The 1,123,160-nt window shown below is 47.1% G+C and overlaps 5 protein-coding genes across 7 annotated transcripts; 1 reads left to right on the top strand and 4 right to left on the bottom strand.

Annotated features, from left to right (window-relative positions):
- Positions 1 to 475,048: 475,048 nt before the first annotated feature.
- On the bottom strand, positions 475,049 to 510,232 carry C10H1orf94 (chromosome 10 C1orf94 homolog). The gene is made up of 7 exons (XM_027936978.2): positions 509,904 to 510,232; positions 492,474 to 493,156; positions 489,077 to 489,325; positions 487,861 to 488,036; positions 483,557 to 483,634; positions 479,923 to 480,131; positions 475,049 to 475,124 (listed from the first exon to the last, which is right to left on the bottom strand). The coding sequence occupies exons 1-7, from the start codon at positions 510,230 to 510,232 to the stop codon at positions 475,049 to 475,051; spliced, it is 1,800 nt and encodes a 599-aa protein (XP_027792779.2).
- Positions 510,233 to 527,428: 17,196 nt separating this feature from the next.
- Positions 527,429 to 1,067,330, top strand: Csmd2 (CUB and Sushi multiple domains 2). The gene is made up of 70 exons (XM_027937327.2): positions 527,429 to 527,615; positions 587,500 to 587,716; positions 632,204 to 632,316; positions 709,512 to 709,706; positions 721,813 to 722,020; positions 789,777 to 789,889; positions 803,186 to 803,263; positions 808,716 to 808,803; positions 809,505 to 809,629; positions 818,802 to 818,923; positions 835,038 to 835,141; positions 835,890 to 836,002; positions 851,964 to 852,146; positions 877,499 to 877,825; positions 881,704 to 881,898; positions 892,270 to 892,408; positions 893,320 to 893,507; positions 894,472 to 894,660; positions 894,846 to 894,962; positions 901,094 to 901,309; positions 902,745 to 902,933; positions 908,274 to 908,443; positions 918,110 to 918,266; positions 919,466 to 919,657; positions 924,082 to 924,208; positions 942,114 to 942,316; positions 947,633 to 947,824; positions 951,821 to 951,959; positions 955,254 to 955,441; positions 963,168 to 963,362; positions 964,542 to 964,658; positions 966,802 to 966,915; positions 973,723 to 973,818; positions 975,024 to 975,227; positions 975,649 to 975,773; positions 976,631 to 976,727; positions 977,800 to 977,904; positions 982,093 to 982,211; positions 982,733 to 982,802; positions 983,486 to 983,602; positions 986,846 to 987,055; positions 992,909 to 993,097; positions 995,882 to 996,059; positions 997,356 to 997,501; positions 1,007,769 to 1,007,849; positions 1,008,339 to 1,008,452; positions 1,015,328 to 1,015,516; positions 1,017,252 to 1,017,398; positions 1,020,514 to 1,020,702; positions 1,023,359 to 1,023,544; positions 1,024,351 to 1,024,545; positions 1,026,632 to 1,026,805; positions 1,028,329 to 1,028,502; positions 1,034,999 to 1,035,172; positions 1,036,537 to 1,036,725; positions 1,045,004 to 1,045,177; positions 1,046,161 to 1,046,343; positions 1,049,267 to 1,049,443; positions 1,050,654 to 1,050,833; positions 1,051,236 to 1,051,409; positions 1,054,467 to 1,054,640; positions 1,054,966 to 1,055,039; positions 1,057,796 to 1,057,907; positions 1,058,450 to 1,058,629; positions 1,061,502 to 1,061,564; positions 1,062,499 to 1,062,660; positions 1,064,075 to 1,064,187; positions 1,065,395 to 1,065,482; positions 1,066,792 to 1,066,930; positions 1,067,171 to 1,067,330. The coding sequence occupies exons 1-70, from the start codon at positions 527,429 to 527,431 to the stop codon at positions 1,067,328 to 1,067,330; spliced, it is 10,821 nt and encodes a 3,606-aa protein (XP_027793128.2).
- Hmgb4 (high mobility group box 4) lies at positions 766,209 to 766,787 on the bottom strand. Its single transcript, XM_027937018.2, has one exon. The coding sequence runs from the start codon at positions 766,785 to 766,787 to the stop codon at positions 766,209 to 766,211; it is 579 nt and encodes a 192-aa protein (XP_027792819.2).
- An 18,853-nt stretch (positions 1,067,331 to 1,086,183) lies between the features above and the next one.
- On the bottom strand, positions 1,086,184 to 1,112,429 carry Zscan20 (zinc finger and SCAN domain containing 20). 3 transcript variants are annotated; one of them, XM_071617641.1, is made up of 8 exons: positions 1,112,285 to 1,112,429; positions 1,098,126 to 1,098,644; positions 1,093,542 to 1,093,728; positions 1,093,022 to 1,093,098; positions 1,092,647 to 1,092,728; positions 1,090,634 to 1,091,320; positions 1,089,077 to 1,089,505; positions 1,086,184 to 1,088,363 (listed from the first exon to the last, which is right to left on the bottom strand). In XM_071617641.1, the coding sequence occupies exons 2-8, from the start codon at positions 1,098,534 to 1,098,536 to the stop codon at positions 1,087,090 to 1,087,092; spliced, it is 3,147 nt and encodes a 1,048-aa protein (XP_071473742.1). In that variant the 5' UTR covers positions 1,098,537 to 1,098,644; positions 1,112,285 to 1,112,429; the 3' UTR covers positions 1,086,184 to 1,087,089. The 3 variants fall into 3 exon arrangements, with proteins under 3 accessions (XP_071473742.1, XP_027793362.1, XP_027793363.1); XM_027937561.2 differs by lacking the exon at positions 1,112,285 to 1,112,429 and adding an exon at positions 1,105,869 to 1,105,900; XM_027937562.2 differs by lacking the exon at positions 1,112,285 to 1,112,429 and adding an exon at positions 1,105,869 to 1,105,900 and having other exon boundaries at positions 1,089,077 to 1,089,502.
- LOC114094491 (toll-like receptor 12) lies at positions 1,108,058 to 1,112,271 on the bottom strand. The gene has a single exon (XM_071617642.1). The coding sequence runs from the start codon at positions 1,112,157 to 1,112,159 to the stop codon at positions 1,109,427 to 1,109,429; it is 2,733 nt and encodes a 910-aa protein (XP_071473743.1). The 5' UTR covers positions 1,112,160 to 1,112,271; the 3' UTR covers positions 1,108,058 to 1,109,426.
- Positions 1,112,430 to 1,123,160: the final 10,731 nt, after the last annotated feature.

The following is a 1,123,160-nucleotide window of genomic DNA, read 5'->3' as shown; positions in this document are numbered from 1 at the left end:
CCCAAGGGGCTCCTTATGGCTCATCTCACTTTGCTTATTTCCGTGTTTTCTCCTCTGTCTTCCTTGCTAGAATGTCAGATTCTTGGGGACTGGGGACAGTGTGTGTCTCACTGGTGGCACTCTTCCTAGGACATGAAGTCTCTCAGTGCATATTGGTCGAGTGAATGAATGAATGGGCCCTCTGTTTCATCAAGAGGAAGCTGAAGCCCAGGGAGGCTCAGGTTCTTCCCTGAGGTCTGTGGCTGAGCGATAGGGCCAGACCTTGGCTCCCAGTTGATGTCACTCCCAGGCTGGCTTTCTTCCCCCAAGACATCGTGCTGTCTCTGGCCAGTGGCAGCCTTGGGCTCAGAGAGGCGTGCATGATAGGGAAGGCCACGGGGTTTTCTGCTATCCTCAGGTATCCGAGGGATGGCAATGTAGGCTAGCAGAGCCTGGAGTACCCCCCGTCTGGGCTTACATTCCAGGTGGGCCAATTACTAACTAGCTTTGTGCCTCTGGCTGGGCCTCATTGTTCTCATCTGTAATTTGGGGATGACAGGAGTGCGTATTTCATAAGGTTTTTGTGAGGATATAAGGAGCTGATACACACGGACTGTTTAAAATGGTGGCCTGCATGTGGGCACCACATTCAATATAAATTATAGAGGAAGCGGGTGTGACAAACTGCTTTGATCCTTCCCACTTGCGCCTGTGACACATCAGAGGCCAGAGTCTGCAGCCCTTTGAGTGCCTGGTATAAATTATTCATCCCGGCATCTGAGGAATCAAACTCTTGGCAGCTCCACTGTTTGGAAGCTCTAGGAGCTTAGCAGATATGAAAAAGCCTAATTCAGTGCCTGGCCCTTAGTAGGTGTTCAGTGAAATGAGAGCCACTCCTGGGACAGCCAGACTGAATATGGAATTGACTATTGAAACTCTCCACGTGGGGGTGCCATAAGCTCCTCCAATGCAGCAATAAAAATAGCTATGGAGTGGTATTATGTGCCAGGCACTAAATTATTTATAGATCAATATCGTTCTGCCTTTAGCTATAAGCTCCACGGAGGTAGAGTCGTTTGTTGTCTTTTTCAAGCATATAGTTGGCATTCAATGTACATTTGTTGAATGAATTAATGACCTTATTTAATCTTCCCCACTAACTTTATAAGATAAATATTATTATCCTCATTTTATGAAAACTAAAGGTGAGAAAGGACAAGTTTCTTGCTCAAGGTCACGAGTTAGCAACAGCAGAGTCGATGCCAAGGCCCCTGTTTTTAACAACTTCTTTCCTTTGGTTCCCAAACTCTGCTAGTCTAGAATGGGCCCACCATCTTCTCTTCCCCCTCTCCCTTTCATTACTGTTCCCCCCAAATTGAAAAACTGAGCAACGGAAACCAGACCTTGGGCCTTCTCTTGGCTCCCATGTCAATCAACGGTCTCATCGCAATAACCTGCCCCTTCACTTCCCTCTCTCCACACAGTGTCAAGAGCTGTATTTTAAAAGCTGCTATCAGATTATGTCCCTTCCTTGCTCCAGTGGCTTCCCATTACCTCGGAGTAATACCTAAACCCATTAGCATGGCCTACAGGCCCTGCGTGATCCGGAGGCTGCCCTCCTCCCTGGCCCCATCTTCGCTGTCTCCTCTTCGCTCATTTCTCTTAGGCAGCCTCACTTCTCTCCTCAAGCCCATCAATGTCATTTCCACTTCAGGGCTTTTGCAACTGCAATGCCTCTGGGTATATATGATGGAAGAAAGATGACCACTGATTATTTGTCCCTCTCCCCACACAGAGAGAGTGTCTACTCATCCACTCCCTTCAATCTGAGCTTTGATTGTACTATGGACCAATCAAATGTGGTAGAAATGATACCGTGGATTGCCAGTTCTGCCTCCTTCCTGTTGGAACTCAGTTACCATACTCTGAGGAAGCTCAAGCAGCCTCATGGAGGTCCATGTGGAGGTGAGTTGACCTTCCTAATTGACAGCCCCAGATGAGTTTCCAGCTGGCATTGAGACCAACTAGTGGACCATGTGAGTGGGTACCATCCTACCCTAGTTTAGCTATCCCAGCTGATGCTGCATGATGCACAGGTGAAGGGTTCTCACTGAACTCTGCCCGAACTGTAACCTTGGGAGCAAATAATGGCTGTTGTAAGCTGTTGAATTTTGGGGTGGCTTGTTACGCAGCAACGTTTCAACCATACAGTCCAAGATACACTTCTCTCCAATCTTTGCCTGGCTAACTCTTCATTTCTTGGCTACCTCCTCAGGAAGATTTTTTCCCCCATCTAATCACAGGGGCTCCCTTCCTACTGCTATAGCTTTCCCCCATGTCACCTCTCTTATTCTTTTCATGTGCTTTTAGCTATTTGAAATTGTCCCATCTGTTTAACTCATTTATTTACCGTCTCCTTCCACCAGAATGAGAGCTCCGGGGAGCGGGCTTTGCTGTTTCTCTGGGCCCTGAGCAGTACCTGTGCTCAGTAGGCCTCCAGGAAGTATCTGCTGTTGAATCGATCACCCTCATTGCCTATTATGGACCCTTCATTAGTTTCTCATTGGTGTTGCAACCAATTACCACAAATGTGGTTCAATGAAATAACAAATGTGTTGTCTTACCGTTCTGTATGACAGGCGTCTGAAATGAGTCAGCAGGCTGTGTTCCTTCCTGAGGCTCCAGGAAAGAATCTGTTTCCTTACCTTTTCTAGCTTCTAGAATTTTCCCACATTCCTTGGATTGTGGTCCAGCATCACTTGGGCCTCTATTTCTGTACTCTACTCTGGGCATTCTGCCTTCCTCTTATCAGGATGGTTATGATGACATTGGAGCCCCCAGGTGATCCAGGATAACCTTTGCATCTCGAGATCCTTCACTTAATCACATCTGCAGATCTCTTTTGCATTAGAAGTAAACATTCATAAATTCTGGGATTAAACTGTGGATATCTTTGTTGGGGGGTCTGTTACTCTACCTGTTGTAGACTGTAGTCCATCTGTCTGTCTGTCTGTCTGTCTGTCTTTTCTCTTTTTCCTTCCACCCCACACGCTTGCATCCTTGGCTCCCAGGTCTCAAAACCTCCTGGGTCTGCCTCACTGGACCATGGGTTCTCTTCCCTCCTGGCTCTTCACCCTGAAATCGGGGAGGGATGGGGGACTCTAAGAATTAAAAAAAAAAATCATATTCTGATGTTCTGGCACACTGCATTGTCGTTAAGTGCTGAAAGGCGGGCAGTTTTTGTTAGCTGATCAGTGTTATTTCAGTATTTAAAACGACTCTGAATCAGGGATGTCTGCAGTCCACCCAGGAGTTACACGCTGCATTAAGATTTCCAATTGAACAAAGGTGCACTCAATTGGAAAGAGTTCTGAGCGCCTCCTGGTCCTGAGCGAGACCCTCCGAGGCCTGTCGTGCGGTTTTAATTCCCACACCCTGAATCATAATGAGGACCAGTGGCTGAGCGTTTCCCCCATTTGGGTCACTTTATATTTCCTTGAGAGTCCTTTTGTGTCTTTGATGGAATCTGCTTCAAATTGGAAGGGGGGAGTGGGTGGAAATGGGGAGGACTTTAAAGAAAATAGGAAGAAGTTTTGGTAGGTGGACTTAGAAGAGGGGAGGGAGGTTTGGGGGAGATTCCCAGACCCAGTTCTCAGCCCTTCTCCAATTTCTTCACCAATTTATTACACAAACGAACATGTGCCAGGTACCGTCCTGAGCACTCCATAACTACAAGCACATTTACGCCTCAGAACAACCCATTGAAGTAGGTGCTGTCATTATCCCTGCTTCACACACGTGAGCACAGAGAGGATAAGCAACTCATTCAAGGTCACACAGCTAGTGAGAAGCAGAGCTGGGATTGGACCCAGATCCCATGAATTTTCCACTGCGCAATGCTGCATTTTCCTTGATGGCTAGATTCCCTCTGCTCCCTGCTCCTCTTTCCTCCACAGCCAGTTGCCTCCTTTTGGGGTCTGCTCCTTCCTTTCTGATAATATATTTGGGTCAGGACCTTCTTCCCTCTCATCCTACCTGCAGGTACTCTAGCCAGAATGAAGTGGCACCCCCTTTCTCCACAGAAAAGACTGACCTGGGTTTCTCCAGTAATCTTCACCATGGCTGACTTTAGGACTGTCAGCAAAACAGTCTCTGCAAAGGAGTTCAATGTTCAATGTAGATAAACTTCCTATTTTCGTGTCGCCCTGTTTTACTTGGCCACTGGCTGGGAAGACACCAGCTCTCCAGGTGATGAACACCCCCTTACTGGTTTTTCATAAACATGTATCCAGTATAGTAGTTTGTAGAAATGTGCAAACAAGGCCTCTGGCCTTGAGATGGGCTTCACAGAGATGTCTACATTTATAAGATAAGTTACAAATGGGCTCCATGGTAACAGCTGGCAGGGGGAGGAAGAAAGGGGAGAAGAAGCTCTCCCCTTCTCAGGTGTTGTCCTTGAAGGGTTAACTTGCCCAAAACAGTGAAAGAAAAAGCTGCTTTTATGTGAACTTCTGCAGACTGTGAACTTCTGAGCCCCTCCCCTTACATGCTGGGTATAAAACTCTGAAACTACCTGAATTCGGGGTTCAGGGGATTGATTGATTATAGCAAAAGCTGTGCCCTCTGAACCTGGCTGCAGCCAAATAAAACTGTTTCCTGCTATCTTTGGTGCCTTGCCTCGTCTGTCCCTGCTACAAGAAGAATGGAGGAAGCTCACCATACATGCTGGCCATGTGCGGGTTCTGTGCTGATCATAGCTTGCTTTTAACAAAATATTAGCATTTTAATATCAACGAAATTAATTACCAAAATGCAACCATTAATTATTTTACTTAAGAACTGCAGTCACTGGATCAGAAACAGAGCCCAGCTAGTGATTAGGCTATGTGGACAGTGACCCGGGGCTCCCATCTATGAGGACTTTCAGACACCTTTGGAATAAATTTAGAACAAACCGAGGTTTCCATACACGACTGTGTATAGCATGTAGAATGTCAATGAGTCTCACTTCTGCTAGGGACGTGACATCCTCAGAGGGAACACTGCACAACATCTTGGACATATATTATTTTACATATTATATTTTACTCTGAAAAGCAGGTCTGTGAGGTATTCATTGTCACGCACATTTTACAGATGAGGAAATTGAGACCTGAGGACACTGGGCAGTCTCTTCAAAGTCACATCTAGTAGGAGGCGGAACGGGTGTGAGGACCTGAGATTACCTGTGTCCAGGATTTGCACTCTCAATGGAGCTGCTTTGTTGCCTCCAAAGAGATGGATGGAGCTGGGTGCAGTGATGCAAAGCTGTAATCCCAGGGGCTTGGGAGGCTGAGGCAGGAGGATGGCAAGTTTGAGGACAGCCTCAGCAACTAAGCAGGACCCAGTCTCAAAATAAAAAAAAATAAATAAAAGAGGGGGCTGGGGAATGTGGCTTAGTGGTTAAACACCCCTGAGTTCAATCCCCAGCACTGAGAGAGAGAGGGGTGGGGGGTGGAGAACTGGATGGAGGTCTGGGGACACAATGAGGATAAGGCTCCTGATATTTCTTCCATTCCCCTTTCCATCTCCTGGTGGAAGTGGGGTAAAACGCTCTGCAGTAAACTGAGGTCTGTGGCCAATAAGGGCCAATAAAGGCCTGTCTGTCACAGAGGCACAAGCATCATGATGGGAGAAAGAGGAAGGCAGAGATGACAAGGAGCCTTCAAGAAAGAGGTGGCATTTGAATGGGTCCTTAACATGCCGCATCTTCTCTCCTGATGGGCCTGCACACATGTGAGTTCATTCAGTAACTATTTCCTGAGCCCCTGCTGAGCCAGACACCATGCAGGGCACAGAGTACACAGAGCGAGTAGAAGAGACATTGTCTTGTCCTCCCCAGGCGACCATCCCAGAGAACCTTCTGGATGATGGAAATGTCCATGCTGATGAGTAGCCACTGTCCACCTGCAGCTCTTGAGCACTTGGGGTATGGTTAATGCAACCATCAGCTGAATTCCTAATTTTATTTAATTCAAATAGTTGCATGTGGCTAGTGGCCACTCTGGGACACTGCAGGTTTAGAGGGAGATAAGGAACATCGAGAAATGCTTCTGGTGATACGTGCGACCCAGGAAACAGGGGGCCGTGGAGGAGAGGAATGGGGAGTGTCCTCTTTAGGTTGGATGATCAGGGAAGACCTCTCCAAGGAGGTGACATTTCAACAGAGACCTGGAGGATGAGTGTGGCCATAGCAAGGGTCAGGGGAAGGGCACCAGGCAGGGGTGACAGTGAATGGTGGAGAGGCCCTGGTGTGGGGGAGGGATGAGTGTGCCTGAGGCGGTGAGAGGGTCCATGTCCTGAGAGAGCTTGGAGTGAGGGGAGAGAGAGGAACAGGGTCTGAGTGTGGAGACTCGTGGGCTTGGTTGGATAAGGAGTCTACATGTAAAGTGCAGTGGAAGACATGGAGGGTTCTTTAGCGCTGGCTAAACGTGGAGCACAGATTCTAGGTGACACAGTGGAAGTGGGGCATGAGGGGCAGTGAGAGCAACGTCCAGGTGGCAGATTATGGCATGCAGGAGGACGATGGCATGGAGAGGGGAGAAGTAACTAGTGTGGAGATGCAATGCACTTTGAAGGCCGTCATGGCGGGCTTTACAGACAGACTGGATGTGGGGGGGCAAGAGAGACGGTGGAGTCAAGGTGCATGACCTGAGCCAGTGGGCAATGGTGCACTGGTTCCAGAGAAGAGAACGTTAAAGGAAAACCAGTACAGGCTGTTGGATGGGCAACCAGATGGTTGCTCAAGTCGGGGGGTGGGAGCGGGGGATGCTGGATGTTTATTTGATGATGTTGTATCTCTGGGCCGTCTGTGAGCACACTCCGGGTGGGCCAGTGTGCACTGAATCTCTGCTTTGGGTAAAGTAAACTGCACACATCTGGCTTGGGAGTACGGTGTTTGCATATGAATGTCCATATTTTACATGAGTGTATGTGAATGTGTATGCACATCCACGTCGCTGTGGTTGGAATCAGCGTGTGTGAGTGTGTGCATCTGCGTGGGGTGAGGGTGTCTGTCTCTGATCAAGGGTGAGCCTAGGGCTGAGTTTATTTCTGTGCCATGTGTCTACAAGTGGAGATAATTGTGTGTGCATGTATGCGTGTGCAGGGGGAAAGCGTGTGTATATTTATAGGGTAACGTGTGTGAATCTGTGTGCATGTGTAGGTTTAGTAAGTGCACAGTTTTCTGCACAGAGTGGGACTGCATGTGGGTGCACATGTCATGTGGGTGCACATGTCATGTGTGTGCAAGGTCTGTGTTTGCACGTCTATTGGGGCATGTGTGCACGGACAGATCTCTGTGTGTCCATAGGTGGGAGGAGATCATGTGTGTTTGTGCATAGGTGTGGAGGGAGGGAGTTCCAGAGATGGGCATGTATGGGTGTGTGTGCCCATCTGTGTGCAGTGAACATGCCTGCCTGTGCCCTTTGGGGCTCCTGTGCCTGCAAGTCACAGAGGCAGCAGCTCGCAGAGCGTGTTATGACATGTTTATAGGTCTCTCAACCTTAATGCATTTTAAATTTCCAACCCAGGGCGATCCCAGTGGATTGCGCAGCCATTTGTTTCTTGCTCTGATTTAAAAAGAAAGTTTCCAGAGTGAGGTCCCTTCTGCCTCCAGCCTGGCAGTGCCACCTGGTCCTTCAGGATGCAGCTGGGAGGAGGACCCGGATGCGGGTCCCAGAGCAATGTGGGTGGGGGCACTGAGAGGGAGGTGGGAGGGGTCTTGGAGTGTGGAGGAGGAGGCTGCAGTCATAATGGGAACCAAGAGGTGAGGAGAGGTCTCTGGGGCAGGCCACAGACATGGAGGCCCAGGCTCCTTTGCATACCTTCTCGGTCTCCCGAGGATTTGCGCTTGGTCTCTGCTTCTCACAATACACACACATCCTGGGAAACCTGACCCTGGGTGCCCAAGGCAACTCCAGGTACCATGAATGTCTTTCTAAGCTTCTGAGCACCCCTGGGGGTTCCTCACTGAGCCTCTGGCCACCTCGGTGTCCACCACTTCCCTCCTGACCCACTTCAAGTTGCTGCCATGGTGTCTCCTCTCCCTGCTGAAGCCTGAAGTGTCCGCTGTGCTCTGAGACAGGAGGAGCAACAACCCTCGCTGGACAGCGTGTGTAGACTCAGCGGCTTGCATGGACCCCTAGAGGTGGGAGACAGACAAGGCTCCTCGAACTTTAGCTTGTGTATTTGGAGCCCCTTGTACCAGGTCTCAAGCATGAGGCTGCTGGGGTTGCGCTGGGACACCTGGGGATCTCCTCTACCTGATCTTGGACCGTGCTTGGACCTCCGTTCTCCCTTCCTAGGGACCATCTCCCAGGGCCTCCTTTCATTCTCTCTATAGACATGCTGGAGTCCAGGGACACACATGCACTGGGCTCGGCTGGGACCTCTGCGTCCATCCGTGCTGCCTCCCTGGGGCTTTCGTGCTCTGGCCCTTGGAGTTTTGACCAGGCTAGAAACAGCTATTGACCATAATAGCTGTTTCTAGCCTGGGTGCGGCCTGGGCCAGGAGCTGAGGTTTGGGTCTACATGCTCTGGGGGTTGGGGTGGGTCTCTTTTTTGACTCTTGGGAGCTGTAGGCTTGAAGGACCCCATGCTCAGCTAAATCAGCAATCTGGGTCTCCTTCTCATCCCATTTCATCATGGGGCTTCCAAGATCAGACCTTGTCACTGCCCTCAGACTCATCCCAAGGGGATCTCCACTATCCACCCAGCAAGCGAAAGGGCTGGAAAATCCCCAGTGAGGATCTGTGGGTGCTCCTTCTGGAAGCTCCAGCCACCTTAAGGCCAACTTGGTGACTTATTTTTCTCTTTTAAGAGAAGAGCTTCATCATTTTGGTAAAAATACTGTGTCTAATCATGGTGGAGTGGCAGGATGGCTTAACGGCAGTTGGGCTCCAGAGCCAACTGCCTGGGTTTGGCTTCTGTCATTGCTCTTTGCTGGCTGTGTGACCGTGGGGAGCCGTCTGTCTTAGTAGTCCCACCTACAATGGTGGTAATGAGAGTATCCACTTCACATGGTCTTCATGAGAATAGGGAATCAATGCATGTAGGGGATTTGCAACTACCCTCAGCAGTGTAGCCAGGGTGTAGGCATCATCATCATTATTGTTGTTAAACACTTTCAAACAATACAGAAATAAGCAAAATTCATACCAACATCTACCACGTAGGGAACCTTCTTTCAGATATCTCTTTTTGGGCGGGAAGTACACATTGTTTTATATAAATGTGATTTATAGTATGCATTGTTCAGATACTTTTTTTTTTTTACTTAACCATATGTGTTGGAAATTTTCCACCATCAGTCTATATAGATCTACTTCCTTCTTTGAAAATTAGTATTAATGAGCTACATTTATTGGCCTAATCTATCACTATCTTGTGGGCATAAAGACAGTTTTCAATTTTTCACTATGATAAACAACATTATGGGCATATGTTGTGCATATATTGTCTTGCATTTGGAATATCTCCTTGGGCTAAATTCGAGAAGTGGGAATGCTGGGGCCAAAGAGTCTGCACATTTTACACTTTGATACACATAGCCAAGCTGCCCTTTGGAAAGGTTGTACCAATTTACACTCTCTGTCCTCTATCAATGACGTCTTCATGTGAACCTTTTTCATTTTGCTTCTGGGTCTCTCCTCTGTGCCCTGAGATGAGGCCACCTGAATGCAGAAGGAAGCTGGGTGAACACATATTTTCTTTATCAATCCATGAGATCATGAGCTGCCAGGGAAAGTGTTGCCACCGAGGGCACTTCCTGAGTGTGGCCTCAGAGGTACATGGTGCAGCTGCAGGGGATTTTTTTCTGAAGCCGGAAGGGCGAACCATGAAGCATGAGGAAGCCTGTTGAAAAGTGACTTTGATGAATGTTAAGCATTGTTCTCTCCAGGCTGCAGATTGAAGCAGCCAGGTTGATTTTACTGGATTTTGTGTGCAAGTAGAAGCTACGAGTGACAGATTGCCCTTTTCAAAGATGGCGGCAACATCCCCTTCAGAGATGGTCCCATCTCCATGCATGTGTGCAATGCGATCTCTCTGGGCCCTGTCAGGAGGTGGAGTCTGATCCCCTTCCTCTTGAATTGGGGATAGCTTCTTGGACCAATAGACTCTGATGGCAGTGATGCCCTTCCCTAATTCTTGATCACACCTTAGACAGCAAAACAAAATTGTGTGTAATTTGTTGCACCACCAGAATAACTGGAATATTTAGCTACTGCTTACTGGGGAAGGCAGTCCAGTGGCTGCAGCCGTTGTCATACTTAGGGTACCTGAGAATCCACTGGTGCTCTCCTTAATGATGCAGATTCCCAGGCCCCACCTCCAGAAGATCTGTTTCCTACTATAGGGCTGGGGAATCTGCATCTTAAAATGAAAACTTCAGGAAATTCTGACCATAGTTGCTATTGAATCCGAACGTTTGGTGAGTCATTTAAGAGAAGTCAGAAAGACCTAGATTTGAATTTTCATCCAGCGACTACCCATTCTCTGCCTTTGATTCCTTATCTGTGAAGTGCAGGCAACCACAGTTCCTACTTCATGGTGGCACTGAGGGGGTTAAGTGAGATAATGCCTGTAGTGCTTGGCAAAATCCTGACAAAGAGTATGGAAGAGGGCTAAGGTTGTGGCTCAGTGGTAGAATGCTCGCCTAGCATGTGCGAGGCCCTGGGTTCGATCCTCAGCACCACATAAAAATAAATAAAGATATTGAGTCCAACTACAACTAAAAAATAAATATTAAAAAAAAAAAAGAGTATGGAAGAATCGGTGACTTCCATCCTAGCTAGCATCATGGAGCTATGTTGTGTTTCCCTATCTTTAACCAGGAACAGGGTCCATAGTTTTAATCAGATTCTCCAAGGGTCCTTTACCTTGAGATGTTCGAGCATGCTCGAGAGAACATGTTTGCTGTTCCATCCGATTCCAGGCCCAGGGTCCCTTTTCCTCTTAGCAGGAGCCTCCTGACCACACCCAAATGGGTCACCCTCATTCCATAGCATGGACGGAAGACCCGAAGGCCTCCCAGGTTCACTCTCGGGGACTCAGTGAAAGCGTGAGATGGTTAGCATAGTGTGGACGGTGATCTGGAGGAGGAAGAGCTGGAGTTCACAGGGGCCATGACCCGATGTCAAGAAAGAGAAGCAGTCTGGGATCTCTCGCGAACTATTTAGAATGCCAGGCTAGGGAGTTAGGAGCCAATGAGCATCTCCGAGCAGGAAAGTGGCAGGTCCCCACTGTGCTTCAGCAAGGTGCCTCTGTGCTGGTGCTCAGGGGAGAACCTGGCTTGGCGGTCAAGGCCAGGGGAGAGCTCTGGATGCTGGCTCTTGCTCCCTGGGAGTTCTTGAGGAGCTGGTCACAGCTCACTGCTTCCTGCACGGTTGGGGGAAGAGCAAAGGGGTCCATTCTTTAGGCTGGGCTGCTAAGGCCTGGCTGGTGGTGTAGCAGAGAGAAAATCAAACTCTTGGTGTGTCCTTGCATGTGTCCTCTTGTCCTTGACCAAGAGGCACTCCTCTCTTGGTCTCAGTTTTCTCCTTAGCATTGTGTGAGGTCAGAAGATGGCTTGGCCTCCTCTGCTGTCATAGCACAGGGGTGACAAGAAAGTGTTAATTTGGGGGCCCTGTTTGTGCTGGGTGCGGCCTGTCTTCTCACACCCAGGTGGACGGCAATCTTGTGTTCGTACGGCATCCCCGCTCAGGTTAACATGGTCATGGTTTTGCCATATCTGAACACCAACTTGATTACTAACTTCATTCCGTTAACATTTCTTAAAAATTAATTAATTTTGATATTAGGCTGATGACTTACACGATTGTGGATCCCGACCGTGATGAACCAGACAGGCCGGGAAGTCTGGTTTTTATTCTTATTCCCTTCTTCTTGTTTTGCTTTTCCTCCAAAAGGTAATGGGTTTTATTTACGTTTGTTTTTTCTTCCCGTTGTTTCTTTTGAAAGTTACATAATACACTGTTATCTTTCTAAACTGTCTTTAGATCAATAAAGGTGCCAAAACATGATTTACTTTTTCTTACTCAATTTTCCTCGTGAAAATAATCTCTTCATTGTGGTATAAAGTATTTGCTGGGAAGTGCACACATCTTCAGTGCGCAGCTCTGTGAATTGAAAATTTGGAAACTCTTAGGAGTGAATGGGTCCATCTAATCATCTCTCAGACTAAGCACGAGAACACTGTCAGGTTTCCCCAAGTGCCCCTCGGGCTCACCTGCTTATTAGATGTTTGAGCATCTTGTTTTGTGAAGTGCCTTTTTAAGTCTTTGGCTCATTTTTCAATTCCATTGTCTGTCTTTTGACAATTGGTTTGTATGGCCTCTTTATATATTTTGGTTGTGAGTCTATTGCTGATTATAAAACTTGTCACCATCTATTCTGCGGTTAATTTACTCTCTCAGTGGTCTCCTTTGATACACAGAGATTCTTAATTTTAAAGTAGTGTAGTTAATCAGTCTTTCCCTATGTGATGAGTGAGTTTTTATTTCATTGAAGAAATCTTTGCACCTCAAATTCTTGAAGAGATTCCCCTCTGCTTATTGTTAGGAGCTTTGTTGTTTTATCTTTTAACACACTTAGGATATTTGGAATTTGTTTTTTTTTTTTTTGGTACCAGAGACTGAACTCAGGGGCACTCGACCACTGAGTCACATCCCCAACCCTGACAAATTTGCTGGAGGAGTAGGTTTTGAAAGAAAGGGAGTCCCTCCCAGTGTGATCCTAGAAACCACATCAGAGAGCAGACAGCAATAGCGATGAGTGTCCTTTTCTTGCTTAGTGCCTCAATTTTGCTGAGGCTGGCTTGGAACTTGCGATCCTCCTGCCTCAGCCTCCTGGGCCTCTGGGATTGCAGGTGTGCGCCACCGTGCCTGGAATTGATTTTTATACATGGTGAGGTAGGGGGGTCTAAATCAGATTATTTCCCCATATGAGTATTGCTCAGGCCTAGCACTGTTTATTGAAAAGACAATGTTTCCCAATGTACTTTGGTGTTTCTCTCTCTTTTTTTTTTTTTTTAAATGAAGTATCAATTGAATCGTGAGTTTAATGTGCTAATTTATTTTTGTACAATATATTAAAACAGATTTGTGCTTGTGAAAATAAAAAAAAAAATACTTAATCTGCATTACATCACCTAAAATCATCTTACAGACCACATTTGAGGAAATCCTTGGCGAGATGCAGAGGTCACAGCAGTGGATAGGGGAAGATTTTCTGTAGGTATAAATGAAAAAAAAAATCCTTAGGAATTTATTATGTAAGAAGTTAATTTTTGTTTTGAGAAACAACAGAGAATGCAGATAAATATAAAAAGCCACTTCTAACCCTCTTACCCAGAGGTAAATACTATCACCAGGGTGGTATATTTCTTTCCAGCTGTTTTTTCTCATATACAAAAACATGCATTATTTTTAAAGGGGTTAATAAAATACATTTCTTTGCTGCATCCTTGATTTTTACTTAATATTTTCTTAACCACTCTTCATGTCAATAAGTCACATTTTTACATAATAATTCTAATGGATGCCTAAGCATGGTGTGCTGACCAGCCTGCCCATCCTCCACCCTCCTAAATACAAATTCTTAACCCTGTCTGCAAGCCCCTGCCTTCCACAACACCCCTCTTTTTAATGTTACCCACCACCAAGCTTCAGAAATAAAACCAAATGCCTGTGGTTCCCTTTCCTAGTTCCATTTCCTTTTCTGTCCCCTGACTCACCATTATTCTAGAGTTAGTGCTTCTAACTAATTTAATTTGCCATGCATGGTGTACACTTCTTTGATATTCAAGTGGACCCGTTAACAACACGCAGTATTGCTTTGTAGGCTTTAAAACTTAACATATATAAATGATATGCTGCTGTACACATCTTTTTGTAGATTGCTTTCTTCACTCAAAATTATGCTTCTAAGTTTTATCTGTTTTGCTATAGGTAACTTCCACTTCTTCATTTTTAACCACAGTATAGCATTCCATTATATTCACAGTGGACTTACCCATTTCCTAGTCAGAGGCAAAGAAAGGAAGGATGCTCTTTTTCTTGTGTAAATTTTAAGTGAATTCTTTAGCATTCATGCCCAGGATAAGAACTGCAGCACAAGCAATTTAATTTTGCTAGAGTTATTCCCTGTCAAATTATTCTCTAAAATTACTATAAATTTGCAGTCCTGTCAACAATGCATAAAAGTACCTATCTGAACCAACCTTGGTATGGTTACCTTTATATATATATACTCTCATGGGTGTGAAATGGCATGTACATTAACCAGAACTCAGTTAGGAAACCAGACATGACACAAGGTATTTTGGACAGGCAGAATTTAGTGCAGGGAATTGGGTGTGTAGGTTTCTGATAGAACCAGAAAGGAAGGCGAGGTAACTCAGGGATAGTAACTATAGAAAGCCAGTCCTGTCCTTAGGGCTAGAGGAACAAAAGCAAAGGTAAATGGGCATTGGGACAGAGGAGTGCAGAGCCTGGTTCCTGTAGAGCTGGGGACCTTGGAAGGGGGCCAGCCAGCTGCTGTTAGTTTTTGGGGGAGTGCGAGTAGGATGAGGCTGCGAGGGGTGCAGAAGGAAATTGGAGGCTGGAGCCAACTGCTGCGCCTGGGATGATGTTGGCAGGAAAGGAAGAAATAGGAACTGAACCCCTTCTCTGCTCGCCTTCCAGTCTTCCTCAAGTGCCTCCTACGGTTGGAACCTCACAGGAAACCAGCTGGTCCCAAGTCTGGGAAGCGTCATGTGTGGAGTCCTGGCCCCAGCAACGGCAGAACGGGGAAGGGTGGATTCCAGCTGGGAGACATGGGGAAATAACCTGGATAGCCACATATATAGTCTAGGTTCTTTTTTTATGGGTAGCTATTTTAAATGGTGCTCTACCAACATCCTTGCACACACATTTTCTTTAGAATAAGTTTCTGGAAGCAGAATTATAGAGTCAGAGAAAATGTGTATATTTAAGGCTTTTGGTCCAGGCTGAGAAATTTGCTGGAGGAGTAATTTTTGAAAGAAAGGGAGTCCCTCCCAGTGTGATCCTGGAAACCACATCAGAGAGCAGACAGCAATAGGGAAGGAAGGGTGTCCTTTTGCACTGAAGTGCACTTACCTGGGGACGACTTCCTGCACATGGAATGAGGAACAGAAGTTGTAATTCTGACCATCCTGTGTCCGATGACCTTAAGCTTCTGCATCATTTATATGAAGGATATTAGCCTCTGAATTCTATATAAGAGATTTATGTATCTATTGCCTGTTGACCACAGAAAAGCCACGGTGAGTTATAAAGGGTCCCCACACAAGTAGAGCAGGTGAAGATACAACTCTACAGTATCATGCATGTAATCTACCTCCCAGTGATGGACTCTTACTCAGTATTAAGTTAACCACGCATGCATCGGCTACCTTGGGCGTACAAGGACCAAGAGTGTGCATGGGTCTGGGGGGAAGGTAAGGAAGGATGAGGGTCTAAGTTTAGGAGGGTGGAGGAAGTGGGGCCCAGTTGGGGCACACTGGGAACTCTGGAGGTTGGGTGGTACTGTATGTGTGGGAAGGAGGAAGTGTGGAGAGGAAGGCCTGGGTACCCATAGACACTGTTGCAGAAAAATCTCACGTACATCACAGTACAGGTAAGAACTCCTCTACCTGATCCAGATTCTTTGGCCTGTGTCTCGGCTCAGCTCGGTTGAGAGCATGTATCCTTAATCAAATGATTGCAATCACCGAGACTCCCCACCAGCAGGTAATCAAGAGGCCAGAGCCCCTGTCCAGTGTGCCAGGTGTGATCTCCAAGGGAGCTGCCTCTGCCACGCTTGCCTGGTAGCAGTGCCTTGTGGGAGGACATGGGCCTTGGGAGGGGGGGTGTGGTAGGAAATGAAGGGTTGAAGTCTGGGCCATGACCAAGGTTCCTACAGATTTCTCCAGTTTTGACACCTTCTGAAATACACATCCAGTCATTGAGAGAAATGACTCCAAGACTGTCCCCTGCCCCGAATTGCCTCCTGGATATCCCATAGCTGCCTTAGCCATCTTCCTGTACCAGGCTGTACTTCCCACGGGAGCAGGAGCCCTGTGGGTTTGACATTGAGTATTTCTCAATCTGGGTGAAGAAACAGAGTTCAAAACACAACATTTCCACTTGCAAGCGTTTCCATCTCTGGACACCACATCCCACAGCCTCCACCCCGCTGGGTGCCTCAAATCCACTCCTCCTCTTCACCACTACAGACCCCCCCAGTTTATGCCACTTTCCTCTCCTGGTGCCACCCCACTATTTCCTGTCTAAGACTCCCTACTGCCTTTGGTGTCAAATGCAGACTCCTCAGTTTGGCCTTCTTGAACTTCAGAACTGGCTTCCCCTGCCCTTCTGTCTGATCTTCTGTATCCTGATTCTCCTCTTCTCCTGTTCCTGCCAAGCTGGTCTCTTTCTTATTTCTCAAACCCATGCCTGGTTACCTGTCCTCACATCTGGGATAGCTCCCTGTGTGTAATCTCCAGTCTTCTTGGCCAATCTTGTGTTTGATCATATCTCTTTTCACTGCACTGAGAATTAGAGCAAAGCTACTCCCAAGACCCACTGTGTTGGTTGCTGAGATGAAACTCTGGCTTTGGTACATTCAGTGATGGTCAAGGTCATGCACTTGGCATAAATAACACGACCACTCCTTGGGTGTCCTCCATGTTCCAGGCCCTCTACTATGTACGCATCTTACAGGTTCCTTTTCCAATCCTCCTAATCAACATGTGAGGTATCATTCTGACGAGGGCAGTTGCAGTGTTGCTTTAAGTCAAAAGTCTGGCCAACTTCAAAATTCTGAGGGCTTCAGGATTTAGGGTGATTCCTGGCCAGGATCCAGGATGAGTCTACACTTGCGGGGTTCGGCCAGTCTCTCATTAGAGAATTTTGAAGTTGACCAGAGTTTTAACTTAGATCAACACTGAATCTGCTTAACCTACAGCCATGAACCATATTAAAAGACAACAGAAGAGTGAAGGAGACAGGAGATACTTCCTTCAGGGTAAAGGGGAGACATGAGGCAGATGGGGGAAGGATTTGGAGCCCTCAGATTTGGCTAGTTCTCAACTTACCTTGTGGGAAGTCTTTAGACAGGAGAGTCATCTCTTTTTTTATGTAGAGATAATTTCTCCTTCTCACCACCCGCTTCACTATTTCAGATATATTCCTAATAAAGAGCTGGATGGCCAGAGCCACCTCTGGGGGTCTTCATGGAGCTGGGTGGCCAAATCTGTATCAGTTTGGGAGGAGGCAGCATGGAATGGAGAAAGGGAATGGTTATGCTAGACTAGAAAAGGCACAATATAAAGGAAACCAACATGTATTGAGCTCCTACTGTGTACAAGGCACCACACCAGATGTTTCTGTGTAAGCCAACAATTTGATCTCCCCAACAGATTAGAAGATATGTTTCCTATTTCACAGATGAGAAAACTATTGTTCATAGAAGCTAATGCACACGTTCGTGGTCAGGACCCAACCCAAAGTCTCCAAGACCCTTGCTGCCTTCTGGGTCCTGGTAAGATGGACTCAATCCAGGTTTGGATGTCCTACATTTGAAGGGCCTATGGGATGGCTGGAGGGAATGCTCAAGTGCCAGGGTTCCGGTTTAGGATTGCTACACCGTAGGGTGTGGGGAGAGAAGGGTACACAATAGAGACTGCTCTCCTCTTCTTAAGTATTCAGATTTCCCAAGTTTTAGCTGGACACAGCTATCTGGAATAAAGACTGTTTCTCAACTTCCTGTGAGGCTAGGGGTGTCCATGTTGTGGTTTCTGAGGAGTGAGGGGTGGTGTGTTCTGCACACCTTTGCCATTCTCTGCTCCTTTCTCCTTCCTATAAACTGGAATAAGGATGTGAAGCTCAAGCAGCCATTTTGCACCATGAGGCAGTAGTACTCTGTCCCTGATCATGGTGGAACAAACTAACCTGCATCTCCAGAGTCCATACTTACAAGAGACACGGACTCCTTCCTGCCTTATCTAAGTAACTGGTATTTTCTTTCTTTTTCTGTATACCCGAACTTAATGAACACAAAGGTCAAGGGCATATTCTTTATCCAAGGCTGTAGTTTTCTGACTACAGTTCTGACCCATCATATTGGACTCTGGGTGTGACCTTGGGTTAAACCCAATTTAGCCACCTCTCCTTGGTTCTATTAGCAGTTGTGATCCCTGACTCTTTGATTCAAGCAGCCTTCCCTGGAGAGGCGCCCTTAGAGAGGACAGTCAGACCATCCAGGGGTTCAGGTGAGAGGCACAAGGACATGGTCGGATTTGGAATGGGCTAAGAGGGGTTGAGGGTCTCAGGAGGTTTAAGAAGACTGGTAGCAAAAGAAAGCTGAGAGGCTGCAGGCTTGACCACACGGTGAGCTAATACTCATAACCACGCCCAGGTCCTTGAGTAAGGACAGGGCAGACACACCGGACCAGCCCTTCTCGGCATCTCCACCTCGTTTCACAGAGATCCTGGTATTTCTACTTTATAGATCTAGAAACTGAGACAGAGATGAGATAATAGGCTCAAGGTCACAGAGCTGGTGAGGGACGGAGGCTGAACTTGAATCAGATCTGTCTGATCCTGTGCTGAGGCCATCCTGGAAAACCCAGCTCAAGCCCAGAGGATCTGGGGACTGCTCCTACTGGGGAAAAAGGAGAAATTTAGGTACAAACCTTTGAGGGACTGTGTGAGGGTGAAAATGGACTTCAAGTTTGACCTTGGTCAGAGAGATGGGGGGAGGCAGTTGGGGCCTCCCAGGGCATCTCCATCTCTTCAGGAGGGGAGACAGGGGTGGTAGGGACTGACTGATGCTTAGAAGGTGGTGGTTTATCTTCAGACAGAGTTGGCCTGTCTGTGGCACAGTTTTGAGGCCATGGGACCTTGTGATAGAAACCCAATTCCAGGCTCTGATAGTGCTAAACCAAGCAGAGCTGGTTATTAAATGTCCAAGGACGCAGCTTCTGATAGAGACGTGGGTGAGCTGCCCATCCCCAGGACAGCTTGCTAACAGGATCCTGTTGTGGCTGCAAATGAATTTCCCATGATCCCTGGCTCTTTGATTCCATCAGCCTTCCCTGGAGAGGAGCCCTTAGGGAGGACAGCCAGGTTACCAAATTTTCTGTGCAGGTGAGAGCTGGCTGACCACTGCCCGGTCTGCCTTTCAAATCTCCCCAAATTATTAAGTTAACTACTAGATGCTCAGAATATCTCAAGTTCAAAGGCTAGCAGGCTGGAACCAGGCATCTGAGGGACCTGTAGAAATCTTAGCAGAGGAATATTGAGATGTGGCAGGCTGGGCTTATCAGGAGACTGGATAGGGATCAGAAGGAACGAATACGTTTTTATTCTGTGAGCCACAGGGCTCAGGAGTCATTCCTCTCATGTCAGTCCTATTGATGGATCTAACTTTTGTGCAAGTTTCTTGGCTCTGAGGCTTGCCTGGGAGGGAGAGGAGTGCAGAGTTTTGGCCTGTGCTCCTTGGAGCCTTGAGTCAGTGGGGGCGGGTGACTGGGGGAGTGCATGGGGGCTGTAAAACCAGCAGGGCATGCTGCTCCCCACTCCTGCTTCCTCAGGGAGAGAAGCTCTCGTCTTAATTGTTACATAAATTGGGGCGTCCATCTATTTTAATCCATTTGTGCTACAATAGCAAAATAACACAGACTGGGAAATTTGTCAACAACAGAAAAAAAAAATATTGCTCACAGTTCTGGAGGCTGGGGAGTCCAGATCAAGGCTCAGGCAGGTTCCGTGTCTGGTGAGGGCTGGTTCTCTCTGCTTCCAAGATGGCACCTTGGTGTCCTCTAGCAGGTACAAGCACTGTGTTCGGACAAGGCAGAAGGGCATCAGGGCCAAAGAGGCAAAGAGCTCTCTCCCACCTCTTTTTATAAGGTTGTGAATCTTATTAATTACCTCTTCACTGTCCCACCCTCTTGTACTATCACACTGGTGATTAAATTTTAGCCCATGAATTTTGGGAGATGTTCAGGGCATATGTTATGTTTCAATGGGGAACAGAGTGAAAGAAAGAAAGAAAAGAAAAAAAAAAGAAGAAATCCTCCATGAGGTGGCAGGAGTTTGGCATAAGTAAAATGGGAATCTGGATCCCAGCTTTGACTCTGACTAGCTGTGCTTCCAAGGCACAGTCGTAAACTCTCACTTAGCCTCTTGGGACTTGTTGTCTGCGGCGCGGGATGATAAAGCCTTCTCAGTGGGATGCTTCAGAAGACAGAGCAAGGTAACAAAGTTTCTAGAGCAGGGTTTGGCATGAAGGTGTGTGTGTTGGAGGAGTCATTCATTTTCAGAGAGAGTAACTGCAACCCAGATCTTGAGAGCCCCTCGCGTGACAAGCACCACAGCATGTTCTCGCTCATCCCTCCCAACAACCCCTCGACAGGGCATGCTGCTGCTGCCCTGTCCCCTTTCCACTTTTCAGAGGAGGAAACAGGGTTCAGAGAGGTTAAGTGACTTGCCCAGGGCCTTGCAGCCAATTCATGGCAGAACTGGAAATCCAGCAGGCAGAAAGGCTCATGGGTCAGGGACTTAGTGTTTCTCATTCATTTCCTAGAAGTATTTATTGAGCTCCTAAGTATGGACCCAGTACATTCTAGAAGAGGGACTTGGAGGCTGTTGGAAATGTATCTGAGCATGATGTCCCATGTCTTCCCCAGTCTTTGCAGATCTTCTTCTGCTATCCTGCTTCACACACAGGACCTGGGGTCACCAGGTGGTCCTCTGGCTTCACCAGCCCTTGACCCTGCTCCTCCTCCTCCTGGGATCGCCCTGGTTTCCGCTCTTCACCTGGAAAGCTCCGATTCATTCATCAAGGCCTGACATCACCTTCTCAGGGAAGTCTTCCTTGCTTGCTTAACTTGTATATTTGCATTTTTAAATTTCTATTATATTTTTGAGTTTCTAAGTATTTGTATAACTTTTCAAAGTTCACACAGCTAGTCAATTCCTGAGTATTTGGACTCAGGTAGGAATTGAATTTGGACTTCCTGATAACAAAGCCAATGCACTTAACCACTGTATCATGTGACCACAAAGTCTGTGGCTCCTTTTTTGGGCTCCCATATCACTCCTGCTCTGCCACGGACCTCATCATACCTGATTGTAATGATTCATTTGTTGGTGCGATTTCTAGAAGTCAGTGTATGGATGAATCAACAGGTTAGATGCTCATGGGATAATAATCATGTTAATTAATATGCCTGTCACTGGGCTATCCTTTCTATATTTATTATTCATTATTGATGATGCAACTGAGATGTGATTGTGATTAATATTCCCATTTTGCATTTGGGTCAACTGAGGCTCAGAGACTTGAAGCAACTTGTCTAGTCCCGCAGCTTGACGAGGCAGTACTGGGACTCAAACCCAGCTCTGTCTGGCTCCAGAACCCCCTCTTTGAACTGCGATATCACAGAGCCTCACTGGAACACTCAAGATCCTTTGGTGGCGCTGGACCACAGAGACAAGTGTCATGGAGCTCCCGCCCTCAAGTAGCTCCCAGTCACGTGTAGAGACAGACATCCCAACACGAATAGATACTCATAACTTACAACGTAGCCAGGAGGAAGGGGTGAATAATCCATCAGAGAGTGGGGAAGGATTTCATTGTAGAGGCGATACATGAACAGGGTTTTGAAGGTTAAATAAGAGTCTTCCAGGAGACAAGGAGGTGGAAGGAGACCAGACATATGTAGTAGCTGAGAGAGAGAGAGAGAGAGGGAGAGGGAGAGAGAGAGACAGATACTGGGTGGCAGAGAAACTGAGTATTTGGAAATGTCACCCTGTCCATCCTCCTCCCAGCAGTCTCTCTGCTAGATAGGCGCACAATCGCAGCTGCAGACAGCTGGCCGCGACGCCCTGCTGGAGTTGCGCTTCTTCTCTCACACCTGTCTGTTAGAAAGGAGCAGGAGGGCTGTGAGACTCTGTAGGATTCTTCTCAGTGCTGGGCAGGAGGGGAAACGTGGGGGCGGTGGCCCTGGGCCCTGGAATCCAACACCTGCTCCCCATCCCCAAGGTGCACAGCCCGGCTCCCAGCTTCCCTGGCTCAGGAGGACTGGCCTGGCTCTCCAGTGCCCCCAGCTCGCCTGACTAAGACCCCTAGGGCTGCCGTGCGGGCAGGGCCCTGAGGGAAGCTTCTGCAGGTGAAAAGTGAGTCTTCTGGGTGTCTTCCTGGACACTGAGGGAATAATAGAGTCCAGGGTCTGATTGGCTCAGGGAGGAGTGCCCGGCTTATCTCAGTCCCTAGAGGCTGCTCACCTGACTCAGCCTGGCTCTGGGTGGGGAGCCATAGGGGATGGGGCGGGGAGGCTGGTATCACTTGTGCTTCTCTGTACACAGGCTCTGAGAGCTCGGGGCCCTGAGCACCTCACCCATGAGTCCAGAACCTTTTCTCACTGTGTATCTAGCCAAATGGCAGGTTCCTCATTTGACGGATTCTGTGCTGGGCTAAGGCCCTGACCTACAGGTTCTCCTTTGGGAGGGAGGCCTCTTCCCAATGGCTCTTCCTAGTCCAGGTTCCCTACTGCAGTCGGGGTACCTGCTTCACTGATGAAGGCCCCTCTCCCACTCCACTAAGAGGCTCCATGTTCTGACCCATCATATTGGACTCTGGGTGTGACCTTGGGTTAAACCCAATTTAGCCACCTCTCCTTGGTTCTATTAGCAGTTTGGAATCCAGACTGTGCCCTGCTTAGCCACCTGTGACGCAGGGTCCATCTCCCATCCCAGCCTCTTTCTTAGTCTCAGATATGTGTGTCTAAGTACAGGTGCTGGTCAGGGATCAAGCTGCAACAGCTGGCTGGACTTGTGTTGGGCGCACGCATGTTCATTAATGCTGTCTCACGCTGCTGTGCACCGTGTGCCCAGTCTGACTTGGGTGTGTATTTGTGAACATGCCTAGGTCTACCGTGAACATGCCTGTGTGCCTTGAGGGGGATCAGCTTGCATGTCTTCAAGAAAACAGGTGTGTGTTTATTTATCCATACACATGAACAAATTTCTCCAATGTGCACGCATGTATGTGTCCATATCTGTGTGTGTGTGTGTGTGTGTGAGAGAGAGAGAGACGGGCCTCCTACCCATTCTGAAAGGAAAAGAGGTGGGTGGAGCGTCCCTTCCTGTAGACCACGGGGGGACTGGGCTAGCTGAAGGAGTGGAGGTGAGGGACTCCGGAGCCTTCTGGAATTTCCCTGCCAGCACTCTAGGGCTTTCCCATCTGTTCCTACTCCTGTGGTCTCAGCTCTGAGTACTTCAGGACTACAAGCCTTTGGTCCAGAATCCAACCCTTCACTTGGAAGGTGTGTATCTGAAAAAGGGACCAAAGTCCCCCTACATTCACCATGGACAATGATGCCCGCCATTCTGGAGACACCCACTGTGGCCTGTGGGCGTCTTTCTCCATCACTGACATCTGGGCTGTTCCCCTTCGTAGAGCGGAGGGGCCCACAGAAGGGGCCCCTGACCTGACATTGTTGTTCCTGAGGCTTGGGTTTGCCTGATGCCTTCAGCCTTGGCTGAGGACCTGGGTCTGGTTGGAGGCACTTCGGGGACCCTGGGCTGTGTCCAGAGCTTCCCCTTCCCAACCAGCCTCTGGATGGGCAGGGGGAACACTTGCAGGGAAATTACCAATTTAAATAGGAAATGCAAGCAATTTGGATGGAACCCCAGGACGGCAGTTTGAGAGCTCATTCTCTGCCCCGTGGGGGTTTGATTACAACCAACTTGGCTGATAACATGCAGAGAGGGCCAGGGAAACGGTTTCCAAGGAAACTCGGATCTCTCTAAACCCCTTCTGGCTCAGGTGGGAGCCAGGGCTGGCTGGAAAACCAGAGGTTGTACTGGGTTCCAGTGGCCCCTCTGTCCTTCATGAGACCCACCCCCCCGCCCCCCGAACTCTGCTTGCTGCTGCTCCTACCCCTGTGCCTCCAGACTTGGCCACACTTCCATGGCTGCCATCTTTCTTTCTTCAGTCTTATTATTTATCTCAGCCTGAACAGACTTAAATACTTGGGAAAGTTAAACAAAAGTTGTTGTTGTTGTTTCTATTTTTCACTATTCATATAGTAACTACTCCATTCCAGAAAAGTGATAGGATTTATAACTATGATTTCCATTTTCACAGCAACCCTGTGGTAGAGAGGACACTAGGTGCTCATCAAATCCTCTTTTTCTCCTGGAACTACATTTCCCAGCATCCTATGCTATTGGGTTGCATCACATGAAGGTTCTGGCCAATGGAATGTGGGCAGGAGTAATAGATGCATGTCTCGCATGTCTGGCTTCTAAAGAATATCATGTGCAATCTTTTTTACACACCCACACTCACTCTTCCCTTGTGGGATGCTGAAATAGAAAATCTAATGATGGACTCAGCCACTGGACTGAATTTCTGTATAATCATAGGTAATAGTCCCCTGGCCTCTGCTCAGCTTCATTGGACTGAAATATTAAGTTTGTTTAGTCACTGAGATTTAGGGGGAGGTGTTTATTAGGAAGTTGCCTCGCCTAAAGCAGAGGTATTTGTATCATTGTTTTTGATACAATGACTCAGAGACACTAAAAAAAACCCTGCCAAGCTCACAGAGCACATGGGTGACAAATCTGGTTTTGAGCTCAGGTTACGTCTTTTCCACTCCACCAGGCTAACTAGATGGCTGCTCCTGTACAGATGTTGCGTTGGCCTTTGTCTGTCTCTTGAGGAGTCACAGAAGGAAAGACCTGGAGCAGAACTAAAAGATAGGGAAGCAGGGTGCTGCTGGGGGCAGGCGTGTGGAGTGGCGCTTCACAGCAGGGAAGGGAGGTGGAGCTTCAAGGAAGGGGTGGCCAACTGTGTCTAAGGAGACCTGGGCAGGCAGAGGAGGAAGAGGCTGGGAAGAGACCGTTAAATGTAATGACTTCAGTGACAGTTAGTCAGCTGAGTGATGGGGCAGAGGCCAGACTGCAGAGGTTTGGGGAACAAGTCAGGGATGGTGCTGGGGAAGGGAGGGAGAGCCTTATGTGGAAGCTAGTCTGAGAGAAAGCATCTTGAGCAGGGAGCCAGTGGTTGGGGGAAGATTAAAAATGAGAAGGGGAATCACGATCTGCACAATGCAGCCCCTGCATGGGAGGCTCTCGTTCTCTGCTTGGTTCTGATGGGCATTCGTGAAGTCAGGCTGACGGAGTGGCCAAGAAAGAGGGGGAGTTGGACTGAGTCAATGGGCCGTGCCACGTTCACCAGGCTGCAAGGTCGTCTCCTGTGTGGACAGAGTGGTCTCAGATGACAGGCTGTGATCGAAGAGCTTGGAATTCTTCGGGGCCTTCTAATGTTATCCATTTGACTGGGGTAAGGAAATTAATTCAGAGAGGCTTAGATGGTTCACCAGGGAGCAGAGGGGATTGTCACCTGTGGAACACTTCCCATGGCTTCCTAGAAACCAGCAGCTGGGCTCTCAAAGTGTCCTTTAGCCAAAGCCCCTTGAGTTTTAGGAAAGTACATGAGTACTTGGCTTGGGACCACAGTTCCCAGGCTCCTTGCAGCTGGGTGTGACCATGTCTTCATTCTTATCAAAAGGAAGCTTGGGACTTCAGATCGCATCCGTACATGGAAGCTGTCCTCACTGAGTGTTATGGTTTGGATGTGAGATGTCCCTCAAAAGGTCACGTGTGAGATAATGCAAGAAGGTCTGGAGGAGAAATGATTGGGTTATAGCCTTAGACCAATCAGTGAATTGATCCCTGATGGGATTAACTGAGTGGTAACTGGAGGCAGGTGGGGTGTGGCTGGAGGAAGTGGTTCATGGGGGTGTGGCGTATATATTTTGTATCTGTAGAGTGGAGTCTCTCTCTCTGCTTTCTTTTTTTCTTTTTAAATATTTATTTTTTTTTTAGGTGTAGATGGACACAACACAATGCCTTTATTTTTATGTGGTGCTGAGACTTGAACCCTGGTCCCACTCGCACTCTACCGCTGAGCCGCAATCCCAGCCCCCGCCCCCCTTGCTTTCTGATCACCATGTGAGCTGCTTCCCTCTGCCACTCTCTTCCACCATGATATTCTGCCTCACCTTGTGCCCCGATGAATGGAGCCTGCTGCCTATGGACTGAGACCTCTGAAACTGTGAGCCCTGAGATAAACCTTTCCTCCTCTACAGTTGTGTGGTGGGTCCTTTAGTCACAGTAGTGTAAAAGCTGACTAAAACACTGAGCATCGTCTCTTTCCCCTGACCAAGGGCTAGGATCTGGTCATGCTGGTGACAAGCAGCTGTGAATGTACAGAGACCCTATGGCATGGTCAGGCCATTGGATAGCAGGATCCTTGAGACCTTGTAGAAAAGAGCCACCCCTGCCCCAGGCCATCTCTCCTTCTGGCCTGTTGTGTGGGAAGGAAAATGATGTCTTTTATTTAAGCCATTGTGCTTAAGGATCTTGTTAAAGCAGCTTGGCCTGTACCTTAATTACTGTTTCCCGTCCATGCCAAGGTCTCTTTCCACAGTGCTCTTGGCCCCTCAGCAGCCGCACCAATCCCTCCTCTCTCATTTCTTCCCTTCTTTTTCTCTCCCCACCTCCATGGCTGCAATCTTTTAGTCTCCATCCCATACCTGGACTCCTATGTCACATTTTTTTTTGTAGTGAGAGGTGCTTAACCACTGAGCAACACCCCCAGTCCTTTTTATTTTGAGACAGGGGTCTTTCTAACTTTCTGAGAGTCTCCCTATATTGCTGAGGCTGGCCTTGAACTTGTGACTCTCCTGCCTCAGCCTCCCATGTTGCTGGGATTACAGGTGTGTGCCAGCATACTCAGCCCCTCTGTCACTTCTCTGCCTTTGTCAGAGCAATTTAGCCTCCTGCCCTCCCAGTATCAGTGCTTCCTGGGGGTCATTCCTCGATGCCCCTCTTCCTTTGTGTTTACTCTGTGTTCTTTGCTCAGTTGGCCTTGTACCCCCTCAGGTTCAATTCCATCTGATGACATCAGCCCCACCTCTCCAGCTTGACCTCTACCCTGAACTTCAGATTTAACAGCCATGTGTCTGATGGGCACTTCTCTTTTAGGTCCCATAGGTCACCCTGGGGTTGCTGCATTGTGTAACTCCAAGGGGCTCCATTCACTGTCACCTCAATTCAACATATCTGTGTCAGGCCATCTGGGCTGCATGTAGCAAAACGCCAACTCTTAATAAGGAAATTGGGGCGGGGGTGTAGCTCAGTGGTAGAGCACTTGTCTAGCATGCGGGAGACCCTAGCTTTAATTCCCAGCACTGCAAGAGTGACAGTAAGGAAATTTTTTGGCTTCCATGGAGGGAAAGGCTGACTTTTTGGGTGGCTTCACCCAGCGCTTCAGTGGAAGTCATCAAGGGCCACGTCTCCCTCTCTCCGTCATACTCTTCTTCCAGAATTGCCTTATCCTGAGCCTTCTGAATTGGAGGATTGCTGTGGTAGCCAACAGGACGCCTGCTTCTTTGTTCTCATTAGGAGAGGCTCCTCTCCCACAATTGTTGGAGCCGGGCAGTTTTCTTTGTTCCCAGTGAGTCCACTTATGGTCTCTATACCAATAGAGTCACCGGAGAAATGGCAGGTGGCAAGGGGCGTTGTCATGGAATGGGTTGCCATGATGGGTATGGTACATGGATCAGGGCCCACCCTGGATCTGGAGTGAATTCCTCAGATTGCATTTCTGTGACAGATGGCCGAGGGGATGAATGGATGTTGGGCAATCAATTACTATGTCAGCTCCAATCTTAAAATCTAAACTCATCCTGTCTACTTGTTTCACTCAACCCACACTTTCCCTTGTATTTAATTAATTTATTTTTATTTTTGTGGTACTGGGAATCAAACCAGGGATGCTGTACCACCAAGGTACATCCCCATCCCTTTTTATTTTGAGACAGAGTTTTGCTAAATTGCTGAGGCTGGTTTTGAATTTGCGATCTCCCTGCCTCAGCCTCCCAAGATGCGTGCCACCACGCCCGGCTTCCCCTTGTATGTCTATTTCAGCTCGTGATCCCACCGTTAACTCAGCTACTTAAACCAAAAACCAGCGTCATCCTCGACTTGCTCTCCGTTGCTCCCACTCAGTGATGACTCCATCACCAAGAACCAGCAATTTCATCTTGTGGGTCCCCCTCTCATATCTGACATCTCCTCTCTAATGGCTTTTAAATTGGTTTCCTTTCCCCAGTCCCAACACCCTCCAATTTACCCTCCCTGCTGCTTCCAGAATGAGCTTTCTAAAATGCAAATCTGATCTTCTCTGTCACTCCCTTTGCTTAAACTACTCATTGGCTTCATAACATTTATAGGATAAAAATCCAACCTCTTCCTAGGTGGTTGGGAGCTAAGTAGGATTTAAAATGCTTTATCTTGGGAACAAAGGGACCACAGCTAATGCTGACACACTGTGGTCTGAACAGAATGCTGGGTGGTGTGCATGTGTGTGGGGAGGGCCCCATGAGAGGCTGTGAGCCGGGGTGCAGGGAGGAGCCAGTACCAGGCAGCCTGAAGTTTGACAGGGCTTTTTAGATTTATACTGGCATAATGGATTGTTCTTTTCTTTCTTTTTACTTTTTTTTTTTTTTAAGTGTAGTTTGGTGCTTAAGAGGTTTAGTTCAGAAGTTGGATGGCCTGGCTTGGGTTTGAATTTTGACATTGCTCTTGCACCCTGGGCAGGTTGTCAAACTCCCCAGCCTCAAGATCTTCCTCTGCAAATAAGGACAATAATGGTACCACCTTGAAGATTTCTTTGAGAGTTTGATGAGATGAGGCTCAAAAATAACAAGCACATGGTAAACATGGGCTGTTGAGTTTGCTTAATCGAAAGCTAATATAAATTACCAATATCCAAAACAGATTGAAGTGTTTTGCTAGTACAAGCTCATCCTATGAGATGATGAATTCAGTCATCTTTCCTCTCAAATGCAAACCCAACTTTTCCTACCGATTGTCCTTAATGTGTTAAAATTTGGGACGGAATATCTTTAAGTGTGATTTTTTTAATATTAGATTTTAAATTGTAAAAAAATTAAATTGTAAAAATAAATGAAATTGAAACTGAGCATCCAGGGAACTCTTGGAACTCTTCCAAGGAAGGCTGGGTGCAGTGAAACACAATTTTAAAAACCACAGATCTCACCTTGCAGTATGATAGGGCAGCCCTTGACCATATTGAGCTATTGAGCAAGTGAATTTGGCCAGTCTACACTGAGATGTGTATAAGGACCTTAAAGACCTAAGCCTTTTGGGGATAAAAATTACAATAAAATAATGTGTTTCTTAAAAGTTTTCAAAAATCAATTACTTAATTTATTTTTTGGGTACCAGGGATTGAACTCAGGGGTACTCAACCACTGGACCACATCCCCAGCCCTGTTTTATATTTTATTTAGAGACAGGGTCTCCCTGAGTTGCTTAGTGTCTCACTGTTGCTGAGGCTGGTTTTGAACATGTAGTCCTCCTGTCTCAGCCTCCCCAGCTGCTGGGATTATAGGCATGCCCCATTGTGCCTGGCTTGCTTTATTTATTTATTTATTTATATTTTTGAGACAGGGTCTTGCTACATTGCCCAGGTTGGTCTTGACCTTCTGCCTCAGTCTTCCAAGTAGCTGGGACTACAGGCATGCACCACCACACTCAGCTTGAACAAGTTTTCATATTGATTGTTGAAATAATATTTGGGATATATTTGAGATACATTGGGTTAAATGAATCTATTTTTATATCCACCTGTTTCTTTTTACCTTTTTGATGTGGTTACTACAGAATTGTATGTGGCTTTGCACTGCATTTCTACGGAGTAGGGCTGGTGCAGACCCCTGTAGCCTCGCCTCCTTCTCTACCTTGTGTTCCACTATCCCCTGTTCTGCTTTGCCTGTTCACGTGTTCAAAGGTCTCCTGCGTTCACTTTTTGCTCCGCACATCTTGTGAGTGACCTTTGGCCTGAGGGCTACGATCTGCTTAGGAGTTCTGTAAGTTCTCAATTAGAACTTCCTTGGCCCATTCTGCAACCCACCATGGGTGGAGCTGAGGCCCAGGAGCACAGTCTGATGTCCCTGGAGACGTCATTAGGGCTAGTCCCTGTGTGTAGAACTCAGCAAATCCTACGGCTGAGCGGGGGCGGCTGGGTGCAGGGCCAAGTACTCTCTGGGTGTCCCTGGGGGATGCTTCACCCTAAATGCCTCTTAGATTTCTGCATTGTGGTACTTATCAGTATGATGGTGGGGATGCAGGCTTTGGAGTTTGAGAGGTTCTGATCACAACTGCACAGCTCTACTAGCTGTGAGACATTGGGCTCGTTTCTAGATTCCTCTGTGCCTCTTGTCTTCTTTTCTGTGAAATGGAGGCAATCACACCTTCTGGGAATTACTGATAGACTGACATGGGATTATTCATATGAGCTGCCCATCTAGAGCCAGGCACATGGGAGACGCTCAGTGGATCTTGCCCCACTTCCCAACCCTCTCTCCACACTTGGTGAGGAGTAGGCATTGGTAGAGGAGGAGAGAGCGAGGACCAAAAGGGCTCAGGACAGAAAGGCTGAGGACAACAAAGGAAAACTTCCTGACTGCCCATTTTTGCCCAGGGCCAGCCCTGAAGGAGGAGACGGGGCTGGGGCTGCTGGGAGCTCGGGGTTAATGAAGAATGGGAGCCCACTCCGAGGCTGTCACCATTGATTTTTCGTTCCAAGCAGCTTGCAAGCTGCCCCCGGAATCAATGTCAGAAGGTGAAAACAAATTTCTAAAATTAGCCTGGAATATACTGCAAGAAAAACCTTCTGCACAACAAATAGTAATAAAGCAAATACCCAGGGAAGGTGTCGCTATGGGGAGTGCAGGGGACAGTCAGACCACCCTGAAGCCCGCTGCCTCAGTGTGGAACTCTCCCACCCTGGGAAATACACTCCATCACCACAGGGACACACACACAGTCCATTCCGGCACCCGAAGTCCTGACTTCAGCCATTAAACTAAGCAGGAGGGAATGGCCAAGCGCTCTGAGATGACTTTGGGACAGTTGGGAGGGGAGGGAAGGGCACCCTTGTACCCTGCTGGTGGCGCTGGAAAACAGTTCATCTGGTCAGAGGGCTCGTATTTTGTGGGCAGGCAATGCTGGGAAATTGTTTGGATTTTTGGCCAGGCTACGCTGCTGGGCAGAATCAGATGTGACCATTCCTGCCAGGTTAGGAATCCCAGACGTGACAGTTTCTGCTCACTTTTCATGATGATGTATCTGAGGCAAACCTTAGTGAACAGGCTGTCAGAAGCCCAAATGTCTGAGTACCTTATTTTACAGCTCCCCCTGGCCCCACCACGGAAAAACTCTAAGAGGGGACATAAACAATGAATTTCAGGGGGACCATTTTGTGGCAGGAGGTATCCTCTGGGGACCTAGCTCCCAGACTGAGAGGCTTCTAGAAGGGGAGTATGAGTGGGGAGGATATTTATCCTAACTTTTGTGACTTAGAGATAATACAAATGGATGCAAGAACACGCCTGTGGGTCCCCCCTCCTAAGTGGTCTCTGGAAAGTTTTGGAACAACTAAGTGTCTGAGTTGGAAGGTTCTTGGCCCATTGTCTGCTCACAGTGGGACTGAACATCATTACCATCCACAGCAGCTGGAAAAACTTGGGTTTAAGGCTCTAAATCTGCCAGAGTAGATAGTCACCAACTGGGGGAGGTTTTGAACAAATTCCTTTTGCAAAGTAGACTCTGAGGAAATAACCAAGAGGAAAACAAATATTTGCAGACCCGAGTATGTAGCTGCTTGCTTCGTAAATGTAAAATACTGCAAACAAACCAATGTGCAACTTCTGGGGCTCTGTTAAGTGGCACAGTGGTGTCATGGGGTGCTATGTGGGGCCACATGGTATAGCCACTAGGGTGAGATGATATGGGCTGAGAGGCACACAGTGATCTGGGGCTTCAGCTGGGATCATTGAGGGCAGGATCGTCAGAAGAAATGAGCCATGATGAACACACTTCACGGACATTGATTATAAAAGTCACCAAGATCAGAAACTCAGTTCCAGAAGGGCCCTTGGTGGTAATCTTGTCTAACTCTTCATTTCACTAATTATTAATTCAACACAGTTTTTTTTGAGCACCTATTATAATCCAGGTATGTGCCAAAGACCTGGGGAAATAATGTTGAGAAAACCCAAAGTCCTGACCCTCCCAGCCTTCCAGGTGTAGGGCACAAACACTGTCTACATTGCTTCTTATAATCAGTGACCATCTGACATCTGCCGGAGGCCATTGCTTTCTGGGGCCAATGTCCCTCCATAGCAGGGAGTCACCAACTGGGAGCTGACTTGTCTTGTTCCTTCAACAACAGAGTTAGCCCTGTCCTCTGGTTCACAATGGACAGATCTCCTCCTCCAGATTAAGTCTGGGTGTTCCACAAGATTTGGGAAGAGAATTTTAAAGTGCCAGTCCCCATGCTCAGCCATAGTCACAGCTGGTGGGTGTGCCACCAGGGAGCTGCCACCCTGGATCCCAGGTGGGCTTTGCTTCCCAGTGGAGATTTGCCTGAGGTCTGGCAAACCCTTTGGTTGACTTGCACCTAAAGAGTTGCAGATATTTTATTTTGTTCAGTTCTTGATGAGAAGGAGCTGTAACCAAGTCTCCTCGAGGCTGGGCCGAGTTGGGGTGGGGAGGATTGTACCAGTTTTTTATATCACTCTCTGCTAAACGTTCCTAATCTTCTTCCCCCATCTCAATATCATGTGCTTTGGTCTTCCCAAGCCTGAGAGTCATCTATTAGAGATGGTTTTAATTCCAGAGTCCAAGGGCTGTAATTCAGTCCAGATGGCCCCAACATTGAGTTCCAATGGTGCCTTCCCAGTTTCTCCCAAGAAGACTAGGGACTGTTGATCAGTTAGAACGACCGGTGTCTAGCTGAATGCAGAGGACTCCCAATGTGGGTCTGCTGGGGATGCTTCACACTCTGCTAAACTTACAATATTTGCAGGGAAGCCATCTCTTTCTAGTCTCCTTTACCTGGGTCTTATGCTTCCAGCAAATCCTGGTGCTGTGTGGTCTTGGGCAGGTCTCTTGGTCTCTCTGTACCTCCTCTAACAGGGAGAAAGCACTGGTATCTTGAGGAGCCATGAGATTTCGGCATTACTGAGTGAGATAATGATTTCAAGAACTGTATGCTTCCAGGCATGCTGTAAGCCCTCAGAGTGTTTGCTGACACCATCCATCACTACGTCGTCAAGCAAAGCACCTGCAACTAGACTCAAGACCCTAGTCTTGGTTGTGCCAAAGCACAGTGAAATTTCTTTCACCGACTTAGAAACTAAGATTCTATATGATTGAGAGTCTCATTAACTTTCTCAAAGCTTCAAGAACTTTATACACTGAGACAGCCCCCAGTCCCCAGATCACCCCTAGTGCCACCCAGAAACTGTCAAGTTTACATTTTGCATTGTATCTTTCCATACCTTTTTTTTTAAAAAGTAGAAATCGACTCACACTGTACATATTGCTTCATAAGCTATTGATTTTTCTTTAATATGCTTTTCTCAGATCATTAAATATATTCTTGGGCTGTTGCTATTTTTAATGAACTTATTATTTTCAGCTGTCCGGGTGAACTCCAGCTACTGGATGTCTAGATTGCTCCCAGTGTTATGCTATTATAAACAATGCTGTGATGAACATCCTCAATTATTATCATTATCTTTTTCTTAAGTGTTATAACCATGCTGATCATGTGGACTCAAAGCTCTGAGTTTTATTAAAACCTGCCACTGCGAAGTCTCATTACCGTCCCGCCCACCTCAATCCCGTCCTTGAACAGTAAGTGTTTCGAAGCCAAGTTCAGGACCTGACATTTATCTCTGTTTTATTTTATCTTATTAGATTCAGCCCATCAGTCCAGCCTGTCTAGAGCCATCTGGATTCTGTCACCGTTTTTGCAATCTGCCTAGGCCTTTTTTTTTTTTTTCTTTTAAAATCAACTACAAATTTGGTAAACAGGCCCTTTATGTTTTCAACTAAGTCATTAATAAAAATGTCGTGCAGGTCAAAATTAAGGCCAGAACTGTGTGGCAGGTCCCCAGAGGACTTCCTCCAGGTTTGATGGACACCCTCTGCGTTTGACAAGTTACAAATTCTCCTACGTGAACCAGCATTTGGCTCACATCTTCCTATAAGTTTATTGCAAAGTTCATAAAACAAAGTCGGACCAGATGGTTTCAACGCCCAGGCTCAGCCGAGGGGAACCATCCTCAGAAGCCGAGGCGCAGGTTTGGATGAAGCATGGGCTCCCGTTGTTTCTGTTTTAACTGGGGCACTTGGCCACCTGCTCTGCTCACTGCTATCTCAGTGACCCAGGCTGAGGGCTCCCTGGGGTCACTGTCCCCCCATCAGTCAGTGACAGTCCAGGGGAAACGGCTGACAATGCCAGCTGAGCCCAAGCGGGAGTGACGTCTGATGCTGAAGGAACTCAGCTGGGAGCCGCACCCCAGGCCTCACCCCACGTGTAGCTCGGAGTGACAGGCACCAGGATATGGGAACCACGCATCCAGGGTCTCACCACATGGGGGCAACCTGGAGCGCTAGGGTGGCTAGGACCCAGGCTCTGGTTTGAGTACTTAGCTGTGTCACTCCACAAGGTCCCTTTCCTTCTCTTAATCTCAGTCTCCTCATCTGTTAAATGGGGATAAATACTATTGACCTTTTAGGGACTTGAATTTCATGAGATAAGGTAGAGAGGGTGTATATAGGGGACAAGTTGCCAGCAAATGTGTTTTATCTGGCATTATAGCATTAAAAAAAATTAAGCCAGTTTTCAAAAGTCAAGAGGTTTCCCTTAATATTTTGGATCTGGATTTCTCTCGAAGAATTGGAAGATTTGGCAATGTTAGGCCTTCTTTTCCAGCTTTTTGCACATGGCAGCAATATAGGGGACCATTAAGGACTGTCCCCCTTAGACAGGCATCCATTCCAATGGCTGTGGTCTGCCACTCACACAGCACGCGTCTGGGCTCAGCAGCGTGACCTGCTTACCTGACAGGCCTGGGCACTGGAGCTCATCACCCAGGCGCAGGCGTTAGATTGCTCAGCCCTGTGTGACCCCTCAGGGCCTCAAGTTCAAGTTCCTCTCCTATGAGACTAGCATGATAATGGGTGATTGCAAAAGCCATGTTTGCTGTGGCTCTAGGTTGGTGTTCAATGGGCTTGTGCTGCCTAATGGCCACCCACAGTGACCTCAGCTGGGAGACTGAGCTGGAGACTGAGTTGGAGACCGGTGGGAGCTATGGGAATTCCAAAGTGCGAGGGGGCAACAAGCACAGCCCCTGTCTCAGTGGTCACCGCTCAATTCCAAGAGGCCCCTGGGGAACCATGGGGGCAGAGAGGACATTGGCACGGGGCACTCATTACAGATAAGAAATGTGTGTGGTAGAGAAGAGGTCATCTGTCACAGAGATATGCTTCCCTGCAATACTGTATCCCTCGGCCTCCCCTGTCTCCTCTACTCCAGGGGTCCTCATGGGCTAAGCCATCAGCCATTGCTTTCCCTCTTCTCCATCCTTCTCCCCCGAGTACTGGGGCCCTTGTCTGTGGATTTCCCTGTGGATCTCAGGAGCAAGGCCTCAGGTGGCATGCAGCTTGGAAACTGACCTTGGTACCCTTCTGTCAAAACCCTGCTGGAGTTACACAGCAGCCCAGCTGGGCACTTTCTGGGTGGTGGTGGGTGGAGTTACTCACCATGTCCGCAGGTGCAGTGATTGGAGAGCGCTGGCCTGGGGAAGGAGCTGGCTTCTGCCTGGGCGGTTTGGTCCAGAGCACTGGCCTGTTGTACACATTTGTAACGAACTTGGCTGGGTGTTATCAGCAGATTTCAAATCTGCCTCTCCTCTCTGTGTTCCACTCACTGCTAGAGATCTCTCTTTTGGGGTTGGAGGGTGGTGTTAATGAGCCCATGGACCCAGCTTTTGGAGTTACAGGACTCTGAGAGCCTTGACCATGTTTGTGGGCACATCGCTGCACTACCTAATTTATCCTCTTCAGAGTGTGAAGACCGTCAGACCTGAGCTCCCTATCTTGATATTTCTCTGCAAGTCTACCCCTTACCTTTTTCTTCCCTTTTGCTTCAGAGCACAGTTGTTCAGGTCCGTGTTCAATAAGCACCTACTGTATGTCGGCAGTGTGGTCGGCACTCAGTGGATGAGATCTTCCCTCCCTCCAAAGTTTATCCTCCCCTGCTGCTCCTGCCCAAGCACCTGAGCATCCTTTGCACCAGAACAGGATTGGGAATCTAGAGCCCATGGGCCGAATCTGGTCTGCCACCTGTCTTTGTAAATAAAGTTTTGTTGGGACACAGTCACGCTTGTTTGTTTATGCCTCGTCCATCACAGGTTTTACACTGGGATGGAGGTTTAGTGTCTGTGATAGGGACTGCAAAACTGAAAATATTTACCCTCTGGCCTTTACAGAGAAAGGCTGGGGATCCCTGCTGTAGACCCCCCACTGTCCTGCCTCCCCGTTCTCCAAGATCTCAGGCTGAGAATTGTCGCTGTCCATTTCCATGGGCTCCGTTCTCTTTGGTCCACCTGAGAGGCCGAGGGGGTCTGTCTCCCCAGGCACTGATGGCCGTCCTGCTGGGGCCTGGGAGGGTACCGCACAGTCTTGCAAGGGACTTGCCTGCAGGGTGTTCCTTATTGCCACTCTTGAGTCCCCTCTGGCTGTGCTCAGTGATGATGTGGGGAGCAGGCTGGGGGCTTCTGACAGCTGTGGGGCGATGCTGTCACTTGCTAGATGATGATGGTGGGTTGGTCTCTCACCTGGTCCATTCTCTCAGCTTTCTCATCTCTGCAGGGCGTGTGCTACCTGCTTCTGGATCATGGTGACAGTGAAGCTGCCCAGCACCTGCTTCTTGTCTGAACAGAGACAGAGGCTTTGTAGAATATAGACGCAGAGAGAAAGGAGCCCCTGGAAATGGAGAGGGGCCATTCACCTGGGAGCTAGGGCCTCCTTCCCACCCCTTCCTCAGGACCTGGGGTGGGTACTCATTCCTCTAAGAACTACAGAAGGACAAGAGGCACACGGTGCTGACCAGAATGACTCAGGAGCTCAGAGGAGAGACCCATTTCTGGACCCCAGATTCCTGCACCCCAGCCCTGAGCCTTTTTCCCTGCTGGGGGCTGGGATGCGTGTCCCTCGCTGATGGTGGGCTGCAGAAGACAGCGGCCACAGAGCTGAGGCACTTCCAGAGGCGCAGGTGCCGGGGCCAGGCAGAGGAGGCCAGGCCGGTTGCTATGGAGAGAGAAATGTTATGCGGTTAACTTGTTTGACTGGCGGCCTTGAGAAATACCCATGTCCCCTCGGGGCCTGGGAGCCATCCATCATTCGGAAAGGCTCCTTTCATGATGAGGGTTATCTATTTGGCTAATAAAACCACGATCACAATCCCTTACATGCGACAGCCCTTCCCTTTCCGCACGTTTTATGGAGCCCTCTTCAGTTTATAAGGCGCCCGAGGCTTGGTTCTATGCAGCTCCGCCTCTGCCTGGTGACAGGCCTTTGGTCACACACTGTGTGCCGGGCACAGAGGGGCAGGAGAAGGAGGGCTCTGCGTGGGCGTGCGGGGACAGTGGAGGTGGCCTTGGGCAGGGCTGCCCCACCTGAGACGGGAGGGGAGGAGGCAGAGGATGGAGCTACAGGGGTGGTGCAAAGGACACTGACAGCGACTGTGCATCTGCGGGGACCCAGGCACGGGGCCAGGCATCTGGCGCCCATGGATTCATTCATCACAGCAGAATTCTTTCGGTAGCGAGCGACAGAACCACAATGCTCACCAGCTGGGACAAAAAGATGATTATTGTCTCAGGTGCCTGGATTACAGGAAGGGCTGTGTTGACAGAGCATTCAGGGTCACTTTTTCACTCTGGGTGGGGGGACAGGCTGTCAGCCGCTCCCAGCCTCACCCTTTTGCCTTGGGGGATGGGGACATTTTCTTCTTTTCTCGGCTGTGGTTTTAAGGATCCCAGGGAAGGACCCTGATGGGTTCAGACCTGTGCCTGTCCCCTGAATCACTCTGTCCCTGTGGCCTAAGGCAAGGATCAGGACAGCAGGTGGCTGGTGGCTCCCACCTAACCTGAGCTAGAATGGGGATGTGGGGATGGAGTTGTCAGTTTCTAGGTCCAACATGATGTTATTTTTTTTTTTTTATTTTCAACAGAGATGGTTACTTACATTTTTGATTCACTGAGATGAAATCTTGCCCATTTGTAGGGGATGTGGTGGTCACTTTGGTAGCACAGAGATGGCTCTGGATAGCCATTTCAGTCTTAGTGTTTTTTATTCATTTCACAAGATCTAATGAATTCCAGCCACAGGCTGGGGATTGCTCCACCCCAAGACAGCCTGGGATCTCCCTGCTACCTGGAAACTTACTTTTCGAGGGAGATGGGGAATAAACAAGTAGAGTGATATAATTTCATGGGGCATTCCCTGATAAGTGAAACACAGAGAAACAACGTCAAGAGATCAGGAAGCGTGGGTGCTGGTTTTAATGGGTGTCATCAGGGGACAGAAACGCTGGCCCTCCTCCCAGCTGAGGAGGCAGCTCAAGTGGAGAACTGTCTGACTGACTTGACTCATGCCAAGATCTGGCAGAGGGAAAAGAACGTGCAAAGGCCCTGAGGTGGTGAACGAGCTTGGTGTGTTCTGGGAATAGCCAAAAGGCACTGTGGTGGGTGCAGCATGAGTCAGGGAGGGCAGGGTGTCAGACAGGGTTAGAGTAGACAGGGCCATGGTAAGGAGTTTGGATGTTGTTCTAAGTGTGATCAGATGCCATCTTGAAGGGATGACCTTCTTCTCAGAGATAAATTGAGCTGCAGTGAGTTGAAGTTGACTTTCCTAGGAAGGAAGGAAGGAAGGTCAGTCTTCTATGGTGAAACCATCACTTTGGAGTCACCTTGTTTTCTTTCTCCCATATAATGCACCTCCTTCTAGTAAGCTTTGGAGAAAGGGGGGCGGTAAGAAAAGAAAATGGGCAGCAGCTTGTGACCCTTCCTCCTGCAAAGTGGACAGATGACCTTCTGGGAGTAACGGGGAGGGAGGGTCCATAGGCCCAGCCGGGGTCAGAGACGCTGGCCCAGATGCAGAGCCAACAGGTCATGCACAAGCCCAGGAGTGGCCAGGAGGAGGGCAGAGCTGCTGAACCCCCTGAAGGAAGGTGGAGACCCTGGGTTCATAGTGGAGGGGTCAACACTGCGTCAGGTTTTCTGCAGCAGTACTTGGCAGATCCCTGGCCTGGGATGGGAGAGAGAGGAAGGAAGAACCCGCGAATGACGGTGGGCATTGGGCCTCCAGGTTCGGGGGGAGGGGGACGGGGTGAAACGCCGTCTGTGCCTACGCAGCCATGTGCTTTGGTTTTCCCCGGGCTGGTCCAATAGGAGGCTATTTTCCATTTTCCACAAAGGTAGTTTAATTCGTTGGGATTCACTCTTTTATACTCTGACAGGCTCTTACTTACAGATAGCATCCCTGTAATGGGCTGAGTTACAACTCAGGTTGGGTAGGTTGAGGCTTCTCTCCAAAACTCCCATGTTGAAGTCTGAAACCCAGTGCTCACCGCGTGGCTGCAGGGCTGACTTTGTAAAGATGGGTTTACGTTAAAGTGGGGCCAGCTCTGTGGGCCTCAGTCTAATCTGACTGGTGTCCTCGTAAGAAGAGGAAATTTGGACACAGACACACCCAGGTTGCTCACACCCAGAAGTTGGTGAATTTATCGCACTGGTTGTAGGTAGGAATTTTTAGGATTCCTTCCTTAAGTTGGCTTTTCCTGCTGGGTGTGGAGCAGAGGGGCGTTCCTGGGTGGTAGAAGTGACGCTCCATTGGGCACAGAGGAAAGAAACATGGTGGACACCCCGATGCAGGGAGGGTAGCTGGACCAGGAAAGTGAAGAGCAGGATTTCAGGAAAATCTAGGAGGAGATGCTGCGTGGCTGGGAAAGACTTGACATTGGTTATTTTTGCAGGAGAAGCGGGAACGGGGTGGGAGGGGAGTGTTAGCTCATTTGCCGCCTGCTACGTGCCAGGCGCTTTCCCATTTAATCCTTATAACAGCCCTGGGACCAAGGATTGTTGCAGCTTGAGAAAGGTTGATGAGGGTTGGACATCTTTAAGAGGAGGCTGAGTGGTTGGCTGCTAAGAGGGCTCTGAGCTTGGCATGAAGTTGGTGAATTTATCGTAGAATAAATATGGCCAGCTCTGCTCCTTGGGCTCCCTTGTCTCTGCTCCAGGCTAGGCATGCTTTCTGTGTTCACATCAGCTTTTGCCAACTGATTTAGTTAATTAGGTTTCTGCTTACTCCATTACCATCACCCCAACCCCCAGCCCAGCCCGCCTCCCTCCCTGTGACTATACCCAGGCCACCATGACTGGCGTTTGGGGTCTTCCCAAACTCTTTGGTCACATTTTCAGTTTTTTTTCTCTTGGTTTGTGCCAACAGATGGCATATCTCCTCATTCTGCATGGATTTTGTCCACCTAACTCTCAGAGGGCAGTCTTCCAGCTTAACGGTCACTCCCACCTATGGCTGACAGGTATTGTTTTCATTGCTTTGCAGATGAGGGGCTAAAGCTCAGAGAGGTTAAGTCACTGGCCCAGTAGAGCGAGGATTTTGGAGCCAGGTCTTCTGGCTCCCAAGGCTGGGGGTGGAGGGGTAGATAAAGGGCAGGAAGGTCAGCATTGCACAACCTCGGGGAATGGGAAGTTCTGGGCAGAGAATGTGTTGTGTTCTTCTTTTTAGGGTCCCCAAGACTTGGTCCACAATTGCAGTCAGTTCATCCCAAAGCTACTGGGTCCTTTGAGTCATGTGCATGCTTGGCCAGAGCTGGACCACCGCTCTCAGAGCAAGGACAACTATGGTGGCCATTGTGGGAACTGGGTAGTGCTGCTGAATGTGTTTGGGTAGGTTGAGGCTGGAGGGTGGGAAGGGTTGAATTCCAGCCCACTTTCCACTCACCAACCTTTGCAACCTGGTTTGGAGCTGGCATAGCTGAAGGAAGGAGCAGCTTCTCCCTTCCAGAAGAGGGTGCCATTTTGTAATTCTACCACTGGGGTGGGGAGTCTCTTCCTAATTCCCTTGAGCCTCCCTGTGTGCTGGAGGCTCTCACTGGTCCTTGTTCCTTTGCATATTCTGCTCACATTCTGAGGTGTAAGCACACATTCAGGTACTCCACCATGTCCTCGGCAGGGGTCATCAGAAGCCACCTGGATACTCCCATTGACCCAGGAGTGGGTGGCAATCCAGCCCAGAAGTCATCTCGGTGGATTGCAGACCCCTCCGGTGCCCCCAGGTTTCTGGAAAGCCCTCTAGGCAGCCAGCACAAGGTCAAATACTTCTGCACAGAGAATCCCTGCAGGGGGATTTGCTCCGGGAAGGGAATTACATTTCAATTTGATTTAATTCAATGAGAATGACACCAAATTGATCAGCTGGTAAAATGCCATTTGATGGGCAGATCTGCTCTTTCCAAGTCAATAGGAACCTCCAGAAAAATCAGTCTTGCTTTTTCAGACAGAACTGAAAGTTTTACCCATTTCCTTTGCCTTTTAAAAAGGGCTCAAATTCCCTGAAGGTGGAGGGCCTTTTCCTCATAGATTTAGGGACCTGAGCAAAGTAATTAACCAACAGGTACCCAGGGGACACTGTGCAACTTCTGTATCAGGTAGAGTGTGTGTGTGTGTGTGTGGGGGGGGGTATCACATCAGTCATCTTGTTCCAGACTTTCCTGTGATCTTGACAGACTTCTCAGTTTCTCTGGGTCTCAGTTCTACCATCTATAAGATGGGCATTTAGCCTCCCTCGGTCTTGCACTGGGCCATGTCCTTTGGAGCAGTGGCACGAACAATAACCACAGTCCCCAACAACCACTGCCACGGTCCCAGCAAATCATCACTAGCATTATTTTTTCTTTTTTTGGTGCTGGCAAGTGTTAGGCAAGTACTCTGCCTCTGAGCCATATCCCCAATAGTGTCATTCTTGAGCAGTTACTCTGTGCTGGGCACGACTGAAAACTTCATATGTTTTTATGGTTTGAGTATGAGGTGTCACCAAAACGTCCTGCATCCTGCGTTAATGCAGGAATATCCAGAGTGAAATGGTTAGGCTATGAGAGTTGTAACCCAGTCAGCCCTTTCTAATTCGATATGGACTGACTGGGTGGTAACTGTAGGTAGATAGGGCTTGGCTGCAGGAGGCGGGTCACTGGGATCACACCTGGAAGGGTTCATCTTCCCTTCGCCTTCTCCCTCCTTACTTCCTGGCCACCATGAGCTGAGCAGTGGTCCTCCATGGTGCCCTCCCGCCATGACGGTCTGCTTCACCTCAGGCCCACAGCCATGGAGTCAGCCAGCCAGGAACTGAACCTGTGAAACTACAAGCTGAGATAAACTGTCCCTCCTCGAAATTATTCTTGTCAGGTATTTTGGTCATACGGATGCAAAGCTGACTAACACATACACAATATATCACATGCTATTTGTAATCATTCCATCAGGTAGAGACAGTCAGTTCTGCTATTGCACTTATTTTGAAAATGTGCATTTGTTTCGTCATGATCCATGTATTAGGGAATCATCGGAGCATCATGTTAATTTTGCAATTGCTTCCGCCTGGTATCCTGGGCGAGGAACACTAGACGGGCATAGAAAACTGTACCCAGTTGAACTGGGCTGAGTGGAAATACCCAGAAAGCACAGGTGCACACACCTCAGAATCTACGGGCTTCCTTCCTTCAACATGTGTTTTAGGAGACGCTGACCTGGTGCCGTAACTTTCCTTCTGATTTCAGATCCTCCTCCTCCCCTCTCTTGACAGTGACTCACAAGCTGCTCACTTCTGCAAGCAAACAAAAGGTCCTTTGCATAGTAACCCTTTATGCTTATTGTACATTTATATGTAATTTTTACATTTTAATCATTTAATGTGTGTAAAACCATGCTGCCATTTTTTAAAATCAGGTTCCTCTTTAAAGAAATGTTCCCGAAGAGATTTTTGAGTAGTTCCCAATCCACTGTTTCCATAAGCCCTGTGGTTTTTGTACAGCATGGCGATTTATTTTATCTTATTTTAAAATTTCCCCCAATTTTGATAAAATATGCCGAACCTAAAATGGACCATTTTAACCATTTTTAAGAAGACAGCTTGGTGGGACAAAGTCCATTCACATTGTTGTACTACTGACCTCGCTGTCCATCTGCAGAATTCTCTTCATCTTTCTAAACCGAGTACCCTTTAAACGACAGCTCTCATTTCCTCTCCCCACTGCTCTTGGCAACCTCCATTCAACTTTCTGTCTCTCTGTGTTTGGTTCTGCTGTGTACCTCACGTCCTCAAGTTTTATCCACATTGCCTCGGGTGTCAGAATGTCCTTTTTTTAAACGCTGAATAATATTCGATTGTCGGTAGAGAACCAAAATTTTGTTTCTCCCTATCCTGATGAATTTGGGGACTGCCTAAGTGGAATGACAGCGGAACTGTACTTTTTCGATTTTGCACACAAGGAAGCTAAGGTGCCGAGTGGTTAGGTGACTCCCTCAATTGCCAGCTAATAAGTGGGACATTCAGGATTTGAACCCAGGTCTCGCTGATTCTGCAACTTGTGCCTCAAATGCTGTGCAACTCTGCTTTCTTCTTTTCATGTTATTGTCACCAATCCAAATGATGTTGACTCGGAGTCAGTTTGGTTATTAATTTCCTGTTGTTAACAGAAGCTATAGTGTCTGAAATCTCTGCTGCACCATCTGGAATTTTTAATAAAAACTTGAGGAATTTCCAGGGGTTCCTGCACATTGCATATGTGTAATAGCAAGGGGAAAACTGATGTTTAAAAACAGAAATGCCTGCAGCCACTTTTAAACTCCAGGTGGGGATGAGGGGCTACCCAACAGAAGGAAGACAGCTCTTTTGTTTGAGAAAATGCTATCAGCAGCCTTTTTTTTTTTTTTTTGATTATTCAAGGGCAGGCTCGCTCTCTGCCCCCACCTCGAATAATCTGGAAGGAGGAGGAGGCTCCAAATTAAATGGCTCTACAGAACAAACTAGCGGGAATTTAAGAACTGTCCACCGCAGCTCTAAAGGGAGGGAGTCTTGGGCGCCTGCAAGATGCAGGAAAAAGAGGAGATTAAAGCGAGCTGCGGTAGGGAAATTAAGTGCCCCAGAACAGGGCACCAGGCTGGGGTCCCCAGAAGAGTGATAGCCAGATGGCCCTATGAGAAATTTCCTGTGTTGGAGTAGACGAGGGATGGTGAGATGAGGACTATTCCAGTATCAGTGTGCTCCGATGTGTGCTGTTTCGTAAGCTTTGCTCTCAGCAAGGTCAGCAGCTCAGAGCAGGCTCAGATGTGCTGCCTTGGTGCCCAGAGCTGGAGGCCCTGGGTTCCCAGGAAGGAGCAGGGGTAGGGAAGGAGGATGCTTGGGATGGGAAGTGCCAGGTGAGAGGGCTGGAGAGCTGGGAGGGGACTGGCAGAGTGGAGGTTAAGGAATACTAGGGAAGTCTCTTCTCAGGTAGCAGGGATGGAGGCTGAGGTTACTTTTGTGGATAGAAGAAGAAAGAGTGGTCCAGAACATACCGTGGGTTACCTTCTGGGAAGCTGGCTTCCTGCTCCACGTCTGGCTCTGCCTGGGCTGTTCTGCCAGGGCGGGTGCTTCGTACAGATAAGCACAGCCGTTTCCACTTGTGGTTCTATTGTGCCCATATCCAGGCTCCGTGGCACAGCTAGGCGCCCTTCTCAAAGTCCTCCTGTTAGATGTGACGCGTCAGTGATGATCGTTTCCCACAGGTGGCAGTAATGCGGGGCGAGGAAGGGACTACTGTGTCTCATTTGCCAGGAGTCAGCCTTCAGGCTCGGGGCAGGCGTGTTCAGCTGCTCCACGAGCCCTGTCCTGATGCGTGTCACCCTGAGGCAACCCTACGGGTAAGTGAGGCTCAGAAAGGCTGAGAGGCTGATGACCTCCTCGAGTCACAGCTGGGAAGTGGCAGCAGCAGAACATGAGCCTGGATTCATCGGTGTGTGGCTTCTGCCTCTGTCCTGAGACAGATTGGAAGGTCTTAGATCGTCCTGTCCCCTCTGCCCCACTCGGAGCTCAGGCTCCTCAGGAGGGTTCCTTGAAGCACACTGCTGGGCCCTGCCCCGAGAGTTTGGGGGAGGGGATGGCTGAGAATTTGCATTTCTAGCACCTCTGAAGATCACACTTGAGAAGCACTGTGTTTGGTGAGGTTACCATTGTCCCCAAATCCCATGGTGTGCCCTGCCCTACCTCCACAGCCAAGGGACCCAAGCTGGTCGGACTTCAGCATGCCACCCTCTCAGACTGGGCTTGCTTGCTGTCCCTGTCATCCTGGTCAGCTGCCTATCTGGGCCTGGCTTGGTCTGGTGCCCGGGACTCTCCCTTTCTCCTCCTGGGGACATGCCTACCTCCTATGGCCAGGGCTGCTGGTTAATTCTAAGCCCTGAGGCTCTGGAGGGTGGTGAGGTAGGACCTTGGAACCTTGGTGGAGGACAGGTGCATGTGGCAGGGGGCTGAGCTGTCTGAGGGACTGAACTGGCCTCGGCTGTACCCCCTCTCTGCCTACCTTACATAGCCAGCTTTTACCTGGGAGACAGGTTGAAATTCCAAACAGAAAGAGAAATATCTTAATGTATCAAGTGTCTTTTGACAGTGGCTTAAAGGCCCCAGAGACAGACTGTCAAAAGCAGTCCCTGGATATCTGGACGAATACGCCTCCACTGCTGGCGCCTGTCTCTCACCTCCACGGCTGGAAGTGGGGGTGAGTGTGTGTGTGTGCAGAGGGGAGAGGCGTCCTCCCTACAGGAGGAAGCTCAGACACTGGTGTAGAGCTCCTGCCTTGTGGGGGGATCTGTGGGTAAGTGGGGGTAGGCACACAGGGCACTGGGATTGGAGAGGCTCTCACAATCATCCCATGGGGAAGCGCTGTCTTTATCCTCCAGAATCTGGAATCCGGGGCAGAGTGGTTGAGGTACTTGCTTGAAGTTATGCAGCTGGTGAGTGGCACTGGTGAGATTTGAACAGACACTTCACCAACGAAGGTGCAGGGGTGGCAAATAAGCTCAGCACTGTTAGTCACCAGGGGTATGCATATTAAAGCCGTGAGCTACCACCATAGTACTGGTCCCACTAGAATGGCCAGGGTCAGGGTCCAGTGTTAAAAAACTGACTGTATCCAGTGTTGGCAAGGATGCCGAGGAGCTGGAATTCCCACACACAGTGGGTAGGATGCAAAACGGTACAGCCACTTTGGAAAACAGATTGGCATTTTCTCAAAAAGTTCAACATATACCTATCCTAGGACGGGCCATTCCATGCCCAAATGTTTACCCAAGGAAAAAAGGAAGTGTAGATCAGTGCAAAGGCTGGTACATGCATATTCCTAGCAGCTTTATCATGGACTCAAAATGGAAACAACTTATATGCCCATCAATGGGTGAACTCATAAATCATGGCAAATACACTAGTACTGAACAATAAAAAGGAATGAACTATTGATACGTGCAACCACATGGGTGTGTCTCAAAATAATGATGCCGAGTGCAAGAAGCCAGGTATGGAATGGGCACCGCAGGATTCCATTTATACAAAAACCTTAGAAAATATAAGCCAAACTACAATGACTGGAAGCTCATCAGTATAGCCCAGAGATGGAGGGGTGGGAAATGGGCAGGGCCAGAGGAAGGGATTGCAAAGGGCACAGAAAAGAGAGTACACTTTGGGGGACAGAGATTTTAATTACTTTGATGGAGGTGACGGTTTTGGGGGTGAATGGCTTGGTCCTAACTTGTCAAATGTTAAACTTTTAAGTATGCATGGTTTATTGTATGTCAATTAGGCCTCAATAAAATAACCATTAATGATGATGATGATGATGATGATGATGATGATGATGATGATAAAGAACCCAGGCAGCAGTCTGTCTGTGAGCTGGGGCTCTTACCTCCACCGTGGTATTTTGAAGCTGACTTTCAGAGCAGGCTGGCGATGCGTCTGTGCTTGGTGGATGATAACGGCACCCTATTCTGTAAATTTAAGTAATTTAACCCTCTTTTTCAATAATCTTCAGCAATTCTTGTCCGCTTATAGCCATTATATGATGTGAAATGAAGAAGGTAAGTGACAGGCTTGAGGTCACATGGGTGGGACAAGGGAGAAGGATGGACCTCCATCCTTCACCACTTCCTCAGCAAGAGGACAAGGGAACAGCAAGCCCAGACAGCTTCCGCGGGCTTTGGTCAGGGTCCAAGAGCCGGCCAGCTAGGACTGTAGATCCCTTGTCCTCCAAACAGATTAAGCCAGATCTCTAAGGGTCCCGCCAGCTCTGGTGTGTAATGAGTTTGTGAAATTAAACGGCTCCATCCCCTAAAGGCCAGCTGCCTGGGTGGATTCCTTTGCCTGTGTTTTAGAGATAATGGGTCTGCGCTTTGCCTTTCTGGTGGCCTTGAATACTTAATGCTTTGGATCTTTATTTCCTTGTCTGCAAAATGGCAACAGCTAGAACTAATTTGTGCTTTGGAAAATGATGGACCCTAAGAAGTTTGACTATCTTTGTATTCCCTGGCTCCCTGTCTGCCTCAGATGGAACCTGTTTAAAAAATTGTGATAAAATATACATAACAGAAAATGTAGTATTTTAGTTCCTTAGAAGTGTGGCATTAGGGACATTTGCAATGTTATATGCCGTCACCACTATCCATTTCTAGAACTTATTTTTATTATTCCAAACAGAAATTCTATTGTACTCATTAAATACGTACTCCTTCTCCCTCACTCTGGCTCCCAGTCTCTGACAACCCCTATTTTATTTATGTTCCTATGAATCCGCCTGTTCAAGGTATCACAGGTAAGTGAATCATGCAACGCTCAAATGGATTGGTAATCCCACTTTAACTCCCACTGTTTTCTGGTTTGTGTGTTAGTTAGCTTTTCATTGCTGTGACAAAATACCTGAGAAAATCAACTTAGAAGAGGAGGAAAGATTTATTTTGGCTCATGGTTTTGGTTCATGCTCAGTTGGTTTTGTTGCTTTGGGCCCAAGGCGAGACGAAACATCATGGAGGAAAGGTATGGCGGATGAAGGCTGCTCAGTTCATGCAGTTCACAGTAGCCAGGGAGGAAATAGTGAGGGGCGGGGGAGAGAGAGAGATGTACTGGAATGAAATATACCCTTCAAAGGCATACCCCCGTGGTCTACTTTCTCCATCTGGACCCCGCCTCCTAAAAGCTCATTCAGCTATAAACTCATCAATGGATCAACCCCTTGGTTAACACTACTGCATTGGGGACTAAGCCTTCCACACACGAACCTTTCGGGGGGGACATCCAGACCCAAACCATAACCGTTTACTTGGTTTTGGTGTTGGGGGTGGGAAGAGATGGGGCTTGATAGATCATAGGGCCCACTGTTGCAGAGCAAAAAGTGGGGTGGTGGGGAGCCCTCTGCTGGAGACAGCCTCGGGGGGCTCTTAGGCTAGACTCTGCGTCTGATTTAATATGACTGGTGTTGTTATAAAAGGGGGGAATCTGGATACAGGAAGAGAACACCATGTGGAGATAAAGCTTCTGTAGGCCAAGGATGGATAGCAGACCTCAGTAGTTAGGGAAGAGATTCTCCCTCACCCTCAGAAGGAACTATAGGCACAGTCTTGTCTTCACTCTCTGAAGGTTTGCTCCAGGGAGCTGACAATACCCAGACTACAGGGAAGAGAGGACACACAGTGTATTAACACGCACGGGGAAAACCACAGCACAGGAGCTGTATGCAAAGCTGGAGCCTCTCTGAAGGGCCAGATGGTTGAGGCTTCAATAACTTCCAATTTCAGGGAGGAAGGGGGTTTGGATGGTGGTGGCATTGGGGATCCTGGAGGGTGGTGATGACAGGCTATGGGGCTCGAGGGGAGCAAAGCACAGAGCACAGTTTGTCTTATCAGATAGATAAAGTTTCTCAGGGATTTTTTCAGAGCTGCCCTGAGTATAGATGAAAGCTCTGTCCAGGCAGATGTCCTGAGGCGGGAGAAGGTTAATTTCCGGTCTCAGGTGTTTGTGATTTCCTTGTTAATGAGATTTCAGAGCATCTGCATTGCCTCTGGGATGGGAGCCTCAGAGGAAGCCCTGCCCTGCACTTGGAAGAGAATGAGGATCTGAGACAGGGCAGAGGGTGCGGAGGTGGGAGAGAAGCCTCGAGGTGGCTCCTTCTGTTCAAAGTCACCACCATAGTGTGGGGCCTGGGTATTGATTTTCGATCCCCAACAGAACCAACCCTGCCAGTACCTTGGTCTTGGACTTCCAGCCTCCAGAACTTTGAGACGATACGGTTCTGCTGTTGGAACTGGCCAGTTCGTGGGACTCTGTTACCGTAGCTCCATAGACCCATGACCTTGACCTTGACCTTGACGCCACTTTCATGTGGAGACAGGTCTACATCCCTCTTCTTGCAATTGGGCGTTTTGTGACTGTTTCAGCAGGTAGAGGAGTGCAGGATGGACATGGTGACTTTTGAGGCCAGGTCATAAAAGGAGATGAGGCTTCCTCCTGGCTTGTCAGGATACTTGTTCTTGATGCCTCCACGCACGCACCTGACTTCCTGGGTGCCTGCGGGTGTCAGTATGTGGGAGGCAACTGAACTGCTGTGGATGGGAGAGGCGGGGTGTAGGAGCTGAGAAGCAGCCTGGGATGGCAGGAAGTTGGGAGACCCTGAAAGGCAACCAGGGGTCGGCTCTCACTCTTTGGAATCCCTCTTGAGTCCGCTCAAAAATTAATTAGACACAATGGCGCTCCTGATGAGGATTGAAGAAAGGCAACTGCAGTTAGATGACTGGCTCTCTTTCTCAAGGAAATCAGTAACTGTGGACAGTCCAGACTCTGAAGAAGGGTCAGGGGATGGGAGGGTCCTTCTTGCAGGGCTGCAGAGTGATTGGCCACATCACAGAGGCCAAGTTAATTCCCCAGACATCTCCTCTGCTCCTCCACATCCTCCTCCTGCTCCCTGCACCTCCTATGACCCTTCACTCAGGCTCGACACCTTTTTTAATTTTTAAAAAATTTTTTGGTACTGGGGTTTGAACCCAGAGGCGTTTTACCACTGCACTACATTCTCAGCTCTTTTTATTTTTTTTATTTTGAGACAAAGTCTCCCCAATTTTCTGAGGGTCCCTCTAAGTTGCTGAGTTTGGCCTTGAATTTGAGATCTTCCTGTCTCAGCCTCCCCAGTTGCTGGGATTATGGCCTGTGCCATTTTGCTTGGCCCAAAGGCTTTTGATTGAATCCCTTCTCTGTGCCAAGCACTTTACCTACATTATCTCATTCAATTCTGCCAATGATTCTGCTGAAGGATTTTTATTGTCTTTTTACTCTATCATTCACATCTCAGTAGGGATGGATTAACCAAATTAATCCTGTAAGAAAATCTCAGTAGCACCATGAATATTTTAGGCAAAAGAGCAAGCTTTAAGCACTGTGGAGGCAGGGCCACCCCTTTAAGGAAGTAGTCTTAGCAGGTTGTAAAATGTTGAAATCTGCTGAGCTCTGGAATGGAAATTTCTTTCAATGTAGATTAGGCCTTGATTCAGGGGATGGAGAGAGACTGGTACCTGTGGTTCCCTTGGCAACCGCTCTCTGATTGGAAGAAGCCAGGGTGCAGAGAAGGGAGCATCTGGGAGGCCTGTATGACTCACCGGATGTGGACAGGACAGTTACAAGGCAGTCACCCAGTGACGCTGTGGAGGGACAGGGTCTTTCCTTTCTTTTAATTAACCTGCCAATGTCTTGGGAGGGACCCATGAGGCCAGAGAGAGCAGAGGCCTGAATGGCTGGCTTTGGAGAGGCCCCTTGGTTACAAAAGTCTTGTTTCGCCCAAGCTCAGAAGGCTTGCAAGCCCTCTCCTGCAGCGTAAAGAGAGGAGGACTCAGACAAAGGGCTCCCCAGGAGTTTCCAGGCAGCTGCGCAGGTTTCAGGGCAGAATCCCGAGCAGAGGAACATCCCTGGTTCTCCTATGAATGCCTTTTGGTGTCAGGAGGACTAAAGGGAGACAGAGAGGGTGGCAGAAGCATCAGTTGCCTCAGAGTCCAGCCTTTGGTCAGGAGCCGTTGGAGGGCCTAAGGATGGCGTCAACTGCAATTCTGGGCCGTCCGGTCTGCATCAAGTGCACAGGGATCAGAGCCGAGCTTACACAATGCTTGCTTGGGGTCAGGTGCCCTTCTAAGGGTTCTGGGGGCGGCAGGGGGTGGCGGTGCTTGCTTCCTTTAGTCCTCACAGCAGTCATAGGGTGAGTTCTTTTGCTGTCCCCTTTTACAGATGAAGACACTGAGGCACAGAGGAAGCAGGCCATGGGACGCAGCTGGCAAATGCCAGAGGGCCTGGACCCAGGCGTGTTGGCTGCTGTGGACTAGCGGGAGATACCAAGGGGCACTAGTTAGAGAAGGAGACAGGAGGCAAGAGAGAGGAGACCCTGGGCAGAACAAGGCCAGAGAGCCTCCTCAGCCACGTCTCCACCTGATGATAGACACGCTTTACCCTGGCGGATCTCCAGCATGCAAAGGTCCGTCCTTGTGGTGGCCCTGGATGGTCCCAACACTAGACACAGGTGTGTTTCCAGCACCGCCACGATGGAAACATCCCTTATCTGTAAGATAAAGCGCAGACTCCCTGATGCGTCCTCCCCGGCCTCCCTATCAGACCTGCCCCCTGTGAGTCCCACGGGGGTCTCTGCAGGTGATGTCCCCTGCCCCTACAGTGATGAGCTGTCTGTAAAGAGAAGCTCGCTCGGCCCCTCCCGGGAGCCAGGCGGTCATGGCAGAGATCACCCACACCAGCAAGCAACATGCAGTAACTGTCAACCTCAAGGTCGATGGAAACACAGGGCAACAAGTGTAGGGTTCTAGAGGAGGAGCCCACGTGTGTTCACTATACAGCAGGGCCCGTGGGCCACCAAGAGTGCAGGAGGCCAAACAACTCAGCTGCCCCGTAAATTTGGTACAAAACAGATATGCCAGTGGGGAGGGGGAGTGGGATGCACAGACGGCTCAAATCCTGCCAAAACCAACCCTGGGGGAGTGGTTCCAGGAACAGCCACAAATATTCCAATCTCGCAGGCTCTGCCACTCTGTCTGACCTGGAAAACAGAGCTCTCCAAGCCTCAATTTCCTTATCCCTGAAGAAGAAATGACAATAGTGTCCCCTCACCATGTTGGCATGAGAATTAAATGATATAACAGGCATGAGGCTCCGAGCCGAATCCTAAGACTCGCCCTTCACCCTCAGTGGGAAAGATGAACTAACCACCAACCGTTCATAGCAACTTTCCTCGTTTTCTCAGAATAATTTTTGAGTGTTATAGCAACAAGGAGTAGAGCTGAGGTTGTCTTGCCCTTTGTGGCTTCAAACCCTTGGGCTATGTTTAGAGACACCTGAACTCTTTCTCTGTACTTAGAGACCCTTAAAATCTTCTCAGACTGAGGATTCCCCAGATGTGGTCCTTGGCTGCACAGGACCTCTTTGTGGGCTGCAAAAGGGTCCAAAAATCCAACTTCTTTTCTTTCCCCCCTAACCAGATAAATGTTTTGTAAGGGTTGCTTACAGAGTGAGTTATTAAAGGTCACCAAAAGTCATTGTTATTTTAAAAAATTTACTTATAATAAAACCTCCAAAGCACAGTAAGTGATTGAGTAACTTAATTCATTTTCTGTTAATGTTACATGAGGTTGGCTTTTTTTTTTTTTTGGTGGTGCTGGGGATTGAACTTAGGGCCTGTGTATGCGAGGCAAGCACTCTACCAACTGAGCTCTATCCCTAGCCTGAGACTGGGAAATTCATAAAGGACAAAGGTCAAAGGTTTGAGTCATGGTTCTAGAGGCTAGGAAAATTAGGAAAACCCGATTGTCCATTAAATTGTGAATGGATAAGTAAACAGCGGTAAATTCACACAATGAAATGATACTGAGCAATGAAAAGGAATGGACTACTGATACAACAACCTGGATGAATCCAGAAAAGAATTTGCTAAATAAAAAAGGCAAGCAAAACAGTATTTTTTCTAGAATTTCACAAATTTTTTACATTTCTAGAAAATGCAAACATTTGTGGTGAAAGAGCAATGGTTGCCCGGGAACTGGGGCAGGGAAGAAGAAGGGGGATATTCCTAAGAAAACGTTGGGGGTAACAGTTATGTTTGCTATCTTGGTTTTATTTCATGAGTGGTCAAAACTTATCAAATTGCACATTTTGTATTATGTTTATTATGTGTCAGTGAGACCTTGCTCAAATCACTGAAAAATTCCACAGCAAGAAAATAATCTCATAAAAGAACTGACAAAGGTTTGAGCAGAGAGCTCACTGAAGGACCTATACAAATGGCATATAAACACAAGAAAGGAGCTCAACATTAGCCATTAGAGAAACATAAATTAAACATAAATTAAAACAAAAATGTCTATATGGTTATTAGAATGGCTAAAATAAAATAATGAGGGGAAAACTCTCACATAGACAAAAAGCCTCTGGCTACTGCAAATGCTGGTGCAGGAAGCTGGGTGAACTTGAACTTCAGGTTTGGCTGGTGGAGATGAACATGGTGCAGCCCCTCTGGAAAAGAGTTTGATCAATTTTCATAAAATTATTCCTATACTTACCCTCTGATCCAATCATCTCACTCTTGGGTATTCAGAGAAATTACAACTTATTTAACACAAAACTCTGGGCACAAATAGCAGATCCATTCATTCATTATTGCTCAAAGAATGGAAACCACCCAGAAGTCCTTAAAAGTGTGCATGGATAAACCCGCTTCAGGACAAATCTACAACAAAATACTACACAGCAATGAAAAATGAATAAGCTGTAGGTTCACAGAATAGAATCTCAAAGCTCTATGTTGTGCGAAAGTGCTAAGAGTCAGCCAAGTATATGATGCATGGCATTTTTGGTTGAAAGGTGACGCCAGCTAGCCATTGAGATGATATGATTATGTTAAGATTTGCATTCATATGGATATTGGGCTCCTGCTGTTCACTTGGGCCTGCTACGGGACTCCTGGAGAGTTCCCATTGGTTGGGGAAGTACAGTAGGAGGGAATTCCGGGGGAGGAACTTCCTCTGGGGGTGCCGGGAGAAGGCCGCGTGGGTGGATCAGCGATCTTCCCGGGGCCTACAGAACATTGGCGGCAGTTTCAAAAAATAAAGTTTGTTCCTGCTTGAGTGGCTCGTGATTTTGTGCCTAGCCAGACTGCGGCATTTGGTGGCCCGTACGGGGAACGCCTGAAGCTTGGAGGTGGGTAAAATTGCTCGCCCCTGAGGGAAGGCGACAAAATGGGTGACCATTTCAAAAAACAATGTGTTCTTGTTTTGATTTATTTTGTTTTTGTTTCAAGCTGCCTATCCCTAGAATTTTCTCAGGCAAACTGGGAAAAATGGTTGGCTCAAGGTTTGAAGTTGTTCGGCCCTGAGAAAGAGAAAATTGATACAACTATTCTTTGTTCCATTTTTGTTTCATTCTGTTTCGGTTTTGTTTTATGCTATCTTATTGGGTTGCGTTACCTTTATAGTAGATTAGAAACTAGTAAAAAACAAACCAAAAAACTGTTAAGTAAATTGTTAGAGGTCCAGACTATGGTAGAAAACATGTTAGGTCAAGCAAAAGAGAAGGTCTCTCGAGCTAGTCAGACAGAGGAAAATTTGAAGAAAGAAAGCTTAGAGGAAAAACAACCATCAGGTGGGGAATTACAACAGGAGGCTGCTACTAACTCCGTTCTATCACCAGAGGGCGTAATTCAACCAACAGCTCCATCTACAGCTGAGCGGCCCTCAACTCCCGTAGTTGATGGACGGAATCCTGAGGCAGGACCCCAAAGATTAGCATGCCCTGTACTTGAGCAGGCAGGAGGGCAATGAATTCACTGTGCTTTAGATTTCAAAACAGTGAAGCAATTAAAGGAGGCTGTAACAACCTACAGGCCGCAAGCACACTTCACTGTGAGCATGGTCGAATCCATTACCAACTTAGACATGACGCCAGCAGATTGGGCTAACATGTGTCGATCTGTGCTAAATGGAGGACAATATTTGTTATGGAAGGTTGCCAATGAGGAATTTTGCATGGAGACAGCTAGGCGAAATGCAGCAGCCGGTTACCCTCAACGAAATCTAGATATGTTATTAGGAAAAGGACCTTATGAGGGTCAACGGCAACAAATTGAATATGATCCTGGCGTATGCGCACAAATTGCTGTAGATGCGGTTAGGGCATGGAAAACTTTACAGGGACATGGAGATTTACAAGGACAATTATCTAAGGTAATACAAGGAACTAATGAACCTTACGCTGAATTTGTAGATAGGCTTATTCAAACAGCTTCCAGAATTTTGGGGGATACAAAACAGGCAATGCCATTTATAAAACAACTGGCTTATGACCAAGCAAATCGTTGCTGCAGAGAGGTCATTAGACCATGGAGACATGAAGATTTAAACTCATATATTAAATTATGTAGAGACATTAATGAACAAGGGCAAGTCTTAGCAGCAGTACAACAGGCTTTAGATGCCAGGCCAAAAACATGCTATAATTGTGATCAGACAGGACATTTTAAAAGGAGTTGCCCCATAGGAGGAGGATTTAACAAAGCTAGGTATCAAAGGAATAGAATACTGGGTATTTGCCCACGATGCCGTAGAGGGAAACATTGAGCTAATGAATGCCGTTCTCAAACCACCATAGAGGGTATTCCATTATCAAAAAACAGACAAGGACCAAGTGTTTACCCACGATATCGTGGAGAAAGGCATCAGGCTCCATTGCCAAAAAACAGACTGGAGGGCCCAATGCTCCGGGGCCCAAAACCACAAATATATGGGGCAATGGAGGAACCCAGCAGCACCATCAAGGTAGTGCCCAGGACGCATTATCCATTAAATCCCTCATCAGACAAACTAGAGGGAGTGCAGGGTTGGACATCTGCGCCTCTGCCAGAGCAGTACTAACTCCAGAGATGGGAGTTCAAATCATTCCCACGGGAGTAAAAGGACCTCTTCCCCAAGGAACAGTAGGCTTATTATTGGGACGCAGTTCTTCAACACTAAAAGGACTTATGATAAGTCCTGGGGTAATTGATCCTGATTATGAGGGTGAAATAAAAATTATAGCTAGTTCTCCAAGAGGTATATCAGTAATTTCACCAGGAGATAGAATAGCACAGTTATTAATAATACCCAGCCTGCATGATAAATTTTCCAGTCGTACTGTAGAAAGAGGTTCCAAGGGATTAGGCTCCACAGGTGTAGATTGGGCTATGCTGTCTTTAAATTTAGATTCTCGCCCCATGCTAAAACTAAATATTCAAGGACATGACTTTAATGGGCTACTGGACACAGGTGCTGACCTTAGCATCATATCTCGTCAAGAATGGCCAAAACATTGGCCATTACAACAAGCCACTCAAACGCTTCGAGGCCTAGGAGTGGCAACTAATCCCCATAGAAGTGCAATGGTATTAGATTGGAAGGATCCTGAAGGATGTGAAGGAACTATACAGCCCTATGTATTGGATCATCTTCCTATAAATTTATGGGGACGAGATGTCCTAGATCAATTAGGTTTGACATTAACAAATAACATCAATCCTAATGCACCCACTACTAGGGCTAGACAAGGCTTTAGGAAAGAAAAAAGATTAAGAGAACAAGAACAAGGTATGACAGCACCAATTCAAATAGATCAAGAAATAAATAGACATGGATTGGGTTTTCAGAAAGGGCCACTGAGACAATCAAAATTACTTGGAAATCAGAAAGACCAGTGTGGGTTCCTCAGTGGCCCCTGACTAAAGAAAAGATACAAGTAGCCCATGACCTGGTCAAACAACAATTAGCGGAGGGATATATACAACCTTCCGTATCTCCCCATAATATTCCCATTTTTGTCATTAAAAAGAAATCTGGTAAATGGAGATTATTGCAAGATTTAAGAGCTATTAATAATGAGATGGTTATTATGGGACCTGCTCAATCAGGGATTCCCCAATTGTCTGCTTTACCAAAAACCTGGTATGTTTTAGCTATAGATATTAAAGATTGCTTTTTTTCAATTCCAATTCATCCCGAGGATAGTCCACATTTTGCATTTACTATCCCTGTACTAAATCATGAAGGTCCTGATCAGAGATATGAATGGAAAGTACGCCCTCAAGGGATGGCTAACAGTCCAACTATGTGTCAAATTTATGTTAACAAAGCAATCCAGCCACTTAGAAATCAAAATCCTGAACTACAAATATTTCACTATATGGATGATGTGTTATTGGCACATAAAGATAAAAACACATTGCTAGAATGTTATGCCACACTTTCAAATTTATTAAAAAATTATAATCTATAGATAGCAATAGATAAAGTACAATTAAATCTTCCAATTAATTATTTAGGAGTTCTATTATCCTCAACCATGGTCCGTCCACCAAAAATTCAAATACGAGTAGATCAACTCAAATCACTTAATGACTTTCAAAAGTTATTGGGAGACATAAATTGGATAAGGCCTTATCTAGGCATACCAACAGGAGAGTTGGGACCTTTATTTGATATCCTAAAAGGTCCATCAGATCCAAATTCACCCCGCATGTTGACGCCTGAAGCAAGAAAGGCATTAAAAATCATTGAAACATATATGGAAAATATGCATTTGGATAGAATTGATAAATGTTTGCCTTTATTATTTATTGTACTGCCAACAAAAAATATTCCTACAGGAGTATTTTGGCAAGAAGGTCCATTATTGTGGATACATTTATCTTATTCTCCTAACACTATTCTTACTAGGTATCCTGAGGCTGTAGGACAATTAATACTCAAAGGAATAAAAGCAGCAAAGGGAGTGTTTGGGATTTCTCCCAATAAAATTATTACTCCATATACTATGGATCAAACTGATGAGTTAGCTAATGAGTTAAATACTTGGGCAATAATCATGTGTAAATCTAATATTTCATTTGATAATCACTTACCATCTAATCCTTTGTTGTCTTTTTGGTCTAAGCATCCTGTAGTTTTTCCAAAGATGACAAGAAAAACCCCTATCATGAATGCTCCAAATATATTCACTGATGGGTCAAATAATGGTACAGCAGCAGTAGTTACCCCTGATCAAACTTTTACATTTTTAGTACCCAAACAATCAGCTCAAAAGGTAGAGCTTAATGCAGTATTACAAGCTTTTATGATGTTTAAAGATTCTGTATTTAATTTATTTTCTGATAGCAGTATGTAGTTAATGCTATAGTATCCCTTGAAGATGCTGGTAGGATTTCCCCTTCCTCTACTGTTTTCTCTTTGCTTTCCACTATACAAAGTCTAATCTGGGACAGAAAAGATCCATTCTTTATAGGACATATCAGGGCACATACAGGATTGCCTGGAGCCCTTAGTTTGGGCAATGAATTAGCAGATAAATCTACACATGACATACATATTTTCTCCACAATAGAAGAAGCTATAAATTTTCATAAAAGGTTCCATGTCAATGCTAATACTTTACAAAAGCGTTTTAAAATAACTAAAGAACAAGCCCGACATATAATAAAACAATGTCAAAATTGTGTGACATTTTTACCACCAGTTAATCTTGGAGTCAATCCTAGAGGACTGATACCTAACCATATTTGGCAGATGGACTTCACACACTTGCCAGAATTTGGAAAATTAAAATATTTGCATGTTACAGTTGATACTTCTTCCAGATTTTTGATGGGCTTCCTTCATGCCGGAGAAAAAACTAAAGATGTTATAGCTCATTGCTTACAGAATTTTGCCACTGTGTGCGTTCCAAAACAGTTAAAAAACAGATAATGGTCCTGGTTATGCCTCTACCTCTTTTAAACAATTTTGCTCATCATTTGGCATTACTCACATAACAGGAATTCCATACAATCCACAAGGACAAGGCATAGTTGAAAGAGCTCATCAAACTATTAAAATGTACTTATTAAAACAAAAGGAGGGAATTGGAAAGGGGTATATATCCCCCAAAGATAAACTTAAAATAATCCTTTTTACTCTAAACTTTTAAAATTTGGATTCATCAGGGCTTAGTGCTGCGGAAAGACATTTGTATCCAAAAAATGTACATAAGCCTAAGGTACTTTGGAAGGATATTCTAACAGGACAATGGAAAGGTCCTGACCCAGTGATAGTCTGGAGTCGGGGCTCTGTTTGTGTTTTTCCACAGGGAGAACAGCAGCTGATTTGGATTCCAGAGAGATTAACCAAAACAATTTCTACAGACCAAAAGGAAGATGATTTGACTCAAATCCATAACAGCTGATATCCAGAACTCCAGCTTGGCTATTCTTACATCTGCGACAGTGATTAACCAGGATGCTTTTTTCAATATCTATTTTATTATTGCTTTTTCCCACATCATAAAGTTCTATTTTATTTTTGAGCTCATACAGACCTAGGTTAATGTTTTTCTGATCAGTTTTATTTTTTGACTGTGGAGTTTTTAAACATTGCAATGGAGATTTCACCTAGGTAAAGCTACAAGGCCTTTACTATTGTCTTATGTGTTGTATGTTACGTGTGCACACTTCTGTTTTGTGTTGTATGTCTGTATGTGCGTATGTCCATATATCATATATGAGGAGCGCTCATGATTATGGATCCGAATTTTTTTTTTATTATTCACGTGATTTTAATAGTTTAATTTATTTGGGTAAACAGCTGTTGAGGATTATTTTAATATATGAACAAATAGGAGGTTAACAGATCTGTTTGTTTACTTTCACCTTTCCTTTTCATTATATTTAATAATTCTGTTCAGGATAATGTAAAGTGTTCTAAAAATTGTTTTCTTATTACCTGTTGAAATGTTACATATTTTTTTTTTAGCATCATTGTCAGAATTCCTATTTTCATCCCAGTGCTGGTGAAGACAAAGATGAAACCAAACTACAACTTCTTCCAGAGTTATCACAACAGACTGTATAAACTGATACATCAATGATTAATAACTCAACAAGTAATGCTCAATCAATGAGTCGATTTATTTTGGGAGGATATGGACATATTGATAGATTCCTCTGCTTTGAACTGCTTACAGAACTTGCCTGGACTATGTATCACTTATACGCACTGTGATCTATCTGTTGATGCAGCGAATTATGGTAGTGCTAGCGTATCTTTGATGATGTGTCACCAGTGATGCAATTTTTCCTAGGAGCCGTCAATTGACTTGGTGTCGTGGCATTTCTGTATCCTCCTCCCTTCTACTAGTGATGGTCTAATTTTGGGGGCCAACAGAGGTGAGACAAAGAACCTCACCCCCCCCACTGGTGCATAGGCCTATCCACAAGTATGGCTATATGCTGGACCGGTAGTCAGTGACGGGTATGATCCAATTGCAGTGGTATCAACCTAAGACAGGAGGCTGACGCCTAGAGGTCAGTTTTCCGATGACGGGTAAGAACCATATGTTGAATTGGACAAACGTAACAGGCATGGTCCCTAGCCACATTGCTTGTTGCTTAATTAAACAGAAGGTGGGGAGAAGATGCTAAGAGCCACAGCCAAGTATATGATGCATGGCATTTTTGGTTAAAAGGTGAGGCCAGCTAGCCATTGAGATGATATGATTATGTTAAGATTTGCATTCATATGGATATTGGGCTCCTGCTGTTCACCTTGGCCTGCTATGGGACTCCTGGAGAGTTCCCATTGGTTGGGGAAGTACAGTAGGAGGGAGTTCTGGGGGAGGAACTTCCTCTGGGGGTGCAGGGAGAAGGCTGCGTGGGTGGATCAGCGATCTTCCCAGGACATACAGAACATTGGCGGCAGTTTCAAAAAATAAAGTTTGTTTCTCCTTGAGTGGCTCGTGATTTTGTGCCTAGCCAGACTGCGGCACGAAAGAAGCCATTTTCAAATGTTATGTACTGTCTGATTCTGTTTATACGAAGTATTAGTCTGTTTTGTGTTGCTGTACCAGAATGCCACAGACTGGGTAATTTATAAAGAAGAGAAATTCCAGTTTTGAGGCTGAGAAGTCCAATATCAAGGTGCCAACATCCGGGGAGGGCCTCCTGGTTGTTATCCCAGGGTGGAAGGTGAGAGGGAACTCCAGGTGGAACTCCACCCCTTTATGATTGGCACTGATCCCTTCATGAAGGCTACACCTCTTGACCTAAGCACCTCCCACGAGGCCCCACCTCCCAGCCCTGTGGCGTTGAGATTAAGTTTCCACTACTTAGTTCTTTGAGCGACCCAATCAAACAGTAGCAGGTGCCCTCCTGGGAGATGACAGAGAGTGGCTCAGTGACGGTCAGTGGGGCGGGGGAGAGTGAGCCCAAGGGGCTGGAGTGGAGTGTGGGTGTCCCCCGGGGGAGTCGCACAGTTCTGCACCCAGGTGGTGGCGGTGGTCACACGTCTCTGTACACACGTTACAGCGCACAGAACTGCCCACGAAAAGAGGTCGATCATTCTGTATTTAAATTTAAAAAACATTGAAGGGAGGATGGAAAGCAGCGCCCAGCATGACACTTACCATTTAGCGCTTGGGAGGCGAGAACAGAGGCTGCGACAATGAGCCCGGGCAGGGTCCCAACCCCCTCGGCTGCTGACTTGGCGGGCTGGACGATTCTGGCTGTCGGGGTCGCCTTGCTCCGAGTGGGGTGTTCACCGCAGCCCCCTGTCGCTCACTGTCACCCTCTCCCCGGGTCCGGAGCCGACGGTGTCTGCAGATGCTCCTGCAGGTCTCAGCGCCTGCGGTGGCCTCTGCTGAGAGCCTCCCACTAAGGAAACAGCCCAATTAGCCTTTTAAAAATGAAGACCTAAAAGTGATCCAAGAAAGGCAGAAGGAAAGCAATAGTGAAAAATTACAAAGGAGAGCAAACGTGTGTGGGGAGAAATCAAACACACCTCAGGAAGGCCCGGCTCCAAGTCGTTTCTTCAAGAAAACTAATAAAATTGAAAACTCTCCGGTGACATTGATCAAGGAAAAAAAAAATACAGAAGATAAACAGGGCGAGGAATGAAAAAAGGAGTGTGTTCACAGATGCCCCGACTCAGAAGACAAGAGAGGGTTACAGACAGCCTGACGGGACACGGCTCTGGAAAATAGATGAAATGGGAAGATTTCTAGAAAATGCAAACTATAAAGTTGATTCAAATAAGTGGAATTGAAGACAACCAAATAGATAGGATTATTAGATTTAAGATGCACACTAGGAGAAATACCAGATCCTTCTAAATCATGTTACTTGTGAGTTCTACAAATATTCAAAATACTGGTGTTTCAAGTTTACACAAACTAGTCTATAAAACAGAAAAGGAGGAGACATGACCCAACCTATTTTATAAGGCTAGCTAAATCTTTAAATTTTTTTTTTTTATTTGCTCTAATTGGTTATAAATGACAGTAGGATGCATTTTGACACGTTATACATAAATGGAGTATAACTCATTTTTCTGGGTGTACATGATGTAGAATCACACCAGTCATATGCACAAAGGCAATAATGTCTGAGTCATTCTGCTATCCTTCCTCTCCCCATATACCCTCCCCTCCCTTCACTCCCTTCTGTCTAATCCAAAGTAACTATTTTTCCCTAGTCACCCCACTTTGTTGTGAATTAGCATCCGCATGTCAGAGAAGACATTCGGCCTTTAGTTTTTTTGGGTTGACATATTCGGCTTAGCATAGTATTCTCCAGCTCCATCCATTTACTAGCAAATGCCATAATTTCATTCTTCTTTAAGTCTGAGTAATATTCCATTGCGTATATGTACCACATTTTCTTTATCCATTCATCTGTTGAAGGACACCTAGGTTGGTTCCATAGTTTAGCTATTGTGAGTTAAGCTGCTATAAACATTGATGTGACTGGGTCCCTGTAGTATGCCAATTTTAAGTCCTTTGGGTACATGCTGAGGAGTGGGATAGCTGGGTCAAATGGTGGTTCCATTCCAAGTTTTCTGAGGAATCTTCTTGCTGCTTTCCATAGTGGTTGCACCAATGTGCAGTCCCATCAGCAGTGGGTGAGTGGGACTCATACATTTATTGTGGCTTGTATTCTTGATAATTGCTATTCTGACTGGAGTGAGATGAAATCTTAGAGTAGTTTTGATTCGCATTTCTCTAACAAGGCTGGTATAATCTTGATGCTAAATCCTGACAAGAACAGTAATGAGAAAGGAAAACGGTAGAGACAAATCTCACTCAAGAATATAGACACATAATTCTAAGGCAAATATTGGTAAACACAGTCCTGCAAGACAGAAAAATGATAATACGGCCATGAGCCAATTTACCCAAGGTATATAAGATTGGGTAAACATTAAAACATGGAAAAAATCAATGTGATTCCTTACATTAACAAGACAAGGAAGGAAAGTAATAGGATCTTTTCAATAGATACAAAAAATTTAATAAAATTCAATATCCACCTATAATGTTTCTAAAAAGTTTTTGCAAACCAGGGACAAAATAAAATGTCCCCATCTGATAAAGACCTCTTAACAAAAACCCTATGCCAAACGTGGCATTTAAAGGTGAGGCGTCAAAAGCACCCTCTTGAAGATGAGAAACCAAATGTGTGCTATCACCGCATCTCTTCAGGGTACCGAGGGTCCCAGCCAATGGCACGCAGCAAATATCACATACAATAAAAAAGAAGAAATAAAGATTGGGAAGAAAATCTCTACTTTCATTATTTTGAGAGGATCGCGTATAAACACAGAAATCTCCAAAGAATATGCAGATACATTATTAGAATTAATAAAAGGTCTCTGAATGTAAAACTGGAGCAAAAAAAATTAATTGCATTTTTCTACATCAACAATGAATAGTTAAAATTGTTCTTAACCAAGTACAATGCCTCCAAGTCACACAAAATATTCAGGCATAAATCTCAAACACATGTGCAGGAACTGAAGGGAGAAAATGTAAAACTACTGAAAACCACTAAAAATGGTGAAGTCATAACACACCAACTTCATGGAGGGGGAAGTAATGATGTGAAAACTGTTCTCCCCAATTGATTTATAGATTCAATGCACTTCCCATTGAAATCCAGCAGGTTTCTTTTGTAGGGATCTGAACAAACTGACTTAAATATGTAAGTATTAAGTCAGCTGGGGTGGAGCTCAGTGGTAGAGCCCTTGCCTAGCATGCGAGAGACCCTGGGTGTAATCCCGGCCCCCCAACTCTCTCTCTAGATGTATTCATATATATGAATATATATTCATTAATTGATATGCATATGTATATATATGCATATATATATACATATGCGTGTGTGTGTGCGTGCGTGTGTGCGTGTGTGTGCGTATGTGTGTGGCCAAGAATAGCCAAAATTTGCCCAAGAAGTAAGGTGGAGAGTCAGTCTTCTTGAATATCATTACAGCAGTTAAGACACAGTGGCCCACTGCCTTAGGCAGAGACCCTTGGAAGATAAGAGAAATCTCAAAACAAATTCCACACATGGGTGAAAATTTGATTTATCATCGTTGGTCTTGCAGTTTGGTGAGACTTAAAAAAGTGTGCTGTGTAAATCGATGACTCATTTATTTAAAAAGTTGGACCCATACCTCACACTATATATAAAAATAAATATTAAGTAGTTAGAGATTTAAATGTCAGAGTTAATATTTCAAAACCTGGTGAAGATGGTGAGGATACAGGCTCTAACATTTACATACACCAATCTTCAGCTGCTTCAGCATATTACTTTATTTTTTTTTAAAGAGAGAGAGAGAGAATTTTAATATTAATTTTTTAGTTATTGGCGGACACAACATCTTTGTTTGTATGTGGTGCTGAGGATCGAACCCCGGCCGCACGCATGCCAGGTGAGCGTGCTACCACTTGAGCCACATCCCCAGCCCCAGCATATTACTTTATTTAGGCCTGAGAACAACTGTGTGATCTAGGTACTGATATCATTGCCATTTGGTGACTGAGTAAATTGAGATATAAAGAAGTTAAACAAGTTGTCTAGGATTTGAATCTAGGCAGTTTGGTGGGGGCGACTATGTTCTTAAATACTGTGACGACACGGGAGGTATTTACGACTTCAGGACAGGGAAGGAGTTCTTCAAGTCTAAGAATTGCAATCATTCAGAAAAGTCTGAAAAGTTTGACTGCATTCAAATGTTTGTTCATCAAAAGACATCCCAACAGATGTCAAAGGACAAGCCCACAAACTGGAAGAAGAGATTTGGAACACACATAAGTAGAAAAAGATTCATGTTGAGAATATGTAAAATGAGTAAGCAAGCAAGTAAACAACAAACAAACAACAGGACTCCCTCAAATCAATGAGAAAATGGAGAATACCCCCCCACCCCCGAATGGACTAAGAATTTATATAGATACTTAATCAAAAAGCAAACCTGAATATCCATGCTTAATTTTGCATACAAAATAAATGCAAATATTTGTAATCTGGGAAAATCAAATAAAACAAGACAGCATTATAACACCAATGTCTATCAACAGTGGAATGTACCCTGGAGTACTATATAACAATAAAAAATGAAAAAAATTAGTCTATTTTAAGTGAAGTTGAGAACAACAATGTTGAATGAAAAAGCAAGCCATGAGATGGATTACAGAGAAAATATTTTCAAACCAATATCTGACAAAGGACTAGTATCTAAATTATATAAAAAACTCCCCAAACTCAGTAGTAAACAAACAATAACAACAACAAAACCCAAATGATTCAATTAGAACATGGACAAAAGACATGAACAAATATTTCACTGAAGAGGCTGCTCAGAAGACAGGTAAGCAACAAACTAATATTTGACATCAAAGTAATACAAATTAAAATCATGATTCTGTATCTCTCTATATTTTTTAGACTTGTTAAAATTAAAAGTAGTGAGAACACCAAATGTTGCCATGGATGTGAAAAAACTGGATCACTCATAAATTGCTGGTGAAATGTACAATAGTAGAGTTAGTATAGAAAATGATTTGTCAGTTCTGTTAAAATGACATGTGACCAGAAATTGTACTCTCAGGCATTTATCCCAGGGATATAAAGCTTATGCCTACACAAAATCCTGGGAGGCTTTATTTGAAGGAATCAAATGTTCATAGCAGCTTTGTTAGTAATAGTGAAAAAATCTGGAAAAGGCCCAGATAACCTTCAACAGGTGATTGGTGAAACAAACTGTGGTATATCCATACAATAGAATAGCACTCAGCTATAAAAAGGAACATGCTATAGACACACACAACATGGATGAATCTTCAGGAAACTTATTATGAGTGAAAAAAAGGCTAGATACTCTACGATTCCATTTCCATCATATTTTGAAGTGACAAAAGTAAACGGAAATGGAGAACAGATTAGTGACTGTTGGAGGGTACTGAAGGGGTGGGGTGGGAGGGAGATATGGATGGTTATATAGGGCAACGTGGAGGGTCCTCAGGATGAATGGGCTTGGCCAGTATCTTGATGGGTGATAAATACACAAACCTACACATGCGATAAGGTGATAGAACTAAACACACACACCAGTACAAGTAAACTGGGGCGATCAGAATCGACTGTGAATAATATCATGTCGATATCCTAATGGTGATATTGCACTAAGCTTTGAAACATGTCCCTGCTGGAGGAAGCTGCATGCAAGGTCCACAGAATCTCTCTGAATTTTTTCTTACGACTGCGTGTGAATCTACAATGATATCAATAAAAAATTCAATTAACACCCACAAATCCTTCCCCCATAATTAAAAAAAAATAAATTGATTCTAGCTTTGACCTGCTGGCAAATATAGGCCGTGGAAGCATACTGGAACTTGGTGGTTCTAATCTGAAAGATCAAAGACATATGAAACAGTATGGGAATCAGGATATAAGGTCAGAAAGATAGAAAGCGTAGTTGTTTATAATCCCAGCAACTTGGGAGTCTGAGGCAGGAGAATCACAAGTTTGAGACCAGCCTGGGTAATTTAGGGAGACCCTGTCTCAAAAACAAAACAAAACATACAACAACAACAACAACAACAACAACAAAACGGGCTTGTGGTGTAGCTCAGTGGTAAAGTACCCCTGGGTTCAATCTCTAGTACCCCCCACTCCCCAAAATTCACCAAACAAGAACAAAACAAAACAAAAAGACGTAAAGGTAATAAGCAGAATTCAGTTTAGGAATTAGGGATTCTATGGGGAGATAGGATGGGATGGAGGAGGAGCATCTGGGGGTTTCAAATTTAATGGTTATATTTAATTTTTGAAACTGGATGATGAGATACTGTTATTTTTGGTATAGTAGCCATATTTATAAATACTTTTGTATAGACTCTAAAATGTATTTAGCAAAACATTTTATAAAGACTTTGGTGCCTATTGGTGTGTATGTTGTCAGTATGTTTGTGTCTGGCAATGTAGTTCTCCTTCTGGACACTGGCAAGTTCTTTCCTGCCACAGGATCTTTGTGCTTGCTATAACCTCTGTTGAGAACTCTTCCTCTGGTTCTTCATAGACTTGGTCCCACCTCATCCCAGACAAATGAAGTGAAGAGACTTTCAGATAAACACTTAAACATCTAGAAGTGATTCTATATGTATATTCATTTATCTCACTCTTGTGGCTAGAATGTGAACTTCCTGACATCAGAGACTACTTCTGGTTCATTCACCCTAGCATCTAGACCAGGGTTGATAGAACAAATAGGTCTTTGTGCACATTGATTAATTAATTAATTATTTTTTTAAAATACATGCCAATTAAAAGCGTCGGCTTCCAAAGATTTTGTTTGGGATACTGATGTGCCCTTCAGTGATACTATGGTAAACCAGGGGTTAAATTGCTTTTAAAATCTCTGAAGACATCTGATGGAAGAGGCCAGGTATATAGAATATCAAGGAGCCTGTCTTTGAAGGACACAGGTAACAACACAGAACAAGTTTCAAAGAGCTAAACAAATTCAAGCTAAAGAGAGAATAAGTTTAAATTGGGTCATTTTCCCTAGAGATTATTGCAATTTTACAGGTAATGCTGCTCCCAAAAATGTTAGCTTTACCCTTCGTCACCCTGGATGTGACAGTGTGGGGCCCATCATTAATCAGGATAAGGCATTACAGATCTGGGTGCTATTACTCCAGGTTTGTTTGTCAAATGGATTTCTTTGCAGGAAGCGCTGACCTGTGACCATGTGATGTTTGGATTGCGCTCCAGAGCAGGGGCCGACTGGGCAAAGCCTTTGCGGTTCATAAGCTATTTTATTTCTGCAATTGAATTTTGAATTTTGAAGTCCAATAAGTTTGATTTCTTTACCAGCATATATATTTTTTTTCTTACCTGCAGAATAGTTTGAATTTAAATTTCAGGGAAGTAAGTTTGTGTGTAATTTGCGTTTTTAAAATTAATTTGGATTGAAAACATCTCATTATTCTGAAATGTTTGGTGATAGCAATTAATAGCAATTGTGAAGCTAGAGCTGCTTGCTCATAAATGGGGCCATTATTGGATTTCCTCGTGTCTGTGTCTTGATTGACAGATAGTAGAGATACACCTGTAGCATAGTATTATTATTATTTCTCCTCCTCCTCCTCCTCCTCTTCCTCCTCCTTCTTGTAGTGATTTTGGGTACAATCATCATGGAATATAAAACTGGGAGATACAGAAGTAGAGAATTTAGCTCATGTGTTTCAGTGTAATCGATTTGAATACCTCCAGCCAGAATGTGTGCTTATGGGGAATTAAAGGATCAGCAATTTACAAATGTTGCCATTATAATCGGATCTGAAAGAGAAATGAGTAGGACCTGCTGAGTGATACTGTGATGGGGAATGTATCTTTGACAGAAACCCCGAAGCCTAGCATTTTCTGTAACATTAAAAGGAGTGGGTGTGCTCGGCTGGGTGGAAAGCCACCCGTTCCAGGATCAAAATTATAAAAAGAATCATGACTACTGCTACTTCCTGAGCATTAGTCGGGTGCCAAGCACTTTGCTAAGAATTTGTCTGTATCCCTTCATTTAAGAAGCCCAATGTGGCAGGTAGCACTGGGCTGTTGGCTGTCCACCTGGCATCACGGGCACCTGTTGCTAGGTATCCTTTGCACTGGGGAAGAGGAGCTGGGGAACTACATTTCCCAGAATGCCCTTCTCCATGTGGTTCCTGTCAAGAGAGGTGCTCTAGGGAGAGTTGGAGAGTGGAGAAGGCAGGGAGGCCATTATTCTTGGAAAGCAGTCTTAGGAAAGTAAGTAGGTAGATGAGATGTTGAAGGACCTTCCACCTGAGTGTCAGGAGAATCACCTGCCTCATTGCCGCAGCCTGGGAAGGTCAGTGGAGATTCCCAGGGTAAGGCTTTGGGAAATCCCTGCTGTTACAACGTAACTGAGGTGCTTGGTGGTAGCTTCCCCAATTGTGGCTTTCCCAGCCCTCCTGGGTGTTAGGTGGAGTCTCCTAGCACCTCTGTGTGGGCTCTTTTTCCTTTCACTACGTATAGCAGCATTATTCTTCTTTCTGTTTTTTTTTTGCAGAAGAGCAAGCTGGGGTTTAGAGGGTGTGTTGCCCAAGCACACACAGAAGACAGCCAGGTGGGATTTATTCCCAGGTTGGCCTGTTGCACTTCTTAATTGCAAGCTCCGACCGCTCGGAGCCTCGTGCTTGCTCCACCGCAGCGCACCCTGAGCGTGCCTCTTAGAGGCAGGGTCTGCCATTTGCTGGTCACTTAAACTGCCGGGTCACCAGCCAACTCTGGTTGCTCTTTCCTTGCTAGAGACCCAGACAACCTCTGGGTTTAACTTGTAGATGAAAATCAAGAAATATATTTTCATGGGAGGTTTTTGTGTTCATGATTTTAGGGACAGCTACAATTATTCCTCAGAGGTGCACATTTGAAGGTTACAGGCGGAGATGTTAGTGTTGCTTTCATCAGAGGAGAGAGAGTGGGAGGTAACCTGAGAAAGCTGGTAATTCATAAATCTTTCCATGGCCACAATCAGCATGGATTGGTCTTGTAATTTGAAAAATACCCTGTAAACAGCCTGAATATAAAATCAAAAGATATGTCTGCCTAGATACAATGTCATGTGGCATGATGTATGGAGGGGTGACAGCAAGATGACAACAGACATCTATAATGTCACACGGTGTTTTAAGTGATGGCACAGGACTTGTGTATGTAGAAGTGGGAGAGCAGTGGCTCTCACATCTTTGTTTGGCTGGAGAATCTACTTAAATGACACACAGGACACCAGTATATAATAGTGATATGAGGAAAGCTAATCTGGATGAAATTACAAACATCCCCGGGGCCTCAGGGCCCCACAGCTGAGATTCTGGTTCCAATACCATCCATTTCCAGCATCCCTTGGGAGACCACCACAGAACCTTAGGCCCCTGAAAACCACCGTTTGACATCTTTTGCCATGTGGGATGGAATGTAGTAGCAAACCCTGGAAGAAGCCTGTCATTTTAGGCAGAGATTGAAAATTGGTGAGGGCGCACTCCTACTAATGAAATGTGCAGGCTGATGTAGAAATTAAATAGCCATTTAATAATCGACAGCAAGGAATGGGCTCTCACACTGATGGGTTACTTGCGTTCTCTCATTCCTGCCTTTGTGTCTGTCGGGTGGGCTGTGGGGATGAGTCCGAGGTGTCTGTCCTCACTAATGAGGAAGAGTCAGGCTTCTCTATGGGGGAGAACAGGCTTGAACACTAGCCGGATCAGTGGTTGTCTTCGGAACCTCATGGAACACAGAAGAGAAGGTGTGGGTGAGGCCTGTTTCTCTAACAGAGCCAGCCCCTCGGGATGGGACAAGGGGTGTGTGTTTCAGCTTGACATGTCCTAACACCCTGAGTCATCTCAGATTGGCAGGCTGACAGGTGTCAGTTAGACAGGGTTGGAACAGAGTGTGGCTTGAGGGCTGTCTGAGCCAGAGGGAAGTGACCTAGATTCAGCCTCCACAGAGAATTGTGAGGTCCCCTCATCCCACTGGTAGCTCCCCAGGACATCACAGCACGAGCACCTGTGGCTAGTCCTGGGCTCCACTATCAAAATGAGTGAAGGAAGCCATTGGTTCCCTATGCGTCCCCAGCAATGCCCTGTACAGGACTTACTTAATACAGGGGATGGTGCTCTCTGCATGCGGCCCAAGTGGCTTTGTTATCATATCTCAGTCATTTTCTGCTGCTATGAAAAATAACAGACTATAAATTTATTTTGTCACAGTTCCGAAGGCTGGAAAACTCAAGGTGGAGACGTGGCAGGTCTGGCTGTCTGATGGGCTGTGGTCTGATTCAAGATGGCGCCTGAGCGTCGTGCCCCCTGGAGGGAAGGAGCACTGTGCCCTCATCTGGCAGGCAGAAGGCAAGAGGAACAAACTTAAGCCCTGTCATGGGGCACCTGATCTCATTCACCAGAGTCAACACTCACAATTTAGTCCCCTCTTGAAGCCCTGCCTCTTAATACTGTCACATTGGACAATAAGTTTTGGCTTCTGAAATTTGAAGGGGACCTGTTAAAATCAGAGCACCTTCTCTCCACCTGAACGTGAAGCTGGTGGCTCCATCTAAAGCTGGACTTGGAGACTGGAGGCCTGGTGTCAGTTCTCAGGATCTCTGGACATTGTGCTGGTGACTCAATGGAGCAGAAATCTCTTGAGGTTTAAAACCTTTGTCAAGGGACTCATATGCTATCCCAGAGCTCAGCTATGCCCTGGGAAATGCAGCGAGGAAGAGGGGGTGGGCTCTCTGAGCTCCTCATCTGACTTGTGAAGATGGGCCTGAATCTGAGAAGCATGGTGCAGTGGGTAGCTCAGTCTTGGACCAGCCCTCGTGTAGGTTATCTACTGTCAGGTCTGTGCTCAGCATCTGCTCAGAGGGAGCATCTCCAACAGGCCCCAACACTCACTCTCTCCTTTCTCCTCCTCCTTCTTTCTCTTCTTCATTGATTCTTCAGAGAGACAGAACCAATTAAGTATATAAAACAAGGAATTGGCTCAGATTATGAAGACCGAGAAATCCCAAGACCCGTAGTCAATAAGCTGCAGAGCTGATGGTGTCATTGCAGTCTGAGTCTGAAGTCAGGGGAAGATACTGGTGTCCCAGCTGGAAGACAGGCAGAGAGAATGGATTCTCCTTTGCTTTTGTTCTAACCTGATTCTTTAATGGATTGGATGAGGTTATCTGCTTTACTCAGTCTACTGATTCAAATGCTAATCTCACCCAGAAACACTTCACAGACACACCCAGAATAACATTTAACCAAATATCTGGGCACCCTGCAGCCCAGTCAATTTGACATACAAAATTAACCATCCGCAATCATCCTCATCCTCATCCTCATCCTTGCCAAAGATCTCTTAAGTACCAGATCAAGGGTTGGCCTTGGTGAGAATTTGTTTTAATTGCAGTTGCCACAGGAAGACTTCAAGCAAGAGGATGACGTAAGCAGGTTCACAGTGAAGAAAGACCCCTCTGGCAGCTGTAGAGGTGGGGAGGCCTGTGAAGAGGTGATTGCAGCAGGATAGATAAGAGATAATGGGCTTAGGCTAGGGGCTCTGGAGGTAAATTGGATAAATCATGTGGAGGAGATTTGAGGAGCAGATTTGCAAGGGTGGTCAGTAGTAAAATCAAGTGTTACCTGCTGAATGTTATCTTGGATTTCCATACAAGATGCCCTAGTGAAGACTGGAACTGGCAGTTGGATATATGAGTCTGAAGCTCAGAGAAGAGATTTGCCTGGGGACAGACATATTGGAGACACCAGCATACGAATAGTACTCAGGACCATGGGATGATATGAGATGTTGTAGTCAGCTCTCAGTAGGTTGTGCTGCAGTAACAAACAATCCCCCAATACTCACAAATCCCAGTGGTATATAAGCAATATGTGTTTACGTTCCTCTCACTTTACTTATTATATGCAGGGCGAAGCCGAGTCCCTGCTCTGTATGTCTTTTTTATTTTGACAGCCAAATAGAGGGACCTGCCTCTCTGACTAGGCCATGTGGTTGTAAGGCACAGGAAAAAGCAAAGACAGAACATGTGCTATTCCTGGAAGGTCTTGTTCAGATGTGGCCCATGTCACTTGTGTGCACACTCCATTCACTGAAACCTAATGTCCTCGGACCGAGCCTGATGTCAATGGAGTGGGGGACTACAACTCCTCCAGCAGGGTATGGTGGGGGGACTCAGGTCACATGGAACAGTCCAGGAGGGCAGCAAAGAGCTGGCCTCATGGGAACAAAGGACTGAACACCATGCACATGCTCCTTCCTCACAGGCTTGTCTGCATCCCCCAACGCCAACAGTCACTGGGTGTGCCCTCCCCCTATGGGCCCACCATGCTCTCAGGTAAGTGGCCCTTCTGGTGACAGGCGTCCCTGATACGTGGTGTAGGAACGTTCTCCAGGCCTTTGGAAGCTGAGCCTGTGTTTCTCCCACACAGCACGTCTCCCTGCGTGAATGGCACGTGCTGGCCTGGCTGTCCCCTCCCTGCAGGCTCCAGATCCCTTGGAAGGGGGTCTCAGGCTGCTTCTGGCCATCCTCTCCTGGGCCTTGTTGAGGTCCTCTCCTGGGCCTTGAGGTCCTCTCCTGCCCGGGTCTGGAGCATCCTCACTCCATCTCCAGGCCTCGCCTCCCACCAGAGCTTCTAGTTTAGGGGAAAGGACGGGAGGGAAGAGCAGCCGCCCTTGATGGAGGACCTAAGGGAGATCATCTGTCCCCAATTCCCAAAGAGTAAGCAGGCAGAGATGGTCTGTCACCAGAACAACAGAGAGGTGACAGTGATGGGCGTCGATGTGACTGAGGGTCTGTGCCTGTCAGCAAGGGGGTGGTGGGGGGGTTTCCAAGGGAGGGAAGCACGGTGTCGGGGAGAAGCAGCTGCAGAGAGGAGGGAGTCAAGGTGGGCAGACACCGCTGCACACGGGAAGCCCGGACGTGGCGGTGCTGACGAGGGGCAGAGAGGAGATGAAAGCACAGAGAAAGGGGGTGTCCCGAGAGCAGGAGCAGGCGGCCAGCCAGAGAAGATGGGAACGGGGGAGTGCTCCTCCTGAGGGCTTTTACTTAGGAAGCTGGGACAGGTCCTAGGAAGGACAGTCCCCAATGGGTGTCAGTTGGGGGTATTGAGAGCTCAGTCCATCCCTGTGGCTCTAAGCCAATGTCAGAGGGAGGTGCCGTCAGCACACACTGGCTAAGAAGGGCTGGTGGTAGATGTCCACTAGCAATTCAGTTAGACAGTCAGCAAACACAGACCGGTCACCCTTAGGGGCCAGGCATGGTGCTGGGTGTGGGGACTGGAAGAGATGGATGAGGCATCCTGCTCCTGACGGGGTGGGCGACACCTTGCCATGAGTGAACACTGCCATTTAAGGTCTGCTGAGCCCAGGGCGTCTGCATGGACCACTTGCCCCATTTTACAGAGGAAGAATCTGGGCCTCAGAAAGAGTAAGTGACCAGAGTCAGACGGAGCTGGAGTCTGCACACTTGGCCGTCGGGTTTCCGAAGGGGTTGCTGTAGCCGGCCATACTTCCTCGTGTCTCCGCACCGCAGCAGAGGACTGGGGGCTGACGGTGCATGGGTGCTGCTGTCTGATGAGGTGTCAGAAAGGAACGAGAAGGACTGGAAGAGAGAGCAGCTGGGCAAGGGCAGCTGAAGTCCTGGGATCCACCATTTCTGGTTCTTTCTATTGGAGGATGGTATTGAAACCAGGGTGTGGGTGCTCAGGGTGCCAGTCACTATGGGGATTTCTGTGCTTGTAGGCGCTCACGGCAGGCAGGGCCGGGAGACAGATGTTATGTTTTTGTGTGTAATACACATGCGTGCGTACCTGTACACATACGTGCGGGCACACACTCTTCTCCAGTGAAATCTGAGCCTGCCTCTCTTCCTCACAAACAATGGCTCACCCCGTACCACCCATGCCCTGGGCTTCCCGCAGCCGTCCCTTTTCCATGGCCAACATTTTGGAAGCCCTGACAGGTGCCCACTCAGTGACCACAGGTGCTGGAGCTGTAACTGCTGTCTATCCTGCTGGGACAGAGACTGTCAGGGATGCGGTCTCAACCGCCGGAAATGGCTGTGATCGAGGACAGCAGCAGGGGACCTTGTCTGCCTTGGGATCTGCAGGAAGACAAAGCGAGGTCCCTCAAGTACCCAGAAGCCTGATGCTGTACTTGGACTTAGGGGAGGAGGTCTGAGCAGGGCTGGCCGTGGCTGGGGCTGCTCAGGAGGCCCACCAGCACCCCAGCCGTCTGGGCAGCCGATGGTGGGGTGATTGGAGAAAGCATTCGAGCGCTCTGGGGCTCAGGGCTCCGTGCAGCAGGCTCCCCTCCACCTCCTCGTCCTCCCCCAGCTCCTGCTGCAGCTCGATGGTGGGGGGGGTGGGGCAGCGGTGGGGGGCACGGGGCCAGCACCATCACCTCCCAGGAGCTCTGCAGCCCTGATAGCAGCAGAGAGACCGTGCGTCTGGCAGAGGGAAGCCACCAGAAGGCAGAGGAGGAGATGCCTGAGGTCAGGAGCCAGGGACTGGGAGGCCCACAGTATTGCCAAGTTCTTCTTGAGGACCACACCTGCCTCACCTCTGTGTCCTCGCTTCAGCATCGGCCCCGAGGGAGCACGACAGGTACTCGAGGAGGGACTGAGTGTCCCCAAGCACCCAAGGAGGCAGGAAGCAGGGAAACTCAGGACGGGCCACCTTTCCACAGCTCCGGCTCCGAGCCCAGTCTAACGGTGACGTTAGGAAAAGCCCTGGACCCCCATTCAGCATCTGGGCACTGGACAGGGTTGGTCCAGATACCCGTGTTCGTCCGTCTCAGGAATAACTGGTAACGAGGTCCCAGTTTGGGGAGAGGACAGCCAGTCGGGGTCATCGCTGGGTGCCCCTGGGGATAGGCTTGATCCCACTGGGTCCCTTCGGGTGGGGCAGGGTAGACACTGGAGTCTGGGGCTGCCGGCTGTCCTAACGTGCACCCCGGGGGGTGCAGGGATCCTGGGGTCCTGTGCATTAGCAGTTTCACTTCCCGCAGCCTCTTAAAGCACTTTCGGAGTCTCCTCCCTATAGAACCATCTGTGTCTGGCCTTCGTCTTGGAGAGGGTAAATATGATGGCACGGCTTTCTTTCTAAGGGCCGTGGAGCTCCACACCTCATCGAGTCCTTTTCGGAGGTCACCTTTGCGTCTCTGAAACCTCGTCCTCCAGTGGCCTCCCCGCCAGCTGGCTGTCCCTGCAGGTGGAGTTTGATGTCTGCCCTCCACATTGTTGTCCCCACCTTCCTGTGTTGACAACATAAACCCAGACACCAGAAAGCTGTTGTGCGTCGATCCTGCCGGGGCCTCCTGCCTCCACGGACCGTGTCGGGCTCACCAGCCCCGGGCGCCCTATTGGGACCCGAAGAGCCGGAGCTCGGGCACTTGGCCCAGGCTCTGCCCTGACGAGGTTTCGTTTTTTTCTTTTTTTTTTTTGGTAAAACCTACAGTTTCCTATTTGTCCTCTCTTGGCCTGGCATCGAAGAGCCAGGATAATCCAAGGCTGGATGAGTTTTCTGGTTCTGCCTCCTGTTAATCCCTGCTCTCCGCCATCCTCCGTTTCGATCTGTGTGCCTGATCGCATTGAAGGTCTTGTCGTTTATTTGTTGATTTTTAAAAGTCTGATCTCTCTGTTGATTGGTTGAGGTACACCCTGGCTCTTTGGCTCACCTGTTCCCACTTCCCAAGTGTGGAAATCTTCCTCCTCCTGCGAATGTCACCTCTCCCAGGGAGTCTGCCCTGTGCTACTCCTTCTGGGCGACCTGGCTCACAGCTGTCCTCTCTTTGTGGGACTGATGGCTGACCTCGGGGACTAGGTGTGGGCTCACCTGTCTCCAGGTCCTGAGTACCTTCTCCTTGTGGACAGGGACTGTGTTTATCTGAATCTCGTATGATAAGCCAATGCACACTGTGGGGAATGATCCAAAACGATTGCATTGAATCAAACAAAATCATCTCCCATGGATTTTTTCCCTCTCAGTTTGCTCTGTTTGTTCTTGCCCACAACTCACCTGCTAATTCATAGTGTGGTCCAGACACCAGCCACTGCAGCAACAGGGAGTGTGTTAGAAATGCAAAAGCCCAGGCCCCACCCCAGGCTACTGAATCAGAAACTGCATTTTAACAGGAAGTCTGATTGATTCCTATGGGCATTGCTCTAGCCTATTTGCTGAGGGCTGGGATAGTGGGGGAAACAGGATGGCCGTGTACAGCTGTGCAGGTTCTACACTGCACAAATGTACCTGGCGGAGGGGCTGAGCGGGGGCCAAAAGCCAACCTGAAGGCCAAGAGGTTTATGTGAGCTGTTAGTCCAGAGAGGATGCCTTCTAAAGACCTGAAAAAATATGCACACTTTGTGTTCACGACCTTCTGGCCTTCTTTCATTTCTTCAGGTACGTCGTGTTTCTTTGCTCCCTGGGCCCTGGAGCAGGTTCTCTCTCTGCCCTCTGTCTTCCCTCCATCTTCCTCTCGCTGCCTCCCTCGGCCCCCGTCCATCACCACCTCCCCTTTAATCCTGCCAGTTTCAGCTTAAATGTCACTTCCCCCGGAAACTTCCCCTCCTTCTCCAGATGACATCAGCTCCCTGGGTGTTTGACTCCACAGCTCCTTGTACCCCTTCATGGCATTTAGCTCCGTTTATCATTAAATAACTAATTGCATAATTAGCTCTTCTGGGCCCGGCTCGGCCCTCTCTTTGATGTAGGTGCCTGGAGATCTGCAGCCCCGGCTCCTGGCTCACTCGTTTGCTCACAGGTGCTAAAAAAAAAAACAACAACCAAAAAAACCATTTGTGGGCTGAATGAAAGAGACCGCAAAGACACCAGCCAAGGATCACAGGGCCAGCCCGGCCTCTGCTCCCCTGTCGGAGGAGTTTCCCACTCCCTGGGCGTGGGCCCAGGCCACAAGGGTACGGTGACCCGCACTGTGGTCCTTTTCATCTTTCTTTTGACACAGGCCTCACTATGTTGCCCAGGTTGGCTTTGAACCTCTGATCCTCCTGCCTCAGCCTCTTGAGTTGCTGGGATTACAGGCGCGTGCCACTGCTCCCGGCACCCTGCAGTCTTCCTGATGTCCCTGGAAGCTACAAAGAGATTGGCCAAAATCTGCTCCTGAAATAGACCTAAAGCGCTTCCCCTCCGCTTCCTGCGGCGAGGTCTGTGCTTCTGTGCTTTGTTTCACCAGCTACGCGGCCAATATTGACCTTCCCGTTTCCTCGCCTTGCGATGGGTGTGTAGGGAGGGATCGCAGTGCAGAGAAGAGCCCCCAGTTGGACATTCGACTTGACTCCAGCCACAAGGTCACTTTGGAGACGTTCTTTCTTTTTATTTTCCATCTATAAACAGGCAAGTTGGGCTAGATCAAGGACAGCGACCGGGCAGCACGCACCCTCTCCTTCCTGCTCTGGGATCCATGACAGACATTATTAATTGATCGTTTCTTTCCTGCTGAAGCCAGGCAGAGCCTCGGAATTCCTCCTAAGGCAGTGCTGCAGGCAGCCAGTGCCCGTTGATGGGAGTTGGCACTTGGGTTCAACTCCACCTGCCATCTGAGGACCAGATGTTCCCTGAGGCCTGCTGCTCAGGCGTGTCAAGATTCTGTCTCTTCTGCGGTTCTCGCAGCCTTTCTGAGGGAAGCCTGGTCTGTGTTCCCTGCTCTCAGAAGCCTCCGGCCTTGCAGCCTCCATCTCGACCACGGGAAATACTCTCTGCTAAGCATTTTTGACATTCTGTTCCTCTCCCTTGGGTGGAGAGAGCCACCTCCCCTCCACACATATGCAGGCCAGTCCCCGAGGTCCCCAAACGGATCAGGATTTCAATTCAATTCACTGGAGCCAGCCTTGAGCCCTAAGCCTCACTTTAATATTTAAAGAAAACAACTGGAACCCAATTCTTCCTTCACAGCCTTCCCCCTGGGTTTCTGCAAATCTCTGGCCCGGGCTGGTTCTCAGACTTACCTTTCAATTCCGACTTTGGCCTCCCTTGGACTCCTCAGCCACCCCCTTGGCTCTGCTCCCGTGTCCCTCTGCATATGGTCTCTTCCCTCCACTGAGCGGCTTTCAGAGACTGTTCTAGAAGGTTTGGCACAATGGGTGAGGGCGGGGCAGGGTGTGTGCTTGTGTGTGCTTGTGTGTGCGTGTGAGTGACAGCACAGGACGAGAAGCACTCTCACCCTGCCCGCCCCCCCTGCTCCTCCAGGTTCCTCAGCCTGCACTGCCCAGAGCTACCCGCTGCCCTTCCCTCCTGTGCCCTCAGCCCCCTCACGGGCCCACCATCCCCTACTTGCCTTCTACACACCACCGCTCCCCCAAGATCTGCCCAGAGTTTGCAGAGATGTTTTCCCCACCTCGTGTGCGGTCCTGTCTCTCTCTCTTCTCGGACACCCAGGAAGAGTCATGTTTCATTCCAAAAAGGGACCCCAGCTTGCTCTCCTAACTAAGAACACATCTTCTCCGGTGGGAGTTTTCCACGGCTTCAGGAGGTGGAAGCAGCTCCAGGCTGATCCCCTGTTGACTGGCGACCAGTGTGGCTTCCTGGTAGCACAGAGGACTGAGAGGTGTCCTTGCCCTCCAGGTGCTCGGGTGGCTGATGGTGGAGACAGAGGTGAGCAGAGCTGGAGGGGACAGCAAGTGAGACAAGTGGGAGGACACGGGGTGGGGGGCAGGGGCAGGAGGTGCAGGCCAGGGTGAGGGGGACAGGGTGAGGAGGACAGGCCTCGAGGGGCTGGCAAAGGGTGGAGGGGGTCCAAGTCCACTTCCCCTCCAGGTGGAGAGCAAGTAAGGAAGGACTCGAAGCTGTAACGGCGGGCAGGGAGCAGGGCTCGGGGACAGTCCATGGAACTCCTGCAGGGTTGGAATCTGTGGAGTGAGAAGGTTGCTTCTGGAACACTCCTGGGCGGTCACTGGTGTAGGAGCCAGACTGGGACAGAGGGGGGGGGGGGTTGACGGGAAGCCCAGAGAATTATATTCGGCTGGTGAAGGATTAAGGATCTGATCAATGGCAGGGGTGGTGCCCACAGAAGCAAGACTGGATCCGAGGGCTGTTTGCGGGGGGGGGGGGGGGGGGTGTGCAGGTTGATAGGGCCCCTGGAGCTTGGTGGGGCGGTGAGGGCCTGAGTGATTGACAGGATTAATGCATTCATCAAACATTTATTGAGAAGCATCTGTCTAGGTTTGCTCAGGAGTCCTGGATCCTTCCACCAGGGGCAGAATTCTCCCACAGTCTCTGATTTTATTCCACTAACACCTTGAAGACTTCTTATACCTGCCCCATGGTGGGCGACCTGGGGAGCAGGTGAGCGCCCCTGGTCTCTGGTTCCCAGCTGCCTATGACTCAACAGCCCTATCACCTTCTCATTCAGTGGCACTGGGACCTCCAGTGTGCTGGGTGCTGAATTCAGTGAAAGAAAAACCAGTTTTCTCTTTCATGGTAGCTGAGGGAGAGGTCTTCAGATCCCGGGTGGGGCCTCCATGAGAGCTGGCTCATGGGAGGCATCCCATGAAAAGTCCCAACTCAATAAAACCAGTTAGAAGACAGTTCCCAGGAGAGCTGAGAATCTCCGTCCCCTTGCTGGGCTGCTTCTCTCCGGATTGCTGTAGGAGGAGCTCATGAAAAGGGACTGACACCTGCCTTGGGATTTCAGACTCAGGGGTCTGGGACACAGAGTTGGCTCTGGGTCTGCACATCTCAACACACGCAGGCTTTGCACTGAGGACTTGGCTTCTCCCTCCTGGGAAGGATCCCTAGCTTCTTCCAGACCCCCACCATCCCCACAGCCAGCCAAGAGGGTGGCATCTGGAGTTAGGGGAGAATCTGTGCTCTAGGCTCCCCAGTTGGGACAAGATTCTTAACCACTCTGAACATTTTAATTAAGATTCTTTTGTTTGCAAGTATCAGGGACGAACCCAGCTTAAACAAAAAGAGAAACTCCCCACCCCCATCCACCCCAGGGATACAGATGCATCTCAGGAGGGCAATCAGCCCTCGCAAAGGGATCTAAAGGATCAGGAAGCCACCCAGAGCCAAATGGTCGCCCTGTCTGCTGTCTCTGGAAGCGGAGGCCTTTCATCTTTGCGTTCCTCTGATTGTGTCACCCCCTCCCTCCCAGGGTCCTCTGCTTCTTCGGCATAAGGCCCTCAGGTGGCTGTCCCAGTTTCCAACTTCCCTGGCCGTGGGCACCACTCCTTGCGCTCAGCCCTGGGAGGCTGACCGGGTCAGCTCTAGCCATGTGACCACCGCCCTCCAGTGAGCTACCTGCCATGTCCTCCCTGGAGGGCATCCAGTGGAAAGGTCTATTATCCTGAGCCCCAGGCCTCCCTCTTACCTCCCGACTGTCCCCATGAAAGTGAAAGGCGTTGACAGATGTGGAAGTTCCTTGTGAACTCCATCGCACTTAGTACAAATGCTCCCTCCCCTCCTGTTTCCCCGGGGACTGGAGACACTTGCTGTCACTCTCCCTGACTCCGGTGCTGAGGGAGGTGCCCGGCAGCTGGAGGGTCCAGAGGGCTGGGCCTTTAACTCCCAGCGTGGAGTCTAATGGGCGGCTTTTGACCAGGAGCCGGAGGAGCTCCATCTGGGGGTGGCTGCGCTGCTTGTGGGCATCCTTGGGTCAGTGTGGCCCTGTCCTGGCTCTGAAGCTCTAGAAGTGGGCGTCAGGGAGGAAGAACAGGATGCTGGAGCTCCCTGGTGATGTGGGCTCAGAAGCTGTAAAAATGCCTGGATTTGAGGAATGGAGAAGAGGAGACGAAGCTCAGGGCAGGAGAGGTGACTTCTGAATGGTCCGGGTGCCGCAAAGCAGAGCTTGCTGGAAGCTTCATCAAAGAGATTAAGTTCCTCTCCCTAAATCACACAGCCCCGGGGGAGAGGAGATTCGAATGCATCCCATTCAACACCCAGGCCACCTGTCTCCCCGGCTCCTCCCTCTCACCCTGACTCTGGATGCTTTTCCAGGGGGAGGTGCATGCGAAACTCGGGTCCCTGTCTACCATGTTTGCTTTCACTACCCTGGGGAGAGGGGCCGGCTTCCTGTCTGACTGGTGAGTTCAGGAAAGACTGTGGGGCTGACCGGGACTGCACCTCCTCTCCTGGGGTTGCAGTGACTGGGGAGACCCTGAGGGCCTGCCACCCTGAGTGTCTCAACTGGGTCCCCTCCCATGCAGAAGTCAGCCCTGTTTGGTGTAGCCGGCTCCTAACACCCGGGATTCGCTCTCTAGCCATCGTCTCCCAAGCTTAGCTACAGCCGCCAACTCAGCCTCTGTCAGTAGCAGATCTCCAGCTACTTGTTGTATTTTTTTAAAAAAATTATTTGTTTAATTTTGGTTCTGAGGATTGAACTCAGGGGCACTCAACTACTGAGCCACATCCCCAGCCCTTTTTTGCACTCTATTTAGAGACAGGGTCTCACTGAGTTGCTTAGTGCCTTGCTAAGTTGCTGAGGCTGGCTTTGAACTCGTGATCCTCCTGCCTCAGCCTCCCATATTTGTTTTACTTAAAAAAAAAAAAAAACTCTTCGGGGCTGAGCCAAGTGGAGGGTTGCTACTTACTGCAAACCCTGGAGACCCCAGCTGTAGTGCGATGGTTACTACAGCATAAACAGTAATAATAACCATAGCAATGGAAACAGTTCCCATTTACGGAGGTTTCATTTTGGGCTGGTATCCTTACAAAGTCGGTCTTGAGACTGTTGTCCCCTTGCAAACATCTCCGGAGGGAGGTGCTGTTTTATCTGCACCTTACAACAGAGGAAACAGGCGCCTGGAGTCCCTTCCATATTAAGCAACCTGCCCAAGTCACACAGCTGCTCTGAAGCCCTTGCTTTTACAGCGCTGGGAAAGGTCCCCGGAGGTGGAGTCCTGAGGGAAGGCTTCCTGCAGGAGCAGGGAGCAGAGCACCAGCAAGGAGCTGCGAGTCCAGCCGTTCTGTTCCGCTCCGTGCGAGCTCTGCAACTCTTGGGTGCCTCTCCCTTGAATTTAGATATCATATCATTTGTTTAACTTGCTGAATAAAGTAATTAGTACCTGGGAGCCTGCCTGCCTGGCAGGATATATTGGTGCAGCTAACAAAGTTTATGCCTCCCGGCCGTGCAGTGGAATCTGATTTAATTTGTCCCAAGGTTAGGGAAGAGGATGGGAGACGCTGGCATCTCTTCCATCTCTGTCCTGGGATAATTCACTGAGAAGGAGGGGAGGCGTCACGGGGCCGTTCTGGCTCTAACGGGGCTCTAGAAGCTTCCCCCTGGAGTCTGACTTGCCTTGTGGGTGCCGCTGAGCGGCGACCAACCTCGCTTGCTGGGAGGTGCTGCCTTTCAGAATCACGAGGACCCAGCTGGGGAAGGGACCCTCGCAAGCCCGTCCTCCTGCAATGCCTGCTGCCATGGCTTTCGTGCCATCCCGAGCTCCTTGGGGTGGGGACTTTATTTTGTTCTCCATTTCTGTGTCTCTGACCCAGGCGTGTGTGGAACTTTGCCTCCCACCTCGTTTGGGTGGTGGTAAATTTCAGCTCGAGACGGGGAGCACAGTCTACCCTCTCCTCCAGCCACAGCCTCGGCTTCGGCCAGCCGACACCCTCCCCGCCCCCTGTGCCGTGCCAGGCCCACCTTGGCCCCCGCTGTTCTGCAGGACGATGCCGTCTCTCTCTGGGCTACTCTGAATTCTCCCACCCTAGTTCTAACCTTCCTTCCTCTGTCCCTTTCTTCCCTGGGCATGGTATTGGACACAGTGTTTTCCAGAGGTCAAGGGCACGGGCTCTGGAGCCAGATGGCCTGGGTTCAGACTCCACTTGTGTTGCTTATCTGCTGTGTGATCTTGGGCAAGTTACTTAACCTCTCTTTGGTCTGGTTGGCTCATTGCTCCAAGGGTCTTGGGAGGACAAATGTGTTCATCCACAGGTAAAATATGAGGCATGTGTGATCTGAGGGTTGAGCCACCCTGCTGCTGATCTCGCCCTCCTTCCCCAGGCTTTTGGGGCCTTTTCTGCTTTGGGGCGCTGCTGGGGATGCGCACTCCATCCTGCACCCACTGGTTACTGGCTACACATTCGGCTTTCCCTGGGGCTGAGTGAAGCGGGAGCTGGGAGGTCAGGGGGTCAGGAGGTCAGGGGGTCAGGAGGTCAGGAGGCCCGTGTCCTCCATCATCTGCTCTAGCAGATGCTGGCCCTCGCAGACAGACAGGCCTCTTCACTGCTCAAGGGTCCCATTAACCCCAGGGGCCCTGCCAGAGCAGGGGTGGAGGACAAAGGAGTGTTTGGAAGTCCTAGCTTGGTGACAAAGTGCCTTGCCTCTGCACTCGCTGTCCCGGGCACATGTGTGGAGGCTGGTGACTGACTCAGGATGCTAGCTCTCTCTGGGGTCTCTGCAGAACTGCCGGGGGAGGAGGGCTAAGGGCTGCCTCCAGGACAGAGCGAGGACCCAGGGGAGGGGGAGACCCGTTTTGGTTCAGTAATGGGGCGGCTGTTCTATACCTAGAGCTGCCCAAAGTGTTAGGGGCTTGGTCAGGTGACGAGCGCTCTGTCATGTGGATAAAACTCTTAAGAGCTTCCCACGTGCTAAGCCCTGATTTCAGCCTTTTATTATCTCGCTTAATCTTCAGCGTAACTTTTTAAAGGTAGGTAAAAATGATCATTTCCCTTTTATATAAATAAAGAGGTTAGAGCCCAGAGGGCTCAGGTGACGTGCCCAGGTCAGGCAGGCCAGCCTTCCATCCCGGCTGGTTCACTTACTATAAATCGCTGGGTGAGTTGCATTCGATTCCGTTAAGTTCCTGCACCTGAAAATCCATGTGCTCCAAGTGCCCCGTAGACAGGAGTGTGTTGCTCCACCGGGGGCTTCTGTCAGGTGAACGCATCAGACTGCAGGCTTCTCTCTGGTCAGCTCTCCGTGGTGCTGGGTTGTCAGGCACCAGTCCCTTCTCCTACCTGTCATCCAAAGACCTGGCTGTGCCAAGGAACCTTTCCTCAGAGAGTCCTTTTTTTTTGCACCAGGATTGAACCTAGGGCTCTCAACCACCGAGCCCCATCCCCAGCCCCTTTTTAAAAATTTGAGCCAGGGTCTCCCTGAGGGGCTTAGGGCCTTGCTAAGTTGCTGAGGCTGGCTTTGAACTCACAATCCTCCTGCCTCAGTCTTCCGAGCCCCTGGGATGACAGGCGTGTGTCACTGTGCCCGGCTTCTCAAAGAGAGTTCTGCCCGATGTGAGAAGGAGTCTTGAAAAAGATCCCATGGTCAAAGTGGTTTGGGAAGCAATGGGTTAAACAAGGCCAAACGGGTTATATATTGCAGGACTTAGGAGCTTTAAGATGCTAATATCATGGCGTGTCTCCTAGAGAAGGTTACAGTAGGCAGCATTCCCCAAATATATTTAATCACAAACGTCTCTCCAGCCTTGTCCGTATCATTTTCTGGGACCGTGCGCTGACTCTCTGGTCAATAACTTCTGGGAAAGCTCGTGCCTCTCTGGCTATGGGTAGAGGGTTGGGAGAAAATTCCAGATAGGCTGTCATGATGGCCAGCACCCACGTGGGTGGGTGGAATCCTGGAGCCCCTGGGAGTCCAGCCCTCCCCTCTGTGCTGCGGCAGGTAACAAGCAGGTGCTTGATGTGAATGCACGGACACCTGGCTATTCATGCTGGTGGCAACTCCAGCAGTAGAAGTGACAGCAGGGACTGAGCCCAAGACATTCTGGAGCACACGGTTGTTATGTGTCTATGCCACCCCAGCGGGACCTGTGAGCATTCCTTCCCCGCCCTGAACACAGCGTCTCCCAGGACGGGTCCTGGATCTCCTTCCCAGGCTATGAGAATGTCAAAACCATCCATCCCTCTCCTCCTTGTCGTTTCTGGGTCACCAAGATTCTTCCTGACCGCGGTGTTTTTCTTGCTGACCAAGATGTTTGTTTATTCTACTGATTTAATGCAACCCATGTCTACCAAGAAAACACGATAGATATTCCCAGGCACGTGTAGTCGCACGCGGAAGCCCTCGCGAGGCCGCTTCCTCCCTTATTATCTAACCTCATTATTTCTCCCCTCCACCCAGCAATGCATTTTCCTCCTAATCACTGGTCCATTTGGGAAGCTCGTCTGGAAGGCACCTTGGGAACAGAGGGTGAGGGGTTTTGCAGGGCGGAGAGTGGAGGGCGAGGGCTCCCCGTCTTTAGCTCTGGGGGTGCCCAGGGACTGGGGTGGGAAGGGTCAGCTCTCTGCCAGGAAGCGTCCAGCCAACTGGTCCTGACCCTGTGGCCTCCAGACCCTTTTGAAAAAAGAAAAATGAGTCAGCATCTGCTCCTGCGAAGTTTGCTCGCCTCCTAATCGGTGCCAGGGCCCCAGACACCAGGGCTGTAATTACTTATGCTGTCGAGAGAAGGGAGTTCTTCCAGTGATTTATCACGGAGGCGCTGGGAAATGACAATTGCTCATCTCTTAAAACAATGAGCCTGCCACATGCTGACCACGCAGGCGTGGGCACGTGGGGCCGCGACAGTCCCTCTCTACAGGACTTCCTTGGCAAAGTTAATTAAAGATCAGTCCCCCAGGGCTGTCCCCTCCAGGGACAGGCACCCACAGTCAGGCCAATGCCTCTCACCAGGGCCCTTTGAAAGGTTTTAAAAAACATTGATCAAACCTTTCCTGTAGCGGGCACCAGGCTAAGTGTTTTGTGTATATTATTGCATGACACGAGGCAGGTCTTACCTCTCAGATGTGCTCAGAGAGGATCTCAGCGAGGCAGGGGCTCCCACAGCTGGACCACCCCAAGGGCCTAGAGAGACGGTTGCCATGGTAACCAGACAGTCACACCCATGCCCCTGCGCCTGGAATCACCATGGGAGTCGAAGTCCTGGCTTACGATCCAGGGGCCAAAGTGAGCTTTGGGACTTTGGGTGGCCTTGTGTTTCATCCCCACATCATAGATCATGGCTGGCTTCTTACCTCGGTACGGCAGCTGGTATCTTCCTCTCCCATGTCCCCTGGCTAATCTCTGGTAGAAGCAATGCCTTCTACACTGCCACCCTCCCCTCCAGAACACCGTTCACCTCGCCCGTTCCTCAGTGATGAATAGCACTCCTGCTGGGGTTTGAGAGCTACCCTTCAAATCCCATCTCCACTTGTTAGCTGTGTGACCTGAGCAAATTGGCTAACCTCTCTGTGTTTTGCCTTGTAAAATGTGGGAACCGAAAGTGTTCATTTCAGGGTCCTCATATAAAGGAGTCGATGTGTATAAAGTGCTTCAACAACTTGGTGATTTGTTGGTAGTCACTCTTATCAGTTTATATACTGAGCACCCACTATGTGCCTATGCTGGGACAGATACTGGGGCGACAGTGTCCCCTTCACAAACACAGCATCACTTAAAATCCTGATGAAGACTACACAGAAGAAATATAGAAGCTAGGAGCACACATAATGGTCATGTGACCTTGTAAGGACAAACAGGAAGAAGATCAGTTTAAGATAAAATCTGAACAATGAACCAGGGGGTCACCAGACAAGTGACAAGAGAGTGTTCCAAGTTTACAAACACAAACCAAAGCATGTACAAATGTCCTGAGGTGGGAAGAAGCATGACGGTTTTGCAGAACTGAAAGGGAGACCAGTGTAGACAGGGCATAATGTGGGGTGAATGACCTTAGAGGGAAGGGCTTATTTCCCATTCCTGGCATTTCCTGTCCTCTCTCTGTCCCTTGTCCCAGAGAAGACAAATGATTATTCTGTCTAGTGAGTTTGGGAAAGGGGTTGAAGCTCAGCTACAGCCTTAGTCTCCCTCAGGGATCTCTTGGCAGTTAAGGTTTGGCCCCTCTGGGGTGAAGACTGTAGTCCTATGTCCCCTGGGGCTGGCTGTGTAGGCTGCTCAATGCTGTGGAGTTAGGAAGCCCAGTGTCGACACATAAGCCACTGTCCCTTACAGGACATACCTGACCATGCAGCTGGGGTTTTGATCTTAATCTTCTGGACTCCACAGAGTTTACATTCAGGCAGGTAAGAAAAGGGAGTCACTTATGGGGCCCCATGGGAAGGGCCAGATCTTGCAAGGTCTTCCCAGCCACGTGCTAGTCCTCCATGTTTCCAGGGGCCAGATTCGGGTGTTTTTTAGTTTGGAGGGTGATCCAGCTCACGTTGTTAATTTTAATACCATCTCTGTTTTTCTTTCATGGTCAGAGGGCTGGGGGCTGGGGAAGGGTGTCCAGGAATCACTTTAATATTGGAGGATGGTGACTTGCTTCCACTTTTCTTGGCCTGACGGTCAGCCAGTGTTAATGGAACACACCAGCGATTTAAAGTAGTGCTGACTCTTCTCCACGGTAGGAAACTTGGTGTTCTCTAGCTTTGCTCGGAGCCCACCCAGCCTCCGTGGGTGGATCCTGGCCCAGAGTTTGAGAGCAAATTGCAGGAGCCATTAATCCCTTCGCAGCTCACGATCACAGGGACAGGCCTCCACCCTGTGTCATCCTCAAGGGGACACTGCCGAGTCAGGGATGCTCATGTCCTCTTGCAGATGGGGTGACTGACGCAGAGGTGGTATCTGTCCCTGGGCCACACAGCGAAGAGCGGGAGTCCAGAGGCCACATCACCGCGTGCTGGAAGGAAGCCTCGTGATTTTGTTAGGATTTGCTCATTAAGACCATGAAAGAAAAGTGGGGTGACTTGGGGAGTCAGAGGAAGAATGGCAGCTCGGGGAGCCTCAGACTGGGGCCCTGGGGAACACTCACTTTTAGGACCCTTTCTTGCTTGCTTCCTGGATCCCTGGGGCGGACAGTCCTTTTTCACTTGTTGGGGAACAGGATTTGCCTCCTGCCTGTTCTGAAACAACCCCTTGCCTCCCAGTTTAGAGGCCCTTCCTCCAGGAAGTCTTCCTAGACTCCCAGGTCAGGAGTCGGCTCTTCTCCATGGCACGGATCTTGGTTTCTTTCTTTCTTTGTCCCAGTATTGGGGATCCTCACACTCTACCACGGAGCCACATCTCCAGCCCTTCTCATTTGATTTTGAGACAGGGTCTCACTAAGTTGCTGAGGCTGGTCTTGAACTCACAGTCCTCCTGCCTCAGCCTCCCAAGTAGCTGGGATTGAAAGCATCTGTCCCTGTGCCTGCCTTCATTTTTTAATTCTATATACCTGTGTGTGATTTGATTAATCTGTGATTCCTCCAAGAGACTCTAAACCCTGTGAGGTCACAGCCTGACATGCTCTGTCCCTCACAAATGCTTGTTGGATGAGTTTTCTTTTCTTTTCTTTCTTTCTTTCTTTTTTTAAATAAATAAACTCAGCAAGTGAAGAGGGGGACAAGAGTTCTAGGCACAGGAAATAATATTTACAAAAGCCCAGAGGAGAGAGGGCAGGAATGTCAGGAATGTGGCCAGACTGAACTGCAAGGTGAGGGATGGGTCATTACACCCAGCTAAGGATTTCAGACTTTCTCCCAGGCTGGCATTTTGAGCAGGACTGTTGTTGGTCCAAGTGGTTCATAGGGATGGGTAAGGCCCAGTTCCCACAGGTATCTTGACCTCCCACGCATCCCGACAAGGTCCTTCCACCTCAGCTTCTCATCCTGCCCGAGTTCCAGGGCTCAGTGGCTTCCCCCAGTGCCGCCCTCAACTGGGGGGATGTATTCTGTTATAGAGAGAAGTTCACCTGGTCCACCTGGGTCAGCTGTAGGAGCTCAAGTATCGAAGGTGGTCTTTCGTGCGGAGAAGGGCACTGTCCTGTGGGAAACCAGCCATCCCTGTCTGCAAGGCCATGCGGAGGTCTGGAAAGAGGGTATGGGCTGGGTGGTACAATGTGGGACACGGGCAACAGGGGGCCCTCTTGAGTCTTGAGAAAGATGGTCTTGGGTCAAGAAAGGAAGTGGGCTTTGCTTACCTTGGTCCGGAGTGCACGTAACAGACTCATGTACCTACAGGCACGGTCCAGGAGGCTGGGGTGGATGGATCAATGGATTCACAATGATTTGTCCAATAGATTGTGATCCAGAGCCTAGCTGTGAGAGTCACAGGTCTCAGACTTGCTGCCATTTGTACGGGGCAACCGTGGACAAACACCTCCTCCTAGGATGAGGCCATGCTTAGTTGAGCCTCTGACAGGTTCAAGTGGTTGATCACTTTTAACAGCTTACCTTTGGGGTAAACATATTATTCCCATTTTACAGACGCGGAAGCTGAGCTTGGGAGATTTAGTAGCTCACTCAGGGTCACGAGGAAACGAGGTGGCGCTGCATTTTACATCCAGTGCGAGTGCACTCTCCCAGGGGGCATCTTGGCAGTGGGGCACCGGGAAAGGATTCTAAGTAGAAAGGTGACACCGACAGACTCCTGCAGGGGGGTGGACTGCACGGGAGCTACCAGACAGAAGGTGTTCTAATGCAGGTCGGGGCGAGGCCGGAGCTAGGCAGAGGCCATGGGCTGGAGAGACTGGGTCAGGCATGAGCACAGGGTCCAGGGCCAGTCTCCCGATTGTGGGGTCTGGGTGCACAGAGTGGTGGGAGACTCTGAGGGTGTCCATGGCTGGCAGCACATGGAGCCATTGGCAGGGACAAAGAAGAGTGGCAAGTGAGCAGGGCTAGGGGACAGAGGAGAGCTCTGTGGCCTGGAGGTGGCCCTGTCCTGGAGCCACGGAAGGGCCTCTGGGTGCCCACAGCAAAGCCTGAGAGGACCCAGGTCTTTTTTGGTTGGAATCCTGTGTTTCCTAAGGGCTGCCCAGACGGGGCTCACATTTTCCTGTTTAGTTTTTAGGAATCATTTGAAATGGGGTGTGTGTGTGTGTGTGTGTGTGAGAGAGAGAGAGAGGGGGGGGAGAGGGGAAGGGAGGGAGAGAGAGAGAGTGCGTAGTGTGTATGTGTATTTCTCAGCTTTTAACCTTGCCAACTTGGGCAACCTCTTAAATACTAATGACTTTGTGGGCTCTGACAATTGTACTTTCTTAAAGCAGCCCCCGTGGGCCCCTCCCATCCACGAAAGACCAAGAGCGCGACTGTCTGTGCAGATGGCCTCTGGACAGCGCAGCAGATTCCCGGGATAATGAGCCGGGGAGGGTGAGGCTCCAGGCAGAGCCAAGGTGACTTGGAGCTGCAGACACCCAGGTAGAGCCCTGGCGCTCACCAGTAGAAGATGCTGCAGCTGCCTCCTGTCCCCTCAGGCCTAATGAGAAGAGACAGGCCCACCTCGGCGCCTGCTGGGGGAGGTGTAGGGAGCTCCTTGGGGTCCAGCCAGGCCCTTCTCTGCACAGGCTGACGGCCCCATTAGTTCCTCAGTGCTGGAAGAGAAATTGGCTTCCTTTTAAGTGGACAGAGCTCTCTGTTGGGGTCATAAGCTCCCCATCCCCCAAGACCAACTCTGGTTTCCCTCCAAGACAGCTCAGGTGTATGTGTGAGGGTTTTAAGAGGTGTGCAAATTCAGGGTCTGTCCCCCCAGGGTGGAGGTTTGGGTACTAGATACAGGTGAGAGGTCATAAGAGCCACTCAACCCTCTCCCCGTGCCCCGCCCCCACGCCAGCACCTGATTACAGTGTGGTGCAGATTAGTGGTTAATGTCTCTCAATAATAGGCTGACCTTGGCTCAAATCCCAGCTCGGCTTCCTCCTAACTGTGCCAGGGCAGGCAAGGTATTCAGCTGCTACACACTTTGTGGAAAATGGGGATAAGGCCAGAATGGACTTTCCAGAACGGTACCAATGGCTTGATGAGATCGTCCTGGTTTGCTAGAGCTGATAGATCGAAGAACCAGCGATGGGTGGTTTACATAACAGGAACGGATGATGGCACCCTTCGGAGGAGGCTTAAAGTCGGAGACCATAGTAGGTGTTTCAGTGTTATCGCGGCCATAACCAAAAGCCCTGACAAGAACAATTTCAGAGGAGGAAAAGTACTTGGTGCTCATGGTTTCAGAAGTCCGACTCCAAAGACACTTGGCTCCATAGCTCTGGGCCTGGGGTAGGTGGACCACCATGGCCGAAGGGCACGGCAGAGGGAAGCAGCTCAGGATGTGGCAAAAAGAGAGAGAGGTCTGTTCACCACGGACAAATAGATAACCTAAAGCCCACCCCCTCGGCCACCTCCTCCAGCCACACCCTACCTGCCTGCAGTAGTTACCACCTGTTAGTGGATGAATGCACCAATTAGATCAAGGCTCTCCTAACCCAGTCATTTAACCTCTAAGTTTTGTTGCATTGTCTCACAAATGAGTTTTTTGGGGATACCTCATATCTAAACCCTAAGAACAGGGTTTTTCCTTCTGAGGGCTGGGAGGGAAGGATCAGCTCCAGGTCTCTCTCCTTGGCTTGTAGATGGTCATCTTCACATCACGTGGCACATTCTCCCTGTATGCATGACTGTCTTCAAACTTCCCCTTTATTATAGGGACACTGTCACATTGGATTAGGGCCCATCCTAAAGACCTGATTTATCCTTGATCATCTCTGTAAAGACCCTGTCTCTAGGTAGGGTCACATTCTGAAGTACTAGGGGTCAGGATCCAACATGTGAAGTTTTGAGGGTGGAGGTGCACAATTTAAGCTACAACAGAAATACTGCATGCAGCACACTCAGTGTGGGCACAGGGTAAGCACGTTGTGAACCACCATCACTGCTGTTGACGTGATCTCTCAGCCCTCGTCTCCAGCCCCCATTTCCACCCCAGTATCCACCTGTTCCCTAGTTGCTTTCTGCTCTGTTCCTCCCACCTTGAACTTTATTTTCTATCCTCCCTGGCCTGTGGATTCCATCACCACCCTCAAGATGGGAAAGGGTTGCTGGGAATGGTGTGACAAAGGCGGAGATCATTGGGCTTGGGAATTGCATGTCCAGGCCGCTGCTCTGAGGCTAGTCCTGGCTGATTATCTGCAGCTTGACTCCTGCCCCTTTGGTGGAATGCTCTGGGACTTGCTTACCCTATCTTCTAGTGAAAGACAGAGGTGGTAGCTCAGAATTTAGAACTTGAGGTCCATTACTCTTAGCTTAAGGATGGGAAAACTGCAGCCTGTGGGTGCCATCCGGCCTGCTGCCTCGTGGTTGTTTTTGTGGGACAGTTATGTCCATCCATTTACATACTGTCCAAAGTGGCTTTCATCCTACATCTGCAGCATTGGGTGGGTGCAACAGAGATCAACCACGTGACCTGCAAAACTGAAAGTATCTGGCCCCTTACAGAAAAAGATTGCTGACTCCTGTCCTAATGTGGCAGGGGCTCTCCCTGAACGAAGAAAAGGCTATGTGCCACAGTTTATGTGCGTGCCAACTCTGCGATAAATCTGTTCTGACTCTGTCATAATTCAGTTATGCGTGATGCTGTTGCAACTTTGTTCCAACTGCGTAGCATAAGAATACCCAAACAAAATGTGTATTACCTTATATGGGAGCCGGAGAGCTTACAAGAGGTATATAAGGAGATGCCTCCCTGCGTTTGGGGCTTGGCCTTTGGATAATAAACTGCTGTGCATGTTGGCACAAAATAAACACCACTTCCTGTTGCCCCGGTGCCCACCTCTCTCTGCTTGCAAATCCCACAAAACTAGCTCTATGATCTTGGGTAAATATCTTAACCTCTCTGTGCACCCTGCAAACCCCATTTATTCATTAGAGATGGCGTTGGCAAATTTCTCATGAGGGTTTTGTGATGATTAAATGAGCCAATAATATAGTGCCACATTGGCTTTTCGTTTTTCTTTTTCTTGTTTTGGTATGGGGGATTAAACCCAGGGGTGCTTGATAACTCAGCCATGTCCCCAGTCCTTTGAAAATTTTGAGACAGGGATTCATCAGGTTGCTAAGGGTCTCACTAAATTGCTGAGGCTGACCTCAAACTTGTAACCCTCCTGTCTCAGCCTTCCGAGAGGCTGGGATTACAGGCGTGTGCCACCTTACCTGGCTACATCAGCGATTAACATTATTACACAAGTCACGGCCAAGCTCCATGGACTCAGAGCCACATGCTCTCACCTGGGGTGTAATCAGGACCAAAGACCCTTGCAACTTGGCCTCTTTAAACCTATACCCTCATCCTGCCCAAGAAGACCTCCCCAGGCCACTTCTGGCTTGCATGGATAGCTGTGCAGAGCCTCTCTGGCTTTCCTTCCAGCTGCCCCAGCCCCAGCTGTCACCCTCGCCCCAGCCTATACCATCTCATTCAGTGACTATTAATTGAGAACCCATTAGGTGTGCAGAGACTTGAGCTGAGCATCCACGGGGCTAGAGATAAAAACAACACAGTCCCTGCCCTTATCGCACGAGCTCCTTCCATCCCTTACATAACTGGGTGCCTGGTAAAGACTTGGACCTTATCATTTTTGAAGCTGAAAAACTTGAAAAAATTGTGTGCAGTGCCTATCTCCAGGGTGGAGGCTGGAATTTACCTTGAGGGCAGAATGTCCCTTTGTTCTTGGCAGAACCTCTCGAGTGGGCCCTTGTAGTTATGTAAATGAGAAGCAAGTGCTGGCCCAGGTTCTCGGAGAGGACCTGCATTCGATTGCTTCAGACTGAGTGTCAGATGTGCTGCTTAGTAATGTAAATCAGGAGGTATTTCAGCGGAACCCTGACTCTGCAAATTATGTTTCCTTTAGAGAAATGTTTCCTTTCTAATTCTGGATCGAGACTGCCCAGTGCCTGTAAATTGCTGCATTTGTACGAGGTTGCAGAAATTCTGGGAGCAGTTGTCCCTGGCTGTACTTTTGGAGACCCAGGTTTCAGAAAGGATACCACCATGGGATTCCTGCAGTTATTGCTCCGTTGGAAGATCCCATCCTTGAGGGTCGGTGGGGGTCAGTTTCACTGCGTGGGGAGGTCGGGTTTGAGGATCTGGGAGGCAGGTCTGGACTCCAGGCAGGGCAGGCTGGCTGGCAACCAGTTAGGGAAGCTGTCTGATAAGACGGTCTGGGGTTGGGCTCAGGCCGGGGAGTTCCGAGAGTGGCAGCTCTAAACTCTGCTTTATGTCACACTTTTCCTTTCATGAGTCCCAAGCCTTCTGTGAATCTTGCTCCAGTCACAGTGGTTCTCAGCAGCCATGAACGGGGGTGAGGGACTGGTGAAGAGAGAGAGAGCGGTAACCCAAGTTTTAAAAGGAGCAGCCAATTCTGAGGGAGGACACCGGAGGTGGACATCAGTGGTGCATCAGGAGAGGACAGCTGGGGTCAGCAGCTTGGTGACCTCGCTGAGACCTTTGAGGGGGGAGGGGGCCCATTCTGGAGCACTCAAGGCTGTCTTTGGAAACTCTTGGAAGTAGCTGGAGGGCAGTTGAAGGGCAAACCTCCAGCCCTTAGGGGAGGTTCTCCTGGATTAGGCAAAACCAGCCTCCTGTCATCCTGCATTTCTCTGCCTGTTAAACAAAACTGCACAGTCATGTCCCTAGTTCCTTTGGTCCTGGAATAATTCACTGTCACCTTTCCCCCATTGATATTTGGGATCTATGTAAATTTAACGTCTGTCTGGCCTGTTGATGTTGGACATGACAGAGAACACTGAAACAAGACCACTCGAGAGACTTTCTCCAACAGCCCAGACAGTTCCTATGAAGAGGTGCTGAAAGTCACAGGTGCCAAGAGCCCACACGAGGGATATGGGAAGGGACTTCCCAGAACAAGCATCCCTAAAACAGGGCAATGGGCAGGATGGCCTGAGGTCCTCTAGGAATTTGTTATCATGGGGATGATAGGAGGTTGTCACCATGGTAGAATCTGGTGTTTCTTGTTCTTACCCAAGTATATGCTGAATGTCCACTTTTGAGCTTGGCAGGTGATATGTGTCTTCAGCATCCCATGGCGGGTCACTCAGTAAATCTCTCCCTATGCTTGATGCCCCACTGTGTCCACCAGAGCTGGTCCCAGGAATGTCCTCCATGGGGGACAGGGGCGCTGCTCTTGGGCTGGAGTTAGCTGCGTGCACAGAGGCAGCAAATAAAGGCAAATTCTCTCTGAGGACCGATAAGAACTGATCACAGAGAAGAGAGCAAGAGACGCTCTGGAGGAAAACCCACAGTGCACGAGCCAACCACTTCACGCACTTTCAGAGCCCTCAAAGGCGCCATCGCCTTGGTGGGGGGGCTGCGTGGACGGAGCAGCATTTCATTTGGGTAATTCAGGTCAACATCGGGGGGCCAGATGCCTGTTGGTACGTAAGGTGTGCCCGCTCACACCTACAGGTGACTTGCCCAGGTGGGCTCTGCCTGTGACTCTGAGTAGCTCTATTCAAGAAGACCCCGAACCTTAAAGGAGAACAGCATGTATAGGCTGCGAGTCACGGGGTTGGAGAGAGCAGAGGCAGACATTGTTTCCAGGATGGATGACGGTGAGCCCTGTCCCTCCCTGAGGAAGTGCCCACGATTCCAAGGAGAAGGGAACCGGGCAGAGTCAACGGAAGATTTATGGGTCTCCTTCGCCCACGGGCTGCTGCTCCTTACTCTGGAAATCACATGCAGAGAGGGTGTCCAGCTTTTCCTTAGAATAGGAATTGAGTTTTCCATGGAAGCACGTTTAATAAGTTTCACTCAGGAAGTCTCTGTTACCAATAAAGACTTAACAAAGTTAATTAGACTAAACAGCAATTATCGTGTCTCCTCATTGTTCAATTATCTGCTGAACTGGTGTTTCCTGATTAATTTTCTGATTAAAATGTATTAAACCAAAAAGACCAGCAAACAGGCCCTGACAGGTTCCTGCAGAAGGAGGGAAGCCGTGCTGCCCAGGTGGGGCAGTGGGCGCCAAGGCTGTGGAGGCCGGTTCCCACCTGCCCAGGTGGGGGCCCAGGGCAGGTGAGGGGGGAGCTGGCGAAGGGAGGAGAGGCAGCCTGTGCACCCACATCGCCAGAGACACTGATTCGCATCACAGCTCAGGGCTCTCCTTCCCCAGATCGGGACTTTCTCCCAGAGGGGAATAGTATTTTGGTCCATGGCAGCTGGAGGTGCGTGGCAGAGACCTGGGATTTGCTCTCAGTTCCCTGGAGGCCCCTGTGTCATCACCACTCCCGTTATGGCATCCTGGTCATTTCCTTACAAATGCCCTAAACTCCCTTCCTAGTAAAGCCCAATCCCGTGGAACGCATCCCTGGGTCTTCCCCGACTCTGCACCAAGCTTGGTGCGCTGCAGACCATCTCACTTTGAATTCATGACCACAGACCTCAGATGGACATTTGACACTGCCCAGCAGTGCCAGGACATTTCTTCCCTGCGCTCCTTCCCCACTCGGAGGCAGCAGTCTCTCAGCTCAAACCCCCTCCCTCGCCGTCAGCCGATGACCTTGCCTTATTCTTCATTGAGCTGGAGAAGCAGTCAGACAAGGAATCCCGTGTCTTCCCATCACAAATACAAACCTCCTATGACAATGGAGGACGCGCACCCCTCCTCTTAACAGAGGCAGCGACCCCTCCGCTGGGTCCCGGATCCCATACTCTCTCACCTTCGCAAGGACTTTGTTCTCCTACCTGCAACACAGGCCCTCTCTTCTCTGCTCGCTGGTTCCCATTAGCATACGAAATGCCACGGTCCCACTCATCTGAAAAAAAGACAAGGAATGGCTTCCTTGGAGGAGCGCTTATCTGCTCTAGTTATTCTTTTCAATGTCAACTGCATTTCACATTCAGAAAACTGTAAAGCAAAAGTTCCTTCCCTTGACCCCTGCTCCCCGCCCTGGTGTCGCCCGTCTTTCACACACTCCTAGGATGTGTCTGGGCTCACCGTCTTCACTTCCATCTCTCCTGTGCTCATCTCCACATTCTTGAACTTGGCCTCTGTCTTCGCGATACCACTGCAACTGCTCTAGTCTCAGTCAACAGCAGCCCACCGGTTGCCTGGCCCAGAGTTTCTCTTTTCTCATCCCACCTAACCCCTCCCAGTTTCTCCTTCAAGTGCCTCAATCTGTCACGCCAGTCGGATTTTTTCTCTCCCTTGCCTGCTGCGACTCCTCAGTCCACGTCTACACCCTGCAGGTCCTGGGCCCCTTTGGCTCCCCTTTCTGTTCTCTTTTTAGGTGATCCTATTGGGTCCGTGGCTTTCAATTCCTTCTATAAGTGGAACGACTCACAGACAAATCTCCAGCCTCGACCTCTCCCTTAGCTCTGAGGTGGGTGTCTGACTCAGAACTCAGCCCTCCCACTTGGGTATTTGGTAGACATTTCCAACTAAACCCACTCAAGAGTGAATGGTGTCCCTCCACACCTAACTCACATCCACTCCCCTGCAAGTTTTTAATGCCACCATAGTTTGATTGCTCAGGCTAAAAATGTGCCCTCTTTCTTGAATCCTCTTTTCCTCTCACACCCATATCTAATCAGCAACTATGGATAGTTATCTCCAAACCTTACATGGATTCAGGCCACCTCTCTCCATCTCCACTGCTACCATCTCATGCCAAGTCCCATCAGTTCTTTCCTGGATCAGTGCCTTCTAACACTGGCTTCCCTGTTATTCCTCTAGAGCTCTTTCTCCATAGAGGGGTGTATCAGCTATCTACTGCTGTGTAACAAAGCTCCACAAACTTAATTGGTATAAAACAATGACTTTTTGATTTGCTCAGAGTTCTGTGGGTCTAGTTTGGTCCAGTTCAGCTTGGTGACTTATTTTCTAGGCCACTTAATTAGCTGTATCAGTTGACAGATCAGTTGGGACTGATTGGTCCAGGGACCCTTAGCTGGGACAGCTTGTCTCTTCTGCATTCTGTCACCCTCCAGTTAGCTAGCTTGGGTTTCTTTACATGGCAGGGGACATATGCCAGCTTTTAGTTTATGAAGGGTGATGACATGGAGAAGTCACTGCCACTGAAACCAGTCGAATGTTATACTTCCCCTAGAGACGAGCAGCCTGGTGCGCCAACAGGGCTCCAGGGAGAAGCACCGGGGTTGGCCAGGAGGTAACAAGAAGCCAGGGAAGGGACAGAGCACAGCTTTACTTGGGTTTCTGCAGAAGAGCAAGGCAGGGCAGGTGGGGGCCCACAGTGTAGGACTGGCAGGTTGGAATGATTCTGGTGGGCTTTGGGGCATTGGAGTTGTTCCTAGTTAGTACCTGGTCCTAGGCTGATTTAGGGTGGGGGGATTTTGTCAGTGGTGTGTGAGTTAGATAAAAGAGGTCCTTGGGGATATGAATTTAGGATCGTTTGGTTTGTGATGACCGTCTTTAGGGATTAGGCAGCCCTGGGAGGGCTGGTCTCTCCCCAGCTTGCCAGGTCTCCTGACGATGCCCAAACTTCATAAAATAGAGAAAGTTTTAAAAAAGTAGTAATGCACAGAGAAGCAAGAGGGGAAGAGTGGGGTGTGGGCTGAGGGCCAGCTTTGGAACTCCCGAAATCACCTCGCTGTCTTCTGCTGGTCAGAGTAATCTCATAAGTCCAAATTGGACCCCAGGGCATGGAGAAGCAGATTCTTCCTCTTGATGAGGGCCTGGCAATTTGGCCAAGGTTGTGATACAGGGACTGGAGAGAGTGGTAGCCATATTTTTTCAGGCTGCTACCAGAATCCAGAGGGTTGTTTTAGAAGCTGGAATCAGAGGATATCCGTCCTATGTAGAACCCATGGCGGTTTCCTTTCTACTTCTCCAGAGATAAACCCTGTGGCCCACACATTCTCCACGGTCTGGCCCCAGCCCACCTCTGGTATCCCTCTGCCCCACCCCTTGTTCACTGCTTCCAGCTTTTCCTCCATGCTCCTAGCTGATCCCAGCCCCAGGACCTTCCCCTTGTCTCCAGTGCTCTTCCCCAGGACTTGGTATTCTGGGCTCCTTCATCCATCATTTAGGTTCCAGCTCAAAGAGTAAAAAACCTGGAAATCCTTTCCTTATTCTACTAACTAAGGTAATTTCCCCCTAGCTCTGCTACTGAAGTTCTTCTCTAATGTGTTTTGCTGTTGCTTTTGCTGATCTAATAGCTCATGCTTACCTACAGCTCACTGTGGCCTGGGCTCTGTTCTAAGCCTGGTTTTCATTCTGGCTGCCCCAGACCCAACGCTCACCCTTTTGCCCCAGTTTGTGCAACTTCATTCAATGGCTGTTTATTGAGAAACTATTATGTGTACAGAGGCTTGAGCCGGGCATTAGCAGGACTAGAGATGAATGTGACATCATCCCTGCCCGCAAAGGCATGGTCCTCCTTCCTTATGTAACTGGGTGCCTTTCTCTTGAGCTAAAACCTTAATGATGGTTGAAGGAGCCCCAAATCCAAGTTCTAGGGAAGAGTGCTTCACATCCATTCATGCATCGAGTTCTCGCAGTGAGACTGTGAGGCAGGTACAATGACGTCCCCATTTTACAGTTGGGGAAACAGAGGTGAGGAAAAATTGAGCGGTTTGCCCAGGCTCACCCGCCTTGCTTGCGGTTCTGTCACGTTTCTTTGTGTGTGCTATTTACCTGACCACCCCCACCATGATGTAAGTTCAACAGGGGCAGAGACGCGGCATTTCCTGTTCAGTATTAGAGTCTCCGTGTCTAGAATGATGCCGTCCATAGCTGAGTTTCCATCAGTATCTGTTGCATAAATGAATATAAATTCCAGGCTAATTTGTTGTCAAATCCCCTTGGCCACACTTCCTAAGCAGCTCTTCCTTTCAGCCAATACTGTCCTCTCCAGACACATTCTCGCTCCTTCCAACCCATGGCAGGGTGAACGTACTGAATTAAAAAGGCCACTTCTTCTGCTCAGAAGCCCCAACAGCTCCCAATGACCATGATGACAGACACAAACTCGTTGGACTGACCAGTGACCTTCCTCCTCAGACTCCCTCTGCCTCGTCACCAGATCCCCCGGCTTGCGGTTCTTCCCACTTCCATGCCCTTGCCTGGCATTGCTTTCCCATCCCCCTCCCATGCACACCTCTATTTCACCTTCGAAGCCCAGTTTAAACCACCCCTGTGGATCCTCATTGGACACTGAAGGCTTAGATCTTAAAATGTGACCCCAAGTCTCATGGGTCATCAACTTGCTCCCCAGCTGATGGCCCTACTGGAGGTGGTGGAAACTCTAGGAGGTGGGGGGTAGTTGGAGGAAGTAGGTTATCAAGAATGGGCCTTTGAAAGGTATATTTTGTCCCCCAGTCTCTCCCTCGACCTCCCCCCTCGTGCCCCCCCTTCCCCTCCCTCTCTCTTTCCCAGCCGCCATGAGGTGAGCAGCTCCGTCTCCCCACACCCTTCTGCCATGAGGCTGTGCCTCACCTCAGGCCTAAAGCAATAGAGCCAGCCAACCTGGACCGAATACCTCGGAGACCACAAGCCAAAATAAATCTCTCCTTGTTTTTCTCGAGTATTTTGTCACAGGGCTGGAAAGCTGACTAACACAATGGCCATGCAGTCTGGAACTCCCTTCTCTATGCCACAGACACTCATTTCTTTATTCATGCACCATTTACCCATGCAGCAAACACTCACTCACCCAACCTTCAGAAGCTCAGTCTGTGGGTCAGAGAGGTGCAGGAGTTGTGTGCACGTGTGTGTGCCCATGTGTGTGCACGTGTGTGCGTTTCATCTATTCATCTGCATATCTGTTTCCTCTTTTACCTTGAAAGCCTCCTTTGGTTTTATAACCCTAACCCCCTCACTTAATAAATGTTTGCTGAATAAATGAAGATAATTATGGAACAAACAATCACAGACTACTGAGGGAGAATCAGAAACCGACTTAGCCCTTATCCCGTGTCTGGTTAGTTATCCTAGTTGTCTGGTTGGTACCTGGCCCTAGGTTGATTTAGGGAGGGGGAATTCTGTCCATGGTGTGTATGAGTTAGATAAAAGAGGTCATGGGGATATGAATTTAGGATTGTTTGGTTTGTGATGACTGTCTTCGTGGGAGAGGCAAGACTGACTTATTTCCTGCCTTCCTCATTTGGATGGTGAGTGTGCGCTTCTTGAGGGCAAGCATCATCTCTTATTCCTACTTTTCTCTGGCCAGTACATAATGTAGCACTTGGCAACATATTTTCTCAAGAAAAACTTTTCTAGTTTTTTATTGTGATGGAATACATACAGCAGAAAATTTACCATCTTCACCATTTTAACAGTACATTTCTATGATAGTAAGTAATTCATATTATTGGGCGGCCATCACCGCTATCCATCTCTTCCATCTTTTTCACTTTGCCAAGTAAGAAATATTGTAGGGATGGATGATTGAATATCCTTTCCCCTTGCTCTCCATTCCTGCATGCTGACCCCGTTCCCAGTTTTCAAGGCAGTTTGACAATCTAGTTTACTCACCGCCTCTCTGGCCAAAAATGACGTTTAGACATATTACACACATCAGTACAACATGACCTCGGAATCTACCGGGAGCAACTAGGTTCAGACAGGAACCATGTGGCACTTTGCTTCCCAGCTCCTCATATACTCAGATGCTCCCCTACCCGCAGACCTGCAGGAGTTTATCAACTCTGCTACCGAGTTGGAATTCGAAATTGGTTGCTGACATCTGAGCCCAAGGGCCCTAACTGGAACCTGCAGCTGGCTGGGTACATGCTCACCTCCTGTCCCTACTCTCCTCCTCTCTTGGGTCAACTGTATAGGTGCTCCTCTCCCCTGCCGGATTACATGCCCCTTTGAGGCCACATAGCATACCTTCAGTATGTTTAGATTCCCTGCTGTGTCCGCCATATTGCAGGCAGGCATCGATAGAGGGTTGATAAATAAATAAATAAATGACCCACACCCAAAGATCTATCCTAATTAACTTCTCCAAAGTAATTCCCTTGGGATGGATTCAATATATGGGGTTTATCTCATCTTGTAAAAGATTTACCCTTTATTTATACCACATGATGGTCATGTGGGCTTCTATGCTCTTGATCTTCTGCATAAACTGCCTCTCTCCATCTAAATCCATAATGGCCAATTTCACTCCATACTCCAGAGCCCTCCTTACCTCCCACATTGGTTCCTGGGCACACGGGTTAGGTATCTTTGATTCCTGGATGTAATACCGTGGTGTGCCTGAGATATGAGAGTGTGATGATCCTAGGCTGGAATCCCAGGACAACCCAAGGGCATTCTGTGTGCAGGAGCCCAATATTGTGCACCAGTCAGTTGGCCTTGACCTGTTGGGGGGCACTTTTGCCTTAGCAATGTTGGCATCGGTGGCCTAAAATGTTTTGGTGCTTTATCTTCTTCCACTTTAAGTCTTCAACCTCAACCTTGAACCATTTCAGTGTGAGGACAGATTGGCCCAGAGGTTTTTTTTTTTTTTTTTTTGGTGGGGGGGTGTACCAGGGATTGAACCCAGAGGCACTTGACCCCTGAGCCACATCCCCAGCCCTATTTTGTTTGGCAATCTAGTTTACTTTGTTTTTTATTTAGACAATCTAGTTTATTTTGGGTTTTATTTAGAGACAGGGTCTCCCTGAGTTGCTTAGTGCTTTGCTTTTGCTGAGGCTGGCTTTGAATTTGCTCTCCTCCTGCCTCAGCTTCCTGAGCTGCTGGGATTATAGGCTACTAAATGGCCACAGTGTTGGCTTGGACCCTTGGAAGCCCATTCAGTGGGACTGTGGTCCACGATGCTGGTCCTAGACAGAGCAGCCCCCTTGCTTCAGGAGACGGGGAGCAAGGTGGACGGAAGGCACCGGTTCCCTGATCTCCCCAGCACTGAGCGTTCCCTTCCCCACTGTCTTCAGATTCGAGGACCAATGCAGTTCTGAGGAAATGGAAATATAAAATCCTGTTGTGGGACTTCAAGGACTTCGTCTGGTCTTGATGAGGATTCCTCTGCTTAATCCTGAAGCCAAGGCCTAACTTTGTAACCCTGATGTCTGGAGCTTATTTTATGTGTCTCCCCTCCTTTTTTATGCTCTGACCTGGTGCCCTAGTCCTTCTAACACGAGGGCTTTCCGTTCAGACTATCCTTGTGACCCCAGGGTCCTGGAACCTGAAGCGTCCTTGCTTCCTGCTGGATTCTTGGCATTTGCAGGTTCCACTCACCTGCAGAAGCTCTCAGTGCCCCTTAACCCTTCCTGTGACTGGGCTTCCTTGGACAGTTGTTCCTTTATTGACCACTTGCTAGCCTGTCTCTAGATCCAGGGCGCCCAAGCTGTGGACTGGCCTATCTCAATGAGCTTCGGCTACACTCAGCTGCCAGCTCTTCCCTCACTCCAACAGTGTGCTGGGCCTCCAGGTCCCTCTGAAACCCCCGCTCCTGAGTTTCAAGCTTCTCTCCCAATCGATCTTGCAGGAACACTAACTAGGTTTAGACACCACTACTCTGCTCCTGATCATTGCTATCCTGTTTAGTGTCACCCGGATAACAGCTCAAAATAATGAAAAGCATAGTTTTTTTCAGCATTATCGATTTACTATCAGTCATTAGTCTCCAAGGAGAAAATATTTTAAGAGTGGACTCAGATTCAACCATAATAGGAGAGGATAGTAATGGCCCCATGTTAAATGGAATAAAATATGAATGCGTACTGTTATTTCACATTTACATCGAAATAACCTATTGGCTTTTAGGTGACCTGGATATATTGGCTCCTGCTATAGCATTTTTGGAGACAAGCAAGTTTTCTTTTTTTATTTTTGTTGTTGAAGGCTGGCTTGACAAGTAAAGAAGGTTTAAAAAGTAATTATTGCATTTGTACACTCATCCATTCATGCATGCAGACATGGACTTTAGGCATTTTTTTCATTCTACCAAACACCCTGTGGGTGCCCAGCACATCCCAGATAGTAGGTTAGGTGCTGAAGACTCCAAGGTAAATAAACAGGGGTTCCAGCCTCAAGGAGCAACTGTTCTAGAAGAAGAGACAGATTATGACAATGCTCAAACCAGCCTCTGTGATAGCCCCCCACGGTCCCCACCTCCCTGTATTCACACCCAATGGGATCGCTCCCTGTTGTATGCAGGCTGGTCCCAGGGAGTCACTTCAAACACAGAGAATACAGCCAAGGCCATAGGACTCTGTCTCCTGACTTGGACTGTCCTCTCTCCCTCGCTCCCTTGGTTGGAAGGAAGCTGGGCTGCCATATTGTGAACTCTTCCATGGAGAGACCATGTGGCAATGAACTGCTATCTCTGCCCAGTAGCCAGTGTGGACCTGCGGCCTGCCAATAGCCACATGAATGAGTGTGGGAGTGGATCTTCTGAGGCCCACCAACAGCTTCGCCAGTAAAACCGGGTCCTGTGCTCGTTCACAGTGATGTGTGGGACTCTAAGCAGATGCCCTGAGCTCAGCCCACCTGGATTCCTGATGCTCTGGAATTCTGAGATCTTAAATGTTTGTTGTTTTAAGCCAACAAGTTTTGGGGTACCTTATTATGCAGCATCAGACAGCAAAGACAAGATGCTTTCTACCGTAGGAGTAGAGGCGGCAGTGAGAGAAGTCGGGCAAGGTTCCCTAAGGAGGGGGTGGTCCTGGCTAGAGAAGAGGGCTACAGATGATTGATGGGACTCCACCTCCCCTGCCCTTCTCTGTTATCTCCACTGCACGATCTCCCGGCTCATCCCCCACAGTCCTTCACACCTGGCGTGGACTCTGAGCCTGTTCCTCCATGCCACGTGCTGTTGGTAAGGTTCTAAAAGAGATGCTGGCGGTCGCCCTTCCCTCCCCACACCTCTCTTCCCACCATAGTGGACTGGCTCTGTCCTGGCTATCTCCGCTGGATCAATGGACCCCAGTCTAACTGCCTTGTCCCCCAAAGGGGACCTCAGATGTTCCATCTTTCATTTGCAAAGTCTCAGCTCAGTGCATCTCCCTGTGCCCTCTTCAATTAAAAATGACACAAAAGTAAAGGAGACACAGAGCTCTTTGAAAAAGCTTCCAGATCCAAACTTTTTAATGAAGACAGAATATAAAGAGCCTGTCTTATCTCTCCGATGCGACTCCCATGTGCTGTAATCAAGGAGAATTAATTAAAAGCAATCAAGTGGCGAGTTGGCATGGGGGCCTGCGGCACCAATCTTTCATCTTAGCCACATGAATGCTGTCCCCAGGGGGTGGGGCTGCCGGCAGGAGAGGGGTGGGCCTGGTGCTAGGAGGGAAACCAGCTCACCCAATAAGCCTGAGATGGCATGGCACGACCCTGTCTGCAGGAGGGAGTTCAGCCCCCTCAGAGCCTCTTTGCCGCGTTGTCGTGGTAAAGGGTCTTGCCTGGAGTTTTCTAACCTCACAGCCTATGGATAGTTTGGGCTGGATGCTTCTTTGATGTGGGGGCTGTCCCAAGTGTTATGGGATATTTAGCTTCATCCTTGGTCTGTACCCAGTAGCAGCACCCTCCAACAACCCCCAATGGCTCCGGCGTGTCTGACGGGTCCAGTCTAGAGTTCCCTCAGTAAACACGCATTATATCACTGGGGCTAGGTTGCCTTTCAGTCACCATGGCCCCTGGGACACTGGAGTGCGTAATGATGACAAAGACTTTCTGGCTTATGGTATCTTGGCAACTGGCACGATGCTGGTGGGACCAAAGAGCCAGTAGGCAATGTGACATCTCCAGTCCAGAGGGGAATGATCTGCCCCAGGAGTTCCATAGGGTTCAGGATCCATCTCTCCTGCCAAGTGATGCTGTTTAGCTATGGTCCAACATGGCACAGGCCCTCCTAATGTCAGCCACCTCCTCATTCTGTGACCTTTCCCAGTACAGAGCAGTGAACCGTGGAAGTGGATGGTCAGAGGGTTTGCACCCCCAATTTGGTCATGTTTTTTTTTTTTTTCTCACGGGTCCCCTTCTGTCTCTTTGCTCACAAATACCTTATGTGATCTTTGGAACCTGTCATACCCGAAGGATATGAGACTTGCTAGACTTTTTCATACCAAGGGTAGGACCTAGACAGCTCTGTCCTGGTCCACCATGAAGGCGGGGGGAGTGGAAAGCAGGCCGAGGGACCCAGGGAGTGCTGGCTTCCACCCAGGAGCCCCGTTGAGTAGATGAAGAATGACAGAGAGTCGAGACATGGCTTAATGCAGGACGGCAGGGCTGAAGCATGGCTGGGTCCTGGAGAACAAAGGAGGAGTCTCATCCAGGCTTGTTTGGTGCTGTTTAAGTGGAGGGTCCATTTCAGTTCCCTCTCTTTATGATCACCGATCTTTTTAGGCCTCCCCATCAGAGGATACCTGCAGGATGGGGGGGGGGGCTTGAAACCTTCCTGGATGTGGACAGAAGGAATAGGTGGCCATGAGAGGATCCGCTGTTTTCAGAATTCCCATGATGTGCTGGGCAAGAGGCTCATGTTTCATTTGCCCTGATGGCCCTGGGGGACAACAACCAGGGAATGACAGGGCCAGGATTCAAACCCAGTCTGCAGACTCCAAGGCGTAGGGTCTCTCCCCTCTCCAAGCTCCTTCCCTTAGGTTTTTAGGATAGGCTGAAGGATGTGGGATCTCAGAGCATTTAGAGCAGGGCGAATGATGAGCAGGCTGTGATGTGGGCTCCGGTTCAAGAGGAAGCAGAGGCAGGTTGCTCGGGCCTCAGGATCTGGTCCACTTCTGGTGCCTTCCATGTTTCCTTGGGGGTTGGGGATTGTCAGGGTTTTAGTGAAAAATTAGGGTGCATTTTAGAGAACAATTTGGTTGGTGCTTTTGCCCTCTCTGTCCCCTCTGTGGAGCACTGCCTAACCTCATCAGAGCTTGTATTTCCAGGAAGATCTTCTGTTGGAGAGTTAACCCAACTCACCCTTCTCTGATCAGGTTCCCAAAAGACACACTCATGTCCTAAGCCCACAACCCGTGAATCTGGCCTTATTTGGGGGGGAAAAAAAAAAAGGAGCTTTGTAGATGTGATTAAGTTAAAAATCTCAAGATGAGATCATCTTGGACTGTCAGGGTGGGCCTTAAGTCCAATGATCAGTGACTTTATTAAAGACAAAAGAAGGGAAGACACAGGGATAGGAGAGGCGGAGGCCATGTGGACGTGGAGGTGGACAACAGAGTGATACGGTCACACACCGAGGCCTGTTGGGACAAGGGAGTTTCCTCCTTAGGACCTTTGTTGGGTGCGGGACCCTGCTGACACCTTGATTTCAGACTTCTGGCTTCTAGAACTGGGCACCAATAAAATTCTGTTGCTTTCAGCCCCTAGTTTGTGGTCATTGGCTACAGCAGCCCCAGACAATAAGTACAGAAGGATGGGACAGAAGGTGGAGCGTGGAGCTATGGGAATTTGCTCCTGCCCCATTCGCCCCATTGATAGGAGGCCTGGTACACCCGGGACCTCCTCCCCCAGATGCAGTGAGGGGGCATCAAGGGTGCTCTGGGAGTCATGTGGGGGCCACTCGCCGTGCTGACGCACAGAGGGTTAGGGTTATATGGGGCTACAGAGGTAGCCTGGGCCTTTATCCCAAATCCCTGTATGCTCCATTTAGGATTTTGAATTCACCTCCAGGGCCTCCAGAATCCCTGGAGAAGAACTCAATGAAACAATGAGTGGTGTCTCCGAGCAATTCAGGTTGAGAGCCAGACAGGAGTTGGACTCTGAGGACAGGATTCCCAGGCCCTTCCATATAGCACTGCCCTTCACCTCTGAGTCCAAGTGGTCTCCTTACTGAGTGGGCCCTCCTTGGTCAAGGTGCTCACTTGGGGGAAGGGTTAGTACCCCAGGGAGCCAATGCAAGGGAATCAGGCTCACAGTGGTAGACCTGTTGACTGTTGGAACTCTTCAGGCATTTGAATTTTCATTTGTCCCCAAGGTCTCTCTGCTAGTGGCCTATTTCCATGAAAGTCATCACAGAAATTGTTTTTTTCAATCAGGTCAATTAAATTAAGCTTCCCCCTCAGTATCCTGGAGAGACGGGAGGTCGGTGACTCTAAACCCAGCGCTGGCTAATGACTTTGGGATCCCTGGACCCTCCATGCGGCAGCACGGCAATTAACCAATGTTGGTGACTTTCGTTCTGCTTGTGTTGACAAATGGAAACAGAAGCAGCTTTTGGGTCCGGGGCAGAAGCCAGAACTGAGTCAATACTTCAGTTTGCATTGAGAATAAAAACAGAACCACTGGGCCGAACGGGGCTGCCTACTCCTCTCCCTTCCTCAGATACGGTGCTGTGTTCTTCTGCCAGGGCTCCTTTATTCCCCCGGAAATCTTCCAAGTTGTTACTTGTCATTTGTCACCTGGGTCACCCTGAAGCCTCCCAACTGGTCTCCTGTCTTTCTGACCCTTTTCACCCACCCAGAACGTTACCCATGGAGAGCTCCATCTCAGGCGCCAGGTAACCGTGACTCCATCCCACTTCTGAAGGCCCATGCAGCCATCTCTAAAATCTTGCTTTCTAGTTGTCTCCTTCAATCTTTTCCCTTGTCTTCTGCTCTCTGCTTCTCCATACTTGCTAGAGCTGACACCCTGCTGGTCCAGGACCAGCCTATTGCCATTTTTGTCTTTGTTGGATGTCTCTGCTTGGGACATCTTCCTGTTTCATCTCTGCCCACGCCTTTAGAGACTTTGTAATATATTCATTAAGCATGTAGCCCTGGAATCTGACTCTTTGGGTTCATATTCTGCCTCTGTCAGTTACACGAAATAAAATATATAAAACTCTTAGCTTGGAGCCTGACATAGATAAATGTTTAATAATGTACGCAGTGACAGCATTATTACCACCGTGCCTCACTTCCTTTGACTCCTGGTATTCACTTTTTTCGCAGAGTCTTTCCTGAGTACAGCAGCCTGGCCCTCCCCGACCCTCTGCACCCATAGGCAATACAATTTCCCCTGGTGGGTCCCATCAGGACAGGGGTCCTTTCAGTATCTGATCCCATGGATGAACCTGGGATGACAAGTTCTCTCTGTCTCTCTTTGGTCTACTATTCAATATGTTTTATTAATTTTTCTGCTGAACTGCCCTGAATCAAATATTTCTCTTAACATCAGTCACGTAGCATCCATCCACCCACCCATCCATCCATCCATCCACTCAATTATTCAGCAATATTTGGAGCCCCTGCTATGCCCTGGGCTAAGTGTTAATAATATGGTGGACAAGACAGACTTGGTCCCAACTTCATGAAGTCATTTTCTAGTAGGGAGAAAGACACTTAGATGGAGACAGAGATGGGGGCGGAGAGGAGTGCATGCCTGCATTTGAATATGTGGGTGTGTGCATGGGTGTCCATGAGATGAGGCTGGAGAAGCCATCAGGGGCCAGGATATGCAGGGACTCATAAACCACATTAAGGAGTTTAAACTTGCACATCACAGGCATGGGATAAATGTTTGTTAAGAAAGTGAGTGGGAATGTCTCATTGGGGAATGGCAGGATCAGATAGATTTATAATTGCAAATCATCCTGGCTGGGTGTAAAGAATGGAAGGAGGCTGGTTTGTTAGTCTTTGTAGCAGAAGCGGACTTGGTTCTTTCCCCATGCAGCCCAGTTCCTGGCTGGGCTTGAACTCCAGCCGCCCTTCTTGGTTCTTTTCGGGTTCCCTCCTCGGGGGTTGGATGGTCTTTTATTCTCAGCTGTTGACTGAGGCTTTGTTCAAAGTGGACAAGTGACCTGGAACAAGTATTCTGTCCCTCTAGGGACAGTCTGTGCCTATAGGGCACACCTGTCCATGTGATCTGGACTTGTGTACTGATATCCTTGACTACTGGTTTGGGCCAAGGTTAAGATCGCAACACATCTTGGGACAATCCAGTTTGGACCTTTGGCTATCACTTCTCGGGTAGCAGTGAACTTAGTCACTCAATCATTTGTCCCAAACATTTACTAAGTATCTACTATGTTCCCAGTGGTCCACTAGGTCCTGGGGACCCAGTGTTAGTGTGGCCATCATAGGTCAGTGCTGTGGCAATTATGAGGGATGCACCTTTAATACAGGTAATTTGTGGTAACTGTGATGAAAAAGAATGAGATTCTGTGGGGGTAGCACAGGGAGCACGCACTGGGTGGGATGGTGGGCCAGGTGTCTTTATTTGACTCCTCCAGGTCTCCTTTCCCTTCTTTACCGGATCTCTTCCCTGATGGTCTGAACTAGTTAGAACCCATAGATGGGTCCTCTTGTCATCTGGCTCCCATAGTGTTCATCCAAAGAGAGTCCCCTGCAGGAGATTGCAGGGCGAGACGTGATGAGGCTGGGGTTTTTATTCTAGCTCTCTCCATACAGGTCACCTTGGATGGCTGCATTCATTGTCTTGCTTAATCCCTCCTGCCTTGGGGTGGCCCTGTCCCTCGTGGTCTCCCTGCCTCTTGCTGCCTGCCTGTTTGAATCCTCCTTTTATCCAGCCTCCTTGAATTATCCAAATGTGAAAGTGCCATTGTTTCCCGCCAGGACCCCATGAATACAGATGGCAATGGGAAGCCTTTCTGAGGAAGTGACATTTAAGCGAGACTTGTGGGATGAGAGGGAGCCAGCCATGTGAAGAACGGGGGAGGAGAGACACTCCAGGCAGGAGGAAGTGGCGCTTGAAAACTCCGGGTGGAGAAGAGCTCGTTGTCATAGTCAAGGAACAGCGAGAAGGGCAGTGGGCAGGAGGGATGGCAGGAGAAGAGAGCGGGGAGTGAGTTGGGCAGCGTGGCTGGAGCTCTGCAGGCTGGGTAAGGAATCTGGGTCTCATTCCCCAGGTAGCCGCCCAGCAGGGGAGGTCAATGGCCTGCCTTCCTGGTCACCTGTCTCCTCAGGGTGGCCCCTACCAGAGATAACAGTACTGACAATTAATGCTTACTGAGCATGTACCATGTCTCAGGTCCTGTCGTCAGTATTTTGCATGCATCAATTCATCGAATCCTTCAACAACTCCATGAGAAAGACATTGTCATTCATCTTTTATAGATAAAAGAAACTGAGGTCTAGAGAGATGCAGTAACTTACCCAGATTCCACAGCTTATAGCTGGAAAAGCTGGGATTTGAAAGTAGGGTGTCTTCAGCCAGGGCCTTACCCGATGTCACTTACCATCACTGCACTGAACACAGGATTGCTAAGTCCTCAGCCCCCATGATTCCCTTATCTTATACGTGCAGTATTTTCCTATATCTGTCAATCATTTCTAGTGGTTTTTTTAATGCCTATCAATTATTTAATAAGTTATGCATATGTATTCGGGCTTCTCAAATGTCTCTTTGACTCCTTGAAGACCTGGATGGAGGCATAAATTCTCCACTACCCATAGAATCTTGTAAAGTGGCGAGTACCGAGAAACAGTGTTCACGGGTGGTTTTTGGATGCTTGATTTAAATTAGACAGTGAGTGTAAAATAATGGTGTCTGGAAGATAGAAGGTGTTTAACAGATGGAACCTGTCACTGGTGCTTCTTAGGGAGGAAGAAGGAAGCAAGGAAGTTAGTGGCAGTTGGCAACCCTAGATCAACATGAGACCCCTGCATGGCCTCTAGGAGCACCCCTTGGTGCCCACAGCCAGGGTCCGGTCGTATTCTAGAGGGCTATCGACAAGGAAGGGGAGAGCAATAGACGTCACCTTAACATCTTCATCTCCTTTCAATAACCCAACACTTATCTGCGACTTTTAGGATCTTATTTTTATTTTTTCATCTGCATCCCTCCTTGGCATGAAGTTCTACAAGCGTGTTCTCTGCCGAGTGAAGGAACACTTCCTTTTATTGATCCTGAGTTTACCTCCTACCAATGTCAAATTCACAGCCTCTCTCCTTCCCATTCCTTTCTCTTCCTCTGGAACAAGCACCCAGGAATGGGTGAGCAGCTCCCCATGTTCCACCCCCGTCCTGCTTCTCTGTTTTCCTCATCCCGAGAGACCTGTTGGTTTTCTCTGTTCTCATTTGGCTCCAAGCCTTTCCTTTAATCTCTTCTTGGCACAGTGTATGAAGTAGAATGACCTTCCAAGAAAAGCTTTCCTAAAAATGAGGGCAACCCTGACAAGAAAGAAACCAAATACAAATTGTCAGGTGTCCAAGCTCAAGCCCCTCCACAGAAGCAGAGCAGCTCCTCCCAGATCTCTGGTTTCTAGGCCCCGAGAACACCACGTTCCTTTTCCAAGTGGCTGGCTTGCTCGCCACCTGATTTCCTGCCTGCCTTTTGGCCAGGTGGCTGTTAGGGATCTTGCTGTTTCCTTGCCTAGCAAAGACTCGTCTGTGATCCTGTCTTCTCAGTGTGACATTTTGGCAGATGGGGTATTTTATGTTGACTATTTTGTGTGTGTGAGTGTGTATGCTGGGGACTGAACCGAGGGCCTTGAACATGCTAAGCACGTTCTACCACTGAGTTATCCCCCAGCCCCTGATACTACTATGTCAATGTGGACTATATCAAAATGTAAGAAAAAATTTTTTAAATAACCAAGTCATGTGTATTTTAGACTTTAAGTTTCTTTCCTCCTGTGTTTCACTCTTTCTTGGGACTGGGCTATATTCCTGAGTCTTGCCCTACTCCAACTCTCTGCCCCTTGGGCCTACTGTCCAGTCCTGAAAAATCAGCCAGAGTATGGGCTGAGGCAGGAGGATGAGCCCTCCTCTGTAGGTAGGGTAGGCAATGAAATCAACCCTGTAGACTGAGGGTGTTCATTCCACATATTCCTTGGTTAAAAGAACAACAGAAAGGCTAACTCTAATTTTTTGTTTGGTTACCTGATGATATAACTGGTATGGAAATGCTGATGCCCAAGGACCCACATCCACATTTCACTTATGGTGGAATCAGTGGTTTCCAATCCTGGCTGCACATTGGAATCGTGGGAGAAACTTTACAAAGATTTGAAAAACAAACAAAACAAAACAACTAAACCCTGCCTGCCTCCCTTCTGCCTTCTGCCCCCCACCTGCTCCCAATCCAGGTAAATCAGAACTATCTCGTAAAAGCTCCCCCGGTGATTCCAAAGCACAGCTAAGGAAAAGAGCCAAACATACAAACCTCTCAACATCCAGCAGGCTTTCCCTCAGTCCGTCTTTTCCAGACTGTGCACAGCTCCAGTGACAGTCCACGTGGGCAGAGGGGGGCCGTGTCAAGAAGCCACGCCGAAGACTGGTCCAGGAGACTATTGATTTGGGGACGCTAATCAATAAGCTCTGATGTCACAGGTTTTTGTTTTTAATTACTTTATTGTATTTTTAATATTGAGCTCCATTTTCCAGTCCCAAGAGCAGGCCTGGTGGACGCTGGGGTTACTGGGCTCGCTCTAGCTCAGTTATTAATTGATCTATCGCTTCACTCACCCACTAATTCACTCCTTCACTCCCCCACTTGTTCATTCGTTCACTTCTTCATCCTTCACTTCCCCTCCATTTGTTTATTCACCATCTGCCACCCGTCAATTCATTCACTGATTCATTCATTTATTTATTCAGTGGCTCACGAGTTCCTCCATCTATCGTCCATCCATTCACTTACTCATTCTCCCAACTACTCTGTCACTTGCTCATTCATTCATTCTTTTAATTTATCCACTTTCCAGATGTTTTCTAGAGATGAAGGTTCTTAAGCCTGCCTGTGGGGAAGTACAGACAGACGCACCTAACTGCAGGGTTGGGTTTGAAACTGAACCTGTTCACTACGTGGGGCCAGGAATCCTGGCACCTTGTTCTCCTTTGGGATCAGATGTGGTGACCTTTGGTGGTAAAGATCTCACCACCCTTGTGGGAAAGCATTGCAGTCTCAGGACCTCCCAGGACTGGACCAGACTGATGCCTGTGGACAGGGGAGATGGATCTTTGGTGCTAGCTTGTAGGGACAAATGGGAGGAGATGGGGAGTGAGTGACATTTAATGTTCCTGTTTAGGCCAAATCAGCTGCTTAGTTATTCCTTCTTACGATAGAACTTTCTTCTAAATAGTAATAAATAAAATATAATAAGAAGGAATAAAATAGGCTAAAAATGACACAAGGAAAAGAAGATAGAGAAAGGGTAAGAGCAACCTGCTGCAGTCAACACAGGATATAAGAGGACATAAATAGGAGTCCCCAAGAGACCAACAAGACCTCGTGGGTGAGTTAAGCATGACAAACTGGGGACAAGGTAGGCTGTCTTCTGGACAGGCAGATGCAGACTGGAGTTCCCTTTGGTGTTCTGTGGCTAGGCAGTCTGACTGAGCGTTTTGGAGAGCAAGGTCCTAATCAATGCCTGTGTTTCAGAGAGAAATTCATTCATTTATTCAACGAATACTTCCAGGGTGTGTGGGCTACTGCCTTCTTGCTGCCTATTGTGCAGTGGGGAAGATAGATACTTGGACAAGTTGTCCCCCCGCCCCCCCCCCCCCCCCCCCCCCCCCCGGGGATGATGAGTGCTACGAGGGAGGGATTGCAGGGACTGTTGAGGATGTCAAATGGGATCAACTAGGTCCATGGAGTCAAAGAAGGTTTCCAGGAAAAGTGGAGGTGTAAGTGGTGACTTGAAGTGTGTAAGACAGTAAGAAAGGCGAACGTGAAGGCAGAGAGTGGGAGAGATGAGATGAAAGCCATCCTTTGTGGCTGGTGTGTAAAGTGCAAGGGGACAGTGGCAAGGACCAGTAGTGTCATTTATTCATCAACACACTGTCCCCAAGTGCCTGCTCTCTGCATACTCCATAGCTGGGTGCTGGGAATGTAAAGTCCCTATGAGCACAGTTTCTACCTTCAAGAGTGTCTGGTATTCAGGCAGCTCAAATGGAACAGACGGCAAAGCAAAGGTTGAGAGGAAGTCATTGGTGTGGCATCCCTGTCCCTGCCGAGGCACTGAATTTGATGCTTGTGTTGGTGGGAACCACAACCTGCTCTATTTCTGAGATGCATTTGGCCTAGGTGGAAATACCTGGAAACTGGGCTTTCCCAGTATTTCCTGGTGGGTAGTAACTGGATCATTCCACAGTGACGTGATATTGTCATAGGAGGGATCCTGTAGGGAGCAGCAGAGGGCAGGGGAGGGTGGACATGTCGAGTTGTCCAGATCTGGGCAGTAGGGCCTAGGAGGGCAGGACTTACCAGGAAGACCTGGGAAGATCAAGGACTTATGGGGTGTTGGGATGTGTACAAAGTTGGGGCACCACCAGAGAAATCCAGGTAGTCTGTTTCCCTCAAGGCCTAACAGGGGAACATTTTCCTTGGTGAACTCATCCATGTCCACGGTTCAGTCTACTCTGTATAGAGAAACACAGTTTGATCTGTGCTCCAGAGTTGCTCCAACTGAGGAATGAATGACTATGAACTTCCTAAGAGTCTGATGAACAGCATCACACCTCATTGACAAGGATCACCACGTGGGTGAATGACTGCCTGTGTCTTTTGACCATAACTTTCATTGTTTGTGGCCACCAAATAAGAAGTTAAATTACAATTTAGCAGGGTTTCTGTGCATCAGCCAGGGTTTAGTTCTGAAGACAAACTCTGGATATTTTAAGAAGAAAAAGATTCATTTCATATGAGGAACTGGGTGCTTCCAAAATCACTGGAGGGGTTGGAGCAGAAATACCATGCTGGGCCTGCCAGTATGATTCACAGTGGAAGGAATCCATTAGGGGAGAAGTTACCTTTGACGTAATCTGGATGGTGGGAGATCAGAGGGATGACCCTGAAGTCATGAAGGTCAAAGGTATGCAGTTTATGTCTGTGATCCAAGGTTTGGGAATCCACATCTGCCATCACAATCACCTGAACCCTGAAACACAGAGTGACAGACAGAAGCCTTCGGGGTGTCTCTACCCTCTGCTTGTCAGCAGGAAGACAACCTCTGCCTCTTCCTCATTTGCAAAATAGCCCCCGAGGGCTTCTGATCATTGAAACCTATTTCTTAGCCAGAACTTGATCACTCAGTATGCAAGGGAGTCTAGGAAATATAGGGTTCTAAAAAAAAATCTTTGCAGCCTTTCCAATACAGGAATTCCCAGCAGAAGGAGGTGGGAGTAAATGCCAAAAGCCAACTGATCATTTCTGCCACACCTGGTACAGGTGGGATTAGAACAAGAGGATTTAATTACACAATTTGAAAACTGTAACGTGTGAAGCTGTGATATCCTACAGAGATATCTCTACATTTGTCACTGACATGCCATTGGAAATGGAAGAGGTCAAGACTGTGGCCCATGGTGACCTGGACCTTCAGGGTTGGGATGGACATACCCATTGTTTCTCTAAGTGACTACTTTTCTTGTTCTGTGCCTGTGGCTGGCCAGTTCTCATTTTGATTCAGTTTCTTTAGCTATAACACTCCTGTCAAATCTTTTATGTGACTTTGCTGATCTCAGAAAATATCTGTAGGTTTGTTTGTACCGTGAGGTGGAGGAAGCACGCCTTAGGAGATGTGATCATAAGGCAACTTTATTTTTGTCTCCCGTGGTCCCAATTTAAGTTCATTTGCAGGGGCAAGTTCTTCTTCTGCTTCTCCATGAAAACCCAGCAGGCTTCTGACATCTGTGGTTGTTACGTGGCCACAAAGAGTCCTATGGATGCTCTAAGTTTCAACTAGGTTTCTCATTGAGTCATTCAAATAAGCAGCTCCACAATCTTGTCTTAAAGGGGAGACTTCTCCCCTTCTTCACGTGGGCTCACTGCACGCTGGACTCTCTTGGGAAGGGAGATGTATGGATGGAGTTTTCTCCTTGTCCTTACCTTGTGCTTCTAACCCTCTCCCTTGGTGCAAGCTAGGTTTCTGTTGCCTCCAGGACGGAAGGGAGGAGACGTCTTCATGTGACTGTTACCAAGGTGGTGACAGCTTCAACACTCTGGTTTTGGCAGGTGTTTGAAGTGAACTCTCGTCTCTCCTGGGTGCTTCTGTGGGACTTCAGAGGTGCTGCCTCATGGCTGGGCATCTCTCATCTGCAGTTCCTGGTCTAGACCACCTGCATCTGTACGTGGGTGGGTTCCTTCCTCTAGGAAACCGGCGATGCCTCTGCATTTTCTCAGATGGGGGCTTGCACACTACCCTCCTTGACAGGACCTGAAATATCCTCTACTCTGTCTGTCTCTTGCACTGATTTATAACAGGTCCACAGGGAGCTCATCATTCTTTAGCTCTGGCAAACTCTTTCTTCCCAATCTGTAGCCCTGAGCTCTGCTCCACAGGCTGCAGCAGCCAGGCTCTTGACATTTGGGTTTCTCAAGTAAAACTACAGGGTTCCTGCATTAAGAGCTCCAAGAGGTCTCTCAAAGCCATAGTCTCTTGATTTGGGGTGAGGCCATAGTATCTGTGCACTGATCCGATGAGGCTTCATTATGCTGAGTTAACAAAAAGGCCCCGATTAAAGTGACTCGATATCACACAAATTCATTTCTGGCTCTCAGTCCCCTGTGGATCCAGACAGCCCTTAAGGGTGATTGTCCTCCAGGTGATTGTCCCAGGCTGCTTTGATATAGGGGACCTCCATATAAAAAATGCTCCCACAGAAAGTTCTGGAGGTAGAACAATGCAAATGTGCAGAAGGCTGCTGAATGGTACAATTATAAATGGTTAAATGGTAAATTTTATGTTTTTGTATCTTGCCACATTAGAATGTTGCAGGAGAAAAAAAAAGTAGGTGTTTTTAGTGAGCCTAATCTTTGCTCCATATAAGAATTTTTACCTTAAATAGTTGCTGGATGTTCACTCAGATGTTGACCGTATTTCCTCTTTCCTGTACTCGACACACATGTTGACGTGCTGAATAATTATAATACAATTGAATAATGAAAGAATACTTCTATAGTTTCCACAGCAAGTGGGAGGGGGCTGGAGAATTGAGGACTACCAAGAAATGCTTCTGTCTCTGAGTGGCACATTTTGTTGGCCAAAGAAAAATCACATGTTCACCCCTGATTTTAAAGGGGGTAGCTGGGGCACAGGCTCTCTGGTGCCCAGAGGTAGAGAAAAAAAAAATCAACCGCTGTGAAGAACATTAGGGCTTCCCCCAGCCTCCCATTCCTCCTCCTGGGTGGGGTTGGGATCCACAGCGCAGCTCACTCCAAGAAATTCTCTGCCAAAATATTTCCAATTCCAACTCTTGACCTGCATGTGCACTTGATGTGAAACTGATTCTGACAACCTCCTTTGCAAATTCTGCATATGGTCTAGCACTGCCTTTGAAATATGAGCGCGATTGTCTTTGGGCGCCCTGGCTGACTCTTCCATTTGAACATTCTGCTATATATTTGTTCACGTCCTGTCTCTCCCCTCTGAATGAAGGCCCTGGAGGTCAGGGGCGGCATCTGTCTTGTTTCTGGGACTGTCCATGGGGCGGCATGCCTAGCATGGCATTGGACATGCTGTAGATTATCCAGACCTCGTGTAGACAGGAAGGAGAAAGGAAGGAAGGAGGGAAAGAGTGAGGGAGAGAGGGAGGAAGGGAGGGAAGAAAAGAAGGAGTATGGAGGGAAGAAAGGAAAGATGAAGGGAGGGAGAGAGGAAAAAGTAGAAAAAGCCAGAGGAGTCAAATGAGGAAGCAGAGTGGGAAGAAAAGGGTCACTGGAGGAGATGCAGCCAGAGGACAGAATCCTAGCACCAGAGCTGGATATAAGACAAACACCCTAAATAGCAGGGGCCAAATCAGCTTGGTAACAGGAATGAGATTATGATAGAACAGCCAGGATTTGGTGGCTGGAGAAGGGGTGGTGTGCCCCTCACTCTCCCTCCACAGGCATGGGGAAGGGAGGGAAATAGCCTTTGTGGATTTCTACTTAACCTAGGCTTTGTCCCAGTTACTGACACCGTATTATCTCACTGATCCCTCACTGGGAAACCATCTCAGAGAGGTGAGGTAACTTGCTCAAGATCACATAGCTAATTGTGTACTTGGAACCCAGATCCAAGTGTCTCTAGGGCTGGGTTGTCTTCATTATCGGAAGGTCCCTCTTAGTCCGTATCAGCGGACAAATGATCCCACCAGCCCTTGATCTCTCTCTATTGAGGAAATCAATTCCAGGTGGCCACTTCACTAAGTGGATAGATGGTCACTTTTCCATTTCCCAGTTTCTGAAGTGTTGCCTCCCCTACAGGGTCTCTGGGCTCCCTACGTTGGTAGCTTGGAGTGGTTTCTGCAGTATAGATCTATTTTAAAGAAAGGCTTATGCGTTTGTGTGTTAGTGTACAAGTGTGTGTGTGCAGACTCGCTTATGCGTACTGTCTGGGAACCTCCCTGAGGTGTGCGGGTATGGGTTGACGTGTGGGGCATGTGTGTTGCTGGAGGTGAGGTATGGAGGTGCATATTATGTTCTTTACCCCTCACAGTGGCCTTGGCCTAACAGTGGCCTGAAGGGCTGGTTAATGTGCCAAGTGAACGGTGCTACCAAGGACCCACCTTAAGTGTAAGAGAACATCACTGAATTTTTGATAGTGGCTTTGTTGAGTGCCCCAGGATAACATCACGGTTCACACAAGGTGCTTTACCTGGTGTTTTACCTGGTGTCAAGCCCCGACCTGCCCCTCAGGCTGAGGCTGGGCTTTAGTAAGACTTGATGAACTGAGTTCTGCAGAGAGACAAGCATCTGTGAAACCTCCCTGGGTACACAGGAACTGTGGTGGCAGAGAACATCTGAATCTGCTGTCTGCGTGGGATTCGGGTTGCATCGACATGACACAGGCAACCAGCCGACTCGGAGGAGAACAGCAGAGATCTGGCATTTCTGGTGCCTGCAGTAGCACGGTTCCTTTCTTTTTGAGGTAGTGTTCCCTCCAGGGTGCTCATGGGGACATCTCCCTCCTTCTGCCCCGAGGTTGAGTGTGAAGGATGTCTTTCGTCTGTCCTCCCACCCAATGAGATCTACTCTCTGCCCTTTTCCACCTTTCCCTGTGTCCCAGGAGGCTGTTCAGCCATTGGCAGAGGAGAAGGTTTGCAGTTTTTTTTTGGTCCAAATTCCCCAAGCTGGCTTGCTTCTCTGGGATCCAGGATTTAAAGTGCCAGCCTGAGTATCTGGGAGTCTGTTAATGGTCTACTACAGAGGCAGGCAAATTACCACCCATGGTCACCTCCAGCCCACAATGAGTTTTTTTTTTTATGACTCTGGAGGTAACAATAGTTTTTAAATTTTCAAACAGTTAAAAAAAAGGAATGATATTTTTATCATGTGAAAATGATAGGAAATTCACACTTCATTGTTTGTAGGTAAAGTTTTACTGGAGCACAGCTAGCCCTATGTGGTCATGTGTTGTCTGTAGTTGCTTTCACAGCACAAAATCTGGGCTGAGTAGACATGACAGAGTGTGATGGTCTGGCCTTTTCTAGACATTTGCCAATCTTATATCGAACTTTGAGATTTGAATCACCTGGAAGACTTTTGAAGCCACAGATTGCTGCATCTCACCCCCAGAGGTCTTGATTCGGCAGGTCAGGGGTGGCCTGAGAATGTGCATTTCTAACAAGATCTAAGGTTTTGCTGCTGCTGGTCTGAGGGTCACAGTTGGAGAACCACTAACTAGTACGCTAGAGGGCTTCACTGGGAATTAGAAGCTGAGAGAGTCCCCTGACCACATGGAAACCTTGTGCAGCTAAATCAACCTGATGATGATAGCATCTTTATACTGGTCAAGGTGATGATTGATCCTGGCTGCCAATGGAAAATTGATTATTGCCACAAAATGGAGCAAGAAGAATTCTTTTTGGAACCGCATCGCTACCATGACATCTCTTAGTACTACTCCCTTGTGCAATATCCTGATCAATGGGAAACTGTGGCATCCAGATAAAGACATGAGCAGCAGGACTGGGATCTCACAGGAAGAAAGAGTTGGGTCGTCCCCACCTAGTCATAAATCCCATCCAGTCAAGGTGTTCTTAGAGGCCAAGGAGAATGTGGACTGATGCCAACTTTGGCTTTGAATTTAGCTCTAGAAGTTTGGGCAGTGGCAGCAAAGCTTCATGTCAATTTTACCTCTACCACTTGACGTGAATAGGGCTGGTGGTGACTACAAGTTTAGATTTCCAGAGAGAGTTTGACTGGATTGACACCATCCTGCAATGAAACAGAAACCAATGGACTTGGTGTTTCCCCTGTGTCGAAGACATAAATGTTTTATGCAGAAGAATGGATGCGAAGAGGTAGGAATGGTGGCTTGTGTTAGCTTCTTTTCATAGGCTTCTCAGATCCTTTGGCACCTTCTTTACTCAGCTCTGTGACTCCAGAGACTGACCTTTATCAATTATGTCCGTGAGTACATTGCTCTTTGAGTTCTGGTTGGTTAATGGGGAGCATTAGAGGAGATTAGAGAGGGGGAAGAAAATGAGATCAGGTATTCATTTTCCTTGATCCCTTGCAACTGGACCACCCAGGGCTGACCCACTGAGTTCCTGTCTAGAAGGTCATAGCGCCTTCCGATGGCTTTTCTGCAGAACTCTTTTCTGGGTTCTAGTATCCACTCTGTCCCTAGCCTCTTCAGGCTGATAATGGCGTGTTTCTGTGATAAGCCCCAGAAAGCCAAACTATTCTGTGGTTGTCCTCTCCTCTCCTCTGCTTATAAACAGCCTCTTTATTAAACTCTTCTCGGAGCACCCAGTTCCTGCCAGGACCTTCACTGTGACACTGGGCTTGAGCATCAGTTGTATGACCTGGGATCTTCAACCTGGAGCAAATGATGCAGAAAAAGGACTGAGGTTGGGAATTTGACTGTAGAGGCCATGGTGAGGCCTTATGGCCACAGCAGTGGTGGCGGGTGTCAGGGTGTCCTGCTGCACTGGCCACAGCATCCTGGCCAGGGCATGTGCTCTGTTTTGGCCCTTGTGGGAGCCTGTGGTTCTTGCTTCTTTTCCAATCTCAATGGTCCAGCCTCCTAATAATTCTGTGGGCCTCTAATATCATTCCAATATAAATTACTTCAAAAAATCAATATAACCAGACCTGCAACTGTGAGCCCTGGCTGGCTCATTCAGCCATGTTTGATGCCTAGTCCAACGCCTTATTGTCTAGTTGAATGGGAAGTGGGCGTGGTTCTTCCAAGGAGATCAGTTATCCCTTTTATTCTTTGCCCTTAGTATTTCCCCTTCTTTTTATTGGTGATGTGGATTAATGCTGGAGCACAGCCACCATTTTGTAAAGAAGAGTTGATTATAAGGAAAAGGCCAAAAATATCATAGAAGCATTGGACTAGTTGCCCTTGAGTCCCTTGGCTATTATAGATAGGAATGGCCACTTTCAGAGGATTTCTTATTACCCTGCTTGGCTTAGGTCATTGTCTCTCAGATTATTATTAGCAGAACTAATTTCTTTAGTAATTATTATTTATTTTCATCTTTAAGACAACTCTACCTAAGAGTGAATTACCTGAATTCAACAGGTGGGGAAACAGAGGCTCAGAATAGAGAAGTGACTAGTCCAAATACACACAGCAAGTGCTGGGGGTGGCGTGGCAGGCACACGGAGAACAATTCCTCATTCATTTTTTTTTTTTTTTGGTCCATCCTTTCAACAAAAATTTCCTGAGTTCTTATCTTGTGCCAGGTGTAGATGATGCAACATTTGAGACACACAGATGGGTAGAACAGGGTCCCTGACATTGGAGCCCACTTAGTGGTTTAAGAAAGAGACAATGGGAAATTGGACAGGGAAGGGGAAGAGGGCTGGACAGATTTAAGAGAAATCTAGAAGGAAAACTCAGTAGGAGTTGGTGACAGATTGATATAGGAGGGTCAAAGAAGAGAAAGGCATCCAGAAAGACTTCTAGGTTTCTGGCTTGAATACTTTGGGAGAAACACATGGTGGTCACTGGTGGGATACTGACTGTTAGAGGAAACACAGGGGTGACGGAGGTGGGTGGATGGTGCCTGGGATAGTGCAGAGGTGAAATATGGTCCAGAAGTCCATTCAACCCCTACAGGGGGGTCAAGCCACTGGAGCCATGGGGCACAGAAAACAGGAGAGCTGTGTTCTCACCTTGGGCCCTCACTGAGGGCCTTGGCAGGGCGCCCTTCCTCTCCCCAGACACTTCCTGGGCTCCGATTCAGCATTTAGTCAATCTTCTCATTAGGAGGAGCGGCTCCGTGGGCCTGCAGGATCACTCAATACAGCAAGCGAGCCAACCCCAGGGGTTCCTTGGGTAACGAGTACTTAAGCCTGCCATTAGCCACCATTAGGGCAGCTCTCACTGCTTAATGATCACCAGCTCCGGGGCCTGGTGGGCTGGACAGACGGAGGGAAGAAGGGAGGAGCTTCTGCCCACAGAGGCTTTTCCAGGGCTCTTCTCCGGAGACTTCAGAATTGAGGCTGCTCTGTCCCCAGGCACAGGATTAGTTCCAGTTCACTAACCTGTCTGGGTTAGAATGGGTAGAAATCTACATTTGATGAGTCTATGAAAGGAAGGAAGGAAGTGCTGGGAACAGCTAAGTTTCCTGCTTCTTTTAAATGGGTGGTATCTGCGGGTATTTGTGGTGTGTGTGTGTGTGTGTGTGTTTAAGGGACTCTGTTCTCTGCACCAAGGGGTGTGGGATTCAGGGTTAGATATCCCAGTTTGTATAATCTAAGTTTCTTCAGGATCCACTGGCTCATGGATATCAGTGAGATTATGAGGAAAAGAAATGACTCACATTTTATTGCCTGTGTCCTCGCTTAGAACTCTGTGAAAGATCTACCTGTGGTGTCTCAAGAACCCCCCAGATGGCTCTGGCCCTTTTGGACAAGGATGCTATTTCCTTGCCTACCATTATGTCCTCTAGGGGGTGCTGCTGCTCCACTGGGCACGGTAAACCCCGCCGCCCCCCCCACCATGGCTGCTCTGCAGGTGCCAGGAACTTCTGGCCACTGCTACAGCTCTGCTGGCCATCCCAGCCTCTCTCTCTGCATTCTTGGGTTTCCTGTTGAGCTCTGGTGTTGTTCAGCAGTGTCCATCAGGCCCCACCATTGCCCCAGTGTTGTGTCACTGGACTCTGTTAACTGCTGCCACCTCTCAAGGGACCACCAAAGCCAGAAACAAAGATGATTCGTGGTGGAGGCAGAGGAAGGAGAAAGTCTCACTGTCCCTGAATGCACTATTTTGGAGGGATCCCAAAGTTCTATAGAGTTTGATGAAACAGGCCTTTCAGTCTTTATTTAGGTGTCTTATTGTTCAGCAAATATTCATTTTCTTCCTCCAAACCTCTAGGAGAGAAGAGCATTAATATTAATTCCAAGCATTAATATTGGGTGTGGGCTTGTGCCTTGCTTTGGTTAATGGGACGTTAGCAGATGCAAAGCAAGGGAAGCTAGGCATGTGCTTGGGCAGTTGGACTTGCCTCCTTGGGCTTTGCCACTACCAGGAGAAGAACATACCCCTCTGGATAGATCACTGACCCAGAAAAATGAGACATGGGGAAGGGGACTAGACACTGCAGACCCATGGCTTGAGGCAGAGCCTCCCTGGTGACCAACAGATGCCCAAGTGAGGAATACATGCTTTCTGCTATGTGCCATTGAGTTTGGGGAGGGTTTGTTATGCATCATTATTGAAGTGACACCTGACTGAGACAAGCTCACTCACCTACAAGATCTACAGGTGCATCTTTGGGATAGCTATGGATAAGTTAGAGTCATAGCCTCCATGTAGTAATGAGAAGTTTTCTTTCATTGACTTACTGGGTCAGGTATTTCCAGTCGGATCCCTTCTTTACTTAGGACGTTCTCTCAAAAGGCTCTCAGGTCTCATGCAAATGACTTTCACCGGGGCCTTCTATCCAGCCCTGGAGTGGACTGTAGCTTTACATTCCTTGATTGCAAACATTACATTTATTAATTTTCATAAATGCTCCAGAGCAGGGGTTGGTAAACTCTTTCTGTCAAGGGCCAGATCATAAATACAGTTGACCATCTGTTTCTGTGGGCACTGCATCCATCCATGGTTCAATCAACCCCAAATTAAAAATATTCAAACATTTGTATCTGTATTGAACATGCACACACTTTTTTTCTTGTTATCATTCCCTAAAAGATATGGCATAGGCCAGGCATGGTGGCACACAATTGTAATCCCAGTGATTCAGGAGGCTAAGGCAGGAGGATCATGAGTTCAAAGTCACATCAACAACTAAGGAGGCCCTAAGCAATTAGAAAGACCTTGTCTTTTAATAAAATATATAAAAGGGCTGGGGATGTGGCTCAGTGGTTAAGTGTCCCTGGGTTCGATCCCTTATACAGAAAAAAAAAGATATGGCATAGCAACGGTTTACATATAATTCACATTGTATTAGATATTATAAGTAACCCAGAAAAGATTTAAAGTATACAGGAAAGTGTTTGGGCTATGTATGTATATGATATCATTTTATAAAAGGGATTTGGCAACTTTGGATTTGGGGATTCATGAGAGGGCATCCTTGAACCAGTCTCCTGTGGATAGAGATGAATGACTATCCTTTATTCTTTGAAGTCCAGGTGGTTTCTGTCACAACTATACAAATATGCCACTGTACGTCAAAGGCTGACACGTGTGTACCTAAATGAATAGACATGACTGTGTCCCAATAAAGCTTTATTGACAAGGTCCGTCCTTGCTCCCAGAGCAAAATCACTTCAACTTCTTCCTGCCACCAACAGATGGCGTCGGCGGTTGTACTTGGTTGTCACTTGATTTGTTAGAGCATGGTTGTGGTGTTTATGCTTAGACTGAAGGTGTTTTACAAACGTTGTTATCATCATGACCGATAAGTGGAGAAGCAGCGCGTGAGTGTGTTGAAAATGCTAGTCGGAGGAGACATATGGTTACGATGGAAACCAAAGTGGAATAATAATTTCAAAAATTGAAAGTGGTGAGAAAACGGATATTGCAAGTGAAAATGGGATAAATTTTTAGACAGTGGCATGATTGTAAGGGACTGAGAGTAAATCAGGCAACATGCAAAATAATGCTGCGCCCATGCCATCGACTATCATCAGCAAAACAGGATGGGACGAAATTGGCAAAAATCAAAAAAGCAGAATGACTCTTGTGTCTGTGGCTGAAGAGGAGCAGTATGAATGGAGGCTCATCAGCCTAATTCAGGTCTGGGGAAGGATAAAGTCTGAGAATGTGGAGGCCAGGGAGGAAGTGCTATTGCTTGAGCCATGGACCATTCCAGAGACTCAGGGCCCCTCAAGTCTCCGCAAGGCCCAAGTGATGTCCGTAGCACAGCCACTCAGGACTTCCATCACAGAGGGCTTGAAAAGGAGGCAGTTGCCCATCTTAATAGATTTTCAAAGTAGAAGGACTTGTGCTATTTTAAAGAAAGAGCACATATCAGCACATTATCAGATCATGTGAAGCACCAACTCTTTTGTTTGGTGGAAATGGACCTGGGGATTACAAGCTTAACCCTTACTGGGTTCTTTGGACTTGCAAAGTACAAATGTACTTACAGACAGGCATTTGGAACTGAACTTACTGTACACACATGCACCCTTGTCCCCCCCACCAAAAAAAGAGGGTGAGTAAGATGAAGGGTAAAATCTGTTGCTTTGTAGCTCATGGTCCTTAGGTCGAGTGGGGACTGGAGAGGTCTGGGCTCGGCTCTCTCTCCTCACACAGGGACAGGAAAGAGGATTAAGGAGATGCCCTGCAGATGAAATACAGTGATACAGGGAATGAACATAGGTTTTGGGGTCAGGCAGCCTTGGTTGGTGTCTGAAGGTGCCTCTTACTAATCTATGATCCTGGATGCTCCATGAGAATCCTCCAGATCTCTCAAAGGAAACAGAGAAGAAATGCATCCGTAGGACCAGGCAGGGGATACCTCCACCTTGGAGAAGACAGGAGCAGTCTGGGAGGAGCCTTAGGAGTTGACTAGAGGGGAAAAGCAGGGGTATGGCAGCCTGTTGGATTCTAGGCTGATGGTAGTTAAGGGATGAGGGGAAAGGGGAAATGTCCATCAAAGGGGACCAAGTTCCAGTTAGACAGGAAGAGTAAGTTCTGTGGCGTGTTGTACAGCATAGTGACTGTAGTTAATAATAATGTATATTTCAAAATGGCAAAGAGAGTGGGTTTTAAGTGTTCTTTCCATAAACAGTGATAAATCATGTGATGCAGTGTTTACATTAACTAACTTGATTTGATCATTCCACAAACATAAGTGCATGAAAGCTTCATATTGTACCCCATAAACATATAAGATTATTATTTATCAATTAGAAAAGTAAAATGGAAAACATAAGTTAATAAAAGGACTAATCTAAAGAAATGCAGGTGGGAAAGGAGCCGGAGGAAGGGCTGGGCAGTTGCCCCCAGAGGAGCAGGAGGTGGGCCAGCACTGGGAAGTAAGTGTGGTGTGACTTGGGGCTGGAGCTGTTTACTTCTATTATCCCAGGCTCAACCAGCTGTATTAGTTAAGACTCTCCTGGTTGCAAGTAATAGAAGCCAATTTGAAGTAGCTTAAGGAAAAATATATTTGATTTATTGAAAATATATTTGGTTGTCTTACAGAATTCAAAGAAGCAGTTGGGCCACCCTCCCTCAGTCGGGACTTAGCCGTAGAAGTTCATGGACTTCCATTCTTGAAGGGCAAAATTTCTCCGACTTCAGTTAGCTTCAGAATCCAGGGAGAGAGAACTGTTTCTGTGGGTAATGCATCCATCCGTGGTTCAACCAACCCCAAATTAAAAACCTCCAGCGTGAAGGTGCATTCATTCCTAACACGTTTCCAGGGGATGTTGCTGCTGCTGCTTCTGGTTGGCTTAAGAGCACTACTCTTAGCATGACTCAGCTCTTAACTACCAGCCCTGTCCCCCAGTTCAAATGGACGGGGCCACCTTGTTTAGATGTGTTCCATGAGGTATAGTCACATCATCCACACATGGCTACCTGCAGGTCACTTGGCAGGCTTTGGTGATTCTACTCCTCTCAACTGCTAAATCAGGGAATCTGAGCCTCAAGTTCTGGAGTTCATTCTGTAGCATTTTTCTTTGAGCTGCCACTCAAGTGGGACATTGTCTTCCTAGGTCTTTGCTCCCTAGTCCCTGAAAACAAGTAAGTGGAGTATGTGCATTTTAAGGATTTTACTGCAGTTTCTTACCAAGAATCTTGCAGGAGATAATAAAACTAACCAACTTGTGAGAAGTTACATACGTTCTGGAATCTTCTAAATACCTTCTGGTGGTAGGGTGTATTTGATGATTGCTGGTTCTCTTCTGAGTTGGTAGCTGGGTACCTGGCAGTGGGGTGGTCTTCTTGCTTTCCTCTGCCGGGAAGGCTCTCTCCTTGACAGTAAAGTTGCCTTTGCTAGAAAGACAGGGAGCCAGGAAGCCTCTCTTCTCAGCAGTTCATTACCTTTCTAGGGATGGCCTAGGATGATTCCTGCTGGGTGTCTCCCCAGGAAATAAAATCCTGGGGAAGAAAGCTGTAGGTAGCTGGATCCCTGCTTCTTCTGCTTACTCATAGCATCTTTATTTATTTCTTGGAGCTAACAAGCTTTCTTAAAAAATAAAATTCCCTTCCTTGGACTAAACCCTTGTTGTGTTTAGAGCAGGAAGAACGAGGGAGATGTTGCCTGCCACTGGGAAGGAATCAGGCACAGGGAGACAGAGAGAAAGCAGACTTCTGCTGCCACGTGACACAGTGTTTTCTGCTAGAATAATGGATCCTCAGAGTGGCAAGGTCACAGAAAGCTTCTGTAGGAGGAGGCTAAGCAGACAGGCTATCAGAGAGCGTAGGACCATGGACGCAAAGACCTTTAAAGATTCTTGACTCTCCTCTACCATTTCTTCATCGGGTGGTTACCCAGCTATGGTTTGAACCTTCCCAGTGATAGGGAGCTCACTACCTGTGAAGTCAGCCTACTCTTTCTTTGAGTGGTTCAGACACTTAGAGAGTTGTTCCATTAAGTGGCTTGCAATCTCTCCCCTTCCAGGCTAACAACCATAATGACTTCACCTGGTCTATTTATGTTTGGTTCATTGCAAACCCTGAAAAGTGTGAGCATCAGGGGCCAAATCAAAACCACCCCAGTTCAGAAGAGGAATTAGACCGTTCCTGAGACTCTTCACATATAAAACAACACAAGGATAAATGTGAGTGGTACTCAAACTCATAGGCAGTCTGATAAGGCTCCTTAAGGAGGAGAAATAGGACAGATGGAGAGGTGCCAGTCTCTTCTCTCCCGTCCTGAGCTGTTCAACTCTCTCCCCAACTTGTCTAAGCCCTCCCAATAAAACTGAAGTGCCACAACTAGCTAGGCTGAGCCTCCTTGGAAGGCAGGAAGGCACCTATGGTTCTTAAACATGTGCCTTGAGGCTTCTGCCCAGGATTGGCTCAGCAAAATCCCTTTCCAAGCATAGAGAATTTTCTCCCTGCGAGCAGTTCTGTGAATGATTTTCTCCATATCATTGCATATCTAACACCGTCTCCACGTCTCTAAGGTACTGGGCTAGATCGGATTAACCTATTCCCTTTTTCATTTACTCTACTTTTTCCCACTTGGACACTGATATACAGGGATTCTGGTGTTAGTTTTGGCTTCGAAGTCTGTTCTCTAGGGAACCCAGGCATGCCCTATTTAAAAAAAAAATCATTTTGTTCCCAGAGTATGACCTGAGTGCTAGAAAATAACAGGTGCTTAGCATATTCTTGTGACTATGATCCAGTTTTGGCATTGAGGGGGTCCAACTGACAGTTTGAGATCCATTCTGGAGGCTCCGGAGAGAAAGAAAGCAGAAGGTACTTTCTGGAAGGGAAAGGAGGAAAAGTGAAGCCTAAAGCCCTAAATAAGGCAATTTTCAGAAGGAATTGGTCACCAGGAGATCTGCTTCCAGCCTTCAGTGTTCCCAGTGATTGATTTATGAAGTCCCCGCTTGCTCCCTTCTTCTCAGCCTGGAGAGGCCATCCCAGAACCTGCTCACCTGAGACCGCCACTGCTCCACGGCATGAACAAAGAGGCTGTTTGGGCCTCGGCCGCCAGCCAGGGATGCCTTCCAGGTGTTGTCATGGCAATGCTGGAGTCAGGAGTTGCTCACCACAACTCTGCTTTGACTATAAAAAAGTAAATTCCTTCTTCCTTTTTCCTGAAGTGTCAGGTGCAGCGCTGCCTGCTGCGGGGCGAGGGTGGGGGAGCATCCCTGTTGGTGCAGGTGGCTGTGCATGAGTCGTTTCTGAGCCAGGCTTCCTGGGCTCCCTGGGAGCCAAGTGCTGAGAAAGCATCATCCATCAAGATCAGGGATCCGGGGATCACACAACTCGCCAATCATATTCTGGCCCAAACTGGGGGCAATTCAAATGATCCTTGCCTGCAGTCAAGGGTGCCTTTGCTACGAGGGTGACTTAGGAACCTACAGGGTCGGGTTGTCCATTCCAAGCCAGTCAGGGTTGGCTTGGGAGTTCACTGGAAGCCTTTTGTTAACAACAACGATGACATCAACGACAGTTGCTCACACTTGTAAAGTGCTTACCATGTACCAGGCACGGCTCCAGAGAGCCTGGTAAGGAGTTTGGAATTACGACAGTTTCCATATAAAATGCCCAGCACAACACCTGGCAGAGAGAAATGCTCCATAAACAGAGCAGCTATTATCACGGTCAGACCCCTTGAACTGTGATGTCACCTCTTGCTTCCTCTAGTTGGTCTGCTTGCCTGCTGAAGCCACCCTGGGATGGCTGGAGGTTACCTTGCCCCCTTTGATTAGTCATGTGATTGTCAATCTGTAGGGTCAGGTTGAATGTTGAATTTCCTTATTCCTACTTTGCCAGAGCTGTGCCCTGGCCTCAAACGCCTCTCTTATGGTCTGTGGTGGTTCTGAATCATTCGTTAGGGGTCAACGTCTGTAGACCTTCTAGGCTGGACCCCTGTTCTAAAGGCCAGTTTTGCAAAGATCCAAATCCAAGAAATCCCCAGGTTGTATTTGTGTCCTGCCGTCAGGCCCAGCATAATGGCCTTGACAGTTGAAGTAAGCAATTGGCCAATTTCCTTCAGGAACGTTTGAAATAAAAAGCAGTTTATCTGAATGGAGGAAATTGTGAGAGCCCCAAATGGAATTGCTTAAATTTATTGCTGAAGAGTTTTTACATATTGAGCCAAAGGCATATCTTTTTGCAGTTGGTCTTGGGTTTTTGCAAGTGCCGCACTGCACCAGGGATGGAGAGGCCTGGGCTGGCTCCAGAGTTGGCCTGCAGGCGCGTTCGTCCCATTGCCAGATGACTGAGAGCGGCCCTAAGCCTGCTCCATCCTGGGGGAGAGAGCTGAATCCAGAATGGAAACACTTCCAGACTCTTCTACTGGAAAGCGAAGAGTGCTAGAGGTACCTGCATCTCTAATCAGGATGCTGACCGGGGCTTGGTCCATTGTCATGGCCCTCAGCTTTTGGAGGGACCAAAGACCACAGTGAATGTGATTTTCCTTTTAGTCACTGAATGATAAGAACAGGGGGTGGCTGGGGAAGAGCCCTTTTAGCAGTTTTTCCTGCTTGAGACAGATACATTTTGATCTCAAGTTTTAGAAAACACTGGGGGCTTCCATGCATGTCAGCATTAGAATAATATGTACATTATTTGCAGAACAGTAGGAGAAGGTAGTGGGCAGAGCTTGATCAGGCCATTGTCAGATCAGAGATCTGGTCTGACTTGGCGCTTGTTTACTGAGTGACCAGGGGCAAATGACTTTTTTCCCTAAGCTTCCCTACCTGTAAGATGAGGTGGCTGGGCAAAGCCATCTGAGATCCCAACATGCTGTGATGCACCTTCTTAGAGATCATACCCCCAGATCTTTCTCTTTTTGCTCTTTCTAATTATGGCTCAAACATTTTCTTCACATGCAGAAGACCCCTCATTGCAATATTGACTCAGTGCGTTTGGTTGGACTGAAATAAGTCATCCTGGAGTAGTGGAAAAGTGTGGACCCAGGAGCCAGCCAGACCTGGGCTCAAGTCCTGGTTCTGCCCTTCACTCACTGGGTAGGTTGCCTATCCTTTCTGACCCTCCATGTTTTTATGTGACCCTAGGAATTATGCTGGGAGGATGAAACAAGACGGTGTCATAAATCATTAGGGAATGGGTAGGGCAAACATACGGCTCACCAACCAAGAATTCCCTTCCTCTTTCTACATACAGACCCACATAAGCCACATCACCTGTGGCACTGCTAGAGAGGGAGGACCCACCTTGACTTCATGTATGGATCTGTGCCTCTAAAGGGGAAGTGTTATCTTTTGTATTAGCCTCCTGAAAGCAGCTGAAATGAAAGGTTCTTGGCCAAATGGTAGATGTTCTTGGAAGCCTCTGATAGATGGCTTGGTTTGGGGACTGGGTGAGACCTCTGGGATTATCCCTAAGTACAATAGATTATACTAAACTGCCCTCTAAAGAGAAGAGGTCCTATGAACTGCAGAGCTCTTGTCTTGGCATGTGAATCTCAGAACAGAGCTGAGTTACTCTGAACTATGGGGAGAGGAACATTAGTGGGGCTAGCAGAGAAAAAAGAACCAGGTGGTGATGCAAGGGAGAGGAGACTTTGGGGAGAAGATGGACACATTTAAGGGGATTTTAAAAAAGCAGTTGGTCTGCTCATATTATACACATGCACGGAGATGCGCTCTTAGGCTAGATATTACATTAAGACACATGTGCCCTCCCATACAGGTACAGCATTATCCAGATGCAAGTAAGTGAATCTCTGTGGAGAGAGAGAGAGAGCGAGAGAGAGAGAGAGAGAGAGTGAGAGAGAGAGAGAGAGAGAGAGAGAGAACGAACAAGCACGTGCTCATAAAACACATGCTCTCCGGCACTGGAGAAGCTGTGCTCTAAGCCATATGGACACTAGTCTGTATTAACCCTGGCTGGGGTCAGAACTGCTTTATTTGCAGAAGTGAGGCCCCAAATCCTGTGCTGGCTTACCAGACCGAGCAGGATGGTGGAATATATAAAGTGACATTTTGCACTTGTTTGCTTTTGATGGCCCAAACGAGACTGTATTTTTCTGCTTGTGAATGCGATGTACTCAATCGTGACTAGGTGCCAGTTCTGCTAGGCACTGAGAATATAATGAGGAGCAAAACAGGGGTAGATTTGACCCTTCTGCCCCAGACAGTTTACGTTCCTGTCGTGTGGATGGACATGACACGTGCCAGGGTAACCCCCGTGATGTGTGTTGTGAAGGGGGACGTTTGGGATGCTCTGGGAGTGGAGGATCAAGGGAGTCCCATGCCTGAAGATCTGAGAGAAACTCAAGGGTGTTTGGAGTATAAACAAGGACGGGGAGTGTTTCAGTCAACTTTTTCCGCTGCTGTGACTGAAAGGCCTGGCAGGAACAATTTTAAGGAGGAAAAGTTTATTTGGGGCTCAAGGTTTCAGATGTCGTAGGCCATAGACAGTAGAACATCATGACAGAGTGTGTGGCGGAAGAAAGAGCTGGGAACATGGCACCAGGGAGCAGAGACAGACTAAACTCAGCCCCACAAATGTATACCCCAAAGGTACATCGCCGGGGACCCACCTCCTCCAGCCACACCCAGTTAGCACCCAGTTAATCCCTATCCATGGATTAACACACTGGTCAGGTGAAGGCTCTCCTAACCTAATCATTTCACCTCATGAGTTTTCAACACATGAGTTTTGGGGGCACACCTCACATCTAAACTATCTCACCTGGAGAGTGACAAGTGAGGCTGGAAATGAACCCAGGTTAGATCACAAGGAACTTGTAAAATATGTTGAGGGATCTTAACTTGACCCTGAGGGCCACAAGGAGCTACTGAACAGTTTTTGGCAGCGGGGTGGTATACTTAGTTGTGCTTTCTAGAAGGATCATTTGGGTGTCCCTGCATGTGGAGCCCTGCCTGAGAACTGGAGCCCTTTAGGAGCCCCTGTGATGAACAAGAGCAGAGCCAGCCGAGATCACAGGCCTGGGCTAGGCAAGCCACCCTGAATGTCTGGACTCTCCTTCCCCAGCCGACTGTGCCCAGGCAGAAGCTGCATGGTGATAACAGACATTTTAGGATATTCAAATTTTAATCAGCATTTGCTAAGTGCCTGAAGTTTGCCAGGCTGGATTATGTCATTTTGTGCTCACAACAGACTTATGAAACATGAGAAACGAGTCTCATTTGAGAGAGGAGTGGGAAGAGGAAGGACTGACATTGGGCAGTCCCACCTATATTCCAGGTATGGCACCAGAGCCTGGCCTCACTAAATCCCATCTGAACATCTGTGAGATCAGGACTGCTTTCTTCATTTGAAGGCAAGAAGTTAACTTAGAAGGTAAAGCAGTTTATCCGAGAAATTCAAGTAAGTGGTGCAACTGGAGATTTTTCCCCCCAGTTCTTGGGCTGTGTGCAGGTCAAGTTCATGTTCTAGGTCATTCCCTGAGATCTTAAAAGAAAATCTTCTCTCCACTAGGAAAGCCTTCTCAGGTCCTATGAGTTGTTTGGGGAAGACACAATGGAGCTGAGATAAGGGACAGGACATGCTCATGTGGCAGCCAGGGAGGGTGACCTGTCTCCAGCTCCCTGTGTTGGCACAGCCACCCACTTCCTCCTGTAGCCCACCAGAGATGGCGATGGAACCCAGCGCTGCAGGAGGCAGGAATCAGGTGTGCAACGTTCAAGGTTCTCATCTCAGCCATCATCTGCATTAGGCATCTCGGGGTCAGTTGATTGTAGGAAAACGAGCAGAAATGGCACGAGGCAGCGTGGTGTAGTGAAAAGAAACAAGTTTTGGAGTCAGAACATTCTGGGTCTAATGGTAAGCTCTGCTGTTGAGGGTCCATGGACCTTTTGTACTATACCAAGTCACCTGCAGGCAACCTTCCTGTCTGGGTGACCCTGGCTAAGACTCTTTCTGCCTCCATTTGCTAATTTGTAAAATGGAGATAATAATAGAATTTACCTGACAAATTGCTGTGTGGTTTAATGAAATAACGCAATGCATTAGCCCAGTACTGGCATGTTCTAAATTCCCAATAAATGGTGTCTATTACTGGTAACCCTTCACTTCTGAGCCACATCTGTAAGATGAGGATAATTATACCCCATGCATAGAATTTGGGTGGTGGTGGTAATTAGAGGACAAAATATGTATAGTATATCCAGCCTAGTGAGGAGCAACAGCCCAGCAGATAAGGGGCAACTGACCCTTGTGTCTACTCCAGTTTCCTTTCCCCTGGATCTGTATAGGAGAAATCACCAGATGTTTTCACCAACTGCCACTATTTGCTGAATATCTTTAAGACTGGTCCTTTGCTTTGTCAATCCTTGAGGGAGTTGCTCAGATGGTGTTTGCTACTACACACTTCCTGTCTGCCTGCGTGCTGGGCTGCCAGGAGAGCCACGAAATAATAAAATTATTCTTCTCCCCAGATAGCAATTCCCCTACATTTCTTCACTTTATCAATTACACACGTCTTTTGAGCGGAATTTTCCCTGACCTGATCACAAAGGGTAATGAGGGGTGAGGCCTGCGCTGGCTGTAATTGCAACTTGCAGGGCCTTGCTCCAAGCAGATTTTCACGTCACTTTGGCAGTGCAGAAGTTCTCAGAGTCCCACTAGGACTGATGAGCTGGGGGATGAGGGAGAGTCCCTTGGCCTTGGCGTTCACACTCCACCCTGGCTCCAAAGTCGGCAACAAGGGCACAAGCTCTGAAGGCAGCGTGGAGGCTGTCAAGTCGAGGGCCTTGTGTTATGGTTGGGTGGAGATCAGTTACCTCCAAAAATTGACCTTGACCTTCACCTCTCCCTTTATTTTCCATCTCATTTTCTGGTTTCTTTCCACAGAAGAAAAAAAAAAAAGAAAAGGTGACCCTTCGTGAGTCACCCATTCTCTTCATCTGCATCTTCTCCCCTTTCCTTCTCTCCTGGGCTCACTCTGGTCAGGCTCCTGTCTCTGTCTCTCCATGAAATGACTTGTCAAGGTCGCCAGTGAGCTGTGTGTTGCGACATCCAATGGCTAATCTGGGAAACCCTGGTTCCAGCAATCCCCTCGAAGGACTTCTCAGTCACGTTGGCCACTGCCCATCCCACGCTCCATCTTGAAACGCTTCCTTTACTTGGCTTCGGGGTCATCCATCTCTTGTTTCTCTTCCTATTTCATTGGCTTCTCCTTTTACGTTTCTTCTAGATTCTTCTCATCCTCCTGACTCAAGGATCTCTTCTCATTTCTATTTACAGTCAACCCCTAAATGATCTCATCCCAGAGTATAGCTTTAAATAGCGTCTGGATGCTGATGACTCCAACATGATGACTCTAGCCCAACATGATGCCGTGAGCCGAGACCTACATGTTGGCCTCTCTCATTGACCTCTCCATGTGGTTGTCTAAAGAGCATCTCATTTTTAACACATCCCACAACAAACCCCTTGATTTTTTTTTTTTTCCTTTTGTACTCTTTCTGTTCTCACGGCTGGGGCTGGGGCTCAAAGGCAGCGCACTTGCCTGGCATGTGTGAGGCACTGGGCTCAATTCTGAGCACCACAGATAAATAAATAAAATGAAGGTCTATCAACAAATAAAAACAATATTTTTTAAAAAAGTACACTTTCTTTTGTTTCCTTTATTGCAGCTAGTGGCTGCTTTATTTTTCTTCTTAGCCAGGCCAAATATCCTGTTGTTGTCCTGGATTCTTTGTGGTCTCTCACGCCCCATATTCATTGAATCGAAACTTGCTGCTCTTTTCAAAACATGTGCCCAATTTTAAAATTCTATCTCCAAATCCGCCTCCTAGTTTAAGTCACTCTTGGTGCTTGCCAAAAAAACCAAATCAAACCAAACCAACCAACCAACCAAACAAACAAACAAACAAAACAAAACAAAACAAAACAAAAACCCTATGAAAGCCTGCAACTGGTCTCCTGCCTCTGTTTCTGCCATTTCTTCCACTTTCTATTTATCAAATGGCAGCCAGAACAATCTTTCAAAAACAAAAAAAATTAGATGATGTTATTCCTCTGTTCAATGTCTCCAGTGGCTCTTAGTCTCAGAACAAAATACAAAGCCCTTCTCATCATCCCCAAGCCTGACATTGACCCCTTGACCTCCCTCACCTCTGCCTGTACGTCTCCCCTCACTCGTTGTTGCTGAAGCATCCTTGACTCCTGCTTACCCCAAATGCCAGGCGCACTCCTATTTGTACCTGCTGCTCTTTCTACCTGGAACATTCCACCTCCAGATGTCTGCATGGATCATTTCCTCACATCTTTCACGTCTCTGCTCCAATGCTAACTGATCCACGAAGTTCCCTTGACCTCCCCATACAATGTTACCCTCTGCCCTCATTAGCAATTCTTAAAAATCAGTCTGGTTGTAGTTTACAGTCTTGTACATTTTTTTTGTGATTCTATCTTGTGCTTCATTAAACATCTGACATGCTGTTATTTTCTATTCTGTGCCTCTCAATTTCAGCATCAAAAGTCCTCGGGGGACAGAGTTAAAGCTGTTGTTTATTGATGCTGCTCTTTTTCATGGTGCTTTGCTTCCTTGTGTGTTTGGTGATCTTTGAATGTGAGTTTATACATGGCCTAGCTTAACCTGTGCACCATCCAAGGCAATAAATTAAGAATACTGTTCTCCAAAGAGGCTTATGTTTATTTCTACCTGACTCGAGAGGGCATGAAGAATCAGAAATCTTTCTGGCCCCATATGGTTTAGGAGACTCCCCCCTCCCCCATTTTTTCATGTGTGAAAAAATGCAAGAAAGTTAAGAGGTGAAATGATCAGGTTATGAGAGTTTAACCTAATCAGTGCATTAATCTACTTGAATGGATAAAGTAGGTGGTAACTGTAAGCAGGTGGGGTGTGGCTGTAGGAGTGGGGTATATATTTTGTCCCTGCAGAGCAGAGTCAGTCTCCCCCCACCTCCCGCCCGACTCTCTCCTTCTTGGTGGCCATGTCCTGAGCTGCTTTCCTCCTCCATGCCCTTATACCATAATGTCCTTGGGCCCAGAGCAAAGGAATTGGCCATCTATGGACTGAGACCTCTGAGGTCATGAGCCCCAAATAAACTTTTACCTCCTTGAAATTGTTCTTATCAGGTCTTTTGGACACAGCAACCAAAGAGCTGAGCTGACTAAAATAGCCCTTTTAGGATTCCTGGCTGAACTGGCAGTCCCCGCTCAGGCGACCTGGGCTCTGGTTGAATGCTCAGTGCCTGGATTGCAACCTGTCAATTCACTTGTGTTTGTAGTTGCTGGCCTTTCTCTTCCAGCCTCTTGGAGATTTGTCCCATCTTCTGAGAGTCCAGTAATGCAAAAAACATGTTTTGTGCAGCATATTGTTGTTTTTTGAGTCAAAGACTATCTTGACCTTAATTCTAGAAGAGGAGTCAACTTTTTACTCTCTCTAAATCCTCACTTAACTGGCTTTAGATTTCTTTATAGCCCTCAATCACCATCTGACATCTGACGTAAGTTTTGTTTGTTTATTTTATGTGTCCCATGCTGGGATGCAAAGTCCTAAGAGCGCAAGGTTTTTTTTTTTTTTGTAGATCTGTTCATAGCTCTATCCTTGCTGACTACAGCATCATGCATATAGTAGACCTTTAATAAATGTTGTTCAATGAAAGAACAAGGACTCCTTATAGTTGGCTTAAGCAAAGCTGGTTATTTTAAGAATGCGCATGGAGGCATGGGAACTCTCAAGATGATCCAAGAACAGAAGCACCTGGCTGGCCTCCACAAAGATGGGAAGGAGTGGTAGCTTGTGGATCTAAGGTGGTTCTGGATTCTTCTAGCAGAATCTAACGTTCTGCCATGGATGTGTATCTGCTACCTGTAGCCAATGTCTGCTTCCTCTCTTATAGTATTTCAAGGTACTTGGCCTTGGTTTGCCATTGTCTCAACTCAAGGTATCCTTTCAAATTCTTAGTTACTAATTGAAAAACTCTTTTTTCTTGGGTCATATTTTCAAGAAAGAGTATTACATTGATTCAGCTTTTTTTTTTCTTCTTTTTAATCAGGTCGAGCAGGGTCTGGCCAGTCCATGAATTTTATGAAAGCACATGATGAGATAGGAACTCTCAAGTCCATCTAAGAACAGGGGGATGGTGGAGTGGATTCCATGCCTCTGGATCTGTGGTGGTCTAGGTGTTTCGTCAGGTGTCCACACTCTGTGTCAATCAAATATGGTCAGTCAAGAGGATGGTCAGGTGAGTAAAACATGGGAGCTGGGCCACAGGGCTTGGAGTGAAGCAGTCTCTTGTCGGAGGAGACATGGAGGGGACACATAAGGAGATTATCGACCTCAGAACATTCCATGAGAGTGAAACTGAAGCATCCACTCTGGATGGAATAAATCAACACTCTGAGAAGGCAGAGACCTACATGGAGTGGTGACAAAACACCCGAGTCCAGTCAAGGGAACGAGCAGGAGCCTCTGGAAGTTGTGATCATGCCAGGAAAGTTGTCTCCTGACCAATTATCCTGAACTGTCTTTGAAAATAGTAGAGAAACGAGCAGAGAAGAGCTAGGAACAGTCAGAGAGCAGGGAATGGTGGCATCTCTTCTGCTCTTGCCCAGGGGAGAAAGGCCAGCGCAGGCATGCTGTGAGGATGAGCCAGCTGCTCCAGACAGATGCTACTTCAATAATTGCCCACAGGCATGGGCTGTGGGGTGCCAAGGGCTCTGGAGGAGAACAGGGACCCCCGAGGGCTGCGACAGTGGAGCTGATCAAACTTCAAGTCAGAAAAGCCTGCGTGGAGGAAATGACCTCTGGATGGACATCTAAAAGCAGTTTGGGGTTCTAGGAGCAAAAGGTAGGGAAAGTGTTCCAGACCCTTCCAAGTGCCCTGAGCATCCTTGCTATACTTCACACGCCTGCCAGCCCTTTGCTTTGCGTCTGTTTTGATGCTAGTTCTGTGCTGTTTTTGTTACTGTAGCTCTGCAGTATAATTTGAAATCGAGAATTGCGATGCCCCCTGCATTGCTCTTTTTGCTCAGAATTGCTTTGGCTATTCTGGGTCTTTTATTCTTCTATAGAATTTTAGGACCGACTTTTCTTGGTGGTTGTTGCTGTTGTTCGGTGAAGAACGTCATTGGTATTTTCATGAAGATGGCATTGAACCTGTAGATCACTTTTGGTAATATGGCCATTTTAACAATTTTAATTCTGCCCAGCCATGAACATGGGGGGGCCCTTCCAACTTTTAGTTTTTTTTTTTTCCTTTGATACTGAGGATTAAACCCAGGGACACTTTACCACTGAACCCAGCCTTTTAATTTTTTTTATTTTGAGACAGGATCTCGCTAAATTCCTGAGGCTAGCCTCCAATTTAGGCTCCTCCTGCCTCAGCCCCCCTTAATTTGCTGGGATTACAGGTGGGTACTACCTGGAATATCTTTTCTTTCTTTTTTCAGCCTTCAACAATTTTTGTTGTAGAGATCTTTCACCTCTTTGGTTGGATTTATTTCTAGATATTTTATTTTTTGAGGCTATTGTGAATAGAATTGTTTTCCTGATTTCTTTCTCAGTGGATTCATTACTGACATATAGAAAAGTTATTAATTTTCGTAAGTTGATTTTGTACCTTGCTATTGTGCTGAATGTGGTTGTCAGCTCTTGCAGTCTTCAGGTGGAGATTTTGGGATCTTGTGAGTATAGGAGTATATCATCTGCAAATAGTGATATGACATCTTCATTCCTACATGTATCCCTTTTATTTCCTTCTCTTGCCTAATTGCTCTGGCTAAAATTTAAAGGACATATTGAATAATAATGGTGAGAATGGGAAGCCTTGTCTTATTCTTGATTTTAGAGGAAATGCTTTCAGTTTTTCCCCATTCAGTGTGATGTTGCTTTTGGCCTTGTCATTTATGGTGTTTATGATGTTGACAAAAGTTCCTTTTATCACATGTCATTGTTTGAATCATAAATGGAGCTGAATTTTTGTCAAAGACTTTTCCTGCATCTGTTGAAATGATCAAATGATTTTTGTCCAGGGTCAGGATCTCTGAAGGCAACATTCACATGAAACTCTGGGATGAGAAGGGACCACTGTGGACTGCACCCTTCCACTGTATTTGAGGATATTGAGGTGTCAGAAAGGCAGAGGATTTGTTGAGCCCACATGGATGGTGAGGAAGGGCAGAGAGGAGGATCCCGAGCCCGGGTCAGAACCTCCAGGGAGAGGAAGGTGTGCCATTGAGGTCAGCTGCCACAGCCTGAGTGGGGAGCAGAGGGGCTGAGCCCTCAGGGAGCTGTTCTCCGAGATAGTAACCGAGGCAAAGGGGCGGAGGGCATCCGTGCTGCCAGCTCCCATCCTGGAGCCCATGGGCTTAAGGGATGGGGGACCTGGGGCAGAGCAGGTGCCAGTTACCCCAGGAAGTCAGGGGGGAGCTGGAGAGGGAGAGGATATCAGAGCCTGCTGCTGAGGAGTGGGAGCAGGGCATGTGGGAGGGGGTCTGTCTAGTCCAGTGGGAAGTTATGGGCAGGGGCAGTGGTGCATTTTGACATTTGGAGCGTATCACCTTTTAAACAGTCTCCCTCTTCCATCTAACAAAGCTATTTTCAGTACGACTCACTTAGGAAATGAAACCAATAATAGTAACTTGAAATCCAACTCAGTAAAATGTTTATTTTATTGATATACACACACTCTCACACACACATACATATATATGTATAATCATGTCAGTAAAATAAGTGAAAATAAATCAAATTCTGTAAAGCAAATGTTTTTAAAATAAGGGATTAATTATGCTAATTATAACTATATTGATGTATATTTTGAAAAAGGGCAAAACATATCTATTTACTGGTCTGTCGCAGTAACACATGATAACATCATTTCTGGGTTTGTAAATTTCCTTCTTTCATTTTAAACAAGCACTGTTTTAAAAAGAAGAATTGCTTTTAATGTAAAATTACTTTTAATGTAAAAGGTATTCTTCAAATCCAGTAAAATAGTTCATGTGCAAGCTAAAATTTGGGCTTCCGAACAAAAGACAGTACCTCACTGTTGCATTCTATTTCACTGTTTTGAAAATGTATACACACATAACAATTTCGCATGGCCCATGAGTGACAGAATTACAGTCACTCAAGTTCAGCTTCTTTGTTTTACTGACACAGTGCTACCTTTGTTTATTTGGAAGCATCTCTTTAAACACAGGAATATGCAGTCTCATGAGAATTGGAGACAGAAACTGCTTCCGTAATGAGCTTGAACCATCTTGAGGGTCAGAACACTCTGGGAATTGACAAGTCCCCACCTGTGTGGGGCCACCTGTGGAAACTATGGGCTCTGTATTGACTTGCATGAGGAAAGCGAGGTTCATTAATTGATAAGCACTCAAAAGGGCTGATTTGAAAAAAATATATACATAGTGTATATATATATATGCATATATAAATACATATGTATGCATTATATATATATATATATATATATACACACTCAGCAGTATATGCATTATTTATATATATATATATACACACACACACACTCAGCAGTACAGTATGACAGCAGTCGTTAGCATTTTTGCAGCAGAAGGCTTTAGGGGGGACAGCATTCACCGCTGACCATTGTGGAACTGTCAGTACCTGGTGATGATAAAGTGATTGCCTTTCAGCTGGTTTTCGTACTCTGCTGAGAATCTCTACAGACAGCACATCCCATGCAGGTATTGCTGCCCCTGGGCGCCCCCACCCTGCACCCACTGCAGGGGAGTGAGGCCACAACATCACCTGCAAGGGCAGGTGATGGGGTCCACCTGGATTGTGGGGGCAGCAGAGGAAGTTGGGGATGTGAGGTCTTCTCCAGGAGGCTTTGCTGGGAGCCTTGCGGGGTGTCTGTCCCAGTCCTGTGTCTTCTGTAGCCTCCATAGGCAGATTTGGGGGTGCGATGGCAGAGAGGGAGACTTTAGGAGGCCTCCTGCTAGCTGAAACCCAGAAATCCTGTCTCTGTCTTGTCCCTGTCCTCTGCCCGCTGCAGTTCCTTCTCTGGCCATTTTGTCTGTCCTTCCCTCTGTTTGTCCTTTAGCTTTTACTGGGAAAGAATAAGACTCCAGCTCCAGGGGAGAGAGCGGTGGGAGCCATAGGCTTGGGGAGTCCTGGCCCGGGGTGCTGAGGGAAGTTACCTTTCTTATATGGATGAGGAAACCAAGGTGCAGACAGGTGGCCCAACAGGGTGACTGTAGAGTCCATCTGTCCAGTTGCATTCTTCTCACTCCCTCCATTGGGTACCTGGTGTTCCTCAAAACACCCAGAATGCCTCTGCCCTGGGGCCTTTGCCCCTGCTACTCTCTCTACCTGGGATGCTCTTTCTGTACGGAAGGGAATGACTTGCGCTCTCATCCTTCAAGTCTCTGCTCACATATCCTTCTTAGGAAGTCTCCCCTGAGCATCTTATTTTTCTTCAATTCCCTATTTAATTCCCCTTCCCTGCTGTACTTTTCTGCACGACGCCTATCACCTAGCACATAAAGAATCAATTATCTATTCTTTATTGTCTGTCTTTCTCACCAGCCTGTGAGCTCCCCCAGAGCAGGGTTTTCTGTCTTACTGAAGACTGTATTCCCAGTTCCTCAAGAGTTTGGCACTTCACAAGAACCCAGTAAATATTTGTTGAATGACTGTCCACAGCCTGGCCAGAGTGGGCGCTACTGTTGCACAGGCCGGCGTTGACTGAGTGACTGAAGTTCCCCAGACTGAGCAGAATGTGTGATACCGCCGAGGTGGTGCTCCCTGTGTCCCTGACTGCCATGCCCTTCCTTTGATGGCCAGGAGAATCCCTGCCTACCCGTGGAGGCTTGGCCCATGCCTTGCTCTCCTCCCTTATTCCGAAGTGGATTTGCTCTCTCCCTCCACCCCACCAAACACCTGCAGGTCTTGAAAGATCAGGAGCTTCGGAGTCAACCAGGATTCACATCCTCGTTTCACCTCTTTCTGGACATTGATAAGTTGCTAATCTTCTCTTGGCCTCAGTTTCTTCATCTATAAAATGGGGGTAATAGTATAGAACAATGGAATTAACAGAATAAAATTTACCATACTTTGGAGAGAGCAGTTCTGAGCATCCGTAGCCTTCTGTGACATGGGCTTGCCACCACAGTCTCCATCGGTGGGCCAAGCTGGAGGAGGTATGTTCTTGGCAGATGAGGCTCCAGTCCAGGTTCCTGAGGGTGATGGAGGTTGTACCTGTTTACTGCAAGTCAAGACGTAGATGTGGCAGTGTTAGATGAGCCCTTGCTTGTGGGAGGAGGACCCTGCCTTGGCCACTGCCCTGTGAGACCCCATGCCTGTGGAGGCGTAGGCAGGGTGTGATCAGGACGGTCCACTCCTGACCTTGTTCATACCACTTTCATGTTTTGCCACGTGTCCTGTGGAACCTGCAGAGAAGATCTGTCCTTTACCTCTGACACCCCAGCCTGACCCTTTAGCATGCTAGGCCTTTGCTGGGACACAGAGGACTCTTCGGATGGGCAGAAGCTCTCGGAGCTGGCCACAGGGGTCTTCAGCCTTCAAAGAGATCTGTTTTACTGCTTGTGGGAGATTTGACTTGCCAACTTTGAGCCATCCTCCCAATTCTGAGAACCTACAGTTCCAAGAAGATGATCCCCTACAGCCAGCCAAAATTTCTTTCTCCAACCTGGTTTGGTTGCCCTTTCCATTCGAAAATCTGAAGGCCGACGCTCAGGTCTTGTGTACCCCTAGGCAACTTCCTTCTCCTCTAGTGCCCCTCTGAGCCTGGTCAGCTATGGGCAGCCAATTTCTTAGAGCATCGAGAAATCAAAGACAGTTGAGCAAACGAGAGAAGTGAACACTGTTGTGTTCAGGCAATTAGCAAAATACTCAGCCTTCTTTTAAACTGAGCATCTTTTCTTTAATGATCTTGTGCCTGTGAAGCCATAGATGCACTGGCTTTGAGATTGTTTTCTTTGATCCATTCATTATGATATATCGAGTGCCTACTCTGCCAGGTACTAGGCTGGGTACTGCTTGTGCAAGATCAGACTCAGAACCTGTACCCTTGGTGCATGCTGGCTAAGGGGAACGGACCTTACCAGTAGGAATTCTAGTCCTTGCAAAAAACGGCAGTCAGCTGCCCTTGTAGAGAGGAATGAGGACAGGCCAGTGTTTCCATCAGAGATCGATGTACACAAAAAATCAGAAGCCCACTTAATCTAGCTCAACCATAGGGGTTTGTTATAAGAACTCATGGACTTAATGCTTGGCATGCACAGCAAGGTCCAGTGAGTCCTAGAAGGTTATCAGGTAGCTACTCTGCCCTTTAGACTCTCTCCGGGTTCCAAGGTCTTTCTTCATGTAATTGCCTCAAAACCATGATTTCGAGCCATGAAGTCAATGGGCCTTTCCAGTTTGGCTCCCCGTATTGTCAGGGTCCAGCAGTACACAGATGGCTCATTCAAAAGGGGTGGTCCAAGAGCATCCAAGGAAGTTAGGACAGAGTTCAGGGAAGCCAACAAGGGATGCTTAAGCAATATGGAAACCCCTTTCCTACAGACCTGGAGGGGTGAAGGAAAGGAATGGCCAGGCTACAGGGATAGGAGAATCATGGCCCCAGGTAGAGGGACTCAGCCACAGCCAGCAGGAGCTGGGACAATGAATTCCCCCATTTCTCTCTCCTTCCACCCTTGGGTGTTCTGTTAGTCTCTAGTGATGGCCAAAGCCAACTATAATCCGGAAGAATCGAGGAGACCAGTGATGAGCCCACAGACAGAAACCAGCCTCCCAGGGCTCAGAATAGGCAGAGAAGGACGGAGGGGAGAAGAGCAGGGGCACATGGAGAATATCCATGGCTGCCTATGTGGTCCCTAATCTCACTTTCAAATGCCCTAGAGAGAAAATTCAGCTGGGTTAGCTCAGACTGAGGCAACAGTAGGAGCTACTGAGAGAGGGGCGTCTGCCGCAGTCTGGCTGGGCACACAATCACGAGCCACCACACAGCTTGTAGATTCAAACAGCAACTCTTTATTCCCGAACTCACACCAGCCGTCTACAATCACGTTCTGGGTAAATCCACGTTCTCTGCCCAAATCCACATCCACTGGGCTTCTATCTCCCAAAAAATACTGTCTGAATCCCGTGAGAACTCAAGGGGAACTCAGGCAGCAGGATACGCCCTATTCCCAGCAGGAATAACCTTAAACCTGGAAACACCCTAAACCCGGATAGTCCTAAACTGGGAACGCCCTAAACCTGGATCATCCTAAACCGGGAACACCCTAAACCTGGATCCGCCCTGGTCCTTGAGCAAGGTCACCTACATGCAATGTCACTGCAAAATGTCCTATTTCCACGAGTCCTTCCACTAAGCAACATGGGGTACGCTGGCAAGGAAATTGTCATACCTACTTGGCTAATGGCTCCCAGCAGGCGTCATTCTCATTTCAAGATGAGTGATCCAAGGTTGACCTGTGCCCAGGGATTCCAACAGGTACCACATTCAGGTGTCTCTTTAAAAACCATCATGGGAGTTTAAAGATCAGAAATCTAGGTTAACGTGCCTGTGTGTCTTCCACAGTAAATTCCAGCCCTGAATAACACTGTTCCTGACCTTCTGCAGGGCCTCTGGGACCTATCTGGTCCAGCATCCAGGACTCCTCTGATGGTCCCCTCCACCTGCATTCTGGGCTTGTCTAAGAGTTGTGGGGTCATCACACCTTACGAGGGTCACGGGCTTTGGCAGTCACTTGCTGTCTGTGTACATCTGGGTTATACTTTTGACTTTGCTGTGCCTGGTATCAGCACTGACATCTTGAAGGAACCCACCTCATCCCATTGCAGGTCAAAGCTGCATCTAGAAACCTTTGGGTTTCAGAAGTGTGTTCACACCATCTGAGACACGTGTCAGCGCTCCCTTTCCGAGAACTTTCCAAGGAAAAGGTTCCTTGTGGGAGTATCTGGAACTCCTCCCATCTTTGGTGAAATGTAAGCATCTCCTGGGTGTAATATTAGCTTGTTTGGTGAAGTGAGATCGGAGTAGTAACTTGAGTTGTGTGCAGAGACCAGGGCAGCCTGCTTTGAAGGGAGCAGGGAACAGTGGGAAGCTTCTCAGCTGGGGGCCACCAGCTGTGTGCTGTGGGGTCCAGGAATTCAGTCAGCTGTATGGACTAGGTCACCATCTGTGTGGGCTGGGGTGCCAGCCAGTTGTGTGGACCTGCATGCCATTGTGTGCTTTGGGGTGCCTGCCAGGTGGTGTGGGGTTGGGGGCCAGGTGTGTGGATTGAACTATCTGCCAGAGGTGCCTACTGGGTCTATCTGTGTGGGATGGAATGCCAACCAACTGTATGGACCTGAGGAGTGCCAGCTGTGAGAAGGGGGTGATAGGGTGAGACCCGAGCACGTTTCAGCTGATCACTTTCCACATGTGCTTCTGTTTATGGCATTAGCAATTTTCAGTAAATCAAGGTCACTGAATCAAATCGACTTTACCCAGTGACTTTTATTGCAGAATTCAAGATCTGTTTCTCTAATAGGAAAAAAAGAATATGCCCTTAAGAATAATAACCCATCATTAGAGCACCCAGATCTTCCAGAATCAGATTTTCAAGAGAAAGAATGACTTTTTATGTTAAGAGGTTTATTTGTTTGACCAAAATTTGTTGAATGCCAATGATGTGGCAAATATTATATGAATAATCTCACTTGAAACAGGTGACCAGGGGTCAAGAGAAAATGCTGGAGTTATTTTTGTATTTGTCTCCTTCTACTAGTGAGGATTCTGTGGCTGAGGCCAAAAGGGATAGAGAAGGGTTGACTTTGTTCTTTTCTTCTCATGGGGATACAGCCTTCCCCAGGAATCTAGAGGGGCACAGCCAGCAGAGATGACTCCATTCAGGTCCATGAAGGACCTCAACAGTGGTGGCAATCACAGACCTGAGCTGGGGACACTCAGGTGCTGGGGTTACGGAGGGGAAAGGGATGTGTTCACAGCCCAGGAGACCTGACAGTTCTGCAAAGGGAGGTGATTCCTGACTCACCCAGTTGACCAGCTTGTTGGATTCCACTCTTGTTCTCTATCATCCTTTCCTCTTTTCAGCTATATCTCAGAAAGACTCTGTGCTAACTGGGGGAACTGCTTTTGGGTTATTTTGGAAAGAAAAAAAAAAACCTAAATAAAAAAAACACAAAATAAACTAATGATACCTCTTAAAGACATTGGAAAGATATACACAAATGTATATGCATGCACATGTGCGCGCGCGCACACACACACGGTAGTCCCTCTTTTCTAAAGGGATTATATTCTAAGATATCCCACAGAAGTCCAAAACCGCGGGTAGTATACACTATGCATATACCATGTTTTCCTATACATAATAGCTCCTCCGGCAATTTATAAGTCAGGCACAGTAAGAGATTAACAATAACAACTAATAATAAAATAGAACAATTCACTGTAATGAAAGTTATGTGAATGTGCTCATTCTCTTCCTCTCTCTCAAAACATCTTATTGTACAGTACTGTATTTTTGGACCACGGTTGACTATGGGTAACTAAAACCACAAAGTAAAGATTGGGGAGGGGAAGTGTGAATAGTCCATCCTTGTTATTCAAGGAATTTATGTTCTACACAGGCTAACAACAATGAGTTAGTGAATAATGAACCGTTGTTCCTAGGGGAAATACAGGGTTAGGTTCCTGTGAGCCTATGGTCACATGTTTCTGTCACCTGATCAGTACGTAACCTCGTATAAAGTGTTTCTTTTTAGAGACACTGTATTTAATGTATTTGGTTGACTAATATTGATGTCACAGTACTGTAATTCACACCTGAGTGAAGCTTACTGAATGCAGGTATTTTCTCTGTGGGGGCACATCATGGTTTAGGTGCACCAGATGGTATTTTAGTACATGCTTGGGGGTCACTTTAAATAGTGAAATCATCAACAAAAACCCACAAAAATGCCACCCCCCCAAAAAAAAAACAACAACCCAGAGTGGACTATAAAGAGGACACCTGTTTACAGTATGAGTACTGAAACACGAAGCAGAGGTCATCTGTGGGAAAACCTGTGCATTGGCCCCTGGAGTTCTTTTCTCCTCCACTTGTGGCCACAGATGACTGTGAAGGCCCCGTGAATGTCGACTTTGGAGTTACACATACATTTTAGCAAGTGGTGAATCATGAGGACCCACTGTGTATTTATTTGTAAGTAGACCCATGTGTATGTGCACACCTACACACCTAGGCCAGGAGCTCAACCTGGAAACCATTAGAAGCAATCGGGCACTTCAGAGAAGGGCCCTGTGCGGAGGGGTTCCTCTGAGACTGTCTCCACGCTGGGGTTCTTTACGCATCTCTAAGTGACTCAGGGTGGGGGAGGCAAAGAGTGCACCCTGCAGCCTCTAAATCTGCAGCTTGGGGGTGAGTTATTCAGTTGTTTGGGATGGACTCTGGGAAGACTTAACAACCTAACAGGCAACAGGAACTCTAAGTAGGGTCTAGTGTGAATGGAGCATTCCTAGAAGGGAATAAGTATAAAGGTTCTAGGCCTTGGGATGGATGGCCCTGGGGATGGCAAGTCAGAGCTGACTCTTCAACAACCCTGGCACAGTGTGCTGTGAGCTGGGGGGCAACATCCTGTCACCCACTGAGACCCTCGTGTTGGACACCTCAGAGGCACCCTCACTGCCCTTTCCCTTAATCTTGGTGACTCTGCTACTTTTCTATCTCTTTAACCTGGCCCCTGGTCATTCTCTGGACCATCTTGAACCCAAAGTGACCAGAAATGCTACCTGGCTATGGCCCAAGAGTGAGAAGCACTTTTCTTATGTTTTCAGGGTTACACATCAGGTCCTAGGGCAGGGCTGGGCAGAAGGGTGGAGGGAAGATAATCTTTGGTTGATATTTTTTCCTGTCGTTATCCGGGTGTAACAATCAATGGTCCGTCACTGTCTCGTCTATTTCTCGCCTGGTAAGAAAGCATGTTGCTGCTGCTGCTGCTAAAACTGATAATGATACCCAACATTTTAAAAATATATATATTTTTTAGTTGTAGATGGACACAATATCTTTATTTATTTATTTCTATGTGGTGCTGAGGATCGAGCCCAGTGCTTCACACATGCCAGGTAGACACTCTTCCACTGAGTACAGCCCCAACCCCAATACCTGACATTTTAAAGTGCCCATGCAGGTCAGGCATTGGGCCACGAGTTTCACTTTTTATTTTATTTTTAGTTTTCGGCGGACACAACATCTTTGTTTGTATGTGGTGCTGAGGATCGAACCCGGGCCGCACTCATGCCAGGTGAGCGCGCTACCGCTTGGGCCACATCCCCAGCCCGAGTTTCACTTTGAAATGAAAATTTTATCAGGATAACACCTATGCCTCGTTTCCCCCCAAACATTTTAATTTTGAATTAAAAAAAATGACAGAAAAGTCGAAACAGAAATACATATCTATGGACTCCCTTTTCTTGATTCACCAGTTAGCATTTTACCACATTTGCTTTATTTTCTCATCTGCGGCTGTATCTATCTACTGATGAATGATTTAAAAGCATATTACGGACATTGTGTTACTTCACCCCTAAATACTTCATCGTGTATCCACTCAAAGGCATTCCCTCACGTAACTACAGCATCATTACCATAACTGAGAAATTTAACATTAAATCGGTGCCATCATCTAAAAGAGTCCATATTTAAATTTCATGCACTTAATTTAAAAGAATAAATATTTATATAAGGCTTTGAGGGGAAGGCAGCATTCTTCTCTTTTCCTGATTTCTTTTCCCCCAAGGCAACCATTTCCCACTCTTTTAGCTGTTTCTTCCAGTTATTAACTCTATATTTCTAAATATCATGCTTCTTCTATAGTTTTTAAAACAATTCTTATCATTTATTAACTTAATTCTGTGTAAGAAGACCGTGTAGCTGCCTTCTCCCCCACAAACACATCCTCCCCCATCCTCCCAATAGGATGATATCATTTTTTGGTAATCATCAGTATTCAGTATTTACAGTATTATGATTATGTTATTTTCAGGTTGACTTACATAGCGCATCATGATTTTATTTCCTTTATTGTATAATGGTGTCCTGTTATAATTACCATGATTTTGTCACTTTACTTGGTTTTCTAGGTAGCTATCACTAATTCATCTCTGAGCTCTCTGGCAGAATTATAATTTTTTTTAAATATGTTGGCATGTATTGAATTATGTACTGGGTTAATTCATTTCTTGGCTCTCCTGCTCTAACCTGGTCTGCCACTAATCTGTCACCCCGGACCTTCACCATCAATTTGGGAATTCCCTCTGACTGCTACTGAATTCAATCCCTTGTTTCCTGGATCTTGAGCATCCTCTTTGATGATTTACTCTCTCACTGTGGTGGGGAACATCCTTCAGTAGCTTTTGGAGTAAGGATTTACAGAAAGCAATGACTTTGAGGTCCTGTCTGTGTGAGATGCTATCCATTATATCTTCACACTTGATTAACGGTTTGGCTGAATATAAAATCACAGAGTGGAAATCACTCCCCACACCTGCCACCTCAGGATTTTGACAGTGTTTTTCTATTTCTACTTTTCCATGTTGAGGTTGAGAAGTCTAGTGCCCTTCTATTTCCTGCTTTTGGAATATGCGTGAGTGGAGACCCTTTCCACCTGTTGTTCTGCTAACTGGTGACATTTTCAATCTAGAAACTCAAGTGTGGATTTATTGCTTAAATAATTTTCCCCTCTCGATTTCTCTTTTTTGGGAACTTCTGCCGTCAAAAAATTGCCTCTTCTTGCTAGTATTATAATTTCACTATATTTTCTGTCATTTCCCATATCTTTGAAGTTGGGTGCTTTTCTTTGGAAATTCTGTTATTTTTTTTTAACAGCCATTCTTTTGAATTGTTATTTCTGTTACATTGATTTCAATGTTCAAGAGTTTTCTTTCATATTTCTTCTTTAATAATTATGCTTGTTTAAGCATACAATATGTCATATGCCTGTGAGGATGTTAGTTACAGGATTGTTTTCTTGCTTCTATTTCTTCGGACTTTTCTTTTTCTGTTTGCTTACTTTAGTCTTTCTTTTCATGATAGAGTGGTTCCTCAAACATGTCTGGTGGCTCTTGAGTGCCCTTTTATCTTAAAAGGGAGGCACTGAAATGTTCAATGCAAGCTCTGTGTGTACAGGTTTATGGAGTGCTGAGTTCCTCTAGGATTATGGGCCAAGACCAAGCTGCTCAAGTGGGAAATCATATTAGTCAGATTTTTGTTGCTATGCCCAAAACACCTGTCATAAGCAACTTAGAGGAAGGCTTTATTTTGATTCCTGGTTTCGGAGGTTTCAGTCCATGCTTGCCTCCGAGGTGGAGACATGGCTAAGGGCATGCATGGAAAAGGAAAGCCTCGTAGCTCATAGCAGCTGGGAAGCAGAGAGGGGGAGACCAGAAGCAAGAAGTATCCTCTAGAGCACTCCCCCAGTGACCCACTTCCTTCAACTAGGTCCCACCTCCATAGCTTCCACTGCCTCCCCGTAGTTCAATCATCCATCAATGGTTTAATCCACTTATGAGGTCAGAGCCCACATGATCCAATCACTTCCCAAAGCCCCAACTCTGAATATTTCTTCATTGGGGACCAAGCCTTTAATACATGAATCTTCGAGAGCACTTCATATCCAAACCATACCAGAACCCACAAATGCTAGTATGTTGAAGTCTCCTCTTGCACTGGTGATTACCATCCTGTCCAGGCCTCTGGCTAGTTATACTCTGTTCTCCCGACTCTTTACCCTACCCAAGTATACAGGCTGCCCTCCAGCCATACCGCTACTCCTGGATGACTCCCAGAAATGAGCAGGTACAGGCATCTGTGTGGGTGTTGGCCCAGAATACCTTTTCTCACTCCCTTGCTTACCTAATAGGGTTCTGCTGCAACCCCATCTTTTGTCTCCACACTCATTCCCTGGCTCCCATCTGAGGGCAGAGGTAGCCTTTCCCTGTGGTCTACCCTCAGATCTCCTGGAGGCTCTCCATGGGTATCCCACTCCGCAATCTCACGATTTTCTGCTTGTTTGTGACCCCACTAACCCCAGTGCATTTTTCTTGCTCTATTATCTGGTCCTGGTCTGGAAGTTCCTTTAGCACTGGTGACACTTCAGCATCTTGGGGTAATAAGGAGATATGAGAGACACTCTATCTTAGTCTATTTTCTATTGCTTTAACAAAATACCTGAGACTGGGTAATTTATAAAGAACATAAGTCTTTTTGGATTATGGTTCTGGAATCTGGGAAATCCAAGGACATGGTGCCCACTCCTGCTCAGCATGTGCTAAGGGCCTACATGCTGCATTGTAACACAGTGGAGGACAATACATGGAGAAGCAGAGCAGGTATGCTCAGGTCTCTCTTCTTATAAAGCCACCAGTCTAATCATGGGAACTCCACCTTGACGACCTTATCTAATTCCAATGATTTCCCAAAGTCCTGATTCCCAAATACATCAATATATACATATATATATGTATATATATGGGGATTAAGTTTCAACAAGAGTTCTGGACGAGACATTCAAACCATGTACTGTAGTTCCCAGAAATCAAGGATGTTTTATGGATGTGCTACCATCATGGGCCTCTAAACCGAGTTCGCATGGCTACAACTTCTCCCACTCGACACATTTCTAGACTCACCTCAGGATGGCAGGCAGACACACCCATGCCATCAATTCTCTACCCCACCCTAAAACTAGGATGATCTTAGTATCTGAAGAAACAGGAGGAAGGTGCCCTGCAGGGTCTTTGGACCTCTCTGAAGACATCTGTCTGTGGAGGTGCCAGTTGATCTGCATGGAAGGCCTGATGGATTTGAATTTTCCCAGTCTTTACACTGACACCTGACTCTGTACACACCATCCACAGATCAGGAAAATGTCAACATCACATGGATACACAGTAACAAGGGCAGGGGTGGCCAATGCATTTCATCTCCAGTGCGACTCCACCGGAGAGCTGGTGGTTGCCCCGAGTGCTTGTTAAGGATCTGGAGGCCTCAACCAGGTTCAGTATGAAAGAGTCCTGTGATCAATTAGTGATATCTGCCATGGGCAGTTATTCACAGCCCAGAACCAGGGGAAAGATGAAAGTAGAATATTCTAAGACAGTGTTTCCCAAACTTGGCTGATGATAAGAATTACCTGGAGGTACTTGTTAAAAATAGATTTCGGAGTCTTCACCAGGAGATGTAGATTGAAGCTGTCTGGAGTCTGTTCTTAGCAAACACCCCTGGGACTGCTGTCAGGCAGGTCTGGAAACACGTTCTAAAGGAGGGCTTGTTTCCAGGACTCCCTACTTAACAGAGGAGGAAATGCAGGAAGATGGAGCAACGGGACCTCAGTGCTGGGGAAAGAAAGAGGGGAATGGTTAACCCAGGCAGACAGCATGCCAGGCCCTCTCATGGATCCTTAAGTCCTAAACAAAGTTCCTTGGACTTATTTGGTGCTGATGACTGAAGAATAAGCAAATTGCCATGTTTGGAAATGCACATCTTACTCCCCTGTCTAACTTCTGTGTGGTATGTCTATACCCAGATCCTCTTACTTCTGTCACCTCTAGTTTGACATGATCTAGAGATGCCCCAGAGGGATGGTAGTTACAACCATATGAAGAATTTGCAAAAAAACTGTGATTGCCACACAGGAAAGCCAGAGGCTAGGAAGGGATGGGATCTCCTCTGTGTGACAAAAAACGTCTTCAGGGGACCTCTCAAGTCTGTGACATGAGGAACTCCCTGAACATTGAACTGTTTAGACCAATTTTAATAAGTTCTGTCTCACTAGTGGAGGACCAATTCCTGAAATCCAGTCCCTTACCCTAATAAAACAAGAGGTACGGACATAACTAAGGTAGACCAGCAGCCCCTTCTCCACCATTCGCTGTCAGCAGTGTGTGCTCATGCTTAGATCAGGAGAAGCTGGGTTTTGGATTCATATTTGATGAAAAAATCTATGCTTATATCAAGTAACCAAAACAGATAGCTAACATTTATTGAGCACTCACTCTACACCCCAGACTATTTTAAGTGTTAATTTACTTATCCTTTCTAGACCCCTTGAGGAAGGCACAATTGTTTTTCCTATTTCATAGCTATGAAACTGAGGCATGGGAATTATAGGTAATATGCTCAAGATCACATACCTAATATGCACCTACATTAGTCATTTATTGCTGCATGAGAAATTACCCCCACATTTATCTCTGCCTTTGTGGGCCAGACATCTAGATGTTACTGAACTGAGTCCTCTGACTCAAGGATTCTTAGGTGGTTGTAATTGAGGTATCGGCTGGTATTGCAGTTATCTCAAGGCTCAACTGGAGGAGGACCCACCTGGGCTCACTCATGTGGGTGTTGGCAGGATTCAGTTCTTTGATGGTGGTTGGACTCTCAGTTTCTTGCTCTGTGGGCTGCTCAGACACAGTGATTGACTTCCATTGGTGTGAGCAAGGGAAATAGCAAAAAAGGGTGGGCAAGATGGCTGCTAGGATCTTTCCGCAACTCAGTCTTGGAAGTGGCTCCGTCATGGTCGCCATCTTTTTCTTCCTCAGAATCAAGTCCTCAGGTCCAACCCACACTCAAGGGGAATGAATACCAGATGGCTGGAATCACTGGTGACTGTTTTTAGAAGCTTCCTACTATAGTGGCAAAGATCTAACACTAAGCCATCTCACAAGATGCAAGAGAATGACAAATGTAGAATTCAGGAAAATGTCAATTCCCTCTGAGGTGAGGAAGGAGACGGGATATGAGAGGACCACACAGGTGGTGCAACAATACTGGATGGGTATTCACAATAAGTGGGTATTCACTTTATTATCATGCTGTCTAGTTCCCATGTAGGCTACATGCATTCTTTCACCTGCAGCACATGTTGTATGCTAATATTAAAGTAATTTACCTGTTTCAGTATGGAAAGTGATGAGCAAACACAAACTCCAAAGAATCAAGAATTGTGTGTTTGATTTGATGTATGCAATAGGGAGAGTGTGTTTTAAAAATTAGACTTTAGTGTTTAGAGCAGTTTTAGGTTTACAGAAGTCATGGAAAGTACCAGGGTTCAGGCATATCCTTGTGCTATCCACTTTCTCCGGTTATCCACATCGTGTATTAGCGTGACACATGTGTTACAATTGATGAGTCAGGGTTTACACATTTTTATTAACTAAAGCCCATGGTTTACATTAAGGTTCAGTCTTTGTTATACATTGAATCTTGATAAGTGTACAATGGCATATATCCACCATTACAGTATCATGTGCAAGAGTTTCATTGTTCTAGAAACCACTGTCCTCTACCTACTCATCCCTCCCTTTATCTAAACCCTTAGCAACCACTGATCTTTTTATTGGCTTCCTAGTTTTGCCTTTTCCAGAATATTATGTGGTTGGAATTATACATTAAGGGAACTTTCAGATGGGGTCTTTTCACTTAGCAGTATGTATTTAAGGTCCCGTCATATCTTTTTATAGCTTGATGGCTCATTTCTTTTAGCACTGAATAACATTCTGTTGCATGTACCATGATTCATTTATCTATTTACTTCTTAAAAGACATCTTGGTGGTCTCCAAGTTTTTTTTTATGAACAAAGATGCTATAATTAGTCGTGTGGCAGTTTTTTATGTGGACATACATTTTCAACTTATTTGGATAAATACCAAGAAGTGTGATTGCGGGATCATGTGGTGAGAGTGTGTTTTGTTTTGCAAGAACCTGGCGAACTGTCTTCCAAAGTGGCTGCACCATTTTGCATTTCCACCAGCAATGAGTGAAGAATGAATGAAGCAATGAATGAATGTACATCCTTTCCAACATTTGGTGGTGCCAGTGTTTTGGACATTTGCCATTCTAAGAGGGGTATGGTGGCATCTCCTAACAACATACAATGTTGAGCATCTTTTCTTGTGCTCATTTGCTATTTGTACCCATTCTTTAGTGAGATACTGTTCCAATTGTCTATTTTTTATTTGGATAGTTTATTTCCTTATTGTTGAGTTTCAAATGTCTTTTGTATATTTTGGATACATATCCTGTTTTTTATCATTCATGTGCTTTGGAAATATTCCAATCAGTGGCTTATCTGTCCAGTTTCTTAACTGTGTCTTTTGCAGACCAAAAGTTTTCAATTTTAAAGAACTCCAATTATCTCTCTTTTTTCTTTTATGGATCACATTTTTGGTGTTGTATCTAAAAGCTTATCACCAAAACCATGGCTTCCTGGATTTTTCTCCTGAGTTAGGTGTTCTTTAGGTTTGCACTTACATTTAGGTTTGTGGTCTGTTTTGAGTTAATTTTTGTGAGACATGTAAGATCTGTGTCTAAATTCTTTTTTTTTTTTTTTGCGTGTGGATGTCTAGTTGTTCCAGAATCATTTATTGAAAAGAATGTTCTTTCTCTATTGAATTGCTTTTGCTTATTTTTCAAAGATCAGTTGACCTGAATTTATGCAGATCTATTTCTGGGCTCCCTATTCTGTTCTATTGATCTGTCTCATTCACCAATACCACACTGTCTTGATAATTGTACCATTATGGTAAACACTGAAGATGCATAGTGTCAGTTCTCTGACTTTGTTCTTCTCAGTAGTGTGTTGGCTATCTTGGGTTCTCTGTATAAAATTTAGAATTCTGTCAATAACTACAAAATAATGAGATTTTGACTGGGACTACATTGAATCTATAGATCATGTTGAGAAAACTGACATATTAACAATATTGTCTGCTATCTATAAGCCATAATTTTTAGTGACGTTATTGAAATATAATTCATATGCCATACAGTTAATTCATTTAAAGTCTAGAATTCAAAGTGAGTTTTTTTTGTTTGTTTTTTGTATATGGACAGGTTTTATGCAACCACCACTACCACTATCTAATTTTACAACATTTTTTTTTTCTTCCTCTGAATACAGTTCATACTCAGTAGTGTCACTTAGATCTTCCTGTCCCTCACTTCAGCCCAGGTAACCACTAATATACTTTCTGTCTTTATAGATTTTCCTATTCTGTACATTTCTGGATACTTCTTATAAATGGTTATTATATAAATAAAATATATAGTCTCTGTGTTTGCCTTCTTTCACTTAGCAGAATGTTTTAAAGATTCCTGTATTATAGCATGTATTGACACATTATTCCTTCTGATGGTGGAATGATATTGCATTTTATAGATGTACTACACATTATTTATCCATTCCTCCATTGATGGATGTTTGGGTTGGTTCCACTGTTGGTTGTGATGAACAATGTGGCTATGAAACTTTGGGTACTTGTGTTCATATGGATGTACGTGCTTATTTGTGTTCAATACATGCTGCAGAGTGGAATTGCTGAGTCAAGTGGTAACTTTATGTTTAGAATTTTGAGAAATTGCCAAATTGTTTTCTAAAAGAGGCTGCACCTTTTTGCAAACTCACCAGCAAAGTATGAAGGTTCTAATTTCTCCACATCCTTGCCAACGTTTGTTATTGCTTGTTACTTATTTATTTATTTTTTTAATTATACCCATCCTGATGATTGGAATTTCATTGTGGTTTGTATCTGCATTTCCCTAATGACTAATAATGTTGAACACCTTTTTATGTGCTTATTGGACATTTGCATATCTTCCTTGGAGAAATATCTATTCAGATCATTTGCCAACTCTAAAATTGGGTTATTTGTATTTTTATTATTGAGTTGTAAGAGTTTAAAAATATATTCTGGATACAAGTCCTTTATTAGATATATGATTTGCAAATATTTTTTTCACTCTGAGTTGTTTTTCCCCTTTCTTGATGATCATTTGCAGCACAAACATTTTTAATATTGATGTATTCCAACTTACCTATTTTTTTCCTTTATCACTTGTGTGTTTTTGGCATATCTAAGAAACCATGACCTAAATCAAGGTCACAAAGACTTCTATATTTTCGTTTAAGAGTTTCCTAGTTTTACCATTTACTGAAAATTTAGCATTTATAAATCTACAGTTAGGTTAACTCAAACCAATTTTGAGTTAAGTTTTGTCTATAATCGAGTTAGGAGTCAAACTTATTCATCTACATGTGGAAATCCAGTTGTCCTGACTCTGTTGAAAAATTGTCCTTTCTCCATTGAATTATCTTGCTATTCTTGTTAAAAATTAATTGATCATAAATGTGAAGGTTGATTTCTATACTCACAATTCAATTCCATTGGTTTAGATGTCTATCTTTCTTCCAATACCATGTTGTCCTAATTACAGAGCAATTTCTTTTCAAGTTTAGAAATCTAGAAATGTGATCCTCTCAAGTTGGCTCTTTTTTCAAGATCATTTAGCTATTTGGGGTTTCTTGAGTTTCCATATAAATTTGAAGATCTGTTTTTCCATTTCTGAAAAAAAAGGAAGTTGGACTTTTGACAGGGACTGTGTAAATCAGTAGGTCAGTTTGGGAGCATTGCCATCTTAACCACATCTTCCAATCCAAGAACATGAGACATCTTTCAATTTATTTAGATATTGTTCAATTTCTTTAAACATTTTTGTAGTTGTACAAATCTTTTACTTCTTTTGTTAAATTTATTTCTAAGTATTTTGTTCTTTTTGATATTGTAATGGAATTATAATATCAATTGTAATTATATTATTTATATTATAAATGGAATTATAACTTCATTTCTAGAATGTTTATTGCCAGTATATAGGAACAAAATTTGCTTTGACAAGTTGAGCTTGTATCCTATATCCTTGTTGAACCTTTAAAAGTTAATTTAATAGATTTTTTGGAGTGGATTCCTCATAATTTTCTATATGCATGTCATCTAACATAGAGATGGTTTGACCTCCTCCTTTCCAAAGTGTCTGTCACCACCCAATTTTCTTGCCTAAACATATCTGGCTACAATCTTAGGATTGCAATGTTAAATAAAAGTGGCAAAAGTGGAATCTTGTCTTTTCACTGATCTTAGGGGAAAAACACTCTGTGAGTTTTTCCTTAGGAGCCTTCATCAGATTGAGGAAGTTTTCTTCTTTTCCTAACTAGCTGAGTGTATTTATTTATTTTTAAGTTTAAAATATTTGTTCTTTTTTTTAGTATGCATGACAGTAGGATGTATTTTGACATATTGTACATACATAGAATATAACTTATTCTAATAAGGATCCTATTCTTGCAGTTGCACATGATGTGGAATTTCAAGAATTGTATATTCATATATGAACATAGGAAAGTTTGTCCGATTTATTCTACTGTCTTTCCCGTTCTCATCCCCAGTTCCTTCCCTTCATTCCCTTTTGCCTAATCCACTGAACTTCTATTCTTCTCTCCCCTCCTTAGTGTGCTAGTTGAGTATTTTTATTATGAAAGGTTATTGTATCGTCAAAAGATTTTCTATATTTTGAGGTGCTCCTATTATTTGTTCTTTATTAATCTGGTATATTACTTAAATTGATTATCAAATATTAAACCAATATTATTTGCACACATGGGGTACTTCCTATTTGGTAATGGTGTATAATCCCTTTTATATGTTGCTGTACTTAGTTTTCTGGTGTTAAAAATTTGTTCAGGAATATTCATAAGGGATATTGGTCTGTATATTTTTCTTTGGATGTCTTTGTTTTATTTTGCTATCAGGTAATACTGGCCTCATAGAATGAGTTCTAGGTGTTCCTCCTGCTTTGTTTTAAGGAAGACTTCGTGAAGGATTGATATTCTTCTTTGGTAGAATTCATCAGTGAAGCCAAATGAACCTAGGCTTTTCATTGTGGGATGTTTTAAAAGTGCTAATTCAACATCTTCACCTGCTATAGGTATATTCAGAATGTCCATTTCTTTATGGGCTAGTTTGGTAATTTATGTCTGCCTAGAAATTTGGCTATTTCATTTAATGTATCTACTTTGTTGGCATGTAGTTGCTTATAGCATCCTTTTATAATTCTTATTTCTGTAATGTGAGCAATGAAATCTTCCCTTTCTGTCCCAATTTTAGTAATTCTTTTTCTTAATCACTTTAGCTAATATTTTGTCAATTTTATGGGCATTCTCAAGAACAAAATTTTATTTTATCTTATTTTGCAGTGCTGGGGATCAAACTTAGGGCCATGTGCAAATGGTCTACCCCTGAGTTATACCTCCAGCCCCTAAAAACCAACTTTTGAGTTTGGTTTTTTTCTCTTGTGTTTTTCTAATTTGTATTTCATTTATCTGCTCTAGATTTTTTTATTTTCTTCTTTCTCCCTGTTTTGTTTTAGCTTTAGTTTTCTTTTATTTATATATTTATATATATTTTTAGCTTTAGTTTTCTTTTATTTATATTTATATCTTATATATATATATATATTCTAATTAGTCATACATGGCAGTAGAATGCATTTTGATACATCATACATAAATGGAGTATAACTTCTCATTCATCTGGTTGTACATGATGTAGAATCACACAGGTCATGTAATCATGTGTGCACATAGGGAATAATGTCCAGTTCATTCTACTATCATTCCTACTCTCATGTCCCCTCTCCTCCCTTCACTCCCCTCTGTCTAGTCCAAATCTTTCTTATTATTTTTAATGTAGGTCTTTAGGGCTATAAATTTTCCTCTGAGTGCTAACTTAGCTGCATTCAGCACTTTTGCTATGCTGTATATTTGTTTTCATTCATGTCAAAGTATTTTCTATAGGATGTTTTCTTTGTCCATTGGTTATTTAGCAATGTGTTGTTTAATTTCCACACATTTGTGAAGTTCCTCAATTTCCTTCTGTTTTTGGTTTCTAATTTAATTTCATTGTAGTCAGAGAACATACTTTATTTTATATAATTCCAACACTTTAAGATTTATTGGGGCTTATTTTGTGGCCTAGAATAAGGTCTATCCTAAAGAAAATTACATGTGTACATGGCAGAACATATTCTGCTGCCAGTACATGGTTTGTTCTATGAGTGTCTTTTAGGTCTAGTTGGTTTATTGCATTGTTCAAGTCTTCAATTTTCTTGTTGGTTTTTTTGCTTAACTATCTATCAGTATTGTATGTCAATTGTTCTACTCATTATTGAATCTCCAATTATTGTTGATAAACTATCTATTTTCCTTTTCAATTCTACTAGTTTTTTTTTGCTCCATGTACTTTAGGCCTGTTATTAGATGAATATGCATATATATATTTTTGGTACTGGGGATTAAATTCAGGGGCACTTGACCACTGAGCCACATCCCCAGTCTTATTTTGTATTTTATTTAGAGACAGGATCTCACTGAGTTGCTTAGAACTTTGCTTTTGCTGAGTCAGGCTTTGAACTTGTGATTCTCCTTCCTCACCTCCCAAGCTGCTTGGATTACAGGTGTGTGCCACCGTGCTGGCTGCATATATGTTTACAGTTGTAATATTTTTAGACACATGGACTCTTGTACCATTATAAAATGTTCTTTGTTATCTCTAGAAGCATAGAATCTCTCCCCTACAAATGAGCTGGGGCTAGGGTAATTGGGTCCCCATTATTCTTGGCCCTCAAATCTAGTATGGAAATTCTACCCTAGGAGTGGAGGCTGAATGGAGGAGGTTGATCCTCCCTACAGAATCAACCCCAAAAGAACTTCTGAAACACAGGGCTGGGGAGGGAAACAAGAAAGGTCAAGAGTCTGTCTCTTCCCCAGACAGGGAGCTAGGCAGGGAGGGAGGCTCTTCTTGGCCTCACTAGCTTAGGGTAGTGTTTCCAAAACATGGAACTGGGAGTGGTGGTTGAAGTTCAAATGTCACAGGCTTCTGTTGTTCTAATGACACTTAGTAGTTTTTTTCTTGAGTGACTATTACTCCCTTGGTCTTATACCCTTAGGATAATTTCCAGAGAGCTTAAATAATTATAAAAAATAATTTCCACCCCATTCTTGCTTTGTTGGAGACAGTCTGCCACATTCCTCCCTCTGCCTTTTGGGCAGCCCTGTGCCTCCAGGACAAATGGCTAAAGAGATAAATATGACTAAGTAGAGCCAGTTCATGTTGAGCACCACCTAGAAATTCCTGACTGTTGAGATTGCCATGACAAGAAATAAGGAAAAACAAGACATAATCCCTGGCAGCACCAAATTATAAAGAAATAGAGCTGGTTGCTGAGTGGCCACATATTTGCCTTCTACTTCTCTGAGAGATCAATCTCATTACTCAGCAACTCAAAATTATAGCAGCAATAAAAGCGCAATTGCATTTGTGTGAAGGCCTAACCCAGCCCAGTGCTCCGGATTCCTTATACGCTCTGTGGGCAAAAGCCAAGTCAGGAGGCTGGTTAGTAAGGGACGGTAGATATAAAAAAAAAATTTCTAATTATGTAGTCAAGAGAGAAAGTGGAACCTGGTGGAAATGAAGAAATGCCATTCCCACCCTGGGTGACTCCTGTCAGAAGAGGAGCTGAGGGAGGCTGAGGTGTCAGATCCAGAGGCTGGACGTGTTTACTGGGCAAGGGTGTTAACTTGGTGTTGTAATGATCAGAAGTCCAAGGACACCCCACAGCCAGGCAAGGATGGGCCAGGAAAGGATGGCAGTGGGGTGGGTAGTTAGTCTTGGCAGATGGTTAGCTGCAGCAGATAGATCCAGCTGACCCCACCCTGCATAGCCCTGGGGGAACGGAAACCGAGGCACAAGACAGATCTAGTGTTTATGGGATACAAAGTCAAAATGAGACCAAACATCCTGGCTGATGAGGATGAATCAGGAAAGCAGGCTGCATATTTCTTAAATTCTCCTGAGTGCCAGATGATCGGGTCCTGAGTCTGTAGCTGTAGGCATTTGAGATCCTTGTGGGGCAGAGAATTGCAAAGAACACGCAGCTGTCCTTACTGTAGCACAGTAATAAGAAGCAGTGATAATAATAATCAGGCAATCATAATAATTATCAGGCAATAATAACCAGAGTAATAATAATAGTAGTAACAGCAGCAACAAACATTTCTATAGCACTTATAAGATGCAAGGCTGTCTTTGTGTGTGTGTGTGGGGGGGTGGAGGGTTCTGGGGATTGAATCCAGGGGCACTTTACCACTCAGCTATGTCCCCAGCCCTTTTTATTTTATTTTATTTTTTAGTTTGATACAAGGTCTCACTATGTTCTTCTAGGGGTCTTGCTAAGGCTGAGGCTGGCCTCAGACTAGTGATCCACCTGCCTCAGCCTCCGAGTTGCTGTGATTATAGGCATGAGCTACCACACCTGGTTGTCTTCTGAACAGGCATTTTATTTCCTTACAACCCCATGAAGTAAATACCCCCATTTTAGAGATAAGAAAGATAACAGGCTGAGAACATTTAAGTGACTGGGTCTACATTACACAGCCTGCATATGCTGGAGTCAGGGCTCAAGCCCAGTCTGTCTGGCTCCACGTCTTAGCCACTGCACGCTATCATGTCAAATGATCTCTGAACTTACTTCCTCATCCTTAAATGGGAAGAACAATAGACCCCTCATTAGATTATAGGGAAGAATAAACGTCTGTGGGCATGCATGTAAGCCAGAAATTATGGCCCCTGTGCTCCTTCTTGGTGATTGCTCCGACCCCCCGGGCTGCCCTCACACACAGCCCCTTCTGTCTGCTTTAATAATTGAAAACGAGCTGTAGATGGAAGGCTTCACCACGGCAGTAATGTTTTATCGCATAAGCCATCTAAGGCCCACAGATATTCATTGCATCGTTCTCTATACCTCTCTGTATAACGCATATATTTCATAATAAGCTAAAAGTTTAAATGAGTGTGGGCCAGGTCGCGGTGAGAAGCAGGACATCAGCTCATGGAGGCCTCCACTGGCTTAAGGTATGCTCTCTTCACTGATATGGCTGTTGGATAAGCCTAGCTTTCTAGATGTGGTCTGGAAACATCTGGAAAGAAAGCTAATGTTTCAGGCAGGGAAATATATACCTTGAGAAAAGGAGGCAAAGCAGGGGAAGAGAGAAATGTAGGAGAAAACTAGCTGGAGAGCCGTGTACTAGGGAAGGCCAAGCCAGGAGGGTGGGGAGGGTGTGTGCTAACCTGGTGAGAGGCAGAAGGCAGAGAAAGGCCACTGGGTAGAGCCACGAAAAGTCCCTGGTCATCTCCTGGAGAGTGGCCTTGGAATTTGTCAGTAACTCTGTCTCTTTCTCCAGAAGCACAAAGTGGGCAACATTCTGTTGACTTAGTAAGGAGTGGATAGGGAGGGGAAATGGGAACCCAGGATAAAAGAGGAACTAAAACATGATAAGAGCCTAGCTTGATTTAGCCTCCTGGAATTCCAGGCAACAAGTGCCAAGTGGAAGTTATGAAGCTCAGCTCATTAGAAAGGAGGCCACAGGCTGTTTCTTCAAAAGAAGCATTTTTCTCCTCTGCTTAAGATAGCTTTTGATACTTTGGGATGCTTGCAGATAGAAAAGATTAAATCGCTGTTAGAAAGAGAACTGATAAAAGTTGGGGAGGGGGAAACCAAAATTTCATAGTGAATATTTTGTAAAAGAGTTTTGTTAAGCATGCATCTTGCAAAATGGAAACAACGGTTATTAAAATGAGTTTATTTTATTTTACACTTTAACATGTGTTATGGTTTCCATGTGAGGTGTCCCTCAAAAGCTCCCATGTGAGACAGTGCAAGAAGGTTCTGAGGAGAAATGATTGGGTGGTCAGGGTCTTAATCAGTGGATTAATGCCTGATGGGTATTCACTGAGGTGCAACCGAAGTGGTGGGGTGTGGTTGGAGGAGGTGGGAATTGGGGCGTGGCTTTGGGTATATATTTACATCTGGCCAGTGGAGACTCTCTCTGCTTCCCTCTGCCACACTCTCCTGCCGTGATGTTCAGCCTCACCTCGAGCCCCGAGGAATGGAGCCGGCCTCCTATGGACCAAGGCCTCTTGAAACTGTGAGCCCTTGAATAAACTTGCTCTGATCAGATCTTTTAGTCACAGCAGTTGAAAAAGGTAACCAAACCACCACTGAAGTCCCACATGCGACTCTTTGTCCTCTTTGAGGGGCTGAACCGAGGGGCTGACTTTTTGGATGGAATTTTTCCAACAAAAGTCCATGGTAGAATGAAAGAACATTTTCAAATTCATGTTTGACTTGGGCAGCATAATCACATGCAGGGTTATTAAAAAAAAAAACAGAAGAAAGAAAGAAAAGCAGGGTTTTGCAAAAAAAAAAAAAATCTTTTGAGTGCTTCACCAATTTTCTCAGAAGCGTCTCCTCTTCCTTTGATATTCCAGCCGTTCTCTTTCGCAGTCTCTTGGTTTTCTTTGTCCTGGCTGTTTTCTTCTCTGGGCGGTGTTGACGGCTCCAACTCTCCAAACACGTACTTGTTGAAGCCTTTGCTCACGACGCCAGCAGTTACTCTCATGGACTTTATGAAATCCTGCCCTCCTTTTTTGTGAGATTTGCAATTATACTTTGCAATCAGTTTGCATTGTATTCCCAGTGTATTGATCATCTGTCAGCCCGTGAGATGGAGCGGCAGTGACGTGGATGGGACAGAATCAGCCCCGCTGTGACAGGGAGGGGAATGTTACCGACGGAGGACTAATGTGATGAGTGGAGACCTTTCTTTTTCTTCCCTAGGTAACCTAATATTTGTGGAGGGTCAGATAATGGATGCTAAAATAAGAGAAAGCCCTGTATTAAACTCTAAGTGTTTCTCACGTGGCCCTTTATAGAGAGGACCCCAAAGGTAAAGACACTGTCAAAAAAATCCGCATAACAGCAGGTGTGTGGTCCAATTGGTGGCACATTTCACGTGGCTATTTCTTGTAATCACTGCTTATAAAAGTTGGAGGGGAACATTCAGACCCAGCTCGGTGAAGGTCATTCTGTGCAGGGGCTGACCTTGATACGGCCCAGCATGTAGTTTGTCTGTATTAGTTATCTATTGCCGCATAACAAATGACTCCCAACTTATCAGCTTAAAACAACAACATTTATTATCACCTAGTTTCTATAGGTTAGAACTCCAAGAGCAGCTGAGCTGGGGATCAACCAGGGCTGCAGTCATCTGAAGATTGCCCAGGCCTGGAGGGTTTGTTTCCAAGCTCACTCATGTGGTCATTGGCAGGAAGCTTGGATTTTAAGTGAGCCCTGCTATAGGGTTTCCCATGACGTCACTTCCTCCAAATCTACTCATCCAAGAGCAAGGAAAGGACCAAACAGAAGCCACGGTGTTTTTTATAACACGATGTTGGAAGTGATATGCTATCATTTCTGCTTCTAACAGTCATCCTGGCACAGTGTGGGAGGTGACTCCACAAGGACGTGAGTGGCAGGAGGTGGTGATCATCTTGGGGTGGCATTCTTGGAAATTGGCTACCGTGTAGCCTGTGGGTTGATTGGCTATAAGGGAGAAGCAGTTCTCATATAGCAACAATTTGAAAAGGGCAAGGAATTTTGAGAGAAGAAACAGAAGGGAATAGATGGAAAGAACTTATGGATTAAGGGGTGTGGAATCATCTCAGGGCTGCCCCATACAGTTGTGCTGGCTGTACACTGCACTATTTTAGGAGTGGAGGCAACCCAGCCTCTTCTTTACAGAAGTTTGCCAAAAAGGGAGCTTTACTATAGTCACTTCTTCACGTGCAGAAGTAACCCAGATATCTCTGGAAGCTGGGTGTGTGGAGCCCATTCTCTGGGTAGCTCAGGTGGCCACTCAGTGAGTTGGTGTAACTGATATCTGTGAACCCTTGCTCTTCTGTGATGTTCTTTTCTTCTGCCAAAGGAACTGGTGCAGGTGGGTGCTGTGGGGGCTGTCACGGGAGAGGAGGCTTCACTTGGGTCTGTCAGCATGACTCAGCAGCAATGGCAGCAAAGCAGAGCAGCTTTCTTCTCTTCAGCATCTACAGTTCCACTTACGCCTCCGTCCCAAAGAAGGGTGGATGGGGACACGGCCACTGGGGAATGAAGCCCCAGAGTTTCATGGATGGAGAGTCAGAAGATATCGACTTCTGTTTCTGGATTCATTGATGACTTCCTGTTACTCTGTGTTATGGGGTGAATGGTGTGTCCCCCCACAAAGCTATACATTGAAGCCCCATCTCCCAGTACCCCAGAATGTGACTGTGTTTGAGAATAGCGCTTACATAGGCGGGGGAATTAAGTTAAGAAGAGGTTATTAAAGTGGACTCCAATTCTCTGTGCTTGGGGTCCTTATAAGAAGAGATTAGGGGACTGGGTGCAGTGAGGCACACCTGTGATCCCAGCAGCTCGAGAGGCCGGGGCAGGAGGATCATGAGTTCAAAACCAGCTTTAGCAACAGAGCAAGGCCCTAAGCAACTCAGTAAGACTCTGTCTCTAAATGAAATACTAAATAGGACTGGGGATGTGCCTCAGTGGTCAAGTGCCCCTGTGGTTGAGTTTAATCCCTGGTACCAACAATAACAACAACAACAAAAAAAAAAAAAAAAAAAAGAAAGAAAGAGGAAGAAGAGAAGATTAGAAAATACTGGGGAATGATATTGGCCACATTATATTGTTCTATTATGTGCTTGCATGAATATATGAATATGTAACAGCAAATCCCTCATTACATATTACTATAATGCACCAGTAAAAAAAAATATGGAAAAAAGAAGGGGTGTAGGACAAACACACATACAGAGGGAAGAGCTTGTGCAGACCCAGAGAGAAGACATCCATCCACAAGGCAAGGAGAGGACTCAGAAGAACCCAACCTTGCCACTTTGCCCTCAGACTTCTGGCTTTCAGAATTGTGGGGAAAAAAAATGAATTCCTATTATTTAGGCCAACCAGCCCGAGGTCCTTTCTTGTGGCAGCTTTAGCAAACTCGCGTATTCTGGACCAGTCTTTATCCTTTGTGTGCTCTGGCCTTGCCATGCTTAGAATGATGGGAATCCTGTCTGCAGGGCTTACACGTGACGATCAAGCTGCCAATGTGGTCCTTTTGTAAAACTAAGAAAAGATGCCCTTCTTTTATGCAGATGCAGCCTTGCACCGGGTGGATCGGCCTGGGGAGGGAGGCACGGGCAAGATTCCTGTGTCCCTTTACCCCTAGACTGCATGTACTTGTGCTGGGCGCAACCTGCAGGTTTTTATGTGGTGACTCTGTCCATGAAGGAAGCTCTGGATTCCCTGAAATGGGAGAGATGCCAGCTCTGGCTGGGAAGGCTGTCCCTGCTGCTTTCCTCAAGGGACGAGAAGATAGAGATGGCATCTCTTTCTCCTCATTGCCCTTTCTTAGAGCAAACTCAGTGGAAAACTTCTGCAAATGATGCATTAAACTTTTAAATTTACAACGTACTTTGCAAGTCTACTGTACCTTAATAACATAACACACCAAAAGGTTGGAGAGAGCTCCTTTTAAACATTTTATGAATTCATGGCTCTGTACTCACCATCTCATTCTCATTCTCCACCATAGATACTTACAAACTCAGACATTTACATATTCATATATATAGAAATACCACCCCGCTCAATATATAAATACATTTTAATATCACTTTGAGGAAATTTGTAGACCTGGCTACCTTGTCTCAGATTAATGAATATTTGGTTGGATGAAACTGGCTCTTCCTTGGCAAATTTTCTCCACCTAAGCCAAAAGCTCAGGCAATGCCATAATTCTCTTCCCATTTCTTGGTCCCCCAAGTTTGCTCAGGAGAGCTGGAGAAGCGAGGGAGTGGATCTAGAATACTGAACCTGGGCTTGGCGTGGTCATGGGTGGTGGGCCAAGGGCTAAGGCCCATCTGTGTCCTTCTCCCCCTTGCCCTTGGTAGCGGAGGGTGATCTGATGGCTTAGAGCTGCCAGACCTGAAGCTCTGTTTCTCTGAGCTTTTCCCAGAACCTCTGGAGGCTAATCTCCATGTGGCAGAAGAACAGCAATCCCCAGGAACAGCCACTGGACGGAGCCCATGTGTGACTACTCCAGCCTGTGGGCCACGTTCAGGTGTGTGTTCAGGGGCTCTCCAAGGGGACACTGTGGTGGCCCCTCACCGTGGAAGATAATAGTTACCCTCCTCCTGCATCACTTCTCTTCTCCCCTACCTGTGTTGCTGGTACTTCCAAATAAATTATCAGCCCTTACATCCTGTCTCAGGCTCTGCTTCTTGGAGGAATGTAAGTGACACCCCACTCCACATTATAAAAGACTCTGCTCCAAGCTTGGTATAGAGTCAGCTAATTGCTGTGGCCCAATGAGCTTGGCCAGAGTGGTCCCTGCTGTGAATTTGCTGCTAAAGGGCACATTTAAGGTTCATATCCTGAAGCACATCCAGTGGGTTTTATAAAAACACTATGGGGTGGAGGTTGTTATCCTGTTTATAAATTCTTAAGTAAAGAGGGGAGTCAGGTTTAGGAGGTGGAAGGATGGAGAGGGAATTCACAGCTCTGGTATAGGTATTCCATTCTAGAGGCTTCCCATGCTTTAAAAATGTTTAATCTTGAGCTGACCAAAAAGTTGCAAAAGATGAAGCATTGCTTATATTCCTCACCCCACTTTCTTCTTCTAGAATCACAATATGATAGATACAGAAATGAAGACAGAGGGCTGGGGTTGTAGCTCAGTGGTAGAGTGCTTGCCTTGCACGTGGCGGGAACTGAGTTCGATCCTGAACTGAGTTTGAGCCTCAGCACCACATAAAGATAAACAAGTCAAATAAAGGTACTGTGTCCATTTACAACTAAAAATATTTTTTTTTTTAAAAAATGAAGACAGAGTCACCCCTGCCTCTCTTAGGTGCCACATATTCTTGTTCCTGTCAATGATGGGGAGTTCATTTGATGCTGGTCCACAAGATTATAATGGGATCAGAACAGGAGCATGTGGCTGCCGAAGAGGCGAGAGAAAAGGAAACTGCAGGGGGAGAAAAAGAACACCTGAGAAAATTCACAGTGAGGGATTTAGCAGAAGCTTTTGCAGACCTTAACAAGTTCCTTAAAATGTTTGAAAATATGGGCCCTGACACTGAAAGGTTTCTGTGGCTAGAGAGGGATGTTCATGATGTATGATCTGCTAACAACCAAATCTATGATGGAAAAGAAGCCAGGTAAACCACCCTGGACATATTTCCAAAGAGTGACACCTGCCAAGAAGAGTTTTAGGCACGACCTTCAGGAGGGATTCTAGAAGGAGGCATCTTTATCATAGGGGGTGATATTTCCACGCCTGTTGTTCCTCCCATAAGATGTAAAGATAGAAGACAGTGATACTGATGACCCTGATTAGGCCCAGGCTAATTTGTGTGTTTGTGTCTTCGTTTTCAACAAAATAGTAAAAAATCTAAGAAAATAGAGAAACGTTTCCAGAATGAGGATCTAAAGAAAGTGGTTTCGTACAGCCATACGACTGTTCTTCAAATAGTCAAAGAGTTTAAAAAGTTCATAAAGTAAAAAGTTTTGGTGAATTATTATTGAAGAAAAATGTTGTATGAAGAAAAAAAAAACACTTATTATTGAAAACAGAAAAATTTTGATTTCATGTAGCTGAAGTGTGCAGTGTTTTTAAAGTCGACAGTAGTGTCCAGTAATTTGCTAGACCTTCACGTTCATTTCCCACTCACCGGTTCACCCAGAACCACTGCCAGTCCTGCAAGTTCCCTTCACGGGACATGTATGTACTCACGCGCACGTTGCTATGCACACACACATTTCCTAGCTCTGTCTGATGAGCGGGCCTAGGAGTGACACCTCAGGGCCAGTGAACACACCAGCAATCCAGACTTTGGGCTCTAAACACCATTCTCCATGAAAAGGAACCAGGGTTCCTGAGAGAAATAGTTGATTCTAGGGCTGAAGAATGGAAAATAACAAGATGTGCTCGGAACATCTGGAGGGTGGGAAGAAGGAGCCAGCCTGGTGGAACGCCACAGTCAACACAACTTGAGCATCCAAAACCAAGCTGGCATTGGGTCTTAAATTGGAAGACTGAATGTAGACATTTAAAATAAAAACCACCCTATGAGATAGGCATTATGCTCAGAAATTTACAAATTCTTGAGGCCATGCAGGAGTGAAGATTCGAATCCTGGTCTAAATATACAGAAGGCCACTGCAGGCCACACCTCTGCCATTGTGTCCAGACAGATCCCTCCATACTGGAAAGCCCTGGCTTCTGCAGAGCCCAGCAGCACAGAAGCCTTCCCCACAGCATGGGTGGGTTCTATTTTCTTTCTTCTCCTTCCATCTTCCCAGTGAACTTTGAGTCTTCTGTGGGCTGTGATCAGAGTGTGGGGTGTTCAGAGCGTCATGGCTAACTCCCTCCCTGTGAGCAGCTCTTCCATTCCGGCCTCTGGCTCAGATGGAGTCTCAGGTCCTGTCGGGGGTCCCAGGGAAGGGAGGGAGTTAGGCTGAGAGGCAGGGGGGCAGCAGAGGGTGGAAACCTGACCTCCCTTCTTAAGCACCCCGCGGTGCTCAGATGCCTTCCTTGATAGTAGGGCTCCCGGATTCCTCCTCGTCCGCCCACATTTCTTGGGGGTTGGTGGAGAGAGTGGAAGATTCCCACACTGCTTTAAGAGTGACCTGGGTGATGAATGGCCCCAAACAGTAAGGAAGGGAAGGAGTGGCATTCCTCTCCTTCCAACTCTCCCTGGGCCCTAGATAAATTGCATCTGTCGCAGCTGGGCCGTGGAGCTTTAGCTGTGATGTGGTTGGGTGGCCGTCTGCCAGCCTGCCCCTGCCTCCCAGCACGGGGACTGATCCTGCTGGCTAATTTTCAGAAAAAGAAAGAAGGGAGCAGGGGTCCACTGCTCTTCACGGTTAAAGCCTGTCTCTCCAGGCTCTTGGCCCCTTCACCGCCACCATGGTATGCCTTTCTCATTGATGAGGAGCCCACCTCTGTGTGGAGGAGGGTCTGTCCTTCGCTGTATCCACAGCTGATGCGCAGATGCAGACTTGGCCAGAGGCAGAGGGATGGATCAGATGAGCTGTCAGAGACGGGATCCTTCCTGTGCAGGTTTGGATTACACGATGGGTTTTGAGTATTGGCTCTAAATTATCAAGATTTATCATGCTCCACTATTTTAGAACTGAAAAGGGACATGAAGGGTCAACCCTGATTTTTCCCACTGTATCCAGCAGCATTCCCTATCTTGGCAGTGGGACCTGGTTAACATGTCCTGCTGTGTCTGTGTCTCTTCCCAGGCCCTTTGCCTTAAGGCCGTCCCCTCCTCCCTGCCTGAATGGAGGCAAGGCATCCTGTTTGTCCCCAGCCTCCACGCTCATTCTCTCTGATCTATCTTCTGCAAGCAGCTAGGGCAAGGTACACGTCTCCCCCAGGATCTTCCCTCGGCCCTTCATCATGAAGATGGAATCCGCCTCTGAATCCGCCTCTGACGGGTCTTCCATGACTGCCCTGCCCCAGCCTGGCTGACTTCTCACGCTTTGTCTTTCTCTGATCATTCTGAAGCAAACTCTAATCTTCTTCTTATTCTGATATTTTTTTTTTCTTTTTTTCAGGACTGGGATCAAATCTAGGACCTAGATTTGAATGCTCACGAACACTTCACTGAAGAGCTATATCCCCAGCCCTTTTTCTTTTGAGACAGGGTCTCCCTAAATTGCCCAGTCTGCCCTCCTACTTGTGATCCTCCTGCCTCAGCCTCCCGAGTAACTGGGTTACAGGTGTACACCACCACCTCCTGTTAAACTCTAATGTGGGCGGATAATGAACCTTCTGATGAGTCTTTAGTAAGACTTGCTTTCTCTTGCCATCAGTAAGGTGCTTGAACAAGCTCCTAGTGATCACTAGAGCCTCAGCTGCAGTCACCTCCTCTAGGAAGCCCTCCCCAGGCTAGATTAAATGAGGCCCTCCTCTGGCATCCCACGGAAGCCTCCTGACATTATCATCTGGTGAGCTCATTAGACTCCCCACGACTGAGGCTCACAGGACCTGCCACACACGACCCTTGCAGGTGAGTGGGCTCATCAGATCCTCACCCCCTCCTCTGTTGAGCATCTTCATTTTCAGATGCACAAAGCAGGGAAAGGACTCTCCCAAGGCTTCAGAGCTTGTCTGTGTCAAAGTCGAGCTTAAACTTAGCCCAGGCTCCTGACGGCTTAGCTGTACCACGTGTGGTCAGTGAGTAGCAGACACTGTTGCTTTCTCGTGGCTTTGAGCAGGAGGGCTGAGCTCCCGGGGCTTCCAGAAGAATTTCCAGAATTGCACCTGGTTTGGGAGGACCCGAGGGTTGGCCAATGACACCCTGAGGCTGGCTTCCTGTTTTTGTGAATGAAGGTTTAGTGGGACTCAGCCGTGCCCAGTTATGTACATGCTGTCTGTGGCTGCTGTGGCCCCACCATGGCAAAGCTGAGTAGCTGTGACAGAGATCTTAGGGCCCCCCAAAAATCTAAAGTACCTGCCACCTGGCCACTGAAGAAAAGCTTCACAGAGCCCCAGCAGACCAGCCCACGTGGCCGGGAAGTGGATAAGCTGAGGTGGGGACAGAAGACCTTTCAGGTTCCCAATTCCACAAATTCTAAATTTGGTTCCAATTTCCAAGGTCTCTCCCCTACAGCTGAGACAGGCCACATGCAGAGGGGACATAAAGACTAACGGAGGTGGGGGGTGGCGAGGGCCAGGGCCGGGCTCAGTCGGCTGCTGGGCTTGCTCTTCCCTAAGTTCCTCCCTGCTCCGAGTCTGCGCCTCAGCCGAGCTGGCCGTCTATGGCGTCCACACCAGAACCTCCAGCCCCTTCCTCAGCCCTTTTGGGGCTTCGGTTCCTCACAGAACAGCTGGCCATCCTCCTGGTGCCCAGGGCCAGCTCGCTCCCTCCAGGCGGGTGCCAAGAATTAAAGTCCACGTCTCCTCCAGACGGCTTCCTCTCTCTCGGGGCCCCATCACCCCAGATTGGTTTCAGTGCCACAGATGGAGTTGGTTATGAAAGTGCATCAGTAAGTGGAATTGGGGAAAGATTAAACACCCAGCGTGGAGAAGAGCTGGGGTGTGTGTGTGTGTGTGTGTGTGTGTGTAGTAGTGTGGGAGGTGGGAGTTGGGATTTCAGAGGGGACAGAGGGCAAAGGCTCAGGGAGGGGAGGGTGGTATGGGGCTGTCAGCAGCAAAAAAAAAAAAAAAAAGGTGATTTAAAATCAATTTCCCAGCCAAGAAGAATCACTCTTGCCAGGGTGAAATACAACGTGAAATGGCACAGAAAGGCGAGCTCGGCCCTGCCCTGGTGCGCCTCGGGCTTTACTGCTTATGAAGCAAATAAATAACTTTCTCCATGAGCAGCGAGGCTGGCACCATCATCATAGCAGGCGCCGATGCCAGGTGTCACTAGCTCTGGTCACTGGACTGGGGGCTTCAGACTCGAGAGGGCCGAGGCCCTTGAGGGCTGCCCTCGCTCTGCACACCAGGGGCTTTAGCATCCCACCATCTCGGGCACACTCGCCACGAGCCCACCCTTTGGCCCTCAGTTCTGATATGAGCAGTCTTTTGGTGGCCAGTGACAGAAACCCAGTTCAACTTGGTTTAGGTTACAAGGGGCTCTACTGACTGAAGTTGCCAAATTTCAGCCCAGGCACGGGCTCACACACTTCAGCTCTCCTGGGGTAGGCTCCTCGGTCTCTCTGGATGTCACATCAGTTCTCCCAGGTGGGTTTTCTCTATCTCCTAAATCCCAGGTTTCATCCACAGAGGGGACAACGCTTTGTTTCCTTGCTTTTAATCTGAGGAATCTCAGGGAAGGGCTTGGGTAGGCATGATGGCATGGTGTCATGCCTCTTTGGGGACCTAGATCCCACTGAAAATAAGTGCCTGGGGTTGGAGGAGCAAAATGAGCCCAAAGAAGTGGACATTCAGTTCCCAGAGAAAGGAAGGATCTGGACACAACCCACTGTCCTGGGGTCCTGCCCACCCAGCCTCCCAGCGGCAAAGCATGTCCCTCCCACCTTCCTGCACCTTAGGGTGTCTCCTCTGCTCCTCGCAATCCGACCTGCAGTGCCACCCTGACACTGCGAATCCTCCAAGGCTCAGACGCTGCCCACAGGCCATGGTCTCCTCCCCTTCAGTGGGTCTCCTGCAGGGGCTGAGGGGCTGTGAGGCTCTTGGCTGCCTGCAGCTTTGGCATAGTCTCCATCTTTCCTGTGTCATGGAAATGTGCTCTCCTGGCTCCGAAGCCACCTCCCTGCCCGCCCTCAGTCCACTCCTGGCCCTTCCTCTGCAACCTATTCTGCCGTAACAGGGCAGAGAGCTTCGGATCCCAGAGCTCCATTGGTAGGTGGCTAGTAAAGGGGGTGTTCCACCATGGCCTGAAATTGTGTAAGTCCCCCCTGATTCCACCTCTAGTTTAGGCCCTAGCTACCATTGCTCTCCAAATATTTATACCCCAGACCAACAGGTTGCTATCTCTCCCCTGGAGATGGCCTACACAGCCCACCTGTGGTCACTCTCTCCAAGCCCAGGTGTTTTCAAAGGAGCCCTGACAGTCTCAGGGATTCACAGGGCCATGAGGAGGGGCCGAGTGGGGAGGATGCAGGCAGTGGAGGAAAAGGAGCAGGAGAGGGCAGCTGCTTGAGTTTCTGCTTCATCTTTCGGGGGGTGGGGGGGCGTGCTGAGGGGTGGGGTCTCAGAGCGATCCTGGGAATTCCAGGGCCTTCCTTGGAGGAGACCACCTTGGGCCTCAGGATTAGGGCTGTGACTAGCTGATGGGGCTGTTCCTTGTAGGAGAGACCTGCCCCTTCTGCTGTCCTGGGCCAGCAGACACCGTGGCCATGATTCAGGAGACTCTGGAGGAGGTGTTAGTCCTGGGTAGGAGGTTTGGTGTCCTAGTACTTACAGGTCCTTCCAAATCCTAAATCACTGTGACTGTCTATCTGCTTAGGCTGAGATTGCGCAAGAGGCCTGGGTCCTCTCATGTCTGGAGGGCTCTGGGTAGACCAATGAGCCCCCTCTTTCTTGTATCTTCTGGACTCTTCTCTGTGTCCTGGAGAGACACCTTTGTCCCACTCCTCCTCTACCCAAACTCCAGGGTCTGACTTCTGTATTTAGTTGTCCAAATAGCACTTATTCAGTTCCGTTCCGTTCCTTCTGTAGGCCAGGCTCTGTGGGTGCTAGGGACTTGGGAAGAGAGGGAGAAAGAAAATAGCAAGTACTGTCACGGAAGAGTTCCCGGAGAGGAGGACCTCAACTCAGGACAGGTGGGGTCCTTGGCGTATGTGGATGGAAAAGGATTTCAGCACATGCTGATCAGAGACACAGAGATTTATTTAAGTTACAGCTACACATTCAATGGGGGAATTCAGGTTATCTCAAGAGTGGGACATCTTTTGGGATAAAGCAAGTAACACACATTCCAGGGAGAATGTAGGCCATCTCCAGGGGAGAGAGATAGCAACCCGTTGGTCTGGGGTGTAAATATTTGGAGAGTGATGGTAGCTAGGGCCTAAACTAGAGGTGGAATCAGGGGGGACTTACACAATTTCAGCCAGTTTTCTCTATGCTTGAGCATTGCCTTTGAATCACGTATTGCCCTTTGCAGGCAAGAACAGGACCGAGGCCATGGGCTAAGGTGTGGGCTGGTTGCTTACCGTTGCTTGTGTGGCATTTCAAAGGTTGATGGGCATTACCTGAATCCCAGCAGTTCATAGGGCACTTCTCTTTTGAGACTCAGTATGTTCTTTCTTTGTCCATATCCACCAAATTCCTGTCTCAGTACAAGGACAAACAACAAGAAAACACCACCGCCACCAATGACAATAACAAGGACACTCATGGAGTGCTTCTCATGTGCTGGGAACATGGAGGGAAACCAGCCACACAAGGTCGCTCCCCTCACAGAGCAAATGTTCTAGCAAAAGAGGTACACACTACAGCAAAGGTGCTGTCCTTGTGAGAAGAGACGGGGATTGGGGGTGCAGAGGAAGGCTCATTTAGAAAGGGTGTTCAGGGAAGTCCCAAAAGAGAAAGGGTATCTATGGAGACCTCCGAGATGAGGGGAACCATGCCAAGAGATGAAAGAAAAACATTCTAGGTGAGGAGAGAGCATAAGCAAAGGCCCTGGGGCATGGGCTTGTTTGCAGAACAGAGAGGAGACCAGGGTGGCAGAAGCTAGTGAGTAGGATGAAGGTGAGGTCAGAGATGTTGGGAGGGGCAGAGGTGGGAAGGCCAGGCACAGAAACTGGGATCTGAGTAAGGAGGTGATGTTCTTGGTCATGCATTTTTAGAAAGCCTCGTTGGCCTCAAGGGGAGTGGGTTGGTGGAAGGGGCGGGAGGTGAGGGTGGAGGCAGCACACCTGCACCAGGTAAAACACTCTGGAACAATGTAGGCAGGAAGAGGCTGGGGGAGGATTAAAGGTGGGGGAGGCGGGTCTTGGCTCCTTATGCCACGGCCTAAAACACTGGCTATGAGCAATCTGGGGCCTATGTGGTGGGTGGAGAGACCCAGATGCCCAGACACATTACCTATGGGGACAATTCCAAGGCCGTCCCAGGACCTCTGGCGCATTTCCTGTGGGGTGGAGTCGAGGCCTTCCCAGGTTCACAGCCCTGATATGGGCCCTGCCCTCCTCTGCACCAATCTTCCCTCATCCTCAGGAGGTCTTAGCAGTTAGCACACCCAAGAGTGTCCCTCCCATGTCCTAGGCTCCGTCCAACACATTTCTGAACACCAACTATGAATCAGGTATACAAGATGCAGGGAGAAAAATAAGATTTCCCTTGACTTAAAAAACTCACCATCTGGGGACAGAGAAAAAGAATCACAAGACATCCTCAAGGGCACAGGTGGACAGCAGCACCTTGATGGGAGAGAGGGGCAGGGGATGGCCTGGGGCCCAGGGGTCTTGGCTTATATCCTCTTCCTGGGGATCTTCAAGAGCTGCTCCCTGGGAGCTGACCCTGACTTCCCAGGTGCCTCAGCTCTCCCGGCCCCCACCTGCTCCTCTGACCCTCCGTGACAGTGACTGTCCACGTGTGTGCCTCCCGCTGGTCTCCAGCTCTTCCAGGGCAGGACCCTCGTCTCATTCACCTTGGCATTGCCGGGGTCTGGACTGTGGCCTGCCAAGGGTGGAGTCTGGATGGTGCCTCCTCTCTCCTCGATGCCCTGCATGGCAGAAGGAGGCCCCATTTGGCTATTGAAGAAAAGGTCATTTGATGGTTGCCGAGCTGCACCCCTGCCAGGAAGAGGTCTCTGCCCCTTCAGGGTGGCAGCTGCTCTTCTCGCCTCTGGCTGCCAGAAAAGCACAGTCTGTTTTAAGAAGGGCCCAGGTTTCCCATTGAGGCCAATACATAGGAAATTAGTTGACAATGTCTGTTACACACAGAAAACACTCCAAGACATAATATCCAGAGAGTGTGAGGGGTTTGACTTATTTTTATTGTGCTTTGGTACCAAAGGAGGTACCCAAGTCCGTGTGTATTGGGGGCTGGGGGTGGCTCAAACCACTTCAATGTCATCCTAAGTCTTTCCAATTTGTTGCCTTTCCCACCCACCTATGGGCTCCCTCCTGAGCTTGGAAGAAGTCCTTCTAGGGGGCAGTTGTGCCCAGCAACTGGATAGGTGCAGAGGGGATGCAGGAGGCAGCACCCAGAGAATTTCCAGCACCTTCTTTCCACATTTAAAATGCCAGTTTATGAGCTTTGTCTCTTTAGCCTGCAGTTTCCTTGCTGCGGAGCTTACATTTTTATTTGCAGGAATAAAAGCCGGTGGCAGTTGATGGGGCCCTCTGGAGTTGGAGGCAATAACCATTGTGGGCAACGCCGCCTGGAAAATAATAATAATAAGAATAAGCAGCAAAGAGGGGAGAAGCTTTTCGAAGGTGGCTGATGAATGGCTACAGATTCCATTGCACCTCCACCCCCCGCCCCTGCAAACACACCTGGCCTTCCTGCAGCCCTGCATAAATCCCACTGAATGTGGAACAGAGAGAGGCCAGACGGGAAGGAAGCTGAGGTTCATCTGAGGGGTCCTGCAACTGGCACAGGACAGCAGCTTTCTGGGAAGAGCAGGTGATGTTACATCTGGAAGGGGGGGGGAGGGAAGGGAGATGAGGCTGTATGAGGCTCCGTTTCCTCACCCGTATAAGGTTATGAGCATATCCGCCTCAGGTCATCAGGCAGCTCAGATGAGGCAGATCAGGGAGCACAGAGCCGGGCACCTAGGCTTATAGATCCTTGGCAAATAATAGATGCACATCTGTCTTCCCTTCTCAAGGCTGAAGGTGGGACCAGGAAAGCTTTTTCAAGAGAGGGAGGAGGAGCCCCAAACCAGAAGGATTTGGCTTCAGTCTGGTCCCTTGCACATGCCCACTGTTAGGCGGATACCCTCAAAGGCTGCTGAGATGCCTCCCAGCCACAGTCCTTCTCCTCCACCTTTGGCCACCCTGCCCTCCTGTATGGTGCTCCTGTGTGCCTCCCTTCTGCTGTCCCTTCCAGTCTGTCCTCTTGTCTGAGTTCTGCATTGTTGACCTTACTGTGCACAGGGTCTTGTTCATGATCATGAAGACCATAGTGACCACTTCTTGGTACAAAGGTGACCACCATCTCTTTCTTTCAGGGGAGGGGAACACTAACATTTTGGGTTCACACCATGTGCCAGATGCTGTGTGAATCATGGGATAGTACTAGATTTTTTTTTCCTGATCTATAAAACTAGCACTGAGCTCTTCATCCTACATAGGAGCATCTTTGGACTCTGAGGTTTGTGTGACTTGCCCCAATCCCTGCTGTGAGGGAGGGGACGAGAGGGCTGGGACCCAGGCCCATCAGACTCCAGCACCCAGGTCCTCTTGATGGCACCAGGAACCTCCAAGAGGGATAATTAGACCTGAACTCTAGGAGGCATTTAGTTAGTAGACTGAACAGAACTTGCTTGTCCCAAGAAGATCTTGGATACCCTTCCCTCTGAGGGCCCAGGCTCAGAGCCTCTTGGAGGGAAGGCACTGGAAGGAGAATTTGGTTGACCCTGTCCTACTATATTATGACCAATGGCCAGTTGTCCTCTCCTTGAACATTTGCAGAGACAGGGATTCCTCTCAGCAGGCAGCACGTTGCAATACAGTGATTCTCAAAGATTGGTACCCAGAACAGCAGCTTCTACATCATGGGGAATGTTATTAAAAATACAAAGTCTTGGGCTGCACCCCAGAATCAGCATCAGATACTCAAGTGCAAAAGCTTTCCTAGTGCAATTTCTAACATTTACTGAGCACTGTGGTTGCCAAAATGAAGTCCCTCCACCCAAAGATACCCATGTCCTGTGAATAGGCTACTTTATATGGCAAAAGTGATTTTTTAAGTGTGATTAAGGACCTTGATTTAGGGAGGTCATGCAGGTGAGTCTGATTTAACCATGCAGGTCCTTGTTAAAGGAAAGTAGGATCCAAGAGAGGAGCAGAGATGTGAGTGCAGAAAGACTGGAGTCATGTGGCCACAAAGCAAGAGATGCAGGCATCCTTCGGAAGCTGGATGAGGCAAGAAGTGCATCTTGGAGCTTCTAGAAGGAACCAGCCCCACTAACACCTTGATCTTAGCCTTGTAAGATTTTGTCCTTCTTCCCTCCAGAACTATGAGAGAATCAATTTCCATTGTTAAAAGCCACGAAATCTGTGGCATTTGTTACCACAACAGTAGGGAAAAAAAATCCAAGCACTTGCTGCATGCTCAACTCTGTTCTTGGTGCCTGTTTTAGGCTTTTCAGCACTGTGACCAAAAGACCTGACAAGAACGATTTTAGAGAAGAAGAGATGTACCCCTGCTCACAGTTTCAGAGGTGTCAGTCCATGGCCAGCCTACTCCATCGCTCTGAGGTTTGAAAACAGCTCAGGACAGGGTAATCAGGAAACTGAAAGAGAAAACTTCAACCACCAGGGACAAAAATATAACCCCCTAATGGCATAGCCCCAGTGACCTACCTCCTCCAGCCACAGCCGACCTGCCTACGGTTACGACCCAGTGACTCCATATCAGTGGATCAAGCCACTGATTAGGTCATAACCCTCCATAATCCAATGACTTCACCTCTGGATGTTCTTACATTGTCTCCCATATGAGTTTTTTTGGGGACACCTCATATCTAAACCATAACAATATCTGCAGGAAGGGTAGAATGAGCCATCCCTTATTATTACTAACCCATCAATCCATAACGGCCCTGTCATGTGAACATCACTATCACACTCTTTTTACAGATGAGAAAACTAAGGCCCAGGGAGGTGCAGACACTTGCCCAGGGTCATAGGTCACCAAGGGGCAGAGCATGAACTAATTAGAGCATGAATTAGATGCCTGGCTCGGAGCTTGTCTCCTGTGGCTGATTCACTCTGCCTCCTGCTAGGCTCACCTCTGCATGCTTCACCTGCCTGCACCTCCTCTATTCTCTGCAGAGCACCAATGTTTCATTGCAGCTATTTGATACTAGCAGCAAACCTCTGCCTGATGCTGGAGCAAAACAGACCAATCCCAAACCCTGACCTCCTTTAAGCAGCCCCAGGTCCTTTCTAACCTCTCCCTCTCCAGCTTGGAAAAGCCTTTGCATTGACGACGTTCCCAGATGCTGGGCATGGCTCCCAGTGGTTCCAGCTGTGCCCTTCTTGCATGTGGTGGAATGAACCCCAACTCGGCTGGCATTGGGGCTGGGTAGACCAGAGACCAGCCTCGGGAGAGCTGCCGGAAGCTATTCCCAACCCAAATGCCCTTCCTGGCCAGGTGCCAGGGCTCTCTCCAAGGTGCCCATCCATCCTGCAGCGAGAACTCCGTTCTGGCTCCTGTTTGCAATGTATACACGTGTGTGGGTTGAATTTCATTCATGCCAGAATCTGACACATAGGCAGAATTTTTGTAGCAAGCATATGGCTGGGAACCCTCAGAGAGCGTGCTCAGTGGGGATCCATTTTGAACCAAGATTTCTAGTGAAAACATAAGTCAGCAAAGAAATGAAAGCTGGGATATGCACAGGCAAGGCCTTCGCCTGCACATGCAGGACTTCCAGTGTGTGTGTGTGCATGCGTGTGTGTGAAGAGTGTGCAATGCATGTTTGACCCTGTGTGTTGGAACAGGTCTGAGTGTGTAGCTGTGTTTGTGTGTTATATGACTACTCATGCATTGTGTATTGTGAGGTATGTAAGTTTTGAGGGTGACCGTGGACCTGTGAGTGGTGTATGGTTTCAAGGTTGAGTGTGTGCATGTGTGAGTGTGGGCTAAACTTGCTTTCTTGAGTGCAGGTGAGTGTGTCTGATATGTGAGTAGTGAAGTGGAGTAAAGGTGTGTGCATGGGGACATGGGAGCACCTTTGTGAAGGAGAGAGGGTTTATGCGACATGTGCATCCCAGGTGAGTTCACTGCGTGTGCCGTCGATGTGAGTGAGCGTGTGGGCGTGCACGCACTTCTCCATCTCGGTGCATGCTCCTGGCTAGCCAGACTCCAGGTTGCCTCTCCCCCCGGGCTGGCAGAGCCTGCTGCTGTTTCATGACCGAGCCTCCCAGGCACAATTTAGATGATGCCCAAACAACCAAAAGATCCTGACCGATGGGCCTCAAGTTCCTTATATCCAGCCCCACAGCTGTCCAGCTGATTTAGACCTGCACTTGGCCATGGTGCGGTCAGCAGCCCTCCCCCAGGGCCCTGTAGCCTGGAAGGCCTGTGTGCACACTAGATCCACAGAGGCCACTGTATCTCAGCCGCTGCCTCCCAGAAAATGAGAAAACAGGGTTGTCACAAATTCCCTTGGATTTGGATTTGGTCACCAGAGGTGGAGATTTGGGGACTGGCCCCTCCATTACTTCTGTCTTGCTCTGCAACTTTTTTTTTTTGCAACATAGTAAATCATTTTAGTGTTACAAACAGACTGGGCACAGCAAACACAGGTTTTCCAAGTAAGGGTTTTTCTTTGTTGTGTAGATCTGATGGAGAGTTTGAAATTGAAACTGAGGATGCATTTGAAGGATTCCATTTAGAGAGTACGGACCAGAGAAATGGTGGAATGGGCTAAGCGGTCTAAGCCCGTGGGAATAGCCGGGCAGTGACTGCTCCTTGGGCTGTGGCTGCTGTTTATAGAGTACTCTTGCACTTGGTGGCACATTTTGTTCTTATAGTCCTGGGGAGCTGTAATGTTCATATTTTAGGTGACACATCTGAGACTCTGAGAGGTTAAGTGGCTTGTCCAAAATCACACAGCTGTACGAGGTGGGATCAGAGTTTGGGGGTGGAAGAAAAGACTGTTTCAAACATGTGATGTCGGAGTAAGTGACTCAGCCTCGGGACATGTCCTGTCATCATGCTTTTCCTCCATGACATGTCTACACACAAACCCTGGTCTTTCCTACCATATTTCGTTTTTTGGTACCGTATCCTTAGCTGTGATAATTTTGACTCCAATCAAGGGTAGACAAATCAAGGTGGCCAAGCCAGGAGCTCAGGGTGGAATGGCGGCTGCAGGACTGCCCTGTGCCACATTTTGTGAGGGCCATGGAGGGGACGCTAGACCTGCTCAGGAGGCTAGCCTCCAGCACCTGTCACCTTCTCACTGGGTGTCAGTAGGGAAGTCATTTGTTCATCTTCTCAGTCCTGACAGGGCCATCTGTTAACATTGGCCACCCTTCTTACCCCCCATATCTCCTGGGGGACTCCCTCTCCCCATATGGTGCACTGGGTGTGGCTTTACCCATGATTTTCCACACAGAAGGTTCTACTCAGGTGTGGCCTATATGGTGGCACTGTGCTCACCTGGCCTGAGTGACTGGCTCAGGAGTAGGCATGTGACTCAGGCAGAGCCCAGAGAGGGCAGGAGACATTGGTGGGAGCTGTCAGAAGTGGAGTCCACACTTTCCCACTGGACACAAGAGAACAGGAGACTGGATCTGCCGAGCAGGAGCAGGCTGCCTCCACCCGGAGTCTGGGGACAGAGACAAAGCCTGGTGAGCGAGAGCAGGCAGCAGGCAGAGCTCGAGAACGGGGACCTTGTCTGAGCCTTTGAAACCAGTTACGCTGAAGCTTGCTTACTGATTAGTGTGCAGACCCCAGAGCCACATCAAAGAAGCTGATGGGCACTGTGGAAACCACACATTTCCTTTAGCAAGGGCCCTGGGGCAACAGCACGGCTCTGCCTTTCTTGGTTCTCGGCTTCTATCTCTAGGTCCAAGGTGGCTTCTCAAGTGCTTGTCTGCTCCCTAGAGAGAGGGGAAAAAGGGGCGGGGAAGTGATTTTTTTTCCCCAAAATTGTTTATTGAGTTATATTTTTCATCCAATAATTAACAACTTTGAAGTGTACAGTCTTACAATTTTTGACAAATGTATACTGTCATATAACCATTACTACATTCAAAGTAGAGATCATTTCAACCTTATGTCAGTCCCCTACCATGACCCCAGCCCCAAGTGACACCAGCCTGTTTCCTGTCACTGTGGTTTTGTGTCTCCCAGAATTTTACATAAATGGAATCTTATGTATTCTTCTCATTTGGCTTCGTCTTAGCATAATGTTTTTGAGGCTCAGCCATGTGATTGCATGAATCAGTTTTACTTTGCTTTATTAAACTGGCCAGAATCTCTAGTACGATGTGGAATAGAAATTGTGAGAATGGCCACCCTTGCCCTGACTCTGAGAGGAAAAGCATTTGATCTTCAATATTAAGTATGATCTTAGTGTTTGGTTTTTCATAGTTGCTCTTTATCAGGTTGAGGAAGTTCTTTCTAATTCTCTAGTTTGCTGAACATGTCTAAATCAGGAAAGGAATGCTTTTCTGCACCATGGAGATGATCATATAATGCTTCTGATTTATTCTGTTGATACAGTGCATTGTATTGATTGACACTTATACCAATCTTGCATACTTGGGATAAAATTTACTTGGTCATGGTATCTTACCCTTTTATATATTGTTGATTAGATTACTAGTGTAATCTAATCAACAATATAGGGTTGTTGTAGGGTTTTTGCATTTATGAATGAGAGATATCTTGTAGTTTTATTTTCTTGTACTATCTTTGTTAGATTTTGATATTAGGGTTATGTTGACCTTATAGGATGAGTTAGAAAGTATTTCTCCCTTTTGTATTTGTATAGAATTGATTTGATTTCTTCATTAAATGTTTTTAGTATGATTCATCAGGGAAGCCATCTGGGCCTAGAATTCTCTTCATAGTGAGGATTTTAACTACAAATTCAAATTTCTTAATAGTTACAGGGACTTTTCAAGATGTATTTTCTTCCTTTCCGTTTTTCCCTGGGGATTGGGGAGTGGAGGCTACTGGGGATTGAACCTAAGAGTGTTTATCCCACTGAGCCACATTCCCAGCCCTTTTATTTAGAGACAAGGTCTTGCTTAGGGCCTCAATAAGTTGCTGAGACTGGCTTTGAACTTGTGATCCTTATGCTTTTGTCTCCCCAGATGCTGGGATTATAGGTGTGTACTACTGTGCCCATGTTTTCTTTTGGGTGGACTTTGATAGTTGGTGTCTCCCCGCCCCATAGCTTTACTGAGGTAAAATTGAAGTACAATAAAATGCATGTATTTGAAGCATGCAATTTGATTAGTTTTGACATGTATGTAACCAATACAATCAATATAGAAAGCATTTCCATTACTTTTTAAAATGTGAAATCATGCAGACTGTGTTTCCTGTATAATTTTATTACATTGGAAATCAATCAACTTAAGATATATAGAACTCCACCCCCACATGTCAACTATTTCAAAACGAAATGGTGCACTTATAAATATCTCAGAGGTCAAGGAAGAAAGCACAAGAAAAGTAAATTAAAAATGCTTTGAATTAAGTGATGATAAAAGCTTAAAATATCAGGATCTCTGGATGAAAGAGTACTCAGATGAACATTTATAACTTAAAGTCCTTGTATCAGGAAGAAGCTAGAATAATGATCCAATTGTTTTCAAATTAGGTAGTAGGAAGGAAAAAATAAGAGTAGGAGCAGAAATATATGAAATAGAGAAGAAATAATACAGCTAAAATTTGATTAAAAACAAGCAAGTCTAATCAGGAAAAAAGCAAGAACACAAAAATTAATATCAATGGAAAAGGAGCTATCAAAATAATCCTACAGATTCTAAAATATATTAATGTAATATTACAATTGTATGCCAACATATGTGATAGCTTACATAATGTGGTCTATATTAGAAAAGGATCTGTGTGCTGCTGAGAAGAAACTGTATTCAGTTATTGATGGATGAAATATTCTCTAGTCTGTTAAGTCTAAATTATCAATTGTATTTGATTCTTGAAATTGAGAAGGGTTTGTTTGATGTGCATAAATGCTCCATTGTTTGGGGGTTGTTGGTGTCTTCTAAGGGATTTTTCCAGTTCATCTAAGCTGTTGATCTATTGGTGTAAAGTTGTTCACAATATTCTCTTATGATGATTTTAACATCTCCAGTATTTGTAGTTATGTCTTTTCCCTCTTGATGTTGGTCATTTATGTGTTCACTACTTTTTTCTTGATCATTATAGTCAGAATTTATCAAATGTATTGATCTTTTAAACAAATAAATTTTGTTTTCATTGATTTTTTTTCTCTATTTCTGTTTTTTTTTTCCTTGTGGTGCTGGGGACTGAACCCAGGGCTTCTCACATGCTAGGCAAGCACTTTACCACCAAAGTACATCCCTGGCCCTTTTAAAATTTTATTTTGAAACAGGGTTGCACGAAGGTGTCAGGTCTGGCCTCAAACTTGTGACCCTCCTGCCTCAGCCTATAAAATATCATCGGAAATCACAGGGGTGCATCTTGCTTCTGTTTTCTTTTCAGTTGGTTTTGGCTCTGTTCATTTCCTAGTATGTGAAGATATAGGCTTAGATTGTTGATTTTAGACTTTTCTTCTTTTCTAATATGAGTTTCTTAATATAATTTTCCTATATATTACTTTATCTGGATTTCACAAATTTTGCTCTATTACATTTTCATTTTAATTAAATTAAAGAAAAAGACTTTTTTTTTTATACCAGGGATCGAACCAAGGAAATTAATCACTGAGCCACATCCCTAGCCCTTTTAATTTTTTATTTAGAGACAGGGCCTCACTGAATTGCTAGGAGATCATTAAGTTGCTGAGGCTGGCTTTGAACTTGTGATCTTCCTGCCACAGCCTCCTAAGCCATTGGGACTACAGGCATGCACTCTCATGCTGGGCTGTTAAAGATAATTTCTAATATCATTTGTGATTTCCTCTTTGACCCACACGTTATTTAAATGTGTTGTTTCATTTCCAAATAATTGAGGTTTTGCAAACATCTTTCTATTATCAATTTCTAGTTTCTAGTGTGATAAAAGATTTCAATGCTTTCAATTCATTATTGAGTTTTGAGTCCTGAATGTGGTCTATTTTTAGGAATATTATTTTTTTACTTGAAAGGAATGTGCATGCAGGTATAGAATGGAGTGGTCAATAAATATTAGTTAAGTCAAATTTTTGAAAGTGAGATTTGCCTGGCGCAGTGGCACACGCCTGTAGTCCCAGCAGCTTGGGAGGCTGAGACAGGAGGATTATGAGTCCAAACCCAGTCTCAGCAAAAGCAAGGTGTTAAGCAACTCAGTGAGACCCTGTCTCAAAATGGGGCTGCAAAAGTGGCTCTGAGTTAAATCCGGTGTCAAAAAAATAAATAAATAAAAAGAAGAAAAATAGAAAGTGAGATTCAAGTCTTATTGCTTTCTGGGGGAAGTTGTTCCTTTAATTACTAAGATTAATATGTTGAAATGAGTAACTATAACCATGGATTTGTCTGTTTCTCCTTTTAGTTGTATCAGGTTTTGCTTCATGTGTTTTGAAGCACTACCAATGGGTGCCTGCACATCCAATATTGTTATATTGTCCTAATGAATTAGCCCTTTTATCACTACAGTTGCCCCATTTTGGAATGTGACTTGCTTTGACGAGGCCCAGGAATGCTTGGTGGGATGGCCACAAGGTGGGAAACAGGTGGGCTGAAGGGGGAAGGGCAGGATGGAATATCCAAGGACACATTAATAACAACCTCATAGTTCCCAGTAGGGAGGGGAATTCCTGAGACAGGTTACTTGGCAACAGGTAGGAGCAGGGGCAGGTTCTTGATGAGGATGGAGGAAGGGCTCTGAAGGAATTAACATTTCAATCCCTCAGGGGACAGTCTCCAACTTGCGGGGCTCACTCAAAAACTGGCCTGACTCCACCTGACCTGACTTGATTTACCTATCTATACTGCCTGCCTGCCTAATTCTGGCTTCATTCCTTTCTCTAATTTTAGGAACTCCTTACTGCTGTAAGGAAACGGGACAACAACCGTTCTGGCTTCTTCGAGCTGGAAGCGGGAGGTGTGGGGCAAGCAGTTTTGAAGTTCCCTTTTAGAAGTCAGTACGGATTGATGTCTGGTTGGGGAAGAACAGGTTGTAAAGTCATCTGGGGATTAATTGGGGTCTGCATTATCCTATATGTCCTGTAGGCAATGGCTTATTATCTTAAATTAACCCAGGTTGTGTGTTCTTGAAGCAGTACCTCAAACAACTTTGGTTTGGAGAACACCAGCTTGATAATATACTCTTTTAAAGCTTCTACCTTAAAGATTTGTATACCTTGGTGTAGATCTCAGTGGAAACTCCAAATATGATACCACTGGTTATTGGTGACGAGTTCTGCATCCTGCCAGGATACCAGCTATGGCCCCCTTCTGCCTCCCAGGAGAAGTCTATGTTACCCCTTTTTGAATAAACTCTCCTTTATATGCTTGCCTCAGTGTTCTTTGAAATTATCTTTATCTGATAAATCTATCCATCCACGCTTTCTTTTGATTAAAGTTTTGAGGATCTTTTCCCCCTACCTTTTGATTTCAAACCTAACTGATCTTTACAATAAAACAGAGTGTTTACAATTAAATTGAGTGTTGCTTTTTTAGTTAAGCTGACAATCACTGCCTTTTTGTTGGCTTGTTTAAGCCATTTAAATTTAATATGATTGTCAATATGGTTGGATTTAAATATGACATTTGTTGTTTGTGTATGCCCCATCTGTTTTGTTCATCTGTATTCTTCTCCTGAAAAAAAAATTTAAGATTCCATTTTATTTCCAATATATGCATGTGTAATATTTTTGCTTTATGAATTGCTCAAGAGTGGATATATTTACCTACCTCAGGCTACTTTGAAGTGATGTTTACTAATTCACATGCAATGCAAGAACTCTTGGCCTTTGTGTTACATTTGTCATATATTTAATTTCTATGTGTGCTATTAACCAGAAATTACTTGTTTTTGGATAATTACCCTTTAAGGGTGATTTTAAAAAATAAGAAAAAAAGTCTTTTAAATTTATCTCTATAATTACCATTTTGGGGGCTCTTCATTCCTTTGTAGGTTTCCAGACTTAATTCAGTTATTTTTCTTCTGCATAGAGGGGTTTCTTTAATAGTTCCTGTACTGCTCACATGCATGGATTTTTAGTCTATTGTATGTATTTAGTCTGCCTTCATTTTTAAAAAGCTATTTTTGCTGGGTATACCCAAATATTATGCTTGGTATGTTAAAGATGCTGATCCTTTCTGTACTGCTTTTATAACTTTCTGTAAATATAGAATTATTCTAAAATTAGAAGCTTATTTAAAAATAAACAGATCAAAGCTACATGCATCAATAGGGATGAAAAATCACAAGTATAATGAAAGAAATCAAAGAGAAAAAGATGGATTAAGAGTTATTGTTCACTTAATTTTGGAAATGAATTTGCCCATACTGTTAGAAATCCAGGTCTCCTGGAGAAATAGTCTTAGAGGGTGTGACTGGTGATTCTGAGGTACTAGTGATATTCTGATTTTGGCTTGGGTGGTGGCCACACCACACTAGTGTATTCACTTTGTGTTTATTATTGAGGAATATACTTATTCATTCACCTCTGTGTGTGTGTGTGTGTGTGTGTGTGTAGATATTTAATATACTAATGAGGGAGTGTAGCTCAGTGGTAGGGTGCTTGCCTAGTGTGTTGAGGCACTGAGTTCAATCCCCAGAACCATGTACACACAAAAGTTGTAATACCTCAGTAAAATATTTTTTAAAAATTAAAAAAAGATGTTGTTTCATTATCTTATGGTTTGCATTTCTTCTGTTGAGAATTCTGTTGTCACTCTTTGTTCTGGTGCATATAATGTCTCCCCCCCCCCCTTATGACCAATTTTAAGAGTTTTCTCTATCTCACTGGTTTAATACTGTAGAAGAAAAAAAATCAGCAAACTTGAAGATGTACCAGTAAAACCTGTATTTTAAAAGAAGTGCAAAAAAGATAAAAAGACTTAAAAAAAAGAACAGAGCTTAGTGAACTGTGAGAAAATAAAGCCCAGTTTTAAAAGATATTTTACATAAAAAGACTCTTTTGCTGATATCTGGATCTACCTGGGGATGGCTTCCTCCCTGTTTTAAAAAATTTCCGCATACAGAATCTAGCTGCCTATGTCATCAATTTCTGTTCTGTCTCCCGAATTCAGCAAGACCTCAGAGCTCAATTTGACCTCCCCTCCCCACACTCTACCATGGAAACTGTCTCTGGGCAGTACGCAGGGGCCACCATTGTGTGATACTTGTTTAGTTTCCTTCTTTGGGTAACAGCAGTCCCGTGGTCTCTATTTTGTCCAATGTCTTGTAAAAGTTGGTGTTTGTATTTTGTTTGCTTTTTTAATAGTTTATGGTAAGAGGGAAATTTATGTATCAGTTAAACCTTCATGGTCAGAAGCAGAAGTCCTCTAGGGGATAATCTTTTAAGGCCAAGATTCAGAAGTTGCTCACTAACATTGGGTTGTCAGAATTTAGTAATATAGCAATATCGGGTTATAAGGAGGAAACCTGAATAATGAAATCTAGCTATGTGCCCATGTGCCCAGATACGCTGCATTACTGGAGGAAGAGGGGAAATATATGGTTATGTTTTTTTTTTTCAGTTATTTGCATCAATTTGGGGGTTGAGTTTCTGACCTTGGTACTCTAGAATCCTGGCTAATAGATTCTCTCAGTGGACAGAAGGAAGCATAAGTTCAACAACAAGGATACATTTAATTTTGTACTTAATCTCTTTGGAGCTTAGTTTTCCTATTTGCAAAATTAGAATATTCATATCTACTTTGTTCTTAAGTTTAATGAGTTTATGAATGACAAAGTCTTTTTAAGCTGTATAATACTACACACTACGTATTACATTCATCAATCTTAGTTTCTAACGCCCAAGTTCAGGTTTTCATCCATTATATACTCTTAAAACACTTGATAATTTTTCCCGTAGTTTATCTCAATTGCAATAGTCATTTGGTTTCTAGGTTTTATTGCCCCAAAGAACAGAAGAAGCACAGGATGCTCAGAGAGTTGCTATTTCTCTGGTTCACAGCACACTGCATAGTGACTGGCATTTATTGAGCTCCCAAGGAAGTATTGAAGTGAACCCATGGCAATATAAGATGCCATACCATGGTCTGACCTCTAGGGGGAACTCAAGTCTCCTCTACAGTTCCTGCGCCTCATCCAAATAAATGCTGGAGAGAAGGTAGAGTTATCTGCTGGAACAGGGTGCTGGAGTGGCGGGGACCAAATGGACAGCTTTCCACAACAATGGATAAAGATTTAAAGTGGTGCATCTACATGGCACACTTTCTGGGGCTGTGACGTCTCTTTGATGTTCCTTTGGACAGGTGCACAAAGTCAGCCCTGGAGCTGCCTCCTGCTTGAAAGGTGTGTCCATTCTGGGAACGACCCTTGGGCTCTATGTGCTGATCACTCACAAAACTCTCGTTGTAGCCTTGTCCTTTCCATGGAACTTCAGACCCTTAGATCTGGTTGCTCATATCACGTGTGTGTGTGTGTGTGTGTGTGTGTGTGTGTGTGTTGCTGGGGATTAAACCCAGGCCCATGTGAGTACTTAGAGTGTGCTGTACCACCGAGCTACACCAATTGCTCACATATCCAAGTGGATGTCTAATGAAGGCATTTTGAACTACAAGTGGCCCAGATAAAACTTGTTTTGTCCCTCAAACCCCCTCTTCTCCATCTCAGCAAATGGCAACATCTCCTGCTTGTTCGTGTCCTGCGTCTAGGTTTTAGTCTAACTCCTTTCTTCTGCCAGCCAAGACCAACAAATAAGTTCTCAGACCCCACTAGTCACGTGTTTCTCTCCATCTGCACGATCTCCCCATGGTTCAAGCCTCTTTGGCTTCGTGCTTTCATTAGCACCTCACAGTTGCACATAATGGTGAGGTTCATTTTGACATAATCATACATGCACGGAATAGAATTGCCTCCATTTCAGTCTCCAGTGTTTCCTCTTTCCCTCCCCTCCTCCCTACCTCTGTTTCCCTTCTTCTACTCTATTGTTTCCATTTATTTATTTTAAATTGGTGCTTTATGGATATACATAAAAAAGCCATTCATTGTGATCTATTCACCTATGTGCACAGCATAATTTTGTCAATTTCATTCTGTGGTTCCTGCCTTTTCCCATCCCTCCTCCCTCCTCCTCAGCCCCTTCACTCTATTCTACTGATGTCTCCTCGGTCTTCACGATATCTGCCCCTTCCTTTGCTCTACTTTCCTCATTTGACAGAAAACATCTGACACTGGAATTTCGGAGTCTGGCATATTTCACTTTTCATGATGTTCTTTACCAGCAAATTCCGTAATTTCATTCTTCTTTATGGCTGAGTGAAACTCCATTGTGTAAATATACCACATTTTCTTTGTTCATCTGTTGATGGCTGTCAGGGTTGGTTTCATAACCTGGCTATTGGGAATTGTACTGCTATAAACATTGATGTACCTGTATCACTGTAGTATGTGATTTTAGTTCTTTTGGATAAATAGCTGGGTCATATACTGGTTCTATTCCCCGTCTTTTAAGGAATATCAATACTGCTATCCAAAGTGGTTGTACTAATTTGCAGTCTACCAATAAGGAATGAGTGTGGCTCCCCAACCCCATTCTCACCAGCTGTTATTATTAATTGTATTCTTGACATTGTCATTCTAACTGGAGTGATAGGAAATCTCAATGTAGTTTTGATTTGAAGTTCCTTGATTGGTAGGGACATTGAACTTTTTCATATATTTCTTGGCCACTTTCTTTTCTTCTTTGAGAAATGTCTGTTTAATTATTTTCCTTGGATTATTTGGAGTTTTGTCCTAAGGTGTTTTTGAGTTCTTTATATATTCTGGATGTTAATTTCCCTGTTGAAGGAATATTTGGTGAAGATTCTCTCCCACTCTATAGGTCTTCTTTTTATACTCTTAATCATTTTATTTGCTCTGCAGAAGTTTTTTTTTAATGCTATTCCAATTATTGATTATTGGTTTTATTTCTTGGGCATTGGGGGTCTTGTTAGAGAGGTTGATGTCTGCACTAATATGTTGGAATGTTGACCCTATGTTTTCTTCTAGCAATTGCAAAGTTGCAAAGTTTCTGGTCTAATTCCAGATATTTGGTCCACTTTGATTTGATTTTTGTGCAGGGTGAGAGATAGGAATCTAATTTCATTCTTCTACATATGAGTGTCCAGTTCTCCCAGCACTATATGTTAAAAGGCTGTCTTTTCTCTAGCATATATTGTTGGCAACTTGGGTGAGTGTAAGTTGACTGTAAGTATGTGGATTTGTCTCTGGTGTCTTCTATTACATTCCATTGATCCTCACGTCTGTTTTGGTGCCAATACTCAGGTGTTTTTATTACTATAGATCTGTAGTATAATTTAAGATCAGGTATTGTTATGCCTCCAGTGTTGCTCGGGATTGCTTTGGCTATTCTGAGTCTTTTATTCTTCCAGATTTCTAGTTTTGTGAAGAATGTCATTTGTATTTTGATGGGGATTGCATTGAATCTGTATAATACTTTTGATAGTATGACCATTTTGACAATATTAATTCTGCCTATACAAAAACATGAGAGGTCTTTCTATCTTCTAAGGTCTTCTTCAATTTCTTTCTTCCATGTTGAATAGTGTTCTTTGTAGAGATCTTTAACCTCCTTGGGTTATATTTATTCCCAAGTATTATATTATATTGTATTCGAGGTTATCGTGAATGAAATAGTTTTCCTGATTTCTTTCTCAGCAGATTCATTATTGGAGTACAGGAAAGCTGTATTCCATGAATGTTGATCTTTTATTCTGCTACTTTGCTGAATTTGTTTCTCAGTTCTAGAAATCTTCTGATAGTTTTTTTTTGGGGGGGGTCTTTTAGATATAGGATCATGTTAACAAACAGGGATAATCTGGCTTTTTCTTTTCCTATTTATATCCCTTTAATTTCCTGCTCTTGTCTGGTAGCTCTGGCTGGAGTTTCAAAGACTATACTGAATAAGAGTGATGAGGGTGGACATCCTTGCCTTGTTTCTGATTTTAGAAGAAATGCTTTCAGTTTTTTTTTTCTCCATTGAGTATGACGTTGGCTTTGGGTTTTTCAGATATAACGTTTATAAAGTTGAAGCAAATTCCTTCTATCCCTAGTTTCTCCAGTGTTGTAAGATGAATGGGTGCTTGATTTTGTCAGGGCTTTTTCTGCATCTATTGAGATGATCATGTGATTCTTGTCCTTACTTCTATTTCTGTAGTGAGTTACATTTATTCATTTCCATATGTTGAGCCAACCTTGCATCTCTGGGATGAAACCCACTTGATCATGTTGCACTATCTTCCTAATAGGTTTTGAAAGCTGTTTGCTAATACCTTATTAAAGATTTTGGCATCTATGTTCATTAGGGATGTAGGTTTGTAGTGTTCTTTCTTTGATGTGCCTGTGTATGGTTTTGGCCTCAGGGTTATACATTATAGAATGTACTTGGGAGTGTTCCCTTCCTTTCCGTTACATGGAATAATTTGAGGAAGATGGGTGTTAGTTCTTCTTTCAAGGTCTGGTAGAACTCAGCTAAGAATCCATCTGGTTCTGGGCTTGTCTTTGTTGGAAGGGTTTTAATTGCTGCTTCCATCTCATTGTCAAGCCTCTTTCATTTCTTGCTTGGATACTGAAATGATCTCAGAACTGGTGTACTTGGAAAATCAGAATTGCATATTTTTTAAATTGACAAAATTATATATATTTATGCACATAGTATGATGTTTTGATATACATACACATTGTAGAGTGTCAAGCTAATTAACATATCCATCATCTTGCATCCTTATCATTTTTTTTTGTGATGAGAGCTTTAAAATCTACAATTTACTCTTAGAAATTTGCTTTCTGCGGTATTGGAGATTGAACTCAGGAGGGCTCTACCACTGAGCTACATTCCAATTATTTTTATTTATTTATTTCTTTAAGATAGGGTCTCACTAAATTGCCCAGGCTGGCCTTGAACTTGGATCCTCCCTCCTCAGTAGCTGGGATTCCAGATGTGCACCACTACGCCCGACTACTCTTAGTAATTTTCAAGTGTATAATGTATAATGATTCCCTCTAGTCACAGTAGATTTCCAGAACACATTCTTCCCCATCTCACATGTTGTACCTTCTGACCAGCATCTCCCCATTCCCTGACCTGCCTTAGTATTTGATAACCACCATTCTATTCTCTGCTTCTATGAGTTAGGTCGTTTCAGAGTGCACATATAAGTGAGATGGTGCTGTGCCAGCCTTATTTCACTAAGCATAATATCCTCCTGGTTCATCAGCATCGTGCAATGGAACACTCCTCAGCCTTAATACCTAAGGAGAACTTGTTGTCTGTGACAACGTGGATGACCCAGGATTACACTTGCAAAGGTCAACCCGGATCACATCAATCCCTCTTTTAAAAATTCTTCTACATCTTTTCACGCTACGAGAGCAACGTTTGACATTTTATCCTGGTTTCCAAAACTTCATGTGATTGTAGCCTGTTTACCTCCCCGACGGCAGCTCATGCCCCTCTTTTTACCCCCTTTCCACTGTGATCTCACTGAAAAGGTCTGATTTCTGTTCCTCGTGCTTGCCAGGCTGGTTGCCACTCTGTGGCATTTGCAAGAGCGGCTCCTTCTGCCTGGAGCGATTTCTCCCCAATCTCACCATAAACAGGCTTATCTTCCTTTCTTAGTCTAAATGTCAACAACTTAAGATCCACCAAATATAGATTAGCCATTTAGTGCCTGTCACATCATACAATTTCACTTCTCTGCATAGCATCTTTTACTATCTGATATTAATCTGGCTTTTTTTTTTTTGTCTTTTTCCTCCTTCCCACTAGATTTTAAGTTTGAGAGCAGGGACATTATCTCTCTTGTTCACTGTATAAACTTCAGCACTTAGAATCAATTCTGGAATACAGTAAGTACCTACTGAATGCATTAATGAATCAGATCACTCTTTTGTTTTAGTATAAGTGTGCATCTCTGCCCCTACTTAGGCAAAAGAGCATTTCATTGGAACCTTGGCTTGGCCAAACTCATCAATAGATCATAGGGAGGTTCAGAATCCTTAATAAAGATCATGATTTTGATAATCTCTGTGTAAGTCAGCATTCTGTTACTATAACAAAAGACTTGAAATAATCAACTAATAAAGAGAAAAGGTTTATTTTGGCTCGCAGCTTTGGAAGTTCCAGCTCCTGGTTGGATGGCCCCTTTGATTTGGGCAGGAGCATGTGGCAAAGCCAAACCACTCACCTAATGTCCAGGAAGCAAAAGAAAGAGAAAAGAAGAAACCAGGGCCCCAGACTTCTCCAATGACTTGAAACCTTCCATGAGGTCCCACTTCTTCAAGGTCTAACTGCCTCCCAAGAGTAGCCCTTGGGAATCTAGCCTTTACCATGTGGGCCTTTGGGGACATTTAAGATACAAAAACCATAGAGGCCTGTGATCTTTTTTTTCCTCCCTTGCCAATTTAGAGCAAGTATTGGGTAGAAGATTTGGGGTTCAGAAAAAAAGTGCAGAAGCTCATTTCAGTTGCACACCTGGCCGAGCAGCAAGGCTTAAAGACCCTGGTTCCTTTTTATCCCACCCAATCCCTATCTACCTCCACGACTGCCTTCACCCAGGCTAGAATCCACTACCCAACAAGGCTGGCAGCATCGTGGGAGACATTCTCAAGCCTTGCAGTTTCCGCAGCTGTAGCTGGGCCGTGGCTGGATTAGGCTAGATACCAGAGGGAAGAGGGCCGACATGGGCAGGGCGATGGGAAAGTAGAGCATCCGTGGGAGAGTGAGGAGACTTCCAAGTCAAATTTTCAAAGTTTTGGGTGGTGGGATTTAGGATTTAGTTACTATTGGGTCAGACACAATACCTCTTTCTTTGAACACCTTTTAAAAAGCGACAATTTTATTATTTAAGGCATCATAGAGTTTGATGGACACAGAGGACCCAGGATCCCATTTCATTCTCTCTCTCCCTGGACAGGAATGTCCTCTGCCATGGAACGGAAAGGTGGCCATTTGGATTCTAAGACACTGAATGGTAGAGGACTCACTTTTATATCAAGAAACTTGTTTACATTTTAGAAGATGATCGATTAGAATGTTTTCCTTACATTGGACAGAATTTCCCTGGATTAGCTCTCTAAGAGTCCTTGTTTTCCTCTCTGGACCTCAGAGAGGGAGCCTAAAACTCACCCATCCTAACACCTGATGGGACCACAGTTTAAGATGGGTCTTAAGGAGGTGACCATGGCTAAGTGAGGTCCTAAGGGTGGCATCTTAATCTGACGGGATTGCTAGAGTTTTCTAAGAAGAGAAAGAGGCATGTGTACTAAGGAAAGGCCACCCAAGGACACAGAAAGCATGTGGTCACTGAAAGACATGGAGAGAGGAAAAACCTCTGGAAAAACCAAACCCTCCAGCACCTGGATTTAGATTCTAGCCTCCAGAAATGTGAGAATAGATTTCTGCTGCTTAAGCCTGCAGACCATGTTATTTTGTTATGGCAGCCTGAGTGGACTAATACTTCGTCTTTGTACACCACAGGTAACAGTGAAAGTACTTTGTAAACTTCTATTATGCAAGTGAAATGGCGCTGCTCTCTTCAGCTGCTTTGCATGACAGCTGAGATGCCCATGAGTTGAAGGGAAACCCACAGGGAAATATGGTGGGTGCTGCCCAGAGTAGTAGGATTACTTTCCTTCCTTGTTCTATAGATACTGTTCTCAGAATCATTACAACAAAGACTGATGTTTTGACAAATATTGACTGAGTTTTACTTCTGTGTTAGTCAGCTTTCCATTATGTAGTAAAATACCTGAGATAATCAACTTAAAAAGAAGAAAGGTCTATTTTGTTTATGATTTTGGTGGTTCCATCTCATGATTGGTTGGCCCAGTTGCTCGTGGACCTGTGAAGAAGCAGCACACTACAGAAGGAGTGCACAATACAGCAAGCTTCTCACCTCATGGTGGCTGGGAAGAAGAGAGAGAGAAAGAGTGCCAGAGTCTAGTATCCCACAGTCCCCTTTGAGGGCACGCCTCCATTGAACTGGAATTTCCCTCTAGGTCCCCTCTCTGATGGTTTCTAACACCTCCCTATAGCACCAAGCTGAATACCAGGCCTTTAACACGTGAGCCTTTGAGGGACATTCTAGATATAACTAGAGCAACTTCCCAAATGGTTTAACCCACTCTCCACAGGTTTTGCTACTAGCCCATCGGCTTTGTGCATTAAGTGCCTGACTTAACGTTGGTCTCGTTAGATTTCAGCATGCTACGTTTGCCTCATTTAAAAGAAACATCTAAATACATTCACTGCCTGGCCCCAAGTGAAGAAATCATTCCCTTTCTTCAGACATTTCATAAAGATGTTGAGTGGGAAGGGGTCAAGAATAGAACCCGATGTTATGAGCAATAATGACGACTTACATCTGTACAGAACTTTACAAATTACAGAGCTTTCTGCTAGTTTAGGGATCCTGGCAAAATAGGAAATGAGTTTCATCTTTCATGATCCCCCTTTTTTTCCCCCCAAATTGCTCAGTGTGATGAAAAGACACCGGGAATCAGGAGCACTCACCTTGGCTTTGAAGCCACATTACCTCTCTCAGCTTTGATGTCCCCCGAAGAGTGAAGGAAAAGACTTGATGCTCTCCGCGGTCACCTCTCGTCAATGTTGTCTGTCATGGATACCATATGGCATAAAATGATTCTGCCTATTACAGATCTACCGTCATAGAAAGACCTGCTTGGAGACCTCCTTTGCAGGCACAATCTGTGTTTGGTAAATCAACACAGAGTCCCAGGACCCTTACTGTAGCTCCAAAGTATTCAGGAAACTTTTCACTCATCCATAGTTTGAAGAATCGACATTTTTAGTTGTTGCTAAATTAATTGCCCCTCTCCATCTACAGTGATCACCCGCTCAGCCATTCTCCATGATACCTCTCGGAAACGAGTGGCTTAGTGACTGTATTTGCACATCTTCCGAGGACTGTGGGGTGCGATTCCTCCAGCAAAATCCTTTTGGCTCTGTCAGAGCCGCCAGGTGCTCTTTTGCTCCCTCTTCTCCCATTGTGAGTTCTCCTCTCGGCCGTTTTTCATCTGCACATTTGATATTCATGTCTGCCATATCTTTATTCAAGGTGCCAATAAAAATGCATTATGTATTACTTGATTTGCTCAGAAAATGATCATGTTTTGTATATTTAGGGATGTAAGAGCTTGTAAAGAAGCAAAAGATTTCGTGGGGGGAAATGTGTTATTTCTTGACAAACAAAAAAATCTTCAGGAAAATAATATTTTGGTTTCATTCCTCGTTGTCAACCCCTCCCTATTCCAGATCTTCATATCTCACCCTAGAGCACCTTGTGCCTGGGGGGAAGGCCGAGGGGCTAAAGTTTTCTGGGTGGGGTACAGCCTGGCCAAAGTACCCTGTGAAAACAGGCGAGGCATTCAGGTTGAGCACAGTGGGCAATAGTGACCACTTACAGTTTGTAAGCAGAGATGTAATGTAATGGTGCCTTGTTTACTATTTGTCTTTAGATGGCTCTGTTCAGACCAGGGGACTGCTTTACTGGGTTTCCAGAGTCAAAGCAAATGTATACTTTGGTACTTTCTGTGTCTTTACTGGCCATCAGAAGATTTAAAAGCATTTTTTTTCCCCAAACGTGTGTGTGTGTATGTGTGAGATTCATTTAAACATATATTAATGGAACCCACCTAGAGTTTTTGGGTCAAGAGGTATAAGGTAGGGCCTAGGAATTTGCATAGTTAACCAAGTTTCCAAGTGGTACTGGCCCAAGGACCACACTTAGAGAATCACTGCTCTAGGGAAGCCCATGTGTCTTCCTAACCTTTCTTTTAAAAAAGGTTCAAGAAGCATCGGGTGACTCAAGAAGGCCACTGAGAACAGTCACATCTTCTTGGTTATGGTCGGACCAAGGCACTTTGTATGTCTCCTTGGTACATACGAAGGCATTTTCTCCAGGGAGACATGGCTTCAAAGAATGGATTTTTAGAGATGTCTTAGTGCATTTTGTGTTGCTATGACAAAATACTAGAGACTAGGTAATTTATAAAGAACAATTCATGATTCTGGAGGCTGGGAAATAGTGCCAGTGTCTGGAAAAGGCCTTCTTGCTGCATTGTAACATGATGAAGGGCGTGGCATGGTGAGAGGAGAAGAGCATGCAATTCGGGTCACTCTTCCTTTTCCATAAGACCACTAATCCTGTCGTGGGGGCCCCACCCTCATGACTTCATCTAACCTTAACTATCTCTCGAAGACCCTACCTCAAAATACCATCCACTTATGAATTTGATGATTAAGTTTCAAAATGCATAAACTTTTTGGGAAAACATTTAAACCATAGTGGAAACCAGTGGAATTTGGCTTTATGACTCATCTAGCAATAGAAATTCTCTTTCTCATTGGAATGGGCTGCTTCATAGCCCATCAATGGTTATTGACTATATCATCTCAGGATGTTGAGATTGACCCAGGAAGATTTTAGATCAAGTACCAAGAAGAATCTACTGATAAGAAAAAGAGCAAAATTCACAAAAGGGATTCACGAGAAGTTATGACATTTCTTGTTGGGGCAATAATCAGAAATAAGTTGGATTTTTCTCAACATCAATGAAATTTGGGGTTTGAAATCAAAGAGAACATGGTTGGAATACTTTTTTATGCCTCGTTTTAAGGTAATCTTCTTTACATGAGTCACCTAACCTCTCCGAGTTGTTTTTTTTTTTTTTTTGTACTACATACATAAAATAGGGATTATCAGGGCTTCTGTAAAGTTTAAGCAAGATAAAGCGTGTAAAAGGCTCAGCATTTTGTCTGGTTCAAAGTAGATGTTCAACTAATGTCAATAATCTCCTTTTTAATGTCTTCTCCCTTTTACAAAGGCCATTTTACCATTGAACATTATGATTATTTTGAAATATATCAGGAAGGAAGACAAAGAACCAGACTTGGAAGGGGAGAGTCATTTTCAGAGTCAGTACCATTGCTGCCAATTTGGAGATTAAACTTTCTCGGTGGCTTGAGAACATCAGTGTGGTAAGGGATTTAGGTACAGACCGCGGAGAGAAATTGAATCTGCAGGGGGCCTGCTCGCTCAGCTCTGGGTGGCTCTGGAAACCTGCTTCCTGCTGACAGAGGGAGCCAGCAATAAACCCAGTGGGCGTCAGCACCTTGGACAGGGAACCGGAGAGTCAGGTTTTTGTCAGCTGGGCTCTTGCTAGGCCTGGGTAATGATCCATGGCAGTCTCGTTAATGGCCTCAGGGCTTCCCATATTTCTGTAATTATTCAATCATTTGGAAGTTTTGAGTTTCTAATTATCAGGCATGAATTAAAATACACTCTGTAATTCAGTTCCCTCCAGGCCTTGAACTAGTGGTGGGTTATCCTCTTAGTGGATGGCGGTGGGCAGCAGCTGCAGCCCTTTCTCCTCATTTCTCTAGGTACTGACCTGTTGGACTCCCTTCTTGCCATCAGATATTTAAAGCAGTGCTCAGTGACAAAAGGCAGGTGCCCCTCTTTCTAAGTTCATCCCCTTAGTACAGGGCAAGACTCTCAGCCCTAGGTGCCTATGAAAATCACCCAAGAGCTCTTCAAATACCTACGCAAGGCCCTACCCCACTAAGTGTGATTAATTGGTCTTGAGAGAGGCATGAGCATCAGTATTTCCTAAATGCTCCCTAGTTAATTCTAATGTGCATCAGGGTTGAGAACCACTGGACTAGAGATGGATCTTTTTATCTCCTAATGTCCCCTTGGAGTTGATTTCAACTGCTAACTGATGATTCTGTTAATATATGGACTGAACCCAATTTCTAGCTTATTGATTTCTAGCATTGCAAGCTCATCTCCCCCAAATTTAGAGTGGGGATGTATTTATCTTTAAAAATCTGGGCTATGGGGCTGGGGATGTGGCTCAAGCGGTAGCACGCCTGCCTGGCATGCGTGCGGCCCAGGTTCGATCCTCAGCACCACATACAAAGATGTTGTGTCTGCCAAAAAAAACTAAAATAAATAAATAAATATTTAAAAAAAAATCTGGGCTATCGATCTTAAAAAAAATTGTGAAAAGAATGAAAGAAAATTGCATGTGAAAATAATTATCATTAATATACACTTGGAGCAACCTAGAGAAACATAGGACCTGAATTCTGGTGCAGCCCTTCAGGAGTGTCATTTAGTGAAATTGAACGTGGACATGTCCTGTGACCTGGCAATCTTACTCTTGCATATATTCCTCAGGAAACTTGGGGGCACAGGTTCATCTTGGAACACAGACGAAGATGCTCATAGTAGCATTGTTGGTGATGGCAGGGTGTTCTAGGCAAGCAAGGCACTTCTCACTGAGACATGGATAGATGACCGGTAGAGGATGCTTTTATGGAATACAGAGTAGACGTTCGAACAGGAAAATGGGTATACACCCAGCAACACGACTAGAACTGTAAAATACAATGATGAATGGAAAAAGGAAGCCGTGTGTCATCTGCCGCACACGGTCACTGATGTACATGTAAAACAAATTCATTCCCATGCATTTATATCCAAAGGCATTTACCAAACACAATCTAGTAAGAGCCTGTGGGAAATGGGACTGAGAAGTGGGGATGAAGAGAAAAACAATGAAACAAAATCTAGCCAGAGCTGAACTTCAAACAGGCTGATGCTCATGGTATGTACAGTAGGTGCTGTGAACCAGGAAGTAGGATTAACTTAGTCTCCTGCGCCTTCTGAGGGGAGAGAGCGGGAGCGAGTGCGTGCACATGCCATGACTGGTTTAGAAGCAGGATCCAGAGAACCTAGGAGAAAAATAAATCTTGGGAACCAGAAAAGGGAACCAGAAACCTGTCCTGTGTTGGAAAGAAAAATCTAGCTTCATTTGCTCCCTAGAATGGATTGGAAGAAGAAATGAACAAACCTTGCCAGTTGGAAATAAGGGCGCTTACAAAAACCCTAAGACAGAGGGGAGCAATTGGAGCTGGAGCTAAGGAATTGCACTTCTAGACTGGAAAGGAGTCTCAGGTTGGAGACTCAGGGATGTGGCTGCTGCCCCAGGGGGAGCTGGGCTCTGTTTCCCATGACACCCTGGGCATACCTGTGTTTCAGACCAAAGAAGTTTCCAGGATCAGAATGATGTCACCCCGCTGATAGACGGACCCATGACTAAGGTGTTCTTGCTGAGTTCTCCAGATACTGACCTAATTGTTTAATCATCCAACAGAGATCCAGGCTACAAGCCTCTACCGCATGCCAGGCAGCACTGTACAGAGAAGAGTGAGGCTCGTCGCTGGCTTCAGATGCAGATGTTGAAGCCTCCTTCACTTGGTCCTGAACCCTGGGCTGGGGCTCTGTGGGGAACCATCTACCTGTACAACAGAAATCCCTGTGATGCATTCATACCGAGCCAGAGAAACACAGGTCTTAGCAGGAAGCCTTTTCATCTGTGCGCCTAATAAAGAATAATGAATATGTTAATGGATACATTAAGGAATTGTGTTTAGAGCTTGTTTTCTATTATGAGTCTAAGAAGAGCAATACAGATGCCAGTCATCTTACAGGTGACGACAGTGATGAGTCAGAGCAGATGTGTGTAACAGCTACGTCAGGTCCTGTCGTAGGTAGGTTGGATTTTTCACGTGTGAGAACTTAGGGTCTACGAAATCAAATTTAGACCCCCTGAAAGTAGGGCAGGGTGGCTTGTGCTTGAGGGAACCACCCTCGCTGACCCCCTGAAAGTCACTCTGCAGTGGCTTTGAGAGCAATTATCTTGGTAGAGCAGCTCTTACTTTGCATTTAAGATTGTCCTCCTGAAAAGGTCAGGTGTAAATCAAATTTAATAAATCAGATTCTACACTTCATACCTTGGGGAGGCTCACTCTTCAAAGGAAACTGCGAGTGAGTCCCTTTTTAATAGAAGTAATCAGCTCTTCATTTATCTGATTTGTAAGGTAAGATTCTTATATATCAGGTTTTCTAAAAGTGAGTGGCGGGGTCTTTCTTCTGTCAGAGGCAGGAAACGCAACACAGAATGGTGGACGTGAAACAGGTGCAACGGAACAACACAAAATATCAAAGTAGAGGTGCGTGCAATGAAAAGTGAGGGGTACACTGGTTTCAGTCATGGCTGGTTTGGGGCCTCTCACAATAGCATAGGTTTTTGGTTTTTTCCCTCTCTCTGATCTGCTTTCTCCTGGCTTTAATCTTAGGGGCTACCTGAGTGAAGCTGCCGCAGCATCTTATGTTGCCAGGTTCAAGGCCAACAGGGAAGATCACTTGCCTCTCTTCCTAGTGGCCTCAGAATGGGCTCTGATTGAGCCATCTTCCCATCACTGAATAAGTAGAAAGCCACAGACTGATCATAGGGACCCCTGTGCAAACCTCGTGGACTAAGATGGAGAAGAAAATCAGGCAGTTATGACAAGAAATGGGGAAGAGAGCCAGGGGAGGGGACATAGTCTTTCCCTCTTCCTCACCCTCATGCCCCATCCTTCACCATGCTCCTCTCTCCTGGACGTAGCTCGTGAGAAACTGTCTGCTCAGGGCTGGCGTCAGAATCCCCAGGGTGCTCCTTAAAACTCAGATGTTAGGGACCCACTCCAGGTGGAGTGAATTCCATTATCTTATGGTAGAATCTCAGAATCTGTGAGTTTAGGTCATTTCCCAGGTGACTAAAAAAAAAAAAAAAGTGCATTGACATTTAAGGGCCACTTCCCAAAGCCATTCCTTCCTTTCCATTTCCCACGGTAACTGCCTTAGTTGAGGACACACCATTTCTCACCTGGGCTCTTCCAAATGCCTCTTGACTTACATGTTCTCTTCCCTCTTCATGTTCTCCCCGCCACCCATAGCCCTCTCCCGAACCACAAGGGTCTCTGAACCCCTAACTCTCACTCCAGCTTCTCTCTCCAGCCTCCTGTCTGTGAGATCTCCTTATGGCCTGGACCACAGCCACTCTGGATGTCCCCGTCATCCATGCTCCAAACATCCCAGGTCCTTTCCCCAACTCTGCTCCATGGGACCTTCCCTCTGTCTCAGGTGCATTCCTTTCCTCCACCTGGCAAGCTCTGTCTGACTCTGGTATTAAATAAAGCCCAGCTCACCTGCCACCACCCCTGTGTAGCCTCCTTGTCCCTTCCCTCCAAGAGGAACTCGTTATGGGCCATCATACCCCCTCTTATTCTCCTATGAACCTGTTCATCTTTTTTCTGTCTTTCCCTCTGGCTCAATAGTGTATGTTAAGTATTAAAAAGCAAGTTTGGGGGCTGCGCATGGTGGCACACGTCTATAATCTCAGTGGCTCTGGAGACTGAGGCAGGAGGATCTTGTTCAAAACCAGCTTCAGTAAAAGTGAGGTGCTACGCAACTCAGTGAGACCCTGCCTCTAAATACAAATATAAAATGCAAAATAGGGCTGGGGATGTGGCTCAGTGATTGAGTGCCCCTGAGTTCAATCCCCAGTACCAAAAAAAAAAAAAAAAAAAAAAAAAGCATGTTTTTGGAGAGCAACAAACTGAAGTTTCATCCAGCTTGAGATATTTACAAGATGTACAAGATGTGTAACCTTGGGCACATCATTTCACTTTCCTGAAAATTAGTTTCCTCATTTGTAAGTGGGAAAATTCCTACCTGCTTCAGAGGTTTGTGGATGGGTTCAACCAAGATAACGAACAGATGTCTCTTAGCAACATAATTAGTGCCCAATGAATGCTAAATAAAAATAATAACCTTACGTCAAGGAAGGAATCAACCTTTGCTAGAATACCTAAATTCACATTTATAGAACACCAAGTAAGTTTTTGCTTAAAATCACATTACTCAAATAATCCTGTCCTGTTGCATGGGTTAAGTCTGGAAAGGTGCAGATGGACCCTGGGCTGAGACCATTTTCCATGTCCCCCACACTTTCATGCTTCTCTTTATCTTCTTCTGAGCCTTTGAGCAGCTTTGAGCCCATCCCTCCGAAATAATCGTCTTCGGTACCTGGAATGCTGACACAGGAGTAACGCAGCTTCCCACGGTTCAATTTCCCTGGACCATGGGAATATTTCAGGTCCGTGAGAAAGAGGGAGGCTAAGGATGCTCCGTGGTGGACAACCGTTCACAAGTGCTAGTGTCGAGCTTGCATAAACCAAGGCCATTAAATCTGCCCGAAGTGACAAGATTGGTCCCGGAATCCGAATGAACCTGGTAAGTGCAGGAGAGATAAACATTTCATTTAAGTGAGCAGCAGGATGAATTTCAAGAAATTCAGCCCCTCTTCGGGTGACGGCTTCCTGCTTGGTTTGTAATCTGCCTGAAATTGTCACTCCCCTTTATGATCATGCATCATGCACTTGGTATGCAAGAGGTTTTGCAAAAGAGATCACAAACACAAGTTGGGAAAGGCGCAGACAGGTGGAGAAAAAAATGCCGTCAACTTCTCAGCAATCTGCAATGCCACCACAATTAGCAGCCATGGGGAATAGTTGGGAGCCAGTTTGATGTATGAGAAGAACCCAGCGCAGCAGCTGGTTTTCTTCCATTTGTTGTGGGGTTTAGTGGGGAATGAAGATGCGTGACTGGGTATGGGTGTCCCACATGCATGTGTGGATGTGAGAGGATTTGAGAAAATCATGTCTACGTCTCTGTGGACTGCTCACAATTTGGAGACTAGATCATAGCACTAACCTGATTCTGCTTGTCTACTGACATATTAGATACGGCTCGGAATGCAGCAGCCCTTGATCCAGGAGCAGGGAATATGAAGCTTAACAAGACAATACAGGACAAAATCTTTGCCTTCTGGGAGCTCACAAGAATAGACAAGAAAACAAACAAGATGTGAGATTAAGGTTCCTGGAAGCCAGAGATCATGTCTCGTGTCTTTGCACCTCCAGGTTGTTCCATGGCCTCCGAGGGCCTGAAGTGCTCTTTGTTTTAGCAGCCTGTCTTATTTTACATCCAATACATTATAACACCACTGCCACATTGCTATAATTTATATGTAACCCTGTAAGTGTGGTGCTGAAAGGTAACTGATAGGTGGACATAAGGTTATACTTTATAGACTTTAAAGAAGATGGTTTTTTTTTTTTTTTTGGTTTAATGTTCCAGTCTTTGTACTTTGGAGATGATATTAATTATTTTCAGGTCTCAAATATTTTCATAAACCCTTGAAAAGCTCATGAATCTCAGGAGCTGCTTTGATGTGGTCTAATAGATTACTTGGGCCTGGAAACTTCACACAGTGCCTGGCATGCAGTATGTTCCTCTTTCAAATATTTGATCAATGAACAAATTAATTAAGGACATCTGATAATGAATAAATGTCATTCGTTCTGAAGTCGAGTTTCAGGCAAGGAACTTCCCTTATGGCTCTGCATCCTCTTCTGGATCCCAGTCCTGACTTTTGGACAGCCAAGGCCATTGGTTGCTAGGGGATTATTGGGACTTGAATAAAAATCACCTGAACTAAAAAAGCTGTGTCCTAATGGGTTTTTAGCAAAAAAGATATGCAATAATCCAACAGACGCAGAGTGAAGTTAGGTAGGGGAAAGTAAGCCAGCCCCCCCCCAAAAAATAAAAGAAAAAAGGAAGGGGGCCTGGGTGTGATGCCACAATCCTGTAATCCCAATGGCTTGGGAGGCTGAGGCAGGAGGATCATGAGTTCAAAGCCAGCCTCAGCAACTTAATGAGGCGCTAAGCAACTCAGTGAGATCCTGTCTCTAAATAAAATACAAAAAAGAGCTGGGGATGTGGCTCAGTGGTTAAGTGCTCCTGAGTCCAATCCTGATTAAAAAAAAAAAGAAAAAAGTGGAGGGGGCGATAACATGACCTAGAGTCAGAAAACCTGAGGCACAGAGACCCTGATTAAGAGAGTCTGCTTTGCAGTTAGTCTGCTTGAGTTTGCTTCCTGGCTCTAGTACTACTGATTGTGTAACCTTGGGCAAATGACTTCACTTCTCTCAAGTATGTATGTATGTATTTATTATTTCAATCTAAAAAAGAATAATTATAGGACCTATTTCGTTGGGTCATAGTGAGAATTAAACGAATCTTGAAAAATGCTTATTACAGTACCTGCCCCAAGGTAAGCATTCCAAAATTTTAGCTATTATTTGTCAGGAATTAGCTGCAGCATTCCAGACAAGTCTCTCATCTACTCAAGAGGCTGTGGTTTCCTCCTTTAGTATCTTTCCTAATAAACCAAAGCCAAGCTGTAAAGAGGACGAAGTCTCTCGAACTGGTACAGAGTTAGTGGTGTCCTAAGCCAGCTTCCACGGCTCACACCTATCATTGAATTTCCAGGAATTCTGAGAGCCAGTTATTAAAGATAGCCATTTAAGTAAATTAGATCATATAAATTTAAAATTAATCATACTTACCAAGATGAAGGTAATAAATACCCAAAACTCATCAATTTCTAGTTGTTTTAGAGATTTTTACGAGTGTCTACATTCTTAAAATTATTTATTTGTCTCTGTGGTATGTGGATCTGGGGGATCTGTCTGGGCGAAACCCTATCTAGTGGTGTGCCACGGTGTTTCTCCTCCCAACTTCACATGTGGCACAGTGACACTGGCACCTTACATTATAACAGGAGTATTTACAGAACAGAAATCGGCAGATATGACAAATATGGGCCTTTTCCTCCTGAAAGACTAATTGTTAAATGTTTTATCAGTATATAGCTGTACAGTTCTTAAAATAGTCCCCTGAGTTTTTGTCTTGCATACACGGATTTGGGCTGGCTTCTGGAACCATCCAAAAGGGGTGGACAAGACAGAACTGTCCACTGAGCCCCAGGAAAGATCCCAACATTCACCCAGCTGCTAACTGATGCTCTCTTCTTGCATAAACCCACCCTCGACATTCCCAGGGAGCTTGTCATGCACCTTGAGTTGTAACTGTCCACATGTTTGTTTGTTGTATCATCTCAAGATCATGTTGGAAAAATGAGATTGGTCCAGTTGGACTTGTTCTTAATGTGAATTTTGAGAAACAGAGGTTCTGCATTTCATCGACTCTGGGTGTGAGGAGACATTGCCTTCACTGCACGTGTAATCCAGCATCTCTGGAGCATCCCTTCTGTGCCAGCCTGGAACTCTGCTAAGCACTCAGTGAAGGTATGGAAATGAACCTTGACCTCAGGAGTTAGCCATCTACCTGAGGAGACACTCATAAATCAACAACTAGAGAAAACCATAATGTCTCTGGAGAGAAGGCAGGGCAGGGCACGGTGGGATCCCAGAACAAGGAATAAATTACCTCAACAGTATGTAGAAGGAATGGCTGCGGGGAGATGGCAGGAGGGAGACACAGGAAGATTTCAGGGCAGGCGGAGTGCATCAGTGAAAGCCCTTAATTGAAAACAACATAAACCAGTCCTGGATAAGCGGAAAAGAGACTCAACAGGACACCTTAGAAAGCCTGGAGAATCTCTACGAGGGCCTTGAGACTATGTGTGCCAGGACAACACCCAAAATTACACTGCAGAGCTAGTTCCGTGACACTGTCATGGACATCTAACTTGACATGGGCGAGGGACATCTACCATTAGACTCCCCGTGGCTGACGTCTTTGACAGCCGGATGCAGTTGCCTCCACGAGATTCCACACAGTGCCTGATTCTATAATCCACAGGCTTCTTGTTCAACGCCAAGTGGGAATATGTCCGACTGGTGAAGCCTGGGTCACGTTCCTGTGTCTTAGTTGCAAGGAAGCCTGGGAAAAATCTGACTTCAGGTTTTGAGAAGATGAGTAACTCTTCACACCTAGAAAGGTGGTGAAAGATTTAGTCAGCCCAAAGAACATATGTCCATTATAGTGGGAGTCTTTGGCTGAGTTTCACAGGAAGTTTAGGAGTGTGTCGGATTGACAAGATCTTGATAGGACATGGTAAATGTATGGGACAACGTATTTAAAGGCTTGGTGACCTGAGGAAACTGGAACAGTTATGTAATTTCAAATATTTCAGTCTGGATAGGGTAACAGGTGTGTGTGTGTGTGTGTGTGTGTGTGTGTGTGTATACACCAGAGGTGATGACCAGATACGAATCTAAAGAAACAAAGTGCAGCTCAGAATGAAGGGTCTTGAATTCAGGACCTCAGGACTTCGGAAGACTTTAAAATGAGGAAATAATGGTCTTAGTTTTCAGTTCACTCAGTGTTTATAAAGGATAGACAGAAGTGAAAACACCTAGATGAAAGATTTTTTAAATTAAGAAAATAAAAAAAATTGGCTTTTATATTTACCGATATATTTTACTCTTCATTTTGAATTTTTATCTGGCATAATTTCTTTTCTGCTTGAATTTCCTTCAACATTTCTTACAACATAGTTTGTCGGTGGTGAATTTTTCTCAACTTCTATTTATGTGACATGCCTTTACTTCACCTTTAGTTTGGAAGGAACTTGTCTTTAGATATAGTTTTAATTTGACATTCTTTTCTTGTTAACACTTAGAAGATATCATTCCATTCTCTTCTGGCTCTCATTGTTTCTGATGAAAAGTTAGCAAAAAAGTTGTTTTTTCTTTCTCTCCTTAATTTCCTGTTTTCTTATTTTAAATTTTTTTTTAAAAAAATTCACTATGACGTTCTTAGATGTAGTTTTTATTATATTTATCCTGTTTGAGATTGGTTGAGCTTAATGGCTATCTGGGTAGATTTTTAAAAATCAAAATTGAAAAAAATTAGCCATATATCTTTTCATATTAAAAAATATTTTCTCTCTCTCCTCTCCTTCTGGGACTACACTTACATGTATGTTAGGTCATTTTAAATTATCCTACATATAACTGTTGTTCTGTTCATCCCTTTTCTCTATGTGTTTTAGTTTGGGTAATTTCTACTGACTTGATTTTAAATTTGCTATTATTTTATCTTCTGTTATGCTCAATCTACTATTAAGCCTATAAAATTAACTTTTCAATTTTTTTCAAATAAATAAAATTTCAGATTTATGATTTTCATTTTGTGCCTTAAAATTTTTTTAGAATTGTTTTTTTTCTTGATGTTCTACATCTCTTTCTGCATTCTATTCATTTCTTTCTGGTGAAGTTCCTAACATGTTTGTAATAGTTATTTTAAAGTCCTTGATTACCAATTCTAATGATTGGTCTTCTGTTAATCTATTTCTACTGGTTGTTTTTCTCTTGATTATGAATCACATTTGTCCGCTTTTTCATGTCTTGTAATATTTTTATTGAACACCAGATATTGCCTATAAAAAGAGTGGATATTGAAGTCCAAATTCTGGTTTTGCATTTATTTAATTTTTCAGAGAGCATGAATCATTTTCTCTTTCAGGTGAAATTCAGATTTTATGAAGACCTGTATTAAGCTGGGGTTGGGACACAGTTATAATTAGATTACTTTCCCTTCTGGTTTCAAAGAAGACCAAGGATATATCTTTTCCCCTTTCCTCTGAATCCATGACTTTCTAAGGGACTGATCTTTCTCTTTAAGGATCCGATCTGAGAGAAAGCTGGGCTTTCAAATAGATTTGATCACTTTTGAATGAAACTCCAGCAGGGTCTTAAAGTTCAAGAACCACAGGACTGCACAAACTTTTCTATTTTATAGCTGTATTTCCTCTGCTGGCCACTCAGCAAAATTCCAGAATGGGGCTGCATGATTTATCTATGTGTTTGGGGCTCTTCCAGATCCCAATGTTTCTTGCCTTATCACACCATCACTTGAAGCTTTTCTGGTTTCTCCTATTTTCTGAACATGCTCTCTGTCAATGGCAGACCTCATTTCTCCACCCACTTTCATGACAAATATGAAGACATGGTCCTTGTCTTCACATATGGAAACCACCATTATGTTCTACTCACCTATTACTCTCTAGAATAAAGTTTATCAAGACTTCCTTTCATATACTGCTCTTTAATAGTTTCATAAGTTCGTTTTTTCCTTGGTACCCTTAGAGTTACACACTAAGTAGAAAGGAAAATAACCTTTCCCTTTCCCCATTCTAAAGTGTTATCTTCCATTGTTCATGCACTCTGCCTTGAAATGACAGGAAGGTCTATGACCTTGGATACCCTGACAACCCTCCCCCTCCACCTCTCTGTCACCCAGGAAAGCCCCACTCCCCACTTCTTGAAGAGGCTGTTCTCTTGGTGGCAGAGCCTGTGAACTGGGCTCCGGAGGATGGTCAACTTCTGGGTGACTCAGAGCATCCCCTGTGTACAATTTTAGCCACTTCCCCTTGACACCCGCAGACACATTCACAGACATTTGTAATTCCCTCTTTTGTGATTGAGTTAGTTGTTAAATGCCCTGTGGGGGTTTTCTATTTAAAGGAAGCTTGTAGTTAATCCTTTTATTATATAAATGATGAGAATACCAAGCCTCCCCCAACTCCTTCCCACCCATCTCTGCTCCAGATGTGTATAACAGGAAGACCTTGGACACCAGTCAGGAGGACCTGAAGTCAAACTGTCTTCCAACCACTTGGTACATGTGTGACCTGACCTTGGTTTGCCTCAATTTCATCATTTATTCAGATTGTTCTTATTTCTTTCAGTGTTTTTTTTCCCCATCCCATATGCTCTGGTTAAATTCTACTCCTCCTTCTGCTCTCAACAGAAGTGTCACCTTCATAGAGAAGGTCCCTCTGGCCCCTTGACCAGGGCAAATAGGTCTCCTTTACATCCCCAGAATCCTAGTACCTTTTCTTTGTAGCACCTGACACAGTAATAACTTTATTCACGTGAATAAATTCATTTGGTTTAGCTGCTTCTTTTAGTCCAGAATATGAGCTCTTCCTTACATGACAGGGGTCATGGGCATGATCCCAGTGCCCAGTCCTTGAAATAGATTAGGTGTTTATCAACCTGACTAACAAAGTTTACTTCTGTGGGGTTGTTGTGAGGGCTAAATGAGCTCATGTGAGGACGTTTGCGTTTGGGCTTCCCCCCGAAATAAGAATTCAGGCACAAGGAGTTTATTTGATTGTTGATCCAAGTCGGAGGTGAAGGAATGGAAGAGTGTGCAACAGAGGAAGTAAAAGCGATAATGGGTGAGTTTGTGGGTGAGTTCCACTGTGGGTAATTTAGCTCCTACTGGAGGTTCTCTGAGAAACTGTGTAGAACGTACTTTGGAATTTTTCAGTTCAGAGGTGATGTCACTGGGCTATTTATTGACCCCACACCTGTGTCCCACTGAAGCTTTCTCCTGGAGCATTACCTATAAGGCACTCACCCTCTGGCCTCTAGAGAGCATCCTCGGGCAGAAAGACATAGGAAGCCAGAAGCTTGTGTAAGGGAACTGAATGGAGTGGATCTCCAGGATGCATGGGCACCTTACCTGACCACTGTGAAGGGAGAGCTCTTGTGAGAGCTGACACACACAAAAGCTGTGTCCATGAATGCCACCGTCCTCCAGGTTGTACTCAGCCACGTTCCTCCCGATGTATAGTTTACGGAGCTTATGCCAGGGCCTCAGAGCATGCCTGCTTTTCCCACTGACCATAGAAATCAGGAGCTGTGGACAGGCTTGCCCTAGGTCCAGGCCCTATTCTACCCTGGGGAGCTCACTTCTCAGAATGACCTTGGGGACGGTTGGGGAGCATAAGCAGGCTGGCCTTGTGTGAGTTATCTGGAGAGAGGTGGGGTATTGACTCAGCCCTCTGTGGGGATGATTACAGCAGGCAGCCAAGGCGAGATCTGCTGTCCACCCAGAGCTCTGGGCCAGGTCCTGTACCGAGTAGGTACATAATAAATATCTCTTGAACAAACACTCAATCCCCCCTACTAAGGCCCACCAGAAGCAGGCACCTCATGGCAAAAACAAAAACAATTTAAAAAAAAACCAATGTTTTAAAATATTAGTAGCAACAGGAGTGACATGTGGCGATAAAAACACCTATTTCATTGAGAGATGAGGTAGGACGGCTCTAATTCCCAGAATATCAAATTAAGATTTCAGTGAGATTTTCAATGAGATGAGGATTTCTAGGCATCCATGCTGCCAAATTTTAGCTCTGATTTGAAACACCTACATTGCAAATAACGCTGGCGGGGCGCAGGCTTTTTAGAATGCCGAGAGTTGATCCAGCCTCCTTCTCAAGAAGGAGTGGATGAGAGAAGAGAGGAGAGGGGGGATTTTCCCCCTAGCTTTGCCAACACCAACGATGGAAGGGAGTTTCCGCCTCTTGCTCCTTTCCCTCCGGTGTCTCTGCTTCCCTGCCCATGTCACAGCCTCTTTATTTACCTGTCACTCTTTTCCTGCCCCCCCCCATTCCCTCTCTCCCTCCGCCCACCTCTCTCTCCTCATCCTCTGGCACTGCTTTTCTCTCCTCCTGTCTTTTGGCATCTCTTTCTGTATTTTGTGCCTCTCTCCTCTTCTCCTTTCCCTCATTTCCCAGGTTTTCTTTTCTCTCCAAAAATCCCTCTCTCTCTCTCTCTCTCTCTCTCTCTCTCTCTCTCTCTCTCTCTCTCACACACACACACACACACACACACAATTTCTTAAAGCAAACACAAACTCCTTTTATATTTACCCAAAGGGAGGTGAGCTGTCTTCAACCTGCTTCCCTTTAAAAGAACGAAGCCAGGGAAGGCATCTAAATCCCCCGCTTCCTCTGTCTGGGGTCAGTAGAAATAGGTTTGCAGCTGTTTCTTGGCCCTGAGACTGGTGAATTCACTTTTAGTTGTGCTCCTTCTGTTTCAGACTTTGGACAAACACCAAGAAGCCCCACTGGTGGCAGGGCCGGTGGCAGGGCCGGTGGCAGGGCCAGCCCTGCCTGTCCAATACATTGTCACGTGTGAATGAGATTCCCCAAAGGTTCAAGATGTCTTCCTTCTCCTCTAAGAGAATCATAGCACAAATCACAACAGTTAGACATGGCACTCCATGAGTATGTATGCTTTTTATGTCTTTATGTGTCAGTTAAATAATACATTTGATTTCAATTAAAAAAAAAAGAAGTGTGGTTTGGGGGCAAAAATGGCCAAATTAAATGAGCTGTTTCCAATTAGCTGTCCTACCACCACCACCTGTCATTCTGCATTTAATTCCAAGTTCCAACACCTACCAGCAAGTGGCAGGCAAATTCACCTACCTCTGAATGCCTGGGATTTCCATCTGTAAGATGAAGGTGATACCTACACAGAAGGATTCTTTCTAGAATTCCACGTGGTCCTGGGTATAAAGCTTTCAGCGCAACACTTGGAACTGAAGCGTAAATGTAATGAGGAACATTCTTTTCCGTCTATTGCACGCAAGTGGCGTGAAATGAATTGACATTGGGCAATGGGTTTTGAAAAAGTACCAGGTACTCCATCAAGTTTATTCTTATTATTCAGAAAATACCTCTAATAGCTAACAGTTATTAAGGCACTTACAATGATATATTTTAAAAACCATTTGAGGTGATTATCTATTTTTCAGATGCAGAAATGGAATCTCAGAGAAGCCAATCCACGACCACGTGGTATGGTTTGAATCTGGAATGTCCTCCGAAGTCTCATGGATCCAGAGGTGGGGTTTGGGGGAAGTGATTGGATCTTGAGAAGGCTGACCTCCTCAGTGGAGTAACCCATTGATGGTTGAATGGACTACAGAGAGCTGGGACCTGGATGGAGGAAGTAGGTCCCTGGGGATGTGTACTGGGCGGTGTTATCTTTGCTCTGACCCCTTCCTCTCTCTCTGTTTCCCAGCTCTGGTGGGCTGAGCAGCTTTTCTCCGCCATGATGTTTCTACCTTGGAGAGAGAGGACCATGGACTAAAATCTCTGAAACTGTGAGCCAAAATAAATCTTTCTTCTTTTAAGTTGTTTTTAATTAGGTACAGGGACAAAATATTAATGAACACACCAAATCACACATAGAAAATAACAGCATTTATTTATTACCACGTGCAGACACCATGCTGGGGCTCTCACATGCATTCTTCCTTAATTCCACAGTGGCGCTAGATGGCCACTATCTCCTTTGTGTGTGTGAGAAAACTGAGGTCTGGAAGTTAAGCAGTTTACCCAACATCACGTGACCAGAGGCAGAATCTGTCAGACGTCAAACTTGTTCTGGAAACTTCCTACTGTCCCACCTAACAGGGACTGAGTGGCATGGCTGGCTGGAATGCAAGTCTCTGGGGCTGGATTCTGTGTGTTTTTTACCTTGTCAGAAGGAGCCGGCAGGGGCTGTATGTGGGTGGTCCATGGTGTCTGAGGCTGTGGGCACCCTGGCCTCTGGTGCATGAAGTCAGAGACACAGACTTTCTTTTTTGCCTTTCCTTCTCCTACCCAGTTCCTCTCTTGCTTTTCTCCCTCTCCACGTGCCTCCTCTTACTCCTCCCTCAGGTCTTTCCTCCTCCCGCTTCCGTTAACCTCCTGTGACTTCCTCTCTCCCCCTCCCCCCATTCCTCTGACTTTTTCTCTCTTTCCCATTTTATTCTCCCCCCTCCGGTCCCCTGTTTCCCCCATGCCCCTTTCTCTTCCTCCAGGGCCTCTCCCATTTCCCCAAGCCCTCCCCATCCCGCCCCCATTCCCTCCTGAGCAGCGCTGCCTGCTGTTGCCATGGAAACACCTCCACTGCGTTGGAGCCTTTCCCTGGGTCTCAGCTGGCCGAAGACCAATAGGAGAAGCCTAATGAAGTGGCCCCAGAGCTTCAGTCCTCTCCTCTGCCTCACAGAGACCTCAGGAAACCTCACATGCTCCAAAGGCCTGAACCACCTGTCCCTGGAAGTGCTAAGGACAGAAGCTGAGGGGTTATCCAGCATTCAAGAGCAGGCTTGGGCATGGGATTGGGCACAGTCACCTTCGCTGGCACCACCAATGTCCCCTGCAAAAGACTCTACTGCACTTTTGTGTACAATATAGCCTAAAAAGAATCCTCCAGCACTCAGCTGCTCACAGAGGTCTCCACGAAGCTGGTTTGTGCCAGTCCCGTCCTAGCCAAGTGCCAGGTACTGATCATCTCCTCTGTATGCTGGTGAGAGGGGTCCTGGTCAGAATTCAGGATCTATGCTTGGATCCCACTCTTGCTGGGTGACTGGGAGTACTACACCTGTCATGTGAAGAGGTCCTAGCCACTGTGGGAACCAAATCCATAGGACTGTGTTGGTGTTGGTGGCTTCTTCTGCCTCTCTGCCTGTTCATGAATACACTCTTCTCCAGGGAAAAACCCTTTCAACTTGGGCTTGTTCTCTGCATCTGCTGGAGCCACCCACGAGGGAAGGGAAACTCAAAATACTTTGGGCACTACCTCCTTCCTCTTGCCCCAGAGGTCTGTGACTTCCTTATTCTTGAGAACATATGCAAATCACTAATTATGTACCCTAATGCTCCAGGCGGGTATACAGCCCACCTTTTACAACCAAATGCATTGTTATTTTGCAAAGCAGCAAGCTTGGATTATCCTCCCCCTAGGTCTGCTCTTCACAGAGGAGGCTACCTGGTCTGTTCCCTGCCCCTGGGACCATGTCTGCATTAGCCAGCGTTTCCTGTGGCAACAACCTCCACCTGCTCCTGCCAAATCTCAATGCCCTACAGCAGCAAGCATTTATTTCCTGCTTGAATTGTGAGAGGGTGGCTGGTCAGCAGTAGTTGTCCTTGGTTCTTCTGGGCTCTGCTAGGTTTGGCTCAGCTCCACTGATCTGCTGTTATTCCAGGACCCCAGCTGAAGGAGAAGCTCTCATCTGCAGCATGCTGTTCTCATGGCAGGGACAGAAAGAAGCTCAGGAGAGAAAGAGCTAAACTAGCACATTGAAAGGTTCTGCTCAGATGTGTAAGTCCTGTCTTACTGCACAAGAGCAAAGCAAGTCACGTGCTTGAGTCTGACGTCCAAGGGCAGGAAGTAGGGCTGCTCACAGGAAGGGGGAAGAGACAATTATGAGCAAAGAATAGAAACTACTACTATGTCCAAACCATCCGAGACAGGAGTGAGCTTTTTGCTAGGACTGTTCTCATCTTACTCTTTAATTCTTACCTGAAATCACAAAAGGATGGGCAAGTTTGGAGTCAGCTAGACCTGGGCTGCAATCTTACTATCCATGTGACTGTGGGCCAGGGAGTTGACTCCTATGAACCTCAGTTCCTGCCTCTGTAAAATGGAAACAGTAATAAGTTTTTTCACATGGTTGATACGGGGATCAAATAGGTGAATATGGTGTTAGGCACATAATAGGCACTCAGCAACCCATAGTTACTTGCATTGTTAATACATAAAAGTGAACACATTATTTTTCATAAAAATAAATAATACACATAATCCAACCAGCTACTGTTTTTTTCTACTTACACAACTGGGTCATATCACTCAGCCAGGCTATGGGAGGGGACAATGTGAATAGCAATCACCACCAGTTAAATGGCACTTACTGTGCACGCGGTACTATTGAGGACTTGATGTATTTTAACTCATTTCATTTTTACATGTCTACAAATGGAATCATTTCTTCATTTTCTCCTGTTATGAATTTGCATCCATAGATTCAACCAGCTGCAGATCAAAAGTATCTGGAGAAAAATTGCAACTGAACGGAACATGAACAGACTTTCCCCTGTCACTCCCTAAAAAGTACAGTGTAACAGCTATTTAAACAGCATTTACAAGGGTTAGGTTTCATAAGTAGTCTAGAAATGATTTCAAGTATACAGGAGGATGTGAATAGGTCATATGCAAATGTTGCACCATTTGATATAAGGGACTTGGGACTTCAGTATCTGGCTTCACAGGGTACGGAGAGACTACTATAATGCCAGTGTTAGCAATACTACTATTAGTTTCATTTTGCAGGGGATGGGACAGTTCAGAGAGACACAGAAGGAGGTCAGATGACTTATTCGTGGTCATAGAGCTTCCTAGTAGCAGAGCGAGGACTTGAACCCAGGCCGTTTAGCAGGAGGCCTGTGCTCTTAAGCACTGTGCTATGCTGCCCGTTTGCCCAGGCAGACAGTGGGTCTACTGTGCTACTGTGGCCATGACATCTGCAGAAAGGGGAGAGCTGACATGTAAGCCTCGCTTGTTGGGCTGAAAGGAAGCTGAGAGTGGTCTGAGTTCGATATCTATTTGAACATAAAGTAGACACTGGAAGCAAGAGACTCTGTGCCTCCTAGAATCTGTGAGGCATGGATCCCAGCTGGGAGGCACGGTAGGTTTCCTGGAGTCAGGGGAGGCTCTCTCTTTTCTCCCATTCAGCCTGGGCCTTTCTCTGAAGCTGCAGCCACTGCCCTGTGGAAGGCCCTATGGCTACTCTATCCACCTCGCGCACGAGGCAGGAGGGCACAAGCTTCTCTGGGAAGCTTTCTCAAGGAAGGCAAGAACACTGTCACCCCAGCAGACTTCTGGTGGCTTCAACGTCTGCAGAAAGGGGAGAGCTGATGTCACTACAGGTGACACCACCACCATCAGGGGAGGTTGCCCATCGCCTTCTCCTGTTAGGCCACGAGCTGACCTCCAGCTCGCAGCCTGGCCACTGAGGAGGGGACGGCAGCTCACGCCCGCCTGGCTCTGGGCCCTCACATTAGGCTAGTCGGCTGCTGTTGTCTGGAAGTGGAGTGTGGCCCCCAAGGTTCTTGCATTGAACCTGATTCCCCACTGTGAGGTATCAAGAAGGGAGAAACTGAATCTGACTGTGGTGTTTAGAGCCGGGGTCTCTGGGAGGAAATTAGGACTAGATAAGGTCATCAGGAGGAAAGATTTATTTTGGCTCATGATTTCAGATGTCTCAGTCCATGGTCGGCAGACTCCATTGCTGTGGGCCTGAAGTAAAGCAGAATATCATGACAGAAGGGCATGGCAAAGCTGCTGGGTTCATGGAAGCCAGGAAGGAGGGAGAGATGGGAGGCTGGGGAGGGGGTGGGGAGGGAAAGGGGAAGAAGGAAGGGAAGGCACACCCTAGTGACCTACTTCCTCCAAAGAGGCCCCACCTCCCAGTAGCCCATTCGGCTATCAGTGGACTATCCATGGACAGCTATCAATCCACCCACTGAATGGATTAATCCTCTGATGTGGTTAGAGCCCTTTTGATCCAATCATTGCCTAAAAGCGCCACTTCACTGGGGACCATGTTTTCAACACACGAGCTATTGAAATGTCACAGATCCAAACCATCACAGGGACCAAACCCTGCCCCACTCCAGGTCAGGCAGGATCCCTGGATTTTGCCAAAGCCTTCCTTAGTCATTGATAAGCCAAAGCCCAGGGTCTGAACCTGACACCCATCATGTAGGTATAGCACGACTGTGCCCGTCATTACTCCCTCCTTTGGACTGGAAAGGGCCTAAGTTGGAAGAAATTATCTAGATATTTTCTGGCAGAAGGCATCTCCTGGCTCAGCAGACTCAGTCAGGAGTACAGTGTATCCCCAGGTCTGCTCTGCAACCTGCCCTTCATTGAGCCAATGAGGGCTTAGCCTGGAAGTTGTCAGGGTCCCTAATCAGGCAAGTCTTCAAATCATTAGTGCCAGGACTTCAGGCATGCCCAGTGTGTAGGGGTTATTTAGCCCCTGGGTGTCCAAGAAGGTACCAGGCTGCAGCCTCAAAGCCTGAACCTTGAGGGTAACTGTCTCTTGTCTAGTTCCTTGTTTATGATTTTGCCCGGCTGCTTTTATCTAGCTCTGTAAGCCAGACCAGCTGCGCAAGCTCCTTTGTCTCTGTCTCACTACCTTTTATCTCGTGTGTAAGATACACCATCTCCCTGACCCGTACATTGCTCCTGCTAGCCCTCACACTTGCTTAGATGGCCCTCTCAGATCTGAGACTTCAATGCCCATCAGATGCCAGAAAATGTGGCCCTAAGAAAACCCACCAATCCCCATGGGTACGATAGTAAATGAACCAGGACACACCTGACTACCTCTCATGGATTTCACGGTTTGGGCTTCTAGTCTCCTCCTTCAGGGAGCTGAATCCTCATCTAAGATAACTTCTTCAGGAAAACTCTCTGCAAGCCCTTCTTTGCCCAACAGAGGCTCCTGGAATCCTCACAAGCACTGCCAAGACATGTAGTTATATCATCTCCTTCGATGGGGCCTTTCTTGGACTATTAAATTGTCAAATTTAACAAGACTGAGACATCGAGTTTTACCCATCAGATTGGCAAAAACGAACATGATTGACAGTACCTAGAAAGGCTGTAGGGAAACAGACACTCTCCGACGACATCTGTGGGAGTGTACATTAGCACACATTTTTACTTTTTTGGCGTGCAACTTGAAAATATATATCAAAACTTTGACCTCAATGATTTTCCCTCTAGGAATTTATGAGAGAGTTAATTGGACATATTTTCAAAAAAAGCATATATGTAGGAGAATGATCCTTTCGATGATATTTCTGATAGCAGAAAAAGCTACGAGGTTTGTTAAATAATTTATGTTCCAGCCATTCAAAGAAACACAGCGCAGCTCTTCAAGAGCCTGTTATGGGGAAAATGCATCATATGGAAAGATGTCCATCCCATATTGCCGAGGAAAGAACAGTGGGTCTAGGATAATCCCAGGAAGTAAGTGTGTGTGTGTGTGTGTGTGTGTGTGTGTGTGTGTACTTCAGGGAGATCATAGTCTAGCAGTGATGGCGAACACAATAAAAAAGACCAATCAAGAAACCCCGTGGTGTATAAGACTTTGGAGAAATCCAGACAGGAGTGGATCAGGAAGGTCTTTCCAGACGGAGTGACAACTAAGTTAGGCACTGGTGAATGAGTGGAGGTGCTGAGAGGGAAGATGCAGAGGTCCAAGGGAAGGTGTCTGGTACATGCTTGGCTTTCTGGACCTCTGATTGTGGCCATGACCTAGGCTCAGTGAGCTTCCTGCTCTAGCCACTGAGACTCCTGGCCACATACCATAGAGGATGCAGAAAGCATCATTGAAATGAGTCACCAAAATGAGCTACTTGGCAGAAGGAAGATTTGGCCGGGAACATTAGACTTTGGCTCTGTACCCATTGCGTGGAGCAGAGAGAGTCTCCGCCTTCTCTAAGGGACTTTCCATGTCCTCCTTCCTGTGCCTGCCCTGCTGTGCCCTACAGCCAAATGACACTTGGTCACACGATCCATTCCATAGTTAAACTTGCACTTTATTAAAATGGCTCTGAATAACTCTGGGGGGAAAATTGTATCCATCTCCATTCATCTTCAATGGCTTTTACACCTCACTCGACATAACTGTCTCCTTTGATTAAGTCTCCATTAGGACTCTGTTCCATATTCAGCAGCTCTATAAGCCAATTAACCCACCATTCCATAGGTTAGGACAAAGAGCAGTGCTTCTTCAGAGAGAGAGAGAGAGAGAGAGAGAGAGAGAGAGAGAGAGAGAGAAAACGGGTGGGAGGAAGAGAAATAGGAAGGAGAAGCTTCTCTCCCCTGCTCAGGCCACGGTTAATCAGTGTTTGCCATCATGCTCTCGTTTCCCCACACTTAACCTAAAGGCAACGGGAAGGACACCACAAGCAGTAAACGATGTCAGCCTGGCAAAGTCTGAGCCTGGCCTGTTACACCAGACTCCACAGATGAGATGCAATTTCTTGAGTCTATGTGTTTGGGAGTGATCACGTTCCTCCCCACTCCTTCCTCTCCTGGATCATTCACGAGTCCCCAAGGGCACTCACCCCTAGGCTCAGCCCCTCCATACCCTGCCCAGGCCTGCATGTTAGAAGCCTATTTCTGCTGGATGAATCTAGTCTCATGGCCCCAGGTCTGGGGCCCAGTGGGTCTGGAGGCAGGAACCTGGTTGTCCATGAGTGAGCAAGGCAAGTTAAGAATGTGTCCCCCAAATTTCATGTGTTAAACACTTCATACAGCAGTGTTGAGAGGTGGTACCTTTAAGACCAGGTCCCGGGGGCTCTGCCCTCATGAATGGATTAATGCTGTTATCTTGGGAGTGGGTTGGTTACCATGGAAATAGGTTCCTGATGAAAGGATGCATTTGGTTCTCTTCCCTCTTTCTCACCGGCCTTCCACCATGAGATGATGTAGCAAGAAGTCCCTCATCAGATGTGGGATCCTTGACCTTGGACTTGCCGACTTCCAGAACTGTAAGAAATAAGTCTCTGTTCTTTCTCAGTGAGAGAGATTCTGTTAGAGCAGCACAAAACAGACTAGACAGCCCCTCATCCTCGCCTATTTAGCAGATTAGAGGGCCAGCTTCTGCTGGAGTCTTGGGCAGCATCCGAACACTCTTGAAGGTCTGGAGCGCCTCCATGCCTCTGATCCTCAGAGTGGTTGTCAGGAACCCTTCCCCAGCCCTGAGCCTGCTAGTTCCTCTCACTGGGGGATGTACCCGAGTCTTCACTCCTGACAATAGGATGGGGTTCTTCCCTGGAGAGACAGCATCTGTCCACCTTTTGATGTTGCCTGGAGTTGGAGAATCCCACTGATTCTCAATGCCCCATAGGAGTCAGGAACACCACTTATTTGAGACCCCAAATATCTCAAAACCTGGATCCAAGGGCTAAGCCAAATGAGGTGACCTTGAACAAGGATTCTTGTCAGGACTTGTGCTAAGGTCAAATGTTCTTGATCAGGATGGGTGGCTCAGGGTCAAGGCAGGATAGGAGGTCAACCCAGGCTCAGGATGAGAGGACAAGCTGATTTGGACCCAAGTCCTTCTGGGTGCTCAGCCTGTCTGGGTTTGCCAGTCCTGATTCCCTGCCTTCACACCAGGGATAACAGAAATAGAAAATGTCCAGCAAATTGTCCAAAGTTCTCTGTCCTCTATCAAATGGCCTTGGGAAGATGGTTTCAACTATCTTCATATAGATGCAAGAGGACTGAAAGGGCTCATGGCAGCATCTGGATGCATCCCTGTAAGCCTCTCTAAAGTGGCTGGCTAGAGATGGTCTGGCATGGGCACCTGGGATCCTTCAGCCTAGTCCTCTGACCACTCAGTAGAAGAATGACTTTACGACATTTGCTGGTGAATGGACTGTGGAGAGAGGTGACAGTGACTGGGAGACCAGTGACTGAGATTGGGGTCCCTGGGAAAATTTCTGTGCAAAGGTACAGGATGCCCCATTGCTATGGTAATGCCCTCCGTGGGGAGGCTCTGTGCTAGAGTCTTGTCAGCCTCAACCTTGCTCTCAGGCCCACAGCTTCTGGGAATGAAGGAATTCTCTTGCTAAAACAACTACAATGTTTCACCAGCTCTGCTGCTCCTGAACCTGCCCTCATAATAGTAATTTTAAATAATGGACTTTCTAATTCTAGATAGGGAAGAGGGGTGGGAAGGAAAGGGAGGAGGCAGGGGATTAGCAAGGATGGTGGAATGTGATGGACACCAATATCCAAAGTACATGTATGAAGACACGAGTTGGGTGTCAACCTACTTTATATACAAACAGAGATATGAAAAATTGTGGTATATATGTGTGATAAGAATTGTAATGCAAAAAAAAGTTCATGTATAAAGACATAAATTGGTGTGAACATACTTTATTATATACAAAGACATGAAAAATTGTGCTTTATATGTGTAATAAGAATTGTAATGCATTCCACTGTCATGTATCTAAAAAAATAAAATCAATTTAAAAAATGGACTTTCCTAAGAGCTATACAATGCTCCGAACATTGCACATTGCAACTGTAGAATGTAACTGAGGAATAAGCTGCATAATGTTGCTAACTCTGTAACTTTCATGAATACAAAGAATAATGCTTGCATAGTCTTTAATCTGATTAATGAGACATATATAATAAAGATTGCTGGCATAATTCTTTAGACCTGCTTCTCTCTCAGAGAACAGCACTCCACCCAATCCCAGCTGTTTTATCTTCACAATCTGTGTATGTGAGTCTTATTTCTTCTAATCTCCCATCTCCCCTCGCAGGAACCTGCTAGTTTGGCTGTGCTGGTCGCAGCAGTGGATGCATCTGGAGACTATCATGTTAAGTGAAATAAGACAATCCCCCAAAACCAAAGTTTGACTGTTTTCTCTGATATGTGGAAGCTAATCCACAATAAGAAGGGAGGGTTAAAAAAATACTAGGAGTTCAGTGGAGTAGACAAAGGGTAATGTAGGGAAGGAAGCAAGGATGGGGAAAGGAGAGCCAGTGGAATGAATCTGACATAACTTTTCTATGTACACATATGAATACACCACAGTGAAGCTCAGCATGTGTACATCCACAAAAAATTAATTTGAAAAAATAACTGGGTAAATGGTAGAAAGATCAGTAGAGGGAAGGGGCAGGAGAATGGGGGAGGTAAGGTGAAAGAGAGGTACTGAGGACTGATTTAAAACCTGATATATTATTCCATGCTTTATGATTATGTCAAAATGGATTCTACTCTCATGCATAAATAAAAAGAACCCATAAAATAAAAAAACATGAAAAAACTCTGAAGACTTCAGGATATCTACCAAAAAACTATAAGAAGTTGTAAAATGATATTTTTTTACCAATCACTTAATGTGTATTAACTCATTTTTTAATAAAATGATAAAAGAGAGACCAGCAACCATTCCCAGTACAGCAGGGGTGTGTCTTTCTCCTGGGGTGAACCAGCCTTGGCCTCCCTTTATTGCCTACTGAGGCAGGCTCTGTGCTTGGCTGCTCACCTCTCCTTCTCTGCCTCAGGCTCCCCTCTCTGGACCAAGGCTCTTCAGACACCAAACTGTCTTCAGGTGGAAGCTCTTGCATGACCCTCTCTTTGGGTCCTGGGGATTTTTGTCCCTTCACTGAATGACACAGAGGAACACATTTAATCTCAGTGTTTGCTCTTTCCCACTTTCAGATCTCATGGATCCTGGATATCACATGCTGGACCTTCATGGCCCAAGCTGAACTCCTCCTGGGACCCATTCTGTCTACTGCAGCTGCCATAAAACCAATGAGCTCAGAGGCAGCATTAATACAAGTGCGGCTTCTGAAATGAAGGTGAATCTCTCCCTGTCAAACCTTTATGTCCTGCAGGTGGAGGATATGGGGTTTTGGAGGCCACCAGGGAACGAGCAAGGTAGACAAGCTGGACCACATACTATGGTGGGTATGGGAGATGGGGACAGGATTGCACATCTTCTGCTGCACACTCAATTTGATCCTCAGTGTCGGGGCCGAGGATCTAAGTTAGTGGCAGAGTGCTTGCCTACCACGTGTGAGGTCCTGGATTTGAGTCCCAGCACTGGGGAAAGAGATGAAGATTCTCAATATCTCAGCCATAAAATGGGACAAACAATATCTGCTTCACAGGATGATTGCTTCAGCCAGCTTTTGCTGCTGTGACCAAAAGATCTGACAACAACAATCTTAAGGATGAAAGGCTTATTTGGGGGCTCATGGTTTTAGAAGTCTCAGTCCATAGCTGGCCGATTCCATGGCTTAGGGTCCAATGTGTGGCAGAACATCATGGCAGAAGAGTGTGCAGAGGAAAGTGGTTCCGGACATGGTACCAGGAAGGAAAGAGGGGGTGATGAACTCCCCTCACCACTGACAAAATATAAATACCAAGGGCACACCCCGCTTGACCCAGCTTCTCAGACTACACCCTGCTTGCCTACAGTTACCACCCAATTAATCCATTCAAGTGGGGAAAATGCACTGATTAGGTTAAAACTCTTATAATGCAATCATTCATCTCTAAACTTTCTTGCTTTGGGGACATCTAATACCTAAAACATAATAATAATAGGGAGCATTTAAGGAGACCTTGTATGTTATAAGATAAAGGATAACCATTATAGGGAGGATAGAAAAAAATACTCAAAATCATTTTTGTTAGAAATATTTTGGAGCATGGGAATGATCCACTTAGAAAAGTCTAGGGGGAACATGATGGGGATTTTTCAAACCCTGGGTCTGTGCTCAGAGAAGGGTCTAAAATCAGCCCAGTATATTGGATATTTGGAAAGAATTATTTCTCTACCAGCCTCCCCCTATGCATACAATTATTTTCAGTAAAGAACATAAAAGTAACAATAATCCTACAAAGGAAAAGTAGAGAAAAAATTCCTTTATTAACATTAATACACATAATCATATTAAAATATGTAATTACTTTAACATAACTCAACAAATATTATAAAAAGGAAAACAGTGATATTCTCATATTTTTATTATAGTGGTGTAGCTTTTGGGCAAAGGGAAAACATATCCATGGAATGTGACAGTAGTAAATAATAACAGTGCAGTTTTATTTTCCTGATTAATTCTTCAGTTTAAAAAAATGAGCAATTTAAAAGCAAGTATGAGTTTCAAGATATCTTTCAAATTCAATGCAGATGATCTAAAAATTGCACTCACAAAAAAAAAAAAAAAAAAAAAAAAAAAGAAAGAAAGAAAAGAAAAGAAAAGAAAAACCCCAAACAAAAAAAGCCCTATTTCACTTTGTGGTGTTCACTGTTCTAAATTTTAAAAACTTCAAATGCTCACAAAGACTGTCAGAATTGAAGTAACTCATTTTCTGCCCTTACCAATTACAGTGCTTATTTTGACTTTACCATTTTAACTCAGGGATGTGTAGCACCATAGCAATTGAAGACATGAACTGTGCTCAGAGCAAGCTGGATCGGGTCCAAACCTTAAGAATTTACTCTTCAAATGAACACATAGAGCTGAGTTTGCATGTGTTGGAGACCAACTGTAGAACTGGGACTTCTCCAAATTAGTACCAGTGTAGAGCACGATGTCATTAAAGGATGAGTAATAAAAAATGTGCTAAATGAAAGCTTATTCCAAATTCATTATTATTATGAAAATTCAACAGTAACTGTAACAATTATTTAGAATTTGACCAACAAAAGCTTTTGTTAAAGAGGAATATTTTACCACTAACCTTCTTCAGAATTGCTGGCAAACGGTGATAATAAAAAGCAGAACAACTTTTAGTGGGGTTTATTATTGTTTTTGCATTCTCTGTAGACAATGTTCCCTCCTATTGCCCTCACCCGGGGCTGTCTGCTCCTCCTCACCCCATGATCTGCTCTGATTGGCACGGTGGCCCCAGGTGAAGAGCTCAGCCTGGGTGGGGCATAAGGAAGAGCGTTCTGACTGTCAGATCTCCAGGACGGATGGCCAGCCTTGGGAGGTGATAAATCTGTCAGCAAAGGTGCTCAAGCAAAGATGACCTTTTAGGTCTTTCCCACCTGGGAACTTAGTGACTCCATGAATCAGGAATGACAGAGCCTCCTTCAGTCATTGGGAGAGACTTGGGGCCTTAGCTGTGTCTGAGGCTTGTGTACCAGTGATGTCCTGCATAACTAGAACCCCAAACTCGAATGCCAGCTCCACTCCCATCCTCTACCCCAAACCTCTACTTTTGCCAGTGACTGGCAGTGTTGTCCATGGTCAGTGACCAGAAAAATTACTGACTGCTGGTCACAGCAAACGAGGACAGGCTGGAGCCTCCTGCAGGGTGTCATCAGGAAGACGGTTAAGTGGCATTTCCTGGATGGTACCTCTTCCCTCATCTAAGTCCTTCCCTCCATCCAGTGCTCCTCCTATCAGCTCCTGGAGAGTTGGTGTGCTCCTCACTGTTTAGACCTCAGGGGGATAAAGCAATTTTGGAAAATGAGTATTGCCCCCAGATTCTAATAGTTCTTCAATCCCGATGTGGAAGGCTCCCATTATCTCTCTAGTACATGGTACCTTATTAATGGATTATACCTTCACCAGTAAAGGTCATGTTTTCATGCTTTTAATGATTCTAACCTGGATTTTCTTTTCAGAGATATTATTTTCAAGGTTCCCACTGGAAACATCAGTGCAAAAAGAATGGAGACATCCAAACGCATGGCCGCTTTCTGGGAAATACACCCATCCGGGTAGGTGCTCAGCAAGCATTTGAAGACATCCGTTCTGGGTCACAGGTGGTTTTAGGCACCAAAAATTCAGACGTGGAATAAACCCAGACACTGAAGGTCCCCAAGCCTGCAAATGAACGGAAGGCATCAGAGAGCGCTGATAGATACACTGTGGAGAGATGTTCCAGAGCGCAGTGGATCTGCTAAGTCGGCTTTATTCACTTAAGCAAATAAAATGGATTTTGGATAGATTCAGTAGAAGACGTGAGGATTTCTTTTGGAAGTCAGAGAAGATCTTGATCACCAAGCTTATGGGGCAGAATTGGCTCTGGGCGTTCAAGAACTCTCTGGAAAGCAGCGATTTATAGATTCTTTTTCAATGATACCCTCCTCCCTAACCCCAGAAGCCACCTCCCCATCCAGTTCCTATGTCACTCTTTTCAAATTTCAAATCCCAAGAGAAGGAAACTGATCGATCCAGCTTGACTCACATATTCTTGGAGCAGTCTGCAGAGAAAGGGCCATCATCCTGGGTCAGGCAACCCATCCTCCAGCAGGGTCAGAAGTTCTGCCAGTAGCAGCAAACCTTGACCTTGAAAGATTGGTCTGGGCAAAAGGAACATCTGCAAATTTCTGGAAGAATCAAAGAGTGTGGCATAATGTGCAGAACTTTGCAAAGCTCTTTGTAAGTTGGAGCAACCATAGCACAGCACTGGAGTGTAGACTCTGAAGCCAAACTCCCTGGGTTTGAATCCTGTCCCCACCACTTTCTAATCTTCAAAAGTTGGGTTAGTTGCTCAATCCCTTGGACTTTAGTTCCTCGCCTGTGAGAAGAGAATCATAATAGCATTTATTCCATAAAATGTATATGGAGATTGAATGGGACTGATGCATAAAAAGGATGTGGATCAGTTCTGGTACATAGTAAGTGTTCAATAAATATTAGTTGTTATTGTCATGGATGAAACATTGAGGGACAACGGGACGGGGAAGACTCCATCCCTGTCGGGCCAGTCATCTCCAAGGCACCAGATATCTGTTGGAGGGTGGGAAGAAAATAACAAGGCCTTTATTTGATTTTAGTTCTTATTTTGAAAATGACAAAGAAATTAAACTTTGCTAGTATTTAATAAATGAAGGGACACCATTACCCTCAATTATCTACTCATTAGACACCGAGTGTCTCTTAGGGTGCATAAGGCCTGCCAAGGACAGAGTGGGAGTCTCCACCTGCCCCCACACAGAGGGCTGCAAAGATAGCTCCTGTGCTTTCAGTCTAAGGAGCCACATAGCAGTCGCAGGGGCTGGCAGAGCAGAATATTGTAAGCCGGAGATTCTTTGGATGTTTGTAATGAGAAGAGCAGTGATCTTGCACTGCCCAGAGGGTCTCTGGCTAGCTTGTTGAACTTAACAATGAGACGTATAATTTTCTTTTACAAAAAGACGAGTTTTCCAAATTTGCTGACCTTTCCCGTCATGACAGGTAGCTGTTGCTATTATATGCTTTCAAAAAAAGTAAATATCTGTAACCTGCCCTTTTGAGGTAAAGGTGACATTTTTAACAATGAGTGAGAAAGGGACTGCTTTGGGAAGAGGCTTACATGAGAGAAAGAGCATTTAAAAATGGGCGTTTGAAGTGTTTCCACCATTATGTGATCTTATTGCCTAAAATACTGTCAGTGTGTCACTTGTAAAAACTGTCATATCTGTATTCTATGAAGACTTGGAAACGGAATTTTCTAAGGTGTTAAAAAATCTTCTAAATAAAGAATTCTAGAGCGTTCTGAACACATTTGTTCAAAATATAAAAATGCCACACCTTCTGATTTGTTTGCAAAAAAAAAAAAAAGATTGACATGTGGAATATGGAAATCTACTAGGCAAATGTCCACAATGTCTTTTGTATAATTGGTAGTTACTGAAAAATGAGCCTAATGTGTAGAAAGTGCAGCCAATAATGTATATCTTCTGTGTTTACTCTCCATGTCTCTGGAATGCCTCACAGCCTGTCAAATCTAGAAAAACCATGGACAAAATAAACACCCTTTCAACCTGATTTCAAATTATTCTATAAAAAAGATAGCCTATGTTTTTTTTTTTTTTTTTTAGCCCTCCAGTTCTAGGGATTGAACCCAGGGATGCTCTACTATGGAGCTATATCCAGTAATTTTATTTTTTATTTTGAGATAGGGCCTCATTAAGTTGCCAAGCCTGGCCTCAACTTGTTACCCTCCTGCCTCAACCTCCTGAGTCACTGGCAATATAGGAATATGCTATTGTTCCTGCCTCAACCTATGATTTTTAAAAGCAATGAAGTATTTACAATGAATAATTACATTGATCTCATTCTTTTAGCTAATGACTGGACATTTTTATTTATAAAGTCTATTTACAATTTTCAACTTTGTCTATTCTTCTTTAAAATTTTCTACGTGTTGTGCAAAATGTTCCCAGTACGCCAGCCCTTTACACACTGACACATTAATAGTACGGAGAACTTAGAAGTAAACAAACAGGTTTATATGAGATGTGTTCTCAATAAGGTCTTACTGCTGGGGTGTTTTTCATGACCTTAGGTAATTTCTGTAGGGGTCAGGGATGTTCTGAAGGAGTGATGGCACATTTGTGTATTAAAGAGGTGAGATTTGACAGCAGCCTGGGAAGCCCCCGGAACCAGGGAGCCCAATGAGAAGGTGGCTTCGATGACATTTGTAGGGCCATAGAAAGAAAGTCTGTATTAAGACTCAGAAAGCAGGGAGGAGAAGGGACAGATTTGGAGCAGCTCTCCCCATCTGTCGTGCCTTTCTCAGTTCCTTTCATCCTCCAGGAAACTTTCCCTGCTTCCCTGGGCTGCCGGGAGCCTCTCCTCTGTGCTCCCATAGACCTGGGCCTGTCCCAGCAAATCTCCTATATCCCTGTTCTGCAGCTGTCTCTTTTCTAGGTGCCTTGGGAGGCAGAGAGTTAGCGCCTATTATTTCTGACTCAACAGTAGGTGCTGTAGTAGTAATTCTTAAAAAAAATATTTTAAAAAGTTTTACAATTAATGCATATTTTAAATGGATATATAGTAGTTGCACATGTTTGTGGGTACAGTGTGGCGTTTCAGTCACATATACAATGGGTAATGATCAAATCAGGGTCATGGGCATATCTATGGTCTCAGGCATATATCATTTCTTTGTGTTGGGAGCAATTAAAATCCTCTCTATTAGCTATTTCCAAATGTCCAATTAATTGTTGTCAACCACAGCTGTCCTCCTGCGCCGTCGATCAGTACTTCTGAATGGGCAAAGCAGAAGGTGACAAGTCTGATTGAATGTTGAGGAAGGGAAGAGACGCTGGGAATTTATGAGATCAAATCCTTCAAAACAGAGATATTACAGCAGGTCCACGGACACTTTCTCTTTGCCTTCAAGATGTTCTCAAAATTTTCTTAATTAGCTTTCCAGCAGGGTTGTGCATTAACTGAGTGCCACCTAGGACCAGTGGTGCCACAGCAGAGAAGCATTGTACTTATTAGGCTGCGTCAATCACCTTGAATGGGAACGTGCAGAGCTGTGTGTGTGGAGCTGGTGTGTGTGTGTGTGTGTGTGTGTGTGTGTGTGTGTACATATGCTTGCAGTGGAGAGGTGAAGGCAGATTCAGAGGTCTTCAAATGTGCACTTGTCATGTGTTTGAAAGTTCAATCAGAAAGATGCTCATTATGCGAGCCCCATCTCCTAGTAATTGGGATCATCCAATTAAAGAAGCCGTTTGGCCAGAGCGCTTATTTGTGATTGTTGCTACAGCAGTGGCTTTAAGAAGCCAAAGAACACTTTTAGTTTGCCTCCCTCCTAAATCAATAGTAGTAGTTGGCAACAGAATCTGGATGAGGTGTCTGGACAGAAGGTGGCTGAAATCTTTGAAGTCCATTTCCTGGAAGGGTCTTTGGAAAGTCACAAGCTCCATCTCTCTTGCTTCCAGTCATGCTGATTCTCAAGAAGGGCCATGGAGCCCTGTTATGCACCGGATACAGCGCTGGGTTCTCTGGTGGGGAGATCAAGGAACAAGGTGCAGCCCGATGGGCCATGTAAGTCCTGGACTGACAATCAGGAGGGCTGCCTTGAGTGGAAACTTACCCTCCAGTGGTTCTGGCCCAACCACTCCTACGTCATGGGACCTTCGGTACATCATGCACCAATCTGGGCTGCAGGCTTCTCATCTGTAAAATGAGGGTGCTGGGTGGTGCTGGTGCTTCCCGCCCCTTCTTCCCGATGGCAGGTGTGATACAAGTTCTCAACACTTTCATAATAACAAAAAGCTGCCAATTGCTGAGCACTTCCTTTGCTCAGGGCATGTGCCTTGTCTCACTCCATGGTCACAGCAACCTTGTGGTGTGCGTTCTGTTATCAGCTCATTGTACAGATGAGAAGCCCGAGTCCAAGGTCAGAAAGCAGGTGAGCAACACAAGTGAACCCAATGATTCGAACCCAAGCCTGTCAGACCTTGGAGGCTCAGACCCTTTGGCACTGTGGTAGACTGCTGTGTCGGGATTTTGGAAGGTTACCCATGAAATAGCTGGGTAGTATTTTCCAATCTTTAAAATCCACTCCCCCTTTTTTTGTTAGATGTGCAAATCTCACACTGCCCTGCAGAGATTCTGTTATGGGCCCCTGAAGTGGAGTGCTGACTTGCTCTCAGAGTCACCATGTCTCTGAAGTCTATTTTAAATCTAATAATTGAACGAGAGTGTTTGCACAAGGCACACAGCTATTGGCACATAGTAGGTCCTCAATCTCTGTCAGTTTTATTGGCCATTATTGGGTGCTTTTCTGGCATCTATTTCTCCTTTCCTTCTTCTTAAGAAAACCCCCAATCTGACATTTTATCCATGCAGCCTGGCTTTAACCCATGCTCAGCTCAGGAGTGAGTCTTGATTGGCTGAAACTAACACGATCTCTCTCACATCTGCATATCACATTCTTCCAGCCATGGCTATTGGTTCATGGAGGGCCATGTGACCAAAATTGGCCCAATCAGAGAAAATCTCAGGATTTTGTTCAGAATCTCCTATTGGCAATGACAGTGACTGTTATGTCTTACTAGGGATATAATAAAATCTCCAGAGGAAAGATCTGGAAAACATTGGTGGCACCATTTTTATCCCAAAGGAAGGCAACCAACCCACGAGGAAATTGTGTGTATCTTACAAATCAAATGGGAGGGAGTGACTTGGGGGAAGGGAACCTTTCTTTTGTCCCTCTGTCCTCTGGCCTCCTTACAGCTGAGCCCTCTGGACCCTCACCTAGGTGTGTGAACCTCACCTGTCATGAAGATCCCAGACCAGAGTGAGCTGAAAGCAGGGGCTGAGGGGGTGGAGGGGGAGACATGATGGCTCTTGCCACTCTTAGGTCAACCTCCACTGTGACTCAGAGACACACAGCTGACTCAGAGCTTTTGACATGTCACCAGAGTCACAGATCATTTCCTCTGGACCCAAAGAGCTCCTCCCATAGTTAACACCCCCTACCCAATATCACCCCAATTTACAACTGAACTTCAGCTTTGAGTCCCCCAAAATAAGTTTCCAGGGGCTGTCACAGTTCTCCAGACCCTAGAGGACTGAGGCCTGCTTTTGCCTAAGGCCTTGACTCTAAACAGTGCTAGGTGCTGGCTGCACATGCCCTGCTGTCCCTGTGGATGGTAGATGCCTGCCCGTATCAGCAAGCCCTGCTGCTGTTCCTGGGACATCCCTGAGGCTCAACTGGGTATCACTAGGCCCTAAGTTACTGTCCCCCAACCCCATCTCTGAACCTCTGCTTTCTAGCAATTCTGTACCCCGACACCTGCAGCTCTAGACACCCCCCTCCCTACCAGCCTTATGGTAGAAAGACGAATATGCTTCCCTGTTGGGGGTGCTGCTGGTGACAGGTATAACCTGGGACAGGGTGGATTTGGAATTGGAATCTCTGGGCAAGAACTAAGGGGCTGGTGCAGGAATGGTTTGGAAAGGGAGTGATGGATGCTGGTTTGGGGAGCTGGGTGGGCAGTGTGGGAGCCAGTCTAAACTGGCAGCAATTTTTCCTGTTTCCTGGCTTTAAGATGACAATCTTGAAACATGGCCCGGCACAGTCGCTGGTCAGCTTGAGTGCTTTATTTTTATTTCCTATTCCCCATCAACAATTGTACCGCTTTTATTAGCAATCAAGACCCTGACAGGAGTGCTGACGCAAGAGACCCGGTGGTGGGCTCTCCGACAGCAAGGGGGCCAAGGAGGGTGGGGGGGGACAGGAGGGGGAGGGGAGGAGGGGGAGGGGGAGGGGAGGAGGGGGAGGGGAAGGGAGGAGGGGAGGAGGAGGGGAGGGAAGGGGGAGGAGGAAGGGAGGAGGGGAAGGGGGAGGGGGAGGAGGAAGGGAGGAGGGGAGGGGGGAGGGGGGAGGGGGAGGAGGGGGAGGGGGAGGAGGGGGAAGGGGAGGGGAGGGGGAGGGGGAGGGGAGGAGGGGGAGGGGAGGAGGCAGGACCCTGAGGAATGCTATTCTAAGAGGTTGAAGGGAGCAGAGGTCCATGGAGCTCCAGGTTGGGGGGACAACAGTGGCCTTGGTGAGTGGGGCGAGGCTGGAGGGGCGGTCTTAGCATCCAAGGCCCACTACCCACCCCCACCCCTTCCCAGGAGTCTCAGGCCAGCATGGCCTCAATGGGGACACAGTTTCCCCCAGAAGTCTGCAGCAGGATAATGTTCCTAGAATGATTCTGTTTTCTTTTTCCCTAGGAAGAATGAAGGAAAATTACCCATTTTGGTTAGAGAAAACAAAATCTGATAATATATTTGAAATGGAAAAGGTCAATGGCAAAGAGTACTTTCTCCCTCCCCATTACAAGCCTGGGGCTTAGCTGGTGGCCTAAATCCTCAGTGGGTTCATCAACATTTGGTGGGGGAGGCATAAAAAGATCCTAACTTTGTTACAGCCTGAAAACCAAGCTCTTGAGGGGTCTGAGCAGAAATTCAAATTTCTACTTTGTAGTGGAGCATTTAAAAGAATGGGCTGGGGTTGGATCCAGCTCAATCTGAATCCTGGCTCTGCCTGCTTGCTGGCTGGGGGACCTTACACACATGTCTTAACTGCTCTGATCCTGAGCTTCTCAATTAGGAAAATGGGGACTAGAGTGAGATCAAGGAGGCAGAGGATCCTATGCATCCATGCTTTAAAGACAAGCAGAGTTCAGATCCCCCTTCTGATCCCTCACTTAGTGGTGGTATGGCCTTGGGCAAGCCACTAAATCAATTATTAAGTCTCAGTTTCCTCATCAGTTAAATGGGACTGATCATAGTACCTCCCTCCTTGGGTTCTTGTGAGGGCTCAATCCCTGTGAGGCACCCTACAACAGGGGCTGGCTCACAGTAGGCCTGTTGCAGGTGGCCTGGTTACTAACCTGAGACCTTAGAGCAGGATGGACAGTAGCCACAACATCATTAACTCAGATACTATTCTCTTATCAAGAAGAAAGTGGCCAGTGGCCCTCATCATAATGCTCTAGTGGCCAGTGGCCCTCATTATAATGCTCTAGTGGCTAATACGTTTACTGTGCCCTGCCCTGGACCTTACACTACTGATAGAGATACAGATTCTTCGGCTTCATTCCATCCCTTCCAGACTTTTTGAATCAGAATCTGCTTTTTGGCCAGATTCCCAGGAAATTGTGTGGACATCAAACCTTGAGGAGCACTGAGCTGGAGTCCCGTAGGAGGAAGGAGGGACTAGGCAGTGTCTAGCGCCATGTCTAAACTGGCACACTCCTGGGAACTCCCCTGGCACCTGCCAAGCACCAGCTGTCTCACTCTGTCGACATCACCCTTCTTCCTGCCATCTCCCCTACTAGCCTTGAGGGCAGACCCTGTCTCAGTCACTGTGGAGAGATTAGCATGTGATGGTCAAGTTCACCAGCTCTAGAGACAGACTGCCAGCCCCCTATCCTGGCTCTGCGCTTCCTGGCTGCATTGATCGTGCCACGCTTCATTTTCTTCATGCATAATTGGAAAATAATAGTATCTGTCTCATGGGGTTGTTGGGAAGATTAAAGAATTAAATAAGTGCCAGGCACGAGGGAAGCACTCAATATGTGAACCCTTCTACCGCTGTTGCTTTCATTGTAGTCATCGTTGTCATTGTGTCCCTAGGACGCAGCAGCTCCATGCCAGGCACCCAAGTAAACGCTTCATAAACGTCGATTCCATGAATGAATGACCACAGCTGGGTGCACATTCATGTTTTCCACACTCTTGACATTGACAAAGCTCTTTCAGGTATCGAACAGTCAACTCTGCTTCTGTTGTGCGCCTCGAATTCTCTGGGGAGGTGGAAGGATGGGAGGCAGGCTCTTCATTTTCCTGGGAAAAATAACCTGTGGAATGTGGAGGATCATGGTGGCCTCTGTCTTCAGGACCAGGTGGAGGGAAGAACAGAACTTTAAAAAGTATGGTGATTGTGGTTTGGGGAGACAGACCTTTAGAGCCAAGCAAACGGTGCTCATTTATATTGAAGGAGAAAGCATGGGGCAAAGTTCAGACCCAGCTGGAAACTGTCCCCTAGTTCTTGAACAAGACAGTGTGCTTTCAAAATTTTGTCCCTTTTTTTTTGTCACCCAGGATCAATGGCTGGAGGAGGGACCTGAGGATCTCCTTATTAAGTCCTTGGCTTCTGGATGTACCTCCATTTCTCAAAGTGATTGGAATGCAGATTTCAGACTCATTGTCCTCCCAGGCAGTTCAACCCTCAGGGACACAGTGTTTAGATGGCAGAAGACATCAGCTTGTGTTTCCAGATGCAAACGCGGACTGCAGGGGGTGCGGAAAGTGTGTCACCGTGGGTCAGTGGAACCACGGGTGTTCATGTCCCTGTCCTCCTCTAGACTGTGAGTGCTTGGGGGGTCAGTATCCTGTCTTATCTGTGATTGTGTCCCCAGCGTCCTAGATGGGGCCTGACACATAACTGGTGTCAGTAAATGTTGATGTGAATTGAATTCAGCCCTGAGAAGAGGGAACACTTCTTAGAAACCACGTTGGTCTAAATTAAAGGACAGGGACTAGAAGACAGGAATCCCAGGCTAGCGACAGTAGTAGCCATTTCCTGAGAGCCTCCATGAGCCAATCTCTGACATCCACCCACAACGTGTATCACCTCTTGTCCCTATTCTACAGAGGAGGAAATCAAGGCCCAGAAACCTGAACAAATGCACATTTTCCCCCCTATGTCTCACAAATTCTTTGATAACAAGAGCAGTAATTAAAATCATGGAAACCTGACTTGAGTGACAGAATCCGTGCATTTGAATGCCTACATGTTTCACAGGTGGAACTAGCAGGGGGGTTGCAGAGTGCCAATGAGCGGGGGAGCCATGGACAGGTGGACAGTAGCTCACTGTGAGAACATTCCAGCAATGAAAGTAGGTCCCCATAGAATCAAGGGATGTTTTAATGAATAACTTTTAACTGGAAAAAAAAAAGTGTTCCAGGGAACTTTAGATGTATCCTAGCCCTGGAGAGGGGGAGGTAGAGAGGAAGGTGGGAAATTCCGATTTTAAATAGTTTGAGAAGTTGCATCAAATTCCAAGGAATCCTAGGAGAGGAATACTTGTTTCACTTTCTTGAATCCAGTGTTTTTTCCAAGTGACATCTTTTGAACATTCCAAGAAACGAATGCTCCTCTAAAAAATGTGGGGAAACTTCTCCGGAACGTGACCTGGAAGATGCCCTCGGTGTCGCCTCCCGCCCTGTGGTCGGGAGAGTACGCTGTGCAGCTCAATGACACAAAAGTCCCACTTAGCCCATTTATAATGATTTCCTAAATTGGGCAAATAACCTCATCCAAATGGCCGAGGCGATAAGCTCGCAGGAGGAGAATGTGCTGGAGGAGGCGCATGTCCTGCCGCACGCGGTGCCGCTGCACCTCCCAGTGAGGCAGAGCTGATAGCAATGTTTTCCTTGGGTGTTTGAATTTTCCATCCTACAATTATGTCTTAAGCCATAGATAAAATTCACATCCACGTTTCACTCAAGATAAACCTAACATCATAATAATACAAAAAGATTAATTCATGGGAGGAAAATAGAGAAAAAATGGTCTCGGCTTAAAAAGATGTCAACACTCAAGACTGCTTGTAGAAGGGGCTTGCTTCTGTGCCACACCCTGTCCTCGATGGTGACTAGGCACAGGGGGGTCTTCAGCACACATATGTTCGTGCACGAGACGTGGCATGCTTCCACGATACACCCACAATGTGACCAACAGAGGTCCGCTTTTGAAGACCCTAAACTCTAAGTGGAACCCACTGTTTGGGACTTACTGAAGTGCTTTCTCTCTGAAGTCTTCTTTGACCACACAAACGTTGCTAATTTTTTCCTTTTATGATCATGTTAGAGAGCATATTAATTAGCTATCATACAATCATGCTATGTAACAAATTCCCCCAAACAAAAACTCAGTCGTAACTAACAGAAAAACATTTATTTATTTTTTCTTTTCTTTATTTTTTAAAATTTTTATTTATTTATTTATTTTTGCAGTGTGGGGGATCAAACCCAGGGCTTTGCATCTGCCAGCCAAGCACTTTACCACTGAGACACAACCCCAGCCTTGCTTTTTTGCTGACACATCTACAGGTCAAGTGGGGGATGTCTGATGTAGACTGCAATTTATTGTAGGCTCTGTTGAGGTCTCCTTCTTCTGGTACCAGGGTTCGGTTTATGTCTCTCATTCTTCTGGTGCCCATAGGCTACTGTGGGCATGTTCTTTGGGATAAGATGCCACTCAAGATCTGGACTTTGACTTATACGCTATTCATTCTATCCATGTTCTCTTGGTCAAAGCAAGTTTCATGACCAAGCCCAAGGTCTGCAGGGTGGAGAATGCATTTCCCCCCAAGGAAGCTGATGGGGGGAAGTCAATATCTGATGAATAGTATGTGTCATACCACACGGGCTTCATGGTCATGCCCCTGGTTTAGGCAGTTGATGAGGTACCTCTGTACTCTCAGGAACTGTGTCCTGAGTTTGTTGGAGGTGGTAACATTGGAGCTGAGCCTTGAAGAATGTTTTCCTCTTTGTGGCCCTATGTTCACCACAGAAATTCTGAGGAAGGGATGTAATAAAATATCAGGTGCACAGGCAGCCTGGTTGGCATGCTCATGTGTCCCAGCTCTGCTGTGTGCAAGCAAGGTGCCCATGGCAAGCCTTTTATTGACTCTCAGTGTTGGGGTTTGGAAGAATCATAACAAATCGCACTCTTCAAGTTTCTGAGCCAATGATACACTGCAGTTTGATGGGGAGGAGAATCTTGGCTTTATAACTGGTAAAGCTCAATTTGACAACAGATTGGACCTAAAGCTGAAGTGGTTTCCTCGATACCTTCCTTCTCATATGGACCCTGAAGTCCACCTGAGGGTAGTGCTGGGACTTGATCGTGCACTGCTAGCCTGATGCATGGAAACCTGTGGCCAGGAGAGAGGTCACACCTGGAGAGGAGCTTTTTCACATTAGAGAAGCGCAGACCAATGGATGTCAACCTCCTGCCACCTCAGCAATCACCCCAGTCTCTCCTCCACCCACAGGGAGGAGAGAATAAAGGGTGGAAGGAAAGATGGACATATCTCCCCTCTTCTCATTTCATCTGAAAGGGAAACTGGGCTGCATGGGCAGAGGAGGTGAGAAGAAAGGAGGAAGTGGCTCCAATACCCATAAAATTGGACTGAAACTACGTAAAAGGACCCTCCCTGTGCCACTGGTTATTAGCTGGGCCATCAGGTCATTTCCAGCACAACCCACAGTAGCCCTCTCTGGCTGTCAAGCCCAGATAGACAGGGAACATCCTAACCCTGCTCCCCATCAGGCCAAGTGCTCATGCCACTCTTTGCCTGTTTCCAACTGAATGAAGCCACTTGGGTGTGGGGGGTTTAGCTGCCGCCTTCCAAGATGGAGCCCAAGGGGAGGGGATTCCTGAACTCATTGTGCAAAGTCAGACGCTCTCATCTCAGAAACCCGTTTGTCCTGTAGCCATTCAGAAGGTAGAAATGCAGTGTGGTGAGGGGTTAGAGAAGACACAGGGAGCGACAAGGCTGGGAATGACTTCTGAGAGCTTGTGAAAAGCTGCATACTTGCCTGTGAGCTACCCTTGTTCCTCAAGGACTGGACACTGAGTGAGGCAGAGCTGACCAGGGTTTCTGGGGAAAGGGGCTTGTATTTGCTGAGGTCACAGGGCTACTGCTTACAAAGTCGCAGCTGATCATCCCAACAGCCCATCTGTCTAAGCCCATAGGGTTTAATGGCTGTTCAGAGCACATGGAAGCCAGCTTCCAGGCTCCTTACAGACCAGCTCTATGTCCTGGGGTAAGTCCCTGGGCCTCAGTTCCCTCTGTTGAATGGTGACAAAGGAGGATACTCAGAACCTGCCACATAGCGTTGCTGTGGGGGTAAAGTGATTAACTGATGTGGTGAGCAGCCCATGATGTGGCTTCCAGTGGCCCCTGCCTTGAGGAGTCCCCTCCCTTTGAGCATCGGCCAGGACTAGTGACTTGCTTTTAGTGAAGAGAATATGGCCACATGGATAGGGTGTCACTCCTGGGATTAGGTTACAATCTGTGACTTCAGAGAAGGATAACCTTCTCTTGCTCCCTCACCTGTTCTGATCAGAGCCACCTGCATGTTTGGGCTGCCCGATGGTGAAGCCCACCTGGGAGGGAACAAAGGGTGCTAGTTTTGCCTATGTTCCTGACCCACAGAAATGGATAATAAATGCTTGTGGTTTTAGACCAAATTTAAGGGTAATTTTTTAGACAGCAGTAGGCAACTAATGCAAAACACGTGCAATTTTAGAGCAGTTCCTAATGCCTCGTAAGTCCTCAAGGCATTGACTGTATTTATTATAAATACAGGCATGTGTGTTGCTTAATGACTGAGAAATGCAATGTTGGATGATTTTGTCATGATGCAAACTTCTTGCATTGACACAAACCTAGAGGGTAGAGTCTATCAGCCACCTAGGCATAGTCTATTATAACTGGCATAGTCTATTATTGCTAGGCTATGACTGAGTTCAGCATTACTGTACTGAATACTATAGGAAATTGTGCCACAATGGTAAGTATTTATGTATTTATACATATCTAAACAGCTCTGTTTGCCAGCATCACCATAAACACATGAGTAATACATTATACTATGACGTTATGATGGCTCCAAGGTTATAGAAAAAAAATTTAACTCCCTTATAATCTTATGAGACCACTTTTCTACCTGTGGTCCATTGTTGACCAAAATTTTATGTGGTTCCTGACTATATTTCCATTTCATAAATGAGAAAAGTGAGGCTCAGAGAGAGGTGACACAATCAAGTGACACAATCGAGTTACACAATCAATATTTAGCAGAGTAGGGTCTTTTCCCTTGTTCTGTCTGATTCCATGCCCTGTGCTCTCAAAGTATTGCTACTCAGCTCCTGGGATGCATGGGGGGTTGCTAAGGAAGGGAAGGCAGGTTTCCAAGGGAAGCCATGGAGAAGAGAATTACCCCCTGCGGCTACAAAGGGCAGGGTCCTTGACCCGAGACAGCCACAGACATCCACCCCCAAGGCTCTGCATGGGGAGGAAGACTGGCTCTTGCCCCCAGACTTAGCGAGGGGTCTGGTCTTTCCAGTACATGTGAGAGCCAACACACATCTGATCTCTCCATGGCATATGTAAGATGCTGGCAACTGAGGGGTGGAGCCCTGGTCTCTTGGCTTCTCTCGTTTTGTTCAGGAGCTCATGAACCAGGACCGTGAGATAAGCCTTACCCAGAGAAGTTCTATCTGTCCCAAGATGATTTTCATTGCTGTCTTGACATGGCACTGACAGTAGTGATGAGAGAGGGTGGTTATTACCACTCAGGACAGTATGACCCTGGAGCACAGTGACTGCTGGGAACATCAGCAAGATCCCTCGGGCGGTCTGAGCAACAAACACAGAAGCCTGCAAATAGGCAGGTGGCACAGCTGCTGAGGTAGGAGGGACTGGGCAGCAGGATGGGTATAGATTCAAGCTTCATCACTGTAAAGGTTTGCATATGAGGTGTCCCCCAAAGCAACTGTGTTAAGGCAGGGATGCTCAGAGGTGAAAATGCTTGGACTGTGAGAGCTACAACCTCATCAGCCCACGTCAGTTGGAGTGGAATAACTGGGTGGGAATTGTAGGCAGGGGCCGTGTGGCTGGAGGGTGGGTCATTGGTGCGTCACTGGGTGCATACCCTAGAAGGGTTCATCCTCCCTGCAGCCTCTTCTCCTTGCTCTCTCTCTGCCATGAGTACTGGAGAAAGCTCCTTCACCATTCCCTTCTGCCATGATGCTCTGCCTCACCTTGGGCCAGAGCAAGCGAGTCAGCCCACCATGGACTAAACCTCTGAAATGATGAACTAAAATAAACTTCTCCTCCTCTAAGTTCTTGTCAGGTATTTTGCTCACAGCAATGAAAAGCTAACATACACACAAACACACACAAAATCAAACACACAAGCAGAGGTACACAAGCCCCTGTATTAATACAAAGGGACTCCCAATCACGCAGCCACACCCATAGGAAAACACCCTTTCAGGAATTTAGGGAGGGGCTGGGGATGTAGCTCTTGCCTACTGTGCACAAGGTCCTGGATTCATCCCCAGGCACTGCAAAAAAAGATATTCAGCATAAAGACAACAATGCTTAGATAAATACCCAGACATTAGAAAAGAACGTGAGCACCTCACGACTCATGTTTCCAGGGATGGTGAGATTTTTCCCACTGGATAGTGGGGGAAGTAGGGGCCAAACTCCTTGCTTTTGCCCACCCCATTGCCTATTTATCCCCAGAGAAGTGACTTTTTGGTTCAATGTTGAGTCTGGGAGAGAAAATGAGCTTACTTGACATCTCCGGGGCTTCTTTTTCTTCTGCCCTAGCTGCCTGCAGAGTGGGATCAACATTCTCGTCAATTCTCTGGTTCAGGGTAATCTCCCGGGGTTGGCTTTGTCCCTCTGGCTTTTGCCTGGGGTGGCTGGTGCCAAATGGATACATCTGTCTAATTCATCGGTGAAACATTTGCAAACCCATTTGGCTACAGATCTAAAGCCACATTCTGTACTTGACTTTGTTCAAGTACAGAGTTGACTTTCTGATCTCCACATTTGTCTCTAGGGCTTATTTTCTGAGTTGGTTTCAAATTCAGAATTCCCCAGTCCCAACATCAGACGTTTCCACCGATAGAAAGATACAGAAGCATGGACATATGTTCACAGACACGCGTGTTGGGACATACACAAGATGGTGCATTTACTGTCCTCAGTGGAGGAGAAACTGCCAGAAGAGCAGTTCTCAACCCTAGTTGGGTGTTCGAATTACCTGGAAGATTTGCAAACATATCCTAATGCCTGGATCCCAGACACGTGGAATCAGAATCTACTGGGCAGTGGTAATTCTGAGAGCCCCCAGGTGGTTCTAACAGGCAGCTTCCCTGTGCCCAACACTCAAAGATTCACATATACTTTTGCCTCCTTAGGGAGCCTAGCAGTCCCCACGACCTGATCAGTCTTCTACAGACCTCTTTTTGCCATTGCTTGCTCCCAGGTATGGCTCCAATTTGTCTTCCACAGTAGTCCTGGGGATTCTGGTAGTAGCTGACTGCTGTTTACCTAGCAGGCAGTTGTAATTGCCAGTGTCTGCTGCTATTCTAACTCTTCTAACTTTTCTGATACACTCGAGGGCTTTTTGCCTCTCTTCAAACACAAATCTCCTCGTCCTGCCTTGGGCTCCCCAACATACACGATGCTAAGGACAACTTGGTCCTGTGTGTCTTTTGCCTGCATCCAGTCCTGCCTCCTGCTGACCTCTGGCCAGCCAGCCCCGAGCCGTGCAGGGGCAGGGATGCTGAGCAGAGAAGCAGCTAGCAAACAGCGCTCTCCTTGCAGCCAAAGGCGCTTTCCTTGTAATGGATGGCAGCCAAACATCTCTGCCAGCAGCAGAGAAGGAAAGGCCAGGCTGATGACTGCAAAATGGGTGAGGCTCTCTGGCGTTGGACCTGAAGCTGCCCAGATCCTTCTCTGTGTACATTGGGGGAATCTATTGGCATTCTGAGCAGGAATCAAGACTTCATCTAGCTCTTGCTCTGGGCTCGGAATTGTCAACTTGTGTGTATGAGAATCACAGATCGCTAGGCCTCACTTCCAGAATCTCCGATTCTGAAGGACTGGGGTGGGGTTGATAGCTTTCATTTCTAGCAAGTTCCCAGGTAATGCTAATGCTGCTGGTCCAGGGACCTCACTTTGAGAACCACTGCTCTAGGCTGCTGCTTCTCCATTCTTGAGGCTGCTTGGGATGCGTGTGTGTGTGTGTGTGTGTGTGTGTGTGTTTTCCTCTTGTCATTTGAGGATCCAGAGTGCAATGCAGGAAGGAGGCATTTAGGTAAACTCAACAACAACATTGTGCTCATGTTTCCTTTAATTTACTCCCTTTATTTACTTCCTTTTATTTACTCCTTTATTTACTATGAACCAGGTCTCATGCTGAGTACTTTGCATGCATCATCTCATGGAATACTCCCAATTGTTCCATAAGGAAGTTACATCTATTTTCCCATTTTACAGATAGGAAAACTGTGGCAAGGTTACCAACACTAGGTAACATAACACAGAATTAATAAGCAGTTCATCTGGGACTGGAACCTGAGCCAACCATGGTCTTTAAATATTCATTTATATATAACAAATATATTTAACCAAATTATATTAAGCATTATCCATATTACTGGCACCAAGTTCTCATGATATAGCACTGAATGAGGCAGACCAGATGGCTACTCTCACAGAGCTTAAATTCAACAGGGGAAAGAGACAATAACTAGTATATTTAAAAAATGCACATGAATTTTGATCAACTGCTCCCTTGTGGTCCACAAGGAGGGAGACTTGACTCCTGGCATAGCCAGGGTTTTGAGAGGACCTCTGGAGGTTGGACGGGGTGTCGGTGTGTTCTTCCACTTGCCACAATTCTCATGGGTGAGGCGATGGGCCGGGGGCCCAAGATTTTTGGAGGCAGAGCAGAGCTCAGGGTGAGGGCAGCCTTAGGGTTAGCAGTTAGTCACTCCCACCCCCGTTAAACTCCACCCCCTCAGCCTCACTGGGTTCTGCCAGACCAAGGGACGCTCTGTGTTTGGGTAAGTGGCAGCCCTGGTCTTGGCAGTATGGCTCCTATGGCTCTGTCTGGGGTAAGATCATCTGAACTCGTTGCGTAAATGGATATGGCTTATTGAGCCACTTCACCGAACCCATTCACAGGGTGAGCAGGTGAAGGGGCTTGCCAGGTAGCTTATTTTAGAAAGCAGCCAAAGCCTGATATTTATACAACTCATATTGACTATCCATGCACCCGGCAGCCTACGTGGTCTCCTATTGGTTGCGCGCACCCTCAGCCCCTCCAGTTCTCCCGCTCTCTCCATCTCTTATCAATACATGTCCCCGAGCTCACTGAACATTGTCAATTTAACTCAGTGTCAGGAGTCTGCTGCTCAGGGGCTCCTTGAGAGCATTGAATAGATCTTGAGAATCTTAATTTCTGCAGCACCCTGCAGAGTGCCTGACACTTGGATTTCAGTCAATGTTGGATGGATGAATGGGCGAGCGAACGAATGATATATTCCCTGGTCCCTTGCCGTCCTGCTGCCCCGGGCTGAGGGCTGCTCAGCCTCAGATGCTAACAGCCTCCAACACACAGGCTCAGCCTCATGACTCAGCCAGACTGCCTGGGAGGGGCCGCCACGGGCTCTGCTGCTCTCAGTGTGGAATCTGGAGGGGGAAGGAGTGGCTGGGTGTCACTCCCCTCATTATTCCAGTTAAGCCCTCTCCCTGTGACTGTCTGCCTCTGTTCCCAATTGCCCACCTGTCCTCTGCATGGACTGCAGATTGGCTTGAACCCCTGCCTGCTTTTCTAGAACTCCACCGGCCTGCCAGGACCTCTCCAGCCCCCTATCTCAGGGGCTGAACCCTGTCCCCTGTAATTCCAGCTGCTGGCTGGCTGGACCATCTGGAACCACAGCGGAGATCACTTCCCTTGATGTACACATTGGATCTGTAATATTTTGGCCTCTCTAGACTAAGGCTGCTATTTTGAGATCCCAGCATGGGGACTGGGTCACCCTTTACCTGCCAGGTTAGAGAACCCTAATGGGCTCAAGCTCTCCCCTTTTCTCAGTGGCCCACTAACACTTCAGCCTCTCTGGTATGAGCCTACACAGGCTCCATCTTCACTCCCTGTTCTCATCTGCAGTGTCTCCATTAATCTCCCCCAGGGTCTAGGAGGGTCTGATAAGCGGCTCACTCTGGGTCAGGCTCTTCCCACTCCCCTGACCTATCAGTCCAACACTGTTGGCCACCCCTTCCATCTCTACCTCTCCTTCCCACTGCAGGTTCCAACCAGACCCCTGTGGCCTTGCCGGTGCAATAAGCCATTTCAAACAAAAATCCAATCTTCCCCGCGTCTAATGTATTCTTACCAATCTGCTCACAGGTGCCTTTGGCAATCCCACTGAGAAAACTTACTTTAAATATTTTAAGAAGCAGTTAATGTGTTAGTTAACTGCCCAGCGTCTGGTGTCAGACTGTTAGGGTTCAAATCCTAGCTCTGCCACTTTCTAGACGTCTATCCTAAGGCAACTGCGCATCTCTGGGGATTGACTACCCCCTCTGTAAAATTGGGATAATAATGGTGCCTTCTCTTAGGGCTTTTGTGAGAGCAAAATGATTCAATTTATGTAAAATGCTATAAAGAAGATCTAGTGGAAAAAATCACTTGATAAATGATAGATATTATAGTATGCTTATTGATTGTGACCAAAGTGCTAGTTATTTATCCATCCATTGAAGACATGGTGATTAAGAACCTACTATGTGTCAGACCTTATGAAGCGGTAGAAGATGAACAAGATATGCTCTGGAGCTCCCGGCATGAAGTGGGATCAGATGTGCACCTCTCCCAGGCATGAGTGCAGTGTGTGTAAGTGCATGAGGGGCGCAGCAGGGGGTGAGGTGCGGTAGGGGAGGGGGAGTCCACCTGGAGGCTGCACACAGGGATGTTGCCTGCGGTGAAGGGGGAGGCATTGGTTAGACTGTGTCCTCAAGGAAATCCTGAAGGCAGAGACTGCCCTGGTCTTGGAGATCAGGCTGGAAAGAAAAGAGCCTCTCAACTGTGGACGCGGGAAGCACCATCCTCCAGGGCGCTGGACTCACAACTCCAATATGTCATGGTGCCACAAGAGCAGGGCATCTTGACTGGCAGGATCCAGTAGGTTTACCTCACCAAGATGTTGGTGCCACAAGTAGGATTATGTAGACAGGGGCCTCTGCACATGATGTGTCCCCTGGAGTGGGCATCTGGTGTGCCATCCCAGGACAGGGACCCTTCCCTCGCCAAGGTTTCCTTCCAAGGGGTACAGGCACATGTCTCCGTGCTTTGCAACCCTGCCCTCACCTGCCTACACAAAACGAACCGAACTTCATTTTGTCTGCTCTTCATCTTTGTTGAAGCTTCAGGCACTCGAGGTTTTCTTCCCCCTTCAGAACGTAGTGGAAAAATTATGACGACTGATTGCCTCTCCACTTTGCTTGTGGTTAAAGGCAGATTGCTTCTCAGAGGTTACCTTTCTCTGGCCATTTTCTCTGCCTTCTTGAGTCAGGCTACTTCTGTCACCCCCATGCCACCCCACCTTTAATGAGCCAGTTCATCTTCAGTGAGAGAGAGGCTGGGAGGGTTAACTGTCTTGGGGTTGAGTCTAGCCACCCAGCGAGCAATTGCAGCTGCCCACGGTGAGTTGCTCTATCTGCTTATATAGAAGGTACAGGATGTTCGACTCCCCAAATAAACTCAGTGGACGGAAGCAAAGTCTCCACAACAGCTCACAAACACTTGAGGACTTCATTATCTTGAGATGTCTCTAAGAGATACCAGACATCTGATAGGGAACAGTAAAAAGCCCACAGTGGCTCCACCACTTTTGGCAAACCGAGCCTGCAGCTGAGGGTAGACGATCTTTTCTAGAAGCTCCCTAGTGGAGCGTGAGAGAGGATAGGGTGGTAATAAAAAGATTGAAAGAAAGCTTTTGTTGTGTTGGGGGAGTTGGAGCCTGTTGGAGATTGAGGAGCAGGATCCAGAGGGAGGGAGATGTTGACGATCGTTGAGTATGTAATGCAGCAGCCAGGACTCAGGGGCTGGCGTGACCTAGATGGAAGGGAAAGCAGGCCGCCATTTTAATAAGTCCTGTTTATGGTGAGCGCTCTATGCCTCAGATGCCATGCCCAGGACTTCAAACGGGTTGTGTCCTCTGAGGCCTCAGGTGAGCTTTCTCATGGCTTGGTGTTCTGGACAAAACCCCTGAAGGTCAAGAAGGTTAAGTGGCTCCCTCTAGGTCCCAGAGCTAAAGCATGACACAGCGAGGACTCCAGAGCTCATGTTCCCAACTGATTTATATTTGCCTGTATGCTGTGATTCTCACATCAGAAGAGTAATCGCTGCTCACATTATTCCACGCATACCCGGAGTTGACACTGTTTTCCATGTGCTTACTCATTTATTCCTTAGCAGCTGGGTGAGGTGCAAGAGACCAATGCCATCCTTGTTTTGCACACGATGCGGCTTACCTGAGTTCACTCAGCTAGTAAAGAAGTAGAATATGCTCTGGATCCTCACGGAAAATTCTAGATCCCTGCACTTAACCCAGTCTTCAATGCTTTTTTTTTTTTTTTTCAAAAAAGAGAGCATGGGGTAAAGATGGGAGTCCAGTGGGGAGTTTTCATCCTGCGGCTTTGGTGTTTCCATGAAGATGGAGTCACCTGTTTGGAGTCATGGATGGAGAATCTGATGGAGATGGGTGTGGTGCAGGGAAGAGTGAGTGGGAGGAATCAGTGTGGACAAGACTTTGGGACAGTAGAAGAGAGATAGAAAACCTACCCTATGAAGTATAAGCAAGGCTAAGGGATAAAGCAGAGGGTGGGCAGTGAGCCAGGCCTGGTGGGAGTTGACCTAAGTGTCTCAGCCTAAAGCTTCCTTCAAAGTCCTCAGAAATCTGGACAGAGTTGATGCTCCTGATCCTGAGTATAGTACCCAGGAGTGAAGTCCTGCAGTCCCAAGTCTCAGACAGAGAGTGGTGAGCACCCTGGGGACCCCACATTAGCCTTGAGAGCATCTAACAGACAAAAAGCGTTTTGCTCTGAGAAGACACTCTATGACATTTTAAGAGGCTGCTAATTCACAAAAGACCTGCAAGAGTGTGTCATTGGGGGTAATGTGGGTGATGCCACAGAGGCTCTTTGTCTTAGCATAGTTGATAACAGGCTGTCACCTGTCACAGGGAGCCACTTGAGCATAGGCTTCCTGATGAGAAGAGTCCTAGGCATTTTGAGACTTTGAATGTTTCAGGGCGCTGAGTCTGAAGTATTCTTGGCTTAAAAACCCCCGTGGGAAAGAGCTGACCCTTCAGAAGAGGCCCTGATAGGAAAAGTCCAGGATTGGTCTGACGATTGTCACCCCTCTTCCCTGGTCTTGCCCTGACACTTTCTGTCTTTGTTCTTTTTCTAGAGGTGACTGCTAGCTCCTGGCCTTGGCTGGTGCATCTTTTAGTCTCTATCTCTGGTAACTCATCTCATTGGCCTTGGTGGTTCCATGACTCCATTTTTCTGGAATCATGAATTATACCTAGTTCAGAATTAACCACTTCTTGGCTGGGACCTGACCATCCATGCTGGGACCTGACTGCCCTTGCTATGACTCAGCATAGTGCAAGCTCTGCCCTTGCACTAATCCCTGAACATGGAACACTCATGTCATTGGTGTCCATTGTTCAAAGGAGCCCATAAGCTCTGGGGGCTCCAAGAAGGTGTTGGGTAAAGTTTGATCCAATAAGTCTGTGGATGTGCTCTGTGGACAGATGTGGACAGTTCTGAGGGCAGTCCCCTGGGGTTAGAGCCCTGGGGGGTTTTGCTCAGCTCTTGTCAGCTAGAAGAAAAGCAGAGCCAAGCCACATCCTTGAAAGGACTCTCAGATGTGATGGCAGAGAGCGCCCTGGGCAGGGAGGCATCCAGAAAGCTCAGAGTATTCATTAGAGCATCATCTTGCTCTGCTAAGTTGGTAGTTAAAAATTCACCTGGAGGGGCTTTTATTGCACCCCATGGAGAATTTCTACCTCCTGCTAGGAGTGCATATTCTGAAGGAAGAATTTTATAGATGGCATAAATGGCTAATCATTCTGAGTTTTAGTTACTCAAGCCTTATATAATTATGCTCCTTGGACTTATAGAAACTCAACTCTTTGTTGACTGTGTGGCAATCATGGGGATAATGCTTGGGCAGAATTAAGGTTCAACAGGAGTAATAATAAAAATAGTAGTGAGAATAGTAACAGTAATTTATAAAGTGTCTAAGCATGAGGCACTCTGCTTAGCCCCTGAAACAGGCTGGATAATGGGCCCCCAAAATTTTCCAGGTCCTAATCCTTGGAACCTGAGAATGTTACCTTGAATAGAAAAAGGAACTCTGCAGTTGTGAAAATTTGTGTAAATTGAGGATCTTGAAATGGGGAGATTGTTCTGGATTGTCTGGTTGGGCCCAAAGTATAATCATAAGCATCCTTACAGAGGGAAGACAGAGGGAGATTTGGCAAGAGGAGAAGGAAGTGTGACAATAGAGGCAGAGATTAGTTATGTGGCCATAAGCCAAGGAATGTTGGCAGCCACCAGAAGCTGGAAGAGAAAAGAATTCAGTTCTACCTTGGGGCCTTCTGAAGGAATCAGCTCCTGGCACCTCAATTTTAGCCCTGGATGACTCATTTCAGATGATGAGAGAATGAATTTTGGTTGTTTTAAGCTGCTAAGTTTGGGGTAATTAGTGATAGAACAATTGGAAATGAATGCTTCACCTTATGTATTAATCAGCTTTTCTTCACCGTGACAAAATGCTTGAGAAGAATAACTTAAAAGGATGAAAGGTTTGTTTTGGCTCACCATTTCAGAGGTTTGAGTCCAGGTAAATTGGCTCTGTGGTCTCTGGGTCAATGTCATGGTACACTATCATGGCAGAAGGCATGGCTGAACAAAGCTGCTCACCTCATGGGGGCCAGGAAGGAGAGAGGGCCAGGGGAGGAAGGGACTTAAAGATATTACCTTTAAGCGAAGGTTCTAATTTATTGATGAGATTCAAGTCCTTATGATCAATCAGCCCAGAGGCTGAACACTGCTGCCTTGGGGACCAAGCCTTCAATACATGAGCTTATGGGGGAGATTTCAGATCCAAACCATAACAACTTCTACTCCTTAGCTTATTTCATCCTTCTTCATCCTATGAACTAGAAGTTATGCTTCTTATTTGCAGATGAGGAAACCGTGGCTCAGAGGGGCCAAATGGCTTGCTCAAGATCACAGAACTAGCAAGCATCAGAGTAATAAATCATACAAGGGTTTGACACTGGAGCTCATGTTCCCCACCACAGGGCTATATGCCTGGCAGACACAGCTCAATAATGGCCCTGGCAAAGGTGGTCAGGAAATCAGGCAGCCTTTGCAAGGCTGGGCTAGGAAGTCATAGAGTCAAAAGCAAGACCACTTTACAGAGGCCCAGTTACAAGTGTCTTTTTTTTTTTTTTTTTTTTTTTAGTTACAAGTGTCTTAACTAAGAAGTTGCAGGGGGAGGAGAAGGGGGTGGGTGTTAGGTTCTAGTGTAGACATGGTGGGAGCTCAGCTATAAGGGAGCAGAGGTAGTTGAGGTGCCAGGAAGGGTGAGCCTGGGAGTAGGGGGTCCTGATCCAAAAATTGCCAACCCTAAAAAGGGTTATGAGCATCCAAATCTCAGTGGGTAGCTCTGTGGTGACTGAGCCAGTATTGGGGGTATTATTCCCAGGGAGAGCCCACCCTGGGTGGAGTGTAGGGTGTGTGTGACCTCAAGTGAGAAGAGCATAGTGCTTCTCATCCAAAGTGGTTGCTGCTCAGATCCTGCCTGAGGAGCAGGCAGGAGGTAGGACTCCAGGTTTGAGACCCTGGTGAGGGGTGGAGCTGGAAAGGGTCAGGTGGTGTGTTAGGGCCTGGCTCTAATCCCAAGGAAACTGAGATGCGAGGCCAGTTCACCAAGGTGGACCCAAATGCCTGGGCTGACCCATCTGAAGGATCTGGAAAGCTGTGAGTCACAGGGCAGGCAGATGCCCAGGGCTTGTCCCAGGCCAAATGGCCATTATTGGGCTAAGTTCAGCAAAAGGCTCAACCTGAAAGCGAGGGGCTGGGGTCAAGTTTCTTTGTAGGTTCTCAGCTGTGTTCAGTACCAGCTCCAAGAAAGATGCTGCAAATGATTGGTTCAGGAGAAAGGGTGGTCCAGAGCACAGGTTCTCAAAATAGGTACGGTCCCGGATTAGCAACGTTAGCGTCACTGGGGAATTTGCCACAAAATGCACATTCTCAGAATCAGAAACTCAAGGGGGCGGTCAAGGCCCATTAGCCCTCTAAGTGAACCTGTTCCCTGCTGAAGTCTAAGAACTACTGGCCCCGCTGTCAACTGGGATCACTGAGATGCTCTGGAAGGACTGGAGCCAGAGCCGAATCCTTAGCATTTCCTTCCCCTCACCTGTACCACACAAGTGGCAGGTTGTCCAAAGATGTTCACAGGTGTGTCCAAAGCAATCCTCTACATCAAAGAGGCATTTTCCCTCATTTCAAAGATAAAAAATTCCTATCAGCAGATGAGCATCTCCTTTCACTGGGGTTTTTGAATTATACAGGCCTGTGGGAGGAGTTTGGGGAATCAGATATTAACTAGACCTTGAAATATATATTTTTTTCCAAGTGGATGCATAGACTTTATTTAAATAGAGAGCATTTCTGGCTAAATTTGGTGGCTCATTTGTAGGAAAACCAGCACAAAACTGACTTCTGGGAGTCGCGATGATTTAAGCCATGTTAATATTAGCTGCTGGTTGAATCACAGGGAGAAAATCGACAGATTTGTTCTCTTGGGGACAGGGAGGAGAGGGAGCTCCCAGCCAAGTCAAGAATCCGCAAGTGCTGTGTCTGGGTGATTAATGGCTCCAGACCTCTGCGTACTCTTTAGCCGTCCAGCCAGTGGCCTCAGGGAACCCCGGCAGCAGCGTTGGGCTTGTTTATGTGAAGCAGCTCCTGAGGGCTGGGTACAGGATGTCGGGGCATCAGGGAGGAGGCCCAGGGAAAAGAAACCATCTCCATCTTCCCTTCCCAGTGGAGCTGCCAGCCCGCAGCCTCATGTGCCATGAAAAAATGATGACTTGACTTCATTAAAGCCTTGTCATCTTTCCCCCACTGACAGCCTGGAAAGAGCACTCTCGCCCGAGCAGAATGGAATTCCAGAGGCCACTGGGGGCACAGAAATCACAGACTGAAAAGCAAAATCCTTCTCTGGGTGTTAAGAAAATGCTGGTTATGAAAACGAAGAGAGGTGGGGGAAATTTCGTCCCAGGGCCATGGGCGTGCGCAGCAGCTGAGATGATGTGGGTATGTCCCGCTCAGGGGAATGACCTGCCATCACTCCTCTCCTCTGCCTCTGGGCAAGGTGGCATCCCAGCTTTCCAAAACCCAACCTGGCCATGTCTGTTTTGATCTGGTTTTCCTCCAGCCCACGTGGAGGATATTCAAGTCATTAATATCTACTGAGCTTCTAGAAAGCTATATGATGGCCACAGCCTGTGTGTGACCTCCTGGAGGCCCTCCTTGAATGTGGAATTGTTTCCGGTCATTGCAAAGTCATTTGTTGTTCAAGGTGACCCAGAGATGGGACCACACCAGGAGTCCAAGCCTGACTCCTGTGGTCTTTGGGTCAGTGATATTCAGAAACTCAGAAAGGACTGAGAGCTTTGGCCTTGGACAGAGCCCCAGAGAGATCCAATGCCTTGCCAATGGCCACACAGCTCACTAGAGAACCCAGATCTTTGACTCATGGCTTGGTGATCTCGTTCATTCAGTCATTCAACAGCAACAAAAAATCTATTTTTAAAAATTCAAACTTCTAAAAAGTGTTTTAAAAACAATGCAGATGGTAAAACAAGTCAAATACTAAAAGGCTTATAATGAAAAAGCAGTCTTTGAACTGATCATTTTAAACTCTTTTAGTTGTTTCTTCTGGTATTACTTTAATCCTTTATCTTACATTGATGCTCATCTAACACTTGTATTCCTTGACTTGTGGGAGGGAAGAACTTAGCTCTCTCATGGCAGGTCTCCCCACCCCACACCCAATCCCAGCATCCCAATTTAATCCTAACCCCTTGCCTTTCCCTAGATAAATTCTAAGATTTACTATAATCCCATTTCCCTTCTTGAATAGTTTTTGTTTTCCCTTAGAATTAATAACTTCCTAGCAATTTCATTTATACATATATATATTTAATTTTCAAAATCAGTTACATGTATCATCTACCTGGTTTTTAATAAAAATCCCACCATGTGATGTATTTTATCATCACACTCTTTTTGATTTCCATCTTAAAAAAATTCTTTTGCCTTATTTCCAGCTGTACTGGCTGATCTGAAGGCATGTTGCATGATTACCCTCCAGAGCCATCCAGAGCACCCCTTCCTGATCCTTTGTCTTATTCTTGGGCTACTCCCTAAGTTTGCTGGAGCGTATCTTCCAGTAGTTTTTTTTTTTTTTTTTAAAGAAAGACACATGAAAAACATCTTTTATTCTGAGCCTTTGATGTCGGAAAATGTTTTTATTTTATCCTCACTTAATTTCTAATTTGGCTTAAGATAGAATTCAAGGCTGAAAATAACATTTTATTTCAACACGTGAAAGCCTTGCTTTATTGTCTTTGTTCTGTACTTGGGAGGTGAAATGCCATTCTGGTTAGTATTTTGCATACAGTATGTTTTTCTTTCTTCTTGAAAAATTTTAGGATCTATTCTTATCCCTGGTGTTCTGAAAACTTATATGAGTCCTGAAGTCTAGTTTCAGGAAAAAAAACTTTTGAATCAGTTCTTTGACAGTGTCGTCTTCTCCTTTTTCCTCTGTTCTCTCTTTTGGTGTGTCCTATTAGTCAGATTCTGGAAATCTGGTGTAGTTATCTAAATTTTGAATTTTCTTCTTTTTCTTCTGCTTTCGAATACATTTCATCTTTATCCTCAAAAACTCTCATTAAATGATTGCATTCCCCCTCCTGTTCCTAATTTCTTGTAGTTCTTTCTTGCTTCTTTGTAGTGTCTTCTTTTTGAACCCCATTTCCTTTAATGAACTCTATTTTTCTTCTCTTATGGCTCTGAGTGAACTATTTGGATAATACTTTTTAAGACTTTTTTTTTTTTTCCGAGTTCTGCTTTATCTGCATGTTCGTCTGTTCTTCCTGTTTTGATATTGGTGTTTTCATTTTGTTTGGTTTATCCTTTCTCTTTTATGTTTGATTCTTCTCTCAAGTGTCTAGTGATTTTTCATTGTTCATTCATGAAATAGGTTCTGAATATATGATGGGAGCCTCCACTCGTGGGGTTGGGGCAGGAAGGATTATTTTCTGATGGGTGTCTATTTAAATCAGTCGTGGTTATGCACTTGTAAGGAGAAATATGATTAATCCATTAAAGTGACAAAGTCCAAAGCTGCTGATATGGAACGATGCACACTATTTATTGTGGAGGCAGCGGCGGGGGAGTGGATCTCCAAACGGCAGGTAGAGCTCATTCCTACTTTTGTCAGATGCCTGTTTGTAAACAGCACGCCTCCGACTTCAGCAACCTGCGAGAACACATTCCCAACCAACCAGCACCTCGGAGTACGACGTTCCCAGCCTTGGTGATACATCTGGGTACTACTTGACCCCAGGAACACAGCCTCCCTCAAAGGGTCCCCTGTCATTTCTGTCTGGTCACATTGTGTCACTCTGTAGGAGGCCAGCCTTCCACCTGGACCTCTGAGGTCAGGCCCCAGTAGCCATGGGACCTGGGAGAGGAAGGCAGGTATATTCCTAATTGTCCCTTCCAAGGCTCACCTGCCCACGCCTTGCTGGCTTTCTAGGGATCTTTCTTTTCTGACAGTGGCTGGTGGTACAGATGCTCATTTTTCCTTCACTGATGTGGCCAGGGCCTGCCTAATAGCCTCCAAGCGGACGATGTGTCCAGTACAATGGCTCCATATCAGTGCATTCCTCCGGCGCTGGCAGAGGGAGTCATTTGCTTAACGTTTTGTGACAAAAAGCCCATTCGAAGAGTTTTCCCAAAATAAACTGTCGACTCCAGAGGTCAATGCCGGTCTCTATCCCTTTCAAGACAAAAACTGCTTCTATCAAAGGTTTAAACATCCAGGTTGAAAATCCACCGTGGATCCAGAATTCCAGTTAGACATTTATTTATGCATGTACGTTTAGATATGGAAAGTTTGTGCAAATGTGTTAAGAAGAGAGGTCATTTCAGAGTCGTGAGATGGAGAGTGATTTTTTCTTAATTTTCCTTCTGCCTATCTGCTTTTTAAAACATGCACTATTTGTAAAAAAAAAAAAAAAATTGAAGTTAAAAAAAAAAGAAGATGCTGAAGCACATTGTTCAAATTTCTTCCACTAGATTCTTAATAAAGATGCTAAGTGCAGTGGGAATGAGGACTGCTCTCATTGGCCACGTGCCCCGAGAGAATCCATCACCCTTTCCATTTCCCTAGCAGTTGCCTTGGCGGCTGATTTCAGTCCCTTATCATGTCCCAGCAAACGTAAATGCATTTTCAAAGACTTGCATCAGCAAACATTTATTCTCAAGTCGGTAGGAAGAGGGCTACCAAGATGGAGGTGCTACTCTCCGACAGCGCCCCAGGCCTGCCTCGCTACTGGTGGCCACTGAGCCCGAAGGCGAGGACCAACCCCAGAGAAGCCCAGCTCCAGGCAGGCTCCGGGCTGGGTACCACAAGGAGGCAGAGCAGAGGTGGCTGGTTTCCTGGGAACAGCGAGTCACGTGTGATTCGAGGGAGTCCGGAGGCAGAGCTCAGGCCTGTGAAAGGGCTTGCAGGACCTGGGGCATCCGACACAGAGCCCAGGTGGCCTCCGTCTAATTGATAGCTGGGGGCTTTAGTGATGAGAACAAGGACGAGGCTGAAGGTGATTGGATGCTCATGCTGGGCCCCCATCTCCAAGGCTCTTTGCAATGACTCTGGAAGGTGCGGCCTGCCTCTGTCACCATGTGCCTCAGGACCTTTGAACCCTCAGGTCTCACCCCTGCAAGGGTAACTGAGGGCAGCTTCCCGGCCAGAGAGTCTCAGCCTGCCAACTTCTGCTCCCCTTGGCTCTGTGTGAGGGGGCAGAGCCTGGATCTTGGAATCCACATGGGGTACGTGTGCCGGTGACTTCACCTTGGGCTCATCAAACAGTCCAACCTGGCCTCAGGCCACTGCTGATCTCTTTCCCATCCTGCTTGTCTGAGCTCCATTTGAGGCTCAAGCGAAGGAGTTTTGTGGATCCTTGTTAATTCTCCTTGTACTAGGTCCAGTCCATCTCTTGTTCCATGGCTTTTGGATCCCATGAAAGAGGGACTACGGTGGACAGATAGGAACAGATGAGCTATCCAGCAGTAGGGATTGTCTTAGTTCACTTGCTTCCTGTACCTGCATGCTGCCGGCTGGGTAAAATGCATAAAGAATAGAAGTTGATTTAGCTCCTGGTTCCAGAACCTGGGATTTCAAAGAGCTCGGTGCTGACATCTGGTGAGGCCTCATGTTGCAGCCTAGCATGGTGGAGGACATCACTTGGCGAGACAGAAAAAGCGTGCTAGCTCAGGCCTCTCTTTTCTCTTCTTATAAAGCCACTAATGCCACCCTGGGGACCCCATCTTCATGACCTTATCAATTCCAATTACCTCCTGTGCTAGTCAGTTTTATGTTGCTATGATACAATGCCTGAGAAAATCAACTTGAAGGAGTTAAGATTTATTTTGACTCATGGTTTCAGAGGTTTCATCAGTCCATCCATGGTCACCTTGATCCCCTGTTTCTGGGCCCATGGTAAGATAGTAGATTGTGACTGAAGGGTATGGAGGCGGGGAGCACCCCGCTTTATGATGGCCAGAGGAAGGAACCAGGGTCCCAGGATAGTTGACATACTCTCAGTGACCTACTTCCTACAGCTAGGTCTCACCCCCTAAAGTTTTCATCTCCTCCCAATAGCACCACCAGCTGGGGACCAAGTTTTCAACCCAAGAGCCTTTGGGGGGTCTATTTCAGGTCCAAACTATAATACTTCTCAAGACCTCACCTCAAAATACCATTAACACATAAACTTGGGGGTTAAATTTACAACGATGAGCTTCTGGGGCACATATTCAAACCATCACAGTGATCCTAGGAGCCAGATGGGGGCTGTGTCCTTGGAGCAAGACCCCAGCACAACCTGGGGAGGGGGAGTCAATTCCTAGGTAGAGCTCGGTATGCCACCAGTTGGGCCAGGGGGCCAGGGTGCAGGGAAATCAGGAGCCTCGGTGGGGGCATTAACACAGGCAGGACTGGAAGGCAGAGTCTGGTCCTGCAGACAGCTCGGTAGGGTGGTAATTATGGGAAGAGAATTATCTAGGAATGAGGCCCATCCAAGGGCTTGAAGTCTATCCGACTTAGGAGTCTCTGAGGATTCTTGTGCCTGAGGATTAAGGCATTAAGAGTGATTCCAATCTCTACTTCGTGGGTGGGAATAGGGCTTCCAACTCTGTGGATCAGGCAGAACATGGCCTTACATCGTGTGCCTTGCGCTGTTCTGAGGGCTGCATTCACATTAACTCATGCAATCAAACACCAAGCGCGTGCAAGAGGGAATGTCGGAATTTTCATTGAACAAATGAAGAAACAGGTGCAGAGACGCCAGACAAAATGATTTCAAAGTGACTACAGACAAACAGACCTATCATGTTCCTTAGAGTACCTCCCAATTTCTGCCCTCTCTCTCTGCCAGACCAGGGACTCATGATGCTGGAATGGAACCGCCTTGGGGGGTGCTCCAAACCTCCCCCTCTGCACCCGCCACTCTCTTGCCTGCCAAACATTTCTTCCTGCAATCACCTAGTCCCTCTGCCTGGTGACAATCTCCACTGGGAGCAGGCGTGGCCAGAGGGTAGGACTGCTGGGAGTTAAACCCCAGGAAACAGCCCTCAACCGGCCACTGGAAAGGATTAGCAGGTAAATAGCCAGCTTCTTGCCCTCAGGTGTGACAGCTCTGAGCATGTGCTACACAGTCTCCCAGAGGCTCCCTGCGGAGCTGAGTCCCAATTGCCTAAATCAGAATCCTGCGCTGGTCTCCTCCCCTTTCCTGTGTTCCTGTATAAAGTACTCCTGCTCAAATCCTTGTCTCAGGGTCTGGTTCCCAAGGTACGTAGCCCCACCGCCTGGCTTTATGGGGCCGGTCCATCAGGACTTCTTGGGCCCACCCACCACAGCGGGCCCCTTTCTTTCCAGGAGCACTTCTGGGGGTGTGGAAGGATGGAGGAGGCACAGTTTCTAGGGACCTGTCAGCTCAGTTCCTGAGTTGAAAGGAACAAGGGGACATTACACTGTCAGGGAGAGCTGCTGCCTTAGTCATTAAAGGCGGAGGCGGAAGTGTCCCCTTCCTCTGCCCCTTCGAGGAATTCCAGTTCTCATCCGACTGAGGTGGTCCAGGAAAGATGTGTAAAGATGAGGGCGCAAGAGGTCTGCTCTGCAGTTGAGCACTTGGGAAAAGGTCTGCTGTCTGCCTAATTTGACTGGGCGCTCCAAGTGACAAAACCCAAAGGAAATGGAGTCAGTTGTCCTCTTCTGATTTTTAGCTGGAGCCATGCAATAATAAAGGAGGAATCGGACTTGGAATCGGGTTTGCTTAATTTCTCGGAGCCTCTGTTTTCTCATCTTGAACATGGGAATAACGGCCCCCTCGGGAGCACGGAGAGATGTGGCTGCAGGGAGGCGTCTGGTGTGCAGAATGGGCACTTGGTGGGTTTGAGATGGTTAAACCAGGTTTTTGGCTTATTTTGGAAGTTGACATGGGAGTTCAGGGTCAGTGGGGATGGGATGGGTTTGAGGAAGGCTATGAAATCAAGGCCAGAGTTCTTCGAAAGCTCTGTGAGTCACACTTTGGAGTCACTCACAAACCTCTAACGCTTCAAGGTGTTCAGGGAAATCATTGCTTGTAAGGCCAAACCAAGTGCGTGCGTGCGTGTGCGTGCATGCGTGTGTGTGTATACACATGTGCAGGCACCTGACCCTGAGCCTCCACCCATGGGTTATCTGGTTCCCTAGACTCCCTTGTTCCTCCTGCCCACCACAGGGTCCCTGGTGGCCCACACAGTCTCCTCAATGCTGTGGACTTTTCTTCCGTGAAGTCTTTGGGTTTAAGGGACACTGGACCCTTTCTGACCTTTGTGTGGTGCTATGGTTTGGATCCTAAGTGTTCCTATACGTTAAAGGCTCGGTGTCCAGCTTGGTGCTCTAGCAAGTAGGTTAAATGGAAATACTGACTTTCCCTATCTCATGAGCTTTAAAGGTGGCCCTCATGGGAGTCTTTAGGTCATTAGAGATATGCCCTCAAAGGGAACTAGATTACTTCTGTCTCTTTCTCTCTATTTGCTTCCTGTCCATGAGGTGAGTGGCTTGGCTCCATCCCCCCACTTCCTGCCTCATCACAGGCTACCAAACAATGGGACCAACCAACCATGAGCCCAAACCACCAAAGCTTCTAGTAACGGAGAGCTGACTAACAGACGTGGTCATCTGGCTCCTCTGCTCCTGGCTTGCTGGGGGAAAGTACATCTTGCTCTCAGTGGTGGGGGAAGGCTCTCACAGCTCTCAGTTTCTTGGGGTGCCCCTTATGTTCCAACCTTTCTGGTGAACTTGAACTTGTAGGACCAGATTGGCCCTTTTCTTCCTTACAGTTGGAGAAATCCATCTAGAGTTGGGTCTGAGGGCAGTCTGTATAAGACTCCATCTGACCCAAAGTGTCCTATGATGCTCTCTTCCTAGTGGAACCAGGGAGCTAAATATTCAATGAGTTCCTGTTTGCCTCCATTCAGATATGCAGATGGTCTGTAACTTACAATGGTTGACTTACGACTTTTTGATTTTATGAAGTTGCAAGAGTGATACCCCTTCAGTGGGAACTAGACTTTGATTCTTGATCTTTCCCCCAGACTGGCAATATGCAGGATGAGGCTCTCTTGTGAAGTGAGCAGTGGCAGCTGTCACAGCTCCCAGTCAACTATGAGATGTTCTATGGCATACGGGTGGCTAAGCTAGGATGAGCGATAGGTTAGGTGAATTCAACGCCTTTCCATCTTAGAATGTTTTCAATTCAGGATGAGTTTACCTAGATGTAACCCCATTGTAAGTTAAGGAACACGTGTATATGTATTTCTAGGTCTGCTCAATATCTACTCCTTGAACTCTTGCATGGATCAAAGCCCCAGTGAAAGAAGGTCCTCTGTCCTGAGATTCCCGGTGCTGAACCTAGGAGGCTGACCTCATAGATCACAAGGACTTTTGCCTTACAGATTCCAGCTGGGTTTGGCCAATGAGGGACACCAGTGGGAGATCCCGGGAAGAAGATGGGGGCAGGCAGACTATTCTCCAGTCTTTCTCCTGGTGGGATCGCCATCAGCTGGCTGATACCCTTGACAGAAAACCACCCTTCTTTCTGACTCCACATTCCTGGATCTGTCCCTTCCTCTCTTTCCTATAGGCTTAGGGTCCTCCAGCATCCTTTGAGGTTACCCCATACCCCACCCGCCCCTTTATACGTAGTGCTTTGTAAATTCTCCTCACCCACACTGAATACGCCACCTGAGTTCTGCTGAGACTTTGACTGGTACACAGAGCCTTGTCATTTTGATTGATGGAGAATCTTCGTTAAGAGACTCAACTTTCAGTCCCAGTGAAGACAATATTTCTTCCAGAATATTCTGGGCAAAGAGGTCATGACTTCTGTGCCCCAACACCTCTAATAACCTGAAAAGTAGAGCCTGGCTACTTGGTTAATGAGTTAATGAGATCACATCTTTGTCATGACCATTCTGGCCCTTTGAAAAATGGCATTGATTATTATATTTTCCTTATATGGACTTTGTTCTTTATAGACATCAGTTTTTAGAAAAAGGAATATCTTGAGCCCTAGAACCGGAGAATAAGGATGTACTTTTTGGCATTTTTCTAACACTTAACAAAATGAATGGCTCTCTGTTAGAATTTTCAATCGATTTTATTTACTTTCTTGTACATCTGTATGAAAAGCCCTTTTTGAAGACTTATTTTTTTATTTTTCTTTTCTTTATTTTTTTTTTTTCTAACCAGAATTGCTACGAGTTATCCCAAGGGCCTGGAATCTGGCCGGAGGATGCGTGTGAAATTGCTATAATTCTTTTTAAATCTTAACTTTTCTTTTAAAAAATCAATAAGCCTATTGTGATACCTTTACTAGAGATTAGATTAGCGTTTCTTTAATAAATATTAGCTTTTACTTCAGAACACCTCAGAATGGTATTTTGATGTTTTGAAGGATGAGAACTTCAATGGCCTTCCTTCTGAAGCTCCTGCAATGTGCTGTTGAGTTTCTTGCTTTGCTGGCCGATAAAGATTTAAAGTAAGTGCTCAATAAATATTTGTAGAGTGTGTGTGGGGGGGCGGCTGGGGTTGTGGCTCAGTGGTAGAGCACTCACCTAGCATGTGTAAGACCCTGGGTTCAATCCTCAGCACCACATAAAAATAAATAAATAAAGGTAATGTGTCCAACTACAACTAAAAAATAAATATTAAAAAAAATTGTAGAGTGAATAAATGCAGCTATGCTGGTCACCTTCTGTTCTGCTCTCCGTGGTGAATAGGCACCTTCTACAACTGTATGGAATGTCCCCAGGGCCCAAGACAGCAGGCTCCAGCCAAGACTGTGGGATTTTTGTACTTACTGTTGAGAACAACCGCTCACAATCAGCAGAGGGGGGTCCCCTCTGTCCTTTCCCTCTCCTTCCCTTCACGTGAAACTGCAGGACCCCCATTTAGTGGTTTGCTGACAGATGGGTCCCAGGCACCTTCTGCAGAATTGGATCTGGCCGGGGCGTGGTCTCTTCCAACAGCGGTATCCTTCCCTGACATACTTCCCGCTGCTCTGGGTTGGCTGATCCTGACTCGACTCCAGGATGTGCCACTCAGGGTGTGGCCTCGGAGGGCCTCTTCCTGCCACCCTCCTTGAACCACACCCTGGGCAGCCTCCGTCAGGGAGAAGGAAGAAGACTCAGCTTCCCCATCTGAGTACAGGGGGTAATGTCCCCATCTCCCAGGTTGCATCTTGAGGAGGGAAGACTACTGAATTGCTTAGCACACGGCCCACGGTGACTATTTATTGAGTATTTTCAATTATTATTATTGTCACTTGTTTTGAATACAGATCCTCAAGGTGACACACTTATATCAAGAAAAAAATCGCCACATAACATCATAAAATAAGATTCTACATTGTCATTTTTCTGCATTAAAAAAAAATTGAAAGCCCAAACATTTGGAGGAATATGTTAATCTGTTTGTGGGTGGTTTGTTCTCAGAAAGGACTGTCCCTTATTCTGATAGTATGTCGTGGGAGCCTGTTGTGCCTTGGGCACTAGGGACATCCCCATGGCTGTGGAATATGCCTGCTCACTATGGGAGCAGAATGGAAGACAACCAGCACTCATTCACCCCCAACAAACATTTACTGAGCACCTATTATGTGCCAGACACTGTCCTAGGGCTACATCAGTGAACATACAAAACTCTCTGCTCCCGTGAAGCTCACGATGTGGTGGCCCTCTCTGCCTGCAAGGTTTATAGTTTGATCCTCCAATAGCCCTGGGGATGTAAGTGTGAAGCCTTCACACTCAACATGAGGAACCCGAGACAGACAAGTTGTCACCAGTAACAGCTCTGGTTTAGTGTCCTGGTCCACCGTCCAAACTGCGTTCCTCCCATGGAGCCAGGCCCCTCCCAGTGTCCATGTTGGGGAAGCAGTGGGACATGGGACACTGCTCCCTGGTGAGTGTGGACAGGTTGGCCTTCCAAGCTGACAAAGCTCTGGGGTGATTTTCTCTCCCATGCCCTGGCATCAGCAGAAGCCCTAGGCCCTGATCAGCAGCTTCTATTCCCCTAAACTAGTCTTGGGTAGCAAGAAAACAGTGGAAAAGTCCCAGGTGTCCTCACAGCTCTGACCCTGACAGCTGAGTGACCTCAGGCCATTCCTTCTCCTCCTCCTCTTCCCTGTGGGCGTAATGCCCTTGCAGGGCTTTTGCATCTCGTCATAAACCAGCATATGTGAAAGCAACAGAGCTCATGGCCTGGCCAATATAGTTGCTCAATAAATGTTAGTTGATTTTGAATCTGAAAAATTGAGGCACAGGCGGTGAGCCCAACTCCCGAGACTGCAGACTTCATTTGGCTCATTGATTTGCCTTTAAGCTATTGATTTTATATGCCAGGGCACACATCAGGATGGCGCAGGGAGCCTGATTTATCCAGCCTGTTTTCTCTGATGTGGATGTGATCTGTGATTGAAATAAAGAACATTTCCACAGGGGGTGTCCGGAAGCTCTGTGTACGGATGGCTGAGCGCACACACGGCTTAGCGCACACACCTGTGGATGGTGTCGCCGTGCCAACCACAGAGCACTTGGGTGCCAGGCAGCCCCTCCCCCCTCTATTCTCGGGCCAGCAGGAGTCTTGGGGGAAAGCACAGGAGTTGCTTTAGAAAGCCAGAGAGGTCAAGCTCCTCCTCTTCTGTCTCTGCTGCCTCTGCCATCTTACCATGACAGCCTGATTCCCTCAATGGACAGAGGACTTGGTACCCTCAAAGACCAAGGCGCAGGGCGGTCAGGAGAAGCCTCCACTCCCGCCAACTTCTTAGATGTTAGGACGGATGGCAATGCTAGGGCCGGGGACCCTGCCAAGGCAGCGCTTCACTGTCTTGATGCAGGAGCAAGTGGTCCTACTGCTGGGTCACCCTCGAGGGGCCCGCGGGATGGTTTCTTTGAAGCAAGGTCTGCCCCCTCTTTCCCACAGAGAAAAAAATAGACATAGCCATGCAGTGCCCCCCGCAGACCTGAGGAGGAGAGTTGGGAGGCTGGGAGCAGGCACAAGGGCTGTGTTCCCGGAAAAGGGGGCCAAGGCTGGAGACAAGTGTCCCAAATGAGCCATCAAGGAAGCACACTGGAGGAGAGTGTCAGGGGCAGAGTGTCAGAGGGTCAGAGGAGAGTGTCAGGGGCTGAGGTAAAGAAGAGGGGGTAGGAGACTGGGGTGGGGGTCTGCACAGCCTCAGCTCCTGCCTACCTTGGGCACAAGGCCAGGCAAAGGTCTAGCCACTGACCTGAACGCGGGTCAGGGTGGGCATGGTGGCAGTATGGTTTGAGGTGGAGGCCCAGCCGTCTCCTGGTGGAGATGAAGATTCATCCTGGAGATGTGGCTGCTCAGAGGAACCCAATCGGGGGCGACGGCAGGAGGCAAAGACCTGACCCATGAACAGGAACAGAAGGCTGAGGGTGTTGGCGAGGACCTGGGTGACTCAGGAAGCTCCAGGGCCCGTTCTCTGGTCCCACCCAGCATTCGGTTTGTTCCAGCTCCTGGGCAGATCCCCCGCCTCTCATCTCAGGCTGTCCATGTGTGAACCCAAGTGATTGATGTCTCACGCGGGCTGGCGGCCAGGCAGTGCGCTCTGACAGTCTCTGACACCCACAAGGCTGGTGGGTTTGGGCAAGTTCAAGTTCAGCCGCTGGCAGACTTATTTGTCTTCTGATTGTAGCTGTGACAAGTTAAAAATTCCCTCCTTTGGTCCCTGGAGGACCCAGCAGGAGGCCCCCCTCCTCACTTAGCCTGAGAAGTGAAGCAATTACCCGGATTATTCAGGCAAATGTGGCACAATGGAACCACCCAGATGGAGACAGGGAAGGCAACACCTTCTTTTCAAAACTGCTCCCTTCTCTATTTCAGAACCTATTGTGTCAAAGTGACTTTGGACTCAGCTGGGGTCCCCTTGTGTTCCCCCAGAATTCACACAGCCCCAGCCCTCCCGCCCGGCCCCCAGGGTGATGGCAGCATTGAGTTAAAATTGAACAGATTAGTAAATAGATTTCCATCTTTGTGCTACACGATAAACAGCATGGGAAGAACGCAGGGAAGGATTACTGGATAAAACCCTCATCAATCCAATCAGACGGGGAGGAGTCTCTCCTGCTATGACAGAACACAGCAGTGTCAGCAAACACCCAGGAGAGAGGGGCAGCTGAGCAGCCAGAGTCACCCCCTGCAGGTCCCCAGGGTCCTGTCAGTGCCTGCCTGTCCATTTACTGACCCTTGGTGAAGCCTAATGACCTGTCCCCAGCAGACTCTGAGTCCATGCTGGCCAGCCAGGTCCTGGGGGAGTCCCACCGGCTGTGGGACCTAGACTCCGAGGCTGTCTTCTTGGCCTGGTGTGCAGTACGTGTGCCAGGCCCGGGGTGTTGCCCCTTTCGGGAGCCTTGTGTGCCTGGCCGGTCCACCTGGCCTCCGCCTTTGGTCTTGGTATCATCATCTGCATGTCACAATGTGTCCAGAAGGGTGCTCGGTGCAAAGTCATTTTCTTTTTTTTGCATGATGAGGGGGATGCAGGATTAGGGGACTCCTCTCTGCTCATGTCAAGCCCCCGCACAGGTAGTCAGGGCTTCAAAATCCATTCTAAATCCTCAGAATCCCGCGCTGATGGCCTTGCTAACTGGGAATCCGGCTGCTTGCGGGGTTCTACCCAGGCAGGGGTGGGGTGGGATGGGAGTAGGCTGATGCGGGCAGGAGTCTAGAGAAGGTGGTGGGCAGTGGGGGCTCACAGCACGCTCTGCCTGCCTGTCGTAAGAGCATGACCCCGTGGATCAGAACCAGGGATTGCATCCCTCACAGAAATTCCTGCATCCCGAGTTTGCCAGCGCTTCCCCGTGTCACATCCTCACGACACAAAGGAGTCATCCTAGACGCCTTCCTGCTTTTTAACTTGACAGACTGCGTTGGTTGGATTTATTTCCAGCCATCCTCTTGTCTGCTAATTCAAGAGGTGTCCATTTCCTAGTACCAAAACACAGATCCCTGTACTAGTGTGATCAAATTCAACTCAATATGACAATCACCGGCTCAGGGCCGGTGTTTCGTCTCTCTACCCCATGGGATCTCCTAGGAAATGGATCTGAAAGCATGTTGTGTCTTCCAGGTTGGAAGCTCAGCCTACACACGGGGCCTGACTCCTGGGAAGCCTCCCCTGCCCCACTGACTTGACCAGCAGAATATACACACAGGCAGGCCGCCAGCTAGCACAGCTCGGGAGGGTGTGTGCAGGACAGGTTGGTGGCTTTCTGCCAGAACTTGCCTCACCTGGAACCCCTCTCCTTGTGTTTTTGGACTTTCAATTTCCATTCCAGCTTCTGGTCTCCAGCCCCCTGCCCTCACGCCTGTTTTGGGGCCTGCACTTGGGTGGCTCCTCCTATCAACAGCCCCTCTTTGTGTCTCAAAATTCAGCTTTTCTTTGTTATCAGCTTCATACACTCCCCTGTCTTTTTGATGTTCTCTGGAGTCTCAGGCAAGAAACTGTGTCTCCCTCTTGCTCTCACTACAAGGTAAAAACAGCTCAGATGTTTCCCAACAGAACAGCCAATAGCCCTTGGGATGGTCTCCGTTCCGGCTCTTCTGGGCCACCACAGTGGTGGAATAGCTGAGGTTTAGATGTTGACCACGCCTGACTTTGTCGGGCGACATCTCCTTATGACCTTGGCTACTAGGCACAGTATCCTGCCTGCTATGGGCCCTTGACCCACCGTTTCCTGTTAACTCTGGGGAGTAATGGAGGAGGAAGGGTGGATCTTTGGTTTTCCTTACCAGATGCTAAGGGCATCTACTGTCTTTGTCTCCAGAAGTCTTTTTCTTCTTCTTCCAATGATCTTAAGATACCACACTGCCTTCCATTTCAATGATCCACAATAATTGAAATGAACTGAGTGACTTAAAGCAACCATTTAATAATAATCTTTTATGATTCTGTGGATTCACTGGGCTCAGCAGGTGGTTCTTCTACTCCTTCTGCATCCACTGGGCTGGAGGTACCTGGGATGTGGCTAAGCTGGAGTGTACATGGTGTTCAATCATATGCACAGCACCTGGTCCTGGCTGGTGGCTGGTAACCCAGCTGTGGCTCTTAACCCAGCCTTCTCAGTTCTTATCTATGCAGCCTCCTATGTGCTCAGGCTTCTCGGAGCATGGTGACTGGGCTCTAGGAGGAAGCATTCCAAGTGCTTGAAGCAGAAATTGCAGACTTCTTAAGCCCAGCTTTGGCCACAGAAGCACTCCACATTTGCTGCATTCTACTAACCAAAGTCAGTCACAAACCAGCCCAGGTTCAAGAAGGGGAGGAACATATCCATCCTTCAAAGCAAAGCATACCAAAGAATTCCTGGCCCTTTTTATTCTACTGCCTCAGTCTGTTTTGTGGTACTGTCACAGAATACCTGAGACTGGGTAATTTATAAAGAACAAAGATTTATTTCTTATAGTTCTGGAGTCTGGGAAATGCAAGGTCAAGGCACCTGCTATTGGTGAAAGACTTCATCCTGGGTCATCCTGAGGTGGGAGCAGAGGACAAAGGAGAACACGAGAGAGAGAAAAGGGAAGGGGGCCAAACTCATCCTTTCCTCAGGAGCCCACTGCCACAGTGCTAACCACTTCTGCGGTACTAGCACTGGTCTGCTCAGGAGTGCAGGGACTCCAGACCTAACCCCCTTCTAAAGGTCCACTGCTCAACACTGTTTCATTGGGGAGTAAGTTTCCAACATGTGGAGTTCAAGGGGCCCATTGAAACCACAGCATCCAGCACTGCTCACTTTGGAAAACTGTTGGGTGGGGGCTGCTGGTCCGAACTCTAGTACCCTGGTCATAGAGATGGGCAGTTGGCCCAGAGCTGGACAGTCACATTTTCTGTCCTTTTTTCTATTTCCATAAGTCTCCCACTGACTCTTTGCTCCAAGAAATGGCACCATGACCCAAGTGCAGCCCCGCAGAGTCCCTCCTTAGGATTTGATACGTTGTGACAGGAGGCACAGGCCCCCCTCTTTACTGGAGTTGGGTAGTGCAGGACAGTCCTGTCGGCCACGATCACAGAAGCTCATCTGCCAGGAGACAGTGATGCACATGTCCAGAAAGAAACAGGGAGGGAGGCAGGCAGGGAAGGAGAGAGGTTGGGAGGATGGGAGGAGGACAAAAATAGTGGCTGGAGTAAGGTCACTGGTTGAGGTGTGGAGTCCTCGATTTCCAGTTAGATCAGTTAACAAAACCTCTACTTTGCTAAAGTTAGTTTAAATTAGTGTCTGTCATCTGGGATCAGAAACGTCCTGGCCACGGGGAAGCCATTCATTAGGGTCTGGCTTCCCATCTAGAAAACAGCAATGGCAGTAGCACCTCTGGTAGTCCAGGTCCAGGGCCGGGCCTTGCGTACTTTTCTTCATGTCGTCCTCACAGGGACCTTAGAGGGTAGGTACTATTGTGCCCATTTTACAGATGAGGAGACTGAAGCTCAGAGAGGCTCAGACCCGGTTCACAATGAAGACAACCTGTAAGTGGTGTAGCCCTGCTCCAGCTGTTTTGAACCACAAACCTACACTCCATCCATGACTCTCGTTCTCCAGGCAGAGAATGAGAGTCTCCAGACAAGGCCTGGCTAGAGACAGGATTAGCATGCTCTTTGGGGACAAAAGTGCTAAAGGCACTAGGCCCTTGTGAGAGAAGGGAATCCCTTGATCCCTCAAAATTCTCCTTGTTTGGAGCACCTTCTAGAATCCAGCTCTTGGGCTGTGGGTAAGCAGCATCAGGCCACAGGCAACCCTAACATTTTGGCAATTGCTGCATTTCAAATGGAGCTTCTGTTCTAACTAGAGAGGAAGAGGGAAGGGAATGGGCAGAGAGCGCAGGCCCCGGGCTCCAGCTCCGGGGCCAGTCAAGGTTCTGTCCAGGCTTCCAGGTTCCCTGCTGGGTTCCCCTCTCCTGTTTGCAGGCCACTCACGATGTCAGCGAGGTGGGCGTCTAATGAGGGAGTAAGCGTGGCCGAGCGGACGAGGGCAGCCTTGTGATCAGACCGTTTGCCAAATACAAAAACAACTCCTCCACCCCCATCCTGAGCGTTTATCTCAATACCCATTAGCCACAGGGGTCAGTTCAAGGCCAAGACGCCCCAGCTGGCGAGTGTCTGCCTAGGAGACGTGTGCATTTCACTAATATTTACTGAGCACCTACGATGTACCAGACTTGACTAATAGTAAACCTTTGGTGCCACTTTGGATATCACAGCTGATATAAAATCTCCTCTCTCCACTGCCTGCTCTTTGGCCCTAGGCAAGAATTATGCAGAATTCAATTTGCTTCCTGATGGAAATGGACTTGAGGCCCTAGTGAAATAAATAGTAAGCACACACCTGACGAATCCAACGCTTCTTCTTCTGTCCCTTCTGGCTTTGCTCCGGGCCTGGCTTGGGAAGCACAGGTTGTCAATGACACCTGCCTGTCCTGAGACCCTGAGATTTGATGATTTGATGGCATCCCTGAAACTCCTCTGGTTTTGCCAGCTTCCCTTCCAGGCCTGGCTTTGGACATCATCTCTCACTTCGGATTCTCTCAATGTCTTTCATAATAACCTCCTGGGCTCCCTCCCCGGGAACCCGGAAAAGCTCTGACTTTAAAATCTAGTTCACATGAGGCTCATCAGCAGTAAAGGACCAGTTATCTTCTCCCCATCTGGGCAATGGGAGGGGGGACTGACCATCTCTTAAGGGCTGGCCAGGGAGGGCCAGGGACTTTGGCAACCTGGGAAAGGCTCTTTCAGACCTACTCTGCCCTCGTGTTTGGGTGGCTGTGGATGTCCACGCCTACTGTGCAGTCCCCGCCATGACCAGGTCCGGTGTTCTCTGGCTCACCTATGAGTGCCAGCAGATAAACCCTTCAGCTGTTAGGCTACCCGTCCTTCTGCCTGATGATGTCTGACTGGATCCCCTTCCCCCAAAGAACAGGTCTCTTGCGCCTTCTCTGTTGCCTCTCTTACCTGAAGAGATTGGGATTCTGGGCCTCTTGAGGGACCTGGGACATGCTTGGCTGGACTCTGGTCAAGGCCCTTCCTGTACCTAGCTGTATGCACTTAGCAGAGCGAAGTAGTCTCCGGAATTTCTGCCGGGCTGCCACAGACTGGGTGGCTTAAACAACAGAAATTTATATCCTCATAGTTCTGAAGGCTTGAAGTCAAGATCAAGGCCAAGGTTGCTTACTGGTGGAGTCTCTTTTCCTGGCTTGCAGATGAGGCCTTCTACCTGTGTCTTCACAAGACTATTTCTTTGTGTGCACATGAGGAAAGAGAGAAAGAGTGAGAACTCTGGTGTCTCTTCTTCTTATAAGGACCCCCGTCCTATCAGATAACACTCTACATTATAACATTGTTTAACCTTAATGACCCCCTCAAAGGCCCTATGTCCAAATATAATCACATTGGGGGTTACGGATTCAACATAGGAATTTGGAAGAGACATAATTTAGTCCATAACAATCTCCTAGCCTAGGATGAACCCAATGCTATCCCGAACTCTGGAAGCTACCCACCCTTCCCATCCCATCCCCTTTGGACTAGAATCCTTAGAAACCAAGACTTAACCTGAGCTTTTCCCCATGAGATCCCAGCCATCCTAAAAGACACAGTCCTGACTCAGAAGGTTTCCCTGAGCCATGAGCAGTTATGCAGATCCACTTACTCCACCAGTCTTACTCCACCACCCTCCAGCACAGCCCGCCTTCTCGAAGCCAAGGTTGATCTCAGTGCCACCAGAAAAGTGGATCAGACCTTGGGAGACTCCTCTGCTTGCCTCCCCTCCCCTGGCACTTCTGCTTGGAAGCCCCTGCCTCCTGGGGTTGGGTAGGGAGAGCCGGGAGGTGAGGACCTGCAGAGAAGGGCAGGAGGGCTTGGGACCAGGGGAGAGAACATGCCAAATGCGACTATGGTGAGCAGCAAGCATGTGGGTGGATGCTCCAGGGGACCAGGAAGGTCAAGTGGAGGTTCAGAGCAGCTTGTCTACAGCAAAGATATTTTCCCCTGCAGGTCTAGAGAGATCTGCCGGGGTCAGAGGTGAGAGCTCTCTCAAATCAGCAGCAAGCTAGGGCTCAGGGTCTCCTGGAGCAAGGTGGGACCCTGTGCTGACAGCTCCTTTGCTCCAAGCTCTAAGCAGGGCCTCACTTTCTGTTCTCTTTCCAACCCCAGTCAGATCCTGAAACTGCCTGCTTCCACCGTTATCCTCTTGACTTAAACTTTCCAAGGATATCCGAGGGAGGCCTCCTTACAGGCCCTGTAGGGGGAGCTTTCTGCCTGCTTCAGGGTCATGTGATAGGCCAGGGTCTCTGAGATGCCCCAGCAGGGGGCCTGGACCTCCAGCCTGCAGGTCCTGCAGAATCTCCTGGAGACCTGTCAGCTGCCTCCCACTCTGCCCGTGTTTACACTGGCCAGCCCTGTCCAACTCCTGCCAGGACATTCATTATTCATCCACTCAACAGAGAGATTCTGATTATGAGCTGGGTTACCACAATGAGCAAGTCAAAGCAGCTCCTTGCTCACATGCAAATAACTGACTGATTCAGAGCAAATAAACCAACAACAAAAATACGAAGGGTCCACACTCAGATGAGGAAAGTCAAGGGTGCCGTGGCAGCACCTGGTTGGGGCCTGCCCCGGTTTCTTAGATCTGCTGTAACAAATCACCATGATTTTGTGATTTTAAAATCAAAGAAATCTATTCTCTCAGAGTCTGTTAGGCTTGGTTCTGGAGTGTCTCCCACAAACTCATGTGTCGAAGGCTTGGTCCCCAGTGCAGCGAAGTTCAGAGTTGGGGCCTTGGGGAAGTGATTGGATCACAGTCTCTGACTTCATCAGTGGATTAATCCATCGACGGTTAACTCAGTGGCACCACTGGGAGTGGGTGGAAACTGCAGGAGGTGGAGCCGAACCGGAGGCAATGGGCTACTGAGGGTGTGCCTTTGAAAGACTCGTTTTGTCACCAGTTCCTGGCTCTCTCTCTGCTTCCTGGCGCCATGAGGTGAGCAGCTTTGCTCTACCACACCCTTCCGCCATGATGTTCTATCATCTCAGGCCCAAAGCAGTGGTGTTAGCCAACTATGGAATAAAATCTCCAAACTGTGAGCAAAAGAAATCTTTCCTCTTTTAAGTTGATTTCCCCAGAAACTTAGTCACAGTGATAATACTGACCCGACAGCACAAGAGCCCGAGAGGCCAGGAATCTGAACCCCAGCTGCTGGCCAGGCATGCTCCCTGAAGAGGCCTGAGCGGAGGAGCTGTCCTCGTGTCTGCCAGGCTGCTGGTGGCTGCTAGTGAGCCTGGCCATTCTTGGCTTGCAGATGTCTCTCTACCACTGTCACATGATGTTCTCCCTGTGCGTTTGTGTCCAGAGTTTTGGCTTCTATGGACATGAGTCCTTGGAGGAGGGCCCATCCTAATCCAGTGCGACCTCAACCTGATGACATCTGCAAAGACCATATTTCCAAATCGGGTCAGATTCACACATTGGGTCTTGAGAAATTGAGCACATCATTTAGGGGAACATAATTCAACTCACAATTGGGCTGTTCACATGGACTTGGATCAGCAGTTTCCTGGAAGAAGGGAAATTAACCTTTGAAAGTAAATAGGAGTCAGCCAGGTCAAGAATGAACAGGGGAAAATATGTGTGAAGTCCAGGGCAGGGGAGATCTTGGAGCGATTGTGGGGATAAAGGACATACGGTCTTGCTGGGGTGTTCATTGGAGATAGGAATGATACGTGATGGAACCAGGCTAGATGGTGTGGAGCCCGAGTTACACATTAAGAGGTTTGGGTTCTATCTTCAGAGCAACAGGAAGCCACTGAAAAGTTTTGTGTAAGAGAATGATGTATAGGATATTTTTGTCATAGAAACATCAGCAAATGTAGCTGAGCTTCTACATCATTTTAGTGCCAACCTGTCAGGGTCTCAGTTATCCTCAATGTCTGCTCACTCTGGTGGCTACATTAATGGGAGAGAGCATCCCAAGGAAGGGGGGCAGGTGAGGAAGGCTTTGTTGTGGTCCCAGATAAAGAAGATCTTGGCTTAAACTATGGTCAGGGCATAGGAAATGGAGAGAAAGAGAAAGGATTAGGAGAGGAGATATTGGGGTAGGAGAGGAGATACCACAGGGCGGAAAGGAGGGGCTTGTGGGGAGCATTAGGTGGAGGGAGCTCTGGATCTGCCACAGAATCTTTTTCTGGTCTTTTGAGCTCAGGACATTCCCCTAAGTCTTCTTCACCCCTCCCTCCACCTCCTTCAGTGCTGTGATTTCTGTGTTCCTTTCCCCAGTCCCAACCTCCAGCTGGACTTACCTGTCCACCTCTGGACGGTGGCTTCTAGGCCTGCCCAGCTGCCGGGAAGCTCCTCCCAAGCCTCCCAACCTGATCATAGGCAGGAAGTCTCTGTCCCACAAGAGACTTCGGCAGCTGCCTCTCCCTACAGAAAGCAGCTGACCAAGAGAGATGGAAATGAAGTTGCATTTTTGAGTCTGAGAACGATAGAGGTTTTAGAATACCGGGTGGAAAAAAAAAAAAAAAAACAAGGATAATAAGAGTTGCTATTTATGAAGCCGTACACTATGCTAAGAGCTTTTGCACGCATCATCTCATTTGATTTCCACGATCCCCTGAGTATTACTATCTCTCTCACACAGATGAATAATGGAGGTATAGAGAGTTAAGTGACCTGTCCACAGTCGCACAACTTGCTCAAGGTCATACAATGAGCATGTGGCAGAGTCAGAGTGGAAACCTGGGTCTCTTGGATGTTCAAAGCCTGAGCTGATGATCTCTCCATTTCTCGTCTCCCAGCACCTGGAGATTGATGGCTCCACCCAGGAACTTGGTTGCACCCTGTCCCCCGCTTACCGCATTGGCCAGAGGTAGGAAGCCAAGGTCCCCAAATCAAGCCCACAGCAAGGCTTACTGAAGATTAAAAAAAAAACAAAAAACTCAGATACAAAAATTATGCTAAGCATACTCCTCACATCATAGCTCATTATCATAAAAAGTCTGTCCAAGGCCTTTCGTTGTTTTATGAGCTTTTTCTACTTTGTCTGCAGTCCTCGCTCCTACTCCCTCTCCTCCCCTAGGTACACCCTCCAGTGTTCATGATATATGGCCTTACATACTCATGGATCCTTGTTAAAATCTAATGTTGTTTGTGGTGTGTATGTGTTTTTAATTTACACTAATGGTATTGTGCTATAAATCTTGTTCTGCTTCTTACTTTTTTTTTCACCTCTCTGCACTATGTTTTAAGACCTATTTCTGTTGTTTTTACACAGCCAGTTCATAACTTCAGAGGCATCCGCCATCTTCTCCCTGTCCATTCCCCCAGGCCTCTGCTAATGAGAGATGGTGCCTGGATGATCATTCTGGTCTGCGTCCCTTATAAATCTGTTTAGAAATGGCTCTGGACCTAGACACAAGAGAGGATTGCTGGATCATAGACAGACTTAATTTTTACTAAATATTTCCATAGAACTTTCCAGAGTGCCTCTACCAATTTATTTTGTCACCAGCAAGGATTTCTCTCTCTCTCTCTCTCTCTCTCTCTCTCTCTCTCTCTCTCTCTCTCTCTCTCTCTCCCACTTGGTTTCAGCGACCTCTCTAATTGTGTAATTACCTAGAAATTTGTTGATACAGAAAGGATGGGGTATGAGACCACTGGGCTGAGCCAGTCACCTACCTCAGGATAATAGCTTCTCCTCTGCTGTTGGCATCCAAAGCTGTGCACACATCTGCCCTGCCCTGTGGCATCTGTGAATCTCCCTCTTTCTCTGTCTTGACTTCTCTAGCCCTGTTTAATCAGCACTAGCCATCAGCACTGAGTACCATTAGCATTAGTGGTGATGTTTGCTGTTCTGTGTTTGGAGGTGTCCCCATCCTATCAGTATTTCTCCCACCCCCTATACAAGGTTGGCTGCAAAGGTAGCTGGGCTTCTACCTCATTTCTTATGCCAACCTTTCATGGTCTTAGTTATCCTAGTCCCCTCTGTGTCAGTTATTTATTCCTCCCTGTCCCCATACATGCCATTCTCCCAGGTAGAAATCCCACATGCTTTTCTCCCTAGGACAGATGATTATTTGCAAGAGGAACAGAGTGACCTGCTGAGAACTTGTTGTCTTTACACTATAGCAGAAAGGCATATCTTCAGATTTCCTTGGGGGGATACTCATCAGGAAGAAACGGAACTCTCTCAAGTTCTGCCTTGTGCCTGGGAATGGTAAGAAATCCTCTGGGTTTCTAAAGTTGAGCCTCTTCCTGGTTGATCAAACTCCAACGTGAAACAGAAAGGTGGAATAAGTTCTCTGGGTTTCAGAATTTGAAAAAGGAACTGATCTAGGGCTGACTGTAGATTCCGGAAAACCAAATCAGGAATCATGGATGTTGTTCGATCCATGGACAATCATGTGTAAGTAGAAGAGAAAGAAAAGATGTGGGTTTTAGAAAGAGATTACAATGACACAGAGGAGCAGAGCAAGGCAGAGATGAAAGACCACATGGAACCGGAGAGCAGAAACATGAGTGAGAGTCACTGCTGGACAGCGGCACCAGTTTACTATTGTCACAAAGTGCTGTATAAGAGACAAGCATGACCTCTCAGTGTCCTATGACAAGTATTGTATAGATGTGCATCTTTCCATTAGCTGAGATTGGCTGATACAGGCTGGACTTGGCTAGTCGGTTCTGCTGGTCTCAGCCAGGCTTACTCATGTATCTGTGACTAGCTAGGGAACGGCTGATCTAGGTTGGGCTCTCCTGGTGGTGGATCAGCCCCATGTCTCTTATTTACCTCCTGGAGTTAGTGGGCTATCCCAGGCATGTTGTTCTCCTGGAAATGGCAAGGTGCAAGACCAGCCCATGCACACAATACTTTCCAAAGATTTGGAGTTTGAAATGACTCCAAACAAATATAGTTTGCTACATGAATGATATATTTTTTGCTCTGATAAAAACTTGGAGCATATACTCCTGGCCCCTTAAGAACAAACATGGCAGTGAACTTCCCTTTTCCTTGGGAATGTTACATCACACTTTATTAGACCCCCATATGTGAGTTACTGACCTCAACTGCTCGCCTTCAAAATACACATGAATCTGAGTTTGACAGACACTTTAAGAGCTTAGGTGTGACAGGTTGCCCTCTGTCAGCCACTTCTCTGAAGGCTGACAGCTCAAGTAGCAACAGGGTCGCATGTCGTTAAGTCTTAGAGCTGCTCTCTGCAGGCTCACCCACCAGTGCCCTCCAGTGTCAAAGGACCTGGCAAATTGTTGTGAATCTCCATTGTACTGGACTCCTCCTCTCCCAAGAACCACAGGTAAAAGGTAAACCCCAAGCTTTAATTACATTATTTCCCATTGAGGCACAGGTTATGATTTAGACGTGAGGTATCTCCAAAAGCTTATGCAAGAATGCAAGAATTTTCAAAGGCAAGATGATTAAGTTATGAGAGTTGTAACCTAATCAGTGGGTTAATCCACTGTTATGGATTAACTGGGTGGTAACTTACGCAGGAAGGGTGGGGCTGGAGGAGGCAAGCCACTGAGGGTGTGCCTTTAGGGTTTATATTTTGTCCCTCTCTCTCTCCTTCCTGGTGGCCATGTTCTTCTGCCACAGCCTTCCATCATGATCTTCTCCATCACCTCATGTCTAGAGCCATGGAGTTCATCATCTATGGACTGAGATCTCTGAAACTATGAGCCCCCCAAAAAACTTTACCTCCTCAAAGTTATTCTTGTCAGGTCTTTGGGTCACTGCATATTTCCATCCTGCCAGAGTAACTAGACTTCCATAATTTTGCAACTCACTCACCAGGTGGTGAACATACCTGGTCTATACAGTGTGCTCCCTGTGACTTTAGTCCACATGATTCTCCTCCCATCCCTGCCCTGCCATCTGTCAGCATTATAGAAGTGAATTGATTTGTGAAATCTTCCTCTGATTATCTCCTTATTGTCATTTGGTCTCATGATGCTTGTTGTGAGTTCATTGGCCAATGAGTCACAGAGCAGAAGGTATGGACATAGTGGAGGGGTGAGGATTTGGGGCAATTACTATGCTTACCTTTAAAACTTTCCATTCCTCTGAGGCCTGGTTCTATTCCTTTATCTTATCTCATTTGAGTGGTTTTTCCTTTTACTTTACCAATGGATTCCCAATCAAGGAAACAAAAAAATATAATTCTTCTTCCTGTGAATTCCCTTGAGGCTTCAGGATACAGATGAGTTGACCAGCTTGACTTCTACTTTGCATCATTTCTCATGGCAGGGAGCACAGGGCTGGTCAGGGGATACTGGGGGAGACAAGGAGAGACTGATGAATGCAACCAGCCTGGGAGAAATGACCAGTGTCCCTGGAAACTTACCCAAATCACATATCCAGGGAGGCTGTGGAATCTACTCCTTCCGGTCAGAGTTTCTCAGTGGGGTTGTCTGTGGAGGCTGGGTGGGTAGGCACAGCCTCAGGGTTCCAGGTGTGGTTTCCAGTCTCATGTGAAGTGTCAGAGAGTCTACACGGGTCAGTATGGAGGACAACAGAAGGATACGGGTCTCTGGGGAAAGGAAGGACTGACGTATCATAGTCAGGACCCAGTGGGTCCAGTTTCAGGCCTAAGCCCAACAGAGTGCCAGGGTGAGGCCAGGATGAGGCCAGACCCCAGGCTGTGACAGAGGGTGCAAGAGGGTTTCTAGCTCTGTGGGCCCACAAGTGCCCAGAGCTCTGCCTCCCCAGGTGCAAGAAATGGGGTCGCTTAAGACTCCAGATACAGGTTGATGCCTGATGTTTTTATAGACCTGGTTTCCACTGACCAAGGACCACGGGGAGAAGCATGTGTGTGTGTGTGTGTGTGTGTGTGTGTGTGCTTTCATTATGGTGCTTCAATGAGGCTGGGACAGGTTTCAGTACTACAGAAACAAGCATCCAGAAGCCTGGGTTTTCAGGCGAGAGTTTCTTGCCCTCTTCTCTTTCTCCAACTTCTTGGAGGATGGGAAGAATCTGGGCAGTCCCCCATGACTTCTAACACTGCTGTGGAGTTATTTAGTGGTCACCAAGGCCCTATCCCTCACCTACAACAACTGCTCAGCAACCGGATCCTTAGGAGTTTTATGGGTAGTCAGGATGTGTGAACCAGAACAAGTTTGACTCCTTGACCCCCATTGAACTGGCAATAGGAGAAGTGAAATCAATTCTGGTAACCTAAGCAGCGGGAGAAAGCAGGAAAGAGGAACGGGAAGCTGTCAAGGCCACTTTCTTTCCTGCACAACAAGGAAGAGGAGAGAAAACGAGCAAATCACAACACAATGATTGTGTATTGATGCCCACAAAGAGGCGGACCCTGGGATGAATAATTGGATGCAAAGCTGCATGAGATGTGGTCCCAGAATTGGTGCCAGAACGGTTGAAGCTGGGGCACATGTGTAGACATATACATACAACATGTATGTGGAAGAAGAGCCAGAGTGCTGTTTGAGCCTAGAGAAGCCAAGACTGACCAACTTGGTCAGGGAGTGCATGAGCTAGGTTATGCTGCAGTAACAAACAACCCCAGATCCTAAGGGTTGAAAGCTTTCCTTCCCCTATAGGGGTTGTCAGAGGATGCTGCTCCACATTACTATTCTAACTCTGGGACCTAGGTTAAAAGAGTAGCTGCCATCTGGACTTAACTGGTTTCCATGCCAGAAGGAAAGACGAATGTGAAGAGTCCCACATGGGCAAGCAGATGCTCAGGCCCAGAACTGCTACACATTACTCCTGCCCATGACTCATTGGCCAGAACTAGTCACATGATCTCAAACACAACAGCCCTGGAAATGTAATCCTATTGTGTGACTAGTCTGTGGTTGAAATGGTGAATGGCACTCGGGAATGTCACAGGACCCTGGAGGTTCTTCCTAAAGGATGGACTTGGGATGGGGTGTGGGAAGAGGCAGGCCATGAGGCAGAATGGGAGGGAAAGACCTATGAGGTGCAGAGGTTCATGGAGACATAAAAATGTATGGTATGTTCCAGGAACCCTGAGGGCATTGGTGAAGCTGGAGTCCAGGGTGCTGGATAGTAGAGGGTGTAGCGCCTTGGTGTGGAACTTCTTGTGAGCCCTGCTTGGGGATTTGGAGTCCATATTTCAGCAATGTGCGGGCAGCAGGCAGCTTTGAGTGGCAGCACTAGGGATGCTTAAAAGGGAAATACCCGGGAGGATTTGGGGAGAGCTATATTGGGCACTTGGCTTCCCAGGCAGAGGCCTGCAGTCTGCTGGCCTCAGCCTTCATTGTCTTTGTTTCTCTGGATAATGCTTTTTATAACTCTGTGATACCCAACGCTTGCTTTTATTTTAAACATTTTTAAAACCTGCTGTTATGACCTGGGTGCAGTTTGGGATTCTTAGGGTGAATGCAATTATGCTTTTTATTGGCTTTGGAGACAAAACATATGAGTGATATCATCGATGCTGAGAGCCTGGGAGCTCCGGAGTGTGTCTGAGTTTGCTCTCAGGCCCCTGGAGAGGGCTGTACCTCCCAGGTCACCACAGGACTGAGGGAGGGCAATATTATGTTGGGAGGAGGCTTCTGAGAACAAATGTCTCTGAAGAGACCGCACTGCATGGGCGCATTTTCAAGTTCCCATCTGCCATCTCTCTGGATGATTCCCTCATCAATAACAAGCGAGGAGATGGAGCAGGGAGGGCACCTTGCATGGAGTTGCAGTGTGGACAGGCCTTAGCCTGAAACTCCTTTTGCCAAATGTTGGAGCCATGCTGGAGGCCGGGCCCTGCGACTGTGTTCACAGATGGCGCACCCTAAGGGTGAGCCCTTGGCAGCCCTCTCCTGCTCGCATATCCAGGAGAGGGCCTCAGTGCTCCTTCCCTGGAGGGGTGAGGACTGGAGAAAGTGCTCTTGGTGTCCCCTTTCCGACGTCCCTGCACGCGCTCCCTCTAGGACCTGTATCCTTTCAGTCAGTGAGCTTGACACTCTCTGCCCATGTTCCTGAGGAGCAGGAGGACACAGCCACCCTGGTCTCTCTTTCATTCCACCCTCTCTCACATAGACACCTCCTGCTTCAAAGAGCCCGTCTCCTCTCCGTCCTCTAGGCCATCAGGATGCCCTCTTCCATTCTGGGACCAGAGGGAGCAGTCCCATTTGTTACCAGTGGTGGGCCTGATTCTGGTTCATGGAACAAGGAATCAGACATTCCATCCGGGCCTCAGGTCATGTTGGTTGCCTTCTCCAATGTGCTACGACTAGAAACCCCAAATAAAGCTTCTCGTTGACTCCCCATTGGCCCCTTAGAGAATTCAGAGAGAGGAAGTGAGTGGTCAGCACTTTTAACCACCAGGAAGCAGCATTAACAAGTTCTCTGAGGCCTGCAAGCCACAGGGGCTCTGTCCTCTCTATTGCCCTTGTGATTCCTGCCTGTGACCATGATAAGGAAGTCCTGGCACTGGAGACAACAAACGTCAGATTTGTGTTTAGAAGATTGCCAGCTCAAGTCAGAGGGCGTGTCCCTGAGCATTCAATGACAAAAACAGAGCCAGGGGAGAAGAATTTGAAAAGATTCATTGCAAGGAACTGGCCCACATAAGTGTGGGGTCTGGCTAGGCAAGTCCAAAGCCCACAGGCAGACCATCCGGAAGGCCAGGCTGGAAGTCTAAAGTGTGGGGCGAAGCCGCGGCCCACAGGTCGACACTGGGTTTCCCGCAGGAAGCCCCAGCTCTGTTCTTAAGGCTTTTCCAACGGTCCAATCAGTCCTAACCAGATTATCCCAGATAATCTCCCTTACCTGAGTCCACTGATTATGGACTGGGATGGCATTGGCAGAACACCCTCACAGCAAACTCCAGAGAGTGGCACTGACTCAGTGACTGGGGATTGTGACTTAGACGAGCTGACGCACAAATGACCATCCCAGGGGGCTTTGTCGTCTCTCCATACACCAGAGATGACAAGGCTCACCCGAGAGGCTCTCGACTCTGCTTTGTTCGTGGCCATGGTAGCTAGCAAGCTCCAACTGCCTGGGCGTTGGTCTTCTCTCCAGAAATAAGAAGGAGCCTGGCTGAGGGAGTGAGGCTTGCTCACTGCAGGCCTTCCCAGAGGGCCAAAGAAGTTCATGGCCTCCAGGCAGTGCCCTCTTTACCTCGGGGATAGCATAGGGATACTATGCCCACTTCAGAGGGTCAAACGAGCTGACACTGACCTGTCAGCTGCACCTGGACAGATGAATCAGGGTTTCTGTCTGATTGAGACTATAGAACAACACAGTTAGCACCAGCCTCCAGGTCTAAATGTCTTCACTGATGAGACGTTCCTCACTTAGTACCAGTCGCCAGAGTTTTGTTAATATGTTAGATTCTAGCAACATAATCACAAAAATCAACTTTTAAATGCATGAACCATTATTCTAGAAAGTTATGCGAAGCTATTTCAAGAAGTGTGGTAGAAATGACATTTATGTGACTCGTTTCCTACATAATCTCAGAAAACACCCACTTATCTTCTCACATCTAACTGAAATGTTCCCTCCTTGGTGAAGGCTCTCCTAATGTCCCCAGGCTTGGTATGTGCTTCATCCTAGGATGACCACTGATGACAGATGTCCAAACACAGACTCAGCCACTCGCTGCCTGCCAGCCACACACCACCCATCTCCAGCTACCGTCCCCCAACTCACCCAGCGTCCACATTCCTGCCTGATAGTGTATTTGGAGCCTTGTTCCCTTTGGTGAGTAGGATGGAAAGGGTCTGGAAACCTGTTCCTTTTCTACCTGCCGTCTGTTGTCTTAAGGTCTCGAGGCCTGGGGTATCCTGGAGAACAGTGAGCTTCGTTTCTTCCTGCCCTACGGGTGGTCCACCATGTTTTGGGCACTGTGCCAAATGTCCTATATGAATTCCTTCAGTTATTCTTTAATACAATGATAATGGTAACTCGCATTTACCTACTTACTCTCTTCTACACTACAGTCACCTCTCTAAGAACTTGGCATATAATAACTTATGTCAATCTCATAATTCTACGAGTGGGTACTACTATTGTCCTCATTGTACTGATGGCAAAAGTGAGCTTAAAAGACTTGCCAAAAGTCTTACGGGTTGGTAAGTGACAGAGTTACTTGGCAAATCCAGATTCATCTAACTCTATGGCCAATGTCTTTACCCATTACCCTCTACTGCCTCAAAACACAGCCTAGAAGCCTCTGTTTCAATTTCACTCTGCCATTCCCCGCTCCAGTCCCCCCCCCACGCACACACACACGCACACACCTACAGGTCCCTAAGCTATCACTGTTCATTTGAACCTGGGTAATCCAGACGCTGGGCCCAAGTCCTCTCAGCCATCCCAGTGGATTCCTCAGCTGTTCTCCTGTCTCAGCCACTCCCCCTCCCGAGGTCCTCCAAGGAGACATGGACTCTAATGAGTCTCACAGCCACGTGCACAGGGTCCTGTGACACTTGGTCCAGAGTTCTCTCCCTGCTTCATTCCCACTGCCCTGTCTGGTTGTGTCTCCATCTCTTCCTCTTGGACTGACATTGTCTCTTACCCACCTTCCTCTCCTCAGATCCTGACTCAAGGGAATGAGTGAAAGATGGGCAGATCTGCAGCCTTCCTGAGAAACCCCCTTCTGAGGAACGGGGAAGAAACGGGGCCACTGGGCAAAATGAAGGGCATCTGTGGGGCTGGCCAAGCTGTTGCGACTGCGGGCTGACAGAGGCTTGGAGAGCCGCAGCCTGAATTTCCACCAGAGCTGGGGACTCATGGATTTGAAGGGACTCAAATGAGGGCGGGGTTCTGCCCAAGTCTGAGGAGCTATGCAGTGACACTGGCAGGGCCACCCCCTGCGTCAATCCAAGGATCACAATCTGGATTTCTCCGCTATTTGCATTTATTGAAATTCACTGTTATTTTCAGGCAAAGAATCACAGAGATACAAGTAATAGCACTTTCAAAGCTTGGAGGAAGAAAATGAGAGAAGGAGAATAAAAGGAAGGAAGAGTGGGTAAGAAGAAAGGGAGCGAGGGAGAAACAAAATCAACAAGGGAGAGGGAGAGAGAATATTTCTAAAGGGACCTCAAGAGCATCCATGGCTGGGATGTTCAAATAAGCCATTGCAGCTTGGCAGATTCTAACTGCATCGCCACCATCTGGCTCCAGAGTCTCAATCTGCCCCCTGTGAAATGGGCCCTAACCAACTTAGCCCTTCCTCTAAACTCTGCCCTGAAGAAGGACTTAGGTACGATCTCAAAAATGGGATAAGTCCCTTGCCAAGAACATCACGGATCTTGTCAAGTTTTGCCAGACTTGAGAACTTGGCTCTGAGCTGGAGAAAGAGTTATTTTCACAGATATTCTGGATCAGAGGGGGTGTGGAAGGCAGGGAAGCCACACATGGCTCTTGGTTTGAGAAGCAACTGGAGCAGGAGTCACAGGGACCTCACCTCTCAGGGTCTGCCTGCAAGGGTCTCTCACTCAGCAGGAGCAAGACTTGAAAGAAAGTAGGGTTTGAATAACAGTGAGCACACTCCTGGGTCTCAGAACTTATTGAGGACACCAAAGAACTTTGGTTTGCATTTCAAAAATCTACAGCCATTTATCATATTGGAAACGTGAACCAAAAACCTTTTCACGAGCACACACCCCCTGAGAGTCCTCAAGAGGGGACATCTTCAGGCAGGGCTGCACACTGGGGAGAGAAAGAGTGGAGAAGTCAAAACACATCTTAGTGCAGGTAGGAAGAGAGTGGAGACCACTCAGGTACCCAGGTGCTCTCTGGACCACACTTTGAGAACCTCTAGGTCAAAGGCAGAGTGTGCTGGTGATGGGACTCCTGCTGTAGTTCCTTAAGCCCCGACAAGACAGGGTCTTCAGGCAGTTGCGCTGAGGTCGGATTACTTGAGCTATGTGCACCAGTGGATAAAGCAAAGTATGAATGGGTCACCCCGCCAGAGGAGCCAAACCAGGGCGACCTAGGAAGAATTTTAGAAGAATTTTCAGAAGACACCAAGAGGGTCCTGAATCCATGTAAGCCATAAAATGTGAGGGTTTGAACTCAATTTGTCTGAATCTGCTAGAAGCAGAAAGACCCTATATATTATCTAGGTTCCATCTTATTGTTGTGAAGTCCCAAAGGCTTTGATCACTATGGCATCAGCTGCATTCCCGCCATGAGGTCAGTGTCCACTCCCAGCTCCACCTGCCCGTCCCCTTTCCCAATGCTGGAGGAAATAAGAAAGGGCTGCATCAAACGAAATGTCAAATGTTTTTCAACCCGAGGAATAGCTGTAATTTGCAAGGAGACAGAATGCAATTAGCATACACTTGTCAGAATGGGAGATGGCTCTGGGAGACCCATATTGCCTCGGTTTTATTAAGACTGGGCTGATTCCTGCAATTCAGTTTGCTTTCTGCCCTGTTAATGGCCAAACCAGAACAATAAACAGGAAGTCAGTGGAGAGTGCTTGTGAGCAGTATGACATGGCCCTCGAGGGTCTTCGTGGAGGAGAGAGAAGCACTCGGGGCCCGCATGTGATAATTCGCTTGGAACGAGGGGAAATGATGGCCTGGCCCATGATCCTTCACCCCACTGACCTGGCAGCACCTTTTGTAACCTTTGCTTCCTGGGTCACAGTACTTTGAGCAGCAGGCAAGAAAATTGGGGCAGATGGTAAATCATAACAGCGTTAACCTAGTATCTAGATGAGGCCCTGGGGGGAGAGGGGAAGTTATAGTTTCCTAGGCAGATTCCAGAATGGCCTTCCAATTGTTTCTGTCGGGACACTGTTTTTTGCTATGTGGCATTTGTCAGCAATCGCTGCTGCCTGCTGTGTCTCTGCCCCTGTCCCTACCTGACCTTGGAGTTGCCTCTGTAGTTCTCCCATGAACCCCATTACTTCTCTGATTGCTGCTGCAAGAGGGCATCAGCCCTTGATGCACCCTATACTCCCTGCATACATGTAGGAGATGGCATTTCCCAGGCCCCTTGTGTGTCCATGGCCCTGCTAGGTCCCCTTCCATTGGGATCCATTTAGGGACATGAAGCCTGCTCCTTCCATGAGCATGACCTGAAGATATGACCAAAGCATAGTTTTCTTTTTCTGCTCTCATTCTCTCTTTAAAATTTATTCAGTGAAGACCATTTTCCCCTTGCCTGAGGATGAAATCTCTGTCTCAGGCAGGTCCCATAATTTTCTCCTGGCTTTTAGGTAATAAAAAGATCTCTGAACACTAAACCACAAATATGGTCTCAATTCAGTAATTAAAATGTTCTCATCCGATAACAGTAATTCTGAACTTGTTTTAATGCCTGCTAATGGGGTCCTTCACCACAGAGACGAGGCAGGACCGCTGTCTCGTTTCCGACTACAGTATTCCTCCTTCTTTCCCAGCTGCACTGGGGATTTTGGAGGTTTCCGACCCTTTCAGAGCTCGGCCGGCAGGGACGGGGTCTCTGGGAAGCTGATGTGGGTCTGCAGGCTGAGACTTCCTCTCTGGCCACATCCATCCTGCTCAGACCTCCTGGCTTCTAGTCCAGAAGCCTCCTCTGCCACACAGCCTCATCAACACCCGGATACCCTTTGCCCAGGTCTAGATGGTCCCTTGGCAAAATGAAGACGGCTGCAGGATGTGAGTTCTCCTGGCCAGGGAGAGAGGCCCGCCATCTTGTCTTGCTGAGGCAGCAACTTCCCATCCCAAGCCACACTGTCCTGCAGTTTTGCCTTCTCAGCCTGACAACCACAACCTCTCCTGTGAAATCCCGTGTGTGTGTGTGTGTGTGTGTGTGTGTGTGATCAGATTAAAGGACTCCACAACATACAGGGGCCCCACCCTGGCTCTCTGAAGGTCCCTTAAGGGTCCCCCTATATATAGTCTGAGGTGAAGGAGATCATGTTGCCCACCAGACACTCACCCTGTTGGGATTTCCAACTCCAGTCCCTGTTTAATTCTCTCTTGCAGATTTTGATTTGGGGCAGAGGTTCCTGCTGAGAGGCCAAGGAATTGTGAATCTGTTCTCAGCTTCTCCCTCTGCTGTGCAGTACCCTTTATGTTGGCACTTCCTTTTCCAACACAGTCATGGCATGCATGGGGTGCTCCTTCTGGGGATGGTGCCCCTGTCAGTGGAGGAAGCCACCTTGCTTTCCTCCTGAGCCACGTGGCTTGATAGGTCCTAGCTCCAGCAGAGGGTCTAGATGGACTTGGATCAATCAGTGTATTCTGTCTCTCTAACCACAGAAACTGGCTTCGTCATAGGCACTAAGCTGTCCGAGAAAGAAGGGCTACAAAGACTTGCTGGGGATTCACACAGGCTGATACAGCCTCTCTGTTCTGTGGGAGTGACCAAAAGAGACCACCTCTTCTCCTGGTCAGCAGGATGAGAGGCTATGAGGCCTGGAATTGTGAGGGCCATTTCATGACCATGTGAGGAACATGTGGAGCTGAGGGGGAACTACACATGGACCCCGAGGATGCACCAAAGCCACAGAAAGCTTATTTCTTGGTTGTGAGAAACCAGGTCTTGGTGACGTCTCTGCCCAGTTTTCCTGGGCAGATGCCTCCAGCAGGGGTGTTCTGAGCACCCTCCCTACGGGACAGTTGGCAATGTCTGCAGGTATTTTGGGTTGACAGTAACTGGGGTGTGGATGGTGGGGATGCCATCAACATCTAGAGGGCAGAGGCCAGGGATGCTGCTAAACACCCTGCAGGGCATGGGCTACCCCCCAACACAGAATTATCTGGGCCCAGTGTCAGTGGTGCTGAGGTGTGGAACTGTGTCTGACACCAGAACCATGTCTGGACATTTCAACTGTATGACCCAGTGTGTTCCCTGCCTGCATCTCTCCCTCCTTCCTTCCTTCCCTCCCTCCCTTTCTAATTCAGTTTGAGTTGGATTGTGTGTGTGTGTGTGTGTGTGTGTGTGTGTGTCCACGCACGCATGTGTGATTGAAAGACTCTCAGCTGACTGTTCCTGAGGCAGTGGCAGCTCAGGCCTGCAGACTGCCTCCCAGGAATGACCCTGCTTGACACAGTCACTCCTTCTGGCTCTTTGTAGGTACGTCTTAGGAATTGTGTGCCCCCTCCCTGAGTACCCATCAGAAATTCCATCTCCTTCAGTCTTGGATGTATTTGGATACACTTGTGCTTAAACCTTTCAAGGTCGTTATTTAAAATTTTTTCTGAGAATTGTTTCAGACTTACAAAAAGGAGTGATAGAATGGGCACCTTCCAGCTTAATAAACATGTCCCTTCCCCAATACCACTTTCCCTACTCCCCGAGAGAAGCCAGCGTCCTAAACTTGGTAGTTCCCTTCTTGTGCATGTTTTGTATCATATCACATCACATCTTTGTGATTTCTAAGCATTATGTGATATTTCTTTGAATAATATATAATTATATAAATGATATCATTCTGCTTGTATTCTCTTGCGTCTTGTTTTCTTTGTTATATCTCTCAGAACCCTCCAGACGGCTTTAGATAGCTCCTTTGGGTTTATGTGGTTCCATTGCATGAATTTCTATATCAATTCTCATGCTGAAGCACAGTCCAAGACTTTCTCAAGTAAAAAGGATGCTGTTCTGGAGATTCATGAGCCTGGGTCCTGAAGCTTCCAGGGCCTTCACTAGAGGGGGAATTGTGGAGACGGAGGGGGTGTGCACTGTCAGCTCTGCTAGCCATTGACAGATTGGACTCCAAGGTCCCTTGGATTTTACTTATGTTGTACATGTTGTGTAGATGTGTTCTTGGTCTTTGTTTATCTTAATCACTGTGGAGATTTACAGGGTCTACTCACAGACTCTGTGAATAAGAGTGTTGGGAAAGAAAACAATGTACTCTCCCAAAGTGTCCACTTCTAATTCTGAAACCTCTGAGTATGTTACTTTACAGGGCAAAAGGAAGTTTTTAAATGTGATGAAATGAAGGGTGGTGAGGTGGGAATTAACCTGGAGAATTTACATCAGATGTAAACACGAGGCTTCTTAAAAGAGGGAGGCAGGGAGGTCAGAGCCAGAGAAGGCTGGGTGACAATACAAGCCTGGATTGGAGTGAAGTAAAGAACAGTCCAAGGAGAACTAGAAGTTGGGAAAGGCAAGGAAATAAGTCCTCCTCTGGAGCTTCCAGAAGGAACCCAGCCCTGCTGGCCCATTTTAGACTCTGATCTCCAGAATTACAAATTAATACATTTATGTCATTTTAAGCCACTAAATATGTGGTCATACAACAGCAGTAGGAAACTAATACAGTAACCAATGCCAACTCAGGAAAATATGAAGACTGCAAAGCTTGTCTCCGGTGGCCCTATAGGCCCATTGCAGTGCCTGACCTCGAGTGAGCTGTCCGTTTATTCAGGCTGTTAAAACAAAGTACCACAAACTGCGAGGATTACCAGCAACAGACACTTATTTCTCACAGTTCTGGAGTCTGGGAATTCCAAGATCAAGGTGCCAGCAGATTTGATGTCTGGTGATGATTTGCTTTCTCAGCTTTCCGAGGCTTTGTGTATAAAGCCACTAGTCCTGTTAACCCATCATTTATGAAAGCATTTGTTATTCCTTCGTTAATCCACCTCTCTGATCTAATCACATCCCAAAGACCCCCTCCCACCTTCTGTTATCAGTGCTAAACCCTGGGCCTTATAAATCCTAACCAGGGAAACTTCCTAATACAGGTTTCAATGTGAGAAAATCTAAAAGATTCATTAGGACCTCTAGCGAAAGAAAGACACTTTTATCATGAGTCAAATACTGCCCAGGGGCCTTCCCGTGGTCATTTCACTTGAGCTTCATTTCACCATGACAGAGGGAGGTAGTGATAATAATAATCTCAACTATAATGAGTACTTACTATTAAAAGCTTATTATTGGTTCCAGGCTCCATTCAAAGGATAGGTTTAACCCTTTATTGAGGAAGGCTAAGTGACTTATCCAAGTCCCCAAAGCTGGCATGACATGGAGAAAGGATATGTAACTCAGATCCCTGCTTCTGCTTCTTTCAAGACAATGTCCTGAGAAAAAGGCTTTAAAGAGATTCTAACCATTCTTGTCCTTCTATAGCAGCAACCATAGTCCTTGTTCTCTTGTCAGTCCCATCCGTCCACCATGAATCCCATCTCCTCCAACCCGTGTTGTGTGTTTATCTGTTGAAAGAAGAATGTATGGCTGCTGGTACTAAGCAGGTTGATAGGACAGTCCCAGACCAATACCCTAGCGACTATAGAGGATGAGAAACCCTCCACAAGTGGTAATCCCCTTGCTAATACCCACCTTCCATCTGCTGATGATAACCTTCTGGTTTACCACCTCTCCCATCACAGGTATCTATCAGACAGCATCTTTAAGGAAACTGATGAGTTGCTATCAGCATGTTCCTGAGGGAGTGTGTGTGTGTGTGTGTGTGTGTATGCGTGCGTGCGTGTGCGTGCACACACTCAAGCACACTTGTGAGAGGTGGGCTGCTGTCTGAATTCCTTTGTGATAGCTGGATTAGACCAAAGATCTCAAGTGTGGCGATCACTGTGGATTTTGATCCACGGATGAAGCTTTGAGACAGGAGAGGGGCTGTGTATAAATGAGAAGATTCTAGAGGTCATTTTCCTGGCAAAGGCAGTTTTATGGACCAGAAAAATATCCAATCTCTGCTTAGAAAGTTGCTTAAAAGACAACTCGGCTTGCCTAGTTCCAGGTAGGTGTGATCATGTGAATAAGTACCAAAGTAATTCAATGTGGTAACTTCAGGGTCATTTCCAAACAAAGACAAACCACCTTTCCTGGATGTGGCTCTGTTTTTCCCTTCCAAAAATCTGGGACTGACTTCATGGAGTGAGGCTACTCACCACCCTAGACCATCTGGATTATTGTACAACTGGGAAATAAACTACTTTATGTAAGCCACTTCATCTTGGGGTGCTTTGAAATAGCAATGGAGTAGTTTTACTTTAATTGACATAACTTTACACAGTTCCAAGAGGCAATTACTGAGGCTTCACACCTGCAATAGGGATTAAAATTATTTGGGGGCATATACTTTGGTTTTTTGACCACAAGGGTTACAAATTGAAACATTCCCCCAACTCATTTCTACTTCATTTTTTACTATACAGTGGAACTGCATTCTTAATTAGGTTACTTTCTGTAGCTGGGTTATAAGGTGAGAATGATTAATATTTAAAATAGACTTTAATACTCTGGATAAATTCAATGTGGCCAGAGTTTGCTTCCAGCATTGAAAGGTGGCTGTTTTCTTGGTTTTGCTCTTAATAAGGGTTGACATTTAAGAACCTTATTCTGTGAAAAACTATTTTACATACACTTATTCTGCCCCCAGCCCAACTTTCCGTGTCTTGGATAGAATTGGGTTTAACCTAAGATTAATGCGTATGAAGCAATTGAGCATAAACACCAGTGGCCAATGGCCTGACTGCTGGGAAGGAAGTGGACACTGAATGCTGGAGGCCAGAGAGCTCCCAATCCATCTGGTTTGCTTTAGGTGTGGTCCTGCCTTGGGTTAGGGAGCTGGATGCAGCAACTTAATGAGATGGCTTTGAGCAAAGGCAGGCAGCCCCCAGAGTGGCAGAGGAAGCAGTTCCTGGCAGGGTAATCATTCTGTCCCTTTCCCGTTCTCTCAAACATCTACCAAGTATATCACAATTTACACCCCAATCTCCTTACTCGGACTTAATGCTTTAATTGATGTTTCCACACACAAGTCCTCACAATATTTTCCATTGCTTGTTGCTTATATATAATTTTTACAAGCTCCACTTATTTATGAAATATTCATTGTGAGCATTTGGTAAAGAAAAAAAAGAATATCACCCATAGTCCCATCACCCTTCCTTGACAACTATTTTCATTTTAGTACAATCCCATTTAGCCTTTGTTCAAATGGAGATATTTTTCCTTATTTGTAATTATGTCAAACATGCTAGTTGATATGTGGCCTTTTTATTTAAAGTTTTATAATTGAAATCTTTCCATGTAACTACATATTTGTAATTATAATTTTAAGACTTGCATAAAAGTCTATTGAATTTATGTAATATATTTTACTCCACAGCTGCTACAGCCTGTAATGGAGAGAATAATATCCGCTCCTTAGAGTTGTTGAGCTGATTATATGGATCTATGGTACTTAGCCCAATGTCTGACCTCGCACAAGATTGGCGGATGGCGAGGGTTTTGTACCTAGACTCCCAGATCTAGCATTTGAGCATCATCTCTACCTAAGTATATTTGGGGAATAATTTACCTTCTCTGTGCCAATTTCCTCAGCTTTTAAAAGGGAATGGTAGGAACTCCTAACTCAAATGTTTGCTGTGAGAATCAAATAAGTACATGTGTTACCTGTCATGCTTATTTTTATTCCTCTCCAAGACACCTGGCCTTTGTCAAAGTTTGAGAATCAGTCCTTTCAAATCACTAATTTTGTGTCTTATTGCTTCATCTAAAGCTCTCACAATTACAAAAATTATTAAAAGTTTATCTGGCATGATTGCTCTGTTGCTTGTTTTACAGTAGATAAGTTCTTAGAGTTATCATGAAGCATATAGTAGAATTTTTCTACACAGTGGGTATCCTTTTGGATACAAAAGTGAATATTTCTTTTTCTTTATTTAAAATTCTTAGCATAATAAACAGATTTTAGGTTGTATCTAATGCTTTGTGTCACTAATTGGAGCAGTTGTGTTATTAATATTTTTTGCTTACTATTAAAGTGATGTGCTTTCGTTCTTAACTAGATTTACTTAGATTTCTGTAACTTATAATTTATAGTAAATTTCCTTAGATATTTGTTCTTGTTATTCTTCTTCTGGTTCAGCCTGTAGCCTCTATACATACATAAATGGTAGATGTATTAGGGCCCCACAGAGTGACAGAACCAAAGGGCATAGATAAATAGATAGACAGATACATAGACAACCAGCTAGATAGATAGATAGGTGGAGGGACTAGGGGATTTAGGAAAAAGAATTTACTCATATAATTATAGACACCAAGAAGTCCCACAATCTGCCAGTCTATGAGCTAGAAGCCCAGGAAAGCCTGCAGTATAGTTTCAGTCAGAGCTAGAAGGCCTGGCAACAATGATAAAAGGTGAGACAATGATGAAAGTCCCTATCTTAATGCCCCAAAGCAAGAGACAGTGGATACCCAGATCAAGCAGATTTGAGGCTCTGTATTATTATGCCGACCTCACAGACTAATATGAACACCTTGAAATTCTTTTCTTCACTTTGGAACAGTTTGTAGCACAAAGGGATCATTTGTATTAGAAATAATTAGCACATCTTTATAGGCATTGTAAATAATCTTCAACTTAAGTGTAAAACTCTTTATTTTTTCTTGTATCCTTTCCTATACCTTTTTGATCTATTCAGGCCCTCAGTGGATTGGATAATGCACACCATGTTAGGGAAGGTGAATTTTCCTTACTCTGTCTACTGATTCAAATGCTAATCTCATACAGAACATTCTTACAGACACACCTAGGAATAATGTTTCACTAGTTATCTGGGCAACCCTTATCCCAGTCAAATTGATGCATAAAATTAAACAGCATAATAGGAAAGTTTAGGTAAGATTCACCTGGGCGTGGGGGGTCATATGAACATCCCAATCTGTGAATGAGCAAGCACTAAATGGTAAAGACCACTTCTAGTAATTTCTAATCAAGACTAGCAATGAGTATTAGTTAAAATAGTTTAATTCGTTTGGTGCATATTTAGTGCTTACTTACTTAATGTTTGAAAATTAATGAACTTGGGGGGATTTTTTTATATGTGGTTCTGTGACTATTACCAAAATACTTTAGATAGGACTGCTCATTTCTTAGGAAATCTATTCAGCCACAGGCCACACTGCAAGGCTCTCTCATTAATTTTTCCCAGGATTTATGAACTGTTCTGTCTGGTAGGAATTTTGCTATTTGTGTTTACAAGCAACATGGGCACAAACGATCAAAACAGGCAATCTGAACTGTGAAGGTCTTTTAGAACTGTACAAGTTACAAGAAGTCTGGCTGATATGAATAGATTATTTTGCCAGAATAAATCCTATATGCTTTTGGTATATTATTCTTTCAACTTGCTGATTTTACTTACTGATATTGTATTTTAATACTTTCCATCTGTATTGAAATGTGATGTTGGCATAGACTTTGCTTTGTTGGGGTATCTTTATCAGATTTGAGGCTCTGTATTATTACGCTGACCTCACAGACTAATATGAACACCTTGAAATTCTTTTCTTCACTTTGGAACAGTTTGTAGCACAAAGGGATCATTTGTATTAGGAATAATTAGCACATCTTTATAGGCATTGTAAATAATCTTCAACTTAAGTGTAAAACTCTTTATTTTTTCTTGTATCAAGTTTGGATTGCTATGTTTCAAAGACACTTTACTTTATTGAGGTTTCAAATTATCTGACAATTGGACATAATTGTTTTACATTGGTTATTATATCAGTTTTAAAATTTTAATTGTGTTCATTTGAATTTACTTTTGATTAACTTTGCTTATGTAGGTTTCTTCTATAATTTGGAACCTGAATGTCCTTGAAAGGTCCACATTTTATCCCAGTGTAGTGTTATTGGGAAGTGGGGGAATCTTTGAGAGTTGGGGCATTTAGGATGTCCTTTGGTCAATGAGAGTATACCCTTGAAGGGAAATGTGTGATCAAGCTCATTCTTCTTTCTCTCTTTTGCTTCCTTGCCATAAGGTTGAGTGATTTTGCTCTGCTACACACTCCTATCATAATGTGGTGCCTTGCCACAGACCCAAAATAATAGAACGAATTGACTGTAACCTCTAAAACTGTGAGCAACATAAACCTTTTCTGTTTGTAAGTTGATTATCTCATGTATTTTGTTACAGTGACAGAAAACAGAATAACACAGTTTCTTTATTTTGTCACTTGTTTACTTTTTTCTTTCTTAATTCCTTTGTGTTTCTATTGCCATTATTCTTGCCAGTAATATCCTTTGCCCCTGTGACTTGACCCTTTTTCCTTAGTCATGGATGTTTGGCTGATCTTCCAGAAGGAAGGACTAACCATTATATCCTTACTAGAAATGTAATTAAACAACTCAAAATCTATAATTGCTAATGGTGGGGAGACAAGCTACAAGTCAGAATGTGTGTGGACCAATCTCATTGTCACCAGCAAAAGCCCATGAAAGTTAAAATAGGGGAAAGAAGGATATCAACCTGAGCTTAGGAAAGAATAAAAGAAAGCCAAGAATGTGCAGACAGAAGCAGAGACCAGGGACCATGCAACCCCAGCTGTCCCTGTCCTTTCATTTCCTCTGAGGTCTGGCTATACTTGTACACAGTATTTCCATGAAGATCTCCCTCTATTTTTATATAACTCCTATTTTATCCTCAAGCTAGAATTTCTATTTCATGCAACCAAATAAGTCTTTAAGATATTTTCTCACATTTTAAACCTTAATGCTTATCTGACTTAATTGATTTTTTAAGAGGCTGAATTGATGCAAATTTATTATTTCTTCAACGAATCACTCAGAAGGATTCAGATCCCCTGATTCTTGGATAATCTTTGTTTTGCCCATTTTCTGCTATTCTTAGAAGTCATCACCAGGACATAGCTTATTTTTAATGGTTGTCTTAATTTTTTTCCCAAGAAGGTAAGGTACCAGATTCTTATTTTGAATTACAAGTCCAAATTAGGTAAAAATCAAATCTATATCTCTGTGCGTGTGTATCTACACATACAGAGAAAAAAAAAAGAGTTTAGAAGAAAATAGACCAACATGTTATGAGTGGTTATTCATAGGTTTTATTTTCTTTTTTGTGTTTCTATTTTCTGCAAACAATGAAAGTGCATTATTTGATAATCAGATAAATGCAATTATATTATTCTAAAAAAATGAACAATTAATTTCCTTTTAGTCTGATTTTGCTATAAAACAGAAGTTTTTATATTTAATAACTTTGTTTTTGTTGATTTCCACATTTGTTCTTATTTGACCAAAATGTAATTTTGCCGAGGATTTTCTTCATCAACAAGCTTTAAGGCTGTTTTGTCTCTTTAAACTTATGTTACCAATAGAGCATGATTTGCCTGGCTGCCAGACTTGGGGTGAATTTAAGTCACAATACTCGTTACTGCCTGCTATGCAGCTGGTCTTTTGGCTGGTTCTGACCTGTCCTTTCCTGGCCCAGGTAGAACATAAGTGGTTGGCCCAGGTGAATTTGCTCCAACTTGTGTGGGACCTTCAGTTTGCTTAGTATTATGCTAGGGTCTGAGGATAAATTCAGAAGGGAACAAGACAGACAAAACATGGAGTTGATATCCTAATAGGGAGATAAGCAAATGACCCAGAGTGTAAATAGAGAAATAAGAACCAATCCCTTCTGCCAAAAAAAAAAAAAAAAAAGTTTAACCAGGATATGAGAGAGATTGGGGTTTTGGGGGAAGGATTCTTTGTAGTCACCATATTTACAATGAGCTTTGAAATCAGAGGAGAAGTAACTCCAGATAGTCGGGGCATCGGTGGGAAGAGCTTGAGTATGTGAGGAAAGACCAAGGCGGCCCGTGTGGCAGAAGCTGAGTGGGCAGAGGAAGGACATTGGGAGGCGAGTCCAGAGAGGTGGGCAGGGGATGATTCCTGAAGGCTCAGACCAGGAAGGGGTGTGGGATTTGGGGTGTGGGGTGGGGGAGTGGATAGGAAGTCACTGAAGTATTTTAAGAAGAGAAGAAATGTGATTTGTTTTATGTATTAAAAAGATAACTGGAGACGTCTGTTCTGGGCAGATGGAGGAGATGTACTTTTTCCTATTCTTTCTGCTGCACACAACTAAAAACCCTGGATGCTATATATATATAGCATATATAAGAAGACTCTGAAAGGTAAAGAGAAGACGCCAGGCTTGCTGGGAGCCTCCGGACCTGAGGAGCAACAGATGGTGAGTTTCCTATTGTTTTTGTACATTTTCAACTTTCTACCTCATCTATTCTAGACTTAAAGTAGGAATCCAGCAACTCAGAAATGGGTACTAAACCCAAAAAAACTCTAATAAATGTTTATGCTCTCTATCCTCCAAATGACCAGGAAAGGAACAGGTTCTCAAGACAGGAAATGTCTAGACAATAACCGGTGTGTAGCCCAAGGCTCCATCCCACCCAGAAAAGGTTACGTGGGAGGCCTCAACCTCCACTCTGTCCAGATGAAATGGGGCCCCAGCCCCTCCTGCAAAGCGTTGGAGAAGGCCCAGGACGGAGCTGGGACTTTCATCTTGCCAGGCAGAGGCAAGCTCCTGTCTTCTGTGGTGTCCGTGAAAACCGCGTGGAAACCTGGACACACACCTCCATCTGGTAATAACCAGACACTTTTCTCCTTCCTCTCTGAAGTGGTGTCAGAGAAGACCTCGGGGAGACATGAAACTTCCACCTTTGTCCAGAAGGAGTCTGCTACCTTCCCTGTGGTGACAGCTGGAGCAGTGACAAGGCACTCATACCCCTCCTAACTGGGAAGGTGCTAGTGAAGGTCTAGTGAAGAATCAAAATGCTCAACCTTCCTGTCAGCCATGAGGGACACACCTCCTCAGGTGTCCATAGAGGCTGGCCTAGGAACCTGGACTTTTATCCCCACCTCGTAATGAAGAGGTGATCCAATCTGCTTCTTCTGGTGCTAATGAAGAAGAAGACAGAAGCAGCCAGCTTAAAGAGAAGGCTTAAATAAGCTCCATGAAAGAATGCCCCAAATATCTAGGTTTCAATGGAAAATTACTTGTCATACCAAGAACAGGAAAGCTCAGACTGAATGAAAAAAGACAACCAGTAGATGAGAAGACAGAGTGGGTAGGACAATCTGACCAAACCTTGAAAAAGTCATTTTAAAAAACACATTCAGTGAGCAATTATAAACAGCAATAACAGCAACAACAGCAATGAAAAAACTCCTGATGTGCTCAACAGAAGACTGGAAGGGATAAAAGGGAGAATCAGTGAACTGGAAGGTAGAAAAATAGAAATTACTCTCTCTGAATAAGTAGATTAAAAACAAGCAAGCAGAGTCTTGTGGACTTTGCAGGACTATATAGCATGTATTAGAGTCCTGGAAGATAGGAGAAAGAGAGCAGGAGCGAAAAAGTAAAAAAAAAAAAAAAGAAATAATGGCGGAAACTCCCCAAATTTGACAAAAGACATAAACATACAAATTCAAGACTCTCAGCAAATCCTATACAAGATAAACTTAAAGAAATACACACCAGGGCTGGGGATGTGGCTCAAGCGGTAGCGTGCTCGCCTGGCATGCGTGAGGTCCAGGTTTGATCCTCAGCACCACATACAAACAAAGATATTGTGTACGCTGAAAAACTAAAAAATAAATATTAAAAAAAATTTCTCTCTCTCTCTCTCTCTCTCTCTCTCTCTCTCTCTCTCTTAAAAAAAAAAGAAATACATACCAAGGCATCACCATCAAAGTTCTGAAAAATAAGAAATAATCCTGAAAACAGTGAGAGAGACAGGACACCTTATCTATGGGGGAAGAACAATCGAAATGATAGTGGATTTTTCAGTATAAACTAGGGAGGCCAGAAGGAATTGGCATGGAATTTTTCAAGTGTTGAAAGGAAAGAACAGTCAACCTTGAATACCCAGTGAAATAATTCTTTAGGGATGAATGAGAAACCAAGAAATAGTCAGACAAATGAAAAAATGTAAGAATTAGTCACCAGCAGACATTCCCTAAAAGAACTGTTAAAGGGGATTCTCTAAACAGAAATGAAAATATAAGAGGGAAATGTGGAACATCCAGGAGAAAGAAAGTATGAGGTAGATAAAACTAAGTCAATATCAAGGACTCAATTTCTTCTTTGAAGTTTGCAAAACTGTGTTTGACAGTTGAAGCAAAAAAAATGATAACCATCTATTGTGGGTATTCAATATGTAGAGAGGGAATATTTAAGACAAATTTATATCATAAATGATATAGGGTAAAGGGCTATAAAGAGAGGTAAAGCTTCTATACTTCACTTGAACTGGTAAAATGATGACCTCAATGCATTAGATATTAGAGTATGAGAGCAATATATAATCATACCTAGAAAACAACTAAAAAAGCTAAACAAGTAGACATATCCAACAACATCAATAAAATAGAATTCTAAAATAATGTTCAAATAATCAATAAAAAGGCAGAAAAAAGATAATAAAAAACAAATAAGAAAAAGTGCAAAACAAAATATAAAAGGCAGACTTAAGCCATAACATATAGTTATATTAAATGTAAATGGTCTAAATATGCCAATTAAAGACAGAGATTTTGAGAGTGAATTAAGAAGTATAACCCTAACCATGGACTATCTATAAGAAACTCCCTTTGAATATAGCAATATGAGCAGGATAAAATTTTTAAAAAGTAAAACTATGTATCATCTGAACAATCATCAGAGCAAAAGAGAAGTAGACTGAGAGAACCAAAATCATCATAGATGAAGCTGGACATTTCATAATAATAAAAGAGTCAATCTGTTGTGTATATATAGCACATTTTCTTTTTCCATTCATCTGTTGAAGGGCACCTAGGTTGGTTCCATAGCTTTGCTATCGTGAATTGAATATCTAAAAAGAACAAATAAGAAAGAAAAGAGTCAATCCACCAAGAAGATATAACAAATCTGAAATACATCTGCACAAAATAAGAGAACTAAAAAAAGTGTGAGTCAGGGTGGCACATGCCTATAATCCTATAAACTCAGAGTCTCAGGAGGCTGAGGCAGAAGGATCAAGAGTTCAAAGCCAGCCTCAGCAATGGTGAGGCACTAAGCAATTCAGTGAGACCCTGTCTCTAAAAAAATTCCAAATAGGGCTGAGGATGTGGCTCACTGGTTTAATGCCCCTGAGTTCAATCCCCAGTACTCCTCTTCCCAAAATGTATGATACAAATGATTTTGGATTTGTATGCTTTTGTATTATAAGTAATCCATCTATCTTTACTACTGAATAGTTTTCCATTATTTAAACATTCCAAGATTGATTTGTCTATTCAGTTATTGAAGGGTATTTATGTTGTTTCCAGCTTGGGACCACTATGAATAAAGTTGTTATGAACACACACACACACACACACAAGTATGTGATGCAAACGCTAATATTATTGAAAGGAGAAACAAGAAAATTGTTGGACCTTCAACATTCATCTGTCAATAATCGATAGAGCAATTAGATAGAAAAATAAAAAAATATATAATAAGTCAATAATACTATCAAATAATGGGATCTAATTGACTTTTATTATTCTAACTTGTTATGTATGAGAGTAAAATGCATTATAATTCATAGTACATGTATAGAGCACAATTTTTCATATCTTTGGTTGTCCATGAAGTAGTCACAACATTCATGTCTTCATACATGTACTTAGGGTAATGATGTCAATCTCATTCCATTGTCTTTCCTACTCCCATGCCCCCTCCCTTCCCCTCCCTACCCTTTTCCCTATCTAGAGTTCCTCTAATCCACCCAATCTCCCCCAAAACTCCATTATGAATCAGCATCTTTATATCACAGAAAACATTCGACATTTTGTTTTTTTGGGATTAGCTAACTTCACTTAGCATTATATTCTCCAATTCCATCCATTTACCTGCAAATGCCATGATTTTATTCTATTTTAATGCTGAATGTATTCCATTGTGTATATATACCACATTTTTGTTATTCATTCATCAATTGAAGAGCATCTAGGTTGGTTCTACAGTTTACTATTGTGAATTGTGCTGCTATAAACACTGATGTGACTGTGTCACTGTAGTATGCTGGTTTTAAGTCTTTGGGGTATAAACTGCAGAGTGGGATAGCTGGGTCAAAAGGTGGTTCCATTTCCAGTTTTCCAAGGAATCTCTATACTGCTTTCCATAGTGTCTGCACCAATTTTCAGTCCCATCAGCAATGTATGAGCGTGCCTTTTTCCCCACATCCTCGCCAACACTTATTGTTGTTTGTATTCTTAATACCTGGCATTCTGACTGGAGTGAGGTAAAATCTTAGAGTAGTTTTGATTTGCATTTCTCTAATTGCTAGAGATGTTGAACATATTTTCATACATTTGTTGATTGATTGTATATCATCTTCTGAGAAGTGTCCAGTTTCTTGGCCCACTTATTGATTGGGTTATTATGTTTTTTTTGGGGGGGTGTTAAAATTTTTGAGTTTTTTTAATATCCTAGGGATTAGTGCTCTATCAATGTGCATATGGTAAAAATTTGCTCCCATTCTGTAGGCTCTCTCATTGCCTCATTTTTTGTTTCTTTTGCTGAGAAGAAGCTTTTCAGTTTGAATCTATCCCATTTATTTTTTCTTGATTTTAATTCTTACACTATAGGAGTCTTATTAAGGAAGTTGGGGCCTAATTCTACATGATGGAGATTAGGGCCTGTTTTTACTTCTATTAGGTGTAGTGTCTCTGGTTTAATTCCTAGGACCTTCATCCACTTTGAGTTGAGTTTTGTGCATGATGAGAGATAGGGGTTTAATTTCATTTTGTTGCATATGGATTTCCAGTTTTTGCAGCACCATTTGTAAGAGGCTATCTTTTCTCCAATATATGTTTTTGGTGTCTAATATAAGATAACTGTAGTTATGTGGGTTTGTCTCTGTGTCCTCTATTCTATACCATTGGTCTACAGGTTTATTTTGGTGCCAAAGCAGGCCATTTTTGTACTATTGCTCTGTAGTATAGTTTAAGGTCTGGTATAGTGATGCCACCTGCTTCACTCTTCTTGCTAAGGCTTTCTTTAGTTATTCTAGGACTCTTATTTTTCCAGATGAACTTCATGACTTGTTTTTCTATTTCTTTGAGGAATGTTATTGGGATTTTGATTGGAATTGCATTAAATTTATATAGTGCTTTTGGTAGTATGGTCATTTTGACAATATTAATTCTGCCTATCCAAGAACAAGATAGATCTTTCCACCTTCAAAGGTCTTCTTTAATTTCTTTCTTTAGCATTCTGTAGTTTTCATTGTAGAGGTCATTCACCTCTTTTGTTGATTCCCAAGTTTTTTTTTTTTTTTTTTTTGAGGTTATTATAAATGGGGTAGTTTTCTTCGTTTCCTTTTCAGAGGATTTGTCATTGCTATATAGCAATGCCTTTGATTTATGGGTGTTGATTTTATATACTGTTTCTTTGTGAATTCATTTATTAGTTCTAGTAGTTTACTGGTGGAGTTTTTTGGGTCTTCCATGTATAGAATTATATCATTGGCAAATAGTGCTTATTTGAGTTCTTCTTTTCCTATTTGTATCTCTTTAATTTCTTTTATCTGTCTAATTGCTTTGGCCAGTATTTCAAGAACTATGTGAAATAGAAGTGGTGAAAGAGGGCATCCCTGTCTTGTTCCAATTTTTAGAGGGAATGCTTTTGATCTTTCTCCATTTAGAATGATGTTGGCCTGGGGTTTAGCATAGATAGTTTTTACAATGTTGAGATATGTTTCTGTTATCCCTAGTTTTCTAGTGTTTTGAACATGAAGGGGTCCTGTATTTTGTTGAATGCTTTTTCTGCATTTATTGAGATGATCATATGATTCTTATCTTTAAGTCTATTGATGTGATTCATTACATTTATTGATTTCTGTATGTTGAACCAACCTTACATCCCTGAGATTGTGGTGTACTATTTTTTGATATGTTTTTGTATTTGATTTACCAAAATTTTTCTAGAATTTTTGCGTCTATGATCATTAGAGATATTGGTCTGAAGTTTTCTGTCTTTGATGTGTCTTTCCCTGGTTTTGGAATCAGGGTGACACTGGCCTCATAGAATGAGTTTGGACATGCTCCCTTTTTTTCTATTTCATGAAATAATTTGAGGAGTATTGGTATTAGTTCTTCTTTAAAGGTCTTGTAGAAATCAACTGTGTATCCATCTAGTCCTTGGCTTTCCTTGGTTGATAGGCTTATGATGGCATCTTCTATTTAATCGCTTAAAATTGATCTGTTTAAATTGTGTATATCATCCTGGTTCAATTTGAGCAAGTCATATGACTCTAGAAATTTTTTGATGCCTTCAATATTTTCTATTTTATTGGAGTATAAGTTTTCAAAATATTTCTAATTACCTCCTGAATTTCTGTAGTGTCTGTTGTGATATTTCCTTTTACATCATGTATATTAGTAACTTGAGTTTTCTCTCTCCTTCTCTTCATTAGCATGGCTAAGGGTTTGTCAGTTTTATTTATTTATTTTCAATGAACCAACTTTTTGTTTTGTCAATTTTTTCAATTGTTTCTTGTTTCAATTTCATTGATTTCTGCTCTGATTTTAATTATTTCCTGTCTTCTACAAATTTTGGTGTTGGTTTGTTCTTCTTTTCCCAGGGCTTTGAGATGTAATGTTAGGTCATTTATTTGTTGACTTTTTCTTCTTTTAAGGAATAAACTCCATGCAATGAACTTTCCTCTTGGTACTGCCTTCATAGTGTCCCAGAGATTTGGATATGTTGTATCAGGGCTCTCATTTACCTCTAAGAAGTTTTAAATCTCTTCCTAAATGTCTTTTGTAACCCGTTGTTCATTCAGTAGCATATTATTTAGTCTCCAGGTGTTGGAGTAGCTTTTATTTTTTATTTTATCATTGTTTTCTAGTTTCATTCCATTATGATCTGATAGAATGCAGGGTAGTTTCTCTACTTTTTTGTATTTGTGAAGAGTTGCTTTGTGACATAATATATGGTGTATTTTACAGAAGGATCCATGTGCTACTGAGAAGAATGTGTATTCCCTCGTTGAAGGATGAAATATTCTAAATATGTCAGTTAGGTCTAAATTATTGATTGTATTATTGAGTTCTGTAGTTTCTTTGTTCAGTTTTTGTTTGGAAGATCTATCCAGTGGTGAAAGAGGTGTGTTAAAGTCATCCAGAATTATTGTGTTGTGGTCTATTTGACTCTTGAATTTGAGAAGAGTTTGTTTGATGAACGTAGATGCTCCATTGTTTGGGGCATACATATTTATAATTGTTATTTCTTGTTGGCATATGGTTCCCTTGATCAGTATGTAGTGTCTCTCTTTATCCCTTTTGATTAACTTTAGCATGAAGTCTACTTTATTTGATATGAGGATGGAAACCCCTGCTTGCTTCTGCAGTCCATGTGAGTGGTATGATTTTTCCCAACCTTTCACCTTCAGTCTGCGGATTTCTTTTCCTATGAGATGAGTCTCTTGGAGGCAGCATATCATAGGGTATTTTTTTTTTATCCAATCTGCTACTCCATGTATTTTGATTGGTGAGTTTAGGCCATTAACAATTGGGGTTATTATTGAGACATGATTTGTATTCCCAGCCACCAGCCATTTTGGTTTATTTTTGGTATTTAACTTGGTTTCTCCTTTGATTAGTTTTTCCCTTAGTGTAATATCTCCCTCTGCTGATTTTCATCATTGTTTTTCATTTCCTCTTCATGGAATATTTTGCTGAGGATGTTCTGTAGTGCAGCCTTTCTAGTTGTAAATTCTTTTAACTTTTGTTTATCATGTAAGGTTTTATTTCATCATCAAATCTAAAGTTTAATTTTGCTGGATATAAGATTCTTGGTTGGAATCCATTTTCTGTCAGAGCTTGATATATATTGTTCCATGATCTCCTGACTTTGAGGATCTGGGTTGAAAAATATGCTTAGATACAAATTGGTCTCCCCCTATATGTGATCTCTTTCCTCTCTCTTATGGCCTTTAAGATTTTTATCCTTATTCTGTATGTTAGGAATTTTCATTATAATGTGCCTTGGTGTAGATCTGTTGTAATTTTGTACATTTGGTGTCCTTTAAACCTCTTGTATTTGATTTTCCAATTCATTCTTGATGCTTGGGAAATTTTATATTATCTCATTGAAGAGATTGTGCATTCCTTTGGTTTGAAACTCTGTGCCTTCCTCTATCCCAATAACTCTTAAATTTGGTCTTTTGATGCTATCCCATAATTCTTTGATGTTCTATTTATGGTTTCTTACTATCTTCACTGTGTGGTCAACTGTATTTTCCAGATTGTATACTTTGTCTTCATTATCTGACGTTCTGTCTTCCAAGTGATCTAGTCTGTTGGTGATGCTTCTATTGAGTTTTTCATTTGTTTTATTGTTTCCTTCATTTCAAGGATTTCTGATTGGTTTTTTTTTCAGAGTCTCTATTTCTTTCTTGAAGTAATCTTTTGGTACTTGGTATTTTATCTCTTATCTCTTTGTTGGAGTGATCAATTTTTGCCTGTATTTGCTCATTTAGGTCATTCTTTAATTCACAGATCATTTTAATTATGAACCGTCTGAACTCCTTCTGACATTTCATCAACTTAACTGTCCATGGGTTCTGTTATTGTGGTATCCTGGCTTGTTTGGAGCACTTTCCTCCCTTGTTTTTTCATATTGTCTATGTGTCTTCCTTTCTTTCAGTGTGGATATGAAATATTATAGTTTCTACCCTATAATCTTGTGGTATCTGTGCAGATTATCTGCACCTCACCTTGATGTTGTGCTTCCAGACCCTGCTGGTGTCCCTCAATGTATGCTACTACAACTAAAGTTGGTGGTGGCAATAGTGGAGGTAAATTGAGACAGCAGTGGACATTCCTCAAGATGGATGCAATGTCTTTCAAAGATGGGGATGAAAGGGTGGGCTTTACACTGTCTTTGAGATGCCTGCTCTGAGATGCATCTGCTTCTAGGCCTTGTCTGTTTTTGAAAGGTAGAGGCTTCTACATGGGGGAGGCTATGGTGATGTCTGCAGTGTCCCAAGATGGAAGTGGGTTAGGCCGGGGCTCCCAGGAGTATGTGGGGGTGGCAGACTGGGACTTACCCTGGGCATGGATTCCACACAGGTAGGCAGAGGTGGTCCTGTGGCTGAGCCTGAGCTCTGGTGGGTATCTGCCCATGGTGGGATGGACCTGGGCTTACCCCGAGCATGGGGTTCCGTGCAGATTGGTGTAGGTGGATCAGGACCGGGCCTGGGCTCTGGTGGGGGTCTATTGTCAGAATCTAATTGACTTTTAATAGAACACTCCCTCTGACAACAGCAGATTACACATCAAATGTCCACAAACAATGTCAAGATATACTATAACTAGGTGATAAAATAAATGTTATCAAATTTAAAAGAATTGAAATCATACAGAATATGTTCTCAACCATAAGGACTCAACTATAAATCTTTAACAGAAAGATAGGAAAATCTCCAAACATTAGAAACTTGACAATAATCTTCTAATAATCCTAGGTCCAAGAGGAAGACTCAAGAAAATTTAAAAAAATAAATAAATTTGTGAGTCACAGACAAAGCAGTGGCTATAGGGGAATATATAGTATTAAATACACACATTAGGAAAGAGTAAAAGTTCTAAATAAATAATCTGAGCTCTTTTCTCAACAATATAGAAAAAATATCAAATGAACCTAAAGCAAGCAGAAGGAAGAAAATAATAAACAGCAGAAATCAATGAAGCTGAAAAGAGAAAAAGAATACAGGAAATCAATAGAAGAAATAATTCAATGAGTTCATACTTTTGTACCTTTGAGCTGCCCTGAGTGGGATCTGGCTAATTCCAGAGGTAACCTCAAGGCGTCTTTCCTATTGTCCCCAGGTAAAGTACTTGGCTTCTCTGTAATGGTACTAATCTCTTTGGAAACCACACCTACCTTGGCTGCAACTTTGCAAATGCTTCTTTTTCTAGTCAAATTGCAAATTTTGCAAATCTTTCTGCTTTGCTCTTTACTCTCACAGTAATTCTGGCTAAAAACAGCCAGCAATACCCAAGCCACCACCTTAATGCTGTGCTGCCTTAAAATTTCCTCCAGATTAATTATTCCACCACCTTTAAACTCAGCCTCCCACAAAGTCTCAGGGTATAGGAAAACCGTAGACAAGTTCTTTGCCAGAATGTAACAGGAATGGCCTCGTATTCCAATTCCTGATAAAATCCTTATTTCTACCTAAAACCTCATGAGGCTGGTCTTTGCTTTGCATGTTCCTGTCATCATTCTGGTCTTCTGAGCTCACACTAGAACCATCCAAGAAGCTCCACTAAAACATTTTAGGGCTTCTCTAGCTTGCATCTCAGACCTTTCCAAACTCTTCCCACAAACCAGTTCAAAATTCTGAACCATAAGATCAGGTAGAGTCACTGTGACAATCCTACTCCTGGGGTCAGTCTTCTGTGTTATCCATCAGCTTTCCATCACTGTGGCAAAACCTGAGGCAAAAAACCTTAGAGGGGACATTCACTTTGACTCAGGTGCCAAAGCTTTCAGTCCATGGTCAGCTGGCTCCATTGTTTCTGGACCTGGGGTGAGGCAGTGCGTCATGGGTGAAGGGTTTGGTGTAGCAAAGCTGCTCACTTCATGGTGGCCAGAAAGGAGAGGGAGAGGGAGAGGGAGAGGGAGAGGGAGAGGGAGAGGGAGAGGGAGAGGGAGAGGGAGAGGGAGAGGGAGAGAGAGAGAGAGAGAGAGAGAGAGAGAGAGAGAGAGAGAGAAGGGGAGGGTAGGGGAGGGACCAGGGACATTCAGATCCAAACTATAACAGGAATTTTTACTGCTCTTTCTTTTTTTTACTTAATTGGGTTTTTTTTCCACTACAGTATTTTTTATTTTATTTTATTTTATTTTTTTAATTTTTTATTGTGGGTTGTTCAAAACATTACAAATTTCTTGACATATCATATTCCACACTTTGATTCAAGTGGGTTATGAACTCCCACCTTCACCCCATACACAGATTGCAGAATCACATCAGTTACACATCCATTGATTTACAAATTGCCATACTAGTGTCTGTTGTGCTCCTCTGCCTTTCCCGTCCTCCCCCCTCCCCCCTCCCCACCTCTCCCCTCCCCTCCCCTCCTCTCTCTCTACCTCCTCCACTGTATAACCCTGAGGGTCTCCTTCCATTACCATGCAATTTCCCTTCTCTCTCCCTTTCCCTCCCACCTCTCATCCCTGTTAAATGTTAATCTTCTTCTCCTGCTCTTCATCCCTACTCTGTTCTTAGTTACTCTCCTTATATCAAAGAAGACATTTGGCATTTGTTTTTTAGGGATTGGCTAGCTTCACTTAGCATAATCTGCTCTAATGCCATCCATTTCCCTGTAAATTCTATGATTTTGTCATTTTTTAATGCAGAGTAATACTCCATTGTGTATAAATGCCACATTTTTTTTAATCCATTCGTCTATTGAAGGGCATCTAGGTTGGTTCCACAGTCTTGCTATTGTGAACTGTGCTGCTATGAACATCAATGTAGCAGTGTCCCTGTAGCATGCCCTTTTTAGGTCTTTAGGGAATAGACCAAGAAGGGGAATAGCTGGGTCAAATGGTGGCTCCATACCCAACTTTCCAAGAAATCTCCATACTGCTTTCCAAATTGGCTGCACCAATCTGTATTTTTTTTAAATACACAACAGCGGAATGAATTACAATTCTTATTACACATATAGAGCACAATTTTTCATATCTTTGTATATAAAGTATGTTCACGCCGATTCATGTCTTTATACATGTACTTTTTTGCATTAAAATTCTTATTACACATATAGAGCACAATTTTCCATATCTCTGTTTGTGTATAAAGTAGGTTGACACACAATTCGTGTCTTCATACATGTACTTTGGATGATGATGTCCATCAAATTCCACCATCCTTGCTAATCCCTTGTCTCCTCCCTTTCTGTCCCACCCCTCTTCCCTATCTAGAATTCATCTATTCCTCCCATGCTCCCCCTCCCTACCCCACTATGAGTCACCTCCTTATATCAGAGAAAACATTCAGCATTTGTTTTTTGGGGATTGGCTAATTTAATGCTAAGTGAATTTACTGCTCTTTCTTCAGGTTCATTGAGTGTTTCCAGTTGTGTCCAGAAGTGTAGGGGACTTGACTTCATGACTTTTGATCTTATGATGAGTGTTATGGAAAGCTAAGGAGACCTTGGACAGACAAGATACCTAACCTTACAAACATGTTGAGAATCTCACCCTTACTGCTGTGGGAGGAGCAGAGCAGAAGCAATCCCAGTCCTCCATGGCAGAGGGGATGGCGTCCCTGTGGATGGTGGGTCACGGTGAAATGTGGAATGATTTGGAAAGCTGAATCAGTTGCACAAAATCAAAAGAAGAAAAAAAATTTAAATTCTCTATTATTTTCATTCAGAATGAGAACTCTTTAGTCAGCTTGTTCACTGTTGTGACCAAAAGAAATGACAAGAACAATTTTTAGATGAACAAAAGTGTATTTGGAGCTCATGGCTTCAGAGGTCTCAGTCCAGAGACATCTGACTCCAAAGCCCTATGCCCAAAGTGTGGCAGCAGAATATCATGGTGGACAAGTGTGGTGGAGGAAAAAGCTCAGGACGTGGCCAACAGGAGGGGGGGAGGGAGAGAGAGATAGAGATAGAGATAGAGAGAGAGAGAGAGAGAGAGAGAGAGAGAGAGCTCCATTCACAACAAACAAAATATAAACCCCAAAGGCACATCCCCAGGGACCCAACCTCTTCAGCCACACCAGACCGGCCTACAGTTACCACCCAATTAATCCCTATCAGTGCACTGACGAGGTTAAAACTCTCCTAACCCAATCATCTCGCTTCTTAATTTTCTTTCATTGTCTCACTCATGAGCTTTGGGGGTGACACCTCATATGTAAACCATAACAAGTTGTGTATCATTCTTGATTTCTAATACTTATAGTCATGTGTTGCCTAATGATGGGGACGCATTCTGAGACGTGTAGTGTTAGGTACTTGCTGGTTGTGCCAACAGCATAGAGCGTGTCTACATAAATTAAGACGGCTACAATGTCACTAGGAAACCTAATCTTAGGAGATCACTGCATGGCACATGCAGTCTGTTATGCGGCACATGACTGCAAAAATATTTTCTTTGCTAATCTGTTTTATTATTTATTACAAACATCTTCCATGTAAATAAATTTTATTCTAAGGTATAACTTCAAATACAAAAATAAATGCGTAGTTCATAAATATATAATATTTGATCACGGGATGTACCCAACTTTACTTAACCTCTACTGTTGGACATTTACATGATTTTCCATTTTTCCCTGACTTCGAAACACCTACTGCAATGTTTATTCTACTAACCAAATTTGCACATTTTTTTACTTATTTCTTTAGGATACTTTCCCAGATGCACATAAAGCATTTGCATGTTCTTAAGGATTTTAATATGCATTTATTAATCACCCTTCAAATTATGCTCCTACTGGCAGTTTATAAGTACCCTGCCTGCAGTACCCCTATTAAATTTTATCTACTAACCACAGAGCATTATCATTGTGTTTGATCTTTGCCAGGTTGATAGGCAAACAATGTTATCTCATTGTTTTAATTTGCTCTTCTTTGATTATAAGCGAGGTTGAACATTTCCTTGAAAACATCGATTGACTCTTCCCTGCTCATTACTCAGGCCACAGTTCACCTGCACTGGCATGAAGAATATGCCTTTGTGGGGGCGGGGGCGTTTCTCTTGCAAGTGACAAACAACCCAACTCAGGTAACTGAAAAGCCTGTGAGTCGAAAAGCCATATTCAGGTCTAATTAGAGGCCAAGGACTTGGTTTCTCACTGCGGCCCTCAGTTCTCTTTTCCGTTGTATTGGGGTTTAAGGTTAAGGCTTTTTATGATACTCTATGCTGACAGCCATTCCAAAAGTTCTCATCCTCAGTGTCAAGTCCGGCTGGCCAAAGTGCCTGCCCCTGTCCCAGAAGTTGTGACAAAAGCCACAGGGCACCCCATTGGTTCCAAGGACTAAGCAGCCGGCTCTGAGCCCAGCACAATGGCCTGGGGAGGGTGGGGGCTGTCCTTGGTTTTGGCCCTGGGTTACATATTCTGGCTCTGAGACTGGGAGTAGAATCAGCCTCATCTGAAACAGAGGGACTAAGAGAAAGGGGTGTAGGGAAGCCACAACTGATCACTGAGATGCCATTGTCACTGTGGAGCCAAAGTGTGAAGAGGAAGTCGATAGCTTGGCTTTCCACTCTACCCTCTCAGGACCTCAGGATCCATCAGAGACTTTTTTGCTAATATATGGCGCTTGGCTGGCGTGGTCAGGGTGGCTGACTAGCCTCCTCTTCCCTGGCATGCCGTGGTCACCCACCATGGGTAAGAAATGGTGCCGCAGAGAAAGGGGGGTGGTATCCAGATGTTTGAGTCACAGACTCACCCTGTTGGCAAGTTCCGGATCTCTGAAAAACACAGGAACAAGCAATCCCAATTCAAAGTGGAAATGAAGTGAGACCAAATGCAGGTAAAATGACCTGGGGAGGTGAGACCATCTGGAGTGGAGGGAGGTTCTGCAGGAGCAGCACCTGGGCTGAGCCCTCGGCTGACTCTGCATGGGTGTTCCATAGGTATCGAGGGTGAGGGTCAACTGGAGCCCACAGCCTTCCACGTGGAGTTTCCAAACCCTTTCTCACAGAGCTCTGCGCAAACGACGACTTGTAAATTATAGGCAATTAATTGCATCATCTGTATTCCCTGCAGATCCAAGCCAGATCTGGTCTCAGCCTCTTTAACACAAACAGCACAGCCACCCTCTTTCCCTGTGGCAGATGCTACTTCTTTCAATTATTGAAGCTCATCTGGCCTGGATGCTGGGCCTGCCACCTATCAGGCACTCTGTGCAGGCCCGGGACTCAGGTCGCCAGGAGCAATGGGAGGGACTGTCAGGCAGCGCCCAGTCGGCCTCAGCTGTGCTTGGTCTGATTCCAACTGGGAAAGACTTGTTAGTAAACAACCTTCTTAATAGTTACCATTTTTAATTTCTCCTGAAATATTGGCAGGGGAAGTCCCCGCAGAAGAAAAACGAGCCTTGAGAGATTCTTCACTGACACGAGGTGCAGTCATGCTCACAGCCAAGCCGGGTTGCCTGATCCAGGGCTGCTCTATTCATTCCTGCCCCCAAATTCCCATCAATAACTCTCTAACAATAACAAATTGCTACATGACACCCTCGCCACGGTGTTGGGACTAAGCACCTGATGAGATGTTTGCAATAAATTCGAATCCTCGCCTTTCCTTTCCTGCTCATATTTCATAGAGTCTGCTAATATTTATGGAGTATCCACCTTGTTCCAGGCACATAGTAAACCAGATGGGGAAAGTCCCTTCTCTTGTCATGTTGACATTCTATACAGGGCAGGGACTTAAACAGAGAAAAATAAGCTTAGCCTTTCAGATGGTGGGAAGTAGAATAAAGGGAACAAGATCCAGTCATGGGAGAAGAAATGATTGGGTGCGGCTCTTTCCTACCCACTGATTGTGTTAGTTCATTTTCCATTGCTATCACAAAATACCCAAGGCTGGGTACTTTATAAAGAAGAGGATTCCTCTGGGCATATGGTTTTGACTTTTTGGAGAAGTTGAAGAGCATGGTGCCAGCATCTTCTTAACTTTGGGTGAGGGCCGTGTATTGCTCCGTGCGTGGCAGAGAAGTGGGAGAGAAGCAGGCATGTGTGAAAGGAGAGCTAGAAAGTGGGCCATGGAGGCCAACCCACTTTATAACCACCCGCTGTCACAGTCGCTAATCCATGCCTCCACACCCAGAACAATTCAGTCTCATTAGAAAGACATAACTCCACTCATGAAGGTGGAGTCCTCCTGGTCCTAACTGTCTTAAAGTGCCCACCAGCTCAAGCCACGTGAGTTTGAGTGGGTTTAGGACCTTGAGGATGACCTGTGGGTGGGGCTGACATTTGAATCATCATTTCAATGACCCATGGGAATCAGCTAGGTGAAGGTCCCAGGGAAGAACATTCCAGAAAGAAGACACAAACCAGGAATGCGGGAGGTGAAGAGAGGCCTGTGGGGTTGAAGGACTGTGATCTGGGGAGGGCGTTGGTGTCTGAGCACATGGTGTCTCCCAAATTCGCTTCCCTTCATTCAGATTTCTCTTCCTCCTCCTGGTCCCTGTCCCTGTCCCCTCCCTTGCCCCAGGCTATAGGATTCCTCTCTGCAAACTACCAGATCTTTGATCTGTGGTCTGTACCTTCCAAACTAATAGACTTTGGGGAGTCCAAGATTTTTTTTTTTTTTTTTTGAAGTTTGGCTCTTGGCAAAGTGCCAGCGCTATTTCCATCTTGTGTGGAAAATATAGAATTACCGTGAATTATATTGAAAAATTAGATTCATTCACTGCTGTGATAATTTATCTCCCAATCTGTCTCAGAGAGTTAGCAGCTGGTGAGAAAATAAAATGTAATTTAGGCAAAAAAAAAAAAAATCACTTTTAATCTATGTCTGGCAGGGAGAGAGAGGCTATTAAGTGAATTTACTCTTCGCCAATCAGGTAGTTTTCTTAAGCACACCCTCAAATGAAATGTTGTGGTGGAGGCTAATGGGGAGCTTGTTGTCCTTGGCTGGGCCCCGACAGCCGTGGGTGAGAAGTCAGGCCCCACTTACCAGCCAAAGCTCCCTGACCGGCGGCTCCTCCCAGGGCCTCTGCCCTGAAGGCCCTGGCGCTGAGAGGAGGCGCTTGATGGCCGGGCTTTTCCAGAGCAATTTGTGCCTTGAGAAAGGAGAAGAAACAGCCCCCAATTTTAAGCCTCATTGATTTAAGGTATTTGAAATATTCTTCTCCCATTGGTAATGATGGCCATTTTTCTTCTTCAGAGTGCCTGATTCTGTGCCCTGGAATTGTCCTGACATCACTGGATGAGTCAGAGCACTGAGCTAATTCTGCTCTGCCCAGAGACAGGTCCAGAGCTCCCTGTGCCGATGAGTCAGCGCCTCCGCTGTAGCAGGCCTGGTGGAGGCCGCAGAGGGAACAGTGGGCTCTAGGTGTTGACCTGCGTCCCTCCCCGACAGCACCCAGTCCCCTGCCCCCTGAGCGCAGGAGCACAGTGTCCACACGTCCAGATGGTTTGCTCTTGACCGTGCCTTGGTTTTCCCAGCATAGAGGGTCATAAGCCATGCAGAATGGAAAACAGCATATTTCTGCACCCCCCCCCCCACCTACAGCCTTGCCCCCACAGAATACATTCCTCCGGAGCTGGACTTCTTGCTGCGTGGTAACCTGGTGGATGGTATCACAGGGTAAGAGAACATGAGAGAGAGGAAGAGAGGGGAACGCCCAACTAGAACACACTCTGGCCATAACCAACCCCCTCCCATGGTAATTGCTTTAGTCCACTCCTGAGAGCATAAAGGCACCTCTTAAAGACCCCAGATTTTAATACTGTTACATTGGCAATTAGATTTCAGCATGAATTTTGGAGGAGACATTCAACACATGGCATGGAGATTCTGCCTTTTGCTCCTTGTATAACCTGGGGGAAAATTTTTTCCCCCTTCTTGATTGGAGCTGCCTCATCTAAAAAGTGAGAAGTCTAGACAAGTTGGCCAAGGCCCTTCCAGCTCAGAGTTTATTTTGCTGTGAATTTGTAATTCTAGCTACTTAGATGCATGTCCAGCTCCACTCTATGCACAATGCATAGAGCAGAGATATTGAATCTAAGCTCGAGCTTCCTTGCAGTCTTTGCTCAAAGGACTATGTCTTAAGTGACTTTGGGGAATGGATGGTGGATTTTAGTGTGGGGAGGTTGCAGAGCAGAGGGGAACATCCAGTTATCATCAGTGACTCCCATTCCTGGGGCCTCTGATTTGATGCCACATTCAGGTTTCCTCACCCTGAACTGAGGAGCCTCCTGTAGCAGGTGACTGAGATCCTGGGTGTGGAGGGCCCTCTTCAAAGTCACCCAGACTACGAGGTACCATTCTGAGCAGAACTGTGCCTCACCTACTTCCTCAAAGATTGCATTGGCTTCTTGAACATGACCTCCAAGACCAGGGAAAAAAGAAAAGGTTTGATTTAAATTCAGTTTGAACTTCCAGGAAAACCAGAGTTCTCATTAGAGATTCTACCTGCCCCGCCTGCACCTCTCCACACTGGGTCAAGTTAAAATTACCAATAGAATATAAAACAGGGACCATCGATGGGTGAAATGTAAGGAGATTTTTGAAAGATGGAGGCAGACTGGTCCAGGGGGAAAGAGGGCTGATCACATGCTCAAGCATGGACCAAACCGATCCACTCATTCAACAGATCTTTCCTGAGTGCTTTGCATTGCTCTAGGAATTGGGGACACAGAAGAGAGAACAGGAAAAACAAGATCCCTGCTTTTGGGGATATATAAACCAGGTTGGAGAGACAGAAGATTAACGGACATATATGAAAAATATTCTCTGGTGAAAAACACCGGGCGATGTGATGGAGTTGAGTGGACAGTTAGGTTACCCCCTGGGTGGTTAGGAAAGCCTCTCAGGGGAGATGAGCTTTGAGAAAATACCTGAATGACAGCAAGGAGCTGCCTCATGAGAAAGACAAGGGGGAGAATATTCCAGAGAGGCTGAGATGAGAGCAGCCTGGCAGAACATGGGGAGTGGAGTTGGGGGCTTTTGAAGTTAGAGAAAGATCCAGGTGGAATGCTACTGTAATCACTCTTGCTATCATGTCTTAGAGGGAAAGCAGAGATGAGGGTGTACTGAGGGTACATGGGAGGTGTGTTTGGGTGGGGAAGCATTCCAGGGCTGGGAGTCATAGTGACACTGGTGTCAGATCAAGTTACAGGAAGCAAGCTCCACTGTTCCATTGCTGTGAGATACAGCACCAGAAACACCAGGTCACCTCTCTTGGGCAAAGGGTCTAGAAACATCTGCCTCCTCTAAACTGCTGAGTCTCTGGATCATCCAGTACATTCACAGTAAATCTGATTTTTCTTCTTCCTTTTGCCTGAATCCAGGGGCCACTTTGACCATCCATCTCAGCCGGAATTGATACCAACTCTCAGTTCTGGGTAAACCAAACTTCTCCCTGGGAGGATGAAGGGATAGAAAATAGTCAGACATTGGGGAAAGAAACAAGTTACTCATGGGACACGTCGGATAACTTGTCTTCCTAAACAGTAAAATTACTGAAAGAAGCAAGACGTAATTTTAGAGAATTTTTAACTGTCCTTTCAACAAGATTCCAAATGTCATCGCATCTCTGAATTTGAAGCGGAAGCTCACCCATGAAGACATGAAAGGAGAACAAATTAGGACAATCTAGAGGAGGAGATGACTCAGAGAGATGGTGGGAGCCTGGGCTGCGTGTTGGCACCACACGTGTGGGCACTGTGGTCCCGAAAAAAGTCCTAGAGCCCATCAATATCCTAAAAATAGGGGGTTTAAAATAGTATCTTCTGCAGAGAGTGTTGCAAAGCGTAAATAAGGCAACAGCGTGCGAACAGAGCCTAGCGCAGTGTCGGGCACGCAACGAACGCGGTATTCTTGGGCAGATGGACAGGACACAACCGCTGAATTTAGAGATTACCTCGAAGGGCACGGACAGCAGAAACCGAGAGCAACCTGGAAGGCAAATTGGGAAAATTCTCCCTCGTTTCAAAAGAAAAGACGCAAGAGAGGAAAATGACCGAGATTTCAAAAGCAGAGAGGGGCGCGTCACGGGGGCAGGAAATTCCAGAGAGATCTTGGAAGTCAAAAAGGCGAAGACAGCTCACATGACATTGAATTCATCATCACTATTATTATTTTTTTTAAATTGGAAAATATATTCTGCTCTTTACGCCCGTGGAAAGGACTCCCGGAGCAAAAAAACAAAAAAAAACAGACTTCCAACAGTCCAGGGAAACATTCGAATTCCAGCGACCAGGAAAAAGAGATCTGACAAATGTACAATTAAATTGCAAAGGGAGAAATCAGACCAGTTGGACTTCTGTCTTCGGAAGCCAACCTGGATAAGCAGGTGCCATATGACAGGGAAAGAGCGGTTGGGGATTCTGATTGTCATTCGTGGTCCGCGTTCCTGCGAGGGCAGCGGGAAGGTGTTCTGATCCGTGTAAGGGCTCCGAGTACACTCCCCTCGGGGCCCTGATGGAAAAACCGCCCAAGAAATGGATTCTATGTAGAATTCAAGCCTGCAGAGGCATAAGTTAAAGAACTGTAGAACAAATGCTGGAGATGGAGTCGAAGCTAAATGATTACCTTGAATGGAGTTTAATCATATGCAAATATTTTCTTTTAAGAATGCCTTAAAATGATTTTAATATTAACCCAGATTTAATATCCTATATTTCTTTTTTTTTAAATTGACAAATGGGAGTAATAAGGAGGGAAGCAAAAGTTTACTAGATTTTTTTCCCTTCCTAAGTAAGTACTGATAAAGGTTTCTCTTCTCACAGGAAGCAGAGAAAATGATGTCTTTTTTAAAATTTAAAACCACTTTCCAGGACAAACACAGGATATAAACTTCATATTCTTCAGGCAAAAAGGACAGAGAAAACTATTTCCATAGAAGAACAAAACCGATAAATAAAATAATGTAAGCATAAAAGCAAAATCTAAATATATAAAAATAAAACCACCTATCCTCTATTGTGACAATAAATGTATCTCTGGTTACAATTAAAAGACTCCTATTAAATGATGAATTGAAATCCATCGAAGTTCATATCACAGAAAAGTTAAAACCCTGCTCTAGGTCATAAAAGAAGGTGAATAAAGTGAATTAATGTCTAAAAAATCTCATGTTCCTTGATAGGAAGTCTTCACATTTTAGAGATTCAATTTGTTTGTAATTAATTCAAAAATAAAATACAATTCTAATAAACATTCAAATAGAATTTTTTAAAACTTGGCAAAATGATTCTTAAGTTATTCTGGAAGAATAAACATGGGGAAAATCAAAGTAAAAATTGAAGCAATAGAATAACAGAAGCACTTATATTTGATAGTAAGAATACTTTGCAGTGAATTAATTAAGAGAGTAGGGTAAGGGTAAAAAAAAAAAAGGTATTATTGAACTCTACTAGAAATCCTGAGAATAAATAAGGTATTGGGTAAAGAATAGATGGCATTGGGTAAAGAATAGATTATTAAGTTATTTGATAGTTTTTGGAAATTATTGAAATTGGATACCTACATCATAGTCTACATCTAAATGAAACAGAATGAATTGAAATGTTAAATGTAAAATATAAACACACAGAACAACTAAAGACAAAGGTAGAGCAAGAATAAAGATTTGCTTGATCTCTATGTAAAGGAAGGAGGAAAAACTTTTTTTTCTTATTTATTTATTTATTGGTACTTGGAATTGAACCCGGGGTGCTCTACCACCGAGCTACATTCCCAGTTGTTTTTATTTTTTTATTTTGAGACAGGATCTCACTAAGATCGTCCTCGTGCCTCAGCCTTCCAAGTCACTGGGATTATAGGCATGTGCTATAACCCAGCTGGAGAAAGAATTTCTTAGCTTAAAAAAAAAAAAAAAGCAAAAAAGAAGACAGAACAATATTAGAAAATAAAGGGCTCGACAACAATATTCAATATTAGAAAATAATAATTTCTCTGTCACCAAGTTCATAAACCATGGGGCTGGGGTTGTGGCTCAGTGGTAGAGCGCTTGCCTCATGTGTGAGGCCCTGGGTTCGATTCTCAGCACTGCATATAAATAAATAAAATAAAGGCCCATTGACACATAGAAAATATTTTTTTAAAAGTTCATAAATCAAACTTAAAAGAGAAAAAGCAGAACAGGAGAGTGATACACACACACACACACACACACACACACACTCAAGCTTAATGTCCTGGCCATATAGAAATTAATACCAATTGGAGGGAAAAAAATAAGCACTTAATAGAAAAAAACTGGGCAAAACACACAGTGGAATGAGTTACAAATAAAGAAACACAAGCAGCCAATCAACGTATGAAAAATGTACAGCCTCATTAATAGACAAACATATTCAAATTCAAACAACTTGACTGCAAATTGAAAAATATTAAAGACTGCACACTGCTGCTGAGGGCTGGAGAGGGCCCAAGAAATAGGCACCCCTCCACTGGAATCCTTCAAAATGTTCACAACCCTGGATAGAAATGTCCCATTCCTAGGAATTTCTCCTAAGGAAACAGGCAGGGATTCCCAGTAAGATTTAGCTATGAGGATGATCTTTATGGCATTTTTTAAGCAGGTCAAAATCGATGATAATAAGCAAATCTAATATTTATTTATTGAGCACATAAAATAGCCAGGCACTCTGCCAAGCCTTTCACATGCATTATCTCATTTGATCCTCAAACAGCCATGTGAGGTACATCCCATTATTATCTGTATTTTACAGATGAGGAGATAGAGGATTAAAACAACTCAAATGCCTAGCAAAGGGGATGGTTACACATAACCGTGGAACAAAAATAATGAGAATGTTTTAAAGCCATGAAAACCATATTTCTTAGAGAGTATGGAGCGACATCCCTAATTGTTCACAGTACACTTGTAAGTGTGTGTGTGAGCGGAGTATTAAACATGGGGCCACAAGTCTTTGGAGAAAGTAAAATATAATGTCTCTTCCTAGGAAAGCTCAGATGATGAAAGAAAGGAGGAGAGAGAAGAAAGGATGCTGTTAGCACCGATTCCTTCTTTCTAGGTGATAGAAAGATGGTGAGCTCCGTTTTCATTTTATCGCCCTTTGTCTTCACATTCTCTTCGATGAGCTATGTGCTTGCAGAATAAAGCAGAATTTAAAATAGGATTTTATTGAAAGGGGGAAAGGAACTGATGCCAATTTCAAAGGTCTTCTTTTTAATAGAGAAACAGGATTGTTCTCTGATTGACAGCCAAGCCCTAATGGTTGATCCTAGGTTGCTGGGGTCACTCAAGTTGTCAGAGCTACCTGATCCTCCCAGAAGAAGAGGACCAATTTATTTACCTTAGAATAATTCCACCCTTTGGTCCAGAGAGACTCCAACTTAAAACACATTCTTTGAATCACTAATCCTCCCTCTGGCGGAGGGTTTTGCTATGAGGCTGAAGCTCTTCCACGATCCTCGCTAAATATACATGTCCTGAGGCTCAGGTTTTCTCTGTTGACACTTCAGCTCCATTTTGGACCAAGGCAAAATGACCAATCCCATTGCAGGGTCTCCTGAATTTCCACGACTGATTGTTTTCACTAACAGGGAAAAGAGTCCTTCACCTTTCTGATCAATTCACAGCAGGAGGGTGGTTTGGGCTGTCGAGAGAAGGACTAATTACAGAAGGAGATGTCAGGGAGACTGTCTAGTCTGATGGGTTTGGGGGACGTAGCCGTAGGCTGATCACACGGGGATCTGCCACGGTTGCTCCTAAGGCTCAGGCCCACGGGCAGGAGGTAGTTTCAGAAATCTCGTGGGTGGGTTTCAGGCTGGGGAATTAAGCCGTCACCATCTTTAAACGAGGCAAGAGCACAGAGAAGTGTGCTACCCATGGTGCAGTTGGGCACATTTGCTCTTGAACCTTCCTCTCCTTCATTTCTTCATTCAAAGTATACCTGTTGATCAGGCAGAATGTGCCAGATCCTGGGGATATGGGGTTGGGCAAAGAAGATGAGATCCCTGCTTAGGTGGAGATTTAATAAAGATGTGAACATATAAAAAAATAAGATAATTTCAGAGGGAGGTAGTTGTTCAGAAGAGAACGTGGTCATGAGATGGAAGTGCCTGGGGATTAGTGTTCTAGGGTGGCCAGGGAAGGCCACACTGGGTGGCAGTGGAGTGGAATATGGATGAAGTGGAGAAGTTGGCCACTCTATGTGGTGCACTGATGCCTTCCTTAGCCTGCCATGCCTGTCCGTCAAGCCCGCCTCCTCCAGGAAGTCTTCTCTGAAGTTCTCAGCATCTGCTGGTGCCTCCAGCCCAGAGCCGCGCCCACACTGTGCCCCACCAGGCAACTCTCCCAATGATGTGTGTGTGCGTGTGCGTGCGCATGTGCAATGCGCATGCATGTCCTACCCTTCCCCCACAGGCTCATGGATAGGCGAGGGATATATCCTGTGGTCAGTCTATAGTTGAGGGGTCCGAGTTCTTCCTGCGCCTTGTCCCAGACCCCCATATTCAGTTGCTCCCTGGATGGATTTCCCTGAATCTCCAACAGACACCTTGTACTCTGTACATCTCAAACTGAATCCATTCCCCTTTCCCCTCCCAGGCCTGCTCCTTTTCCTACACTCTCTGTTTCCACAACATCTCAGCCTTTGTTTCTTTAAGGATCTATCTGCCAGGATCTCCAAGTGTGGTTGGGAAGATTGTGCACTGCACAAAGACCAAGGGGGAAACTGAAACCTAAATCATATTCCTGGTAATCACGTCTTTTGGTGTACAGCTGGGTTTCCCCAAAGGAAGGGGTGTCTTTGCTTTACTTGCCCAAAGATAGCATCTACTTGCCTGGCCTTACACCATATCCTTCTTTTTACACAGAGCAGGTACATTTTCCTAATTTGCATAAAGATGTGCTGTGGCCATGCTGTGGCCCAGATCTCTGCTTACAATGTGATCTTCCCAGCACATCTTTGTGTTCTGAGATGTCCAGTGTGCTCTCCAATTAGCTATTCCTTCTTCATCCTTCAAGGTCACCCCAAAATCTTCCTTCTTCCAGGAAGCGTCCCTGTTACCCAAACTCTCAATCTCACCTCTTCTGAAGTCACAGCACAGTCTCTGTCTCTGCTCACCTTTCTTACCTTAAGGGATGCTTTCCCTAGTGAATTTTGCCATCCCAAACTGGGACGTGTGTTGGACCTCCATGCCTGGCACTGAGCGATGCTTAGATCACAGAAGTCTCAAATACATCACCTGTCTCCAGGCCTGAACTTCTTGTGGTCTTGTATTTCTCCATGTGGTTTCTGTGGGCTGTCTGCGTCTGCATCCCCAGCATGTTCTGGGCCCACCCTGCACATCCTGCACCAGGGTCTCTAGGGGCTGGGTCGCTGGATCTGCAGTATTAAGAAGTTCACAAGTGTTTCTCACTGAAGTGTGGGGACCACAGTCTTATTCATGCTAAACCTCAGGAGGGGCCAGAAAATGCATTGTGATGGTTTAGATGTGAGGTGTCCCCCAAAAGCTCACCTGTGAGACAACACAAGAAGGTTCAGAGGAGAAGCGATTGGGTTGCAGAGTCTTAATCCAATCAGTGGTTTAATCCCCTGACTGAGATTAACTGAAGTAGTAGGGTGTGGCTGGAGAAGGTGGGAATTGGGGTGTGGCTTCAGGTATATATTTGTATCTGGCAAATGGACTCTCTCTCTGCTTTCTGATCACCATCAAGTGAGCTGCTTCCTTCCTTCACACTCTCCCACCATCATGCTGAACTTCACCTCCAGCCTCAAGAAATGAAGTCAGCCTTCTATGGACTAAGACCTCTGAAACTGTGAGCCCTCAAGTAAACTTTTTTCTCTCTACAGTTGTGCTGGCTGGGTCCTTTAGTTTCAGCAGTGAAAAGACTGACTAAAACAGCATCCCTTGGGGGTGACTGGGGTGGCTAGTTCCTGCCCCTTGAAACGTCTGGTACAGCCCTGCAGTCCTCAGAAGGAATGAAGCGTTAGGAGGGCTGACCCAGAGCTGTTACTGAGCTATGTCTCTAAGTGAATAAAAGCAAAGTCCAGAAACCAAAACAGTAGAATGCAATAACTTGGTGACAAATGATAAATAGATAGATGGATAGATAGATAGATAGATACATGGATGCATGAATGGATGGATGAACAGATAGAGAGAGAGATAGATGATGTGCACACATGGTTTCAGCGGCAGAGACTATCTCCTGAAAGAGACTTAAAAACTAGCAAAAGATTTTCCCCTAGGGAAAAGAACTTATGGGTTAGAGTAGTGGAGAAAGAGTTTTCCCCGTATGTCCATTGGAATACTAGAACTTTTAAAACTATGCACAAGTATCATCTTTAAAGAAAAACAGGAATTGTGATATGCAAGATTTCTCCCAAATAGTTATAATTAACCTTTATATAGTTTTGACTACACACCAGGTATTCCTCTCTGTGGCTTTATCTGTTTTAACAATCCTAAGGAATAGATACTACAATCATTTCTATCTTACAGGTCTTATAGGTAGAGAAACTGCAGGCGAGCCAAGCGAAGCAGTTTGCCAAGATCACTCTGGTAATGAGCAGGCATTCAAATACAGGCAGTCTCACTTCAGAGACCTGGTTCTTGACCACTAGGTTGCACTGCCCTTTGAGCCACTAATCTTGGCTTAGTCCTTAAGAGGAGTCCGTCTGTCCTTTGGTCCCAGCAGGATCCATAGAATTCCTGACCCAAGTTTCATCTCCTTTCTCCTAATTGGTGGATCAGTCATAATTCCAGGTACATAGCTCAACCCAAGTGTAGGATATGCAAAAATGAATGAACGAATCAATCAATTGACCACAGAAAGTCACACATCTCTGGCAGCTGAGATTTGCTAGGTGAGGGTGGCAGTGGGGTGTTGTCATTGTTTGGATTTTTAACGTCCCTTGAAAAGCTCATGTTTTGCAAGTATGGTCCCCAATGCAGCAAGGTTCAGAGGTGCGGTGTTTAGGCAATGATGAGAGCTGTGGACTAATCAGTGGATTGATCCATTTGAAGCATTAATTATTTGAATGGACTCATGAGTGGTAACTGCATGCAGGTTGCACATGCCGGGAGGAAGTAGGTCACTGGGGTGTGACCTTGGGGATTATACATTGTCCAGGATCCTTGTGCATGCACTCTCTCTCTCTCTCTCTCTCTCTCTCTCTCTCTCTCTCTCTCTCTCTCTCTCTCCTCCTGTCTCTCTCTCCCGCTCTGCTTGCTGGTTGCCATGAGCTAAGCAGCTTTCCTCCCCTCGCCCTTCCACCATGACACATTCTGCCTTATCTCAGGCCCAGAGCGATGGACTTGGCCAACCATGGACTGAACCTCTGAAACCGTGAGCCCCAAATAAACTTTTCCTCCTCTAAGTTGTTCTTGTCAGGCATTTTGGTCACAGTGATGCAAAGCTGATGAACACAGGGGGACTTTACGTGAAATGATGAGATTGGAGGGAACCCAGAAAACAAAGTGGAAAGAAGGCCAGGGTGAGGGGGTACAGAGCTGGGCAGGAGGTGACCAGAGCTGAGGCTGGAGGGCAGCAGGGCTCAGGCCATTCAGGCCTTCACAGAGGATTTTGAAATGCGTATTATGAGCCAAGGAAGCCACGGAGGGATCCAGGCTGGACAGTGACCTTCTTTGCAAGGCCAGCAGGGGTATGAGTTGTCACCAACAGGATCCGGCCTTGCTTGACGCTACATCCAATTAGTTCTGAGGCAGGGTGAGGCCAGTGAATGGGAAGGGCAAAAGTCTCTATCCTTGTCATGCAAATGAGGAGCCTGGGAAGTGGCCCAGGTCTCTCTTCCCACAAGGAAGACCCTTGCAGAGGGTCCTGGAGTAGAACCTGCTGAAATCCCCCTACTGCCAACTTACGCAGTGGCTGCCCACCTCTGGCCCGTCGCTCCTCCCTCGTTGGCCAGGACTCGAGATGTCTGTCCAGCTGGAACCCTGGCCAACAGCTGGCCTTTCAGACTGTGGCCTCATTCCCAGGCGTTCTGAGTCACAGAGGCAGCCGTGTCAGGAGAGGTGAGGAGCCCAGGCGACATTCTCAGATGTGACACACAGATGTGTCAGTGCCCAACAGTCTCCTGAGCTTCCGGTGCCAGCCCGACTTCAACTGAGGTCATGGAGACAAGGCAAATCGGAGCACCCGGCACCCCAGGAGAGGAGACAGAAGTAGGGAAGCCCACCAGGCTCCAGGAGGCAGGTTGACACTAAATGCTGCGCTGACCTCAGCTCTTGACCGGGACTCTGGGCGCTTCTCAAGGTCACTGGGCCCCATCAAAGAGCCTAACAGCTGACATCTTTTGCAATCACCTTGGGGGAATCAGGGAGATGGGATGAGATGGTAGGTGAGAGACTCCAAGGGATCTCAATTCAGTATGTCATCGATTCTGGAAAGTTCTGGGGCTACAAAGACACAAACTCTGCCTCTGGAGCTACGATCCTTCTGGGAAGAGACACCTGGGAGCTGATAATGGTAATATGGCAATGCACTGTATATTTCCAACAGAAATGATCCACCCAGACCCTGAAGAAGTCTGCCTGGGCAGTGAGATGGGAACAGGATCAGGGAAGCCAGGCATAGAAGGAAGCATTTGATCTGGACCTTGAGGGATGAGTAGGACTTGAGAAGAGAATGAGAGGGAAAAGAGCATTCTAGAAGCAAAAGCAAATAAAGGAGCACAGCAGGTAGGCACAAGAACTTGGGAACCAGAGCACTAAGCTGGGAACAGATTCTGCCACTGACTAGCTGGGTGACCCTGCACCTGCTACTTACCCTCTCTGTGCCTTGGTTTCTTCATCTGTGAACAAACAGTACTGACTCCAGAGAACTGGAGTGGAGATTTGAAAAGTTAATGTACAGAGGGTGCTCAGAAGAGCAACTGGCCTGTCGTGAGCAGGATGGGGGTATCAGCTGTTGCTGTTGTCATTGTTATCGCCATCATCTTTGGACAGCTGCCCAGCATGGACGCTGCAGAGCTGCAGGTGAACGGAGGACAGACGCAAGACTTCAAAGGCAAACCAGAGCCAGACAGCGGCAGACATTGAGATTTCCACCTCCTTCTTCCATGGGGAGTTTTCACAAGCAGAAAATCCAAGCCACAATTCAGGGGAGGCTCATGTGTGCCCATGCTCTGGCCCTGTGGGAGGGAAGCTCTGTGGGACTCTGGTCCCCCCTCGCTCAGTCTGTACCCAGCTTTAGTCCTAAGAGTCGGAGGGAGAAGCACAGAAGGCTTCCTGCAAACTGGACCGTCTCGGGGTGGGTTTGACAGACAGCCCCGAGGCCAGGTGGGGCGAGAGGAGAGAGATGGGATGTGGCTTGGATGTGGACGGGGCCACTGAAGGACAGCCACACACCTAAGGGCAGAGTGGATTCGGGACCCAACGGGGTCAAGTCGGAGGGTGAGCGTCACATGGGAGTTCCCCACTGAAGCAGGAGGCGGGGAGGCAGCACTCCCGTCCTAGCAGGAGGCCCCCACAAGCTACCAGGAGCCAGCTGGAGGCCAGGGTCCCTCGCCTGTCTTTTAATCCCTGCTCTCCCACCTCCTGGGCAAAATCTTAGGCAGATCTCAGAGAATCTTAACTCAGCCCCCATCCTTTATAATAGAGCCCTCTGGCCCTTTCAGGTCCCAAGGTACCTCATTTCCATAATCAGCACCCAGGGTGGTGACATCTTCAGGGCTCAATGCTCCATTTATAGGCGAAGTTCGTGGCTTTCCCAGCGTGGCCTGGGCCCCTTCCGTTGGTCGAACCAGGTCAGGGGGTGCAAGGCTGCTTCTCTGCTTCTCCCCTTCCTCGCTCTTCCTCTGCCCACCTCCAGCAGGCTGCTCTCCACCCTCCCAGGATCAAGCAGGAGGAGGGAGACAGTGAGGGCGGCAAGGCCCCGGGGGCCTGATGATTGGCGTGGACTCTCTCGGGCCTGAGTGACGGCCAGGGCAGACCTGAGGACCCTTCTCGGGAAAACTGCCTGTGCAGATGGCTCCAGGCCTGTTTCCCCCGGGTCACTGGACTCCTGGGGAACCTGACTTCCCCACCACATGCTGCTCTGTTGCCGAGCACAGTGGGTCCCCAGAAGCAGTCCCCGTCCGCTGAGCCTTGACCTCTTGCTCTAGGCTAGTGTTAGGCCCCAGAAATTGTCTCCCCTGATTTCCAGGGCCCAGAGGTTCCCTCAAAGCCCCTTCCCCAATTTGGCTTAAGCTGGGGGCAGCACCCTGTTCCCCACTGGCTGGTGGTGGACACACTGGGGATCGACAGCTCCGGCTCTCGCCCGCCACCATGTCAAACACGACCCTTTGGGATGGTGCTGAGTTAACATTCTCAAAACGGTTCTGGCCACCCCTTCTGTTCTGGTCAGCTTTTTCACCACTGTGGACAAAAGACCTGACAAGAACCACTGGAGGAGGAAACGTTGATTTGGGGGCTCAGAGTTTCAGAGGTCTCAGTCCATAGAAGGCTGACTCCATTCTTCAGGGCCCAAGGAAAACAGAACTTCATGGCAGAAGAGTGTGGTGGAGGGAAGAGGCTCAGGACGTGATCAAGAAGGGGAGAGGGAGGGAGGGAGAGAGAGAGAGATATCGAGTGCTGTCTGCTTGACAAGGACAAAATAGAAACCCCCAAAACATGTCTCCAAGGACCCACCTCTTCCAGCCACCCCACCTGCCTACAGTTACCACCCAGTTAATCCCGATCAGAGGATCAACTTACTAATTAGGTTAACTCTCACAAACACAGTCACCTCTAAACTTTCCTGCATTGTCTCACATGGGAGTTTTTGGAGAACATTGAATTTAAAGAATAACACCTTCCCACTTGCATAGGTGGCCAAGCAAGCCACCAAGAAGCCACCAGCCTCCCCTCTTGATTGGGAGCTCCTAAAGTCAGGAATTCCATCTGGTTTACTTCTATAGTCTCAGATTCTTAACCTGCATTTGACCTTTAGCTGCTGATTAATTCTGGCCGACAGAGGATAAAGGCCCAGAAAACATCCACATCCTAATCCCCAGAACCTCTGGAAAGCTTAGGCTCCGCGGCAGAGGGGAGTCGAATCTGCAGGTGGAGCTAAGGTTGCCCATCAGCCAACCTCGGGAGGAAGAAGCTATCCTGGATTCTCTGGGTGGGACCAGTGTAATCACGAAAGAGGGACATAGATGAGAGTCAGATCTGAAGATGCAAGGCTGCTGGCTTTGAAGATGGGAAGCCACCACAGGTGAAGGGATGCAGCCTCTACCAGGTGGACACTCCCCCAGAGCCACCAGAAAGAATGACAGCCCAGGGAACATGTGGAACTTCTGACCTCCAGAACCATAAGACAGTGATTGTGGGAGTTATTTACAGCAGCCACAGAAAGCCGGTGCAACGAATGCTCAGTGAATGCTGGTTGAATCCTGGAGGTACACGGAATCCGTTTTTTTTAAAAATAAATATGGAATACAAATAAAGTAAGGACAAAAATTGGAGGGCTGAGTCCTCCAGGCCCTGGACACTCCTCTGTCCACCCTGTAGTGGCAGGATCTTCACGTCAGTCATGCTCCAAGGTGTCTCCCATGGACAGCCCTGGATCAGTAGTGCCAATTCCTAGTTTGCAAACTCTGCGCTTTCCAGTTTTCTTGCGGACCACTCTACTGCCATTTTGTTATCATTTCTCAAAATGATAAAAGAAAGTCTGGCAATGATAACATTTTCTTGCAATTCAGATGAGCATGATAACATGAAAATAAGAGTCCTCTTTCTCCTAACCTTTATTTCTGATCTTCAGAGGAAAATGACTGCTATATTTATGGATCCTTTCACATTTTTTTCCTACACATATAAGAGCACGCATTTCCATATTTATTGGGTAGACACATGCACACACACAGTGTTTAGACACAAAAGTGAACTGTACTAAAGATAGTGATTTAAACTTACTTCATGCATGTAATAGTATCTCCTGGGTCTCGTCTCCTACTATCACATATAAATACACTTCATTCTTTTTCACAGTTGCATAGTAGTCCATCATGAACCATAATTCATAGAACCCCTGCCATACTGGCATTTTGAGGGCTTGGTGTACAATCTGATTCTTAAATATTTAATCACAATCTCTGAAGACTCCATACTCACAGGCATTTTATAACTTTTAGAGACCCTGAGTACTCACTTTTGGAATTTCTACCTCAGATCACATCAAACATATTTAAATACACCCACGTTCCACATCAAATAAAAATTTTTGCTGTAAAAATTGAAAGGAACTTTATGATTTTGCTTTTGAAATAATCCAGCTCTAGGTAACTTACTTAATTTATGATTGACTACAATTTCTCAGTAATCATCGTGCATACTAGGGAATTCCCTCCAAGTGAGGCAATTTAACTTTTTAAGTGTACTGACGTTTTCATGAATACTAAGTTTAGCCACTAATGAAGGTGACATACTGCTATACTTGGTAGACGTTTAAATAAACTCTAATTTTGATTCTGTTGCTTTCTCAATAGTTTTGTTTTTTTAGACTTAACATTTTCCCTGGGCTTTGAGAAGATCGTATTCCCTACTGAGTATGACAAAGTAAGAAAGGGCAAAAAGCACAGCATACACTCACTGCCTGCGACTGGTGTCTGGGCTCACTCTTGGGTGAGTGGGTGGGAGAGTTGGGGTGTGCCCAGAGCTGGCCTCAGTGGGGAGCATGCCAGGTCTCCAACAGGGATGTTGCCCAAGAGGGTCGGAGGAAGACACAGTTAAGCAACGTCACCTAGGGTTGGTGCTTCACAAAGTCAACAAGATAGGTCAGGGCTGGGCCTCCCTGGCTTCCTCAGCCACACATTATGGGCTCATCTCTCAGAGCCCTCTTTTATTTACTGTTATGGGGAGGGTCTCCCTTGCCGACCTCTTAAAGGGCAGCTACACCTTCAAGGTCTGGAGCTTGCCAATCTGCCACTCTGTTCAGACGACCATGAAACAAGAGCAAGAGATGATGCTAGCACAAGACTGACTAATGGCAAACAGGGGGGGTCTCCATCAGGAGGTAAATGTCCCCATCTGCATTGCGACATGTGAAAATGTCACACTGATCCGAGCGGGAAGAGCTCAGGAGGGAAGGGCAACATAACGGCAGAGACAATTTGGCATCTCATTTAATTTCCTGATCGCCCCCCACCAAAAAAAAAATTAACATTTTTGAAAAGATTGACTTTCTCCATGGAAATTCCTTTCTAATGTGAGCACTTGCTTGATGATGAGCTATTATAAATAGGGCTTATGATCGTGAGGATGAGATTTCTAGAGCATCAGATGCCGCTATTACTTTGAATGAAATCACCGTGAGGACGATTTCAGGTCCCACCAGCATTTCTTAGCTTTGAGAAGTCCCTGTGGATCAGAATGTGATTTCCATAGCTCAGTAACCCAGGCAGCCAGGAAGCTGGGCAGAGTCTTGGGGTGGGAGCTGGGGATGGGGAGGGCTGGGGAAGCCCAAGGAAATGCAGTGGTGGAACTAGACAAAGGGAAGTAACGTTTGGCTCCAGGGTTATCCCACGTGCGACAGGAAGGAACTCACTATTTTAGGTCCACACGGCATTCCCACATTCACTCCTAACAGACCGTGGGACTCTCTAGGCACCTCCTGCTAGAGTCCATTGTGCTCTGGATAGGATCCTCCGTGGTAACCCTAATGTCTATCTGCTTCCTCCTTCATCCTTTGTTACTTTGTGATGATTTCTGCTACTAACAACAGCAAACATGTCAGCTCTTAAGGAATGCACCAGTACTGTCACTGCTAACAGGAACTCCTGATTCCAGACCAAGGCTGAGGCTGTCCAGTATGGAGGGTGTCTACACTGGTGCCTTCTTGTAGGAGAGAAGGGGTGGCCCCTCAGTACCTATTCTAGTCTTTCTTCTTAGTAAAAGGACTCCAACTTTTGGATGGGTATATTGGCATCCAGTGAAAAGGCTATTTCCCAGACTCCCTTGCAGCTACAAGTAGCTATAAAAGTAAGTCCTGACCAATAGTATTGATGCACAAATTTTGTGTACGACTTCACAGACATTCCTTAATGTGACAAAGCTACACCCTCCATTTTCCTTTTCTTTTCTCTTAACTTTGCCCAGAATGCAGTGGATGGGATGGCTGGCACTTCAGCAGCCATCTTAGACCTCCAGATGGCCTTTGGAATGAAAGTCATGTGCTGAAGATGACTTTCATGATGCCCCTAAGGGCACCATAGAACTACCATCCCAATTTTTTAAAGCCACTTTCATTTTGAGACTTTATATTATATGCAGTTGAGCATTATGCTGAGAATTACCTGTTGCTGAAAGTCTTGCTTCCAAAGCTTCTGGAAACCATACAGCACCAGGTCTCTGAAGTTATACTCACTCTCCACAGAAGCCCTTTTATCCTATATCCAGACAGTTCGTGGAGCTGAGTGACAGAGTAATAAATGAGGCCCTCTACTAGGATCTCCTTCAAATGTCTCCCCATGGACCACTCGGCACTTCATCATGTACCTCCATCCATTCTTTTCTTGGGGTGGGGACTCACTTCCCTGTTGGTCCTTGGCTTCCTATCCAGATAGACCTCTGGTGGATCATCTCACGTTCATTCAACCATGCCTCGACCCATTCATACAGAATCATGACTTCTACTGTGTCCTTTCACCTCTAAAATATATGTGGTCCCTACCTGATTCCTGACCATCATTCAAAGAACACCTTCTTGGAAAAACGGAGAGAAGGTCAGACTACTTGTAGGCACGTTGGTCTTTTCCTTGGCAGAAATATCAGGATGTAGCGCACTCGTGCAGAGTACCGTCACGTGGGCTCTGTTTCTTTCTGTAGCTTGGCAAGTTTGCCTTTGGGTCAGTGATGCTCCGTGGTGGTGACTGTGATAGTTAGATGTACATTCAATTGTGATATCTCCCCGCCACCTCCCCGTCATGGGTGGAGTGTCTAGATACCCCACTGGTGTTCTGCTTGGCCACGTGGCTTGCTTTGACCAACAGAGTGTGGGCAGCAGTGTGTGAAGGTCCAAGCTGAAGAGGAGATGCCTGGAGGGGGTGTCGCACGTTTCCACTGGTTCCTCTGGTCCCTCGCCTGCCAGTCCCTCCAACACAGAGAGCTCACAACTCATGCCATAAGAATGTGCTGGGTGCCAGAATAAGTCCCATGGAACAGAATTTCTCCAGTTAGTCGGAATCGGGGCGCCCCAGCTGACCTGCCAACCTGTAGGACATAAATGGATCTGCCTCAGTTTATTACATTTGGGGATGGTTTTGGTATAATGTTATTTCAGTTAGAGTCCAACCAGTGCATGTGCCTCACAGCATCTCTCAAATCCGGAGGTGGGAAGAGATCCTTAGAAACCCACTGGGTGTAAGTCCAGTGGATACGGACAGATTGGGTCCCAGCCTCTTCTCTGACTCCTCATTTCTCCTTCCTGAGAAATTACAGGAATGGGTCCCAAGACCTGCCGAGAGGAGAGCCTCCACCATCCGATCTGTTACTGGTTCCTTCGGCGAACCACCACCCTCATGCTCTCCCACCAGTGGATTCTGTTCAAAACCACCCCCAGCACACAGCCAGGGCTGTCTTCCCAGTGTTCTTGAGAACACCTTGTCTGCTCACGTCCGGCCCATGCTGGCCCCCTTCAGCACCGCACTACGGGCACTTAGGGAATGTGTCCATTTCTTAACATCCAAAGCCCTTCACCATTTGACTGTCCCTGTCGACCCCACCGTCCCCTCACCTGCCGGCCCCTCCGACCCCAGAGAGCTCACAGCTCCGAGGGGGCATCGTGCTTCCCCCTAAAGCCCCTCCAAGGCGTGTGCCATCTCCATGGCTGGGACGTCCTTCTTCTCTTCCTTGGGATATGACTGTCTCAAGGTGACAGTGATATGATTGATGAAAACATTCCAAAAGCCACAAGAAAAGGAAATGAACTCTTCATTTAATATAAAGTCAAAGATACAACTAGCTATTTATAGCTGGCTTCCCAGAACCCAGGTTCAGCAAGAGGCCCAGTACAAGGTGACATTACTCAGGATACAGATCTGCTGCTGCAACAGAGATACCCCAATCCCAAGGTGCTCTTCAAGCCCTGCTCAGCCTCACCTCCCCAAGCCCTCTTTGGTCTTCACGACCTGCTGCCCACAGTCTGTTACCTGGGCTCCCGAAGGACTACCACACTATCATGTCACTGGTCTGTTCAGGTTCAAGAGCCATTCTAGGAGCTTGGGGACAGCAGGGGAGCTGTCACATGCATTTTTTTTTAAATTCATTCCCCAAACATCTCCCGACTGGTGTTCAGTGCTTACTTGATGATCAACCAGGCTGCTCGCCTTGGACATAGGAAAGGTAGCAGCACACCTGGTTGACAGGTACCACCTGGATGACAGGTGCTTGCCCTGGGGCTGAGACTCGAGCCCTGTAAGCTACCTCCTGTCTCTGGGCTCAACTGCACAATGCAGCCCAAAGCAATTTTCTACCGCACAGAGTTGGTCACGGCACTCTCCTCCTCAAAACCTTCCAAGAGCCGCCATTGCTCCGAGGTCAGAAGCTGATCCCTTCCGCGTGGCTAACCCAAGGAGGGCTGCCATATTTAGGGAATAAAAATAGAGGACACTCGGGTGCATTTGAATTTTTACATAATCATCAAATGCTTCCCTTCGTGTACGTCTACTCTCTTGCCATGTTTAGAATATACTTATTCTAAAAACAAACTTGTTGGTTTTTGCTTCTCTAAATTCAAACTTTGAATCTAAATATTTCAAATTTTTAATTTAGATAAATTTAAAATGGAGTTTAGATTCAAATTTTGAGTTTTTTTTTTTTTTCCCCTGGCAATCCTGTTTGCAAAGCCACCCACCTCTGCCTCTGCGGCCTCCACCCTCGCTAAGCCTCCCTTATGAAACCCCTTCCGTCTTTCTCTTTCTTCCTCTGGACCTTTTGTTGTGGGGCGTCTATGAGAACGAAATGAAGAGCCCTGTGCGAGGGGCTGAGCCGGGTCACGGGCAGGAGACACTGAAGTCTGGCTGTTGTTGCTCTTGCCAACCCTCCTGGGCCCACCCCCCTCACCCTCACCGCCCCACTTTGCCAGGTTAATTCTGACCCGTTGCTATTTAATTGTTAAATGGTCTGAGTGTCCCTCAAGGCTCCATTGTGACTGAAGGCTTGGTTGGCAGGATGGTACCATTGGGAGGGGACAGAGCCTGTGGAGGGTGGGACCTTGTGGGAAGCCCTTAGGTCCCTGTGGACAGCAGGTAGTTGGATGCAACCCCTGGAATTCTCATGAGAGAAAAGGACAGTTATAACAAGAGCCAGGCTCTGTCCACTCTCTTTTCTCTCTGCCCTTATTTGAGAAGTGACGGTTCCAATACATGATCCCACAAGGATGTCCCCCCACCCTCTGCCCTCACTGGAAACCAAACCAATGGGGCCCCTAATCTTGGACTTTGAACCTCCGAAACTGTGAGCTCCGTGGGTTTCTCTTTACTTTATAAGTACGTGGGTCAGGCATTTTGTTACGGTGATGGAAGCGGATGGACACATTCCGCTCACAGCGAGATGGCCATCTCCGTTGTCAGGCTCTTTGGGAAGCCATCTCCGATCACACCTTCGGTGAAGGACAGTCTTTGGCATGTGTTCTTGAGTACCTTGTTCTTATCCTATTATAGTTCTGCTATGTTTTGGATGTGATTTGCCCCTTTCAAACTCATATTAAAATTTGGTCCCCCGTGTACATTGTAGAGAGGTGGCAAGGCCCCTAGGAAGTCATTAGGTTGTCAAGATGGTTTGGTGCCTGCCTTGTGGCAGTGGGTTCCCACTCTCACAGGACTGGATTGATTACTGTGAGTGGATTCTAGGGCAAGCCAGGTACCTCCCTTCAGTCTCACTGCTCTTCCACCATGTGATGCCATCTGCCATGGGACACTCACCAGAAGCCCAGCAGACACCCACCCCATGCTCTTGTCTAGCATGCCATAACTGTGAGCCAAAATAAACCTCTTTCCTTTATAAATTACCTAGCCTCAGGTAGTTTGTTATAGAAACAGAAAATGAACTAAGAAAAGCCCTTGTCATAGTTTGTCCCAGTTTCCCAGCAGTCTGCTTCTTCCAGGCTATAATGTTAGGAGAGAAAGGGATTTGCTTTGTTCATGCCTCTGACCACAGAGCCTGTGGTGGGGATGGCATTTGGCCCACACTGAATGAATGAATGAATGGTATTCTGTAACCCCAATATTACTAAGGGAGCTGGTTTCCTAGATAACTCAACCCCTTTGTGGTCAAGGTCAAGAGAGATGCTAATGCTGCCCCACTGGAGTGCCCATTCTGCTTGGGGTCTTCAGTCCTGGTCCTGGTAGAAAGGAGGCCGAATAGCAGTTTCAGTTTCAATTTTGTGTTTTGTAATCCCATAACGCATGAGGCTGGTATTGGGATTACAAAGATATGTCTTTGAATTCTAGCGTCCTTATTTGTGAAGTAGGGTCAATGGATGCATCTGGACTGGACGGAGGCAGAGTTTCCACGAGGTGATGCTGTGGCTGCAAGGGGTGCTGCAGAAACTCGTCAACGTGTGTTTTCCTCCTTTCCCTCCTGGTGGGCTCCCCAAGGCCTGTTTCCTGCAGGAAAAAAAAATTAAGTTTGGAAGCACAGGACCCAGACCTGGTCAGTTTGCATAAAGCAATGCATTTCAGTTTCAGATCAGAATCAGGAAACCCCACACTTTAAAGATGAGAAGGGAAAATTGTGGACGCGAGAGAGGCCTCGTCTGGAGACTTGAGAGAGAGAGAAAAAAGGGGCTGGAAGCAGCGGATCAATCATCAAGGTGAAAACTTAAAAGACGATTGATTTTCCTCCTTGATGTCCACGTTCCAAGGGCCTGTTGGGTTCCTCCTGGGAAATCAACTTTCAGGTGTGTCTGCCACCAAAAGTCATTTCCTCTGAGCTCGGCTTCCAGGGGCTCCCCCGGGCTCTGGACAGGGAGCAAACCCCAGTGTCCTTGGAGATCAGCCATGTCACCTTGAGACCACAACTCACACATTTTCTCTGTAGTCAGAGGGTGTCCAGAGTGCTGGGCCAGGACAGCTGCACTTAGACCCAACCTAGTGGCCTTGTGTGTCCTTGGGGAAGACTCACCTGCCTACCTCACAACTGCAACATGACCTGTGGGCTGCACCAGAGGGTGTCTTGGATCAGAGGCAGATGGACGGGAGGAGGATGAGGCAGGTGATAGAGCAAGAGGTACTGTTAGGACACTCTGTGTGAGAATAGGACAGCCAACATCTCCAGGAGGAGTTCCAAGAGCGAGCAAGCCAAGAGTGGGGGACCCGGGTGCAAAGTAGGGGAGGGGAGCACAGGGCGGAGCAGGCCACCATGCTTGCTGAGGGCTGGGGAAGGCGCCAGGGCATGGAGGTCTGAGTGCTCAGGGCCCAAATAGGCAAGTCTGTTTTAAGTCCCAGGGTCAAGGCTGACCACGGTCACTCTAACCCTGCAAGGACGGTGCTGGGATTGCCTGGGGTAACGGACACAAAGTCCTGTCACGTAGGGCTGGACAAACGGGCTCAGCCAGAAGAATATGAATCAGGCAAAGAACAAAGGAATCGAGTTTAAAGTTCTCTCCCCGACTCTCACACCACAGCCTGCTCCTCACCTGCGGTGCCTGCCCCTGCTTCCTAGCTCCGGGGGCCCCATTAGTGGGCACCTCCCAGCTCTACCTCTGGGGAAGGCCTTCCTGACCCTGGGAGCATGTGCGTGTTGTGCACGTGTCTTAGGGAGTAGGGATCGTTTCAATCCACGGAACTCAGCCTGGGTTAGGACCTTGCCACGCTTCATATCTTTTCTTTGCTCTTGGGTATACACCTGATTCCATTGCTTTCCCTGCCTCACGATGACAGCTGGATCACCTCCAGTTCCCTCTCCCACAGTTCGCGTGTTCCTGTGTGCCTTGCGCATGCCCCTAAGGACTGCCATAAGAATTTCTTTGGGGGACTGCAGGATCATAGGGCATATCTTGTTTTCTCCACAGTGTGGCTACACCACAGGCCACCAGCCCATTGGATACCTCCAGCCGCACCGCTGACCACCCCCATCTGGAGTCCCTACTGTGTGGTATACTCACTCCTTCAGTGAAGGCCAGCGTCTCGGGGAAGCATCTAACTCAACCCCCCTGTTTTACAGACTAGGCCTCCACGGCCCAGAGAAGGGACATTAGAGGTTCAAGTTCACATCGCTTGTACTGGCACAAGTGGAACAGACCACATTCCGTGATAAATCAAGGCACTTTCCATGCTTCTCCAAGGTCAAGGTTTTCTCCTGTTTTTCAGAAGGGGAGGAGAGACTCCAGAGACGTGAAGTCTTTGGGTTACATGGAAAATGAGAAGGGGGGAAATTCTAACTCTTTTGTCCCTGAAATTGCCTTCCTCCCTGATGTGAATCCCACCTACGGAGGAAGGAAGAGCTGACACGGGCGTCAGAGGAGCCTGGGGTCCGGGTTTGGCTCACTCTGCACTGTGCGGAGCAGCCTGGCGGAGACAGCAGACCCCGCTGTGCTCACCTGTCACCTCACCAGCCTCTGAGCCCTCCCTGGATGATCGAATGGGCTTTTCACCAGTCTGGTTTTTCTGAGGCTTCAGCTCTGGGTAGTGCATTTGGAGTGAAGCCTGTTTCCATGTAATTGTCAATTATTCCAATGGATCAAAGTGGGTTTGGGAAACCTGAGGCTAAATGTAAGTCCATTTAAAGCTTATAAAATTGTTTGGGGACAATAATAACACAAACAAGCAGGCTCTTTAATGCATTTAAAATGAAGCCATTGCGGTTTTCATGGGGTTTTCAGCCCCTGTTCCCCTCCACCCCTAGGACATCACTCCCACAAGGAGAGAAGATGGCGGGGGGGGGGGGTGGCGGGCAGGATGGCGTGGAGGACACAGTGATGATGGGGACAGCTTCTCCAAGCACCTCTTCCATCAGACCAGCCCCAGGACACCTCTAGACAGGGGACCTCCCAAATAAGTAAAACAGGGAACGCCCCATTTGGACTCAGGCCGCCAGGTGCCCAAGGTCCTGCTGCTCAGGCTGTATCACCCTCCAGCTTTTGTAGCAAGAGCGGGGACACTGGTCTCCTTTGCTGCTGCTCTTTATGCAGGAGCAGCCACGTCCTGCCTCCGCCCCCTCCCCCGGCTCCCCAAACCCTCCCTCCAGTTACAGGCAATTTAACAGGCAGATCTAATCTCACCGCGATTTCAAAGCCTTCCCGTCCATGCATCCTAACTCTGCTTTTCTCTGCCTGTCCTCAGCCTTCTCTTCCTCCTCCACCCTGCAAGCTGGGCCACAGCAAAGACCTGTCAAAGGATTGAGGCTCCCCCTTGCTCAGCTTTGACTCCACCAGAATTCATAACGGAGGAATGCAAAGTCCTCAGCATTTCTGAGAAAATGTGGACGGGAGCCAGGGAAGCCCAGATACTAGCTGTGTGAACTCAGGCACATTACTTAACCTCTCTGTGCTTAGGTTCCCCAACCAACAAAATGGGAATATTAATACAGAAGCTGCCTGTGAGCAGTCCCTACCGCGCAGGCTGGTTTCTTCACTCACAAGCATTAACATCTGTGGTCAATGGCAAGTGGAAGGCCCAGAGACGGATGTTAGAACCAGGTGATTGCTGAAGAGGATGCTGCTGAGCAGCCTGGGAAGGGGAGAGGAGAGGGAATTGGCAGCGCTGATGGTTTCTGCATCCTCTTTACCTCAGTGTCCTTGGAGCTCAGGGAACACGTGCAAAGGAACCTCTGGAAACCAGCGCCAAGTCAGCTGGAGAGAAGTCTTCTGGGCCGGTGGTGGGTAGGTGCTCTGGACACACGGAGGGCGGCTCAGGGCAGACCTGAGCTGACACAGGCTGGCTGGGGTTTCGCCTTCTCAGGAAAGAGAATGACCATCTCTGCTGTGGAAAGGGTCCGAGTCTCTTGCTGACCCACGTGTAGTCCCAGGAGGAGTAACATGAACAGGAAGTTTGTCAGGGATGCAGAATCTTAGGTCTGTCCCAAGGGCACTCATCAGAAGCTGCATTTTAACAAGATCCTCCAGGAGTTCTCTATGCACATGGAAGCATGAAAATCACTCTTGCACCCTGAGTGCAGGGCTGTGGGCACAGAGGCCCTCTTTGCTGTCCACTGTTCTGTGCCCACTGTGTCCTCGGTATTTAACATCAGCTCTCTCAACGACCTAGCACCCGGGAACATGCAGCAGTCGAAAGGTAAGTGAGGAACTCGGTAGATGTATGAGAGAACCAATGACTGGATTTGGTCGTTGGTGAATACTAGTGGCATAGCCCAGCAGGAGGCAAACTGGGCCAAAGGAAACAACACCGTGTGGCACACAACTTACTGTTGTTGTTGGGCGAGACTGGCTTCCGAGCCTTGAGGCTCTCTGCTCTGCAGGGACTGACCTCACGGGAACTGTGCATCTCACTCTCTCGCTCAAGTGAGTGGCAGTGCAGGGAATCAGGTCAGTGTGACATGACTTGTTCGGGATGTACCCCTGCAGCCCACAGTGTGCCTCGCGTCCTAATCTGGGCACTCACTGCCCACCCCCAGCAGACACCGGATATCCTTTTCTGGCTGGAGACAATGGCTTATAGATATCACCCAAGGCTTTGAAAACACAGATGACATTTGCCTGTTCCCAGACTGCCGGTCACTACCAGACTTGTACGATTCCCCTAAGATCAGTGAATTATGGTTAAACAATCCCTTTTGCAAGTAAATATACTAGCATTTCATTTGTCTGGGCCAAGAGGCAGGGCAGACACGATGCTCAGGGTTTGATTGAGTTCCCTCTTCCCTTCTTGTAGATGTCTTTTATCCCCACTGATGTTTATGCTAACCTTTGCAGTTTAAAGATTATGGCAAAAAAAACCCCAAAACTGGGAGCCATTTGTAGCAGCCCCAAGGCCTTAGAAGATCTGTGGGCAGCTCAGAGAGACCCCACTGCTCGAGGCTCTCTTTATCTCTTCCCCGCCAGCCCCTCCTGTGTGATCACTTGACTATACAAGATCCTTTAAGAATGGAGGCAGACTGGCATGTGCTCTAGATTTCACGACCAACAGACCAGGGCTATGACCAGCTAGTGAGGGGCAGACCAGCAGCAGAGAGCTGTGGAGCCCAAGGGGACTCAGGTCCCCACGCACCTGAGAAGTGTGAGGCTCATCCTCTCTCCTTATTCTACCAGCTCTGCGACCTCCCTGCACTTCCTTGAAGCAAAATATCTTCGCCCCGTCTTTGCCCACGATATCCACGCCCAGCACTGCTTTCCTTCTTCCTAGTGACCCCCATTCTGTTGGCTGTCTCCCTTACCCAGCCTGCCCATGTTCCTGGGGGAAGAGGACACAGCCCTGGGTGGTCCATCCTGATGAGTCTAAACTAATCGTGACTGTTCCCATTTCAGTGCCTGGGACTCCATTCTGGCCAGTCAGTTGTGGGAAACCCCTGCAGGGTTGTTTCTGAGAGAGATTGACTTGCTCCTAAAAGGAGGCACAGAGGAGGGAAGGTATCATCTTTCTTCTCAGTGTCAGGTCTGGGTATGATGCCCGGAAATGGCTTTCGCTCCAGGGAGAACCCAACTTAAGACAAAGCCAAGGTGCTCTGGACAGCAGAGAGAAAATATAAAAAGAGCTGGACGGCATCTCCAGGCCTCTGAATTAACCAACCCTGGAGCTGCCCTGCCTCTGGACTGGTTGTAATATGAGATCATCAATCTTGTTGTCTGGGGCCTCGGAGTTGAGTTTGCCACAGCCCAAAGCAAAAGAGCAAAATGTGTGATTAGATACAGACACCTCCGGAGGAGGGTGGTGCCTCCGCCTCCTCCACGGTGACTGATCTGAAGAGGAGCCTCGTCCTGGGGTCAAGCCTTACGGTGCTTGTAAATGTGCACATGCTAGGCAGGGACATGCACACGCACACTTGTATACACATGCGCACGCACACACATACACATCCCTATCAGCCAAGAAATGGAAGCGTTCATGTGAATATTCCCACCAGAAGAATCTAGTTATGTTTAAAGACTAAGGAATAAGAAGCCCGTTTTGTTCAGATCAGGGAGATGAAGCAATACCAGGTAGGATTGGGTGAGAACAAACCAATTAAGTTGTGACATTTATTAGTGTCTTGTCCCTGAGCACGGGGCCTAATTGGTACACATTTGTCTAGGAGAGGACTTCTGAAGCCATATTTCTGTGACTAAAACTGAATCTCATAATTCTGATGCTAAATGGTGCTTCTGTTCAGAGTCGAATATGTAATTCGAGAGATCGACTGCGCCCGGCGTGGTGGCGCACACCTGTAATCCCCGTAACTGGGGAGGCTGAGGCAGGAGAATCACAAGTTCAAGGGCAGCTGCATTAAATTAGTGAGGTCCTAAGCAGCTTAGTAAGACCTTGTCTCTAAATAAAAAATAGAAAGGGCTAGAGATGACTCTGTGGTTAAGCGCCCCTGGGTTCAATCCCCTGTACCAAAAAGAAAAGAGAGAGAGCATACCCGATGTGCCAAGTTCCCTGAGGAAGAAGAGGAAGGCGGGGGAAAGTCTGCTAGGCTGATCCTTGCCCATGCCACCCAGCTGTGCCCAGAGGTCACGCTTCCATCCACCCCTCATCATTAGTCTAGCAGAAGCCAAGACCTTACACCTTGTCTCGGGAGCTTTTCCTCTGGAAACACTCTGATGGAAGTTTGCATTTGAGAAGTTTATTATGCAGAAGTGGAGGGAGGTGGGAGTGTATAGGGGTGGGTGTGGGTGTGCGGGGGTCAAACCTTGGAATCATCTAGAAGGAAATGAACAAAGGCGACAGGATTGGGTAGTGGAAGAGTTGAGTTGGGTTACAGTAGTTGCAACTGAGACCTTAGGAGATCCCTCTGTGGAACTGGGGTGGCGCTTCAAAGCCATCCTGAATCATAGTAAGGGGACTGACCTTCGACCTACTCATAGATCAGTTGTGGGGTAGCACTGACCCCAGGCAAGGCAGTGCCTTTTGAGAAGATTCCCAGGGAGGAAACTGTGAGCCTTCAGCAGCTAATATTCCTGACCGCTTGGGGCATAAATTGCCTTAGTCCCATGGGGGGACTCTTGGTGGCTCAGCCAGCATCCATAAGACGCTGGGGGGTAACCATGAGAAATAGAAAGTCCAGTGGTCCATTTTCAGAACATAACCTTAATTGGATCCAATCCAAGCCATTTTAATTATAGTCCTTCCCTTTGTCTGCCCCAATCCTAAAATTAGCCAATCGCATAGATTGTGCCCCTGAGCTCCTCCAATCAGGGCACATGCAGGTCGTGATGAAGGCCTGGCAGTATTGGCATATAAATAGGCTGACTGGCAGCCCAGGCTGCTGGCTAGGGAGGTTCCCTAGCACGTTCTTCTGGGGGGACTAAAAAGTTTGCCTGGCTCGCCCACTTTTGAGCAGGTGTCTGATTCTTGCAGCCCCGTGGTATTTCTAGCATAACTCTCCATCTCACCTCAGGTAGGCAGGGTGTGGCTGGAGGAAGGAGCCCACTGAGGCTGCTACTTTGGGGTTCCTATTTTGTCCATAGATCTCTCTCTCCACTTCCTGGTGGCCATCCTGATCTGCTTGCCTCCACCACGCCCTTCTGCCCTGAGGATCTGCCTCACTTCAGGCCCAAAGCTATGGAGTCTATTGACTCTGAAACCGTGAACCAAAATACACATTGCTCCCCTTCGAAGTTTTCTTGTCGGGTCATTTGGTCACAGCAATGCAGAGCTAACTAAGGACTCAACTGAGGTGAAATAAAAGAGCATGCTCCCACCTGTCTTCAGCCACCCCCACCCCCAGGCAGAGAAGGCACGGCCATGTGCTGAGTGAGCTACCAGGTTCTCTGTAAACCGCACAGATCTGCTTCAGATAAGGGGAGAGAGGATGACAGGGAGCTCAGAAGGCTTATTAACTATTTGGGTACATAATTAAAGTCACTGCCATTGCAACATTTGTTGTATTGCAAACAAAATAAAGTAAAAGTAAACTAAATTCCAGGTGGTTAAAGAGATAATTATATATAAAAAAATGAAACTGTAAGTGACTTAGAATAGTCTAGAGAGTTGTCTCTATAAACAGGGGATGGTTAAACCTTCCTAAACATCCCTAAGCATTCAAGCACTTCTAAGCAAAACAATAAAGATAAAGATTGATGAATTTGATTACTTTAAAATAAAATCATCACTGGGTCAACAAAAATATCATAAGCAAAATTAAAAGGCGAATAACACACTGGGGAAAATACAATCAGCATGCATTCAGAAGAAGGGTTGGTATATCGGCAGAGGTCTAGGAAGTCAAAGGAAAAGATAAGTACCCCCATAAAAATGGGCAATTGACAGAAATAGGCAATGCACTAAAGAAAAATTACAAGTAGACAATAAACATATGAGGAAACATTGAGTCTCACTGGAAACAAAAGATATGCAAATTAAATCAACAATGAGTGCGGGGAATTGGGCATATTTCTGGGCCCTGTCTGAGGGAGTGTGATTTGGTTCAACCTTTTTAGAGGGCAATTTGTCCATATCTATTAAAAGCCTTATATATATGCATACATATCCTTGACTCAGCCTAGAAGTTTATCTTAATGATCAAAGGAAATCTATGTGCAAACTATTCATGCATAAGTATATTCAATAAAGTTTTATTCATATTAATGAAAACTGGAAACAATCTGCATATCCAACCATAGGTAGTTGGTAAAGTAAATTACAGAATATCCATAATATGAGATACTTTGGAACTATTAAAATGAAGTTGTTAAATAATATTTACCAACATATAAAAATGTTTGTAATATTGCTGAATGAAAAAAGGGGGCTACAAAGCAATATAGATAATACCATGGAGTGTGTGTGTGTTTATACACATGTATTCTCCAAATGTTAACTTTATTTTTCACTTGGCAGTGGATTACTGCCTTTTATTTCCTTTGTGTTTTTCTGTATGCTATCCCAATTTTCTGAATTAAGAATATTTTTATATTTAGCAAATAACATGTCATGAACAAAATAATTGGATTTGGGGGCATAGGTAATAGTAATGTAGCTGTGAGTAGTAGTTGCAGGGCTGGGAGCCCCCTCCCAACTTCAAGGTGAGCCAGCGTTAGACCTGTCTCATTTGGAAGCTGAGGACTGAGAGCCAGAGGAGACCCCTGGTGTGAAAAGGCTGCTGGTTTGAAACCATCTGTTGTTTGAGGGCAGGATGAATCCCAAGCACCTCAGCGACCTGCATGGGACTGACAGGAAGCCGGATGAAGGTATGAATGAGTAGCATAATTAGAATCCTGCCCCCTCTCCTCGCCCCTCTCCTGCAAGGTCTACTGCGCCGGAAAAGGAGCCAGCAGGATGCTTTTGTCACCAAGGCAACCTGACTCTGAGCAGAGGTTGTAGCCCCATGGAGGCCAACTTCTGCCTCAGATTTCATCCCCCTACCTGTCCCTCCCTCTGGCTCTTGCCTAATTTTCTCTCCAGGGAGTTTCTATCAATCTCAAGGAAGAGAGAGGGGGCTGCCCTGCATGAGGACGTCTTATGGGAACCTTGGCCTCCGGATAGAACTGCATGAAACTCCTGAGGGGCCCAAGTAGAGACTGTTGATTGAGCTTTATGCTGACACAGAGGCTGACCCTGCGTGGAAGCGTGGGCATCCACCAGACCTGGGTGGATGGCTGGGTGGTGGGTGGGTGGAAGGAAGGTAAGATGGAGAGATGAGTGGACAGTAGATCAGTCTTATCTAGAGCAAGAGTGTAAAAAATGTAGTAGAAGGTCTATAACTTGGAAAGGGAGGCTGGAAATGACTGAGAATGTTGATGAGCGGGGCAGGCGTGTTCACCTGTGTTCATCTTCCCCCAATTCCACTTGTCCCTGTTCCCTTCTTCAGGACTGAGGGGCACCCTCCCCTACACATGCACAGCCCTGAGAGCTCTAGCACCTCTGTTTATGTCCAGGGAGGAGCTACACAGCCTGGCATAACTGTTCACTTATTTCTCTTCCTATCTAGACAGTGAGAGCCCCCCAAAACAGAAAATTTTTCATGGTACCTTTCAGTTGCAAGTTAAAGAAAAGTCACTCCAAACTGGCTTTGGTAAAAGAGTGTTTATGTGTCTATTAACAATTGAGATCCAGGAAATAATACTGGTGCAGCTTGATGCAGAGGCTCAAGCAATTCCACCACAAATGAACTGGTTTCTCTCTCCATCTCTGTGCTCTTTCCTCTAGGTCAACTCCACTCTCAGACAGGCATTTCCCTTGTGTAGCAAAGAGGGTTGCAGCCGCTCCAGCAATCACACCTTCTCAGCTTCAAATCCAACCAAGGAAACATCTCAGATTCCCCCCACCAAAAAATATCTCATTACCCTGCAGATTCTGATTGGTCTGCTTGCTCATCCTTGATCCAATCACAGTGATCCAATAACTAAGAGCTCTCTGGCTTATGTTTTAGACTAAAAAGAAGGTGATCACCAAGAGAGAAGCAGCCAGAAGAAAAGTCAGGATATGGACAGATACGAGGACCAGATGCCCGTGGCAGACCTGTCCTGTCTAGCACGGGGTCCCACACCTGGCATTGACACGTGATACTTCCACAACCCCATCCCAACCCGAGACACAGCGTGCTCGTGTTGTAGAAGCCCTCCAGGACTTCACTAGACCCAGCTGGGCTCTACATCCACCAGCCCCCTCTATTTCCCTTGCCATTTTCCTGCCAGCCCTTGCACCTAAGCCACAAGGACCTGGGCAGGCCAGCCCACCCCTCCTCATTTCAGAGCACTGGGCCAGAAATGTTGAAAATGGATGCAAACCTAGAAAGCTGAGGGTTAGGTTTCTCTCTCTTCCTCCTAGTTTGCTTTTTGCTCACTGAGCCAGAACAGGTGGGGACCGACACACTGGCCCAGATCTGTGCCCTAATGACAATCTCACCAGTAACAACGAAGGTAGTGTTACAACAACTCCCACTTGAAGGAGCCACAGTGCACCAAGCCTGTGAGCATTTCACCATGATACTGTGCAATGACTTTTCAAGGTGTTGTCACCAAGATCACCACACACTTTGTTCATTTCTAGGTACAAATGGTATTATGTTACTATTGACTACCCAAACCTCACAGATTTGTTGCCACCAGATGCTGGAGCATCATCCAGCTATTTCTGTGGGTCCCCCATGGGTCCTGGGCTGCTTGTTGGTTTTCCTTGCCCCCCCCCCCCCCAGATCTGTCAGGATCCATGGTTACTACCATGACTGTTCACTAGCACCCCAGTCCCTACTGAGCCACCAGGCACTGTGCTCACTACCATTGCTCTGGAAACTTGGCTCTGCCGTTCTGCATGGAGGGAAATCTGGGGAAGCTCTCTCCTCCTGTACTCTATACCATTGTCTTATTCCATTTGGCATTGCTGTGACAAAATAACAAAGGCTGGGAATTTTATAAAGAAAAAAGTTTTAGCTCACAGTTCTGGAGGTCCAATACCATGCCATGGATGTCCCAGCAAAGGCCTCACTGATTGAATCAGAACATTGCATAGAAGCAGAAAGAACCAGTACATGCAGAAGGGACCAGCTACATAGCTTTTGCAAGTGACTCTTGCAAAACGTAACTCACTCCAGGAGACCAGCATCAATCCCTCTGAAGGGTGGTGCTGTCACGACCTATTTACCTTCCTTTAGGCCCTGCTTCTTAAAGGCTCCACTGCCTCAATGCTGTCACACTGTGGATTGAACTCCCAGCATGTGAACCTTCAGGGACACATGAAGACCACAGCAGCCACATACGGTTAGTGGGGTCCTAGTAGTTCTGCTTGGGCCCTGGTATATTATACAGTATTGAAATGTCTCCATCAGTGCCCTGTCCTCACCATATATATCCTTACCATTGGCACTGGAATGACACTACAGGGGACTGGGCGGGGAGACCAGTATAAATGTCAGAAACCATACTGCATCCAGGAACCTAGCCGCCCTCTCCTCCCCTTCCTTCCGCTCCTTCTCCTTTACTTCTCCACCCCTCAAACTCCACCCAAGGTTGTTTTGTTGGGTCAGTACTTTATCTAAGTCCCCTTTCCTCAAGAGCATTTCTCCTACCTGGCTGAGATTAGGCAGTCAATAAATATATCATGAACGGTCGGATGGGTGGATGGATGGTTGGATGGGTGGATGGATGGTTGGATGGATGGATGGATGGATGGGTGGATGGATGGATGGATGGGTGGACGGATGGACAGATGAGTGGATGGATGGATGGGTGGGTGGATGGGCCGATAAAATGCCCATTAGTTTCTGGTAAGCTAACTCCACATCTATCTGAATCTCATTTAAACTCAAGCTGGGATTCTTGTTAGAATTCTTAGGATTTTCTTTCACTTTGTAAAAGCAAAAAATGAGGCCCAGAGAAGTTAAGTGATTATCCAAAGTCATACAGTTAAACAGTGGCAGGGCTGGGATGGCGACCCGGGCCCAAGTGATGCTCAGAACCTAATCTCTTGCTTTCACTCTGTTCCCTCAGCAAGAAGATGTTGGCGGCTGTTAATGAGGAGTCTGGTGTGCCTCATGTGAAGCCACATCACAGGGTTCCCCTGCAGTAGGACCTCCTCGACAATGTGGCACCATTAGATATAACACATCCAGGCTGAAGACCCCCTGGATGACCCACCGCTGCTGCGTTGCTGTTCCATCAGGCTGAGTCTGCTCTTCCCTGTTCTCGCCCCTTGTCTGCTCACTGCCTCTGGGAGGCCATCCCTGCTCTGCAAGTCCTCTGGCACCACAGGCTGCAGCGTCTCTGGTGTTTCTGGAGAAGATCCCTGTTGGGTCAGTTCCCAGCAGCTAACTCATTTCTCTGAGAGGCAGAATTAAGCCTCCTATTGAAGTCTCAGCCCTTCCCAAGTCCAGGACTCAGGAAGCCGGGCTGGCCATGGTCCGAGGCTCCTGCCATGCTAGTGAAGGAGGAAGCCATGTCCTCCCCATGAGCTGGAGCTAGCCACCGAGCCCAGGCTGCAGCCTCCCGATCTTAGGGATGCTCTCTGCTCTGCTGACAGGCTCCTGACCCAGCCCCTGGCCATCCTCAGGACACCTGAATCCTGGAGCAGCTCTGCTGCCTGTGCTCCTGAGACTCGCTATGTGCCTCTCTCCAGGTGGCTTGCATTCCCTGTGTTTTGGGCTGCTGTCTGGGTCCCCCAGTCCCTTATGGCCATGTCCTCCTTGCTCCTGAGGCCAACAGTCTGGATGCCAATGTGACCTTGATCAGACAAAGTTCACTTCCCTTGAGCCCAGCTGGACTGCTTGCCCCTCTCAGGCTGCAGTGGACACTCTGCCCTAGGTCACAGCCAGGTGCAGCCCCCTCCTGGGCTAGAGTGGGGGAGCTGATTCTAGGTGGAGGGCTTGCGGGCAGGTCAGGCCTCTCTCTGTAAGGCCAAGGACCCAATGCTATAGACCAGGGTCTGGACAGCACAGCAATAAATGTCAGCTGGAGTTTGGACACTGGCCTGCAGAATCACTAAGCAGGAATCAGGGATTGCTTTCCGCATGTACATGCTAGTGTGCGGGTTGCTAGAAGCCTTTCTACCCTTCTATTATTAACAACATTTACTCTGAACTTCCTGTGCGTCAGGCCCTGTTCTAAGCACTGAACTCAGTGCTAAATATCAACACATTATCCATATCATGTCCTTCGAGAGAGCTGCTGTTATCATCCTCATTTTGTTATTTTGAAGACACTCAGGCACAGTGAGGTCGAGAACCGTGGCCACCCAGCCAGCAAGCCGTGGAACCGGAATTTGAACTTGCTTCTTTGTGACTCTGACTTCCATGCTTCTGACCTCTGCATCTGTTTACTCATCTCAAAAGCGAAGGGCCTTCACCCAGGGAGAAGAAGCAGGAAAGGTGGACAAGAGTCGTCTGAAGGCTTTTTCTTGCAGAGAAAAGGGAGTGTTCAAGAGTCTACACCTACCCTGGGGCCTATGGCGTGGTAGTGGCCATCTGCTACCTAGGTTTTGTATGCACCATCTTTCTTATTCCTCATAAGGGCCAGTTGGAACAGGCCCCACGATTCCCATTTTACAGTGTGGCTCTGCAAGGCTCAGGAAATTGCCCATCACCACTAGCACACCATGGGCCTGACACTCAATCCCAGACCCCTGCACATCTAAACCTGGTGCTATGTGAGGGTTCGACTTGCCTGGCTGTGGACCTACCCACATGCATGGGGGCAGTGGTATGGGGAGAAGGGACCCTGTGCTCCCCTCTCCATGCCATCCCGTCTTCTTCCCTCCTCCCACTCCCCCTACTCACTCCCCAAACACCCCACCTACCCCTCTTGACTTGCTTGGGATTAAGTTAGGAAAACAGAAATGAAATGAACACCGCCCTGCCAACCCATCCCCGGAGACGCCGACTTACACAGGTCTGGAGCTGTTGATGATGTTCTATCGATTTCCCCTCTAATTGCTGCAGCTGGATCTATATTCATTTTCTGACTCAAACTTCTCTTTTGTTGGTTCAATCAGCTAAATGAAGGGCCCATTTCTCTCTGCTCCTGTCCTGAAAAGCCAAAGAAGTTTCAAATGAAGAGCTCTCTTCAGAAGTCAGCAAGGTCAGCAGACGGGGGACAGACAGGGCTAGAATTTGATGACCTCTTTTGAAGAATTGGTTAAGAATGCAGCTGGGAAAGAGAGGGAGAGAAAGGTTCAGTTGGCAAAAAGCAGAAATATCCCACCTTGAATTCACAGATCATAAGTCCATTCATTCATTCCCTGTATTGAGGAATACAAGCACTAGTAGAATACAACCTACCGTTGACCAGACCCTATGGTAGGATCGAGATATGTCTAGATATATTTAGGGTTATACAAATGATCTCAGCTCCTGCCCTCTTGGAATTAAATGTGAATTGAGTAGACATAGATCAATCAAATAGTTAGATATAAATATTCTATGCTGTGCAAATGTCTGGGTCAACCTCAAGAACCACAGGAAGGAATGTCAGGCTGGGAATCAGAATTGGTTCAAGAAAGACACACCCTTCCTTTTGTTAGCTCAGCAAGGTTTTCTGCTCCACACTAACCTGAAGATGTGCCATGAAGAGAGAAAAACACAGAGGAAATCCTCCATCTGCTTGGGACTTTGTACTTTTCTTCCAGGAGCTCACTCGACAGAGGAGACAAAACTAGGCCCAAGAAACTCTGAGTTAAGATAGATAGGGATAGATGTTAGAATAAAAGCATAGTCTGTGTGCTGTGAGGGATTGGGAAGGCAGAGGTGAAATCTGGGATGTGAGAGGAGTTCTCTAAGGAGGGAGAATGTGAGCAGAGCTTTGAAGACGTCATAGAAATTTGACAGCCATACCGCATCTGCTAGATGCCCAGCCTTCTGACAAAGCCTGTGGAGGACAAAGAAGAGTGAGGGGCTGGCCATGTGAAATGACATCTGGCGACAGTGAGAATCAGTGCTAGGAACATTGCAGGGAAGCCATATACTGCAGTTTAGTCCACTGCCAGAGACCTGCTTTCATTTGACCATTCTTTCCTTTCCCCTCTCTACTCATTAGACCAGGTGAGAATATGAGGTAGACAGGGACATTAGTCAATATAGGTGAAGTTATGCGGCAATAACAAATAATCCCCCAAATACAAGTGGCTTAACTCAATGAAGATTTGTTTCTTACCCATGTGAAGCCTGCAGCAAGTACAGTGGCTCTCAAGGGCAATCACTTTTTAACTAGTGCCGTGGGGTCTGGTGGGTTCCAATCTGTGATTCTTGATATCTTAACACACGGTTTGCCATGGTCATTCAAGAGCTTTTGACTGTGTGGTTCCCAAAGTGACACACATTATTTCTGCTCACAATCTTGACCAGAATTAATAATATGGTTCCACCTAACTTGAAAGCTTCCCAGGAAGAAGAACCAGATATTTGTAAATTCTATTCATGTCTACTTAGTTCATCCAGCCTCTGAATAGGAGGTCTGTTTATGGATATTCTCATCTGGGGCCCCAACCTTTCAGCCCACCCTAGACCATCTTCTCATTTCTCATTCCCATTCATGGCCTCCATCTTCATCTCCACTAGACATATTTCTCAGTCAGTTCCTGGTAAGCTGTGAATCAAGTTCATGTCTACCTTCAAAAGGAAAACTCACACCTTTCCTTCTACATTAAACTGCTTTTGACAGAAAGCCTATATCCTCAAAGCACTTCTGCTCTTGTTGGTGCAGTACTGAGACATGCAATAAAGCTGGAATGGCTCAACTGCAGTGAGTAAGAGTGGTTTTTGGAGTGAGGCTCACATAGGTCCAACTCTCCACTCTGAATAATTTAGTGTTGGGTGACCTCGGCCAAGTGACTTAACCTCCAATTTGTGCATCTGTAAAATGGGAATTGTAATAGTCCTCACTCAGGATGGTTGTGATGCCAAATGTGTTTAGTAAGGGCTCAATAAACAGTAAGTGCTATTAGTATTATTATTGATGTCTGGAAGTCGATATCTAATCAAGGATTTGATAGTGTGTTTCAGACTCAAATGCTAAAGATGTTAGGAGAAGAGGGAGGGTGAAGCAGAAACACTTGGGGAATCTGAGTTTTCTGCAGGCTTTAGATGAGTTCTTGGGCAATTAAGCTGCCAAGGAAGATAGAATGGTCAGGATATGTCAGGCATGCACCTCAAGAGTAATGGTGTTTGGAGGTAGGGTCGATAGGTCTCTGAATATAAGGGTATACAAATATAGCCTTCTTTGCTTATTCTGCATCCTTGAACTTAGGATGGCTCCCCAACATTGCTTGAAATGTTGCATGAAAATGCATGGCAAAGTCCCAGGCCTATAACTTTTGCTCAATAAATAATAACAATTATCATTATGATCATTATCATTCTACTTCAGTAGGTTGGGACATTGATGTGGGGGACCATAACAAAGCAGTTATCAAGATTCTTATTCTATAAATTGTTGAGACACATTCTCAGCATGTTAGGGAACCCTATTGAAGATCAAAACCTCCTTTAAATAGCATGAACTTGACACGAAGACATGTATTGCTCCAGACCTTGAGGAACTTAAAGTCTAGAAAGTGAGTTGGATGGGATGGTCATGGCACTGTGTACCGAGTGCCTTGTTTTATCCTGTGCTTATCAGTAACATCATCTCCAGACTTCCCAGCAGTTGAACAAGGTAGGTCTCATTCTCCCCAAATTCAAGATGAGGAGAATTAAAACCTCGATTTCCTCAACTTCAAAAAGGGTACAACAAGAAACTCGACCAACTCACTGTGAAGATGAGAGATAAGACCTATAGAGAGCATGGAATAATTCCAGGCATGATGATATTACAAAAGATGACAGAGAAATCTCCAGAAAATAACAAGGATGTGTCTGTTTAGTTGCTGCTGCAGCAGAAGGCATGTGAGGGCGGATGGTGACACAGGAGTCTGACAGCTGGAGTTTGGGATAGAGGGTTGTGTTGAGTGAACTCTCAGGCCCTGGAGGAGGTTGGGGAAATGAGGAAGGGGATGAGTGGGAAGGAGCTGATGTGAAACATGTCAACTCTTCCCCAAGGGAGGCAAATCTCATACCCTCCAGGGCTGCCATCTGAGGCTGTTGCAGGGCCAGGGCTGGGTATGAGTGTGGGACAGCTCTCTCCCTGTCCTGTCCCACCTCCACCACCCAACCAGGTCCAAGATAATCCAAAATTCAGGTCCACTTCCTGGTCTGAGACCTGAGGGCTGTCTGCATCTTAGACTTCTTGTGTTTCTTCTAGGTTTCCTTTGCAACCAACCAGTTCTAGAAGTCACTGTGCCAGAGATCAGCCTTGGGTAGAGCAACTTCAAGTCTCCCCACAACCTCCCACTCCCTCCCCCTGTGTTATTTCAGAGTTTAGGTCTAGGTTCCTGCCTATCATTCCCACACCCAGCACTCCCGTCTGCCCTAGTGACAGAACACACTGGAGTGTGACCCTGGTATCATCCACTTCTTGGTTCTGCTCTATGTGACACATCTCTTTCTTCTCTGCTTTTAAGTACTTGACTTAAGGTAACATATTAATGGAAACACAATGAAGAGCTTTGCAAGAATAAGAGGTACACACCTCTTCAGGCTTAGCTGGAGATAGCTACCTACAGGGTGGACTTTCTGGATGTTCTCTCATCTTGTTTGTTACAGGTTAATCAATTCCACCATCTTAGACATTTTATTTAAATGTGAGTTAAGTATCACTAAAACTCAAACCTTTCTGACAAGAATAATAGTTATCAGAATTCGGGCCAGTTTTAAAAGGGGAGTTTCTTGATAAGGTTGCCTGTGGTAGAGCTCATAGTCAGAGCACGGGGGGCTGATAGTGTGAAGGTTGTTTGGATGTCATATGACCAGGACCACGGACAGTTCCTTTCTGGTAGGTAGCCATTTCAGAGGAATTTCGCCATCTGCTATCTCGCCTACAGGTGCCATCTGCCTCTCAGGAGAAGGCTTCTCTAGCAGACCCTTAATAGACTGTGAAGCCTTCAACCCTGAGTAAAGGTAAGGGCCATTCTTCTGGGCAGAATTGGAACTTGGCTTGAGTTTGTGCTCAAAAGATCAGATGCACTGGGACCTGAGAATGATGCTGATGTTGATGATGATTATGGTGGTGGTGGTGATGGTAATTATGCTGAGTTCTTGTGGTTTAGATATCAGGTGTCCTCCAAAAACTCTTAGAGGTGAAGTAATTGGGTTATGAGAACATTAACCTCATCAGTGCACTCACACACTGATACAGACGAACTGGGCAGTAACTGTGGGCAGCTAGGGTGTGGCTAGAGGAAGCACATCTCGGGGGTGTGTGCCTTTGGGCTTTATAGTTTGTTCCTGGTGGACAGAAATCTCTCTGCTTCCTGTTTCCATGTCCTGAGCTGCTTTCCTCCACCATGCCTGTCCACCATGATGTTCTGCCTCGCCTTGGACCCAGAGTCATGGAATCAGATGTCTTGAGACTGAGACCTCTGAAGCCATGAGCCAACATAAACTTTTTCTCCTCTACATGGTTTTTGTTGGGTCGTTTGGTCACAGTAACAACAAAGCTGACTAAAACAGTAGTTAACATTTATTGTGTATTTGCTAAGTGCCCGTTATGATTTTATGTGTGTTAGTTCACCAAATACCTAGAATAAGCCAAGGAGGTGGGTGGCACCACCATCCTTATTTCACAGATGAGGAAGGAAAGCACGGAGGAGCAAGGTTTCCCGGTGCCTCTGCACCACACAGCTCCAAGGGTACCTGCCATTCTTACTGTCGTCTGGATGGTGCCTTGTAGGCACAAATTGTTCTGCCAGTCTGCAGAGAGGCTAAGTGACTTGCCCTAGGTCTCAAAGCTCATTAGAGGCAGGCTTAGAAACAGGGTAGTGTAGTTCCCGAGCTGTTCCTGACTACGGCACCTGATGGTGATGTCAGGGCTTTCTCTTCAGGTGAGCGTACCGTAGGCATGATGGGCTGTCTGAGTTGGCTTTCCGTGACTTTCCATTACAAATGCCTGAGATTATTAACTTCAAAAGAGGAAATGTTTGTTTTGGTGCACAGTTTTGGAGATTCCAATGCAAGATTCATTGGCCCTGTTGCTTTTGGACCTGTGGCAAGACAGCACATCATGGCTGGGAGCATACAGTGGAACAAAGTCATTCCCCTCATGGCTGGAATGCAAAAGCGAAAGGAAGTGGACAGGGTCCCACCCTCCCTTCAAGGACATGCCCCCCAGTGACCAGAAGACCTCCACAAAGCCCTGCTTCTTAAAGGTTCCACCGTCTTCCAATAGCACCAAAGTGGGGACCAGTCCTTTAACATATGGGCCTTTGGGGACATTTAAGGTCTGAATTGGCCACCATTTAAATTCATTTTTAATCTTTGTGTTTACAAAGATACTATGTGCTTCTAGAAAGATCAAACTGTAAAAAGCAACAACGCAAAGTCAGATGCACCCCCCACCCCCCGGCCCCTTGCATTCCTCACTGTGGGTCTCTGCCCCACATGCTTCCGTCAGCCTCCTACTGACAGGAAACAGACAAGAAGGAGATGGTGCTAGGTTGGCTGCATTATGATGTAGGGAAGGGGTTTGATATAAGAAGGAAAGACAATAAAGCTTGGGTTTCATGGTAACTCAGGGCAGACTTCCTGACCGCCTCCTCCCTGCCTGGAGAGATGAGATGGAGACTCTGTCAGATACACAACTTCAAGAAGTAGATTCAAAAGGCCTTTATGAATGAGGTTTTCAGAGCCGTTGAATCTTACTAGCACTTATTAGACTCCTGCCAGGAGGACAAAGTAAGCAGCAGTGTATGGTATCAAGAGTGAGATGTTTTGTTCTCATTCGATGGACTCCAAATTGTATGGTGCATCTGAGCAGGTTCCCTGGCTAAATCTATAGCAGCTGCTGCAAGGATATTGCTAACCAAGGGTCATACAGTGGCAACAGGCTCCTCATCTGACAAACATTTGCGTGCGTTTTCTTTTCAGATCACACTCTTTACTGTCTACAATCTTTCTGCTCGGTTCTCTATTAGACACCACGCACATCTCGCCACGTCAGTATAAAAAACCTACCACTTTTTCTAATAGGGGTGTGGTGGTCCTCTGTGAAGCTGCACTACAATTTTTATGTCAGCTTCCTGTTGATGGATATTTAGATTGTTTCCAATTCCTTTTTTTCCCCTTGCGGTGACCAGCAATGCCATCACAAATGTTCTTACACATATCCTTTCACTCCACACTAATATTTCTGTAGGAAGGGGAGTTTCTGTGTCAAAGGGTACGCAATCAGTTGGTTTTAATGATGCAGCCAGATGGCGTGAGAAACAAAGGAGAAGTGTTTGAATAAGAGGGTGGAGGCGTAATGGCTCAAAAGTGGTCCTGGGGAGCGTGGAGGACGCTGACCTGAGATTCGGCACCTTGGCAGAATGAGCAGCTGTGGCTTGAGAAGACGGTGGCGGCGCAGCGTCCTCTGGGGAAAGCTCATTCTCAGCTAAGGCAGGAGGTGGAAGGGGGCTTCTGGGAAAAGTTCAAGCAGGCAGGAAAGTCTGTCTGCCACAGAATGGGAAAGGAACAGAAATGCGGGGGACCGTGAGGTTGGGCCAGGGCTGAGGGAGCCGAGCACAGTGTGGGGCAGGAGAAGGGAGAGGCTGGGAGTGAGGGAGCACCTTGCACAGGGAGGTGAAGAGCAGTGAGTGACGAGCGGGTGAGGCTGGGTGACGCTCCCGGGGTCAACTGGACCTCCAGGGAAGAATCACCCTCAGGGCTCAGGGACACTTGGAAAGCATGCTCTTAATATGGATTTCTGTGTTGGGTTTGATTCCCTGAAAATACAGCCTGAGGGATTTGAATGTGCCTACTTTGTTAAGAGAAGCTGCTTTAGGAAAACCTCCGAGACAGAGAGAAGCAGGAAATGGAGGGGAGAGAGCCAAGCAAAGTCTACCCTCGCCCGACCCGAGGAGGTGCCCTGGGGTGGACACCACAGTGTGGAATGGTCATTCGGTAGGACGACAGGGCCGGGTGTTTATCCACACCTCCCCGCCAGTCACTGAGTATAACCGGCACATTTCCAGGATGGTTTCCTATCAAGCAAGGACAAATCTCCAAAGAAGGCCACGGCCATAAGCCATGAGCCACAGGCAGTAGCAGCAGCTCAGGAACATGCATGGACAGAGAAAGGACTTGGGAAAGACATCAGGCTCCAAACCGTGGTTCAAGGAGCTGCTTGGAGCAACCCAATTAGGAAACCTCTATTGATGTGCAGGACAGAGGTGGGAGGGAGGAGTCACTGGCTCCCAGGGCACAAGAGCCAGGAGGCACCAGTGGGCGGGAGGACGCGGGCTTCTTCAGGTGAGCGGTGTGCCAGGGCCTGGCCTGGGCACACTTGGAAGATCAACCCCTTGGAGAGCAATGGCTGTTCTGGGAAGACGAAAGGCTGGTGCTGATGTGGGGTGTGGGGAATCAGCCATTGCCCCAGGGCCACAGACCTTGTGGTGCAGGAAGAGCATACAGGTGACGGCGGCAGACGAGGCCTGCCCTTCCCTTGCCCCACATTTCACATGCCCGGAGCATCTCCAAGCCGCTCATGCCCTGGTGGGGCTCCTGCAGCATGCACTTCACAGGGCCATTTGGACATAGTTCTTCATAGGCTAGTGTGCTCCTGCTGCCATCCACACAACCAAGGGTGACTTCTTGGGTGTGAAAGTGGGAAGGCTCTGTTTATTGGCCACCAAATAGCCATCTCCTCTTTCTCCCTCGCCCACTGCACCCTCATTTTGTTCAGAGCAATGATGTGCCCAGTCTTTGGAGCTGAGTCACGACTAATTTCTCATCTGAGCATGAAAACACTAGTCCTTTCCTGGCGAGTAAGGCTGGCCTGTGGACATTTTTGACTAGAAGTCTTCTGACTATTTCTCAGGAAAGCTTCTAGGTCCTTGATAAAAGGGAAAAGGCAGAGCTGGATCTGTCTTCCTCTTCCCTGTCTCTCCTCCTTCCCATGTTGGGCTTGGGTGCCATGTCCAGAGCTGCAGCAACCATCATGTGGCCATGAAGAAAAATGCAGAGATAAAAATCAAGAGAATATGGCAGAGATGCCGTCTCTGACATCATTTAGCTGCTGAGCCATTTCCAGATGCCTCCTTTGTTTAAAACACTTTTAGCCAATTTTTCTGTTACTTGCAGCTGAATGCATTCCTAGGCAATACAGGATCTGTTGGGAGTCCAGCCTGAGTCCTCCATTCCCTTAGGAGCTCGGCGTCAAGGTGAACAGCAACCTCTTTGAGCAGGCAGGGCCAGGACAGAGCTCCCTGTTCAATCCTAGTCCTAGCTGGTCCTGTCTTCTTCCTAGTCTTGTTGAATCATAAAGATGCAAATCTCTTGTGATCAGTCATAAAAGAGGAGCAGCAAAGTGGGCCAGCAGAGTCAGGAAAGAGTTTGGAAAGATTCCCAGAGGAACAGAGCAGGAGAAACTCTTTTATGGGATGTTTGCTTTTAGGTCCACAGGCAGATGGCCAGCATAGACACCAGGCAGTGATAACAGACTGACTTTAAAATAGAGCCAGAAATGCTACTTCCACTTACTGAGCATCCGCCAAACATTCTGTGGTTCGTTTTCATTATCTCATTTGCACGACCACCCCATGACATGATTACAGCTATATCCATGTTTCAGAAGAAATACCGAGGCTCAGAGAAGCAAGGTAACTCATCTAAGGCCACCCAGTTAGGAAGGGGCAGGGCCTGAAGACACACCCAGACTGCTGACTCCACTCTCCCCAGATTTAATCTCTGTGCCTAAGGGCATCAGCAGGTGTGAAGGTGTTCTAGGGAGGTGAAGTGTGCAGAGAGGTAAGATATGCACAGCTGGCCTTGACTACACACTCTGCAGGGTCCTTGGGTCCCCTCCCATGCACCCAAAGCAGTGGCTGATTCCCCACATCCCACATCAGCATCAGCCTTTAGTCTTGATTCTCAGAAAAGCCACCCACCCCATAAGCAATTGCTCTTCCTAATTGTGCCCAAGCCAGTCCCAATAAGCAGCTCACTGAAGAAGTCCGAGTCCTCTCACCCACTGGTGTTCTTTCTGTTCTGCTGTGGGCAAAGTCTCCAGGAACCAGTGAGTCCCCAACCCCGTATCTGGACCGCGTGAGAGATCCTACCATCCAGGGCTCAACTCCATTCATTCCAGCCCGAGTGAACAGAGGAAGGCAGAGAGGTGTCTGCCATCAAGATTTCCTGGAGGTATCCAGATCCTGTAACGACAAGTATGATTTTTTTCCCTCTTTTTGGTTGTGTGACCTCCCCATATGTTTCTTAACAATATCCTTTTTGCTTAAGGTAGTCAACAAACCTTCTAAGATGTCTATCAACAATCGGTTCCCTTTGTGCATGCAAAACATGCCATGGTCAATGGAGACTCTGCTTACGTGTAATGTTACAGACATTGCACAACAGAACCCACCCCAGGCTTGTTTTGCCCACAGCAGCCCATGCCCCCTTCTGTCTCTGCTTTTCATTACGCCTGCTCATACCGGCTTTCCAACCAGAGTGTCTGTCTCCTGCAGCAGCCCTGTCTTGGGGTAGGCAGCAAGCACATGACAATTCCTCTCCTCTGAGAACTGCCTTGGATCCAGGGGTGGGGGTTAAACTATCTGAGCCGAGTCTCAGCTAAATCAACAGGAAGGAGCCTCTGACCCAAGCTTGGCCAATCAGGTTCTCCTGAGAATCTGGAATTTTGCACCAGATACCCGAAACCAGGAGTCGGTGAAGATGTATCTCAATACAAGCTCTTTGAAAAGGAGGGTCATGATCTTCTCCCAGACTTCTGGATTCTTGCCACTGTTGAGATTTACTAGTTCATTTCTTCCTTGGATTCCTGAAAACAACCAGATTCTCTGGATAACTCTTATTTAAACAGACTGGTCAGTTTCTGTTACAAGCAAAATATTCAACACATTCCTGATTCTCTGGCCTTTTCTTCAAGACTGTTATGTTTTGAAGGAAACAGATGGAAAGAACTTAAGGAGCAAGGAGTGTGGAGGCTGTCTCAGGCTGCCCCATACAGTTGTGCTAGTTGTACACTGCACTATTTAGGAGCAGGGGCAAACTGTCTCTTCTTTGCAGAGATTGGCCAAGAAAGGAGCTTCACTACTGTCACTTGTTCAGGTGCAGAAATGACGCAAATGTCTCTGGAAGCTGGGTGTGTGGAGACCATTCTCTAACCCCTGTCAAGCAAAATAGTCCCCATCTTATTCTGTGTCCCCCCAAGACTGAGTGCTTCCTTCCACTGCAGTATTCTGCAGGCTGGGCCACGATGTGATATGTGTTTGGACTGTGAGTTCCTCAAGGAAAGCAGCAGCCTTATCTATATGTGTGTTCCCGATACCAATTTTATTGCCTGCAACATAATAAGTGTTTATTAAATTCTTCTTGATTGACTGATTAAACAATTGAATGAAAGAACAATTAGGGCTAAATCGGAGATAGGCTCCTGAAGGGTTAAACCCATTCCCTTTTCTGTGGTGTGTGTGTGTGTGTGTGTGTGTGTGTGTGTGTGTGTGTGTTGTAGGTAAAATCTGTGGGGTGCTGTCAGCAAGAAACCAGCTCTGCTGGACTCACACCTTCACCACAATGAACTACTAGCTGTCAGAATCCCTTTGTCCTCGTAGAACTAAGTTGGTTTGCTGCCTGTTGCTTAGAATGAAAAGTCATAACATGAGGGACCGCAGAGTCCCTTGATCGTATAGAGATCTCCTGTTTGCAGAGGACCTCAGAGGGCAGACTCCTGGCCATCCCCTTGACTCACGGCTGTCTGGAGTGGGTCTCTGAGGAACAGGGAGAGTGGCCTTTCTGCCTGGGGAAGGGGGTCTCACAGGGAGCATCAGAGTTGAGCCGTGTCTTCCATTCTTCAGGCTGACAGTCTCCTGGCTCTGGTTCTGCATTCGAATTTAATGAGAGCTACAACACACAGGTAAATAAGAAACTCCCAGCAGAGGAAGGAGTCCCAGAAGGACCCGTCCAGTGAATGTAACCGAGACCCACATAGCACAAAGCAAGCGCAGCGGTAGAGAAGCAGGGCGGGAGTGGACGGGTGGATCTTGCATTCAAAACATGCGCCATCTGAGGCCGGGCCACCTGACCAAAGCGTGGATGGCCACGGAGCTGCATCACCTACAGCAAGAACTCAGCCTGCCCCGGACCCGTTGTGCCACTTTGGACACTGGATGCAAAAGGCAGAAATTGTCTAGAAGTTCTCTGAAATGAGGATCCGGGCTAACGATGGCTGAGAGTTACGACATAGTTATGATGATGGAGTGACCCTAATCACAACTAGCATGCCAGACATGGTTCCGAGTGCAGCAGGTGTGTCATCTCATTCAATCCCCACAGTAAACTCACGCGCTCAACGCCTCTGTTATCCCTGGTTCACAGAAGTGGAAGCAGCCCCGGATGTTACACAGCTCACCCGACTGGCCGTGGGGGGTTGGACGGGCCAGGGAGCAGGACACTCATGCCCAGACTCCAGGCCCTAGATGCTCCTCCACCACCCTGGGCTCCTTCTCCTCAGAACCTCTGCCCGGGTGGCCACCTCTGCTGGGCTTCTCAGTAACTGATAACAACTGTGTAGGACAGCGCAAGTTTTGGCCAAGCCTCCGAGACCACGGATCTCAGACACCAGCCTGGCCTGTGAGACAGATCCGCCAGCAGACCTAGAAAAAGTAGCCAAATCCTGGGTAAATAAACCTTCAACTTTTCATCCTTGTACAGTGAGTTAACAGAATCAGGAGAAATGAGAATTAAGGAAAAGGGGGTTTGGAGAGAAGATGGAGACACAGTGATTCTAACCTACTGGAGGTTACTCAGGAGGCAGGATCTGTCTCACGTGACCTGGGGAAGCTGAAGCTGGTCTGCAGTTTCTCCACGGCAGGCTCAGGGCTGCTGTTCACTAAAGCTCCGTCTTTCCCTCCTCGACTCATGGCTGGACGGCATCTCCCAGCTTCCCCTGCCGCTGGGTGTGGCCATGTGCCAGAATTCTGGCCCATGGCACGAAAGCGACCATGTTTGCCAGGCGTGGCTCAGACAGTTCTTCCACTCGCTCTCTTTCCCCACCTGCCAGCAGGGATCCTAACAGAGAACTCCAGGGCTCTGAGGGGTGGTAGCACTGACCCCAGGGACGGACCTTCATAGAAGACCACCCTCCAAACACCCGTCTGGACTTTACTTTTCCTTATTTCTTTTTGTGATGCTGAGGATTTAACCCAGGGAAGGCTTTACCACGGAGCTACATCCCCAGCCCTTTTTATTTTTTATTTTTTAAATTTTGAGCCAGAGTCTTGCCAAGTTGCTTAAGGCCTTGATAAATTGTTGAGGCTGTGAAATAATAACTGTTATTTTTAATAATAACAGCTGGAACTTAAAATCCTCCTGCCTCAGCCTCCCTAGTCTCTGGGATTACAGGCATGTGCCACTGCACCTGGCCTGTCTAGACTCTTCGCGGGTCAAAAACTGGATTTTGTTAATCCACAGAAATTCACAGGTTTTAGCCTAAACTTTCTAAAAACTTTGCCAGGAGAAGAACATAGGTAAGCCAGCTCACCGTAATTGCAGAGAGAAATCAACTGATGAAATTGCCAGCTATAGAGTGAGGTGGAAAGACTGACTGTGGGACATTCCCCCGCCTCTCACAGCTCCTCCTATATTTTGGAGCAATCAATCTAGCAGTGAGTTTTTACTGCGTGCCCGACTCGTCTTACAACCACAGAAGAGATGAAAGATTCCTCCTGGCCCACCAGAGGCTTTTAAAGGAGACAAAATATGTCCATGGAGTGAGATTCCAGAATGTTCCAGAAACCTGTGCAAATGCTTATCACACATACACCATTCATGGATCCCCTCATAGCTTATCGGCGGTGACCCTTAGAGTTACATAAATTAAGACAGAGACTTCAGAATTTTTAACCTTGGAAGGCTTGATCACTGTTACGTCCCAGGCTAAATCATAGTCAGTGAGAGAGGTTTTTATAAATAATGTATAAGTTACAAAGTTCTATCCACTGCCCGGGACCTTCTCGTCCACCCCATCACACTGTCAGCCCCCCAACATGCCCACAATAAGTGCTGGGGAAGCGTAGATTCATTGAGAACCACTAAGTGACTGGCCCTGTTGATCTAGCCAGAGAGATCAGGGAAACACTTCTGCTAAATATTTTAAAAATCCGTGTATTCAGTCCCCAAATCTTGTTTCCTTGGATTATTCTGGCCCCCGGTTCCATGTGCCCTGGGCTTCCTCGCGGTTGCAGGACCAGCCCTCCCCATCAGTCTTCAGCTGGCTGAAGTTCCTCCAGCAGGATAAACCTTTGCAGGAGTGTTTGCTTCTGATACCACGAATACCCTTTTTGGTGACTCCCCTTGTTTAGGTGGTTGGGATCGTTCATTTTGCTTTCGGCATACTCAGGAAGACAAATGGACGCGCTGACCCTCTACAGGGGGAGCTAGGTCCATCAGGGAGGGGAAGACCTAGTGGGGAGGGTTTGGGCCATGAACGTGGACAGACCTCAAAGCCAAAGCAACTGGGGAGCGAAGTGAGTCTGGGAGGGGAAAATGAGCCCAGAATGGACTGTTTATTTCCCTGAAGGCCCAAGAGGTCTCCAGGAGGAGATTGTGAGTGGCTAATGGACATCCTTAATTTTCAAAGAGCTCAGCCTCCCTGCCCTTCCCCGGCAGGTCTCTGTCCCTCAGAAGGCTGCCATCAATTTGCACCTCCCTTCTGGACCCGCCCATGAAGGCAGAGCAGGGAGATGGAGTCCTACCCCTGGATTTTGGACACTCAGCCCCATCCACTGACATGGCCTGAGCTGCAAGCCTGGACAGCTGAGCCCCAACATTCGCCCTCCATTCCCCCACGTTGCTTGGAAGGGAAGTGAGGCAGCCCCTGACCACAGACCCTTCCCGCTCCTTGCCATCTGGCTTCATGGGAACTGCTGGAGCAGTACAAGTTGCAGGGAGAGGATGCAGCAACTCAGTGGCCTGGGGGCGGGGAAGGAGTCCCACGTGAGAGTCAGGAGTGAAGCACAGTTTTTGAGAAGCTCTGGGAAACCCAGGCAGAGCCTGGTGGAGGGGCAGCCTCCATGAACCACTGGTTGCCCGGTGCAGCATCTGCCTCGAACAGGCTCAAAAGCTCAGAATGTTCTGAAGCCTGCCTCTAAATGCATTAGTGAAGTAACACATTTCATTATAGAGAAACCAGAAAAGCCAGAGGGGGAGAAAGTTCTAGAATCTCAGCCCATGGGGACAGACATCTTCTCATCTTCACACTTCTTTCTGATCTTCCCACCAGTACTTCTCTACATACATCTGCACATCAATATATCTTACACGGAGGGCTCCGTGCTACACGTACTGTTTTGTAACCTTCTTTTCCACTCGATGATACGTCATGTTCAGCTTTCAATGTCAGCACACACAGCGCTACATCATTCTTAATGACTGCATTGCAATCCTTTGGGTCGATACACTAAGATTCGTTTAACCAGCCCCCGACTGTTGGATATTTATGCTGCTTTCAAATATTTTCCTGTTATAAACAAAGCCGTAGTGAATATTTTTGCACATACAGTCTGTGCCCTTGAGGAACTCACAGCATAAGAATTTGGGAAGGGGAATTCCATGGCTTTGGTATATGGCAGGTGAAAATAATAACTGTTATTTTTAATAATAACAACGAAAGTAAAAGTCACTTTTACTAAGCGCATACTTCATGCCAGGCTTTGCACTAAGGGCTTGGCGCTCATGTGTCACTTGATCCTTAACCCAACTCTGCCGGGCAGGTATTATTAATATTCCTATTTTGTGAAAGAGGAAATGGAAGCTGAAAAGAAGGAAATGATTTGTCCAAGGTCACATGATGATTAAGTGACAGAGACAGAATTCAGACCTAGGTCTGAAGCTCCCACAGTCCACGCTGTAGGCTACACACTAGATTCTCTCTTGACAGTTACCTGGATCTCTTCCTGGATTCTGTATCCTTTTCAGGTACAGGTTTAGGTAGTGAAATAGTGTAACAGACCATGTGTGGGTGGAAATGGCCACAGATTCTTTCTCTTCCTGTACCTAGGCCTGTTTGCAACATGAGTTCAAAGCTTCTCCCTTGGAGAGTGGAACTGGTTTCCCTGACCTTGAAACCAGTGCTGGCCTCTGACACCTGATTTACAAATGGATGGGACAGATGGGATGCTGGGCCAGTTCTGAGCTCAGGCCTCTGCTGTCACTCTGACTCTCTGCACTGCAGAGCTCAGGCTCCATTGCTAGAGATTACAGCTGTGACCCATGACCTGTTGAGGGCCACAGCTGAGTCGGGATGACACGCATGGCATTTTTGCCAGAAGGAGTGGTTGAGAGGTGATACCAGCAAGCCATTGAGATGATGATGGTTATGTTAAACTGTGTATTCAATTGCATATTAGACCCCTGCTGTCCGCCTCCACCTGCTACTTTGGAGTTCTGCTGCACTACTTTGGAGCTTCCTGGGGAGTTCGGGTTGGTTAGGGAAGTGCCAGAGGAGGGATTTCTGGAGGAGGGATTTCCGGTTGGTGTGTGGTGTGTCCCGGGAGAAGGCCGCGTGCCTGGCGTTAGTTCCTAGGAGTGCGGAGAATAAAGGAGTTCCTGTTTTGAACCTACAGGGCTGTGTGGCGGCTCGGTTATTTTGTGCCCAGCCAGACTGTGGCAATGACCCATCCTACAAAGTCTAGCTGACTGACAGCTGTCTGAAGATGAAGGTGGGCACCCAACCAGGACCAACAGACCTGCCCACTGAATCGTGAGCTCATAAATGCTTGTGTTTTAAATCTCCACGTCATGGAAAGGTGGTTATGTAGCAAAAACTCATGGGAACGCTGCTAGTTGATCGGGTGGGTGAAGCAGTGTGGGAAAAAGGGGGCTCTGGTGGGATTTGCAAGCACGTGGCCAGGAAGGCTTCGCAGAGGAGCGGGGTGAGCAATAACTAGGCAGGGGGGTGGGCCTGCAATGAGATCAACCTGCTGCTGGGGCTGCGGGTTGCAGAGACTTCTCTCCAGAGCCTGAATTAAGCAGAAACCTCCCTCTGGCCAGAAAGGCAGCTAGATGTCATTTACACACCAAGGCGAGAAATAAAACACCTGGCAGTTCCCTGGCAGCCTCTCCTAGGTCTACCCCGAGGGCTGGAGCAGAGATAAGTTGGATGATAGTCTCCCTTTCAAGTGGAGAATTGGAATTCCAATCGGGCCACAGGAAGACTTGACTCCTTCTAGGGCTTCTCCTGCCCCTGACCGGGTCTCGGCCCTGCAGCATCCTGTGCCCTGGGAAGTCCTGAAGGAATAAGCCTGTATCCTTCCACTAGGCACTTTGTGTGAAATGTGCTTTCTAGTAACCCGTGTGTGTGGGCGGGAGGAGGGATGCTCCCCTCATTCACTCATTCCACCAACGTGCCCAGCCCAGGCACAGTGGCTCTGTGCCTTGTCTAAGGTGACCCTGCGCAGCGCACATCCCAGTGTGGAAAGCAGACTCAAGTAGAGGTCTGGGATCTTTAAAATCCCACCCTCGCTAGCAACCTCTTTCTCCTTTGCTTTCCCTGGTTGCTCAATTAAATGTGTCTCTTGAAAACTCCTGCACCTAGTTGCAGCTAAATCTAGCTGAGAACACAGGGGGTGGCCCAGGAGTGGACCCAGTCTGGTCTGGGCGGGTGACGGAGCACCTCTGTTCAGGAATCAGAGGAGCTGGATAATGAGAGCGATGGAGGAAGGGGTCGGGTTGCGGAGGCTGGAGGCTGAAGCTGCGCACTCTTGGGTTTTGGTGTCAGCTAGGAGAAAGGGGGCCCAGGCGGAGTTGCTGAGGCCTTGTTCTTGTAGGAACTCAAGGTGACAGGTTGGAGTCCAGGGGGCATTGCTCCCTGGTATTGTGCCATTGTACTAACAGAAACCATTTTTCACACTTAAAGTTATTTTTTAGCAATGTTTAGCAATGCCCTATTGTACTAGACTTACGGGAGGTACTAAAAGCATCTTGCCTGTGAGAACCTGTGGTCCACCGACACAGGACAGGTGTGCAGACAAATAAATGGCTGCATTCCAAGGTGACTGGCACCATAGATGGAAGGCCAGGAAGGTCAGGGAGCCCAGAAGAAGGGCCTGGGTGGGCAGGGAGGGCTTTGTGTTGGAATAGGATATGTAAGAATTTTCAGGCGATGAAGAGGATTCTGGAGGATCAAGGAATTGAATATACCATGATGCAGTGGAATGAAAACGCATAAGACACTCCAGGGTCCCCACTTTAAAATGAACAAAGGTTAGTGGGAAGAAGCCTGGCAGGAGGCGGGCAGGAGCCAGACCAAGCAGGATTTATGGGCCCATTGGAACAGCCTGGTCATCCTGCAGAAAATTGAGAGCCCTTGAAAAGCTTTAAGCAGAGAGTGACTTGATCAGAGCTGTCTTTTAGGAAGAGTTGGGTGGTAGCTATTGGGGGGGATGATCTGTAAAGGCGTAAGAGCAGGGTACTTATGCCAGCTAGGAGATTCTGTAAGAATCTCAGCAAGAGATGATGGAGACAGGCACAGAGGAGACCAGAAGCCTGCCTGCATCCCTTACCAGCTGTGTGATCTTGGATAAGTCACTTTACCTCTCTGTACCTGACTTTCTTCATCACTAAGGTTCATAAACACAACTACCTCATAGCAGTTGTCCCATGAATGAATGAGATGATCCACATAAAGCACTGAGTACTTTGCAAATGCTCTGTACTTAAATTAAATCCATGGACCTGATAATGATTAGATAGGGCCAGTTGGCTAGAGGGTGAGTCCGGGTTGGTTTCTACAGGGCTGGCTGTAATGGTGCCATTCCCAGGAGCAAGAAAAAAAAATAAGTATATTGAAAAAAAAAAAAAAGTCTATTCTCTTCCGGGAGAATGAAAAGGTGCTTAGTGTATAGATTAAGCTTTGCAGCTCACTTCTAAAGAAACCTGCTAATGCCGTCTGGGTTGTGTAACAGGCCAGATTCCGGCCCAAGCCTAGCAGCAGTGAAGGACACCTGCAGAGGCTGCCCCGCCTCATCCCACTTATTCTCTCCCAACCCTGCAGCAAGTCTGTGATACAAGCATCGTCTCCACCTTCACAGATGCAGAGGCAAGGCTCAGTGCCTTTGCCAAGAGAAGTGAGCAAAAGGGGAGGGCACATGTTACGCTCAGATCTTCTGACCCTCCCATCCAGCAGATGTGACTCTTCGTGGGCTTCCCAAAGCCTAGGTGACAGCAGCGTCCTGTAGAAGCTATGAACTCTGACCTTCCTGACTCCCTGGAGTGGAAGGGACGAGGGCATGGGAAGGACCCAGTGGGGAACCCTAGCTCTGCCTGAGTTTCCATAGAAGGAGTTCAACTCCTTGAAAGCCCTGCTACAAGCCCAGAGATCTCTGGCTGAGTTAGGAGTAGGCAGGAGAAGCGCCACCTGTAGCCTCCCTTTGGAGATGCCCCAAAGAAGAACAGAGAGGAGGAGGCGGAGAGGTAGTGTCCTCCCAGCACCACGTTCCAGGGCCAGACAATCCAGACAATCGAGGGTTCACAACCACCAAAAGGTAATCAATGCCATTGCGGGGGGCGGGGGTGGGTGGGTATGAGAACACTGAAAGCCAGGCACCCAAATTGTTATCATTCTTCTGTGACAACTGCACCTTTGGGTGAGGACAGGAGCTGGGACACAGCAGGAGGACAGCCTCCTTTAACTCAGTGTGTTTTGCCACTCACCCGAGAAAGTGTTCTACCTTTAATTACTGCTTTTGTGAGGATAGCCGGCTGAGTTAGCTACTGTTAAAGGGGCTCCGTGGAGCAGTAGGAGTGGGGAACGAGCTGGCTTTTTCACGGGGCTTAATGTATATCTGTCTCCAGCCTGTAATAACGATGGTAGCTAATTAGGAAGGAAATTCAAATGGAACGTGCTGACAGCCAGGAAATGTAGTCAGTACCTTCTATACATTATCCCGTGAACACTCCGACAACCCCTTGCATCAGATTCTGTTGGCACCATCCCGTTTTCCATCTAAGGAAACTGAGGCTCAGAGAAGGGGAGTGACTTCTGGCTCCAAGCTCAGGCAGCTACAGGACTGGGTGGGCACGGTGCAAAGACCATCCATGGTGACTGGATCCACCCTGGAGACCACCGGGCCGCTACAGAGCCTCATTCTTAAGATGAGCCTGCAATAGGAACTCCTGACCCTGGATTCCATTGGAAAGACCAGGACCTGGGCATCTTGGATCAAACCTGTGGCCAAATTGCACCATCCACTGCTCATTAGTGGACAGGGACCGAACAGGTCAGGAGATGTGAAAGACCTAAGACGTGAAAAAACCAGTCCTGCCCCTTAAAAGCTCTTTGACCTCAGAAAAGGGGTTTACTTGGCTTGAATCTCAGATTCCCAGTCTATAGAACACAACCAATTACAATGCCTATTGTTCTGATGACCATGGCTTCAGAATAAATCATCCCTCAGATTGGCAGTTTACAACAATGGCTCACGACATTGTGGATGGGGATCTTGGGTAAGGTTAAGCTGGACAGTTCTGCTGTGGGGCCACTGTCAGATGACTCTAGTTCAAAGTCATCTGGGGCTGCTGCCCTCGGAAAGCTCAACTGAGCTAAATATCCAAGGCAGTTAGGGTGGCTGCCTGAGGATGCAGCTGGTGGAGCTGCTCCTTGTCATGGGCACACATGTCCTCTCTAGCTTGGCAGCTTGGGGTTGAACTTCTTCCATGCCACTCAGAGCTCCCAAAAGGGCCTGTCCTTTCTACCACGGGGAAACTGCATCACCTTCTCTGACCGAGAGCCTCAGAAAACAACCAGCCACTCCATAGCACTCTATTGATTATGAGTGAGTCACAGGACAGCCAGGTTCAAGGGGAAAATGAATTGTGCTTGTAAATGGATGAGGGGGTCCTGTGACACTGTGGCTGTCATTTTTGGAAAATGCAATCTGCCACCCGTGTACTATGGTCTTGCACGTGGGATTACACTTTTGTATAGGAAGCATTTAAGACAAGGCTGTGCCTTTAGGAAGAGATCGGGGAAGGCTGGCCACTGTGACTAGGTACGCCCTGCTTGGGAGATACCTTTCCACATATCAGGTTGGTGGAAAGGGTTGAGGGAAGAATAAAAGGAGTTACTGGTGGTGGAGGGTTGGCAGCACTGGCTCACAGGCCCCGGCAGAGAAGGTAAGATTTCCCCCAAAGAGCAGAATTTTCAGTAAATGGGCCCCAGGGGAGAGGAAAACGGGAAGGATTTCTGAGAGCGTGCAAGAGTGAATTATCATTTGTGCTGCTGAAGGGCCTGACATCTTGAGCAAGGGAGCTGTGATCTGGGAGCCAGGAAAGAGGAGGCGAGGACGAGAGCCAGGCTGCCTGAGGCTGCGGTGGGAGGAAATAGCACCTCCCAGGCTCCCACTGTATGGCAAGAAGTGGAGATGAGGCTGGGGGAGGCTGGGGGAGGCTGAGGGGCGCCAGGCCCAGCAGGACACCAGCATGCAGTTCTAGGGTGTAGGACTCAGTCCCCAGAGACAGAGTAGCTCTGGGCCTGTGTCTGGGCTGGTCCCCAAGGACAAGGAAGTTGGTCCCCAAATCTGTTCATCAGACAACAGGATGAATCTGGCGGTGTTTCCCGGTGGCTTCCCTAAGGTTCTCTAACCCAGGGAGTCTCAGCAGGAGGGGAAGGATGTCTGAATTTCCTAAGAAAGTCTGAGGAAGCACTCCTGTGTTTCACTACTACTCTTTAAAAAAATGTTTTAGCTGTAGATGGACACAATACCTTTATTTAATTTATTTATTTTTATGTAATGCTGAAGATCTAACCCAGGGCCTCACACGTGGGAGGCAAGTGCTCTACCACTGAGTCACAACCCCGGCTCTTCACTCCTACTCTTTTAAAAATATATATTTATTCTAATTTGTTCTACATGACAGCAGAATGTATTTCAATTCATAGTACACACACAGAGCACAATTTTTCATGTCTCTGGTTATACATAGAGTAGAGTCACACCATTTGTGTCTTCATTCATGTACTTAGGGTAATGATGTCCATCTCATTCCAATGTCTATCTCCATGCCCCTTCCCTTCCCCTGGCACCCCTTTGCCCTATCTAAAGTTCCTCCCTTCCTCCCATGCTCCGCCCCCCGCCATACCCTTATTATGGATCAGCATCTACATGTCACAGAAAACATTTGGCATTTGTTTTTTTGGGGGGGATTGGCTTACTTCACTTAGCATGATATTCTCCAACTCCATCCATTTACCTGCAAATGCCATGATTTTATTCTCTTTTAACACTGAGCAATATTCCATTGTGTATATACGCCACATTGTTTTTATCTATTCATCTACTGAAGGGCATCTAGGTTGGTTCCACAGCTTAGCTATTGTGAATTGTGCTGCTATAAACATTAATGTGGGTGTGTCCCTGTAGTATGCTGTTTTTCTTTTGAGTATAGACCGAGGAGAAGGATAGCTGGGTCAAATGGTGGTTCCATTCCCAGTTTTCCAAGGAATCTCCATACTGCTTTCCAGACTGGTTATATCAATTTGTAGTCCCACCAGCAATGTATGAGTGTGCCTTTTTCCCCACATCCTCACCAACACGCATTGTTGTTTGTATTCTTAATACCTGGCATTCTGACTGGAGTGAGATGAAATCTTAAGAGTAGTTTTGATTGGCATTTCTCTAATTGCTAGAGCTGTTGAACATTTTCTCATATATTTGTTGATTGATTGTAGATCACCTTCTGAGATCTGTGTCTGTTCAGTTCCTTGGCCCACTTATTGATTGGGTTATTTGTTTTTTTGTGTGTGTGTTAAAATTTTTTAGTTCTTTATATACCCTAGAGATTCATGCTCTATCTGATGTGTAAGGGGTAAAAATTTGCTCCCATTCTGTAGGCTCTCTCATCGCCTCACTGATTGACTCTTTTGCTGAGAAGAAGCTTTTCAGTTTGAATCCATCTCATTTATTAATTCTTGATTTTTTCTTCTATTACGTGCAGGTCTCTGGTTTAATTCCTAAGTCCTTGGTCCACTTTGAGTTGAGTTTTGTGCATGGTGAGAGATAGGGGTTTAATTTCATTTTGCTACATATGGATTTCCAGTTTTGCCAGCACCATTTGTTGAAGAGGCTCTCTTTTCTCCAATATGTTTTTGGTGCCTTTGTCTAGTATGAGATAACTGTATTTGTGTGGGTTTGTCTCTGTGTCCTCTATTCCGTACCATTGGTCTATAAGTCTACTTTGGTGCCAGTACCATGCCGTTTTTGTTACTATAGGTCTGCAGAATAGTATAAGGTCTGGTATAGTGCTGCTTCCTGCTTCACTCTTCTTGCTAAGGATTGCTGTGGCTATTCTGGGCCTCTTATTTTTTCATGATTGCCTTTTCTATTTCTATGAGGAATTTCATTGAGATTTTGATTGGAATTACATTAAATCTGTATAATGGCTTTTGGTAGTATGGTCATTTTGACAATATTAATTCTGCCTATCCAAGAACAAGGGAGATCTTTCCATCTTCTGAGGTTTTCTTCAATGTCTTTCTTTAGCATTCTGTAGTTTTCATTGTAGGGGTCTTTCACCTCTTTTGTTAAGTTGATTCCAAAGTATTTCATTTATTTTTTTGAGGGTCTTATAAATCAAGTAGTTTTCCTCGTTTCTCTTTCAGAGGATTTGTCACTGATGTACAGAAATGCCTTTGATTTATGGGTGTTGATTTTATATCCTGCCACCTTGCTGAATTCATTTATCAGTTCTAGAAGTCTTCTGGTGGAATGTTTTGGATCCTCTAGGTATAGAATCATGTCGCTGGCAAATACTGATAGTTTGAATTCTTCTTTTCCTATCCATATCCCTTTAATTTCTTTCATCTGTCTAGTTGCTCTGGCTAGAGTTTCAAGAACTCGGTTGAACAGAGGTGGTGAAAGAGGGCATCCCTGTCTTCTTCCAGTTTTTAGAGGGAATGCCTTCGATTTTTCAAGTCCAATCTCCATGATAGAGCTTACAGGTTCATGCTCCTAATTTGGTCCCTGCTATTTCTACGCTCTCACCTTGAACTCTGCCTCTCTTCAGACTTCAGTTCCATTGATTTCTTTCAGGTTCTTAACACTAAACTGTTTCTCAGGGCCTTTGTACCTGTTCTTTTATTGACTTCAAATGGTTTCTCCTCCTCCCTCCGTGTCCTCCAGATCTCAGCTGCAGCATCACCCTTCAGTGAAGACCTTCCCCATGTGCCAGTCTGAACCAGCTTCTCCCTTCTGTCTCAGTCCATATTGTGCCACCAAAAGAGAATGCCTGAGACTGGGTAACTTGTAATGAAAAGTTGTCTATTGGCTCACATTTCTGGAGACTGGGAAGCCCGAGATCTGGGGAATTGCATCTGGAGAGGGCCTTCAACTTACCTCTTCATCCCATGGTAGAAGACAGAAGGGCAACAGAGTCAAGAGATGGCCACCTCCTGCCTTTTATTATGGCCCCAAGCCTGTCCACCTGGGTGGAATCCTCGTGTCTTAATTCCCTCTTAAAGTTTCTGTCTCATAATATTATCACAATGGCAATTAACTATCAACATGAGCTGGTGAAGGGACATTCAAACTATAGCACCTTCTTATTCCTTATTTTCTTTTAAAACACTCTATTGTTTCTTTTATATAATTTATCATAAACTTTGTATGACACACGAGTGCATCTTAGACTCCTTCTTCATTTATTTTCTCCTGTCCCCACTAGACTGTGAACTATCATGAGGATGGGGTGAAGACTATTGTTCTTACTTTATGTACTTAGCACCTGGCTGAGTGCCTGGTGCTCAGCATCTGCTCAGTAAACATCAGTTTTGAGGAAGTCTATCGCTCCAAGACTACAAAGCCAGAGCAAGACAGAATGAAATGTGGAGATCAGCCATGGCCTTGACCCCTCAAGAGAGCCCACGGGATCAGAGGATGAAGTGGTTTTTGCTCCTGTGGGTCAAGACCCCTTCAAGGTGGCGGTCTTAAGCTGATCTCCATTCCCTAGTGTGGTCCTTTTGAGATGGTTTTTCAGGAAATGTTTCTGACAAAATTCAGACAAATTTTGTTTCAGATGTTAGAAAATGAAAACTCTATTACCCAATTGCTGTTGCTACCAGGAAACAGAATCTAACTTATGGCCTGCCACTTGAGATGGGCTTGGCAGAGGACCCTGCGTTAGCACCCTTACAAGGCAGGCTGCTTGCCTTGGTCCTGCTTATCTCTGTGCTCCACCTATACATGTACACATGTTATAAACTCATCCACAGCACTCTCACGAGGGATGAAATGGCAGAGTGCATCTGACATGCATGCATTAAGCTCCTGCTGTACTTATACCAATGACTAGGATGGTTAGACCCTTTCTGTAAGCAAGAGTAGAGCATATCTCTTGAGGTAAGTTTTTTTGTTTGTTTTTGCAAAGTGCCACGATTATTTCCTCCCTGTGTCCATGCCTCTTGCAAAATGATATTGCAACTCCTGCCATCTAGCAACAGTGTCCATTTTTCTTGAATCTGGGCTGGGCTGGGGTGATGGAGGTGAGAGTACAGCACTTTGAAGCCTGCCTCTCAGAAAAGACCTTGGACATAGTCCTTCTTTCTCTGGGAGCTTACCCAGTTGTCATGGGAACAAGTCCAGGCTATCCTGCTGCCAGAGGAAAACCCCACAGCACAGAGATTAACCACCCTAGCTGAGCCCCTTCTAGATCAGCTGTCCTCATCAGACAGTAGTCACATGAGTGAATGCTGCGGGGAGCACTCTGGCCCCACCCAGACCACAAGAGCTGCTTAGCCAACCCGTGGACTTATGAGTACTAATCAATGGTGGTTTAGTTAAAGTTGCCATGTTTGGGAAAGCTTGTTACCTTAAAAGAGCAAACTGGTATGCTTCCTTACAGGAAAGAGTAAATCCAAGCTTTTCCTAAAAGTCCTCAAAAGTCAAAGGTTTATTATGGGGGTCCTGAAGCAATCCTATCAAGTCCCAGAGGCATGTGGCCAAAGAACCCTGCTTTGGAAGCAGAGACTTACCTCTTATCCTGACTCTAGCTGGGTGACCTTGAGCAAGTCACTTGACATCTCTGGACCTTGATTCATTTATGTAGATAGTGGAAGAGCAATGTAAGCTGCTTCAGGCTCTTCAGTTTCTGCCACAACTTCTGTGGCCCTGTGATTCTCAGTCTCTGCTACTTTCATTTTGAAAGCAAGAAAGGATATTCCACAAATCATTCTGTCTTACAGAATCATCCAGAAAGATGAAAGTGCTTTTTCCTTGATGGCACCTTTGCTGCCACTGAGACTTTCTAGAACCCGAGTGTCTCTGCAGCAGGAACAGACACCCTGAGCTGCCAGCTTTGGGAAAATTCATCAAGTTTTATCAACACACGTGAACACACTGATTTTCAGCTCATGTTAGAAGCTGGGATGGAACTGATGGCGGTGTCTCCCCAGCAGTCTCCATCACATCTCGAAGAAGTGCTCATCCCAGAGTGCACATCCTTGTCCCTCTCTTCTTTACTCTTGGATTTATTCTGGAGGCTAATAAAGTTTGATGTGCGAGGTGAGATTGAATTTCTTTCCCAAACAGGCCCAGGACCAGCACAAACATGCATACACCATGGTTAGAAGATATGGCTGCTCAGAGCTCTTTACCCCGTGCTGGCCACACACAGGTAAGTACAGTTGTTTAGTGGGGGAAAGCTTCTCCTGTGGGCTGTTCTGAATAAGTTCTAATAACTGGACTCAAGTTTATTCTAGAGACGAATTCTCAGGAATGCCAGTTAGAAAGCTAAACCTGGGGGTCTAGCTTACGATGATGCCAGTAACCAGGAAGACATTATCGCAGATAGAGTGTGGTATTGCAGGATCAGGATAAGCACTCCCATGAGGACTGTCGATCCAAAGTCCAAGAGGAAATAAAGCTCAAGGACCATGCACCACAGTCAGCACCTTTACCAGGACCCAACAGTAGGGGAAGCACTTAGGGAAGCTTGGGCTGCAAATGTTTTTGAACAAGATGAATAAATAGTGCATTGTCCAGGATTTGGGGGCAGGGGCTGAAAATCACAGAAAATTTCAGCTCAAAATGATCTAGTCAGAAAGGGGCTTTGTGCATCATAAAACTGAAAAGCTCAATGAATAAGATGTTTTCACACACGTCCTGATGCAGGAGTTGAAACAATGTCACCAGGGCCAGTTCCTCCCCTCCCCACCATGTTGGTTCTTCCTTCGGGGAGACAGAACGGCTGCAGCCTCCTCAGATCTTCCACAGCTTACACCCTGCAGAATGAGAAACACTCTTGATGGTTTACAAAAAGTTCTGGGTCTAACTCTTTGGGCACGACGAGACCATGTGATCAAACTTGAACCAGGCCCAGTTCCTGAAGTTCTACCAGACATGGATGAGCTTCAGCTAATTAGGGCCCATCCAAGAGCAGGCGGGGCAGCCCCGCTCACATCACAGGAGCTCAGAGTGCAGGGAAGGAGAGCTCCTCAAAGGAAGTTTGGGACTCTTAGTTTTAAAAACTGGAAGATGGATTAACAGAGGCTGGGGGTAGGGCCCGGGGAAGGAAGCCCTCAGGTATTCGCTACAGGCAGCTATGGATAGAAATATGGGCCGACAGGTGTGGGGGCGAATCAGAAGAAAGTCTTAAGGTTTTCTGAAAGCAAAGAGGAAAAGTTGTTGCAAGCAGGCAACAGTCCAGACAAGGACTGTTAGTAAACTAAGGTAAGGCATGGCTAGCAGCAAAGGAACAGGCTTCTTGGAGAACTCTTTCTGGACCGCAAGGCACTGGGGACCCAGCAGTGCATGGGATCCAGAGGAAGCATCCACCATTAGACAGAGCATCTGAAAGCCAGTCAACTGGAATGGGTGTTTCCAGGCACTGGGACTCAGAGAAAGGATAAGATGTCTGGAAAGAAATGGGTTGGATTTAAAAAAAAAAAATCAAAACATTTTGAGGCACATCAAGCAGAGCTCTGATTCTTTGGAATGTTGCTTATACCTCGAATGCAGCCTGAAGATGAAAAGGAATCATATTTAATGCTCAAATTACCATTGCTCCAAGCCTCCCACCTGCTGGATTACAACATTTATAAAACAGGATCTCAATCTTCTCAACAACTGTGTCACACTCTGTCACCTAGGCTCAAAGCAGTTTGCTTCTTCCCCAAGTCCATGATATCTCTCAGCCAAACAAATCAATCAGCTGCTGATTTTAACCCTCTCTCCAGCAAGGCTCAGACCTGCCATCTGGAACCAGAGAGAAGTGGATATCAAGGGCATCTTTACCCCCAGTCTCTTCTGTCTCTACCCTGTTAGTTGGACCCCAATAAACTTCCATCCTCCTTCCACAGCTTCTCAATAGACACAAAAAAATGAAAATGGGGGAGAGTTCATTTGTTTGACTAATATTCATGAGGGTATATTGTACAGGGTGCTTGAGTTTACTGTTTAAATAAGATGACAGAAAAAATTTAAAAAGTAAATGGTGTGTCTCTGTGTGTGTATGTACAACAGTAATAAATGCTGCTAAACACTGCCTAGATTGGCCTGGAGTTGTGGCTCAGTGGTAGATCATTTTCTAAGCACGTGTGAGGCATTAGGTTTGATCCTTGGCACCACTTAATAAACAAAGTTATAAAAAAATTTCCTTTAAAAACTGTCTAGATGGAAATTAACCAACGCAATCCATCACATCAGTGGACTAAAGAAAAACAGAAGGATCACATCGCTAGACACACACACAACAAGCATTTAATGAAATCCAACACCTTTTCAGGATAAAAATTCTCATCAGACTATGGAAAGATGTGAATTCTTTCAATGTGACAGAAAATATCTACCCCCAAACCTATAGCTAACAACATACTTAATGGTGAGAAACAAGATTCTTTCCTGTTAAATTCGGGATCAGTACAGGTGGTATCCTCTCACCCCTCCTATGAGACACAGTACTGAAAGTCTTAGGTAATGCAGTAAGACAAGTTTTTTTTTTTTCTGTGTGTGCTGCTATAACAAAATACCTGGCACTGGGTAATTTACAAAGAGCAGAAACTTCTTCCTAACAATTCTGGAAATTGAGGGTTCAAGATCATGGCACTAGAAGGTTCAGTGTCTGATGAAAGCCTGGTCTCCCCTTCCAAGATGGCTTCTTGTAGCTGCATCCCCCAGAGGGCAGGAACACCTTGTCCCCACACAGAAGGAGGAATGGAAGGCACAAGAAGGGGTGAACTAACACCCCCCCCCCTCTTTCTCTTTCTGGAGACTCTTTTTTATGGGCATTAGTAGAGCCCTCATGACTTAATCATCTCCTAAAGGTGCCATCTCTTAATACCATTGGCTATTAAATTTCAACATGGATTTTAGAGGAGACACAATCAAATTATAACAGATTACGAAGGAAGATATAAAACTGTCTGTAGATGACATGATTATCTATGTAGAAAATCCCCCAAGAACAACAACAACAAAGACCCCTAGAACTGATTGATAAGCAATAAGTAATAGCAAGGTTGCAAGATACAAGGTTAGCATACAAAAGTCAACTGATTTCTTATATACCCATATTGAAAAATTGAAATTTGAAATAAAAAATACCATCATTTACATTAGCACCCCAAAATTAAATACTTAGATATAAATATCACAAAATGTATGTGTGTGTGTGTATATATATAATCTTATATATATATAATCTGTAAGGAAGTTATAAAACCCTGGAAAAATGTGAAAAATGAAATCTAAGCAAATGGAGAGGTTTCCCATGTTCATGGATAAAAGGATTCAATTGTTGTGAAGCTGTCATTTCTTTCCTTTTGGACCTATAGATTTAATGCAATATCAATCAAAATCTCAGGAAATTATTTTTACATTGATAAATTAATTTGTTCTTAAGTTTATATGGAAAGGCAAGAGACCCAGAATAGCTAGTGCAATATTGAGGGAGAAAAACAAAGTTGTAGGACTGACACTACCTAGCTTCAATACGTACTATAAGCTACAGTAATCAAGGCAATGGCACATTTGTGAAAGAATAAATAAATCAATGGAACAGAATAAAGAGTCTAGAGATTTACCCACACAGAGTCAACTCCTCTTTGACAAAGGAACAAAGACAATATAATGGAGAAAAGCTAGTTTCTTTAATAAATGATGCTAGAAAAAATAGACATCCACTTGCAAAAAATTTGAGTTGAGATACAGACCTTACACCTTTCACAAAAATTAGCTTAAGTGGATCAGAGATATGCATGTGAAACTCAAAACTATAAAACTGCTTGAAGATAACATGGAAGATGAGACAAAAGACATGGATTATAATCTCCAGGGAAACTGCTTAAAATACTACAAAGAGATATACATTAAAAGCCAATGGAGTAACCAAGAATGGAATAATAGAAATATTCATCTGACTTAAAAGAATACATTAAAAGACTAATAGAGGAACCAAAAAATGATAAGATAAATTAGAAACAATTAGCAGAACTTCCATCCATACAAGATGATATATATCAATTTTTCCTGCTCCTTCCTGGTAAATAGTTATAAACCCTTGGAATGGCACAAGAGACAACCAAAAAAAATCTAGTAAGAATGAGTCAAAAGGAAATAAGAAGAAGGTGACCTGTGCGTTGTACCATAAAACAAAGAAAACCCACTCAGCCTGGCTTTTTCTAAATCCCAATCTAACAATGGAAGGCAGTCCATTTTTCCCTGGATTGAATAGGCTCATTCCTCTCCTGGATTGAGCTGAAATTTCTTATACAAAATCAATCAAGGCCAACGTCTCCAACATGGGAGAGTGCTTGACCAGCAGAGGTATTTTCCTTTCCCATGGAACCTGAGGTTCTCCCAATGTTGAGCTGGCGTTTGAGATAGTCCCTAGTGGTTACAATCCCTGCCTCCACATTTGGCACCCTATTCCATCCCAGTTGCTTCTTTGGGCTGCAGTAGGAATATAGGCACAAAATCAACCAATGCCAACAATTAGTTCAATCAGACGTTGGACTCATCTGGCAGATACTTTTAAGTAGCCATCCTTAGAAGTTTTTCAACAAGTAATTACAAATTTTTCTGAAACACATGAAATACAGAAAATCTCAGTTAAAAAAACAAGTTATAAAAATAATCAAATTGAAATCATGGAACTGAAGAAAACAAAAACAAATGAAAATCTTACTGGGTGAGCTCAAGAATAGAGTGCTGATGGCAAAAAAATAGAATCAGTTAATTTTAAGAAAGAATAACAGAATTTATCTAATCTGAATGAGAGAGAGAGAAAAAAATAACAGAGCCTCAGACACGTGTAGGGCAATAGCAAAATATCTAACATGTTCAGAGTTCTAGAAGGACAGAAGAAAGTAACATTGAGAGAGTATTTGAAAAAAAAACAAAGTTGGCTAAAAAGTTCTCAAATTTGGTTAGAAACACAAACCTACAGATTCAACAAATTGGGAAAACCCCAATTAGGGTAATCCTAAAGAAATCCACATTGAGGCATATAAAAAGACTACCTAATTTTAATTGTAAAATTAGCTAGTCTTGAAAACAGTCAGAGAGGAAGGAGCACCAATTAGAATGACATCAGATTCCTTGTCTGAAACTATGGAGTCCAGAAGGAAGTGGCACCATATTTTTTCATGAGGCAAAAAAAAAAAAAAAAAAAAAAGAATCATCAACTGTGAATGGAAGGGAGGAATAAAAACGTTTACTGATGAAAGAAACAAAAAGCAAACTAACAGACCTAGACTGATACACTGGAAAATTATGGACACATACTATACACTGTACTTTTTCTCGTCCATTTTATAAATCATATTTGATGATTAAAGCAGAAATTATAATATCATTTCATACTAAAGCCAAAGATATGTAAAAATGAGAAGGAGAAAGGGACTTGAATGGAAGATAGATTTCCATGCTGCCCTCCCAGTGCTTCCAGTGGTCTATCTGATAGTGTACAGAGAAACCACTAAGAAAACTCTAAGAAGAGATATAATTAAATCCACTATAAATAATAAAGAGAAAACTCTAGAGACCAAGAGTGAAGGCACTATAGTAGGGCAAAGATAGTTTTTCAATAAACAATGCTGGAAAAACAGGACATCCACATGCAAAGAAGGAGGAGGAGGAGGAGAAGGAGGAGGAGACTAGATAGATTTTATGCCTTTCACAAAAATTAACTCAAAATGGATCATAAATCTAAATGCAAAATGCCTAACTACAAAACTCCCAGAAGACAAGAGAAGATGTAGAACACCCAGCATTTAGCAATAACTTTTTAGATACAACACCAAAGCACAGTCCATGAAAGAAATAATTGATAAGCTGGACTCCATTAAAATTAAAATTTTATGCTCTGTGAAAGATACTGTCAAGAGAATAAAAGCAGAAGCCCAAGACTGAGAAAAAATACTTGCAAAAGATAAATCTGATGAAGAACTGTTATTTGAAACACACAGAGAACTTTCAACACTCAACAATAAGCTAACAACCCAATTGTTAAAAAATGGGTCAAAGGTCTTAAGTCACCTCAACGAAGATGGACATATGAAAAGATGCTCCATGTCATATGTCATCAGGGAAATTCAAATTAAAATAATAATGGCATACCACTACATATCAGAATGGCCAAAATCTAAAATTCTGACTATGCTAAATGCTGGCATAGATGCTTGCCTCAGGAGCACTCCTGAACTGCAGGTGGGAATGCAGCGTGATGCAGCCACTTAAAAGATAGCTTGATGGTTTCTTACAAAACTAAACACAGTCTTACCATACAAGCCAACAATCATACTCTCTAGGATTTACACAAAGGAGCTGAAAACTGATGTCTACACAAAAACTGTACATGGATGTTTATAGCATCTTTATTCATACTTGCCAAACCTTGGGAGAAACCATGATGCCCTTCAAAAAACAAGTGGATAAATCATCTATGCTTCATTTACACAATACCAAGCAATGAAAAGACATCGGGGAAACATAAATGCATATTACTAAGTGAAAAAAAGATGGTCTGAAAAAGTCCATACGGTATGATTTCAATGATACGACATTCTGAAAGAAGCAAAGTTATGAAGACAGTCAAAATATCAGTGGTTACCAAGAATTGGAGGGTAGGGTGAAATGAGTGCACAGAAAACTTAAGACTTTCAGAGCAATGAAACTACTCTGTAAAAGACTATAATGGTGAATACATGGCATAAATTTGTCCAGACTTACAGAATGTGCAATACTAACAGTGAACTCAATTGTGAATTATGGAATTTGAACGGTAATTACATTTTGATGTAGATTCACCAATTGTAACAAATGTGCTATTCTGATGGGAGAAGCTGATAATAGAAAGGCTATGAAAGTGAGGGATAGGGGTGTCTGGGAAATCTGTGTTCCTTCTGTTCAGTTTGCTGTGAATCTAAACTGCTCTAAAGAAGTCAAGGCTAAGGGGGGTGTGGTGGAACATACTACCCATGAGGTCAAGATAGGAAGGTCACAAGTCACAGATCAGCTGGGGAAATTTAGGAAGGCTGTGTCTCAAAATAAAGTTTTAAGAAAAGGATAGGGACATATCTCAGAGGTAGAGTGCTTGCCAAGCATGGGCAAGGCCTCAGTTTTGTTCAATCTCTACTAATACACACACACACACACACAGAGAGAGAGAGAGAGAGAGAGAGAGAGAGATATCAAGTCTACTTTTAAGAGGTAATAGAGAAATATTATATAAGTATAAACAACTTCATACTCATAAATTTGACAAATTAGAAGAAATGAAATAATGCTTCAGAACGCACAAACTACCAAAACTAAACCAAGATGAAATAGACAATCTAAATGGTACAGAAATCATCAAATAAATTGAATTCTTAATCATAAAAACTCCTGAAAAAGAAATATCCAGGTTCAGATAGTCACGACAGAGAACTTGAGCAGTGTTCAAAGAAAAACTAATACCAATTTTCTACAATCTCTTCCAAAAAATAGAAGAGTGGGGCAGGCAGAAATATGGCCCTGGAACTGTGAATACATTAATTTACATGGAAAAAAAAGATTTTGTTAACCATGTTGAGATGGTAATTTTTTCTTGTATTTTCCAAGTGAGTCCACTGTAATTAATTATAAGAAGGTTTATCCTGGTGGAGCTAGCACATTTGTTGAATCTATAAGTTTGTGCCCTTAGCCAGATTTGGGATTTCTTCAAATATTTCTTCAAATACTCTTTCAACATTGTTCTTTTCCTTTCCTTTTGGGATTGAAGATACAGATGTTAGAACTTTTGTTATTGCACCATAGGTGCAAAAACTCCTATTTTTTCCAGTCTATTTTCCTCTGTTATTCATATTGTATGAATTATATTATTTTTTCCTTAGAGGCAAAAGTGGGAAGCTGTAGGATCATGTCCAGGGAGAGATTTGAAGATGACAAACTGACAGCTTTGAATAAGGAGGAAGGAGCCAAGGAATACAGGTTGCTGGGGAAAAAACAAACAAAAGACAAACAACAACAATAACAACAACAAAACAACCAAGAGATCAGATTCTCTCCTTGAACTTTGAACTTCCAGAAGGAATGACCCAGGATGACATTTTTTTAAAATATTTTTTTAGTTGTAGATGGACACAATATCTTTATATTATTTATTTATTTTTATGTGATGCTGAAGATTGAACCCAGTCCTCACACATGCAAGGCAAGCACTCTACCACTGAGCCATAACCCCAGTCCCACAGGGTGATATTTTTATTTGAGCCCAGTTAGTCTAATTTCAGACTTATAATCTCCAGAATTATAAGATGATACATTTTTATTGTATTTTTTAATCCAATAAGTTTGTAGTAATTTGTTACAGCAGCAAGTGGAAGCTAATAGGTATGGAAAAACAATACAAAGATAATACTTCTCAATTCATTTTATGAGGTTAGTATTACAAAACCAGACAAGAACAGTACAAATAAACAACAGACCATTATCTCTCACAAATATAGACATGAAAATATTCAAAAGATATTAGCAGACTGAATAGAGAAAGATCAATGTTAGGAACCACACAGATATCTACTCTCACCACTCATATTGAAAAGAATTGGAAGTTCTCGTCACAGCAATAAGACAAGAAAAAAAATAAATAAGAGTCATACAAGTTGGAAAGGAAGAATTAAATTAAAACAATTCTAATTGAGGATGACATGAGTGAAAACATATAAAATTTAGAAAAACATCTCATATAAAAGCACATATCTAGAATTAATAAATAAATTTAGCAAAGTTGCAGGATACAAGATCAAAAAGCAATTGTATTTTGATGTACTAACATATGCATTTATGGACAGGCAGTTATTAAAATTTATAAAATAAAATAGATTTTACAGTAACTCCAAAGAAAATACTTAGGTGTAAAATTAACAAAGCATATACATAATCTACATATTGAAAATTGCAAAAGGTTAGTGAAAGAAATTTTAAAAATCTAAAAAAAATGGAGAGACATACTATGTTCATGGATGGAAAAATTCAATATCATAAAAATGTGAATTCTTCCCAGATTGATCTATAGATTTATGAACGCCTATGAAAATTATTGTCATTGTGGGGTTTTTTGGAAACAAATACAGGCTTATTCTAAAAATTGTGTGGAAACATACAGTCTCTGGAATAACTAATATAATCTTGACAAAGAAGAATAAAGTGGGAGAAATGATCTAATATTAAGGCTTACCTTATATCTACAGTAATGGAAAAAAAAAAAAAACAGTGTGATGTTGGTGAAATAACAGACAAATATGTCAATAGGAAAGAATGTAAGACCCAGAAAGAGATCACACAAATATTCCCAACTGATTTTTGACAAAAGAGGTGGAAGACACTAGGCTTTTCAGAAAATGGTGCTGGAAATTTTGGATGCCTATAATTAAGAAAATAAACTTCAACATAAGTTTTGCATCTTAAATAAAGATGACTCAAGATGGACCACATACAAATGTAAAATAAAAAAACTTTTAGCAAAAATCTTATGAGAAAAATCTTCAGGATCCAGCAAGAGGGAAAGAGTTCCTATACATAATACAAAAAAACATGATACTTAAGAAGAAAAAATCTTGATATTTAAATCTCTCTTATCTCTGAAATAAAAAAATTAAAACTCTTATTCAGTAATAGGCCATGGGAAAAAAAAGAACATTCAGGACAGAAAGAAACTATTTGCCAACCACACATCCTGCAATGGACTGTTATCTGGAATATAGGAAGAATTTTCAAAATACAACAATGAAAAAAAAAAACAATTAGAAGATGAACAGAAAACGTAAGCAGATATTTCACCATTGGGGATATACAGGTGGAAAATAGGTGAAAAGAGTTGAACATCACTAACCATTAGGCAAATACAAATTAAAAACACATGAGACATCTTCATACACCCACCCAAATGGCTAAAACAAAAGATAGTGACAACCAAATGCTGGCAACGGTGCAGAGAATCTGGATCACTCACACACTGCTATGGGGAATGCAAAGTGGTAGAGCACTCTGGAAACAATCTGACAGCTTCTTTGAAAACGAAACATGCAATTACCATAAAATCCAGCAATAGCACTCTTGGGCATTTATCCCAGAGAAATGAAAATTTATGTTCACACAAAAGCCTATACATGAGTGTTCCTAGCACCTTTATTTGTAATAACAAAAACTGGAATCAACTCAGATGTCCTTCATCAGATACTGGTTAAACAACAGTGGCATATACATAGCATGGAAGACTTAAAACTTAAAAAATCTTACCCACTGTATGATGCCATTTTATTATATTTTTGAAGTGTTAAAATTTAGAAATGGAGAACAGATCAATGGTAGCCAGAGGCTTGGGAAGGGGAGGTGGCAAGACAGGGAGAAGTTGAGTATGGTTATAAAAGGGTAATGAGGGAACTATTCAGTACCTTATCTTTGGTGGATACAGGAACCTATACAGATGATAAAATTGCAATGGAACTGAAATGTATATGCACACACACACACACACTCACACACACACACACTTGAGTACAAGTAAGACTGTGAAAATCAGAATAAGACTAATGGAGGGTATCACTGTCACTCTCCTAGTTGTGATATAATCTATAATCTAGTTTTGCAAAATGTTATCATTGGGGAAAATGAGTCAAAAGGCACAAAAGAATACTATGCTTCCTTCCTTCTTTTCTATTAGTTTTAAGCATTCTTAAAATTACTGAGGTATGATTGAACTCTACATATTTAATGTGTATAACTTGTTTAGTTTGGAGATGAGTTAACAGGCACGGAAACATGACCACCGTTAAGGCTTAAAAAAATCTATCACTAGTCAAGATTTCCTCCTGCTCCAATATTTTTATTATTATTCCATTATTATTATTATTATTATTATTATTATTATTATTACTGTTATTGTTGTTGTTATTTTGGTGGTAAGAATCTTAAACATAAGATCTACCCTCTTAACTTTTAAGCATACAATACATGCTAGCTATAGCATTGTGCTATATCCATCTGCAGACTTGATCCATCTTACATACTTGAAACTTTGTATCCTTTAACACACTACTATTACATGTGAACCTATAGCTATCTTAATAAAATGTATATTAAAAAATCAGCAACTGTCATACTGAAGCCAAAATTTATCAAAAATTATGCTAGATATATATGGATTTGGGTTAAAAGTTAGATATGTTTGGAAGGAAAAAATGGCCGAGCTATATGCTATCTATAAGATAAATACTCTAAATACAAAGACACAAATAGTTTAAAGGTATTTTTTTAAAAAGTAAAATAAATTTTGGTGCACAAAAACATTTTTTAAAGGTGAAACGACAGGCTGGGTGTGGTAGTGCATGCCTGTAATCCTAGCGGCTCTGGAGGCTGATGAGACAGGAGGATCGTGAGTTCAAAGCTAACCTCAGCAATTTAGTAAGACCCTACACAAGTCACCCTGTCTCTAAATAAAATACAAAATAGGGCTGGGAATGTGGCTTGGCGGTAGAGTATCCCTTAGTTCAATCCCTAGTCCAAAAAAAAAAAAAGTGGGGGATGAAAGAACAGTATAAATTTCAGACAAAATAGGCTTTAAGTTCAAGAAGTAAAATCAAAAATTAATAAATGGGATGGTATCAAATTAAAAAGCTTTCTCACAGCCAAGGAAACAATCAAGAACATGAAGAAAGAGCCTACAGAATGGGAGAAAAATCTTTGTCATCTGTACATTAATCACTAGAATATACAAATAACTCAAAAATCTTAACACTAAAAAGACAAATAACCCAATCAACAAAAGGGCAAAGGAACTGAACAGACACTTCATAGAAGAAGAAATATGGTCAACAAACAAAAGAAAAAAATTGGTCAACATCAATAACAATTAGAGAAATGCAAATTAAAACTACACAGAGATTTCATCTCACTCCAGTTAGAATGGCAATTATCAAGAATACAAGTAACAATACATGTTGGCAAGCATGTGGGGGGAAAGTTACACTCATACATTGCTGATGGGACTGAAAATTGGTGCAACCACTCTGGAAAGCAGTAAGGAGATTCCTCAGAAAACTTGGAAGGGAACCATCATTTGACCCAGTTATACCACTCCTCAATATATACCCAAAGGACTTAAAATCAGCATACTATAGTGACACAGCCACATCCATATTCATTGCAGCTCAATTCACAATAGCTATGCTATGGCACCAACCTAGATGCCTTTCAACAGATGAATTGTTAAAGAAAATGTGGTATATATACACAATGTAATATTACTCAGCTTTAAAATTAAAGGCTTTAACTCACACTGCCAACTGCCATGACCTTATGTGACAGAAAACACATGCTTTTCACGGACACATATTATGTTCACAACAGATAATGTGAAAAAAAAAAAAAGAGAAAAGTCTTTATAATGTTTCAAAATATTGAAGTGTTACCAAAATACATTCTCTAATCAACACTAGAAATAAGTAACAATAAGATATCCAGAAAAGCCAAAAATATCTCTAAATTAAATAATATACTTTAAAAGTATTTCTGTGTCCAAGAAGAGATCACAAGGGAAATTAGAAACTAGTTCACAATGACTGATAATGAAAAACACAAATTATCAAAATTCGTGGCACGCAACTTAAGCAGTGCCTAAAGAGATATCTGTATTTTTAAGTGCTTGTGTTAGAAAGGTAAAAAAATCAATTATCTAAACTCCTACCTTAAGAAGCTATAAAAGCAGTACCAGTTTGGGGTAAAACGGAGGAAGCACATTCCACCCAGCCTCTCCCACTGCATGCAGCTATAAAACTTGGACAGAATATATAGAGCAGCTATTTGAGGACTCTGAAAAGAAAATAGTAGCAAGCAGATTGGGGAAGAAGACAAGAATGCAAAGTACTTCTAAACGGGTAGTGAATTCACCCGATTTTTTTTTCTCTTCTAGTATCCCCAGATCTACAGATCTAATCTCTAATCCCAATGGGGTCCCAAGATCTAGATGTGAGCACTGGGGTGGGAGAAAAACAAACACAGAACAGGAGAGAAAGCCTCTGCTTCCCAAGGAGTGGGAGAGGAGCTGCTAACACTCAGAGTGAGTACAGAGGGTTTAGTCCAAGAAAAAGTGGTAAAATATGCCATGCTTTTTTTCTCTCCCCTCTCCCTCTTTTTCCTCATGCAGCTTGGCCCTGTGTGCAAGTATAATTACAGAATAAGGTAATTAAAACTCCAACTTGCTGTCCAAAGGACCAAAAAGGGGGTGCTCCCAGGGAGTCAGAAAGAATTGGAGAGAGAATGGAACTAACTAAAGAAAGCTCATGAAATCTTCTGGATTCTTGGGTTGACCCTCAAGCTGCACACACGTTGAGTACAATCCTCATCAGCATATTAATGACTTTTGAGAACTAAAAGATAGACCCACACCCAGGTCCAAGTCTAGCCTCTAGGTGGCGCACATACAGGGAAAGATCCAATGGCACAGCAAAAGCTTTGGAAGCTGAACCAGCATTGGAATAACTGGCAGAAGTTCTGACCCTAAAACCTGCTGCCAACCGGGTGCATTGCCTGCTGAAGCAACATCAGCATCTGCATAGGAGGCAAAATTCCAAAATTTCATAACATAATTTTCAAAATGACCAGAATACAATCCAAAAATTTCTCACAATACAAAATTTAAAAAAAATAAGAGCAAGTCAATCTCAACTCTCATAGTAAAAGAAAACCAACAGATGCCAATACTGAGATGGCATTGATGCTGGAATTAGCTGACAAAGTCTGAAAGTAACTGTTATAAAAATGCTCCAACAGGCTCTGTGAGCATTCTTGAAACAAATATTTCAGCAAATAATGGCTGAAAACCTTCTAAATTTGACCTATAGATTCAGTGAATTCAGTGAATCTCACTCGCGGTAAATCCAATATATCCATGCCTCTGATGCAACTTAATCAGAGAGCTGACAACTAGAGACAAATCTCAGAAGCATCCAGAGGTAACTGCCACATTATTATAAAGAAAAAATGATTTAGATGATGATCGTGGATTTCTCATCCCAAACCAGGAAGGTCAGAAGGAAATATCACTATGCATTTTAAATTCAAAAAAAAAAAAGAAAGAAAAATGTCAATCCAGCATTTCACATCTAGCAAATCAACAACAACAACAACAACAAAAATTTTTCAGCAATGAAGATGAAATAAAGACATTCTCAGATGGAGAAAAGCTAAGAGAAGTTGTTGCCAGCAGAGCTGCTCTAAAAGAATTGCTAAAAGACGTTTTTAAGACACCAGGGGAGAAATGCCAGAAGAAAACTTGGAACGTCTAAAATGAAGGAAAAGCAATAGAAATGGCAAATACCTGGGTAAATATAACACAGTGTCCTTCTCCTCTTGGATTCTTTATGATTGACAGGTAAAAGCAAAAATTATAATATTGCATAATGGGATTTTAAGAGTAAGTGGATGTGATATAAATTATGGCTATAAAATAAAAGGAGAAGAATATAAAAATACTAGAAAAGACAAGATCATCTTTTTTAAGAAAAGCAAGGCTGCATGACATACTCTACAAGACTTGAAGATTTTCTATCAAATGATAGTAATTAAGGTAAGTGTGGCATTTGCATAAAAATAGACAAAAAATAATTGCTGTAACAGAATATAAAGTCCAGGAAATGACCCTACTTGATTTTTGACAAAGGTGCCAAAGAAAGCTGGTTTTTTGGAGGTGTGGAATGAATAAGATGAAAACATGGGAGGCTCAAAGCTTTCAAACCCACCCCTGACACACACACACACACACACACACACACGATATTGAAAGATAAGCAGAAAATGTCAAAACAAGATTTGGCAGATTTGGCAGTAGTCTGAAAAACAGAAATAAGGTTTTATTAGAAGGGTTCAACAGCATACTTAAGGAGGCAGGAGAAAGAATCAGTGAAATGAAAGGTGGTATACTTGAAATTAGAGAGTCTGAGGAGAGAGGGGGAAAAGGAATGAATGGAAGCGAACAGATCTTGAGAAACGTGAGACATAACCAAGCAAATCAACACATTGGTCATAGGAGTTCTGGAAGGGGAAGAAAGAGGAGAAAGAATACCTGATGAAATAGCCCCAAATGGTCCAAATCTGATGAAAGACATGATTCTATAAATCCAAGAAGTCAACCAACTCCAAGTTGGAGAGAGTAAAAAAAGAATCACAAGGACACATTGTAATTACGTTGTCAAAAGCCAAAGGCAAAGAGAGAATCTTTAAAGCAAGAAGGTACCCATCACGGGATCCTCAATCTGATTCATTTCTCATGAAGAACTCTGGAAACCAGAAGGCAACGGGATGGTATGAAGAGCTGAAAAAAAGAAACCAAAATTCTACATCTGACAAAACCGTCCTTCAAAAAAAAAAAAAAGGAGGAGAAATCAAGACATTAGTAGACTTTAACATCCCACTTTCCAATAATAGATGGAACATCTAAGCAGAATATCAATAAGGAAATAGAGGAATTGACAGCACTGTGCACCAACTGGACCTCACAGACACATAGCTGTATATGTAACACCACACCTATAAACATCCCACAATAGAAAACACATTACCATCAACTACACATGGAACAGTCTCTGGAATAGGTCTATGATATACTGCAAAACAAGGCTCAATAAACTTTAAAATATTAAGATCATGCAGAATGAATTTTCTGACCTCAACTCCAATCAGTAACAGAAAGAAAACTGAAACTTTCACAAATGTGTAGAAATAAAACAACACACCCTTAAGCAACCCATGATCAAAGGATAATCACAAGAGAAGATACTTAGAGATTAATGAAAAAGAAAACACAGCATTCCAAAACTCATGGTATGTAACAAAGACAGAACTCTGGAGAAATGTATCAATGTGAATACCTACACAAAGACAAAGCTCTCACCAGTAATTTCATTTCACACCTTGAGGAACCAGAAAAACATAACTAAAACCAAAACTAGCAAAGGGAATAAAATAAAAAAAGAGTAGAGATTAAATAAAATAGAGAAGAAATGGAATCACTGGAAACATAAATTTGTTTTTAAAATGATCAATAAAATTGACAAACCCTTAGCTAGACTGGTGAAGAAAAAACAAGACAGAACATAAATAGCTAAAAATATAAATGAAAATCAGGATATTAACACCCACCTTACCAATCCATATAAAAAGGAACACAAGAAAATACAGATACTTGTATATATTAATATTCTTTGGAGAATTATTCACGATAGTCAAAAGGCAAAAAACAATTGTCTATCAATAGATAAATTGGTGAACAAATTTTGGGACATATATAAATATGTGGCACCATACACACACACACACACACACACACACACACACACACACACATAAAAGCCTATAATCCCAGTGACTCAGGAGGCTGAGGCAGGAGGATCACAAGTTTAAGGCCAGCCTCAGCAACTTAGTGAGACCCTGTCTCAAAATAAAAAACAAAAAGGGCTGGAGATGTGTCTCAGCGGCTTAGCACCCTGGGTTCAATCCCAGGTACAAAATAAAAGAAAAAAAGAACAACCAGAATCTGAGTGGGGAGGTGGAAGCATGAGAATTTACAGCTTAATGGTTGCAGAGTTTCTGTTCAAGGTAGTAAAAAGTTTTAGAAATAGATAGTAGAGATGGTTGTATGACACAATAAATGTAATTAACGCGACTGAATTGCACACTTAAAAATGACCAAGTGGCAAATTTCACGGTATACATATTTTACCACGATAAAAAAGCAAGTCTTTGAACAATTTATGCTGGACCAATTAGATGCCCACATGGAAAAAAACTAAAGTTCAAATCTCATCTCACACTGTATACAAAAATCAATTCAGGATGTATAGACAGACCTAAATGTAACCTGAAACTCTAAAGCTTTAGGGAAAAAAACCCATAAAATAGTATTATAACCTTGGATTGTCAAAGATCTCTTAGGGATGGCATAGAAAGCAATGACTATAAAACAAGAAATTGATAAATTAGACTTCATCAAAATTTAAATGTAGTGCTCATGAAAAGACACTATTAAGAAAATGAATGGGCAATCCACAGCCTAAGAGAAAACATTCACAGAGCATATATCTTACAAAGGACTTGTATCCAGAATATATAAAGAACTACAACTCCCAAATAAAACAGACAAACAACCCAATAAATACATGGTTAAAGGACAGTCCTCAGCATCTCTAGGAGAGACAAAGGAAAATACATGAACATCAGAAAGCAAATGAAAGGTTTTCAGACTCATTAGTTGTCAGGAAAATGCAAATTAAAACCACAATGAGTTGCATTACTACCCATTAGAATAACAAAAAAATCCAAAGATTGAAAACAGAATATTACTAAGATTATGGGAGCAACCAGAACTCTCAGCTATTGTCTGTGGGGTTGTAAAACAATTCATCCCCTTTGGAAAAAGCCTAAGCAGTTTGTTACAAAGTAAAGCCTGGAACTAACCTGTGACCCAGTATTTCTGGTTCCAGGTATTTGCCCAAGAGAAATAAAAGCAAATGTGTATTCAAAAAGTTATTTGTGGCAAATTAATTCCAAACAACAAAAAAAGGGAACAATTCAACTGTACATTGAGAATGGGTTTAAAAATTGTGATATATTCATACAATAGAATACTAATCATAAGATATACCATGAGACATGCAGCAGCACAGATAAACATCACAGATGTCATTCTGAGCAAAAGAAGCCAGACACAAAGATGTCGTACTGTATTAACTCATGTATTTGAAGTTCTAAAACAGAGTGAAAAAATCAAAACTGGAGGTTTATCTCTGGGTTGGGAGTGGGAATTTAATGGGAGGGAACTTTCTTGATGGGTTTGTAGGTTACACAGATGTCTGTCGATCTGTAAAACTTTGTAGCTCTTATTTGTTTATTTTGATATGTGTAAATTTTATTTTAAAATGAAGAACTTTTTTTCAATGTAAATAAGACATAAAAATAAAAAGGGCACATCCATGCTCAGTGAGGGGAGAGGGTGAGATACACACAGGATCTGTTAAGCCTGAATACAACCAAGGCTTGTTCTGTCTGAGAAGGTTCAAGGTCAGTGGGGCCGGAATGGATGAGAAAGAGAATGGAATGAGAAAAACATTGGGTTGATATGGTCCAGGTCTCAGAGACCCAGGTAGGTCAGCATCAGGAGTGCTTGTGTTGTTTTTTCCTGTGTGTGTGTGTGTGTGTGTGTGTGTGTGTGTGTGTAAAATGGAAAGCCACTGGAGGGTTTTAAGCGGGGAAACACCGTGGTCCAATTTGTGATTTTTTTAAAAGATTACTGTGGCAGCTGTGTGGGGGATAAATTGGGGAAGCCAAGAGCCAAATCAGAAAAACTAGAAAAGAGGCCAGTACTGTTTTCTTGGTAAGAAATGACAGTGGCTGAGACTAGTAAGGAGCAGCAGGGAAAAGAGATTCTAGAATTTCAAGACATACGTAGGAGATGGAAAGAGATGAACTGGACATCGACATCAGATTCGTGTGGGGAAGGGGTGGGAAGACAGGGAGAAGCAGGATCAGTACCCAGGTTTCTACTTGAGAAACTGAGAGCAGGGTGCGCCACTTGCAAAGGTGGAAAAGATTGGGAGGAATTTGGATGTCGGGAAGAGGAGGAGCCCCAGGACTCTTGGACATGCTCAGTCTGAGAACCAAGTGGAGATGTCAGTGAGGTGGTTGAAAGTCAATGTGTGGGAGTCCCAGGATAGTGTTGTCTAGGGGTATAAATTAGGGAGTCATCATCCTCTGAGGGTGTTTGAAGTTCCGGAAATGGATGAGAAGAGTGTTCAGAGAGACCAATGATCCCAGGCTGAGGGAATCCTGGGATTGACACAGCAGACCACAGAGAAGATGGGTAGAGAAGGGGAAGCCTGCCAAAAGATTGGTAAGTGGCCAGAACATGGGGACGAATGGATGCAAGTGATGTGACAGACAGCGTTTTGAGAACGAGGGAAGAATCAGCCCTGTTAAATGACGCTGAAGGGTTGAGGAACAAGGAGATTGTGACAATCACCTATAGTTGGAGCATCATAGCTGGATCCAGAATGCACTGAGTAAAGGAATAACTGCGATGATGAAGTTTAGAGCCCATGTGGGCAGCTCTTTTTAGATACTTTGCTATGATAGGAACCAAGAAAAGTGGGGCATAAGAGGATTGCAATAGACTAAGCATGAGAAATTAATTATCTAGGCAACAGTGGGACATGCTGATTTTCACAGGTAACCAGTGTCATATTTCTTAAGGTAAGTCTCAGTAAAGAAAGGAGTCAGCTTAAAAATATAAAACAAGAGAAGCTAGTGGCCATGGATATGTGATGTATTTAACCTGCTTATATACAGGCATGGAGAAGATAAATGGTTGAGTTTGTCCATAGTTGGAGTTTTCTCAGAAAAGCATGATAAATGAGGAAATAAGCAAGGAGGTTGAGGTTCTTTGCAAGGGAGTATTTATAGCAATGAGCCACAACTCTCGGTGGTGCATAAGCTGGAGCTGAAGGTAGGTGAGAAAATGTGCTTGTTTTGGGGATGGGAGTGAGATCAATAATTGGATTTCATAGTGATCTAGTGGAGGTACGAGAGGGTAAACATAGGATACAGTCAGAGTTGAAACCGATTGTATTGGAGGTAGCGGTACCATTTGGAGACATTACAAAGTCAAGGGGGAAAACTTGAAAATCATTGGTGGAGAGGAGAAAGTGACACTGGAGAATGAGGAACTAAAAACCCAAAAGATAGTTGTATTAGTTTACTAAAGATGCTGTAACAAAACACAACAGACAAAGTGACTTAAACAGCAGGTACTTATTTTCTCATCATTCTGGAGGTTGGAAGTCTGAAATCAAGGTTTGTTTTTTTTCCTGAGACCTCTCTCCTTGGCTCACAGATGAATGTCTTTTCACTGTATCCATACATAGCTATTCCTCAGTCTGTGTTGTTGTGTTCTTCTCTCCTCTTCTTATAAGGACACTGTCATATTACATTAGGGACACAGCATTTGGCCTCATTTTCCCTTAATGGCCTCTTTAAAGGAGTTATCTCCAAATGCAGTCACATCCTGAGATAAAACCTCACGGTACAAATTTGGGAGGGAGGGCACAATTTAGCCCATTACAACAGGGCTCACTTTAGGGTACTCAGTTACTCAGTAATAGGGAGAATAAGAAATTCACATGATTATCTCAATAGATGCAGAAAAGGCACTTGGCAAAATACAGCCTCTATTCATGATTAAAACGCTAGAAAAAAATAGGGATAGAAAGATCATATCTCAACATTTTAAAAGCTATATACAACAAACCCAAGGCCAACATCATTCTAAACAGAGAAATATTGAAAGCATTCCCTCTAAAAACTGGAACAAGACAGGTATGCCCACTTTGACTACTCTATTCAACACAGGCCTCAAATCTAGCCAAAGAAATTAAAGGGACCCAAATGGGAAAAGAAGAACTAAAACTATCTCTGTTCACTGACATGATTCTGTATTTAGAAGACCTCAGAAAAACTCTACCAGAAAACTTCTAGAACTCATAAATGAATCCAGCAAAGTAGCAGGATACAAAATCATTAATACTCATAAATCAATTTCATTCCTATACTCCAATGATGAATCAGCTGAAAGAAATAAGGAAAACCATCCCATTCACGATAACCTCAAAATAAAAAATAAAATAAAATAAAACCTTGGGACTCAATTTAACAAAAATGAAAATCTCTACAATGAAAACCTATGGAACACTAAATAAAGAAATTGAGAAAGAACTTAGAAGATGGAAAGAACACAATGTTGTTGGATAGACAGAATTAATATTGTCAAAATAGCCATACCACCAATAGCACTATACAGATTTGATACAATTCCCATGAACATCCCAAGGACATTCTTCATGGAAATAGAGAAAGTAGTCATGATATTCATTTGGAAAAATAAGAAACCCAGAATATCCAAAAATGCTTAGAGTGAAAAGCAAAGCCAGAAGCATTACAATATCAGACCTAAAATTATATCATAGAGCTATAGTAACAAAAACAGCATGGCATTGGCACCAAAACAGGCAAGTATACCAACGGAACAGAATAGAGGACACAGAGACAAACCCACAAATATATGGTTACTTCATACTAGACAAAGGTACCAAAAACATATACTGGAAAAAAGACCCTCTTCAACAAATGGTGCTGATAAAATTGGAAATTCATATGTAGTAGAATAAAATTTAACCCCCATCTCTCTCCCTGCAGAAAACTAAGCTCAAAGTGGATTAAGGACCTAGGAATTAGTCCAGAAACCCTGCACATACTAGAAGAAAATGCAAGCTCATAATTCCAACATATTGGCTCAGAAATAGACTTTCTTAATGAGAGTTCTAAAGTACAAGAAGTAAAATCAGTAATCAATAAATGGGATGGCATCAAACTAAAAAGCTTCTTCATAGCAAAGGAAACAAACAAGAACATGAAGAGAGAGCCTACAGAATGGGAGAAAATCTTTGCCACTGCACCTCAGATAGAGCATTAATTTCCAGGATATACAAAGAACTGGAAAAAAACCCACACAAATAACTCATTTCTAGCACTTAGAGAAATGCAAATTTAAACTAAGATTTCATCTCACTCCAGTCAGAATCACAATTATCAAGAATACAAGTAAAAATAAAAGTTGGCAAGAATCGGGGGGAAAAGTTACACCCATACATTGCTGATGGGACTGCAAATTGGTGCAACCACTCTGGAAAGCAGTAAGGAGATTCCTCAGAAAACTTGGAATGGAACCATCATTTGACCCAGTTATATCACTCCTCAATATATATCCAAAGGAATTAAAATCAGCATACTCTAGAGACACAGCCACATCCATGTTCATAGCAGCCCAATTCACAAAAGCTAGGCTATGGAATCTACCTAGGTACCCTTAAAACATATAAATGGATAAAGAAAATGTGGTATATATACACAATGGAGTATTACTCAGCCATAAAAATGACTTTATGACATTTGCCAGCAAATGGATATATCTGGAGACTATCATGCTAAGTGAAATAATCCAGTCCTAAAGAGCCAAAGGTCAAATCTTTTCTCTGATAAGTGGAAACTAACACACAATAAGGGGTAGGGAGTTAGAGGAAGAACAGAAGTTCAGTAAATTAGATAATGGGAAATGGAAGGAAGGGAGAGGGGTTAGGATAAGGAAAGACAGTGGAATGGATTTGACATAATTTTCTCATGTACATATATGAAATCCATCACAATGGATCCTGCCATCATGGACATCCGTAAAAATGGGATCCTAACTAGAATAAGATATAAGCCATGCTTGTATAATGATATCATAATGAATTCTACTGTCATGTATGACTAAAAAGATCAAATTAAAAAAAAAAAAAAGACTGTCTCTCCTTCTGGAGATGTCCTGCATTCTCCCTTGAATATGTTTCTACTTTCCTAAATAAACCTCTGTCTATGCTCTTCAAAAAAGAAGAATATTAAAAAAAAAAAAAAAAAAAAAAAATATATATATATATATATATATATATATATATATATATATATATATGATTTAAAATATAAACATGTAATTTTTACTCTAAAAAAAGAATCAGGATATAAGTCTGCAGAGAAGAAGGGGATTAGCCAGGTCAGTGGTAGCAGCAATGATAGCTCATGTCTGATCGAGGCAGGTTATATCCTAATGTGTGAGTCTCAAGGCAGAGAAATGGTCTGAAAGCAGCCCTAAGGAGTGAGTACCCCAGCCTCCCCAGGTCCTGAAGAATTTGGAAATGCATTCTTGAAATTACAAGCCTTTGATTCTTGTGTGATTTTGGAACTTTACTCCATTTCTTCATCAGTTCTAAGTTTGTTTTTTTTTTTTTTTTTTTGAAATCTTTAGGGTTTTCTATATATAAGATCTTGTCATCAGCAAATTGGGACAATTTTTCTTCTTCCCTTCCTATTTGCATACTTATATTTCTTCCTCTTCCCTGGTTACTCCAGTAAGAACTTCTAATGCTATGTTGACTAGAAGTGGCAAGAGTGGACACCTGGTCTTATTCGGGACCTCAGAGGGAAGGGTTTTAATTTCTTACCATTGAATATGCTAGCTGCGCTTTCATCTATGTGGCCTTTTTTTATGATGAACTCCATTCCTTCTATATGTACTTTGCTAAATGTATTTTTTTAACCATAAAAGGCTGTTGAATTTTGTCAAATTCTTTTTCTGCATCTAATCAGATGATGGTCTGGTTGTTGTTTTTATTCTGTTAATCGGATCTATCATTTATTGATTTGCATATGTTGAACCATTCTTGTATCCCAGAGATAAACCCCACTTGATCAGGATGAATGAGCCTTTTAATGTGTTACTGAATTTGGTTTCCTTTGTTTTTGTTTTTTTTAAGATTTTTGTGTCTATGTTTATCAAGGATATTTGCCTCTAATTTTTTTCCTTGTACATCCTCGACTGGCTAAGGTAGTGGTATATTTTTGGTCTCATAAAATGAGTTTTGATGGATTCCCCTCCTCTTCTGCTTTTTGGAAATTTGTGGATTGCTTTAAATGTTTGATAGAATTCAGCAAAGAAGCCATCAGATCCTGGGCTTTTCTTTGATGGAAGACTTTTTATTACTGAGTCAATCTCCTTGTTTGTTTCTCCTTGTTGGTTATTGGTCCAGTGTGGTTTTCGATTTCTTCATGCTTCAGCCTAAATTCCTTGATTCAGTCTAAGAACTTATGTACTTCTTCCAGGTTATCCAATTTCTTCCCATATAATTTTTCATAATAGTCACTTATAATCTTTTTATATTTCTGTGGTTTCAGTTATCATATCTTCTCTTTCATTTCTGATTTTATTTGAGTCTTTTTATTTTTCTTAGTCTAACTAAAGGCTTGTCAATTCTGTTTATCTTTTCCAAAAAAGAGTCAACTCAGTTTCATTGATCTTCTGTATTATTTTTCTAGTCTGTATTTAATTTATTTCTGCTCTGATCTTTCCATCTGCTGACAGTGGGCTTAGTTTGTTGTCCTTTTTCTAATTCCTTTAGACATAATATTAAGTCATTTATTTGAGGTCTTTCCTCTTCTTAGAGCAGAAATTTATTGTGATAAACTTTCCTCTTAAAACTGTTTCACTGTATCCCATAGACTTTGGTATGTTGTGTTTCCATTTTAATTCATCACAAGGTATTCTAAAATTTCCCTTTTAATTTATTCAACATTCCAAATAGAGAAATTAAGAGATCAACTCCATTTATCATAGCTATAAAAATAGAAAATACTTAGAAATAAATTTAACAAAGGGGATAAAACACGTGTATACTAAAAACTATAAAATGTTAATGAAAGAAGTTGAAGAAAACCCAAATAAATGGAAAGATAGCCCATGTTGGTAAACTGGAAAAATTAACATTGTTAAAATGTCCATACTAAATGTCATCCTTAAAGAAGAATGAAATTAAGGCATTTGCTGATAAATGAATGAAGCTGCAGAATGTTATGCCAAGCAAAATAAGCCAATCCCAAAGAACCTAAGGCCAAACATTTTCCCTAATATGCAGATGCTGATCCACAATAATGGGAGTGGGCTAGGGAAGAAGAGATGTACTTTGGATTAGACAAAGGGTAGTGAAAGGAGGGTAGGAAGGATAGTAGAATGAATCAGACATTATAATTCTATGTGTATGTATGATTACATGACAGTGTAACTCTACATCATGTACAAACAGAAGAATGAGAAGTTATACTCCATTTATGTATGATGTGTCAAAATGCATTCTACTGTCACATATAACTAATTAGAACAAATTTTTAAAAAAAGAAGTTGCCTGTGTTGAAATAAATCACTGTTTCCTGTCCCCAAAAAGTCCACACTACCCAAAGCAATCAATAGATTCAATGCAATCTATATCAAAACTCTGGTGTCGATTTTCATAGAAAAAAACTATCCCAAAACTCCTGGGACCAGAAAAACCATGAATAGCCAAGGCAATCATGAGCAGAAAGAATGAAGTTGAAGCATCACACTATCTGATTTCTAACTATACCACAAGCAATCATAATTAAAACAGCATGGAACTGGTATAAAAAAAATAGATGCAGCAACCAATGGAATAGAACAGAGACCCCAGAAATGAACCCATGCATGTACATATGGTCCATTGATTTTTAACAAAAATGCCACATACACAGATCAGGAAAAGATCAGTCTCTTCAATAAATGGCATGGGCTATCTATGTGTAGAAGAATGAAATTGGACCCCTAACTCACACTACAGGCAAAAATCAACATGAAATGGATTAAAGACTTAAACATAAGACTTAAAACTGTAAAACTACCAAAAGACAACAGAGAGAAAAAGTACATGACATTGATCTGGACAATGAGATTTTAAATTTGACTCCAAGCAACAGAAACAGAAATAGACAAGTCGGATTACAACAAAATAGAAAGCTTCTGGCCTTCACCTACTGCCATTGCTGCTGCCTCTGATCCGCTGTGGCCAGCCCATGGTCACTTCTTTCTGGGTGCTGCTGCCTCAGATGAAACTACAGCTGACACTGCTGCTGACTCTTGGAGATCACCTGGTGATGCTGCCCTCACAACTGCCCCCACAAGCTGCAGCTGCCCCTACTGCTGACCTGCTGCCTGCTACCAACAACCATCACCTCTACTGCTGCTAGCACTGCATAAAGGACTGCTTAGGGGGAGTCTCCAGGTTTGTTTGCATGTGGCTGCACCCATTTTGGGACACCAGCCAGGGCCCAGGGCCTGGGTGCCAGCAGGTGTACCACCACAAGAGCCTCTGTGTGGGGACTCCAGCTGGGACCTACAGGTCCAGTGTGGGGGTGCCTGTGGGTTTAGAGGAGCCTAGAGTCTTTCTGCTGAGAGTGCTGGTGGCCCTTGTCTTGCTGCTGCATCTTGGGGTTGCTCCTTTGCAAGAGTGTGTCCCTGATGGTCTCTCTGCAAATAGGAGCAGCACTGAGACCTTGGGACTGCAGCATGGCTGAGCCTGATTGTGGGATAGAGACTGGGTTTGCGAGGACTTATCTAGGTTTGGTGATCCCAAGAAACATCAGAGACAGGGCTGAGAAACTGTTGAACACTGGCAGAAACAGTTCAACTTTCCAGCAAGATTTGTTTTATTTTTTGATTCACTAATCTCTCTACCATATTTGGAACAGGATGTTTTTTATGCATCAGTGTGTGGAGGACAATGGTATATGAATGGTGTTTTGCATTTTTGTTGTATTCTTATGTCTTTAATTTTTTCCCTTTGTTTGTATTCTTCCTCTCTCTCGTCTATTTTCTTGGATTTTCTTTCCAACTTTTCTCCAACCAACAGCCAATCTCTGTCGGCTCCTCTTCCACTCTTACTCTGAATTTTTATTTCTAGCTTCTCTCTTCTCGCTTCATGAATACTACACTACCTCTGTTCTCTCATCCACCATTTGGAACTGTAAATCATTTTAACAAATATTCTGTTTGACTATAGATAGTTATGGAACTCATCATTTTGGTTTAATGTGAAAAAGCAGTAGATGCCTTAATGGGAGCTATTAGGTTTAAAGCTATATATTGTGTACACTGGGTGCTGTTGATATTGAACTCACCAGTAAAGATGAAGCACTGGAAACATACAGGAACACTATAGGTCTATAAGGTAGAATTTATCCTGCCTTAGATCCATACTTTTAGGTGGGATAATACACTAACAACATGAAAAAACAAGGGAATAAAGCACCCCAAACAAACCAAGATGCTTCAACAACAGAAGTCACTGATAACCTAATAGAAGAAATGTCCAAGAAGGAGTTCAGATTGTATATGGTTAAATTGGTATCTGAAGTAAAGGATAGTATAAGGAGTGAAATCAAAGAAAAAAATACAGGAAGTGAAAGACCACTTCAATGAAGAGATAGAAATTGTGAAAAATAAACAAGCAGAAATCCTCAAAATGAAGGAATCATTAAACCAAATTATAAATTCAATAGAAAGCATCACAAACAGACTAGACCACTTAGAAGACAGATCCTCAGACAATGAAGACAAAATATATAATCTTGAAAGTAGAGTTGACCATGCAGAGAAGATGATAAGAAATCATTAACAGAACACCCAAGAATTATGAGATAACATGAAAAGACCAAATTTAGAGTTCTGGAAATAGATGAAGAAGCAGAGATACAAACCAAAGGAATGCACAATCTTTTCAATGAAATAGTAGCTGAAAATTTCCCAAACCTAAAGAATGGAATGGAAAATCAAAAACAAGAGGTCCTGTACAAAAACAATTTTGTACAGGACCCCAAATGTACAAAATTACAGCAGACCCCCACCAAAACCATTATAATGAGAATCACTAACACAGAGAATAAAGATAAAATTTTAAAGGCTGTGAGAGAAAAATATCAAATTACATATAAGGGAAACCAATTTGGATCTCAACTGATTTCTAAACTCAGACCCTCAAAGCTAGGAGGTCCTGAAATAATATACTTCAGTCTTTGAAAGAAAATGGATGCCAACAAAGAATTTTATATCCAGCAAAATTAAGTTTCAGATTTGAAGATGAAATTAGAAACTTCCACGATAAACAAAAATCAAAAGAATTCACAACTAGAAAGCTTACACTACAGGGCAGTCTCAGCAAAATATTCTGTGAAGATGAAGTGAAAAAAAAGTGAAAACCAGCAAAGGGAGGATCTATACTAAGGGAACATTCAACATTCAAATGAGAAACTAAGACAAATTTAAAAAAACAACAGAAATAAATCAAAATGACAGGAATACAAATAATATCTCAATAATAAATTTGAATGTTAACAGCCTAAACTCATCAATCAAAAGACATAGTCTGGCAGATTGGATTAAAAAGCAAGACCCAACAATAAGCTGTCTTCAAGAGACTCACCTCATGGGCAAAGACATCCACAGGCTGAAGGTGAAAGGATGGGAAATAACTTATCACTCATATGGATTGTGTAAACAAGCAAGGGTTTCCCTTCTCATTTCAGATAAAGTAGACTTCAAACCAAAGTTAATCAGAAGAGACTAAGAAGGACATTTCATACTTCTAAGGGAAGTATATATAAGCTGGACATAACAGTTATAAATATTTATGCCCCAAACAATGTAGCATCTATGTACATCAAACAAACTCTCCTCAATTTCAAGAGTCAAATAGACCACAATACCATAATCCTGGGTGACTTTAACACACCTCTTTCACTACTGGACAGATCTTCCAAACAAAAACTAAGTAAGTAAATTATAGAACTAAAAACTAAATAAGGAAACTATAGAACTAAATGATAGATCAATAATTTAGATCTAACAGACATATATAGAATATTTCATCCATCAACAAGCAATTATACTTTCTTCTCAGTGGCACATAGCTTTTTTCTCTAAAATAAACCATATCCTATGCCACAAAGCAACTTTTAGTAAATACAAAAACAAAAAACCCAGAGATAATACCCAGCATTCTATCAGACCTCAATGGAATTAAATTAGAAATTAATGAAAAATAAATAATAGAAGCTACTGTGACAAATGGAGACTAAATAATACACATTATTGAATAATGAATGGATAGTAGGAGAAATCAAGAAAGAAATAAAAAAAAAATTCCTAGAGGTAAATGAGAATACTGATACAACATATCAAAATCTCTGGGGCACTATAAAGGCAGTTAGTTCTAAGAGGAAAGTTTATTTCAATAAGTGCATTCCTTAAATGAATAAAAGGTCAACAAATAAATGACCTAACACTACATCTCAAAGCCCTAGAAAAAGAAGAACAAATCAACACCAAAAGCAGTAGAAGACAGAAAATAATTAAAATCAATGAAATCAAAACAAAAGAAACAATTGAAAAAATTAACAAAACAAAAAGTTGGTTCTTTGAAAAATAAATAAAATAGATAACCTCTGGCCATGCTAACAAGGAGAAAAAGAGAAAACTCAATTACTAAACTACAAGATGAAGAAGGAAATATCACAATGGACATGTCTGAAATACAGAAGATAATTAGAAACTATTTTGAAAATTTATACTCTAATAAAATAGAAAATATTGAAGATATCAACAAATTTCTAGAGACATATGACTTACCCAAACTGAATGAGGAGGTCAGGCATTCTTGAAGATATCATTTCAAGTAATGAAATAGAAAATTCCATTAAAAGCCTACCAATCAAGAATCAGGACCAGATGGATTCTTCAGCTGAGTTCTACAAGACTTTCAATGAAGAATTAACACCAGTACTCCTCAAAGTATTCCATGAAATAGAAAAGGATGGAACCCTTCCAAACTCATTCTATAAGGCTCATATCACCCTGATACCAAAACCAGACAAAGACACATTAAGGAAAGAAAACTTCAGACCAATATCCCATTGCTGGTGGGACTACAAATTGGTGCAACCACTATGGAAAGCAGTATGGAGATTCCTCAAAAAAACTGGGAATGGAACCACCATTTGACCCAGCTATCCCACTCCTTGGTTTATACCCAGAGGACTTAAAATCAGCATACTATAGGGACACAGCCACATCAATGTTTATAGCAGCTCAATTCACAATATCTAGGCTATGGAATCAACCTAGGTGTCCCTCAATATATGAATGGATAATGAAAATGTGGTATATATACTCAGTGTAATATTTACTCAGCTTTAAAGAAGAGTAAAATTATGGCATTTGCCAGTAAATGGCTGGTGTTGGAGAATAACATGCTAAGTGAATTAAACCAATCCCACAAAACCAAAGACCAAATGTTTTCTCTAATATGCGGATGCTAATTCACAATAAGGCAGGGGACACTAGGGAAGAATAGTGTTACCTTAGATTAGGTAAAGGGAAGTGATGGGAGGGGAGGGGAGGGGATGTAGGGATAGGAAAGATAGTAGAATGAAACAGACATTATAACTGTAGGTATATATGTGACTACATGACCAATATGATTCTGCAACATGTACACTCAGAAAAATGAGAAATTATATCCCATCTGTGTATGATATATCAAAGTGCATAAATGCATTTTACTGTCATGTATAATTAATTAAAACAAATCAAAAAAATTTTAAAACAGAAGAAAAAATATAGAAAGCTTATTCACAACCAATGAAAGAATTAATAAAGTGAAGGGACAAGATATTGGTTGAGAGGACATGTTTGCAAGCCATATATCTGGTAAAGGATTTATATCCAAAATATGTAAGGAACCCAACTCTCTACAAAAAAAATCCAAAATTTAAAATGTTTGAACAGACATTTTTCAAAAAAGACACAAATGTCTGAACAAATGTTCAATGTCACTAAATCACTAGGGGAATAAAAATTAGAGGAATCACCTCTCCTCTGTTAGAATGGTTATTATCAAAACAGATGAAAGTTAAATTTGGCAAAGATGTAGGGAAAAGGGATTCTTTTTAATCCAGGGCCTCATGCATGATAGGCATATGCTGAGTGACATCCCCAGTCTGAAAAGGGGATGTTTTTATATACTGCTGACAGGAAGGCAAATTAGGACAGGCATTATAGAGAAGTCTGTGGAGATTCCACAAAGATAGAGTTACCTAATAATCCAGCGATTCCACTTCCGGGAATACATACGAAGGAATGGAATTGGAATCCAAAGGATATGTTCCCATGTTCCTTGCAGCACTATTAATAATAGTCAAGTTATGGAATCCACCTGCGTGTCCATCAACAGATGAATAGATACAGGAATGTGGTATATGTACATAATGGAATACTGTTCAATCTTTAAAAAGAAGTTTTGTCACTTTATGACAACATGGATAGAACTGGCAAAGTGAAATATCCAGGCACAGACAGATGAATACACATGTTGTCACTTATATGTGGAATCGAAAACAATCAAACTCCAAGAGAAGACAGGATGGTGGTCACAGAGGTTGGGATCCGGAGGGAATGAGCCGAAGGCAGTGAGAGGCTACAAGGCATCAATTAGATAAGAGGATTTTTTTTTCCTTTGAGATATATTGTACTGCATGATGAATATAATAAATAAAATGTACTGTATGTTTCAGAATCGCTGACAGTACATTTCACATGTTCTCTCCCTAAAAAAGTAAAATATTTGAGGTGATGGATATGTTAATCGGCTTGGTTAAATTATTCTGCGTTGTATTCATAAAGCACGTCACTTTGTTATGCTGTAAGCATATACAACTATATTTTTTCATTTTATAATTAAAATTATTTTAAAAAATTAAAAGAAAATACAGGTTCCCCCTCAGAAGGGTACCAGAGCTGTGACATCCTCAAACAGTAGCCACATGTCAAAAAAAAAAACAGCAGGTGGGTGAGATGTTGAAGGAAGATGCAAAGGATAGGAGGAAGGTTTGCCAAGCAGAGCAGGGGCCTACCTTAGCTGTCTGGGCCAACTCTGCAGCGTGTGCATATGCGTGTATGTGTGTGTGTGTGTGTGTGTGTGTGTGTGTGTGTGTGTTTATAGTTTGTGTTCCATCTCTTTCAAGGCCACCAATCAGCCTGTCCCACCTCCAAAGTAATAACCCTCATTATCTACTGCCCACGTGGGACATTTTTCAGCACTTTAAACCCTGGTCTGGAAGAACCACACTTACCCAGTGGTATGTGGGGCCCACCTGTGAAATGGCAGCTGACTCTGCCATTGAACTTTCAAATCCATTTGTCAATTTGTCCCTGGCAAGTAGGGCCCCTAAGCGCTCACAGCCAGCTTTCTCTCCATTATTCCAAGGATAGCCTGGAGTTAGAGCATCACATCCTGGGATTTGGTGTCTCCATTGGCCTCTCCCATCAAAATGGTCCAGTTAAAGTGCCAAAGGCTGAAAGGCCTCTTTATTTCATTGACTGAGGCCAGGTGATTCCTCCCTTCCGATTTGCACATTAATGTTCAAAATAAAAAGTCAGCTGTGAGCAGTGGCTTAAGCAAATCCTACAAGATACATTTAGACAAATAAGCATGAGCAAATGCAGAGATTTGAGTTTGGAGCTGGAACATCTGAAGGACAGGATGTGCCTGCACAGTTAGTACATTTTACTCTCTGCAATGAGCCAGGCACTTGACGAAGATGATGCGTTGCTAAAGACTGTCTAGAAACAGAGACCTGAACCCGAGCCAGGGAAGGCTCTCCCAGCTCACAGAGATGAACACCTTCAAGAAATGGGTTGAATTAAAATGGTCTTAATCAGCAGGAGAAAAGAAAAACAATGTTTTTGGTTTTTTTTTTTTTGTAAGGAACTGAATATGTGAGAATATCTGGACATGTCAAGTTTAATAATAGTAAAAAAGATCATGTGAAGAATTCCATCTTTATTCATTCAAAACTTTTAAAAACCTATTTTGTATCAGGTCCTATGCTGGGTGCTGGGGACAGGAAAAGGCATGGGTCCTTTCCCTAAGAACCTCCCAGACTGGGGGAAAAGAGGCAGTCACAGACATGATCCCCTGTCCCACAGAAGGTAGTCAAGTAGAAGTTATGATTTCCAATCTGTACACTCGGGAGCAGGAGGCAGAGGGCATCCAGATTTGCAAAATTTTAAGGCACGAGACATTTTCTAGGGAAAAATAAAAGGTTGTTTTTTTTTTTTTTCCACACATAGATGTGCTATTTTAAAGGGGAGTGGATGAAGTTGTGATTAACATGAAGGAAATCCATTTAAAAGCTTTTCTGAGTTCATTGAGCTTCTGATATTGTGTATTTTCTCAATATATGGATATTAAAGGTATAGCTACACCTGTGCACCCAGGAAATAACCAAAGGGAGCTTCAGGCTAGGGAGAGCTGGCAACCCCTAGCCTGGTCACCACTACCGTGGGGTCAGTGTTCCCCAGGGTAATCCCAGCACCTCAGCCGGCAGGACCGGAGGTTTCCTGTGATCTGAGTCCAACGCTTCCACCTGAGTTACAGACCCCATGTCCTTTTTCACCTTGAGATGGTCACTCCAGCAAGTACCTTTTCTTGATAAGGTAACAAATCTCCCCCTCTCTACTAGAGCTTTCCCCTTAGTCCACAGGCACCCCCAAATCTCCTCCATCTTTACAAGAGTATTCTCTACCATGTCAGTTCCCCAAACGTTGTTGGCCTTCTGAACAACAGAGTCTGGAATGTCAGAGAATGGTCCTGGCGAGGTAGAAGTTGGCCTCGGAATAATAAGGAGGTCTTAGCCAGCAAGCATGGGAGTCGGTCGGGGTAGCCATAGTTCCAAGCCTTCTGTTTTATCTCCTGAACTATTTTTCAAAAACCACTCTCCTTTCCAATTCCAACGGGTCCAAGCTGCCATCCGCTCCTGCCTGAATTATTATAACGTCCTCATAACTGATATGTTCACAGTCACTCTTGCCTCCTAGGTGGCCAGGGTGGTCTTTTCAAAATGGGACTCTCCACAGTTCCTTGCATGACCTCCTCCAATTCCCGGAGGTCCAGGCCCTGCCTGTCAGAGGAACTTGTTACATGCTTCTCCAGCCTGGTAAGGAATTTGATTTTATTTTAAGAGCAATGGAATGTAGAGGAGTTGAAGTGGAGGGGTGACAACATATGATTTGATTTATATTCCTAAAGGAGCAACTGGCTACTATGCTTGAGGAGGCAAAAGAGGAAACAAAGAGGCCAGTGGGGGTCTATTTCTGAGGTTTGGGTGAAAACTAATGGAGGCTTAGATCCAGGTAACAGCGGCACAGATGGAGAGGACAAAACAAAACAAGACAAAAAAAAAAGATTTGCGATGAACTGGAAACTGGGACCAACAGAATTTGGTGATGGATTTGGTAAAAGAGAGTGAGAAAAATGGGGGAATTGAAGATGACTCCCTAAATTTTGGCTCAGGCAATCAAATGGGTGCTGGTCTCATTCTGCTGAAAACATGCAGGAGAGAGAGACAGATGGGGGCTGGCTGTCATCTCTGCTGATCACCTGGACTTACGGCTCTTTTTGGGCAGTGAGTTGTCAGGGTAAAGAGGTGGTGAGATGCTTGAGTGGAAGGAAACTGAGAAAATACCAAAGTACAGGGAAGACCGAGGAGCCTGGGCTGTGCAAACATTGTGAAAGTTCAGTCCTTAGAGGTGAACCTGAGAAGTCACCTTGCTGGTCCCTGCCACCAGCTTTTGTTTCTCCCTGTATACCAGCCCCCTCCTCCCCCATCCAGCCCAGGTACCTCCCATCCTTCCCGTCTCTCTCTTACCAGTGCCCTTGCCCCGTGCTTCCCCAGTACAACTTATGGCAAAATACCAACTTTGGATGAATCCAATTATCGCTCATCTCTGGTTGCTAAGCACTGCTGGAAATCCACACAGATTGGTGTCACTATAAATCTCTGGTGCCGCTCTGAATTTATGGTCTCCGACTTCCAATGGACCCCAATGCTGCCTAGCGATCCTTCTGCGTCCCTTGTCAGCTCTCTCTCATCCTCTACAGTGGTGGCTCTTACAGGTTTTAACCCTTCCTTAAATCCCGTTTCTCCTTCTTTCTGAGCAGATGAATTTACTCCTATTCACAGGGGGGGGAAAAAAAAGAAGAAGCAGCCATCAGGAAGGGCTGGATCTGGAATATCTGCCAAAGGCTCACGTGCTGAAGGCATGATCTGCCGCCGGGGGGGGGGGGGGGGGGGGGGGGGGGGGGGGGGGGGGGGGGGGTGGATGCTGGGAGGTGGTGGAAAATCCAGGAGGTGGGTGTCTAGTTGAAGGAAGTTGGTCAAGGGGTGACAGGAGGGGCATGACCTTGAAAGGTACATTTTGTCCCTGGTCTTCCCCCTCCCCTCCTCCTCCCCTTTCCCCCTCCCCTCTCCTTCCCACTCCCCTCCCCCTCTCCCTCCCCTTCCCTTCCCCCTCATCCCCCTCCCCCTCTCCATTCCAGAACCTTTGAGATGAGCAGCTTCTCTCCACTCTCCTTCCCTGCCATGATGTTCTGCCTCAGCACAAGCCCACAGCAATAGGGTCAAGTAATTATGGACTGAAACCATGAGCCAAAATAAATCCTTCCTCCTGTAAGCTGATTGTCCGAGGCCCTTTGCCACAGCAATGGGAAAGCTGACTAACAGAGAGAGCCTCCCCTGCCTTCTTCCCTCAACCTGTAAACATAGTTAAGTCTAAAACCATCCATTCTTATCTCTCTCTGGTCCCATATCTCTTCCTCTGTCTAAAAGGAATACTTCAGCATCCATCTCTTTTCTTATCACTTCTTTGGAGTGTTCTATTTATTCCCTCTCTTCCTGTATTGCCCAACCACTCTTCTATCAACCCCTTCACCAACAGCATTGAAACGTACTCAGATCTCCCCACTATTTAAACAAAACAACAACCACAAAAGGCACCTATTCAAATTGGTGCAACCGCTCTGGAAAGCAGTATGGAGGCTCCTCAGAAAACTTGGACTGAACCACCATTTGACCCAGCTATCCCACTCCTCGGTTTATATACAAAGGATTTAAAATCGGCATACTACAGTGACACAGCCACATCAATATTTATAGCAGCTCAATTCACAATAGCTAAACTATGGAACCAAACTAGATGCTCTTCAACAGATGAATGGATAAAGAAAATGTGGTATAAAAACACAATGGAATATTACTCAGCCTTAAAGAAGAATGAAATTACAGTACTTGCAGGAAAATGGAGGGAGCTGGAGATTATCATGCTAAGTGAAATAATCCAATCTCAAAAAACCAAAGGCCAAATGTTTGCTATGTGGATGCTGATCCATAATGGGGGTGCGGAAGGTGCCCTAGAGAAGAATGGAGGAACTTTGGATTGGGCAGAGGGGAGTGAGGGGAGGGGAAAGGGTGTGGGGGTGGGAAAGATGATGTTGGAATGAGACAGACATTATTATGCTATGTACATGTACGATAGCCTGAGTGATGTGACTCTGCATCGCGTACAGCCAGAGAAATGAGGTGTGCTCCATCTGTGTACAAGGAGCCGAAATTCATTCTGCTGTCATGTATAACTAATCAGAACAAATTGAAAAAGAAAGGGCACCTATTCTTCCTCCTACTGCTGACTAGTACTACAAGATCTCTCTCCCTTCTTACCATCCAAATTTTCTGAAAACATTGTCAACACATTTTGTCCCCGTGACCTCACCATGCTCACCAGCCTTCATCTGGAATTCATTAGTCACCCTTTAGTCACCAAGTCCCTTGGATTCTCAGCAGCCTTGAGCTTTCTCCCTTGAAACTTCTCTCTTCCCACTGGCTTCTGTGACAGCCCACTCTCCCAGTTTCCTCATCCCCCTTGGTATTCAGGCTTCCTGCTCTTGACCTTGACCAGAATTCGTGTGATGGTATTTCCTCTCTTTTCCTTCTGTACCCTAATCTTGGATTGGTTCTATGGTACCGGGGCCTCCTCTCTCCCCCCATGCATCTCCTGCGTGCTTCTCCTCTCTCCCACCGCCTTGTATTGAAATCAGAGTTCCCTCCTTAGACTGAACCTTTTGAAGCCAGGGACTCTGGCCTCAGGAATGGACCATGGGGTGCTACCTACATTTCTCCCAGCCAAGCACCATGATCCAACATATTCCAAAACAATAGTTGCTAAAGTATCACACAGCATAGTCCAAGTTCAGATAAGTAGAGCCCAAGTACCCCAAACTGCTCAAATCACCAGCTACTCATGTATAGATCTAAATTTCAGTCCATTTGGCAATTTCTAAGGCAACGGGTCTCAAAATGAACTTTCCACCGACAAAGAACTTGCAAAGCCACTCACCCTACACTCACTCCAAAGCCTTAAAGAGAAACTACGAGAGACCACAGGGGTCCTGCTCTTTCTTTTTTATTTCACTAATAAACACTTTCTCATGAAAACAGACTCTAAAACATGCTAGAAATGAGAGATTTAAGGAGTGGAACTGGTCGCTTTGGCCATAACCCAGGCAATGCAAGATTCATATGGCACCAAAAGGTCACCTGCCTTTAACATAGAAAGCCAACCTTCTGTAGGATGGGTGCGGCTTCCTCAGAGTCCCTCATCTCAGAAGCTGCTGTCATCCTATTAGGGGAGGGAAGATGTCATACAGTATAGGGCCATCAATTCTACTTGAGCCATCTCTGATGTGATGAGACAGTGATGAAGGTAGCTGCCTTCAGGAGAGGAGATTCTTTAGAGAACAAAATTCTGGGTTCTAGAAAATGTCCCAAGCAGTTAAAAAACAAATCCATTACCAAGTGTGCAGAGAGCAAACACTGATATAGTGATATAACATGTCTAGAATACGTTTTACAAAGTTTTTCAGAGAAGCATCAGGGAATCCTTTGCCATCTACCTTTCAAGGAATTTCTCTTAAAATATCTTGACTCTAAAATTAAGAGCACACTAGTGAGGGGCTGTTTGGGGCCAGAACAATCATGAGGGGCTGTGAGTTAGTTTATCCTTGAATTAGGGTGTGTGTTGTAATAATATTTTAGTTATTAATTTGGAATGCAGAAATGTTATACTAAGTGAGACGAAGACTAATAGATGCTCAACAAAATCATGTTTTTCTCTTCTTCTTTAATATACAGTCAGACTACATTTCCCAGGGTCCCTTGCTCTTAGATGTGCCCTTGAGACTAAATTCTAGCCATTGCAATATGAGAGGAAGTGATTGTACCACTTCCGGGTTTGGCCCTTAAAATTCCTGTATCTCATTCTCACGAGATGTTAACAATTCTGGAGACACATGTTGGTGATGGTTGCACACCAACACATATGCACTTGATGCTGCTGAACTGTGCACTTAAAAATGGTTAAAATGATAAATTTTGCAATAGGTATATTTTACCAAAATTTTAAAAATAAATTTTAAAAAAGCCCTCAGACTTGCTTGATCGTGTGGCAAAAAGAAGGAAGGTCAATGTTCCCTTTCATTGCGCTGACATGGAGGCAGTATCAAGGCCATCTCAGAAGCCATTTGGAGAGTTGACAATGCCAGTCTCCGCAAACACGGTGACAGGTACAATAGGTTTATACTGCATTTGAGCCATTATACTTATTGAAGTCTATATAATTTTCTATTGCTATAGGATATGTGGCCCCAGATCTTAGTGTCTGAAAACAACATTTATTCTCTCATGGTTTCTGTGGATCTGGAATCTAGGTGGGGCTGCTGCCAAAGTGTCAGGGCCACAGTCATCCCAGGCTCGCTGGGGAAGGAGGCGTCTGCTCCTCCAAGCTCACCATGGGTGGATTCTGGCAGGAGTCAGCGCCTCCTGGACTGTCTGCCAGAGGCGGCCCCCAGTTCCTGGCTGTGTGGGCCTTTCCACAGAGGAGCTCACCACACACCAGCTTCCCTCATCCAGAGAGCAAGTCAGGGGAGGTAGCCAAGTAGAGCGTCTTTGCAGCCTACTCTCGGAATTGACCTCCCTTCTTTTCGCCACATTCAGTTCATTAGAAACAGGTCACTGGGTCTGGCCCACACTCAGGGCTAATACGCATGAGTGAAAAAGGAGAGTTACGCAGTGCGTGAAGGCCAGGATCCCTGGATGCCACAGCATGTGTCCTGCCCCAGAGAGTACATTGAGCCTAATGGAGCAGCTCTCCAGCTCAGTACTGAGGAGTATTTTTGAAGGTTATTTAAACATCTGCCCTGTGTGTCCTGCCCATTCCCAGCCCAAGCCAGAAGTGCCCAACTTCATGTTATTCATGACTAAAGAGATGGACGAAAACACTTTAAAGAGAACCCAGGCAGCCCAGCAAGAGACACATCAGCATAGTGACCACTGCTGACCAGCTCCAAGACCTCAGGGAGACTTCATTTCCGCTTGCCACCAGATGCCTGCACTTCTCTTCCGCCAGTGACTAGAAACCATGACAGCAGGACATTCCCCACAGTGGTGGCTTTGCTCCCCTGTTCCCTGAAGACCTGTTCCTGATTCTTCAGAAGGTGGAGAAGGGAGCCTATCAGTCTCTCACCCAGCCTGAACTGGGGGAGGCCGTCCAGACAGCTGTCAGATGCGGAGATCCTTGCTATGTGCGCAGTTCAACTTAATTGCTCATCTGGCTAAGCCCAGCTCCTCTCCAGATGTTGCATCACAACACGGCTGGAACTGCCGCTCTCAGCCCCCTCTCATCACCCTAACTAAGCCAAAATAATAAGGTAACATGTTAGACATGATGATCAAGTTTTAATTAGACTTTGATAAACCCAATGTGAATTTGGTCTCGTCAGGTGCAACATTTCGGGTGAGCATGGAGGCTGGTGAATCATGAGATGGTTTTGGTATAAATAGCAACTGTGGTCTCCATTTCCTCTGTGTGTAGGGAGGCCAGGGATTGGGTATGTGTGTCACCACGAGAACCCTTTACATTTGGGGAACCCTTTCCAGTTTGCAAAGTTTTTTTCAGGACACTGCTGTGTGGCTGTGTGAGCTGAGGCTCATTTGGCACTAAGCAGGCAAGCCCAGATGGTGAGGAGACGACAAGCTAACATTTAGTCAGTTCTGAAGACACGCCAGGCCCTGAGCTGGGAGCACTGTATATGGAATAGAAGTCAAATGCCTCATCAAAACTCTTAGTCCTTAAGAAGTGTTGGAGTGAGGACTCCCACCTGGTTCTGTTCCTCTGCACCACCTCCTGTGAACAGTCTTCCAAAGCCACCTAGAAGATGACTGTCACAGAGCCACAGACTGGAGCTAAAAGTATCCCTAGAGATCCATCCTCACTGTACCAATGGGAAGACTGAGACCCAGACAGGCAAAGGTGCGCATCCTGGTCACAGAGCCAGGTGGTGGCTGGGTGTGGAGGTGAGGTGTCCCAGCCAGTCTGGGGTACAGGAAGTTAACCTGCAAAAGCTCTCATTTCCTGCTCACCCGCCATGCATGGCTGTAAGTCTTCCTCCCTGGAAAATTCTCCACATAACCCCCACCCACATCTCCCTTCCATAATTTCACCAGACAGGAGCTAACCCCACAATCAAAGCCTTGTTTGAAACCCCCGGGTGTCAGCTAGTTACCCTCGTAAGCTAAATGAATCTGTGGACTCCCACGTCTATCCCAGGCTGCTAATTGGAGTCGACTGACCCCAGACCATTCATTTTCTCCCTCCTTCTAATTTGTTGAAGTAGCATTCTAGAGATAAGTGGTCTCTGTCAGGGGCCTTCATATTACACTATGTGGGAGCAATAATCCTTTGTGTTTGGGTAGAATTTTACAATCCACAAGGTACTTTCACATCTATCATGTCATTTAAGCCCCACAAAAGTGCTAGGTCATTATTCCTTTTTTTTTATTTCCCCTAGATTAGAAGGCCTACACTCTTAGGAGTGAAAGATTGGTCCAACATCACACAGCCATTGAAGCACGATTCAGTGTCCAGTGTCCTTTCCAGAACCACAAGCTAGCTGGCTCTGTGGTCATTTGGTGACAGGTCACATGGACAAAATAGAGATGACCCAACTCCAAGTTGAGTAGAAATTAGTAGATCAGCATGAAGCCCAGGAGGAGCCCAGTGTAGCGCTTCTCAAATTTCAGTGTGTGCAGAAATCCCAAGGGGAGGCTGTCATAGTGCAGATTCTGTGTCGGCGGGTCTGGGGCAGGCCCTGAAATCCTGCGTTTCATGAAATCCCCCAGATGATGCTAGTGCCACTGGCCTTAGGCCACATGTCCAGCAGCAAAAGCAAGATACAAGTCCACAGGTCAGATCCCAGCTCTGCCCCTGGTAGCCATTTGACCTCAGTCCAGGCTCTTCACCAAGCCTCCCAAACTGGGCAACAGAAATGCTATCATGCACACTCGGATTGTCCCTGACAAGGGTGTCACACGGGGTTTTATGCACCCCTGCACAGAGGCAAATGCCCAAGATGGATGTCAGCTGAAATCAAGCCTCCACTCCACACAGTGTCCCCTGCACAAGGCCAAGTCCACCCAGAGAAAGCAGCACTGTATTCTCATTTACACAACGGCATCGCATGGACCACCAGGGGCCTTTGTACCATCTCACCGTCCTTGACAACGCTCACAGCTGAATTGATCTGTCACTATTGAACTTGATCTCGTCACCCCAGTCCTCCCTTCTGCCTCGTCTCCTCCCTCCTGGTCCTTGTTCCTGATAGCTGATTCTCCAGGCCTCTTTGGTGTCCTACCACCATCAACAGCCTTGAGGTAGGACCCATGTTCATTCATCGCCATTCATTTATCAACAGAGATTATTTATGAGGTGGCCTCTGTTTGCTGGGCACAATTGCAGGCACTGCAGTAGTCAACAAAAAAGACAAAGCCCCTGCTCTGTGGGGCTACCAAGTACAAAGGAAAGAGACCAGGTACAAATAATGTTTATGATAACAGCAGACAATAATGCACATAATGAGGAAGAGAACGCAGGTGGCCAAGAGATGACATTTGATCAGAGACCTGAAGCAGGTGAGGGCGTGAACCCTGTGGAAGGTGGAGGGCAGAGGAGCAGCCTCCATGACAGAGCCTGGAGCAGCAATATGCTTGCCATGGTCAAGGGAGCTGGGGTCTCTGGAGCAGTCTTTGACAAAGGGAGTGGCTGGGGAGAGCTCTGGGTTTTCTTCCACATGTGGGAGCATAACCTTGGAGCACTGTACCATGGCCGTTCCTGCTGCTGTCATTGCACCCCCACCCTTTGTCTCTGATTGAAGTGACCTAAGGGGGGTTGGAGGGTGACATCATTTATGAAACAATTTTGGCAGATATTTCTCAAGTCCCTCTCGCGTGCCAGACACTCTACCAGGCTCCATTCTGGACATAACATTGAGCTAGACCGGCATGTTCCTCGCTCTCACAGGGCTTCCACTGAAGGCACACCTTTCTGCTTCTCTCTTCTCCTTGCTGAGACCCACATGGGGGTGACAGTTCTATGGGTGCTGCTTCGTGGAGCCTACTTCTCGTTAGATCTGGGGGCATAGCCTGAAAGGGCTGAGGCTGCTGCTACCTGCACACAAAGGCTCACTGTGGGAAACTGCTGTGCTTTAGATGCAATCTGCCCCCCAAAGTTCATGTGGCAGAAGCTTGGTCCCTAGGGTGCTGGAGTTGACTTAGTGAAACTTTAAGAGGGAGGGCCTCGTGGATGGTGTTCAGGTCAACAGGGCACTGTCCTCCAAAGGGATTGATGTTTTGCTCTCTAGAGTGCATCTTGCTCTGATGGGAAGTCCATTTCCCTTTCTTGTTTCCCTGATTGTAATGCAGCCAGAGTAAGGGGAGAGAGGGGAGGTCCTCTCCAGAGGCCAAACCAATGGCCTGCCTAATCTTGAACTTTCAACCTCCCAAACTGAGCAAAACCAACCTATTTTCTTCACAAAGTACCAGAGTCAGGTATTCTGTTGTAGCAACACAAAATGAACTTATACAGTGACTTATAATTATGAAACTCAAGAACAGGAGGTTGATACAGGGTCAATGTAAACCAGAGAGAAAAGAAAGCCCCAGGAGAGAGAAGCTTGTGAGGAGCTGAGCTTCCTGAGGGAATTGGAATTGACCTTGCCCTGGAATATATATATATAAATTCTGGGGAGAAAAGGAAACAGGATGGGAGGTTTGACCTTGCTTGCATTTTGCATGTATATACATAAGCATTCTGCTCAAACTGTATCTTGCCCTTCAAGATCCAACTTAAAAAGCATCTCCTTTATAGGATTGTCCTTTACAAACTTGATTACTTCCTCCTTTCAATGGATGTCTCACTGTGTACCTAGCTCAGGGCCTTCGGTGCCCATCACAGAGCCTGACTGACAGCAGGCACTCAGTGGATATGGGCTAGGTCAGTGGATGGACAGATGGATGGATGATATTAGGCCCTGGGTGTGGTTTCACCCCAGACCAGCTTGTTGGTTCCAAGGTGTAGGCGTGGGGGGTGGGGGAGCCCTAGGAAAGGTCTGAGACTGATTAATTAGTCTCTCTTTCCTCCCAATAGCACCTAGACTGTGGTCTTGTACATAATAAAAGTTCAATAAATGTGTGCTGAATGAAAGAAGATAAGCTTTGACCAGAAATATGAGTCCAAGGGTTCAGCTTTCCCCATGAAACTTTAATGCCAAAAAGAATTTCTGCATATGAAATTCACCCTTCTCCGCTCACCTTTACATAATTCAAGCAGCATGTGGTTCTTTGGGGACTTCCTTGGACATTAAGTTCTCTCTCAACAGTCTGAGAATTGAACAGCTGCACTTAAGCAATTACCATCGATTTGTCATGATGAGGGGGGGATGGGAAGTGCTGGGAGGCAGGGCGTGGGGATGAGGGCAAGGTGCAGAAGGACCCAGGCTTCAAGAGGCACAGGAACGGGGGTCCAAGACACAGCAGAAACTGCTTCTGTGGGGGCAGAGAGCTTAGCTTGGAGCAATCGGGATGCGGGACAAGGCCTTGAACATATATATCCCAGAGGTGAGGGGGACCCTTAAGCTCCTTCCTGTTTTGCTCATGACTCCCCCGCCCCCACAACCGTCTCCAGCTCATGCCCCTCCACATCAACTTGACAAGCGCATCTCAATAAGGAAAATCAGAAAAGGGAAGAGGTTGGAGAGGTTGTCTTCGTTTCACAGTGAAAACCCAGGAGACGGGGGAAAGCATCCAGGCGCTCTTTGAAGATGGAAGTCCCCCGGGGGAGCTGTCAGAGGAGTGGGAGTCGGCTGGGGAGGGTTTGCCAGCTCCCCACCCTCTGCTCTGGGGAACATCTGTGCTGAGAACTTGATAAGATCATCCAGGTTGGAGATGGCCAAGAGTGCAGAGGACCCTCCCAGAGGACAGACAATGAGTGGGCACCCAGAACTCAGGAAGCAAGGAGCCCTGAGAAACAGAAGGAGTGATTTCCTTTCCCGATTCCCTGATTAAAATGAAATGCTCTCCAGTGAGTCCATGTGGAAGAAACCTTCGTCCCCACCCACTGAATTAGCAGTGCCAGGTCCTCTTGAGAGTACAGCCACCTGGGGGTGGGGGGAGAAGCGGGGAGAAAAGTGGCATTTTCACCCACCCACTCTGGAGAAGGCAGCTTCACATACAATCCTCTGACGCCAGCTCTGATTCCCAGTTGTGTGGGCTGAATTGCAAACCCACCCCCAAAGACACATCCCAGAACCTCTCAGAGTGATGGTCAATGGGATGTGATTTAGAAGAGGGGTCTTTGCCGATGTGCATGAGTTAAGGATCTTGAGTAAGCTCATCCTGGGTTATTCTGGAGGGTCCTAAATCCAACGACAAGTGTAGATGATGAACATCTCCTGTAGATAGGAGTGACTCAGCCCCAAGCCAAGGAATGACCAGAGTCTACAGTCTGGGAGAACCAAGGAAGGACTTTGCCCTACACCCTGCAGGAGGAGTAGGGTCCTGTGACACTTTGACTGTAGACTTCCGGCTCCCAGAACCGTGAGAGAATGATTTTTTTGTTGTTTAAGCCACCACGTTTGCGGTCACCTATTACGTCGAGTCACAGAAGTCAAGCAATCTCCCAGAAGACATCTGACAAGAACGAGTCTGCTGTGGGGACAGACCTTGGAGAGGGAGTGAAATGTCCACATTCCCCAAAAAGCATCCTCCAGAGAGGCCACCTGAAAAGAGTTCCAAAACCAAAACATTTGGGAGATGCTGTGCCTTGAAGGCTTCCCCTGGTAGCTCATCTGCTTACCACTCATTTCCTCGCCCTGGAGTTGGTGAGGACCGCAGGCCTCTCTTCCTCCTCATAGTACCTCTGCTGGGCTCCCCCTCCTGGCACAAGCCTCAGTTACTGCAGGTTTGGAACTTGTTGTGGTTTAATATCTTCCGACTGGACCACAAGCCCCGTGAGATCCAGGACCACACCTGAGTTTTCCTCTTGTTATCGCTGGTGTTTCATACTCTTGGTACCTGGCAGGTGCCCACTGATATCCGCTAAATGAGTGATCAAGAAAAAAAAAATGTTTAACTTTTTTAGATCAAGGTTTTCCAAACTTATTAAATCCTTTTCATCATAGCACAGAGATGGCAGGGGGTGGGGGGTGTTGACACCAGGAGCCTGGGCTGACCAACAGACCTCCATCCAAAGGGCCTCTGAGCCCAAGAAGACTCTGCCCTGTCCCTGGGGGGAAGAGAGATGCTCATGAGGCCATATAAACCCTGTGAACATACCTGCAGGGTTTGGGGGTAAGGAAAAACAGATGAGCTGATTTAAAGTCTACATGGAAAAATGAACATGTGAGGCTAGCCAGAAAAATTCTAAAATTAAAAAAAAAAGGAATAGTTGGGTGCAGGGATTCATGCCTATAATCCCAGCAGCTCCCAGAGGCTGAGACAGGAAGATCCTGAGTTCAAAGCCAGCCTCAGCAATGGCGAGGTGCTAAGCAACTCAGTGAGACCCTGTCTCGAAATAAAATTCAAAATAGGGCTGGGGATGTGGCTCAGTGGTCGAGTGCCCCTGAGTTCAATCCCTGGACACCCCACCATCACCAAAGAAAAAAAGGAATAAAGAAATAATAACAAGCTTTGTGAGATATCAAAATGTAATTTTAAAAAACTGTCTATCTAAAACTGGGTACTAAGAGAAGACAGTAGAACAAAGAAAAATAGAATCTGCCTAGAAATCCAAGAACACCCTGGAATATAGTGTATGATAAACTTGGTCTTATAAATCAGTTAGACGAAAAGGATTATTCAGTAAGATGTGTTCAGACCACCAACCGGCGCTCTGGAAAAGTCAAGCTGGATTCTTTTCTTACACCAAAGCCAATTCCAGATGGAGCAAAGATTTCAACATAAAAAATAAAGCCATAAAAATACTAGAAGAAACGCAGGAGAAGTTTTTTATGACAATGGAGACAGCCTTTCGAAGCAAGGCACAGTTTGTAAGCTGAAAAAAAAAAAACAACTAAAGAATTGATTCATTTGAGTAGAAAAATTAAATTTCCTGAGCTTCAAAGAGTGCTATAAATAAATTCAAAAGTCAACACACAAACTCGGAAATAAATATAGGCAACTCATATGACAAAGGCCTGTTTTACTCAACATGTCAAAAGCTCTCCTAAGTCCATAAGGAAATAACAAACAGCCAACTGGAAAAAGGGCGGGGTGGGGGGGGGGCGCAATAAAAACAAAAACCACAAACATGCAACTCAGAGAAAAAGACTTGCAAACAGCTATGAATATATTTTTTTAAATATGTAAACTTTCATATTCAAAGAAGAGCATGTTTTTAATGAGACATTATTTTCATCTATTCGATGGGCAAAATGCAGAGCTTTTGAATCTCAGACCCAGTGGGAGCCTAGGCCGAGGGAAATGGGACTCCCAGATGCTGTTAATGAAAACAAATCAGTGCAGGCTTTTTGCTGGAGAATCTGGTGACATCTATCGAAATGAAAAGAGTGGACCAAATGCTCAGTGGAGAAAATTCCTGCTTTGGCCAGCACTCACCCTGGCCAGCTCCTCGGGGATCCAAGTTCACCTGACCTCTGCCCCCTGCTGGGACTCCACATACCCCTTAAACCACCACCAGTGCTGGGGACCCTCCTCATGCCGGACCAGCCTGGACCTCTGTTCTGTGCTTCCTCATCCACTGCCTCTGTCATAAAGCTTTCCATCAGGATGATGTGGCTGTAAATAGCACTGCCAAGGGTTTCCTTCTCAAAGCCCATTAGGAGCGGGAACAAGCCAAGAAACCAGTGAAGCCGTGGAACCAATAGGGTGGCCAATGTCCCTTCAGAACATCAAGGGAGCAGCCGGTGGCAAATGGGAGGGGGCTGAAGGCAGTGAAGGATGCCCTGCGCCAGTGTGAATTGGTCATTATGGAAATTGCACCAACTGGCCACTGACACAACTGACCCTCACTTTGAGAATTCGCTGAGACCCATTACCTGAATGAGTAGATGCAATCCATCAAAGAACGGGGTGACCTTGGAGCCAACTGCTCCACCACGGAACTAATTTTCACAAGATGGGGCCCCGGGAGTGTGGCGTGATGAAGGATCTTTCTGACAAACACATCCTGGGAGAGAGAGTGACGGCGAGAGGCAAGCTCCAGGCTGGGTTCCTCACGGTCATGGCAGTGAATTCCCAGTGCAGCTGGGGTAGCCTCGGGTTCCCTTCACCCTGTGCACATCTCTGCCACAACAACCCCATATTTTCTTTGTGCATGTCCACCTTCCCTTCCATCGAGGAACCTCATGCTCACCCCTCCCCCAAAGAAATATTAAAGCAGCACAGACATTTTTATCAATGCATATTAATTATACAGAATAATGGGATTTCATGGTGGGATATTCATACATACATATAGCAACACTTTCACCCAGCCATCTCTCTTCTGGAAACTTGTTTTTCAGATATGCTTAGGCATGTGGCAAAGACATGTAGGATTATAGGACTTCTAGTAATAGCAAAGGACAGGAAATAATTTAAATGACAATCAATGGAGAACTAGTTAAATAAATTATAGGACATCATGAAATGGAAAATTACGCAGCCATGAAAAAATAGAAGACAGCTGATAACAGGTGCAACCAAGATATATTAATTTTTAAAAAGCAAGGTACTGAGTGTTCTATCGTTGAGGCAAAAAAAAGGATTATGTATGCATGGACTATTTCTGGCAGAAAAACTGTCAATATAAAAGGTATACAGTAATAAGGAGCTCTCTATCCCACTGGAGATCGGCCCCAGACTTACTCTAGAGGAAGAAAGATCCATTCCTGAAGTGTGGAGTTGCTCCAATGGGGCCATCCCTCCAACCTAGTGGTCCAGAGCATAGAATTGGGCTCCTGTCTAGGGTTGTCATCTAAAATCTGCTTGACTGGCCAGGCTCCAGCAAAGGTGCGGTTGGGCCGCTCTGCCAGGCCACGAACACCTGCTTCCACACTCACAGCCTGGAGGCCAGAAGCCCATTCCCAGGGTGCCCGGGCTCATTTCTGGCTGCTCCCAACGTGTGGAACACAGCCTGTGAGGAGCCCCGGCGTGGAGTCCTGATGGGCGCCTCCTGTGGAGAGTGCAGAACCCTGACCACTTCTCAGCACTTGCTGCCTACACCAAGGACTGTGCAGGGCCTATGAGAGCTGAGCACCACGTGAGGACTGCAGGGATCATGTGGTGGTGTACCTGGCTGACTGCCCTGCCCACCAGCACCACCTACTCAGGGACCACCTATGGCTACGACTCTCTCCAACCGGGGTTTCTTCTTCCTGCCCATCTGACCTCCTGTTCAGCATCTTCCCCCAGTGACGGCAATAACAATTATTTAATACCTACTGTGTGCTGTGCACAGAGAGAGCGTTGATACCTACTGTGTGCTGGGTACAGTGGAAGTCTGGTGAGATTTGTAATAACAAGAAACAGGCCCTACTTCCTCAACCCAGGTTTTGCTTAGACATCTGCAGTATGGTCTGGTAGTTTTCTGAGCTTCTCAGAGTGAGTTTAGCAGTCAGCATATAGATCTCGGTTGGCGGAGCTCCCAGAAAGCTGAGGGCTAGAAAGATGGATTGACTTCATTTCAGAAGAGGCCAGGAGATCTGAGATCAGCTGTGAATGCTGATAGATTGGAGCCCGAGGTCTGTCCAGTTAGTCTCAGGGTGGATCAGGGAACCCCGCCTCTCCTCTGGACCTGAGGCTAGGCCAGGGAACCCAGGCTATCCCAGGGTACCCAAGACGCTGTCTTCTTCCTGTCTTGGCCGCTGCAGAGCTCACTCCTTCCCTCCCAACACCAGTTTAGGCCACAGTTATAATTAAACCACTTCAAGTGTCTATAGCAGATTGCTTTTGCCAGGTGCTCCCGGGAGATGGTACTAACAGCTGTTTTGCCCCTGGGCTGCAAGCCTGGGCACATGGTCAGTGGTTACTGCGTGGTAAATTTAGCAGCCGATCTCTGCCAGGGGTCACTTTCTCTCCCTCTCTTTCCCAGTGCTGGCCCAGCTTTCTGGAAAAAGATGGCTCCCAGACAGTCTCATGCCTGCTTGAGAGACGTTGCAAATTCTAATATCAATCAGAAAGCTTCTGCAGCCACCACTATTGTGTGTGACACTCCCATGGTGTCAGGTGGTAAATATGTGCACAAGCAGCTGGCTGCAAATCTTAGTCACAAGCAAGTCACTTTTAACTTCTCTGTGCTTTAGTTTTTGCACAGGCAAAAGGGGAGAAAAATTGTATCTATTTCATAGGGTTGTTGGGAAGATTAAATGAATTAATATATCTAAAAGTGCTTGAAATCATGCCTGGCACACACTAAGTGCTCAATAAATATTAGCTAACATCACTACTAACAATGATATACTGAACCTCGGATACCATTCTTCACATGTGTTATTTAATTCTCGCACAGTACTCAGGGCAGGTATTATCATCCCCCTTTGGCTGATAAGGAAACTGAGTCAAAGAAAGACAAAATAATGTGATGTCTAGGAAGGGATGAGGCAGAGAGGTGAATCCAGGGAGTCAGGCTCAGAGCCCACCGTGACCCTAACCACTGCAACACACTGCCTGGGGGAAGGCGTCTCCTCTGATGGGTTTGCTACAAACATCATTGAACACCATGTTTTCTCAGAAACAGAGAATCCTGCTGTGCTTCCCTTGGAGAATGCCAGGGACCATTCCTTGTACACAGTAGGGTACCTGGGCCAAGATCCCTGTAGGGTGGTCTTTGGTTCAGGTGAGATGACTCCAGAGAATGGAGGTAAATCAGAAGGGGAGCCAGCAGCCAAAATAGTGAAGCCTTGCCTAAGCACTGAGTTAAACAACTCACCTGCATTTAAACAGCCCATGAGTTCACTCTGTAGATTATGAAGCTCAGGCATAGGCAAGTTAAGTAATTTTCCCTGATCACACGGCTAGGAAGTGGCAGCACCAGGATCTCAGCCCCAGACAGTCTGGCTCCAGGGGCCATGCTTTAAACTGCCTGTGAAATTGACATACCTGACACATACCTGGCCCAGAACACATGCACTGAGGCTTAGGGTTGACTTCCTAGCCCTTCTTCACTCCAGCAAAACAAGATGGAGCCCCCAGGCACTGGGAAATGTAGCAAAGTTCAACCATCCAAGGGAACATGCGTTTGGGTCCTTGTGTTAGATGCTGGAGGTGCAGGGCTCCAGTCCCCCGATGTGAGACTGCCAGAAACAGGCTCCAGCCCAGCCAGAGGAGCACTGGGCTGGGAACCGGGGCTGCGGGGTCCTGGTTCCAGATGCATGACTGTGGAGGGGCATTTCCCCTCTCTGGGCATCTGTCTGCTTGTCTGTAAATTAAGGTGATCCGTTTCTGTGGGCTCTAAAGCTGTCTTTTGTTCTCTTTATTCTGTCAAGAGAATTATGGTCCACTCTGGGAACAGAGTCTGATGTGTCTGAGGCGGACACCCCACAGAAGATGGGGTTACCTTTTAGCTTTCCTGGGGAGGGCCCTGGCTTGGGCTAGATGCTAGTGATGTTAGATGGTGGGATGGTGATGCCTGCACTTGGGATGTGGTCCCTCCAGGGGCCCAAGAGGTGGAATGAATCCTGTACAGTCTCCCAGACCCAAGCTTGACCCAAGAGGTGAAGTTAAAGGGCAGAACTCCGTTCTGTTTGGGGAAATCAGTGTTATGAATTGCAAGAGGAACCTTCCATCACTGAGGGTGTCAGGGCAGAGAAACATGTCTGCTTTTGGGGGTCTCCAAGTTCCTCCTTTCCCCCACTGGGTCCAGGATGTACCACATCTTGGACCACCTGTTCATTGATCATTTGTTTACCATGAACACTGAATGAGCAGCTTCTCTGTGTCAGACAAGCGGGCTAGGAATTGTTGACACAAAGATGAACAAAATACAGTTCTGATAGATTGGAGCCCGAGGTCTGTCCAGTTAGTCTCAGGGTGGATCAGGGAACCCTGCATCTCCTCTGGACCCGAGGCTGGGCCAGAGGTATATAAATATACCACAAGGTATATTTACAACAGGTATTTAGAAGGACTCTCCCCCACTGGATTATAACATTTGGTGGGTCATGAACCATTGGAAGAAAGCTCTGGACGTGCACACCAATGTGGTATTTCATATCCAGATTTGAAGTGTGCAGGGGAAGTGGGAGACGAGGTCTGTTAAGTCCATGAATCCCGCCTGTTAGCCCCTTGCCTGCCCAGCTGAGCAGAGATTGGCTGGGGGCCGGCAATGCTGGGGAAATGGCAGACACATCCAGGGACATCCATGGAGCTAGCAGGAATGTGGGGCGACTGCAAACAGAACTAGTGTCAAGGGAAGCCAGCCATGGTGACAGAATCCAAGCCCTAGGAGGGCATGGGCAGACCTACTCCATCAGTTCACCGTCCAAGAGGAATCAATGCTGCTGGCAGGATGAGCACAAAGAGACGGTTCTGGAATGCAGGGGAGGTAGCAGGGGACAGCAAGAGCAGAGCCAGGTCTTTCGGGGAATTCCAGGAGGAAAACAAAACCAGGCCCATTCAGGTTGTGCTGGTGAAGGGAGTTGAGGACCCAGGCAGAAAGCAGGGTGCCCTCAGCCCCTTAGGGGATTAGGAGGAGGAGGGGGCTGGTAGGGAAACACGCATAGCCAAAGGCAGCTGGTTAGAGGGGAGCAGGGCTCTCCAACAAGGCTCTCTGCTTTTGTTCTGCAGAGCAATGGAGCTTATTTCTAACCCACTGATGTTTCCAGGCACTCTGTGCTCTGTGGGAGGTTAGGGCTGGTCAAAGACCAGGAATGCCACCAAGAACTGGAACATGACTAGCTAAGGGCTGCCCAGAACCCTCAGAAACCCACCGACACCCAACCCTGCAGCATCAGCCTGGTTACCTGGGGGTGGGGCCAGGGCCTCAAGAATTCCCCTCTGGGTTCCCCTTAAAAAAACAAAAGAGCCAGGACCTCCCCCAGGAGGCCTTGGAGACGGCAGAAAGCCAGATGAAAAGTCGGGATTAGAGGACCTGCTTCTGAAATGAGGTTCGCCACTGATTCATCTTCCATCAAGGTGGGTTCAAAGAGCTTCTCCCCGGGTGACGCTCTTCCCAATGTCGGGCTTTCATCACAAAAGCCTCTAGTAGCTGCTCTCCTTGGCAGGAGGGCCTGTGGGACAGAGGCGGCCTGTCTCCATGCACTGTTCCATTAATTTTAAAAAGACAGAGCCCCCAGCGTCCCTCCCACGGCGCGCGGGGCACGGCTTGCAGCACTTGGCATGTGGGTCCCCGTGGTCCTCGGCGATGGCTGTCTTCTTTAGCCCGGGTGGAAGGGGAGAGCAATGTGGAGCGTTTCCGGGATTGTTCAAAAACATGAGTTAGCAATGGCAGAGCTGGGATTCAGTCCCGAGTCAGTCTGGGAGCTGGGTCATTGGGCAACTAACTGCTTCTTGTCACTTGTCCTAAATTGGTGCTTCCCGTGACACCACGGGGCATCTCGTTCCGCGGCCTTTGCCATGGCATTTCTGTAACCACAACACCCAGACTGTCTTGGCGCCGGTCTGGACTCAGCTCTGCCCTGTCCTCGCCCTGGCTTGGCCCTCCCATGGCAGAAGCAGTAGCTCCAGGCAGCTGGGCTGCATCTGCTCGCTCACTCTGGCTTCCTCCACGTGACAACTGTTACCCGCTAGGCATCCATTCTTCTACCTGATGCTACTTATTTTTGTGATATTTCTTTCCAAACTTCGCCAGTGCTGTCCCTCTGCCCAATCCTCTTTGGAGTATCACCTGCCATCTAATGCCCCAGAGGCAGGAAGGCTGGACCTGACACCACCCGTTGGTCTCCCCTTGGTGTCATCTCTCCCTAAATATCTGCTGATGATGTCATAGGCTTTAAACCTGAGTCTCATCCACATTTAGTCCAGCTCTCCCCAGCCACAGAAAATTGCCTCTCTCCAACACCGGGTCTGCCAGCTGAGAGTTTTCAATCCTCAAATGGTCTAAGCCCAGGATGTCCAAAAACCTGTCTCTGAGTTAACTGGGATCTGCTGTGTTGCATCTCAGCCCAGTGGAGATCTGGAGGTTCTGCAGATGGGCCACCATGGTCGCCAGGAGAAGCCCAACCCGCTGCTCCATCTGGCACATCCCTGAACCAGCCCTGGCGTTTGGCCCTTAAACAAATGCCACTGTGAGTCGTGACTTCACTATCATTTCCTGCCTTCTCTCCCTAACTAGATTGCAGGATCTTCACGTTACGTTCATATTTCATGTCCAAAATAAATAACTGAATCAATAATTGAAGGAAGAGGAGAAGGGAACTCTCATTTACCGAACATCTACTTTTAAAATGGCATTTAGAGGCTGCTGTGACTGAATAAAAGATTCCCCTTCTCCAGTTAGTAGGCTGATGCCCTACCCTCAGTGCCATGGTATTTGGAGGCACTGGGGAGGTAATTAGGGTTAGATGAGGCCATGAAGGTGGGTCCTGATGATGGGATCAGTGCCTTATAAGAAGAGACACCAGAGATCACGGTCCTGGGCTTGCCTTCCATCTCTCCCTGTCCCTCTCTCTCTCTCTAGAGAAGTCGCAGGAGCGCACTGTGATATAGATGGTAGCCAGGAACATACCTGGCCAGCCTCTTCCATCCTGGACATCGAGCCTCTGGAACTGTGAGAGATAAATTTCTGTTTTTCAAGTCACCCAATCTCTGCCATTTTGTGATTTTGTTTTGAGCTGACAAGACAGGGGTATTTGTCTTTTAGCCTTCCAACTACTCCAACCACCCCCTGGGGTAGCGGTGAGACACCTCTGGCTTCTACCCAAGCCATTTGCCCTTCTTCCTTAGTTTATGGGACCCCAGTTTGGTTTTCATAGTAGGTGGGTCTCACGTGCTCTGGAAGGTAGGGCCCTTCTTCAGCCCCAGCGTCTCATCCTTCACCAGCGTGGACTCAGCCTGGATGAGTTAACTTAATCGACATTCAGGTTTCAAGTCTAGAACTTGAACACTGTAGCCAAGCTCTGTAGTTTCAAATTTAAACAGTGACAGTTGCCTTTTGGGCAAGTTTTTCTTAACCCCTCGGTAACAGAAATGGCAGCTATTTCATGGTATTGTTATATTAAGTCGACCCATTTAAGTATGTGGAAAGGTGCTTGTCCTGTAGTAGGTGCTCAATAAATGTTACTATCATTATTGGTGTGAGCCATAAAGGGGAAGCCTCCTGGATGCTTCAGTGAGGGAAGGAAGGAGGTGACGAGGAAATCTGCCTCCTCTTCTCCGCCTTGAACTTGATCGTGAGATAATTTGATTCCTGGAGCTGCCATTTGGGGATTTTGAAGCAAAACCTAAGGACAAAGACAGCAAGCCTGCCGAACTAGGAGCAGCCTACCTCAAAACTTCTTTGGTGAGATGATGTCAGCCATATTACCCCACTTTAGTCCCATGGGACCCATGAGGACACTGAGGCTGGGGGAGGAAGAGGGAGTGGTTGGTGTTGGCTCAGGATCCCACAGCTAAAGGGGAGAGCTAGGATTCAAACCCACAGCCCAGGCGCTTTCCTGGAAGCAGCAGAGCTGGAAGTCGGGAGGAGGAGGGCGTGTCTTGGAGAGGAGGTGAGGGAGGGGCGTGCTCAGCCGGCTCTGCGCTTCCTCAGGAAGAGGTGTGCAAGAGGTGTGCAAGAGCAGGTGCCTGCCTGCCTCCAGTGCCTCAGCTGTCAATAAAACCCCCAGCCTGGCTGTGGCAAGCTGCAGATTCATGCAAATTCAGGGCCTATATTTAGCAGTAATTTAGCTGTCATCAGTCAGAGGGAGAAGAAAAAGCCCTCCCCAACGTAATGGTTATTCATATCGACTACCTACTCCTCTGGTGCCTTATAAATCCAACGGAATCTGACTCAAAGTGACGGTGGCACGCAGGGGGGGGGTGCTGGCTGGCTTGGATTATTCAACCCCCTAGAGCAGAGATGATGGGACCACTGTCTGAGTACAAAGGCAAGGAGGGGACATTTTTCATGGAGGGTGATGATAAGGGAGAGAAATGGAGAAAGATGAGTCAGTTGTAGAAATCTAATAAAAAACCTGAAACAAGAAAGATTCCAGTGAATCAGAGGACACTGGAGCAGGAAGGGCTCTTGGAAATCAAGCAAGTCCAGCCTCCGGGGAAACTGAGGCCAGGGAGGGAGTCATTATAATAACAGCTCTTGTCATCACCATTAATTGAATTCTTGCTTTCTGTGCCAGGTACTGTGCTAAGCACTTTACTGGCTTACAGTCATTTGATCCTCCCAGGAATGGGATAAGATCAGAATTATTATCCCCATTTTACAGGTCAGGGACTGGAGATGCAGAGAGATTCAGTCCCTTGCCCCAGATCCCAAAGTGGCAAGATGTCTGACGCCAGGGCCATTGCTCATAACCGCCACACCACTGTGGGCCTGGTCAACAGTTTCACAGTTCATAAATGTCAGAGCTGGACCAGACCTGGGCTTGACCCTACTCCTCAGTGTATCCCCCCAAGTGGAAAAGGGTGGTGACCAGTGAGAGAGCAGAGGACGGAAAGAAGGTAAAAGGGAGAAGGGAGAGCGAGTTTGTGCTGGAAGGGGCTAGAGGCCTGGGGAAAGAACCAAATAGGCTATATCTCCCTTCCATGAGGCATCCAGTGAGTTTACTAAAGGGTGGCTGGGGAGACTGGGGGTTGGGAGGCACGTCGAGGTAGCCATGATGGGGGAGCACTTTGGCCATCCAGAGTGGGGAGATGTGGACATGGAAGATGGCCAGGTGAACTGGGCCTCCTCCTGCAAAAGGTCTGCTCTCTTGCCTTAGGTAGACCTGGTGCCACCTTGCAGGAGGAGCCTCTGGAGGGGGGCAACCCTAGGAGGGAGCGATGCCCAGGTAGCACACCTAACCTGATAATGCTTGGGCCCTGCTCTCAGCTCACAGCACCTGACCACAGATTTGGAGAGAACTCAGCCTGCACATCCTGTGCTGGTGCCGGATTCTCCACAAGCAGACCCTCTAGGACTAACTAACACTGGGACCAAAGTGCCTGGGCTCAAATCTTTGCTAGCTGTGCAACCTGGAGCAAATTACTTAACCCCCTCATGCCTCAGTTTACTCATCTATCCAATGGGACTATAGAGTCCCTACTTCATAGAGTTGATGTGAGGATCAAATGAGGCCATCTATATAAGGCATTGGGTACAGTGCCTAGCCCAGAATCAGTGCTGTGTGTTCACTGTTACTGTTGCTCTTGTTAATTCTCGAGATAACTTGCCTGCTAAATGCAGGATGGAGCATTTTCCCTTCATAAACTCAGGATGATTAAATTACCCTCTTGCCACGCCACAGGATGTACATGCCAGTCATTCAGATAATATGCAGAAGTATTATATTTCTCTCCTGATCCTTTTCCCCACGACTCCCCAGCGTCACACACACCTCCTCCTCTCTGCATTTATCTGGATAGTAATAGAGGAAAAAATGCCCTGGTCAGGTGTCTTGAGGCCAGTTAGCTTCTTTGGGGGGTATCCAGACTCTAAGTGACTCCACCTGCTCCTCTTCTATCCACACCCCCAGCCACTACTGCATTGTGCCCCTACCCCATCCCCGCCTCATGCTGCTCTGGTCACCAGGGTCAGAGGCCATCAGAGCCCCCCTTTCTTTCCTGGAAGTTGCAGACATCACGAGCAGCTTCACAGTCAGCACTTTATATCCCCAGCAGCCAGGAAGAGAAATTGCCACAAATAACTGTGCTAATGGAGGTAATGGAAGGAGGGAGACTGATGTCCCCAGGTCACAGGAGGGCTGGTGGCACAAGCTCACCGAGCCAGGCCCAGTCTGAGTGCTTCAGCCAGCAGCCTGGCTGCTGGCTCCTAAAATTAAAAAAAAAAAAAAAAATGCTGAGGATCAAGTGTATGGGGACAGCATCTCAGGAACGAGTTCTGCAGTTCTCAGGTCAAGAAGGTACTGGGAGGACCTTCTGTCCATCCAAAAGGCCTGTTCCAACATCTGCCTCTCAAGCCCCTTCACCTGGGGACAAGTGTGCTAGATCATCCCTCAGTGGCTCTCAGACTGAGGACTCTGGACCAGCAGCAGCCCCAGGGAATTTGTTAGAAATGCCAACTCCCAGGCTTCCCCCTACATCTGCTGAACACTCAATCAGAAACCCAGGAGGTGGGTCCCTGCAATCTGGGTTTTAACAAGCCCTTCAGGGAATTTGGCAGCCTGCTCAGGTTTGAGGACCACCAGTCTTAGTCAATGGTTCTCAAACTTTGCTGAATATTAGAATCATCTGGGGAGCTTTTAAAAATCCCAGTGGCCACTCCACAATCCAGCCCAATTAAATCAGAATCCCTCAGAGTGGGATGCAGACTTCAGTATTTATAAGGTCCCCCAGGTGATTCTGATGCACATTGAGGGCTGCAAATCATTCATCTAAATATTTAATAGACAAATCCACCAATGTCCTCTTTCCAATATGATTGCACTTAGCAAAAGCCATAAGCATATTTTGTCTCTGTGTAGGAGAAGGGAGAGCAAATGTATGCTGTGCCCATTAGATGCCAAGATATTATGGTGTCAATTTACCAAGGAGTCAATGAAGGCATGAAAACTGTTAAGAAGTTTGTTCGAAGTCCAAAGCAAAGCTACCAGAAGGCAAACTGTGCAAGTTCTAATCTGGAGTCTCAGGCTAGACCCTGGGTCTGGAGCTAGACCACAACACCACAGGCTGTATAAAATGTGCACATTACTGTCTCAATAAAAGCAGTTATTTCAACTCTGCTTTAGTTCTTGTGAATGATGTCATCAGGTGACAGATCTCAGGTTCATTCAACTAATGAGAATACAGCAAGGCCAAGATCACCCACCAGTCAGACACTGAACGGTTTTTCTAACATGAGCATCACCAGACAGAAATGAAAGTGTAGCTGTAGAGGGTGCGTCATGTCCTTAATTCATGACCTGTGTTAGTACCTAAAAATATAAAGTAGGGGTATTTTTTACCACCACGAGTATAACTTCTGGCCTTGGTTTTACATCCAGTTTCTTTTTTTGCAGTAAGAATTTGAATCCTTCTCAGTCTGATCCCAAAGTTTTAGGGACTTGATTCTACTTTTGAAAATTAATCATTAGGAAACAAAACAAGAAAAAAAACCCAAAAACTTCTGAATGAGGATGTTCATCAGAGTACCACCTATTATAGCAAAAGCAGTCAAAATCACAAGATGATAAAATATAATAGTAATAATGATAGCGCCTGCCCTTTACTGTGTGCCCTTTAACTGTGTTCCTGGAACACTGTGTAAGAATTTCACACATGTCGTTCCATTTTTATCACAATCAGCCCTCTGAATCTGTGGGTTCTGCATCCACAAAGTCAGCCAACTGTGGTCAAACATGCATTTTTTAAAATTCACCTCTACTGAACATGTACAGACTTTTGAAAAGTCATTATTTCCTATCACTACAAGATAATGACTATTTGCATAATGCTTATACGGCATCAGATTTTATAAGTAATCTAGAGATGATTTACAGGAGGTGGGAGGATGTGTATAGTGATTTGAATTACGGTGCCCTTTTATATGAGGGACTTGAGCTTCCAATGGATTTCGGTATCTTTGAGAGGTCTTGAACTAATCTCCCATGGATATTGAGGTATAACTGTATATGCTGCGGAAATAATTATAAGAATATATAGCTTCATGACTTTATATTATAGGAAATGATCAGATATTTCTATTTCTCCTTTCCTGGGATACTGCATAAAGTTGTACCAGGTCTTCTTTGTGGGTGGGAGGGGCCTATGATTCCATCAGGTGAGTTATAAATAAAAGTGACATGTGGTTGCTTTGTCGGCCCAAGTCTCTAAGCAACTACAATGAGCAGTCACACCACCAGCCCCTACCACCAACCCCACCCCATCACTAATCAATCCACAAAGCACATGTAAGAAGAGGAAGAAATAAACCTATTTTTTAAGCCACTCAAGCTGTTGGGGGTTGTTTGCTATCGCAACATAGCAACGTTTCCTGATTAAAAATACATATATAATATCTCATTTTTAATCCTGACAATATCCCTATGAGTGATTGCCATTGACCCATTTTATAGCTAGATATAGAAACTGAGCCTCAGGGAGATTAAAATGCTAATTTGCCCAAGTTCACAGAGCTATTAGGTTTTAAATGAGGTTAGCTAACACTGAAGACCATCCATAACACTCCACTTAGGAAATGCTACACCCATTCCAAAGGACCATTAGGAAGACATTAAGATCAATGGTTTTAAAGATGCTGTGGAAAAAGGAAAAGACTATGTCTCATGAAATAGATGAAAGAAGCAGATTACCAAGTGATGGGAAAACTTATTTACAATTAGATTTATTTGTGTCTGCTATGATCTAGATGTCGTCTGTCCCCTCCTAAACTCAAGTTCTCAATAGAACAAGTGTCGAGAGGTGGCGGGACCTTTAAAAGGTGAGTTGGTCATGATTAGGGACGAAGTCAGATCTCCTGGGACTGGATTAGCCACAGAGAGTGGTGGTTAGTCTGAGGCGCCCCTCATGTCTTTCTCTTTGCACATCTGCCCTTCTGCTTCTCCGCCATAGCTATGATGCAGACAAGGCCCTTGTCAGAGGCCAAGCAGATGTGGGTCCCCTGCTCATGGACTTCCATGCCTTCAGAACTGGAGCTAAAATAAACCTGTTTTCTTTATAAACTCTCCAGTCTCAAGTATTTTGTGACAGCAACAGAAAATGGACTGAGACAATGTCTAAGATGAACAAAACCTGGAGGGAAAAAATAATGCCAAAGCAGAGATGGCTGTTGTGTGAGAACAGTGGGATCCTGCGGGACTTGTCAAGTTTCTAGGCTGTTATTTCATGACTTTTTCATTAATAAAACAAATCAATCTTCTTTTTCAAATGCCTGCATCTGCACAATGTCAAATATGTGGGTGGAAGGTAAAAAATGTGCCATCCGTCAGCATCGTGTATCTCTTGCCCAACATCCGACATCTGGAAAATCTAAATGAGCCAAATGACTGAATTTTTCATGCTTCACGGAGGATTGGAGAGTGGGAAGGACAGCTCTCTCTGAATAGCTTGTGAACTTTGTGGAAAAGCAAGTTAGGGAGAAATGCTGCGGAGAGAGACATCCTACGGAGAAAAGCATTGGCGGGAGGAGTCTGGCTCCCACCAATCAGAGCAAGACACGACGTCTCAAGTCCCAGTAAGAAACATGGTGGCTGGGAAGTGGACATTTAGCTGGTGACAGATGTTGGGGTTTGTGGGCAGGTACCATCTAGCCAGGACTAGCTGACCCCCATCTCCGAATGTGGGAGGCACTGAGGACGGCCTCAACCCACCCGAAGGAAATGACGCCCCTGTCATCAAAATACAGAGCAGATGCAGCCTCAGAAGACTGGTGTGCCACTCCCTTACCATGGGGTCCTTCCACAGAGGGTGTCATGGTGGTACTATGTGACCATCCCCACCAAGACCCCAGCTGAGGACCCCAGGGGAGCACCTAAGCCAGCTGTAGGCTTGGTCTAGCCAGAAAACTCCACTCCAAAAGACAATGTTATCTCCCGAGACCAAGCAAACTCTCTGGTGGAGTATTCACACAGGACAGATACTGGGCAGTAGTCAGGAAACGGCAGACAAGGATCCAGAAGGAAAGACTGAGAGGAGGATGTGTCCTGGTCCCCATCGTGACAGAGAACTGGACATTCTCTTGGTTCTTGGGGTAGGAGGGCAGAGCTGAAGGGGTCCCAGGCTCCCAAGCTCCTCTGCCTCCTGGGGAAAAAAAACAGCTTCCCCAGGTGGGACAAGGGAGACCATTTTAAGAAAGGAAACACCATCTGCAAAAACAAGGCCTTATTTTTGACTCCACCCCTCTTTACACAAATCTTCTTGCTTGTGGAAAAGAAGATCTCTTTCAGGGCTCAGACACTTGTGCCTGTCACTTGTCCCAGATATGCCACACTGTGTGGTTTCAAAGCCTCTTCACTGAGCACCGGGGAGAGGCAGAAACACTCCCCACTTGGGGGTTCAATCGACATCTCTTGATTTCTACCCCCTGAGCCCCAGATCAGCTCTTCCCCGGCTCTTCCATCTCATCGAAATGTCACCTTCAATTACTCGGGTCTATGTCCTAAGGATCCTCCGTCTCCCATAACCTACTCTTCCAGTCCATCACCAAGTCTGACCAGTCCTATCTCCAGAGTTGACCTTGGATCTCTCGTCCTGCCTTGGCCTCCACAGCCACTTCCTCTGCACGGGACTGATCCGCATCCCTCCCAGCAGCTTCCCTCCTGCTCCCTGAGCCCCGTGTGCTTATGAGGCTGAACGGCCACCCTGCCCTTCTCTCCACCCCCACCTGCCACTCTCTCCTTGCTCCCCCTTCCTTCCCCACTCGCCTCCTTTCTGTTCTTGGATACGACGAGGCCTCTCCAGCTTTGGCGCACTTGCAGGTCCTTGGTGTATAACGGTCCCTTCTGGCTCTTCACACGGCTGGCTTGTCCCCATCCCCCAGCTCTCAGTTCAAATGCAACTGTCCCCCAGGCACCACCACATCTAAAACCCTGTCCCAAGGTCTGTCACACCACACCATCTGCTTTCTCTAGAGCTTTGTCTTAGTCTGAAAGGACTTTTTTTATTTTTTTTTAATATATGTTAACATCTATTGTTGCCCCTCCTACTGGAATCTAATCCCCATGAAGGAATAAACTTTACCATTTGAGCTTCTCTTGCCTCCCCGGTGCCTAGAAGAGTACCTGGCACAGATTCTGTGTTCAGTAAATACTTGTCACCCTACAGCGAATGGGGGGATATATCCTGAGGTCCTCCCTTCCTTCTCTCTCGCTTCCCCCCTACCGCAGGACGCTGGCATATACTTCCAACTCACAGGACAAAAGGAGGAACATTTTATCATTATTATTATATAAGGCAATACGAGATGGGCCCTCTTAACAAATCTTTAGGTACTAATGCTGCATGAGTGTTGGAGACTGAGAGCACCCTGTATGGCCGAGCTCTAGAATGCACTCACATTGTGTAACTGATACTTTACCCCCATTGAACAGCCCCTCTCCTTTGCCCCCCTTCCTGCAGTCCCTGGCAACCACCATCCTGCCCTCTGCTCCCATGAATCTGACCATGTTAGTCCCTCCTATTATCATTAGAATCATGTGACATGTACCCTTCTGTGACAGGCCTATCTCGGGTGATGCTCTCCAAGTTCATCCACGCTGTCTCACAAGGCAAGACTTAGGAAGCCCACCTAGTCTTCCTCCCAGCCAAGAGCGGAAAGAGTGGGACGAGCAAGGCTGTGTGTGGCACAGAGACCCAGGGCAGCAGTGGTCCCCACTGCCCTCATATCCCTTGGCCCCCAGGAAAACCTTGCCTCCGTGTTTCAGGGTCCTCGCTGTGAAATGGAGACAGGATGGGGGACGGCGGTGAGACGCGGCCAGCCCCGCAGAGTTACCATCAAAATCTCACCCCAGGAAACCGCCTCAGAGGGATCCTGGAAAGATGGGGAGGCTGGGGTTTGGGACGCTATCTTGCTGCACATGTTGACCAAAGCCACTTCAAGGAGGACATCAGAAGACACCCTAAAAGAATAGAAGCTCCAGAAGGAGAGACTTTATCCTGCTCCATCCTCAGGGCCTCGAACAGCGCCCGGTGCATAGCAGGCTCTCAAGACTCGGGGGGAGTTAATCTGTGAATGCCTCGTGTTCTTGTTCTAGGTCAAGTATGACAGACAGGGACCCAGCCACTTAGCCCAGGTTAGCCCCGCTGAAATCCTTGGCGCTTGGTTATAACAAAGAAAGAAAAACAGGAATATGAACGTGCGATCGGGTATGGTCAGGACTGCGATGAGACATCCTGAACCTGTTTGGGAGTTAACTACAGGATTTAGCACCTGGGAACCTTGTTTTTCTGGGCTGTTATTTTACCCTTTTCTCATCCTCATTTTTTTGTTGTTGTTTTGTTTGGACTCAATATATTTCCCAGCAGCGAGACTTCCATATTACTTTTCTACCACGCTTCACTTACCCCAGACAGACTCTGGGATTAACTCGGGCAATCCATTCTGTTCAGATGAGGGAACTCTTCATTTAGTCTGATGAATGTGGAAACACTCACTCAGAATCAGTCATTCTCTGTCAACTGTGGGGACGTTGCAGCAGCCTGGGCCCAAGTCTCTCCACCTCCTGGCCCTGAAGCGTGGGACTGATGGCAGCAGGACACCTCCAAATGGGGTCAATTCTGAGAGCGGACAATTCTCTGCTAGGTCAAAGCCATGCATGGCAGTCATTTGGGTGTCTAGACATAGTCCCAGGCTACCACAGGCTGCTCCTGGGTCTGAGCTGTCTTTGTTAGACTCTGTGCATGCGTGGAATTGAGAAAGGAGAGACAGGATCTCAGAGGCCATCTGGTCCCAAGCAGCCCTCAGTGTGAATGTCACGTGATCTACTTCCTCGGCAAGAAAATCTTTCTCCTCTTTTCTTATTTTTCTGTCTTATTTGTCACTCAGGATTTCTCATGCACTCTTCCAGGAAGGATCTAGGCTGAAGATTTCTTTCAAGTCTTCTCTTATCTCAGTGACCGAGCCAGGGCCCCCGTCCCTGATCTTTGTGCTAGCCCCCGACACAATAAGATAAGGGACTTACCTTCATCCTCTTCAGTCACCAATTTCTTGACAGGACCTATCACATAGCAAGCATCCTGGATTGATCAATGAAACAACTTTCTGACGACCCCAACGTCCACAGGTGGCAAAGCCAGGTAAATCACCAGCTTCCAAGTGTGGTGAACGACTCCCCAGTCTCAAGGCTTAGAACAACATACATTTTATTCATGCCCACGTGGCAGATCCCTGTATTCCAGGTAGCTTCTCATTCTAGGACCCAGGTGGGAGGAGGACCCTCTGTGGGATGGGCCCTTCTAGGACCCTCTGTGGGATGGGCCCTTCTCAGAGATTAGGGGAAGAATGAAAGGGGGACACAAACCACATACGTAAAGCTTCTTCCCAGACACTGCATCGGTCAAGTCCACTTGTCTTCCTTCGGCCAAGGCAAGTAACGTGGCAAAGCCCAAAGTGAGAGGTCTGGGGGCTTTCTTCCTCCCTCAGAAAAGACTGAGAAGAATGAGACCGTCTAGAACAGTGGGACCGTCTGATCCAGAGCCACCCATCTTTCCTTTGCATCTGTCTTCCAGCTTAGAAGCCACCTCCCTAGGGCTTGACCTTAGGAGACAAGAAAGAAGGATCCAGAGAGAGAGAGGGAGGCTCATGGTGAAGAGTCATTGGGTCATCTTCCTGAAAGGGTGGTGTCAATTTACCGTCTTGATGGAGATTCTGTGACATTTACATCACAGCACAAGTACAGCCACGACTTCAGTTTCACAATTTCCCTAACTCATTTCATATCGTTCTGCAAGTCCTATCACGTTTCAAGGAACCATAAATTTTCTTTCTCCTCTGAGAAACATCCCCTCAAAATATGATGCATATAGACATAATCACAGGAAACACTCGGAGCATAAACTCAGTCCTCTTCCCAAGTCTGTACCTGTGAGCCCCCCAATGTCAGGTGATGTGAGAAAGAGCTGTAACTCAAGCCAAGAACACCGTCAGAGTCCCCACTGGAGAGATGACAGGTCCCCTCAGGATCGTGAGCTTAGATTTCCCTCCCAGCTCCCTGCCCTGTCTATCTGTGGTCCATGTGGCATCTGGGCACCATTTTGACTCCTCAAGAAGCTACAAAGGACAAGAAAATCAGAGTGGGACTGATGTCTATTGACAAACTAGATTCTGACTACTAACAGGCAACGTGAAAAACAACCTGGAGATATTACTCAAAAACCCTAGAAAAATTAGAAGATTTCAATTTCCCAGATGGCAATAGTGTGGTGCCATAAAGTGATGATGTCTCTGATGACCGGAACATGGGCTACTCTGGCCTCCAGCTGGATACCTGATATCTGCAGGTACACCTACACAGAGCCTGCTTAACCATTTATGATACCATCTGGGCACCGTATGTACCTGTGGTTTTCAGCTCTTTATTTACAATTGCATCTTGTGTTCTAGAAGCTACCTATTCTCTTTATTCAGTGAACCCCAAGAACAATGTAGAAGACATCCTCTTCCTCTCCAGACTTTCAACCCCAAGTCTTAAAAGCCAGAGTGGCTGAATGGCTCAACACCCACAAGGTCCAGTGAATGGTCTCATGCAGGTCACTGACATCACTCATCTCTGGAGCACCCCTAATGACTTGCTCATGTTGGCTCTCATTGTTCATCTAGAAGGCTAGTTAAGTTTGAAAAAAATATGGATTTTTTTTGGTCAAATTGACCTGGACTCAAAATTCCAGCTCCATGTTATATTAATTCTCTGAACCTCAGTTTCCTTGTTTGTAAATTGAGCATATTAATTCAATACTGTTGTTCTGCTCTGTAGATGGATTAAATGAGGTCATGGATGTAAAAAGTAGATGACACATTATAAAATATTCAATAAATGTCAGCTCTCTTTAAAAATCCCATCCATTTATAGCCTCACAAAATATGGATACTCCATAGGTGCAGTAATTATATAGCAAGAAAGCTAGCTTACAGATATGAGTGGGAGAGGAGATGAACAGTCTCTCAAAAGGGTAATAGAAAACTAGGACAGGAATTCCCTCTGTTTTAGGAAATAAATATGCTCTTGCCCAGGAACACCATGCCCCGTGACATGATTTCCTGTGGACAGGCTAGTTCTGTTTGGGGCTCAGGTGTCCTTTTATTCATTGTTTGTACTTCTATTTCTTACCATTGCACTTGCTTTATGAATCTGGTTAGTCTGGCATCCCATCTCACAGATACGGAAGATAAGGCTCAAGCATGTTAGCCTTGCACTCTTGCTGCAAAAGTAAAAACCACTCCAGCTATATTTAGTGGAGCAATCCAAAGAATGCACAAGAGTACTGCTGAGCCCTGAAGGGACAGAAATTGGCAAACTGGGGACCCAGGCTGCTTTTTCTTGCTGCTGCTTCTCTCTGATTACTTGGCTTGCAATTGGCCTGACTCCACCCCAAGGCCCTTTTAACTTAGAGGTGACCAAAAGCTATTGGTTTTTGCACAGCCCAAGTTTGAGACTCTATCCTTGAATCTGAGGTTCTTATCCTACTTCTGGGAATAGGATGACAGGTGGAAGACTTTACATAAGATGCTGCACCCGTTTTTATGAGTTTTTTATACCCTCTGGCTATTCTTCACCATAGATACAATGGAGGAGAGGCAATATTCAAAGAGAGAATAACTTGGAATTTTCCAGAGTTTTAAAAAAAAGGACCATATTGACATGTGGGTATAACCAAATAATTAGTGACCATACAAATAACAATAATAATCATAACAATATCTGATTTTGGATATTTAAAAAAAACACTGAACAATAATAGCCTTATTCAGAAAAAGGATAATTCTAGAGAGTCCTAAATTCCTTCATCGCCTTGGGTGGGAAGCATATGTACTTATTCTGTTAAAGTATATCTTTATTCTGTTAAATATGCATAATAAAATTTATAAGGTAACACTAAAGTGACAAAACAGGATGTGAAATTTCTATGCTATTGAGGAATAGTGAATAAGTCAGTCAATCAAAAAGAAGACAAAAAGTAGAACAGAGTGAGAAAAGAAATAAAAGAGAAACACTAATATCAAAAAGTAAGATGGTCAAGTTTAACTCTGTCAGTGATCCCAATAAGTATAAAGTAAATAAATTCTCCAGTTAAAATAAAAAGGTTGCCAGAAAATATAAAAACAGTTCACTTTGATGATGTATATAATGGAAAGTAATCAGAAGCAAACAAAAAGATTAAAGCATTGGGAAGGTATCAGTCAAATACTAACAAAGGAAGGCTTACACATCTCTGTTAATAATGTCTGATTAAACATACCTCAAAGCACAAAGAATTACCAGAGATAAGAAGGTCACTGCACACTGATAAAGTTTCTTTCACTAGGAAGACTTAAGTTCTGAACCTACATGCATATGATGGTGATATGACTTCAAAAAAAATGAAACAAGAACAGATATCACCACAAGGAGAAACTGACTTCAAATTGAGAGAGTTCAAAACAGTCTCAATAGTGCAGTAATAAACACATGAATCAAAAAGACAGTAGGAATGTAGATGATATGAATATACATATATACATCTAGGTATATATATTTTTTATTTTCCTTTTCTTCTCTCTTTCTCTTTTTACAGTGCCAGAGACTAAACACAGGGCCTTGCGCATTGATTAAAAAATTTTAAACCTTGATCCAATTGAATTCTGTAGCAAAAAATGGAGAATAACAATTTTTCTCATGTTAATAAGGAACATTAAAGTCTGAACAAATTTCAAAATTCTGTTTTGCATAGACTATGAGCATAATGAAATTAAATTATATAAAATAACAAATGAATAACTAGAAAAAAATTACTTGAAGATAAAAATTCAGACTTCTAAATAGCTCATGTCAAAAAGGAGAATGTAATGAAAACTAGAAAATGCTGAAAATTGAATATTGGAAATACTATACATCAAAACTGTGTGATGCAGCTAATACTAGAGAAAAATGTATAGACTGAAATGTTCATATTTGGAAAAAAGATTGCAAATTAATGAACTAAGTTTATTCCAACTTATAAATAAGAAACAAGAGAATAAAGCAGATTACAGGAAAAGGAAAGAAAAAAGAATAAGTGCCGCAGTCTGGCTGGGCACAATCAGGAGCCACTTGTCAAAAGAAACTAACTTTATTTTTAGAACCACACACGCCAAACAAAACAGCCTCTCAGGAAAAACCCTCAGAGCCTCAACTGCCACCACCGGCTTTCCACAAGCCTCTCTCTCCCACACAAGCTTCTCTCCACCTCCCACAATCCTCCTGCTCTTGAGGCCGATTGGCTGGGTCACGTGGGTGGAGCCAAAAAAGTCCCCCAATGAGCAGCTCCGTGGTCTGAAAGGGCAGGGAAACAGTCCAATGAGCATCACCGCAGAGGAGCCAATCAGCTAGATGTTGCTGGGGCCGAGGAGCCAATCAGCTAGATGTTGCTGGGGCCGCTGTGAGCCAATCATCAGCCGGCAGCTGGAAGTTTGCTGGGGCCCCTTCGGCTGTGGCTCTCAACAAATAAGAACAAAGTTATTAAAATTAGAAATATACACAATAGAAAGAGCTGGAAAAAGTCAGAAGTAAATACTTCAAAAAGACCAAACTATTTGTCAAGTACCTGATAAGACTGTTAAAGAAATGTTAAAATATTATGTATAAAAAATGGAATATAAAAAATAAAAAGGTAATCAAAACCTATCATTAACAAATTTAAGGCAAATTTGACAATATAGGAAATAAAAAAATTCCTTTAAAAAATGCCAAAACGTATCAAAAACAAAACAAAAAGCATAAACAGTCCTATAAAAACTAAATAAACTGAGTTGGTACACTTAAATTGTCCTATATAAAAAATATAGGGCCTGGAAGGTTCCAAACATTAAATAAATGTGTCAATTCCAATATTACACCAATTTTCTCAGAGATTATGAAAAGAGAGAATACCCCCAAACGCATTTTATGAGGCTAATATACCTTGATACTGAAACCTAATAAAGTCAGCAAAATAAAAAAGAAAATCACAGCCCAATCTCACTTATAGCCATTAATGCAAAAATTTGAACAACATATTAGCAAATGATTGATGAAATAATACAACATCAATAAATGTAATGTACCTCATTAACAGATTAAGGGAGAAATAGCATGAAATTATCTCAGGAGATGCAGAAATGTACTCAATAAAATTTAACTTTCATTAATTATTCTACTTAAAATATATTATTATAAACTAAGAATAGAAGGAAATATCCTTAAATGGACATAGGTTATCTAGCAAACAGCATACTGAATAGTCAACTTTTTTAATACTATTTAAAATTAGGCCCACACCAAGAATACTTTTACTCCTGTATTCAACATTACATTACAGCTAAGTAATACAAGGAAAAAAATTAGAAGTCATAAAGATTGCGAAGGAGTACAGAAAATTATCATTATGCTTGTTGTGTTATGATTATCTTCAAAGAATACTCAAAGGGCCTGCAGATTATTCAAATTAGGATAACTTAATGAAGTTTCTGGATACTTCAATCAATATGTATATTGATTATTTCATTTGTACACACTGAAACCAAATTCTAGGAAAATGTAAAGTCAATCCAACAAAAGAGATGCAAGACAGGAGATACAGTGACATGACTACATTAAAAATTACGAAGATCTAAATACATGGAGAAACGTACCATTCATAGATAATGAGGGCTCAAAAATATAACAATATTGAGGCAATGCAAATTTTTTTTTAATACTGGGAATTAAACCCAGGGGCACTTAACCAGTGAGCCACAAACCCAGCCCTTTTTATTTTGAGACAGGGTCTTGCTAAGTTGCTTAGGGCCTTGATAAATTGCTGAGGCTGACCTTAAACTTGCGATCCTTTTGCCTCAAACCCCAGAGTCACTGGGATTACAGGTGTGTGCCACTGTATCTCCTGGGATGCAATTCTTCTTATAGCAATCCCAAGATGTTTTGGGTGGAATCTGACAAAGCAAGGCTATAAAAGGCATGTGGAAAAGCAAAGCACACCTCCAAAGAAGAAAAGATTAGTGTGGGGGACTTCTACAGAAGTTTAGAATGTACTACAAAATGATAATAATTATGGCGGTTTTCTTCCACAAATCTTGACCTTCTGAGAAATTCATGGCGGTCCGTGCCATCCACAAAAGGGTCCCCCACATACCCTTCCTGGATGACCACATCTCCATCCCTGCTTGCTACAGAGATGGTTGGTTGGATTCATGAGCTACACACCTAATGTCTTTAACCAGTGGTTGCCCAGCCCCGCCCTTGGCCAAGCTTCTAGAGCACAGTATCTATCTAGATAGGCCAGGAGTCTTCCAGATCATCAAGTTATGGTTTGTTTTTGCTCAGCAATTCCAGTTTTGATATATTTCTCTCTTATTCCAGCAGGAAAACACTAGGCCACACTTTCAACATCGTGTTTAGAAATCTCTTCAGCTAAATGCTCACATTCATAGCTTACTGGTTCTACTTTCCATCCAACTGAACGCAATTCAGCCAACCCCTCTGCTACTTTATAGTAAGGACAGTTCTTCCCAGTTTCCAATAACATGTCTTTCTTAAACTTCACAGAAGTGTCTTTAACATTCATGATTCTAGCAATATTCTGATCGTGATGACATCTCTATTCTCTAAGTAATACAAGGAAAAAAAAATTAGAAGTCATAAAGGCAACAAAAGCTCTCTCCACTGCTCTCTTGTTTCTGACCCCTCCTCAGAATCTCCTTTAATCTCCATATTCCTACCAACAGCCTATTCAAGGTAATCCAGGATCCTGTTCAGTCCACAGCAGAGCTGGAAGGGTCAGATGCTATACATTATTTAAAACAGTCTTAATATGTTCGAGGAGCATATTATACATCCCAAAGCATACACTAAAAAATAAATAGATAAAATGATATGTAGTAACTAGGCAAAATGGAAATAAAATGAAATACTAAAACAAAGAAAAATGAGGAGGAGGAGGAAAAAACAAATAGGATAAATAGAAAACAAATTATAAGATTGTAAATTTAAACTTTACCCTGCTGATAATTACATTATGTGTAAATAGTCTAAGCACTCCAATTAAAAGACAGAGATTGTCAGACAGAATTTTAAAAGCGTGGCCCAATTATTATTACACTGTCTATAAATAACAGATGAGGAGTCTAATGACACAGACAGGTTAAAATAAAATGGTTGGGAAAGATGTACCAGGGAAATACTAATAATAGAAAAACTGGTGTAATTATATTGATATCAATGTAAGTCTTAATACCAAAAAAGTCAGGAATAAAGAGGATCATTTCATAAAGATGAAAAAGTTTCATTAATTTTAAAGAGATGTGGTAATCTTCAGTGTGTGTATGGAATAGAGGGGAAAAAAAAAAAAAAAACAATGTAACTGAGAGGAAACAGACAAACACACAACTGGAGTTTGCCATTCATAGGAGACTGCTCCAGCAACAGGCCACGTGTTCTCCAGAGGACACGGAGCATTCGCCAAGACAAACCATGTGCTGGGCCATAAAACAAACCTTCACAAATTTAAAAAAAAAAAATAGAAAGAAGGAAATCGTAGCGCATGTGTTCTCTAAATACAAAGGAATTGAATTAGAAATTAATAATGAAAACTGTACCTGGAAAATCCCTCGATGTTTGGAAACTGAGCCCAACATTTCTAACTCAAATCAAAGAGGAAATCACAAGGGAAATTAGAAAATATTTAGAATTAGATGAACACAAAAACAAAACAAATTGAAACCTGTGGGACGAAACTAAAGGAGGGCTTGGAGAAAAATGTAGAGGTTTATGTCCTTATTAAAAAGACAGAGAGTTCTAAAGCCCTTCTATGTCTATATAAAAATAAAAACATTTAAGACCAAAGCAAGAAGGGGGAAAAGAAAGAGCAGAAATCAATAAAATGGGAAATGCACAAAAAATTGAGAAAATCAATAAAATCCAAATCTCAGCTTTGAAAAACAAACAAACAAATACGGCTGAATTAATAAACCTGCAGGGAGTGAGCTTCATCTAGAAATGGACACAAATGACCAACGCCAAGAAAGCAGAAATATAGCAACATGCTACACAGGGCACATTATGAGCAATTCATGCAACAAATTCAACACCTTCCATAAAACAGGAAATTCCTTGAATGACAAAATTGAGAAAAATCTCATTTAAAAAGAAACAGGAAATCTTAATAGTCCTTTACCTATTTGAAATCAAATTTTTAATTTAAACCTTTCTCATGAAGAAAACACGTGGTCCAGATAGTTTTGCTAGTGAGATCTATAAAATATTTAAGGAAAAATAAGCATAAGACCAGTTTCATTAAAAAAAAAAAAAAAAAAAAACCTTTCGGAAAATAGAATACAAGGAAACATTTCCCAAATTAATTTATGAGACCCAAAGTACAATGATACCCAAACTAGACAAAGACATTACAAGAAAAGCAATCTATAGGTTAATATTCTTTGTGATCATAGGCACAAAATCCTTAAGAAAGTGTTAGCAAATTGAATTTAGCCATGTACAAAAAGATAAGACATCTTGACTAATTGGGAAGACCATATTAGTTTAATGTTCAAAAATCAATCAGTGTAACTCAGCAGAGTAACAGAATAAAAGAGAAAAAGCTTATGATCACTTCAATAGAGACAGAAAAAAAGCGTTTGAAAATTTCAAGACCTATTCATGAGATAATCTCTCAGCAAACTAGGAATAAAAGGGAACTTTCTCAACCTGATAATGGACATCTGGGAGAAAAAAATGCTAATGCTACCATTATACTTAGCAATGAAAAACCAAATGATTTGGCCCCTAAAATTCAGAACAAGAAAAGATGTCTGCTCTTAACACTTTTATTCAATATCGCACTAGATGTTCTAGGCAGTACAAAATGACAAGAAGAGATATAAAAGGCCTAAGTTGACATGATCTCTAAGTATCAGATCCCAAGCAATGTACAAGAAGGCCACAAGTACTAATAAATGAGTTTAGTAAGGTCATTACACAAGACAGATTGCACTTCTGCAAACTGCCTGCATTCAGCTGAAATAAGGAAACCAGGCCATCCACAATAGCATCACAAAACGTAAAATAGGGATAAATTTAATGAAATATGTTCCAGACCTGCATAACAAAAAAAAAAAAAAAAACCTACAAAAACAGAAATATAAAGAACATGGAGAGACATATCATGTTTATGAATCAGAACACAATATTGTCAGGATGTCTGTCAGTCTTCTCCAAACTCATCTAAAGATTCAACTCTATCCCAACCAATCCTAGACACTTTTATACAGAAATTGAAAAGCTAATTCTAAAATTTCCACAGACATGCTAAGAAATGGAATAACAAGGAATTTCTAAAAAGAAGAAGTATCTGATTTAAAGATTTACCATAAAGCTAACTACAAAGGTAACAGACATGTGGCACTGCCCTAAGGCTGTCTATGTAGATCCATGGGACAGTATGGAAGTAGAGTCACAGGCATACGGACAATTTGTTTCCAACAAAAACCCTGCACAGCATATATCCCTTCATGGAACTTCACAGACACTGGTTATTTACACAAATTGAAGGTTTGATGCAACCCTGCATGGAGCAAGTCCATGGGTACCGTTTTTTCCTAATTCTCCCAATATTTCTAATGTTTTTATTATGGTGATCTGTGATCAGTAGTGTAGTGGCTTTGGGGCACCATAAGCCAGGCCCATATAAGACAACTTTTAATCCATCAATATAGGGTGCGTTCTGACTGCTCCATGGTCCACCCATCCCTCTGTCTCCCTTCCTTTCTTCAGCTCTCCCATTCCCTGATCACAAGACTACTGGATTCAGACCAATTAATATCTCCGCAGGGGTTCTAAGTGCTCCACTGGAAGGAAGAGTTGCTCACCCTGTACTTTAAACCCAAAGCTAGAAATGATGAAACCTAGTAAGGGAGCTGTGTCAAAAGCCAAGACAGGCCCAAAGCCAGGCTCCTTGTGCCAAGCAGTCAACCACTTTGTGAACGCAAAGAAAATGTTCTTAAGGCAACTGCAAAGTGCTACTCCAGCCAATACACAAGCCATAGGAAGGCGAAACAGCCCTTCTGCTGTCAGGAGGAGAGTCCTGTGGTCTGAATAGAACAAACCAGCCACAACATTCCTGTACGCTAAAGCTGATCCAGAGCAAGACCCTAACTCTCTGCAGTCCAGCAAGGGCTGAGAGAGCTGAGGAAGTGGCAGAAGAAGTCTGAAGGTATAGAGGTTGATACCTGAGGCTGAAGGAAAGAAACTGTCTCTATAACGTGTAAGTTCAAGGTGAAGCTGCAAGTGCTGACATAGAAGCCTGCAGCCAAGTTATGCAGAAGATCTTGCTAAGATTATGGATGAAGGTGACCACACCGAACAACACGTGCTCTGTGTGGACGGAACAGCTTTATATTGGAAGAAGATGACATGTGGGACTTTCATAGGTAGAGAGAAGTCACTGCCTGGCTTTAAGGCTTCAGAGGACATGCTGACTCTCTTGTTGGAAGCTAATGCAGTTGAAGTCAGCGCTCACTTACCATTTGGAAAATCCTAGGCCCTTAAGCATTACACTAAATCTGCTCTGCCTGTGCTCTATAAATGGAACAGCCAAGCCTGAGATGATAGCACATCTTGGTACAGCATGGTTACTGAATATTTTAAGTCCACTGTTGAGACCTACTGCTCAACAAAAAACAACTAAAAATTCCTTTCAAAATATTACTACTCATCAACAATGCACCTGGTCGCCCAAGAGCTCCGATGGAGATGTACAATGAGGTTAATGCTCTTTCCATGCCTGCTAGCACAATATCCAGCCTGCACCCCATGGATCAAGGAGTAACATCGATTTTCAAGTCTTAATATTTAAGAATTACATTCTGTAGGTCTATAACTGCCACAGATGGCAATTCCTCTGATGGATCTGGGTAACATAATTGGAAACCTCTGGAAGGGACTATTTTCTCACTATTCTAGAGGCCGTTATGAACACGGCATCCTGGGTGGATGTCAAAATAGCAACACGAACAAGAGTTTGGAGGAAGTTGATTCCAACCATCCTGGATGACTTCAGAGGAGGAAGTAACTGCAGGTGTGGTAGAAGCCGCAAGACAATTCGAACTTGAACTGCAGCCTGAAGATGTGGCTGAGGTGCTATAAAGTCCTGATAAAACTTCAGAGGATAAGCAGTGGCTTTTTTTCTATTATATTTTATATTTTTATTGGTGCGTTGTAATTACATAATGAATTTGTGTTCGTTGTGCAATAAATACCATTGTTCACTGTTACGTATTTGTACATGCACAAGATATTACAATATGATTTGGTCGGTTTTGTCCCCCGGCCCCATTCCTCCCATTTCCCTCCCTCCTCCCTGACCCTGGTCCCCCTCCTTTACTCCACAGCCTCCCCTCTATTGTCATGAGATCCCCTCCTTTTTCTCTCTAGTTTCCTCAGATGAGAGGAGCTCCCTCTTGCAGAGGAGTAAATAAAGCGGTTCTAGAGGTGGAATCTACTCCCCGTGAAGATGCCGTGAACAGTGTTGAAACGACAACAAGGGGTTTAGATGATTACATAAACGTAGTGGATAAGGCAGCACAAGATGGGGGGGGGGGACCGACTCCAATTCTGAAAGAGTTCTCCTGTGGGAAAAAAAAACAGCATCACACGCTACAAAGAAAACCTTCAGGAAAGGAAGAGTCAGTCTGCGCAGGGAGCTGCACTGCTGCCTTATTTTAAGAAATTGCTGCAGCCACCCCAGCCTTCAGCTGCTACCACCTTGACTGTCAGCAGCCATCCACCTGGAAACAGGATTCTCCACCAACAAAGAGATGACTCTGGTGGCTCAAATGAGCATCAGCATTTTTTGCCAATGAAGTTTAGTTTTTATTTTTTTAGTACTGGGGATTGAACCCAGGGGCGCTTAACCACATCCCCGGTCCTTTTTTTATTTATGGTTTATTTAGAGACAGGGTCTCACTGAGTTGCTTAGTGACTTGCTCAGTTGCTGAGACTGGTTCTGAACTCTTGATCCTCCTGGCTCAGCCTCCCCGGCTTTTGGGATTACAGGTGGGCACCGTGCCCGCCACCAATTAAATATTTTTAATTAAGGTATGTGCATTGTTTATTAGACATAATACTGTGGCATTATGTAAGCATTGCTTTGATGTGCCCTGGAAAACCAAAAGAATCACGTCACTCTATTGCAATATTCACTTTATTGCAGTAATTTAGAACCAAACCTACAACTATCTCCAGGTATACCTGTGTTAATTTTCTATGCTCCTCTAACAAATTACCACCAATTTAGTGGCTTGAAACAACGGAAATCTGTTACTTTAAAATTCTATAAGTTAGCAGTCCAGATCTCAGCCCAGCTGCATTCGTTCTAGAGGCTAAAGGGAGAAGCCGTTTTCATCGCTTCTCTGCTTTTAAGGATCTTTTTGATTATATTAGTCCAGTCCGACCCAGAGAATTCAACATAGTCTTTCTATTTTAAGTTTGGGATATTATCACCCAAAATTCTATCTGTAACCTTAATTCCCCCTCTCGATGTCACATGGCCCATCCTAACATCCATGTTAGGTTTGGACATGGATGCTTTTGAGAGGTGAATCTCCTGTCTACCACAGGTGCCAAAGTGATTCCATGGGGAAACAGTCATCTGTCCAAGAAATGGTGTTGGTACAACTGAATCTTCATGTGGAACAGTGAACCTTGACCCCTGCTTTACCCTACTCACAAAAAATTATCTTGAAAAGGATCATGTATCTAAACATAAAAGCGGAAGCTCTTAAACTTCTAGAAAATCTTTACGGCCTAAAAGAAGGCAAAAAATAGAAAAGAAAAAAAAAATATAAATTGGTCTATGTCAACATTAGGGATTTTTGATTTTTGCAAGATGCTATTTTAAAAAATGGGAAGGCAAGTCTCATCTAGGAGAAAAAGTTCCCATGCATGCATCTGACAAAGGATTTGTATCCAGAATATGAAAAGAATTCTCACAACTCAGTAAAAGGAAGATGAAAGACTCAGTAAAAATGGATCAAAAGGTGAACAGACGCTTCTCCAAAGAAGATATAAGAATGAAAAATAAATACATGAAAAGATTCTTGACATTAATGGTCATCAGAAATGTGAAAATAACTATGAGATACCCCTATACACCCAGTAGAATGGCTAAAATTAACACAATTGATATTGCCATATGTTGATGATACCACAGAACAAATGAAAACCCTCATTGGTTCCTGGTGGGAATGTAAGATGGAACAACCACTTTAAAAAATAGTTGGGAAGTTTCTTATAGTCTTAAATCTCACTTAGCTTACAACCCAGCAATTCGACTTCCAAGAGTTTCCCTAAAAACCATAGACATACAAAGGCTGGTACTTACATGTTCCTATCAGCATTATTCATATTAGCCATTAATTAGAAACAACTCAAATATCCAACTTCAGACAAATTGCATTATTTTATATGATGGGATATTACGCAGTAATGAAAAGGAATGGATTCTTCTAAATACATCAACATAAACTCGTCTCATAATGTTGATTTAAAAAGCAAGTCTCAGAGGAACACACAGATTGGAGTCCATTTATAAAATTCATAAACATATTTATGCATTTATGTAAGTGGAGGAACTATAACAAAAAGCAAGAGAATGACAAACTTAACCTGAAGGATAAGTAACAATCTCTGGGCAGGTTAGTAAGGAATATGGGTTCACAGTGGGGTGCACAGAAAGAACCAAAGGTTGGCAATCCTATCTCTTACACCATCAAATCATGATAATATAAGTTTTCATTCTTTATGAACACACATCATAATTGTTTCTGTATTATTTGAACATTTTTTAAAGAGAGAGAGAGAATTTTTTAATATTTATTTTTCAGTTTTCAGTGGACACAACATCTTTATTTTATGTGGTGCTGAGGATCGAACCCAGTGCCCCGCGCATGTCAGGTGAGCGCGTTACCACTTGAGCCACATCCCCAGCCCCTTATTTGAACATTTTAAATCACACATAATTTCAATGATGGGACTGGAATTTGAATTCAATCCTCCTGACTGATAAGACCCCTGAGCTTAAGGACCCCTAAGCCCAGAGGAGAGAAGCAGATTGACTATCCCACCTGCAGAATGAAGTCCAGTGTCTGGGGACATGGGTCGTGTCCCCATCACCCATGGGTACAGTCGACCGCAGCTGCTGCTTCTCTCTAGCAAACAGCTGCTTTTGGTTCTAGATGTTGGACAGCAGATGAGGTCCTACACAAATCAGACTGCGTCATGGGAAGTTGGGACAGTGAGGGTGCTGGCTTCCAGCATGGATGCATTCCCTCCTAGGCATGGCTGCTATCATGGGTTCGCATTCAGAGAGGTGTCTAGCAACATTCGGGATCTTGGGGTTGAGCAGGTCACAGAGGAAGAGCAGTCTGTTCGGATCCCTTCCCTCCCCACAAGAATAGCAGAAAACCATTTCTAATACAAATGGGGGATTCAGAACTTTCTCTGGAAAAGACGGTCCCTGTGCTACCCAGCTTTGGGGTTGAAATGAGGGGCTTCTAATTTGTTCTTCTCCCAGGACTTTAAAATTAAAATGCATGTTGTTTACCTTGGACAACCCGCAGGCCCTCTCCCATCAGCACAGCTACACTGATGCCATCAAGTCTCTTTTGAAACGGTTCCTGCGTTCACTCCTTCGCCCTGACATTTATTAAGTACCTACTAATTGCAGACACTGTCTTAGAGGATGGGGCACAAAGATGACAAAGTAGTCAAGGTATTTTTACTCAAGAAGCTTTTAAAGGGGGAGAAAATATATTGACGTGTAATTGCAACACATTAGCTTTGGTGCTAATTGAGTTTTGTTCAGAGGAGAAAACAGTAAACTTCTGGACTCATCAGAGGATGTGACATCTGAAATGCGGCTAAAAAAAAGAATAGATGCTCCCAGGGAAGTGGAAGGTTCTGGTGTCCTCTGGTGAAACAAAAGGAGGTCCCCATGGCCGGAGCTTGGATCTATGTGGAAAGGTGATGTTCAGAGAGGTTCTTTAAGAGTGCTGGGGGCTGGGGGGGGGGGGACGGTGCAGTGGCACACGCCTATAATCCCAGCGGCTCAGGAGACTAAGGCAGGAGGATCTCGAGTTCAAAGTCAACCTTAGCAATGGTGAGGTGCTAAGCAACTCAGTGAGACCCTGTCTCTAAATAAAATACAAAATAGGGCTGGGGATGTGGCTCAGCGGTCGAGTGCCCTTGAGTTCAATCCCCGGTACCAAAAATAAAAAAGAGTGCTGGAGGGTACAAGAACTTTAGAGTTGAAGTTCTAGGTCAGTTTTCAGCCTAGGAGTCCCCAAAGAACTTGTCAGGACCACAAAGTCATTTAAAAGGAGTCCTCGTATTTTTATGTGCACCGAACATTTCCCATTGAATGAATAAATATTGCAAATACATATGCTGCTATTTCATCATATAAATAAATGTTGCAATGATTTCTAAAACCCAGAGGCATTTAAAAGTCAGTGCTTTCTGGCATCCTACATTTTCTCAGCTGACAGTTACTAAATGCATGGCTGCTATCATGGGTTCGCATTCAGAGAGGTGTCTAGCAACATTTGTGATAGGCGGGAGGCGGAGGGTGATGATCCTAATTGAAGTCTTTTCTCTGTGGCCATGAGGAAAATGAAACAGTTTTAAGAAGGATCAGGACATTATCATGTTTCTGTTTTGGAAAGGTCACATTGGCCACGAGGGAGCAAGATGGATTACAAAAGGGAAACCCCATCAGAGAAAGAGCCACCAGTCTGGGACTCCTGTGGTGACGGAAAGAGGTGGGTAGCCTGAGTTGGCAGGGGGTGGTGAAGACAGCAGAGAGAGAGAGGTATATACCCGGGAGGTAGAGTTGGTGGAACTTAGTGGACAGTTGCAGAGGTCGGTCATCGAGGCTTTCTGCATTACTTCCTGTTACCCTCTCCCTGGGAGCTGCCCCTTCTAGAGATGGCTGGACCTTGACATTGGGAAATGACTAAGCTCTGCATTGAAAACAAACAGGTCAGGAAACCTGGACCATGTGTTTGAAGCCTAAAGAGGCAAAAGAATGAAGTCACAAAGTGTAGCTACTGATGAATTCTTCAGGGGAGCAGGGGCTGAGCCACAGGTGCCTCCATACTGGTGAGTCCTACTCATCTGGATCACTCGGAGCCTGGAAGTCACAAGCTTGCCTGTCAACGACTCTCATTTGCTCATGGAGTGATACACTGCTGGAGGGTGACAAGGAGGGTAATTTTGAAGCTATGGCTTAGATTAAATCAGTTGCACAAGGTTTAACAGCTGGTAAATGATAGGGGCAAAAATCAAATAATAATAAAACCTAGCATTTACAGAGCACTGGCCGGGTGTCAAAAAACGTTCTCGGTTCATAACTCATATGAATTTATTTAATAAACCTCCTAGCTCCACACGGTAATAGAATTATCACTCCCATTTTACAGGTAAGAAAACAGAGGCCCACAAAGATTAAATGATCTATTCAAGAGAGCACACATGGTACAGTGAAGACACCAGGAATTGGACCCCAGCAACTTGGCACCAAAATCGGCTCTCTTAACCACCATTCAATACCCCAGGTCCATCTGCCTAACTCTAGAGACTGCGCTTACCTACTGAGCACAGGTGAGAAGCCAGATATGAAGGGAGAGGGTGAAACCAGTTCCAGCCAGGGTAGTGGGGAGCTTCCTTTGTCCAGTGAGGTGGGTCTGGTGGGCCTCTGGGTCCAGGGGTCCTGGGCTGGGGGTGGGGGTGGGGAGCAGCAGGATTGAGGGTTCCAGCCTGCTCAGAACAGAGGCAGGTGAGGATCAGAAAGACTGCAATGTTCCGCTGGGGCCGAAGTCAAGGCACAGCAGTGGGAGGCGCTAGGAGACTGGGGGCACGAAGCTTGTTGGGATTCTACGGGGGCCCTTTACAAGAAGAGCCAGGCTTTTCTGGGTCTTGTGAAATTGATTTTATTTTTATGTCTTAAGTTTGTGCCGGGATGTTATTTCTCAGTTGAATTCCTTTGACTACTTCTATCTTCAAATTACACTCTCATCTTCCTCCTGTAGCCGCGCATTCATTCCCACTTGCAAACAGGAACTGCAAGCAGACCAGCCTTGTTTCCTGTAGGCTGAACACGGTGTCTGCCTGTTGGCCATGACCCAGAAAAGGAGCAGCGTTCTTCCGACTTCAGCAACCTGTGTTAAGTCAGACTTTCCCCTTAACTACTCACCGCTCTGACTTTTTTCTTTAATTTCCATTTGCCTCATTAACTCTTCACTCCAGAGTCCTGACTAAAAAGTTCTGGGAGCTCTCCCCTCTGCTCCTGGCCTCCGCCCCCAGCTAGCAGGTCCTATCTGAACTTCAGGGCCTGGGGCAAGGCTCCGTCCTACTTAAGCCTACTTTCCCTGAGGCTCTGAGAAGCTGCTTCCGAGGGAAGCAGCCTTGGAACCTGCAGAGGGGAAGGGGGAGGGTGATGCACATTTATTGAGGTCTAATGATGTATCCCGCAAATACTGGGCATTCGCCAAGTTAAGAGTCACATTTCCTAGCTGCCAAACTCCATGCAAAGTGATTCATCTACCAAAATGACTTTAAAAAAATACTAATCTGGGCATGTCCTAGTAGAAAAATTCAGACTTTGCCCCTGCTCCTAAGATGGGGTTCCAACTGGAGTTCTTACCGTGGTCTACAAGGCCCTGGGTGGTCAGGCCCCTGAGGACATGGAGCCTCGGGGTGGCACCCCGGCCTCTTCCTTAATTCTCACATTCACCCTTCAGATCACAGCCCAAAGCCACAGTAGAAGGGAGGCGAACGAGCAGGGGTTTCCTGCATGGCCTCCAAGCCCGAACTGGGTTCAAACCCCGGCTCTGGACCTGATTGGCCGCATTTGGATCAGGTGTCCATGCATAAGTCAATCACTGGCCCAAAATAATGGAACATGCTGATTGGTTTAGCCAGAGTCCCAGTGCTGCCCCCTAGAGCTCGGGAAGTAAGTCGACTTTGTGGCGGAGCACATTTGGGCAGAGAGAATTTCACGAAAGCAAATCAGAAAGTGTTTCTCCAAGAAGGGAGCTCACCTCCGGGCTCCTCCTCCATGATACTCACCTCGTTCATGTACCAGGTGTCTGTTATTTAATCAGCATTTGTCAAGTCTCCCTTTTTGTACTTAGATCTTCATTTTTAAATACATTTATTTGTAATACAACCGCAAATGAGAAACCAATATTACTTGCCACAAATAGAAGGTAATCTTAATTGTTTTTTTTTTTTTTTTTTTACAGTGAAAACAAAACCCTGTTATTAAATTTGTGCTGGAGAGGGGGGCCTGCTAAAAACATCCTGAGACTGTGGCCTTGTTCTCTCTTTGTTAAAAAGAGACATTATCAAGTGTTCGAGAGGTGTAAAGACATACTAACACCAAACTGAGCCTTTCTCCCTGATGTAATCAGAAGGCCTAAGAAAGAATTGAAAAGGAAATTACTTTCTCACTGTGTGATTCAATGTGATGTGAGGCCATATCCATACAGCATCGAGAAGCCGTTTTCCATGCCACTCCCATGCCACTGGTGCTACCTGCTCAGCGCTCTAAAGAACACTGTCTGACCAAGGCTTTGAACTTGGTCAAAATTGTTGAATGAATGAACAAAGACGGGGTGATGGAGGACCATTTTGGTTATTAGAGAGGATGGGGCAATATAGCCAGTACATTTTATTAACAGGAAATTCCCTCTTTGTCTAATTCACCCTTTAAGTGAAGGAAAGCGGCTGAACTTATCTGACTTCTCTCCCTGCCTTCCTTCAGAGCTGGCCACCCCTGGGTCGGATACTGTTCTCAGATGGCACCTTCACCGGCTTCCAGGAGAATGAGCCCTCCTTCTACCCATCAAGAAACCCGAACTCTACCCTTGACGCTTCCTTTTCATTCATCTCCTTCACCAGAGTGATTTTTTCTGGCATATTCAGCCATTTCCACCTCCTAAATGCTTTCTCTAATCTGTCCATTTCTGTTCCTCTCCCCTGCAATCACCATTACCTCCCTCCAGGGCTACTACAACTGCCTCCTAACTGTCATTCTGCTTCCCCTTTGCCCTAATTTCCCAGTCCACTCTCCACCTATCATCCAGAGTAACCTTTTTAGAAAGTGAGTGGGAGCTCGCTCTCCTCTGCATTAAGACTTCAGTGGTTCCATGAGATTAGAATAAAAGCAGTAGCAAGGCCTGCCAGCCTGGGTCCTCCAGACCTACCTTGGGCTCACAGCTAAGCCCGTGTCACCCACCTCCTTCATTCCTGAGTAGGAGAAGGAGACGGTCCTCTCCCGTCTCCAGGGTTCTCTCTGCACACTCTGATCCCCCGCCCCTCATCTGGCCCTTTCCTTCTCATTCTTATTCCAAATGTCACTCCTTCGATAATGTCTTCCCTGTCCCCCAATGCAAAGCATGTCCATTCCTCATGGGAACCCCCACTCTTTGCCTTTGTATATTTTAACTATATATTTGTATGTGTGGTTGTTTAATGCCATTCTTCCACATCAGACAAAAAGCTCCTTGGGAGGAGGAAAAATGTCTTTCTTATTCACTGATATATCCCCAACCATTAGCCCAGACCTGGCATTCATTTGTGTTTGTTAAAAGGCATAAACAAATACTTTCCATAAAGCAAATAATGTCCTTAATGTCTAAGTTGGATAAAAGGAAATATGTTGCTTTAGAAGAGAATTTGTAGGCTAAACATTAAGTGTATTTTGCAAGAAGTTTGGTAGTGGATAAGGTTTAATCATGTGGCTTAAATATGTTTAGGGATGATTAGTATTTTATGCTTAGTCAGTGGAAATAAAAAATCTTTTAAGTTGGGAAATTCAAGAAAACAAAGAGTTCATTCAGACCTTGGAAGGAACAGGTAAAGTAACTCAAGGATGCTTTGTGTTCATCTTCTTGAAACCATAGGATTAAGGTGAACAATGGCCATGGCTGGATTTCAGTACATAAAAGGAGGACGCCATAAAGGCTGAATCACGTGACCACCACTCCACCTGCTTTGCTTCACCTGATAATTATTCTGGAAATGGCAAACTCACCTACCAATAAAGCTGATGCAAAGTGGACTAAAGCTAGCTCCAACTCAGACCGGGCTGGGTGGACAGAGGAGGGGTTTGGAAAGACATTACACTGTGACATCATATGCAGAGGACACCAAGAGTGACGAATAGAAGAATAAACTGAGACTGTGTGCTCTCAATCTTAAGCAAGTTACCTAACTGCACATCTCTCCTGCAGGCACGTGCAGCCAGTGTTCATCAATTAAGGGTTCATGGGCCAGGTGTGGTGGCGTACGCCTGTAATCCCAGCAGCTCAGAGGCTGAGGCAGGAAGATTTCGAGTTCAAAGCCATCCTCAGCCACAGCGAGGCACAAAGCAACCCAAGTGAGACCCTGTCTCTAAATAAAATACCAAAAAAAAAAATAGTTCTGGGGATGTGGCTCAGTGGATGAGTGCCACGGAGTTCAATCCCCAGCACCCCCTGAAAAAAAAAAAAAAGAGTTTATGAATCCTTATTTCGCTCCCTGTTCTGCTTACTATTATGGCTGCCCATGGAAAACCTCTCAGGGAATAGGATAAGGAAAAGCCCGGGTAGTCTCACCTGATTTTTATAACTCAGGTATCTTCTCTGCATTACGTTGATGCAGCCAATAGGGCCTGGGGATGTGACGGAGGATGAGCTGAGCTCCTTTGGGACCATTACATACACACAATTGTGTGTGGTGAGTAAACAGTCCTTCTAAGTAAGGTATCTCTTCAACAGTGGATCAGTTAAACGTGTCAGGTGGAGATAAGTTTTGGCCATTAGCACAAAGCCCTGACTAGATAAACCCTCAGTAGGCTGGAGCCAGCTTATCATGGCTTGCAAGAGTCCATTCTTAAATTTTCCAGAATTTTGTGAACAGTTTATTAAACACAGACATTGTTAGAAGTTAAATTTTCTAAACCCATAATTAAATAAATGTTATTAAAAACAAAGATAATAAGTACTCAGAACTCATCCTACTTATTTTACAGTTCGCTGCCGTCTAGGCTCTCGAGATTAGTTCACCTATTAGATTTGTGTGGTGAAATTCTGCATCGTGGCACGCTGCTGCCCATCTCCTCCGGACTCAGTATGCAGTGACATCACCTTGATGGCTTGAAATCAGCCACAGTGGGAGTGCTCACACCACAGAAATCCAAAAAATGCTACAAACTAGCATTTGCTTCATTATTTTGTGGATTGTTAAGAAAGTGATGGAGAAAATATTAATAATGCAGATTAAACTTAAAAGCCTGTCATGTCTGTAAATGCTACATGGTTAATGACACAAAAATTGAGGGAACATTCTTGCATTATTTGGGAAGAATTATCCAGTTCAGTGGAGTAGACACTTGCATCAGTGATGAACCCAATAGAGTCCCAGCTTCGATATCATCTTATTCATTGATGTAACCAGAAGATCTCAGCTGCCAATCATGTCAGAACTGTACTTATTCCCCAAGTGTTCCATAGGTTGAACATAGATATAAGAGTTCAGCAAAAATCAATGGAAGTGTTCTTTGAGAACCAACAAACTGTATAGAACTGACAATAAACAGTGATATTTTATGATTTGCAAATCTTGTGCTACGGGTTCGATCAGTGACATTTTAACAAACTTGGATACATTGGTGCAGAATATACATATCTTTTTGAGAGCTTATCTTTTTGAGAGTACACAACTGGGTACCTCCCAGAACAGAGCAGGGGATCTGAAGCGTCGCTGGGTTCTAATCAAAGACATTTTTGCAGGAAAAAAAAAATGTCAACGGGGAAACTGTACTTCATAAAGCCCTAGGAGAATCCAGGAAAGGGAAATTGCACTGTTTCTCCAAATGACAGACACACTGAGACAAGGAGTAATAAGAATTTAAGGAGTTGCTGTTTGTTGGGGAGAAGAGAGTTTTCATTGAGTTTTGCTGTTGTCTAGATCACGGTTTCTCAGCCTTAGCTCTATTTTGGGCCAGACCATTCTTTATTGAGAGGAGACGTCCTGCGCATTTCAGGATATTTAATAGCATCTCTGGTCTTCACCCACCAGATGCTGGTAATACCAACCAGTTTTAGCAACCAAAAATGTCCGAAGATATGGCCCCAGGTGAACAAAATTGCTGCTAGCCCAGATGCCACAGGACTTCACTTATCTCAACAGATGTCATCACCTATGTGTGGAGGCACCCTTTCGGGTGCTCAGAATATACCTCAGTAAGCAAAACTGACAGAGGCCTGTTCTCAAGAGCTTCCATCTTGGATTGACCACTGAGTTGATTTTTCTACCAGAATGTAAGCTTATGTTTTTCTTTTTTTGGGGGGAGGGGGGTTGGGGGCATGAAGAGAGAGGGTACTGGGCATTGAACTCAGGCATTCAACCACTGAGTCACACCCCCAGCCCTATTTTGTATTTTATTTAGAGACAGGGTCTCACTGAGTTGCTTAGCGCCTCGCATTTGCTAAAGCTGGCTTTGAACTTGAGATCCTCCTGCTTCAGCCTCCCCAGTTGCTAGGATTACAGGTGTACGCCACCATGCCCAGCAGAATGTGAGCTTCTTAAGAGCAGAAACTGGGTCTTATTAATCTCTGGGACTCCAGATTCTCAGGGCACCAGGCCTTACACCAAGGTCCTCAGTGAACCTGTAGCACAGAACAGATCCAAACTCCATGCCCAGGTGAGGACACTGCCCGCCTCTGGCCGCATTTCCCTTCCTTCTTCTGCTCTTCTCTTTCCCTGTGAGGCCTTTCTTATGCTGTTCTCTGGGTGTGTTTGCTTTCTTTTGATGCTTATCAAAGTACTGTAAACCTAGCCCCTTAACAACATAACTTGATCATCTCACGATTTCTCTAGGATCAGAAGTCCAGGCGCCTGCTGCCAGGGGTCTCTGCTCAGTGTCTCATAAGTCTGAAATCAAGGTGTCAGCTCGCTTCATTGACACCCAGAGCTCAGGGTCTCCTTCTGGACTCGCTCACATGGTTGGTAGGATTTGGTTTCTGGCTGGCTTTCCCCGGGACCACTTCCTCTCCTAGAGACCACCCTCCTGTCCTTATCACTTGGACACCGGAGGGCATCCCATCCATCTCATCACCTTCATGCTTCATATCTCTCTGACTTGGAATCTCATTCTCTAGGAAAGACCTTGTCCATTTTATGGGCTCCTGGGATTAGGCTGTTTAAAATGCAGTGGTGTCTCTTCCTATCCATAGATTCCTCCTCACTCGAGGTGGAGGGAGTTACTCAAAGGGGTGGGTCCTTGGAGACCATCTTACAATTCTGTCTGCCACCCTTGGACACCCCCATCCTCCTTCAGCCTCACTATCCTGGTTCTCCTGCCTTTTAAATCTCAGATGTTCCAACCTAATAAGTATTTAGTAATAGTTTACTTTTAGGGGACTGGGGTTGTGGCTCAGTGGAAGAGTGCTTGCCTGGCATGTGTGGGGCCCTGGGTTCGATCCTCAGTACCACAATAAATAAACAAATAAAGTAAAAAATCCATTGACAACTAAAAAAAAAAAAAGATTAAAAAAGTAATGATGATAGTTTACTTTTATTATTTCCAAAAGCCAAGCACCATGCTTTATATATAATAGTGCATTTGCTTTTCTTAATAACCATATAAAGTAGATATAATTTTTAGTCTTTGCACTTAGAGTTCCTCTGCCTAGAACTCCTCCCCCCGTTAATCTCACGTGACCTCCCTCACTCTCTTTTGGTCTCCACTCAAACGTCACCTTCTCAGAAAAGCCTTCCCAGATGACCCTACCTAAAAAAAAAAAAAAAAATCATAGTAGAATGCCTGCCAATAAATTCAGAAGGGATAAGCATGAAATTTAGAAATCACTATTGGGCAACTATTGTATTAGTAACTGATTCACACACAAAAAAAAAAATCATCAATGGATTCTAGAACGAGTGGGTAAAAGTTTGATGAAAGGGAAAAAAAAATAGTGCCTCTGTGCTTAAGAGCTGATGAACACCACCTTAACCAAAAGCTTCAGAGTTAATGTCACCCATAAGGGGAGAAAACCATCTCATGTGCATCCTGATACGATGTGTTGAGTGAGAAGAACATGATTACTTCTGCGGTTTTCCTGTCACATAAGATATGACCAAATGGAGAGGTCACTCTGAAAAATAGGTAGACTGTACTTTTCAAAAATTTCAAAGTTATGAAAGGCAAAGAAAAGCTAAGCAACTGTTTCAGATTAAAGAGAGATGACAACAAATGGAACTTGGGTAGTTCCTGGACTAGGAGGGAGAGGGACATTTTTTTTTAAGGATTTTATTGGTACAATTGTTAAAATTTTAATGAGGTTTGTAGATTAGGTAATAGCATCAAGGTTAACTTTATGGTTTTTATGATTATACTCTGACTATGTAAAGAAAATGTCTTTGCTCTTAGGAAAAACATATTAAAGTATTTAGAGGTTAAGGAGCATGATATCAGCAACTTAGTGTCAAACAGTTCAGAAACTAATAATATTTTTAAAAGAAGGATAAAGCAAATACAGCAAAATGATAAATTAGGAAACTTTGATTGAAAGCTATACAGTAGCTCCTTCTTGCAACTTTTCTGTGTATTTGAAATTATTTCAAAATGAAATTTACCCCAAGAAAAGAAACTCTCATAAGGAGAGCTCACCATTCTGTCCTTTCTCCCTCACTCTACTCTACTCTTCTGCAGGGTCCTTATCACCCCTGGTTATAGGATTTCTTTTATTTAACTGTCATAACCATCATGGGAAGTAGGTACTATTATTATTCCTTGCATTTATAATTCCTGCCTGGAACACGCTTCTCCTCCAGGTACCTGCGTGTTAATCCATCACATCTTTCTGCTCTTCAGAAAGATACCACTGATAATAGCAGCAGTGTTACTTTCTTCCTTACTAGATGGCAAACTCCATGAGGGCAGGAACTTTGTTCATTGCTGATTCCTCAGCATTTTCCATAGCACCTACCAAATCAATAGTAGGTACTCAACAAATATGTGTTGGATGAAGCACCTCCACTGCAGAAGATAGACTTGGGGAAAACTGTAGGTTGTAGAACCAGGCTTTGAATACAGCCAAAATGATTCTGGAACCACTAACTACTGTGCTCTGCTTTCCCAGGAAGCCTCTGGGCTTACCTTCATTCATAACAAGACAACGATAGCAGACGACTTTTGACATGGCCCCAGTAGCCTCCACCTCCTGGAAATTATGTGATTGGGTACTCCCCTCCCCCGAGGGTGGGCTATGCTAAGAGCCAAGTATATGATGCATGGCATTTTTGGTGGAAAGGTGACACCAGCTAGCCATTGAGATGATATGATTATGTTAAGATTTGCATTCATATGGATATTGGACTCCTGCTGTTCACCTAGGTCGGCTACGGGACTCCTGGAGAGTTCCCATTGGTGGGGAAGTACAGTAGGAGGGAGTTCCGGGGGAGGGGCGCTCTCTGCGGGTCCAGGAGGAGGCCGCGTGGGTGGATCGAAAATCTTACCCGGCGCGTACTGGACATTGGCGGCAGTTTCAAAAAAATAAAGTTTGTTCCTGCTTGAGTGGCTCGTGATTTTGTGCCCAGCCAGACTGCGGCAGGGCTAGACCTTGTAACTCACATCTAACAAATAGAATGTGGCAAAAGTGATGAACACCACTTCATGATTAGGATAGTTCTGAAATACCGTGACTTCCCCCTTCTAGAAGATGCTAGATGGCACTTTATCTTGCCTTCTTGTTTGATTGCTGCCAGGTTGTGAGTTGCTCTGTGGAGAGTCCCACATGTCAAGGAACCAAAGGAGGCTACCAGCCAGTGGCATGCAAGGAATCAAATCTTGCTAACAAACATACCAGTACTCACCTTGGAAGCCCATCTTTCCAAGTCAAGCTTTCTGATAAGACCATGGCCTTAGCAGACATTGGATTGCAGCCTGCAAGAGAGCCTAATGCAAGAGGACATGCCCAAGTTCCTGATCCATAGAAACTGTGAGATAATAAACATGGTTGATTTAAGCCTCTGCATCTTGAAATCATTTGCTATGCAACACTGGACACCTGATACTAAAACCCTCTGCACCTCTGCAGCCCCTGCACTTCCCTCCATTAGTAGAAACCCTTTATATATATATATATATTTATCTGTGGTTCTCACCCTCCCTATCACTCTGTGGGCATAGACTGTGATTTTCTTACCATTTTATCAGAGCACATTTGCAGTCTCATGCTTGAAATTCAATAAATGCTTGTTGAAACCAATTGAGGAGTCCCTCATTAAAAATAAATTTGCAATTGGATTTATACATTAACCTATGAATTTAAGGACCTGGTAAAGTTCTTGAATCTTCAGGGCTTAGAAGCAAAACATGAACTGTGGGCACTTCACCATGGCTCTGCTCAACGTGAAGCCCCATCTGGGTGGCCAGCTGGTCCCCTAGACAATATCTCTATCTCAGCATCTTCAACATCATAATTCTTGAAAATAGTGTTTTTAATGCCAAACCACATGAGAGGACAAAGTGACCTGCCCATCCGCCTTTTCTAATTAATATACTTTTAAACCTTTCAAGGAAAACCATTTCTCCTCCTTCCTTTACACCACACAAAGATTTAGCTGTAAAATTTCAGTTTAGAGTAATCACATCCTGAATCAATGGCTTCTTTTTTGGAGTTTTTTTTTTTTTAAATCCCTCTAACATGTTCATTTTAATTTAAAAAATGCTATTTTAAATGGTAGGGAGCCTTTTAATTCTCCACTCTGGGTTATAAAAAAATAATAGATAGGCAGAAATGTGTTATTAAAGCTATTTTTCTTGGCGTTCTGGTAATTTAATAAACTGCTGAAGCTAAGCCTTAAGACTTTATGATGCAGCAAGAAGAAGACTTGTCTGTTGATTAATAGTTTCTGATCGTCCCTCACCCAACAGCCCCCTCCATTTCCTAGGGTGACTCCTGAAGGACAACAGGCAATTTCTGAAGAAGGAAGATTTGGGGAAACGTTGTACAATAACATCACATCGGAGGGAGTTTTATCTCCTTCTCTAAGACCTGAGGTCTACAGAGCTGGCTGAGGTGAGTTCCAGATCATCACATGGAGTGGTCACTCCCACACTGGACCACTCCAGAGCACTTCACCAACCTTAAAAGGTCTCTGTGTCCAGGTCACTGAAGGCCTTCTTTCTCTGCTCAGGCTGCCATAATAAAATACTATGGACTTGATCTTAAACAACAGAACTTTATTCCTCACCGTTCTGAAGGCTGAGAAGACCAAAGTCAAGGTGCCAGCAAGTCGGTTTTCATCCCTAGCTGGTAGGTGACCACACCTCATCCCATACCCACGTGAGCTCTTTGGCAAAGAGGGCCAAGCCCTCCAGTGTCTATTCTTATAAAGACATCGATCCCAGAACAGGAGCCACACTTTTAAGACCTCATTCAACTTAAATACCTCCCACTGGTAATTAGGCTCCACCTCCAGATACCATCATACTTTACCCTGTTAATTTGGACAGAATACAAACATCCAATCCCTAACAGAGGTTGTTCCAGTGACTAGACCTGTTACTTGGCTCCAAATGATCCTGAAACTCTACAAACCATCTCTGCTTTGCCTGCTGGGTCTCCGTTAGTCTCCACCAGTAAGGGGCACTAGATGGGGAGACCCAGGGCAAGAGGATGAAGAGGAATTCTTTATGCCTGTTCTGCTCCTATTCAGGTCAATTTTTCCCCAGTTGTTACACTCATTTGGCCATTTTCCGAACACTTGCAACACCAGCCTCCCTGCCTCCTTTGAACACCATCACTCTGAAGCAGGCATCTCCGACTCACAGGGATGGGCCCCTACCCCATGGAGCCCTCTGAGTCAAGACACTAAGACCCACCCCCCAAACTGCCCTTTCCAGGATCCGGGTGTCTCATTTCCAGCTCTAATGGCTCCTCCTCCAGCCCTCTAGGTTTGCATAGTTCTACCCCTTTCCCTTTGATAGCTGCTTTCAGCCATTGTTCCTTCTGAGTCACCTTTGGGATCTTATTTCTAACTTTTCAGTTTTTCAATACTGACTTCACGATTATTTATATTATCTTCTGTTAAAATAGCTGAAGTCACTTCTGTCCCCTGCCTGGGCTCTGACTGATTGTGGGAATCTGGCTGCATTCATTTGAAAGGAAGCCATAATCCTAGGAAATAAAGATAGGCCACCCTCACATTCTCTAAGGCTGCTTTTCTTTTGGTAAAGCGAAGCAAACAGTAAATACATTTCATTTATGAGACTGACCCCACAAAGCCATTTTTTCTCCTTCTCATTTTGGTAATGTCTGGGCAGTAGAGTTGTAGCAAATAAAGTATTCCTTGTTGAAAAGTCTTCTTTCAGCAAGTTAGCTCTGGAAGAGCAGAATATATGTTTGTCCACTGTGCAACTGAGCACCTAGCACAATGTTGGGTATAAGGGAGGTATTCAATAAATATCTACTAAGTAATTGAATGAGTATATGGAAAGATGGAACAATGGAGAATGGATGGATGGATGAATGGATGGATAGATGGAAAGATGTATGTATGTATGTGTGTATATATATATATATATATATATATATATATATATATATATATGGATATAACCTGATCTTAAGAACATCAGATAGTGGAAAGAAGAAACCTTTCTTGAAAATTTACATTACTTCATTTTAAATACATCAATTAGGATTGGGATTGGTGATGTGTGAAACAAACCCCAAATAACAGTGGTTTTAAAAGAGTTCACTGGCTTTTCTGTAAACAAAGCCCAGGGATGAGCACCCAGGGGTTGTCTGGCAACTCCAGAAATTATAAAGGTTCTAAGAGGGTCAGCTACTTCCACCTCATTGCTCTGCCCATCTCCTAATGTATCTTCTACCTCCACAACTCGCACGCGCACTCTTTCTATATCCTATTTGGCTAAAATTAAGTCCTGTATTCTGGGTAGTCATGTGTCAGTTTGAAAACAGGATTCTATTACTAAGGAGAAATTGCAAAATGCATAGTTGGTACCAACCGGCAAACCCTATCATTCTGAGGCACAAAAAATACAACAGAGTTTGCCCTCCCAAAGAGGGGAGTCTTGAGAGGAGAATTTGAAGTTCTGGAGGAAGAGTTCAAAGGTTGAACTGGCTTCCTTCCTCTGGGAAGTGTTCCCTCTAGTCTTCAGCCCTGCCCTCCACTCTTAGGTCTTAAAAGTGGGGAATGATTTACAAGTATTAGTTGTCTGAAAACTTAATAGCCATTAACCAGATGATGTAGGTTCCAACAAAGATCTGTGCTATGTTACCGGAAAGAGGGAGGCAGGAGGAAAAGCCAGTGAGAATATTGAGTTTGAGTCACCAGGTGATCTTAAATAGGATAACTTAATCACTCTGAACCTTAGTTTCTGCATACGCAATGTATATTTCACAGTTTATTACAAACATTAGATAATAAAGGTGATGTATGCAGTACTGGGCCTGCACCACTGTAAGTGCTCCATGATTAGTAGCTGTTCCTATTTAATGAAGAGTTTCTGAGAGTCACAAAAACACACTATTTCTCAGCTTTCTTGCTTGAACCACATAGGGCTAGCATTCGTTTTAAGATTTGCAAAGGAATTGTGTTAAGGAAGGAGACTGGCATTATGACTTGAAAACAGACCACAGGAGAGAGAATTAGATGCAGGGATCAGGAATGTTAAAAGAGTAGATGTCACTTGTCTGACTCTCTGAACAGGGTTGTTGGCCCTCATAGGTGTTCTCAGAGCTCCCAGGTATGTTCCCTTGAAAACCTCATCACCTTGCACAGTAACTATAATTTAATGGCCATACTTAGGATGTCATGGGGACACTGTATCTGTCTTGCCCAGATGTGTCCCAGAAAATAAGTGTTCAGGAATATATGCTGAATGGATGAGATAGGGGACAGGGATGGGTTGGTAGGAACACAGAGGGGCTTGGAGTTTGCAACCTCACCCAAATCTCATGATACTGAATCAGGAAAAGTGCGTCAGGGTGCCTCTTCCCACTACATCCCAGCTCTTTCTGAGATTCCTTGAGAGGTGAACAGAGTTGGAGAGTACAGTGTGTTGGAAAGGTGTTGGGCATTGACACCAGGCCCCCCTCTTAATGATTCCCTTCTAGAATTTTTTAAAGAAAAGAAAAATACCATAGCAGTTTTAGAGAATCCAGTTCTCAGCCAGTCTGGGAAAAGGGCTGGGCCCTGGGCTCTGGCTGTGTCAGGGAAGCTCAATACAATTCAACAAGCATTTTTGACACCCACCATGTGCCAAGCATGATGCTAGATATGTTCCACAGGCAATTTTTCTTTTTAAAATAAATGCTTATTTTTATTAAAGTAATACAGGCACATGGTTTAAAAGCCAAATAGTGGTAGAAGACCCACAAAGGAGGCAGCAAGCCCTGGACCATCATCCCCCCACAAACCCATCCTGCTTCTCATAGGCAAACCCTTCAGCCCTCTTAGCTCTCTATTCTGGGGTTCACCTCCAGATTTCTAGATGATTATGCAAATTCCATTGTCTCTTGAATCATTCATTTCAGATTATTGCCTCCTGGCCTCCGGTGATAAATGAGGACTTCAGCTCCATTCTCACCCCTCTTTCCACCTCCCTCTTCCCACCACGGTTATATCACCAATCTTGTTTAAGTCCACATTTGAGCTTTTCGTTATTATGGCTTGTAAATATTGTTCACCGCCGAGTTAATAACAATTGTTTCGTTTTTTATTTGAATGTATAGCTAAATCTTTCCACTCCCACCAACCGCTAAATGGACTCTCAATACAATTTTCCAGAGTCAACTCTGAAAAATCTACCATTTTCCTTTTCTCCAGCCCCAAACCAACATGCCTCTTTTCTAGAAGTGGTTAACTCCCTATTTCAATAAGTACTGAGGGTGGTGCTTGTCCCAAGGAGCTCTGTTTCATGCCCCTTAAGCTAAGACCTTCCTTTTTCCTCCTTCTTACCCAGGAGTCTCCTGGTCTTCTCTCTTGCTTTGGATACCTCTTTACTGGATTCCATGTCTTTTTTCTTGGTTTACCCCCTAGTCTTCGTAGAGCACACACTTCCTTAGCTTTCTGACAAAGGCACAAGAAGATACTTGTGTTTTGAGACTTTACATATCTGAAAACATTTTCATTTTGCCTTTATCATTAAGAGTTTGGGTTTAGTGGCTGTATAATCAATGTAATCCTGCAGTCTGTACACGTGGGAATAATAAGAATTCATACCCCATTTGAAACAAATGTATGATATATGATATGTCAAGATCAATGTAATGTTTTGAGCAACTAATAAATTTCTGATGTTTAAAAAATTAAAATTAAAATTAGAAAAAGAAGCTCTTCACTTTTCTTACAAGTCTCAATGCTGGTTTCCTGATTTAACACTCTAGATCCTCTAACAATTTAAAAAAAAAAAACACCATCCTCAGGTCTTAAACTTGAAGAAATATCTTGTGGTTATTATTCACTAGAAAAAAAAGTTTGGGTTTAGAATTCTAGGTTGATGCCAAGCGTAGTGGCACCCTCCTGTAATTCCAGTGACTCTGGAGGTTGAGGATTGCAAGTTGTGGCCACCCTTAACAACTTAGTGAGCCCCTGTCTGAAAATAAAAAGGGCTGGAAATGAGGCTCAGTGGTAGAGCACTCTCAGGTTCAATTCCCAGTATTAAAAAAAATTGAAATCATTTCCACTCAAATTTTTAAAGTTCTGACATGTTCATCCCAGGATCTTCTAGGTTCCAAAGTTACTGTTGATAGATCTGATACCATTCTAACTCTTGGGCATTTGCATGTTCAAGGTCTTTACGAAAACTGTAGAATCATGTCTTTGTCTCTGATATTCTGGAAGTTCTTATGGTCTTCATTAATTTTGTTGAGCACTAGATTGGACCATTCAACTTGGGAACTTTCCTAGAAATTTTAATCAATATCCCCTTCTCTGTTTGCACTCTGCAGCCTAGAACTCCTATTAGATGTTGGATCTTCTTGACTTATTCTCCCTTTTTGGGGGTATCTTTTAGCTCCTATGATGCATGCTGTGTCATTTTTTGTTCTTTTTCACAAGTTTCTCCAATGTCAACTTTCAGCCCATTCCTGAAAAAATTAAATCAAATTTTGATTTCCAAAAACTCTTCCAAAGAAAACTCCTTATTTTTAAACAATACACATATAGAACATTGTACTTCTATTTTAAACACTCTGTCTTCTATTATGCTTTCCTTAGTTCCTTTTGAGTTTTGCTTTGATCTTTCTTTCTTTCTTGTTGGAAACTGACCATTCTTGTTAAGCATCAGATCCTGTGAAAGGGTGTTAGTTGTAGGTTAACTTCTGTTGGTCCCTTCAAGATCACTGGGGCAACTCCAGAGGACTCTCCAAACTCCTGCTCTTGATTAGAACATAGATGTTGCCATTGGAGTGTTTATACGCATGTTTCACTTAAACCCCATTTTTCACCTGGGCACTAATCTCCACAATCTTTATGCATAGTCTAAAAGTTTCTCTAGAAAAACTTCCTTCTGCTCTCTATGGAGCTTTCTGTGGCCCTTGACTTTATGGGGTCAGGAGCTACTTATTACTTCAACCCTTTGCTTTCATTGTCTCCAGCCCTACCTCCCAAGTCCAGCACCTGGCACCTCCAGATCCTGAGACCTTCAGAGATCTGCAGGGAACCTTGGCTTGCTTCTTGTTGATATTTCCTTTGGCAGACATTTTCACTTTCACTTGACCTTCCTCTGTTCTGCTCAGGCACTTACCATCCCTCCATCCCATTTCTGCCTTTGTATATGGGAAGGATTGCTGACTTCTTCCAGGTTGAGAATGGAGTTTATACAGGTTGTCTTGTTCTCCTTCTTATTTGGGAGTGAGTTTCAAGAGAAGAAGGACAGAGCCATCTTTCCTTTCTTAAACACAAATCTGAATGAAGTAGACATCCAGTCGACACAGAGTCTGCAGTATCTTTTCATCCTTGCAACTCTTGCATTGCCATGAACAGAACTGAGGTTCAGAGGGGTTAAGTTCTCTCCAAGGTCAAAATTGGAAAGTGAAACCAGATCTTGCCAAGGGCAAACCTGTGTTCTCACACTCTCCTGCCTCCTGACATGCTGAGATCAAGGGAGGGTGGCAAACTAGAGCCAGCCTGGATCAATACCTGGATATAGAATTTGAGGACACCCTAAGGGGCAGACTGTTAATCAAGGATATCAGAAATTCTAGAAGTAGTGGCTGGAGGGCTCATGGAGAATCCCAAACCTAGACCATAGAGAAAGGGAGAAGAATGTAGTCCTAGGGGACTTGGGAGAGAAATTGGTTTCCAGGGATCCAGAAAGAAAGGCCAGTGAAGACAATGGCACCACACCATGTGGTCAAGAGAAACACTGTGTGGACACTGGCTGAGCTCATCCCAAGATACTGGTGTCTTCAGTTCCCCAGGCTCTCGCTGGCATTAGGACAAGAGCTCAGAACTGGCTCTCATTGTGGGGCTCACTATCAGGGTTGTGCATCCTTACATCAACCCCTGATTCATTTCCTCTTGTTAGAGTTTGTGGAAGCACAACACATAGGCTTTATTTCAAGTCTGGTGAGTGACGGCTGCCTGGAGCACCATGAGGAGAACGGATCTGTGGCTCTGTCCAGGCTCAGGGGAACAGAATGCCATCATTGATTAGCGATGCCTGCCACTGGTGTAGACTCAGAGTTAAAGAACACGTGCCATCACCGATTCATTTTCTCTCCTCTTCCTGGATTGGTGCCCTCCACCAACATGATCAGGAGGCCCTCAATATCATTTCTGAAGTCACGGATAAGAGCTGTTATCCAAGGAGAGTGCTGTTAGGTATGGTGTGAGATTAACCTGGAGGTTGGCACTGAAGTCCAATCACTGGATACAGATGGCATTTAGGATTTATTTCGACATTATTTTCCAGGACACATTTTCCCATCTTGTGTCCAAGAGAGACCATGAAGAAAGGGAGAGGCATTAGTTCTAAGGGAACTTGGAAGAGAAATTGGACATATTCCTTTTATGATGTCTATTCTTAAGATGCATAAACTGGGTTGTTGGGAAATGAGTGGGTCCCAGAGGAAAAGAGAGAAGCCCTCAAACTTGCCATCCCTGGAGAGCAGCACTGGGAAGACTCCAGCCCCTGGTCTCTTTTCAGATCCTGAAGAAATGTTGAGTCTTATGGGGAAAATGAGGGGTGAAGATTATGCAAATTGTAACAAAAATAAAGAGACACATGCCAATTCATGCAGCTCATAGTTTTATCATAAAATACAAACTTTCTAAAATTAAGTATCTTACTTCTATTTTTTACCAACAACAACAAAAACAAACAAAAAAAATCACTCATGTTACCTAAATACGGGTGCATGTGTGGTTGAACAGGTATGAACAAGAGGGTGTGTGCTATGTGTGAGTGCCGGTCAGCAGATGCATCTGGTCTTGCTGTTTTCTCCTGTGACCTGGTCGGAACCTTGGCTTTCAAAACTTCATACCAAGCAGTTGCAGAATCCAGAATTCCAGAGCCCTTAGCCCTGATCCAAGGGCTAAGCAGGGAAGAAGGAAAAGAGAAGGAGGTCTAAAAATTTATGCCATTTCCACTGGAGGAAAAATAGGGGCTGTTCATCAGGGGCCCACCAGACGTCGAGCCAAACCTGAAAGAGAGGAAGGATGGATTCCATGATGAGATTCCTGATGTTATTGGAGAGATTAGAAAAAAGAACAGAACATATTAATTTTTTGGCTGTCAAAGACTGTGAAGACCGTGACAGACTTGCAGGCTGAAAGCTTTAGCATAATAATAATAAAAAAAAAGTGTTGACTCTGGGGAAATAAAATATTAAAATGACATAATTAGAGGACAATAAAGAGCTTCTCCTGCCACTAACTTGGACCAGGAAGACCCTGGGAGCCTCTGAGGATTACTTCTATGGAGCCTACACTCGTCCCATGCCAGGACCACAGAGCTGGGAATCCCTCTCTGAGCACCTTACCTGTATGTCTGTGACCACTCCACTGCCTTACGGGGCTAGCTGTGCTTTCAGGAAAATCAGAAAAGACAGGGCAGGTTCCTAGCATTAGATCTCAGAGTCCAGACAATCCCAGCACAACATCCCTGCTCACTTCGCTGAGTTAGGCTGCTCCATTTCAAGACCAGTCTGAGAAGCAAGCCTTGCCAGGTGCCTGGGTATTTACTAAACGCTCAAGGAAGAGCACAGAAGCTGTGAGCCTCACCTGGTAAGAGCAGCGACGCACACGCCTCTGCTTTCTCTCCAGACACACTCCTATTCGTACTTCAAAATAGGGCTCTAAAGCCCCCTCCTCTGGGAAGCTTGCTGGCCTCTCCAGATGGGAATGATGTACTCATCTTCTGGGATCTGATTGCAATTTCTTTACCCATCTGCTAGGATACTTTGAATGATGGGAATAATGGGAACAGAGCTCACTGCAAATTGCAGCAGAGCAAATGGCTAGATTTAATCTAATCCAGGGATTCTCAACCACTTTCCAGTTGGGCAGATGCATATTTCAGATGAGATTCACGTTCAAGGCACCCCTCCCATGAATTGATGTAACAATCAAAGGGGAGGTGGGGAGGGGAGGGAAGAAGCGATGGAGACAGACCACTGCATTAATTTATAATGCCTCTGCGGGTAAGGGCATCTGTTGCTCACTGTGAGCATCCATGGGCCAGTCCGGCTTTGTTTCATACCCTTCTCACTCAAACAAGTTCCACGAAGAGGAATCTGGGCTGTTCACCTTGTATCCAGCACCCGGCACAAGGTAGGTGCCTAATGCATAATTAATACCAGTGGTAAATCATACCTCTTTTCCTCTCTTTCAAAAATCATACTGGAGCATAATTAATTAAAAATGATGTTATTTTAAGAATACCTTGGATTCCACTCTGATTGACACAATGAAGGTTGTAACCCATGACGATGATCCGTAACCACGGTTCCTGACACATGTGGTCTCTGACTGCCACACCCCATGCATCTCACTTCTCCAGGTTCAGAACTTACAATCAGACAAACTGCCAAGGGCTTGGGCTGGACAGGATGGATGCATGCTAGAGGGTCAGGAGGAGGAGCAATGGTGTGGACTAGAACTATCAAGGAATGCTTCCTGGAGGAGGAGGAGGAGGAGGAGGAGGAGGAGCAACAGCTGGCCTGGCTTCTCCAGTGTGGTTGATCCTGTGCCCTGGTTTGCCTGGGACAGCCTCTGCAATGTTGTTCACAGTGTAATAATTACTAATGCCCCTTTAACTCTCAAGTTCATTACTGCTTGGAAAACCAATTATGCAGCCGTCCTGCCTTGATAAAAGTATGCAAACTCCCCCTCCTTCCCTGACAACAGGGAGGCCCCTTGCTCCTTCCTCTCCCACTTCCTACGCTTTAGTCTCTTGCTTCCTGCCTTCCCTGTCCCCCAGACCCAGCTCTCCAGTTAGGCCCTCACATCCTCTCTGCCTGGTGCAGCCTCACCTGGCTCTCCATTCACTCGGCACTGCTTGCTCAGAAGCCCCCAACGCCTCCTCGTGCTCTGCACTCAAGAAGCCTGGGTTCCCTGGGATAGTGCCCCGTTTGGCTTTCCACCACCGAGATCCCACACTCTCCTCCAGGAAATGCTTCCTGCTTTCCGGGACTCTTCCTAAGCCTCCTACTCTTTCTCCCACCTCACTAGAGGATCCTTCTTAAATCCTCTGCTGGTTCTTCCAAGCTCCAGCCTTTCCTCCACCTGCTGGGGGCTCAGTCCTTGGGCCTGAAGAGCTTCTCTACACACATACATTCCCTGGCCATCTCATCCCACCCCCTTTCATTCCATTCCATCCCATTCTTGAAATATCATCAATATGCTAATGACTCCCACATTTATTCCCAGCCCCAATCTGTCCGCTGAGCTCTAGACTCCTATATCCACCTGTTCATCAATTATCTAACAAGCATCTCCAAGTTCACATGTCCAATACCAAGCTCTGCAGTACTGGGATTGGACCTAGAGTCTCACTCATGCCAGGCAAGTGCCCTACCAATGAGCTCCATTCCTAGTACCCCACCACCTACCACCTCACGCTTTTCTTTATCTCTCTCTTTTTAAAAATTTCGAGACAGGATCTTGCTAAGCTGACCCAGTCTGGCCTCAGACTTGAGATCCTCCTGCCTCAGCCTCCCCAGTAGCTGGGATCACCGGTGTGTGTCACAGCACCCCGTTAAAGACCAAACAGATCCTTGCTTTAGTCATGTTCGCCTCAGCATCTTGCGGTGGCCACTCATCCATGCACACAAGTCCACAACCTGGAGATCATGCCGGATTCTTCCCTTTCCATAGTCCACATCCTACCATCAAATCCCATCAACTTTGCCAAGAAGATGAACATCCCAGATCTTTTCAATTGTCCTCTTTCCTGTGGTCACCGCACAGCAGAAAAAGGCTCCTAACCCCTGCACCACTTCTCACCCTCAGAGTCTGTACGTTGGCTAATGTGTTCTGTTGTACACAGAAATTTAGGACATGTCCTCACCCATTTAAAAGTCTTCCTGGCTTCCCACTGTTCTTGGAACGGCCCATGCCCACCACATCCTGTCTGTCTGGCCCTGGCCTGCAGATTCCATTTCTAACCCCCCACCCCACCCACCCCACCCCACCCCACCCCGCTTCCAGCTCTCACTGGGACCCAGCCACACGTTCCATCTGGGAGCCTTTACACTCTATTCTTTCTGCTCCCCATATATATGCATGGCTCATTCTCTCATTTAGATCTCAGCTCAAGAGACCTCCCTTGATTCTCGGTCCCCTCCTCCCCGGCACCTGACTTCACAGGTGTGTTTATCTCCTTGTTGTCTCTCTCCTCCCCTAGAATGTGAGCTCCTTGAGAGAAGAACACATTGCGTCTTGTTCACTGTGGTGCCAATTCACTTGAAGGTGCACACATCTTCCATGGATCCTCAGGCCAAGCAGCCAAAAGCCTTTAATAATCCAACCCCAATCTCCCTTTTCTAATCCTGTTTTCCACCTTTTTCAGGAACAAATCTAATACTTCCACCACCAGCAGCCTTTATCCTCAGGCCTTGGGCTTGCCCTGTTCCTTCCTGCCTGGGGGGTCTCTCTCTTCCAGCCTGGAATGCACCCGAACCTCCCATCCTGGAGGGCTCCTGCCTCTGGCCTCAGGCCACCTTGATGGTCTTCCCAAGTTGCCTGGGCACTGACATCCTTGGGCTCAGGTCTCATCTGTTCTCAACTCTCTTTCCTATTCCTGTCTTTCCTATTCGTGTGCAGGTCCCCTGCAGGCTAAATTCAAATTAACTCCAGGAATTAACACAGCGCATGGGAGGTGTGTTGGGTGCAACCCACCAGGAGGTGCTCTACAAAAAGAAGGAAGGGAAGTGGGGAGGGAGGGAGGGAGGAAGAGAGAAAGAAAGAGATAAAAGGGGCTGTGGATATCACGTTCAAACCACACTATCGACCACCTTCTTGAACATTTCCCATGCACCCTAGGAAATTAAATGATCTGAGAATTCCAACAGTTAAGAAATCTGTTTATCTTTGTTTCTCACAGCTTTCCCCAAACAGATCTGACTGCAGAAACCTCTTGCTAACATTTATCCCTTTTAACGAGACATTCAGGGGACATGCAGATTGAAAGAAGGGGGTTGGGGAATGTGGGAGGGACACTACAGGGAAGGGTCTGTGAGGATGGGAATCAATGTCAGGTCACAGAGTCGGATTCTAATCCTATTAAGTGAATTTCTCAAACTGGGGCACAGATGCCCCATCGTGTGCCTGGGAGACCCCGGGGATGACACGGCGCGGCCTGTCTCTTGGAACGTCAATATCAGTTGAAGATTTGGTGGGTGCGACGAGTGGCTAGTCATTATTATATTAAAACAAACACAAATGTGTTACTCAACTGCATGTTAAATTTGAATGGAATTGTCAGCTCAAACATGGAGTTAGTGTTGGCTGTTTTCTGCTAAGCCCTCAGATTATCCCAGGAAATGAGAGTCTCTCTGCTGTTGAGGGCTGTGGTGGAAAAGCGTGAGCAGCTCTGATAAGCAGGTGAAGGCCCTTCAGCAGGGCCGCCCGGAAGTCAATGGGATGTTGTGGGGGGGATTAGGCTGGTGGGGGCTTTAGGGTGTAGCCGTGGAGGGACAGCCAGAGAATCACCTGGGCACGTCCCGTTTTAAAACTCAGCAAGTGGGTAGGGAATGTGGTCAAGCTCTCCACCTGCCTTCTGTGGGGCAGGGTGCCCATTGGCTTCTACCTGGACAATTGCCACTGGACTGTAGGGCCACGCTCCCAAACAGAGGGGCCTCCCAGGATCTAGACTCTGCTCACCTCCCCACACCAGGTCCTCGCATACCAAGAAAGGCTCTGTGGAGCCCACCCCACTCGCCCCCATCCCAGCAGCTCCCTGGATACAAGTCCGACCCCCAGTGTGGGCTGAGGACTCACCCATATCCTTGGGGGAAGAGGTACTGCGGCCCATCTCCTGCCATGGGGGAAGGGTCTCGGGGGTTGGTGGACAGCTTTTGAGGCGTCCTCTGCGGGTATGGATAGTTGGGCTGGACGAAGGGGATGTAGCTTAACAGGGGGGTGTAGGACGAGCGGAAGATCTGCTGTCCCATCTGCTGTCCCATCTGTGGGGGGTTGTATGGTGTCACCTGCAGGTCAGAGAGGAGAGAGGGGCAGGGTCACCATTTCTCAGCCCTAACCCAAACTCCAGCGGACACCACTCCATGCCCCAGTTAAGTCCCTGCAGGGTCCACAAAAGACAGTATGGTGGGGTGGGACAAGCCCCGAGCTCGACTTCTGCAGTCAGCTTGGCAAGTTACCTATCGTATCTGAGTCTTGGGTCCCGCATCTGTCAGATGGGCAGACACTCTCTACCTTGTGTGGAAATGGAGTCAGTTGATATAAGTAGAGACGGGCACAAAATAAATAGCCATAAAATTGTATTTCCATTCTTTTCCCTGCCTTCCTACCTCAATAACCATTCCCAAAGGTTCCTGTTCATTATTTAAGTTTTTATTCAAATCTTGGAATGTACACAATGCTGGCTTCTATCTTAGGATCTCAATAGACACCAAGTCCAAGACAGCCCACCCACTGGACACACTGGTGATGGCAGGCATGTTCCCTATCTGTGCTGCCCACTGTGGCAATCACCAGCCACACACGGTTACTGAGCACTTGAAATCTGCCTGGTGTGAACAAGGAGGTGAATTTTGAATTTTTTTATTTTAATTCATTTAAGTAAGATTTTTTATTTAAATGTATTTAAACTTAAATAGCTACACAAAGCTAGTTAGTGGCTACCATATTGGTCCGTGTGAGTAGAGGAGATAAGGCAAAAAAATGGGCAATGGGTTCAGGTCAAATCCAAGGGAAAGGCAGGAACCCAGTGGGGTTTCTGAGACTACGTGGAACAAGCTCCCACCATCAACCAGGGCTCCAGCTTTCCTGCTCCCAATAAGGGATCATCCGTCTTACTTGCCGATATTGCTATGACTCCAAGACAGTGCCTGCCACTGTCCCATTTGGGGTGGGTTAGACGGTGGCTTCTCAGTAAGTACATGCTAAATGAGCCAGGTGCAATGGCTCACGCCTGTAATCCCAGCTCCTCAGGAGACTGAGGCAGGAGAATCTCAAGTTGGAGGCCAGCTCGGGCAACTTAGTAAGACCCCGACTCAAAATAAAAAATAAAAAGAGCTGGGATATAGCTCAGCAGCCGAGACCCTGGGCTCAGTCGATGTATCCTCCCCACAACAAAAATGTTAAATGAATGCAACAAACAGGGGACTGGGGAGGTGCAAAGGGGGACCACTAAGCATCTGCTCACCTGAAGTGGTGGGAACCCACCACATCCTGAGCACTCTGTTCTCTACTCACAGCTTCAAATGGAAGAGAACCTTCTCTCATCTGAAGCTGAGTGATTATCTTGATCCCCTGTGTGCTAAGGGGACTTTCAGCCAAGACTGGGGAAGCTTCTTGATTTCCACTTCAACAGGAAGGCTTGAGTCCCAGTGCCCCGGGACAGCCCTCTCTTGCCCTGCATGCCTTTGTCTGATAAACACCCACTAGGCTAACGCTCACGGAGTTCCTAGGATGGGTGGGCCCTGCATACAGCCCTGGGAGGCAGCCATGATCATTCCCATTTTAGAGATGAGGAAACTGATGAAGTTCAGAGAAGTGAAGTGACTTGCTCAGTGAACATCTCCAGTTCTGAGCTGGGGTCAGAACCCCAGCAGGGAGAGCCCAGAGCCTGTGCCCTCCTCCAGCATTGTTCTCTATGTTCTCTCCAGAGGCAGAGCTCCTGCCCTGGTCCTTGCCATCATCCTCAGAGAAGAGATTCAGGGTCTGGGTACAGACACAGGCACCAGAACCCCAAAGGACCAGCATGCCAGGAGCTTCCAGAAAGGGCTCGGGAGAGCACCTCCCAGGCAGACCCTGTGGGGCACACGGAAGGAGATACCTCTGGTCTTCATGGCAGGGGGAAAGCCCTGAGCCTGGAAGAGATGGAGGGATGAAGCTGGTCCCAGGGCACACGCATGCTGTGTGCAGAAATGTACCCAGGATTCCACAGAACCAATCAAAGCCATCAAACAGGCTTTGTATGTTTCTCTGGAACCATCTCTAAATATACCCCTCACTGACAAAAGTAACAGATCAGTGTGCCCTGAATGCCACGTTTGTATAAAAATGTTTATATAAATAGATGCCACTGGAAAGACACATAAGCAAGGATTGCCTCTAGGTGTTTAAATTCTTTTTTACCATGTTTTATATTACTTTTCTCAAATATACACAGGCATATACACACAATTGTCGACAAGGACTGGAACCAGGTGGGAGATGTCACTGTTGCTAGGGTGGAGGTGATGGACCAGGAATTCCCGAAGGGGTTCTCTCTCATCCCCGCTTCATCTCAGGATGCAAAGAGCTCCTACTGCTGACCAAGCAGTCCTGACCCAAGGAATAAAGTGCCCTACACCCATGAATACTTCTCTACCTTCCGGAACATTCTAGCATATTCCAGGTCAGAGGTGCAGTTTGCAGAGAAAGTAGAGGGATCTGTGAAGAGGAAGGAGAGGCAGAAGAATCTGGAGTTGGGTGTGGGGTGCCCATCTGAGTGTGAGGTGCCAGGCCCTGTGGCAGGCTGGACTCTGGTGCCCTCTACACCCTCATCCTCAGCACCTTTCCTCACACTCCCATCCCTGCCCCAAGACCATCTGTGTGTGCACCTGCATGCACGTTCACTCAGGCAGCCTGGGGGCGTATGTACGCCTGTATCTGTAAGTATACATGCTCTGCGTGTGTGTTTGCATTGCTGTCTCTGTCTCTGTGTATCTGTATACAAGAGGCGCTAAGGCAGGTGACTGGGCGCCTGGGACTGCAGAGGTCAAGCCCTAATTCTGCCACTCTGTGATTGTCCGACAGGTATTCATCCCAACCTACCTGTGGAAGTAACCTTGCCAGCTTTAGCCAATAAGACTGCAGGACACCCAGTGAAATTTGAATTTCAGGTAAACAATGAATAAGTTTTTAGCATAAGTATAGGACATGCCTAAAACGTTTTCATTGCTTATCTGAAATTCGAATTTCACTGGGTGTCCTGTATCTTAACGGTCAAGCCTACACGGCGGGGATGGGACTCCCTGCACCACTGATGCAGGGCAGACTGTGATTGGCTTTGGTCAGTGGAAGGTGGGTGGCAGTCACCACGCACCAGCTCTGCACCTCCTGTGCTCCTGCCACCTAACACAGGACGAGCAACAACTCCTGCAGCTTCAGCCCAGACCCAAAGGACGAATCCAAGGAACAGGAAGGAACCTGATCCACAGCCCAGTTCAGCCAATCTGTCAACTTGGAATGAGAAATCAACATTCAGAACTGATGTCTGTAACTGCAGTGACTCTGGAGGCTGAGGCAGGAAGGTCGCAAGTTCAAGACCAGCTTGAGCACCTTAGCATGGCCCTAAGCAACTTAGTGAGAAGCTGTCTCAAAATTAAAAAAAAAAAAAAAAAAAGAGGGCTGGGATGTAGCTTAGTGGTTAAGTGCCCCTGGGCTCATCCATACTCATACTCACCTGTCGGGAGTAACACCCCAGCTGGGGGTGCACAGGCTGCTGATAGGGTGTCCTGGCTGAGCGCTGGGGGTGCAGGCCCTGGGGAGACAGGAAGAGAGGGGCTTGGTGTTTCTGGGCAAGGGCTGCAGCCATGCCTGGCCCCCACACCTGCATCTGCAGACAGAAGTGAGCTTGTCCCATCACACTGCACCTGTCGCTGCCTGAGGCCACCTAGGTTTAGGCCAAGATGAGCCCAACTCATGCTGCCGGGAAGCCCCACTTAGGCAGTCTTCATAATGTTTAAACTGCCTCCTAAATCCCAGATCTGCCCTGCAGTGGCTCTGTGACTGGGAGCAAGCTGCTTGGCCTCTCTGAGCCTTTTTCCTTGTCTACAGAATTATGTGTGTTCAGGCCTGCAAAGCCCATGAAGAAAGCCACGTTCTCTGTTGCTGTCTGCACACCTTTGCTAAGTGCTTTCCCCAGGCCCCATTCCTGCCCTAACACACGAGATATCCAGGTACATCCATGTAAGTGTGAGTGTGTGTGTGTGTGGGGGGGGGGGGGGGTGTTAGTGTGGGGATAAATGAATTAATGCATCTAAAGAGCCGAGAACAGTGCCCAGCACAGAGTAAGGACTTGGTAAATGTTAGGTCTGTCTATCATCTCCCGCTGACCCCTCCCTTGAAAAGGCTTTCTGGCAGCTTATGAAAATTTTATTCACAATTCTGTCAGGGTGTGGGTGCTTTGGGGTGTACATTTGTCCCCACCCAGACACAAGATACACACACACACACATTGCATGCAGCCCATGAGCCCTCCAGTCTCAGGTTCTGTCTGCCCACCTTACCTGCCCCCTCCCCCACACAAGGCTCAAAGCCCAAAGCACCTCCCAGCCAGGACCTCCCCCCCTAGCCTCTGCACTCTGAGGTGCTGCCTCCATTCTGGGCTCAGTTTGTGCCAGTTACCAAAGGGGTGGGGCAGAACTCTGCCCTTGACTCTCCCAAGCTCCTCATGAAAAGCTGCGGAACCCCTGACCTGGAGTGGTGGGGGGAGTCCCTCAGCTCCCGCTGCCCCACCTTCTAGGTCCCCAAGAGAACACGTGCTCTCAGAGCCTCACCCCACTCTCTGTTCCCCCAGAACAAGACACATTCCTGCGGTGATCTCTTCCACATCCACCAGCCAGCCCTTCACCACAAACCAGCTCCCACCCTCTCCCCTGTACTCCAAGCCCTGAAGCTAGCAGCCTTACCTTCATGACCCAATGGGGTCCCCGTGACACCCACCTTGTCCTGAGCCTGGACAAAGAAGTCACACAGAGCGAGTGGCCTCGCCCATTCTCAGCTCTCAGTCTGCTGCTGCAAGGCCACTGAGCAGGTGGCTGAGTGTCCCTCCCCTGTCTCACCCCTCCCCCATGGACCCCTTTAGCACTTAACCCTGCCTTCCACCTTGCCCAGCAGAGGACAGGTGGCCACCTCCACCCCACCCACCTCGGCCCCAGGACCTGCGGAGGAGAGCAGCTGCCCACCCGATCCTTGACTTCAGGACACAAGGGCCACAGTCAACAGGATAAGCAACACCATCTGACTTCAAGGACACTTGCGGTTGTTAGAATAGCACGTCTACAATTGCAATTTTGTAAACTCGGGCTAGGGTAAACTCTTGTTTGCTTGAGGCTGTGTCCTTCGGCTACCCAGCCTCCCTCTTCATTATCGGGAGCAGAGTTCTTTTATGCTAAGAACCCGGGGGAGCCGCTGGGCCTCCTCTATGCACGAGACTTCCTCCTCCTCACCTCTGGTCCCTCTACCAAGGAGCTCTGAGTAAATTGGATTTATTCCTAATGCCGCGTGGGGAAGAAGCCAGAAGAGAGTAGACCCCATTTGTCATCTTCTGCCACTTCAAGGATTGTGGAGACCCCCGACCCCATTTTCTTGGAAGATCAGGGCTAAGTAATGACAACATCAAAATCCACTCCATCTCACACTTCAGCTTTTACGGCCTGTTCCCATCCCTGGGCTCAATCCTTACCCCAGATCAATCTGTGCTGCTTCTGCTGCTGTTGCTATGATTACGATGAACCCATCTCACAAAGGAAGAACCTGGGACTCAGAGCAGCTAATTAACCTGCCCACGGCCACACAGTTTGGAAGCAGCAGGATCGTTCTATCCAAATCTACCGATTTTGAAATCTGCCTTCCATCATCTCAGACCCCTTGATCAGCTGTTTTGAAGCTACACAGCATTATGAGATCTTGAGAAGCTGCCAGAAGGTAAATTATGCTGTCTGTTGTTACTTCCTGGGAGGGTCAACTCTTTGCATGGCCCCCTTCATCTGTGCCCATTCAGTGTGTGAACTGCCTCACGGAACCCAGCGGGTCCTCCGAGCCAGAGGACCCCTTCCACTGCTCCTGCCCAGAGGCTGGGGAACCTTGTCAGAGTAAACCCTGCAATGCAAACCTCTGCCTCTCTGAAGACAGGGGAACGTCATGCTCAGACAATATGTCCATTTCTCGCCCACTCCAAAAAAGTCAAGGCGGAAGAAATCAACACCGCAAAGTGATGCCACCCAGACTTAGCACAGCCAACCATTGCAAATTAGCTTTCCACGGTGTGCTCCCCGGGCGCGTCTGAGAGTGGATGTGTGCGCACCACCTACAACCCTGCGACTGTTCCTCCCTCGGAGGTGGAGGGGCGTCTGCTGGTCTGTGATGTACTTCTTGGTCATCTTTGAATCCTCTCACCTAGCCCAACACTCTGCTTATAAAAGCGTGGAGCAAAGGTTTTTTTAAAATTCCTTAAGTGCATGAGTAAATAGAAATGGGTAAATCACTAAATAGTGAAATAAATAAACCATAAATAAGCAAGCCTCAAATGCAAGGGTAGAAGAACACTGGTGAAGGAGTCCGTGAATCAAGGAGCGACACGTTTCTCTCAGGACCTGTGTAAAGACAGGGTGGCTGATGGGAGATGGGCAGGCTTTCATCTCCCCTTAGATCACCCTGCACTGCAACCCCTGGCCTCTCCGTGGCCACTTGTTCTCTTTAGCAAACAGACAAGCTTAAAAACAAAACAGAGGAACAGAGAAACAGAACCCTTTGGGATCCAGGAGCTAAGCCTGATGGGCCAGCTAGGTGGGTCTTACCTAGAGTGGAAGAGACCTGCTTCTGCCCTGCACATCTAAGCCTCAAGGTTGGTGCTCTCTTGCAAAGAAGGAAATGGCTCAGGTGCCAAGGGGGTGGTGAAAGGGGAAGGGACGTGGAGGAAAATAAACTGAATACGAGTGTATTTCCTTTTGCTTTTCCTCTTTTCCCTTTCCAGGCTTTGCTGGACCAGGAGGGTACAGCCGATGGCCAAACTCTTGGACATCCAAACCCCAAGGACCCGCACCTCCCCACACAACTACGAGCCACTCTGGAGAGGAACGAGGAAGGGGAACCGGAGACAGAAATCTTAAATGCCGAGCATCTTTCCTAGGGGGGGGGAAACACCTGAGCACTACCTAGAGGGACTGTTTCAGTTATTGGATTGGACAAAGTCTTAAACTAGAGTGGACATTTATTTGATTCTTCCCTCCTTCTACTGAGTGGGCTGCAGCTCTTAAGGGATATTAAGTTAAATGGACAAAATAAAGAAACTACATTTTCCCTGCATAAATAAGTTCTGTGAGTGAAATTTCAAACCCTGCTACAAGTGCTTTACCTTTCCTTTCTGTCTGGTCACTAATTCCTTCTTAACGAGGAGCCTAAGACCAAGAATGCATGTCCAGCCACCTTGGCTGGTACAAGCAAAGGCTACTCAGATACAGTTTAAATAAGATGGTCACCATTTGACCTCCAAACCACAACACTGGGGAGTGAACGGGGATGTCCTTAGTAATCATTCTGGGACCAAATGCCTAAGCTGAGATGGTCCCAAGTCATCCAAGATGAAGGCCATCTAATTTTAAAGGAATCGCAGGAGGTAGGTGGGAAATAAGGACTATGCCATCCTCCTGTTCCGGGGGACCAAGCACTTAACCAGCCAAGACTCTTAAAGAGCTCTGGAATAATCAGCATGGTGTGAAGTGTGTGTGTGTGTGTGGTATGTGTGTGTGTGTGTGTGTGTGTGTGTGTGTAGCAAGTGATCTGGTCACAACAAAAATAGCAACAGACAAGGTAACAAGTTGAGAGTGTCCGGTTGTCATTCCCTGGGAGCCTCTGGGGTAAGAAAATGGCATTCAAAGGGCGCCCAAGGGCTCTTTGTGAAATAGGCTCCCTACAAGCCACACCCGGTCGTGGTGTGGAGCCCAGGTGGGATGACTGCAGGCAGAGTCCAGCCGCCCCACTCACCTGATACTGCGGGAAAGTGGAGTGATTGGTGAACACCGGCGGAGGCGGGCAGTTCAGGTTGAGCCAGAAAGGCTGGTTCACTGTCGTGGAGGTCAAGGCTGTGGCAAAGCGTGGGGTGAAAACGTTCCCTGTGAACTTAAGGTTGTTCTTGTCGGCCACTGTAACTGGAGGGTTAACTGCAAGTCACAGGAGAGGTAAAGGCGTTCAGTGTTTGAGGCAGGGATAGGCCAGGAGGCCTTCAGTCTCTTCCCCTCCCCAGAGATTCTCAGAGGTCAGGGGCTTTAAAGCTCCAAGAGGGTCCTTCAAAGTCTTGGTGAATTTCCAACCACAGGAAAACATCATCAGTTCACACCTTGCCAATCTGAAAGGGATCCCAGCAGGGTCTGGCTTGGAGCTTCTCTTTCCATCATTGGCTAATCGGGAGGGGGGGGGGTTTAGCAAGGGATACAGCAACCCGCATTGCTATATGTTCCCAACTTAAAAAGCAAATTCTTCCAGGTGCTTTAGAAAAATCTAGCTATGTCATGCAAACAAGTGCTATGTCACTGGAATTCATTCGGATCAAACCCTTCAAACAGCCCCCCACCAGGCCACCAGGACCATACGCTCAGCAGGGACTGTATCTCGGGTAGGTATTGTGTCTATCTGGGAATGACTTTTAAAATATTTTAAAACAGGATAATTCGGTGTGAGTGGCTCTAAATTAGTCCAGAAGAATGAGTTTTCTGGATATGAATTGCTTCCTGAGAAACATCTGTGTCCCAGGGGGCTTATGAGATCAGAAATGGGCCCTCGGTTTCCCCTCCATCTGGCATCATTTTTAGAAAGGAGTTTTTGACTGAAACGACTGGAGAGGAGCACGAAGAGAGAGCAGGGACTTGAAATATATCCACGTGAAAGTGATTGAAAGCAGGGATTTTTTTTTCCCTTTGGCTTGGGCATTTTGAGAAGCTAGGGTATAATTCTGGGTTAGGGCTGTATTCAAAAATCAACCACTGAAAATGCCCACATGACCCCTGGAAGCCAACTACCTATCTCTATAATTTTATTTCCCACAAGGAACATATGGAAAAAGCCATTTCCGCGGTTCTACGATTTAAAAATCCTGACATCAAGGAAAGGCAGTGACTGGCCCTGGTTAAGACAGAGCCACGCCTGGGTCTAAGATGTCTCTGGGGTCCCTCCCTCGGGGTCCTTGCTGGCTAGGTCAGCTTACGTTTCAGCTCCAGCCCATCCATCTCCACTTTGCTGCGAAGCCTCAGCTGTCCGCTCGGGTTCTTGGTGGCACCAAGGAACTCATAAAGCAGGTTCTTCTTGGCCGGCCATGCAGGCTTCTTGGTGGACATGGTGCCCACTGGGTCAATGCAACCCTCCTCACTGCAGCTGTCCTTCCGGCTCTGGGGCCACTGGCTGAGGAAGAGGCTCTCTCGACCCTTGGCCAGCTCCTTGCTGCCAGGATTCCGTTCTGGAGCAGGAGAGAAACGGAGTCAATGCTCCCGGGGTACCAAGTGCTAGATGCAGGGAGCATCTTCTTATGAACCAGGTGACAGGTCTTCCATAGTACTCACCCGAGGCTCCGACTGGCCTGCAGACTCTCCCTCAGCCTAGTGGAACCACAGTCTCTCTCTCAGGCTTTCCCTGACCACTGCCCCTTCTAGCCTTCCTGTCTCATGATCCAGATGTCTGTCCATCCATCCATCCATCCTCATCTTCCCTCCTTCCTTCCTTCCACAGTGCCAGTCAGGGGATATAAGGATGACTTGGGCAGTTTTCGCCATCAGGGGGTGCGCAGCTTAGGGGGGAAGACACGCGTCCCTGCAGGACACAGGGTCTGAGCCCCACGGTTTGCTCCCTCACCATGGACTCCACCTCGGCTGTGTTGCTCACAGGCAGCTCGGCTCTCTTGTCAGTGCCAGGCCCTGCCCTGAGTGCTGGGGACACAGGGATGAGTCAGAGCCAGACTCTGCCCTGCAGGAGCTCACAACAAGGAAGAAGAGAGAGACATGCCCAGAATAGCTCCAGGACAAGGCAGATGGGCACCACGAGGTGACAGAAGTACACAATGGGAGAAGACGGTGGCTGAGATCACTTCTATCTGAGAGGGTCCTTTATATTCCCAGAAGGAAGTGGGGTGCAGCTAGGCTTTGCATGCAGGGGTACCTGAGAGGAGGGTGCGACAGACCTGGGTGACTATGGACAGAGACTGGGAAGCATCAAAGAGATGCAGGAAGGACACAATCAGAGCCAGACTCAGGACTCGCTCCAAATAGACCAAGCATCCATCCCCCAGTGCAAGGACTGTCTGCACACAGTGGGGGGCCCCCCCACTGCGCTCTCACCCCCATGTCCTTTTAGCCTTGCAACTCTTTCTTCAAATGAAATTAAATGCATGTGTGTGGAACAGTGATGGAAAATGCTCTAAAAAAAAATTGTATCTGGGGCTGGGGTTGTAGCTCAGTGGCAGAGCGCTTGCCTCACGTACGTGAGGCACTGGGTTCGATCCTCAGCACCACATAAAGATAAATAAATAGATGAAACAAAGATTGTGTCCGTCTATAACTAAAAAAAAATGTTTAAAAAATTGTATCTGTACTGAACATGGGCAGACATTTTTTTTTTCTTGTCAATGATTCCTAAACAGCACAGTAGAGCAACAGAATAGCTAACATTTACATCCTATTAGGTATCGTAGATCCTCTAAAGATGGTGTGGAGTAGGTAGGAGGGTGTGCACGAGTTAGATGCCATTTTAAATGAGGAACTTGAGCATCTGTGGATTTGGGCATCTAAAGAGAGCCCTGGAACCAACATTTGGAGGGACAACTGTATATACATATATATATATATATATATATGTTTTTTAAAGCACTGCTCTGGTTGAAGCAGAGAAGAGGGTCTTTTCCTGCCAGCCCCTTCATTCCTTCCACCATCTGATGGTATCTGAAGCTCCCCAGAGATTGGCATGGAAACTTCCACCTGCTGACTAAGATGGCAATGCTCTGTGCTGGACACACTGCAGGCACCTGCGGACTCTGGTCACAGAGGGATCAGAAGAAGTGGACCTGATCCCACCAGTTCTAGGACCTCCAACCCAGTGGCCTTGAGGGCTGAGCATGTGCCCAACTGGGTCTGCCTTCCCAGAACTGTCCCAGCAGAGGAGAGCTGCTCCAGCCTGGGCCAGTTTGGAAGCCAGTGGTGTTTTTAGTAAAATGCATGCCCAGAGTCTCTTCTAAGAGTTTCTCTTCTTGCTGTTCTGCCTCCAGCTAGTTTGCTGAAATAACACACCCACTAATAATAGCCCTTTCCTCAGAGAAAACACACACCTGCAGCCCCACACACACCTACGAGGGCCCCTCCTCCGAGACCTGGGTACACACAATGCTCACGTTCCTGCCTGTTTCTCCTCTGCCTCTCCTGCATGTACACGACTACACACAGGACAGACACATATGTCGACATGTACACCCAGACACAAACAGATTCACCCCCTCTGCATTTTTCTCTAACAAACACACCTACACTGGCAAAGCTCTCTTTGGCACCATTTTGCCCATATACTTGTACACGCAGACACAAATGGTCAGGAGGGTGGGTGGGCAGGACCACTTCCAATCCCACAGCCCCATCTGGTAAGAATGCATCCATGGGTGATTCCAGAAGGAGGGGGAGGAAGGCCCTTCCCCCGGCCAAGAGCTCAACCCTCCCCCCCCACAACCCCCAAAGCCCATCATCTCAAAGCTCTCTGGCTCTCCCAGGCCTTCCTAACACTGAATCCAGCTGGTGATCCCTGGCTCCATTGTTCTGGACTCCAGACAGTGCTCAGAATACAGAATGTTCTCAGGGGTGATTGTGTTCTTATTCTCTCAGGGAGATGAATGTGGGCCCTCGTGATACGGGCATCTCTTGTTATCCACCCATGCTGACAGACTGGGGGTGATTCTTCTTTGGTTGGCATGAATATGATATATTCCCCTAGTAACTGCTCAATGTGGGCAAATGCCTCTGCCATCAGTCTGACTTCTTGGAACCAACTAGTCTGAATGGCTAGATCAGGACAAAAGACAGAATCTAAAGGGAGAGGGAAATGTGAGAGGTATCTGGGTAGCAGATCCCAGGACCAACAGGCTGAGCCATGAAAACTTATGCATCCACTTTCTGCCCCAGAGAGAGTGAGAACTAGACCTAAGGGCCAGAACAGGTGCCTCCATCCCAAGCTAAGTGACCCCAGCTGCCAATCAAATTCCTCTCCAACCATCTCCATGAGGCAGCCTCAGCCCCACCGTGGACCCAGCTAGGGTAAATACTTTCTTCCTGGTGGAGTCAAAACATGGAGCCAGTTACTACATACATGGTACCGATCCCTCTTCCCAAAGTGGTCTGGATCAGGGGCTCTGCATTTGCTCACACAAGCTGTGCCCTGCCCATGGGCATCCAGCAGAGCAGGCCTGCAGGGACTGAGAACAGCCTGCACCTGGGAGCCTGTGCCCACCAGAGAGGCTGCTTTTTCCTGCTTCACCCAATGATGCTTTATGTGTGTGCCGTGGCCCCGACGGCTTCCTAGGAGGCCGCCTCCACGCAGGCCCACTCTGTACCCCTGATCCCAGCCCCACTCACCCATCAAGTGGTGCCCCTCCAGGGTGGGGTCAGACTCAGCCTTGGAGCAGATCTTAGCAAACACGGGGAGCTGCCTCTTCTGAGCAGGGAGCTCCAAGAGTTTGTCGGGGGGTGCAGGAGGAGGTGGGGGTGGCAGCAGCAGGAATGGGCCCAGCCCTGTAGGCTCCCTGAAGCTCCCAGAGCCACTGAACATGCTGTTCTGCAGGAAGTCCTTGATGACCCTTGCCTCCTCCAGCACCATCTTGTTGTCGGGGGTTTTGGACATCTCCGTGGACTTCAGTGGAAACTGGGCCAGGAGCTTGCTGATCTCTGAGTTGGAGGCACCCAGGCTGTGGCCCCCATCCTCGGTCCCTTTGATCTTGGCAGCACGCAAGATGCCTGTCACCGTCGACAGGGCAGAATCGCAGTCCTGCCGGCTGCCAATCACAGACACGGCCACCTTCTGCTCCCGCAGGTTGTCACCAGCAATGATGGAGGCTCCAGGGCGCTCACTGCTACCAGCCACCAAAGGAGGTGCGAGAATACAAGGAACTGGTTCTCTGGTCCCTTGGGGAATGCCTCCCGGTGCTGCCAGTTCCCCTGAGCTCTCTTTGACCAGGATGAGGTGCTCTTTGGTGAGATTCAAGAACTCCTGCTCCACCAACAGGGAGATCTCATCCTTGCCGCTGCTGAGTTCCAGAGCTCTGCAAACAGGTCAGAGAGAGAGGCGGTGAGAGTGTCTGCTCACCAAGGGGTGGCTCTACAACAGGACACGGGCCCCAGGGAAAGGGGGCGGATGCAGCACTTGATGGAAACATGTTTCCTGTTGAGGGAAGCCTATTGCTTTCTCAAGCAAAAAAAAAAAAAAAAAAGACTGACAGTCTGGCTTGGCCCCTAGACCCCAGATCTACACTGTAGCCCCGAGGCTACCTGAGTCCCTCCTTGCTGGCACTTTTCTGGCAAGATCATGAACCCTGGACTGGCCTCACCTCAGTCATGGCTGGTGCCAGCAGTTGAGTGGTCCCTACGCTGATTCCTAAGGATCTCCCGATGCCCAACCACTGGCCTCCACCTGTAACTCAGACCTGGACACCTGCATAGACATTGCTGGCCAGCAGAAGCCCAATGGCCTCTGGTGGTCCCAGGGACACTAGGTTCCTGATTGCTGCCAGTCCTCAGCCCCACCTTCCTGCCATCATCCCTGGCAAGGGGCACCTTCTTGCCTGGCACTCTCAGGGGCACCAGAGGCACTGAGCTTACCACCATCTGTTCTCCGACTTGGTGGGCTCCTGTGAGGGCCGGGTGAGGTGGCCTACACCTCGAACACCTGAAAAACTGCTCAGCACGCTAGCCCTGGGGATACTGAGGAAGAAGATGATGAAAGGCAGACCCCATGAGTGGAGAGGGCACTGGTGACCCCAAAACAGTGCCCATGGAGTGCCCCAGCAGGGGTCTTGCCTTCCTGGCAATGCTGTTTTTGTGTAGGGGTCTGCATGCGAGTGCGTGTGCATGCACAGGCACACGCGCACATACACACAATGGACATACACATACTCGTGTGTGTTTGACACACGTACACCTGGACAGGAGCAGAAAGGCACATGATTCATGTGTCAGCACACATAGCATCAGAGCAGTGGCCCCCGCATTGACCACCCACCAGAATGGGCGTTTGGTGTAGTCTAGAGGCTCCCTGCTATCCCAGCATGAACCCTTTACCCTTTATAGTTACTGGGTCCTGCGGAGGCACATGGGTTCTGAGGTAGGGAGTGGGGAGTCAGGGTGCTTGTGCCAAAAAATATGTAGGGAGTGTGTATGAATCTTCTGAGCCCTGAGGCTCCCATCCTTTCAGCACCTCAGTGAGGCTAGGAGCAAGCCCCCTCCAGAAAAACGGACCTGGGTTTGAACCTGGTCACCATTCTTATTTCCTGCCAGACCCGGGAATCTCAGCATCCTCTCCAGTAAAATGACAGTGACGCTCGCCTCCTGGGACGGAGGGGAGGATGTGGAGGGGGAATCCACACTTGAGCTCACTCAGCACATGCTGGTATGAGCTGGACCGGCCACGCCCCCCAGAGGGCCATCAGGCTGCTTGATGGTGATGTGGGGCCAGTCCCTGCTCTGGATTTTCTCCTTCCTCTCCCTCTCCACTACCCCCTCACTTCTCCCCTTCCTTTTGCCTCCTTCTCATGTCTAGACTTAGGGCTATAAATAGGTCCTACTCTCACTGCTGTGCCCCTGGGAACAATCAGAATAAAGAGGTTGCCAATCTGTGGCCCCAAGTTTCAGATCCTCTTCCTCCTCCTCCCCCTCCTCCCCCTCCTCCCCCTCCTCCTCCTCCTCCTCCTCCTCCTCCTCCCAAAGCAAACAAGTGAGTCTCCATCCCCAGGAACGGGGCATTTGAAGGAATAGCATCTGCCTTCCCTCCCTGCCCCCACCCCCAGTACCTTGCAAAGCCAGCCATATGCCAATAGCTTTTCTGGATTTGAAAGACTCATTTCAATTATGTTAATTTTTAAAAACTGTGATAATGGCATTGTGGTTCTACTTAAACAACAATAACAAAAAAAAATGAGTACTTATCTCTCAGAGATACCCAGGAAAGTATTTACAGATAAAATCATGTCTGGCATCGCCTTTAGACTAATCCAGCAGAGAAGGAGGGCCTGACAGATCAAACAAGATTGGTCTCACTTTGCATATGCTGATCACCACTAAAGCTGGGGAAGACACATGGGATCGCCACACGCAAGCCACTCTACTTTTGTCTACATTTAGTTTCTGTTGTTTTTATTTTTAATGAAAGTACACATACACACACACACACACACACACACACACCTCACTACTGAATCACAGAGCAGAAAAGCAGCTCCTAAAAGACCCTTGGGGTCCTGAGGTCTTTGTATCAAAAAATTCTGGGCATGGTCCCTTTTTAGCACTTAAGTGGACACTCCCAGCCCACCCAACCCAGAAGCCAGGCAGCTAGAGAGGAACCAGGAAGCCTTGGGTGCGAATCCTAGTACTGCCCCTAGATAGCTGCCAGCTAAGCCTTTTATTTCTCCTCTGTCAAGTGCCGATAACACCTACCTCTCAAGGTCAGACCATGAGACTGCTTAGAGATGAGTTATGCAAAATACTCAGCATGAGCCTGGTGCATAGCAAGCCCTGGAGAAATGTCTGTGGCATCATCGCTATAATGCCATTACTATCAGTGGTCAGCTCTCAGTTACAGTGCACCCGGCGCACTGCTGTGGGTACCTGGAGCAACGGAGAAGGCACCTTCTCCATTTCTACTCTGCAGTCCTTGTGGCATCTGAGAAGATACTCACTTCCCTCCCAGCTTCCAGACCCCACCGCCTCAGGTCATTCTCCTCTGGACACACCACAGGGACTCTTAGAATCTAAGTGGCATTCCTAGAAGGAGCAGCTGTGTGCCAAGAACAGGTGTCCACCCTGGTTGTACCCTGAAAGGCCACCCCAGGGCATCATTTGTCATGAGTTCACCAAAGGCCAGATGGGAAGCCAGGTGCCCACAGGAGGCTCACAAAGAATGTCTGAAAGGCCACAGATCTTGTCACTGGGAGAGGGAGGAGATGGTGTGGGGCGCTGTCTGGTCCAGCTGCCCTGGCTCCCTCCTCCCGCCCCAGCCGGGGCTTCCTTTCCAGGGGGAGTTCTCCAGCGAGGTCTCCCCGGCTGGGTTTTTCTCCCAATCTGAATGCAATCAGGGATGTGGCTGCTCTCATCCCATCACTCCAGCCGCGGGAGGATCATCACGCCGAATCTTGAGCCTGTCATCCGTGGCATTAGCTGTCCCTGACAGCTCCGTGTCAGCTGCATGTCTGACGAGCACATCTTCCGAGTCTTCCGCCAATTTACAGATAGAAATGTTGAACGGCAGAGAGTCCGGGGCAAGGCCGTGGGGACACTGCTGGAGACCCTCCTCCCAGCCTGACGGTAATCCTGGATCAACACTTCCGGGGGAATAAATCAATCCAATACTATCATCCCTGCTCCACTCCTCCATGAGAAGAGCCTTTATCAAGAAGCCCCGCTGCAATCAAGATTTGCCAGAGAGTTAGAAGTCCCTGGTCCCAGGGCCTCCCCAACCTTGCGCCCTCCACACGCAAGAAAATAAGATTTGCTTGTTCTTATTTGTTCTGGAAAACTGCATGCCCCACAGAGTGAGGACATTCTCAGAACACAGATCAAACCGTTCCCCTGCTTAAAACCCTCTTGTGGGTTCTCATTGCACACAGGATAAAATTCACCCTCCTTTCTGATCTCTAGGACACTACTCAGACTGGCCCCATCTCCCCCTTCTTCCAGCCACCTGGGTCTTTTATCTCTTCCTTGAAATGCCAAGTTCAATCCAGCCCCAGGGACTTTGCACTTCTTTTGGAATGCCTCACCCCCATTCTCCCTGAACTGGCTCCTCTTCTTTATTCAGGCCTGGGTTCAAGCATCATGTTCTCAAAGTGGCCTTTCCTACCCATTTTTTAAAAAGCCCCTTCACCACTTACTAGGCTCTCGCTAGGCATCAACTTGCTTATTTTCTCCACAGTGTCTATCACTGTCATATAGTATTATTTTTACGTCTACACTCTCCATAATTAAATGCATTCCTCAAGGGCAGTTCACCATGCGGGCCTCTGAGCCTAGAACAGAGCCTGACACAAATCTCCAGCTCCGTAAGTACTTTTGAATGATCGAATGAATGAACAGGCTCACTTACATTTACCCTTGCTGGCCCCTCAGATCTCTTTAATTCCCTGGTGCACACACCTGTTTCTTTCTCAGGCCAGAGGGCCCCGGCTTTCTCTACTGGTTTAGTTTTGGATCCTTTTTCTGCCCTTCTATCCCCTGTTCCACCTCTGGCCTGGCATCCCATGAGCTGATCAGATGACCCTGCTTGGCCCTCCCAACCTTTTCAAAAGCAGTCCCCTGTGCAACTGGCAGAGACTCAGAGCAATCACTTGGGGGCTCACGGGACCATTTTGCACAGCGTGCATGACTTTGCTGAGTTTGATGTTAAACCTTCATTTTCTGAAATCTATCTTTAAAAAGATTTTATTTTTTTTCCTGAGAAGTTTTGCTGGTCCTGGCACCTCTCCTGTGCTGTTTGCTTTCTCCTTCAGATTGGTTAAAAAAAAAAAAAAATCTATCAGACTCTATCCAGTGAATCATTCAGGGAGAGCAATCCAGCTCCTGGGCTCTTGACAAAGGAAGCTAGTTAGAATCTGTGCTGGGGCTCCAGGGCTTCAGCTCCACGCTGCCACCTCTGCTTCGCCCACCTCCAGAAATGATAGGTGTCTGATCGTGGCTCTGTACTCAAATGCTGTGCATTATTCCTGCATTTGCAGTGTGCAGAGTTGTATAAAAATAAAGGCTATTGACTGGCTGGCACCCCTTCCCAGAATAATGACTAAGCAAGCGTGCTGTTAGCTCCCTCAGCAACAGTTCTGTGTACATGATAACACAGAGCAAAGACGAAAACTGCTATTCATCCGAGCCAAACAACAGAAAATGCAAGCAGAAAATTGTCAGTGCTGGAGGAGACACCAAAACAAATATTTTCTTCCAGCTATGGCATTTTAGACCCACGACACATACAGTCCCCAGGCCGGATGTCCTGGCCACATGACTGATTAAAGAGTGAAGCAGGTAGAAAGCTCTGGAGTCCCACACAGACCTGGGCTTGGATTGTAATCTGACTGCAGACTGACCTCACAGCTGTGGGGGAGACTCCCACTTCTGTGTGTCTGTGTGAGTAGGAGAGCATTGCCAGGTGGTGAAGAGGTCAGTCTCCAGGGAGAGGCTGAAGCAGATCCTCTCTGTTTAAAGGAGGCCTGCCTTGAACAGGTCCTACCGAGCATCAGGTCCTACTCTCATTTCACAAGACAATAGTCAGAGTTAGCGATCATCGTGTACTAACAAGCCACCATGTGTGTCTAAACACTTCACATGCAAAACGCTCTTCATCTTAATCTCCACCGGAGCCCTTCCTGTATCTAACCTCCCTTGGATAGTTGCCTCTGTTCTTGATTCAGTAAGAAGCAGAAGCTTGAAATGTGCCTGGGCACCTTGGCTTCGCCTCATTGCTCTTGGGACTAGGAACCTCTATGCAGACAGGCCCAAGCTTCCTGCTGCAAGATGACGCATCCTAGTCGGATGGAAGAAAATTCCAGGGTGCCTTGTCCAGCTGTGGGCCAGAGCTAGCTGATTGCAGATGCATGAATGAGCATGTGCCAGCTTCAGCTGAATTCAGTCCACAGAGACGCTCCCAGCTGAGTCCAGCCCAGTTACTTAACTATATAAATGGGGGCCAAGTGTCTAGTTGTAGTTTTGAGCCACTACATTTCTGAGTGGTTTGTTATATCTCAGAAGTTAACTGAGCTGGGGGTTCTGGAGAATGCCTGTAATCCCAGCAACTCAGGAGGCTGAGGCAGGAGGATCACAAGTTCAAAACCAGACTCAGCAAATATCGAGGCCCTAAACAAATTAGTGAGAACGTGTCTCTAAATAAAAAATAAAAAGGGCTGGTGATGAACTCAGTGGTAAAGTACCTCTGGGTTCAATTCCCAGTACCAAAAAAAAAAAAGTCAACTGATTCAAATAGATAACAATCATCCCAGTTTTTTAAATGAAAAAACTAAAGAAATTAGGTAATTTTTCCAAGGTCACGGAATTAGGAAGGGGCAATGCAGATGAACGGAGGCTGTCTGGCTCAGTAGCCACTCTCCTAACCACTAGACTATCCTGTTCTGAAAACCAAGCGTGAAATGCTGTGTGTGAGATTACCAGTCACACACCTAAGTTAGGAGGGCAAGGAAGGCCTCTTTGAGAAGTGTCATTCGAACTGGGCCTAAAGGTTCCTGAGTACTTAGTTAAAGGATGTGAGGAAGAGGGTTCCAGATGCAGGGAGCAGCTGGGAAGGAGCTTGGCTTGAGTGGTAGGGCGCACTGTTGGGGCAGAGGGGAGTGGCAGGAGGGGGGTCAGAGAATAAGGCAGGAGTCCGAATCTGCCAGGCCCTGAGATGATGCCAGGGAGTTTTATTCTAAAGGGAAGCCACAGATGAGATGTAAGCAGGAAGATGCAGGCTGCAGTTCCCATGAAGGCAGGCATCTCTCCCAGAGAGCAATTCAGAGGTGTGATGGCAGCCGAGGACAGAGGCCTGGGCCACTATCTGTGATGACTCAACTTGGTGCCTGGCATTCTGTTTGTCACAGGTTCCCACCACAACATGAAGGACAGGAAGCATCTTCAATCCCAATTTGGAAGGAGGTAACTGAGGCTCAGGAAGGTGAAAGACTTGCTCGGTTGGCCCAAGAGGATCAGTGTGGAGTAGGATGGATCCCAGGCCCAGGTGGCCCCAAACCTCCCCGCGTGGCCACTTCCCTACAGTCCCTAAAGCAGTGCAAGAGGGATACTCTGTGGGCAGCAGACCTAGGTTAACACCCACTCTGTGCTTCCTGACAGAGTGACCTTCTATCAGTCACTTCCCTACCCTGAGCCTCAGTTGTAAGGAGGGCAGAGGCCTCGGGGATCAGGAGGACAAGGTACCAGAAGACAGAACTCAGAGGACAGGCAGGTGTTCAGTGTAGGAACCGCAGCAGTGAGTGACAGGAGGAGCACCAAAGGTCCCAGAAAAGAGGACTTGTGTTGGCAGAGGCTCTAGCGTCCAGTCTGCATCTTCCCCAGGGGAGCCCCACCGGGCTAAAGCCCAGGCTGGTGGCTACTGCCAGGTCTTCCTGTCTGCATGGTGGCAGAGGCCCACCTTCCAGTCCCCTGGTGTATATGCCACAGCATTCAGGGTGACCCCTGCCTGATATGGAGGGAAGGGAGGCAGCCACCTCTGCCAAAGCTCCTTGTGTCCTTCTCCCTCTTCCCTCTGCTCCAAATCCAGGACTCACTGAACTGCCCGGGTCCCCTCTCCCCACAGACACACACACGCACACATATGCACATGCACACACATGGACACACCACAGCCATGCATACACACATGTACACATGTCCACTGCACCCACGTGCATGCTCACACATGCACACATACCACCATGGCATCCTGCTTGGAAAACCAGCAAGAGGGAAAGAAAGCAGGGGAGGAGGGTGGATTCCACCTCTCTAGCCACCTGAGAGGTCTGGACCACTCTCATTTTGGGGTTGAAGGGGCCGTGGAGAGAAGCTGCAGGTGCACCCACTATCCGAGGTCTGTAGCCCGCGTCCCAAAGCTACCTCGGATCTCCGGTCGGGGGCAAGGGGTACACAGATCCCCAGAGGTCTCTGCCCTCCCTACAACGGAAAGCTTCAGACACCCCACCCCCAGCCCTCTCCACTCTCGCAGACTCTGAGGATTAAGGGGAATGATGAACGGGAAAGCACTTGGTAAATTGTAAGGCGCGCTATGCAAATGTTAGCGGCTCGGAGGACTGAGGCTGTGGCCCCGGAGAGCAGAGCCTGGCTGCCGGCCTTGGCCTTGGCGCTCCGCTGGCCCAGTTCACAGCCCAGAGTCCCACTTCCTAAAGGTGCAAAGTCGGGCAAGGCACTGAGACCTCCGTCTCTTCATCTGCTAAGCGGGAATGGGATGGTGACACTCACCCCAAGTTATAGGAGACAACACTATGAAATCCCTCGGCTCCCTTGAGGCCAGGCCTGGACTTTGTGTTCATCTAATTTCTCAGCAAAGGTCTTCACACGTAGTAGATTCAATTTTTTTTTTAAATGGCATACACTTAGAACTCACAAAAGGTCAGTTTCCTTCCTTCTTTCCAGGCTTGTCTTTGAAATACTTCCTCCTCAAATTTGTGTCTCACTATTGATTTTTAAGCCTGGGGCTCCTCCTCTTTGACCCCTAAAGTGTCAGAGAAACTTCCCTACATGTGCCTAAGAGAGGCCTGTGTGCTTGTTTCAAATGCAGGTTCCTGGGCACCCCTGGAGGAAGGGCCATCGGTGCTCTGGAAAGGGGTCCGGACATCTGCATTTTGAGCAGTGTCCTTTCTCCACCTGTCCCCCCTCCCCCACCTTCCATGGTCCCTCTGAGACTTTGTTGGGTGTGACTTTCCCTCTAGGCTGCAGCCATTTCTCTGCATGTGGGTCAGGGCAGGTGGGACAGCCTTGGAAGGCACATTGGCACATGGAGGTGAGATACCCCTTCCTGATTCTTCCCCCAGGGGACAGACACTGAATTGGACCAAAGACTGAGAGTGTTGGGGGGTGGTCGATGAGGGATTCAGTGAGCTGGGGAATGAGACAGGAAATACTGGGGAATAAATACAGCAATAAAGGAGCCTGGGCTGGGAGCTACAGAGTGATTCTTATTGTTCAAATTATCTTTAAAACTTTTCATTTGAATCTGTTTAATAAGGGGAGGCTTACCCCAAGGAAGAGGTATTTTTTTAATGTGACTTGGGAGCTGAATTGGAAAGAATGTTGCAACAAAGATATTAAAAAGGGGATTAAACCAAACCACTGGTGGCCCATCTCTGCAGGCTCCCACAACCTGCGACACAGCTCCCGAAAACCATAAAATTAAATTACAAAGGGGGACATGGGAAGTGGGACGTTAATCATGATTCATCTCCCTTCACTGCTCATGGCTCCTGGTGCTAAGCAGTCGGGGAAGGAGATTCTAAAGGGCTCCTGGTGTTCCTTGGAGCGCAGGTCTCCCACAGGACTCTTTGCTCGGCTCCCTCTCCGCTGGGTGACCTTGATCAAGTTGCCTAGCCTCTCTGAGCCTCACCTTCCTTCTCTGTAAGATGGGAGTAATAGTGACTGTCTGCTGGGAAGACTGCTAAGACAGCTGAGAAGACAGAAAATTCAAATGTAGAGCCTGACTTCAAGCTGCTACTTCTCCTTCTTTGTAGCTTATGGCACAAGGAGAAAAAAACCTGCCATGTCTGGGCTTATTGATATTCTGTCCCTACGTTCCTGAGGGCTTTCTCTGATGGCCATGACCCTTTGCTTGGATCCTGGCCACCTCTGGGCCTCACCCTCCTTGGGGTGGCATTTTAATGGTTCATCCATCATTCACTTCCTCATTCATTCGTATACACTGCAGAGTCACCGAGTGCCAGGAACTTGGCCGGACACTGGGGAGACAAAGATGAGTAAGACTCAGCCCTTGCCCTTAAGGAGCCCATGGTCAAGTGGAGGAGGAGGGATTTGTTGCCACAAGGCAGGGTACACCATGTGCCAGATGACCACCACCTCATTAGAAGTGCCACTCCAGAACCACACCGAGTGGTGGGCCAGGGCGCTGGGTGCGCTCCTCCAGCCAATGGGCAACGCGGAGCTGGTTTCAGGCCAACTCTTCTGTTCCCTCGCCCTCATATAAAGACCCACACCATATGGTCCTCAGAGCCAGGGCAGCGTTTGTCTCCGATGATGATCTCTTCAGCTTTCTCTCATTAGATAATGAGTTATGAACAGCAACTCTTACGTTCTCCCTTTTCGCCCTGGCTTGCCAAGAATCTCAGAACAAAATGCTGTCCTCACCAAATAGTTTCCTTTAGCCTAAGTCTTGTGATATGTAAAGTCTCTCCCCATATCATTTTTGTCTTGTCATTTTATCCTTGATAATAATAATGAAGACAGTGACAATGGTGATCGTGGTGGTGATGATGATGTGGTGGTGGTGGTGATGATGATGGTGGTGATGGGGGTGGTGGTAATGGTGGTGGTGGTGGTAGTGATGGTGGTGGTGATGGTGGTGATGATAATGGTGGTGATAGTGATGGTGGTGATGGTGATCATGGTGGTGGTGATGATAGTGATGGTGGTGGTAGTGATGGTGGTGGTGGTGGTGATGGTGATGGTGGTAGTGATGATGATGATGATGGTGGTGGTGGTGGTGGTGGTGATGGTGATGGTGGTAGTGATGACGATAATGATGGTGGTAATGGAGATGGTGATGGTGATGACAATGGTGATGAACATGGGATCCTTATCTTAATCCAGGTGCTGTATAGGGTTTACATGGGTCTCACTATGTGCTTCAGTTTGGCCCTATCACTTTCTATTTTTCAGATGAGCAAAGCAGGGCACAGACAGTTTGAAGAACTTGGTCACAACTAGGAAGTTGGGCTGGGATTCTAGCCCACCTGTCTCCTTATTTTTTGTTATATGAGATACCTTTAAGACCCTTATGGAAGAGGTAGAATACTATTTTTTATTTAAATTAAAAAGAGAAACAAGAAAGAAGAAGAAAAAATGTTGAGTGGGATAAACAGTAAAAAATTCCCAGGCGGACACACTTACTCTAGGTCTTTAAAGATGGACAATAATTTGGAAGACAGACAGAGAGCAAGGCACTCCTGACAGTGGAGGCACTGAGCAAAGAAAGGCAGGGCCACGTGTGCCTGCTGGGAGCTCATCTTGGTTGACAGAGCATGTGAAGGAGAACAACAGGACTTGAACTTGGAGAAAAAAGCAGGCCCACTACAGAGACCCTAGCAGACCAGACTGAGGGACTGAAGGACAGTGGGGAGCCATGGAAGGAGTGTGGGCAGTGCTGTTGGTGTGCTTCAGGAGGACGAAGCTGGAGAGGTGAGGGACAGGGAGGCAACGGAACCCAGGGCAGCAAGATGAGATGAGGAGGTGACAGAAGAGGGATAAGCAAGGAAGGAAAGGGTCAAAGACCTCGTTTAAGATAGACTAATGGGATGTGGAGGGAGCTGGCGGAGAGAAGGGCCAGGGGCCTCGAGCCTCTGTCCCATGTCACTTGACAATCAAGGATGGGGGTGCCTAGACAGCAACAAGGCAGAGTGCTGAGTCCCAGTGCTGGGGGTCAAAGGAGGGGGACACTTGCCTAAGCGCTGGGTCTCAGGGCAATGTGTTCCCCCTGCAACCCAGGGGACCCCCTGCAATCATTCTCAAAATATTGGAGACTTGTCTCAGGCAGAAGGGCATCCAGCAACCTTTCGCAGACTCTCAAAGAAGCACTGGACTCCTCAAAGGGAAGAAAGCACTGTCCTGGGGTTTTACACTCTGGAGACTTTCAGTGCTGGCTTCTGCTATGGGACATCAGCCCACGTGTGAGTCTTGTTCTTTCCATTCCCATCACCAGGTCTCAAGTTTTAAAATAATCATAGTGACAATGATGATGACGATGATGATAGAGGATATATATTCCCACAAAACAGGGTCTATCCATTAGTTTAAATAATAATAGCACCAAGAAACTGATTTGTTGGGAGAGCAATTTGAATAAGGCTGAGACATGGGTTCCCGAGACTCACTGACTGCACCAGTGTGGCGGTCTGGCTGGCAGGAGCTGACACTGATCTAAGAAAGTGCCAAACAGCCTCTTCCTTCTTGTGACTATCCAGAGAGCTGCGAGTCAGGAATCATTTATGTTTTTCTTTTTTTATATGGTTAAACAAATTTCTTCTTTCTACAGATTTGTCTGCTTCCTTGGATCTGGCTCGAAATGATGCTCACCAAAACCTTTTGACTCTGCAAACCAAGTTCTGTCTGATTTGCATAGATGAGAAAGTCTTGGGTATTTGTGCCAAAGACCTGGGAGCAACCAGGAAGGCTGACCACACCCGGCCAGGTGCAGCCCATCTTTCCTCTCTCATGGCCCCTGGCACACACTACATCCTGTCCTGCACCTGCATAAATTGTCCCTTCTTTCTTATCAAGACCTAGCTCAGGGGAGGCCTTTGATGAGGGAGACCTTCACAGTTACCAGGATCATGACCTCTTCTGCTCCCAGGAACATCTTTCATCACATTCACAGTTCAGAGATCATGTCTGTGGACCCTTCAGCTTGTTCTCCTCACCTTGTCCAGGAAGATTTCCCCAAGTCTCAAGCCTAAGTCAGTTCAAGTCCCCTTGATGTGCTGCATGGCCCTAGGATGTCTTCATCAGAACACTTATCATAATGTGTTGCAAGATGCAGGCAGAAGGTCAGAGGTAACTCCATCTTTTCCGTTCTTGCATATTTTTCCAACATGGGCAAATAGTAGGTGTACAATAAATGTTTACTGGATATCACTGGGAGTTCTTTGACAGAGGATTTCTGTCCTACTTATCCCTGGGACCCAGCCACAGGGCCCTGGCTGGGAAGAATTAACAAATTCTTTTCCACAGTCAGAGCATGGAGTCAACAGAAAATCCAAAGGCCTCATTTGGAGGCTGTGAAATTTTGGTGATGAGAGGAATGAAAGAAAAGATAATCCTTGAATGTGAGTCAGGAAGTGGCTTGACACAATTCTCCAAGCTCAAACTTACAACTAATTAAAAAATAACTGAAAAAGATTCTGAAGTTTCATTGACACCAAGAAAAGCCATTAATTTCTTGTCAGAACTCACTTCTCGCCATTTATTCCCCTACCTCGACAAGTGGCACCATGGTCAACTTAGGCCTTGAACCAAAAACCCAGGATCAGCTTCAATGCCCGCAGGTCAGCAGCGAGTCCACTGGCTCCTCTCGTATCTGACTCTGAACCCTCACATCCCAGCCATGTCTCTGCTGTCCTCACTCTGCTCCAGCCACCACCACTGACACTGGCCTCAACACACCTACAAGCTATCTCCCCACATAAGCTGGATACATCTTAAAAAATATAATAATAATAATAATAATAATAATGAACCTGTGTTACTCCCACATCCTGAAAGCCTCCAAACGTGACCCACCATATACAGAATAAAACCTGAACTCCCTCCAGTGATGCTCAGGCCTCTGGAACCTTGTCTGTTAGACTCTGAGATTGCCTACACCATGTCCCCATCCATCACTGCACTCCAACCAGGCTGTGTCTCTCAGGGTCTTTCCGCTTGCCCTTCCTTCTGCCAGAATGTTCTTACCAGGATTGCCACCCGACCAGTTCCTTCTCAGCATCCTGGATTCAGCTCAAGAGACCTGATCCTCCATCTATAGGGTCTCTGACTATTACTTTATTCTATTTTATTTCTATCATTGCACTCATTGCTCTCTGAAATTATCTCATTTATTTTTATGTGCTTATCATTGGTCTCCTCCAAAGGAGAATACTAGTTCTTCGCACACTCCAACGTGATCACAGTTTTTATTTACTTCCTTTTTGGTTGCAGTATCTATCCCCCTAGCTCTATCCCCCAAACTCTTAGCCCAGTGCCAGGCATGCGATTAATAAATATCTGTTGAAAGAATGAATGAAGTCAAAATGTGTTCACAGAACAGTCAGTGTGGAGGGACAAGAGCATGTGGTATTAATCACCATCACAGGGATACACACAGTAGCCAGGACCCCTTCTGCATGCACTGGACCACACCTGGAAGACTGCTGTACAACCACACCGCCACGGGCCCAGCCACGTGGATAGGAAACCAACCACACCGGCAGGTTGAGGGAACTTAGAAAACTAGAAGCATTAGCTTGTAGAGACCAGAGAGTCTAGGAGGAATATCGCTGCCATCTTTTATCATCTAAAGAGCTATTGAGGGAAGGGAGGATAGATTCGCCTTGGAGCCCTGAGGGCAGAATCCAGATCACTGGATATTCGTTTGATGGAGACAGATTTCAATTACAGGAAGAAAATGACCTTTTGAGAGAGTTCATAGCAAAGGAAGGGGCTGCCCTAGGAAAGGGCAGCTCCCCACCTAAGAAAGCATCTGAGTGGATAGCCACCTGGCAAGGATGTAGGGGAGGGGATTCAAACAGCACAGGGTCACCTTCAAGATCTCTATCAAACTTGAGACACCTGGGTTTCTGTGACTTATAGGACCAGGGTCAAGAAAAAAAATTCTGGCTAACAAGAGTTCTAGAATTCACTTACTTAGCTATCCCCAATGGAAGAAAGTGTCACCCAAACCAAATCTACAAGTTAAGCAATGCAGAGTTGAGAGGTGTCTTGTGGACCTGAAAGCATCCCAGACCTGCCATAGACAGCACCCTGGGTTCCAAATCTATGTGGAATCACTCAGAATATGCCTCCAAATATGACGCATCTTTGGATAATCATCTAGGGGGAGACAGCCACCATCATCACATCATGGCTAAGAGGTTCCCGGGTTTCATTTCAGAGACTACCACTTCCTAAGTGTGTAGGATCCCCAGCAAAGAAATCAACCCATCCAAAGTTGGTTTGCCTCATCTGTAACAGAGTTTCACGTAAAAATGGGGCTAAGGGACCAATTAAGCCCAAATGGCACAATTTGATAATTATTGAAACTCAGCATTAGACATGTTACTATTCACTATACTACTTGATGTTTTGTTTTAAAATTACTATAATAAAAGTAAAAATGATAGGAGTTTCAAATAATACCTACCTCATGTAATAGTAATAGAAAAATTTCCCATCATCGTTATGGGGACTTTTAGGAATCCTAATTATTATCAGGACAGTGGAAATTATCCTATTTAACCACCCCAACAGCCCTGCAAAATGCACAGTAATCATCTCCCACCTGGCAGATGAGGAGACCAAAGCTCAGATTAATTAAACAGCCTCAAATCCTGCCGCTGGCGTGGGGATAAAATGTGATCTGAAATCAGAGTTGTCCGACTCCAGCGGCACAGCTGCCTTTTATTTCAAGAATAGCTCATTGTGTTCTCCTTGGTTGATATCTACACGATTATGATATCGTTTATTCATCTAAGTCAGTGGCTCCCCGGCTTTTTTCTCAGTAGAACTCTTTTCAAATGTAACCTTCCTCAGAACTCCAGTAAGTAAAACCCATGAAAGCTGAACAGCTCCAGCTGAAGTGGGAATTAGGGCCCAGAAACAGGCCACTTGATTCTTGGTGGCTGCAGAAGCACCCTGGGGTCTATGGAGCAGAGTGTGAAAACCCCAGATGGAAGCCGACCACGACGGCAGAAAGCCCCAGACTCTATGAATTACGTATCAAGGGCAGCCTCATTTGTCTAATGCATCTTTCATTTCCTTGTCTCCCATCACATTTGATCCTCATTATCAACTCTAAGGTGGACAAGGCAGGCCATATCATCCTCAATTTGCAGATGAGCAAATCAAGGCCAAATGGAGTTAAGCAACTGGCCGAAGGTGCTTCAGTTCAATTTTCGGCCAAGTGCAGACTGGAAGTCGAGTCTGTCTGCATTAATTCAGTGTGACCTGGCAGAGAGGATGCCATCTACTGGAAATTGCTACTGACCCTGGGTCCACAAAGTGGCCATTCAGCTCCTTGGCCATTAAGAGCTGAGCACAGCCCCAAGGCACCCCCTGCCAAGGCCCTGTCCCAGAACAGATGGCCATGGGCAAGGGAAAAGATCTCAGTGCCACTGAAAGGCCTGATAGCAGGATTTTGGCTGTGGACAGGCCATTCCTGTCTGAGCCATGTCATTTTGAGCACAGGGCAGGGGAGGAAGGAACAGCCCAAGTGCCTTCCACCCTCATCTGCAGCAAGTATATAAGCCTGCGAAGGGACAGCAGGTAGTGCAGACCTGGGTTTCAGTTATACATCACTTTTGCTCTGAGCTCTTGCTTAGACATCCCTGAAACCAGTAGCAGCTGATAAATGCCTGACCTCCCCCACCCCCTGCCACTCCAGAGCATCATCTCTGAACTGTGCTGGAGGGAGCATGTGTTGAAGCAGACAACACTTAATTATCACTTAGTCTTTAGTTAGCACTTAATTAATAACACTTAATCCATCTGTAAAATGGGGATACTAATACCTGCTTCATAGGGACTCTGGGAAGATTAATTAATGCTTGTGGCCCACTTTAAAGATGCAGAGCACTGAAGAAGTGCTCCACAGCAGCATTAATAACCGCGGCAGATTTACTTCCTTTTCCTAATGAGGTTCCCCTTTTCCTCTTTGCCCCTTCCTCCCTTTGTAAATATCCATCCCCCCACAATATCCATCCAACTTTGCCCTGGGGGAGAAACATTTAGCTCTGTGTTTCCCAGACACAGGATTTCCCATCTAGGAAACAGGCTATTTACAGCCATCTTCCCGCACTTTAATTTTCTATTATGTCCTCTGAATATGTCAATGCCTTCCCAGTAAATATTTTGATGCATGCTCTTGCAGTAGTGTATGTGGAGGCTGAATGGGACAGCTGCTCCCCATATTAGGGAATTCCAGATGTGGTTTAAATCCACCAGTCTTATCTGCACGAATGCCCAGATTTAGCATGGGAGAAGGGAGGGATCTTTTATTTGCCTCTCGGGATGATCAAGAGCTGTCCAACCCTCAACCTGGCTAAAGTGCTTTTCAAGGACTCCAGATCCACCTCTAGGTTGCCTATTTAGAATGAGCAATATCCCCTAAGCTGGCTGGTGACAAGAGAGTCTGGAATACAACCTAGGTCAGGCTGTCTGCACAAGTAACTTCAGAACCTAGAACCATAGACATAGGACTATGGGAATGGAGGAAAGATATAGAGTGTTTAGGGTTCAACTAAACTGAACAGTAAGCCAGAACATTCTCCCAGGTCTCACTTCATCTCTTCCCTCTGCCTTTGCTGCCAACCAAATAGAGGGATGGATACTCACTCTTCTTGGAAGCTGAACCCACGGTCTCTTGGAGTTCCAGCCATGGGGGTAGAGAGCTGCTCCATCGAGGTCCTGGGCTGCAGGGCCTCAGGTAAGCCCTGAACTCTCTTCCAGATTTCATGGCAAGTCTTGTCTAGGCTGTCTTGGGGTGTGTCCTGGTGGATCCAGACATATCTGGGGAATGGGCCCAGGGCAGAGGGGCGCTTGGCCACAAGGGCCGAGGATGAAGAGAGTCCATTCCCACTGGCCATCCTCCTCCTCTCTTTCTGGAAGCCCCTTTGTCCTCCCAGGGCTGGAAGACAGAGAGACCATCCACCACCGCCCCTCATTCACCAAGAAGGGCGCTGAGGGGGGAGCCTAGGAAGCAGGTCAGTCCTGTCCGGCTGTTGCTCCAGCCAGATGGTTATATTGGAAGGCCTTGGGTTTGTGTAGGGATGGTGGGTGGTGGACAGCTTTCTTTGGGGGAGAGGGGGCTTATTTTGACTTGTTTTTACTTGCTCGTTGCTGACTTTTGCTCCCCTCCCCTTCTCCCTTAGAAGAAAATATTTAAAAGTCAACAAAAACCAGTAGCTTAGTAACTGTGGAATCCCCGGGAGCTCAGGAACCAGGCGCCTGGGCGGGCAGAATGACATCTGGGAGCAGCTGGAGGGGGAGGACTGGCTCTCCCCACAATCCCTGTCACTCCCCCGTTGCGACACCCCTGTGACTCCTTGCGGCACCTGGGGCTCAGCCCATTCTTGCCCGCTGAGCCACAGTGGATGGCTGGGCAAGGTCCTGGCACTGTGCTAGGTTCCTTGGGGGCAGGAGCTTGCCATGAGGTTCTCAGCGCGGGCCTTCCCAGGAACCCCGCGCACACCCAGCGCCAACGGCCCTGGCCCCCCTGGGAGTCGTGGCTGCCGCTGTCCCTGATCCCCGCTTCTGACCCCCTTTCCTGAGGATGCTCTGCTGCCTGGGAAATAAATCCCCAACGTGCCAATGGGCCGGCAGCCCGCCCGGCCGCGGACCCCCAGCAGACACCTGCCACGCCCCCTGCGCAGGGCTGCGATCAGCACCGGGAAGGTTCCCAACCCTTTAAAAGGGCGCAGTGTCCGCAGGGTCGGCCGGGCCGGGCGGCTGTGGCCAATTTTCTCGCCAGTGGCTCTCACACCCTTGCCGTCGAGCGCTGGAATTCTTTCTGTGGGTTTCAAGCGCAACGGCTTGGTGCGCGGGCACCTGCAGGTGGGGTGGGGGTGGGGTGGGGTTCGCAGGACCCCAGGACGCTTTTCCCATTAGACGTCATGGCCAAACCCCTGCCGCGCCACCCCACCACCCCCAGGGAACCTCAGAGCCTGTCTGGGTGTCCCTTTATCCTCCTGATTTGAACCCTAACCGCCCTTCTGTGGGCCTGAGTGCCAGGCTCTGGAGACATATTAATCTTATTCAAGCTTATGAAATTAGTACCATTTTTCACGATCGTTCTACATGGTGGAAGGAAACTGAGTCTCAAAAGTTTTAAAGGGTGTGTCCAAGGCCCACGAAGAAATGGGGAGGTGAGATTCAACCCCAGGATTCTGGGTCCAATCCTGTGCCCTTAGCCGTCAGAAAGACTCCCAGCCTTGGCTTCAGTAGGTCCTGGGGTTGGGGGACAGCGGGGTGGAGAAGCAGCGAGAAGGGCTCTTTGCTGATCAGTACCCTCCTAATCTCAGTGAGGAGGCTTCCTTAACCAGAACCGGCTCGGCACCTCTCCCCCCAGGCTCTCTGGCCCCCAAAGGCAGTGGTAGCTCCTCCATCGGTCCCCCTGGAAAGGACCTGCAAGAGGCAGAGAAAAAAGGGAGAAGAGAGGGCAGCCTGTAGCAGTAGGGCTGCCTTGGTCCTGTCACTGCCTCTCCTAGCCCTGCCACCCTGACAGTCTTCTTCCTGGGTTCCTCAATATCAGCGGAGCCCTGGCTCTGTGCCAGGTGAGCTGCTCGGCGTTGGAGAGGCAAGAGGGTGAACAAAACTGGCCTGGTCCCTGCGCTCCTGGAGTCCATATTCCAATGGGGGGAGATAGATCACTAAAGGACAAGCAAGTGAAGAAGCAGTAATAGAGGGTGAAATCAAGGCTCTGGTGGAAAGTAACTGACAAGATAAGGCAATGGGGAAGGAGGAGAGGCAGGTGGTCCAGGCAGGGTCTTTGAGGAGGCAACATTTGAGATGAAATGGAAGGACGAAGGAAATTCTTTCCTGAAATAGTGCTAAATAATAAAAATAATAAAACTACTTTGAAGATCCCATTTCTGCCATATAGTAGGCCCTCAATAAATACATGTTGGATAAACTAAAGGTGTACAGTATATAAAACGTCTGGCATACCAACACAACCTTGCTCCTTACAGAGGGGCTGAGTTCCTAGAAATGTTGACTCTTGAATTTTGAAATCCAAGCTTCGTTCCCTTTTTGATTTTCATTATAAAATTGAAGATGCTCTCCTTTGGGGAAAATTCCGAGGACCTAGACTGAATAAAATTATAGTTAAGAATGTAGAAAACCTTTTAAGATAGTGTATTTAAAGGGAAAGTGATCATTTCTGATGAAATATTAATAGTTCTGAAAATGTCACTCAGTGTTTGTGCTGCTTGCCATTTGATTGGCTAACACCCATGCTTAGCACAGAGCACCAACCACCCTGCACTGCCCAGGCCACAGGATTCTCGAAAGCCAGCCAGCTGACCCCTTGCTCCCTGTAGCAGGAAACTAGGCAACAGGGGCTGAGGTGGAAAGGGTTGCAAGAAATACAGCAGGCAGAGGGAACGAGGATAGAAGCACGGTTCTCAGAGCACACACAGAAGGCTTCTAGAAGATTCTGCAAACACCTTAAGTTTTATGCCGTGAAACTGTATAAAGCTACATCTATTATGGTAGCCACATGGTTTTTGTTTTACATTTTAATTGTATTTTAATGTAAGTTAAAATTTTTTTTCAGGTTTTTTTTTTTTAATGCTAACCACATTTCAAATGTTTAGTAGCCACATGTGCCTAGTGGCTACCGTGACAAACTGTAGAGAGGACATTTCTATTATTGCAAAACACGTGGACTCTAGAATCAAAGTACTTGGGTTCAGATTCAGAGTTCATTAAATTCTGAGTTCCCTGGCAGTGTATATAGATCGAGGCAAGTTACTATGTACCTTGGTGTATTCGTTTGCTAGGGCTGCATTAAAACACACACACATACACACACACACTATTTGGGTTTAAATAATAGAACTTTATTTCTTCACATTTCTTCCAGATACAAGTTCAAGATCTAAGTGTCAGCAGAGCTGGCTTCATTCTGAGGTCCCTTTCCTTGGTAGGTAGATGGCCATTTTCTCCCTGTCGCTTCCCGTGACCTCTGTGCAGGACACTTGTCTTTAAAGAGCGCCAGGACTAGGGCTATAGCTCAGTGGTGGGGTAGCACTTGCTAGCAAGCATGAGGCCCTGGGTATGATCCTCAGCATTGCATAGTTGATTAAGTCTGGCCCTAATGGCTTCATTTTATCTTAACATCCTCTTTAAAGGCCTTAGGTCCAAATACTGCCATATTCTGAGAGATCAGAGGTTAGGACTTTAACATATGAATTTCGGAAGGAACAATCCTACCCATAACACTTGCTTTCCTCCTCTGTAAAATAGGACAATAATAAAGAACACTTGCTTTGTAGAATCATGGTAGATGTTCTATTACTAAGCAATTGCTTAACACATAGTAATTGCTAGAACAACACCTGGCACATAAGAGCCACATAAAAGTGCTATACATTGGTTTGCTTGTTGATTACATTGAAATGTATGCCTTTAGAGCTTCTGAACAACAGCTTTTGTGCTGTGCGTAGGGAGGGAGAATTTTAGTTGTGCTGGGGAAATTGTTCGATGGATTCAAATCATCAGGTGAGCCTCTCCAGGTTGTTTGATTTTGAGCAACTATCACAGGCCATGATTGTGCAAGGCAGAGATGAGCGATGAATAAGTCCTCTTCTGTTTTAATCAGCTGTTTCACGACAGTGACTGAAGGATCCAACAACTGTAGGGGAGGGAAAATTTATTTGGAGGCTTACAGTTTCAGAGGTCTCAGTCCATATAGAGCCAGGTCCATTCCTTGGGGTTCAAGGTGAGGTTGAGCATCATGGTGGAAGAGTGTGGTGGAGGGAAACAGCTCACATGGTGATCAGAAAGCAGAAAGAGAGACTCCATTCTCTAGATACAAATATATACCCCATAGCAACCCCCTGCCTTCCGCCAATGAACCACTTCCTCCAGCCACACCCCACCTGCCTCCAGCCACCACCCAGTTAATCCCATCAGGGATTGTATCACTGATTAGGTTAAAGCTGTGACCCAATCATTTCTCCTACAAACCTTCTTGCATTGTCTCACACAGGAGCTTTTGGGGGCCACCACATCTAAACCATAATATCTACTCCAGCCAGAGCCATAGCCTAGCGAAGGGGAAAAATTTTTCCATGAGTTCCTGGTATAGGGCAGTCATGGCATAAACAGAGCTTATTCCAGTCTCTATACAACAGGTAGTTGTGTCCCCCAGCACAAATGTTGAGGTGCCTGGCACTGTTGCAGGAGCTAAAGAAAGAGCGGTGAAGAAGACAGGCTTTGTCCTGCCTCGTTTTCGAGCTCAAAGTAAGTCATTTAATGGTCACAGATACCATTTCATCTATGAATTATTTTTAGCTTGGAAAAGTTCTTAAATTCCCCCTTTATTATCCTGATAACCCTGGGCAAATTGTCCAGCCTCTTTGTGCTTCTGTTAGCTCCTCTACAAAATAGACATAATAAAATACTGATCTCAGAGGGTTGTTTTGTGACAATTGAGATAATACCCATAAAGAGCTCAGAAGTTAGTCTGGCACATATATAGAATTTCCACATTGAACAATTTCCCCAGCACAACTAAATTTCATTAGGTAGGACTCTGAGATCTTTGCTTTCCTCTTTGGAAGCAGGAAAGCCTCAGGGGGAGGCGATGCTCCCTACCTCTCCTCTAGCCACAGCCTCTACTCATCTCTGTTACATCTCTGACACCAACTTAGCCACACTGGAAAACTCAGCAAGAGGAGCATGAGCTGAGCCCGTTTATCTTCATAGGCCTGCACCACTTACTCTGCAGGCCCTATTCTTCTCCTAGCATATTTTATTAAACACACCTTCCTCTCAGAATAAATACAACTTTTCAGCTATAAAAGAAAATTGCAAGGGGTTTTGCCATTTCGCTTTTGAAAGTCTTTGGCCGTGAGTAATTTATTTAATTTACGATTGGCTCTGATTTCTCACCAATCTTGGTGACTACTGGGGAAACCGGGCACAGTGAGAAAACTCCAACCTACAAATCGTTATCAGATGTAATGAAATTTTTATGACTCCTAAATTCAACAGTTAATGAAGTTGACACAATGTTACACTTTGCATTTAATTAAATATTTACTGATTTCAATGTTGCAGCTTTCTTCTTTGTATGGTGGGGCTAATAAGAGAATTTCCAGGCCTGAAACATTTTTGTAGGCCCCTGAAGATCACAAAGACTCCCGTTCCCATGTTGGTAATGCTCAATAGGTCAAAATGCTCAGGGACAGGGCCCCTGCCCGGGGGAGATCCCAGGAGAGTTTCTTGAGGAACACATCATCAGAGGTAGAGGAAGGGAAAGCCACAGCTACATTGCATGGAAATAGGCCCCTCTGGGTGTTGTCTCAGCAGCAGAACTGGGCTGCAGAGCAGCCCACCGTTTCCAGGACTTACTTTGAAAAGAAACCTGCAGTGTTCCGGAAGCAAAGCTGTGACTCAGTGGCCTCTTTCTGGGCACCACCATTGGCCATCTCTATGATTTCCTAGGAGGAGCGTGGTTGTCCCTTGTTTCCCATATGTGAGGAGGTAGTTACGAGTGTGGACGGTGACAGCTGGCCCACTCGAATTAGAACTCTTGCTTGTTAGCGGGTGGCTTAATTTCTCTGGCATTTTTTTTCATCTGAAAATTGGTAAAAATGACAGACAGGTTGGGGTAGGGAGAAGGTTGAAATAGGGAAATGCAAAGTCCTCATCACTGTGCCTGGCTCATGGTGTATCCTCAAGGAAAGAAACCGATTATTATGGTCGGCTATTAGTATTAACAACCTGGTAATGTAAAAATGATATAGCCTATGAGATCTCCACTTACAGTTGGGGGAAATGGAAGGCCATAGTTGCAGAGGAAAAGAAAATGGCATGGCCGAGTTGGCCCTGTAAGGCAGCCACAGAGTTACTTCCTGCTTGACTCTTTCTGCCAGACCCCCTTCATGGTGGGCATCCCGAGGTTCCTGCAGAGGCCTTGATGGGATCCCTCTCAACTAGATGCTCTGTGCTTTGCCCTTCCTTCCCCAACTTCCATTCTGGGTCTTTTGTCACATATACATATTTGTTTAAGGCTTCTACTGCTGAGTTGATTTGAGGCAGCTTTCAGATTAAAAAGTACAGAATAGGGCATCAAAGAATAAAGGGAGAATTGATTCCACCTAAAGAAGGCAGAAAGAGTTGCTGCCTTTCGGCCCCTGCATTGGTCAGACGGCATGGAGGTAATCAGGTAATAAAACCGGGTATTCCTGTTTGTCAGCTATGGCAAAAATGGAAACACGTTGGATGGCACAGTTTTTTATTTTCTGACAGCAGAAAATACACATCTTCATCTGCGGAGACAAAAATGTTTCCTGGAAATAACCCCAAGCATGAATTTATCATGAGTCCTTGTATAAAGGACACTGAGTGACACAGTGGGCAATATATTTAATTCTGTTTTCATAAAAGACAGAAATGCTGTTAAGTTGCTCAGTTTCTCACATCAGGGTTCTCTGAAGACAAGAGAGTATAACATTAAATCATAACCCAATGAAGGCATTTCTTTAAGGAACTCAGATAATGAAGTCGAAGAGAGATACCTTTGGGTCCATTCCAACTCAAGCCTCCATCAGTTCACCCACCTGTCCACCTATCTATCCACCCATGCTCTGTCTGTGTACCCAGGTACCCATGCATCCATCCATCCAGGATTCACAGAATGTGCACCGTGTGTCAGGCACTCTGAATGGCACTAGTGAGGATTGTTGATAAGAGCTGATATCTGGGCTGAGTTTAAAGGACAGAGAAGAAAGCCAGACAAAGGAGGAGGAGAGCATTTTAGGCACCGGAAGCAGCCTGCAAAAGCTTCCCCCACCCCTATGACTCCAGGATACGGGAAGAAGGCATGGGTCCTGGCAGGAGTGTGAGGACCTCAGGATGGCCGGAGCACGGGGGTTCAGGAGTAGGGAAACTGAAGTTGGAGAGTCAGGCAGCGGCAGGTAATAGAGGCTCTTGAAGACAGGGTCTAGTGGGAATCCGAATTTTACTCTGTAAGCCATGGACAAAGTCCAGGAAGGCAAGGAAGCTGTGAAATCAAGTTAGTGTTTTAAAAAGGTAACTGGTGGCAACAGGAAGACCTGCTACATGGGGCAAGAGCAGAGTGAGCTGTTACTGTGCTGTTTGAGATGATGGGGGCTATGTTAGATTTTCATCACGGTGACCAAAATACCTGAAAGGGACAACTTAGTGGAAGAAACGTTTATTCTGGGCTCACAGTTTCGGAGGCCCAGTCCATGCTGAGCTGACTACATCGTTCTGGGCCTGAGGTGGGGCAGAACATCACAGCGGAAGGGCACGGAGGAGGACAGCTGCTCAGTTCATGGTAGCCAGAGAGAGTGAGCTCAAGCAGTCAGGGAAAAAAGATATGATCCCCAAGGAATGCCCCCAGTGACCTAACTTCCTCCAGTCAACATCCAGTTAGTTCATTCAAATTCATCAACTTGATTAACCCACTGATTCAGTTATAGTTCTCATAACTGAATAATTTTACCTCTTGCATTAATTAACACAGGAGATTTTGAGGGACACTTCATATTCGAACCGTAACACACAGCCCCTGGTGTCCAAAATCTCCTGCCCATTTCACAATGCGAGACACATTTAAGTCCATTTCCAAGAGTCCCCACAGTCTCAACAGTTCCAGCATAGCCCCAAAATCTAAGTCCAAAACCTCATCTCAGATTCAAGGCCATATCTTGGCTATGAGTGCCTATAAAAATCAGAATTGCAGATATTCAACGTAGAAAGGCATAGCATAAACATTTTTTTTTTTAATTCCAAAGGGGAGAAATAGAGGCATAGAAAGAAGGGATGGTACCAAAACAAGATCAAAATCCACAAGCTCCATGTGTAGCAACTAGGGCACATGGTGATGTGATCTCCAAAGGGCTTGGGCAGCCCCACCCCTATGGCTTTGCTGATTGCAGTCCCCCTGGCCTTTCTCATAGGCTGGCTCTCTCTGTACCCAGCAGCTTCCCTTGGCAGACTTTTCATATTACTGGCATCTCTTAATCCTGGGTTCTCCACTGCAGCTGTGGCTTCTGTCCCACAGCTTTACACATCACCCTCTCATGGGCTAACTGCAGGGATTCTTACCCTGCTACCCTTGGCCTGGCCACACAGGCCTTCCTTTGAAATCTCAGTGGAAGCCTTCATGACACTTTAATTATAGTATCTTGCATTCTTGCAGAACCATTACTATGTGGACAATATCAAGGTCTGCCCCCAGCTCAGGCAGTAGTCAGATCCCCTAGGACCACAGCTGCAGTGGCATCTGAGTACCTGGGTGGCTGAGCATGGTGATTCTGGAGAAACAACTTCCTAGGTACCCCTGTACAAGCAAGGTGCCTCCAAGGTATTTTGTTTTAAAACCTTTATTTTATTTTTACTTGGTGCTGAGGATCAAACCCAGTACCTCACACATGCCAGGTGAGTGCTATACCTCTGAGCCGCAACCCCAGCACGCTCAAGGTCTCCTATTGTAGATTTCACTTCCATAACCTAGAGCCTGCAGTGGGTGTGGTCTTGCTGATTCCTGAAATCCCCTGAAGGCATCTTTCCAATTATCTCTGTGCAAAGTACTTAGCTTCTCTTTAGTGACACTAATCTCCTCAGCAACCCCAACTTCTTGGCTCCAATATTACTTTTGCTTCCTCTCTGGTCACACTGCATTTTTCAAATATTTCATCTCTAGTTTTTGCTCCAGATTCTCACAGTAAACATGGCTAAAAACTGCCAGCAACACTTATACCACTGCCTGAATTCTGTGCTGCCTTAAAGTTTCCTCTGCAAGATCAATTAGTTAATCACCTTTAAATTCAGCCTCACAGAAAAAAAAAAAAAAAATGAGATGAAAAAAATGTAGACAAGTTATTTGCCAGAATATAATATGAATGGCTTCTAGTCCAGTTTCCAATAAAGTCCTCATTTCCTCTGAAACCTCATGAGCACAGTCTTGACTATCAGCATTCTGGTCTGAGCTCTCACAAGAATTGGCCATTAAGCTCTGATTACAACATTCTATGGCCTTTCGAGTCTGCATCTCCAAAGTTTTCCAAACTTCTCCCACAAACCAGTTCCAAAGATTTGTGAATCATATGGTCAGGTTAGTCACAGCAATGACCTCTTCTCAGTCCCAATTTCTGCATTTGTTAGGTTTTCATCACTGTGACCAAAATACCTTACAAGTACAATTTAGAGGAGGAAAAGTTTATTCTGGTCTCATGGTTTTAGAGATTCAGTTGATGGTTGTCCAACTCCATTGCTCTAAGCCCAAGATGAGGTAGAACATCATGGGGTGGGGGTTGGGGTTATGGCTCAGTGGTAGATCACTTGCCTAGCATGTGTGAGGCACTGGGTTCGATTCTTAGCACCACATATAAACAAATAAATAAATAAAGTTCCATCAATAACTAATAATTTTTTTAAAAAAGACATGGGGGAGGAGTGCTGTTCATGGCAATCAAGAAGGACAGGGTAGGGGAGAGAAAGAGAGAGAGAGGGAGCATGCTCAGGGAATCAGAAACACAATATATAATCCCCAAAGCACATCCCCAGTGATCTAACTTCCTCTAGCCATGCCCAACCTGCCCACAGTCACCACTCAGTTAATCAATTCAAATTATTAATCCATCAAGTGGATTAATCCACTGATCAGTTTACAGCTCTCATAATCTAATAATTTCACCTCCTGCATTAATACAGGAGTTTTGGGTGACTACCTCATATCCACACCTTAGCAGGGCCTGAGATCTGAGAGTTGTTAAGGATGCAGAATTTAGAGGACCCAGTGATAGTTTGGATGTGGGGTCCAAGCAAGAGGGGAGTCTAGGATGACTCAACTGTTTTCTGGCTCAGGAACATGGGTGGATGTGGAAACCATTTTCGGAGCTAGGGAACTGAGCAGAGCCTAGAAACGAGTGAGTTCAGTTCTGAGCAGGCTGGGGGCTGGGAATTTCCTCATCTGAGAGAAGAGAGCACCATGCACAATGTAGGCATTGGGGACTTGGGAGGTAAGAGTAGGTTTTTTTCCATAAGGAGCTGCCGGTGTCCACCGGAGTGGGGTCAAATGAGAAAGTGGACAGTTACTGATACTAGAAGTCACAGAACAGAGGTCTAATTTCTCCTTGGGCCCTTCCTGGGTCCCTAGACTGCTGGGTGGCTGTGGATCATTCACATTAGTTTTAGCTTCCTCACATTGGCCTGTGTTTTCTTTCTGGAAAGTGCTTCTTTTCACCTACCTCTCTTTCTAGGCTGAACTGGAAACTCTTGTGTTGCTTCCTTTGAACCCTTTATCTCTCCAGGCATAATTAATCATGGTTTGCTATTCAACTCTTCTCAACAAGCTATCTATCCAACCCCTGAAGGATTTGTCTTATTGTTCATACTTGTTTCCTTAGCACCTAGCACAGAGCCGATATGTAGATCAATGGTTGTGGCATGAACCAGTGAATGGAAGAGTGAAGAACAAGCAAATGACTGCCTAGGATACCACGGCAAAAAGGAGGAAGGATGCATAAAAGGGCATTGTTAGCTGCTGCAACAAGCCCCAATATTTCTTTCTTTTTTTTTTTTAAGAGAGAGAGAGAGAGAGAGAGAGAGAGAGAGAGAGAGAGAGAGAGAGAATTTTTTTAAATATTTATTTTGTTTTTAGTTTTTGGCAGATACAACATCTTTGTTTGTATGTGGTGCTGAGGATCGAACCCGGGCCGCACGCAAGCCAGGCGAGCATGCTACCGCATGAGCCACATCCCCAGCCCAAGCCCCAATATTTCAATGGCTTAGCACTATCAAAGGGCATTTCCTTTTGATCACCGCCATCTCTATATTGGTCCTTTGCAGGTGTTTCTGTTCAGTAGGTACTTTCCTCCCATAGTGACTTCTTTCATCTTATGGTGCTGCCATCCCCTAAGATTCCAAATGGTATATTCCCACTCAGTAGATAGGGGAGTAGCCCTGGGAGGACTTTATGGTCTAAGGCTTGGAGTGACATACACCTTATTTCATAACTACATACCTTATTTCATAACTGCACCCAACTGCAATGATGACTGGGAGACATAGTCCTGGCTGGGCATAATTCTTACTGACAGCTCAGCGGTATTGACATTTTGGGCCAAATAATTCTTTGGGGGTAGAAGCAGCCTCCCTATGCATTGTAGGATGCTTAGAAGCAACCCTGGTCTATATCTCCTAGGTGTTGGTAGCATCTGCCAGTTGTGACAACTAAAAAATGTCTGCAGATACTGCTAAGTGTCCCCTGGAGGGAAAAATGGTCTTCAGATAATAACTGCTGCTCTATACTACAGAAGGGGAAGCATGAAGCTGTGATGTCCAGCTAGCTGTCCATGCTGAAAGGGCCATCAACCGCAGCAGGGATGCAAGTGGGAAGGTTTTAGGAAAGGGCACCTGGGGAAGGTGACACTTGAGCTGAGTGGTGATTAGGAGTTAAGGAGAGAGAGAATGGCATTGCGGGCAGAGGAAACAGGTGGATGGAGCAGGGAGGAGGTAGTGTAGCTGGCTGGAGGACCTTCAAGGAGGGATGATAGCTGGAAAGCCCCTTGCCTGTGGATTATGGTCTTTGACGCACAGAGTAAAGTACTGATCTGTGTGTTGTCACGGGTGTGAGCTCTGTCCCTTCCCTTTCCTCAATTCACAAAAGTATTTTCTAGAAGAATATCAGAACTTGGTGGCCTCAACATTTGGTGGCATTGGAGGAACAGACCCTACTGTGGCTCACCGGCTTGCTTCTCCCTCCCGGTTGTGGCAGTCCAATGGCTCGACCTGATTTGTCCTGGGTTACTCTTTCAGAAGCCCTTTCTGTTACTTTTTCTTGGGAAGCAGATTGCAGCCATCTCTACAGTGACAGCCTCAATCTTGGGAAATAACTGCTTGTGTCTGACCACATGAGCATTTGGAGGAGGACACCTCACAGGATTTAGAAATCCTCACCCCAACTCAAATCCCAGGCTTTCCTTCACTTTGCCTGAACACACACTCAATAGCTCTCCTCTGCAGTCCTGCTTGGCCCCCTGACCTCCATTCTCTCCTCAGATTGTTGGAGCATCCATTTTTATTCTCTCTCTCTCCTCTCTCTCTCTCTGGGCTTCAGGAGGTTCTTTGATTTTCTTCTTGGGTCAGAATGAAAATTTCAGGGCATTGAGTCTACAGTCCTTCCTTGAATCAGGCTGAGTTCTCCAGAGCATTGGGCTTTGTTTTCTTTCTAAAACAAACTCTGATCTTATCTGAATATGAGGCTTAGCAAGTCACTACATTGCATTTGTGTTTTTTGCAATGTGATATCGTGACTAGACCTTGACCCATGGCTGCTCTTGCTCATCTGGAGAAGGGAAGCGGCAGGCAGAGATCCAGTTCCAGGAGGCTGAGACCCACACTTTCGTTGGTCTCTACTGCTCTTAGGGGGTTTCCAGGGCCCCCATCCCCGCCTTTGCCCATATCACTCTGATTATTGCAATCGCCTCCCAAGTGGTCATCTTTTTTTCTGTCCTTTCTCTTTCTCTCCTTCCCCAGAGAGAAGCCAGAGTACATGCCAGGTTGTCAGAGTTGAGTCCATATTTCTAAAGTATCTTCTGCTAAATCCACCATGGTATCCACAGTCTTCACACACAACTCTTGGCTTATGTATTCTGTTTGCTTTCCTTCCTCCAACTCTCTTCCTGTTATGGGCCGAATTATGCCCTCCTCCACTTATATTTCCTAGTCCTAACCCCCAGTCCTTCAGCATGTGACCCTATTTGGAGATGTGGGTCTTTAAAGAGGTAATTAAATTAAAATGAGATCATTAGGAGAATCCTAATCCAAAATGACTGGTGTTCTCATAAGAGGAAATTAGGGCCCAGACATGTACAGAGGGGAGATCCCGAGGGAGAAGATGGCCATCTATAAGCCCAGGAGAGAGGCCCAGAAGGAACCAACCTTTGGTCACCTTGATCTTAAACCTCTAACCTCCAGCCGTGTATTCCGTGGTGCTTTGCTATGTTAGCCCTAGCAAACAAATACAGGTCCTATTGAAGCCAGATTTAAAGTTAGGTAGTCAGTGTAGTTAGATAAATCAGGTCTAATGCCGAGTGAAATCTAAAATGGGGGCCATGCTGGCAATGATTCCGGGAAACGCAGGACAACTCAAGGAATGTTAATGAAGTCCCGAAAAGGCCCTAGGCCAAAGTCCACCTCAAAGAAATGTTAATGAACAGCCCCCAGCAAAAAGGTGCTGACTCAAGTCCTTCCTGACCAGATTACTTCTTTGGCCCACCTGTGTCCCACCCCTCGGTCCTTCCCACCTAATTCCATCACTGAAAGAACTATAAAAAGGAGAGACAACATCCCTTCCAGGGATTCCACCTCTTGGGTCCCCTTCTTCCTCCGGGAGAAGTCTTTTCTGCTGTCCTTTAATAAACTTCTTTGGTGTTATTCTTCAACATTGGGGAAGCAAGGACTCGTCACTGGTCAACAGCGGTAACACTATTTCCCACTGCCTAGGAGTAAAAGCAAAACTCCTCACCCTCCTGTGTTTTAGTCAGCTTTTTTGCTGCTGTGACTAAAGGATCTGACCAGAACAACCATAGAAAAGGAAAAGGTTATTTGAGGGCTCATGATTTCAGAGGTCTTATTCCATGGAAGGCCAGCTTCATTTCTCAGGTCTCCAGATAAGGCTGAACATCAATGGTGGGGGGTGTGGCAGAGGGAAGCAGCTCTTGTCATGGTGATCAAGAAGTGGCGGCAGGGGGGTGGGGGGATTGGAGAGAGAGACACTCCATTTTACAGATACAAATATATACACCAAAGCCACACTCTAATTCCCACCTCCACCAGCCACACCCTATTACTTCAGTTACATCAGTTAATCCCTACAGGGGATTAAATCACTGGTTGGGTTAAGACTCTTCCAACCCAATCATTTTTCCTCTGAACCTTCTAGCAATGTCTCCCACACGAGCATTTGGAGGACACCTCACATCCAAACCGTAACACCTTGTGAGACCCTGCCCCACACTCCTTCCCTGGTCCCTTCCCTTGTTTAAGGTCTTGCCTGTGCTCTCTTGCACACCTCAAACCCTTTTCCAACATTGCATGACTGCCTTGCTTAATTTTAGATCCCACTGGTAAGACTGCCATTCCCATCCGTCCTTTTATGGTACATCCCTACATTCTTCCTCCTTGCACTATGAACTTTTCCTTCAGAGAATCCTTAATTAGGAACTCTATGCATATTTGTTTATTGCCTGCCTTCCTCAAGCCAAGGACTGTTCACCGTGGTGTGTGTTTCTTATCTAACACAGCACCAGGGCACATAATGATGCTTAGTAAATATTTGTTGAGTAAATGAATCTTCACCTGGTTAAAATCTTTATCCAGGCATCAGGGTCCAGCTAGAATCCTACTTCTTTCCTTAAATTAACCTCTGATCTACCAAGTCCAAGAAAAGCCTATTGTCATGATACGCCTCTTCTTCAGCCATGGTGAGTATCACTGTGGGGCTGTGTCAGTTACATGGCGTTTCCACCTTTGCCCTGCCTCCTCCCAAACCAGGACCGCACACTGTGCATCTCCACATGGCTCACAGCACATCTGGGCTCAGGGCCTGAGCAGGGAGGCGCTGGGTAAAGGTATGCGGACCCAAATAGATCAGAGGGAGCACCCACGGTGGGGAATGTGAGTAACTGGGTCGTCCACAAGGATTAAAAGGGTGCCCCTGCTCTCCACAGCCCCCAGGGAGAAGGAAGACAGATGCTCCTGTTGCCTGGGAGGGTTTAGGGTAAACCTCATCTGCCAGTTGCCGCCAGGGAGCAAAGTTCTGGGGTGGGGGAAAGTCCAGTTGGCTTGGTGCCCCAGAATTAGAGAACAGCCCAGGCTCTTCTGCCCAGCTGTGGGGCTGCCTAGGAGGCCTGGACATCACTGCCAGCTCCTTTCTCTGGAGGAGAACTGGGTTCGCAAGAGAGCAGGGAGATCCTAGATGAGGAGCCAGAAGCCCACCCCAGGCAAGACCCAGCCAACAGCCCCCAAGACCGCTACCCACTCACGACTGGGCCAGCCCCCGCCCCCCTTTCTAGGGCTGGTGGGAAGGCCTGGCAGACCTCCTCTGGCTGAGCGCTCTTTCGGGGGGCGAGGGCTGCGTATGCACAATGGGAAGCGAAAAGCCCCCTCCCTGCTGCCCTGGGGACATAAAGCAGGCCTTTCACTGAGGAGTTCTGGCTGCTTTGGTTGGTTCTTGGCACCCAGCGAGGCGGCGTCGGGAGGGGCTGGAAAGCAGGAGTGTTGGGGGTGGGGATGGGGATGGGGCCGGCGATTCTGAGGAGGCTCGCCGGCCCAGGGCCACCGGGCTGGTTCCCCAGCTGTGAGATGAGCTCATGCAGGGAAACCGGAACAACTTGGGGTAAGGGGGGTTGGGAGGAAGACCGGCATCTAGCAGGCTGAGGAAGTATGGCTCTGGAGAGCAAGTTTTTGGTAGGGAATAAAGACAAGCCTCCACTCCTCCGGTCCTGCCCCCTCCCCTCCAACTTGGGTTCCTAACCAGGGTCGGTGGGTAACCCTCTGCATTCCCTTCCCTCAAAATTCCCAGTCCCATCGACTGCCTGCCCACCTGAGTCGCTACTCCCCACTCCCCCACCTGGGTCGCCAACTCCAAAGTCCCTCTCTTCGCCTTTTCGGGGGAAATCCGCGCCCCCCGCCCCCCCCCCCCCCAGTCCCCAGCCACTGTCCCCGGGGCCTCGAGAAAATGCCAGATCTCGAGACTGGCCAAATCGCGCAGCTCCCTGGCTCCCTAAACAGAGTACAGCCTCTCTGGGTGCTTTTGGCAAATCGGTAGGAGTGCCCATCCGCAGGTGCCTTTCGGCTGCGCTCACCAACCCAGGGCCTCCTTCCCCATCTTTGCCCCACCAGCCTTCCCCCACCTCCCTAAGCATCTCTTTCCTCTCGCCGAAGAGTTTGGCGTAGACAGCTAAAGAGCCATCGTGACTGGCGGAGGAGCCCAGGGTAGACCCGACAGGCAGCCCAGTCGGGGTGGGGGATGGGGTGGGGACCTAAGCTGAGCCCTTGGGGCTTGGAGGCAGTGGCTACTGAGGAGAGGTGGGGAATGGCTCAGGGCTTTGGGAGAAATTCGCCTGCTTTGGGGCCATGGCTGGGAGGGGGAGGAGGAGAGAAAGAAGGGTCCGGTTATTTGAGAATAAATTGTGCAAGTAACTTGCACCGTCCTTCCACCAACCCCAGTCCCCACCCCCATCCCCGCGCACAGGCATCCTTCTTCCATCCTCAGATTTTGTTTTAAACCCAGGGTAGGACCGCGCTGAGTCAAATGAACTGGTACCCCCCCCCCCCACCCCAACACACACACCCTGTTCTATCAGTTCTCCAATTATCAACCCTTCCTCTGCCTATGGACGCACGCCCTTCTCCTGGGATGGGGTAGGACACTATGGTGAATGGGCTCTTAAGCATCATCCTGGCCCAAGATTGCAAGTTGCAAAGCCACCACCCAAGATTAGCTCCAAAGAGCCACGACTTGGGAACCGCGTCCTTCTTTGGTTACCTATTCCCAGACAGTATTCCAATTCCTAAACGTGGAAGAGGCGTGTGTGTATGTGCCTGTGTGTGTGAGTGCGTGTATGCCTGTGTCACTGTGTGTATGTGTGTGTATACGTGTATGTGTATATGGGGGTACATTAACGGTGATCTTATAAATGCAAACCGGAGGACTGAACTTAAAAGAATCTGGTCAATTGTAAAACAAACAGAAATAAACAACCCTTTAGATGTAATTTGTGGTTTATCTGGAGGTGGAGGTGGCGCTGAAGAGGAACCCCCACCCCCCAATATTTTTTCCTTGGCTGCGCCTCCACCCCCAGCATTTGGAGCGGCGGAGAAGCGGCTCCGGAGTGATTAATCCGGGGATAATTCACCCCCCCCCCCCGCCCCCCGGCGCGAACCCTGCGAAGCGGGATTGGAGCGAGTCATTTCCGAGAGCGCAGCGCGCCTCTCCCCGGCCGGGCGGACACTTGGTTCATTCCAGCCGCAGAAGCTCAGGGCTCCCGCGTACCGGGATTTTTTTCCGAGCAGAAAAAAGCTCCAGAGCTCTCCTGACCTCCTTTCTCCTCGGCGGCGAGCGGAGCCTCTCCCTCGGCGCTGCCGGCCGCGCCATGCCGCGCTCGCGGGGACGGGAGCAGGGGCGCTGCGGCTGCCCCGCGGGGAGAGCTCGCGGCGAAGCCGGGATTTCGGCTCCTGTGCCGGGCGCCGGGAGCCGCTGGGGCCGCCCTCCGCCACCAACGCCGCCGCCGCTGCTGCTGCTGCTGGGCTGGGGGCTGCTCAGCGCCTCGGCCACCGCCGGTAAGTCTGGCTGCGGCGGGGAGCCGGCAGCCACTGAACGCCCCACCCGAACCCGAGCCCACCCAGCCTCGACCCGGTCCCAGTGCCTTCCCCCGCCCCCACCCTGGTCTCAACCTCCCCCTCCCAATTGCCCACCTCCTTCTCATCTACGCCTCTGCCAGCCCCTGATCCTCCACCCAACCCTCCACCACATCCTCACCTCCACCCTCACCCTCATTGCTTTCCCCAACCTCAGCCGCAACTTGGCTGGATTCGGCCGGTGTGGGGGCCTGGGAGACAGACATCCCCGCCCGGGGGTTGCGGGGCACCTGGACCGTGGCTTCAGTTTCTCTAGCCTCCCAGCCCCCGAGGTGCCAGGCTTTTCGCGGATAAACTTTCCCGGAGCCCTACTCCCCCTGCTCCGGATTCTGCTTGGCACGCCCGTCCTGGGGGCTGGAGAGGAACGGCGCGCCCCTTCAGCGAATCCGCGTCTGCAGGGTCTGTCCATCCCTGCCCCCGCCCTTTTTTTTTTCGACTCAAACCCTTGCCCCCGCCGGAGCCGCCCGGAGACTGCGGCCGCCATCCCCCTCCCCAAGCGTCCCCTCCCTTCGCGCTTCCGAGCTAGGAGGGGGGTGCAGGTGGGCGCGCGCCCACGTCGGGGGTCCGGCGCATTATTTGCAAGAGGGCTTAGCTGGGGGCTGGAGGGTGTGAATAACGGGAGGCGGGGGCGGGGGTTGTGCCCAGGGCGGGGGAGGAAGTGTCTCCTCCAGGCTCCGCGTCCCCACATTCCCCTCGGTTCCCACTCCGCGCCAAAGTGCCCTTTCCCGCGCCCTGCTGCAGCCGAGCGCCTGGGCTGCGGCAGCGCCGGCGCGGGCGGCGGGACCCGCTCGCGGCAACCGAGTCCAGGAGGGCGGCAGAGCTGGCGGGTGCGGAGAGTCCCGGAACTTCGCGATGTCTGGCTGCAGCTTGCAGCTCCTCTAAGAGGCACGCGGACCTTCTAGGGAACCTAGTCCCCAGTGGAGCCTACTGGCCCCAACTGGTCCACTCCCACTTTACCCAAGGCACCCTCGAAGCTCAGCTGTAGCCACAACCTAGAAAGTTCCGTGTGTCCTGATGGGGAGCATCCAAAAAGGGACGCCTGGAGCCCCATTTCATTTAGCCCCGAGGCTGACACCCACTGGGGAAGAAAACCCGAAACACCTGCTGCCGGGGGGCCTGGATCCAAGGCACCTCCGGCCTAGTGTGTGTGTGTGTGTGTGTGTGTGTGTGTGTGTTGTTGTTGTTGTTGTTGTTTCAAAGCACTGATTGAATCTCTAAAGGTTTTGGCCTCCACCTCCCCCAACCCCTGTGCCCCTTCTTGGAAAGTGCGCCCCTCTGCTAGCAGGACAGTGAGTGGTGGCTCCCTGGCCCACTGGCTCCAGCATCTTGTGAACGTGTCTCCGCATATTGTGTCGCCTTCCCCTTGGCCGCGTTATATTGGGGTTCCAAGTCAGGGAGGGCGCCCCAAGCCAGTCCTGGATGTATCATTTATACTTGACCGGACTTTCTTAGGTTCTCCTAAGAGTCATAGCCACTGACACCCAGAGAGGGGCGCCCGTGATGCGCGCGCTGGGTTGCTCTGGACTCCAAGCACACCCACACCCACAGCAAAGATGCTCACACCGACGCTGCTGGTCGCACAGACTTGCCACAGGGATGGTGGTGGGGACAGCTGTTACAGTAGGATTCTAGGCTGTTAGTTCAGGCGAGTCCCCTCTATGATTTAGCTTACTGGAGATACTCCATACTCCATATCTGGCTGGATTGTTTTTCTGGTTAGGTTTGTCCCTGCCCCTTGGGCATATCATGTCCCTGGGGAGAGAATAAGGCCTACTCACCAGAGAGCTTGCACACTGCCCAGCAACTCTAGAATCTGGCCTTATAGAGATCCATTTGCTTGCAGCTCTGTGGGAAGATAAGTTGGGGTTGTGGAGGGAATGAGGAGGGGTAATAGCCCCTTCAGGCCCTGCCCCGCCTTCTAGTGCATTCATTTCTTATAAAACCTTTCCCACATTTAAATGCTCTGTCTGGCTTTACAGGCAGCAGAGATTGGAAATGGACTTGGTAACAGGAGATCCGCAGGATGTGGAACACATTCATTTTGTGTTTGCTTCACACTGTTGACTTTAAAAGATGCTTAGGACTGAGCCTGCTCCCTTCCTTGGCTTAGGGATCAATGGCTGAAATAAGCATGAGGATTTGGGAAGCCCAGGCTCATTGCCCACCTTTGCCTGCTTCTTTCAACAACTCTGAGCCCTGCCTCCTTGAAACCTCCATCAGTTACCTGTTCTCCCACTCTCCATCAATAGCTCTCTCTCCTTGGAACACCTTTCTCATGGCTTCTAGACAGGTATATTTTAACATAAGACAAGCCAGGGATATTTCTTGGTGCCCCTAATCTCTTTTAACCACTATCCCACCCGTTCTGACTTTTACTGTCCGATCCCCTCAAAGATGTCTTCACTCACTTTCTCTACTACCCAGCACTCTCTACAGTCTGCTTTCTGTCCCCCAGGACTCCACTGGAACATTCTAGAAGAGAACCCTGATAACACCAATATTATCAAATCCATTGTACTTTTTCTGTTCTTTTTATGATATTTTAAAAAATTGTCGATGGAGCCCTGTTTTCATTTATTTATATGCAGTGCTGAGAATCGAACCCTGTGCCTCACACATGCTAGGCAAGCACTGTACCACTGAGCTACAACTCCAGCCCCACTTGGTCTGTTCTTATCTTCTTTTTGTGGCTTTAAACCTTTTGGGTCATTCCTTTTAAATTTTCTCTTTCTTAGGCTTCTGGACATTGTTATTTTCCACCTAACTCTTAGGTGTTCTACCTCAGTGTCTAATGCTAACACTATTCCCCTTCCTGAAGTATGGTGTCCTGCAGGATTCAATTCCTTTTACCTTTTCCCTGGGTGAGCTCATCCATGCCCATTTCTTCCACTACACACTCTGCAGCTTCCAGACAGGTCTCTCCTGCCAAGACATCTCCTAATATATGTCTCTTGGCTTCTTGGTCCATGGAAACTCTGGGTCCAGACAGCCCATACATCTAGTTGACTCCTGGACATCTCACCTCAATATTTCCCTTCCAAAACAAGCTCATTAGCCTCTCCACTAAGCCTCCAGGATTTCCCAGTTACCCAGCTCAGAACCTTAGAAATATCCTCAGCTCCTTGCTCACATTAGGTGGCTGCCACTTTCTGCCAATTTTATATCCTCGGTTATTCTCAACTGTAGCCACCTTTCTTTGAATGAAGAAGCTCTGAGCATTGGGAGGACTATGATGCAACCCATCCACTTAGTAAGTAATTAAAAAGAGAAGTAATATTAAATTGCAAATATAAAGAGTTCCAACAAGTTCTGATTCCCCCCATGCCACTACCTTCATGGATTAAGAACAATCGAATATCAAATTTGTATTTTAAACATGTCTCCTGCTTTTCTTGTCAGCTAAGGGTGTGCGTTTAGTCTGCCTCTTGCAAACAGGAGCATCAACTGTCCCAGTGTTCAATTACACTACAAACCGAAGGGTTCTAAAATTATTGATATGTCTGCTTTACCTGTTAAACTGTGAGCTTCCTGAAGGCAGCACCTGGCATAGAATTAATGATTGATGGTTGGCTGTTAAATCAGTAACCTGATTTGGCTATTTTTCCCCCCTTCTTTGGACAGTTTTCCAGGGACCAATGAGGCTAAATCAGGAGTTTGGGGGGTCATGGAAATCAGCTGGTTTCTGATGACAAAGACACTTGGTCCCCAGTTGCCTGATTTCCATGGATTGATGAAATAGCTCCCTAGATTTTTGAACTGATGCAACAAGTCCTTGGCACCCACACCAGCATGCCAAGGAAAGGTAATTAACTGTAACTGCTCTGTCACTAATGTGTGTATGGAATTTCCATTTGCCATCCAATTGTGGGCTTATGGCTTGGGAAAAAACAAAACAAAACAAAACAAAAACCAAGCTGCCTATCATTCGGCAGACAGTGCTGGCCATATCTAGGGCTGGTGATCACGTGACCTTGTTGAAGGGGAGACTAGAATCATGGGCAAGAGGATTGGAGAACCAGATTGCAGGGTCTGGAATGCGGCAAGGTTTCCGTTTGTCCAGAGGAGTCCAGCAGGTGGCCTCAGCAGCACCACCTTGACTTGTGAGCCTGACCCGCCTGTGTCATCCTCATTGTCAAGCCAGCAGGATTCAGGGAATCTGATTGCTCAGCAAAGCCACATGTTCCTTGTTGGAGACCTAGCTGATTGCCAGACTTCTCTAGGGCACAGGTTCTCTACCTGCAAGGGGACAAGTCTTTCCTGTTATGGGAAGGATTCTGAATCAGATGCAGAGGGCCCAGCCCCATACCTGCCTCATCCCATGTACCCATTAAATGGCAGGTGGGGCTCAACAGGACTTCATCCAGGAAGTCTGTGTGCCTTGAGCATGTCTTCCTCATGCCCGCCTACTGTGCTCAGAAAGCCATGCTGGGTGCCTGGGGGAGTGACCCTAATAGCTAATGCTTCTGACCCTCTCAAAATCACTTGCATGTATCAACTCAGTCCTCACCGCAACCCAGTGAGGCCAGAGGTATTATTGCCCTAGTTGACAGACGAGGAAACAGGTCCAGAGAGGGCATATGATTCATCCACACAGTAAGTGACCAGGCCCTGGTTTCTCCGAGGTCTGCCTGACTGCAAATCCCTTACTTGGAACCACATTGCTATTTGACTTCTCAAGGGCTTAGTAGGTGCTGCTCCCTTGGGATCCTTCTGTCCCCATCTGTTATGCTGTGCTTCTTCTTCTTCTTCTTTTTTTTTTTTTGACACTGGAGGCCTGCATCCCAAACTTCCAATCTTCAAGCAGCCATGGTCCATCCCTCTCTACCTATGCTCTGCCTGCAAGGGGACAAGTCTTTCCTGTTATGGGAAAGATTCTAAATCAGGTGTAGAGGGCCCAGCCCCATACCTGCCTCATCCCATGTGCCCACTGAACAGCAGGTGGGGCAGAGCAGGACATCGGAGTCATCCAGGAACTCATCCAGGAAGTCCCTCTCTACCAAAGCTACCAAGTCACAGTTGTTTTTAGTCCCAGACACTCATCTTGGTGGAACTTGGATGTGGGCTCTCATGACTGTCCTCATTCCTTTATTGTAAGATCTTCATCCTCCTTCCTGGGATTCTGCACTTCGGTCAGTCTCTTCCTTGCCTGAAGTATTTAGTATTTAGCCTTTGGTCCCACATGACAGGGGTCCTAAAATGCTAGAGGCTCCTGTCTTCTGCTTAAAGGGGTCATTCTTCAACGAGAGGTTAGGAGTTCCTGTGTGGCCACCACCAGAAAACCTATTAGGAACATATACATCTGGCACAGCCAGAAGGAGTACTAAGGCAGTTCATGTCAAGTCCAACATCAGAAAAAAGTGCTGTGCCTACCCTAGAGCTACTGGGTGGCTTTACCCATGGGGAGCAGAGGCCTGGGTGGAGTGGGGTTCATGTCCATGACTCTGCTCTTTTGGAAAGCTTCCGCACCAGAAATGGCCTTTTACTTTCTATGTATTTGTTTCTGTATTGTTGGAAAATTTTCAAGTGAATTGGTCTTGTAAGGGGTTGTCAGTCCTGTCCTTGAAAGTCATTATAAGGAACTTTGGTGATGCTAAAAATAATGTATGTATAGTTAAATTACTGAGAGCATCAAACAACTCCTAGAAATTTACTTGAGAATCTTCAGTGTGGTCTAGAGCAGAAAATAAAGGCTCACATTGCAGCACAAAATAAAGGCTCACATTGCAGCACAAATAGGCTTCTTCCCTGCTACCGTCTCATTTATACTCAATTAAGTGCAATTATAATCCAGAAACTTAAAAAAAAAAAAAGGTGTGTGTCCATCTTCTAGGTTTTCAGATAGAAGCAGAATCTAAGTTCCATTATTAAGTAGCTACATCTATTTATTGATTGAAAGTAAGCAAGTGTGACGGTTGCAACTTTAAAGGGAGGAAGCAGAGACTTTGAAATTTAGACCATTTGAGATACAAGTGTATTATCAGAATGCACCGGCATTTTGTGCAGAATGATTGATGATTCTTCCTGAGATGAGCAAGTGTGGTAGAGTCGACTCAGTTCTCTGGAGATTTGCCTTCTGGTTGCTGCCTTGACTCCCAGCCCTTCCCCCACCCCAGCCTGAGTCCCACTGACTGCCCTCCAATTGTACCCTCCATTGCAATTTCAGGAGTGGCGGTCAAGGATGGAGAGAGATCGGTGAAGCTGGGTGATGATGTGTGGGTGTCTGACACATTACTTGCCAATAAGAAGGAGGTGAAAGTTTAATGGTTTATTTTAAATCCATGTTAAAATGTTCTTAGTGTGAAAATAGCCATCTTGATGATAGCAGCCCTACCTCTGAGGGGCCTCCTGTCTCTTGTCATAGTGCAGCCCCAGAAGGGTGAGCCCTAGAGTGGTCAGGAGGAAGGCATTTTTTTTAGCTTGGGAGTCAGCAAGCCAGTCTCCCAGCCTTGCTCATGCCCCTAACAACCTACATGGCCATGAGCAAATCATTTCATCTTCCTGGGTCTTCATTTTTTTCACCTGTAAAATGGGAACAACCGTACTCACCCTGTCTAGGATGGACTTAGAAACTCTTTCAATAGTAAAACAGAGAAGCTAAAGTCAATAGTCTATACCCCGTCCAATAGGAGGTCCTGCCCAGTGGTCAGGCTAGCTTGGCTTTCCAAGGATGGGGAGCTCACTACCTCTGTGGACAGCCTGCCTGCCTATGCTCTGTGGCTCTGGGCACTGGGTAAAGGAGGGCTTGCTGAGTTTCCCAGCTCTGATCCATTCTTCCACTCTGCAACCTGTATGACTACTCCCTGTAACTCCAAAGGGAGGAAATGAGCCATCTCCTTCCCCAGCTTATAAGACATCCTGGCTGCACCCTCCTCCTGTGCCCCTTCCCAGGAGGCAGCACTGTGAGTTCAGCATGGGAGAAGTGACTGCTTGGGCTTCACTTTCATGAACACAGCCATTGGAATGGGGGCGGGGCAAGAATTGACTTGAGACCTTTGAATTCTAACAGGATGAAATTTGCCTACTCTTAGGGGCCAGTGGTATTCATATCTCCTATGACATTTTTTTCTAAGAAACATGGAAAGAGGAAAATATCACAGGGGTAATCTTTCTGAGTCATGTGGAAGGCACAGTTGCTGTTCCTTGTCTTCTGTAAACCACCCCTCCCTCTCACCGGAGCGTAACACAGAATGACTCCCACCCCCTACTCTCAGTCCGTCACACTTTATGATCATCTGTCTTTGCAATAGCCTTTCTTATCTTATTTAAAAGTTATCCTCCCTTCATCCCCGATCCTAAGGCTATTGCTTCTCTCCTCCAAAAGGTACTCAGTCTTGAAATGTGCATGGCCCTTATAAAATATGTAGGGTTGTTTTTGTATGTCTGTGTATATGTATACATATATATGTATAAATATGCATTTTAAATTTCTATCACTGATATTGAGCTATAACATGTTATCTGGTTTCTTCCTTTATTTGCTCAACACCCTATTTTGAAGATCTAGTTATGCTCTTTATGTGTGTCTAGTCTGGGGTTTCTAACTTCTGTGTTGATTATAAGTTCTGCATCTATTGAATTTTATGTCTCCATTCCTGGGATAGATCCCAGGAAGAACTTGACAGCTCTTTCCCACCTTGCCTGAAGTTCTGAAGAATATCCTTGTATGTGCTCTCTTAGGATCCTGTTTGGAAATAACTTTGAGCTATGCAAATATGGGATTGGGAGTCCTTAATTATGTTAATTCTGTGTATTTGCTGTAGTGTTTTCCAAAACTGCCATTAAAGGTCCCAGAACTATTAAGAGTAAACAAGATGGCTGGAGTTGTAGCTCAGTGGTAGAGCTCTTGCCTAGCATGTGTGAGGTATTGGGTTCGAACCTCAGCACCACATTAAAAATAAATAAATAAATAAATAAAATAAAGGTATTGTGTCCATCTACAACTAAAAATATATAAAAAAAACTAAAAATATATTTTTAAAAAGAGTGTACAAGAGTTTCTCTGTCTTCCCATATCCTCATCAATACCTAATATTATCCTCCTTTCTAATTTTACCATTTTTAACAAGTTTAAAGTGCCGTTTTATTGTTTTAATTTGCATTGCTCTGGTTACTAGTAAGTTTGAATGCGTGCTATATGCTTGTTATCTCTTTGAGTTTCTCTTTGTGTGAACTGCTTATTTGTATTCTTTGCCCATTTTAAAATTGTATTTCCTGTCTTAATTTAAAAAAATTGTTTGGTTAATTTGAAGAAGTTCTGTTTATATTCTAGATATTGCCCTCTGTCAATTTTAGAGGTTACAAAGAATTTCCTCCAATTTTCCATCTGTGTTGTTTATGGGGTCCTTCTTTGAACAGAAGGGCTTCATTTAGATGAAGTCAAATCATCCAGTGTTTTAGGGGAGGCAGAAGTAGAGAAATACATGAACGCTGATGAACTGGGGACAGGTAGGTCCCCAGGCCCAACTGCATCCTCTCTCTTGCAGGACTGGTCTCTGTGCGTGTGCTTTGAGGAGACCCAGAGCCCTCCTGTCCCTCCTGGGCTTCCAAATCCTACAGAAGTTCTCTATTCTGGCTCAAGGTCCTGTGCTGTCTAAAGACCCCAATTAAAGTACAAATTAATTAATCAATGGATGCTACATCTAGAGAATGTGAGGAATTACTCAGTCCTTCAAATTTTATGTGTATTTTGCCAGAATAAAAAAAATAAATGAAGAGGGGCTACTCTCTAGATTCAGGGGACCAGGGGACACATCTAGGAGAGCAATGTGTGGCTGATACACTTGGGAATCAGTAGTAGTGAGCAGATGGCGGGGAGGGGAGTGGGGGATGGGAAGAGCCTGGGCTGGAGGGCTGTCTGTGGAGGTGCTTGGTTGAGTAAGTTCCTGCTACCTGAAAGGCAGCGTGAAGTCTGGGAGGTTTTGAGCAGAGCAGGGGAGGGGCAGCCTGGGTTGGCTGGGAACTGCAGGTCTCTGAAGGAACAAGCAGACAAGAAGGGCCGGTGCTCTGGGGCAGGCAGGTCTTGGGGTGGGTACTTGATGCATCATCCCAAGAGGGCAGCAGGCAGGAGAGCAGGGAGTCCCGCCATGTACCCTCTGCGCTGTGCCCTGTCCTCTTGGAGTTCCTAGAACTGATAGAGTACGTGAAACCCACTCCATAAATCGCGGATCATTCTGCCTCAGCATGAACATCACAAAACTTTCAAGAAACAAAATAAAAATAGAAAACTTCCCTGCTTGGGGCTGAGGCGGCCTGACATTTCACCATTCTGTCTCCAGGGAGACCTATTGTATTCCACTGTGCTGGGGCCCCAGGAGTGTGAGCCTGTCCCCAGCTTGATCTTTCTGCCGGTCTCCTTTTCCTTCCCTTCTCTACCAAACTCCTGTTCCCGTCGCCTGCCCCCTTTCCTCCTCGGGTTCCCCTCTTCTCCAGTCTCACCACTTCCCTGGACTCCAAAGCTGCTCTCCTTCTTTGTACAGTCATCCCGCTTCTCACCCTCGGCCTCACCATCAGTTACAGGCTCTTCCTGAACTTGACCTTATTGCCTCCACCCCCACCCCACTCAGGACCCTCCCTTCCCCAGCCTGTCCTTTAACCAGGTTTCAGCCCAGCGACTCTGTCAACGGGGAAGGTTTTTAAGATCCTTGTTTGCTTAGGTAGGACCTGTGGGCTGGTTCACTGGATTATGAACTGGGTACCTAGTGCAGTGGCCATGAGCTGCAGTCCTGGATGCAAATGCCATTGAAAGCCAAGTTCCTTCCCCCCGTGACAGCTGTTAGCTATTGAAGGCCCAGGGAGCGCCAAGCACACTGGGAAGGAGAGCAGCACAGAGAATCCCTCATTGAAAAGCTTCTTCAAGTCGGAGCAGGAGTGTGGTTGCAGGAGGATGACCTGGACCAGGATGGCTTAGAGGGAGCAGCCCAGTGAAGGCTGAGACAGCAGGCCCTGCATTGGGGGATTTGGGATGATGTCAGGGTCCCTGCTCTTCCTCAGAGTCTCTCTGCAGCCTGCATTACCATCTGCAGTCTGTCTCAGGTTTCAGCTCCCCAGGACTGAAAGAAGCCCCTGCCCACCTGCGCTCCTCTGCTCCTCCACCCCCTTGATGACCCTGCCTAAGGAGGAGCAGAGGAAGGGCTCCAGTGGCTTTGGAGCTGAGGCTGCCTCCACCTACCTGTCAGCCCACACCTGGGCTGCTGGGTGCAGCAACCCCGCTTCCTTCTCCTCCCTCTGCCCCTCTTTGATTACCAGCCCCAGCACTGGTGGTACTGGGGACCTGTCCCCAGAGGCTGTAGCACTCCAGAGGTGGTCACCAGGATGACCAGGTTTGTGTTGATGAGATTAGGCAGCCCCCCAGAGGAGCCTGGGAAAGCGTTAGCATTCCTAAACTGCTTAGTGCACTTCACAAAAGGCCAGTGGGTGGGGGAAGGACAGCTGGGAGCTCCTGAATCACTAAGTCCTTCCTCCAGCCCCGGATTTGTTAGGTGAGAAATCAGGAAGCTCAGGGGAGTCTTAGCCTTAGCTTCCTCCGTGTGCTGATTCCCATTATTCTAGATTTAATACTCACGGAGGAGCGGACACAAAGCACCAACATGCCACTTTCCCTGGGCCTGCTGTGAGGGGAGGCAACTGGTGGTTTGGGACTGAGGAGGCAGGCAGGTGGCGGTGGCCAGCCTCAGGGTGACAGGGGTCCAGGAGGAGGCGCTAGAGGAGGGCAGCCAAGAAGCTCAGATTCCAACCCTTGTCTCATCTTGGCGGGAGCAGGACCCAGTCCCGAGGGAGGAAGCTGCCAGGGTCACAGCGCCCTAGTCCAGGGAAGGGGCATTTAGAGAGCCTACAGTCCCAGAGAGGAGCCAGGGACTCAGCAGGGAAACTGAGGCACATGGCCAGTTATGTAAATAGGAATGCTAGGGCAGGAAGTACGGAGACACTGGGTGGCCTGCAGATGGCACTGGTCCACCCAGCCATTCATTCCTTTATCCTTCCAGGAAGTGAGCTAGGGACTATTCAGTGAATGCCTGGGGGAAGTGGGTTCCACTACCAGACAAGTTTGGGGAACAGTAGTCTGTGGTTTCCAGTAGTCCCAGGGTCTCTCCAGGAAGTTTCTTGGAAATGCAGTCTCCTAAGCCTTACCTCCTACCTATGGAAGCAGAATCTGTATTTTTAACACAATTCCCATGGATTTTTTAACATGATTCATGTGCGTTCTGTGAGCACGGATTTTGGAGGAAGGCCAACTGGGAGTGAATTGTGGTTCTGGTTCACTCTGGGCCTCAGTTGCCACAGTGTTCAAATGGGACCAAAATCCTGCCCTTGAGGTCACGTGTGTAAAGGTCCATGCTTGCCAAGTGCGTGGCTCAGAGCTTGCCTCTCTCCTGTTCCTGGGTTCCAAGGTGTCCTTCATGCCCCACTGAGGGAGAAGGTTTGGCTCTTATTGTTCATTTGGTGTCCCCAGCGCCCAGGACAGGGCCTGCAGCCAGGTAGGCACATTGAGGATTGTGAATGAATGAATGAATGATTGAAGAATGAATGAATGAATGCCCATCAAGCTGTTGTCAGCTCAAACTGAACTCCCTGGATGCTGCTTTTGGGAGCCTCAAAGACACAGTGAGTTTCCTTTTCCCGTTCTCTGTTGCTGCACCCAGTCATGGCAGATTTCCCAAGGCGAAGGATTGCCGAGAGGCTGGGTTAGGGGATGGTGGAAATTTCTGATACAGAGCAATGAGACAGCTGCTTTGTGTCAGCCTAGGCATCAGGAAGATTTGATCATTGCTGAAATCTTTGGTTTAACCATTTTTATAATTAAATATTATGGGGGATAATAGCCATTAACACCTTAGTAAACTTGAACTTATAGGTTAGGAAAGAGTAGGGTTAGGTAGGGTGTTAAGAGGGTAGACCTGTGTGGATTTCGACCCCTCCAATGTCCTTGGGCCTCAGATTTTGAAACCAGAAGTTAACCTGCACCTATCTTTCCTCTTGCCCAGCTCTCATTGGCCCCTCTCACTAAGCTCCGTCTCTGGTGTCTCTTATCCACTCTGGACCCCAGGCTCCATTCTGGCCCTTTCTCATGTGTGGGGCAGCCCCCCACCCCCACTGCTGAACAGCCTCCTCTCCTGATTCCCAGAAAGGTTGATGTTAAGGGCAACATCTGTGTGGAACGTGCTGCTGAATTTGTGCAGGGAAGTGGTGAGAATCTTGTACCTCATGTTCCCTGGGAATGTCACTACTCTACTTGACATCCCTGCCCCAGCCCCCATATCTTTAGCCCCTCAATTTCCTTTAGTCCATGAACATACTTTATTTGCATTTTTAAAGTAAAAAAAAAAACCTTCCGTGACTCTGCACCCCCTTTTGGCTCTCACCCCGTCTCTCTCTTTCCCATCCCACCACGCCTCCTGCAGGGTGTCTGCCAAGTGGTTTCTCAGTGCCTGTCATCTGGCTTCCACCCTCCCACTCCAGGGGAAGCAAGCGCTCCAGCCCAGGGCACCACCTGACTTCCTATTTACCAACTCCGAGAGTCTCTCTTGGCTTCTGGACCTTCACAGTCTGGCCGTAGCTGCCTCTTGACCTTCCCACTGTCCTTCCCCGCCTCCCCTGTTCAGCATCTGATGCTCTCAGCACTCCTTCCCACTTTTGCTTTCCTCTGATGCTGGTGCTGCGCGGCCTTTAGCCTTAGCCCTTTCTTTGTATTCTCTGTTTCATTCCCTCCTATTGACACCGCTGTCCAAATGCTGATAATCTTCATATTTAGGTCTCCCAGGAAGACCTTGTACTCGGATTCCAGATCTGCATACCACCAACTGGTCCACCAGCACTCAGTGTGCCACAAATGGAATTCTTCCTTCCCCTTGTCACCTGTTTGACTCACTCCAACCACCAGCATTTTTACCATCCCAGACTCTTGTCACCCACCTCAACGAATTGCTTCAGTAGCCATGCATCTGCCTGAGCTAGGAATGAGGGATCATCCTTGAGTTTCACCCCACCAACCCCCTTTCACTAGCCAAATCTTGTGAACCTTACCTTCCAAACAATTCCTCAAGCTTCTCCTGCCTCTTTACTGGTACTGCTCTGACTTGGAACTCATTCTTCTCCCAGATAGGTGCAACCTGCACTCTTGCAACTGTGACAGCAGATACAGTATGCTCTCCACATCTGTTTTGGGTTCCTCCAGCTGTTGGCCCACACATCCATCAGAGAGATACAGGGGGCAGGGGGGCTTTCCTCTCAGGGATGGAAGAGTTGGGGCAAGACAGAGATCAAGGAGAAGTTGGGACCCCTTGAAGAAGTGGCAGAGAATCTGAAGCCTGTGGGATAAGAGTGGCCCTGGAAGGTATTTAACTGATAGATCACTGATACCCCTTCCTTCTGGGGTTTCCAGAGATTGTGGTGGGTGCAAAGAACCTTAGCCAAATGGAAGGCGAAGTATTGATTCTTTCATTAATAGCCGGGCTTTTTCTGGATACCCCTCAAAACACAGGTCTTCGGGAGCATCGTATTGGAGAACATGGCTCCCTGAGGTCCCATGGTGCTTTCTCTTCTTCTCCCATGGGGAATCTGATTGTAGGAACTGTGCACTCAGAACAGAATTAGGCAGAATTAGAGCTAGGACTGGGTCTCCACTTGGGTCCACTTTCCCAGGTAGCCCTCAGCATGTAAAGGATGCTCTACCATCGCTCTACCCACCAGTTGCAGATAAGGCGGGGGCATTCATGGAGAGGACAAGAGAAAGAGGTGCACTGTGCACTGCCCAGGAGCCCTCCTGAGCATGGGTGGGAACGAGGTCCCTGGGGATGGGGACAGGGGCAAGACTCCTAGATGTCTCTCCTGTGCTGGACACACCCAACGTTTTTATGGCTGTGCCTGCTCTGCCGTCCTCTGAGTCCTTTCCAAGAACCCTGTGTTTCAAGGCACTCTGCACAGATGTAGGTTCTTTCCTGCATTTTTATTCCCGTTTCTCAGCTCTGTTGGCATAGATCAGCTCTCCCTCCTGATCCCACTCACCCCGCAACAATTGCAGGGAGCCGCTGCCAGGGGGCGGGGCCAGGGCTCATTAGAGTTCCCAGAGGTTGGTTGGGTTCACTGGAGACTGCACAAGGACACAGGCTGGTCCTAGCAAGGAAGGCACAGCCCGCAGTAGCCATGGGGCCCTTCCATCTGCCTTTCTGCTGTTCGGTTCCCGAGCTCCAGCTCTCTTTCTGGGGCCTCTGCCTTCTTCTATCCCCTGTGTATCGCGTGACTTGAGGCAGTGAATTGTTCCCTTTGCTGACTTGGGTGGTGCTGTTCTTTGGCCCTGGGAAAGGCACCTCTTGGACCCTCATTCTTCTTCCCTTTATCTAATATTGAGGCACCCCCCATTCATTCCCCCCAACGTGCCTCATTTCCATTTCCCCTTTCAAAGCAGTGGGCAGCTTTGCCAAGGGGCTACAGTTTCTCATGCAGTCAAGCAGAGGGGCTCAGGGAAACCAACATCCCTTAATTGTCAAGCCTCTGGGGTCCCTGGACGGCCATGGCTTAGACCCACCAATCAGAATGGACAAAGGGCAGTGTGACCTCACTGATTGGGAATTGTTCCAGCCCGAAGCAGACACTTGGCATTTATTTGGCCTGTGCATTTTGATCGCGGATAAATGCAGTTTCTGTTAGGCTCTTTGAAATATTGAAAATAGCTTGCAACTCTCGTTACTGCCTTTGAAGACCTTTAGGGGCCTGGGAACCCCAAGCAGGGAATGCGCTCGTGTCCAAGTCCTTCTCTACACCCTCCCCACCCCCATGCCTTTCTTTCCCTCTCAAGTTGGGAATCAAGTGAGTGAAAAACACAAGAGGAGTCAAATGGAGAGATCAAAATGCCAGCTTTCTAACCGATAAAGCCAACTGGAGAACGTGGCTTTGGATATGCGGTCAAATGAACCTCTTAATACATCACACTCGAAATAGAGACTTCTGTACCTATTCCCCAGCGAAGGGGGTGGCCTGAGGTTTCCCTCATGGGGCAGCGGCTGCTGGACAGGTGCAGGGAGGTGCCAGGCAGGTCAGGGCTGAGCTAAGCATGCCAAGGTCTTTCCTCCAAGCCCTGTTTGCACAAGCTACTGCGCCTTGGATGGGGAGAGAGGGGAGGTCGCAGAGAGACTAAGAATATGTGTGCTCCTAGCCCTTTGCCCTCCCCGACATGCAGTGGCCCTCTCTCCCCTCTCCGGAAACAGGGCTGGGATGCACATTCTCTCTTGACATTGCATGGTGGATCGGGGCTCACGGAGGTCATAGCACCTGCTGCAGAGGTTGGCCGGGCAGGCAGGCCCTCTCCCATGCGCTGGGGAAGAAACAAGGGCCTTAGGCTCTGCTGTCGATGCCAGCCAGCCCGGGAGGTTTCTCGAAGCCCTCATGCAGACTGAGAGGAGATGTTGACTAAGATGTTCATCATCTGGCTCGCTTATCTCTGTGACATATTTAAATAAGAAAATAAATTGATCATTTTTCTTTTCCCCTTCATTGTCCCCTGGAAGAGTAAATGGAGAATGTGCCGCGTGCAAGTGAATTGCAAGGAAGCGGGACCACGGGACCACTGTCTAGAAGACAGCGCGCTGGAGTCAGACCTGATAGAAAATGATGGCGGATCAGGGCCGGGCACCAGGCATTTGCTTTGCAGATGAAGGGCCCAAGTCAGTGGAGTAGCAAGTCCAAGGCAAGAGGAGCCAGCTGGGGAGGACAGAGAAGACTATTAGCACGAGGCTGCAGCCACGCCAAGACTTTTCCCTTCTTTCTTCTCCCTTCCTTCCATCCCTTCCTCCCTTCTTTCTTTCCTTTCTTCTTCTCTCTTTCTTTCCTTGGATGCAGCCATCCATGTATCCATTTAGCCAAGTCATACTGAGCTCCCACTTGGTGCTGGGCATAGTCCTGGGAGACAGAGCTGATGGGATGCTGTGGCTGACCTCATCATCTACCTCTTCAGCTCTGGTCATTCTAATACACCGCCTCTGAGGTGGACAGACAATTAAACAGACAATTTAATTTGCTGTGTGATGAGCACTGTGACCAGTCCTTGCATGGGACTAGGAGGGGGTCATGGGAGCAGAGAGGAAGAGCAGGAGTCCAGCTGAAGGATAGCAGAGATGACTTCCACAGGGTGGCCATGTTTAACTGACACCTGGAGGCCCAGTGGGAGTTGCTCTGGGCAAGACGGAGAAGACCAAACCTCAGTATATTTCACTGGCATCCACTGTTGGTAATGCCCCGAGAGACTGCTGCTCTAGGGTGACGTGTGGTGGGAACTCTAGGGCACCTGTCCGTCGGATTCTGACTGATGACCTTGAGCACATTGCTGTACCCAGCCACTGTGCCAGATGCTTAAGATGTGTTCTTACACTCTATGGTCCCCAGACCCTACTGAGTTAGGTAGTAGAATTGCCCCCATTTTATAGATATAGAAACTGAAGTTGCACCAACAAAATGATTTGTCCAAAGGTCACATGGCAGGGAGGAGATGGAGCAGGGGCTAACACTACCACCCAGTGGGGTCTCTCCCTGGTGTTTGCACCACAGTACAGGGCCCAGGAGCCCTAGATGGAGTTCAGCACTGGTGCTAATGACATATGATTTCTCTAATAACAGCAGCAATTTATATATATATATATATATATATATATATATATGAAGTTCCTACTGTTAGCTCTGTGCCAAGCATTTCCTTTGCTGCATCTAATATAAATCTTTGAGGTCTGTTGGATAGACAGCATTATCATTCCCATTTTGCAAGTGGGAAAACTGAGACTCTGAGACTCAGTGATGTTTGGTATTATCAGCTCAGGGTCACATATGATGGGTAAATGTGGGAGCTGCTCAACTCCAAAGCCCCAGCTGCCGGGCACAGCCTTATTGACTTCCTCTTCAACAGCTTCACACAAGCACAAGGAGAGAAGGGGCCATTCACACTCACGCCACTGCCACTGCCAGCTCGTATTCTTGCCACTTTCGAGGCGGTTTTCTCATCCGTGTGAAGGGGACAGGCATTCTTGCCTGCTTTGAACAGGGGTGGGGGCAGCTCACCAGGGCTTTGCAAACACTGGATTCCACTGGGCTTGTGGCACTTGAAACTGAACCTGAGAATTGCTGTCTCCCCAGTGGCTTGGCAGCTGCCTGACAGAGGACTTGAGGGGCTGCTCTGAGGACAAGCCGTGTAACCGAGTTGTGCAGATCCTTCGTCCCTTGGAGGGACATGCCAGTTGCTCATGATGTGGAAAGATAAGAGACTTTTTGTAGACTGAGGGGGGCTTTGAGGACAGAATGGCCCCATCTCTTCCCCAAAGGCCACGACAACTAAGGGAGGCTCAGGAAAGATACTCAGGGGCACCTTGTTTGCAGCCTTCAGTGAAGGTCTATGGGCCTGGTGACAAAGGCACAGGGTTACAAAGGGATGGACACCGCTCCTGCCTCCAGGAGACATTCTGGGGAGACACATGTGGAAACAGCCACGTGCAGCGTGGTACCCAGGAGCCAGGCAGTCACCCCGGACACCCCTCTTTCTCTCCTTCCTCTCTCCCCACCGTGAGCAAATCCTGTTGGCTCTACCTTCAAAACACCAGGATCCAACCTGCTCCCACCACCCGCAGCACACCCCGGCGCCTAAGCTGTCACCTGCCTTTGCCCAACGTCCCCTGGGAGCCTCTTGCTGGTTGCTTTCCTTCCACTGTCACCTCTTGCCATTTTCCCTCACCCCAGCAGCTGCAGAGCTTTGAGCCACATCAGGGGGGTCACACATTCCTCTCCCTGACAGGGGCTGCCGCACACGAGTCAAGGTCTGTCCCATGTTCTCATCACTGGGTTTCTTCCTGACCTCCCCCTGTGCCCTACTCCAAGACTTGCCCCAGTTTGCTCTGCTCTGGCCAGGGGGGGCTTTGCTGCCTTGCTCAGACACACTGGGCACACTCTAATAGATTTGGGGCTTGCCATCCCGTGGGTAGTCCATTGCTCCTATCAACCCTTATTTTGGTGGAGGTGACATCTTATTTTGATGGATGTCACCTCCTCAGAAGCCCTGCTCGCCTCCGTTATCTCCAGTAATGTCTTCCTTTTCTTCCTCTACCCTTGGTGACTTCATAGTCCTTTTAACCACCCAATAAATTTTCTATGCTTTTTTTTTTTTTTTTTTTTTTACTCATTTAGTGTCTGTCTCCTCAAGTAAGTCCCATGAGATCAAGGACTTTGGCTGTCTTGCTGTCCATGGTGTGCCCAGCTCCTAGACAGGGCAGGAGCCACATGAATATTCACGGGGTGTTGAATGGAGAGACGGCCAAGGCTCATGGGAGCCCAGTCAAGGAGCTTATGGGAATGGGGGGGGGTCATTGTTGGGTGCAGGGACATTAGAGGTGAGATTTAAAGGTGCAGCAGGCAATTTTCAGGGGTAAAAAGGAACGAGGCTCCCAAGAGGATTCTCCAAGGACCTGATACTTACAGAACTAGATGGGGGGGCCCAGGAGTTGGAGTGGATCTTGTGTGTATGGCAGCTGGGGACAGGACATGAGTTTGAAGAGGGGAGTAGGTGGAAAAAGAGGGGGAGGATGTGGAAGCTCACTGAGAAGTGACTCGGAGCCCAGCCCTGCACGAAAGCTTCGTGGGTCTCCACTGGAAGTGGCTGAAAATCATTGCCGAAGACCTCAAAGAAGAGTGTTAGACGTCTTTTCTGAGGACAGGACAGGAGCATCAGAGGGGCTAGACTCACATCCCGTCCCTGCCTGGTCCTGGCCTGTGTAAGAGACTCAGTGCCTTCCTAGGCCTCAGTTCCCCATCTCTAAACCAAGAGCAGCAATCCCTAATCCACAAAGCCTTTGCACGATGCAGAGACGATGTGCAGGGAGCACCTAGTCAGGCCTGGCCTGGTACTCGGTCATGGTTGCCAAGGTGACGGGGCCTGCTGAATTCAATGGAATCAGTGACACTGGGAGAAAACGTGTTTTTGAAGCTCTTGACAAGGCCTCAGTGCTCTTGGTCCTTATCTGCAAGGGGCCGTGCCTTTGCTCAGAGACTGCTCTCTCTACCTGCTCCCTCTTGCCTGTGCCTGGGCCTTTGCACATGCTGATTCCTCTGTCTGGAGGATCCTTGCCTCTTTTTGCTTCATGAATCATGACTCAAGTTTGGCGTCCTCCAAGAAGCCCTTCTGGACTCCCCCGTCTAGTTCACCCTCATGGACTGTTCCTTGACCTTGGATGGCTTATCTCACTTGATAATTGGACATTGATCAAAGTCAAAAATAATTTTTTTTTCTGGTACTGGGAATCCCTTGCCCCCCCACCCCCACCCCTACCCCCAGTATAGGAGCTTGTGTACTGAACCACATCCCCAGTCCTTTCTGGTTTTTATTTGGAGACAGCATCTCACTAAGTTGTCCAGTCCGGTCTTGAACTTGTGTTCCTCCTGCCTCAGCCTCCCAAGCAGCTGGGATTACAGGTGTGTACTACCACACCTGGAGCAGTCATTAATTTATTGTGGACGACGATCTCCTTCACTGGACTTTACGCTTCGGGGGTGGGGGGGCAGGGACTACGCGTGGCTTTGCTTACTGTCCTGTCTCTGGGACACAGATAATCCCTGGCAAATAGTAGTTCCTTCATTTAATGTCAAGAAAGACTCGAGGAAGATAGAAATGACCTGTGCAACTGTAGTGACCTTGTCTTGTCCTGTTCCAAACAAGACTGGGAGCCAGCCTAGCTGTGAACCTCACAGGTTTAGGAAGGGTGGCAGTTTTTTTTTTCCCCATAACAACAACAGCAGTGATAAATAACACATCCTCAGCACTCCAGTCACTGTGCTAAGCACTCTGTAGACATTACTTCATTTAATTGAAACGTCATTATTATTGAGTGAGAAAATCAAGATGCTGTGTAATATGATCCAATTTAAAAAAAATAAACACTACCAAACTCTGACTATATACATAAATGTGTCTATGCATATAAATTTATGTTTGCATATGATTTTAAGAACAAGAATAAAAATATAGAAAGATGCAACCAGATTTTAGGATGGGGTGCCTAGGAGTGTGTTAGTAAGTAATATGAGGAGGGGAGGTAGGAGGCGAGGGAGAGAATGCAAAGTGTAAAATAATAAAACAAAATGCAAAATGGCACTAGAATCCCAACACGCATTAGAACGTCATACTTCTGCATTTATGCAAGATTACCTATGAATGTGTATGTAGAAAGAAACATAAAAATTTGTTCCAGAAAAAAAGGCTTTAAGCTGGCAAGTGGAGAGTGTGATGGGCACTTCCACTAACTGCCTGTAGGAGTGTAAATTGTCACAAACTTTCTGGAAAGCAGTTGGCAATAGGCTTTAGAATATTCAGATGTTTGGACTCAGTATTCCATTTCAAAGAAATAACCATAGGTGCAGTATGTATAAGATGCATAGCATTCTTTAGAGTAGAAGGAAAAATGGGAATTAAATAGCCAGCCATAAGAGAATGGTTAAGGAAACTGTTGTATCAACAAATAAATGGAAGTCTCATGACCACAGACCTGGGCACTCTTATTATCTCTGTTTTGCCGATGGAAGAAACAGGCTCAGGGAGGTGAAGTCAGTTGGCCATCGAAACGCAACAGTTAAATGCAATAAAATTGGAACCTCTATATATTTTCTAAGAATCCCTATCTTACTGTTAAAGCTTGTGATCAGCGTACAAACTGTTGTTCAAGTTCCACCCCCAGGGGAAACTGCAAGCCCCAAAGTATAGGTTAGACGCCCCAAATCCTTGGAACCCTGATCTGGGACCAGCCCAACCATGGCGTGTGGAGGAATCCCCAGGAGGATCATCAGAATGATCTTGCTTCTTTTAAATGAAGTAATTTATAGAAAGCCTTTAGCCGACACTTTACACAGAGTTAACACTTAGTAAATACTATAATTTAGAATTCACATAATCATGATTTCTTGGCTAGAGAATATGTTAGGAAAATGGGGTTTTCCTTCTTTATCTTTCTGATTTCTTCTTCCTGGGTTAGCTTGGAAATTGCCCTCTTGCTGGTAGCTTGTTGGAGTGGAAAGAGTCAAATCTTTTGAGTCAGATCTGGGTTTGAATTCCCAAACTCTTTCAACAGCTGTGTGATCCTAAATGAATGACTTAATTTCTCCGAGCCCCAGTTTCTCCTCTGAGCCTCTCTCCCCAAGCCAGAGAGTGCAGTGAAGGTGCATTTGGATGTCAGATGGAAAGCACCTAAATATGGCTTCTGAGTTGTTGTAGGTGTTTTTTTTTTTCCATTCCCAATTGGAAGGCACATTCTTTGGTTGAAGTCTTGTTGATTGGCACTCTGTTATGAGAGGTTTTAGGCCAGGTTGGACCAGGCTGGACCAGTGTGTAGACTGGGCCAGGGCCACAGACATCACGGCTAGAACTCCACGCCATGCTAGAGTTCAAGGTTAGCACTGGGGTGAAGGAAGGAAAAGAGTATCTGATTACCTGGGTCCAGAATGGACAGTGGAGGTTGCAGGCTAGTTCTGAGCCCAGTGTGTTTTCTCTTTTTGGTGCCTCGATGTCTCAGCTGGTCAGAGAACAGTGTGAACATCTAGGCATGGAAGGAAGAAGGATGTGAAGTTTGGATAAAGACTTCTTGTTAAGAGTGCTCAGTTACATGTTACTTAAAAAGAGCTTAGTGGGCTTTGGAGAAAATGGCAGGATTTCAATCACTTTTTTTCTTACAAAGGCATTAGATCTTGGTTGCCCAGTTTCTCCACCTTCAGAGGCATCATCAAGTCCAGGCTATGGCATGGGATGAAGACATGCAGCTGTTGAATGGCTGGCTGGCTGGCTGGATGGGTGGGTAGATGGGTGGATGGGTGGATGGGTGGCTGGCTGGCTGGATGGATGGATGGATGGATGGATAGGTGGATGGGTGGATGGATGGATGGGTGGATGGGTGAGTGGGTGGATGGATGGGACAGAGAGGTAGAAGGTGATGGAAGGAAGGATGGTGCATGAGATGAATAGCTAGGTAGGATTGATGGTGCTTGGGACAGAAGAACAAATGGATGGGCTGAGATTTGGGAGAATGAATGAAGTATGGGTGACTGGGATGGAAGGATGTAGTTGGCTAAAGAGCTGGAAGGATTAATGGGACAAAGTAGGATGGATGAATGGAATTTTTGAATGAATGGGAAAGCAAGTGGAAGGATGAATGAACAGATGGAAGAACTGACTCAATAAGAGACTCTAGAGATGAAATGGGATGCCTGGATAAAAAGATTGCTGGAGCAGACAGTGAGTAGATTCATGGGATGGGTGTTTGGACAGACGAGTAGTTAGAAGAAAGGATCCATGCGTGGGTGGGTGGAGGGACAATTGGATAATGGGTGGATCACTGTTTTCATAATTTTTTGCTCAAACAAGCTAATCTGAGGACTGGCTACCCCAAAATGGGGTTAAGGCTGAACAGGAGAATAAAGTATATCACCTCCTTAAAGGGACTTCCTGAGATTAGGAACCAGGATTTTAATGTATCATTCTCTTGTCAATTCCCACAATGTCCTTAATGAAAACTCTTGGGACACCAGGCCATGTTCACGTGGCTTTGTGAAAACAGACTGTTTAATGCACGAGCACAGTCTTAATGACTCTGACATGCAGATAGAGGATGTGTCTGCACAGGTGTTCACACTCCAGGTTGTAAATCATTGAGACCTGTTTGCTCTCTGCTTGGGACCAAATGAGCCTCAATGGCTAACAGCCCACAGCCCACTCAGATAGGTGGGTACACCATCAGGAAAGAAAATCGGTGGCTCGGGGGCTTTTGCCTTGCTTAAAGGATGTGGCTCTTGCCTTGTCTAAAGGATGTGGGGTTTTTTGTTTTTGTTTTTCACTTTGCGAGAAAAGTGATTTATTTTGGAAGTCACCTGTACAGTGAAATGGGTTTCAGTTTTTCTGCAGTAAAGTCACCTGAGTGACAGCAGATAAAATACAGAGGCGTCCGGGCTTCTCACTTGGGGCCTCGAAGCCTGCAGGTTGTGGTTCCCCAAATGACCTAATTTTCCTTCTCTTTTAGCCATGCTTCTCTCTCTTTCTGGTTCCTTCTCTTTCCTGCAAGTTTAATTAGTTGTAACTACTTTTTAATTACGATGCACGCTCAGGGCAAAAATTCAGAAGAGGATATGGTGAAACAAAATCCCATCTCCCCCGCAGACCTCCAGTTCCACTTACCAAAAGCTTCTTTTGCGTTACTCCGGAAATTTTCAAAGCATGTAAGAAAGTAGAAATGTAACCTTTATTCTCTACATTTTACAAAATAGGATCCCTCTAGATATGTCATAATACTATTTGATAACGTGCTTTTTTTCTCTTAGCAGTTTCTCTTAAATACCTTTCTGGGTGGGCATGTATAGATTCATCTCATTCTTTTTAATTGCTGCATAATATTCATAAATTACCATAAATCAGTCAATCAATTCTTCATTATTTAGGTTTTTTTCTAGTTTTTGGCTAGAAAACCTCAAACAGTACCATAACAAAATAAAGTGTTTGTGTGTGGGGTGTGTGTGTGTGTGTGTGTGTGTGTGTGTATGTGTTTTCAACAAAAACACATGTGCCTATAGAATGGATTTTTACCTCAAAATGAGTATACATTTATGCTGATGAAAAGCCAAATTACATTCATTTCAATACCATCGGTAGTAATCAGAGCTCTTGGTATATCTCTGCTTGAGTGCACAGAATCTCCTGGAAGACTTGTTAAAGTACGGGTTTCTGGGCTCACCAGTCTCTGATTCAGTAGACCTGGGATTTAGTAGGTCTGCAGTCCAGTAGATTGGAATGGGATCTGAGAATTTGCATTTCTAATAAGTTCCCGAAGGATTCTGACTTGCTGGTCTAGGAACCACTGCTATGTATCTTTCTAATAGCTTTTTAAACACTTGCCAATCTGATAGATTTCAGAAAGCTATCTCATTACCTTGTTTCTTTAATTATATCTGAAATTAAGCATCTTTTCAAGTTTCTTGAGTCTTCTGTATCTTTTTTTGCCATTTTCTATGGCATTGTCCATATTTTTCTTCTTGATTTATCAGAACTCTTTGCATTTGGAAGACATTAATTCTTTATGTGCAGTGATGTGGCCGATCTGTTTTCCAGTTTGGATATTTTCTTTTGACTCTGTGGCATCTTTGTTTGTTTTTACACTTGTAGAGGCTCTATGTGTTTATACCATCAGATTTGTCAATATTGTGGCTTTCTGGTTTTGTGTCATGCTTGCAGAAAGATCTTTCTTACTTTAAGATTATATAAAAGTCAACAATGAATATGTCTTAATGCTTCTTTTTTATTTCTCAGCTGAAACAGAGCAGCAAATGTTAGCCTGGAAATACAGTAATTACTTAATTGAAAATGAAAATGTGGAGTTTTTATATTTCTGAGTTGACCTGAAAGGGATCTCTGCAGCCTCTTTGTTCCTTGTGCTTCTAAGAGAGAAAAGAAACTCCCATTTGATGATTTCCTCTTCTTCAGGCTAATGCTGTGATGCATTGAGATTTAAAAAAAAAAGTTTGACGTTTGAGGGCAAAGTGTGTAGGCTGTTCTTGGGCAAACAGATGTTCCTAAAGTGACAAAGCACAGAAAGAACCCTGGAAGCCCCAAGCAAGAGGCAGCGTGGGAGACAAAGCTGCCCCTTCCCACCATGCGCCACTCACTTTCTGCAGGTCAGGCTGCTGGAGCGGCCTGGGCTTCATCCTCACGCTCCCTGTCCCCTGGCACCTGCTTTTTGATTATGCTGCAAGGCTTACCGTTGGAAAGGAGGCCCGGGCGTGGGAGCTGGGCCACACAGCCTTTTGCACAAGCCATTATGATGGGCGACTGAACTAATGGAACCATCGTGTTTTTGCAAGGCTTGCTTTTCTATCCTTCAGTCAAGGTCAGGTGCAGGTCCTGGTCCTATGTTAGATGTTGGGACAACATAGTTCACAAGCCGCTGGACCAGCCTGGAAAATAAAACTGATAGTCTAGGGGACAACTAAATAGGGAAACAAGGGACCCCTTAAAATAGGAAGAGAGGTGCTCATGGAAGATGCTGGACGGAACAAGGGCAGGAACTCTCTCCTACCCGTCATCTGTCCTAGGACCCAACACAGGGCCTGACACTGAGGTGCTCAACCCACACAGGGTGGCTGAATGAGCGAGTTTCAGAGTCTGTATGAGTCAGGGTTCCCTGGAGAATTAGAACCAACAGGATGCACAGTGCGTAGGCATGGGCATTGCCTTGGGAAGGCTGAGAAGCCCCATGATCTGTCCCCTGGCAGGCTGGAGCCCCAGGAAAGTGGGCGACATAATTCAATCTGTCGGAAGACCTGAGAGTGGGGACATGGAGGCACAGGTGGGGACCCCGTAAGTCCCACAATCTAAAGGCCCTGAAACTAGGAGCTCTGATGTCCAAGGGCAGGAGAATGTTCCTGTTGAGGGAAAGAGAGTGAATTTGCCCTTCCTCTCCCTTTCTGTACGTGGGTCCTTGATGGGGGACGTGAGGCCAGCCCACATAGGTGAGGGAAGGGCTTCTCCCCTCGGCGGATCCAGTCCGTGCTGCTGTCTTCTGGAAACACCCTCATGGCACACACTGTAATAATGCTCTCCTCTCTGGGCCTCCCCTAGCCCAGGCAAGTTGACCCACAAAACAAACCGTTACAGGAGCTGAGAAGAGGGAGCAAGTCACTGTGGTGACAGAGAGGAGTGGGGATAAGCACGGTGACTGCCACCTGCGGCACATTAGGGCTTGGGGTGAATTCTGCAGTGTCATGTGGCAAGGGAGAAGGTGACAGTTGACACAGTGGGTGGGTGAGACGGGCTGCATGAGGTTCCGTTCTCTCTCGTCTCCCTGGAGGGGTGGGCTGGGGCTGGGGACTCTGCCTGACATTCAGGGTATGCATTCCAGATGATTCTCCCGCTGTTCTTCCTTCTGGTCAGGCCTGTGAGCCAGCTGGTCACTAATGGGACTGCAAGCTGCTCAGACATGGGCTGTTTATAGGAATAATCTAGAAGGCCTGCTGCCCCTGCACCTGGGGGATTTGGGGTCCATGAGAAGCGGGAGTCCTCTTTCTCTCTTGGAAAGCTGAACTAAGGTGCCCTGGTCCCATTTAGCTTATGGCTCAGGCATCCCTGAGCCAACCTTCAGAGACAGCCTTGGAGGACCCTGACCCTTCATCACAGTGGGGAAGGGACCTAGGGGCTGAGAGGGAGCTGATGCAAGGACTGAGAGGGTGTGGCCAAGTGGGAGATGGAACCCTCTAGTCAGACACTGTGGCCTTGACTCATTCTAAAACCAGGAAGAAATTGTGTTCCTGGAAAGGAATGAGCAACTGGAGATGGTGCCCAGGGAGCCCCACTCTGGGCCACCTCCCTGGGAGGGCTGGCCCTGTCTGTGGCCTGGCTGTGGGCGGGGCCAGTGGGAGTCTGTGACTTCAAGCTCTCCTCCGCTTCTGCTATTCATGGTGGGGGCAGTCCCCTGGAGCTGGGTTCCTGGAGTGAGTGGAGCTGGGGGAGAAGGTGCAAGATGCTGGGATTGATCCGAGGCCAAGTTAGTGGCCAGGGTCTGTTCTCCCAGAGAGCACAGGACAGAGACATGCCCAGGCCAGGCCAGCCTGCGTAAAGGGCCTCCAAGGTGTATTCATCTGTTTTTCTGCTGGGAAAAAAAATTAAGTCGTGTCTCCGTCTCATCTTCCTGTGGAGCAGATAGAACTTGGGGGTTCGAGTCAGGGATATTTGGTTCTCATCTGGTTCTTCCAGTGGTAGCTGACTGTGCCACCCTGGGTAGGTTAATTAACCTCTCTGCATCTCACTTTCTCATCTGTAAAGTGGGGTGATAGTAGTCCCTTGTCTCCAAGGATAGTTGGGAAGATAAAAATGAGAACATGTACTTGAAAGGATCCGGGACGTGGCTGGAACTTAGTAATGTCTAACAAAAATGTGGTACTCATGGGTGAGGGTAAGGGAGATGGGGTGGGGAGAGGTGTGAAACCCAGGGCAGAAAAGGATGGGTGCCATAGGGAACATAAGTATTTATTGAGCACCTAGTGCGTTCTCTGTCTGGTGGATGCCATCTTTGTTCTTAAGTCCTGGGGGGAGGCAATGATTCAAACCAGGAACCAGGTCCTGTAAACACGCAGAGCTGGGGCCAGGGAGGGTCTTCCGGGGAGGTGGGGAGCGAGTTCTGTTGTCTGAAGTCTCTGGAAGTTTCCTGGAGAGGAGGAGCCTGAGGATGGTGGCAGTGAGGAGGACACTGGGGTTGGGGCCGGGCAGGGTGAGGTTTAAAGGCCTCTTTGTCCCCCCAGCTGGTCTGCTGCCCTCACCAGCCCCTGCTGTCACCTGCAGTCGCCCTTCACACAGCAGCCAGAGAGGACCTGGAACACGTGGCTGTGACTCAGTCACCTGCGTGTGGACCATCCAGCTCTGATGTGACCTTGGCTGCCTGTCTCCCGCCTCTCCTGCCCTTTCCTCTGTCCCCAGCTGTGCTGGTCTTCTTGCTGTTACCTTGAACACAGAGCTTGTTTCCATTTCCAGCATGGTCTGCTCTCTTCTCTGCCGGGAATGCTCTCTCTCCAGATTGTCACATGGCTCACTCTTACCCTGTAGGTCTGCTCAAGGTAGCATCCTTGAGGTCCCCAGGGTTGGTGGAGGAGCACCACATCACCTTCTTCATAGTTCTGATCATGCTCATTAGAGTATTGCTTATCGCTCACTTGGGTGTGCCCGTCTTCCTCTCATTTCATGAGGCTGAGGATGGGGACTTTGTACACCTACTGCCCTTGGCAGCCTTGGCACCAGTTAGCACCCCATAAATATTTATCAATCATATGAAAGAAAGGCACAGGAGTGGGTGGAAGGGACAGAATGAGTGGTAATTAGTGTTCGTTGAGCTCCCTAGAGCCAGGACTTTCACATCCATAAATTTATTTAATCTTTCCAGCATGCCTGTGAGGGAGGTTTTATTATGCTTCCTTTACAGAAGAGGGTGCTGGGGCTCAGAGTGGGTGAGCTGAGTGCCCAAGGTCACACAGCCAGCAAGTGGTGGTGAGGGACTATGAGTTCTGAGGTGGCCTCATCCTGCTGTGCTGGGGGATTCTGGGTGTGTGTGTGGGGGGGTGAGGGGCAGTGATCCAGTTGCAGGGGCTGATACCCTGGAATTCGTAGCTGTGTGTCCGGTAGCGAGGGGCGGTGCAGGTGGGATCCCAGCTGTCATGGGCTCTTTCTTTCCCTTTTGCACTTGCACGTGTGCGTCGTGTCCTGTGAGCTAAACGTGTAAGCACATGTGGTCCTGCTTCTGTGCACGCCGCGTGTTCACACACACGCCATTCCCGCAGGGGCATGCTGCTGGGTCACTCCAGACACAGCAGCAGATGGGAGGGATGCCCAGAACTTCACCCAGATTCTCTCAGAAAGCTGCTGGTGTCCTGGTGGAGGGAGGGGAGCAGCATCCAGGCCCATCCAGGCTGGGAGCGCAGGGTGTGTGGCTGGAGGGCTGCGGGCGGGAGGGAGCACTGTGTGGGTGTGGGCGGGTGTTGGATGTGCAGTGGGTGAGGATACCTGTCTGTCACTGTCCCTGTGTGCGTGCAAGTGACTTCTGCTCGCATCCAGCCAGCCTGGGTCTCGGCTCCAGCTGTGGCCTGGGGCGGGGTGGGGTGTCAGGCTTTGACCTTTGGTGTTCCCCTCCCCAGTCCTAAGCTGGGAGTTCTAGGTCCAGGCCCCTCCAGGCCACCTCTAGGCTCTCTTGGGTCCAAGCCAAGGCCCTCCTGGGAACAAAAGCCAGGTCTGCTTATCCCCCCTTGTCCCCCACCCTAGGGCTGCTTTTCCTGGCTCCTGGCAGCTTTCAGGAGACCGAGGATGCACTTCTGTGCTTGGCCACCATGTCTGGCCACAGCCAGGGCCAGAGAGGGCAGCAGCAGGCCCCGCTTCCTGGGCCCTTTCCCTCAGGAGTGGCAGCCTGGGCCCTGTGCTCAGCCAGCCAGGTCTGTGCCTCTGCCTGACCCCGGGCTTACCTGGACACCCTGATGGCTCTCTGACAGTCTGCCTGCTTGGAGTCCAAGCTGTCCTTGCTCTCTGGGGTAGAGGAGAGGTAGGGTCACACCCTCAGGCCCCAGCTAAGCAGTCCTGGCATGGGTGGGTGCAGTCTCCGAGGAGAGGGGCTTACCCAGAGTTCCTGCAAGAGTCCCCAGAGTGGAGCCTCAGGGTCTGCACAGGGTGTTTCCAGGGCTTTGGGGAAGAGCCTTAGAAGTTTCCAGAGCTGGTGTGGGTGGGGCAGGCAGGCAGGGCCAGGCTGCCTGAACTTTGATTTATTCCCTCTGGGCTGTTGGCACCCAGTCTAGAGGAGAGGGACCCTCCAACCAGGGGCACACTGAGCTCAGTGTCCAGAGAGAAGGGGGGGATGGATGCCTATGCCCCGGTGTGGGGCTCACATGGAGTCAGGGAGCAGTGGGGGCTGATGGCCGTGCAGGTGGAGGGGATGCCACTTCCCACAAGAAATGGACCATGATTTGTGGCCCAGGGGCCAGCAGAGGTTATTATGGTTTGAATTCCTGGGCAGGGGAGGAGAACAGGATGATCCTTGCGTGGGCCTTGGAACCCTCCTCTCAATCAACCCCTCCCATCTCTGACCTTCATTACCATGGCCAATCTCCACTGTCCACCCTTGAACAACTGTCCCTCCAAGAAGGGACATTCCACCCCTAGTCCATTTGCTGTCCTTGCTCTGTGCCCACTGGCCGCAGGTCTGTCCACAGCCAGTTCTTGGCCTGCTACCTGGGCTGGGAATCCTGCTGCTGAGAGGCTCCACTGTTCCCAACCTAAGCTCAGCACAACTTAGCCATCTTTCTGTTGGCACCTCGTTAACTGGCTACCTGTCATTCCAAGACACAAATCCCTGGTTCCATCACAGAATGACCTCATGGATACCTCACTGAGGACACATGGACGGTCAAGAATGGGCTGCTGGGTGGGGGTGCAGCTCAGGGGCAGAGTGCTTGCCCTGCATGGGGCTTCTCCTCCTCCTCCTGCTCCTGTGGTCCCCGCCTAAGGCTCCTCCCCTTCTTCCAGGAAGAGGTGGGTCCTTCCTACATCCTCAGTTCCCAGAGCCCCGCCCCCTCCTCTCTGTCCCTCCCCTGGGATTTGGCTCTTCTCTGGCCCCTGCCCCCTGCCCCTCCCATTTCTCTGTGTCTCCTGAAGTTTAAAAAGTTCAGGGTAAGAGTGGAGAGCTCTCTTTGGACCTTGAACTACCCGCTGGCCGCTGCCCTGCTCTTCCACTTAAAGGGAAGTGGGAAGTCGGAACTCAGTCTCCATTTCTTCCCAGATAACCCACAGGGGGGCTCTGGGGTCTCAGGAGCCTTTGTCCTGGGCCTTGGGGAGCCTCCAGTCTTCCTGCCCTCGATGTGGTCTCCCTGCGTGGGGGCCTCTTTACCGTGTCTCTGTCCCACTTCTGCCTCTGGATTCCTTCCTCTTCTGTCCCCCGCTCTCTCTGACAGTCTCTCTCCCTGTCTGCCTTTGTGTCTCGTTTTTAAAAATCTCTCTCACTAACTGTTTTATTTTCTTTTGAGTCCCTGATTTCCTCTGCCCTCAGCTCTCTGTCTCTGCACGTCCCTGTCCCTGTGCCTCCCTCTCCTGCCCCTCTGGGTCCCCCTCTCCTGTGGCTTCCCCTCCTGCCCTGGCCAGCGCGTCCTTCCTTCACCTGACTGCCAGGCAGCCTCCGTGCCTTTGCTTATGGGGATGGTGATTCCCAGACAGTGAGAATGAGAGTCCCCCGGCTCTTCTCCCTCCCTGCAGTGGACATGGCCTTCCGGTCCTCCCGCTGTCCCTCCTCTGGAGTCCAGCTGCTGTTGCAGTGGGTCGAGGGCTCAGGACTCTTAGAAACCCTACTGGGTGTAAGTGTTGAAGCGAGGCCCCTTCTGTGGAAGGCAGTGGCTGGGCCCCTCCAGTGCCCCAGTGTGAACCCCCCTTAACCTTGGCCTTAGAGGGTCATGGGGCTCTGCTCCCAGCCAGGCATCCTGGGGGTCCCCCTTGCCCAGCCAAGGGAGGTGGTTCTGTTCAGCGCTCTGCTGACCGCAGGAAGCCCCGCTGCAGGGCAGAGCTGGGCCTTATCTTCTAGGGAACACAGTGGGGCTCCTGGGGCAGGGGATTGTCGTGGGCTGGGATTCTCTGGGCGGGGCCTCAGAGGAGGACTCCAGTGGCCTTGAGTGATTTAATTTTGAAGATTGTCCGGAAACCACCAGGTGAGGGACAGGGAAGGAAGGGTCGCTAGGAAAAGGTTTGTTTCTGAGTCACTTAAGGACTATGGGCAACGGGAGCAGATGGACTTTGTGAAGAGTTGGAGAAGGGGGCTGGGGCTTTCCCCTCTGAATGTCACTGGATGTCCACAGAGAGTGTGACTCAGGAGATCCCCTTGGATCCTGGGGATCCCCCTTGAGCGCCTCCCCTGGGACCTGGACAGAGCAGCATAAGCCTCCGTGTTCTGGGGCTGAGCACTATGACCCCACCTGAGAAATGCCTTCTGGGCAGGCGGCAGCAGGGCAGGGGGAGAGTCCATCTCTGCGGATCCGCGGAGGTGGAGGTGCCCGAGCCATGTGGGGCCCAGAGCGCCTCCAGTTAGTGTAATTACATTCCTCCTGCCGACAGTTCCCACCATGCTCTCAATTGGATGTGACATTCTTATTAAATAACTTCACCGGTAACTAGTAATAATAACACAGCCCTTACTTCCTGACCTAAATTGCTAGATGCTATTTTGGTGAGCAACGCGACGCTGTTGCAAGGCTTCTGCAGAAAGACCCGCCAGATCGCCAGTAGCGCGCCGGTGTGCGCATGCGCACACCCCAAGTGTGCAGCCCAGACTGGTCTCTCTCCCGCACGTACACACAGGCACCGCTGAGGCTGATGGGAAATGCCCTTGCACTGCGTACAGCCCACCTGTGTGTGCCCTGAAGCACACCTGGGGGCTGCTTCTGCTCTCCAGTGCAGGACGCCTGGCTCAGCAAGCTTCTCCAGCGGCCACCAACCCTCCCAGCCTGGTTGTTGCACACGATGGAGATCTGACTTCCCAAGTCTCTCTTGTTCTGGGTCCCCTTGTCCACCAGCCTTGCTTCTCTGCGTTTGTACCCACTTCCCCTGGCTCTGTAGTTTCTTTCCCTTCCTTTTTATTAGTGAAATTTTATTCATCTTCAAGGCCCAGATATGACCTCTGCCAGGAAGCCCTCCCTCCGGAACCCAGCTGGGCAGGATTGATCACTCTGTGTTGCCTGCTGCTCTGTTGGTTCTGGTCTGGCGCTGTATTCTAATCTTGTTAGCTGGATGTAGGCTGGTCCAGGCCGGGCCATGATTATTTCCCACGATGCACTCTTGAGGGTCACTGTTGGACTCCCTCAGTGTTTACTGCATGGACGTGGACACAGATGTGTGGGGCGTGGGCATCCATAGCCACCGAGACTCAGTGGTTGGGGGCTGGGGGATTTTTGAACAGGAATGAAGTACTTGCCAGGACCTTAGTCTCTTTGTTTTTATTTTCCATCTTGACAAAAACAAAACAAAACAAAAAGTGAGATGCTCACTCTGGCAGAACAAATAGAACTGTGACTTCAGTTTCACAATTTACGTGGCTGATTTTGTCTGCTTTTGACAGTTTTGTCGTGTTCCTGACAGTCACAATTTGGTTTCTCTCTGGGACCTCAGGATGATGAGTTGGGATGCCAACCCTGCATTGATCCACTGGGGGAGCACAAAGCCCTGTCCTCTTTGTCCCTAAGCTGTGCTTATGAACTTGGATCAATGCAAGGTTATCTGATCCAGGTGCCCACTGAGGACAGAAGCAGTGCCCACTTGGAGTTTCCCAGAGTGCCTCTTCACATCTGCTCAGTTTCCTGGAGGATACATGTTAACAGACCCTATCCTGCTGTGCCCTCTGTCCTTCCCTTCTTCCTTAGTGCCCCCACCAGCCTGCAGTGTGTCCTCCAAGTTGACGTGAGCTCCCTAGCAGAGGGGTCATGGCTTGATTTCTCTCTGGATCTTAGCACGCAGCACAGGCTTGATCTACTAGAAGCACCAGTGTTTGTTTGCTGCCTGCATGATCAGTGGATGGATGGACAGATGGAAGGATGGATGGAGCCATCTTCCAAAGTTTGTAGATTCTTTTCCTGAATTTCAAATCTGTCTTGGATATGAACTCCATCTCCACTACTCACTGCTGGAGTGATTTTGGAAGGTTTCTTTGCAGTTTCCTATCTATAAACCCAAGAACAGAATCCAAACCTGTCTGGGTGGTTGTCAATGTGAAATGCACAAGGGAACATGTCATATGATTGGCTCTGGACCCAAACTTCCTGGGTTCACACCTCACTCTACTGCTTATCATCTCTGTGACCTTGGACAGCTTACTTAGTCTCTGTGCCTGGGTCTGCTCATCTGGCTGTGGAGATAACCACGGTACCTACCTCCCAGGGCTATTGGAAGGATTTCATGAGAAATCCCTAAAATAGGCCTGGCACATAGCAAGTACCCAGGATATGTGTGATAGGGTGTCTTGGCTGAGCTTCAGAGATGAAGGCATGTAGGAACCTCTCTGGTGCAATCTGGCAATGAGTGGCCACACTCCTGATTTCCATGGGGTTCAGAAATTTCATGAGGAAGAACTTGAAGTATAGATAGGGTTTGGAAACGGGTAGACATCTACTGCAGTGGCAGCGGAGGTGGTGGGGAGAGGCTCCATGAAAATTAAAATGCTGAATGAGATCCAGAGAGGGAATTTACCCACTCTGAATGAGTAGGAGAACCAGGAGAACTGGCCAAACAGGAAGGCACCAGCCCCCTGCCTGAGGGTGGAGACAGGTTCCAGATGGAGCAGGAGGCCGTTCTGCCCCCTGCACCACAGAACCTCAGAGCCTTGAGAAGGAGAGGGAAACTTGGTAAAGGTGAAAAGGTGCCCCTAGCCCCTTTCCGTGGGACTCCCTTATACTACACGGTTTCTCAACCTTGGCCATTTGGGGCTGGACACTTTGGTTGGACCCTGTGAGTTTACAGAGCCTCCCAGGTGCCACAGGGTTGAGAACCAGCCACCGTAAGCAAGGATTGGTAGCAGCGTCACCAGGGAGCTGGTTAGAAATGGGTTTCAGCCCCCCACCCAGGCCTGCTGGATGCCCAGGTGGTTCTCACACACATTCAAGTTCAAGAAGCACTGATCTGGGGTGTAGGAAGTGGGGGATGTGTCTTCCTCATCCTTTGTGCTACATGAGCTGTTCTGGGGGTCCCCGCAAGCTCATGGAAAGACACCGGCTCCTGCCAGTCCGTTACTTCTCTCCCACCCTCTCCGTGTCTCTATCAAGAAGGTTGAAGAATGCAGGAGAGAAGCCCCCCGGCCCCAGGTGCCCCGCCAGCTCTCCTCACCTCCACGCCAACACTTTCATTCATCAGATATTCCTTGTGCACCTACTAAAGTCCACACACCCTTCTGGACTCTGAGAGTCAGCCATAAACAAGAAAGAAGTCAAATTCCTGTCCTCGGGAAGTTTGTGTGTCTGGTTATTTGTGGTCAATAAACAGATAAATGAGTAAAAATGTATGTTGGGTGGTGGAAAGTGCTCGGGAAGGCAAAGAAGCAGGAGAGAGTGATTGGAAAGCCCTTTGTGTGCATCTGGAAGGAGGGCAAGTTTTTCTCTAATTGGAAAAAGGTTAAAATTACCAGCTAATTATTTTTCTGTTGTATTCGTTGTATTGCTCTCTGTGTAATCTGACCTCGAATCCTAAGCCCCACCCTTTTCTTACTATTGAAGTAAAAAAAAAAAAACAAAAAACCACAACATAAAAATTTACCAACTTCACCAATTAATTTTGTAGCACAATAGTGTTAATTACATGCACCTTCTTGTGCCGACAGAACTTTTGCATCTTGCAAAACTGAAGCACTCTACACTGGGAAAGAGGACTCTCCTTTGTCCCTTCCTTCATCCCCTGACAACCACCATTCGGCTCTCCATTGCTGAGTCTTGCCTGTGTTAGGTACCTCACGGCAGGGATGCAGTATTGTCTTTTTCTGACTGGTTAATTGCACTTACTTAAGATAATATCCTCAAGGTTCATCCATGCTATCACATATGATAGGATTGCCTTCTTTTCAAAAGACTCGATGACATGCCATTTTATGTATATGCCACATTTTCTTTACCCCTTCATCCAGCGGTGGACATTTATGTTGCTTTCATCTCTGTGCTATTGTGAATAAGACTACAATGAACCCCGGTGTGCAGGTATCTCTTGGATCTCCTGTTTTCAATTCTTTTGGATGTAGAAGTAGGATTGCTGACTCAGTTGGTAATCCTATTTCCAAAAAAAAAAAAAAAAAGTTTAAGGACTGTCCACGCTTTTTCTACAGCAGTTATACCATTTTACATTGCCACCAACAGTGCACAAGGGTTCAGTTTCTCAACATCCTTATAAACTGTTGTTATTCTGTTTTCTGAGTGACAGTTCTCCTAACAGATGTGAAGGGAGATCTCACTGTGGCTTTGATTTGCATTTCCCTGATGATTAATGATATTGAGTGTCTTTTCATATATGTGTGGGAGTGTGTGTGTGTGTGTGTGTGTGTGTGTGTATACACACATGTTGGCCACTTGTATTTTGTCTTTGGAGAAATGTCTATTCAAGTCCTTGGCCTCTTTTTAATCAGATTATTATTATTTTTTTTGTCACTGAATTGTAGTTTGTTATGTATTGTGGATGTTAACCCTTTATCAGACATGATTTGCAAATGTTTTTTCCCACTGGACAGATTGTCCCTTCACCTTGTGAATTCCTTTGCTCAGCAGATTTCTCCCATTTGTTTATGGGAAGCTTAAATATAGTTCCATTTGTCCATATTTTGCTTCTCTTGCCTGTGCTTGTGATTTCCTACCCAGGAAACCATTGCCAAATCCAATGTCATGTCTTCTTCGAGCAATCTTATAGTTTCAGGTCTTACCTCTAGGTCTTTAGTCCCTTTGGTTAATAATTTTCGAGTATGGGATAGATAAAGTAAGGATCCAGCTTTTTTCTTTTCCAAATGGATATCCAGTTGTCCCACCATTTGTTGAAGAAACTATCCTTTCCCTATGGGGTTGTCTTGGTGCCCTTGTCAAAGGTCATTTGACCATGTATGTGAGGGTTTATTTGGGGGCTTTCTGTAGTCTGTCACTCGTCTGTGTGTCTTTCCTTATTCTAGTATCATATGTTTTGATTATTAGTGTGCAATTAGTTTTGGAGTTGGAAATGTGAGGCCCAAAGTTTTGTTTTTCTTCTTTCAAATTATTTTGCCTATTCAGGGTCCTTTGAAATTCCATATGAATATTAGGTTTGTTTTCCTATTTCTGCAAAATATGCCTTTGGGATTTTGGCAGAGATTGCATTGAATCTGTAGATTACTTTGGGCAATATGGACATTTTAACATCATTGGTGGTCTTCCAATCCATGACTATGGGATGTCTTTCTATTTATTTGTATTTTCTTTAATTTTTTTCAATAATGTCTTGTAGTTTTCAGCATATAAATCTTTTGTGTTCTTGGTTAAATTTATTTCTAGGTATTTGATTCTTATTGATGTTATTGTAAATGGGATTATTTTCCTAATTGTCTTTTCAGATTGTTCATCATTAGTGTATAGAAACACTATTTTTACATGTTGATTTTTGTATCTAGCAACCTTGTTAATTTGAGCCTAACCATTTTTTCACCTGTGTATATGTGTGTGTGTATGTGTGTGAGAGAGAAATCTTTAGGGTTTTCTACATGTAAGATTGTTTTGCTTTCAAACATAAAGAATGTTACATTTCCCCTTGAAATTGGAATACTTTTTTTTTTTTTTTCCTTTTCTTAGTCCTCTGGCTAGCACATCTACTGCTATATTAAATAAAAGTGGTGGGAGAAGACATACATGCCTGTTCCTGATTTCAGTTTTTTGCCATCAAGTGTAATGTTAGCTGTGGTCTTTTCATATATGACCTTTATTTTATATATCAGTACAATATTTCATGTGTTGAACCATCTTTGCATTCCAGGAATAAATCCCATTTGGTAATGATATGTAATATTTTAAAAAAAATTTTAAAAATTTGATTTGCTAGTATTTGGAGGAATTTTTGGATCAATATTTATCAGGGACATTGATTTCCTTTTCTTTTAGTGTCTTTGTCTGATTTTAGTATCAGGGTGATGTTGGCTTCATTAAATGATTTTGGAAGGGTTCCATCCTCTTCAGTTTTTGGGAAGAGTTTGAAAAAGATTAGTGTTAATTCTTCTTTAAATGTTTGGTAGAATTCTCCAGTGAAGCCATCTGGTCCTGGGATTTTCTTTATTGGGAGGTTTTTGGTTGCTGATTCAGTTTCCTTGGTAGTTATATGACTGTTCAGATTTTTATTTTTTATTTCTTCTTGATTCATTTTCTTGGGATTTATTTATTTCTTCTAGGTTATTTCTTTTGTGGACCTATAAGTGTTCATAGTGTCTCCCACTGTTATGGTTTAGATGTGCTGTCCCCCAGAAGCTCACGTTTGAGAGAATGCAAGGTGCTTCAGAGGAGAATGACTGGGTTGTAAGAGTCAACCAATCAGTGAATGAATCGCCTGATAGGGCTTGATTGAGTGGTAACTGAAGTGATAGGGTGTGGCTGGAGAAGGTGGAAATTGGAGTGTAGCTTTGGGGTATATATGTGTATTTGGCAAGGGGAGACCTCTCTCTCTCTCTCTCTCTGCTTCTGATCATCATGTGAACTGCTCTCTTCACCACACACTTCTGTCATGATGTTCTGCTTCCCCTTGAGCCTGAGGTGTGGAGCCTGCCATCTATGGATTGAGACCTCTAAAACCGTGAGCCCCCAAATAAACTTTTCCTCCTCTATAATGGTGCTGGTTGGGTCCTTTAGTCACAGCAGCAAAAAGCTGACTGAAATACCTATGATCCCTTTTTTTAAATTTTTTAATGTGCCATCTATTGTAATGTTTTTTTTTTTCATTTCTTATTTTTATTTTATTTTATTTTTTTAGCTACTCTAGCTAAGGGTTTGTCAATTTTGTTGATCCTTAAAAAAAAAACAACTCTTAATTTCACTTTTTTTTTCCCTATTGTTTCTGTATTTCTTTTCTTCTAATCTTGATTCCTTCCTTTGGCTAATTTTGAGTTTAGTTTGTTCTTCTTTTTCTAGTTCTTTGAGGAGTAAAGTTGAGATGTAGATGGTTATATTGAAATTTTTCTTCTTTTTTAATGGGTGTATGATGAACTGCTGTGTTGACTACATTCTATAAATTTTAGTTATGTTGTTTTTCATTTTTATTTGTTTCAATATATTTTATAATTTCCATTGTGATTTGTTCTTTGAACCATCAACTCTTCACGACTGTAGTATTTAATTTCCACATATTTTGAATTCTCCAGTTTCCTTCTGCTATTACTTTTAAGTTCATTGTAGTTGGAAATGATACTTGATATGATTTCAGTTCTTGGGTTTGTTAAGACTTGTTCTGTGGCCTAACCTGGGATCTGGACTGGACAATGTTCTGTATGCACTTGAGAAAAAAAATGTATGTACTCTGGTTATGCAACTGACATTTACTTGTTGTCTCGTAGCTACGTTTGGTCTACAATGTTCAAGTCTTCTGTTTTCTTACTCAGCTTCTGTCTAGTTGATCTTCCTGTTATTTAGAGTAGGCTATTGAAATCTCCTTTTATTATTGTGTAAGCATCTTTTTTCTCCCTTCAAATGTGTCAATATTTGTTTCATGCCTTTGGATGCTCCACTGTTAAGAGCACATCTTTTTGTAATTGTTATTGCTTCCTGGTTGAATTGACCCTCATTTCATTATGTAATGTCCTTCTTTGTCTCTGATGACAGTTTCTGACTTAATGTCTATTTCGTCTAATGTGCGTAGCCACCCTGTTCTCTTTTGCTGACCATTTAATGAAATATCTTACCATCCTGTCACTTTTAGCCTGTGTACGTCCTTATATTGAAAGTGAGGTTTTTTTGGAAATGGCATATAGTTGGATATTTTTTAAAACTCATTTAGGCATTCCATGTCTTTTGATTGCTGAGTTTAACCCATTTGCAAAATAACACAAATAGAAAATAACACAAATAGAAAAGGATCATTTTTCTGTTTTTTATGGGTCTTGTTATTTTGTTCCTTTTTTCCTCTCTTGCTGCTTTTCTTTGTGTTTTATAGCAATAGGCTTTTGATTCCTTTCTTGTTTTCTTGTAGGCCTCTTCTATAGGTGATTTCTTCATGGTTAAAAATGAAGATTACATAAAATATCTTTTAGTCAGAACGATCTATTTTAAACTGACAACAATTAAATGTCAGTTGCATAAAATTTTACTCCTTTATATCCCCTACATTTTGTTATTGATGTTTCAAATTGTATATCTCATATTTTTTCTCAATTGACATAGTTTTATAGTTATATTATTTTTATGCTTTTATTTTAAAAGTTTAATCTCAGAATTAAAAGTGATTTATACGCCACAATTACAGTATTACAGGATTCTGTATTTGTCTATATATCTTTTTCAGATCATTCTAAATTTTTGTAATCTTTCATGTTGCTATGTGGTGTGTTTTTTTCATTTTAACTTGAAGGATTCTTTTTAGTGATTCTTAAAAGGCAGATATCATGGTGATGAACTGTTTCACTTTTGTTTACCTTGGAATAGTTGTATTTTCAGAATAGTGTAGCCAGATAGAGTATATTATTGGTTGGCAGTTCTTTCTTTCAGCACCTTGAATATATCATTCCCCTCTTTTTGGACCTATAATGTTTATGCTAAGAAATCTGATGATAGTCTTATGGAACCATCCTTGTACATGATGTTCACTTTTCTCTTGCTACTTTGCAGATTCTCTAGCCTTTGAGTTTTGATTATTGTGCATGTCAGTGTGGACATCCTCCTTGGGTTCACCCTAGTTGGAGTTCTTTAAGCTTCTCAAATTTGAATACACCATAATACTTGGAAGGGTTGCAGCCATTGTTTCTTCAAATAAGTTCTTTATTCTACCTTTTCTTTCCTCTTCATCTAAGGCTTCCATAAGGCATACATGGGCCTGTTGGATGCTGTTCTTTAAGTGCCTTTAGGCTTTACTCACTTTTCTTCATATTTTTCTATTTGTTATCTCTGTCTTTGATTTTAATGATTCTTCTGCTTGATCAAGTTTGCTTTTGAGCCCTTGTAATGATTTTTTTATACTCAACTACTTTATCTTCCAGCTCCAAACCTTATGTTGATTCTTTTCAAAATATTTTTATTTAAACATTTTATTTGTTCTTTTTAGTTATATAGGAAAGTAGAGTTTATTTTTACATATTTACACAAACAGGGAGTATGTCTTATTCTAATTAGGATTCCACAGTCTGGATGTATGTGATGCGGAGATTCATTGGGGTGTATTCATATATGTGCACAGGAAAGTCATCTGATATTCATTCCACTGTCTTTCCTTTTCCTATCATTGATATTCTCTTTTTTGTTCAAGCATCATTTTCCTTAGTCGTCTCTGAGCATTCTCTTGTAGAACATGCGCTTTTTAAGATGGCCATTTTTATTTATTTTTTGTCAAGTAATTCATATATTCCTGTTTATTTAGGGTTGATTTCTGGAGACTTATTTAGTTTCTTTAATTGGCTCATGTTGCTTTTTTTTTTTCCCTGTCATTCATGCATTTGATAAAAAACAGTGCTGTCTCCCAGTCCTTTTGGGATAGTATTGTACAACAGAAGACTTTCAACCATGGTACTATGACTTCTTTTTCCTGTATTTCTCATAAAGGTTTTTGGACCACATATTATTAAGTCAGTGTCTCTGTGGGATAATGAGGTCTTCAGCTTCTTATTCTGCCACCTTGCTGACGTCATTCCCTGTCTCCTTTGGAATGGAGCCTCTTCCAGGCACCTTCCCCCACAGTCCCTCAGTCAGGCCACTAGAGTGTAAGAGTTACTCTGCTACAGCCTCAGTTCCTATCATGGTGTAAATGCTCCCATTTGGGAACGTGATTTCAGCCTGGGGTGAAATGCCCATGAGCCTCTGCTGTTCCTGAAATACAAGGTGACTACAGGTTTGGGGCAATGACTAGAGATTTGTAGGTATCACTCCAGGGGTGTGGTGGTTGAATGTCCCTGCAAATCTCGAGTGTATCTTAGCTATTTTTATCTCAGTGACTTCAGTCTTGAAGTGGGACAAGATATGTTAGGTAATTTAGGGCTAATAAACCTGTGTTACACTCCTTAAGTGATTAACATGCCTATGTGCAGAGTTAACAGGAATCTGACCCAAGGTTTAAAGTAATAAAGGAGACAGATACAAAATGAAGGCAGAGATGCCAAGCTTTATCCTTTTAGTGAGCCATTGGACATCTGCAGGCCTAAAAAGAGTCACTGCTTTTAGTGAAAGCAGTTTCCAATTCTCTGTGATAGTATCATTAGGAGGGAATGAGGGAAATCAGGGCCATAACATATTTCCCAGTTTAAGTTGAGCTGTCTGAGCTATGGGGTGGCTCAGCCAGGAGCAGAACTTATCTCGGAGCACTGGGGAGAAAACTGGGTCCCACAACTCCCCCATGTCCCTCTTTTTCTCTTGTGTATAAATTCCCTGCCCTTCTCCATTATACACCCACTTACCAGCTGTCTCTCAGTCATGAGCATTGAAACGGCAGCGTTAGACAGCCTTATAACAGGCCCCAGGAAGCAGCCATTGACTTGGCTTGAATTCTTTCTTCTCATAGTCTTGTGTGCTCCTCAATCCAATGAGTTTCTTGCCAGAAATCTCCAATGTCGAGATCATCTAGATTTTAGAGGCCCCAGTTCGACTTTCCTTTTATAGATTCTCCTATTGGAAGGCCCATTCATCCACTCACCCAGTAAACACTTTTGATTTTTCCCAAGGCCACTCAGTAGATGGCCCCAGGGATTTCTGCCCCAGTCTCTCATAGTGGCTGTGTCAGTCAGATTTTCATCACTGTGACCAAAATACGTGACAAGAACAGTGTGGTGGAGGAAAAGTTTATTCTGACTCTCAGTTCCAGAGGTTTAAGTCCATGGTTGGCGGAGTCCATTACTCTGGGTGCAAGCTGAGGTAGAACATAATGGCGGCAGGATGTGGTAGAGGAGTGCTACTCCATTTGTGGCAGCCAGGAAGCAGGGAGAGGAAGAGGGAAGGAGCCATAGGAAGATGCACCCTTCTAGTGCATGCCCCAGTGATCCACCTCCTTCATCCGTGCCCCACCTGTTCACAGTTACTACCCATTCAAACCAGGATGGACCAATGAGGTTCCATCTCTCATAATCTCATCATATCAACTCTGACTATTCCTGAGTGCACACAAGAGGTTTTGAGAGTCACCTCATGTCTGTAACAGTGGCATTAACTTGATATTCCCACAAAAAATGGTGTCTAGCCTTGGAACACCTCCATCCTCTGCAGAGTAGTCCGTTGGAAGCCCCTTGGAGCTACCTCATGGCCAGGGTGCCTGTGGACGGACCTCTGTGCTAGAGCATGAAGCTCTGGGACAGCATTGTATAGACGGGGGTCGAAGTTGATGAATTTGGGGTCATGCAGGATGCCCAAAGGCCATTGAGGGCAGAACTGGGTGCCAGAGGAGATGGCCATGGACAGGGATGTCTTTTAGGCACAAGTCTGGGTCACCAACATCAGGTCTGAACCAGATGCTCCCACACACCCAGCCTAATTGTGCATGTCTATGAGGAGGGGGCAGAATGGAGCTGTTAGGGTTTCCTCTAATAGAGATTTTAAGAGGAAATGCATTTCTCCACTACTCCTGACACAATTTTTAGATTATCTATCCACCCACTCAGATATATTTTCCCCTCAGTTCATTTTAGTGTTGTGTGTGTGTGTGTGTGTGACAGAGAGAGAGAGAGAGAGAGAGAGAGAGAGAGAAACAGAGACACACTGAGAGACAGTTTAAAGGAATTTACTGAAATAAAGTCACTTCACTTCCAGGCCAAGATACATCATCTCTGTTTGTTTCCTGAGGGAAGGGACAGAGGGATGAGGCTATGATGGGGGCTATCATGTCTGGCCCAGAGGAGAGGCTCCTTAGCTCTGGCCAGCTCCTTTTGATCTCCATGGTGCCTGTGGTGTGTGTCCAGCCCCGCCCTCCCCCCTCTCCCTCCCCCTTGTCACCCCACAGAGGTGGTAGGGTGTATATGTTAAGATTTCAGTCTCAGCAGTTAGACTAATCTGTGTTTCAACCTTGGCTTTGCCAGCTGTTATTCTGTGTGTGATCTTGGGTGAGTCATTTACCCTCAACCTCATTTGTTAAAAAGGGCCAAGAAAAATACCTACTTCTCTGGGATATTACAAGGTCTGAAAGAAATAATGCAAGTAAGGAGCTCAGTGTTGTGTGGGGCTCAAGGTGTTTGATAAATGCTACCTGGAATTCCTTCAAACTCCTGCTTACTGACCTGTGCAACCTGTGTTGAGCCCTTGAGGATATGGTGTGCAAGAGGCAGGCCATGCTCTGTGACCTCAAGGAACTCAATCTGGTGGGGAGATGGGCAGTTGTCCCACAGGATCCCCCTTCCCAGTTCTAGTTCCACTGTGGCTGATTTATCCATTTAAAACTGCTTTCAGGTGGAGCCAAACCAACTGCTTTGGCTTTGTGGGTATTCAGAAAGCTGGGTTCACATGTGTTGTGCTCTTATAAGTGCACCGGATTGTGATTTGTTCACTCATTCAACAAAGGATTACCTGATGCCTACTCTGTGCCAGGCACTGTTCTAGGTGCTTGGGATGCATCAGTGAATGAAACAAACACCTTATTCTCATGAAGTGGATATTCTAGCAGGAGGAATCAAACAATAAACACACTATGTAAGTGAATTACATAGTGTACTATAGGGTAGGACATGCTATCAAAGAAATAAAACAGAGCAGTTAAGGAGGATTGGAGGTGCCAGAGATGGGAATAAGGATGGGTTAATGCTTTACAAGGGGATCATCAGATGGATGGACCTGGTACAGAAGGCTATGCTGGGCAGACCTGATGGAAGAGAGTTTGCCTTATCTGGAGGAAAGATCTTTGTGAGAAGAAAGGAAAACAGGTACAACGTCCTTGAGGAGAGAGCATGGCCCATGTGCTAGAGGAGCAGGAAGGAGGTAAATGTGGCTGGAGAGGAGTTAGCAAGGGAGGGAGGCATGGGAGAGCAGAGCCTGTGTCCGTGCTGCGGTGCCTCGCATGTATGGAAGCCCAGAGAATGTCCATTGAGTGCAGAATCTTTGCTGGCATCTAGGCTGGTCTGCGCTGAGCCAGGCTGGGTCTGACCATATCGCTAATTAGCTTGAGCTTCCCTTTTGATAGGAACAATTTCCATATCATCAACAGCTCATATAAAATTCAGATGTGCAGTTGGGGGCATGGAAACACAAAGTCCTTTCCTTTGCACGTTAAAAAGAGCAATACATCTGCCGAATGTCACGTTCCTCACGACTAAAACACTCAGGGTCACTCCAGGTGAACTGGGCTGCACGAAATAATCACACAAGAGACAGAGATAACTTTTTCTTTGGGTCTTGTGATGGCTCCTCTGACCTTAGGGGTCCGTGGTAAGAGAGAGAGGGAGCACGTGCTGAATCCTTTTATTGAGGAGAAGTCATTCAAATGAGGCAAGGGGTCTGGTTTCAGGGAGCTGAGTTTAGCTTCGTGATGTCTGCTGTCAACAGATTGACTGACATCTAGGAAGGCCCCATCCAAGGGCAAAACAAGAGAAGGGGACACACAAAGGGCGTTTCCATGGAACATTCTATTTCAAACAGGGCAAAGGGGTAGTATTACAAAGGAACAGGTGAGTGTAGCTCCTGAAGACACACCTTCTACTTCCTGGGCTGGGACAATGCCCAAGTCACCACAAAATGTAGAAATGTAGTGATTGGTCAGAGCCTCTTGCTTCAGGGTGGAGGTGTGGGTCATTCTGAGTGGCTCCCCACAGCTGAAGACTGGGAAACATGTGGAGTTTCAGAGGACCTTCAATGCCTTCATGGAAAGAAAAGTCTGGCCTGGGCTTGCCCCGTAGCTGCTCCATGAGTAGACCTTTTGGATTTCCAGGTGTTTAGTCTGAAGCTGCTGGGAAATGAGGAGGTTAGGCCACCATGGAGGGAGGAGAAGCTGCACCCAGAAGCTGGTGACCACATGTATGCCCTTCTGGACTTTGGTCCTCATGTTGTCTGATTTGAGTCTCTTCATCTCTAATTTCCAGAGAGGTAAACCTCCCACTTACCCCCCTCCCTGTCATGGGCTGCTGAGAAGTGTCAGGAATAGCATAGAAAAATCTCTGAGGGACCACCCAGACCTCCTGTGGCAAACCACCTGCAGTTTTACCCCTGGTTTCATGTAGCCCATGGACCAAGGACAGTGTCTCAGACACTCAGGGCCTTGAGTGGAATCCTGAAATCCAGTGCTCTGTGTTCTCACCTGCACTCCATCAGTGTTTATGTGTGTGTGTGAGGGGGTGTGTGTGCACGCGTGTGCGAGTCTCTTTAATTTCTCACTTGGTGCAAAACATCCTGGGAAAGGTTGGACAGGCATCCCCAGTGACCTGGGGTGGGGAGAAACAACCACCCTGAATGAGGGCATCGATGGTTCAGCACCATGGACAGCGGTCTTGCTCCAGGTGGCCACCGACCATTCACTTGGGTCAATCGTCTCAGAGTGTTTATGGAAAGGTGCCATTTTATAGATGGAGGAGCTCTGAGGGACTTGGCCATACCTCTAGCCAGTAATTACCAAAGCAGAATCAAGAGCCCTGGTTTTCCTATCCTTTCCCTCTACGTGTGTTAGGGTTTCTTGTTATTGCGGTGGTGGTTTGTTTGTTTAATTGATTTCCAAATGCAGGTCACATGAGAGCAGAGGGCTTGAAGTTGTTCATTTGCCTCAGAGATGAGAACGATTCTACTGTCTATTTGGTCTGTATGTATCAGACAAAACAGCGGCATGTGTTTTTAATGGATAGAATAACAAATGAAAAGCCAAAATAAATAAATAAAGGCACAGATGACAACCACAGTTTTGATTTATTTATTCAACAAATATTAGCTGAACATTCTGGAAATGCCAAGCCCTCTGCTGGAGAGTCAGTAGTGCATTGGGGGTGGTTCTTGTCATCATGAGGTCCTCGGATTGGTGACAGAGACAGAGATACAAGCTTGGTTTAATGCTTTTTTTTTTTTTTTTTTTTTTTGATAATTCACTTTTGTTCCCAAAGTTGTTAATATTATCCCCCCCTGGGAAGTCTGGAATGTGCAGGCTTCTCTGCGTGGTGTCCTCTCTGTTGCTGTACCAACTGAGGCAACTGATGCAAGTGAATTGTTGGTGGCTTCCAGGAGCAAGACCGCTGTCCACGGTGCTGAACCGTTAATGCCTTCATTCAGGGTGATTGTTTCTCCTGGTCCCAGGTCACTGGGGATGCCTGTTCAACCTCTCCCAGGATGTTTTGCACCAGGTGGGAAATTAAAGAGTCAGACACAGCTCTCTCTCTCTCTCATCATAGTGGATTTATCCCCCAAGTGGCTAGCAATTGGGCAGAAACCTAGAAGTTGGAGCTGAGATGATTGACACTTGAGGAAGGGGGTACCTGAAGCAAAGTTGTTTTTACCCCTATGAGAGTACTCTAGAAAGAGGTATGGTTTACTACACTGGCCAAAATAAGCAGCTCTCTACTCTTCCCCTTCTCCATCCATCCACCCATTCATCCATCCATGAGAGTAGTGTGTTAAGAAGACAGAATTTGGCAGATGGTTGCTTGGTTGTTTCCAGTGGACAGAATATCTAGTTTTCTTGGGTCCCAGTTTTCTTATCTGTAAAATGAAAAGAATAATAATGCCTGTCTAATAAAACCGTGAGGATGGAATGAATTGGTACATGTAAAGTGCCTATGACAGTGGCACTTGGCACAGAAAACGTGTTTAATTTTCTATTTTTATTAGAATGTCAGCTTCATGAGGGCATGGTGCCTGGACAGAGTGGGTGCTCAGTACTGTTTTTTAAGTGGGTAAATGAATGAATCAAGCATTTACTAAGCCCTGTCATTCAAGCCCTAAATTTTCAGTGGCTCTGATCAGCCACTGTCCCCTGGAACAAAGCCACAGCTTAGTTATCTTCTCAGGTGGAGAAAATTCAATGATTAGTTCCTGTTTTCATTCTAAAAATCCTATGCAGGAGCAGAACCAGCCTGGCAAAGACAATTGTCCCCAGATATCCTGGCCTCTTCTCTTGGGGCCAATCCAAGGACGTGGCACAACTCAATGAGAGAGAGTCTCTGTCATCAGCAGAGCAGAGATACCTGTGCAGGTCCAGGATTCCCCGTCAACACAGTGAACAACCCCTAGCTGGTGTTGGCTCGAGATGATGAAAAATGAGCTTCATCTGTATTGCCAGGCAAGGAAAATCATATTTGGTCCACAGTGGTGGCTTCTGTGTGCAGCATGTCCAGGAGAATCAGGGAGCCTGGAGGTAGAATTAGGAACCAGAGCGGTATGGGATTATTCCCACAGAGCAATTAGATATGGTGCAGGAGAGGCTTGCTGCACCCCCCTCCCCGCCATGCATTGTTCTGTGCCTTTGTTGCCTGTACCCCCAGCTTGAGAGAAGGAAGGAAACCTTGTTTGTTTCCATGTCCCTGAGGCACAGTGACTGTGCTAAGCTCTTTTCAGTAAATCCCAGACTCTGACCCACGGCACTAGGTGCAGAGTGGAACCAGGACTGTAGCTTTGGGAGTGTGTCCCCAGATGGCATGTGAAGCCCTTGCAGCCTGGCAGAGGGAGAGGCTGTGGGATTGGATATCCTGAGCTTTGCCTTCACACAGATCTGGGTCTGAATCCCTGCTCTTCCACGGCTACCTGTTTAACCTTGATGCTGTTTTTAGACATCGAGGTGCTTTGGTGTCTTCACCCATAAAGTGATAAGGGCGGCATTGTAACAGCTATTTCAAAGGGCAGTATTAGGGAGATGATATTGGTGAAGCCACTGGATAAATGTTCGTCTCTTTCTTAGACCTACAGAGAAGTGCCAGTTTTCCTAGGTAGTTTGTATGTGCTTCCTTTCATTCCCTTGAGGTCTAACAATGTGGTCTTCCTGAGCCCCTCACCAAGAGGAGACACACTTAGTAAGATGGGCCAGAATCATGTGTCCCCCACACTTTACAATGAACTCCCTGAGGGCATGGACCTCTCTCTCCCCAGCCCAACATATGTGCAGAGTTTGGAACTAAATGGACCTAACCCCAACTGCTGAATAAAATTTGGAAAATTGGGCTTGGATCTCTGGGGTTCTTGTTGGAATCCAGGAGTCCCTAACTTGGATAGGGAAAATTACATGTTTTCTTGAAGCTTAGCATTTCTATCAATCATGAATATAGGCAGCAAAGCACAGTAGTATTAGCAGTACCTGGGAATCTGTCACTGATAAGATCATGGGGTATTACCATAGAACATTACGATTGTTACCTCCATCTCTATTGTAGCATTTATGCTTTGAGCTATAGTATTTATCAGGCCTGCTGCTGCATCTTGGTTATAATGCATTGATAAAGGAGAACCTAGATTACTTTATGATAAAATTTCAAAATATTTTGAAAGCCATATTTCAGTATAATTGGTTTCCTTTGAAATGCTGTGCACTTTGTTGTGCACGTTTAAAGACATCGTTTGAAAAAGAGGTCACAGGGCTTGTCAAAGGGGGCCATGGCACAACAAACGTAGAGCAACTTCAGCCTGAAATGTGTGGAAACCGTGAGAAGTTAGGTTCCCAGGTGCATTATTTTGGAGAGAGAATTTCCAGCTTTCATTAGGAATTCCAAAATGGTTAGTGTTTTTTATCTGGAGGTGACTTCCCTCCGCCCAGAGGACATTTGACAATGTCTGGAGAGTTTTTTTTTTTGTTTGTTTGTTTTTTGTTGTTGTTGTTATCACATCTATGAGTTGCTATTGGCATCTGGTAGGTAGAGGCCAGGGAGGCTCCTACATATCCTCTGTGTGCAGGACAGTACCCCACAGCCAAGAACCACCTCTCCTTAACTGTTAGTCATGCTCAGGCTAGGAAACCTGGCTAGCCTCTTAGCCATTAATGGAAATCTCTCTGCTCACTAAAGCCTACAGGGTAAAAAGTCAGTGCACAGCTTTATTAGAAACCCCTGTCTCTTTCCACACTTATTGCACACCCACGATGCATACCAGGCCATGGACGGGGCACTAGGATTACAGAGAGGTGCAGGATCGTGGAGGAGCCCCAGGTCTGCCATTCAGTGGGCTGTGTGACCTTGCAGAGTTATGTGCAAGGTGCTGCCCTTGCCCAGCTCTCCCAGGGTGGCCACTGGATTTCAGACCATGTTCTGGGCTCTGGCATCATATTTTCCTCTTATTTTGGCTTTGAGGCCTCCAAGGGAGGGTGGTTGTAAACTTAGCCCTTCTCTGGTAGTCAAGGATGGGGGCAGTGTCCCTGTCACAGGGTACCTCTTTATCCTGGCAGATGGAAGAATACCTGAGTGTCCAACCCGTGACACTTGTTTATCCTGGCACATGCCTTTGTGTCTGCTGTCTGAAAGGTGTCTAGTTTATTCCTCCTAAGATAGCCACATGGCAGAGCTGTGACCAGGAGAGCTAGGTTTGGGTGTGGCAGTCAGGGGAGGCACTTGGGAGACAGCTCAACAGAACACTTGAAATAGCAGCAGCAGTTTTAATTGCTTCAGGTCTCAGAAAGAAGAGGGCCACACACCTGCAGGGCTGTTTGGAAGCGGGGAGCCATCTGGGACATGCTCAACTAGTGGGAAGTAGGACAAAGGGTTGAGGCATTTACTGGGGTCCAGAGCTTTATCCAAGTGTTGGAATTGGAGGGTTTAGAGCAAGAGGCATAAGTTCCAGAAGGTCACATTGTGACTAAGGAGGGTCACCATGGCATATCTACATAGCACATAAGGGGAGTGGGACGAGTTGGTGGATAAGTCAAATAGGCACTATCTAGCTGTCTTATGGGAGATGCATAGAGCAGTTATCTGGATGATCACATTAGAGAATCACAAGGAGATGGTGAACTGGAGACAGTCCAGGGTGACAAATCCCCATTTCTGGTATGAGAAAGTTAAGCCTATATTCCTCCTGGAGGCCAAGTCAATGTGAAATAGTAATTTCCTGTATGGGGGATCTGTATGGAACAGAATGTGGGCTCTACCTTTATGGAATCCACATCTCAGACACTAAACAATGTGGTAACATGTAGTCCATGAGCCAGTGTAGACACAAGGCTCCTGAGAACACAGAGTGCGGTATGTGATGAAAGAGAGGAATACAGCTTAGGGTAGTAGCCAGAAAGATCTCCTGGGGCCAGGGAAATTTAAGCTGTGACCCTCTGTGACCTAGAGGATGAGTAGAATGGATGAGAGCAGGAGATAAAGGATGCTTCATCAGAGGGAGCAGCAAGACTCAGAGTGGGCGACAGTACTGAGCTTTAGGGACCCTAGGGAGCCTCCTCCGGCTGGAGAGTTCCCTAAGGGAAGGCAGCTCACAGGGAAGGGCCAGCTCATAGCCCCATATTTAGGATTTGGGGCTTTATCCAGAGGAGCCATCGAAGGGTTTTAAGCAAGAGTGGCAAACTGTCTTTGTTTTTTTGAAAGACACAGATGAGAGAGAACAGGTCTGGAGTTGGGTGGATGGTCACCCCTGTGGGGTCATGGGAGTGGGGGGAGAGGGGGAGAGAGAGAGAGAGAGAGAGAGAGAGAGAGAGAGTCAGAGACAGAAACAGAGAGACAGAGACAGATCTGCCTGGGAAATGAGGGAGGCCCTCTGAGGAGGTGCTGTGTGAACTGAATCTGAAAGAGTGAGCAAGATTCGCTAGGTAGAGGCAGCGGGGAGGAGCATTCTGGGCAAAGGGCCAAACACTGTGAAGGCCTGAGAGGACCTGGGGTGTTTGCAGCTGATGAGCTATTTGGGATGACCACAGTACACAAGCTGCAGCGGGAGAGGGGCTCAGATGAGGCTGGATGCCAGCATCCCTGACGACCAGGTACTTGGTCCTCTTCTGTGGGGTCATTGTTGAGGGCCAGTGATACTGCTTGACCCCTGCCTCTCCCATCTGCAGACCAGGTGGCCCTGCCAGGAAACACACATGCAGGTGGCCCAGAGGCCAACTGTGGTCTTGACGTGTCCAGTGGTGTTCCATGTGGCAGCTGAGCCACCTGCAGGGCAGTGACGACTTCCCCGGCACCAGCAGCTCTCCTCTGTGCTCCTTGGAGGGCAGCTTCATTAGTGGCATGGCCGTGACAGAGCCACATCTCCAGCCCAGACTGCACCCCCAAACACCGGTCTACAGCCTAATTACCTTCTGGCCATCTTTATAGGATGTCCCACTGCATCTCCAACGGAATCTATCCCAAATTGACCTTATCAGTCAATAAATATTTGCAGAACCCAATTGAATTTTCCTGCCAAACTTCTCAAAAGAGTTATCTCCTTGAAATTATCATTATTTGTAGACAACATGATTGTGTACCTAAAACGCCCACGGGGAATCAACTGAGAAATCTTGAGAATGAATAAGAGTTCAAAAACCTGGTTGGATGTGAGATGAATATATAAAAATCAATAAAAATTTCTGTATATCAGTAATAACCAGTTAGGAAAAAATGTTGGGAAAAAATGTCATTTACTAGAGTAACAAAAACATACATAAAATATACTGGAATAACCTTAACAAGATGTGACTGGGACCTACATCAATAAAATTACAAATCTTTACTAAAAGATTAGCTGGTACTTATTGATCGCTGACAGTGCATACCAGGTACTGTTCTGGGTAGTTAGCAATTTAGCAGGCAGTATCATGTTCATTCATGCAGCCGTTCTAGAAACAAGTTTAATTTTGAAGATGTTGAAACTAGAGTTTAAAGAGTTTCAAGAAATGGCCCACATGGTATTAAGTGGCAAACCTGAAATTTGAACCTGAGGCTTTTGCTTCCAAAACCTATACTTCTAAGCTTTTCACGAAGCCACCTCTCAAGCAAGCCATAAAAATAGGGACAAATGAAGTTGGCAGGTGTTGTCTGAAAATTATACACCATTAGTTCGATTGGTTCAATCACTCATTAAAAACTACGTACCAAGTGTCTGTTGAGGACAGGTGCTGAGCTAGGTGCTGAAGAAAAATATGTGACTAAAAATTGAGGAATCTACTGATGAAGATGTTCACAGAAGCATGGCGAGGGCAGTGGTGTGCATTGTGAATGATGGGGAAGGACTGGGAGGATGCTGGAAAGTTCTGAGAAGGCTTCTGGAAGAGGTAATGAGTCTCGAAGTGCTTGGAGTGAGCTGGCTGCCACACAGAGAGCTGGGTGGGCCGTTGATGGGTATGCGTCCACTCGGCCCATCACTCTTCAGTGAGCAGCTACTAAATGCCAGGTGCAGCCCTGGGGGCTGGAGGTAGAGCAGAGGACGGAACCACCGTGCTCCTAGTGTCATGGAGGGGTGCATTCTAGTGGAGGTGACAGTGCAGAAAATAACAAGAAAATACACATCAGAGGTGCTTGTGCTGTGGAGAAAACAAGCAGGGACCCGGAGCACCTGTCTGAGAGGAGAATGGCTTGGGGTTTACTCAGGGTGATCTCTGAGCGTGTGATGGACACCTGAGGGAGCAGGTCACGCAGCTCCTGTGGGAGGACCAGCAAGAGTGAGGGTCCCTAGGAGAGTGTATGGCTCAGGGAACATCTAGGAGGCAGATCAGCCAGATCACAGGGACAAAGGACAGGGGGCAAGGGACACCTGTAAACTTGGGTCTTTGGGGGCCACAGCAAAGACTTTGACTTTTCTGTTTGGTGAGATGAGAATCCAACCAATCTTCGAGAAAAGACTTTCTCAGTGTAAATGAAGGGACAGTATCACCAAGAAAGAGGGAAACGAGGCTGCCTCTGAGCTGTGAACGTTGGGCGTTTAATCCACGGGAGGCCCCAAACCACACAGAAAGCATACACCAGGCAGAAAACAATATTGACAACAAACACCACAGAAGACCAGAACCCCGATTCTATACAGAGTTGGCATGAACTGACAAGAAAACAGTCAGATCTACAAGATCTGAGTACATGAAACGTAGAGACCTTTCTATATCAAACATAATAAAAATAAATAGCTAATACAACTACAAAACATACATGTAGCATGTATTTATTCAACAAATATTAATTCAGCATCTATGTAATGCCACAGATGCATAGAGGATTCACTTCTATTAGATGATATACGGATATGTAGTTCAATAAGAAAAATCAATGCCAAGATGAAAAATGACCCAAAGGTTTCATCAGTTAGTTCCCAAAGAGAGAAATTAAATTTTTTAACTTGAAAAATGTAGAATCTGAGCCATAAAAAAATGCTAACTAAAACATCGTGCCTTTTTTGTTCATTTTTCCAGGCAAAAACTTCTCAATAAGATAACCCACAGTGTTGGCACAATGCTTGACATAGGTGTTCCTAGACATGGCCCTTGGGAATGTAATGGGTGCATGTTTTCTAGACAGACTTTTGGTGATCGAGAGCCAAAGACTCAGAAGTGTTCATGCCCTTTGACCCAGAAGCCTGCACTTTTGGAAAACTGTGCTAGGGAATTTGTCAAAAAAAAAGAATGAAAAACAGCCCCAAGAATCCGATTCTCTGAGGTTGTTCTTGAGCCATGGCCTTGGTCTTGGCCTCCTTAATAGCTACATCACCAGAGACTAAAGGCATGGGTGAGAGTGGGCAGGCCACATGATGCTGGGAGAGAAATGGAGGCCCCTCTCCATGCAAGTCAGCAGCAGCCCTTCCCTGCATGGGGCAGAACGTCATTGACTGGATGTGAAGGCCTTTTACTTGGAAGAAATTCATATTTCATGGACATTAAAAGGACACATGGCCATTTTGCATGGACTCATTCCATCAGCATTTCAGTCTGGAGTCTGGACACTGGGTCGAACTTTCCCAACCCGGGAACATCCATTTGGATTCAGGAGACTTCCATACAGGTCAGGCTTTATGCCCCTTTGTAGTCATCCCTGACAGTGCCCGCCACAGACGTCAGCCAGCCTAACAAGGACAGAACCCCACCAGAAGGCAAAGCTGGACACAATGACCACACGAAGTGAACATTCATTCTGGGACTCTGGCCATGGAAAATCATTTTCCACTGCACTGGCCAGCATCCTGTCCCCAGACTCGCTGAGGGTCCAGGTCTTATAACAGAATATATATTAAAAAAAAATCCAGAAACAATTTAAATGTTTGACAATAGGAGAATGGTTGAGTAAATTCTAGTATAAACATACATTGGGATGTTGTGGATCCATTTGAAATGCTGTTTATGAGGGGATTCAACTCTTGGGAGAAGACTCACGTTATAATGTTTACTGAATTGTTACAAAAGGAAACCAAGAAATGACCCAAATGGCCAGCAGCAGAGGAGTGGTTGAATAAATTGAGATATACCCATGCCAGGGAATATTGCACATTTATATAAAAAAAAATCAGTTAGATCTGTATCTACTGACCTGGAAGGTGTCCCCAACGTATTGTTAAGTGAGAAAGCATGCTGCAGAGAAATGCACTGAACTGCAATCTCACTTTTAAAGCAATATAATAAAAATTCTCCCAAAATGTGTCCATATGTTTGCATGAGCAAGGGCGGAGTGGGGAGGGGCTCAGGCCTGGCTGCTAACTTCAGTAACTTTAGGTAGGGCGTAAGGGAGGGAGGCTGGAGATGAATCTTTCTTTATACTCGTGTTGCATGTACCCTGTATCTGTGTGTATTACAAGTGCCTTTTGTAATTTAAGATTTAAGAATAATTTACTGTAAAAAGAGCTCCCCAAATTGTATGTGCAATATTATCTCAACAATATGAAATATGCATGGAAAATTATAGAAAAAAAATATGAAAATATTAATAGCAGTTGCCTCTGGAAGGAAAGTGAGATTCCATTTCCTTTTTTACAGTCTTGATGTATTTTTCACATTTTCTACTGTTTTTGTTTAAAATATAATGGCCTTGCAAGGTGTACCAGCCAATCCTGCCTCTACATCTTACAAACCTGCCTCTATCCACCTCATCCCCTCCCACCTGCCTTTGTTGAAATGGATGTATCCACTGAGCAGATAGTTATTGAATTCTAGGCCCTGAAGACCCGCCAAAGACCAGAACAAAGCTCCCACTTTCCGTGTTCTTATTACCAGAGGGACCATTCAGACGTCAAACCAAGTGACCTCATCCAAGACCCTCATCTTAGTCTCTCAGTGGTGGTCACCACCTGGAGTCACCCTCTCCTAATGAAACTTCTCCCCAGATCTCCTCTTCCTATTGTAACTGTCTCCTGCTTCCTCCTCTTTTTATCTTTTCCATCCCATGGAAAATGTCCTGAGCACCCTTCACTCTTGCTCTAGACACTTCTTGCAGAAGACACCATTCATACCCAGGTTCCGAGTCAGAATCTCTAGGCCAGGGCAGGGCTGAGCTGAGGCACTGTCCAGGGTGCAGGGGTTGGTGGTGAATGCTGGTATCAACAGTTGTCCGCCAATGAAGGAGAGTGGCCCAGACGATGCAGCCCTTGTGAGGTCCTCACAGCCACTCTCTGTGACCCTTAGCACAGTCCGGCCCCATGGATGGATGGATTCACTTGTGTCCAGTCTGTGCTCTGGGCCCCCTGGCTTTATCAGAGGGTCTAACCTAAAGGAGTGAATGAATGAGTGAATGACACGAGGCAGTGATATACCAAGGAGGTTTTAGGGGCATAGAGATCCGGTGCCTGTGAGGTGTCCCCAGGGCCCCTTTGAAAGTTGTGGAGGTGGAAGTTTTATTTCATTATCTCATTTGGGTATATTTCTGGTTCCCTGGCCACTCATGTCTTGGAGCCCAATTTTTTTCGATATAAGGCTTGCTCTTTTTAAAATTATTATTAGTAATAACTCTTTATTAAGGATTTCTATTTCTATCATTTTTGTAAGCATTTTGATTTTGTTTCTATTTTGACAGTTTTTAGATAAAACTATCTAGCAGTCTCTTCCACAACTTTTTTGTTCAGAAAATCACAGTCAGATAATTATCTAAATTTTCTTCTAATATATATATATATATATATATATATATATATTATATTAAATATATTATATATATATATATTTAACTTTTAACTCTTTACTCCATCTGGAACTTACTTTGGTCTATGGCATGAGTTGAGGAGACAACTCAATTTTTTCTGTGAACAGTAATTGAACCTGTAAATATCTTTTTATTTTCTCATGAATTTTTTTGAGGTACTGTGGATAAAACCCAGAGCCTCACAAACGCCAAGCAAGTACTCCACCACTGAGCACCACCCCAGTCCTTCTTCTGTTATTTTGAGACAGGGTCTCACTAAGTTGCCCTGGCTGGCCTTGAAATTGTGATCCTCCTGCCTCAGCCTCCTCAGTAGCTGAGATTACAGGTGTGTACCATTGTGCCCGGCCTCCTTGATTTTTAAAATATTTCCTTACATGTATTATTATGTTAAGACTATTCTTATATTACTGTTTCAGATTCTATCTGTCATTCTGGTACTACCCCCACATCATTTTCAGTGGTCATTTGTGACTCCACTTAGTATCTTATAATGTGAAACTACTAAATTTACTACCATTTTTTTAAATGCACTGTCTATAATAACCTATTTTTCCAGTTAAACTTAGGTGTCATTTTACCAAATTTCAAACAGGTCACTGGGCTTTTGATCAGAATTGTATTAAGCTTATAAATTAACTTCTCAATAATTTTCCAAGAGGTCAATATTATAAATTAACCTTTCAGTAGTTAGTCTTTCCAATCAAGATTGTATTGTCCCTCCAATTATTTAAAAATATTTAATCCTCTGCACAAAATTATTTTCATGTAGTGCCTCTACATTTCTTACTAAGTTTATTTCTATGTATATGCACTTTGTAGTTACCATAAGAAAGAACTTTAGTCTAATATTTTCTCTGTTCTCTGGCGTATAAGGTTGTTATTGATTTTTTATGTGTTTTTGCATTTGGCTACTGTACTGAAATTTCTTATTAGAGTTTTAATCACTTTATGATTGATTCTCCTGGACTCTCTAAGTATATTAATGTATCATTTGCAAGCCATCTTTTTGCTTCTTCCTTACTCATTTCTTTCTCTTGTGTCGCATGGGTTAGCTCTTCCAATAAGGCATGAAGTCCCCGGGGGGGAAGATGGCATCTCTGTCTTGTTCTTGATCCTAATCAGATGTTTCACCAAAAATATGATGTAGGGTATTGTTCAAAAATGGATGCTTTATCATGGAAAGGAAATATTCTCTTTCCTAGTTCTGAATACTTATTTTAATCAGTTACATGTCTAATTTTATTAAATGCCTCTTTAGAGTTTATTCAGAAGCCCTTAACTTTTTTTCTCCTTTAATGGGATAGTTTGTATTAAGAGATTTCTTAATATTAAAGTCATTTTAGAGATTAAGTGCCCTTTGTCAGCTAATCCCTAAAGTGGCTTTAAAAAAAAAGTGTTGAGACAATTTATCAGCATCGCGGTAAAGAAAGTGGACGACTTTTGTTTAAATCCCACCTCTGAGTAACAGCGGCTCAGGCCCCCTTCCCTAATTTCTCTCTGCCCTAGTTCTGCATGGGTACAATGGGGACGATGTGAATAGTGCCGATCCTGGGGCTGTGGTAACTGATCAGCAGACCAGTGTAGGTCAAGGTCTTAGGAGAACGTCTAGGCAGATACTGAGTAAATGCAGGAGAGCTTTATTGAATTATTGGGAAGTTACCCTGTGCCTGCTGCTGAGCTGGAGGGTGGAGTCGCAGATAGAAGACTCACTCGTGTGGTCTCTGGTCTAACAGACTCACGGCGTGGTGAGACGGTGCTCATGAAACCATCACACGGAGGCCTGGAGACTTGCTCCTGTGCTGAGTGCGGCCAAGGAGAGGTTGTGACAGAAGATAATGGGGGCGGGGGCTTGACCTAATCAAGGAGGGACACCAGACTGAGGTCTGAAAGACCTGCCAGGAAAGAAGGAAGAGTGTTCTAGGCAGAGGGAACAGCAGGTGCACAGGGCTCGTGGCTGTGCAGTCGGAGGGCAGGTGTGCAGGGCTGTGGAGGGCAGGTGTTTGGCTGGAAAGCCGGTGGGTGTGGGCAAGAGGTCACTAAAACTAAAATATATATATATATATATATATATATATATATATATATATATATATATATATATATATTTTTTTTTTTTTTTTTTTAAAGAGGTCACTAAGGGCCAGACCATGAAGAGACCCTTGTAGACCTTCAGTGTTTTTGTCCTTATTGAAGAGCAATGAGGAGTCATGGAAGGCTTGGGGCAGATGGGTGGGGGATGCCTGATGAGATTTCTATTTTGAAATGAGGCTCTCAGTTCCAGGGTGAAGTATGAGGCGTCCAGGGCCAGAGTACGTGGGACTCACCAGATGGGAGCTATGGGAGGCCAGCAAAGAGCTTGGTGTGGGGTGGGGGAGATGAAATTGACACAGGGTGACCCACTGACCACAGGGTCATGAAGGAGAGGGAGTGGTTCACCTTCAAGGGTCTCTCTACACAAAGAGTGGAGGTACTAGTCCGTCCCCAGAGAGAGGGAGGGTCAGAAGAGCACAGAGTGGCCGGGGGTGTCAAGAGCCCGTGACTCCCAAAGGAGACCTCGGCCTTGAAGGGAGGGGCCGCCACCTGGTCTGGACTGTGTGTCATCAGGTGCACACACGGGAGGTCCTCCAGGCTAGGGAGAGAGGAGGAGAGGCCCTGACATGGAGCTGGACAAGGACAGAGAGGAGGGCAGTGGAGGGAAGCAGGAGACTGCGGGGGGTGGGAGGAAGCCCAGGCCGAGGCCGCTCACAGAGTGGTCCCCAAGCCTCTGCTCAGCACACCCCCAGGAAGCAGGAGGAAATGCAGACTCGGCCCGCCTACCTGCTGTCCATCAGCTGCTCTCCTGAGCCAGATCCAAGGGTGGGGCATGCACCCCGAGGTCACAGGTGCTCTGGCCTGGGGAGGGGTGGGAACAGCATTAGCAGCAGCAAGAGGCCAGTGAACCCGGAGGTGAAACACCACGGGGCGCACCTGTGGCCTCGCTAGGTCTGTTGGGGTGGATCCACGGGACCAGAAGGTGGAGCCGACAGGGTTGGAGGGAGTGGACAGGGTTGGACAGGAAGTGAGGACGTGGAGACTGGATGTGTCTTCTAGAACTCTGGCTGTGGAGGGGGGAGCCAAGGCCGGGGAGGCCTGGAGGGGTGGGGTGGGAGTCTTGGGACCTTCACAATGGGAAGTTTCCAGTGGAGAGAGGATGGAACAGGTTTGAGAGAGGCAGGTTCTCGGACAGTAGGGAAGGATGGAAGGAACTGGCCTGTGGGGAGGGTGACATGGCCATGGAGAGGGGGTCCCTCTGAAGGAGGAATGAGGACAGCTAGAAGGGCTAACTTTGGGACGAGGGGGAATCCCTTGATGGCTTCTCTTTTCTATGCAGGGTGGGAGGGCATTAGCTGAGAGTCAGGCCACAGGGAGGAGGTTAGAATGGCTCTGGGGCACTTTAGCCTTGGTGTCCTACCCCACAGACTTGTTCTAAGGCTTGACTAGAGCAATGCACAACCGACCACCTGGTCACAGGCCCCTTTGGTCTCCCATCTCCTGTTCCTCTGGGGCAAGCACACGGTTGGTCCCTAGGAAGCACCTGGAAAAGTGGGTCGGTGATTCTTGAACACATTGCTTCCTTCTTTCTAGAAGCTTCTGTAAGTTCTTCTGGCCACACTGACTGCTTCCTTTCTTTCTCCCAGGCCAGAATTGCACGTTCCAACTGCAGGGTCCCAATGGCACAGTGGAGAGCCCAGGGTTCCCGTATGGCTACCCCAATTATGCCAACTGCACGTGGACCATCACCGCCGAGGACCAGCACAGGATCCAACTCGTGTTCCAGTCCTTCGCCCTGGAAGAGGACTTTGATGTCCTGTCAGTATTCGATGGCCCACCCCAGCCAGAGAACCTGCGAACCAGGTACCACCCTCTCTGCCCTCCCCATGGCACCCAGTTGGGTCCTTGTCCAAGCTGCAGGGAGGAGGAGGTCACTGGACTGGGCTGAAAGGCTCATGGTCATCAGCACTGGCTTCTGTTTTTATGGGGCTTTCCTTCCACTCCTCTGCTTTTTTGAGGCTCCTAATTTCCTTCCCCTACTTCAGAGTATCCAATCAGCAAGACTGATGAGTAGGGAAAATCACACGGAAAACATATGGAGAAATGCAGATCTTTCTATTGAAACTGGCTTTGCACGTATGTGTGGGCATCTGTTGGTGTCTAGTCTTTGCACAGACAGAACTATTTTTTTTCCCCTTTGGACCCCACAGATGTGGGGAATGCAGGCTGTGGGTGATGAGTATCTCTTGCATGATGCATTCAAAACCACGAATACTTTGCTGAAATTTGCCTTGCATTTGGGTGGCCTTGACTCTGAGTGTAGAATTGGGAGCTTGGCAGAGGAACAGACAAAGAAAATGTGGTATCTATACACTGTGGAGCTTCACTCAGCCACAAAGAAGAATGAGCTATGGCATGTGCTAGTAACTGGGTGGCACTGGAGAACATCCTGCTAAGGGATATAAGCCAGAAATTTTTTTTCCTAGGGGAAGGCTAGACAATAAGTGAAAAAAAGTATTAGGGGGTCCCCCATGAAAATAGTAGGGAGATGGGCAGAGGATAGGAAGGAAAGTGAGGGGGAAGGAGGAGGGAGAGGAAAAGGGGGACAGCAGAATGAAATCGAGCAAATTATGCTATGTAGGTATATGAACATACCACAGCGATTCCACTTTCCTGCTTATCTATAAAGCACCGATTATGAAACATAAACCTGTAGAAGACCAGCGGAGTGGAAGAAGGGGAGCAAGGGCATGGGCGAGGGGGGGAGGAGGACGTACTGGGAACCTACACGTCTGTTGAGATGAACCTGCTGCGGTGGGTAACGGTGATGCGCTAGTAAAAGCACTTTTAGAAATTGGGAGTTTGGGTGAGTTCTCACCCTCTCGATGCCATGCCAGCAGATAAAAGACAAAATTGTGGAGCAGGTGAGATGGCTGTCCTGTGCCCCTGAATGGTGTCCCAAGGTGGAAAGATGACACACCAGGAGGGAGACAGGGCGCCAGGGCTTCCACCCTCTGCAGGAAGGGCAAGCATTTGGGGGTGAAGGCAAAGGCCCCAGAGTGGTAGCTCTGCAAGTGCTCCATCACAAGCCTTGCCCTGTCCTGTAGCCAGGCTTCCCGGCTCCCCGGGAACCAAGGGGTTAATGACTTCAGAGTCAAGGGAAGCCTAATTGCCTCTAATGGCTGGTGCATTAATGAGCTTTCCCAGCCCTGGGTTTCATCTCCAGGCTTTGTTTAAGATGCTTCTGAGCCCGGGCCTCTGGGTTCCCAGAGTGGGGTCACATCACATCTGCAGGGTGGACCCCGCTCTCTTCTCTCCCTCTCCCTGCCCTCTCGGGGCAGTGCACAGGTGAGATGGGAGGGCTGCAGCAAGGGTCCAACCCATTCAGGTTTAGACGTGGCTCATCCATCTTCCCTGGAGATGGGCAGAGTGAGGCACTCGCTAGGTGTTCAGTGAAACTTCGTTAAAGGGACAAGAGTAGCCCTCGTTTTAGCCAGGTGTTCTGCCACTGTGACTAAAAGACCTGACCAGAACAACTGTACAGGAGGAAGGGTTCATTTAGGGGCACACAGTTTCAGAGGTCTCAATCCACAGACAGTAGGCTCCAGTCCCCGGGGCTCCAGGTGAGGCAGCACATCATGGCGGAACAGTGTGGTAGAGGGAAGCAGTCCACATGATGATCAGAAAGCAGAGAGAGAGAAAGACTCCACTCACCAGATACAAAATATATACCCGATAGCCAGGCCCCTAATGAACCACTTCCTCCAGCCACATCCCACCCACCTCTAATCACCATCCAGTTAATCCCACCAGGGATTAATTCACTGATTAGGTTAAGGCTATAACCCAGTCATTTCTCCTCCAAACCTGGCATTGTCTCACACATGAGCTTTTTATCCAAACCACAACAGTCCTCTTTGCTCATTTGTCCCATAAATATTTCACAAGCACCTACTATGTCCTGGCACCGTCTGAGCACTTGTAAACACAGCAGTGAGCAAAACGAAGCCCCTGCCTTCACGGAGTGTATGTGCTAACGGGAAGACAGGTATGCACACACCCTGCCCATCAGACTAGGGAGACCAAGCATGCACGTGGGGTCCAGGAGCGATGTTGGGGTTCTCTAGGGCACTGGGGGAAGACCTTTCTCAGGAGAAGACAGCAGAATCATGGAGGGTCACGCATGGCATCTCTGTCTGGGCATCTGGGGAATGCTTCCACGCTCTGGGTACAGGGAATATAAAGTCCTTTAGGAGGGTGGTCCTGCCCTGGCACAGCCCAACAGCCTACCCTGGCCAGCCAGCCCAGTTTGAGAAGGAGGATCTGGGGTTCTTTGCCTTCACCCTGCTTAGTTAGATTCTTCACCTGGTCTGCTCATTTCAGTTCATTTCAGTAGTAGCCAAGGGCATGCAGGGTTTGCCCAGGGGAAGGCCCAGAGGATAATCTGAATAACATTGGAATATGCTGTCCTTGGGGGTGTTGGAGTGGGGCTTCTCTGGGGGTGTGGACCTTTGGATGGTTGTGAACATTTTTCTTTTTCCCTAGTTATTAGTCTACTTAGGTTTTCTTCTTCCTCATGAATCAGCTCTTGTCTGCATGTTTGTCTAGGGACTCACTCATCCTTACTAATTACCTGGCACCTTACCTGTCCATCTTTCCAGTGTCTGGGCTACCTCCCTTCCGCCATCTTCTCCTCGGCTTGGTGTTTCCTTTCTTTTACTCCATTAGTCTTTCCAGAACTTTGCCTATTTTATTGGCCTTTTTAAAGTCCCAGAGCTAGGGCTATCAATTTCATTCCTCCTCTATTATCTCACATATTGATTTCTACTTTTATCTTTATCCATTCTTTTCTCCCACTTACCTTAGGCCGATGTTGCTCTTATGCTGATTTCGTGAATTGAATTAGTTCCATTATTTCTTGTTTGATAATAAAAACATTAAGAGGCATTTTCCCCTAAGTACAACTTTGACCATATCCCATCAATTTTGATGGGTAGTTGTTATTTCAGAAAGAGTTTCTAATTGCAGTTTTGTTCTCTCTTTGACTCTAGGGGTTTTTTTTCCTCTCAAATTTTCAAGTAATATTTGCTTATACTCAAAAAATATTACCTAGCTTTATTGCATTAAGATCGCATTATGATTTCTACTTTGGAGAATTTGTTGACTTCCCCCTCCTTTGTATAAGATAATTTTTGGGGTAAATGTTCTATGACTATTGGGAAAGAACAGATATTCTTCAGTCAAAGGGTAAAAATTCATGTTATTCATGACATACAGTTGCTCTAATTTCTTATTTGTGGGCTAATTGGTATTTGTCAAGACCAATATATTTGTCTCACATTTTAACTGTTTTTTTATTTTTCAGTTTCTTCTGTTAGAAGTTTTAATTTATAGATTCAGATGCTATATCTTTGGCCCCTTAATATTTGTAAACATCCTATTTTCACAGTGAGTTTTATACTTTTTCAACATACAAATTATCTTTATCCTTCAAGTTTTTTTTTTTTTTTTTATACCTCCAGTTCTGCTTGGAATCGAATATTGCCGGGTTTCTCTTCCCATTTTCTTTTCCTTTTGAATTTATTGGGTCCATCTTTGCCTGTTCCTCTCTCTTTAATACATCTGTCATTGTCTAGGGATAGAAAAATAGAGTTGGAGTTTTATAAAAAAATTCTCACAGAAAATCTTTATTCTTTAACAGGAAAGTTTAGTCCCCTCACCTTTTTTTGGTGACAACTGATATATGTGCTTCTCTATGATATTTAGTGCTTTCTATTTTTAAGCTTTCTTGCTGTTACTTCCCTTTCCCTGTCTTCAAGTACAAGTTTTCTGTGCTTTTTCTGTGATTTCTATACTACAAGTGCTTCAAGTTACTTCTTTAAAACCTATTTTAAGCTGCATTTCTCTGTCAACATCCTGCCTTGCTAACCTTCTTAATGGAATCTCACTGGCTTTGCATCTTGGAGAAATGCCTTGGCATTCCGTGGCACGTCGGTATCTTGTCTCTTTTTCTTAGTTTCCAAGGTGGACGTAAATATGCTGTCTGTCTCAGGTCACTTTCCTGAGAATCTTGGGGTCAGGTGGAATGGGAGTTTGACATGGAGTCTTGGCTCTCCATCTTGAGCTAGAAATTTCTCTTATAAAAGCTTTTACTGTTTTGATGCCGCTGTGAATAGAATACTTTTAAAAATCTGATTTGTGGACTAGTCAGGGCCGATAAATAGAAATGCAGTTGATTTTTGTATATTCACTCACGTCCTATGATCTTGCTGAATTCATTATTAGTTCAAATAATATTGTTTGTATCTGTGAATAGTAGCAATTTTTGTTTCTCTCTTCTAGTGTGGATGCCTTTTCTTTTTATTTTTCCTTTTTTTTATGACTGCATTGATTAGATCCTCCTTTGAATTGCATTGAAATGGTCAGAGCAGAAACTTTGTCTTGTTACTGATTGTAGTGGGGGAAATATTTAGTTTTCCACCGTGATGTATATGTTATCAGTAGATATTTTGTCAATACCCGTCTAATAAAAGTTTTCAGGCAGAGGATTTGGGCCTGGTCTGGCTGCAGTGTGGAAGTCACCTTGGGGGTGGGGGAAGACTGGCAGCTGTCAGGCCGGGCAGGAGATGGTGGTCGCCTGGGTTAGAGCAATGGAGAAGAAAGACGTGTGGGTTTGTGCGAAGTTAAAGAGTCGCCTTCGGAGTCAGGAGTGGACCTGTGGGGACTGTGAACAGGAGAAAACAAAGGAAAGGAGGGCGTGGGGGACTGTGCCCTCTAGCTGGGCAACAGAAGACAGACCTGACCATCCTGTGGTGAACTCCCGTCCCCAGGAAAACGTGTCCTTCTGGCCTACCATTTGTCACACTGACGCTTTTCCTCTCTCGGCTAGCAGAACAGGTGGGCCACTTCTTACCTTATTTTCCTGTGAAGTGGCAGGGTATAATAGATGGGGACAGACCTAGACGTGTACCTAGTAAAGCTCGGTATTTATTTATTCATTTTATTTTTTGCAGTGCTGGGGATGCCTCTCAGGGCCCCCCACATGCTAGGCAAGCTCTCCACCTTGGAGCTACATCCCCAAGCCCCAAGGCTCTGCATTTATTAAAATTTTGAACTCATGCAAAGTTTGGTCTTCCCCAAGCCTTATCTGTGAAATGGAGGGGACAGTGACCCGTCTGCCGGGGTGGTTATAAGGGATCCCTCAGCTGCAGATCCTTAAGTGGTTCTTAAACATCGTTTGCATCTCTTTCTGTCCTGTGTGTAGGATCTAGTGCTCAGTCCTTTCGGGGGGCCCTTGGGGCCTGTCTGATTCTCCATCTGTGTCCTCCCTGCAGACTTTTGAGATCGGAGAACTTTGGGCATGGTAGAAAGACCATGAAGAAAGCCCTGGGCTCAGGGAGCCATTCATTTTGCATGCAAGGAGCCATGCATATGCATGTAAAGTGTATTATGTATCACACGCATGCATGTAAGGTGTACATGTGCCATGCTTCATGGGTATGCATGTAACATCTATGTATGCATCATGTGTATGCATATCGTATTTGTACACCATGTTTATGTAAAATGCACATGCCTGTGTGTGCATGGAGTATGCGTGTGACGTATCGGCGCGTTACTGATTCCTCCATAGTCCTCCCCACCCCCCACCATCTCCTCCTAGGCAGATGGTGGGACAGGATCACCAAGAGGCCTGCAGCAGGTTTCTCTCTGCTTGTGTCACCTGGGAGTTTTCTGTACTTATTCTCTGAAACTCAACAGGCACATGGTTAGCAGTTGCTGTTCTCACTGCATTCTTAATGCATCTCTCTTTTCTCCGCTTCCGCCCAACACTCTTGTCTTCTTACCTTATTTATGGATGTTGAAGAGTCATCTCCCGCCCTTTGAAGCCCACCGTTCTCCCACAGCTTGTTCCTGGGCTGCCTTGTGAGCAGTGAGCTCCCCCTTATAGAAACTAAGCCCCGGAGCTGGAGCTGAGCCTCCTGCTGTGTTCTCTGCCCTGTGGAGCCTCAGTGGTGGAGCCTCACTGCTCTTGCCCGTGCATGACGTGAGCTCGGGCTCCAGCATCTCCCAGCCAGGAGGGGCCAGCAGGTTGTTTGTGCTCTTACCCTCGGTGCCTCATCTGTAAAGTGGGTGCATCAGGATGTACCTCATGGCTAGTTGGTGAGAATTAAATAAAGTGTGTAAACTGTTTTGAACTACAGTAAGACATAAATAAAGGAACACGCATATGTTCGTAGAAAACAAAACTAGAAAATGTGATTAAGCAAAGGCAGAAACCTCCCATAAATTTGAAATTCATAAGGTAGAACAGCCATTCTCCACTGAAGGCAGTCTTGCCCTCCTTGACTGTGTTGGGGGACACTTGGCTGTGTTGAGACACTTGGCCATGTTGGGGGACACTTTGGGTTGCCACAGAACTGTACAAGTTCAGGGGTGCTAATGGCATCTAGTAGGCTGGGGCCCAGGACATGTTGAACACCCCACATGTACAGGACTGTGGCCCATGGCAAAGACCTAGCTGGTCCCCAACGCGGTAGTGCTGAGCTCGAGAACCCGAGTTTGGTCCATTTGAGGAGTTACAGCCTTAACTTCAGACGTGCATGTACTCTAATCCTCCTTCTATGTCAGTGACCTTGGGCAACCCAGTTAACCCACCTGAGCCTCAGTTTCCCCTTCTGCAAAATGGGGCAACCTCAGCGATGCTGTGTCCTGACAGCCTCACCTGGCGTCGCCGATGCAGAGCTGCCAATAGGCACGGTGCACACAGCTTGTGCCATATGCAGATGCCATTCATCTCCCAGCGCCTCCCTTTTTCCATCAGGAGTTCAGAGCCATCTCCTTGAAAGCGTCTCACATTTCATCTAGTGCTATTCACAGGCAGCCACATCCCAGGGTGCCAGAAGGCAGCGTCTGGCTGCTTGAAATTAAATTTACAATAGAAGCTGATCAGATCCTTCTCAGAATGGATCAGGGTGGGGGACGGGGTAGGAGTGCGTCCTGAAGGCTGGGAAGCCCTGTAGGAGTTTGGAAATTAGCAAGAAAAGAACAAAGAGCCTTCCGGATAATGCAGAGTCAGCCCTGCCTGGAGGAATTACTGAAACAATCCCCACGTCTCTGCTTTGGCCCAATTAGATGGCCTTTCCGTGCTGGCACACATCCGATTGCATTGCTGTTAAATGTGGGATGAAGTTTTTCTAATGGAACACGAGCAAACAGAATCTATGGAGGCGCTGCTAATAAACCGCATCGCTGTGTATCGGAGGGTTTATAGGGTGCTAGTGATGACGGCGCCCGTTAAGCACAGCTAAGCATCCCTTAATTTAGACGTTTGGGCTCAAGTTATGGGAAACACTATGACTCGTTCCCCTGCTTCCTGGCAATACACATTCTGTCATCAGCCTAAGGTGGAATGCAGTTTCTGTCATTTGGAGCTGGTTGCAGATTTCGCTCAACTGGCGTTAGACACCTGTTTGGAAGTTGTAAAAATCCACAAATTTGCCAGATTTACTGTCAACTTATGAATATGTATCACAGCAGAGGCCCCCAAAGGACCTGCCTGATGGATTCCTTACGAAGTGTGCCTTGCACATCAATAGGGTTGTCCTTGGAGGGTCCTCTGCCCAGAGTCCTTCAGGAATGTGCTCTGGTGGACAAGAGGTGACCAAGAGGACCCAGAGAATGAGGGGAACGTCCTTGTTTAGGACTGAAACAGAGCAGAGACGCCGGAGAGGACGAGGAAGACATGGTGACACTGAACACCCATTATGTGCCTGCCACACATTCGTTGATTCACTCGTCATTGATGATTTGACATTCATTGAATGCCTACTGGGAGTGCCAGGTGTTGGAGACACAACAGTTAACAAGACAGCTTCTGCCTTCAAGGAACTTACAGGATCTTGAGGGAGACAGATGCGGGATCAGGCAGACAGTGGAGCTTGATCAGCTCGGGGACCCAGGAAGCCGAGGCTTGTCTGTAGGACTGTGATGCCCTGGCTCTGGCTGCCCCCTGTATTTGTTTATCTCTTATTGACCCTTCATGTCTCAGCTCAGTGGTCACTTCCTCACCCAGGGAATCCTTCTTGGACACACCTTCCCCACCTCCTGGACTAACCATCCTGGAATACCTGCTCAGATGGCCCCACATCCATCCTTTGTGGTTTCCCATGTTCATGGTTTTTCAACACATGTCCATCTCCCATCAAGACAACAAGCTCCATATTTACAGGAACTCCTTCTCTTTTACTTTCCACTGTGACTCCAGGAACTAACACAGTGCCTGGCACATAGTAGATGCTCAACAAATATTTCTAAAGGGAGTGAATCAATGAATGTTCTCAGAAGGAAGGAATCCCCGATAGGGCATAGAGGGAGGGGTAAAGGAAGTGTTTCAAACGGAGAAAAGAGCATGCACACAGGTCCAGGAAAAAATCCACAGGAAGGTGACCTGCAGATTGACAGATTAATGAAGATTGATTCCCTGTAGCAGGAGTGTAGTGGGAAAGTGGGAGAATGGCCAGGGCCAGATGACCAGGGGCCTTGTGGGAGCCTGACACACATCCCAAGAGAGGTGGGGACATGCATTAAGATTTTAACTTGGCATTATGCATGTCATCTAATCATTCAGCAACACGCTCCTAAAGTAGTGGGTAGTTACTAAACCTGTTAAGTAAGCATCCAAGGTCTCTAATCTGCTAAATGGCTAGAGGAGATGGGAACTATGGTCTCTTAGAGCCAGAAACCAGGCTTTTGCCCACCCACGATGCCTTCTTACTGCTCTGGTTTCATTGCATGGATTTCATTTCCCAACCCATTTTCCTTTCTCAGCAGTTTCTCTGAAATAGTCAAAGTCATGGGCACTTGCCACATTGGAAAAGTCAAGCAGCACACAGTGTACAGAGAGAAAAATTCCCAGTGCCTCCTCTTCCAGGCCCTTGTCCCAGCCCCATTCCCCAGAGGTAACCACTGTTAACAGTTTGGTAGGTGTCCAATTTCTTTTTAAATAAAGATTCATTAGACTGCCCATGAGGCTTATTGGGACATCCATCAGCCCTTTAAAAATTGTTCTGATGAATTAAGTGTAAACTAATTAGAAACACGGATTCAATTACCCTCGAAACACACAAGGGTTTAATAATTAATAGGAAGAGGGCTTGAGGCCAAAGACATTATGGATTTTATCAAACCCCTAACATCAGAAAAGTAAATATGCCTGATTCACCCTAAACGCTGGCAAATTTGCATCCTGAGGCAAACCCTATGGTGGGAGCTGTGTATTTCATCAGGACAGTTATCTGTGACGAATAAGGAGGCGGCTGAGGTGGGCTTTCAAGGTCAAAATCAGCTTTACTGCTGGACAGAGCTTCATGGGACAGACTAGCAGCCCACGGAGCAGGGTCGCTACCATCAGCTTTCTTTTGGATCCTTCACCAGGCCAGCCCTGGAGTGGGAGGATACCTGTTGAGGTCCTCAGCAAGGTCACCATCCCCAACCGTGGGCTTGGAGCATCTGGGACGTCCTACAGGGCCAAGGAGACGAGACAGGATTTTTAGGAGCAACCCTCAGTTTGCCCCTTAAACTGTGAATTCTGATGATTCAGACAATCTTAGAAGAGGGTCAGGAGGTTGGAATGAAAATTTACCTGTAGCATGCCACGTGCTTTTGATGCTGTATTTCCATCTTCACGATCTTCCTAGAAGTAAGAATTATGACCTCCATTTTAATGGCTAAGGAAACGGAGGCCTGGAGAGGCTGGACACATCGTGGCACATATTCCAACTCCCAGATCTGCTTCACACCCAAGTTCACACAAGTCAGCTGACGGGGATTTGGAAGAGGAGGGGGTGGGGTCTTCCAGGCTTGGGGTTCTGGAAAGCAATTGCAGTGACCCATGGGGTACCATGTGCTCCCTCATCTACTGCCAAAGTGGGGGTCTGGGTGGACGTGGTAGGGGGAGGGGTTGGTAGCAGGTGATTTACAAAGCCAGGTGGGCAGCAGTGTCGGGGTCCTGAGCAATATTTTCATTCACAGTAGGAACCTGTGGTTCAAGGTCAAAGTCAATTTGTAGCAAAGACTCACCTTGTTCATTTGCCAAGCCTGCTGTTCAGTAACAGGCAAGATATAGGGTCCTGTGGAGCCCATGGCTCAGGCCCAAAGTCTGAGCTGCCTGCGCCCCTCCTCAGGAATGCCCTGACCACGGTGCCTTGTTGGTCAGAGATTCAGCATTCCCTCGAATGGAGCTGGCCACCTCCAGGCTCTCATCTGTACTTCCTTGCAAGTGGCTGCCCACTGGGCTTTGCTGAGCTAGGACAGCGTCCTCTTCTTGATCCTTAACTCTTATTTCCTGAATGTTTGTGGCAACAGAAATTGCTGTGCCAAGGACCCAGAGAACCCAGGGATGTTGTCCTCAGGGTAGAGGCAGGTTTGGACTTGTAATTAATCATAGCCTTACCTTCGTTTCTTTATTGGCAGAAATGGTCCCCAAATAAGCAGATGCCCAAGTGTTGATTTCTTTATCTCTAGGAAAGACAGTTAAATCTAAAGGAAAACCCACTGTTATCCTTTAAGCTAACCAAGAGCCAAATTATTTCACTCTCAGGTGGGAGAGCTGCCTTGTGGTACCAAGAGCCAGGACTGGCCCCTGGAGACCAGACCACTGGTTTCTGTATGATTGTCACTCATTCCTGTCCTTTTTCAAGGCCAGCTGTGTCCTTTTGACTTACAAGATGTGGATCAAAGTCCAGAAGAGTGCCACAGCCACCTCCAGTCCTGAAATTGTGTGACCAAGAACACCAGGGATGTGTGAAGATGGGCTATACGGTGCCCCCATGGTCTGGGGTTGTTTCTGTCCACTCAGGCCCTGCTCTTGGCTCCTTTAACAAAGCCACCCTGTGTCTTTGGCTTGAGGGCCCATTTTCCCATTCCATGTTAAGCCGTGTGGCAGGGAGGTGAAGAGCCCACCAGCAGTCTTGCTCCTCTTTTACGATGAGGACCCGTCAGGGGAAGAAGATGCCCAGCCAGAGGTAATAGTTCCTAGCCTCACCAGGTGGGGCCACCTGACTTAGTGGTCAGGAGAAATGGACAGAAGCAACATGCACCCCTCCAGACTTCACCCCTCCAGAGCTCAGGAAACCTCCCCTATAGGCCTCTACTGTCTCTCCTCCCCTCCAGTCAGAAGCCAGGAGAATCCTGGATGCTGAATGACTCCATGGAGCAGAACTGACCCCTTCCCACCTACTGCTGATTGACAGGGTTTTACGCGAGTGAGAAACCAGCTTGCCCATGAACTGAGCCCTCTGGGAGTCCAGGGTTTATCTGTCACTGCAGCTAGAGTTTCCTTAGCCATGGGCAGCTCTGAGTCCTGGCATTTAGAAATGCCAGGTAGGTGGGGATTCAGGACAGCAGAGTCCATTCGCTTTGCAAAACTGACACGTGGCCATATTTGCTTCCGGGGAGATGAAGCTCGTGGATGGTCTGGCCTTTGTGCCTAAGCATTAGGCCATGGAACTGTAAGGTGTGATTTTTTTTTAAGCATTTTTTTGGTGCTCCTGACATGTTCTGGGTTCTTCTTGGCATTGAGATAGGTTCTGGTGATCCCTAGCCCACATCCTGGAGTGGGGGGTTGTGTTTAGAGCCTGTCTACCTGGGTTCAAGTCCCTGTTCTGCCTCTCGCCGGCAGCATGACTTTGAGAAAGCCACTTTGTCTCAATTTCTACATCTGCAAAGTTGAGTTGTAACAGTTCCTGCCTCCTAGAGCATTTGTGGAGATTCAAACCTCCCACGTTTTACATACCCAGAAAATTCTGGACAAATGGCAAGCGCTCAGTAAATGATATCATATTATAATTATTGTTCTTTCCAGAAGTTCGTCTCTTCCAACTACCTTCTCTGTGCCTCCCTGGCCCAGCGTCATCTCTTGCCTTGGTGACAGAACAGCCTGGTCCTGGTCTTCCCGATACTGCCCGCGTTCCCTCCAGTATGGCCTGATACCGAAGCTCAAGGAGCCTTGCATTTATTTATTTATTACTTTTCTAAAGAATAATCTTTTAATCAAAACACAAACAAAAATAGTTTTAATTTATTGAAAAGTTGTGAAGATAATGCAGGGAAGCCCCACGTCCCCCACCCCAGCTCTTTCCCTTATTGACATCTTATGCTCATATGGTACCTTTGTCACAGTAATGAGCCAATATTATTAATTGGCACGGCACCACCCTATTTTTTTCTTTTGGGAGTAATGATTCCTTCTGCATGTTTTTTTAGATATAGTTAACTCCAGTTATCCATAGGTTCAACCAACCGGGGACCAAAAGTATTCAGAAAGAAAACCTGTATCGGTAATCAACGTGTACAGATTTTTTCTTGTTATTATTCCCTAAACAGTACAGTATAACGATTATTTACATAGCAATTACATTGTATTAGCTACTATTAGTCATCTACAAGTGATTTAAAGTATATAGGGAGATGACAGAAGATTTTATGCAGATACTACTAATCACTTTTTTGGAGGGAGGGGGATTGAACTCACGGGCACTTGACCACTGAGCCACCTCCCCAGCCCTATTTTGTATTTTATTTAGAGACAGGGTCTCACTGAGTTGCTTAGTGCCTCACCATTGCTGAGGCAGGCTTTGAACTCTTGATCCTCCTGTCTCAGCCTCCCTAGCCACTGGGATTATAGGCGTGCGCCACTGTGCCCAGCCCTATTCATCACTTATAGGAAGGGCTTGAGCATCTGAGGGTTTGGGCATCTGTGGTTGGTCCTGGAACCAACCTCCTGTGGCTAAGGGAGGATGACTGAATTTAATGTCATCCTGGGGTAGACCTCATGCTGGTGTCCATACCGTATCCTCAGCAAGAGTCACATGCCTGGTATATTCTAGGCCTTCGGACACTCACTGTGTTCCTGAGGGGTTTTGGGTGGAGATGTGGTAAAGGATGAAGGGGGTGAGTGGGACCCTCCCCTGCCCACTCCTCCCAGCCTTTGGACCCCAGTCCCTGGCCTTATCTCACTACTCCTCTCCTCTCCTAAGAATTTAACAAAGATTTCATCCCACCAGTATATCTCAGACATCTACTGTCATAGAATTCTTTCCTAGGCTCTAAAAATATGGAGAGGAACGGTAACCCAAAGTCCACGCCCTCACGGCCCTCGCATTCGGATGGGTCAGATAGACCAAAACAAAATAAAACTTCTAGGTCAGTGCTCTGGGGTGTTCATGCCCAGGAAGAGGGAGTGAGGTTATAGAGGTGTTAATTAATAGGGTGGCCAACGAAGTTGTCACAGGAGAGGTGATTTTTGAGTTATAACCTGGAGTAAGAGTCAGTGTCCCCACCTATCTCCAGGTGGCTCCAGAGGGACCTGTTGTGTCAGATTGTGGGGCTCATTGGGTTTCCATTCTCAGGAAGGGCCCGGCAGGTTTTATGAAGGAAATTTAAGGGCAACCTCTGGTGACAGGATGGACACTTGGGTATACACCATGGCACTGATCCTGCCTGGAGCTGCTTCAGTGGGGGTTCCCGGGGTGACATGGCAAAGGTAATGCAGACAGCAAAGCCTAGTCACGCTGGTGGTCATCAAAACAACTTCTGACCCCATCGGGATCCTGAGTTTCTTGGAGGACAGCAATGTGGTGTCTTCAGTTCGGCCCTAAACAGAAAATGTTCTCCTGCGCTGACACGGGCCATCCCCTCTGCACCTGGAAGAGTGTGTCACTGTGCCCTCCAGATTCAGTCTCCCCATTACTGTTGCCACCTTTATCCTGTGATTAAGCAGTGACAGCCCTGTCAAAGGGCAGAAGGGAGGAAGCTTATACCTATGGTTCTGCTGTGGCACTGTAATTATTTGGCACCAAAGGGCTCTCAACTAGTGATCTGACCAATTCGTGATGCTCAGGCCAATTGGTGGAGGTATATCCAACCTCCTCCTTGTCCAAAATTCTACAGCCACATATTACACGCAAGGCACATCTCAGACTTAGGTAAACCCTACAAAGCCAAGGAAACAGCCACAGATCCCAGCTCCGATAATCCAGCTGAGCTTCAATCATAACAGGACTTCACCAGTGTCCAGAGATAAAGAAATTCAGAAAGGTAGGAAGCCGTCAAAGCCCAGGGTGGGTGGGGGATGGAGACACAAAGACTTTCTGCAGACCAAGACAGGCCTGAAAACATCTACCAACCACAAAGCTCCTCCTTTTAAGTGCCCGGTATTGATTATTGCTCCCTGGTTCTGTTTGATTGTTGAAGTTTCCCAGACACAGTACTTTATTTACTCCTCTCAACAATCCAATAAGCATTGTCTTCATATCATTTTGCAGAGAAAAATGCTGAGGGTCAGAATGGCTAATAAGCCCTATGCTAATAAGATGGTGAGTTGTCAGCACCTTGCCCCTGCTCTGAGCAGTGCCCTCCAGCCTCTTAGGGGATCTGTCTCGTGGGGGAGAAAGGAGAAAGCTTCAGGAGAACTGGCAGCCTGAACAAGCTTCCGTCCATGGGGAGCCGACCAGAGATAGGATTCTTCTTCACCAGCCCCATCTCCCTCCATATTGAAATGTACTTGAACTTGGGCACAAAGAAGGGAGAAAACAATAGCTGTCTTTCTCTGTTGGGCTCATCCTCCAATGTAAGCTGGGCAGAGGCCTTGACATGGCAAATTATTTGCAGCATCCCGGAGGAGTGGGCTCCTTCTATTTTGGAGTATGTAGAAGAGTAAAGATTTTCCTTAATTAGATAGTGCCGGATAGATTTAATTAAAGCTTCAAACCTGCAATTTTCTTTGTTTGATTGATCAGTTGGTGCTGATTGCCTGGAGTAATTATGAAAGGGGAGGTGGGGTTTTCAACATCGGAAGGTGATAAGAAGCGGATTGAGTTGACTCTTGGGTACGCAGGTTGCCCGAGTGGTACCGAAAAGGTCTAAATTGCACAGATGCATGTTGGCTGGTCAAATGGAAAATAAGCTGTCTAAATTACGCTGTTGTCTAAATCATGTTCCTGGCTGAGGTGTCTCTATAGGAAAGTTCATTTTTCCTTCCTTTCTCCAAATGTGATCACGCCCCTGAGACAAGGCAGTATCTTGTTATTTTTTTCTTTCTTTTATGAAATAATTGAAGCACATGCTTGGGGGTGCCTCAGGATGGCCTTTTGCAGTTTCTAGAGCCTATTGGGGGGTCGGGAGAGAAACACAGGCCTTCATCATCTCAGTGAGAATTTATGGAATCGAAAAAGAGATTTGAAGTCGGGCAGTCCTGGATTCAAATTCTGGCTCTACCATTGCTGGCTCTTAGACCATCAGCAAGGACCCTTGAACTTCTCTTTCTCATCTGCGAGGTGGGAGAGTGAATGAATGCTCTGTGCATTTAAGCGTGCCCCCCCCCACACACACACTCCAAGCAGGTGATACTGGTGCAGGGAGGGAGTCCTGGCTCCAAAGAGTTGCCACATTCATGAAGCCCTGAGGGCTATAGTCTGAAGAGTGTCACGTGGGCCATTTCAAAGCTTGGTGGAGAAACTGTTCCCTTTTTCTTCTGAACTCATCAAACCTCAGGAGATTGAAGTTAATTCTCTGTTACACCCAGGGGGCGGGGGGTGGCGGTGGTGGCGGGTGGGGGGCGGGTTAAGGACAGTGATCAAGACTGGACAGCATAGAAAAATGTTCAGGTTAAAAAACAACCACAGGCTGTAGTATGGCCCATGCATGACATATATACATTGCTATGTAAGGACACTGTACACACGTGGACAAGGCAGGCAGGAAATACTGCCATGGGCTAATTATATAGGCACGAAGATGGCTTTTGTTTTTTTATCTTTTGTATTTGATTTTTTTGGTAGCGTTGTTATTGTGTTGTCTTTACAATAGCAATACATTTCCAATTGATCCAAAGTTAAATGTAAAAGAATAGGGAAAAGCATACATACATTCCTCCCCACCCAAACCCAAAGACAGCCATGGGCAAGCTCAAGTGTATCTAAGCGAGAGTGACCAGAATGAAGAAGAACTTAGTTTATGTTGTAAGATGGACAGTGAAGGACTCAGAGCGTTGACTCAGGCAGAAGGCTCTTAGGGGACATGAGGACTGTTGTTGAAGGCCTGGGGAAAGGTCACAAATTCTGACAGCAAATGTGGCTCTCCAGCTGTCAGATGGACATTGCCGAAGAGCAAACCCCAAGCCACTTCTCATGTGTGTCTAGCTAGAATTGGTGCTTCCAGCTTGGGAGGCACTGATTTCCTGTTTCTAGAAGCATCAGTGCAGAGGTTGAAGATTCTGGGGATGCCCCTTTGAGGGCCACAAGTCTCCCATTCCCACCCTAACCACACAAGGGTGTGGGGGCGAAGCTCTACACCACCGATGCTCTACCTGGAGATCCCGCTCCCTCAGCCCTGACTTCCTGGGGTATCAGACACTGTAGGTGGAAGCCAGGGGGAGGAGTAAGTATGTGCAGTTTGAAAAAAAAAAAATCAATCTTCAGAATGACTGTTGATTTCACTTGTTTTCATTCACTTGATTCGGAAGCTTCAAACCACATTAAAGAAGGGGTGATTCTTCATGTGGATCATAAGAGACCCCAGGTTTTTCCAAGGTCGACAGAGCAATCTAGGTGGGGGCTTCTCGGTCTTGTCTCTTGCATGTGGACCATCTGGGATTCTGCCCAGTCAGCTCAGCGGGTCCAAGGGAGGCTACGCTCTGCATTTCCAATGAGGTTGCAGGTATCCGGATGCTGTCAATTTGTGGGCTACTCAGCGTCTTCTCTGAGGCCTTTCCAGCCGTCTCTGGGGGGCCCTGGGCTCCCCCAAATGGCAGGGTGTTGGTTGCTTAGGTTCAAGTCCTCACCACATCCTTTACATAGTCTGTGAAGTGCAGAGGAGTCAGGTCAGGTGGCGGACCCACCTGACCCAGGCAGGGCCGAAAAGCTGCATTTGGGCAGCCCTGGAGCTACGCAGACGTGGTCCAGGTTTACATCTTCTGTTCAGGTTTCTGTTTGTGTCCATATCTGTTTATCCTTTGCAAATAATGCTCTGTTGTCTTAATCCCACTTTCATGGTTAATGATGTGTGTGTTTCACTCTGGTCGAGCGTGGGATTGGAGTAAGCATAGATTTCTCAACATTTCCCCCTCTAATCACCACTCAGAGCCGTGAGTCATGGAGAGAGAGATGTGGGAGCCAGCAGGGCTGTTCTCGGAGTCCATCCCCCGTGCCGGCCCCCTCTGGCCACCCCATCCATCGCCATCCTGGTGCGGGTGAGCACGCATCCTCACGTGTGTCAAGCTGGGAGCTGGGGGAGCTGGGGCCACTTTCTCCATGAATCTGCGAGGGCGTGACAGGCCTGCCGATACCATTGATCGATCGCTGCCCCGCTCCGAGCAGAGTTTCAGTCTCATTTCCAGCAATTTGTGATGTTTCTAATTTGATTGTTGAATATCGCTCTCTACTGCCCCTGCTCCCGTTCCGCGGCAGGCAGTGCCTTCTGATCTCCAGTCCTACGCCCATTCTAACTCTCAGGAGGCTCCATCCATACCAGAGGGTGGCCAAGCGCTTAGCCTCCTGGGCCCAGGATCTTGGTACCTAGGACAGAATGACCCCCGCTATACCTGACCCGCTGGCTGGTCCATCCCCAGCTTGCCCGGAGCCATGCCCCCTTGGGCCAGGACCAGACCCCATGTGACTCGCTAACCTACTTTCCCAGCAGCTGGATTCATTCAGCTCCTGGCTCCTGACTCCAAGTCAGACTTGGCCCCAGGGCCTTTGCATCCACAAGCCTTGGACCTCCAGCTTCCCTGCATGCCCCACCCCACCAGGCTGTTTGCTGAACCCCAAACTTTACCCCACCTTCCATCTTTGTTTCTTATCCCTGTTGATTCAGATGAGTGTTTCAAGATGCAGAAGAAGAGGGAATGCTGAGAAGTGGAGATTCCAAGGCAGAGAAGGGGGTGCAGGAGGGAATGAGCTAGAAAGAGGTGGGATAAACCCAAAGCAAGGCTTTCAACAGTGGCTCTTGATCATAACGTAATACTCATGTGTGTGCAAGTGTCGGTGTGAGACATCTGTATATATAACATGTAGACTTGCTCAGCACTCTCCTTAGTTTGAAGTGCAGAGTCTTAGTTCGTGCTCTCTGCAGCCCCACAAGGTAGGCATGATGATCCCCATGGTGGAGATGGAACTTGGACCCTGGCAGAGGGTAGAGGTGAAGCCACTTGCCAAGGCCATGCAGCTGGTAAGTTGCAGAGCCAGGATTTGGACCTAAGCAATCAGACATCAGAGTTCACAGTCCTGACCTCTATTCAATATCATCCCAAGCTCCTAACTGGCACCATCAGGATTATGGACCCTTCTGATCTTCTGAAGATACCCAAGGACTTTCCCCCAATAATATACAGTATAGTCACTTAAAATTTTATATTTAATTTCAGTGGGTGGACTCACAAATTCACCAGGTTCAGAATATTATAGATTTATAGATCGTGTGTATGGATGACAAGAATAATCATTATTGTATACGTTTTAAGTATTTATCGTGTTCTGAGCACAGTATTAAAGACTCAGTGAATTGCCTCATTTATTCTTCACAATTCCATGAGGCAAACGCGGGTAAGAAGACTGAGGTTTGGAGAAGTCAAGTCAGTGTCCTAAGCTGAAGTGGCTAGTACACACCAGAGATGGACCTCAGCCCAGGTCTGCTACCAGGGTCAGGGCTCATCATCCAGCCAGCCTGCAGGAGGGGAGGCTGGTACCCTTGTGCATGGGAGATCCAGGCCTCAGGGAGAGAAGGGGCACTTTGGGGGAGGGTTTCTAATGGATGCTTCTGGATTCTTTTCTTGCCCAGAGATTTAAACCCAGCCTAGGCCTGATGGAGTCTGCTGTTCGGAATTACAGCTTCTGTGCTTATCTAGCAGTTCACACCATCTTTAAAGCTGGAAGACGGAGCAGGAAAGGGTTGCCAGACCTGAAGGCAGAACTGGGCACAGGAGGGACAAGGGAGGTTGGACAGGGGAGGGACACCACATGGAATGAGGGCCGGTAGGGGCCCCTCCTGTGAAGAGGGTCCTGTGTCTTGGCCGCTACAGCCACCTTTCATGCTTTGCTTCTCTGAAGACCATTAGTTGAGGTGTCAGAGAACAGAGCCTTAAAGGCCAGCAGAAGCACCAGAACCTTCCAGTGGGCCGGGCCGGGGGGAGCCAGGTCCAGAGGCAGATGCAGGGGTCTGCCTCAGCTGTCCCCAGGGATGGCCCCTCCTACCAGGATCTTGCGCTCACTGTCCTGCCCCCTGCCCCTCCCTCGGCCCTCTCCATCACCTTCCTTGTTCTCTGCATCCCCCTGTCTGTGGCACTTCCAGGGTATGCCCTACACACGGCGACCATGGGACTTCTAGGCCTCGCCATTCTAAAGCATCTGCGATGAAGGGACCATCAGAATGGGCAGGCTACTGTTTTGTCACCTGTCGCGAACGCCATGGACACCCCTGATGGATGTCATTGAATGTGTGACTTGGTAATAAAAATAGCTGAAGGCGTAAGGGTTTATTTTTAGGTTGGGTCCCAATGTTGCTGCCTCAAAGTGCCACCGCAGAGTCTCAGAGGACCTGACGAGGGTGCCTGCTCAGTCTTGCTCTGAGCTGTTGCCAGCATCTGGGTTCCTGTGAGGTCACAGGCCATGGTAGGACATGGTTGTGTTGGTAGATGCATCAAGGTCAGGGGGTTGAAGGTGCAAAGTGCTGCTTCTCTCCTGCTTGACTTCCCACCACAGAGGAGGCCAGCAGTTTCCCTGCACTGGGGTCTTGTCCCATCCTGGTGTCCTGCTGTGGGGGTGCCCTCATGAAGCGAGTCCCCTCACGAAGCTAAGCCAAAAGTTTCCTCATTTGGAAGATGAGGATGGTGCTCCCAGCCTCTTGGGCCATGCATATGGGGTGACGATGGTGGTAACAGGATATAAAGGCCTTGAAGAGGTCTTGTGGAGCCGGGGCTGAGTGTGTGTCTCCGTGCGTGTTGGTACAGACGTGTTGCACTTATGGCCAGTCGTGGTGCCCTGTGACCCCCTGCATGCCTCTGGGTAACAATACTAAGGAATACTATTTACTGAGCCCTTACCACCTGCTCGGCACTGTACCTGCATTCAACCTTGTAAGTCCTACACGCACCCTATGAAATAGGTGTCTCCTTTGTATGGATGAGGAAGCAGAGGCTCAGGGAGGTGGAAGGTGGTGGTATCAGGATTTGAACTCAAGCAGTTGATCCCCAAGCCCCCCTCTTCTCACAAGGATGGCACAGAAGCAGCGAGCAGTGGCCCTCAGTGCTGAGAAGCCACCAATCTCGTGGAGTGTCTGGATGACCCAAGAATGGGCAGCTGTCAGAGCCACAGGTGCCAGACTGTCAGAACGAGATGATGCCCGTGAACAGGCCTGGCCTGGAGCCTGGCACATTGTCCAGCAGGATTTGTCCACCACAGCATTACTGACATCTAGGACCAGTGACAATGTCTGTGTTGGGGGGTTCTCCTCTACTTATAGGACATTGAACAACATTGCCACCTGCACCCCTCCCCACAGTGCAGAAACCAAGCTGTCTTCAGACATTGGCAAATGTCTGCAGGGCACGGAGAAAATAGCCATGGGAATTAGGAGTATGAGATTGCCTCTGCCTCAAGGTCTCTCCCCAACCCACGAGTGATGGTCTCTTATGCAGTTAACAGCACCAGGCCATCCTCTGTGGTCTCCAGGATGCAGGTGGGTGGAGCCTTTGTGCATCTCAGCTCTGTGGCAGAGGTGGGGCTGGGGAGGACCAAGGCCATGAAGGTGAGGCTTGGCAGCCTGGACAAGGCCTTTTTATCCTTTTCCATTCCAAAGGTTCATGGCACTTTCGTGACTCCATTTCTGCAAAGAATCAATTGAAAGAGATCAAAAATGTGGCATCTGGAGAGTTTAAAATTAGATTCTTACAAAACACAAAGTAGAAGAGAGAAAAAAAAAAGAAACGGGGAGCCCCATGACTTGCACAAATCCCGCACTGGTTGCCTGGGAGCTGAGCAACATGGCCCCAGAGGCGAGGAGTCCCAGGATGCTCGGGGCAGGTCCCCCGGGAGCAGGGAACAGCGCCACCTGCAGGGCTGCCCCAGCTGGTGCTGTGCACCTCCGCCAACTCTGCCTCCGCCTCCTCCGCCTCCCAGGCTTCCTCCTTCCCTTCCTTTGGTACGTGTTTCCATTACATAAATATATTCTAATTATAGAAAACTTGGAAAATGCAGACTATAATAATGGAGAATTTTGAAAAATCAGCTGTAATGTTGCCACCCAGAGAGAACCATTGATAACACCCCCAGGCACACTTATCCATCAGTTTTGCCAAAAATGGATTATGCTCTGTATCCCTTGTCCCCCTGAAGGCTGGATTCAGAGTTCCCTTCCGGCCACAGCCTCCCCTTGGCTCGTCCTCCTTGCCCTCTGTGGCATCAGACCCTCCCCGCCCCTGCCCCTACCCTCAGCTCCTGGCACTCGGGGCTCTCCTGGCTGATTCCTTTCCCTCTCTACTAGAACTCAGGTGAAGTCCAAGGGGTCAATTCTGGCCATGGCTGTGGCTTCTGGCAGCCCAGAGGTAGTCCATGAAGATGATCTGATGGTCCAGGAGGTGGGGGGGCAGAAAGATGAGCATCTGAACAAACACAGGTGAGAGGGGGCCAGCCAGGTGAGCGCCCAAGGAGAAAATGGCTGGTGAGGATTCAGACCACCGGGGCCTGGAAAAGCAAAAGGTGCCCCAGGACCATGGTGTGTGACGTAGCCAAAGCGGGAGCTTCTGCTGCTGCTTGTGTTCATTCATTCTCCAAAGAGGCCCAGAGCATCCAGCAGAGGCTGGGCACTGGGGGCGAGCACTGCTAACTATAATGGACCCGTAGTCACCTTGCTGGGTGAACCGGGCATCTGGGAAAAGGGCGAACAAAACCCAAATTTCTGGCTCTCCTGATCCTAGCTTCTAGTCTGGGAGATGAATAAGCAGAGAAATAAACGATGACGGCTCCTGATTAGTTTTTGAAGGAAATAAATGTGGTGCCACTGCCAAGCCAACCTGGCGACCTGCTCAGGTGGCCTGAGCATTCCTGGAGGGACTGCAGGGATCAGCACAGGTCAGGGGACTGGGGGACGAGGATGCCAGGCAACGGCACCCCTGGCACAGGCCCTGGCCAGGGAGGTGTGGCCTTTGGCTTTGATGACGGCCCCCGGTGTCTGCCCTCCATCCCAGCCATCAGGCAGAGCCACGCTGGCCACTGGAAACACCTTGTCTTCTGGTGACAGTGACGCTCTCTCCTTTCCCACGGGTAGCAGTGAGCTTATACCTTGTTTTTGAGCCCTTGAGCCAGGTCGGCCCATGGCTGTGGTCGCTGCTGCTGCTGCTAGGCACCTGGCTGTGCCCCAGAGTCCCCGTAAGTGGGACATAGCGAGTGCCTCAGCCTCCGGATTGGCAGAGGCCTCAGGCACGGGGAGAGGCCCAAGCAGGCGGGGAGCAGGGCTGGACTCCATTTCCTGGGACACTCCTTGACCAGCACCCAGGAGGCAGAGGGTCCAAGACATGGTCGAGGCTGGGGCTTCACCCCAGGTTTGAGGCAGGCTGGGGCAGAGGGAGGACCAAGAGTGAAGGGCAGGTCCGGGGGCCTGGGCAGGGGCTTCCTAAGGCAGGGCTAGCAGTACCGAGGGCCACTGTGTGCTGGGGAGCAGAGCCGGCAACGCGGGGGCACTTGGGGCCTCAGGCTGAGCCACCCCACACCCGCCGGTCCCCAGGAGTGAGCACAGGTGGCAGTTCCACTCTGAGCCCAGCCGACTCCCTGCCCAGCTGCCTCGGTGCAGAGTCCCTGCAGCCGCGGGCCCCTCTGTGTTTTCAACCCAGCGCCACAGCCTCGCTCGCTGCGGCCCAAGGGCTTCCCTGTCCTTAGAGTAGGTCAGGGGTTGGGGATTGGTTTTGTTTGTTTGTTTTAACAAATTTTGGTAAACTATGGAAGTAGAAGTGGAGAGGATTTGATTTGTTACCATCGTCATCACATCCATCCTTACTTTGGGCCAGACATCACGCCAAGCTCCTTCCCTATATCAGCTCACCGCATCATCACACAGATCTTCTGAGGTCAACAGTACTGTCATTACCTCCATTTTGCAGATAAGGGAATAAGGATCAGAGAGGGGGAGGTACCTGCCCAGGGTCACACAGTATAAAATGACAGAGCCAAGGGTCTGAATTGTGTGAGTGCTGATCAGCTCCTAGGTCTGCAGGAGACTGGGGAGGAGGTTCTGCTCCCCTGCTCAACAACCATTCTGAGAAAGGAACATCTTGGAGTTTTCGCTTTTCCCACCTCTGTCTGCCCTTGACCAGTGACTATGGCTGGTTCTCCTTCCATCCCAACTGCCACCCTGTTCCCCTCTCTGCATTCAGGCCTGGAGAAGCCAAATCTGCCAGGCCCTCCGGGTTCCAGGGGGAAGTCAGAAGCAGCCCTGTCCAATGTCATTGCCAACCCAGAGCACAGCTCACCTCTCCGCCCCGCCCCCGCGTGCCTGCCAGCCCTCAGATGTGTGGTGCTATAAAAAGCCAGATAGTAATATGCAAATCGCCCTGATTATTTATGGCCATGTTAGTAAATAAGCCAGAGAGACAAGGTGGGTTGTTGTTTTTATGATCTCTGCAGTCCTGGCAGGAAAATCTACGGGAAGCAGAGTCCAGGCAGGCAGAGCCGCATCCCATGGTTTAATAAACAGCCTAATTGTCAGGCACCAGGGACGAGCCAGTGGGGGGCTGTGGGGGGCGGGGAGTAAAGAGAGGCTCCTCCCCCTCCCCCGGAGGGTGGGGGAGGACAGGAGTGGGCAGCTGGATCCTGACTCTGCCCACCCCTGGGCCAGCGGGGAGTTGAGGGTCCAGGAAGAGGACCATCCGTCTGCAGCTGGCTGTTACCCAGGTTAGTTTCCAGCCCTGTCATAAGTCTGGGGTGATGGCCCTTGGAGGTTGTGATCAGAATGGAGTCAAGCAGAGACCAGGTCAGGGGACACTAGGGGGACCAGATGCCAAACAAGAAGTGCTGCGGGGCATGTGCCTCCGTACTTTCATCTGTTCAGGTATTAATGGGGTGCAGGGGGTGCCCAGCAGGTCCTGAGGTTGCCCGGCCATAGCTCACTGTGGACCTACTGCCCTCAGGAGCGTGGAGGGAAGCTGGCCCCACCTCTTCTCCCTGCATTGGGATAACTAAGGTGCATGTGCTGCCTGTCCCAGCCCTTCCCCAGGGCCATCCGGCTCCAGCTCTGCGTACTCACGAGGCATCTAAGGTGACCCAGGACCCTTTATTGGCTGCCTCCTCTTCCTGTGTCATCCCTCCCCTCATCCATCACTGACTTATTAGACTCAAATTCCAAATAAACTCAATTACACCCAAAACCTTGACCCAGATCCTCTTGGAAACCCATCTCAGGTGACTCTGGCTACCAGGTGCTGACCCTTCTGGCAGAAATCATTATAACCATTGGGCACTTACTGTATACCAGGTACTGATGGAGGCATTTTACCTGTGTGAAGTCACTGGCTTATCTTAGTACTCCACGGTGGGTGCAGATACCATTATTGACCCTTCAGTTGACAGAGGAACTTGCCCAAGGTCACACAGTTGAACCGGGGTGCTCACCCCAAGTGCTCCTAGTTTGCAAGACTATTTTCTTCCTGATCACACCAAACTTCAGGCCTCTCAAATATTCACCGAGCACATCACCCTGCCACTCGGAATCCAGAGGTGAAGCACGCACGGCCCTGATCTTGGAGCGCTGCAGGGTTTGAGCAGAAACTTGAAGGCAATAGAGGAGCCAGTGCCATCTGGAGAGAGGGGTTCAGAGCAGGGGAGTTCAGAGGGGAGCACCTGGGGGGACCAGGGAGGTGTGGCTGAGGAGGTGCCTCCGGTGAAGTCTTAAAGCAGAAATTAGAGATGGAGGTAGCAGGGGGTGGATGGGTGTTTCCAGGCACAGTGGTGAGAGGGGTGAAGTGCATACACCGTGGTGATATTTAGGGACTTGCCTGGCATTCTGTATGGCTGAAGATCTTTTCCCTTGTTAGTTTATTGTTTGGGGTAAGAGCTGGTGACCTGTGGGAGAAGAAGCAGGGACCATACTAAGAGGGGGCTTGTTACCATGGGAGGGGAGGGAGAGCCACCCAGGGGCCCAGTGAGACAGCAGTCCCTTGGGGGGGGGGGTCTTGAATACCCAGGTGCTCGTGATGGTATTCTCTATCTTTCTTGTGTGCATTTTTGAAAGATTTTTATTTTAAAAAACAATTGAGAAAAATAAGAACATTTAGAACTGAAACCCACGGGGATAGACCAGAATTATTCCCTGCTTCCTTAGGGACACTCTAGTCCTAGAAAGGTTGAGCCCCCAAGTCACAGAGTCAACTGTGACCTCCAAGGATGTTTGGCAATGTCCTGGTTGGAAACTAGTTTTCCAGTGTGGGTCTAGAACCCAAGTTTGCTCTTGCCTGTCTTCCAGGCCTGTCCTCTAGACGAAGCCTGAGCGGGTCTTTTGAATCTAGGTCTCCATCCCCCTGGGCAGCCCTCTGGCTTCGTGTCAGACTGAAGTTGACCAGTGGCACTGTCTCTGTTCCCAGAAAAGAAATTGAAAATCATAACACAGATGTATGTGGTAGCCTGGATCAGATCTTGTGACAGAAAGAAAAAAAAAAAAAAGGCACCCATTGGTGTAAAAACAGGTGAAATACAGACCAAGTCCATCACTCAGTTAGTGGTAAAATACCAACGTCCATGTCTTAGTTCTTCAGATGCACCGTGGTTATGTAAGGTGTTAGGAGAAGTTGGATGAAGAGTAATAGGAGTGTTCTGGGCTCCCCTTGCAGCTTCTCTGTAGGTCTACAGTTATTCCAGAATTTGGGGTTCATTTACAAGTTCTGGTGGGCAGGGTGGCATGGAGGAGGCAGCTGTGTCTCAGGCCACGGGAGCCTTAGTCCCAGCTGCTGTCTGTACAGGAGTTGAGCTGGCCCCAAACGGGTCCTAAGTGATAATGTCGAGCCCGCCTTCCCCTTTTGGAGTTTCTGAATGCCTTATTGAAGCCAGGGTGTGGCAATACCTACCACATTTCCCTGGTTTTCCCACCTGGTAACTCTTCAAAAAGGTATAAAATATACCACAGTGAATTTCACCTTTATGTATTTCTATAATGCACTCATTAAAAAAAAAAACACAACTCTAGCTAAATAGCAGAAAGATCAGTAGAGGAAATGCATGGGGGAGGGAGGGGGGAGGGGAGGTACTGGGCCCTAAATTTAAAGCAAATTATACCCAATTATAATCAGGTCGAATGAATCCCGATATTATGTATAACTATAATGCACTATTTTTTTAAAAGATGGAAGCAAAACAAATCAAAAGCCAGGAGTGACTTGATCATTCTCACTCTGAGAGAGCTGTCCCAATTCAGTGTCTCCACTTGCTCCTTTCCCCCACTGTACCCCAGTTTCAGCGTGTGTTGTGTTATCATGCGGCGCCCCATCAGTAGGTCCAATTATCACGGGTCATTTGAAATAATTTTTTATAAGAATGTTGCCACCCTCCACGCATGTTTGTACAGTTTGAAAAGAGGGACGGACGGAGACGACGGTACAGTTCGTAAGGAGTTCTCGCTTGATCAAAACACTCACCAGAGGTCGCCTTGGAACGGCCCGTGGGGCCCCGCTGCAGCTGACTCTAGCTCATCCACTGAAGCGGTTTCCACTGGTCTTTTCGGGGATCCCTACAGCAAGGCCGAAACGTGTCTCCAAGGAACCAGGACCCGCAGAGGGCTTCCGGGTTGGCAGAGCCCCGTCATAAGTTGGACCACGTGGAGCCCGCGTGTGTCCCCGAGGTCTGTCCTCCCCGGGGACTTGCTTGTCTCCCTGCTTGGAGGGACCTGAGGAGTCAGTCACCCGTGGAAGTGTCCTGTTCCAGCTCAGACACGTGGTGGCCTTTCTTTCTTTCCCCAGACAGGTGACCCAGCAAACTGTCCTCCACTGACATCCTTCTAATTGTCCCTGCTGATTAACGAGGTCACTTAAGGTATCAATTATGATCCTGCCAAGAGCATGGATATAAGGCTGTAGCAAGCGCCCGTGAACTTGCTGCTTCTATGAAAAAATCGAGTCATGAGAGATGATTCATGGAGTGTGCGCTGAGAGAGGCCCCAGGAAGGGGTGGACAGGAGGGGCAGGTACAGATGAGCACGCTTCATTTGGGGACAAAACGGCTTTTGTTTCAAGGCAGCTTTTCATGGACCCTGTTCTTTTCAGAGTCACTCTGAGAGAGCTGTCCCAACTCGGTGTCTCCACTTGCTCCTTTCCCCCACTGTACCCCAGTCTCAGTCCTACCACCCACTGATTCTGCCCTGGAACAGTTCACATTCTCCTAATCGCCAAATCCACTGGGCCCATTTGACCCTCTCTCCTCTGTCTCCTCCAAAGCATTTTCTGCCATCTTAATTCTTGTCTAGCTTCTCTGGTATCACCAGCTTCTCAGGGATTCATTTGATTTCACATGTATTTATTGAGCATCTAGTGAGTGCCAGGCACTGTGCTGGGCCCTGCACCTGCTAGGGTAACCTGAAGAACAAAGTCTTTGTTCTATATGGAGTTTGCACTTAAGCAGAGGAAGATAGGCAATTAACAAACAAATACATATCAATAAACTGTATCAGGAAATTTATTATAAGGTGTTGGCATCAGGAGGGCAGAGAAGTCCCAAGATCTGCATGGGGCAAGCCGGAGACCCAGGAGGGTTGATGGTGTCAAGTTCCAGTCTGTCTCTGGACAGCAGGGGGAAGACCCACGTCCCAGCTGGAAAAGTGAGATGGAGTGAATTCTCCTTTTTGTTTCTTCAGGCCCACCCAGTACTGGAAGGGCGATTTAGTTTACTCAGTCCACGGATTCAAATGTTAATCTCATCCACACCCACCCTCACAGACACCCCAAAATAGTGCTTAACCAAGCACCTGGGCACCCCAGACCCCATAAAGTTGACACATAAAATTAACCGTCACAAGTCCCCTCCTCTGTCACCTTGGCACCCACACACGTCTCCTTACAACACACTTCACCTGTGAATAAAGACAGTAGCAAACTTACAACTCCACCTAACAGGAAACAGCTGTCCTGCGTCCATGCAAGAATGCATTAATCCCTCCCCAGAAGAGGAGGTCAAAAGTCCCCCAGTGAGGTCTACTGTCTCTCAACTAAAATGCCATGATGCTGAATGACCACTGCTTAAATACTACATTTAAAGTCAACACACCTCGTGTTCCATGACAAGGGAATGGGAGAGAAGTGAGCCAAGACACTTGCTTAATGTGTGTCTGTGTGTGCATGCATGCACATACACACGAGACCCACAGGTTCCCTATAAATACATGTTTCTACACACATACTGCAAACCTATTAGTAACAAAATACTCCCAACAAATGGCCATAGTATTTATGGCCAACTCTGACACCATCCTCCGTTCCCTTTGTCTGCAGCATGTGCCTCAGCAGGTCGAGGTCCTCACTGGTTGTGGTGACCCAATCTCCATTCCTGAAGGGCCTTTGGTACTCCCATCTGGACTGGGCTGCTGCACTTTTCCATTGATCTGAATCAGAGGCTGGGGTGATGCTGAAAGATGCTCCCTGGCATCTCCTCTGGACATCGTCTTTCTCACCTCCCTTGTGGAGCAACAGTCCAGTCCCCCTGGTGGTCAGCTGTCCCCAGCAAGCCACTCCCTTCTTTTCTGCTGATTCTCAGGCACAAGAAGTGGCCAGGTGGGAGTCTCCACTTCCAATACGAGGGTACCACGTTGTCTTTCCTGGCAGAAGCCTTCCTCCCGTCCTAGGAGGAAGATCTCTCCACCAGCAGAGCGTAAGATTGTGGGGACAGGAGGGGACATGAGGTTGTGGTGAGGGGAGCTGCTCCTGCTTCCCCTGCACCCATGAGCCTGGCCATGGGAGAAAGTGCACCAGATATGGACATCGATTCAGAGCAGATCAGCCTCCCAGAGGACCTTGTCCCAGCCGTGCAGGGCATTGTCACCTGGCTGGCATTGTACCCCGATCTTCAAAAGGCCATTCCACTGTTTACCAAGCCCTCTCCTTCAGGGTGGCAGTGACCATGGTAAGACCAGTGAACTTTCTGAGTGCGAGCCCCCAGCTACATTCATTGGGCTGTGAAGTGAGTTCCTGCATCAGAAGCAGTGTGTGGGAACACCATCACAGCAGAGGAGGCGTCCTGTAAGTCCAGCGAGGGATTTTTTGATGGAAGCACTTCATGCAGCAAAGGCTAATCCAGACCCAGAGTACATATGGGTTCCAGGAAGGATGAAACACTGCCCCTTCTGCCACGGAGGCCAGCTTGTAAGGGCACTAATCTCATCATGAGAGCCCCACCCTCGTGACCTCATCTAACCCTGATTACCCCCCAAAGGCTCCACCTCCCAGTACTATCGCATGGGGGGAGGGTTCAACATATGAATTCTGGGGGGTGCAGACTCTCAATCCATAACATATCCCTGCCACACGCTGTTGAGCTCTACAAGGAAAAGTTACAACAGAGTTGCTGATGGCAGATAATAGGAGGGGTCAGGCTTAGCAGGCGCCATCAGTAGAAGGTCCCCTGGAAGGGACACCTCCACCATGTTCATGTGCTGAGTCCCTTAAACCTAGCCCGTCTGCAGGGTCTCATGTCTTCTTTGTGGCGCCTCACTCTTTAAACTTGGGCAGGATGTTGGGAGTGGGGAAAGTTCCTGCTCTGTGGAGTGTGGCACTAATAGTGACTCACAGGTTGGCAGGGGGAGCAGGGAGTAAGATCTAGTTCCCGGTTCCCGTCATCACTTACCTAATCCTCAGGGTCCAGGCCGAATTCAGGAATGGAATCAGAGCCACGTAGGGGCATGGCGTCCCTTGGAATTGTGCAACCTGGTGGCCCTGAGAAGTCCCAGAAGCCAAGGCAGAGCCACAGGTTCAGAACAGACACTGGAAGAGGGAGCCCGAGGAAGACCCCGAGCCACCTGCACAGGCTCAAGAGATAAGCCTCTCTCCCTCCTGCGGCTCCTCCCTCGCCCTCTCGCCTGTGCAGATGCAGCCTACAGGTGCAGCCTCTTTACTGTTAACGGCAATAGAATTTGTTGGAATACCATTCATGTTGACCTTCCACGGTTCCCAACCACTGTCACCTGTGACCTGGCCTTTGAGGGTCATGCTCCTATGTACAGCTGTGGGCTCAGCATGCCCTGGAAACCCAGCCTGGGCAGAACCCCGGGGCCCCTCTTGCTCCGAGGGGGATCTCCATAGTTTGTGCCCCTTGGTCATGACGCTGGAGGCTGCTGTTTACCCCGGATCCCTGGAGTATGGGAAAACAGTGGATATGTGACTCGGGTGTGCGGGGCCCTGGCTCTGCCCCCCAATTGTGTCCAAGAAGAATTTCTCTCCAGTTCCTAAGGATAAGGCCTGAGCTGCAGGTCCAGCGAGGCTACGTACGTAGCAGGTGATCATGTTCCGATGTTGCCATGAACCTGGCACAGACACTCTTGAACACAGAGATGCCATATTTTCAGACCAAGAGCATTGCTCAGAACAGGGTTTGGTGGCCAACAGGAAGAGCGTCATGGCACAGGAGCCCGTAAGGGGTGGCCCCACTGCAGCACCCCTCCTTTTGCTGACATTTTCAGCATCTTGAATCTTTCTAGAAGTCCCAGGGGCTGCACTTGCTTTCTTCCAGTTGGACCTCAGCCTCTGTCAGAGGGCCCGGGTGGCCCAGAGCCCTCAGGACGGAGACTCCAGGGGAGACACCGCTGGCCGGTCATTGATATTTGCAGACCTGTTGCTGTTTGTCTTCCTGGTACATAAGGAACAAAATGTCTATGCTCTTCTGGTTGGTGCCAATCCTAGAATGGCACCATCCAAGGGCTGGGTGGTTCTCGGGTGCCCCACGGAGCCCCCTGGGTTGGTGTGCACTTCAAGGGCTGCCCTGATGGACAGCATCTTCCATCCCAAAGGGATGAGGTCCCTGGGCCTGATTTTGGGGAGGCAGGTGCAGAAGCATCAGGCTTCTGGAACGTGGCGGCCCCTCTTTCTCAAAGGCCCCTTCCTTTCCCCATCCAACCCAACCTCCCACCCCGAGGTGATGGATGCTTCCGTCTCCGTCGTGTGTGACCACGCTGGGGCCGGGTTTGTCAGGCTCCCGTGGAAGCAAATAATGTGTGCATCTGCTAGAAGGCTGAGTAGCCTCCAAAAAAATCCCCTCTCTTGGGGAGACTGGTAATTAAGCAGTCATGGCAAACAAGCGGAGGATGAGCATCTGGTTGCATCCATTTGTTCTCCTGTCGTTGATAGGGGAACAATTTCATAAATTACGCAGAGAGTTGGGTTTTGTCTTTCCTCTGCTCATATCATCTCTTTTGCTTGAACGACCTCCCTTTCCTACCATGGCCCTTCTGCCCTTTGGAGACTGGCTAAAAATTTCTCCTTTTTGATCAGCTCACGCTGGGGATGTCTGACTCCCTGGGCACATGTCTGTTGTTGCACTTACTGTACGGCATTCCAGTTGTGTCTTCAGCAATAATCAAATGAATGATTAATTCCTGTGGTGTGCCCAGTACTGCTTTCAATGCTGTGGTTAGATCAAGTGAACCAAATGGATAAGAATCCCCGCCATTGAGGAATTCATGTGCTAGTGGGGGAAGGTGGACTTAATAAAGAGGTGTCAAATATCGTGTCTCAAATGACAGCTAAGTGTTATGGAGAAATTCAGGACAGGTGGGTCAGGAGCCAGGAAGTGGTACAGGAGTAGGGGGGAGGGTTGCAAGATGAAATAGAGTGGCCGTCAACTTGGTGCAAAGGATATGCGAGCAAAGACCTGAAGAAGATGAAGGAACTAGCCCCACACACATTTTAGTAAGAGATGAGATGGCTGGAGAGAGATGAAGGAGTGGAAGGTGCAAAGGCCCTGTGGCAGAAACCTGTCAGGTGTGCATGAGGGACAGCAAGAGGCATTTATGGGTAGAGTGAGTGAACAAATGGAGCTGGTTGGGGACAAGGAGAGGTAATGGAGTGGCGGCAGAGGATTGTCTGGTGATTTTAGATCAAGAGTTTGGCTTTTATCCCAAATCAAGTGGAAGGATTCTGAGAAGAAAAGTAACACAATCCAACTTCAAGTGGTCGTTCAGGCTGCTCTGTTGAAGATGGTCTGCAGGTGGACAAGATGGAGGGTAGAGAGACCAGTTAGGAGACTACTGCGAGAATAAAGGTGAGAGGTGGGTAGGGCTTGATCCAGAATGGTAGAAGTGACAGTAATGAAAGTGGCTAGATTTCTGGATGTTTATGGACCCTTTTGAGGATGAACTCCTTGAGGGTGAGTCCATATCTTGTAAACTTCTATCCTGAGACCCAAGCATCGTACGTGACATTTAATAGGGCGCCCAGTTAATATTTGTTGCATGAATGATAGATGAGCAAAGTTTCTAAATGTTACCAGCACTAATAAGTCAGCCTCCGGTGTCTTTTTTGAACCTATCAGAGTGTAGAGCAAATCATGGATGACATCTATTTAGACTTCCCAGGCTTGTCGAGAAGGTTGATCATGCTGAAGTACCACAGGGCATGCTGGCTCCAAGTGTGTTTATTTGTCTTGCAACGAAACTTCTCAGAGCCTTTAATACACTCCAGCAAGAGTGCTCAAAATCTCGTAGTTCTCGTTGCCATCAGTGTCTCTAATATTGCCTCAGTGTTCAAAGGCTAAAAGAAATAGCCATCAGCTCCAAAATAACTAAATAAGATGGATACCCTTAACAATTTCAAAGCTACTAGAAAAATGACAAACATAAATTTAAGAAAAAAAATAGTTCTAGTTCATCCTTAACCACAATCACTCACTAATGGCATGTGAATTCCTAGTGGTCACTGTCAACCTCCAATCATGGGATCACATTGAATAGTACCACCCTCCTACCCTGTTCCATGCTGATTTCCACAGGACACCTACTGTATATCACACCAACCACCAAATCCCGAGCTTTGCAAAATTATCTGACGGGATGTAGCTTGACATTGAAATTAAACTCCCTTGAGCCAACAACAGTTTTAAATTTCCAAGAGAAGCAGTGATGTACAGTGTCGGTTGGACACACAAATATCCCGGAGCATCCTTGCAAATTCTCTGTAGCACCCAGAGAGCATCGTGCCGAGCAGTGGAAACCACGTTATTTCACATGTAGAGTTTCCCAAAAATCACCTGTCCATTTTCCCAGGAAAATCTCCTCACGTCACACTGGGTGGTGATCTGGGAAACACAGACTGGGGTTTGCAGGATAGAGCATATGGAGAGGCTGCCCCGGGGCTCCTCTGCAGCAGAGTGGGAAGCTGCAGTCCTGTGGGAACCAGTCCTGGGTCCTGACAGTGAGTGTGCTTAGAGGATTTGCCTTCTCCACCTGCACCGTTCCTTCCCTGTTTTTAGACCTCAGCCAGGGTTAGCAGGGTGGGGGTGGGGGGCAGGGGGTGCTGCTCTGTCTCCAGATCTGTCTTCCAAAGCTGGTGTGCATCCTCCCAGTGTATGGAGATTGGGAAGCTAGCATTACTTGCAGCCAATGTATCCTCCCTCTAAAAAGCAATATACCTGTGCCGCTAAAAGCAGAGATTTGCAGAGACAGTGGCTCTGGACAGGTGGGGGAGGTTCTCTGGAGAAGAACATAAGTTGGTTTTCCACCAGGGATCTGGTTAATGGCAAATCACCCTCAGAAATGGTGATGTTTCAAGGATCTTCAGACCTTAGGGCAGTACAAGAACCATCTCTTCTGGGATTCCAGGATCAGAGTGCCAATGCTCTTGTGGCCAGTGCAGCAACAGCCTGACCTCTGTCACCTGCCTTTTCTCTGAGAGGGTTCCGTAGCACCCCAGCCCACAGGATGCTCTAAGAATAAAAGGGTCTAGGAGATCCATACAGAAAGGCACTGAAAGCCAAATTTTTTTGGAGTTTAGAAACTCTTGATGAAATGCAAATGGGAATTGCCAGAGAGAATATGTGTCTCTAGGGGTGTGTGTGTGTGTATGTCTGTGCATTGTGTGTGATTATGACTAATGTCCATCAATTACCTGCAAATTACTAGATGATGCCCGTAATGATAGTTCTGTTTTTAGCTTAATGGTTTATGTATCTAACTAGTGGCTTCTGTCTGGAGCAGGGCTGCCGGCAAATCAAAACACTATTTGCCAAGCCTGTCAGTGTGACAAATGTTGCTTACATTTGCTCTTTTATTCCCAAGGTCAATTGATGTGTCTTTTTTTATATCACTGTTTGATGTGCTAAGAGCCTTAAATAAGAACCATTCAATAAAGGTCCAATTTGCTATATTACTGTTTATTCCTGGATAATTTTATATTAGTTGGGCTCTTGAAGATTCAAAGTCACAATAAAGAGTAGATCACCTGCAGAAATGGGGTTTTATTACGAAGACCTCCAGATCTCCAGTCGGCACAAGAACTGTCTGCCTTGGGGACTTTGAAGATGTGGATCTTGAGCAGTCTCAGGACCATGGTAGCACCCAAGTGCACCCGATGTGCTAAGAATAAGAGTCTGTGACCAAATGGGTTAAGGAGCTGTTATATATAATCTGTTCTTGCCTTGGAGATTTACATTAAGTTAGCGTAATACAAGCCCTTACAAGTGCTTTTATTTTGTTTGTTTGCTTTCTGTTGTTTTTATTATTTTGGAGGGTGGGTACTAGGGATTGAACTCAGGGGCACTCGACCACTGAGCCACGTCCCCAGCCCTATTTTGTATTTGATTTAGAGACAGGGCCTCACTGAGTTGCTTAGCACTTTGCCGTTGCAGAGTCTGGCTTTGAACTCACAATCCTCCTGCCTCAGCCTCCCGAGCTGCTGGGATTACAGGTGTGCGCCACCGTGCCCCACATTGTTTGCTTTCTGAAAAGTCCTTAACTGTATTTAACGCAGCATTTTCCAGTTTTCTGTTTAATCAACGGACACCCTGGGGCATGTTGGAGACTGACCCTCTGAGCTTCTGCACCTTCCCCAGCCTCCACACCCGGAGCAGGGCCCATTGCTACAATGGCCCCTTGGGCTGGCCCCAGCGCTGGACAGTCTCACCCTCCTACCAGGACGTCCTTCTCCCTCCTACCCTCCAAGTGCTTTCCTCTCTTCCCTCTGATGTACCCCTCAGCCTTGATACTGGGGATTGAACCTGGGGGCTCTACCACTAAGCTACACCCACCCCTTTTTATTTTTATTTTTGAGATAGGGCCTTGCTAGGTTGTCCAGCCTGGCCTCCAACTTGGGATCCTCCTGTCTCAGCTCCCCATCTCCAGATGGGGATGCCTGAGCTTGCACACCCTTCCCCCCACCTTAGACTCCTCCATGCCACACAGGCTTTATGGACCATGTGAGGGACCCCTCCCTTGACCCTCAGGGCAAGGGGTGCTGCCGGACTCAGAGCCTCAAGCATGCTAGGCAGGTGCTGTCCCACTGAGCTTTATCCCCAACTCTTTTTCTGATGCTTTGACATCTCGGGATCTTGCAGACTGGGAAACAGCTGACCCAGGAGTGTGTCTTTTGCTTGCAAAGCAACCAATTCAGAGATGAGCTGCCTCCTGGTCCACTAACCAGCCCCGGGCAGGGGACCTGTGAGCTGAGGGCATCTTCATCTCCTGCTGGCCCTGCCCATCTGCTCCTTCACTGGAACACCACAGTAAAGGCCCCTGCCCACAACTCCCCTGTTCCTCCTGTCTCCAGACAGACCCTGGTGCTTCCTCCTGTAGCCCTGCGTGGCACAGGCCACCCCCTCCTCTTGGAAACTGTAGCAAACTCTCTCTCAATGTGACCCAATCTGTTGGTCTCACCAGGCCTTCGTACTCATAAAACCCCATTGGAAAACACCGCAGTAGCAAACAACCCTCAAATCCCAGTGGCTTAATCACCAAAGTTTATTTCTTGTTTATTCTGCGTGCACAGAAAGCGTCTGCAGGAGCTCTGCCCAGTGGTGACACTCAGGGATCCTGGCTCCCAGAGGCCAGGGATCACTGTGGCAGGGAAAGAGAGGAATTCAGTAAAAGGGGCGTAGGCAGCTCAAGGGTCCCGCCCAGAAACAGCACACTTCCCAGCCACCCGAATTTTCTTGGCCAGAGCCTGGTCATGGCCAGGCCTGACCTCAGCAGGGATGGGGAGGGACCCTTCCACCACGTGCCCAGAGGAGAGCTTGGAAATGCATGGGTGCTTGGTGACAAATACCAGGGACTTCCACAGGGACCTGCGAGGACAGGATAGACTAGTTTGGGAAGTCAGGAACTCATCTTTCCAGAAACAGTGTGGAGACATTTACAGTAAGATCTGGATGATGAGAAAGAGTTGACTAGACAATTCCTACAGTCCTGGAGGGGAAGTGCTGCAAACAGAAAGGGCAGGTGCAAGAACCCGAGGATGAGGCAAGGGGGACTTGAGGAACCGAACCCGGAAGGGCAAGGAGGGGGCTGGAGAGAGGCAGGGAAGGGGGTTTTCCACGGATGTCATTTGGGGTGTGGTGGCGCGGTGGTGAGTGGACTTTCAAAGTCAGTGTTGTTCTATTTTTTCAAATTCTGAACAGGAAACGCACCCTTCAGTTGCCTGCACTCTAGGCTGGCCACTCGGCCCACCCTTGAGCTGCCCCTGACCCAGGAGACTGGAGGGGCCCAAGCCAGGTGGGGGGTGGAGCAGCGCTGACCACGCAGGCTTTACGGACCATGTGAGGGACCCCTCCCTTGACCCTAAAGACAGGGAGCTGCTGGTGGACTCTAAATGGAGTCCTGGACATCACCAGTTGGTCAGACTCTGGATTACTCTGGACAGGAGGGTAAAAGCAAAGAAAAGGTGCCCGAGGAGGTAGGAAGGGCAATAAGGCCCAGTCAAGCAGAAGGTGAGTGTCATTTGACACGTGTGGCTGTGCCACCTGTTTGTAAAACGCTGCTCTCTGCAGAGTCACCGGGGAGGATCACCAACAGCAACAGGGTCTCATACCACCCTCTCCATTATCCCCCAACCTCTTCCACCAAGTCTGGCTCCCCCGATTGAAGGCGCGCTGCTCCTTTTAATACAGCATGTAGACTTGCCCCATGAACAATGGGCAGGTGTCAAAGTGTCCTTGCTCATTTCCTCAAGCCACATGAGAACTCCTCCTGACAGGGGCAGGGGGTGGCTGTTCTAAAATCAACCTGGACATACTGAGGGGTGGGGAGGAGGGGAACGAGCTTCCCGTCTCCAGATGGGGATGCCCGAGCTTGCGCGCCCCTCCCCCACCTGAGACTCCTCCATGCCAGAATTATCCACCCACCCGGGAAACGGAGCCGCGGTACACGTCTGATTAGAGAAAATGCCTAGCAAGCTGCAATTCCATATATTGCAAGTGATAAAACTGTAATTGTTTGTTGACAGTGTACATTAGCTATTCACAGCTTGTGTCAATATAGAACCAAGAAACCAGGGTCTAGGAATCTTTAATGGCAGTGCAAAAATACCATGGAACTAACTGGGGAATAAAACCGACCGTTTCCAGTCAGGGGGAGGAGTGCTGCGTGGCAGAAGCCCTAATGAAGTTTGAGATTCCTCCATGGCGCTGGGCTGTTGGAAGAGAAGGCTGTCCCCAGGCTGTGCCTGGGAAGGACACCCAGGGGCATGATTCTGGTGGGTGTGGGTGAGAGCCGAGTTGTAGCCGCTGTGAACTGGGCCCACGGGGTGGGGGAGGCAACCAGGGCTTAGCCCCCTGTCGGTCCCAGATAGGTGTGTGGCCTGTCGGGGACAGTATGGTATTTTAATGGTGAGGGTCCAATGGGGCGCACCAATCTGTCCCTGGCAGACATGAACATTTAGATCTGAGGGAGGAGTCTCTGCTACCTGGGGACATCCACAGGAAACCAAGGGACCCAAGAATGGTACCCTGGGACTTGGGTTGTCTGATGGTGGTGGGCAGGATATTTCCAGACAGCGCAGGTGGCTGGGGAGGGAGAAGTTTGGGGGTTCAAATGAACAGAAGGCAGCTCAAGTGAGGGGTCTGCCAAGGGCCAAGGAGGAGTTCAAGGTCTAGTCCAGGGAGATGCTGATCCCGACCCAGACCTGGTGGAGGGCTGGGGCACTGTCCAAGAGAAGTACAGAATGCAGACATATTATTTTAATTTTGGAGTAATCACAGGTGTGCAGGAAGTTTAAAGATAGTGTGGGAAAGTCCCACGTCCCCTTCCCCCAGTCCCCGCCACTGGTTCCCTCCCAATTAACTCTAGCACCATAGGAAAACCAGGCAGGGACACTGGTGCTACAGGTGGCGATGGACTTCCGTGTCATTTTATCCCGGAAGCTTCTTGGGGCTCCTCCTGCCGTCAGGATGCAGAATGATTCCATCCCCCTCCCCACCCTCCTCAGGCCGCCCCTTCGGGGGTACAGCCGCTTCCCCTTCCTCTCACCATCCCTAACTTCTGCCAGCTGCTAATCTGTTTTCCACCTCATTGAGTCTGTCATTTCAAGAATGCTATATAGGAGGACTCATACAGCATGTGGCCTCTTGAGGTTAGCTTTCTTTATATTCAGCATGATGCCCTTGAGGGACGCCAAGCTGTTACCTGTACCCATCGTCTGTTCCCATTTATTGCTGCATAGTATTCCACAGCATGGATCTGGGGTTTGTTTTATCAGTCACCTATTACAGGACATTTTGGTTGTTTTCCAGATTTTGGCTGTTGGGAGGGAAGCTGCTTTAAATAATCAGGCATAGGTTTCTGTGTGGATTTCCAGTTTCAATTTCTCTGGGATAAATATACAGGAGTCCAGTTGTTATATAATTAGCATGTGATTTTTTAAAGAAAGAAATTGCCAGATTATTTCTGGAGTGCCTGTGGGTTCTTTTAATCCTACTGGAAGTTTGTGAGAGTGCCTTGTTTCATATCATCACCGACATTTGGTATTGTTGTTATTTTATTTTAGCTGGTCAAATGCTGTGTGCTAATATTTTATTGAACTTCCTAATATCACATTTCCTTCATGCTAAAGATGTCGAATATCTTGTTGTGCAATTATTTGTCATCCATATATCCTCTTTGGTAAAATGTCTTTTGCTGATGTTCTAATTATATAGTTATATTCGTGCCTTTTTTTTTTGAGGGGGGTTGGTACCAGGGATTGAACTCAGGGGCACTCGACCCCTGAGCCACATCCCCAGCTCTATTTTTGTATTTCATTTAGAGACAGGGTCTCACTGAGTAGCTTAGCGTCTCAGTTTTGCTGAGGCTGGCTTTGAACTTGTGATCCTCCTGCCTCAGCCTCCTGAGCTGCTGGGTCACCACGGTCTTGCCTTATTTTTAATCTTAGGGAAAAACATTCAGTATTTCACCATTAACTGTGATGCTAACTACAGGTTTCTTACAGATTTTTTTTTTTTTTACCAAGTTGAGAAAAGTTTCCCTCTGATCTTAGTTTCCCAAAAGTTTGTTTTGGGGTCATAAATAGGTTTTGAATTTTGTCAAATGCTTTTTCTGTATCAGCTAACACAGCATGTGTTAATATTCCATTGAGTATATATGCCACATTTTCTTTATCCATTATCTATTGAGGGACACCTAGGTTGGTTTCATAGTCTAGTTATTGTGAATTGAGCTGCTATAAACATTGATGTGGTTGCATCACTATAGTATGCTGATTTTAAGTCCTTTGGGTATAAACCAAGGAGTGGGATAGGTGGTCGATGGATAAAGAAAATGTGGTATATATATACTCAATGGAATATTACTCAGCTTTAAAGAAGAATGAAATTATAGCATTTGCCAGTAAATGGCTAGAGCTGGAGAATATCATGCTAAGCGAAATAAGCCAATCCCACAAAACCAAAGGCTGAATGTCTTCTCTAATATGCGGATGCTAATTCACAATAAAGTGGGGGAGCACTAAGGAAGAATAACATTATCTTAAATTAGGTAGAGGGAAGTGATGGGAGAGGAGGGGAGTGGAGGGGAGGGGATGTGGGGATAGGAAAGATAGTAGAATGAAACTGACATTATTACTGTATGTATATATGTGACTGCAGGACCAATATGATTCTGCAACATGTGCATCCAGAAAAATGAGAAATTATATCCCATCTATGTGTGATATATCAAAGTGCATAAATGCATTCTACTGTCATGTCTAACTAATTAAAACAAACAAACAAAAAAGAATCATCACTTGTGGCTCGGTGCAGTGGGGCACACATGCAATCCCAGTGACTGAGGAGGTCAGCCTCAGGGCAGGAGAATTGCAAGTTCCAGACCAGCCTCGGTAATTTAGTGAGGCGCTCAGCAACGTAGTGAGACTCTGTCTCAAAATTAAAAAAATTAAAAAGGCTGGGGGTATATGTCAGTGGCAAAATGCTCCTGCTTCAATTCCCAGTACAATTTTTTTAAAATTTTCTAACAGCATATCCATGTGAAGTTTGATATTCTCCCCATGCTTCAACCAAAACATTGTATCTAAGAAATGGAATGCAGAAGCCAAAAGAGGATCCAGCTGTCTGCTACTAAACCAGACATGAAAGAGATTCGCAGATGTGCAAGACTATATTATTCTCTCATCAAATTTATTTTCCTTCCTAGAGTTATTTTCATAAAAACATTTTTGTGTTAATTATTGAATAATCATTATTGTTAAATCAACATTATTTAAAATAATCATTATTGTTAAATTAATAATTATTTCAAAATTTCCTTTTAAAATTTCTAGTAGTAAATATTGATAGACATAATTTACCTAAATAAAAATTTCTGGAGTCTTTAAAAAAAAAAAACTAAATTTTCTTTGCTGACATTTTAAGAGTTTCGTGTTTAGATTCACATGGGACATTGGTCTTCAGTTTTTTTTTTTTAATTCGTCCTGCCTTTGGCTTTGGTTATCAGGGTGATACTGGCCTCATAACATGGGTCTGGAAGGGATTCTTCTTGGGTTTTCTGGAAGGCTTTGTGTGGGGTAGATTTGTTGTTCATACTTCTCTATATGTTCAGTAGAATTCTCTGGTGAAAGAAACCATCTGGCCCCGAGGATTTCTTTGTAAGGAGTTTTAAAGTTACTGATTCAATTTCCTTAACAGTTACAAAGCTATTTAAATGATCTGTTTCATTGGTTAAGTGAAGGACAAATGTGATTTTCAAGGAAGCGGTCATTTTTGCTTAATTTGTCAAGTGTATGTGAGTCATTTGTGGTATCTCCTTATCCTTTTGATAACTGCAGGACTGTTTTCTTTAACCCTTGCTGGCTGGCTCTTTACCAGTCTGACAGGTAAAGACTGAGGTTAGGTTTTCCCATTTTAACCTTAATCAGATGGATCATGTCCTGTTTCTGTGATCCATACCCTTTGCCCTTCTCTCTTGGTTTGTAAGGTCTCTTTCTGGATTATGGAGAGTAACCTTCCTGTCATCTAGATTACATATAATCTTCCAGTTCGCAGATCTCTCTTTATCTTTTTATAGTTTTTTTTTGTTTTGCCACACATACCTGTTTTTATTTTTCATGTACTTAAATCAATCAATATTTAAGGCCTCTGGAGTTTTCAAGTTGTATCCATTCATGGTTCATGAATTTTAAGAGAAAGAAACCCAAAGCAAACTAGTTTGAGAAAAAACAAACAAAAAATCTAAAGAAAACAAAAGGAAGTAATGTTGGCTGATGTAAGGGAGCATTGAAGACGTTGAAGAGATAGATCCCTGTGTGTCTAGATCAAGGATCTCAAGAATCTATCACCAGGCCCCTGTCTCCAGTCCCATGGCTCAGCTTTTGTTTATATTTATGTGGTGATGTCATGTTTCCTGAGGCAGAGAGGCTCCAGGTGATGATTATAAAAAGACTGCTGGCAGTCCCAGGCTTATATTTTAATGATTTAAGATCCAAAAATAAAAGACTTTAGGATCTCTATATCATGTTCCACGGGAAGTCTCAAAAGGACCCTGCCTGGGTTGTACGCTCTCTTCTCTCTTATCTACGGTCCATAAAAATGAGGGATGGCGCACCATGATGGATCCTTCCCCCAGCTCAGTGGCTGATGGGCAGGTGGGATCCTGATCAGAATCCCAAGCTGTGGGCAGCTCCCTAGAAAAATGATGGACAGGTAGAAACAAAAGAAGTCCCCTGAGCAGGTCAGACATAGAAAAGCCATTGCTGGCCTATATATAGCCATATTCCTTGGTTTCAAAGTTCAGCCCATGGTGAGCTGACTCCGTTGCTCTGGGCCCAGGGTGAGGCAGAACATTATGGTGGACAGAGAGCCGCTCAGCTCTTGGCAATCAGGAAGCAGAACCCAAGTGGGTTCTTCTTCCTGGTTTTGTTTTTGCAGTGCTGGGAATTGAACCCAGGGCCCCATATCTGCTAGGCAAGTGCTCGACTCCTGAGCTGTACCCTCAGCCCTCCAATCAGGTTCTTGACTTTCTCGGCTGAAAAGAATTTCAGAACCCATTGAAAGCAACGGCACAGGCAAAGGTTTATTAAAAGGACAGCGAACAAAAGTATATACACTCCCAAGGCAGGGTGCAGACATCCCTCTGGTGTCAAAGGAGAGGAGACAAGTGTTGTCCTCAGGGTTGAGCCTCCTACTCTGGAAGTGATATTCCTGGGAAGAGAAGTGCAGGTTCCCAGGCAAGCTTTTGTGAAAATCAAATCCCATGTCAATCACTTAATCTTTGGAGTTTAGAATGTTTCTTCTTGGTTAAGCAGTCTAGCCATAAATCAGTTGTGGGCACGTTGTGGAGGTCTTTGAATCTGGTGACATTTAAATTGATTGTGTTTTTGTTCCAACTGAGCTGGTACAAGCATACGTTGGATCTGATGTTCAGGTAACCAAAGAGACAAGCATGGCTGGTCTCACAGATCCGGGTCTCTTTTTTCCTCTCCCCGAGAGCCTGTCTATCTCATAGGAACACTGTAGCTATCATAAGATTATAAAAATAGGGGAAAAGGCAGACCTTGACTCCCACCGCCCACCAGTGTCCTGAGAGGGATGGGAGGAGGCAGGGTGAGCCTCAGAGAGAGGGTAAAGGACAGAGGTGCTCAGGAGACTGGCCGTTTCCTGCCACCTGTATGTGCACCGTCAGGTGGGTGCCATCGTGCATAGACCGCCCCCCCAGTGGTGGACACATTCTTTCAATAAATATGTCCCCAAACGTCCAGTGGTATGCTTTTAACCTTAGAGGAATCTTTAAAAATGACCGTCTTATGCTCAAAGCATATCATCTTAGGTTCAACATTTCCTTTATTTTCACCCATTTATGTGTTTTTTTTCCCTCATGTAAATTCCAGAAAGAAACTATAAACATTTTGATTTCAGAAGCACACACAGCAAGATCCCATTTGTATGGAATTATTTCCTTGAATATGATCCCATTATTGATCCTTCCATCTCTTTGCATGTCAGCTCTCAAGAATGACTATTTCTAGGTTATGGGTTTTGTTTTTTTTTTTCTTTTTCACCTAGTAAGCACTTATTTCTGTAAAAAGCCGTAGACATTCTTCTTAAGGAATAAACATAAAGTAGCATCCACATTCTGCTACTAGAGTTGGATGTATTTTCCTAAATATGTGAACAGGTATTATCTACTGGCTGTTATCAATTATAAATTCATGGTGCATTCTACCCAGAGCCTCAAAGGACCTCAACGAGAAAGGAAGGGGACAGGAAAATGAACCAGAGGAGGAGAAAAAGCGAAGAGAAACAAACCTGTCAGGCAGACCTGTGGCTTGGGGATTATCAGGCCATGGCTTCAGGGAAGTAACCCTTTTACACTTCTCTGTCAGCTGACTGCTGGTTTTCATCACCTCTGCTGAGAATCTCTTTGCCTTTGGATACCCTCTGTGTGCCTGGAGTTAGTCTTCTTTCCTATCCCTGCCTGTTTTAGTCAGCTTTCCGTTGCTATGATAAAATGCCCAAGATCATCAACTTAAAAAGTGCAAAGGTTTGTTTTGGTTCACAGTGATGGAGGTTTCAGTCCACTGTCAGTCATTCCTATTGATTTTGGGACTGTGGTGAGGCAGCACACCATGGCAGGGAGCATGTGGTGGAACAAGCTGCTCTTCTTAGGGCACCTAGGAAGCAACAACAGAGGACCCAGAGGGATAGCTCAGTGCCAGAGTGCTTGCCTAGCCTGTGTGAGGGCCTGGGTTTGATGCCCAGCACTGCAAAACTAAATAATGTCCCTTTGGGGGACATTCGGGATCCAAACTATGAGAGTCCCCATCCCTAGATCAGCAATGCACATCCAGCAGGCGCCCAATAAGAGCGCCATGGATGTGCACCTTCCCACGGTGGCCCTTCTCCCTAATCGCACCTCTTTGTCTTTCAGGCTGACTGGCTTTCAGCTGCCAGCCACCATCGTCAGCATGGCCACCACCCTGTCCCTGCGTCTCATCAGCGACTATGCAGTCAGCGCCCAGGGCTTTCACGCCAGCTATGAAGGTAGGTGCCTGCTGCCGGGCCGCGGGAGCCTGAGAGGCCAGGTCCTGGCCATAGGTGGGCCACGCTGCTGTCCACGGGGCAGGGCCCTGCAGACTCAGAGCTGGGGCCTGTTCTCATGAGGCTGGTTCTGCACCAGGAACTGAGTTACTGCCCTGGCCCCTCCCCCGGTTCCTGGAAACTGAGAATGGAAATCAGAGCTTGGCTGCAGGAGTTTATCTTAGGGGCCAGGGGATGGCCACTTCTTTGTCCCCTTTAACTGGGTTCTGTTGTGTTTTATTTTTTAAATTCTGTTTTCTGCTGGGCTCAATTGCATATGGTGCCCCAAGTTGTTTTGGAAAATAAGAGAGAGCGATGCCCCAAGGTGGGGCCTAAAGGAAGGAAGTTAGGTCTTTGGGGGGTGTGTCCTTCCCAAGTAACAGAAAGAAAAAAAGCAGCTGGAAGGTCAATACAGTGATTGCAAAAAGTCAGATTTACATCATTCCAAGAAAGAACAATCAATTTTTCCTTAATAGCATGGATTAGGGCTGTGGGGTTTGAGCTCTGCAGATGATTTCCACTTCTCTCAGTCTGTTTAAATGTGGTGTTAGAATTCAAATTAACACTAATATCTTCAGATTATACACTATTATTATTATTAACTTTATTATGTTAGTTCAGAAGGTGGTACTTCTGGATCTCTGTCATTTCCCTGGGAAATTTACATCTCATTAATAGGTAATTAGGCTGCTCTTGGCTAAGACCCGCACTGCTGTTTTGTGTTGAGATCTTTAATAGGCATATTTTAAGACCGTTAATGATAATTAATAACAGTAATGACATAACACCCTAGTAAAGCATGCCAATTATTCTTTCCCTAGCCTTTGTTTAAAAACTTAAAAGAATAAGTGATGCTTTCTTGAATGAAGCTATAGCAATAAGGAAATACACACTACCTTTTGTCTTGGCCAGGAGCACGGCACACAAAGACGAGTCCTACCTCCTTGGCAAAAACCTCCCCGAGTATTATGGGTATGGGAGAGGCAGTTTGATGCTTTAACCCAAGCAATTAAGGGCTCCTGAAAAGATCTCAGTTATTTTTAACTTAAGATTCCTGAGACGGCTCCTAAGAAAGTTCCACATGCCTTTAATTGAGGGCTTCTGACATAACTCCACTCCACTTTAACTGATGGCTCCTGACAAAGACCTACATGTTTTTAAAGTAAGTATGCCCAAGAATACCTGACCTCTTTTTAAAAAATGACCATTTCTTCCCCGAATCAACTCTGTGATCTTAGTCATCCTGGTTAGAACTTCACCCTGGATTTAAACTAATTCTTTCCAAGTTCCTTACTAAGAGAGGCCTTTGCAGGAGACATTTAAGTCTTTCTGGCCATAGATCCTTTTTCCATATGTTAGACCTGGGGACTGTGTCTGGGGGTCAAGGAGGGGGACTGAGTCAGTGACACTAAAGGACATGCCTGCAGAGGCTCTGGGAGTGACTGATGTAGGGGTCCAGCTGGGCCCTGGCTCCTCTTGGTGCCCTCATTTAGCAATCCTTGGGGATCATTGCCTGAGGCCTTAGGAATCAATAAAATTAAATAAAATTTGAAATCTAGTGTCAGTTTCGCTAGTCTTACGTCAAGTGTTTAACAGCCACATGTGGCTTGAGGCTACCATATTGGCAGCACAGACACAGAACTTTTTCATCAGATTCACAAGGGGGGGCCTGTCATGCAAAAGAGGTCACAGCACATCAGGGAGAGGTTAGAGGCCAGCGGGTCCCTCCTCTGTCCTGCCTGGCACAGGTCAGGCAGCCCAGATCTGAGAGTGCTCAGCATTGTACAGGGAACCCCCAGGGCATTAGCCCAGGCCTGTCCTATGCAGCCACATGACGGTGTCAGACCTCCAAGCCACTGGCACTGAGAAAGTACGGTGAGGATCGGGGAACCCTGGGCCAGTGTAGACGGGCTGCTGTAACTCTGGGTTTCTGTGCAGTCACCCACACGGGATTTCTGCACGCTTGTCAGGATGTGTAGCTGGCTGACCTTGTACCACATACTCTGGTGGGTCACCCATAAGCTAAGGCTGTGGCTATCACCGAATCCTGTTGGTTCTGCTCAGGGATGAACCATGAGGCAACTTGTGCATCCAGAGAAAAAGTGATTCACACCTACTTTGGAGACACCCAGGGTGGAGGAGCAAGGAGGAAGGAGGAGCAGGGCAGGCACCCACGTGACCTATGCCCTGGGCTCGCTCTGTCTCAGGCCTGGCCCCCCGTCAGGATGGCTCCCTCAGGTTCCCATTCACCATGTAGCTGGCTCCATTTCAAAATGGCATCAGGGCGCGCCTCTAGGTCGCTGCCCTTGGCTGGTGGCCCTGAATGTGCGCTATCAAAGCGGGTTTGATCATCCGCCCTCATCTGGAGTGTGAGAGCAGATAAGGGACTGAGCCGCTGCTGGGGATTTGGGAGAAAGGTAAAGTCAGGTGAAGGGTGTCAGTTCCTGGCTGCCACGGCTTCAAGGGAAAGATCAAAAGGCCAATAGTCAAACCCTGAGATGACAGGGGATGCTCGATTTGTAATCCCCAGGGGCAGGAGCGTGGGCCTCTGGGCGGGAGGGAAGGGGCTGGGCTCTCCTGAAGCGCTGACTGTAGGCCCGGGAACTTTACATATACATTATCTCATCTAATCCCCAGACAGTGCCGGGGAGCTGGTCCTATCTCCATCTTACAGATGTACCTCTCGGCTTCAGGGCAGTTGTGTGGCCGCTCAAGGCAACTTGTTGACCAGGAATTTTAAAAGGCTTTTCTTGTCCTGCTCTTTGATCCCTGCAAAAGTCCTTGAGTAAGGCAGAGGCCAGGGACTCCATTTCACAGGCAGGTAGACTGGAGCTAAGCCAGAGGCAGGAAGGATGCAGAAACCCTGCAGTGTCTCTAGTAACCTTCTAGGGTGACTTGAGAGAAAGAGCAGGACACCCAAAACTGGAATGGTTTTTGGTATAAGTATGTCCCAAACATTTTGTGGGCTATACTTACACTAAAACATTGTATGTCTGTTTGAAATTCGAATTTAACAGAGCCTCTGTATTTTTAATTTGTTCAATCTCACAAGCTCATTTTTAGGCCTGAGTTCTGAAAATAGGTCTCAGGAACCCTCACACCCTGGGTTTTCCCGTGTCCTGCTGTACCAGCAGGACTGTCTGCCCTTGAAGGTGGTGTGCATGCAGACATCTCTCGGTGCGCACACACACAGGCACACTGACACAGGTCCACGGGCAAGTGGGATTATGTCGTATGTGCAGCTCTGCAATCTAGTTAACGAGATCCATGTTCACAAAACTGGCCCTGGTTTGACCTTCCTAATGACCTTCCTAATGACGCTCAGTGAGGGAGCCACGGGTGATTTGAACATACCCCAGTTATTTAGCCAGTCCTCCTCTGTAGACATTCAGATGAAGAGCAGCCTTATACATACAACTTAAGCCCTTGTCTAATTATCTTCTTAAAATAAATTCTTGGGAGTGCAATTGCTGGGTCAAAGAGTTTGCAGATTTTTACATTCTGATATATGATCCCAGAGTGTCTTTAGAAACGTTATGCCGATGCGGGCTTCCGACCACTGTGCACCAGCAGGCCCAGGCCGGCTCCCGCGACCTTGCCTGGGTTGTTTGTTGGTGAGCTTTAAATCAGTTTCATTGATTAAAATGGGTGGAAAAAATGAAATCTATGTGTGGTTATAATTTGCATTTCTTTGATTATAGGTAAGGTGGAGCACCTGTCACCACTTACAGGCCATTTGTAGATCATTTTGTAAATTGCCTGTCCCAGTTTTTGCTCACATTTCCATCGGGCGTTAGTGTTTTTCTTATCTTCTTCATAAGCAGTTTTTGTATATTAAGGATATTAATGCGATGGGCTTCCTTTTGATGTGCAGCCGTTTTAATTTTTACGCCACTAATTTTAAATTCTGATTTTTAAAATTTTTCTCTTATGACATTTCCTTTCGGTGCCCTGCTTGCCAAGGTCTTTTTCTGTGCCAAGATCAGATAACTATTCATTTAAATGTTCATCTTAGTCCCTTCATTTTGTTTTTTAATTTTTCCCTTTGAAGTCCTTCTGGGGTTCAGTTCCATCTGTCCTGGCCCCCGTGACACCCCTTTTTCTGTGTGTGTCATTTTTGCCTGAGTGTGGTGAAGCCTGCGTCTTCCCTAATGGGACCCCCTGGCATCTGTCACCAAAGCCTCTAGTCTAGCTGCTACCCGGGCATTGCCATTCCCACCCCAGCCCCCAGACTTCCCACCTGCCCCTCGCCCAGCCCTCAAAGGTCACATGGAATTGTTTATGTCTGTTTCAGGTTGATTACCATATAAACAAGAGTTATGAGCATCCCAGGATGTCCATCAGGCAAGGGTCTGGACAGGTTTTCAATGCCTAACCCTGGCTACACCTTTGCATTTTAGCATCGTAAATCGCGTGCAGTCGCCCTAAACTCGTGGGAAGGAGAGCCCTTCTGCGACTGCCGGGTCTCAGTCTGTTAGATCAGTTAAGTGGTCTAGACCTCGAAACAGGCATTTCTTTGTTTAGTGAAGTCCAACTGTGATCTTGGTAGCTCATCATCAACTGCAGGAGGCTTCCTTAAAATTCCAAACTATTCTTTTATAGAAAATGAGGGACCCTCATTTTTGCAAACTGCTGGGTGACCCTAAGGGAAGAGGTGGCGAAGATCAAGGATTAAGATGGTGGCTCTGGGTTGAGATGCCTGGAATCAAACCCCATCTTGTCACGCACTTGCTGTGTGACCCTGGGCCAGCATGTCATTTCTCTGAGCTTCTTTATATAGGCCACTGTGCCTGTAAAATCAGGATATGAACCATACAGGTGGAGTATCCCTAATCTGAAATTTGAAATATTCCCAAATCCAAAACTTTTCCAGTATCAATGTGATAGCCCCTGTGGAAAATTCTATACCTGACTTCATGGGGTGGGGAGACACCGTCAAATCTCGGATGCACCTAAAGTGTTGTATAAAATTATCTCCAGCCCGTGTGTCAAAGGTCCACAAACTTAAGTGAATTTTTTGTTTGGACTTGGGTCCCTTCTCCAAGATATCTCATTACATCTATGCAAATATTATAAAATCTAAAAAGATCCCAAATCGAAACACTTCTGGTGCCAAGCATTTCCCATAAAAGACACTCGGCCTGCGGTTGGTTACTTCATGGAGCTGTCGTGAGGATTGAGGGAGAGAAGGCGCAGATCACAGGACGTGCTCAGCACAGGACCTGGTGAATTGTCAGCACTTGATAAATGTCAGCTCATTAATTAAGTCACTCTCATCCTAACCTGACTTGACTGGGATTCTAACAGGAGATGGAAGAAATATGTCAACTCCACAGGTCACAATCACAGCTCCACCCCAGCTCCCCGGCCCCTGAGTTTGCATAAATGCTCAGTCCTGCTGTTCATGGTGAGTCTCCTCTTGCAGGAGGACCCTGGCTTCTTTGGGGGAGGAGCAGTGTTGTCATATACAGGAGTTTCTTCCAGCCCCGCCTGGGCCTGTGTCCTCAGATAGGGAAGCAGTGTCAGGCCCTGTCACCTGGCACAGGAGCGTATGAGCTCAGGAACTTGGTGCTACCATGGTCTTGCTTTGTATCGGAGATGGTGGCCTTAGAGCTAAGGGTCTAAGCCCAGCAGTCTCTGTACATTGGGGGTCATGGGCTTGAAAGCTGTGACCCCCGCCCACCCACACACCACATTTTCTACATAATTAACTGAGGGAGTTCACAGATGCCCTGCAGCCCCCCCTACCACAAGATGAACCCCTAACCCATCCAAAAAAGTGAGCCCAGACTTTTATCACTCATGCAGAGTTGTTGGAGATCTGTCACTCATGGAGCTACTGTTCATTGAGTGTCTACTGTGTGCACTCCTTGGGTTTCCATCTAAGTCCATTTCTATAGTCACATGAGTGCCCTCCATCCTTCTCCATGTCCCCTCCCAGAGAGGACCAGGGAGGAAGAAGAGGTGCTCCGAAAAAATACCTGGGTGTGCTCTTCTACCAGAGGGAGGTCAACGGTGCCATCTCTGTATGGGGTGGGGCATGTCTTAGTGGGGTCCGATGCTGCAGTCTGGCTGGGCACAAAATAACCGAGCCGCCACACAGCCTTGTAGGTTCAAAACAGGAACTCCTTTATTCTCCGCACTCCTGCGAACGCCTTCTCCTGGGACACACCACACACCAACCGGAAATCCCTCCTCCGGAAATCCCTCCTCCCGCACTTCCCCAACCAATGGGAACTCTCTGGGAATCCATGGGAGAACTCCAAAGTAGCAGGCGGAGGCGGACAGCAGGGGTCTAATATACAATTGAATACACAGCTTAACATAACCATTATCATCTCAATGGCTTGCTGGCCTCACCTCTCAACCACTCTGTTCTGGCAAAAATGCCATGAGTCATTCCAACTCGGCTATGGCTCTCAGCAGTCTGACAGGTGCATCTGTGAGGGTGGGACAGACCAACAGCTCCTTGTCTTGCTGAACCTGGAGAGACAGGTGAGGAGCAAGCATGGGGTCCCAGTGTGCTTCTGTGGCTCTTAGAGGGGGAGGTTGGGTTGAGGGGGATCGTGCCTCTGCACGCAGGGAAACCAGGGTCCAGAGATGGAACCAGGGCCCAGCCATCGGAGCAATGGGCCATTCCTGAGAGTCCCCCACAACCGTCTTTTTTAGTTACACTGGCTGGTTCTCCTCTCCTGTCCTCAGCCTCCAAGATAATTTCCTCCATTCTGCAATAGTCCCCCAATTCTAGGACATCATGCAGACATCTCAAAATTGGGCTAATGGAAGCTATTTGATAATAGATGAATATACAGATACAGATATAGATTTCAGTATGCAATGTGCACCATCCAGGCTGCCCTGAGCCAGGACAGTGGGGCTGCCGGAGCCTCCTCCGGGGTGGGGGCGACCGACATCCGTTTCCTCTGCCCCGGGATGGCATGTGCTTCTTGAGAGAACCTGCTCCATTTCCGACGGCTGTGCCCTGGGAGTTGGCGAGCATTCGTTTTAATCAGCACTGTGGAGTAGCAAATTAATACACAGAGATGTGACATTTGAGACAAATTGGGCAGCACTTCTCAATAAGTGGGGAATCAGGATGATTTTCCTATCACGTCCTCAATAATCCCCCAAATAGCCCGTCACGCACAGAGATGCCCCCTGCCTTGGGAAGCGGCATCAGCACAGCTCAGGATGCTATCGTGCCAAGGGCTGGTGTCCGGACCCTCCTCATGCCAGGGTGTCAGATGGGGTGGTGGCACCTTCCTGCAGGGAAGGTGTTCCTCTGAATGCTCCTCTGCTCCTGTTCATTCATTCATTCATTCAGTGCTTCCTGAGCACCTGCTGTGGCTGAGGGCAGGTAGGCTTTGGATAAGCAGTAGCCTCTCTGTCAAGGAGCCCTGGACCCAAGAGTGTCGGGGAGGATGACAGCACTGTCACAGGGCTCAGGAAGATGTGGCTTCCAACCCTGGCTGTCCTTCATACTAGTGCGAGGACTCAGGCAAGTCTCTTGACCTCTCTGAACTGATTTTTTTTTTTTTTTTGCAAATAATAATAACACTTGCCCACGTCAGTGTGTTGAGATGAGGGTCGAAGGATTCCTGCATCCGTGGTGCCTGGCAGAGTTGCTATTCAGCCGTCACGCTTGGTCAGGTCTCTGGGGGTCAAGATGGAGCTCTGCTGGTCCTACTGTGTGACCATGGGGAAGGCACTGCACCTCTCAAACCCCTTCTGTGGAAAACGGGGAAACATCCTCTTCTTTCAAAGGAGTTGCAAGCACTAGTGGCAAACTACAGAGAGCATCTAGCATGACATTTGGCACATAGTACTCACTCAGTAAAAGGGAGCTGTTAGAATAGGGCATGGTGTGTTTTATGGGAGTGAAAAAATATCTCCTTCCCTTGTCAAAGGCTTTGGTCAGTCAAGCCTCCTGGTTCTCCAAGGGCCACACCGTCACCTTACTTCTTGTTTCCTCTGACACTGTCACACCTCAGTCAGGAGGGACCCTGCCATACAGCCAGGGTTTTTGTATGTCTAGGACCTTGTGTGCCAGTTAGTACAAGTGGCCCCAGGAGAAGGTCCCATGAATACGTGGCTTGGTGATGGGGTATGGGCTGGGTTTTAGTCCTCATCTCCTCTCTGCCTGGGCACACTTTTATTATACTCAACCTAAATACATGGTGAGCTGGCCCCAGACCCTTTCTACAGCTATTCATTATTCACAAAAGATTCATAGAATCATTACATGCCAGGGCTTGAGGACCTTGAAGAGGTTCCACTGAAAACACTTAATTGTTTCCAGGATGGAGCCCGAGTTCTTTACCTGGCCATCAGAGCCCTATACGTGAGCCGCACGTCCACCCTTCCTCCTCCAGTCACGTCGCTTTGTCTGGTGCTTGGATACACCACATTTCATCTTCTCACTCATCCTGAACCCCACCCCCTCATTACTCTGATCTCTGCTCAAATTGAATGAGTCCCGGAGGCCCCTGTGCACAGTGGGGCCTGCAGTGTCCTCTCCCTGCCCTCCGTGTGACTCTCTCCAACACGCGTGTCCTGTCCCTTGTCTGCCCACAGCCAGCGTGCCCCACGGAGCACCCAGGTTAGATGGCGCTCAGGCTCTGGGGGAGAGCTGACGTGCAGCTCCGTCAGCTGGTCACCAGAGTGGTTTTGAGCAAGTCACATCACCTCCCCTGGCCTCCCCGTCACAGCAGGACAGTAACGACCATAAACCCTACTGCAGGGGACTGTCATAGGGAAGAGATGAGGCCTCGTGTGTGAGGCTTTGCCAGTATAGAGCAAGCACTCCGGACGCAGAGGTCTGGCCGTTGTGATCACAGTCCACGGTGGTGCCTCACCCAGGGTCCGGCATATAGTAGGTGCTCAATGAAGACTGGTGAAATAAGTGAACGAACACTCGATCATCGCACCCACCGTAAAAGACCAAACAAGAAAGGAGATTGGCTCAAGGTGCCGGGTCCCATGTTCCATTGACTCTAAGTTGCTTTATCTGAAGTACCACTAAGAAAGGAAAAAAATACTGCCAAATACAGCATGACGTGCCACCGCTATGAGACGCATCCCAAGTACAGAGGCTTTAGGTGCACGGAAAAGCTTGCCCCCTGGATGCCCCTAGGAACAGCAGCCGTGGGATTGCTTTGGCCAGCCCTCGGCCTTGGTGCTGGTGGGCTCAGGGTTCTGACCTCGCCCGGGGCCTCCTTATGGCTGGGCTTCCTCCTTCTCAGCATTCAGGTGGAAGCTCTGGGCTGTGCGGTCACCTCTTAATTTATTCTCCTAGTTCCAAGTCTCATTACTTCTCAATTTTCTGCATTGAACTCTATTTAACACCTATTAGCCCAGGTCTTGAGCTGAGAAATGTCCTTTTCATGGGAGACGGCAGGGTGCCCAGGCTGGACCCTCCCTCCCATGTCTGTACCCAAGCAAAAGACCACAGGACCTCAAATGTGGCTCCCTGGGGATGCTGCCAGCCCCCCTATGATGCTTCTCACCCCAGGTGGGAACTCGGAGGTGACCCTCCCTGTAGGAGACAACCAGCCTTCAACCACTGCTCCTGCAGGGACTACAGCTGGTCACCCGTCTCCCTCCTGTTGACAGGGGTCAGGGGACCCCATCAGAGCTTTTTCCACTGACCCAAGCCTTGGAGGCTCAGGGCACACTTGCCTTTCCACCACCTCTTCCTTGGGTGACAGCTGCCAGCCCAGGAGCCCAGCATCCACAGGGAGAGCAGGCGTCCTCACAGAAGCACCACAGGGACCGTTCAATCCACTCCTCCCACTAACCATCACTTGGGGGTGTGAGTCGCGACTGGGGTCATTCCTCTGGTCCTTCCTTCATTGCTGTGGGTAACGGAGGGTTGAACCCACCAACGTTTCATTTTTATCAGAAGAGGGAGGTGCGCTGGCCGGGGCAGGTGGAGAGCCTATCTGGAGACTTGGTGGGGACCGTCCATCTCTGTCCTTCCCCCCACCGTCCCCTTGGTTGCCGCTCAGCCCTGTGCCCTCACCCATGCTGCAGCCACCAGGAGCCCCGGGGCTCTGAGATGGAGGAAACCCAGGAGCCTGGAGCCGGCCCCTGCCAAGCACCTCTGTCGTGCCCTGCGCCCTGCGGAACCAGGGACGGGAGACACCCACACACCAGCTCAGGAGCAAGGCTTCGCAGGACGGAGAGGCCCAGAGAGGCTGGCTGGTTACCAGCCATGTCTTAGGACTGGCACAGACCCGGGAGTGAGGCTCGTGAGGAAGGGGGCAGAGAAATGACCGCTCAGGCCCCTTAGGCCTCAGGGCCTGCCCCCTGCAGGCTTCCTGGCCTGGTGGCCCCAGAGCTCTCCCTCGCCCCCACCCATCTCTGCCCGGACACCCCTTCCCCAGAGGCCTTTCCTGCCACGCCCTGTCACCTGGTTCCCTGTCACCCTTGGATGATAAGACCATTTGTCCCTTTGCCTGTCTGCCTCTCCCTGGCCTGGACCTGAACTTCCTGGACTCTGTCTTTGGTGCCTTGTTATCTATGACCTGCTGCGCCCACAGGTCCTAGAAGAGGTCGGGCACAGGCACGTGCTAGTAGCTCAATAAATACTTGTTGATTGAGTGAAATCAAAGGCCAGAAGAGGCCTAAGGATTGGAGCAACTGAGAAAAACCCGCAGGGCAGAGAGGGGACAGGGAGGGGACAGAGGGGACAGAGCGGAGCTGACGGAGTGAGGCCCAGGCTGGGAGGTGGACCTTGTTCGCAGAGATGGGCCGTCGCCCAAGCTCCTGGTCAGGGAGGTGACACCATGAGAGGTGGGCTTTAGAGACAGCATGGACGGAGAGGCCCGACTGGAGGTGAGGAGCTCGGGGACGTGGGGGACCCCGCCATGCCAGGACTGGGGACGCGAGCTGGACCCAGCCAGCGTGGGGACAGTGCCTGGCTCCCCACGTGCTCCGAGCATGCACGTCTGAGCCGCGGGGGAACAGGAGGAACGTGTGTGGAGCCCCTGGGCTGTCACAGCTGCTATACAAAAATGTTGGTGACATTCTTGCCTGATCTGCACACTTCTGACATGACTGTAACTGAGTCACCAAGCTCATGGTGACAGCCCTGATGAATCGGTGAGTGTTCCAGTGCTCGGGTCTCTGGTTAGAGGTGATGGGGCTGAAGCCCCCGAGCTCCTAGTTGGAAGTTGTGCAGAGCAGGGCGGAAGAGCCAGTGTGCGGGGCAAGATGACTATACGGATGACAAGGCGGCTGGCATTGCTTCACCTGTCGCCAGGAGCCAGGCCCTCTTCTAAGTGTCTCACATTTTAACATTTGATCCTTACAGCAGTCCTATGAGGTAGGCACTGCTATGATTCCCATTGCACAGAGGAGCCCAGAAAGGTTAAGTAACTTGCTTGAGGTCACACAGCTAGTAAGGGGTTGGTAGAACCTGGGTTTGAAGCCAAGCAGATTGACTTAAGCCTGTAAAAAGGCATGTAATAATTGCACATAATTGGGACTACTGGATCAAAATAAAATACCCCTTTATGACAGGGAAACGATGCCAAGCTTTGTATTTTAAAGAACCTAACAAAGAAACAGATGCAATCAGACAATATTCAAATGTGGATGTTTTTACAACAAGAACAACAAAAAAATAAAACTGGTGTCAAATAATATTACACCAAATATGGAAGCAAAGGATTAATGTCTGCAGTTTCTAAAGAGCCCATCCAAAATGATAAGAAGGATGCACGGACGTCCGCACCCGGGGAAATGCGCTCCGCGACTGCGCACACGGGAGGCCGTTGCTCTCCTGGGTTATGGGAGCCGCCCCCCCCCCCCCCCCCCCCCCCCCCCCGAGTCCAGGCAGCGCGAGGCACTTGAACCGCATTAAATTAGCTCAACGACTTGAGAGGGTGAGACCGGGCTGGAGTGGTGGCCCAGAGACGGACACCTCCGCGCATCGCCGCTGGTGAGGTAAATGAGTCCCTTGAGAATCCAAGTTGACAACATATATCAGGAGTCATAAAATGCTCCTGTCGCTGACCCAGTAATTCCCCTCCTGGGAATGTTTCCTATAGAAATAATTCAGCAGCTGAAGAAAGTTATATGCATGGAAATGTTGATTTCAGCATTATTTATAATGATGAAAAATTGGAAACTGTAAAAATGTCCAACAATCGGGGAATGGCTAGGAAAATTATGGTAGATCTACCTAATGGATTTATGCAGCCATTTAAAATTATAATAGCATTATTTAGTAATACAGAAAGATGTGTATGATATTATTCTCAGCAAAAATAAAGCGGAATGCAAAAATTGTTGCTTCCTATTTATTGCACCATGTAAAGTAGGTCTCCTATGGACAGGGACAGGGTGGAAATAAAAAGGGAGACAATTGGCATGGGAGAGCAGTGAGCTTGTGGGTGATTTTTTTTTTTTTTAAGATTTCTTCTTTATGGCTGCTCTAGTGTTGTTTGTGTGACTAATAGCAAACGGGAGAAAAGCCAAAATCAGAGTAAACCAAAATGAAAATCAACTGCAATGAATTCCTAATTTGTGCAAAAGTGACATAGAGGTTTCAGTTGGCTATGCACAGAACACCAGCCAAATGTCACATGGTTCTATTAATACAAGTATAGATTCCATATCTTGGAGAGGATGCATTCAGGGGAAGGAAACTTGCATAATAATGCACTGATCGGGAAGCAAGATGTTTTTGAGGGTCGTGCACTGTGTCTCCAATACAAGACCCAAAACAGAGTAGCTACCTGGGAGGAATGAAAGAGAAAAGTAATGACCACACAAAGAACAGCTCAAGAAAAGATGAGTGACATGAGGGTTTGTCACAGAGATGATGAATAAGTGTTCACTCTGGGCTGTTCTAATTAGCAGAACAAGGTCCAGAGCAAAGATAGACAAAATGTAAATAAGAAGAAGTGGTTTTATATAGCTTCAATTACCCTAAATGGGAGCAGGCTGTATTGTGAGGTAATGAGTTCCCCATTTCTGGAGGTGATCAAGCAGAGGTCTGATTGACCCAGACCTGCCAGGGATACAGTGGGCGTATTTCTCCAGCTGGTATACATCCTGCATTTCACTGAAGTCAACACTGTGTTGATTTTAAGATGTATGCCATCATTTTTTGCACCATTAAGAAAGGAAAAACTCTGCCAATTCAATTATGACCTATCTTTGAATGTAAGACTCATCCTGACTTGGGAAATGCTTCAATATAGAAAAAAAAATATCAATGAAATGTCATGTAGCCATGGAGGGCATGGGGTATGGTGGGAATGCCCAAATCTGTAGGGTAATCATGGTCACCTTCCAATCTTGTCAGAAAACCACAAAAAAAAGTATATATTTGAAATGTTTCTTATAGAAATAATTTAATGATTTGTTATTTAATTTACATATTCTTTTTAAAAATTTAAATTAATTTAAAGTTATTTACATAGAAATTAAATCGTGAGCAAATATATATTTTAACTAAATATAATTTCAGATACAAAATCTATATGGAATTATGTAAATAAATATGTGTGTGTGTGTGTGTGTGTGTGTGAGAGAGAGAGAGAGAGAGGGAGGAGTGGCATCTGTTAAAACACGGAGGAGAGTGTCCGAGCTGCCTCTGCAGGGCTGTGGGTTATGTGCGAGCCCTCGGACCCCGGACCTGGACCCGGTGTGTGCGCACAGTTCTTCTGCACAGTCTTGTGGGGGCCGTGGCTGCGCGGGCTGGGTGGGCCCTGGATGCCTTCTGCCATCCGCGACAGATCTCAGAGTCGTTCCTTGGACGGGCCCGGGACACCGTAACACCGCTCTGAGTCAGCAGCTCCCGTCCACTAGCTCCGTGGACTCTGATTCCAAAGCACTGCCTAAGCTCTCGCGCGGTCTCAGCAACAAGAAGCCCTGGGTGACCAGCAATGGCCGGCCTTCCCTGCTGTCCTGCATCCCAGCAGGCTCTGGAACCTCTGTCCCCCTTACTGATCCCGGAGGCTGCAGGGGCCAGAGGAGGCGTGGGCAGGTGGCCCCCGGTACAAGCAGCCTAGACCCCTCACCTACCCGGCGCCCGCACCCAGACACCAGGACAGGCTTGCACTGGGGGTTTATGGTGCTGGTGTTCATCCGCCACTCCCCGTGTGTCACCTGGGGAATGCTTGTGATGTCTCAGAGCTTCGTCTCTGGGCCTGGAAGTGGGCACTTGCCACCGCCTTGCCGAGTGGGCCTCCCCCTCCGAGGGCTCTTCAGGCCCTGGGACCCCAGGGAGCGCTCCCCGAAAGCTCCCACCTCCATCTCAAATAGAGGGGCCAAGCTGGGCCTTGCTCCTCCTGGGCAGGGTGTGGAACACGGTGACTCCTGCGGCCCACCCTCCCGAGCCCCGGAGGAGCCCCGTCCCCAGGCTGCGCTGCGCCCAGCTGCCTCGGAGCTCAGCGGGGACCTGCGGAGAGGCGCACGTGGCTGGCTGGCTTCTGGCTGCGGCTTCCTGGGACACAGAGTCTTTCCGCCCAGTCAAGCACACGCAGGAGAGAATGTCCCCAACACTGTGAAGGTTGTGACAACCATCCACCCATCATCTGTCACCCTTCGGGCCAGCCAGCCAGCCCCGAGCCTCGATCACTGACTGTGAGCAAGGCCTGGAAACCCAGGTCAGGTCTAGTCCGGGAGGGAGATAAGAAGTCAAATAGCTGGATACAGTGGATAACTGCTGGAGGGAGGAGGGCTTGGGCACCGTGGTCTCTTGGTCACTCACTGGGAGATGGGGACTCCCACACCCCACCTACTGGGAGTCCCCAGGGCTCTGAGTCAGTGCACCCCAACCTCCAAGGGGAGAGATTTCTCTGCGTATCTGGGGGACAGAGATGCAGCAGGGGGCTGGGGCAGAGTGAGGAGTGAAGGGAGAGTCACTCCCAGAGAGGGGATGTGGCTTTTGCTCTGAGTGTGAGGGGCCCTGCGACTCAGCTGCTGTGTTGAGGATGTGATGAGGGGGACAGAGGCCGGAAGGGGGAGGCTGGTGGGTGTGGGGAGTGGACAGATTCCAGGGCGAGTTAGAAGGTGGAGCCGGCAGAACAGCTCACAGATGGAATGGGGTGTCAGAAGTTAGCGGTGGCCCCAAGGGCTTTGCCGCCCACACTTGGCAGTGTGGGGCCTCCATTGATGACAATGGAGACGTCTACGGGTTGGGCAGAGACAGGTGTGCAGCGTAGACAGTATTAGCACCAGGATGAACTGGCAGGTAGGCATGTTGGAGGGAGGGGACCTGTCCATCACACGAGCCCGGGTGTCCTCAGCAGGTGGGTAGTATTTATAGCCACAGGGGGAGGGGGACAGCCTCCGAAAGGCGAAGAGACCGAAGAGAGATTCTCTTTACTCGCAGAGCTGCACTTGCCCCTGGCATCCAGAGGCCCCTCCCCCCTCTCTGCCAGGTGGGCGTCTGGGCATCAGTTCTGTTTCCTGAGTCTCGGGGGGATGCAGCTCAGTTCCTTGCAGAGGTCCAGGAAAGCCAGGGCAGCCTGCAGGAAGGATGGGTCCAGGGTGAGCTGGGCCTCCTGGGGCTACCTGCTCCTCCTTACCTGCTTCCTGAGGCAGGTGCCCGTCCCCCCCCCCCCCCCCCCCGGGCCTCAGTGAGTGCTGGCTGAACAGGGATGTAGGGTCCCCGAGAGGGGGTCCTCTCTGTGCTCAGAGGCGGCCTGTGTGCGGAGGGGGGCTGGGGAGCCCGTGGCAGCAGACAAAGGCTGGCCCGCACTTCTGTGGACTGGGCACCTATTGCCCTGGAACTATGGATTGAAAAATCCATAGCAGGCGTGACAGTGAGTGATAATACTTAAAAGGAAGTTGCGACATCGGCTTTCAAAGCAGCCTTCCCCAGAATGCCTATCCGGCTTCCCGCTGCTGCACCCGAGAGAAGGCCCCAGCACTTAGCCAGCTTGCTGGTGGCTAATCAGTGAGTCTGCGGTGTGGGCTTGGCCTGCGGCCTCTTTCTAAGGACTAAGTGTTGGTATAAAATGTCAGGCCTGAGGGACACATTGCAAGAAAGCACTGGCCAGTCCTGGTTACTGCAAAATGCAGACAAACTCTGGGAGAGGCAGATATGACTCCTTTGTCCCTGTGCCCTGGTAGCTATAATGAGAGGAACTGTCTAGGATTTGGCAGTCTGTCGTTGGCCTTGCATATGGGACTGTGTTTTGGAAGGAGGATCATTCATTCATTCCACAAGTTTTTAATGAGCACATACTTTGTACGATGTGCCAGGCAGCTTGAAATTCGAAGCTGAAAGAAGTGAGCAAAACCAAAATTCCTGCCCTAGGGAGCTTCCGTTCTGGTATGTGGGGGAGAAAGTGGGCAAGCGAATGCGTTAAATACCCTGTGGATCAATGAGCGGGGACTGTGGGGTGGGGATGGGTGGAGAGGAGACGCGTGGGGTGAAAGGCACAGAGCGTAGTGTCTATTAAATATTCAGGGAGGTGCAGACAGGAAAATTAGAGAAGTATCCAGAAGGACCCAGGAGGCCTCTCAGCTTCAGGGAGATAGATGGCTCACAGTGGGCTGTGAGCTGAGCCCCTCTGTGTGCTGGTTCACCCCAGGAGAGGTCATTGCAGTGGGCGGCTCGGGGAGCCTGGAAGGAACCAGGGCAGCCAGAGGAAGAGGCTCCTCCTGGAGGGTATCACACAGGACCTGCCGCGGGGAGGAGGCTGTGTGGGGACCAGGGGTCAGAGCCTGAGGAGGAGGCGGTCAGCCTGAGCAGCGCACCGAGGTGTCCAGAGATGGAGGTTGCACAGGGGGGCTCTATTCTCAGATGCTGCCACCGGATGAGCCGGGTTCACCTGCAGGGCTCCCCAGTCCAGCGCCGGGCAGAGGAGGTCAGCAGCGGCAAAGGCGTCTGGGCACTTCTGAGACATTCTAATGGTGAGGGGAACTGTGGCCTGGGAACAGCCTGCGTTGCTGCAGGACGCTGCAGGACGAGGCTCAGCCCCTTCACCTCCAAAGGGCCTGGCTGTCCTGGCCCCGCCTGTCCTTCCTGGCCCCTTTGTCTGGCTGCCCTGATTCCTTCTGGGCATTTGTTAGGCTGAGTTTTTGTGACAGGGGAGCGAAGGCCATTTTAAAACTGAGGAGAAGGAGCTTGCTGGAGAGGAGAGAGGGGATGGCCACGTCCTGGGGGGAGGCGGAGGGGCCCTGAGCAGCCGGAGGATCCCCCAGGCTCTGAAGCTGCTGGGGGTCGTTAGGGGTGCTGTGGGTGCGGATGAGTTTAAATGCCCTGTGTGTGGTGTGTGTGGTGTGTGTGGTGTGTGGTGTGTGTGTGTGTGTGTGTGTGTGTGTCAGGGGCGGGAGGGGGTGGAAGAGGAAGCTGGGGAGCTCACCTGCAAATGTCTTCATTTCCTCAGTGACAGGCCTAGGTGGGAAGGGTAGTGAGGACTTCACACCATTCATTCATTCATTCATTCGCAGACAGTTATTGTGCACCACTGTATGCAGGGTGCTCAAGAGGTGCTGTGTGAATACAGTTAACAGCGCAGATCTGTCCCCAGGAAACATGCAGTCTCTTCGACAAATAGCTACACCAAGAAACGTGCGGACCCGGGCCTGTTACCCAGCGGCTCTCGCAAGACTTCACTTGGATTCTCAGCTGGCAGCTTTGAGAGCCGCCCTCCGTGTGCTTAGAGAAGGCCCTTGGGAGCCTGAGCTTGTCTGCTTTGTCCTTCTGTTGAGCAGGAGAGGACAACAAGAGCTCCCTGTGGCAGACTGCTAGAGACTGTCCTCCGTTAGCCAAGCGTCCCCTGACTTGACCCAAGGTCGTTTTCTTGGTACTCAGGGCCTCGCACCTCTCCATCTCGACTCCCGGAAGTCCCTCCCCTCCACGGTGCCTTAGGACCCGCAGGAGACAAGGCACAGGTGCAAGGGCTGGGATGAGTCAGGAGACCTGGGTTGAGGTCCCACTCAGGCCCTCACTAGGGGGACGTCCTGGGGGAATGCTGACTCCTGCTGTCCCTTCTTCCCATGGCACTTGAGAAGTTTAAATGAGAGGACACGTGGGAGGGTGGTGGTGAAACCTGATGAGCTGATTACACCTGGGGGTTTCCTCTCTCACCTGTGCCCACCTGGAGTAGGAGCCACTGGCAGAGGAGGGCAGGGAACTGGAAATTTCAGAATCCCGGCTGGCTTTGGCATGCTTTGTAATGCACGATTGTTGGTTGGTTTAAGTGAGGTCGCCAGGCTTTTTCAAAGAGTCAGACAATTAATACTCAAACCACAGCTTGACAGGCAGATTTGAATACATGCTCACCTTGTGTTCAAGACCACATGTCTTCCTTTTATATACATTGTATTCCATGTTCCCAAGAGATGGTGGAGGATGCTCACCAAAGCACAAAGGAGAAAATTAAAAACATCTGTTATCTGACCCCCCTATATATAACTGCAATTAATATATTGTTATTTATTCTTCTTGGATTTGTGTACATAAAATTGGAAATGTATATAAGCCCTTATATATGTATATATTCTGTACTATTTATATTGCTGTAATTATTTAACCAATCCCCTGTGTTTAACATTTAGTTTGTTCCCACTTTTCCCCTATGATGGATAAGGCTGCAGTGAAAAACCCCTATACATAAATCATTAGGTTGCCTCTGATTATTTTCTTAGACTAAATCCATAAGGGCATGGCCATTTCAAAGATGGTTAGTATATGATTTCAAATTGCTTTCCAGAAAGATTTTTTTTTCTTACCAGCAATGTACACCTATCCTCCCCAACACTGAAAATTAACATTTTTAAACAAGGATGCACCCATCCGAGGAGTAAAAGATTGTTCACCAACAGGGGTTCAGAGGAGGCTGGCTCCGGGGCTGTCTGCATCCCCGCCTCTGTAGGGATTTCAGAAGCCTGTGGTTCCCAGGCCACAGCCCTGGTCCATGCCTCCTTCACTGGGGTCAGACCTAGGGGTGCTCCCTGAGGACTGAGTGAGTACTCCCGGCCTGCCTCCCTTGGAGTAGGGCACCCCCAGGAGGCTTAGGTCAGACCTGATGCTAAGGGACATCTGTGTCCTAGAGAGGAAGGAGGAGCTTCAGGTGGAGGCAGGCCAGTCCCTTAAACATCATCTTGGATGTGATTCTGGGCTTAGACGCTTTTAGGCTCCAGCAGAATCAGGTTCCGGAATGTTCCAATTGTTCACACTGCCTTCCTCTTCCTCTGGAGACAGCAGTTGGCATTCCCCTGCTGTAAGTGCCTGAGTGGCCAGGCCAGCGGGCTCTCTGCGGAATGCTGCCCTCTCTCACTAGCACTTGCTGACTCACTGGGGCCTTCCACTCTCCCAGCCCTGGTGCACCTTGGGGTGATCATAACTCTGCCCGGAACGTGGCCGGAGGCCCACGGGAAGTGAAGATAGGGAACATGAGCTTCCCCCGTCAGTGCTCAAGAGTAAACTATGGCTCACTCATTTATTTATTCCTGCAATTTGGCATGATGCTGGATGTTAAGAGGAGAATGAAGACGGACAGGACCAGGTCCTTTGGTGCCCTGTAGGAGCTCGCAGGCAAGTAAGATAGACAGGCTCATAAACCAGCAATTGCAAAACACGGGGGTGCATGAGACGCCCGAGAACAGTTTCTTCCTGAGACTGGAAGCCCAGGCTGCTCATCTACCATCATTCATTATTTATACTGCAGGAAAATTTCCTCTGGAAGCTGCTTGGGTTGGTGAACTGGAGGTGAAGGGGCTGGGGTGTGATGGGCTGAGATTCAGGAATTTGGTCTTCTGCAGCCATTGGTTGAAGTTCTTGGGGTTGGTAGGGTCTGGAGATCCCAGAATTCTCCAGTACCATCTGCAACACCCCCTTCCTCAGATATAGGGCATCAGCTTCTGAGTGAGGACCGCAGGACTCAGGTGAGGCCTGAGAGGACAACCCACAGGTACCCCTAGACTGAGATACCTTGGGGTGTGACTTGGCTGGGAATCAGGATGGGGTTCACGATAAACCGGGGTGGGATGGAGTCCTAAAGGGAAGGAGGCCAGTGTGTACTGATGGAAGGATCTGGTAAAGAGGGCAATTTCATCTTGGATTGCCACAGTCAGTCAGTTGGTTGTGGCTACCAAGAACCATGTGCTGAGGCCGCATCTAGATTCACTGAGGAGAGTGCAGAGATGAGTTAGTGCTGTCAGCGTGGGTGGACGACGGGAATGGGAGCGCTGTGGTACTTCCGTCTTTCTTGTTCTCCGTCATCAGGGAATTGCTGTAGGGCAGAGGACAGCACCGTGGTGGTATGCATGCTTTACACGTGTCCATGGGCCCTGTGGGATTGCCATCTGAGGTGCCAAAGAAGTAGGAGCCAGGACATCCCCGAGCTCAGCAGAGCATTAGGGTCCCAACCCTGGTGACCAGATTCCAATAATGTTCCAGTACCAGTGGAGCTATAGCTCCCCTAGACACAGCTGGGGTGGGAACCCGGGCATGTGTACTAGGCCCACATGCTGGGGTTGGCCAGGCTTCAGCTCAGCGGGCAGAGGCCTCTTGGCTCCTGAAACCGGGCCTGTGGCCACAGAGCTAATGTCGAGTCCACCTTGAAATGATGACCCTGCCCTATTTGGTGCATCATCAGAGCCTGGGCAGGATAGAGTCACACCTGCTCCTGAACATGTCACAGATCAGTCATTATGGGGGGACGCAGTTCCTGGGAAGTGATATAAGAGGAGCGTTTTAAAAGTCACCTTCTTTCCTCTGACCCCTGTTCTCTTCTGTCACCCAAGCACTTCAGAGGTCACCCCATAAATAACTAAGCAAGAGATGAGCCTAGGTCACTGTCCAGGAAATAAGTCTCTCACTCCCTGCCCCTTGCCTTTGGCCCAGGCAGAGGAGGGTGCCCTGGCTGGACGTGCTTTGAGCTGGGCGTGATGCAAGCGCTCCCTCTCAGCTCTCATTAGCCTCCCTGTGGAGAGGTCATTTTCCCTAAACAGGGAGGACACGGTTTATGGTTTCCCGAGTCAGTCGGTTGGTCGGAAGAGCGGCTCATGGAAGTGGTTGGAGATTGTGCCCCTGCTGCGGCCTTTCGAGTCCCCTGTCTTCAGTGGTAATTGACAGATGACTGATGAGGGGCAGCAGCCCCTGCCCTGCCCCGCTCAGCCCAGAGATAACTCAGGGCAGGTCACTGCTGAGGAGGAGGAAGAGATGGGATTAATAAATCCAGGACAGACAAGGAAACTTCTCTGAGAATAACAGCAAGTTCCTGGGTGTAGGAGAAAGTTGGAAAGAGCAGATTGGGTGGAATTAAGATGGCATTTAAACAGTCCATTGGGTTACCTGGAAACTGTACCTCAGACCATCTCTTCCTTAAGGGTACACTAGGGAAGCCCCATTTCTCTCTTTGATTCCAAGGTGTACTTCCTGCCCAGCCCCATCTCACCGGGTAGTTTAACCCTTCTGCAGTCAAAGCAGCTCTTACAACCAACAAATGCAGTTTGTGCTGTGTTTTACTATTTCTTTTGATTCCAAAAAGCTCTAATTAAATTGACAGTGCATGTCATGATTGGTGGCATGCTTGAATCAAGGAAATATGGTATATATTCAAAGAATGAAGCTGGCAAAGAAACCCTTGATTACTAGATAAAGCTGTGCCTTCAAATACTCTAGTGCGCTGGCTGGGTTCCAATGGAAACGTCTTTAGCCTAGTTCCATGATGTTTTCCGTGGTCCATGGGAGGAAGCCAACTCCCAGGAGCTTGAACACAAGGGGAATCTATGGGCTTAAGTGCCAGGGAAGTTCAGGAACAGCTGGATCCAGTGTCACTAGGACCTTGTTCATCTCTCAGGTCTGCTTTATCTCTTGTATGTGCCAACAAGATGGCGCTTGGGAGCTTTGGGCTTGCATGATCCTAGAGAAGGAGAGAGATGGTGTTGCTCTCAACTTCCCATATATCAGAAGTCATGGAGGAACTCTCCCTGGCTCTGCTTGGGTTATGTGCTGCATCCCCGGAGAAATCACAGAGAGCTCGGGGACTGGGTGCCATCATGGCCAGCACATGTAGTGAGGAGGAGGGAGGACATTGTGATTTGATTGATAGAACACACAGGACCACATGGGATGGGGACAGGGCAGTCCTCCAAAGGGAAGACAAGTATTGGGCAAGTAAAACCAATCACTGCCCACTCTTGAATAGGCCTGGGAGGGTCTGGGGCCAGAGAGCTTCCATCCAAAGCTCAGAAATTAACTTACCACTTCTGCTCAAAGAAAGGTACAGACATTTCTTTGGAGTGACAGAATGTGTCACTGCTCCAGGCCCTGAACTGTACCAGTGCAGGAGAGTCCCTGGGGCAGGGGGCACATCCCCAGAGGGTGCATCAATGTCTACAGGAAGGAGTAAAATAGCTGGAGAGGCTTAGAGCAGCCTAAGCCACGGTGCGAGGGAGGCAGGGACAGGAGAGATTGCTTCCTCCTGTGAAGATAATACACCAGGATGCTGAGCCCGGTGCCTGGCACCCCGCACCCAATCAATAAATGGTAGCTATTATTATTACCCATTAGGGATCATCCCTCAGCGCCTGCGGTCTGGGCATGATGGATGCAGGCTGTGTTTGTGTAATGGGGATTATTTATTAGTCACCTTGTAAAAAGCAATGACAGAAAGGCACAAAACGAAGTTACCACAGAGGAATCTTATCTCATGGAAATCAAAAGCTTCTGTTTTTCCACTAGGACACAAGAGCACTTGTTCTTAGAGATTAATCCAATTCTGCCGTTGAGACCTCCAGAGGAAGAAGGAAATGTAATTCCCACAGATTTCAGTGTTGCTTTTAGGATAATTCTCCCCCCGTCCCTGAGCACCTGGGACTTGGGCACAAGGGAAGGGGGAGAGGATGGAGGAGGATGGGAGCTGGAGGAGTGGGGTGCTGGTGGGTAGAAGCAGGGGAGTCACAAGTAGCCCTGACTTCTCTACCTCAGCTCAGGGCAAAGCCCAGAGGTGGCATTTCTGCAGATCAAGTTCTGTTGGCTGGGGGTGGGGTGGGGCTGGCCTACCCAGACCACTCCCTCCTCCCATGCTCCCGGCTTCCTGGTTGGCCCCTGCAAAACACAACATGGTCCCTATTCATTGCCGTCTCCTACATACACTGTTTCAGAACGCTGAGTGTCGCTTTTAAATTTTATTTTATTTTTTTCAGCCAACAGATGTAGCCAGAGTTTCTTTTATTTTTATATATTTTTAATTTTTTTTCTGTTTCATTTTTGCTACCTGGATTTGAACCCAGGGGCGCTTAACCACTGAGTCACATCCCCAGCCCTTTTTTATATTTTATTTTGAGATAGGTTCTCACTAAGTTGCTCAGAGCCTTGCCAAGTTGCTGAGGCTGGCCTCAAACCTGCAATCCTCCTGCCTCAGCCTCCCGAGCTGCTGGGATTACAGGTGTGTGCCACTGTGCCCAGCAAGCCAGAGTATCTTTATGTGGCAATGACTGTGGTGGGGCAATTCCGAATGGCTGCAAAATCCAGATGCATAAGATGAGGTCTTCCATCGATTATGTGTTTAATGACAGCTTTGCCTAATAACAGTTGAAGACCTAAAGACAATAATCAGCAGCTCTTCCCCAAAGAACATGGGGAATGTTAAATTTATGTATCAAATAGAAGGCAGCATACAAATCCCTTCCAATCAGCACGTGATGACACTTTGTGGCCACTCTGAACATTAACATGGATTCAGCACTGGCATTGCCCTGATGTTTGACTGACCCTTCACAGAGATTCTCTGAGGTAGTGCTGTTAACTATTTTGTCCCCATTTGACAGGTGAGGAAATTGAGGCACTGAGCAACTAATAGACTGGGGGAGTATTGAACCCAGAACTTCAAAGCCAGCAACTGCTGTGACCCCAAGATGAGTCCTTCTGGTAGGGAGCGATCTCATCAACATGTCCAAAGGAGGAGTAATGATTTTAGACTTTAAATTATTTGTCTCTATTATAAATATTCAAGCAATTTGGTAAAATGTAATTACAAAACGTCTTGCAATCACATAAAATTCTAACAGTCCCAATGTGAAGCACTGTCAACCCCTGAGAGCATCACCCCATACTTCCAGTTACCTTTGGGAGATGAGCTCATGAGAGAAATGGCAAGAAAGACATTTAAGGGGGGAAAGAAATTGGGGTGGCTGCATGTTCTTCATTTCATTTTTCCTTTTGAAAATTTTGCTTAATTTTCACAGATGGAGAAAAATTTTTTAAAAATTTGAAGGCGTCATTAAGCTTCACATAAATAGACATTAATTCCTAAAATATACTTCTAAAAATAAGAATAAGGTTTAAAGAACACATTAAGAAGTTGCAGTCATTATGTTCATTCTTTCTATTATTCATTATTTTTATAACATTTATTAACCCCCTGCATTAAAAGAAACTACATTTATATTCTCATTTCCCTAACCTCTCTTTCCTGATTTAAAATTTAAAGTTGTCGTATTTGGCAAGATTCATGACATTTATTCTGTTCTATGTGGTCATTCTCAGTGCTATGCCATCTCAGCTCCATATTTAATAGGATTTGACACTCACCACCAATCTCCTGACCACGTAGTTTGCATTCTAGAGTTCTGTATTTTGATGGATCTCTTCTTTTGCTGAGAAAGTAAAGGTACACCACCAGGTACTTTTTCACAGAAGGGCTCTTGGGTGTTGTAGTCCCCAAGTCCCTACAAGCTCAGGCATGTCCTGCCTGTTGTCTAAAGGCAACAGAAATGACAACTTCACTGAGTATGCAGTGGGTGAGCTGTCATTCTCAAAGCTTGCATGGGTTGATCTCGGTTGAGGCCAACCAGAATTGGTTTTCTCTTTGATTATCTTGGTTTTCCTGCCTGGGTACCCATGTGAGTCACTCTTCTTCCCTTGAAGTTTAGTGACTTCATGAGACTCCATTTTGAAGGTGATTGCTAGATGTAGAGTGTTTGGAGACCTCGTGTACCCTCTTGATCTTGAGATTCAGCTTTTTCTATTTCAGGGAGGTTTTCATTGATTATATCTTTGTATATTTTCCTCTATGGATATGCCAGATCTCTTGTAACACATCTGTGGTCTTTATCATCATGCTAAGGTAGTTGATCTTCTCCGTTTATTTATTTAATTTTCTCAGGTTTGCCTTCTGAGTTCCTGATTTTTTTTATATTTGTTTAATTTATTCCTCCTTTACTTCCCTCCTCCTCCCCGTTCTGCTTCCTCCTCTTCCTCATCTATCTTTTCCTCTTCTTCTCCTTCAATGGTCTTCATCTTCCTCCTTCTCCCACCCCACTCTATCAGTTCACCTTTGATTTTTTTTTTTGCTTATTTTCCTTTTAGATCCTTTACACTCTTCCTTGACTTCCCTTTTCTAAAAAAAATATGTCATTCTTCAAGACCAGAGAGCCATGTTTTTCTGAGTCCACCTTGCTGCTTTTGATAATTCCTTCCAACTTCTATGTTCTCTATGGTCTTTTTCTTTGTTCATTTCTTCTGTCTTATTTTGCTTATGTGGTTTGTCATCCCAACTGATATTTCTCTGGCTGATTTTATCCAATCCTCTCTCTTTGGGGGCAAATATTTACTGAAGAGTAGTGTGCCCAGCTCTGGGCCCAGGGGGTCATGAATCGAGTCGTTCCACCTTGCAGACCAGGTTTTGGGATCCAGATTTGGGTTTCTATCTGCTGTGTGTCAAAGTGCTCTAGGGACAAATGCCTCACCATCCGCTGCCTTACTCCGAGGCTTCCCCAGGACAGAGGCAGGGCCAAGACCCTTCAAGGGAAAGGCCTCCTTCTGCCCCTTCACCTTTTGGTAGAGCTAACAAAGTCTCTGCCCGATATTCCAGTTCCCCCATGGTTGGTCCAAATTTCCATTTCTTGTCCCTCTTTTCAAAAGTTCATTGAAGGCTTTGGGGAGGGGCGAGAGGTTTCACTTTAGGGAAATCTGCATTTGCAGACGTCTGAGGACCATGTAGACTCAACATCTCTCCTTGTTGAGTCTCACCCACATTCCGCATTATTTGGTGTGTGTACCTAATGGTGTGTGGTTGGCACGATTTCCTGGTCTCCCACAAGTTTCAGCCTTTACTTTTCCTGTGTGTTTGTTCTGATCGTTGTTGGTTTTGGATATCAAGGGAAACACAAAGTGTAAATGCTTTACTTCACTCTTTAAGATGAAACCTTCATTCCTCGGTATTTATCCTAAAGAATTAAGGTCGGCATACAATAGCAACACCAGCATACACTGCTTAACAGCATGATTCACAATAACCAAACTCTGGAGCCAGCCTAGGTATCTATCAGTGGATGAATGGATATAGAAAATGTGAGGTGTGTGTGTGTGTGTGTGTGTGTGTGTGTGTGTGTGTGTGTATAAATATAGAGTTTTATTCAGCCATAAAGAAGAAGGATATGTCATTAGCAGGAAAAATGGACGGAACTTGAGAACATTATGTTAAGCCAAATAAACCAAACTCAGGAAGTCAAGGGTCACATGTTTTCTCTCATAAGTAGAAGCTAGGGAGGAAAAAATAAAAGACAGATGGAGTTGGGGGATCTCAAGAAAATCAAAAGGAGATCAGTAGAATAGAGGAAAGGGACCAGGGAGGGGAAAGGGGACATACTGGAGAATGACGTTGGCCACATTATATCATTACATTGTGTGCACGTACAAATATGTGATAAGGAATCCCACCCTTATATACAACTGTCATGCACCAATAAAAATATAGGGAAAGGGGCTGGGGTTGTGGCTCAGGGGTAGAGTGCTCACCTAGCATGCTTGAGGCACGGAGTTCGATCCTCAGCCCCATGTAAATGTAAAATAAAGATATTGTATCCACTTGAAAAAAACTAAAAAAATAAATATTAAAAAGAATATATAGGGAAAAAGAAACCTTTCCCATCTCATCATTGAATGATCACATAGAACCCCACAGTGCAAATGTAGCCACATTTAATTTGTGAAAATTCTCTCTTGCAGGACATGTATCTTGTTTCCTTTTTTCTTCCTCTTCCTCTTTTGGTTGGTTTGTCTGTAAACAGTGCTGTAGGAATGTCCTTGGAGATCTGTCCAGTCACCCTCACCACCCTTTATGAAACAGGGGAAGCCCCAGATGCTGAGGGGCTGTGCCCGTGGGGTCAGGAATCTCCTTACTAGCAGACCCGCAGGCCTGGGCTGCAAGCTCAGCCTCAGGATGCTCATGTCAAAGCTGTCCCGCTGCCGCGGCTCTGAGTCTCTGCTCATCCCAGGAAGGACCCTTCCTTCCTGGTGTCCATCTTGTCCAATTTGCTTCCTCCTCCTCTGGCTCCACATTCTTGTAGATTTAGCCCCTGTTCTCCGAGGGATTAGCGGTAAGAGGATTTCTGTGCAGCTTTTCTCCTGGATTCACACAAAAGGACTTAGATAAGTCTTGGCTTATGGGGGCCTTAATGGGCCATCAGGGGAAACGGGAACATCAGGGGCCAACTGGAGCCAGAGGACATCATCAGGGAAGCTGGACGAGCCTTGGAAGGCCCCTCAAACCCTTTTCTTCAATGTCCTCATTAAAGGCAGACTCCAAGAGTCAGAGCTGTTTGTGGCACCGAGATATTTGGACTTTATTAAATGGTGGATCAGTGCTTTGGTGGCATCCATATGTAAATGGCAAATATGAAGTATCTAATGTGCAGACGGGGCCAGATTCACAGAGCTGTGTGTGTGTAGAAGGATCCAAGCTTTGTTGGATCCTCTCCTGTTGCCTCTCGAAGTTCTTCATCGTGCTGGAACAAGGGGCCCTGCATTTTTATTTTGTCCTGGATGCTGATGAAGTCTCTGCTCTTCCAAGATGCTGGACGCAGTCCTGAGCTGTCTCCCCTGGGCCACCTGGGGCTGCCCCAGGAAGAAGCAGGGAACTGGATCCAGGGCTGCAGGTCCTGGAGTCTACCAACCTGCAGAGAGCTGCCCCCGCAGCCTGGCATGGGAACAGCAGCTAGGCTAAGGCCACCAGGCAGACAGAGGGGCACCTGGACAAGGTGACCGTCCTCAGGACCTGTAGCCCTAACTCCTCATGCTGCAAACCAGCCATCCTGTATACAGATGAGCTGGGGGTCTCTGAGCTGTATCTCAGAGGCAGACGAGATGCACCCCTGCATTCTCGGGCTGCGCTGGATTATGGAGACTGCTTGAAAAGAAGGTGTTCATTAGATGCTCGCTCCATTTTCCTCCATCACCAGCCACATCACCAAGCTGGAAGGGTCTCAGCTGAGATAATTGTGCAGACAGATCCTAGCCTTTCTTCCTAACTGTGGCTGAAAGACAGTCTCTGTCCCCTGCAAGTCTTAGTCTCTGTCTCTCCTTTCTTTTTCCTGTTTTATTAGCTACCCACAAAAAGATTTTTATTACTCAAATGAGCTCTCAGCACGTCTGCTAATACACTCCTAATGGGTTTTAAGACTTAAAAGCAACAGCACGGATCACCATTTGCCTGCTCAGCAAGAATTTGCCTGGTGGGAGGGCGGGACTGAGGGAGGGAGGGAGGCAGGGGACAGGAGCTACCTCTGTGGTAGCATGTGGGCCAGACCCACCATGCAAATGAGCTGGGATGCGGTCCCAACATATTAAATGGATCAGAGCAGCTTCGCGTTCACATGTGCAAAGTAGATTAATCAGCCCAGACACCGAAAGAGGAGAATAATAATGCTGTTACTAAGGGCACACAGACACCCGCAGGGATACATCGGAACCGAATCTGGACTGGGAATGATCTTCGGGTGACAGGTCATGACCTGGCTCCTCTCAAGCAGTCCAGAACTGCCAGATGATCTCTGCCTCTGCAGCCCTCCAGGTGCCCCCTGTCGGGCTCAGCCAGCTCAGGCAGGTTCCTGGGCACCGAAAGGAAACTAGCTCAGCTTTCTCCACTGTCTGTTCAGTGCCAAGGACTGAGCCGTGCTCACAGGCCAGCCCTCGGGAGACACAGGGTAGACTGAAGATTCAGAACTCAGAACCTGGAGTCTGATGCATTGGCCTGGTCACTTACCCACGGCATGACCTTGAGAAAGTGTCTTGAACTTCACTTTCTGCAGGTATCAATGATCCAATGATAGTTCCCTCAAAGGGTTGTTCTGTGGAGTAATGAGGTAATGGGTGCAGATCAAAATGCCGAATGCAATGTTCCCAACCCTTCCCTCCTCCCTCCCCACTCCTCCCATTCCTTCCTTCCTTCCTTCTTTTTTCCTTCCCTGTTTTGGATCATGGAGTCGTTTCAAGTTGATTCATAGAATCGATTCCATAACTTCTCTAATTCCATCTTTCAAGAGGGACACACAGCCCTCTTGTGCAGAGAGGGTACCCTCTGGACACTGCTGTGCCTGCCTGGAGGAGCAGCCCCTTGGTGGCCAGCCTGTGCCTGCTCCCAGGTCTCCCCACTGGGCTTGGCTCCGATGGCTCCACTGTCTGCCCAGCTCTCTGTAGCCGTGGGATGATTAGGACCTGCTGCCGCGACATTCTGTTTGTCCTCTGCATGTTGCGTGTGGATAGCTGAGACACACAGAATCCACACACCTGTGCCAGGACCTGTAGGCCAAGAGCCTGTCATGGAGTAGCCTGGGCAGAGTGTGGCTTCTCGCCCTCCAGCACTTCCCCATCCTCTGGGTGTTTTATTTTGTCAGCCAAGGTATGTCCTGGACTGGGGCAGGAGGAAAGGGTGGCAGAGAGAGCCAGAGGGTGTGGGAATGGCATACCACTCCCATGAGCGGTATTGAGCATCTTTCCATGATTATCAGCCGTTTGTATTTCCTTCCCAGTGAATTTTCTCTCCACATCCTTCCCTTGTCTTCTTGGGCCATTGAATTCTTTTCCATTTTTGATAACTTGCATGAGCTCTGAATAGGGGCGTTCACTGTTTGCTGTGTCTGTTGGACATGTTTTCTTCCAGTTGGCTGCTGGTCTTCACTTTGTCAGTCGTATTTTTCACCAGATGGCTCCAGCTGACCTCAGCGAGGTGGCGCCATGTCTATTAAGATGGCTGGGTTCACCCTAGGGACAGTATCTGTTGGGTGCACATCAACCGAAAGACCCAGATGACCCTCTGCAGCAGGTTACTCAAAATGAACACATCTGGACTTTGGAATTTGCTTTTCCTATCTGCAGTAAGTCATTTTCTTTCCCAGGTGAGAAGAGAGCCGAGATGGGGTAAACTCGCACAGTCCCACTGTCCCTGGGAACCGAATATGAGCAAAATTGTTAGCGAATGACCCAGTAGGGGGGCCTGGTGAGGTGGCTGCCATGGTTTTCAATTTCCTGAGAGACAGGCTGGACCTAAGAGCTCTGGAAAACTCGGAGGTTCTGCATGAGCCCTGGGTCTTGATCAGGAGGCCAATTATAGAGACAAGAATCCCACAGGCAGGAAGCCAGGCTGTGGCTTACGGTCCTAGATTATTGAACTGGAAGGAAATGAAGGCCAAAGAGACTAGGTCTGGTACCCCAGAGCACCGGCCCAAAGCCACCAGACCCTGCCTGATTCAGCCCCTTCGCCGTCTCTGAAGGCGGGCCTGCAGGAGCCCTGCCGTTGTGGGTTCAAAGGGGATGATTCCAACCTCGGGAAAGTGGAACCCTTCCCATGTGTCTACAGTTTGGGGCAGGCGGTCTGTGAGAAGCCAAAAGAGAACAGAGGAGTCCAGGTGTGGACTTCATGGGCGTCTGGGCTGCCCGCCCATGAATGTAAATTCTTTGGGAATTTACATTCTTGAAGAAGTTTATTTTCCCTTTCTCTTTGTCACTTATTTACCAGGCAGCTCTTGTGTTCAGGGCTGAGGGGAGATCATGGAAATGTTTTTGGCTCTGTAAACCAGCTGGTCTGTGGATAAGGCCAACCAGATTAGATTCCCAGGCCCATCAGTGTTGGAGAAGTGGAAACAACTTTAGGGAAGGCAGTCCAGGGTGACAGGCATTTTAACTAACGACTAACTAGATTGCTTTCTTTTGATGGGTATTTGTGGAATATATACCATGTGTCAGTCGAGCCCTGGGTGGGCTGCGGAAATAGAATGAAAACCAAAAACAGGTGCAATCCTTCTCTTTGTGGATCTTCAAGCAGCAGGAAAACATTAATCAAGAACCCACCCGTAAGCACAAGTAAAGTTCAACTGTGAAAAGGGTCACCAAGGAGCAGCCTAGGGCGTTGTGAGCATGAGACTGGGAAACTGGCCTAGTGGGAGGAGTGGTCACCGAGTTGACCCTAGAATTAAAAGGACTCTCCAAGGGAGCCAGGCAGGCCTTCCCCACTCAGCGAATCACACCCTCCTGCCACTCATTCTCCCTCCTGCCTCGTGCTTGGCATCCATATTCCTTAACCCCATGGCACACCCAGGGCCAGGGGCTCACCATGTCCTCTTTATTCTACTTCCAAAAAGTCCATTGAATTAAACCGCCCTTTTCAGATTTCCCCACCATCTCCGCCTTGTCCATTTATCTCTCTCCCCAGATTTCTCTGAGGGACCTTCATTGTTGTATCGTCCTCCACTGTGACCCTTCACTAATCCGCACGTTCTGGAGTCACAGAAGGCCTCCATCCATGGGCAAAAGCCTCCCTCACGGATCCTTATTCAGCAAACCACCCCACATGGGAGGAAGGTCATGAGCCAGGCAGGAGGAGGCTGTGGGACTTGTGGGGGGGAGAAGAGGGTGAGTCCTGTGGAAGGGGGTAGCCGTTGAGCTATGATAGAAGAATGGATAAAATCCGGATGTCAGCGGTGGGTGGAGGAGGCCATTGTAGACAGGCAGAAGAGCAGAGTTGGATGTGGCTGAGGGACCCAGGAGCGTGAAGTCTGAGAGAAGCCAACGGGACGGGACCGACAGGGAGGGGGATTTCCAGAGAAGTGTTTGTTTTAATATCATGGGAGTAGATAAAAGCTGGGTGACATGGAATCATGAGTCATGAGGGTCACGGGCAAGGGGATGCCTTTGTCTTTCAAAATGTTTTGTCAGTAAGATGGCAGCTGGAGGAAGTCAAGGTAACACAGGAAAGAAGTTGGAGAGAAAGAGAGAGAGAAGAGAGACTGAATGGACAGAGGTGGCCAAAATGGAGTCGAGGGCCCAAGCCCAAAGGTTCACCTTGGACAGAAGGTTTAAAAACCTTTCTGAGAAAGGAGGCAAGCGGAAGTGGGAGAATCTGTAGGAGGGAGGCTCAGGAAGGGAGGGAGCCAGTGTGACCCCACCAGGGGTCTGTCAACCAAGTTCTTAAATGACAAAGAAAAATATATGGACAGTGTATTTTGCTGTAAAGATTCTAAACAATACAGATGTCTCCAAAGTTATAACTGAGACTCCCCCTTTACCAGCCCTCGCCCACATTCGCCTCTCAGATTGTTCAGGGTTCCTGGTCTGACACGTAACCTTCTGGATCTTTCCTGTACATTTATACAATCTTATATGTATCTAGGTAGAAATACAGACATAGACACCTGTGAACACACACACATATACATATACAGACATCATGCTTCTTTACACAAATAGGATTGTATAAAATGCACCATTCTGAAGCTTGCTCTTGTTATCCGTCTGTTGTAAGTCTATTTAGAGTTCTCTGTGTGTTTGTGTCTGTTCTTCGTGGCTCCGTAGGTTTCTGTGCCATAAGTTATCACACTATGATACTGATGGACATTGCCGTGACTTCCAGTGATCTCTGCTGAAAGCAATGCGTCTCATTGTCCATGCACGGTTGTGGGCTCACGTGAGAATGTCCTTCGAACGCAAAGGGAGGAGTGGCATTGTTGGGTCAGAAAAGCATGCCGGCCATCATTCTGATATCATGCAGCTCTGCTCCCTTGAAATCCAGACTCATTTATATTCTCACCCATAGCTTAGGCTGATTCCCCTTCCTTCTCCCAACCCTAGATTTTATCTGTTTTTTTCATTTCTGCCAATCTGATTGTCAAATAATGCTACCTCATTGTTGTTTCAATTTGCATTTTCCTGATTATTAATGAGGTACGTCTTTTCATATGCTTATCCTCTTTTTTTTTTCCCCAAGTGAATTACTTGCTCATATCTCCTGCCCACTTTTTTCCTGTTTGGTTATTTGCCTTTTCTTTATTAATTTGGAGCTCTTAATGTATTCTGAGTGTCACTGTTTTGGTTGCTGTACACATGGTGACTTGTGACTTTCACTTCGAGGCCCAGTGGAGAGGTGAAGATAGGGAGTGGAAAGAGATCTTCTAAATACTGGCCCAGGGTCCTTTGGCCCAGGCTGTGTTCTGTGCTCAGCACTATTTCCACCAGATCCAGGAATCTTCTGCAGAACAGCAGGGTGGATTTGTACAACTGAATACACTCCTAGGTATGCGCTGGGTTTTATCAGGCTGTTGAGCTGGCTGAGACGGGAAACCCATGATGGCGGGTCTTGCTTGGTTCCACTCCACCTCCTCCCCTCCTTCGTCTGTCAATATTCCAATGAATGAATTTCAAAGATTGACCAGCTCATAGTTCAGGCTCACTGAAGACGTGCTGCTGTCCACTGAAGGGTTTCAAACTGTGGTCTTTGGAACCCTCGGGTTTCAAGGATAATGGATCAGGGGCCAGATTTTGGAACAGGGTTGCCAAAATTTGCAATTAGAACAGAAGGGCACCTCGACAAGTTTGATCAAACTTGTCGGTGGAAAACAATGAATGCCTTTTGAGTTGTAAATCTGCCCCAGATACATCCTAGTGTAGGTATGTCCCCTGTAATATCTATTTATACTAAAAAATCATTTGTCTTGTATCTTAAATCAGATATTTCTTTGACGGAGGAGCTGGGAAAGGACAGGGGGACCCCGGGTGGGCTTTGGTAGGTTGACCTCAGGTCTCAATCAAAAGAGAAAACTTTTAAATGTCCCAGATTTTGCAATTTAAGATACAAAGAGATAAGCAACTTGTCAGAGCTGAGGATTGGATCAAGCTGTGTCTCATGGATGGGCCCAAGTGGTCTGAATGTGGGGTGGCCAGGCCTCCTCTGTAGCCCTTGCCAAGGCTCAGATGAGAAAGCCCAGGAGTGGCGAAGGACAAGGAGAAGCCTTATCTTAACGGGGCTTTCCCTGCTGGTAAAGTGAAGGGTGAGGGGATGGATGGAGAGAGAGAGAGGGAGAGTAATGTGTGTTTCCCACAAGGCTCTCATCACCTTAAATGAAGTGAATCCACATTAATTCAAATTAAATAACGACTTAATTGACTGGAGTGAGTTCACAGCTCGTGTTTGGATCTTTGGGCCTCTGGCAGCTCTCTCTCCTGTATCAGTACACATCCTGCACTGTCTCAGATACCTATTGTAAACGTTTATCACTTTTATTGAGATATATGTACCTATCTTAGGTATAGAATTTCAAGAGTTCTGGCAAGTTTATGCACTTGGTGGATACCAAGTGACCACCACAATCAAAATATGAACATTTCTGTCCACAAAACTTCTTTTGTGCCCGTTTTATCCCCCACCTCACCCACTGCCATTAGCCCAAGCAACTGATTTGCCTTCTGTTCTTCAGGTTTGGTTTATCGCTCATAGATCTCACATCATGGTATCAGTAATGCATCCTCTTTGGGATCTGGCTTCTTTCTGTAATGATTGGGAGTCACCCATGTAGTTGTGATTGTATCCCTAGTTTATTCACTTCTGCTGAGGGATATTCTATTGTATTAATATGCTCTAGTGTGTTTATCCATGCACCTGTTCACAGATATTTGGGTGTTTGAAGTTTCGGGCTGTTATAAATAAATACAGCTGCCGTGAAGGAGCATTCCTATACAAGCCTTCATGCGCTCATACGTTTCCATTTCTCTTGGGTCTTGAAATACCTAGGAGTGAAGTTATCAGGTTATGTGGGAAGTGTGTGTTTAGCTTCATACAACAGATAACAGCTCCAGTGTTTTCCATACGGGTTCTGCCATTTCACATTCCCATCTGCAATGTGTAGCAGACGCCTCCTTTGCTAAAACAGTGTCCTCTGTCTTTTGATGGTTAGACATTCTCACGGGAGCATAATAGTGCCTGGTTGTGGTTTAATTTGCATCTCCCTGATTGGTCAATGGTGGTAAACATCTTTTCATGGCCATTTGGGTGATGCAGGATCAAGTTGTTTGCCCATTTTTAAATTATTCATCTCCTTATTAGTGAGTCATAAAATTGTGTATATATAATGTATGTGAGACAGAGATTTTTGCTTGTCTCAAAGCCATGAGAAATCACTGTTTGTTTCTTCTAGAAGTTCATGCATTTAGGTTTTTGACCCATTGTTAGCTGACATCTGGGCACCAGGTAAAGTGGGGGTGGAGGTTCATCTTCCCACAGGGACACCCTTTCCAGCACCATTGATTGAAGACTGCTAGATCAGATATTGGCTAAGGAGAAATATGGTTGATACCCAATCAATTCTTTTCTTTTGTCCTTCATCTCCTCACCCCTGATCAATAAATATTTGTTGAGTTTTTGCACATGTCATGTGTTGTTTTAAGGGCTGAGCCTCAGTGGGGAACAGGGTGGAACAAGTCCCTGTTCTCATGAAGGTCATGATCTAGCTGCAGGAGACAGACAACCAGCAATCTCACAAAAGACATATGTATACACAGTGGAATACTAGTCAGCCTTAAAAAAGAAATTCTGTTTTCTTTCCATTTGCTGCATGGATGAACCTGGAAGGCATTATGTTAAGTGAAATATAAGTCAGGCACAGAAAGAGATAGTCCCGGGAGGGTCCCTGCCAGGCACATTGCCAAATGCACGGTGTGTGGCTAAGGCACTGGATTCTGATGCCCACTCCTTCCTAGCAGGGTGACCCTGGGTGAGTCACCCCTTTCTCTATGACCCTACTTCTTTGTCTACGAATGGTAGTGAGGATGTTTCTATCTTGTGGGTGTTATGAGGATTAATCACTCAGCGCATGTATGCCACTTGGCATAGTGTTACACCCTACTAAGTGTGACCAGTGACTATTAGTCATAATATCATTAATTCCCACAGCGCCTCTAATGGATAGGGATTATCATTACTGTGTTATAGGCAGGATCTCACCTACCATCATGGCATTGGGCTGTATGAAGACCAGGACCTGAACACAGGTCTCTGTGTCCCCAGAGTCCCCCATATAAGACCACTGTCCGGTGCAGCCCGAGCCTGTGCACCCCTTGACCTCTTGACTCACACCTCTCTGGGCACAGGGGCTCCCAGCTGCTGAGCTGTGACAGGCTGGGGCCAGAGGACCCCTCCAAGCAGCAGGCCTTGCTCACATTGGCATCCTGTGGCAGTGCCTTTCTTAGCTGCTCCAGATGGCCTTGCCCCAGGGCCTGCAGATCCTTCCTCCTCTCTCAGGAGGCTTTCCCGGGAGCCCCACTTCCCCAGAGCGCTCCACCTCTGGGCACCCGTAGGGACGATGCACACACATTGCCTGGACAATCTAATTTTTTTTTTTAAGTTGTAGATGGACACAGTCTTTCCTTTTAAAATTTATTTTTATGTGGTGCTGAGGATGGAGCCCAGGGCCTCACACATGCCAGGCGAGTGCTCTTCCGCTGAGCCCCAGCCCCTGCCCTGGACAGTCTTGAGAAGTTCTGTGGCATGATGTTCTGACCCCCTCTGTGCTGAGTCAGGGTCAGGTGGTGTGTGTCCCCTGCCTTGGTCTCAGGGCAGAGGAAGAAAAAGCCTTCCCGTCTGCGGTGGAAGTTGGTTCCCTGGCCTGGGGTGGTGCGCTGCGCTCCAGGTGCCCACTGGAGAAGAGAGCTCCCCGGAGCCCTGGCCAAGAGAGCGTGACAGCGTGGGTTTGAAGCCAGGAGAGCGAACGGGGAGATCTGTAAGGTTATTAGCAAATAAAGTGCAGAGAGAGGCCAGAAGTTCTGACAGGCGCTGGTTAAGGAGCCGCTGAGTCATGGCCCAGCAGGAGGCAGAGGGCAGCCAGTGTGGAGAGGACCCCGAGGGCAGGCAGATCAGATGGGGAGGGAAGGGACGCCCGGGACTCACCTGCTCTGTCTCAAAGTGCTGCTGCCTCCCTGAGCCTCAGTTCCCTCGATTGTGGGGGTGACACTGGTGCAACCCTCTGAGGGTCCGAGTGAGGCCTGGGTGCTGAGTCCCCGTGTTAGATGTCGGCTTCCCCAGCCCAGCCCCTGCCACCCGGGGAGGGGGGTTCTGCAGGGCAGGCCTCACAGCCCTGGGAATCCAGGAAGCACAGGGGCCGGGGGAGCAGAGGGAGGGGCGTTCCTGCAGGGCAGGGGGCGCTGGAGCCTGGGGCATCGTGGCGGGCACAGGGCCCCAGGATGGAGGGATTAGGGGGCCAAAGTAGATAAAGAGGGAAGGACCAGTGTGCCAAGGTGACTGAGGTGTCACCTCTGTCCTTAGGGAACGCCGGGTGATGAGGTAGGTGGACTCACACCTGGAGCATCTCCATCGGGTTTTCCTGATGATGGAGGGACCCAGGTCAGAGGAGACAGTGGTGACTGCTGCCCGGTCCTTCCCCAAGAGCCTCGATTGAGTGCCAGGCCCTCTGTGTCCCTCTGTGGTGCTGGGTGTTCGGGAGGCTCCAGGCCTCTGCTGTGTGGACTGGGAGCTTGGAAAGCAGCACAGGTGGGTACCTGCAGGACTACGCTGGGCAGCGCCCTGAGGACCTTGACCTCTAGCGAGTGAGAAACCAAGGTGCAAGATCTGCTGGGGGCAGGGCTTGCACACTTAGCCCAGTCAATTCTTCTGGAAGTACAGGGCATCCGCTTTTTATCCGAAGCCCAGAGAGGTCGATCAACTTACCTACAGCCACACTGTGAGCGAGCGGCACCAACAGAATTCACACTCGGGTCTTCCGTTCCACTGGCCAGATCTTTCCCCACCCTGCAGTCCCCAAGACTTCCCAGGACACGGCCGGCTACGTCTGCCTCTGCCCAGCTCTGTCTCCCTCCAGATCAGTCTGGGAGCCTCAGGCCCTGGTCTGCCTCGGTCCCTCCTGTCCTCCCCTGCTGCCAAGCCACTAATTAGTGTGCCTGGCACTGTGGACTCCCTGTGTGCGCTAGCAATTGTTCTTCACAGTGTCCCTCTCACTCTGTGTCCCCTGGAAAGCCTTGCTTCTGGCTATATTTAGCTGAGGCTACTTCCCAGAGAGGGGCCGGCTGGATGGGGAAGGAGGGAAGTCTTGAGCTTTGAGCTCCAGGTTGGGAGGGAGGCCGCAGCTGCCCCGTCCCCGCTGAATCAGGCCCTCGGTGCCGCCTGACCCACAGCCCCTGCCACACAGCCTGGGACCTGTGGCCATGGGGCTGCGGCAGATCCTCAGTGGTGGACCCTGAGGCCCATGTAAGAGCGTCAGGAACCGTTAACTTCAGACTCCTGACGTCATCAGAGCCGCCTGGTTTCCATTGCCGTGTTTTGTGATAAGCAGACTCCACATTTCTGCGTGCACAATGATTTTGCATGGACGTCATCTGCTCTATGCCTCAGGGGCTCTGTGAAGGATTTCTTTTGAGAGAGGTTTGTTTTCTTTGGGAAAAAAAAATAGTTGGGGACTGAGACCTTCCAATGCTACTGCAGTGCTGCTCCCAGCATGGCCCAAGGACCCGCAGCCGGGGCGTCCCCTGGCTTAGGAACGCAGAACTCAGCCAGCGGCAGCCCACACACAGGGAGTCGGACCTGCCCTTTGTGGGACCCCGTGACCCCCACACTGCCAGAGAAGCCCTGCCCCATCTGGATCAGGAATGCAGATTCCCTGGCTCCTCCATGATTCTGACCGGGGCTGGAACAGCCTGTATTTCGTAGCCCCCGGCACAGGCCCCTCCAGCTGCCCTTAGAGAGGCTAGTTCCCCTCCGCTTTCGACAACAGAAACCAATGCACAGGAACAAGCTTCCTGGGAAACCCCCCCCCTCGCCTTTCCAGAGGCCCCTCCTCTAAGGTGCTGCCCCCATGGGCAGGGCAATGGGTGACTGCCTGCGCGAGGCGCACCCCTGACCACAGCCTAACAGAGACTCACTCGGCTTTGACCCCAGGTATCCGACCCTGCAGAGATAGGAGGGCTATGACGATGGCCCGTGCTCTCTGGGACATTTGTCCCCTTCATGAGTCTAAACACCTCAGCAAGACGATGGCCTTTGTGACCCAGGCCTTGCCTCCTCCCCAGGCTGAGTCCTTGCTGGTCCCTCTGTGGGCCTTGTGCTCCTCAGAACCACACTAAGCCTTGGGGGACACCGTACCCTGTGGGGCGCTCTGCCTGTGGTCGCTGCTGCCCCACCAGGGATCCCCTTTCATCCACCCTCCGGCGGCCTCCACGACCCTCCCAGGAGCCACCTCCTGGCTCCATTGAACAGGAATTGAGTCAGTTCCCTTCTCTTCCCATGCTGAGCCTGCAGTCGATACAGGAACTCCTTTGAAGTATCGGGAGCCTGGGAAGCTTCCGGATGGCTTCCCCTCCCCTTGCATTTTGCTAGTGGGGAAACTGAGGCACGGCGGGGTTTGATGGCTTGCTCAAGGACTAGCATCTGGAAGGTGGAGGGCCAGGACTTGAATGTGGAGTCTGGCTCCAGAGCCCACTGTGCAGCCTGAAGACAAAGCCCCCTGCTCAATGTCATCCAGCCCCCACGGTCCCCTGCTCCAGCCTCCTCTGGCCCCGATCCCCCTCCTCTGCCCCTAACTCAGAGCGTGAGAGCTGTGCCTGGGTCAGAAACCTCAGCCTCCACCTGTCCATCACCCGGTCCTCGTGACTATCTCTCACATCAGCCCAGCTTCCCCACCGTCCCCTGCCACCTCCTCGCCCGAGGTCCCATCGTCTTTCACCGGCTGCATTAACTGCCTTTGCTGCCTTCGCTCTTGTCCCCGACTGTCCAGTTTTCACGGAAACTAGCAGATTCTCAGCCAAGCTGATCAGGTCACCCCACCCTGGCTGTTCTCAGCCCTCCCCACCCAGCCCAGTGGGACCGTGCCTTCCCTGAGCTCCAGGGTCCTCTCTGCAGGCATCCTCCTCTGTCCTGGACCTGTGTGGCTTTATGGCTGCATACTTCACGCTACAGACACTTGTCCCCTTCATGAGACTGAAGGCTCCAGGAGAGGAGGGACATGTCCAGCTCTGATCCTTACTCTGTCCCCAGCACCTGGCCCAGTGCCTGCCATAGAGCAGACCAGAAATCTCTGATGAACAAATGAAGGGGTCACTGTGCAGCTCAAATAAGAGAATGCATGCAGAAAGCACCAGGCAAGGTGCCTCGCATAAAAGGGGCACTCGATGGTAGGCGAAGAATAATTGTTGTCATTGTTCGAAGTAATCTTGAGCAAGCCTTACCTGATGCCCAAAGGGGGGTAGAAATTGCAAATAACCGGAGTGGTGACTGCAGACAGCTGGAGAGGGACTGTCAAGAGCTGAGGGTGGTAGCTGCAAACAGCTGGGAAGATGACTGAACAGCTGGGGTGGTGACTGCAAATATCTGTGGGTGGTGGCTGTGAACAGCTGGGGCGGGGGTGGCACACTCCTGAGGATAAGGCCTGCAAATAAGTGGGTAGAGAGTGCAAATAGCTGAGGTGCCGAACTGCAAACAGCCGGGAGTCAGGGCTGCAAATAGCCAGGGAGCAGACGGCCCGCGGACACTCGCGCATGCAGATGGCTGCGGCCTGCTTTCCCCAACCAGCTCCAGATCTGCCTGCAGGGCCGGGCCCCTCACTTCCTCCTCTGTCCCAGAGAAGTGTGCCAAGGAGACCCCTGAGGTGTCTCTCGTGATCCCTCAAGCAAACCTGCTCGTCTGGTCTCCTAGGAGCCTCCTTCCACTCCTCCTGAGCTCCAGCCACCCCGCCTCGCACTTCCTCCGTGGGCTGTGCTCCCTCCTACCACCCGGCCTTTGCACCTGCAGCCGCTCCCCTATCACCACATCAGAGGGACTAGATCAGATTCTCTTCTCCATCCTCTGTCATTTCTTCATCCTCAAGGAGGACAATGATTATGTTCCTTTGTTTACATATACTTGTGGGGTTTTCTAATGAAAGCCCATCTCCCCCACTAGCCTAGAACTTCTAGAAAGTGGAGGCCCTGTCCACATCAGCACTGAATGCTTGGTGCCTTGGCCAGAGCCTGGCACACAGTGGGGACTCCTAAGGAGGAGATGGGTGGAGGGATGGGCAGAGGAACTAAGTGAATGTCTGAGTAGGTGGAGAGTCCCACAGAGGCAGAGGCAAAGAAAAGAAAAGAACTACCACTGATTGAGCACCTACTGTATGCCAGGCTGTGAGCTCAGTCGTCCCTTCTAGTTAGTGCTCTGCATGTCTGTCTGTGAACCGTCTGTCTGTCCAGAGTCTGAAGGCTCCACCCTCACTGTGCTCACTGTGGGGCCTGGTCTACCTGCAAATGTGCCAGGAAAGAGCAAAGTGCCCCTGGTGGTGCCCTGCACGGCAGCTCCCCTCCTGCGCCCTGCTGCAGAAACAGCTGGTGGCCCCAAGAGCTCAGTGTACTCATCTTAAGGGAGGATCCACTGCTTGGTGATCCCCGAGGACCGACCACACAAGGGTAATGTGTGAGTCTGCAATGAATCTCTGAAGAAAGTCCCTCTTTTCATTTCAGACCCTGCCATATTCTTCCCGAGTCCCAGTCCCCAAACAGCATCGTGGGATCTGGTCACTACCATTCACCCTCTTAGCCAGGGGAGGATCCACAGTGACGACTCCAGCCTGGCTCAGGGTCACATATTTCAACTACTGAGCTGCCAACAAGTTATCTCGCAAATCTATAAAGCCCATACAGAACCCAGACTCACGCAGCACATAAACCAGCTAAGAGACTCCAAATAATAATTGTCAGTCCTTCAAAAGCTTGGCTAGATTCCAAGCAGCCCTACGAACTGAAGCTCAGAAAGGTAGAACAACTTGCCCTAGGCCACACAGCTAATCAGTTGCAGAACTGGGCTTTGGTTCCAGGCAGGTGGGCTCCAGAGTCCCTGCTCTGAACCCCTGAATCATAGGCTGAGATGCACAGATAGAGCCACCACTGGACATGTGGGCTCACAAAAGCACCCACGGAATCAACATACACAAACTCCCTGGGAAGCCAACAAAGTGTCTGGGGCTCGTCCTTGTCCTCTCTCGTCTCCTGAAGTACTTTTAGGCTGTGCCGACTGAGCGCTCTGCACGAAGCCAGGAAGGGTCTGTTGTCGCGGTTTCTCTCTCCGAGGGACTGGCATTCTCAGCCCTTCTGCAGGACAGGTTGGAAGTGAGGCTTGGAAGCCAGGAGCCCGCAGTTCCCTTGGATACTGGTGCCCGTGGTGGGGGAGGGAGCAGGACTATTTCTCAGCAGGCCCCTGGCCTGGCTTGACAGCTGTTTTGGGTGGTGGCCCAAATGCCTCCTTTATCTCTGTCCCATGAATTCAAAGATGCCATAGGAAACCCGTTAGGACAAAACCAAAACAGCCCGCGGCCTCTGTAGGAACTGGGCCCCTCCAGCCCCTGCCTTCCACATGGCAAGGGAGGGAACCCAGGCATCCATGAGGACGGGAGGGAGGGTGGGGGAGGCCGCCGTGGATCTTGACCTCACTACTTACTGGCTGGGTGACTGAGGGCCAGTTACTTGACTCTCTGTGCTCCACTTCCCTCTTCAGAAAAATGGAGTTGGCAGAAGTGCTCACCTGTGAGGGCCGTGGCGAGCATTCGAGGAGGTGATCTTGCAGAGAGCATAGCACACTTCCTCCATGCTGTGAGCATGCAGTAAACGTTAGCCCTGATGCTTGGTACCAGTGAGAGTGACGGGGATGAAGCTGGGGGTGGAGACACAGAAGGGACCATGCTGGGGGCAAGGAAGGGGACATCCGGGGGCCCAGGGACAGGGCGTCCTTAGTCTCTGCAGCTCCTTAGAGGTGCCGTCTGCTCTGGGCCTTTGCATGTGCTCTGCCCAGAGCATCTCTTCCTCACTCTTCTTTAGATGAACTCTGAGTTATCCTCAGGCCTCAAATCCAGGCCTCGCCCTGTCTGAAAAGCCCTTGCTGACCTTTGCCCTATGAGGATCTGCCGTAGGTGACTCTTCCTGGGACTCCCAAGACCACCTATGAGCTTTCCCTCCCAGGAGGGTTGGTGACCTACCTATCTGTCCCCACTGAAGGCAGGATCCCCAGGCCTCTCGCCCAGCACAGAATCCCAGAGTGTCACAGACTGGGGACCTGTGGGTGCTGAGTAGCTATGTTAGGACACGGTCCTTTCCAACCCAAGTGCATCTTGAACACAAACCCTGGCACCTCTCTTAGCACCTTAAAGCTGTACCCAGGGCACAGGTCTGGAGTTGGACTTGCTGAGTTCTGACTCCGTCTCCTTCCCTAGTAGCCATGTGACCTTGGGAAAGCCACTGAGCCTTTCTCTCCCTCAAGTTCCTCATCTGTGGAATGGGAACAGTGAGGTCTCCCCCTGGCAGAGCTGTCCCCAGGGTGAACGGTGCGTTGGAACGGTTCCTCCGCAGCCTTCCCAGTCGGGGCTGGTCCCCAGAGGCCGGCCCCTCTACTCCGCCCAGCCTCTTTCCTGTCTGTTGACATCGGGTTGTGGAAGCTGATGGAATGTTTTTCCAGATTTATGTCGATATCTTTTTGTGTCCTGACTGAAAACAAGCAAAGCAGTTTAGAAGATTCAAGAAAGAATGGAAAGCCCCAGTGCCGGGGCGGGAGCAGGGTCTCCATGGTCAGTGGGGTGAGGGGCAAGGCTGCCAGTCTCCGTGTGAGTGTGGGGCAGGGTCTGCAGCCTCTGGGGTCACACTGGAGCTCAGTGACCTCCACGCCTCAGCTTGCTTGTCTGGATCCTGACATCCTGCCCCTTCCTGCCGGCTGGGTCTGCTCTCTGTCCCCTCTACTGCTGGCTGGGCCTAGGCCATCTCCCCACCCCCCATCACCCAGGCCCCCGCGGGAACACCTCCCCAGGTCAGAGCTGGGGGCTCAGCAGCTCTCGTGAAGGAACCCAGCTCCCCAGTGACTCCAGGACCAGCCCCCTGACAGCAGGACTCAGAAAGCAGACGTCGCCTGCAGGATCCCGCAGGTGGGGTGTGTGCTCGCCTCTGGGCCTCATCCATCCCCAGCCACAGGGCTTCCTTGTCGTCCCTCCACCCAGAGTGCGGCCCCCCCCTCCTCTTCCTCTGGCATCCTGCACAGTGCTCAAAGGTCACCAGCTCAGAGAAACCCTCAAGGCCCCTGGACAATACAGTCCTTTAATTTCTCACTCCCAGGCCCCCAGAATGTGCCTCTATCAGCCCTCTCATTGCTTGTAAATTGATAATTAATTATATTTTGTATCTCATTAATGCCTGCTCCCACTAGGCCGGAAGTCCCTTGTGGGCAAGGCTGTGGCCGCTGTCGGCATTTCTCACCCTGGAACCCAGCTTATGCTCCACGCAAAGTCCCTCCATCACACACTGGGGCTAGGCACTGAGCTGGGGCAGCAGGCGCCATGGTGTGTGAGACACGGCCCGGAAGAGGTGCCAGCAAACTGCCTGCCATGTGACAAGTGGCAGGGTGATTGGGTACTGGGCAGCATGGCAGAAGGAGAAGCCCCAAACCATGATCTGAAAGCAAGACCCTGGGCGGGAGGGGCCTTGGAGGGGAGGCTTCCCCGTTCTGCCACTGTAGGTCCTAGTTCCATGGAGTTGACCGGGTGGAAGGGAAGGGGCAGAGGAGGGCATCTGGGGCAGAGCGGGGACAGAGGATGGAGGCCAGGGACGCGGCCCTGGGAGCCCATCAGCGCTGGTCCCAGTATAGCTGAATGCTCCCCAAGGGCTTGGTTGGGGGTCCCTGTGACAGCTTTGGAATCTGGCCTGAAGGCAATGGCATGTCATCGAGGTCTTTGAGCAGGGAACAAGAGCCCACCCTGAGGGAGGCCGACGGAGGACCAGCTGCTGGGGGTTGCTCGAGTGTCTGAACGTTCTTGAGCTCAAGTTCCCCCTTTCCACAGGGCCACGGCCTTGCCCAGTCACCTCACCCACCAGGTCACACCAGCCAGGTCCATTTGCTAATCTGCCCCCCTCGGCACCCACCCCTAGTACACACGGGGGTCCTGGGGGACGGTCACTGCTGGCTGTGTCTGCTCCAGCACCCTGGACAGGGGCCTACCCAGCGGACACTGAAGCCCTCCTCTCTCCCCCCTCCCTCCCTTCCAACTTCCCAACCTACTCCCCCATCTCTGCCTTCTCCTGCCATCGTGTTGGGCTGTGACCCCATTTCTCTCTGCCTTTCCCCTGCCGTCCCCCTTGTCCCGTCATCTGCCACTTTTCTCCTGGAAAAGCACAGAACTCAGTGACCCTTGAAGAACCCACAGGAAGGAGAAAAGAACTGCTATCAACTGAGCACCTTTAAGATGCCAAGGACCATGCCAGCAACGCTGACCACGTCATCTAAGTGTCACTCTACCCCGGAGGGAGGCATTAGTGTCCCCATCTTGTCCATGAGAGAACACTCTGAAGCAGCCCCGGTGGCAGCCAGAGGCCTCACCCCAAACCACGGCTCGGGGTGGGACTTCCGGAGTTGTGATGGCCCAGTGGGGGAGGTGTGCAGGAGCAAAGGCACCTCCCTAGGCCTCTCACCTAGTGTCTGAGCGGTGAGGCTGCCCTCTTTTCTGCCTTGGGTCAGGGCTGCCCAACCCACAGCCCTGCTCTGAGTCCAGAGTGGACGCCCAGAGTCCCCTGGGTCAGATGGTGCTCCAGATGGGAGGAAGCAGCTCCCTGCTCAGACACAGCTGCTGAAGGCAGTGTTGGAGCCGGAGTAGAAAGGAAGCCAGAGGCCCAGGTCCCGGAGGTGTGTTGCATGGCTAAGGGCACAGCCAGGCTCCCCAGGTGGGTCCTGAGAGCCTCCTGCACTAGGGTTCTCCTTGAGATTCATCTCCCGCACTCGGCCGCTACTCATGACTCCACGCCCAGTCGCGCTGCCGGGCCAAGGTGGGCAAGCTTCTGTTCTGGGCCTCCCCAGGGCAAATGGAAATCCTGAGCCACCCACGTGCTGAACATCTTCCAAATGCTGACTCAGCATATTCTGCCAGGGTGAGACAGCAACCCTGGTCCCTTGGCTCAGCATCAAAGGGCCTACCATTACCAGCAAGTTGCTTTCGAAAGAATAGAGAAATGAAATGTGCGAGGATATAACTTTTAATTTAAAGTACACTGCCCTCTGCATTCGGGTGTCAGGAGGGATCTTGAGTGACATTTGTGGAGCTGCTGGGGTGAGCGCGTGGGGTCAAGCACACTCATTAGCCACGCTTGGAGGAGAGGCAGAGGCAGCAGAGACGGTTTTAGCAGCACCGGCTCGCTGTCGGGAGGGAAGCAGGGCTCCCACCCAGCCCAGCATCCCAGGGGCTCTGTGAAGGCAGCCACATGGAGCACCAGGGAGATCCAGAGAGGCTGTGCTGGCCTCTAAATATCCTTGCCTGCCGGGAGGGAGACCACAGGTAGCTTTTGAGATGGCATCTCTATGGTGTCATCTCTACTTAGAGCAAACCAGATCTTGCATGGCAGGAACTTTCTCATGGAAGGAATCTGAATGGCCAGACATTGCATGGAATTCCCTAACCTGTGGAACTTGGAAATCTTTGCAACATTGTGTGTGTGTGTGTGTGTAAGAGAGAGAGAGAGAGAGAGAGAGAGAGAGAGAGAGAGAGAATATAGACTAGAATCTATTGACAAAGAGGTATATTTGTTTATTTAAAATATGTTTAATGAGCAATTACTACCTGCTGGGTGCTTTTTTAGGCACTGGGGTTACAGCAGTGAACTTAGCAAAGTCTGTTTATACTCTAACCCAGGAGAAAATAAATACCCAAACCCATCAGTACTGTGCTGGATGGTCATATATACCATGGAAAACAAAGTATAAAAAAGGGTGGGTAGTAGTATTGTGGGGTACAGGGCCCTAAAAATGAGAGCCTGCAGTATAGACAGGAAGTGGATTCTGGTCCATGGGAAGGGGATCCCTTGGACCCACAGCATCTTGCACAACAGGTCTGAGTGTGAGCAAGATGCCTTCAGATGCCAGGCCTCTGTGATGGACAAGTGCCCTGCCCAGAGGCACAGGGACCCCTCCCTGTCCTCCTTCCTGGAAGCAGGCTGGTGCTGGCTCCTGGAGGAAGGCTGAGCACCTGGCATGGGTCAGCTGAGCTGGGCAGGGCCAGCCCCTCCTCCTTGCAGGGGTGAACTGGGGACACGTCAAGCACCTGACATCATGTCTGGCTCCCATTGACTGCTCCGTCTGCACGGTGCCCTCCTCCTTCACCTTATGAGGGACTTTTTAGGCAAAAGTGTCGCGCAGTGTGGTAGGGGACAGGAAGCTCTAGCCCCGAGCAGGTGGCTTCTTGGAGAAGCTTTTTCTACTCTCTGGATCATGGTGACTTTACTGTGCAGATAGGAGTCAATTCCAAGATGAGCCTTACGGTTCCTTCTGTCCCTCAAATTTATGCCCATCCATTTGCCAGTATTTTCCTGAGTGTTGCTTTGTGTCTGGCGTCTTGATGAGATGAGCTATGTTCAGATCCTGACCTCAGGAGGTCAGGTTCACCGTTCCGTGGAAGGACATGCAGGCAAAGTGGCTGCCACCAACCAACTCAGTGATGTGGAGCACATTACTTAAATTTCTCTAGGTCTCAGTTTCCTCATCTGTAGAATGGTAATAGAGGTAATAGAGGACTTTCTAGAGCTTTGGCAAAGACTCAGTGAGTTCAGCACCCCGAGCACTCAGAACAGCATACATAAAACTCACTCCTTGGACAAGCAGAGAGCCTGATTTGCTTGTGTCTGTGTCCCAGGGCCCAGCCCTCGGACTGGCTTGGAGAAACATTCCCAGGAGAAAGGTGGAATGAACAAAGCGCAGGAGGAATCCCTTCTGCACCCTGGGTTACCACTGTCGGGAGCCACGTGAGGTGGGTGCGAGCCCACGTGACCCGCAGACAGTTCTTGCAGGCTGCTATCCAGCCACTGCCAACACCTGGCCCTGTGAGCCTCTGCATTGTGAATTTGAGCCTTTGATATACGGGGATGTTTGCCAAGGGAGAAAAATGTTATTGGACATTTTTTGTGGTTGTAAAGATTACTTCTTGATGAAAACACACACAAAGAAAGACTTACAAGCTGCCCTTAAGGGCAAATGAATGATGTGTGTTCACGGCATCTGGGCCATTGCTCAGGGCTGTCGGCTCTGCGCATTCCTGGTGGGGGCTGGAGTGGGGGTGGGGGGACGGCGTGGCCTGGTGCCTGGGCAGAGGGCAGTTCCCAACGGCCCAGGATTCTGACCCATGCCTCCGCTCGCCTTGCCCCTCACGGCGGGTCTGTTTGTTCTACCAAAGACCCAGCTTTGCCCCTGAAGTCCCTCCTCCCCAAACTAGAGGGACAGTGTCCTGAGCAGTCGGCCTGAGGTGCCCAACCCTGCTCAGGCATCATGGGGACTCTGGCCTTCCTGTGTGGGGTCCTGTCTCCCCAGCCAGGTCCTGAGTCCTGAAGGGAAGGGTCACAGCTGTTCCTCTGAGCCCCCTCCTGCCCCGAGTGCAGTCGCTTGCCTGTCACAGACAGAGGACAAGGAGAAGCTGCCGGGAGAGCAGAAGTCGTCTTCAGGCAGCTGCGTGAGCTCTACTTCCACACTGCGCTCATCACACCTGCTGCCTCCTCCACTGACCCGTGACCCCGGGGACAGGAGCCTGGTCTCTGTCAGCCCAGGAGCCCCTCGGGGTCTGTGTATGGGGAGAGTGAATATCTGAGTGAATGAGCACAGCATCAGCCTCCGCTGAGCCTCCCCCAAGTCATCTCAGATCCCACTGCCCTTGCAGGAAGCCCCCTGGGCCTCCCCAGTGGCCAGCTACACTGCCTCCACCGCTCTCTCCTTCCTGCTGCAAGACATCTTGGGGCCATGCCAGGGTACCTGGCAACAGGCCCAGCACATCCTTAGGCAGATAATGTGGGCAGAGTAGGGTTCTAGCAGGGCTGGGTTCTGGCTGGGCTGGGCCTGGAATCTGGTTGAGGAGGGGGTTAGAGGCAGCCTGGGATGGGATGGGTGGCTAGGAGCTGACAGCTGAGTTGGGCTTAAAGCTGGGCAACCTTGAGTGGATGTCTTACCCTCTCTGAAACTCTACTTTCTGTAAATCTGTGATGGAGTAGCTTGAATGGAGACCTATTGTCTTTTGACCATGGGATTCATCCTGCTGCTCCAGGCCTTGAGTTGGAACTTGAAGAAACATCAGCAGACCCGTCAGCAGCCCTGAGCAGTTCATGTTATGTGTGTTTGTTTTTTCTTGCCGCCGTAACACATTTTTACAAACTTTGTGGCTAAAACAGTAATTTGTCATCTCATGGTCTGGAGGTCAGAAGTCCTAACTCAGCCTCACTGGACTAAGGTCAAGGTGTGGCAGGGCTGGTTCCTCGTGGAGCCCCATGGGGAGGGACTGCTCCTTCCCTTTGGCTTTAGTGGCCACCTGCATTCCTTGGCCTGTGGCCCCTTCCCTGCTTTACTCCACCCTGCTGCTTCCAGGGCCACATCTCCTGCTACCGACTGGCTGTTGCCGGCTTCTTCCAAGGACCCTGGGTGCTGTCATTGAGCCAGGCCTGATAGTCTATGACAGCTCCCCATCTCAGGGCCCTTAATCACAGCTGCAAGGTCTCTTCTCCCCATAAGGTAAATCGTCCTGTGGACGTCTCGGGGTACGGGGTACTATGAAGTGTGCCTCAGTGTGGTGAAATGGAAAGCTGTCAATCAAATGACCATCAAATAACTGAATCGCGTGGACCCTGCACTAGCCCTAGCCGTGGTGCAGCGGTGCCCTGTGGGTCCAATGGGGTCCTGGCCTAGCCTGGGGGACAGTGAGGGCTGGGAACATTCCCCCTAGGCTTTCCCCCTATTTTTCAAGCCCTGTCAGTTCCCACTGCCCCATCTGCAGTCCAGAAGTCCCCAGGGAGTCCCTACCTGTAGCCACCCACTGTCTGTACTCCCAGCTCCTGTCCCTGACCAGGGCAACCTTCAGGAGTCACCAAACATCAGAGTGGCTGTCAGGAATAGCAACAGTGCTCCCCAGCCCTCGGCAGCGGACCTGGGGGGAGCAGCCTCCCCCGGGAGTGTCAGGGTGGACAGTCAATGTCATGAACACTTGTTTCTGGAGAGTGTCTTGTCTCTCCACCCACCCAAATCCTCCTGTGCTCTTGGGAAGGGTTATAGGAAGAGAGCTTGCCATCACCCCTCCAGGATGTCTAAGGCCCTTAGAGGAGCCATCTGGCAAGGGAGGGTCGGGTGGTGTCCTGGCTTCTAGGGACACTCTCTATTCCACCTTCCCAAACAGACATCCCCCACCCTGCAGAAGGGACCTGGACGGCCCCACTTGGCCTTCCAAAGTTTCCAGTAAAGCAAAGGAGCTCTCAGCCTCCTAATCCCTGGCTTGCATGGGGACAATGGTAGGTCCCTCCCATTTCACAGTGATGTGACCCCCAGAGCTGCTCCGAAACTAGTGGCTCTGCTCTGGCCAGCATGCAATGCTGAAAGGATGCTGGAATGTGTGTAGCTTCACACAAAAGCTGAGGCAGGCGATGGGGACCAGGGGGATGGCCCCAGCCGGTGCAGCGCTTCCCCAGGTCCTGCACATCCTCCAATCTGTAAGCAGCCGCGGGGTTGGGCTGGGTGCTGCCTCACCCAGGAGGTGGGAGGAAGATGGGTCATGAGCATCCATTTCCCTGAGGCCACCGGCACTGGCTCAACCTTGCCACAGGCCACTTCTGCGGGCCCCAGGGACTCTGGAGTTCACTCCATGTGGCTCGGGTGGGGCCTCCAGGGAGGACAGCGGTCAGCGATCCTCCGCCGCACATGAGTCATGAGTCCTACTCTTCTCCCTGGAAGGTGTCCTTGGCAGTGCCAGAAACCTTGAAGGAGGTCCTCTTAACTGCCAGCGACTTCCCAACAGTCCCTGCAGACACCACGAGGGCCGCCATAATGATAATGATAATGGTCCTGATAATGATCGCGGCTCCCATTTGCCGAGTGCTTAAGCTGTGCCAGGCACTGTGCTAAGCTCCTTAAGAGCATTATCCCAATTAATCCTCCCAGCAGCCTGATTGTTATCATCTGAATTTTACTGACGAGGAAACTGAGGCCGGGGGATTCAGCAATGATGCAGATGGTTGGTTTAGGAGGGATGCGGCGTGGGCTATGGCAAACAGAGTGCACGTTCTGGAGTTAAATACTCTGTGTGAAGTGACCCGTCCAGTTTCATATCGGCTCTGCATCTCAGTAGGAGAGAGCAAGTGGGCACAGATAGGTACATGTGTCCCCTTCCCAGGGGCCAGGCCTGCGCCTGCTCACACATAAACCCAGGCAGCACTGAAGGCTGGGAAGTGGCTCAGAGAAAGCCATCTCCCCTCAGGGGAAGGCCCAGGCTGGCTGGCTGGGCTGTTCTGTGGAGTGGGCATTTGTTTTTCCTGGCAGGGAGGGGGACCAAGGGCTGGGCACAGCGGTGAGCAGGTCAGGCTTTGGAGTCAGATGGACCTGGCTCTGATTTCTGTCTTTTCATTAATTCTTCATGTGATCTTGGGAAAGTCACTTACCTCTCAGAACCTCACCTTTCTCATGGAAATAAAAATACCTAAATTAACAGGATTGCAAGGAGGATCAAAGAAGTGTTGTTATAAATCAGCACAGCGTCTGATACCAGCTGATGCTCAAAAAAAAAAAAAAACTGTCAAATCTCTGTCTACAGCTCTGTCTCGTAGAAATACTGGGTGAACCTCTAATGCAAGCCATACATGTGATTTTAAGCTCTAGTAGCCATATTAAAACAATAAAAAAAGAAACAGGTAAACGAAATCTAATAATGCGCTTTGTTTAGCCCAATGTATCCGAATCAGTGAGATGGTCTCTGGTCTTCCTGTTGGTAGCTTACCCGTGTAGACTGAGCCTTTGAGATTCACGCATGTCACGCAGAAGGTCTCAGTTCAGATCAGCCACCTCTACACAGGAGCACCCCGGAACTCCAGCTGTTCTGTGCTCTTCCGTCACTCTGCTCCTTCTCTGTGACTCACTGACTCCCAGGGTGACAGTGATCCCTTCTAAGGGAACGATGCCGGGAGTGATTTAGAAGACAGACTCCAAGCCAGAGAACACAAAGGAGGTACATGGAGCAGGTGACCAAGAAGGGGGAGGGGTAAGCCAAGGACCCAAAAACCTCCCCAAAGAGCATCCGATTGGCCAAGTCCCAGAACAGCAGGTGCATTTATTTCCTACGGTTAGGAAATGATCACAATTACCAATGATCACAATGATCGATTACCACAATTACGGAATTATCACCCACGTCACCTAAAATAACACAGTGCTGTCGCAGTTTCCGTGGGTCAGGAGTCTCTGCCCAGGGGCTCACAGGCTGTGGTAGAGGGGTACAGCGTTGGCTGGCCTGCATTCTCAGCCGGAGGAGGCACGTCCATTTCCAGGTTCACTCAGGTTGCTGGCAGCTGGATGTCATCTGGAGCCACCCTTAGGGTCTAGAGGCAGTGTGAGTTGCACAGAGTGACCTCTTGTCACTTGAATTCCTCCAAACTGGCCACTTACTTCTCCAAGCTTTCAAAGAGAGTCTATCTGGTCTACTAAGTCAGAGTCATATCATGTGACATTACCATGGCATGACAGCCCACCAGCTATGCCATATTCTGTTGGTTGGGAACAGGTCGTAGGTCCCACCCACACTTACAGGGATGGGATTACTCCAAGGCATGAGCACCAGGGTAGAAAATTATTAGGACCAGCTTCGAGGGTCCTTCACAAGGTCTGAAAAATTGTGAAGATGAATAGCAAAGTCAAGGGGTATAAGGTTCCCCCTGCTTCCCCTTTGAGTTCGAAGACAAGGAAAGAAGAGTCGCAAAGATAACTTACCGAGTCAGAATCAGAAAAGCAGCTTGTTCATTTCTGGTCAAGCTGCAAGACCTGAATAAGGCTGGGTGGAGCACGTGGGGCTCCCCATCTTCCTCCCACAGCCAGGCCCATGGGGCAGGGTGGGCCAGATCACCCCTCTGGAATGGTGGACTACAGGGAGAGAATGGTGTGCTCTCCCGCTGGAAGGCAGATTAAATCAGCAAAAGAGGCAGGCCCTTTTCCCGCCTGGGCAGAGACCTGCTCCTCATAACACACCTGCCTCTAGGACCCGTGGACCTAGGCTCTCAATAATCTGTCACATGCTCCTCTTTTCTTGAGGAGGGACAAATAAAGATGGGGGATGGGGAGAGACAGGAGAAATATTCTCTCCTCCACGGAAGGGAGCTAAGTAGCCTCCTCAACACACATAAAAAGAATTTACAGTTCTGTTGGAGCAGGGAGAGGTGCGAGGCCCCCTCTAGTTCACAAATAACCTCTCATACGTGCACGGTGCTCGATTTATAGACTCCTGACGGCTTCCGTGCCCCTGACCTGGCAGGTCTTCTTGCCCACAGTGGCCAGGGCAGGGGTTTAGAAATGAGAGGGCTGAAGCTCCGAGGGTTCAGGTGGCCTCTGTGGTAAAAGGTGAAGGCTGGGCCTTGACTCCAGGTCTCCCAGCTCCCCACTCCTCTCCTTCCTCTTTCCATCATGCCGGCCACAGAATGAAGACCGAACACAGCAGCCCAACCTCTCTCACTAACCTCGGCTCTTTCTTATGTCAACCTTGGGGAAAGTTTAGCAAAGACGGTGAATGAACAGCTGGAGAGTATCTAGGGGCCAGATTAGCACAGCCACACCAAGAACATGACCCTTCAGATCTTCTTTACTGATTATTTGCCGGGGTTTGGAAAAAAACATAAAAAATGACAGATGTGGTGGTTCCCGTGCTTGGGCATCTCAGATGTTCCCACAGCGGTGGTCTCTCATCCATTGTTTTCTGACCTCAGGAAAGCTGCCCAAGGAAGACGGGGCGTCCCTCTGAGTTTGGGTGATCCTAGAAGATGAACCCCTCCCACTCAGCCCTCCCTTCTCTGTCTCCAGGGTTATGCTGCTCTTTCTTCCCGACCAGAGGCCTGAAAGTACATCAGGGAAGATGAAGGTGTAGGTTGGGGTCTTCTCAGAGACCCACTGCGCCCACGGGGGGACTGGCATTGGGGCATGGAGAACTAATCAGCCTGATCTCCTGCAGGCATTTCAAGGTCTAAGGCCTGACTTCCCGGTGAGCCCGTGGGTGGTTTCAGAGAGTGAATGCACTTTCTTAGTGACACCTCTGGACACCCTGTGGAGGGACTTTTGCCCTTGACCTGGGGAGTCAAGAGAGGTTAAAGTGAGAAGGAAGTCAGTAAGGATAGCTAGGTAGGCAGAGGGTGGACACGTTTGAACCTGAGCTCACCTTTGGGCGCAGGTGTGTGGGTGAGAAAGCAGGAGCGTGTCACATGTGTGTTCCACGAGGACATGGGTGCGTCTACCTGTGCACAGAACCTGCGATTCCAGCAGGTCACACATCCCGAGCCCTTGACATTCCCAAACCCTCAGACGTCTTTCTAGAATATCTCCCCTGTTACTGGAGGAAAACATGTTTGGATGACCTTCAGGGCTACCATAAGTACAGGACCAAAGCCATTTATAAAATATTAAAATCAATTCTCCACTAAGACAAACTCCAGTCTGCCTCGCTCCCGACATTATAACCAAGGAATTTAGGTAAAGCCAAGGAGCCCAAATAGGATCCGGAGGAGTAAAAATGCCACGCCCCCATTAACTTCCCGGTCGGCGGGGGAGAGCACTTTGCAAAATGTTTAAACCTTTCCTGGTGCTTAAAGGTCAGTCTGGAGACCACAGGGCCCCCTCCACCTCCTGGCGCTTTATGGACGTGTTGATACAGCTCCCAGCGGCACCCCGAGCGCGGCTCCTCCAAGCCAAGGGCTCCTGGGCATGTTCTCACCACGCTCTCAGCCACCTTTTTAGCTGTCACCGAAGCGTTCATTCCCACTCAATGAGCAATTCTTGCCCTGGCTGAAGCACTTGCTGAAATGAGTTCATAAAATCATCTTTTTCTTGTTTTCAAACACTCGCAAATCAGGGCCGCCATCGCATCCGACATCCTTCCCTTAATGCACCCACAACTTCTATTTTCTAGCTGAAAACCATTACTTCCTTCAACTCCTTCGCTTACTTCACTTCCATTACCACCCCGGGCAGTTGGCTCTATTTTGGGAAAATGATTTTTCACAATAAAATAAAAGATTTTTCATCGCTTTACGGGGGTTGCCTCCTAAGCTAGAGAACAAAACCCCCAAGAACGTGACGTGTGATGGGAGGGGGGTCCTCACTGGCCAGATGCCTGCCCCACACACCTGCCTCTTCCACGGGAGACTCAAGCTCAAGCCTCCACATAGCTGAGAATCGAGCTGGACCAAAGCTTCACTTGATATAGCCCGGGCCTTGGAGGATTTGCAATCATCAGGGAAGAAAGTGTCCCAGGTTGCAGCTAGGTATGGATGGGTGGGGCCAGGGGTGGCTGAGAATTACCCTGGAGAAGCCTTCGCTGCCAGTGGGATGCCCAGAAGCAGGATCTAGCCCGCAGCTGGACTTGGTGGTTCCAGGAACTCCCTAGAAGCTCAAGGAGCTGCATAGGTTTCCAGTCCTGGAAAAATCAGACCTGGCGCCGTCTCTTCCTAGATGTCACCTCTGACCTCCCCATTGCTTCCCCAGAGCAGGTGAGCCGCTTCCACTAGGTTCAGGCTGATGCCTGTCAGGCCGTGGCCTTGGACTTGCCAGGCTATGCTTTCCCTGTCTGCATCTCCATTAGACAGTGAACTCCCTGAGGCAGGGACTGTCCTTCCTGTCCCCCTCATCTGTTGCCACTGGTTCCTGGAAAGGATGTCCCCTTTATCCAGCTGCAAGGGTGGAGGGACAGGCAGTCCTGCAGGGCACCAAGGGCCCCATGCCCGGTTTTATGCCCTCCTGCTGCCATCTTGAAATTTTTAACTATTTTTCTTTGGACAAGGGACTCGGCTCTGCATTCAGCATTGGATCCTGCAGATGGGGTACATTTCTGCCTGCATCTCATAAACTGGTAAACAGGGATGCCTGACAGGGCTGCTGTGACCCCAACTCTAATGTCAGGAGTGCCCCAGGTGAGAATCCCTAAGATAGGGGCCACAGGAACAGCACAACCCAGCACCAGCTCAGACTCCAGGGCGTCCTTTACCATCACCCGTCCCCTTGACTTTGGCTGGTGTCAGCTGAAAATCAGGAGAGGGCCCCCATGCACCCAGGAGGACCCAGGAGGACCCCTGAGCAGGAAACTTGGCTGATCCTAGAGGCCGCCTTTCCGACGCTAAGCATGATGTGCTTTTTTCCTCTGGCATAATTTCAGAGCCAGACGGAGATAAAGGCAGGAATGTCAGGCTCTGATGAAGCCTCACAAATCAGGGAGGACAGAGCACCATAAGCCCAAGCTCTTTATCAGGCCTCGTTCTAAGAGGCCCTCTGTGGGAACCTGGAAGAAGCCCAAGAGGCAGTGGATGAGGGTGAGACTGCAAAAGGAACTTCCCATCCATCCTGGCCGACTCCGACTCAAGCTCCGGGCACTTTCCCCAGGAGGAGGAAGCTGCTGAACAGAGGCAGCCCAGAGGGACAGAGTTGGCTCAGGCGCCTGGGCCAAGAGGCCCTCCACCTCTCTGCTCTCCAGGGGTCAAGAAGGAATAACAGTGAACGTTTCCCAAGTGCCTTTCACGTGCCACTTGTCACAGTGCAAAATGTTGAGTGTACAAGTTTCCATCAGATACTCCGCAACCCTGTGAGGAAAGTCCTATGAGAATGTCCATTTTAGAAATGAGGAGATGGAGTACAAGGGGACTGAGGCCTTGGCCTGGGCCCTGGGCTCCATCCCCAGTTCCACACACACACACACACACACACACACACACACCCCCAGTGGCTTGTCCGCAGTCACGTAGCCAGTTAAAGACAGAGCAAGGACATAGCCCAGTACTCCCGAAACCTGAGCCCCACGGCTGCAGCTCCCTGCTGCTCACCATCTGGGACCAGGAAGCCCTGCCTCTGGGTCCTGGGGAGGGGTTTCACGTGAGGGGCGTGGGTTAGGCATCCATTCCCCTGCTCAGGCCAGGAGAGAGGGGTCTGGGGTCCTCATCCTCAGGAATAAAATCAGAGGTGCAGATGGCTTGAGCCCTGGCGCCTTCTCAGAGGGTGTCAGGCTCCTGATGGGAGGACCCTGAGGATTCCGGGGGGAATTCTGCCACGGCCCCACCCCCGCGGCTCCCTTTGGGATCCCTCAGTTACCTCCAAGGAGCAGGAAAGTGCACGAGGGACTAGAAGCTTAGAGCTGGAGAGACAGTTCCGTGCCCAGTGAGGAGCTGGTGCCTGTGGGTGTGGGTTTGGCATCACGAGCCCTTATCACAACAGTCCCAGGGGGCAGGTGCCGCTCATGAAGTGCAGGTCATCTGCATTCCATGAACCAATAGGGACAGAGAGGGTGAAGTCCCACACAACTGGGAGCTGAACTCGGGCGTCACTGCCCAGCACCACCACATTCGAAGATCTCTTGTTACTAAAGCAGTTGCTCTGGACCCCAGCCACACGGGAAGCACCGGGGCACTGTCAGAAGCACCCGTGCTCACTGACATGCACTCTTGGGTGGAACGCAGGTGCCCTCCCCAACCACCTTGGCAAAAAAAAAATAGGCAGTTTCTAAAAAAATTAAGCACATCTACTATATGAACCAGGCATTCCCGTCTCAGGTATCCCCCCAAGAACAATAAACACATGCCGACCCCAAATCATGTGCCCAAATGCTGATAGCAGCTTTACTTGTAGAATTCTAAGCTACACATAATGCAGGTGTCCATCCATGGTGAACAAATAGCCAGGCTGGGGCATGTCCACTGGGCGCAATAGAGAAAGGAATGCAGGACACACAACACGGTTGGATCTGAAGGGAAACATCCTGAGTGGCAGGAGCCAGACATAAACCAGCACATGCTGTAGGACTGCACTTAGGTAAAGGTCTTGAAATTGCAAACTCATTGAGAGGAGAGCAGATCAGTGGTTGCCAGGGCAGGGGAAGTGGGTGGAGGGGAATGGAAGGAGGGATTGCAGGGAACCAAGGGGGACTCTCGGAGGTGACAGGTATCGTCATTATCCTGATCGAGTTGATGGCTCAAGAGGAGCATACCTATGTGAAATCATTGGAGTACATTTTAAAGTTTGTGGGGTTTTGTATTCAGTTGTGATCCCAGAGATTGTAAAAAATAAAATAAAATAAAATAAGCCAGGTGCGGTGGCCCACGCCTGTAATCCCAGCCGCTTGGGAGGCTGAGACAGGAGGATCACGAGTTCAAAGCCAGCCTCAGCAAAAGTGAGGCACTAAGCAACTCAGTGAGACCCTGTCTCTAAATAAAATACAAAATAGGGCTGGGGATGTGGGTCGGTGGTCGAGTGCCCCTGAGTTCAATCTCTAGTACCCAAAAAATAAATAAATAAAATACAATAAAATGAAAATCTCCATGCTCAGGCCTCATCCAAGCCAGATACATCAGCCACTAGGAGCAGAACAGATGTAGGACGTGAGGGCTCCCCAGAGAGGCCACTGGGCTGCCAGGCTGAGAACTGCTGGTGGCAGGGAGACCTGGGTGCATCGATGGCTGGGGGGGGGGCTCCGTGGGAGAGTCGTGCCAGGGTTCATTCAGTGGGCCACTCTGAGAGCCAGCGTGAGGGGGGGGTTCCAGGCTGTCCCCTCTCGACAGCAGGGTCCGGCTCTGGGCCCTGCGTGTCCTGCTCCTCCTTCCCTGGTTCACTGTATCCAGCAGCTCTTTGCTGAGGAACCGGATGCCCTGTCAGCAGAATGAATGAAGCAAACAAACAGAAGCCCTTTTTCTCGTGCAGCTTTTGTTCCAGAGAAAATAAACAGCCAACTTGCGTGTCTCCATGTCCCATATGATATGTTAGGTGCTTAGAAGTTTTACGAAGAAAAAAGAAGTCTGGGCTGAGATGGAGAGAGGGGGGACTGTGGGCAGGGCTTGCAATCTGAAGCAAGATGATCAGGGAAGATGTCACAGAGAAGCTGGCATTGGAGAAAATACCTGAAGGAGATGAGGGAGTGGACCTTGCCAATCTCCAGGCAGAGGAAACTGCAAGTGCAAAGGCCCTGAGGCAGGGGAGCAGGGCAGAGGACAGAGAGGGAACGGCTTAGGCGGGGCCTCCAGCATTCACTGTGAGTGAGGGAGAAACAGAGAAGTGGTTCATAAATCCATTCCCACTGACTGTTTGCAAAGCAGATGTATGTCAAGTGAATTCTGAATCTCCCCTGAGAGCCCAGGCTGACCCCAGGGTCCTGCATGCAATGACAGGGCTCCCCAAAGTCACATAGGCACACCTAAAATAGGTCCCCAGGTCTGTCTGATTGCAGAAGGATGCCTGGAACCTCTATGTGACATCCTTACACTCTCCAAACTGTCACTGAGACGCTGGTGTCCATTGCCCTCCAAATGGGACAGAGACACAACAGGCCAGGACACCCGGTCATTCCCAGGGAACACAACTCTCCACCCCTCCACGGCTAGGGAGAAGTGGCAGGCTGCAGGCCCTCAGGAGGGCACCCAGTGACATCAACTAAAACCTCAAACATCCCCTCGTGTGCCTGCAGGGGGTTGGGTACAGGTGAGACCAGGTGGGCAGACTCTCCAAGCCAGGGAGTTCCGGGCGATCTGGCAAGGGAGGGCTCGCAGAGAAGGGGGCGGAGACTCCCTGTCACCTTGATGGACAGTTTCAGGTCCAGCACTGGCTGGGAGCAGGAGAGAAGAGGAGGAAATGCAGTCAGAAACCTGGACCAGGGCCAACACCAGGACCAGGAAGAGGACAGGCCATGTCAGAGCCCACCTGCCCGGGCATGCTGCCACCGCGCAGTCTCCCAATAACTCCCCAGCATGAGTCGCCTCCAACCCAGCTATGTCCCCAGTCACTGGGCACTTTCCAAGGTATCATATGCATAGACTTCTGCAAAACAGGAAGGAATGCAAAACTCCCGTCCTCCTGAGAGATCCTCTCAGCTGGGGAAAGAGGCATTTGATTCTCGAGATCAGACAGGCTGACAAATGAGGACTCCTGTTTCCATGGGAAATGCACGCCATCCCCAGCCTCCCCCAGCCTCCCCCAGCCTCCCCGGCCCTGGGCCCCGCTTCTGCTCCGGCACCCCCTCCTCTTCTCTACCTACTTCCCTCCACATGGGTCTCCACCACCAGACCGTGAGCCCCTTGAAGGCAGGGCCTGGGTCTGGTCCCCATCCCTCTCTCCGGTGCCTGACTCAGGCTGCCCTGTAGAGTTATAAAATAAATTAATGACTAATTAGGAAGAAACCGCTTCGAGAGCGCTCGCAGGTTCCGAGCCAGCGGTCTGATAATGTCTGTGAGGGAATCCGGCTCCCAAGGACTTGGTGTGTTGAATAATTGAGAGGCGCCAGAGGCAGAGCAGATGTGGGTTTTCTCAAGCCTCTGACAAATGAAAGGCAGGTTCCAGTACAGAGGACCCGAGGCCAGGACCCATCCTGGGGGCTCAGCCTCTGGAGACCCCCGGGTGGCCGACCTACGGAGGAGGAGGGTGGCTGAGTGCACCAGGGGAAGGGAGGGGCCGGCTCATGGCTTGGACTTCCCAGCAATCAGCCTGGTCAGAGAGCAGGGTAACTGAGGTCAGAGGGTCACCTAGAGAAGGGCCATGAGGACCAAAGCATGCAGGGCCACCTCTGAGGTTGTGGACTTTGGCTTTTCTTCTGTTTGATGGGCACGGGAAACAATGACTCATTTTTGAGGACGAGCCAGATAAGAGCAAGGGTGCGTGGCATCCAGTCCCACCCTCGTGGATGAAGCGCCTGTGTGCTCTCTCACGTTGGCTGTTGAGCCAGAGATGGCCACCTGGGTATTTTTCTTTTCAGGAGATCAGTAGGATGCTGTGTCCAGACATGGTCTCCCTGTGACCACAAGGAAGCTCAGATTATTTGATCTTGGGTAATAACCCAGGTCATCCTGGAAATCGATCCTGGCTCACTTTTCCTGGCATGGGCGTTAGAAGGTCACAGAGCAGCAGAGAGACTCAGGATAGGTGGGCAGTTACAGTGCCTCGTGATGGGGCCTCTGGCAGCTGTGTGAGCAGCCAGGTGTGATACCCCAGGAGCAAACATCTGTCCAACACTGACTGCATCAGCTTCCTGCTGCTGTGTAACAAATTGTCACTTCGCTTAAAATGCATGTATTATCCTGTAGCTTCCAGGGGTCAGAAGTCTCTGCTGGGTTCTCTACTCAAGTACCCCCAACTCAAGCCATGATTCATACGACTGAGGCAGGGGTCTTATCAGAGGCTTGGGGTCCCCTCTGCAGCTCACAGGACACTGTGGATAGGATTCATTCTTTTTGGTCATAGTTCCCGGCAGCTTGCTTCTTCTTGGTCAGCAGGAGAAGCTCTGGTGTTCAAGTCTCTGACCCCCAGACGCTCGGGGCTCAGCTGATTAGGTCTAGACCACCCCAAATAATTCCCCCTTTGATTAGTCAGAGTCAAAACCGATGGGGGCCCTGAGTTATGTCTGCAAAAACTCCCTCAGCCTTTGCCGTATAACTTTATTTTCATCAGGAGAGTGACATCTCGTCATATCCATGGACACCACCCACACTCACCAGGAAGGGATTGTGGGGGTGGGCCCAAAGGCTGGGACTCTTGGGGTCCATCTTAGAATCCGACTGCTCATCACATTAGCAGCACCTTCCAAATTATTGAATTCTCGGGCCAATCCTACAGGATATATACCAAGTCATCCTTAGGTCACGAGCCAGGGTGCTGAGGCAGAGAGAGGGTCAGTGATATGTTCAGGGTCCCCCAGCCGAGACGCCCCAGGTCTTTGTTGAAGCACAGCCTCGCAGAGCAGGGACCCCGTGCCGGGCAGGGAGGAGGAGGGGAGGAAAGTCCGCCAAGTTTCTCACTGCCGGTTCATAAAGCGTTGCCATAGAAACCCTGCACGAAGCATCACTTAAAGAGCTGTTTGATTATTTTTTCGGGGTGCATCTGCAGGCACGCAGCAGCACACACACACACACACACACTCACTGTGGCTGAGTTAAGAGGTCTCGCAGCAGGTGCGCAGTAGGGGCTCTGGAAGGTCCGTTGACAGGCAGATAGACTCACTGGCGGGGTCACAGTTCTGGCCGGTGTCCCTGCTGCAGAGAACCCAGACCCAGGAAGCCTCAGGTCCCGATGGGGCCTCACTGTCAGGCTTCAGTGACTGTGGTCTAGAGCTTGCCCCTCGTCTCAGCTGCCTGCCCCACGCCCCTCCAGCCCTAGGCCACCGTCCCACCCCAGCCCTGTCCTTCCTCCCTGGGCCTCTCACTGCCCAGTGGGGAGTGGAAGTGGGCAGCGCAGGGTGTATGGAAGTTCATCCTACAAGATGCCCGGCGAGGCCTCAGAGCTGCTCACTCATGGCCCCTCCGATGAGTCCCCACTACCAGCGTGACACAGAAAATCCAGGACACGCAGTGATCTTGTCCCCAATGTTAATGCTAGAGCTGCCCTTGCGGGTCGAAGAGGCAGGAGGTCCAGGGTAATGATTAGAGTGACACAGGATGGTCATGACTGCCCGCTAGTGTGCCACAGGTGGGCCCCACACAAAGAGCTCCATCCACACGATGTCCAACTGCTCATTTGTCACCTCAACAGATATTTATTAAGCACTGATTCTGTGCCCGGTTCTGGGCACATGCAAAGGAGTGGGTTAGACGGGGTCCCTGCTCGTTGGTGGAGATCATTGGCCTGCAGAAGGGGGAAGAGCCCACTGTGAAAAGAATTAAAGTAGGACAGCAGAGAGTGAGGACCTGTGGGCTTCGTTGCTGCATGTGGAGAGGGGAGGCCTCTCTGAGGAGGTGGTAAGCCAGCAGATATCTGGATAAACGTCTGTACCAAGGAGAGGGACAGCTTGTGCACAGGCCCTGCAGAAGGGACTGGCTTGGCAATCCTGGGAACAGAAAGAAGGGCCCCTGTGGTTAGAGTATGGTGAGAAGGACGCAGAGGCTGGCTAAGTGGATTCTTAAACTTAAAAAGCAGGGGCAGGGTGGCCCCCACCCACTATAATATGGAAGAACGAGTTAGGAAGCCGCGAGACAGAAGTGTCTCAAAAGACAAGTGCTGTGTGGCTCGCTCCAGCAGAGAGCTCAGAGCATCAGGTTCAGAGACACAGGAGGACTGGAGGTGACCACGGCTGGGGGAGGGGAAATGGACTTGGTGTGTCGAGGGCCCGGAGTTCCAGACTGTTAAGAGGGGGACGTTCTATGCACCCGCGGGGGCCATGGTAGCACAGCCATGTTAGTGTACTAGTGCCACTGAGCCGTGCACTTGAAAGTGATTACGATGCTCAACACCAGGATCTATGTGTTTTACCACCATTAAGCAAAACAAGCCCAGGATCCCACAGCGGGAAAGAGTCCCAGCCAGTTTTGAGCTCCCCGCAGGGCACTAGCACAGGGAACCCCCAGAGGGGGCAGGTGGGATGCTTGACCTGAGAGAGGAGCAACAGAAAGGAGACCACGTCCCACCACTTGGCTTTGTCTGTAGTGTTGACATACACAGCAACTCTTTTTTGGTGTGGGACGGGTACTAGGGATTGAACTCAGGGCCATTCAACCGCTGAGCCACATCCCCAGCCCTATTTTGTATTTTATTTAGAGTCAGGGATCTCTCTGAGTTGCTTAGCACCTCACTTTTGTTGAGGCTGGCTTTGAACTCACGATCCTCCTGCCTCAGCCTCTGAGCAACCGGGATCACAGGCGTGCACCATGCCCAATCACAGCAACTCTTTAGAAATGATAATGAGATAGAGATGATTACGAGGACACTGTCTGCTCCCGTGTTGGCACACGTGTGCCACCTCCCATACCCATAGCATTTATCTGTCGTCACTGTGACCCCACCGTGCAGTTGCCCATCGTCCCCAATCTACAGACGAGAAGACTGAGGCCAAGCAGCATGAAGAGGCTTGTGCCAGGCTGCCCCCAGCAAGCAGGCGCCACGATGCCAAGCCTGGCCTGTCTGTCAGCAGAGCCTCAGGCCTTTCTAGTAACAGCCCGGGTTAAACGAGGAGACTAATTAGGAGGGGACGACTGTGCTTGTTCTATTTTTTGGGCCAGCTTGAAGGGACACCGAGTCATTATTTCCTGGAATGAGCATCCTCGGCACAGGCCCCGGGACGCGCACACTCAGCCTCCTGCGTGGAAGCTGACACGGCACTTGCTCAGCGACAAGTCACAACAAGGCTCTGCACACTCCCGCCCGCCCCACTCCAGCGGCACCTCATGGGGGGAAATAAGATAAAACAAAATCAAGCTGAGCTCCTAATTCCATCTCCGGCAGCTCCTAGATGATAAATAATTCTGGAATTGGAAATGAGGCAGGCAGGGGGCAAGTGGAGACCTGGGCAGTGTGGCTCCATGGCCGCTTTCATTCGGGATCCTCTACTTCCTGCCCGGGGCCTGGGAGGCAGGGCCCACCCATGGCTGGAGATGGGGCCCATTGCCTCCCCGCCTTCTTTAAATCACTATTATTTTTAATACAACAGAATTTGCCATCTTTTTTTTTTTTGGTGGGGGATGTCAGCGATTGAACTCAGGGGCACTCAACCCCTGAGCCCCATCCCCAGCCCTATTTTGTACTTTATTTAGAAACAGGGTCTCAGTGAGTTGCTTAGGGCCTCGCTTTGGCTGAGGCTGTTTGATCTCAGGATCCTCCTGCCTCAGCCTCCCAAGCTGCTGGGATTGTAGATGTGCACCACCATGCCTGGCCAGAATTTGCCATCTTAACCACTTCTGAGGTCTGGTGGCACTAAGCACACCCACGTCATTGTGCCATTGCCACCATCATCTCCAGGATTTTTTCATCTTTCCCCAAGTCAAACTCCATCCCAAATGAACCCTAATCCCCCTTCTGCTCCCTTAGCCCCTGGAAGCCTCTACAGAGTTCTCTGTGTCTGTGAGCCTGATCTCGACGGGCCTCATGTGAGTGGGGTCACACAGCGAGACCACACAGCCCTCCTGTTCATACCTGACTTCTTTCACTGAGCAGAATGTCCTTAGGTTTCATCCATGTTGTGTGACAGGACATCACTCCTCTTTAAGGGGGAACAGCATTCCGTGGGAAGGACATACAGGTGTCCATCCTTCATCCTTTGATGGACACCTTGGATATTGTGAATACTGTCACACAGCTCCTTCCCCCCAGCCTGGACGTGACTGACTACAATTGTATTCGGGTGGCCAGGGTTAATCAGTGTCTCCCCACAGGACAGCCACCTACACTATACGCCCACGTACCCTCTCCTGGCCTTAACAGGTCTATCCTGGGCCCTGCAGGTTTCCATAGCAACCCTGCATCCGTCAGCCGTGAAGGGTGGTGGTGCAGTGGTTTGAGCTCTGGCTGGGTCCCCTGTGACCTGGGGTGCTTAGTTCATGTCTGTGTTTGCAGTCTCCTCATCTGATGACCTGGCGCATAACCAGGGAGCGTAGTAGTCCTGTAGTCCTGCACCAAGGGGGCATGCTGAGGATCACCAGCCCTTGGCTTGACTATTTGATCCTTAGAGCTTCTCCAAGAGGTGGTCATGTTATCATCCTCTTTAGAGATGATGACACAGTCTCCAGACTTTCTAGAAGTCCCCCACTGGGGAGCCAGGATGCTGACATTCAGAGCACAGGCTTGTTCTCTTGTCTACAGGAAGCGCCCAGCAGGTGGGTCCAGTCTGGTACATTTTGGACATGGTCCTAGCTGGCTCCTGGGTTGGTGAAATCAATCCATGTCCTCAGGTAGCAGAGTCAGCGTTCACAGCCAAGGCCCGTATTCAGCCTGCACGTTTGGAGCCTGGAGCTGGGCTTGCCGGTCTGCCACGCTGGGCCAAAGCACTAGGGGTCCCTGCCTGACCTTGAGCATCTATGGATCCTGTCTTCCTGGGAAGTGAGTCCCCCCTATGCTTTATGATTTCTCAAAAGATCCCTAACTCCAACATGGTAAGACCTACCTGGATTCTAGCCCTAGGATCCCACAGACCCAGCAGACATCAGGCCAGAACAATGTGGCTCCCAGGAGGAGACATGGGTCTGGGCCAGGGGCAGGGTTTGGCTCGGGCCCTGTGCAGCAGAAGGCATTGGTAAGACTGCAGCGTGGAGAAGGCAGCAGGACCCGGGGTGGGAGCCGGGGAGGTCTGGCCTGGGACTAAGTGCAGACAGGAGTTTAGAAGCCAATGGAACATGTCACAGGTGCTGCTGAGATCCTGGGCCGGTGCCAGCCTCTCTACCTGGAATTCCTTCCCTTCTCTGCCAAGACCGTATCTAATACCTCTTCCAGGAAGTGGCTCTGACTTTCTGCTTCCCATCATCCCGGATGCTGTGAGCCCCTGGCTGGAGGGCCCCCCGGGCAGCCCTGGGCAGCTGAGGAGAGGGGCTCACTGATTCACGGGCTCCTCCTGGCCTCTGTGTTGTCCTGCATTAGGGGATGGTAGGACCACTCGTGACTTATGCTTTTTAATCCCTTGGGGGGACCTTTCTGACTCAGACCAGCAGCCTCCGCCTGGCTCCAGAGGAGCAGCGTAGGTCCGAGGAGAGCCACTGGAGAGAGCAGGGGCCTGCCCATGCTCCAGCCCAGGGGCTACCTCCCTCCCCACCTACTGCCCAGCTTCTCTTATTTTGGCTCCACCTCTCCTGCCCAGCCCTGGAATCTTCTCCCAGAGAACCTCAGGGACCTAAATGCAGTCCCAGCCCAAATTTATTAAGGATTGACTATGTGCCAGGCTCGGAGACAAGCACTCTGCCTGGTCTGTTTTCCTTAGCCTCTCAGCAGCTCCACCCCCCACCCCAAGTAGGCACATTTTATCGATGGGCGGCGAGATGCAGGGAGGTGCAGTCTCCTGCTATTATGTAACAGGGTTGGGATTTGAACCTGGGTCGTGTGTTTCCAGGGTCACTCCTCACCTGCGTGTGTTGCTACCTGTTCTGCAGCAGCTATGAACCAAGCTGGGAAGAGCCCAGATGGATTCAACCCATGTCTGTGGGAGGCCAGAGGCATCCTCTATGCAGCTTTGGCCTCCCTGCCCCCCCGTGGGGCTCACTCCCCTCCTCAGAGATCACAGATGGAGCCCACAGTCACCTGATGGAGCCCTCAGATCAGAAGTGACCCCTAGCCCAGCCCTGCTGCCCAGCCAGGCTGAGTCCGGCATGACCTCATACAGAGGTGCTAGGCGGCTTCATGAGTGTAGGGACAGTGACCCTGGCCTCTAGGGGTATTCTGGTCATGTAAAGAGACTTCTGCCAGAAAGGATTATGAGTCTGCACAGAAACGGATGTGTCTCTTGAGACATAAACAGGTTTTCTCTCTCTCTCTCTCTTTTTTAATATATTTAGTTGTCAATGAATTTTTATTTAATTTAATTGTATGTGGTGCAGGTTCTGTATTGGAATAGAGGGGGAGAGGGCGTGTTGTTCTCGGGTGTGTGACTATAACAGCTGTGCACCGGGAGGGCTCCACAACATCTGTGTGCAGATGTGTTCTGCACTGGAGTGTATAAAGGGATGCTCTGTGGGTGGAGTTCTGCCCGTGGCTGTGAGAGGCCATGTGTTTGCATGAGACCTTGGTGGCTCTCACCTCTAGCTCGTGCCTCTGTGACCCTGCAGGACCAGAGCAGACGGTCTCCACCTGCCCTGCTGCTTTGTGGAGTCTTTGAAGAAGTTGCTGGGCCCTGGGAAGGAGTAAGAATGAGTGGACGAGCAAGAGGCAGGGCCTGTCCTTCCCCAGGCACCATCCGCTTCCCACAGCTGAGGGACCCTGTGGGATGAGGAGCCCTGGAGCAGACTGCTGAGCCAGCAGGAGAGCCCAGAGCCCCGCTGACCCTTCTCCACCAGGCACAGGAGCCAGGAAAGAGGAGGCCGAGGCCGGCTGGCTGGTCCACACCCCAGCTGTGCGGGCTCTGGTCACGTGAGTGTGACCAGATGAGCGGCTCTCATCCCCTCACCTGAGAAAGGTGCAGTCTCCACCCAGCACCATCAGGAGTTTTCAGTGAGCGGGGCTCAGAGCAGAGTTAGTCCATGACAGGGGTCAGGCAGCAGTGGTGTGACCGAGGAGGAAAGTGAAGGGAAAGAGCCTCCGCGGGACATTCTGGGGGGTCGCAGATGCACCCGATGTTTAATCATCGTCTTTAATTATTTTATTGGTGCATGATAATCATACATACGAGTAGCCCTCCCCTCGCCACTTCTCCTGGTCTCCTTTCTACTTTCAAATCATTGGCTTTTGCATTCGCTGTACACACCTTCCTTTGCAGAAGGTACCAGGAATGAGTGTGGGCCCTCTGTCCAACTCTCCTTGGACCAGGTGGCCCGGGTCTGTGGAGTAGCGCGTGTCCACACCCACCCCTGGAAAGGGGGCGTCGGAGCCTGGTCCAGCACAGGGCTCCGACTCTGGGGAGGCTAAGGAGAAAGCTGGGCCAGCTCTGGCAAGGTGTGGGGGGGATGACCTGCTGAGTGGTTGACCTTAGGGACAGCCACAAGTCCCAGCCTTGAGCCAGGACCCTCCTTCAGGACCTCCAGCTCTCAGGCTCCTTCACGGGGTCAGTGCAGGGCTGAGGCTGCAAGTGTTGACATCCCACTGCAGCTGGGCAGGGCTGGGGCCATCAGGGCTGGCCCTCCACCTCCAGAAGCCAAGAGTCCTTCTGCCCCAGCCAAACGGAAAACACCCTGCTCTCAAAGTTGTCAGAAGAAAAAGCTCGAGCCTGCCCTTGGCCCTCTGCAGCATACGCTGCCCGCAACTGGAAGTGACACGTTCACCTCTTCAGTCAGAATCCGTCTTACACCCGGAAGTTACTGACCAAGGGCCCTAGGAAACCTCAGTTCCTCCCTGTGTCCAGAAGAACAGGTCTGCGTGAGCCCAGAGAGAATGGGGCCAGGCAGCTTTTCCACCTCTGTGACCAAAAGACCTGAGAAGGACAACACAGAGAGCACCTGTTCACTTGGGCCTCAGTCTCAGAGGTCTCAGTCCATGACAGCCAACGCCAGGGCTCTGGGCCCAAGGGGAGGCAGAACATGAAGGCGGGAGGGTGTGGAGGAGGAAGAGGGCTCAGGACAGGCCACCAGGAAACAGAGACAGACAGTTCCCCCCCCAGCAGACAAATATGAATCTCAAAGGCATGCTCCCAGTGACCCACCTCCTCCAGCCACACCCTCCCTGCCCACATTACCCCCAGTTACCCCTAATCAGTGGATCAATGCACGGAGTGGGCTAAGGCTCTCAAAACCCAGTCATTTCACCTCTCAACCTTCTTGTATTGTCTCACATATGAGCTCTGGGGGGGACACCTCCTACCGTAACAGGTACCATATTTGGTTTTTAAAAAAAGAGTTTGTTAACCTGGAAAGTCCTATGAAACCATCCACTATCGATGCTATTTTCGCTTTACTATGATAAAGACTGATAAGGAAGGGGAGGTAACTCAGGCCTTTCTGAATCTAGAACCCTGCATGGCAAAGCCCAAGTGTGCTCCACAGAGAGGTTCAGAGGGTGGTAGTTGCTACTGGGGAAAAGTGAGCGATTCTGTCAACAGGTGCTTACAAATTCCGGATTAATTAAGGCTAAGCAGGTTCTCCCTGCAGAGACCCTCAGAAAAACCTGTTGGCATTGTTTTTTTTTTCAGAAGGAGGGGATTGTGATGCGTCCAGCATTGCCCTGATACTCAGGATGGCTCTTGCTGTTCTGGGTCTTCTAATATTCCACGTGAACTTCAGGACTGTTTTCCTGGTTATTTTTTGTTTGGTTGGTTTGGTTTGGTTTTTTGGTGTGAGAAGGAAAAAAAGGGTGGTGGTGGTGGGAGGGTCCTGCCCTATTTTCCAAAATAACCTGGCCCACGGAGTGTTTTGCTCACGGGGTTCTCAGCCAGCATTATATAAAGCAGGCTTTTGAAACTATTTCTAAGCTCCATTCTGCAATTAATCAAATTTATCCCCAAATTGTATATTTAGCGACTCTAAGTTTAACTCTAATAGTATTTTGCATTGTGTCCCCGTGGGGTGCCATTGATTCTTCAAGGGTTTTTCTGTCTAGACAGATCTGATAATCCCTGGGCTGGGGTCTGGCGGGGCAGGAGGGCCGAGCTGGGAGATGGGGCAGGCAGCGTTGCAAAGGACCCAGTGCCACCTAAAGCTCTTTATCCAAGGAGCTGGGGCGTGGCACAGGCTCCCGAAGCAGGAGTGGCACGTGTTATGGGTTCTGCAAAAGTGAGCTCACCTGGGGAGTGACAGGCAGCCCACCACTCCCCTGAGGCTGCTGACCCCAGGCCTCCGGGGCCCTATTGAGGAGGCCCTGCTGCACCCACTCTTCCATGGGAGCTCCCTGGGGGCTGGGGCTAGCTTCCCCGCCCCCCGTTCCCTCCCCAGAGAGACGGTCCCAGCTTTGTAACAGATCCGAGTCTTTGATGCATAGGAGACACCTCTTTTCTGGGTCAGGGTTGTCATACAGGTAAATTGAAATATAAAAGGCCCAGTTAAATTTGAATTTCAAAGAACAAATACATTTTTGACATAAGGAGGTCCCCAACATTTCAAGGGTTATCACTTGTACTAAAAAAGTATTTATGTTTATCTGGAATTCGAATGTAACTGGGCAGCCTGTATTTTACTGAGCACCTCTGTTCTGAGGACGGTGAGGTTTCCTTCTTGGTGTTTCTAAGACATCACAGGTGAAAGAGGAAGCCGGGGGCTTCAAATCAGAACCTAAAGTAAGTATATAACCAACTGCAGCTGCCTGGTTTTTATTTGTTTTCGTTTTATTTAGAGACATGGTCTTACCGAGTTCTTAGGGCCTCGCTAAATTGCTGAGGCTGGCTTTCAACTCGAGATCTTCTTGCCTCAGCCTCCTGAGCCCCTGGGATTACAGGAATGCGCCACCGCACCCGGCTCAGCTGCCTGTTTTTATAAATAAAGTTGGACTGGAGCGTGCGTGACCAGTGGCTGTACTCACAACAGCAGACGGATTGAGTCCGTGTGGACACAGACTTTTTTTTACCAGCTGGCCCTGTATAGAAAAAGTTTGCCGATCCAGCACCCGTCACTGCTTCAACACCCCTCGACACATATAATATAGTTTTATGATTTATAAATTGTATAGTTTTATTTATATGAATATATATACACATAATTTAATTGGCTCAAGACATTCCTATTTCCAGCTGACCCCCTCCTCCTGCCAGGCACTGAATCAAATGCTAGTGTTATAAAGAATGCCACCACAGTTCCTGCCCGCCAGGTGTCCAGAGGTGAAGAGATACCTAAAGAGCCAACGACACAGGCTCAGCTGCTGCGTGGACTCCAGGGTGTTACGAATGAATGGGTGACTCACCCGGCTACAGGACAAGTGTAGGAATTGAGGTGCCAGTTAAGCCCCAGCAGAATGCCACACGAAGAATCCAGAAAGTCTAATTGCTTAAAATGTGGCACTGGGCGATGGCCAAATGAATGGAACCACCGGGGTAGGCTTGGCTCACCTTGTGGACCAGGAGGGCCCAGACTCTGGGAGCCACTTTCCAATGGCATTTGGACATTCGATCAAGACATGGCTTTTAAACAAGACACAAGGTGTCCAGGAGGGCTTCAGAGAGGAGGTGCCACTTAACTGTGGCCCTGACTGAGGAGGAGTTTGGCAGCTGGAGAATTTGAAAGAAAAGCAAGTGCTGACGGAGGGGACTAGACCAAGACAGGGCAGCGGGAGAGAAGGCGACAACATCAGTGGGGTTAGAGCATGGGAGGATCGGGCTGTGGGGCCTAAGCTTTCCCTCATCCTGACAGCCGTGGAGAGGGTCTCGAAGTTTTCTTTTGATTTCCTTTGTTTTTTTGTATGAATTTTTCAAATAATTTTTCTTGCACCAGTCATTTAAAAGGCCAGAGGGCCTGTGCCTGCCTGTGCACCCTGGGCAGGGAGCCCACTTTGGCAAAAGGAGCTGCTGGTGGGGTCCACAGGGAGCTTGCCATTCTAGAACCCTCTCTCTGGCCTCGGTGGGGACCACACACTACAGACAGGGAAGAGATGACAAGAGTCTTCCAATAAGAAGGGATTACAGGGCGGGTGAGATTTTTGGAGGACATAAATCCAGGGAGCGGCCAGCCTTGCTGCTTGCAGAAGACAAAGCCGGCGACAAGAAAGGCCCTGGAAACTGAGCAGCTCAGAATCCGAGACAGACCCAGCTGGGTCCGTGGAGCAACTGAGGGGAAAGGTGCCTGCGAGCTCTTCTCCCTCTCAGCGTGGACTTGCCGTCTCCTGAGCACCCCGGAACCCTGCTCCTTTGTATTTCTTTTTTTTGTTGTTGTTTTGTTTTTTGAGACGGGGTCTCGCCAAGTTGCCCGGGCTGGCCTCCAACGCTCCTTCTCTACCCTCAGCCTCCCCGGTAGCCCACATCACAGGCATGAGCCACCTTGTCTAGCTTCAGACCCTGAAATTTCACATCTGAAATTCTGATGCTGCAGGTTGGGGGCAGGGTCTGGGCATCGATATCTTTATAAAATTTCCCACATGAACCTGAGGCTGAAAGTTGCAGAAATCACAAACAAGAGCCACTGAACAGACTTCTGGTGGGTGGATTATGCACGACCACAGGCAGGGGGAGGCCGGGAGGGCCTGTTGTGAGTGGCAACTCACGCTGGCACCCCTCCCTTGGTTTGATTGACAGGGAGCAGGAGATGCACAGGACTGAGCTCGAGGTCAACTTGCCTGGTTGTCACCCAAATCCTCCTGAGGATACTGAGTGTGAGTCCCTTATCAGGATGTGTCGAGGTACACGGTCACCATGCACTTTCATGGGGAAAGGTCAATGCAGGAATGGCCAACAGTGGGCAGGAAGCATGCAAGCCCAGGGGTCAGGCACAGAGGGGAAACAGCTCTGTTTCCCTTACATTGAGCTGTGTGGCCTTGGGTCACTGTCCCCTCCCTCAACAAGGAACAACAGCACCTTTACCAATAGATCATTGAACGAACTTTTTTCAACATATTATTAGAAAGCAGGTACTATTCTGGGAACTAAGTGAACAAAACAAACCAAATAAGGCTCGTCCTCATGGAGTATGCATCGCAGGGGGGTGACACAGACAAACCATAATGACTGCGTCCAACATAGAATACCCCATGCCATTTGTTATACATGATATAGGTAAATCACATATGTCATTAAATTTTATATTAAAAAATATATATTTTATATCCTATAAATTTACGTGTAAGCATATAATAACATATTGAACATGACAGAGGAGCTGAGGGGAATTGGAGACAGCAAGTATGGTGGATGGAAATAGATGCAAAGCACTTGACATTGAGGATAGCACAGAATGAGTGTGCGATGAATTACGTTTCAAAGGCCAAACCACTAAAAATACAGGCATTAAGATGAAGTAAGAGCATGTGTGGTGTGAAGTGCTTAGACAGGGCCAGGAACCAGAAGACAGTGGCTTTTATGTCTCCCTCTGTGACCCTGCCCACCCCTCCCCAGGGACGCAGGCACCTGCTCGCACACGTAGCTCCATCTCTTCTTTGCACGTGGAGGGCGGTGGGAAGATAAGCTCCTTCTCTCCGGATCCTTCTTCCCAGCTCTCCTGCCACTTCAGACCGTCACGTGACCATGAGATGAAACAAGTCACTTGATGGAAGATAAGAAATCAAAACATACGGAGGGTCCTTGTCCTGAGAGCGCAAATGACTCTTCATTGTAATATGTGAACCAAAGTCTCAAATTAAAAATAAAACAAGGCATGCTGTCGTTTTTTTGCTGCAATCCAGCCACTGAGGAGAGTCATTGTCACACAATCACGGAGAATATTACGTTGATTGGCAAGAGCTGGGCTTTGTACAAGGGACAAAATTCCCCACAGCTAATCTACAATGGAATTGTTCAATGTCAGGTACAGCTTTAATAATATCGTTCTGGGCTGCGTTGGATGTAAATATCCCACTTTTCATTTTGTAAGCAATCAAAGGGAAGCTTTCCAGACAGAAGAGCATGAACAGTTATAATATCTGTGCGAGAAACACACGGACAAAACAAAACCAAAAAAAAAAGAATCAAAGAACACTCCACCTTAGAAAAGCTCCGCTTTGTGGCTTATCTCCAATCTCCTCTGTCTGTCCAGCAAGTTGCTTATTAGACACGCCACAAAAGACCACACTTTTAATGTTGCCCTTGACATTATTAAAAAGAAAAGTACAGGACTGGCAAATCAGACTGGAGAAATCAGACCATTGAATCTGGACAATCAGGTAACTGCCCTTGATCTCATCCAGGTCTCGAGCAAGATGCAAAAGGAAAGAAAACACTCATTTAGTAAGCACCTACTATGTGCTTGGCCCCTTGGCACATTCCATCTGAGGGTACTGAGTGGTGGAGATACCTAGGTTCAAGCCTAGTGCGCCACTGTCTAGCCGGGTGGCCTTTGGCAAGCGGGTTGGTTCCTTGAGATCTCTGTGCCTGGGTTTTCACCCATTAGGTGAGCACAATACATTCCCTACGGGGTTCATTTTGGGGATTAGGAAACAAATGTTGAATCGGGACTGAAAACAGTAGGCACTCAGCGGTGGGTATTATAAATCTAATCTTAATCCCCACAACAACCCTCTGTGGGTTGAGCTGTTTTCCCTCAAAAGACACATTGGAGACTAGCGGCCACATCTGTGACTGTGACCTTATTTGGATATGGGTCTTGCCGATGCTCAAGTAGGGATGAGGTCAATAGGATGTGCCCTATCCAATATGACCGGGTCCTTATCCAAAGAGGAAGATGAAGAATCGAAGCCCAGAGAGGCGAACGTTACAGCTCAAGTTTACTCAGCCAGAGGTAGATGAACTGGAATTTGAACTTGGATCTCTTTGAATCCCATGCTCCGCTCACCGTGCAGCCTCTGGGGATCAGAGCTTGGGAGAAAATGGTGAGGTTTGCCATGGGTGCCATTTGTCACACCTAGGTCACAGTGGGCTGATTATGAACAGCTCATTAAGTAAAGAGCAGTAAGCATTTGAGAGTGACTTTTTTAAAAGAATCGACTTTTATTTATAGGCGACGTTCCAGTCATTAATTTCAAAGGAAGAAAGCCCAAAGCAGAAGCAGGTTCATTAAAAATTTGACATTAGTAATTTAATTAAATCGGGTCTTCGCGTCTTGTTGCAGAAAATGAAACGTTAGTTCTACACCAGTTCTCAGCCCATTTCCCCTGGTGGTCTCCCTCCCCTCACCTTAGCTTACTTTCTTCTCCAAATGTTTACTGACCCACTCCTCCCGTCCCCAGGACTCACACATTCATATCGTTACTGCCTCCGCTGTAAGCGAGCAGCAGGGGATCATGGGAAATGTTCAGCCGGGCAAATGGACAAGATGATAGAGGTGAATCGTTCCATCTGCTCCTCTCACTTGTCAGAGTAGAGAAGGAAGAGATCTCTGGTCCTTAAGATTCTCCAACAAAAATACAGTCCTCTGAGGATAGATACCTGCTCTGCCCAAGTTCTCTGCTGTTTTCCCAGCACCACACACAGGCGACCGCCATACATTTTTTTAATTTTTTAAAAATTTTTTTAATTAAAAATTTTTTTTTTCACCATACATTTTTATTGCAGAAAGAAAATAATAAATTAATGAGCAACTCTTCAAATAACTAATTAACGAACACACAAGTACGTCCCTTACCAGTGCCAGGCACTGTGTTAGTCCCCAGGATACACTTGCCCAGGCCCTTGTCCTCAGGGTTCTGTGGCCCCGTGGAATGAGAACATCTGCCATCTTTTGAGCGCCTACTATGTGCTAGGCACTGTGTGAGCCATGGGGTATCTACTGTCATAACCTCAACCACTGTTTTCTCAGTGAGGTCATGTGACTCAAGGTCATACAGAGTAAGGTGATGGTAGCACCTATTTCCAGACTCAGAGCAGGATGATCCAAAGGTTTCCTTTTCCCTCTATGCCAAGCTGTTTCTTCCCAGGAATTTTTTCCTCCCAGGGGAGAAGAAGGAGGGCAGGCTGCCTTTTGGAGGGTTCTGAGATCATCAAGGGTAGAGCGGGTCCAGGTTGGCAGGCACCAGCTACAGCACCACAGGGAGCCTTTTACAGCCCAGGCTGCCATCTCCACCTGCTCTTCATGGCCACTCCACCCTCTCACTCTAGGTCCCTTGATCCTTTAGTTTATCTGTAGCCCCAGGACCTTTGCACAGCTCTGAAACACTCTTTCTGGCCCTGCTGATTAATCTCTCAGAGTTCTACATAAATGTCACCTCCTCCAGAGGGTTATCTCTGACTCCTAAACTGGGGTTGGAAACCTGCCTTGTCCTTATCCTCCCATAACGTTTCACCTGCCTTCAGCCATGCAGACCTCCCACGGGCCTAGGAGCTCAGGGTGCTGGTGTCTACCCACTGTGCACCAGGCTCTAAGTGCTTGTATTCATTAGCTCACTTAATTCTCCCAGTGAGCCTTTGAGGAAGGTGCTGCCATGATCCCATCTCACAAAGGAGAAGCGGAGACAGAGAGGTTAGGAGACTTGCTCAGTGTCCCTCAGGTGGTGAGCTGTCAGGGGGGGAGTGACCTGGGCCTGCAGGTTGGAGTCGGTACCCTCCCTACTCTTAGAGATGCCCGTGATGTGTCATTATCCAGTGGATTCACTTGAGCCGTGGTCTGAGCAGGCTGAGACCCCTCGTCCTTGCCAGATGGGACTGGAATGGTGAGGGGGTGTATGATCTTCGAGGCACTGGCAGTCCCAGCTCTGGGGACAAAGGCAGAGGGAGCTGGGTCAGGTAACAGGTGCCACCCAGGCACAGAAGAGCTGCATCCTCCCTCCCTCCTAGCTGGCAGGTCACGCTGTTGTCGCGTCCTTAACAAGACTCTTTCTCTGGTTAACGAGAGTGAACTTGCTGCTGGTGGCGATGGCTTCGGCTCTGGTCGCTGTGCACTGTGTTCCCCAGTTCCCAATTTTCTCTTTAAACAGATCAGGCTGATGCAAACTCAGGTTCTCCTCTTCTCCCCTCACTGCTTATTCCAGTGTTAACCAAAGCTGGAGCCCCCAGACCCACTGGACCACAGGACTCCCTTGGCTGAGGGGAAAGGACATTGGGTTTAATGAGCAAATACTCTGTGCAATGCTCTGTGCCCCCTCCATGGAGTCTGAAATCAGGGCAACTATACCCAAGCAATGACAATGTTTTCCTTGGGATGACATCCCCGGTAATCAGGACGGACACCCCAACACCCAGGGCAGACATTAGAAAAAGTAGAAAATGTAGATGTCCCATGTGGTTCCTCCCGCTAACCCACTGGCTGTCTCCTCTCTTCACAGTTCTCCCCAGCCACACGTGTGGGAACCCAGGGAGGCTGCCCAATGGCATCCAGCAGGGTTCAACCTTCAACCTGGGTGACAAGGTCCGTTACAGCTGCAACCCTGGCTTCTTCCTCGAGGGTCACGCCGTGCTCACCTGCCACGCTGGCTCCGAGAACAGTGCCACGTGGGACTTCCCCTTGCCCTCCTGCAGAGGTAGGTGGCCTCAGAGAGTCTGAGGGCGTGGGCAGGGAGAGGGTACAGGAGCTTCCCATGAGATCCAGTCTCGGGGCAGGTGGCGGGGGGACGTTACCTCACTGCCCTAGCAGGGCATGGCGTACCCACTGTGGCTCATCCAATCTGGGGAGCATCCAGGGTCCTTGGGGTGGGACTCCAGGTATCAGGAGCTTCTCAGCCCTGCCTGGGCTCCCAGGATTTCCTTCCCTACATCAGCAAGCTTATTTTTAGCCACTCTGCCCTGCAGAGTTATTTGGGAGTCCTGGATCCATGGAATGTAAAGATGAGAGTCCTCCTGTCACAGAGGGGCATCATTTTCTTTTCCTTCCTGTTAGAGACCATCCCTCCTCTTGCGTTTGCATGGCTCCCCCATCGGCTTTTGGACAGACCTTGCACGGGCAATTATTCCTTTCTTAGAAATTCAACTTCTCTCCCTATTTAAAGGTTGTTTCTTCCCAGCCTCCAAATAGGTTCAAAACCTGTTAACCTCAACATCTCCCCACAAAGAGCAAAGCCACCCAGCTAGTGTGACCAGCTCACCCCAATTCACCCAGAGTTTTCCTATTTGTAGCTCTGAAACTCCCATGTCCTGGAACCCCCTCAGTCCCAGGCAAGCCGGGACACTGGGCATCCTACGCCCAGCCTATCCCTAATTGTCCCCCTCCACACACTCATTATAGCCAAGCTTATTTCTAGAACAATTTCCAATTCTTATCTAAAGATGAAAATGATATAAAATTGTTTTGAAAAATCTTAGACAATGCAAAACATAAAGAAACAAAATTTGTCAATTTTAACCATGAGTTTTGTGTATTTCTTTCATCTTCTTCCTATAATGTTGCACAAGTGCATATTCTGCAATATGTATCTAGATGAGCATCCTACTGCACCGAGGTAACTTTTAATCCACTCTGAAGAACTGCCACACCCACTATGGTAGTCCTACATGCCACACCCACTATGGTAGTCCTCCATGCCACACCCACTATGGCAGTCCTCCATGGCTCAGCTCTGTGAAGGCACCATCTTGGTTTGTCTCCCCACCTCACCTCCCATCACCCTCTACAGAGTGGCACTTTGCCTCCAGTGTTCTACTCATGCAGCCAGGTCAGATGGGAGTTTTTTTGTTTTTTGTTTTTTAAATCTTTATGCTCCTTGGCCTCCCAACATCCCTTGGCATTACTGATCCTTCTTTTCTTCTTAAACTCTCACCTTTACATTCCATGGATCCAGAGCCCCCAAATAATGGCCTAGGAGAAACATTTCAGAGAGTTGAGCGATGATTGGAAGAAGAAGCTTTTCCTTTGGTTTGAGTTTTACTTTCCTCTTGGAGGAAGCTCTTCTGCAGTTACTCTCAAAAGACTAGCTCCCAGTCTAAGCAGCTTCCTCTGCCGCCATATGCACACGTTTCTTAGTGTTGACACCAGGGATCTACGGTACTTGGCATGCGTACCTACTCCCCTTATTCCCCCTCCCATGGCAGACATAATTAATCGATCAGAACACCCTTCTTGCTTGAGTTCAGAGACAGCTATGAATTCCCTCCCATCAGGCAGACCACAACCAACCAATTTGATTTGCCACCTCCCTTCAAGTTTGTTTACCCCTCTTCAGCCAATGGAATTGGCTTCAGCCATGTTGATCCTTCTTGGTGGGTCCCAAGGGGACCAGAGTCTCCATTCTTGCCTTCCTAAGTCCCGTCCTCTCAGGTCCTACTTCTAACTCCTCTTTTCATGAGATGGAAATCAGGAGTGACCAAACTAACTGGGCGGGACCCTGGCCCTACACACAGGTGTGTGGCCCTGTGGGACCTAACCTCAGCCTGAAGCAGGTGTATGTGCTTCCACAGAGCACCCCCTGCCAGGCCCTGCCTGCCCTGAGGACATGACCCTTAACATTCTGGATAGTGTCAGGGTTGTGATATGCCCATAGAACAGGAAATAGGAGAGCAGATGAAATCGTGTTTTTATTTTGTGAAATATAAGCCACAGCTTTTTTGTGCCACTAGAAATGTCAGCTTTTTCACTCAAGCCAGACTAAATATGCAATATGTATCTAGATGAGCATCATACTGCATCAAAGTAACTTTTAATCCACTCTGAAGAACTGCCACACCCATTATGGCAGTCCTCCATGCCACACCTACTATGGCAGTCCTCCATGCCACACCCACTATGGCAGTCCACCACGCAGCCCCTTTGGCTCAGCATTGTGAAAGCACCATCTTGGTTTGTCTCCTCTCCTCACTTTCCACCACTCTCTGCAGAGTGGCACTTGCAGTCCCAGTGTCGGAGGCAGAGAGGCTGTCTTGTTCAGGAGAATTTCCACCCCTAATCCACTCTCTCTCCCAATGCCTTCAGGAATCCTCTTCAGATTCAGCCTCCTCTGGACCTTGAACTCATGGCCGGCCATGCCTCACTTCCCTGGCTGGGAACTTGGTCCACTTTTCTTGAGTCACCGTCTTCCAAACAACAAAAACAAAACCCAACCAAACCAAAGCACAAAGGTGTTTGCAAGCAGTGCCCCTGTTACTGAAGCATTGTTCACAGTTTGGCCTTACAAATGACTTAAAAGGAAAGGGCCACCATTGAGTCTGAAAGTCTCCTGGCCCCGGCCCCTGCCAGCTTTTCCCTGGCTTCAGCCTTTCCAGTGTCCCCACGGTGTGCACTGCACCCTCTCGTCTTCTACCAGCCCCTTCTGCCTTCGTACCCGCCATACTTGACCCTGTTTCAGGACTTCCATCCACTGCTTAGACAGAAGCCCATTTTCCTCTTGGATTTGCTACCTCCTTACATCTTCCTCTTCCCCACCCAAGCTGATTAGGTGCAGGGGGACATTTTCTTGAATAATGAGTGATCTCACCCTGAAAGGAACTCTGGGGCTGGCTGCCAAAATCCTTTCGGTCAACCTCACCAGCCAGAGAGAAGCCAGGAGGGCCACCTTGGCATGTGTGCCCCCTCCCCTTCTTCCCACTCCTGTGGCAGACATAATTAATCAATCATAGCACCCTTCTCGCTTGAGCTCAGAGACAGCTGTGAATGCCCTCCCAGGGAGCTCTTCCCCAGGTCTGATCACATCCCCACACTCCATTGTGTGCCCGTGTACGGCGGTGACTGCTGGTCTTTCAGTGGGAAGACACCCGTCTCCTGCATTCCCTGCACCAGTGATCCGTGGGCGCGGGCCTGGATGCCCCCCATGGGCACGACCATGTCCTAGTCTCTCCATTTTTCTTCCAGCTTCTCAATTGATGATGATCCTGCCCCCACCCTGGCTTTTCTCCCCCCTTCTCCCCTCCCTCAAATGCTGGGAGCCCAGTGAGGCCTCTGCTCTGGGAATTTCCTTCCCTGTCTGGAACCTCTCTTCAGCTCTGATTCTGACTTCCAAAGCTTCAGCCCATGTGGAAGTTGACCACTCCCCGGAGCCCCTCTGGGATACGCTCCAAGCTTGGCACATCCACACCCTGACTCCGATTCCCCCAGCATGGTGAGGAGTGTCCCCTCCCGAGGTGGCCAAGCCTGGCACATCCGGGCACCTCAGGCTCCGTCCTTCCTTCCTGCATCACTGGCTGCTGCCCCCTGAGCTGCCCACTCTCACCACCCCAGGCGCTCCTCGGGAGGCCTCCTCCCCTCCACCTGCCTCCCTGCAGGCACCCCTCTGTGGTCAGCCGTCCTCAGGCCCACACACCACCCGGTCCGTCCTCCACAGTGGGAGTGAACTTTCTAAGACATGATCTGACACCATCACCAAATTGCTTAGAATCTCGTCAGGGGCTCTTTGGCACTGACAGGGTCAAGTTCGGATTCCTTCGCCTGGAGCCCGAGACCTATCAGAAAGAGAGAGTCCCACAGATCTCTCTACTCTGTCTTCTCTTAAGTAGCTCCCCGCGGAGCCGCACCGAGAGCACTCCCTCCCCAGCACACCAGGGAGCCAGCAGGGGAGAGCCTGGCATTCAGGAGGCGTCAGACCCCGGAGGCGCCCTGCCATCCAGGGCGGAGGTGGGGTTCTGCTCAGAGGCTGAGGAAAGACACCATTGCTCTCCAGTGCCAGGGCCCCGCCCTCCTCCTGGGGCATCTCTGTGTCCTAATGTGCAGCAAACCGCAGGGGCACCCTAAGAAGCCCCCTCAGTAGTGTCAGCGCTTTTCTGACAGCGGTTCTCCAGGTGTTCTTCCTTAGGAGGCCAAGCCACCTGGAGCACAGGGTGCGTCCCAGGGTCCACAGTCAGGCCAGAGTTGAGGGGCTCACGCTCCAGAAGGATTTAAAGCCTCTTGGCCTTTCTTCTCCTCATGGAGAACTCTCGAGGGCTGGTATCTCTGTGGATCAACCCGTCCACTCGACAGTGGTCTGTAAATATTTGCAGAGTGAATGGCTGGATGGGCCTAAGTCCCCGTCAGGGTCACACAGGCAGACATGTCCAAGAGGGAGATCCCTGGCCCAAATCACCCCACCGGCCAGCAGCTCTGAGTGACATGATCTCTTTACCACCAAAGCCACCAGAGTCCGTCGGAGAGCTGGGTGTGATGCTCTATGTGCCTCGCTGAAAGGTGGGCCCAGGCTGGGGTCAGAGCAGGGACGAGGGGAATAGGAAGCCACAGGACCAGGGGCAGAGCAGGTGTGAGGCCAGCCCTCCAGGAGGACCATCCCAAGGGTCCTGGCCCACTGAGGCTTGGTCCAGCTGGCAGAGGGCAAGAGGCGGGAGCCATGACTTCCCTTTGTGTGTGTCACACTCTGGGCACATGTGCAAAGTCAGAGGTCCCGGGGAGGTCCTGGGCCCAGTGGCACCTCTTGGATCCCTAGGAAGGGGTGACTGACGGTGTGCTTTCAGCAATCAGCCTCTGGCTTTTGAAGGGTGTTGGCTCAAGATCAAAGAGGGCTTCGTGAGGAAGAAAGGGAATTCAGATATGCCAGGGTCCAAGAGGCAGGTGGTCGGAGAAACTGGCCAGAGCAAGACATGCTTGGCATCAGAGACTCACAGCAAGCGCTGCAGGCTCAGCCAGATCTAGGCAAACAGTCAGTTGGTCTGCAGAAGCTGTGGTGACGTGCATTCCAAATGTTCTGGCCCCAGAGGGAGGAATCTACAGAAACAGAGACGGACGGGCAGTGGTGCCCCGGTGGCATGGACTGTGTATGGAGCCAGACAGCCCAGGTTCTGCCACAGCTCAGCTGTGTGGTCACCTGTCAGCTGCTAAACCTCTCTGAGTTTTAAAGTTGGGACAGAAGGAGCAGCCAGTTGGGTCTGATGGCTCACTCATTTGCTCAGGGATTTGACAACTCTCTCTGGAGTGTCCAACACGTGCCAGCCGGTCATCGATCAGTCCGCATTTACTAACAGCTCATGTTGTGCCCGATAGTGTTCTAGATACAGAGGATTGCAGTACTGATCAAGTCAGATCGAATCCCACGCTCTCGTGGAGTTGACCCTGCAGGCAACCTGGGGCTAGGAACCGGGAAGGAAGTGAAGTCGGTGGTGAGGAAGGAGCTTCGGATGGAGCCACCAGCAGGGGATGCAGGAGCTGAGTCCTCAAGGACCAGAAGGGTGCTGTTATGTGAAAGCCTGGGGAGGGGCATTCCCAGCCAAAGGAAGAGAAAGTGCAGAGCCCCTGAGGTGGGAAGGAGCCCGACATGTTAGAAGAACAGAAAACAGGCCCCTGCAGCGAAAGCAGAGTGGGGCCCGGGTAGAGAGGGCAGAGCAGCGTGAAGCAGGCGAGGAGCTGGTTTGGTTCTAAAGTCAGGAGGCAGCTGGGAGAGAGGGGACTGTCTCTGGTTCAACTTAACTTTTGAACAAAGATGACTGTGGATGCTAACGGGAGAGGGCTTGTAGAGACACAGGGAGATCGTGAAGAGACCGTCGGGAGACGATGCACTCAGTCTCTGGTGGCCTTGGTGGAGGGACATGAATAGATTGGGGCTGTGGTTTGGGGTGCGGCCCACAGGCCTTGCCAGTGGTCAGATGTAGATGCTCAGGGGACAGAAGGACAAGATTGATGGCGAGGCTCTTCCTGGAGTGCCAGCTGGGTGGACACCAACAGGAAAGGGGCAGGTAGCTCAGTCCGTCCAGGTACCATTTGCAAAGCTCGTGAGACAGACAGGTGGGGGTGTTAATTCTGCAGCTCAAGGGAGTCCTGAACTAGAAAGTTCTGGGGGAGGATAAGAGACCCCAGATAGCAAGCACAGAGCAAAGGGACCTGCACGCCGGGCCTGCTGCGCTCATAGATTAAGTGACATGGAGAAGACGCCGGGCGCCCTGTTGGCGCAGTAGCACCTGGAGTCATTCTGAGCTTGGACCCCAGCTGGCCCTTGTGGTCTTGTGCAAGCAGCGACATTGCTAGTTCTCCTCCCTCCCACCACCCTCACCATTGCTCTTCTACAGAACCACTTCTCCACCGGAATCTGAAGTCCCAGCACCTGAGTTCACGTCCCAGCCCTGCCACCTGCCCCTCTGGCTGGGCGGCTTTGGACCAGTTATTCAACCTCTCTGTGCCGCAGTTTTCTCATCTGTTCATGGGAGCAAGAGCCCTGCTGAACTGGGAAGGTGGACCTGGGCTTCTTGTGAATAAATGCACAGAGCAGAGGCCCTCATTCACAGCAGCCGTTCAGTGAGGGTTAGTTGTCCTTGTGACTGTTACTGCCACGATCACTGCTGGCTGGTGCTGTGTTATCTAATTTAATCCTCACAGAAGCCCTAAGAGATAAGGGTATCACCGTCCTCTATTTTGAGAGAGGGACCTGAGGCCTGGAGAGGTGAGGAGCTTTGCCCGGGTGGCAGGGCCAGCATTCAGCCCCCGTGTGGGTGTCCCCCAGCTATGACCTTGACCACTGCTGTCTGTTGCAGGCCGGGGTGGTGGCCTGTGACCCTCAGCAAGAGACAGTGACAGCCACTTCCAGAGTTGCTCCAGCCCTTGGTCCAGGGCTCGGGTGCATGTATCCCCTGCAGGGAGCTCTGGAGTCCATGTCCTGGGTTCAAATCCCAGTTCTGACATGTGGTTGCTATGTGCCCAGAGGAAGGTTTTTAATAAATCATGAGCCTCCATTTCCTCATGTGTAAAATGGGGTGGCGTGCCTGTCTGGACAAGCAGGTTGAGAGTTGAATGAGAAATGCAGGCAAAGGCTTCCACCTGATGCGCTGTCCCTGGGGAAAGCGCCACAGAGAACTGCATATTCGACAGTCAAGGCCTGTCTCTGTCCATCGCCCCAGAAGGACGGTAGTATCTGAGGAAGGAGCCCAGGGGTCATGGCGATGTTCTTATGGATTGGCAATCTCCTCATGGTAAAGAGTGTCTTTGATAAATGCCAGGTATAAAGGGGCAGACACCAGAGTCCCCAAGAAGAGAGGACTGAGGAGGCTGAACAGGTTATGGGGCCCAGTATGGACAGGGACATGGTGCCATACAGTTCGAGGAAAGGGGCAGGCCGTGGCTCTGGGTCACTCCTCCCATCTCCCTCCTTCTTGACCCTGGGCTTCAAGATGGCGGCCTCTCCCACGTCCTCCTGGCTGTTTCTCTTCTCAGAGGCTGAGGAGTCCCAGGGAGGGACAATATGGGCAGAGCCCAAGCCAAGGACTCTAGAACCTCCCTGTGTCCAAGACAGTGCCCTGGAGAGGCCTGAATAATGTCCCAGTTCCTCCACGGCCACCTGGACGTTGAGCGCCGTGGTGGAGCCAGCAGACAGCAGGGGGTGATTTTCTAAAATCGTGGCTAATTGGAGAGAGTTCAGTAGAGCCCAACGTCAATCATAAATAAAGTCATAAACTTGGAAAGGCAGCTATCAGCAAAATACACCTGCCCCTCGCAATATGCATGACTTCCTGGCGGAGCCCCGGGCCCCCTGCCAGAGGAGGAGAGAGTGCAGATGAATATTTTAGGACTGTGGTGTCGGATGAAGGTTGTACTTTATGACTACAAAGTTGTGACTGTGAAATGCGGTGCCTTGTTTAGAGTAGGAGGAAGTGGCCAGACAGCTGTTACTGCCTCTTGAATCCAAACAGGATGGGGCCAGAGCCAGGGAGTCAGAAGGGCCCAGGAGGCACGGGTGGCATCTTCACAGTGGAATGGTGGCTCTGGTCTGAGGGACATAAGCGCCCAACACTTGTCCAGAAGTCGTTGGCTAAAATCAGGAAGTTGAAAAATCTCAGGATGACTCACCAAACCCCAGGGAGTCACGGTAGAGGCCACCCTGGACTCCACTGAAGCCCTAACTTGACCACCTCCTGTGTGGCCTTGGGAAAGTCATTTACCCTGCCTGAGCTTCAGTTTTTCCTGTTTCATTTATTTGCTCAGCAGATGGGCTTTGCAGCTGGCTGAGGGCTGCAGATAGGGCTGACATGGCCTTGCTTTCAGGCAGTTTACTGTCTCGATACTTGTTATGGTTTAGATACGAGGTGTCCCCAAAAGCTCCTGGGTGAGACATGCAGGGAGGTTTGGAGGAGAAATGATTGGGTTATGAGAGCCTTAACCTAATCAGAGCATTAATCCTGATGGGATTGACTGAGTGGTGGCTGGAGGCAGGTGGGGTGTGGCTGGAGGAAGTGGTGGTCATGGGGCCGTGACTTTGGGGTCTATATTGTATCTGGAGAGTGGAGTCTCTCTCTGCCTCCTGGTCACCATGTGAGCTGCTTCCCTCTGCCACCCTCTTCTGCCATGATGTCCTGCCTCACCTGGAGCCTCATGGAACGGAGCCAGCTGTCTATGGACTGAGATCTCTGAAACCGTGAGCCCCTCAGTCAACTTCCTCTCTTAAATTGTGCTGGTCAGATCACAGCAGCAAAAACGCTGACTAAAACGATATTAAATAACAACAGAATGGGCCAACGAAAAATGAGAATTCATTATGAAAAAGTATGTAGTGCTCTGAAATCTCAACTGGGGAGAGAAGAACCTTCTGGAAGGTTCTAGAGGCCCAGTGAAACTTAGACTAGGACCTAAAAACTAGGGCAGCTCCAGGCAGGCCCAACAAGGTAGAGGAGAAGGTTCCAGAAAGAGAAAATAGGGTTTTCAAAAGTTCTGGAGCGGGGAACTGTGGGGTGAGCCAGCAGAGCCAGGCGAAGGCCGGCGTGGTTGAGACTGGCTGAGAAGGCCATGCAGGGTCCTTCGAAGCCACCGGATATTCCTTCTGATCCTGAGTGACAGTGGGAGTCATGGGAGGTCCTATGGAGAGGTGGGTCCTCAGGTTGTGCTTGTTAGCATCACTCTGTCTGCTGTGCAGGGTGGACAGACTGGAGGACGAGGGACACCTGGAGCCGGGGGTGGGGCAGAGAGCTGCCACTGATGTGGAGGGTGCCGTGGCTTTGAGCTGCATGGCAGCAGTAGACGAGGGGGCCTCTCCAGGCTCCCAGGGGCTGGTGGGCTGGCTGTGGTACAGTGGGGTTGGGACCCCCCAGCCTGTGTGCCCTGGCGCAGCGCGGAGCCTCCCTGGCCGGGCCCTGGTGGAACAGCAGGTGCTGGGGAGGAAGGGGCCAGGAGGGTGGGGCTGCCTGGAGAGGGGCATTGCTGCTGGCCCCGTGGCCTCAAAGCCACAGGAGCCCACACGGCCTTGCAGCTGCCCCTCTGCCCACGGCCCACGTTCCCCAGCCTCCCTGCTGTCCTCCTGCACACAGGGCCAGGTGAAGGGGGCAGCGTGGACAGGGGTCTGGAGAAGGGCCCCTGCCAGCCCTCAGCCAGCCCGAGTCCCTGGGTCCCCACGGTGGCTCCTCCAGCCCTGCTCCCTTTTCTGCCTGGTCCTCCGTCTCCCGCCCTCTCCCTCCTCCTCCAGGGCCCTCTCCTCTCCTCTCTGCCGCTGCCCCCCTGTCCACTCTCTGCAGCCTTCACCACTGGTCCCACTGACCCCAGGCCCTGTGCTCTCAGGGTCCCACATCCTGGGACCAGCACCTTGTCTTTGGAGCTGACCCTCAAGGTGGCCGTGGGCGGAGCCAGCTTGAGGACACTCCTCCTCCCAGAGGGTGGCTCCTCCCCGGGGCTCATTGCTCGTGAACCCCATCTCCACCCTCTTCCCTGCTGGGGACCCACCCACTCCTCCTGACCTTCCCCATGCCTACCCCTCGGCCACCACCTGCTCTGATGCCTGGAACCCCCTCATTGTTCTCCCTGTCACCATCCCCACCCCCAAACCCGCCATCTAGCCATCACTCGGGACCAAAGTCATCCTTCTAGAACAGGCCCTCGTCACCACACCGCAGACCCCAGCCCCCAGCACGACCAAGGCTTCCCTTCCCAGTCCACGGGCACCACTGCGGTGGGTGACAGGTGGCTCCCCAAGCCCCACACCGCCCCGGCCTTGTCCCCTGGGGGCCTCCAGCACGCTCTTGTCCTTTCTCAAGGCTTCACCATGACCCTCCCAGGCCCAGAGTGGCCCATCGTGGCTGGGACTGTGGACTGTCCCCGACTGACGGAGTGCTGGCCCCCGAAGGCCCAGTGCTCGCTGGGAGCGACGAGGCTCAGCTCCCCCGAGCTGCTCAGGGTGAATGTTTTCACATCCGCGGGGGACACACTGCCTCAGAGGTCAGGCTCTGTGGGCTCCTGCAGAGAGGCCAGCGGGAGAGTGCCAGGAGGGACAGGAAGAGGGGCCGCGGGCCATTGACGGGGGTTAGAGCCCAGCAGGGCCGACCTGTCTGCCTCCCCTCTGGGCCTCCTCCCTGGGCCCTGGGCAGCTGGATGGGGCGGGGGAGGCCAGAGGAGAGAAGGAGCCAGAACCCCGGCCCCCGTCTTGACCCTCAAGGGCCCCGGCTGGGCAGCCCTTCTCCTCCTACCCCACCCCCGCGTCCCACCTCCCTGTCTGCGAGGAGACCCCTGCCAACCCCAGCTGCCTGCTCTTGTCCTTCCCTCTGTCCCAGACGCCCTCTCCCCGAGGCCCCGAGGCAGGTGGCTCTGGGTGCACTATGTCCTGCCAGCCCCTGACCATGTGTCACGACTGCCACCTGGCCCCAGTCATCCTTCCTCACCTGGATCCTCCCAGCGGCCTCACCGGGCGCCCTGCTCTCTGCCTCCGCCTCTGTGGTCTGCTCTCTGCAGCAGCCCAAGGGATTCTACTAATACTGCCCCACTCAGAACCTTCCACTGGCTTCTCCTCTCATGTGAGTCAAAGCCCATGTCCTCACGGGCACCTCGGAGGCCCTCCTTGTCCAGCCCTCCCTGGCCTTGTCCCCTGCCACTCTCTTCCCTGTTCCTACTGCTCATCCTCTCAGGTCTCTTGATGTTCTTCAACAGTGCAGGCCTCGGTACCCCAGGGCCTTTGCATTTGCTGCTCCAGCTATGGGAATGCTCTTCCTGCAGATGATCACATGGGTCCTCTCTCCCTCCTTCAGGTCTTGGCTGAAATATCAACTTCTCCGTGACATTTTTCTGACCCACCCTTTTCAAAATGTCCATGCCCCATGGGACACACCTGTCCCTTCTGCTCTTGTCACCACCTCCTTTGCCAGAGTTCTTTATTGGCCATGGAGTGGCCTTTATCATGGGGCAGTGGCTCTTGTTTTATTGAACTGAATCCTCAGCACTTTCCATCATGCAAGAGGTTGGGACGTGCACAAGGCTGGGTCCCAGATGGCTGGGGGACAGGGCAGGAGGAGACGGCAGAGGTGGAGCGGGGCTGTCGGGCTCAAGTGCCCTGGGGTTCTGCCCCAGGGAGTTGTGTTGAATTTCTGTCTTATCAAATATCCCACCTAAGATCTGGTGGGAAGAGACTGTCTATTCCTGTCAGTCGTGACCATGAAGAAGATCAACACGGTGGCTGATTTCTGCTCCTTCCTGGTCATCGTGGAGCGGTGTGGGATCGTGGTTAACAGAGCGCTTACTAGGAGAGGGTCCAGATATGAGCTCTGCTGTTCATTAGCTGTGTGATGCTGGGCAGGTTATTCAACTTCTCTGGGCTTTGATTTTCCTTATCTGTTATATAAAACAGCCATATCTGAAATCCTCCCAACGGTGCCCAGCACCCAAGAAGGGATGTGGAAGAGTTCAAAGTCACTTTTCTTCTGCCCCTTCAGGCCAGGATCCCGTGTGAACGGTCTGTGTGCCACCTTCTGGGCCCCTTTCTGCCCGAGTGCCAGGTCCTGGGGACCAGACCTCTGACGTGAACCCCTTGTCTGTGCCCACAGCGGACGATGCGTGTGGCGGGACCCTGCGGGGCCAGAGTGGCATCATCTCCAGCCCCCACTTCCCCTCCGAGTACCACAACAACGCCGACTGCACGTGGACCATCCTGGCCGAGCTGGGGGACACCATCGCCCTGGTCTTCATCGACTTCCAGCTGGAGGACGGGTACGACTTCCTGGAGGTCACGGGGACCGAAGGCTCCTCCCTCTGGTAAGCGCCCGCTCCTTCCTGCCCGTCCTGCGCTCTGGTTTCTGGCCCTGCACCAGGACGCGGCCAGTTCGTTGTTCCTTCGACTCCTGCTCGGAGCCTTTCCGTCTCGCCCTGATGAGAAACCGCTCCGTGTTGTTAAAACTCGGGTGGATTTTAACAGCGATTTCCGTGTCTGATTCGAAGTGTGTCCTTGAGGCAGAGCGAAGGGCCTTGGGTCGGTGACTTGCATTGAGACTAAAGTGTTCTGGTTTCAGGACGTGGACAGGGTCTCGGTGACACTACCTGAGCTATTGTTTCATTGAGAGATTGGTGTAAGACTCAGGTCCCACCATGGGACCAGAATCTTCCAGGGCGATCCCTTTCCCACGCCCAGGGCCCTGGGGCACGTGGCACGGCGCTGTGTGTTGGTGTGTGCACAGAGACATCCACCAGCTTTGCCAAGGGTGCCAGCTGCCCGTGGTGTGTCTCATGGATGTCCTGGGACGTTGCTGGGTCAGGGAGACGGGTGGCTGAGGACTTAGCAGCCTTGGTTGCCTGGGGTCTCCCAGATGTGGACTCAGATGTGCCCGCGCCCAGGTTGGCCTCAGGAGCTGCCTGTCGGGTCGAGGGGCTCCCGGGCTCCTGGGGTGGCTGTGGTCATGTCCCCGGGACGAGACCTGTGGAGCTCTGTCTGCGCGACAGGAGCCCGGGGAAGGATGTGTCCAGATGTGCTCTAGGAAGGGACTTTGTGGCCTCTCTGCTGCAGATGGGCTGTCGGAGAGGATGCTGGGAGAAGCAGGAGTGGCCGGGGCCAGAGTCAGACAAGGTGGGGTCCCTGGGCATCAGGGCTGTGGTGGATCACAGGACCCAGGGCAGGAATCATGCCTGATGACCTGGAGGGACACTGTGGGAATGGACTCTGCCCAAGGACAGACCCCGATTTGGAGACCCGTGTGCCCAGGAGAACTCAGGCTTCCTGATGCAGTGGCCAGCGGGGTGGATGCAGCCCGGAGACCTTGGTCACTCCTCTCCTCCCCAGGGACATTGAGAGAAGCCCCTGGCTCTGCCCCCTGGAGGTCGGGGTTCCCTAAACCAGCCTTGGAGCTAGAAGGGAGTGGGGTCAGAGGTCAGCCGAGCCTCCTCTGCACTACAGTCCCCGTGAGAGGCCCGCCCCAGACCTCTGACCCCTGCCTCTTTTGGTAAAATACTTTTTTTTTTTAATTGTAAAAGGAAGACCAAACAGAGAAAACCTACCGAGGTAGAGAGAAATGAATAACAATGATTAAAATTCTGTCATATTCCCCCTTGGTCCTTTTTTGCCTGGCTTAGATCAAGCTAGCTGGCAATGTTAATATTTTATATTTGTGTATTTTGATATTACAAAATTATGATCTTAATATATCTGTAGTCATGTATTTTTAACTTGGCATGAGATCATGAAAATTTTTTCCTATTTTGTTACAGATGCCCTCCAAACTATAAAAGGCATGATAAATGTATCATTTATTGAGCATTTACTACCAATAGGTGACAGGCCAGTTCTAAGCTCTTTCTAGCTAAAATTTCATTTCTTCTCCATAAAAACTCTATGAAGTGGGTTGCATAATTTTCCTCCCTTCGCAGATGAGGAAAACAGGGCCCAGAGAGGTTAGGCTACTTGTTTGGGGTCACATAGCTAGTAAGGTACAGACCTGGGATTCCAACCCTCCCCCAGGTTAGGCCTATTCTAATTCCTGTCTTCTCAGGACAGCACACAAGGATATACTCCATTTGTGGTGGCTTTCATGGCTGTGTGTCATTCCCTCTTAAGACTGTGGCATAGTTTACTCAGATGTCTTGTTGGATTGTTTTTACTGTATAAAGAGATGCCCAGGTGGATATTCTCACCGGTCCCCTCTTTCCCAGGCTCAAACCCTGTTTGATTCACTTGTTTATCGGTGGGTCCCACCGTCTCCCACAGCCCCTGCACCCCCAGGGGTGAGTCTACACATTGTCCAAGCTTCTCGACTGAAACAAATCTCAAAAGAGTCTTCGTTTCCTATTAAGTCACTCAGTGGGGAAGGCATTAAGCAGAGGAAATCGTTGGGGGAGTCATTCAGAACTCTTTGCTATAAGATTAAATTATAATTATTTACAGGGTTGGTGTCACCATCCCAGGCAGGATGCATTTGTTGTTCTAATTTATACGCGCAGAGCAATTACGGGAAACCGACGTGGAGGCTGGGCCATGTGGGAGGGATGCGCTGTCCGCGGCCCCTCTCCTTTATGGATCCCCGGCTCCCTGTGAAAACCCGATGCTGCGGGTTTACGAGCAGACTGCTTTTATTTGTGCGCATTAAGACTTCAGGCTGTTCTGTGCCGAGGCAGAGAGAGACAACAGATCCTGTTGGAGAAGATGGATTTGAACAGAGAGGCATCCCTTTACCTGTCGAGAAATTGGGGACCCCTTTGAAAGATCAAAAAAAAATCTGCATGTCCTGTACCGGGCAGCAGGCAGAAGAGAAGGGGGCGGGCCATGTCCCTGACTCGGTGTCCACACCTGCGCCTCCCTCGAGTGGGGAACCTCGGGAGAGGTTTAAGGCCGGGTGAGGGACTAGTAAAAGAGTCGTGGAAACCTAGGACGGATGATTTTTTTTTTTTTATTTTGTCAAGTGAGACTCGTAGAAGAAAACCTGTCAACTCTACAAGCACATCATTTTGTAAAACAAAAGACCACCCACAGCCAAAATGTGGCAGGAAATAGTCCCTTGGTCACCTCGTGTTGACATCAAGGATGATGGGCCCCAGAGCCCACATAAACAGCAGTGCCTGCCCGTCACCAGAGCCCTGTGGTGCCCATGTGCCCATTGGTGGTCCACGCCGGCCTGGGGAGTCCAGCCGTGCGTGTTTGGGACAGGAAAAGGCTGTCGCTTTGGTGAGAACTGAGCCTGGCTGCTCTGGCATGTTTGGAGAGTCCCTTGGGGCTTCGAGTCACTCTCCCTATGTGAATTGCACCGTGTGTGTGACATTGACCAGGAGCAAAAGCTGGGTGTCAACAATCCAGACAGTAGATTAGGTGCTGTTCCGTCACTGTGCGCGCATGCACACACACACATGCACACACACGCGCGCGCATGCGCACACACACACTTTGTCTCTGGTTCACTCAACTCAACTTAGAGGCCAGATTTCTCACCTGACCCTTCTGCAGGTGGCCCATTCCTTGCTCTGCTCTGACCCACTCGGTTCCCTCGGACGGTTCTGAACGTACTCCTTCCCCCCAAATGAGAGGAAACTGCCGTCCTGTTGCTAATGTCCACCACGAGGCCCTGGACATTTTTGGAGGGCTGGGACCGAGAGATGTGGAGGTCACTTGAATACACGGGGCTCCGGGTCACTGGGGCCACCTCTGCTTTGGCGGAGTCAGCGGAGTCCCGGCACCAGAAGCCGCTGGCCCGAACGTCTCCCTCCTCCTCCTGTTGAGTCTCTTCTGAATTCTCCTCTGGGCTAAGAAAAAAGACAGACGACAGACAGACATCCCCTCCAACAACATGGGTCAGGGGGCCAGCGCGTCCCCCTGGGGTTAGGCGTCCAGCTGTGGAGGGCGTCTGTGGAGCGGGGCACAGGCTGGGGGTCATCAGCATGGCCTGGAAACCCAGGTCCGCCCCGTGGCTGTGTCATCCTGGGATATCCACTCACCTCTCTGGGCCTCAGTTTCCACATCTGACAACGGGGCTCGTAACTCAAGCCACCAAGCACGTTGAGAGCCCTAGGCCAGCAAGCCGCTGCCTGGCCCCACACGGGCCGGACAGTCCTGGGACGCGATCAGCGCTCAGGGCTCATCTCTAAGGCAAAAGGGGTGAGGCAGGCATCTCCAGCAAGCTGAGCCTCGTGGGTCCCCTTCTCAGTGGCGTCCTTGAGGCCGTCATCCACACCTGGTGGCATCTCACCAGGCAGAAAGGCACAGCGTGGCTGCCCAGAAGGACCCGGCTCTGGGTGAAGGGTCTGGGAACTGGTTGGGGCATCCCTGGGTCAGAGTGGAGGACGCCCTTGCAAAGGTCAGAAGGCGGGGGGTGGGGGGCAGAGCTTTTGCAACTTGAAGGCTCATGGTGGGAAGTGCCACCACTCTGTCCCGCCCAGCCCCCGCCTGGCCAATGAGCCTCACCAGGGCTGGCTGCTGGTGCGGGCTGGGAACCTGGGCTCTCCACAGCAGTTGGTGTAGCCCCTGCCCCGAGGAGCCCAGGGAACAGAAAAAAGAGACTGAGCCTGTGGACACGGGGCGGGGGGCATCTCCTCCACGGCCCTCACTGTCTCTGGCCTTGAGGCTGGAGGTCCCCTGGGCCTTCCTGTCTCCTTGTCCCTCCAGGGGCAATTTCTTCCTAGATCAGGGTGGGCAGGTGTGAGCCAGGGCCTGCCTTGCACTCAGACTCAAGCCAGGCTTGTCCTGGGGGCCGGATGCATAAGGGTGGGCAAGAGGGGCCCAGAGTCACCCACTGAGGCTGTTCCAGAGTCACAACCAAAGACATGGGGATGGCTCTAGGGCCCACAAAGAATTCCCATGTGGGGGAAGGAACTTTGGGCTCCCCCATCATGTACACCCCCCACCATGCAAACCCCCATCACATGATCATTTGATCACATGATCATTGCCTGCCCATTCACTATGTCCCCAGACCCAGTCCCCACAGTCCTGTAGGTGACAGACTTGCCTCCTCTGAGCACCTTGAGAGTAGGAGAAGAGCCGATTGCAGGGCTTCACAGGAAGACACTATCCCAGGCAGGAGAGCAAGGCCCCTGGGTGGAGGCTGCATCTGAGCCAGGCCTCGGCAAGGGGACCAAGGTGACATTGATAATGACAGGGCAGGAGGAGAGTCTTCTAAAGGTGCTGCCTGGTTCTCTCTGCCAAAGAGTGGGAGCTCCCTGGTCCCTGGGATGCTGGGTGGAGAGGACCCAGTCCCAGGCATTCTCCAGGGAAATGCACCCACCACACACCCCTCCCAGGGGCCCTGGTGTCCACTTCTGAGCCCAGGCAGCTCCCTGCCCCTGAGAAGAGGAGAAGAAAGCCCCTCCTTCCCTCTGCGCTTCCCAGGTCGGCTCCTGGGCCATGGACCCACAGGCTGCTTTCAGACACAGTCTTTCCCTGGGAAGCAGCTGGGCCACCCAAATCCAGCAGCCAGTCCGTGGGGCGCAAGGCTGACCCTCCTCACCTGGCCCTGCCTCTTCACCTCCTGGGAGCCAGGAGGAGTTCTTTCACTTTGTTCTCCTTCACTTGTTTGATTTCGTATTTGTAGGTGGGGAGACAAAAGCTGACGTTCAGTTTGAATTTTTTGCTAGTGAGATCCTTTCTCCCTTTGAAAGACCTTGTTTTAATCATTAGGCATTTTACACACTAGGAATTTAAGCCAACTAGAAACATTTGATCTCCATGACTTTTAACTAGAAATTTCTTACAGAAGCCATTAGATGCAGATAGAGTTAGAGTGAGAATTACGTGCCAACGGGGATCTCTTAATAATAACTATTTGCTTATTTGCTCACTCACGTGCACTTTATCAAACCATCGGCTTAGATTATTTACGTTCATTGTTACTTTCCCCCTATTTATTCTCCATAATCGTTTGTTGAGACCCTTGGACGCAGCAGGCTCGCCTGGGTGCTGGGGAGACAAAAGACACAGTCTGGGTTCCTAAGGAGTCATTGATTCACTCCACAAATGTTAATGTAATAGCCATGCACTGTTCAGGACCCTGGAGCGCACACTCAGAGCCAAGAGGCAGAATATTGTTCAATGTTTTATAATATCATATGTTAGGTACTTTTCTAAGAGGCAGAGAGAAGATCCCCCGGGGAATGAAAAGACAAATGTCACAGCCAGGAATCTTCCAGTTCAAGAAATAGAAACCCACCTCTAACTGACTTAAGCTATGGAGGGAATGTGTTGCCTTCTGTAACTGAAAAGCCCAGGAATTGGCTTCAGGTACTGCTGGATCAAGGCATACAAATAATGTTGTTCCCCCTCCCAAGGGTTTGCTGTCCTATGTGTCAGCTGCATTCTCAGGCAGGTTATCCCCATGAGCCGGCAAAGGTGACATCCACGTCCATCAAGTCTCTCTTTCAGCAATCCTAACTGGAAGGGAGCGCTTTCCAGATGGTTCCTGTAAAAACTCCCAGCTAAACCTTGATTCGACATGACTGGGTCACGTGCCCATGCCTCAACACCCTGGAGCGAGAAGGTGACCTCATTGGCCAGACCCGGGTCACATGATGGCACACCCCACCCAGACCTTGAGCTGGGAGTAGGGGCCGTCCAACCAAGGAGAACCTGGCACTAGGAAGGCGGAAACAGATTGCCCTGCAGAATGTGTCCGTCTCCTCAGAGGGACGGAGGCGCTCATGGGGGACCTGGGGGTTGACCTTTGACTTGAACTGAGGAGCCATCTTGCTGCAGTGTGGAGCAGGACAGAGTCCGGCTATGTCTGGGTTCTGTAAGCCAGGTTCAGGGGACACGGCCGGAGGGGCAGGCAGTTCAGGGAGAACCCAGCCCATGTGCAGGGTCAGAGCGAGTTCCCAGGCTGTGGAGAGCGACAGCGGGGGTTTAGCGGGGACATACGACGACCACTCTAAACTTTGATTCAGTCACACCGCAGGGGCTAGAAACCAGCTATAAGTCTCTTTTGCGGCCACCCCAGGCTCGAGCTGATCCTACCTTGAGCCGGGGCAGCTGTGAAGGGAGGGGGAGGACAAGGCGTTATCAAAAAGTCTGGCTGGGTCTGGGGGCTCACGGGGAAGGAGGGGTGAGGACTGGGGAGGGTCCAGGGCGAGTCCCACGGCCCTGGCTGGCGGTCTCTGCTGGTCTGCTCATCGAACAGAGGACCACGGGGCTGGGGCAGAGTTGGAGTGCTGGTGCTCGCTGGCCAGATTTCCAGCACACACTGGGCATTGATGAGGAAGTCAAGGTCACGGACAGGAAGGCCCTGAGGCTGGAAGCAGGGGCACCGCTGCCCTTGGCCATGATACACAGCCCTTGGGAGAAGACTGGGGAACTCGGTAGCTCTGTCCCCAGGCTTGGTGTTCCAGGTGACCCCGCAGAGTCATCCTGATGAGGACGACTCATCTTCCCCAGCAGTATCTCCACCATCCCCCAGGTCACTCCGTTATCTCCATCTTCATGGCCGACATCTGTCCATCAAAGTTCACTCAAACTGCTGGGGCCCTTCTCTCATTGGGGACACAGACAGGGCTCAGCACTGGGAATACAGACATGGCCCGAGCCTTTGTGGGACTCATGATCTATTTTGGTGACACTGAGCTCTTACACACTAATCACTGAACAAACATAAAATACCTCCACCGTGCTCCGTGAGAGAGATGAGCAGGGTGCAGAATGAGACTAGCGTAGATTCTGCTACAAGATGAAGGGCTGGAGGAACTCACTGAGGGGACAGGATATAGGCCGAGACCTAACTGTTGAGAAGTGTCTTAGGCTGTTCCTCTGCAGTGTCACCCTCTGTGAATGCCAGGAGCAAGGTCGGGCCAGGGCGGGCGGAGACACTCCCATCACACCTGCATTGTTCATTGACACAGGAGGCTGAGCCCGTCTCAGTGGCTGGGAGCCACTGGGCCTGCTCCAGCTGAGATGTGGATCCTGCTGCCTCCCCCCCTGGGCTATGGGATGCCCCGGTCCCTTCTCCTTCCCCACCTCATCACGACGCTTTAAGCCACACCAAGAAACGGTTCTTGCTGATGGAGCCCATGAAATCGCCTCTGTTCTATCCATCAGGAGCCAGCCCATAAATAACTAGCCTTTAAAATCTCATCTCCCAGATCTCTCCGAGTTGGAAATAGCATTACAAGCTCTGCAGCCGAGCCGTAGGAAAGGATTAGTGCCCCGGCAGGCGGCAGGCACGGGCGCGTCTGCAGGGCCAGGGCTGGGGATCCCGCGTCCTCCACGGGGTAGCATCAGGACTCACTTGCCTCCGTGGGTGGATGGGAACTGGCTCCCAGGAAGAGAACCTAAGCCAGACCTGGGAGGGGCAGGGAGAGAGCCAGCCTTGTCTGCAGCTCTGCCAGAGCTCCGGTCAGGGCCGTTCTGTGCGTGGGGAGCCGAGGTGGGCAGCTGGCCTGCCCCCCGTGGGCCCGACCACAGGCAACAGGTTGGTACTAAGTGTGGCATCTGCGTGGAGGCCTGTGCCAGGGCTGTGAAGGGCAGCAGACAGCAAGAGGCCGTCCTCCACCTCTCCCGAGGAGCTGCCAGATGCCTGATGCTGCAGCTAAGGCAGATGGAAGGAGCTGCTCTGGGCCCTTCCAGAGCCCCGGATCCTGGCAAGACCTGCCTTCCGGAACCATGTTGGTTCATTGAGAATGTTCAAGGTCTCTGTTTTCTCATTTGGCCACAAACCTTCATTCCGCTTGCTCTTGGCTTCACTTAACGCACTATTTGAGTTGGGTTTTCCTCTCTCGTGCTCCTGCACGCTCCTCCCAGATTCCTAAGACCCACCTAACACCCTGCTTGCTTCTCTCCTTGAGAATAGACTTTTCTTTTCATCCCGGGGATCCCTGTCCAGGGGCTGGGGTCTGACACCCCCAGGCTCACCAGGGGAGCAGGATTCACACAGGAAAAGAGCATCGGCTGATCTGATGCGACGTCAGAGCCATCACGGCTGAATTCACCACCAGGGACGGTGCAGGGCAGGGTTCGGGGTTCATCTGAGCAAAACGAGAGAGCGTTTCTGATCCCAGCTCCTCAAAGCGAGGCCCCCACTGGCGCCCCACATCTTTCCTTCTTGTTCATCCCCCTCAATCTCCACCCCAGCCTTTCCTGAAAGCCATTTCCTATCAGATCGTCATCAGAGACCATCCCCGCCCCAAACACTGCCCCTTCCTGTCGCCAACTCCAGAAGACACTTTCTGGGCCCCTCTTACGAGTCACTCTGCAATACCTCATGCTGACTGTGGTTCTCCTTTGGGAGCCGTCCTTTCTCGGCTTTATCCTCCCCTTACGGATTCTTCCTGTGCCTCTCGGACCCTCCCTTCCTCCTCTCTGTGCGTTGGTGTCTCCGAGGCTCTGGGCCCGCTCAGCCACAGGTCCCCCTGGGTCTTCACTGTTGCGTTCATGGTGTCTGATGCCACCTGCCTGTTTGGTCCCCCACGGCTGGCCCCTCACCCAGCCTCCTCTCGGAGCACCAAACAACAGCGCCAACTTCCTGGTGGGCACCCCACCTTGCTGTCCCACCAGTATCTTCAATTCAGCTTGTCCCCACTTCACTCACACGGGACCCCTAGGGTAGCCGGAGTTTGCTCTCTTTCTTGGTTGATGGCCCGGCCCTCTACCTAGCTATCCAGCCCTCTGGGAATCGCATGCCAGCCGGTTGATTGCTGGATCACCCGGGGCACCTCCTACACTAAGTTTTCCACCCCTGCTGCAGCCCCCTGGACCCCTCACCCTTTTCTCTTTGTGGGTTTCAGTGGCCTCCCAGCACCTTGGTTCTCTCCAAGGCATCTCCCCCACTGCTACCAGAACGGCTTAATTAAAATGCAGCTCTGACATGCCAAGCCCCAGGCGGAAACTTTCAATCATCTTCTGTTGTTTAACAGAATAAAATGCAAGCCTTTGATAGGGCACCCAAGCGCCTTCTGGAACTAGCCCTTGCCTACCCCCCAGTCTCCTGTCTTGCTGCTTCCTTCTTTGAAGTTCATTAACCCTAAAACTCAGCCGTGTCGCAAAGGAAGAGTTCTTGCGGGTCACGTGCCTGTCATGGGTCCCTGGGAGTGGCTCTGACCCTCCAAGGTATACAGTGGGCACCCAGGCTCAAGGGGGCTCTGCCACCCGGGAACTGCACAGTCAAGAGTACGTGGCCTTCCCAGTGCCACGGTGCACCGTCACTTACTCCTGCTCCAGATAAAAGGCACCACCTTCTACTTCATAGTTCACTGGGCAGGAACGGCTGCGTGGTCCCATCTAGCTGCACGGGAGCCAGGAGGTGTGGAGAAGCTGCTAGAAGGCCCCGGCGAGCCCGCCCCCCCGACACCTGGTGTCTGCTGAGAGTTCTGGCTCCTTTCGGAGACTAAGCCCTCCCCTGTGCTCCAGTCTCAATTCCCCCAAAACTTCCCCCTAGATTCACCCTCTCCTGCTTGCCTTCCTTGAGAGTCCTTCCCTGTGTCCCTGCTGCTCGGCCCTGGGACCCTCCTCTTCTCCATCTACCTTCTTGCTCCAGGGTTTCCGATCCCAGCTCCTCAAAGCGAGGTCCCCACTGTTGCCCCCCATCTTTTCTTCTTGTTCATCCCCCTCCGTCTCCACCCCCAGCCTTTCCCTAAAGCCATTTAGTATACAATCGTGCAACCAAATACGAGTTGGCTTTTCACGTCGTCATCCATCTGCCAGTAGCTCTCCATTTAAATTTCCAGCCCTGAGGTGTCTTCTGGGCTCCCTGGATATTAACAGGTGTCTCAAAATGAGCACGGCCAACGCAATGTGATGAGACGGCCGTAACATAAGATGGACCATTTAAACCATTTTTCAGTGTACAATTGAGTGGTAATAAGCACTTTGGTTATTTGAGGGCCACTCTCGTTTCTTCACCTTTCCAAACAGAAACTCCAGATCCATTAAAGAATCTCTCCCCACCGTGCCCCTTTCTCTGTACAAACCTGACTTCCCTGGCTACCTCCTGTAAGTGGGGTCACACACGATTGCTCTTCTTGTGTTTGACTTACTTCTCGTAGCATAATGTTTTTTAGGTTATCCATGTTGTAGCATGTGCCTGGATTTTATTGATTTTTAAGGCTAAGTAATATTCCATTGCGTGGGCATACCATATTTGCTGTATCCATTCATGGACATCCGGGTTATTTGGAAGTGGGCCTCCTCATCCCCTGTCCACCCATCGTCTCGTCCTCTCTCCTTGCCTTCCCACGTCTACCTACTCCCAAGAGGCACTGCTTCTGCAAACTATGCCCCCAGCATGTTTGGACTGCTCAGTGCCTGACGCCCTGTTTCTACTGCTCCTGTAATCCACCCACCATCCAGCAAGTGTGACTTGTTAGCCATCCAGTTGGGTCTCTCCCTGTTCGAAGCCCGCCAGCAGCTTCCCATCAGTTAGCATAAAATCCTACAAGACCCTGCATTATCCAGCCCCTGCCTGTCTCTCTGACTTCCTTCCTGTCCCTCATTCACACCCGCTCCTGTACCCCAGTAATGTTCTCCTTCAACCTGACCCTTGGCGGGCTAAGCAGGTCCCTCCCTGGGCCTCTGCACTGGCTGAGGAACTCCTGCTACAAGGTCTTCAAATCTTCTTCCTTAAGGTTTTCTTGTTTATTTGTTTGTAAGACCTGGCTCTTTTGAAACAGAATTCAATTTAAATCCCCCCATCCCTGTCCATGAAGTCCAAAGTGGCCATTTATTCTCTATCACACCATCTTGTTTTATTTGGGCATTTGGCACTTAGTAGGTCTCCAGAGTTGGTTTGTCAGGAGGACAGATCTGGCCCCTGCCTGGCCAGTAACAATGTCCTGTGGCTAACTGCAAAGGTGAGCATGGAGCCCCTCCACCGAGTATTTTAAGTAATAACCTTCCTGGGGGACATTTGCAAATTAGCAGTGACTCTTGCTGATTACTCCTCCTGAACAGTCTGATTAATAATTAATCATCAAACTGCTTGGCCAGAGAAGGCTGATCAGTGCTAGAAAAAAAAAAAATCTTAAATTATGCAAGTCATTTGGCCAGTCTTTAAAAAAAAAGAAAACAAAGAAAATGCTCAGCAGTTGACGGAACTGGAGAGCTTTGATTGCAACGTGAGCCAGGTGAGGTTTCTTGGTTGTTTGTTTTTCTTTTTTGTCTTTTCTTCCCCACCCCCCCACCCTTTGACTAAGAAATCAATTAGGCTCCAATTTGCAACCTCGGAGAGAGAGACAGTAGAGCCCAGAAATAGAAATGTGCTAAATATCACTTTCTTTTTTATTCCTTTCCTTCAAAAGAGTTTTGGTCTGAGAGGCAGAGGTTAAAATTAGCCTGTTTGCTAAGTGAATGCCTGTCTGGCACCTGATGTCGGGCTCTGCAGCCACGTTGGCTTCAGCTCTTCCTACGCGGGGCCAGGGAAGGACTGACGGGCACTGCACGTCCATCCACCCTGGGCTGGGGACAGAACCAACCTGCCAGCAACCTGTCCCACCAGGAGTCCTGATAGCGCTCTGTGCCTCCCGCCCACAAACCCCAGGCAGAGAGGAGGAAAGGCAGGGAGAGGGACAGACTCCCCATGGGCAGGAGGAGCTTGGTGCCCTCTAGGGACCCATGAACCTTCAGACCGCAGCCTCTGTCCTCAAAGGCCAGTCCTGCACGCGGCTCCGTCTTCTTCTCTAGATTCCTCTTCTGAAATGGCCGAGGGGAGACTCAGGGAAAGCAGAAGAGTTGGTTGATGTCCATCTCTGGGCCGGAGAGAAGGTGAGGGAGAGAGGATTTAGCAGGATCCATGCAGCTCTGACCCCAGTCACAACCATCAGGGCGAAAAGGTGGTGCCCAGGACTCCAACGAGGAACCCCCAGGGCAAGCGTCACGCAGCCAGTAGGCCCCTGAGCCAGGAGTTGAACCCCCAGGGTAGGATCAGGCTTTGCTGTGTTCCAAAGCTTCCCTTGGGATCCCAGTGTGCACCGCAGGGAGAACCAGGAACTGAGGGAGCCTGGAACTTCGTATCCTTTGATTTACCTCTCCCCAGTCCCCACCCTCCACTTTCCTTGGCAACCACTGTTTTATTCTCTCTCTCTCTCTCTCTCTCTCTCTCTCTCTCTTTTCTTTTTACTTTTTTCTTTGGACCAGCGATTGAACTCAGGGGCCCTCAACCACTGAGCCACATCCCCAGCCCTCTTTTGTATTTTATTTAGAGACAGGGTCTCACTGAGTTGCTTAGTATCTCACTTTTGCTGAGGCTGGCTTTGAACTCACCATCCTCCTGCCTCAGCCTCCTGGGCCTCTGGGATTATAGGTGTGGGCCACTGCTCCCAGCTACTACCGCTGTTCCATTCTTTTTCTATATATTCTATATGTAATATGTATCAAACCTTCATTTTAAGATTCTGCATATAATTGGGATCATGCTATAGATTTCTTTCTGGATGTGGTTTACGTCTCAGGGAGCAGTGGGTTAATTATGTGAGATGACAGATAAGTCACCTTGTTCCACTGTAGTAACTATTTTGAGATATCTGTCTATCTGTAGATATTTCCGAATATCTCCAAATAGATAGATCTTAACACATCCTATTGTCCTTCACACATATACCTAGTAACATTTATTTTTTAAAACAAATAAATAAACACACAGGCAAATCTCTGTCCCCTGCCTGGAGGGACTGGAGGGGCCATCACATAGGTTGAATGTCCTCACAGATCTTGCTGCATTGAATCTTTGCACCGTCTTGAATTAGGGAGTGCATACCCACCTTGCAGATGAAGAAATGGAACCTCACCTACGTGCTCTCCTCCACCGGGCCTTCCTGTCCGGTTCCTTCTTCGGATCCTAGGCCAGCCGTTCCCAGCCTCAGCCCTTGCTCTCGGAGCTGCTGCAGTCTCCCTGGCTTCCCTGAGCCTCTGATTTCCTGCCTCCCTCCTGCCTTAGTGCCTTGGAAGAGCGTCACCACGCTAAGAAGCTGCCATGCGCCCAGTGTTGTTCTCAGGGCTCACCTGCACGATCTCACTAATCCTTAGGAAACGCTGTGGAAGAAGGTCCCACCATCCCTCTTTCAAGTGGAAAGCTGAGATGGGAATGATGAAGACATCTGCGAGCGTCACCTACAGTAGGCCCCTGAGCCAGGAGTTGGAGCCCCAACCTCTGAGCTTCATACCCTGACCTGTCCCCCACCCGCTTCTGCTACTCTGGGCTCCGGTTCGTCTTCTGTTCTGACACCACGGCAGGCAGCGCGGGGCATGGCTTTCAAAGTCGACCTTGGACTCCGAGACCAATTCCACTGCCAGCTTTTCTTGTGACCCCGGTTAACTCACCCTCTTTGGGCATTACAAAGAGTTACAAGAAATAATTTGGCACAGTGGACTTTGAGCAGGACCAGCGTTTCAATCCTGCTCGTGTCCTTGCTCTGACCTTGTGTGGCTGCGGCACCAGGGCCTCCCTCCCTCCCTGGGCTCCCTGCAGACAGCTGCGCTCAGCTCCCTTCCCAGGTTCAAGGTGCTGTGGGGCCGGCCTCCGCAGCCGAAGGGCAAGGGAGGCTGCTTCTGGCTGGCCCAGGGCACAGGCTTCGGCAGGGGACTGTCCTGTCCCTCTGGGCCCAGCAGCTCTGAGGTCCCGGGGCCATTTGGCAGCATCCTAAGGGTTCGGGAGAAGGTCGGGGGAACAGAAGTGACTTTGACTCTTGCTGCCAAGAAGTCACTCCACTTTCTGAACTTCCATTGTCCTGGTTTAACAAAGCAATGGAGGGTCCCTGACCCCCTCCCATCTGGCTGGAACTTTAAACCTGGGACTCGGAGACTTTCTCATTTTTCATGAATAAACACAGGGCCACACATCTCCCTCCAGCAAGGTCTGCCTGTCCCCGGGTGATTTTTCTGGACCAGGGAGGGTCTGGGGAGGAAGAGGCAAGCGCTGTCTGTAGAGTCCCTGCTACAAGCCAGGCCTTTGCACCCTCGGCCTCTTAGTCTCTGTAGCGACTGTGGAAACTGAGGTTCAGCCAGGCCATGCGCCCCTGGTCACAGAGGTTCCAAGTTGCAGGCCAAACCCCTCTTTGCTTTTCTGTCTCTGTCCGTCGTGTGGACCTTGGGGGGTGGGGGAGACTGTGGGCTCCTGGAAGAACGCTCCTGGGCCCACACCTGGGCCTCAGCTCCTCCACCCTGTGCTGCTCTGTCCCTTGGGCTGTGGCTGGGGGACACTGCAGGCGGCTTCCCAGGCAGCCCGGCTCCTTGAGGCCCTGTTGGCCAAGTGCTGCCGGCGTGGGACAGCCCGCCGTCCCCTTTCCCTTTCCAGCAAAGCCCTGTCACTGCAGACAAATGGCCCGTGTCACTCAGCCACGTCTTCTTCTCACTGCTGCTCTGTGGCCCGAGTTGTCCTGATAACCTGTTCCATTTAGTGCTGCCTCTGTGGGTCCCCAGGCGATGACAGCCCAGCCTTGGCCCCGACCAAGGAGAGTCCCAGGCAGGCAGCCCTCGCCATCACCGGCATCTGTCAAGCTCCATCAGGGGACACGGTCCACACAAGTGTCCCGTGGCTCTGCTCGAGCAGGGGATGACATCCTGGAGGCTGGATAGCGTCCCTGCCTCCTGCAGCAGTTCCTTCACGGTGGCCTATGTCCCAACCCTGCCGGGTGGCACCCTCCCAATCCCCGGCCCCTCTACCTGTGGTCACCAGCCAGGCCGCGCCCCAGCCCCACCTCCCCTGGCGCCTTAGCAGGTTGACAAGTCTCTGGCGACTCCCAGCCCAGCTGGAAAGGAGTCATCATTCCGTACCTGGAAATAACCAGCAGCATCGGCCGAGGGGCCGAGATAACACCAGGGTAGAACTTCTCCATTCAGGGGAATTAATTAGGATTCCTTATTAAAGATCCAATTAGGCAAAAGGGCATTTTTATCTGTGATCGTCAGCTGCTCTGGTGTTTCTAAAGCTATAACTCCAAGTTGTTTTTTTTTAAAAGAAAAGGAGGAAAGCAGGGAGCTGCGTCTTTCTCCAGAACAATCCGCTCCTCCGGTGCCAGTTATGTCTTCATCAGGATGTGAAAATAGATTTTTCTCATTCAATTTGCAATGCTTTATCTCTTCGGGGTCTGGTAATGACTCCACTGTCTCCCTTCGGCAAGAGCTGGAGCCCAGATGGGTTATTTGGGGAGTGGGATGTTGGGTTTGGATGACCACGTGACAAACAGCATTTTTTGAGCAATCTGATTCCGTGGGCTGGCAGGAAGTACCAGCTCTGTGCTGTGCTGTGTGACATTCAGAATATTACTTTGCCTCTCTGAGCCTCGGGTCGGGGTAAGGATTAAGAGTAAAGGGGTGCACTGTAAGAAAGTGGCTTTGGGCCGAGGGTGTAGCTCAATATTAGGGAACTGGCTTTTCAGGTGCAAGTCCTCAGACTTGATCCCTAGATCAAACACTCGAAAGGAAAGGGAAAGGAGAGGTGGGGAGGGGGAGGGAAGGAAGGAAGTGGGTAAGAACCCAGGTGGTCCAGGTCTCCGGACCACCTCCCACCCACACTTAGAATCACGCAGCCTTGGACAAGCTGACTTCGGAACCTTGGTTTTGTCATCTGTGAAATGGTATGAAAACTCCTCCCTCTTCCTCCAAGTGAGCCTTTGGGAGGGTCAAGTGAGATATTATGTGACATCACCTGGCCCATGAAGGGCACATGACTCCCGTTTGTCAAGCCTGAGTCAGCTCATTTTGTATTTCTCTCAAAGAGGCTTCCTGAGGTTTCCTTGAGAGAACTGTTCCTGCTCTCCACCTGGACAGAATTGACTCATTTGGTCCCAGGTGGGGTCCCAGCAATTCTCAAGTCCACCTGAGGCTGACACTTCCCGCACTACATCATCCAGTGGTGTCCTCGGTTGGCTCCCACAGGAAGCAGCACTGGGGGTGAGGTGGCCTCTGGACCTCCTCAGCTGTCCTGCTGTACCCGGGACCGGCCGCCCCAAGGTCTGCTGGCTCCCCTGGGCATACGTGGGACACACCCACAGATTTCTACTGGCACCACTGAGTAGAGCAGCTGCAACTCACTGATCCCAGAGAAGAAAAGACTCGGGGAAATAACAGATTCCAAAGCTTCCAGAAAATTCCATAGTGCCATGTTGCCCAACTGCCTCGTTCCACAGATGAGGAAACTGAGTCCCGCTGAGCATCACTGAGCAAGCCGCAGCCGGGGTGGAATCCACGCCCTTCCACTCAACTGCACGAGGCGCTTCCTGGCCACCAGCCTGGCTGCCAGACCTCATGTGAGGGGCCAGGCTGGCGCCCGCACAATCTCTACCATAATCCCTGCTGGACATGACACCACATTCCTGTCCTGGTTTCCTGTCATTTATTGTCCCTCGGTGCTTCAGCTAACCTCAGGGAGGAGCCACTTTAACCTCTGGTACTTTTTCTCACCTCTTCTCCATATTGCCTTGACCCCAACACCCTCCTCACAGGGCCTGCACCCTCTGAGCCTGCCCCTCCCCTGCCACCTCTCTGACCCCACCTCCTGCATTGCTGAAGAGAGCGCCATCTGGGCTGAGAACCAAGAAATCCTCTCCCTGGCCGCCCCGATCGCCCCCTCTCCCACCCTGCCAATTCCCCCATCAAATAATTCCTGATAATGAAGTTAGGATGATTCATTGGTTTTCTGATGAGCGTGAATTCATCATCCAAATCTACATATTCCAATCCCCTGGCATGTGCTCTCCGACTCCAACCTGATTAATATGGAAAGTGCTTCATCCTGTGACTTGAGCAAGAGAAAGCCCCACTTAGTTTTAGGGACACAGGGAGCTCAGGCCTCCGGGGTCCTCGGGAGATGCTGCTGGAGTGGGTGGCGTTGGGAGAGGGGGTGAGCCCCTCGGGGCCTGGGTCCAGGTGCCAGCAGGCCCGGCAGAGAGGGGAGGTGGTGTTCAGGGTCACCCCTGGGACGAAGGGCACAGTGACCTAGAAGTCCCCACCTCAGAACCTGCAGGGGAGCTCCACATTCACCACCTGGCCACTGGGGTCTGGGGATGGCCCACCCACATCTGGGAACCTGGACACCTGAGCCAGATCCCTGCCACATGTCCCCACGCCTCACCAGAGGCACAGTAAGCATCTTGAGATCCTCCCGCAGCCCAGCGGCTGAGGAGGTCCTGCTGCAACCCCTCGTCGAAGAGCCCCTCGATTTAACATCCAGCCGCACCACGTCCTCATCAACCCCACACCATCCCAGGGTTCTGCCATGGCCCAGGCTGGACCACCTCCAGTCCAGACCTCCTCAGAGCAGGTGATCACCCACAGCCCTCGGGCCGCTCGGTCCCTGACCAGCTGCACACCCCTCCCTGGGTGGCCCAGAGGCTCTGGAACCAGTGGCCCAGACCCCAGCTCCAGGACTGGGCCCGGAATCCAGCTTCTCTGCGCCTCTGTTGTCCAGCTTTGAAACAGGGCTGAAAGGAACACCAGCTCCCACTCGTTCAGGCCGCTGTGCACTTCAGGTCATCCCCATGCAGAGCATCTGGCCTTCCGCACGCAGGTGACGCTCATAACCTAGCCATCGCTGTCCCTCATGGTCACGGTCCCGGCAGTTCACTGACGTGGCCTGGGGGTGCGACGGTGTTGGACGCAGGACGTGGTGAGCGGGGCCAAGCTTCACGTCTTCACAGAACAGCTGGGAGCCTCTGGGGACAAAAGGACTGGGGACTCCATGAAAGATGGGCGTGTCGTTTCCTGGGGAGTCAGTCTTGCTCAGCAGGAGATGAGGATTCAGTCAGTGCCCTGGGTGTCCCAGGACAGAAGTCCCAGAAGAGCTGACACGGCACACATCTGACGCAGGAGTCCACCGGGCCCTGGTCCTGGTTCTCATGTCCCCAAAGCAGACCTGAGACAAGGGTTGAAGGGCAGGCGGCATATGGGGAGGGCAGGTCAACCAAGAGAGGAGGAGGGTGTGACCCCAGGAAGGGGCAGCAGCCAAAGAAGGGTGTGAGACCCTGCCAGCCACCACAGTGGGGGTGGAACACAGGCTCACAGGAGACTGGGAAACCCTGATCCACAGAACCCAGCGAGGGACGAGGGCGCAGCAGTGTTTATCCACCAGGTCCTGAAAGCCCAGGAAGGAGGGCTGCTCCTGGGGGTGTAGAGAGTGTCCAGAAGAGCAGCAGCGGGAGGTGAAGGGACAGCATCTTTGCCTTAGCCTCGGCAAGCCATGTGACTGCGAGTCACAGAGACCTGCAGAGGGCACAGTGGCTCGGCAGAGCAGGTACCGAGGATAAGAATCCATCCTCAGGGCCCTGTTGCTGTGACTGTAAACCCCTCTGCCATCACACACACACACACACACACCCCACACACGCGCGCGCACACGCACAGGTACACAGAATCGCTCCCTGGGACGCACGCGTCTGCCATCCACATTCAAATATTTTTGCAAAGTTTGTATTTGGGGGCTGTGCACTGAAGTTGTGCTCATTTCCCAAGTTGTAGGCACCGGAGGTGAAGTCACCAGGAGCTCATGCATAGTCGAGCAGGAACGCCCACCTGGGACTTTATTTAGACATGCCCCGACATTCCCTCCGTCACTTTCTGGAACCACTGGGAGAAGTTTCAGAACTCAGCCTGGGGAGGAAGAAAAGGTGCAAAGTTGAGACAGTCTTTTCTCGCGCGTGTGGGCGAAAGCTCCGTCATGCACCCCAGTACTGCCCTGTCATTTGTCCTCTCTTGGCCTCTGCCTGGGAGGTCAGCGGGAGGCCTCGTACCTGGACTCAGACAGACCAAGTCCCACTAAGCTTCCTTGGACAATGACAGTCTCCCAGCATTCCCTTCTGCAAAGTGGGCACCGCAGTGCCCAGAATGGTGCTGGCCACACCAGTGGTGTCTACTGAGTGCTCTGTAGAAGCCATTCCCCTGCCTCCTTTCTTAGAAGTGATTTGGGTTCTCTCTTTTCATCCTGTTCTCTTGCTCAGCCATTCAGACGGTCCCAGGCATGTGACCCAGATATTCCTACAGATGTGGGGTTGGAGGACGGGAGCCTGAGGATCCATTCACAACCATAACAAGGCGTCATCAATTTATTCACACATACTATTATGCCAGGGACAGCCCATTAATCTCTTTTAATGGGGTAACGGGAACCTTTTATCAGCCTGTTTGCTCTGGTTCCCTTCTTGCATCTGGTGATTCGCCTCCTGCAAACGGGCTCAGGTCCCTGTGCAGGGTCCGGCAACACCAGGCCCTGACTTTCTGCTTCCAAGTCACCCGGCCAGCCTCTGCAGAAAAATAGGAAAGAGCAACAATTTTACCAAATTGATTTCCAGCAAAAAAAAAAAAAAATGAAACAGAACTTAAAAAGAATCAAGGGTTTTCTTTTCTTTCCATTATAAACATAAGGCATGGTTATCAAAGAAAATTTAGGAGATAGAGAAACACTGGGTAAACGCCTCCGTGGACATTTTTTATCTATTTCTTTCTAGTCGTGGCTTTGTTTTTAATTTAAAGGGCTACATTCATAGACTGCCCGGGTGTGTGTGTGTGTGTGTGTGTGCGCACGCGCGAGCGTGTGCAGGTGTGTATCCCTATTTTTATTATTTACAAAAGCAATTCATGCTCATTGTGAAAAATTCAAAACCCAGGGGTACAGAATAAAGCTGTTGAGGTCTTCTGCTTCTCAGCACCTACGCCAACTCCACAGTCCTCTCCATGGGCAGCCATTATTAGCAAGTGACCATGTATCCTGTGGACCCGTCTCGTTATGCACCTCACACATACCCAGGGTGGGGGGTATTGCGCATTACCCTGTGGCTTGTTTTTTAAGGTACATTTAGATATTTCTCTCTCTCTCTCTCTCTCTCTCTCTCTCTCTCTCTCTCTCTCCACACACACACACACACACACACACACACACACACACACACCTGCCTCACATTGCATTTTCTCACCGTTTCCAACAATGCTCCAGTTAGCACCCGCCTGCACTTAACTTAGGTGCACATTGGTGCATTTATGGGATCGCTCCCTTAAAGTGCAATTTCTAGGTCGCCGTATACATTATTTTAAAATGTACATTCTGCCAAAATGTACTCCAAAAAAACTGTGCCAATTTAAGTTTTCCATCAACTATGTATGAGGCTGGGCTAGCTCCCTAACTCCTCCCCAAAGAAAAGTTTTGTTATTTTTATCCATCTCTGTGGGTGAGCAATAACACCTGAGTTATCTGGGGACAGTGGTCCCAGCCCTTGGGACATGGAGATGGAGGATAACTTGAGCACAGGGTTCAAGACCAGCCTGGATGACACAGAGAGGCCCTGTCTGGAAAATCAGAAACACCCCATCTCATTCTTCTTGTGATTTTCATTCCTCCAATTAGTGTAGCTGTTAATCTCTTCATGTGTTTGTGGCTATGTTTTTTCTCTGAATTGCCCATTCCTATTCTTTGCCTATTTTTCTATTAGTTTATATATACTATTGATTTGTAGGTGCTCTTTATATATATATATATATTTTTTTTTACACAAATGGAGCACAACTTTTCCTTTCTCTGGTTGTACATGATGTAGAGTGACACCATCCGTGCATTCATACCCATACATAGGGGTAATAATGTTCATCTCATTCTACCATCTTCCCCCCACCCACTCCCCCTTCCATCCCTTCTCTCCCCTCCCTCTCCTCTGCTCTATCCGAAGTTCCTACTTTCTTTCCTTGCCCCCTGGGTCAGCATGCACTTACCGGAGAAAACATTTTGCCTTTGTTTTCTTGGGGATCGGCTTACTTCACTTAGCATGATATTGTCTAATTCCATCCCTTTACATGTAAATGTCATAATTTCATTCTTCTTACAGGCTGAGTAGTATTCCATTGTGTGTATATACCACAGTTTCTTTATCCATTCATCTATTGAAGGGCATCTAGGCTGTTTCCACAGTTTAGCTATTGTGAATTGGGTGCTCTTTATATATTTTGAATGTTAATATATACTGTAAAAAAAGTTAATCAATAAATTGTCAATCAATAAATTGTCATAAAGTCTTGTTATTTTATTCTCCCTCATAGGAGAATTTTTAAATATTTATGTGATCAAATCACCTGATCTCCTGATTGGGTCACCAAGAACTCCTAAATTCCATCAGCTAGAAATATCTCCCAACTTGGAAACTATTAAATTTGTTTTCTTCTATTTATTTTGGAATTTTCAGAGTTTCATATCTTAGACTGAAATTTTTAATCTGTCCTGTACCAGGTGTGAGTTATAGATCGAGGTTTATTTTAGTTCCATTATTGAATTATCCCCCAACCTGTCCTTTCTGATTTGAACCAGCCCTTCACCAGAAACTAAGGTCACAGCTAGCCGTGGCTCTGTCTGGACATTCTCTTCTGTCTGATTTCTCTATTATTTCAGCTTTACCATAGTTCTATGCTAATTTTTGTTTTCAGAGATCAAAGACCTCCCTCGTCATTATTACATTTTAAATATTTTATTGGCAATTATGCATTTACTTTTCCGGATGAGTTTGAGAGTCAGTATTCAAGACTTCCTCTAAAAGACATTCCACTGTGATTCTGATTGGAATCCCACTGACTTTGTAGTTTCATTTGGAGAAACTGACACATTTACATAGCGAATCTTCCTACCCAGGGTCATGGCATACCTCATGTTGTATTAAGGATTTTTAACAAGACTTTTATAGTTTTGTCATGGGGTCCCATAAATTCCTTCTTAGGTTTATTCTTAGGCTTTTTTATGTTTGTTTGTTTGTTTGTTTTTTGTACCAGGGATTGAACCCAGGGGCCTTAACCACTGAGCCACATCCCCAGCCCTTTTTTATATTTTATTTAGATGCAGGCTCTTGCTGAGTTGCTTAGGGCCTCGATTCATTCCTGAGGTGGGCTTTAAACTCACAATCCTCCTGCCTCAGCCTCCGGAGCCGCTGATCACAGGTGTGCGCCCATCCGCCCAGTCTCCTGGGTATTTGCTATTGAATAGTTTTTCTTGTTATTGTGGATGAAACCGTGCTGTGGTGCATTTTCTAATTGCTGATTGCTTGTGAATAAAAAAACCAATCGATTTTTGTACATTCCTTTCTTCGCCCGCCATCTTGCTGAACTCCCTCATTAGCTCTAATAAGTTTAACGTTGATTATTTTAGATTTTCTGGCTTAGGCAATCATGTTCGCTGTAAGTAAAGTCACTTTGCTTCTTTCTCCCCAATTTGCATGCTCTTTTCCTTTGCTTCCCTTTGGTTTGTCCAGCCAGCACCTCCGGAACGACAATAAAAGAGGAGTGAAAGGTTCGTCCACACCAAGATTTCTGCCTAAGAGGGACTGAGCAGAAAACAGCTTTCCCTGGATTCCTTATGATACAGCAATTTAAAAAAGCAACATGTCTAGAGACTTTTTATGCCCATTGGATATTTAATTGAGAAACCACATATTTTCCATGCTATTTTTATTTTTTTTTTTAATCTGGAGTGATTTGGAAGGGGCCGATGGGGACTGGATGGGAGACTGCCCCAGAAGACCCCAGCTCTCCAGCGAGGCTCCCCATGATGATGTCCTGGGCCATTTCATACCCTGATTATTTCCACCTTATCTCATGAGCATTTGCTATGTTCTTGTAAACCCTTGCCTGCAAATATCCCATTAAGTGGATAGATCACAACTTACTTAACCACTTTCTCCTTCTGTGCACATTAAGGCTGTCTCTAGCCATTCGAGGTATAAATGTGGCTGTGGAGAACATTTTTGTATGTGATGCTCCTTTTCTCCCCACCCCCACCGAATTTATGATTATTTCTTTAGGAGCAATTCCCAGAATGAATGTTTTTTTAAGACTCTTGATTCTTACTGCCAAATTGCTTTCGGAAAGTGCTCCATCACCTCCCAGCGCCACCGTCTGCGTGCACGTACATCTCCAGACGTGGACCTTTGAGAATTAAAGATCATGAAGTAGGCTGCGGAAGAGGAGAGATAGTGGGCTTTGGAGTCGGGGAGTGGGGTTGGACTTCTGGTTCCTCCAGTGAAACACTGGCTCGTGTTTTCAGAACGTAGCTCTCCGAGCCTCAGTTTCCCTCTCTGTTAAATGGGTGTCTATTTCCTCCTGTGCTCATGGTAAAGGCAGAAGGAGAACGCACTGCGGATGGTACTCGGCACAAAGTAGTCATCAACAAGTGGGAGTCACCTCCCCTTTATTTGGACTCTTCCGAGGTTTTTATTTTCTAACCAGTTTTGGCAATTTCACCCTGAAAAATCTGCTGCAATTAGGAATGACTTCTGCCCCTTTGCCGAGGTCCATCTGCCAAGGGGGAAACCCTTTCCCGCGGCTGGCTGCTGGCCCCAGCTGGAAGCGGGGAGGCTTCTTCTGTGCAAAAATTTCCCTTGGGCTGCCTGTTGTGACCCACTCTCTGCAGGCGTCCCTGCAGCCAGACCTGTGTACTGTGCCTGGGAAGAGGAAGGGGCAGCCAGCCAGGCATGCCCCAGGAACTCCATGGTGGGGATCCCCAGAGAGGCCACTGGCTCCTCCCCAGCACGCCAGCTGGATCCTCTCTTGTGTGGACCTTGCACAGAGAAGGGCAGGTGTCACCTGCTCCCATCTCCTGATTGCCAAGTCCTGCTAGTTCTACCTCCTAAATGTCTTTCCGTTTTCTCCATCTCTGTCCCACGGGGACATTGGCCTCGTTCAGGTGCTCTGGCTCCTACAGCACTGAGGCTGCTCCTTCTACTCCCCAGATCTGCTCCCCCACGTCCAGCCTCTATTCTGGCCCATTCCCGGCCATGCTCTTTCCCTGCTGAGACCCCTTTGATGGCTCCTGCCACCCCTAGGGGAACTGTCCAAACCCTTATTAGCACCAGGGCCTCCAGCTGGCTAACACTCTTTAGCAATGCTCCACTCATGTGGGGTTTGGAGTTATAATGATGCTCAGTTTCCAAGTCACCGCTTCAGAACAAGAATGGTGTTCGCTAACACACGTGCACTCTTTCTAGGCACCTGGGGCTGTGCTGAGCACTTTCTGTGCCTAATCTCTCTTGTCCCTTTTAGTAATCCTGCGAGGCAGGTATTATTTTCATTCCGCTTTTACAGATGAAGAAACCGACGTTCAGAGAGTTAACACAGCCTGCTCAAGGTGGCTCCACTGGGAGTTCAGAGCCAAGTCTTTTGTCACTAGATCCCATGCCTCAACCTCTCATCAGTCCCAATTTTTTCACATGTATTATGTCTGAGAATATCTATTAAGCTGGTGATATCTTTATATACGTATCCCATAGGAAGTATGGGCATAGAATTCACAGCGGTAATTAGCCACTAATTATAAAATGGACCAGGGACTAGCATAAGAGATGGCCAATTTTTCTCCTTCTAAGTCTCCAGGACTGGCCATTAGATTCCTGCCTTGTCCCCTGGCCCCCAGCATCCCACTTCCTGCCTGGGTTCCTCGTGATTTCCCAAGAGGGGCCTCTCGCCTTGCTCTCTGCACTTTTCTCAGCCAACCCCACGCGCAGTGCGTGGTGGGCACTCGATAAGTGCACTGAATTAAATTGGATTGGATTGAACCAAATTGAATTCAGAAGCAGATCTTCTGCAGTAGTGGCTGGGATTTCAGTTCATTGTCGTCCTAATCACCCTGTGGTAGATAACATTGCCTTTCCCTTAAGCCAGGCTGAGCACTTAGGTTTTTGAGGATAGTATATCTTTAGAGGTTTCTGTTCAGGCTGAGTAGCTTTTTCTGCATAGACCATTGCAAATAGATCTGAATCGTGCATGCTCTTTGATTCCGTTTTCTGATATGTCTTGGAAGCCAGACAATCTGGGCTTAAGAATCATCTGTACTACTTATACTGGTGCATGACCTTGGGCAAGTTACTTAACCTCTCTGAGTCTTTAGTTCTTTGTCTGTCTCTGTCCCATGAGGATATTGCAAGAATTCAAACAAGAAATTGAATACGAAACTCTTACTATGCGCAATGCATAGTGCCCAGGCGTGGGCGATAATTGTCATAACTGCCCCTCTTTTTCTCTTTTTTCGATTTATGCTGAATTGCACAGGCAGAGGATGAGAAGCAGCAACAATAAAGAAAAGACAGAGAGAAATCCGCAAGCAGGGTCTTCAAGGGTTCAGAGCAGGTCTCATTAGATTGTCTATCTTCCCCAGAGTCAATGCCACCCCACTCCCATCTCCCCACCAAACTGCCCTGAAGAAGGGGCACTTCCCAGGTTCTGTGCCTGGAAAATTGGAAAACTGAGAGGTGAGACGATGAGCCCAGAGAAGCAGACGGGGGCCAGATTGTTTCTCTTTTATTCTGATGGCAATAGGGAGCCATTGAAAGCTGCGTAGCACTGGAGTGATGTGACCAGCTTTGCGTTTATGAAAGGCCTTGCTGGCTACTGTTAGAGAACCCGGTGGACGGGAGGGTGTGGCCAGGCAGGAGCCACTCATGTCTCAGCACATGTGAGACGTGGTGGGTCCAGATGAACACAGTTTCCCTGGAGACTGGGGGTTGGGGGAGAGAGGGCCGAGAATCAAAGAGCATGGAAATGACATCACTGGGCTAGTGACCCAAAGCAGAGGAAGAGTAAAGATGGTGGCTACTGGCTCGTGGCTTGAGTGGCTTGTGGACAGACTGGCAGGGGATGATGGCATGGTAGCTTCAGATGCCCACAGGGCACCCAAGTTGGAGAGATGTTAGGATCTGAAGTTTGGAGAAAGGTGTGGATTGTAAAAGATGTTTGGGATCCATCAGCATCAAATTGGGGTGTAAGGACCCAGATGACAGCTGGAGGTGACGGGGCAGGAAGGTGGGTGTCAGGACACTCAAGGCCATGCTGGGACTTCCGGGAGCCCAGCTCCTGCAGAGCATGGGCCTGGCATTGACATGCCCAGTGTGTCGGGGAAAGGCCGGGGCCTTCTATCACCCACTGTGTCTGGTCATGGAGGCCCTGCAGCTCTCTGCCTGGCCTACCTGTTCCACACTCAAAGCCCACAATGAGGGAGGAAGGTGTTTGAGAGTAAGACATCCTGAGAACGAGGCCTTACTTTCCAGATCAGGGATCAGAAGGGTCCTTGATTATGGACCCTCCAAGAAGGTTTGAAGAGTCCCCGTAAGTACTAAGGGCTTCCAGATTCGTAGCACTGTGGATACTGCTCTGAACTAAACAAATGGAAGTCTCTAGACTCCAATCTCATAGAATGCGACTTGGTAGATTAAGTGCATGACCCAGTCTACATTTTACATACTCACCCCAGGTCATCCTGCTGCAATAGGTCAGAGGTCACCTTCAAGAAACTAAGATAATAGCGAAGGCTCCAACACCTAACCATTTGCCATGCTATTGCCATTTGATTTGGTCCTCATGAGTCTCCAGCAGGGTACATGCATGGTCCAGGAAATAATCTGAGACTCGGAGATATTTAGCAACTTGCCCAAGAATACACAGCCGGTTCACTAACAGAATCAGAATTGAAGCCCAGGTCTGTCTTACGTTGATACACCAACCCACCACCTACCGCCAGGAAAATGGCACCTATCCATCCTATGGAAGAGATTTCAGATAACAGGGTACCTATAGGAGACAAATCTTGTCTCAGTACAACAGCCCAATAAAAGAACTTCCTGAGTGTTAAGTTGGAGCTGGACAAATGCTAGTTAGAGAGTAGGTATTTATGGAGTGGGCTGGCGCATGGGACTCTGAGTCCTTTTGAAGCCTGTGGCGTGTTAAGGTGGGGAGTTTGGGCAAGCTGACCCCCCTGTCTGGTCCTTATGTTAGCCATCTTATGTCATTGGCTTTGTGACCATGAAGTGCGCTGTAGTTCAGGGTGTGGGGATTGAGACTTGACACTTTTCTCCTTCACTGAGTCATTTCTTAACTCTGAGACCACTGAGGAGACGTGTAGTGACTAGTACCCGATTTCCTTTATGGCGGAGTGAAGTGTGTGTCCAGTATTGACCCCTTTCATGGACCCAAGGCACTGAGGAAGAACCCTCCTCGAAGTTCAGAAGAGCAAATTTTGACTTGTGCCCTTCTTGCTAACGTCACCCCGATGCCTGCACCCACAAAGCAATGCCAGTCAAGAGAGAGGGAGGGAGATGTGTTTCCTTAAACACTCAAGTGCGGAGTCGTGACTCGGGCAGCATTAAAAACGTATGAAGTTACAGGCTGTGGCATCGACAGCCTGTCCTTTGATGCTGTCTCATTAGACCGTCCATCTTCCCCAGAGTCAAGGCGAGTCCTGCAGACTCAATTACTTCTGGCCACCCCGCTCCCATCTCCCCACCAAACCTCTGCCACAGACCCGTGGATGTGTCACCCACACTGGATTCCCAGCCGGCCACTCACAGCTGTTTCATCTTAGGCGAGCCATTTAACCTTTGGAACCTGGTGCCCTGTTGGTGGGATCATAAATTGGCACAACCTTTTCCGAAGGTAATTTCACAGTGATGATTAAAATGTAAGATGTGCGAAGCGCTGTTAGGAATGTATATCAAGGGAACAGTTGGGCTGACGTGGCGCTGTGTGTGCAGGGATGTTCACTGCAGTGTTATTTATTAGAGATGTTTATTGACATTAATGAGTCAATAAACTGTGGTGCATGTGGCTGATAAAATGTGGCCATTAAAATTATAATTTTGAAGAATATTCAAAGAAATTGGAAAGTGCTTAATATGTGATATGAAGTTAAAAAATCAGCATACAAGGCTGAAGATATAGTATCAAGTGAAATTTTTATTCATACATTTATATAATAGTCATAAAAAGGAAAAGAAAGTCAAAATATGTTAATACTCTTAGCTCCAAATGGGGTATTACTGTTTTTGTTTTCTGTTTTTACTTTATATTCTTTTGTGTTTTCCATAATTTTTACAACAAGGCTATGTTATTTTCTGGGGACAGAAGAAATTAAAATTAAAAAGTGGTTGTGTATGTGTGGTCTGGGGATGGAACCTGGGGACTTGTAGGTGCTCAGCAGACACTCTGCCCCTGAGACACACCCGTGGCTCCTTAAAATGGATTTTGAGAGCTCCCACCACTTGCAGGGGAAGAGCAAACTTCCTAAGGGGTCTTCTTAAGGTGACAGCACCCCAACTCAGCACCTTGGTCTCCTGCCCTTGTCCTCCCCGCCTCCCCCATCCAGAATGACCTCCTCCACATTTTTCAAGATCCAATTCAAGCACCTCCACCCCTTCCCTGACTGCTCATGGCTTCCGGTCCTTTCCCCCCTAGGATCACTTTGCGTAAACTTAATCAACTTATTCACTATCTGTCATCTCCACTTTCCGTTTCCCAAGATTTTGTGGGAACCCCAGGGAGGGAGGACCCAGTCTGTCTTAGAGAGTCCAGAAAGGCTTCACAGAGCAGAGTTCTCAAAGCATGAATAGGAGTTTCTCCTCGAGGCAAAAGATGATCGGCATCCCACCCAGTTCAGGAATGAGTTACCAGACAGAAGGCTCTGGTGCCTATTTCTCTCATCACCTAATCCCACTAGAAAGTGTGCCACACACGGGCCTGTGTCTCTCTCCACAGCCAGGGGAGTCCCTGGGGGCTTTGCACACACTGGGCTTCCTATCTACCATTCTGTCCCAGAGTGTGAAGGTTTGAAAGGACCAGTTTGCAATCCCCTCTCTCCTTGTCTTCGTGCAAATGGGGAAGAATTACATTCTTATTTTGGATTATCACTGGTTCCAGTGATGACCCCAGAGATGCAGACAATACTTCATAAATAGTCTGTTGATCCAAACCAAACTGAAGAAACTGTTCACTGGGTGGACATTATAGGAGGTTCTGCAACATTTGAGCTTTGCTTGAGTATAAGAATCCCACCAAGAGGAGCTTCTCTTCCCCTTTAAATGACATGCCACACCTCCAGAATGACACCTTGGAAATAAATTCTGTTTGAGTAATGTTTCTCTTGGACTCATAAAATCTTTATGGCCACCTTTCCTCATCTCCTAGACAGTGAGAAGGAAGAGAGAGCCGGAACTCCAGAGCAAGGGGTGGAGGATGCAGTCTCTTCTCTTATGTGGGTCACACACTTAATGTAAATAGCTTTAAAATGCAAATCCAATACTGACTACACATTAGCACACACACAAAAAAAAATCCTAGCTCTGTCCAAAGTGCTGAATCTGTGAGTTCAGATCTCTTAATCTCTGATTAGAGAGTAGGTGGTGTGGAAATGTGCTCATTCGGATGGAAGGTTTGAATGTATTAAAAGACCCAGTAATAGCCATCTGAGTGATAAGAATGCAAACACTGGAAGAAATAAAAACAGCAGCTTGGTGCCTCCCCGCAAATAAAAAGAGAAACCAGAAATTGGTAGACCTCATCTTCAACCCAGTTATGCAAAAAGGCAGTTGGGCCTCCAACACAATTGAGTACCTAAAAGACATAGACTACCTAAAAGACATTGTACTAGGACATTAGAAATAGAAAATCATAATCTTTGGTCTCCATGGGGTCACGATCCGTGCTTCTCAACCACTGACCAGCTGTTGACCGTGAGCAATATACTTAACTTTTTAAGCCTCAGATTTCTCATTTAAAAATTTGGGATAATGGGATCTCATGGGATAATTCTGCAGATTAAATAAGGTAATGCTCGCAAGGTACTTTGCATAGAATTTAATATATTGAAAGCTCTCAACGAATGTTACATATTAGCATTAGATGTGATGGACGGTGCTGAGTTTATCTCATTAATTCTCTCATTTATTTTATACCAGGCTTGTTGAGTAGGTCCTAATATCTCCTTTACATGGGCGAGGAAAATGTAGCTCAGAAGAATAGGGTTAGGGAACCTGCCCAATTTCATATGGTCAATGGGTCTCTTCAGAATTCAAAGCCAGTTCTTTCTTCATCTAAAACCAGTGTTCATGATTATGCTGGTGCTGGTTAGAGCAGGCACAGGAGACAGACTGACAGCTTCCCTGTCAACCATCCAAGGAAGTAAGGCAAAATCTACCCTCACCTGGGCTGGCAGTTTGAGAAGACAAAGTCTAAGGGCCCAAGATGGGCATAGGAGTGAATTTTAGGTAGGGGATACTTGTGGATAAATAGAAGGAAGATAAATTCCAAACCTCAGGAGAATGGAGCCAAACCTAGTCATCCAGAGTTTCACCTGCCTTCAACCCAAGGAGGAACAAGAACAGGGGCCAGAGATTAGAGCCGATGGGTAAGGAGGAGACAGAGGGGCCACTTTTAGGTGGGGTGTTTAATTAGGCTGCAGGGACCCCCGGGGTTAAATCCCATGCCACCTTAGATGGGCATGGGGCCCTGGGACACGGCAAGATGACCTGAAAATGGGCTAAGCAAAGGCTGGACCAAAACTGGCCTCCCAGGAGCCAGAGTCTCCCACACTCCATTTGGAACGCCCAGGTGGGAGAACCAGCTGCTATGCAAGTCTGTGCCCTGTGGAGCAGGGCTGGTGGGGGTTCTGAGTGAGTGACAACACGCTGCTACCTTGGTGGTACGAATGTGCTTTTTCTTTGAGTCCAAAAGCCTGTGATTCAGCCCTACAGAGTCATATATATTCTCTTTTTTCCTCCCGGTAGGGAACATGGGGCTACATGGCACTGCTCCCCAGGGCTGTCCCATAAACAATGGCAGCTGTTTGGATTCCCTTGATTGAAATTGGAAAGGTCACATCTCAATAGTGTCTGCGGGGCTTGCTTTTTCCATTTGTGACAATCCAGTGCTGTCCTGAGGCCTCCCTAAGGTGCCCTTCCAGCTTTGACCTTCCATGGTATCTTTCAAACACAGGGTCCGGGCGGCCATCAAGCAGGTAAATGGATCAATGAGGACCGTTCACAGAGCTGTGCTCCCTGGGCCTCTGTCTGCTGCTTTCAGCCCTTGCTGCCACTGTCAGATCTGTGGGGGGCACAGGTGGCTGTGCTGTGACATACAATGGCTTCTGTGCAAGGCTTTGCTCAGTCCTTCTCCTCCACGCTGGGGAGGTCAGTGGCAGCCGTGCCCAACACACCAGCAGCTCTGGGGAGGCCCATGTTGCCTTCTGATAATGGTCAGCAGGGGTCTCTGGAAGGGCCCGCCCCCGCGCTGAGTTCAGATCTCTCCCCGTTTGCTGGGAAGAGTGGTTGCTCCCATCCCATGTCCATGGAGCCCGTGGGTCTCCTCTGCTGTGAGTGAAGGGAAAGCATGTGCTGTGTCTGAGGAAACAGAGCAGCGGTTTCAAGTCGAGAAGCCATGGCTCACAGGATGGCTTCTGGCTTCAGAGTCCAGGGCTCGACTGAACAAATGCATGGGATAGAATGTTCTGGAAGCAACTCTCAGGTACCCCTTTTCTCTGCTTATTAATCAGTACACATGGTCCCACTAGCCCTTCTAGCTCTGGTGTCTCGGCTGACTGACTCCATTTCTACATCTCTTATTTAAATTATCAAGCAGGAGAATCAGACCCGCTCTGTCTTTAGTCAAGGGTCTGCTCTTTCTGCAGTCAGCTGGTGAGCGGCTCGGCAGGCGCCAGCCTGGCCAACAAGGCCCTTACCCTTGTGATAGGGTAGGTGAGCAGAACAGTCCCCAGAAGAGGGCAGGCAGCCCAAGCTGTACCTCTAAGTTGGTTTCACCTCTGTCTCTCTTCTCATTGGTCTCCCTCAGGAGGCAATGGGGAAAATTACTCTTTTCAACCAGCTCCTTAAGCTAAACAAAATAACGCAGACCAAAGGCCCTGGCACGCTGTGGAGAGAACTCGAGAGTAATTCCAGTTGTCCTCACCAATCCAGTATTGTCTGTCTGGCTTGCAGTCTGCAAAAAGGGAGCTCAGTAAATACCAGGGATTACTGTGATTATTATGAATCCTCTAAGTAGCTAAATTCCCCAAATTCTCAGAGTTGTAATGCCTTGGGATTTGGAGATGTAATTAAGAACAGATGAGCCTCCAAGAGGTTGATGGTGATGATCTGGGATCGCATCAAACAGCACAGAGAATGTTGATGTGAGTTCCGGGCCTTGGGCGCCCCCTGGTGGTGGTGGAGTGAGGACTGGAGGTGGGGTAGTCAGAGGCCCAGGCATCTTCCACCTTCCAGGCTCCAGGGACTTGGGAGGCCACCCACGAGCCCACTCAGCAGGCTGTCGAGAGGCAAAGCTGTGCGTCAAGGCCACTTGCGACAGCTCTGCGCTTTCAGGAGGGAAGGAAACCGGCCAAGTCTGACCCATCTCCTCTTGGCAGCCACCTACCTTCCGCCCACACGTGGGTGTTGCCAGCAGAGGGCTGTGCTGCAGCGTTGGGTCACCCCCCTACCTCCCCACCCCCGCCTTCCTTAGTTTCTACTCATTTTCCAATGTTTTCCTCTGACTTTAGAGCTTACTGGAAGGAGCGGAAATACCAACAAGGCAATAGTACGTTTTGTTTGATCTATCCACAGCAGCGACCTGAATCTATATGATCTGTCAGGCCAAGAATGTTTTGACCTTCTGAAAGGAAATGAATGCTCTCCGAATCAGAGCCAAGCAAGCGGCTTAGACCCAGCCACAAGCAGGAGTCTGGGGCCTGGGGAGTTCCTGGGCATTAAATCTCCATCAAAATATGACTGGAATCTCGAAGCTCATGATTTAGGGCAGCATGGGAGGGAAGGAGCCCCATAATTACCATGAGAAGCAGTAGTGTGAGGGTGCTGTAGCCAGAATGCCCAATGACTGCTACTTGGTTGGCTGTGCGGCCACAGACAAGTTGCTTAACCCCTCTGTGCCACCATTGTCTCACCTTTACGCTAGAGGTGATAACAGAATCTTTCTCATGGGGTCACTACATTAGATGATTAGTCATGTGAGGTACTTAGAGCCGTCTGTCATGCCATAGGTGCTCAGAGTGGTATCTTGTCCCCAGGTATTGCTTAGGTTCTTTATGCTACATCTCCTTGTTTTATCCTCACAACAAAAGCCTGGGAAGCAGATTTTTGTGTTTCTATTATGCAGAAGAAACTGAGTTTCTGACGTTTACTGAATCGCTCAGGGTCACATGGCTAGAAAGTGGCAAGGACAGATTCCTTAGTAGAGATCTCTGACTGCAAATCCTGTATTTCTTATTTTCCCCTGTGACACTTCCCCCCATGGTCAGCCCTGCTGCCACCATCATGGCTCATCCCTACCCATCCCCCATGGGCCCCTGGAGCCCACGAGAGTTTTGGTGGCCCTGGAATCTAAGCATGGCTTCCTATCTGTGACAACCTAGACAAGTTCCTTGATCTCTCTGAGCTTTGATTCCTTTGTTTCTATAAATTGGCCCAAGAAACTAAGAAAGGGAACAGCGACGCTGAGTGTCAGATCCCGGTGGCACGAGCAGGCCGTGTGCTGCCAGGGGCTGCCCTGCACCCACACCCAGGCCTTGGGCTTCTCTGGGTGACCATAAATAATTCACAGAGTGTCAACGCCAGACGAGGCCACTCTGTGACCATGATGGATTAAGACAAAAACAAGACCACTTCCAAATCATGTCTGAACCCAGACAAAACAAGAACACAAAAATACCCAGCCGCCCCTCCCTTCCCATTCCGACTGACATCACAGAAGGCTGTTCCTTTGCCAGTTGTGACTCAGTCCTGTTTGATCCCCCACCCCACCTTCTAGATTGAACGCACTAAATTCCCATTTGTAGGATCAGACCTGCCATCCGGGGCCGCCAATCCCCACCAAAGCCCTGCTTCCTTGAACCCGTCCCCAAACCACCTGACACGCCCTGGTCCTGACCCACAGTGAATTCTTCCCGGTGCTCTCCTTAGTGGGACACTCAGCATTCCCTGGGTTGTTGGGACCCCCCACCTCACTGCCACCATCCAATAAACCTCAGTTTGTTTGGCTCCAGGTGGGTTCCTGGTGTTCTTTGGCTGGGGAGCGGGGGGGACATTGACTTTGCCTCCAAAATGAAATGTTATGATATCTAGAAGGCACTTCCAAGTGGGGCCTGGTATGTAGCAAGTGCCCGCTACATTTGAGTAATTAGCATTTATATTTATTTCAAAAACCACCTTCCCCTGTGGGCAGAGCTGAACTGTCCCTGAGCAGCCCGCGTCTTCTCTGAAGTCCCCACAGATGCCCTCTGATGCTCACCCTGGCTTCACCTCCCGCTGCCTTCCTCGGACCTTTGCCCCTCCCTGCGGACCTCAAACCTATGAAAGCCCCTTTTACCCAGGACCCACGGGTCTGCCCTGTCCCATGGAGGACATCTTTGCAGGATGTTCCGGCAACACAGGAGTGCAGGCCAACAGTGGCCCCCTTCCGGGGTCCCTGGCAGAGTAGGGGGTCTGCAAATGGAAACTCCCTTGCCCCCTGGCCAGCTGCATTGGCGGGGGTCTGTCCCAGGGACCCCAGGGTCCTTCCAAGCCCATTACTGCTAATTGTAGATAATGCATTAAAAATACAGATCCACATCTGTTCTCTTGAACACGGGTGTTGGGGGATTTCTGTGATTTGTAATAACAGGGTTTGAGGAGAGCAAAGTGCTCGTTGTGCCTGGGAGCCAGGTGCTGCTGCCAGCCAGGAGCTGGAGGCGTGGTTTGGGGTGAGCATCAAACTCCTGGGCTCCAGCCAAGCCTTTCTGCACAGGCACCAAGAGGCGGGTCCAGGCATTTCGCTGGAAACACCTAACTAGGTAACCAGTGGAGCATAGAACATGGTCCAGGTCCAGGGAGGTCTCAGGCCCCAGCCTGGTGTTTGCAAAGAGTTCCTGACAGGAGGGGGACCGGCCTTTGCCAGGCAAAGGTCAGGAGGAAAAAGCATCTCTCGTGGGTCAAGTGTCCATTTCCCAACAACCATGAGAGTCCAGTTCCTTGTCTTCAAAATAGGGTGTTCAAATTAACTGCTGGCTGGGGTGTAGCTCAATGGTAGAGCACTTGCCTAGGATGGGCGAGGCCCTGGGTTGGATCCCCAGTACCACACAAACAAAGCAGCAAATAAAAGTACCTGCCTCTTAGTTTTCTTTTCTTTTTTTTTAATTAAGTAAGGTAGTTATATTAAATTGCTTCAAACAGTATGGGGCACAGCATAGTAGGCACTCAAGGAAAGTTTGCTATTGTATAAATTATGATTTTACTCTGTGAAATATTGCATTAGATTCTAGGATACTGAGATGATTGAAGGCGAGGTTCTTGCCCTCCTCCACCAGCTGCAGAGACAGTCAATGGTCACCATGTGCTACACATTGACCTTATGTGTGGACTTAGAGATATTTGGTCTTGTATAACCTGTTGAGAGGGCACAGGCTGGGGTGGGAAGGTCAAAGAGCTTCCTGGACAAAGGGATACTTGAAACCTGAGCATAGACAGGATGATCTTGGCCTGAAATAGCATATGCAAAGGCCGTGGGGCTCTAGGAGGGAACAGAGAGTGTCTCTGGAGGAAATACAGTATAGCTAGACTTTGGGGTGGGGGTATTATGCATCTACTTCCATGTCACAAGTTGCCACAAAACTTAGTGGCATGAAACAACATTTCTTATCTCATATTTTCTGTGAGCCATCCATTAGGTGTGGCTTAGTTGGGTTCTCTGGCTTCGAATTTCTCATAAGGCTGCGTTCAAGGTGTCCACCAGGGCTGTGGTCACTTAACAGGTGAAAGGATTGCTTCCAACCTCACCCACACAGTTGTTTGCATGGATTAACCCCTCGGTGCTGTTGATGGGGGACCACCCTCAGTTCCCTCCCGTGGGGCAGCTTTTAGCGCAGCCATTTGCTGTATGAGAGCAAGCCTGAGAGAGAGAATGAGACAGAGGTCATAGCCCTTCGTGACATAATATCAGAGGTGACATCCTTTCCCAGCACATTTGCTGTGTTCTGTCCCCTAGAAACAAGTTGCTATGTCCAGCCCACACAGAGACAGAGGATTGCACGGGGCATGGATACCGGAGAATGGGGCCCACTTAGTTATTTTTAAATCTGCCTACCGCCATCTGCACCCTGATTCTCAATGATTGTGGCCCCTTCCACCTACAACTCACATTCACTCCTTCTCAAGGCCTCTAGAGATCTCATTTCTTGACAGCATCAAATGAAAGTCCAGACTTTCAACATCTGAATCAGTCCAGATGTGATGAAGCTCTTGGATGTGCCTCCTTAAGTGGGGGCTCCAGAAAACTCTCTCTCTGGATTTGGTGACTTGGCAACCAGAGATACATTATCTGTCTTCAGGTACTCAACCTACAATAGTAGGACAGACAGAGGGTAATGGGTATTGACACTCCTGGCCACAAAGGGGAAAACGTGATTCAAGAAGTCATTGGTCCATAACAATTTTGAAATCCAGCCAGAAAAGTGTTGCAAGTTTCTTGATGAGGTTTCAAAGCCAGGGACTAATTCTCTGTGACTCTTAATTCCACCTTGTAAGCTCGGGTTCCCTCCCTCTGAGTTGCCCGTCCCTTCTCATGAAAGGAAGCACGTGTTTGAAGCTGACATAGTTCCTCAGTCTGCTTCCTGCCAGGACTCCTGTGTCCGACGCCCCTTTTCATTTTGTGCTCTCTCCCTCTGTTCCTTTCGATCGCAGCCTGCAGTGTTTCTGCTGATGGTTTTCTCAAAAACATTGTTGGTCTCCTGTAAATCTCATTGAGAGTCCCACTCTGCACAAGTCACGCCCACAAATTTGTTTAGATTACACTCTTTCCCCACCTAGGCCTCCTGTTACGGGGACCAGGAGAGAGCTCTTTGTCTTCCCGGCCTCCCTATGGTTTGATCATGAAGAATTGCTCAGGTCCACCTTGATCTCTTTAGAGTCCTTCGTGTGGCAGACAAAACACGACGGTCCTTTGATCTTCCTGCAAACCTCAACCAAAGGCTACACAGACACACCTTCGGCTCTGTCTTCGGACCACTTCTTATCAGCACTCAGAGCCATTTCTTCATTTTAGCATCCTTTGCTATCTTGGGGGACTGAGAGCTTTCAAAACTAGCAAGTCCTGGCATCTTTCTGCCAGACAGCGATTCTTGTCTTCTCACATCAACATCCAGAAGAAATCCACTTTGCTCGGGTTCTGTCGCTAGATTCCTAAGTGTGTCCAGACCATGTTTCTCCAACTGCAGACAACATTGTCACCAAGCTTCCTGACCACATAGCAAGGACCCTGTTCCTCCGGTTTCCAATGACATGTTCTTCATTTCCTTCGAGCCTCCACCAGAAGTATCTTCAAAGTTGGGATTTCTGTGAGCGATGCCTTTGAGGAAAGGGGGGATTTCCCAAACCTCAAGGTACCCCCAGCCTCTGCCTGTCACCTCCTCCCAAAGCCATCTCCCATTTTTAGGCGTCTATCATGACGCTATCTTTCTCTCGATACCAAAGTCTACGTGCACCACCTCTTCCAGTTTGTAACCAATCCCACCAAGCCTTAGTGACACGAGACAACATGGCTTGGTGTCTGTGTGTTGGGAATGAGATGCGTCTTAGCTGAGTCTGTGACACGGCTGTGGCCCAGGTGTCCCCTGAGGCTGTGGGAACCTCAGGGCTCACCTGGGGAGGGGTCCGCAGCCAGGCTCCCTTGTGGTATTGGCAGGATCCCGAGCCTCACACGCTGCGGGACTGTGGGCCTCGGTGCTCACGAGGGTTGGCCAGAAGCCACTCTCGGGTCCTTGTCACACGAATCTCTCCATAGGACGGCTGTCCACATGTCAGTTTGCTGCCAGCAGGTGTGCGAGAAAAGCCACAGGCTTCCGTAGCCTAGGATCCAAAGTGACACCCCCACACGTTTGCCCTGTTCTACTCATTAGAGCCCAGTCTCTAGGTCCTTTCAGGGGCAGGAGTGCGCGAGGGTGTAACTGCCAGGAGAAGAGGATGCTGGGAACATTCCAGAAGCTTGTGTGTGTGACTGGTGAGGCCTCGATGGCCTGATTATGCCACTTCAGACCCCCAGAGGTGAAGAGCCCCCACAGGAGCATTTCACTGTCCAGCGGAGACTCAGAGAAACACACTCAGCCTGGGCGGGGTGGGCTATCGCTCAGCAACCCCGACAGGGGCTGGCTGGTAACCGTGCACATTGTGTCACCGGTACCCAACCCAGAGGTCAGGGTCAGCTCTGACCCGTGTCCATCTCCACTGGGCCTTTAGCCTCGATCTTTCTCCTGCCTGAAACTCCCTTTCTGGATTGTTCTCACCTGCTTTCAAGCATCGTTCAGAGACCAGGGCAGGCCCCACCTTCCTGTGACGCTTTTCCACACTAGATTCCGTTTGTAACTAAGTCCCTGCCGGTTACTTGTTCTGGGCACGCTTGAAGGGCAGGCATTGTTTATGGAGGTCACGTGACAGGGGGTGCCATGCTTTTGTGATCTCATCCTGGTGACCTCACCCTCTACCCAGACCTGACCTCCAGTCTTTGGAGGGAACAGAACCTTTTTGCCCCCGAGCAATTGATGTTTTTTAGCGGAGGCTAAATCCAAGATCCCAAAGTGACCGCGCCACCCAGATGCCACTTGATTGTTTTGCAACTGGGATCAACGTCTCTGTTGGGACTTGAGGGAAACCCAATCAATAAAATATACTTATTTCCCTCTCAAGCGCCAAATCAATTGGCAGACGCAGGAGAAAGAAAGGGGAGGATCAGCGTGTCACCTTTATGGCTGATGAACTGATTGGAAGGTAGATCTGAATACACTCTGCAGCTAGGGACAGAGAGGGAAAGAGCATGAGAGAGGACAGAGAAAGGGTGGGGGGGATGACGGAGCCCCGTCAGCTCCTGCTGAGCTCACAAGCAGCCTCCTCTGGGAGTGCCCAAAGGACTGCCAGAGGGAGAAGGGTCCTCTGGTCCTGGGACCTTCCAGTGTCACCTGGAAGTGTCTGGTCCAACTCTCAGAAGTGATGCTGCAAACTTGGGACAGAGGGGCCCCTCTGAGTTCTAACACATCCTCTAGGGTTCCACTGGAGTCATTAGCTAGTTGTTAGCTAGCACAGTTGGTCTGGTGGAAGTTGCCATGTGTGTGGAAATCCAAGGTTTGGGGAGAAGTCCTTCCTGGAACCCACCACCACCCACTCCCACCCTATTCCTTTGGAAACGGAATCACAGAGAAGCTCTCCAGCACCCTGCACCCCAACATTTGATTTTTAGCTTACAGCTGCTGCAGGGAGTACGAAGTGGAGGCCCCCCATGGTCTCTTCTTTAGAAGGGGAAAGACACCATAGGTCTGGCGTTTTGTCGTCTCGCCTCTTTCTCTCACGGTCATTGCAGGGAGAGCATCTCCTCATTGGCAGTTGATGGCCTCTGAAGACTAGAGTGGCCAGTAACAAGATGTTGAAGATGGACACACAAAGCTCCTCATGGCTGAAACTCCTCTGTGACTCCTGTTGCTCTTAGATTTCCAAATGGATCCTTTGCCAAGGCCTGCACCTGTCCAAAGGCAACTCACCAATGCTCCCACTTCTGTCCCTCTTATATGCCACGCCTTCCCAGGACTCCTATTCAAAGCCCCAGGACCTTTGCACTTGCTCCCCTGCTGATGGAAGGACTCTTCCTCAGACTTCTGGTTCCTTGTCCTGAAAGTCTAAACCCAAACATCATCCCACAGACAGCCTCTGCCTGCCCATCCCGAGTGCCCTCCAGTCTTCCTCTCATTGATTTTCTTCAGAGTGCTTGAAGAAAGTCCAAAAATTGATCTGATATGTTTATTCATTGACTTCTTTGTTGTTTCTCCTTCCCTCCCTGGAATGTGGGGATCAGGGACCTTGCTGTATCCCTAGCACCAGAGCAGTTGCTGGTTTGTTGATGGCATACATCAATTCATGACTGCGTGAACACAGGAGAGAAGGATTAGACTGGAGGGATTTGATCATCAAGGTGACGGTGGGCCCTGAGGCTCTGCCTCCTTTTCCAAAAGACAGGGTCCCCGAGCCCAGCTGAGTAGACCTGGAAAGCCAGCCCTGCTCCGGATTCCCTGCCTGATTTCCCTCTTCCCCATGACTCTCAGGACTTTGTGGTCATTAGGGGCTGGCCGACTCTGGCCCTCCCCTCATCTTCTCCATAAAGAACTGTTATGGACTTGATTTCCAGCAGAGGGCACTACACATGCTCATCAGGATTCTGACTTGGTTCCCCACATTCCCATAATTCATCACACAGGAAACCAGAGAGCAGTGGCCCCAGGGCTCTTTCTAGAGAGGAGTGGTGCAGCCCCAGCTGCTGCCCACCAAAGGCCCACAGTTCAGATGAAAAACAAGACAGCCCGTGGGAACCACTGCATAGTGACAGTTAGGGTCTAGTTAGCACTGTGGTGTTGGGGTGAAACTAAAGGGGTCGGGTAGAGACTAGAGGGAGAATGGAGGAAGCTGGGGTTTTGGAACAATGTATTAGTCACCTATTGCTGTGCAACAAGTTGCCACAAACCTAGTGGGTTAAATGTGGAGAAAAGGCACACTCATACATGCTGGTGGGACTGCAAATTGGTGCAGCCACTCTGAAAGGATTATAGAGATTCCTCAGAAACTTGGAATGGACCGTTTGCCCAGCTATCCCACTCCTCGGTCTACACCCAAAATCAGCTTACTACAGTGACACAGTCACATCAATATTTTTAGCAGCTCAATTCACAATAGCCAAACTATGGAATCAACTTAGATACCCTTCAAGATGAATGGATAAAGAAAATGTGCTACATATACATAATGAAATATTACTCAGCCTTAAAGAAGAAATTATGGCATGTGCAAGCAAATGGATAGAGCTGGAGAATATCATGCTAAGCAAAATAATTCAATCCCCAAAAGGCAAAGGCTGAATGTTTTCTCTGACAGGCGAATGCTAATTCACAATAAGAGGGGCGGGGTGGCTAGGGAAAAATAGAGGAACTTTGGATTAGGCAGAGGGCAGTGAGGGAACAAGAGGGCATATGGGATTAGGGAGGATAATAGAATGAATTAGACATTATTACCCTGTGGATATACATGATTACACAACCAGTGTGATTCTACATCATGTACAACCAGAAGAATGAGAAGTTATACACCATTTATGTATGATATATCAAAATGCACTCTACTGTCATGTATAACTCATTAGAATTTTTAAAAATATCTGTTTATATAGTTTAAACATTTTCATGTGTAAACACACACTTATACAGCTTCTGCAGGTCAGAGGTCCAGGAACAGCTGGATTCAGCTGCAAACAAGGTGTCCACTAGGACTGGTTCTCAGCTGGTGGCTCAACTGGGGCAGGATCCATGCCCCATTTGTGTGGTTGCTGCAGCATCTAGATCCTGGCAGTTGCAGGGCTGAGAGCTTCTTCCTTTTTTTTTTTTTTGCTGGATGTAGACCTCAGGCTGCCTTTGGCTGCTAGAGATTCCCTGCAATTTCTTGCTACGTGGGTTTCCTAAAGTCAGCTGCTTATTTCACTGAACCGCAAGGAGAATCTCTGGGCAGACTGGGAAGTGAGATGGGGTATTACATACCATTACATAACCAGGGAAGTGACATCCCTCTCCTTTGCCAGGCTCTATTGATTAAAAGTTAGGTGACAAGTTCTGCCCACATTTAATGGGAAGGGGTCAAACAATGGTGTAGACACCAGATGGGGGAATCATGGAACTGCCACTCTAGAGGGTGTCAACCACGGTGCCTATCAGGTGTTCAGGACTGTGCCAAATATGTTTACATATTCAACAAAATGGCCTGCAAGGCAGGTGTCATCCCATTCCACAGATGAGAAGCTAAAGTCTCAGAGCAATGCACATTGGCCCAAGGTCCTGCCAGTATGAAGACTGGAACAAACATCAAGTGAACTTGGGCACAGTTGAGACCAAAGGCTCAGCATCCTTGTAGTGAGGAGCAGAGGCCTGAGAGAGGAAGGGCAGGGAGTAGCTAGAGGAGGGCTAGAGTGCCCCAGGAGACCTGAGACCACAGGAAACGAAGGGGGTAAAGTGCATTTTGAGAAAGAAAACAGAGCACTTAAGTCTAATGATCTCTATTTTCTCAATGAAGCAGAAAAAGAGGGTGTCTCCTGAGAGGGTGGAGGATGGGCTGGAGGGGAATCAGAACTGAGTTGGCACAGCAGCTGGGGGTGATGGGGAGCCGGAGCTTTGCCAGCCCAGGACACATTGCCAAGAGACTAGGCTGCTCCCGCGTGGAGACTTCAGGGTGGGGTCAGGGGTGGTACCCACTCCCTCCCAGCATTCACTCTCCTCATTGTGCCTTGGAGTGCTGTGATTCAGGCCAAGTCCATCTCTGTCACTGGAAGGAAAGTTCTCGCAGGACAAGGACCTAACAACAGTCCATGTGGCGCCTCCCCTTGCCCAACACGGAACCCGGCACTTGAGAAGACTCCCTAACCAGCCTGATTCCAGACAATAAATTTCTAAATCGTTCTTGTTTTACCTCTCATCCCTAATGGCTCACACAATTCTAAAAGACATTTTGAAACTATGTATTTTTACTTTTATTTTGGAAGTTTAAACGGTGCTGTGGAGTAGAAAGTGGGGTTAGGCATGGCATCGGGGAAGTGTGCCACATACCTAACTCGGGGACAGAAAATCAGCTCAGCATCTGAGGCCAGCCTTTGTGATATCAGGAAGTCAAAAGAACCATTTCACAATATTCTGTTTCAATCTACCTTGATTGGAATGAAACGTTGCCCACAGTGTACTGTGGCCTGGGGAAAAAAAATCCAGTTACTGTACAGACACTTGTAGTACCATCCTGCTCACGTCAAATTACCGTCAAGAAGCAGAAAACCTAACTCATGCCATCCTAGGTTCAAAAGAGAGAAACATTCAGTCACATCTTAAGGGTCATGTCCAGGAGGATCGATGCCCAGGGGCTCTACTATTTTGGCCTTGGTCTTAGGCTATTGGGTGGTAATTTGCTGGCAGCTGGCAGCATCTCTGGGAGCGCCACCCTTCCCAGGACTCCTATACAAAGCCCTAGATCTGCTCTAATGGGGTCAGCTTGGGTCATATGCCCATGAGTCAGTGTGGCCAGAGTGATTCTGTCCTCTCATCAAGCCTTGGTCCCAGAAGGGAGTCACAAAAGGGAGTTGGGGTGCTGTGTGTGATGGAGAGGAGGAGTGGGTGCCAGGGGATTATATATTCAACATGCTCCGAGTCTAAGAGCTGTAGTCAGGAACCTCATTTTATTTGCCCAATCAGCATCTCTTCTCGTCCTAACTACGGACACTGCTGGGGTTTCATCCTGGCCCACTAAGGGAAGCTAAGACTTGTTGGAGACTTCGTATCCAGAAGGACTGGAGGAACCCTGGGTCCCTGCCAGTCCATCTGAAGTCCAGCTGCCTAACCTTTGCTGGACGTGGTGCCACTATGGGGTGCACTCCTGTTGACAGTCTTGTCATGTTTCTCTGATGGGACCTAGAGTGGAACCATGAGCTGTGCTCCAGCCTGTCACCCCCACCACCAGAGCTGGGTCTAGTAGTCTTCCCACACCTGACCCCGACCCAAGGAGGGTCTTCCAACCCAGTAGACCACTTGGAACCTGGGGCTCCTGCCTCATGACTCTGACCTTCACATCTCTGCTCCACGCAATTTACACATTGCTGCCACCTGTTCTCCAAGCCACCGCCCACCCCCCACCCCCAGTCCCAACCTCTCTCCAAAGCCACTCAATTCCCCAACACAAGTGGCAACAGCTATTCAAACACCACTCATGAGACCAGGGCCAGGAAGTAGAGTTCAATGGCACTTTATTTTTTTGGACTGGATGTATCCATTTTTCCCAACCCAGGTTTGCCTTTCTGCTGGTTCTTAGCCAGGATTTTCTTCATGCCATGGTTTTGCTTCCGATAGACTTCAAGCTCCTCAAAGTACTTCACTCTCAAGAGAGCTGCTTTCTGTTCATATGGCTGCTTTCCCATCTCTGTTTCTGTAGACCACATCTTCCCACTGGCCTTTGCTACCTGCACCACTGACCAGGTGGGGTTCTCCTTCATCAGCTGGGAATAGTGATCTTGGCAGAAGAGCAGGAAGGATGATGGAGGCCGTCTGGGGGCCAAGGGGTCCCGTTTTCTACGTTTTTTCTTCTTGCCAACGAAGTGCAACATTTCTTCCTGATAGCGGGCTTTGTCGAGCTTGGCCAGGGCTTCATATTTGGCTTTTTCATGCTTTGAGATGGATCTCCATTTTTCTGAACACTTTTTAGAGAACTCTTTAAAACCAAGGTAGGTATTTGGCTGCTGTTCCTTGAGTTTGTTTCTGAAATTCAACAAAAAGTGGATGTAGGAAGAGACGTTCACCTTGGGCTTCAGCTGGACTTCTTCTCCCATGTTCACAAGATCATGCTTTTTTTCTGGATTCAGTACCTTGGACAGCAGAGACTTTTGCGGGCACATCCAGGAGCAATCTACAAGGTGCTCCGCTTGTGGCGATTTTTTTCTCTCTGGGAAGAGCTGCAGTCCCCGGTTGGCCTTTTCAGTGGTGGTCCTATTGTTGGGTCAGAGGAAGAGAATTGTGACGTCACTCTCAAGCGGGCCAATCCTGGCCCCCACTTGCCTGCATTTGCATACAGAGGCTCTGATTGGTTGGTTCCACAAGGGTCATTTTTCATCTCTCCAGAGCGATTGATGGTTTATCAAAAGCAAGCAATGGAGCTGCGGATTCCTCTGGGAACAATCTTCCTTGGCTTCCTGGAGGCAGAGGGGTTTTCTTCTGCTTTGAGGGCTTTAAATCTCTTGGGTGTAGTAACCAGGGTCTGCCTCCCTCGCTGTAAGAGTGTCAGGATGCCGCATCATCCCTTCCAAAGACTGGCTGGAAATAATGAACAGGAGGGGGTGGACGGCCCCCGAGCTGTCATGATAAAATGTGAAGTCTTTCTGTTTGCCTTGAACAGTGGCAGCTCCTGCTGTACAAAGGGTTTAGTAGTAACTCTAAAAATAATCGGCTATGACAGGTGTGACTCTGTTCCTGTCAGGACAAAGTTGTCTAATTTAAAACCTGAGCACTCCGGCTATGAGTATGAACTCTTCATTTCTCTGAAGAAATTTGAGGGGAAAGAGGGAGGAGAAACTTGTGGTTTTATTAATTACCCTCAAGTCCATGAGAATGCAGTAGCATTCTTGACACCTCAGAAGCCTCCCCACGCTCCCAGGCAGGGTCCCCATTCCTTATCGTTAGAACACAAAGCTCTAACTGCCACACTCAGACTAGTTGGCTTCTGTCTTTTTAAAGAATATTTCAGGAAGCTTCCAGTTGGAAGAAAAAGACAAGAAAAGTGTTGTTTGCTGACCTTCAGACCCTGCTCTGTACTTGCTTACGTGGAATTGGATTTAATACAACTCTGTGGTTGGTGATAGTGTCATATTTATAGGATGAGAAAACTGAGTTTCATTGACATGAGAAATAACAAGTTCAAGGTCAAGACAGCTATTAACAGCTGGGAGTGTGGATTTTGACTGGCACTGTCTATCTCAAGCCTATGCTTCATCCTGCCTGCACAGAGCTGTATCCTGGGGGTCCAGGGTCCAGATGTGTGGTCTCCACTGCCGAACCTGACAAGGAAACTTGCCTACAACCACATTACAATTTGCATTTTTGCCAAATCCATTCTTAGGACTCTATGATAATTTCAATTTTTTGGCTTCCATTTAAAAAAAAAAAAGATAGAAAATGATTGGAGTCCCCAGTCCTGAATTCTGGCCCCAGTTCTGCTACAGGTGGTCATGCTGCCTAAGCCATGCCCTTCCTCCCTGTGAGCCCAGGTTTCTCATAAACTAAGCTTTTGAACTCACCAGGGAAGCCCCTCCAGGTGACATGCTGCAGTTTTGTCATCTCAGACGCCAGTGGAGGAAATCTGCATGTGTGTATGTGTGTGTTGGCATCAGGGGGATCTGGCCAATAAAGCAGATTTTTCTGGGGATATTTACCAGCATGGTTAGCTTTTTTCACTCTTCTTCTTTCTCCCAAGGGGCCAGAGACCGGCTCACCTGTTTGTTGAGCTTGAGCTGGCTGCAGAGATAAATGGGATTCTTCCTGAAATCCAAAGATGGGACTTGAGGAGGAACTTTAGCTAAAGTCGACACAGATTAATCAGACTGCTTAGGCATGTATACACATATGCACATGCAGGCATGCGTGCGCGCGTGCACGCGTGCGCGCACACACACACACACAGAGAACAGTTTGTCTATGCTTCTGTGCGTAACTTCCTACCCTTCTCGTGAGGATACAATCCAGGAAGACTAAGCCCATGATAACCATCTGGAGGCTGGCAGATCCAGGAGGAGGCAGCAAGAGTGCAAAGCTATGGCAACCTGTTAGGCCAAACTACCAACTTGCAAGGGAGATGCGGATGTGCCTCTGTCAGGAGGCTAGGGAATCTGATCCCTGGCTTTCTAAGTCAGTGCCAGGGACACGTGTCAGTCTGCCCTTCCATACTCCCTTTCTACCCTTCTCTATTTGGCTCCATCCTGGGAAGCTGACACACAGGGGCCATACGAAGACTCCATGCCCTGTGGCCTCCCTTGCAGTTTGGCCTATGGGGACCCCATTACATCAGGGATGGAGAAAGGTGAAGTTGGGGTATTTGTGCTGCTGATTCCCTTCCCACAGGGTCACCTGGAGCTGGATGCCTCCCCCAACTGCAGGTCTTTGCTCCTCCTAAGTTGTCCCCTCGAAATGACTCTCCTTTCAGGTTCAGGAATTGCTCCCTTCCCCTGTCCCCTCCTGCCTAGGCTGATTACAGCTAGGCTTCTACTGGCCCTTGAGGACTCTGCCACTTTCATATATCCAGTGACTTTCCTGCACCTAGCCCTCACCCTGTAGATCATCACTTTATTAAACACTCCTGGAATTATTCTGAGTCGCCATCTGTTTCCTGCTGACCAAAAGTGCCATGTCACTTGGCTGCCACTGTGCAGGCATCAGTCCAAACCAGAAGGGTATTGAGCCTCTGGAGACCCAAGTGCCCAAAGTCACACAGCCTCGAGTGGCCTGCAGAGGCGGTGCCTGCCACTGTGGGAGAGCGACAAGACACCTGGCCTGGGAATTGTCATCTGAAGCCTCTGCATTATGAGATGACCCCCAGGCAGGCACAGTGATCTAGAGGGGCAGACAGTAAATACATTGTTTTATGAGCTCTAGAGTTTCTATTGCAAGTACTCAATCTGCCATGGTGGCTCAAAAACCACCATAGACAATATAAATGACTGACTGTGTGCCAATAAAACTATATTTACATAAACAGACTGTAGGCTGGGGCTCACTGTTGGGAGTCCCCCCCCTCCAAAGACTAACTTCCCCATCCCCTGAGAAGAGCCATCCAATGGTGAGCCCTGCTGGCTCACATGATCCTTACCCACCAATCAGAAAGCACCCCATGCCAGCTGTCAAACCCTTCAACCGTTAAACTGTCATAACTGTCAAACCACCCCTGGCTCTATAAATATGCAGAGCTGTTCCTCAATAACCAGGCATTTTCTCCGACGACGAGCCTTGTTCGATCTTTCATTGGTGCCGAGACCCAGGAGGGGGAATGCCTCGCTGCTCAAGGGCCCCCCTCTCTCAAGGCTTGCCGTCCTCGTCCACTCTTTCAGCACTGCTACTACTCACACAACACTGGCTCTTCAGTAGGTGAGTTCCCCTATCGGGTATCCAACTTCAGACGGGCTACACAGGGGCTTTGACCGTGATCGTCCAGCAAACCTCTGACGCCCAATCTGGAGGAGAGAAATGCACCCCACCATGACCTTCACAGTCACAGTGGACTCTCTGGAACCTGGTTCATGAGTGGGAGGTCCTGAGGGGTGGAAGAACAGGCACTCCTCTCTCTCTCTCTCTCTCTCAACCATCCTTGTCCCTCTCCTGACCTATGGGGGCCTCTTCTTTCCTCCCTGCAGACTCCCCCTTATTAAATTCTGCACACAAGGTTGGCCTTACTATCAATTAGACAATCAAAGTCAATGGCCCCCAGGAGGATCCCTAGATCCCACAATTCTCAGAGAGCTGTTTAACTTCTGCAAGCACTCGAAAAAGTGGAAGGAGTTCCCCTATGTTTGAGGCTTTTTCTCTTCTTCATTCTCTCCCGACTTATCTGGCAGATGAACCCCCTCCCTACCGACCTCCCACATCGGCTCCGTCCAGCCCCTCAGGTGCTCCCCCTGACTCGGCTGACACCTTTAGTTTCCCCCAAACTAGGTCCTGCTCCCTAGTCCCACAAATCATGGCCTCCTTAAGAGAGGTTGCCGGACCTGAGGGCATTATCCTGGTACATATCCTGTTCTCTATGAATGACCTCATGCAACTCGAGCGAAGGTTGGGCTCATTCACCACAGATCCCACCACTTTCATAAGAGAGTTTCAATGGGTCCTCCAGGCTTATAGCCTCACTTATATGTTATTGGCTAATACTCTCCTTGAGGAATGTACCAGAGTCTGGGAACTTGCCAGAGCCCATGCGGACGAAACTCACAGAGTTAATCCAAATCACCCTCCGGGGCCACTTGCTGCCCCAGATCAAACTCCCAACTGGGATTATACACAAGCTGGCATACAGAGTAGGGACCGATTCTCCGCATGTATTATTGCTGGGCTCAAAAAAGTGGCACATAAGGCTGATAATTTCCAAAATTTACAAGAGACCCCATTGGAATTTCTGGATCAGCTTACAAAAACCCTTAAGCAATAACCTAGATCCCAAAACCCCAGATGGCCGTCATGTCCTTATGACATATTTCCTCTTGCAAAGCTACCCCAACATCTGGGCCAAACTAAAAAAGCTCGAACAAGGCCCTGCCACCCCCCAGACTGAGAAATTTCAGATGCTCGCCCAGGCCCTGCAGGGTGCTTCCTTGGGTCGCTGCCCATCACCACAGGTCAACCCACCCACCCCGGCACCTAATTCAAGTGTGGCAAGGAGGGACATTGGGCCAGGGAATGCCCTGCACCACACACTCCGTGTACCCCATGCCCTAAATGTCAACAACAAGGTCATTGGGGCTCTGACTGTCCTAGATCCCGTGGGAGGCCTATGGCCAGGGAACCCTCTGACCTTTTGGGCATGGCAATCGAAGATTGATGGAGCCTTGGGTCCTTGTCCCTGGCCATAATAATCAATAGACAGGGACCCAGGGTGCGGATTCAGATGGATAGGTGCAAGGATGACTTTCTCCTTGACACTGGGGCTACCTTCTCAGTCCTGACAGAATTCTGGGGGCAAACAGTGCCGTCCACCTCTCCTATTGTCAGGGTAGGAGGAAAGACCATTTTTCCAAGAAAGACTCTTCCCCTATTACCCTGTTCCATAGACAACTTCCCATTCTCTCAGATGTTCCTAGTTATGCCCCAATGTTCAGTTCCTTTGCTCGGTGGAGGTATTTTCTCTAAATTCAATACAACAATCAACATCCGGGCTCCTGGCATCAGTCAGGCCCCAGAATTGGCCTGTTCATCTTTTCTGGCCCTTTTGGTGAGGACTGGCCATTCTGCTCCACTTGTGAGGCTGACATGAAACACCATACTAAAAAGGACCCCTTACCTACGAACCTGGTTGACCTGATTGTATGGGATACCCACACCCCCTCCACCGTTTCCTGCTCACCAGTAAAGATCCTAATACCTTCCCCAATCAGGCTCAATACCCCCTGTCCACAAAAGCTCTTCTGGGCCTACAACCTATTATTCAGGACCTTCTTAGCAAGAAGTACCTCCGTCCTGCTCATTCCCCTTACAATACTCCCATACTAGCAGTAGAAAAGCCCAACAGGTCCTGTCACTTAGTTCAGGACCTACCTCCCTTAGGCCCATACATCCTTTGATTCCCAGCCCATACACCCTGCTGTCTCAGATCCCCCACACTGCCACCTACTTCTCGGTCATAGATTTGATTTAAAGGATGCTTTCTTCTCCATTCCCCTTGCCCCCAAATCACAAGATCTTTTTGCCTTTACCTGGATAGATCCCACCACCAGACATTCTCGAACCTGGACTGTTCTTCCTCAGGGCTTTCAAGATAGTCCACACCTCTTTGGACAAACCTTGGCCTCCGAACTCCAATCTTTTCACCCCCAGTGCCCTGAATCCACCCTCTTGCAATATGTTGATTATCGTCCGGCAAATCTCTTTGCTCACCTGAGGGGAGGAAAGCACCCCACCACAGCCTTTAAGGCTACGGTGGCCCTCAGGGACTCCTCCCTTGGGCAGATTCCTAAAGTCCTAGTCCTTTCACTTTTAAGACTCCGCTGCTAGAGAGACACTTACCCTCCCCTTCCTCTCTCTTGCCCTGCCTCTCCCCTCTTTCCAGCCCTGGAAGTATCTGGCCTCTCCAGGAGGGGTCCCAAAAAGCCAAGGTCTCCCACGGCTCGGGCTCCATCCAGGATGAGAGCTTCAACTGTCAGGATTCGGTGACAACCAATCGCTGCAGCTCGACCCTGCCACTTAGGCACTCCTGATTTTTTGGTTCTTTTGCCAATAAATCAGTTTCCTCCTTCTCTGCGTCCTCTTCCCTCCTCTTTACATGGCTAATGTGCCCTCTCTGCTGGTCGACTCTCCCCTACAATGCCTCTTGATCAAATATAGCACCCAGGTCTGGCCCATTTATCCCTTAGACAACCAAAGCAGATGGCCCCTTTTTGGGTCCCTGGATCCCTCCATTCTAAGGGATCTCTACAATTAAATGGGTAGAGATCACTTATGTCCAGGCTTTCTTCTTGCTCTGATCCAATCCTGCTCTCTGCACCTCTTGCAAACCTCTACAAATTCTTCTAGCCCATCCAAGGGGAGCTCAACAGATGACACAGTTCTCCTACTTTTTTGGCCTTAAAGAGATATCGGGCCTCTCCACAAAAGGCCCAAATAGCATGTAAAGAGGTCACATATCTCTCAAGGGAAAAAGGCCATTACAGTTGACAGAAAACAGTTGATTGTGTCTATACCTACACCAAAGACCAAAGATGACATACTCTCCTTCTTGGTTTGGCTGGGTACTTCAGGGCCTGGAATTTCTCCCTCCTCACCAGGCCGCTATATAATCTGGCCAAGGACCCCCAAGATGAACCCCTACTCTCAGCAGTAGGGAAGCTCTTTAAAAAGGTCCTCCTCTGGGCACCCACCCTGCTTCTCCCCGACCTCTCCCGACCCTTCACCCTCTATATACATGAGAAACAGGGACAAAGTCTGGGCATTCTGAGTCAGGAATATGGCCCCACATTTGTACCAGTGGCCTACCTATCCAAACAGCTTGACCCCACCATCAGGGGCTGGCCCCCATGCCTCAGAGCCCTAGCAGTGGCCCAAGACCTCCAGAAAGAAGCACACAAGCTTACCTTGGGCTCCCCACTAACCATCTCATCTCCTCACTGTCTAAAGGATTTTCTCACTTACAAGGGGCTACAGTCACTTCCTCCTTCCAGAGTTCTATCCCTCCTTGTCTCATTCCTTGACCCTGCCTCCCTCCTCCCATCTTCTCCCTCACAAGATCCTGTCCACAAATGCCTGGAGATATTAGAGACGATTTTACCCTGCCCTACTACCATTTCTGAGGGACCCCTGCCCTCTTATACACGAAGGGGTTAAAGTGGCAGGGTATGCTGTCGTTTCCCTCGCATCCATCATACAGGCAAAACCTCTCCCACTCAATACCACCAACCAACAAGCTGAACTCATAGCTGCCACAAGGGCATGCGAGCTAGAGGAGGGAAAAACCCTCTCCCTATATAATATGTCTTCCATATCCTGATCTCCCACACTCCAGGCTGCCTTCCCAACTGGGAATAATCCATTGCAAGGCCCACCAAACTGACTCCTCCCTTAATACTATGGGGAATTCCAAGACCGATCAAGTGGCTTGATCAGCCGCCCTACAGAGTTTTACCTCCTCTCCGCTACTCTTCATTACCACTGGGGATCTGCCCAAAGATCCCCAACAACTCTTCCAGTTTCTTCACTCTCTATTCCATTCTAGTCCAGAGTCTCACTACTTTCCTTCACTCTTTTTTCACCCTTTCCCCACACAATAAGACCCTCCTACAACAGATCACTTCCCCTTGTCAGATCTGCCAGAGAACCAATACCAATACTCCATTAACACCTAAACTTTCCCTTCTCATCAGGCCCGCTGTCATACCCCAGCTGCAGACTGGCAGATTGATTTCACCAACATGCCCCGAGTAAAAAACATTTTTATCTTCTTGTATTGGTAGATACTTTTTCGGGATGGGTCGAAGCCTTTCCCACTTCTAACAAATGGGCCTCTAGGGTAGTTGATCTCTTGTTGCTTACTCACATAATCCCCCGTTTGGGGATGCCTACTTCTATCCAATCAGACGATGGCCCAGAATTCACCTCGCAGATAACTCAGGGACTGGCTCACATGCTATCACTCCCTTGGCATTTCCATTGCCCTTACCACCCCCAGGCTTCCAGAAAGGTTGAAAGGACCAATCGGTCCCTTAGACCCTCACCAAGCTTACCATGGAATTAAGCCTGGACTGGGTAAAGGTGCTCCCCTTGGCTTTATTGTGATTAGAACCTTGCTAAAGAAGCCTTCTAATCTCTCACCTTTTGAAGTCATGTATGGCCGTCCCCTTGTTCCTCCCGGACTGCCTACAGAACCCCTACCCATCTCAGAAACCTATGCCCTGCCCCTCCTCTTCCATCTACGCTCTGAACTCTGAAGCTATCAAGACTGGCTCCTTCCTGACCCCAGTCATAAAACTTAATGTATTTACTGTCTGCCCCTCTAGATCACCTCCTTAACACCTGGTCAACTAGTTTACTATTGCCCACGGGGGGAAAAGCCCCCTCTAAAACCAAAATGGGAGGGTCCTGCTCAGGTGATTATGTGCACTCCCTCGGCGGCCAAACTCAAGCTGTTTAATATCCAACTTACCCCGTGGATTCACATTTCCAGGCTTAAGCCCAGCACTCCTACACCTTCATCAGAAGAGCCAATGATCGTCACCTGTCATTAAGTACTCTTGTCATCCCTCCCCACAAGATCCCCTCAAGCTCCGCCGATCCCCTCAAGCTCCGCTGATCCTGTGTCTCCATTCTTAGCCCAATACCTAATGCTCCCCCTCATTTCTGGCCCCTCTTGGGTCCTCTCTTCACCCTATGTCTGGAGATTCAAAGCAAGTGACCCTAAGGGCCCCCTCCAGCCAGACCCCCTTCTCCTCCTTACAGACCCCCACTTGCTTGGATCTGGCTGGTAGTGGGACCGTTGTGTGTTGTCCTTCTGACAAACCACTTAGGTGTCCAGAACATGATGACCCCTGAATAAGTGTAAACTACCTTTATCATAAGAGAGCACTTTACCAGTTTCCTTCTGGGCCTAAGGAGGAACATGTGTGTTATGAAATGACCCCCAGGCAGGCACAGTGATCTAGAGGGGCAGACAGTAAATACATTAAGTTTTATGAGCTCTAGAGTTTCTGTTGCAAGTACTCAATCTGCCATGGTGGCTCAAAAGCCACCATAGACAATACAAATGACTGTGACTATGTGCCAATAAAACTATATTTACATAAACAGGCTGTAGGCTGGGGGTCACAAGTCTGCTGAGCCCTGGTCCAGAGATGTGAGTTTAGTATTTCCAAACATTTCAGCTGTAGTCTGATAAGAAATGCATTTTACATCATGATTCATTTATATATATGCTTATTATGTATTTAATGCTTACTATGTGATCATGGTATGTGTATCAATTCATTTAATTCTTATAACAACCCTGAGTGCTGCTATTTTTATCCTCAGTGTAAAGATAAAGGCAGCTAAGCATGGAGGTCACATAAACAATAACTTGTACCAAACTCTACTTACTACATGTGTGATAGACTCTCATTTTCTAGTCTGTTAGTCTCCGCTACCTTCTTTTGTTATTTGCAATACAATCCACAGACTGATTTCATGACCTACTAATGGAAAAATTCTGCCTGGGCAAGTCCCCTTGAAGACCGTGAGCGCCCCTTTCCTTGGTGGTAGTTCCATGGCCCTTGGAGCCAGACAGAGATGAATTCAAATTCTCTAGCTCTGCCCTTACAGCAGATAATGTGGTCAAGACTAATCCTTTTACAACTGTGTCTGTAGGAAGTAGTGAGGTGGATGATAAAGCCCATATTTAAATGATGGGAGTAAAAGCAGCTGGCCTGCCTGTCCCCTGCAGCATGGGCTGGAAAAGGACAGTGACTTCAGAATGGGGGAAGCTAACAGGCACCACCTCAGCCAACTGGTCGAAGGGGAGGGTGGTAGTAACGGGACACCCTGATATCACCACACCCCCACTTTCTCTGATGTCACAATAGAACATCTCACCGCATGGTGTCCTTCCCCCAGATCCATACCCAGTTCTTAATCCTGAAAAAAGCATTAAATAAACTCAATTTCAGGGACAAAAACAATCTCTGAGCAACCAATTCTATACGGTTATTTAGGATATCTTAAAAGAATCAAGTGAGGTATAAACACAAAATTTCTATACTATTTTTGCAACTCTGTTCTTATTTCAAAATAAAGTATTTTTAAAAGAAATCTCCCAATTGATAGTAATATACACCCAGCATTAAGCCATGCTGCGCTTAATGTCCATCATCTCCAGGAACCTCAGGGTCCGAGTCGACCCTCAGTTGCAGCAGCATATGCCCCCCACACCCTCCCCCTGCACCCCACCTACCACGGTCAAAGGATTTCTCAAATTCAAGGGCACCCAGGCATTGCTTAGCTCTGCAAAGTGCTAGGGCTCAAGTACAACAACCAGACCCAAAGTACCCAGGACAGGCACCTCTTCTTGTCCTCCCTCCTGGAATGGGACTCACTGGTTGAACTTACGCTCTGAGCAAGGTGTCTATGGCTGGTCAGATCATCACCCGCCAATGAGCCACATCCCGGAAACCTGTGAACCTGTTGCCTCCCCTGGCAGAAGGGACCTTGAAGATGAGATTATATCTAGGCTCTTGAGATGGGGAGGTTTGCCTGGCTTCTCCAGGTGGCTCTGGAATTATCACCTGGTCCTCTGAAGAGGAGGGCAAGAGTGTCCATCCTGCAAGACATGATGACAGATGTAGAGATGGGAGTCAGAGACTTGAAGGTCCTAAACTGGCTTTGAAAATGGAGAAAGAGAAGCTAAGAAATGAAGGTGGTCACTAGAAGCTGGAAGCTTGAACCACCAGAGGGGGAGCCCTGCTGACCCCTCCATCTTGGCCCAGGGATAAATCTGTTTGGGACTTCTCACCTCCATAAGTATAAGACAGTAAGTTCGAGTTGCTTAAGCCACTACATCGGTGGTAATTCACTCAAGTAGCCGTAGGAAATGAGCACATTATCTTTCGTGTGCAGCTGGTGGTCTGCAATTTTTCCCATGCTATTCCTAACCCCCGCTTACGTTAATAAAGATGAAAAATCTACACCATTGCTTATTGGATTAGATGTGGGGCAGGGAGCAGGATCCACTTAATTTTACACACTCGTCCTCACTCACTTGCTGACTCATTAAGTCACTAATTCCTTCATTCGCTCACCAATTAATTCACTCTTATATTTGCTCAGTTCATTCACTCACACGTGCACACACATCTCAATAAATAGTTCTGGAGTTGCTGGGGCGGTGTGGCTGCTTCTTCAATGACCAGTGACGAGCAGTTTGAGAGGTGGCTGCAGCATAGGGATGCACATGTACATTGAGGGCTCCAGCATAGGGATGCACACGTACACTGAGGGCTCCAGCACAGGGATGCACACATACACTGAAGGCTCCAGCGTAGGGATGCACATGTACACTGAGGGCTCCCTGCCTATGAGAAGCCAGGCAGGGGCAGGGCAAGGCCATGAGCAGTTAGACCCAGACTCCTTGGCATTGACCTCATGCCAGGAACTGATAATCAAGAGAAACCATGGTATTTCCATGAAATGATGATAATGGTTTAGAAGCATCATCTCTGAAAGCTGAGAGAGAGAGAGAAAGATATCTGTCCCACACCACACAGCAATGAGTGGCTTCAAATTTGGGTTTATTTGACTCCTCAGTTCATGTATTTGGCCTCTACTGAGTCTGGAACTTCCTGACACTGAGGCCAAGGGAGGAAGAAACCAGATGGAACAAGGCCAAGTGCTTCAGGAAGTGGACAGGTGGAAGGAGAATAAATGGCCTAAATCTGAACATTTAAAGGGACTCAAGCAAGTCTTTCCTCACACTGGTTGGTTCTCATTCGTGGAAGATCTAGTCCCTTTGTCTCCTGGTCATGGGATGCTGCAGGTCCAGCAGGTAGACTGACCCATAGAACTTCACCTGCATCTAGAGGTACCCACAGAGCCTGGATCCACTCCAGGGCAGAGGCTGAGCAAAGCTGGGTGTTATGTCACCACCCAGCCCAATGGCCTTGTGGACAGCCAGACAGGAAATGGGACAGATGACCAGGCACAGGAATGGGATCAACATGGAGAGGAGCAGGCAAGCCTTTACCTCTAGCAAAGTCTAGAATAGGTTTAGGACAAAGCCAAGTCCAGGAGGAATACCCCCACGCTTTATGTGAGGACCCAGATCATTCAGCCCATTCCACTGACTCTTCCAACCACGTGGACATCTTGTGACTGGCCTGCCTAATATCTCTCCCTTCTTTTGAGAATATTCCTTCTTTTGGAGAACTGTTCCCACACCAATTGTTATGCTTTGGATACGAGGTGTCCCCCAGAAGTGAGATACTGCCGTAATTTTTTACAGGTGAAATGATTAGATTATGAGAGTTGTAGTCTAGTCAGTGGATTAATCCATTGATATGGATTAACAGGGTGGTAACTGTAGACAGGTAGGGTGTGACTGGAGGAGGTAGGTCCCTTGGGGGGACATGACTCGGGGGTTTATATTTCATCTCAGGTGAACCCAGTTCTCCCTCTCTCTCTTTCTCTCCTTCCTTGTTCCCATGTCGGGACTGTTCCCTCCATCTCGTCCTTCCACCATGAAATCCTGCTTCACTTTGGCTCCAGAGCTATGGAGTCAGTGTCTAGGGACTGAAGCTCTGAAACCATGAGCCAAAATCTAAACTTTTACTCCTCTGTGTGGCTCTTATTGAGTCTTTTGGCCGCAGTGACAAAAAAGCTAACTGAAACACCAGGCCAGGGCTCCTCCTGAGACCCACGCACTGGCCCCAGGGATGGGCACATCGCCCACCTGAACTGATCAGGGGCCTCCACGGGCTTTCTCTAATGAGAACTGAGATCTTCGGGTTCTCTCTGATGATGGAGGTGAGAGGTGCGTCAGGGACGAGGATGGCCATGGTCCTGGCCTCACATAGTCGCCATCTGCCATAGAGAGAATGAGGCCAGCAGAGCATGGCAGGAGTGAGCCCAGAGAGGGACGTGTGGCATTGGCACTCCTGGTTCAGAGCATTCATTTCTTATTTGTTCTTTTAAGATATAATGACAGTCGAGTGTATTTTGACATATCATGGAATATATCTTATTCTAATTGGGATCCCAGTCTTGAGGTGGTGCCTGATGGGGAGGCTCATTGTGGTGAGTTCGTCCATGTACATAGGAAAGTTATGCCCAATTTGTTCCTATCCCCTGCCTTTCCCTCCATCCCCCTTTGTCTAATCCAAGAGAGTTAAAATCAGCAAACTACAGTGACACAGCCACATTAATGTTTATAGCAGCTCAATTTACAATAACCAAGCAGTGGAACCAACCTAGATGCCCTTCAACAGATGAATGGATAAAGAAAATGTGGTATATATACACAATGGAATACTGCTATGACATTTACTGGTGAATGAATGGAAATAAATAAAATAAGCCAATCCCCCAAAAAACAAAGATGGAATGTTCTCTCTGATATGTGGATGCTAACACCCAATAAGGGGATGGGGAGGGGATGGGGAGGGGATGCACCTTACAGCACTAGTGTGTGTGTCTGGCCCTTGCTCTGGGCAGGCCCTGTGCTGGGAGTGTCTGTGTGCTCCTCCCCCTTCACCCTCTTGACAGGGGGCCCCGTGGTCCGTGCTACTGTGGACCTTATTAAATGGACAGCAAAGCTTAGCCCAAAGCAGGCCTGTTACTTATCCAAAGAGTAAATTCAGAGCTGAGATTACCGGGCAGGCTCCCCCCAGACCCCAGGGCTAAACCTCTACCTCAAACTGCTTTCCACCCTGTGCAGGAGTCCCTTTGCCCAGAGAGGACTGGGAACATGGCGGTGGACAGCCAGGCAAACACGGCCTGTTGACCCCTCCAAAGCCATCAGCAAACATTCCCTTCCCTCTGCATGAGACTCGCTACCCAAATGGCACCTCTGGGGGACTCTGCAGGGCATGCACTGCCACCTCTCTGCCAGGGCAGCTTCCTTCTCTAAATCACATCTGCCACTAACAGGGGAAGTTGGTTGGCTGGGGAGCGGGAGCTGGGGGAGGGGCTAAGAGTGGGGACTAGCTGCTCGGGGTACCACAGAGCATGCTGTCCTTCCACCCAGCACAGTTCTGTCCCCACGCTTCTCTGGGGTCTACCCTAGGCTTTTCTGGGGTCTGCTTAATCCTTGTCCTCTGGAGGAAGGATTCAAGGGACTGGTAAGACCCCGGCTCCTCCTCTCAGACCTAAGCAAGGTTGGAATACAGCTCACACCTACCAGGTACCTACTGTGTCAGGCACGGTTCTGGACACATGGACAGAAGCACAGTCTTTCAAGGAGTCCCATCGCACAGAGAGGAAGCTGAGGCTTAGAGGAGGCCTGTCACACGTCCATGCCCACATAGCTGATAGACGATGGAGCCTGGATTCAAATACAGGACTGTCCAGTTCCAGAGGCCTGGCCCTCAGCCCTTATCCTTCCTGAACCTATTGCTTTTGTGTCGGGAGCAGACAGGGCATGAACCAGACAGTCTCCGTTTAGGCAGAGAAGTGAGCAAGGGAGGGGGTCAGGGTGGAGTTCAAGGCCCTGTGGTCACCAGGCTGTGAAGGCTGGAGCAGGCCCACAGGACATCACACAAGGGGCAGGGTGAGGAGGCAGCTACGGAAGAGGAAGAAGTGATACTGGGGCCCTTTCCCCAGTGCCCCTGGAAGGCAGCCCCGCTGAGCCTTTCCTCATCAAATGTGAGTGCTCAGCCCTTGTGTCCACCAAGTAACCCCAAATCAGGGACCCCAGGGCCCTGTCTTCCAGATAGAAGTTCCATGCACTGATTAGCTCAGCTTGTGTCAGGTGACCACTCTGATCCAATCAGCTTCGACCCAAAGATCACATGAAGGCTGCCCCTTCCAGGATCTGTGGATCGAGGAAGGAAGGCTGATCCTCAAAGCCTTCCAGTGCGCGGAAAAGAGGGGGAACTGCCCGATTGAAACCTAGAGACACGACAAGGAAGGAGTTGGCAGCGCTGGCAGGATGCGTCACAAACCAGGCGCCACCAATTCCCACCTTCAGACCTGAACCCGTCTGTCACTGCCACACCAGGGCTGCCTCCTCTCCTCTGGGCCGGAAGCCCACCACCCCTCAGTTCTAGGAAAGGAGGGAAAGTGACATGGAGCCACCCCCAGGACTTTCTCCAAACGTCAGGAGCAAAGCCCTGGTCCCCAGGGCAGACACAGCCGGAGCCATGTCCCCATGCTCCCAGGAGCAGACACATGTCCTCCAGAGGGCCAGGCGTCAGGAAGGAAGACATCCACCTGCCGCGGTCCCTGTGGACTCCCTGGAGCTCCCCAAGCAGGAACGAGCTCTGATAACTGGTTGAGTGTATCCGTTTCTTCTGGGAGAGAAGGGACATTTGCCCACCGGGCTTCCTAGGCCCCTCTGCGGCTGCACTGGGGAGGCGCCCACCTCTGAGGAGTGTCCCAGGAGGGGGCAGCAGCTGCTGGGAGAATGGGGAGCAATCCAGGCGGAGGGACTGAGGAGGTGGTGACGGTGATAGGGATGGTCCACCTAAAGGAGGAGGGGTAGCCAGAGGAGGCGTGGGGTGGGCACGGGCGGGAAGAGAGAACTGGCAGGGAGATGAGTGCTTGCTGTAGGAGACATGGCAAGGTCGTGACTGCTGGGCTTCCTACCCAGCTGGGGACAGGGCCTGGGAGGCGCTGAAGTCTTTCCCAAATCTAAGAGCTGAAGACTTGTCCTTCTGATGGGAGGGGGGACCGTCGTGAGATGTTGACAGCGCCTCACCGCCTGCGTTCATTCCTGCAGACTCACAAGCCTGTATAGGAAGCAGCCTTGGCCCCTCCACCATCGCCACTCCAGGGACCAGCTGGCGCTCCCTCCCGAGGCTCAGCCCATCACCCTGCCCAGTGCCCACAGTGCCCATGGCGCCCCAGCACCCGCCGCCGCAGCCCACAGCGCCTGTGCGCTCCCGCTCCTGCCAGCTGAGGCTTGCCCTTTCTGAGAATTGGTTGGGTTTGTTGCCAGCTCTGTCAGTGCCAGTCATACTTGTTATTGTAATTATGTGATTTAAATTAAACATCACATAACTGATGAAATACGAGTGTGAGAGGAATCTAGTCGCAGCGATGGAAGCTCCATTGGAGGCTTTGGAGTGACTCCACCCAGGAGCGTCTCTGCAAAGAATTGCTTCCTCAATACTGTACCCCCCTGGAGGAGCCCCCCCCAGGGACAGGGGAGTCCGGAACAAGCTTCCCTGGGGACCAGCACCGTGCCTGGCGCACAGTAGGTGCTCAATACATATTTGCTGCCTGGAAGACCTGGAGCAAAACTGGAAATGGAGAATGTCGTTACGGTTGTGATGGACACAAGGTAGATACCGTGTGGACCACATCCAGGGTCAGAGGAAAGGCCTCGATCCTGCGTTACACGATTGTCAATTACATGGATGTTGAAGTCATTTTACGTTATGATGGAACATTTACACTGTGTTTGGCACTTTTATGATGCTGTACTTGGAAATGAAATTTTAACTCACTAACCCGATTGTCGGTGAGACTCCTATGGTGGGGCCAGCAACATTTTTTCCTGCAAATATTTTTAGCTTTGCAAGTCATTGTCTCTGGCACAATGACTCAACTCTGCCATTGGGACACCGAGGCAGCCACAGATGCTGTGTAAATGTGCACAAGGTGTGCCTGTGACCCAGGGGAACTATCTACACAGACAGGCAGCAAGCCACAGCCGGCCAGTCCCTGTTCTGTGGCGTGGGTCACCAGGCAAGGTGCAGTGTTGCCAGAGATACTGACACCAAGAGCCTCTTCCCCTGGCCCCACAGAGCTCACCTTCTAACAGGAAGGTGGTCACATCAAAAGATGATTGCAGTTTGGTGTACCCAAAACGGTGGCTGGTGTGCGTCCTTGGTGTGGAGGGAGCTTACAGGGTGGAGGGGCGAGGTGGGGGAGGGGCAGTGGGCCAGGTTTATGGACCCGCACTGTTTCACCAGGTAGTCAGGTGGGGCGATGGGAACGGGCTTCCCAGGGAAAGGGAAGAGCGTGTGCAAAGGCACAGGGGCGTAGCACAGTGTCGTCCCTGTGCCAGAACATATGAGCCCCTTGGTTCGGCTGGAGCCCAGAGCAGGTTTCATCAGGGAAGGAAGGTGATTTTAGGTTTAGACTTTTTCTGAATCCTGTGGTGCACCCTTCACCGCTGGCCTTCCAGCAAGGCAGGGCCTTGACCCATCCCAGAGCATGGAAGGTGGCTGGGAGCAGAGGGCAGGCCAGAGGCTGTCTCTGCAGCCCTGTGGGAAGCCACGGGGTTGTGAGGCGTGAGGTGGGGAGAGCTGGCCACAACTGCCCTAGGGGCACAGGGGAGGGTGGGATCTGGGTTGGGTGACGGGGAGGGGTGTTCTAAAGAGCATGTAGAGCTGGGAAGCTTCAGTGTGACCAGAGCACAGCAACCAACCCCACGTCCACCCCAGGTAGCCTGGAGTTGAGTCTTTATCGGGATCCCAGGCCCCGGGGGCTGCCTGCATGAAGGTACAGGCAGGTGCCTCTGGGGAAGAGCCTGGGGAGGCCAAGGGGCCCTTTTCAAAGGCCAGAGCTGAGGGAGCTGTGGCTCCCACTCCCAGGGCCTGGCCTCCTAGAGGTCTGCACGAGTTTCTGAAACCCGTCTAATATCTTGGGTTGTCTTGGGAAAGGGCTCGTCGTCACACATAGAACCCAGGCACCTGCTGTCGGAAGGTGATCATGGAAATCACTGTGCTGAGACCAGGTGTCAGCACGGAGTTGACAAAGGTTTGCTGCAGGGAGCAGAGGTAGCTTGGCCAGGGGCAGGAGCAGGAACCAGTCTCCTATAAGGACCTTGGTGCCCTTGGCTGACCACTGACCAAGACCCAAGGGCTTCCCTGCTTGCACCCTGGGGTCCTGTCCAACCCTGGTGGCTGGTGAGAAGGGAAGAGGGCTTGGGAGCACCGAAAGGGCAGCGAGAGCCTCCCTCCCCTGTCTTCCATCCCCCCAGCATCCTCGGGCACGGAGGGGTGGGTGAGCTCAGCACCAAAATGCAGGGAGCTTCACCCCTGAGTCCCACATGGGCTGTGTGCGTGGCTTAGTTGGGGGACATCTCCCATGGAAGCTCTCGGGACATGAAGCCAGATGCCATTGACCCAGGAGTGGACCCTGCACGGAGAATGGTGCATCACAGCTGGGATCTGAGGTGACAGAATTCCGGGGACTCCACAGGTCCAGGAAGCTCAGAGCCCTCGCACACTCTGGCTTGGCTGGTGCATGAAGGAACCTTGTCCAGAGGCTGCCAGTTTCCAGGGATGCCAGGATTTAAACCATGATCTCCTTTCTCTCCAATTCCTTGAGAGTCCCTGTGGTCATCATGTGGGGAGTGTCTCCTAGCACCCCCAAATCCCGACTGCACAAAAAGCTTCTAAGAAGAGATGGATGGCTCCCCACGCAGTCCAGTCCGCCCTGAGCCTTCCCATTAGCAAGAGAAAGGCTCAGAGCTTTGTGCTGAGGAACTCAGAGCCACGACTTCCCTAATCAGCCACAGGCATTAAACGGAGCGACTTTTATTTTGATTCTCCCCTAGCCAGATTCCATTAATGAAGCCCCATTTAACGGAAGTCAATTTACCAAAAAGAAAAAAAAAAATTGAGTGTAATTGCTTAAATACATTTTATGTTGTACTGCAACAGCAATTTACTGGGCGAACTTGGAATTCCCCAGGCCCCCCATAGTGAAGTTAATGTGGACAGAAAGGTTTGAAGGGGAGAATCTCTCTTTGTGTTTCTCTCCTTTAATTACGATTCTAAGAGGGAGCAAAATTAAAGAGGATCCTGGTGGGGTGGGGAAGAAGGAGGGAAAGAACAGGAACAGAACAGAAGGAATTCAGCCTCAATGCTTCCGCTGCCCTCCCTTTGTGTTTGCCTATAGATGACACTCTAATGCAATGGCTCAGTTCCTGGGTCCTGAGTGGGTTGGCCTGGGTTCGAATCCCACCTCTGCCACTGAATAGCTGTGTGACCTTGAGGAAGTTTCCTTACCTCTCTCTGCAGCCAGAGGATGCAGCAGGAAAGGGCACACAGAGCAGCAAGGGTAAAAGCAGAGAAGCTCAGAAAAGCAGCGTGTGTTCCAGGACCAAACTCTTCTGTTTGACTAGAGAACTGTGTGCACATGTGTGCACACTGTCTGTGTGTGCACACTCAAGATGAAAAGACAGATGGGTGTCAGACCAGGCAGGCTCCACTGAGAAGGTGCCATTTGATCAAAGGCCTGGAGGAAGAAAGAGGGTGAGGCAGCTGGAGGTCTGGGAGAAAAGTCAAGAGTAGCAGGCAGCAGGAACAGCATGTGCAAAGGCCCTGAGGCGGGAGCAGGCCTGGCCAGTATTGAACAGCAAGGAGTCCCACATGGCTGGAGCCTAAAGAATAAAGAGAATAGAAGAGGAGGAGGCAGGAGAATGCAGGGCAACTGGCTTTTTTAAAGGCCTTACTGTAGGTCAACCTAAGTTACTCTGAGTTATTAGAGCCACTGAAGACTCATTTTGCTTTGTTTTATTTTCAATTAACTCTATTAAGTTATAATTTACATAAAATAAAATCACCCATTGTAAATGTACAGTTCTTTGGGGCTTTGACAATGCTGTACCTACCATATTTTCGTATTTCATTCAAGACATGGAATCTTTCCAGGGCCCTCTTGAACTCCCTCCCAGCCTACCTGCTCCCCTGACCCCCAGCACCCCCAACCTCTCTCTGCCCGGCCATGAGTCTTTTCCAGTGTCCCTGTGAACGGAGTCACCCTGTGTACCCCTCCGTCCTCCCAGTGCTCGGTGTGAGGCCTCTCAGTGTCCCCGTGCCATCCCACACACTGGCAGGTCCCCCTATTGCAGGATTTGGAGCAAGGTCTGACACCATCTCGGTGGCCAAGTTTGCTGAGGTCCTGCCTATTGAGAGTCAAGAAAACTCTCAAATGCTCAACATGGAAGCCTGCAGATGTGGGGACAGTACAGAGGAAAGATGCCTAGGGTCCTGGGAGATTAACCTTGGAAATGAACACTCTGGGGAATTCCTGAGAGCCAGAAAGGTGTGGGAGAGACTGGAGGTGGGAGATGCTCTCAGGGTTTCTCAAGTTAAAGCGACCTGGTTAAAGTCATCACCTGGTCTCAGGAGCTGGGGAAGTCCTGCTGATTCCCAGTTACAATCTCCCTCATTAATCTCACCTTGCTCTTGAGACCCCAGCACCCCACCTCCACCCCACCTCATTCCATTTGGCAGTAAAGAGCCTTTGGTTCTGAATTATTCAGGAAAATTCTCCTATTTCTGCTTCCTGTATGCAAATCGCCTCCAAGCTTTGTCATTGAGATAGAATTGAATTTGGCCTGGGGGGAAGAAAGAAGCCCACAATATCATTTGTGGTTCCTTAGAAAACTTAAATGACTCACCCTGTAATAAACTATTTTAAATGGGATCCGGTGAAATACAGTAATTGGTTTCTATAATAGTTCTCACCCTAGCACTGTGGGTTATATTCCTAGAGTTTGGTGTGTGTCAGCGATTTCATTATAGTAACAATTCAGTTTTGCAGGGTGTGAAACTCCTTGGTGAAGTCTTTTGTTTACTACATATTTATGAAGATCCACTTGGCCAGACCTCTGCCTCTGTAAGGGTCCCGCGAAACGTCGGAGAAAGAGACCACCAAGAGACCACTCATGCAATTGGCAGAAGGGGGGGTTTATTGAACCAGCATGCTGGGGCTCCGTGCCCACTAAAGAAGGGAAAGCAGCCCAGAGCCCCGAGTAGGGGCTGAGGATTGCTTAAGTACACTTTTTGGGGAGGGCGGAGGGCTTTGTATACATCAGAACAAATCATCATGAGGCGCGGGAAAATTGAACAACAACTCCTAAACATGATTGGTTCATTCATTGGCGGGAACAGGTCAGGCTGTAGTGATAGGTCATTCCTAAGGAGGGGGTTACATTTAAACTGATTGGTCCAGGCCCTGCAATGCCTGCGTGCAACCACACAGACCCCTTCAGTTATTAAACAACCAATCAGGGGAAATGTTTACTGGGTGGTTCTAAGCATTGTCTTAACAGCTAACTCAGACCTTGCAGCTTAGAAACTTTTACAACACCCGATCTTTTACGCTTTAACTTTTATGCATTAACTTCAATTTCTTTTACCCTTACACCTCCTGCTCCTCCAGATCCTCTCCCTTGCTTTCTCTACCCTCCATGCGTGGGGAGATGGGCCTGTGGGAAACCTCAGAATTCCCCCCTTTCCCTCTGGCTTTCTATTAGACTAGATCAACAGGAGCATCAGCAAGAGATTTGAGGAGGAGGAAAGAGTGAGTGAGTTCATTCTTTGCTCCCTCCTGATGGGGTTTTCCTACACCTGTTGTAGCCCGCTGAAGACCTGGATGCTGTGCAGAGTTTTGCCATGCCGCCCTGTATTGGGGCTATTTCTTCTTCTCTCTATTCCAGGAAGAGGAGTCCCCCAGGATATTGTCCCCACCCTGGTGGTTTCTCTACAGCCTGCCCTCATCTTTTAGTCATTCATCAGACCCCTGGAGTCACTCCTGTGACAGTGGCACCTTCTCTCTGCTGTACCCTGAGCTGCCTAGTGTTAGGTTTGACGTGGGGACCAAGACAAAGAATCAAACTGCAGCAGGTGGCACCAGAGTTTGCTCCCACCAGAGGTGCAGCCACTGGATCCTTGATGATGGTCCTCACTTTATAGACAAGGTCCCTGAGTCTCAGAGGGTTTAGGTGATTTCTCTAAGGTCACACAGCAAATTCCTGCAGGACCTGAGCTGCCTCCCCCTGGGCTCTGCGACCCCTTTGCGGGATGATCCCAGGGAGACACACACCGGAGGAACTGGATGAGAACTCAATTAAGTTGCTGTGGCAGCAGAGAGGACTGGAAGGCAAAAATTAGGGCGTGAGCTCATGTGTGCCAGACTGGGGGCCAGGCGACTGCCCCTTCGCTATCTCCTCCCATCCTGACGGCTCTGGGGCAGGTGCTGTTCTCATCCTCAGAGAGGTTAAGGAGCAGGTCCCAGGTCACACAGGGGAAGCCTGGATCTGAGCAGACATCTGTGTGCCTTCACAGCCGGGAGGGAGGGGTAGGAAGGCTTCCCGGGGGTGCTGCGAAGGGGGCCCTGGGGTTCCCTCAGGTGTGTGGACAATGCAGGAGGAGGGTCCCAGACCTCGGGGGATTTACTCCAGGCAGAAAAGGGACGGAGACTGCCGAAGTGTGGCTGGGCACACAATCACGAGCCACCACACAGCTTGTAGATTCAAACAGCAACTCTTCATTCCCAAACTCACACCAGCCGTCTACAATCACGTTCTGGAGAAATCCACGTTCTCTGCCCAAATCCACCCCCACTGGGCTTCTGTCTCCCAAAATATACTGTCTGAATCCCGTGAGAACTCAAGGGGAACTCAGGCAGCAGGATACGCCCTATTCCCAGCAGGAATAACCTTAAACCTGGAACCACCCTAAACCCGGATAGTCCTAAACCGGGAACACCCTAAACCCGGATCCGCCCTGGTCCTTGAGCAAGGTCACCTTAGATGCAATGTCACTGCAAAATGTCCTATTTCCAGGAGTCCTTCCACTAAGCAACATGGGGTACGCTGGCAAGGAAATTGTCATACCTACTTGGCTAATGGCTCCCAGCAGGAGACCCAGAAGAAGGAAGGGCGTGGAATGTTTAGGGGGGACGCAGAGGTAGTGCTGACCCTCTGCTCCCGGCCTGAAGGGTCAGCCCCTGCTCTGGGCATCTCAGGGACCCTCGGGGAAATGAGTCCTTGGAGAAGAAACCCTCAGGCCCCAGGCTGCTGGGGGGCCACCTGGGGCCATGCAGCACCCTCCTGGGCTGGCTGAGCCTGGCAGGCCGGAGGAGAGGACCACTCCTGGACGCCTGCCCTGTCCCACCTGGCTCTATCCCTGACCCGCTGTGTCCTGTCCCCACAGGTTCACCGGAGCCAGCCTCCCAGCCCCTGTCATCAGCAGCAAGAACTGGCTGCGGCTGCACTTCACGGCAGACGGCAACCACCGGCAGCGGGGCTTCAGCGCCCAGTATCAAGGTAGGCAGGGCCCGGGCCGCTGGCCTCCTCCCCCTGACAGTCTCTACTGGGCCTCACCCTGCCCCCAAACTGGGTCTATGGACTGTCCCCTCACCTCTGCATCTCACGCCTCTGCCTTTGGAGACTTGTGCACCAGGGAGTGACACTTTCTGAATAGGGTAGCCTGTGCTGCCCCTCTTCAGGCCAGGCTAATGGGGACTTTAATACGAATGCCACCTAGGAGCCAGAAACAGTGCAGGCCCCCGACAGGCATCTTCTCATTTGATCCTCAGCATTACATGGCCAGGTAGGTACGGTCTCCTGACTCGGGGAAAGGGAGCTGAGAAGCTCAGCCAATTCCCCGAGGCCATCTGAATTGCTGCCTTGGAGCCAGAGGACCCCCCACCTTATCCACCGACCTTTAACCCACCTCCATACAAAGTTGGGGAGCGTCCCACATTTCCATTCTTTCTTCACTTTACTGAGAAAGCTAGTATATTAAAAACACAGGCAAAATCACTTTAGGGAGCGTTGTCGCTGACATGCTCAGATCTGGGAAGAGCTGTCAGGTGGCAACAGATCACACCAGGAGTGGCAGGTGAGATTGCAGGTAAACACATTTCGATGCCAATAATGACGCAGTTCCTAACCCCAGAGCCACCGAGAAAATGGAGCGGACTAACCCAGAAGCAGGGAGCTCTCTGCAGCTGGAGGTGATCCAGAAACCCAGGGATGCAGGGGGGACAGAAGAGGACTTCCTTTCCAACCCGAATACTCAAAATTTACCAACACCAAGGGTGGGTCTCCTCGCGTGCTCGTTGACCCTTTAACTGCTACCAGTCACAGGCTGATGGTGGTTTTCGTAGATTTGACAATGCATTTCTACGGGGCATCTATTAATTTAAGGCCTTATATGAGGCCTTGGAGCTCCAAAGCCCAGGGCCTTCTGTCCCACCGGGAGGTGGCTTGAGGCAGAGCAGAGCCCCCTCTCCAGCGTCCCTGGGCTAAAAGTGTCGCTGGAGGCAGAAGTGTCATCTTCAGAACCTGCACCTCTTGTGAGTGGCCTCATTCACTTAGCCTGGAGTAGGGGACACCTTTGAAACATCTAAAAAAATTAAACAAGAACCCCATTTGGTCTGTGGTGCTTAACAAAGCCTGGCCCGAGAGCTTTCGTGGAGACGTTTGTCCTCTGCCCGGGCTGGGCTTTTGTGGGAGGGAAGCACCTGTCTGAATCTTTCTGTCGTGTTTTCCAGAAGAGAAAAAGGCAGAACTGAATGTTACAGTTTCTTCTGATTAAAGAAGTGCTGGGCGTGGGGAGCACTGGGGGTGGCTCCGTTTGTCATTGTAGTAGGTTAAGGCAAAGGGAGGTCAGGCGATGGCAGACCAGGTGGCCTCAGGAATTGCATACCTACTGTGCGCAGGGCCCCAGGCCGAGCACCCGTGCTTGCTGGCCCCATACGTCCCTCCCATAGCACGGTGGTGTATGAGGTTTTGTTCCCATTTTTTTTTTTTCAGTGGAGACCCACAGAGGTCGAATCACTAGCCCGAGATCACATAGCCCCCGGGAAAACCTGCATTCACTCACACACGCATGCAAGTTCATCTGCAGAATCACGGGGCCATCTGCTAGGTTAACCCAGGAGAGGGGCTTCCTTTTCCTGTTTGACTGTTGGCTCTTTAACTGTGTTGAGCTGTCTCACCCCACCACAGCATGCACATAGTATTTCTATTTACATACATTTAAATGCATGCTTTCCCCACAGTGCAGTTTACACACGCATCCATAGAACTACGGGTAAAATGTCATGAAGGGCAATTAACCCTTACTAAGTGTGATGTACCCTGAACATTTCTTTCCCATTTTTTATGCTAAATTTATAACCTCTAAACTCATTTCACAAGTTCACAGCAGGGAACACCCCTCAAGCTGAAGAACCCTGTTTCAGCACTCATGTCCTCACTGAGGTCAGGCCCCAGCCCCTTACCCAGGCCCCTCCCACACACCCCATGGGGGTTTCGTACCAGTGTGTGGCCGTGTTTGAGGGGCTTCCTTGGTTGTGGGCGTCACCATTGATGATGTTGCTCCTGCAGTCAGTGTGTGCCCCATTTAACAGATGAGCAAAGAGCCCTAGAGAGAGTGCTGAGGGTTCAAGGTCTCAGGGTGTCAAAGCCCCAGTTTGGCCCCTGGAGGTGTCAGTCTGGACCTGAAGTGCCTGGTGACTGCGCGGTTGACACATGATTAGTACACGGTTAATGCGGTAATTGTGTTAAGACGTGATCCTCCCCCAGAACCTAGTTTTTCTAGTGATTTCCAGGTGGCCGGTGCCTAGTGCAAGGAGGTACCGTGAGCATTTAGCAAGCACTGGCGACCGCCGGAGGAAGGGTCTTCGCCCTCAGCGCAGGAACATGGTGGGCTGGGTGGTGCTTCATGGCTTAGCTGATAAGAGTTTCGGGAAGGGGCAACTTACAGGTGAGGGTGGGGTTCAAGGAACCCATAGGGATGGGAAGGTCCCCACCCAGGACCAAACAGCAGGTCTTTGCCAACACTAGGCTTAGAGGGGACAGGGGACCCAGTGGCAAGAGTTAGAGCCAGGGGAATGTGTGGCCAGTGCAGGAGGAGGGCCCCTGGGATCTCTCCCGCCATCTTGCCATGCTCCACCTGCCCACCAAACAAGAAGTGAGGAGCAGGGGTCAGAGGCCGTGCTCCTTGCCCTGGGAGGACGGTGGGGGTGCCAGTGGCTCCTTTGCCCTCTATCAGCCTCAGAGATCACAGCGCAATGGAGGAGTGTGCAGGATGGACCTGGAGGGGCAGTGGAGAAGCATCAGCCTGGGGTCAGTTTCACCCAGGCTCAGCTTTAGGCATTAGAGACTCACATGATTTATGGTCCTTCCAAGCTAATAATTACCAATCCCTAATTTGTATTGATGGATTTTTCCCCCCTCAGGGAAACAAAAACTAAATTAAAAAAAAAAAAAAAGATAAATGACCTACAACCGCGCACATCTCATTCTTCTTTCAGTCCAGGCACAGCGCAGGGGACTTTGTGTGTAGACCCAGTGGCACAGGGTCCCAGGGGATCTGACTTCCAGTTGAGTCTCCCTCCCCTGCTGTCAGCACCTAGGCTATGGGGTTCCACGAGCAACGATGTGACGCTCCCTGTGACAGCATAGAATGACGGACACTAGTGGGCCCTCGCTGCTCTCAAAGAGAACAGGTTAAAGAGGCACAGATGCCAATCTGCAGGCTCTGTGCAGAGTGATAAGGGCTGCAATTATGGCGATTAAGAGTTTTAGGACCAGAGATAAAGGGGCAATTAGCGTGACTGTGGGGACTTGTAAAAAGACAGAAAAAAAAAAAAAAACCAGGAGCAAGAAAAAGTCCAAGACTTAAAGGCGAGTCTCAAAAAGGTGCCAGAGAGACAGAAAAAGGCCAAATCTAAGGAAACACAAAAATTTAGGCATGCACGGACCCCAGCCTCAACACAGCCCTCCACCTGTTTCTGAGATGCCCGCATGCTGAGTGGTCTCCCAGTTTTAAACAGCTGAGGAGTCAAAAAGAATCAAAAGAAAGAATAATATTTCATGACAAGTGAAAATTGTACGAAATTCAAATTCAAGTGTCCCTAAAGAAGGTCTCTTAGAACACAGCTCTGCTTGGTCATTTACGCTTTGTCTGCGACTATGTCAGTGCCACCAGGAAGAATCTCACAGATTATGCAGGGTGGGGATGGTGGCCTTCCAGCTCATAGCTTCACAGAATGGCTCTGCCCAGCTGCAGGCAGCCGGCCACCTGGAGCAAGGGTGAGCGGTGGAGGGTCACTGAGGCCTGAGACTGAAAAGCCAGGTGGGGTCCAGTTGGGGAAAGCCTGGGGAAACCAGGCTTGCCACCACCGTCCGAGGTGAGGGGTGAGCAGAAGTTCTGAGCAAGAGAGGTGACATGAGGAGCTTTTCATTAAAGATCTGTGCTTGAAAATGAAAATCACAGGACGGTTAGGAGTCTTTGAGAACCCTGGGTCCAGGGACAGAGTTTCACCCGAAGGAGGGGAGACGGTGAGGGGGAAACAGACCAGGAGAGCCGTTCCCCGGTACGCCACTCTGGACTTGGGACTAACTGGATTTGGTGGCAGGAGGGTGGGGGAGGATGAAGGAGAGAAGGGCCTTGGGAAGCCTCTTAGGTGTGTGGCTTGAGTCACTGAATTACAAAGATTATTAACCAAGACAGTCTGGGGCAGGGACGAGGGTCAGCGTTTGCTTAGTATAGGGGTGTCAGGGTTGGGGGGACTATCTCATAGTCAATGGGCTGTTCTGTGGGTCTGCAACTCAGGGAAGAAGGGCCTGGTCTGTAGCTGAGACCACAACCCCCTCCCCAAGCGTAAAACACGTTCTTCAAGGAAACCTTAAAGTTCCTTCTTGTTCTGGAAGACACGTGAAGGTCGTATCATTGATCTCTCTGCCTCCAGGTAAGGAATCTTGCCAGTCCTTCTCAGGGTATTAATTGCTCTTGTGGGGTTTTTTGTTGTTTTTTTTTCCTGAAGCCTACAAGGACTGATGGTGAGGAGAGCCCTTCTTAGATGCACCCAGTGATGACTGATAATCACACCTGCTGAGGGCCTTCCCTGGCAGGAGAATAGTCCCATCAATACCCTCCTTATCTGTACACAGGGAGTGTCATTAAGTCACAGAGCTATTGAAAATAAAAGGATATCTTGGCAAAATACCTGGCACATAGTAGGTGCTCAGGAAACAGAACCCTTGACATCATACCCCACCAACCACCTTGACTTCTTCTGTATGGTGAAACCTTATGCAGGGAGAGCGCGAGGGTTAGTGCTGCCACCTCCTCCCTAGACACCTGCCTGTTGCCTCCCACTCAGACCTGATGATCGTCCTCTGGTGCTTCACCTCCCCTGCACCCCAATCCCAGCCCAACCCTGATCTTCCTCTCTCTGCCTCTCTTGCCAAATCAACTTTGGTAGTGAGACATAGAAGATATTCCTCACTGAAAACCATTGACTCCTTTGCCTTCTGAATGTCTTGGGGCGGGAGGCATCTCAAAGGCCCGCAGACGAGACTTCCCATTTGAAAACAGTTCTCATTGACTGAGATGCATGAGGCTAGTCGTGGACCCATGTTTTCCACCTGAGCGTGTGGCCTTCATGCTCAGGGCTCACCTACAGCCTCCAGCCAGAGACAATTCCTGGGGGCTCCCCTGTCCCAGCTCTGGTTCTCCTGTCCTCCCCGTTGACCTGCTGAGCTGCCAAACTCTTTCCAGCCTACTTTCAAGCTTTCGGGTCTCCAGGGGCCTCACCACAAGTTGAAGGTTGTTGCTACGTGACTTGGGAGTCCAGGGCCAGGTAGCCACAAAGCGAAGTGCCAGTCCAGAATAAGTCTGTTACCCAGGTAGAGACCCCAACCCTGCACCGCTCCCCAGATTTCAGGTGGGCTTTCATCCGCCTCTTGCATTGCTGATATCAAAAGACCTGATGAGAACAACCTTAGAGGAGGGAGTTTATCCGGGGCCCCTCAGTTTCAGCATTCTCTGTCCATAGATGGCTCTGTTGCTCTGAGCTAGAGGGGCGGCAGGACAGCATGGCGGAAGAGTGTGGAGGGGGGAAGTGGCCGAGGACATCACACCAGGAAACAGAGAGGGACAGGAAGCTCCACTCTCCAGAGACAAAATATATAACCCAAAGGTGCACGCCCAAGGACACCCCTTCTCCAGCCACACCCTACCTGCCTACAGCTACCCAGTTAATCCCCATCCGAGGATGAATGCACTGATTAAATCAAGGCTCTGACAACCCTGTCATCTCACCTCCAAACTCTCTTGCATTGTCTCGCATGTGAGCTTTTGGGGAACACCTCATATGGAAACCCTATGACCCACCCTTTTGTCAGGAAATGAATTTAAAACACACATCCTTCTAACAGTTGGCCTTTCCACCTTTCAGTCATCAAACTGATATCAAGAACCTTCTGTGTGCCAGGCTCTGCGTCAGCCCCTGCAGGCAGACATCTGAGCTCCTGGGCCAGGACTCGACAGACAGGACATGGCGTGCAGTGTGATAAAGGTTTCGCTCCTGAACAAAGTCTTGGGAGGACAATGACTTCCAGAGAGGGCTGGAGAGATGGCCACAGGGAGATGGTAACATCTGAGTCAGGCCAGACAGAGGACAGGTGAGAGAGAGAGCAGCATTTCAGTCCCTGAAACCAGTAATTGATGGCTGCAGGGAATCCCTTCAATATCTTTCCTCTAGTCCTTTTTTCCAGCCAAATTCTCTAAAGTTGTTAATGAAGGCCACCAATAAGGACAATCCTACTATAAGGACTGGAACAGGCCATTCCCTATCTCATGGCCCCTCTACTATGCAAGAATCCTTTTTGTTAGAAATTCCAGTGGCTTCAAGATCTGCTATGGCTAACCAAGAAGCCACCCCATATGGCATCCTTCAGAACACTTTTTTTTTTTTGGTACTGGGGATTGAACCCAAGGACACTGACCACTGAGCCACATCCCCAGCCCTTTTTTTTTTTTTTTTTGGTTTTTGTATTTTATTTAGAGACAGGGTCTCATGAGTTGCTTAGCACCTCACTAAATTGCTGAGGCTGGCTTGCAACTCACAGTCCTCCTGCTCCAGCCTCCCGAGCCTCTGGGATCACAGGTGTGCACCACTATGCCCAAAAAGGACACTTTTACAACCTTAGTTGGGGACAATGGTTATTCTTTTCTGCCATATTCAAGAAATCTCAAGCATGGTGCATTAGCAACTCATGAGTAACTTTGCATAATTTTCTTAGTTATCAGTGATCCTTCAACACCTGCCTTCTTAGCAATGGTTGCCAGAATTTGGGAGGCTCTTCTAGTGATTTCTGTGCCAATTCTTTGCTCTTCGTTAGCTGGAGCAGTGAATCCACAGAATGAACCCAGGCGGCCAAATGACCTCTGTTTTTCCATAGCAGATCCTGTGGCACCAGCCATCTGTGACTGTAGCCTTTGGTTTTCTTCTCCCCTTGTCCTGTCAATCTTGGGCACAGCTACCACATCTCAAGTTTTGCCAGATGTTCATTATTTTCCCTCCTCGTGGACACAGCGGCGATCTCTAATGGCTCGCTGATTTCTTGCATAGGCTTCTCCATTTGAGTCTTGTCACCTTTACATCTCAAGAACTTGACATTGTTGTTACTCACGATAGCTTCTCCAGCTTTCCCTAAGTCCTTCAGCGTATAGCACCAGATCATCAGTAGCAATAGTTTTGATGATTCTTTCTATGTCACCCAAACTAGGAGCTTGAGCCACCATTACCTACAAGCCAACTTTTATCCTATTCCAAAGCCTCTCCAGCGAATCTGACCAGAGGCATCCTGTGGTCATTGGCCATTTCAAGAATGAGAACAACGCACTGGGCCTGGAAATCCCAAGCATCCTAGGGTTCTTCTCTCTGAACTTTGGATGTGTCATATGAGTAGCTAGAGTTGTAATGTTGATCCATCTCTGTGCCTTCGATTTCTCATTTAACATTCAATGTTTTTCTGTCCTGGGCTATGATGACACGTCTCCAACCTCTGAGATGACATCAGATATACTGCTGCTAATTCCTGCCTCCATTTGCAGACGTGGCGGCAAGCTGAGAGTCTCCTCAGGGGGTGTCCCAGGTTTAGGCTGCTTCTAAAGTTTGTATTTACAGCATCCACATGCAACCTCACCCCTGGCCGGGCTTCCACTGAATCGATGCCTTGGCTAATCGTCGTTAAGCCTTGCATGGCAATAAGATATGCCAGTACAGTAGCTAGTAGTGCGGCCTCTTCCTGATCAAGTCAGGTGTCCATAGTTTTATATTTATTCCGTGAGTCAGTTGATCTGGCTGCAGACACGCCATCTTTCACATTGAAGCTCCCCTCCCCTGCTTAAGGGTCAGTGTTCTTCCAGTTGGCAATGAACAGCTGCAGGAATGGCGGCAGCCCCTGCTAGATCCTCACCTTGACACATGAGATCGCAGGCATCTGCGTCAATTTTATATCTTTGGCATAAATATGAGTGAAATTAATAGCCAGTGTTCCCAATGCTGGCCTCATCTGGCAAAGCATTGTGGGTAATCGAAGCACATCCTCAGGGTGGGTGGTGAGGCTGTGGCAGAAGCCAACCTCAGTGGCAACAAGAGGGAGGGACTGACGGCAGGACAGGCAGACAACATTTGCAAGTATGAAAAAGAGATAGGATTTCAGGTTTCCAAGGATCACCCTCTGCAACTTTTTAAAACGTGGGCTAGAGGGAGTGACAAAAGAAATTCACGCAAAAGAGGATGAGTTTAGGCAGAATTGGTTTAGGCCCTTGGAAGAAGGATGCATGTTGGAGAAATTTTCTAAGGGTGAACCAATTGGATGTGAGAAATGAGTGGGCAGTGGGGAGAGTAAGGGCTGGCTCAGCTGGCAGGATACCATTTGGCAGACACTGGACGGTGACCAAAGTAGTGGAGGGACTCCTCCTTGAAGAGGGAAATCTGAATCCCTTGGGACAAAGAATCTAACTCCTGTTTCCTAGCACTCTGGGGACAGACAGGTCAGGCCTCCCTGTGCCCTAATGGGTCCTTGTCGCCTGTTAGATCAGCCCAATAACTCATGCTGCAGACTCCAGAGCCATTTGTATTGCCAGATTCTTCTAGCTAAATGTGTACCATGTGTCCCGCTAACCTTTACAACAGCGGGGAAATGTCTTGTAATTAAGAAGAATATAAAGAATGGAGCCGCCTGGCAGTCTCCTGTAGTCATTATCACTCAGAGGAGATGAATGTACCTAGTAAGATTTCCATCAACCAGATAGAGCCTGCATGCTTCTCCTGGGAGTCCTGACTGGGTTCACCTGTGGGGGAAAAGCACGAATATGTGTGTGACTTGCATTTTGTATGTGATTATTTGTAGCCACATGTTCACGTGTGCATGAATGTGTAGTGTAAGGGGTCGTGGACATGCATGCTCAGGAGTGCATGGATATGTGTGCAGTGAGGGGTGTAAATTCGAGTGTAGCCAAAAACATAAAGCCAGCTCCGGGCTCCATTTGGTCTCCACTGCCTTGGTCATTAAAGAAAGACCAATTCCTTTTAGAAACCAGTGTTTCAATAGTATCATTGGCATGAAGCTAGTGGCACCCCACAAGTGAATGAATGTACAACCTGAATGAATACGTCCCATCAATTCTGTAGGTTCTTGCTATTTTGTCCATCTATTGGGATGCCCGTCACCTTCCTTTCTGACTGGGTCTGTCAATAGTGCACTCTGGAGTTCTAGAGGGAGACCTGCCCTCTTCTCTGATCCTTCACACTTTGTCCACTTTGAAATGCCAAGCTAGCTCATCAATGAGCTTACTGTGGGTCCTCCATGATCCGCAATCGCTCACCACCCACCTGGGCAGACTTCAAAAAAAAAGTGCACTAGATACAATCCCAGGTGTGACTGCTTCCCTGGGATTGCTCAAAAAACAAACTGAGGCCCCAACATCTGGAGGCAGTCTCTTAATGCTGATGTCCTTGGTGATGTGAGTCTTGCCTAGATCCACTTTCCTGACCCAGTTGTCCGTTCCCACACAGTGGGCCACACCTCCCCAGAGCCTGGCCTGGGCCAGCTGGGCCCTGGATATCTGTCTTTCAGAGATTGTGTTGTTGGAATCAGAAACCTCTACCCCAAGAGCCATGGGCCCTATGTTTCCCAGGCTAACAAAATGGGAACAAGAATTCTATTCATGGGATGGTAAGGTGCATCTGATGATCATGCAGTAGCCAAAGGCCATGCAAGTGAGGAAAAATCAGTCACAAAGTTTATATGTAAATTAGAGGCCCCCAGTAGCTTTTCAGGTTCCTTATTTAATTCTCATCACCTTGACAAGCTCCATCCCATAGTAAGTATCAGGAAGTGAAAGAAGTAAAACAGAATTTAGTTCCAGCTTGGGAGGCGTGATGATATCATCCCCTACTAAAAGTAACCCAATGAGTATTAGGCACCAAGCCGGCAGACTGTCAGGCCTTCCCGGGGAGGGATCAGGGGACAGAATCACACAGGAATCAGGATTCTTTCCCGGGCCTCCAGAGGGGATTAGGACAGGAAGCGTTTCCTCAGTACAACTTTGAGAAGAGAGGAAGAGGGGCTCCCTGTTGGCAACACCTCCTCTCCTGCCTACCACATCTCACAGTCCCCATCAACAGCCACCAGGAAATCCTGAGCAGCCAGTGCCACTGGGAATGGCATCTGTGGCCCATCCCCCTCCCTCCACTGGACCCTAGAATGGAAGACAGGACACAGTGAAAACTCTGACTCTGTCCCTACTTCTTGGCCAGGAGTTCCTGAGCCGTCTTTGCAGACTGACCAGATATGGGCTATATGAGTCACAGAGACCCCTGCCCCATTCCTGTCCCGCACCCCCAAAGGGGTCCCCAGGGCCAAGAACTTGAACTATTCTCGTGGGGCTGGGTTCCTCCAGTGCCCCTGGGGATGGTTGAATCAGGGATGCTTCCCCTGTCACACAGTATTAGCCAGGTTTGAATAATGTATGTTTCCCTACTTATGCCCTCTGTTTGATAATGGGTCCACGTTAGTGTTCACTGGAAATTTTCCTGCTGGATACACACAGAGAGCAATGCACATTTATAAAAGAGGTTTGAATGCACGCTGGGAGGCTAGGACTCTGGTAGTAACTGAATTTTATCAGGCATTCAGCTTAGACAGCGACTTACCAGGAGAACAAACCCTTGGCAAATTTTTTTTCTTTAGCCAGAATGGGGGATCTCCCTGATTGCTGTGGGCTTTGGTTTCAAGATGGGCGTGTGTTTCTTCAAGTCCACTGTGGGCACCTGAGTGTTCAGGGCCTGAGCTGGGGAGGAGCAGATGCTGGGGAAGGTCAAGGGTGCCCCTGGAATCGCTCCAGGGACAGGTCACAGAAAAGAAGCTGGAATTCAGCCTAAGGCACAGCGGCTTCCTGCTTGTATGTCCCACAGCCTGTCACCCAAACCACTGTGGACCCTATTTTCTATCAAGTAGATACAATAATTACAGGTCAAAGATTTTGAAAAAAGGGCCAAATGAACTGATTATTGAGGCCCCACCGTGTCTGCACTAGGTGCTCTTCTAGGCACTGAGGAGACAGCCGTGGGTAAAAGTTCTGGACTTTGTGGAGCTTACTTTGCAAATGTGGGTGACAAAAAAAGACCCAGTACATAATAGAGTATGTTAGAAAGTTGGGGAGACTAAGTAGGGAGGGGGAAGGGGGTGTGGGAGTTGGAGGTGTCAGCTTAATGGAGTGGTCAGGGAGAGCCTCGAGGAGGAAGTGGGTTTTGCACGATTTCTTCAGGGAAAAGGCAGCAGGTCATTCAAATACGCAGGCAGAAGCATTCCAGGGGACTGGCAGGCTGAGGCAATATGCCAGGAGCATTGTGGGAACATCAAGGAGGCTTAAGAGGCTGGGGAAGAGTGATCGAGGTCAAGGAAAGGGCCAGAGAGGTCACAAGGAAAGCACATTGGTCCTCACGGGCCATTTTAAAGATGTTGGCTTTCACTCTAGGAGAGAAGGGTCACTGCTGAAGAGCTCCAGGCAGAGATGGAGTGTGGGCTGGTTTATGTGTTAACTGGGTCCCTCGGGCTCTTGTGCTGAGGGTAGACTCTAAGGAGGCCAGGGTGGAAGGTGGGAGGATGGGGCTACAAGGAGAGCACTATCAGAGGGAGGTAGGCAGAAGGCTATGGGCAGTGGTTACATTGGTGATGTGTTTGGAAGAATGTGCTAAGGGATTGTGTGTGGGTGTGGAGGGGAGCCAAGGAAGCAGATTTAAGTAAAGAACTTGTAGGGCACCCAGGCCTGGCACATAAGAGGTAGCTGGTCCCAGTTCTTTCACCATGGCTGGGTGTCGGTATTAGCACTGCTGTACCCACCTGTTGGGCCAGCTGGAGGGGATCTGGGATTGGGCATATAGCCAGAGATGGGGCGAAACCCTCTGAGGCCAGGAGAATTCCTTGGGAAATGGGGATAGCCCAGCCAAAGGAGCTTGATGGGTACAGAGGAGTGGCCTCAGGGACTGTGGAGAGCTGGCTCTGCTGCCATGTGTGGCACAGTCCAGATGAGCTGTGGACTTGACTGAATCACAGGGTCAAAGCCATATTTAATGCATTTGGCACCCACCGGAGCCAAGCCCTATCCCTCAGTGACTCCCAGAACTGAGCTTACCCTGCCCGCAAGAGGTCAGCTAATGTGGGCCAGACCCACCTAGGCCAGCTGGCTCTGTCCCATGTGTCTCTCATCCTCCTAGGACTAGTCCTGTCTTCCCACAATGGTGACAGAGATGCAAAAGGGCAAAATCAGTCTGCTTCCTAAGCCTTTGGCAGGTCAAGGCCTCCAAAATTCCAACGATCAAGTCCAAAGTCAGGGGGTGAGAAAAATGTATTCCACCTCAGTAACAGGAGGGACGACAGAATCACATCACCGAGTGTGGTCACAAGGAGGGATGGCAGCTTGGCGTCCTAACCCCATCTGCCGTCCCCTGCCAGGGCTGGCTCAGAAACTGAGCAGGGCAGAACCTGCAGAGGAGCCGAAGGGCAGAGGGGAGTGGCAACTGGGCAGCTTCCCACTCCTGTGACGCAGTCCCAAGGTGAATCAGTTTCAGAAGAGGGAACTTTGACTCTGGCTCCAAGGATTTCAAAGGTTTCAGTTCATGACCGATGGGCCCCATTGCTTTGGGGCCTGTGGTGACACAGTACATCCTGGCGGGAACATGTGGCAGAGGAAGCTGCTTACCTTATGGCAGCCACGAAAACAAAAAGATTGGAAGGGACAGGGTCCCCAAATCCCCTTCAAGGGCCCACCCTCAGTGACCTAATGTCCTTTCATTAGGTCTCACATCCAAAAGGTCCAACCACCTCCCAGCAGGGCCACAGGCTGGGGACAGAGCCCTCAACAAAGGGTCCTTGGGGGACATTACAGATTCAAACCTCAGCAGGTTGTGGGGCTTCTCAGTTGGATGCTCACACCTAGTTCACCAGGAGCAGACTGAACTCAGTAGATCTGGTGGTGACATATCGGTTACCTGTAAGGGCCACCAGGGAGTCCCAGAGCCTACCAAGTAGGAGGGCACCTTTCCTGTTACCCCCAGAGGGTGGGCCTTCTTAGCATCTCCTCCTCCATGTCTGAGTCCCTGCTGCCCTCGGTATGTCCCCCTTCAGAGGAGCTCCTGCTTAAAAGTCACTTCTATAGAATATTCCAGACCAGAAAATGGGTCATTCTAGAGGAAGCCCATCCCTGGCCACAGACAACTCAAGCTGTCTTTTCTCTTCTCTCCTCTCCAGTCAAGAAGCAAATCGAATTGAAGTCCCGAGGTGTGAAGCTGATGCCCAGCAAGGACAGCAGCCGGAAGACATCTGTATGTAAGTGTCCACTCGCCCCCCGCTGGGCCTCTTGCGTGGGTCAGATCTGCTGATGCTGTGACTGTGGGGACACCAGATGATGCTGGATGGCTTCCCTTCACCCCTGCTTCCCTCCATCCTGGGCTCTGCACATGGACACACTGACCCGGTGGCCAGTGGGAGGCCCGGGGCCTGTCCTCTGCCTTCTCCTCCTCCTCCTGCCCTCCGCTTTCCCCTTCCCCCCTCACTTCCCATCTGAACCGCAGTCCAGGGAGTCATTACTACTACATTTCTCTCTTTATTTTTTCCTTTTGAATCACTTCCACCTGCTAAGACGGTTCTCTTCTGGCTCCTCTTCTAGGAGTCAATAACCTTGGGGTGGGATCTGGGGGGCTACTGAGCCCCAGCGCGAGCTCCCAAAGCCAGATTGAGAGCAGAGGAAGGGACATGCCTAGGGACCTCCTCCAAGGGGCCTGGTGGGACAGCCAGAGGTTGGGGTGGGGGAGCCCTCCTGCCTCTCAGGATGATGGTGAAGGGCTGGGGCTCACAGCGGGGATGACATCTCCGAGAACAAGTTTCTGCCACCGTGTTTGGAAGTTTAAAAGGGCTCCAGGGCTGGGGGTGGGGGCATTTGGAACGTCACCCTGGGAAACACCTGATGGGGCTCTGTGCCGAGGGCCTTTTGAACGAGAACAAAGGGCGGGGAGGATTCTGGGCCCCCAGAAGGCTTTTCCAGAAATCTTCCATTTGCCTTCTGGAGGCAAGTACAGGGAGCCTGTCCTGGTCCCCCGAATGACTGACCCCTGGTTTCCCTCCCCCTTCCTCCTGCTTCCTGTCCTTCTGCTTCTCTTTCCTCCCCTTCCCTCCACTCTCTCCTCCGCCTTCCCACTCTCCCCCATCTTTCCCCTCACGCCTCCACTCCCCCCTCCCTGCTTCTCTAGTGGTCCCTGCCTGGTTCTCTGCCCTCCTCATCGCCCTCCTTCCATGTCACTTCTGTGTGCTGCCAGAAGGGCCTGTTATGGAGAGATGGGGCCACCATGGAATTCCCAGCTCTGTGCTGGGGGTGTGGCCCGGAGAAGGTCGAAGGCAGGGGCAGTTGGGGCCTGGTCCCGACGGGCCTGAGCCTTGGTAGAGGGACTTGTCTGGATTTTCAAGACCTGGGAATGGAGATGGCACAGCTGGCATCTAGCATCTCTGGTGGCCCCAGCCTGAGGGGACTGGATAACAGGGGCCGTCGGGAGGCCCTGTTGCTCTGCTTGAATGGGGAAGGGGCAGAGATCCCTGGGCCAGGCCGAGAATCTGAAGAGAAGGCTGGAGCCGTGACCTTAACCCTCACAGGTACTTTCTGTCTGTAGCCACAGGAGACCATATGAGCTGGGGAAGGCATGTTCAATTTCTGACTTTGCCCTGGTGCGGCTCCAGGACAAACTTAGGGAAATGGCCTGCATGGGGACCAAATGCTCATCCCAATGGTGTCCTCAGGTGGCCATGCCACCCGGGACACTCATGTCTCAGCTTCCACATCTGTAGAAATGGGGATACAAAGCCCTTCCTAGCCTTCCTCTGAAGGATACTGTTGGATCTAATGTGGACCTTCCTGACCTTGGACTTCAGGGGTCCATGAACTAGCTGAGAAGCTGCCTGTGCTCTTGGAGGTGGTTTTCTGGAGCAGGTCCATGTGCTTTTCATGCCCAAAGCTCCCTCTGAAATATGACAAAAACCCTATTCTAATGAAATAATGCAAACACTCTAAATATATGAGTATCTTTCCATCAACAAGGGATTAATAATCTTCATTCCAAGATTTCCTCAGAAAAGTATGGATGTGACCAGGCTGCTCAGAGGCCAGAAGCCAAATGTCTGTAGGTATCTGGCCCTTTGGGTTCTGCCCCAGTTCCCTGGGAAGAGGTCCTCCACTTGAGGGGAGCAGTGGACCTTGCCGATTGCTTTGACCAGGCAATCTATGAGTACCCCAAAGCCCTGGCCATCATTGCTCCTGGCCACCCATCTGTTGGTGTCTCCCTTCAGTCGGGTAGAAGGCATTGCCTTTTGAGCATGTCACAGCTTGTCCTTACTAAGGGGCCTTCTAGGGGCAGGGGAAGACCCACACTCCATCCTGTCCCTTAGTAGCCAAAAGTAAATCAACACGGTCAACACCAGCCACTGGGTATAAATGGACAGCGAAGACTGGCAGGAAGCAATGAAAAGGGCAATGCCTCTTGCCTCCATGATTAGTTAGTAACCAGTTCACTGAGATGAATGTTTACTTGTTTCCTGGGGAGGCGTGAAGGTCCTCCTGGGACTGCCGTCGCCTGCTGGGTCCTCCTGGTGTCAGCTGCGTCACGGCTGGGTTGGAAACTTCCTGGATGGCGCCTGAACCTCCCATGGGGCTGGCTGACTGAAGGGGAGCAGCGGGGTCTGCTCTGTGGTCAGGAGCTGTGGCTGGGCAGGGGCCTTGGCCATGGTCCAGCTCCACCGTCACCCTTCAGTCTTCAACTCTGTCTGCTTCCTGGGTGGTGTCAGTGGTGAATTAGAGGGAAGAGAAGGCGTGGGAACCTCTGAACAGTGTCACCGTGCTGAGAGCGCTCTGTGTGGCTTCACCGTGGTGGGCGGCAGGACCTCTGTGATGGGTGTGGCCTGTGGCAGGTCAAGTAGGCAGGACCTAAGGGGTACTTAGCTGCGGTGGGGACTGGTCACTGGGGCTGTATGAGTGGCCAACCTACCAACAGGAAAACTAAGTATAGTTCAGGACTGTCTTCCGCACCTCCTCTGGAGAGAGGGTCCATGGTTCCCCTCCCCTCTGGGGTCTTCTTCTTTCCATCACTTGCTAAACACCAAGGCTCCCAGGAAGCAGGAGCTTGCTGTACCTTTGGGGATGACACTGACATCTTCATGTCCCAGCCCAAGAGTTTCTGGGCTGGTAGGAATGGTGGCTTTGTTTAGGATGTAAAAGTTCTGGAGGTAGAAGCTTGGCAAGGTAGGGGGCATGTTTAGGGGAGAAGCATCCTGGGGAGGAACTGTCCTTAGCCTGGCAGTGTGGGGGTTGGAGAAAGGAGACTACCCAGAAGGCCTTGCACTCGTTGTCACACACTGCCGGTGTGTGGTGTCTGACTGAGCATGCAGTCTGCCTCAGTCCTCAGATCCACGTGCTTGACCACCTGGATGTTTGAACAGGGTTTTTGTTAGGCCTCTACCTTTAGAAATGAGCTTCAGAGCCAGTGAGTCTAAACTGGGATCCCCACCCCCACGGCCTCCATCAACTACCACATTCTCACAGGGCCCCGGGCCCAGGAAACCCTGCTCCCTCTCCTGTCCTAGTCCTCCACAAGCTCTGGTGATCCTTTCTTTGCCATGTCCTTTCCCACTGTCTCATTGCCTGTCCCCATTATCAGGTTCTTGTTGTCCATGAATAATCACCAAACTTCCTAACTCATCTCACAATGAGAGTAATCCAGGTTTCACCGTCCCTTCTCCCACTCACAACTCTTCAGGAGCTCCCCGTGGTATTTGAGATCAGACACAAACCCCTTAAAATTCTGACCTCTGAAATCTCATCTTCAACTTTCCTTATCACCCTTCACACACCCCCTCGTCTGGCCACACTGAGCAACCCCCAGTTGTTTCCACCTTTCTCCTGTGTGTCAGTTAGCTCTTCATTGCTGTGACCAAAATACCTAACAAGAACAACTTAGAGGAGGAAAAGTTTATTCCAGCTCATGTTTCAGAGGTCCAGTCCACGGTTGGAAGGCTTGATTGCTTTGGGCCCAAGATAAGACAGAACATCATGGCGGAAGGGTCTGGTGAAGGAAAGCTGCTCAACTCAGAGCATCCAGGAAGCAGAAAGAGAATGAGGATCCAGGGGCGAGATATATCACCCCCAGTGACCCACTCCTCCAGCCACGCCTCCCCTGCCTCCAGTTATCACCCAGCGCGGTCCATTCAGATTATTAATCCATCAATTGTAACTTCATCCTCTGATTAGATTATAGCCCTCATAATCTAATCGTTTCACATCTGAACATTGCTGCATTGTCTCACACATGAGCTGTCTAGGGGACACCTCAGATCCAAACCATAATACCATGTCTGTCTGTCTGTCTGTCTGTCTTTGTCACTCTGTGTTCAAATCCTACCTCTCCAGAAGGTCCATGTTAAATACCTCCTCCTCCAGGCAGCCTTTCGAACTTCTTCCAGCAACATGACACTGGTCCTCCCTCTGAACATCCCTGTAGCGGCATGCTCATCCCCTCCCCACTGCGGTTTTGTAGTTCATTTCCATGTTCCATATCTTTACGCAACTGGAAGCATCTTGAGGATAGTAATCATATCTGACTACACTTGGCATCTCCTATGGTATCTAAAAGAAGGCCTTATGCACATTGGATGCTCAATGATTGCTTGTTGTGTGCTCATGTGCAGGAATGAATGAGTGGGTTATAGAGCTCGTTGCTCACATTATGGGATGTTGAATGGAAGCAGCGGAACATGGGCAAACTCAGGTCCTGATGCTCCAGATGCCCTACAACTTCTCGTACAGAGGTTGCTGTTGGGATTGTGGGATGGGTGAGTCCTTGAGTGAAACTCCTCTGGCCAGGCAACTCCTGGCCATCCTCAAAGCCAGGAATCCAGAGTTGTGAGTGCTTCTCCCCTCATCAGTGAGTGCATCCAAGAACAATGGCCAGGCAGGGACTGACAATGACTCACCCTCTGCAATGTGTTTGTACCTGCCGCCCTAGGACCAAGCGTCTACTCTAGTGGAGAAAACTGTGCATATGGTTTCTGTAAATAGGAGTCTGGTGTTGGCAAGTGTCAGGGTTATTACACTACCTGCTGGAACCACAGATCCCATCTCTACTTGGTGGGGTTGGCCGGTGACATTGGGCAGGGTTGGGGGAATTCTTTGGTTACCACTTACTGTGGCTTGACAAATGGCTGATGGGAAGAGGTTTTGCAGAAGAAATATCAATATTTGAGCTCAAGTCCCTGCTTTGAACTTCAAACTTCAGCTTTCTCTTACATTCTTTACTATTTCTGATCATGCATCCACCTTTTATTTAACTTCCTTTGAGTCATTTCTCCATTGGGGGCTGAGGTGGGGGGGCTCATCTCATCTAGAGTCTCCACCCCTTGGAGCACAGGGTGGGGAGGTCATCAGGGGCTATGAACGGTCCACCTCTGGCCACTGGTGTGGGATGAGGGAATCAGGTGGTTGTTGGTGGAGGGAGCGTGTCACGGAGCCCACAGACTCTTGGTAAATTTCACTTGGATTTTTCTTGCAAAGGAATTTGTCAAAAGCAGATCCCTACCTTACTCACTCAGGAAAGCCCAGCCCAAGAGACCCCAGCCACCTGACAGGGCCCCACAGAGCAGGGCTTCATTCTGTCTCTGCCTTCACCCCCCACCCCGAGACACTGCCCCAGATGGTGCCTTCTGTGACTATCCACTCTGTATGTACTGTTTTTTTGCCTTGTAGTAACTCAGGTTGGTGTGTCCCAAGGACATAATATGTGTCCAGACCCTGGCATACCTGAAAGGGGCAAAAGACTAGGCTCGGATTTCAGGTAAGATCCACTGGGGAACTTTCTGATTGCAAGAAGGGTGGGGTGGCCTGGTTGCGGGGAGATGAGGCCTGGCCTTCCTGGAGGTGGAATGAAGAGGAAGGCATGGATGAGGGAACTGGCACTTGTGGGAGAAAAAGCCGTGGCCTTTGACCTTCTCTCCTGGTCCAGTCTGTAGAAGCCATGTCTTATGGCCAGTGGAGGTTGTCAATGGTCAATGCTGTCCAGAAAGCTTATGTAGCCAGGGTACAAAAGACCACCATTCTCAGGAATGATAAGCCAGCAGGCAATTCATACCTGCAATCATCTAGGAGACCCCAGGTCCCTGAGATAGTGCATTTTGCAAAATTTCAAACTATCAAGTTATGTTCCCATAGTGCTCCGTTTCCATTACAGCGTATGGGTATCATCCCCCTACTCTTTGCTGCCCTAATTGGTACTTATCTCAGAGGATGGCTGTTTCGCTCATAAAGTCACCTTTTAACTCAATCCTAAAACCATTTAATGATCCAAAAAAAGATGAAGAGCGGATATTCCTTCCATTGGAGATTTTAAGTAATAAACAGTAGAGCAGAGATTAAAGGCCAGAAGGAGAAGGAACTTGGGGCCAGAAGTTGCTTGGGGGACTTGATTGACAGGAAGGACTTGGGGGCAGGGCTTGGCAGGCCCAGGCACTGAGCTCACGGACACACCTTGTCTCCCAGGTTAGGATCCAGCGTCCAGTTCACCTGCAACGAGGGCTATGACCTGCAAGGGTCCAAGCGGATCACCTGTATGAAAGTGAGCGACATGTTTGCGGCCTGGAGCGACCACAGGCCCGTCTGCCGAGGTGAGGGCGCCCTGTGGAAGGGAGGCCACCCAGAAAGAGGGGCTGGGAATGGAGGACGAGGCCCAGCTTCCAGCTCCTGAGACCCAGGCTCTCATCCTTCTGCTCCTGGGGCTTTCAGTCCTGCGTTGATTTGCCAATGACCATATTTATCCAGCAGCCTGTCTGTATCAAGGCCTACTAGGATCGGGACAAACAGAGGACATTACCGTTGAAGGAGGGATGCACTTATGTAGCAGATTGCTAGCTCACTGCACTAAGACATCACAACCACAACTAGCTAGGGAAGGACATCAGCCCTTATCCTGTCCCCTGGAGTCCTCCATTGTAACACATACACACTAGAGCCCTCTGTTCCTGTGACCTTGTTTGTTTACCTACATGGTGGACCCAGAACATCTGAAATGATGTTTTTAGCTCTACTTAAATGGAATGGACCATTGGATCCAAAGGCTTCTCTCTGGGCTTCCTCTAGCCCCATACCTGGGCATCTTGTTCTAGAGGGCACTGCCACCCACATGTCCAGGTATTACACAAACCAAAGGTAACCTGGCCTGGCACCCTTCCCCCCCACAAGTAATCTTAAAACATCAGACCTGAGTGGAGGCCTTTATTGGAGCATGAGCACACTGCTGCTTTGGTAAGGAAGCCCCTGACCTCATTCCCCAGGATGCCCTCAAAGGGGGCTCCTGAGCACTGGGCTCTTAGATGGCCTTAAAAAGTCAACAGGGCTCATTTCGGTGCCCCTTAGGGAGAGAAGGTCTTTTGCCCGCTGAAAAGTTACATCCTGGATCCTTCTGACCTAAGGAGATTCTTTGCCTCTCTCTAGACACAAGCATCAGGATGAAATTCACATAGGGTAAGAGAGGTCCAGGAGAGAAAGCAGATCCTTCTTACACCAAGGAAGAGGCAAGGTTGCAGCTGAAAATCAGTCCCTTTCTGTTTTTTTTTAATTTTTTAAAAAATAAATGACAGCAGAATGCATTACAATTCTTATTACACATATACAGCACAATTTTTCATATCTCTGGTTGTATACATGTATGAAGTACATGTATGAAGAAACCAATTCGTGTCTTCATACATGTACTTTGGATAATGATGTCCATCACATTCCACCATCTAAACCCTTTCTTTTTTAATGTGATGATAAGAAATCTGGAAGAGGGCCATGAAAATCTTTAAATAAGTCTTAGGTTTATTCTTTTTCACTCTTCTCTGAGATGGCCATGATCCCCGGTTTATTATGTGTTCTGCGTTTCCATGACTTTCAGGTATATTATTTCAAAGGTATATATATTATTTTGAAAAATCAAATAACAACAAAAAAATTTAGTATAACTCTAACCTATTCTGTTCCATCATCCCAGATGTGGAACACATATAAAAATTTAAATCAATCAACAAATGTACTATGTATGACTTGGGACTTATGGGCCAACTAACTGGGCAATTACCTATTTCCTGTGGGCCTATGACCATTGTTTGTTTGTTTGTTTGTTTTAGTTTAGTGGTGCTGGGGATCAAGCCCAGGGCCTCGCACATGCCAGGCACATGCTCTACCACTGAGCCCTGCCCGGGCCCTATTTTTTCACCTATAAGCATAGCTAATTATACCGACCTAGCGCTTCTTGTGTTTTGTGTGAAGAGCAAATGGTTTGTAGTTTTGTAAATACTTGATGAATTGGCAGGTGCTAGAGGAAATTAATACCCTCGTGCTAGAGCATGAGCTCTATGGGACAAGGACTTCTGCTTCATGCATCACTTCCAATAGGGCCTGGCACCCAATAGGTGCTTCATAGCACTTGTTGAATGAGTGATGGGATGAATGCGTAACTGCAGAGCACATCCCTCCAACTGCACAGCCAGGGCACCAGCTCTGTGGAGAGGCAGAGAATGATCCTGTCTGAGGACCAAGGGACGCATGGCCAATCTGTTCTTCCAAAATCCCTTTCGAGAAGCCAGAATCAGAGTGCCTTCAGGCAGTGCTGGGATCTGATGTCTCACCAAGACCTTTCCCTGGGAGGAACTTTGTTCTTGATGATGGCTGTTTACACGAACATGCCAAGGGTGGAGAAAGGCTAGTGGTGAGGAAGTTCCTGGTGGGGTAACATGCTCATCTTTTTCTCCAAAAATGTGGCTCATCCAAGCCATCTCCAGTGATTTGGACCCAGCAGGCTGAATTCTCTGCTATGCTTTCACCAACTGTTGGGCTAACCTTTATCACTTCTGTAATCTCATTCTGTCCCCTGCTGCTGTGAAACAGAGGTGGCGGGAGTCGTGGTTCGAATCCAACTCTCATCACTTTTTTACTTGGTGTCCTTGAGACAGTTTCTTCACCTCTCTAAATCTTTTTTTTCACCCTGCAAAATGTCAGTGACATTCAAACATTTCTTGATGGCATTACTTGGGGAACGAGATGAGGCAGTGGTCTTGACAATGCTCTTTAAGAAGCGGTGCCAATGTGCTGCATACTCTGGCTCGTGTACCTTCTGGGCACTGTTGGTATTCAGCTTCCTCAAGTCCCAGAGCAAACCTCAGCCACGAGCGGCTGTGCATGTTTTCAAGAGCCGCTGTCTTGTTCAATCTTAATGCAACCACATGGTTTGGAAGTCACAGGGACTTTGATCTAGATCACAACTCTGCCGCCTATTATCTGGCTGGCCCTGGGCGAGTTTGTCCTTTTTAACCACAGGGCCCTTGCTTGTGGATGCAGAAAAGAAAACCTCCCCTGTCTACCAATTCTGAAGTTTAAAAAAGTTACATTGCAGAAAGTGGCAAGCCCCAGCTGCCAGGGGGGACAGGGGGCTCAGGCTCACCCCTTGCTTCTTCTCCCTCTTCTGCTCCTCTTCCATGGGCCATTGTAAGGGAGACAGAGAGAAGGCCAAGGCTCCTCACTTTGTGCTTGACTGATCTGTCCTGGGCTTCCCTGCCAGCTCAGGCCAAGGGCTGAAATGAATATTAAATTCTAAGGTCTCTTTATTTTGGAAGTCTTTAAGGTTTTCTTTTAAAACCACTTTTTTTTATTAATTGGAATTGCTACTCTAATTATGATTTTTAGAAGAGTTTTGGTGAAGCCCACTTTAAGAATAAAAAGGACAATAATCTTTCAATTATAAGAAGCTCTGCTGAGAAGCAGGTTACCAAAAGATCATATTCTAAAAAGCATTGGCCACCATACATAGTGGTATTATTTTCCCTCTAATGCATTTAAAATATGATTTGGTTTTAAATATTCATTTTTTCCACACAATTAATTCTACTAAAACACAGGGCCTGGCAAATAATAGGTTCTCAATAAATATTTGAGGGCCACCTGGATGAATCAGAGATTGAAATGAATGAACAATATGGAACTGTGCCCTCATTTTGGAATTTGAAATTAGGTATTCACAGTCCTTTCTTTTCTCCCCCCCCCCCATCAGAAGAAATAAACTTCTAATTTTTGACTCCTAGAAATCTTTGATCATGCAAAGGAGATCGAGGGCAACACAGAGAACCGGTAAACTAATTCCGGGCAGCCCCAGATAGAGGCAGGGTAGTATGGCACAGGGCTTTCATGGGGGGCCAAATACTTCAAAATAAACTTTGCAACAAGTAAAACAGATACAACTAGAGTTTCTCTGATTGAAATAGGGTGGGAAATTTGGAGGGGCTCTTCCCTGGCCACTCTCAGCAGTGTCCAACCCTGGGGCTCTGGGAAACACTGTTTTTAATCCACTGATATAAAGAACAGGATCAAATTAACAACACAGCAACCTGGTTTCTTTCTTTCTTTTTTTTTCCCCCAAGTGCTGGGGTTCAAACGCAGCATACTAGGCAAGTGCTCTGCCACTGAGCCATACCCCAGCCCCTAAGACCTGGCTTCTCTCGACCACAAGTCAGTGTTGATGAAACAGCCCCAGGCGAGATACTGATTCACCTGTAAATACTGATTCATAAAGTCAATCATTAACAGAAAACTATATATTATTTTTTCTTTGTGGCTAAATCTCTGTGTGTGTGTGTGTGTGTGTGTGCACATTTGTTCAAAATACATCCTTTTTGGTGGATAGAATACCAGTCTTGGGACTTCAGAGACCAAAGTTCAAGTTCCAGCTTCATTACTGACAAACCATACAGCATAAGGGAAATCACTGACATGCCCAGAATTGTTTCACTTACCTGTAAAACGGGTGAAATGTGGGAAATAGTACGCAGGCCAGGCCGAATCCAATGCCATTGATAATGACAGGTCTGCTCTTCCTTCCTGGTGGCCTTCGCTGGACCAGCCTCCTGAGCCTCCCCTTGAACACTGTTGGTTTTCAGAGTTCTAGTTTCCTCTTTCTTCTCTCTTCTCTGCTCTTTTCTCTCCTCTCCTTTTCTGTCCCTTCTCTCTTGTAGGTCCCAATGCTCCAGCCCTAAGAATGTCCCCGAATCCCTTACCTATACATGCTAATGACAAAGCTCCCATTTATTAAGCTATTTATACTTGTCGAAAGCCTGGCACTAGGCATTTTTCATAATTTCTTTATGAGGAAGTAGCAATAACCATATTTCACGTTTAGCTGCTCAGCAACTTACCCAAGGGCACAAAGCCAATCATCAGTTGATCTGAGTTTCAAACCCAGACTCCAGAGGTTCTAGGATTCTTCCACTTGAAAATTGTTCCTGCCCATCCTTCAGAGTGTTGGTTGGACCATACAGAATAACTGTCCTTCCACCACCACCTCCCCACACTGGGGGTAACTTTTTATTTTAATATAATTGTAAACTTATAGAAAAGTTTCATTTAAGGTGCAAAGAAACTCCCATATACCCATCACCCAGATTTAGGCAACTTCTTTGAAGGAGTTAATGGAGCAGGAACTCAAGGAGGGTGAGTCAGAGAGACAGGAGAAAACCAAAGAAGCATCCTTGAAGCCAAAGAAGGGTCCATGGGATCAACATACTCCAGAGAGGTCAAGCATAATAACAGCTGAAAAGTGACCAGATGGGTATCTGGCTTGAACAGGTGGGGAATGTTTGAAGTTGTCTTTGCAGAGAATTGGCCAGGAAACCAAAGGGAGAAGGGAGAAGAGTGATTTGGAGCTTCAATTATGGTGGCAAACCATGAATTTGGGGTAATGCCACAGTTCTCCTGGAGGCTCCTGTGGCCTCTGGAATCAGGAATACAAAAGTGGATGGTAGAATTGATACAAGGCAGGCATTTCCCCCAAGCACACGGGAGAGTGCAGAGGGAACTAAAGGCATTGGTGAGTGGTTTTGAGGTCAGACTGGGCAGTGGAAGAAGGGTCAGAGGGGGTCAAGCAAAGGGGAGAAAGGTGGGGGCAAGAAGGCTACAGCGCCCCGGGATCGAGGACAACAGGTGCATAAAGACCAAAGTCACTGCCGGGAGCTTAGACAATGGAGGAAGGAATGGGCGGTTGAGTTGAAGCGCTGAGAGTGAAACTTACCTGATGGCCCGGGCAGTGGGGCCCTGGTATGACCAGAGAAGGCAGGGTATGGGATGTCATGAAAAGGAATGTCCTCTATAAGAAGGGACCACCCCTCTGTTAGGACAGGAGAAGAAAGGAAATGAACACATCAAGAGACAGAACTGCACACTTCAGGAGTGGGAGCAAGGATATGCCTGCTAAATGCTTCTGTTTCCTTCAAAGGGGAGGAGGCAAGACCACCAGCCCAGAGCAAGGGAGGGGAAAGGAAGGGGAGAGGCCCAGGGGCCTGTCAGAGGCATGAAAGGGTCTTTGAGCAGGATGGAAGTGAGCTCAAGAGCTAAATGGCAGGACTGCTGGGCGAGACCTAGTTTTCTTTGCAATGGGAAATCATGAATTTATAATGACATCAATCTTCTTTCTTTTGTGATTTTTTTTTCCCAGCAAATCTCAACCATGTAGGGGCAGGTATAGAGAATGCAGGCAGAGAGACTTAACCCAACCAATGGCTTCCAGGCAACTGATGAAAGGGAAGAGGGCAAGGGACTTAGGAGGGTGACAAGGAAATGACCATAATGGGGGACCATGGGGTATAAGCTGGGTGCACGCAGAAGGAGGGGGCTGGTGAGCAGAGGGAAGACATTGGTGTCAACATAGCGGAGGTCTTGATGGGTCAAAAGTGAACTCTGGGGCTTAGCAATCATTTCCAAAATGAACCGCCAGCAGCTTAGTAGGTGGGAGGGACGCAACCTCCAGCCAGAGGGCTGCAGAGGAAACAGTGGCCTGGGGAGAGGGGTGGGATGCCGTCAGGGCCTGAGTTGGGGCAGGAGGTTCTGAAAAATGGTGCAGCCACAACACCCCAAGGGGTTTTTCCACCTTGGGGGTGGTGGGGAGATGGTTCCAGGGGACAGTGGACAAGGCAGGAGGAAGATCAGTGGTAGGAGAAGCAAGGGAAGGCAGATGGTGCCAGGAGGAGCATGATGGGGAGGAAATCTAGGAGGCTAGAGGGACTCCTGTGCCTCTGGGAGCAAGCAGTTCCCTTCTCCAGTGCCAGCGCTGACCACGGGTGCAGTGGTCTATCCCACTATATGGCACAGTGATGACCAGAGGAAGAGGGGGAGGGGCGCAGAGCCCAGAAGTCTCTCCTGAAAGCTACTCAGAGGAGGCTTCAATAGGAAAAGGCAAACAGAGAAACACAAAGAGACGTTCACTCATTGATTCAGACATTGTCTGAGTACCTACCATTTTGCCAGCCCATCTGGGTCCCGGTAAGGAGCTTTTCCACCTGCTGGTGGGATCCCAGGAGCTGGCTGCTCAGGGGGAAGACTGTCTGCCCGAACAGTGAAGGGAAAAAAGTAGCTAAAGCTCTATTCAGAGCCTATTTTAAGGTGCCTCGTGCTAACTGCAGATTGTAATATTTTAATTAAGCCCCTCCAAGCCCTTAAAGTGGGAAATGCCTTTTTGACCTGTTCTCTCTAATTACCTCCAGCATATTTCAACAGACTGCAAACAGCATCTAATTCTTGGAAACAAGTGCAGGATAAATTGAGTCTGAAGCTGAGGGTTTTGGCAACCAGATCTGATTTTCCAGAAGAGGTGGAAGATGGTGCTGGCGGAGATTTATAAGGATTCTCTGCAGGACTAGAGTTCTGAATCCGCAGGTCCTCTCTGCAGCCATGGGATGGGATCGTGGTTTGGGTTTTCATTATCTTATTCTAACTGGTTTAATGATGTTGTCAGTCTCAAGTGCAGTCAAAGGAAAAAGCCTATATAAAGAAACTTCAGGAGAGGCAGGAAAAAAAGCTCCTTAGCCTTGAGAGAAATCTTAGGCATAGAGAAAGGGATAAACATGGCATTGATCTGGTAGTCCTGGGTCCCCATTGTTCAATACTAACAATGTCCTAGGCTCTGGGCAGAGCCTTCACGTCCATCATCTCATATAATTTCATCTTCACCTCCTCTCCGTGAGTTGTTATCACTCACAGATGAAGCAAAATCAGAAAGGTTTTCTAATTTACCCAGGTTTAACCAACCAGCAAATGGACTTAGACCTGGGACATTGGTAAGCCCCAAAGGCTCACCTCTTCTCCACCATGCCACCCTGCCCTGGGGCCCCGGGGGCATCAAGTACCATCTGTGCATCTAAGTTTCTCAGCACGTGATTAAAGGAGAAATCAGAGACCCGTGAGGGAAACTAGGGAAGGGGTGTGGGTCAAAACTCGATTCAGTCAATATCTGAGCTCCTCCCAGGGGAGCAGGGGATCCCCCAGGTGCAGGACAGGTTGAGCCGCTGGAAGGAGGGGCTTGCAGAGGGACTGAGCTACAGGGAGGAGGGAGCGATTCCTACCCAAGCCCTTGCAGACAGCCCTGTTGCAGCTCTTGCTCGGCTCTATCGTAGACGTTCCCATGCCTGCTTCCCACATTTTCTCTGGCCCTTTAGAGAGGAGAAATGGTGTCGGGCATTTTTCTCTCCCCATGTTCTGGCTGGACCGTAATAAGCACTTAATAAATGTTGGAGTGAATGAGTACATGAGACGGGAAGAGATTCATTACGTCTGGGAGCCATGCAACCTGCTCCCAGACCCTGGGAAGGGTTTCCCAGGAAAGGTTTATCATGGCCCTGTCCCAGCGTGGAGAGGAGCTCCAGGACATTTGGGCTCGTCAGTGGAAACCAGGTTTGACACCACTTTCATTTTATACACTTAGGCCTGTTGAGTTTGCTCACTCTTTCTTTCCTGTTAGGCACTTTGCCCACAATTAGGATAAATTGCCATGTGGGCAGCGACAAAGCAGGTTCCTAGGGCCCTTTATTAAAATAGCTGCACGCTAACGTTGAAGAATGAAGTGGCCGGGACTCGGGCGCACGTTTTTAAAGAAAGCAAACACCTAGATACAATGTCGTACCTTAACTGTGATCAATCACTACTTAATCTAATTAGTTTAGAAGCTATTTTAAAGAGCTTAATTAGATTAAGCTGTGATTGATAACACTTTATATCTACTTGAGGAGAGCACTTCTTTTAATTCACCTTGAATCTTTACACTTCCTGGCAAAAGCGTGTTTCGGGCCTGGGCTGAGTGTGGGGAAGGATTTGGAAACTACTTGGTTGGCACTGAAGTCACTCTGGTGCCCAGCACTGGGCTGAGTCAGGGACCTTGGCAGAGTCCTTGGGCACAGGCCTTTTGAGATCTAGTGGAGTGGCCTTGACAAGGACATCCTGAGATTCTAGTTCAGGAGGCCTGTAGTTTTGTAGATGGAGGGATTGAGGGCTGGCAGGACCCTGCAGGGGTCAGACTCCTGGGTAAACAGACTTGGGTCCAGAGTAAAGCACTAACTGGAGAACTCGAATGAAAATAGGGAAACAGCCAGGTGAACAGAGGCAGGTCCATAGGTGCCCTCACCCAACCAGCTGAGGGCAACACGTCTGCACCCTCCTGCTGAAGATGAGCTGCTTGATCTCAGTGGAGTCAAGGATGTGGGCAGGAGCTTCAGGGAACTTAACCTGCCTTGGAAATGCATCTTTGCCTGCAGAGCAGCAGGACAAGGCTTGTGGGGCCTGCCCGCCCCTACCCCAGTGCTCCAGAGACTGTGATCCCCTGTTGAGCCTGCTGAGAGCTATCAGGGAAGGATGCAGGAAGCAGGTTATTTCTGGAGTGGGACTATAGAGATTGGGTCTCTTCTGGGCTGGAAGTGGGAGGCGGGAAGGGGGACTAGACCTAGTCTAAACTGAAAAGGCCTGTCTCCCATCTTCTCTCCGCAGCCCGCATGTGTGATGCCCACCTTCGAGGCCCCTCAGGCATCATCACCTCCCCCAATTTCCCCATTCAATATGACAACAATGCGCACTGCGTGTGGATCATCACAGCCCTCAACCCCGCCAAGGTAAGGCTCTTGGGATGGGGTGGGTGGGGGGTCCTGTGGGCAGCCCCAAGTCAGGGACAGTTGGTCTACGAGGGATTTCAAACACAGAGCCTGGTGGTGTAACTTCTCTGCAAACAATTCCTTTAAACTTGTTTGTTTATTTTTTTTTTCGTGACGTATTGAATAAATAAAATCATTCATAAAATATAAACAAGATATAAATAATATCACACAACAAATGCCTGCATAGCCATCTCCCAGCTTAAGGGGGGGAAAGTCACAGTCACCTTAGTGACACCTGACTGTCACCAATCCCAGCCCCTTCCCTGCTCCCTTGGAGGTAAGCACTGCCTCATCTGTGTGTTGATTATTCCTTTGCTTTTTTTTCATACTTAGCACTTAAGTGAATGTCCCTAAATGGATTGTTTTGCATGCCAGCATTTGATCCATATAAACATGATCACGTTGTATGTACTGTGTGCTAACCAACTTCACTCGAAATCCATCTATTTTGTGTGTAGTTTATCACTGCTGTATGCATCTTTTCATATGTTTATTTCCCGTTTACCTATTTTTTTTCCTGGGTCTTCTGCTCTCTTTTATAAATTTTTACATCTTACCAAGGTCCACAACAACCTGGGTGAATCTTTCTTTTAATTATATCAAAACTGCAGACCAACGGGAGAATTGCTGTCTTTCGATACTGAGTCTTCTAGTACCTGAGTATAGTATATCTGTTTGCTTAGGGTTTCTTTAACAGCTTTCAATAAACTTGTGTGCTTTTATTTTTATTTCCATCATAGATATTATACATTTTTTAACACATTAACTCCTAATTGTCTTCTGTTTGTTAGTATAGATACTCCTAACTATATTAAAAGTCATACCTTTTAAATTGCATTTTCTACCTGTTTCTTGTTGGTATTAGAAATGCAATTGATTTTTGTACTTTGATTTTTATATAGAGTAACTTGTTGTAATCATTTATCTGGATACATTCTTGGGGGTTTTCTACATAAATGGTCATCATCTCCAGAGAATGATGACAGTATTTCTTCCCTTTGAGTCCTTCTGCCCTTTTTTAATTATTATTTTTCTTGCCTCATTGATCTGACTAGAACCTTCCATATAATAATGAATCATTGTGATGATGGTGGGCAATTTTGTCACTGTTTGATGTTAAATAGAATTTTTTTTTTTTATTTCTCTGCCATTAGATATGATGTTTGCTGAAGTTTGTTTTTAATTTCCAGATACTCCTTTTGGAATTGGGGAAGTTCCTTTCTAATCCTAGTTTGCTCAGAGCAAACTGTTATTGAGAAAGGATGTTAAATTTTATCAAGCTATTTTTCTGTATCTATTGACACAATCATTGATTTTTCTTTTTTATTCTCCTAGTGTAAGGAATTACACTGGTCGGCTTTTCTGTTAAACCAACCTGACAGACCTAGAATAAACCTAACTTGGTCATTTTGTACTGGCATTTGTGTAGGTGACATTATTTAATTTGCTAACATTTTATCTAATAATTTGGTTTTGTTAGTGAGATTGGTAGGGTTTTCTTTGTTTGTTTTCACATTACCATTGTACCAAAATAATATGAGTTCCATAAAATGGCATGGAAAATATTTCTTCTCTTTCTGTCCCTTGGGCTTTTAGTAGAAAATTGATATGACTGTTGCCTTGAAAGTTTGGCAGGATTATTCAGAAAACTTTCTGGGCCTGATGTTTTCTTCGTTGGAAGGTTTTAGACTATAGATTTGATACATATAATTACTAAGGAATTATTTAGGTCATCTGTGTGTTTGTTTCTTGAGGCCATTTTAAATATTAATTTAACATTTAATATTTCAAATTTATTGGCTATAAAGTTGTGTGTCCATCTCATTATATTTCTGATCCCTGTTATTGTGTTTCTGTTTCCTTTTTCATTCCTATTTTGCTTATTTCTTAAATCAATATTCCAGGAAGTTTTATCTTTGTTAGTTTTTTCAAAGAACCAAATTTGATTTTATCAATACTCCTTTTAATATATTTATTTTCTATTTTATCAATTTCTGCTCTCGATTATTTCCTTCCTTCAATTGTATTCTGTTGTTCTTTATCTAGCATTTTAATTTTGATGCATAAGTCATTATGTTTTTCACTCTTATTTAAGTATCTAAGGCTATAAATTCCCTTCCCAAACCAAGTTTGGTTACCTTCCTACAAAATTTTCAATGCCTGCAATTCTATAATAGTTTAGTTCTGAGTATTTTCCAATTTCTATTATTGTGTCATCTTTCAATCATTGAGAAGTATTTCTTAATTTCCAAACAAGGTTTTTCTAGCTTTTTGTTACTATTTATAAAACTTGTGTTTAGAGAAACTTGTCTGTTTTTGAATCATCTGAAATTTGTTAAGATGTGCTTTTTGAATTGAGAAATGATTTTTTCACATTTATTCTATATGTACTTGAAAAATTAAATGACAGTTTTTTCTTCTAACATGTCCATTACATCAAGAATGTTAATAATGTTTATGTCTTTTATAGTCTCATTGATATTTTTGTTTGTTTTCTTGATCAATCCACTGCAAAAGAAGGAAAATTAAAATCTTCCCATAGTGGATTTGTCTGTAATTCTTTGAATTTGTCAATTTTTTGCTACATAATTTCAAAACTGTGTCATTAAAGCATACAAGTTAAGAATTATCTTCCTGGAGAATTGAACAGTTTTAAAATAACAATGTAATAACTCTTTATCTGTAGTGATGCCCTTGACCTTAAAGCTTTCCCCACCCTCAGCTCTTAGATATGCTTTCTTTCGGTCTTTGTCTAATAAATCTTTTCCATTTTCTTACTGTCAACCTCTGCTTACTTAGGCTTTATATGTTTTTCATATAACTGTATTTTTAAAATTCTAGTCTAATAATTTATCTTTCTAACTAGAGAATTGAGACCATTTAAATTATAGAATTGTTTCTGTTCTTTAAGAGTTACCCTAAAACACCCTAGAGATATTACTATTTCTCCATTCACCATTCTTTCTTGCATATCAGTTCTTCCCTTTGGAATTACTTTCTGCTCAAGGTGCCTGCTTTAGAATTCATTTTTTCTGTTCATAGTGAACTTTTTTAGTTCTTCTTATTTTCCAATACCTCTTTCCCCCTATTCTTGAAAGAACACGGGCCCTCCATGTACATTTGATTTTCAGGAGACCCTCACGTGCTCGTGCACATGGAGATATTGTCCCAGTGCCTTCGAGCTTCCGTTGCTGCTTTCCATTGATTGTTGTTCCTTTGCTTGACATCTTTCTGGCTGCTTTTATGATGTGTTTCTTGTCTTTCGTGTTTTGCAGTTTCACTGTCATGTCTATGTGTGAGTATTTTTGTATTCACCTGCCTGAATTCATAGAATGAATTTGGAAGTGTTCCATCCCTTTCTATTTCATGGAATAATTTTGAGGAACATTAGTGTTAATTCTTCTTTAAAGGTCTGATAGACTTCAGCTGGGAATCCATCTAGTCCTTGGCTTTTCTTTGTTGGAAGGCTTTTTATTACTGCTTCTATCTGGTTGCTAATGATGAGGCTGTTTAGGTTTCCTACATCCTCTTGATTCAATTTTGGCAGATCATATCTGTCTAGAAATATATTCATTTCCTCTAGGTTTTCCAATTTGTTGAAGTATAAGTTTTCAGCATCCTGCTTCAATTCATTAAGCTTCTTGAATCCATAGTTTATGTCTTTTATCAGCTCAGGAAAATATTTAGCCATCATCTTTCCAACTGTTGTTTCTCCTTTATGTTTTCTTTTCTTCTTCCAGAAGTCTGACAAGATAAATGCATCCTTCTCACTCTATATGTTTTTATTTATTAACTTCTCTCATACTTTCTCCCTCTCATTCCATTTACTTATTCTCTGATCTACTGTATCTAACCTCTGTTAAATTCACCCACTTGAGATTTAGTTTAATTTCAAAATATTAGAATTTTCATTTTATGAAATCCTATTTGGTTGTTTTTTTCAAATGTTCTCTTTTTTTAATTTTTTGAAAAAATCTTTTTATTATATGACAATGGTAGAAATATATAATTTAAAAATAGATCTATATAATCAAAAAATCCACAGGAAAACATTTAAAATAAGAAAATCGTATTTTACAGTCTTTCAATTCTTACTGATATGTATGGATCCTTCTTCTTTAAATATATTAAACCTATTTATTTTATATCCTATGTGTGTTAATTCTAATATCTGAGATCTTTGCAAGTTCGATTCTGTGGTCTCTTCTGCCCTTTCATGGTTCTCCCAGAACCCTGTTTCCTTTTTTATTGGGTAATTTTATTGGGTAACTGTGTGACTAGAATCATCAACTAGCTCTTTGGAAATCCTTTGTGACCTGAGTAGAAGGTGGTTTCTTGCAGAGGAGGTCTGCATTTTCTTCTGCCTGGTGCTGAGGTCATCACTAGACAGAAACCCCTGCAGACCAAGTTCTCAGCATGAGGGTTTTAAACCCCCCAAGTAACATAGAGGCTGCCAACCAGGAGCAGTTATGGATTCTCAGCAGAAGTTTTCTATTTTCTCTCCTTTCCCTGTCAACGGAGAAGGAGCCTCCAGGTCTTCCCAGAGAGTGGTAGGGACGTGTGAGAGAAGGCAGACAGGCTTGTTCCTAGTTCCCCCCCCTCCCCCCCATCCTATGCAGGTGTGTCTTAATAGAATCTGTACCCTGAAGGCCCTGGCCTTTGGCTCCTGTCCCTTCTTCTCCATGAATCCAAGAAAACCAAAGTGGTGCTTCATCAGATTTTTATTTTTTTAATTTCACTCTCCTTTTTTATTGATTGAATCTTTTTAGTTGTACATGACAGTAGAATTCATTTTGATAGATGAATTCACCAGCTTTTTATCATGCACTCAAGGCCAAAGCCGACCTCATGCTCCGAGTTCCACCTTGGGTCCCTACCCTCCCTGTGCGGTGGGCTCCCAGAATTCCTCCTGAGGTGAGTCTGCTCAGACTGCTGTAACAGGACACCCCAGCCGGGCAGTCACTTAAACTACATTCATTTTCTTCCATTTCTGGAGGCTGGAAGTCAGGATCGAGGTGCTGGTAGATTTGTTTTCTGCTGAGGCCGCCTCCTCCCATGCCCTCACATGGCTTTTCCTCCATGCGCTGGTGGAGACAGCCCTCTGCCTTCTCCTCCTCCCTGCACAGGATATCAATCCTCTCTCATTAGGACTTGGCCCCTCTGACCTCATTTAACCTCAACTTCCTCCCCAAAGGCCTCATCTCCAAATGCAGTCAGGTGGGGAACTTGGGCTTCGGCATCTCAATTTTGGGAGCGTACTATTCAAACCATAACACTAACTTGTAAAAAGATGTTTTTCTCTTTCTAAATTTTACCTAACATTTCAAAATCCTTTGGTTCAAGTGCCCGAGGCCACAGTACTGAAACACTGGAAGCAGATCTCCTCTGCACAGCATTTTACAAAGGACTCGCTTCTTCTTAAACCATTTCATGGTGAACCTAGTCTTGGGGAAGGATGCTTCAGCCACACCGGGTGAGAGTGGAGGCAAGACCAAAATAAGGACTTTCTACCATGAGGTTATTGGATTGTTGACCAGAGGGCTCTTCCTTGGGCATTGTCAAAGACACTTATCTTTGTTTGATATTGATGAGATCTGGGGGAATTCTAGGCAAGGCCTGGGAATTTCCTAAGAAACAATTTGATTCATTCCAATTAGGCCTCTACTAGGCCAGTGTGTGGAGGTCAGTGGCCTTGCTGGTCACTCTCAGACATTCCTGGAGACATCACATCAGCCTGGGCTTCTGAAGCCCATCCCTTTGAAGGATACTCCCTTAGATGCAAAGAGTGTTCCCAGCATCTCCAAGGGTCCTTGGTGGTCTTTGGGAAGTGCTGAGGGAGCCCCATCCTATCCTGGCACCAGGTGGGGAGCAATAGGCCACAATGCAACTAGGAGTGTGTAGAAACTAAGACTAAGGGGTCATACAATGGGGGAAGCAGGAGCAGTTCCTAACCCTGTGATGGCACTGGTCCACACGCGAGACATGGGCATGTCCTGCCACCCCCACCCCAGGTATCTCTTTCAGCTAGAAAAGAACAGTTGGCAGTATGTTTTAAGAGATGAGCATTCATTCATTCATTCACTGAATACAGGCACAACTTCTGCCTCTGAGGATCTCACATAGAGGACTGAAGATGGCATGTACATAAAAAATAGAATTCAAGCAAGTTCTGATGGCAGTGTATCCAGAGTACTAGGGGAAATCCAGGAAGGAACCACTAATGGGAAGGTCAGGGAAGTTTTCAGAAAGGTGGTGACATTTGAGGACAGTCCTGAAGGATGAGTGGGCTTGGAAATCAGTGTCTCAAAGTGGACGTGCGGGCAAAGACCCTGAGGTTTGGAACGGTGTCTTAGAACTGAAAATAGTTCAACATGCTGGCATCAAGGTAAAGACGGAGGATCACCAGGATCCAGACCACAGGAGCCTGCCTGCCTGACAAAGATGTTTGGGTCTTATTTTGAAACAGACATTTTTAAAGCTGGAAGTGTTAGACTGTTGTTAACAACAGTAATAGCTTTTATTGAATAATGTCTACCCTGTGCCAACTACTGAGCTAAGCCCTCTGTGTAAATGATTTTATTTCATTCTCTTAATAGCACAATGAACTTGCTTTTAATAGACCTACTTGAGAGATGAGGAAACTGGATCATGGAGAGGTCAAAGGTCAGGAAACAGGCATAGCTCTCAGCCAGGAATTGGTAAAGCCAGATTGAAACCAACTCTTTCTGGCTCCAGAGCTGAGTCACTTAAGTAGCCATGCTGTGCTGTTGGATGGAACAAGGTCTCAGAGAAGACGGAAGAACTGGAATTAGGAGCACTGGAATGAGCTAGAAAGCACCAGAGCCATGCCCTCTTCCTCTCTTCTAACTGAGCAATAGTGGGAAAGTCTCGAGATTTCAGAAGATCACTCTGGCAGCACTGAAGGGAACTAGAGGAGGATACTGGGGAAGGAGGGGAGAAAGACCAGCTACCCAAGGAGAGAAAACAGAGGCATCCACCAAGGTTTTGCAGATATGGAGCAAGAAACAGATGAGAGAGATTGAGGAGATGGAATGCAACTTGGTGTCTGATGGGATGTAGGGGTTGAGGGAGGAGAAGTTGAACTTGACATTGTATCTCAAAGGACCAACACAATGCCTGACGTACAGTAGGCACTCAGTATGTATTTAGTCAGTGAATAAATGAATGATGACTCAGTACTTCTAGCTTGGACTAATGGGAGAGTTTAAAAGGGAATGCAAAAGGAAAAACAGGCTTTGCAAGGCCAAAAGGGAAATGAATATGGTCTACCTGAAGTATCTGTGGTTCATCCAATAGCATTTGGATATATTGGGTGGAAACTCTGAATACATCTGGGTTCAAGAGAAAGATTTGGGCATTATCTCTTTAGCACATGGATAGGAATTGTAGCCTAAGAAATGGATAACATTTTTTTGAAAGAATGAAGAGAATAAGAAGATTTAGAATGGATCTGGGAACCATGCTTATAGGTGTAAGAAACAGAAGGAGTGGTTGGAGAGATAGGAAGAAAATATGACGCAGAAACAGGACATTTGCAACTAGGATGTGTTTGATGGAAGAGGACTGAAAGAGACTGTTGGTTTTGGCCTTGGCAGGAGACCCTTCAGAATGGAGCTCTGGGGTTAGCAACAGATAGCTCTGGACAGGGAGCAGGCTGGTGGGAGGTGAGCATCAGAGGCCATGAGTATAGACAGCCCTTTGGACATATTTGGGCAATAGCATGTGAGGGAGGAGATGGAGAGAAAGCTTGAGGACAGTCTAAGATGTCAGGTTGTTGATATATTGGAAATAAAATTGTGTGCAGGCTGAGACCAGAGAGAGCAAGGGGACCGAGATGGTGACAATGTGGGAGAAAGTGGACAGAAGGAAAGTTCTGGAGGAAGTGAGAAGAAAATGGGGTCCAGGATGCAGGGGTCCCTTTTCAGGGAGAGGTGATGCTGTCATGAGCAGGGCTGAGCACTTTACCCGCAGGAGTGTGGAGTGGGACGCACGTCCCTGGTCCCCTCAGGATCAAGGAAGGATTATGCACCTCAGGCACTTGAACTTGGGTGGACATGAGGATTCCTCCTGGAACTCCATCTCCCTTGTAGGACCTCCTCCAGCTGTGCCTCAAGGGACTGGGGAATGTCCTGGGCCCCAGGAGAGGAAAGCAGAGGCTCTGATGTGACAACGGTCAAGAACCTGATGCGGGAACCTCGTCTTAGCTGAGCACAACCAGAAACCTGTTCACACTGGGGAGGAAAGCTCACAGTTTAACTATACTCAGTAAAATAAAAGCACCCTAATCCATTCTAGAGGCTTGGTGGATTCAAGGAAAGGAAAAAGAAGCCTCAGAGCAACGATGCTGGCCTCCTGCACATGCAGCCTCCCTCCTCTCCCTTGATAGGGATGACCCTGGGCAGTGCTCACCCTCCTCCAGCAGCTGGGCTCCTCTTTGTCCTTGCAATATTTATCGGATGTTAATATTAATATAATATCTGCCTGCCAAATTTGACTCATCAGCCAAAATACCTGGGGAGACTTTAAAGGTTAATCCTCTCCCAAAGATATGATTCAGGGGGTCTGGGGCTAATGCTTGGTAGCTTTATTTTAAAGAGCATCTGGTGACCCTGACCAGCCAGGCTTACATGAGAAATCACAGTCCCTTCCTTCCAGCAAAACATAGGCCATCCCCCAGGCCCAGCCCCCAACTCCCTTCAGGCAGCCCCAGCTTCAGCCACATTGAACTCTGGTTCATAGGCATGCCTGGCCCTTTAAGAGCTCTGCCTGGGCACTGTTGTCCAGCGGGCCTTCCCTTCTCCTCCAGGCAATCCTGTCCCCGCTACCCACTCCCAGAAGATACAGTCCTCTTCCCAGAAGCCTTTGGACTCCACCAGCTCTTGCCCCTTGCTCTGTCCTCCAGCCTTTCTGGGCACCTTTGGTTTGCCTGCCTATCATGTTGTGCTGTGTTTAGCATCTATTTCCCCCACAGCCTGGAGCACCCTGCAGGCAGGGGTGGGGTTTTGTTTATTTTCTCCCCCCATCAGCACCAGGCTCTGCAGAGAGGAGCTCGGGGAAGGAGGAGCAGCCCCAGTGCCATCTCCACCCATGTTGGGCTTGAGGTCAGGCCGTGGTCCTGGGGCCTCCTCTTGTGAGGACCTTTCGGCTCAGCCTCAGGGACGAAGCCAGAAGAGCTCCTGACATTTCTGCGGTCAGGACTGAAACCCAGACGGGTGTCGGGGGCCCCCCACCTGCACACATCTGCCTCTATTTTCCAACTTCTCAGTATGAACTGCAGACACGTGATTCAATTTGCATAGGAGCCTCTGAATTGGATCGGGAAAGTCAGTCCACCCTTGCTAGAAAAGAAGGCAAGACAGGCCCGAGAGAGGGAGAGAATGAGGAGGGGAGGGCAGAAGGAGGGACCTCGAAGAAGTAGGGAAAGGAAAGCCCATTCCTTGAACTTCAAAGTCAAAGATAACAACATTTTGATTATTCACTCCTGGAGTGAATCCAGCCTCTCTCCACTTTGCAGACTGCAAAGAGCAAGGAAGAGCTCTCTCTCCAGGCAAGTGATCGCCATGAGTATAAATGGTCCACTTGTTCTCTCACTTATTCAATCAACAAACATTTACCCACCTCTCTCCTGTGCCAGCCCTGTGTGAGATGCTGGTGATCAGAGAGGTTCCCCTGGATGCTGCTGATGCCTGCTCCTCCTGCCTAGGGAGCTCCAGAGGGACCCTTTAATGGCCTCCCCCAACTCCTAAACCTGATTCCTTTCCTTTACACAGTGGTCTCCCTTTACCTCACTTGGGGGCGTTCCTCCAGCCCCAGCCTGGCCGAGGCCCTGGTGCATCCACACACTCTTCCTGTTGCTGGAGACACACCTACCTGCTCTCCTGGCTAAGATTGTGCCCCTTAGATTTGCCCCCTGCCCGTGCTGTGGAGCCCTTCACATACCATAGATTTTCCATGTACTTAAGGCCCTCTGTGGCCTCCTCTCCCACGTGAGGTGTCTGAGGTCCATGGCCCATTCATCCTGCCTGCCCATGTCTCCCCAAAGCCCAGCACCTGCAAATGCGTGTTAACTGTGCAATGACTGGGTGGGTGGATGAGCCACTCAATCAGGAGTGAAGGAAACGGGGATGAGACGGTCAACTGCTTTCAGAACCACTGAAACTAACCCAAGGCACTGACGGAAGTTCCAGAACCTCTGGGAGTTCTCAGTCCCTACCCCAGGAGGGAGGCTTTTCTTGGAGCGCCTGAGATTTCAGTCTTCAGCCTCCACCTTGGCCTCCCTCTTCCACCCCCAGGAGCTCCTTCTCCAGCCCTGCTCTGACCCCAGGCAGGAGGCACCCTTCAGGTTGTACCCAGGAAGAGCCAGTCCCCTCCCCTGCAGGAGCTGAATCCCACTAACCACAGCGTTAGCCTGCAGAGGGCTAAGGGGCCAAGGTCGACCCTCTGGAGCTCAGAGATGAGTTCTGGGGAACTGTGAAGGAGGGAGAATTGGCATGGGATTGGGGGAGGAGCTCTGAAAAGCCAAACTCCTCCCCTGAAGTTTAAACAACACGTATTTTATTTTCTCCGCAAACCAAAGATCCAGAGACAGTCTGGGCTGGTTTGGCAGTTCCCTCAGGCTCCAGGATCTTGTATTTTCCACTCTATCATTCTTTGTATGTGATTCTCCTCCTCATGATCACAAAAAGGCTGTCCCATCTCAGGCCTCACATTTGTATTCCAGGAAAAGCAAAGAGAAAGATGGGAGAATGTCCTGAGGACTCACTAGCTCAGTCTTACTGCTCAGAATTCTGTCACGGATCCATCCTTAGCTACAAAGTTGGCTGAGTACAATGCCACACTCCCAGAAAGCCAGGGTTCCCCTAGGAAAGAGCGAGTACAGGGAAAAACATTAAGTAAGCAACTACATGTCTGTCAAAGAATCCCACAATGTGAACTGTCTCAAAAGGGAGCCATATTGATGGAAGCAGGGCCCTGCCAGTTCTTGCTTGTTCTCCAACTTGAGGTGGTCCCTGAAGCACCTTTATGAAATCCTGGGGTGCCTGGGAACCCAGTCTGAAAACCATTGCTGTAGAGCAGAAGAGAGCAAACTTTTCTGTAAAAAGCTATATAATAAATATTTTAGGCTTTGAGGACCATATGAGTTCTTTGTTGCAGGGTGTTGTTTTTTCACTCTTTAAAAATGTAAAAAAAAAAAAAAATGTAAACTCTAGGGACCGCGTGAAAACAGGCTGAGAGCCCCATTTGGCCTGAAAGCCACGGTTTCCAGTCCCTGCTCTAGGGGATGGTGAGGCGCTGGGAGTTTGGGGAACAGAGTGAAGGATGGGCCCCAGAGGCAGAGCCCCCGGTTAGAGGCTGTTGTAGAAAAACACTCATGAGACAAAACAGCCTTGGTCCAGGTCCGCGGGGACTCGGCTTCCCAAACAACCACCTGAGCTGTGGGATCCTCAGCAGTCTCACCCAGACCTTGGGCGCAGGACGGCAGGCCTGGAGCCCAGTCCTTTGGCTGGTCTTGGACTGAGCTTAGGAAGGGGGAATGTTCCCCAGGGCCCAGGTGCAGTCCCTCAAGGTCCACTCCATCCCAGAGCAGGTGTTGTGAGGGTCTAGACTCCAGCCCTCCGTCCCCTCCCCAGTGTTCACCACGAATACAGGCTCACGCTCCTCCTAAACCCTCCCTGTTCCTGGACACTGTACCAGCTCCCTCCTGGACCCTCCGCCTCTGCTCCTCCCTTCACACTAAATGACAGCTTCCCATCAACTTGACCCTGACATCCAGCCTGAATGCTCGGCCGCTTAGAATCCAACTGCAGATCACGCAGCCTGTTCTCGCAGCCCCACGTCCCCTGCCTCGGCTGCCCTGCCTGCTCTCTGCTCCCTCTCACGCTGACAGCCTGGCCTGGTCTGAGCCCATGCTCTCCTCCACCCTCCAGGCCCAGTACACCCACCTCCTCTGCACACCCTCTTCCATCCTTCTCTCCTCTGCAGTCCTCGGCACTCACCGTCTGCACCGTGCCCATGGCATTTAGCTTCTGCGCTGAATTGTCAGGCGAGCCAGATAACTTATGGGCAGCAGCTAGCCCACTGTGTGGCACATGGCAGGTGCTCAGCGATTACGTCCTGGACGATGGGTTTGTTTATTCATTTATCCAATGGCTTTAAGTTGGGTGTCTGAGCTGTATACAAATGTGCCTCTTTGATCATGGCTATTCTATTTCTCCTGCCTCAGATGCGCTTTGTGAGCTTGATTGATCTGCATGTTAGTTAATGAGTCATTACAGCATCCTGTCTTTAAACAATGGCCAAAACGGAGGAGAAGGGGAAAAAAAAAAGCTCCACCACGCGGTGCACCAGGGCCGTCCTGAGGCCGCAGTGCTGTGTGCTGCGCGGTGTAATTAACTCCTCCGTTAGGGTCAGTGCTCTGAAATGTGGTTCACATCCATGGCAGTGCTAACCAGTGATGTGAATCATTTTATGGCTCTGGGTTCTGGCCTTCAAAGCAATATTTTCCCATTACAGGCCTAATAATCATGCACTCCTTTTTGGAGATGGCCTGGTGAGCAGTGTCCCCTGCCCAGGGTCTGGCTGGAAGAGGCTGACTGGTGACAGAGCACAGCCTTAGTCCCCGCAGAGCCCAGGCCCCTCCTCCTGCAGAAGCCACCATCTCCTTCTGGCATTTTATGTACAGCAAGTATTTGCTGAGCACTTGCTAGGATCCGGAAAGAGCTTAAGGGAGATTTTGTGGACAAGCATGGTCCCTGCCTTTGGACCTGAGACCTTGCTGGGATACTCTGAGGCAGTGCAGCCAAGTGACAAAGAGGCTGGCCTCTAGCTGCCTGGTGTAAGTCCTACTCTGCCTCTGAGCTGTGTGAGCCTAGGCGAGTTGCCTAAACTCTCTGTGCCTGGGCTTTCCAAATTTGTAAAAGGCAGGTGATCAATGTAGCTATTGTGTTTTTTCCAGGACTGGAGACAAAGTAGCCATTGCTGTTGCTAAGTTTTACATTGAGTTCACAGCTTGGAACAACAGAGTTAGTGTCCGTTCTTACAGTGAAGAAATAAGAAAAGATGATTTGTCTAGGATTAAGGGATTGGCAAACTATATCCTGTGGACCCAATCCAGTTCATCACTTGTTTTGTAAATCAGGTTTTATTGGAACGCAGCCACACCTACTCAAGAACATGTGTATGGCGGTGTTCGTACTATCCCAACAGAGCTGAACAGGGCCAACAGAGAGCCCATGGGAAAGGTTTACTATCTGGTCATTGACAGGAAATGATTGCCCACCTTTACTCTAAATGATAACTGCAGTGAGGATCCCAGAGCCTGGCGATCTGTCCATGCTGGAGGATCAGGAAGGGTTTGGAAAACATCATGCTGTCCAATATTCACTAGGCCCCTGACGTGTGCCTGGCACACAGACACGCAGTAGTGTACAGAGGGCATGTCACCTGTCCCTGCCCTCTGGGAGTCTCTGGTCTAGTGGAAGGGCAGGTGTACAGACAGATCACAGCCCAGTAGGTAAGTCCTGAAACAGAAGAGCAGAAGGTGTTGGCAGGGAGAACCCATCTTGCAGAGGGTGGTCAGAGAGAGCTCACACCAGTCAGAGCTCACCAAGAGAAATTTGCCAGGGGGCAAGAGGGAGAGGGAAGAGACTGAGTAAATCCTGCTCCTGATTAGGCCATCACGGTGGGGATGCCCAGGAGCTCAGGTGGTCACACAGGCCGTGTGATGGGGAGCAGATGCAGAGGTCCCCCACCTTGTGGTAGATAATGAGACTCCAGGAAATGTTCTGCATGATAGGACCATGGGGGGTGGGCTGGGGGGCAGTCGGGGATTCCAGCCCAAGCAGAGGATTCCATGATGAAGCCACTAGCCAACAAAGAACATTCTAGTTGGGAAACTTAAAAGGGCCAAGGAACCTCCCACCCACTATTGATAGTTAAATTCCCTCCCATCCTTATTAACATCGCCTCCTCTGCTGGACCATCGCTACCACCCAGCAATTGCTGGTTTCCAACATCCCTCAGTGCTGCTGCTCCTAAAGAAGAAAGCTCATGTCAGGCCTGGCTTACAACTCTCCATAACTGTCTTTAGGACACAGCCCCAAATCCTTAGCGTGGAAGACAGCTTTCATAATCTGGCTCCTCTTCACTACCCTTAGGTTGCCACCCCCTGCTTCCCTCTCCGTTAAACAACTCCAGGTTCATTACAAGTCTCTAAAGAGCCATACTGCTCCACACCTCTGCGGCCCCCTCTGCCTGGATTGCTTTCCCCTCCATTTGTTGGACTCCTCTGGCTCACCTCCCAAACTCAGCCTGGGCTTCACTTCCTCCAGAGAGCTCCTTGACCTGTTCCCTAGCCAATGGGCTTGCTCCCTCCCCTGTGTCTACCTGTAGACCTGCTCACATACTTAGGTCTCTTCTTAGCCAGAGATTTTCCTCTCTGTGCCCCACATCTATGCCGAGGGCACCAGGTTCATCAATGGGTACAAGATCAGTTTGCTTCTGAGATGCCTGAAGCATCCAGGGGTGAGGCTCTGCTGGCATCCTGGCAGGATAAGGGTGCTGGGCTGTTGAGTTTGGACAGAGGAAACCTGCAGAAGGCCTCAGTCACAAGAAGGAAAAAAATATCCACAGGGATCGTGTAGTCCTTGGGTTGTAGAGTAGAAAGCCAAGCCACCTTGTCCTCCCCATTGGGGGAGGGAAGGTCATTGTCAATTGAAGCCAGTTAGAAATGGACAAAAAGAGACCCAGATTGAACATTAGAAGTGAGTGACTCTGTGCATCCCGTCTTCATGGATGGGCCAGAAATCTGCACATCGGCCCAGATCCCCTCACCCCAGCCCAGCCCTGAAGCCCTGAATGTCCTTAGGCCATGACGTCTTCTCCACCACCGCTCTCCATTGCTCACCTCCGCTGACCCCAAAGCCCAGAACCTTCTTCACCACTTGCCTCACTTCTGCCCAGCAGCCAGCCTGATGATGTCACCTCCCTCCAGAGCAAAGCCACTTTTTTCAGGGGACAGGTATAAGACCTTTGGGACCCAGCTCCAGGCACACTTCTTGCTTTCCGGACCTTCTGGAGTCACTTCCTTGCACTGAAGCCTCAGCTGCGTGGTCCCTGGAGCCAGGTAGCTGGCAGCTGTGCCTGTTGGTAGAGCTGTCATTACACCAAACAGATCATTCCGGAATGTTCCATCTCTGCCACAGCGCAGGCCCTGGGAACTCCTTCTCACAGTGTCCCCTCCCTCTGCCAGCCACACACTTTGGTCTGACAGTCTTTAGCCATCAGAGTTCCCTCAGATGCCGCCTTCCTCTACAGAGGGGTCCAAGAAGTATGGACCCCTTACACCAGGTCCTCTACAGAGTGGCCTCCTCTCCTGCCCAGTGGCAGGTTCCTCTCTGCTCCCCAGTCCCCACCGTAGTCCCCTGTCACCTATACTGTGCTTCTCAGTCTACTTCTTGGACCCCTTTGTCACTCTAGGCAGGGACAGTGTCTTGCTCACTGTGAAAGCTCCGCCCCCTGACCTGGCATATGGCTGGTAAATATTTGTTGAAGACAGGCCTGAGAGAAGTTAAGAGGCAGGAATCTTGTCAAAATCCCCTTCTGAGAACATTTATTTATTCAACAAACAAAAAGGATAGAGAAAAGCAGGCAGAGAAAGACTAGCGGAGGCGTCTCCAGGCCCCTGGGGGCAAGGGAACCGAGATTCCACATGTGGCTTAAAATATTGCCACTGAGCCCCCAGGGATTTCTATGCAGTAGAGCGTGAAGACAGAGTCCAATCCCATCTCAGCCGGCCAGATGTGCCTGGTGCTGCTCTGACAGCCCTGGAATGAGGCAGCTGTGCCATGAACTTCTTCAGACACAGGAGGCCCCAGAGGACATGTGGCCTAGAGAGAAATAGTTCACAGTCCTAAGGGTGGCACAGAAATGGTCCGTATGCCTACAGTGACTGTGGACATCAGGACCCAATGAGGAAAGCTCCTGCTGTCCTCCAGGTTTTGGGAGACTCCCCCGCTACCCCTGCCCCTGCTAACCCTCTGCTCCCCCCTAGGTGATCAAGCTGGCCTTCGAGGAGTTTGATTTGGAGAGGGGCTACGACACCCTGACTGTCGGGGACGGTGGGCAGGATGGGGACCAAAAGACAGTTCTCTACATGTAAGTGAAGTGCTGTGTGTGATCCAGAGGCTGGGACGGCACTGGGACCTTGGCTGAGGGTGGGACTTACCGAGTCCTCCCTGGCTCCCACACCTCGCTGCAGCAGGGACCGTGTCACGCGACCCTGTGGTTGCTTCAGCAGGAATCCTCTGCCTGTCTCTACTCCTGCCAAGCAGGAGGAGCACTGGGCCAGTCCTCACTGGGAATTCACATGGGAAGTGCCCAGAGTCTCTTCGAGGCCAGGGCGAGGCTGGGGTTCCCGCATGGTTGCCTGCTTCTATGCAGACCCCGCGTGCGTCTGCTGCCCAGCAGGGTTTACTCCAGAGCTGGCCCCCCACGGCAGAGCGACCTCCCACGGAGCCAGGGGAAGCATGTTCACAACTATCTGACTCCTGAGATTGGAGGTTCCAGAGAATCGAGATCAGATAGAAGTAGTGACCCCGTTTCCTGAGTGGAGGAAGGCCCCTGTGGTGTGGTGTAGTCAAGGGAGAGGACAGTAGCAGGCTGTCCTATGATTCCACTATGTTGGGCCTTTGATCTCGGGGCCAATGAGTTCTCCTCTGCCACCACTTGTAGACCCACCTGAGAGCTGGGGAATGCTGCCCTTTGGTGCATGTGGCCCAGCTTCAGAGGCAACGGGCCTCAGGGCGGGCCTAGCCCCCTGATCTCGAGATGTTGTCAGTTGGGGAGTCATCTTACTCGGGTGCCATGGTGGGGAGCACCTCTCTGAATCTCTCTCTCCTGACAGCCTGACAGGTACATCGGTCCCAGATCTCATCGTCAGCACCAATCATCAAATGTGGCTCCTCTTTCAGACCGATGGCAGTGGCAGCTCCCTGGGATTCAAGGCTTCATATGAAGGTAACTGTCCTTGGAGAGCCCAATAAACTTCACTGCAGATGCCAGAGACTTGGGGTCTGGATTTACAGTCACAAATCCTGGGTTCAGATCCCAGTTCTGCCCTGTGCAGCTTCATCAGGCATATTATTCAGCCTCTCTGAAATCCAGCCTCCTTTATTTGGGGGCTTCCCACATTCTTTTTTTTTTTTTTTATTTTAGCTATAGATGGACACAGTATCTTTTTATTTTATTTATTTATCTTTATATGATGCAGGTTTCAAACCCAGGATCTCACACATGCTAGGCAAGTGCTCTACTGCTGAGCCCCAGCCCTAGCTCCTTCCCACATTCTTTTGAGGACTGTCTGAGATAATTAACTTAAAATGTTGAGCCCAAGTGCCAGATTCACATAAAAATCCCATGCCCAATTTATACCTGGCTCATGTGGACTTTTTTAAAGACCCCATAATCTATCTGAGCCTCTCTTATTTTTAAAATCTTTACATGGGGACATTATCTTCCCAAGCCACCCGATTTGGATATCATGGTGCTGAGTGAGTGACTCTAGCATAGAGCTAAGGATAGACATCACCATTGTTGGTAGCCTGAGGAGGATGCAGGCAAGGGTCTTCATCCAAACAAATTTCATACAAACTCTGGGGCCCAAGTGCTATCCCACCATCGCCCCTCCATGAGCTTCCAGACCTCCTGTTGGCCAATGTCTGCTAATGTCCATCCCCCCAAAAAAGGGAGAAGACATTTCACCAGTAGTTGTTAAGCCCCTGTTAGGTACCAGCCACTAGACCATCCCTAGGGCAACAGATGTGCCAGATGTAGGCTTGGCCTTGAGTCCTCTGCTGTAGCAGTGAGACTGAGGAAACAAATGAATGTAAAAGCAAGATGGCGGCCCAGACAGCCAGTGGGAGCACAGGGCAGGGATCATCCACCCTTCACCAAGGAAGTGAGCCCTAAGTCCTCAAAACAACTTTGTGTTTGCTAAAGAGACAGAAGGCAGGGAACAGGGGCAAGGAGGCGTGGCTTAGTGTGTCTTACACACCAGCTCCTCCAAAGGTTCTTCCTGTACCAGGGGCTGTATTGTTCCCAAGCTGGGTACACTAGGTGCTGGGGCTTCCCCAACCAAACCAGGGAGCTTAGAGCAACAAATGTATTCTAGCATGATCTGGAGGCTGGAGGTTGGTTCCAGGTGCCAGCAGAACGTGCTTCCTCTGAGGCTCTGGGGAGTGTCCCTCCTTGCCTCTTACTGGCTTTGGCTGGTGGCTGACAGTCCTTGGCATCCCTTGGGTTACAGCCGTGTCTCTCCAATCTCTACCTTTTTCATCACATTTTTAGGTGTCTTTCCTCCACTTCTTATAATGACACTAGCATATTGAATGAAGGGCCACCCTACTCCACCATGACCTTGTCTTAACTTGATTATATCTAAAAGACTATTCTCAAATAAGATCCTACCGACAGGGACCAGGATTTAGAACTTTAACGTCACTTTTTGGGAGATACAAATCAATTGGTAAGAGGCTAGCCCATATTTCCTATGCTAACACTGTCATCCTACTGTGTCCCCCAGGGGAAGATGATGGCTGCAATGTTCCAAGAATAGGGAGCCACGTGTCTAGGTGAAGCAGAGCAGCAGGCAGAGGACACAATGGGTCACAAAGTGCAAATCCTGGTTCTGTCCCTTTCCACTCTATGGCAGGTCCTGGAACGTTTCTGAGCTGTTTTCTCATCTGTAAAATGGAGATAACAATACAACCTAGGTCACAGGGATATCTGCAGAGTTTGTTAGATCAAAGCTGTGAAAATCAAAATGTTGGAAACTGCAAAGCTATATAGGTAGTTAAATGAATGAGCTGTTCAGATACATAGTTATACACAAGTTGCTGTATGGTCATGGAAAGAGCCCCCAGTGGGAAATCAGAAGAGATTGATTCAGGTCCTGTGTCATTACTCAGTATTTTGAAAATGGGAACAGATTTGGATGCAAAGTTTCTAAGTCCCCCCCACCCCCCGTTTCTGCAATTCCATGGATGCTTATCAGCGCATGCTCCCAAACATGGGAGGGATAACCCTGTGTCATCTACATGCCCTGGATCTGCCCAGTGGTTTAAATAAAACACAAATAGTTCGAGCTTAAAAGAGATGACAGTATCAGTTGCTTGAGATTGCAAAAAGGTCTGGGTTTCAAGCCACATGCAGTGCCATATACCTGTCATCCCAGCTATTCAGGAGGCTGAGGCAGGAGGATCACAATTTCAAGGCCAGTCTTAGCAATTTAGCAGAGAGACCCTATGTAAAATAGAATTTGCATGGTTAAGGATGTAGCTACATCAGTAGAATACGACGAAGCAGGAGCAGTGTTTAAAATCAGCTGCTAGAGCTTTTCCCGAGGAGTCAGTTGTTCTTTATTCTTCCCTGATCAGGGATCAAAGAGTCAGCATGGGATGGCTAAGGAGAGGATTTCCGCCAATCCCTGTGAGAAATGTCTGGGACCCCTGAATGTTTGTGGAGGAAAAGGTAGACCTGGGAGAATGGAGAGCTGGGCCCAGATACTGAAGGGCTGTCACACGAGAAAGAGGCATTCGATCTGTTTGGTGTGCCTTCTCTGGAAGACAAAAGAGACTTTGCTTGGGAGCCTACCAGGTGCCGGAAGCTTCATGTTCATCTTTTCAGGGTCCTCAGTCAATGTCATATGGCAGAACCTTGGGGCAGCCCCAGGGACCACCCAGATGGAGTAGGAGATGCCAGGGGGAGGGCCTATCTCTGTTTTCTCTCCCTTCTTCTCTTTCTCTCCCTGTAAGCCTTCGTTAAAGAGAAAATTCATTCTACACATGGTTTGAAAAGCAATGTCTTGCTGACAGCTCTCCCAGGGCTGCTGTTGTGTAGATGAGGCATCTGAGACTCAGAGGGGTGCAGTAACCCACCTGAGGTCACACAGGAGTCTGGCAAGTGGCAGAGCTGGGAATCCAGCACATGTCTCAACCTCAAAGCCCATGTTTTTATCCCCTATTCTGAGAGCCTCCCAAAGTTACAAAACTTAATTCCTTAGAAAAATCTTCATAGAAGCCAAAGTTTTGCCCCAATCAAATGCTCCGTGTATCATGAGCTGGGGTTTCATTTCACTAGAGGAGGGAATTTTTGTTAATTAGTTCATTTGTCCACTTCGCTCTCGGCCAGTATTGATTAAACACCTGTCACGTGACCAGTACTATGCTGGGTGCTACGTTAACAGTGAGTCCCAGACATGGTCTAAAAAGGTACATGGTGTGAATGCTGGTCACAGACGAGGCATCAGCAAGACTTCTTCTTGGACCCATGACAAATGAGGAAGGATAGCCTGGGAGTTTAGAGGCCTGACTCAGCCTTATGGATGTGTCAGGTCCTGGGAACAGAGGCAGCAGGTTCAGGGAGGATCAAACACACTCTGGAAATGGATCAATCTGGTGAATCCCAGCATGGTCCCAGCTGGGTGACCCAGGGAAAGCCACGTGGTGTCTCTGAGCCTCAGTTTTCCCATTCATAAAACAGAGATAATCATGCCAGCCTAGGAGTGATCTGAGGTCACAGAGAGCTCCCAGCACACTGCCTGTCCCCAAGATGGCACCTTCCTCCTGAAAGCCACCAAAGTTCCTCTCTATCTAAACCTTCCAGGCTCCTTGTCCTCCAGGCCTGGATCTGCACCCAGGTGGCCCCAATGGCTCCGACAGGCCCTGGTTCAGATCACTGCCTCACACTGGCAGTCCCCACAGGCTGGCTGGGAAATGAGCTGGCTTACAGTGGCGAGTGCAAGGTGTGGGGACAGATGTGGCAGGAAGCCAGATCACAGAAGCCCTCTAGTCTTCAAAAAGCATTTGAACTTTGTCCAGTGGGGCAAACCTGGGAAGGGCGAATCCCCTTTCCCTTCTTACCCCCTCCACCCTGGATTTTGACATGAGGGGCGAAGCCCATCCGTCACACATCTTCATGGTGAGGAGAACCTTCTGCTGTCCAAGGTGGTGGGTGAGTCCTTCCACCTCTCACTCCTCCGCCACCTCTGGCCGGTCCTGCATGCTTGCTGCCTGGCTTCCCACTGCCTTCTCTGCCTTCAGTCCTCTCATTCTGGCACCTTCTGCAGTCTACCCATCTACTCCCAAGCTTCCACCTCCACCTGCACCCGCGTGACCTGCACATCCGTTCCCCACCCGCATGTCTGTCTACCCTTGCACGAGTCTGTGCACATCTAACATCAGCCAATCTGTACTCGTCCGCCAGGGCTGCCAGCACAAAATGCCACCCTGGGTGGTTTAAACGATAGCCATTATATTTCCTCGCAGTTCTGCAGGCTAGAAGCTAAGATCACGGTTCCGGCCACTTTGGTTTCTGGTGAGGGCTTTCTTCCAGCTCTCAGATGGCCACCTCCTCGCTGTGTCCTCACACAGCCTTTCCTGGGAAAAACACATGAGTTCCTGGTGTTCTTCTTATAAAAACATAAATCTTATCAAATCAGGGCCCTGACCTTATGAACTCATCCAACCCCAATTACTTCCGTAGAGGTCCCATCTCCAAATACGAAGCTCGCCATCTCCCACCCCCACTCCCATGACCTCAGCACGTGTGCCCCACCCTGCACCCCATCAGCAAGCCACGTCTCACCTGCTTTCTTCTCCCTCCCCCACTCCTAACCCCTCTCCCAGATTCATCAGCTCCCCTGTGGGAGATCATCCCACACTCCTGTTAGTCGTTGTGGTTAAGCTTGTCCCTTGTCACCTCTCACTTTGATAATGGCACAGCCCTCCTACTCAGCAGCCCCTCCCCACCCATCTGCCACTTGGCACACAGTGATCTTCCCGGAATCGAAGCCTGGCACAGTTCTTTGCCACTTAAAAGAAAGAAACATGAGACTTTAATGACAATTTCTCATTGACTTCAGGGTGAAGCACAAAAACTTTTCATGTGGCATCCCAAGTTCTCTGCAATCATAATTCCAAACCAATTTCAAATTCCAGCTCCTCAGATTCCATTCAAAGCAAAGATCACAGTTGATTAATCTCTCCAGTCCTACAGGGCCGGGCCGGGGCCTGGCACAGAACATGTGCTCAGAGGAGCTTTGCAGAGTTAAACTGCAATGACGTCTTACAAGGGCACAATCAGCAGCCTCCTCCCACCCTCGCAGCCTCCCTTCAGTCCCCTTTATCACCTCTGGGTGCTCAGGTGCCAAGAGTGCATGCATTCCCTACATCCCCATTGGCTTGGGAATTGGACAAACCCAGTTTACAACCAGGCTCTCCCATGGAGCCCCACGGGTCAGTCTCTCCTCATCCACAAGCCAGAGTTTCCTGGGCGGTGAAGAGGGACTGGCAACTGGTAAACCCACTCGGGTCTCCTGAGGGCTCTATTATGAAGCACCAAGCATGGCGCCTGGCATGTAGGAAATGCTGGGTTGTAAGCTCAGTCCCTTCCCCAGGCCTGCAGCTCTTTTGACTGACACCATTGCCCAAAACTTCAGTATTACTTCTTCCCCCATCCTGGCCCTTCATTGATCCCAGGTTCTAGGGAATTCCATTGAACCTGATTGACATCTGGATGGAAGGGTAGCCAGGATGCAGATGTCCCGCAGGGTGACGTGAGGTATTTGAGAGCAGGGACCTCCTACCTCTATCACTTCTGCCCCTCTCCCCAGGCATAGCTGGGCCCATCATCATCAATGCCCCCCTCTCCCCAATTCAAGCAAAGAAATGAGACCTTGGGCTGGGCAGGGGCCTCTGCAGCATCACCTCTCTCCCCCCATTGAAAGCACGAGCCCCAGTGGGAAAACTGGGGCACTGACTTCCCAGAAATTCTTCCAGCTCCGCTTGTCACAATCCTAGGTCAGGGTGGAGGAGGAGACTCAGGATCTATCAATATCTGAACATTCTGAGCCCAGACACTCAGTCTCCCTCTGGGGGCGGCCAGCTGTGAGCAATGCATTCATAGTTGCAATTGCTTTGCTTCCCAGTAGAACAAGAAATATTTAAGAAGCAGGCAATTAGCACTTACCAGAAACATTATAAAATTACACACAACTTGCTAACAAGTTTTCACATCAATCTGGAAGTCTCCTGGCTTCCTGGCTGGAGCCTGGAATCTGGCAGCCAGAGGCTCAGTCTGAGAGGCTGGTTAGGGGGAGGCAGGAGCAGGGACCCTGCCCCTGGAGCAGAGAAGAGCAAGGCAGTAGAGATAATGCAGAAAGGGACTCAGATTAGAAACCAGATCATCCATCTGTTGATTCAACATTTTTTAAGACTTGGGGGAGGAGGTGTTGCAGACACTGTCCAGGACACGGAGGATCTGAGGACAAGACCAGCTCTGCCTTCACCTAATGCATGGTCTGTTTTCACCAGCATGGAGAAAGTTCTAGAAGGGGAACTAGAGGGGCATGCCTAACCTCGCTCATGGGCATCAGGGAAGTCTCACTGGAGGAGATGATGTCAGACACTGAGACTTAAACCTGAAGAATAAAAAGGAGGTTTTTAGACATCTCAGAGAAAAGGGACATGTTGGCTCAGACAGCTGACATGTGGATAGCATGGAGTTTAAAATCTCCATAGGAATAAATTTTGAGAGCAAGTAGGGTGGAGAGAGCCAAGATTGCCTTCTGCCATCAGTGCCCCTGTCCCCTTCTTTAGAACATACCTCTGTCTGTGGGTGCAGATGAGCCTCCTCAGAGAGGTGGAGATGGAGGCCATTCTGGAAGGAGGCCCAGGGCAGCAGAACAGCACCACAGACTCCACTCCCTTTTGGCCACTGCCCCTCCTCCTGCCAGATGTCAAGGACATGGCCATTTTCAGCCTTTCCTCTGGTTTAGGGCTCCTCTATTCGTTGTCTGGTCCCTATAAGTCAGGAGGCCAGAATATTCCAGCTCCAGCCAAGAATGACCCCTGGCATGTTCCTAAGACACTCACTGAGTCTGCATGATACCTTTAAGCATTTTCCAGTCAGTGGGAACAAAGGTTCAGCTCGAGAGAAGCAGCAGCTGCCTCCTCAGAGGATCCAGTCTGTTCTGGCCCCTGGGGGCTGGGCTGGAGAGCAGCAGAGGAGGCTGCAGCCTCACAGTTTGGCAGGAGGTAATTTGTCAGGGAGATATACGCTAAATGTATGGGCTTTTAACAATGGAAGCTCTGGTTTGGAGCTAAAGCAGACAGCTTGGAGGCAATGTCCTTCATGTCCCTATTTACCACTGTTTCCCAACCTCCTTCAGCCAGGGAGAGACATAAGACAGAGTTGTGGAGGAAGAAGATGGGAAGGAAAGAACGTCACCCATTTCATCCATCCACATCTCTGTCCCATTCGCGAGAATCATGTGCAGAGAGATGTACGGCTTTTCACCTCCTGGTTCCTTTCCCAGCATCAAAAGTAGAAAATCAGGGTGGGATGAGACGACAAAGAAATGCAAGAGATTGACGCATGTCCAGGGTGTGGTCCTGATACCAATTTGTCCTGGTCAATTGCTCGGATGTTGTGCTAATTGAACTTTGGGTCCTGAGCACTTAGTATGCATAAAGCACTGGGCTTGGTTCTGGAGGTGGACCCCTGGCTTTGAGGAGCAAAGGCCCCACCCACTCATCACTCATTCAGCCCAGCCCTTCTCAGTCTCCACAGAGTATCTCCCTGGCCTCGTCTCTCTTCACCATCCTTTGAACTTCCTGCCACAGTGAACTTGACTTCTCCAGACCCCACACTCTCATTTTCCATTTCCCTTTCCTGTTTCTTGCCCTCCATCCTTTCCCCCTCACCCTCCCTCTGGCACTAACTGGGTGTCCCCTCTGTGCCCTGCAGTCCACCAGAAGCTGGGAGACAGACATTTCAGAAACACAGTCTGGATCCTCGAGAAACTTCACCATTGAATAGTGAGAAATGCATGTCCAAAAGGACAGCACCATGGCTCTGGCAGAAACCTCCTAGGGGATCAGAGCAGGACAGGAAGACCCCTGAGGCTGCCTGCGAGATTCTAGGGAGGACCTGGGTCCGATGCACTGGCACTGACACCAAAAGATGACTCTTTACCTGACAGATGAGCACAAGATGTTCTTTTCAGGAAGAGCAGATAGCAGGTGCCCAGTTTTAGCCCTGAGCAAGCCCATGGGTCTCTGTCAACCAGGGTGACAATAATAACGATGAGGAAACGCCCTCTAGTTACTGGCTGTGCATGGTGTGCTGGACATTTTGGCAAATCTTCTCATACAAATAAGCTCATTCCATGCTCACAATGACCCTGGAAGGTGGTGTTACTATCGCCATTTCCATTATAGAGATGGCAAAACTAAGGCTTAGAGAGGATAAGTAATATCCCCAGGACTATTATTTCATGTTGGATCCTGGACTTTGTGACTGCGGGGTCCTTGTTCATCACCGTTGCCCAATTTCACCTCCCTCCAGATCACTGAATTTCAGGTCATGGTCTCAAGACCCAGGATGGTTGAAAATGAGACTGGGGGCGGGGCAAGGTTTGCTCAGGAGTTAGGGTTTTAAACTGTGGGTTTTAAGAAACCATGAGAAGATCAATGAGGAGGGAACAATGCAATCGTACTTTTGTTTCTGAGTTATCTTGTGCTGCTCTGTTAAGTGTGGATAAGAGAGGAGGGGTGAGGTTCCACCAGGTTGCTGCTGTCACCCAGGTGGGCAGTTGTGGGCTGTGTCCAGGCAGAGGACGAGATGGAGTGCAGAGGGTGCCCTGATGTGAAGGGAGGACGAGCCAAGGCGAGGGAGGGGAGGGGAGAATGGAATCTGGGCAGACCGCACCCAGAAAGCCTCACCTCTGCTCCCAGCCAGAGACCAGAGCTTCTAATATCCTCCAGGCTGCGTGGTCAGGTCTGCACCTCGTCCTTCCCTCATCATCACAGTGGAATCCTGTCCACACCCACCTGACCCTGAGTCCTCCAGGCACAGGAACCTGGAGAACAGACAGCTCTCTATCTTGGTGCTTCGTGTGCCATTTGGCAGTTCCCATACAATCAATGTTCGCTGGACGGACTCACGCATTCAACAGAACAGTCTCTGTGTTCCAGGCAACATGCTGGGTACAGCGTGATCCAGAGCACGTGATCGATGCCTGCAATCCTAGGGCTTTCCTTGAGAGCATGGGGAGACAAGAAACAAGGAGCCCCCCTGGGAGTGGGGGGGTCCACAGTAGAGGGTCATCGTGTCTTGGCTGCCCACTGAGATGGTAATGCAAGGAAGGCAGATGTTTGCCCTTTATTTCCCACTGCGGTAGCCCCAAAATCTGGAACAGTAACCAATAAATACTTGTTGAATGAGGAGAGGACTAGTTGGTTACAAGGGAGCAAATAAGAGCTATGAAGGGAAAGAATGGGGTGCCGAGAGAAAAGAAAATGGGTAGTTATCTCAGATGCATGGTCAAGAAGTAAATCAGAGGTGACAGTTTCAGTAAGGTCTGCTGGTGTGAAGAGTTGGCCACACCAGAGGAGGAGAGGAAGCTCCAGCCGAGGGGACTGTGAAGACACGAAGGGACACATGAAGTCCCACTGTCTGGAGAGACAGCTGAGGCAGCCCTGGCTTGGACTCCCGTCTCCCCCTATGGCTGGAGCACATCAGACAGCAGTGGATTTATAGAGACACGGTGCAGTTCTCCTGTTCAGACGTTGCCATAAAGGAGGATTCCAATTTAGTATTAGAAATTGAAAAACTGGGAGAAGACTGCGAGGTTGATCATAGATGATAGAATAAAATAGCCGAGGAGAAAGCAAGTCTACTACGCCTTGTCTTGAATCCTAGAAGCCCTGGTCTCATGCTTCCCTGCTTGCTTTTGGTACCAAAAGCAGAGAGAGAGAGAGAGAAACGGTACTTATAAACTAGAATTATATTAAACCAGAAAGCAGGAAATTGCATGAGTGATTTTTTTTCCAAGCCAAAGTTCCACTTAGCTATTTATAATTCTGGGTCCTGACATCAGCTTAGTTAGCACCTGGCCAGGAGAGCCAAGGCCTAGGTTCCTTCAGGCAGAGCAGCAGGACTCAGGGGGTCCTCTGCAGGAGGGCAGGGACTTGGTTCCTGTGTTCCCACAGGAGTTGGTGTTGGGCTCAGAGGGAAGAACAGGCCAGGACAAGGGTGTGGGAGGAACAGGAGCCAAGCTCCAGCCACCTCCACCTTCCTGAAGGACCTCCCCAGCTCTCACCCCACCTGCTCTGTCCTTCCCCTCCCTCCCTACAGGTCCGGGTCCTCTACTGAACACACCCTCCTGGACCCAGACCTCTGTGATTTCCCTTGAGGGCATCATTACAGGGTAGCCCTCTCTGGCCAGCAGTCGTTTCCCACCCCCAGTGAACTTTGTCTCTGGGAGGTGGCCTACGAACTCCCTCTCCACCGCCCTTCCACCTGTGTGACCCTCTCCCTGGACCTTTGCTGCCTCAGCTCAGCATCTCCTCCATCATCCCAGCTGCCCCTGGTCTTGCCCTCTCCACTCCAAGTCTTGACCTCACCTTGTCCCCTGGGTCTGGACCTTCTCGCTTCCTTTCTCCTTCCATTCTGGCGGCCACTAGAGCTCGTCATCAGCCCCTCTGAACCCCAAGCTCACAGTCCTGCTCTGGGGCCTTGTGTCCCCTGGCCCTTTCACTTGTCCCTCCCCCTCCCCCTTCCTCATGCTTTCCATGAGTGATGAGTGACATTCCTCCTTGGCCTCCTGCTCTGATCACTTCCTTCTTCAGCCTCAAGTCCTCGTCTGTGACTCAGCCATGCACTCACAGTGGCCTCAAGTCTGTGTGAGCCCAGTCACTGCAGGCTCCTTGGGACAAGGACAAGGGGTAGAGCCCTACCAGCTGATGCTTATACAAGAGAGCCATCCCTCACCCCTGGTGGGCACCACAGGTGCATGGCCGACCACCCAGCCTCAGTTTCCTCTTTTCTGAGTGTTGGCTTCAGCCATTCTTGTGAACATCAAGTCCTTGCCCCCCTGACTGCTACCCCACCTTTACCCAAGACCCAGCCTCCTGCCCCACTTAGCATAGAGCCTGTGTCACACAGGATTTCCTTCAACCTGCCACCCTGCACCAAAACCCATTGCCACCACTGCTTCCTTGCTCGTTCCTGTCAGCAGGGAAGGAGAGTCCCTCCTGGTCTCAGGGCCACCCTCCAGCATGCCCAGGGTCCCCTGCCTCCTGCTTTCCCTGGGGTCTCATGCCACCATTTCCCATCTGTCCCCCTTACCTTCAACTAACCATTCCACCTCAATCCCCTCCCTCCCCCTGGCTCCCTCCCTCTCTGCCCACCCCTTCCTCTCCCTCCTCCTCTCCCCTCCCCCTCCCTCTCCCTCTTCTCTCCTCCTCTCCCTCCTCCCTCCTCCCTTGTTCTTCTCTAGCATTGAAATCTAGTCAAGTTCCTCCCATCTTAAAAATATTTGTAACCACCCCCCAAGGACATAACCCTCTTGCGCTGCTACCCTCTTTTCCTTCACTGTCAAGAAATTCTTCCTTTGAAGGTCTTCTCTCCCCGTTTCATCCTCCTCTTCTCCCATCTGGCCTTGTCCCGTTGTGACCCTTGGTCCACTCCTCCCAGCACCAGCAGTGACCCCCTCCTGCTGACCTACTTTCTGGGCCTCCCTAAAGTTCCCTGCAGCCTGATCCTATCCATCTCCTACTCAGAGACCTCCTTCTCTGAGCTTCGTGACCCCTCCCCCAGGACTAGGCCTCCTATGCTGCTGTTCCCTGCAGCCTGGGCACCTCTGTTCTGTCCTGGGCACCTCTCCCCACCCTCTGTGGGTGGGCTTATCCTCATGGCTACTCTCCCACCAGAATCTCAAATTCTACCTTTCTAGACCAGACTTCTTTGTGTGTGTGTGTTTATGTGTATGAAATACCTTTTATTTACTTTTTATGTTTTATTTCTTCTTTTTAGTTACACAAGACAGTAGAATGTATTTTGACATATCATACATACATGGAGTGTAACTTCCCATTGTTGTCACATGATGTGGACTTACACTGGTCATGTCTTCATATATGAACATAAGAAAGTTATGTCTGATTCGTTCTACTATCCTTCTCATTCCTAACCCCCCTTTTTCCCCCCCCATTCTCCCCTTTCCAATTCAGTGAACCTTCACTCCTCCCCTGGCCCCCACCTATTGTGAGTCAGCATCCTCATATCAGAGAGAACATTCGGCCTTTGGTTTTCTGGGATTGGCTTATTTCACTTAGCATGATAGCCTCCAGTTCCATCCATTTACCAGCAAATGCCATAATTTCATTCTTCTTTATGGCTGAGTAATATTCCATTGTGTATATATATATCACATTTCCTTTATCCATTCATCTATTGAAGGGTGCCTAGGTTGGTCCTGTAGTTAGCTATTGTGAACTGAGCTGCTATAGATATTGATGTGGCCGCATCTAGACCAGACTTTGCCCCTCAACTTAAGACCCATGTAGCTACTTTCTACTAGATAATTCCACTTGGAGATTCCACCTGTACCACACAACTTGGCATGCCTCTGCATTCACACCAGCAGCTCATCCTGCATTCTCACCTTAGTGCCAGTACAGCCCAGTGCCCTGGCCAGGCCCTCAGCCCAGCACACTCCTGCTCCTCCTTGGTCCCTATCCTCACCCTCAGTATGGCCTATGGCTGTGTCCTGCTTTAAATGTCCCAAATCTTCCTGCCTTTCTCCAGATCCTCTGCCCATGCCCAGACTAGGATGCCATCAACACATCTGCCAGACTACCATGAGCCTCCCAGTAGCATGAAGCCTCCACAAAGGCTGGGCTTGCATCTGCCTTGGTCTCTGCTGCACCCCCAGTGTCCAGCACAGTGGCTTAGACTAAACAGACAGTCTGATGTTTGTGGAGTGATTGAATGTTCTCTCTTCCTCTCCCCACTGCCCCAGACAATGGTCAGAGTGACCTTTTTCACATACAAAATATCAAATGCTAAATAGAATGAAATCCCTTATTGATGCACACTGCCTACCATGTGAAGTCCAGTCTCCTTAGCAGATAGCGGGGGCCAGGGGGGCATTCATGAGCTGGCCCTGCCCACGGGTGCCTTTGCCAGCTCACCTCTCATCACCCTGCTGAAAGCACTTGAACTTGCAGTGGCACAGGATTAGGGGCCCTGGAGCATGCACCATTCCTAGTTCTTTGGCCTCAGATAATTACATGATGCCTCTGCATCTCAGTTCCCTCACCTTTAAAATGGGAAAATAGTGCCCAGCCCTCAGGGTAACTGTAAGGCTGAAGTAAGTCAATGTACGTAAAGTCTTCACAGCAGCTGCTGACAAACAATCAGTTCTAGAGTTACTCGCTATATAACTAAAAGTTAGTTCTGATCCTAACTCTTAGGTGGCTGCTCTCACTGCTGTGCTGCAGTCTTACAGTCTGACCTCTGGGATTTGGCCTGGGCTCCTCCCTTTACCTAAAGGGCCCTCCCCCCACCCTTCTCACCTGCTATTCCTGTCACCTTGTTGGCCCTTCATAGCCTCAGGCCTCAGCTCAGACGTGGCCTCCTCCAAGTCCCTAACCCATGGCTGGGACTCGGGTCACATGAGGCGCTCACCTTGAGCACAAAAATTAAGGGCGAGGGAAAAAAGCTCAGTAACTAAGATTAATAATAATAATATATTTTAAAATCAAGATCAATGCAAAATATTTATGATGGAACTTTAAATAAAGAGAGTCTCCAACAGACAGAGGCAGGTCTAGGATAAAGGTGAGTGAGCCAAGTGCAAGGTCAGATTCAGTCCTTGTTTCTTCATTGGGTGGGTTGGATTTATGTGCATTTGTTGTGATTTTCTAAGGAAAAAATCAATTGCTTTGAGACTTAGTGTCTTGATTACTGAGTCCTTGGGACCCCTAAAGCTTTGTGAGCCTCACTCCCTGAACCTTCTTTTCAGCGTGGCCCTTCAAATTGGAGTCAGCTGCTTCTCCTGGATGCTCCCATAGCACCTTCCCCCTGGGTCCTAAATCCCCATCTCCTTGTCCGTTCAAGCATTGGTGATGGATCTCCAGGGCTGGTCACAGGGGCTGGCACACAGTAGGTCCTTATAGTACACCCAAGATTGCATTAATGGGAAGAGAAATTAGGTGCATGTGTCTGTGCCCAGACAGTGGTGGAGGGGGCTGGGCAGACTCCTTCCTCCTGCTATGGATGCCTGTCCTCTTGTCCCCATCACAGTCTCAGACTAGCTACAGAGCAGAGGGACATGGACACATGTACCCAGTGTATGTTTTCTACAGTATGCTGGGAGCTCACTAGGAAACCTTAAATCTGGATCCCACCCCCCCATCAGCAGCACCCAGCTCTGTCTTCAGATGCCAGGAAACTTTCACCAGATCTCAAAGGTCTATGGGTACAGTCCTGGCATCCCTGGAGCTTAAATTCCAGGGAGCATGTTTAGAGACATCTGGAAGAAGGATGGCCCCGCAGCTTGCCTCTCCAGGTCAACTTGTAACAGGTGTCCCTACTTCATATCCTCCCTATGCCGGGAGCTCTGGGACCTGGAACAAAGGGGCCACCTTCCCTGGGCTTCCTTCAGCAAATCCCCTCCCCCATCCCTGTGCCTGCACAAAGCTAACTTCAGATCAGGGCTCAGTCAGGACTTCAGCAGAGGTGTGGAAAGTGGGGCCAAGAGAGGCCAGATGAGGGGTGGGTGGGCCGGCTTGGACTTGAGATTCCTTGGGCCTGGCACATGGTCATGCAGACTCCCTTCTCTAGGACCCTTGATGTTTGACTCAGCTCACACATGCGTGTATGCACCCCAGACCCCCCCACACACACACATGCTCACAGAGTCCCATAGAATGCTTTGTCCTGATCCTCTCAGCCCAGGGCTGGAGGTCCTGGTGTTTGATGTAACACGAATATGACAGTCAAGAGCCTGCCCATCTATGGCAGAGTCCAGGACTAGCAGGAGCAACCCTGATCAGCCCACAGAAACCTCATAGCTATGGCAAGAAAACTTTAACAGAATCATCTTGTCAGGGTCACACACAGTGATTTCCACAACTGGCTTCTGATGGCTCAAATGATGTCTACAGAAAAGGCAGGGTCCTTTGGGCCTGAGAACCCTGGGAAGGTGTCTGAACCACTCCCCTAGTGGCTCCAGGTGCCTCTCTCCCAAATCTCAGAACTCCTGTGGTCTCACCTCACCACCTGGCACCCCTGTCTTTGCTGTAGGGCACCTCCCCCCCCCCACACCCTGGGGCAGAGCTCCTCCCCCTCCCTCTCACAGCCCTAAGTACAGCGCAGGTGGAGATGGAGTGACTCTGGGGAAACTCCAGGGGTGTGGCAGGGACAGTCTCCTGCGGGAGCACTTGGCTGGGTCCTAGCCGACTCTTGGGTAGTGACCTGTCACGTCCACAGCGTCCAGGCCCCCAGGACTGTCTCAAGAGCCCCTGCCAAACAGGCTGACTCACCACTGCTGGCTCAAGTGAACTTGAAAAGTTGACTTAACGAGTCATTGGCTTCATTTTACCTGCTGCCCTCTCAAATTGAATTAAAAAAAAATCTTCATGAAAGCGCTTCTATCTAGGAAGGCTGCCAATACTGAGTCTCGCTTAGTCTCCATTTTGAGACAGTGGCAAGCAGCAGGGTGTCCACTGCCTCCTCATCCGGGCTGGTTCTACTGCCCAGAAGTGGACTGTACTTAAGATCCATTTAGCCACATCTGTCATCAGATGCAGGGTCAAGTTCAACTAGGAAGTCTCCAAAATTTGGGCCCTGGGATGCATAACCCACAAACAACCATGTCAGTCCACCTTTCCTAAATAAAAATCTGCAGGTCTGGAGTACTTCAGATGGAGCCAGGGTCGCAGGCATGTGCTAGCTGGAAGGCCAGCTGGATGCTGTGATCAGACATGAAGCTCGTCCCCTGTAAGAACGCTAAATGTCTACTTGTGTGACTCCGAGCACTGACTCTTGGCAGGAGGGCAGCGGAACATGAAATGTCCAGGAGAGCTATAAAGTCACCTTTTGTCTGTTTTCTCGTCTTCCTGTCTTTCAGAGATCGAGCAGGGCAGTTGCGGTGACCCTGGCATACCTGCCTACGGCCGGAGGGAAGGCTCTCGGTTCCGCCACGGTGACACACTCAAGTTTGAGTGCCAGCCTGCCTTTGAGCTGGTGGGGCAGAAGGCAATCACGTGTCAAAAGAATAACCAGTGGTCGGCTAAGAAGCCAGGCTGCGTGTGTAAGTGAGCCGGAGGCAGCCGCTGCAGGGTCCCCACAGAGAGGCAGGGCCCGTTTCCTAGCTGGTCCTGGGGCCCATCCTTGGCCACATTGCACTGTGTGCCCACAGCGCCACTTTGGTTGGTTTCTTCTGATCCTTAGAACATTGCTGGCTGGCTCCTCCTGTCTGGCAGTACTGTAGACGGCAGCATTGAGAGCGATTGCTCTCAACCTTGGGGGCCTTCATCACCGTCGTCTTACCCTCCCTGGTGATCCTTAAGAGCAAGGGCATGGGGCCCACAAGGCTCAGATCCAGACATTTCTTCCTCACCCTTGTTACCACGTCTGACACCACTCAATCAGCTGGGGCTGGAAGGACTGGCACCTCTACCAGCCTCCAGGGGCTGTGGGAAAAAAACAACCTGGCAGGACATGAAATATACCCTTCAGTCGCTGCCTCTTGTATGGAATTTAGGTTCAGATGAGGACTCTGGCTGTCTTTGGGTTGTTGATCTTTGGGAGAAGGAATGGAGTAAACAAGGAAGGGCCCTCTACCTGCCTTCCGCTCCGACGGGCTGGCCATACTTTGCGGCGCAAATGATATCAGAAGTCCTCATCCCCAGTGGGACTCCAAGTGTGAGGGGCTCTGGGTAGCAAAGCAAGGCAGACATGGTCTCTGTCAGAAATTCCAAGGTTCCAGCTTCTCTGGGTTGTCAGCTCTTCTTCTCCCAACCCTGGCCCCCTGACCTCTTCCAGCTCTTTCAATGTGCTTCTTTCAGGGAAAGGCAGAGAGCCTGCTCCTCTGATCCTTCTCCCACCCTAGTGGGCCACTCAGGACCTCAGAGTCCTGCATATCAGAGAATGATAGCCCCTTGGTACTGGGGAGGAAGAGACTGGGAGACTGTCAGAGTCTCCGATGATGAGGGTTTGGGGCGTGTGAGTTGACAAATTGGGTCGTAGCATAGTGATTATACTTTACAAACAAAAAAATAATAATTCTATCTGACAAAGCATTTTCTATGACTTGTGAGTTTATCTGCATAAAAATTCTTCAGAGGTTTATAGAGTTTAAACCACTTTCAGATATATATCAAACAAATCATCCTTACTGAAAAAAAAAATTAGATTGCAGGGTCATCTGACCACCTCTGCTCTCCATTGTGGCTGGAAAATAATGTTCACCAGCTCCTTAGCTTCCTGGGAGCCATGGGGACAAGAGGAACATTGCGGAGACCAAGCCCAGGGCAGGAATGAGCAGAACAGGGCTCTGCAGACACTGGCTGACAACGGGGACAGAGAAGGCAAAGTTACAGCCTATGGGAGCCCCAAATACCAGGGGGCTTAATTTCTGAGATCCATCTAGATAAAGCCAGGCGGCAGAACTGGAAGATGGCCAAGTGTCTGGGACTGAGAACTGGTAGGATGGAAGTGGGAAGAAGAGTCAGCCAGGTCCTCAGGACCAGAACAAAACTCCCTGGCCCCATAGGCAGAGGGATGCAGGTAGTACCCAGAATGCCACTGGAGTCTTCCAAGAATTTACTTGACCCTCCGCCTCTTAGGAGTAGTTTCAGAACAGTTTTCTTAAACCTTCGCTAAAGGCAGAAAACCTTGTAGCACAGCTCATCCAGCCCTTCGTTTCCAGGAGCAGGGTTGGCAGCCTCCAGCCGGCTGGGCACGGCTTGCAAGCAGCTGAGAAGAAAAGAGGGCAGAGCTGTCCCCACAAGTATGGATTAGTGTTCTCTGTGGTTTCAAGCAAGGATGAGGGACCTGAGCTTGCTGATAAGAATTGCGAAACAGGCACTTGGGTGTGGGCATGGGGGCTGGCATTTCTTCTGCTGGACAGTTCTGGGATAGAGGAGGATGACATCCCTGGGTACAGAGTCCCAGGGATGCTGGCTTCAGTGGAAGAGACCAGTGAGAGCCAAGTGTCCCCATGACTCTGCACCTTTGTCACATCATCAGCTCATGGACACGAGGCACCGCCATCTGTCTATTGTCTGCTCAGTACCCAGCCTCTGAGCTGATGTTTCCTGAGGTCCTGGGCTTCGCCTCATAAGCTCGCCGTCTAATTGGTAGTGAGGGACAGTGATAAGGAAGGCCTGGCATGCTGAGATAACTTTGGATTCCAAATCTGGAGCCCTGATTCTTGGTCCTAGCTCAGCTTCTGGACTGTAGCCAGGGTGTCTCGTCTTGGATTTTGGTTTCCTGATCTACCCAGCAGGGCAGCGCTTCATTCTGGCTCCAGAAGCTCTAAGCCTCTAGGATCATATCCCTAGGGAAAGATAACTACAACATTTCCACAATGAATTCTTGGAAACCACTCCATAAAGTGGATCATTACAGAGCAGGCCATACTTTGATGGAGGGAAAGTTCTGCTCCTTGTTATAGGTCAAATATAAAGTGTGTGGTCAACAGCAAAGGAGCAACATCTATAAATGCCTATAAAATAATAAGGTTATCTTCTATGCATTGTTGAGTGTTTGAAAATGCACACAGGAAAATACCTTCAGCAAAAGTCAGCATAAATGTCCTGAATTTTACCGCTCATTAGTGACAATAAATATTAATACAATACTTAGCGAACAGCACTGCTGTTTCCTTCTCAGGAGTTAGAAGGGGACTGGGAAAACTATTTTAATGGCTCAGATTTCTTTGAACAATTGTCCAAAGAAGTGCAAAGCAGGGCATTTGTTCTTCTCTTGAAACATTCTCTTCAAAACAGCTCTTGCCAGGGAATCGCCCTGCCGAGACTGCACAAATAACACTCTTCCTTCATGTTCCCCAACATTTTCTGTGGCAGCCAGAGACTTCAGAATCATTCTGTGGGCTTTGAGCTGCCCTCACAGTAGTAGATCCTCAATAGACAGTCTTTTTCCACCTTGGGTTTCAGAAGGATGATATATCTCACAGCAAAAAAGCATTTTGAAAGAAAAGATGGAGCTGACTTCTTTCCTCTTGTCCTCTTCAGTTAATGCATGTCTCCAGGGACCACTGCTCAAAATCTACCTGAAGTAGTACCACTTTCCATCCATTCAGGGATATTTATTGTCTACCCTGTGCCACGGGCCCGGTGTTAGATTCCGAGCTGTTCAGCCTCTCCCTAGGAATTGTGCTCCAACTAGCTGTCCTGGGGAGAGAGCTTTGGCCAGGTTGCACACATTCTTTTCCTTCTAGAAGCTCTGCCTGTTTTTACCCATCCTGACTAAAAGATGGAGGGCCATTCCACCACAAGAGCTACGACAGTAAAGAAGATACAAATAACTCTGAGGGTGGTTTACACAGTCCAGGATGCTTTGTTGACAGGCTAGCAGAGCACTTCACACATCATAAGGAATCCTGGAAACCAATTATCAGTCCATTAGCAGCCACTTTCAAAAGAAGTTTCAAAACAGCCTTCACCCAGAGATGAGCCGGGACAGCACAAAAGCTCACTTTCCTTCGCCATTTTGCAAAGCGCTGTAAGAAGGTGTGAATCCTAATTGCTCAGGTCTTCCTGTATATGGCATATGTGTGAAATAAGAAGCCAGGGCCTCCTGGGGTGTGCACAGTTTAAGTTACAGATCAGCAGCCAAATCTGGAGAGGTCAGAGAAGGAAAATTGGGTCTCTTGGGCACTCAGAGAAAATGTCACAGGGGACAGAGGGCTTGAACCAGGCTTTGAAGAGTTGGGAGGTAAGAGAGTGTTCTGCGTAGGGAGGCTACAGGAAATGGCCCCTCCTGGCATCCTCTTGTCCTTTTGCCCTGAATTCCTCCCTACCCCCACTGCACATCCATATGCACACATGCCTCACCACCCCGACCCACTCCAGAAAGGAATGGATTGTGTCATAGGGTCCTTAGGAAGCTGGTCCCTCCCATGGACCATTACTCAAGTGTAGGATTAATCAATCTCAGCACTATTGATATTGCAGCTCGGTATCATAATATTGAAGATAATTGTCTGTATGGGACAGCTTTGGGCATCAAAGGATACTTTAGCAATATCCTATCCTCTACCCATCAAATGCCGGTAGCACCCACCCCATGCACCAGTAGTGAGAATCAAAAGCACCTCTAGGCATTGCTAAATATTCCCTGGTAGAAAACCCATCCCAGATTAAAAACCACTGGACTAGGGAAACTTTGTCCCATCTAAAATGAAGACCTATGTGGATTTACATTTTAAGTGAGACTGTGATTAAAGTCTATAACATTATGACAGTGAGAAAGTAGGGGGCAGGAGAGGATGCTGGCGCTTATTAAATGCCTTATTTCATTGGGGCATTATCTTGCCCACAATTTAGCAGAGTATATATTCTCTTAGCTTATAGATAGATGAAAACAACATTCAAGAAGATAAGGCCACTATTTCAAAGGCTGTGCAACCACTAAATGATGGTCTAAAATTTGGACAATTAATTGACAGAGCAGTAGCCATGTGAACCTCGATTCCCACTCCAAGTCCTGCCAAGGCTCATCTGCAGAAACAAGGACAAAGAAGCCTTAGGACAAAATTACTGGGCCAGGGACCTGAAGCACACTGAGCTACCCCCATAAAGTAAAAGAGGTTGTCAGGAGTTAAACAGATCCATGAAGAATGGATCCATGGTCCTTATTAGAACTAGCCCAGTGCCGTACACCACCATGCCATGTACTGGTGATGAAATCTTTTCCAAATCTTCACTCTTTCTCATCCCTTCTCCCCATCCACTATCTATTCTCCTACCAAGCACAGACTCAGCAATCTTCTTAGGTTAGGGCTGTTCTTGATCAAATTCTCACCTGGAGGGCGTGGGAATGACCCTGCTCAGGCTGAGGGGGCGATTGGTTAGTGCTGTGTCTGGTGTGATGTGTTGTGACTCTCTATCAAGAAGAACCTACAGGCTCACTGCTGTTGACGCACACCTATAATCCCAGCAATTCACGAGGCTGAGGCAGGAGGATCGTAAGTTCCAGGCCAGCCTGGGCAACTTAGTGAAACCTGTCTCAAAGTAAAAAATAAAGAGGACTGAGGATATAGCTCAGTGGTAAAGCACCCCTGAGTTCTATCCCCAATACCTCAGGTGGAAAAAAAAAGTATCTTCAACTCAAGAGCCAATGTTCCATACAGGCTGTTGGTACATTCCGGTATTTTAAAAGCTTAAATGAATTTAATGATTTGAATGAAGAAAGTACTCTTAATCTCCCTCCCATAAATTAAAAAAACAGGTTCAAATTTGTCCATTGCTTTTTGTTTCTTACACGTCTGCACATCTTTCATATTGTTCCAATCAAAGCAAACATACCATTTTGCATTGTTTCCAAGTCCGTATGTGGCGTCTGTCTTACCATGTGGCTCTGTGTCTTCCACAGTTCTCCTTCTAAAGATCAATGGAATATTCTCTAGTGAATGGTCCATGACTTATTCAACTGATCATGTTCAATTATTTTACATAAGGCTATAATGAACATCCTCCTGCCCGTGGCTTTTTCTCCTCCTCTTAAATTATTTCTTTGGGATGAATTACCAGAAGTACAGTTATCAGGCCAGAGTATGAATGTTTTTTTTAAAACTCTGATGCACACAGTTATATTATTCTCCCAAAATGTTGTCAATAACAAAAGCTGTAAGATTGAGATTCCTGTAGCCTTCGGCCTTGCTATCAACAAACAGCATAGCTCTATTTTATGTTCATCTACTTTCACTTTCTAGAGATAACAGCTTAGTGGTTTTCTTCCTATAGGTCACGTAGATGGCTTATAACCTTTATCTGCTTCACTAAACCTCAAGAATCTGTGTGGCCTTTTAAAACTTGCTAATTTAATACATATGAGTAGAATCTGTCCCTATGGCACACCCACCCCTTGGCAAATGCTATAAAGTGCCCAGTGTTGTAAGTGTTACAAGTGCTGGGAATCTAGACTGGAATGCCTAAGCTCCAGAGCCCTCCCCTTGCAGGGACAGACAAGAAAGGAAATGGTTCCTTGAGCGTTAAAATTTGTTTTCTTCAATGAGAAGTCCTGATGCCATAGATATGTTTAAGTTTGGTTTGTGTTGATTTGGTTTGGTTTGGTCCGGTTCAGTTGGGTTGCAGTTCTAGAGTTCAAACCCAGGTCTTACACTTGAATTTATGATCCTCCTACCTCAGCCTCCCAAGTCGCTGGGATTACAGGCATGTGCCACCATGCCTAGCTTGTGGGCCCAGTCTTTTATTTAATACATATTTATTGAGCATGCCTGTGGCAATGCTCAATAAATATGTGTTAAATGAACAGGCTGCCGTGGCCCCTCTTCTCCTAGGGCACCATCTCTGTTGGAATGGTTGACCAGAAAATGGGAAGACAGTGTTGGGGCCTGTTGGTAAAGGACACATCCAAGTTGCAGTAGTGGGTTCTAAGAGAAGCTGAGAGGTGTGGGCCTGTGCAAGGGATGGAGAGGTGTTCCATGGATGCATTGACACACACACTCATACACACACAGACACACACACACACGTGTATACACACACATGCACTACTAGCTGGGTAATTGGGATTGCAGGGGTTCCTAGAGGGTAGGTGCTGCCTAGGGAATGTGAGTAAGGAAGGCCAGTGGGGTCCATGGATAAGAGTGTGGGAAAGAGGCTGTCACCCCATCCATTGTGCAGAGCATGCCCCTGTTAGGACAAGAAGTATGGAAGACATGTCAGGAGAGGTTCCAGAATTTCCATCCCAGGACACTGGATGGGGACTTCAGTCCTGGCCTATCCACAGCCACATGGGGTCCAGCCTTGTCTAACAGAGACATGATGCCTTTGCCATGGGCAGTGCCATGTGGGGACTGTGGCACCCTAAGGTCTTGGTACTTTCCAATCCAATTTGAAGGTGCTCTGTTTTATCATGGGATAGAAATCCTCTATCTTGTCTTCCCCCCTTTCTGGTTTGCTAATTTGTATTGTATAGTTGTTTTACATTTTTATGTAGACAAATCCCCCAATGTTTATGATTTCTTTTCAAAGCTGACAGAGTTATCATTCTGCCACGGATCTGAGAAATACTCTCTTCTATTTTTAGTTATTTGTCAGTAATTTGATTTGTTAAACTACAATTTGTTAATCCATCTGGAGTTTATTTAGATGAATGTATAATATTGTCCAAACTCTTAGGCAGTTTTCCAACATAATTTATTAAGTAATTCACTTCCCTTGTGATTTGAGAGAAATGGATTGTTTTATCATATACCAAATCCTCAAATGTAGTTAAGTCTATTTCCTGAGTCACCACTTTGTTCTGTTGCTCTGGCTTTCCTAGCCCCCATATTGAATAATTTTAATTGTTGTTTTATAATATGTTCTAATATCTAGCAGAGCTGAAAACAATTCCTTCCTTCCTTAATTATTTTCTCTTTCAGAATATTCATTGTTATTCTCATCTGTTTGTTGTTCAAGATTAATTTTGGAATCATTTTGTCAGAGTGGGAAAAAGCTATCCTGTTGGGACTTTGTGTGTGCACTCCTGTTAAACTGTAAATTAACTCAAAGAAAATGGGCTTTGTTCTAATACGCAGGCTTCCCACCCAGATCCATGACGTGTTTGTCTCTCTTTTGGTACTCCACTTTCATTTTTCTAAATATAGCAGCTCTGTGGTTTTCTTCATATAGGTCACATACGTGGCTTGTCACCTTTCTTCTGAAATTGGCAGGTACTTTTCTTTAGTTCCACTCCCACCTCAACCTCCGTGCTCCGTGCACAGGCAAAGCGTGTCCCCATTTTCCCGCCCCTCTGTGACTAAAACTGGTATTCCCTGTAAGTGTATAATCCCAGATTTTCCAGGACAAGTGCAATTTCAATCATCTTCTCCTTCGGCCCAGAAAATATGATCTCAATAACCGGAGTCCTTGACAATTACCTCCTTCAAGTATTCAGAGCCAGAGTTGGGACCAGCTAAGGTCTGAAAGTGTTAGATTCCGTATGGGAAACAAGATTCCTGGGAATGTTTGTGACAGGGCACTGACGGTGATGAGGGCTGAGTGAACTTCCTCGGCTTTGTGTAATGTTCTCAGGCTCTCGGTTTCCTTCAAGGACCCACTGACCACAGAGGGCCCCAGGAAGTGAGCAGACAACCTGGGAGTTCCAGAGCACCCTCCCTCTGCCACCCAGGTCTCAAAAACCCAGACATGAGAACCCGTGGTCTCACTTTGCTAGGGAGGTGCAGAGCTAGGTGTGGTCGCCTTAGTGGAGTCTGAGCTGGTAGCAGGGGAGCATCTATTCCTGACCTGGAGAGTGGGCAGCTTAGTCACGGCTGGGGATGGGCCTCCTGGCACCACAGGGCAGCCACGGCAGGGTAAGCCAGAGCTGAGGGAGTCCAGGGCTAGGAGAAGGGCTGAAGGGATAGCCACAAAGGCACTGCCCACATTGCCTATCAGGATGTCCAAGGAAGTGGAGTCAACCCCTGTCCTCCTGGGCCAGTGTGAGGCCCATACATTACTTATTGCCTTTGTGTTTAAACAGCAAATGCTTGATGGTGGAAAGAGGCCTCTGGATTGAATCAGTTCCATACTCAGGAGAACAGAGGGTAATTCTGGCTGGACCCCTACACCAGCCAGGGGCCACAGCTTCAAAAAGGGCTTTGCTCAACACAGAGACTAGAGAAGAAACCAGAACCAGCTCTAAAGGTTGGTCCCTGGGCTGAGCACACATGTTAAGAAAGGGTTGGTGGGAAGGGAGGGTCCTAAAGCCTAGAGGGCCCATGAGTATCTGAGCTCCTCCCGAGCCCAACCCCCTGGCTTGTGGGGTCGTAACATCCCAGTGTGCCACCAGACTTGGCTTGACTTGGCTCAGGACCTGGCTGTAGGATCTGAACTGAGGGAATACAGGTATCCAGTGTCCCTGGCCAGGGTCAGATCAGGCAAAGATTGGAGGGAAGGTTGGCTCACAGAAGAGGCTTTCCTATCAGAAGGTCCAGAGGAACACAGTCAACACTTTTCCTGCCAAACCAGTCTGGGTCCCATATATCATTTACTGTTTTTATGTTCAAATAGGCAAATACTTTATAGGGGAATGAGATGCCTTCAGTGGTTCTACCCAGTCTAAAAGGAACCCAAACCTGACTAAAAATTAGAATCACTCAGTGGTATTTTAAACTGTGGAAGCCCTCGCCTCATTCCTAAAATACCTGGTAGACTTAGGACAGGGCCCAGGAGTTGTTCTAAGACCTTCCTAGGTAACCTAGATGTTGTGCCAGATTTCTGAACCTCCAGCTGCTTGGTGGGGTCTTGTGTCCTTCCTGAGGGTTTGGTCCCTTGACAAGATGGCATCCCTATGAGAACTGGTAATGATGCATGAGATGGTATATTATGGTCATATGCCACTGCTCTGAGGCTGGCTAGGCTGAGACTGCCAGAATTCAGTTATTATGATAGTCATGGTCTTATTATGATGGTCATGGTCTCCTTAGGTCTGTGAAATACAGGCCTCCAGCAAGGAATGAGATGCATGATCCAGCACTTTGACATCATAGCCTGTTGTTGCTATCACCTGCTTTCATTTAGTTTTAATGCAGCAAAATGTGAGGGAGAGGCTACTGTGTTCTGGGCACTGTGCTCAGCATGGGAAGAGTATTGGAGACGGTTGGCACAGGGTTCTTGCCCTCCAAGCGCTCATAGTCTAGTAAGTGACATAAACACCATATTTCACAATAATAGATGTGGTCACAAAGTATTTTAAGAAAGGAAGACAAAAAAATATATTCCAACTGGAAGCTTCTCAGAAGTCTTTTTGGAGAATTGTAACATAGGCAAAATTTAGTCCAGTCCAACCCAGGAATCTATCCAAAAGTGAACTGCAAACATGACTTAATCCAAGGCCCAGTCCAAAGGCCATGTTTCTACAGCCAAGAGCCCTGTCCAAGAAATGCTAGGACCGCAGCCATCTGGGGGGGACTGACCAAGCTGCAATAATCTAGTCCTGGGTATTGACCTCTACCTGTGGGGAAATGGGTATCTCAGTCACTCTCTTCAGCTGTGATCAAACCAACAAGCTCTTTTTTTCTCTGTAAAATATTGAATGCTATGGGCATCTTCTCAGCTGTGCTCTACTGTGTCTAACTCAGAAAACAATGGAGGCAGACACAGAGCTCCACCAACCAGGGTCTGTTCTCACAGCTACTGACTCAGGAGCTAGAGTGTGGAGTTCTACCAGGATCCTTCCCCCTGTTCTCTGGGCCCCTTGGTGAATACATCATCTTATTTGGACAGAAATCCATCACTGTCAGCCCTGGGTGTTGTAGGTGGCCTCGGGTTCTGTGGTTCTTGGAGAAGACACCACTCACCTCTTATAGGGCTTGGCTTTCTAGGAGAACCCTTTTGGCCCTCCCATATGTACAAAGACAACCTTATGGGGGACTCAATGGGAGGGAGTTCAGTCATGGGCCTCTAGCCCCAGGCTTCCCCCCCATGGAATTGAAGGTAGCTGTCTCAGGCTAGCAGTCTATGCCCCTGGATTATGGCGGATTCCTTGGAGGGAAATCCAAATGGACTTCCCTACGATGGTGCTGAGCAGCCATCTCTATTCTTTCCCAGTCTTCTGTGGGTGGTGATTTGAGGTGTGATTTGGCATGGGTGGTTCTAATCTGCCTGAATAAAGGTCTTCTGCTAAAACCACTGTTGGAAACATGGTGACCTCTAGCAGAACTCAGGAATCATGAGAAGAGGACAGGCTCCAGGGGCCTCCGAGACCAGGTGCCTGGGCCCACTATCCCGGAAGCACTTTTTTTCCCCAGAGTTTTTATTAGTGAATTATAATTTTACATAATAGTAGGTTCTGTTGTTACATATTTATTCAATCACAAAATATAAAAATATAATTTGACCAATATCATCCTCTGGTATTTCCCCTTTCCTTCCCTCCTCCCTCCCTCTGTTCCTTTTGGGCTGTTACAGATGTTGTCCACACTCTTTTTTGAATTGCTCTGGGATGTGGAATGGCTTGGGCTTTGGGATGGCATAATACCAAGCCAGTTTTCTCCCTAGCTGATCCCTGTGTCTGGCCCACAGGGTAATAAGAAAACTGAAGCTAACCCCAGCAGGGCACAGAGACTGGCTGGGATCTGCCCCTGTGGCAAGGATATCACCCTCTGAGTCACACAGGGGCTCTAGGGACATGGCACCGGTAATTGTGCGACCTCACAAGGGCAAGAAGTACTTGTGAATAGCCTTTGCTTGGGACATGGAGGAACTGGGTCTTCAGGGAAGCTATTGCCATTTGTGTCTCAGCTTCTCAGAATCCCCAGTCAAGCTCGAGAATGACAGAATACTGGAGCTGGGGTTGCAGCTCAGTGGCAGAGTGTTTGCCTAGCATGCATGAGGCACTGGGTTCGATCCCCAGCACCACATAAAAAAATGAACAAATAAAAGGTATTGAGTCCACCAACAACTAAAAAAAAAAAAAATTTTTTTTTTTTTTAAAAGAATGACAGAATACCCATCTCTCCAGTACAAGCTGTGAGCACCAGGGACCCCATACAGCTGACAGAGAATCTCTTCTGCCCACAGGAGACAGCAGCTCACTTCATAGTTGGCAACCAAGCAGTCAATCATTCCTTCAAACGAGGGGTTCTATTAGAGTTTTCTCAGAGTTGTCTTGTTTGGTGGATGCCAGGCTAAGGCAGGGGAGGAAGGCAACCCCTTTGCCGCCTCAGTTGGCCAGTTGAGACTCAGAAACACACTGAGCAGAAGCATGAGTTGGGACACTGCCTTCAGCAGCAGAACTGGCACAGACCCTCTTGTTTCAAATCAGGGAATGAACGTATACCCCCAAGTATCAGGCACATGCTAGACTCCCTGTCTCCCAACTTCATGGCACTGGGTCTTCACAACAGAGCTCTAGTTTAGAAGTTACTAATCCCATCTTCATACATGTGGGAAAAGACTCAGAGAGGTAAAATACCTGCTCTCCCACCACCATCAAAGTGTACAATTAGACCAGGCTCAGTGGCTCATGCCTGTAATCTCAGTGGCTCGGGAGGCTGAGGCAGGAGGATCGTGAGTTCAAATCTTGCTCAGCAAAAGCAAGGCGCTAAGCAAATCAATGAGATCCTATCTCTAAATGAAATACAAAATAGGGCTGGGGATGTGGCTCAGTGGTTGAGTGTCCCTGAATTCAATTCTCCTGGTACCAAAAAAAAAAAAAAAGTATACATTTAGTAAGTAAAAAATGAGATGCAAACTCAAAATTTGTAGGATTCATATTTGCTCCACCTTTGGGATGGTGGCTTTCTTTGGCTACATATATATGGATTTATGATCATTTTTTAAGGTAAAATCTGAGCCTTCCAGTGTGGACACAGCTAGTTATAAGGAGGGCAGACTAGGGGACATTCTTCACACTTTGCTCCATAAAGTGTCAGAATCTGTCCTGTGAGCTGGTGACATGAGACCCCTCCAGCCCTAACCAGCAGTGAAGGAGCTCATGATACCCAGTTCATGTCCTGGCCATGAAGAGGGTCTGGAGGCTGAGCAACCCCAGGAAGGTTGGGTGGGCATCATTCTGGAAGTGTGGCCAGAATCAGCCCATGCTGCAGGATCATTGCAGGCTGTGGGTAATTCTCCGAGATGGGACTGATAAGCAGACAGGTAATTGAAACCAAGAACCTAGTGAGGTTCTAAGGGGCATGGGGGAAGGCCATAGTGGGCAACCACTCCACAGCTATCAGACCCTCATCAATGAGCTTCTGTGTGGGGTTCCGGTTCCAGAAGGGAATGGGCAGTAAGGAAGGAACTTGAAGCAGAAGTGACTGCCAGCTCAGAAAGGATGCTTTATGGTCAGAAATAAAAGGACCATGAGTGGGGTCTCCATATATCCTTATTTGCTTGAACAATCCCAATATACAACCTTTTATTCTACTGATTATTAATAGTTTCACTTTTAATTTTCAAAAGAGTCCCAATGTGGGCAATATTTTATATGGCCACCCATATAAAGCTATGGCCCAACAGACCTTCATGCCAAGCAAGGGATTGTGCCTCAGCCGAGTGTTCTGGATGCCAAGGGAGATCCCTGAGCAAAAGGCCTAAGAGGCAGTCCATGGTTAACTCCCTCCTCCCTCTCTCCCTCATCTCATGCCATTCTTCCCCTCGAAACTTTCCTACCTCAGTGCCTTTGCAGCTGGCATTTTGCCATATTGAAATGTCCCTCGCAACGCTGGTTCTGCCTCATCATTCCTCACCTGTCACCCTCCCAGAGGGAATGTCTATCCTTATCCAGAAGTGTAATCCTTCCTTGTTTATTTTCCTCATATTCTCTTTGATAAATGCATTACTCAACTTTTGCCTTGGCATTGACAGACCCAGAACCTCAGTGACTAGCCACAATATATATTTCTGGCTCACAGTCCATGAAGGCTGCCAGTCATCGTGGCTCTGCATTGCTCTGCTGGGCTCCCTACAGCAACTATCTCATTCTGGGACCCAGGCTGAAGGACCAGGCTCTACCTAGGGTGTGCCGTTCTCAAGGAAGAAAAGAAAAGCTCTGGGAGACAGACAAACCTGGCAAACTCATCTAAAACTCTGTTGGGAAAGGCTTATGTCACACTCACATTCTCGAATCACAAGACCAAGCCCAAGGACAATGGTGCTGGTAGGAGGGCTAAAAGAATGTATGGCAAGGATGAGGAGGGAACAAATAATACATTCTGTCTCAATAAGCAACACTTACTTTATCTGTTGATTGTCTGACAGCCTCCCTGAAGGCAAAAATATCTTGTTCAGTGTTGTATTCCAAATGCCAATCATGCAGCAAAGTCTTAATCTTTTTTTTTTTTTTTAATAGTATTGGGGATTGAACCCAGGAGTACTTGGTCTGTTTTATTTTTATTTGAAGACAGGGGTTCTTTAAGATGCTAAGGTTGGCCTCCGACTTGTGATCCTCCTACCTCGGGCTCCCAAGTCACAGAATTACAGGCATGCACCACTGTGCCTGGCTCAGAAAATTCTTAGTAAGCACTGGTTTCCTGTTTTTGTTATAGTTACTAGTAGTAGTATTGGGATTGGTGTTATTACGGAGACAAAGCTAACCTGGTAGGAGTAGGGGAAGATTCCGTTTGGAAGATGCTCGGCCACCAGAGCCTGTTAGCAGCAGGCTTTCTTCTGGGGTCCTCAAGCATGTGGAGTTTAGCCAAGGGTGGTGTAGGTACTCAGAGGGGTGAACCCGAAATGCAGACTCAATGACTACAGCTGGAAGGGTCAGTGCAGGGCGGGAGGGTCCCATGCCACTCACCAGAAATGACACTTAACAGAGTTTTTTAGATGAACAAGGGAAGAACACGTGCTAAAAAAAGAAACAGCTTTGGGTTAACCTTGAACGTTTGTAGAGCTGCAGGTGGGCCCATCTGACCAGACTGTGGGGTCCCTTAAGCAGGCAGGCAGGATAAAAATAACAGAGCTTGGCAAGGGCCTTAGGCCATTGAGAGTCCCCTGCCCCTTTGAGGAGTCTAGACATTATCCTGCAAGCAGCAGGGAGTCCTTAAAGAGTCCCAGGCAAGGATGCACCAGAACAGACAGTTGTGATCTACAAAATTGGCTCTCCATATTGAGCCACTATGGAGGACGGATTCCAAAGGAGTGAGGTTTATAGTGGGAGACTGGGGTCTCCACTAAATAGGGCTGTGATGAGGATGTGACAAGTACAAGAGATTACTGAGGAGATAGAACCCACAGGAGTTAGCTCCTGATTGGCTGTGGGAGCGTGGGAGAAGCAGTAGATATATTTCTCTTAGGCAATTGGACGTTGTCATTCATGAAGATAAGGAATGAAAGAAGCTTTGGAAAATAGATAAAGAGTTCAATTTTGGACACGCATTCAAGGTGCCGGTGGGATTTCCTGTAGAGCTGTACATCAGGCTGTTGTGCATCAAGTCTAGGGTGTGTCTGGGCCATGGGTGTTTGTTTGGGAGCAAGTGGGAGGTGAGAAGAGGGCCTAAGGAAAGCTCACACTGGGTGATGGCAGGATTGAATCATCTGTAGATGCCAGGGAACACTCTAGAATCTAGGAGAATCAAGTTTGGGGGAGAAGACCAGAGGTTCAGCTTGGAACATATTTAGTTAAACTTGCTGTGATTAAAACCCAGACCCCTTTCCATGGGCTCAAAGTCCTTTGCCATCCTGTCCGACTCATCTCATGCTTCTTGTTCCATCCACCGCCACACTTCTGCCACACTGTCCTCCTCTGTCCCCCACAAGTCCCAAGCTCATTCCCCACTTGGTCGTTTGCAATTAGAGTTCTTTCCACCTGGAGTGGTTGTCCTTGGGATGGCTGGCTCTTTGTCATCAGGCCACAGTTCCAAGGCCACTTCCTCAAACAGGCCATCTCTGTTCCCTCTGTTGAAAGTCGCACATGCTCACCCCATTCACTTTTTCCCTTTGCTGGGTCTTGGGTTCTTTGTCATCTGTGAGAAGATAAACAGCACAGGGTCTTGGACGTGCTTCTCCATCCTGTGTCTGCTCACCCCATCTGCAGGGCAGAGGCTGGCAGGCAGCAGACGCCACATCATGCCATTGAAACACCACCTAGGTGAAGACGTTTCAGAGACCACCGCACATCCATGTCTGTAGCTCGGGAGAAGGTCTGTATTGAGGTCTACAGTTAGGAAGCGTGTGTGGGGTGGGGGCCCTAATGAGAATGTGGAATATAAAATGAAAAGATGACCCAGAAAGAGGGCCTTTTATGTTCCAAATGTAAAAGTCAGGGAGAAGACAGAGCTCGAGGTCCAAGATGGAATGGGTGTCATGGAAGACAGAAGGGGGAGGGGGAACTCTGTTGAATGTCCTGCCAATTCATCTCAGGACACCAATTGTCCAAATCCTCAAGAGGCGGGAATCAGACAAAAAAATAAATAAATGCAAAAACTTGGGCAAAATTCATGGCTTTCAGATCCGATTCTATCAAATATGAATTTAATAATTAATGTGCTCAGGACATATTTAGCCAGGACTGTCTATTTGTGCTTGCTGCTCCTTTTGAAATGTGTGTACATTTCTAGAAGGCATCTTCAGTATTCTCAGAGAGCACCAAGCTAAAATTAATCTCATCTATGATAAGGATGAGGCTGCCAAGTGACTAGCTTCACCCCTGATGCATGTCGCCTTAAGAACCTCACACAGCCTCCTTGGGACCAGTGAGGCTAAATGATAACTTTCACCAAGACCCAGTCCCAAAGATGGCATCTAGATAGCTGAGATGGAAATGACGGTGAGCAGAAAGAGGCAAAAGAAATGCAGGTGAGCTGCAAGGCCTCCCTTCCAGCCCAGCTCTAGCCTTAATCAGCAGGGCTTCCTCAGTTTACTGATCCAGAGACACACAGTGAACCAAGAGCCATCTGAGTGGGCCACATCTGCTGGGGTGAGTTGCTGGAGAAAAACCACCCAGTTGGGCAAACTGGCACTGCTACCAATTCATGGTCACCCATCTCAATCAAGCCTGCGACATTGCCTGGCAATCCATCTGTGTTTTTCAAGTCAGGCTATTCTCCACTTCTCCATGGAAACTACCCCAAGCATTCTCTACCCTCCTCAGACCCATTCCCCACCCGCATATTGCACTTGAGAATGACCTTGCCTTCCAGCTCACAGGCAACCCATGCAACTTCCAAAGACTAAAAACATCAAGTGTGCAGACCCAGACCATCCTCACTCTCCCTCCATCCTTCTCTCCTTTTATAATAGCTGATCAATCTTTTCTCCTATTGAAAACCAATCCCACCATAGATTATACATCAGGAAGAAAATTTTAATATAATCACATTTATGCTTAAGGTCAGGCATCTCCAGACACCTTTAACATCACATTAAGAAATGCATTTTTACATCACATTCAGTGCACACTTGCACATTATTGCAGCCTATCTTTCACAAACAGCGCTTACCTTTACTACCTGTAATGAACTGACATACTTTTCTGTTCTCTTTTGTTTTTTGTTTGTCTGTTTTGTTTCTTAACACCTTGCTCATGATCTACCACATCAGTTTCATATGGGTCACAGCCCACTGATTCACACATTTTGCTATGGTTCTCCCCCACCTCTCACCTTCTGTGTCAGTCAACTTTCCATCACTATAACAAATAACTTAGATAATCAACTTATAAAGCGAAAAGGTTTATTTTGGCTCAGAGTTTTAGAGGTTCCCAGCTGGGATTGATTGGCTCCCTGTTTTGGACTTGTGGCAAGGCAGCTCACCATAGTGGGAGCACAAGGCGGAGCAAAACCACCTACCTCACAGCCAGGAAGCAAAAGAGACAAGAAAGGCCAGAGTTCCATGATCCCCTTCAAGAGCATCTTTTTAATGACCTTCCACAGGGCCCCACCTCTCAAAGGCTCTACCACTCCCCATAGCCTCATCCAATAGCACCAAGGCTTTAGTATATGGGCCTTTGGGAGACATTTCAGATTCAATTGTAGCACCTTCTTGGAACTCATCCTCCATCTGCCTCTTCAGCCTCTTCCCTTCTTCCCATTCCCTCTCATCAACACTTAAAATTTTCTTGGACCTCTCTCAAGAAAACAAAAGCATCCCTCTCCACTTCCGGCATCTCCTTTGCAGGATCCTAGGTACACTCTCACCTCTGGGCTTCTCTGACAGTACCTCTGCCCTTGCTGTGTGCGTGCCTCACCTCCCAGGCCCCTGTCATCCACCCCATTATAACTGTGCATCCACAGAGCCTCTAAATCTGCTCTCCCAGACGTCATCAGGGAGCATCTTGTTGCTGAAACCCAGTGAATAGTTTTCAGCCCAGAGGAGACATGCACACAGCAGCCTCCCCAAGCAGATGGCCCATCCTCCTCTGAAATCCCTCTCCTTGTCCATGTGACACCACTCTCCTGTTTTCCTGTCTACCTCTTGACTGCTTGGTCTCCACCTTGCCAACTTCCCTCTTTTTCCTCAAAAAGTTCTGTGCCATTTTTGTCTTTGGCCAAATCAGTAGCTCAATCTTTTTACATTTCTTTTTTTCCTAATAATATTGTATATCTTTGTACATCTTCACTGGCCAACTTTACTCCTTTGTTAGTTCCTCTTAAATTTCCTCCACCAATATCTATTTTGAGTTTCTCTTATTTCTGAATTCCAGTTCTTTGTATCTGAAACATAATAAATATTCAACTGTAATAACTTGAAACTATTTTCTCTCCAGTTTGTTCCTCATTGACTGTTGAGCCTTTGATTATGGTGATATTTTAAATCCAAAATTTTCTATTTCAATTTAAAATATTGTTTCTTTTAAGATTTCTAACTTTGATATAATGCTAAGAAATTCCTCCTCCACCTCTGAAATTATACAAATATTCTTTATATTTTCTTCTGATGTATGGAAACAGCTGTGGTCTAGTTTTTTGGTTGTTTTTTTTTTTTTTTTAACAAGTGGTTAGCCATTTTTTCTAGTATCTTATATTGATCAAGTAACCTTGTTAATTTGAAAACCCCTTCATCATATATTAAATTCTTACATTCCTATGTCTATTTGTGGACTTTCTTTTTCAGTTCCATTGATCTCTCATTCAAAACCAATTCAATACAGATTTCATTGTTACAGCTTTATAGCAAGTTTTAATGTACTTAGTATCTGCATTGACAAGCTTTTCGTCCGCTGAGTAGAATCACATGTTGTGGTTGAGAGTGTGGGCTCTGGAACCTGCCTGACAGGGTTCATTATTCTGGTCCCATCACATAAGGCTGTGTGACTGTGAGCAGGTTACTTGAGCCCTTGAACTCAACTTCTGCATCTAAAAAATGGACTTAATGATTAATAATAACCACCTCAGAGATTGCTGTGATGGTTAATGAGTTACGACATGATACTCTTGGATGTTTATTAAGACCCCATTTGTTATTTTTCTCATCTATCTCAAGGACAGTGTAGTTGTTTTGACTTGTTTATTCCAACAAATGGAACTTACAATTGCTGATAGTTCCAGGAAAAAAAAATTGGTATGGATCTTCTCTGGAATTGGGTTAAAATGTGTATCATAACTTGAGAATAATTGTCAACTTATGAACTCTTTTCAACAAGGGACATTGTCTCCATTTTTAAATTTACTTTTCTATCAGTAAAGTTTTGCTATTTTGGTTATATAGGCTGTGTTTTTATTGTTTTGTGGCTGAAGTTGATTTTTAGCACTTTGCATATAGGATTTGTGCTACACTGTTGATGTGACCATGTGTGAGTAGGTGGATAGAAACGTGTACACTATCATGGTGAGAATATTTGTTCAGGATTAATTTAAATAGTTTGGCTATTACAAGTTTGTATAAACTTTTAAAGCACTACCTATGAAACCATCTATCCCCTAAGTAGTTTCCATTTGCCTTAGGATTTTCCTTTCATACTAATTTTGGTAATTCAGATTTGCCTGGGAAATTCTTCATTTTGACAAGATTTCAAATTTATTAGTATATTATATATTCACCATTCTTTTATAATTGGATTATTGCCTTAATTTTATTATAACTATTATTATTATTATTATTATTATTATTATTGTCATTGCTGTTGTTATTATTTCTTAACTAAAACAATCAGCAATTTCTCTTTTATTTATCTCTTCAAAAGCTGGCTATTTTTATCTCTTCTGAATTTATTATTCTCCCTTCTCTTCTTAATCTTCTTTAGTTATTCTCTTTGTAACTTTTTGAGTATAAATACTCATTTCATTTATATTTCTTTATTATTATTATTATTATTCAATAATGAGTAAGGCTATGAATTTTCTCCTTACTATAGCTTTGGCCTAGTATCATCACCATTATAAGCAGTCTGTATTGAAAGCTCTTCTTTGAACTCTTTGAACTCAGGAACTTAGGAACTTTGTGAATTTTCAAGTGATTGTGGATCTTCTTTATCCTTTTTTGTTGATTTCTAGTCTGTCCTGCAAACAGAAAATGTGACCCAGTAGTTTTTGTTTTGTAGTAGAATTTATGGAGTTTTCCTTGTAACATAAAAGAAGATCTGTTTTTGCCATATTCCATGGGCACCTGTAAAGAAGGTTGTGTTCCTTGTTTAGAAGTCACAGAGTTTCAAATAGACCCACATGCTATGGTTTGGATCTGAAATGTCCCCCCAAAGGTTCTTGTGTTGAAGGCTTGGTCCCCCAACGCAGCAATGTCCAGAGGTGGGGTTGTTGAATAGTGTTTGGATCCTGAGGGCTCTGACCTCATCAATGGATTAATCCATTGACAGGTTCATCGCCTATGGCATTATTGGGAACTGGCAGAAACTTTAGGAAGCAGGAGCTAGTTGGAGGAAGGTCACGGGGGTATGCCCTAGAAAGATTCTTTTTGTTCTCAGCCCCTTCCTCCCTCTCTCTTGCTTCCCAGCCACAATGAGGTGAGCTTGGCCACACCCTTCCACCATGATATACTGCTCATCCCAGGCTCAGAAGCAATGAAGCCAATTGACAATGGGCTGAAATCTCTGAAACCATGAGCCTAAATAAACCTTTCCTCCTTTAAGTTGTTTTTCTTGGGTATTTTATTATAGTGACAGAAAGCTGACTAACACATCATATCCACTCCTAGTATTTTTCAGATCCTCCTTATCTTTATTTACTTTTGACCTCAAATTATCATATTTTATTATGTCTGTTTCAATGCTTTGGGGCACACAGAATCATAACTGTCATGTCTTCATTTGGGAATGGGCTCATCATGCAGATTTTAACTATCATCTTTGGCTTTTCATTTGGGTTTTTGTAAGGATTGGTGAAGTCTCCCTTCTCTTAGTCCAAGTAATTGACTTAGAAATTTGAAAGCAGTGAAGCAACAGTGACCACACCAAAAGGAAAGTGTACTAAGAGAATTCTCCAACAAGCCCCTTTCATTTATTACTCAAGATCATAGTAAATTTATATTATGCACAGTATTTCCACCTCCACCTGTTCATGAGTTTTCCACCACTATAGTTTTTCAAAAGTCTAAACCTCCTTGAGAAATTTCCAACTTAAAAGCTTTGCCCAGCCAAGGTCAAGAGCAATAGCACCACCTGGTAATCACTTCTGAAAGGGAGAATCACCTGATCTCTCCCTTCTAAGTTGGATGATTGATAACGCTGAGATCCAGTTACAACTCTTTGTTGTAGTTACTGTCCTCATTTGGGAACTGAGAATCAGGCCCTTCCTATTCCCTATAGAAACAGACCATGTAAACTATCTATACAGTTTTCCAGAGTGAGAAAGATGAGGCTATGGTGGGACACTGCATATCCCTTCTCCTGTCCTGGTTGGGGCAGGTCTGGGTTCTCTCTTGAGATGGAAGACAGAGTTTATAAGGCCATAGTCTCCTTCTAATAGTGTCAGTTTTTCAGCCCCATCTCATTCCAGGTGCAAGAGGAAATGTCTTTTGGTAGCTGTCCAAGACTATTGGCTGGAAAAAAGGACCATCTAAGAGCCAGCTATAATATAACATCAGAGGGTCTGAAGTTAATGTTAAAACTACTTTTTGTTGCTGTTGTTCACATTTACTTCCACCGGTAGTTCTTAAATGCTGGATGCAATTTAGGATTGCCTGGGGAGCTTTAATATCCTTGATGACTAGGCCTACTACACCAACCAAATAGGAGCCTTTGGGGCCTGGGCATTGGGAAATTGTGACACTCTTCTGTTGTGAACCAACTTGGCCCATTCCTCTCCTTTCAACTACCTAGACTTACTTTGTCTTGTCTCAAACTAAGGGTTGTATTTTACTAGAAGATTAAGCTATATATATTTATTGTCATAAATCAAATTTTGTCTTTTTTTTAAGCACCTTACTTTCTAGTTCTCCTCTATATTTTTTTCCTTTGAATTCCATTTGTTTTTTTCTAAATTGACTGCTTTGCTTTTTCCCCTTTTGGTAATTGTAAAGATAAGCTATTTCTTATTCCATTACTAATTACACTTAACATCTTTAAAAACACACTCTAACCTATTTTTCTCTAATTAGCCATAGAAACTATAAAACAATTTCTTACAAGATGAGGAAATGAGCAGATCTCCTTGCTCTAACTTTATTCTTTATGTCAGTATAATCTGGAATATTTTACCCTGGGGTTTGGATGGGAATGATATTTTCTGTGTTCTCTTCCAAGGAATATTTGTTACCTTTGCATTCCATTTTATAGCAATTATTTAGATTCATTACGATGTTGGTTTATTCGCTTGTTACTAATCTTTTTTTATTAACCACAGCTTTCCCATACTTGAGTTCTTCCTTTTGACTCATCTCTCCATTGAACAGAAAATATCTTCAAGTGATCGTTTATGAATGGTGTGTGGAGACCATATTCTTTTTGAGGTCTTTGAGGTCTTTGAGAGCAGCTTCTGTTATCTCTGCTATTCAATGACTTGGTTGGGTCACACCCTTTTCTACTATTATTTAGGGCCACATCTGTACTGTGTCTGAGGGAAATGTATTGATAATCGTGCCACAGTATTTTCTCATTTTCAGGACTAACACAGAGGTCCAGTAATTTTTACAGGCTTTGGTCAATTCTGTTGCTTGAGTTTGGGAGTGGGATGAGATTGTGAAGCCCTTATGACCAGGTCTGTCTTTTCACATCTATCAACCATTGGATACTCACTGGTTCATTCAGCGAGTGCTGGCTGAGCACCTAGAGTGTGCCAGGTACTGTGGGAGCCATTAGAAGTTTAGAGCAATTAGACAGACAGGATTTCTGCTCTCACAGAACATCTGGGTATATGCTGGGGAGAAAGAGGGCCAAGCCATAAACAACTAAACAAGTGAACAAGACAAATTTAGAGATAAGTGGAGCTACCATATATAGCTACTCAAGATCTAAACTGGTGCCCCTGAAAAAAGGCTATAAATAAAATGAGTGATGGGGTAGCGGGTGGGAGCTCAGATGGTATTAATTAAATTCTCTGCGACAAATCCGTTTGTTCATCTGGTTACAGTGTTCCTCGTCATCTTCCCTCGGAAATTGTAGCATCTTTCTTCGTCTTTGGCTTATCTTAGACTGGTTTAATAGGCCACATGACAGGCCCCTTCTGTCTTCAAGGTCATTGCATGTGGGCATCATTTGTATGGTACCCACAACTGAACTACCACAAAGCTGGGGTCAGGGTGGCCGAGCCTCCATTTTCTGGCCTTATCAGGGCTGAAGCAATGCTTGGGATAAACGGAAGGATCTCCTAGGGACTCCACTGTCAGACTGAGGCCCAGTGGGCAGTATCATTCTCATACTGGGTGTGGAGGGGTGGCTGAGCTTGGTCCCTGGAGTCAAACTGTATGGATATGAATATGGTACTACCATCTACTGGCTATGTGACCCTGGCAAGTTACTTACCCTCTCTGTGCCTCAGTGTTTTCATGTTTCATTGTGGTTAATAATAATACCGACCGCAAGAATATTGTGACCGTTAAATTAAGGAATTGACGGAAGTGCTTAGAATAGTGTCCCATATTTAGTAAACCCTCAGTAATACCCAATAATCTCTGCTCTTAACTTTATCATGCATCGCTTTAAAAGCTTTTCTGTGTTCTTTCTCCCCTTGATTCAAATTCTTTCTATACTTAAAAATAGAGGGATTATAAGGATGAGACAGAATGGTCTTAGAGACCAGGCTCACTTTTCTCAGGTTGGTGGGAGAGCTGTCTGTGGCAGATTGGAAAAGAAATTCCTCTTGCACATAAGGAGATGGGTGGGGCAGGGAGAAGCAAGAGGAAATTTGCCACATAAAGTCACTACTTCCCTGTGTGTGTGTGTGTGTGTGTGTGTGTTTGTGTGTGTGATGTTTCCTTGGACAAAAGGAATTTTATTATTTTTTCATCCTAGCTTCATTTATAGTTAGTATAACTTAAGCATCAATATTATTAACACCAAATATAGATATAAACATACAGGGATTTAAGTGATTATGCATATTCCTTTCTCTCTTCTTTGTCATTTTCTGTAATTTTTTAAAAAAATGTTTAGAAATGCTGTAGCATTTTTGCAATCACAAAAATTAAAAGGCATTTAATTTTGGGGAAAAAAAATTACCCTGAAACCTATTACCCTAATACCATTTTTATTTGGGGACCATGTCCAAACCTCATCCATACATAAACAAGTGTTTAATAGCTATCATCAAAAGTACACGTATAATTTTATGATCTACTGTTTTACTTAAAATGATGTTTAACACTCTTTCTACAAGGTCATATTTATCACTTTAATGATTGCGTTCCGACCGCATCACATTAAAGGCTATAATTTACCTCACTTTATTGAGCTGACTGACAGATAGCTTGTTCCCATTTTTTTTCTCCATAATACAATTATGTCACTATCATCAGCTTTGTCCGGGTGGCTCTTTTTCTTTTGAATTAATTTCGGGAGATTACTGAGTCAGAGTATTCAAACAGCTCTGTGGCTCTTAATAAGAATTCCTATGCTCCCTTCCAAAGGGTTCCATCGGCTTTCCTCTGCAACCGGCATTAAATGCATGTGCGAGTTCCCACAAAGCCTCAAAGGTATTGGGTTTTATGTCTCTTTCTTGACTTTTCTCTAGTGACATGGACTGTGTTTTCATGTTCATTCTATTTGCTCTCCTCTGAGTGCTCGGAGCATACTCTTTGCTCATCTTGGGGATGTTCATCTAGAATTATAAAAGCCTTAATTCAATATTGATATTTCCCTGAATCATAGTTGTTGCAATTATTTGTTCGTCTTTTATTTCCTCCTTCTAATTTTGATTTATTATCTGTTGGTCTGTTTATCCATTTAATGCCGTTTCCTTGCCTTATCCTTGTTTCTGGGTCTGGAATGACCAATTGGCATGAAAATGGTTTTAAATGAGGGCTTTGGAAGAAGATTGGGTTCTCAGGGTGCAGGGAGGAAAAGGTAACAGGAAGTGAGCAGGGCATTAAGATAAGACCCTGTGGCCTCTCACCCAGTTCCTTCAAAAGCTTTGGTCTCTAAGAGATGGTGCTCACCTGGCACCTCATTAGCATAGCATTTGTTGTGGCTTGAAGCTGTCAGAATCCCCAGGGCTACCTATCATTTTCCCATCAAAAACATTTAAAAGAGAGAAATGGACTTGGATTCTCTTGGCTGGGAGATTTCCACCACTATGTCAATCTCCATGATCAATGTCCTTTCCTACTGCTGCAAACCAAGCCAACAATACCCTCAACACCAGGGACCAAAAGCATGCAGATTGCCTGGAGTGGCCACTGAAATGGGGAGAGGGGCCAAGAGACTACCAACTCCGCCATGTCTGCCCTTTGCCAAAGGGAACCTTCTAGTCTACATTTGGCATTGAACTCAGCAGGCCTTCCGCCTAGAGCTCAGAGCCCAGCCAGTCCAGCCCAACCCTGGAGTAGATTAAGAAAATGCTCCCTCTGCCAGGCCTCAGTGGCCCGGGAAGAATGGTGGGGACACTTATTGACCTCTCCTGCTCTTCTCTTGCAGTTTCCTGCTTCTTCAACTTCACCAGTCCCTCCGGAGTCGTCCTGTCTCCCAACTACCCAGAGGACTATGGCAACCACCTACACTGCGTCTGGCTCATCCTGGCCAGGCCCGAGAGCCGCATCCACCTGGCCTTCAATGACATTGATGTGGAGCCTCAGTTTGATTTTCTGGTCATCAAGGATGGGGCCACTGCCGAGGCCCCGGTCCTGGGCACCTTCTCAGGAAACCAGCTCCCCTCCTCCATCACGAGCAGTGGCCACGTGGCCCGTCTTGAGTTCCAGACTGACCACTCCACAGGGAAGAGGGGCTTCAACATCACCTTTACCAGTGAGTCCTCCTTCTGTCGCTATCTGAGCATCTCTGAGTGTCACTTCTGAGGATGAGGGGCGGTGCTCCAGGGAGAAGTGCTGATGTGGGTGCATCAATCCCAAGGGCATTGCTGGCTTACAGGCCCTGGCTTGGGAGACCCCAGAATGACCAGAAAAAGCATAAATGTCTGCCTGCTGGGCCAGGACCTCTTTTCTGTGGTGTCACTTTCCATTGAGCATTATTTCCCTAGGTGACATGTGATATAAAGGGAGCTCAGAAACCTCCTTTCTCCTCTCAGTCTCCCCCTTCTACAAGGCCCTTCTAGAACCAGGGAGGCCTCTGGCATTCTGGCATTAACTCCCAATTCCCTCTCTGCTGTGCTTCCCTGAGTTCCTGAACACTACTTCCTGTTGATCCCTGGTGTTCCTGGGGGTTACCCACTCTTTGCTTTGCCCAGTCCCATTCCCATGGTCAAAGTAAAAACAAAGGTTTGGAGCAGCATTTCTGTTTGGCCTGGAGACCACTCTTAGGGCATCTAGTCATAGCCCCTCCTAGAACCACAATCTCAAAGTTGTCACTTCCAGTTTCCACCCTGGACCCCTTCTCTAGAAGCAACTTGAAGTTCCATAGTGAGTATTTTTATTCCTGTATCTCAAGATAACAGTGGGTAGGGGTGGGATAGAAACCTAGAGACTGAACAAAGCCAAGCTCCAAAGATAGCAGCAAGTTGTTATCAGGTCACAGGAAACAATAAACCTAGGGAACTTGGCCCCTGGCAGATAGTCAGGTGGTACTGAAGCTTCCAGATCCTTTCCCAGAGGCTGCTTTGGAAATGCAAGTCCCCAGCTGAAGCTCTGCTCCACACCCACAAACACTTACCTCGAGCCATATGAAGAAGCCCACCTCTTCCCAACCCCCATCCCCACCCTTGGCAAAGAGATTGTGTCCCCTTGTTCCACCTATCCCTGGGGCCCAGTTGAGCTGAAGACTTCAATGACTACATAGTGGGCCATTTTGGGCCCCAAATTTCAAGGAAGCACCCAGTCTCAGGTCCATTTCCCTCGCCACCCTTCTTCAGGACAGCAGACTTGCTGGGAACAGCCTTCTCAAGGCGCGACTCCCCTGTTCCCACCATCCAGGGACAGGAGGAGGTAGAGCCCAGTCCCACCTTTCCTAAGCATCCTCTTCTAACCTCAGGGTCCTGCTCTTGAGCATCCCTGTCCTCCTCCCTGCTTTTCCCATAAGATCATGAGCTTCGAGAGGAGCAGGTACCTGTTACTTCTCTTCCCATCCCCTCTGCCCAGCACGGGGCATGCGATGAGGCAATGATCAGTCAAGGCCTGTTGAATGGAAGGAGCCGTGGGTTGCTGTGGCTTTTTCTCACCCCAGTGGCAGTAGCAGGAATGAGGGGAAGAGGAAGCCTGGGAAGCTCATGCCTCCAGGTCGGTGAGAGCTGAGAACTCCCCAGTGAGGAACCTGGGCAACAATGGATACTTTCAGTGTCCAAGGAAAATCAAATCCCACTAAGTCCCTGCTTTCCAGGGAAGGAACATCTCCAGAGTCCTGGGGAAAAGGAGGCCCAGGCAGCCCAGGGAACCAGCTCCATTGGGAGAGCAGACCCGGCTGAGGACCCGCTCTCCCTAGCGTTTCTCTCTACCATCATCAGGATGATACATATGCAACATGGCAACACTCGAAATCTGGGACAGGTCAATGCAAAATAATAAGTACCACCCAGAATCCCCCACCCAATAATGGTCCTTGCCAGCATTTGGTGAATTAGAATTAGAGGTAGCAAGTATTTTTCTATACACTTATATATACAGCTGGATGGAGAAAGACAAATAACATTTTACATAACTAAACCCCATCCTAGTCCTACTGAGTCAGAATCTCTAAGGGGACATGGTCCCAGAATCTACAGAGGTGAAGGATTCAGATGCATCCAATGAAACACTGGCCCATGGATGAGCATTTGGGAGCTAGCACAGTCTCCCCCAGAGGACATTCATCTCTTCCCCCGTCTCAACTGTTGATCATCAGGGCTGAGCCTGACTCGGCCCCAGACAGTTCTCTCCACAGCTAGAGAGGTGCCATGCTTTCCCACTTGGGACTTAAAATCTGTGCCCCTGTAGCAGGGCTGGGAGATCCCCTTTCAGCAGTTCCTGGCAGTAAACCTGATCCTTCTTCCACATGGGGCATAACTGATAATGACAATACTAGCTGCTGTTTATTGAGCACTTACTGTGTGTCAGACCCTGTGCTGAGCAGTCTACAATCTACCGGTAGCTTCACAACCAAGCCCCATAAGCCAAGATCCTTCTCACATATTACGAAACTGAGCTTTGAAAAAGTGCACAGGTAGAAATGGTTGGGGCTTAAATCCTTGACTTAGAGATTGTGCTGCTAGATTTTGTGAACAGCCCCATATTCCTTCTGTATGCATGTGTGTGTACATCTGTGTGTGTGCACAGGTATGTGAACATGTACATACGTGTGGGCAACTGCTAAGAGGTTTTAATAGAAAATGTCTGGACTCCTGAACCCCAAGTACCACTTTTCTTCCCTCCCCATATCTCTAATTGTCAGGGCACCCCACAATCATAGTTGCTAGTGATGAAAGGTTGGGAAACTGATTCTGGGCTGACCCAGACTTTGCAATTCAGAAGGAAGGGTGTGGGAGACTCAGACGAGGCTCTGTAGAGCCATCCCAATCATCTTCCTGTCACAGGCTCCCGCAGCTCATCTGAGGTGGGAAGGGTGACAGGTTTGTAGGGCTCTTGCCTCCAGCCAGATTCCACCGCCTCCAGGGTCACTTGTGGTTCTGAGTGCAAGTGTGTCCCCATCACCAGGGAATGTCAATGTGCTGTGCATTGGGTTCTTTGAAGTGGCATCTGCCCATGCACTCATTGGAGCCTGGTCTCCACAGGGAGGTCACCATCCTTAAAACAGTGAAGACACCCATAGGGCCTAACCTCAAAGATATTTCAGGATAGAGCTGTGTGGCACTCCTGGGGGAGGAGGACTGGAAGTGGGCTTGGTGGAGATGAGATAGCAAAGGGCATCCTTCCATGCAGGGGAGCAGGAGAGGAAGGGAATCATCCTTAACGAGCACCTACTGTCTACCAGGCACCACACCAAACCCTCACCTCTGTCATATTCCAATCAACTTGCGTTTTATTCCTGTATCCGCATGACCCTGCAATTGAATAGGATCTCCAAATTACAGATCAGCAAACTGAGGCTCGGCACCATGACACACGTCACCCAGGACAGTGGAACTAATTAGAGGCAGAGCTCTATTGAATCTGCAGTGCTGCCGTCTCTTTGCTCTTCCCCAAACTGCATTAGCAGTCACCTGGGCAGAGGGAGCAGCAGCCCGACAAGAAGCAAGGAAATGAGGGGGACAGCTTCAGACAGGGTTAAGTCCAGGGCACCTGCTTTATGATGTTAGTGTCTATGAGCATCACAGGATTGAGAGCCGGCTCCCCTGCAGCATGAGTGATCCCATAACCATGTGAAGTTAAGGAAGCAGGGAATGGATTTGACATTGAGGAAACAGATTTGCTCCTTGACTACATGGAGCCTCAGTTTCCTGGTCTATAAACTAGGGTAACGATGTCTGATGGAGGGAATTGTGATAAGTTATAAATGAGCACGTGCCTGATCTATAGGTGCCCATTCGAATGAAGTTGGATTGGGTGCTCAAGCACCTGCTTCACACCCAGTAGGGCCTATCAGCCATAACCTGGGGATCCCAGGTTATAGGGGTTCTAGCTCTCCTTCCATCATGGCAGGTTCTTGGGGAAGTGGTGGAGGTCTGGTTGATGAAGCTTGTTGGCTATGGTCCACACACCAGCTCTGTCTAATCTTGTCCTTGACCCCCATCCATGCAGCCTTCCGACACAATGAGTGCCCAGATCCTGGTGTTCCGGTAAATGGCAAACGGTTTGGGGACAGCCTTCAGCTGGGCAGCTCCATCTCCTTCCTTTGTGACGAAGGCTTCCTCGGGACCCAGGGCTCAGAGACCATCACCTGCATCCTGAAGGAGGGCAGCGTGGTGTGGAACAGTGCCGTCCTGCGCTGCGAAGGTACGTGCCCACAGGCGGGGGCCGTGGCTGTCAGCCAGACAGGTTCCACAGGGGGACTGAGTGACCTGAACCACAGAGGTCCATTTCTGCATCCATCCATCTATCCATCCATCCTTTCCTCCCATGACCCAGGGCCACTCCTTGCCCTATCCCTGGAGTGGCAAGGGTTTTAGAGGAAGGGTCTGCATAGGAACCTGAATTGGGACCAGAGATTACACAGGAGAAAATGCTGGGTCTGGACGGTCAGGATCAGAAATGCCTCTGGTTTCAGCTGGGAACTCTCCATTTCACAGCCAGTAGCAACCCTGCCCCAGTGCCTGCCCAGGGGAGCCCAGCATCGTTGGCAGCGTTGAGCGTCCCAGTCTTCCCGGCTGCTTCTCTATCCTTCTCCATGTGCTCGTATTCCCCAGCTCCCTGGGCTCTCTCCCGTTCTGGCCTTTGTGCCCCTGTTAAATGCTGCCTTGATATCTTTGTGGCCACTCTCCCGGCAACTCAGGGTAGACCAGCCAGAAGAAATACGGCTCGCAGCAAGCTCTGGGCCTGTTATGGCATCTCCTCACCCTATCTCAGCCTACAGGGCAGCTTTTGAGTCGATTTCGGGGACCAGCCATCTGTTTAACCAAATTGCAGGCACAGATGAAGGGCAGGGACCGTGTCAAATGTGTGTACCAAGCACGGTGCCTGGCACAGAATCGGTGCTCAATAAATGTTTGGGAACATGGATGAGGAGTGCACACACCCCAAAGTTCCCTTAATGGCAGAAGTGTCATCTAAGGAGGCAGGGGCTGTGATTCTATCTTTTGGGGACAGAAAGCTTTTCATTTCCTCTTCTGTGGTGGGCAGAAGATGGTGACCTCAGTCCTGACTCCCCATCTGAATGGCCCTACCACAAATGGGAGAGCTGCAGGGAGCAGAGAGGGCTTTGCCCCCAGGCTGATAGGGGTGTGGGGGAGGATAGAGACCACCCTGCACACTACACATGGCAGGGGGTCCAGGTGGGCTTCCCAATCAGAGGATCCTGAGCTGGATCCAGCAAGTTGCTTTTCCTTTTGAACCTCTGCTCTTTTGGCTGGAAAAAAAAAAATAAAAATAAATAACCAGACAGGATGATAATAAGCAGTGTATGTAAAGGGCCAGCCCAGGTATAAAGTTAAGTACTCATAACAGTGAGCTATGCTTCTACTGGTACGTGAGTGCACAAGGTTAGAGAATCTTCCTTGGCCTCTTATCCCCACACCTGGCCTAGTGCTTGACACTTGTAGAGGGTCAGCCAATACTGACTGATGAATCACGGAAAGAATGAATGAATGGAATGATCTCTTACCTAGAGTCTCACTAATCAGAAGCACATCAATGAAACGCCTTCAGAGCCATCCTTCCTGCTGCCTCTGCCTTGCAACCTACCTGGCTGGGCACCCTGGGCAAGCCACTTGACCTCTCTGAGCCTCAGTTACCCCATCAAGTGCAGGTTACTCGTGGAACCTCAGTGGGTTGTTCTGAGCACGCACAGCTCCTGGAGCAGCACCTGGTGGAGAGGTGGTACTCAATAAGTGTGGCTGCCAGCCTTCTTTTAACCAGATTTTAACCCTGTCTTCACCAGACCCATCAGTACTTGCTCCACTTGGGGGGAAATGCTGTCTGCTTGGGGGCAGTCGGCACCTGAAATAAAGGGCCGCCTGTTGGAGACACTGAACCGACACAGGGAGAGCATGCTCAGTTTCCTCCAAATAACGAGCCTTGCGTGCCAGCCTGGGGTGGGGGATCTGGGGGGCAGCACTTCAGAGAAGCACAGCGAGGGGCAGACGTCGCCTGGAGCAGCTGCTCCCAGCATAGAAACCTAGGATGGGGTGGGACGGTGCAGCCCTGGGGACCTGCCCTCCTAGGCTGCTTGGCTGCCTTTTGCCCGAGCCTTGGGGGGGTCCCTGCTTTGTGGTCAGTGTCTTTGTCCTGTCCACTCTTTGTAGTTTTGTTTTTGATTAAGTATCTCCACCTTGTGGACAATTAAACGCAGGAGCTAATGTCTTGTAGAAAATCTTTTAATATATGCTAAGAGCCACTTAGGTTTTGAGAGGCTGTGATAGGACATGGGAGAAAATGTCTCCTCCTAAATTTAGAAAGAAGGAGGGTCATCGGAGGATCTTGGGTGCATGGGAAGCAGGGGTGGGCAAAGTTTTTCTTCAAGGGCCAGAAATGAAGTACTTTTGACCTTGTGTGTTGTAGGGTGTCTACTCAATTCCGCCACTGCCGTGTGAAAATGGTCTTAGACTGCATGTCCATGTCTGGTTTGGCCTGTGGACAGCACCTTGATGACTGTGGATCTAGGGTACAGAAGACATGGGGTCGGGGGTTTCCATATGTTTAATCAACAGCGTCCTAAGAAAGACTTCCAGGGAGTAAGTGAAGCCACCTAAGAACGCCCTGCCATCTCCCACGTTCTTCTTCTTCTTTTTATTTTTAAAGGAGAACCCACCTCAGTGTTTTAAAAACATCCCCTTCATTTCAACCTTTCACCAGCCCAGGGAATAGGTGCAGTTACTGCCCCACTGGGACCTGGGAAGTTCGGCCACCTGCCCAGGGTGCTCTCAGCCTGTAAGTGGCGGAGGCCCCTGGCTAGCTGGTCCTTTCCTTTTTCTTGAATTTTATGACTTGAGAGAGTATAGTGTAAAACCTGTTTACGAAAGACTTAAAAGCATCCACAAATGGAATGAAAAGTGGGTTTTCTACTTTCCACATCCCAGTAGAAAATTAAGACAAAAGGAAACACTCTGCCTCTCACGAAAGACAAAGCAGGCAGGACACCCCATGGAAGCATCAGAAATTGACGGCGTAAAGCAAAATGCCAGCAGTGAGAGGGACGTATCAGCTATTTAATTAAGGAGGTAATTAGATTCCTTATTAAAAGACAAAGACTCTCAAACTGAGTTTAGGAAAATATCCTGCTTACAAGAAATACACAAGGAAAAGGGAGATAAATAATGGACAGTGAGTGCATTTTCACGTCTCACGTTTTAAGGGAATACATGGGGTTGTAAAATTTTCACACAACGCACAGGCCAATCATGTTCCAAGTGAAAATCCTCATGCCCCAACCCCAGCCCCTAGCGCACAATGGTTTAAGAATTCGGTATAAAGATATCCACATATTTTCTCCCGTATCACATCAAATGCTTTACTATAATAAAACATGTCCGTTTTTCTCCACTCCCACGAGAAATCTAAGCCATGGGTTTAGCTCATATAGGCATCCAAGGAAGGATCGTGAAGGGATTGTTGTGTTTCTACCATTATCTCATTAATCTTGTTACTCTTTTGAGAAAGTTATTGTTATACTTTATACATGAGAAGTCTAACAACCAGTGAGGTGAACTGAGTTGCCCCAAATCACCTGGTTTGTATTAACTGAGCCCTTACTATGTGCTGTATAACATACGTTGTCTTATTGAGTCCTCATGACAACCTTTAAAGTCGGTCCTATTATCCTCACTTCACAGAGGAGGAAACTGAAAGCAAAGAGTGGTTAAGTCCCTCACCCAAGATACACAGCTATGTAAATGGGAGGAGAGTCAGCGTTCAAATTCAGGTACCCTGATTCCAGAACATTTTTCACAGCCATGTAAGTCCAAAGTTGGTTCTACTTTCATTCTACCACAAAAGGGTAAAGGCTGGGTGGTGAGAGGCTCAGGTGGGGAGTGGAGAGGGAGTAGGAGGCCACACTTCTAGCTTCAGGATAAAGAACTTCTGTCATTCTGGTCAGAGGTCACTCACACTGGACAAGTAGTCAGCCAAACCCCTCTAAAGGCAGCCAACATCTCACCACAGAAACAGTGGGCAGAGGTGGCATTCCCAGGCCCGCCTGTCTGTCTAGAAACCAAGGCCCTAGAGCCAGGCCTCCCAGGTTCAAGTCCTGACTCCGACACTTCCCAGCTGTAGGCTTCTCAGCCAGCTACCACTGTGTGTCCTTTGAACTGAAGCAAATACTGTGCCCATCCATAGGCTGTGACGCAAAAGCCAGGAGAAGCCCAGACCCATGTCCAGAGCAGCGTCTGGCACCGTGAGACGGGGAGGGCTTGTTCTTGGTGCATGCTCTTCTGCCACCATTCCAAATTCCTCTTTCCCTTGCACAACTTTAGCATCAGAAGTCGGGAGAAGGTGACCATCCCTCACATGTGTCACAGTAGACACATCCTTTTATCACATTTTCAGGAGGTGGAGGGCCAAGTCTAGGCGCGGGTAGTGCTGACTTCTCCTGAGGCCTCTCTCGGTGGCTTGCAGGTGGCCACCTTTTCTCTAGGTCCTCCCATGGCCTTTTTCCTGTGTGTGTGCCCACCTCGGGTCTCTTTCTCTTCTAATAAGGGCCCCAGCCCTGCTGGATGGGGGGCTCTGCCCTTTTTACCTCATTGAACCTTATTTACCTCCCTGAATGTTCCCCGTCTCCAAATTCAGTCACCTTCAGGGTACAAGCTTCAATCTGTGACTTTCAGGAAGAACAGCTCAGCCCACAACACCTAGTACCTCTACCTTGCAATCATATTTCTATCCTTCAGCAAATATCTGTTGAGCATCTACTGTGTGCCCGGCACAGGGTCAGGCACAGGCCCTCCCTTCTGTCCTGTGCTGGGCTCTCCTCCCTATTCATGCAGGACCCTCCCTACTTTCTTTTCCATGTATGTGTGTGTGACCACACTTGCCTTTTTATGTCTTACCATTTTTTTTTTAATGGAAAACTTTAAACTTATACCAAAACAAAGTACCCCGTGTGTCTGTCCATTCCTCACTCTGCTCCAACTGTAAACCCAGGGCCCCACCCACTGCCCCTTGACCCCTCACTCACTCACTCTGGACTAAATGTTTGGCATAATATTGCATCCTCAACATTTTAGTATGCATGTCTGACAAATAAACTCTTTAAAACATACCACCATGCTATTATCCTAAAAATTAAAAATGATTACTTAGCGCAATCCATGATTGGCTAATACATTTGTGATATGTTTTTGAAAATTGGAATCCTAGTTAATTTCATAGGTTAAAAGGAACTAGTTTGTCTCAAGTCTTTCTTAATCTATGGATATCTATTCTTGCCCTTGTGTTTTCTATTTTTCTTTATCTTCTTTCATTTTTTTTTTTTTTTTTTTTTTTTTGGTGTGTGTGTTTACATTGATGAAGGTCAGGGCATCCACTCTTCAGAGTCTCCTACATTCTGGATTTTGCTGATTGCTACCTTGAGAGTTTCTTATATTTCTTTCAATTGTCAGTAAGATCTAGAAACTTACTCAGATTCCTTTTCCATTTATCGTCCAGAATATTTTACAAGCTGGGTTTTGTGTATTTATTGCAGGTGAATAACATCTGGTTGCCTCTCTTTTGGGGACAGTAGAAGTCATTGATGATCATAGCCCAGGAATTGCAAAATACTAACATTTTATAGTTCTGCTTTGATAAGCTGAAATATTTAAAGAATAATTGTCCTCATCAGTTATTCACTTACTCTAAGGTATAATTCATGACACAATATAATATAATTCGTGACAGGTATAATTCTCTCCTGTCTAGGAGAGACACTTATTTTCCTTTATTTGCAGGTTTTCATATTAATGAGTTAATTCCCTAACATTTTCCAAAGTTGAACATTTTTAAATGTCATTACAGTCCAATGGATGTAATATTTTGTATGTTAAGTCTATTGCAATTATTATTCTAACTGATGCTCAAGTTTTCTCTTTGCAGAGAGAGCCTTTTGAAGATGGCACAACCTCATCTCGTACATGTTCTGTCCCTGACCTAGAATCAGTTATTTCTCCAAGGAGCCCTGGTCCCTTAGAGGAAACTGACATTTAGAAATTGGATTTTTTTTTTTCAGTCCTTAGGATCAAACCTAGGGCCTCATATATGCTAGGCAAGCACTCTATCACTGAGCTGCACCTTCGGTCCTTTTTAGTCTTTGAGACAGAGTCTCACTAGTTGCCCAGGCTGGCCTCAAGCCTGTGATCCTCCTGCCTCAACATCCTAAGTAGCTGGGATCACAAGCTTGCACCACCGTGTCTGGCAATATTTAAAATCTGGACACTGGGGGTGCTTATTACTCTCAAGTTGTTCCTGTTTTGGAGGTTTCTCATTGAAGACAACTAAGAAATGCTTTTTAAAAGAAAATGCATTGTAGGGCTGAGGCCATAGCTCAGTGGTAGGTCGTTTGCCTAGCACATATGAGGCACTGGGTTTAATCCTCAGCACCACATAAAAATAAAGGTATTGTGTCCATCTACAACTAAAAAAATATAAAAGAAAAAAAAAGGAATTGCACTGTTGCTAAAAGGTAAAAGGTCCTAAATACCATTGTCACTTCCCATCATAACACATACCCAAGAATCTCAGAGCGGCCACGCCAGTATTACCAACAACATGACTACTGAAAATAATCTTCTCCTTATTCATCATTTTTAGTTCTTTTGTTCTTTGATATCCTACCAAGGATGAGCTATCAGATTACTGTTTTAAAATCTCCTTTAAGTAGTTTCTTCCTGTGTGATTATGCTACCAACTGATATAGTATCGTGTTCAAATTCTTGGTGCATATCAAATTTAATTTTTCTTTTTATTTATATAAAATAGTTACATAGTTCCAAAGTTCAATCTATAAAAGAAGATACATTTGGGGAAAGTGTTGCTTATAACCTACCCTTTCTGCCCTGTTCCCTCCCTTTGTCCATGGATAAACCTTTGGTTTTGGTTTACTTTTTTATTCATTATTAATCTGATTGAACATTAATACTTTAACATTAATTTGACTTTTAATATTAGCTCTTTCTTAGATAAATAGAATCAAATTTTACCCAGTATTCTCTATGTTGCTTTTATTCACTCAGCCATATATTCTGGGGACCACTCCATAACATTGTATAGCATATTCTTTGTTTTTTGTTTTACAGCTACATAAATAGTTTGTTTCATTGATTACCCTAGTTTATTCAGTAGATTCCTATTGCTAAAATTTGAGCTGTTCTCATTCTTTTACTATTACAAATTGTGCTGTCTTGTATAGCCTTGTGCAAATAAATGTGTATTTTTTTCTTTTTTTTTACATTTTGCCAGTAGATCTTTGGGACAGAGTTCTAGAAATAGAATTGCTGTGTCAGAGAGTAAATGCATATGAATTTTGCTGTTTATTACCACATTTCTCTCCATAGGGGTCTGCCATTTTTTATTTCCACCAGCAAATCACCAGAATTCCTGGCTTTTGCAGCCTCTATGACCTCAAACTTTGGGTGTTGCCCACCTGATGGATGAGAAATAATGTCTCATTATAGTTTTAGAATGAATTGTTCTTATTAAAAATGAAGTTGAGCATCTTTTCAAGTGTTTAAGGGACAATTGCATTTAGAATCCTCCCCTCCAGATCCCAGCCCGGCAACTACCACTCTCCCTGCAGTATCAAGACAAGCAACAGGAAGTGAAGAACTGAGTTAATAGAGAGGTCATTTGGCACTCACAGGAGCAGAAGAAGACATTAACTAAGAGAACTAATGAAGCAATAGAGCAGATAAAACCAACTGGTGTCCACCAAAGGAAGGGGCTGTGGTTCCCTCCCTGCAGGTTATGGGAGGGTTGTGCTGAGACAGATACCCTGCATGGAGAGTGCTGGGGAGGCAATAGTGACTGGGTAGTCACTATTGGATTCCTGGAGATTAACTACAGAGGTCACAGTTCAGCGACCAGAGATGCTGAGCCTGTGCTGATCTACAGCCGGGAAAGAGCCTCAGCTCACTGCTGAGACCCAGTGCCTGCCTGAGAACCTTGGGACGTAGCAACAGGCACAGCTCCCCCACCTTCAAGGTCTAACATGTCCATTGAAGGAGGAGAGAGAAGCATTAGGAGGTTCAGTGAGATGATAGATGGATTTTGAAAACTGGTGTTCCCCAGAAATGACAATACACATATGTGGTTTATTCCCTCAATGCTGATGATGTAAGTAATGTGTCATTACTTAGTCTCTATGCCTCCATTCACCAAAATGGGGTAATGACCCCCTTCTATGTAATGAGGACCATAATGTGTGTGTCTTTTATCATTGCAGTTGTCACTCAATAGTACACGTCAAGTCCTAGCACTTGGTGAGCTGTCCAAACACTTGCAGAGGGACTTGGAGACAGAGGTCTCAAGGTTAAGTCTCAGCTCCAGCTTCAAGAGCTCAGTGTCCTTGATCTAGTGTCTCAACTGGCTTGGCCTTATTTTCTCCCCCTGGAAAGTGGGGATAATGACTTCACAAGGCATGTGCATTTAGATGTGATAATACACATGAAGAGTTGACAGCTCCTGTTGTTGTTGTCGTCATCATCATCATCATCATCATTATCTTTGTTAAAGTTCCTAATATAATTTTCTATTAAGACTATTGATAACTATTTTAGATAATTCCAGAAAGTTATAGAATTGAGAAAAGAAGAATGGGGTGCATTTGGCGGTATTCTTTTTTTAAAAATTTGCTGTTCTTTTTAGATATACATGACAGTAGTAATATGTACTTTGACATATTATACATACAAGGAGTATAACTTATTCTAATTAGGATCCCATTCTCATAATTGTACATGATGTGTAGTTTCACTGTTCGTGTATTCATATATGAACAGAGGAAAGTTGTATCTGATTAATTCTACTCTCTTACACATTCCCATTCCCCCTCCCTTCCCTTCATTCCCCTTCTCAGCCACAGAGAATGAAATCAGGGCATTTGCTGGTAAATGGATGGAACTGGAGACTATCATGCGAAGTGAGATAAGCCAGTCCCAAAATACCAAAGGCCAAATGTTCTCTGTGATGTGTGAATGCTAACACAAAATAAAGAGAGGAGGGAAGAACAGAAGTTCATTTGGCTGTAATCTATGAAACTGGTTACCTGGAGAAATCTACAAAATTTTGCAAAGAGAGCAGCACCCTGTAGCTCATTTAATTCTTTCTTAGTTCTGCTAAGGAATGTTCTGGCCTCCCGTAGCTCCTCAGAAAGACGGTCCAAAGGAAACAGGGGTTCCTTTAAAACCAGGAGGCTGCTTATACTATGATCCTGGTTCTCTGCTGCCCCAGTCTGAATTCAGACTCTATGACTTGCAAACCCCAGCCAGTTCCTGAATCTCCAGACACCTCAGCTTCCTTAGGAGCTAATAATTGTGCCAGCCTCACAGGAGCATTTGTTTCCTGAAGAGTGAACCTGACTATGTGTGCATCTGAATGTGTGATGTGAAGGGAGCGCTTGATCTGGGACAGTGGTGCTGACAGAGGTGACAGCCTTAGCGGTGGGTGGTGATGCCACCCTCATCATCAGCCCTGAGCGGGTAGACTGTAAACAGACAACCCCAGAAGAACAGGATGGCCGAAGAACAGGATCACACAGCACTTGAGCTCTGTAGTTCAATTCAGGTGAACAGCGGATCTGCTCGTTGGAGTCATTTAAAGGTCTGGGCAGATGGGTCTGCCATCTTGACACCTGCTTCCATTGTGGAGAGACAGGAAACAGGGCAAGTCATGCCCTGGTTCCTACTGTTTCCTCCTTGGCGTGATGCGCAGCTCTTCTGTCTCATTTTATTGGTCCAAGCAGTCACGTGACCTTGCTTCCACTTCCAAAGAGTGGGCCATGAAATCTACTGTGGGCCCTGGAGGAAGAGTCCTGGAATGGCCCTAATGTCCACCACAGGAGTCAGGATCTAGTTTCAGGGTCAGGCAGGAGTGACGGGAAGATGCAGGTGAGAATGGGGGAGCTGAGTGATGGGAGGCCAAGGAAAGGAGAGGACAGGCTTTGCAAGACCAGGGACAGCCAGGAAACGTGGCAAGGCCTGTCAGCGTCTTGTGGAGTTGCTGCAATGGCTACATTGATCCATCCTTTCATTCATTTATTCGATAGTCATAGATGACTGTGGGCCAGGCACTGTGTTAAATTCTGGGGATACCAAGCTGTGAAAGAGATCAGTATTAGTGCCTGCACCCCAAGCTGAGTGGGGACTGGCCGCTCACTCCCTAGTGTGGATAGGAGGAGGTAGGCCCAACAATGCCTCTGCCTTAGGCCTGACAATTGAGTAAGGAACAGAGAAAAAGCCAGTATGACCCAGATTTCGCTGCACTTCTGCCCTTCTAGACTGAGCAAAGGGCTTTGTTTAAAGGATTCTTTTCATTTCTCCCCTCTGGCCTTTAATAAACTTCCCAATGACGTAACTCAGCCCATCATGAAGGTTCCGATAGGCAAAACTCGCAGTTTATAGTTTATGTAACTCTCCATAAAAACAGAGACGATCCTTGTTGGCTGGTCTAGTGGATAGAGATGTATTTTGTGTGCTTATTCATTTGTCCCCCAAGAATGCAGCTTCTCTCCCTCTGTCCTCCCAGCTCCCTGCGGTGGCCACCTGACTTCGCCCAGCGGCACCATCCTCTCTCCCGGCTGGCCTGGCTTCTACAAGGACGCGTTGAGCTGTGCCTGGGTGATCGAAGCCCAGCCAGGCTACCCCATCAAAATCACCTTTGACAGGTGCTGGGCACTGCGGCCTGGGGGACAGGGCGATGGAGTGAGGGGAGGGGCAGACGCCAGTACTGTCAAGGCACCATCAGAGGACACTGGGGCCAACTGCCCTGGGGGGAGGACTCCCTGGCTTTGCCCTTGGGCTTGGCTTGTGCTGTGGGGGTCCTGTGACTGGACAGGGGAGAAGGCTGGGCTCTCACTCAGGATGCCAAAGCCTGCCCTTCTCTTAACCCCCAAGGATGGAGAGTGGCAGATGGACACCATCAGATGTTGAAGCCAGGCACGGCATCCGAGGACTGTAACTCCAAAACTTCTAATAGGAGGGTGGTCTTTCTGACCTTGGTCCCAAATCCTCCACATGCCCCACGTCTACTCCCACCCTGCCTCTGCCCCTCAGTGGGAGATATGGATACAAACTTCTTCTGGACAAAGCATCCATGACCTGAAACAGCAGTCTGCAAATTTTTCTGGGAAGGAGCAGATAGTAAATCTGCTAGGTTTTTTGGGTTTCTTGCTCACTTTCAGATCTCTGATGCATATTATTTTTTGCTTCTTTGTTTTCAAACATCCTTTACCAAATGTAAAAACCATTCTTAGCTCTCAGGCTGTATGCCATGTTTGGTCCTGGGGCTTTAGTTTATTGACTCCTGGCCTAGGAGCTAGGCCTGGTGCCTCCAGGTCTTAAGAACCCAGGCCGTAGAGAAGATTGGAGAGCTGCATCTGACCAAGGAGGACGAAGGGCAAAGCTCAGTAGAGAAGGTCCTTGCCATATCACTAGTAAATGTGTCCAAATTATATTAAAAGACCCCAGCCTGCCAAACTCTGGGTGTCTGAAGCACTGAGTCAGGCAGGGTTTTCATCATTTGCAAATTAATAAGCCTTGGGTTTCTCAAGAGGTCTTCACTTGCGTCATTTGACAGATTTAAAACTGAGGTCAACTATGACACCCTGGAAGTACGAGATGGACGGACATACTCAGCGCCCTTGATCGGGGTTTACCACGGGACGCAGGTCCCCCAGTTTCTCATCAGCACCAGCAACTACCTCTACCTCCTCTTCTCTACGGACAAGAGCCACTCGGACATCGGCTTTCAGCTCCGCTATGAGAGTGAGTCTCATGGAGTAGGAGAGGGAGGCAGTTGACAAGGTTGGCGCAGGCGGGTGAAGGGACCTGGGGCTGTGCACCAGTAAGACCAGATCCAGCCATCCCGTGGCACTCCTGGCTAGGCTGTCCCCTTTGGAAGGTACTCCCTTACTCTCAGCATCACTCAGGGATCATAGGAGCTAAGAGTTGCTCATGACCTTCATGCTGGATCCCATGTTCATACTCCATGGCCTCCTCTGGGTGCAGGTGACTGGGTGCCACGGCGCCAGCACTCTGGGGACAGAGTATTTGATGAACCATGAACTTGAAGTGGAATGGCAGCTCTCACTCACACTGCCCTCTCACATCATCTTCTGCACCTCTCCCCTTGATTTAAAGGATCCATGTCACTGCAATTCTTTGCAGACCAAAGTAGAAAAGATTGGAAGCACCATGAGGACAGGGTCATTTCTTATTCATGTTTATATCCCTAAGCCTTAGCCTAGCACCTGCACCACAGCTGATGCCCAGCTAATGTTTATTAATGAATGAACCAACAAGCAAGTGATCTCCTATTCAAGAGAGAGGTCTTCAAGCCAGGCCCCATGGCCCACACCTGCACTCCCAGCTACTCAGGAGGCTAAGGCTGGAGGATTGCAAGTTGGAGGCCAGCCTCAACAACTTAAAGAGACCCTGTCTCAAAATAAAATCAAAAGGGTTGGGGTTGTAGCTCAGTGATAGAGAACTTGCCTGGCGTGTGCAAGGCCCTGGGTTTAATCCCTAATACCATAATAATAATTTTTTTTTTAAAAAGGAAGAAAAAGAGATAGGTCTTTAGACATCCTCTCCACAAAAAAATAATGGCCACATTTCATGAGTGCTAATAGCAACTTCAGCCCTTTGTAAATCCCTCCTCTCTCTGGGTCAGCTGGTGTCCCTCAGTGGGGATGGTGCACATTCTATTCCAGCTGTGACCTCTTTCTTCCAGCTATCACACTGCAGTCAGACCACTGTCTGGATCCAGGAATCCCTGTCAATGGACAGCGTCACGGGAATGACTTCTATGTGGGCGCTCTGGTGACATTCAGCTGTGACTCGGGCTACACACTGAGTGACGGGGAGCCCCTGGAGTGTGAGCCCAACTTCCAGTGGAGTCGAGCTCTGCCCAGCTGTGAAGGTGAGGCCCATCAAAGGGACAAATGCCTTTCCTGCCAGGAAAACCAGGAGCTGAGACGGCCACTGATTCCTGGACCCCATAGGGAAGATGGGGGCTTGGGGAAGAGGTGGGGCAGCGGGTACCTAGAGCACGTGGCATAGCTCCCTGAGCCACTCTGGTCTTCACTGCCCTCTTCACTTCTGTAGCTCTCTGTGGTGGCTTCATTCAAGGCTCCAGTGGGACCATCTTGTCACCAGGCTTCCCTGACTTCTACCCCAACAACCTGAACTGCACTTGGGTTATCGAAACCTCGCATGGCAAGGGTAAGTGTTTGGGCAAATATTGGGAAGTGACCCAAGGTCAGGCCCTAAGCTCCCAGGTCAAGGCAACCTCAATGGGGATTTCCCTAGAGTGATGTGTAAGCACAGTCTGAATATTTCTCAGCAGAACCTCTCATCTCTTTGAATCACAGAACTCATTCAATAAATATTGTTGAGAATCCAAAATTGCCAAAGAGATCATACTGGTAACCAACCATGGAATCCATCCCATCAGAGCCAGGAATCCTCTCTAAAGCACCTCCGGTGGGGATGTCTCCCACCCCTTCCACAGTGGTCACATACTATCATTTTTGATAGTTCATTTCCCTCCTTATAGCCTATTAGGTGGCTCTGAAACGCATGTCCCTTTCCTATGTCCTGGAAGAACAGAGGGCACCTCTGCTTCCTCTGCCTCGTATCACCCCTTCAGATTCTGAACACAGTAATTCCCTTCTCGTGTAGCTCAGCTCTTCCCCGAACATGCATACATGTTCCTCCTGCGCTGTTGCCCCAGCTCCCCTAACCTAAGTGGTCTTTGGGAGTCCAAGTTCAAAGTCAGGGTGCTGGTTATAAATAAGCATTAGTTAATATACTCTTTCATCCAACAAATATGCTTTAAATGCCACCCATGTGGGAGATACTGGGGCTGCGGGAACCCCACAGGTGTGGAAGGTTATTCCAGAGCCTCTGTAGGGTGCTGTCTCCTGCCCCTGGTCTGGCAATGTTAATGCTGAGTTAATGCCAAGGCTCCACCCCAGAGGCATTGCTTCTCTACGTTGGGGGTAGAAACCAGGCATGTACATTTTGAGGACATGTACACTCCGAGGCATGCCTTTAATTAAGAACCTCTGATCTAGAAGAAACCAGGAAAAAGAAGAGCCCCGGGAGAGGGGGAATGAAGTGGAAGAATACCCTTTCCAGATATTCAAATGTTGTTATGGGCTAAGAAAAATGTGAGCAGCATGGCAGGAGCACAGGAGTGGACATTCAAATCAGTGAGGGACGATAAAGATCCAGAAACAACCCCCCACCCCCGTGTGTGTGTGTGTGTGTGTGTGTGTGTGTGCGCGCACGCATGTGCTTGTGGATGAGTGAGAGGGAGACAGACTTCAGCATATGATTAAAGTGTCATTTCATTTGAAGAAAAGAATTTAATAAATGGTGTTAAAACAGTGAGCTTAACCATTGGGGAAAAGATCTTAATGAAATCAACCAAATTATGCTATGTCCATGAACAATGAATCCCACTTTTATGTATAATGTATTATTAAAAGGCACAAATTAAAAAAAAAAAAGTAGAAGGGAGACCGGTAGAGTAGAGGAAGAAGATCAGGGGGAAGGAGGAGGAAAGGGAAAGGGGAGGTACTGGGAAATTAGACTGATCAAATTATGTTATATGCATGCACAAATATGTCACACTGAATATCACTATTGTGTATAATTACAATGCCCCCATAAAAAAATTTAAAAGGATTTTTTTTAAAAAAATCCAATCCATACTTTATACATTTAGCCACATACATTCCAGCACTAGGAAAACATGGATCTCTAACCTCAGCTGAGAAAGCACCTTCCGGAACACCCAAAGCAGAATCTGCGAAGGCAAAGACTGTTAGATTCAATTAAGTAAAACTTTAATAGGATTTATGTAAAGAAAGCTCCATAAAAAAATGCAAAGTCAAATAGTAAATAGACAAAAATATTTGCAATATATATAATTGACTGAGGATTACCAGCCTGGTGCATACAGAGCTCTTTAGAATTTCTAAGAGAAAGAAGCCTGGCCCACCAGCCTGCAGAAAGAGCAAAACTATAAACAAATGCTTCCTAATTGCAAAAACACAAATTGAAAAATATCAACCCCATCAATAATGAAAGAAATGCAATTTCAGCCGGTAGCAAAATCCCATCTTCCTTTTCAAGTCATCAAAGAAAAGCTTCACTATGGGGAAAGGAGGAGAAAAGTAGGCCCTTCCTCCTCACCTGGTGGTTTGGTGATAGGAATCAAAAGTCTTCAAAAGATACATGCCTCTAGACATGCAATTCCACACACTGGAATTTACCTGCAGAAAATAAGTAAAACCACACATTTAGATATAACAGCCAAAGTGTCCCCTAAAACATTTATTTATGATATTGAAAACTTAGGGACGATTCAAATGGGCATCTGTAAGAAAGCATGAAATAAACATACAGTTGTATGTTGGGTGAACAGACTGCTAGGCTGCTGACTTGGATTGTCCCTGAAACTCCAGCTGGGGAATGTTCATGGAATGAAAAACTAGGAAAAAATGGGAGAATATTTACAGATCTATGGAAGTGGTGGCAAAAATTGTTAAGAAACAAAGCTAGCTAAAAGATAGTTTTTGCTAAGGAGGATATTTGCACAGAAAATGGTCTAAAAGATTTACCCAAAGATTTTAACACTAGTTTTCTCTTATTATTCTCATTTTTGCTTTTTTTCCTGATTTTGAGCAATGAATATATATTGCATGTAAAATATGCTATTTGTACAAAAAAGAAAATTATTTCTAATTTCATCATGTGTACTTAAGTGCTTCACTTTGGTCTAGATGAGCCCTTCCCTGGCCAGGTCTCAGATGTCCCAGAGCTTCTCCAGGCAAGGCAAGACCCTCCGGGCAGTCCAGGGAAGCCCCCTAGAGTCCTTGGAGGGACAACCTCTGTGGTCATGATTTTCTGTACAGGGGCAACTGAGATCATCAGGGTGAATGTTCCTCTATGTCTTTGCTTAGAAGTCAGTGTAGCTCATCAACTACTTAACAAATGCTTATTGATGCCTGCCCTCAGGAGTTTATGGTCCAGGGCTAGACAGGCAGCCTAAACACAGAGCTCAGAGCAGCAGCATCTCTGTGTAGTGGAACACACATCTGCAGCCTGGCCCAGGGGGTTAGGCAGGAGGCCTGGATCTGAGACATAAGCTTGTCTTCCAGAAGGAACAGGAATTAGCTAGGATGAAATGTGCTCACGCAGAGAACCAACAATCATGCCTGAATAAGTGACTGCTTCTTCCTCAGAACCCTGACTTCCCCTAACCCTTAGCACAGGGCCCCAGGGCTTAAGGCAGTGAGCCAAGCCCTTCAGCCTGCCTTGCCTTTCTGGGCCTCATGCTGAGTCCTCAGAGTTCAGCCTCCACAGGCCTTTGTTCAGGCCCCGGAGCTTGCCAAGTTCTTTCTTCTCTGGGGCCCTGCACTTTTGTCTGAGTTCTCTCTTCCTCTCGAGGGGGGTATGGAGGTTCCCATTCCCTTTGCTTGACCAGCTCTTCAACTTTCCATGCTCGCTTCCTCTCACCAGCCTCCCCTGTCCTCCTCTCTCCAGCATCCAGGTTGAGCTTCCCTCCTGGGGAGCTCCCACAGACCCCCGTTCTTCCCCAGGCCTCACCCCACTTGAACTTTCACCACCTGCCCACAGACCTGAACTCTTTTGCTTCCTGCAGTTCTGCCTGCCCAGCTCCACACCTGGCACCCAAGGAACCCCAGAGGTATTTGGAGACACGCGTCTGACCCCAGATCCTTCTACTCAATCTCTGCTCCTAATATGTTGGGTGAACAAACCGCTAGGCTGCTGACTTGGATTGTCCCCAAACACTCCAGCTGGGGAAATTCTAAACTTTAGGAAACTCAGAATTGCCCAGCTGGCCACTCCAAGGGAGTGGGCAGTTCAGGAGGCTGGAGAATGTGCCCTTGCAGAGACCCCAGGACTGCAGCTTCTTAACCCACAGGGTCATCTGGGGCTGGGCTGAGCCGAGCAGAAAACACCTGTGGGTGCTCACCTGATGAGGGCCAGGGCTTCGGGCTTTGTATATGCCATCCCAATGTGCCACCTGTGAGGGAGGGATCAGCATCCACACACGCAGCTAAGGACACACACATGCAGTTCTGGATGCAGGCCTTCAGCTGGTAGACGGGCATTTGATCCCTGCCTTTCCTGCCCTGGTGCAGGGTTGATATCACTCCTACTGTTCTGCCCAGTTCACTCCAGTGTGTACATCTGTCACACCAAATCTGGATTCAAACTCCAAACATGGGGCCTCTCTGTTTCTGTGACAATGTCTTCATTTTCTCACAACGGCCAAAACAGCCCCAAGCAATCAGCACAGCTGGGAACCCCAGGGGTTTCATCTCGGTTGTTTGCTCATCCTTAGAATCCCTGCCAAATGTTTACTCCTTCGGAGGGGCTGTATTTGCATGCTAGAAGAACAGTGCAAAGCTTGGTGCTTCATCCTGCTACTGTATCTGACCCGCTGTCCACCCAACCTGATGTTCTAGCAAGGAGGGGGCACATACATTTCCCAAGCTCAGTAGTTATCTGCACACATTTTGTGTGTCAGGAGTATAGCATACATGGAGGCACACATGTCCACATGCCTCCTCTGCACATGCTCACATCTCTTATGCCAAGGATCGTGTCCCTATGTGAAGCCCTCAAAGCAGAGTTCCCCGTCCTTCCTCATGCCCCATGCTGGATTCTCACCATTGATGTATCTGTCTCCTCTACGAAACCAAAAGTTGTTTCTCTTCTTAAGCACTAGGCTTGGTACTTGGTAGGTGCTTAAGACCCATATCCTTGAACAAATAGATACATAATTGCATCTCGATTGCCTGCAAACCAGTAATTTGCAAACCACAACCTACCACCTCTGCTAGGCTATGTCTCTCCAAACCCTACTCAGAGAAGCTCCAATACTCCAGGATCACCAGATCTTATCCACAGGGAGGCAAGAATAATAAAACTTTTAAAATGCTCTATTACAGGCTTGGATCCATCATCATTTATTAAAACTTCATCAGTAATTATCTAGGAAAGTATTTCTCAAACTTTTAGGTGCCTATAAATCAAACAGAGGTAATTCTGCATTTCTAGCAAGCTGGTCATGGACCACACTTTGAGTAGCAGCTGGGCCCAGCACTCCCAGTCTAACAGTGCAACTTTCCTGGCACCATCATAACACATGTCCCCATGAACACAGACTTGTTGGAGGCCTTGCATTGACATCTGTACCCGAGCAAGTACAGCTGCTGCCACCTGGACAAGTTTGAGAGCTGCTTTGGGTGTTAAGTTCCTGCTGCTCCATAACCTTACTCACTACCGACCCTCTCAGCACCTGCCACCCTCCCACCTGTCTCCTTTTGTGGCCTAAGAGGCGACATCCTGGAGTGGCTCAGCAGTGAGGCCTCAGATGCCCAGCTGTACTACCTGCCAGCTGAATTACCCTGGACAAATGACTTCATGCCTTTGTGCCTCATTTTCCCCTAGTGTCGACGTAGGACAGATGAGGCTGGACACCCGAGGAATTTTCAGGAAGCAAGTTCATTTAAGCCCCTCCCACAAGCCCCATCCACACTGGTCCAGTGCACATCAGCCCACATTCCACCTGTTCTTCCGGCCTCCTTTTCTTCCACTTCATCCTCCTCACGGTCACCAACATCTTACTGGAATTGAAATTTGATGTACTCTGGATAGGAAGGCTTCTTATGACCTCCAGAACAGTGACTGACTGGCCCCATCTACCTTTCCAGCCTCAGTTTCCAGTTATCTCCCACCACAGAGCCCTGGGAGGGACACCTTCTCTGTCCCTTGACATGGGCTGGTCCTGTATCTAGGATGCTCTTTCTTACCTTCCCCAGTTAACTCCTGTGTTTCTGAAGCTGCCCCCCACTCCCCCTTCCTGCTGTGAAGGGCTGTCCATGTCGCCCCCTGGCACGCTGATCTACATTTCCTTAGAGTTTTCATAGTTCCATTTTGTAGCCATTTGTCTAATGCCTCGTGAATCCCCTTGCACTTCACCCTGGATCCCAGCCATAGGACATATTCAACAAATATGCAAATATTTGCTGGATGAATTAATGACTGGCTATGAAGCATCCTCTCAAACTGAGCCATAAATCCCCCTTTCAAATGCTGACAGCCATAAAGAGCTGTCCATCTCCCTGTCTGGGTCTTTGGGTCATGGCAAGTTCAGGTCCATCCACTGGTATGTTGATCCACAGATGCTTGTAGTTGGACACGCTGACAGGTAGGTGCAAATAGGAAAGGTCTGGGCAGGTCCTGCCTCGAAACTGGGCTGCTTCAGCCGCCTCCCCGCGGCCAGCTGGACCCCTCTGGTCTCTCTGCAGGTGTGTTCTTTACCTTCCACACCTTCCACCTGGAGAGTGGCCACGACTACCTCCTTCTCACCGAGAACGGTAGCTTCACCCAGCCCCTGAGGCAGCTGACCGGCTCCCGGCTGCCCGCGCCCATCAGTGCCGGGCTCTATGGCAACTTCACGGCTCAGGTCCGCTTCATTTCCGACTTCTCCATGTCCTACGAAGGATTCAACATCACCTTCTCAGGTACAAAGTGTGGGGGTCCCTGGGGAGAGGAGACCGCTGCACCATTCTCTCTCTCCTTCTGCTGCCAGACTCTGGTCTTCTAGTAGATGTACAGTAATCACTCCCCTGTCTCTGAGAGAATGACCTCAATGCTACAGCTAAAGATATTTCGATTAGATCCATGGAAGAACTTCTGTATAATGGTCTTGGAAGGAATTAGCAGGTTCCTTGAGGAATCTCCTACTCTGATTCAGGATTTGCTCTGAACATGACCTACCCAGCTGGTGGCTTCAAATAGCTCCTAGAGGATTCACAAATGTCCCTTCCTGCCCTAGTAATTCCAAATTCTTCTCGTGATTCCACTTCCACTATTTTACAACTCCAGTAATTAACAAAGAAGAAGAAAGGGTGTGAAATTAACATACAGGAGTATTTTAGTCTCATTTGGGTGCTTCTTCATCAATGCTAATTTTGTAGTAATAGATATTTATCTCTGTGTCTAGGAATCCTGAAAAGAAACCTCTTTCATTCGGCATTCAGGGAAACATGTTCCCATGTGAAGCCCTCCTCCCCCCGCCCCCCATGCTTGTCCCAAGGTGCCCCAGGGCCCCCTAACCCACCCCTACCTTCAGCAAGAGCAAGAATGCCAGATGGATTCCTCCCAGGATGGGCAGGAGATGTCAGCCTCTAGGAACAGGGATGTGGCCCAGCTTAGCCCTAACACCCCCGAACCCGGCCCTCAGGCAGAAGCCACCTGCCATGTTCCAGGGCAGTCCTGGCTGATGGGACATACCCAACCAGTGTACCTCAACTCAAATGAGAGAGATGCTCCTCCTCCACACAGCCCCAGAGGACTGCATCCCAGAAGGGAGATGCCCTGGAGGACAAGAGACAGTCGTTTCTATGCTGTCTCTAGAAGCGCCAGGCAGGTCCCTGGCCCATGAATGCCACCCCATCCTGCTTGCCATCTACCTCAACGCCAGCTTTCTGAGATCAAGCTTAGAGCAAAGCATTCGGAGTCCTTTGCTACTCGGGTCGCCCAAAGCTGTGTCATAGACTGACCCTCTGAAAGCCACTGACTGGATTGATCTGGTTCAGTGCCTGGAGGGGAAGAGTGGGAGAGTCGAGGGGCCAGACGCATGGGTTTCCATGGAGATGGAGGGATGGAGAAGAGAGAGCCGAGGCCTGAGGCACCTGAGACTCTGCCAAAAGTTCCTCAGGAAGGAGACACTGTGCCCCAACCCTCTCCTCGGCCTCCCTGCACTTCTCTGGGCCTCTGCTCTTCTGTGGCTCGCCCTCCTTGCCTCCTCACTCTGGACTAGTGTGCACCTGGTCTGTACCTCTGTCTGTCTGTACTCTGGCCCTGTCCCCTGGCATTTGGGCCTCCTTGTTCTTATTTTCTTTCTCTGCACCTCCCGAGACGTCTCTGAGCCCAACCTTCCTGCTGCCCTTGCAGAGTATGACTTGGAGCCCTGCGAGGAGCCCGAGGTCCCAGCCTACAGCATCCGGAAGGGCCTGCAGTTTGGCGTGGGCGACACCTTGACCTTCTCCTGCTTCCCCGGGTACCGTCTAGAGGGCACCGCCCGCATCACGTGCCTGGGGGGCAGACGGCGCCTGTGGAGCTCGCCTCTGCCAAGGTGTGTTGGTAGGTGGTCACGTGCTTTCATTTTGCTTCACTTGATGGGGTGGGCCAGATGTAGCTGATCCGTGTGAGGTGGTGGACGCGCACGCCAAGAGGCAGAGGGAGCTGGGTTTGGGGACTAATGTAGCCTAAGCTTACCTGCAGCGAGACCTTGGGCAGGTGACCTCAACTCCTCTCAGCCGCCTTGTCTGTAAATTAGGCACAGTAATACCTACTCCATGAGGCAGTTCTTTAACCTAAACTGACCTTTGCCAAGTGAATTGCCCATGGGCTCTGAAATGAGGTTGACTTCAGTACTCTCACCTCCTGCCCTTGACATGCAGGCCCCTGGCTGAAGGATGTCTCTTGCAGGGAGATCTGGATGGGGCCCCGGGTGAGCCCTTTGCCTGAGTCTCAATCCAGGGCGTTGGGCGGGTGCTTTGACTAGTCCAATGTAAGGTCTTGCTCTGGAGAATCCTTTGGAAGGCAGCCCATCCAGCCAAGGAAGCAGGGACAGAATTTGGGTTCATTGAGAGAGGGCCCATTACACATCCAATGCGTACCTAGGTCCAGAAGATACGAAAGTGAACAAAACAGAGAAAGTCTCTCCATAGTGGCCTCCCACAATGGTAGAGAAATACAAGCCATAATACATAGATACGCAAGGTGTCCAGCAGTGTTAGGGGCACAGAGAACAATGACAAAGACTCAGGATGTGTGCAGGTGAGGTTGTTTTGTGGCAAAGAGTGGGCAGCAAGGGCCTCTCTGATGAGCTGTGTTTTAGCAGTGGGAACAAAGCGCCAAGATGTAGCTGGTTAGGGGTTGGCAGAAGCCCCACCTGCCTCCTTGATGGATCCCTAAAGGCTGATCAGAGGCTTGGGCCCAGAGCATAGAGGGAAGTATGGTGATGGCCCAGGGAGCAGGACAATTGCTGGCTTCTCCTAATTTGTAAAACTCGCAGCTCTGCTTGCCCGAACCCACAGTGCAGGACAGGATGAAATGCAGGCTGAATTAGGGGAGTACTTACATGCTCACTGTTAGCCATGGAACTCACTTAAAGTGAAATATTACGTAAAACCCCATAAAAATATATAGAACTGATAGATCAAAGCAGCACTGCACAGACTGAAAGAGGTATCAGCATCACAACAGCTCCCGAGGGGCGGGGAGTGGCCCAGCAGCAGAGCACTTGCCAAACACAGGTGGGGCACTGGGTTCCATTCCCAGCATGCCAAAAAGAAAAGGAAAAAAGATAGGCCTATGACACGATGTCACCAAGGAGCCCCGGGCTCTGCAGAGGACAGCTGAACATTGAATAGGCTGGCAAGATGGACTGATCCGTCACTCAGGCCCCAAGGTCAAGTCTCTGGTCTGCCACTTACCATCCCTTAGAGCCACCAGACTCCTCAGCCTCATAAAGCTTCCTCATTTTTAAAGCAGAGATAAGCTCAGCCAACACCCAGGCCCTACTCCAGATGAGATGAAATAGTTGACATAAACAAGAAAGTGCCACATAATGACTATTTTGCCAATAACCTTTTTAGCCGTACTCATGGATAACTGTCATTTTGTCAATAACCTTTTACAGTCCCAGAGGGAAACATTAAGATAAAGAGTTGCAGAATTCCATCTTTGACCAATTAAATGATCTCAAAGTTCCTCCTTTCTCCTGTCCCCATCCCCCCCAAAGCATCGACTGTTGACCAGGACACACTCAGACACTAGAACGCCCCCTGGGAAGGTTTGGTTAATGCCCCCAAGTGCAGCAACTCTTGCCTCTGGGAAAGTGTCCTCAGAGAGGGGGTGTGGGAGATATTTTTCTTGAATGGAGATCTCCAGGCCCCCAGATGCTCACACGGCTGAGACTCTTGCCTCATTGATCTCATTACACGAACTCATCCTTTAACTTATTATTTCAATTACTGTTTGTTCATGACACCTCACAATATTTTAATTATTATTATTATACATTTGTCTTCTGTTTCACATGTTATTAATAACGCACAGCAATTATAATCACCTGTAATTACTGCCAGCCCTGTCGCAGAGCCTCATGCTGGAGGTGTCTTGGGAATGCCCACCCTGGGGGTGCACTGCATGCACTGTGGGTGTAACTGGGGTTATTTGGCTCATGTAGCATTACCAGAAACATTCCCATCTGAGAAGGAGATGAACAGCCTGGGCTCCAATTCATGGTGTGACAGGGGTGACATATCCCCTGACCTCTGGGGCCCCTGAATTTGATGTGGAAGAGACAGCCCTGACCCATTGGAACCCCAGTCTGCTGCAGAAGACATGGCCCTGTCCTTGGGAGCCCAGTGTGATGGAGAAGCCCTAACCCTCTGCCTCAGGAGCCCCAGACTGATGGATAAGATGCAGCCCCTGCCCTTAACAAGACCTCTCTTGACAGGGGCGACAGAAGTCACAGATGTCTGAATCAGCAGCAGCATTTTTCTCTGCACATGACTGTTTGTTTCTCTGGAACGTTTATTTGTTTCCATTTACACCCCGTTTGGCTTCTCTGTGCATCTGCTCACCTCCCCTGTTCCTTTGGAAACTCTCCCAGAAGCGAGTGCCACATTCCTCAACCACCCATGCCCTTCCTGGTACCCAGGACCAAGGCCCTGGCCGGGAGTCAGGACTTGATGACTGGCCAGGGACTGGCTGCATCTGAAGCTGTCAGCCCTGTGTCCTTCCTTAAAAAGGTGTCGGGCAGGTGGGAGAAACAAGAGGGTCATGCTGGGGCAGGGAGGCGACTCAGGAAGCCAGGGCTGGAAAGACAGTTCAAAAATATGCCAAGGCCCATGTTGAAAGGAAGCTGACTGCCAGGAACTGGGCAGAGGGCAAGAGGCATCAGGGACCGCCTGAGGGCCCTAGCTGAGGCATAAACTTTCCATAAGCTTCCCAGGCTTTCTGCCAGTCCCAGAGGATGGTGAGCTAGGGAATGAGTAGGAAGAGAGAGGAGGAATAGCACTGATTGAGGACCTACTATGTGCTAACCACGACTTCCCATTCACTTTTTTACACAGAAAATCTAGTGCATTTGTTCTCTACAGCCTTAGGAGGGGCCCTTATGATCCAGGCAAAGGCAGATAAAGATGACATGGAGACTCAGAGAGTTGATATAACTTGTCTGTCTTCTCCAAAGTCTGTGCTCATCTCAGTGCACCACATGCCTCAGCCTAGGTGCCCGAGAGTATGTGGGATCCCAGAGACTGTGGGGAGACACCTCAGAGCTGTCTGTGGTATGACCGTGTACTAGTGTGTAACTGCCTAGTCTGAGGGCACCCATGAACTGCGCACTCTCTAGAAACTTGTCTACTGAAATTGTCAGCAGCCACTGTCCCGGGGTGCCTGGCTGCTACTACCATTGTCCTTCAGTTCAATGCCTCAGCTCGGCACATTCATTAGATACTTGGTTTGCTTGGCAAACCAGCCGAGTTTAAAATCCACCAGGCTACTTTGCTCCTGTAAAATAAATAAATACATGCTTCTGTAAAGCTTCAGGAAACCAAACTGACCTGAACTGCACTGGCCCAGGGAGTAGGGCCAGTTGAAAAGTAGGGACGTGGTCACCATCTTCAAAGGACTAAGAGCAGCCTTGGGGACAAGAGAGCACACAAGCATATGACAAACCCAACAGGAGGTTCATCTCTGAAGGTGTCTATGTGCTCCATCTATGCTGCCCAGCTTAGGACAATTAGTGTCCTAAGAAATTATGGTCAAAGAATTAACAATTATAACCAAAGAAATGGCCTCTCGGTCAACATCGGAGTCCTTCCCCCAAAAAATTATGCCTAGAATAAGGACAGGAGGGCTGGCTTGGAGAAGGCAGCCTTGCTACCATCAACTGTAAACATTTAAGACATGCTCCAAACTCTCCATATGTCCAGAAAAATAATGAGCCTGCCATCTGGTCTTGTATTTACATCCTTCTGGAACCTAATTATTTTTAGGACTGTACCTCTTCTAAGGTCAGTGTATGCCATATTCATCCATTCATGCATTTGGCAAATATTTATTTTGCAGACCATCTGGGTTGAGCCTTGGAAAGTCATAGATTCATCAGGGATGACTCTGGCCCTCAAGTAACTCACAGTTTGAGTGGGGATTACAAGCAAGTAAAAGCAATCAGGGAGCAGGGTGTGATAGGTTCTCTGATGTAGGGATGCACAGAAAGGGGATTCATAATCAAAAATTCAAACAAAAGGAATGTGGTGGTACATGCCTGAATCCCAGCATCTCAGAAGGCTGAGGCAGGAGGATTGCAAGTTTGAGGGCAGCCTCCACAACTTAGGGAGACCTTATCTCAAAATTAAAAATAGGGAGGGCTGGGGATGTGGCTCAGTGATAAGCACCCCTGGATTCAATCCCAAGTACCAAAAAATAGAGAGCCACTGCAGGGTTCCCCAGATGTGCCCTGCCCCTGAGCTCTCTGCTTGCATCTTCTGAGGGTGTCCTGACCAGGCACTGGTTGGGCACTGGGAAGACAAAAATATGACCAAGGCCCACGGGATCACAGTGCAGTGAAGGAGACAGCAGTACTCACAAATAAGTCAAGTAAAATGCGGTACCTGCTATAAATAACCGCATAGGAACAACAGGGAAGAAATGACTAATTCTAGAGGAGGAGAAACCAATTTCCAGGAGAGGGTGTGATTTCATTAGTTGTTGATGAAACAGGGTTTCAACAGGGGTGTGCCAAAACTTTCTCCAAAGCCTCAGGGGCCCTAAACTCCAGCCTGAGGGGGTGGCATCCTCTGTGAATTAAGAGACTTGGTCTAAATTCCTTAGTTCTAGGCTCCCTATTTTTAAACTGAGGATGATAACTGTGCCTACCTTGGGGGACTGGTGGCTGTGACAGGTAATGAAATGATCATTATTAAGTGTCTATTGTGGTGTTTTGCACATAGAGTTAGCAATTATTGTTCCATCTTGTCCCCTCCTGGTTTCCATCCTTGGACACTGAAAGTCGTCCTTTCTCCTCACTTGGCTACCCACTCCTCTGACGTCCTCCTCCATCATTTCTGTTGCTATGATACCATACCAAGAGATGCAGGGAATGACTGCTTTATAGCACCATGAAAGGAAAGGGGGTCTGGTGGTTAGTTTCTATTTCCATAAAAAAGAGAACCAGCCCGACAGAATGGGAGAGAGGGAGACACCAACAGAACTCTAGGCAGGCAGGTTTTATTTTTTATTTAAAATTCCACAGGCAGTCCTGTAGGCAGACAGAGAAGCCACCACGCCACAGGTAGACAGGCTGGCAGCTCGTCACCTCTGTCAGGTTCTCCACAGCTGTGTGTTGTCTTCTGGATGCGGCTGACGGGGGTTAATCTGTGGTTATTGTGATTCTCTTTCCAGCTGAGTGTGGGAACTCAGTCACCGGCACTCAGGGTACTCTGCTGTCCCCCAACTTTCCTGTGAACTACAATAACAATCACGAATGCATCTACTCCATCCAGACCCAGCCGGGGAAGGGGATTCAGCTTAAAGCCAGGGCATTCGAACTCTCAGAAGGAGACGTCCTCAAGGTAAAAATCGATGACTGCATAGCGCATGCGTGTGAAGGTGTGTGCTCGTCCCTGCAGGAATGGTCCAAGCTTTCTCCTTCCTCCCTGAGTCCCAAGATGGTATCCTCACACAACTGGGAGGAAGTGAGGATCAGAAAGAGAGTGTACATGAGCATCTGAGAATGTAGGTTTGGAATGTGCTCAAGGGCTCCTGCCGACATAGGTGAGTGCGGCTCATGGGAGTTGACTGCATCATAAAAATAACAGTAGTTCAGTTGGAGCAGCCAGTGGGCCAGGTTTTCCATTGTGAGTGCCGACTTTTCACGTGAATCATGAAGAGCTCACAGTGTGTGTGTGTGTGTGTGTGTGTGTTGTGTGTGTGTGTGTGTGCACACACATTTGTGTAGCTACATGTTTGTGGATATAGATACTTTTACATATATATTTTCACATGGGTGTGATTCTGTGAGAGTACTTGGCATCCTGCACTCAGATGTGATTTGAGGAGGCAGTGAGTGTCCATGTACCATGATAAAGGCCCTCGTGTGACATTGCCACTAAAGAAAGTGAGCTCAAGGCACATAAATATGTAAGAGAAAGAAAGGACAGGATGGGATGGTAGCACTACCGAGAGGGAGTTGGTGAGATCCTGACACACACACGTCTTGTAGTTCCCTGTGTGATCATGTGACTATCTCCAATAACACACCCTGTGTGTGTTTACGTATGATTAAGGGGTTGATGTTGGAGAATCTATCAAAGAGCTGTCCTAATAAAATGGATTCTGAAGACAGCCTCGTCCAGAGTAAGTCTATTTTTATCCTAGACAAAGGATCTTTTGTAGTTTATTCCAATACAGTTTTATTCTCTATAGCCAGAGAAGTCCTGACATTAGAAGAAAAAAAAAAATAGAAGCAACCAAAGGTCACTACTCTGGAAATTCCATAGAGAAGCCATGAAATGCCCATCTTTTTTATGTTCAGATGATACTCTTGACCCACCCTGGGGCATGTGTTCTCCGCTGTGTGTGTGTGTGTGTGTGAGAGAGAGAGAGAGAGAGACATTTTTCACTCTTACTTAATCTCCTTTGAACCCAAGCTGCACTCATGAGATGACAAACTGGGGCTGGGTGTGTATGAAATAGGACAGAACAATCCCAGGGGGCTGTCATTGGCTTCTTCAGCTCTGCTTTCAATGCCGCATAGAAACAAGACAAGCGGACACAGGAGAGTTTGATACCCTTGTGATATACCCTATGATACCACACCAACAGATGCAGGGATACATCTGCTGTATGCACTGTCACAGATCCGCAAGCCAGATACATGCACAGATTCACGCACACACACACACACACACACACACAGACACACACCATGCCTTCAGGCCTCTCCCTGGATCCTCACTTCTCTCCATCTGCTTGCTCTTCATCAACGGCATGACTTCAGAGGACCTAACCAGCACAGCAGGGCAGAGAGGCCTCCTCTCTGTCATGGTGCAGATGAAGGGATGTGAGCTGGGCCATGCAGAGGCCTTCCTGGATGAAGGAAAAGGCAGCTTTGAGGCACAGGTCATAATTAGCAGATGTTGGGGGGTTGGGCCAAGTTCTGTGCACAGGGCTTGATAGGGGTGGAGGGGCAGAAATGGCTGCTGGAGGTCACATGGATCATGGCCAGGGCCCTAGCTCCCTCAATAGGGTGGTTCAGATTCAGGCCTTCAGAACCCAAGACTGGCCAACGGTGTGCCTGCACAACTGTCTGGCCTCGGCATCAGGTGATCAGCGTAACAGACAGGCAGAAGAGTGATTTTCCAAGGCAGCCAGGGTAACAAATGGGCAGAAGTTGTAGGGCAGAGGTCAGGGAGGCTTCACACAGGCACACCTGCAGAGTTGCAGGGAGGGGAAGAATCCCTGATTTTCTAAAAGAGGACCACCCCAGACTCCAGACCTGGCCTCTGCAGCCACATGCCCAGCCAGCCCTGCCACCCAGCTTGTAATATGGAGCTCAACCTTCTTGACAAAGAGTGTCCTGTGTCTGCATCTCAAACCTGCTCACTAGGTTGCATTGTGGTTCTGATGTGGCTGAAAGGCCACAAGCGTCCCTGTGACCACTGGAATTTCTGGAACAAATTCCTAGGGAATTCCTAGGGAAGGAAGAGCAATGGATTCCAGGAGATTGGGATAGCATCTGTGTCCCCTCCTAGGACCCTTATCCTTCCCAGACTCCTTACCTTCCAGAGGGAGAACCTGGGTCACCAATGGGTACCAGAACTATTTCTGGTTTCTTTTAATGAAAGAATTAAAAGAAACCACCGTCGTAGTTTCTCAGCAGAATACAGAGCCACCCTGCCACCTCAGGTGGCTGCAGCAGCCCTGCTGTTGAGGCCTGCCATCTGCTCTACTTCCACATGGATATGTGTGGAAGGAACCCAATGCACAACAATCCCCTCCAAGAACATCTGCCATTGCCCTAGTGTGACCGGCCCATCTGCCTGAATGCTGGTATGTTCCTAATCCCAAGGCCTTGCCTGTCCCTACGAAGATTCCTCTGAGCTCCAAGGAAATCTATCCACACTTTACTTGTCTCTTGAGATAGGATATCTCCTGCATCTGACTAACCCTCCAAACTTTCTTGCATTTCTGACTCATGAAAAATCCGTGTTTCCCTGAATGTGTTCCATGCCCTCAATAACTGCAGATTTCCCAGAATCACCCCGTACTTGTCACTCCAGCTTGTCTCCCATAACCACCTGACTTCTTTTCCTTTGGTCCCTGCCAGGTGATTTTGCTACTACCTTCAGATGAGTAAGACAGGAGAGGCTTTTAAATGCAATAAGATTTTTGCAAAATGCAAAAGGAAACACCACTTCCAGCTCATGAGGGCAAAAGAAGCACATGCATGTAACTATATCCTCCACCAGTTCCCAGTAGAATAACCAAAGGGACATAAGACAGAGGAATGTGGTCTCAGCCCTGGAAATTGGGCAGAAGTGTCTTTCGCATAAAAGTTAAAGGAATTTCTGCCAAATGGAATATTCAAGGAAGAATCCGTATTGAGAAAGGGCCTAAGCAAATTGCAATTCATGCAAATGAAGCAAAATCCTGCCTGTTGGTTAAGGACCAGAAACCCAAAAATCCATGTAAGACTGTGTAGTTCAGAGCAGCAGAGCCTGGGACCAAGAATATAGACCACTGGCAGGAACAAAATCTCCATCCTTCTAGCTCCTCCAGATGGGAGCCTACATGGATTCCCCCTTGACATGACTTCCTGGCCTTCATTTGGCTTGGGGGGGGGGGCACATCAGGCAAAGCAAGTAACACCATGCTGGTACATAACCAGGGTGGCAAGTCTCACTAGGGAAGGGGCTACCATCTCTCTACCGCTCTCCCTCTCTCAGTTGGAAATGCCTCAGCTTGCTGTGCCCTGTTTGGGCCTAGCTCTTCTGCTCCCCGTTAGAGACTTGGGGTGTTTACATTCTCCACTGCCATTCTCCCTCCACAATGATATGCCAACAAGGAAATTAACCAGAGGTGTGTAAATATTCAGGGGATCAGAAGGAGGAGGCCTGCCTGAGGAATCAGAGCTAATTGCCCCTCTGTAAGCAACTAAGGACAGAAACACACTTTAAAAGCTCTGAATTTGTATTCTTAACAGGATTTGAGAGAGTATTATATTGATGGCACAAAAAAATAGGCAATAATGAAAACAGAGCCATCTGAGATGAGGAAAGATTGGATGGAGATGAAAAACATGATCACCCAATTAGAAAACGGAATGGAGGCGATGAATGGAAGAGAGTGAGCCACAGAAAAATGAAGTTAGTTCATTATAAGATGTGTTGAAGAACTTCTCCACATCTCATAAGGAAATGAAAAGGAGGGTTCCATTATATTAACAAAATGTACAATCAATCCACAGTAAAACTTTATGTGCCAAATAACATAATATAAATAAATTAAATAAAAACTGATAGGAATATAAAAAATTAATAAAGTTACAGTCATCGTGGGAGATTTTAATGTACCTCCCTTAGTCTCTGACATGTCACTCAGATTAAAAATAAATAAGGATTTGGGTCGTTTGGATAATATAACAGAATAAATCCAAAGAAAGTAGGGGAAAGATACTTCTAAAGATGAAAGCAGAAATGACTAGAAAAAGAATAGCAATTATCAACAAAACCAACTGGTTGATAATGAAATAGATACACATGGCAGGATGAATCAAGGAATTAAAAAGAGACAAATGTGTAATGCTAGGCATGAAAAAGGGAACATAATCCTTGATACAATAGAGATTGTGAAAAGAAGAAAATATTTAGAAACAACTGTTCTTTCAAGAAATCTGAAAGCTCAAGTGAAATGGAAATTTTTGTAGATGAAAAGTACTATGATGTAAATAAATGAAAATCTGAATAAGCCAGAAACCATTAACAAATTGGAATTCTCCTAGATTCCTTCTCAAAAGCCCCAGGACTAGACTGTTTTACAGGTAAACTTTAATAAAACTTAAAGAAATAATGAATCCCCACAGTAATCCAAATATTCTAGAAAAGATAAAAATGAAGATCCATGTCCCAACTCTTTTTTTTTTTTTAATGCATCAAATAGAAACCTGGATGACAATGAGGAGAATGGTGTTGACCAAGGCTGGGGAGTGCTGGCACCAGACCATATCAAATGGGATAATCTCGATTACACAGGAGGAATAGGGATTTTTTCCTTGAGATTTATTGCAAAATATGATAACAATGATGATAAATAATAATGTACATTACACCACAAAAAGAATAAGTACTTGAGGTGATGAATATTCTAATTGGCTTGATTTGATTCTCCACATTGTATTCATATATCACAATATCAATTATCATGTGTCAATTTATAATTTAAAAATTAATTAAAAAAAAAACAAACTATTAGACCAAACAATCTCAAGATCATAAATCTAAAAATCCTGGCTATGATATCAGACTGAATCTAGCTGGATGATAAAGCAAAGATGACCAAGGGCCTCTGAGGCCAGGAGTGTGAGGATGTGTCAACTGTGGGAAAAGCTCATAATGTTTATTCTTTAGACGAATCACATGAGATTGCCTTTGTTATAGCCAAAACTGGCCAAATATTGGCCATTTCCTGTGACTCAACCTAACATCCTATAAACAGACTAGAAGAGAAAAACACACGATCCTGCTGACCCATTCCCCAAACATCAGGTGATCAAGTTCAATATCCATTCACAATTTTTAAAAGTATTCATAAAACTGTGAATAGTGCCTTCTCAATTTGATACAGTGTTTCTCCCAAACACCTACCACAAACACTGTACTTAATGGCAACACTTCCTGAGGATTTCTAGTGGCATCAAGCCCAAGAACAGTGACTTTGCCATCACCTGTAGAATCAGCATTGCACTGATGATCCAAGCCCATACAATTATACCCAGAAATGAAAAGGAAACCATTAAAATTATTTATAGACAAGAGACATAGTCCATGCAAATAAACATCCAGAGAGAAATATATAGGAATATGGAAAATTGCCTCTCTTATTTAGAAAATACAAAAGGATCAACAAATAAACCATGAGAACTGATAGGACAAGTCAGTAAAGCAGCTGGTGTTTCTACAACCAATTATAATATGTAATCAGGGAGGAAAATCTCATTCGTAATAGAATAAAAACTATAAGCCACCTAGGAATAAGTCCTCCAAAATGTGGATAATCTTTACTGAGAAAATTATAAAGCGTTATTTTAAAGGCAATATAACTAAAATAAATGCAGGGAGATGTCCTTCCCCATGGATGAACAGCCACTCACGGGAGAGAAGAGGGGAATTGTTGATACTCAATTACCACAGCCTCAGTGAGAATCAAGGAAATACAAATTAGAGTGAGATACCATTTTGCACCCATCAAACTGGAAAAAAATTATGCCTGGAAATACTAAGAGTTGGTGAGGATATAAAATGATGAAAAGAGCCATCCACTGCTATGGGATGGTATTGATTGGTATTCCTCTTCTTCAGAGAGCAATCTGGAAATAGCTAGCAAAGCTGAAGATGTGTCTTCCCTCAACCAGCTTCTTGTGCTGGAGAAACTCAAGCCAGGCATGTTCATGGACACAATAATGCTTGCATTGTGTTTTAGTCACCTTAGTCGCTGCTATGACTAAAGGATCTGACCCTAACAACTGTAAGGAGGAAAAGTTCATTTAAGGGCTCACAGTTTTAGACCTCTTAGTCCATAGGAGGCCCACTCCATTCCTTGGGGCTCTAGGTGAGTGTGTGGCAGAGGGAAGCAGCTCACATGAGATCAGGAAGCAGAAAGAGACTCCACTTGCCAGATACAAATATATACCCAAAGCCACACCCCAACTCCCACCTCCTCCAGCCACACCCTACCAAGTCAGTTACCACTCCCTTAATCCCTATCAGGGGATTAAAACATTGATTGGATTAAGACTCTCACAACCCAATCGTTTCTCCTCTGAACCTTCTTGCATTGTCTCACATGTGAGATTTTGGGGGACACCTCACATCCAAACCATAACACATCATCACTTAGCATGTTCATTTGGAAACCAGCTGCCTTGCTAACCTGTCTTACTAGATGTCCCGGACATGTGTAGATTCTCCTGGATTTCTGAGAGAGATGTTCCCCTCTCTCTGTATCTGATGAACTGGATCATCCAGCAAGAGCCTGTGAGGAAATAAATGTGTGCAAAGGCCCAATTCCCTAAAGCAATCGAAAATATAAAAATACCCAGGAATAAGTAGAGAAATTCACTGAGAGACATAAATGACAACTTGATTAAATGGAGTCAGACACCATGAATATGGATCAGAAGAGTTAATATCCCACAGGTGCATTTTTTCTCAAATCAATCCATACATTTTAATGTAACTTGGAATGACACAAGTTTTCTTTTTTGCATATTTGCTTTATTTTTTTTAATTTGGGGAAATTCTTGAGTTTATCTAGAAGAGTAAATATGGGAGAATTTTTTTAGGTGGAAATGAAGACTTTCTTACTATATATTTAAATATGCTATCAACCTACACAAACTAAAAACATGGGTCATGCACAGGAATAGACAAATAGCCAAATGCTGTGGAATAGAAGGTTCACGAACAAACCACATTTACGTAACTATATATGAATTACATCTGAATTTAAAAGATATATGAATTTAAAATTGGTATTAGAAGGAACATTTACAAACAGGCTTTTGTGAAATGACTAACCAACTAGGGAATAAAGGTAGAATCTTATATGATAGGCCAAAATAAATTCTAGGTGGATTGAAGAATAAAAATGCTAGAAGCCAGGTACTATGGTGCACGCCTATAATCCCAGTGGCTTAGGAGGCTGAAGAAGGAGGATCTTTAGTTCAAAGCCAGCCTCGGCAACTTAGCAAGGCACTAAACAAATTAGCAAGACCTCATCTCAAAATAAAATATATTTTAAAAAATGCCTGGGGATGTAGTTCAGAGGTTAAATAGCCCTGAGTTTAATCCATGATTACCATCCCCCACAATACTAGAGGAAACATTGGTTTATTTATTTACCATATATTTTCTGAGTGCCAGGACGCATATTCTGTACACTGTTGTGCAAGTAATTACGTTGTGGATTGGGTTAATGTTATGATGGAAATCCCTGCAGCTATTTAATTGCCACTGTGAAAAAATACTTAATGACTTGAAAAGTACACACGCTATGTTAAGTGAAAGAGTTTAGGGTTGTCTACTGTATTGATAGTTTGATCTTCTTTTTATAAAATAAAAAATATTAATAAATCTAGGTAAGGAAAGTAAGGACAAAGCTTGGAAGGATTATACCAAAATCCAACAAGTACTGAGAGTTGTTTTTCTTTTCTCTGTGCTTTTCTGTTTTAGAAGTTTTTCTGCAATGCACATTTTATTGTAATGCTACAAAAACATTTTTGTGCCTAGCAAATGAGAATGAATTATGCTTTAAAATTAAAGAAAATATCCTGTACTCATTATACTTTTTATTAATTAACAATAATTTCTTCATACCATCATCCATCCAGTGAATGCTCAAATTTCCAATGAGCTCATAAATGTCATAGTGTTTTTTTAAATTTACAGTTTATTCAAATCAGTCTCTAAGGTCCATTGGACAATAGTAGATTAGTTATCTCGTGTGTTTGTTAACCTGTAGATTTCTCCCTCCATCTCTTTTCTTTTTATGCTTGTAATTTATTTGTTAAAAAAAAATCTGGCTGTTTGTTCAGTGGAATTTTTCACACTCTGGATTTTGCTGACTTCCAGCGCATAGTATCATTTTTAGTATTCCTCCTTCCTCGGTATGTCCTATAGGATGGGAATTGGATCTAGTGGCTTGATCTGATCAGGTTTGACTCTTTGGCAAGGTGATTCCCTAGATGGTGATCTGTTTTCCATTAAGAAGCTCTTGATGTTTAGTTTTCTGCCTTATGGTGATGTTAGCAACTGATGAGAATTAACGCCTTGATCCATGAATTCAAATGTATGCCTCAATGGGTAAAAATATTTTTATAATAATTTGGATACAGTCATGGGCTAAACTTCTGAATTGGTGCCATCTCTGTGTTGGTTGGACTCCAGGATCCTCTCAGTATTTCAATAATGTAACCACCAACACATCAGATCTGGAAACAGACTTAAGGCTCCCAGCAGCCTAAATGAATCTCTGTAATCTATAGCACTGTGAGCTTGAAGGATGGCTTCCTTTACAAAGTGCTGCTTCATAAATAGGAGGATGGAAATATTGTTCCAATTTGCTGGCAGCTGGCTCCACATTGTGCACCATGCACAAATATTCATCACCCACCCATAGATCCCATCTTTGATATTTACTAAAGCACCAGGGGTTCTTTCACTCAATCACAACTTCTGTTGTTATTTGTACAATTATCTAGGAAGGAGCAGCAACCTCGAAACCTGGGGAGCCAGTTCATTATTCTGATGATTGTTGTCTTTGCTGGTGCTCAGAAGTTCAGGGGACAGATGGGAATCAGGGAGGCCAGATGCCTGCGCCATTCCACCCTTGGCAAGCCCAGCAGGCCCTAGCTGGAGCCCTCATTACAAGGGGAAGGGGCAGAGACTGAGCTTGGAGAAGGGAAAGTCACCATACCCTGCTGGTCATTTTTACTCCATCCTACCTGTGTTCCAGGGATCCTGTCCAGCAGATGGTTAAGACAGGTCACCCTATGGTGAGATGGGAGTCAGGTCCTCTCCTCTCCTGGAAGGACGGGAGTGGCTGTTTAGCAATGTAGAGATGTCGAATGCTTTCAGCCTGCCTGTCTGCAGAAACAGATGGCTGGGGAGTCAGGCAGTCCCAACCTGGCCTCCCCAGGCTGCTGAAGAGGAAGCTGGTGCCATATGAGGGTTGAGGGACCAGGAGCTGGTTTCCCTGGAAAGGTTGGAACGGCAACCAGTTTTCAAAGATTAGATTCACAATGGAGATGGGCTGGGCACAGCACTGACACCGAGAGGAAACAGGACGATTGATTGGTCAGCCGCCAGCTTCGTGCTGCCAACTTCCTTGCTAATGACAATTAACTACCCATCTAGCAGTGGTTGTCAGTGCTGACACCTGGGAAGGTGGGCCATGGGGTGTGACATGTGGTCAATATAAGGCCATGCTGGTGTTACCAGATTGGGATGTCTCCTGCCCAGGTCTACGATGGCAACAACAACTCTGCCCGTTTGCTGGGGGTGTTCAGCCGCTCTGAGATGTTGGGAGTGACTTTGAATAGCACGTCTAGCAGTCTGTGGCTGGATTTCATCACCGATGCAGAAAACACCAGTCAGGGCTTTGAGCTACAGTTTTCCAGTAAGTCTTTCCCGCATCTGAATGGACAATGAAGTTGGGCTTTCTCATTGTACTCATTTGTTTGAGCTCCTGTTTATCTGGTAGACATGCTCTTATAGACTATTTCAGAGTCCAGTAGGTCTCCATCAATTGAGGGATGGATAAATAAAATGAGATATGTCTGTACAATGGAATATTATGTGGCCATAAAAACAAATGAAGTAGTGATACATGCTTCAACATAAGTGGGGCTTGGAAAAATTACACAGTCCAAGAAGACAGTTACAAAGACCACATAGTATATGACTTCATTTTTACAAACTGCCCAAAGCAAGCAAATCTATAGAGACAGAAGGCAAATTTGCTGAGAGTGCTGAGAGAAAAACTCATCTAGGCTGCTTTTTGAGGTGATAAAAGTGTTCTAGAACCAATAGTGATACCAGTCGCACAGCTCTGTGGTTAGATAAAAGAAGACACTGAACTCTACACTTTAGATGGATGAATTATGACATGTGAATTGTGTCTCAATAAATATATTAGGGGTTTAAAAAGTAAACAATGTCTATTCAGGATCCCCTTGTCTGGATGTCAGGCCACCTGGCGAAGGGATCTTTGCCTATTTCAGAGATGGCTCAGTGCATGAGGATTAAATAGACTCAAATTTGAATTCCATTTCCATTACCTGAAAGTCACGTGAGTTTGAAACAATTTATTTAACCTTCCTAAGTCAATGCTCTGGGTTGTAAAACGCAGATGATTAAACCTACCTAAGACTCCTGTGAATTAACAACTGAGAGGCAGCAGATGCCAAGCCCCATAGCAGGAGCTCTGTATAAGTCAGTTTCTTCCTTTTCCAACAGAATATGTTTAAACAGGGCATAATGAGGCTCTTGAATGTACATTTAAAGTGACTTTTCCGTATTATCCTGTCCCATCACAATGTCTCAGAGAGCAAATTGGAAGGAACAGGTCTCTAGCAAAATGCTGTGGGGTCAACAAAAGAAATAGAAAATCCAGCGCCTAGGCCTGAAAACTATTAAAAAGCTGGACTCATTTACATGTAAGCACAGGGGAGAGAATGTTCCCTGGAAATGCTGAGGGATCCCAAGTGGGTAGCGGTGGCCGGACGTCTTCCTGAGAACCTGGGCTTGAAGGAGGAGCAGAAGTTGGGTTTCTGCCCCCACAGGTCCCGCTCACTCTGCCTTTCGTCTCATCTCCAGGTTTTGAGCTCATCAAATGCGAAGACCCCGGAACGCCCCAGTTTGGCTACAAGGTTCATGATGGAGGTCACTTTGCAGGCAGCTCTGTGTCCTTCAGTTGTGACCCTGGCTACAGCCTGCGGGGCAGCCAGGAGCTGCAGTGTCTGAGTGGAGAACGCAGGACCTGGGACCGGCCGCTGCCCACCTGTGTCGGTAGGGTGCTCGTGCTGTTCAGGGGCCCCCCTGGTCTCCCCTCACCTGAACTCCAGCCTTGGTCTCATTAAGGATGCCCAGGGCTGGGGGCTATCTACCTGGACTGGATCCTCCTGCTAATAGGCCTTGTGGCTTGTCTCTTCCCCATTTCCTCATGTTCACACCTCATCACACCTGTGCAGCCACACAGTCAGGCACTGGCCAGTCATTATCACACATTTAGCAAGTGGAACCAGAGCCAAATCCTGCCCTCAGGGTGATGGGAGAGTGGTAGACGAATCCATTAAAAAGGGGGAGGTGAGATTTTGCCTGGTTTCCGGGGCTTCCTACCATACCGACACTCCAACAAGTCTCCCACTTACTATGGGTCTCAGTTTCAATGTAAGCAAAATAAGGCGCACGCTCCGTTTTCTGGGAGAATGTTGAAAGAAAGGGTAAGATAATGAACCCTCGCCAATCTTCACTCTTAAGAACATGATTTAAGCTTGCATCTTCTTGAGCCCCTGTTCTTCCTGAACATCAGCAAAGGGTCTCTGGAGGCGGTGCGCAAGTGTCCTAGGACAAGCCACAGTAACCTGGAGTGAAGTACAAAATAGGCAAAATCAGACTCTCCATTTGTCCGGGCTTTTCCCCTCCCTGCTAATCAGGATTCCCACCACACTGTCTGGTCTTGCTTCCCCAGTGGCGGGTCCTGCCCTCTGCTCCCTTCACCACGCATCAAGCCAATGCATCAGTGCAGCCCTGGCTGATCTCATAAGAATAAAACATCTGGTGGGCAAGTATGTAAGTGCCCCCAAGCCCCACAACTGGGCAGGTGTAGGCCTGGGTACATGGAGGCAGAGAAAGAATGAAGTCTGTTTCCTGCCCTCAGGAAACAAAAGCAGATGGTTATATACAAGGTCTTCACTATAAAAAGGGCTGTGTGCAAAGTGTTGGGGCAGAGGAGGAGTTTGCAGCTCAGAGTTGGAAGGAAGGGTGGGTGAGAATTCACCCACAGGAGAGGCGAGCGGGGATGGGGGACTTTCTAGCCTGAGCACAGGACCTACAGACAACACTGCAGTAAGTGTCAGTGGCCACAGTTGGTCCTTTTCCCCCCGAGAAGGTTACATTTCAACAGGATCTGCAATGCGGATACACAGCAGAGAATCAAGGGACAGAATTTTAAGTCTGAAAGTAGGACCAGGGCCCTCACCTGTAAGGAGCCCCCAGGGACTTCCTCTTCCTTTGTCCTCACCGTGGGCCTGGTCTATAGACATGTCCCTTCTCTTTTCCCTTCACCTCTCTTTTCATTTCTTTCTTTTATTCACATGCCAAGCCCTATGCTAGGCCCTAGGAATGCAGAGAAGAGAGCTCCCAGGCCAGCCAGGGGACACATGACTGTACAGCAGTGTGAGGCCTCAGGAAGGAGAGCCCAGCAAGCCGACTCTCAGGGAGGAATGATGACTCACCTTATAAGAAATGTATTTGCTTTGCAGAAAAGATTTACTGTAAGATTCCCTTGACCATCAAATATGCCCACTGGACTAGACTTAGAGGAGCCACTCAAGGCTGGAAAGAATATTTATACTGTGAGCTGTAGAGGCCTTCCCCACGGAGGTCCATCAGGCCCCTCGCTTTTAGCAGGGTGAGGCTGTGTATTGGGGATTATGCGGGCATATTTTCAAATATGTCGCATGTGTTAGACTCCAGCATGCTCTATCAGAGGCAACGACCAGCTTCATCGATGAGTAGACTCAGCAGCCCGACACGCAGCCAGGGCTCTAGGACAGAAAGGAGCAGAAGTTAGGAAGAATAGACTCTTACATCTCATTGGTGAATCTGAGGCAGGCTGGCCTGCTCGGCCCCCTCCTGCCCACCTGCCAGTCCTCAGATAACATGATCCTGTGGGGGAAGAAGAAGCAGTTGTGCTCCTATGGAAGAGCCCCCAGGGCTGCTGCATTCTGAACATTCACTTACTGGGAAGCAGGAGGTACTTCCTGGGAATATGGAAGGAAGCTCTGGCCAGGGACAGAGATGATATCCTGCCACTATTCCAGCCCCGTCCTCCATTGGTGGGGCCAGCAGGCTTCCTCCCCACAATTGTAGTCCATCCTCTCCTGGATGCCCTGCCTTGTCCCCTTTCACTCTGGCTCCCACCCCAAGGCACCATGGGAGGAGGGCCCTCAAGTGAAGCTTGAGCAAAGGGCGTGGTCTCCTGAGCACACTCACGGGTAGGTGGTCCTTGGGGTCCAGGAGATGCTTGGTGGGTCTTTCATAGCAACAAGTGAAGGTCACTATCCCATCTGGGACTTTGATCCCATCTTCTCCTATGGCTTCTAGCATCTCACTTTATCAATTATTTCCTTTCCCAGATAGCACTGCCATGAATCTCTTCCTCTCTTGTTTTCACTCATGCACCTTCAACTCAAACACATAGCATAATTTTCCTGGGAAGCAATAGCTTCTTTCCTTTGTTCGATCATCCACCAGTTCATTCAATAAACATTTATTAAGCTTCTATACTGTGCCAAACACCATAGTCGGCACTTGATGTACAAACATGAGTAAGACAAGGTCCCTGCAGCCAAGGAGCTTATAGTCTGGTGCAGGAGATTGACATTACTTTAATAACAAGTTATACCTCTTCTGACAAAAATCCATTCACATTGTAATGGAGATGCAAAGGAAGACAGTGTCAGCACTACCGGAGGAAGGGAGGGGTATTGCAAAAGGTTTCAAGGGAGGGTGTTTGTCAGGCTGTCAGTCCAAGTAGCAGAATGAGGAGGCCCAGCTGCCCGGACAAATGGAGCCTGTAACACTCAGCGGGATCAAGGGGTTCGTGGGCTGGGGGTGGGGTAAAGGGAGCCCTGTGGAGGGTTTAGACTAAATTCTGGGAAGGAAGATTGAAAGCATGAGTGCACATTTGCATTTCGTAAAGATCCCTTAGCTGGCACTGCTGAGGGTGGGCTACTGTGCCAGCCGAGAGATGGCAAAGGCCTAAGCTAGGACTCGAGAAAGAGGAGCTAAGTAGAGTCAAAAGTGAAAAGAGTCACAGAAGCTCGGAGACTGGATCCTGGAAGCAGATCAGACATGGGAGAGGAAGGAGGAGTAGGGGAGCCACAGCTTGCAATTTAGGTGACACTTCTCGCTGGGAATACACATCTCTCTGCAAGACTCCCTGTCTCTAGCTTCAGCCCTCTGTGACCCTCAGAGCTGGAGGACCATGTCTTGGTGGCCTCTGTTCTCCTGGCAGCTGGCACATGCTCCCTTGCCAGTGAGCAAGTGCAAGTGCTTGTGTTTTCTCTCTAGGGGACTCTGAAGAGTTTGGTCACAGAGTAGCCAGGCAGTTCCACACCCATGGACCTGTTTCTTAGTAGGCTTATTCACCCACTTCGAGTGCACAATTTAATATCTTCACAGGGCTGCAAAGTTCCCTAATGTGTAAAGTGATAATTCACTCACATGCTTGCATGTTGCAGTTCTTCCCTATGGAAGTAAGCATCAAGTGTTTACATCAATACGTTAATTCTGGAACATTTTCCCCATTATAAAGAAACCCTATATCCATTAGCAGGCACTTCCCACTAATTCCCTGGGTCCTTCACAACCATTAATATACCTTCTATCTCTATAGATTTACTTGTTCTGGATATTTCCTATAAGTGGAATCACACAATGTTTTACCTATGGGTCTGGCTCCTTTCACTTAGTGTATGCTTTCAAAATTCATCAACATTGTAGCACGTCTCCCAATTTTATTCTTTCTTGTGGCTAATATTCCACTGTATAGATTTATCAACTTTTATATATATTTTCTTCACTTTATGGACATTTGGGTTGTTTTTACTTACTAGCTGCCATGAATGATGAGGCTATCAACATTCATGTCCAAGTGTTTGTGTGAGTGTGTATTTTCATTTCTCTGGGGTGCGTACCTGAGCACAGAAGTGCTGGATCGTGTTTGGTAACTTTGTTTAACATCTCGAAGAACCACCAAATTGGTTTCCAAAGCGTCTGCATCATTGTCCGATTCTGTCCTTGATAAGAGGGTTCTCCCCACCCTCGCCCATTCTTGTAGTCTGTCTTTTGTTATATCCATCCCAGGAGCTGTGAAATAGGATCTCATCATGGTTTTGATTTGCATTCCCCTAATGGCATCATTGCACACGGATATTGGCCATTCACCTATCCCCTTCAGAGAAATGTCTATTCACTCCACTCCCTTGCCAATTTTTTAATTGGGTTTTGTGTCTTTTAAGTATTGAGAATTTGTCTCAGGTTCTGCATACAGTTCTCATCGCGGGACCTGTCTGTGTGCTGGCCTCAACCTCCTGGAGTGGATGAGAGTGACTTGGGGCCCATGGGCATCCAAGGAACTGCTGACTGACTGACTGCTGACAGCTTGGGTCACTCTGCGGAACTCACGCTTTGGGGATTTCTTTCAGCTGAGTGTGGAGGGACGGTGAAAGGAGAGGTGTCAGGGCAGGTGCTATCGCCGGGGTATCCAGCTCCCTACGAACACAACCTCAACTGCATCTGGACCGTGGAAGCAGATGCCGGCTGCACCATCGGGTAAGTGTTGGACTTCCAGAGTAACCCTTGCTGTCCTTTGTGGGTCACCAGGCTGCCCCAGCTCATTCCTGGTCCCTCCTGCCTCTCCTGGAGGCCCTTGGGATCAACGATGGTTGCCATAACCCTTGGCTTGGACTCTTTCCCATGGAAAACCTGGACAGGCTGGTGTCAGCCTCCCAGGGCTGCAGTCTAAGTGCAGAAAACAGGTACAGCAGCGGAGGAATGGGCTTGGAGCTGTATAGCCCCAGGCTCGGATCCCAGCCTTTCCACTTACTGCCTGCAGGACTTTGAAGAAGTCAAGTCCCTTTACCTCTGGGTGTCTCACTGTCTTCTGCAAAGCATGGGACAGAGCACTTGAATGATACACTGCCTGGAATGCACTCAGCCAGCATTTGGAACACAGTGAAGGCTTGATCCTGGCACCTGTGCCTGTTCCTCTGATAGTCAGTGAAGGTCAACTCAGAAGTGTATGATCCCGGGCAGGCTGCTTCCATTTCTCAGTGTTTCCTCATCTGTAAAATGAGGACAAGAATGCTTGTATTGCGGGGTTTGGGGGCAGGGAGTAAATAATAGAAGCCCGGTGGTGCCTGGTCCTTTGTACCTTCTCCCTCCAAGTATAGCTTCCTTCCCACGTTAGCACCTGACTAATAGGAATTCTTTATTGGAATTCCAAGGAACTGGGAAGGAGAGGAGCATCAGCACTTCTCACCTCAGGACCCGTCTTCTCCACCCCTCACCGTAGCCCTGTGGATAATAACAATATGCCCTGACATGACATAGACATTATTATGATTCCCATTTTATACATGAGAAACCTGAGATTCCAAAAGAATGCATGTCTAAATTGCACAAGGAGGCAGACAGCTTGGGATAGGAACCCAGATCTTTATGAATCTTTTCTCCATATCCCACTGTGGGCGAGTCTGGTTCTTGAGCCCAGTGAGTTAGAAGGTATAGAGCAGGTTGGGGTGGCAGCATGCATGAAAGGTGTGACAGGAGAATTGAACAAGGGAATTGTGGGGTCACCAGTCTGGCTGGAGCAGAGGATGCATATAAATAAGGACAAGAGTATGGCTTGGCTAGGGAGGGTCTTCAGTGCCAGTAAATAAGGGAGTCGTGGTGGGCTCTTGAGAAGGATTGGCTCACCAGGGTCCTTGGCAGTGCAGAGAGCCCATGAGAAAGCAACGATCAGGAGCCTGTTCCAGCCATTTAGGAATGAAGTCCTGAGGATTTGGAAAAATGGTGAACCAAGAAAAGGAGAAGAGTAGCCAGAAGAAGAACCCTGTTCTTGAGAGTTTCAATAAAAACTGGCTCAAGGATTACCTTGTTGCAAGAGAGGTAGACGTAGATTCACTGGGGGACACACGTCCTGAGACTCAATTTAATTAAAGTTAAAGAATGTATTAAGTGTTTTCTGTGTGCAAGTTTTTGAGCTGCACCCTCAAATGAGGCCAGTAGTACTCCTAGGGACTTTGTACCACTAGGAGGATGAATTCAATAGACACTGTCATCCTGAACAGCTGGGATGCGCTTCCAGAAGCACAAATGATCCATTCAGCCTCTGACTAGAAGCCTCCATGGCACCCCATGAAGCTTGGCTCACTCCACGAGTAAAACCTCCACATCTCATCCTGGCTTTGGGGCCACCATGACCTCAACCCTGTTCCCCACCACATGTCTTCAGCAATATTCTGGTGACACTAGAGTCTTGAAGGATGGCCAGGAGGTTTCCAGGTAGCCCAGGAGGAAGGCTAGTGGGAGGGGAAGGGCCATCTCTGCAGAGGAAGCCTGGAGGAGCTAGAAATGGTTCCCGTGACTAGACGGTCACCTGTACTTGGTGGGTGGCCATAGCCACAGAGGAGATGGAGCTGGTGGAGCAGGTGCAGCCAGAGCTTGGAGGGCCATGGGCCTGGATGGCTTCTGGCAGCTTCTGGGTGGCCTGAACCTGGGAGCCTCATGAGGAGGCCATCTCCAGGTGTGGTGATGTGAGGCAGTGGCAGCAGAGAGGGGGAGGAAGAGGCACATCCAGGGGACATTTAAGCAGCCACACCAGCTGAGCTCACTCTTCTTAGTAAATATGGAGATGGGGGTTTCTTCACTTTCCCCATGTTTTAGTGTGTAATAGACAACAGGTAGTATATGCAGAATATCTGGGGGAACAGTGTTCCAAGCACCTGTCCACCTGCCACCAAGGTTCAGCCAGGCTCCTATTTTGTGCCTTCTGTCTTTTTTTCTTCTTCCAATCCTTTCCTCCCTCTTTTTGGTTGAATCACTCAGAAGTACAGTGTAGGCATCATGTATTTGTCCAAAGGTAAAGATGATCTCCAGGACAAAACCACGTTGGCCTTCCTAACGGGCCCCATGGCTTTCCTCCAGGAATCAAGGCTTAGGAGCAGGGTTGGAGGAGAGCAGAGCAGATCTGGGGGCCGTGGACAACAGGGAAAGCACAGAAATAAATCAAGGGAAGTCTGGGCACAGGGGAGGACATCTTTGCTAATGGGAATGACCAGTGGGTGGGGGATGGGCGGGAGGCTGGGGTCAAAGCCAACCAGGACATACTGTCTCCAGAGGGAAGCCTGGGGTTTGCTGAGTGTGCATGGGGACCCGAGGTGGGAAACAGGATGTGAACAGGACATCCCCACTCGGGAAGGCTCCTGGGAGCCACAGCCAACCCAAGGGAGCTAAGTAAGGCAGGGGTCTGCACTGAGCACCCAGAGTGGAGATGGAGGTGCCAGACACACCTGCCTTCCTCCAGGGGGCACAGCCGGCACAGGAGCCCATCCGCACTCTTATGGGTACTCACTCCCTCTCCTTGGCACCTCCCTCTCTCTCCTCTTTCTCCTTCTTCCTCCCTCCCTGTCTCCCCTCATCTGCTCTCCTCCCTTCCCTCCCTTCCCTTCCCTCCCCCTCTCCTCGCCTCCCTCCTCCCTCCTCTCCTCTGTCTGTCCTTCACTCTCTTCTTCCTCCCCTCCCCTCCCCCCACACCCTCACCTCCCTTCAGGAACAGCAGCAAAGTTAAGGGAACTAATAATCCCACAGACAGGAAAAGACACTTTTTGTGTTTGAGTCCTTATTTAGTCAGTTTTTTTAAACTGGGAATATATTTATAGAATTTTCTATATAAAAAAAATAGGCATGCATTTTTAAGACTTCAAAAAGTAAGAGTAAGAAAGGTGATGAAGTATGCATCCACAGTCCCCACGATCTTATCCTGTCATCCTGCTCTCCCACACACCCACGTGAGGTAACCGTTGATATCTGGATGTTCTGCTTTATTCTTTTAGACATTTTGCACACCAACAAATACATAAAGCTAATTCAGTAGGCATGGTTCCTAAAACAAGATCATCCCAACACCTGACTCAGAGACTTGCTGTTTGTTTTGCCACTTAATCCTACCGCACCATCTTATTATGTCAATATGTATAGATCTGCCTCATCCTGTCTGATGGCTATAGAGAATTCTATTATGGCCATCATTTATTTAACTACTCCTGTATTGACAAAGTGAATATTTTCAAGACTTTAACTCCAACAAACATCCTTATCATGACTCTCTGAAGAGCTGTCCAATCATTTCCTTACGGTATATTCTTAGAACGCCAATTTTGGTGCATGACCTCAAATTTCCAAGTTACAGCAACTTACAAGTTCACCAAAGGTCTATGGGACCAGGCTTCCCACACAGCCTGGCTGAATGTTGTCCATCCCTTGTGTCTTCACCAATCTGATGGACAAAAGGCTATTTAATGGATCCACCCAGTCACATCCTTCTTTGGGGTAGCTTGTCTTATTCATATAGAGTGTTCATTTGGGCTCATTTCTAAATATTTCATCATTTCAGTGTAGGTTTCCTTTAAACCCAAGAATATCTCAGGATTTTTTTTTAAGTTACTAAGTGGTTATGGTGATTATAACTGCTGTAGGATGGTGGTTAAATGGTCTCTTTAAATTTTTTTTAACTTTTACTGCATCGAGGCTTTTTTTACGTTCTGAAACTTTCTGTTGTGTTTATCTTCTGTGGCTGCTTAAGAGCATAAGAGGAGAACACAGTTCTCTATTTCTCTCACATCAAATGTTATTATGATTGCTTTCAAATGAAATGGATTCTGCCTCTTTACGACTTTTAGTTTTGACTCTCTTTGTTGGATGCTGATCTAATTTAATTGGCTTTGTTTTCCGCCTAGTGATTGAAAGTTCTCTATCCTGTCTTTATTCTGCTGGTGGTGGTCTGGTTTTATTTTTGTTTGTTTGCTTGCTTTTTGTTTCGGTACTGGGGATTGATCTCAGGGGCACTCGCCTACTGAGCCACATCTCCAGCCCTTTTTTGTATTTTATTTAGAGACCGGGTCTCACTGAGTTGCTTAGTGCCTCGCTTTTGCTGAGGCTGGCTTTGAACTCAAGATCCTCCTGCCTCAGCCTCCTGAGCTGCTGGGATTACAGGTGTGGGCCACCGCACCAGGTGGTCTGGTGTTTTGCTAATTCGGTTCTAGAAGGTGACCATCCTGGCACGTACTCCGCCTTTCATTCTGGAAACCTTGCTTTTGTTTTTATTTCATTTTGTTCACAACTGTCTTGACAATCTTCTTTTGTTTTTATCAAAATCATCGTCTTGCTTCTCCCCAAGGATACTGTCTATGTTTGGTTTTACAATGTCACTTGTTTGATTATTCAGCTGGGTTCTTTATGTCCCGTGAGTTTTGTTCGTGCAGCCTCAAGTCCCAGCTGAGAGCTGGACTCCCTGCCAGCCTGCCTGCATCTCCTTAGCCATGCAGCCACATCTGTGCCTTAGTCCTCCTGTCTGAAAAATAGTGATCAAAACAGTGCCAACCGCTCGGTCGCTATGGCGATTAAGTGAGCCCCTTAAAAGAGCAGCCAGCACCGGAAGCCAGGTAGCTAGTTGTTCATTTTACCCACCCATGGGCATCCCGTGTGCCCAGAAGACACAGGTGACAGGTGGTGGCTGCTGTGTTGTGGAGCAGGAGCAGGTGTGCCAGTCGAGGACATGTGGGATGGCCTTGGGACAGCAACAGGCCCTCCCCTGAGACTGTTCCCAGGGCTACTGACATGAGAAGGCTTCCAGGAGGCTCTCGCCACTCTGTCCCCACCCAGACCAAGCCCTGGGAGTGACCTGAGGAATCCGTGGCCGGGTTCTCCCTAACAAGGTGGGCAAGGATGTGCCTTCCAGGAGTACCCAAGAGGAACAGTGGGTGGCTGCAGGCGTTCCTGGGCGTGGCCCAGGCTGGAATGTTGTCCCTTCCTGGGTGTGTTGGGTAAGAGCTGGGGGACGGTCAGACCTTCCCTTCAGCCCATGGGGCATCTTTAGGTGTTGGCAGGTGCTCCTGCCTGAGTGCCAGGAACGGGACCGGTGGACCTACTAACTCTGTTCAGGCCTGGCAGCTCGAGGCAAGAGAGCTGAGCAGTGCCCCTGCATGCCTCTGCACCCGGGCATCAACTCCTAGCACACAGAAGGCTCGTCCTGTGGGCCTGGGGCTCTTCTCCATCAACAGTGAAGGCGAGGTTGGAGTTTTCCTTTCTATATCCATGAACCCACTCAGGTGAAAATTGGAGAAGAAAGCCTTCGGCTCTGGATCTTCTCCTCCACCAGCCTTTCTCAGCTATCTACAGCGCACCAGGTTCTTACAGTAGCTGTGCCCCCATTGTATGGATGAGGTCACCAAGGCCCAGAAACAACTACCTGAGTCTTGAACCTGCTCTGCGTCCCTGACCTTACTCTTTCCAGGCTGCCCTCCTGGCCTGGTCTGGTTTGTAGCAGGCGTCCAATGCCTCTTCTGTGCTAGGGACTGTGCCATGCTGTGCGGCAGGACCCACAAAGAGAAGATGAGGTGAGGCACTCTCTCCCAGGGGTTCCCATCCCAGCGCGGAGCAAGCAGGGATCCCCGAGACAGTGCAGTACCTGAAAGCCACACAGAAGTTCAGTAACTGAAGAGAGAGGGTGAAGAGGGGTCTCAGCGGCACCCTGAGCGCCAACATGAGAATAGACTGAATAGACTTCCCGGTGTTACAAGGAGCCATGAGAACGTCTCTAATACAGTCACATGTTCAGTTCTAGGTGAAAATTGGGAGTAATTATTCAGCACAGAATGAGGTGATTAAAAATAAGTGAGAAATTGTCTTTCTCTTGAAGGTCTCAGTATTACTGAGAGAAATTTTATCATTTAGGAAAGGCAATAGAAAACCTTTTTCTCCTAGAACAAGAGTCTGTTGTTCGTGCAGCCTCAAGTCCCAGCTGAGAGCTGGACTCCCTGCCAGCCTGCCTGCATCTCCTTAGCCACGCAGCCACATCTGTGCCTTAGTCCTCCTGTCTGAAAAACAGTGATCAAAACAGTCCAAATGGGAACCTCACACAGCTGCTCAGGGAACTGTGACCTTTCCTCTTGTTCCCCCATCCTGAGGCTCTTGTCCTCATGGTTACCCAGATAGCTGCCACAGCTCCAGACATTATGTCTGTGTTCCCATCTAAAAGAAGAAGGAAAAAATAAAATAATAAAAGATAATGGAAGAGGAAAGGGCACTGAGCTTTCTGCTTTTGAGGGTTTGCATATTTACTTGGATAAAACCACCATCCTCTGAAACATCTTGTTTATCTAATTTGTCAAAGCTTGCCACACCTGGCTGAGGAAAAGTGAGAGAAATCAATTTTGCTTTGCTTTTACAGTTTCAATAGTGGAGACAGATGAGAGGTTTGGAAATAAAGTACAGATGAGCCAACCTGCAGATTCTTAACATAATGTGATAAATGCTAGAGTAGAATTACATACCAAACACAATAGAAGAGCATCTGGGAAGACGTTTCATAATTCTAGGTGGCAGTTTGGGGGTGGGGAGGTACAGAGAGGAGGTGCTATTTTAGCTGTGCTTTAAAGAACCATGCGGAGTAGAGGGAAGGGGTTCCAGGCACGTGGAGAGGAGAAGGTGCAGATGCATTCCGCAGCATCTGGAACTCTCCTGGTCTGGGGTGACACAGTGATGTCTCTGCTTCAGGACAATGCATAGTGGCACTGCAGAGGATAAATTGGCTGGGAAATCAGAGAGAGGCCTAGCACAACCTTCTAAGGATCCTGATCACACTCAGAAGAACCACGTTCTGTTTCTTGCACACAAATTCAATAGGGACAAAGATCTGGGATGGCTGACTGTAGGGAGGAATACTTAGGAATACAGAAGAGATGGTCCTTTGTAGGTGCATCCTCTCTGCAGAGATCTGGACCTGTGGAGGGTGGAGAATTTCTTGCTCTGGGGTGCTCTGATTTCTACTCCTAATGCCATAAAACTCACATTCCACTAATATCCTTATTTGTGGATTTTTAACTTCCTAATGATTAACGCAGAGGGCAAGCTTCATTCTGAGATATTGGCCCCCAGCAGCAGGATTGCCGAGAGGAGGGGCATAGTTTGGATGAACCAGATCCCTGTGCAAAGGAGCTTGTCTTCAAAACAGTTGGCCATGCCTGCAGCCCAGAATCCCCTGCTGCAATTTCCGATCCTTCAAGGGACAGCAATTCCCCGCTGGGTTGTCATTGCCTCCCTCCAGCCAGCAAGTAGGCAGCTGGCCCAGAGGAGGCCAGAAGGCACCGGAAGTGAAGCTTGCGTTCACAGCTCTGGCAAGAAGTCCTGGCCACAGGTTCAGCAGCTTCCAGAAGGTTTCTTTTTGAGCAGCCACAGTGAGTTAAAGTTTAAACAGAGAGGGGCTGTGTTCTTGCACTGCGAGAGCTGACCTCCCGAAGGAGCCCCACAGATGAGCACATGCGGCTGGGCCGGTCCTTTGTCAAGAGTTAAGGTTTCAACAAATCAGGAAACAGCCAACAGGAGCTGGGAAGGTGTTTTGCAGGAGAGGATGTGGATAGCCTGGTAGGTATAAATGTGGCTTTGAGAGTGCTGGTACTCTCTGGCGATTTCTTTTTTCACGGATCACCTCTAGAAAAAGAGACACAAACTACCTCAAATTATCCAAGAACGATAATCCTGCCGGGCTGCCCTGGGTAATTGGACTGACCACAATACAACCATTTAACTGCCAGTTTACGATCCCAGAAATGAATTTCAACACCTCGTAGTAGGAGAACGAGCAGTTCAGCCAAAGAAATGGACGTGTCCTGTGGAGTAACACACTGGACCAGGGTAGCTCTCTCCCTTTCAAAAGACAGGTTAAAAAAATAATCAGTGAAACAAACTTAAAGGGTGCCGTACAAAACATGCCATCCAAAGAAAAAGAACCATTTCCCTAAAGAAATAGGAAAACTGTTTCTTTCTGCAGAGATTTTACTACAGTGGCCAGAAGAAAATTCTGAGGGCTATTTATGTAATAGTCTCATTCAAATATAAGGAATGGGACTGGGCACAGTGGCTGGGCACACCTGTAGTCCCAGTGGCTTGGAAGACTGAGGCAGGAGGATTGTGAGTTCAAAGCCAGCCTCAACAACTTAGGGAGACTCTGTCTCAAAACAAACAAAAAAATAGAAAAAGCGCTGGGGATGTGACTCAGTAATTAAGCACCACTGGATTCAATCCCTGCTACCAAAAACAATAGGAATAGGAATAGAGAAGATGGGTAGAGATGGGTGGTGAAATCGGGGAGAGAGCCCCAGAGGTAGAAGGGCGGTGATGGTGACACGTGAGGAATCCCAAGAGACTAAATGTCCAATAACAACTCAAATCCACAATAGCAACTTGTGCCCTATAAAAAACCAAAGCATTGAAATAGATGATAAGCCAGAGGATCTAAGACTGCAGAGAGAAAGTAAAGGTGCAGAAGTCATGATAAAAAAGTAGCCATGCATGGAAGATAGAGTGACAACACAACCCAGAGAGAATAAATGAAGAACATATAACAACCATTTCTCCTTACAGTTCTGGAGGTCAGGAAGTCCAAGAACAAGGCACAGGCAGATCTGGTGTCATTCCTCATAGGTGGGACCTTCTTGCTGTGTCCTCCCATGGTGTAAGGGCCAATAAGCTTCCTGAAGGCTCTTTATAAGGGCACTAATCCTATTTATGAGGGCTCCACCCTCATGATGTAATCACTTCCTAAAGGCCCTGCCTGCTGACACCATCGCCTTGAGAGTTAAGATTTCAACATAGGAATTTGGGGAGGACACAAACATTCAGACAGTAACACAGGCCTTCCTCCCACATCCCAGTGACCAAAATGTATTTCATAGCTGTGCCTTATTGTAAGGGAGGTCACACCTATGAGGAAGAGGACTCAGGAGTTGAACTCATGGCATTGTCGCTTCCACCAAGAGCACACATGTCAGTTCTGCTAAGTATAAATCTGCCTCTGTCTGGCCACCCCGCTGAGTGAGGTAGAAGGGAATGAAGGGGCAGAAGCAGCCTCTGGAGCAGGCCAAGGTTAGAGAAGCTCAGGATGGATGGGGATCGGGAGGGTCCACAGATACAGGGCTGTGAGCAGAGACAGGCTCCAGTCTGGGGCCTGGATTAAGGATCATCAAAGAACCAAAGTGAGAGGGGACAAGAGTTCAAGACTCAGATCCAGAACAGATGATGTGGGGGGCATCCCAGAGAAGGGACCCAGAATGCTGGCACACAGGTGGGAAGCCTCTTTTGCTACAGGTTAAACATCCATATTTCAAGGCATAGATAGGTGTTAAAAAAATCTGACAAATATTAAAAATGCAAGGCTGTGTCAAAGGAATAGAATGTGAACACAAATAAAAGGCAGGCATTAACAATATTGATTTTCTTTTTTTATAAAAAAAGATAAAATTCAAGGTAAAACCAAGAAGCATTTAAAGGGGCAGAGGGAATTCTTTCATGGAATAAAATTCAGAGTCCACCCCAATAACATAAGGAAAAAGCATAAAGCACAATCTATCAGAGATTGACCATCATAGTCAGAGACTTGAGCACATCCCTCCAGTCTAGTAAAATAGTAAATAAATAGAACAAAAGTGGAATTAGTTTCAGGTGGTTTTACCATTTGTGAATGTTACTCATGTTAATCAAATGCTGTACCCATGATTCCATTTATGGAACCCTCCTAAATAATGATACTGTCCTTTTACAAAGGGGAAACTAAGGCTCTGCAAAGTTGCCCAATCAGGTCTTTGACTCCACAGCCGGGGGGGGGGGGTTCTTTTTTTTGGGGGGGGGTTGCATTTCTTCCAAGGACAGAGGCACCTCCCTGTCATCAAATTCCTGACACATAACGGCAAGCTCTAATGACAGGCAACCTCAGAGGCCCCAACCACAGGATGACCATGAAGAGAGGACAGTCAGATTCAAGGTCACCCAGCACCTCTAGAGGAAAGCACAAGGCCACAGCCTAAGTCACCACTCTCAACGGTTACCCACTTTTTTCAGTGATCTGAAGCCTAGTTTTATTTTTTGACTTTCAAAAATAACCCAGGAATTGCTTTCTTTTGAGTACCAGCTGGTCCTGGGAGAAAAGCACCACTGACACCGCTCTAGACACGGGCTTTGGGCTTCGGGTTGTCTTCTCAGTGCTTGCTCTTTGGATAGCACGAAGCCTTAATTATTATTGTCTGTTATTATGATCATGGTTTAATTGTTGGTTTGCACTTGTGTGGCTCAGAGGGGGACATTTTCTTGAACAAATATTATTTTCTTATTGTCATCTCCAGTGTCACTGAGGATAATTTAAACTGCATTCTCATTTGGGGGCAGGAGTGATTTCTGACCCCCTCCCTCCTGCAGCAGCTGTTCATTCACAGGCCATTTTCCCCTAACATAAAGATCCGCTGACACGGATCTGTGCAGGGTCTGTTGGATTCACACCAGTGGTGACAGTTGCCTGGGAGCACCCCAAGCACTTCCATATTCTGGGGCTCCAGTCAAAAGGCAAATGAAATCCACATGTTGAGATGCCATAGGTGGTTTTTTTTTTTTTCTTTCTCATTTTTGAATGGCTTTCCAATGTGCAATAGATACAAATGAGATACTAAAATGCAAATCCAAAAGGCCCTGTGTGTTCACGTTTCCTTCAGACTGAAAGAACCTAGGAGCTCAATGTGGGAGCAAGCTTTGCCTGTGCACAGCACTTGAGAGGGGCACGCTCCAGCAGTGAGAACCCAGGACTCTCCTAGCTTCTCAGATTTGGGCTCCTATACAGCACCTCTCCCTGATGTTGAACCTCACCAGCCTCACCATCAAGGCATGGTGGAATCTCAGTGGCGGCAGGTAGGAGGAGGCAAGGCATAAGAGCCAGAGGGAGCATTTTCAGCAGGGACCTGCTCTTAGGGGACTGTGGTAGGACATGGGACTCTGGAATTGTCATAAGGAAATCTGCCGTATTCCTGACTGCATCTGCAGTGGCTGCTAAGCTATCTGCACCTGGTCACTGCCATTTGTTGATTGTGCAAAATCAGTACCTACTGAATGGGCCTGGGGAACCTCCAGGCCACATTTAAGGGGTAAGACCACCGTTGCCTAACCCCCAGTTTCTCCTGAGTTTCCTCTCAGCAGTGAGCACTGGCCCAGGTCTGTGGGCTGGATAGAGCCTACCTCTATCCAGCACCAGAGATACCCTTGTAAGACCCAAGGAACTGGACATGGGAGCGCAGAGAGATGCCAGACCCTCCAGAGACTCAGAAAGCACTTTCCTTAGGATGGAGGGGTTGTTCATGCCACTGTCTCTGGCCAAGTGGCACCCAGTTGGCAAGGACAGTGGGTTGAGTTAGGCTGAACTGTGGAATCTCTGACAGCTGTGAGCCATTCATTCGTTTGCCAATTCAATCAGACCATATTCACCAAGTGATTGGTGTGGCCAGGCTCAAGGTTTGTTATCAGAGACAAGGCGATGAGTGAGACACAGGCCCAACAGTGAAGGGAGGCATCAAGACAGGGACGTCAGTAGGTGGCTCTTTTCTCTTACACAGATGATATAAATCCCTAGGTGTAGGCCCACCCTAACCCGGTTGACCTCATGGTCTTAGCTTAATGACATCTATGATCCTCTTTCCAAATAAGGTCAAATTCACAGGTACATGAGATTGGAACTTGAGTGTATCTTTCTGAAGAAGCACCCCTCAACCTCACTACCTGTGCTATGGGATAGGTTGGGGGTGGGGGGCAGTAAGAGCCTTACGGACAGGAAGTCCCCAAAGCAAGAAAACCAGGAAACAGAGAAGATCGAGGGGCAGGAGAAGGCAACAGAGGCCACCATGAGGGACTTCCTAGGTGCCATCTTCCTCTACTCTGTAGGGAAAGAAGAGTGATGGATCAGAGGCGTGGTACAGAAGTCACTGTGCCCTGGTTGAGCGGGGGTGCGGGAGGCAGCTGTGTCCAGCAGGCCAGCTGGACTGCTCTTTTTATGTCGGGTATGAGCCGCACTCTCTCTTGCCATCTTCCTCTCTCTCAATTTCTTTGAGTGCTGCTTTCTTCCTTCAAAACTGCTTCAAAGACACCCTCTCCTCCAAGCCTTCCTTGCCTCCCTGAAATTAGAAGAAGATGTTGTAAAGGCAAAGCCTTCAGACCTGGTGGACGTGGTTGTGACAGTGATTCTGGCTCCTTATTGCTGTCTGATGGCTGGCAGGTGGCCTGTGTTAAGCCCTCAGAACTTCATAGCCTCCTTGGAAAGATGGCACAAACAGACTCTAAATATCAGGCTTTTCACGAGGACATGAGGCAATACACACAGAGCAGCTGGCGCAGAGGTGGTCCCCCCATTGTCTAGCTCTCTCTTTCCTCCAGTTGTTTTGACAGCACCCTGTGGTATCCCACTCTGCAGCACCTAGGACATAGATTACTGTGTGTTCTGCGTCCCCTTAAAGAAGCGCAGCAGCCTCCAGCTTCGCACACCCCAGTGGCTCAATGCGAAACCTGACGCACAATATACGTCATCCATCTTCCCAGGGAAATGACCTGTTTTGTGTTGATGATACACACACACACACACACACACACACACGCAAGTCATCAATAGGAAGAGGTACCTTGTCACCTATTCTCTCCCCTTCAGTGCTTCCCACTTGGGGACACAGCACAGGAAGGGTCCCCAGACCATTCGCAATATTTCAAAACCCAAAAGAAGACCCAGGGCTCACCTGCTGGGGAGGTGCTCAGACAGACCCAAATGTCTGCTTGGGCCTGGAATTGCTTCTATTGATCAGAAACTCGAATTGGTATTTATGCACTTTGATGTCCATAAGATGAGGAAAGTTTTCAATAGGAGTCTGAATAAATGTGGCCAGTGTGGCAAACCCAGTCTTCCCTGGCTCTCATCAAGGGTTTGTAACCAGGCCCCTAGCTAATTCTCCTGCATCTACTCAGGCCCTTCTGTCAATCTATTCTCGTCCTTGGAGCCAGAGCCATCCTGAAATACAAATCAGACCTCATCAAGCCTTAGCTTAGAATCCTTCAGTGACTCCCCTTATCCCAGAAAATAAAGTCCAAACTTCTTCCCCAACCCAAGTCCCAGCAGGCCCGGCCTCTGCCTGCTGCTCTTGGCCCCACTACTGCCCCCATGGCCTGTTTGTTGCTCAGATGCCCTGGGGCTGCTTCCCTTCTGGGACCTTTGCAGTGCTGCCCTTTATACAGGAAAAGCCACCTCCCACCTCTGACCCTGCCTGCTCTGCCTAGGGCCGGCTCCCTTTAAGCCCGTCATCTTGCTTAAACCTCACCTCCTTGGAGAGGTCTTCTCAGGCTGCTATTTCTTAAACGGTTCCTCTGTCTCTGCACCCCTCCATTCTCCTCACCACAGCTGCCACAGCTGATAATATTTTAATGGATTTGTGCATGCAGGGGTAGCACCCAATTCTAGGAACTTCTGCAATATGGCACCCAGGGTTGGGAACTTGACCCCCAGTCCTTTTAGTTGCCAAGGTATAGTTCTCACAGTTCCCTCCTCTCCCCTCCTCTTGGTCTCATCAATACCAATAAGACTGTGTCTGATTAATAGATTAACTATGCTGAATGCAGTGATCTGGCATTTAAAATTCATGGTCTTGCATCATTGTATATGATCCACGAGGAAGCAGTTCATTACTGACAGCTCCTTTGCAGCCCATGCTCCACTTTCAACCACTGTATCTTCCTTTGGGGGGTATGAGAAGCCCCAAGTCCAACCTGGACGATCATTAGGTCATGTTCATTCCACTTACTCTTTAATGAGCCCTTGACCTTGGGCAAGTTACTCAGCCTCTCTGAGCCTCAGGATTCTCATTTGTAAAGATGGTACTGATGATACCAACAAAAGATGCTCAGGCAGACTCGATGAGATCATGGAGAAGGACCTTATACACCGTGGTTGTTAGAGAAACATACTTTCTTTCATTTCTACTCAGTCTCCATATTCTCGCTTTCCTCTGCTTCCTGTCCGACTGGATCTCCTGGGAGTTCCTGTATTCATTCATCCATTCACTCCCTCGCTGTTCAATTATTCACCCTCAGGGACTCCGGACATCCTCTGGAACGGCTTCTGGCTAACAGAGGATGAAGCCCAAACTCATGAGGCTCTTTCTGAGACTCATTTCCTTCCCCTCTCTACCCAGCCTGTTCCCTCTGACATCCTGAGGCCACTTGGACCCAAGCATGGAGCTGCCTCTTCCCAGGCACCTTTACCTCCTCTCTGCCTCCATTCTTAAATCCCAACACTTTCCCTTTTATGCCACCCAAACTTCAAGTTTTATTTCCTCCTTCCTTCCGTGACAAGTGCAGCCCACATCAGCCTCTCCTTTCTGAGAGCAGGTGTGTAGGCCTGCAGCACAGAGTCCATTCTTGTGGTTGGCTGCTGATTCCACAGGGTACTTACTGAGTAACAGGGAGAATGCAGAGAAGGAAGGGAACAGCAGGGCACCGCAGTGAGTGTGTTTCCCCACTTTTCAATCCAAGGTGTGGCCTCCGCCTCATGTAGCTCCTGTTATTGAGGAGCCTCCATTTACAGCTAAGAAGGGTCCACCAGGGAAATCCCAGGGATTCCCTTGAATCTTGTTAGGACCAACTGGTGAGTGAAAATAAGACACACACACACACACACACAAAAAAAAAAAACAATGAATAACTAGAAAATGTAACTAAAAATTAAATCTCATTCAATGGAATCCAAAACCATAAACTTATAGACAGCCAAAGAATGAATTTAACAAAAAATGTGCTAAGAAGACAATTATAACAAAGAAAACCATAAAACTTTGCCAAGGATATTTACAGTGCTCCTGGCTGGGGGAAAATTAGTAACCACAATATCAATTCTTTCCCATATTAATTAATAAATATGTGCAATTCCAATCAAAGTTTCAATAAGATTTTTTTCTCAACTTGCTAAGAGTAAAATTTATCTGATAGAGTAAATTTGGGAAATAAGCTAAGATATTTTGGGGAAAGTAGATAAAGGGGAATTTTCCCTGTAAGAATATCAAAATAACCAGGCATGGTGGTGCGCCCCCATAATCCCAGCAGCTCAGGAGGCTGAGACAGAAGGATCACAAATTCAAAGCCACCTCAGCCTCAGCTAAGCAATGCAGTGAGACCCCATTCTAAATAAAATACAAAATAGGGCTGGGGGTGTGGCTCAGTGGTCGAGTGCTCCTGAATTCAATCCTCGGTACCCCCGCTCCAAAAAAAAGAATATCAAAATATGAGGAATATGAAAAGTACAGTGAGCTACGACCCCAGTACCACCAGTGTAGGCTATGTGGTGCACTAGAACTCAGCAGAGACCCAGAACAGACCCATGACCAAGGGGACATTTCAAACCTGGATAGTTGAGTTATGAGTGTCTTCATGCCATAGGTACTCATGAACCCTGTCCCAGTGGTCTGGAATGTCCTAAGTATGAAGCTGCAAACTTAAACAAGACCCACACTGATGAAAATCACTCTCGAGCTGGGGAAAGAGATTGTGCACACAGAAATAAACTAAATTTACACTGAGTTTCTTCCTAAGGAGGAAGTGAACTGGATGTTTTAATAGACAATATGTGAAGGAGGCTACTTTAGATAGGTGTCCGGATAAGTGAATGTCCAGTTGAGAAAATAATGAAACTATGCAAATTCTGTAAAAACAGTAAGGTTTTGGTTTTTAATCATTTTTGGAAATGAAAGAAGGTCTGCCCAGGTTTAATATAGCATCCCTGTATCTTTAAAAGATTAACATATTTTATAATATAAAATAAATAATGTCTACACAAAATGAATACCATAAACACAACTTAGAGGTAAAAAAGGAACCAGATATAAACTATTTGTATTGAAATACATATCATATAAAAGAAGAATCAAAATATGTAAAGATAACAAAATTCATAGTGCATAAATAGAATTTTAAAAGACCAATAACACAATTAAGATGGATAAAGGATAGGAAGAGATAAAAATGCCCCAATAAATATGTGCAAAGATTTCCCATGTTAGGTGAGATTCTAAATTATCTAAATTTAAAATACCAGTGAAATACCATTTTGGTTTGGCAGCTGGGAGTATTTTAATATAGAAGATATTTGCAACATCATAATATTTGATATTTGAAAAGTGGAGTTTAAAGAGAATATAAAATTAATACTGTTTAGTGGGAATATAAATTGATACAACCACTTGAAAGGATAATTTAGCAATTTAGCATAATCTATCAAAAAAAAGTTAAATAGATACATTTCCACACCCCCCCCAAAAAATCTATTTCTAGAACTCAACCAAAACATTAACATAAATGTGCAAAGTTGCATAAAGATGAAAAAGTTCCCTGCAGTTTTATGGGAAATAGTGAAATATAATGTTAATTTCTATAGAAAAAAAGGGATGGAGATAGATAGATAGATTATGATATTAAGTGAAAAAAGAAAATTTTTTAAAAACTATTTAAGATATGGTCCCATGTGGGGGAAACAATATGTATAGAGGAACATTGAGAAACTTCTGGAAGGATATGCATCAAACCTGCTATTATGTGGAAAACTCTGCAAAAGAGATTGGTTGTATGAGAAAGAGACTTCAGAAATTCAATGCACCTGTGTATTGATTGCTTTTTACTGACTTAGGCATGTCTCATTTTTATCATTTAAAAAGATGTTTTTTTTAAAAGGGAGCCTTAACTGGATTGGATCCCGGAACAGGAAAAGAATATTAGAGGAGACACTGGTGACATCCACAGCAACTCTGGAGCTTAGTTCATGGCAGCATACCTGCATAGGTTTCTTAGTTGTGGCAAATGTACTATAGAAACGTATGATGTCCCCACTGGAAGAGCTGGGTGAAGGGTCTGTGGGAATTCTCTGTGTAATCTCTGCACTTTTCTGTAAGTCTAAAATTATTCCAGAATTTTAAAGAAATCTACTAACAGAGTCACATAAGCTTGGAGCCAAGGTATCTTTGGCTGCCAGAACCATTTTGTCTGGGAAGAATTCCGGTTCCTACCAAGCTTCATTGCTCTGCAAGTTCTGAGCATGACTTGCAGGGCCCCATACCTGGGGGGCCCCTGTCTAGCCTGCTGAGGTTTGCAGGGATTATCTAAACCAAGCCTGTCTGTAGCTGATATCCCTAGAGTTCTGCTCTGAGAAACCTAGACAGAGGCTCACCCCTGCTCCTGCTGCAGGTGGGCCAGCTTCTCAGAGACCCCCACAGTGCCCCCTGTCCCCTACCTTTTTTAAAAACCTGTGTCCTTTTCCAACCCAGACCCCCTCCCCAATCTAGAATGGTTAGGATATTGACTCAGGTCTGGGTGCTGCGTAGGATAGAAGAGAGAGGTAGGGTCTGACCATAGCAATGTAGAGTTCATAATAAATGAGATGCATAAAGTCTGAACCCCCTCACTCCTGTCCCCATTGCTAGTGGTTCCAGTGAGAGGATACTGCAGATGCTGCCTCCCCCTTCCTCCAAGTCTTCCTAGGCTTAGGACCTGCCCTGCCCAGAAGTCCCTGGAAAGAAAGAGCCCAGCCCGGCGTGACCACCTGCCTCTTCTCTCCATCCAGGCTCCACTTCCTGGTGTTTGATACAGAGGAGGTCCATGATGTGCTGCGCATCTGGGACGGGCCTGTGGAGAGCGGGGTTCTGTTGAAGGAGCTGAGCGGCTCAGTCCTGCCCAAGGACCTGCACAGCACCTTCAACTCGGTCGTTCTGCAGTTCAGCACGGACTTCTTCACCAGCAAGCAAGGCTTTGCCATTCAGTTCTCAGGTCTGTGCTCACCCTCTCCCAGCCCCTCTCCATGTGTCCAGCCACGCCAACCTCCTCTATCCCTGCTTCCCTCCATCTCTCCTTCTATGAAAAGAGATTTCTTGAGCATCTGCTGTGTCCCTAACTTATAACTTGTTCAAATAGCCTTGCTGAACTTATTCGGGTGGGGAAAGCAGGCAGGTTGATAGATACTTGCATACAAATTGATCAGCTGTGGATGGAGACATGGACCATTGCCGTAACCTTGGAACATCAAGGAAGGTGTTCTAGAAAAGTATCCAAACTCAGACCCCCCAAAGTGGGTAGAAGTAACTCAAGAGAGTGTTCAAGGACAGAGTGGTCCTCTATGAAATGGAAGGTGCCGCTGAGTTGGACTCGGAGGACTTGCAGACCCCTATTATGTGAAAAGGAGGAAATAGGGCATCCTTGGTGCAAAGAACCCATGAATGATGCAGGAGCAGGAAGGACCATGGGGTCCAGAAGCAGAGGGTGGTCCCTTGGGGCTGAAAGGCCAGGCACATGGAGGAACGGTACAACATGCCACATGCTCTGGCTCTTCATTTAGGGCAGGTCGGGGTGAGGACTGGAAGCCAAACACAAGTAATCTAAATTCAATTAATTATGTACCACAGTAGCCAGTTATGGAGGAGCGTGACAAAGCACTGCCCAAAGCAGGCAATTCTCAAACATCCAAGTCCTGACACTGGATAGCTCCTGTGGCGTGCCTGCCTCTCCTCAAACGCACCGTCTCATCTCCTCCCAAGTGCCTCTTCCATCACTCCTCTCCCTGAACAAATGACTCTGCCTCTGCTGTCACGTATGTTTATTATACAGCAGCTGTCCTCATTACCATCTCTTTACTCCACTGTGTGTGTGTGTGTCAGGTGGGGGGAGGTTTCCATGGTGATTCCAGAGCAAGTCTGTGTGGCACCTGTGCCACGGCTTGCCCCTACATCCCCTCCCAGTTGGTATATCTACGCCTGGCATCGTCAAGGCTGTAACAGGATTGCACACCCTATTTCTAGTTCTTTTCTGCATCTCTGTTGTTGTTGCTGTTTTTCTCGGTGGAGATGAGCATTTAGCAGCGTGTGGAGTAGATGAGGGTCTCCAGGATCATGTTCTTTCATATAGTTGGTCCTCTGCGTCTGTGAGCTCTGCATCCATCAATTCAACCAACCCTGGAACAAAATAGCTGGAAAAAAATAGCCTTTGTACTGAGCATGTACACACTTTTATCTTGTTCTTCCCTATCAATAGAGTATAACCACTATTTACCTAGCATTTGCATTGTATTAGGTATTACAAGGAATCTGGGGATGGTTTACAGTATAGAGGAAGATGTATGTAGGTTATAGGCAAATACTATGCTGTACAATGTAAGAGACTTGAGCATCCCTGGATTTTGGTGTCCTTGGGAGGTCACCTGAAACCAACCCCTGAGGACACTAAGGGATAGCTCTACTTATTAATTTGCCCACTTAACACTTGTGCAGGCTTCCAGCCTAGCATTTCCAGTCTCTCTCAGAGCTCCGTGAAATATTAATCGGTACTGCAAGAAAAAGAAGTTTGCATGGTCAAGTAATATTAGGAAGGTGCTGCATGAGGCAGACTCAGAGAGATTATCCGTAATGTGAGGCCTGCGAGCGTGTTTGGTATGCTCATGCACATAAGCTCAAAACATGTCCAGTAGGTCTCAGTGTGCAAACATGTTTGACCATGGTTGGCTTTGCTGGAGGCCATCTCAAGAGACCTGCATTTCATGGAACAAACGTGAACAAAGAGTGCTGGGGTTAGGCGGTGGAAGGCTATCCCACTGGAAGGCTGTCCCAGCGTAAGGAGGAGAGAGTGCTGGAGAGACTCAGGCACTCTGGGGGAAAGGAGCATCATGAATAATTAAAGGCAAACATGTATTTTCCCCAGCAATGCCCAAGCTGATGGGTATGGCTTAAAACAAAAGCCAAAACAAAGAAGAAGCCCATTATTATGCTGACAGATTCCCCCAGACATTTGCATTATGTGACCTCCGCTGTGTCCTCAGCGTTGCCATGTGGGGCTGAGTCCCTGGTGCTCTCCAGTGGTCGTGCCCTTGCTGGGACTGCTTTCTCACACATGGCCCTGCTCGCAGAAGCCCGATTCATCCTTCAGGGTTCATCTCTGATGCCACTGCTGCCCGCTCTCCCCACTCAGAATAAATTGCTGCAGCCACAGCAGCCCCAGCACTTGGCTTCCATTTCTTGAGCACATTGTCAACACCTGTCATTCTGCTTTGACTTGATGCTTCACCTACTTGCCATCCCACTTGATGATCTTAGTTTTAGGGTCATGCCATGCCTCCCAGACTCCCCCACAGTGTGTGTATGCAGCAGGCACTTACTCCCTGCTTCGTGAGTAAGTAGGCACATGCAGACTTGCCATGTGATGGATGGTTTTCATGGCTGCCCTGAGCATTGCTGAGGCCCACAGGGGGAAGAGTGGTCAAAGCTACTCAGCCTGGGCTACAAGAAGACCATGACAAGCTGGCCCAGTATTCCACACATAACCAGGGTGTGGGAAAGGTCACCTTCCCTGTTGCTGTCATCACTTAGCAAATACCAGGACTACTCTAGGGAGGAGAGAATGGCTTACCCCATGTTAACTTTGTAGTGCGTGTTTGACAGGAGATTGTACAGAAATGCCAGGGACGATTAGCACAGGCTTGGCTTTATTAAGTAAACATAACTGTGTAACATCTAACATCCTGTCTGTACCACATGGATCCAGCCTTTCCCTAGGGATTTTGCCAAGCAGCTCAAATTCAGGAGCATTAAAGATAAAATGAAAACAAAAAAATGGTGAGCAGGAAGTGCGATCGCAGTATTAAGTAGGTGCCACACTAACTTCCCCGCTCCATCATCTCTTACAATTTTTACAAAAACCTTATGATATGAGCACCATGATGTTGCAGATGTGGTTCTGAGGTGGCTCATACAGGGTCATCTACTAAATAAGTAACAGAACCTGGATCAAAACCCATGAGCCTGATTCCCAGACCTAGGCTCTTAATCTTTGCATTCTATTGCCTCCACGATAAATAATCTTTCTGAGTATGGTCGGAACAGTGAGCTATTTTCTTTCTAGGGAATCATTTACATGTGTACAGTGCACTGTAAAGCCAGAGATGAAAGCTAAGTCTGTTTTTAATTGGGAAGGAAGAAGACTGATTCTTATTTGACTTTATAAATAAATCCAGTAAGTGTCAAACGCTGATGATTTGTTCATTCAGTTATTTATTCAACAAATATTTACTGAGCACTATTATGTGCTGAGTGCTGCTCTAAGCCCTGGGGACACAGTTAGAAGCAGAACAGCCAAGGTCTCTGTTCTCATAGAGATACCCAAGTGATATACAAGAAAGAGGCAAACAAATAAATTAGCAAGATTATTATAGGTTGTGCTGTAAAAAAGAACAAAATGGGATAATATGATAAAATTGATGGAAGGGGATTCCCGGATGAGCCCAGAAGCGGGTGATCAAGGAAGCCTGTTAATGAGGTGATGTTGGAGCTGGGAACTGAAGGGCAAGATGGAGCTGGCATAGGAAGATCTGCAGCAAGACTGTGCCAGGCAGAAGCAGAAATGCAAGGGTCCTGCAGGGAGGAAAGAAGGGGACACTGAGCTTGCTCTGTTGGAAGATTCTACAAATGTAGTTGGAGCATAGTGGTAGCACATCATCCATGCTGTTAATGACTGAAACTAGATAAAAGCAAAGGATCAGTTTTAAAATGTGATCTCAAACACAGAGGGCTTAAGATAGGATACCATATACCAGGGATTGGCAAACATTTTCTGTCAAAGACTAGATAGTCTTTAGGCTTTGTGAGCCATATGGTCTCTGTTGTAACAATTTGTTTTCTGCCAGCACAGCATGAAAGCAGCCACAGACAACATGTAAACAAATGAGCATGCCTGTGTTCCAATAAAACTTTATTTTTAGAAAGAAGCACAGAGCCAGATTTAGCCATGAGCCCTTTGTCCTAGGCTACCATTGGTGTTATTGAGTCTAAGGTATAGGTACTGCTACTCCAGACTGGCCCACACAATCCCAGATCCTATAATTAGTGATATTTTTGCACAGTTTCTCTAGAATGTCTCTTCTGGGATTTTTCTGCTCTAGGCCTCCTGGTAGCAAAAGAGAATGGGTGCATCTCTGCAGGAGGGCTGGAGGATGTAGAAACACAGAAATCTCTTTGAGGCTTCACGTGTTTGGGTAAAAGCTCATGTGAATTTTACATTCTGCACCAAAATAAAGTCTTCTGCTTTAGTGTAAAAGCAATTTTTCCTGAAAATTTTTAGAAACACTAACCCTCCCAGGAAAATGAGCATGAGTTATTCCTTGACCTCCAGATCCTCTTGCCCCTGGGGTCTGTTCCTGGGGTGTAGGAGGGACAACAAGCTGAAAACCAGGCACTGTTGTCAGCTCTGAGTATGGAGGCACCTGGGGTTGTTGCAACTGTCTCAGAATTCTCTGGACTTTTACACCATTTCCTCTGGTGCATTTTCTCATGATATAATCATTCTTTTATCCTTCATTCATTCCTCCACATTCACTCAGCACTTTGCTTTGAAAAACCTGCTATGTATTCAACTGTGTACCACCCATGTCTCCAAAATTCCCAACTTAAAAAAAGTTTTAAGACCTCCCCCCGGCATCCATTTGCCTTGGTTTTGAACTTTGCCACTTGTTATAAATATCTGATTTATCTTTACCTGTGGTTTGGGTCTGATGGTTCCTTAGTTGTTTGTGCACATGCAGGAGACAGCATGGTTTCCAGACCTCAGTAAACTCCCTGCAACTTCACAATGACTGCTCAGACATGGGCAGGCCACCTCCAGACTCCTTTGCAAACCCTTATGATTGAATGCGTGGCATGTATGTATGCTCTACTTATCTTCTCACTCCCTGGTCCTGATCATGTTAGTTATGTTATACAAAGTTGCAAAGTTTTGTCCATACGCAATTCTTGTGTTCTTAAATTAAGCTGAATTCAATTCCACAATCATAGCAGTACAATCCTGCTTTCCCCATAGAATCGCATGACAGTTTAGTCATGACAATGGCGAAGGTATGGGGAGAACCACGGTGGTGGTGTCAGTGTGAGTGACAGGTGGATGCTGTTATAATAATGTTGGAGGATGGTGGCCCTGGAGTTGCCGCAGCTGATGACCAGTCTTAGCAGTGGCACTGATGACAGTGGTCAGCATGGGTGATGAGCTGGGAGCTTCGTTGACTGGCAGACATGGAGGCAACCTGCTCCCTCTTCTGTTTTCTTGTCCCAGTGTCCACAGCGACATCCTGCAATGACCCTGGGGTCCCACAGAACGGGAGCCGGAGTGGCAACAGTTGGGAAGCTGGGGACTCCACAGTGTTCCAGTGTGACCCTGGCTACGCGCTGCAGGGAAGTGCAGAGATCAGCTGCGTGAAGATAGAAAACAGATTCTTCTGGCAGCCCAGCCCGCCCACGTGCATTGGTATGGAGCAGCTGCGGAGTGCACTCCGCCCTCGGGTCTCACAGTGGTGTGCCCCAGATTCCTCCACACGAGTGGCAGCTGCTTCTTGAGTTCAGGGCCAGGAGAACTGGAACAGCTGAAATCTGCAGAAAATCCAAAGTCTGCCCTCCTTTGCACAAGAAGGAGCAGGGGTCACCTTGGGTAGTGGGGTCAGCAGGTCCTAACGTGGCCCTTTAATTAGCTAAAGCACCAGAAGGGGCCTCATAGGCTCAGGTGCAAAGGAAAGGTGCTTGTCCTCTCCAGGGGATTGTTGGCTACCTGGGTTTGGGTTCATGGAATGGGTCCTCAGTCTTAGAACCTCTCCATTTGACAAATGAAGAAATAGAAGTCCTGAGACTTGTAAGGGGTGGGGCCTGAATAACCTTGTTCCTCCCTACTAGAGATGGGTGGAAGAGGGAACTTGAAGGAAGAGAGGGACAGGAAAGAAAAAGAGGTAGTAGCAGTCGCCCCAGGTGCTCACTTCCACGTGGCTCTTTTTCTCAGGTGAAATGATAAATGCATTGATCGCCCGCATCCGTGATGGGTGCTCTCAGGGGACAGGTGGTCACTGAACCCTTGCTGTGTGCCCCACGCTGGATGTTTACTTAGTTGACCTCATTGAACTCACCTCTGTAGCTCTCAGAAATTAGCACCATTTTCTCATCAACAGTTTTGGAAACTGAATAGACAAATTTGGATGTCTTGCCCCAAATCACAGCTAGGACATGGTACAGCCATCACCTGCATCCATACCACTCTGAAAACAAAGCCTTTCATTCTCCCACCTTCCGTGCCAGGTCCCCTGTTGGGAATAGACTAGGGGGGCTTCCTGAGACCCCCATCCTGGGGATGCTCTGCGCCTCTTTCCACATGTGCTCTGTGGGAGGCACCATCTGGGCACCTGAGGACTGGCCATGGTCAGTTGTGGCTCGAAGGCTGGAACTTGTAGTGAGATGCCAAGTACTGTTCTTCAGTGGGAAGAGGGGTCACCTGCATGTATGAGCAGGAGCATGGTGAACACACAGGAGGTGGAGAACTGAGTTCCAGAACCAGCTCCATTCTTAACTGCTCACTGTGATGTGTAGGAAAGAGCACGGGACAAGGGAGCAGATGGGTCTGGGTTTAGCATTTGGCTCTGTGGCCTTAGGAAAATTGCTTCAACTCTCTAAGTCTCCATTTCCTCAAGTGCAAGGGTAACTATGGCATTGTGGGGTGACAACACAGCTAACCTTTATCTCAAAAAATAAGAATGTCTCTCCCTCCATCTCTGCTTCCTTTCCTTTCTTCTGTGTTTCCTATTTCAAATTCCTGGGCTCACTTCCCTTCCCTGAGCCAGAATTTCCCTCTGATCAAGGGAATCTTGGTGAGGCCGAAGAGAATCTCAGATGACCTCTTAGGCCCCTTCCACATTCCACTCTGCACAAGGCCGTGGTTCCTGAGACTTATTTTGCAGAGAAGCAAGTCCTGAGTGGAGCCGCCCCGGGAGGGGGAGTTGCACTGTTGGGCCGACGGGAGCCGTAATGGGCAGGAAGCAGGGCTGCGGGGTTAATTCAGCTTTCATTGCTCGTTCCACACACGGCATTAGGAAGTGTTCCTTGGGCAACAGAATAAATGTCTTCGCCTCTTCTCACAAACAGACTGGAAATCCCAGTGACAAGCCCCTAATTTCCAGCTCCTTGGCAGTCTGCCATGAGTGGGTCTAGCTGGCCCTGATGGCCCTTCATTATAAGAGGGAAGCAAAGAAAGAAAACAAATATTTTTCGAGCATCCTTCTGTGATAGGTGCAAAACTAGACATGATCACAGTCAAAGTCGCCATGTGAGCTTAGAGCTCGGTTCTGGATTCTGACCCCTGGCTTCACTGCAACAAGCTGGGTGGTCTTCTACAAATTGCTTACCCTCCCTGTGCCTTAGTTTCCTTGCCTGTAAAAAAGTGAAATAATAGTACCTGTCTCGTGGGGTTGTTTTATGGTTAAACAAGATAACACTGTAAAGTCCTCAGAACCATGCTGCCTGGTTCCTAGTAAACTCTCTGTGTGTGTTAGAATCCATTATTATCATTGTTTTTTTATTTGAGAGATGAGGAAATGGAGGCTCAGAGAGGGAGGAGAACTTGCCCAGATTCATACAGCTCGTGAGTGGTGTCAGCATTTGAACCCAGGACTGTGTGGTTTCTAAATCAATGCCCTTTTTGCAACTCTTGCCTCTGAGTACAGCCTTCCTGTTTCTTGGCTATCTGGGATGATTGGCAGCTGGTGCCCTCTCCCAGCTGGGTATCTCCATGGTTTGTTAAATCAGCACACCCCTGTTGGTGACACAGCTCGGGAGTCCACCAGGGCCATGGGGTACCCCTGGCAGAGGGCAGAAAAGCCCATTCAGGGTCCTGAGTGGGAAGTGGGTCCCTGGCTATCAGATGCCTGCAGCCCATCTGGAGGAGAGCTGGGTCAGGGTCTGGCCTGGAACCCACAACTAGTGCACTTCCCAGACTCACCTCATCTTGAGGGGAGAAACCCCCCAGCTGGCAGAGGGAGGTCCAGGTGGTGACCTTTGCCTAGAGGTGAGGCCTCACAGAGGCCCCCAGGGACGACTCCATGGTGGCCGGTGCTTCTGATGGGAGGCTACATCTAACTCTTTCTGGACGGGCCAGAGCAGGGCCACCTCTGTGACTGGGCCTTGCAGTGCTGCTTTATGGTCCTGACCATACTGACCGCAGTGTGCCCCTCTATCCAGCCCTCTGCCTTGAGGCTCAGTGGAGAAGAATGAGAGAGACTCAAGTGCCCAACACCCACTCTCTGCACTCTGTGGGTCACTGTCTGCTGACCCCACTGCCTCAGCGGTGCCCTGGGGCCCACTTCTCCTGCTCTTGACCCCACACAGTTCCCAGCTCTCACTCTCTTCAGCCTCCTGCCACAGAACAGCAAGAGCCCCAGCCAGTGTCCTAACCTTGTAGCCCCACATATTTCCTGGGTCACACTCTCCCAATCCCTGGGAACATTATTTTCTGCCACCTCTTTGCTGAAACTCCCAAGCCTCTCTCCTCTTCCTCTTTCTCAGCTAATTTATCTGGTTTCTGTTTCACAGAGAAGAGGAATCTAACAATTTCCCAAGCCAAATAGTGAGGGGGGACCTGGCTCAGGATCTGGGGGAGGTTGCAAGAGGTCCCTGGGTTCTCTTGCTAGATGACCTGGCCACCTTGCCCCTCCACACCTGCCTGTGATCTCAGGGAAGGGGATCATCTAGGACTCACTGGGGATCCGCAGCACCCCCATCCAGCTGAGGGAGGCACCCACTTGCTCTTGGCAAAGGGCTTTTGGAAAGCTGGACCATATCTGCAGCCCCAAGCCGATGCCAAGAGCACTGGCAGCAAGGGAGGCCAGCACTTGGCAGGCAGAGACCACCACGTTTCCACTCCTTCTGACACGGAGTGGCTGGAACTGGCAGTGATCACCCACAAAACTCCCCTGGAATCTGGACGTGAGGCTGCAGAAGGGTACTGCACAGTTCATGAGTCAGACAGAGAGATGGCGCCCTGCTGACCGTTGACTCCATGCCAAATGCCACAACAGACCCTCCAAGAACACTTACAGCCGCCCCACAGAGCAGATATGATCTCTTTTTATCATACAGGAAGGACACCAAGGCCAGAAAGGTTAGGTCACATAGCCAGGAAGTGGCAAAGCCAGATATGGTTTTAACATAATTTATAGATGTAAAATGCCATGGCAGAAAACGGCCCATTTTAAAGGGAACAATTCAGTGTCGTTTGGTACAGTCACAATGTGGTGCCCCTGCGGTCTTCTTCCAACACATCTCCATCACTCCCAAGTCGAACTGTCATCCCACCGTCCCCTCTGCTCCAGCTACATTTTAACTTGGGCCTTTCGGCCCCACCCCGCTTTCTACCTTGCTTATTGGGTACCCACTAACAGGTGACCAGGGGGAAGGGGACAGCCTCACCTTCCACCTCCTCTGTCCTCAGCTCCTTGTGGGGGAGACCTGACGGGACCATCAGGAGTCATCCTGTCGCCAAATTATCCCGAGCCCTATCCGCCAGGCAAGGAGTGTGACTGGAAAGTGACCGTCTCGCCAGACTACGTCATCGCCCTGGTATTTAACATGTATGTACCTTTCCCCCGGGTGGGAGACGGAGGGTTCAGAGCACCTAGGGGTTTGAGGACCTGGGCCCCCAGGTGAGTAGACACAGATCTGTGGGCGGAGTTCTCGGAACCTTGGGAAGTGAGCCAGTCAACAGGAGAGAAAGGAAAACTAGCTTGTATTAAATCCCTCCTTCCTGAGCTCAGTGGTCCCACGCTGTCCCCTCTAGGATCCTTGTCATCATTTCTGACATGGCCGTCGTGATTTCTTTTCTGATTCAGAAGGGAGGCCCTTGCTGGAGTCCTTTGCGTAGCCTCCTGCATTTTCCTCCTTTGCTCCTCCCCACTCCCTGGCAGAGGAGCAGGCTCAGGTCCCCTGCATCCTCCCCGCCTGGCTGCTGCCCCCGCATCCTTCGTTCCCTTTACCCGCAGGCTTGCAGAAGAACTGCCTCCACTTGTTCTTACTCCTCCCTCCCAGTCACTCAGCCCAAGGAGTCTGGCCTTGCCGCCACCATTCCTCTGCAGCCTCCACAGAGAGAAGACACCAACCGACTCCGGGTTGTCAACAACACGGAGCTTTCCACGCCTCACCCCGTGCGCGTCTTGACCACGCCCACCACCCGAGGCTGCTTTCCCTTGGTTTTGTGAAGTTCCTCTCCTCTGCTTCTCGGGTCTCTTCTGGGCCTTCCCAGCTGCCTTTCCTTGTCCCTGTTCCTCTGCCTGTCTTCGCCATAGCCCCCTCTTCGCACCCACACCTCCCTCCAAAACAAGCTCGCCCCCGCCCATGGCAGCAGCCTCCTTGGAAGTGAAGGACTATCCTCCCCTGCTGCTGCCCTGGCCTCCTTACAGCTGACAGCGCCCATATCCCGCTTCGGGACAGCTCTGCCTGGTGCCTGCGGGCACCGCAGATGAAGGTTGCACAAAACCAAGTACTTTTCCCAGAGCAGCTCTTCTCATCACGAGCAAGTGGCCCTCGCCCCCCCCCCACTACCTCTTCCGTGAACAGCCAAGGCATCCATCTCTATGCCTTAACTCCCCCTGTTTCCCTCTTTTGCATCCTACCAGCTCCTGACTTGTTTTGACCCCTTATCATTTCCCACCTCAATGATGGCTGCGGTCTCCTGACTGGTTCCTCTGCACCGTCTTGCCTCCCAGGCTAATTTCTTCTTATGCTGTCAGAGTGAACCTGTCATTCAAAAATGCTGAAATAACTACCCATTTTCCACTTAAACATCCTATAATGATAGTGCTCAGCAGTATTAAAAAAAGAAAAAAAAAGAAAAAAGATGATCATGTAACAGTGTGGATAAGTCCCAGAAATCCTATGCTGAGTGGAAGAAGCCAGACACAAAAAAGTCCAGAATATAAAATTCAACTTTATGTGAAGTTTTAGGGTCAGCAAAACTAATTATGATGAGAAGAGCTCAATGGCGGCACCTTCTGGAACTGGGGAAGATGAACTGGGAAGAGGCCCTAAGAACCTTCTGGGGTGATGGGAATGTTCTGGGTCATGATATGCATGTCAATTTAAAAAGAAATAGATTCTTTATTTTAAAATCTTTTAATGACCTTCTTGTCATAATAAGTCTGAAGTTTTGAGTTTTGCACCAAATGATCTGGCCCTTGCCCAACTCTCCAGAAAGTCCCTCCACCCCATTCGATGTCCAGAACCCCAGCCAGATTGAACTTCTGGAATCACCAGGGTCTCGTAGATTCTGTCATGACCTTGTGTCCTTGCCTCTGCCTCTGCCTTCACAGCCATTTCCTACTCCCTCCTTGTCCACCCACTGAGGGTCTTCTCATGTCCCAGGACTAGCTCAAGCTAGACCTCCATGAACATGTGATCTCCACCCGCTCGGGGACACCGTGTGCTCTTGCTCTGCCTTCTGTTGGCTATACTCCATGGCTTGCTATAGCAACATCCCCTCCTGGGAGGCAGGGGTGGTATCTGAATGTCTTCCAGTCCTGGGAACCTGGCACAGTGCCTGGCATATTGAGGGTGCTCTGATACGAAGTCCATGATTGAAGGAAGGTCGGGACAGACAGAAGGCAATTAATTAAGTTGTAATGCCAGACTTCAAAACCCTTCCCAGGAGACTTTGAAAGAGCAGGTGGGAGGAAGCTGAATTGCAGAGGCAGGAAGACCATATTACCAACTGGTGGGGTGACTCTTCATCCAGCCCCAGTGTGAGAGGATTGGTGGGGTGACCCTACAGCCTGCACCAGTGTGAGAGTGGGCCATGTAGAAAGTGCATATCTGCCTCCCAGACCCCCACCCTTGTCTCCCTACAAGCCTTGGCCTCTTTGTCCCAGAAATGTGGTGGCCCCTCACCATTTCATTCTCAGTCCAGCCAAGTGGTATGTCTTGAGTTTCCGGCTCATGGCTGGACAAGATTGAATTTACATTGAAAATCTGTTTTCTGCAAACTCATTTACTTTTCTATTATTTTTATCTTTGCACACTTGATTGGCATCAATTGCTCTTGCTAGATAGATACTTCAGAGTGGGCCTACTGCATCCCAGAGCAGGCCTGTGTTCAGAGTGAGCAGATCCAGCCCAGCTGCATTCCAAAGTGGGCGAACCATTTCACAGGCTGGCCTGCAGGGTGTGAGGGCCCAGGGGCTCTGCTGCTGGGCAGCACTTGGCATTTTTTTATCATTTTTCACTCTAGCCAATCCAGTGGGATAAATTACATTCAGGAGCTTTAATATCCAATTTGCTAAACTAAGATAGTTTTTCAAGTGGATTCCCCCCACTCACCAGGGTCAAGACAGCTAAGAGAGGCATCCCTGGGTGGGGTGCTAGGAGTAGGATGTTAGCAGATCCCGAAAAGAGCTAGAGAACTGGATTGGGATAAAAGAAGAATGTTAGGGTCCTGCAAGGGGGCAGGCCCCTTCCCTCCTGGGAATGGCTACCTGGGCAGTTCTTCCCTCTGATGAAAAGAAATGCAGAATAGCATGATATAAAAAACATGGTGTCAGGTAAGAGACCTAGGTTCTGGATCTTCCTTGGCTAGTCCCTCGGTGCCTAGAGTTGGTGACTCGCTTCCCTTGTGTGTAGGGAGGACAGTAGGTTTTCAGCTAGCTGCAGATTTGGGGACACTGACTCTGGAATCTGACATCATCATCTTGCCTGACTGGGAGGTCACCGGGCTCCATCCTCTCCCCACCTCCCCGCCAGCCAGATTTCAGGGGTTGGGTCCTAGTGGAAGGGTGGTTGCTCCTGGGGAGGCCCCATCCTTGCTGTGAGTCTAAGGCCCCAGCATGAGCCATTCATTTGACCTTCATGGGTGGGGGTGGGATGTTTTTGTTCCCCAGCTTTAACTTGGAGCCTGGCTATGACTTCCTTCATATCTACGATGGACGGGACTCTCTCAGCCCTCTCATAGGAAGCTTCTATGGCTCCCAGCTCCCAGGCCGCATTGAAAGCAGCGGCAACAGCCTATTCCTCGCCTTCCGCAGCGACGCATCTGTGAGCAATGCTGGCTTTGTGATTGACTACACAGGTAAGGGCCCTGGTGCCAGGGACACTGAAGGAAGGGCCAGCCAGTGTAGTACAGAGAGGAAGCTTGGCTGCCCACAGGAGCCCATGTCGACCCTGGCACTGCTGCCCTGCAGGGGACCTGCCCTCCCTGCAATTCTCCAGGTGGCTTCACCTTTCACGTTCAAATACCCAGGGCCCAGGAGAAGGGGAACAGCTGTCTGTTTTGCATCCCTCTTCTATTTCCAAATCATGGCTCCTCTTCTCCCCCTCTTCTATGAGGATAGTTCCTCACTCTACCTCACTCTCCTAACCTCACTCCAGGTAATGCCCTCCTGATCACTCCTCTGCCTTAGTGAGGGTTCTAGTATAAGTCCCAATTGTCCTCTCCATACCAAGTCTCCACCATCCTGGGTAACTTCAGTGTCTATGTCTGAGTCCATCTTCTGCTGCTATAATGTACTAAGGCTAGTACATTATAAAGAAAAGAGGTTTATTTAGCTCACAGTTTGAAAGTTCAAGATCAAGTCAGCCCATCTGTTTGACCTCTTGTGAGGGCCTCACGGTGCATGACATCAAGATGGCAGGAGCCCAAGCAGAAGAGATGACATGATGAGACAGGAAGTCAAAGAGATCACAGAGTCAGGCTCACTCTTTATAACCACAAGAATGACTCTAAACCCTTCCAGAGGCAGTGCCCCACTCACGACCTGACCACCCTCCACTGGGCCCTACCCCTTAAAAGTTTCACCACCTCAGTGTCACTGCACTAAAGGCCAAGTCTGCACATCAATCTTTGGGGCACATGCTCAGACCATATCCAAACCACAGCAGACCCTATGGAGAGCCTATCTAATCCTAAGGTCACAGTGCTTGATCCTCTGTCCCAAAGACACTCCTTGATCATTCTCTGGCACTTTGTTGAAAACCGGGCACTTTATGCCCCTTCCTGATCATGGTTTTTTGTTTTTGTTTATTTACCTATTCACTTATTTTTTTTTCTTGCAGTGCTAGGGATCAAACTCAAAGCCTTGCACATACCAGGGAGGTGCCTCTATCACCGAGCCGCATCCCCAAGCCCCCCACCCCATGCATGTGCTCTCATCCTACCAGTGATCCCATTCTCTGACTCCCATTGCACCTTTGTATTAACTGATGCAAACTGAATAGTGGAAGAAGTCAAAAGCAAGAGTCAACAATTTTTTCCTTAAGGATAGTAAATATTTTAGGTTTGCCTATGACAACCATCGTAGCATGAAGCAAAACATAAAGGAACAGGCATGGCCATGTGTCAATAAAAAATTTCTTGCAGAAACAGGTGGTGGTCCCTGCCTAGCCAAGAGCACAGACTGTCAGATTAACTGACTGAAAATTCATGCTCACTACTCAGCGATGGCGGGACCATATGCAAGTTATTTAACTTCTCAAAACCTCCATGTCTGTAAAATAATGGCAAGAAAATTCCTGCCTCATAGAAATGTTGTAAAGATCAATGAGTCTAGACACTGAAGTCCCTGGTAACTGCCTGGCACCTATCAAGCATTCTGTAATGTTCAAATATTATTAATAGTGATAAGTATGTTCCAGGCTCTCGGGCACTCATTTTTTTTCTACTCCATTATTCTCTTTTTGACCTTTCTCTCTTCCTTAATTATCCCAGACCCCATTATCCAAATCCCAGCTCCATTTCTTGCTTGATTTGTGTGCTTGGCAAGTTATTATCTCCTAGAACATCATCTTCGAAATGGGGGTAATGAAAATTATGTTTCAGAAGGTTAGGATTAAAAGATATTTTATACATACATATTATAAAGAGATATATAGGATAGATAAAGAGAAGAGAGATGAGCATAATGCCCAGAATGTACAAAACACTTTGAGGCTACTCTAGAGATGATAGATTTTGTTGTTGTTATTATAATCCAAGTTCACTCGGACCTCATCAGCCTCTGTGTACAAATGGGGTCATATTACCAGTTAAAATTAAAAAGTTTCTGGCTCATGTTTCCCACTTGCATAATGCAGAGTCTCAGCCTCTTCAAATGTCCCTTAATCAAATCTTTCTGGAAACCCCTGGGAAGAGCTCATATGAGTTTGCAAATAATGCTAATCATGATAATAGCTAACTCAGAGTTTATCAACTGCCAACGCGGTCCGGGTTCTTTATGTCCATCAGCTCCTGGAACTCCTTATAGCTGTCAGTTGTCTGCAATCTGTCAAGCACAATTCCAGAAGATACTTAGTGCACAGACTGTTGGCCTGAACTCTTCTTGCCTCACGGGGCTGACCCGGGGATTGGATATTTTGCTGGTATCAATACAGATACAGTCAGATGTTCTGGAATTCTAGCTGAAAGCAGGCCTTAGACTCACCTGGGACCTTCATCACTCTACTCACCACCACCCCACTGCTGTGTCTTCACGATCATTTTTCTTGCTATTCATCCCTTTATTCATATTCTCATTAGTACCCTCAACTCGCCTGCTCCTGGGCCTGCTATTACGTAAACCTTGACAAACCGCACCCTTTGGAAACCCACACCTAAATGGCAAGGACATTAAGAAAGTTTCACAAACATGATACCTGCAGCTACTATAAGTGACATCGCTCCACTCAAGCCAAGCATTAGCCACTGCCAGAGCTGCCCTGAGTCCTCTGCAATGAAGCTCACAGGGGACAGCCTCACGTCCAAGTCTTCATTTCCCCTGTGGTTGTGTTCCCCTCCTTGCTTCTTCACTCTCCTAGGACAGGCATGTCCTCCCTCTCAACTTGGAATTGCTTCCCAGTTTACATTCCAGTTCCAAGTCCCCATGGGACTGTCAAAGGGACCAGACTGAATTCAAGTGTCCACTGAGAAAGCATCATGCCATTCAGCTTGTGTATCAGAGACGAGACCAGGTCAGGCATTTTTATTTGTTTGTACTATAGATATTAGCTGAGCACCTACTGTGTGCCAGACGCTGATACAGGAACCAAAAACAGAGCAGGGAACCAAAGCCCCTGCCTCCATGGAGTTCACATCATAGTGACAAACAGAGTGACAGACACTTCTCATGCAAACGCAATGTTGAAGGCCCACCTAATTCTAAGGCAAAGAGTTTCAGGTGGGTCTTAGGTGGCTGTGGTTTCTTAGTCATCTCTGGACTAACCTGCTAGGAGAGGATTCCGAATGCAGTTATATTATCTGTGGGCGTCTATTGAACCAGGCCTCTGAGGCACTTCTCCCTGGACTCCGTACTCCTGGGAAGCTTTACCCTTTGCTGGAGGAAGCAAAGGGTCAGCGTGGCTTGTAGCGTCAAACACTAACAGTGAGTTCCAGGGAAGGCTTACTGTCCTTCTTCTGGCCAGTAAGTCAGTAGAAAGGGTGGGTGGAAGGACCTTTATTTTCCTCTTTTGTGGTGGCCTCCTGTGAGTCAGGAACAGGCTAGAACATCCAGGCATGTGTATGAGACCATTTGTTCATTCAACAAGCACTTACTGGGCTCCTCTTTGGCACCATGCCTTCTGCTGGAGATTGAGGATTTGGCCATGAGCAAAATGTCCCTGGTCCCTACCTCAGTCTAACTTAAAGGTGAGTGACAGAAACGGACAATAAGGAGACAAACCAGAAATAAAGAAGTGTACGAAGTTAGGGAAGAAAAGAAAAGACCTCTCTGAGAAAGAATAACAGGGCACCCATTCAGAATGGTAGGTAGTTGGTGATGGACTTGCCGAGCAGGAGCCATTAAGAAAGGGCCTTGAAGATGGAGGAGACCTCTGTGCAAGAATGGGGGTGGGATTCAGAAGGAAGGGTTTGAAGTTTTGTGAGAGAATCTGCAGCAACTCAGGAAAGGTCAAGATAAATCAACTTTTACCAGAAAAGTGCTAGTATATATCTATTTTCTTTTCCAAACCCTTGGACGTAACACCATGGGCCTGAGAGTCATGGCCAGATTTCTAACCCAACCCCACCTCCACCTGCTCCTACCCAGCCCTCACCAGACACAGCTGTGGGTCTTCCTTTATAAATTCAAAATGGAAACCCCTTCCTCTTTCTTTTTTTGGAAGACTTCAAACCACATGGAAGATGTACTCTAAAAACTTAACATTCCCCTTACCTTCCCCCATCTCCTAAAGGACCATAGTCAACAGTTCATCACCTCATTACAAAGGTTTTATGTAAGTATAAAATAACATAAATTCTATCCCAGGGGTTGGCCAACATTTTCTGCCAAGGGCTAGATAGTAAATGTCTTATTCCATATGGTCTCTGTTGCCACCACTTGGCTCTGCCGTGGAATCACTGAAACAGCCATGGACAGAATGTAAAAAATGGGCATGACTGTGTTCCAATAAAACTTTATTTACAAACACAGACAGCCGGCAAACTGTGGGCTGTGGTTTGCCAAGCCCTATTCTATATGAATGTGATCACACCATATGTACTAGTATGTTATCTGTCTTATTTTTGCCCACCAATAGATCGTGGATATCTTCCCACATTCATTTTCAAACACTTGTGCTATCCTTTTAAAAGACTGCATGTATTTCAGGATGGCTCTAATCCAACCTTTCAAACCAGTTCCTTGCTGATCAGATGTTTGGATTGTTATTTTCAGTTTTTTGATTTGACAAAATTTGGAAGTGGACCTCATCTATTAGGACCTGATTCTTTTTATTTTCGCATTTGGGGGAGGCCTGAGTTTTATTTATTATTATTATCATGATGTTTTAGTCATTCCATTTTGTCATTCACAGCTGAGCTCTGGTTTGGCTGACTGAAGACCTGATTTTGGTCTTAATTCTCTCTCTTAATAGCTGAATGGCTTGGAAAATTCATTTAGCTTCTCTGATCATCACATTCCTCATCTGTATCCTGAACATGAGCCTACCTGGCCCTGCCTTCTGCAGAGGGTATTGTGAAACAGAAATGAGATAACAAATTGCAAAGTGCTTTCAAAATTATAGGTGATATTCCTATGTAAGGGACTATCATCATTGTCATTATCCTCGTCATTATTATTAATGTGATAATGCTTGGAATGATAAGCCCAACTTCCTCTGAAATGTGAGTAAATATACAATAGAGTCTGTTGTTGGAATCAATGATGTGGTTGTTGATTTTCCAAGCTCCAAAATGTTCAGCCAAACAATCCAGCAGCCGCTTATTAAACCTGTGTTATGTGCCAAACATGGCCACTCCTGGTGCCAAGTTCTGTGCTTATTGCCGAGGTTATGAGAGGACTAGATGATTATCTCTACCCTCTAGGAGGTTAGAACCTGCTAGAAAGAAACACACTTACCCAGCCTACCGAGTCAACGTGATGCTATAATCAGGGAAAGAAAATCAGATTCTGCCAGAGAGAATCTGCTCAGAGATGGTGGCATTGAAATGAATAGGAGTTTGCTACACAGCTTGTTCCAAAAGGTTGTTCTAACCTGCATATAGGTCCTGGAGCAGTCCTACACAGCTGGGGACCAATGCAGTTGCTTAAACAAGAAGGGAGTTTATTGTCCTTCTAATGAAAGAAATCTAGAGGTAGGCAGGCAGGACTGGGTTCACTTAGGCACCTTTGGTCTTCCTGCTCCATCTGCTGGTCCATGGATCCCACCCTCAAGGTTATTAGAATCCAAGATGGCAACTAGGGTGCCAGCCGTTATGTCTGAGTTCTAGATTGCAGGAAGGAGAAGAAAAGATAGATGGAAAGGCCAAAGGCCTGGAGTCATCTTCCCTTAATCAGCCTTTCTAGAAGTTTTCATATTTACCAATTAAGGATATTTATAGAGTGCCTCCCATGGGCCAGGCCCTGCAATACAGCCATGAACAAAATGAAAAGCTGCCCCCTGGAAGGGACTTAGAAATTCTCATGGAAGAAGATAGAAAAAAATTATCTGACTATATAGTAGATGAGAGAATACTAATCACAGTGGAGAGAAACACAGCAGAATAGAGTGAAGATGAGCACTAGGGCAAGGAATATTGTGATTTTTAAAATAGCTGCTCAGGAAAAATGTCACCAAGATGGAGATGTTTTGGGTTAAGTCTGGAAAGAGGTGAGGGAGGGAGCCAGGCAGATGGAGGGATGGATGTTGTGCATGGAGTAAGGTCAGGCCTGGAAGGATGGTCTCCCACTCTGAATGAGAGGAGAGGCTGGCTGTTGGATTGACTTCAGCAGTCCAGATCTGACATGTTTGCATCTCTCAGGCCAGATCTAGCTGCCCAGGAGGCTGGGAAATGTAGAACTTAGCTGGCACCTTGAACTCTGGATCAAATCTGGATTCCATTATTCAAGGATGAAGGGCGGGGGGATAGACACTGGGTGTCAGTTAATTCTACTTTGCATGAGCTGAGTGAACTTGGTTCCAAATTACTTAATTTCTCTGAACTCAAATAAGATTTGACCCACTTTGAATTTATGAAGAGAATGCACGAATAAGACACAGTAACATTTTATTACATCCCTTTGACAGGGGGACAGTTTTTCAGTTTTATTCATTATTGTATTCCAGTGTCTGGTACATGGTATGGGCCACTGGCCATTGTGTTCTGACCTCAGTCACAAGGTTTAGGGAGAGGAGAGAGTTGATGCAGGGGTCAGGTTGGTGCAACCCCACCCCCAACCCCAGGGAATGCAGGGAAACCGCTAAGGGCCCCTTTTCCAGGTGAGTGTTTTCTGGGCTCACTTGAGTTTCAGTGCAATAGTGTCTCTGGGACTGCTACACGCTCAGCTGCTGGCAAAGACTTAAAGAATACTGTGCCCAGCGTGACTCAATGCAAGAGCGGCTAGATGTGACAGAGTATCAAGATCCTCTCCCATCAGTCAACAGTTTGAGTGGCAGCTGAATAACAGCCTCAAGCAGCAGCTGCCCACTGTGTAGCTAGTCTATAAGGTACCCAGGTGACCACAGATGGCCCTCAGCAAAATTCCTCCTGAACTATTTGCCTCTGAACTCTGATCCCTTGGCTCTTTCCTTTGACTGCCAGGGTCCTTCTGCAAGGGCTGTCAGCACCTCTCTGTGAGCCCCATCTCTAGACAGCCACCAGGACTCTCATCAAAGTCTGATACATAGTTGTATGACCCTGGTATGAACTGGCTTCGGCTATGTCCCTCCAATACCCAGCCCTGCTGGGCCTCTTGCCTATCAGTGTTTTTGGAACAGAACTAAGGGAAGTCAGTGATGGACAGAAGCTAGCAGCAGCTCCCAAGAGCTCATGGCAAGGGAGTCTATATAGTCCTCCAGGGACTCAGGACCTGCCTGTAGTCCCATCCTTAGGCAACATCGAATGCAACTTATGCAGTGCAGAGGGATATCTACAAGAGTAGATGCCTGTCAGGCACATCCCCTGTAGGCCTGACTGGGAATACATATAAGGATCAATGACCAAATAGAAAAATGTGGCTGTTTTAATAAATTGGCAAGCACTCCACATTGAGTGCAAAGCCCTGGAAAACTCTGTTGGAGAATTTCACTTATCCCAGAAGTTGAAGGAACCCAACCCAGAGGTGGGAGTGGTATTTCCCTGAGCACTGACATTTACTATCGTAGCCCTGCATGGCACCATGATGTGGGGTGGGGACACTGGTTCCCAGAAGCACCTGTGGGCAGCTTCACTCTTCCATGATTTCCAGGCTCAGATTTCTAACCAAATGTGGAGATATTTCTAGATCTGAAGGGAATAGAACCAGCAATCCTCAGTCTCTAGGTGTTCCTCATGGAAGCAGGTAATTAATGAGCCCTCTGCATGTGGATGTGTTTGTCTGTTTTTCTAGAAAACCCACGAGAGTCATGCTTTGACCCTGGTTCCATCAAGAATGGCACACGAGTGGGGTCCGACCTCAAACTGGGCTCTTCCATCACCTACTACTGCCACGGCGGCTACGAGGTGGAGGGCTCCTCGACCCTGAGCTGCATCCTGGGGCCTGATGGGAAGCCCGTGTGGAACAATCCACGGCCTGTCTGCACAGGTGGTGGGAGCTGGGGACAGGAGGGTCTGAGAAACAGCAGGCATGCTGTTGGCTGGGGGACGGGGGAGGGGACACAGTGTTCAAGGGTGCCTCCTGCAAACAGGGCCAGCAAACATGGGGGTACTGTGACTGGGGACGGCTAATAACCCGTGGCATGGCAGTCCCTGTCAATGTGTCATCTCCCTTGGATCACATAGTGATCTGTTTATTCAGATGGTTGCTCATGTCCTCAATAGAAGCCTACAAACACACAGCCCAGAGAGCATATCCTAGGGGAAGGGAGCCTAACATGCCCTGGGCTTGTTCCTGAGCTTGGGGAAATCACTAAGGGCTCTACTGTGTGGAGTAAGGCCATGGAGTGGGCCACCTCCAAGTGGGCCTGGGTCAGTTGTGGGGTCCTAACAGGGGAGAGAATGTCAGAACTCAAGAGCACAGGACTACCCAAGTTGAAAAGTACAGCCTCAGGGGGGCATGGTGGTGCACACCTGTAATCCAGTGGCTCAGGAGGCTGAGGCAGGAGAATGGCAAGTTCAAAGCCAGCCTCAGCAACTTATTGAGGCCCTAAGCAACTCAGTGAGACCATATCCATAAATAAAACATTATAAAGGACTGGGGATGTAGCTCAGTGCTTAAGTGCCCCTGAGTTCAATTCCTGGTACCCAAAGAAAGAAAGAAAGAAAAGTACAGGCTCCCTTCTGCCTCCATGAGCGAGAGCAGCCCTTCTCTTGCAGAAATTGGCACCAGAGATGGAAACAGAAGGTGGCCACTCCCAGTGGGTTAGTGTGAGGGAACAAACATCAGCCTCTTACTCATGAGACACCAGTTGCCCAGACACACATCTGCCACTGGAAAGCAGAACAGTCTTTTCTAAGCCCCATGTGTGAGCAGGAGAGCTCCTGACCTGCACCCTAGAGCTGTGCTTTCAGGGACCAGTGCCAGTGTTAATATAGGGCAAGGGTTGATGTGTGTCCAAGAGCACTGGGGTGGGTTTCCGGCCAGGCCAGGAACGGGTGTCCTTGATCAGGGAAGGGTAGTGTTCTGGGGGCTCCCCTTCTCCGTGCTCAGGGCCACCTTCTCAGGGCAGCCCTACCAGGGGCTCTGCTAGGAGCAAGAAAGAGGATGGGCAGTTAATTAGAAGCCCACAGGGTCACCTGGCCCCCTACCCGGTTTCTCTTTCAGCTCCCTGTGGGGGACAGTATGTGGGTTCAGATGGTGTGGTCCTATCTCCCAACTACCCCCAGAACTACACCAGCGGACACATCTGCTTGTATTTTGTGACCGTGCCCAAGGACTACGGTATGTGTTATTTTGTTTTTATGTTTCCTGACTCTTCTCCCTTATTCCAAGTTGGGCAACTCCTCAGGCCTTTCCCAGTAATCCACTCCCTAGTGGGCACTGGCAGAGCAGCATCTCATCAGGACACTGAGTGCTGATGCTCCAAAACACACTGCCGGAGGTGTTCCTGACACTGGAGGAAAGGGCTCAAGTGAGGCTGGCCAGAAGCAAGGGTAATAACTTGATGAGGAGCTAGCTACCCAGACAGAGGCCAGGTGTCCCGAAGGATCCCCAGCACAACTGTGACTGAGTGGAGGGGCAGAGGGCCCAGTAGCAAGAAGGTGGGGGAGGATAGGATGGAGCTGGGCTTGAAAGTGCAGGTAAGGGATACAGGAGCCACGTCACCCATGTCCCATCTGAAAAACAGCCTGGCCCAGAGCTATGGATAGGAGGGACAAGAAAAATGTGGGGGGAGCCACTACCTTGAGAAGACGAGAAACCTCCAGACCCCAAGAGATCCAGACAGGAGGAGCCAAGCTCATCCATCACCTGCTGGGCAGTGGTGACATCTAGGAGTTCTGCCAGCCCTAAAGCATTCAAGAAGATCCTAAAGGGCAACCAGGTGGCCAGCCTGGTTGCTTTCTTCCTGAACCTCCTCTTTGTAGGAGGGCCGCTGCAATGGGAGAGACAGCTCCTGTCCCTTTAAACTCCCAGTCTCATCTTCACCCAGGACTCCAGACACCTGTGCACTTGCTCCTGCCTCAGGACCTTCACTGCCCAGCATGCTTATGTGGCAGGAGCTTTAGAACTGCAGGATCAAGGGAGAGTCGTGACAGGTTGCCCAATCCCATCTGCTACTCAGCGGCATCCTTGATAGGCAGACATGAAGTTCATGCTTGCATTCCTCCAATGACAAGGCGCTTACCCCTCTGCACCCAGCCAGCCCTGAGGCTGCTCAGTGTCAGTGAGCTGAAATCTGTCTGCGGGCACTGGCTCTAAAGGGGCAGAGATCTGCTCCAGGCATCTTCTTTTCGCCAGTGAGGCCAACCTCTGAGCCCAGATAAAGGGTATATTTTCCCCTCTGGGACTGGATCACTTATCTTCCAGCTCAGCTGTCAGCTCTGACATCATCTCAGAAATCTTCCTGTGGTCTCTTATCTAAAGTGACCTGCCTCACCCTCTCTTTCTGTCCATCACCCCAAAACTTAACACTCTCTGAAATGACCTTGTTTATCTAGTTGCTAAGTGTTGGTGTGGGTTGGATGGGGCTGTCCCACTAGAATGCACACTCTGGGAAAGCAGTAACCCCACCTGTCCTGTCCACCACTGCAGGGAGATGCCCCTGCCACCAGCCCGAACCCAGTGCCCATTCTCAGGGTACAGAATATTCTCTTCCTCCTGCTCCTTGGCCCATAAGTCCAGAGCTAAGGATCTCACTGCAGCTGTTGCTGTATTCAGCATTACAAACACTTGCTTATCATGAATCCCTCCCTCTGCCTCAACACATACAACACACGTATACAACACACTTGCACACACAATGCATGCAACATACACACACATACAGTATTTTGTACATAATTAAGGCTCTGAGCCAAAGTGGAGAAGGGTCTACCCAAGCTCTTGCCATCAGCATACCAGGCCAACTGGGAGTCAGGAGCAGACAGAATGAACCCAGGTCTGGCCAATAGCTAAATGGAATTTTGCCTAAAAAATTTGGATAATCTCTGGAAAAGTCACAGAGATGGTGCATATAGCAAAGGTGGTGTCTGACATACAATAGGTGCTTAATAAATGTTATGCTCTCTCTTGGGCAAAATGAGGTAGAGATATTGCCTGCTCCATCGACAGTTGCTCCTTCCCCAGGAGCTCCTTCCCCACTCTCATCCCTCTTAACCGTGGAACATGGGGTATCCGGTCAGCTTCAAAGAAAAAGTAAGGGAGAATCTGGGGTTCCGAGATCACATGGAAAATGGGGATATTGCTGAAAGCCCTTTCAAGACCTCAATTAACTGCTGTCACTGCTTTCTCAGAAGGAATAAGCTTAGCTCAGGGCCACCTCCAACAGCTAGACCTTGGGTGCTGTCCTCAGGACCCCTGTCTGTGCTCACGCAAACCTCTCCTGTCTTCCCACTGATGTTTCCACACCCTGTCTCCTCCACAGTGGTGTTTGGCCAGTTCGCCTTCTTCCACACGGCCCTCAACGACGTGGTGGAGGTGCATGATGGTCACAGCCAGCACTCTCGGCTCCTCAGCTCCCTCTCGGGCTCCCACACAGGTACCTAGGGCAGGGCCAGCAGGGGATGATGGTGGGCTGGGGGCAGGCACCACAGGCCAGCTGCTAGGAATGAGGCCTTGTAAGCAGCAGGGGCCGTAGGTGGACCCTGGGGCTTTGCATCCACCCGCAGAGGGGAGGTCCCGTGGGCGAGGCCCCTGCCTGTGGCTTGAGGGCAGGCCTGGCCCTTTTTTTCTGATTTTAGGCTTATTTCATTTTCATTGTAGAAAATTTAAGGGCAAAACGAAATAATCAGAGAATTTAAATTAAAACCACCCAGAAAGAACCACTGATAAGATGTACTACATTTCTTTCCACTCTTTATATCTCCTTAGACTTCATCTTTTACATATTTTATTGAATAAAAACAATAGACATGTTTTAACTGTGAACTTTTCTCTGACATTTTTTTTTTTCATAACAGGGTATTAAAAGGCTGCTTACTAGTGTTTCATGTAGTTATTTAAGTGTTCATACGTAAGTATGAATTCCCTGGAGATGCCATTTACATTGTTTCTATATTTTACTCTAATTAAGAGTAATTCGAGGTATTAAAAAAAGTAATTCAAGGTATTATATGTATATCTTTATGCATATCTCTGACTGGCATCTTAGAAGCAGAATGACCAAGTCAAAAGATATGAGAGATCATTATGGCTTTTTATACAGATCGTCAAGCACCCCTGTTTGGGGTTGGGGGGTGCACTGGGGTTATGGCTCAGCAGTAGAGCACTCACCTAGCACAAGCGAGGCACTGAATTCGATCCTCAGCACCACATACAAATAAATAAAATAAAGATATTGTGTCTAATTACAACTAAAAAAAATTTTTTTTAAAGACTTTTCTACCTTGTTCACCAACTGTGAATAAGAGGGTGTTATTCTCATGAAACCAGGCAATTAAGACACCCAAAGTATCATCAGTTTGTAAAGCAAAAACAGTATCTCATTTTCTAATTCACCGTTTTTTATTACTGGTTAGGTGGTAACCTTTTTATAGTGTGTTTATTCGCCTATGTATTTTCTGTTTGCAAATTTGTGTCGATTTTTCCATTAACACTTGTTTTTCTTATTTATTGAGTAAGAGCTCCATATAATTATAAGTGATATACATTATATACAATAAAACCTTTTGTCTAGATTATATGCTATAAAATGCCTTCCCCTCCAGTTTGTCATTTGCCATTTAATTTTCTTCGGGGTGTTTTAATGTCAGAAAATGGAAATTTCCCATGATATCAAATCTATCAATGTTTCCTTTTATAGTTTTCTCCTTTGCTTTTATGCTGATCAAATAAATATTCCTCTGTGTTTTCTTTTGCTTCTTTTTAGTTTCATTGTTCTGCCTTAATACCCTTGGAATTTATTTTGATTTATTATTTGATACAGAGGATCTAACCAGTTATAGTTAATCAGTTGTCCTAGCAGAATTTTCAAAATGCCAGATTTACATATATTAAATTTCTATGAAGTGAAGGGTCTGTTCCTTGACTTTTCCTCCAATGTTTATTCTTATATCACTTTTAGTTATTGTAACACTATTTCCGATACTATCGTAGTGTTTAATGTTACAACCATTTTAAATACATGCTCTTATCAATCCCCATGGTCATTCTTTGTTTTGAATTCTTTTTATTGACTTTTCTTGCTTACTTTTTTGTTTCCGAATAAAATTTAGAACTATTTCATCAAGTTAAAAAATTGCATCAAGAATTTGACTGGAATTTCATAAAACATAGGTTAAACTAGAGAGAACCCACATCTTTAGGTGAACACTTCTACCCATCCAGGAACATGGTCTATCTCGCCATTCATTTATCTTTTGTAATTTAGGGGAAGGTGCAATGATTTTTATTTAAAATTTTTTAAATTTTTTTAAATATTTTATTTTTTGGTTGTAAATGGACACAATATCTTTATTTTATTTTCATGTGGTGCTGAGGATTGAACCCAGGACCTCGCACATGCTAGGCGAGTGCTCTACAGCTGAGCCACAACCCCAGCCCTGATTTTTATTTAAGCAATATTCATTTTTTTGTTGTTAATTTTATTCCTAGATACTTCATTGAGATGTTTTGTGGCCCTTTGTGTTGCTGCCACAAATAGATCTTTTACTCGCCTCATTGTGTTTTCTAACTGGTCTTTGTTATTAAATTCCAAGACAGTCATATTTTTGGTATATTCATTTTGAACCTTCCAAAATAATGCTACCATTGTCAACTAATTCTTGGCCATTAAGCAAGAAGCAATGTGATTTGCAAATAAATTTACCTCATTTTGCTGCCCTCTTTTCCGTGTTTTTTCTTTTCTTTCTCTGTTTCCTTCCATGATCACTGGTCTATTCAAGCATATTACTTTGATTTCAGTGGTAAATTTTTTTTACCAAAAAAATTCATAATTTCTTTTAAATTTAGCAACACAATTCATACAATATACTAGGATAATGTTTACTATCCTTCGTTTACTTTGTTTGCTGCTCATATCCCCTGACCCTGTATGCTGAATGCTGTATTCATAGTTCCCCTTTTTCTCAACTGTAGGCGAGGTTTTGTGTTTTTTGTTGTAGTTGGTTGGCTGGTTGGTTGGTTGGTTTTTAATTTTTTCTCTTGCTCCAATTTATCAAATTTTCTACACAGTTTATTGTTATTTTCTAATTAACCTCTAATTAATTTCATAATTTCTCTCCTCTTTTGCCTCTTCAAATTATTTTGTTCTTCTTGTTCAACTTCTTGAATTGGGGTTCCCCCTCCCATGTAAGAAAGAATACATTTACAGCAGAATATTCAGTTTCAGGCCACACATCTTAATATGTACTACTTTCCTTATCATTACTTTCTAAGTAGCCCACAATATTACTTTTGACCAAGGATTGACTAAGAATGTCTCTTCTTTTCCATGCAAGACTTTGGATCTTGTTATTGTTACACTTTTGTTGTTAATTTCTATTTTTCTTGCCACATGGTTACAGAATGTGTCCTGTGCCACTTCTACTTTGGAGAGTAAATGAGATCTTTCAGTAGCCAAGGACATTTTGATTTTAAACCCCCAAAGGATCTGAGAAGAATGTATGTTCTCTGTAGAATGGAGAGGCCACACAGTAGCAGAGGCCAGCTTGGACTCTGCAGTCACACCAACCGGACTCGTCCGAGCTATTGGCCTTGCTTTCTAAGTGCGTGAGCACAGTATCTGACCTCTCTGACTCTCAGTTTCCTCATGTGAAAAAGGCAGATAGCAGAAGTCTTACCCCTAGGGTTATTAGCAGGAGTGAAAGGGCCTTGAAATAGCTATTGGATCAGTCTTACTCAATTTTGTTTTTCATATCCATTTATCAGAGATTCTGCACCAAATGACTCCTCAATGCCACTATCCCGCACTTATGCACTCAGCCAAGAGTATAAATCAGGACTCCTCAGGATGGGATATCTTTTTAATATTGATCAATTGATTGACTGATATAAGTATAGCTGTAGAGATAAAAACCTAAGTATAGGTATATGGTCTATAGGTAATGAGAGATTGGTAGGTATGTATTTAGAAGCTTTGGATGCAAATATGGATACAGATACAGGTATAATTATAGGTGTGTAGGACTAATAGAAATGAAAGAAGGAAGGAAGGAAGGAAGGAAGGAAGGAAGGAAGGAAGGAAAGATTAGACCTATCATTATTGATATACTCAGAGAGTTTTATTCCTCCCTTGGAGAAACACTGATAATGAGCCCCACCGGTACTGATGGGGGTGAACTGTCCATAGTGTGTTGGGGCTAAGAAAAAAGCTTATGGAACATTACTGAACGTCCTCACTTTGTTTTCTATTGGATACAGCAATGATGGAGAATCTTGCATTAAAACACCTCCCACATTGTGATATTTCTTTGTCTGCATATGTCTTTAACAATTTTCATACCCTTTGTATCCCTATCTGCCTTATCTCTCTTTCCTCATTTCCCCTGAAAACTTTTTTAAATTTTTTTCTAATTAGTTACATATGACAGCAGAATGCATTTTGATTCATTGAACACAAATGGAGCACAACTTTTCATTTCTCTGGTTGTACATGATGTAGAGTCCCACCATATGTGCAGTCATATATGTACCTAGGGTAATAATGTCCATCTCATTCCACCATCTTTCCTGCCCCCATGCACCCTTCCCTCCCTCCCTCCCCATTGCCCAAAGTTCCTCCTCTCCCCACCCCCAGCACACACCCATTATGGATCAGCATCCATTTATCAGAATATTCAGCCTTTGGTTTCTTGGGATTGGCTTACTCTGTTTAGCCTGATATTCTCCAACTCCATCCATTAAGCTGCAAATACCATAATTTTAATCTCTCTTAATGCCGAGTAATGTTCCATTATGTATATTTCTTTATCCATTCATCTATTGAAGGGCATCTAGGTTGGTTCCATAGTAGACTTTTTAAGAGGAAGATTATTTACTTACTTGGCAGGTAAAACGTGCTGCCTGGTGTCTGTCAATGGCTTGTCCTCTCTGGTTTTGCGTTGACTTTGCTGTACCTCCTTTCCATTCAGACCTGGCCCATCTCTAATTTCCCAGTTTTTTGTTGGTCTTTTAATTGTTCTTAGCGATTATTTTAAAATCATGAATCTCTTCCCTACGGACAAGTTTTGGCATCTGTGCTCAGTTTTGCTGCCTCGTGAACAGTGATTATTTGGGGTTGCCCATACTTTCCTGGCTGTATTTATCACTGCTATCCTTCATTTCCCTATTTTAGCTCCTTTTTTCAGTAGGGCTCCTAACTACAGTACTTCCTGTCACCTTGCATGTATGAGAATGCCTTTCTTTTGACATATCATATAAATGACAACTCAATTGCAAATCAAATTATGGTTCACACCCTTTATCTTTCAAAACTGCAGCAACTATTCCACTTTATTCCAACATTTAATATTACAAACAAATTGGGTTCCAACCTGATTCCTTGTCCTTGTAAATAACAGATGCTTTTCTATCCCTATGATTTTTATATTTTTTCCCTTTAAAAATCACACAGCCCACTGTGTAAAGGGGCATATCTATTCACTGCTCAGAACTGGCTCTTGGCAAGTTGGTGCAATCTAAACCATGAGTCGTAGGAAAGGTATCTTCCTTCGTAAATTATTTTTTCTCCTTTGATTCCTCCACCTTCTCTCTCTGGAACTCCTGACATACGTCTATTGGGTTTTTCACATCCATCATCTGTGTCACTTGTCATTTCTCTTATTGTTCTGGTAACCTTCATCTTTTTTCTGTGGATCCTGGAAGAAATTCCCATGTTTCATCTCCACTGTTTGATTTCTGCAGGATCCAGAAGCTGTGTATGAGCATTCCTGTCCCTTTATGGCCTTTAATCTCAGATCCTTCCTTTGGCACATCCTCCTCCTCTGACTTCACAGATGTGATGTTTGAGTTAAACTTGTGACAACCGTGACCAAGAATCTTCTGAGATTTTTGCTGTCCTTTGTTGTACTTGACATAGAAATATTTTCTTTGACTTCTTAGAGTGGTCTTCTCTCTAAAAACGTTGAAATCTTTTCTTGTGTCGGGGGATGTTGCTCTGTAGAGAAGGAGGTCTGCATGCATTCTGGACTGAAGTCACAGGCTGTGTGAGCCATCCCTGGGGTCCTAACCCACATCTGTCAGACTAAACAGTGGGAGGACAGGAGAGTGTTCTCTGCCCACCTCTGTTGCCAGGAGGAGCTAGAGAGGGCCAGCCCTCTGGGCTATGTATAAATTTAAGTGTGCTGTGCAAAAGGTCATCTGTTCACTGTGACCAGTAGCATCACGTAGGCTTTCTGGAAGCACTAGTGGACCTCCCAGTGGCTCCCAATGTCTTCTTGGCAGGTCTGAATTCCAGCATGGTCCTTTCTGATCCCTACTTCCCTTCTGCATCCACTTTCAAGGACTCATAAGATTGCACAGGAGAAGCATGTAGCAGTGGCCATACCACTGCCTGCCACCATGTCTCCCTGGGCAAGTCCTCCCACAGGAAGGTGATGAGGAGCAGGACTGTGCTTCATGGCTGCAGAGGAGTTGGTGCTGTCCTTCCTCTTGTGCATCTGCACCACACCAAACAGGACTAGATCTTTTTCTTCTGCGGCCAAGGCTGCCCACCTTCTCCAGCCTCCCCTGCCCATGTAGATGTCCCCAGTGAGTGTGTTGTGACAATACCTCCTGATTTGCCTGAGACCATTTTAGCTTTCACTTGGATGTCCTGGCATAATTATTAATAGCATGACATTTTACTCTCAAAAGTGTCCTAGAATAAGCAATAAATTACATTATTGCTCTGCTTATCCATAATTTCATAGGAGGTCTTGGAAAGGCCAGCTGCTCTCAGGTGATCACGTCACCCTCCTTCCTAGCCAGTGCCTTGTTTTGTTCTGTCTTTTTGTTTGTTTGTTTGTTTGTTTAATCAGATGGATGTCAGTTTTCCAAGTACACTGCCAGTCAGCTTGGTAATGACCATTCTGTCCATCCTTGTGGGTCAACACATCTTCAGCCACTTTCTCCTTTCTGGGCAGGACATGTAATCTTTCTGAACCCCCTTGTCTTGCTCTGTTAAGTCAGGGTCCTGAACTCTGCCATGCCAACCTCCCAATGACCACAGGTCAAGGTAAGTCCATGGGCGAACTTGGAACTGTAAGGTACACTGAATGTGTGAGGTTTTATTTCAAGAAGGCCTGGACTGTGGAGCAAACTGCCGTGTGGGATGTGGGCAGCCCCTGCTCCCCGGCTGGGATTTTCTCTGCTGAGCCGGCTGCTAGGCTCACAGTCTTCCTCCCTTCCTCACCCCTTATCTCTGCAGGAGAGTCTCTACCCTTGGCCACCTCCAATCAAGTTCTCATTAAGTTCAGTGCCAAAGGCCAAGCACCAGCCAGGGGCTTCCACTTTGTTTACCAAGGTAGGTAAGACATGGACGCTGGAGGTTCAGAGGCCATCTCAGCTCCCCCATGACTGTGATCCTAGAAACGGGAACCTTCAAACCCTCATCTGACCTTTTCTCAGGATATCTGGGGGCAATTATTCTTTTGGGGGCAATTCCCTGACACTCAGTTGAGATTCATACACTGAACCTTTACCCAAATCACACATTTCTTGGACCGAACTCTGTGGGATGAGGAAGAAAATTAGATCCCGGAGGCTAACTCCTTCCAATTCCTCACTGCTTCACTCCTGCCCACTATCTGGGACAGTCCAGATGGATGGGGGACACCAGCCCAGCCTCTTTACCTGGACTCTGTCTCTCATGGAGCTTGGTTTTGTTTGCAAGGCACAGTAAGGAATGGGGTACACAAGCTCTGAGGTGAGGCGGTGTCAGCTACTGGGTGCCTTGGAGCCCAAGTTTGCTCTGTGTAGAACAAGGGTAGTACAAGATCCTCACTGACAGGACAAAAAGAGTTCATGGCTTAGCTGGTACCAGGCAATCGATGTCCATTCCCATCTTTGTCCAGAACAGCAATGTCTTAGAGCACCCCAGCTTTTACCTGTGGCCCAGCCTCCTCTTGTCCAGGAGAACATACACTTTCCTAGGGCCCAGGTTCCAACTTGGCCCTATGTATTTGACTCTGTCCAGGATAAGATGCATTTTCCTGCATAGGGGTAATCCTGCCACACAGGTGCCATCTCTAGAGCCTGGGTTAAAGGGTTCCACAATCTGCCATTGTGAACAGGTCTTGGAGAGCAGCCCTAGAGAGGGTCTTAAGGCATCCGAGGAGGAGAAGCCAAAAGCAGGCTGACAGTGAAGGAGGAAGGGCCATTCTCCCTGCTAAGGAATGCAGGACCCTAATCAGCAAGGGGCATCCTTGGAAAGCAAAGAGCAGCTCTTGGCCTGATGTTTGCCTGCAGGGTTCTTTCCCTTGTTCCCCACCCCCACTCCACCCCATGGTTTCCCAGAAACTGTGCTGCAACATTTTGTGTCCAACTATATTCAGAAAATGCACCTCATCCTAGAGAGAGAACCTACCCTTCCCCTAAGGGAAACTGCCCATGGCCTCCCAGGGTCCCATCCAGAGTGTCTATCAAAGTCCCATTGTGTGTGCATCCATCACCCGGTTTCTAAAGGAGTGAGACCTTCCCCTCAGTGCCCTTGTCCCCTGCGCCTTGCAGCGGTGCCCCGAACCAGCGCCACGCAATGCAGCTCTGTGCCAGAACCCCGCTATGGCAAGAGGCTGGGCAGTGACTTCTCAGTGGGAGCCATCGTCCGCTTCGAATGCAATTCCGGCTATGCCCTGCAGGGGTCCCCAGAAATCCAGTGCCTCCCTGTGCCCGGGGCCTTGGCTCAGTGGAACGTCTCAGCACCAACCTGCGTGGGTGAGTACTTGGGCAACCAGGATGGGGCTGCCAGGAGACCTCTCTCCCTGGAGAGGCAGTCTGTCCCCACAGATGCCCTAAACCACAAAGCAGCCCTTCCCAGCATGTACCTTAAGTAGGCGACCCATTCAGGCCACAGCACTCTCTGGTCCTGCGGGCCAGGAGTGAAGACAGCGAGGAGGAGCTGGGTGAGGGAGGCTTGTGAAGGGAGGAGCTGGGGTCCAAGTCCCTGGGGAACAGTCATGGAGGAGGCCAAGAAAAGAAAAAAAGGGCAGGACTCGGGGTCAAAAGGAGAGGCCAGAAGAGGCTGAGTCAGAAGCAGAGGCTGGGGTCTTGAGGGAGGAGTCTGTCTGGGGAGGCTCCCAAGGAGCCACAAGGACAAGTGCAAGAGGCCGCTGACCAGTGCTATGTCTCCTCCCAGTGCCATGTGGAGGCAATCTGACGGAGCGCAGGGGCACCATCTTGTCACCCGGCTTCCCAGAGCCCTACCTCAACAGCCTCAACTGTGTATGGAAGATCATGGTCCCTGAAGGTGCAGGCATCCAGGTAGGAGCCCTGGGCAGGTCGCTGCCCACAGATGCTAGATGTGACCCAGCCTTGAGCCAAGAGGAGAATCCCCAATTGTGTCCCTGCCCCTTCAGCTAAAGAGGTGCAGTCCAGGTGTGGAGGTGTGGCCACACATGAAAGGACAAAGCAGCTCACAATGGGCATAAGGAGGGAGTCAGATAACTCAGAAAGGAGGAGAGGTGAGCCTTGGCTCAGGCCAGCAGGGCAGGCTCAGAGAAGGAAGTGGACCTAGAACCAGAATGTAAAGATGGGGGATTCTTGGGCTTGAAGGATGCTTTTCTTAGACTCTAGAGGGTAGAAAGGGAGACCTTGCTGAGGGGAATGAGCAAGCGCCAAGCGCAGGTAAAGTGTGGAGAACCCAGGGAGCCAAAATGGGGGTGTCACTGGTGCCCAGGATGACAGCCAAGTGGAGGGAGGCCCAGAACTGGGGTGGAGGCCTGGAAGAGGATCCAGAGCCCACCAGGCCAAGAGAGAGGCCACAGGCTGGGATTGGAGCTACACGACTGGCTCATTCCTGTAGCATGTCTGATGCCAGGGAGCCAGGAAAGTGGGGAAGTCCAAGGAATATTCCAGAGATGAGAAGGGCCGGCCGGGCTCAAGCCTTCCCAATTCCTGGAATCTCTTTTCCCCGTTCTCCACCTTGCAGAGAAGCCCACTGCCTGGTGATCTTTCACTTCACATCTGTCTTCCCCACTGGGCAAGAGCCCAGGGGAGGGGCTCACAAGTGTCCAGCCCCCAGCAGGCACTCCATAAATCAACTATGGGTGAGGAGGAGAGCGGAGGGAGGGAGGGACTCGGGCTGCCTAACCAACAAGTCAATCCCTCTGCCTTCCCAGATTCAAGTTATCAGTTTTGTCACAGAGCAGAACTGGGACTCCCTGGAAGTATTTGATGGTGCAGATAACACCGTCACCATGCTGGGGAGTTTCTCAGGTAAGCCAGAGCTTCTGAGGCTTCAATTTGGAGATCGTAATAAATATCATCATCTTTGAAATCTGATGCTGACAAACCATAAATTTCACCATTTCAAAGTATACAGTGCTGTAGTTTTTCTGTATATTCACAGGGTTCCCCAACTATCTAATTCCAGAATATGCTTATCATTCCAAAAGGAAACCATTTGTACTCATTCCCTACCCCTCCCCAACACACACACACCCAGCCTCTGGAAACCACTAATCTTTCAATCTCTGGATTTTCCTGTTCCAGGCATTTCACATAAACAGAATCACACACTCTGTGGCCTCTGTGTCTGGCTTCTGCCACTTGGCACGGTGTTTCCAAGGTTCACCAAGTAGTGGTACATCAGCACTTCATTGCATGGCTGTCCACCTGTGCATTTGTTGATGGACACTTGGTTTGTTTCCAATTCGGGGCCACTATGAATAACGCCAGTGAGAACTCTTCACGCATAAGTCTTTGTGTGAGCATGTATTGTCGGTTCTCTTGGATAGATACCTAGAAATGGAATTGCTGGGCCATATGGAAACTCAATTTAACCTGCTAAGAAACTACCAAATTGTTTTCCAAAGTGGCCACACCAGTCTCCATTCCAGTGATGGACTTCTGCCTGCAGGTGGTGTGTATTTATAATTGCCCAATGGCCAGGGCAATTAACCGAATCTGCTAGGTCCAGAACGCCATGCTTTTGATATATGAAAAGGAATCATGTGATCCCAGATAAACTGTCTGCACTGCTGGGTTGCCCAGACAATTTCACATAGCAGAGTCATTTTGAAGATGGCTGGGTGCGGACCCGCTTAGCTGGTGCATGACCACAGCGCTGCTCATCTTGAGGGGAATGGTGTAGAGTCTCCCCTCCCGTGGCCATTGAAGACCTGGCACTCTAAGCGATACCCATTGTCATTTAGTGAGTTTGATAACACTGAGGACACTTGGGGAACTTGAGAGCTGCCTGTCAATAGGCAGCAGAATCAAGAGGAACAGGGAGGAGCTGGGGGGCCTGGGAGGCTATGCCTAAATGATCCCTGGTTTCCCTACCCAGGGACCACCATGCCTGCCCTTCTGAACAGCACCTCCAACCAACTGTACCTTCACTTCTACTCAGACATCAGTGTGTCTGCCGCCGGCTTCCACTTGGAGTACAAAAGTGAGAAAGCGGGATCTTGGCTGGCTGGGGGGTCAGGGTGGGAACAGATATTACTGGGTTCCCTCCACGAGCAGGGGTTCTATTGGGGCTGTACATTCTCCATCCCACTCAAGCCTTACCTAGGTGAGGAAGCTAAGGCTCAAAGAGGGTCTGGAACCTCCCCAAGTCTGCACAGCCAATGAGCATGGGAGAGCCAGGTCCCACCAGGAGTGTCCAACCTGTGAGCTTCCTTTGAGTCCAAATCAAGAATTGGAAAGAGGCTTGGTCATTGGCCTCAGCCCAAGTATATAAATTGGGATATGAGAATGTGGAGGTGCTCTCCTCCTCCAGGCCTTCAAACTGGCCTCTCTGATCCTTGGTTCTATGATCCAATTGTCTTCAAAGTTTCTTCTCTCATTAGAAACTTCACTCCTCTCCTACAAGATTTTTCCCTCTGGGCTCAAACCCCTATATCTTGACTTTCAGCTTCCTTAAGTGGTCACGATTAAAACTCTAAACAAAAAGGGCTGGGGGGCATAAAGAGTTTGTGAGGAGATTGCATTTATCCTGGGACTGCTCACCTGACTCCTTTCCCCACTGGGTACAGGAAAGACCAGGCAGGTGGCAGCAAATAATCATTGAGCATTTACAATGTGCCAGGTGCTCTGCTGGTTTGTGCTAGGACTGGGTGGGATCAGGATGGGTTAGTCCCTTCCAAGTCAGCCATTCAGAGGCAGATACCTAGAGAAGAACATCACAGCATTACCGGAGCTCACAGGGATGTCTCTAGACAGCAGAGCAGTGGCTCAAAGGAGAGAACCAACACTTCTCCTGGGCAGATGGGAAGGTGAATGTCATGAAGAAACACTGAGTATCAGACAAATGCACCAAGCCCTGGGTTAGGTCCCTGCAGAACAAAAATAAGAGATGGTTCCTGCCTTCAGAGTGTAGGGGAGAGAGAGACGTGGAAACAGTTATTTTAGTGCAGCCTGATATGCTCAAGAAATACAGAGGAAGGGAGCTAGACTTAGCCAAGTAAGGCCCTGCAGAAGGAGATGCCTGAGCTAGGTGTGGAATGAGAAGCAGGAAATGTGGGAAGGCATGGTTGGTGCCACTCTCTGCGTCAACATGGGCCCCTCAGATGGAAGGCTCTAGTGGCACTAGAGGCCTGGGTCTCCTAGAAAAATGAACTCTATCCAGGTGGTGGAGGGAGGGCCAGCGGGATCCCCGGATGCCCCACCCCTAAAGAACTGAAGCGTGCACCTGATGGGAAAGGCACAGCGTAAGCCAAGACCCCGAAGGATGGAGGGCAGGACAGAGATCTCTGAGACCTTCCTCCCCCCACACAGGAAAGGCTTCACTCACCCCGGGGACTGAAATAGCCTGGGTTGTTGAGTAATTCACATTATTCCCTTTATCCTCTCTTCTCTGGTCCCTCCAATTTTGGTTCTTTATCAACTCTTTTGAGTCCTTAAATGTTCCCTAGAACTATTGGCTGGTTCTTTCTTCTAAAGATGCACTTCCTCCCTAAGTCTGCTTGTCATTCAATTGCCTCATTCTCAGAAAAAACCTGTCTCTTCTTGGTTTTCTCTGTCTGGGGAACTGGCTGTTCTCTCCAGGTGGCATTTCCCATGCACTGTCCTCTCATGAGGGACATTTGGAGTCTGGAATTCCTGGAAGCCAAGACCCTGTCATTGTGTTTTGTTGATACTCTATAAAGAGGGTGCAGAACATGGAGAATGAGCTGCTATTGCAGACAGGAATGGTGAGGGGTGCCGTAGAGTCACATCTCCTCTATGACTCATGTTTAATTTTTATTTAATTGAAATGGAAGTTGGAACAATACACTTTCAAAAGTAATAAATTACATAGGATAAAAAATTAATTTTTCCTTTGTTGTAAGCACGGATTAAAACCAAGCTGCTCAGCGTGAGGGGGAGCCTGAGAAGGGACTTTTCCCTCCTCCTGCTTTTCCTCTCTCCAGCCTCGTTTTCCTCCCTGGTGCCCTTCCCCCCATCATGCTTTTTCATTCTCTCTCCCCTCCGCTCTCTGCCCCCTTCTCCTTCCAGCCACCACTATCTTCCCAGGAATAGGCCTCAAGTCCCTAAGCTGTGACCACCCCCACTAAATAGTGAGGTGCATTGTTGAGAAAGAGACCTGAACAGCCAAGGTGAAGTCCTTCGGCTCAGCTGGGAGATTGTTTTAATCCTTGTCCTTGGGGTCTTTTGTCTCTTTTGCTGAGGTTTTGGACACAGGCCCGAAGAGGCTTCACATCCAAGAGTCACACTCACATCTTCAAAGAACAATAGGATAGGAGCTTCCTGGGAAGGGTGGGAGGGGCCTTCTGGAGGGAGAGCAGCTCTGTAAGTTTGATGGGGGTTTGGGTGGTACAGGGGCAGGTATATTTACCACCATGACAATCACACTTGACTATGTACACGTATAGTTCATGCATTTCGTTATATATAAATTGTCCTCAAAAGAAACAAAATTTATTATTAGTGTCACTTCTGAATATAGCATGAGGGCTCATCAGAAGAAGAGGGCTACAAAAGAAGATGGAGCTGGTGGTTGGTGGCTTTGGCTAACCAGTCCTTCTCTGTTCCTTTTCCATGGACACCTGGCTCCCTGAAGGCACTAGACACCCTGGGAGCCTGTATCTCTCCAGGGAGCCACCAGGAGGGCAGAGGCTGCTCAGCTAGTGTCCCCGCCCGCTGTCCTGCCTCCCTGGGTGCAGAAGCATAGTTTAAAGCAAACAGAGCACTCAGCACACAGTCACCCCTTTGCCTCCTAGTTCCTGGAGAAGGGCACTCCATGTTCTGTCCACCAATACACAGGAATTTATTCTGTGCATCTGAAGTGCCTCTACCTGCAGATGGGCTTCTGTGGGGCACAGGAGAAGCACAAAGCCCCCTGGCAGGACCCCTGCCCTTCTGGGTGCTGTGCATCAGCCAGAAAGGGACTCAGCAGGCTAAGGATGAGTTGGAGGCCTGGGGGATGGGGATGAGAAAAGGAGGGGTCAGAGCAGGCTGTAGGGCATCTGGCTGGGGCTGGGCCTCCTCTTGGCAGAAAGGGCTCTATGTGAATCCCAGCTCTGTGGCTCCAGGGCACAGGCCGGGCCTCTCCTGGCCAGGGTTCTCCTCTGAGAAATGGGGGCTAAGGCCTGCCTCGAGGGGATTCAGGAGGCATGTGACTTCCCAGCCTGGCCTCACTCATGGCACGTGCTCAGTGAGTGTTGCTCCTAAGGGGACTATGGTGCAGGAGCAGGAGGACGAGGACAGGTGCCCCCGCCAAGCCCCGGGTACAATGCAGGGCATATGGTGAGGACTAAATGAGCAGAGGTTGAAGTTGAAAAGCCAAGAGGGAGAGCAAGGGAGAATTTGAGAGCCTGTGCAGATGATTTAGAGAAAGGACCTACCTGGCCAGGATTGCAAAGGTGCCAAAGGCCTGGGATGAGAAGCCTGGGCTTGGTTTGATAGGCCCCAGGGACCCACTTCAGGCCTCTCAGCAAGGAAGGCCCATGATTCAAGGCGAGATCTAAAGCAATGTCAGTTGCCTATGAGGGCAGGTGGACTGGGTCAGCAGCAGTTTGGGGCAGAGGATGAGCCGGGGGCTGTTATGAGGTCAGGCAGTGAGTGAGGGCCAGCACTGACCAGGGAAGGCCAAATGTGAAGAGCCACCAGTACTTCTCCCAAGAAGAAGCCAGACCGACCTCAAAAACAACAGGAGAAATAAGGCAGAGGAGAGTCTTATCTGCTGGCAAACTTCTCCCAGGACATTCTAAGATCCGGCTATTGGACCATCAGGGATAGCCAGGCATCTGGCCCCCTCCAGCATCTCAGCCCAAAGGAACTGTGTTAGGGCAAGGAGGAGGGAGAGCAGTTGGGAGGTTGGGAGCAGGCAGCAGGAGAAACATGGGAGAGGTTCCCCTAGAGAGGCTTGGGGGTCTACAACCAGGACCCAGAGCTCCCTGGCCCACAGTGGGCAGGCAGGGCAGCCTGAGTCTCCAGGATGATAGCCTCCTGCACCTGGGACATTTGGCCTGTGCACTATGAGGTGTAAAGGGTGGGAGGCACTGGCCTAAAGCCAAAGAAAGCACAGGTGGGCCCCTGCCTTACCCTCCCTGCTGCCAGGAAAGCCCTGAATCTATTGTCCCTTTGACCTGCTGGCTTGTCCTTTCTCCTCTCTGTCTGCCTCTGTCTTGCCCAGCGGTGGGCTTGAGCAGCTGTCCAGAACCCGCGGTGCCCAGTAATGGAGTGAAGACCGGCGAGCGCTACTTGGTGAACGATGTGGTCTCTTTCCAGTGTGAGCCGGGCTATGCCCTCCAGGTATCTCCCCTCGACACCCCAAGGCAGGACAGGTGTCCCCTGAGTTTCGATTGGCCAGCTTTGCCTCAGCAGAGGTGCTTGTCATCAAAGAGCAGGGAGCCGCCCTGATTCCCATGAGGACCTGTTCCCATGAGGACATTATCCTGTCCCAGAGCTGTTCATGCAGAAGACAGATTTTGCTAACTTTAACAATTCAACGCAAGCCAGCCTAGAACATGTTCCTGCAAAGCTGGGTTTGATTGGACCTTAACAAAATTTAATTTTCCTTTTAAGGCCATGAGGGAATTTAGTAATTAAAGGAATCTCGCAAGGAAACCTTTAGTAATGAGAATTCTTCGGTAATGGTTGTTAATAATTGGCCTTCCCCCAAAATCACTCTCCCTCTGCTTTACCTGAAATCCCACAGTGGACCTTTGTGTCTTCGTATATCTTGTTCCTTAACAGGAGGCCCCTGTTCTGGGTTGTACATACAATTGTGCCCCTGGGGACAGTCAGCACATCCCTGTTTCTAATTCCTCCAGGGCCACGCCCACATCTCCTGTATGCCTGGGACGGTGAGGAGATGGAACTACCCGCCTCCGCTCTGTATTGGTAAGAGAGCCCGGATTTTTCCATCCATTCAATTCCATCCTTTAGTGGTATTGTTGAGTTCAAGTTCAAGTCAGAAAAAAAAAAATAATTTGATGTTCTGGATTTGTTCCAAGTGCAGTTTTGGACTAATGATTTTGTAACCTTTCTCATTCAAAGCTGTCATGACTTTTGGAAACCTCTGGCCCGCAAATGAAAAATCCCAGGAGGTTTGCCCCTTAGAAAAAGCCTGGCACAGAGTGGGGACAGGATGCATAGCAATCCCCTCCCTTCCCTTTCTCATTTTTCTGCAGTCTTGGAAGAGTCGATTGGGCTATGAAATGAGGAGAGGGAGAAATGGGTGATAGTGTAAGACAAGGTCAGACTTCTCTTGGAGTGGACCCCTGTCATTTTTCCTGCATGCCTTGTTTATAAGGGCACTGATCTGTGATTTTGATCTCAAGGTCAAGAGCCATCACTTGGGTGTGTGGACTCCTACTTACCCTAGAGTGTGCTTTACTTCCTGAATTTACAGACTCAGTTTTGTCCAGGTGTGCAGCTGTTGGGGGAGATTCCTTTGGATTCTCAAAGGGGCTTATGACTCTGGAAAGGTTTGAAGTAGCTGCTGTAAAAGCTGCCAGACATTGGTATGATGCTGCCGTCTCCTTGATGTTGTCCTAACACCCTGTCTCATGTCCCTGTCACAGCGCAGTGCGGAGGAGCAGTGGAAGAGTTGGAGGGGGTGATCCTGAGCCCCGGCTTCCCAGGCAACTACCCTAGCAACATGGATTGCTCCTGGAAGATAGTGCTGCCCGTGGGCTTTGGTGAGTCTCCACAGCCTCCTAGGGAAGGCGGTACCTCCAGCCCAGGCCCCTGGGTTAAAACAGTGGTCTGCAGCCATCTCAGTACAACCTCGGCCACATCTGATCAGTGCTATGCTTCTCTGGTCCCCCCTTGGTGACCTCTTGCATCCCTGAGGATGCATTAAGAATGACAGAGATGGGGGCTGGGGATGTGGCTCAAGCGGTAGCGCGCTCGCCTGGCATGCGTACGGCCTGGTTCCATCCTCAGCACCACATACAAAGAAAGATGTTGTGTCCGCCAAAAACTAAAAAATAAATATTAAAAATTATCTCTCTCTCCCTCTCTCTCTCTCACTCTCTCTTTAAAAAGAAAAAAAAAAGAATGACAGAGATGAAAGTTCAAGAGGGAAGGAATCTTAGAGGTTTCTATCATTATCATTTGAGTAGTGAACTAAAATCCAGAGATGTGGAATGAGAAGTTACCCAAGGACAGTTTAAAAAAAAGAAGAAGAAGAAATCTATTCTACCAAGACTGGGCCTCAAGTTGTGCTTTTAATTCTCCTATCTGATTTATCATCCTAATTAAATTGAGCCAAGGTCAATATGAAATCAAGTTTGCATTCTTCCTAGGCACATTCTAGCTGGCCTAGAGATTGGGAGGGCAGTAGGGGGAGGGGACATGGACTGTATGCCAGGCATGGCAGGTTGTTGGGTGTGGAGGACATTAATCTGGGTAAGAAATTTAACTGCTGGCGATTCATGCATCATGAAGAGGAATATAATTTGACCTCAAATATCCCCTGTTGAAGGGATAAAGGCCGTGCACTGACAGGAAATTGATGGGCTGTACACAGGGGTCATCTCACCCAAATCATCAATTGTTCTGCTCTTAGGAAAGAATGTCCCAAGGGAATTATTCTGGACAGGCTGGAACCTCCCAGTCTAGGAGCCTCAGAAATGAAGATTGCTCACTTTGTCTTTTATTCGGCCAGGAGTGTGTCTTCTGATTAGACAACTAGGTCTCTCTGGGCTTCTTTAAAGCCAGCTGGAAGGGAAGGGAGAGGTTGATGACTTTCCTAAGTCCAGAGTCTTCTAGGTAGCACCATCTTCTGAAGGAAACTGGGTGCAAAGTGATGACACCTTGGCAGCCTTGGGAGACCCCAGTTTTTTTAGGGGTTGAGCAAAGAGGATCTGGGAGCCCCCATAGCTCTACATTCAGGCTTGGAGCAGAGGAACATAGGCTGATAGAGGGCAGGGAGAGGGCCACATGCAGAGGCAAACGAGGTTAAACGGGTGCCTGTTCCCCGTGAGGCCTATGTTCATCCACACAGACGCTCTGTCTCTAAATCCTGGGTGCTTACCTGTAGGGAGCAAAGCTGCTTCGGGCTGGGTCACACAGACCAAGGTCCCCCCTCCCCTGCAGGTGGATAAAGAGCCTCTGCATTTATACACTGCTACCACTAGATGGCGAGCACAGCCCAGCTCTTTCCAACAGCTCCTTAAAGAGCCCTTTATGGGCACCAAGGACAGTGCTCTCCAACATGGAAAGGTGCCCAGGGGGTGGAATGGCAGACACAGGCTCCACTGACAATGGGTAGAGATGCTCATCACAAAACTGTAACTTGTAAACAGTCTACAGTTTCATTAGAAGGAGGGTGAGTTGTGTGTTTGGGTAATCATAAGATAGACTTGCTTAATATGTAGTTAAAATGAATGCATTGTATTTTTGTATATTAACATGGATTGACCTTGGAAAGCACAGTATTGAGTAATAAATAGGTTTTTAAAACTGTATGTACAACATAATATCATTTATGTAAATGTTTAAAATACAGTAAACCCACACATATATTTAAGCATCTACAGCTAAACTGGAAGGATATCTTCCAAATTCACGCTGGTGACTTCTTCTGTGGAAGAAAGGAGGGGGGATGGGACAGGGCAGGAAGTGAAGGGTCCTCAACATTATATGTCAAATCTTTATTTTATTCTTCACATAATCAGTTGCAAAAGCAATTCAATTACATAGATATGTTCATTCTAAGAAAATTAGAAAGTACAGATGAGCAAATTTGAAAAATCAGAATCAGTCTGTAATCCTATCATGCAGAGATAATCGGTAACAGCTTTAGTCCCCACCATTAAAATATAATGCTCTTGAAGACTCTCTGATCTTGTTCATCCTTTAGAATGCCAAACACAGTCCAACTGCAGGGCAGATGTTCCGAAAATATTGTGGGCAAATGAATGAATATTCTTCTAGATTTTTTCACCCAAGAAAATTAGAATTGGATTCTATATGCTAGTTTGAAATCTGATTTTCACAATTGACAATATATTGTGGGTATTTTCCTGTGCTCAGTAAAGAGAGTTCTTCAGTAACACTTTTTTTAAAAAATGGTTTTTTTAGTTGTGATAAACCTTTCTTTCTTTCTTTCTTTCTTTCTTTCTTTCTTTCTTTCTTTCTTTCTTTCTTTATATGTGGTGCTGAGAAACGAACCCAGTGCCTCACACATGCCAGTCAAGTACGCTACGGCTGAGCCAGAGCCTCAGCCCAGTAACATTTTTTTCAAAGTAATCCAATTTTGAAAACTCTTAACAGTAAACAGATATTCATGTTCCTACCTCCCATTCTCCAAAGCACATATAAATATGTAAACTAGGGATTTAATTAGATTCATTTCACCTGTCAGGTTGCTAAGAGATCTTGATTAACCCACTAAGATCCCCAAAAGTGTGAACTTCATTTGGCTTCTTAATGGAACAGACGGGACAATGTAGACTTCTAAGCCTTGTGTTTCTGAGTCATGTGAAAGGTTCTAGAAAATACTAGAAATAGAAAATACCAGTTTTAAAGGTCATGCCTTTTGAGTAATTATGGGGTTGTTATTTTTAAGTAAAGCATTTATTTTAGTGAGGCTATCTTTATATTGATATTAGACTTGTCACTCACTTAAATCAAGGAATGATCTTGAACTTTGCATTCAGGGAAGTCAGATGGACTCAGGGTGGAACTCTGAAAAGTTCGATGCCTTCACTTTGGAATGAATAACAGGTTTTTTTTGAGGGGGGGGGGGTCCAACCTAAAGGCAAGAGAAGGAACTGAACCAGCAACTCAAAAAGCACATCCTGGCTGCCATGACTGGTGGGAAGTCAGTGGTGGGGACTCCCCTGGTGGGGGCTCAGCTGGGGATGCTTTCCTGGGGGCACACTTGAAGCAGGACTGCGTGGCTGTGGCTTTATCTGCCTCTATTGTGCTCCCAGGAGCTCACATCCAGTTCCTGAACTTCTCCACGGAGCCCAACCATGACTTCATAGAAATCCGGAACGGCCCCTACGAGACCAGCCGCATGATGGGCAGGTTCAGCGGCAGCGAGCTCCCCAGCGCCCTGCTCTCCACCTCCCATGAGACCACCGTGTATTTCCACAGCGACCACTCCCAGAACCGGCCCGGATTCAAGCTGGAGTATCAGGGTAAGGTCAGGAGTGCCCTGTGAGCTCCTGTGTCCACCTTCATCTCCTGCCCCAAGCCACCCATCTTCCCAGACCTCCATATGGGGGAGAGAGAACCCCAGGAGGGGTGGGATGGGGTGGGGCAGCAAGCCTGTGCAGAGGCTCTCCTCTAGAGGCACATCCCCTGTCCCTTAGGATCTCCCCTTTGACAGCTTAAGTACTGCCACTTTCCCAGAGTGGCAGGCCCCACATGCCCTCTGAGGTTCCACAAATGTCTAGACCCAACAGCTTTCCCTGGGCAAATTCCTTTTTGAATCCCTGACCATCCAGAGAGCCACTTCCCCTCAGGCCTGAGAAGCTAAACTATAACCTCAAGGTCCTTCCCTGTAAATCAGGCCCCATAACTGCCAACAAAGCTCTTCCTATGTCAGGTTGGAGGATTCTAATAACAACCCAAGTAGCACCCCCTGGCACAATGAGATGGGTTTTCCTTTGTGAAGCCCAACCATGCTCATGGGGCTCAACTTCCTAAGGCAAAACCCTACAGCAGGCCTCACTGCTGCTGGTACACTTTTCCTGGAAAGGCCCCTTCCCAATCCAATTCAGGTTTCCCCTATGTGATGGGCTTCTGTCACTTATGGCTGTGGGGATTGTGCCCAACCTGTGCAGCTGTTGGGCACAATCCCCGTAGCCATAAGTGACAGATGGCCCATCACATAGTAGGCCCAACTTCTTGCTTGAATGCTTTCCTATTAAGACTGAATCATTTATTCTAAACTCTTCCCAGATTCTTCCACTGATTTTTTTCATATTTTTAGTATTTTTCCCAATGCCAGTACATGCTTTTTTAAAAAATGAAAACATTATAGAGGTTTTTGTGAGCACATTGTGTTAGTCAGCACAAGCTGCTATAACAAAATATCACAGACTGGGGGCACTTACAAATAGAAATTTATTTCTCACAGTTCTGGAGGGTGGAGAGGCCAAGATCAAAGTGCTGGAAAATTCTATGTTTGATGAGGGCCTGCTTTCTGGGTGGTAAGCAGTGCCTTCTAGCTGTGACCACTTGGCAGAGGGAGGAAAGGATATCTCATAGGCCTCCTTTATCAGGGCACTGATCCTATTCATGAGGGAAGACTTTCAAAGACCCCACCTCCAAATACCTTCACACTGGGAATTAAGTTTTATTGTGAATTTGGAGGTGACACAAATATTCATACTATACCACACATCATAGAGAGTCAGAATTCCCTTCAAATCCCATCCATTACTACCCTATGCGGAGATACCAGCTTTTAACAGTATAATTCATGTTTCCCTATTCTCCTTTTGTAGCTCTCTTACTACATCTTTAGTAAGATAGAATCTATTTTACTAAAATAGATTTATACTATAAATGCTGTTTTGTGAATATCTTTTTTTCAAGTTAATTTTTAATCACACAAACAATCCACCAACATAGTCACCTGGTTAGAAAAAGAATAGAGAGAAAGAGGAACATTCTGGCTGAAAGCTAACAGTCTGTCTACAGCCTCTAAACCCAGGTTTATTCTCCAGAAATAACCACCGTTCTTTTGATGTGAACTTCTCTGACATTTTTCTGAACAGGCCTATGTTACATGTGACCAGGAAGAATAAGGCATGTTCCACAAAGTTTTCAGCCATGTTTTCTTATAAAGAGCACCATGCTGTTGGTATTTTTCTGAGACATAGCTTTTCCCTTGTCAGAGGAGTACTGAACAAGGACTGGGCTTCTCATCCAGGGTTGGCCTTAAAGGGTATCCGACCAGGTGGCTGCAACTGGGTTAGTTATACAGGGAATGCTCCTCAGTGTGCACGTCTGGCTGGGGCAGGAACCCTCAGAGAGTGTGACTAGGCTTGTCACCTGTGTCAGGGCCCTTGGCGGGAGGGCCTCAGTTAAGAGCTGGGCCTCGGCAAACAGTGCTGATAGTAATAGGCTGCTGCCCTCAGGGAAGCAATGTGTGGGCTAGTCACAGAGTGTGCCCCTCAAGTGGAGAGGGCAACCTCTTCAGTGGGTCGGGATGCATTAGATGGCCATGGTGTCTCACAGTGGTCTGTCACGGGAGAGACCTGGTCCCAAGTACCAGGTCAGTGCACCTTACTGGGATAGACACAGCACCTCCCACCAATGCCTCCCCTGTGACTTATTTTGCTAGGGTGGCCATCACAGAGGACACCAAACCCAGTGGCCTGAGCCACAGCAACTTGTTGTCTGGCAACCCTGGCTCAGGGAGTCCAAGATCATGGTGTTGGCAGGGCTGGTCCCTTCCTGGGCTCTGAAGCAGGACCTGGTCCAGGTGTCTCCCTAGCTCTGGGTGGTTTGCAGCATCTTTATTTTTGGAGTTGCTTGGCTCTCTGGTCTCTGGCTTCACCTGCTCATTGTGTTCTCCAGATGTGTCTATCCCCAAGCCCCTCTCCTTTCTTGATTGACACCTAATAATCATACACATTTAGGAGGTGTGATATGGTGTTTCCATACATGTATGCATTGTGTCTGATCAAATCAGGGCTGTTAGCATATCCATCACCTTAAACAGTTATCATTTTTTTCTGCAGTTGGGGAAGACTTGGAGCAAAAGGAGCCCTTCTGCCTTTAGTGGAAATGTAAATTAGAGCCATTATGGAAAATAGTACAGAGGTTGCTGAAATTTCTGCTTTTTATAAATGCATCAGCCGTATCAAGGTTCACCCTAAAGACTAATGTAGATAAAATAGGTGAAGGTCCTTTCTCCCAATAAATTACATTCTGAGGTGTTAAGGGTTAAGATTTCATATCTGAATATGAAGGAGACACAATCTAACCCTGGAGCTCTCTCCCTGAGGCCTGTCCTCTCTGATAAATAGAACTGTGGAAACACCACCATTGTTACAGGACAGTTGCTCTGCTCTTCACCCCCCCCATGACCACAGTCCACCTACTGAGTCCATTGTGATAGGACAGTCACTCTTGCTTGGCCCGGTGTGTAAGCCCACTTGTCTTTGTAAAGATTGTCCTTAGATGGCAACCTCAGACTCTCCACTGACTCCTCCCACCCCCAGAAGAGACCTAACCACCCCCCAGGGTCCTAGCCCCTGACTCAGATGATCCCCCAACCCCAGACTTCCCCTTTCTTTGGAGAGAGTCCTGCAGAACCTGCTACAAGGAGCCCAACTGTCCCTCAAGCTTCAGGAGAACAGGCCAACACTCTGGGCCAGCATTTCCCTCTGTGACATGCCTGCTGCTTCCACTGAGCATCACACATCCGAGGCACCAACCCTCCTCTGAGGATCTTCCCTGTGGGGAGGACAGTGGGAGGGAGGGCCGGAGTTTGCATTTGGAGACTCAACACTGCACCAGGAGAGGCCAGTGATGTCCAATGGGGAGCCTCCACCTGGGACAAGACCCAGATTTCACCTTCAGGATTTGCCCAGATGTTCCCCTGAGTTACAAGTCCACTGCTTCCTCCACACCTGCCCACGTATCATGACACCTGTGGAGCCTCACGTGGCCTCAGGTCACCTGCTGCCCTGAGAATGGAGCTCAGCTTCTATTAAGGCTTTTTGATTGAGAGACCCCACCTCTCAGACTAGGTTGTCTCTGGTGCCAGAAGCCCAGGTACTTCCACTGAGGCCTTCAGTCTGTGACAGGCCCAGATAATTCTCCCGGCCTGATAAGCTGGCATTCTCGTGTACCCCTCCCTCATCCCTGTGGAGTCGTGCCTTGTAAACAAGCTCTGGACATTGCCCCCTCCCCAGGCTTTCCTTTCATGGGAAGACCCAGCTTTTTGGAAGAGCCATCTGTCCCCACTGAGGCTAGTTCTGTCAAACAGGCCCAGCTCCCTGTGGTACTTTGGCTGTCCTTGGAAGAAGTCCAACTCCTCCTTCTTCCTCCAAATGCCTTAGTTGGACACTCAGAGTTTCCAGGATGGGGCTTCCTTTTCCATCCCTCATGAGCTACTCTTACTAGGCTCCATCGGACCTAACTCACTCCTTTCACACTCCCAGGAGGATCATGCTCATCTAGAACTTTTCATAATGATTAAGACATATATCACGGTTCCAAAATGTTAGGCATCCTCGCTATTAATGTTCTAAATGGTGGCCCTTTGTTTGAAATCACGTGTGTTCTCACTGAAGTGACTCCTTTGGGACAACCCAGCTCCTGTCCCTGAGAGTCCCGCCTTGGGTAATGCAGTGAGTTCTCCTCAGAGGGTTTAGTTCTGTCCCCTAGATCCCACCTCTGCCTTGGAAGCTCCTTGCAGGGACCAGGCTCTGAGATTTTGTCTCAGCAGTTTGAAAGGAATCCAGAGAGTCTCACAGAAGTTTTTCTCCTTTTGAAAAGCTCCTTCCACCCGAACACTCCCAGAGCAACACTGGCCCCTCTCATCAAGGCTGCGGCAGCTTCTCACACTCAGCCACCCTCTTCAGGCTCCTCAGAGTCCTTGGGTCCACCGAGCTCCCACCCAGGCTTTCTGAAATGGCCCACCCCATCCCACCCAGTGGGCTGGGCACCAGGCTCCCTGCCTCCACCAAGACTTTTGTGGCCAAATCACCCAACCCCCTACCACCACCACCCCCAGTGACAGGGCCTCTTCTCCAGCCCACCCACTCCCACTAAGGACTGCTTCGTTTATAACACACCCAGTTATCTCAGTGATTTCTCAGGAAACCTGCCCAGCTCTCCCAACTGAGACTTCTCTCTACAATCTCAAGTGGAAGCACAGACCTCCGCCATGATGGCAGAATGGGTGCACGGGAAACCTCAGCTGAGAGGCCATCGTTATTTACATTGTCATTACATGCGATAAACGCATCCACTTCAGGAGCATTCTTTCTGGCTCATCTACTCCCCCTGAGAGCTTCCGCTGGGGGATCAAGCCTTCTCCTCCTTAAAATGATTTCCTTTGCAGAATGGGCCCAATTACTACCACAGAGGATAGTCTTCGTCCTGTGGACCCAATTAGTGGGAGGCTTTGCTCTGCGGTGCCCGCTGGGCATCTCCCTCAGCACCTCCCCATTTTGGATGGGCCTCAGCCTTGCCCATTAAGGCATCTTCTTTTGAGTTGGGCCCACACATTCTCATGGGGGCCGCTTTTCTGCTCTTTGGAGGGACTCGCTTGCATGACAGTCACACATTCCTACCAACCCAGCTCGTCCCTCTGCAAAGTTGCTCTCCTTGCTGCAGGTTGGCTGACTTCCACCAGATTCCTTCTGTCCTTCCTTCTTTGTCGGTTATAATCCTGCAGAGTCGACAGGTCCACTCCTGCCCTCACTGCTGCTTCCTATGTTTGTGATCTCGAACCTTGTTGCATGAGATTCACAACACGAAAGCACCTAGGCCGATGCCTGGCCCCAGATGGGTGCTCAGTGAATAGCAGCTCCACCTAGCAGTGTGTCCCTTGAGCCTCCTTTTCCCATGGGGACACTAACAATAGATAATACTTTTTCTTAATATATATATATATATATATATTTAGTTGGAGGTAGACACAATACCTTTATTTTATTTTTATGTGGTGCTGGGGATCGAACCCAGTGCTAGGTGAGCTAGCTAGGTATGCTAGGTGAGCGCTCTACCCCTGAGCTACAGCCCCAGCCCTAGATAACATTTTTTGAGCTCTTACCATGTGCCAGCGCTGTGCAAAGGCTATGCATCTGAGATTCTACTCGGTCCTCACAATAACCATTTTATAAATAGGAAAACTGAGAGAGATGAAAACTGCAGACCCTAAGCCAACATCTAGCAGGTGCCGAAGGTTCATTGGAGTCCAAGTCTCAGTGCTTCACCCTGCGCTAACCCCCTGTTGCTCCTATATTGTGATTGGAAAGAAAATACCCAGAGAGAATGAGACGACCTCTTCTGATGTTTTCCAGCCTATGAACTTCAAGAGTGCCCAGACCCAGAGCCCTTTGCCAATGGCATTGTGAGGGGAGCTGGCTACAATGTTGGACAATCAGTGACCTTCGAGTGCCTTCCAGGATATCAGCTGACTGGCCACCCTGTCCTCACATGTCAACATGGCACCAACCGGAACTGGGACCACCCCCTGCCCAGGTGTGAAGGTACGTTCCTCCCTTGTCCCTGCTGGTCCTTCCTGGGGTGACCATAGAGACGGACCCAGAGCAGCCTCACATTCCTCCTGCCTTCCATGGGTCACCGATACTCGGTGGTCCTGGCAAACTTTATTCACCCTGTTTTCATGTGGGTGTGACCCAGTCTAGCCAGGGGGAGATGTGGACCATAGCCAGGGGAAAGACATGCCCAGCCCTTGGGAAGATCCAACGAGACATTCCCAGTTGGAAGGGAAGATGCAGATGAGGATGTAGGGGCCCAGCAGTGTGCTGAGGGGTAGAGAGAGAGAGTTAACCGTGGCACCTTCCCAAAGGAAGAAGAAAATGAGACTCTTTCTAGGAACTGGCCTGCTCCCTCTCCACTTGTCCCCACACCTGCATTATTCTCTCCTTCCTCCATGTTCCTAGAGATTGATAAATTGGTCACACCAAGGACCTGGAGGTGGCACTTTCTCAGGTCTTCTTCCTTGACCAGAACCAGGATGACTGAGAGGTTGTGCAGCCTCTACTCCCTTCTGAGTTCCATTTTTTTTTAACCCATCACAATTGGTCATTCTGGACCTGCTGTCTAATCACGTGCTACGTGACCAGCTTCACTGAGGACTTTGTTCCCTTCCTACTCCTAGTTTGTCTTTTATGGCATCTTGGGAGAGAGACGAGCAGTTTTTTCTCAGCCTGCTGTCGGAGCCAGAAGCTCTTTCCTTGATCTCATCAGCAAGTCTTTTCTTGCTCTCTAACCACCTTTATGCCTGGGCCCACTTTTGTGGTCATCTCCTTTATTCCTTAAGTGTTGTTATTCTTTGGAGTTTTGTTCTAGACTGCCTTCTCTTCTTTCTCTCATTCTTTCTCATGTCCCCAAATGCCATCTATGTCTGCACCCTTCATCTCCTTATTGAGCACCATACCTGAATATCTAATTGCTTACTTATTATCTTCACTTATTATTATAATTATTATTATTATCTCCACTTATTTTAGAGACAAATAAATCCCAACATATTGGAAAGGCTTACTGACTTTCCGCCATGAAGCTGAAATCTCCATCTAGTGACAGGCACACCTGGAGTCCCTAATTTGGGCGCCTTCCCTTCTGCTTGTCTCCCATATGTGCCAAGTCCTGCTTTCTACATGCTAATTTTATTTCACACGCATCCTCCTCTATCCACCACCTCTGTCTTATCCCAGGCCACCATTAGACAGATGCACCTCCTCATTGGTCAGACTTCACGCCTCACTGAGCCAATCTGCACACAGCCTCAGCGCATTCTTCACCAGGCAGGGAGTGAGTCCCCAGGATGCTCCCCTGCTCAGAATCCAGCAAGGCATCCCTTCTTTTGGGGGTAAAGTTCACACCCTAATGTAGCACAGCCTGGCCCCTGTTTCCTTCCCATGCTGCTTCTTCCTAGGTAACCATCCTCTCTCTGATCTGATTAGCCCCAGGCACCCCTCGGGTCTGAGCCCAAAGGTGAATTCTACTGGGAACACTTCTCTCAGAAGACCAGATGACAGGTTCCCCCAAATGTCCCCATGGCATTTCACAATGATGACTTGCCCCATCCTGTGCCATCCATGCTGGTATTCTTGGCTGGGTCCAGTAGACTGTGGGTACCACAGGACAAAACTCGAGTGTTGTGTTCCCACGGTCTCCCCAGGCCTTGCCTGGCACCAAGTGGATATTGCCCATCTGGAGTAGGGATAGTGTGTCCATGTGCATGCATTTAGGATAAATTCACAGGAACCCTGCCTTCTGCAGGGGAGATTCTTCTTCCCCAGTCTGATCTGCCCTCATCTAGCTATCTGCTTGATGCTCCGTATCAGCAACAAATACTCTGGACCAACATCTCTGACAATTGAGTCCCAATACCAGGGTGGCCTCAAGCATCTTCATCCCCTGCTTAAAGCCTAGATCAGAGTGAATCTAAAATCGGACCTTACTTTTAGAGAACAGGAAGATAAGGAGACAGGGTCATATCTATGCAGTTGATCCCTCCTCGGTGGGTAAGATATTGGGCCAAAGGGTTTATTTGCTTATTTATTCATTCTCATGTTTATTCATTCACTTATTTATTTATCATGGTGCTAGGGGTCAAAGCCAGGGCCTTGCACATTCTAAGCAAGGTCTTTGCCACTGAGCTGAATCAACAGCCCTGGGCTGAATATTAGATAGGCATCATTTCACCCAGTTGCCACCATAGTTCTATGAGTGGTGTTCCTAGCCTCACTTTACTGGTGAGGAAACAGACTCCAAGAGACTAAACTACTTGTCTTGGGTTCTCTGGTCAATCAATGGCCTATCCATGACTTGAACCCAACCTCAGCCTCCCCACAAACATCCTCAACTCTAGTCCAGAAAGACCACTATAGAGAGAGCAAATCAAACAGAAAGAGAGACATTTTTATAATCTCTTAGCTCTTCCCAGAAAAAGTACTGCAGCTCTCACCCTAGCACCTGCTCCTCCCCTTTCCTAGGAAAGGAGAGGGGACAGCTTCCATGTGTCCTTTCTTCTTGGCAGGATACTGTCATGAGAAAGAGAAGGAGGCCAAGGGTAAGACCAGCCCACAGAGGCACCTTCAGTGACAATTGAGGGCCAGCAGGGTGTGAGGCTGGTGGGTAGAGTCAGCCACCCTCAGCCCAGTCTCTTCCCCACCATCCACACAATCCTCTGATGGGATCACTGGTGCTGGGAAATGGGATTAGTTAGGAAGCCCTTTGAACTTGCAGATGGGTAGGGATCTCCAAAACTCACCCATCTGTTTATGTCCCCTCCTTGGCAGTTCCCTGCGGTGGTAACATCACCTCTTCCAATGGCTCTGTGTACTCCCCGGGTTACCCCAGTCCATACTCCAGCTCCCAGGACTGTGTCTGGATGATCACTGTGCCCATTGGTCATGGTGTCCGCCTCAACCTCAGCCTGCTACAGACAGAGCCCTCCGGAGACTTCATCACCATCTGGTAGGGCCAGGCGCCATGTTGACAACCAATTAGACGGGAGCATTAGCAGGCTCTGTGGTTGAAGTTTCAGTTAGTCACTCTAATACTTCAAAGGGAGAGCAATGAGAGGAACCCAGCATGGGTTCCTCATAGGGACCAGTGAAAGTGGCAAAGGGATGTGAATGGCAGTGGGCATGGATAATGAGGCGTTCCTCAGTGTTTCCAGAATTCAAACCAACATTCTACATGTACCATAGATAAGCTACCAAGATTAATGGTAGTAGTAGAATTTTATGAAGTCCCTCTGGTCATCTCATGCTGAGCCAGTGCTGCACTAATTGAGTGTTCTATGTCCATGCTATCCAACATGGTAGCCACTAGACATGTGTGCCAATGAGTGCTTGGTCAATGTGGTAGCCACTAGACCCATGTGCTCCTGAGCATCTGGATGTAAATAGAGTGACTAGGGAGCTTATTTTAAAATTTATTTAATTTTCATGAACTTAAGTATAAATAGCCACACATGGCTAGTGGATACTAAACTGGAGAGTTCAGCATTGATTTATGAAGAGATGTATAATATAACAAGTTAATTTTAAAATGAAAATACAGGTTATTTATGAATAAATGAAGTTTCCTAGATGGTATTTTTTTCCAAACCACTGAATCTTTGAAGAAAGAGATAGTATAATTTTTAAATTCCTTTGTTTAGAGCTTAGTACCTTTTGGGGAATCATCAGGAGATAGTGGGATTCTTTTCCAAAACTCCCAGTAATTGTAAAAGATAATTGTAACCAGTCTGTCCTGAGTTAATTTCTAGCTAAATTTTCAAGCAATTGCTAAGAAAAGAGAGGAGGGACTAGATAGGTTCTGGTGAAAAAATCCTGCATCCAGAAAGGCAATGTGGTTACATCTCTTTGGGGAAAAGAAAATGGAACTGATCTGGATAACAGTATGAGGTTCTACACCAGTTCCTCAGCCCTGGCCCAGGGCTGCTCAGACTGAGGACTGCAGTTAGACTCTCAGCCCTGCTCTGTGGCACCTATGTTGCCCCTGGAGTCCATTTAAGGGATTGGGCTGGTGAAGAATCAGGTGAATAGGAATCCATGTGAGCTTCACTGATTCTATCAACTCCACTGGGAGATAGAGTTGGGAGGGTTTGGAGAGAGGTGTTTAGGACATTGGAGAAAGAGCAGTGGGTGCAAGAAGAGTCATAGTCACCTACTCCTGGTCTCTCTTAAGGCCACTGATGGCACCAGGGAGAGCAGGCAGCCAGCATGACTGGTGACATGCTAGGACCTTCTTTCCTACATGCAGGGATGGGCCTCAGCAGACATCTCCACAGCTAGGAGTCTTCACCCGGAGCTTGGCCAAGAAAACAGTGCACAGTTCAACCAACCAGGTCCTGCTCAAGTTCCACCATGATGCAGCCTTGGGTGGGATCTTTGCCATCGCCTTCTCTGGTCAGTACGAATCTTGTCCTGGTGGGAAGGGCAGGCTCTCAAGACTGGACTTGACTCCTGACTCCACCATTTGCTAGCTGTGTGACTTTGAGTGAGTGTTATGGTTTCTCTAAGTCTCAGAGTCCCCAGAGTCATGAGAGGGAAGTGGACTAGCCTGTGTGTGAGCTCCCAGCACAGGACTCCGTCAGCTGACCTGTCCATTCACCTGTGCCCAGCTTCTCCCTTAGCACCTTCTAGAAGGTAGTCCCCCTCCATAGGGATCTGAAGCTTCTGCTAACTCTCAAGGGATGCTGTGATTTCATGCACCAAGACAGTGATTTCAAGTAGGATGAGCATGAACAGTTCAGGGGGGTTTGCCCTTGCTGGAGGCTCATTCTCTTCTAGGAATCCAAAGTTAGTTCTGAACCTGGATATTTTTCATGTTGTTATAGCAGATGCTGCTTTAGAAAAAAAAAATCATAGAAAGTTCTCCATGGGCTTGAGCCGCTCTGTGGAATAATGTCCTTGTTCACAATTTACAGAGCATTACATATATTTGAATTGGAAATCAGGAAAAGTGGATTTCATTCCTGGCTCCACTGGGTGGAGGGGGTGTGTGTGACTGTGTGACCCTTCTACAGGAAAGATGTTTCTTCACTTATGCCATGCATGGTTTGGACCTTTTGGCCTCTAAGGTTATAGAGACATTTAAAGCAGATATTATCATTTCCATTTTCCAAAGGAAGAAATGAGAGCAAAGGAAGTTTCCAGAACATGCCCAGAATGTGCAGATAGAACTGGCAACAACACCCAGGTCTTTCTATTCTATAGTATCAGCTCTGGTGTGGCTGTTGGGTGTGAGTGCATTTATAGAAACTTGAACACATTCAGCCTTTAACCCATGGAAGAGGCAGCTATAGAAAACCAGAGACGAACAGAAACAATAATGTAAAGATGACGGGCAGCTCCAGCCACCATCCTAGGAGCTGTGGCCCAGAATAAGTGTGACCCAGAGACAAGACTCTGCCCTCTGGGTTGGTCTCAGTACCCACACCCCTCCTGTTGAACACACCTCTTCCCCCCAAAAAATGGGACTCACACTTTCAAGTGATTTCATTTCAACTCTGTCACTGCTCCCTAGAGAAACTGTGGACTCCAGAGTCACAGGCTTGGTTTCAAATGCTGGCCTTGCCACATATAGGCTGTGAGACCTTGGGTCTCTCAGTTTACCTTTCAAGGCCTCAGTTTCATTAGCCTCCAAATGGGAATAATATCAGCACTAACCGCACAGGGTTATGTTATATAATGCATAGAAATCCTTAGCTTCAGGCTCAGAGTACAAAAGTACTCAACAAATGGCAATGTCCAATTTCTGTCACCATGACTAAATACCTGAAGTAAACTATTTATTTAAATGAGCAAAAGTTTATTTTCACTCATGGTTTCAGGGGTTCCAGGATGGCTGCTTGGTCCCCTTGCTTTGGTCCTGTGATGAGGCAGGGAGTATGCAGAGGAGCAAGGCTGCTCACCTCACAACAGCTGGGAAGCAGGGGGGCGGGAGAAGAGGGCCTGGGGCCCCAGTGTCCCCAAGTGAGGCATGTCCTTCATGACCTCACTTCCCTGCACAGGGTTCTACCACTCTCCAGTAACGTCACAGGCTGGTGACCAAGCCTTCAGCACATGGCCTGTGGGAGACATTTCAGATCAAAATTGTAGCAGCAGTAGCCATAAGAGTCACCTTCGTCGTGGTTATTATTATGATATTACGAGGGCAGGGGAGGTGTTGCCTTGGTGCTAGGCCAGATCTCTCATTCCTACCTGTGCCAGGACCCAGGGAAGGAGGCCCAGCCCAGCCCCAGGCCATCCTTGTTCCCCACTTCTCCAAGCAAGTCCTCATGAAGGGCACGTCCTTCAGGGTGAATCCTGGGCACTGGGCCTTTCTGTGTCTCAAAAGAGACAAGCAGCCCTTGCAGTCGTCTGAATGCTTATGTCCCCCTAAAATTCATAGGTAGAAATCTTAACCTCCAAGGAGATGGTGTCAGGAGAGGTCTTTGGGAGTGATTCGATCACAAGGGCAAAGCTTTCATGAAGGGATCAGTGCCCTTCTGAAGAGGCCCCGGGTGCTCATTGACTCCTTCCCCATGTCAGGACTCAGTGAGTGGACCTGGGCCAGGGAGCAAGCCCTCACCTGACACTGAAGTTGCCAAGCCTTGATCTCAGGTCTCCCAGGATCCAGAGCTGTGAGAAGTGGATCCCTATTGTCCATAAGCCACTCAGGCTATGGTAACTTGTTACACCATCCCAAACAGACTAGATGGCCCTTAAGCGCCAGCTTAGACCTCACTTCCCTCCACTAGGTTCCACCAAGGCCTCGTTGACCAGAGGAACAGGCAAGGGCACTACAACATACATGTTATTTCCATTATATAAATGGAAACATTCTATAAATGTCTGTTAGATCTGTTGCTACAACAAAATGCCTCAGATTGGCTAATGCAGAAAGAAAAGAGGTTTATTTATCTCACAGTTTTGGAGGCTGATAGTCCAAGATCAGGCAGCCCCATAGGTTCAGCCTCTGGTGAGGGCCTTGTAGTAGATGGCATCACAAGGGTGGGAATGTGTGCAGAAGAGATCACATGGAGAAACAGGAAACCAGAAAGATCAAGGAGCCAGGCTCACTGTTTTTGTAACCCACTCTCACAAAGACTAACCAGGATGCCAAGGTAACTACATCCAAGGCAGGACTTCCAATGACACAATAATCTCCCATTAGTTCCTAATTCTTCAAGGTGCCACTACCTCTCAAAATCACCACACTGGTGACCAAGTTTCTTGCATACCTTTGGAAGGCAAACCACAGCAAATATTCTTCTGTGGCTTGATTTTTTTCACTTACAAAAATCAAGTTTATGAAATTCATGCTGATGTGTATACTTGCTCTTAGCTCATTTTCAATGCCATATAGTATTCCATCACACAAAAATGCAATTGTTCATCTAATTTATTGTTAATGAACATTTAGGTTCTTTTATTTCAAGCAATATGAACATTGTTGTCCATTTCTTCTTATGAAGGTTGCACACGTTCATCAGAGTTTCTCTAGAGAACAAGCCTTCCCAGTGTCATAACATTGTGAGCATGCATATGTGTGCAATTTCACTAGGTGACGAGACGTTATACAGAGTGGTCATAACAATTTATTCCTAGCAAGTCAGGAAGTGTTCCCATTTCTCTGCACCCTTGCAGACACTGAGTTTTATCAGACCTTTACATTTTTAGCAATCTGGTAGATTCATGAAATGACATTTCACTTTTACGTTAATGATAAGGTTGAGCTTCCTTTCATATCTTCATGGACTGTCTCATTCTGTAAAATGCCTGCTTCCATTGAGCTTCCTTCCTCTATAGAGAGACAGCAATCAAGTAAGTGGACAAATCAAATCTTTTCAATTTGCAATAAGGGCTATAAAAGAAATGCATAAGAGGCTAAGACAGCAAGTAACATAGAGTGGAACTCTACTCCGTGTAGAATAATTGTACAGACTAAGAGGTAGTGTTTGAGACAAGAACTAAAGGAAAAGAAAAAATTAGACCTGCAAAAAGTTGAGAGTGGGAGTCGGGTGGGACAGAGAAAGTCCGCCTTCCTACAGGCTAACATCAGCCCTAAGTAACTTTCTTTTTCTATTATGATCAATAAGCAGAGAAAGAAAATACCTTCAAGAAACCTATGAAAAGATTCTATGATTGTTTTTAAAAGGAGAAAATAGGGTTTAAATTGCAGAGAAATTTTTCCTTGAAAAGATATATTGTTTAGGAAATAGTAAATTTTAGAAAGTATCTGCTTCTGCTTTTACATAGGAATCTAGATCCCATGGACTCTAAATAAAAGGTAGGATGTTGAGACAACAGGCAGAGATGAGAAGAGAGTTCTGGCTGAGGGGTCAACATAAGAGGAACTAAGTCCTTTCCCTTCCTGAACAATTTAGTCCTAAAGCCCCTGCATGGAACGAGGCAAAATAGATGTCCACTCCTGTCAAGGAATGGGAACCTTTGTGACCCAGGCCACAAGAGGGAGAAGGAAGTCCACCCCACGGGGCTACCTGGCATCTGAAACTAAAGCCTATGAGACACAAGCTGGCATCTGTACAAGGAGGGAGCTGGCCTGGGGTGTCAGAGCTCAGAGCAAGATGAGCAGCATCCATGTAGGGTTTTAGAGATAAAGCAGACTAGCAAGGGGAGTCAGAGCCCAAGTGGGTGAGGGGCAGAGTGACAGTAAAATGAGACCTTGATTCCAGTTAATATGTTAAGGATAATAGAAGGCAGGCTTCTCACTATCAGAAAAGAGACTTAGAAACACAGGAAGAGCAAAACTTAAGATAAGGGTATATCCTATCTTTGAATTGGAGATATCAGTGTGAATTTACAGTGTTCAGTACTCAGAGGGGTGTGTGTGTGTGTGTGTGTGTGTGTGCGCGCGCGCACATACATTTGTGCCTACACATACTCCTTAGCTCTTTCCACTGAGAGGGCTTCAGAGCTCTGTCTCCCCAATAACAATGAGCACATCAAGCACCAGATCCTGGTTCCTTGCTGCAGTCTGGCTGGGCACAAAATAACCGAGCCGCCACAAAGGACTTATAGGTTCAAAACAGGAACTCCTTTATTGCCCTAACTCCCCCGAACACCACACATGCGCCTTTCCAGGAAACACCACCAACCGGAAATCCCTCCTCCGCACTTCCCCAACCAACACAAACTCTCCAGGAATCCCCAGGAGAACTCCAAAGTAGCAGGCCGAGGTGGACTGCAGGGGTCTAATATACAATTGAATACACAGCTTAACACAACCATCATCATCACAACGGCTCGCTGGCATCACCTCTCAACCACTCCCTTCTGGCAAAAATGCCATGTGTCATTGGCTGTGGCTCTCAGCAGTTTCTAAGTAGCACTTTTCAGTAAGATGGACCAGGGCTCCTTGAAGACATGGCTCATCCCAAGGCTGAGGCAGAGAAATACAAAATGAGCCAGAAGCATCTGATGGCAGAAAATAAGGAAATGCCCAAGGAAAGATGGAGACATGTCAAAAGAACATAGACATTGGCTTGAAGGAACTCCTGCTGACCACACCAGGGATACTGTGAACATCAAAGGCATTGGTAATGGTAACAAATTGCCACCTGTTGAATAACAGGACACTACATCTAGCCACACAGACATCAGTGAATGCATTCCAAGTTTTATGAGAATGGATCATTTGCACGGTTTCAAGCTTCTTCCTTTAAAATAACTACAATCTGTGTTAGAATCGCTTTTGGGTAGAGAAGCCTAGAAGTGCCACTGTGATCATGCAATCCTGGTTGGCATCGTCAGTGGTGGGACAAGACATCAGACCCTGGATGAGAAAATGCAATTGAGAAGAACCCGCCGTGACTCCCATGATGGTCCAGTCAAAGACGCACAGTCCGAGTCTAATCAAGAGGAAGCATCAGACAAACCTAAACTAGGAGCATGCTAAAATTCACTGTGAATATTCAGCAAACTTGGAAAAGACATGAAGGTCAAGGGAAGACTTCAGAACTGAACTGGACTAAAGGAAACCAAAGAGACATGACATCTAGCACAGCACAACTCTGAGCTGGATCTTTCCACTATTTGAGACTTTACTGGGGCCAGCAGAGAGACTTGCATGAGATGGAAGGATTTGAGGGCAGTGGTGTATCATATTCATTTCCAGATTTTGATCGTTATTTTGTGTTTATGTGGGAGAATGCGCTTGTTTGTAGGAAATACACACTAAAAAATTCCAGGGTTATGAGGCATCGTGATAGTTGCTTTCATTCAAACATTTCATAGAATGAAAGGTTTTTGTAGTATGGTTCCAACTTTTCCTATACCTTTGTGACCATTTCAGGTTAAAATTTGTTAATTGACAGGGGAGCTAGATAACAAGAAATAAGGTTGAAAAGAAATGCAATAGCACATTTTAAATCAGCACAGGAATTAGCTAGGAGAACCTACATTGTAGAAAAACATTTCAGAAAAGTGGAGAACAAACTCAAAAATGTCTATAGGAGGAGGGAGGAGGACAGAGACTTGAACTTGATTGGGAAAAGATGGTGAACAGGAGAGCCAGTGAACAAAGATCCTGCTTAAGGATGGAAAAAAATATATAAAGGAAAGAGCCAAATGAATGGAATAGAAATAAATAAATAAATAAACTTTCCTGAGATGAAGGAAGATCTGTATAGGTAGAGTGAATAGTGGACCATATAGCAGAAGAAATCAAAAATAGCCAGGCAATATTTTCAAATTCTAAGGATGGAGAGTAGGAGAAATCTACTAGAATCCAGGCTGAGAAAGTTGCCATAAGGGAACCAAATCCAGGCAATTCTCAGACCAATATTTGGCATTGGGTTGCAGAAAATAAAAGACACGTTTCTGTAGATGTGTAAGGGGGGGAAACGTTGGGGCTCGATGCGTGAAGGGAGGAAGCAGTCACCTGTTGGGATGTGGGAGCTTAATGACAGTACTACCCTAGTCTCAATCTGAACAGTCCCTCAAGGACATACTCACCCAAGGGGGGATGAGCCAAGAACTCAAAACAAAGAACACACATTAGCCGGATATGGTGGTGCTCACCTGTAATCCCTGAGGCAGGAGGATCACGAGTTCAAAGCCAGCCTCAGCAAAAGTGAGGCGATAAGCAACTCAGTGAGACCCTGTCTCTAAATAAAATACAAAATAGGGCTGGGCATGTGGCTCAGTGGCCAGTCCAGCATACCCATCAGCCTGAAGAAGGGCAAGCAGAAAAAGACACAAGAAAGAATACCGTGTCCACTGGCCTCAATGGCCACTACTGAGTGGACAGCTGCTCACATAAAGCAAGGACCCCACCTGCCTTCCAGTGACCATGTTAACAGTACTAGGATCTGACTAGCCCAAATCAGTGCCTCACCACCAAGGAGGAGGAGAAGGGTGGGCATAAAACGAAACAAAGGAGTCAGCCTTGCCTATCCCCCACCATTGATGTAATAGTGTGTATTGGGGGGTTTGGGATGGAGATGTCTATGAAAGACTGATGGTCGTACACCAAAATGCCAAGAGTATTATACCTAGATGGGGGGACTGGGGGAATTTTTGTTTTGTTTCCTTCTGGCCTTCCATAAACTTCCTGCATGGAACAGAAATTTGTAATTTAAATAATAATAATAATTTTAAAAATGCAATGGGAAATCACTCCCAATCCAAATAATAACCACAGACTGTAACATACCCAGGCTGTGTTTAAGTGGAGATTATTTTTTAGTGATTTTTTTTTTCTGGAAAAGTTAAGCATACCTTAGAAGTTTTAAAGGTAAGTATGAGGCTAAGAATGGAAGATACCAACTTTAAGAAAAAAACTATTAAGGAAAATGATAGTTGTCTAAATTTAAAAAAAAAAATGATACTTCTACAATCAGAAGAGTCCCATAAATAAAATTCAGCAAATGACAAGCTGTGAAAATAGAGTTAAGAGGCTAAGGTCAATCTTGAATATCCAGAGTTCTCCAAATTTGTAAGAAAAAAAGGAGCAAAAGACATAAATAGAATGATATTGGCCAAATTACATTGTTATTTTGTACATTATGTGCATGTACAAATATGTAATCCCATCAATATGTATGACTATAAGGCACCATTTTAAAAATGTGAGAAAGCCAGGCACAGTGGTGCACACCTATAATCCCAGTGACTCCAGAGGCTGGGGCAGGAAGATTGCAAGTTTAAATCCAGCCTCAGCAACTTAGCAAGGCCCTCGGTAACTTAGGGAGACCCTGTCTCAAAAAATAATAGGGGTTGAGGATGTTGCTCAGTGGTTAAGCCCCTCTGGGTTCAATCCCTGGTGCAAAAAAAAAAAAAGGCTGGGGGCGGGGGGGTAGGGGTGGATATGAATAGATAGTTTAAAAGAAAAAATGCAAATAGCCTATTAGTGTATGAAAAGTGTTTAACCTATTAGTTATCAGATGCCAATTAAAAGAAAATAAGTTCTGGTTTTTTGTCACATTGACAAAGATTGAAATGAATGACTGTCTCCCGGTGGGCTCAGAGTCCTGGGTGGGTAGGGACTATTGCTTGTTATCCTTATATTCTTGGCACAGGACCTGACCCAAGGTGAGCCCTCGATAGGTCACCACACGGTGAATTGGACAAAAGAAAAACGACAGCCCTCAGTGTTGGACAGACTGTCATCTCTTGATATGTCAGTTGGAACAATTTTCCTGGAGAGTTAACTGGAAGCACTCCTCAAGAGCAAACGCGGTCCTCCTGGTTTCTGTTAAATCAAGATTATACAGGCTCAGCTACCTCAAGAGCGCCTCTTGAGCCTTAATGCCTACACTCCATAAAGCTCACATATCTCTCAGTGTGACACTCTTCAGCCAACACAACTGTATAAAAATTTAAAGTGAGGTCCCCCAAATATAATAGGACATTTTAAATAAAACCATACATAGGGAACATCCCAAATTACTTCCCAGCTGCAGTTGGTAAAATGACAGCATGCCACGTGAGCATCTGGAAAGAAGCTCAGATTCCACAGTGGAGTGGAGTGAGAAGTGTCACAGGAGCGGTTCGTCGCCATGGTCCTCTACCACCGCACACCCATCCCGAACACATCCCCACCGTGGCTTTCATGTTCTAGCCCTTGTTTCTGCTCCGAGTTTTATATCATGAAACTCCTAAAGTCTTAAAGCTCAGCAATTTTGCAGGATGCACTGAATGTTTATGGTTCAGGACACAAAGTATGTGTGAGGCTGTGCACCAAGACCCTGGTCTAGTACAGCCATTTAATAGTTGGGTGCCCAGGAAGTGATGTTTTAAGTGTTTGGATTCTGACAAATGGCTGTGGGATTTTATGGTATTTTTCTTTCTTTTTGGATTTTGATGTACAATGCATTATGTTTTTCCATGTAAAATATCGGGAAAAGGAATCCTAGTTAACATCTGATTCCTGGGAATACATTCTTGGCATTCAACAGGAGATGCTGCACTTTTAAAAGGCCATGCATTTTAATCAGTCCTAGTTTCTAAAAAAAATCATTTAAAAAAAAAATCTTGTGTGCAGGATTTCATCACAGTTTTTTAAAATTGCAAAACTTTGAAAACCTAAGTGGTTAACATTAGAAATCTGTGCTACAAATTCTAGTAAATCCATATGATTAAATCCTGTGATGTCATTTCCATCATATTTTTGAAGAAATTTCATTATATGGGAAAATTCTTATAATGCAATGGTACTTGGCAAAGATGAGCACAAAGTATATAACATATGCAAATGTGGTAAGAGAAAAATAGCTATAGATGCAGAGAACAAATACTCCAAGTTCTTAGGGTTAAAGGTAACTGATACCTCAGAGAAGAAAATGCATGGGTTTAATTTTCTTCGTACTGTTTTCATAGAAAAATCTCAGCTTTTTAAAAATTCACAATGTATTACATTTATATCGTTTTTAAAACCCCTATTTTTAAAAAACATAGCAGGGGTGGAGGTAATTTTGGAAATAATAACAGCAGTGGCAGCTGACACTTAGATAGCACTTAACTATGTGCCAGGGGATGAAAGCCGAGTTGGGAGCCCACAGTGGCCTCTGCCTGGGGAATGCCACCCTGCACCTTAGTGCCATCCAGCCCCTGCCCTGAGGGGAAGACTCAGGATGTCCACTGAGGTCAGCCACGTTGGGCCAAAGTTCAGCCAGTGCTCACAGCAGCCACACTCAGGACATAGAGTGGTGGAAAGAATATGGGACTTGGGAGCAGCCACATCTGGATTCCAGCCCTGCTAATGCCACTTAATACCTTCATGACCTTGGGGAGGGAACTTCGCCTTTCTGAATTTCACCTGCTCACAGGTAAAGCAGGAACACCTCACAGGGGATCAGCCACATGAGACTTAGGGGGCTCAGTACACAGAAGCATCAAAGAGAAGAAGCATCATAGAGAAGGTGCTCAGCAATAACCCCCTCCCTCAGTACTGAGGACCATCGCTGGCTGCTGCTTTATTACTAATTATGAAAGATGGTTCCTGGTGTTTGCACCCAAAACATATCAAGAAAATAAAAAGCATAACAGAAGATAAGCAAAATAGTAGTTGGCTAAATATGCCCCGGGTACAGATAAATACTCATTTTAATAAATATCTACCGTGTGCATGAGCAAGGCCTGAGAAAGTGAGGAATTGAGCAGATGAATGACTGACTCTGTGTCCCAGTGACACTTTTGCCTGACTCAGATTCTTTCCTCTTTTCAGCTTATCCACTCACCAAGTGCCCACCTCCCACCATCCTCCCCAATGCTGAAGTTGTCACTGAGAATGAAGAATTCAACATAGGTAGGTACCTCCTTCCAAATAGCAAGGACCGCAAGCCATGGCTGGAGGGAGGGGCAGGCAGCAGGGCTCAGCTCTTTCTCCTGTCTAGGGAGAGAAAAGCAAGAGCCCTGAGCAAGAGGGTTGACAGTCTGTCAATGGAGTTTGCATCCAAAATACCCTCCCTCTTCCTTTTTGCCATGCCCGGGAAGAGGAGCCAGGAAAGTGGTTTTCCTTTGTGATTCAAGTCAGCATTATTTTGAGAAATAAATCCCTGTAAGACAGTGTGGATTTCTTAGAATATGAAGATATCCATGTCTCCGGCCAGGCTGAGCCGTGAGAGGGAAGCAGGGGTTACCTGGGCCCTGGATTAGAGTTGAGCCAGTTGTTGAAGTCTGACAGCAGTGACCCCCCATGGATTGCTTGCTTGGAAGTGGACTCAAGGTGCTAAGGGGTTCCCAACAGCCCTGTCCAACTGCTCCAGAGCATCCCCATGTTGGTCTCTCTTGGCAGGTGACATCGTTCGCTACAGGTGTCTTCCTGGCTTTACCTTAGTGGGGAATGAAATCCTGACCTGCAAACTTGGAATCTCCCTGCAGTTTGAGGGCCCGCCCCCAATATGTGAAGGTAATTGCATCAAACCTCATCTATTGGGCCTGGAGTTCCTCCCAAACCAAACCCTGGCTTCACTCCTCTCTCGAGTCCCAATTCTTAGCTCAACTGTCCCTCCTCGTAAGTTAGAGGCCATGTGGTAAATGCTGGTGAGTGAGCGAATGAGGAATGAGTCCCCACCCTGGTCTGAGGTCTGGGCTGTGAACTGGCCACAGTGGCCACATTTATTTCTGTCTTCCCTTTTCCTTGCCTGAGCATTCCCTGGAATTGCATACTGAGCTTTGGAAGGAGAACATTCTGGGTCCTTAGGGAGAGCGGGGCTCACCCCCAAATCTTGCCCGGCTGGAGTATAAATGTGCTCAAGGTCCTGTGTGCTGACAGGGGACCCCTAGTCCACAGTTGTCTTCAGCCAATGTGGTGCCTTGACAGCAGGTGAATTCCCTCCTCCTCGACTCCCAACACAGACCCCAAACAACCCTCCCCCCAACAGGCATCTGACCCAGGGCAAGGCACCTCCCTGTCCTGTGTATAAGGTTCTCTTCCCTGAAATGAGGATGACGACTGCCCTCAGGCCCTGGGGCTGCTGTGAGGAGTGAAATGGGATCCTCATGTGAACCACTTCAGAAAAATGCCAGGCATATCGTGATGGCTCCATGTCACTGCTATTATTACAACACGTACTACTGCTGCTTCCTGGGCTATTGCTACAACAAACGCTTAGTAGCCTGTGGAGAAACAGGCCAGCCTCTCCTCCACCCCATGGGAAGCAAGGCAGAAAGAACCTGCAGCGGGGGTTGTTAGTGAGTTAGTGTTAGGAGCCATGAGCCACAGAATTGGGCTCCAGGACATGGAGAAATTCACTGCCTCTTTATTTAGTTGAGCCAACGCGCCTGCATGCCAAACAGCTCAAACAGTCATGCTCAGTCCCTGGCTTTCCTGCAGGACTGTGTCATTCTTGCCCTTGTAGACTTTCTTTGAACAATAGCTTCATTGAGATATAATTCACACATGATGCAATTCACTCATTTCACGTGTCCAAGTCAATACTCTAGTTCATTCAGAATTTTGTAGCCATCGCTGTGAGCAATCTTTATCACTCCAACAAGAAAGACCACATGCCCATTTGCAGGCACTATTTCCTTCTAACTCCTCAGTTCTAGACAAACACCAATCTGGTTTCTGTCTCCATGTATTTGCTTAGTCTAGCTATTTTATATTTTAAAAAATCATACAATATCTGGTCTTTTGTGACTGGCTTCTTTCACTCAGTGTTGTATTTTCAAGTTTCATTCCTACTATAGTGTGTATCACTATTACCTTTTTTGTTGCCAAATAATATTCCATTGAATGGATATACCACATTTTGTTTAGCCATTCATCAGTTGATGAACATTTGGGTTGACTCTACTTTTGGGCAATTGTGAATAATGTTGCTATGACATTCATGAATCTGTTTTTGTATGGAGAATATGTCTTAATTTCAATTAGATATATACCTAGAAGTGAAATTACTGGGCCTATGAAAACTCCCTGTCTAGCCATTTGAGGAGCTACCAGTCTGCTTTCCAAGGTGACTAAACCATTTTACATTCCCAACAACTGTGTTTGAGGCTTCCAACTTCTCCATACCCTTGCCAACACATATTATTATTTCTCTTTTAATTCTTTCCATTCCAGTGAATAGAAACTGTTATCTTATTGTGGTCTTCATTTGCATTTCCCCAAGGGCTAATGATTTTGAACATCTTCTCATGTGCTTATTATATATCTTCTTTGGAGGAATGTTCATTCAGCTTCTTTACCATTTTCAAAATTAGGTTGTCTTTTTATTATTGAGTGGTCATAGTTTTGTGTATTCTTGATAGAAACCTCCCATATGTTATTTGAAAAAAAAAAAACATTCGTGGGTTGTCTTCTCACTTTATTTTTCCTTTTTCTTTTTCTCTTTGGGCACTAGAGATTGAGCCCAGAGGTGCTTTAGCATTGAGCCACATCCTCAGCCCTTTTATGTTTTATTTTAAGAAAGGGTCTTGCTAAGTTGCTGAGTACCTTGCTGAGTTCCTGAGACTGTCCTCAAACTTGCAATCCTCCTGCCTCAGCCTCCCAGACTTCTTGCTTTCTTGAAGCAAAATCATTTTAATTTGATGATGTCTGATTTATATATCTTTCTTGGGTTTGTTGTGCTTTTGGTATCATTTTTAAGGAATTCTTGCCTAGTCTATGCTTTCTTCTAAGAATTTATAGCTTAAGCCCTTGCATTTAGATCTTGGATCCATTTTTATTTAATTTTTGTATATGGCCAAGGTACGGGTCCAACTTCTCTTTTTTTGCATGTAGAGATCCATCTGTCCTGGTACCGTTTACTAAAAATGGGGTGAGTCCTTCAACTTTGTTCTTCCTTTTCAATATTATTTTGGTTTTCCTGAGTCTTTTGAATGCCTATGAATTTTAGGATCAGATTGTCAACATCTGCAAAGAACCCAGATTTGATTTTTGGTAGGGATGAACTTGAATCTGCAGATCAGTCTGGGAAGTACTGCCATGTTAAAAACATGGTCTTCCCGCCATGCATATGGGATGTCTCTTCTTTCCACAACTTCCTCTGCTCTTTGGCTTATGCCACTCACTACTGCATCTAACACCCTTTCCAATAAAGTCTCAGTTCTGTGACTAGGATCAAGCATTTTGTTATAGTCCCAGCAGCATGCCTCTGGCTATGGAAACATTAAAGGGTGAAGACTGTTAATCTAAGAACATCTCAGAGCAATTCCAACATTAAGAATAAAGTCACGGGGCTAGTGTGGTGGCTCAGTGGTAGAGCGCTTGCATAGCATGTATGAGACACTGGGTTCGATCCTCAGCACAACATAGATAAGTAAGTAAATAAATAAATAAAGGTATTGTGCCCATCTACAACTAACAAAATACTTTAAAAAAAGAATAAAGTTATAACTAGAGATACATAGCAAAAATTCCAAGAAGTACATAGAAAATACTAGCCTCTAGAAGCTAGAATAACAAAATTAATATCAGAAAAATAGAGTTTAAGTCAGAAAGCATTAAAAAGAACAAGAAAGGATATTTCATAACAATAAACATAATCTATCAAGAATATATACTGGTCATAAATAGTACCTACCATAGTATATGAAGGAAAAACTGACAGAATTACAGGAGAAATTCACAAGTAAGAGATTTTTAATATACCTCTTTCTCTGCACCAAAAGAAAAGTAGCTACATACAATATTTTAAAAATATATTTAGATAAATAGGCTTTTATTGCATAAAAATTATACCAAAATTCAAAGGCTTTAAACAGTGGCCATTTATTTTCTATAAAAGATGCAATTTAAATATAAAAACCTTAGATAGTTTAGAAGAAAAAAAGAAAGATATGACATAAAAAATGTTTAACATAGGAAAAAAAATAAATTTACAAAGGATATTACCAAAAATAGATATATTTTAGTAATGCCAAAATAATTAATTCCATTTAAAAAGACATGTACGTCTGTATGCAGATATTAAAAGAGCTTCAAAATTCACAAAGAAAAATCCCATGCAACTGAACATGAAAAAAGTAAAAGCAAACTAAAGAACAAGAGAGGTATTCACAACACATATTTTCTCTTAAAAGACTTGTATCTACAGGAGTCTGAGGCAAGAGGATTGCAAGTTCAAGGGCAGCCTAGGCAGCTTAGTGAGACCCCCATCTCAAACTAAAAAATATAAAGGGATCAGGAAGTAGGTCAGTGGTAGAACATCCCTGGATTTAATCCCTAGTGCCAAAAAAGAAAAAAAAAAACCTTATAACCAGACCAAATAAGAATTTTTCTAACTCAATCCAGTAATATATAGACAAGAGAACTGAATACATATATTACAAAATAAGATGTATAAATGGCCAATAAGCACATGAAAAATTGTTCAACATAAGTAGTCATCAAGGAAATGAAAATTGAAGCCATCAGTTATACAAATTATACAAATACTTATCCTATTGCATAATTTAAAATTATACAGTTACTTAAACTATTGTTATTTACTCAAGCGAATTAAAACCTAGATCCACCAAAAACTTACATGAGTTATTTAATAACACACAACAGGAAACAACTCAAATGTTCCTCAATAGGAGAATGAATAAACAAATTGCCCTAAGATCATACAGGTGAATGATACTGAACAGTAAAAATTAAAAAGCGTTGATATGCAAAACAGCATGGCTGAGTCTTATAAATATTGTGTTTAACAAAAGAAGTCAATGCAAAAATAATCCTTGTATGATTCCAATTGTGTAAAATTCTAGAACAGGCAAAATAATTTATGACTATAAAAATAACACCAGTGATTTCCTGGAGAGTGAGGCAGGTCACACTGATTGCAAAGGGATATGAAGGAACTTCGTAGGTTAATGGAAATAAATATATTTTGATTGTTGTAGTAGTTACATGGGTGTGTATATTTTCTAAGAGTCAATGACTGGTGTACCTAAAATCTGCATATTTTATTGTGCATAAATTATATCTCAAATTTTTGCATTTTAAAAAGATAGTGAATTATAAAACAGAAAAACTTCCTGACTGATAAATAAGTAAAAAAGATGTACTTGAAATAGAAAGCAGCAAAACTCAAATTATTAGATAACCTAATCAAAAACAAAGGGAGACAGCAGGAATATGCAATAAATAAGTAAATACATAAGTAAATAAAGAAATCATTATTTATTTATTTATTTATTTATTTAGCAGACTATGATCATTGAAGTAAGAAAACATTTTTTATATCATGAGGCGACTTTTCACAAATCTATGCCAATAAACTTTAAAACCTAGATGACATGAATTATTTTCTAGGAAAGTACAATTTTCTAAATTGACCCCAATGAAGATAGAAAGTTTACAGTTTTCAAATTCTTTAAAAGAAATAGAGAAAATTATCAGAAGAAAGCCCACCAAAGAAGACAAAAGTAGCTGGTTTCATTGAATACTACTAAATGTTCAGAGACACGGTAATCTCAAGCATACCTTAGAAACACTCCTGCATAAATCTGAAAAGTTGACACAAAAAAGAGAACCTATGGACCAATCTCAGTTGAGAGAACATCCATTTGCATTTTTAAGTGGGGATGTAAAAACCCTGGGAAGCAGGACTGGTAGAGGCCAGAGTGGACCAGATCCCCTTAATTTAAATATCACCTCACCTCAGTAGCCAGTGCAGGTCAGGTTAGTAAGGTCAGGAGCTTTGCAAAAGTCAGGTGGGTCTCCATCTAGAAGCCATTTACTTTCCTCTTCCTCTTACCAAATGAAAAAGAAACTCTCCCTGGAAAAGCTAGTGTCTGTCAATGCCACTTGGAAGGAATCCTGAATGAGTTATGTGAAACTCATTTGGGACCACAGCAAACCCCTGCATGTGAGCCCATCCCCAGAGATGATCAGCAAGCCCCTCATCTGTGAAGGCAGGGGATGAAGGAAATGGTGAGATGGGTAGAGAGCTACAGTCTCCTTCCCAGGGTTACTTCTTGGCCTTCCTTTCCCAGAAGCTCCCTTTTATCTATGTTGCAGAATCCAGCACACTCAGGAAGCCTGGCTAACGGCACATCTACAGCAAAACACCAGTTCTTCCTGATACTTGTACCACTGTCAAGGGCACCAAAGAAATTGATTTATTCCATAGAACTTTGCTTTGGAGTCCCCAAACCAAGCAAATGGAACTTGATTCCATGGATCCCACATAATTTGTTCCTTGCTGTTGTGACACTCCCTGTGCCCCAGGACAGAGCAGCTCCTCATACCTGGGGTGTGCAAGGCCCTTCTGAACCAGCATCTTCCCACCCTTCATTGTGACATGAGAAAACCCAATTCTCCTCTAACTCCTCCATTCTTAAGGTCCATACTGAATGTCTTACTTAGGGTGGCATTTTTTTCTTCAGATGTGTTAATACTGCCACTTAGCCAGTCCAAGTGTTGCTGAACCCTTTCTGCTCTTGATGCAATCACACCATCATCATCATCATCGTCATCATCTTTATCACCATCACCATCACTATTGTCACCACCATCACCATCACATCACCACCACCATCACCGACCACCACCATCGTCACCATCACCATCATCACATCACCACCACCATCACCACCACATCACCATCACCATCATCACTACCATCACCATCATCACTACCATCACCATCACCACCACCATCACCACCACCATCACCATCACCATCACATCACCATCACCACCACCATCACCACCACCACCACCATCACCATCACCATCACCATCTCTATGATTTGTTGAAGCACTATGTTGTGTACTGTACGTATAGTGTCTCATAACAAATAATATTTTATATAATGCAATGGTCCTGGGAGGTAAGTCATATCTCTTGAGTGGGAGATGGAGAAGCCATCACACAAAGTGGAAAGAATTTGTTGAAGACCACACAGGTTGCTAGGGCAGAGGTGAGCTATAAATCCAAATACATTTGGCCCAAACTTTCATGGACTTACCTGCACCCTATACTATCTTTGTATAAACTTAACCCATCCTAGAGATCAACTCTTTTGAGTTTGGGGTTCCTTACTGCTGACTCTACGTTTGCACCATCCCTACCTACTCCAAAGCCAGGTAGCAATGCCCACATCTAAGCTAGGAAGTGATTCCCAGCAACTGGCAAGGCCCAAGTCCCAGCAATACTGTAGTGTTGACACAGTGTCCAAGGTCACCTGATGTCATGGAGCAGTATAATGCCAGGTGTGGGTCTTGTTTGTGCTCAAGTACTGATTTTCCAATGGTTGTCTTTTGCACCAGGAAAAAGCAAATGTGTTGGTCCCCATTCCATCTTCACCCCATTTACTTGGTGTTTCTTTTTTTCCTCCAAGTGCACTGCCCGACAAACGAGCTTCTGACAGACTCCACGGGTGTGATCCTGAGCCAGAGCTACCCTGGAAGCTACCCCCAGTTCCAGACCTGCTCTTGGCTGGTGAGAGTGGAGCCCGAGTACAACATCTCCCTCACGGTGGAATACTTCCTCAGTGAGAAGCAGTATGATGAGTTTGAGATCTTCGACGGTGAGTCAGGCCAATGCTGTGTACCTCTCTACTACAGAAGGCTTCAGGTCTCTGAGAGTCTGTGCTGCAGTTTTCCTGGCCCCATGTGCTACCTTGCTCTACACAGAAACCCAAGACTCTGGGATCTGATGGGCTGTGTGGCTGCTGGACCTGTTACAGAGCCCCTTCCTACTCTAGTCCCCACTCAAAGCAAGCACACTTGACTGTCAGCCAATAAATTGGGTCATTCAATACCTTACTCCCAGGTAAAGACCTTGCTGCTTCCAAAACACAAAGAAGTCTACACTGAACTGCTTCTTTGGTCATGGGAGGGGAAAGGTGCAGTCATTTGCTCTTCTTATCCCAGAAGGAATAATATCTCAGCAAGCCCCAAACCACTGCACCCTCAAAATTTCACTGCAGACCTTTTAGGATTTATATCTTACTCTGTGGAGCATGAGTCTTGCAAAGGCATCTCCACTAATTGTCACTAATGCCTCATCAGATCCGATTAATATGATGCCCTCAATATAGTGAACCAATATGCTAAATTCTACAGGATGTCCAGATGGCCCCCAGTCCTTCATACTCTATTTTGACGAAATGCAGAAGAATTAATACTGCTGCCTGCTTCATGTGGATACAGGTTGATTCTGATCCTCCTTTCTGATGGGTATGGAAAAGAACGCATTGCCAGATCCATGTAACCAAGACTATGTTAATCTGCTCTGACGAAGATACAACATCTGGCGCAGCTGTTCCAACTAGGTTACTCCTTGGTTATGTTTAGACTGTGAGGTAGAACTGGGCCAGGACTCCATTTATTACCAACTTCAATCTAAATAGTACAGTCATGATAGGCTCTGAATCTTCAGGAATCAGCCTCATTCACACCTTGTATCCAAAGACTTTAAGATATTTAGACATTCTCATTTCTACAATATTCAGTTATTGGAGTATACAGTGGTAGGGCTTTGTGGGGAAGGAACAGAGAAATAACTATTATATACAATTGGCACTATTTTGCAGGGTCCTTTTTCATAGGGACTCAGTTTCTCCTTTAGCAGAAATGTTCTGGAATGGGAGATGCAACCTGGCCTGGTGGTCTGCAAACTGTACAAGGGATTGAGAATGTCCAATGTGGGCAACTTTCCTTGCCCACTGGTTATCTAGTCAGCATCTGCTTTGCTCATACATCTCTATCCTTTTTTGGCTGCCCATTGTCTTGCCCTTAGGAATCCCATGTTCTATGGGCCATCTCCATAGACCCTCTGATCAGGCCCTCCCAAGGCCATTCTAACCTTGGTACTCATTTTAGTAATTTCTCCAACTTTGCTTCAGGCTGTTCACTGATCCCACTTGGCCTATATATCCTAGGATTTCTGCACCAGTCACGGTAGAGAGAGGGGGTCTTATAAGTTAGACTACAGAAGCAGTGATGTTAGCTTGCTTAGCTTGCTTTGTTCCCCATATGACCAGCATCCAAAGAAGCAGCTGTCCTGGGGTACATACAAAAAAAGCAGCTTTCTACACCTAACACTAACTTGTCCCCATTCCCAAACATTCATGAGAGAAATTCTGTGTCCTTCAAGTTGCCACTATCTAGACATCCGGGCCTGGGGCCTGCTCTCTGTGATCCCTTGACTTTGCCAAGTTCATAGGAAGTTAAAGTGGTGTTCCAGGGACATGGTGTCGTACTGTCCTCCTTTTCCTTAAGAATATTGCAACCTATAATCATGTGTCCTTCTCAACCTAGGTCCCTCAGGACAAAGTCCTCTGTTGAAAGCCCTCAGTGGGAATTACTCTGCTCCTCTGATTGTCACCAGCTCAAGCAACTCTGTGTACCTGCGCTGGTCATCTGACCACGCCTACAATCGAAAGGGCTTTAAGATTCGGTATTCAGGTGAGTAACCCATCAGGGCTCCTGAGAAAGACCAAGGCCTCTGAGCCCCTTCAGTCATTCACCCAAATAAGCTGGGATCCAGCTCCTCAGCAAGGTGGTGGGTACCTCATGGGGACTGGGCAGCCTCTCCCTGTCTAAATCTCCCCCACCGGGGAGTGGCACAGAGGCAGAATCCTGTTGCCTCTTTCTCTAGTCCTTGCCCCACTTTCAGTCTCTTCCCGTCTTCTCATAGTGCCAGCCTGTATCTCTAGGATAAGTTAGGGCTCAGTTCCTGCCAGCTATCATACCAGAGCCCATGATGCCCAAGGGGGTTCCTGTCCCCCCTTTAAAAGCCTCCCTTTAGAAATTTAGGAAACATTAGTAAAATTCCTCAACCAAAAACCCTACAATGGATCTCTCTCTGGTAAAGGTCACACAAGCAGCAAGAACGGGCTGTATTCCGAGGCCAGGAGCGTCTCCTCTGCTCTGCAAGCCCCGTCTTTTTGATTCCTATTGCTTTTTTATTTTTTATTTTTTTAGTCAACACATAAACCTTTACGTATCTATGGGTACAGTGAGACATAGATATATCTGTATATGTATATTACGTATATGCCACACTGTACCCCTAGATGTGTAAAAGTATATAGTGATCACACTAGGGCAGTTAGCAAGTCTGTCACTCGAAACGTCTACCACTTATGTTGAAAATAATTAAAAACCTTTATCTCGCTATTTTGAAATATACAATTTATTTTTGACGAGGGTCACCCTACTGTGTTGCTGAGCACTATAGGATTTATTCCTCTTGTCTAATTGTATTTCTGTACCTGAGAACCGACCCCTTTCTGTCCCCTCTGCCGGCTCTCCTTCCCAGGCTCTGGCAACCCCTATTCTACTCTCTATCTCTGTGAAATCAGCCTTTTTAGCTTGTTCATATGAGTGGGAACATGCAGTACTGTCTCTCTGTACCTGGCTTATTTCACTTAACAGAATGTCCTCCAGTTCCATCCACATGGCCCCAGGTGGCAGGGTTTCATTCTCTTTTATGACAAGCCACATCTTATAGGCAGAGTTAGATCAAAGGCCAAGCCACACAAACAGCTGATTCAGGAACACAGAACTATCCCTGGGCATGTAATGAGATGGAGAAAACCAAATCTACCCACACTGCCATTACTGACTTGTTGGAAGAGAACTTGCCAAGCTGCTTGATACCCACTCGGAAGGGTGGTGGGCCCCCTGACTGCTGGCTGTGCCCAGCAAGCTTGGAGGGGGGAATTGAATTACTTAAGGCCATGGGGAATTCCACCATGCCCAGTGCCCCTCAGCATACTCCAAACAAGTATGGGACACATTTCTGAAGTATATTGTTAGGGAGGGACATCAAATTCTCAAGTTCTGCCTTTGGTATTGCTTGTCTTTCTTGATTCATGTCTTGCTTGGGCCTCCTACTTACAAGACCAGCCCAAACTTAGAGGGCCCACTAGAGCAGTTCTAAAGAACCCTGGAGTATGGCCTCCAGGGAGAGACAACCAGATAAAGCTGCAGGGAGCCTGGGAGGAGATAGATCTTTACTACCTCGGGGTCCAGTTTCCACGTTCTCTCCTTTCCCTGATGTACACCCTGGGGTGGGGAATCATGACCACCCCAGGATCAGCCACCAGCTCTATTTACAGTCTAGCTCTAGGATTATTTACCAAGGCACTGAACTGCTTCCGGCCTCAGTTTCCTCTTGATGAAAAAGAAACCTCTAGGTGCCTCTCAGGGAAGAACGAGACTCAGTTCTCTCCAGGCCTATGACTTGGGACAGTTCAGCTACTCAGTCTAAAGGGAAATCAGCATTTCCTACCTTTGTTGATAAATTGGGAACTAAAAACTATTAAGGAGTTGCCCTATTCTTGATGTTCAGAGACTCATCCGTTTGGGAGCAGTGATCCAGGTGTACAAACAGCAGATATGCCACCTAGAAAGGGGGCTGATTACATTTGCAACAACAATTAGTACTTAATAATTACAATATAGTAGATATGTTTAATTTGCATGTGTCTTTCACTGTGACTAAGTGTATTTTATAACATGTCCCTGAGTGAGGGGGACTCATAGATACAATATATGCAGGACAGAAGGGACAAAGAGAGGAAGGACACTCATGATATGGTGTGGAGATATTTAAACCACCAGTTCTGTTCACAGAGGAGTGTGATCCCAGACAAGAAGAGGCCAGAGACTGGTGCCCTCTTCCCTCATCCCTGTTGGCCTGGGAGACCCAACCAAGGACTCCTCAGGCAAACAAAGGGGCACATGCCACTTGTCCTGAAGTCATCCCTCTTTCACAGCCTCCCGGGATGGGCCTGCAGGTCCCTGGCAGGGCTTGTCATGTGAGTTTTCAGGCTGGGATGCTTTCCTGTTTCTTTCACTGCTGTCTCCTGAGCACTTAGAACAGACGTTGGCATGCAAATGGACATGCTAAATCTTTATGTTGGACAAATGGATAAAACACTGAAGCCATATGTCGAGGGGACATGTCGGGGAATTTATGTCCTGGATTCCCGGGTCCCCTACATAGCAGAAAAAAAAAAGGAGAGCAATCATTAATGGAGCACTCAGCGCCCTGCACTGTGCTGGCAGCTTTATATACATGGTGTTTTTTAAATTGTCCACAGACCTGAGGTGGATATGTGTAGATCCCAACTTCCAGGGGAGGACACTAGTGCTAAACAAGTTTCAGTGGTTTGTCCCAAGTCACGGGCTTGGAGAGGTTAGAAACTGAGGCCCTGCAGTCTCACCTTTCAGGAGCCAATCTCACTGGGTTGCACTTTCCAAGGATGCCAGGGAGCCTGATCCGGGCCATGCATCCAGGGCTGCCCTCAGGCCTCATAGAGGACCCAGTTCTTCATGGAGCAGTTTTTTAAATTCTCCTTTATTCTGCTTTTGCTTTTAAACTGGCTTTTTTCTTTTTCCCAATATCAACCACTCAGACCTTCCTAAATAGCAGAGGACACGACACGGCAGTGGCCAAGATAAAGAAATGGGGGACGGGGGTGGGGGGGCGGAGAAGGGGTAGGGGCCAGCATGAGAGACCACCTGTGCTCCTGCTCACACCTGGTTCCCTGAGCCACATCTTGTTGTTCAGCCCCTTACTGCAGCCTGCCCAGGGCTCCACTCCACGGCTTCATTCTGGGCCAGACCACCACCCAGCCCGGCGGCTCCATCCACTTTGGCTGCAACACAGGATACCGCTTGGTGGGACACAGCATGGCCATTTGTACCCGGCACCCCCAGGGGTACCACCTGTGGAGCGAGGCCATTCCTCTCTGTCAAGGTGAGAAGCAGGTGGGAAGCAAGTCACAAAGCGACTGGGATCTAACTCAACTCTTGGCTTCTGTCAAAATGAGTCACTTCCACATGCAGGTTTCCCAGGGGTTTGATAATGAATTCATTAATCTAGCAAATATTTACCAAGCACCCATAATACCTTCAGCCCTGGGATGACATATGCATAGCAGTCTCTGTTTTCAGAGCCATGGGGGAGATGGATATGTGAGCACATAAATGCAGAGTGACAGAGTAAGAACGGATCCACCCACTAGACAGTGAGGGAAGGCTCCCAGAGGAGGGGAGGAGGGGAGCAAGTGAGTTGATCAGACACTTGAAATGTACAGACTACCCTTTAGCTTGCAGGCAGTATCTTTTAGACTTCACTTTTGACCCCTGGAGGAATATACATTTAGACTAGGAATCTGGCGGGGCGGGGGGGGGGGGGGAATACAACTACAAATAGTGCAAAAAAAAAAAAAAGCAATAATGAACAATAATTCCATCACAGGAAATTGCTACTGCTAACATTTCAGCTCGTTTCCTTTGGTTTTCTATAGATTGATTGCAAAAATAGGATCGTCAGTGTATAAAACTTTTAATATCTTATCAATACCTTTCAAATAATTCAAATAACTTCCTCATTATTATTTTTGGTGGTTGCATAGCATTATGGGAAAACTGATGTGTAATCAAGTATAGTTCTACTCTGGGTCATTTGGAGTCCATACTTTTTGCTACCCAAAACTTTTAACTCCATCTTATGAACATCCATGTTTATTTCATCAAAATAAATGCCCAGAAATGAGACTGTTGAATCACAAAATATGCAAAATTAATAGCTTTTGATAAAAGCCTTTTACAAATGTTGTCCTCATTTACACTTCTACCAGCGGCACATGGAGATTGTCTTTTATTCCACAATCTCAACAATATGTACTGCATTTCAAAAAGAAGAGGAAAACTTTGTCCTTTATATAGACAAGAAGAGGAAATTATGCTGCTGTTAGATTTTATTTTTCTTTGCTTCCCAGTGTGGTGAAGTGCTTTTAGTGACATTCATCATTGCTGATCCTCACAACCTACTGGTCTGAGCCTGCTCTTTCCCAAAGAGAAGAAATAGTGTGTTGTTAATATTCTACTGTAAGCCCTAAGCAAAGGTCACAAAGAACTGACTGTCCACAAGTGGCAAATATTATCTGGCTTCAGTTTGTGTCTTTAATCACATCAACATAGACAAGTCTTTTGTCCAGAGCTCCCATTGCAAACTACCCTTGTCTGTTACCTTTGTCACTCTCAAAGGAAGCCATCCTGGTGTTGCTCCACGTGCCTTCCTCCCACTCCACACTAAGCCTCCTTCCGATGCCCTCCCTCTGTGTTCTCTGGAATCCTGGTTCTATACCCCACAAGCACACACCCTCGCTGGCTACCCAGGAGGCTCTCCTCACTCCTTCTTCACGGGTACCTCCTGAGCATATGTGTGCTGTGGCCCTTGAAGTAGGGGAGTTAATCTCCACCAACACCATTTCCCATTTTCAGGGTCAGGAAGGGTCTGACATTCTCTCTTTCAAACCATGAATTCACTCTACCTGAGAGATTCTGGGTCCCCAAATACCTCTCTGTCCTCCCCAGACCCGTTCTCTGGCTCCGTGTAGTCTTCCCACAGAGGTTTCATTCCATACGTTTCAGATACTTTGTGCTTGTATTTCTCCTCCCTGACCCACAGAAATGTCCCTTTACCTCTAGATTGGGGGATGTCACTGAGGCATGGAGAACATGAGACTCAGACTTATCCTCTCGCTGGCTGAGGAGTCCTCTTCTGTCCTCTCAGCTATCCATGAGAGCAGGGCCATGAGAGGTGATTGCTGTCACTCCTTCACCCGAGGTCCCCAGGTGCCTCAAGACACTGTGAATCTAAAGATTGCACATCTTCTGTTTACTGAATTATCTCTGTTTCCTAAGGGGATCTTTTCCCCTACTTTTTAATCTTATCTTTGTGTATCACATGGACACCTACTGGTGTTCCTCCTACATGTAATGATCTGTGATTATTCATATTTAAAAAGTAAAGGCTAGGTTGATTTTTCCAGGCAGCAAATGTGGATTGCCTTTGTTGTTATTTTATACAAATATCTTTGCCCATAGGTCTCTCCCATGAATAAGAGGTTGAGATGAGGTGTAGCCAGGATATTAGAGGGGCATCCCTTAGGTTCAGAGACCTTAAATTCTAGGAAAAGAACTCTCTTCTGGGATGGCAACTCCCACCATAGCTGCCCTAGTTTGTTGAAGAGTTCTTCCCCTGACCTTAAGTAAGAGAGACAAAAATCTCTATTTTGTTTGGAAAATAGATGCTTGAATGCCCCTATGCTGTATTTGTGGGAAGGGAGGGAAGTCTCACCCTGAAGCCTTTCCCATATATTTCTGAGCTGCAGATTTTTTGCTTCATTTAATCTATCTAGGCACTTCTGTCTTTACTTCATCTTCCAGATTTTTCTTCACTCAAAATCTCTGCCAATGACACTCCCATTTCTTTTTTTATTGTGAGTCTTTTCCCTTTTATTATTTTTTACTATAATATTATTAGGGCCCTAGAGAGAAGAATAAAGATCAAAGTATTTCCCAGAACCCCATCCAGAAACTCATGATGCATCTCTCCTTTCTAGCTCTTTCCTGCGGTCTTCCTGATGCCCCCAAGAATGGAATGGTGTTTGGCAAGGAGTACACGGTGGGGACCAAGGCTGTGTACAGCTGCAGCGAAGGCTACCACCTCGCGGCTGGCGCAGAGGCCACCGCGGAGTGTCTGGAGACAGGCCTGTGGAGCAACCACAACGTCCCCCCTCAGTGTGTCCGTGAGTCCCTGGGCAATGGAGGGGCTGGGTAGGCAGCAGACAAGATGCCTGCAAGGGCTGAGCTGAAGAGGGGAACGTGTACATGACAGTCGAGGGATTCGGAGAGGGGAGGAGTGGCCTCTGCCAGCTTGGGCTGCCATTGAAGTTACTCTCAGAGGACTAATGGACTGTTGTGCCCGGGGACATTTCCAGAAACCACCACAGAACTTACAAGTGACCTCGTCTAATGGAGAAACCATCAGAGAGTGTGTATGAATGTCCCTCCATCACAAAAATCTGAAATGATGACTTTTAGGCTAGAATCCAAATTGGCAGCCTCATGGTCATACTTAGGTCAAAGATACAGGTTTTTTGGTTTCCTTTGGCCTACACTGTGCTTTGTAAAAAAAAAAAAAAAATGCTTCTCAACAGTCTAAAATCAGGGAATTTTCAATAAACATCCAGATTCTTGGCTTCTCCTGGAAAATAAAGGCCTGACCAAATGGAACATGCATTCCCACAACCAACCAAACCAATCATCAACCGTGACTGAGTACCATCTCCCTCCTCTTTTTTCTCTCCTCCTCCTCCTCTTCTTCTTCCTCCTCCTCCTCCTCCTCCTCCTTCTCCTTCTCCTTCTTCTTCTGATCTGCACTCCTCAGTTTGCCATATCCCTCTCCCCAACACTTCACCCATTTTCCAAACCTCCCTAAGGACTTAAGGTTCTTGAATTTATCATGACTGCATTGGGTTCTCCAGTCCCCAGCTCTGGGCTCCTGCACTGTCTTCCATAATTGATTAACCTTCCTCCCTCCTTGTTCCCCCAGCTGTGACCTGTCCTGATGTCAGCAGTATCAGTGTGGAGCATGGCAGGTGGAGGCTCATCTTTGAGACCCAGTACCAGTTCCAGGCCCAGCTGATGCTCATCTGTGACCCTGGCTACTACTACACTGGCCAGAGGGTCATCCGCTGTCAGGCCAATGGCAAATGGAGCCTTGGGGATTCCATGCCCACCTGCCAAAGTAAGCCCAGGAGGGAAGGGTAGGCAAGTTTGCACAGGGTCTCCTATGGGGGGGTACATTGGAGAAGGGGAGAGGAGGGGTACCTCCAGGGATTGTAGTGTCCTCTTTTTGTACACACACCTAGAATCAGGGGCTGGGAAAATGCCTGATCCACTGACAAAGTACTTCTTAGCATCTTGTCATCATATTAGAAGGTACATTTTTAATAAGCTGTACAGGTGAGCATGCACTAATTCATTTGTTCAACATTCCTTAGGCCCCACAGCGGGGTACTCCAGGTGTTGTAGGGGTATAAAGAAGTAAGGCTGTGTTTCCTACCAGCAAGGAGCTTGCAGGACTAGAGCAGCAGACAAAGAAGCAATGATAATGTGGTGTGTGGTGAGACATGGTGTGCAGGTGTGAGGCTTGCACAGGGACGAGACACCTGAGTCTGTCTTCCTCTCCTTCTTCACTGTTATTTTTCTTCAGTTCTTTAATGTACTTCAAAGGTCATGGTTCCTGGGAAGTAAGTTGGAAACAGAGGTTAATTAGGGAGTGCTCTTGGGATCTCCACTTGTTGGGAGGGGGCAAAATTGCAACGTATGCAGTCGAGGGGAGAAATAAAGAATGTCCACGTGTTTCTGCCCCTTTCAATGCTTTATTCACTCAACTTACTCAATATAATTTCACTCTATAGGTTCTTAATCAAGAAAACAACAATTCTTAATGCTAGGCACTGCAATAGACGTAATCACTTCACAGCAAACAATTCTAGATTAATCCATTCACAGCAAACAATTCTAGATTAATTCTAAGTACTGCAAACACACTTAATCATGACAGGCTAATGACAGACATTCCCTCTGCGTGCTAAGTTCAGAAGTCTCAAGCCTTAGGCTTTATGTCCAGCAGATGCACACTCACTCAGACCGTGGAGACCAGGTCCGGAACCAAGGCAGGCTTTTCCTGGTGTGGAGTGGACGACCAGTTGAGGAGAGTGTCGTGGAGAGAAGTTGCAGCTCTCACCAAGGTCCAGACAGGCAGTAGAGTTTAAGAGCAGTGAGGATCACACAGAGGATCAGGAACGATGACAAGTGATGGGATGTCAGGTCCTCGTCAGGCTCTCCAGCTCGAGTGCATCCTTGTTTCAACTGGCTGAATCCCTGTTCATTTGCTCTATTATTATACTAAATTTTGGGGCTTTTGACCCCCTTTTCAATCCTTATCAGCTACCACTGGATTTCTCAGTGACATCATTTACCCTGGCGTCAGAAACATCTGTCTGGTGGTCTCCACTCTGATCTTCTCACCTTTCCCTCTTATCAGGGAAGGACAGCCTGCCAGGGGCTTCACTCTGTTTATCAGAGTGAGGGGAAGTAACTTGTCTGAGGCCACACTGGAGGGCTCTGTGGGTGTGCCTGGTGAGACTGCAGGTTTCAAACTGGAGTTTTTAAAATGGTGTTGCTTAGTCTCAGGCCTAAGGCCACCCTCACACCACTGTAGAAGGGAAGGGAAGGGTGTGGGCCTTACAGTGTGATGTACTCATATGTGAGTGTGTGTGTGTGTGTGTGTGTGAGAGAGAGAGAGAGAGAGAGAGAGTGCGAGAGAGATCCCCAAGGTCACGAGTATAGGACAGCCTCACTGCAGTGCAGCTTGGTGATTAGGCGATCGTCAGCCACAGGCCATCAGAAGAGCTCTTAGAGGGAGCCTGAGGCCACCCTGGCTTCAGCAGAAGAGGAGAGGTTGACTGGCAGTGCCTGCCCAGGGCACTGGGGAGTACAGAATCGCCACCTCTTCCTAACCACAGTGCATGGCTGAACCTCCTGAGGAGTTTTTTTTCTTAAATACAGGTGCCTGGGCCTTATTATCTCCAGATATTGAGGGCATCTGGAGTAGAGTCAAGGATATAATAGCTCCTCTGGTCCTTCCAGAGACACCTGCAGCTGAGATATCACATCACACAAATCCATGTCACAACCCACATTCTGGTCTTGAGTTCCTGGGGAGGAAGGCTAAACCCATGTTACTTTTGTCATAATTCATGTTCATCGAAAGCAGCACGTCTCCCTCCTCTTAAAGCCGACTGTGTGTTTTCTGGTCCTTTCAGTCACCTCCTGTGGAGAGCTCCCCACGCCCCCCAGTGGCCACCGCATTGGAACACTGTCTGTCTATGGGGCCACTGCCATCTTCTCCTGCAATTCCGGGTACACTCTGGTGGGCTCCAGGGTGCGGGAATGCTTGGCCAACGGGCTCTGGAGCGGCTCAGAAGTCCGCTGCCTGGGTAAGTGGTCTCCTCAAGACAGACTAGATGTTTCCAAAGCTGGGAGCCCGCTTTTCACCAAGATCATTTTACCTTCTGTCGGAAAATGTTTACCCCAAACACCGTTCTGCAGCTGCCATGACTAAAACCCCAAACCAGCTTCTGTTGGAGCACTCAAGTCTGATGAGACCAGCCTTTGAGGGGTTCTCATTATGACCAGAAAAACAACCCCTTGTTATTGGCCCTTGCATAAGGGGTGAAGCCCCAGCCCCCACCTTACAGAGACACATTCCTGTAACATACCTCAAATACCCTTTATATTATATATTAGCAAATTATTTAAAATACATATGTATGTATATATGTGAATTACATCATATGTGCATATATGTGTGTGTTTTCTTACATACATGGTAAGAAAAAGACACATATAAAAGCAACCTGGCTTACAAAATACAAAGTTTTCATTTCTCTGTCCTCTTGCTCCTTTCTCAATTCCAAAAGAGGGTCTCAGCCACACAAACCTCACAGAACCAGTTGGGCCATCTCTCCTGGGTGGACAGTGCTGCCCTCCCACCCTCTCAAGCCCCTGTTAAGCACACAGTCATGGGTTATTTCCACACAGCGCCAAAGGAAGCCAATAGAGGAGCCAACAGAATGCCAGGAAGACCTGCTACTCAAACCCCATTGAATAAAGATAACTCACCCAAGTGCCACTCAAAAAGGAAAGAAAATTAGCCAAACCACATGTTTTTATATAGTGTTTTTAATACGACTAGGCTTTGACAGCCTTAATTAGACCGTGGCATCCTCCATGAGGTTGAAGGTCAGTAAATGCTGGTTGATGGGAAAGAGAGACACCCCTGTGTTAGTCAGCTTTCCATGCGCTGACAGAATGCCTAAGGTAACCAACTTGTAAAAAGGAAAGTTCATGGCTCATGGTGTCAGAGGTCCCAGGCCATGGTCACTCAGCCCTGTTGCTCTGGGCCTGTGGTGAGGCAGAACATCACGTGGGAACTTGGAACCAAGGAAACTGCTCACCTCATGGCGTCCAGGAAGCAAAGAACCTGGACAGGAGCAGGGTCCCAATATCCCCTTCAAGAGCACCCCGCATCCCAGTGACCTAACTTCCCCCAATAGGCCCCACCTCTTACGGCTTCTGACCACCTTCTAACAGTGCTGTGGGCTGGGGATGGGGGCCCAGCACAGGGGCCTTCCAGGAACTTATCTAAGCCATGGCAATCTCTGAGGCAGGTAAGTTCCCACATGTGTGCAGACACAGCAAAAAAACTCAGAAACAGGTGGCCATTTGGGATGCAACCCTGCGATTGGGGGTTGCCGTGCCCTCGAGACCATTTCTATCATGATTGTGATTCCTGAAGTCACTCCTGTATTGCTACTTTCAGGGGGAGCTGGGAAAAGTGAAGGGTGTTTGGGACTCGGTGCTTTCCCCCCACATCCCTGTCGCTCTCCACCTTGACCAAGCTCTGCCTCATTTTCTGGAAGCACCTCTTTGATTTCTTCTTTCCCATCTCCCACCCAAGCTGGACACTGTGGGACCCCTGAGCCCATCGTCAACGGACACATCAACGGAGAGAACTACAACTACCGGGGCAGCGTGGTGTACCAGTGCAACGCCGGCTTCCGCCTCATCGGCATGTCAGTGCGCATCTGCCAGCAGGACCACCACTGGTCGGGCAAGACCCCTTTCTGTGTGCGTAAGTATGTCACCCGCTCTCCCTAGTCCCCGGCTCAGATTCAACACGGACCCTCTCTTAGGTTAGCTAGAAGATTCGTAGAGTTATCCTTTTTTTATTTTTTTCTTTCTCAAAGATGTAATCATGACCTCCATTGTTTTCAGTTGTCCACATCATTAATTGTTGCTTTCACTTGGATTGTTTCTTCCCTATGATTTGGTTTGCCTTAATAGTCATGTCCTAGCTTCAGAGTTGGGATTTTAATTCATTTGCTTTCATTCTTTCATTTGTATAGATTTTTATTGACATAAGTATTTAAACCTATGGAATTATTTTTGATCACCTGTTTTAATTGTATCTCAGAGAGTGTCATAATGAAGGTTTATCATTTGTGAGAAAGTCTGTAATTTTGGTATTATAGTATCTCTCTGTCCATATATATATGTATGTGTGTGTGTGTGTGTGTGTGTGTGTGTGTGTGTATATATATATAGAGAGAGAGAGAGAGAGAGAGAGAGAGAGTCATGTAGATATGTATTTCATAAATCATGTTGCTTATGTCCTCTTTATTCTTGCTAATTTTGGTCTACTTGGCCTTTTTTTCCTAAGATGTATATTTAAAGTTTCCTATTATCAGTGTGTTTCCACTTTTTCTTGCATTCCTTGCAGTATCTTTCTTTCTTTCTCTCTTTCTTTCTTTATTATCAGAAATTGAACCCAGAGGCGTTTAACTACTGAGCCACATCCCCAGCCCTTTTTTGTGTCTTATTTAGAGACAGGATCTCTCTGAGTTGCTTAGGGCCTCACTAAGTTCCTGAGGCTGCCTTTGACTCTGTAGTTTCTGCTAAATAAAGGTAATTGCTGTGTTATTGGGTGCATAGATATTCATAATTATTGGCATGAATGTCAAATTGTGGGTTTTAGCCTTTAAAACTGTCTTCTTCATCACTGATAACATTTTTTTAGTTGAAGTTTTACTTTGCTTGATATCAGGCTTACACCAACTCCTACTTTGATTCTTTTTCCTGATATGGTCTTTGACCATCCATTTAATGGTGGATGAATCTCTTAAATCAAGTGTGATTCTCATGCACAGCATTGAATTTAAACTTGCCTCGTGAGTCAACTTGAAAATCTTCCTTTTATGAGTTAAACTCATTCATGTGTATTGATAGGTCTGATCCATTTGGTCTCAATTCTGTCATCTTTATGTAGTTAGTATTGTAAAATAGTATAGTATATCTCTGTAAGATGTGTTTCTTTGCTTTCTTTTTCATTTCTTTAGGTATTTAGGAAAGCTTGAATCTTTGTTCTGTTGCTTACTTCTGTACTTGTAACATTTTAATGCCATTAGCTCTGATTGTCTGACTTAACTTTTTATTATGTAGTTTATCAATTTTTACCTGTTTATACAACAATGAGCTTATTCTATGTTCTTTCCCTTTTCCCCTTTCCTTTCACTTTTAGTTGGATTATTCCTACTTTGTCAGGACATAAAATATTTATGACAGTATTTATATATTCTATCTTTCCCCCCACCTTTACTCCTAGATCTATAATTAAATATATCAGAAGCTCACCCAATCTATTGAAGTTTTCCCAGTTATCTCTTAGTAGGGTCAAGCTCAGTCTCTAGTAGATTCTTCAATAAGATTCCTTGCATAATATTCTCCCAAGTTCTTGCATATTTAAAACTGTTTTTCTGTACCTTTAAACTTGAAGGACAGCTGGATTGGAAAATCCCTGGCCACCTTATTGCTTTGACTGTCTAAAAAGTGTTCCTCCACCATTATTTTGCTTAGCATGTTACTCTTTTTTTTTTCTCACACTTTCGTTTTTATTGTATGTATTCAAACTGAACTACAGAATGTTTGGAGATCCAATGAAAGGCTTAGTACACTCCGTGTAATTAGCATCTCCATCTTCTCACCTACTTCCCTTCGGGTGTTTGTGGGGAGAGCACCCAAAGCTGCTTTAGGAAATTTCCACTGCACAGTACAGTCCTGTGAACTGAAGCTGCCATGCTGTGGGTTGGATCTTACTTGTACTACAACCTTGAACCCTTTAACACTATCTCCCTGTCTCCCCTGCCACTGCCACTGGTAACAACCCTTCTCCTTGCCATTGCTATGTATCCAACGTTTAGAATTATAAGATTGGCTTGATTCCATTTTATAAGCTATTGAATTATTTTCTGGGGGTCCTGATTATTTTTTTTCCTTTATTCTTAAAGTCTAATATTTTAGCCAGGTAATGCCTCTAGAGTTGACTGTTCCAAGACAATTTCCCCAGGTGTTCTGTGCATCTGTGAATGTGTAGATTCAGGTCTTCTTTTATTTTATTACATTCTATTGGGTTATAGTTGTAGAACTAATTCTGGCACACTGTACCTGGGTTTAGTGTTTATTTCTCTACTTCGCATCATTTAAAGTTTGTAGCCTTCTCTGTTTTCTCTGCAGGTGTGGGTTTTCTGTACTTTCATTTGTTCTTGTTAATCTACAACTTTTAGATTTAGGCAACCACCATTATCCTCCACTGCCTGGAAGCAATTTGGACAATTTCTCACTTTTTAAAGTTCCCTAAAGTGAGATTTATGTAAAGTGGAGGGTTATGTTCTTCATTTTTATCTTTGTCTTTATTTGGCTTTTCCTATACAGGATAGGGCCATGAAGTTATTTTAGCTTTTTAATCACTGTCACCAAAAGACCTGGCAAGAACAAAATAGAAAAGAGAAAGTTCATTTGGGGCTCACAGTTTCAAAGATCTCAGTCCACTGACAGCCGATTCCATGGCTCTGGGCCCAGGGTGAGGCAAAATATCCTGGTGGAAGGGTATGGAGGAGGAAAGCAGCTCAGAACACGGCCACCAGGAAGCAGAGAGAGCTCCCCTCACCAGAGACAAAATGTAAACCCCAAAGGCATGCCCCAAGTGACCTGTTTCTTCCAGACACACCCTACCTGCCTGCAGTTACCACGTCAGTGGATTAATGCACCAAATAGGTTATGGCTCTCATAACCCAATCATTTCATTCCTGGGCTTTCTTGCATTGTCTCAATCATGAGCTTTTGGGGGACACCTCATATCTAAAGCATAACAAAAATCACAAGACTTGCTGTTTAAGCAATGCATGAACAGTAGTCCTCGTGGTGGCTTAAGAATTATTAATGTACAGAAAGCAAGACCCATTGGTATCCAGTCACACCTTCAGATACATCTAAACAAACCATGTTCAGCTTCATGAGAAGATGCAAATTCAAATGCCTTCAGGAAATTGGCACCCAATGTACATGAAGAGGTTTCTTGTGTGAATAATGGAGAGAGCAGGGGTCTGGATGGAGACTGTCTGCCTGACCTAAAGATATTCGTTTTTAGGCCTGGGTGGTATTACCAGGCGGCACAGTGAGGAGGCAGGCACACAGCCGTGGGCCTCAACCACCCGGCGCACACCCAGCTCCAGCCAGACACCACGTGCTATATGACTGCAGACCAAGCAGCTCATGCACTGGGTGGGTGCTAATTTCATCAGCTCTGAAAAGCCAGTCCCTCAGTCCCTGTCCTGAGGATTAAATAAATTAATACACGAGAATGGTTAGAACAGAACCCTATTGCTGCTGCTGCCAGCCTAGTGATGACAGTGACCTGGGTGGTGATATTGCCACCCTGACACATCACAGAATCCAGGATCCCTTATGCTGGCCCCTTTCTCTTCTCGAGCACTGAGCCTGGCATGCTACCTAGAGGAGAAAGGCAAGTAAAAGAACAAGCCGGACGCAGTGGCGCACGCCTGTAATCCCAGCAGCTGTGGAGGCTAAGGCAAGAGGATCTCGAGTTCAAAGATAGCCTCAGCAACTTAGCAAGACCCTGCCTCAAAATAAATCTTAAAAGGGTTGGGGATGTGGCTCAGTGGTTGAACACCCCTGGGTTCAATCCCTGGTTAAAAAAAAAAAAAAACTAGTAAAAGAAGAGACTTGTGGGGGTGCTTACTCTGTCAAAGGCCCTGCATTGGCTGCTGTCCATGTAAACTCACTTTCCCCGGCGTCCACCAGACTCCGGACCTCCCTCCCTCCTGCACTGCCCTCCTTAGCTCCCCTGCCCTGGGCCCACACGGCTATTTCATGCTTTCGCCAGCCTTCTGAAGACCCACATTCCACACCCCTGCCTATACTCTGGGGAACTAGCTAAAGTGGCAAAGCTGGCCTGGAATGAGAAGCCGGGCTCAGAACTCAGATAAGCCCCTTGGAAACGGAGCCCCCGAACAAGTCTCTCAACTCCCCTGATAGTCTCTTTCCCATGGGGATAATGACCCTGCCTGTTGAGATGAAATGAGCTCATGCATATAAACCCCACCACCATTAGGTAATCGGATCATCCCGGTCTCTATTTTGCAGAGATGATAGAAGCCATAGACAATAATCCCTTCTACTTCCTGCTTCCCCACCCATCTCATCCGCATCTATCCCTGCCCTTCCCACCCTAGTAGCAGAAGAATCCCTCTCCCTGTCCAGGGCTGTCCCTCCACTAGACTCTGGGTCTCCTTCCCTCCTGCCTCCGTGGTGAGCTTAGTCTGTCTTGAACGCTCTCTCCTCCGTTCTCACTGTTTCTTTTTTATTGCTTCCCTCAGCCATATTCAACCAACTTTCCTTAGCACCCAGGACTGCCAGGCACTGTATTGGGTGTCGTGGAGAATGGAGTGTGTCATAGTCTTGCCCTCAAGAAATTAAGAACCAGGGGTCCAAGAGGGCCAGCCACAATCAGAAGCCACTTGTCAAAAGAAACTAACTTTATTTTTAGAACCACACACGCCAAACAAAACAGCCTCTCAGGAAAAATCCTCAGAGCCTCAACTGCCACCACCGGCTTTCCACAAGCCTGTCTCTCCCCCCCCAAGCTTCTTTCCACCTCCCACAATCCTCCTGCTCTTAAGGCCGATTGGCTGGGTCACGTGGGCAGAGCCAAAAAGTCCCCCAATGAGCAGCTCCGTGGTCTGAAAGGGCAGGGAAACAGTCCAATGAGCATCACCGCAGAGGAGCCAATCAGCTAGATGTTGCTGGGGCCGCTGTGAGCCAATCATCTGCCGGCAGCTGGATTGCTGGCAGCTGGAAGTTTGCTGGGGCCCTTCGGCTGTGGCTCTCAACACCCTGTTGAGTGCTGATGCCTTAGCAGGACCCTTCCTTTCCCCTGGTGATGCCTTCCCTTTTCCCCTTTGCAGCCTGTGTTAGGTCTCAAGAAAAACAGCCCCAACAGGAAGTGTGTGTGTCTGGAGAGAGAGGGGTTTATTTGAGGAAACTGCTCATGCAGCCATGGAGGCTGGCAAGTGCACAATCTGCAGCACAGGCTGGAGACTTGGGGGGCCTTGCTGTTCTTGGCTGGTGGCAGTCTGCAGGCAGAAGCCTCTCGTCTTCCAGGAAAGTCAGGTGTTTTCTATCAAGGTCTTCACCACGTTAGGCAAGGCCCACCCACACTATGGCAGATGATCCACTTTACTCAGAATCTCCTGATTTAGATGTCATACTCATCTAAAAAAAAATGCCTTCACGGAAATACTGAGAATAACATTTGAACACATCTGGGTACCACAGATTGGCCTCATTAACACATGAAATTAACTGTCGCATGAACTTACTGCTTGACAACTTTGCCTACTCAAATTGCTTCCACCTCTTCCCACATTGGCAGCCAGGGCCACTGAAATCTGAGTTACGCCCCCACCATTTCTCTGCTCCAACCAGAAAGAACCTCCCAGGCAGTAGGAGCTCTGGTCCTGGACCACGTCACAGAGTCCTCAGGGCCCTGCTGCCCAGGAGCTGTGGGATGGGAGTCCAAGGCATGGCAGCCGGAGCTCTGAAGCAGACAGTGACCCGGGACCCAGACAGCTCCAGGCCCTTGTGTGGGGATACAGGATATGGTACCTGGTGGCAGCAGCTGCTCGGCTACTGTTGCTCCGTGAACAGGGCCTGGGAATATGTGAGAGTCAGAGAGCCCACAAGAGACCAAGAGACACTGCCAGGTCACCAGTGCCCCTTCGGATGCATTGGTGGACGTTGTTCTGTCCTTATCTTACTTGACCTATGGGGTGCCAGCATGCCTTGCAGCTCTGCCCTTGGCCTCCATGACACTGCCCCTTCCTCCTGAGCCATGCTCGCTCCTTTTCCCACCATTCCTCAGCTTCCTTTGCAGGTTTTGTTGTCTCTGTGCCTTCAAAGGTGGTATCCCAGAGGGTTGTAATCCTAAGCACCAGGCTCATGGTTTTTAACCTTGGGGAGGGGGCCAAGCCCCCCCGCCCACCTGGTGAAACTGGAGGGTCCTCTCCCAGGCTGCCACTTCACAGATCTTCGCAGTGAACGCGCGGGCTCATGGAGCTTCTCCCCACCTTGACCACTGCCCCATTGAAGGCGAAGTCCTGCTTGCCCTGGAGTAGGATGGAGACCCCGTTCGAATGTCATGCCAGGGAGAAGAGGCTGAATCTCGGGGAGTGTGGAACAACAGGGGGCTTACCTGTCTTCTGTTTGGGTTCCAGCGATCACCTGTGGACACCCAGGCAATCCTATCAACGGTCTCACTCACGGCAGCCAGTTTAACCTGAACGATGTGGTCAAGTTTGTTTGCAACCCTGGGTATGTGGCTGAGGGGGCTGCGAGGTCCCAGTGCCTGGCCAGCGGGCAATGGAGTGACATGCTGCCTACCTGCAGAAGTGAGTCTCCCTTCCTGTCCCCCTCTACCTCTCACTACCTCCACCTTCTGTGGTTCTGTAGCTCAGGAGCAAAAGCCAGGACCTTCAGTCCTTATGTTATTATGACTCAGGGAACACTTGAGACAGAGAAGGGTCATAAGTGGAAATTCTGTCGACCCCTAGATATGGCCATGTAAAATTTCTTCATGGGTTATATGGAAAGCAAGACTTAGCTTCATTTTTCTAAATCTTCAGTTGTTGGCAATTTCATAGAACAAATAATCCCATAAAGCCACACTCTTTTATAAGCAAACAGGTTTACTTTTCCTCATATAAGCAAGAAATCTAAAAGTAGTATTATTTCTATAGCTGCTCATGAGGTTCAGAGCAACATCTTGGTCTTTCCTCATGGTTGCACACTAGCTGCTGTAGCTCCATTGTAACCACATTCAATGGAGCCCTATTCTTGATGAATTTGTTTAAAGCAGCAGAGTTGGAAAGAAAAATAACAGAGGAATTTAAGGGTTGAGACAAAGGGCTAGGGCTGGTGTGTAAGAGGCACAGAGAGGAAACCAAAGACTCCACAGGCAAACTGGGCAGAGGATATCCTGGCCCTATTTGAACTATTTAGGAAGTAACTTCTAAAGCTTCTAAAGGCTTTTTACAGCAGTAAAGCACTGAAGTCTTGAGAGTCTCGTCAATAAGTACCTTATACTTAAAGGCTTATCAAAGAGGAAAAAAAAAGACTCTGGTTAGATAATGAATGTGAAGGTGTTTTGAAAGCAAAAGCACATATTAGAGGTTATGAATAATACTGTCATTATTCTAAAATCTCACCCTAATTTTAAGTAAAGCTGCTTTGGAAACACTTTAACATTTTAAAGTCAACTGTATCCTCAGGGGATTAGTGTCTCCCTGAAGCACTCACAGAATTGATTAAAACAGTTTCCAGGCCCTACCTGCTGTGGACAAGCTTTGCCGTGGGAGCCACATTGTGTGAGGGACCCGGCACTCCGAGTAAGAGGGCCATGCCCCCAAGGGACATATGCGGGCACCAGTCACAACCCAGGCCGGGAAAGTCAGCAGTACAATTTGTGCAGGGGAGGGCCTCGCTCCATGAGGAGGGGCAGGCTTCTCTGAGGTGCCATCCAGCTGGACATGAAGGATGGATCCCTTGACTCAGGGACCTAGGCGGAGACAGGGCAGTAGCCTCAGGTCCAGCCCACCCTCCTGGGGAGGATCAGCTCTGACACCTGGCTTCAGCCTGGAGTTCTGCTGCTCTGGGAATGTGTGGCTGGTCTGACTTGTGAATTCTCCTTGCAAAGTTGAAAAAAAAAGTCTTCACATTGAGTTTCCTTCCTCTTAATTGTCCCTCTTGATTACAGTCATCAACTGCACAGATCCTGGGCACCAAGAAAACAGCATCCGTCAAGTCCATGCCAGTGGCCCACACAGATTCAGCTTTGGCACCTCCGTGTCTTACCAGTGCAACCACGGCTTCTACCTCCTGGGCACCCCCGTGCTCAGCTGCCAGGGGGACGGCACCTGGGACCGTCCCCGCCCCCAGTGCCTCTGTAAGTAGGCGTCATTTGCTCAGCGTGACTGATGGGGTGGTCCATGGCAAAGATGGGCCCTGTGCGTGTGTGTGTGGGTGTGGGTGTGGGTGTGGGTGTGTGCTCACGCAAGTGCGTGTTCCATCACCGTGACCGTCATTCTGGCTGCTCCTTGGATAGCAGGGCCCCCACTGAGCCCCTGCTGGATTCATTGCCAAACCAACTCATGTGCTTCTCCTCGCTGTTCCCTTTCTTCTTAGTATTGCCCCCAACCTCTGCAGGCTTCAGAAATGACTGCCTAGTGGGACACCATCTCCTCATTTTAGCCCTCCCAGGATTTCCAGAAAGGCAGCACAGGAACCCCTTTCTTTTGGAGGACTGAAACGAAGTCCCACAGGCTCCATGGCAGGGCCTCCCTGGATGAGGAGCTGGCTTTGCCACTGAGCGTGCTGTGTGGCTCAGGAGAAGTTAGCTGCCCTCCCTGAGCCTCGGCTTCTTCATGGCTGGACATCTCACTCATCCCTGTTCAGAGGGTTGTTAGAAGACTCAGTGAGAAAATCCACAGAGTGCCCGTTTATCGGGTGGTACATAAAACTGCTCCATCAATAATAACTGCATCCATTTGTCTTAGAAAAAGTTATGGGGACAACACGGAACCAAACCTGGGCAAGGTGCTCAGGCCACCGACCTCTGGTTAAGAGCCTCGGTGTCCTTATGAGAGCAGTGCCCATTCTCCCACACTCTCCTCTGGGTCCCCAGGGGAGCCCCGTGATCATTCTCTCCCATCTCCCCAGGGGTGGAGCTGAAGACACGCTTCTGAGGTCTGGTGGTAGCCCTTCAGCGGAGCCCTGTCCTACACACTCTGGAGCCCTCCAGCCCGGGGGCTTCCTCTTCTTAAAATCCTGCCTCTAGGGATGATAGGAGCCTGATACAGCGACCCTCTGTACATAGTCCTCCTATTTGAGGACCCTGACCTGGCTGTTGAACTTGACCAACAAGTTGTTGGTTTTGAATGTACATCCACCCGTGTACAGTGATCCAGCAGAGATTTAAAGTCCTTGGTAAAAATAAAGCTTTTATCTTCTAGTAAAAATAAAGCTTTTATCATGATAAAATGACCTTACCTACATCACATTCTGCCCCCAAGGCTTCTTTTATCCGATGTTAATACTGATAAATATCAAATTTATAACCCTCCTCCTTTGCTTAGTAAGTATATGATATATTTTTGTCCTTTTTCTTTTAACCATTCTTTCTGCAAAAGAAGAAAACATTTTATCATTACCTTTTAAACCTATCGGACAATCTTTTCCTTCAGTTGGAGGATTTGATCCATTTGCATTTTTTCCTTCAATGAAATATAATTCACTCTTTTAAAGATGATGTCAACTTGAAATTAAAATACAGAGATGAATCTCACAGCCAAGGATTTAGCTGGGAATAATAGGCAAGAAGTAGAATGGCAGTTTGGGACACACAGAGACCATGGCCCCTGGTACATCCAGAGGCAGCTTGAGTTGGTCTGAAAGTTCGTTGGTGCTGTCAGTGTCTCGCAAGAGCTCTCGAGTTCTGACTGGGGAGTGCCAGGAGTTGCTAGGAAGGACTGGTCATCTTGGAGTTATGGTTAGGCCCTTGTAGTTTGATATGGGGCTGGTGATACCATTTTTCAAATGGTCCTATGCAAACTGAGTGTCCTCCCCTTGGCCTCTGAACTCCATCTTAGTTGGATATGACATAAATGGCCCTGTTTTGTATAATCAACTTGAACACAAACAAATCCAGCAAGTTTTACATTCACAAAGTTTTGTAACCATCACCACTAGCTATTTCCAGAACATTTCATCACCCCCAAAGGAAATCCTTTAGCTTCTAACCCCCACCCCCCACCCCACCCTATCACTGTGTGATCACTAACCTACTTGGAGTCTCTATAAATTTGTCCATTATAGACATTGCAAAAAAATATGATTATCTATGTGGTTTTTTGTATCTGGAATATTCCACTTAGCATAATTTTCAAAGTACATTATGTCTTAGCATATATCAGTATTTCATTCCTTTGTATAACCAAATACTATTCCATTGTATGGATATACCATATTTTGTTTATGCTTCATCAGGAGATAATATTGCAATTATGGCATTGGCTATTGTGAAGAAAGCTACTATGAGCATTGGTGTACAAGTGTTTTGTGTGAACACATGTTGACAGTTCTCCTGGGTAAATACCTAGAAGTAAAATTGCTGAGTCATATGGTACCTCTATGTTTAATTTTTTGAGGAACTACCAAACTTTTCCAAAGGGGCTGCAACATTTACATTTACATTCCTACAAGCTGCATGTGAGGGTTCCAATTTCTTTGCATCCTCACCTGAGCTTGTTATTGTCCATCATTTTTCATCATAGCCATCCCAGTGGGTATGAAGTGATCTCTTCTCATGGTCTTGATTTGCATTTCCCCGAGGACCAATGATGTTGAGTATTTTTTGTGTGAGTACACAATGGCTACTTGTTTACCTTCTTTAGAGAAATATCAATTCAAGTCCTTTGTCTATTTTTCATTGGGTTGTTAGTACAGCTGAGTCAATCTGAGTTAAAACTGGTCTTTATGTGCTCTGGATACTGTATCCTTATCAGATCTATGGTTTGCCAATATCTTCTCCTGTTCTGTGGGTTGTCTTTTTACTGTCTTGATAATGTCCTCTGATGTATGAAATTTTTTAATTTTAATAAAGTCCAGCTTATCTGTTTTTTTCTTTTGATCCCTGATGACACCCCCACCCAGTGAAACCCTTTCACTGATGCTTCATGATTATTATGACACTGTTTTGGGGCTAACCACATCTCTCTATCTAGAAGATGTAGATATACCTGTGAATACGGTTGTGGCAAACTATAGAGGACTTTAACATCCCCCCACCCCACCCCACATCAAGCTAGTCAGTGAAAATCCTCTGTTCCTTCCAGGTGAAGGAAAACTGCTTTAATGAGTGTGGATGTGCAGGGACCAAAGAAAATGCATGACTGGGTCTATTTCTGAGCTGGAGAGCGGTGGAGACAGTGGAAGGCGGTATCTGGAGAGTGCAGCTCTCATACTCAGGGGACAAGAACAGTGAAGGGTCCTTTTCTTTCTGCTGTGGGACTTGACATAGTCCATTCAACCACTAATTCCTAATTTATATTTTGGGATTTTGCTTAATTATAATGTTATGGGGTTTTTTTTCAATCCCCTGTTAAATGTGTACTCTATGTAATTCAAGAAAGTCTGTTATTATTAGGCTTGCTAAGTACCTATCTTGTCTATTTTCATGTACACATTTTCATTTAATTTGCAGTTAGCAGTGAGAGTCAATGACATGACCCAAAAGACCTCATTTGGAACCAGCCTGAATATTTAAAACATTTTTTTCCAGTATAAGAGATTGGATTCAGGGTCTCATGCCTGCTAAGCAAGTACTCTACTGCTGAGCTACATCCCTGGTCCTTTTTATGTTTTTTGTTTGTTTGTTTTTGTTTTTGAGACAAAGTCCCACTAAATGGCTGAGGCTAGCCTTGAACTTGTGATCCTCCAGATTAAGCCTCCCAAGTGGCTGGGTTACAAGTGTGTGCCACCCTGCCCAGCTTAAAAACATTTTTTTTTAAACTTTATTTTGCCAATTGAGAAATGTAGCAGCAGCTATTCACATTCTTTGTTCTCTGCCTACTTGATTTTTATGCAAATATACTCCAAACATAAGTTGTTTCTCTCATTATCATACATCTTTTTCTTCTTTTTTCTTGTCCACAGCAGCCAAATGGTATTGTCATTATTTTATCTTTTGTCACAAATATTATTATTAACTTCTTCATCCTTTCAAATGACAAACTACAGAAAGGGAACCAAACAATAGAATATATTCCTCTCACTTTACAGATACCTGGGTAGCTTAGATCAAGTCATTGCCAAAAAAAATAAAATAAAAATTCATGTGCTTTCTCAGAGATTATTAGATATTCCCACAATACAACACTCTCCTCAAACCTTCGTCAGGAAAATTTTAAAGCCAAATAAGAATATCTTTTTCCAAAAAAAAAGAAAGAAAAGCATCCAGGTACTATCCAGAAATCATGAGATCTAGCCAACATAAAGTACGTGCATGTGTATGCCAATAAACATAAACAAAAATGTTCTTATGGGTATTATTCATAAAAGTCCAAAAGTAAAAACAATTTAAATGATTATATGAAATGGATAAATAAAATGTGGCGTATTCATGCAATGATGTGTCAGCCAGCCTTAAAGATGACCCCAAAGTTCCACGACTCATGCATTCATGTACCCTCTCACACTGTACCAGAGTTGGTCTTGTGACCAACATGGTGGAAGTGGTAGAAGTGGCTTCCAAAGCTATGTTGTAGAACACATTGCCACTTCTGCCTTGTTAAGCTTTTCAAGGGCAACTTGCATCCTGGGCACCACCTCATGAGGGATCCTGAGCCAGAACCATCCTCAAATTTCTGACCTTAAAAGCCTGAGCAAGAGCAAATATTTATTAGTGTCTAACTTTTAGGGCAAAATCCAACCTATGACCTGTTTTTCTATGACTCTGGGCTTTTCATGGTTTTCACATTTATAAAGCATTTTTTTTTAAAGGAAGAAGAAAAATAAGCAACAGAGACCCTATGTGGCCCTCCAAGGTTAAAATATTTACTATCTGGCCCCTAGAGAAAGTTTGCCAAGCCCTGCTCCATCGCAATGATAATGAATGAGCTCCTGCATCCACATAGCTGCTTCTCCAAGCAAGATGCCAAGGGGGTAAAGCCAAATGCAAAATACATATCCAATGATTCCATTTACATAAAATTCAATCCATGCACAAAAATTTGCAGAAGCAAGCAAAACTAATGAATGGTGTACAAAGTCAAGATGGTGGTTTACTCTGGGGAGGTGGAAAGGGCAGAGATAGGTAGAGAGCATGGTGGCTTCTAAGGTGCTAGCAGTATTCTACTTCTTGATCTGGGTATAATGAGTGTGTTCATTAACGAGTGTAATTATGTGTTCACTTTGTGACAATCCATTAAGCTGTGCACTGGTGATTATTGTATTTTTCTGTACATATGTTGTATTTCTATTAAGGAGAATATATTTGAAAAACTATTAGAGAGTTTAAATTGGACAATTTAGGGAAGTGCAGAAATCACTAATAAATAATCATAGAAGCATTTAAATGAAAATTGGAGACTCCACTGCTTTCAGAAGAAGAGAATTCGTTGGTTGCATTAAAATAGAATTGCAGAAGGAAGTCCATTAGCATGCATAAGAGTGTGGCCCTGCAAACTGGTTTCCAGAGCTGATTCTGTCATTGAATAGGTCTGTGACCTTGGGTAACTTACATGTCCTTGCCATTTCTTATTCTCTTGATCAGTAAGATGGAGATAAAAATGGTGCCCACCCTATAGGGTTATCTCAAGAAATAAATAGCAAAATCCTTGAAACTCACTGAATTAATGATCAATTCTGATCTTGAAACTTAGTACCACCTGTTCTTGCTTTCTCACAATTTTATAGGTCATAAATTTAAGTAAGGCTTAGCTGGTATATTAGTCTGGGTTCTTCAGTGAAACAGGAAGAAGATAGGCAGACAGATAGATAGATGATAGATAGGTAGATAAATAGATAGGAAGAGATTTATCATAAGGAATTCATTCATATAATTATGGAGGCTCAGCAAGCTGGAGACCCAGGAGAGTAAATGGTATAAGTTCCAGTCCAAGTCTGAAGGTAGGAAAAGATGATATCCTAGCTAGAAAACAACCAGGCAGAGAAAATTTTCTTACTCTTTTTTTTTCTATTTAAGCCTTCAAAGGATTAAATGAAGCTCAATGACATTGGGGAGGGAAACCTGCTTTGTCCAGTCTGCCTATTCAAGTGTTACTATTATCCAGAAACACGCTCAAGAGATACACCTAGAATAATGTTTGACCAAACATCTAGGCACCCCATAACCTAGTCAAGTTGACACACAAAATCAACCCTCAGAGCACTTGGGACTGGCTGTGGGCTGAGGAGGAAGCTGTTCTTCTTGATGTGGCATCTCTCCATGTGGCTGCTCTCTCTACCAGACTGTCATTGTCTTCTTCCACAAGGTTGTTTTTCCAGGACAAAGGAAAAAGTTATCAGATCTCTGAAGAACAGAGTTCAGAATTCCTCAAACCTCATTCCACCACATTTAGTCAATCAAAGCAGCACAAGGCCAGCCCAGATTAAAGGGAAAGGGAAATAATAGACTCCATTTCTTGGAGCGGGAAGAGTGGCATGCAGGTGCAGGGTTGGAAGAATTGTTGGTGCCATCTCTGCATACAGTTAGCCCACTGTCACCACAGCCCATAGCCTTGATTTGTGCAGTATACAACTCCTCACCCTCAAGACCTCCAACATCATATTTATTGTGTTCAGTTATCTATTGTGTAACAAATCACCCCAAAAACATAGCTGCTTAATGCCACTATAATTTTATTGCTATGATTGACAATTTGGGCAGGGTTTAGTGGAAACATTCATCTCCACTCCACACGTCATTGGCTATTGTGGCTCCACAGAGCCTAGAAAATCCAAGATGACTTCACTCACATATCAGGGATCCTGGAGCTTGCTGTGATCTGAGACACTATGATTGTTCTCTACCTGGTCCCTCTCTCCACATGATTTCTTCTCATTCAGCAGTCTACACCAGATTCCATATATGGTAGGACTAATATTCCAAGACATGAAGGCAGAAGTTGCTAGACCACTGAGGCTACCACTGGTCCAAGGTCCCCTTCATGACATTCTATTATTCAAGGCAGATCAAAAACCCAGCTTATAGCCAAAGAGAGGGGAAACAGGCTCCAGCCCTTGATGAGTGGAATTGTTAGTGAGAATCTTTGCAGATAACCTACCACAAGCACTTAGAAGCATTTTGGACACACTTTAAGACCACAATGAGATGTGAGGGTACCTAAGACCTATTCATGTCATCAATGTGCCCTGACACAATTTCATCACCAGGGACAGCATTGGTCCAACCCAGATGTTATCCCTGCATTGTCTGTCCTGATCAGCATCCCTGTCAAGAACTCTGCCCTTCCTGGAAACCAGTTGTGGCCACAAGGATCTCCCACCAGGTTTCAAGATTTAGTTGAAGTCATTATCATCTCTTCTGAAACTACTGCAACAGCCCCTTCTTTCATGCCCCACCCTGGATTTTTCCCCCACACAGCAGCCAGAATGATCAATCATATTAAAATGTAAGCTGGATCATATCTTTCCATAGTTTCCTATCATGCTTAAAATAAAACCTAAATTCTGTGCCATGATCTGGTTCCCAGGAGGGACCCCCTCCTCCCGTGTCATCTTACATTCTTTCCTCACCTGTTCTATTGCAGCATCTCTGGCTTTCTTGCTGTTCCCCAGCACACCAAGCTCCTCTGTCCTCTGGGCCTTTACACCCCATGTCCCTTCTTTTGTAACACTCTTCCCCCTCAGCTTACATGGCTGGTCCTTCACATCATTCAGGTGACCCCACTCAAAAAAGAGTACCTGTGCCTCACCCTGAACACCTTTTTCCTTTGGCAACTTTACTTTTCTTCATAATAATAAATTACCTCTTCATTTTCTTACTTTTAGCGCCTCTTCCCACTAGACTATAAGATCCATGTATGCGTGGACTTTGTTCTCCCAAAACACAGAGAATAGCGCCTAGCTCATAACAGATGCTCAATAGATGTGTTGAGTGAATGAAAGGAACAGCCTGTGACAAGGACAGAGGGAAGGCCAAGCCCAACCACAGTGGTAGTGTGGCCCTGCCCTGGCTTGTGCACCTCAGTTCTGGTGTCCCACTTTTACCACCACCTTCACAGTGAGACCTTGGTGTTTCCAGAAAGTGAACTTTCGGGTAAAAGGAACAATTCAGTGACCATTGATGAGACAACTGTCAGATGCGGTTGGAAAAGGGCTGTCACTGGCCCTCAATCTGGAACCATGGTCAGCAAGACGGTCCCAAAATGGTGGATCTCTTTATCTTATGTTCCCTTGTGAATCATCTCTCTTCCCAGAGACCCCCTGGATATGTGCTGTGGCTGTGGGGAAACAGGGAGAGGTGGGCTCAAGGGTTTATTCTTCCCCGTGCAGACCTGGGCACTGCAGGCAGGTTGGAGCCTTTGTCTGCGGGTGTCCAGTGGGTGTGCCTGCAGGAAGCTTGCTCCCATCGACACCAAGGGTTTCTTCTTTTCCCTGCCCCCCACACAAGAAGCTGCTGAGCTGTTTGCTCTTCCCCACAGTGGTGTCCTGTGGCCATCCAGGCTCCCCGCCTCATTCCCAAATGTCCGGAGACAGCTATATCGTGGGGGCAGTCGTGCGCTACAGCTGCACCGGCAAGCGGACTCTGGTGGGAAACGCCACGCGCATGTGCGGGCTGGATGGACACTGGACCGGCTCCCTCCCCCACTGCTCAGGTAAGGAGCTTGGCACTGGGAAGGGGTCCTAGGGAACACAGGCTGTTGGAAGGTGGACTAGCTCCCACCGCGTGAGCATGCCTGATGGGTGAGAACCCTGCTCCTCCCCTGACAGGTGGAGAGGGCAGCGAGAAGAGGTCCTAACTGGACTTCAGCCCTGGATGGTCTGAGTGCAGTTCACCACCTTGGTCAGTTCTGGCCATGCCCATACAGTCAAGAGATTGCAAAATTAGGAAGCACACAACTTTGTGAATTCACACTCCTATCCAGACACTTGACTTCATGAGCTTCTGAAAGTAGTCCAAGACTTCCTGATAGTTATCATTTCTTAATGTTAAGAACTTTTAAAACCCTCTTTCAGCCATTTTGAAATATACAATATGTGTAAGGAAACATCACATTTTACCCTGTAAATATGCATAATGATTACTTGTCAATTAAAAATAAAATAAAACTTTCTTAAGAAGTCAGAGAAGATACACAAAAGCCCAGGTTCAAGCTGAGCTATTGAGAAGACAAAGTCATGCCAAGAAATCTGGGCTTTGTCCTGTCAGCACTGAGCCAGTACAGGTTTCTGCAGGAAAGATACAAGGTCAGATGATTAGTGGTTGCTCAGTTTTCAAGACTGGAGGATAAAGTGGAAGTTGGGTTAGAGAAAGAGTTTAAGAGGAACTTAGTTGGGAGGCTCCTGCAGTAGTTCAAGCTGAAAAATTTTGAACATCTAAATCAAGACCATGGCCTAGAAAATGGAGAAGGGCACAGAAGCAACAGGTGTTGGTGAGGAAGAGGGAAAAGGAGCCACTGGAATTCCAGCCCAACATGGACCAAAGAACTCAGGCACATTCAGCTGTCACCTCCCTCATCCCAGGTGGCCCGCTGCTTCGCTTAGCAACAGCCCCATCTCCATCCCACTCTCCCTTTCATCCTCCACTCCCTTTCATTCCATGCAAAACCTGCAGCGTCTGCTTGGTTCTGTTCCACAGGCACCAGCACCGGAGTGTGTGGGGACCCTGGGATCCCGGCCCATGGCATCCGTCTGGGGGACAGCTTTGCTCCAGGCAGTCTGATGCGCTTCAGCTGTGAAGCCGGCCACGTGCTCCGGGGGTCGTCAGAGCGAACCTGCCAGGCCAACGGCTCGTGGAGCGGCACGCAGCCTGAGTGTGGAGGTAATGTATGTGACCGTTCTGCTTCTCCCCTTAGCCCAGCCCCAGCACGCCCCTGCTGCTCCCACTCCCGGTCCAGCACCCGCCCTCATAGGGAAACCCGTGGCCCCGCTCCAGCCCTGGGCCTGGCAAACAGGGAGTGGGCATCAACAGAGAGCTCGGTTCGTCTCATTAGTGATCCAAACACAAACACCCTCCCCTACACGGTGCAGGAGGAAGCCACGAAAGACTCACCCATTCGGTCCTCATATAGTTTCACTCAACAATTATGTGCAAATGCTGTGGTTCCTGCTGGGGACACAGGGGTGACTAAGACAGACACACTGCTATGGTCTGAACATTTGCTCCTTCTACTCCCACCTGTGCCAAAATTCATGGTGAGAACTGATCACCATGGGGATGGTATTAGGAGGTGGGGATTGGGGAGGTAATTATGTCATGAAGCCAGAGCCCCCATGAATGGGAGAAGAGCCCTTATAAAAAGGACCTCAGAGAACTCCCTTCCCCTTCTGCCACATCAGGACAAAGCAAGAATATACCATCCCGAAGCCAGATAGTAGGCTGTCCCCAGACACTGAATCTGCCAGCCCCTCTATCTTAGAGAAGCCTCCAAATTACTGTGAAAGTAATTTCTGCTGTTTATGAGCCCCACCAGTCTGTCGTATTATCACAGCAGCTGAACTGACTGCGACACAGCCCGCTCTCTCAGAACTTGAAGTCCAAGGGAAGAGACTATGTTAAACAAACAGGCAAAATGCCAAAAGAAATACAAAGAAAAAATTTTAAAACCCTTTAAAAGTCATGTGGTCCCTCAATGATGTCTTGGAAGGTCACACCATTGGGAGAAATTATATTTTTCCACACACTCCTAAATTTCTAGGGGATGGGGAATCAATTCTAAAAGTTCTCTCTCTCCCCTTTTATGGCTAGTACCCAAACAGCCTGCATAGGACTCTTGTAGGCAGAAGGTGAGTTGAACAGCCAGAGTGAGGTTGAGGAGAGAGGAGTGGTATGAAATGACCATCTAGTAAGGTAGTGTGGGGACGGGAAGGGAAGTCATTGCCACAGCGCCGAGGCCTTACTTAGGGTCAGTAATTCAAAGTGAGAGCAGTCAGCTCCAGGCTGTTTGCCCAACTGTGTTTTGCCACTTAGGTGAAGGCAGGGTAGATGGTGTGTTGCGTTGGAGGTTGGGGTTTGACCCAGGGGCTGAGACATTGGCAGAAAGGGGCAAAGCAAAGGAGGCTGGGTGTATGTGGGCAGTAGTTATGAAGGGCCTTGGCATCTAATGGGCAAGGAAGGAGATTTCTGAGTGGAGTAGGAGACAGAGAAAAGTAGGCTTGTCAGTCCCCAGAGGACCAAAAACCTCAGGAAAGAACTAGTCCCAGAGGAAGAGTGGAGAGGCAGCAGGCACAGAGCAGGCTACTGGGAAAGGCCATGGAGCAGTCCTGCGAGGGGCATCCTGGCGTAAGACCTGGGGACACCTGCCCAGGAAAGGAAACATGGATTCAGGGCCCCTCCCACTCATCCACCCCAAAATCCTTCCTTACCTGATATGCTATTTGCAAAAGTTAGTTTCTGTAGAATTCTGTAGGCGAGGCAAAAGAGGGATTCTTCAACATCCCCATGACCTATGTCCTATGTCCCGTTTAATGCATTCAGATTCTAAGCAGAGTCAGTTACCAGGTCAGGAGTGTTCAGGGTCAAAAACTGGGCAATTAAGAGTTTGGACCTGACAGTGAATGTTTTAGAGAGAGGGAAGGGGTGAGGAGAGAGAGAGAACATCTACAGCTCCTGTGTCCTCTCTTGAAAACTCATTATTCTGATGTCTGATAAAAAGAATCAAGCATTATCTGATCTTCCCCTACCCTGAAAAACCATATTTCAGGGTAAGCAAATATTTGATGATGTGAAATTTCTTTATTAAAGAACTCTCATGCAGAATTAGAATATCACCATTTTCTAACCCTTAAGAAATAATGAATCTGGTCAGTGATCAGCAATTGCTGCTAAAAACCATTAAGTGAAAAATTAAGGGGAGTAAAACCAGATTAGACGAGCAAACCTGCAACCCTTGATTAGCTTCAGCATCATGAAGAAGAAAGCAACTACACAATTCTGCGCCTTCCAATCTAGTGCATCAGGAAAGAGAAAGCCAACGAAGGACCTTTGCCAAAATGTAGAACGCAATGTCAGGGAGCTACAGGGGACAGGAACATCTTAAAGGACACCTCACCAATGCAGTTAGCAAAGTCCAGAAAGTGCACAGTTCTGCAGACAAGATCCCCTGGTTTCTATAACAAATCCATTATAGGAGGGGGGAACCCTAGGCTCTGGGTTCAAATTCTTAGAGATGTGCCAACCAAATGCCCATGGATGCCTTATCTGGATCCTGATTCAAACAAAACAATTGTTAAAAAAAAAAAAAAAAAAAAGAGGGAGGGGCTGGGACTGTAGCTCAGTAGTAGAGCACTTGCCTTGCACGTGTGAGGTACTGGGTTCAATCCTCAGCACCACATAAAAATAAATAAATAAATAAAGATATTGTACCAACTACAACTAAAATAAATTTTTTTAAAAAAGAGGGAGAGAAGGAGAGAGAGAAATAAATGAGAAAAGTTGTTAAGCACTGATAGAATATTTGGTAATATTAAGGAATACTGTAAAATTTTAAGTACAATCATAAAATATATAGTCTTTTTCCTTTTTAAAAAAATACAAAATTTTTAGAAATAAAAAAACAAACAAACATATCTGTCCCTCCTTCGCTTCCCTTCCAGAGGTGAGATGATCAGATGGGAAAACTGCAGGTGGGGCATCTCCATCCAGGGGTCCTTAGGTAGCATGGGATTTCTGTGCCAGGCAGTCCTCAGTCCCCTAGGTGGCACCACCATTGTCTGGTGAATAATGTGCTGTTTTGGCTTCCTAGTGATCTCTTGTGGGAACCCTGGGACTCCGAGCAACGCCCGAGTCATGTTCAGTGACGGCCTGGTGTTCTCCAGCTCCATTGTCTACGAGTGTCGGGAAGGCTACTATGCCACGGGCCTGCTCAGCCGGCACTGCTCTGTCAATGGCACCTGGACAGGCAGTGACCCTGAGTGCACAGGTGAGAGCCAGGCAAGCGGTGGCCCATGCAATTGGCCCTTCCTTGCTGAAGAAGCGGATCCGTGGGAGACTGGAAAAACTACTTGGAGGGGTGGGATTGAGCTAGAGTAAGACACATACAAATAGCTTCTGCTTATTGAGCATGCGTGTGTGGCAGCCAGGAGCCATGGGCTTTGTTTGATATGTATATGTCATTTGATTTTCTCCACAACCCCATGAAGTCGCTTCTAGTAGTCCCATTTCTGATATGGGATGACTGAGGCTCAGAGGGGTGAGAATATATACATTTCTATCTAGTTTGTGTAGAAAAGTAAAAGGAAAGAAATCCCACGCTACCTAAGGACCTTTGGATGGAGATGGCCACCTGCTGCTTTCCATCTGATCATCTCACCCCTGGAAGGGAAGGAGAGACAGAGACTTCAAAACCCTCAGGCTCAGCCCGATTCCCTTTCCGCTTTAAAGCTGCCACCATCCACCAACTTTATTCCTTCCTTCTCCTTGGGCCCATCCCCGATGTGGCTTGGCTCCTGAGCATTGGCTTCCCTTCCTCGCTCCTCTCAGGGGTCACCCAGACCCTTTTACCCGGAAAGTCAGACACAGTGGAGCCCAGATGGGAGAGAGAATCTGAAAACATTCTCCCTTCCTAAGTCCAGTCTGATTTCAAGCCCATCTGAAGTCTGTGTCAAGCTCTGAGACCAGCAGCTTATCAGATCCACCCTTGCTTGATACCACAGCAGAGATGTGACCATTGCTTCTAGGCCATTTGGCCTACAGAGGCCTCCTAGGCACAACAGCAGATGATAAGAGGCACTTGGTGGGCAAACTGTCTTATGTGGTCCACAAAAAGATCAGGCTCTTCAACTTAGAAATCCCCTCTCCCTGGGCCCTAGCCCCATTTAGGTGAGAGCTCTCTTCCTCTTGGCAGGATGGTTGTAAATAAGAGGGGTGATCTTTAAGGCCCAAGTTTCTGGGGTATGTAAAGATGGTGTGGGCAGGGATAGCAGGGATGTGGGGAGGCCAGTCAGGGAGATTTGACTCAGTGGACTTTATAATGGGCATTGCCAGGCTGGGAGGCTGGGAGGGCACAGGACGTCACTGATCTGACACTTTTCCTCTTTGGACTCATGCAGGGAGTGGTAGGCATGGCGTTGGAATGCTTAGAAGTGGGGTCCAGGCTAGGAGTCAACCACACTGTCTCTCTCTTACCCTAGTCATAAACTGTGGTGACCCTGGGATTCCAGCCAATGGCCTCCGGCTGGGCAATGACTTCAGGTACAACAAAACTGTGACATACCAGTGTATCCCTGGCTACATGATGGAGTCACACAGGGTGTCTGTGCTGAGCTGCACCAAGGACCGAACATGGAATGGTACCAAGCCAGTCTGCAAAGGTGTGTCTGAGGGCTGAAGATGTGGACAGAGGGCCAAAGGATACACAAGTGAGACGTGGGCCTGGAGTATCTAGAAGGGAGGGAGAGCCCTACCATCCTCTGGGGAAAGTGTCCAAGGTGAGGACTGGTCCTGTATGAATATTGTCAGATGGGAGATGGAAGATACCAAGGTAAGGCTTGGATTTGAACATCATGGGAAGGTTATGCAGAGGCAAGACAGGGTGGTCACATTTCAGATGCAAGATCAGAGCTCCTGCAGTAGGAGGGGTCCTTTCTGATTCTTTCTGCTTGGCCCAGACTCCCAGCTGGTGCAGGGGACTCAGTAGAATACATAATGGTGGGCAGGGGACTGATTTCCCCAGGATGGCACCAGAACTCCGCCTGCTCTGGTGTCCCCCTCAGCTATCATGTGCAAGCCGCCTCAGCTCATCCCCAACGGGAAAGTGGTGGGATCTGACTTCATGTGGGGCTCCAGTGTGACTTACGCCTGCCTGGAAGGGTACCAGCTCTCCTTGCCAGCAGTGCTCACCTGTGAAGGAAACGGATCCTGGACCGGAGAGCTGCCTCAGTGCTTCCGTAAGTGGCTCACAGGGACCTGGGGTGCATCCTGTCTGATGGCTCCTTCCCTTCCCTCCACAGAGCTTCACTGGGGGAAAGCCTAGAGTAAGCAGCTCCTTGCCCCAGACCAGGGAAGAGTTTGTCGCTACTGTCTGGAGTCACAGTGGAAAGGAATTAAATCAGATGAGGAAGGCATTTCTTCACTTGAAGGGGGCAGTACTCAAAGATTTGGGGACAGCCAGTGCTAGGAACATGCCCATCTTTGTGGAAAATCCCTTGCGTGGAAAAGACTACTGAAGGTCCCTGATTTTCTGGTGAGATGCTACCTTTTATCCACCTGGCCCAGCTTTGTCCTGATGAGCTCCAAGCCCATTCCAGGACTGGTTCCTGACCAGGGTCCCCAGAGAAGTAAACTGTGGGTCTCTTTTTTTGACAACCCCATGAATGGGCTCTGGAAGCTTTTCTTCTTGCCCATGCTTTGGATAAACAAACCTATTTTTCCTTTCTAATCGACATTTTTGTAATTCTGCAAATTACATGCTCATGACACTGTTTAGATACCTCTAAGATTTGTTTCAGTTGGGAATTTCAGCAGGGATTAGGGCCAGCAGCCCAAAAGTGGACATAGGCAGTTGGTTCATGGTTAACACCTCTGAACTTCACACAACCACCAGGGGACATTGAAAGTTCATTGAGTCTCAGCACTGAGTGTGGACTCAGCAACCTTGCTTTTCCTATTGAGAAAAATAGAGTTGCCAATATTTCTTTTTAACAATGTATGATGGGGACTGCGGGGGTGGGGGGTGGCAGTATAGCTGAGTGTCAGAGTGCATACTTGGCATGAGTGAGGCCCTGGGCTCAATCCCCAGCGCACGCACACACACACACACACACACTCACAAAGCAAATAATGAATTAAGGCCATTGTAAAAGAAAATTGTACTATATTAGAAAATAATATTTCTCAAAGATAAACCATAGTCAGGCTTGGATTCTGCCTCCACATGGATCACATGTATTTTTCATATATAGTGATACACACACAAGTCTCTATAAGCGGTGTTGGATCATGCTGTACATGTTATTTCATGACTTGTATTCACTGATGGGCCATAAGGACCTTTCCCTCAACACCTCTCTCTATTAGTATATGCAGATCTATGCATCATCATTTTTAATGGCTTTAAAGAATTTCCTACACCACACCACAGTTTGCTTAATCTCCTCCCATTGGTGATGAATTTAGATTGTCTCCAATTTAATCATGTTAGAAGTAGTTCTGTAGTAAATATCCCTGCAAATAACTTTTCTTCACTCTCATAGAAGAGTCTTGGGAGTGCGATTGCTGGGCCAGTGGGCAGGCCCCTGTACTTCCTGACACGTGTTGCCCTGAACTGCCTTCTGGAAAGAGCGTCTTCATTTACATTCCACCTGCAATTTCAGCAATGGTTCTTTTTTAAAACTTTTTTTAGTTTTAGGTGGACACAATATCTTTATTTTTTATTTTTATGTGGTGCTGAGACTCGCACCCTCATCAACAATGGAGTTGCCAATATTTTAAAATATCTACAAGCCCGTGGAGTTTAAAAAGATATCTCATCCCTTTAATTGTATCCCATTGCTTGTTAGACAGGCTGAGCGGATCTTTGTCAGCCTTTGCATATCTTGTTTTTGGAGTTGTCTCTTCCAGATATTACGGTATCTAGTCTACCCGGCTTCTAGCTTGCTTCTGATTGGTCAGCTCAGAATCTCCAATTTCCAGGGCATAGGCTACGGGTTCATCTTGCATTTTATCTTGCTTGTGATAGTGAACCTCACAGCTGTGTGTGCACACATGATAGCATAAAGTGATGTTTGTAGTGATGCCACAGGAGCTTTGCCATGGCATTGGACCTGGGACTTTGCAGTTGCCAGGCAAGCACTCTACCACTGAGCCACATCCCCAGCCTACTGGTTGTGAATTTTTTTTTTACCTTTGCTTTTTTTCTTTATTTACTGGCTAATGCCATAATTTCATTCTTCTTTAATGCCGAGTAACTTTCCATTATGTATATATACCACATTTTCTTTATCATTCATCTATTGAAGGGCACCTAGATTGGTTCCATAGTTTGGCTATTATGAATTGAGCTTAATGATATTTCTGATGTTAATATGAACTCAGTGGAATGGGCACACTCATACACACCTGCCACAGTGTAGATGTCAACGTTTTTGAAAGAAATTTGACACTATACCTCACTGAAACCATGCTCAAACCTTTGAAGATAAGTGCACTCCTAGAAAATGCTCTTAAAAAGATAATATGTGTGGAAGGAAAGTCATGTATAATTTTATAATAGAAAATGCCTAACATCAGAGTTATGATAAAATGTAATTACAGTTGGGTGTAGTGGCAAATGCTTATCATCCCAGCTACTTAGGAAGTTGCTGAGGTAGGAGGATTATAAGTTCAAACTCAGCTTCAGCGACTTAGCAAGACCCTGTCTCAAAATAAAAAGGGCTAGGGATGTGGTTCAATGGTTAAGTACACCTGGGTTCATTCCCTAGTATCTTCCAGAAATGTAATGACAATGTAACTACCCATTGCAAAATTGTGTAGCCAATAAAGGATGATAATTTTATAAACATAGAAAACATTTGCAGGATGATATTAAGTGAATGAAACAAGATTGCAGTCATGTGGGTACTGAGTCTGTAGCCAAACACAGATATACATACAACCAAATAAGGAATGGAAGGGGATATGCATTTTTGTTTTTTCCTTTGCCATACGGGGGATTGAACCCACAGTCTCAGCGTGCTAAGAACGGGCCCTACCACTGAGCTACACCCACAGCCCTGCCTCCATATTCTGAACTCCCTGAGATGTTACTCCTTTACTTGGACAGTGATTGCCAGGCTCTCTGAGTGTGCAAAGGACAGGAGATTAGCAGTTGCAGCAGAGACAAGTGGAAGCAGCTGCAGTCCCAGAGTTCAAGTGGAACCTAGAAGGACACAGAACAAAGGCAGAGCCAGTGGACAACTGGGCTTTAGAAAGTAACTGAGACCCACTTTCCTCCCCTGTCTTCCCAGCCGTGTTCTGTGGCGATCCTGGGGTCCCGCCCCGTGGGAGAAGAGAGGACCGAGGCTTCTCGTACAGGTCATCTGTGTCCTACTCCTGCCACCCTCCTCTGGTGCTGGTGGGCTCTCCACGGAGGTTTTGTCAATCAGATGGGACATGGAGTGGCACCCAGCCCAGCTGCATAGGTGAGGGGGCTGTGGGGCTGAGTGCGGGGCTAGGCAGTTGGGGGGGCAGTCATCTTTGCGACCTGAGAGGCTGTTTTCCCTTTCCCGTCTCATCTGCAATAAGGAACAAGTCCTCCTCCTTCAGGTTTCTTGGAGCAGGATGAGAAATGGCCAGAGTTAATGTCTTGGGGATTCAGCATTCAACTGGGGCTCTGGGGCAGGCAGAGCCTCAGAAGGCAGGGGGCATCGGGATGTGGCTTGGTTTTCTACATTCGTCTGTCAGGGTGACTGCCACGGTGAAAGTGTGGGTGACCATGTGGCCTGCTTCTTTGTTTGGGCCATCCAGATCCCACGCTGACCATGTGTGCGGACCCCGGAGTGCCACAGTTCGGGATACAGAACAATTCCCAAGGCTACCAGGTAAGGAGGTCAGCCAAGATGGGGCCTTCCTGCCTCCTGTCCCTTCCTGTCACAGTGAGCATCAGAAGACTCAGGGACCTTCTTGGGGACAGCACGGGGGCAAGACAAGACTTGAAATTGGAGGAAAAAAGTGTTCTGCTTTATTGAACCCTTCGAAACTGGAAGAGCTCTGTCCACCAGGGAGGCAGAGGAGGCAGGCGGCTTGCAGGGCCGTGAACACTCCCCGCAACCCCAGAGTTGGGGTGGGTGTTTGTGGAAATACTGAAATGTGTGAGGCAGACAGACCTCCTGTCCTCAAGGCACCCGCACCCTGGCCACAGACACAGCTTATTCTGGGTGATGGGAACCAGCAGGGGCCACCCCAGAGGCATGTCTGCCAGCAGGCAGATGAGTGCACTCCTAGAAATTCTCCCAAGAAAATAATACACGTGAAAGTCACGTGTACCTTTATAATAGAAAATGCCTAACATCAGATTTATGATAAAATGTAATTACAGTGCAACCGCCATTGCAAAATTGTGTAGCCAATAAATGATAATGATGTTGTAAACATAGAAAATGTTTGCAGGATGATATTAAGTGTATGAAGCACCTGTGAGGATGGAGGCCCCTCACACATTTCAGAAGGAGCTATGGGAGGAGGAGTCTTGGATGGCCTGGGGTGGGGGGGATTGAATGGAGGAAAGGAAGCAGAAAGGCAGGGGGTGGACAGTTAGCTAGAGCCCAAGACACGCCCAAGAAGGTGTCAGGGACTAACCTGGGAAGGACAGGCTGGGCCCTCACCGGGTGACATCACTTACTCCTTCAATCTGTGCGGCAGCAGATATTCACTGCCATGAGCAGTTCCAGATGAGGAGACTCATGGTGAGTAGGCAGGCGAGGGGCTTGCCCTGATGGAGCTGCTCAGATGGTGATAATAATCCAACTACCAACATCACTTCCATGAGTGCCAAGCATCACATAATGTGGTATAAGGGGGCTTGAACAAGGTGGTCATTATTTTAGGTAGGGTAGTTAGGGAAGAGCCCTCCTAAAGGTGGCATTTGAACTGCGGCCTCCACAATGAGAAGGGCAATCCTGTGCAAAGCTGGGTGACACTCCTGTCTGAGCCAGGGCCAGAGCACAGGATCTCCGAGGCAGGGAAGGGCTTATCAGGGTGAGGGTGGACAGCAAGCCTCCAGCCAGTCTGCAGCCCAGTAGGCGAGGAGGAGAGGTGAAGTCAGAGGTCTGGGCTAGGTGTGGAAGCTTCGGTGGCTGCTGAGGTTAGACACAATACACCTCACCAGAAGTTTCTGTGTGGTCCAAAAGTTCCACTCCTGGAACTTTTTTATTGCCTAGAGACAGTCTTGCACATGTCACCAGGGAATAAGAAAAACTGTAATATAATCATAGAGTGGATTATTACACAGCAGTGAAAATGAATGCACCACAGCTCTACGTAACACGGATGCATCCTGGAGATGCATCATTAATGACAGTGGTGATGCAAGATGAAAACTAGTAAGACTAATTAAACTGTTTGGAGATGTATTACACATTGATGGGATAGGACTACTATTAACAGGGTAAGGAAAAATTCAGGAGAGTGGTTACCACTGAGAGGGACTCAAGGGATGGGGCAGAGAAGGAGCAGGGGCTATGACCACCATGCCACAGAGTTGAGCCTTCAGTGGCACAGTGGTTCCACTCACGGAGCTCGTTCTGTGATCACACGCCCTGTCCCCATCGGTTCCCGGAATCCTTTGTACGTCTCAGATAACTCCTAACAATTTTTGCAAGGCGGGGGCCTGGACCAGGTCATGCGGGGCCCTGAAGCCAATGTCATCTCCTGGGTTTTATTTGAAAAGTCACAGGAAGCAACATCATTTGAAAGACCACTTGGGCTGCCGAGTTGAGACTGAAGGACAGAGGGGGGAAGAATAGAGGCACTCAGACAAGCAGGACGCTGTGGAGGTGACTCACGAGAAAAGTAAGGGTAAGGGTGATGTTGTGAGAGCTCAGGGACAGCAGGGAGAGACATGGAGCCTTCGGGGCACAGTGTCCTTCCACAGAGCTAAGAGGACCTGACCATGGGTTGGACTGAGGCATGGAAAGAGTCAAACGTGACTTGAGGTTTCTGATTTGCACAACTGGGTGGATAAAGTTGCCGTTTGCTGAATCAAATGATGAAATCTAAGAGGAAGACAAGTTGGGTGTGGAAGGGAGTGGAAATCACGGAGTTTCACGTTGCACTGGAATTTGCTCCAGGAGGTGACAGGAACACAGGAGCATCTGAGTGGGAAGTGGTACCTTCTGAGTTGCCGTGTAGGAAACTGATGTGGTCACAAAGTGGATTGGAGAGGGGGAGGCGGGGCTAGTGGCTGCAGGAGTGTGGAGGGGGACAGTTAGGAGCTAGTGGAGGTGACAGTGGGGAACACAGCTGAGCAGGGGAGAAGCAGAGGGAGGGGCTATTCTGTGAGTGAGATGTTCAAGAAGCCCAGAGCCCTGCTGGGGGAGGGACATCAGTAAAGAAAGCAAGTCTCCCATCCTTGGGGAACTCACCGTTTCATAGAAGAAAGGGACACACTCGGGCGGTGATCTGTACACCATGTTTTCCATCCCACCACCGCCTCATTTGAGAGTCATCCAGGCAGAGTCACCCAGGGTTGCAGGCAGAGGCAGCAGCGTGGGCAGGTGCTGGGTCAGGGCAAGAAAGCAGCGGGTGACAGGTGTCACTGGCTGGAAAGGGATGACGGGACCCTCTGTCCTTGCCACAGGTTGGCAGCACGGTGCTCTTCCGTTGTCAGAAAGGATACCTGCTTCAGGGCTCCACCACCAGGACCTGCCTGCCCAACCTGACCTGGAGTGGAACTCCGCCCGACTGCGTCCGTGAGTGCAGCCCCCACCTGCGTCCCCCTGCCCGCGGGCACCTGGGAGATGCGCTGAATGCTCTGAGTGCCCTGAATGGCAGGGAGCTTTCTGCCTCTGTCCCCACCAGTGCCGACTTCTTTGTGGTGTTTGCCCCCTGGGGCTTCACAGATGTCTCCACACAAAAGCCTTTCTGGAATTTGAAGGCAATTCCCTGCCTTCGCAAAGCAAAATCTGTCCAGTGGCAGCAAAAACTAAGTACAAGGCCCGGCCCAGGGGGTCCGGGGATTTCAGGCTCTGACCACAGTGACTCCATCTTCCCGCAGGCAGTGCTGCAGGCTTGGATTCCTCCAGGGCTGGCCAAGCCATCCGCCACGCGATCTCCATCTTGGCCATTCCTAGACACCAAGTCTGGGGCTGGGGAGGAGTCTGAGGAGGGGGTGCTGGGCAGGAAAGGACCCAGAAGGGAAAGGGAGGGAATGTTCCATCTGGAACCGGAATGGTGGAGGAGGCCCCCGAAGACCCCATCTCCTCAGGTCTAACTAAGTCTCTCCTCCCGCCAGCCCACCACTGCAAGCAGCCGGAGACACCAACCCATGCCAACGTCGGGGCCCTGGACCTGCCCTCCATGGGCTACACGCTCATCTACTCCTGCCAGGAGGGCTTCTCCCTCAAGGGTGGTTCCGAGCACCGCACCTGCCGGGCGGACGGCAGCTGGACCGGCAAGCCGCCCATCTGCCTGGGTGAGTGAGCCGGCCCAGAGCCCCCGGGTGGGAGGCCAGAAGGGACTCTGTGCTTGGGCTGAAAAGGTGAAAGGAAGGAATAAACGGGATTTCCAGGAGCCGGACCCTGGCTCAGATTCTGCGAGGCACTGTGTCTCCAAGAGACCACCCCAGAGCAGTCTAAGGAGGCGCCTGGCGAACCCCAAGGCTTAGCTCGCCACCTCTGCACATTGCAGGGGCAGGCGCATCACCAGGCACAGAAAAGGTCGCTCTTCCACCAACTCAGAAGGACACATGACATAGATTATAAACTTGATGAAACGGTACCCACCCAAGATGGCCAGGACCCCCCACACACCTTGTTACTTTTTTTAACTAATACATAAAAATAATGCACATTTCTGAGGTCGCATGTGACATTTCGGTACATAGACACTGCATAAAGTTCAAGTCAGCAAACATCTCTGTCCTCAAGTGATCACCAGCCCCTCCCTCTTCTCCATCCACAATTTCTCTATTTCTTGTGCATCATCACTGTGCAGGATTCAGTGCTAGAGACACAGCCCTGCCCTGAAAGGAGCTCATACTTGACTGCAGAGAGACAGACGTGTTTTCAGGTGTAACAGTACCTTGAGGAACGTAGCTATGCGCTGAACACCGAGGGAACGGGGACGGAGGGCGCTAAACCTGGGGGGAGTCAGGGAAGGCTTCCTGGAGAAGGTGATGTTTGAGTCTGGCCTTAAGTGAAAGGGTCAAATATAGAGCATCATTTGATGCTGGAATAGAATTGAACTCTCTCTTATAGGAGCTGACCTCACCATATGCACTTTGTGTGGGTTAGCTCATTTAATCCTCATCATCCTATGAGTCAGTGCTGATCCCATCTATGTTTGATATATGAGGAAACTGGGGCACAGAGAGGTTAAGTCATATGCCCAAAGTCACCAGCTGATAAAGGAAAAGATCCAAACTCTGACATTCTAGCTTCAGGGTCCATGCCCTTAACTACTTAGCCATCCTGCCTGCCAAACAGACTTTTGATGATCAGAGTCTTGATCAGAATAACATTGTTTTATTTTCATTGTATGGATTATTATAAATTTTATTTATAGAAAGCAATATTTGCTTTTTAAATTGAAGTGACACACTTGTGCATATGTACGGGGCACATATTTTGGGGAACAGCATGACATTTATCCTTTCTATGTGTTTTCCACATGTGGAGATGATACAAGGGTTCTTTTTAAAAGTATATTCATTATTCATTTTTTGTTGTGGCAAAATTTACCAAACATAAAATTTTAAGTACACAATTCAGTGATATTAGATACATTCACGATATCATTCAACCATCACCACTATCCATTTCCAGAACTTTGTCATCATCCTGAACAGAAATTCTGTGCCTATTAAACAATATCTCCCATCTTCTTAGCCTGCGGTAACCTCTGTTTTACTCTCCATCTCTGTGAAATTGACTGTTCTAAATATCTTGTGTCAGTGACATCATACAACATTTGTCCTTTTGTGCCTGGTTTATTACACTTGGCATAATGTAGTCAGCATTCATCCATGTTTTGGCAGTCTCAGAATCTCATTCCTTTTTAATGGCTGAATAATATTTTATGATGTGTTTATATTATTTCATTTTGTTTGTCTATTCATCCATTGATGGACACTTTGGTTGTTTCTACTTGGCTATTTTATGAAAAATGCTGCTGTTAACAAATGTTTTGTGTGAATATTTTCAATTCTCTTGGGTAGACATCTACAAGTAGAATGTGGCATGTTGAGAAGCTGCCAAGCTGTTCTCCACAGTGCCTGCACCATTTTGCATTCCCAGCAGCAAATATACCCAGGTTCCAATTGCTCTACATACTTGCCAACACTTATTATTGTCCATCTTTTTTAGCATAGCCATCCAAAAAGGATGCCAAGTGGTGCCTCATGATTTTAGTTTTTTCATCCAATTAATGCTTCATTTTTCACTGACAAATAAATATTGGTATGTGTACAACATGATGTTCTGACATCTGTATATGTTGTGGAATGGCTGGACCAAGCTAATTAGCACTTAAAAACTACTCTTAGCAATTTCGTATATACAATACTTTGTTATTGACCTGCTCACCACCACATACAGTAAATCTTGAACTTGTTCCTCATGTCTAACTGAAATTTTGTACCCTTTGACCAACATCTCCCCAACTCCACCTGCTCACTGCCCCAGCCCCTGGGAACTATCATGTTCCTTTCTGCTTCTAGAGTCTAACTTCTTTTTATTTCTGTATGATTATAAAAAGAAGTGAGCTCATGCAGGAGTTACTTAGCTTATTTCACTTACTGTCCTCATGTTGTCAGGACAACATCTCCTTTTAACAGGCTGAATAGCATTCGTGTGTGTGTGTGTGTGTGTGTGTGTGTGTGTAAAAATGGACAAGGGGGTTGATTCCATATCGTGTCTGCTGTGGATGATGCTGAACTATCAGGGGAGTGTTGGCATCACTTGGGCATAGTGACATCAGTCCCACTGGGCAGATACCCAGGAGTGAGACCTCTGGATCATATGGTAATTCTATTTCCACTTTTTCTCCTGGCTACTTCAAGATTATGGTAGATACTGTTCCCCTGGTTATTTAATGCAGTAATAAAGAATCACATATATGGTTATCTCCTAAAGCCTCATTTAAAATTTTAATAACTGTCACTGGTGCAATGGATTTCCTTTGCAGTTCTTTATTATTCTGAGATGGGGCCACACTCCTTGTCTAAGAAGCTGAGTCCAAAGCAGGTCTCACTCCAAAGAGGACCCACTGACCTCGTGTCGCACGGTTTCCAACAGAGTGTGGACCAGAGGCTGATGCTGTTTTCTTCCATTCTCTCTCCCCAGCAGAGGTCCGGCCCAGTGGGAGACCCATCAACACTGCCCGGGAGCCGCCACTCACTCAAGCCTCCGGTATGCATGGTCCAGACCATTGGCTCAAGACGCCTGTGTGGTTTCTACTGCCTAGTGAGCCAGAAACATGCACACGAGTTCCAGTGGGAGGACACGGTTTCCCCACCTTCCTCCCCAGCTAGGCAGCCTAGAAGGAAGTGAGACTGAAGGAAGCAGAAACCTCATCAGAAGAGAGAGGCAGGGCCTCCCAGAAACACATCCAGAGCTCTGAGCTCTGGCACCATGAGTTGCTCCCATGGCACAGGCTTAGATCCAGGTCCTGCCCAGGGAGATTCCTGGAAATTCTTACCTGTTTAAGATTGGTATTGTGTCTTTCAAAGTGTCATATCCAGAACTGATGGAATGACAGGTATGGCCTGACCAATGCAAAATTAATGCAGACTATCACATGCCTTTTTTGAACCTTCTACTTTTTTTAACCACTTGAGTTAGTCAGCTTGCTGTTACTGTAACAAATAAATACCTGAGATAGCTTGTGAACAGAAAAGGTTTATTTTGGCTCATGGTCTTGGAGGTCAGCCCATGAGTGATTGACCTCTTGTTTTGGGGACTATGGAAGGAGCAAGTTCATGTTGAGGTGCAAAAGAGAGACAAGAAGAGGAAGGGGAAAGGTCCCACAACCCCCTTCAAGAGCATATGCCCAGTGACCTAAACCCTCCCACTAGGCCTCACTTACTCCCAATATTGCCCAACTGGGGACCAGTCCTTTACCACGTGGGCCTTTTGAGAGGCACTTTATGTCAGCACGACCCATCCACTCTGAGACTCGGGATGATCACAAGAGAGCCAGAGCATTCGACCACCCTTCCCATGTGTTAGACATTGGGGGAAGAAACAGCTTCCTTGAGCAAGCTGGGATCCATCATCAGCTGCCCCCCCCCTTTATGCCCCCAACACACAAATCCCTCTCACACCTGTTTCTCAATTCCTCTAGTTCCTGGGGATGTTTTTGCCAAGAATTCCCTATGGAAAGGGGCCTATGAGTACCAGGGGAAGAAGCAGCCAGCCATGCTCAGAGTGACCGGCTTCCAGGCTGCCAATAGCAAGGTCAACGCCACCATGATTGACCACAGTGGTGTGGAGCTGCACTTGGCTGGTAAGGAGGAGACCATGTCCACAAAGCAAGGTGGGTGGGAAGGTGGTGGGTTCCCATCTTCACCAGGAAGCCTACCATCTCACATCTCACAGGAGGCTCGTCCATGTGCCTGGTGGTCAGGGAAAGAGGGGATGTCTGTTCACCTTGACCACACACTAATGAAAAGGTTAGCTGACCAACATTAATAACTTCAGTGTGTAAAAAGCTCTTAGAAGAGAGAGTTCTGTCCCTAAAACCAAACCAAAAAATGGGGCTGAGAATTCTCAGAAGCCCAAGTACACAGCAATCAATCAAAGAAAATGTATCTTTCGGCAGTCATGGAAAAAATGAACACAAAGTGTGGTTTTCCACTGACCCCATTAGCTCAGAGCTTTTAAAGTGATAAAGCTCAGCGCAGGTCAGGTCTAGCAAGAAGACCCAAGGAAAATATGTAGAGTCTAGAAGTGAGTTGGGCAATTCACGTCAAGGTCCTTGAAGGTGACGGGACTCATCAATTACATTTCTAACAGTTTTTGTCATAGAAATTGATATGGATAGAGTCCAACACTTATTAATAAAGGAAGTTCTATTTAGAGGGTTCTTTTCTACAAAAAGCTAAAAATAGAAATTTTCCAAAAAATAAAATAATAGGTGTTATAATTATGTCATATCTGCTAGATAAAATACCATGTCAACCTCAGAGGGATTTGCACCCATTATAATGCATTCAAAATCTGACTCCAGTTTTTGAAATTAAAAAATGTATTTGTAATAAAGAAAATTGGTATCATTTACAATGAAATGTTAACATTGGTTGTTGTTTAGTCATGAGATCAGGAGGGAATATTTTTTTTTCCTTCATGTACCTCTGCATTTTTTTAAAAAAATCTCCTCAATCTTCAATGTTTGTATAACCAGAAAAACTAAAAATCTTAGAAAGCAAGTGTTTCTTCGATAGATGATAGATTGATGAATGCACAAGTAAATGAGCATGCTGATACACGATCCTATGTGTTCATAGTCACACATACACACAGCCACATCCACTGCTTTGTTCCAATATAGTCTTAAACACATTCATTTACCCCGCATGCATGCCCTCAGGTCTTCCTGCACCCACTGAACTCTAAGCATATCTATGTATTAATGGCAGACCAAAATGCAAAAATTCACATTCTCACGCGTGCATGTATAAACAGGATCAGTCTCCACCCAGTAGTCTAGTTACTAACACATAGTTGCACACACTTGCACCTACTCACACTCAGCCCATACTAACATGTGACAGTATACTCACCTCCTCACAGGCGTGCAGAGAATGTTTCCATTGATGGATACATGTGAAATTCACACCCATTTACCTGCAAATTTAGGTTTTGAGATTTTCATACTTCTTTCAAGTATACCACCCACTCTCCAAACTTTCTTTTCCCAGGATATTACAAGAAAGAAGATTTCCATCTCCTGCTGCAAGTCTACCAGATTACAGGGCCTGTGGAGATCTTTGTGAATAAGTTCAAAGATGACCACTGGGCTTTAGATGGGCATGTAAGTTCAGCAAATTGATCTCCATTCCCAATTCCCAGGGAGGAGGAGGAGGACAGAGAGTTATGGAAACTCCAGGGATCAACATGGAAACTTGGAGGTTCTCTGTGGGCCCAGGACTGGGAGCAAGGGAGACCTAGTCTGCTAATAAAATGGGAAAAGGGAAAAAATTAAAAGGGCCAAAGGGTCACCATATCTGAGAGAGATGAGGAAGTTCTGCTTTTAGAGCAGGGTTAGAGGACATGGGTATAAGCAAGTTGAAGGTCATAGTTTGGTGCATGAGAACAGGAAGAAGGTGGTAAGTGGCAAGTGACCTTGAACATGTACTTGCAAGATGTGGACTGTGATTTTTAGCAGAGCTTGAGAGACCAGCACACGTAGGAAAGGTGAAACTTCCTTGCATTCTCTTGGGAGAGCATTATATGCTAGGGACTCCTCCAGGTGGAAGTCAGTCCCTGTGCAAGAGAAGAGAGATTCAGGACCAGGAGCAGCTGGAGCCTAGGCCAGCCAGGGAGTGTTTAAGGGGATAGCAGGGTAGGTCAGCCTAGAGTGCATTAGACAGAGGGTGTGCCCTGGGGATGGAGCAAGGGTTGGGAGGTACACCAGCAGCTGAGCATCCTCAAAGCCCACTTTAGCTGCTGAGGTCACTGTTTGAGCATCGTGGAGGCAGAGGGAGAGGGAGCAGGAAGGATTTATGGCCTCTACTACCCACCTAAAACTAACATCTATTGAAACTATGTTCAACTCTCCAAAGCACATTAATCTGCTAGGGATATTTTAATCATGTTTGTTCCATGATGCTCCAAAAATTGGTTTCCATCACAGAAATAATAGCTCCTATGTATCTAAGACCTATAAATGTCCTGGTGCTTTAATTCCGATTCATTTAATCCTCCCAGTAACCCTATAACAAACTGTTATTCCCATTTTACAAATGAGAAACTGAGGCCCAGACCTCAGTGATCTGAACAGTAGAAAACAGAATGTTCTTCCTATATCATACCAAGTACATGCCCCCCCCCATACATACACACACACATCAGTGCCTTGGTGTAGGCAGAATCATGTCTGTGCTTTGAGCAGCAGTTGGTAGGTGACACCAGCAAGAACCTATGATCATATCTCTGGCCTGACCTGGTGTGGCCAGCAGGAGTTCTAGATCCTTCTAGCATGCCTTGCATCTTGCTCTCTCTGCCCCCCACCATTGCAGGTCTCCTCGGAATCTGCAGGAGGTACCTTCATCTACCAAGGCTCCGTCAAGGGTCAAGGCTTTGGCCAGTTTGGCTTTCAAAGACTTGGTAACTAGCAATTGTCCCCTGGAAGTGTGGGCTCGTGGGGTGGGAGGGAAACTGTGTTCTGGGATAGAGGAGAGGACTGGCAAAGTTCAACATCCGAGACAAGGTTCTTAGCCTCTTTTGGATCCAGGACACCTCTCAGATCCTGACAAAAGCTATGTCACAACTCTCCAAACACCGATGCCTGGCAGTTGACCTCTGCCACACAGTTCCTCGCTCAGCCCTTGAGTTCAGAGTCCCGACTGCAGGGCCACCAAGAGCCTCAGGCATCATCACTGCTGCCACAAAAGAGCAAGTCATCCTGGTTGGCATTGTCCTCATTTCAGATGAGAAAGCTGAGCGCAAGGAGGTGGCCCTTTGCTCCTCCCCAGCACCTTGACCCTGTGTGTTTCATGTTATCCTAGTCCAGCCTCCTCACTTCAGGGATGGCCCTGACCCAGAGCCTCAGGGCACCTGGCCTCTGACTGTCGCAGAGAGGGGCCCTGGCTTCTCAGGAGCAGTGGAGGTGGAGTGGGGTGGGGGTCATGGGTGCTCCAGAGTCAGCCCCACTCCCCGGGCACTGGGCCCCGGGGTCCCCTGCCTGCCAGGGCAATCCATTACATTTTTCCATAGCTCTGACTTCCAGAAATTTCTATTATAAGCAAAATCTGCCTCCCTGTAGTTCCCCTGTTTGCTGTCCCTCTCCAGAGTTGTTTGAGTTCTGCCATCATGGACTGCATGGAATAAGACCACCCTCTTCCATGCAGCAGCCCTCAAACCTTGCCAAGTTCCCCAGCCCCCACAGTTGAGTCCACTGGGAAGACCTCAGAAAACTGGGGCTCTTGTTTGGGCTCCACAATGGACTCTATCCCTGTACTCTCTTTTAGAGTTCTAGCCTCCTCAGTTAGGTGGGCAAGGACCAGAGTCGGCTTGTGGTCATCTAGGCCCTTCCAGCCTGAGGTGGGGAGAGGTGTCCTCCAGAAGAGGGAGCCTCAGCCCCTCCCCACATCAACCTGAGCTGTTCTACCTCACCTGTGCTGGGTTTTGGCTTCTGATAAAAGGCTTCTAAGGCCAAGAGAAGTATATAGAAACTTTCAAAGGGCTGCGTCCTTTTGGGGTCTTATCTGGGAACATGGCTAAGTCCTATGTGGAATGGCTTCCCCTGGATGGACACTGTCCCCAGGACATCATCTGGGCTCTTCTCAGGGGAATCCCATCTTAGCTGGGGAAGGCAGACGCTTGGACTAAGTGCCACTTCCCGATGGTGTGCAGTGGGACCTTCCACCTCGGGCTGTGTCTCTGTGACTTGAGTGTTATGTTTTGGGAATTGCAGACCTCCGGCTGTTGGAGTCAGATCCCGAATCCATCGGCCGCCACTTTGCTTCCAACAGCAGTTCGGTGGCGGCCGCCATCCTGGTGCCTTTCATCGCCCTCATCATTGCAGGCTTCGTGCTCTATCTCTACAAGCACAGGTACCGGTACCGTGGAGGAAGGGGACAGGAGCGAGAGCGGGGACCAGAGGGTGCCGCCCCGTCCCGACCCCACCCCCTCCCCAGCCCTCCCGCCTTCCTGGCCCGGGCTGTAACTTCGGAGAGGAAGAGCGAGCTCCTCGCCTCCACTGCCCACCTGTCCCCTTCCCTCCTCCCCTCCGGGCCCCGAGTCTCTCCGCACCTCCCTCCCTCTCTATGTCAAGGTCACTCTCTCATCCCCAGGAGAAGACCCAAAGTGCCGTTCAATGGCTACGCCGGCCACGAGAACACAAATGTTCGGGCCACATTTGAGAACCCCATGTACGACCGCAACATCCAGCCCACAGACATCATGGCCAGCGAGGCGGAGTTCACAGTCAGCACAGTGTGTACCGCGGTATAGCCCCCAGGCCTGGCTGCCGCCGCTGCCGCCACCGAGAGCCCCGCCTCCAGCAACCGGTGAGCTGGGCGGGGGAGGCCGGAGGAATGGGCGGGGCGCAGGCAGGAGGACTGGGCGGGGCGCGGGCACGCTTCTGCGCAGGCGCGGGCTCGCCCGGAGACGCACAGCATCCGGGAGCGCGGAGAGGAGAGGGCGGCGCCCTGGGCACAGATGTGCGTCTGGGGACTTGGCGGATCTAATTGAATCCCCACACCTCTTGTAAGATAGGTGCTATTGGAATCCTCGTTGCAGAGGAGAAAGCTGAAAACAGGTGCTCAGAAATCAACAAACTTGACCTAGCTCACGCAGCTAAGAAGTGGTGCGGTCAGAATCCAGTCTCCAGCTCCATACGATGGCCCACAAAGGGAAAAAGACCAAAGATGCAAAACACTATATTCTGCTGTATCTACCCCCTGCCTTCACCCCACCCTCAGTTTAGGAAGGTTAAAAAATCAAAGGAAAAGGTGGAGCTGACGAATTGTCTTTCATTCTCTCCCCTGTATTCCTTCCTGGCTTTGCCTCTCATGCTTCCACCTGCTGCCACCCCTTCTCTTCTGCCACCTCTGCTGTGGCTTGTTTGTTCCCAGCTCCCCAAGGGGCAGGAAGGAGCGCCCCTGAGCACAGCGCCCGGTGCCCGTCTTCGTCTGTCTCTACGCCTGTCTCTGCCACTGCTGGGACTCGAGCCCACACCCTGCCACCATCTGCACCTGCCACCCTGGAGAGGACTCCTGCAATGCCCTGGCTTGGGGCAGTAAAGGAAGAGGGGCTTCAGACAGAGGAAGGAAGTTTGTGGATTGAAAATGGCCAAGCAGCTTGTGGATGTGCATGTGTGTGCACAGGCCTGAGCACACGCGCACACACACCTCTCCTTCATCTGCAACCCATGGAAGAGACCACAAAGGCTTAAAAAAGAGAAGTGTGTGTGTCAGAGATGCCCCATGCCCCATGTCAAAGATGTTCCCCACAAACAGAAAAGAAATGAATACGGAGAGGTATAGTCAGCTCTCAAACCAACATGCCTTCCCCCTGTCCCATGTGTGAGGACACAGCGAATGCATTGGTGGGACACATCAAGGAGTCAGTGTGCAGATAGATACCAGCCATCTGCAGATGGATGATCCCATCTGCACAGTGACAGGATTGCCCCGAGGGCAGGGGGGAAATCAAAAATAGTTTGGTAATCATTTTTTTAAATTTGTTTCAAACATAATTGTACTGAGTTCTAAACCCAGTGAATTAAAAGTCATTTGGCTCCTGGGTAGCCCCTGAAAAAAATGGCAAGCCAGAGAGAACAGGGCAGGATTCTGGCAGGGAACATCTGGCTGTCAACTGACCAAGAAAAAAGAAAACACATGTATGACTCAGATGGGTGGCAGGTCTGGAGGCAGCAGGGAGGTGCTATAGATGACAGGAGAGCAAACCTGCCCCGGCACCCAGAAAAATGATGGCCACCACACACTGGGTTTCTCTCTGTGCCTAACACTCTATGTGTGTTATTTCTAGTTTGTACACACCACCAAAAGAGGATATATTACTCCCATTTTATAGATGAGAAAACAGACTCCTGGGAAGGTAAAGAGACATGAGCAACAACAGATTGAATTAGAGTCAGGATGCAAATTAATGAATCTGACTCCAAAGTTCACTATACTTGCTGCCAGAAACCCAGGTTTAAAAGGGACACCAAAGAAAGGAGGTGTAGGTGAATCTCCACTAAAGCACTGTGGCCAGGTCTGGCAGACCAGGCAGGGGGCACCTGTGTCTAATTTTGTTTCTGCTCTCTCTACCTGGGCAGCATCAGGACAGCGACCTATTATCTCCAGTGTGTTGGAGATGTTGCTGGCCCCAGAAGCCCCTGACCACAGCAAACAAAGGGACCTAGCAGCTCTGAATCAAAAATAATAATGAAATGAATGAAAGTCACACTCTCTCCAGCTCCTTTCAGTGGGTTTGACTTATTTTGATAGTTTCATTGTGCTTGGGTTGTTAATGAATTTCATGTGTATTGCTGGGAAGCTCATGAGTTTAGAAAACAAAGTCAGACATTTAGAGCCACTTTCTCTATCCTTGGGAAGGTCCCCATGGGCTCACTCCCCTATGCATGTGTGACATGCCAGCCTTGGATATTGGTATAGCATATTGAAATAGCAAATAGAAATGAGTGGGAGTGGGGGGAGAGGGCCACCTGGTTTTTGAACCAATTCTGAGTTGCAACAATTAAAAGATCTGATGGATTGATGTCAAGATGAACTAAAGTGAGAGGTGTCAATTTCCAGCAGATAGAATGGAGATGGGCAATGGCAGGAGACCACTCCTGCCCACACTCACCCTGAGACCTGGATCCTGGGGCTGGTGGGGAAGGACCCATCCAGACAACACCCTCACACCCTCATTTCTTTCAGTCCCTGAAAACAAGTGCAGGAAGTTCTCGATGCTCCTTCCCCTTCCTATATTCTGCCACCCACTGGACTCCTCCTCCAGCGCTGGCTCCATTCCCTCCCCTGTGTCTCCTTGTAAAGTCCTAGGAGATGCTTGAGGATCACAGGCTGGTGGACACCCAGCACTCTGCTTTGCACCACCCTGTACCACCTCTGGCATTTTCTCCCCACCTCCAGAGGCCTGGAAGGGAACAGGGCAGATGAGGCCCTTGGCCCACCATTCACAACATACACCCACCACCGCCATCCCATGAGGAAAAAAAAAAAAAAAGTAAAACAAAAACAAAAAAAAATCTTTTGTACAGAGATATATTTTTATTATACAAAGTTTGTACAGTACCAAAAAAGACAGAAAAAAAGGTGTAAATTTTTTTTCATTATTGTAGGTAAATGGTAGTGGAAGCCTTTTTTGTAAATGTAATAAAATGTATAAATATGGTTTTCAGAAATCATCAAGTGCTGTAAATATGTAATCTACACACCTTCTTGGCTTGTCTGCGGTATACACATTTAATTTATCTGTCTCTGTATATGAGGCTTCCCCTGGGGTCCTGCATTATGGTACTTTACTGAATTTGAAAGCAATTTTAAATTTTTTGAATTCAAATAAAATATAAATTTTTGCATTGGTTTTCTTACATTTTTATGGCCTCTTTCATGGCTAGGGGACAAGAATTTGTTGGGGAAGAGGAGGAAAGACATGTTTTAGGCTAAGATCCAAGAGTCGAGATGTGGAAATACCTTCTTAATTGCGTTATTTGGCCACTGCTGTGTTTGGAAACACCCAGCAAAAAATGACATATATAGAATTTTATATGTCCAAATGGATCAAAGATCTAAAACTATAAAACATTTATAAGACAACATAGGGGGGAAGCTTTATGACACCAAAAGTATAGGCAACAAAGAGAAAAAATAAGGGCTGGGGTCAGTGGTAGAGTGCTTGCATATATATATAAAAGAAAAAAGAAGGTGCATTATATCAAAATGTAAAACCAAACAACAAAGTCCATAAAGTAAAAGGCAACCTATAAAATGGGTGAAAACATTTCTAATCATATATATGATAAAGTATTAATATCCAGAATGTATAAAGATACAAAGTGTGGAGAATATATAAGGAACTCCTACGAAAGTCTTGGTCATATCTCCAAAGAAAACATAGAAATGGCCAAGAAGGACATGAAAAGATGCTCAGCATCATTAATCACTGAGAAGTACAAGTCAAAATCATAACCTCACACCCACTCCTGCCAGGATGGCCATTTGAAAAGAAAAAGAAAACAGGTGTGGGCAACGATGTGAGAAAATTGGAACAGTTGTGCTCTGCTGATAGAAACATAAAATGACACAAACACTGTGGAAAACAACATGGCGGCCCCTCAAAAAATTAAAAACATAATTACCATATGATCCAGTAATCCCACTTCTAGGTATATGCCCAAAAGAAAGTGAGATCACAAAGAGATATCTGCATGCCAACATTCACAGTAGTATTATTTGCAATACCTCAAAGATGGAAGCAACCCAGATGTCCATCAGCAGATGGATGGAGAAACAAAATGTGTGTGTGCACATATCAAATAGGATATTACTCAGGCTGAAAAAGAGAGATAACTCTACCAAGAGTGGTGGCACACGCCTGTCATCCCAGTGATTCCAGAGGCTGAGACAGGAGGATGGCAAGTTCAGCAACTTAGTGAGACCCCATTTCAAAATAAAAATATAAAGGGTTGGGGATAGCTCAGTGGTAAAGTGTCTCTCGGTTCAATCCCCAGTAACTCAAAAATTAAATGAATAAATAAAGTAAAAATAAGAAGGAAAAAAGGGAAGGAATTCTAACGTGCTGCAGCACTAATAAACCCTGAGGATATTGTGCTAAGTAAAATAAAACAGTCACAAAAAAACATATACTGAGCTATTCCAGTTATGAGTCCCCTAGGGTAGTGAAATTCATAGAGATGTTTGAATGTGGTTGCCAGGGGCTGGGGGGTGAGGGGACAGGGACTTACTATTTAATAGGTATAGAATTTCAGTTTTATAAGATGAAAACTTCCAGGGATTGGTTGCATGATAATGCAAATTCACCAGACACTACTGAGCTATATACTTTAAATCATCCAGATGATGAATTTTATGTGTATGTTACCACAATGAAAAAAAAAAGTTTTAATTGAATAGTGAAGCCCAGGTCAGCTCAGAACAAGAAACTGGGGACAACGAAGTTGAAGGGATAGGGTTTAGCAGGACTGTGGAGGTCAGGATAGAAGGATTGCCATCTGAAGGGCACTTGTGCAAAGGCAGAACAATCTATAGTAGAGAAAGACCCACCCAAGGAGGATCTTCCAGGCAAGACGTCACCAAAGGAACAGAGGAGGGAAAGGAGGCCTGGCCAGGACTTCCCTGGGCGTGTTGAGAGTTGTCATTTTATGTGGAGAGTTAGCGCAGATGATCTTCAGTTTTCTGGCTTCTACTAGCTTCATCTTTGCACTGTAATTCAGGTCCAAACCCCTGCCCACTTTTTCCCCTCAATTTATTGAACTTTCCCAGTTTCAGTAAAGGCATTTCATCTGAGGAATAATGTCTGGCATTTATCTCTAGCCCTCCCCTGGAGACCTAAGGTAGCTTGTCAGGGTTCAGGGTCAGGAACCAAACTGATGTAAAACATGTTCCTTTTGGATTAGAAGTTGGAGAGTCAGGCAGCCAATATCAAGTCTAAGTCCAGAATATTAATTCACCACAGCCATATAAAGCCTTACCAGAACATTTCTGAACACCTCCAAAAATCAGTCCAGAACAAATTTTTATAAGCAGAAGGGCACAGAAAGAGGGGACAAGTTCAGATCACAATGCCTGGGAGATGAGCTACACCATCTGCACAGAACCCTTATACAAAGAGAAGAGAGTTTTCTTGACCAACACATCAAAAGAGTATCCAAAAGGCAAGGTGGCATACACCTGTAATCTCAGCAACTTGGGAGGATGAGGCAGGAGAATCACAAGTTTGAGGCCAGCCTTAGACACTTAGCAAGGCCCTAAGCAACTTAGCAAGATCCTGTCTCAAAATTTAAAATAAAAACGACTAGGGGTGTGGTTCGGTGGGTTTAATACCCAGTACCAAAAAAAAAGAGAGAGAGAACCAAAGCCATCCCATCCCTCTAATAGAATCAGCCATTATTGCTGGTCTATGAAAATCCTACACACTTATTTTTTCATGAAGAGAGTAGAACATTCACATATCTTCAAAGTTTCTATAAGAATCAGACAGAAAATGAGTAGCTGAACATTTTAACTAATTAAAATATTCTCCCCAAAATAAAGGGAAGGAATAGATCTTAAGTGTCCCAATATTAATTGAATTCAATTAAATAAGCAATTGAAATATTAAAGCATAACACAAATCAGAAGTTCAAAAACTCAGAATATAAATGGACACACAACAAAAAGTGAAGTAAGAGCTTGTCAAAGAGGACAAACATGTTTTAGAAATTAAGACCAGATTTACAAAGTGTCCAAGATACAGAAAGAAAGCATAGTAAAGAAAGATCAGCTAGGAAGAAAATTAAAACATTAAAGAAAATAAAAATTATTTGAAAAAGTAAAAAGGATGTGAAAAGTGAAATGCAAGAAAGCAGACCAATGTATGCACAAGAGGAATCCCTAAAGAAGAAAGCTAAATAAAAGGCACAGTATTCATGTTTTAGATGTGCTCCAAAAAAACTTTCTAGAACTAAAAGAAAAGCTTGACCTATAGACTAGAAGACCCCCATGTTGCTGGGGCAATTACCCTGGAATGGTCATATCCCATAAAACTCTGGGCCTCAAGATTTAAAAAGAAGTCACTTGTAAAGGGCAGAAAACCAGGGCTGGGGATGTGGCTCAAGTGGTAGTGTGCTCACCTAGCATGCATGAGGCACTGGGTTTGATTCTCAGCACCACATAAAAATAAAATAAAGATATTGTGTCCACCTAAAAAACTATTTTTTTTAAAAAAAGGCAGAAAACCAGGTTGTCATCGGATTTCTTCTTAAATAAAGCAAATGGAAGGAAAGAAAGAATGAGCCAAGGATTTCATGTGTAGTGATTTTTAAGCACCAAAACTAAGAAAACACAGCATTAAATATCCAAGAGCTCAGGGCTCTTTTCTTTGGCAGCCCTTCCCAGAGAATCTACTACGGAAAGGACAAGTTTCATCCTACTATGGGATAATTGGGGAATCTCAGCAAGAATTGAATATATTGAAATCTAAAGTGAAGATAAAGGCAGAAAAACAGTATTTTAATGTCATAGGTTCCAACAAAGTAGAAATTCCATGATTTTTTGATGGAAAGAGAAGGGAGAGAGAAAAGGGTAAATAAAGTGAATGTTACCATCAGTTGCCACATAGATAATAGGTAGGAGTCAAAAGATATTTAAAGGACTTGGCATAATTGACATTTTAGGCCAGATAACGTTGTGTTGTAGTTGAGGGCTGGGCTGTCCTGTGCATCACAGGCTACTAGCAGCATCATTGGCCTTTGCCCACTGAGGACCCCCCTCTCTGGATTGTACCAGATGTTTCCAGACATTGCCAAAAGTCCTCTAGGGAACAAAGCCCATGTGCACACAACTCCCTCCCACCCACCCAACCTCCACGGAGAATCTCTAATCTCAAACTAATAACACAGTAAGAAAATAAACAGAAAAAAAGACAAAGGGCATCATACAAATATATCGACACAAAGGTAATCAGTAGAATAAAATTACAAGTTTTGATAAATACACGTATTTTTAAGGTAACCCCAAAAAATCATGTTTTGGAAAGAACCAGTAAATATGACAAATGAGCAAAGTAAACACAACATAAAATTATGTGACAGATTTAAGAACCAACATAGCCATGGTATTGTTACCTGTAACTAGGTAACTAAAATCTAAAACGATTTTTAGATCAGCTCAAAAGGTAAAACTCAACTCTGCTATAACAAGGGGCATCTCTAAAACAAAGGAGTTAAAAATGGCTCAAAGCAAAGGAATAAGAGGTGTGTCTCCCACATTGTCTGTATCACTTCTCTGTTGATGGACACTGGGTTGTTCTCTCCTGGCTGTTTTGAAGAGAGCTGCAATAAACTTGTGAATGCAGAGGTTTCTTTGACATACCGACCTCATTTTCTTTGGGTCTATACCCAGTAGTAGGATCCTCGATCATGTGGTAGTCCTATTTTTTATTTTTCCATGGAACCACTATACTTTTTCCACAATGGCTCTGCTAAATTATATTCCGACCAACAGGGTACAAGATCCCCCTTCTCTACCTCCTCACCAACACTTTCCTTTTGGATAACAGCCATTTTAACTGCAGCAAGATGATAGATCTCGTTGTGGTTTAAGTTGCATTTCCCTGATGATTAATGATGTTAAACAATTTTTCATGGACCTATTCAAGTCTATGCTATTTTACAGGGGAAGAATATATAATCCCTACCTTATATGAATTATTCCAGAGAGGGGAGGGGGAAAAAAGGAAACGTATAATAAATAAAAAATACGTTATTCAAACGTATAATAAATAAAAAATAAAAATTAAGAAGATGCAAAGTGATTAGTTGTGCAAAACTTCAACCAAAAACTGCATACAAGAACACAACAATATATAAAATTTGCAAATAATATTTCAAATAAATTTTGACCCAGTACCTTGCCAACAAATTTTTTACTGAGATGTATTCTAAAAACAAAAAGAGAGGAGGTAAACTTCAGAAGCCTGATAAGGACTCTCAATCACCTCTGGTGATCACCTTGCTTTTATTTCATAGAAATGTAAATAACTTTAAATTTTATGATAAATTAATTTTGACCATGATATAAAAACCACAACAGAATAATAATCTATAACTCTGAGGTAACCATGGTAACATATTGCTATAGATCCTTCCAGAGCATTTTTGTGGCCCCACACACTTTTGTAGTATCACTCTTCTCAGCTAACAATTTATAGTGGGCATTTTTACATGCAGTTGTATATATGTGCTTTTTACCATTTTAATTGGCTTCTTAATTTTCCATTGCCTGCTGGTAATACATTTGTATCACAATCCCCTTCGTTGGACATTTCAGTTATAAAACATTTTGACTTCGTATTGATGCCACAAACAGAACAACCTCATAAGAGAATTGTTGGACATTGTGTAGGACCTGATGGACCATGGCTTTATTACAGCACCAGTCTTTCTGATAATGTTTCTTTTTCCTTCCAGAAAAAAGTCAATCGCGTGAACATAGGCAATAGAGAGGCGCATCACTGGATTCTTTCATTTGAGATATGCCAAGCAAATGGAATAAAAGACAGTTCTAAGGCAAACAAAGATAATGGTAGGAAGTGGTTGAAATTCTGAATTATGGTGCCTAAGCTGGGCAGGAAAGGATATGAAGACAGGAGAGAAGGATAGAGAAGAACAGAAGGGACTAGAGACCAAAGGTCCTTAGTTGTATTTCTTTCAGCTGCAAAGAGGAAACCATCTCAAACTAACTTAACAAAAAAAAAAAATGTATTTGCTTGCAAAGTCCAGCAACCAAGTGGGCTTTGAAATTGGCTTAGCCAGTATCTCCAGCTCCATTTATTTCATTTGTCTGTTTTATATTACTAGGGAGTTTACAACAGGGATGCTATATCACTGAGCTACATTCCCAGTTCCTTTTTATTTTTTTGAGACAGTCTCACTCAGTTGTGCTGGTTGGCCTTGAAATAATTTGCAATGGGGCTGGGGCTATGTGGCTCAGCTGTAGGGCACTTGCCTGACATGTGTGAGGCACTGGGTTTGATTCTTAGCACCACATATAAATAAAGGTCTATCAACAAGTTTTTTTAAAAAAGAAAGAAAGAATTTGCAGTCCTCAGATGGGAAGATCCAGCTCCCTTTGGGGTTCCCTCTATTGGATTGGATGTGTGGCTTTGGCTCCAGGCAGACTTTTCTCAAGGTAGTTAAAGGAGGAAACTGATTCTCTAGCCCTGCCACTCAACCTCACATCTCATTGGCACAAACTGGGTCATCCATTCCTGAATGAATCTACACCATCTGGGATTGTCACTGATTAGCTTATTGTGTACCTGAATGAAGGCACGGGGAGGGGAAGTGGGATTGTCTTTGGACAAAGAATGGGCACATTGGAACTGGGAATAGGGGAAGTCCTGAGACACAGGAGCTTCATGAGATGAGCAAGTTACCTAAACAAAAATTGCAGTATTTAGGGAGACCAGCAGCATCCAACACAGACACTAAAAACCAAACATGTAATAGCAGCCCGTGGTGAGTGGTATGAGGAAAACCAGTGGGTGGGAAGGTGACATAGGTTAGGGTAGGGATCAGGAACTGCATTTTTGTAACTTAAATTGAGACCTGAGAGGTGAGCAGGAATCAGCCAGGTGATGAATGCAGCAAAGAGCATCCTGAGTAGCAGGAACTACATGTGTAAAGTTTGGAAAGGGTTTAGACTGTTGGAGGACCTGCAAAGCGACCAACGTGGCTGAAATATGGTCAAGTGGGGGAAATACCATGTGACAGAAGGCAAGTGCAAACTCATGCATCTGTAAAGGAAAGTTGAGTGACACGACTTTATACACATTTCAAGAAAAGAACATGCTACTTTTTGAGCTTGGGTTGAACATAGCCAAGAGTAGCAGTAGAAGTACTAGCTTGGCAACTGCAGTCCATCAGGTGGGTGATGGCAACCAGGATGAAGGCAGTAGCAATGGGAATGGAGAGAAATGGATGGAGTTAGGAGATCTTTGGGACATTTACTCCACACATGGCATGGGAGAGAGAAGATTCAAGGGTGACTCCTAGATGTCTGGCTTGAGCATCTGGATATATGATGGTACTCTTTGCTGGAATGAAAAAGCAGCAAGTGGACAGCTGGAGAGTGGGCTTAGGAGGAAATTGGCATGGATGTGCTAAGCCCCAGTGAAGATGCCAAGTGATTAGTTGTGCAAATCTGGAACTCAGGAGAGAGATTAGTGTCTAAATGAGTTGAATGATGATATCAGAAGTAGTGGTTTCAAGAACTAGGATGTGGTTAAGCTGTGAGGAGGCAGCAGTGAAATCAAAGATGGCCATCCACGTGGTTTTCCTGTGGATGGCCACGTCATCCAGGGTGGAGGCAAGAGTTGGGATGCAGAGGACTGCCATCCAGAGATGAAGTCTTAGATGAATGCAGGAGAATGTTCAGGAGGCGAGAGCCAACTCAAACAGGAAGAGGATACTGGATGATACAGACAACTGGCACTGGCATCACAGAGAGGAGCTTTCCAAGGACCTCATGGTGGAGTGGTGATGAGAGTGCAGCCCTAGGGCCAAACCACTGCAGCTGAGCTGCCATCTGGGCCTCATCTATACACTGAGGCTCTTGGGTCTTCTCTAGTTTGAATGCCCTACAACAGTGCTAAGAATGGAAACATGATGCCAGCCACAAAGGCAAGCAGCATGTGCAATTTAAATTTTTCTGGTAGCCACTTTATAAAAATAAGAAACAGATGAAATTAATAACATCTTATTGAACCTAAGATATCCAAAATATCACCATTTCAAGATATAATCAATATAAAAAATATTGAGATCTTTTGCTGTTTTTTTTCATAGAAGTCTTCAAAGTCTGGGGTGTATTTTATACTTACAGCCACATGGAGAGGGCTCCACAGGCACACGCTGTGAGTGGCTGCCATCTTGAATAGTATACTTTAAGAATTCTTGATCTTGGTCACTATGGAGTCTGAGTCATGGAAGAAGAATGTAGAATACTGAACCGAGCAGCCAGCCTTCCATCTGTCTCCTGGAAACTGTGAAGAAGCTGCCTCCTTGTTCTCCTGCTTCACTTGCCCCTCCTCTACTCCACCCCGGCTCTCCTCACTTCCGACAGCCGTCTCCACCTGTCCCACTGGCTCCCTACCTCACTCCCTGCACACCAGGCAGGGGCTTCCTGTTTCTACCTCTTGCCTTCCCATCTTGCCTTCCCCTACCTGTCCCTCTGCTCCTCCTTTTTCCTTTTCTGTTTCTCTGCACGTCTCATCCACCCAGCTCCATTTTTCAGCTTGTTCCCTTTTCTTCTCTCTCTTCCGTCCTTTGACCCTGACTCAGCTCTTTCCTCAAGCTACCTGAGCGCTGTGATGATCAGGTTCCTCCCTCCTCTCCAGACCTCCATCCCAAAGATGCCCTGACCTCACCAAATGAACCCCACTGTCTAAGGACTGGGTACCTCTGCCTCTAGGATTCATGGACACATTGTACTCAGCAGCTTATTGGCTTGAAGGCCAACGTAGCCAGCCTGTCAGTGAGGCATCTCTCTCAGGTAGGGTTTTTCCTAGTGTTACATCCTAAGTCATACTGACCTTGACCCTTTCAGATAACAGAGTTCTTGTTTTTATCTGGATTGGCTGACAAGCTTTCACAGATCCTGACATTTATAACTGACCTTTATGCTTTGCTGTTTGGTCAAACCAAGCTTTATAGTCTGTGGTCAAACCATGGCTACAAGCAAGAGTATGGACAAGAAGGAATCTGCAGCCTCCAGATGACCACAAAGGTAAGCCCTATGGGTCTGGTCATTAGAGCAGGAGCAACTGTTAGAAAGAAGTTATATACAAACATGTTAAAAATCCAAGAACAATGAAGTGCCTATATCCCACTCAACAAGGATAAAAGAGTGAACTTTTTAGGACACTTCAACCTGGAGCTACAAAATCTCCTGAATGTTAGCAGAAGGGAAATGGACAGAGGAGGGAAGGGTCAGAAGACCATGAAGAACCTCCAGCTCCCCCTGCTCCTCAGGTCACTCCATCCCAAACTAGAATTTGACTAGCTTTAGGAGATGTACATAATGCCTCAGAAAGAAGAAAATAATAAAGGATAGGAAAGGAAAACAAAGCCAGATAGAATGAAGCCAACTGCAAGCCAAAGGGCCTGTATTCAGAATGGAACCTTAAATCCCAGAGTCTCCTAGAGGCCAGCATTTAATCCATTTTTATTTCAGTCACCAAGAGAACCAAAATTAGTCACAAATGTCCAGTTTCCCATAAAATACTTGAGAATCAATCTAACAAAAGAGGTGAAAGACCTCTACAAGGAAAACTATAGAACTCTAAAGAAAGAAATTGAAGAAGACCTTAGAAGATGGAACGATCTCCCACACTCCTGGGTAGACAGAATTAATATTATCAAAATGACCATACTACCAAAAGCATTATATAAATTTAATGCAATTCCTATTGAAATTCCAATGTCATTCTTCACAGAAATAGAAAAGCAATCATGAAATTCATTTGGAAAAATAAGAGACCCAGAATAGTCAAAGCAATCCTTAGCAAGAAAAGTGAAGCAGGAGGCATCACAATACCAGATCTTAAACTATACTACAGGGCTATGGTAACAAAAATGGCATGGTATTGGCATCAAAACAGACATGTAGACCTATGGTACAGAATAGAAGACACAGAGACAAACCCATACAAATACAGTTATCTCATATTAGACAAAGGTGCCAAAAACATTCACTGGAGAAAAGATAACCTATTTAACAAGTAGTGCTGGGAGAAATGGAAAACCACCTTAACAAAATGAAATTAAACCTCTATCTCTCACCCTGCAAGAAACTCAACTAAAAGTAGACCAAAGACTTAGGCAGTAAAACAGAGACCCTTGCACCTACTAGAAGAAAAAGTAGGCCAATCTTCACCACGCTGGCCTTAACAAGACCCCATCTGACTTCATTAACAAGACCCCTAAAGCGCAAGAAGTAAAATCAAGAATCAATAAATGGGATGGATTCAAACTAAAAAGCTTCTTCTCGGCAAAAGAAACAAACAATAATGAAAGTGGGTACAGACTGGGAGAAAATCTTTACCACATGCACCTCAGACAAAGCATTAATCTGTAGGATATATAAAGAACTCAAAAATCTTAACACCAAAAAAATAAATAACCCAATCAATAAATGGGCTAAGGAACTGAACAGAACACTTCATAGAAGAAGAAATACAATCAATCAACAAATATATGAAAAAATGTTCAACATCTCTAGCAATTAGAGAAATGCAAATCAAAAGTAAGATTTCATCTCACTCCAGTCAGAATGGCAGTCATCAAGAATACAGGCAACAATAAATGTTAGCGAGGATGTGGGGGAAAAGGTACACTCATATATTGCTGGTGGGACCATAAATTGTGCAACCACTATGGAAAGCAGAATGGAGATTCCTCAGAAAACTCAGAATGCAACCACCATTTGACCCAGCTATTCCATTCCTTGGTTTATACCCAAAGGACTTAAAAATCAGCATACTACAGTGACACAGCCATGTCAATGTTTATAGCAGCTCAATTCAAAATAGCTAAACTATGGAACCAACCTAAGTGTCCTTCAATAGATAAATGGAGAGCTGGGGATGTGGCTCAAGCAGTAGCACGCTCCCCTGGCATGCGTGCAGCCCGGGTTCGATCCTCAGCACCACATACAAACAAAGATGTTGTGTCTGCCGAAAACTAAAAAATAAATATTAAAAAATAATTCTCTCTCTTTCTCTTTAAAAAAAAGACAATTCCACTTTAAAAATAGATAAATGGATAAACTATTATATATATGTGTATATACATACATACACACACACACACACACACACACACATATATATATATATATATATATATATATATATATATATATACATAATTTTTTCCAATGGAATATTACTCAGCTTTAAAGAAGAATGAAATTATGGATGAAGTTGGAGAATATCATGCTAAGCGAAATAAGCCAATCTCAAAAAACCAAAGGCCAAATGTTTTCTCTGATATGCAGATGCTAACTCACAATAAGGGGAAGAGGGCATTAGGGAAGAATAGAGTTACCTTAGATTAGGTAGAAGGGAGTGAGGGGAGGGGGGATATGGGGATAGGAAGGATAGTAGAATGAAACAGACATTATTACCTTATATAATGCATGACCAACGTGATTCTCCAACATGTACAATCAGAAAAATGAGAAAGTATACCCCATCCATATATGGTACATCAAAGCACATAAATGCATCCTACTGTCATGTTTAACTAATTAAAACAAATTTTAAAATTTTTTCAAAAGAGAAATGTCTAATTTCTGTAGTAAGTTAATTGATCAAGAGATGTCCTTGGAAACAGCACCTATGTTTCATTTCCTTAGGATACAGCAGAGGGGCTTATTGTGACTTCCTGCCTGGAGAGCCTCACCTCCTCCACCTATTTCTGGAAAACACCAGGAGCAGGGTTGGTCTGGGAACCTCAGATGGAGTCATGAACTAACCCTTTCCTGACTGGTTGCTGCCTACAGAAACATCCTCTCATGCCTGGGTTTTCCAGCTTCTCACTACCACCTCCAGGGTACGCCCTGAGACCACCTCCTGCTGGTCTCCTGCTGCCTCTAAATATGCAGAAGCTACTCTGCAGTTTATCAATCAGTTCCCCCAAAGCACTGAGGCCAAGTTATGTTCTGCATTGAAAGAGAAAGAAGCCCCCTTTCCCTCTGTGTCACTTGTCACCAAAGTAGGGCTTCCTGAGCCCCATTGATTTGAGATTCTGGTAACAGTTCTGTCAGCATCAGCCTTGTAGCACCTCTCCTGCTTGAGCTTAGGCAACCACATAATGCCACTCCAGGACCAATCTTAAGAGACAGACTCTTGTTTTCCTAATCTCCCTTCCTATGGATTCCACACGCTAGTTGCACAATTACAGGGTATTTTTCTACTATGAGAATGTGAAAAATAAATGTGACTTTAGAAACACATATCAAATAATGGTAGACACCATCAGAATTATTACTAATGCAAAGAGAATCACTAACGGTGACCTGAGTGGGAAATCAGGGCTGTGAATCCCTAGTCCACTTGTTCAGTGTATTTAGGCAACATTGTTTAATTGGATTCTTCCCTCCACTGTTCTAAAGCTCTTGACTTAACCAAGTGGCTCTTAACCCAAAGATGCTGTCAGTTTTGAGAGGGGAAGAACTGGCATACCCCAAGAAGAACTGAGGACTCTGCCCTCTCTACCTCCTCCAGGCAGATCAGGGTCCTGACAGAGAGCAGGGGAAAGATGTAAGAGAGGAAGAGGAGGGGTGGAGGCCATTCACTGATCTGTAGTGGGTGGAGAAGGAACAATGAGGTAAATGTGCATTTGGAGGAAATTGCACGTTTGCCCAAAAGCAGTGAGTAAAAGTAATGCTAAAAACACACTAGTGGTGGTGCTGATGCTGGGAGTGGGTAGAGACGGAACCAGGAGCTGAAGGAAAGAGACCACAGTGTTTATTGTCCATGGCTTTGCAGCCAGTGGGGTACCAACTCTCCTGCAAGGCTGTGGATCTCCCATGGTAGGCAGCAAATTGGGGCAGGGCCTTAGGACTAGTGTCTGCTGCTAACAGGAGGGAACTAAGGAATCCGAAAGGAAGAGAGGATCAAACTTGTAGTAAGGGGATGTTTCACTGCATGCATTTGACTTTAGGCAAAGCCTCTTGTCACAAAGAGACGGCTCAGGCAGCTAAGAGCCTCAGCCCAATCTGAAAGACTCTCCAAGGGAGAATGTGTATTTGTGAGTTCCAGGAACGTGTGCAGGAGGCTTGTTGGTGAGCCACGAAGTGTGTATGTACACGCACAAGCTAAACAGGTGGGTGGAAGCTACAGAGGGTGGCAGGTAGACAGGGGCTTTGAGGGACTCTGGAGTCACCCAGGCAGAGCTGGCAAGTTGGCAGTTGGGCTCCTGAGGCCTTGGCAGCAGGCAGGTTGGGAAGACATAAGCTTCTCTATAGTAATAAAAACAGAAACAAAGGGAGAGGCAAGCCTGGGACCACACTGGGAGCACAAAGACAAAGGACACCTGCCACACCCACCTCCACTGCACTCAGGACTTCAACCTGCTCTCCCCACCCCAGGGCGGGCATTCTTCTCCAGTGACTAAACATAAACTCCTCTGCAGCCTTCAGGCAGAGTAACCCTCCCTGCCCAGAGACAGGATGAGGTAGGGAGAAGGGCTGCCCAAGGGTCCTGACTCTACTTTTTTAGAATGGGGGTGCTCAGTTGCTTTACACTGCATTGGGGAGTGTGATGTGGGGAAGAGTAGATTCAGGGTGAGGGTCCAGGACTACGTAAAACCAGGCATCTAAAGCAGCCCTGGCCCATGTTTCCTTGAGCCTGCTGCGTCCTAATGAGTCTGTAGAATGGGAGGCCTTAAGTGACTTTCCAGTACTTCTTGGTCACTGCAGAGGAGCGAGTGCCCTTCTTGGGGTGAAGGATCCCTCCTTTAGCAGCTCATACACAACATCCTCTGGGGGAAGAATTTGTTCCTTCAGTTTCTCATAACCAGGGTATGACCCATGGCCAGGGGGCTGAGGAATTGTCCACAGTTCTGTGGAATTAATGTACTTCCTAAAAGCAGAGGTGCAAAGCAACACGAAAGACCTACTGGAAGACACATGGGTGCCCCAGAAAGGTGGCAGGGTCAGGACCTGAACACTGACCAACACCTGAAAGAATGCTTCTTCCAGAGGAAAGGTCACATAGGGAGAGCGCGAGACCACCTGGGCCCACTGTTCTCTCTTGGCCCATGCTGCCCTCGCCTTCACAGCAGAACCTACAGTTCCAAGTTGCAAGAAAGGAGTAGATAATCAACAGCAAAACTGTTCACTGGCAACAGGAGACACTGGCACAGAATGAAACTCAAGGAAGGAGAGGGCTACTATCTCACTTTCACATAGAGCTCAGCTTGCTTCCACAGTGAAGTTTCCAGAAAGCTCAGGACTAAGAATTTGGAGCCAGCATCCAAAAGATAACAGGATTGAGAGTGCAGAGTGGTCCAGATCTCCTCTGAGGGCACCTTCCTCCCCATTTTGGTGCTTCCCAAGTCCTAACCCCAGCCCAATACTTTTTTGACTTTTGAGCATAATCTCTTTCTCATTAACTACCAAATGTACACAGGTATTACTCTAGGTCTCCTTACTTCAGGCCCAGAGATATAATGCACATCCTCACCTGGATGTCCATTAGGCACAAGTTCAAAATGTCCCAAAGTAAACTTATGATATCTTCCCTCCTGCACTACCTGCATCTGCTCCTCATGTCCCTACTGAGTGATAACACACTCTAAGGAATTCCAACTTTTCCCTGCTCTCCTCAAGTCCACCCTGAAGCCCCAAAAGTGCATCCCCTCAACTTTAGGGTAACTACTACTGTGGCCCTGATCCTTGCCTTCTGAGATACTGCCATGGCACCCCGCGGGGGCTCTAAGTGCAGCATACCCAAGTTGGATTTTGACAATGCATATCTGAACATGTCACCTGGTATCCAAGCTCCACTCATACATGATGTCTTTTGTGACCTTGCCCCACCACTCCCCCACCCACTTTATACCCCAGTAGTACTAAGAAGTTTATGGTCACTTACCTGTTCCCTGAATCACTATTACACAACACAGTGATCCCACTTGTATTGGAATAGCAATTCCAGAGCAAGGAATTCCTTTCTCTCCACTGTGACACTTCCTTTCAGCCCCTATTGGTGCTCTTCATACTGTCAACTTATTGCAACTTACATCTACTGGTTTCAATCCAGGGCCCATTCCACAACCCCTCCCCTCAAAGATAAGGTGAAGGAAAGGGAACCAGGGAGGGGATGGTTCAAATAGAGCTTAGCTTGCTTCCACAGTGAAGTTTCCAGAAACTTCAAGGGGATGAATGGTATTCCAATATCATAGGCAGATGTCAGGAGAAGGACTGCCTTTTAAAATCCTATGGAAAACAAAGACCTTGGTCAACACTTTAAAACCCTTCTAAGAGGAAACTCTTGGGGCCTACGTGATACAAATGAGAAAATCCTGTGTGAACTTCTCACTTAGCCTGTGTGAGACTGACCTGCATGGATAAGCACAGGATAGCGGGGCTCAGGATAAATTGGGGCTGTGAACCTAGAACGTGGAACTGCATTCAAAGCCCACTCAGTACAAAAATCAACTTCTTCCACATCAGTCTTGGCAGAGGAATAAAGCTTCCACCACACCAAAAATTAAAGGACTCTCAGCAGGCAAAACACAGGGGTGAGTGCTGAAGGGAGCTTTCTAGGTTTCAGGAGATTTAACCTATGTAATGAGAAGCAAGACTGACCCCAAAAAAGGAGACTTAAACTCTACTTCCTCAACCAGTGTGTAACTAAAGTGGTGTCCCTCGTTGGAAGAACTATCTCACTGGAAGAAGCATCACTTTGGCTTCATATTTTCCCCATCTCAACTCACCCACCTCTCTCACCCTGTGACTATAAAGATGGAAACTCCATCTTTGACAACAGTTCAGTTGTGCTCAAAACACTTTTCCATTATGAACATTCAGGTCCACTCATCTTTAGGAATTCTTAGCTTCTTTATTTGTTAAAAGGTAAATTCATTAAGTAATCATCACATTTTGAGATCCTGACACCTGTGTTAGCTGCCCTACTGGAAAAGGGAACTCAGTGGAGCACTGGGAGCACTTCAGATTCTGGGGATACATCTGGCTGAATCCTCCCTCTCACTTTCAGATGTGTGACCAATGCAAGTTACTAACTTTCCCAGGCCTTCGTTTTTCTCTTCTGGGAAATGAGAAGAAAATCAGTTGCTATCTCCTACAGCTGAAGTGAGGACTAAATGAGATGATGTCCACAAAGTACCTAGCACAGAGCCTGCCACAAAGCAAATGCTCAGTAAACACCGGCTATTTATGCTATCATACAAAATAAGGATTTTTTTTAATGATGTTATTGTTGCTCCTACTCCTTTGGGTTCACAGTGGACTACTCTACATCACTGATTCTCAGTTACGCTCCTCTGTCACCAGTCTCAAGGTTTTCCCATAAGGATGTGCCCCAAATGCAAACTGCCATATTTGAGAAGCTTCTCTGATGGGGTGTGTACACATGGACAGTGTGAAGGCCTCTGAGCGAATGACGAGCTGTCAGGGCCACTGATGTAACTCTAATCCCCTAAGTTACCATTCTGGCTCATATACTGATAAAGCTCTTACAAAACAAATATAAGGATAGCCTGAGGATCATGTAGGTTTTAACAGGAGAAAAACAAATTACTTAGAGAAACAAAGTGCCTTCAATTCTGGATCCTTAGTATTAGTAATTCACCTCTGAATTACCTGGATTTTTACCAAGATTACTCCCTGGGGATACCCCAAGGCTTAAAAATTACAAGGTTTCTCTCTAGTGTCCATCTCAGGATCTTGGGATTTGAATATACACGTATCCACCGGGGAGAGGTCTCCTACGATGTTTTCCCTCCGGCGTGTGTTCTCCGGTGGGCGCTGAAGTGGGAGCTATTATTGAAGTCTTTGCCACACTCCATGCACTTGTAGGGCTTCTCCCCCGTGTGGATTCTCTGGTGAATGATAAGACTGGAGCTCTGGTTGAAGCATTTCCCACACTCTCTGCACTTGTATGGCTTCTCTCCCGTGTGAATCCTCTGGTGAGTGATGAGGTTGGAACGGTCCCGGAAGAACTTTCCACACTCGAGGCATTTGTAGGGCTTCTCTCCGGTGTGCACCCTCTGGTGTGTGATGAGCTTGGAGCGCTCGCTGAAGCACTTCCCACAGTCCGCACACCTGTATGGCTTCTCCCCCGTGTGGGTTCGCTGGTGGTTGGCCAGGGTGGAGCTCTTGCTGAAGCTCTTGCCACAGTCCGCGCACTCGTACGGCTTCTCTCCCGTGTGGATTCTTTGGTGACTAATGAGGGCGGAGCTCTTGGAGAAGCGCCTCCCACATTCAGAGCACTGATACAGTTTCTCCCCAGAGTTGGTAGCGTGCGGCCCAAGAGAGCTCAAGCTTGTACTGAGGCTGTGAGGCTCTTCCGAGGTCTCCTCTGTGGAATCCTTCCAGGTAGCACCCAGAGACGGGCTCTGGCCGAGGCCCTCCCCAGGCTCACTACTCTGGTTAGGACTTCCTCCCAAATCAGGACTTCCTCCCAAGTGGATTCTCTGATGCTTCAAAAGGTTTGAGCTCTGGTTGAAGCTTTTCCAACATTCCCCACATTTATAGGGCTTTTCCCCAGTGTGGATTCTCTGGTGGGTGACAAGATTAGAGTGGTCACTAAAGCTTTTCCCACATTCAAGGCAATTGTAGGGCTTCTCTCCAGTGTGGATTCTCTGATGGGTACTGAGGTTGGAGCGGTCACTAAAGCTTTTTCCACATTCCAGGCATTTGTAGGGCTTCTCCCCTGTGTGGGTCCGCTGGTGGGCGATGAAGTGGGAGCTCCTACTGAAGCTTTTCACACATGTATCACACTTGTAGGGTTTCTCCGCGAGGTACAAGCCCTGGTGGTCAATGAGTTTTTCCAAGTCCTCCTCAGAGGAACTCTCTTCCCACTGTTCCTGTGGAGGATCTCCCCACACCCCTTCACCTTCGTTTTCATTGTCACTGTCTTCTTCCCAGTCATGAGGGTGGCAAACAGCCTCAGTGCTACACTTTGATAAGGCTCCAGGCAAATGCTCAAAAATGTCTTGCTCTGAAATTTGGTCTTCATCCTCATGCCTCAACTCAAAGCCTGAAAGAATGGACAGAAATGGAGGTTCTGTTAATTCATTAGTTAGCATTTATTTATATATCTGTGTCTTGTGAATTGTGAATGTGGCTACCATGAATTTGTATCTTATGTCTCACCTGGTGGAAATGTGACTAACATGAAATGATCAAGTTTTTGTGCATGCATGTGTTTCTAAAACTTCTTTTTTAAAAATATTTTTAGTTGCAGACATACACAATACGTTTATTTTATTTATTTATTTTTATGTGGTGCTGAGGATCAAACCTAGGCAAACGCTCTACCACTGAGCTGCAACCCCAGCCCTGCAAGTGTTTCTAATCCTGCAAAACTGAAGAACACAGTCTGGAACTTGGTAACCCCACCAAGAGAACCATAAGGCCCAGCCCAGCTGCTGGCCAGTCAGCTTCCCTGCCAGCTCCCTGATCTCAATACTCCACAATGAACACTTGCCTCCTCCTAGTACACTCAGTGGATCCTCATGTCATACAAGATTGAATCAATTCTGTAACTGGCCAGATGTATCCCAGTATAAGCAAGACTAACCATCTCCTTTGGGGGTTCACACTAAACCATAGATGATAATCAGAGCAAAGCACAAATTCTTTTCTTAATCCCATTCTTTTTAGCTTAGAAACAAAAAAAGATATCAAGCCTGGCCCCCCACTTTCCACATGCCTACAGACTTTGTGGATATCCAGTGCCTCCCAGCTTACCTGTGTCTGGAGTTTTAGGATGTGGGATTGGTGGTTTGATGACAGCTTCATCTGCTGTCTCATCCCAGTCCTCCTGGTCATCAACCTTAGTACTTCTCTGCCCAGACCTGGGGAGACCTGTGGCCTCCCCGACAGTCTCCATGGCCCTGACTGTAGTCCGAGCCCTCATCAGGGAGTCCAGCTCCTCATAGAAGGGGCACTTCCCTGGTGGGTGGCTGCTCTTTGCTTTCCGATAGCTTCTAAGGAGGTTTTTGAATCTGTAGCGACACTGCTCCAGTGTCCGCAGGAAGCCCAGTGCACACAGCCGCTCTGCAATGGCCCGATACACCTGGCTGTTCTGGTGACAGGTGCGAAGCTTTTCAGAGAATGGGGACTCACTGAGAATTGCCAGGAAGGCCTTGGTCTCCTCATAGCCCCAGTGCACACCTGCTGTCAGGAGAGAAGAGTTCAGAGGCATTACATTTAAGGAGATTGCCTAGGTCTTCAGAGATTGAGGTCGCCTGCCCTCTAACCACCTAGAACACCAGCATCTCAGAAACTGTTCAGGTGCCCAGAAATACACCCGTGCTTCTCAGGATTATTCTGGAAAAGTTGGCCAGAATACCTTACTCCATCACTTCTAGAAGATCCTATTAACACCTTGAGACTTGCAGAAGGAGCACACTTAGGTGGCCGTACTATATCAATTATACTAGGTGACGAACTCCCTTAGCTTCAGCTGACTGGTACCTGGGATTCATGAGATTCTCCCCACGTCCAGTCAATACATATCTGCTATTTCCTTTATGAACTCCCCTTTAACAAAGCGTTGATGCTAATAATCCCTGATCATCAGAGGTATCAGTAGATTTCAAATGATCATGCAATAGAGTCCAACTACAGATGCCTTTTCTTCTCTTGTGGAAGAATAAAAAGGAGGCAGCCTAATCTCAGCTCCTCTGCTGGTTAAGTGATGTAGCCCAGGGAGGCAGCACAGGAGAAGGAAAACCAAACGCAACTAGCAAGCAGGAGCCACAGGCTCTCCTCATACCTCTTCTGTGTGTCTTTAGGTAATATGCTTCATCTCTTAGGCTTCCATGTTTTCACCTTTACAATGACTGGGTGTCTGTCACACAATGACTATTCAAGCAGAGCCTGATTTCTGTTATATCTGTTCGATATTTCAACATTTTTCTTTAAAAGCCTAAATTCACTCTCTGTGAAATCAGAAGTTGATGTACTTACACATTAAGAGGAATACGTACTATTAGAATTAAAAGTCCACTAACGTGACATCAACGATCATCTCCATATTACCTGTGACACTTTGGAAAATACTGGATTCTCTCTTTAAGGTCAAGCTTTAAAAGTGTTTGCTTCTCTAAGAAAATTCTGAGCAAGAAGACCTTGTCATGGGAGAAGAGAGTGAAAGTCTGAGGGTGACCCAAGGAGCTTATACCCTACTCTAGTGTCATCAATCCAGACTCACAGTCTGAGCCCTGACCTCAGGAGCAGCAGCCTGGCTGGTTGGCTGGTGGCAGGGTTGCAATCTACATGGTCAAATCCCCAAGTTCTTACCAATACGACTCTGGAGCAGAGCTCGGCCCCCTGGAATCCTGGGCCTCTGGACAGACCCATCAGTAGCTAGACCAGCACCATTACAATCTTCTGCGGTTTCCTCAGGCTCCCAGCCCCCTTCCTCCGGCTCATCCATCTCTGCGTCACTATCCCCCAGCCTGGGGAGTGCTACTACCTCTCCTGGGCCATTTCTGGCTCTGATGGCTGTCCGAGCCCTCACCAGGGCCTCCAGCTCCTCATAGAAGGGGCATGTTCCTGGAGGGTGGCTGCTCTTGGCTTTCCGATAATTCCGGAGCAAGTTTTTGACTCTGTAGCGACATTGTTCCAGTGTCCGCAGGAAACCGCGTGCCCTTAGCCGCTCTGCAATAGCCCGGTACACCTGGCGGTTCTGATGACAAGTCCGGAGCTTTTCAGAGAAAGGAGACTCACTCAAAATTGCCAGGAATGTCTTGGTTTCCTCATAACCCCAGTGGACACCTGACACCTTCGTGTCCTCCACATCCCACTGGCATTGTTCTTCCCAGGCCCCTGAGTCCCTCCAGGCCGATGCTTGGGCTGGTTTTGCCTGTTCATTATCCAGGCTATAATTAGCAGTGTTCCTTTTCCCAGAATTTATAGGACTTAGACCCCCAAATTCTGGTCCTTGCTCTTGCTGGGAAGTGATACTTGCTTTTGAAACAGGAACTCCTACACAAAATGAAGAAGAGAAATGACTGAGTAGAAATGACCTGCTGAACACAGTATTTGTCCAAAATGTCCCTGAAATTTATATCCTTTCCCCTAAGAGGCTTCTGAGAGATTCCCATGCTAATCCCCTAATATGTCTGAAGGGTTGAGGAGAAGTAACTAGAAATAACAAGACTCTCACCAAAACAAAAATGCAAGTGACACGATGGCTTTGTTTGTTCATTTCCTTTTTTCTTGTTATTGTTTTGAAATATATAAAAGAGTGACTATAACTGGTCCACAGATGGACACGTGGCCTAAACTGGCCTCATCAGAATGAATTCCACTGTTGGAGAAAGGATTCTATATGTATGCGTGTGGCAAGTCACTCTCTTGCTAAGAAACTTGTGACTCATTCCACAAAACCTTTTTAATATGAAGCTAATCCTGAGGATGGCAGAAAGGATGCAGGTCCATCAGGGCCATGCTGAACTAGTGTGTCCTGTGGTTGGAACACACTTCCTCCTCTGGACTTGTAATAATGGGAGAAAATAAATGTCCTCCTATTTCAGTTGGCTATGTTTAAAGGACTACTATTACAACAGCTCCCAGCCCTGAGAGTCTTTAATTAAAATAAATATTTGAAGAAAACTACATTTAAAAAGAGGCTTGAGGGCAATCTAATTCAGCATTTCCCAAAGTTGGTTCCTTTAACACACTAATTCCACCAGATATCATGTATTAAAAAGTGGGGGCTGGGGGGACTCCTCTGTGAAGCAAGTAGACAACAAGCTTCTAGTATCTAACTAAAGCAGACCTGTCATGGTCTGTTTCACCCAGTCAGTGTCTAAGTCCCCCCAAGTGATCCCAGGGGAAATGGCTCATTATTATTTGGTTTCTCATGCAGATGAACTTACAGAGAAAGAAGTCTGTGTTGTCACGTGAGCTTCAAGTATTCTAAGGCCTGTAATACTTTTTTCTCACTGTGGTTTAATATGTGTTCACTTGAGTCTGCCCTAAGAGGCAGATCTCATTTGGTTGGAAAAGATGAGATTTTTCAGGCAGCAGGCTAGACAGAGCTGCCACCCCATGGTGAATGTACTGAGGTGCTGGAGGAAATAAGTGCCAACAGGGAAAGCTCTGAGAAACCGCCTTGCTAGCCTCTCTCCAGGTGTTCTCTCCCTGCTTTACAATGTTGACTACAAGGACCAAGTCTTCTTCCAACCTCAGAAAATCCAGAGATCACAAAGCTATGATTCTTAAAGGAGTAGCAGACAACTCTTAGGAAACTGAGTGTACCAGAAAACTGGCATCTTACACCCTGGGGCAGGGCATGTTCTTCCTTACCCAGGCACACACTCTTTCCACAGTCGTCTCCCCGGGGGTCCTTGCAGAACTTCTCAGCATGTTTGCCAGGGCCCAGGGCTTCCTGTGAGATGCATGAAGAGAAGGACCTCAAATATCACTGATCCTTTAAAATGGCCTGAGAACCCTGCCAGTCCCCAGGAAAGATCAAGGAAATACAGGGCATCAGGTATGGGACTAGCATCGCACGCAGCAGCAAGACCAAGGAGAGGCCCAGTACAGGGGTGGAGGGCGCAAAGGCTAACACCCTGTGCCTTATCCTCTTAGCTGGGGGGAGGCCACAGACAAAAGAGGAGCAATGAAGGGTAAGAGCACAGCAGTAGCAATGGCAGGAAGGGAGAACAAAAAACAGCCTACCTGGGACTCGGCGGTCACTTCCCAATCTCCAACACTCCCCATCTTTGGGACAGTAGGGACTCGAGGAGTAAGGACAGCTGAGGAAAAGAAAAAGTCTTGGAAACCTAAGTTCTAGTTCCCTAAAATCCATCTCCCTTCAGATCTAGCTTTTCAAAGGTCAGACATGGATCAAACTAAGGCTATTCCCGTAGCCAGTGCAGAGGTCACCTTTTACTTCCCTCCAGGGCATGCAGCTCCTCAGCTGCCTTGGGTAATGTGGCACAGGTGAGACCTAGCCCTAAGCACCTGTGCTCACCACCCAGCCTATATATGTAGTAGGCATGCTGGCACCATTCAAACCCTCCTCTGACAGTGCCTTCTTACCTTCCATTATGTGTGTCCCATTAGGTACCATCCTACCCCCTGCCTTTAATTCTCTATGATTGTCCTCCCCGAACACTACTCCCTACTGCCCAACCCAACCCTCTTCCTTGAGAGAAAAGGCTTTATTCCCTGGTGTTCCCAGATTCTTGGTACTCACCATTCTCTTTCAAAGGCCGTGGTGCCATCTTGGCACTTAGATGCTTGGGAAGGTCTGGGCAAATGTTCTTCATACACTGCTTCTGGGCCTGTCCCTCAGGCCAAGGATCTGCTGGCTGTAGTTTGAGGCTCTGAGATTCCTGAACTGCCTTTGAGGACCTGGTCTCTTCTGCACAAAACTCCAGCTCCTACACACAGATAATTGAAATTCCCAATCACTAGTTCAATAAGACCCACTTTGATAAGGCAGACAGTGTGGCTTTGAGTATGACTGTGATCCAGGAGTTAATAGGCTTTTTAAGATTTGAAGAGGGCTTCAAGTATGATGAGATAAAAGCCTTTAGATTGACTTCAATAAAAAGACCAACATTTATACCATCAAATGAGCACTGGCTTGTTCAACACTGGGCTTCCACTATTCGAAGTATTTTTGACTCAGATACAAATTACATATAATGTTTGTGACATTCAAAAAATTCATAAGCATGAAAATAGTCTTGTTTGTTTTTAAGTAGTTATAATTATAATGGAATTATGTGACTGAACTCAAGAACAATCCGGTTTTTTTTTTTTTTTTGGTACAGGGGATTGAACTCAGGGGCACTCAACCACTGAGCCATATCCCCAACCTCATTTTGTATTTTAATTAGAGACATGGTCTCACTGAGTTGCTTAGTGCCTTGCTAAGTTGCTGAGGCTAGCTTTGAACTAGTGATCCTCCTGTCTCAGCCTCCCCAGCTGCTAGGATTACAGGCATGCACCATTGCACCCAGCCTCAAAAACAATCTTTGTTCTCAGCCCCAGTTCCTCCAATTACTATCCCTAAGCAAAGATTTTGATGCCAGGGATGATCATTGTAGACATAGAAAAAAGTAGCTTCAAATGACAATGATGGGGCAAAAACTCAGTCAGACCTCTTGTTTCTAGTCCAGTGGTAAGAGCTGAGAAGTTGCCACTTCATCTTAACAACAGGTTATAAGCTGAACAAACTGAAAAATCAATAAGTCTTCTTAGATCCATCAGAGAAGTGAGTCACAAGGCACACCACTGCCCTCAAAATTAGAGAAATTAGACAGGTAGATTCAGAGATCACAACTTACCTGAGCAGAAATCTCTGCTGGAATAGTGCCAGGCAGGAAAAACTAAACTGTAATTGATGAACTGCTCAAGGCTCAGTGTAGACAACTCTGAGAGTAAAAGCCCCAGGGCACCCGTCATGGAGGGGAGAGGACATGTGTACTTTTTATGAGTTTTATCTCCAGGAGCTGCACCAGGTCCTCATAGTGAAAGTAAAGAGAAAAATCGCCTACAGCTTTTGGTACAGGACAGGGGAAAAGAACCATTCTGACATATGCCAGCACACCCTGTTCTTCTTAACCAGGCCTGCCCTCAGGATAAACTAGTTTACCAGAGTCTAACCTAACTTACAGAAAGGAAATATCCAACTCCAGCTCCCTCTATTGTTCCACATGTGGATGAGAAACACCCAAATGAAGTCTCCTCAGGGAAAAGAACTTGAGAAGCACTAGTGAAGTTCAGAGTCCAGGGCACAGGCTCACCACAGGACTGAGACCTAATCATAGAACAGCAGCATGCTTCCTGCTCTCCTGACACTTTATCACATTATGAAAGGCCTATTTACAATGGTTCCTTTTATTCAGTACCCCATGTCCCCCTTGCAACAACAAAAATTACAAAGCATAAAAATCACAGTCTGAAAAGAATATTAAGTACCAGAACCAGTCAGACATGAATCTTTAAAATATTAATCTAACTATATCACTAATTACCTCAAATATTATTATTCTAAATGTACCAATTAAAATACAGATTGTTTCAGTGCATCAAAAAACAAGATCCAACTATATGTTGTCTACAGGATACACATAGATAAAAAGTGAAGGGATGGAAAAAGATATACCAAGCTAACACTAATCAAATGAAAGTGAGGAAAGCTATATTAATTTCAGACACAGCAGACTTTAGAGCAAGAAAAATTACCAAGGATAAAGAGTGGCATTACAAAATGATACAAAGGTCAGTACCCTAAGAAAAAGTAACAATACTTATTGCACATAAAGATACACATACACTTAGTCCTGAATGCTCCTAACAAAGCATATGTGAGGCAAAAAACTGACAGAACTATAGGAGAAACAGATTAATCCACTACTACAGTAGGAGACTTTAAAACCCCTCCATGAAAGGACAGAACCAGCAGGCAGAAAATTAATAAAGACAACATTGAACTAAACAGCACTACAAGGGTAGTAGGACACATGAATGGAATAAAAAAGAAGAGATATAACGGACATCTTATAAAGTACTTCATCCAACAACAGCAGAATACACATTCTCCTCAAGCTCACATGAAACATTTATTCACTAGGACAGACAACAATCTGGGTCTTAAAACGCATCATAATAAGTCTAAAAGAATGGAATCACACAACACTTATTCTCAGACCACAATGTAATTAAACTAGAAATCAGCAACAGAAAGCTGGAAAATCCCAAAATATTTGGAGATCAAACAACATATATCTAAATAATACACAGGTCAATGAAGAAATAGCAAAGAGAATCTTAAAATATTTTGAACTAAATGAAAATGAAAATATAACTTATGAAAATTTGTAGGATACATCAAAAGCAGTGCTTAGAGGGACATTTATAGCACTATATGCATATATCAGGATAAAAGAAAGATCTAACATCAAAAATCTAGATTTCATTTTAGGAAACTAGAAAAAGAAAAGAATCTAAAATAAGCAGAAGAAAAGAAATACTAAAAATTAGAGCATAAATCAATGAAATTAAAGACAGGAAGAGAAAAATCCAAAAAAACAAAAGTTGGTTCTTTGGAAACATTGGTAACACCAGTTAAGTGTTTAATCAGGCTAATAAAGGCTCAAGGCACAAATTACTAATATCAGAAATGAAAGAGAGGACATCACTACAGGTGTCATGGACATTAAAAGGATAATAAAGGACAGACAACAATCTGGGTCTTAAAACGCATCATAATAAGTCTAAAAGAATGGAATTATACAACCCAATACCTTACTTTTCTCAATCTTAGAAATAGTTCAACCTTTGGTCAGCTCATAGGAGCATTAATCTGAGAACCTTTGGTCTAGTCCAACCCTCTGATTTTACAGATGAAGAATCAAAAAAGACCTAGATTTAAAACAATTCTCATCTCTTGATATCAAGTTCTACATATACCAGCTCTGAAGTCCTAAAATTTCTTTTGTTTTTTCACTGCCATTTAAGACAAATAGCTATATTCTTTAAAAGAAATATGAGAAGGAAATATACTAAAACTAAGCACACTCTCATACTTAGTTCTGTAACTTTAAGATTCTCTTTGTATTTTCAATCCATTTCCTGAATTTGCTGTTGGAATCCCAAGTGCAAAGCCACAGACCTTAACTCGTTCTTCCTCTGAACTCACATCTTTCAGTATGTTATGGTTTAAATGTGAAGAAAGCCCCTGCCATTTACAAGGATATATTCTCAAACCTAACTTTCCAGTGAAGTGTGGTTAGCACACCACAAGCATTTCTGACTATAACCAGTGGAAAGCAACAGGGTTGTATTTAGGTGAGTGTTCTGGATGGATGACACAGACACAGCCAGCTCAAGGACCTGTTCTACATATGCCAGCTTCAAAGCAGTATTCAAAGTCCATGTCATAGCAAAATTTTATTCATACACACACACACACACATATTTGTCATTGTCTATAAATTGTTGAAACTGTAATGTTAGACACAATACTTTCATTTTTCTTAGCGTTACCATTTAGCTATATATAAATATAGACAAATCACTTACCTCTCTTTCTGTTAACCTATTTGGAAAATGAAACCTATTAGTTCCTACCTTATTAGACTGCTGGGTTGATTAGATGAGGGATACATACAAAAAGCTTAGAACAGAGTCTGATACACAATGAGCACCCATAAAATGCCATTTAATTGTTCATCTGAGCCTCACAACTGAAAGGTATTTTAATTCCCACAGACTGCAGATGAAGCAATCTGTCTGTAGTAGAAAGAAAAATGGAACTCTGGAACCAAAGATCTGACTGGAGGCTCTAGTGAGCCATCAGACTTTTGGGGCCTTAGTTCAAACTATAAAGTGAGAACAATAATACTATTTCTGTCTACTTACATCACTGCCCTAAGCATCCAGAGAGGTCACATATGTAAAAAGATAGTGCTAAAACATGAAACATAACACTGCACCAACTGGGAGGCAGTTTGGAGTGGTCAGGTGTGCAGGCTTTACAGTCAGAATGTCCAAGTTCAAATCTAGAAGTTGTATGATCCATAAAGAATTACCTATCTTTTCTCTGCCTCTGTTTCCTCACTGGTAAAATTAGAATGATAGCACCTATCTTATTAAACTGTTGACAGGACTAAGTTAGTACATGTAAAGCAATTAGAATAGCACCTGCTGTATAGCAGTAATCAATAAATGTCAGTTGTTCAAGAATTATTTTTGGCAATTATTAACCTAGTCTCAGCCCCACTGCCTTGCCCAGCTGGCTTCTCAGAGAACAGACTATTTGCCTCACCTGCTGTCCTGCAGCCCGGGCCTCTCGGTGCCAATCCTCCACCAGGGCCACGGCCTCCTCCCCACTCTGAGGATGGCGTGCCTGCACCCAGGTCTGTACCTCGCTGGGTAAGATAGTCAGGAACTGTTCTAGCACCAGCAGCTCCAGGATTTGCTCTTTGAGGCGGACCTCTGGCCTCAGCCAATGACAGCAGAGAGCCCACAGCTGGCTGAAGGCCTCATGGGGTCCAGCTGCATCGCTGTATTGGAATTGCCTGAAGCGCTGGCGGGAGGCCTCAGGGCCAAGGTCATGGTCCTTCTCCCGATGCTTGGAGTCTGATCCCCATGTGTCCTCCTCCAGTTTCACAATAAAGAGGTCTTCAGGCTCTGGACTGGGACAGGCCTGGGCCTCAGATTCTAGGGCCACAGCCATCTTCTGGCCAGGATGCCTCACGTCAGATGGGCTGTCGTTGTCCAATGACTTCCTGAATCTAGAGTGTATCCTTCAAAGGTCTCCTGAGTGAAGGACTATTCCCCAAGGCTGTGAAGGTAGAAAATACAGAGAAGTGAGTGGGCGAGAGGACTCAGAAGCCTTACTTTGCTCACTTCCCCCACACATTCCACCACCTTTGCAAGGCACCTGGGCACTGAGAGATGCTCCCTTCCCACAGGCAGGAAGCGAGACCATGATCTGGCACCACAGCCAGCAGCAGCACTTTGGAGGAAGACAGCACAGTATTAAGTCCTTTGGGACATGCCTAAATGCCCCAGCCTAGCAACCCAGGCCTCCATGACCTGGCCTACCCTTCTTCCCTTTTACACATGTCCAAAGTCTAATGTTCCTTCAAGTTGGGTTCCAAATGTCACCCCCTTCATAAGGCCTTTCATTCTGAACCTTAAAACTTGGCACTGCTAAGGATGCTCTCCTCACAAATTCCCTCTCTACATTCCCCACTGGTCACCCCACCCATTTGTCATTAGTCAGCATTTCTAAACTAATGACTCTCAAACTCCAGACAGGACTATCTCCAGATCTCCAGCCCCCCACATCCAAATATCTACATGACATTTCCACTTGAGTGTTTTTTAGGTACCTAAAATTCAATGGGTCAAAAAAATTCATTTTCTGCTGCAAACCTGTCCATCTTCTGCAGTTCCTCATGCAGTGAAGGCACCACCTTCCATCAAGTTACCTACACCAGAAACCTCACCATCCTCTTTCTCCAAGATGCCTCCAACCAATTCATCAGCAACCTGTGTCCATGTGGCATCTACCTCCCCAATACCATCACCTCAGTCCAGAGAATCATCAAGTCTTCCACTTGATCAGCTTCCCAACTAATGGCTCTCCTCCACTCTCTCCACCCCAACCTCTGGTTTGTTCTCTGTACAACTACCAGACTAGATCAAAATATGATCATGTCAATTCCCTACTAAACTCCTTTCCATGATCTCCTTTACCTTTAGGAGACCATGTAAACCTTGCCCATGTCTCCAACCTCATCTCTTTCCCAAGCTCCCACCAGTCAGAGTGTTCCAGCTGTGCAACCTGCAGTTCCCACAACCTGCTGCACTAGGAGCCTGCCTGTGCTGTGGTCTCCTTTGTGAAGTTTCCTCCTCTTCTTCGCCTAGCCAAGTATCTGCTTAAACTGCACTTTCTCATGAGGCCTTCCCTCTTTCCTGAAACAAGATTCCATCCTCAGCCACAAACTCAGTACCACAAACTTCCATAGCACCTTGTTTTCTCCTCCATGAACCTGATCATCCTTTACTGCAACTACCTTACTTACTAGATCATAAGCTTCAGAGGCTCTAGTACAGTGCTCAGCACACAGAGGACACAATGAAGTCATAAATGCTTAATGACAATGGTGTGTCATGAAGCAAGGATTACAACTAATGCCTTTCTGTGCATAATAAATAAAGAACAAATGACCTTCCTCCTCATGCCTTTCTCCTCTTTAGTTCCATCCCTCCATGACACTTACCACTTTCTACATTGTATTAGAGGGATGTATGCACATGTGTCTCCAAGGAGATTACAGCCTCCCTCAGGACACCCATGCTGGACTGTCTGAGAAAATGAGCTCTTTGTGACAAGTCCAGATGACATAAATCATTCCTCTTCAAAGGAGGCTATTGGCTGCTCCCAAATGGAGTGAAGGGAGGGTGGCATTTTATATTTTAGACCATCTGACTGGGCTGTTCCTACTTATGACAGCCCCATTAGACTGTATTACTAGGACCAATATGATTCTTACTCAATTCTGTATCTACAATGCCCCAAACAGCACCTGATAAACATGCTAAAAACGATCTTATCTTAAAGACCTCCACATACTTAGCAAGAAGCTAGAAAAACAACTTATGGCTACCTGGCAACATCTGAGTCATCCATCAGTACCAGCCCAAACGTCACTTTCTTTGATTAGAGTTCCTTCACATGCCATTGTCATGCCCCACTCCTATCCCCACTCTCTAAAAATTGCCTCCTTGATCCTCTGTTCCCAAAGTGGCTGGTATATACCTCTGCGACATGTTATCCTACATTATTATAGTTACCTGTTCCTACATATGACAGCCCCATTAGACTGTATTACTAGGACCAATATGATTCTTACTCAATTCTGTATCTACAATGCCCCAAACAGCACTTGATAAACAGGGTACTTTAGTTAGCCTTTCACTGCTATGATTCAGAAGTCCCAACAAGAACAGCTTAGAGGAGAAATAGTTTATTTTGGCTCACAGTTTCAGTCCACAGTCAGCCAATTCTATAGCTCTGGGCCCAAGGTAAGGAAAAAAAATCTTGGAGGAGAGGTTTGGCAGAAAAAAACCAGCTCAGAAAAGGGCAATCAGGAAGTAGAAAGAGAGCTCTGCTCACTAGGGACAAAATATAAACCCCAAAGGCACACCCCCAGTGACCTACTTCCTCCAGCCACACCCTGCCTGCCTACAGTTACCACCCAGTTAATCCATCAGTGCAGATTAATCCACTGATTAGGTTACAGCTCTCATAATCTAATTGTTTCACCTCTGAACACTCTTGCATTGTCTCACGTATGAGCTTTGGGGGACACCTCATATCCAAACCATAACACAGGGCCATTAAAAAGTTTTACCATTAAAATGGTAAATCTGGTATATCAAAGCCTAATGGCGGCCAGGCACATCTTAGCAACTCAGGAGGCTGAGGCAGGAGGATCCACAAGTTCAAAGCCAACCTTAGCAATAGTGAGGTGCTAAGTAACTCAGTGAAATCCTGTCTCTAAATAAAATATAAAATAGGGCTGGGCTCAGTGATTGAGTGGCCCTGAGTTCAATCCCGGTTACCCTCACCCCCCACCCCCACCCCCCCAAAAATGGGGACTGGAGATGTAGCTCAGCAGTAAAGTGCTTGCCTAGCACATGTGAAGTCCTGGGTTTCATCTAGCACCACAAGAAGGTGGGGTTGGGGGGCCTGAGGAGCTATGGAGGGTCCCTTGTTTATATTAAAAAATTAACCTGGGCTGGGGTTGGGGCTCAGTGGCAGAGCGCTTGCCTTGCAAATGTGAGGCACTGGGTTCATTCCTCAGTACCACATAAAAATAAACAAAATAAAGATATTGTGTCCATGTACAACTAAAAAAAAAATTAAAAAAAGAATTAACCTTTCATGATTTTTTTAAAGACAATAGCCTTACTGCTGCACACAAGTCTAAACACATTTCTTTCACTGTCGCACCCAAGAACTAACTCACCAGGCATTCACATAGTACCCAGTATGTACCCTGCACTGCAATGGGAGCTAGAAGAGATCTGCCAGGAGCTAGGACAATCCCCACATTCATGAAAGCTGCAGTGTAGTAAGAAACAATGAGTAAGCAAGCAAAGAAATTTGTGCTCCTGCAAAAAGGCAACACAACAGGCAACTGGTAGTCCTATAGGGCCCAAAGCCCTGAGTCTCAAATAATTGGTTCCTTCTTTTGGGAAGACTTGCAATTCCCAAGGTTAGTTTCAAACAGAAATTAGAAAGACATGGTCCACAATCAACCTTTTCCACTCCTTAGACAAATATGGATAGCAGCCTACTGTGGGGAGAGGGAGGTCAACAGCCAACAGTAAGGTGACTCACATAGATAACCAAGAGAAATGGACGAGGCCATTCCTCAGTTCTGAGCTTCCCAGGAATATCCAGGATACCCCCCCAGGATCAACAACCTCTGAGAGTATACACTTGCCCAGTGCCGAAGTGTTCCACATTCACATTCTCACCCATTCTTCCAGGCAAGGAAGTGGAGAGTTTGAGCTGCATTCCACGGACCTGTAACTTCTACTTAGACCAGAGAGAGAGAAAGAGCATAATTCAATAGTACAGCCAGTTCCATCCACCACATCTGTTCCAGAGTGGGCACATGGTGATGATACCCATGACTATGCTACTCCCAGGGCAAATCTTAATTCTCTGAAGCCTCTGTCCACTGAGAGTGAGTCTCCGGAGTATCTTTCATATAGCACAGTCCCTACACAAGCCAACTTTTTTCTTGTAAGGTTCATGCAAGAAAACCCAGCTGTGCTGGTTCAAAGTACATTGGCTTCTGAAATGGCTCCTTGCCAAAGGATTTTCAAGCTGTGATTCAGGGCAAAATGTGATTTTCACCTTCTGTGAAGATTTCAGAATGCAATTCTCTGATACAGTAGGATTCCACTATATCCTCAATAACATACAGGAAAACTCTCTCTCTACAAAAAAGATTCATGTAAGATTACGTAACTAGCAAGTAACCAATAGATGTGTCATCTTCTCACAGATCCTGGCATGGGATAGCAGAGCTCGGACCCAGGCCCACATCTGTTCTCTTTTCTTAATCACATCACATGGCTGCCTATGTCTGCTAGTCATCCAAATTCCTGAGGATATGGCATGGAGAGAAGACCATAAAGGTAGAAGCAGGTAGACTGGGGTTCTACTTCCATTCCTGCCACTTATCAGCTGGGTCACTTCAAACAAGTCAGGAAGCCCCTGCAGTTGCTCATCCAGGTTGCAGCTTACAGTCTGGCCCTATTCAGTAGTTGTCCCAGATTTGCTCAATAGTATGATGAGGGTAGAACAAGGCATAGCAGGGAAATCAGAATCAGTGGGTATGAGTTTAACTGGCTGCAGAGGCCTGGCAACACAAATGAGTAAATGGGTGAAGGGAACTGGGTGGGTCCAGGGGGAATATAGACCCAGGGTGTTCCTACACTTTCCAATTTTTCCAAGAGAAGCTAGAACTCTGGATTTTTAATGTCAAAACTGTTATGATTTAGATATGAGGTGTACCCCAAAAGCTCATGTGTGAGACAATGCAAGACTGTTCAGAAGTGAAATGATAAGAGTTGTAACAATCAGTGAATTAAATTGGTATGGATTAACAGGTGGTAACCAGGTACGGTGTGGCTGGGCAAAGTAGGTCACTAGGGACATGACTCTGAGGTTTATATTTTGATCCTGGTGACCAGCTAGCTAGCTCATGCACTCTTCACTCGCTCTCCCTGCCTCTCCCCTTCCCGTGCTCCCTCCCTCTCTGCTTCCTGGTTGCCACTCCTGAGCTATTTTCCTCTGCCACACTTTTCCACCATGGTGTTCTGCCTCACTCAAGCCCAAAGCAATGGAGTCAGGTGACTGTGAACTGAACCCCTCAAACTGTGAGCCAAAATAAACTTTTTCTCCTTTAAGTTGTTCTTGTCAGATATTCTGGTCATATAAATGCAAATGCTGACTTACACAACAACCAACTCAAAACTGCTTCAAATACCATGAGAATTAAATCAAGTATGATGGCAGACTTCATTCAGAAGGCTGCCACTTTGCCAGCTTTCAACTAGATGATCTGAAAGGTCTCTTCCAATATCCAGGAAGACCTAGAAAGAGCACAGATTCTCCCAAGTAATGAGGATCCTTTTACAAACACAAGGAAGCTGAGAAGCACCTTGGCTCCGGAGGCAGAGTCTGGATGTGAACATGAGAAGCCCACACAAGGAATGTTAGGGTGGGACCTTCCAACAGAAAGAAACAAAGGGCTCCCAAGGGCTGTCATGTCCATTAGACTAATGGCCCAAGCTGTGGCTTAATGCAGGCTGACCTCACAGTTAGGGATTTAAACCAGGGATGGCAAATAGGTGTCATTTAAAGCACCAATTTTAATCAACTTAACTGGCTGCCTCAAGTAATGTGCCGAGGAATATGAGATCCACATGAGTATGTGCTGTGACCAATTAGCCATGACAGGGACACAGGAAGAGGAAGTGATAGCACATAATCCATGTATTTGGCACTCCTAGCTTAAATTTCCACTGCTATTGAATCAGCCTCAGCTTTCAAAAGCCAGACCCAATAGGCAGGAGAAGACTAAATCTCATGTCACTGGAAATCCACTGAAAGTAGCAGTCTTCATGCCTAGCATAATAAAGCTTACCCCAATGGCCTCTATTCACACATTCACCAAGTATTTACTGATTTACTTGATTTATATCAAGAGTTCACTGCTCTGAGCAAGCAATGGGGAAATGAAATGACTCAGACATTGTTCCCATCCTGGACATGCTCAGTCTAATGGAAGACTAAAAAAAAAAAAAAAAAAAAGAAAAAGAAAAAAGTCACAGATAATTAAATCAAATGAGGTCAATACAGCAAGAGGGGTTATGGGAGCTGGAGGTTGGAGATGACTTAATCTGCTTAAAGGAACTGAACAAAGTAACAGTTGAGTTGGTTCTTGAAGGAAGAGTGGTTCTCTTGGCAGAGAATTGGGTGGAAGGATATATTCTAAGTAGAGAGAACAGCATACATAATGGTGGAAAATCAAATAGCCTGCCAAGGACACGCAGAAAACCTTGATAAACCTGTAGCAAAGGTTACGCTGCCAAAGGGAGTTTATGAAGGGTCCAGAATATCAGACTGTATGGACTTAATTCAACACGTGATGGTTTTTAAAGCAGGAGAAAGTATAATCAGATTTGTGGGTTAAATACATCACACCAGCTGCAATGTATCTGTCCATTCTGGGGAAGTGAAAAGGTGAAGGCTTCTGCAGATACCCTGACAAGAAAGGGGCAGATTCTAGACATTAAAGAAACTGAAAGATTCGTGGATGTGGAAGAACGCAAGTGGAATGAACCAGCGGATGAAGCAAGCAGGTAGGTAAGTAGGCAGGCAGGCAGGCAGGCAGATAGGTAGGTAGGTAGGTAAAGTGGATGATGGTGCCATTCACTCCTATCGGGCCTAAGGAAAGTGCAGGTTTAGGCAGGACACAATAGCCGCCCCCCCCGCCCCGCCCCGCCCCTGGGTTCTACAGGGAACAACCAATTGAGGATATCAAATTGCGTGTGTTTGTCCCAAGCGGGTAGGTGGAGAAGGAAACTATTTTTACTGTCGGGCTCCCAGCTCTGGCCCTCCAATCTTCACTTCTTGCCAGGGCCCCAGAACCCTCTATCGTCCCCTCTGTGCTCTCCAGACCCTCAAGTGACTCTCCCACCTCCAAAACCTCCCTCTGCCGCGTACCCTACAGACCTTTCTAACCCCCGCCTCGCTCCCAGGGCCCTCCACTTCCCTCCTCATCTCCGACCCCTCTATGACCCGTCCCATCTCCGGACGCTGCATCTTCTGACCGCCCCTCACCCGCCAACCCCATACCTACGCTTCTATCTCCCCGCTCTCCTTCCCCGGCCCCCTGTAACACCACCACCTCCTAAGCTTCCAGCCCAGTGCCTGAGCCTCAGCTGCCCCCGCCCCGCCACCCGGACTCACCCACCAAGACACCCACTTCACAACAGGGCGGAAGTGCTCCAGAACTCGCGCAAGGGATTCTGGGACGCGGAGTCCGGACCGGGCCACCCCAGAAATGGAGCGTCTAGGACTACAACTCCCAGAAGAAACCGCGCGAGAGCGCCAGTGGCTCCCTCTGATTGCAGCCTTTCGGATGATGTCAGCCAATAGATGTGTCATCTTCTCGCGGATCCTGGCACCGGAACAAATCGGAACAGGGCCCATGCCTGGAGGCGTGGCCTGATTCAATCCTGACCCTTCCCGTTGGCTCTGAGATAGAAGCACCGCCCAGTAGGCGGGCACTGGTGCAAAGCGGGCGGGGTCTGCTGAAAGAACTGAGCGACCTCTGTAGACGCGGAGAGACCAAAGCAAGAAACAATATGAAATAAGCAAAGGGGTGGCTAGAGATGAACAGACGTTTGTTGGGCTACGTCGTGTGGCTTTGGATGAATTCTGAACCTGTAAAATGTACGACAATAATAACATCCATGTCACAGGATTTATGTGAGGCTTCATGAGACAATACGATTAGCTCAAGGACCGGCGGGCCTAATAATGCGCAGTGAATGTTAGCCATTATTATGCAAATCCGTTTGTACAGAGCTTGACACTTCGTGGGTGTCAGAGCAATATTAATCATTATTACAGAATAATCTTAATATAATATGTAGTTGCTTTGTACCATTGTGAATAGTTCGAGGTAAGAGCAATCTAATATGGAGCTGAGAATATGGGTTTTATAGTCAGACATAGATCCAAATCCCAGCCCCAACTACTTCCTAGCTATGTGATGTAGTCTTGAACAAATTCTGCATCACTTTTGTCTTCAGTTTTTCCATATATAAAATGCATGAAATATAACAGAACCTACATCATGGATTGTTGAACAGATTAAATGAGATGATGTGGGTAAAGAAGGGTCTCTATAGTCCAGCTGCTTTTGTCCAAAACTTATTTTCAAATGTAAGGTGCACATCTTTCTCTTTTTTCCTATTTGTGAAACTTTAAGGAAATTACTTAATCTCTTTATGTCTCAGTTTCCTCATCTGGAAAATGGGAGTGATAACAATGGTATCTTCTTGATAGGGTTGTCAAGAGTATTAAATAGGAGAAAGGATGTAAAAAGTCTGGTACACAAAAAGTTTAATAACCATTAACCATTATTATTTTGTTAATAGCTATAAGGTGTGGGGTAAATTAACAGTACCTAGCATATGACAGAGGCTTACGTGTTAGCTAGGGTTAAAACTAGGGGAAATCCATATCTTAGTTTTAATAACCCAGTTCAAATTCCTTGTCCTCTGTAAACCATGTGCCAACTTATTTATAATGATGTCTCTTGTGAATTTACTCAGTAAATGTAATTGTAACCTATTAACAGTCCTCATTGTTGAAGTCTCACAACATCCCTATGTGTTTGATAGAGTTGCCCCCAATTCGGGAGTGGGATCTTAGAGAAATGAAGTAACCTGCTCAAGAATGCATGAGCACTAAGTACCAGGGTTGGAATTTGACCGCTTGTGTGTGCCTACAAAGACCTCTTCTCTGACATTTCATGAGGAAGAGACCTCAGACAAAATAAAGGGAAGCCTCATGGGGTAGACGGAGTATGGGGTGCTGGGTGGGCCAGAGACATTTGAGAGAGTGTCAGAATCTGAAGCTGAAAGGTGGTTTTTCAGGGTCAAGTAAAGTCATCTTCCACACCTACCTTGAAGAGAAAGAATGGAAGTTGAGTATGCAGAAAGTGAAATACACCATTAGGACACAAGAGGGCGCCCCTTGCCCTAAATCCAGGAATTGTTCTATAGCTTCCCTTAGCCTTTAGGTAATAAAAGCCAGGCATTTTACAAAAAAAGTAAAGTTCCCAGTTTCCACAGCTTAGTCCCTAAGAAAGTCCCTAAGAGTCCAAGTGCCCTTCCCAGTGTCATACAGAAATAAGCAACAGAACCTGAATAAGACTTGGGTTCTCTCTAGTTCAGCATCCATCAGAGTTTGGTTTATAAGCATTCTGTACGCTGTTGTCTATTAGAACCCTTTCTCAGCTGGGTGAGCAGTAGGCTCCAAGAGTGCAGAGATGACTCAAACAAACCTGGTCCCTGCCTCCAGGATCTGATCTCCAAACTTTCCCAATCAAGCTCTCCTATGAGTTTAGGAACATTAGAGAACACATATTTCCAAGGTATGTATATTTATTTATAAAAGATACACATGTAATAATATCTTCTATAGAATATTTGTAATGCATGATTAGGTCCTGGTCTCAGTGTTTCAGACATATTAACTCATTTAATTCTCACAAAACCCTTTGATAGAGGGTGTAATCCTATTCCATAATACAGAATTTGAAACTGTGGTACAGAAAGGTTAAGTAACACACCAAAGCCTCCTGGTTGAAAAGCAGGGCATCTAGCTTCAGAATAAAGTGAGAAAAAAAAATAAAGATAAATAGAAGTTATAACATTTTCTTTCCAAAGCCCAATAGGTCATCTTGTACACCCCACTTTGGAGACACTGCTCTAGGGGCTCCCAGGTCTGCAGTCTGTCCTTTGAGACAGAGAGGTACAGGAAGTTATGAGAGCCCAGAAGCAACAGCTTACCCAGGTGGGAGGTCTCTGAAGGCTTCTAGAGAAAATAATACCTGAGATGAAACTTAAAGAATGCTTAGGAAAAAGGGCTGGGGTTGTGGCTCAGTGGTAGAGCACTTGCCTAGCAGTCATGAGGCACTGTGGGTTTGATCCTCAGTACCACATTAAAAAAATAAAATACAGGTATAAAAAAAAAGTGTAATCAAAAAACAAACTGCTTTGGAGGTCCCCAGGGAAAAGGTGTTCTTCAGTAAAGAGCAGTAGATGCAAAAGCCCAGAGGCAAGAGCACATGTTATTCTGGGAGTCACAGGTGGGTTATCTTAGTTAAGCACAGTGGTACTCGGATACTCAAAAGATTTGAACACGACTTCATATTTTCAAGGAGGGAACAGGCAAGCAGTCTGTGGCCTCCTAGGCAGTGTCCCAGCTTTTAGTCCTCAGCTACCAATCCCTCTATAATCCCAGGTGGCAAAAGAGGCCTTGTGCCCCTTGAAGATCTGATTGAACTTAGCCTAGTCCCAGATTCCACAGTTTCAGAATGTCCAGAGCCCTCCCTCCTTCCCTGCATGCTTCATCAAATCCCAGCCTTATTTTCTTTGTGCTGCAGTTTCTGTGACTCAAGTTCCTTTGCCTTCTGCCCCATGTGGGTTTTCATTTAAAAATAAATAAATAAATAAAAATCAAGTCAAGTATTTCATGGACTTGGTAAATTTACTGGAGGATTTGGAGATGTTGAAATCACATCACAAACAGCAAGGCCACCTGCCATTTTCCAGATATTCTCCTTCTGCCTCCAGAAGCTCCCGAAGTCTGGGTTGCCAACATTTGGTCCTCCTGGTGCCTGCAGAGCCCCATCCCACTGGAAGCTGGGTTCAGATTCACGGCCCCATATATCACTCTCTCCCTGCAAGGCGGCTTGCCTTCCCTACCTCTGCCCTAAAACAGGCCCCCGTTCTACCTGCACCGGGGCTGCCCCAACCTGCCCCTCAACCAAGCCCAGAAGCTGTCCTTTCCTTCATCTTCTTTGGGCCATACGCAATAGTCTCCTCGGCGGAGCAGCCGGGCCAGTCTATGGTAGCGGGGGAGCTGGTGGCGGGAGACGGGCTCCAGGAAGATCAGCAGCAGCACTGGGGGGTGAGGGGCAGCCAACAGGAGTGAAGTGGCCAAGCGGAGCTCCAGACGGCAGCGAGGTGTACGTAGGGCCCGGTGACTCAGCACACAGAGTGTGATTGGGCTGCTGGCCATGCTGTCTGCCACATTGTCGACCACATCCTTGCCTGGCTCAAAATCGCGCTCGGGGAGGCAAAGACGCAGGCCCTGGCCCTCCGGAGGGCAGCCCTCCAGGGCAGGCAGCAGCTCCTGCACCACCCAGCCCTGATCTTGCCTACAGTGAGACACGAACACATCATAGAGGAAATTCTTGCCCTCATTCTTCTGACCCCTCAGGCCCTGGAACCAAGCCCTGAGCAGGGCCTGGAGATAGAGGACCCAGGAGTTCCTGGCTTCCTGTAGAAGGGGCAAGGAGATCAGAAGAAGCAGCAAGGCGCAGCTGCCCAAAAAGAGTTCCAACTCCAAGGCCTCCTGGCAGTGGTTCAAGAGAAAGGGGAAAAGAGGATGCTTGGAGCCGCCCCCTGATTCTGCCGGGCACAGCTGTGGTGGTTGTACCCACATGTATGTTCTGGGGGACCCTTCAAACCAGGGCTCCAGCCATGCATTGGCACACCGGCAGGCCAAGGACGAAGTCAGAATGTACACATATTGGGGCATCTGAGGACTCCGCTCCTGTAGACCACCATCCAGCACAAGGCCTTTCTCCCAGTCTAGCACTAAGACCTGGAGACTGCCTAAGCCCTGGAAAGCGGCAGCAGACAGTGTCTCCAACCCTGTTCTGGCCAGCTGCAGCACCCGGAGCCGTGGCAGCTCACCCACCAGCTCCTGGAGCTGCACTGGGCGGGGCTGAGCTCTGTACTTCAAGGCATCCAGCTTCAGCTCCTGGAGGTTGGGCAGCCCTGTAATGCAGCAGGGCCTGGGGCTGTGCCCATCTCCGCGTACCTTCAGGGACTGGAGCCCGGGAAGCTGCCAGAGGAAGAAGCTGGACGTGTCCTGAGAGCAGAGGGCCTCCAGGCTACTGCCAAGAAGGGTGAGTTGACGAAGGGCCGGGAAGATTTCCGAGATGTTCTGGGTCTCCAGGTGCAGTCCCCAGCCATCTAAAGTCAGAGTCTCTAAGATTGGAAAGACATTAGGAAACAGCTTCCGGTGCTTCATGCCTGGGACTGCCTGAAGCTCCAAGCTGGTCAGCCTTTCAGGCAGGGACAATGCTACCCCAGCAGGGGCAGAGGGGAGCTGCAGTCTCAAGTGGTGCAAACTCTCTGGGCCCCAGAAGCCCCAGGTTGGCCTAAACAATATGTGGGTGTTGAGAAGGTTTAGAGTGGTCAGTGAAGGCAGAGGAGCCAGCCAGCCCCCACCCAGGTTTACCAGTGGATTTCTACTCAAGTCCAAGATCTCCAGCCTCCATAGGTCCTGGAATACCTCACCCTCCAAGCTCACCAGCTGGTTTCTCTGAAGTAGCAGCTCCCGCAGGTGGGACAAACAAGAGAAGGTGGCTGGGGACAAGGCGAGCAGCCCATTGTCAGACAGATTCAGGGTCCACAGTCCTGACACAAATCCTGTCTCATTCATGCACAGCCTGACCCTCTGCAGTTGGTTTCCAGCCAGGTTCAATCTCTGAAGCCTGGGCATGGCAGCCAGGAAATTTGGTGGCAGATCAGTTAAGCCACCGTTCTGAAGAACTAAACTCTGCAAGCTGTGGCAGAAAGCCAGGGCTTCCAGAGTTATGTGCCCTATCTGTTTGTTTCCCACCTGCAGTTCCTGCAGCTCAAAGTGAGCCACTGTCTCAGCAGGCAGCTCAGCCGTGACAGTGAATAACACCGACAGACTCTTGAGCTTCTGCAGTCCCAGACTCAACACTGCAGCTGCATCCATCTTTGTGTGATCCAGATGCAAAGTCCCCAGCCTGAGGCCCTGGAGGGCCCCAGGACTGGCCATCTTCAGCTGCCAGTTGAATGATAGATCCAATACATCCAGGGTCCGGGCATCCCCAGAGAAGGGACTATGAGCCAGATCTGGGAAGATGTCATCCAGTTCCCCCACATCCTGAAGGCAGCTGTACCTGACAACCAGCTGGCGTAGACTGGTAGGCAATTGGATACTCGAGTTCCTGTCCAGACAAGGGCCCAAGAAATTGAGTTTTTGGAGGGATCTCAGGTCATCAAGGGCATTAGGGTGTAGGAAGAGGTAGTTCTTAGACTGAGGAGCCATAAAAGAGAGCTCCTGCAGCTGACCCAGGCCTCGGAGAGCTCCTGGCAGGAGTCGGGTAAGACGCAAATTCAACCCCAGAACCTTGAGTCCAGGGTAGTTGGACAAGGCATCCTGGGGCAGAACAGAAATGGAACCAGCAAGACAGAGCCCCTCCACACTCTGAGGCACAGCTTCCAAGGCCTGTGTCAGGTTGGTCACCTTGGTGCATACAGCAAGGAGGGGCAGTCTGGAATTCAAGGGGCAGTTCAGGAAGAAGCGGGAGACCAGGGGCAGCCAGGAGCCTTCCGTCACTAGGCAATTGGAAGCAGTCCAGCCAGCAATCAGAGGAAGTGACAGGAGCAGACTGTGTAGCAGCAAGTGCCCAGCCATCCCAGCACCAGCCTAATCCACAGAGAAACAGAATCACAGAATCAAAGCCTCTCAGCAACCCTCCTTTTTGCAAATAAACTCCATCCCACCCTCTCCTTCTCTACATGCACATGCACAGTACTTACAGCAGTGGCAAGTTGCATATCCTCAAGTGCCTGGGAGGCCTGGGAGCAGAGATAGAGGACCACAGTGCTTCCAGACTATAAAACTGTTGGGGAACTGAGTGGGAGGGTGGGAACAGAATAGGAAATGCTTATAGCTGAAACTCCAAGGGCAGGGAAAGGAAGTACACTAGTGCAGAAGTGGGCCCAGGTCTCACTTCTCTGTTGTGAGAAAGCAAGCAGTGCTTTTAAGCATAAGATCTAGAGCCAGAGAGCCAGGATTTCACTCTGTCATTAACCTGAGCAGGGCATTTCATCTCTCTGAGCTTTGGTTTCCTCATCTATAAAATAAACCTACTAACACCTGCTTCATAGGGTTGCTGCAAATAATAAAAGGGGGTCAGAAAGGGTTTCTCACCTCATCACTTCCTTTACTACTTCCTCCTTTGACTCCTAAGAGAAAGAAGTTCTTGAGTAAATTACAAAGCAGATGTTTTGGAAGCAAAATAATATATCAAAATGATACCACTGTGGACATCTTGCAACATTCCACATGGAAGATTCCAAAACCTTGAGCTTCACCTGAGAGTACTAAAAGGCCCTTGTAGTCTAGGGCAAGGTAGGAAGGTCTTCATGGCCTTGACCTTGACATGCACTCCCAAGATGGAGGCAAGACCCAAGGGAGGACAGAAAGAGAAAAAGGAGTTTTATGGTTATATCAAAGTTGCAGTAAACTGTTTCAATACAAGCCAACATATGTTCATAATTTTAAAAATAATGAACTGACAGAAGATAAATTCCTTGACTTAAAAAAGGTATCTATCCCAGATCTGTAACAACTATAATTCTTAATGGTGAACCAACCATTGCCTTAATTGAAAGCCAGGAATGAGATAATTATTAGTATTTCTGTTCAACAGTATAATGGAAGTAGGTCTAAGCCAAGGAAATAAGCAATAAAACAAATTAAAACTTGAAAATTAAAAGATTTTAAAGGAAGAAACACTAGGTTAAGATGCTGATTGTCTACACAGGAAATCTAAGAATTTCTAAAAACAGATTATTAAAACTAAAGAATATTTACCAAAGATGCTGGATACTAGACATATTTTTTAATGTTCTAATGCATTAGTGCCTTAGTTTAGATCTCTATAGAAACTAGCACATTCAAATTAATATTTTTCTAGCAATTTTTTGGGCAAAAGGATTGATCAAAAAGATGTTAACTGGTTTGGGGTATCACAAGATAGTTCAGAAAAGTTGGTCAGATTGACAAGCACAGGAACTGTCTCCTTTCCTAAAATTGAATGGATAAGATTGGGAGGAGTTACTAGGTCCTAGAAGGAAAGGGAGTTTTGTTGTAGGATTAGCTGCCTTGACAAGAGCAATGACATTTGGTCAAGTAATGAAACCAACCTGAGGGGACATCATAGGAAGGAAAAAAGAATCCCAAATGTCCTGATATCTCCTTGCCACACACTCTTTATCTCTCTCTTTCTCTCTCCTCCCTCCCTTTGATCTCTTCCCAGGATGCTCCATTGGCCCCAGAACCAAAGGGAAGAAAAACCTTAACATAATTCATTCAGTTCAGCTTCTCTGAGCATAGAGCCAAATGGAGACAGAAAAGTGTATATAGTCAGAAAAACTAAAGAAACACAGCAGCAATACCACTGACAATTAGAAAATGCACTCTGATAAATAATAATAATAATAAGGATTTGTAGATAAATGGAGCAGAATATAGTCCAAAAATAGAACTAATCATATCTATTCCCTGATTTATAAAAGACACCTATTTAATTCCATTTATCTTATCCAAAACAACTCAAGATGCATTATAAGTCTAATCATAAAAAAGAAAACAATAGATAGGCATGGTGGCACATGCCTGTAATCCCAGCAGTTTAGGAGTCTGAGGTAGGAGTTTCATGAGTTCAAAGCCAGCCTCAGTAACTTAGTGAGGCCCTAAGCAACTTAATGAGACCCTGTCTCTAAGTAAAATGTAAAAAGAGGGCTATGGCAGAGTACTTGCCTAGCAGGTATGAGGCACTGGGTTTGATCCTTAGTACCACATAAAAATAAACAAATAAAATAAAGCATGCTGGCCATCTTCAATTAAAAAAATGTAATTTTTAAATGTAAAAAGAGCTGGGGGTGTGCTTCAGAAGTTAAGCACCCCTGGGTTCAATCTCTGGTGCCAAAAAAATAAAACAATAAATCTTCTAGGTGAAAACAGAATATTTTTATGGTCTTGAGATGAGTAAAATTTTCCTAAATAGGCCACAAGAATTACTAGCCACAAACTTTTTCATAATTTAACTTCATTAAAATCTGGAAAATGTGTTCATTTGAAAATGTGACTAAGAAAGTGCAAAGATAAGTCTTGCACAGGAGAAGATATTTTTAATACATATGCTTAACAAAGGACTCAAAGTGTGGGATATATAATAAATATAAATCAGAATCACACATGGGCCAAAAAAGAAACCATAATGAAAATTAGCAAGTGCTTTAATTGAATAATAACAAAAATCCACCAAAACAAAATTTGTAGGATAAACCTAAAGCAATGTCTGTGAGGAAAATGTACGACCTTATTTATCTGTGTTAGAAAACAAAATAGTGAAAGTCAAAAATTAGTGAACCAGGCAAGAGCCTCAAAAATTTAGAAAAGAAATAATTCAAAAATAAGAAGATTCTCACTGCCTCCATTATGCAGCAACATATCAAACTAGCCCCCCTACCATGAACAAATATAAAACTGGACCAAATAATGACATAACTACTCTCAGATACAGGGACATCAGCTCATTGTATTTGTGTAACTGAATAGCACAGACTGGGCATTCTGTAATAATCAGAAATTTATTTTTTACAGTCTGAGGCTGAGAAGTCTGAGATAAGACACTGGTGGGTCTGGTGGTCAGGTAAGGACTGCTCTCTGCTTCGCTTCCAAGATGGTGCCTTATTGCTGGATCCTCCAAAGAGAAGAACACTGTCATCCCATGCACAGCCAGAAAAGCAAGATAGCTAAACACTATGTGAAGCTTTTTTTTTTTTTTAATACAAGGGCTTAATCTCATTCCCAAAGGAGGAGTTTTGGGTCTAAACACCTCCTAAAAGATCCTACTCTTAATACTATTACATTGGCAACATTTAAATTGTGTAGGAGACACATTGAAACCATAAAGATGAACATCCCTGAGAGAAGGGAAACAAAGGATACTAACTCTACAGTTGCCCTGACTTTCTACCTGTAGTCATTTACTGATCCCCAGCAAAAAAGGGTGGGGGTAGGGGAGGGAAGGCAACAGTATTTCTGAGCTGAGAGAACACAAGATCAAGACAACTACATCTGTGAACCAGAGTACAGGAGAGGAGGGAGATACAGAGAGCTCCAGAAATTTCTAGAAATCTGCATCAGGTCCCCCAGATGTTTGGACTGAATGCTAAGTTGAATGTTTCTAGGATGAAACACCACAGGACTAGGCAAAGAATAACTGTTGGAGAGCTGTAAGATTAAAAATTTCCAGAGTTCTTACAGGGTTGGGATATGCTCAAGTCTGGCCAGCCAGATATGAGAGACATAGTTGAATATGCAGAGCAACTAGTAGAGAACAATTAGGTTACTCCTTCTAATACAGTTAACATAGCCTAGAGCATAGCCTTAAAAGACTTGAAATTATTAAGATGATCCACAGCTAGCTGTCTGCCCAAACTTTAACATAATATTTAAAGGAAAACAACAAAGTCCAGCTTGTCCATAATGTAACATTTACAATGCCCAACACCTAATAAAAATTATAAGATGTTTAAAAAAGGAAAATGAGACTTATAACCAAGAAAAAAATAATCAGTACAAACACACCCAGAAACGACAAAGATGATGGTGTTAGCTGACAAAAATACTAAACTAGCTAGCAAAAATATTTTGGTATGCTCAAAGATTTAAAAGAAAACATGAACATAATAAGAGAAAGGGAAAATGATTCTTAAACTAATGAAACTTCTAGAACTGAAAAATTACATTTCTGAAATTATAATTTCACTGGATAGGGTTAAAAGCAGGTTACACACTATAGAAAAAAATGATTAGTGAACTTGAAGACCTAGAAATAGAAACTATCCTGCCAGAAGTGATGGTGCACACCTTTAATCCCAGCTATTTAGGAGGCTGAAGTAGGAGGATTAAAAATTCAAGACCAGCCTGGGCAATTTAGCAAGATTCTGTATGAAAATAAAAAATAAGGGCTGGGGTTGTGGTTCAGTGGTAAAGTGCTTGCCTAGCACATGTGAGGCACTGGGTTCTATCTCTAGCACCCCATGAAAATAAAACAAAATGTATTTAAATAAATAAAGGTACTGCACCCATTTAAAACTAAAAAGATATTTTAAAATAAATAAATTAATTAAAAGAGCTCGGTTTGTGGTTCAGTAATAGAGTATCCTGCTTTTTATCCCCAGTACCAAAAAAAAAAAGGGGGGGGGAGAAGAAGGAGGAGGAGGAGAATTATTATTTTAGTTACCCTGATGGATAGAAAGAAAAAGCAAACAATCAACAGCAAAAAAAAAAAGAGAGAGAGAGAGATACTGAATTAAGTCAAATGGAACATGGATGAGTTATTGGAAAACAGAAGTGAAATAGACCATAAGAAAAAGAAGAACTTCACATATATTTGCACTTTCTTTCTTAATGTGCCATATGGATTTTATATTAGCTACTGTACTTCATCAATTCTGAGATGCTCATTTGTTCATATTTTAACACCTTTGAAAAAGGGCTGCATCCCACAATTAAAATCACATTGGTATTGCTGGTAACCAGGCAACATTCTTAATTACTGTTGCGTGCACATTTGCTTCGTTGGCCATAGCTGTTCATCTTATTATCACTTCAGTTGAGCTATGCAGATTATTAGTACTACCCATTTTAGGTTAATTGTCTTTTTAACTGTTCTCAAAAATATCACACTATAATTCCACCTTGAAATAAAAAGATACTCTATGTGCAAAAGGGCATGGAAAGATAGTAGTGAGGCAGATATTTTTTGTTGGGGAAATAATGTAGGAGGAATTGAAAGTAGGACTATAATATAATTTATGGCACAGAATATATAATTTTGAGACAGGATAATGGTATTACCAGAGGAATGACCATCACTCACAGACTTTGGACTTGCAACAGAATATATAGTTACTTATGGAATTTGGGTTGACTTCTTCTGGATGGATAAACAAGTTAACAGTTTTTCAAAAGATGGTTGTTTAGCTGGGCATATTGGCACATACTTATAATTCCAGTGGCTCAGGAGCCTGAGGCAGGAGGATTGTGAGTTCAAAGCCAGGCTCAGCAATTTATTGAGGCCCTAAGCAACTTAATGCTACCTTGTTTCAAAACAAAATATAAAAAAGGGCTGGGGATGTGGCTCAATGGTTAAGTCTCCCTGGGTTCAATCCTCAGTACAAAAAAAAAAAAAAAAAAAAAAGATGGTTGGTTGTATTATACTTGGCCGAAAGTTTAAATAGGAGAGTAAGTATTGAAGGAAAGGGATATGTCAATGGACAGACAAAGGGTAGACCATAGTAGGCACTTGTTTTGCATATAGCACTTAGACTCCTCTCCTAGTCCTATTTGGTAACCATGTGCATCTTGCTACGTATGGGTGGTTAAGTGCTACTACTTGGAGTCTACCACTCTAGGATCCTGCTGTCTCCATTGAAATCAGGAAGCAAATGCTATTTTTTACTACTACTCCCAGCTTCACAGAGAATAGCTACAGCAGTGTCTTTAAAAAAAATGACAGGGTTCCTCTCACTAATATATTTCTCAATTTCTCCACAAAAGGATTGTTTTCTGGGTTCATTCTGGGTGTATAGTTAGCGGGTGTGAAACACATTGCACATGGAAATGTACTAATCTCCCTTCTAGTTTAAGGAAGTTAAGGCATCTTAACATTTTTTAGTAGACCACCATTTAGTCTAAGTTCCAGTCAATCAATCAAGAATGATCAGAATCTTCTTACTACTGAAATTAGCCTGCTGAAATAAGAATCTCTAGTAAATGCATTCATATCCATAAATTCAGTCCAATCTGAAATTATAGTACTTGATCCTTGGTCTAGCACCCTCAGGCTCTATTTCCACATGTGTTCACAGCCTAACTTTACCCCTATTTGCCTCTCCTCTTGAGTTTGTCTTGGTAATTTGCCCTCTAGGTACACTGGGGTCTGATTCTAGTTCTACATCACTGGACCACAAAGAAAGTGCTTCTTTATTTGTAATTTTTAAAAAAATTTTAGTACCAGGGATTGAACCCAGGGGCAAACTCTACCACTGAGCCACATCCCTGGCCCTTTTATGTATTTTCTTTAGAGACAGGGTCTCACTGAGTTGCTCAGCACCTCATCAATGCTAAGCCTGGCTTTGAATTCGAGAGCCTCCTACCACAGCCTTCCAAGCTGCTGGGATTACAGGTATGTGCTCCTATGCCCAGCAAAGAAGATGCTTTTGCTGTGTCCCAGATCCATCTCCTTTCTCTTCTCTGCTCTGTATCACAGATGGGCTGATGCCTTCTAGTTATATTTCCTGACTTCTGGGTGAATAAGAGGTTGGAGTAGAAAGGGAGGTGATGAGACATTTCTCCCCTTCCTTCTCTGCTTTGGTGGCAACTCATCAGGGTCTCCACACCCTGAAAGACAGACCTGTCAGAGTTCCAGCTTCCATTAGCTGACTCTAGGCTCTGGGCTTCTAAGTAATACAACCCCTTCTCTTTATTCCTGCCTCTGCAAGAAATGTGAGGCTTTTTTCAATCACAGTCATAAAAGACCCTTAGCTTTTAGGTGGACACTTGGGCTGAAGAGTCAGGATATGAGCTCCTACAGTGTAATTAGAAGCAACTACCCCACTTCGCTCTTGAAGTCTCTATGCTATTCATGCTGCTATATAGCAATGACCCCTCAGCATTATGGCCTTGCTGTTAGTGGACACTTCATTTTAGTTGACTACAAGTTCTAATTTAATTGACCATTTCACCAATGTGTGCTTGATCTGTCAGAGTCCCATTGCTTAAAGCTTAATTTCTCACTGCCCTTGGTTCCAACAGACACAAATAACGAATTCTCGGCTCACCCTCTGGTCCTAAGGGTCTGTGGTCATCAGGCACTTCTTGTACAAAGTTCTGTATCAGGCAGGTTTTAATTATATGCAACAGAATGTGAATCTGGCTAATTAAAGCTGTAAAGAAACTTATAATAAAGATTTTGGTTAGCTCATGGAATCTTCAGGGATATTGAGAACTACCCACAGAACCACACAGCCAAAAACTAGAGCCCAAATCATGCTATAGAATTGATCCAGTGGGAACACCAGTTCTGCTGCTGGTGCTAGCTTGCCCTGCCAGTCTCCCCAAAATTAGACACTGGAGCTGCTGCTGGACTAGAAGCCAGGCATAGCTACCTTCTGCCCCTTCCTACCCATGACCAAAGAGACATTCTGCTTGGTCCCTGCTATTTAAAGTTGTATCTTCCGATTCACAGTCAGGGTTAGATGTCCCTGATTGAAGAATTCTAGTCCTGGGTTTGCACCACGGGAAGCAAGCCTTTGTCATTTTTTGGTCTTTTCTAATAAGAAGTATGTTCTACCTCCCTGTGGGTAGAACTCTCCTCTCCCAAAAGAAACAGAAAGAAGATGTGGATGACAGATAGCCAAAAAAAATTCACTACCCTGCATGAAATGCATTGAGTTCATTGTGGGTGGGAGGATGCTTCTTACTCCCTCCTGATGTTTCCTTCCATGTGAAGGAAACTCCATCAGTATAATCCCCTTGCCTTCACACCATCACACCTCCTTGGGTATGATGTAATGATATCCTGGGGGAGTCAATGGGGGTGTGTTAACTCTCTGCCTTCCTCTTTCCTTTCCCTGTGGGAAGACTCATTTTATTTTATGAAATACTTTGTGGATTGTTACTGCTCATATACTATTGGGGCCCCCTCCCCAAAACCTCCATTTCCTCACGTTCAAGGCTCCCTGATTCAACCCAGGCCCTTCTGGCTTCCTGGAAGACAGACTTCTTTCTTTAAAAAAATGTTTTTATTAGTACATTATAGTTATAAATAAGAGTGGAGTTCATTTTGACATCATCGTACATGCATGGAATTTAATTTACTCCATTTCAGTCCTTGGTGCCTCCTGTTCCCTTCCTCCCTCCCTTTTGTCTACTCTACTGATTGGAAGATGGATTTCTAAGAAACCCAGGTAATCGCCCTCACTAACAGCTGTCAACCACTCCACAAATATAAACTCTACTGGAACAAATGTACAGCCATTCCATGGGTAACCACATTAGAACTCTAAATAAAAAGAAGCAGCGCAGTTCTGCCCACCAGTTCCAATGGTTTTCACTTGCCTGAGTTCCCATCAGTTCTTGTCCCAACACTAAACATTTTTTTCTTAAACCTGCCATTTTTTGCAACTTCCTAAGCACCAGATATCTTGATAAGCACTTTAAACCATATCACCAGCAATGTTTTATTACCAGAATCCCCCCCCTTTTTTTCACTTCCCCAGAATTCCTTTCTCTTATAAAAAGAACATTTGTTGAGACCACACTAGGCACCATACTATGCCCTCTTTTGATCCTCATGACCCAGCTTTTGTATGTATGTGTCCCACCCCTCCCCCAATTCTCCAAAGGAAGTTCTGCTGCCCAAGGAAGTCCAGGGACCTGCCATGGGCCCCAGGGTAGTTGGTTTCCTTCTCCTCAGAAGGAGAAAATGTCTTGGTTACCACTTCCCCATTTAGGTTTCCAGGGGCCAACTGGGGTTTGACTACCAGATCCTTTATTCTTATTGCCTTTGTGGCTTTGGGGTTTTCGGGAGCAATTGCCAGGTATCCTTGAGCAAAAGATGCCCCTCTTTCCTGATATGTCAAACATCACAAGGAGAGATGGAGGAGTCCAGCTAAGAGCCATCCAATGAGGAGATACTCACTGAGTCGCAGAACAAATGGGGAAGCAAACAGGGCAGCTGGGCAGAACTTCCAGAGAAGATCTTGCCCCAGAGCTGCAGAGCCAGCAGCCTCAGCCCTCTGGGAAGTGAAAGTGGCAGGCCAAAAGTGGGCTCAGTTGAGTTTTCTGAGTGAGTTTCTTTCTGTTTTGTGTCCTGAAATAAAAATAAACTTGGATTGCACAAGTAGAATTTGTGGGAAGGCAGGGGGTATATCTTAAGGAAGCCTAAATCAGCCAGGTCTAGAGGACTAGAGCCAGAGAGAGGATGCATCAGAGACATACCAATATCTGTCTGTCTGTCTGCCTCTCTCTCTCTCTCCCCACTTTCTCCTGAACGGCCATCTCTGCTTTTACATGTTATGGCTGGTGATGTCCACGCTCCCAAAGAAACACCAGGCTGAATCCAAACCCAAGGCCAGCTTTGGGGCAGTGGGGGGAGGGCAGAAATGTCACCCCTTCCTAAACTGGACCACCCACCACCCCCAGCACACTTTCTTGAGGTCCTTCCTCTGCTGGCTGCAGAAGTTGGTGTTCACCCTCATGCACATCACCCCAGGGATCCACCATGGGGGCTCAGGAGGGCTGAAGCCAGCACCTTTCTTTCTAGGGGTGTTCTGAGAAATCCCTTTCCACATGGTTCCCTGTCTATATTGTGGACCTTCTTGCAGGTGGTGGGGTTCTACTCAGTACCAGGGAAAGAAGCAAAAGATTCTCTCACTCAGGGAAGGGGCAAACCACACCAGTCTTTCATCCCCCCAAATGGAGTCACCTGGTCCTACTTTCACGGGGTCTCCTTTCCTTTTGGCTTACAGATTACATTATTCAGCCAGCCTCCAAGGTCTGTAGACATTCATTCTATTCCCTCATTCTATTCAGGCCATACCTATTCTGAACTGGTCACTGGGTACAAAGGCAGAGTCCCTGTCCTCAGGAGGCTCATAAGAGGTGGGGGCAACTAACCCATTGAAAAGGAGGAACCCAGATGTCCTCCTGATTCTCCAGCCTGCAGGCTGCACTTCCTTTTAATGTGCAAACAGCAACCATCAACCATCTGAGCCCTCAACCTGCAAGACCTCAGGAAAGTAGGTCTCTGACCAGGTTCCCTTTGCCAAAAATCTCTGAGAAAACTTACAGGTTGTAAGTGTCACCCCTCTGCTTCACTGGACCCCAGGGGACCAGACCAGGACTTTCACTCTCCAGCTGCTGCTTCCCTTAAACTCTTCCCCACTGTGAGCATATTCCCAGAGGACCCCAAAGCCCCTTCTCTCCTCTGGGTTCTCTTCACAGGTGACCTTGTCCAGTCTTGTGGCTTTTGAATATCATCGATTTGCCAATCATCGGCACTGACCTTTCTCTGAGCTCCAGACTCGTGTCCAACTGCCTGTCATCTTTACTAGAGGTCAAGATAAGCAGTTCAGACTTAACTTAGCGAAAGCATACTCTGGACTTCTGGCCCTGCCATATCCAACCCCACCTGCTCCCCCCTCGCCACGTCTCCACCTGGGCTGGCTTCAGTATAGGACACAGCACCATCCACTTCGTTGTTCAATCCACAAACCTGAGAGTCACTCCTGGGTCCTCTCTTTGCTCGTGCCTGGCAGCTAGCTCTGCTGACACCACATCAGGCTCCTTCCTGAATTTGCCTTCTCCTTTGCATCTCCATCCAGAGTTCCCTAGACAATGTGGCCATCACCTCTTGCCTAGATAAGAGGGGTGATGTCTGTCTGCTTTCATCCTGGTCCCCTGCAACCTGTTCTCCACACAGAACACGAGTGAATATTTTAAATGTAAATACTACTCTCCTGCTTAAGCCCTTTTTGATGGCTCCCCATCACAGTTAGAATAAAATTCAATTTCTTACTCTGACTTACAGTGCCCTGCCTAGCTGTCCCC

Source organism: Marmota flaviventris, chromosome 10 (assembly GCF_047511675.1).
Source record: "Marmota flaviventris isolate mMarFla1 chromosome 10, mMarFla1.hap1, whole genome shotgun sequence".
Classification (NCBI taxonomy): domain Eukaryota; kingdom Metazoa; phylum Chordata; class Mammalia; order Rodentia; family Sciuridae; genus Marmota; species Marmota flaviventris.
The sequence above is the reverse complement of the archived record's forward strand: the minus strand, read 5'-3'. Positions and strand labels throughout refer to the sequence as shown.

Coding starts and splice junctions, on each gene's coding strand:
- LOC114094491 (XM_071617642.1), bottom strand. CDS start 1,112,159: ATGGCTGGGCACTTGCTGCTACACAGTCTGCTCCTGTCACTTCCTCTG.
- Csmd2 (XM_027937327.2), top strand. CDS start 527,429: ATGCCGCGCTCGCGGGGACGGGAGCAGGGGCGCTGCGGCTGCCCCGCG. Junction 808,804..809,504: donor AGACTAGGCTCGGATTTCAG/GTAAGATCCACT, acceptor CTTGTCTCCCAG/GTTAGGATCCAGCGTCCAGT. Junction 918,267..919,465: donor CTTTGAGCTACAGTTTTCCA/GTAAGTCTTTCC, acceptor TCTCATCTCCAG/GTTTTGAGCTCATCAAATGC.
- Hmgb4 (XM_027937018.2), bottom strand. CDS start 766,787: ATGGGAGAAGAAGTCCAGCTGAAGCCCAAGGTGAACGTCTCTTCCTAC.
- C10H1orf94 (XM_027936978.2), bottom strand. CDS start 510,232: ATGAGGGGCGGTGGTGGATGGTCTCTCTGTCTTCCAGCCCTGGGAGGA. Junction 483,635..487,860: donor CCACTTTCCCGCAGTATCAG/GTGAGTGGGGCG, acceptor CTGTCTCCCCAG/GGCCTGCACCCCCAGCGCTC. Junction 480,132..483,556: donor TGGGGTGTTACTCCCGACAG/GTGAGTATGAGT, acceptor TCTGACCTGCAG/GTGACACCATACAACCCCCC.
- Zscan20 (XM_071617641.1), bottom strand. CDS start 1,098,536: ATGGCTGTGGCCCTAGAATCTGAGGCCCAGGCCTGTCCCAGTCCAGAG. Junction 1,089,506..1,090,633: donor TCTGCTCCAGAGTCGTATTG/GTAAGAACTTGG, acceptor CTCTCCTGACAG/CAGGTGTGCACTGGGGCTAT. Junction 1,088,364..1,089,076: donor TCCTAAAACTCCAGACACAG/GTAAGCTGGGAG, acceptor CCATTCTTTCAG/GCTTTGAGTTGAGGCATGAG.